Source organism: Antechinus flavipes, chromosome 4 (assembly GCF_016432865.1).
Source record: "Antechinus flavipes isolate AdamAnt ecotype Samford, QLD, Australia chromosome 4, AdamAnt_v2, whole genome shotgun sequence".
NCBI classification, from domain to species: Eukaryota; Metazoa; Chordata; class Mammalia; order Dasyuromorphia; family Dasyuridae; genus Antechinus; species Antechinus flavipes.
Window position 1 is genome coordinate 93,048,895 of NC_067401.1, and position 1,102,283 is coordinate 94,151,177.

General features: G+C 33.5%; 3 protein-coding genes across 4 annotated transcripts; 1 reads left to right on the top strand and 2 right to left on the bottom strand.

The window, feature by feature from the left end:
* Positions 1 to 12,652: 12,652 nt before the first annotated feature.
* RYR2 (ryanodine receptor 2) lies at positions 12,653 to 535,390 on the bottom strand. The gene is made up of 107 exons (XM_051996568.1): positions 535,385 to 535,390; positions 534,486 to 534,605; positions 499,373 to 499,477; positions 491,587 to 491,607; positions 484,910 to 484,924; positions 477,792 to 477,866; positions 476,847 to 476,925; positions 474,126 to 474,238; positions 470,591 to 470,690; positions 468,234 to 468,330; positions 451,201 to 451,275; positions 439,288 to 439,444; positions 417,621 to 417,785; positions 415,134 to 415,255; positions 407,540 to 407,723; positions 405,323 to 405,458; positions 400,705 to 400,800; positions 394,191 to 394,309; positions 393,588 to 393,721; positions 391,612 to 391,853; positions 386,424 to 386,616; positions 383,587 to 383,803; positions 381,332 to 381,436; positions 378,090 to 378,193; positions 353,802 to 353,885; positions 342,973 to 342,993; positions 333,040 to 333,199; positions 331,438 to 331,585; positions 327,382 to 327,590; positions 325,611 to 325,785; positions 315,320 to 315,528; positions 313,226 to 313,578; positions 312,403 to 312,517; positions 310,390 to 310,550; positions 308,358 to 308,517; positions 307,875 to 307,961; positions 303,299 to 303,525; positions 300,692 to 301,496; positions 299,528 to 299,728; positions 298,533 to 298,638; positions 295,479 to 295,622; positions 274,634 to 274,907; positions 269,309 to 269,423; positions 267,359 to 267,491; positions 264,930 to 265,033; positions 262,083 to 262,218; positions 258,933 to 259,119; positions 258,323 to 258,428; positions 254,428 to 254,548; positions 249,391 to 249,560; positions 248,142 to 248,362; positions 247,225 to 247,315; positions 240,814 to 240,954; positions 236,273 to 236,436; positions 233,752 to 233,830; positions 232,026 to 232,115; positions 231,080 to 231,217; positions 230,230 to 230,307; positions 226,774 to 226,849; positions 221,880 to 222,006; positions 221,172 to 221,287; positions 217,115 to 217,179; positions 216,005 to 216,126; positions 209,216 to 209,265; positions 189,912 to 189,972; positions 187,038 to 187,276; positions 185,617 to 185,698; positions 185,299 to 185,429; positions 183,898 to 184,218; positions 180,260 to 180,500; positions 176,234 to 176,321; positions 170,229 to 170,321; positions 168,525 to 168,695; positions 166,872 to 166,931; positions 161,480 to 161,614; positions 158,829 to 158,873; positions 157,899 to 158,011; positions 155,349 to 155,445; positions 154,265 to 154,368; positions 152,058 to 152,109; positions 143,607 to 143,660; positions 142,274 to 142,297; positions 132,024 to 132,123; positions 130,172 to 130,251; positions 124,920 to 124,996; positions 109,054 to 109,127; positions 98,133 to 98,213; positions 97,340 to 97,428; positions 95,352 to 95,480; positions 82,476 to 82,580; positions 80,313 to 80,394; positions 77,268 to 78,565; positions 74,445 to 74,512; positions 68,427 to 68,574; positions 55,991 to 56,077; positions 55,111 to 55,329; positions 50,096 to 50,226; positions 47,126 to 47,168; positions 43,636 to 43,769; positions 40,128 to 40,188; positions 36,156 to 36,302; positions 34,984 to 35,118; positions 21,067 to 21,223; positions 17,317 to 17,381; positions 16,356 to 16,456; positions 15,345 to 15,396; positions 12,653 to 14,058 (listed from the first exon to the last, which is right to left on the bottom strand). Exons 1-107 carry the CDS (start codon positions 535,388 to 535,390, stop codon positions 13,963 to 13,965), a joined length of 14,919 nt encoding a protein of 4,972 aa, XP_051852528.1. The 3' UTR covers positions 12,653 to 13,962.
* Positions 535,391 to 932,764: 397,374 nt separating this feature from the next.
* MTR (5-methyltetrahydrofolate-homocysteine methyltransferase) lies at positions 932,765 to 1,077,208 on the bottom strand. Of its 2 annotated transcripts, XM_051993541.1 has the most exons (34): positions 1,072,349 to 1,077,208; positions 1,072,099 to 1,072,243; positions 1,054,334 to 1,054,545; positions 1,047,270 to 1,047,359; positions 1,038,333 to 1,038,402; positions 1,036,821 to 1,036,913; positions 1,033,956 to 1,034,062; positions 1,020,271 to 1,020,330; positions 1,019,720 to 1,019,814; positions 1,015,697 to 1,015,797; positions 1,013,938 to 1,013,999; positions 1,012,523 to 1,012,590; positions 1,011,197 to 1,011,276; positions 1,005,748 to 1,005,860; positions 1,002,215 to 1,002,355; positions 996,216 to 996,401; positions 991,921 to 992,100; positions 987,902 to 988,018; positions 987,683 to 987,823; positions 983,859 to 983,948; positions 980,970 to 981,122; positions 978,549 to 978,656; positions 975,938 to 976,038; positions 971,543 to 971,610; positions 970,448 to 970,568; positions 963,468 to 963,549; positions 952,364 to 952,462; positions 949,230 to 949,305; positions 946,202 to 946,357; positions 943,610 to 943,806; positions 941,666 to 941,866; positions 937,652 to 937,844; positions 936,446 to 936,558; positions 932,765 to 935,220 (listed from the first exon to the last, which is right to left on the bottom strand). In XM_051993541.1, the coding sequence occupies exons 2-34, from the start codon at positions 1,072,127 to 1,072,129 to the stop codon at positions 935,134 to 935,136; spliced, it is 3,792 nt and encodes a 1,263-aa protein (XP_051849501.1). In that variant the 5' UTR covers positions 1,072,130 to 1,072,243; positions 1,072,349 to 1,077,208; the 3' UTR covers positions 932,765 to 935,133. The 2 variants fall into 2 exon arrangements, with proteins under 2 accessions (XP_051849501.1, XP_051849502.1); XM_051993542.1 differs by having other exon boundaries at positions 1,072,099 to 1,077,208.
* A 6,163-nt stretch (positions 1,077,209 to 1,083,371) lies between these two features.
* On the top strand, positions 1,083,372 to 1,084,034 carry LOC127561283 (YTH domain-containing protein 1-like). The gene has a single exon (XM_051996569.1). It carries the CDS (start codon positions 1,083,387 to 1,083,389, stop codon positions 1,084,032 to 1,084,034), a length of 648 nt encoding a protein of 215 aa, XP_051852529.1. The 5' UTR covers positions 1,083,372 to 1,083,386.
* Positions 1,084,035 to 1,102,283: the final 18,249 nt, after the last annotated feature.

The following is a 1,102,283-nucleotide window of genomic DNA, read 5'->3' on the forward strand; positions in this document are numbered from 1 at the left end:
TGGACTTTAAAAATAGGGGGGAGGTGATTTGTCTGAATAAAGTTTTACTGTGTGAGGATTACAGGGATCCAATTCAACAATAATTTACTTTCCCCTAGACTTTACCATAAGCATGACCTCAAAAAAGAATGTAGTGGGTGGGCAGAAGGGAAGCATTAGAAACAACAGCCTTTAACAAAGAGAGGAGGATCTTATAGTATTTTTAAGTTACCTGTTTATATTTTGAATGTGTTTTGTAAATAGTGTATATGTATGTGTGTATTTCCCTGTTAAAAAATTTAAAAGCTCCTTGAGATCAGGAACAGTTTCAGTTTTGTTGCTGAATATTAAGAGCCTTGTAAAGTGCCTGGCACATAATACATGCTTAATAAATACTTGCTGAGTGACTGACCTTTGAGTGAGTATAGAAGCACTTGTTCAAAATGCAAGTGTTTAGAATAGAGCTCAAAGGAACCAAGTGTCCAAAAAAGATAATTCAAAGACAATTCAAATTTTTATTTTTATCATTCTTGATTAAGAGCATTTCATGGACTTCTAGTATAAATTAAGTGATGCTAACCTTGCCCATTTTTGCTTTTCTCTGAATGAGTTTTAGTGGTAGATAAATGCTGATCGTCACTAATTGTGTACAGCATAGAAATAGCTTTTTATGACTGGCAACAGACAGTCCTATAGATTTTGAAATATGTAGAGGTAGATTTTTATAAACAGAATGAATTCATTAATCCTAAGAGTCTTTAGGCATTTTTGAAAATATCTATAAGGTTAAGGATATACAAAGTGCCAGTTAGTACTTCAGTCACCCATCAGAGCCAAGCAAACATGTAATTCTTCCAGAATTTTCCTAATTACATGGTTGAATAAGTCAATTATAGCTAATTTATTTAGCTAAAGTATATTGTTATCCTAGACCTAAAATATACAGGCATGCAATCTATGCAGCACTGAGGCCAAGAAGTTAATGACAGACTTCAGGACTTTTTTTTTCCTTTTCCTATGAATGAGTGTAAAATATTTTGGTGATATTAATTCAATTAATCAAACATTTAAGTAGATGCAATGGTAAACATAACATAGACTTCTCTCAAGGAGCTTGTATCCTAATAGGTAAAAATAGGATATGTACACAAAGTATCTATGAAAGAAAAAAAGCATGTAATAAGTGCAAAGGAGAAGTCCATGCAAAATGGTTTTTACAAATTGGAGAGTAGAAAAATAACTTTTCAGCTGGGAGATAAGGAAAGAATTCTTTGACAAGATAGTCAAGATTTGTACATTGATGGAAAGGAGAAACTTCAGTAGAGAAAGAGGAAGAAAATGGAGATACTTCTTGGAGATAGAAGACAGGACAAATCTGCATATCAGTGAATACTCCTATTTAAGAAGAAAGGATCAAGGAAAAAATAAGATAAATAGATAAAATAAGGGTAAAGTTAGTCTGAGAAAGGAAGTCAATTATGTCCATCAAAGTGATGAAATAGAGGTACAGAAACAAATGATGAGATTGAGGAGAGAAACTGGCACCAAATATTGGGATTTGGCACCAAATGTTGGGGTTCAGTCATGTGATAGATTCAGAACGACCATTCTATTTGGCAAAAGGTTAATTAAATAAATTATTTATAATAATTTTGAGGTTTATATTTATAAAATAAATTTGAGGTTACAGACAAAATGAAGAGATACAACAAACATCAGCAGTGGTAATATGAAATAAATTTGAGAGAATTTATGGTTAGCAAGGAAAGGGTTTTTTAACAACTAATATGAAAAAGACAATGTTCCCTAGTGTAACTCACAATTAACCAGGAAAAAGAGACTCCATGAGGTGGAAATAAATCATTGGCTGGCAGGCTAAATCCATAGAAGTGTTTAGCTATAACAGAATTAGCTTTAACAAGAAGAAAGGCACCACGAGGCATGGTGGGGAGATGAGAGGAAAGACTCATAAAGCATGGGAGAGGGATGAGGAGAAAGACACCAGGAGGCAGAATTGTGTGGTGCGCTAATCCAAAAGGGATTTGGCAAAGATGGACAGATTTATAGGGAAAATTTAACCTTAGAGGTTTGACATGTGATTGAATACATATAGTGAGTTACTCAGACCTCTACAGGGTGTGGGCCTCTAAGGTTGAGCTGATCCCCATTAGTGCCCTTCCTTGCTCAGGGAGTATTTATAATCTTACCAGTACTTCAGGCTTTCTCTGCCAATTCCACCTAGTGACCCAGAATTCATCAACATAAGACATAATCCATTAAGAGATAGAAGAAAAAGAGACAAGTAATGATGGTTGATAACTTTTCCTATTAAGAATTACTGAGATAGCTATTTATAAACCAAATAACAAAGAACTTTCATTTTCTCAGGGCACATACCCAAGATGTGATTAAAAACAACAACCACAACTTTGAATACCTGTTCAATTGGAGCATAAGTACCTGTGGCTGGCAATTCACATGAATGCAAATGATATTACAATAGGAAATATGGAAACTGTTCCTTTAAAAAGTTGCTAGCATTTATATAGCATTTTGAGGTTTGCAAAATATTTGTGTATAATCTTCTAAGTCATATGTTACTATTATCTCAGTTTTATAGATGAAGAAACTGAAGCTGAGAAAATTTGAGTGACTTGTACAGGGTCATAACTAGTAACTGTTTGGCAGCAGGATGTGTCTCTCCTGCTCCTCCCATATTCTCCCTCTCCCCAGTCCTGGAATTATTTTAAAAGAATTAATCTGTCTCTCTCACAACTTCCCCATGGAACAAATTTAAAAAACAACAACCACCCTGGAAAACAAATCTTTCATGTGTTTTAAGTTCATTATCTCTTTCAGGGGATGAGTTTCATATTTTGTCTTAATTCTTTTGGACACTAAGTTTATCATTGTTTTGATCATAGGTCTAAAGTTTTTCAAAATTGCTTTCTGGAAAGGATTCCTGAAAATTAAGAAGTCTTTGGCAAAATTAAAAAAAAACACTCTGGATAATAACAACAAAACTATAGGTTTTGAGAACAGGTGGTATTTTCATCACTGCTACTGATTGAAGACAAGGGCTTCAAAAGAAAAAAAAAAAAAAGGTAGATTTTGGACTGGAATAGCTAGACAAAAAGCTATTTCCTGAGAATGGGATTTGTATTTAAATGATGAAACATTAAGTTCCTGGGCAGGTAAAACAAGAGATATATGTGGATGCAAAAAGAACTCAGCAATTAACTTAGATTTTAAAAAGACAAAAGATGGAAGAAAGAGCAAATAAGAGAGCTTGAATATAAATGTTTGGTTTGGCATTTCTATTGTTGGAACAGGTAAAGCTCAGAATGAGCTGAGGCTAGCAGAAAAACTAAGACATAATAAAAAGCTTTTAAAGCTGTACTGGTGAGAAGAGAATCAAAGAAAGGAAAGGAACTATTTATTGAATAAATGGTGAAGGATCCGATCAGAGCAAAAATCAATGGATTTATTATTTCCATGATCTGGAGACTCTACATTTTTAATATAGCTAAGACTGCATGCATATTTTAAGAATTTGTGATATCAAATTTGTGATAAAATTTGCAGCTAATTTGTTGCACAAGTACAAATAATTTGTGGCAGAGTATTTCATGAAGTCCTAGATGTTGTCATGGTCAATATATCAGCTGTCATTTATGATGTGGTACAGCCATTGTCAGGAATGATATGAACTCTAACCAAGTCCATTCTGTTCCCATTGAAAACTTCTCCAAACACACACAAAGGGATGCCAAATTCCTGGGACTGTTATCTTTGTCAGTATGATCAAGATTTACTGGATCCAAAGAATCCTTCATATAAGGATCCCTCCTTCCCCTGAGTAGGTAGCACTAGATAACCCTCTTGACCTTCAAATAACCTTTATGACGATCAAAGCTCCTTCATTATCTTTTACTTGCATACTCTATTCCCTGATATCCCATCATGCAGTTACTGAGGTAGACACAATATGCATGCATTTGTCCTTCACTCCCTAACTCTCTAGACCCTTCCTTTATTTTTAACATCTGACCTTTAAATGGTCCTCTTTACTCAAAGCCTTCTTTATGGCTATAATAATGCCTTTTTGTGAATTTTTTACATTTTGAATCATGTTCCCAGAACCTGGTGCTTCATCAATTTTATATAGTGATTTATGGTCTGCATTGAACAACTATTTCATTTAAACCTCACAACTATTCTATATGCTTTTATTAGTGACATCATTTTACAGACATGGAAAATGAAATTCTTAGAATTTTGATTTACCCAAATTCACACAACTAATAAGTATTGGAGCAGGAAATAAACCCATTTCTCTCCTGATTTCCAGTCAAGTATTCTCTCCCCTATAGTATTTACTCTCTAAGATGTTGAAATAAGATCTGAATCTACCACAATCATGTTTAACAAATGTTAGTCATTTCATATCAACTGATCAACAAGCTTTAGTAGCATGCTGTGAGTTTTAGCCCCATGTCATTCAACATTTATTTTAGTGTATTTGATAAATACATTATTAATGACATGTTCATGTAATTTCCACATGACCTAAGTTTAGAAGGATAGTTAATAATACAAAAGGTTGACAAGATACAAAATTAACTTGATAGGTTGAAAGAATGGTTTATTAGTATATGATTAAATTTGATTGAATAAATATTTTTAAATCTCCTTTTGAATATGTATACATATATTGCATTTAATATATACTTTAACAAATTTAACATGTATTGGTCTACCTGCCAACTAGGGGAGGAGTAGGGAGAACAAGGAGAAAAGTTGGAACAGAAGGTTTTGCAAGAGTCAGTGCTGAAAAATTACCCATGCATATGTCTTGTAATAAAAAACAATAATAAAAAAATAAAATAAATTCTCCTTTTGAATTAGAGTCCCTGAAACTTTTTTAGTCCCTGGAACTTTTTTAGCTAAAAAAAAGTTTTCTTACTTAAACTTGCCCAAATTATGTACTAAAACAAACAGTTCTTAACTTTGTGAAGTTTGACAAAACTTTAGAGCAATATTTTCATATTTGTTCAGAAAAATTAGATTCTTCTAAGATTTCAATTGGTTACCTGGATAGGACTACCATGATGATGTTTATAATAACAGAAAGTCAATAAATTCTTACACAGTCATGTGTTTGCACTTTAGCTATAGATTTCTAGCTCAAATGTCTTTCTTTGTGTTAGGGTCAGAAAGAATTTATAATTTTTTAAATTATATATTACAGAAGAGGTGGTAAAGATCCTAGGTTATTTCTGTACAGAAGAATATAAGCTTCTTGAAGGTAGAGACAAGATTTTTCATTCTGTTTTTGTACCTTGAATGTGTAGACCTTTGCTATCCACAGAGAAGTCCCTTAAAATATGCTTTATGAATTGAATTGGATCTCTATGTATATTTTGAAACCAATGCCATTTCCTCCAGTGGTACCCCTGGTCTATATTGAGATGTGATTCTGTGAAAATCCCTGACTTGACATTCCTTCCATACTTAACTCCATTGCCAATTTGAGATAGAAAAAGTTTCTTCTATTTGTATTAAAAAAAATTTTTTTTCATGCATGGGACAGGTATTTATTTCTTACACACAAAAGAAATGTTACAACTAAAACACATGTGTGTAGATTTAGAAATACTTTAATGAAATACCTAATGAAACTAAATAATTACTATTATACTCTGTCAGCAGTTTGAGATTTAAATGTTATCAGTTTATAGGACTGCTGAATAGGTATTGTTATATTTTTATCAGCTGCTCACTGTCCCTTTGAAACTCAGGGCCTGAGCTCTTCAGTTTCTAGGTGGTCATTTTCTAGGAAGTAGATTTCCACTGCTGCCACTCAGATCTACCTAATCGTTGTAGGAGCTCTGGAATCCACATTGGTCATTTTCAAGTTAAGACAAATCCACTTCAAGATTAGTGATTGTCTCTCTCTAATGAATATTGATGTTAAAATCTTAAATAAAATATTAGCAAAAAGATTACAGAAAACCATCGCCGGGATATTACACTATAACCAAGTAGGATTTATACCAGGAATGCAGGGCTGGTTCAATATTAGGAAAACTATTAGTATAATTAACCATATTAATAACCAAATTAACAAAAATCATATGATTATCTCAATAAATGCAGAAAAAGCATTTGATAAAATCCAACATCCATTCCTTCATTTGAGAGGATAGGAATAAATGGACTTTTCCTTAAAATAGTCAAGAGCATATATTCAAAACTGTGAGTAAGCATCATATGTAATGGGGAAAAACTGGAACCTTATCCCGTAAATCAGGAGTGAAACAAGGTTGCCCACTATCTCCATTATTATTCAATATTGTATTAGAAATATTAGCCTTGGCAATTAGAGTTGAGAAAGAGATTAAAGGAATTAGAATAGGTAATGAGGAAACTAAATGATCACTCTTTGCAGATGATATGATGGCATACTTAAGAGAATCCCAGAGATTCTACTAAAAAGCTATTAGAAATAATTCACAAATTTAGCAAAGTTGCAGGATAAAAAATAAATCCACATAAATCCTCATTATTTTTATACATTACCACCAAAATCCAACAGCAAGAGATACAAAGAGAAATTCCATTTGAAATATGTCGATAGCATAAAATATTTGGAAATCTATCTACCAAAGGAAAGTTAGGAATTATATGAGCAAAATTACAAAACATTTTCAACACAAATAAAATCAGATTTAAATAATTGGAAAAATATTAAGTCCTCTTGGATAGGCCGAGCGAATATAATAAAGATGACAATACTCCCTAAACTAATCTATTTATTTAGTGCTATGCCAATCAGACTCGCAAGAAACTATTTTAATGACCTAGAAAAAATAACAACAAAATTCATGTGGAAGAACAAGAGGTCGAGAATTTCAAGGGAATTAATGGGGAAAAAAATCAAATAAAGGTGGCCTAGCTGTACCTGATCTAAAACTATATTATAAAGCAGTGGTCACTAAAAGTATTTTGTATTCAATAACTATAGCAATCTAGTGTTTGATAGACCCAAAGATGCCAACTTTTGGGATAAGAATTCATTATTTGACAAAACTACTGGGAAAACTGGAAATTAGTATGGCAGAAATTAGGCATGGGCCTACACTTAACACCATATACCAAGATAAGATCAAAATGGGTCCATGATTTAGGCATAAAGAAAGAGATCATAAATAAATTACAGGAACATAGGATAGTTTACCTCTCAGACTTGTGGAGGAGGAAGGAATTTGTGACCAAAGAAGAACTAGAGATCATTATTGATCACAACATAGAAAATTTTGATTATATCAAATTAAAAAGCCTTTGTACAAACAAAACTAATGCAAACAAGATTAGAAGGGAAGCAACAAACTGGGAAAATGTAGTATTCTCTTCTTTTTCTCAAATGCAGCCAGGTGTTAAAAGTTTAAATCCTTTATTGTCTCCTTTAAAATAGCCCAGTTAGTTTTCTTAGAGGTCTATCTCCCTCCTTGGTTCCAAGAGCTCTTGCAGCTTGTCTGCCAGCTTCAGCCTCCAGCTCTCTCTGAATCTTGGTTCTATTCTTCTGAATCCCCAGTTCTGCCCAACTACATTCTCTAGCTTCTCAGTCTCTTCAAGTGACTGACTTCTGGCTTTCAATCTCTTCAACTGAACTTCTCACTGACTCAGCTCCTTTTATGCTCTTTTAGAAGTGTAAACTCAAAGGTTGACTCCTCCGAGAGAGAGTGGGATTGTGGGAGGTGTAAACTTGTGAATCTCACACTGAAATCCTGAAATCTCCCAAACTTGTGAATTAATGTGTGAGCTAATGTGTGAACTCCCAAAGGTGTAAACATAAGCATTGTTTCTATCAATTCTAGTGACTTAACACCTTGTAAGGATTCTAACAGGAAAACATTTTCACAGTTAAAGGTTCTGATAAAGGATTCACATCCAAAATATATAGAGAATTGACTATAATTTAGAAGAAATCAATCCATTCTCCAATTGATAAATGATCAAAGGATATGAACAATTTTCAGATGATGAAAATGAAACTATTTCCACTCATATGAAAGTGTTCCAAATCACTATTGATCAGAGAAATGCAAATTAAAACAACTCTGAGATACCACTACACACCTGTCAGATTGGCTAAAGATGACAGGAAAAAATAATGATGAATGTTGGAGGAGATGCGGGAAAACTGGACACTGATGCATTGTTGGTGGAGTTGTGAATGAATCCAACCATTCTGGAGAGCAATCTGGAATTATGCCCAAAAAGTTATCAAACTGTGCATACTCTTTGATCCAGCATTGCTACTACTGGGTTTATACATCCCAAAATGATACTAAAGAAGGGAAAGAATCCTGTATGTGCCAAAATGTTTGTGGCAGCCATTTTTGTAATGGCTAGAGACTGGAAAATGAATGAATGTCCATCAATTGGAGAATGGTTGGGTAAATTGTGGTTTATGAATGTTATGGAATATTATCGTTCTGTAAGAAATGACCAGCAGGATGAATACAGAGAGGCTTGGAGAGACTTACATGAACTGATGCTAAGTGAAATGAGCAGAACCAGGAGATCATTATATACTTCAACAACGACACTGTATGAGGATATATTCTGATGGAAGTGGATATCTTTGACAAAGAGAAGATCTAATTCAGTTCCAATTGATCAATGATGGACAGAATCAGCTACACCCCAAGAAGGAACACTGGGAAATGAGTGTAAACTGTTTGCATTTTTGTTTTTCTTCCCAGGTTATTTTTTACTTTCTGAATCCAATTCTTCCTGTGCAACAAGAGAACTGTTCAGTTCTGCACACATATATTGTATCTAGGATATACTATAGCATATTTAACATGTATAAAACTGCCTGCCATCTAGGGGAGGAGGTGGAGAGAGAGAAGGGAAAAATTGGAACAGAAGTGAGTGCAAGGGCTAATGTTATAAAAAATTGCCCATGCATATGTACTATCAATAAAGTTATAACTATTAAAAATAAAATAAAAAAGATTAGTGATTGTCTCTTGGAATCAGGCAAAGAAATACAAAATACCAAAGAAGCATCAGACCTATGCTTAAGCAGGCCTCATGCTGCCCTATTTGGCTGCCATATTATATAAATTTAACGTTGAATGGTTTACTCTTTGGAAAAATTCCCAAAATTTCATCACACCATGTATTTATACACTATAATATAGTGTCCTATATTAAAATAAGATGGTACTATAGGAAATATCTTTCATGTCAGTGTCTGGTCAACAGTAATGTTAAGCAAATAAAAAAATCCTAATTATGGACTCCAAAGAGTAAACCATATAAGCTTAAACTTTCACTACAAAGGAGCATAAGGAATGTTAAGTTCCTGTCTAAAAGAATTTCCTTGAACCAAAAACTTAGAGTAGAAGAATGGGTGATGTTCTTAATCAGGGTCCTGATTGTAGGCCCCATAGAGGAAAAGCAAGAATTAATCAGCCTGAGTTTCATTCCTACCTACTTTTGGGTGTCTTAGAACCAGCATTCCTTCAGGAACAGGACAGAATCCTAGTCAGAAGGGAAAGCCACTTTCTTCTTTTGAACAGAGACAAGGGAACAATAGGATTTGAAAATTAAAAGGTGATTCTACCATTAGGAAGGTCTCTGTCTGTTTCTCTCTTGGTATAGGTTAACTACAAGAGTGAGGTAGATATATCTAGCTTTGGAGACAACCCTACGAGTTCTGGGTCACTTGATTAGAGATTAACAGGGGAGTTTCTGTACTGGAGAAGCTAAAGGGAGGAAATCAATCTCTACCGGGCATTGCCAGAAGACCTGGAGCTGAAGGGCATTATTTGGATAGGGTTTAACAGAGGCAAAATATAAGATACCTGCTTAATAGCCATGAAAACTAATTTATATTTTGAAGTTGAATTCTCAACCTCCTTGAAAAATATAACATTAGTCATAAAATTATTTTAAGAGTGTCAATGTGCATTATCTTTGTGTTTTAATTTTTTTATAGAAGAAAGTAGTTGTCCCATATTTGATACATACTTTACATCAAATACATTTCTTTACCTACTTTGGAGGGATTTGGACTCAGTCTAAATTTTAATTAATTTTCTCCAGAATACCTGGCTGGGGTACAATCAAAGAGTGTGAAAAAGAACTTAAACATCATCATTTCAAGCAAGGATTGCATCCCATGCCTGGGCCCAAAGTTGAAAGAGGATTCTGATTAGAAAGGGAGAGGAGGTATTCTAGCCCCTCCAGACCCACCAGCAGTTCCAAATGTTACATACGTATTACAAGACGGTACTGGTTAATTTTATTTAAGCTTCTCAAAGATGAATAACAAAGAAGACCAAGCAAATTCCTGTCTTAGAATGCTAGGCAGTTTGTCAACAAACAGTTGTGGAATGCCTGTTGCCATGTGGCAGGCATTGTGCTAAGTGTTGGGGATAAAAGGGAGGACAAAAACATTCCTTATTCTTCAGGAGTCCAGATTTTAATGGTGAGATAAATGTGACTAGGTATTCACAAAAATCTACACAGAGCTTTATCAGCTGCTTACTGTCCCTTTGAAACTCAGGACCTGAGCTCTTCAGGTTCTATGTCATCATCTTCTAGGAAATAGACTTCCACTGCTGCCACTCAGATCTACCTAATGGTTGCAGGAGCTCTGGAATCCACAAGGTCATTTTCAAATTAAGACAAATTCACCTCTGGGAAATGGGGACAGAGCAGATATAAGGTGATTTCAGAGAAGAAGGCACTAGTAGCTAGGGGTAACTAGAAAAGGTCTTCTGCCAAACATGGGATTTGAGCTGAGGCAAGCTTCTGTTAAAGAAGTCAAGGAAAACCAAGAAGTATAGATGAGAAGTCACAGAATTCCAGGTTGGTAGAATAGTCGATGCAAAGGCAAGGAGATGGAAATGAAGTATCATGTGCAAGAAATAGTTAGACTAATGTTGAATCACACAGTTTATGGCGTGAGGAGAAATATAAAGTTGAATAATATTGGGAAGGGATGAGGTTATTAAGAACTTTGAATGTTAAACAGAGGTTATAGTTAATCCTAAAAGAGGAAGTTACTGAGATTAATTGAGCAGGCAAATGATGAGAAGAGGCTCACTTTGAGGAAAATCATTTTGATAGCTGATTAGATTGGAGAAATGAAAAACTTAAGACGGTAAGACATATCGGAAGGCTATTAGAACAGCTGTTGACAGAGTTGATAAGGGTTTGAAATTGGATGATTGATAGTTATGAGAAAAGAGAGAAGGGGATATAGAGAGGAAGGTAGAAATATCAAATCTGGCAATGTATTGGATATGTGGGATGAATTTAGGAAGAAAACCAAGGTCATGAGCAGACGGTGGTACTATTGACAGTAAGAGGGAATTTGGAAAATGGAAGATTTTTGGTGGAAATGAGTTCTATTTTTGATATAGTGTCTATAAGGGGCCCATAGGAGATATAGTTTAAGATGTCAAAAAAAATGAGCAAGACTGATGCTCAGGAGACGGTTTCTAATTTAGGACATTTTATTGCTTCCTCCCTACTTCTTTATCATGATCCCCACAAACGCTATTTCTACCTGATAGTGTAAAGTTATTATCTCACAGTTTAATCAGGCAAACCCAAGATTACTCTCTGGGAGTGTAACAACTTACCTTTCAGGCAAGTAAGTGGTACAATGGATAGCATGCCAGAACTGGAGTCCAGGAGACATATGTTCAAATCAGGCCTCAGACACTTGTTAGCCCAGTGACCCTAGCATGTAACAATTTCTGTCTGCCTTTGTTTCCTCATCTGGAAAATGGGGACAATAATGATACCTACTTTCCAGTGTTATTATGAGGATCAAAGGAGATAATTGAAAAGCACTTTGTGCAGTGCCTAGCATAAAGTAAGAAGTACATAAATGTTAGCTATTATTATATTATAATAAGTCGTGCTTTCAGATTAAGTATAAAATGGTCAATAATAAGAGTGGAAGGCATATATAAAAAAAAACCAAAGAACTAGTCTTCTTTCTTCATAGTGTTCACTTTAAAATTATAGGCTGTGTATCATTACCCATTAGTAAGTTTTTAATCAGAGTGAGAAAAAAAAGTGAAATTAAGACAACAAATCAGACATGGAATGTCATCACATTCAAATCTGAGATTATGTTGATAAAAATGTCTTTCCCAAACTGAACTCTCCTAAACTCTCTTAAAAATACAGATGACTGCATTATAAATATTACATATTGGGGCAGCAGCCCTTTTGAAGGCTCCCATAATCACTCATATTCTGAGAAGAAACTAGGTAATATCAAACATCCGTGGGGATGAGAAGTTCTTTGCAGGGTCAAGTAATGCTATAATTTTAGACTGTATTATTTCTACTGTCTAAGATAATGGTATAGGAGAGATGGATTAAAACATAAAAGAGAAATATGTAACAATAATTTTAACCATCTAGCCTGATAGCATTATTCAGTAGCAAAGGCTTGTAACAGTTGTCTTCCTTAACTATAAGGAATCGAATGTGACAAATCCAAAGACTAAAACACGAAATATATCTAGGAATATTCTAAATCCATTACAAATACAAAGTCCCCAATATATTAGAAAAGTTATGAGAGTGTGTCCCTGCTTCATATGAAACAGAGAAGGAAGAGTGAGCCAAGTTAGTTAAATAGTTTAATCAGAGCAGTTTTACAACTCTAAAATTAACAGGCAGATTTGGTAATAAAAGAGCTCCAATGTTAGCAAAATGATGTTGCTTCCATTCTGAATTTTTCTTTTTATTTGTAAATATTGGCATTACAATTTAAAAGGACTCAAAATGGAATGATGTATACATCATCATCATCATCCATGTTCTGTGATGCAACTGATGAAATCCCTGAATGGATATTGCTTCAGCTTTGATTTTAAAAAATGGCCTGACACGAAGAAAGTTCTTATTCCACAACTGATCACAGGTGGCAAAAAAAAAAATAAGGGAAAAAATTCCAAAACTACTATCAAGTTCATAACATATCACATTGTTGGCTGATGACACTGGCTCCAAATGTACAATAAAGCCCACAACACTTTATTACTATGAATATAATTATTGTGAAAATTCTCTCACGTTGATCAACTTGTTTCTGAAGCTTTTCTTTGTTTAAACTTGCATAATAAACATGCAATGAATTATTTCATTTGAAAGTGTGTTTTTTTTTGCAGTCTTTTTTGTTTTCATATAAAGATTTCATAAAGTTGCAGTGCTGCATCAGAGCATTACCAAAAAAAGAGCAAGAGCAAATGGGGAGAGTCAAAGTGAATATACTGAATGAGAATCGCCAATGATACTTGTCCTGAGACACATCACAGGCCTGTTAAAAAAGTGCACAAACTTCTTTTGTTACCCTCCCTCACCAAAACTAATTAAAAAAAAAAAAAGAAAAGAAAAACAACTCACAAAATAAATCTAAATGAGAACAAAGTGACGACATAAAGAAAATAAAGATGTTTTTTTTTCATGCATTCATCTTCTGCATAGCTCAACCCACATATAGTAAGGCACTATTTCCCATCATAACTGGTGTCCACAAGAATCCATTACAGTGCTCCAGTGCTTTGTGAACTATTGATAGTTCTTTCCAGGATGATGAAATAAAGAGACTGAATGAGTGTGGATTTCTTATAGCCCAAAGAGTCTTCTGGCAGTCTCAGAAGAAAAAAAACTCTCTGTGTATATATGTAATGCATGGTTGTAGAGAATGTCTGGAATGGTGTTTTCTTCCAGAGCTATTTCTGTGTGTGTATATGTGTATGAATTTAGATTGTTCTTCAGTCTGTGTTTTCAAAGAAAATACACAAGGTAGGGGGAAAAGTGCAGTCAGATCCTTACAAAGAAAGCTTCAGGGTTTCCTGAAAGATAGAACTTCAGTGATCTATAAAATTGACTTGAGAAAGAAGGATCTGTTTTCAAGAGTTGAAAATTCTGACTTTAATTGAGCTGGTCTTCATATTGTTTACGGAAGCAGTCACCTGCTGGGAAAAATTCCCAACACCTTTCTTGATACATCTTCCATACATAAGATTCCTAAAAGAATATAAGGAGAATTTATTAATATTACAACTTCATTCAATATGCTAAAACTGTAAGGCTAAAATAAACTTCCAAGTTTTATGTTGCCTCTATCTCATATAATTGAAAAGAGATTTCCCAATTTATTAATAATTTTTCTTACCTAAGTATAATGTGTTCTATGCATATCAAGTTTTTAATAAATTTTACTTGATTCAGTAATGAAGAAAATGGCAAATAGTTTTAAGCATCCTGCCATTTAACACATGCGTATCTTTGTCCCAATGAGAAATGTATTATTTCCAATAAACCATCTTCCTTAGTATAAATTAATGATTGCAAATGACTTCTTTTATTAGACCAATCTTTGTGTGTTTTTAAACTTTTACTCTTTATTCTGTCATAACTACTTGAAATACAAATTGAGTCACAACAGGAAGAGATCTAAATTTATGTAAGTGAAATTTTAAATGGCACAAAAAGATACTTGAATATTTTCCAATTTTTCCCACTTTAATTATTTAATTTGATTTATCCATTATGATGAAGTCAGTATTTTGAAAGATAAACCACATAAGATATCAGTTACAAATATTTGCTAAACTCAATGGCTTAAGTAATTTTGGTAGAACATATAATGATAATTTATTTGCTCTATTTTAACCAATCCATTATCACACACCAAAGACCAACTTCCATACTTTAATAATCATGATTTCATCCACCATGAGAATATCTGAAGTTATCTAGGCTGATTCTCAAACAAAATGTATAATGTCCTCCTCCAGGTCTATATGAGATGTTTTTCCACCTTAACGAATCCTAGTTTGTGCCCCAAAAGCAGAACTTTGAGAATGTAACTTTGAGAGAGAGTACTCTCACATTATATTAAAGCACTGGAAAAGGACTTGATTTATATTCCACCAATGATAAGAGGAATTTATCTTTAGCATAGGCTGAAGAACACACATTGATCCCTAATTTAGCCTACCTATATTCAATATACATATTTAGTTTCCATATTGAGAGTTCTTTGTATATAATGCATGTCTACCAATGTGGCATAGTGAATATATAAGTAGATAGTAGCTTTGGGGCCAGGAAGTCCTTGCTTATGACCCACCTCTGTCTGACTGGATGGATCCTGGTCAAGTCACATAATTTCTCAGTGGTCTGGGTAACACTTTAAGACTAAAAGTTGCAGAGTTGGTGCAAATTCTCATTGAAAGAGGAAGTTTCTTCCTCTGGGATCGCTCAAAGTCAAGCTCTATCTTTACCCTTATATACTGATGTTTACTTACCTGTCCTGTGTGCTCTGTTTCATCTTTGTTTATGAGATACATCAGAAAAAACCTACAATCAGAAAGAGTTCTGAGTATGTCAGAGAAATGGATTGAAGTAAAAATATATATATATATATATATATATATATATATATATATATATATATAATATATATATATATATATATATATATATTGCAATTTCCAGTTATAATGGGTATAGGAAAAAAACCCAGAAAGTCAATTTTTTCTAATTTAGCATTTTAATTTAAGGGTTTTTAAGGTTGATAAACATCCCCAGTTGCAAAATATAGCTATATAGATATTTCTATTTGATATTAGAATTGGATCAGAAACCTGGTCAGAATAACATTTTTCTCCACTTTTAGTTTTATCTGGTTCCCAAATGCCTTCAAACTTTCATTTTTAATGCAATCATATACATAAAAAAATTTGGTGATACTTCCTGATTTGCCCAGAAGATTCCTCTTTTAAAATATTGGTCACATTTTTCAGGATCACTTTTAAAATATAAAAATAGATCATGGATCTCCACAATAATTCTGGCTATTTAAAATGAGTAGCAGAATTCATACTGTTTTTCCAAGGTAAAAGGAAATCTCTTTACCAAGGATAGGGAGTACAGCCAGTATTCTCAGGACAATAGGTCAATATACACCTGGTTTTCTTCTCTTTTCCATTTCTTTTTCTAACAAGTTATTATTCAAATTAAAAGCAAATCTGCCATAGGTAGATGCATGCATACATATATATTTCTATGTATGTATACATGTGTATGTATGTGTATATGTGTGTCTGTAGATGTGTATATAATTATATATTTAAAGGAACCCAAAACATAAATGGAGAAATAGTTTTGTTTTTTTCCCCCTTGGACTGAATTATTCTGGAAAAGGAAAACTTTCTAAACAAAGAGATCTCTTTTCCTCCTTTATGGTTCTTCTCTCATGAGACTGAAAAATAAATTGCTGGATAGCAATTTAGAGAGTCTGTGACTGGCACACTTACAGATAATTAGCCAAGTTGTGCTCCTGCAGTGTGTGTGTTTCAAAACCATGGGGCACTGTATCAAAATAATCATTGCCTATCCCACAGATGAAGCACTTAGTCTAAAAGACAAAAAGAGATATTCAAAATGTCAGAAAATTCAACTAAAACAGGTAGAAACAAACATTTATGCAACTATCATTTGCCTCCAGTTATGCTATCTATATGCCATGTTCAGTACATGATAGGGGAAAGGCTGTATTTCCTAGACTAAGTCTGAATAGTTTATAATGTAAAGAAAAATGTAAAATGACTATCTTTAAGGAAGAACATACTTCCCCATAAGGATTGCCAAAGTAAATCGAACAGCTATAATTTATTTCTGTAGTCTAAAAATCTTGGGATAGTATTAGAAATAAATTTCAAAAACTATCACTAAAGTTAGTGGTTTTATCATCCTTCTCCAGGTCAACACAAGCAATTATTAGAAGTCTCCAGTAGATTGTTCTGCAGAGTTGTCAGTTAATAAGAATTCTTAACTAATGAAATCTAAATATGTAAATCTTAAGTATAGTTGAAGTTTGTTTCTTTTTAAAATATTAGCTTCTCACCTAATACCTTATTTGACCTTGGATGCTCAGGACTATGTACCTTCCTATCATATTGAGAACTTTATGTGCAATTATGATGCCCTGGAATTTGAGTAACGAAAAAAAAAAATTGACCTTTTCTTGTTCATGTCCAACTACTATTTACTGTAGGATGATTTATATTTAGGCATTTCAGGGGAGAATTAAGCATAGAAAACACATACTGTGTAAATAGCTTATGTCATTACTTTTATTTTCCTTTCTAGAAACTAAGGTCAATGGGAGACCTTATATTTTCTCTACCTTACATTCATGTTTCTTTCACTAATGAAAAGACAAGTAACAAATGACCTACAAATATGGTCAAGAGAAATAACAATATAATTTCTTACCTCCATGTCTTCTTTAACTTGTTCTTGCTGGTCTCTTAATTCACCAAAGGCATCAATAATTAAACCTGGCATTAAATAAAGATAATGCTTAACTTTCATCAACAAGGGAATAATGAAATGAGTTTTGAACCTGCTGGTCCTATCAAGAAATGATCAAATGCAAATTAACTTTCTGAAAATATAGAAATCTGAAAATACAGATCATTTAGGTCAGTGATTAAAATATTTTTTGTGAATAGTACCACAGGCATATGTAGTACATTTTATTACAATTTATATCCAGAGAATTTTAAATTTTAATCTTTTAAAGGTTAACATTTTATTAAATACTCAAGTCATAATGGCCATTATTTTCATTGCCTAGAGATAGATATGTGGTACAGTGGATAGAGCACTGGATTTGGAGTTAGGAAGTCCAGGTTTAAATCTTACTTCTATATACTTAATAACTATGAAATGATGGATAAGTCACTTAGCCTTATTAAGCCTCAGTTTCTTTGGTTGTAATGGGAATAATTAAAATACTTACATCCTAAGTGTGCTGTATCAAAGATGAGATATTTGTAAAAGTATTTTACAAACATTAAAATGCAATATAATTGCTATTATTATTATTGTGTTGTTAAAGAAAACAAATTTTAATTAAGTTGGTTTTTAAACTTGACAATTAAACTTTACAAACAAAACAAAACAGAACAAGAAATACTTTGAAAAGGAGTCCTGTGTATCAAATCTTCTCCATCTCCTTTACCCTAAAATACAGGTTCAATGTGTTATTAGTTGGTTGTTGTTATTTTTTTGGTTTTGCTAAAACATCTTCTTTCCAACCAGATACCATTCCCCTTAGCTCTGCCCTGGGCCAAGAAGGTCTGGTGGTAGAGTTTAAGGACTGGAGACCAGAGGCACATCCTTTTCAAATTTAAACATTTTGTTTTTTGTCTTCACTTATTCAACCAAGAAACATTTATTAGCTGACTACCTTATATCAAACATTGTACTAGGCACTGGAGATACAAGTTAAAAATAACATAGTACAAGTTCCCATCCCCAACAAACACAACCTACTGCTGGGATATTATATAGATATATACCAAACACAAACAAAATGGATATCAAATAACTTTGTAGGCCCAAAATCTGGGAGAGAAATTGGACTGGATATATAGATCTAGGAGTCATCTGTATGGAGATAATTAAATCCATAGAAATTTATGATATCATCAAGTAAGAGACTACTGCAAGAAGCAACTTAAGATAGAAAAATTTGGGAAATGACATAGTCTGGGAGTGTGACATGGATAATATCCCATGAAAGGAGTGAGAAGGAACAATTAGTACAAGGCCTGGAGTTAGGAAGACTCTTCTTCATAAGTTCAAATCTTGCCTTAGACACCTAATAACTGTGTGACCCTAATCAAGTCACTATTTGTCTCAGTGCCTCATTTGTTAAAAAAAAAAAAAAAAAAAAAACGAGCTGGAGAAGGAAGTGACAGACCATTCCAGTCTCTTTATCAAGAAACCCCCAAATGTGCTTATGGAAAGTTGGAAACAACTAAAAAAAAAGTGTTGCAAAAATTCAGAGAGGAGAATATGTTTGAGGAAAGGCTAAATAGCAGTGTCAAATTTGTATAGAGATCAAGAAAGATAAATTAAATAATTGGTAACTTTGGAAAAAGAAGTATTAGCTGAGTAAAAAGTCTAGAGACCGGAATAAGAAAGTTAAAAGGAAAGCATGAAAGCAATGAGTTCAGACATTTTGCTGAGCAATGTTAAGGAGATATTTAATGATAGCTAATGGAGATGGTAGGGTCGAGTGATAATTCTTTAAGCATGGGAAACACTTGAACTTGTTTTCAAGTTGCAAGGAATAAAGAAGTATATAGGGAGAAGATGATGATTAGCTCCCCAAAAAGGTCTGATAGAGAGGTAAGTTACATGAGAAGACTGGAGGAGATAGAATAGGATCCAAGATATATGTAGAAGATTTGTTGTTGGTAAAGAGAAATTCCTTTTTATTTTCTTTTTCCATACCAGCAAGAACCTAGGACTACAGACTACAAGTTGAGCTATGGAAAACAAAGTGGCCAGAGGAGTCAAAGGGAAAAAAATATATGATTGATTCGTTTCTGACTTGGCTACAATTTCCTGTATGAGATTCTTGGATTCAGAGTAGATAACCTGCCTGATAATGATAGGAATTGTGTTCCTCTTTATAGTAGGACCACCAGAGCCAATGAAATGATTCTGAGGAAAGTCTGGAACAGAGGCATAGGAGTACTGGCCAACCACCAAATAGAACTTCTTGCTAATAGAGCAGAGCCTGCAGGAGGTGGCAGAGGGAAAGTGATCCATGAATGGATGAAGGAAATAGGATTAGCAGCAGTGGCTCTAACAACCAAAAGTCCCTACAGCCTGGGAAAGGGGCTTAAGATCCTGGAGGGGATCCCTGTCTTGGGAAGCATCACCATAGTGAAAGAACTGTTGGCACATGGTAGGGTGTGCTTTAGCACATTTGGCATACCCTACATACATATCTATCATTAGTACATTTCCTGCTTCTATAAGAGAAGCTATATTGAGTCTTTTTAGGTTATAGAAGATATACTTCATAAAGTTCTCCTGTACTGTACTATAATGTACTCATAATAATAAAAGATAGATAGCATTTATGTGTTTTAAGACTGCAAAGTAGTTTATAAATATTATCTCATTTGATCCTCATAACAATCCTGAGAGGTAGGTACTATTATTATCCACATTTTACAGATCAGAAAGTTGAGGCAGACACAGATTAAGATGCATGTCCAGGGTCTCATGTTAGTTAAGTGAATAGGCCTGCATTTAAACTCTGGTCTTTTCAACTACAGGTCTAGCACTTCAGCCACTAAGACACCTACTCACCTCTACGACTCTAAACATTTTTAATGAGTTTCCAGAAGTGTATCTCAAATTAGAAGTTAAGGGAAGGGAATTTATGTTCTAATCTGGCATGTGTGGTTGGGTTAAGGACTATAGATTATAACTATTGTCATTTTATAATCTTGAAAAAATTATCATTGTAGAATTGTGGATTAAAGATCACTACAAGTCAAAATTGGATTCAATTCCAAAGTCTGTCACATACTGACTTTTAGTCTTGGGCAATCCCTTCGATACTCTGAACTTCAGTTTTTTCATTTGAAAAATGAGATAATAACAATGTGCTACCTATTTTGAAGGGTTGCTTTGAATAGAAATGCTTTTAAAAAGTGAGCTATTGCTAAGCAATCTTTGCTAGTGACATTTCCAATTTTTTATTTTAAAATAAAATAACAGCTCCTTTAACTAAATCATTAATAAATATTGTCTGCTTTCTGCACAAAAATCTTTCAAATACCTTTACATGTCACCACCTGAGTGAATCAGAAAACATAGCTGGGACTCTGTGGCTTAATTTCTAATCCTATTTTCTCGCATTTAAGAGCTGGTTCCAGAGAAACATAATAATGAGGTTTCACTGTAGAAAATGGAATCTGCAGAGAAAATGGAGTAAAATATCTAATCTAGCATATACCTTGAATAGAACCATTTTTAAAGGGTAATATACATTTTGTTCATGTCAAGTGTACAATGGGATATATGACTTAGCCAGAAATAATTTAAAAGCCTAATACAAACAAAGCAAATTTTGATGACTTTCTTAATGATGAAATTCAAAGATAATCTTCAGTTTCAGTATAGATGAAGTATAAGGAAAATATGGACACATACCTTGTATGATGGCCAGAAGAATGACAATTACAAAAAAGAAGAAGGTGATATCAAAGATGATTCGATATATCTCATATTCATCTCCTGCTGGATCTTCAATTTCATCCCCAATACCACCACCAGCACGTACCCCAACATACATATGAAACATATAGCACTGTAAAAAATAATAGTGACAATTGATATTTATGTAGTGCTTTACAATCTGTAAAATGCTTTACATATATTATTTTACTATATCTCTAAAAAGGTGTTAAATATTGCAGTTCCTTGTCTAGGGTCATAGACAGAATTTGAACCTATCATTCTAACTCCAAATGTAGCACTCTATTAATTATGTCTCCCTACCCCTCAAAAAAAAGGCCATCTGTTTCCATACACAACTCCTTCTATAGGTTTCTCTGACCACAGTCCTAATCAAATTTCTGGAAAAGAAGTGTTTTAGAGTTTATATTTTACTATCAACTCCTCTGATTTCAATATTTGTAAATGTGATACTTTTGGCTTTTGCCTTCTGCTATATTTTATACAAAATGTGATTCTACAGTCTTTCTTAGCACCTTCTGTCTCACTGCAAATGAAATGAAAAATGCCTTACCATGATCTTGGCTCCAAAGCATTTGGGATATTAAGGTAATTAAGTGAAAACCATATTTAGTTTTTTTTAATTGAACTGCTAAAGTTTTCTAAGTATTAAAAATAAAGTGCAACAGAGGAATTAGGTGGGAAAGGAGAGCAGGTAGTTCTGAAATCCTATTTATATTGGAAATGGATTAAAGAGGGAAATACACACACGTGCGCACTCGCACACACATACACACATACACACACACACACACACACACACACACACACACTCGCACATCCCCAGAAAGGTATAGTCCCCTCCAAAATCTACAAAGAAATAAGAGTGAGAAGGAGCAGGATGAGGTGGGATCCAGAAAGGTAGGCAGATTAAAGGGAATGAGATAAGGTATGAAGAGTAATGGGAAAGAAAGAAATGGGAGGAAAGGAGATGAAGAGGATATGTGAGGAATTTTTGGGAGGAGATGATTAATAGCATGGGAACTTAGCAGATTAGAAGTAAAATAGAAGAGTTAGCCGGGATAAGAAACAAGAGATAATGTGAATAAATGTGTGTGCCTTTAAATGTATGTGAACATATGTGTGTATACATATATTTATTTATGTAGGGGGAGTCTATGTAAATAGGTATATGTATGTATATGCATATATGTGTGTATATGTATACACACACACATATATATTTATAAATATAAATATATATATATATGCTTAATTATAGTCTCCTTGGAGGAAATGGGACAGAATAAAGGGGAAAAAAGAATAAAGTAAAAAGCTCACAAGAGAACATATGAAAAAACCTACAAGAAAGCAAAGATAGAGAGCTCTGAATATAATATGTTTTATTATTATATATGCTTTCCTGAAATGGAAATTCATTGTTATTTGAATCCTTTCATATGTTCTGCTGTGCATAGGACAATGTTTTTTCCTTTTTCTGTTTTTTTTTCTTTCTTTTTTTCTCTAAGTTTTAAAATAAAGAAAAAAAGGGAAAAATAAATTAAGGAATGTGACAGGGAATGGTCATACAATAAAAAGAAGTTTTAAAAACCAGATGTGGAAGACAGAGATGCATATATATCACAATATGTATGAAACATAAACATCAAAAAACAAGAGGGAAAGAAAATAAAAGGGAATTAATATTTAGTGCCTACTATATGCACTGTGTTAAATGTTTTACAAATATTACCTCACATGATTAAGTTATGGAATAAAATATAGAGTATTGTTCCAAATTTCTAGCTCTGGACTGTAACATAATTCCTTTTCTTATGAAAACATCAAAAAATACAGGAAAATGACTTAAGACAAAAGTTTAAGGGATAGGAGAGGGCAATTGGAAAACTGTGAGATTTATAGGGATTTAGCAATATATACAGTGGACAAATGCCTGTATATTTATCTCATTACCTCAGCAATAGGAGATCAGGCACAATTAGTATCTACTATTGCCCATATAAATAACTTCCAAGTCCTACAATCAACAATCAATCAATTATTCAGCAAACATATAATACTATGGCATTTTGTTAGACACTAGAGATACAGAGACAAAAAAAAAGAAAGCCATCTTTGGCTGTATGGAGCTTTGCTAAGCCTTTGACAGTCTGGCCACTATATTTATCCAAACATATTTCTCATTATTTCTGAACACATTTTTGCTCTTATCAGTTTAATACATGTTCAAAACTGAACGCATCTTTCCTCCTCAAATCCTCTCTCCTTCCAAAGTTCCCTACTTTTGTCAAAGGCATTCCAATCTCCCAAATTCATAATCTCGACATAACCCTAGATTCTTCAGTGCTTCCCCCCATTCTACATGTACAATCCATTAACAAATCTTGTCACTTCTAACTTTGCAACATCTTTCTCATCAACTTCACAACATTTTGCAATTCCTTTTCTTCAGTCACATAGTTACTGCCTTAGTTCAGGCTGTCATCATCTCTTCTCAGGATGAGGTCTGATGAAAGGATGATTCTAGAAGGCAATATTGATACCCAACAGCCAATATGCTCTTTCTTCTTAGTTCTTTTGCCTAGAAACTGCAATAATTAATAAATAGTTCCTCAGTAGGCCAAAAGTGACTCAAACCTGATAACTATGAATTTTTCTTCCTTAGTTTTCTAGAATCATCCTTTGACAAAAGCTCATTTTTCTTTTTCTATCTTCTTGAAGGGAGGTTAAAATTCTATCAGTATACTGCTGATTTAATTAGAATTTCAGCCTCAACAGCCACAACAACAAAAAAATTAAAAATCCATTCGGGATTCAGGCACTAAGGTTGTCAAACTGAATACCACAGTGCCATCTGCTGAAAAAACATGAACATTTATATATTGATTAAGAAAATCAAAAAAATGCCTTGATACATCTGATTCAAAATGAATATATAATTTGAAAGAATCATGCACAGAACCACAAAAATAAGAATTATAGATTTTACTAATAAAATGTATTCAAAATCTTATCCTAAACAGCATCTGGATCTATGCATATGTATGTGCCCATATGTATTCTTCAAATATGCCCCTCATTTATCTACTTCTGCATGTACAAAAATTGTCACATTTCAATAATATACAGAAACAACTTCACATAAGGGGAGGAATATTTCTACTTAATAGGATGGATATGGGATTTATACTTAACAAAAATGTAAGAAATAAAAGGACCCAATTGACAAAAACAATGGAAAGCACCTATTCATGTTGGTATTGTGGTTCAGAGATGAAGCATTCTAATGCACATATGAATACATCAAAACTGTGAGGAGAAAAAGGTCTTGAGAGAAGAGAAAAGAATTTCTATGATTGGATTAAAGTTATGGCCATATATGTACTTATGTAACATGGATACAAATGGTATATATGCAGTCTAAAGAATGGATTTCAAATGTTTCCTTTACTTAAAAATGATAACAATGTGGAGACCCTTTTCAGTTGATTGCACAAAATAGCTATATATTAATTATCTGTAATATATATAATAAATGTTAAGTGGAAAATATAAAAATCAATTCAAAGAAAATATTTAATACTTATTGAATTTGCTTAACATGGCAATAAACATTCTTAGAAATGGTCTTTATTATAGTGTTTGCCTATAGGCCCAGGACTATTTACCTTTGCAAACGTGTATGAATAATTTTAAAGTATGTGTTAGAGACAATGCCTATTTAAAATGTGACTTTATTCAACCACAAGCTTTAATAAACATTTCCTATGTGCCAAACACTGTGTAAGTTTTAGAAATATAAAGACAAAATAAAAATAATGCACTCGAGACATTTAAATAGCAAGAAAGATATATACACAGCTACATATGCAAAAAAGGTACAAGATGATTTGGAAGAGGAAGCGCTGATTGCTGGGTAGAATTAGGAAAACTATATAAAGGGTGTTTCAATGGAGTCTGTAGGAGAAGGGAGATGGAGGGCTTTGTATGAAAAATAGCAACAAGGATAATTTTACTAGATCCTATTGTCAATGGAGGGTAAATAATATGGAATATAAGTAGACATATGACAATAAGAATAATAACTAACATTTATATAGTGCTTACTATGTGCCAGACAGCAGTGCAAAACATCTTACAATTATTATCAGTTAATTTGCATAACTATCTTGGGGGTTACATGCAATTATTATTCCCATTTTACAGAGGAGGAAATTGAGGTAAATAGAGTTGAAGGAATTTGTTCAAGGTCACTCAGCTAATAAGGATTGTTAGGCTAAATTTAAATTCAGGTCTTTTTGATTTCAGACCTAGGGCTCTCTACACTGTAGTGCTGGGTTGCATACACTTAAGCAGAAATAAATCCTATTTTTAGAATATTTTACTGTCAATCTAAGCAAGTTCTGATGATGAGAAATTCTTTTGAATTTTCCACATCTTCACTTAACTTTAATTCAACAATATAGATAATTTTATAAATGGATATGTCCAATTAACTAGAATATCTGCAATGTGATATGTATAAAGGCATTGATCAGATATATATGAAGGCATGTAAGTATGTATATATGTATGCATGTATATACATTTGGTACATTCTCAGGATTTTATCAGTGCTAGAAATACTCCTTGTATAAACTCCCTCCATACATAGCATTTCAAAAACTCATATGTAACTTAGAGTTTCAGTTGCCTAAAGTTATGAGAGGATAAGTGACTTGCCCACGATCACAAAATAGTTCTGTCTGTATTAAAGGTGCTCTGGACTTCATCATTTCAAGGTGGACTCTTCTGAATTCAAATCTAATCACAAGTATTCAGCTTTTCATAGAGAAAATATATAGAATGATCAGTGAATCAGTTAAGTGGGATTTGATAAAAAAGAAAAAAAATGTCATTTGGCATAGAATCTATCAGTTCTCTATCTTTATGGAGGCAGATAGCATGTTTCACCTTTGGAATTGTAGTAAATTATTGCTCATAATATTAGTTATTAATATTAATAGAAGTTATTAATTTTCAAAGCTAATTATCTTTACAATATTGCTGTTACAGTGTAGACTGTTCTACTGATTTTGCTCACTTTTCTTTACTTTAGTTATGCAAGTCTTCCCAGGTTTTTCTGAAACCATTCCTTTCATCATTTGTTACAACACAATAATAATCCATTGGATTCATATACCACAACTTGTTCATCCACTTCCCAATTTATGGGCATTGCCTCAATTTCCACTTCTTTGCCACCAAAAATAGAACAGCTATTAATATTTTTTATACATAAGGGTCTTTTATTCATGTTTTTTAAAAAGCCAGAAATAATATGCCTTTTCCTTCCATTCATTTTTAGATAAGCTTATTGGCTAATAAAAATCTTTGAACGTACTTGAAATTTTGATTAAATATATTTCTTTTTGGAATTGACTCTATAGAGCAATGTATCAATAGAGTGCTGGGTCTAGTGTCATGAAGACCCATCTTCTTGAATTAAAATTTGTCCTCAAACATTTACTAGCTCTGTGATCATGGGAAAGCCATTTAACTTTGTTTGCTTCAGTTTTCTCATCTGTAAAATGATCTGTAGAAGGAAAATGGCAAGCCATTCTAGTATTTTTGCTAAGAAAACCTCAAATGGGGTCATAAAGAGTGGGACACAACTAAAATGACTAAGCAACAACAATAAATTTATTTAAATACGAGTGATACTCACTCATATATCAATTTGATTTTATTTTCTCTATACATAGTTGGTCATCAGCCAAATTCAGTTTGAGGGGGAAAAAATTCAATAAGACACTATTTGATTGTGAAGCTAATTTAACTTGCCCCTTTCCCTCTCTCCAGGAAAAGTTATTTTTAAACAAAATAAATGAAATTCTTATATGTATAGCTCAGTTGTTGAGACTATATCTGAATGGCACAAAAACTACCTCCGCAAATACTCCTCAAAGCCTCTGATAAGATATTTGTAGACTTTTAGTATGGTGGGACAGACCACAAGTCCCAAGTTAATATTCATTCTATTCTTGGGAATATAGTTATGAAACAAATGAATGGCTTGTAAAATTCTGTGTTCAACTCTTGATGTGAGGGCATAATCAACCCATTCATATATATAAAAAAATAGTTAACCTAGGCCTTTAAGTTTCCACCCAGACTACAAACTAAATCTGGTATGATCCCTAGTATCAAAAGTAGGAATCTTATCCTATTCTATTTTCTGTTGGTTTTATTTATTTTGTTGTAATAGTTTTAGTATCAAGACTTTGCCATATACTTACTATAAGGGATTAATTATGATTTTGATATTTTAAATGAGTTTCAAAATTTATTTTAATAGTTTTAATAATTATATATCAAATGCTCTGAATGCTATGGTGTTTTGTTTTGTCCTATGTTGGGATTTTTGCTTCATGTTCAGGTTTTCAAATTTTTTGTGGGATAATCCTTATGCAATACTTAAGCATTTATGAACATTAATTTTTGTTACTTGATATTGCCATTGGGAATATCATGTCTTATGACTATTAGTATATGTTAGTTATGTTATGTAATGTTATATTTATGAGTATAAGGCTTTATTTGATGCTTTTTATAACGTTGATGCCTCTGAGCTATAGTGGATTTAATTAAACTGTTTAGCTCACCGGTGTAATTGTTAAGTATTGGCATTATGGAACAACATATGGCCCTCCAATTGTGTCAACAGTGAAATAGTATCACCTTGCCAATAATAAAACAGAGTTTAATGATATTTAGAGCAGAAACTATACATAAATGTTAGGGTGTTCATGTAAGTTTTGAGAAGAGTGTATGAGTGTTGAAGGATAGTAGGATAGTCTATCCAGATGAGTTCTAGCCTCTATGGATGTCCTATGTAAATTATCATTGATATGAGTTTTAAAAATTGTCAGAAAATAATTTATACAGGGAATAATTACTGGATATCAGTTTGAGATAGCCCATATTGCAATGTGAAAGTAGGGTTGGTCTTTTTAATGATGACTCTGATGAGCAAAAGGGACAATACTGCACCACAACTGAGAATCAAGATTAAATGTAGATTTGGGTGTTTTCTTATGCAAGAGTTTAAAGAAATAATTTTGCCAGAAGCAATAGATAGATCATGTGTGAGTGATGCATTCCATTAGTCAAAGATGGAATACTGTATAAGTAGAGTTTAGAAATCCAAGAATGGATATCTTCCTTGACTTTGCTGGAACTGAGATATTAGAGAAACAATCCCAATGACAGATTCCCCTAAATCACTGGAAGACTAGTCAGAGGATCAGGGCATATGCCCCTAAATTATACAGTGAAACTTCTCTTGAACATGAGAAAGGGGAGAGATCTACTGGATTGGAAGGAAAACTTTGCCTTTTGCCATGACCCAATTTCATTAGATCAAATTAGGAATTTTCTCTGGAGATGATATATTCCAACTTTCCCCTTTCTCCTTAGAAAATAAATATGGGAATTACCCATGTTACCTGGATGTTGGAATCCTTACTAACTGCTAACTAATTAGAGTTGATCTAATCTTACAAGAAGATGTTTTGGGCAGAACCTGAAACAAGGTACTAAGTAGAACTACCCATAATCCCTCTCTCTGGAAGGAGCATAAATAGGCCAATGGGCCAGTCGGAGAGGGCTTGAGAGTGAAGACGCTACAAGTCGAGATTTCAGCGGAATGACATGAAGAGTTGGAGCTGGCTGGAGGCTGAAGAAAGCAGAGGCAGAGGCTGAAGGACCAGACCTTTGGATTTGGTGACATTCGGAGAGAGCTCTTGGAACCAAGCAGAGAGATAGGCCTCTAAGCTAACCGGGCTATATTGGGATAATAAAAGATCTGAACTTTTATCACCTGGCTGCTTTTTGAGAAAAAGCTCACCACATTTTGGCGCCCAACGTGGGGCCGATTCAGATCCATCTGAACTAGATCACCACATTTTGGCGCCCAACGTGGAGTTAGGGGAGGCGTAGGGCAGCTAGAACAGCTAGAACAGCTGACTGAGTGCTGAGCTGGGCCCTACGCTGACCTGCCTTCTCGTTCTCCTCTCCATCCTAAGTCCAGAAAATGAATGCTTCACCAGCTTCAGGAACTGGTTCACGTTCTGAAGGCAACAATGCAAGACCTTTTTTCTACGCTCAACCCACAGCACAACCCCCATTGCCAAATCCGTGGTACCTAAATCCTGCCTATAGTCCTTATTGTGTGTCAGCAGCAGTTAAATTGGACAGGCTAAAAAGGAAGATACTTCGTAAATGCAAGGATATAAGACCTGAAGCAGAAACTGTAGAAGTATGGACAGTACCAAGATATAGCATACACAGAGGATATGGATCAAAGAAATCTAGCTACAGAAAATAACATGTTCCTGCTAGGGACAACTGATGACAAGTGCATGGAACCCACCTACTTTTACTTTGATTTAAGTTAGAGCTAGCTGTTTATGTACAATCATAATAGGGAGAAGATAGTCTTATATAATGCTGCATAATCTACTGAACAAAATCTGACTCTCTGAGAAACCTTCAGAATAGACATTCGGAGAGAGCTCTTGGAACCAAGCAGAAAGATAGGCCTCTAAGCTAACCGGGCTATATTGGGATAATAAAAGATCTGAACTTTTATCACCTGGCTGCTTTTTGAGAAGAAAAAGCTCACCACATTTTGGCGCCCGAACAGGGACCGATTCAGATCCATCTGAACTAGATCACCACACCTGGATATCAACAATTCTATATGATTGAAGAGTCTCTGACACAGGGATGAGAGATAAGCTGATAGACTCAGCAGAAATACTTTCATATTTTTTGGTAGGACTAATGGCCATGAATTCAGATATAACATTATGACTTAGAAAATGTGCTTATAAAATCTTCAAAAGCTTTTGGGGATGGATCAGAAATAAGCTTTGGCTTGGTGATTCCATCATTTTCAAAATAATACATCTCTACATTTATCTAGCTTGCATCTCTTCAATTTGTCTATATCATATTTTTTTTTAATTTTTGCAAAAAATATCAATGACATTTCCCTTATCTACCGCTCTAGTAACCCTATCAATAATGGAAGTTATATCAGTCTGATGTAAGTTAAGCTGGCCTTTTATGATCACTGTTCCCTTATTTAGATGTTTACTAATCATCCCCTTTAGAAGACATTATAGAATTTTGCCTGGAATCAAAGACAAAATCGTCTAGTCTTAGTTTGTGGTTTCCACTTATCTGAAAATTTGAACAATATTTTCACTTCTCTAGTCTTGTAATATTTGCCTAATTGTCTTTCAGTGTTTACGGATAGTGGCTCAACAATCACACCAGTTCTTTGTGTATCATGGGATGTAGCTTGCCTGAAGCAGGTCATGTTAGTATTCCCTTAATATCATTCAACTTATCTTAGCTATCTACTCTCCCTTAGTCATTTTTTCTCTAGTCTTTCCAGTCCAAAGCTTATTCTCCCTAACAGAGAAAAAATAAACAAACTAAGAGCTAAGTGGTTCTGCTTTTTCTCTATAATCTATTTCATCATCAATCTGCTCTGAATAGTACATGATTTTTTCTATGATTATTTCCCGACTAGATTTTTTTTTAAAGAGTACCATTTTTCTGTGGTCCTTAGCATTTCTCAATAGCCTGCACTTAGTCTTAGTTTTAGCATTCCTGACATTATTCTTATAGGAAAATGCCAATAGCCCTGTACTTTTGTATTTATTCTTTATTGCCTGCTGTTGCTTTCATTTTCTCTTTATTTTTTTTTAATCTAAATTGATTGATAAAATCCATGGGTGTCCAAATAACTTTCGGTTTTAGTTTTCCTTTTTATTATTAGGAGAACTGTTTCTTCCTATATCTTTTGAATTTCACTCGAGAACAACTCATCCATCCTGAATTCACTTTCCCCATTGACTTTTAGTTCATGGAAGGCTACCTATCCTTTTCTCTGAACACTTTGAAAAATTCTCACCCAAAATCTAGGATGCAGGTCAGAATATTTCTGGATTTTCTCTCCTCTATAGAAGATACTACATGGTGTAATTAAAAGGATCCCACTGCTTCATTTGACTGATAAAAATTGAATAGTAGTTCTGAATAGTAGTTCTCCTTATTAGGTTCTTGACCATTTGAAAAAAAAATTATCATTAAGGCAATTCACTAAATTATTGGCTGTTCGGCTTTGGCAGAATTTAGCTGCAGCAGATGTTGGTTAACTGAAGCTCTTCACCACTATTGTATTATTTCTCCCCATTAGGCACTTGATAAATTTCTAGAATTCACTTATTTTCTTCTGATTCTCAAAAGTTAAATATTTCCATGTGGTACTTTTTTAAGAGAAATAGATGAGCAACTGCTGTTTTTAAGTTTAGAAGGGCAAGTGGCAAATAGGCTACACTTCTGGAAAAAAAAAGATTTAATTAAACCATTCTGTAGATCATCTAGAATCTCTGTTGTCCTTTGTTGGAATATTTAGCTATGAAAAGCAAAGAACTTAGAAATCTGTGAAATCAGTCAATGTGTTCTTGGCAACAAGATTAGGACAAAACAATTAAATCAGCATCTACTTTATGAGATGTCAAAGTTGATTTTGATCTTGTGATTGATAGTTTTATTTAAAAAAACACAAAGTAGTTCACTAGTACTTGGAAATATATACATATACACAAAGTATAGATAAGAAATTTTCAAGATGGAAAGAATGAAGTATATTTATTATAAATTGACAATTATTTTCTATAATGATAGCATTTATCTGCTAAGTTGTTTCTCATGCTGAATTTTTCCAGCTACTTTGTGTCATCTGAACTCGTTTCTGCAGAAGATCCCTCTAATAAAAAGTTTCTCCTCTTTAGGGTACATTGTACAAATTCTAAAGGCCATTAATCATCTTGACCAAATCATGTATCTAATATTATCGTTAGGTCAACTAAGTTCTTAGTTTTAAGCAACAAACCAACAGGTTTAATACTGGTTGATATTGTTTTTTAAATACAATTTTTAGGTACTAATATTTTAATTTTTTTGAGCTAATAAAGAAAAAAGTAATAAATGAAAAAGGCCAATACAATACTTATAAGTGTATGCACATATACAATGTTGGGGATTATTCGAATGACCTTTAAAGCCCTTTTTTAAATTAAAGACTATGTGTTAGACAAAGATGATAGACAAAATGCTAAAACTATATGGAACCATAGGGATGTTCTAGTTTTCATTCATAAGCTAATGGCCTCCTTTAGACTTTCATTATCTTTCTCCTAGACTATTGCCACAGCCTCACAATAGTCTCCCTACCTCAAAACTTTCCTTTTCTCACCATTCTTCACAGAGATGCCAAGATATTTCTGAAGTACAATCCTGCATGTCACTTTTTGCCTGAAACAAAAATGGCTTTCTATTGGCTTAAGGATAAAATAGAAACTCCTTTGTTTGGCATTTCTAAGTCCTTTATAATTTAACTTCTATTTACCTTCCCAGGTTTCTTGTATATTTCTCTCCTCACATACTCTACCCTGCAATTAAACAGGTCTACTTACTGTTCTATATACATAAGAATCTAACCATTTTGGTGGGATTTTGTAAAGGTGATTGTTTCCACCATGTCTGGAAAGCACTTCTTTTTCACCTCTATTTCATGAAATCGGTACCTTACAACAACGTTTGGTTCATATGCTATCTCCTATCTAAGGCTTTTCCTCAATCTTCCAAATGTTACTGGCCTTCCCATCCCAGAAACTGCATCAGTTGACTTGATATTTACTTCTCTGTACATATTTTATTCCTTCCAGTAAAATACAAATTGCTTTTGGTTTTTGTTGTTTTTATGAAGACATGAATCACACAACAGTTAAAAAGAGATAAAATGAAAAACAATTCCTTAATTCAAGGATCTTACATTCAACATATAATACTAACAGTCTGACAACTACAGAGAAATATCTCAAACTGTTGCTTTGTTGTATAAGAGGGCTGCTCTCAATCATTTGGGAATTTTAACATGTGTCTATTTCTTTATCCTGCTCCAATCCAATTATAATCCTCGAATGGTAAAGAATAGAGAGGGATGGTAGGAGAACTGATTTGCTCATTTGTAAGACCTGACTTTCAGACTAGTCAAGGATCCAACAATAATTTCGTATTAGATAATTCTTTATTTAATATTCACTCGAATAAATAACTAATAGAGTAAAAAATATCATTTATTTATTTGATGATTTTTATTAGTTTTTGAATTAGATTTCCTTAGTTTATCTTTTACTTGTGACATGGCATTTGCATTTCCTGAAGTCATATGAATACAGGAAGGTTCAAAGACTTTTTATGCTTAGCAGGCATCTAAACACAAATAATTAGCCATATAGTCTGAACTTAAAGTATTTCTCTTAAGGAAATCTTGACATTGGCTTAAGGAAAGCCAAATCAGAGACATGTTCTGCTTTAAAAATGTGAACTTATCCTTTTCAATTGATGTAAGAATAAGTTATATGATGAAGAAAATTAAGTTAATATCCTAATCTATTTCCATCCTTTTATGAAATAAATTTTCAATCAATAATCAGAAAATAGGAAACATGCTTGAAAGAAAATGAAATAACTGGTAAGAGTGCAAGGTAGCAGGGAAAGAAGGATTCTCTTAGTGGCTCCCATTACTGAATCAAATGAATTATCGGGAACTTAGCATATCTAAGTAAAAAGAATAAATAATTTATTCAATGGTACTATTTCAAGTGAATTTTTTTTAGATAAAAATAAATAGAAAGGAAAGTAGGATAGCAGAGTTTGCTCAGTAGATAGAATACTGGACTTGCAATTGAAAAGATTCAAGTTCAAATATGATCTCAAACACTTATTAGCTATATGATACTGAACAAGGTATATAAATAGTCTTCTTCAGTTTCTTCAACTCTAAAATAATAATAACATTTTCCCCCCAGGGTTCTTATAATTTAAAAAAATGAAGTACTATCTATAGAGTGCTTTATAAACGTTAAACTATTATTTTTAGGATACCAGAATTAAAGAATAGATCTTTAGGGCCTAGCATAATGTTTTACATGTAGAAAATGCTTAATAATTATTTTTGCTTAATTTAATAAGAGCTAATACATACTATTTTATGGTAATACTTAGATTTATATTATTGTTTGCATTTTTTCCCATCCTTTAGAGCTCAGTGACTATCACACGGTAAATACTTAATAAGTCCTCATTCCTTTGTTTCTTTCTTCCTTTCACTTCTCCTTCCTTCCTTCCTTCTTGTCTTACTACCATTTAGCTTCCCTCAGTCTCAGTTTCTTCATCTTTAAAATATGGATATTGGATGAGATGACCTCCAAAGGATTCTCAATTTTAAATTTATGTTCCTAAAGCAAACTCTAATTGAAAAATTAGCAGCATTTATATTCATTTTTCATGGAATTTTAGAAAATACATTTGTATATTTTGGTGTCCTCAAATTCTGCAGAGTTCTAGTCATCATGGAGGATTCAAGTTTGTTTTTCATTATATCTAAATTCAGAAATCAGTAATGATAATACTTAATTGTCAAAAGGGACCTCAGTGACTACCTAATTCAACTCAATCATAAAAAAAATGAAAACTTATATCCAAGAAGTCACTTTTGGAGCTCCCTAATTATTAAGCATTTTCCCTTACATCAACCCTGTTGCTATCTTCCTCATATATTGTAAGAACTATTTTTCCTGAATAATCTATAAATTCATTAGAGTACAATGGTTTTTCCTGAATAATGACAGTTCTGATTTCTGTGTGGTTATTGACATACAAATGAAAAATACTGAATGGTTATGGAATGAGTAGCATGACATGTGAATGGGAAAATTCTACAAAGTTAATCTAAAGTTCATAGCTTACTGTTAGCATATCATCACATTTCATATCTGGTGTATCTCCATCTTCACTTTTATTATAGAACTTTCGGAAAAAATTGAATGCCACAACTGTGTACAGGTAAACGACTACAGCCAGCAATCCCACAGTCAGAACAAGCTAAAAAACAATAAAAAATATATTGAACACACATGAAAATCATCAATCATTTGCCCAGCATATTTAACATGCATATGGTAGGAAGTAATGATAGTGAACACAATTAGATTTACCTAGTTGAATATGACTAGATTTATCTAAGAAACAAATAGCATACATACCCAATGTATGATATTCACCTTTTGTTCTTACACCCTGAGTATGATGAATGATTTATTTTTAGGTTCCATTTCTTTATTTTAGTCAACTGTTAAGATTATTTTATGCAAGACTTGACTACATAATTAGCGCATACATACACATATATATATACCTATATATAAACATTGTGATTATTTTATACATATATAATTTATATACACCTGCATGTAGGTATCCCAAATCACAGTGTGGAAATAGATGGGATATTTCTTGGCAAAACAAGTCGCATTGCCCTCATTGATCTTTCAATTCTATTTGTGAAATTAAATTGGTGAATAATAAAATTTATCCAAAATCAAATGCTAGGGAGAAGTTCACCAACAATTTAAGCTATCATGGAAATTGGACTGATTGAGCATCTCATTAGAATATATCTCTGACCCACTAACTATTAAAAAACTGCTGAGCTTCTTCAGGTTTTCTTCCTTTGTCTGCTAAGTAGATGTGAAACAACAGAAAAAGCACAGACTGAGAAGTCAGGAGGTAGGGGTTCTCATCCTGGCTCTACCACAATAAGAAGCATGAATCTTATTCACACTACCTGATATTTCTAGTCCATGCTTTCTTTACCTAAAAAGTGAATGTGTTGTATGAAATTATTTTTAAGGTCTCTTTTAGTTATACTCAAGATTCAACTTGGCATAAGGATTCTTATCATAGATATAATGGTCACTTTGAAACTTTTGTGTTGGGAAAAATATCAGAACAAATCCCAAGCTAGCCATTTTGCAAAGTGCAAAAATCATCTATTTGAATCAAGAAGTCACTGTTTTGTTTTTGTTTTGTTTGTTTGTTTGTTTTAAGCTATTGTGGTAAAAGAAGTGGAAAGACTTTACCTGTTTGCCATTGTGTGTCACTGAAGACAAGATGGTACGTAATGTCTTGAATCCCATAGCAATGTCAAGAAGATGTGCAGCAAAAAAGAAATTATTGTAATGTCCAAGGACAGACATTGTCATATACCAGGCTAAATAGAGAAATGACTAGTGAGAAGAAACACAGAAAAGAAAATTATTACTTTATCATTAATTTGATACCATCTAAATCCAAAAATTTTATTTATTTGATTATTCTTTCAGAATATGAGTAAATATGCTATATAGTCATGTTAACTTGTTCTTTATAGCTTCTTTTAGATTGACCCTTTCAGCTCATCAAAAAATCGTTTTCAGAATGGAGGAACTAATTGTTAATTCTCATGTCCTTTTCAGAATTTATTACAGTGAAAGCACACAGGTGGTCAGAAAGTGTTACTTACTTGCTACTCTACAATAAATCCAAAGGATTAGCAGAAAATGCTTGAGGTTTTAGTTTAGTTTTTGTTTTGTTTTTTTCACATGCTCCTCCCTATATTGGAAGCAAATAAACCAGCCTTCAGATGACAATCTAAGAGTCAGTGCTATAGGGGTAATGATCAAAGTTTGAATTAGGCTGGCAGAAGAAAGATTGAAACAGAAACTGTTAGAAACATAGAATACTTCTATGAAAAAGTTGAAGCTAATGGAATAAACGAAATTTTGTAGGAAAAAGGATAGCAGAGCAAGAAGAGCAGAATGAAAATGATTCCATGGACTAGATGCACATTTAGGTATAGGCCAAAGAAGGGAAGGGAGCAACTAATTTTTGGAGAGGACAAATAGGAGAAAAATGAGGATATTGTACAGGTATGGAAAGTAAGGGAAGAAAGAATTTCCATTTAGCAAAAACATCTGTAAACAACTACTAATATAAATTCAGTGTCAATATGATGGAGAAAGGTCAAAGAGAATAAAGACTAATAAAAAAAGTTGTTGGACTTAACTGGTGATATTGAAAGGCTGAGTGGTAGATTGTTGGGGACAGACATGAAGTTCTGAGGGGTTAAGAAACTGATAAGGTAATAGAGGTTGCAATTTTATTTGAACATCTATTAAGCATCTACTATATACCTGAATAATGTTGTCGAATAAATATATATATTGGGATGAAATTAATGTGAAAGACATTTTTATAAATTATAGGATCTGAATAGAGTATAATGAGTGAATAATAAAACATTTTTAAAAATTAAGATCAATTTAAGGTGGTGGATTAGAATAAAGGGGATCAGAGAAAGATTCATGGAGAATGTGGGAGTTGAATTGGGCACTGAAAGAAGGAATATCAAGAAAGGAGAAGTAAATTTCAGGCTTAGGTTTCAGAGTGAACAAAAGCTCAGGGGGAGGAAAGGGAAAAATGAAAATGGGGAAGAGATGTCTATTGTATCTTCTTTTTAAAAAAAATTTCCACAGTTACATATAAAAGCAATTTTTAACATTTAGTTTTTTAAATTTTGAGTTCCAAATTCTTTCTTGTTTCCTTCTCCCCTCCTTGAGAAGGCAAGCAATTTGATATGTGATATAAGTTATATATGTACTATCATGTAAAACATATTTCTACATTTGTCATGCTGTGAAAGAAAACACAGAGAAGAAAAATAAAAAAAAAATGATAAAAAAGTTTAATAGTATCATTTGATCTGCATTCAGACACCATCATTTATTTCTCTTGAGATAGATAGCATTTTTCATAATTCCTTCAGATTTGAGAGACATCTGTTTTGACTGGAATATGCTAAGTATATGAAGAATAATGTGTATAAATGAGTTAGGGAAAATAGATAGGAGTCAGATTATAGTGGGCCTTGAATTCCAGGATAAGGAATATATAGTTTACTTATTCACTGAGAAAGCAATGCAAGTTTTTGAGCAGAGGGATACATGATTAAAGTCATTTCAAAGAAAGAAGGAGGAAGAAGGAGGAAGGAGAAGAAAGTTGGAAGTATGAATTATAGGACAGAACTTGTAGGTAGAAATATGAATTAGGAAGTCGTGACAATAGTCTGAAAAGAAAAGAAAAATGAATAGCTGAGTGAAGTTGGTTGAAGTAGAAGTGTGAAAAAGGGAATGAATTTAAGAGGATTTTTAAGATAGGATTGATAGGAAATAATAATTAACAGTATAGTCAACTATATAGAAAGAGAGAAATGTTAAGAAGGAGAGGTTTGGGGATTAAATATGAGTTAATTAAAAATGGAATTGGTAAGGATAATGTGGCTACAGAGATATTTTGATATAGAAAGATGGACAAGAAGGGGAATTTAATTTTAATAGTTGATGTATATGTAATACTTTAAGGAGTACTGTAAAATATATGCTTCTCATCCTTTGATTGATACAACAATCAAATGAGACAGGAATTATTATCCCCATTTTACAGATTAGGAAACTGAACTTTGACAAGGTGAAGTGACTTTACATTGGTGAGATAGTGGGTAAGATACAGGGGTAGAATTTGAATCTAGGGAACTTGAAAATTATCATGGAAAGAACATTGAACAACTATTAAGATAGCATGGAATCAAATGTTCACTTCAGCATTTATCAGTTATTTCATAATAATGATGTTGATGATAATTTTTATATAGCACTTAGTATGTGCTAGGCATTGTACACTTTATGTTTATTGTCTCATTTGATTCACACAATATCCTGGGAGATTGGTGCTATTATCATTCCCACTGTACAGATGAAAAAACCGATGTAGAAAAGGTTCAGTGACTTGCCAAGGGTCACACAGCCAGTCTCCGACCCTAGTACTGTCCAGAGTTACCTGCTGTCCCTGTAATCTCTATATTTTAGATAATATCTTGGAGAGATGAAATTATTTGCCCATGATCACACAGTAACAATTAAAAGAGACTGTCTGCTAAGGCTAATGTACATAATTATTGGAGAGAGGCTTTATGAGTCATCTCTTCTAACTCTTACTTTAAAATGAGGAAAATGAGTCTCAGAGGAGCTGGACTTGCTACAGATAACATAGGTGGAAAAAGCAAAGCCAGGATTCAAGCTCATATTACATGTCACTAGAGACTGGGTCCCTTAAGGATCTGAATAAGAGGAAAAAGTCTAGCCCTGATACAGTGGAGGAATACAACATGGAGGACTGTAAGTATGATGCAAGGACTCAATCTTATATTTGCACTTCCAGGACTTGGCACAGAGCAGGCACTAAAATAAAGGCCTCCTACTATTGATGTAAAGTATCCTAGGATCTAAGAGATATTAAGATATTAAGAGACATGACTTTGAAGTAGGTCCAGGAAGTATTTTCATAACGTTTTTTTTTTTTGACAAAACCAGGACAAGAAGCAGATAACATAGATAATGTAAATTGTTTAAAGAAAACAAAATGGAAAAAATACCCAAATAAAGTCCATAAACACATTTTGTAGAATGGGTGAGAAAATAGTTTGTCTTAAAGCAGGTATATTCCAATGGGTTCATTATTTTTTAATGCTACTTTGATATCTTCCAAGACACTATGCTTATTCTAAAAATGTTTCTTAGTAAAAGAAGGCTATGTTAAGGAGATCTGAAAAATAATTTCATACTCTTCTCCTTTCAACAAATGTGATTTAGTCAGAATGAATATTTCTTCAAATATTTCTTTTTATTTTCTCTAGACATTTGGCATCTGCCAGTAAGTCAGAAGTATGTTTTCTTAAAGGTATTCATACATTTCAAATGTAAATTAATTTGTATCATGATTTCTTTTCATATGTAAACAATCACCTTTTTTCTTTTAGCATTTGAAAACAATCTGAATAAGTAGAGAAGAACTAAGTCATAATTTTCTTAGAAATTAACTTCATTAAGTAAACTGATGATGGGAAATTTTTAAAACACACACACATCTTATAAATGTTTTGCATATTATAAATGATAAGACATTGTTAAATTGAAAGAATATCTTATTTTGTAGTAGATTTATTAAAATAAGCTTACATTGTCAGTGAAAACAACACCTAGTTTCCACATCTGATACTTCACATCAATTGAATTTAGTCTGAAATGATAAAAAAATTATTTGTGAGCATATAAGTATGTGTATATGTATTTTATATGTGAAACACACACAACTACATCTATCTATATATCTATATCTCAAACACATGGATTTATAATAATCCTACAGAATTCATTTTGCTATTATGAATGATAAAATATTCCAGTGGATATATACCAATCCTATTTTTAAATGTGTCAAGAGAAGACTTTACAATAACTTTTGGTAATCCATTCCAACAACTTCTAGAGTGTAAAACAGACTTGAAGTACTGTCTCTTGCTATTAAAGAATATAAACTCTGATTCTATCCCCAATAGACTTTTCACTTTTAAAAGGACAGATTAATTTTATCTTAGGCAAATATACAAATTTCTTCTAATTTGCATTCCTGAAAACTAACATATGCCCATACATATGTATATATGCACATATAAATATGTGTCTATTGACTATCATCAAAATTTTGAAAATTCTCCCATCTTCATGCCTTTGTACTGGTTGTCTCCCAGGCTTGGAAGGCCTGGGATGCTCTTCTTCCTCATTTCTGCCATACCTCACTTCTGCCATATAAACCCTGCCCTCTTTTCAAATTGTAGTTCAAGCAACATCTTCTCCATGAAGCCTTTTCTGATTTCCTTGAACTGCCAGTGACTTCCCTTTTCTTATGCATACTTCCATTGCCTTCCCTTTTCTTAGGCATACTTCTTATGCAATTATTCTCTTTGTACCACCTCTGCATATGCTAATGTATGATTAAGGATTATTTTATTTTCTGTATCATAAGTGCCTCTAATGTAGGTGTTTAATGCATAAATCTCATAAGCGTTGACTATGCTCTGAAGTTTCTTTTTCCTTTTTTAAAAATTCTTTTTTTATTCTCCATTTTTTATATAACCATTTATACTTAAAACAGAAATTAACTTCTTAATTCCCATTAGCAGTTGCTAATGGATTTTTGAAGTTTTTTCCCTATTTTAACAGAAGGCTTCTTTTACTCTAGCATAGAGTTAATAATGAATTTGTCTTTAACTCTATATTCTCTGCTTCATCAAAATCAGAGCTTTTTAGCAAGTCCCATCTTTTTGCGGTTGTCACAAGCACTGAAGCTTCCCTCACACAACATATCAAACTACTTAAGGACATATTTTACTCACAGAGATAATAAATACCAAACTAAATGCAGCTGATATTTTTCTAATACCATGAAACAGCTAAACAAAATTTCATAAGGTTATTATCTAATGTCATTGATGATTCCTAAACAGGTAAAAATGAAGACTGATTTTTATAAACTTTTAATAATCTTTTCTTTAGGAAAATTAAGGAAGGTAGTTGGCACAGTGGATAGAGCACTGATTTACAACAGAGTATGAAAAGATATAGGTTACATATAGCTATAGTTATGATAAGGAGGAAATTTAAAGGCAAAAAGGGAAAAGGACAGGGAGAAGGGAAGGTGTTGTGCCACAGTTCTCTTTATACTGACTCAGTTTCCCTGCACTAGTTTCCCTTGTGTCAGTTTCCTTAACTATTCTGTCTCAATCCCCTAAGTTGTAAACTATCTCCCCCCCCCCCCATTAAGACTGAGGACTCTAAGGTTATAAATTGTTAGCAAGATAAACAAGAGAGTAGACCTCTTGACTCTTTTTTTGTCCTCAAGAATTTACAATATCCCTTTAAAATATTCCAAGCTACCTCACTGATATCCTTATTTTTGTGGATTCAGACATCCCGTCTCTGGGTTTTTAGGATTTATGGCCTCCCCTATCCTGACAGAAGTTTTTGGAGCTTCTTACCCCTTCCTTTGTTTAGAGAAAAGGTATTTAAGAAGTTGGGGTTCTCCCATTCATCGCTGGAGGCTGGATACTGGATTCTTTGAGATTACAGTCTCCTTCAGCCCTGGGACCAACATGGATTCCTTAGTTCCACTATATCTCTATCTCTGTCTGACTGAATAATTTGAGATGGGAGTCCTGTGCAGTCAATTATACTCTCCCATTAATAAAATATTAAAAACTCTCTAATCTCTCTCCTGCCTCAGTTCCTCTGGCATTATAAGGGGAGCTAGTGATTTTTTTGCCTCACCAATATGATTGCACATATCCAGGCAGAATAGCACTACAGACACCTACATATTCTTGAAAGGTGGCGTTCTTTTTGATATGTCTAGTTTTTTCTCTTATCTCACATGATCTCTAAATTTATTGTGTATACTATCACTAAAACAATTATCTTTACTGTAGAACATGTTTAAATTTTATAAAGATTTTGAAGTGTTACTTAGGCATGGATCTTATAAAGATAAAAAAAAAAAAAAGCATTTCCACACCAGCCATTCTCCAAACTGATGAAGTCACAGTTCAAACACCTCCAGTCTCCCCCTCAAAAAATTTATAAAAATTGGGAAAACAGAATAATGTTGAAGATGAGAAAACTATTTTAAAAAGTGTGCTTCAAAGAGAAGAAAAAAGACCAGGAAATAAAATCTTTGATCTTAATTTTCTCTTTTAAACATGGTTACTTTGCTTTTCATGCTTCCATAATTTATCATGAGGCAGCTATCAATCTCTAATTAGATAGTGAGTTTTTAATTATTCTTCAAAAAAGTGAAAAAAAATTATTCTTCCACAAATAAAATCAGACTTGAACAGATAGATATCTTATTGGGAGCCTTTCAAAAAGTTGGCTTAATATGTATTGGTTGATAAAACTTAAATCTCAGGTGATTTTTAAATTTTGTAGTTACTTTGATCAATAAAAGGGATTTAAAAATCTAGTTTATACAGTATATCTTCAAAGAGGAAGATGAAAGTCATATCAAGAATGGAATATGCATCATATTAGTAAGAGTAGACCATATTCTTCATCTTGGACTACTAATCATCTTCCTTTCATAGAAATGTATAAATCACAATCACTTTCAATCCAGAACTCAGAGAAATTTGAATATGTTTCTGAATATTTTTGTAAAAGAATATTATGAAAAAGCACTTTCTTCTTAGCCCAGTAATAAGCATCACTTACAGTTTCTTTAGTATACTAATTTTATTCCTCAGACAAAAAGATCCTTGCTAAAGATAAATTATTGACATTTGCATGAATTTACACTGATAATAATAAAATAGATATTCTAGTTTCTTCATTAATGGTATGCTTGACTTTATTATTGACAAAATGTATGCTTGATAATATAAGTAACTTACATCTGGCGATTAATATTTAACATAGTAATATTGTTCTTTAGGTTTAGGAAATGAAATTAAATTAATAGGAAAAGATCAAACATCTCAAGTGAAACATCACAGAAACATAATAAATCTAAATTTATCTATATTTATTCGTATTTTCTCTTCTCTTCTAGTAGTGTAAGAAAAACATCTATGATTTGGAAAGCTGAGGATTGAATTTTTAAATGCTTGATTTTAAGGCAGGAGGAAATACTCACACAGCTGATAAGGAGCTGTCTTTCTTTGGCTTTTTCTTTTCTCGCGCATCACTGAAATCTAGAGCAGCCTTATCCATGCCTAGCAATTCACTGATTCTATCTCGGCCATAGAACTCTCCATACTTGTCCATAACCTGAAAGGAAGAAGAAGGAAGAAAGATATTTTTGCCAGTTTCAAGTCCTCAATAATTTCATTTTCTAACATTAAGGTGTTTCTGTCTTTCCTATATTTAATATTGATTCATTATTTGGAATCACATTGCTTAATAATAAACAAATAAAAATAATCAAAGCCTCTCAAAATATACTTATTTGGTAAATATGGCTTATCTACTTTAGCTTCACTAGCCCACAAGAATCTATACATTGTAGCCATTGCAACTGTTTAATTCATTATTCTTTTCACTCATAGGGAGTTACTTTCTGCCATAATGAAGATTACCAGTCCTTGTTGTTTATTTATTTCATTAGATAATGAAGAACCCAGATTCTAATCTAGATAAAGAGTGTAATGCCGGAGAAACTGAGGCCGCCACAGTTTTCTTTAACTGTCCTGACTCAGTTTCCCTGTCTCAGTTTCTATTGTCTTGGTGGAACCTCCAAATTGTAATGCCGGAGAAACTGAGGCAGGAGAGAGATTAGAGAGTTTTAATATTTTATTAATGGGAGAGTAAGATTGACTGGACAGGACTCTCGTCTCAGATTATCCAGTCAGACAGAGATAAGTATACTGGGACCAAGGAATCCATATTGGTCCCAGGGCTGGAGGACCCAAAGAATCCAGAGTCCAGCATACAGCTGCCAGCCGCCATTCTCCAGCAATGAATGGAAGAACCCCAACTTCTTAAATACCTTTTTGGAGACAAAGAAGAGAAAGGGAGGGAAAGTTTTTTTATCAGGGAGGGGAAGCCATAAAACCTAAAAATTCCAGAGACAAAGAAGTAAAGATATCATGGGTTGGTCTTGGAATATTCTAAAGGAATATTGTAAATCCATAAAAGAGTCAGGAGAGCTACTCTTTTATCTTGCTAATTTATAACCCGAGAGCGAATAATCCTTAGTTTTACTGGGTCAGAGACAGAACAGTTAAGGAAACTGAGACAGGGAAACTGAGTCAGGACAGTTAAAGAAAACTGTTGCATAACAAGAGTAGTCACAGTCTACTCTGACAAGGCTAAAGTCAAGAATTTGGACATCCTGTTCATCTCTGTTCTGGGGACTCATTCACTCTTAAACTACTATCATTTCCATTTTAGCCCTTGAAATAACACTAACAATAAATATGAGGAAAAAGAAGAGAAAGAGGAGGAGCAGAAGAAATTAAAATAAAGAGAAGGAGCAGGGTATAGTAAGGAAAATAGAGAGAGGTGAAACAAAAGAAAAAGTGGGAAAAGGACAATACAAGAAGTGAGGAAATAGATAAGAGAAGATTAATGAGGAAGAGGAAAAAATAGAAATTGAAGTTTAGTGGATAAGGAAAAGCTAATTTTGTTGGTATAGGGTTATATTATAATATAAATACAAAAAAGCAACAATTAAAATGGCATTTATAAATATATTTTTGGAAAATTACACCATCAATAAAAGTTAATCAAAAAAAGATTCAATTTGTAGTATATTAGGTTTCAAAAAACTGAAGATTTTTAAAATAATCACTTTTAAAGGGATCAAAGAAAGGTTAAAGTGTTAGTCCTCTCTATTTCTTGAAATGGATAATAAACATCCCCAATTATGAAATCTTTGAAATTTGGTTCCAGCCTAGATAAAGTGTTATGATTAATATTTGGAACTGTACTTTAAAAAAAAAAAAAAAAAGAGCTAAACACACATCTGTAATAGCTTAGAAATTCAGGAAAGAGAATCTCATTCCCTAGAAAGGAAGCCTCCATATCTGCATTTCCTTTCTATTGCAAACAAACATACCACCCTAGAAAAGGAGGAACCAAGTAGTTGCAGAGAATATAACTGCGAGAACAATGGTAAGTATTCCTTGTTAATTCTAGGATTTCAAGAATAGAAAGCTGGCAGGCATGGATCAGCTGTAAAGGAATAACTAAGAGATTCCTGGAAAATACCAATTTCCTAGACTTGCTCTACTAGAGAAGATAGATATTCCAGAAAATGTCAGATTTGGAAATCAAGTTGGCAAGTTTCTGGACCTAACAGGAGTCAGCACTATAGGAATATGAAGAACCACATTATGATGGGGAGAGGAAGTAGTCATGAGGCCCTTGTGGAGTGAGGTATATACATATGGAGAGTTATAAGGGAAGCATTAAGTCCAGGAGTATAATAAATCTGGAGAATTTTTGGGTCAGGGGGATAGTTCTAGCTCCCTGATAAGAAGGTGAGCTAATTTGACTGTTTATGAGCTCTTGTGTGAAGTCTTTATGTTTCATATTTATTCTAAGGTAAAATAAAATATTTCACTTGATATATTTTTGACCTGAAATCTTTTACTGGAACCGAGGACTTTTCTGTAGAAATTTGTATTGGAGACATATTTTGGTATTCTCAGAAGGAAAGCTTGAGTACTAGTCAAATAAAGCAAGTTATGAGAGTTCCCTTAGGGTGTCCCTGGTTGAGGGAACCCAGAACTTTGGCGCTGAACCATGTACTGCCCATGCTATTGATAGTTCCTAAATATCACTGGCAAGGAATAAAATAAATATCTGAAAAGAGGGAAAGGCTAATTTTTTTTTTCTTCAACTATGCCTAGCAAGTCATCCTGTCTTGAAAATATTTTTCTCAGATTCCATGTAGAATACAAGGGTAATCAGAACCCTTCAAGAATGTACCATGAAAAATAAATAGCAATTCAAAAAGCACTAAAAGAAAACCCTACTGAAGAACAATCTTCCAAAGTGAGATGAATTTTTAAAATCCAATCTTTGTAATTTCTTTTTTACTGTTTTACTTCTATAGTAGAAAAGAAGAGATATAACCTATACTTTTAGCCAACTATTAAATAAGATAATCGCACTGGGAGAACTTTGATTTGCTTTGCTATTTCAGGGGATTTTTCTCTTTCCTTCTCTCCTTCTCTCTCTGTTTCTCTCTCTCTCTCTCTCTCTCTCTCTCTCTCTCTCTCTCTCTCTCTCTCTCTCTCTCTCTCTCTGTCTCTCTTTCTCTCTCTCTCCTCTTTCCTTTCTCCCTCCTTTCTCTCATTCTTTCTTTTTCTTTTATTTCTTCTACTTCTTTAAAAGCATTTTACCATTTACCAATGTGACTTTAGACTAAGCTGAGTCAGAGGTGATTGTGCTGTATAGAGTTATTGGGCATCTATTTTGCAATTGGATAGTGTAGTTCTTCAGTATTCTTTAAATTCAAATTCCATTGCAATCTCTTTTTCTGAAACAATGTAAACAGGCACATAAAATATTCTGATTCTCATTTTACACAATGATTCAATACCCAGTGAATATAAAAATTAAAATCTGTACTGTATTTCAATGGTGGGGAAGAAATATACCATTGTAAGAAACATTACCTTTCTTTTTACAAATTTGTCCCAGTAGTTATTGGGAAATGACCTATAAAAAGAAATAAATGCATATATTATATATCAAACATTTAAACAAAATCATATATAAGTTGGAAACAGCTGGTAATTTATATAAAACTACATTTTTAAATACATATTCTCTTTAGAAATAATTCAATTCAATAAAATTTATTAGGGTTGGGTTGAGAAGGCAGTTACGTAGTAAAGCAGATAGAGTGCCAGCCTTGGAGTCAGAAGGAACTGAGTTCAAATTTGGCCTCAGACATTTACTAGATGTGTGACCCTGGATAAGCCACTTAACACAGCTTCAATTCCTCATCTGTAAAATGAACTTTAGAAGGAAATAGGAAATCACTTCAGCATCTTTTCCATCAAAACCTCAAGTGAGGTCAGGAAGAATCAGTCATGACTAAGTCAACATAATAACAAAAAGGTTGATATTGCAAGATGTGTGCTTATTAAGATACTGAAGAAAAACATGTATAAATTATATATAGGTATAGCAATATATACAATATGTTGATAGATCTACTATTTATATTTTAAAATCTGTTACAAGGAAAGAAGGCAAAAAAAGAGCAAAAAAAAAACTGTTGAGTATGAAATCAAAGGGATTCATTTAGAAATGAAAGTAACACAAGAAGACATGAAAATAAAGACAAAGCATAAACTTATGTCTACAAAGAGGATAATTATGAGAAAAATTCTCATCAATAAGCAGTTTTTTCTTTAAGTTATAAACTTACCAGTACATATACAGCCTTTGATGCTTTTTTGTTGTAAGTATTTCAACCTGTTTTTGGTTGCAGTTTCTTACACAGAGCTAGAAAGGATCTAAATGCCATCTAGTTCAAGTACTTTAATTAAATAATACAGATTTTTAAAGAAACATTGTATGACAATTTTTTGTACTTTAAAGGTACGATTTTCTTTTCTGAATTAACATTCTGAAAATATTCAGGAGCCATTAAAAGTTGGAAAATGACTTCACAGGATTAAAGAAAAAGTATTTTTTTCTTCTTTAAGACCATGTATCATTAATCTGTTCAATACATCTTAGGTTAATTTGTTTAATGACAGCATTTTGACATAGGATTATATATGCCTATGCAGTTATGTATGAAATTCACTATTTTGACTTTAAAGTAATATTGTTTTCTTTGAATACTTATTTTTTCTTTTCTTTATATTTTGGGCTGAAATTCCCAGAGGTTAGGTATCTCTAGTAGTGCATTCCTAGCCACAAAGAGTAATGATGAATTCTATCACTTCTGTGGAAATGAACTAAAAGGCAATTTTATTATTATTTTTAAAAATTTATTTATTTTTAATACCCATTGCTTTATGAATCATGTTGGGAGAAAAGTCAGAACCAAAACGAAAAACAGTGAGAGAGGAAAAAAAAAAAACAAACCAGAAAAAAGAAGTGAACAGAGCATGTGTTGATATACATTCAATCTCCATAGTTCTTTTTCTATCCAAAGTCTATTGGGATTGTTTTGGATTACTGAACCACTGAGAAAAACCAATCTTTCATAGTTGATCATCGCACATTTTTCTTGTTATTGTGTACAATGTATTCCTGGTTCTCCTTGTTTCACTCAGTATCATTTTGTGTAATTCTTTCCAGGCCTTTCTAAAATCTGCTTGTTCATTATTTTTTGTAGAATAATAATATGCCATTACCTTCATATACCACAACTTATTCAGATACTCTCCTGTTGATGGGCATCTACTCACTTTCCAATTCTTTGCTACTACAAAAAGAGCTGCTACAAACATTTTTGCATATATGGGTCCTTTTCCTTCCTATATGATTTCCTTGGGATAGAAACCCAGTAGTGGAACTTATGGGTTAAAGGTTATGCAGTTTTATAGTCCTTTGGACATAGTTCCAAATTGCTCTCCAGAATGTTTAGATCATATCATAACTCCACCAGCATAATACATTAGTGGCCCAGTTTTCTCACATCCTCTCCAATATTTATCATTATTTTCCTGTCATCTTAGGCAGTCTGCAAGGTATAAGATGGTACCTCAGAACTGTTTTAATTTGCATTTCTCAATCAACAGTGATTTAGAACATTTTTTCATATGACTATAGATGGTTGTCTGTTTTAGAAATGAGATCTTTATGAAAATTGGCTCTTCATATCCTTTTTTCATTTATCAATTGGGGAATGAATTGTATTCTTATAAATTTGATATAGTTCTTTATATATTTTAGAAATGAGACCTTTATCAGAAACACTGGCTATAAAATGTTTTCCCAGCTTTGTATTTCTCTTTTAGTCTTGTTTCTGTTGGTTTTGTTTGTGTAAAAACTTTTTTTAATTTAATATAATCAAAGTTGGCCATTTTGTTTTTCATAATGTTCTCTAGTTCTTCTTTGGTCATAAATTTCTCCCTTCTGCAAAGATCTGATATGCAAAGTATCCCTAACTCTTCTAATTTGCTTATGGTGTCACCTTTTATGCCCAAATCATGTACCCATTTTGATTTTATTTTGGTATGGAGTGTGAAATGGAGGTCTATGTCATGTTTCTGCAATATTATTTTCCAATTTTCTCAGCAATTTTTGTAATATAGTAAGTTCTTATCCGAGAAGCTGGAATTTGGGGCTTTCTTAAATACTAGATTATTATAGGCCTTGATCATTTTGTCATGTGTATCTAATCTATTCCACTGATTCACCACTCTATTTCTTAGCCAGTAACAAGTGATTTGGATGACTGCTGTTTTATAATATAGTTTTAAGTCTGGTATTAAAAGGCAATTTTATTAGACTCTTCAAAACACAAGGGAGCAAAAGTCAGGAAGCTGACTGGACTTCGTGTTTTGATTTTCTTTGTTGAGTATATAACTCAATTGGCTTTCTGATTATCTAGAAAAGTTTTTGTTTTAACTTTTTGAAGTTTTGTAGCACAAATATTTCCAACATAAATCTATACTCACTGAGTATTGATAACAAGTCTATCCCACTGGCCTTTGATATCATCTTCCGAAGGCTGTTCTGTAATATAAAGCCCATCAAATTCCAATTTCCGTGCTACTTCCTTTTCTCTCTTAAAAATAACCAATGGAACCTGCAGTTGAAAAGTAAATGCATTCAGAGTTAGTTTAAGTTGTATGTTTACTGGCCTAGTCACTATGGGAAAATATTTCTCATATACTTAAAGGAAGCCAAAGATTAAGTTAAAATAGATTATAATAATAAAACATTATAGATTGCTACACGTATATATGTACATATTTTTAACATACATAAGAAACTAAATGCTTATCTAAATAGAACCACTGACAGTCATGTTTTCAAATAATAATGAAAAATGACAATGATGATTATCCATGAGGGTGTTTTATGTAACTGGTTATATAGTAATGTAGGTGGGGAAATCAGTAAGTATATCCCCTGATCATTTGATTCCCTTCCATTTATCCCAACTGATCAAATCAAAGAAGGGGTATATATGTGGGCCACCAAAGTATTAGCTGCTGCCTGAAACCACCTGTCCTCCTTTCAAGAAGGTAGAACAAGTCACTTCTTGAAGCAGCCATTCTTTTTTTAGACAACTATAATTGTTAGGAAGCTTTGCCTGATGGCAAATAAATTGACTCCTTTTCTCTTTCTACCCATTGCTTATAATTCTGTCTTCAAGGACTAAACATAACAAATGTGGTACCTTCTCTAATTGACAGTCCTTCAAATGCTTGAAGACAGCTATCAAATCTTCTCCCAAGCCTTCTCTTCTCTATATTAAACACCTTAGTTCTTTCACTCTATCTACATAGAACACAAACTCAAGGCCATTTACCATTCTATTTGATCTCTTAACTGAACCATGCAGTTTTTTAATGTCCTTTTTAATTATGGTACTCAGACCCAAATATAGTATACCAAATGAAGTCTGACAAGGGTATTATATGGCCTTAATGAAACTAAAGACTGCATTAATTAGCTCTTTTGATTTTGAAATTCTACTGCTGACTCTTACTAAACTTAGAGTCTGCTAAAACCCCTAGAATTGTTTTCAGAACAATTACTTTCTAATTATGCCTCTTAGATATTATCATTGTGAAGCTGATATTCTTTGTATCCAAGTAAAAAACTTTATATATGCCTATTGAATTTTATCTTATTAGATTCAGCTTAGTGCTCTATTCCATAGCTGTCACCAGACTAAAATGTAATTAGGAAATAATTACCAAAATAAATAAAAATACAATAAAACATAGATACTGTCAGGATGTGATTTTTCTAGTAAATATGAGCCTACATGAATCCTTATGTACAGTTAATGGCCCCTGGTTTCTTTTTGAGTTTGACATAATTCCTTTAACCTATTAAGATCTTTTTGGATTTTGACTCTCATATATTATGTCAGTCCTCTCTACCATCTACAAATTTGATGAGCATACCACTGATTCCTTTATTAGTTGTGGATAAAACTGTTAAAACTGTTAATCTTGATATCTAATTGTCTTTTTATCTAATATGCTGATCCTTTATTTCTTACTAGCACATCAAAATCAATGTCTCTTGTTGGAATCCTTACTAACTGCTAACTAATTAGAGTTGATCTAATCTTACAAGAAGATGTTTTGGGCAGAACCTGAAACAAGGTACTAAGTAGAACTAATTAGTACAATGCTTGTGTTTGCACCTTTACTCATTGGAGTTCACAAGTATGCCAGCTTCACAAAGTAAACTTTGTACCTTTGTGAGTTCACACCTCCCTTGAAGCTCTTTGGGCCAGAGAGCACTATGGGAGAAAACCCATAGTCTTTCCATGTTCATCATAGTTTGGGCATAATAAGCATTTGTGCCCACTGTGGCACAGCGTCTTATGATCTCTTCTAAAGGAGCATCTTTGTCTAGCCCCCATAGAATTCTTTTGCAAATCTCATTGGCATTTTCCTTAGCCAAATGTCTAGTCATTATTTCTGTGGCAGCATTATCTCCGATGGTTCTTATTACAGCTGTTTGTAAATGTCCCACAATTCCTCCCTCTTGGATTAAAGAAACAGACAGAGGCTAAGAAGAAAAAGCTCACAACATTTTGGCGCCCTCAACGTGGGGCTGACAGACCCCTCAGTGAATTTCAGCGGAAAAGCTACGATCCTGATTCCAGTGGAAAAGCTACGATCCTGATCCAGTGGAAAAGACTCTTCAACCCAGAAATTAGGGTGAGTGCAACAAAGAAATTTTGTTAGAAGAGTTAAAGTAGAATTTCAGCTAAGATGGGACAGATATTTAGAAAACAGCCTGTTTCTGTTCAAGGAAAATGTTTAGAGAGCATTGTCAAAATTATGGAAAGCCAAGGTTTAATTATAAGTTTACAGCATATCACTGAATTTTTACAGACTGTAAAGGACATATGTCCTTGTTTCTCTCTTGATAAGGAATTAGATCTAAATGAATGGAAATTGGTTGGAGAGGATCTTTGTCAATTCTATGATAAAAATGGGCCTAACTCAATAATTAATACATATAATGTAATACAATTGGCTATAAGAAGTTATTTAAGTGATAGAATGATGAAAAGGAAAGTACAGGAGGAAGAAGTGCCAACTTTACTAGGTAAAAAGGAGGACGAATCAGATGAGAATGGAGTTAATTACAATTCTGAGTATGATACTTCACAGCAGGAGGAATTAGGTGATTCCACATCTCATGACCCTCCCCCCGCAATTAACCCTTCATGGGTGGAACAAGGGGGAGGGAGAGAGACAGAAACACAGTCAGCTTCTCCTGTAAAGCAGAATTTGACAAGATTAGAAAAAGCATTAATTAAAGCAAAAAATGAAGGAGAAGATATATCTGATTTTATAAATGCATATCCTGTGATTGAAGAGCCCAACTCCTCAGGTCAAAAAGAGAGAAAATACACTCCTTTTAATTTGGGAAAAATTAAAGATTTGAAAAAGGGTTGCACTCTTTATGGGACTACATCATCTTATGTGAAGATGTTACTGGATAATTTGTCTTATGAAATCTTAACTCCGAATGACTGGAAATCCATCGCTAAAACATGTCTTGAATCGGGACAAAATTTATTGTGGCTTTCAGAGTTTCATGAATTATGTAGGATTCAAGCCCAACGCAATAGGCAAACAGGAGCTATTGTACAAGTTGCTTTTGACCAACTAACTGGAGAAGGTCAGTATGCAGAGAGTTCAGAACAGATTTATTATCCCATAACAGTGTATGAGCAAATTTCTAAGGCTGCAATAAAAGCTTGGAATTCTCTCCCTGGACAGAAAGATGGAAATAATGCCTTCACAAAAATAACACAAGGGCCAAATGAACCCTTTGCTGACTTTGTGGGACGTTTGCAGACAGCTATCATAAGAACAAATGGAGAAAATGCAATAACAGACATTTTGATAAGGCAACTTGCTAAGGAAAATGCTAATGAGGTTTGCAGAAGAATTATACTAGGACTGCGCAAGGATGCTCCTTTAGAGGAGCTCATAAGACGCTGTGCCACAGTAGGCACAGGTGCCTTTTATAGCCAGGCTATGATGCAGACTTCCCAAAATCCAAACATGAGAAGACAGAGTCCCTCTTGGCAAGGGACTTCCAGAGAGACTCGTAGATGCTTTCAGTGTGGAAAAGTAGGACATCTGAAAGCTCAATGTTGGTATAGAGATAGAATGGGAAAACAAGGTGGGAGAACAAGACCCCAAACCCCATGTCCAAAATGCAACAGAGGCTTCCATTGGGCCTCAGAATGCAGACAGATTCAGGGAAACGGGATGAGGGGCCCAGCCCCAGGGCCCAAGGCAAAAAACACTTGGGGCATGATGGCAGCCAATGGTGCACCCAGAGAGTGCCTAGAAGTCCAGTACCCAGACATGACCAATCAGCCAGAAAGCCATATGATGGGAGAAGGGGATTATGGGTTTTCTCCCATAGTGCTCTCTGGCCCAAAGAGCTTCAAGGGAGGTGTGAACTCACAAAGGTACAAAGTTTACTTTGTGAAGCTGGCATACTTGTGAACTCCAATGAGTAAAGGTGCAAACACAAGCATTGTACTAATTAGTTCTACTTAGTACCTTGTTTCAGGTTCTGCCCAAAACATCTTCTTGTAAGATTAGATCAACTCTAATTAGTTAGCAGTTTGTAAGGATTCCAACAGTCTCTAAAGTTTAATTCATTATTAATCCTTAAAATCCATTCTTCTCTAAGACTCCATATTCTACTGATGCTACACCATTCTTTCCTAGCCACTTATGCTCAAAATCTTATAGATAGCTTTTATTCTTTTCCTTTCTTCATCCCCCATATCTAATTAGTCTGCAATCTGCATTTGTAACATGCCAATCATATCAAATACAACTTTAGAGTGAACAAGGTAATAATGATATTACCATGTTATTACTGAATACTATAATTGTCATAGATGATATAACACATTATAGTCTTTTTTAGTTAATTCAAGTAAAAGTTACTCTGAATGTAGTAGAGAGACTAACTGAGGAAGTTCATGTAGTAGTAGATATAATATAAAAATTGAAAAAAGAAAGGGAGAAATATAAATACAAAAACCCATATATAGATAGGAGGCATTTCAGGATACTGTTGTATGGAGTGCTAAGAAGAAAAGCTAAAATCAGAAGTCTGAGAACAAATGTTGGCATGAATGCCTGAGGGAGTACTTCATTAAATTGCCTATTTTCTTTAGTTGGAAAATAATTAATTCTTCCTATTTTAATCAAATTAATTGAATGTTGTAACAGGATTAGAAACTATAAGCAAAAATCATAATAGGAGAGTAAGCTGCTCTCAAGAGGTAATTTTGCTACTCTATAAATTGTATACACTATTTTATATAAGCTCTTAATTATCCTACCAGTACTCTAACTTATATTCTAGGGGACTGAAAATTTACTTTCCAAGTTGAAGGGCTTTTGAATATAGAAACATAAACATGCACATATATATCCACAAATACATTGATGCTTACTTTCAAGCAGTAGTATCCAATGATGCAGAAGAAGGAGATAACTGTGTGGAGAATAGCAAGGATCCGAAGTGTAGGCTCCATGTAGCCACTACTCTCCTCTAGAACATAGTGTACTGTAATGAGTCGATGTGATGTGCTGTCCAGACTACTTATTCTGGAATTTTCACTTGCACTTGGGGAAGGAATTTCCTTTCCTTCTACCACAGAAGAAGTGGAGACCTAATTAAAACCATTTAGATCCCAATCAGCTTCTTGAAATTAAAAAGCATAAGTTTCATTTTTAAACACAATATAATACTACAGCCATGTTTTTCCTTTTATAGGTTAACAGTTGAACATAGATTTTTTTTTTAAATAACGAAGAGACTAAAAGTAAAAACATATATATATTACAATCTAAATTGTTGTTTTGTTTAAAAAAATACTATCATGGGCATTTGAACTTTTTTACAGATTTTTCTGTTTTAACAAAAATAAGCTGGGACTCATAGATTATACAAGAAGAAAAGCAAACCAAAATTTTCCATAAAATTAAACATGAAATAGTAGTGAAATATTGCTGAGTCATTTTTAGCAATTCTAACAGCCTAATTCTAATCAGATAGACTAGCTTGGCACTAGTAATGAGAAAATCCATGTTTAAGAAAGGTTTCTCTGCTAATGGCTTCAATTTAATTAAGATAAACAGAATCAACATTAGTCTTCCCAAGAACATCGAGAATATAATTGGGTATCTACATGTTTCCTTCTTTCATGAAATCATACTTTTGAAGTGCTATAATAAATGTACTTAGCTTATACATTTGTGAAACTTTAAAACTCTAATTTAGTTTCCACAATTCAACATGCAATATTTAAAGTAATGAAAAGATGTGCATACCTTATAAAAGAGCAGGATAAAGTTGATCGCAAAAGCAACAAATAGGGCTAACATCCTCATGTTGTAAAAATTGCGAGCAAAGTAGTTCTAAAGATGATTTAAAAAAATTATCATGTTAAAACATCATTAGAAGGTGGGATCTGGGACACACTCCATGAAATACTTTCTCTTCTAAGACCTTTTTAGCATTAAAAATTTCTCCAAATAAGTATTTCTCAACTGAAACAACCATCTCAATTCAGTAGCCATCTCAATTTCCCAGATTACAGTATGATTTCAAATTACAAGTATTAAAGAACAACCAAGAGTATGTTTTTTTTTTCCTTCTTTGTTTTATTCTTCTACTCAATAATTTAAAAAACCCCACCAAAAATCCAGTGTAATCAGGATAGGTCCCTAGATCTGGAGATCATACCTAATACATCATAATTGTTCAGCTCGGTATTTTGATTATTTAGCAATTACTGTAAAAATTGGATCTTTCTGGACAAAAGCAAAGAAATTGGGAAGAAGTGACTGTACACTGAAAAACACTATTTCTTTGGAACACACCTGGATCATGGAGTCCAGCTGAATTTAAGGGGATAAATGGTATATTAGGGCAGAAATCTGAAATGACATATGTTGGCCATCAGAAGCAGTGACAGAAATGGCAAGTAGTAGCAAATCTGACTTTAGAAAGAAAATCAGAGACCAAAGACACAGGAGCTCTATGGTCTGACAAACAAATTCCATTTTAGTACTCCTAAAATAAACATTGTTTTAGATGAATACATCATTTATAAATAAGTCTGCAGTGTGTGCATAGAAGTATAAGAAAACATCTTCAATTCAGTAACCCTAATAAGCATAATTGAGCTTGGAGAAGAGCCTATTATTAACCACAGGATTGTTATTTCTGGTGATACACAAAGGTACCAAATCTTGAAGAAGCAGGGTTAGGCAATATGGGACAGTGGAAAGAGTAATGAACTTTGAGTCAAAAGATTGTGTCTAAATCCTTGGAATATCACTATTTTGTATGACTGTAGTTGTTCATTTGTGTCTGATTTTTCATGACTCCACTGGGTGTTTTCTGGGCAAAGATACTGGAATGGTTTGTCATTTCCTTCTTCAATTCATTCAATAGATGATGAAATTGTGGCAAACAAAGTTGAGTGATTTTTTCAGGGTCACATAGAGAGTATCTGAGATCAGATTTGAATTCCAAAGATGATTCTTCCTGATTGCAGGCCTAACAGTCCATCCATTGTGCCACTTGGCTATCCCTGTATGTCTGTAGGAATGTCCCTTAAACCTTTGGGCCTTGTTCTTTCCATCTATAAAATAAAGATTCTGGTTCAGATTTGATTCTGAGGTTCCCTCTAGTTTTAAGTCTGATGCTATGATCCTTGAAAAAAATTTTCTTCAGTGTTCTGGCTACTATAGCTATAAAGATAACAGATGCTGCCCCCAAATCCACAAATAAGACTAATGAACTCATATTATAAAAATATCTGTAAAAGTATAATCTTTACTGCTATTACTTCTTTGTAATATATACAAAGAAAAAACATCACTGTACAATAAAGAAATCTCAAATAGTTTTTTGAATATTAAAGGACATTGAGAAAAAGTGAGGATGAGATAATGAGAAATGAGGAAATTACTTGTAAGAAGGCGGCCTCTACCTTCAATTCTTTTACTTTTGAAGAAAGGCAGGCATGGCCTATCACTGAGGAGGTTAAATTGTTGCACATACCTAATAAAGTAGGAAACGACTAGAGAACAAACTAGCATTACAGATTTTACAAGACAACAAAGTTTAAAAGATTTTTTTAGTAGTCGTTAGTTTTATGCTTCACACAAGGTATAGCTATACCCATAATTATAGCACAGCATATTCTGAGAATTTTTAATGAGACTCTAAACCATCAACAAAACATCAACTTAAAAAAAGAAATAAGAAAACATCAACTTAAATTCAGTTAGGTCTTTTTAAGAAGACAAGGAAATTCAAAAAACACTTTTAAAGATTTCCATAAAATGTTAAAACTAAAAAGTTAATGTTACATCTCCACCGTTCTAGATAGAAACAATCCAGAACAATATATTCCTCTAAAATATCACATGTGAGGTTTTATTGTACTTGAAAACTAGTATTTCTGTATTTTTTTTAATTTTCAAGATCAACAAAACAGAAATAGTACTCTCAAGTATACAGTTTAATATTTTTTAATTTAAGCTTTTTTTTTTTTTTCCAATTACATGTAAAAACAATTTTAACATTTTTGGGGTCAAATTTTGAGTTCCATATTCTTTCCTTCCTTCTTCTCGCCCCCTCTTTGAGAAGACAAGCAATTTAGCACAAGTTTCACATGCAAAGCACATTTCTATGTAAGTCATGGCACAGACAAATCAAACACAAACAACAACAACAAAAAAAGAAGAAAAATAAAGAAAAAAATATCTTAGATCTGCATTTGGATTCCATCAATTTTTTCTCTGGAGATGTACTGTACCTTTCATCTTAAGTTCTTCAGAATTTTCTTGGATCATTTTATTGCTGAAAATAGTTAAATTATTCAGAGTAGATCATCAAACAATGTGGTTGTTATTGTGTACAATATTCTCTTGGTCCTGCTCATTTCACTTTGCATCAGTTCATGTAAGTCTTTCCAGGTTTTTCTGAGAATGTATTGCTTATAATTACTATATGCACAATAATATCCATTACAATAATATATAATAGCTTGTTCAATCATTCCCTTCAACTTTCAATGTTTTGCTACCAATAAAAGAATAGTATAAATATTTTTGTGCATATTACATCCTTATCCTTTTTGTCTCTTTGGGATAAAAACTTAGTATTTGTATACCTTGTTCAAAGGACATACTCTTGGATATAATTCCAAATTGTTCTACAGAATATTGAATCAGTATTCAATTTCATGAACAGTGCATTAGTGTTTTAATTTTCCACATCCCCTCCGCCACTGACTAATTAGCCAATCAAGTATGTGATGATAGCCCAGAGTTATTTTAATTTGCATTTATCTACTCAATGGTGATGTAACATTTTTCAGATGCCTATGGCAGCTTGATTACCTTGTCTGAAAACTGTTCTGTTCATATCTTTTGATCATTTATCAACAAAGGAATAATTCTTATTTCTATTAAATTTGTCTCAGTTGTCTATATATTTGAGAAATGGGGTCTTTGTCACAGAAACTACTTTTTCACGCTTCTTTTTAGAATTGTATTTGGAAGTCAAATTTTCTTTTCAATTTTGTTCTTTTCATTAGGAATGACTGAATATCCTCTATTTCACTAATTTTTTTTTAATTCACTGAATTTTTCCTTGAATGATTATACTCAGTTTTGCTGGGTGAATGATTCTTGGTTGTAATTATAGCTTTTTTTGACCTCCAGAATATCATGATCCAAGCTTTAATATAGAAATGTAAATCCTTAAATGTAGGAACTGCTAAACTTTTTGTTTTCCTGTCTGTGGTTTCCATATTTGAATTGTTTCTTTTTGGATGCATGCAGAAAATATTTTCTCCTTGACCTGGGAGCACTAGAATTTGGCTATAATATTCATAAGAATTTTCATTTTGGATTCTTTTTTAGGGAGTGATGGATGAAATCTTTCAATTTCTATTTCATCCTATGATTCTAGAATATCAGGGCACTTTTCCTTGATAATTTCTTGAAAGATGAAATTGAAGTTCTTTTTTTTTTTTTTTTGATCACGTATTTCAAATAGACCAATAATTTTAAAATTATCTCTTATCTATTTTCCAGGTGAGTGATTTGTCCATGAAGACATTTTGCATTATTTCTTTTTTTTTTCTTTCATGTGATTTTCTTTCACTGTTTCTTGATGACTCATGAAGTCATTAACTTTCACTTGTTTTGTTCTAATTTTCAAGGAATTATTTTCTTCATGGAGCTTTTGTACCTTTTTTTTTTTTTTTTTTTTTTTCCCATTTCACCAATTATACTACTTGGAGAGTTATTTTCTTTAGTGGATTTTTGTACTCCTTTTTCCATTTGGCCAATTCTGCTGTTCAAAACATTTTTTTCATTGCATTTTTGTGCCTCTTTTACTATTTGGCCTCTTTTGTTTTTTAAGGTATTTAATTCTTTAGCATTTTTTTATGCTTCCTTTAATAAGCTGCTGCCTCTTTTTTCTTGATTTTCTTGAATGAATCATTTCTCTTCCCAATTTTTCCTCTGCCTCTCTTTTGTGATTTTTAAAATCTTTTTTGAGCTCTTTCATGGCATGGGCCAATTCCTATTTTTCTTTGAGACTTTGTTTTGACTTTATTGTCTTCTGATTGTATGTTCTGATCTCCTCTGTCACCATAGTAACTTTCTATCTTCTTCTTTTACTCTTTGCTTTTTTTCCAGACTATGTCTTGAATTCTAATTCTCTGCGACAGTGGGGCTCTGCTTCCTCAGTGGAAGGGGTACCATCTATCCCAAGCTCCAGGCTTTTGAGTTTTGTGTGTGTGTGTGTATGTATGTGCTTGTATGTACGTGTGAGTGTGTGTGTGTGTGCAGCTGTTTGCAGAGGTAATTTGGGGGACCTGTAAGTTTTTGGTTCTTTCAGGGGGGTATGATCTAGGGAGAGGTATATTTAATACTGTACATAGATCTGGAAGTGACTATAAGTCACTTGTCCACTCTGTAACCAGGGTCTCCTTTTTCCCACAGCCCTAAATTCTGTTGTGCTTGCCCTGGAAAGGAGATCCAGAACTATGATTCACATTCAAGTATGGTCAAAACAAGACAGTCCTGCCCCCAGTGCCTGCAAAGGGATCCCTGGAATCTCCTTTTGACCACTGTCTGTGGGCTGAGAGATGCAAAAACAATTACTGTAGCCACAGATTCAGTCACCTGCAAGGCCTACTTCTACTTTTCTGGGGCCTACATACTAGTACAAAAGACCTTTGCTGCTTACCTTATAAGTTGTGTTAGGCAGAAAATTGTTTCATTCCATCCTTTTGTGGGTTCTAACACTTTATAATTTGTTTTAAGCCATTATTTAAAAGAAATTGAAAAGGTTCAGGTAAGTACCTGCCTCTTTTCTGCCAACTTCACTCCATTCCTCAAACACTATTTTTAAAACATTTTTCCAGAATCTTTGATTAACAACATTCTAAATTTCTTAACCTGATGATTAGATAGTATTTTATCCTCCATCTCATTCCCTAAAGTTTTCAATGGTTTTTTAGGAACTGCCTTACAAGATTTTTAATTGATTTTAGACATATGAAAGGATTATCATTTCCTATAAAAATACTTGGAGGCTTTAGTGTACTGGCTGTAAGCTCAGAATCAGTTCATAGAAACATGGATGCCAAAAAAACTAATGTTACAATACAATAAAGTGTTCAGGAATTCTAGCAACGAAAGGTCTGCACTTTTTACCCTGATAGGATCACATCTAGAATACCCTGAGTCAAAGTTCAGTTTGCACATTTTAGGTGCACAAGAAACCAGCCAAGATGATGAGAGAAAATTGTAGAACATGTCATATAAGGATTGATCAAAGGCATAGAGATACTTGGAAAATAGAAGATTCAATGAGGACATAATGACAATCTGCAAATCTACAGAAAGAGGAGGGAAATCTGGAAGGGATTTAAGAGACTACCTAATCCCACACCCTTACTTTACTGTGTAGAAACTGAGGCATGGGCATTAAGTTACTTATTGTCCAAAGTCACAAACATAGTAAGAGGCAGAAATTGATTTTAGACTTGTGTCCTTTGCTGCAAGAGCTAGTGGCTCTTTCTATTCTAGCTGCTGCCCATTTTCTGAAGACTGGCATCGTAAAAAAGGCATCATGACTATATATCAGTAAATCTGACAATTTGAGTGAAGTCAATGAATATTTATACAAATATAAATATAAATGTAATTTACATTTACAGAAGAGGAATTAAAACATTTAAATAACCTCATATTAAAAAAGTAAATTGAACAAGTCATTAGTTAACTCCCTAGGAAAAAATCCCCTGGGCAGATTCATGAGTGAATTCTACTAAATACTGAAATAATAATTAATCTCAATATTATACAAATTATTTGAAAAATTAGGCAAAGAAGGAATTGTACCAAGTTATGTTATGATATAAATATGATGATGTTATATAAACCGGGAAGAGATAAAACAAGAAAGAAATCAGAGACAAATTTCCCTCATGAAATTTTGAAAAAAAAAAATTAGCAAGGTGATTACAGCAATATATCACAACGGTTAAACATTATGACTAGATTGGTCAGAGGATATTAACAGGTAGTTTTCAGATGAAGAAATCAAAGCTATATATCCCAAAGAGAAAGGGACACACATGTGCAAGAAACTGTAGTGGCAAGAAACTGGAAACTGAATGAATGCTTATCAGTTGGGAGAACAGCTGAATAAGTTATACTATATGAATGTTATGGATTATTGTTCTATAAGAAACAATCAGTATGATGATTTAAAGAGAGGTCTGGAGAGACTTATATGAACTGATGCTAAGTGAAATGAGCAGAACCGGGAGATCACTGTATATGGCAACAACAAGATTATACAATGATTAATTCTGATGGACGTGGCTCTCTTCAACAATGAGATGATTCAGGCCAATTCCAATGTGATGAATTCATTGTGAGAAACAAAGCCATCAAGACTGTGGGAACTGAATATGGATCACAACCTAGCATTTTCACTCTTTCTATTGTTGTTTGCTTGCATTTACTTTCTTATTTTTTTCTTTTTGATCTGATTTTTCTTGAAATTCAGCAATATAATTTTATAAATATGTATGCATATATTGGAGTTAACATATATGTTAACATGTTTAACATATAACAGATTACTTGCCATCTTGGGAAGGGGGTGAAGGGAAAGGGAGGGAAATTGGAACACAAGGTTTTGCAAGGCTCAATGTTGAAAAATTATCCATGCATATGTTTTGAAAATAAAAAGCTGTAATAAAAAAAAGAAAAATAAATCAAAGCTAATCTTAGGGATACTAGAAGTACTCTAAATCACTTTTGATTAGAGAAATGAAAATTAAAACAACTCTGAAATACCCACCTTCCTAGTACTATTGAACTCCTGATGGAGTTATGAAGTGATCCAACCATTCTGGAAAGCAATTTGGTACTTTGCTCATCTGACAACCAAATTGCTTATATCCTTTGATCCAACATTACCATACTAGGGCTGTATCTCAAAAAGATAGAAAATAGGTAAAAGGACCTACAAAAATATTTATAGCAGCCCTTTTTGTTGTGGCAAAATATTGAAAATTGAGAGGAAGCTCATCAATTGGGAAATGGTTACACAAGCTGTGATATATGGATGTAATGGAATACTATTATGTAATAAGAAATGATTAACATGAAGATTTTAGAAAAACTTGGAAAGATCTGTATGAATTTATGTAAAGTAAAACAAGCAGAACCAAGTAAACACTGTACACAATATCAGCAGTACTGTGTGATCAAGTATGAATGACTCAGCTCTTCTCAGTAACACAATGACTCAAGAAAAGTAGAAAATGCTCAAAAGAAAATGCTATTTATATCCAGATAAAGAACTGATGGATTTTGAATGCATATTAAAGAATATTATTTTTACTTTATCCTTTCTTAGTTTTTTTCTTTTGATGTATTTTTTCTTTCACAACTGTGATTAACAATAAAATGTGTTTTAATGATAGCACACATATAAGCTATATCAAATTGCCTACCATCTTCAGGAGAGGGGGAAGGATGAAAGAGAATGAGAAAAATGTGGAACTCAAAATCTTGCAAAAATGAATGCTAAGGGGTGGAGCCAAGATACTGCAATAAAGACAGGGACTCATCCAAGATCTCTCCCAAATCTCTTTAAATCCCTTTAAATAATGATGTTAAACAAATATTGGAGCATCAGAACCCACAAAAAAATTGGAGTGGAACATTTTCCAGATGAAGACAACACAAAAATTCAGTAGGAAAGGTTTGTTGTACCACAGTGGGACTGGAGCACAATCACAAACTGCACCAACAGAGACCCAGCTATACCAAAACAAGAGTGGGCCTTAGGGCCTCTGAATCCATGGCAGCAGCACTGTTTCTAGACCTCTCAGCCCACAGACAGGAAGGATGAGTTGGAATATTGTCAGGAAAGGTTTGTCACACTAGGGTGTAAGAGAAGACCCAGCAAATTAGCAGTGAGCTTTGGGAACCACTGATGCATTGGCTTCCAGAGATCTCATTCCATAGGTAAAAGGACCAAACAGCTGGTTGGAAAGAGATGACAGGAGTTTCTTTGACTAGACCTGGGCAAGATTCTGCTGCTTTACCCATATTTAGATCTGGATTGCAGAGCTGGTTCACAGTAGAGGTTCCTAGAAAGATGTCTGAAAATAACTGCACAAAACCCTTGAATCTTGGGATAGTGCATCCCTCCCCTCCTAGAAACAGAGCCCTACTTTAACAAAGAGTTAAAAGCCAAGTAATAGCCTAGGAAAATGAGCACTCAACAAAAAAGATTCTAACCATAGAAAGTTACTATGGTAATAAGGAAGATCAAAGAACACACTCGGAAGAAGACAACAAAGTCAAAGCTTCTACATCCAAAGTATCCAAGAAAAATAAAAATTGTGTCAGATCATAGAAGAGCTCAAAAGGGATTTTGAAAATCAAGGAAGAGAGGTAGAGAAAAATTGGGAAAGAAATGACAGTGATGCAAAAGGAAATACAAAAAGCTAATGAGGAGAATGCCTTAAAATGCAAAAATAGTTAAATGAAAAAGGAGGTACAAATTTCACTGAGGAAAATAATTCTTTAAAAATTAAAATTAAATAAAAGCTAATGGTTTATGAGAAATCAGAAAACAATAAAACAAAATGAAAGAATGAAAAAAATAGAAAACAATGAGAAATAAATCACTGGAAAGACAACTGACCTGGAAAACAGATTCAGGAGATATAATTTCAAAATTATTGGTCCACTTAAAAACGATGAACAAAAAAGGAATCTAGACATTATCTTTTAAGAAATTATCAAGGTGGAGAACAATCTGGAATTATGCCCAAAAAGTTATCAAACTGTGTATACCCTTTGATTCAGCAGTGCTACTACTGGGCTTATATCCCAAAGAAATACTAAAAAATGGAAAGGGACCTTTATGTGCCAAAATGTTTGTGGCAGCCCTGTTTGTAGTGGCTAGAAACTGGAAAATGAATGGATGCCCATCAACTGGAGAATGGTTGGGTAAATTGTGGTATATGAATATTATGGAATATTATTGTTCTGTAAGAAATGACAAGCAGGATGAATACAGAGAGACTTGGAGAGACTTACATGAACTGATGCTGAATGAAGTGAGCAGAACCAGGAAATCATTATATACCTCAACAACAATACTGTATGAGGATGTATTCTGATGGAAGTGGATTTTTTCAACAAAGAGAAGATCTAATTCAGTTCCAGTTGATCAATGATAGACAGAAGCAGCCACACCCAGAGAAAGAACACTGGGAAATGAGTGTAAGCTGTTTGCATTTTTGTTTTTCTTCCCATGTTATTTCTACCTTCTGAATCCAATTCTCCCTGTGCAACAAGAGAACTGTTCGGTTCTGCACGCATATATTGTATCTAGGATATACTATAACATATTTAACATGTATAAGACTGCTTGCCATTTAGGGGAGGGGGTGGAGGGAGGGAGGGGAAAAATTGGAACAGAAGTGAGTGCAAGGGATAATGTTGTAAAAAATCACACAGGCATATGTTCTGTCAATAAAAAGTTACAATTAGAATATATATAGTGAAAAATATTATATATATATATATATACATATATATATATATATATAGAAATCTACTAATAACCTCTAAAAAAATCCTAAGATGAAAACTCCCAGGAATATTATAACCAACTTTCAGAACTCCCAGGTCAAGAAGAAAATATTATAAGCATCCAGAAAGAAACAATTCAATTATAGGGGAGCCACAATCAGGATAACACAAGATTTAGCAGCTTCTACATTAAAGGACTGGAGGTTTTGGAATATGATATTCTTGAGAGCAATGGAGTTAGGATCACAACCAAGAATCACATATATAGTAAAATTGAGTATAATCCTTCAAGGGAAAAGAGGATTTTCAAGCATTTAATGAAAAGATCAAAGCTGAATAGAAAATTTGATTTCCAAATGTAGGATTCAGAAGATGCATAGGAGGTACTCAAGAAAGAGAAATTATAAGGGATTTAATATAGTAATTAGCTTATATTCCTACATGGGATTATTATTATGACAGTTGGAAAGAGTACCTATGAATAGAGGGAATATGTGTGGATTAATAATGAAGGGATAATATCTAAAAACATAAAATTAAGGGGTGAAAGAAAATGTAATGAGAGAAAGGGAGAGGGAGAGGTGGAATGGTGTAAATAAACCATTTAGACTTGCCAAAAAAGAGACAAGAAAAAGCTTTTACAATGAGAAGAAAGGAGTGGAAAGGGAAAATCAGTGTGCCACTCATCAGAATTAGCTCAAAGAGGAAATAACATACACCATCAATATGGATATAGAGATCTATCTTACCCTGCAGATAAGCAGGCGAAGAAGATATGAGAAAGGGGGAGGGTGATAGGAGAAGCATATTGAGAGGAGATAATAAAAAACAAAATACTTTTGAGGAAAGCAGAGTGAAAGTAGAACGAGAGAGAAAGAGAACGCGCGCGAGAGAGAGAAAATGAGAATAATAAATAGGGGGAAATGACATTTATCAATAGTAATTGTGAAAAGACTTTTGAAGCCAAGTTTCTCTGATAAAGGCCTCATTTCTCAAAGTATAGGAAACTAGGTCAATTTATAAAAAAAAGAAAGAACTATTCCCCAATTAATAAATGATTAAAAGATGATCTATACCCAAAGTACTAGAAATCATGCATACCCTTTAATCTGACAAGACATATTTTTGCTATGCATGTAACCCAAAAAAGATTTTTTTACAAAGGAACAGGACTTATATTACAAAAATATTTATGTCTTTTAGCAAAAAAAAAAAAAAAATTGTAACAGTTTTTTTCTCACAGCAAAGAACTGGAAATTGAAGGGATGCCTATCAACTGGGGAATGGCTGAATAAAGTGTTGCTTGTGGCTATTATGAAATGTTATTATTCTATGAGAAATGATCAGCAGGATGCTCTTAGAAAAATCTGGAAAGTCCTCCACAAGCTCAAGCAAAATGAAATGTACTATGTACATGGTAAAAGCTGTGAATGACTACTATTCTCAACAATTCGATGATCCAAGACTATTCTGAAGGATTTATGATGAAAAAATATCATCCATACCCAGAAAAAGAACTGATTGTGCCTGAATACAGATTGAAATATACTTTTTAAATTTTATTTTTCTTGACGGTTTTATTGGGGGGGAGGCTTGGAGAAATATGGTTTTTTTCACTTTATGATTTTTATAAAAATATTCTATATAACTTCAAATGTGCTTTCTTGGAGGGTGGAGAGGAGGAAGAGAGAATCTGGAACTCCAAGTTTAAAAAAATTTTTTTTACATGTAACTGGGAAAAAGAAAATATTTTTTAAAGTGAATGTTAAAAATGTTCTTGATATTTAAGAGAGAGGAAAAAAATACTGTTAAAAAGGCTTTATGAGACTTGCTTGGTTAGAAAGTTTAGAAGTATGAACAATGGATAGAAGTTTCAGAGAGGAAGATTTAGGTTTGATGTCAGTAAGACTTGTTAAAAATTAGAGCTGATCTAAAGTGAATTATGCTATATAGGTGGTAGTTACTTTCCTTATGGTGAAGGTCTTCATGCAGAAGCTAAATGACCATGTATTGCTGGACAGTAAGAATTTGACTAGATATTCTCTGAGATTCCTTTCAGTCTCAGATTCTCTGGGAGAGGAATCTCTATACTTTTAGATTACAATTCTGAGAAATGAAAAGATCTAAACAAATTGAGAATATTTTGTTGATCTCAAAAATAATTCTGTCAAACTCATACACTGCCATTCAATTAAAGAAAAACTATCTTTTCACAACTTTCATTTCATGAGATTGACAACTGGAAGGAATTCTAGAAGTTGTCTAATACTGGGTCTGTATATATAAATTGCCCTGTCCAAGATATCAATTCTTACCAGTGGAAGGGAGGACAAGATATTGGTAATTTTTAAAATTTATTTATAGGAAAATTAGTGGCTAAAAGACTCATAAGAGCTCATACTGAAGACTTTTATGACAAAAATCACTAATTTTTGGTGTTTGGGAAGAAAAATACTTCAAACCTTGTATTAGTGAAGATATGATTTAAGAAAACTGTTAAAGAACATGATAATATTCTTTGAATGAATGCAAATCTTAATTATTTTTATTCAACTTGAACTATCATGACTTTACAATTAATTTTAAAGTAAAAAAGACTTACTAAGAGTTTCTGTTGATAGGCTATTATTTTTTTCCAAAATGCTGACTCGGGGACTTCTGGTTCTCCATATCTATGTGTATGAAGCTGCCTTAACTTCTGTTTGCCTTTATCTTCTTTGGATTTTTCTTCCTTTTCTCCATCTTCTCCCCTGTAAAAAAAATGAATAATAAATAAAATTCTCAGGTGAAGTTAACTGACAAGAAAAATAGTTTCTGAAGGAAATTTTCTACTTAACAAAAGGGGCACAAGCAGAATACAAATTAACAGTAGCATCAATATAACTTATTTTATTGGAATAGCAATTTTTAATTTATTCTTTTTTTGTTGTTTCATTTTTTGTTTAGGCAGCTGGGGTTAAGTGACTTGCTTAGAGTCACAGAGCTGGTAAATATTAAGTGTCTAAGGCTGGATTTGAATTCAGGTTCTCCTGATTCCAGGGCCAATGCTATCCATAGCATCATCTAGTGGACCCTTGGAATAGTAATTTTTAATTAATGACACTAAGCTAGAAATACAAAAATGAGACTGCCTTTGACTCCAAGGAGCTTACATTCTAATAGGACAAACTATACATACAAAAGTGTGGTAAGCAAGGAAAGGAATTAGGGTCTAGGAAGTCAGGAAGATGTTGGGTTGTTTTGAATTTTTAGCACTACATATGACATGCCTATTTGATTTTCCTTAGATATAATGTGTCCTCCCTCCAGCCACAATCCCAGCAGGGCTAAGGGACAGATATGTTGATTTAATAAGTAAGAGACTATAGAAAGACATAGGTGGAAAGTCATGTCTATTAGCAACATTTTATTGCTTCTTGACCTGCTGAAGTTTTGTTTGTGATTGGAAAATGAGTAGGTTTCCAGGTTTCCAAGCTAAGATGAATATAATAAAATGTGGTGGCAGAGAGAAAACCCTGCATTTTCCCTTTGTCAACATGAATAATTTTCCCAAAACGCCTCTATTTCAGTATAAATGGCAGTTATGCTTACTCCTATGTTTGTCTCCTTTACCTAAAAGGTAAAGTGCAAGGGCAGCCAGCAGACAACTTCATTGTCTTTGATGCCTGAAACCAATGGCAGACTAGTAGATAAGATTAGAGGTAGGAATTGCACCTTATAGGGATATGACTAGTATGCTAACAGTATCTCAGTGTCTTCCTTCTGTATGTTGTGAAAAGAACAGGCTACATATTCCAAAGTCTTAATTCTCAAAAAAAGCAAGCTTAGATTTGACTCTAGATTTCTTTTTTTTTTTTTTTTTAGTGACTGTAAGATTGAGGGAAGGGATTTGTTTCTTTATCTATGTCTATACAAAATGAAATAAAAAGGAGACCCCTTTAGGCAGAAATCTTTGTTTTATTCTTCTTGATTAGATAAAAAGCCATTCCTATAACAATAGCTATTTAATAGTTAATAATAATAACAATAACTGGAATTTGTATAACAACCAACTATGTGTCAATCACTGTAATAAGTATTTTATAAATATTACATCATTTCATTTTCACAACAACTCTGGGAGATGTGTTACTATTTTCTTCATTTCATAACTATAGAAACCTGAGGTTTCAGGTCTTCTTGACTTCAGGTCTAGTGCTCCATTCAATGTACCACCTAGCTGCCTCTGAGCTATTTATGTTTTCTTGTGTTAAATGGTATGTAATTATCAATTAATTCATATGTAGTTAATTTTTAAATGAGTAAAAGTTTTTCTATAAGACAACACATTATGTTTTCCAAGTATTTTGAGAAGGATTCAGAGAATAATATATACCCCTTACTCTAGGATATTTGGCTTAAGGAGAAAAAAAAGAGAGAGGAAGCAAAAATTAATGCATAAAATAATACTTGTTTTATGAAAAGAAAATAACTCCAGCCAAATCAAATAGGTGGAGTAAAGCTTACAAAAGAATACAATATTTGAAATACATATCATATGCATGCATGTGTATATACATATATATTTCATTATGGATAAACATTTATCAGGTATCATTAAGTTGGATAAAGAAAATTAAGATAATCAGGATGGACAATTTGTTTTCTTTCCAACTTGACTTTTATGGAAATGTTTTGTATAACTTCACATGTGGTTCCTTAATTGTGGGTAAGGATTAGGAAAAGAACCTAGAACTCAAAAATTTTAAAAAACAAATGTTAAAAAAAAAATGTGTTTTGAATGTAACTGGGGAAAAATATCAAATAAATAAGTGAGGAGAAAAAATAAAACAAATATATTAAAAGAGAAAGAAAAATAAGATGAAAATCTGTACTTAGTCTTCTAACATTTTTTCCTGACACTATTATAGAGGCAAAAATTATCGAATACAGAAATTATTCTACTTTTCTTCTATTTCATAGAAAAATATTAATGTCTCTATTGGATTTCCGTAGGATGAGGAAACATTTTTGTTCAGATTAGAACTATGGAGTATTTTCTATTATAAAATGAAAAGCAATAATTTCTGATTATTTTTGCTATATTTTATTATCAGAAATAAATAAATCCCTTCAGCTTGTCCCCATTTTTGCAGAATGAGTTGTATACTTTCTTTTGAGTTAACCCTTATTAATGTAATCTAGGTATATTTTATTATTGGACAAAAATTTATTTTGTCTTGTGCCTACACACACACACACACACACACACACACACACACACACACTATAATGTATTTTAATGTTTCAAATGTTTAAAAAAGATACATTTGGAATAAGAATATAAAACTATACATGTGTTTTAGAAAGAATTTCAATGTTATGAGCTAAAATGCTTAAACTATAATTATGAAATTGAAAAATGTGCTATTTTAATGTTAAATAAATATGGATTGATATTTGAAAATGTAATTCTTATGTCAAGCAGTACTATGGATGAATTTTGAATTGTGCCAGTATAAGTTTAAAATTTTTTTCTTGGATAATCTCTCAAACTATAAAAATGAAAAGAACCACTAATAACAATTTTCTGCCTTGAAAATTTAGCATCTTTACATAATACTTATACCAGCAATCCACAATCCTCAAGACACTGCAGTGATGTCTGTTATTAATATTTTGTTCCTTTTAATTAAAAAGCTATTTCATTACTTAGAATATAGGTCTTTAAAACAATAGAAAATTTTCAGATCCTCATGTAAATAAAACAAGATCTTTCTCCTGAATATTGAAATTGTGCTAGAATAATATGGGTCATTAACTTTGTGGGAAAGCTTTCAAAATAATTGCTACATAGAAATGCTCTCATCTGAAACTTAAATGAGAATTCAGAAATGCCTCTGTTTAATTGAACTTCTTCATCTCTAAAACAATTTACATTTAAAAACTATGTAGATTTTTGCAAATATATGATTTTCAATTTCCTCTATATTGAAAAAGCAACTGTTGGTCATTTAGAGCAGTGACAAACTAGGCTGTAGTCTATTTAAATGCTATCTTTTAAATTTTATTGTAATATTTTGTGGAATCATGCTTCTTTTTCTCCTTCTTGATTCTTCTCTTCCTTTATCTTCTTTGGTCTCCAATAATAACAATCATGGTAGACTAGGCTTTCACAAGTATTTAAGTCAAATTCTTAGGTACTGAAGTGTATGAATTTAAGTATAATGTGAAAAAAATTTTAACTTTAAAAATATTGAATTTAAATTAGCATCTCTATGCTATCATAGCACATAACCAAACTATCAAACTATGAATTCAAAAATGTGTTATTTAAATTTAGGAATAAATGTGAAAAGAAATCTCAATGACATTCAGAGCAATACTATCCTCACTTTAGTACACTGACAGGGAAAGTCATGGAAAGTCTAGTGATCTATAGAATCAAAGCAATGCTGAGGCTCTGTTAATATTCAGATATAATAAGTAAAATTGGGAGCCATTATATGTACTTTTTGATGGATTATAACTCTATGTTCACATTTAAGTATTAATATTTTCTCTTAAAATTAAACCTTAGAAAAACAATATTCATTCTAGTGAGTATATGATAGGAAGGGAATACTGTACAAAGGTTTGAAGTTTTAATTCATGATAACAGTGATGTTTGAGAGCTTAAGGAAAGGGATCAAGATGAAGATAAAATATTAAGTTTGATATTCTTATATGAACAGAGGATGTATTGCTCTAGCTGGGGTCTCAGAACTGGAATCAGAACTCCTTTATCTTCTACTTACTATCTCTGTGACTTTTGGGTAAGTCACAATTTCCCTAATCTTCATTTTCCTTATATATATAAGAGAATTGGAGTAGAAGGCTTATAAGGTTCTTTTTCAACTATAAGTTTATGATCCTATGCTACTTGTTAAAGATTAGGCTTTTCTAGTTTCAATTTCACCCTAAATGACTAGGTCTGAAGGTCTCAATCTGAGGTAAATAATTCATTGAAGTCTAAGTTTGATTTTTAAAAAAATAAGAAAAAAAACAAACCTTTCCCCTCCCCAAATTTTTATAAGCCTAAAGAGACTTTTTAGATTTACATTCTATTGGTCAAAAATTTAATGAACATTCATGAAATGCCTACTATGTGCTAGACACTGCAGTAAGCACAAGAAATACAAAGAAAGGTAAGACAGTCCTTGCCTTTTATGCTCACAGTTGAATGTGGAAGAAGACATGCAAAAAACTCTGTACAAACAAATTATATGCAGATTACATTAGAAATAATCAACAGAAGGAAGAAAGTAGAATTATAGGGTATCAGAAAAGGTTTCCTGTAAATGATGAGATTTTTATCTGGACTCTGAAGTTAGCCAGAGAAGCCAGGAGGTGGAGATGAGGCGAGAGACCATTCCAGACATGAGGAAGAGCCAATGAAAGCACAACAGCTTCTTTTTAAAAAATTTGTTGTCACTAAATATCAAGTCTAATTGATATTATAAAGGCTTAGGATACCAATTTGTTGCAAAGAAAAATGAAATTGGGTTATTTTGAGAGGGTTTTTTTTTTTTTTTTTTTTTGGCTGTTGCTCTTGCTACTTTTCAAAAAAGAACATTAAAACATGAATAGGAATTTTTTACAGGTATATATAACCTCAATGTTGTCATTTTCTAGTATATAATGCAACAAAACATTGTGATTAGATACCTAAAAAATGATAGCACCGAATCATAATCTCAAATGATATATTTATATGTTAGTGATAAAATTTAGACTTTTCCTAAATTGATATTTTTCTCATATTTTAGAATATCTAGTGTTGATATGTCTACTCCAAAACATATGCTTAAATTAAATTGTTCAATCCTTATCTCCTCATACATGAATAGTTTAGGATATATGATATGGGATAGGAAGCTGAAGCTAGGGCAGAAAATCAATAAAACTCAGTAAAAATTAAAATGAAGGTGAAAAGATATAGAATATCTCAAGAAGATATAGAAATTTATAGAATGCTATGATTAGCAGAAAATTGATGATTAAAAAAACTTAAGTGACGAGTTTTCATTGTCTTATTATATGACTATAATGATTGACAGAGTTAGTTGAAATGTTCAAAAAACACTAATATGAGAGTCTATTGAGTTTAACTAAACAAATTTTTTCTGCTCACTTGTTTAAACAAGATAGATCTTGGATCAAAATATAGTAATCTAAATAGCACAAACTAAAATAGTTATCATATTGAAGACATTTTTTTCTCTCAAGCTATGATTGCATAGGGCAGAAAATAAGGAATAAGTGAAATTTTTGGTTCTTGTGAAGAGGCAGGAAAATATGTATGAATAACATCAAGCCCAAAACTCCTATACTTATAAACTAAAAATAATATAGTCTGAGAAAGAGGACAAAGAGTCAGAAGTAAGATAGCTTTATATCAGTTATCTGGCTTAAGACCATGTATATTATTAGAAATAAATGTATTGTTACAAAGTTCATATAAGGCTGATGTTTTCTGAGAACTTAAGATTTAGAGTTGAAAGGACCTTTGCAAGATGCATTGAGAGTGTTCAGGCAGGGGGAAGACTTTAAAAATTTTTTTTGAAGCCAAAGAAAAGGTAGCATGTACCGTTATACCTACTCTGCTTTTTCAGGTTCAGATTTCATTTCTTCTTTCTCTTCCTTTTCATCTTCTTTCACTTTCTGTTCCTTGAAAGGATTAGTGGGAAGAAATAAAATCTAAGAAATATTGCAAATAACCTAGAGATGAGGTTAAAGAGACATGCACTCATATGCCAAATATTATCAATAATGATTCCCCAGATTAAATCTAATCTTTTCTGTCTGCTTTTCATCCTATTTAAGGTATACACTCTCTTTTAGTCATGGTGTTCCCTTGACTGTATTGCAAAACATATCATGCTTATTTTCTTCTCTGTGACTTAGCCCATATTATTCACCTCCCACCCAGGAATAAACTCTTCTCCCTTATTATTTCTTTCTTACAGACAAATTTTATCCATGCTCAAAAGCATACTCTGACTTAGTGTACTTCATGGTATTTAAACCTAAGAACTAATCTATCCACAACAATTTATTTCTCCTTTTTATTAATAACTGTTGAACTGATAGATACTAAGCAGCTTAACACTTAATAACATATGTAACTATACATTAACTTCCTATTACGTATTAAATGCATGTGTGCAAAGGTCTGTCCTAGGCAAAGGAGATATAAACAGACTCTGCAGAATCTGCTCTAATATGGAAGTTTATAGCTTGGGGAAGGAGTAAGATTAACACATGTGTGTATATAAGATGAATTAAGAGTGTGGTAGGACCAAAGGAGCTATCTAAAGAAAATGCTGTAGGAAAATTTGAGAAAAAAGATTATGTTCATCTGGCAAAATCAGGTATGCCTTTTAAAAAAGGGAGAATCTGAATTCAACCTTGAAGGAAGAAAAAGATGTGATTAGTTAGAAATGAGAAAGAAGCTTCAATAGTTTAGAGTGGTACTGAGACTTTTGGAATACCATGTTTATTAATGGAATGGTGAATGGCCTGCACAAGTATAAAAAGGTAGCATTGGGAAAATGAGATTGGGAAAGATGTAGTAGTCTGATTTTACTTAAAGGTAAAATGTGTGAAGGGAAGTAAAACAAAATAAAGCTGAAGATGTCAAAAACATCCTGGCTAGATTTTAAATCTCAAATTAGAGCATGTTTTGTCCTAAAGGGAAGAGGGAGCCAAAAAAAAATTTTTTTAGTGAGGTAATACTGTACCTAAATCTATTAAGAAGATTAATTTGATGGTTCTAAGATGGATGAATGGTTAAAAAGGGAAGACATAATGTTATTCCAATTGTCCAGGTAAGAGGTAATGAGGATCTAAACTAATGTGGTGGTAATATAGAAAGGAAGGGACAAGAGAAGGAGATATTGTAGATAAAGAATTTATAGGCCTGACAAATGCTTGAATGTACAGGGTAAGGAAGAAAGAAAAGTTTTGAATACAGTTCTAATAGGGTTTTGCTACTTACAGGGAGAATGGCAGTGACATGAACAGAAAAAATAACTTAAGAGATGGAACAGATTTTCAGGAAAAGATAATGAGTTCAGTTTTAACATGCTGTGAGGTTAGCAGACAGCAGAGAATACAGGTACAAATGTTCAGAGGAAATACTGGAGCTGGGTATATAAAATTTAGGATCAACTGAATAAAGTTGCTTGATTACGGAACACAAGAGATGAAATCACCAAAAGCACAAAGAGAAAAAAATGAAGGCAATCTAGAAAAGGTTTGGCTTTTTTTTGTATGAAGATACATAATGCCTTTTTTAGCACTTAGTGCAGTATGGAATAAATAAATGTTTAATGATTATTTATCTGACTGATAGGGTAAAACTTCCAGGATATTAGTTTTATTCTCACTATTAAGAAAAAATAAACCATTATGAAGAGTCTGATTATCACATTGTTGGTGGAACTGTGAATACATCCAGCCATTCTGGAGAGCAATTTGGAGCTCAAAAAGTTATCAAACTGTGCATACCCTTTGATCCAGCAGTGTTACTACTGGACTTATATCCCAAAGAGATACTAAAGAAGGGAAAGGGATCTGTATATGCCAAAATGTTTGTGGCAGCCCTGTTTGTAGTGGCTAGAAGCTGGAAAATGAATGGATGCCCATCAATTGGAGAATGGTTGGGTAAACTGTGGTATGCAAATGTTATGGAATATTATTGTTCTGTAAGAAATGACTAGCAGGATGAATACAGAGAGTATTGGCAAGACTTACATGAAGGGATGCTAAGTGAAATGAGTTGAACCAGGAGATCATTATATACCTCAACAACGATACCGTATGACAATGTATTCTGATGGAAGTGGATTTCTTCCACAAAGAGAAGATCTAACTCAGTTTCAATTGATAAAGGATGAACAGAAGCAGCTACACCCAAAGAAAGAACACTGGGAAATGAATGTAAACTGTTTGCATTTTTATTTTTCTTCCCAGGTTATTTTTTTATCTTCTGAATCCAATTCTTCCTGTGCAACAAGAGAACTGTTCAGTTTTGTACACATATATTGTATCTAGGATATACGGTGACATAGTCAACATATAAAGGACTGCTTGCCATCTGGGGGAGGGGATACAGGGAAGGAGGGAAAAATAGGAACAGAAGTGAGTGCAAGGGATAATGTTATAAAAAAAATTACCCAGGCATGGGTTCTATCAATAAAAAGTTATAATTTAAAAAAAAAAGTAAAAAAAAAAAGTCTGATTATCTCTTCACTAAAAATGTCACTAATCCTTTGGTAATCTGGCAATTAAAAATAACTACTCTTCTCCTCCTCCCAAAACAACATTGGTACACATTTATAAGAGTAATAATATCAAGCTAAATCTTCTATATTGCTCCCTTCCCCAAAAGATCAGAGAGGCTATGAATTAAACAGATTACCTGGCATTTTTCTTGAACTTCAGGGACAGGGATTGGGTTACTCATTAAATCACTCAGGCCAGCATTAGGATTGTGAGGAATTAGCTTATATTGTCCTCCTTCTCTCTTTAGGTCTAAGCCAAAAATATCTGATAGTAAGTCACTTTCTTCTGTTAATTCTTTTAGGTCAGTTAGATCTTCAGTGGGTAGGGCCATTTCTATAGCCTTCCTTTCCCCCTCTTCTCCTTCACCTCGCACTTCATCCTGGGTAGGGTCTGGCATATTGGCCAAAAGTTCTGCAACTTTGATCTTTTTAGCACCTTCTACCAGGCTACCTCCCAGCAGCAAGCTGCACATGATACGAAAAAAGCCTCTAAAAACACTGGATATGAAATGTAGGAGGCCCACCAAAATACTCCAATAGGATGAAAAGAGGGCCATGACCAGGTCCTTCATGGTCATTTTCTTTACTTTTTTCATCTGTTTTTTAAGGCTCTTTAAAGTAAGCATTTTCATCAGGGTTAAGATGTTGTATCTAAGAGCAAGGAGAGCTGATTTAACAGTCATAATGGAAAAAAAGCCCATTCGAGGTTCCTGTTCTTCAGGATTCTCTTTTTCAGTTTCTTCTTTGTTCACTGATCGTTCATTTAAATCTGATTCTGAGATCTGTGCAGCTAGCTGCATTTCAAAAATGGTATCCTCACAAAAATTAACAAAAAGTTCCATCTTCTCTTTCTCCCCTCCTTCATTAACAACATCAAAAATAAACTGCCTTTTAGATTCTTTGACTTGTGGCTTCTCCCACTGGGTTCTGCTGGACTCACTGATTTCAAAATAAACTCTTTCAATGCGTTTTGCACTACCCATAATCTCAATGCGGCCGAGAAAAGGCTGAAAATAATTCAATACACTCTCTGCTAATTCAAGGAAAGTCTGCAGCCGGGTATCATTGGGCATGTGTTCAGAAAGATTGGTCAGGAGGACAGCAACATTGAAGCCAATGTCCTTGGCAGGTTCATGGAAACGTTTCACAAATTCCTCATAGTCTAAGGTTTCATTTTCATCTGTTTCCGCACAAGATAGAAGAAATTCAGTTTCCGATTGAGTATAGTGCTTGTGACTTTCCATTGCCTTATGAAAGTCCCTCTTGGAAATAATGCCCTTGCCATCAGGGTCATATTCTTTGAATGTATCTGAAGAAGTTAAATCCTTTAGTTTTAAAAACATGTCAAAAAACTTTAGAATCATCTCTACATTGTTGGAAGATTCTACCAGCATATCTACCATCTGTTTTCCAATGGTTCCATTAACAACATTACCTGGTGGTAAAAGAATTATATTTGTTCAAAATTAATATACTTTAGCAAAGATGAAAAGCTAATTACTAAAAATATTGAGTGAAATATATTTGCCAATATATAGACATAGAATATCTGCTTATTTTTTTGTCTAACATAAAACACTTTCATGTTAAACAATAAGATTCAACATGGTTTGAAAGCTACAATGCTATTAGGACATGCTTTTCCAATAATATTTTGGGTATAATATGAATGAAATCAAAATTTTGTCCATCTATATATCTATCAATCAATATTCTGTCCATATAAAGAATAGAAAATGAAGTAATCCCTGGTCACTATTCTACCACTAATATAAAAGATGACTCTAAGGATATTTCCAGTGCATTAATCCACAAGCATGTCTGTCAATGAGGCATAATAAAACAATTCTATGCTGACAGAAATTAGATATTATGGCAGCTTCTGGAATTACCAAATATGCTTAGTAGTTGCATTGAAAATGTTATACAATTAGTAATATATGAACCTAGGTAATAGATGCATGGAAGACATTTTTATAAACGAGAAGATCTCAAGTTATTTACTTGGACTGAACTTTAAATTTGTACCAGGAGCTGTAAACTCATGGCAAGAAGACATTCAGAAACTATCTTTACTCAACAAATGCATCAAATGCAAAATAGTTAACACTCTCACACATTAAACCAGAAATTTCTTTAATCAACTAAATAATGATTAGGCAATACATGTGAGTGATACTGGTATCCAAAACATAGATAAGGATAAAAAGTAAAAATTGTGGCAAAAGAAAGGGATAGAGATAAAAGGAAGAGGAAGAGGGGGAAAAAAGAAACATTGAAAATAGCATACGGTGTGCCTTAAGTGCCCAGAATTACCTATTCCAGTACCAATAAACTTCAATATTCACAAAGTGATTAAAATTACTTTTGTCACTTCTGAAACTAGAATTCTAACTTTATCGATCTAAACAAAGTTTTAACCCCAGCATATCTGAAAACAGCTGGCAAGTTGAGATGACATCTCTTAAAAAGTACATTAAAATGAAAATTTCTTTGTTCATAGCATAAAGTGTGAATGAATTATGGTCTAAAAACCAATAGGCTTAAAAATACTTTATAATATGATAGTCTTTAAAAAGCCAATGTTCTATTTGCCCTTTGATTTTATAAGTATTTTTAATCACTATCAATTGATTAATGTAAAATGTATTTATTTGCACATGTTGAAAAGCTCAATCCTCATGAGAATCCCCCATGAAGTAAGCAAAAATATCTTTTTTTTTTTTTGAAATATGCAGTAAAAGTGATAGAATTTTAAAGTAAATTAGAAGAAAAGGTAATTAAGTGGTTAGAAAGGAACACAGAATAAGAATTAATTTTCAGGTGATGTTTACAATTTTCTAGAATAGTGGTTTTTAAAGCGTAGTTCAAGGACTGCTGGGATGCCTATTAATCCTCTTAGGGGGTTCATGAGTTCAGAATAATACTGATATTTTATTTCTATTTCAGCAAATAATAATAATAAGCAAAATCCTTATAAACAAAAGCTCTTGAGGAAAAGTCCTCATTAATTTTTATGTAGTATATAAAGGGCAAAATGTTTTGAGGGCAAAAAAGTTTGAGAACCACTGTTCAATAGCATGCTAAATCTCCAAAAAGTAGCATTTTGAATTTTATGATCACCAAATCAGAAAATATAAGACTATGCTATAGTACTTGCATTTCTGATTAATCAAAGCTACCTTCCAACATGGACAGCAACATGACCACCATGTCCTTCTGAAGATCCATTAATTCTTTCAACAACTCAATTTGGCTGGAATCCTGCAAAAATTTAACATTATACTTTAAAAATTATATGATAAAACAATTCACACAACATTAACACACTCTTTGTCAGAGTATCTGAACTATTGCATTAGTTCAACATCTAACATCCCTTTAATATGCTAATATAAGACATACTGTTAAGGAAAATTGAGGGAAAATATACTAGGTATGCACACTAAATTAATTATAGAGAGAACTAGAATTCCCTTCATTTACGTGAAGGGGGATTTTGATAACATTATTTAAGAGGAAACATTAAAATCTGAAAGGAAATGACTAATAAATTACAGATTATATGATGATATATTTATATAAGTATTATTTTTTAAAGACCATCAAGATCATTTTAGTAATTAAGAATACTGTTAAAATTTTAAAATGGCAACTGTCATATAATTATGTACAAGCACTTCATTATTGAAAAATCTTCTCAACTGAAATTCATTTTATGATTTGTCTATCTGCCTTAATATGCTATAGAATCTTAATAAATCCAAGTAAATGCAATTATATTATTTCATAAATGAAGGAGATATGATGAATGACATATGCTCAGATATGTAGCAAATCTTTAAAATTACATAAATCACTGCATTTTGCAAAGTAACTTAGGATTTGAAAGATGTAACATAAAAATAAATTATAATTTACTAATTTCTTGCCTTCATATTTTCCATTTTTATAGCATTTCCCTGATATCATATAAACTATATTTGCATATAGAAATTTGTACAAATATCTTTATTATTCCAAACTCTATAATTGTTTTTCTTGGCATAGGGTATCATTTTACATCATCTGACTTCTAACACATATTAAAATTACAGCATTTTGAATAATTCTCCCTCTACCTCAGAGGTTGGTATCTCGTTCTATATAGACAACTGCTAAGTTATATCATATGTTAATATATCAAGGATCTATGATTCCTTTAGTATACAAAATGCATACATATGACAGCCTTTCTATAATTTATAAAGTTTATAGGTGTATGAGGCCAATGATGTTAATTAACTCACCAATGATCATAGCTAATAACTTTTAGTAATGAGACTTGAAAAAAACTTAATCTTCTTGACTTCAATTTAACACTTTGTTGATTATGTCATGTTGCCTCGTATTATAAAACATGAAAATAAAAATTCATTCTTATGAAAACATTTGTAATGAGATTTCTATTGAAGTATAAAATTTGATTGCTTGAAATTATGAACAATTATTTGTATTTCAAAAATTAGTTTACTAATATATTATCATATATAGTAGTTGGATAAGAATTAAATTATTATTAAATGATTTGAAGTTTACATTTACTATTTATGTCAAAAATAAATGGTCTTATATATATTTCATATCTCAAGATGCAAGTATTATAATTTGCATTATAGGCTATCAAGAAGTTATACAATACAATTACTTGTATTACCATTTTATAATTTTTAATCTATTTCTCTATACTTTTAAAATGAAGTAAACAAAGAAGAGAGAAAACATGTCTTCTTTCAAAAAGTTGTTACCAAAAAGTGTGAAGTAGCAGTAGGAAAATCTTTAAGATAGAATTATTGGCCTTTAGAATTAATTCATTATATTTCTATGGATTTTGTAATGTTAAATTTATTGTTAAAGATAGACTGATACCAACATCTTCTTGTATATGATTCTATAAGGAAATTGCTTTCATTCTAGTGAAGCAAACAAGTTTAGCATGACCAGGATAGAAATTCCTTTTTCAGTAAATAGGAAGGTTCAAGTGAACATTTCTGAGGAAATGAGGTCATAAGGATGCTGAGAAATATATGTAATATTTGAGTGATTTCATTTAAAAAGTATTTCTACAAACTACTACATTTTTCAACATATTTACTCACTTCAGTTTTGTAAAAGTCAAACTATATAGCACAATGATCCTTCATTTTATTAAAAAAACAAAACAAATTCAAGAAGAAAACAAGGAATGATACAGTATCAATGGAATGGTTAGATTAAAAGGCTGTTTGCATATATGAAGTATTTTTAAAGTGACAGGACTATATACCTTTGCAAATGAAGGTTTTGAAGGGTAATAGACAAAATACCTGAGACAACTTCATTTGCATATGAGCAAATACATGTAGAAAACCAACCACTGCATCCCAAAGCCTGCTATGTGCCAAACTCTGCTGATTTCCAGTGCATGGACCCTATAACATAAACAGCAGAACAAGAAAAATGCAGCCATTAATGATAAATTGTATTCCACAGTAACAGAAGCTGAACTTGGTACACATATACATGTATATGTGTGTGTTTCTGTTTATATAAATATATATACACACATATGTTCATATATATATATATATGCATAAATATGTTTATGTATAAAATCATTCATATGCCCTTAGGAGAAGGGAGTATTAATGAAAATTGCATATATATAATATTTTATTTTAAGGTGACGAATATGGTTTTATAAATGACTTGTTGAAACTAATTCATACCTGAATTTCTCAAAGGTTTTCATATCCTACTCTTCCATTAAAGTCAACCAATGACTTAAGACTCAGTAACAAAACAGAAATATAAACCCTTTAACTTTTATGTAGATTTGTTTTCATTATCTTCACAGAGGAAAAACTAAATCTATACTAATAAGAAGTCATTATCAATCTATTGGAAATCCAAAATAATTCCCATGGTTAGAAAAAAAATAATTTATGGAAAATATAGCATAAATAACAATTTAGATAAGCTCTTCTTAGAGAATGCAAATCATATTAATATTTTCCTTTATTTTATAGCTGGCAACTGTGTAATTAACATATATTTTAAAAGATTAATTTTATTTAATTAACTCCATAAAGCAGAATATGATGCTATTAAAAATGAAAAATTGGTGGTGATTTTATTTCTCATGCTTATTTTATGTGAAATCAATAAATTGTGTAGAGTACTGGGGAAATTTTTACAGATGAAATATAGGCACATGCATATTAGACTACTAATTGAAAGATACTGTTTTCCTTTATACAATGTAGAGAAAATAATAAATGCTTCTTATATTCCATGGAATTCATGATATATTGAAGTGTATTTTTATGCACATAAATATATAAATATTGTACATATTACACATCTACATATGTATATGTAAAATATATTTTGTTAGACATATAAAGAAATAAAATTCAGTATATTACTAATTATATAGCTTTAATACATCAAAGATATGTGACTTTACTAGTTTAATAAGTACTTTCCCTATTCCTTACAGAATTCCAATCACTTCCTTCTCTTCATCTCTAACTTCTAGTTTTCTTGACTTTTTTCAAATCTTACCTTCTTCAAGAATCATAATTCCTTAGTGACAAATCCTGCCAACTGCTTCTCTTAGATTTCCCAGGAGTGATCAGAGAAAATGATTATACTATCAAAATGATAACAATATCCAAAAGACTATTAGACAGCTCAACACAGATGACTTACTCTTAAATAATGTCTAAAACTCAACTAATTGTCTTCTGAAACAATTTACTCCTTCTAACTTCCCAATTATTCTTGGAGACAATCATCATTCAAGGCCTTCAAGCTCACATAGGTACCATTCTCAACTCTTCATTTTCTCTTACCTCTCAAATACAATCAGTTGTTAAGTTTCTGTTTCCTTCTTGGCATATGCCTTTTATCAGCTTTAATGCTGTCATTAACACTGCAGGCCCTCCCTCCAAGATGGCCTTCCTGCTTCAAGTCTTTTCCCCTTCTAGTCCAAAGCTTTTTAAACTGTGGATTGCAACCCTATGGACTTGTATTACTGAATGTGGGGATTGTGAAATATGGTTTTGATTTGTATATCTATTTATACACTTATATACCCAGGTTTCATAAAATTTTTTCAGCTGAAAAAGGGTTATGAGTGGAAAAATTTAAGAACTTTTTCTTATTATTTTGATTTGTTGATTTGATTTGAGCTGATTTGACTGAGCTGTCAAATTTCTTTTCCTGAAATATAGGTTTGACTTCCAATTCCAAAAACTTTAGTGGCTCCATATTACTTCTAAAAACAGATACAATATCCTATTTTTTACATTCTAAAACCCTTCCATATCATAGTTATTCCCTCCCTTTCAAATCACTGAGAACTCACTCCCTGTTCCTTTCAGAATGTCAAGTATTTCCTTCTCTTCATCTCTACTTTCTACTTTCTAGCTTTCTTGACTTTCTTCAAACCTTCTTCAAGAAGTATATTCCTATTTTCCTTAATCATAGTGTCTTTCTTCTAAGATTATTTACAATTTTTCATAGATACATCTTGTTTGCACAGTTGTATGTGTAAAGTTTCCTCCATTAGACTAAGAGCTCATCAACACAATCAAGATTAAAAGGGAACTAATACAAAGTTGGGGAAAAAATTTTCAGCCAGTGTTTCTGATAAAGGTCCTATTTCTAAAACATAAAGAACTGTGTCAAATTTATAAGAATATAAGTCATTTCCCAATTGATAAATGGTCAAAGAATATGAACAATTTTCAGATGATGAAATTAAAACCATTTATAGTCATATGAAAAATTACTCTAAATCATTATTGATTAGAGAAATGCAAATTAAAACAAGTCTCTTATCTCTTACATTGATACATCTCTTACATTGGCTAAGATAACAGGAAAAGATGATGATAAATGTTGAAGGGGATGTGGGAAAACTGGGACACTACTGCATTGTTGGTGGAGTTGTGAAATGATCCAACAATTCTGGAGAGCCATTTGGAACTATGTCCAAAGGGCTTTAAAACTGTATACCCTTTGACCTAAAGGTGCCCTTACTGGATCTGTATCCCAAGGAAGTCATAAAGAAAGGAAAAAGACGGATATGTGCAAAAATGTCAGTAGTAGCTCTTTTTGGGGTAACAAAGAATTGGAAAATGAGTAGATGCCCATCAATTAGGGGATGACTGAATAAGTTATGGTATATAAAAGTAATGGAATATTATTGTTTTATAAAAAGTGATGAACAAACTGATTTGAGAAAGATCTAGAAAGATTTACATGAACTGATGCTAAGCAAAACAAAGAGAGCCAGGAATACATTGCATACAATAACAGTAACATTGTGTGATAGTCAACTATGAAAAACTTGGTTCTTCTCAGTGGTTCAGTGATCCAAGGCAATCCTAATAAACTTTGGAAAGAAAATGCCATCTGCATTCAGAGAAAGAACTCTGGAGACTGAATGTAAATAAACACATGTCATATTCACTTTTTATTCTTTTTTCTTTTTTTTAAAATCTCTTGTGGTTTTTTTTTCCCTTCCACACGATTCATAAAGAAATGTAAAAAAAAAAAAAAAAAATCAATGTACATGTGTAACAAAAAAAAAAAAAAAAGAAAAAGAAAAGAAAAAGAAAAAGAAAAAATAGACTGAACTCCTTGAGAATAGGGATTTAAAAAAAAAAATGCCATTGTTAATATCACCAGCACTTACCACACTGCCTGATACAAAATGCTTATTCACTTGATGATAATTTATATTATACTTTGTAACTTATAAAATCTTTTCCTCACAATAAAATTATAAGGTAATAAGAAGTATCATTATCCCCATTCATATATATGTACATATATATAAAAAGAACATATGTACACATATGTTTTCCGTGTATGTTCTATCTAGACAATAGAAATTCTTCTTTGACTGACATACAAGTAGGTACTAAGTACAAATTTACTGACTGAAAAAAAGATTTCATCATATCAATATATGAACAAAAGAGATGATAGTGGAATAAAGAGATAATTGCTGGACTCCATTATGTGCTTCATTAATGTCCTTGTGATATCAAAAGAAAGTAAAGACCCAAGCATATTTAATAGGATGCCTGTGGATAATTTATGGAAGGATATGAATAAGAATTGTATAGGATAAACCATCATGATTGAGTTATGAGCTGCATTGTTGAAGGGAATGTAAACATTCATAAGAGTACAGATCTATTTTCAGTATCTGAGTACTAAGATTAAGTTTATATGTCAAAAGATAGGGACTAATATCTTTTTATTTTAAAATGATTTGTCTCTCCTCTATTAAAGTAGGAATCATTTCTTTACAGATCCTTTTTATCTCTTATAGCTTTTGGAATTAAAAAAAATTATTTTACAATCTAATTGTTAGTAATAATCAGAATGAATGTTAAATAGAAAATGTGTGATTAATTAATTATATAAATATATATATTTCAAATCATATTGTCAAAAATCCTAAATAAACAAGATAATTCACAGAACTTTGAACCAATAATCAGTTCTTATTTGTAGTTCTCAATTCATCAGCTAAAATACTAATGAATTCTTCAGTATATGACACAAAAATGGAATTTTGTTCCATTTATTGAAATTAAACATTTTAAGACATACAAATAATTGGGGAAAGGAATGAAAGGAGAAGAATTTATATTAGCATCAAACTGTATAAGCCATTATCTTATAGTTCTCAGACACTATATAAATTTTTTGTAATAATCATCAGAGATCTTGAGCTGGAAGGAACCTTTGAAGTCATATTATCCAATCCCTTCCTTTTGTATATGAAGCCCAGCTAGGTAAAGTTGCACAGCTCACATAGTGAATGCTCAAGGAATGTTACCTACTATGTAGGGGTCCCATGAATTCAGTTCCTTTCCAACCTATTGTAAAAGTTCTGATTAACCTACATCAACATAGTTTTTTATTCATTTAAGATTTGAGAACTAGCTTAACAAATGAGTTAGTAACAATTATATTAACTATATAGCAAAATCCAAGTCATTCATTAAGGTGACCTAAACTGGCCAATTTATACCCATATTATTTTTGTTTAATAATTCCCAGGGAAATGATTGGGGAAGATAACTAGAATGTTCTGAGAACCAATCAATCAATTATTAAGTATTTTAGGTGCCTAATAGATGTCAATGCACTAAGGATAAAAGTACAAAGAATAAAATAATCTTCACTTGCAAAAAAGCTCAAATTCAAATAAAGGAGACAAAATTCATTTTTAAATATCTATAGCATAAATATAAAGTGGACAAATTCAATATAAATATTTAAATTAAAAGTAATTTATGAGGGAAGATATTCTCTGTTAGTTAAGGAGAATCAGAAAAGGCTTCAGGTAGGAAGCAGTACTTGAATATCACCTTAAAAGAAGAGAGGGACTCTATAAAATAGGTGAGGAGAAAGAGCATTCCCATCAAGGGGAAGATCAATACAAAGGCATAGATAAGGAAGACAGTATTTTGAGTATGGAATTGAGAGAAGGATACCTTAGTTAAGTCAAAGAATGGAGAGGGTAGTAGTAATAGTGTGTAATGGGACTGGAAAGACAATTTGGGGATAGGTTGTAAAGGACTCCAAAAGTTAAACAGAAGGATCTGTATTTTATCCTAGAGTAAAAAGAGAACAACTGAAGACAACTGAGTAGTGGATTCACATCACATCTGCACTCAAGGAAAACAACTTTGGTAACAATGTGCAGAAGGGACTGGAATAGAGAAAGACTAGTGACAGGGAAAAAACAAATGGAAGAAAAAGAGGTTAAAGAACACTTTACAAACACTATTTAATTTTATCCTCATAATATTCCTGGGAAGTAAGTAAAAATCATCCCCGTTTTGCAGTTGGAGAATTTAAGGCAGAGTGAAATTAAATGATCTCTTAAGAGTCACTTAAGAGTCAGGTGGTACCTGAGGCCAGGTTAGAATTCTAGTCTTCTTGATTCCAGTTTTAACATTTTACACTGTGCAACATAGGTGGTATAGTGAAGAGCAAAATGAAGAAATCATTCTTATTTCATTTATATTATAACCCAAGTTTGTTCTTAAGGATTCCCAAGAATTTAACTAAAATCTCTTTGAAAATGACTAGCTGATTAGTTATTTTTTTTAGTTGTAATCAATTCTTCATGATTCCATTTGGGGTTTTCTTGGCAAAAATACTAGAATTATTTGCCATGTCTTTTTCTGGCACATTTTACAGATTAGGTAGCTAAACAATAGGGTTTAGTGACTTGCCCAGGGTCATACGAGCTAGCAAATGGCTAGATTTTAACTCAAGAAGATCACTTGGGGATGGAGCCAAGGTAGTGAAGTAAAACCAGAAAGCTGCTCAAACTCTCCCAGTTTCCCTCAAAAAACTCATGAAACCAAACCTCTGAACAGAGACTGATGGAATGAAACCACTCTCTAGCTCAAGACAGACTGAAAAAGCTTCAAGAAAGATCAGTCTCACTAAGGTGAAAAGGATGTTCAACCCAGCTCAGACAGACTCTGGGAAAGCAGGTGAGAGGGTCTTAATCAGAGCAAATCAGCAAGTAAGACACTCAGTTCTGGCTCAGTAGAGGAGAGAATCAGTGGGGCAGCTTCTAATCCCAGCTCAAAAGGCAAACTCTGAGAAACCAGGCTGTTTCCCAAACAGAACAGGCAAAGCTACCCCCTGCAAACACAAGGAGCACTGTGCTAAAAGCCTAGATTCAGAAAGGCACAGGAAGTTTGAGACAGCACCCTCCTTTCTCCAGGAGCAGAACTTGACCTTAAAAATAAGGAAAAAAAAAAAAAAAAAAAAAGGAGGAAATATGGAAAGAAAAGGAAAGAAAATGAACAAGGAATAGAAAAGAACCTTGACTATAGAAAACTATTGTGGTGACAGGACAGACCAAAATACAAATTCAGAGCACAAAATGTCCACAGAAGAAATCTCAAAGAGTGATATGAATTGATTTCAAGCCCAAAGAGGCTTCTTGGAAATGCTCATAAAAGACTTTAAGAGGCAAATAATAGAGGGAGAAGAAAAAAAAAATGATAAAGAAATGAGAAGTATTCATGAAAGAGTCAACAGCTTGGAAAAAGAAGGAAAAAAATTGACTGAAGAAAATAACTCCTTAAAAAGTAGAATTAACTAAATGAAAAAAAGATACAAAAACTAATTGAAGAAAGTCACACGTTAAAAACTAGAATGGGGAAAACAAAAGCTTACATCTCTGTGAGACAGCAAGAATCAATCAAACTAAAAACAATGAAAAAAAAAATGGAAGAAAATGTGAAATGCCTTATTGGAAAAACAGCTAACTTGGAAAATAGATCCACAAGAAACAATATAAAACATTAATAGCCTATTTGAAGGCCATGACTAAAAATGGATCCTGGATAGCATTCTATAAGAGATCAATAAAGAAAGCTGCCCTAGATATTCTAAAAACATAGAAAGAAATACTCATTGAAAGAATCCATAGATCACCTTCAAGAAGAGATCTCACAAGGAAAACATCAAGAAACATTGTTGAGAAATTCCCAAACTACAATTTCAAGGGGAAACTGCTGCAAGCTAAAAGACAAAAATAATTCAAATATCAAGTAGCAAATCAGGATTACCCAGGATCTGGCAGCTTCTACAATAAAGTATCAGAAGGCCTGGAATACCATATTCTGAAAGGCAAAGGACCTAGGATTACAAGAATTAACTCTTTCAGGGGAGGAGATGCATTTTCAATGAAGTAAGAAACTTTCGATCATTGCTGTGGGGAGCTGGCACTAATCTACAGGCGATAAAGCCACATTCCTAAAACTACTCTAACCTTGAATAAACAGACATCTAGACGTCTCCTGGAGTTTCCTACATCATCAAAGGCCCCTGATCAATTCATCTTTTGGCAGGAAAAAATATCTTTGTCTAGGGCCCTCTGTACTGAGTTCGCACGACCCTCACTCCCTTACAACCCACCATAAATACTTGTACTTTTGCCCACAATAAATGAGACTTGATCAGAAAGCTTATCTTGTCTCTATTCTATGTGTCTCCTGTCTCTTGCCCCTTCTCTTCTCTTTCAGGGTCCACACACTCTCTAGTCCTGCAGGTTGGGACACATTGCTATTGAAAAACAACCAAAACTAAACAGAAAATTTAAATTCCAAACACAGGACTCAAGAAAAGAATAGAAAGGTAAACAGGAAAAATACATATTATTTAAAAGTCAAACTGTTTACATCCCTAGGTAGAAAAACAATACCTCTTGTGAACTGTATCTGTTATTGGGGCAGACAGAGAAGGGGTATCACATGGACTGAAGGTGTGCTTGTGAATGGATTGGATGTGATGATATCAAGGAAAAGTGATTAAGGAGTGAGAAAGTCTGTTCTAGAAACAGAGTAAAGGAGAAGTATAATGGGACACATTAGTTCCTATGAAGAGGCACAAAAGCCCTATTACAATATAGGGAAAGAAGGGAGGGGGATGAGCATAGTCTGAAGCTTGATCTCATCAGTTTTGGTTCTATAAGGGAATACCTTAATCATTCTGTTGGGAAAAGAAATTTATCTAACCCTAAAAAGAAGTAGGAGGAGAAAGAGAAAAGAAAAGGGAGGGATAGAATAGAAAGGAGGGCAGAAACACTAGGAAAAAAGGGAACAGAAGGGGGGAAAGGATTGATAGGAGATAAGGTAGTGGGTAGGGTAGGTTAAAAAAATTACAAAGGACAGGGTGAAAAGAGAGAACCTGAAGTAAAAAAAAAAGTAGGTGTTGCAATTCTGATCTCAGATAAAGCAAAAATAAAAATACATCTTAGTAAAAAAGATAAGGAAGGAAAGTACATCCTGATAAAAAGAGTACTGTAAACAATGAAGTAGTAATGATACTAAATGTGTCTGTACTAAGTGGTTGAGCAGCCAAATTCCTAGAGAAGACTTTAAACCAATTACAGGAAGAAACTGACAACAAAACTAAACTAGTTGGGGACTTCAACCTTCCGCTCTCAGAATCAGACAACTTAAACACAAAATAAATTGAAAAGAAATTAGGGAGGTTAATAGGATCCTAGAAAACTTAGATCTGATAAACCTTTGGAGAAACCTTTGGAGAAAATTGAATACAGACAAAAAGAAATATACCTTTCTCTTGGCAATAAATGGTTCATACTGAACCATGCTAAATTAGATAATTATTGTCTCTATCAATTCCACTGACTTAGTACCTTGTAAGAATCCTAACATAATACATTATAACCAAGTAGGATTTATAACAGGAACGTAGGACTGGTTCAATACCAGGAAAACTATTACCATAATCAACCATATCAATAACAAAATCAACAGAAATCATATGATAATCTCAATAGGTACAAAATAGGTTTGTGTTTGACAAAACACAGCATCCTTCCTATTAAAAAAAACTGGAGAGCAAGGGATAAAGGGAGCGTTCCTTAAAATAATAAACAGTATATATCTAAAACCAACATCAAGCATTATTTGTAATGGAGAGAAATTGAACGCATTCCCAATAAGATCAGAGGTGGAACAAACACGCGCATTATCACCACTATTATTCAATACTGTAATAGAAATGTTGGTTTTAGGAATATAAAAAGGAAAAGAAATGAAAAGAATTGGAATAGGCACAGAGGAGATAAAACTATCGCTTTTTACAGATGATATGATAATATGTTTAGAGAATCCCAGAAAATCATCCAAGAACCTACTTGAAACAATTTTCTTTAGTAAAGTTGCAGAATATAAAATAAACCCACACAAATCATCTCTATTTCCATGTTTTATTGACAAAGCTCATTAACAAGAGATAGAAAAAGAAATTCCATTTAAAATAACTGTAGAAAAAATAAAATACTTGGAGATCTACCTGCCAAGACAAACCCAAGAACTATATGAACACATTCAAAATACATCTCACACAAATAAAGTGAGATCTAAACAATGGGAAAAATATCAATTGCTTATGGGTAGGCCAAGCTAATACAATATAAATGAAAATTCAAGCTAAATTGGTCTGCTTGCTCAGTGCCATACCAATCAAACTGCCAAAAAATTATTTTATAGAATTAGAGAAAATAATAACAAAATTCATCTGGAAGAACAAAAGGTTAAGAAAATCAAGGGAATCAATTAAAAAAAAAAAAAACACAAAGGATGGTGTCTTAGCAGTACTAAACCTAACACTATATTGTAAAGTAGCAGTAATCAAAACCATTTGACACTAGCTTAGAAATAGAGTGGTGGATTAGTGGAATAGATTAGATACACATGACACAATAAGCAAGGTCTAAAATAATCTAGTATTTGATAAAACCCCCAAGCCCAGTTTCCAAACTCACTTTTTAACAAAAATTGCTGGGAAAACTGAAAAATAGACCTATGTCTACACCCAATACCAAATAAGGTCAAAATTGGTACATGTTTTGAGAATAAAGGATGATACCATAAAGAAATTAGAAAAGCAAAGGCTAATTTACCTATTAGATCTTTGGAGAAGGGAGGAATTTATGACCAAAGAAGAACTAGAGAACGTTGTAAAAGGCAAAATGGACAACTTTGATCATATTAAATTCAAAAGTTTTTGCACAAACAAAACCAATAGAAACAATATTAAAAGGGAAGTACAAAGCTGGGGAAAAAATCTTTACAGACAGTATTTCTAATAAAGGTTGTATTTCTAAAATATATAAAGAACTGTATCAAATTTATAAGAGTACAAGTCATTCCCCAATTGATAAATTGTCAGAGGATATGAACAGACAATTTTCAGATGACAAAATTAAAGCCATTTATAGTTATATGAAAAAATGTCAAAATCAAAAATTGACTAGAGAAATGTAAAACAACTCTGGTATCACCTCATATTTCTCAGATTGACTAAGATGATAGAAAAAGAGAATGATAAATGTTGGACAGGATGTGAGAAAACTGGGACACTGATGCATTGTTGGTGGAATTGTGAAATGATCCAACCATTCTGGAGAGCGATCTGGAACTATGCTCAAAGGGCCATAAAACTGTGTGTATCCTTTGACCCAGCAGTGCCACTACTGAGTGTGTATCCAAAGGAAATCATAAAAGAGGATAAAGTACTTATATGTGCAAAAATGTTTATAGCAGCTTTTTGTCGTAGCAAAGAATTGGAAAGTGCGTTAGATGCCCATCAAGTGGGAAATGACTGAACAAGTTGTGGTTTATGAAGATAATTGAATTTTTTTTTATGAAAAATGATAAACAAGCTGATTTTAGAAAGACCTAGAAAGATTTTCTGAACTGATGCTGAGTGAAACAAGCAGAACCAGTGATATATTATACACAATAACAACAAGAATGTGCAATGATCAACTATGAAAGTCTTGGTTCTTCTCAGTGGTTCAATCATCCAAAGCAATCTCAACAGACTTTGGACAGAAAATGCCATCTGCATCCAGAAAAAGAACTATGGAGACTGAATGTAAATCAACACATGCTATATTTATATTCACTTCTTTTTTTCTTTTCCTCTCTTGGTTTTTCCTTTTGCTCTGATTTTTCTCACCCCATATGATTCATAAAGCAAAGTGTATTAAAAATAAATAAATTTAAAAAAAAAAGATTAGTCTTGAACTCAAGAAGACAGATCTTCCTAACTCTAGGTCTGGCACTAACTACCATACCACTTAGCTGCTTATTAAGATGACTACAATGTCCTTATACTGGACCAGTGACTTCTTTGAGCTTCAATCTCAACTGACCAATTGCTCATTAGACATTTGAAATTGATTGTTCCAAAGACATCTTAATCTTAATATGTCTAAAAGTGAATTCATTATCTTTTCCCAAAAACTACTTCTTCCAAACTATTTCTCTATTTCGGTTGAAGGTGTCACCATCCTTCCAGTCTACCAATTTCATGACAATGGCATTATCTTGGAAACCTTACTCACCTTCTCTCCCACATAGCCTGTAAGTTAAACATTTTATCATTTCTTTTTCAACAAATCTTTTGCATCTGACCACTTCTCTCTATTCACATAGCTTCTTATTCAGATCAGATTTTCATCACCACTCACCAGAATATTATAAAGCCTCTTAATTGTTTTCCTTGACTCAAGTCAGTTATATACAACATATCTGCCAAATTTACTCCTCTTGAGCAGAGATCTGATAGATTAAATCCGGGGGTTTTACTTCTAAGTAAATTACTTCTAAGATAATATATTAATTCTTCTGTTTAGCTTTTAAAACCCTTCACAGCCTGATCCTTGCCTGCATTCACAACTTCACTAGACATTACTCCCCCATCTAAACTCTTTGATCCATGCCTATTTGTTCCACATGCATAAAATGTGCCTCTGTCAAAAGACTTACCTTCCATACAAAGCTTTTTCTGATCCTAAAGAACTAGTGCTCTTCCTGCTAAGTTATATTTAAGTGATATGTGTATGTTGGTGCGTATATATGTATATGTGTATGCATGTTTGTATACACATACATAATACACATATTTAAATGTATATGTATTATGTATTTATCTGATACCTTCAATGTCAGTGCAATTTTAAGCTATTAAGGTTTTTATTCTATTTTTATTCTATTATTTTATTAAAGTTTTTATTCTATATATATATTTATATATGAAAATATTTATGTCTATATATGTCTCTCTCTCTATAGACCTATATGAAGATATACACATATACACATATAAACACACTTGTTATCTTCCCCATTAGAATCTATCTTGTATATATAGGGATTGGCTTATTCTGTGCATTTGCATCTCGTATCATTTAGTACAGTCTCCAGCATTCAGTAGCACTTAATTGTTCCTTGATTGACTTATTGATTAAGAACTATCAGTCAAGATAATGTAAAAAGAGATAAAGAATCTAATATATATGTAATTAAATAGGTGCTTTGAAGCACTAATATAGAGCTTTTAACTGAATTTGAATAAATTAGAATAAAAACAATCACTTTCATTTTTTTTGGCTTGTTAGAATATCTCTCTCTCTCTCTCTCTCTCTCTATATATATATATATATGTAAGATACATAATGATTTATAGTTCACATAATATGTGAAGTGCAAAATGTGTTTCTACAAAGAATGAAATACAATGCATCAAACTTCTTAATAGTATTCATATATGTGTGTGTATGTATGTGTATGTGTGGTTGTGGGTGTCAGAAATATACTTACCTGAATATATTCTGTAAGAGTGTTGAAGACCTGTTTTGCCACTTGAATTGCTTTGGAAAAATTTCGTTGTCCTTGTTCATCAATTACATCTTTCCCAGAGTAATACCAGTAAAAATCACTAATTGATTCCTACAATATAGAGAAAAAAAAATTATAGCTGTCACTTTTCTAACAATTATAATTGGAACATCCAACAATCAAGAGTTAGAATGATCTGGCAAATGAAAGTAAATGGAAAATTTTTTGAAGAAAGAGTCTTCAATGCATGATATTCTTTAATACTACAAAATTTATCTAGCATTTCCTTCTCCAGATAACAGCCCATTAAAGAGATGTACATAATGTGGAAACGAGCTTTAAAATTACATTTTATACTTAATTAATTTAATAATTTAATTCCACAAACATAGTTTTATAGAATTGAGAGAATTGTTAAATATACATCCATAAAAATATTTGATACCATGTCTGTGAAACAGTGGCAAAGCAAAAATAAATCAAGGAACCGAATCTTTTTGATATAGATATCTTCTTCATACTTCTGAAATAAATCCAGAACAAACCATACAGAATAAGTTATTTACTGTGTCTCTTTTGCATCTTTTGATGTCTTTTTTGTCTCTTTTGGATTTAAGGTAATGGTAAGATGTATTATAATGCCAACAACAACAGTATACCTATGAAAACTAGATTGATCTCTACTCAATAAGATATTTAAAATTAAATTTAAAAAGTATATCCTAGAAAAAATTTTAACTGATGAAGTTATTTTGCCTATGTGAGGGGATAATGTAAAATTATGTTTATATTTGCTATCTTTTATGTAATTAATTCAGAAATTAAATTTATTTTATCTCATTACTTTGTGATTAAAGATGTATCAAACTTTGATATTAGAGAAAAGTAGAAAAAATAGATTTGAAGATTTTTTTAAATAATGTCATTGATTTATTTTTTCCACTGAAGTCAGAAAAATAAACTATGTACTTGAGGACCATATTTATTAACAAGTTAGACAATGTTTTAGAATTCTTTAGTTTGTCAAAGCACTGGGCTTTTATAAAATCTAGCTCTTGAACTATGATTCTGTGATGGTATAGCAGGGGTCCTCAAACTTTTTAAATAGGGGGCCAGTTCACTGTCCCTCAGACTGTTGGAGGACCAGACTATAGTAAAAACAAAAACTTTATATTTTGTGGGCCTTTAAATAAAGAAACTTCATAGCCCTGGGTGAGGTGGATAATCGTCCTCCGCTGCCGCATCTGGCCCGCGGGCCCATAGTTTGAGGACCCCTGGATAGAGTATGGCATATGAAGTCAAAAGATCAAGTTTCAAATCCTGGCTCTGACATTAAATTTCTCTTGGACCATCAGCAAATGATTTAATCTCTCTGAGCCTCAATTCCCTTGTCTGAGATGAAAGCTTGGATTTTTTTTAGCTTTTAATTTTTGATCCCCTATAGGTTTGAAAATTTTCATATTAATTAAGATAATGGTGATTGGTTTCAAAGAAGCAATTTTTAATTTTAAACAAACATAATTTGGAATGGCACTTAAACTATCAAACTATAACCAAAGATGAGTAATTATGGAAGTTTCAAGCTCTTTTTCCCAAAATTTCTCCCCATTCAGTGTGGTAAAGAACAGGTAATAATTTCTAGGTAAATTGTAAAAATTAAATCAACTCAAAAGCTCTGGAAAAAAGTAAAGGAATGAACACGAACCCAGAAAATAAACAAAACAAAACAGAAAGCTAGGAAACAAGGGAGCAGAGAACTAAGAAAGAGGACATAGTGATCCAACATTATGAACTAATATGAACATTACTTTTATCTCTGGAGGCTAAGGAATCAAAAATATAATATTCAGAACGTTTCTTTTAATCAAACATCAGAACATAGGCAAAAAACATGTCATAATTCAGGGTTTGCCAAATCATTCCAACTCTTTTGATCACTTCAGTGGCTAGTAGTATAGAAGATAAAGTACCTGAACTCTCAGTAAGTAGTCCACTGTGGAGATGATTATATTAACAGTTGTATTATTACCAGTCTGAGTTCTCAGATAATTCTGAAAATCTACATGAATTTAAAAAAGAGGAAAATCATTGTGCTAGCTCAAACTATAGTTATTTAAACAAATAATAGATATTCTTCCCCTTAATTATGTAACAAAGAATTGTTTTAAAATAAAAATTTAATCATTATACAAAATTCCAAAAATAATTCATAAGTATCATCCTTCTAAGTGAGTCAGAGAATACAAGTATTTTTGAAAATGTTTTATGCTAAAAAAAATTTACACATATTTTTTTTTTCCTAAAAGAACTATGACTGTTATAGGTTTCCACATCATAATATAGAAATTTAGGAATCTAATCATTAAGACTTCATGAAGTCTGTCAAACTCTTAACACAGCATAACAAAGAAAAAAACCACACAACACTTTATTCAAATCCAAATTCCACTACTTAATATATTCATGTTTTAGATTTGACTTTAGTCACTTGACCATTCTGTCTTAGTTTCCTTCTTTAAAAATGAATATACATTTAATCTAATTAAATCAAAATTTAATTTGTGATAATCAAAGAAATAATAGATTTGAAAACCCTTTGAAAAATTATCTCATGATTTAAAATTATAAAATAATAAGGAAACCCCTTGTAAACCTTAAGTTTCTGTGTAAATGTGAGATATTGCTGCCATTGCTGAGACCAAAGAAAATGTATTTCTTGCTACCATCACTTGATCTGGATGGTTTGGAAGATGCCTCACAAACCTGAGTTATGTCCTTCACAAAGCAACTGGAGGAAACGGAAGAGGTCACAAGTGAATTCATCATCCTGCAATACCTTCTCTCCTGCAGAAAGGTCATATTATAAAGCATTACTAATCACTCTCAATTCCCATAATTCCTCCCCAGCTGCAACCCCAACAGAACCTGCAAGTTAATCTAATATTGTTCTGAGCCAAAAATAATTGCAAATCATAGCATCACTTCTATCTGAAGTTCATGAAAGCATGAACTTGCCAGATAGATGCCATTTCCCTTTGTAAAAACATTTACACTTTAAATACCGAAATTTATTTCTGTTAAATGTAGCAGCATGGGTTTGGCAACATTTTAAAACAACTTGTTGATTTTTTTACATTTGTGATTTGGGAATATGTTTTTGGTTTATGTGGGCATGAATTTTGTATCACATACAATATTTAATGTAGATCCAAACTGTCCTTCCTGTGAGAAAATGAATTACTATTGTGTTTCTTTCAAACAGGAATTTAAAAAAGGATTATGTGGGCATGAATTCTCTATCACATACAATATTGTGTTTCTTGCAAATAAGAAGTTAAAAAAGGCTTCTTTTGTAGAAATGTCAATTACTAGGAAGCTTCTATTTTGCATGACATATTTTTGTTTACAGACAACAATAGGTCAAGGAATGCTCAAGAAGAGCTGACATAGCAAAAGTAAGTACTTTAAGAAGTTCTGTTCCAAGGCTCTTAGAGAAATAGTAAATGGGCAGTTTAGGGGAAAACTTCAGTAGCTTCTGAGAACTAAAATTAAAATTTATAGGAAGAATAATGCAAACTATTAGTCAAATGAGATAATAAGTCTAGACAAAAATATACTATAGCCACAGAAGATACTTTTTTTTTTTTTTACAAAGAGAAAAAAGATATACATGAGCAAGAAAAATGCGGGTTTTTATCAGTTAATTTGATCCCTCTGAACACTGTTTATTTCCCCATGAGACAAACATACAAATAAAAAAAAAATTAATCTTTTTGACTATTTGGTCCCCAAATCTGAGATTCATAGCAAAATGGTATAATAAGTATTTTTAAAGGAAGCAAAAGCAATTACATATTTTAATTACTTATTAAGTTAGAAATAATCTGAATTAAGATAGGAAAATATGTAGTGATCAGATATGTATAGAAAATTTGAATGATCAGTATTACAAATAACTGATGGGCATAGCTTATGACTTTCAAAGTGAGAAGCTTCAGTATCATGGTAAGATTAGGCAGCAAAATCATTTAAAAAAATGAATGTGTACATTAAAAAAATATAAAACCACTAGGCTCATTTCTCTATGCCTTCTAAAATGTAATATTCAGGGACTAAAAGTAGCATAAAGAAATATAGATTCACATGTAAAATTAAGCATATAGATTATGGAAATAAACATATTGCTCTCATAATAATAAAGCTTCCTTTGAGTTAATCTCACAAATGAAAAGTCATTTGGGGATAAGTGATGGCAGTGATTTTGAACTTAAATATCGGACAAAAAGCCAACCTAATTTCTTGATTTCTAGGTAATAAGTTAAATATGTTAACTTTAACTACTTAAGAGATCTTATTAATGGCTATATAAATTTCTTTTTAAGATAAGGAAAGGATTGAGTTTTTAAGGAAGACAATAGAAAAATTCATGGCAAATTCCAGCATTTAGGGTTTTGTTGCTTTTGCTGACTCATAAAGAGAAATGAGTTTGAAATAAAATTATACATTACTGTAGACAAATCAATGGTAAGCTAGACCAGAATTTTCTTAGAGAAAGGATAGAAGAAATATTCAGACTACTGAGGTTCACTTTCTATAGATACGTGCTTCATTTACCTAACCTAGGCATGTCAAGAAAAAGTGAGAGTATAGACATGTAAGTAAAATGTCATATATTTCAAGTTCTGTGAATTTCATTTAATATTGCTGCATTCTGATATAATTTTTATGTTTCCTATGACATCTAAAGTACGTAAGCATTGTATGTTTCAGTTGCATCCAATTGGTGTTTTTTTGACAGACAAATTAGTTTGCTATTTCCTTCTCCAACTCATTTTACAGATGAAGAAACTGAGACGGAATTAAGTGACTTGCCCAGGGACACACAGTAAATATCTGTGGTCAGATTGGAGCTCAGAAAGATGACTCCAGGCTGGGTACTCTATCTACTGTACCACTAAGTTGCTCATAATATATGCTTAGCATTATTAAGAACTATAGAGTATTATATAACTTTAAAACTACTATGCTCATATAAATTTCAAAGAAAAAATAAAAAACACAACTAGTTGATCAGTTAAAACTAAGATCGTATAGCTTGCTATTTCAGATTAATGAATCTACATTTCAAAGTATTCAATGTTAGAAAAGAGGACATAACTTCCTTTTGTACGTAATGTTTTAATCAGCCTAGATATAGCAGTTGAATACTTAAATTGTGCAGTCTCAAAAATGTAAAGATAGGCACACAATTGTTATTTGAAAATGGTCTTTGGTAACATGTCTATTAGAATATATTTTCTATTCAAGTAGCTAAAGATTAAGTTAAATACATACTAATTTTTTTAAAACTGAGAGGACTCATATTTGATACTTTATAAATAGCTCAATTTTTTATATTTATGTAAATTACAAATCAATCTATCAGTACACATTTATTAAGGACCTATTATATACCAATGAATTAAGCTAGGTATTAGAAGTAAAAAGAAAAATGAAAAGTTGCTTCCTTATCAAGAATTTCCATTTTATTGCAGAATATTTTCTAACATAGAACAGATAATTAACAAAATGAATACAAAATGATTTCAGGGAAGGGAAGGGCAAGTAGTTTTAACAACCAGAAATTTTTTTAAAGTAAATAACATTTTCATTGACTCAAAGGGAGCAAAGATTGTTCAATGAGGCAAAGATGAAAAGGTAGAACAGTTTATATATGGGTACCTTCCTAGGCCAAGGCATGGAGGTTAAAGATGGAGTGTTGTATATGAAGAATATGTAGGAGGCCAGAGAGGTTGAAAGCAGATTATGAAAGGTTTTCCTGCCAGAGGAATTTTTATTTTATCCTAGAGGCAATAGAGACCCTTTGATCTGCTCAATCCTGTGCTTAAAGGAATATCATTTTGTTTCTGTGTGAAAGATGATCTGGAGATGGCAGGAGACCAGTTAGAGATGATGGTAGTAACCAAGCAAAACATGCTACAGATAGCCTAGGATAGTTATGATGTCAATACAGAAAAGGGGACAGATGTTGAAATAGAGGAAAGAGAAAACAAGAATTAGAAACTCAGTAATAAAGTCTGTGTTGAGTGGGTTTTTGAAGTTCACTTATCTGTTTTTCCTCTGGAGATGAGTCACATATTACTGATCATTTAATATAAGGTTACGATATGTTGAAAATTTCAGGCCTTTTTGGAAGCAGTGGATTGGTTTGACTTTCTAAACACATTTGTAATACAGTCTATTTTACTCCTGTAATATAAAGATCATAGGACCTTTTCATCTGACTTGTAGCCAAAACCTGACTGACTTTTTATTCCCACTCTTTTGAATATAGTTATTCTTAATGAATGCTTTTTTCTTCATTTCCTCATTCAAAATAAGTTCTTATGTAAAGATCAAATCTTAAAAATTAGTATTGACATATTATAGACAAAATTGTTACATTAAAATTTGTTATGATACCAAACAAAGCAGGATAGTTGAGGTAAGAGGGGGTCTAAACCTGATTTCATTAATATAAAGAACTCTTATTATGGAAATTTCCTTCATAAATGCATATTGTGCAATAAATCTAAAATTAATTTTTTAAAGGGTTTCCTGGGAAATTAAAGGGTTAAATGGTTTAACAATGGTCAGGCAATATATATCAGTGTCAGGTGCTACCCTCTATTCTCCAGACAACTGGGTGACTGAGGCTGCTGAAGTGGATGCAATTGCATTGAGGAACATCAGGGCAAAGTTTAGAAACAGAGCTGCTAGTAAATAGCAGGAATAGATGAGGACACTCTAGGAAATTACATTGACATTAATTTTGATGTGTCCACTGCCTTCATATGAACTGTATTTAAGATCTACCTGAAGTAGCTATGGTGTTATTAAATACATAAATTCATGCCTTCAAACAAAAATATATACCTTATAAAGGTACAGAGTGAATAGAGTTATGACTTTTGGAGCTGAGTCACTTCTTTGTTTAATTTCAAATTGAAATGATAAGTAGTAGAGCTACAACTATTTATCTAGCACATCTGTACAGTAATTTAATTACTCTCAGGTTAAAATGCTGCAAGAGCCCATGCTGCATGTAAATGATATGGTAACAGAGATGGATGGCTTTATGTCTGCAGAGGGTGCAGGATCAACAATCTAACTGGAGAAGTATATTAAAATGTGATGTAAACTAGAATTAAAAATTGATGAAATGGAGGAAAATGTCTGGAGTGCTAAAACCCTCACTTCTCCTATTTTAAAAAATACTCTTTTATATATACTCATCATGGATCTATGGCAGTATGAATATTTAACAAATCATTTAAATGATGATAAAATGAAAAATATTGGGGACATTATTATTGTTATTTATACAAAGAAACTTGTAAGATGTGATTTCAAATTGAATGGTTGTCTGCGTTTTTAAGTGGCTACCAATCATAATACCTTAGGAAACAGTGGATTCAAATTACTAATATATTAAGTTTGAATTAGCTCTATACCAGATCTTATAATTTTATTATTCAACCTAGGAAGACTTAAATGTAAAGAGTAGTTAGAGATAGGCATATTGTGAATGCTCAATAAATATTTTAATTTATTTATAACCATATTAATTTCTAATTACTTGGATTTTTACCAGTATATAAACTATAATCTAAGAAAATAATAGGCATCAAGTTAGTCATTTCAGCCATCAGTGAGCCAAGAAATAGTAAATGCCACCTTAGAGATCTAAAAATTTTCGAATTGACTTTATGTTAGATGAGCTAATTCTCAAAGAAGAAAGTAGATCTATCCTTATGAAAACTAAAAATAACCTGACTGGGAAAAATGAAGAAACATGAAACATTAAGCAAGGAATTAAATGTTCATTCTTCATAATGTTGTTAATGAAAAATTATAGGTTGAGGAAAACATAGAAGACAAAATACCTAAAAATAACATGTCCTTGTAAATGAGTTTATCACAATACAACATGATGTATCCAAATTACAGATCAAAATGAGACAAGATAAAGAAAATATTGTCATCATAAAATCTTAAATTTGAAATGTTAATAGTACTATTACTCCTGTTTTCACTAAACCCAGATTTTCTAAATAATTAAGAGCCCTCCCAAACAGGTTTGCCAAAAAGCTCCATGCACATTTAAACCTTAATGGCTTAGTTTGTGGACTTGAGAGAAACAATCTGTACATGATATCCAAAAGAATATTTAGTAAAGTTTGCCAAAACTATATATTTAGAGGCAGGTAGAATAGTAAAGAGAACCCTGGGACTTGGGGTCAGAATATCTGATTTTGCATATGGTTCCATCAATACATTAGTATAACTCTGGGCGAGTCTGAACTTTTCAGAGCTTTCAATTCTTCATTTATGAAATGGGAATACTAAGATATGCACAGACCACCTAACCAACCTGTGACATATCAAAGAAGCCAAAGAAACATAAAGTAAAAAGGTAAAGGACTATGTAAATATCTAAAATAAAACAAGGCTAGTTTGGGGATAAACAAAATGTGGCCAGATCTATAGAAAGATCTATAAAAAGAACAGAAATCCCAAATAACTGTGAGAAAAAAATTTAAACTGTTTTTGGTTGACATTTACAGATTATTTCAGATTAAAGTATTCATACAATGCATTATCAGAGATTATAATTTAAAATTAAATAAGAACATCAGAAAGAGAGGATCCTGTACAGTGGCACTAATTAGAATCAAATGAATAATTTGCCTTCCTCTCTATGTATTAAATGACTTTAGAACATAAAGTCTAATATTCTGAAATTTTGGTGTAAAAGACAGTTAAGGAATATAAATAATGAAGAAATTTAAAAATAATCAATATCTTAGGAACATATAATTAAGTCAAAATTAAATTTACTATTGGCAATAATTAACCACAAAGTGGTCCATCAGAAGATAGTAGTAGTATTGTTCAGAGGCTTCTGTTGCCAGAACACTAATGTGTAAGTAGAACTTTGAAAATTTTTTCCTGATCAAATGCCTTCTACATATAAAATTTGGTCCATTTAAATTTCTATGCAAACTGAAATATATATTCCACTGTAGCAAAAATAATCAAAACAGGAAGGTAACATCTTTTACTATTTTTCTATTATAAATAGAATTTAGAAAGAGAGGAATACTACATTTTTAGGCTTATCACAATTTTCTGAAGAGACAACACAACTTCTGAGAATTCTGATGAAAGAAAGCATCTAAGAATGAAGTAAAATTAAGATTAATGCAAATTTTGGTTTTTAACCTTTTTTCTGGTGTTAAAATAACAAGACAAACAAAAATACAAAGATATAATATTGAGCAAATGAGTTATATGAATAAAAAATATATTTGCTTAGGAATAATTGGGGCTCTGACAAATATAGGGTTTCAGGATTTTGTAAGAGTGGTAATACTGGTGAGGGAGAAACAAAGCAAGTGTAAGCTTTTACAGCAACTCAAGAACTTGGAAAGGAACATTATTATCATCTGATAAAATTATTCACATACTAAAAGTAAACATTGCATGACAGTCTTGAATGATTAGAATGCAAATATAGCTACAATTGGGATACCAAACTTAATAACATGATATGTATAATATTTATCACATTTACTTATCCTATTATTTATATATAAAAAAACAGTTAAAACTTCAATATCAAATGAAGAAGTTAGTGATTATTGAGTATAATTCAGACATCAGTGCCTTCCCTTTAATTAAGAATAGAGATGAGGCTTTAAACAGATATCTGGCCTGTGAAAAGAAGGGAGCAAAAAGGACATAGTAAGTGTTTGATAATTATTGAATTAACAATTCAAGTCAATAATCATTGAGGATATACAATGTATATAGATGGAATTTAAATTACTGGAAAAGTCTATTCAACTACATGAAAATTCTTGGCAAGATAATTTGTCTGTAGTAAAGTCCTAGTTACTTGATTTTTGCATTAGTTATATGAATGTGATTTGTCAAGGAGATTGTAATTAAATTAACCATACAAGAACCCTAATATTTTCCTCCAGAAATAAACACTACCTGGGTCTAATGCTTTGAAATAGTTTCAAAAAAATGAAACGAACATTTATATATATGAAATTTAAGTGGACCGATTAAGTGACTTAAGTCACTGAACACAAGTGATAATAATCAACTGTTATTCAGTTCTTTGATAAAATAATGTGAAGACTGGAGATTACAATTTTCCTAGTTCATATTGCTAGGCTTCCTCTAAAGTTTTAATCTGGGTTCTCAAAGACTATGTCAACAGAATAAAAATTCAACACCTCTGATCCAACCTGGAAAATTTAGCAGCAGGCTATGAATCATCATGGCAGCACAATCAGAAAGGCTTATTACCAGAAAGCTGGTCATCAGATAATCAATATAGTTGACTATAATTACTGATGGAGATTGTAAGGGATTAGATATGAGAGTTTGCCAACTATTTGAGTGGGAAAGTAACCACAATGACAAAATCAAAAACTTTTGAAATACTGAAGTAAATTATAAGCATGGTTGTAAAAGTTCATGTCCCTAATAATGATATATTCAGTAATCTAAATCTGCTTCTTTTCTAATACAGCTATGGTATTACATTAAAGACTGATAAGTAATATATTAGCTTTACAAAACTAGGGAATTTTGAAAAGATCTTAAATACTAGAGATTCTGTGAAAAGAAAAAGACAACAAAAGATAGACCAGATCTCCTTTCTATTCAATTCTGGATCTATCACAGATTTCTTGTGATTGCACAAATCAGTGCAGCCATAAAGCCACAGTAAATACAAAACAAAAATATTATAGGAGTACTACAGCACAAATTCTATTTATTTACATATATGACCATTGCAAAATACTGGGACCACTAAAAAAAAAACAAAAATAATGCTAAACAAGACAAAAATGAATAAAACAAAGCTTGCTGGTCTTTCAGCTAGTATGACAATCATTGCAAATCCTGAAAGAACAAAGAAAAAGAGAAAGGTTGGCACAAGAATTAAAAGAAATTAGAGTGTACAATGATAACTAAAGAATAACTTCATTTAAATAGATACTGAAAACACACATAAAAACTTTTACTCTTTAGGCGCTGTACAAGGCTGACATAAAGCTAAAAACAGGAACAAACAGACAGTTTTTAATAATTACCACGCTCATGGGTGATGACTGAGGAAAGGAGGACAAGACATTTATAGTAGTTGAAAGAAAAGGAAATGGGGAAAAAAGAAAAAAAGTTGAGTTTTATTCTTAAAAGTTTAAAGCAGATATAACATATACTCATTTCTGAACTAAAGGGAAAGAGTAAATACATTTAGTAACTCAAATGAATCATAAAAAAAATCTCCTGACATCAGAAGAACCATTCTTATTCTCAAAAAAATGTGTTATTAATGAATTTGACAGCATAAAATTAATTCTAACCTATATTCTGCTGACTAAGAAAGGGAAGACTTAGTTGAGGCCTGCACTGACTATTTCTTTTAGGTTTCTAAAATTATTGATATTGTTTAAAATGTTTAATTGAATTAGAGTATCAAACATTCTGGGTGATAATTTGTTGTGAAAAATAAAAATCTAAAGTTGATCCATTTTTCATGAGGAAAGTCAATGCTCCAAAATAACTTCCATGCTAGATTAAAACGGAAAATATCCTCCCAAAAGACAAGGGATCTACCTAATTGTTGTAGCTTGGTATGTTTCATCACCCATTTCAGACAATTTCAAACCAGAGAGGCACATCAGTGTTGCCGCTGATAACTATAGACATCCATAAAATGATATAGTATTTAATTTTAATTGATTGAAGATAATTTTAGGGAACTAGTATGGTATAGTACAGAGCAATTTGGACTCAGGGAAACTTGGGTTCAAGTCCTCCCTCAGACATTTACCAGCTCTGTGACCTTAGGAAATTACTGATCCTCTCTATGCTCCAATTTCCCATGCAATAAAGAACATGGACTTGATGGTTACCACAGCTCCTTTCAGCTCTAAAACTATCATCTTATGCCATAAATTGTGTTTTGGTTTCTAATTGATAATGAATGGAATTTGTACATTGAAATGCTGAATGGAAAATGAAGGCACAGTAGTTAATTTAATAGGTAGTATTGTTTAAACACATAAAATCTATGAACTTCAAAATAGAGTAAAAACAGGCAATAAATTCTTTTTTCTTCTTCCTAAATAGAATTATATAGAAACATATACATCGATCACACATAACAAAAAAGACGAAATTCGTTCTGATTTCAAGATCATTCCCTCCAAAAACCCAGTGATTCCAAACTAGAAAATTTGATGATGAAGCCTATTCAAATGTAAACAAAATTTTTTTAAAAAAGAATTTAATATAGATGAATTAGTTTTAAATCAGCACACAAAGTAAAATTAAAAAAATAAAATCATAATAATGATTTCTGGAGGAAAAATATCATACTAAATACCTTCTAAAATGAAAATGCAATTTTTCTCATCTTTAATTCTAAAATTTTTTACTATATATCATATATATAGTTAGTTAAATGAAGCTTATTGAAGCTAATGTAATCTCTTTATTTGTCATTTATTAAGAGAAATAACCTGGACTGTCTAAAATTGAATGACTCCACCTTTCTATCTTACAATTCCAGATTTATTAAGAGAAAACAACACAAAGAATGAGTCATAATAGATATGTTCATAGATAAATATTACATGAAATAGTAGAGGCACTTGAAAGTTAAAAAAACTTTCTTATTTTGGCAATCTGTGATTCAAAGAATCTAACATCACTTTCTCTGGCATATATAACATCAGCTTTGCAAAGTAATGTTCACATTTGCATTAATTTGGCCATTAAGTATGGGTTTTCTCCCAGAGTGCTCTCTGGCCCTAAGAGCTTCAAGGGAGGTATGAATTCACAAAGTTACAAAGTTAACTTTGTGAATCTCCTACACTTGTGAACTCCAATGAGTACTTAAATACTTCTTGCTTATATGAGCTCTCTAAAGGTGTGACACTAGCATTGTATCAATTAGTTCTACTTAGTACCTTGTTTCAGGTTCTGGTCCAAAACATCTCCTTGTAAGATCAGAGCAATAATCTATCAACTCTAATGAGTTAGCAGTTTGTAAAGATTCCAACAATTAAGGAATTTGCATTATAGGTTTATAGTGTATAGTATGCTGATTATAGTGCAAGAAAGCATTAAACTATATTTTCTAATTTTAATGTAGTTAAAAATAATCCTGAGTTTCTTTCTCATTGCAGACCCTTAAATATACTATGCTATTTCTTGATGTATTCCTAAACATTCAAATAATAAAATATTTCCTGGACAGTGGGACAGAAGCATTCATCCTTTGAGATTCTCCTGTAGCTTTACAAGTACCCCGAACTATAGTATTTTTTTTTGGATTTTCTCCATTACCTAGATCATTAACAGGTCACTCAGAAAATGTCTAGTACAAAAAAGAGTTGAACTACAAATAGAATTGAAATATAAGAAAAAAGCATACACACCACACACACACGCGTGCGCGTGCGTGCCAAATATAGATTAGCCATTTATCATCATTTTTATTAAGGCATCTGCTTTTTGAGGATTGACTTCATGAAATAACCTATATAATTTCAGTGAATTGTAAAAAAAAAAATCATTAGAAAAATTTTGTTTTCTTTCGATCTGTGAATACCTGATCCTTCCTCTGTCACCATTCCAAGTCCTTCTGCTTTGTTTTGTCTCTCAAATGCATTGAGGTCAAGAACACTGAAACAACAATAATAAAAATGGACAGAAATCTTTAGAAAATCTATAATGAAATATGATTTCAATATAAATATTGATGTATGAAAGAATTCAATTCAATGAACATTATATATCAAGTTCTTTCGAAATATAAGGAACTATGTCTACCTACTATAGATGCAAAGGTTAAAAAAAAAAGTTCCTACCTTTAAGAATATATAATCTGCTTAGGGTGTGGTTACAGTCATACCTTACTCTTTCCACCCATCGAATTTAAACTTGTTTTTCCTTAAACGATCTTAAAGTCATCCTTGAAATTTGACTGGCTGCAGGGACCTAAAAATTGAAGCTGCTAATATCGCTTCATGATCTATGAGAATAAAACAGTTATAAGGAGCTCCATGTACCATCTCTTATCCTGGTGGACAATGGGCAACTCGGGCAAAGGAGCTTTGCTTAGCTTAATCAATTTAATCAACCTCATTGCATACCCCCTTTTGATGTCCTTCTCATGCTATGCTTAAGTAAATCTCTGTTAATGGTTGAATGTCCTATGAGTGTCTCATTTTGTTCTAATACTGATCCTAAATTTCCAGGAGGTTGGCTTGAGTTAGGCCCAGCACAGAAATATGCAGCTGAATGAAGATGGTGGGGAAACATCACCAGTTATTTTGACTGGGTCCACGACAAATTGATGTAATATGATCTCAGCAGGACACTCATTGCAGCAAGGCAATTCTTTTACAATTTCCTATTTGAATTACTATCTCACTTTTTTTCTAAATCTTTATATCCCATGGCTCTCCCTCCTATTCTCTCAGGTGAGATCCTTGTTTTATATTTCATTGAAAAAACCAATCCCATTCATTGAAAGGTCTACTTTTCCCCTCCTCATTTCACATCACTATCACTTTCCACATTATCACTTCATTTGACTCATATGAAAAGTTGGTGCTTTTTGTCAAGGCAAATCCCTGCACATGAGAAAGGAATCCCATTCTATTACATCTTCTTTAGCAGTTTGTCATCTCTAACATTTCCACTTCTCCACTAATCTTTATTTTCTCTGTCTACTGGCTGCTTCCTTGCTGCAGAGAAACATTCATATGTCTTCCCCATCCTCAAAACCCTTTATTTGACCTGTCCATTCTCACTCTTTTTGTTCTCATGGCTAACCCTGAGAAGGCCATGTACATTCAGAGCCTGCACATCCTTTCCTCTTACTCTCTTCCGTCCAGTCTATGATGTTATACGTCAACTGAAAAGCTTCTTTCCAAATTTATCATTGCTTTCTTGTTGCCATACTCAATGATCTTTTCTCAATTTTCATTCTTTTTGACCTCTTTGCAACCTCTAATTCTGTTGATCTCCTTCTCCTTCATATTCTCTGAGTTGTCATGACAATGTTCTCTTTTGGCTCTACTTCTACCAGGTGAATGACTCAACTGGTCTCTTTTACTGGATCTTGCTAACTATGATGATTTCTTCAAGATTCTGAGTTAGGTCATCTTTTCTTCTTCCTCTGTGCTATTTCACTTGATGATTTCTTCAACTACTCTGGATCCAGTGATTAATAATTCTATGTAGATGACTCTCAGTTTTATTTATTCAGTCCACTCTCAACCCTCACCTCCAACCTTACATCTTCAACTCTATATCAGACATCATGAATTAGGTATTTTGTTGACATTTTAAACTTCCCATATTCAAAATTAAACTATTATCTTTCCCTTTGACCCCACAGACCTCCTCCATTCCTAACTTCCTTATTAATCTTGAAAATACTAACAACCTTGGAGAGTGGCTGAATAGGTTATAGTATGAATGTTCTATATTCTTTATTCTATTATTCTATAAAAAGCAATCAGCAGGATGATTTCAGAAAGACCTGGAGAAACTCTTATGGACTGGTGTTGAGTGAAGTCAGCTGAACCAAGAAAACATTGTACATAGCAACAAGAAGATTATGTGATTATCAATTCTGATAGTCATGACTCTTTTCAACATTGACCTGATTCAGGACAATTCCAATAGACTTGTGATAAAGAGAGCCACCTGTATCCAGAAATCGCAACATAGTATTTTCACCTTTTTTTGCTGTTGTTTGCTTGCTTGCATATTTTTTCCTTTTTGATCTGATTTTTCTTGTACAGTATGATAAATGTGAAAACATATAGAAGAACTGCACATGTTTAATATATATTGGATTACTTGCTGTCTAGAGGAGGGGAGCGGGGCAAGGGAAGGAGATAAATTTGGAATACAAGATTCCTTGGAATCCAATTCCAAAGGTGAATGATTTTTGCATGAATTTTAAAAATAAAAAGCTATTATTTAAAAAAATACTGACAACTTAGGTGTCATCTTCTACTCTTCATGCTCTAACTCTCAACTCCCATATTCAATCAGTTGTCCAAATCCTGTAGATTTTACCTTCTTAATATCTCCAGTTAATGTTCCCTTCTTTTTTCTGACACAGCCACCACTCTGTTATAGACCCTTACCTTATGCTTGGATTACTGCAATAGAACTTCATTAGTCTCTCTGACTCAAGTCCTTCCCCACTCCAGTTTAGCATCTTCCTAAAGCACAGGTCTATTCATTATTGAAAAAGCTTCAATGGCTCTCAATTTCTTTCTTCTTATCTCTGCTTTCTGGCTTCTTTGTTTCCTTGCTTCTCCAAATCTTAGTTAAAAATTCTATTTTATGCAAAAACCTTCTTATCATCCTTAATGTTTATGTCTTCCATCTGGGATTATCTCCAATTTATCTCATTTTGTTTATACATAATTATTTAAATATGATTTTAGCACAATGCTACACACATTATAGGAGTTTAATAAATGCCTGTTGACTTACTGATATGTCAATATGATAAATTATGATAAATGTATATTACAAAATGGAATGTGATAGAGAAAAAGGAAATTATATGTTAAGCGCTCAAAGGAAATTTGAAATTGAGAGATCATTTTCAATTCATTTTCATAAGATTAAAGGAAAATAATGATAATCATCATGGTCTAAAGTTATTCTTTTACTAAACAATGAACAAGAAAACTCATTATTCACTAAGCCATTTTCTGACAATATTTTTAGTGGACATGTATTCTGCTAAACAAAGTGATATAAATCCTAGTTTATTGTCAGAATTGTTAAAATGAGTCCATTCTGTCCCTCTGTTAATCATAATTGGGTGAGTTCCCCCAGACTGTTCTGCTAATTTAGGATGATATGAAGCTCAAGTTTAAAGTTAATTGATCTATTCAGTCTCCCACCTTTGAGACATCCTTGATGGGAACTCAATTTCCCAGACTGTCTGGCTAGAATCTTTAAAGACAATCATAACATCTCAATATACAACCTTGTCACTGCCTAGATTCCATTTTTATTTCCTCCTCCTCCTCCCTCTCAACCACAATTCCTTCCTCATTCCTCCCTTCACTCCTCAGTGGTTCTCAAGCTTTTGTTTTCAGTATCTTTATCCTATTAAAAATTATTGAGGATCTCTCCAAAGCGTTTTTGTTTATCCAGATTATATTTATAGGCATTTACCATATTGGAAATAAAAACTATTTTTGAATTTGTAGACCATCTAAAAGGGTTTCAGAGATCCCCGGGATTCTCTAGACCATATTTTGAGAACCACTGCTAGATCTTGCCCCCCCACATTCCATTGACTTTCCTGAACTATAAAAGTCATGTCCCTCCAAATCAAGTTGCTCAATCACCTATGACTCTGTCTTGCTTAGTTGTGGTTGGTCTGAGCCTATGTACTATTCATATAATAAAATAGCAAATCTTTGTGAATGGGAAAAATTTAGTGAAGACCTCTCATGGAAAGTGGCTTCAACCTATGCCTTAATTGTGATTTGAGAATCTGCAATAACAAACTGAGCTATAGCTAAAAAGCTACAGGTGTGCAACTGTCTTGCATGAACATTTTCCCTCTTGTTCCCCAGTACTTTTCTAAAATACTTCTAAAGGTGATATCTTTGGGAAATCAGGTAACAGAAGTCTCTCATCTAAGAATATTTGTTTGTATAGCAATTCTCTAGGGAAATATGAATTGAGTTTGTTATTCTTTTATTTCTGGAATAGATCTCCATATTTAGAGTTTAAGCCTGGACTCCCCCAGACAATTGCAGAAAAGGTTGGGGGGAAAGCTTCTGCATTGAGGGTCTATTTAATCTTGTGCTTTACAATTTGCATTTTGCACTCCTCTACTGATATCCTGTCTGTTGGGAGTTGCCCTTTCTCATGATATCATAATAAATCCTTTTTTGCCTTTTTTTTTTTTTTTAAACCTCAAGTCTCTAATTTTAATTTGGGTAAGGGTCATTGTTCCACCCAATTTTGGGGGACTCATCCAAAATATTTTCTGTTTGTGAAAGTTTTCTCCCATATGGTATCCTTGGGCAGGTGCCTTCCAAAGAGTTCTCTGGTGATCTTTGGACATGGCTCAGAAACTGCTGCTCAGGTAAACTCCCAAAGAGAAACACTCAGAGAAAGTAAAAATGGAAGTGGACTAGCAAAGTTAAAGGATTAATTCAGTTTAGGAGATAAGCCATCTGAGAAAAGTTTGAAAAGAGGATAAGAAACTGTGAACCTTGAGAAAGGAACACCCCTGGTAGAGAAAGCAAATGGTAAGGCAGGGAGAGATCTTAAGTAATTTAAGAGGACTTCCCCTTTGCCAAGAACTGCTGAGCTGCCTGGGTGACTCAATTGGGATTGGGAGAATTTAAGTGGTTAAAGAAAGTACATAAAAGGCTCCTATTTCCATTGATATTGGGGAATTCTAAGTGGTTCAAATCTGTAAAGATTCTCCCATTTTCCTTTGTTAAGATGAGATGAGTACTTCATCACAATCTAAGATAGCTGGCTCTAAAAAACTATCTAGTGTTCAGGTAAAATGGCCTTTTAGGAAGAATTGGGATGAAATACCAAAATGTGTAGGGATCAAATATTGTTATTTTAATGGGCAGGTCTCCTGCTCACTGAGAAGAATAGTTGATCCCCAAGGTCTGGGTATAAATTTGTCTCCAGAACTTCCTTCCTCCCTTCCACTTCAAAGGTCTTCTAAGAAGGGTAGCAGGGGAGGGGACTTGATTGATTTAAAAAAGCAGTTTATGTTTGTATGTGTGAGAGAGCCTGTGTTTTGTCTTCTATGTGTCTCTTAGTCAACCAAATGACAAAGGAAAAAAATCTGGCTATTTGAGATTTTTGAAAAACCTGCTTGTTTTGTACATAATTGAACTTAAGTAAATAGTTTTTAGCTTGAGAGAGGAAGAACTAGTTCTGAGGGAAAGTTTTTAACTGTCATACAACAAAAAGAAAAAAAAAATTAACATATTTCTGAGGATCTAGAAGTGGTCAATTTAGGTCTGCAGAAATAGTTAAAGTTTCAGAAGTGCAGAAACATTTTAGCAGATTCTGCAATTTTTAAGACTATGTTTTAAGTTGCTTGGCACTATTTTTCAGTCAACTAAGTAGAATTAGTCTACTGTATTTTTAAGTAGACCTAATTTACATGACTAAAAGCCTTCTGAGAGTTTGAATTTGAGGCTTATAGAAAAACTTCAAAAGGAAAAACAAACAATACTCTCTCTGGGATTTTCCCAGCCTCTCTCTCTTGGAGAGGGTTATAGAATCTGTCCTGCCTAGGCTGGTAACCTTAGCTGGCGTGGATTCTTCTGGGGTTTGTGCGGGTACCCCAACATCTTTGATATGGCCCCTAGCATTTCTAGCATGGAGGGTGGACTAGTCATTGGGCCATAGACCTGCAGCAGAACACCCAGATCCAAATTCCTCCAATCCTCTCCTCCCTCAGGGTCTTAAAGCCCGGTAGACAGACTGGAAAGGGCAGTTTTCTGCCATCTTAAATCATGGGGCTATATGTGTTTAAATTGAAATTCTGATTCTAAAATTGTATGAGATAATTACTATTAACTCGTATGTACTAAAATAGTGAACTTGTCTATTCTGGCATAAGATTTTAGAAATATATGTGCATTAATACTGAAATATTGCTACTAGAAATTTAAGCATATATTTGATTTGATTTTAAGTTAACAAATTTTGGTTCTCTGATAACTTACCTAAAGAGGTTTTATGTTTGTATCTCCTAATTAGACCATGTTGCTTTCTAAATTGTATATCATATGACCTAAGGGTAGCTAGATGATTCAGTGAATAGAGTACAGGCCCTGGAGTCAGGAGTTCAAATCCAGCCTCAGACACTTAATACTTACTAGCTGTGTTACCCAGGGCAAGTTACCCAATTGCCTGGCAAAAACAAAAACAAAAATTGTATGAACTCTCCTTTACCATTTTATCAATCTAGTTGGATATGTGGTATAATTTTTTGTGAAACTTGGTTCAAAGTTATTTAGATATTATCTATATTCTGAATTTTAAAGTTTGTCTTGCTTTCTTCCTTTAACAAAGAAATAAAAGCAATTTGAGATATAGGGATATGTATAACTGTATAACATATAGTTATCTTAAAAGTATGTAATATATCTAAAGATAAATAAGAGAGTTTTGAGGAGATATCATTCCAGAGGAGGGAGCTGGGCTCCAAAATATTCAAATTAGATTTTAATGAAATAACACCAATAGTGGAAGCTTTCCGGAGCTCTGCTGCTTTAAGAGGGGTTAGTAGAATAATACTGGAACAAATTGTAGCTAAATATAGATTGATAGAGAATATTGATTCTGATAAAGAAACAAATAATGGGGAGGGATTGCAAATTGAGTGGCAATTTCATACACCTGGGCATCTGCCTTCATTAGGGAAAATGGAAAGAATCAATCAGATTCTTAAGAAACAGATTACTAAATTGATGTTAGAGATTAAATTACCTTGAACCAAATGCTTGCCTATTGTATTATTAAAAAACTATAACTATCCCCAGAAGTAATCTGGGACTTTCCCTATATGAAACTGGTTTATTTTATTTGGGAGGGAAAAGGAAAATACCATATATTGAAACAAAGGATAAATTTTTAAGGAATTCTGTACTGGCAGTGTCCTCATCCCTTTTAGCCCTTAGGAAACAAGGATTGCTGGCCCAGACAACACCTTTGGAGTTTGTAATTTCAGAAGAATGGGTATTTACTAAGTCCTGGAAAAAGCAGAGTGGGAAGGACCTTACCAAGTGCTATAGATGACTGAGATTTCAGTCTGAAGGCTGAGAACACCAGGATTAAAAGATCTGTGGAGGAACCTCTAGAATTTATAACCTCTAAAACTGATTTTTCAATGAGGAATGTTTTGGTGGGAGAAGAGATTAATTGTGTTTAGATTAATTTTTAATACTGGTATTGTACCTGTTATTTGTATTTCCAGAAAAGTTATAGAGATTCCTTGATTGAAAGAAGTTGAATTAACATTTTTTAGGATGAACAAATTATTAATATCAATTCTGATGGGGTTCTTTAATGTAAGATTAGGACAGCATATTCTATATTCTATGTGAATCATTTTAAATTGAATCATTTTAAAGCTGTTCCCATTGTTTAGGGAGAGTCTTTAAGATGCTCAATAACATAAAATGTTGAATTTAAAATCCATCTACGTAGATATGAAGATAAGCTGTGAATTTTTTAGGATAAATCTCTTACAGTTACCAATGTAAATAGGTATGGTCAATATTTATTTAGGATATGTGATCCTTGAGACTTAAATTCATCTGAAACTTTGAAGGATGAGACTTGCTATTTGAGACAAAATCTCTTGGGACTGTAGCTTATGTTATGTGGAATTTTGAATTCAGATATGATTGTCTGATAGATCATCAAGTCGGTAAGCTATTCAGGAGAATTTGATACTGAATTGTTCCAGGTGAAAGTTAGTGTTTGAGCAAGAGTTGGGAAGACAACCTTGACCTCTGCGTAAGAGGTGATCCTTCTGACTCAGTTTCCCAGTGGTGCTCCTTTGAATAAGAACCCATCTGATTATTCCTGAGTCTGGCTAAAAGGTGAAATAGTTATTGCATACACTTAGCTAAGAATGTTTTATCCTGTGATGTATGTGCTTGCAGGCTGAGGCCTGAAGGACCAGTTTTGATGCTATTATAATCATGTCCCTGCTTTTTCCTTTTATAACAAATTTCTATAATCAGGGCAAGTGTTCAGTAGAAGCTATGAGCACAATTCAATGTAAGATCTTGCGATTTCCTATCTGAAAGTATGTGGTCTTAATATTCTAAATAACTAAGTGAGTATTTGGTCTAGTCATTTATCTGTTGCTAGATGTATATGGTTTGTTTCTTTTAGTAATTTTTATTGTTGCTGACTTTCCTGATAGACATCTTGTTATGCCACAGTTCTCTTTAACTGTCCTGACTCAGTTTCCCTGTCTCATTTTCCTTAACTGTTCTGTCTCTGACCCAGTAAAACTAAGGATTATTTGCTCTCGGGTTATGAATTAGCAAGATAAAAGAGTAGATCTCCTGACTCTTTTAAGGGATTTACAATATTCCTTTAGAATATTCCAAGATCAACTCATGATATCTTTACTTCTTTGTCTCTGGAATTTTTAGGTTTTATGGCTTCCCCTCCCTGATAAAAAAAACTTTCCCTCCCTTTCTCTTCTTTGTCTCCAAAAAGGTATTTAAGAAGTTGGGGTTTTTCCATTCATTGCTGGAGTATGGCGGCTGGCAGTTGTATGCTGGACGCTGGATTCTTTGGGTCCTCCAGCCCTGGGACCAATATGGATTCCTTGGTCCCAGTATACTTATCTCTGTCTGACTGGATAATCTGAGACAAGAGTCCTGTCCAGTCAATCTTACTCTCCCATTAATAAAATATTAAAAACTCTCTAATCTCTCTCCTGCCTCAGTTTCTCCGGCATTACAATTTGGAGGTTCCACCGAGATAATAGAAACTGAGAACTGGATTAGAGATTAGAGACCTCTCGGTCTCCACCTAGGCCTGAGGGGGGCTCAGGATCTGGGTCTGCTCCTTGAGAAAAGACCAGCACTCTGGCTACCCCAGAGACTCCTAGGAAAAGGAAGCGGTTCTTCAGCCTCAGTCCGGCCTACAGTGGACAACGAAATCGATTCGGCATTTGATTCGGCATTCGGAAGAGTAAGTCTATCTGGGTACCTTTTGGGGTACCATCTGGTTTTGGTTCTGGTTCTGGTCTGTTCTGTTGCTAGCAACCTGTGGTCTCAGAATAAATACCGACGGGTTTAAAAATTCTGAGACGGGTATTTTCTGGGACGCTGGAAAATATCCTCTGGGTATATGTTTGCTTAATGTTGTAACTGTGTAGTCTGTATGATATATGTTCTATGTTCTGTGTGGTTTGTCTGTTATGTTGTTGGTTGGAAAACAACGTTGCAACTGTGCATAGTAAATTGGAGCTCCATGTTTGTTTGTGTGTGTCTGTGTTAAAAGTTAAAATAAGCTTGTAAGAGATAAGGATTCAGCCTCTGTGTTGCAGGCTTAGAAAATATCAAGAAGTTTGGAAAATCTTTCTCTCTCTTCTGTCTCTGGCTGACTGCAGCAGCCTGTGAGAAAAGGGAGAGAAAGGAAGAAAAAAAAAAAAAAAAGGGAAAAAAAATAGATTAAAAGGGATTTGAAAGTTCGGAAACTTCTAATATATATATATAGAAGAGCAGGTGCTAACATTTAAAGGAAAGACATTTGAATGGAATATCTAGGCATTCCCTGTGAAGGCAGAGAAAAGCACTAAATGGGCTTCCTTGGAAGTTCACAGAAGCCCCTTTGGATTCTGGAATGGGAAAAGGGAATTCAAGGTGAAACATACCTCTCTCTGGGGGTGGAGGTCCTGGAAACAGCCCCTAGTCTGTTTGCTGATTTAAGAGCTTTGTTAAGTTTTAAGAACAATGATTAAGAAATTTGGGAATTAGTTGTTTGAAAAATTTGCTAGTGATTTTAAATTTTTTTTAAGGAAAAGCCTAGTAGAGTAAAGAGCAATAAAATTCAAGCTTAGCCTGGCCTGGGCAATAAAAAACTCTGGAGATAAGATGCTAATAGCTGTTAGAAGAAATGTGGTGGAAAAGAAAAAACTTTTAAAAACAGCTGTATTAGTTTGATTCAGTTTGTTACCTTCTGAAATTTGTTAACATAAGTTATACTTTAAATCCAGCTCTGCTGGACAGTATGGGTTTTGTGGAGGTTTGGGTTATTCACTATAGGGTGAATCTTACAGGTTTTTGAAGGGAAAAGGAAAGAGGAATGCAGGTCATTTAGGAAGGACTGATTTGTAAGGGAAATTAAAGGTTCGCATGGTGTTAGGAAGGTGAAAGAAAGACTTTTGGGAGTAGGTGAAGAGGTGGGGGAAGGAGCCTCCCACTCCCACTGCCTTCTGCTACTTTACCAAAGGAGCATCTGGGAAGGAAAGTTCTTTAAGGAGATTGTTTAAGTATGTAGTCAGGGGGAAAGAGAGAGTTGGAAATGGGTGGATTTGGGAAGAAACCTGATATTGGGAAACTGATGGGTTAAATCTTGAAAAGGATTCCCATGTAGGAAATTGAGTGGGGAACCCGAGGGAAGTTTTTTTTTTTTCCTAGGGGTCAGGAGTGGGGGAAGGGTGGCCACGTGGAATCCTCTCCTCCCCTCTCCTCTCTAAGTATGTTCCTGCCATTTTTTTTTCTTATCTGATTGCGGCAGTGCAGCAAAGTGTGATTTTTAAGGACATGCTTACTTTTATAGATTGAATATTTGTTTCTTGATACATAAATTTTTTTTTTGGTTAAAAGAAAATGGTCATAAATGTGATCCATACTTTGGTCCGAGTATTTCTAAAATTTTAATTGCTATGTTAAAAAAAAAAAAAAAACCTTCTTGAATTCTTTTATGTGGAATTGGGTCTTTTGTATAAAGTTTAAATTGATTGTATTGGGTCATTCTGAGGTTATTTAAAGGGCCTCTGGACATAAGTTTTTTTTCTTTGTCCTTTTGAAAATGTTTGTTATGGACAATATGCAATTTGGGATGTTTTTCTATGTATTGGGTATTTTAAAAGCAAACTGATTTGTATGTATAATGTTCACTCATGTAACATCTACCTAGATATGATAATTGTTCTAAGTTGTGAACTTACTGAGACGAAATTTCTTTCTGTTATTACTATAAGGTTATGGTAACTCTTTGTTTAAGATTTATCAGAAATTTGATTAATGACATTTGTTATTGGAGGTAAAAGTTTTTGGGCTTAGAGTTAATTAGCTAATGCTATTTGGGAGTTTTAAAGCTCCACCCTGTGACAGTTACTGGGACAATTGATTGATAAGCTGTTAAAACTCAACTGCTTATGTTATGTTATGTTATAGTTATGTTCTTGCATTTTTCCTTCTGTAACTGATCTCTCTGATCAGAGCAATGTCAATGGAACTGTTAATGCAATTCAATTATGTCAAGCCTTGCTATTTTCAGTCTGGCTATATGTAATCATTGTATCCTAAATGCTTGGGCAATTGAGTATTTCGCCTGGTCATCCGTCTGTTACTGGATATTTGTGTTTTGTTCCTTTAAGGTTTCTGCATCGATAAGTGGACAATTAACAAGGGTCTGTAACACTGCACCCATTTGCTTGGCCTGTAAAGCAAACTCGTCTCTTCACATAGGAAACTGATGGCCAATCCATTTTGGCCTCCTCATGTTTTGCAACAGTTTGGTGAACTGAGTCTTTCTATCTGAGACTGATCTAATCTTTATGTGTTAGATTTGTGTTTGTTCTAGATTTTGGTCAAATTACAGATATTGGCTTGCTTCTGGAACCTGGATCAGCTTTGATCAGCCTTGACTGTCAGCATGATGCACCCACTCTGCAAGGAATGAGAGCCTCCTATCACTTCACAGCCTGAAGCAGCAGTTTTAAAATGAGACCATGGACTGGACCCTGCATCGAGTGTACTTTGGACTGATATGAGGGACCTTGGGAATGATTGATGACTGACTGTTAAACCTTGCCTGGATCATCTATTACTGTGTGTTTAAGATTTGATATGGATTTGTTAAAATTGTGTAATTATTGCTGATATGTTTTTAGGCCTTTTTAGGAAATGCTACTGTATTAGTCTGTTATGTTTAGGGATTTTGATTTGCTCTTGGGATTTATATGGGGAGTGGTCATTTGATAATTCCTTTCCGTGAGGAAAAAAAAAGGGGGAGGTAGAGATAGAACATTGGGGAAACTGGTATATTTTTTTCAAAATACCTGAAAGAATGGGAACCCCTAGCTTCCTATTCACTTTGCCTTAGGCATCTCTGCTCCACCCCTTACCTCACTAGTTCAGATTGAATGTGGATGCTTTCGTTTTAGAATCCCTTATTTTGTTAAAATTTCCCTGGCAGACTCAGTTTTGGGGATTATTTTTTTAGAAAAGTTTTAGAAATCAGACACCTGTCGTGACACTGGCAGTCTCTCTGATCTGTTTTTCCATTCCTGTAACCCCAGTTCATTAAGTATTTCAGGATTTCAAAGGACCTTGAAGTTTGGCTTGAGGCACCTAAAAAGTTTGGAGTTTGCCTGCCTTGATGGTCTAACTGTGCATTATCTGCTCAGAAATCTGTATTCTAATAGCAGTCCTGTTTCTCTGGGTGGGGACGGGTGGAGCTACTACAACCCTCATCCTTCCCCCATGGAGAGGGCTGCCTCTCTGACTGGGCCTTGGACCCTGCTGCTTTGTAAGCAGAGACTGAGTTAAGTGCACAAATGATCACAGACCTAACTATCCATCTCAAACTGGATTCTCTGGCTGAGATGGTGCTCCAGAACTATAGAGGACCTGACATGCTTGCAACAAGGGAGCCTTTGTACAGCTGTTAACTCTGGGGTTATCAGGGAGAGACTTGCTCTTGCCATATGAGTCCTTTTTTCTAGTTTTATTTTTGGCTCATTTGCTTTACATAAGGTAGGTCAAAGACCTCCTGGGTATCTAGAGGAAGGTGCTAAGATTCAAAGATTTGAATATTTAAGAGAAAGAGTGTGGAATGTTATGCCACAGTTCTCTTTAACTGTCCCATCTCAGTTTCCTTAACTGTTCTGTCTCTGACCCAGTAAAACTAAGGATTATTTGCTCTCGGGTTATGAATTAGCAAGATAAAAGAGTAGATCTCTTGACTCTTTTAGGGATTTACAATATTCCTTTAGAATATTCCAAGATCAACCCATGATATCTTTACTTCTTTGTCTCTGGAATTTTTAGGTTTTATGGCTTCCCCTCCCTGATAAAAAAAACTTTCCCTCCCTTTCTCTTCTTTGTCTCCAAAAAGGTATTTAAGAAGTTGGGGTTTTTCCATTCATTGCTGCAGTATGGCGGCTGGCAGTTGTATGCTGGACGCTGGATTCTTTGGGTCCTCCAGCCCTGGGACCAATATGGATTCCTTGGTCCCAGTATACTTATCTCTGTCTGACTGGATAATCTGAGACAAGAGTCCTGATCAGTCAATCTTACTCTCCCATTAATAAAATATTAAAAACTCTCTAATCTCTCTCCTGCCTCAGTTTCTCCGGCATTACAATCTTTATTTGTGAAGAGTTACCTACCCTAATAACTGGAAACACAAATGTTTGGGGTGATAAGATGGTCCCAGATGGGATTTGGGGGCATAGAACCCCAAACAGTATACTGAATACCCTCATTAGGTTCCAGGCCATGGTCAAAATAATTACTACCCAGATGACAAAAACACTGTATTTGTTAGCAGACCAGGCCACTCAGTCTAGATTGGTATTAGACTTATTGGCTGAAGAAGGTAGAGTTTGTGGGAAATTAAATTGTTGCTATATGAAAATTGATGATAATGGACAGGTAGTGAAGGAAATTGCCAAAGACATCAGAAAATTGGTCCATGTCTCATTCCAGACCTGGTCCTCACCGACGGTGTGAAGTTTGTCACCAAATGACTGAAGGCACTAGAAGCTGGGGCTTGGTTATGTGAAGAGTTCATGATCGCCATTCTCTTTGGCAAAGGGTAGATTCATTTTGGGGAATAGGTTACAGACAATATGAAGGGATGGTAAATATGAAATAGAGGTGGAAGAACATATGTAAGACAAGTTCCTCATTAGAATTCACAATTTCCCAGGAAAAAGGGAGCATCCCATGAGGTGAGGCATACCCCTAGCTGGTAGACTAAATCTTGAAAAGGACTCAGCACCCTAAAAGAGTTGTAAGGAGGAGAAATTCAGTTAGGGGGACATACTATGTGGTATGGGGGAAGGGAAAAGATACCACAAGGCAGAATGCTGTGGTGGGCTGACCCAGAGAAGGTGGCAACATAGGATGGCCCACAAGTAGGTTTTAAAGGGAAAATATATAGGGAAAATTTAACCTCAGGAACGTGACTAGGCTTTTCACAGAGGAAAGACTGAACAACTTGAAAGGGGAAGTTCAGTTAGACTTGGAGTATTAAAGGATGAGAATGTTCCCCAGGAGAGGAAAAAAAGGACAAACCAGGTCCAAAGGGATTGGAGACTGAAAACAAGATGGTTGAGGAAATGTATCAAGGATGGCATGAGAAGTCTTCAAAGATTTTTAAATAAAGAGGAGGGACTAAATGGGATAAACTGAAGATCTTTCATGGAAATGTGGCTTCGACTTATGCCATATTTGTGACTTGAGAGTCTGTACTAACAAGTTGAGCTATAGCTAAAAGCTGCAGGTGTTCTGTTTTCTTGGATGAATATTTCCCTCCTGTTTCCCCCTGCCTCTTAATTAGCATTTAAATACTTCTTTTGAAGGTGATGGCTTTGGGAATTCAGGTAACAGAAATCTCTTATCTGCTTGTATAGCAGTTCTCTAGGGAAATTTGAATTAAGAGTTTGTTATTTATTTTTTTGTTTCTGGGATAGATTTCCACATTTGAAATGTATGCCTGAATTCCCCAAACAATAGAAAAGTTGGAGGATGAGCTGAGGTTTCTGCATTTAAGGTCTATTTAATCTTGTGTTTTGCAGTTTGCTCTTTGCACTCCTCTACTGACATCTTGTCTATTGAGAGTTGCAGTTTCTTGTGAGATTATAATAAATCTTTGTTGTTGTTTTTTACACCTTGAGAGTCTCTGATTTTAATTTGGATAAGGGAATGCATGTCTTGTCGTGTCCTGAACTGAATCTCTATTATATTATATTATATTATACTATTTTTTTTCAACTTCTTTTCTTGAGACTAGGAATTATCTTGATATATCAATTGATATATATCAATTTTTGTTTTCAGAGGGCCTAGCATTGTGCCTGGCACATAGTAGGAGCTCTAAAAATATTTACTAACACAGATCATGATCGATTTTGTTTCACAATATTTAGTTACATGGGAGATTTTATTTGACTAGTGACAATTGGTGAGTATTGAGAATAATGCACAAAAAAGAAAAAAGTCAAACAACATCAAAAATTACACATAATTACAATGTTCAGAAAGAGTAACACAAACAGGTAGGACAATGCTATTAATTAGATGTTAAATCTTATAAAATTTTAAAGAATCCAAACTATATAAAACTCTTCATAATTTTATAGATAGTTATCTTTTATGCTCTTCATAGGTGTAACAAAATATTCATATTTGTCATGTATATAACAAAAAATAATTTTTTAAAAGCATAAACACCTGATTCAAGGACTGAACCCTCCCTACTGCTAGCCCTCAAATGTGTTCCAATCTGCCAATCAGAACTTATGTTTTACTACTTTCCTTCACATTAGACTGACTTACTAGTTTTCTTTTGAATCAAAAGTACATGAAATAAATTTAGTTTCTGTTTTTTGACACACACTTTTAAAATATTTCAGGAAAAATAATGATTGATTGAAGGAAGGTATTTTCTTACCTACATGACTGCATCAGACCAGCAAGGCTCTGAAAGAAGCCCACATCCTTTTTCTCTTTGAGGTAGTCAAGCATTTTCTACAGTAAATACATAAACCACTTACTCAATGAGATAAAATAAAATTTTTGATTATTTGAACAATGTAGATGAATATGCATTGCATATGAATAATATTAATATTTTTGAAATGAAATAATATTGGTTATAACGCTTAAACTATGTTTTCATCCCAATTTACTATCACATTGCATAGGGAAATTATACATAATATATTTCAGCTACTACAATTTTATAAGATCATTCTATGAAAAACAGATGCACTCAAAAATTATGAACAACTCTTCCACAAGGATAAAGATTCATCATATCTGTTAATTTCTTGGGAGAATTACAGTCACTAAGAACCTGAGGTTGAATTCTAGCTTTGCAATATAATACCTATATAATCTAATGTGCAAGTCACTTGATCTCTATTATCTATAGCATCTTTAGCTATAAAATGAAAGGGCAGGATTAACCTAGATTTAAGCATCCTTCAAGATCTAAATCTATGTTATGACAATAAATAAGAAAGTAATAATTCTTTGTGTCCTAAATAATGTTAGGTCAAACAATCTTAGTGGACCTAAGTATGACCATCTACACAGTTACTTAATGTTTGTTAATTAGTCATTAAGTAGAAATCTTCCTCCAGCAATGAAGATTTTATACAAAGTCCCTTGTGGTATAAGACCACTAACTAGGCCTAGAGGACAAAGAAATGTTTCTTAACTACTTAATGATATAATAAGATTGTAGAATCTTAATCTCTAGAATTAAAGAACATACTAGATTAGATAAATCTCTCAGGGTGCCTCACAAACTACATTCCTGTGACTCTACATTCTCTGTAGGAAGTCCTCCAAATAACAGAACACAAGGCTGTCAATTAAATCTATACAACTAAATATATAACACAGAAATGATGAGGCATTATCTTTATTAAAACTGAGGAGATGATACCACAGGATCATGGAAGCATTTACCTATAGGTAAAAGGAACTTCAGAAGAAAAAAGAAAGGGCTTGAATGCTGTATGGGAGTATAAGAAAGGAAATAAAAAAGAATGCTATAATCTATGAAACATAAACACAGTGAAAATTTCCATGGTGATTCCTTTGCAAGGTGGAGAAGATTTTCCTGAAAGTCAGCTACTAAAGAACTCTTAAATCCCTCAGTTCTTAAAGAAGAGCATATAAATGTTTGTAAACCAACTTTTTCAGGCTCTCTGAAGTTTTACAATTTAACTTTGATTAGTCAGCAAGCATTTATAAAGAGTTTACTATTTGACAGGTACCATGCTAAAGACTGAAGATATAAAAAATGGTTAAAAGAGTATCTGCCCTCCAAGAACTCACATTCTAAAGAGGTAAATAACATGTAATTAACAGAGTAGATGGAAAGTAATTTGAGAGGTTAAGGTCCTAATGGAGAAATAGATAAAGAGATAATAGGAAAAGACCTGCTTACAGAAAGTGAAATTTGAGCTGTGAATCAAGATCTGAATGAAGCCAGGAAAACTAAGAGGCAGAGGTGAAGAGGGAGAATATTCAAGGCAAGGGAGACAGTCAAAGAAAAGACACAGAAATGTATTATTTTCTGCCTTAAATAGCAGAGTTCAGTGGCTGTATGATGGCATCTATACAGGATAGTAAAAAGAACAAAAAGTAGTAAAGAACCAGATCTCTGACAGAAATAGATTTTTTTTTCCAATTTAAAGTATTTTATTTTACTTTAATTACTTTAAATTGCCATAATCAATTCTAATCAGATTTCTCCCTTTAAAAAACAGTTTAAAATACAACACAGCATATAATATTTTTAAAATACAGGTATTGAGGTCTTTTATCAGTCATTTTTTGCCACATCCAAAGATCTAAATCTTTCATGTCACAAAATCAATTTTAAAACCATGTCTAACAATATATTTATGCTATACTTAATCACCTCTCTGCCATAAGAAAAAATATATATTTTGTAATATTTTCTCTAGAATATTTAATTTTTTTAATTAATAATTTTGATTTGTTTTGTTATCTTTTCATTTACATTGTTTTAATTGTGTAGTATTTTTCACTTATTTTATTTTATATCAATTCATGCAAAATTTTCTATATTTCTCATATTTGTGACAACATATATTATTATTTCATTAATTCATATATCATATATTTTTCAGCCATTCTCCAACTGGTGGGTAACCACTTTATTTTCAGATCTTTACTATAACTGGATGTTTTTTAAGTTTGGCATACACTGGACCTTTGTTTTTGAATTTGACTTCTTTTAACTTCCCCAATAATGGGTTTTCTGCATCAAAGAGTATCAGACAGATTAGATTGGTGACTCTTTCTCTGGTTAGCTGGCACAGCAGAGTGCTGGACCTGAGTCAGGAAGATCTGGATTTAAATCCAGCATCAGATACTTTCAGGTTATGTGACAAGTGACCTGGGCAAGTCAATCTCTGACAGCCTTAGTTTCTCAACTATAAAATCGGGGTAATGATGGCACCTACCACTGAAGTGTTAAAATTAAATGAAGTAATAATATTTGTAAGATACTTAAGCAAAGCATATGGTAGGTACATGGTATGGGCTTAATAACTGCTTATTCCTTTTCTTCTTCCCTTCCCTCCTTATGACAATTGCAAAATGAAATCCAGAACAGTGAAACAGTTCAGACTCTACTGAAATAGTTCATTAGTGTGCCTGTTTTTCCATCTCTCTGTCAATATTGATTATTCTCCTTGAATAATGATAATATCTCACATTGATATGCTGTCATCTAACTGCCATTAAATTTGTCAATTTATGCAGAGAAAGGCGAAATTTGTATTCATTTGTGATTTGGATCGTTTTTTTTTTTTTTTTAATAGTTATCAGGTTTTTATTATTCAGTTGCTCCAGTTGGGAAATGAAGGCAAAGAGGATTAAGTGACTTGCCCAGAGTTACACATTTAGTATCTGAGGTCATTTTTGAGTTCAAGTTTTCTTCTTGACTCCAGATTCTGTGCTCTATCATGCCACTTGGTGGCTTTTATTTAGATTTTACAAGCTTCTTAAACAATTTATAATATCTTTTGACCACTTATCTGTCTGTCAAATAAATCTACTGGGGAATAGTCCTTGGTATAGATATTTTTATCATTTTCCTATATAACTTTATTATGTAAGATTTTTACTCAAGATATTTGATTTCCTATTATATTTTTTCTTTTCTAATTTTGTTTTCATTGATTTTATTCATAAAAAAATAAAAATATTTAAGTCAAAATGTCTATTTTGTGTTTTATGATTACTTCTATTCCTTGAAATGGATAAGTTTTCTGTCACAATTATAAAAAGAATCTGACCTAATTTTTTAATGGCATGACATTTGATAGTTGGTTCACAAATTCATTTTCAGTTTGTTGTGATTTACAATATTAAATGGTGATGTAACCTAATCTCAAGAAAACTGATTCCCAGTCTTCTCAGAAGTCCATTTTAAAAAAGGAACCTTTTTTTTCTTTTGAGAATTATTTGTTACTATCATTTCATCACTTATCCATTGGGGTGAGGAATTTCTTATTAGGCTTATCAAAACAATTTAAAATTTTTTCTTCTATTTCTTTTTTGGGGTATGTGTATATTCACTCATATTTAGGCATTAAAATTTAAATTTGATGATAATCATTTATCATATAACTTGAAGTCTAGCTGTGTCTCCTTTATTCATATTTTTTCATCATAATTTCTTTTTAGATTCTATACTTTTTTTCCTTCAAGTAAATTCTTTTATTATTTTGTCAAGTTCTAAAAATTAGCCTTTCAATAATTTAAATTTGATGGCACTAAATATTTAATTTAATGTAAATAGTATTATCTTTTTCATTATGTTGACTTGGCCATACTATGATCAGTTATCATCTCAATAGTAGTTTAAATTTGTCTTTATTTTGTCATGCATATTTATAGTTGTATTACACAAATCTTGTGTGTATTACTAGGTTATTTTTCATGTATGTTATATATTTTGTGATTATTCTGAATGTGATTTTCATAACCTCCCTCCCCCTTCCTTCCTTTTAATGCCCAAATATGAGTGAATATACACACATCCCAAAAAAGAAATAGAAGAAATTTTTAAAATATGAATTCAGATCATTAATGAGAGAAACACAAATTAAAACAACTTTTGAGGTTCTATCTCATGCCAGCAGAACAGGCAAAGGTGACAAAAGATGGGAAGGGAATCATGGGGTTATGGAAAGACAGTTTTATGAATGTGCTATTTCTGAAGTCACGATCTGCATCAAACATTCTAAAAAGTAATTTGAAATTTTGATTAATAAGTGACTAAAATACCTATGCTTTGTCTATGGCCCAGAGATCCTAATGTCAGATATATATTCCAAAGTGCTTAGGGGTGGAAAAAGAAGTTCCATGTAGATCAAATGAATCATAGAATCATTTTTTATGGGAACAAAGAAGTGAAAAAAAGAAGATACCTAATGATTAGGTAATAGCTAAACAAATGATGTTACATGAATGTGATGGAAAATTACTGTGCCCCCCCCCAAAAAAAAATGAAGAATAAGAAGAATTTAGAGAGGCATAAGAAGATATATGATGGATCAGTGTCAAGTGAGCAGAAACAGGAAAATAATCTAGACAATGACTACAATGGAAATGGACATTTTAATTTATTTTAATTTAAAATGATTACATTTAAATTGATGTCAATAACTAAGAATAGTTTAGAACTAGCCATTTAAAAAGTTTAATGTATTATATAAGTATTCAGGTGAGTTTATCCTTATTCATTTAGGTGATTGTAATTCCATTATTTACTTAAAAGTACCTAACTCACTAATAGTAAGGAAGATGAGAAATGGAAGAATCTGACAATATAAAATTAATGTACCATGTAGTAATAATACATATAGCACTTCAAAATTTACAAAACATCCTAACCATACTAATTATCTCATTAGAGTCTTGTACTCTTTGTGAAGTAAATACAAATATTTTATAAATGAGAAAACAGACTCAAAAGAGTCAAATGAGTTGATCATGGTCATAATATCTGAGTTATTTTTTGAATTAGGTCTTCCTTCCCTATTTACCCAACATCTAATTATACATTCTATTCATTTAGAAAAGTGTATTACATAGTAACTAATGCTACATTAACTAGACTATGGCAAAATTAGAATGATTTTAAGAAATTACCTGTTGTACTGTAGAATTTCCTCCATTTAAGATGGCAATTCCAAGCTTCAGGGTAGCAGCTACCATTGGTCCAGTTTCACCTTAAAAATATAAATATATTATTTTCTAGATTACTTTAAGTCTATTGTATTTATTTATCCTCACTATGCCAATTAGTTTTTATTTATATGATTATTATCAGTCTTTTATGTTACCTTATTGATCAGCAATGATGATAATACCATAATAATATCTAACAAAATCATTAACATTCACTTACATGTTTATAGAATAGAAGAAATAAAAGAAAAAAAATTAACCTATTGTGGAACTTTGATATCAGCTTTTATGCTTGCAAAATATACTCAATATAGTATCCTATCTAGAAGGGAAAAAACTGTATAGGAAAGATTAAAAAACATAAGATAGATTTGGCCTAACACAATGACTTGGTTTTTTTAAATAACTTTTTATTTACAAGTTATATGCATGGGTAATTTTACAGCATTGACAATTTGCAAACTTTTTGTTCCACTTTTTCCCCTCGTTCCCCCCATTCCCCCTCCCCCAACCATGGCAGGTTGACCAATACATGTTAAATATGTTAAAGCATAAATTAAATTCAATATAAGTATACATGACAATGACTTGTTTTTAAAATAATAGTAGCCTCAAGCCCTGGGTTACAAAATTGAACACATTTGATGAAATATTTTGAAAAGTAATATGTGTAGAATAAGCATTTGTTACAAAGATTTTTTAAAAGTAGGATTGTGAAGATGCACTTAAAACTGACAATTAGTATCATGTCCAAAAACACAACAGCCAAAACATTTATCTATCAAATCCTCTAATTCTCTATATTTACAACCTAGGAGCCATCCTGGATTTTTTATTCTCTTCCACTTTGCATATCCACTCCATTGCCAAAACTTGATTACATTCCCTAAGCATCTCTTACAATTGTTCCCTTATCTTTATTTATACCAGGACAATACCCTTATCACTTTTTTTTTTTTCCTGGATTACTGCAATAGCTGCTTAATTGGGCTTCTTATATCCAATGTCTTTCCTCTCCAATACAAGCTCTATATTGCTATCAAACTGATATTCCTAAAATTTGACCACATCACTGGATTTCCATTATTTTTAGGCCAAAGGCCACAATAAAATATATATTTTTTTCTAGAATACATCTGGAATTTAATCTTCACAATCTGGTTCTAGTTTATCTTTCCAAGTTGATGACACATTCCTCCTTTTTTAGATATTATATGCTCCATCCCAACTGTCCTTTCCTACTTGAAAGTACAATATAATCCCTGTCTGTGGACCTTTTGGATCTGCTACTAAGCAATATCTCTTCCTTTATTCTTCTTAGGACCTCTATTTTTCTCCATAGAGGCTAAATCCTTCAAGAAGCCCTTTCTGATTTCCCCTTACACATTTTCTCCTAAGTTATTGTATATCTATTTTGTATATAACTTGCATTTTGTAAATTTTTTTTCTGTGAATGTATTATATGCCCCAAACATAAAGTAATCTTCTTGAGGGCAAATATGATATTTTTCAATTTCTCTCTCTAATCCCTGGTACATAGTAGATATAAAAAAAAAAAAAATACTTGCTAATTTACATAATAGAAAGGTTTCAAAATGTTCCGAAAAGGTTTTTTTTAGTAAGATTTCTGAGGGAAGGTCTTTATAGATAAGGGAAAATGAACTGAAGGCTCAATAATGGTTAAAGTTGACATTTGATTAATAGAATCTAAAAGGCCCATTAAAAGAACCATTTTGTGAACATAAGTATTTTGAATAAAGAGATAACAATAGGAAGAAAGACTATTTAAAGACATCTTTTTACAGATTCTTACCTTTGCTGGCACTGATTGTCTGTAGCACCATTTCAGCAGCCCCTCTGTCATGTAATCGTGCTTGCTGGTAGAGGAGTTTTTGTTTTTCCATTTCTTTTTCCTGAACACAAATCCCAACCATTTATGTTGTAGTCATCAGAGAACATAAAATATGTCTAAAGACGATAATTTTTAAAGTTATCTCTTCATGTATGGGCTCTATGACAACATTATGAACCATTTCAATACAAACACTGTTACTCAATAGATACCAACATATTCAACTCATTCTCCACCCCCCCCCTTTTTTTTTTTTTTTTTTTTTTTTAACTTTTCTCAATATACTTTTAGTGCTGGTTTATTAGGATGGATTTTCTCAATTGTGAATTGTTCGATCAGCCCAAAGCACGTATCACAGTTTTGTAGTACTTCATTAAACTTGCACTTTCTGAATTGTATTTTTGTGCATTTATTTTTCATATTTTTAGTAATCTCCCATGACATAACCATAACTTGATACTGCTCAGCAAATGACTCGAGTTGCAAGTTGTCACTGAATCACAGAAAAGCTTGATCTGAGACATCTTGGAGTTTAACCAAAATTGAAAGCTGATATAAAAAAGAGATAGATTTCAACTAAGTAGTGTACTTATCATACTGATCACCCCAATCACATTGATCCCCAAAGAATAAAGAATGCAATGTGCCTTTATATTTTGCATTCTCTGGTGGTAACAAACGATACTGCATGGCGCTGCTGGAGCAATGATTGAAGTTTATTCTTTTCCATTTAAACTACCACTGAAAACATAAAGAAGAAAATAAAAATAAAATATAAAGGCACAGCAAGTTCAAGACTAGTATGATCATTCACTTGAGCAATCCAGTTCGCTGGAGAATTGAGACGGGACTAAGCAGTATAAGTTGCAAAATGAAAGTTGCATAGAGCCCTTTGACAGCGAGTCCATCAGAATGGCGTGGTAGAAAAGCTTAGTCAATGGGACATGAAACAGTCAATTAGTATCATGTCCAAAAACACAACGGCCAAAACATATATGACCTAAGAGCAGGAACAGCTGCAGCAGAAGTAGCCAGAGTGACAGCTTTGCTGCCATAAACTTTCCATCCAAAGTACGGAAAATAGACACTGGAAGATGGAAGAGGTTTAAAAAATGAAGGCTTGCTAGTTACATAATATGAAAAATAAAGTAAACTAAAAGAAGAGGGAAAATAAATGGGCTCAAACAAATGAAAAAAGAAACCTTTAAATCAAAAGCAACCAACACAGACATTTATGCTGTTACCAGAGAGTTCTCGCCGAGGCTGGCAAATTTGTTTCTTAAATCTTTGATAATATCGTGCTGCGAAAACAAAATTGATCAGGTTTTTTTTTTTTTCACACTACAGTTAGAGCTCCTGTGGTTAATTTTTATTTTTTTCTTAAATTATGTGATAGGCCTAAATGGAAGCATAGAACAGAAAAAAAAAGGCAGCTTTGCTTTATATGTAGCCATGCTAACATCTAAAAGGTTTGCCTTCATGTTTAAACCTCTTCCTGTGAAGTCAAAAAACAAAACGAAAACAAAACCACACACACATACACAAAACTATATTGTTGTTACAACACAGTTTCAGGAAAACTGAAAGAAAACCTTTTTGTCTGCTCTTCAGGTGCTGCTTAAAACTGATGAGCAACATTTGATTCTTCTTTTTAGACCCAACAATCTTTTACTTTCCTTCTATTGCTAGAGCTGCTTACAGTTGCTTCCAGCTTAAATGACTTATATTTTTGTTAATAAAGTGCTTTTCAATGTAAGAGTGGTAACAAAATATGTTAACACAAAAAACTTATCATTACTATGAGCAAAAGAATCAAAGGATGAAAAGAGATGAAGATAGAGAAAAGGCCAGTTCCTACATTGATATAAGAGAACAAATGAAGACAGCCTTCAGGTTGACTTGACAAACCACCACCAAACATGGAAATGTTCAAAGACAGAACGATTTGGATTAAAAAATTTAAATTTCTGGTCTCCTCTATATTAATTGAATGTGACAAAGTCCATTGACTATAAACACAATTTGCAAAGATTCTATTGTTTTTGATTATACAGCACCTAACACTGGGTAACTAATGTATACTTTTTTGGAAGATGAAAAGACTCACTTGAGTAAACATTCAGTCAAAAAGTATAGACTAAGATCTGCCAGGTCAATATTAAATCTACTGTAGATTATTAATGGCTCCATTTTTAGACTGAGAGGCAAGATAGTCAGCAATTCTCTAGCACATCTTTTTTCTTCTTCTAAGAATTGTCTGTTTTATGTTACTCTACCCCTTATTAGTGAAAAATATGTCATAACTTTAAAGTCTTGAAAACTACATAAGAAACCATAAAAAAGATATAGGATAATAAATGAGCACTAAATAGAAGAAAATAAGATTTCTTTTACTTTAGGATATGAGTGAGGGGAAAAATGCAATTTACTACAGTAATATTCCCATCCTTTCTATTTCATGGTTCTTTTCCTAGTGAATTTTAGATATCAGGAGAATGATTTAATTTTTTAAAGAGTTACTATAATAAGAATAAAATCTAGTTTATTTTAGAGTAATTGTCAAACAGAAAAGGATAATTGATGTTCCCAGAAATCATTCTATGAAGTTGTTATTTTTCCTTATTTAGGGTAGCTTTTGACTTGTGAAAGGTGCATGGCACAGTGGAGAAAATGATGGCCTTAGAGAAAGATTTTGACTCAAATCCTCCCTCTTACATGTACTGTGTGACCTTAGACAAATACCTTAATGTCTCATTACCCCAAGCAATTTTCTAAAATTATGAAATGCGGAACATATACCAAACTTTTTTGGTAGTAGGAATAATTCACTGAAGAATTACTTTATCAGTTAAATCACACACACAAAAAAAAAACCCACAATTGAGTAGTAGCTTTTATTTTCAGATTCAGATTATCTGAATTTCAATATGATCTCAAATTAAAATGGCCACTTGGTTATTTTACATTTCTGGAATTGTTCCAGGGTTACAGAAGGAGGGAAGTATTTTGAAAAAAATAAAGTTAACTTAAATTTATCCCCAAAGAATATTGATTTTAGAAAGCAAGAGAATTAAAAATCACTAGATATTGTTACAAATAAGTCATGATGAAGCTCTCAAGATCAGATGCATTTATCGGTGAGACAAGAGATGTGATTTGAATATTTGGATTTGAAATATTAATCAAATAACATTCTCTTCAGAGTGACAACTTTGCAATAAAATCTCTCTCATGTCAAGCTTTTGACATTTAAAGAGTAAAACAAAATAAGATGATTCTCAAGGAAAACACAGTTCTTTTGCATCGTCAATAGTCTGGCTAATGTTAAGACCAAAAAGAGAAGAAAACAAGAAGCAGAAATAACAATGGTCCCTTTTTTCTTGGTGGTCAAAGAGTTTTTCTAATTCTTTTGATAATCCCAGAATAGAGAAGGGAATATATATTTTAAGCTGGACTTTTTTGACCAATACAAAAGATTCCTTCTTTCTGAAAGAACAATCTTCAGTACTTGCTTGAAGTGGCAATTTCAACTAAAGACTGATGATTTGAATCTGATCGGTTATGGTTCCAATAGCACCCAATAATCTTCAGTTTAGTTGTTTTTAAGTCTTCCACATTTGTTTAGAAAAATATTATGATAATTACCTTAAGAATTCTACTACATGTTTTAAAGAAGCAAGTTGAGATCGAAAAGAGAATGTAATTTCATGAACTGCATTTTATATTTTTAAATACAAGAAGAAATGTGTTAAAATAAAAATATTATTTTATTTGACATGTTTTTGAAGGACTCACAATATACTAGAGACATTCAAAAAAACATTTTTAGAGAATGAATTCTTTAGTTACTAAACAGAATAAAAGATATTGACAGAAAGCAAAATTTGAAAACTACATGCAAGAAAGATGGAAAGAAATAAAGTGGTAAAAACTTGATAATGATATTGATTCAGACCATAAACCAAACAAGAGATTGAATTATTCTATAATGTTCAAGATACTAAAAAGCTAGGCTTTTGGAATAATCTATTCATTTGTCCAATTTATTCTATACTCTGAATACACAATAAATAATTTATAAATGCTGAATTGATTACATGAAAGTATCTTGCAATGTGAATAGCTTTGTAGAATTAATCTGAAAGAAAACCAAATTATACCTGATATAGTATTTTGTAGTTTTGCCATATGAGATGAAAAAGCCAACACAATATCAATATTCTTTTTATATACATTCAAATTTTAGTCAATTAACTCTTTACAAGAAAATAGGTACAAATGCAATTATTCTGATTAATGTATTTTAAATGTGACATTTAATTTTATTCTCACATTCCATCATAATAATTTCTCCTTGTGTTCTAACCTTCAATACTACTGAAGTTTTTCTATATTTTTGTTTCTCAATATTAAAAAAAATCCTTACATATGATCAATTTGGAACTGTTCAAATCTAGCATGATTTTAGCATCCAGATTTCTTAAGTATTTAACAATTATAATAATTGGAATCTTAGAAGTTTACTTCATGTAGTATCTTACACAATGCAGTCTCTTTATCCAAGTTTTCTATGTTAAAATACTGTAGCAAGTAATTACTAAAAGGCTGCATGAATAATAAAAGTATGAGAAGAAACTTATTGAAGAAAAGAGGGATGGAAGATGAAGGGAACAAACATTCATATATTAAATGCTTCTAATATGAATATCAGACACAGTGGAAAGCAATTGATAAGTACTATTTCTTTTGATTTGGCTGAAGATCCAGAAGATTAAATAAATTTTTAAAAAAGGAATACAATGGATTTTCTAAATTATTTCTTTTAATGTTATTTAGAATATAGAAGTGTGACCAGATATTATGAACAATCATACTTCTGCAGGGATTTGTTTATGGAATATGCTTATCTAAATTAGTTTAAAAAGTACATCAAAAAAAAGGATATGCAACTAAGATGAAATAGATTTTATAACTGAAATTCTTGCTAACAGATTCTACAATACTAAACTATCAAAGAAATGGTTCAAGGGAGCAGTGATTCAAGTATGAGGTCTGAAGATAGTATGACATATCTTCCTGAGTTCAAATCAGCCCTCAGATATCAACTAACTGTGCAAATGCTGAGTAAGTCCCTTAACTCTGTTTGCTTCAATTTCCTCATCTGTAAAATGAACTGGAGAAAGAAACAATCCAATGTTTTTGCCAAGAAAATCCTAAATAAGATCATAAAGAGTTGGACATGACTAAAATGACTGAACCACATAAAATGATAAAAAAATGCTATTAAGCTACAACTTTGAGGGCAGCAAATAATGTCCATTGCTATCCAGTGTAGTATATTGCATACATTTTCAGACTTTCTCAATCACTGTGGTAATTCCCTCCTCCCTGTTACTAAATTTCTTTCTTTTTTTTTTTTTTTTCCTACTGAAGCAATTGAGGTTAAATGACTTGCCCAGGGTCATACAACTAGGAAGTGTTAACTGTCTGGGATCAGATTTGAACTCAGGTCCTCCTAACTTCAAGGCTGGTGCGCTATCTACTGTGCCACCTAGCTGCTCCCTCCCCCTTTTCTTTAAAAAAATATTCATTGTTATATGTGATATCTGCTTGGTAGTGGAGAAGTTGAATGATACTAGGGGAAAATTTTGTCATATAAATATATATGACAAATATATATAAATATAAATAAATAGATATACAAGTAAAATTTATTTTATGAAAGAAAATATGTAATAATAATTATGTAATATAATAAAGAAAACATCAACTCTACATTTCTTTTCCTAATAAATAAAATAAATATACATACAATGTATATGTGTTGAGATATATATATATATGTATTTATATATATACATATACAGGTATGTGTTTGTATGTGTGTGTGTATTACATAGGGTTTAGACTAAGGGAACTCACAGTCATAATGTACTTTTCCTTGATCTCATCAAATCAAATCAAATGTTGAGTTGTGGGCAACATATTTGAAAAAGTCTACTGAAAGATATTGTAAGATTTATAGAGGGCAACCAGGATAATGATGAGCCTGGAGATCATATCATATGAGCATCAATTCTAGGTATGGAAGATATTTAGACTGGTGAAAAGAAAATTTAAGGGGCCAATGCAGTTGGTTTAAGTATCTGAAAGAGGATCATGTGGAAAAAAAACATTTGTATTGCTTGGCTGCAGAAGTCAGAAGTAGGAGCAATAATAAAAAAAAAAAAAAGAAAAGAAAAAGAAAAAAGAAAAAAGAAAGAAAAGATGCTGACATGGAAATATAATTTTTTTAAGGGAAAACTTTCTAACAATTGGAATTCTTCCAAAGAGTAACGGATTTCCTAGGCAGGTGGTAGGTTCCTTTTTACGGATGATAAAAATTTGAAAAGATGCTGGGTGACTAACACTTACAAGCATGTTGTAGATGTACCTCTAGTTTACGAAGTATTGATTTGTGATCTTTTTAAATGTTGAGATATCTGATACCTTTCATATCATACCATGCCTTCTTGTATCCAATCAGACCCCAATTAATGAGTGAATCCCAAAATGAGAATGAATTCTATCACAAATGAAAATAATTCTATTTTTAAATATGTCTTTCCTATAAAAAGGAAGAAAAGCCCTCATTAGAATATCACTGTATGGTTTATGTACTTTTATGATCATAGAATTTAGAATGGAAGAAGCCTTAGAAATTATCTGATCAAATCTTTCATATTATAAATGAAGAATGAAGAAACTTAAACCAAGAGATGTCAAGTGATTTGCTTAACACTCCACAAGTAATAAGCATAATTAGGTAGGATTCAAACCCAGATATCTGCCTCAAAATTCAGTATTAATGCCTAAATGTAGGCAGGTTGTCTACCAAATGTGGGCTCTGTTTCTAAATTTGTGATTATAGTCTATCAACAAGAATCTGATAACTTTATTAAGTTTTCAAATATATTAGAACACTTTTCACATGTTTATACTACCTAGTGTTTAACAATTAGTTCACTATTCAGAGAATATCTTCAGTGTTAACAATGCAGAAAACATTGTATTAGGCACTCTAAGGGCATATTAAAAAGGAATAAAGTATAATCCATCAGTTCAAAGAATTTAAAATCTGGAGGTGAAGAAAAGCTACATCCAAAATAACTGTTACAAGGCACATTAAGGCACATAATAATAATTTTTTTTAAAGAACTATAAGAGTTCTAAGGACTCTTGCATGACTTTTCAAAACTCAGAAGATCTAAGGGGACCATGGAGTATTTCATATAGAAGGAAGAAATTGAAGTAAAACTTGAAGGATAGTTAGAATCTCATTAGAAGAGAAATTTACAAAAGAGCAGTGAGAAGCAAGAAACCATTACAACTGAATTATAAGTCATTGTTAACTATCTATAAAGTTTGTATCCTTTGTTTCTTCTGCACTTCTTGTTCTGAGAGAAAAATTGGGACTTTGGAATTTAATATATGTTTGATCTCATTGATGTAATAATAATAAGGATTTATGTAACATTTTAAAGTATGCAATGTATTTATTTTCATTTGAACTTCAGAACAATTGTATGAGGATGGTATTATTATTATTATTAACATTTTATAGATGAGGAAATTGAATCTAAGTGAGGTTAAGTGACATGCCAATGGTAACAGAGTCATTAAATGTCTGAAACATTTCCTGACACCAAGTCCAGTGGTCTATCAGCCAAGTGACCTAGTGTAAATGCTTTGGACTTGAAATCAGGAAGACCTCTGTTCAAATAATAAATCTAGCACTTATTATCTATGTCTCTGGAAAAGTCCATTAATCTCTCACAGGCTCAGTTTACTCATCTTTAAAATGAGAATAGTACCTATTTCACACGGTGTTGTAAGGATTTAATGTAATCATGAATGCCAAGCATTTTACAAACCATGAAGAACTATATTCATTATGATCTTACACTGTGTCACCTATTTGTGGCAATCCAATGAAGTAGAAGACAAGCCATCCACTTCTGAATATCCTGTAGAAATCTAGTCTCCTAAATGTCACCAAAGTCTACCAAACACTAGAATGTTTCTTGAATTCTCTTGACATTGTTTAAATATAAATGTAGCACAACTACTGACCACTGACTGTCTCAATCTTGCTATATGGTCAGTCTATGTTTCCTGACATTTTAACCCCAGCAATAATAAATTTCTCCAATATTTACTATACTTTCCTGTGAAATTTATAATATGCTGCAAGCTGTTTACAACAGCCACAACTGTCTTCACTGTGCTTTAGTAGGTGCTTAATAAATGCTTATTGACTGACTAAATAAAGGCCTATTGGACAGATTTAGGTTCACTGACTTTTGGAAGTAAAAAGACACATTATCAGCGGTATATAACCAAACAACAGCAACTACTAATTACATTCCATTTATAATAAATAATTATATTATAAAAGATAGATTTCTTTCTAAAACTCATTAGTAAAATACAATAAAAGAGTAGCTAAGAATTTCACAATGAGTGTAACTACATGATATAATAACATCTATTCATTTTGAAGAAAACAAATGATAAAAGTACTTAATAGATATGTCTGATAAAACAGAATTCTATCACACTACGTTTTTTGCTTTTCAATCAACTGTATTAGGATTATATACCCTAAAAGAACAGTTCTGTCCTTTTTTTTTTTTTTTTTTAAACTTGCCACTTTGGTTTTGTTAGCATAAGCACTTGGCAACAGCAAATTTTCTCTGAAAGGAGGCCCTGTCCAGAGTCCACAAGGAGGCTCAGTGGATAGAGTACTGGACCTAGAGTCAGGAAGCCTCTTTGTCCTGTGTTGAAATCTGGCCTCAAACATTTAGCTGGGTGACCTTGAGAAACTTAATCCTGTTTGTCTCAGTTTCCTCGTTTGTAAAATGAGCTGGAGAAGGAAATGGCAAACCTCTCGTTTCTTTTCTAAGAAAACTCTAAATGAGATCACAAAGTTAGACGTAAACAAAACAACTGAACAAGTAAGGCACTGAAAGATTAACTAACTTGTTCAAAGTTACACATCCTGTATGTGTCAGGGAAAGTCTTTAGCCTAAGTATTCCTTACTCTGGAGCCAGTTCTCTTACCACTGGGCCACAGTGCCCCAAAGAATAATACAAACATTCTGGGTTGTTGATATTAACACAATATGTCTTGTAAGAATATGAAAATATTTTCTTACACATCATACAAATAAATTATGGTCTTATTTAACAACAGGGTTATCTGGAGATCATGCCTCAGTGGTATAATTTTTTTTTTAGATTGGATAAGGTCTATTATCATATCCCTATCTCATCTCTGTCTCATTGTCTTAGAACTGGAAGGAATCCTCAGTAATCCTACCTCTTTGTCATATTATCAGCACCTATACCTTTGAGAGAATCTTTTATCTGATAAACCTTACTTGATAACACCATTTGAAAAATTGCTCAAAAGCTAATGAGAGGGAAGAGAACCTTTCTCCTGAAATCAAGAATCAAATTTTCTTTATGCTGCTCTTTAGATACACCTTCCTATCTAAGCCCCAGAGAACACACACACACACACACACACACACACACACACACACACACACACACACAATAACAAAAGCACTACTGCCTACATCTGCAGTTCTGGACCGAGAACTTTCCTCTCAGCAAAACTTACAAAAAACTGATCTTCCAAAATACCACTTTGGATTATGAAGATCTGAAATGCTTTTTTAAAATTAAAGTCATTTACTTTTAGCAATTTTTAAAATTTATATGTTAAGATACCATTATGATGACTTTGGTGAAAAAAGTGAATTCTTATCTAGTTTTATCAATATTATCAACCATCTACTTTGTTTCTCATAACTAGAATTGTGTCAAATATAACATCAAGAAAGACGAAGCCAGATGAAGCACAGATCTGGTAATATCAAAAGATAATCAGAATAATTTTTCTTGGCAAATAAAGTCCTTAGGCATTAGCATGCCTACCAAAACATCAAATCATGAATCCTCCAAATAGCAAGAAGAACACACTATTCTGAACCAGATGAGAGACAATGATAAGACAAGTTGTGTTGGTGCCACAAACTTGGAGGAAGATTTTCAAGAACTTTTTCTACCAATGCATCGAAGATGTTGGGTCTAACAAAGGTAAATGTCACAAGAAACTGAAACTCAGACCCAGACAAATACACATATATATATATATTTTTTACCTTGCTGCGTTGGGATCCTGTGACCTTAAGGAAGGGTGAGGACAAGAAGCAAAATAGCAATAAACAAGTGTCCACAAAATTGCTCTGAAGACAACTGATAGACCATACATGATGTGCACTTCAGACAATATCATTTGCTGCTTGAATTTAAAAAAAAAATAAAATGTATTCTCCAATCAATAAAGATGGACTCAAAGTTAGCATATTTATCAGATAAAAAGACAAGATATTAATTTTATGTGTGGGTTTTTTGGGTCAGTAACATTACTTGTTTTCACAAGTTTTTTTTCAGCACTGCAGAAATACTGAAATTATCATATGAAGGCTCAATACCAGGAAAGGTATTGTTTTCAAAAATGTTTTTAATGAGTCCACTGTATTTTAATAATTATTGTGGATATATTTTCAAACTAATATTTTAAAACTTAGACATATAAATGAAGTGACAGAGAAATAAATTAATTTGATCTTGTTCCTTCAAACTGGTTACTTTACACAAAATTTCTCTTTGGAGAAATGAAACCAAGAGTTGAGAAGAATGACAGTTAGCAAAGAGTAATTCTTCTCATTTGAAAAGAAACAATATTCTATAAATGTAGGAGTAGATAATTACCTGCCTCTCTAAGGTAAAGCAACTGATCAATAATAATAAAGTTTCAAAAATTTATAAACAAAATATGCAAATATAAAAACTGTTATGATAAAAATTAGAAAAATGCAATCCTAAGAAAATAGGTACCCTTGCCTCATGCATGCAAATTGCACTATGTGCAATTATCTACATATGTACAAGGAATGAGTGGTCTGATTGGCAGAAATAAAAATTAGTCAAAATCTTCAATCTTGTGATTTTTTAAAATTCAGGGGAAAATAATTATTAAAAATATCCATATATTTTATATTAAATTTTAAGCCAAAATAATAAACATGACTAATTAATGGTATAACGATAAATCACAGCAAAAGTTTGATCCAATAATACCTTCCTTTATTAAATTTCTACTAGGATTTCAAGGGGAAAATTTTCCCAAGTAACAAAATATTTGAAAGTTCAGCAGAAGAGGTAGTATCTCTGAGGCTCTTGGGAAACACTCATTCTGAACATATGGGTTTTATTTTGCTCTACTATTCTGTCTTCTCCCACCACCCTTCATCCACTGCCCCCTAAACTTCTGCAAATGTTAAGACTCAATTTTGTCAATTCAGATTCTAACATGCAGTTCATTGACACAATAAGCTGCAGGAAGCATGAAGCAAGAAACATAAATGTTTGTTATAAGCTATGAAATAATGTTTCCAGGTAGAAAAAGAAAACAAAAAATGCCACTCTTACTTCAAAACTCTTAACTTCTTCTTCACCATCATCATCTTCCTCATCATGACAGCTCTGATAAAATATTTTAAAAAAGGTAACAAGATTATATTGTGCAGTGGGAAAGAAGTATCACATATGATATAATATATTGTGTGCCCAGAATATTTCCATGTAATCATTATTATTAACAACACTTCTACATTGAAATTATGAAAGTACCAAATTAACTGTGATATCAAATTAAGAAATAATAGGTTTTTTAGTGCTATATTTCAACTGGAATGACAACAAAAATAACAGAAATACTTTTGTAAATGATATGTTGAATACAAATTTATGATTTAAAATGCAGAAAAACTTTAATAGGTGTTTTACAAAATTTAAGTGAAACAATGTTTTATATAATTTGTAGCTGGCATAGAGGGCAAGTAGCTGACACAAAGAATACAATACTGGACCTAGGGATGGGAAGACTTGAGTTCAAATCCAGCTCAGATACATACTAGCTGTATGACCCTGAGCAAGTCACATAAGCCTGTTTGCCTCAGTTTCCTCATCTGTAAAATGAGCTGGAGAAATGAATGACAAACAATTCTATTATTTTTGCCAAGAAAATCTCAAATGACATCACAATGAGTTGGACATGACTGAAATAACTGAACAACAACAAAATAATCGGCATATATTACATTGTATATATTTAACTCAATATAGTTGTTTTGTTCAGGTTATAATAACTTAAAATGCCTTCTTTTGTCCTGTCTTGACACTACAATGTATTTTTGAAACCAATGTCAAGATATTAGAGGATGGGAAAATGTGACATGTAGGAGGACAAGAAGAAAAAGGATCTTAGAACTAATGAAGTTGCTTAACAAGCATAAGGATCTTCTCCTAAAGTCTGGGCATTCTAAAAAAACACAAATTTCGATTCTCCTTAGAAAGATTAAGAATGTCTTCAGGATTTAAGATACTTTGTTAGAAGAAGAACTGAATCATGGTGTTACTGAACTCTTACTAAGAGATATAGAGTTTTTTCTCCCGGGTTATTTATACCTTCTGAATCCAATTCTCCCTGTGCAACAAGAAAACTGTTTGGTTCTGCACACATATATTGTATCTAGGATATACTGCAACCCATTCAACATGTAAAGGACTCTTGCCATCTCGGGGAAGGGGTGGAGGGAGGGAGGGGTAAAATCGGAACAGAAATGAATGCAAGGGATAATGCTGTAAAAATTACCCTGGCATGTGTTCTATCAATTAAAAATTATTAAAAAAAAATTTAAAAAAAAAGAGATATAGAAATGGCTATATATTTAGTTAATAACATTACTAATATGAAGATTTTCCTAGGAATTTTATGAAGAATGTGACAGTCTTAAGATCTGAAAATTTGTTAACTTCTGGTAATATATGGGAGCTATTAAAAGAAACCTGTGGTATTATTAATTCTAAGTAGGAGAGTAAATGAAATAGGTCAAAATAGTCATATTTCTATCACTGCTGCAAATTTAAGGTTAGGGCCTTCTGAAAAGAATGATATGGGAAAGGAATAGTTTGACAAATGGGATTTAGCTTTCTGAAAAATAGTTTAAGATATAGAAGTATTGAATTTTCCCTCCAAGTATTGAGTGCTTCTAATGTAGACCAAAAAGATTATTTTTGCCTGGAAATTTGTTAATCTGATCTAGATGAGAAGGCTGGGGTTTAAACTGAAAATGAAGACTGGAGTAAAAAATTTTCAAATAAAATTTGGCTGACAAGAAGTCAACAAGAAAAAGGCAGTAAAAAGAAAGAAAAAATAGCAGTAAAAGTATCTAGTAGTTCACAAGAATAAAGAATGACTGAGTGTAAAAGCATTTATTGAACATTTGCTATGTGTCAAGAGCTATGCTAAAGGGCTATGAATTTAAAAAGAAAAATTAGGATAGTCCTTGTTCTCAAGGAACTCAAATTCCAATTGAAGAAGACAACTCAAAAAGAAAATCAACAGCAATATCAGTGATGGATGGTAAGCTTAAGAGTCCTTAGTATTTATCAATTATTTAAATGATAGTGCTAGGGTATGGATAACATTGAATCAGGACATTTGGTAAAGGCCTGGTGGTTCTCCATTTCATTGGAAGGAAAAGAATTAGTGAAGTCATCTTAACCATCTTGTAAGTACTTAAGAAGCTCAATAACCAGAAGTAAAAGTTGCAGAAATAATATTCATGACTCAGGCTAAAAATAAACACTGGTTTTGAGGTGGGTTCCAATCCAGATTACAATGAGGTATAATTCTACTAGTGAAGCTAGTCTGAATTATCTTGGCCACATCACAATCTCCTTGGGTCTCAGTTTTCTCATATCTATAAAACAAAGGGGCTGAACTGAATTCCATAAACTCTTCCAGTACTAAATCTATAGTGATATTAACCTATGTCTGTAAATCAATGAATACAATATAATAAACAACATGAACTATCACTTTAAATGAAAGGATGGAAATTATGACCTCAGAGTACCAGGAAAACTTTATTATATAGGAAAATGGTAAAGAACAAGCTTATCTGATTCAAAAAGAGCAGACTGGATCAATGGGAGAAGTAGTGTAATATTGTAAAAAAAGCTGATGAGATATTTCCCTAAAGAAATTGATGAAGTTTAGGGAGAATGATCAAGGGAGAGTGCATGGATAAAAATATGAGACAGAAATAGAAGCAATATCAAAATAGAAGTACATTAAGAAGCAGAAGGAAGAAATGAACCAGAAGTTCTAGATGCATGCATTAAAATGGACTCTCAGAAGGAATATAGTTGTGACTGGGGAAATCAACTATATGAACATCTGCTGGCCAAGTAAAAACTCCATGCTAGAAATTTCTCTGTTAGAAGCAAGGCAGCTGAGTAATTTTTGATATGCTCTTATGATCATTTAATCTTTTAAAAAATAGGACAAGCAGAAAGTTGAACTATTATTAAAGTGATGTGACAGGATAGAGATAGGAAGTTTATCAACACCCTGACATTTCAGAAGTACAACAAAGAAAATATAATATTTATTGGGGGAAAAAAGATGCATGTCTATTAGAAGCTTGGGAATTGAGGAAAATTAGAAAAGAATGGCACAGTCCTGTGATAATTATATTAGTAATGGAAAATCCAGAGTAAATTTAATATTTGTAATAAAGGCAATAAAAGGTTTTTGTTTTGTTTTGTTTTGTTTTAGTCATGGTGAAGGCAGTAAAAAGGAACATTGTGAGTAAGAAGGACAAGGAAGAGAGAGTGACTGCTTGGAGCAGATCATGTAATCTTAAAAAAGAGATAGAGAAGGGTAGAATTCTGGGAAAATGGTGGAATAGGTTAATAAATTTTAAGCTCTCCTAATTTCCCCTCAAACAGAACAAATTTGCGCCTTGGAGCAAATACAGAGCTGGTCAAAAATCAAGAAGATTTGAGGCAGAACTGGGGTCTTCCCGATACAACCTAAGAAGATCTGAAGAATGAGTCCAGGAAGGGATTCAAGAACCACAGAAGCTTCTGCCTCCTGGACAAAAGGAGTTGGAGATCTGAGTCTGGAAAGACTGAGAAAAACTCAAATGATTAGGAACACCAGCTGCCATTACACCCACTCCATAGGTGAGAAGGAACCAGTAGCTGGTGAGTGCAGTGGGGCAGAGATGCTGCTGGCTGTGGGCACTTGCAAGAGGGGAGAGCTCTTAGTTTGGGTTCTGGGGTTAAAAGAGAGAGCAGAAGGGAAGCTACAGGGACTTTCTCTCACATCATTTTTAGAAGTACTTAGACTAATACTTCTCATTAAAAAAAAAAAAATGAATTGACAAAGAAGGAAGAACTCAACCATAGAAACCTACTATGGGAACAGAGAAGACTGGAATTCATCTCCAAAGGAGGCCACTGAAGTGAGGGAAAAAAAAAAAATCACAAAAAACTTCTCTTACCTAAGAGTATGTGAAATGGCTCCCTGCCCAGAGAGAATGTATAGAAGAACTCAAAAAAAAAAAAAAAAAATCAAATGAGAGATGTTGAGGAAAAACTAAAAACAAACAAACAAAAAAAATGAAAACCAAAGAAAACAAGAAGATTGAAAAGAGAGAACTGGAGTGGGGAGGGGCAGAGTCTTAAAAACAAAAATAATTCTTTGAAAATTAGAATTGAGCAAAGAGTAGCCAGTAAAGCTATAAGAAACCAAGAAATAACAAAATAAAATATAAGGAATGAAAAAAAATAGAACAGAATGTGAAACATAAGAAAAACAAGAGATCTAAAGATCAAGAAGAGAAAATATAAGAATAATTGGACTATCTGAAAGCTGTAACCAAAAAAAAAAAAAAACAAAAAAACAAACTTTGACATAATAATGCAAGAAATAATCCAAGAAAATTGCCCTAGACTGATGGAACAGGAGGGAAAAGTAAAAATAGAAAAAATCCATTAATCACTACCTCAAAGAGATCCTTTGAGAAAAACACATTGGAATATTACTGCCAAATTTTGAAACCCCCAGATCAAAAAGAAAAGTTTACAAAAAACAAGAAAAACACAATTCAAATATGCTGGAGCTACAATTAAAATTGTACAGAACTTAGCAGCCACAATAAAAAATTTTACTGAAATCATATATACTGACAATTAAAAAAACTAGACCCTTGGCCAAAAATATCATATCCAGCAAAATTATCCCTAATATTTTATGAAAAAGAATGGATATTCAATGAACTTACAGATTTTCAGGACTTTCTTTCAACCAAAACAGAATACAATAGAAAATTTAACATTTAAGAGCCAATATCCAAAATTAATCTCAAGGAATTTAACATGGATAAATTAATTGCTTATGTTTTTTACATGAAAATACATATTATGTGTTTAAGATTAATTTCAGTAATTGAATAGCTAAAAAGAAAGATTTATACAAATGAGGTGCAGAGGAAGAATAGACATAGAGTCATGAAAGTGGGAAAAAGGGCTGAAAACCTACTCATATTGGGAATGAATTAAATAAGAAAAACTACATATACACAATGAAGACTATAGCACCCTCCAAAAATCTATAAAGAAAAAGGAAGGGAGAGATGGGCAGAAGGGAGACAAAAGGTGAAGAAAAAAGACATGGGAGGGATCCATGGTTGTGAGGAGGTTAAGAAATAGCAAGGCAAATTAAGGAGCAGAATTAAAGTAGAAGAGTCAGAAGGAGATCATTATATACCTCAACAATGATACTGTTTGAGGATGTATTCTGATGGAAGTGGATCTTTTCGCTAAAGAGAGCTTTCAATTGATCAAAGATGGGCAGAAGCAGCTACACCCAAAAAAAGAACACTGGGAGATGAATATAAACTGCTTGCATTTTTGTTTTTCTTCCCGGATTATTTATACTTTCTCAATTCAATTCTCCCTGTGCAACAAGAAAACTGTTTGGTTCTGCACACGTATATTGTATCCTGGACATACTGTAACCTATTCAACACGTAAAGGATTGCTTGCTATCTGGGGGAGGGAGGGAGGGGAAAAATCGGAACAGAAGTGAATGCAAGGGATAATGCTGTAAAAAATTACCCTGGCATGGGTTCTATCAATAAAAAGTTATTAAAAAAAAAAGTAGAAGAGTTAGCAGGGATAGAAAGAAGAGATATATACAAGAACTACAAAAGGTAGCAGGAATTAATATAAAATGTATGTACATATGTGTGGGTCTGTGGATGGGTGTGAATGTATGTGTATATAGGTATACATATATGTATATATCTATTAAATATATCTGTGCTTAACTACAACCTCTTTGGCCATTCTCCAGTTGATAAATGGTCAAAGGATATGAACAATTTTCAGATGATGAAATTAAAGCCATTCCTAAACATAGGAAAAATGCACTAAATCACTATTGATCAGAGAAATGCAAATTAAGACAACTCTGAAGTACCACTTCACACCTTTCAGATTAGCTAAGAAGACAGGAAAAGATTATGATGTTGGAGAGGATGTGGGAAAACTGGGACACTAATACACTATTGGTAAAGTTGTGAACTGATCTAACCATTCTGCAGAACAAGTATCTCTACTGGATCTGTATCCCAAAGAGATCATTAAAAAAGGAAAAGGTCCCACATATGCAAAAATGTTTGTAGCAGCCCTTTTTGTAGTGGCAAGGAACTGGAAGCTGAATGAATGCTCATCAGTTTGAGTAAAGAATGGCTGAATAAGTTAGTATATGAATGTTATGGAATATTATAAGAAATATTATAAGAAATGATCAGTAGGATGATTTCAGAGAGGCCTGGAAAGACCTAGATGAATTGATGTTGAGTGAAATGAGTAGAACCAAGAGAACATTGTACACAGCAACAAGATTACGTGATGATCAACTGTGATGGACTTGGCTCTTTTCAACAATGAGATGATTCAGGCAAATTCCAATAGACTTGTGATGGAGAAAGTCATCTGAATCCAGAGAAAGTTCTATAGGGACTGAATGTGGATCATAATATAGTATTTTCACCTTTTTTGTTGTTGTTTGCATGCTTGTTTTTTTCTTTCTCATTTTTTAGATCTGATTTTTCTTAAACAACATGATAAATGTGGAAATATGTTGAGAAGAAATCCACATATTTAATCTATATTGGATTATTTGATATGCAGGGGAGAGAGGAGAGAGAATAGGAGGGAGAAACAGGAAGGTTTTGTAAGGCTAAATGTTTTGCATGTATTTTGAAAAATAAAAAGTTATTATAATAAAATAAAATAAAATAAGTATTTGAACTGTAAAAAACACCCTATAGCTTGCTTGGGGAAGCGGAGAGGGGGAATGGAAGGGAAAAAAGAAAAACAATGCTTAATAGAGAACAGAATAATAATCTACAAAAAAGAAAAGGTGAACACTCATGAATATAATTTCTTCTATTATAATTCAGCAGAGGTTTATTTCTATGAGCAATGGACTAAGATCTGATGCACCTGTGATAATATAAGAGTTTTAAATTTTAAGGTATCTAAGTTTTAAGAGGATGGGAAAGATACTAGAAGTCTGGAAATGAGAAAATATCTGCACTGTTTAAAAGAAAAAAATGGAAAAGTTAGTTTAACATAATTTCCTTGCAAAATTCTAAAACAGATTAGTAATAAGAACTTTATTTTTGAAGGGGCAATGGATTCATGATTATAATGGTATAGTAAAAACTTGGAATATAAATTTCTTTTACCATTACATATAGACAATCAAATCAATTTACAGAGATCCATTGTGGTACTGTTAGGTTAGATAATTTGCTTATGGCCATATACAAATAATATGTCTGAGGCAGGACTTAAACTTAATTTATTCCTGACTCAGAATCAGATTCATGTACTATGCCATTTTATCTTTTTGTATAAAAATTTAGCAAAAAAAGGGGTGTTCCTAAATAGATATATCAGTAAAATGCTATTTATATACGTAGATAGTATCTAGATTTCAAGAGATTTGAAAGTTTCTAATGATTACTTTGAGGATAGGATAGAGAAACATAGTTTGAATGATAATAGAGAGAGAAATATTTGCAGTGTTTTAAACAACATTATCAGAGGATGCAGTAAGTATACTGATTCAGTTTAAAGGGAAGTTTCTGTTAGAATGACATCTTGGTCTGTCTTGGTCAACTCTTTTATATCTTAGATAAAAATGTTAAAAGCATACTAATCAAATAGGCTAAAGGACAAACAATAAGGAAAAAGAGTTTGACCTGGAAAATCTCTAGATCAAAAAGATATGCCTAAAACTAGCAAAATACAAATACAGATAAAGTCCTATATTATTAATGCAAAAAGATAAGTAAAAATGAACAAAAATTTGAGTTAACAGTAGTAAAGGTGAAGAAAAAACAACAGCAAAGTTTTTTTTTTTAAATGATTAGAAGTTTATTATAAATTTTCAGTGTGAAGTGGCCAACAAAAAATTAAGATAACCTATGCTGATGAAAAGATGTTTGGTTTGTTGAGCTCACTTCTGTGTATCACACTTTAAGATGAACATTAATAAAATATAGAATTGAAGGATACACAACAGGATGATGAATGGGTTTAGAAGCTGATAATGATTGAATAAAGTGAAGTGATTAGCCTGAAGGGGAAAAAAATGTAAAGGGAATTGATAACTTTTCACAAATATCAGGAGGCTATTATGAAAAAAAAAAAGATGGAATTTATTCTTATTTCTTGGGGCAAATCTAATGTCAGTGAGTAAGAGATAAAGGTTGCAAGATTTTGGCTGAGTACAAACAATGTTTTAATAATCACTGGAAGTGATTAAAGACTACACTGACCACTTATGGCAAACAGGGTAACTTTTAACATTTTTCAACTGTAAGATCCTATGCTTTTATGTTTCTAACTGCTAAGAATGATATTTATATTGTTTTCCTATTTAAGAACATCTGATTTTCCATTGTTTTTAAAAAAAGATTAGAAAGTCAGTAAAATAAACCAAATTACCTTGGCCATAATATCTGCATAAGCCATATAAAGAAAATCTTCTTCCAATTTGCTGAAAAAAAAGAAAAGAAAAAAATGTATTTAAATAAAATAATATTTTTAAATGTCCTCACTGCTTTTTGTAATAACTGATTGTATAGTCAACCGATACATTCAACTTTAGATATACCTGCTTACCTGGAGAAGAGACTTCCTGAATAAAACCAAAAAAAGGCCTTAGAATCATTAAAAATAATATTCATCATAAAATACATTGTAGTATATTCCCTTTATTCTGTAAAATAAAAAAGATTACCTAGAATATTATCCAAAGTATATTAACCCCATTTACACACAACTCCAATAGTTCTCATTATTTAATTTCTTAGACCCCAAACTATGAGAAGTGGCACATTAGAAGATTATTTCATGTGAAGTGACAAGCTGACAGCCAGGCATGAAACATCCAAATTAGCCATTTCAATCTATAAAGGGCACATTCTATACCCAACATCATTAATATAACAATATTCCTTGCTACCAAACAAAGTTTTAAGGTGGCCAACAATTTATAGATACCTTTATTAAATCATTCAAGGTATAAATTAGATTTGAAAAAGATCCTCATTTTTAAGTAATGAAATGCTTTGAGACATTAGATGAAATGAGATGAAGCACAGAGAGGGGGCAGTTAGGTGACTCAGGAGATAGAGTGCTGTTCCTGTAGTCAAACTCATCTTTCTCAATTCAAATTTGCCCAGACACTTATAAGTTATGTGACTCTGGGCCTTTCTGCCTCAGTTTCCTCATATGAAAAATGAGCTGGAGAAGGAAATGGCAAACCACTCCCATATCTCTGCCAAGAAACCCTAAAGGGGGGGTCACAAAGATTTGGACACGACTGAAAAATAACTGAACAAAACTTCTCCACCAAAACCAACAAGTATTAGGACTCTAAACAGTTATGTCCTACAAATTTGGACAAAAATATAAGTCAATTAGGTATTCAGAATTCTAATAGTAGGCCTACTAGTGGTGAAGCAGCTCTAGCCGAGTCTTTGAGAAGGAATCACTTAGAGGAGGAAGGGAAAAATCTGACTCATCCTCTCACCTCCAATCAAAGGATGAACTTTCAACTCCTATAATTAGAAAGACTTGGACTTGTCCTAAGTGACAGTGTCTCTGGAAAGAGCAGGGGCTAATTGTTGGATCTACATTGTGAGCCAAAGTCAAACTAGATACAGGGAGTAAAGGCAACCTGGAGGCCCATAACAGCAAGACCTCAGAAAGGGAGATAACTCATTCAGCCAAGGGTTTTAAGTTATTACACTGCCATATGTTTCTGTAAGTATGTTCCCTTGGATGACATGTACTTTTGGGAGCAAATGTCCCAAACTTTGCTTTTATATCAACTCTTTTTACTATGCCACCAGTGAAAAAGTAAATAATAGTTCCAAAAGTTAATTAAGATAATTGATACCAATTGATAATTAATAGATAGCCCAACAGTGCTAGCATTAGGGATAAGATTAGAAAACTATTCCAAACACTTCAGGGATATCCCTAGACCCCTATAAGAAACAGTCATTCACTGCAAATCCAGCAAACGCAAATAGAAATTGTGGAGAGTAGCCTAAGGAGAGAAGCTATATTTTAATAATTGGGAGTCATTATAATGATCCTGAGTTATTAAAGCTAGGTTAAGTTCATATTTTCTATTTATTAAATAAATGAAGCATATAAAACCTGTTAGAAAAGGAAATTTTAAAAAGGTTTCCATTAAGTCTTAGAGATGTTAAACTCTTTGCCCATGATCAGTCACCCCACTAAAAATATCAGAGGAAAAATTTCACTTAACACCTTTCTAATTCTTTTTTTTTCTCTTAACCATACACATTGTCACCATAAAAATATTCTGCACTCAAGTTTTTAGGACACATTTAGTCTTTGCTTTTCAAAAAGGTAGCACATTTTGAAATTTTATTTTATTAATATGACTATGTTAGGTAAAGGGAAAGCAATTTTGGAAGAAGGATCATAATGAATGGAAAAACCTAAACACAAAAATGAAAAAAAAAATGGAACTCAGCATACAACTGTTATTACTCTGAGACATTATAACATGAATTAATGTGTGACAATATCATTCACATTATGTGGATGATTCTACTCCACCTATGTCATATGAAGTTTATACCCTATTATCACATAGACTTCCCCAACCCTACCATTTCTCTGTTAAGGCTGTTCTACTAAACAGGAGAATCAGCTGATGCAGAGGATCAACTTTCTTTATATCTTCATCTTCTTCTGGTAGTTCTATTCCAGGTTTCTATAAGAAAAGTAAAATGAGGAAAATTCCTAAATAAATAAATAATTGATAGCTTAAGAAATGATTAACATGGTGAAAATTTTTTTTTCATTTCATACTGAAGAGACACATGTCCAAGAATGGAAGGGAGAACAAAACAGATTCACACTAGGCTATTTAAGAAGTTCACCAAAATATATGACAACTGAATAGTTCTGAATATTATTTTTATGAAGCAGAAAAATGACCAAGGATTTGTTGATGACATCCATTCTCCTTGGTTTTGAAAGGTTTAACTAGGAATCATTGACCAAATATTTTCAATAAATTGCCTTTTTTGTTTTTTGGAAAATAAAAGACATTTGAATGCAAAAATACTGCTTCTCATATCATGCATTTTCTCCCTTGTCTTCCTCCAAATAACTGCTAAAAGACAATACCATCTGACTCAATATTAGATAAATTCAAAACCTGAAATGCCAGTATTGAATATGATAAAAGATAATCTGTTATGTCCATGGAAATAACTTTTGAAAAAAAAAACAAAACCAAAAAATCCTTTTGTCCTTATATTCCTCTTTAACCACAATGTGGCTAAACTTTATCAATTATGGAAAGTATTCAACTTTGTGTTGTATTTTTGCTCACAGCTAAATTAATCCTTATATTTTACTAGAACTTGTAGGACCTACTTAATTTGATTCATTTATTGAATCAATCTCTTATTCTGTTTTATCAAGACTAAATTTCCAGTTCCACAAATACCTTTATTTGAAGACAGAAGTTTTAATTTTGCATTGAGTGCAAAAATGTCCAAATGTGTTGATATTAAATGGATGCATTTTTCCCTCTAAAAAATGAAGAATAATTTTCCCCAAATAGAAAAGGTTTCAAAGAACAACAAGTTTCCAAATTTTTTTCCTTCAATATTATGACAATTGTTGACAATAAATTCCTCTTCTTGAACTTTTGGAAATGGAATCACCCCAATAAACACATACTGCTAAATCTTCTATCAGTTTATCCTCAAAGTAATGTTCTTCTGTTTCAATCCAAGACTTTTCATAACCTTGAAGAAAAAGATTGACAGCCCGATGCCTAAAAAGAGAAAAAATTTCAAATAATAAATTAAGTGAAAATAAAAAATCAGTTGCACTGTATAATATTTAATACTGTGTTTTGTTACCATTAAGAATTAATTTTTCCTAATCTTGAGTGGTAACTATCTCTCCAACTTTTTCAACAAATAATTATTATGTACAATATATTCAAAACATCGTACAAGACAGTGGGGGAGATACAAAGAATAAATAACTCAAAATGCATATAATTTAATATGTGTAGAAAACTGAGTTTGCATCCAGTATAGCACATAAACAAATAATACTAAAAAATGATGCATAGCAAGAATATAAAAGAGGTGTATATTTCTATGGGGAAATCAAATATCAATTGACTGAACATCTGTATTGTGTTTGATTGAAAATAAACATCTAAGGGCAGATAGGTGGCACAGTGGACAGAGTACCAGCCCTGAAGGCACGAGGACCTGAGTTCAAATATGACCTCAGACTTAACACTTCCTAACTGTGTGGTCCTTGGCAAGTCATTAACTCCAATTGCCTCAGCAAAAATAAATAAATTAATAAACAAATGAATGAATGAATAAATGAATAGATGATTGTCTAACCTAGTTTAGTCCTAAGGTAAGGTAGGAAGTTCTATCTCCTAAAATTTTCTGCTTTTTACTTTTGCTTGCTGAGGAATAAATGGTAAACATATGTCTTTGGACTGTGAGATACTTTTTACAACAAATGTGAACTTTGCTTCTTTCTGCTTCCCATCAACTTCTGGACAAACACAAATACTAAACCATTCCCTTATTTCTTTTTCTTTTTCTTGGCATTCTAGACTTATTTCACCTTGTTACCTTTCACACATTCCATTCCACTCAAAGTAGTCTTCTAGCTATTCCTCACATGCTATCACATCTTGACATCTTATAAGCTATCAACTATGGCTAGAAATGAACTCTTTTGACATCTCTCACTCAGAATCCATTTTATCCTTCAAAACACAGCTTAGGTGCCATCTTTGAATATGAATCCTTCCTAATAAGTATTTTATTTTGAATTCTGCTTTTTAAAACTCATTGTTTTATAACTGTGATTATATAATACCTAGGTAACACTTCCAAGAAATTATCTGCAGTTATTTTTAATGGAATATCTCTGTGTTTCTCTTCATGTTGAATTTGTTGGTAAATGACTTCTGTAGATTTATTTTCTGTAACTTTGCTGAAGTTGTTAATTGTTTCAACTAATTTTAGTTGATTCTCTATATTAGTATATCATCATCTCTGCAAAGACAGTTGTCTTATTTTCTATTTTTATTTCTTGAGGTTTTTTTTCTTACCTTATTAAGAAAGCTAGCATTTCTGGTACAATATTTAATAACAGTGATGATAATGAACATCCTTACTGCACTCCTAATCTTACTATAAAGTCTTAAAATTATTTCTATTTCAGACAATTCTTCCTCTTGCTTTTAGATAGCTATTACTTATCATTTTAAGAAAGGTTCCATTAATTCTTATGCTTTCCAGTATTTTTAACAGGCATGAATATTGTTTTCTATCAAAGATTTTTCTGCATCTATTGATATTGTATTTTTATATCAATCCAAAATAATTCACTCTTATGTTGTCATGTAATAGACATAGAATGCTTCCAATTGCTCAAAAAAATGACAAAGTTCTTTAAAAAGTTTATGTATTATCTTCCCATATAAAAAGATGCACAGTTTACCCTTATTGGGTTTCTTACTATTCATTTTTCTCCTTTATCTTCTTATACATCTCTTCAGTCTTATATTTGAAAATCAGATTTTCTATGCACCTCTGGTCTTTTCATCAAGACTGCTAAAGAATCCCCAATTTGATTAAATATCTATTTTATTTCTTGAAGAATTATGCTCAATTATTTTTTGGGCAGTTATTCTTGGTTTTAATCCCAGATTTTTTACCTTCTGGAATAATATGTTTCAGGCACTCCTCTCTTTTAATATGTCAAATCTTTTGTGATTCTGAGAAAAGTTCCATGGTTTTTGAACAGTTTCTTTCTTGCTGCTTTCTGAAGTATTATCTTTTTCTTTGAGACTTTGCTTGTATCTTTCTGACCTTCTAAGTTGTCTTGGGCTAGAAGAATACCTTATTTTGATCTTTTTTGATTTTGACATTCCAAAATTCAATTTGAAGCATAATTTGAAAGTTATTTGGAAAGGAATGTTGAGAAAGCTTGGCTGAGTACTCTCTACTCTGCTATCTTAATTCTTTGCTCTAATTCTCTGCAGCAATAACAGTGTCCTACATTATAGATCACAGCTCATTGTGAATGTTCAATAGTGGAAAAACAAAGCACCAAAAACTTCTTTCTAATCTGTATCCTCTCACCCCATCTATTTTTATCTTATTTTTTGTTACATGGTAGAAATCTACTGGCATTCATTAGGAGTAAAATGATTTCTACTGCTGTCTTACTGAATTGTTTTACCTTGGGAGATTATATAATGGAGCCATCCGGAAACAGGCCACTACTGCTCGTTTCCTCTGCTTAGAAAGCAATTTGTGCCATACGGCCTTTTTAGATCGTTGTGGATGTTCTACCTGGAATATAATTAAGTCATACAATAAGCATCCAATTCTCACATTAATTCATCTTCAAAAAAATTAAGAATAGTATTAAAAAATGAAGCTCAAGAAAGCATATAATCTTGGTTTTAGACAAATGTCTAAAATTAATTAATTAATACTAATAATGAACAATTAAATAATTGATTCTAACATCAGATAGCTTTTGGATAGACTTTATTTAAATAAACATATTATTTTTTCTTTAGTGCTGTATGTTTCAAAAGCTGTCATCTTTAATCAACACCAATATCTAAAATTAGTCCATATAAAAATTCTATTGACTCCTACCCCTTTGATGTCTTCCAGTAAACTTAAAAATAAAATTTTTGCACATTAACTTTTTTCTCTTTGAAGAATTCATATTTAAAAACATTGAGAGCATATCCATCACAAAGTTGAAACATTCCTCAATAATCTCTCATAATAAGTTAGAAGACAACGATGGGTGTAAGTAAAATAACTTTTTTTTTCATCAAAAAGCTAGCACTTCTTAAATTAAAGCAAAGAACTGAAGACAATAAGCATTCTAGGTCAGAGGCCCAAAAACAGATCCAAGTCTATTAATTTAGCAAAAATGTTAAATTTCTACTACTATGTTAAAGTTTTAGAGACATGTACACAAGTGACAATAAAAATTTTAAATTACAATAGAAAAAACAAGAAAGCTGATGTTTAGTTAATGGTGTTTTGCTACCATAAGAGAAAAATAAATTTATTAAAATAATTAGATAAAGCAGAAAAATTTCAATATGGCTCTAAATTAATTAGTAATCATTATGCAGTTCAACACTATACTTCCCATACTGTAATAGCGCCGGCCCATATTTGTAGGTTTCTGGAAAAAATAAAAATGGTTATGTCAGGTAGAAGCCAAGTTGACAAGGCAATAAGTATTTATTAAGCACTTACAATGTGCCAGACACAAAGAAAAACACAAAAAAATCCCTTCTCTTAAGGATTTCACGATCTAAAAAAGAAGATAACATGTCAACAAGCTTTATATGTGGTAAATTGAAGATAATTTCCAGAGGAAGCACTAAGATTAAAAAGCATTCTGAAAAGCTTCTTGAAGAAGGTAGCAATTGAACTGAGATTTGAAAGAAAACAGAGAAGCAGGAAAAAGAAAAGAAAAGGGAGACAGTTCCGAGTTTGGGGGGAAGAAGATGTTTCCATTTTGAACATGTTGAGTTTAAGAGATAAACACCAGACTAGAAGTCTGGCAAGAGTTTAGTGTTGGACAAATACATCTGACAATTTTCTGCAGAGATGATAACTGAATCTTTCTAAGTTGATGAAACTCACCAAGCACAATGAATAATGAAAGATTACCCAGGATAGGAATTTGAGGAACAACTGGAATTAAAAGGAATGACCTAGATGAAGAACCAGTAAAGAGGACTGAAAAGGATAAGCCAGATGGATAGGAGAATCAGAAGAGAGGAGTGTCATGAAACCTAAAGAAAAGAAAGTATCAAGAAAAGAGTGACTGATGAAATCAAAGACTGAAGAGCAGTCACATAAGATAAGGACTGAGAAAAGGCCATTAGATTTGCAATTAAGAAATCATTCATTGGTAACTTTGGAGAGAGAAGTTTCAGTTGAATGATGAAGTCACCAGTCAGGGTGCTGTAAAGAGAGTGAGATGAGAGGGAATGGAGGCACTGATTGTAGATATTTTTCTCAAGGAACTTAATCATGGAAGTAAAATGAGGTAGGACACAATCTAGTTTGGATGGATGGATCAAGTGAAGGTAGAATAAATTTTTGATCCTTTGTGTATGAGAAAAAGTCAACTTGTAATTATAAAAAATCATGTTGTCCTGATAGAAGAAAAATTATAATTAAACTTAGTCATAATAGAGAACACGTGGCATTTTAAGTGTCAGAAGACATTTTAAGTTTTTGAAATGAGTTTTACTGAGTTGAAAACAGGTTTTTAAATTCGATTTAACTATTGAGTCATTATTTGAATGATATATTCTAGAAGATTCAAAACAAAACATAAAAATATGGATTTTCCACATCTATTTGAGTGTGCTTCCAAATTAATTGAGTCAAGAGTTTGAAGGAAAACGGCACCTCCAATGAAGGGCTAATAGTAGGCCCTGCCAAAGTAATCATGTATATAATTATAAGTTATTATATGAGTTGATAGATTTAGACCTACGTGGCCTGTTAAAAGATATATATCTTAGCTGCCCTCATTTTGCAAGTGAGGAGACTAAGGTGCAGAAAAGGCATACAAGTGTATTTTTAAGCACCCTAAATGTTCTCATCACTATTCTAAGCTTCTATATAAAATTTCTCTTGCAAAAACTTATAAAACAAAAATTACAAATGTATATTAGGTAAAAGTTTAAGTCAGGTCCCAAATTATCAGAAGGAATTAAATGCTATTTTGTGGCAATTTTCTTAAGTATAATATTTATGTTAACATGTGATTGGAATGTGTATAGAACATATACTTTTAATTTATATACTCTATTTACTTTAAGAAATCATTTGATAGAAAAATATAACTTTCAGTGTTAAAGGCTTTCCTAGAATGTATCTCTAGTACATAGATAAAAATTACATATAAGTTTATGAGAAATGAAACTATAGAGAACTTCATTTAACAATTCATTGAATATCACCATCAATTGTATGCTAAAAATGTAATCACAAAAGTGTTGTGTTGGTGCCATGCTTGGTGTTGTACCCACATTTTAGCAGAACGGAATTAGGCTGTAGTACATTTGGGAAACAGTGATTTTTTTGCTTACTATTAAGGATGTCCCTTTTAAAACCAATATTCAGTAAGTGATGTTTTATGATTATGAAAACCATAATACAACAGTCTGAAAAGAATTGAAATTACAAATAACCCAAAAGATAATGGAAAGATTTTTTTCAGTGGGAAAAGACAGGTGCTTTGCTTACAATGACTGTTGTATAAAAATGGAATAAAAAGTATAATTAATGTTTTTTACAACTCGAGTGTGAATTAGGATAGTTATACAGCACAAAATAGGGACAACGGATTGGTAACTTATAAAATATAATATAAAGTATTACTTTGGGGAAAAAAAAACTAAAAACCCCTCAAAATCAAAACATAAAAGAATGGACATTTGGTATTTCTTCTATGGAGAATATATGTGAAAATATGAATAAATCACAATTTGTGTCAGTGAAAAAAGTACTCATATCGACGAAATCATAATTTCTTCTGAATTTACAAAGAATAATTTTAATTTCAATATAAAATAAATGAATATTTAAAAATTACACATATTCTGCAAACCATAAAAACATCTTATTCATTGGTATTCTCTAAATATCATATACTCTAGAATGGCATCTTAATCCATAAAAATGTAAATACAGCCAGTCATCTTTTAAAAACAGGTTTTTACTTTGTAATTAACTTATTGTTCCAGAGTCAAGAGAATATCTAACCTGTTCAAGGTGAAAAAGCACATTTGCTATATCCAGTACTCTTTCTACTGTCTTCTCAGGGTCTGAGGTTTCTTCAGTTCTGTTCGGTAAGTCTTTGTAAAGCGCCATCTGCCATCTAATAGCTGGGTCCTCTAACTACAGAAAGAAGAGAAAAATATGTACACATCATTACAAATGTATAAGTAGAAGACTTCCAGGAGCCTTAAAAACTGCTAAATTCCTAGGAAAACCTTACTTAACAATTTAGAATTATAGAATTCATTTTCAGATTTGGTGTGTCTAAGGCTGCCTCTTTTCCCATAAATTTTAGAAGAAAATACATGTTTTTTTATGTGTATAAAGCTTTACTAATGCTGATAGTGGTATAGCATTTAGGTAGTGAACTTTCAAGAGACTTTAAGAGACAGAAAAATCTACCATTAGAATAAATGATATAGTGGTCAAAAACTTGTTTTTAGCAACCTAAACAAAGCCATTTGTCATTAAGTCATCAAATCACCTTGAGATGCTTGCCATATTGTAGCCTAATTATTTTTTTTTTTAAAGTCACTGGCCAGGACAGCTACGTAGCATAGTGGATAGAGTACCAGCCCTGAAGTTAGGAGGACCTGAGTTCAAATTTAGCCTCAGACACTTAATACTTCCTAGCTGTGTGATCCTAGTAACTGGGCAAGTTACTTAACCCCAATTGTCTTGGGGGAGTGGGAGAGGAGGGGGAGTCACTAGTCAATTTTCTGCAGTGGTACCAAAGAAATGTAAAAAGACCTAAAGTCACTCATACTCCTTACAGGGACAAAATTACAGATGCTTCTTCTAATTCTACAACTTATTATCCAGTACTATAGTTCTGCTATGTTTTACTTTTTGTTTTTAGAACAAGTATGAACATTAGAACAAAAATGCTATGTATATTAGGCAAGCTTAATAACCTAGTTACCTATTCGATAGTTTTTCAACACAACCAGAAAGCCCTATAGAATCAAAATATTTTTTACTTAATGAAGTCTTATTTCTGAATATGTCCTTGTGAATACATAATTTAGTAGTGAAACTTTTTTTAAATTTAGAAACTTGGAGTTGTAGAATAGAAGAAATCACAATGGTTAAAAAATTAAATGGTTCTAAACATATGAATGCTTGATATTTAAGTGTTTTGATTTTCCATAGGAATCAATGGTGCCTGCCTCCTCATCTATTTCAAATGAAAGATAGTCTTCTCACTAGTATCTAAAGTTAAAAAAAATGGTACTGCAAAGTCTCTTTAAATTACAATTATGTTATCTGGGTTCACAATTTCCTTAAATCTTATAAACATGCTATTTATGGTTTTATCCAAGCCTATTATAAACTGTTAAATGACATCGGGTCAAACACAGATTCCTGGGGCCCAAAGGTGAAAATCTTTTTTTCAATTTGTCATCAAATCATTCTTTTGGCCTGGTCACTTTACTAGTTCCAATTTACCATCTTAGCTCACACCTCTCCATTTCACATATAAGTACAACAGAAAAAAAAAAAGGAATATATGTACATATATACATATAGATGAATAATTTTTTAGGAAAACATTTATTTTGTATTTTGACAATAACTATGAGGAATTCCTTCTCCATATGGAAATGCTAAGCATGCTTGGGTTTAAAAACACAAAGTAGGAATGTCCATTGTTTTCCTGAAGAATAGAACATTATTGATAAGTCTCTATACAAACATACTACAGTTAATGGTATAGAAACATAATATTTGAGTTGGAAGAGATTGAACTAGATCATTGTCCACTTCTAAATCATTATACAAAGGAAGAACTGGAGGCCTAGAAAATCCAGAAAAATCACTTAAGTAGTAAGAAACATAATAAGGATAAAAATCCAAGTCTTTTGATTATAAATGTGGAACGTTTTCTCCTAGATTACACTTTTATTAACTAGTTCCACAAGAAAGTGACTTTTGGTAAAAACATGCTACAGTAAGAAATTGATTTCATAGTAAAAAATAAGAAATATATTTGTGGGTATGTAAAATTGAGACTTTTAAAGTAAAATTAGAACAGCCAATGATATAGCTATTTTAAATTTTCAGTAGTTGAATTAAAAACAGATAATAGGGTGTTAAGAACTTCATACTCCAAATTTCTTAAAAATATTTCTTATTGTTCAAAAGCACATGGAAAATTATTGACTTTTAGCTATACTGTGGATGAAGCTTTTAAAAATAAATAATTGCTGGTTTATACGGTTTAGAAAGTACCTTCATATACTATTATTTTGCTAGTCTCACAAAAATTTGTAAAACCAGTACCTCAGATACTCTTATCATCAGTTATAGAAAAGGGAACATAGACTGAGAGAAACTCAGTAATCACATGATTACATGTGATTACATGATACAGCCCATGATCACAAAGTAAGGTAGTAAATTAAAGAACCTGACTCAATGTTCAATGCTCTGTCCACAATCTCACACTACATCATTTATTTGTTGAAGGTATGATCCTGAAGAGTTAATTATATAAGTACTTAATATATAAGTGATTTTATTATCACCCTACTGTATAATATTCTCTTTAAAATGTAATATTCTCTCTTAAAATGTAATCTTCTCTTGTTAGGGTTTTCTTGGGGTCTCTGGAGGCAGCATTCCTTTCAGTTCAGTAATCACCACAAGTGCAGCCAAGGATTGACATCCAAATCCTTTATTGTCTCTTTCAAAGTCTTGTCTCCTTCAGTTGGGGCTTGGCTAGTTTTCTGGAGGCCTTCAGATCTGGCCTTGGTTCTGAGAGCTTGAGCTCATGCCTGCTTCCTCTGGCTTCTGAATCTCCTCAACAGAATCCTGGCTAGGGCTCCTAGTTTATATATACTCTCTTATCAAAGGTATGAATCTTGTAGAACTATAGTAAATACTAAGTATATGTACTGAACTAAAGAACTGTTAAGGATCATGCCAAATAACCATTGTCTCTATCAATTCCATTGACTTAGCACCTTGTTTCAAGTTCTGGCCCATAACATTACTGTAGTAGATTTCTTAATTTATTTTGAAAAATTCAAAAAGTCTTACTCAGGCAGATGTGTGAATATTATTATTAATGTACTCAGAAACAAAAATTTGGTGAAATTTAAGAAAGAATAAGTAGAGATTCTGGACTTGGTCTAAAGAAAAAGAAGTATATTAGAACCCAAAGACTTTGGACCTAGAATCAGGAAATGTGGACTTATATTACAGTTCAAATAAACTAGCTATATGACTATGGGCAAATAAATTACCTCTCTGAGTGTCAGTTTTCTCATTTGTAAAAAGAGATACACTATACAAGATACTTCACCAAATTATTGTTTAGAAAGTGTTTTATAAACCTTGTATATTATATAAGTAGGAACTTAATTAATGAATACCAGTAAACTTGTCCAAAGTTGCATATCTGAAGGTTTTGAGCTTAAGGTTAAAACAGCCTGAAACAAGGGGCAACTTATCCCTAACCATGTTCGTAGCATTCACAATACTTGTGTTCTTGTTACAAAATGTTTCTCTTACTCTTTTTCCAGCTGTCAGAATGTAAAATGTCAATGGTGTAATGCATATGTTTGAAATTTGGTTCATTTTAATGTTTTAACAAGTATGAAGTCATTAACCAACATTAAATTGTCTTTCATTTTTTTGGTTAATTTAAAATAGATTATTTCAAAAGTTTCAAAACTTCTCATTTATTTTCCTTTAAAAAATTATAGTATGGTCCAAACTATGATACAAGCAGGATTTCCCATTCTTGAAGTAGAACTGTGTCATAACATATTAAGGACATTATTACAAAGTATCAGTCATAGCTATATCACATAGAAAATTAGATTTTTCTTGCAAAGCACATCCAAGCATTGTTTATATTATCAAATTTATTTGTTTACTCTAAGAACATTAAATGGTAGATATATTAAATCTTAGCTGTTTCCTGAATAAAAGCCAAATCTAAAGTAAAGGCATTTTTAGAGAATCATTATTCCAAGTCACTGAAGCAATGATCAATTTAAATCTCTTAATGGTCAAAGAGAGAATACAGGCCAAAGGAGTAAACTGGAAATTCAATAAGTAAAAACAATTTTAAAAAGGATTTGAGTACATGGATAAGACTTTAAATTAAATAACTACTGTCATGACAAAGAATAAATTGAAATGTCAAAAAGAACTTCATTTTGAGGGAAGAAATACACTTGATGCATGGAAGGATATGTAAAAACTAAGTTAAAAGTCTGACATAAACATTTTAAAATGCAATTGTTCTTTACTGAAAACTGCATGATTACTTGCATAATTATTTCCCTCTTATTTCCCCAATTCCTTCCTAATAGGGCAGACAATAAGGCATATATAACTAATATTCTCAGTCTCAAGATATTTAGGGATCTCAAGCTGCTATTTCTTCTAATACAGTCCAATACTAAATATCATATATCGCAATCTCAATTGAGAAGCATGCAAAACAGAATAAATCACCTATCAAATTCTTTCTGCCTGTTAACTAAGACTGAACAAAAAAGGCAGGCAGGTGGCACAACAGAGAGCTGTGCTGAGATTCAGAAAGACGAATTCAAATACATTCTCAGCTACTTCTTAGCTGTGCTTCAGTTTCCTCATCACTAAAATGGAATAATGATAGTATGTATTTTTCAGTATTGTGAGAATCAAATGAGATAATAATGATAACACCTTCAGCCTAATACCTGGTACATAGCAAGTACTATATTAATGATATTTATAAATGTAATAATACTTTTCTGTGATGTAAACAAATATTTAATTGAAATATCTGTTCCATTTCATTCTGATACTTAAGGTATAGTTAGTGAATTATCTTTACTTTTCTTCTTTATAAACCTTTATAGAATATTATCCTTATGTAATATTTAGCACAACAGATAGCACCCAAATGTTAAAAAAAAAAAAAAGTGACTAATTTCTAAGATGCACTGATATACAAAGAAACAAAAATATAGATAATTTTTTTTTATTTTCTATTCTGAAGAGTGTCATATCACTGACTCTTTTCTACTAAGAAATAGCAAAAGAAAATTAATTTTATTCACATTCACCTATTTATACCAGAGGTCATCATTGCAAAAAATCCGAAAAAAGTCTCAGATTAGAAATTAAATTTTACTTATTGATGAGGGGTACAAAATTTCCATAAAACAAGATTTTTCTGGTGTTCTTAAACAAAGGGTTTTTATAATGTAGAAAAAAATGACTGGCCAAAATATTTTACTATAATATAGTATAGTTTACTATAATATAGTATAATATACTATACTATATTACTGCACTAATCTCTGTGATAGCATCCTTCTGAATAAAGAAATATTTGAAATACACTGAATGTACATTGGAAAATGTCCTGTTTTACCTTTCCCTGGAGATGAAGATTACTGCGAATAATATCACGTACTTCATCTTCTGTGTCTTTCTGTCAAGAAATGAACATCAGAGAGAAAACTTACAATGAACTAGAGACCACTTGTCTATGAACAAACTACAAGATTCTTTTAAATAAGCATAATGCACATACAGTTGTTCTATTTATAGGGTCTCCCCCCAAAAATAAAAACCCAACAATAACACACAAAACCCTAAGACTTGGGTATTTTTAACATTTTTTTGTTAGATTAAGTGTTCTGATATCTAAAGGATCATTTTATTTATGTATATCAAGAAAAGTGGCAACAATTCACTTCCTAGCTTATTTCCCCTACAAATTTACTGGAAAAGCTGATTTTACACTAAATTATGATTTTCATGATTTTTCTTAGTTGAACAAAAGAACAGTAGTACAGCAAAAAAATATATACTTTCAAGTTTATGGAGATTGTAAACATAACCAAGATGATTGTCACAGTGGTCCCCCTCTATTCTTACTAGCTATACTGGCCTTTCAGTACTATATTCAAATTTACATAGAAATGATATAGAAATATATAATACTCTTGTATTGCGAATGGAAGTTGGAGTCAATGGATGAAGTATTCCCTTCAATTCCAATGACTATTTATTGAAAGGCTGCATAATATAGTAAAAAGAACATGAAATGGAAAATTCTAAGTTACCCTAGGTGCACTAACACTTAGTCCAAGTTTTGCCAATTGTTCAGTTGATCCCAGCCAAGTTTCTTAACCTATGTGACTTAATCATTATCTATAAAAGAAGTATAAGAATATTCACACTATTTAGCTCTGATGCTGTTGTGAGAAAAATACCTCGTAAACCTTGAAACATTATATAAAAATTTGCTATTATCATTGTCATCATATTGGCAAGAGCTTTTTTCTTCATCTTTTTCATCAGCAGGAAGAGGAAAAAGTAGGAATAAAAGCAGCCAGAACTGGCTTATATATTGGGGCAAATAACTCAAAACTTGAAAATCAATTATTACATGATTTCAGTACTTTGCTTTTCATATGTGGAATTACCTCTTATAAATGTGTACCAGTAATAAATCTTTATCAGATCATCTCCTGTGATAAATTATTTTGGATTTTTAATACTACCTGTAACTAAAATTTGAGAGAATAGGAAGCCATCTGGTACACTGGAAAGAGCATTGAATTTGGTAGTAAATGAATAAGAATTGAATCCTAGCCCAGTCACTTATTTAATAAGTGACCCAGGGAAAGCCCCATAAACTTTTTTGGGCTTTTGTTTTCTTCTGTAAAATGAGAAGTTAGATGACCTTTAACATACTTCCATCTTTCAATCTATTGGCTTGGTCCTGAAATATCACAGGGAGTTAGTATTTATGACAAAATAAAAAAGGTAAAGCACTTCAGCACCAAAAAGCATAGTTTTAAATGGACACCAAACTATCTAGAAGAAGTTATCATTAAGAAAAAAAACACATTTTATCCAACATTATATTTCTCTATCATAGAAAAAGTAGATATTTAATAAATTTTCAATTTTGGTGAGACATAAATATAGAGGACTGACAAAGAGAAAGGTGAATAAATAGCCTGGGAAGGTTGAGTAACTTGTTAATAACAGATAGAAAAAGACATGCCCCTACCATACTAAATCGATTTTTGGCTAGAGCAATTAGCTCTTGGTCACCAGGTGCACAAATATTCAATCCAATAGGCAGCAATCTCTTTAGGGCTGCTACAATAAGAGAGGTCTGCATAGAATATCTGTCTCCTTTGCGTTTCATTTTCTTCCTTTCCTGATCTGTAACTGCAGCCTGTGGGACAAACGAAAGATATAGTCAGAATCACTTTTTTGTCCACCCAATTCCTCCTTAGTCTTCACATCTTTATGAAAACTCGTATTGGTTATTTTTTTCCTTCCTTTTCTGCCCTTAATTACAGAGTAAGTAATGCTTTTGTGAAACCAACTATTCTTTGGAGTGATTCTTATGTATTTTTTTGTTTAGCTTTTGATAATTTTGCCATTCTCTCAGAAATTTTGTCAATCCAGTATACCTTAAGCCCCTTCTTTTACAGGTTTGAGTTTTTCCCCCTTTATTAAGAGAAAAGAATGACATCTGTCCAAGTAAAATGTCATGCATACTTGTATAAATTTTTCTCCTCTCATTTTCTTCTAATCTTTTTGCTATTTGGCTTCCATGATTATTACTCAATTAAAATTATTATCTCCTAAGCTAATGAAAATCTCTTAAATGCTAAATGTAATGGTGTTTTTTCAGCTCTTACCCTAGCAGATCTCTCTGCAGCATTCAACATTGCTGACCACCCTCTCCTCTCAGCAATTTCCTTCTCTCTTAGTTTTTGTGACATTACTTTCTTCAGGTTCTGTGACTACTCCTTCTCTATGTCTTTTATTGGATCCTCATTCCTATCATGGGCAGGTAGGTGGTACAGTGGATAGACCACTGGGCTTAGAATCAAAGAGACTCATCTTCACAAGTTCAGATCTGGCTTTGGACACTTATTAGTTATGTAAACCTGGGCAAGTCACTTAACCCTGTTTGTTTCAGTTTCACATTTATAAAATGGGATGGAGAAGGAAATGGCAAACTACTTGAATATGTTTGCTAAGAAAAGCCCAAAGGGGTTTACCAAGAGTTGGATGTGACTGAAACAACTGAAACATCTATGGGTGCTTTTCAAGACTTTCTTGGGCTCCCCTCACTTGTTATTAATGGTGATCTCAATAGCGCCTATAAGTTTAATTATCATTTCTACTCAAGATAACTCATAGAGTGATATAAATGCTAAGACCCCTCTCTCTTAAGCTTCAGTTTTGTACAACTGGCTGCTTAGTGGACATTTCAAATTGTATAAATTTAAGGCATCTCATATTTGAGCTATATAAAATAGAATTTGTTATCTAACCCTTCCCTCTAACAAACTTAACTATTTCAACATTTTTCTCTCAAAGGATTGTAACTTTGACAACATTATCAACCCTTCACTCTCACTCACATATGTAATCAATTTTAATTTATACTTCCACACTATCTTAGTTTTTAGTTCAGTTTCTCATTATCTCTCACTGAAATCATTGTGTAATGTATGACCAATAACAGAGAACTATACTACATTTAAGTTGTATCATATAACATATTTTGGAATAAGAAATATTTCAACTTTTTGAGTCAAATTGATTACTTAAAATCCCATGAAAACTTCTGTAGATATGGTCATTAAATAGTTAACATTTAAATTATTCTCATGTTTTTTTTCCCATAATTAATCTGCAAAAGACAATTTTAAAAAAAGATCTTTTGGAATCATGAAACAAATTAGAGTACCTTGGACATCTTTGACTTTGTATCAGTAATAAGGAAAGACATGTTGTTGATTTCATTCTGTACCACAAAGTTCTGTTCTTCTCTTTTGAAATTCTGGAAGGTTGCACAAAAAATTTAAATTAAAAATTATTTATCAAAGTTAGAACTGAAAAGAAGTGATAGAGATTCACTGCAGTGTGACTTTCCCTAAGTGTTAAATCTTTTTCTACTTTTATTCACTCTTGAAAACTGGACAAATTGCTGAGCAGTTCTGATGGAGACAGTATTATTTATGTTGCAATGAACACAGAATCAGATTTTTTAAGAAATATTTTAGAAATTATATGGCTAGGCCCTTTTAAAAATATCAAATTATACCAATTCATAAAATTTACCTTAATATTAATCAAGCATACATAAGGATGTCAAAATCCCAATTGAATTTTTTAGTTTTAATAGTGAACAAATGTTCACTATTTAGCACCCAAATATCTAATAGCTATGGATAGAAAGAAATTTTAGAGATCAATTAGTTCAATACCTTCATTTTTCAGAGAAGTATTCAAGTTTTACACTAATATAACAATTATAAATGTCATTTTGGAAAATCAGTCAATTAGTTAACTCAATTTTATCTTTAAATACAGGAAAAATATTAGCCCAAATAATTATCAATCTGTACCTCCAAAAGATAACTTAAAAAAAAAAAAAAACCTAAAAGATGAGGATAAGGTTGAAAGTCATTTACTTAAAACTTCTTAAAATACTGAATGTCAATGAATGTAAATATTCAATAATTTATTTATTATGATAGATGTTTCACATGTTTTTGTAAATTTTTTTCAGGTCACTTTGGACAAACTTATTTACCATGTATGTGGTACTGTGCTGTTGATTTTGGAGATTAAAGTGATTGATATGCTGGAAAAATCCCAAGCTAATATTCAAACTTTTTGAATTCCTAGCTAAAATTTGGATATTATATAATTAATTTGTATCCTTCATCAGTCAAAAATTAAAGAAATTACAACTCAAATCCACTGATTTATTCTTTGGTAGTTTTATAAGTTTTAGTATGGGTAGTAGCTATACCAATTGACTAAAGAAATTATTTGACTTTCTTTGTATTTCACTACTGTATAACATTTCTATTTCTCCATTTACTGTGAAGACACTATGAAATAATTTAACAATCCCATTAAGAGGATTTTAAAACAAAATATATGCCTTAATTCAACACTATTATATACAAGAATAGCACCTAATAGCTACATGACTGACAAAATAGGTCACATCTTAACCATGTTGGAGTAACAAAAAAGTAATAACTTTTTGGATATATGGAAATGGGTAGCGTTCATGACTAAATAATTGATAGAATCACACAAGATGAAAGAAATAATTTTCATTATATAAACTTTTAAAAGTTTTTATATAAACATAACTCATATATAAAAACCTAGATGGGAAATAGGAAACTAGGGGAAAATTTTTTATAAATGTTTAATTTCTAAGAAAAGATGATGAATAATTTAGAAGACTAAGAATCTGTTCCCAATAGATAAATCAAAGGATATGAATGGGCAATTCTCAAAGAAATAAGTCAAAATTTTCAAAAATCATATGGAAAAAAAAAGAAAAGAAAAAAAACAATAATATGGAAAAAATTATTTAAAATATTAGCATGTAGACTCGCAGGGGCCCTCAAACTACGGCCCGTGGGCCAGATGCAGCAGCTGAGGATATTTATCCCTCTCACCCAGGGCTATGAAGTTTCTTTATTTAAAGGCCCACAAAACAAAGTTTTTGTTTTTACTATAGTCTGGCCCTCCAACAGTCTGAGGGATGTGAACTGGTCCCCTATTTAAAAAGTTTGAGGACCCCTGATAGAGGAATGTCAATAAAAGCAATTTTGATGTTCCACTTCACACCTAAAAGATGGACAAGGATGACAAAAGGAGAATATGACAAATTTTAAGAGGAGCGCTTGTCAGAAACCAGGTTGTTTTCTACTGTTGGTAGAAATATGAAGTGGTCCAGATTTTTTGAAAAGCAGTTTGGAACTATCCTCAGAAAGTTATAGACTATACATATCTTTTGACCCGATCATACCACTTCCAGGCTTATGGATTTATAAATATAAGCATTTATAGCAGCTTTTTTTAAATGACAGAACAAAAGTGGAAAATAAGCTAGTGTCCTCCTATTGGAGAATAGCTCAACAAATGGTAGTATATTAATGTGGTGAAAAATACTGTATTTTATATAGTAATCCTACTGCATGTAGAAATGATGAAATGAATAATTTTAGAGAAAACTGACAAGATGTCTACAAAATAATAATGAGCAAAGTGAGCAGAACAATGAGAACAATTTATTCAACAATAACAACATTACAAAAAGGTCCCAATTCGTACAAATAACAAATACTGTGAAACAGACACAGTATTAAAAATTATGCTGTTTAATTCCACTGAGCTAAAAGCAAATACCATATTTTAGAAAATTATAACTTCAAATAGTATGAATTAGAATATATGTGATCACCTCCTGTGATTAATTATTTGAAGTAATATGAAAGGGCTATTCAGAGAAAAATAGTTTAAAAGAATTTAGAACACTGATCAACTCTAAACATAAACCAGAAGTCCAAAAAGAATGAAAATGAAATAACCATTCACTTTCTGAGCAAGAAACTGACATTTTGGTATTGCTAATATTATTGTATTGCTAAAGCTGTGTACTGAAAACTTTGCTTTTCTCTTTCTTTTCTTTTTTTTCCCTCATTCTGTTCCTCTCTCCCTCTTTTCCTTCTTTGCTTCCTTTCAAAATATGCTCAAGGGGGATGGGAACTATTGGAAGGGACAAAATAATTTCAACTAAAAAATAAATAATTTAAGTGGAAAAATAATAAACTACTAAATTTTAGAAATTATACAAAAATATTTCATTTGAGAAATATTTACATTTTATATTTGCAGGATTGCATTTACAGAGACTAAAAGACTTTCCAAGAGTAATATTGTTAACTATGAAGTTTGTGAAGACTAGAATCCAAATGAGGAAAAAGTATGTTATTTAAATAATTAACATATGCTACAGATGTTTATTTATACTTTATTGATGATGAATAGGACTAAAATGATTTTATTATAGTTTTTTTAAATTTTTTTATGATAGTTTTAATAGATAGAAAGTTTAGTTAATAAAGCAAATTATAATGTAATCCAAGATGGAGTCAAACTAAGAGTAAAGTATACAATTTCCTTATATAAAAGGGCAACTCCAATGGGCTAGCCATGTAATCTGAGTTCCAAATGAATGTTTGTCTAAAAACTGTTTTACAGATAGATCACACAAGGCAGGTGCTTCCATGGTAGTCAAAAGAAGCAATACAAGAATCTCAAGGTTTCCCTGGAGAACTCTGTTATCAATTGTGAGAAATGGGAGACACTGGCACAAGACCATACATCTGGTATGCTCACATCAACAAAGGTACTATGCTCTATAAGCAAAACAGAATTGCAGGAGCTCAAAAGAAGTATAAGATGTACAAATTTAGACATCGCCCTCCCAAGTGGTCTCTTTGTACCATATTGGTATGATAAACCATAGTCAGACACACTTTATATAAACACTGACTTTGTGATGTCATTTTGATCCTATTCAGGTACAAAGATCAACATCTTTTTAAGGATTCTTATAGTTTAAGTTTCCAATCTGTTTATCTTAGACACCATTGATGAACACTGAGTTGTTCTGACTAACTGACTAAGCAAAAGTTAGGCTGAATCATATTGAAAGCCATTAAATGACTCCAAATTGCTTTATTACTTGCCAGAGCTTTTCTCTTTAATATGAACATTCTATTGGTCATACTATGGTTGTGAATCATAGAGCCCCATGTATTCAGAAGAATCAAAAAGTGTAAGTAACCAAATAGGGTTACAGAAAGAAGGAAAGCTGTAACCAGTTGATCTTATTTTGTTCACAAATTCTTGCATTTTGGGGAGAGGGGGAACTCTAATTAATATGACTGTTTTCTTTAATTTATCAAGAATTATATAGTTACATTTGGAAAGAGTCAATATGCTTTAAAAAAACTTAATGGACTTTACTCTAGATACAGAATATTAAGGGAAAAAAATGATTGGAATATAATTTTATAGATACTTTCCTGTGAGGAGCCAGCACTAATCTACAGGTGATAAAGCCACATTCCTGAAACTACTCTAACCTTGAATAAACAGACATCTAGATGCCTCCTGGAGCTTCCTACACCATCAAAGGCCCCTGAGCGATTCCTCTTTCAGTGGGAAACAAATCCTTTGTCTAGGGTCCCCTCTGTACTGAGTTCGCACGACCCCCACTCCCTTACAACCCACCATAAATACTTGTACTTTTGCCCACAATAAACGAGACTTGATCAAAAAGCCTGTCTTGTCTCCATTCTATGCATCTCTTGTCCCGCCCTTTCTCTTCTCTCTTTTTAGGGCCTATACACACTCTGTCCTGCAGGCCAGGACACTTTCCAAAATCTAAGGAGTACATTTAGTGATGTTTCATTCAAAATTCAGAAAAAAAAAAAAATCCTTGCAAGTAATTAGGCACACATTTGGATAAAATTTACACACTATTTCAAATATTATTGACCAGGTTTTAACTATAAGGGTAGTACTTTCATTTCAGTATAACATATTATTTCAGAACATTTAAAAACATGATGACCGAAAGCAAAATTTGAAAACACTCAGAAAAAAAACATAAAGGCAGTGTAAGAAAACAATGAACCAGTTTGAGAATAAGAAGACCTGGATTCTGCTTCAGTTCTAAGGGTCTGTGATTCTTTTTAAAAAATAGTTTATTATTTTTATTTTTCAATTAACAAATATTTTTAAAACTTAATCTTCCTTTCCCATTACACCCTTCCCAATTAAGAAAAAAAAAATCATTCAATATATAGCTACCTATATCAGCAACACAAATCCCTACATTAGCTAATATAAAAATGTCTGTGTCTTTCTGCATTTTAAATATATCATCTCTTCAGGGCCATGTTTCATCTTCATTATTTTGGACTCATGGTTTATTGTTGGAGTTGAACATAGTTCTAAAGTCTTTCAGAATTATTTTTCTCTACAAAATTTGACTAACAATTTGTAGTTCCCCTTATTTTTCTCCTGTGTAAAGTAGAATCCTTGAAAAGATCTATGAAAAGATATCATTTAAAATAAGCATTGAAAGAATGCTAAAAAATGGAATATTTTACTTGTTTAAAATGATAAAACTTAAAACTGAGTATAGGATTGGGCCAATTAATCTGTAAAGACCTTTCCAACTATGATTCTGAGATTATAAATACCAGATGTTCAAATAAATGAAATATTTGAGTAAATATTTCTGTAACTTCAGTGTCTATTACTATTTCTTTCTAGAATTATATATAAATTTTGATTCATATTTATATTCTATATTTAAAATAATCATTATAGAAAAATAGAATATTTAAGACAATTGATGGAATATATGGAATAATAAAGGGAAATATGTTAACAATAAGACTTTAAAAGACATGGTGTTAATTACTACAATAAAAATGTTATATAGCAATTAAGGATAAATCTATAATACAGAAAGTGGGTAACTGCAAATTTCTAATCAATTTAAGTAAAACATAATTTATTCTAAAATACATTTTGGGGTCAAAACAATATTTAGACATTTCAAATATGTCCCAAGCTACTTGAAGAAAAAAGAAAACAGACTTTTCATTTTGTTTTTTATAGATAATCTCAAATATTAAAAGGTAACATACTATGATGATACGCTAATATCACAAAAGAAAGCCCATTTCACCATTACAATTGGAAGCAAAAATGTATTGATGCTGAAAGAGCTGAGGCAACAAGTACCTTTTCAAAGAAGATATATACAATCTAAGTTATTGAGGAAGGTGAGAAAGGGGAATAGGCCTTTTTTAAAAGAGGCTAAAAGCATTCACTTTCTGCAAATATTATCCTACTTACATGAGACTTTGACCAATAGATGAATACTTCAGCCACCATGCGGAATAACTCCTCTGCTTCAGAATTTGGTTCTTTTAGCCACTTTGCTCTAGAATAAACAATCAATAATGTGGTTCCTTGGTAATTTCTTAATGTGATGAGATTGCTATTGGATGAACAGACTTCAAAACCAAGTAATGAAGAAAAATCAAATGTATTTTAAAATGTCATTCTTGAGTTTCCCTACCCTTGCTTTTTTTTATATCATTTAAGTCCATGATTTTTAAATTTTCTTTTCAGTTCTAAATTTTCTCCCTCTTTCTCATCTACTCCTCTACACACTAAAAAGGCAAAAAAAAAATATGATACTCATTTTCAAATAAAGTCATGTGAAGTATTTTATAATAACTATGTTATGGGGAGGGGGAAGCAAAAAGAGACACATTTTCTTTCTGGCAATGAATAGGATTTTTCATCATGAGAACTTTGGAATTGTCATGGATCACTGAATAGTTCATTGTAACTAAGCCTTTCAGGGTTAATTATCATTACAATATTGCTGTTACCATATACATTGTTCTCTTAGATATACTCAGCTTACTTTGCATCAACTTATACAAGTATTATCAAATTTTTTTTGAAATCATTTGACTCATCATTTCTTTTAGCATAATAGTATTCCATCACAACTCATTCAGTCATTCCCCAATTGAATCCTTTGTCAGCACAAAAAGAGATACTATATCTTTGAACATATTTATATTTTTCCTTTTTCTTTGATCTCTTTGGGATACTGATTTAGTAGGGCTATTACTGGATCAAAGTTTTATAGTTCTTTGAGAATTTTTCTAAATTCTTCTCCAGAATGACTAAATTAATTCATGTCTCTACCAACAATACATTACTGTACCTATTTTTCCTCATCCCCTTCAACATTTGTCATTTTCCTTTTCTATCATGTTAGCCAATTTGATAGGTATGAAGTAGTATCTCATATTTTAATTTTTATTTCTCTAATCTGTAGTGATTTAGAGCATTTTTTATGGTTTGATATCTGATTTTCTCTTCTGAAAATTATCTGTTCATATGCTTTGACCATTTAGCAATGGAGGGATAGCTCCTATTTTTACAAGTATGGCTTAGTTTCTCCTATATTTGAGAAATGAGGCCTTAGTAAGGGAAACATAAAAATTTTTCCCACTTTGCAAAGATTATGCAAAATCTTTTAAATTTAATCAAAATTATCCATTTTAACTCTAACTTGTTTATCACATATTCTCCTCTTATCCTCATTGGTATTTTTTTCTATGTTCCCCTAATTTATTACTCTTTATATATGAATCTGGACCTACAGGCAGAGTTGAGATGGTGGAGAGAAGTCAGGAAGTTGTCTGGGCTTTTCTTAGTTTCCCTTGGAAATAAAATTAAATCAAGCCTCTCAATAGATTCCGGAGCAACATAACCCACCAAAAAATGGGGTGAAACAAATTTTCAGTTTAACATTGTAATACTGGAGAAATTGAGGCAAGATAGAAATTAGAGAGTTTTTTTAATATTTTATTAGAGGCTCTAGGAGGAGAGATTGGACTAGGGGCAAAACAGGATCCATGTTGACTCCAGACAGCTAGATTGGACTCTTGTCTCAAAGTATCCAGCAGCGAGTGAGGGTTTCCATAGACTCTTATAGGGCTCCAGCAATCTGGGAAATAAAGACAAGGTGGGGGTAGAGCACTGGGGAGTGGAAATTTCCATGAACAGACCATAATTTCAGTTCTGACAAGTTGGGGGTCAAGAAGGATTTCTCAATTCTGATAAATTGGGAGTCTAGGAGACACTAAGTCTGAGGTGGAAGCTAGCTGGGATAAGCCATCTGGAGGTTTATGACTCTTTGGAATGTTAGTGGCCAGTGTTCCCAGCCCTAATTATCTCAGTTCTAATGGCAGACCAAGGCAGAACATTCAGGGACATTGAGGCAGAAAAGCATAACTTGGAAGGATTTCAGGAAAAGTTTGTATCACAATGCAGGCCATCTAATGGGAGACTCTTCTCTACAATACAGAGCAGTAATCAAGTCCTTCAGTTCTGATTTAGCCACTGTATCAGTGACCAGGCGTGAGGCCTCCAGTCTCATTCAGAAGGCAAATTGCAAGTCTCAGGACCCCAGCATTACAAGCAATCACAAGGCAAGGCCACCCCAGCATAGAGGATAAGTTGCCAGTACCTCAGACTTTAGCACAGAAAGCCAATGAGAAAGTTCTGAGTAAAAGAATCTTGACACAGTGTCCTGGGTGCCCTAAGAGCAGAGCACTCAACTTTAAATAATGAGCCCCCTGATTACAATATACTATTATAGAAACAGGGGAGATTAGAACACAAACTCAGAAAAGGAGAGCAATGGCAATCTGCCTTACGTAAAAGCCTCAAAGGCAAATATGTGTTAGTCTCAAGCTCAAAAAGTTGTCTTGGAAGAGTTCAAAAAAGACTTTAAAAATCAGGAGAATCAAAAAAAGTCAAAATCTTATAAAAGGAAGCACAGAAATTGACTGAAGAAAAGTATTCTGTAAAAAATAGAATTGGCCAAATGGAAAAAGAGGTATAAGAGTTAACTGAAGAAAATACTTCATTAAAAATTAGAATTGGGCAAGTGGAAGCTAATAATTCTATGAGACCTTAAGAATAAATCAAACAAAACCAGAAAAAAAAAAGATGAAAAAGTAAATCATGAATGCATTTTGAATTTACTTGGTATGAGATATGAAACAGTTACCAGTTTATCAGCTTTCTCAGCTTATCAGTTTCTGCCAGACTGTTTTCCAGTTTTCCCAGAAGTTTTTCTCAAATAGTGAGTGCCTATTTTTATTAGTGGCATCATTGAGTATATCAAACGCTAGATTACTATTATAATTTACTAATGTTTACAGAATTTATTTCACTGATCTACTATTTTTTAGGCAGTACTATATTGTTTTATAATTATAGTTTGTTTTGTCATCTTGTTTGAGATCTAGCACTAATACTAGATAACCTTCCATAACTTTTTTTTTTTAATGGATTGCCTTGATATTCTTGATCTTTTGTTTTTTTAGACAAATTTTATCATTTTTTTTCTTGCTCTATAAAATAATTCTTTGGTAGTTTGATTGGCATAGCACTGAAAAAGTAAATTAACTTAGGTAATATTTTCTTTTTAATTATATTTTCTTGGCCTATCCAGGAACAATTAATATTCTTTAATTGTTTAAATCTGTATTTATATGAAGTGTTTTATAATTGTGTTCATATAATTTCTATCTGTGTAAAACATTCAAGAATTTTATACTGTCTGCAGCTATTTTAAATAGAATTTCCTTATCTTTTCCTGCTGGATTTTTTTTTTTTTTTGGTAACATGTAGGAATTCTGATGATTTATTTTAGTTTAGTTCATATCCTGCCAATGTGCTAAAGTTTATTGTTTCAACCAGATTTTAAGTAGATTCTCTAAGTATACTACATATCATCTACAAAAGACAATCATCTTGTTTTCTCATTGCCAAGTCTTATTTCTTCAATTTATTTTTCTTATCTTATTGCTATATCTAGCATTATATATATATATATTATATATATATATAGCATTGCTATATATCTAGCACAATATTGAATAACAATGGTAATAATGCACATTCTTGTTTGATGCTTGATCTAATTAGAAAAGTTTCTAGATTATCCTCACTACAAATAAGGCTTGCTCTTGAGGTCAAATAAATTTTACTTATTTTAAGAAAGGTTACATTGATTTCTATGCTTCTCTAGTGTTTTTCATAGAATTGTGTTGTATTATCAAAATAAGTTCATATTTTTTCAGTCAACTTTAGGTGAAGAAGCATACTGTTGGAGATAAGTGAGTTGACAATTTTAGATTTAGCATAAAGTTCAACTATCCCAGTCAAAATTTAAATAAAGTACAACCTCAAAAATAATCTTAATCCCACATACATATTGATGAGTCAAATCAGAAGAGATACACACAGTTAAACTGGTAGGGAATGAATTTGTAAAAAACATACCTGTTGAAATCCACAAATCTAATTAACAAAGGATAGAAGGCATAAAGATCTCGTGCCAGGGTGGTGAATTCATCTAGAATGAGAAGCTCAGCCTCCGACATGTCACCCCTAGCCTCAGCTTTGAGGTGATCTTCATCAGATACTACTACAGCTGCTTTATTCTTGAGTTTCTCCATCAGTGGCAGGAAGTGTGACTTTAAGAGCTGGGACTTGACTTTGTTTATGATAGGCTGGGAAAACACTGTTTGAAACCAGGTATTTAGCATTTTTATCTATATCTTCACAATTATCTTTATCAATATAAACATATAAATATACATGTATATGTAAAAACCTTTCAATAAGATGATATCATCTTTTTTTTTTTTTTTTAAAGACGCTAATCTAATTCAAAATTAGCAGAGAAACAAAATTCTCATTCACTGGGCTAAGACAATTTAACATTTCATTTTATGTCTCCTTGCCTTTATATATGCTGTCCCCTGTTGCTAGAATGAACTCCTTCCCCACATTAAACTCTTCTTCCTAGTTTTCTTCAAAGCTCAACTCAGTTTCTGTCTCATCTTTAAGCCCTTTAAGACTCCTCTACTTAATACTGTCTTCTTCTCAAATTATTTCCAGTTCCCACCAGAGAATGAAAGCTCCTTGAGGGCAAGTAGTTAATTTTTGTTTGTTTTTGTTTGGCTTGGTTTAGATTTTCATATCCTCAGTACTTTGGTCTAAATTGGTGAAGTGAATCATGAGACAGGAAGAACTGTGTTTAATCCCTTACTATGACCTATAAATGGCTATGTGTCTCTGGGTAAATATTTAATTTCTTAGTGCCCCAGGCAATACTCCAAAACCATAAATTAAAAAGCAAATATTGATTTATTCTGATAGTGGAATAACAATAACAATAATAACAATGATCTTCAAAGACTAACATAGAACTTACACTTAATAAATACTTAAGAAATGTTTGTTGCATTTAATTGAATATACCTTTTTTTCATTAGCCTTAGATTAGTAGAAAATGATGGAAATTCAATGATAAGAAATAAAAGTAAAAGAATGTAATTACCCACATTTGTTTTAAGAAAATTGAAAGGAAAAATGTCATCTCCAAAAATTAGTTATATAAGAATTTATATGGAATTTGACAATATTTTTATTTCCCAAGAAGATCAGCGAAGATGAGACTATCTTGCCTAAATTATAGTATTAAATAATAGTTTTTTAAAGTGTCTTTTTTAACTTTTGTTTTTTTCTTTTAAAATTATTTTATTAAATCAAATTGCAAAAAAACTTCTAAACGCTACATACAAGGTTTTTCATTCAAAAAAGCATATATTAAGTGCTATTTATTTGCAAATTTTTAAAAAAATTGTTGCTCTTAAGTGATTTACCATTTTTTTCTGGGGGCACAGAAAATTGATACATCAAAATATAAAATACAATGAGGTAGGATCAAGGAAGTAAAATCTTCCCATAGAATTTGACAACTGAATTAAACCTTGGGGAAAAAAAAAAAAAAAAAAACCCTAAAGATTCTCAGAAAGGGCTAGCAGCTACTTGCACAGAGTTTAGCTCTATATTCTGTCTCTGGAAATGGTCCTGAGGATATAGTTCGAAACAATGATGATAGTCTCAAAGTCTACTCAAAGAGAAATAAGAAAATCAAGCCTGTACAGCTAACTTCTTTATACTTTAATTCGCCCATATTCTGAATGCCAGTGTTTTTCCCCCTTAACTCATTCTCTAAATGATGTGTTTTAAAGCCAGAATTCAAATTTAAGTGCGGCATTCTTTCCACTTTATCTCACTGCCTTTCAGTATTCAGAAAACATGACCCATTTTATTACTGTATGACTGATTCACAGAATCACAGTGAAAATAACAGCTACAAGTTCTATTGTAGAAAGTTTTACCATCCTTGGATGCCATCAACTTGGATAAGATTAGAATCTTGGGTTGTTATTACTGTCAGCTTCTTTGTCTCTTCTCCACCCCCCACACCCTCAAGAGCAATAGATTAAGAAAAATTACATCTAGTCGAGTACAAGCTTTGTCATTGATGGTTTGCACACAAATTTTTTTAAAGAAAATATTTAACCCTATTACACCATGATTCTAGATAACTACTTTTTCAAAACTTTGAAAAAAATATTTTTAAAAAAAGGTTTCCTATACTACTTGAAACTTACAAATTTAACATTATCAAAGAAGGAATATTTCTTTATTTTTACAAGAAAAGTATAATATTTTGGGAGTATTTTTTAAAACAATCCTTCCTCCATAGTAAGATAATATTATTAAATAACTATTAATAATAATAAATATTAAATAAAGTTAATTGAGTGAACCTAATAAATAAAAATGAAATTAATAAATAACTATCAATAATCAAGACTATATCCAAAAGGGGCACTTCTTTTTCCTTCTATAATTCCATTGTAATCATCCATATCCACAATCATTTACATATCCATCAGATCCAGTATCCATAATGACTTACATATCCATCAGATCCCTCTCTTTCCTAGGTCTGGCCCAAAAGTTATTCCATCACTCTCTGAATTTTTATTAAATTAGATAATCTTTTCTTTTGCATTATGGCCACTAATGCCATTGTATTTTTACAATACAATTTTATCCATGAGATCATAGTCATCAATTTTTTTAAATGCTTCCCTATCCCTATTTTTAAAAAAAGATTATTTGTTTTTATTTCAATAATATCAATTTAACCATATCCTCAGTGTCTTTTTTTAATTGCACCAAAAGTTTCTTCTTAATAACATTAACTCAAGTTTTCTAGTCCTCTCTAGAGACTACTCTTTGAGGTAAAACACTCTTCCATCAATTGAATGATGTTTGACAGTTATGCTTTCTTCTAGTTCAGTGATATATAAAAGTATTATAGAACCAAATGTCCTCAATCTTTTATTTGCAGGATCCCGCACAGTCTGTGAGTTTCCTCCATTATTCATTATAGTTTCTCAAATTTTTTGTTGATTTCAAGCTTGGGCTTCTGATGAACAATTTCTTTCTTTCTCTATGGTAGAATCAGTTGCCTTAATCCAATTCCCCCCAAAGCTAAGCAAAATCACAGATTTGAGCAGAGATCAATGCAGATATAAAAGCAAGGGCACTGTGGAGGATGGTGAGGAGGAAAAAGAGGAGAAGGTATTGGCTATGGCTGAGATGCCTGCTTTAAAAAAAAAGTAACTCCCAGATTACTTTACTATACTTATAGATTGATATATTACAATAAAAGTAGAATTATTTGTCACCTAAATCAATAGACTATGGATCTATAGATTTAGTTATAATTTCTTAAGTTTGGGAAATTTGTTTACTTAGGAATTTAGACAATTAAATATTTAGAAAGTTACCAAAATATTAAAAAATGGATTAAGTCTAAGAAATTTATAGATTCACCCAGAAAATAAAAAAAAATTTATTATCATTATTAGTCCATGATAGTTTATGAAACAAAGATCTAACTATAAGAAATAAATCAGTTTTGCTAATTAACAGTAGATCTTGAGTTTCCATAAATAATATGGACAAAAGATTATATATCCTTTACTTATCTGAATAACTGTTCTGAAGTCAAAATCCTTTTTAATATGGCAATACTCTTAAAATCTTACCTGCTAACCTTTTCATCCAAGCTCCTTCATCAATACCCAAGTTGTTATAAATGATTTTCAATATATTCCCTAGAAGGGTGTTCATGTGCTCTGAATTCAGGGCTGTACAACATGTATCTACCCTGTCAGGATTGTTTTCAGGTCCATGTTCCCACCATCGGGACATATAACTACAAAGCATGGGCAGTATAACTTCCATGACATGCGGCATTTGGGTGTAGCGAATTCCAGACTCTGCAAGTTCCACAATTTCATCCATTAGCTTTTCCAAAGATGGTATATTTGGGCAAACCTCTTCCACACTAGCTGGCAAATTGAGAGCTAGACAAGAATATTTTTTAAAGTGTTAAAAGGAGGAAATAAAGATGGCACATATACTCTTCAGATTCCATTATTATATTCTTTCTTTACATATTGAACCATCTAGATCCTAAGAATTATAGGCTTTTTCTTTCCTTTCTTCTCTGTTCCATGAAATATAGCATACAATTCTTGTTTAAGGGCTTACCAAAAAAAATTCATATGGAGAACACCATAAAAAAATTAAAAGGTAAAATTTATAAAATATATATATGCTTTCCAGGCTTAGAAATAATATAGCAATGGGGTAAATCAAGAAAGAATATTATAGTAGATAAGAATAATGTTATTTTACTTCTTTACTTCAATATAAAAATAATAGTCACATAAAAATATTTGTCTGTCACCCTGACAGGGTACATTGCTTGGCCAGAGCGTGATATGCTCAGTGTTTATAATAGTCCATTATAATTATAATTATAATTTAATAATTATAGTTTATAATAAGTATCAATAACCTGTTTAATTGGAGTACATATGCAAAGAATGAAACAATTCCTATTTTGAAGTAATTCATATTTTAACAGGGGAGACAAATTTGTGTGTGAATATATATAATGTTTATATGGATATATAATGTTTACATATATATATATATATGAATGACAAACACAAAGAGAAGAAATACAAATAAATACACAGTTATTAAACGCAATATAGTTTGGGAGAGAGGTGCTAGCTAGTAATTGTAGGGATTAGGAAAGTCTTCTTGCAGAAGATGGTGATTATCCTGAGTCTTAAAGGACAAGAAAAAATTTATGATGCAATAGTAAGGAAGGTTATTTGAGCCACAGAAAATGGGCATTGTATGTGAGAAAGAGAGAAAATAGTTAGTTTGGCTAGATCACAGAGTATACAATTATGTACAGGCTAGAATGATACTTCAAGGCAAGGTTATTAAAAGTTTTAAAAGCTAAAGTAGTTCATGTGAATAAATTTAAAGAAGCAAAGTGAGTTATAATTCATAGGTAGAACAGATGAGAAAATTTCTATTCATCTTTAGCTTACTATCTCAAAATAATTGCTTTAAAATGTTTTTACCTGTTCTTTCTCTTGTAGACTTAGTGTTATAGATTGAATATGTATTATGTTTGTTCAGATGTGTTTCCAAAAAAGCCACAGGAAAAGCACCAGCAAATGCAGCCAGGCATTCTCCTAATGCAGATCGTTGCCTGTAAGTATAAATTAGTGGCTTGTTAACTTAAAGAATATCCAATATCTCCCTTAATACCTCAGGTGATCAATCAATTTTAAAATTAGAGACTAGCTTTAATCAAGTCTACAGTAAGGGAAAATGATAATCTAAAAGAGCAACATGTATTGTAGTTGTAGGGTTTGATCAAAATCATTCTCTCTTACCTTTCCACATAGATACTCTTGCTGGTTCCCAGAGCATATAAGCTAGTCAGGATTCTGTAACAAGAAACCTGTACATCCTCCACTAAAAAAAAAATAGGGGAGGGAATTAAATATGAAGAATATCATCTTTTAAGTGTTAAATTTCAAAATTATGTTGGCATGCAAGAAAATTTCGAATACAAAGCAACCTCAACTTTAAAGCAATGCAAAACTAAAAATTAAAAACAAAAGAATAAGAAAAATATACAGATAAAGTATAAAAAAATTTTTTTGGGTCTAGGAATTAGTTTTAAGAAGTTCAAACTATAGTATGAATAATATTCTTCATTATACTTTAAAAATATTTTTATCTTTCATTTTGTGATTGAAAATACGGAGGCACCAAGAAGTCCAGGTTTATTTGACCACAGTATAATTCATAATATCAAATACAATGTTTAGGATAAGAAAAGTAAAATGTTTAAGAGGAAGTAATGAACATAAGTTTTGATTTCCATTTCTATCCCTGACACATAATTAATAAAAATATAGCAGTGTTAGCTTCAATAACTTGAACAAACATTTCAAGGTATTATTCAAAGTTTATTTGTATTTTAGTAATGAATGGGATACTGGGGACAGCTACTATGAAGAACTACGACTATGTTGGCTCCAAATTGTTTTGTTTATTGCTTTAAATCAGGACAGCTACTATTACAGGATTTAGAACTAGAATGTATCTTTTAAATCATCTTTAACACCCCCCCCCTTTTTTTTTTTTGCTGAGGCAATTGGGGTTAAGTGACTTGCCCAGGGACACACATCTAGGAACTGTTAAGTGTCTGAGACCAGATTTGAACTCAGGTCCTCCTGACTTCAGGACTGGTGCATTATCCATAGTGCCACCTAACTGCCCCTAACCCTTTTTTTGAAGTAGAAACTGAGCCCCATGGAAGTGACTCCATCAAGGTATGGTCATACAAATAAAGAAGAGGAGAGGCAGATAAGTCAGCCTGATATATCTAAAGTCAACCATGAAAGTACTGTTGTTTTAGTGACCAATTAAAGTATTGGTAACAATGATTTACTGAATTATTTTTACATCAAGAAATGCAAAGTTGATTTGCAAATACTCCTTTCCCTAGTACTCAAAATTATTAATTTGAGAGCACAATTCAAATTCTATGATTTTGAATTATAGATATAAAGTTTATAAATATAGATAGATATAGCTAAAGATATAGACAGATAAAAAATTTATCAAATTAAATGTGGTAAAAATCAAAGGTGGAACAACAAAAAAACAAAAACAAAACTATGACTTGTTGAGGTACCATGTCCTATAAAAAGGATTCACTGTAAAAAATAAATATACTGCCATTACAATCCCTGATTATAATGAAATGATATTTCAAAATCTTTGTAAGAGATACTACACATACATATTAGGTCTTCTCCAAACTGATGCTGTCCGATGTGTTCAAACAGTGAAGACAGCATTGGCAGAAGAGCCACTGTAGTATAATTAATAATTTGAGTCACTCCTTTTGGCTGGTTTCTAGTGTGAGTAAATTGTCCTTGTTTAAGATTTTCCATGGTTTTCTCCAAATCTTCAGCTGCATTATCCAAAAATGCTCTCAATGCTGTTTTAACACTGTCCATGCCAGTCTTCATCACCGTTCTAGGTAGTAAGTATAAAAATACAAAACTGTTTATATCTTCTCATAAGATCAAATGTCCTACAAACAAAATCTGTGATTCCCATTTGATTTCTAAAACTGAATAATCCACCAAGCCAAAACAAAACTTATTCTAAACAAGAATCATGCATAACCTTTAAAATAGTTCTATTGTAAGAAAGTCCATATAATCTAAGTCTACCCTAATAATGCTTTATGTATCCTACATCCTTTCATGTACTTTTATAATAGACAATTTTTCTAAGAGGCTCAGAAATTTCTTAACCAATCTCCCCTAACAGACCTTATTCTGATAGTTCATAATCTTTACACCAAACAAAAAATATCATTTTAATTCCATTCATTTTAAATAAACAAAACTTGAATGAATTTTTTGAAGGCTTCTTAGGAAAATAGTTTTAGGAAATATTTTAGGAAAATACTTAGAGGAAGACACATTTCTTCTTATAAGGGGAATCTTAGTTTTTAAAGAGGGAAATAATAAAATATTAATGAACTTGATTGTTCAAAGACATTAAATATCTATATCAAAGAGATATTCAATAATTGTTGAAGTTAGTCTAAGAGTACTGGTTTTCCATTCCTTCCCAACCTCGTATAAAATGCAAATAACTTGTTAAACTATAATGAGCTATCTCTATAACTAAGAAATATCATGGAATAATTTTAAAGTTAAATCTTATTTTCAATGCTTTAAATGAATGCTAAGCAAATTGAAGTATAGAGGTTCAAATGATGCCAAGTGTCCTGCATTTGAATTCAATTAATAAGCTTTCTTTTTGGCAGTCATGATATAACTCTGGTCATAATCTTTGTCCTTCCTAACTTCTAAAAAGAGAAGTCTCTACTCACGTTCATCCTTTGGATAAAGGTATCTACTCCCAGGACTTAAAACATCACCTAGAGATGACTAAACTTTATTCACTAAGCTCCAATATCTCAATTGAATGCCAATTCTATGTTGTCAAATGACTACTGATTACCTCTACTAGAATGTTGCTTTAGAACCTTAAACTCAATTTACACCAAACACTCCTAATTGTCTTCCACCATAAACTCCTCCTTTCCTCTAAATTTCCCTATGTTGGGTGACAGCACCATGTTACAGGCTTAAAATTGTTATACTCAACTTTTTCTTCTTCCTTATTCTGGATTGTTATCACTTCTGTGTCTATTATGTCTTGTGCTTCAAACTTCTACTATCTGTTTTTATTACAAATTCAAACCTCATTTCCTTTTTCCTGGGCTATTAAAATATCTTTCTAACAGCTTTCATTTTCTTGTTTTCTCCCTTCTCTATTCATTCACAGAGCTGCCAAAATGATCCCCTTAAGGTATAATAATTCCTATAGGGAATTCATTAATTGGCTCAGAAAAACTTCAGTGGATTCCCATTGTTTATGAGATAAAATACTAAATCCTTAGATTGACATTAAAGACATGTTATTTGTTAAATCCAATATAATGTACTGATTTTTTTTTTCAGGCAACTCACTTTCATATATGTTCCAGTCAAATTAGAAAATAAAATGAAATAATGTTATTGGGATCAAACTGATCAAGCTAGAAGGGATCTTAGAAATCATTTAATTAAAATCATTTACTTTACTGATGGGGAAACTAAGGCCAAAGAGATTATTCTCCCAAGGTCTCCCAGAACTAGAATTCAAACCTCCTCTAAATCGAATGTTCTATCCATTAATAGCATATCTCACATTTATATATCCCTTTAGTCTACCAAGCATTTTACAACTCTCATTTTAGCCTCTTAATGACCCTGGAAGATATAGAATATTTGTATTTCTCCTTTACAGATGAGGAAATTGAGGCTGAGAGAAGTTAAATGATTTAACTGGGGGCACATAGCTATTAAATGCTGAAGGTATGATTTGAATTTAGGTCTTCCTGAGCCCAGGACCAAGTTTCTATTGACTGGACCACCTAGCTCCTCCTTACTCCCTTGCCTCATCCTATACTTTCCCCATTCCCTGCACTCACAAAAATTAGGACATCACCTATACTGGGAGTACCTTCCATGATACAACTTGTTGAAATAATTTCATTCTTTCAAGATATATCTCAGGTGCAACCCAAAGAAAATGTCATCCATGATATGCATGTGATGGCTCCAAAAACTCTCATAACAAATTAAACAGGGCTTTTCCTTGATACTATTAAATCCTACTTTATATCATAAAGTGTTTTATGTTGTATGGTCCATATCCAGACTTCATTCTCTTTGAGAACAAAAACAAAGTCATTTTACTTCTTTTACTCTTTCCCTGACAAATAGCATAGTACTTTGTTTATGGTAGTTTTTTTTTTTTTTCTTTAATGGAACTAAATCAATTCCTGAACACAAAATCAATTCCTGGACACAACTGAAATAATAAACTGTATGCTTTCCTGGAAATACAAAGCTGTCTTATAATGCAAACAATATTTATAGTTAACAAATACCTAAAGACTTATAAAGGGGAGGGGTCTCCAAAAATGGACTAACAATCTACAATTGTTCATTTTGTTCTACAATTTCCAGATTTCAATAAATAGCCCCTCACACCATTTTTATATTTAACACTTTTCATTGATTTTGATAGAATATATTTCTTTTACCTTGCATCCAAAGTCTGACCCAAAATATGAAGGCAGTTGACAATTGAAGAGGCATCATTTCCTAAACAAGAAGTAAAGTGAACTGTCAATCACTCTGCAATTACAGAAAAATCTCATTCCTCTTAATCTCTGCTTATTTTTCAAAATGATTATATATGTATTAAAATGGCCAGTAAATCACACAGCAAAACCAATTAAGTGGTAATGACTTTACAATCAAGCTAAAAATCATGCACATTGTTTATGTAATGGTGAAAATGCAGATGCAGGTAGGTAAGCAATAGAGCATTGTCAACATACTCAAGAAGCACTCATAAATGATGCTTAACTCAGGCTAGACTTATTTCACTTGAGCTTATACAAATTTCATTTTAACTAATCCAAGTTAACTGAATTCTTATAGTATTCACCTCAAACAAATTAAACTCCTTGGTGTGGTAGAGACCAATCATGCAAAAAAGCATCAGAGGTGAAAGAAGCTAATCTGGTGTCCCATGACAATGCAAGTCAGATCTCCTAGGAATCACATTAACTCCCTAATAAGATATTGAAACCCATAAGTCTCTTTGAAAGTTATAGGAAATGACAACTTTGTTTTATGCTTTTTATGCAGAAAACACAAAGTACATAGCCTATAATATCCTATAAATACAAAATAAGGACATAAAGAACACAGAAAATATATTCAATATGCATGGACATATATTGTTATATATGAATGCAATATGATACAATTTTTCTATTGATGACAAGAACATTTATAGAAATAAAGTGACACACACAAAACAATAAGGTAAATTCTATTGATAGGTAGCTTAATAAAGCTTCTTCTTTTTAAAGCTCATGTAATCAACAAATCCTCCTTCAAAAACAGTCCTGGCTTTGTCAATAATAAAATATATAGTTAAAGACAGGGGTTATGTTTTTAGAATATTTCATAAATTACTGCTTTAGCAACAAATATTTTATAATTTCCACTTGGGTAAAGGTCCTGAACTCCTTCCCAAACTGGGTATAACATATGTTTTTTTATTCTGTAGTGGCAAAGTCACATTATTCTACATAAGGAGGATATAAGGTACAATGGTCTTCTTGCTTCCTTCCACAGAATATTTCATCTTGTGACTATAGATTTGGAACTATGCTGAAGTAATATGGGAATACTTCATACATCTAGATAACATAATGAAATTCATTTGGAGAAAGAAAAAATCTGGAAACTTAAGTGAAATACAGAAAAAAGGAGGAATGAAAGACAACTGTTACATCCAGATTTTAAATTAGGATATACCCAAATTCAGCCTAAGTTTTATCTACTTCACCATCTAGCTCTCCATATTTCTTGAAATATGTTACATAACAGCAAAAAAAAAAGGAATATTCTATTCAGTTCAAGTAAGCTTCTAATCTGTTCCCATGATATACAATGCTAATTGGGTTTTGATATACACTTTATGATATTTAAAAAGATACTCTTCCCATTCTCCTTCAAAAGTAAGAATTTAAAATAAAACAGAGTATACAAACTAGGTAATTCACTTCTTTCACTCACTAAGATCACTAACCAGATACATTATATTTGCATCATTAGTAAGAGCAGAAAGTGCTAGTAGGAAATTGTTAAAATTTTAAGAAGTTGATGGGGGTGTTTGTGTCATTTGCTGTTTTCTAATCTATTAGTTGATCAATAAGCATTTATTCACTACCCATTAAATTCCAGGCATAAGGCTACAAAAACACATATGTAATAGCACCTGTTCTCAAAGAATTAATCTCCCATAAGGAGACACAACATACATTAATATATATATGTGTGTGTATGGGTGTGGGGGTGGTACATATATACATATTTATGGAGAAATAACATACTTATATACTACATATATTATATATATGTACATACACACATATGAAACAAGTATCTTCAAAATAAATGCTATAATATACACACACACTCACTCATCCTAAATACAAAGTAAATGCGAGAGGGAAGCAGCAGTAGAAAGATGGAAAATTAGGGAATTATAATATAGGCAATGGTACTTAAACTGGGTTTTTAAGGGAATTAGATATTCTAAGAGGCACAGGTGAGAAGTGAATACATTCCAGGAATAAGAGCCAGAAATAAGAAATGAGAGGTGAGAATGGAAAAGAATCCAATTTGTTAGTATTAAAAAATGCAGAAGGGAAACTAAAGTTTCATAAGCACTGATAATATAAGCTGGGGCCAAACTGCAAAGGATCTTAAAAGCTAAATAAATGACTTTATTTTATCCCAGAAGCAATAGGAAGTAAACAGAATTGAGTAGGGGACTTATATGTTCAGGTTTCTATTTAAGAAAAACTACTTTGTTGTAGCCTTCTATAGGACAAGAGGTGAAGGGAAAGGAGGGAAAAATAAAATAGAGGGGGAAAAACAATCTAGAAAGTATCACAGAACAGCTGGGTTGTTTTGAAATCAATGTATAAAATTTATTACATAGATTTCTGTGAATTGGAAATTGCTTCATATTGAATGCTCTCGTGTTCTGCATTTAAGTTTAAAAAGAATTTAAAAAATGTATAGGACAGTGAGAGAAGATTGAAAAACTAGGGAGATTTTCAATAATACAGATGAAAGGTGATAAGGGTCTGAACTAAAGTGGTACTGATGCAGGTGTGGTCCCTTTAAGATTCCTTTCTTTCTGATTCCCAACCCCTCCTAGTTGATGTAATTATCAGTCAAGGACCTTTTGATTCACAAATCCTGGTCCCTTTGAATTCTAATAGAAGATCTGGGTCTGTCCCAGCCCCACCCAGATCTGAGCCAATTTGGGACTACACCCACAGGCCCCTCTAGCTAAATCTCCCATTATAAAAGAGCCAAGCTGGGTTTTCAGTGTCTTATTTCTACCTTCACTATTTCCTTAACTATACTTTAACCTTACTTCCAAACCCCTTAATAAATCTCTTTTATCAACCTAGCTTTTCGGGCCAATAAATTACATTATTGGGAACTCTTGCACTGCTACTAGACTTAGTTAACTCCATATCCTTGGCCAAATCCAAAGGGATTGTAGGGGAACTCTATTTGACTCCCTGTACCCTAAATCTGCCATTAGACCTCAATGAAACCCTGATTTAATTTAGGTACCCCATATCTAGACCTCATCAATATCTTAAGAGGAAGATGCAGGTGAGGGAGGATAAAAATTCGAATTAGGATATTATTTTAGGTAAGAGATGTGGAGGTAGAATTGACAAGACCTAGTTGGATAGGTGGAGCCTGGGAGAATGAGGATGACTTTGACGTTATAAACTTGGTAAATTCAACAAAAATACAGAAGTTTGGGGGAGAGGTAATTTTGAGAGCAAAAGATAAACGATTCTGTTTTGGATATGCTGAGTTTCTAATCTCTCCAGGATTTTCAGTTCAAAATGTTTAACAATAATCAGTGATACATAATTGAAGCTCTGGAAAGATTAAGGCTAGATAAAGGTATAGGAAGTAAATGAGGAAATAATGAAAGAATATATTTAAGACAGAAGAGGGACCCAAACAGAACCTTAGGCTAGCCCAGATTTAGAGTCGGGGATATGAATTATAATATAAGAAAGGAGAATAAGGAATGATTAGACCAAGAGAGATCAATATCACAAAAACCTGTAGAGAAAAGAGTATCTAGGAAAAGAAGGTAGTTAGTACTTTCAAATACTGCAGAGGACAATATAAATGAGGAAGGAGAAAAGATCATTATATTTAGCAATTTAGACAACACTAGGCAATTCGGAAAGAGCAGTTTCAGTTGAATAACGAGGGGAATGGGCAAAATGAGTTGAGAAATGAGAATCATTTCTAGAAGTTTCACAGTGAAAAGGAGGCAAGATAAAAATGACAGCTTGAGGGGATAGAATCAGGATCAAGTAAGGTTGGTTTTTTTTAAGATGAAAAAAATTGGGCATATTTGTAAATAACAGGGAATGAGTGAACAGGAAGAAAGAAACATGGAGGCACTGCCAGGGGAAGATAGGAGAAGAAGGGAGCCTTTGCGAGGCAAATTTGTCAGAGAAAATGAGAAGGTGATCATCAAGGGTAGAGAGAAGAGTAAAGCTCCATGTATGCAAATTACAATTTAATCCTAAATTTCCTCCTTTCTCAAAGATTTCAGTTTCTAACAGCCAGAAATTTCTCTCTAGCTCAACAACTACCTTCACACAAAGGGATTTCAACATACATTGTAATGTAACCTTAAATATCTTAACATCCTACTTCCTTAAACTATTTAACTCTTATAATCCCTTATGCCTCCAACTACAAACAGGTCACATTTTCAATTTTGTCATCACAAGACCTCTTTGACATAACCCTCTATTTTTTTTTCTTTTAATTTCTGTCTCAGATGAAAAAGCGGTCTTTGTAATTAAGATCAAGCCTATAAATATAGAAATACATTTCATACATTTTCATCTGCTATATAACAGTGCTTTTATTATCATTCTCTATTCTCCAATCTCTCCTTATCTACTTTTTCTTTTCCTGACACTTGCATACATATTCATTTCTCCTCCCTTAAAAATCCCCTAAATCCTACAACACTCTTTATCCTGTATTTCTTCTCTTTCTCAGCCAAACTCCTTTAAAAATTGTCTTTACTCACTGCCTCCACTTTCTTTCCTCTCATTTTTTTTTTCCCTCTGCGATCTAGCTTCTCTCATCACTTATATGACACTACTCTTTTCAGTGTTCAATCAAGGAGAATCAAGGAGATTCCAACAATCAAGGAAATGTTGATTTTCAATGAAATAAAGGACTTTCAGGGTTCACAATGAAAAGACCAGAGCTGGAGAGAAAAACTGATTTTCAAATACAGAACTCAGGAAAACCATAAGGAGATAATCAGGAAATGTAAATTATAAGGAACTTAATAAGATTTATAAAAGGATAATACTTTTATGAGTTTCTCATTATGATGGCAGTTAAAGGAGTATACATAGAAAGAGGACACAGGTGTGAGTTGAATATATAAGAATAATATCTAAAAAAAGTTAGCCACAGCAGCTGGGAAAATTTTTTGAAGCAAATTTTTTTGATGAAGGCCTCATTTCTCTAATGTGCAGCTGATAGGGGGAACCCTGAAACTGTCCTCTGACTTTGGTGGGGAAACCATGGATGAATTCTTGAAACTTTCCTTGAACTCTTGAGAAACCCTCCTTTGGGAGAGACCTGCCTCAGGGAATCAAAATAAAGTGTCTTCATTCTGTGTGGGTCAGAAACCATTAATAAAACAGCTGGATAGATCTCTAGAAGCAAAGCAAAGTTTATTTACGTTCTCCCGAGAATCGGGTGTCCCACCATCGAGCAGATAGTCGAAGAGAGGAAGCACCGTAGGGGTTAGGGTCGGCGCTTTTATCCCTAACGCAAATTCCCCCTCCCACCACTGACCCTCATCCTTATTGGCTGAGGATCTTACATTCTAAACGCGGGAACTACCCAAGAAATTGAACTTGGCCAACAAGTACATAGTTGCCCATATTTGGCTAAAATAGGGAGGATAACAAGAAGGGGACTTAAGTATGCCCTTGACCTTAAAGTCCTTCAGGCCTACTCAAACTTTGAAATAGATGAAGCCTTACTCGATTTTCACAACTGTCTTGAAAGATCTCATTTTATCTCGTTCAATTCTATTATCTTGGTGAGACTAGATATACTCTCTACTGACTAGCAGCACCCTCTATTAGTCCAGGACCACTCTTACTTAGCTCGAATTTAAGTGATTTTATTCAACTGGAAATCTAGGCCTGGAGGCAGTGACAAAATTGAAGGAATCTCATTCAAAATGATCTCTTATTTAAAAAAAAAAAAAAAAAAAAGCAATTTTAAACTATAATTTGTAGAGGCCCAAAACAGGCTCATGCTTTGTCAAGGAACCTCTTTCTCTTCTTAGCCATTTGCCTGTCAGGGCCCCTGCCCTTGTGAAGACATTCTCTTCTCAGTGTTAATACCTCTGTTTATCTTTCTGCCAGGATTTCTCTGCTAAGACACTTATTTCTCTGCCAGGACTCTGTCACTGGAAAGTCAGTCTCCTAGCAAAAGCTGACTTCTTCAGTGCCAACAATAAACTTCCCTTTGAGAGTCTAATATTTTGGGTTCGTGAATTCTTTCAAGTTGGACCTGCGCCAACCAAAGAGGAGTTCTCATAATTCTCTGCACTGCTACTAATCACATCATTTTGGGGCCCTGCCCACATCATAGGGAACTAAGTCAAATTTATTTTAAAAAAATAAAAACCATTCCTCAACTGATAAACAAAAGATATGAATTATATAAAATCAAAGGGTTATATAATCATGCATATCCTTTGATCTAACAAGGATACTACTAAGCAAGAATCCCAAAAGAGATTTAAAAACAAAGGAAAAGAACCTATGTGTACAAAAATATTTATAGTAACTCTCTTAGGTCAAAGAATTAGAAAATTAGGGGATACCTCTCAATTGGAAAATGACTGAATAGAGTGTGGTATGTTATTCTGATGGAATATTATTGTTCGATGGGAAATGAAAAGCAAGATGTCCTTAGAAAAAAAACTGGAAATACTTCATGAACTCAAGCAAAGTAAAATATGCAGTGTACAAAGTAATAGCAATGTTGTGGGATGATCAGCTATGAATGACTTTGCTATTCATAGCAATATAATTATCTTATAATTATAAATATAACTATTCTAGGAGGACTTATGATCCATATCCAAAGAATTTATTGTATGTGAAAATAGATTGAAAAAAAAATTTTTTTTAACTTTGCTTTTCTGGAGGGTATTTCTTGGGGTATAGGGATTTTTATTGAAATGTTTTGCATCATAAAAAAAAATACTCAAGAAAGAAAAAAGAATAAACTTAAATATAATTACTCTTGGATTTCTATTGGGGTGATATATCTGGATAGAGTAAATCTCAAAATATGAAAGGTTTCTGAATGATAGTACTTGAGAGGGAGAATTAAAGTAATAATGGGGAGCAAGGTTTATATCAACTATCCTTGCTGGATCAGTGTTTATTGGACTATGAAAGTAGGTACAGATAGTATTGTCAATGATAGCTTATGGATACAGTCTTCTGAGGAAGCCAACTATTTCTGAATGCCAGAAGACATAATTATAGAAGGAAGAGATTTAAGATGTAGCTAAGCTTAAAGACAGAACAAGAATGCAGACCATAATGGAAAAGAACCAGATTGAGACAATGGGAATAGTGTGGGTGAAGCAAATAGGGATGAGAGAAAAGGAAGGTAGTGATAGGGAATTGTTTTTAAACATATAGATGGAAATTTTGTATCATTGGGATTGAAAGAATAAGAGATAGAAGTCTGTTGTTTATATTATAACTTTTGTCTGGAATTCATATCTTTGATAATTCATAATTGGCAAATGGTGTCATTTTTTTTTTTAAACCAAATGCTGGGCATAGGTATTGGGTTGAGTTATAGAAATGAAAGCTCAGAGGCAGCAAATTCAGATATGTAAACTGAGAAAAGGAAAAGCAAAAAACAATTTTTATATCTACATTTATCTGCATATATACATATACATATATACAAATAAATAAGCATTTTATAGAGATATGGTAAGAACATAATCCCTTCAATATTAAAAAAATTATCAAAGCTCAAGTATAAGCCTTTTACCTCAATATATTCTGGAGTGACTCTCCTATAGAAAGAACAGTAAAACAAAGACTTTTCTTTTTACCAGTTTCTTATTTCTTCTATTAAAAATCACATCTACTATATTCTTTCTAGAACAGAATACTTTTATTATTATACTTGGCAATATAAATATGTATCACATATGTATATATTATCTATACAGAGCTATAATAAAATATTCTTAATGATTAAAAACTTGACAAAATTATACTATATAACACTAATAAAATATAGAGCTACATAAGAAATTTCCTCTATTGATTATATTTTCCTCCTAAGTCTTTTGAATATAGGTATGTTTTTTTTTTAATTTGGTAGGAATTTGAATTAAGGACACATTTCTTTCACATGCATTAAATGACTGCCTTAAGAGTACAATAGTATTTTCACTTGGACATTTGACAGAAATGCTATAAAAGTACTAAATTCAAATATAGCTTGATTTTCTGTAATGAATATTTCTAAAATTCAGATCCAAACTTAATTATGTAATTATATATATACACACACATATACATATACATACATAGATATGTATACAAAAGTATTCCTTCCATATATTTAAATTATATAATTCATTATAAATAGATAATGTTAATAGTGATGAATATTCACCACAATATATACATACACACATACAGAGAGAGAGAGACAGACAGACAGAAACAGAGATGGAGAGAGATAGTGAAAAGAGAGAATGAAACAGAGAACTAGAAAGAAGTAGGGGAGCAGTCTTTGTTCTTTCTTTAAAAGAGGGTTGTAGGAGGTGTGTGTGTGTGTGTGATGTGGGGGGGCCAAGATATGTATGCGTATTTCTAGAAATAGAATAGTATACAGGAGAGACAGTATATCATAATGCTTTTTTTTATGAATCATAAAGGAACAAACCTAAATGAAAATTTGTGGGTTTTTTGTTTTGTTTTTTTTTTGCTAGGCTTAAAAATTATATCATTTTATTAATAGCCTTTGATGAAGGTAGGTACCATCAATTAAACAATCACTCAACAAAAACAAGAGTTGACACAATTTTAACTCATCAATTTGCTATCATTGATAAATATTACACAGTCTATGAACATATGTAGAATACATGAAACATTTAATTTGCTAATTTTAAAGGAAATTGTCTTTAATTCTGTAGCATTTGAAACTGATAAGTACTACCTCTCCACATGGCTTCTGTGATACTGTTTTCCCTGATATTCCTCTTATCTGTGTGATGACTCCTTATTAATCTTTCACCTTTTCATCTTCCTCTTCCTACTTCATAAACATATATCATATGATCCTGTGGAAAAGACCTCAGAGGTCAATTAGTCCATTATTTTACAGATGAGGAAATGGAGGATGTATCTCAGATTCTTCCTTGTTCTAGTAATACTTTTTCTTGGTGATTTCTTCCTTTTCTATGGCTTCAAAGATCCACAACACTATTAAAATGACTATCAAATCTACATATTCAAAAAACATCTTTACACTTAAGCTTAGTCTTATATTCCAACTTTGTACAAGCTAGCTCCTTTATGATGTTCAACTTAAACCTCAGTTTAGCATATCTAAAACTAAACTAATCATCTTTGTCTCTAAAGGTGCCCTTCTTCTCAACTTTCTTATTCTCTTGATTCCTTGCCAAAAGGATTAAAAAGTTCAGAGCCAAAATTTACTTTTCACTTTCTCTCATCACCAGCATCAAAAAAATTTCCTAATCTTGTCATAGCCATATATTTCACATCACTCCTTTTCTGTTCAGTGACATTGGTACTATGCCAAGATCCTCATAATTTTTCATCTGCATTTGTGTAGCCACTTAATTGGCTTCCTGACCTCTTATCTCTATCTTCCATAATTCACTCTTCATATTGCTATGATAATACTTTAAAATGTATGAATTTGGGCATGTCTTTCCCTTTCTAAAACCTTCTTTGGCTCCTTTTTGGATAAAAGATATAAGATTTTATAAGATAAAATATAAAATGACTTTATCTGTTATTTGAAGTTCTTCACAACCTGGCAGTAGCCTATCTTTCTAGGTTTATTTCACTTAGGTCATTTGTACCATAGAGCCAAACTTTACTTTGATCTCATCTTGCCATTTCCTCTCTCCATGGATTTATGATATTTTTATACCCTTAGAATGCATTCCTTTCTTATTTCTGCTTATTAAACATTTGTCTCTATCAAAGGTTCAAGTTTATTGTTTTCTATTCCATTTAGTTTTTATTGGTATTCCCAGAATAAAGTGATCCCTCCTTTCTGAAATTTTCCAAAATAAAAATTTGTCTACATCTCTTTTGTTTCTATCATAACGTATCCTATATTATATTTATATATATGTTACATTTTCCTCTAGAAAATATGATCCTCGAAAACAAGAATTAGAGTTTTTCACTGTTGTATACAAACCACATATCATAATGTCTAACACATCATAGACATTTAATAAAATTTTTTAAAAATCCAAATCAGTTCTTGAAGCATCATTAGCAAGTTAACAAATAAATCTAAATACTGTGAAAAGAAACAAAATTTTAATAGCTAATATTTTACTTAGAACAAAAAAATTTATATTTCTAATATACTGTTCCTAAACTTATATCTAGAATTTGACAAATGACTACTAGGTAAGTAAGTACAAAGGGAGTTCTAAGGACAGGAATTCTTCAGAACAATGTCTTAAAATGTATTGTAAAAGTCATAGCTTAATTAAAAATTTCCTTTATCCTCTTAGTCAACTGTGGATATCTTCTATATATCAGAAGTTCCTTAATGATTTGTTCTATTCTCTGGAGCAAAAGTATCAAAATGATCAGCAAATGTAAACTGAGAAATGTTTACCAAGATAATGAAAATACAATACAAGAAAGAAAAATTTAACTTATAGTTTTCAAAGTCAGTACACCTCCATAGAAAATTGTTTCTATTTGAGATTAATGAGTCTACTATCGATAATTGAATTTTGTATTGTGTTTTTGAAGAATTTGAAATGCACTATAGAATTATATGGAAAAAAATTATCGATAACACTACACTTCTCACCCCTTCCTAACTTGTATATCTCTATTGAGGACATTACAATTGTTCTTGTCACACCGATCCCCAACTTTAAAACCTATCTTGATTCTTTATATCTTTTTCTTTATACCGTCATATCCAAATAATTGCCAGAAGGACACTGAAATGATCCAGGCAAAAGGTGATGAGGACCTGAAACAGAGTAGTAGAAGTGTCAGAGGAAAAAAGAAAGTTTATATGAGAGATTCTAGGAAGATAAAATCCACAGGACTTGGCAAATGATTAAATATGCAAGTTGACATGGTAAAGGAGAGAAGACTTAGGAATCAAGGATGGCAATTAGGTTGCATATCTGGGTCACTGTGATGATGGTGTTATCTCCTGAATGATATGGAAGTTTAGAAATGGGGAAAGTTTGGAGGCAAACATAATGAATTCAGCTTTAGACATGGTGTCTATATATCATATATTATATATATATCATATATCATTTAAGATATCTTTAAGATATATATGAGGTTATCCAGTTTGAGATGTCTAAAATGCATTTGGAAATTTAAGACTGGAGCAAGTTAGAGGTTAGGGTTGGATAAACAGATATGACTATCACCTACAGAAAAGGGATAATTGAATCCACAGGAGCTGACAATAACTTTAATTGAAACAGTACAGAGAAAAGAAAAGGTTTCAGGACAGTGACCAGATCTCTGTAATTTACAAGTTCCCCTCCACTCACACCCCAATCATTCTAATTAAAGTCCTGATCATCTTTCACTGAGCTTTGAAAGTGGTCTCTTTTCCTCTAGACAAGCTGCTCTTAAATCCATTCTTCACACAATTGCCAAATTGATAGTCTGAAAGATCAAATCTAACCAGATTACCTCCTATCTATATCTGCATCTAAAGCTCTTCACAATCTAATTCTGGCCTACATTTCTAGTCACACTGCACATTACTCTCCTTTGCAAATGCTACATTTGAATGAAATAGTCCTCCTTGATCCATATGTGCTACTGCACAAATTACCCCTATTCCTAAATGCATTCACTCTTCACCTCTGCCTCTTAGAATTCTTTCAAAGCTGACTTCACATGCTACTTTGTAAATGAGGTCTATTCAAGCTCCTCATACAAATTCAGAAATTATTCTGTGTTTTTATTTTACATTTTTATTCCTTTTCCTTTTGTGAATTTTCTGTGTTCAAATTATTCTACATCTCTATTAATTATCTAGAATAATACCTTTATGTATCAAGTGCTTAATAGATGCTTGCTGGAATAAATCTGACACGATATCCCAGTGGAATAAGTAAATAAAATCTATCACTCCTAAAGAAATAGTAGCATAATTTAGAGCTAACTTAATAGTATGACAAATCTTTATAGTTACATTATGATATAATATTAGTATATATGTCACTATTAAGTTCAATAACATGGTTAAACTAAAGAACTTTTTTATTTCTTGTGTGTTTTCAATGATCTTTTCAGTAATTAGCATATTTACTAATTACTCTGTAATGTAATCTTTTAAATCTACATGAAATAATGAGATTACTATCCTAATTTTGACTGACATCTCATTTTCAGGAATTTGAAAAACCAAAAGGTTTCAGTAAAATAAGAATATGGAAGAATATGGAATTTCAGCCACCTGATATTTTCTTTTTCCTACATGAAAACATAAATTTTAAAACTTACTTCCATATGGATCCTAGAAAATCTATAGTGAAATACTATTCTGCAGGCATCTGTGGCATCTGTGCCACAAGTATTACTGGGTTTTTGTTTTTGTTTTTTTGATTCTATTATGGAGGATTTTACTGTTTCATATAAATACTTAGTCTACTTAGCCTGCAGTAAGAGTACTGCATTATCTATCCTCAATTCTGGGTCACAGTTCTGGGTTGCAGTTTCAGGGCAAGAAGGGCACCACAACTTATGGCTGCAGAGGAGTAGGCACCTTGGTCACACAGTTCCAGCGTGAAAAAGAGTGCTTATGGTCATGCCCAGACCAGAGCAAAGGCCATGAGAATTAGCACCTTGAAAGAACTGAAAACATACTGCTCCTTCTCATCTGGCCTACAACCTTCTGAAAATAACTGAAGCTTGGGACAGTGCTTCCTCCATCTTGGCAGTAGAAGCCAATTTTAACATAAATTTAAAAGTTAAGAGAAATATGCTGGAGAAATGAACAAATAATAATGACAACAGTAAAAATCTGATCATAGAAAGAACAAAACAATAAAGCCAAAATGTTCAAATCCTCAAAGAAAAATGTGAACTGGTCTCAATACCAAAAAGAATTCTTAGAAGAGCTCAAAAAGGATTTTAAAAATAAGAAACATAGAGGGAAAATTGGGAAAACAAATGATAGTGATAGAAGAAAATCATGGAAACAAAGGATTCTGGGAAGATGGCAGAGTAGATCAGTAAATTTCAAGCTTTCCACATTTCTCCCACAAACAGAATAAATTTGTACCTCAGGGCAAACAAAGATTGGTGAATTAAAAAAAAAAAAAAACACACCAATCACCACTCAAAGAGATCCTTTGTGGAAAATACATAGGAATATTATAATCAAATTTTGTAACCCCCAGATCAAAGAGAAAATTTTACAAGAAATGAGAAAAAAAAAAACAATTCAAATATGTTGATGCTACAGTTAGAATTGTACAGGATTTATCAACAGCCACTATAAAAGACCACAGGTCCTGGAATTATATCTACCAGCAATTTCTTTTGATTGCTCAAACTAGGCCTGAGGTAAAAAATATGATGTCAGCAAAACCATCCATAATATTGAATGAAAAAAAAAATGGACATTCAATGAACTTGCAGATTTTCAGGGCTTTGTCTCACAAACCTGAAATTAATAACAAATTTAACATATGAACCAATATCAAAACTTAATTTCAAGGAACTTAACATGAATAAATTGTTTGGGTTTTTTTTGGAATAAAAATGTATGTCATATCTTTAAGATTGACATAAGTAACAGGGTAGCTTAAAAGAAAGATTGGGGCAGAGTTGAGTATGATTTAGCTCTAAAAAGCCAAAGGTAAAAACAGCCATTATGTTACACAAATGAGGTGTAACAAGGTAGTAGAAGGGGGAGAAGAGCTCATAATTATGAAAGTCTACTCACATTGGGAATGGGTTAAATAGGCAACACTACATATATACCATGAAGGGTATAGCACCCTCCAAAATCTATAAATAAGAGGGAAGGGAATAAGAAAAGGTGGGAAAGCTGTGTAGATTGATGGCAGTGGGAAGGGGTAGATTAATGGGCAAGGGATAAAGGATAAGATGGGGTACAGAAGGGTGTATAGAATAATAGTGGGACAAAGTTTGTAGACTGATGAAAATGGGATAAAGAGGGAAGGAAAGGGTCAAGGAGAAGTTAAGGGAGGAATCCATGGGTTGGGGGAGGTTAAATTAGGCAAGTTAAGCAAGGAGATTAAGCAAGGCAAGTTAAAGAACAGACTTAAAGTAGAAGAGTTAGCAGGGAGAAGAAATTAGAAATATATAGAAACATTATAACAAGGATCAGGAGCAGAATTTAATAGAAAAATAAGGTGGAGCAAGTAATCATTGATGTTAGACAAAATCAAACTTAAAGATTCAATCAAGAGAGAAATCTACATTATATATCAGCCATATTAATATTATTTTAAATGTATCTACGTAGATCTATGTATGTGTGTATATAGATATATATGTATATGTGAGTGGTTTTGTGAGTGGGTGTGAATTAAATCTGTGCTTAACTGTAGACTGCTTGGTGAAGGGGGAGTTGTTTAAAAAGGTAAAAAAAGAACAAAGTAAAAAGGATAAAGCAGAGAATAAAAGAATAACCTACATGGAAGCAAAGATGGACATTCATGAATATAATTCTTCTATTACAATATGTTCTCTTGAAATGGAATTTTATTGTTCTATATTTTGAATCTTCTCTGATACAGTTTTGAGAACATAGCAATGTTTTGTTTTGTTTTTTATTTTCCTTTTCTGTTCTTTTTTCTATTCATTTAATTTAGTATTTAGTTCAATAATTTTTTTTAAAAAAAGAAAAGAGGTATAAAAAATGCTGAAAAACTCCTTAAAAAAGCAAAATTGACCAAATGGAAAAAGATATACAAAAATTCACTAAAGAGAAAAGCTCCTTAAAAGAAGAATTGACCATATGGAAAATGAGGTACAAAAATTCACTGATGAAAGAATAGAATTAAAAAGTAAAAACGGCTAAATGGAAACGGTGGTACAAAAGCCCACTGACTAAAATAATTCTTTAAACATTGGAATTGGACATATGGAAGTTAAAAACTCCACGAGACACTAAGAAACAAAAAAATAACATTTTTTAAATGAAACAATTGGATATGTGAAATATTTCATTGGAAAAACAGCTGACCTAGAAAACAGATCAAAGAGAAATAATTTGAGAATTTCTGGATTACTTGAAAGTCATGATCAAATAGCTTATGGAAAATGAGAGATTAAATGACTGAGAAAACAGAGTTTACTCTTTCACACATATTGATTTACAAGCAATATGTGTGAATTCGTCAACAAATTGGGACCAGATTTCCTCAACTTGTGCCTAGAACCCATAGGAAGACAGACTTTTATATATTAACAACAATTAATCAAATAATAATAATTAATTAGAAGGAAACAATATGAGATGACCTGACTTTTAACTGGAGGGAGTTTCTAAGTTGGAAAGAAGAGAATGAATAGGTGCAACTGCCTGTTCTTCCCCTGCCCCCCCAAAAAGAGGTGTCCTACTCTCCCCCAAGTATCTATAAATAAGCAAAGGAACAAGTTAAAAATAATTGGTTGATCAGTAGTATGGAATTAGTTGTTTGCAGATCAATTGCTTGAATAAGCTTCTGGTCAGTAAAACCTAGTTACTTGGTTAAGAGTCCCTAAGAATCAGGGAGAAATGATCTGGCTTCTCCAGCCAAACAGAGCTAACTTCAAACAATGTGTTAAGATTTAAACCTTACTCACTTCAGAAAATTGCACAGAGGAAATAGCATATATATTCAGCTGAGCATAGAAATCTATCTTACATTATAAGAAATAACAGGGATAAGCAAACAGGGTGGAGAATAGGGGTGTTCTGATAGAAGGGAAGTACAGATGGGAGAGGCAGAAATCAAAAGCAAAACATTTTTGGGGATGGGCAGCACGAAAGGAGAAAAAAGATATGATAAACAGGAGGAAAAGTAGGATAAAGGAAAATTCTTAATTTTGAAAAAAACTTATAGCAAGTTTCTCTGATTAATTTCTCAAACAATATATAGAATTGAGCCAAATCTATAAAACATAAGAGCCATTTTCCAATTAACAAATGCCGAAAGACTATGAATAGGCAGTTTTCAGATGAAGTAATGAAAGCAAACTATCATCACATGGAAAAAACTCTAAATCACTATGTGTTAGTAAAATGCAAATTAAAACAACTCTGAGGTATAACCCACATAAAAAAGGAAAAGGACTAATATGTCCAAAAATATTTATAGCATCTTCTTTGTAGTAACAAAAATACCATCAATTGGAGAACTGGTAAAGAAGTTGTGGCATATGATTGCAATGGAATACTATTATACTATATGAAATGATGAACAAGATGCTCTCAGAAAAACCTGTAAAGACTTACATGACATGATACAAAGTGAAATGAGCCCAATATTGCTACTTATGATCATTAACTGTTAATAGCTTAGCTATTCAACAATGATCCAAGACATTTTAAAGGACTTATGATGAAAAAAGCTATCCATCTCCAGAAGAAAAAAAAAATGATAGAGTTTGAATGCAGATCAAACCATACTGTTTTTTAAACTTTATTTTTCATGGATTTTTGTCTGTTTTATTTCATAGAATGACTAATTTGGAAACGTTTTGCATGACTACACATGTATAAGCTATGTCAAAATGTTTGCTTTCTATATAAAAAGAGAGGACAGGGAAAAGGAAGAGAATCTCAAAGGCAAATTAAAAAAAATATTAAAGCAGATTAGCATTTAATTGGAAAAAATTAAAATATTAAATAAATATATTTTAAAATTCCTGTGTCACTTCCTTGAAAATGGTAGAGGAAATTTCTAGTCTGAAAAAATAGTTGAAAAAATGAGTAAAATGATTAAGAGTGGATTCTATATATTAGGGAAAAGGATTGGTATATATTTCTTCCTAAACCTACCAGCAAGATTTGCTTCCATCATCACATTCTATGGTCTGTCTAATCTTGCCCAAGAATACAAGGGCAGGACTGATTTTCAATTTATAGAATATATTTTTCAAGGGACATATATATATGTATATACACACATATGAGCTATTTTTCTTCTTTTAATTTTTATCTTCTGTGAAATGAGTTCTCTTATTTCTATAACTTACTTTTCCTGATATTAACAAAAGATATTTTAGCCTCTAGATTACAATTTCCTAAAAAGGTTTTATATGTGTGTATATGCATATGTATAAAGACAAATGTTTAAGTGGGGATTCAGTTGATACATATATATATATTAAAAGACACATCTCAAACTAATTAATAAGGCTTGATAATTACAGATGTCAGATGACAGCCAACTTTGGAGTATGATTACAATATCCAACAAATATCCATTAAATATTATAATTACTATTATTTGTATAATTATGGCCTACGCAAGTCTTTGGTTCCACTTTGATTTGGGCATTTAATTTAGAAATCCAGATTCTAAAAATAATTTCCAAGCAAAACAAAATCAATAAACTCAAATTATATCTCTTAACTCTAGTTCTAAGAAAAATTTAAGATACAAAATATGAAATAATAATCATAATATAATAAAAAACAAAAATGACATATGATATCCTACAAAGAACTGCTGAAAATAACAGTCTTACAGATGCTTATTACTTTTAGAATATCTAAATTTACATAATTGACAATCTGGAGACTATTTTAAAAAAGGATTATTTATTGTTTTCACTCAAAAAGAAAAACAATTTTAAAAAGAATTTAGATGAGAACATTTATTTAAAATTTATTTACATAGAATTCATCAGCAACATATGTATATTAGTATCATCTAATTTTTTAGCTTCTTGCTGATACTTAAAATTTGAGAAAATTAAATATGAAATGGCGAATAACTAACAAGCTGGAAAAACACTGAATCAATAATAGACCAACACTATACTTCTGAACTGATCATTGCTTGCTCATAATTCTATGATAGTTTTCTTTTCAATTAATAATTTTATAATTGCATAAAACAAAAGTAATAGTTAGGAACATATATTCAAAGTATGGAAAATTAATAATGTCCAGGGAAAGTGGCCACCACAGAGTACAACTGATATTGACAAATGTATCTTAAAAGAATTGTGTAATATTAGATCATCTCAGAGTCAAGACAGGGAAGAAATACAAAAACATTGTTAAAAGAAAGGTTTAATAATTTTCATAAAATTTGCTTCTCTGTTAATCAGTTAAAACTAAAGTAATTCAAATAGATAATATTCAATAGGCAATTCCCATGTTAATTTCTGAAATAATAAGAATACAAATGCAAAATTCCAGAAGTTTAAAGGAAACAAGATACCAAATAAAAAACTTTAACACCAAAGAATAATTTTAGAAAATGAATAGTGTTTTTCTATTATTAACAGAAAGTGAATTGAATCTCATAGTAAAATGGAAAATTTCAAAATGTTTGTGTAATGTCCATATGCACATTATATATATATATATATATATACACATACACACAGAAACATACACTCTTAGTTTTCCATGTGAATGGAATGAAACTTCAAGGACCTATATTAAATAGCTATGAGAAGGTCAAAAAAAATTTTGAAAACTGATATCATCCAGAAACATTCTTAAATTGATAAAAGCAGTCAAAATAGTTCATATATGCTCTATGACCTTTCAAAAGCAGCTACAGTAAAGTATGAAACATAAGATTTCATTGTTCCCTAATAGTTCAGCCCAAAGAAGACTATGGAAAATATTTGCTCATACTTTAAATCTGGGAAATGACATTAAACTATTTATTTGCTCAGAAACTAAAAAATGCCTGGTACATTACGTTCTTCTCCCTGCTCTCTATTTTTTTTTTTTTTTTCACCAAGCCTTGCTCACGATTGAGCACCAGTATCTGAAATGCAATAGTCATATAGATTTGGAATTTAGAGCATAAGAAAATGAAGGTACTCTATATGAATTAGAGATAGAATTTTATAACAGGATGTTAATTCATTTAAATAAAAAGATAAATGAAGACCTATGGTATAATTTTTTCTACATTTAGAGAAAACAAGCTATGACAAACGCTAATACTTTCTTTTAAACTTTTGAAAATATCCCTCAAATTTCAAATATTTTGAACTAGCAAATAAAACCTGCCACATCCTCAATTGCACCCTAGAGGAATTGCTAAGTAAAATCAGCCTAGAAAACATTCTTTGGCCAATGATGACCTTGCATGCAGCCATGCAACCATGCATTCATGCAACAAAGCAAGACACAACACAATGCAAAATGGCAAAGAAAACCAAGTGATGGCCATGCTGGTATTTGTCAAGGGTCTCCTTACCAAATAGTGAAATCCTATGCCTGACAAGAACTCCAAGTTTGCAGAATAGGCTGAAGACAAAAGAAAAAAAAAGAGAGAGAAAGAGAGAGAAAGGGAGGGAGACAAAGTGAGAGAGAGGGAGGGAGACAGAGTGAGAGAGAAGGGAAAGGAAGAGGAAAGGGAGAAAAGATGGGGAAAAAGAAGAAAAGGGAGAGAAAAAAACAGCTGATATATGAGCAAGAAAAAAGCAACATGATGTCACGCAGAAAGAATCAATTATCTGAGCAGAATATGAGAGTAAAAGGTACTAAAGAAAGAATCTTTAAGTGCATACCTTTAACAAACATGGTTAAATAAGCACATATTATAAGTAAAGAAACAAAAAAAATTGGAAGCAAAGCTAATTAATATAGAAGCAATCTACATGAAATCCATAAGTATATAACCACTGAAGGAAATCAGAAGCTAAAAGTGTGTTTTTGCCAGTTCCATTTTGTCAATGAATTTGAAAATATTTACATTAATGAAAATATATAGCAACAAAACTTTGGTGCTTGTTGGATCAATATTTTGAAATCTACTTTGAGTTTTGTCATATAATTTGAACTAACCAGCCCTATCCATTCTAAGTTCACCTATTTTATTTACCAAAAAAAAAAAAAAAAATTCAGAAACACTATCAATCAGCTACTCCAAGGGAAAAATAATAACTAGAATAGATATTTTTATATGAGTTTTAGTTATAACTTTGATCTAAGAGATTGCAAGCTTCATGAAGTTAAAGACTACATTATTAAACCATATAGCATGTAGAACTGTAGGTACCCCATGATTACTTTTGAATGAATAAGCCATTAAATGAGTGCATTTGAAGTATTTAAAGTTTTATAATGATATTGATGCCAAATAGATCCTAAGATATTTGGTGGTGCTTGTTATATTTCTTATCACTATTTGTGCCTTAGTCCTATCTCGGAAAGATGAAAATCCATCTAAATCCTCTGGGTTCTGAATCAGGATAAGATTTTTGGAAAGCTTTGTTATGTAAATTATTATATGTGTGCTAAAAACTGAAGTGAGACCAAATATTTATTTAATACAGATACCTACCAGATTAAAATCCACATTCATCTAATTTTGGAAAATAAACATGCTCTCCAATGAAGTGGCAGTAGTGACATACTTCATAGTACTGTTTTGCTATTATTTTTTTCCCCTGAGGCAATTGGGGCTAAGTGACTTGCCCAGGGTCACATAGTTGGAAGTGTTATGTGTCTGAGGCCAGATTTGAGCTCAGGTCCTCTTGACTTCAGGGCTGGTGCTCTATTCACTGTGCCATCCAAGCTGCCCCCTGTTTTGCTATTATTGTCATTGTTTTTAGTAGTTGTAATAGATTCATTAGGACTGAACCACATCCAGATTCTTATTCATTTTTCTTTACTATCAATAGTTTCACATGTAGAACAGATGGCAATGTTTTGAAGTTCAATCTTTGGTCACGGAAAGAGGGATTTGATTCAATGCTGCATTAATTTGATACTCTAATCACATGAACTAAAATTATGTATCCCATCTATGTATTATTACCAACAACAAAAAAGTAATTCAAAAAAGAATTTACTAAAGAAAATAAATAGATCAGTTATCATACCTTTCAATAAAAAGAATTTATATTGAAAAATTCATGTATAGAAGAATTGTGTATTAATACCTTTATCATATTTGAAAGTTGTAAACAAAAAACTCCACATACTTCTAAAATAGTTATTCTATTAGACAGGTATTTCTTTTCAAGTAGATAACTGAAACTACATCATAGAATGAGACTTTGTTTTTAAGTTCCCGCCCACTGTTTACTATAGCTTATCTAAGCTACTTACTGTGCAAATTAGCCGCAAAAGGAATCCTTCTATGTTCCTAAATAGAGTGCCTGGGAATCATACATTCATATAAATGATATAATTACCTCCATACTGTGACTCTCAATACTTTCTCACATTTTCTCCAATTTCCCCTTCCCACCAGGATTATGCTTTATCCAAATCAATTCAAATTACGTCATACTGAAATATACTTGGGAAAAAAAAAAAAAAAAAAAAAAAACTGACAAGAATTTTAGCCAGAATATCAAAGATACAGACCTGAAAGGAATAATGGGATCATCTCATTTTACAGATGAGAAAATTAAAGGCTAAAGAAAGGAAGTGAATTGTTGATGGTTTCAAAAGCAATAGAAAAGGGATTCAGACTGAAGTCCTTTGTCTGTCAGATCAAGCTCTTTTCATTTTATCCATGATCTTAAACAATAACAAAGTATGTATTTAATACCTGATAACTGCAAAGAGTTGTGTTTACATTATCACATTCGATGTATCTCTGCAGATACAATATTATCTTGGTTTATGTTGTCAATTAGTGATTGTGCCACAGAAGAAAATTAAAGCATAAGATGTCAGAGTTGGAAGGAACTCCAAAGTCATGTAATCCAACTCATATCTGAATTTCAACCTTCTCTCTAATAACATGTACAGTCATCCTGCCTCTTCTCTTGGAGTGCATTAGTGAAGGGAAACTTGCATTAGGAATATTCTAATTATTGTGTTTTTCCTGGTACCTAGTCAAATTTGCTTCTTTGAAACTTAAAGAATCTTAATTTTGTTCCTGGGACCAAGAAATAAGCCAAGCAAATCCCTCTTCATGGCAGCCATTCAAATATTTAAAGAGAGTTAATATAATATGTCCCCTCTATTCTACTTCACCCTGTCCCATGTCTTCTCCTAATACAGTGACTTGTCATATTACCTTCCAATTTGTCTTTTAAACATACTATAACTTGTGAATTTCCTTAAAACACATGGCAGCAAGAACTAAATACAATTCTCTAGGTGTCTACTATTGGACTATAATTTCCCTGGTTTTGGAAAGGTACACTACTTTTTATGCATCTTGATTTTTTTTTAGTTGACACCTTATATCACTTGCTCATATTACCTTTGGTAATGAAAATTCTAACAACAAGACGTGTTATTAGAGCATATGTTCTTGATTAAAGCTTCTTTTAATGCACTGTTACAAGGAAAATTATAGGTATACTAAACAATCCCATGAAACTTGGCTTCTAAAATGAGGAAAGAGGTTCCTAAACTTAACTCCCTGAGTATGATGTCTAATTGAATAGGCAGTTTTAGAAACCATAGAGATAGAAAAATCATATATTCATACCCTTATTATCTAGAAATGCCATACTACTTACATGTATTAATTACTTCAGTTATAAAATATGAAATACTTTCAAAGATTAAATGTAAGACAAAAACCATCACCATCATTAAAACCCATCTGAGTTTCCTATAGCGCCCCCCCCAAAAATCATTGCTTGGGACTCATTTTTAATAATTACTCTCTTTATCTAGTTAATTGATTCTCAAACAAGATATATAATTCTAAGCCTTTATACATATCATTCCTGCCTGCTAGGGCCTAGAAGAACTTATTCTTCTTCTTGCATTGCCTTTGAAAACCTACGGTAAATACAACTCCAGTGGATTAATACTTTATTGGACATAAATAAATAAGGGGTACTACTTAATAAGAGGTAATAATTGATACAAATAAGATACCAAAAGCCTAAGAAAAGGACCTTTATTCTACTGAATAAATCCCATTCGAAGGACAAAAGCATCATAGGAATTACACAGGATAAGAAACCATATTAGAGTGCCAATTTGTATCAGTAGAAAGAGTACTCACTCTTGATGAAATCATATAAATATCAAAGTATAAAAGTGTGTTTAAGTAGACAGAGAAAATGATGGATATAAAGAGATATATAGATGATATGACAATAATTTTTTGTGAGCAAATGTTTCAAAAATAAATTAGAATTTTAAAAAATATTTAACAGTTGAGTTCTTCCAACTTCTATTTCAAATGTGTCTAGAATTGTTTGTATACCATTTTATGGGCAAAACAAAGACTTGGATTTTATAAGTCAATAAAAAAAAAATTGGTATTTGTTGAAATATTAAATAAAAATATTTACAAAGTGGATTTTCATGATATCATAAAAGTAACAACTCTTGATGAAAATTAATTGTTATTTTGTTAAAATATTTTTTCTTAATGAGACAAATATAGAAAAATTGATTCTAAAAGATTATGATAAAACATCACTACATCTCATTCAAATGCACTAAAATTATAAAAATTTGCTTTGTTTATTAAAAATTAGATATCAGTCAGGAAAATTGGGTCTAAGTTATAGCAGATGACTATTTATAGGAAATCTATTACCAAGGTGCTAAAAGGGGAGAAAATTTGCATGATATACAGGAATCAGCAAAAGATAGAAGTCTGAATATGAACTTTCCTAGATACCAGTTATATAATTTTGAGTAAGTCACTTGTTTTCTCTGAGCCTCACTTTTCTCATCTGTAAAATGAAGGATTGGGTTTCATGATGTCTAACTGGCATTCAGTCATTCTAGGAAAAGCCTCTAATTTCTCCCAGTTGTATCCTGGCAGTTTCCTCAATCTGAAGAGGAAAAGTAGTAAAAGAGGAAAGGCAATAATGACAGGGGCACAGCAGCATGTAAGACTTTCAAATCCACAGGGCTTGCTAAAGGGCTTAAAGTTGTTGGCAATTGTCTGGTTAGCTAGCATCATCACAGAACACTGTGAAGAGGAGTTAAGAAGAATTAGAATTCTACAACTTACTATACGTATCTGACATGGAAAAATTTCTCCTACTCTCCAGGCTTAGTTTCCTTATCTATAAAATGAGAGGGTAGATAGGAAGACTCAAGGTCTAGCTAACAATTTATGAATATAAATATGAATATAAAAATAAAAGAGGAAAAAAATGACTAATTCTTAGTGAGAAAGAAATGAAAGAAAACACAAAGGAACAGAATATTCTATAGTGGGGATAGAAGGACAACCCAAAGATACAAAGCTTATATCATTTAACGGTGGCTCACACTGATGACAGCTTGAGATAGAGCTAAGCTAAGAAGAATAGTCAATATTAATCAAGAATCGGAGATTATGTTATACAAGCCAGGAGATGCAAATCTTTGAAGCTGACTGCTGTTACTTTTTTTTTTTTTCTCTGTACAATGGGATTGTTTTTAAATTTTTTTACCATACTGATTTCTTTTACTTTATATAACATATATTTGCTTATGTGTGGATGTATATGTATATGTATAAATCTCTGTGTGTGTGTGTGTGTGTGTGTGTGTGTGTGTGTGTACCTTCTGGAAACAATGATTTTTTTTGCAAACTTGTTCTATACACAGCACTCTGAAACAAATTTCATTCTCCACAGGAATAGTTTATAAATATCAAGGCTGAAGAAGTAGAAGGCAATAACTCAATGCTGGCAAGGGCAATTTGAGTTTTCATAGATAAAAAGTCCTTACTCCTATGGAATATGGCTTCATTATATGAAAGATCACCCCAAAAGAAATGCCCTATATAAAATCTGAATGATACAGAAAGATGAAGTATACATCACTTAAAAGTGAAAAAAAGAATACTGATACATAATAGGGAAGAAATATACACATCTTCATATGTATCCCTATCTAGTACTTACTATTTCTACTTCTCAAAATGAATACTCTTAACAACATTTATTATTACTATTACTAGTGATTAATGTAGGTTACACTGTTTTCTCAAACATTAAAACAAAGAAATTATGCTCTGTTTTATCATCTTGGGGATATTGGTTCTGCTTTTTTTGGATCTCCAACCCATGTGTAAAGATAGGTTGATAGCAAAAACACAAGGTGGGAATGAAAAGGGAATAGGAAGAAATTAACTATTGTCACTTCATGGAGAACCTATTCTAAGTCTGAAGCTTATCAGTCTTGATATTAGAAGGAACCAAACTTTAAAATATGACTTCACTTTCCTAAATCTACAATATAATCAAGAGTTATTTTTTTCTCTTCATTAGTGATTCATTTTCCTAAGTTTCATTTTACCTAAATGTATATCCAACAAAAAGTTAATTGCCCTGCTATTCACTGTTGGTATCAAACCTATTAGCTGAAGACTAAGAAAATTTTCTATCAACTTTTTATATTATGTTTAAGCTATGTGATGGATATTTTTTAAAATTTTCATTCAAACATTTATGGATATACCTGCTAAGGACTGAAAAAATGAAAAGTAAAATCATTTTATTATAACTCTAATAATGGATTAAAAGATAGACAGACAGAAAGATAGATAGATAGATATTCTAGAGAAACAATTTCAAAGATCAAGGAGGAATCTATAGCAAGTTTATACTATGATCTCTGCAAAAAAGAATAGAGAAGATGTGGGAAGTTGAATTGAATAGGATAATATAATTTTCATTTATATTCTTCTAATTTTAGTCTTCATAAATTTCATATTTAAAGGCATATAAGTTAGTCTGTCTTCTTACAATTTATTGTTTTAAAAATTAGCAGATTTAAATAAATGTTGTAAAATAATTAACACACTATTATTACTAAAATATAGATTATATCAACATATGTCCCACTTTGCTTGCTCCATATGTTTATATACCACAATGGGAATTATTTAAATCCCTACCTCTTCAGCACCAATTTTAGAATCATTCTGTAAAAAAATTCAGATGTTACAACATATATTCAATGGCTTACTATTCCTTCTCTTCTAAAATCATCCTAATAAACAGGAATCAGAGTAGAAATAGTATAAAATTTCTCTTGCCTCTACTCTATTCTACACAAGCCTCATCACACACACATAATTTAGTCTTAACTAATACAAAATAATTATGTTTACCTAGTAACCATTTCTTTTTCCTTGTTAGATGCGTGTCCTCCAGTGCTGAGAGGCCTGCTTGCTGCAGATAAGAAGTATAAGCGATGGTTTTTGAAATATTGATCAATTAAAGGAAGCACAACCTGAATGAAAACAGAGAAAAATAGATACCATCATTTCAAGTGTTCTCAGTGGTTTGAAACTGACCAGAATATTTTGAAAGTGTGATATAAGTTAGGATTACATGCAAAAAGTCCTCCCATATTCATAGCTATGTCATTCAGTAGCAGGATTCTAAATTTGGCTTCATTGGTTCAATTGACTACCTAGAACTGGGACACTAGACAGAAAAAAAGTAGTATACTGTAATGTGATTTTTTAGAAGTGCTATTTCCTTCCACAAAATATGTCAGAACCTAATAGGATATATTGGGCTTGACTAAAAAAATAATCAATTTTCATATGATGACTAGAAAAAGATGTAAATTTTAATTAGAAGAAATTTCTTAGATTCATTTTACCACAGGTTTGATGGGATGGTTGAAGAATGAGTATTATAACTTCCTTTTATAGACAATTAAGTAGCAGGAAACAATTTATAAGTAAACAATGGAGTTCACTGAATGTATTATTCTTTGTCCCTACCTACTTATTACCGACTTAAGAAGGGCTTCAAAAAAACATAATAAGCCTGATTTTGAATTTTTTATTTATAAAAAAGTAATATTTCATCAGGTTTAATTTTTACTTAACAAGAGACAGAGCCAATTTTTAAAACCACAATATTACTAAATTGTTCTTTTTAAAAATTGAGAAAGATATATTTTCATTCTAATCAACATAATTCAAAGAAACATGAAAACTTTTAAATCAGACAACCTTCTATTTTGCTCACAACTAATTGCTATTTAGGATATTAAATAGGGAGAGAAATGGAAGCATAAGACAAAGTGCTGTGAAGAAAGGGAGAACATTTAATTCATGGAATTCATGCATTTTCATGCCATGGAATATTTACATTTCTATATCACCAAGTGAAATTCACATCATACAAATGCATCTTGAACACAGGCAAATAATTAGATGCCATAATCTGTAAACAAACAGTATAGCAACAAGAGTATACTATACTTTAGCGAAGAATTTGATTTCCTGTTCATAAGGAAAATGCTCTCCTTTGCTTCTGCTGCCACCATCTGTAAAAATGAAAAGTTTTTAAATGGATACTGTACTTCAAAAACTGAACACAATTCTACTAATGTCCAACTTGTCATTTCCCTATTTAGGATTTTCTTAATAAAGACTAGAATGGTTTTGTCATTTCTTTCTCTAGCTCATTTACAGATGAGGAACTGAGACAAACAGGTTAAGTGACTTGACTAGGGTCATATAATAAGTATCTAACATATTTGAACTAACAAGGATAAGTCTTCCTAAGTATGGGTCCAACACTCTATACATTGCACTTTATAGCTGCCACAGAGGTATTAATATTATTAATTCAAAGAAAAATGTATTTTTCCTTTTTTTTTTTTTCAATCCACATTGGATGTTACATAATATATAATATTCTCTGGTTTGTTTGTACATATGACCTGGAATTTTATCATAAAACCAAATGCTTAAACTATAATATGACTCTGTCATCTATGCAAAGTTAGGAACACATTTCCTTGCCTTTTACCTAATATTTCCCTACTTTTCCACCTCATAACTCCTGAAAAAAAAATGAAGATAAGAGATTAGAGGAGGCTAGATCATATTCTAAGAGCCTTAGAAGACCTTCCCAATTCAGATCTTATTTCTTTTAATAAATAAGAAACTTAAAAATACTTTTAAGATGTGACTTTTAATACTTTTAAGATGTGACTTTTAATACACATAAATATTATTTGGAATATATGTAGTTATATAAATATATGTACACTTTTGAACATGAAGATTAAAAATCCCATTATGATTCTATTTTAATTCTCTAATTAAATATCACTCATTGAGAGGAATATCTGAAAAAAATGTTTTAGGTTTTTTTTCCTTCTGAATTGCAGATATAGTTTCAACTAGAGTATATATTATAAACTACGTTAGAATTGGCTACCTTAAAACCAAGAAGTTTAGGAAGAGAGTTATAAAGTTGGAAACAGGGACTCCTATTATGAATGAGACAATTGAATTAGGAATACAGAGGAGAGTTTCTCCGTAAGATTTCACTGGAAAAGCTGTAGCTATATTTAAGATTAAGAGAAATGTCAAGAACAAGAAAATCCTAGTGTATGAGTTTATAATTTTTCAGTCTTAAGCATATGAAACTTATTTCATTAGGGAATATTTTTTAAGGCAGGAAACATTTTTAAGACAAATATTTACTGAATATTCAATTAGAAATGCTATTATTTTTGTTGAATTAATTAAAGAAATAAATTCCACTTACAAACTACAAAAATTAAAAATGAGATGCAAAATATCAAATTAATTTTGAGCCATAAGGATATGTCTGGATACACTAGCATATCTGACATATTTTCCTATGTTCTTTTTATCAAAGAAACCACAAAAGAGAGAAATCTGAGGAAGAAGGAATCTGATAGAGAAAAGAAATAAATTCCAGTTATATAGGGCTCTGACAGAGGCAATAACTAATAATAAAATACTTATTTTTTGTTCAGTAAATTTTACCTATTATTATTTTAAAATTAAATTTTATTTAACAATTAAATAAAATAATAATAAATAAGCATAGTTGTTAAAATATGGAGATAATACATAAAATGAAAAAAGAGTGAGATGGGGGGAGGTAAAATATCTTTTTCCTGTAAAATATTCTTTTTTTTTTTTTTTTTTTTTGCTCAGGTAATTGGGGTTAAATGACTTGCCCAAAATATTCTTTTAAGATGGCAATTATTCATACATATTAGAGAAGGAGCTGTAATAGGGTGAGGGAATGAGGTCTGAGGCAAAAATGGTTTGTGAATGAACTGAAATATTATGCTGAAATATAATTATAATAGCAGCTACATGTTTCAGCATCCTGGATTTGGGAATACCCAAGTTCAAATCTGGCCTTATATATGTATTAGCTGTATGCCCCTGCAAAAGTTACTAACTCTCTTTGCCCCAGTTTCTTCATCTATAAAATGGCAAAGAGAAGGAAAAGGCAAACCTCTCTAGTATTTTTGCCAAAAAACTCTCAAATGAGATCATTACAAGTCAGATATATCTGAAGAGATCGAACAACAACACAATATTAATTACATAAATGTTTGTTACATATAGTTAATCATAGAGAAATGAAGATGAGTGATGAATATCTCAATCATTGTGTCTTCTGCAATGGTGAAATCTAATTTATATCTTACTTTAATTCTAAAAAAAAGGTTCTTTATGGTATTATTTGTTACATGCCATGTCTAGTAGCTATCATTTTTATTAAAAAAAAAAAAGGTAATTTAAAAGCAAGTTATATTTTAATAGTCAGGAAAATGTTTTTGTTGGTGTGGTTATCAACCCTGAAGCAGAGTATATATATACTCAAACCACTGATTCATGAGATCGAAGATTAGAATTAGTGAAAAAGCAAGAAAAATGAGAGGAGATATGAAATATAATTAAAATAATCTAGCCCTAAATGATTTCAAAACATAATTGAAAATTTAAAAATTGAAATGGACAGAATAAGTGACATCAACACTGATAATGTTTTTATCCAGAAGTTTATACAATACAAAACAACAAAACAACAACAAACAAACAAAAAATCAGTAGACAAAATACTGAGATCGAGTCCAGAAGTATCTTGATCAACAACCATGTATCTAATACATGCGCTGAACAGAAATGGCTTGTAACACCAAACAAGAATATAAACTCTTTGTAAAATATCACTGAAGATAAACAATTAGCAGCAGCATCTCATAAAACAGGAAGTACAATGGGGTATAAACTACTTTGAAAAAAAGGTTGACAAGTACTCAATTAAGCAAATTAAGCTCTCCATCTTGAGAGCACTCCAGAAAGAAACTGGAGGAATTGTTTTAAACAAGAAAAACATTTTTAAAAACTATAATAATAAACTATTTTCTCCATAAAGAGTGGTGGAACTACTACATTTGGACTTTAAAAACCCAGGTATAGAATTGCTTTTAGAGGAAACATTGAAGTGTATAAAGATGAGAAAAGTAGCCAGATTGAACAAAATACATCTAGAAGAGATCCATGCTAGTGGCACTAAAATTGTAAAAGTGCTGACTGGCAACTTTAGAAGATATATAAAGGAATTTTTTAATGATAACATCCTACCAATGTAAAGAAATGAGGCTAAGAAACACAAAATACAATGGACTTTGAAGAAGTAAAAAGGAGTATCAAATGGACAGCAATAGAGTCAAAAGCAGGAATGAGTAGTGTGTAACATAAATAACGAAGAATTCCAAAATAGAACAGATATCAAAATAATTATTAAATAATTGTATGATACTAAGAGAAGATATATATGAAAAAAAAGAATAAATTGGTCACGTGATAAGAACAAAAAGATGGAGATCCAGAGTGTACTAGTTTCATTATAATGTCAGTATAAAAAGAAAAAAAAAAAAAAATCCAGCGCTTTGGTTTTACCCCTAGGGGTGAACTTTGGAAAGGACATGGACAAAGAAGCATAGTCTAGAAAGAGATGGATTTATTGTGATATGCATCATTTGCAGAAACTCCCAAACTGATGAGATCACAGATCCATTTGTATGTTTAAGTATTTTTTTTTAAGTTTAACAATGTTTTATAATTTATAAAAGTTTTTAAAAAGTATCCTCCAATTTGATCCATGAAACATTAGAAAGTAAACATTGTAAACGTTATTATTTCAATTTCAAAGATGAAAAAACTAGCCCTGGGGGAAACTAAATATCTTGCTCAGTCATACAACTACAATTTTTAAACAATTACTTAATTTTTTCCTTTCACCATACCACATTACTTAACTGGTTTCCTACTCTCTTTTTATGTGGTTTCAAATAATGTCTCTTAATCAAAAATCACTAATTATATTTTGGTCAAAGATGATGTGATGAGGTCACCCTAAATTTAAGGACGTTTAAGATCTCACGATATTTTTTCTTCTTTGTCCTGATATTAATAATCTTATTGTCAAGTGTGCAAAAACTCATTTGTTACTAAAAGGACACTGGTATCATACCAAACTCCAAAATATATTGATGAGCTTCATCCACATATCTGATAAGTTGTTGAAGGAAACTATAGGCAAAGCGTTTCTCAATTGATGGTGTGTCTAATTCCAAGTCCTTGAATCCCCTTAAAAAGAAAATACAAGACAAGTAAGATTCTACAAAGTCAACTAAATGATTAATTTTACAAAAAATAAGAATATTTCCAATGGTACCTATTGCCCCCATATTATTCCTTATAAAATAGTTCAAAATAAGAACTGGAAAAATCACTAATGAATATGTGCTTCTAATTTAATATTAAAAACTAATTAATAATTTATTGTGAGGTGATAAAAGTTCCATTTAGGAAAAAAATCTTAAAAGCATAGTATAAACCTATGGATTTTTTTTGTAATGTTACTATATGATTTGAAAATATAAATAACATAAAAAGAATCTTATAGTAATTGTGGATGGGAATTATAGAAGTAAATGTAAGGAATGGCTATGAAAAAAAGTTAGTATACTTGGTCATTTCATTGAAAAAAAATCAAACAAACAAACAAAAACAAAACTTTGTTAGTTTGCTCTTTTTTTGAATATACAAATACTATACCAACTCCCAAGGTGAAAATTAGTGGGAAACGATTAAGCTGAACTACTAGTTAGTTTTTTTGTTATAGATATTTAAATATTTATCTAAAATGTATTTTACACTACATAAATTATTATTTTACCTGGATACGGCATAGCCATTTATCTGTAAAAACTTGAGAATATCCTGTGCTTTCTCTCTATCCTTGGCTTTTTCTTTGGCTGTCAAAGTATCATAGGGTACCAGAAGGGGATGGTTGCCACCTCCTACTAGAATATCCAAAAAGAAAAAATGCATTTAGGGTAATTAATTCTATTTCTTCCTTCAAAGTGCAACTTATTAGTAGAATAAGATGGGATTAAGTGACTTGGCCCAGGGTCACACAGCTAGGAAGTGTGGTGCTCTATCCACTGCACCACCTAGCTGTCCCTCCTATTCCCATTTTTCAATGTTGTACAATATGATTTTGTAATCATTTATTTACATACCTGTGCCTCTCGGATGGAATGTAAGGATCCTAAAGGAAAGAAGTGTTTCATTTCATTTTGCTTTTGCATCCCTACAGCTTTAGTTAACAGAGTTCAAGGTACAAATACTTAGTAAATAATTGTGGTTTTTTTTTTTTTTTTTTTTTGCTTTTTACAGTATTTCTTTTTTTTTGTTTTTTTATATTAATTTCTTTTTTTAATAATTGTAATTACTAATTGATAAGCAGAAATGCTTAGAGATGCCAAATATCTCTATTAATAATGCAATAATGGAGTAGAACTTTGTGAAATTTGCTTCTTTTCATTCAGACTATCTTCCTAACATTTTATGTTTATGTAAATGAACAAGTGATGACAAAACAAAATATAAATTGATATGTAAAGTGGTAAAATTTCAATTTGATCCAATACACATTTTCTGGTTCTCATACATTTATTAAGTGATTTCTTTGTGGAAAGATATTAGGGATTTTTTGCCTTTTGCCTCTTTAACCTCTCTTCTATATCCTTAGATGGATCTACTTCTTCATCATGGCCTTTAAAAGGAAGCAAATTCTTTATCTAGTCTACTAAAGTTCTGTTCCTTTTATTACTACTACATGATACAAGTGATTAATCTTTACTCTTTTTGTCACATGCCTGGATTGCCACTAAAAAGATATGATTCTCCTTCTATTTTATTTTTTATGCCATAGATTAGCTTTTCTTAAACACTACTTCTTAATAAATCATAAGAAAAATCTTCAATGAATCTTTTTTTAAAAATTACATCAAGTATAAACTTTTTGTCCAATTTTCAATAAGACCCTGCAATCAATAATCCCAATGTTAAATTTAATACTCTTTTCACTGTTCCACATATTTATATAAGAAAGAGGGACAAAGAATCTGTATTTATCACATGTGGCCTCTTAGAATTTTCATTAGATCTTGTACTCTTGCACTTTATCAAGGAAGACAACATTCTTGAGAGAAACCAAGACCTAAATGTTCTAACAGCTGTGAGGATAAACATCATAAGAAAATTCCTGAAATAACTTTTATTAAATTAAACATTTTGTTTGGTTAATTTTATATACATTTAGACTGATAAAACAGTATTCAAATAACTCTAATTTTATTTGGTTACAAATTCTTAGGATGATTTTAAATTGTATGTTTTTTCAACTTAAAATACGAAAAGGAAAACATATTAAATGTCCTATTGAAAAAGTGTAGTATTTGATTTATAGATAATAAAATTTATGGAAATTGAGTTCTTGTAATTAATCTACCTGGCTGGGTGGCAGTATTAAATTACAATTAGAGGGAAAAAAAGTGTTGCAATATCATCTCAGCCCTATGATCAGTGAATAATAAATTTTCCATGATACACAGAGAAAGATCCCTTATACATCATTTTTATATTGTAGATATTGTTTGACTTGCAGCAAAATCAAATGCAGAGGGGAATAAAGTGCTTTATTGTGGGATTTTACTGAAAATAGATATTTTAGTCCTGAATACCTTATCAAAAATTCATTATATTTAACAGCTATGACCATGCCTCTTATTTCTAAGATATAAATATTAAATCAATTTATATCCTACAAAATTATCCTAATTTGTCAGTTTAATTTGCAACACTGAAAAGAAAGAGAAAAGAATAAAGACCACTATTAAAGAATCTGCAGAAGAGCAGGGAAAGCAAATAACCATTGTGTCAAGTGAAATATATTCTCATTTCTCTAGATACAATTCAAATATGATACAAATAGAAAAGTATGAAAATTATTTCATGTTATTATTTTTTCCATTAATAGGATTAATATCTTGTCCAGAATTGGAGTCTCATTGGAATCTTATCCTAGGGACAAGAGGCACTATGTAGAATAAAAAGTTCCTTCAAATATGTTATCCCAAACTATGATACATGTGTTAATGTTTAAATAAGCAATGAAAAATCCATAATTCATTATTAAGTTATATCCAGTTCTACTATAATAATATAGTAGAATCATGTCTTTTTTTTTTAAATACCATTTTTAAGTCTCAACTAAAATCCTATCTTTTACAGAAAGCCCTCTCCAATCCCTCCAGTGCCTTCCCTCTGTTAATCAATTCCTATTTATCCTTCAAATAGCTTGCTTTGAATATACCTGTTTGTATGTTGTCTCCCACATTAAAGTGTTAACTCCTTGAGGAGCTTAGCCTCTTTTTGTATTCCTAGCACACTGTGTGGCACAAAATAGATGCTTACTAGATTTTTATATCAGTGAAAAAAATTTTTGAGTATCCTTTCATTTGACCATCAAAGATCATATAACATCTCTCAATTAAATTGTGATTAGTCAACCATGTTACATGAAAAACATCAAAAGGTCAAGCACATGTGAACAAAGTTTAGTGTACTTGAAAGAAACACAAATAATATATGTAATTATTATTGTATATGCAATTAACGTGGATACGTGAATGTTCTATGATTTTGTTGGTGTGAACACTCCTACACTCCTGTGACTTATTAGAGGGTCTCTGAAAGTTAATATGGCTTAAATATGGCCATACATCCTGTGACTAAAGTGATCAAATATCTCTTTAAATTTAGTTAGATTGATTTGGGGTCCAACTGCATATATTACACTATCAGGTATATACGTCAGCTTCTTAGAATCGGCCAGACTTTATCCTCTACTGGCATAGAATTCAAGAATCCAGATTCATCAGTACACCATAATAAAAACAGGATTTAAGTAGCAGAAATAATAAACTTTTTTTTTCAAAAATTACTATGTTGATAATCATCTTTAGATAGCACACTAAAGTTTGAAGACTTTTTTTTATTTTCTAGGCTTGATAAGTAATATCATAGATTCCAAGTACATTTTATTCTTCATTATAATCACACATATATACAAATACACACAAATCCTTAATATACTATAAAAGTCAATGATCCTTTAAAAAGGTTAACAGATCTTTTGATCTGTTGTTTCTTCTTCATTCTCCGTATTATTAAGCCCTTCCATCTGAAAGAGTCATTCGGTTTTTCCTATCCATCTACAAATATAATCCCTGAATATCTGAGTATTGAAAGGCTTGAATTAGAAAAGTTCTTTGTACAGAGCAATGGATCCCCAGATTGGGTCAATCAACATATTTTAAGAGAAGGGGAAAATAAGAGAATGAAAGAGGTAGGAGAGAGAAGCAAAGAATAAGGGAAGATAGACCGTAATTAAGGACAATAGTGTAGGACAGTGACAATGAAATAACAATCTTAAGGAACTATGAGTCTTGGGAAAAAATTAAAGATACCAATTGAATGAGTAAAGTCAAGAATCAAACAAGAATCAAACGCGTGTCCCTCAAGACCTAGTGGCTCCAAGGAGTTAGACTCTAGTTGCCCAAGATATGTCATCCAAAAATTCATTCATATAAATGCCCTTGTGATAAGAAAAAAGTTTTCTAGTGAGAGAAATGACTATTTTTCTACTATATTAATAATCAATTATTAAATTAGGATTTAAGTTTTTCCTTTCTATTTTCTCTTTCAGGGATCAGCCTCTTTAGGTCCTTCAAACAGTCTCTGAAGGACAAGGCTGACAGATTCTCAGGGTACATGCTCAGAGATCCAACTAGGAGAATTGCATTTGTCCAGAATGTAAACAGAATCAAAGCTCAGTGAATTCTAGTTCTAAAATAGTAAGTTTCTGCTCTTGTATTCCCTCATTATGGTTTAAGGTAACTAGCTCTTTAAGGAAAAAAAACAAACAAACAGCCAGAGTTAGTTGGGATAGAGATGGATTCTCTTGTCCACACTGGTGGAAGAAGATCTCATGATCAAGCCATACTCTCAACAAGAGTAACTGTAGACTTTTAGTCCACCTCCTTATTAATATGTCCACCACTTCATTAATTGTATACAAATAAATGTTGATTTTCTCCTGTAAGGGTACCTCCAAATATAAATTCAGTGTTTTAAGTGATCTCCAAAATGCTTTGGTTACTGAGAAAAAATGCTGCTCCTAAATTTATTATTTGCTAGACTAATTATTAAGCTGATTGTTAATACCTAGAAACTGTCTTTGGATCTTCTTATTCATCTCACTAGTAGTTGTTTTTTGAGTTGTTCAGTTACATCTGACTCTTTGTGACTCCATGAATCATAATATGGCAATGCTATCCATGGGATTTTCTTGGGGAAAAAAAAAAAACAGGAGTGATTTCCCAATTCTTTCTCCAATGGATTAAGGCAAACAGAAGTTAAATTACTTGCTCAGAATCACACAGCCAGTGTCTGAAGCTGAATTTGAATTCAAGTCTTCCTGACTCTAGGTCCGGTATTCTATCCACTAAACTACCTAGCTGCCTCCTTCTAGCAATAGCTGGCTACAAAATTCTTCTCAAGGATCAATAGAAGGTATATTTGAACCATTTACTTTAATGTGTGAATATCAAAAGGCATCAAAAGTCAACCAGGATCCCTTTATTGATCTCATAATATTCAATGCTTTTATTTGTCTTTGGGGAGAAAAAAAAAGTTATTCTTTGTAGCAAAAGTAGTATTACCTTTGGCCTCCAGTTCCAGTTTCTTTTTCTTTGCCCATATATTGTGATAATTTTCAGCCATCATTTCTGCCATTGCCTGAAGGGAACAAAGGAAAGAGCTGATTAATTTATCACAACATAGGTGCATACTTATTAAAAAGGAATGAAAAAATATCATTAAAATTTTACTTAATGGAATAATTTTAATATATGACACTTTAAATTTGACTGTTTTCTCAGTTAAGACTTTAGGATATCTATCAAGCAAACAAAGATTTATTAGGCACCTACTATGTGCTACCCGGAGATAAAAAGACAAAAGAGAAACAAATATGTTGTTTTCATGTAAAGGAACTACATGTAAATATATAGTAAATACCCAACATATATGAAGAAAATACAAAGTAACCTTGGAAGAGAAGACTTATGCACTAGGAAAGGCCTCAGGTAAAAAAAGATGCTTGAGATAATTTCTGACAGATTCTAAGAGTTGGAGCTGAGGAGTAAGAACACAACAAAAGAAGGGAGATGGAAATATTCTGGATGAAGAAAAGCAACTAATACATTGTAGAATGCATAGAGAAGAAAATTGTGTAAGAAGTTTTTAAAGAAAGAAATCAAGATGTGAACAACTCAAATGTCAAACCAAGGAGTTTACATTTGGCCCTGAAAGTAGTAAGGAGCCAGTAAAGTTTATTACAAGGGAGCATGAGTGGAGCAGTGTGACATAGTCACACTGGAATGGAAAATTATTTTGGTGGCTATGTAGACTAGAGGTTAGAATGGAAAATGACCTGAATCAAGGAGATCGATGTCGATGTCACTCTGTGAGTGACAGAAAGGAAACAGAGTTTAGCAAGTGACTGCATATATCAAATGAAAGAGAATTATGAATTTAAAATTCAGTTTCAGATGCCTATATTTTTATTCCTCTCCAGATTTCACTATGATTATATCAGTCTTTCTCTACAATGTTTCAGAAACTTCTTAATTATGGAAGCTCATTCCATCCTTGAACTTCACACAATAAAGTACTCCCTATCCCTGAGGTCACTCTCTTTCCAGAACCTCCATTTTAAGGAGGAAGCATAAGCTGTACTCCTGACTCTCTGAAGCTTTATAGAACTGTCAAAAGAGACTAGAGATGGATGTTATATCTGGTAGTCATCTGAACAAAGTTGATACTTGAATGAGATTATCAAGTAAGAGATTATATAGAGTGAAGAGAAGAGGATATAAGGCAGAAGAATAAGGGATTTGACAGTAGAGAATAGCATAGAGTAGATCTGGTTCACTAAGGGATAAAGATTGAAAAAAAAAAGAATTGCATAGACAGTGCAGGAATAATAGACTAGCAAAGTACAAAAGTGCAGAGAAATTGATGAATGAGGATTAAAAATTTTAGAGGCAATTTTAGGTCTTAACGAAATTATTTTTTAGCATGAATAGCTTATGGGTTCATAAAATTAGTTAATGTTATGTGGTGTGTGTGTTACCCATACACACTCATTTACATCTACATACATATGTATAATATGTATACACATATGTGTGTATGTGTGTATAGATTAACTAGGGTAACTAATTACATTTTTTCTCCTCCCTATAATGCTATTTAATTATTTTAAAAGTTTGTCAAATATTTAAAAAAAAATAAAATGACTTTTCTTTACCAAAATTATGGCATTTCTATATGAAATTTATAAATTTCACAAAAGTATTACAAATTTTTTTAAAATGTAATTTTTTTAAATTTTATTTTTAATTCTAAATTCTTTCCCTCCATCCACCATTCCTCCATAAACTGAGAAGACAAAAAATGATATCCACATTTCCATATTAGACATTTTCTAAAAGAAAAAGAAGAAAATTAAAAAAAAAAACTTTTTTTCTGCATTCTTAGTCCATCAGCTTCCTATCTGGAAGGTGGATAGCATTTTTTCATCATAAATCCTTTGGAATTGTTCTCCCTCCCCCTACCCTGAGGCAATTGGGGTTAAGTGACTTGCCAAAGGTCACACAGTTAGGCCCACATTTGAACTCAGGTCTTCCTGACTTCAGGGCTGTTGGTCTATCCCCTGCACCACCCAGCTGCCCCTGTTGTATCAATCATTACTACTGAAGTCATGCATGATAGTTTTTTTTTTTTTTTAAATAATATCAGGATTACTGTTGTACACTGTTTTCCTGGTTCTGCTCATTTCACTTTGCATCTTTTCACAAAAGTCTTCCAAGTTTTTTCCTGAAACCGTTTCCTTCATCATTTCTTATAGTACAATGGTACTCCATCAAAATTATATAACTTTTTCAGTCACTTCCCAATTGATAGGCATTCCCTTCATTGTCACTGTAAAAAAGAGGTGCTAATATTTTTGCATATATGTGTTTTCATCCTCATTTTCTCCTATCTTAGGAATAAAGGTACTTCAGGACCAAAGAGTATATAATTTTATAGCCCTTTAGGCATAGTTCCACCATGGTTGGATTAGTTTACAACTCCATCAATAATTCCTAAGTGTACCTTTTGCATTTTCTTTGTTATTTATATTCTCCTTAGTAAATGTATGTTTTTTTAATGCACTTTGCTCTATGAATCATGTTGGGAGAGAAAAATCAGAACAAAAGGGAAAAAACATGGGAGAGATTTAAAAAAAAATGAAAAAAGAAGGGAACAATAGGATGTGTTGGTTTACATTCAGTCTCCTTAGTTCTTTTTCTGGATACAGATGGCATTTTCTGTACAAAGTCTTTTGGAATTGTTTTGGATTACTGAATCATTGAGAAGAACCAAGTCTTTTCTAGCTGATCATCACACATTCTTGCTGTCAATGTGTACAATGTATTTATGGTTCTGCTTGTTTTGTCAGCATCAGTTCATGTAAATATTTCCAGGCCTTTCTAAAATCAGCTTCTTCATTACTTTTTAAGGAACAATAATATCCTATTATCTTCATCTACCACAACTTGTTCAGCCATTTCCCAATTGATGGGCATCTACTCATTTTCCAATTATTTGCTACCACAAGTAATTTGCATTTTCTAATTATTATTGATTTAAAGCATCTTTTTTCATGTGGCTATTAACATTTTTTATTTCTTCTAAAAACTGCTTGTTTATGTATTTAGACTTTCCATTAAGAAATGACTCTTTTATATTTGAAAACTGAGATCTTTATCAGAGAAATTTGCTGTTTCCTCCCAGTTTTCTGCTTTTTTTCCCAAAAATTTTTAGCTTCATTGGTTTTGTTTTTACAAAAACATTTTCACTTGATGAAATCAAAATTATTTTATCTGCTATGAATATATCTCTAGTTAGGTCATTAACTTTTTCCTTTATTTATAGAGCTGACTTGTAATTTAAAAAAAATTATAAGAAAATTTTTATCAGTAAGTACAATTGTGGATAGCTTTTTTGAAAACAAAGAGAAAATTAAAGAAAGATTAGGAAAAAATATTGAAATCAACAGATAGACTTACATGAAGATCTCTTGAGAGGGTAACATTGCTCATGTCGATAGCTCGAGGGCTGTAACCATGGGCAGTATCAATAGAAACCTAAGTAATAGAAGTGAAAACAAAACAAAACAAACAAAACAACAAAAAACAAAACAAAACCAAAAAAAAAAAAAAAAAACCAGTAGGCTGTTACAAAGACCACAGAGTAAGAAATTTTTGTGAAATCTTTTTCAGAAAATATGAAATTAAATATAAACTTGATAATAGAAAATTCTTGTACCCAAGGATAAAAATATCAAACATTAACAAAACTGATTTGCTCAATCTATCTCACTCATTAATATTTCAGATTTCATAAGCTATTCTTTGGCTAAGTGAGTTTTAGATATAATAATGGTATTTCATGGATCACAAGGAAATTGTATACTAACATAATCAAAGAGTTGAAGGGAAGTCCTCGTTACATTTAACAAAAGATTGATTCTAAAACATATCTGAAAACTAATTATCCAAACTTTGCTTAAAGACCTACAGTGAAGGGGAACACACTATCTCCAGAAACAGTCACCTCTTGTTGTTAGGAAATATTTCCTGTTAGAATCAGGCTTAATTTTACCTTGTTGTAAACTTTTATCCATTCCTACTCTGAGTTCAAGCAGAAGTCTAATCACTTTTCTATATAATGATATTTGAAGGCAATTATCACAGAACACATTCACTTTGCACATAACAGCATTAGAAGCTTAACCAAGGTTTGCTGAATGAATGCAATACAAATGAAAAAAATTAAAACAATAAAAGTTTGGTGTTTTTGGCTTTTGATTTTTTTCCCTCTATATAGTGGGAAGTAGTAAGTCTTTATGGTAATTACCTGGCTTGTCTGGGAGATGCGTCTTGTCCGAGTATAAAGGGCCATGCTGTCTCCTTCTCTAGTTCTTTCAATTCTCCACCCCCAAGCCAACATTGTTTTTAAAGACTCTTTGATTGGCCAGCGATAAATTTCTTTTTCCTAGAGGAAAAAAATGATGATGTAACATGTTAAAATAGAAATTTTAATTCTGTTCATTTTATTTTGAAAGAAAAATTTCTATTTTTGTTATATGATTAATGTTTCTCATATGTAATAGAAAGTAATTTTTTTTTAGTAAGTGGGTAGTAAGTGGGCGATCTGATTTGACAAATGCAACTAAAGAACAACTATATATTTTATGGCATAATTTTTTAAATTTCTTTAGCTTCTCTGTTCATGTTTACATCTAACATAAAGATATCTATCAGAAAATGAACATATGATTGACATTCTACCATGAAAATAAGAAAAGGTCAATTTCCTTCCTTTGATTAAAAGCTAAATTTTCTTGAAAGTTTCATTTGCTATTTTTAATTTCCCTAAAGAAATAAAAACAAATTGTTAAATGATTTTTAAAATTCTTTATTTTTTTCTTTTCTAAAAATCACTCAATATCTAGAGGATATCATTAAAATATCTACTATGCTTGTGAGGCAGGAGGTTAAATAGACTAGGACAATATTATAAAGATATAGGGAGAGAAAAGGATTAAAGAATAAAGAATAAAATGAAATAGGCCAAAGAACAGACTTAATAAACTGGAAATAGGAAATGAAAGGAAAGAATATGAAATAAACATTGAAGTGGGATAAAGAAAATTCAATATATAAAAATATTTTCCAGTAGAAAAATATGAATATGTGGAAAGCTAGCTTTAGCAGTAGAAAGACCCTACGGTATGTTTGAACATAGGCTTAAAACAATTATCTAACATGACAATATCTAGTCAAATAACAAGGATTCTCACCTTTTCAGATAAAAGCTTATACGGTTTCATTAATGGTTGAACTTTAGAAGAGTCTGAATATATTTCCCCATAAATCCACCCATTTGCCAACTGAAAAAGAGGAAATCACAAGATTTGCAAAAGGATCTCAGGACAAAGCACAACCTGTATTTGAATAGGAATCCCTTTTATGTCCTTAGAAAATAGGTTTCTAACTTCTTCTTAAAGATTTCTGGATATAGTGAATCCACTATCTCTGAAACTATAATGTCTCATTCTGAAGCAATTCTATTGTTAGGAATATTTTCATTAAATCTCTAAAATTTAAATTTTTAGAATTCTTTAAAGCTTAAATTTGTCCCTACTCAACCACTGCTCCTTGTTCTCTGGACAAGAAGGAAAATGTAATGCCTATTTTGCATGGTTACTCTTCTAATACTGAAGACTCGTCCTTCCCCAACCTTTCTTTTAAGCATGCCAGTAACAATTTGTTTTGCAAAAAATAAATAGAAAATGTTCAGCTGCCAGATTTCTAAATTCAAAATAAAGGATTTAAAATAAACACAAGCATGAGCTCAGCAAAAAAAAAAAAGAAAAAAAAATTATATGCAGTATGTTTTATATTGCTTTTCTCTTGTTTATACATGACATTTAATTGTTCATTTCATGCATGGTATCCTCTCCAAAAAGAACATGACACTCCAGTCCTGACTCTTCTGTTTTATATCCTCCTATCTAAAACACCAATCCAACATAATCCATCTCTCTGGATCATAAAAACTAATTAAATACTTGTGGAATTGACAAATGAAGGAAGCAAGTACTTCAACATCTGCTGACAATTCTATGCCAAAATCATAGTCTATGTGAATTTACTTCGCCTATTATTTTACCAATGAAATATAAACACAGCATGTTTCTTGACAAATACAGCTCTTCTCTTGATGAACTGTCAGAATGTCATTTGATATCAATGTGTAAAATGTGACATCAAATAAAAAGAGAAGGAAATGGATCATTAATTTATGACTATGGTCATGATTTTCAAGGTAAGGTAAGAATATTGGAGGCTCCAAGGTTTTGTTTCTTATCATAAAAAATGAATTTTATACATAGGATCAAAATTAACTTGAGAAATTTTACAATATTACATTTTTATCAAAGTATTAAAAACATGGGTGATATATTTTAGATGTTATTTATAGATTAATAGAAGAATTATTTCACTATTATCAGAAATATAATTCATATTCATATCCACTAAAGCTAACTATAATATTATTAGATCAAAAAAACTGGATCAAAATAGTCATTCTTTCATAAAACTATATTGCAACTAAAAATTTTAAAGCTCTTGTAAATTACAGTTAAGCGTATTAGATTAAGCAATTATGGGAGCCTCTAAACAACTTTGTAGAAGTGATCAAATTAATTCCTTGAAGACTCAGTTTCCTCATATGTCTAACTCAAATAAATTGTTGAGAAGATGAAATCAAAAAATGATTGTAAAGCTAACCTTAAAACAATAATTATGTTTGTCAAGTAGCTTTCCAGATTCACATACCAAGCATAAAAGATCTCTCAAAAAAGTGCAGCACTCTTTCCCTGATACCATAGGGCTTCTAAAACAGCCAACAATTACCCTTTTTATAATCAAATTTTTACTTTTTACCACTAGTGGATATAATACTGACAAGTTATTAAAAATCACAATGCTTGATTATATTGTTATATTTGGGCTTTTTACCTTTTCCATTGACCATTTGTCATGTGAATGTTCTGCATATTTATTAATGAAGTATTCTAACTTTTCAGGAATTGTAATGCTGAAAGAAAAAAATGAGCATCAAACATTTTATAATACCTAAGAGTCAATAATGCTAATAATTGACTTATGGCTCATAGATAATATTCTGTTTACCTTTTTTCATAAAAAATATTTAATACAATTATTTTTTGCATAGGGAATGAGCACTGATCCTATGATTTCATTGGCAGAGAGTCATTCCCAAGCAATGAACTAGATAGCAACTATTCTATACCTGATATCCATAGAATTACTTTAAAAAATGAGAATTTAAATGATTTTTCCAGGTTATATAACTAGAAGTGAGACTTTATCCCAGTTCTTCATGACTTCAAGACAGGCTCTACAACCAAGCCCTATGCTGACTCTGTTACTTTTTACATACATTTATTTTTCAAAGCTAGCATAACAGAAAAGGTAAATAGAGAATGCAGGGTTACAGAAAATGCATAACTCTGAGGGTCTTCCAATATTACTGCATAAAGTTATATATTAACTAGAAGATAGTTCAAGAATAGAAAGACACTTGAATTTAAAAAAAGAAAATAAATTAAATCAGAATTTGTTCTTATGAACTTGGAAAACTTTTTTCTCTTTCCTAGTACATGTTCTTTCGTGGCAAATCATGTCCTTTATGCTTAAAGAATTGTTGTCTTGAAAAACTTGCAACAAAGAAGTTTTAGTTTTCTGAAATTTTACTAGTCTTTTTTTTTTCATTTACTAAAGTTTTTGAATTCGCTGATGCTAATTCATTTTCTGTATACCTGTGTTAATAATTGTAATTATAAATATTCTACAACATTCTAACAAAACTATCTAAAAGAGAGATAATTAGAAGATTCAGATATTATTTTACTATTTATTTTCTGAGTTATTTACGTGACTCGATACATTTTCTTGAACAAAGATTATACATATTACATTTTTGACTCAGATTGAATGAGATAAAAAATATAAAGCTATTTCCAGAACTAAATCTGATGAAAGTCTCTAAAATTCCCAATATACTATTTAAAGAAATTTTATATTTACCAATAATCATATTTAAAAATAATTCATTAAAAATACTAATTTTAGGAATAGACATATAAATAGAATAATGCATAATTAATTGTTTTTCTTGCTACCAAAATTAAACAGTCATCTGACCATGCATAAATACACACATGCAGCTATCACATTTATAAAAATTTTCATATGTATAAATTATGATACTCCATTATATATGACTATATTCATTAGGAAATTCCAAACCTATAATGCAGTGATCAACATATTTTAAGTGTTCAATCAGTACTTATTGAATTTAATTCAATTGACAAATACCTAAGATATAATGCTATGAAAATTTTATAGCATTCTGTGATCCTGACCTAGATGAAATATTGGTGAAATCTATCAACCAACTCATAAACAGAATTTGGAAATGTGGTAACTGTTTGACCATTATTTGATTTTGTTTTTCTCAAAGTGATATAAAAAGGTCAAAAAATAACATAAAATAAAATAAAATTTTTTCTAGTATTTTCACCAAATTGCCCAGGTTGAATTTGTTACAGTCATAGAAGGTAAGAGAGCTGGGGCCTATTAATGAGAACAACTCTGAACAACTTTGAAATATTGCCATATGTCAAAAGAAAGTAGATACCTAATGATGACTACCTGAAGCTGTAATGCAGTATGACATGAAGAAGCATTTTTCCTTGGAAATAAGAAAGTATGATCCTATTCAGAAACAATCACCAAAAAACCCAACACTGATGACATTTCAAAAATTATCTGTTCTGACTACTTAATATAGACATATTAACTATGTCAAGGTATTCATAAGCATTAGATATTTCTTTAGTCTGAACTGTATTTTTACTTGCAATTGATATTTTTAAATATTTAATTATACAGTACCATTTCCACAGCTGAATTCTCAGGTGACATTGCCCTTAATTACTATGCTGTACTATGTCCTAATATGAAACAAAAATTTCTACTTTTAACTTAGCACTTGTTAAGATTCAATGGTGGTTAACAGGTCTGCCATATATACTATGGAAACAATTCTACAATGCATGTTAAATGAGTTTCTTAGACAAAAAAAATTATGCAATTAATAATAATCATTAGGGAGCAGTTAGATGGCATAGTGGAAACAGCACTGACCCTGGAGTCATGAGGACCTGAGTTCAAATCCAGCCTCAGACACTTAACACATCCTAGCTGCGTGACTTTGGGCAAGTCACTTAACCCCAAATGACTTGCCAAAAATAACAACAACAATAATAATAATCATTAATAAATATTTCAGGATAAATTTCTACTGAAACATCACCTATTAATTTCCTTGGCTATTACTATTGACAAACTTGGTCAGGGATTACAGAAAGTTCACTTTAGTACCTTATTCAAATTCAGACTTCACAAATCATTTACAATAAAAATCTGCTGCAATAGAAAGAGTCCATACTTTGAGGTATCAACAGGTTGTGGGTTAAAGTTTCCTTCAGAATCCATTGATGACTGCTTTTCCATCATACTGACATAGTTTGATTCCATGTAGTCAGGAGGCAAAGCTCCTGCAACAGCACTGAGACAGGGCAATGCCAGCTTGAATAATTCATGTTCATATTTCTGTGGAGAAGCAAAGGATAGAACAAATACTTTTGATAATTAAATATTACAGAAGAATCAGAGATTATTTCAGGACAAAACAAAACACATTCATAAAAATAGAAATAAAAAAGTACAATACATCACAAAAACAAATGAAGTTAAAGTTAGGTCAAAGAACAAGAAAAGAAAATTAGTCTGCCCCATGTCAAGGTTTATGTTTCTACATTTCAAGTGAAATTAACCATGACTGCTTTAACTGGAAAAAAAAAAAAAAAAAAAAAAAAAAAAAAGAGACTTAAAAGCACCATCAACATTTCATTGCACTGAAGAACCATGTTTTATTTTGTTTTAATTTTGTAAATTGCTACCAATAAAGATTCTAGAAACAAGCTGCAGAAAATAAGAGCCTCTGAAGTGGCTAAACAATTCAAGTCACACCATGAATTCAAATGGCAGAGATACTTTATCAGAAAGGTCAACAAACTCTGAGAGATTTCGTCTTGATTAAACCATGTAATTCAATTTCCAGCAATTATTATCAATGAGAGTAAGGCAATGTAGTGCAATGAAAAAGTAAACTCTGGAGTGAGAGTACCTCAATTTAAATACTAGTTTTATTTCCTCTATAACCCTAGAAAAGTCACTAAACCACGCTGTCCCACTATTTTCTCATTTATAAAATGAGGGGGTTAATTTTAATGGCTTTTGGGTTCCCTTCAAGGCAACACCCTTAGAAGTGATGCAGTGGATACAATACAAGACCTGGATTCAAGAAGGCCTTAGAAATGAGGCCTTTATCAGATTCTTTAGATATAAAAATGTTTTCCCAGTTTATTGCTTCCCTTCTAATCTTGTCTGCATTAGTTTTGTTTGTATAAAAACTTTTTTAGCTTAATATAATTAAAATTTTCTATTTTGTGATCAGTAATGATCTCTAATTCTTCTTTGGTCACAAATTCCTTCCTCCTCCACAAATGTGAGAGGTAAACTATCCTATGTTCTTCTAATTTGTTTATAATATCATTCTTTATGTCTAGATCATGAACTTATTTCGACTTTATCTTGGCATATGGTATTAAATGTGGGTTAATGCCTAGTTTCTGCCATACTAGTTTCCAATTTTCCCAGCAGTTTTTGTCAAATAGTGAGTTCTTATTCCAAAAGCTGGGGTCTTTGGGTTTGTCAAACACTAGATTACTATAGCCATTGACTGTTTTGTCCTGTAAACCTAACCTATTTCCACTGATAAACTGCTCTATTTCTTAGCCAGTAGCAAATGGTTTTGATGACTGCTGCTTTATAATATAGTTTTAGATCTGCTACAGCTAGGCCACCTTTATTTACTTTTTTTTCATTAATTCCCTTGAAATTCTTGACTTCTTGTTCTTCCAAATGAATTTTTTTGTTATTTTTTCTATGTCAGTAAAATAGTTTCTTGGGAGTTTGATTGGTATAGCACTAAATAAATAGATTAGTTTAGTTAATATTGTCATCTTTATTATATTTGCTCAACCTATCCAAGAGCACTTGATATTTTTCCAATTGTTTCAATCTGATTTTATTTGTGTAGAAAGTGTTTGTAATTTTGCTTATATAGTTCCTGACATTCGCTTGGCAGATAGATTCCCAAATATTTTATACTATTGACAGTTATTTTAAATGGAATTTCTCTTTGTATCTCTTCCTATTGGATTTTGTTAATGATGCATAAAAATGCTGATGATTTTATGTAGATTTTTTTTGTATCCTGAAACTTTGCTAAAGTTATGGATTATTTCTAATATTTTTTTAGTTGATTCTCTGGGGTTCTCTAAGTACCATCATCTCATCTGCAAAGAGTGATAACTTGGTTTTCTCATTATCTACTCTAATTCCTTTAATCTCTTTTTCTTCTCTTATTGCCAAAGCTAGCATTTCTAATATAATATTGAATAGTAATGGTGAGAATGGGCAACCTTGTTTCATACCTGATCTTATTGGGAATGGTTCCAGTTTATCCCCATTACATATGATGCTTGCTGATGGTTTTAAATAGATGCTACTATTTTAAGGAAACATTTCCAATGTTTTCTCAACTGTAAACTGGAGATGATAATATTATCTACCTTTGCACAGTTGTGAGGATTAAAGCAGCTACTGGTAGAAACATTGTTTTAGACAACACAAGTTATATCAAAGCTTATTCCTTTCCTTCTAGCCCTAGGATCTTAATGAGCATTGGAGTAAGAGTCAGGAGTCATTGGAATGCCAGTTCTCCCTGTTAAATCTTTTTGAAGACTCACTATTCTCACATGTAAAATGGGGGGTTTGGAGAGGGTGAGGTGGTTATTCTCACTGCCACACAAAGTGGTTGTAAAGTAAATGTATTGTAAATTGTAAAATAATATAGAAATGCATGACACTTTTGTTTTTAAAGGAAAACCTATTTGTCAAATTCACTTTAAATTTACTTCTTAAAAATTACAATGTTTGTTAAGGGAAAAAAAAATTTCTTTTTGCATATTATATTTGACAGAAAACAAGGCAAAAATGTACATGGAGGGTCTGTTAGGGATTGGGACAGGGATCAGAACTGCTATTTCATCAATAATAAGGACTTTTGATGAATAGGAACTGAGTAAAGACCCTCTCAGAAGCTCAGAATATGAGCTTCAAACTATGCTCTAACTGTGACTTGAGACTTTGCATTAACAAGTTGACCTATAGCTGAAAGCTGTAGGTGTTCAATTATGTTTGATAAACATATTTTCCTCCTATTTTCTCAAACACATTAGCATTTAAGTACCTAATACAGTAAAAAGTGTGTTATTGACTAGTATTTTTTGGTTCTGGGCTCTGGGCAAATTAGAATTCCACAGCCAGTGAGAAAAAAGGTCAGAAGGGGAGGAAGAGAGAGGGTTTCTGAGTTAAGAATTTATTTAGAGTTTATCTTGTGTTTTGCACTTTGCACTTTGCACTCCTTACTGACAACCTGTCTGTTGGGAGTTACCCTTTCTCTCATGATCATGATAAATCCTTTTTTTTTTTTTTTTTTGCTTTTTACCTTGAGGATCTCTGATTTCAATTTGGATATAGGTCACTATCTCACACATTGATGTTTCCCACCAATCTAAGCTAGTATCTTCTCTGCCACTTGTTGCTGTTTAGTCATATCACGTCTGACTCTTTGTGACCCCAATTTGGGATTTTCTTTGCAAAGATACCAAAATGGTTTGCATTTCCTTATGTTGCTATTTTAGAGATGAGGAAACTGAGGCAAAAGTGAGGTGTCTTGTCCAAGGTTACACAGCTAGTAGGTGTGCTGAAGCTGGATTTGAATTCAGGAAGATGAGTCTTCCTGCTTTATGACTATCCATTGTGCCACCTAGCAGCCTTGCAATTTGTAGTCTTGGGGAACTACCTAATATACTAGAAATGAAGAAAATTTGTACGGAGTCAAGCAGTCAGTGTATGTCAGAAATGCCACCTCAACAAGATAAAAATGTAACATAAAATTTGACGGTTTGAAATTGACTCAACTTTCAATAGATTGTCATGGATGAATGGTCCAGTATGTCGATTTTCTATGACAAATATAATCTCAAGTGTTTAACCTACCATCCACCATACTTCTGATGTATATTTTTTTGATATGTTAATGTGTTTACAGGGTCTCAAACTAATTTTGATCGGCTACCTCTCTAAAACATCTAACACTTTTTGCATTCTAGTTGCTCATATATATTATTTCCACTAAATAGGAAACTCCTTGAGGGCAGAGCCAACCTTTTCATATTTGAATCCCTTTTCATAACTATAATTCTTTTTACACATAAGATACTTGATACTTTTAAAAACTGATAAAGTGTCAATACTTGAAAAGAAATATTTTAATTTACACAGCACCTAGCTATAAAATGTAAATAGAATTAGGTATATATTAGAATTAGCTCAATTGAAGCAACATATGTATAAGAACTTTGCAAATATTAATACATTATAGAAATGTTATTATTATTGTAATCCAAGGTTATCTCACATTCCCTTGAAAATTGAGGGAATAAACAGGAAAAATAATCTTTTAGATGTGACTTATTCAGGTTCAGTGGTATTTATATGTGACATGCATAGCATTTTATCATATTCATAGATATTTAGTCATTTAGGTCCTTTACTGTCATATTAAATAATGATTTTAAAGAAAAGTTAAGCAGATGTTTAAAGTATCTTTGAGGGAATAATGGGGTTCTGTGCAGTTATCAAAGGTACAGATAGAAATATAGAAGAATGTCATAGTTGTTTTAAATTTCAGACAAAACCTACCCAATGTGCTAGAAAACCAATCTATTAGAAACAACTCTGGTTCATTACTAAACATACTATCAGCTTACCAAGTATGAAGCAATAATAAATTACCTTTTGAGACAGGGCATCAAAAATACCCCAGAATAACTTCCTTGACAAATGAAGCTCTTCTTCTGAGGCAGCACCAAAGCTTCCCCAGCCTCCAGGAAGACAGTAATACTTCCAGCATCTCTCATAATGATTTGTCAGCAGCTATGTACAAAATAATATAAAAAGTCAAAGCAAAAGGCAATTATTTTCATTAATTCCTAACTAGAATTTTAATATCATACAGCGCTACCAACTCAAGAGGCTTTTCTGAATCTGAACTGAATTTTTTAAAAATTGACTTGCTAGGTTCTGTTTCTGGTTTCTACATTCAGTTATATCCAACTTTTTTTGCCTTTCCATCTGGGGTTTTCTTGGCATACATAGTAGGGTTTCTTTCTTTCTCCAGTTCATTTTACTAATGAAGAAACTGAAGCAAATGGAGCTAAGTGACAAATCCAGGATCACAGATCTAGGAAATCTCAGGTCAGACTGGAACTCAGAAAAATGAGCCTTTGATTAGAATTGTTCTATTTGGTCTTGGAGGAGAAAACTAGAAGCAATGAATAGCTTAGAAAAGAGGCAGATTTTGAGTTAATATAAGTAAAGTTTTCTAACAACTGCAACTTTCCAAAAATAGTGCAGATTTCTGTTTAATTAGGCAGCAAGAAATTTCTGGATATCTTCAAGTGGAACCTGGATGACCACTTGGAAAGTTTTGCTGTAGACATTACTTCTATTTAAGAATGGACTAGACCAGATAACCTCTGAGACTCCCTTTTAATACTGATTTTATGACACTAAAACACAGAAAAAAATTCAAATCCAATAATTTCTGTTTGTTTCTATTTGTAAAAGGTGGAATTGAATAATAATGTAATTCACAATGATCTTTAGATACATATTCAGGATAAGGCACAGTAATTAAAAAATATATATTTTTAAATAACTATGTGTCTATGCTCATGTTCTTTTCTTTTCTGTCAGTCTTTGTCTACCAATTTTTAAAAGACCCAGTTCAAAACTAATTTCTCTTGAGAGACCTACACTGACATTTCCCAAATAATATCTCTCCTTTTAGCCAAAGAACAGCAGAACTTAAGAGTTCTAAGGTATTTTAACAGCCTTGTATTTGAAGCAATATATTAACATAATCCCTACTACAATATATCTATGAAACAGTAATTTAGCCTTTTCTAGAAAACTTCTGAGAAGTTAAAATCTATCACTATTCTAAGCAGCCTATCCACTTTTAGAAACCTTTAACTATTAGAAATTTTTTCTTAATTTTGAACTTAAATTTTCCTCTTTACAAAGTTAACTCATTGAGTATAATGTCTGGGCTAGCTCCCTGGAGGGCCTCAAGATCAGTCAGAGTCAGGATCAAAATTCTTTAGGTCTTTAAAGGGAGAAGTGAAGAAGGCAGGCAAGCTGTCATGAGGCTTGCCAAAGATGTATCCTGGATTCTGGAGTCAGAAGTCTCCAGTTTCTCTCCTCCCCGTCCTGCAGCCAAGTGACTCTGACTTCTCTCAGTCAGCTCTACAATCCTTGCCTACAATTACCTCATCACCAAATATTCAGCAAGCACCAATGGTAAAGAGAGCCATCACCATCTCATCTAAATATATGTATCTAAAGCCATTATCTCAAATAGGTAATTAGCCTTAAGTGCTCTGCTGTCTGATTCAAGCACACTTTTCAGAGTTTCAGCCCTCTACATCTGAGCTTGTTTCTACCCTCTGGGGGCCAAACAGAACAATTCTCACACTTTCAAATACTGATTAAGCACCTACTATCCTGCTCTGTGCCAGATACTTTGCAAAGTGCTAGGGATACAAAAAGTGGAAAAAAGGCAGATACCTAGAAGGACCTTTGAAAACATCTTGGGACAGTACACTCTCCACCCTGGAAATAAAACCCTATTTTAACAAAGACTTAAAAAGCCAAGTAATAGACTACGGAAGTGAGCAGACAACAGAAAAAGATTCTGATCACAGAATGTTACTAAGGTGACTATGAAGATGAAAATACAACCTCAGAAGAAGATAACAAAGTCAAAGCTCCTACACCCAAAGCATCCAAGAGAAATAAGAATTGGTCTTAGGCCATGGATGAACTCAATAGGAATTTTGAAAATCAAGGAAGAGAAATAGAGGAAAAATTTGGAAGAGAATTGAGAGTGGCACAAAAGTAAATATAAAAAAGCTAATGAGAAGAATGCCTGAAAAACCAAAACTGAAATGGAAAATTCCAGTGGGAATTGGGAATGAGAAAGGAAGTACAATAGCTCAGTGAGGAAAATAATTCTTTAAAAATTAGAATTGAGCAAATGGAAACTAATGACTTTATGAGAAATCAAGAAACAATAAAATGAAATGAAAAAAATGAAAAAATAGAAAACAATGTGAAATATCTCATTGGAAAAACAATTGAAAATAGACCCAAGAGAAATAATTTTAAAATTATTGGTCTACCTGAAAACCATGGTCCAAAAAAGAACTTAAGGGCAACTAGGTGGTGCAGTAGAGCACCAGCCCTGAAGTCAGAAGGATCTGAGTTCAAATCTGACCTCAGCCACTTAACACTTCCTAGCTGTGTGATCCTACACAAGTTACTTAACTCCAATTGCCTCAAGGAAAAAAAAAAGTTTAGATATCACCTTTCAATAAATTATCAAGGAAAACTATCATGATATTCCAGAACCAGAGGTAAAATAGAAATTGAAAGAATATACCTCCTGAAAGAGACAGTAAGATGAAAACTCCCAGGAATACTCTAGCTAAATTCTGAAACCTCCAGGTCAAGGAAAATACTGCAAGCATTCAAAAAAGAAACAATTCAAGTATAGTGGAGTCACTGTCAGGATAATATAAGATTTAGCAGTTTCTACCTTAAGACTGGAGAGACTTGAATATGATATTCCACAGAGCAATGAAGCTAGAGTTACAACCCAGAATCATCTACCCAGCAAAACTGAATATAATCCTTCAGGGGAAAGGTAGATTTTCAATGAAATAGAGTGTGGTGAGCTTTTTCTTCTCAAAAAGCAGCCAGGTGATAAAAGTTCAGATCTTTTATTATCTCCAATATAGCCCGGTTAGCTTAGAGGCCTATCTCTCTGCTTGGTTCCAAGAGCTCTTGCCACTTTGTCCTTTGCTTCTGCCTCTGCTTTCTTCAGCCTCCAGCCAGCTCCATTCTTCATGTCATTCCGGTGAAATCCCGACTTATAGTTTCTTCACTCTCAAGAACTTCCTCGACTGGCCCATTGAAGCTCTATTTATGCTCAAGAGAGGGATTGTGGGTTTTCTCCCATAGTGCTCTCTAGCCCAAAAAGCTTCAAGGGAGGTTTGAACTCATTGAACTCCAATGAGTAAAGGTGTGAACACAAGCCTTGTATTAATTAGTTCTACTTAGTACCTTGTTTCAGGTTCTGCCCAAAACATCTTCTTGTAAGATTAGATCAACTCTAATTAGTTAGCAGTTAGTAAGGATTCCAACAATAGAGGACTTTTAAGCATTTGTGATGAAAAGACCAGAGCTGAATAGAAAACATAAATTTCAAATACAGGACTCAGGAGAAGAATAAGGAAGTGAATAGAAAAGGGATGTCACAAGGGACTTAATAAGGTTCATCTGTTAACATTCCTGCAGGAGAGGATGATACTTGTAACTCATAAGAACTTTCTCATTAACATGGCAGTTAGAAAAGGGTTTTGTATAGAGAGGGAACAGTTGTGAGTGGAATATGAAGGGATAATATGTAAAAAAAGAAAATTAATGAATGAGAGGAATATACTGGGCGAAAGGGAGAGGGAGAGATGAAATGGCATAAATTATCTGCTATAAAAAAGGCAAGAAAAAAAAGAGGAAGAGGGAAGTGAGTGAATTGTACTTTCATCAGAATTGGCTCAAAGAGGAAATAACATGCACACTCAATATGGGTATAAAAAAAATCTATCTTATCCTGAAAAAAATAGGAGGGGAAGAGAAAAGGGAACAGTAATAGAAAAGAGGGCATATTGGGGAAAGGGGTGATCAATAGTAAAACACTCTTGAGGAGGGTCAAGGTAAAAGGAAAGAGACGATAGGACAAACAAGGAGGAAATAGAGTTAACAATAGTTAACCAGGAAAAGAATTTTTGAAGCAAGTTTCTCTGATGAAGGCTTTATTTCTCAAATGTACAGGCAACTGAATCAAATTTATTGAAAAAAAAAAATAGGGCCATCGCCCTTGACTTGATAAATGATTATAAGATATGAACTATGCCCAAAGGGCTATAAAAATCATGCATATCCTTTGACCTAACAATACCACTTTTAAGCATGAATCTCAATATAAACTGAAAAAATAGAAAAGAAAGGAAAAGGACTTATATATAGAAACATATTTATAGCAGCTGTTTTCTCAGGGCAAAGAAATGGAAATTAAGGCATGCCCATCAATTGGGGAATGACTGAATAAACTGTGGTATGTGATGTAATATCATTGTTTTATAGGAAACAATGAGCTAGATACTCTCAGAAAAACCTGGAAATAGTCCTCATTGAACTGAAGCAAAATGAAATGTACTGTGTACAAAGTAATAGCAATGTTGTGGGATGATCAGCTGTGAATAATGTTGCCATTCTCAGCAATACAATGATCATGACAACTCTGAAGGACTTATGATGAATTCTATCCCTATCCTGGGAAAGAATTGATTGTGTCTGCATACAGATTGAAGCACTTTTTTCCATTTTATTTTTCTTGAGGGTATTTTTTGGGGGAGAGAAATCTGTTTTCTTTTGAAACATGACTTTTATGGAAATGTCTTACATAACTTCACATGCGCCTTCTTAAAGGAGTGAGGAAGGGAGAGAATCTGGAACTTAAAAGTTTTAAAAACAAATGTAAAAAAAATTACACATAACTAGGAAAAATATATTAACTATATATAAAAAAGTGTTAGAACTTAATACTCTTTAGATATTGCTTGGATGGTCTAAGGAGGTCTCTTCCAACGCTTTGATTTCACCCAATACAATCATCTCTGTGTAACCAGTCACACCTGTCTATAAAGGTAATCTAAAATGGAGGTATCAAACAAGCACCAACTTGCCACACATGACCTCAAGAAGTTTCCATGCAGTCAGAACTGGATTAAAATATAATTGGGAAATATTTAACAAAATAAATAAAAATAAAGTAGAACATAGATATAATGTATATAGACACACATATATATATAAGTATAGATTATATATAACTGTGAATATGGGGACATACAATCTATGAATGCCATATATACTTATATATGCACTTGCTGTCTCCCCCATTAGAATGCTAAGTTCTTTTTAAAACAAATTATTTCACACACATACACACACACACAGATACATATATATATATCCCCTGGCATCTAAAAGGATGCCTACATATAGTAGGTATTCAATAAATATTGACTAATTGGTTGAATCTAGGTTGTCGAGACTACAAACATTAAGCATACTAACTCTTCAACACTTCTCCAAATTTTTGCAGATTTGTCTGTATTTCACAAAGTCAAAGGCTTAGCAAGCAGGGGCATGCTTGTCTGTGTACTTTGGAAATTGAGATCCTATCATCAACTATGTTGTCAATCATCACAGGCAGATAGTCATGAAAAGAATATTTATATGATTAAAAGATTTCTATTTGAAAATGACCTTAAATGTTATACAGACAAATTCAAATCTCTTCAATTTAAACATGGGGAAGGAAGGTATGGTAATGAGCATTTATAAAGTTGCCTACTATATACCTGATATTTTGCTAGACATTCTACAAATATCTCATTTTATCTTCACCAAAACTGCATGAGGCAGGTACTTTTATGATCTCACTTTTACAGATGAGGAAATTGATGCAGCTGGAAGTTAAAGGAATTGACCAAAGTAACAAAATTAATTAAGTGTCTGAGGCACATTTTCAGCTAAAATCTTCCTGACTACAGGTCTAGCACTTCATTTAATGTGCCACTAGCTGACTTTAAAAGAAAACTGAGGTCCAAAGAGATTAATTGATTTACCTGAGGCTCTAAAGGTAATAAGCACAGCCAGGATGTACACCCAGCATAGTGGGGTGATTTGTTTTTACTCCCAAACCAATCTTGTATCAGGAGAGATAATGGCCAATCTGTATTTTGTGATGCCACTCAGGTCATAGACTGAGGCAAAGTGATTTGTGACTTTAACTTTCCTTGCTAATAACCAGGAATGAACAAGGGAATCAGCTATTGTAATACCTTGTGATGTTTTCTTGTTTGTCTACATAGAAGTTATGTTTTGTTTTGTTTTGTTTTACTATCAACTATCCATTCTCAGGAAAGTTATTTAAAAAACATATATTAGAAGATTATTACCTTACAGGAAATAAAATAGGAAACAAAAGTAACTTGAAATTTTGCTCACACTTACTTTAAGAGGCATCTTAGCATGTTCATTTAATAATGGAACATCGAAAACTAATCTTCTTAATAAGTGTTGCATCATGGAAGGTCTCAACTGGCTGTTGGAACAATAATATTTTTACCAGGGAAGTAAAATATATTTTCACTTAAAAATTATTATAATTTATGACATAAGCAAGAACTTTTATCTAGAACATTTAGCTTCAAGTATAAAATATGTACCAAATTAGGTGGAATTGCTTGGTAAGAGAATTAACTATCAGTAATTTTTGTCACAAAATAACATGATAGGAACAAATAAAAATGAAAATAGAAACCTAAAGTTAATTTTAAAAATCAGTATTTTTCAAATAGTTTTATAGTAGTAGTATAATACAAAACATATTAAAATTTAAATTATAACCAGTACCAAAAATTTTATATCATCAATATACATATATCTTCATCTTTTAATCATCACCCATGTACAGAAGCTACATAAAGTTCCCTTTGCTTTCCCTTCCCCTCTCAGAAAGCAAGATGAAAGTCTTAATCAAATTTAAAAATAGTCTTCAGAAATAAGATGGAAAAATATTACTATGTACTGTTACACACAAAAAATCCCTTAACCTTCCCCCTGAAAAATATACTAATAAACATCAATGTAAAAAGGAGTCAGAGAGAGAAAGAGGCAACTATTAATTAGGAGGAGAAAAATGGAAAAAAAAAATACAAATATCCAAAGCATTTCAATAAGTTCAGAGAAAAAAACCTTCCTATTTCTGTAATTTGTCTTTAGAAGTAGGTTGTTTTAATAGCACTTAACCACAGAGCAGAAATAAATTTAATATTTTATAATATCATTAAAGAATAAATTAACTGAAGATTGATAGTAATTTTTTCTTGGAAAAATTAAAATTCAATATAGAATTTTCTTTGACTTACCCACAAATAGAAAGAAGACAGACTTCTATGGAATCCCGCTGAGCTTTTGTAAGAGAACAGCCCTTGGATAGCCTATACACTGTATGAAGCAGTGAGTCTATGAGTGAAGCATGGTGTTCAGTGCCAGCAAAAAGAGGAGCACACCTTGTCAGCAAAGGCAAGACTGCAGTGCAAAGATACCGATTGAGAGCCAAGGCCATGTCTGTGGCACTGAGAGCAGCCTATGAAATTAAATGAAAGCAATGAGTTGCATGTGTATGAAACAGAACATTAAGAAAAGAAAATATAAACTATTGCTGATATTTATTCTCTTACCCAAAAAAAGAATAAATATAGATATACTTCTATGTGAAATACATAGTTGTACAGTTCTTTGATTTAAGAAAACTGAGATGAAATCAGCTTCCAATTAACAATGAATACATTACCCAGAGGTTCTTGCATTTTCTTCCCTCTTCCCATGAATTCTCTCAAATTTTGAATCACTAATAGTGACCAAATAAAAGTGGAACACAAATGGATACCAAAATGATTGTGTATGCTTAATTGTGTTTCACAAACATAAATTTTTCTGCATTGTCTTTTGTTTTATGTTTTGTTTTATGCTAATAAGATTTGTAAAGTGAAGAAGTCAAAAGTTTATTTCTTTACTAGACATTACTTATTTTATTTTCAAAAATATACCCATGCATATAAGTACCTGATTTGATTGAATATTTATTAAGAACATACTATGTAGATAGCATTGTACTAAATAATGAGAATACAAAAACATAGTTTTTGCAAAAGACAAAAGCAAATTTACATCTTTAATTGTGTGATTTCATTTTTATTCTATTAACATTATGACCCTCGTAAAAAGATTTATGTCCCCTTTAGAATGACTTTTCTTCCAGATAAAAAGAGTTCTTTTACTTGAAAATATTGGCTTAACTATTGATGGTCTAGAATTTTAGCACAGTCCTTACCATACAACTAAATAATCCTATGAAAGACATTCAAAAGCTATTACTTTGTCATTAAATCCTGTATTTCAAAATGCTCATTTAAATAGTATAAATTCTTAACAATTTTAAATGTTTGAAAATAGGAAAAGTTATTTGTTTTTAAGGGACAAATTGATTTTTTTTTTGGGGGGGGAAATCTCAGTTTTCTTGTTTTCCCTAATTGAGGTAGAGTCATCTTTCACCCATTAAACAATGTTAGAAAAAGCCATCAAACTGAAATAGTCAGATTTTTAAATTGTTACCGTGTCTAAAGAAGCAGCAGCGCGGAGGTCTGGCAGAAAGCCAACCTCGAGAAGATGAAGTAGAAAATCTTGAACCTCAATTCCATAGACCCTGTCAAGGAACAAAACCATGGCTGCCTTGTGATCTGGGCAAAACCCTGCTGACATGTCAGGTTCCACCACATTTCCATCTGGGGAAAAAAAAAAATATATATATATATATATATACATGTATATATATATATATATATACACACACACATACACACACACACACACACACACACACACATTATCAATGGCTACCTACAGATGAGATATTATAGGACTTCTATAGGACTTCCCTTGTTTCTTCTTCTTTCAAAGTTTAAAAATGAATAAAGTAATTGTTTTATTTTTCTAGCCACTGACTTGGAAAAAATATTTTTCGTTTGCTTTCAGATATTATTAACACTAAAAGAAATCAAGCCTTTAGGAAAAAAACAATTTCTTGAGTGTTAGAATATAGGATGATTTTTTAAAAATTCTGTTTGATAAAATTATTCTCATAACTAACTAGTTTATTATCTAATTTTATAAAGTACATATTGACTTTTGAAGAAAGTTTGGCAAAAAAAATTCTATTTAATTCTGAAGATGCTAGAAAATAAAATAAAGTCAAAGTCATCTCTGTAAAAGGAGAAAAAATTATAGGACTCACAAAGTACACAAATGGTAAAAATAAATCCTTTTCAATATATAATCTTATAATTTATTAATAATTTTAGTGTGTATATGTGTGTACATGTATGTATGTATGTATGAGGGAGAACATATGGATGTATGTATAACTTGTTCCAGAGATCTAGGAAATGTAAGTTAAAACTAGAAATATTTTTTTCTATATCAATAACTATATAATGATGGTTATCTTCCAGAACAAGTTTCAATTTGCAGAAAAAAAGAAGGCAAGATTACTAAGAATAGAAAAATAGAATACACAACTTTCTTAAAATTTATTTAAAAAATGTTAGTGTAGATAAGTGTGTATTTCTATTTCTTTATACATTTATCTATCTATCATCTATATCAGTTCTAGAGATCTAGAAAGAGTAAATTTAATTAGAAGAGGAAGGAGTAGACATAAATTAATGTAGATGTAATAAATAGTACTTCGGGGTACTACCAAGAAAGTTAGCAGTTTAAATCTCCCTTGAGGGCTTTAATATCTCTAATAGTTACTAATATATTTATTATAATGCCAGCCTTTAGTAAGATCATTTTGGATCTCATTAAGGGAAAATAAAGATATAATACAAAGAGGAATAGAGAAAAAAAAAAAAGTGAAAGAGAGAGAGAGAGAGAGAATGTGTGTGTGTGTGTGTGTGTGTGTGTGTGTGTGTGTGTGTGTGTATGTGTGTGTGTGTGAGAGAGAGAAGAGAGAGAGAGAGAGAGAGAGAGAGAGAGAGAGAGAGACTTTTCTCAAATAATTGAATAAGGATTACACAAGAGGAAAAGGAATAAGAAAACTAAAGAGAACATTTATACATGTGAATAATGGAACTTAGCATATACTTAGAACATTTCTGACATTTGACCATATGGAGAAGTCTGTGAGCTTCTGAGAGAATTATGATATGTATAATATAAAATAGCTGTAATATATAAGGGTACACTAAAAGTTAATGAAGAAGATAAGTTAAATCATTACTCTCATTATCCATGAGAAATGTGCTGAAGTATTAGGACTCAAATCAATAAAAAATAAATGAAGTGTGATATTTAATTAGAAAATATCAAGAAAAAGAGATGATAAAAAATAAAGTACAGGTATTCATTAATTTCCATAAAGTATATTTGGAGAAAATGAAAATAAAAACAGAATCAGAAAGAGCCTAAAAAAAGTGAAATAAAAATAAAAATATGGATTATATATCTATCTGTCTATATTGATTCCAGAGATCTAGGAAAAGTAAAAAAAACATGGAAATAAATTTCTATTGATTATATAGTTATTCATTTTCTTTTTATGTAAATATTATATTTGAATATAACTAAAATACAGGTATACCTTTCTATCTCCTCTGTAGGCATAGGTGTGGGTACATGTGTACCCATGTGTGTATATGCAAAATTCTTCATAAAGCAACAAAATCATTATAGAAGTATCATGAGTCTCAATTTTAGACAAAACTAAATAAATTTAAATGAATAAAAACATATGTAAAATTTTATTTCCATAATATTCTCCACATTGTAATTGATGGAACAGGAATAGTCCTGTAATTTTATCAATATGAGGGAATTTTCAGCATGGAAATGTCTTTCACCAGTGTAGAATAGCAACATGTCTATAATATACATTCTTAGCATTTACGAAGGTACTGAAATAAGTGACTCACCTAAGTTACATAATTATTATAAGTCAGGGGCAGGACTTTTATAGAGTCTTCACGACTCCAAAACTAGTCTGCTATTTATCTTATTCTGCTGTCTTTCTCTGTTTCCTTTCTCTCTGTCTTTTTCTATCACTGTCTCTTCTTCCACCTTCCCCCCATCTTATTTCTCAATAAGTTCTCAAAGACTAAGACAATAGAACCTAAACTGCAAGTTTCTGGTCAGTCAGTGAAAAAGCAATTATTAAGCATATACCACATGCACAGAATTATGCTCTAAAGGAGCACAAACATTGTAATGGCAGAGATAGTTATTTATATAATATATCTATAATATTTTGTGTATATATAAATAGAAATGTCAATTTTGGAAGAAAGACACTAGTAGCTGGGGGAAAATATGGAAAAGCTCCTGCGGAAACTAGACTTTAGGATTTGAATGTAGCTAGAAGTTAGCCCTCAGAATGGAAGAGCATTCCAGGCAAGGGATAAGACCAGTACAAATGGAATGTATAAGATATAGCAAAAAGTAGTAGTGGATCATAAAATATATGCAGGTGAGTAAAATGTATGAAGACTAGAAAGGTAAGAAGAATCCAGTTTATAAAGAAGTTTAAAAGTCAAAAAGATTATCTTATGGTCCTGAAGGCAATAGGAAACCACAGATGTTTATGGAGTAGATGAAGTGACAAAAAAGTGACAAAGAAAGTGACAAGCGAATAGTGAGAGACTTGAAAAAAAAGAGCCGAACTAGCAGGTTATTGCAAAGGTTTAAGTAAGGAATCGAATTAATTCAGAGCTGATTGGTTGGCCAGACTTAAAAGTTGTTAATATTTCAGAACCTATGAGACTGTAGGCCTCTATTACAATACCTCAGTTACCTAATCTGTTTAACAATTTTATCACTTATGAACAGACAATTTTCAGACGAAGAAATTGAAACTATTTCTAGCCATATGAAAAGATGCTCCAACTCTGAAATACTACTAAACACCTGTCAAATTGGCTAAGGTGACAGGAAAAGATACTGCGGAATGTTGGAGGGGATATGGGAAAACTGGGACACTGATACATTGTTGGTGGAATTGTGAATACATCCAGCCATTCTGGAGAGCAATTTGGAACTATGCTCAAAAAGTTATCAAACTGGGCATACCCTTTAACCCAGAAGTGTTACTACTGGGCTTATATCCCAAAGAGATTTTAAAGAAGAGAAAGGGACCAGTATGTGCAAGAATGTTTGTGGCAGTCCTCTTTATAGTGGCCAGAAACTGGAAACTGAGTAGAGATGCCCATCAATTGGAGAATGGCTGAATAAATTGTGGTATATAAATATTATGGAATATTATTGTTCTATAAGAATGACCAGCAGGATGATGCAGCATTGACAATTGTAAGACCTTTCTGAAATTCTGCATAAATGACACAATTTAATTTTTAAACACCAAATTGTATAATTTCCTAGAAACAATTTTACCTTACCTTTTGAAACATACTTCCCTCATTGAAAAGGATCAATAAATCACAAATTCATAGATTGATCAGCAATTGACTTCAGAGAATCTAACTAAATCCACACATGAATAATCAATCTTTTTACTACATAATCTACAAGTAGTCAACCAGCTTTTACTTGAAAAATCTCACTTTTTTGAGTGAAACATGGGGTAACTAACATATCCTACTTTTGAACAGTTTTATTTGTCAAAAAGTTTTTCCTCATATTAACTCTAAATTTTTCTCTTTGAAACATATATGCAATCTTCTGGAAGGAAAGATCACTGTATTTCCCCTTAATCTTACAGTGCATTTTACATATTGAAAGTTCTTAATAAGTGTTGTTAAAGTATTAGGGTATTCAAAGTTATTTTGACACAATTACCAATTGTTGTTAACCCTGCTTATCAGTTTTGAGAGAAGCTCTGTCTGATAAAGAAGAAGATACTAAGTCTGAAGTTATTGTTGTTGTTTTTTCCCCTATCACCATTTCTTAGTCAAATATTCCTATCTGCAAATTGCTATCTTAGGGAAGAACTGAGATACAAGGGCTCCACCTTTTTCTGCTAAGATGGACCTATCTGGATTATTTTAAAATTATCTAAGAGCTGTTCCCACCTTGAAGGTACTATTGATTTTCAGTGATCAGCTCATTAAGGTGTAGTTACTTTGACTTTTAATAAAACCCTTTTCATTCTTTTTAGTGCTGAGTTTGCCTGTTGGGTGAAACCCAAATGAAGAATTTTCCTTCATGAGATAATCAAATAATAGAACAATAAAAATAAACAATTTGGTAATAAAACAATAATAACTGGTAAGTTGTCAAAGAAGACAAATTGGAAGATTGTCATCAACCAGAAAAGAGAAAATTAAAAGATAGTAAAGGTCAGGGATATAGACTGGGCAGATGAAAACATTTTGCAGATCAATACCTCCAATTTATAATCTTAGAGAGTTTTCTAAAACAATAACAGGTTAAGAAAAACATGTAATTCCTGAAATGTGAAAAATTATATGTGATTAGAATAGAAAGATTAACTTTGCAATATAATAAGGAAAGAATTTTGTAAATAATACAGTTCAAAATAACTGTAAAGAAACCTCTTCTTTATGCTTCACCAGGGAAAAAGTTCTATCAAGAATTTTATTATTCAATATATTATTGTATTCCAAAGAACAATATTACCTTTAGCTATTGTTGGCATCTGAAAAGCAATGCTGATGACTCCCACCAAATCTCCGAGTGGAATTAAGGATCTTAGAATAGACCTTATCCTAATAGCCTCTCCTTTGCCAGCATGGATCAACTACAAAGGGAGGGAAAAAAAGACGTGACATTTTCTTCCAAAGTCCAGGAAGTGAATTAAATTCCCTTTTGATAAATAAGAGACATCCACCAGAGGTCAGACCTGAATCAGAAATAATAGTGTTATGTTTAAGAAAACTCTTCCCAAGAACATTTCTGATTGTCCACAAGATATGCATTATAGAGATAAGGCAGTCAGGCTAGAACCCAGAGTTAACTATGTCCAGGTCACAAATTTGATTCTTATACAGGCCAATTAAAAAGGACACTGAGTAAAACTATGATTGTAAAAAGAACTACAAAACTATGTCCTCTTAATAATGGATTAGTAAAATATATTTCCATATGAAAAATAGCATATATATACTATTACATATCCCAATACTTAAAGTTTCCTTTGAAAACAGGCTAAAATAACTTCATCTAAATCAATGTAATAAATTACAAAGTAAATAAAATGGCCATTAGGAAAGAAAAGTAGAATCAATCAATTGGCTTTATATCTTAAGGACATAGGAAAGTTAAGGACATCGGAAAATTTGTGTCTCATTTAACAATTATACTACTTTGCATATACAATTAAATTTTAATGAGTTTTAGAATTCCAAGGTTTTTGAACATAGGGAAGGAAAAGTAAAGTTGAATCAAAACAATATTATCAACGTGCCACTGGCTAAATAAATCCTAATTAGGAATCACAGTATAATTTCTGGCCGTAGTGATCCTTTTCAAAAACAGAAGTATACATTTTTACATGTTTTAATCATATTTGGCTTTCCCTAACCTGTTCATATCAGCATCCAAGAAGAGTGTGCAATGGGCAAAGCACTAGATACAGAATCAGAAATTCTGAATTGATCAATTAATCTCTCAACATACTCCTTCAAATGGAGATAATAATAGCACTTAACTCACTGGACTATTGTGTAAATCAAAACAGATAATGTACACGAAGCATTTGCAAATCTTAAGGTGATACATACATTTCGTGAGAAAGTGAGGTAGTATAATACACATCATGCCAAACTTGGAGTTCTGAATCAGATAGGAACACTGGTCTTCCTGATGTCAAAATGTATGACTCTGATTAAATTACTTAGTTCTCCATTTTTTTCTTCTGTAAAATGAGTATACTAATTGTTATCTACTACCTTACATGCCTTTTGCAAATATGAACTAGGATAATATATATAAAATACTTTGCCAACCTTAAAGTGCTGTATAATGCTAGCATGTGTAAAGTATAGGCTACAATTATTATCAGTTTATGTGGAGATAATAGTGATGGTGCTGGGAATGGTCCTAGGATTTCAATATTGTAGGGACCTTTCAGGTAAAGAAACTCTCTCTACCAATGGAGATAAATATCTTCTTTACAATTTATACTCATAGAGAATTAGAAGTTAGAAACTGGAGCACTAAAGTTAAATGATCTGTACGAAGCCACACAGCAAGTCCATGCTGGAAGTGGAACTTGCTCCCAAGAACTACTGGTTTTCAGGTTGGCTCTCTATCCATTACTGCATGCTGCCAATGAGCAGATATGAATATATAGAATATCTTTGGTTTTCTCAACATGGGGTACTTCCTGATATGGGAATTCCCTCTATAGTCTGACTTAGTAGATAGACTCAGAAAAGTTATCTGGGGCAAAGAAATTAAGTGACTTGCCCAGGATCACAGTTAAAAATGGACAGTATCTAAACCCAGTTCTTTCTGACTACACTACATTTTTTTGACTTGTATTTGTTTATATCAGGGAATCAGAGATATAATTTTAAAAGTACAAAAATGTATGTGTGTATATATCATATAGATACACATTCATATACACATTCACACATTCATGCACAACAATATACACATTCATATATATGCATATATACATGTATATGTATCTGTGTGTGTATATATATATTGGCACATTAATATAATGATGAATTCTATGAGTGTTTAAAGCTTGGCCTACTAGAATACTCTACAAATATTATTAATCTTTAAAATTTTATACCCATTTACTGATATCCTATTCTTCTACATGGAGATAATACTGTGCTATTTTAGCACAGTAAAGCTTTACCAGGTCCTGTTAATATGAAAAGGACTCAGAAAGGGTCTGATGATGAACTGTACCCCTGTTGTCTCAGGAACAATCTAATTTAGGGTGAATAAGATCTGCATTTATGTAGATTCTAAAAAAGACCAAATTATACACATATATATCTATATCTATATAAATATATATAGTTTTTTTTTTTTTTTTTTCCCTGAGGCAATAAGGGTTAAGCAACTTGCCCAAGGTCACACAGCTAGGAAATGTTAAGGATCTGAGGTCATATTTGAACTCAGGTCTTCCTGACTTCAGGGCTGGTGCTTTATCCACTGCCACCTAGCTGCCCCTATGAGATATATTTTTAAAGCTCTTTGCAAAACTTAAGCCTCCATATAAAAGTTAGTTATTATGATTGATATAATTATTATCCTTGCAATACTGAAGTATTACTAAAGAATAAAACTTACTCAGGTCCATCACAATCTTCAGCAAAGTTAACTAGATTCTAGATTTTGTTTTTTAAACATTTCTTCCTCTTTTAGCAATTTTCCAGTGCTAAAGTAAAACACTGCTTTTAGTGAGACTAAATATGTATTTATGAAAAACAGAGAAAAGAAGGAAGAGGTAAAGGAAGCAACCTACATATAATTCAAAGGTGGAATCTACTTTTGTGAAATTTTGTTTTCAAATTTCAGGTTAAATGCTTAGGCATCTTTATTCTAGAAGAACAGTCAGGAAAGTAAGGAAACTATGATAGATAGAAGGCATTGTTCACATTTTCCTATCATAATTCAGATGAATTTGGGTTCCACAGTCCTTTACCCAAGTCCAAAAGTAGTAAAAGGAAGTCTGCCTTAAGGAGAATGGGAAAGGTAGGAGGATAGTGGTAAAAGGCATCAGAGAATGGTAGAAGAATGAGTTTCCTTCTAGCCAGCAGAAAACATCTGTCCAAGAATTTAATCTAATCCTTTAATTGTTCTCAGAAGGACAAAACATTCTTATGAAGCCTCCATTTGACAAGAGCACTTGTCTTAATGTAGGAAGAGAAATGGAGGAATTGTACTACAAAACAATTTTTCTTTTTTTTCTTTACAAAACAGGTATTGCAAAATATGTTGTTATAGTACTAATGAGCTGCATTTAGACTCCATTACTAATTTTTACAATTCTTAAGAACAATCAGTCATGACCGGATAAAATCACATTTTGTTAGTCAATAATTTGCCAGTAATTTTTAAAAGGATGAGATGAGCATTACTTTGTTACTTTTATGGTCTGATTAGATTTTTCTCTCTCTGCCCACCTCAGCAAAATTCCATTGAAATAAGAAACAATTTTAAAAGTGTGAACCTAATTTAATAATCACCATTAAGAAAGCATAATTCACATTTATATTCAGTGGTATACAAGTAAATGTTTAATAATTATCCTCTGAAAGGCAAAAAGTGTATGCTTGATACACTTCTGAGCTTAAATTGAATTATTAACATTTTCCACATTACTCTGTTAAGTCTAGGCAATCAACAAATCAATATATTAAAATTTTAATATTAGCATCTGCTGATTTTTCAAATGTAAAGAAAAGATTACATTGAAAATTTAACAATCAGTTCTCTGTGGCACTATAAAGAGATTCCAGTAATTCCAATGACTGTACTATCCATCACTGATTTAACATTATTTAACATTGTTTCATAGAAATTTAAGTGAAAACAAACTTACATGCATTTCAGGAGCACAGCGTCCCAGCAGATCAATCAAAGCTGCATAAAACGTCATTATGGCATTTCCCATATGGATAGTATCCTCTTCTTCTGTTGTCAAATCACTTTTATTAATTTTTCAAAGAAAACAGAAAACAGAAGATAAATGAGTACTTTTTGAGACAATTGTTCCCAGAGGAATGTGATTACTGAGTTATAATGAACAACTATTTCACTTACCAAGGATCAAACTGCAATCTCTTTCTATGAGATCTGTAATCAGTCATTGCCTCTAGAAGGGGTGTAGTAAATAGATCTCTCTAATATTCCACTCACCATTTATGAGATTTTCCAGAATCTAACTCCCTTTTTAAGGAATTCTCATTAGAATATAGGTTCCTTGAAGACAGGGACTGTCTTAACTTTTGTATTTATATTTCCAGCACTTATCATAATGCTTGGCATATAGTTATTATTTAATAAATTATTTACATTAATTCATAATTCACACCATTTTACATTTAGTTGACAAATTAAAATAATGAAAATAAATCACTTTTAATTTGATAGATATTAACTACTATGTTCTCCCATGAAAATATATTTAAGAAAAACCTTTTTAGACATACAGGGTTTTGCTGGATCCATTAATTGGTGATGGACCATCTCTAGAAGGATCCTCTGCTATTTTTATAGCTTCTTCCATGGCTGAAAGAAGACCATTGCCACCTTCCCCTCTTAAGGCTGGACCAAAACACTCAGGCCTCCGGATTAACAATCTGACCACAACATTTGCATTTTCTTCCACACTCTCCCCTAGAAACACATGTGGGGGAAAGAGTGAATGTAAATATTGATTCATTTGCAAGATAATTTACATATTTTTGACCAAAGTTTGAAAAGGGAAAAAAAAGACTCCCAACAACAATGACTTAAACGTTTAAGTTGCTTGTAAATTTAATACAAGTGGACAATGTGATGTGACAGGTAAAAAGAAGAATATCTGGGGCTTTGTTATAAGACAAAAAATTAGGAAAATGTAGAGTAGTTTTACCTGTCAAATCAATGGATAAATAAGGGAAGAATTTAGGACCAATTAAAATATAGAGAATATTACAAATGTAAAATGAGTGATTAAATAAAACTAAAAATTTTTAGACAAACAAAACCAAAACAACTAAAAGGAAAGCAGAAAAATAGAGGGAGGAATTTATAGCACGAATCCATTGCTATAAATAGCAATTATTTATAGCAAGCCTTGATAAAGGCCCCATTTCTCAAATATATAGAGAGCATTGAGTCAAATTTAGAAGAATACAAGTCATTCCCCAGTTGATAAATGGTCAAAAGATATGAACAGGCAGTTTTCAAATAAAGAAAAGTTATTATCACATAAAAACATGATCTAAGTCACTATTGAGTAGAGAAATACAAATTAAAACAACTATGACCACCTCACAACTATCAGATTATATGACCAAAAAAAAAAAAAAAAAAAAAAAAGGAAAATGATAAATGTTGGAAGGGATGTGAGAAACTTGAGACATTAATGCATTGTTGATTGAGTTGTGAACTAATCTACCCATTCTAGAGAGCCATTTGTAACTATGCCTAAAAGACTATAAAACTATGTATACCCTTTGATCCAGAAATATCACTGCATTGCTGTCTATATCTAAAAGAAGTTTTTATTCATTTATTTATTTGTTTGTTTGTTTTTTCTTTTATTTATTTATTGCTAAGGCAGTTGGGATTAAGTGACATGCCTAGGGTCACACAGCTAGGAAGTGTTAAGTGTCTGAGACCAGATTTGAATTCAGTCTTCCTAATTTCAGGACTGGAACTCTATCCAATATGCCACCTAGCTACTCCAAGAAATTTTTTAAAAAGGGAAAATAGTCTGTTTGTACAAAAATATTTATAACAGTTCTTTTTGTGGTAGCTAACAATTGGAAATTTAAGAATGTCTATCAATTGAGGCAAAGTCTGAACAAGTTGTGATATATGACTTGATGGTTTTATTATTGTACTATAAGAAGTTATAAGCAAAATGATTTCAAAAAAATCTGGACTTACATAAAGTGATACAAAATGAAACAAACAAAACAAAAATATTATAAATAGTAACGACAATATTGTACAGTGAAGAACTGTGAATGACTTAACTATGCAAACTAGGCAATACAAGGGTGCAAGACAATCCTAAAGGACTCAGACTGAAAAAGTTATCTATCTTCAGAGAAAGAACTGATGTTCTCTAACTACATACTGCAACTTTTCTTCCTTTCTTTCTCTTTCTTTCTTCTTTTCTTTCTTTTTTGTTTGAGTGTCTTGAACAAAATGATTAACATGGAAATATTTTACATGATTGCACATATATATGCTATAACAGACTACTCAAGGGAGAAAAGAGAGAAAGATGGGAAGGATAGAATTGGAACTCAACACACACACACACACACACACACACACATACACACACACACACACAAAAAAAAAAACCACATGGAATGTTAAAAATTGTTTGCACATGTAATTGAGAGAAAATGATAATTTAAGAGAGAGAGAGAGAGAGAGACAGAGAAAGAGACAGAGAGAGACAGACACACAGAGAGAGAGCTTGAAAGTGACAGTTCTTTTTATTCTGCCCCAGCAGTCTGGTCATATTTGAAGTACTCTGCTCATTTCTGGGTACCAGGGTTTAAGAGAAATATTAATAAAATGGAGACTGTCCAGAAAAGGAAACCAATATGGTGAAGAGCCTTGAATTTGTGTCATATGAAAGTAGATTGAAAGAACTGGACATGTTTATTTAACTTGGACAAGACAAGACTCAAACTAAAGAATATAACAGTCTTTGAGGATATGAAGAAATGTTGGAAAGGAATTAGTTGTTTCATTTGTTCCAATAGGGCAGAATTGCAAGAAATGGAAGTTACAAAGAGATAATATTTATTTATCTTTACTAAGAATTTAGGTGAGTTTGTTTAATGAAGTATGCCAAATTGCAAACAGACCTGAAAATAAATATCAATTCAAAAATGTAAAATAAAAACAATGAACCATGGTCATTTTTTAAAAGTATGTAATTGAAAATACAAGCAATGCTACTCTTCACCTTCATCATTTTTTTTTTACAACATCAATTTAAACAGTAGGGGAAAAAGACAATAAAAAAGTATAAAACATTTTCAACAATATGAATTTTTGATGATAGTAAAATTTTAAAATCAAAAAGTAATTAAAAGGAGTCATTTATGAGGAGAACTTGGGCATCCTGCTTGAAGTGATTAAAAAGTATAATAATTCATCATACTTTGGAAATTGATTTAAACTTTAATAAATAATGAGTACAATATAAGTAACTTTAAGAGATAAATTGTCATTTTTCAGTCATGTCTTACTCTTTATGATACCATTTAAAGTTTGCTAGGCAAAGATACTAGAATGGCTTGCTGTTTCCTTTTCCAGCTCATTTTACAAGTAAGGAAACTGAGGCAAATGGGATTAAATGGCTTACCCAAGGCCATTCAAGTAGTATCTGAGGCTGGACTTGAACTCAGGATGGTATCTTCCTGACTTCAAATTTGAGATTCTATCCACTGTTTTACCCAGTTATTTAAGACATATATACTAGTGTGCAAAACAACTAAATATCTATTACATTAAATTATTTTCACATTATGAAATTTCTAGGATTATAGCAATGCTTTCAATAACAATTTGAAAGTAAATTCAATAGTGTCCTCTCCATCTCCAACTCAAATTTAGATGCATACCATTACAGAAGACAGCAAATCTTAGAAAGTCCAAATATCTCTCTCCTTCAACTGGATTCCACCCAATGTCTGGATAACCCTTGGTAACCAGCATCTGGCAGCTCTGCAATCCACAACCAGCCAGATATCGAACTACCTGAAAATAATGCAACATACAAAAAGTGTCCGCAGAGTCTCAATTAAAATAGTCATGGAAAACCTTTGGTTAAAGCATGATCCTTGTAATGAATCAAATTATAGAACAAAGAATTAGGAAAGATAAGAATAATCCTAATTATATGACAAGAATCTAAGGTATCCAAACATATTAACATGGTGAAAGACTGAAGTTGTGACTGTTAATTTTGATCAATTTTCACTTTAAATTCTTACAAAGTCTTACAAAAGGACTTACTATGTAACAGTATTTGGCCAAAAGCAATAAAATACGGTTAATTTTCTATAGCAAATACCTCAGAAGAAGTCTATAGAATCTATGACTTTTTATGGAATAAGATAACAAACTGAGCTTTTCAAATTTGTGCATGAATTTTTTTCATACTGCTCTGTTTCTGCAAAGAATATTTTGGTGTTTAAGAAAATTATTAGCTATTACCACCTGAAGTGAAGTTACTAAAAGCCAAGGCCAACAATAATTGGATATTATAAATAATACAAAATATAAACATCTAGACTTAAGTAAAGAGCTTAAAGTAGAGATATAAAAGGGGAATCACTTTCAAAAACAGAAGAATTCTATAAAATATGAATGTAAGAGAAATAAGAGAGCATAGTTATGGTTCAATATGCTACTTATTGGGCATGGCACACAAGTCTCAAGGGGAAAAGATCTTGATTTAGATAGTGCTTTGACTATTGAATCAAGATCTCCTGTCTGGAGAGAGGGAAAGGGACAGAAGCGGAGAGGGAAAGGAAGAGGGAGAGGGAGGGAGAGAGGAAAAGACAAAGGGAGAGAGGGAGAGAGAGAGCAAGTGAGTGAGAGAGAGAGAGAGAGAGAACTAAAAAAAGAAAGTCATATGGCCATATCTGAAGTTCTCTGTTCAGTTCAGGGTGTCTTGGTTTAAGAAGAATACTGATAAGGTAGAGAATATACAGAAGGGAGAAACTAGTATGTTGAAGGGCCTTGAATCTATATCATATGAAAACAGATTAAGAGAATTGAGCTTGTTTAATTCTGGATAAGAGAAGACTTAGTGGGAAGATGATAGCAGACTTTGATAATATGAAAGACTATCATATTGAAAAGGATTTAATCTTGTTTTATATACTCCCAGAAGACTGAATACCAAGTAATGGAAGTTATAAAGGGATAAGTTTAAGTTTGATGATAGAAAAAAAATAAAGCAATTAGAACTCTCCCAAGGTAGAATGTCATTGAAGCTCCTCAAACAGAGAGTAGACGCTTAAGGATATTTTACAATGGGCATCCCTGGGGGTACTAGTTCAACAATATGGATGCCTAAATTTCTTCAATTCTAAAATTCAATAATTCTGAGATTTTTGAAAAAAAATGATACCACTTCTTATCTTTTTTTCCTCAAATAAATCCAAATATTCTAAGAGAAAGAGTAGCTTTTTACTGAGGAGTGATAACAGGAATTTATACGTGCCATTGTAGTAAAGTTCATTCACTAAAAGTGATAAGTGGTAGCTCTTGGTAGTTCTAAAGAACTACTGGAGTATTTATTGAACCAATGTTAGCAGCAGAACAATCTTTTATCTTGTCAGAGCAAGTATTAGGGAAAATTTCCAGGATCTGTCAAGCCTGACATTCACTAAACATTTCTAATAAATGTCCATCAGGACAAATGATACCACAAAAAAAGAATCTAGAAATAAAAAGAGATTAGATAATCCTGAGCAAGAAACTGAAGGCCTTAGAAGCACAGATTGTATTTCATGAACACTGCTGGACAATAGAAGACAAGGAAACCAGAAGAAAAAGAAAGATTTGAAAAGTAAAGAGATGGTTAAAGAAATCATGTCTCAAAAGAGTATTTTCATTTTTCTATTTTGGTTTAATATCTGTTAATGAGGGATTCTTGAACAGGGACAGAACATATACATACATTTGCTTAGAGTCTTGCAAATCTAATAAAGAATGCTTTAAGTGGAAAAGAGAGGAGTTTGTGAACTCCCAATAACAGCTACAAGAATGAGCAAAGATGCTACTGAACCTCAAACTAAATAAATAAAATAAATAAGTAAAGACAAAGACAAAGCAAAATATTGTCTAGCATGCATCTTAGGGTTTGAAAGAACAAACTCAAAGAATTAAGATCCAATTCCAGCCCATACAGCAAACATTTGCTATTTCTACTATGTGACAAGCATTGTGCTAGGTGCTAGGGATACAAATACAGAAACGCCACAATTCTAGTTCTCATTCTATTGGAGTTTACATTCTATTGGAAAGGAAGAAAAAATCATATAGAATCTCAGATATAAAATGAGAAGACCATTCTGGTCTTCATCTATAATGTCAAGAGTAAAGGGAACTCAAGGAAAGCCTCTACAAACATAGCTTTACAAGTAGGTCATTTACATTTTTATAGAGTTGCCTGGGGGCACATTGGGGTTTGTTAGGTGACTTGTCAAGGTCATGCACAACTATGTGTCAAAGACAGAACTTACATCTTTCTATTTAGAACCTGGCTTTATCTTTATCCACTATATCATACTACTTCTAATGAGATAACCTAATTAAACAAAGTATAATGCTCCTTTCTCACAAATACATTTGTTAGACATATCAGTAAAAAAATTTAATGACAAAATTTTCATACAAAAATTATGGGAAACTCTGAAAAGAAACAATTTATATAAACACAAAAGATTATTACTTACCTTTTCCAAGTCAGGCTCACGTAAAGCTAAGGCCAATTCATTATTATCCATTACTGATGCTGCTGCTACATCAAGTGGTGTTGAGCCCCTCATTGCTGGAGAAGCTAAAAACATGCATTATTCTGATTGGTATTTGAAATCAAATAACTTCATTCAAAATATAAATGTTGACATATTTTCTTAAATTGTTTTTAAAATCAGGTTGTCTTATGCTATATTATTTAAATATGTAGGTAAAATACTTTGTAAATTACTGAATCCTGATAAATATGATCATATCAAATGTGAAAATATAGTTAAGAATTGACTCATCAGGGAGCAGCTGGGTAGCATAATGGATAGAACAACCAGCCCTGAAGTTAGGAGGACCCGAGTTCATATCTCAGATACTTAACACTTCCTAGCTACATGACCCTGTGAAAGTTACTTAATCCCAATTGCCTCAGCAAAAAAAAAAAAAAAAAAAAGACTCATTGGCTTGAGAAAATTTTTTCTGTGAGAACTCGCTCTTGTCTAAGATACATTTTAAATATCTGTGATTCAGTGAAGTCACAGGGAGCTGCTTGAATCAAATATAAATTATATAACTTTTTTACAGTCATAGAGCTAGTATGGGGATAGGGCAAAAATTTCAACTTAGGTTTTCTGACTCTAAACCGAGCATTCTAATAGGGATAGGGAAGAAGAGGGGAGAGGAACTAGGAGGAAGAAAGGAAAGAAGGGAGAAAGAGGGAGGGAGGGAGAGAGGGAGGAAGATGGAAGGAGAAAAGAAGAGGGAGGGAGGAGGAGAAAGGGAGCAAGGATGCAAGTACTCAATGAGTAGGGCTCTGTGTTTGCAAATATTCTTTCTGATCAAATGAAAGTGGTCTTGGGTTTTCAAAACTTGTCCCAGTGCAACTTAAGTTCTGAAAGGTTCTGAAAGGAAAGTCTTTTAAGTATGGCCCTGGAATAGCCTGCTTTTATTTCTGAGAAACAATCTAGCCAATTATGAAGAGATACATCATCAACAAGTAGGTCAACTGGTAATGATTTTAAAAGCACAACCCACAAAGCAAAGAAAACTATAAAATGACTCCATTTCTGTATCAAAATGGTCCTCAGTTCAATCATGTCCCTTGCATATTTGTAGTAATAGTGCAATAGTGACAAGAAAGGGCGTTGAGGGTACTAAGAACCACATAGCTTTAAAAAATGATCAATAAATTTTAATTTGTACTTTGGCATTTTAAAGGTGAGATCCTTGTCCAATGACCAATAGTGAACATATTGCTAAAGGAGGTAAATAGCATCTTTCTTGACACTTTTTCTATTTACAAAACCACAATAAAAAAGGAAATTGAAGTTTAAAAGGAAGGATTGCTCACAGATACTCCTTAGAGAGACAAAGAAAGGACTTGGCAGTGTGGGTTTTTAATCCGGGTTCAAAAAAAAAAAATCTTTCATAAGCTAGTTGGTCTTTACATATTGTAGTTTTAATAATAATAAATACATGTAAAGAGATCCCTATAAAAACAATTATTGCTTATGTAACAACATCAGTGAAGACAAAATAGGACCACAGCAAGGGTATCAAAAGAACCCAGAAAGTGTCTTACTCAGCAAAGATCCATAGAGAAATGCAAATGGTTTCTAAAAGCAATATCAGGTAAAAATATAAACTAGTCTTATAAGGTCTTACTAAGTGGCATGATTAGCAATTGTGAGAGAAGCAGTTGAAGATTAAAAACAAGTTTAAAAAAAGTTCAGCAAGACATTTAATCTAATTAAATGAACTCAAGGATTTTAAAGGTTGAAAATGGAAAGGAAACTTATAAAAAGGAGAAAAAAATTGAAGATTCACAAAATTCATTATAACAAATTGTTTTCTCCATGAAACTATGCCATTTGGATCCTAACATAAAATTCCTTGATGTGCTTATAGAGTAATTAAAAACAGCACCATCACAGACAGGAGAAGCAGTTAGATTAGACCAAATGTACAAAGAGATCTGTGCTAAAATCAAACAATTGCATGAGCTTTGCCAATCATACAAAAAAAAATGGCAAAAGAGAATGTTAATAGCAACTAAGTTAGAGTCCACTCAGAGGTTTGTGATCTACACCACTAAAGGGAATTTCTGAATCTATGAGGTCATTTATCCATTTCAATTATTAAATAGACTTTGTATATATATATATATGTAATAGTTACAGTTTTACACGCAATTTTAATGTCATAGGATAATAATAACTCATTGTTTTAAAATATATTTAACATTTTAAGTAGGGAAGGAAATGGTTAAACATTATTATTTAGCAACAATAAATCAAAACTGCTTAAGATTAATTTAGATTATAATATGGATACCTTTTTCTTCATTATTCTTTACCTTTATAGGATTCTACATATTGACATATATTTATATTTTTATGTATATATCTTTACTTACCAAGACCAACACTGCTGTTTTCCAGTAAATAACTAAGATGATCAAACATTGCTTTCTGATTCTGCCGACTTATACGGCAAAAATAACATAGAAAACGACAACAGTTGGCCACCATCTTAGGAAAGGTGATTTCCTACGTAAAAAGCACTGATTTAGTTGTGACAAAAAATTTATTATTATTGTTTTTGCACAGTTAACTAGAGTAAATATTACAATTTCATTCAAATTACTTTATGAATAACTGTCATGTCAAGATACAGATATATTTTGTGGTTTTTAAGGTTACAGAAATACACATGTACATTTGTAATTTGTTTAAAAATACAAGCTTCTTAACTAGTAGCCTAGTCATATAAGAGATGAATTTGTACATTTCAAAGATAATTTTAAACAGAAAAAAATTATGACAGAAAATACAAGTTTATGCTAATAAAACATCAATTAAAATTGTATATAATAATATTAAGGCATCTTTTAATTTTAATACTATCTTAATTGTTCCATATTGTTTTTTTTTTCTTTTTTAGACATCATATCTGTCTTTTTTTTTTTCAACTGTACCATATTCTCAAGGAATGAGTGAAAAGAAATATTGATTGACAGTTTATTCAGTTATGGAATCCTGATCCAAGTAAAAAATCATTACAATAAATTCTAAAAGATTATACAAATTCTTAAAGTTCATTAGAATTTTGTATTACGAAGTATTATTTGAATCAACATGAACATAGGAACTAGGAGTTGGGGTTATCAAGTAAGGATTAGAGCTGTCAACTAGAGCTTGGAAAACAATATTATTGAATTTTTGTAATAATCACTTTATAATATGCCTTCTACTTGTTTGTGTACATCTACAATTTCCCAGGGAATAAAATTTCTTAAGGACAGAGTCACTTTTAAAATAGAATCTCAGCTTCTAGCATGAGAAGCCCCAGGGCACTTTACATTTATTCAAAAGAATGATGTTTGTTTAAAAAAAAGCAATTTAAAACATTTATGATATAGTATTAATTTATCATTATTTTAAACACTTCTTCATCAGACAGACATTGGAAAAATAAAAATATTGTTATTGTAAGAGAAGGAAATGTTCATAGTATGAGATATAAGTATTTAATAATTCATAGTAAAATAACATTGGAGTTTGAATATTGAACATGAAAACTAAATTTAGAACCTACAAATTAAGTGCTAAGCTTTTAGAAATTAGTGTGTAAAGACCTACTTAAAATTGCTTTCCAAGTAGTAAAATTATAATTAAGAAACTATTTACCAAATTGACATCCTAAATATTATCCAAAATCTATTATTTCTTTCACCAATTTAATTAATTTAATATTTAGCAAGCAACCACTCTGTGAAGAGCAGAATTTTTATTCAAATTTAAAATAGAACATGTCCTATTATTTTATGTCCTTATGCTCAGGGAAATTACAGTTTATCAAGAGAATAAGACAAAGATAACTATAATACACCTTAATAAATGATATTTTAATTAGATGGATATAAACCAAATGCTATGTGAAGTTCTACAGCTGAGGGCTTACTCCGAGGTGTGTGTGTGTGTGTGTGTGTGTATGTGTGTGTGTGTGTCTTCTGTGAGGGAAAGGCGTAAGAGAGGCTTCAAGATGGAGGAGTCATTTGAACTGAGTTATAAAGGATGTGTGTGTAGACTAAGAAGGAGAGAAAGGATATTCTAGCATACTGAAAAGATACAAAAATAGGAATCATGCAAGATTTGTTCTAGGGACAAAAAATAATCCAGTTTATTTGGAGAATAAAGTGAATGGAAATGCATACCATGAGATAGAACTGACAAAGTACTATGTCATCAAACTATGATACTTAGAAAGGCAGGTAACGAAGATGTACATTTACTCAATGGTTGACAGGGATCCAAACAAGGATTTCTGAGTGAAAAGTGGTGGCCTACCCAGATCATCTCTTTACCTTGGACTCGCCACCTCCAAGGACATTGACCATTACTTCCATTACTGTCTCATGCATTCCCAGTGCCCGCATCAGATTGGGATGTTGGTAAAATACTTTGTTGTTCATGATATCTCTAGAGGAATTAGGGGAGGAGGTAGGGAAAAGGAATGAAAGAGAATTACATTTTTAGGAAAAAGATACCTGCTATTCTATTTTATGAGTTATAAATATCTTAAAAGCTGAGAGAAAATTTCTTCTCAGATATAAATACACAATACTTAAGTCTTAGTATTTTAGTTCTACGTATTGATCTTTCCTGGACAAATGTTAACATTTTATTGAGTTCATAAAAATTACACAATATTTTTATTAATCTGATAAGTATATAATGAATTATTTATGATGTAATTTATAAAAGAATTATTTCCAGTTATCTTTGATTTTTTTAAATATAGATTTTTTGATAAAACCTCACTTATAAAATATATTTATATGATAATTTCTACTGTTTAAAAATATATTCTTATAAGTCTTGAATAAAAGAATCACCTTTCAGTTTTAGTTTATAAATGTACCAGTCAAAGAGATTAAATATTTATAGGTCCATTTCCTAAAGCTGCTCCCATCCTGAGGAACTAAATAATAATACATATTTCAATAATACTTTTATGTTTTAAAAAACTGCTTTTCTCACAGAAACACAAAAAGTGAGGTAATATATTATGATGTCCCTTTAAATGATGAAGAAACTAAAGCTAAGGGAGGTAAAAATGGCTTACTGAGAATTACACTGCTTAGGAAGCATCACAGTCAATGTCAGACTCCAAATCCAGTACTCTTTCTACTGTATCACAAAATAACATTATTTCAAAATATATATTCAATAGTTGCACCTCACACATATTATATTTATATTTAATTCTTCTAAAAAGTACCTTTAAAGAAAAAAATTTTCAGAAGAAAATTTGATTTATATTGAACTCTTAATCAACAAAGATTTATTAAAGGTTCCCAACTAGCCAGGCATTGTATGAAGTGTTAGAGATAACAAAAATGAAAAAAAGTTCCTGCCCTGAAGGAGCTTACATTCTAAAGGAGGAGATAATATGTACATACATAATTATAAAGTATATATGTCTTTGTGTGTATATGTATAATAGTCATATGTGTACATATATGTATATATATGTATATACATATATATAATGTTTCAGCACACAAAAAAGTTTATTTATATATAAGGGATATATTATAGCCCTAGATTTTCTTTTTGTCCTCAGTTATATAACTGAGGGAATAAAGAAAATCTTCTTGTAGAAGATGACACAAGCTGAATTTCAAAAGAAACCAGGGATTTTTAATACATTAAAATAAAATCTAAAGAAATCAAAGGGATTTAAAATTGTTCTTAATAGTCTAAGCACTGCCTTGTAAGCTAACATTTATTTAAAAGTGACTTTTTCCCCAAATGAATTCTTTGTTGTTTGCAATATCAACATAATTCAAATCTTAGATAAGTCATTTCTATCAAACATATTTTTAAAATTACAAAATATTAAGATCTATATTAAGTAGTTAAAAATAGATTGAAAGTTAAATAGAGCTTTTCCAAATTCTAGATCATTTTATTTTCTTATTTGGATATGATATTTTAACATAAATTTTTTTCTGTAAATAGAAAAATATACATCGATTTTAAATTTTGTTAGTAATTTTAAATGACATTTTCAAATATAGACAAAGACAGTATGGGATAAGGGATAGAAACAATTATGCATTGGAATGAGGAAGACCAAAGTTCAAATTTCAACTCCAGTGAATGATGTTTTTTAAATCAGTCAATAAACATTTATCAATTCTCCTACTATATGTGCTAAGTGCTAGGGATACAAAGAAAGGTAAAAAGATATTCTCTGCCCTCAAGAAACTCACTCCAATGGGGGAGATAGCATGTACACAATTATATTTCCTCACTCTTGCTCTCTTTATGTGTGTGTCTATGTGTATATATACATATATATATTTACACACACACACACACACACACACACACACACACACACTAGATACACTAGAAATACTCAACAAAAGGAGTGCCCTAGAAGTAGAATGGATTGGAAAAAGCATCTTATAGAAGATGGGATTTTAGTTAGTATTTGAAGGAAGTCAGGGAAAGCCAGAAACTAAAGAAAAGGAAGGAGAAAACTTTGAAAACATGGGGGTCAGCCAGTGGCAATGTAGAGACCTCAGAAACAGAACGTTCTATTTGGAGAACAGCAAAGAAGCTAGCATCACTGGATTACAGAGTACATGGAGTATAGGTAGGGAGGCAGATATCAGGTATAAGAAGATTAGAAAGGTATTAAGGGGCAGGTAGGTTATAAACAGCTTTAAAGCTAAAGGAGGATTTTATATTTGTTCTTGCAGGGAAAGGATTTTTTAAAAATCACTTTGATAACAGAATGGAAGGGAGAAGAGATTTGAGGCAGGCAGACCAACAAACTACCAATTGTCCAGGTGTGAAAAGATAAGGGTTTGTAACAGGATCATTACAGTTTTACAGACAGAACGGGGTCATATGGAGAGATGTTACAAGACAAAATAACTGAAGTTGATGATCAGTTGGATACAAAGCATGAGAATGAGTGAACGGATGAGGATGAGAATGAGGATGATGCTAAAGGTTATGAGGGGTTTGGTGATAATGTAGGGTAGGATAGAATCAAAAGAACAATATAAAAAGTTACAGCAATATTGTCTTAAGAATAACTTTGAGTGAATATAAATGTTATAAAAATTGGCAGTCTTTTTCATGGAACATAACTATGAGGTGATATTTAGTCACCAATTTTATTTTCACAATACTTAGCTAATCAGAAAGGCTGGAAACAAGGCTTCAATTCAAATAAAATATCAGGAGGTAAAAACTTAGCTGAGAGGATAGGGGAAAAAAAATAAAGTTAGGGTAACAAAATACCCTTGAAGAGGCTTCACATGGAAGTGCTGCATATGGAAAGCATGGAATAATAATACACCAGAAATGAAAATCATTATATTTTAATAAAAGAAAATGACTGGTTAACCATACGGGAATCTGAGCAAAATTAACAAATATGATAAGCATTTATATAGATAGATCATAAATCTGGTACACATCAATAAATATACATTTGATATAAACTTCAAATGAACAATTAATTAAGCCCAGAATTAATTAGGAGGAAGGTTAGTATAAGTTATATCACATTTAGAAAATTGCACAATATTTTCAATGAATGCAAGCTTCTCTCCAAAATGAAACTCATTTTTAAATACCAATATTCTTTGGTTGATACTGTAATGATTATGATTATTCCTGTGAATATATTTATTTGAGAGGTTTTTTTTTTCAAAGATTGTTGGATGAATCCTTTCTATTTACATTTTTTTCCTCTTGTTTAGGAGATAAAGACAGTTTTCTTTTATAATTTCTTGAAATATTATACCCAGGGTCTTTTCATGATAATATTTTCAGACAATATAATGATTTTAATGACTTCTCATTGACCTTCCTTGATTTTCCAGGTTATTTTTTAATATGAATAACCTTATAATTTATTCTATACTTTATAGTCTTTTGATTTTGCTTTAATATTTCTTTTTTTCTTTTGGCATCATGAACTTTTATTTAGTTATATCAAGCAGTCTATTACTTAGGCAAGATTTTTTTTTTTTTACAACTTATACTAAACTTAATTTTTAAATTAAATTAAATTTAAAATATTAATTATCCAAGTAATTTCCTCCAAAGGAGGGAAAGAGACCATTTCTTTTCCAATGATTTTCTGAAGAATTCTCATCTTTCTGAGTTCAAATCTAGCATGAGACTTACTAGCTGTGTGACCCTGGCAACATTACTTAACACTTTTTGCCATAGTTTTCTCATCTGTAAGATGAGCTAGAGAGAAATATCTATAGTATTATTATAAAAAAAAATCATGAAGAGTCAGATGCAACTGAAATGAATGAACCACAAAAATTAGAATTCCTGCTGCTAATTTCTCTAGGCATAGAATCGTGTTTACATTCAAAATCTCAGAAGTGGATCAAGATCTGGAAATTTTTGGTATGCTCATATTATGAGTAAAATCTAAGTGCAGCTCTCCTTGTTTGAGTGTTATAAGCTTCTGACTACAGTTTTTAATTATCACAAAATCATAGAATTTCCCATTCAATGAAAATTCCTTTTTGAAATATTACTAATGAGTTATAAGGTCCTTTCAATCATGTCTAACTCTTTGAGACCTTATTTAGAGTTTTCTTATCAAAATACTGAAGTGATTTGCCATTTCCTTCTCCAGATTTTTAGGAGAAAAGGAGACTGACACAAAAGGGTGGAGTGATTTGCCCAGGATCACACTGCTCATAGGTGTCTGTGACCAGATTTGAACCCCAAAGATAAGACTTCCTGACTCAGGTCTGAAGCACTATCTACTATACCACCCAGCTGCCCAGAGTCCTGGCGTAAGTCTTAAATATAAGTACATATTTAACCCCTTCCTCCAAAAATGATCATATTACCCAATTAGTCTTTGTTTCTAAAGTCTGCTATAAATATCATATTAACATTCAAGGATACACATCACTGAATAACAGAGGTAGAAGAGATATCAGAATTTATTTAGTTCACCTAGTCTCAAGTCTTTCAAAAATCTTTTCAGACTCTTGCAGGATGTTAGTACATCCTGCCAAAAGACTGCTTTTGTTTGGTTTATATACTATGTTGGTTTAATTGTAATCATGTTGTATATCCTTAGTGGAACTGAAATTTTTTGACAAATGGAATTACCCTCACTTTTGTAGTTGTAAAATGACAGCCTAGGATACAGTCTCATACATGGGAGTTATCGAACAAATGCCTGTTGATTGATAAATAGGATCTAAATTTGTCTCTTTACAGCAACTGCTCCTAATTCTACTCTTTGGAGACATCTATAACAAATTTAATCACTCAAATTACAGCTCATCAAATTCTTGAAAATATCTTTATTATGAACTCCCTAAATCTAAATGAACCTCCTACCTTCTTTCTATAGATTAAACATTCTTGTTTCTTTCAATCACACATATAGCATGAATTTAAGGCACTTCACTATCTTGGCTACTCTCTTCTGAACAGAAATTACAAAGCAATTTAACAACTAAGTAACTTCTATGTCAGGATATTTTAGAAATAGTAAAAAAGTAAATGCCTATATGATACTTTGAGAAATAGAAATTAATGGGTACCATTTGCTACTGCAATACTTTAAGAAACAAGAAATTTATAATGGAAAAGTTCTGTACAGAAATCAGTCAATTTACCCTAAGCCACGAATCATAAGCTTCTCTTCTTCTTTGCCCATCCTGACACTTAGTAGAGAACGAATCTGTCCAAGAGATGCCAGCAAGTTGATTGTATCTTCTACTGAGACTCCATTTATGGTATAAGTCTTTGGTAATGCCCGAACTAAACCACCAATTCCATCATATTGGCGATGTAATAACACAAACATAGCCCTCACCAACTCAGGGTCTTCAATGACAGACTCCTGAGCCCATCGGACCATTGTCTCAGAGATCAACTGCTGAAGGGTAGCTAGGAAGACAGGAAAAAAAAAAAAAAGATTAATTCATTTCTATATCCTTATATTATATCTGGTCTTTATTTTAATATGAAATGACTACGAGTATTATGTATAGAAAACAATTCATAAGAGGAATTCTTATAAATGTATATAACATGGTAAATTTAAATAAATCTTCAAAATGCTTTATTTTAGAAATACAAACAAAAAAAATGTTGTCAGTTCCATGCTATGGAAACAATGAATAACTTATATTTGGACACCATAAAAATGTGTAGTTAAAAAAAAACACTCTGAAGGTATCTGAAAAAATTATCCACATTTGTTATAATAGTAAGTGAATTTACTAAAAATAAAATATTTTCATTTATTGACATAAATTTAAAAAATTTTTACATCTTTTAAAAAACTGCAAATCTACAGGTTTTATAGGTATATGTATTCTAGGGAAAATGGATCTATACATTATTGAACTGCTATATATATATATTACATATTCTTATATTTTATTTATATTATATATATTTATTATATATAAATATATATTAAATATGCATTATTAATAACAATGATGATCATTCCAAAGGGAAATTTCATAATCCATTTTAGGGAAAGCACAGTCATAATTTAATTAGTTGAAACTGTTACAAAATTGTAGTGCTTATATCTATGTTTTCTAATTTGAAGGTATATATAAATGTATTATCTCTAGAAAAAGACCTCTTATCTTAAAGTTTTTTTTTGTTTTTTCTCAAAATATTTTTTTATAATGTTATTATTTAGCAATTTTATTAATAGTCACATATAGCATTTATTACTAAATCCTACTCCAATGTCTCATTCTGACATGGTGACTATAACTTCTTGAAGGGAGTAGAGCCAAGATGGTTGAGTAAAGGAATTCATCCAATCTCTCCCCCAAACTGCTTCAAATTCCTTTAAATAAATTTTAGAACATCAGAACACTACCAAAAAAGGAGTAAAACATTTTTTCAGCTGATGGCAACTTAGCAGCTCAGCAGAAAAGGTCTGTGATAGCAGGATGGGTGTCCTGGGGCAGGACATGTGGGTGCAGCCCCAGCCAGACCCAACCTCTGAATTAGCAGCAGTCCTGGTGGCCTTTAGACCTCTCAGCCCAGAAGGTCAGCAGAAAAGGTCTGTGGAACCAGAATGGGAGTCTACTTGGCAATCCCAGCACAGGCTCGCCCCAGCCCTAATTCCAGCTAGGCCCCAGCATCAGTGAGATAGGACCTCTGAATCACTGGCAGTGCTGGGGACTTCTGGACCTCTTAGCCCTGAGATGCCAGGGAGTACTCGGAAATTGGAGCCCCAAGCCAGGCCAACACACTAGACCTTATAGCTACTATGGGAAGGGAACACACTTAACAGCTCCAGGGCAGAAAAGAGGGCTTGTGGTCAGAGTCCTAGAAGGATCTCTGAAAACAGCTGTACAAACCCACTGAAGAGCACCCTCCATCCTGGAAACAGAGTCCTAATTTAACAGAGTTAGTTAAAAGCTGAGTAGTAGGCAAAAAAAATGAGAAGAAAACAACAAAAAAGTTTCTGACCATTGAAAGTTATTTTGATGACAAGGAGGATCACAATACACACTAAGAAGATGATTATAAAATTAAAGCTCCTACATCCAAAGTCTCCAAGAAAAATAAGAATTGGGCTCAGGCCATAGAAAAGCTCAGAAGGGACTTTGAAAATAAAGCAAGGAAGATAGAGGGAAAATTAGGGAAAGAATTGAGAGAGGTGCAAAAGGAAATAAAAAACTAATGAGAAGAATGCCTTAAAAAGCAAGATTGAACAATTGGGAAAGGCAATATAAAAGCTCATTGGGAAAAATAATTTCTTAAAAAATAGAATTGAGTAAATGGAAGTTAATGACTATGAGAAATAGATACAATAAAGCAAAACCAAAAAATAAAAATAATAGAAAAATATGAAATATCTCATTGGAAAAATAATTGACCTAGAAAATAGATCCAGGAGAGATAATTTAAAATTATTGGTCTATCTCAAAGTCATGATCAAAAAGATCATCTTTCAAGAAATTATCAAGGAAAACTGTTCTGATATTCTACAACCAGAGGATAAAATACAAATTAAAAGAATAAACCAATCACCTTCTAAAGAGATCCCACAATAAAACCCCCAGGAATATTATAGCCAAATTCTGTAACTTCTAGGTCAAGGAGAAAATATTGCAAGCATCCAGAAAGAAGCAATTCAAGTACATGGAACCACAATCAAAATAATACAAGATTTAGCAGCTTCTACATTAAGCTGGATGCTTGGAATATGAGAGCAAGGGACTTAGGAATGCAACCAAGAATCACTTACCCAGCAAAACTGAGTATAAATCTTCAGAGGAAAAGGTGGTCATTCAATGAAATAGTGGATTTTCAAGCATTTGTGATAAAAAGACAAGAGTTGAATGAAAAATTTTATTTAAAACACAGAACTCTGAAGAAACATAAGGAGGTAATCAGGAAAGAGATATCATAAGAGACTTGACAAGGTTTATTTGTTTACATTCCTACATAGAAGGTTGATACTTGTAACTCATTAGAAAGTTCTCATTATGGCAGTTAGAAGGAGTACATGTAAACTGAGGGTACAAGTATGAATTGAATATGAAGGGATGATATCTTTTTTTTTAAATGATGAAATTAAGGGATAAGAGAAGAATGTACTTGGAGAAAGGGAAAGGGAGAAGTAGAATGGTGCTAATTACCTACCACTAAAAAAAGGAGTAAGAAAAAGGTTTTATAGTGGAAGTGAAGAAGAGGAGGGTGAAAAAATGAACCTTACTCACATCAGAACTGGCTCAAATAAAAAATAACATACATACTCAATAGGAGTATAGAAATCTATCTTACCCTTCAGGAAAATAGGAGGGGAATGGGATATGGGACGGGTGGGGGGAGGAGAGTGATTAAAAAAAAGAAGGCATATTGGGAGAGGCAATGGTTAGTAGGAAAATACTTTTGAGGAAGTATAGAGTGATAGAAGAGAGAGAGAATAAATGGGAGAAATATAATTAGCAAAAGTCATTATATTAGAAAAAATTCAAAGCAAGTTTCTCTGATTCAATATTATTGTATTCTGGAAAATTATTAGTAGGATGGTCACAAGGGGGGAAAAATCACTTGTAAAGTCCTCCATGAACATAGTAAAATATACTCTATGCAAAGTAATAGCAATGGTCTAGGATGACCAGCTGTAAATGACTTTGTTATTCTCAATAGTACAATCTCTACCTACTCTAATGGACTTATGATGAAAAAAGCTATACATACCCAGAAAAAGAACTGATGGATTCTGAACATAGACCAAAGAATTCTCTATTACTCATTCTCTATCACTTTTTATTTTAATTTAATTATTCCTTAAGGGTTTTTACTTTCAGTAGGGTGAGAGATTTATGTTTTCTTTCATAATTTGTCTGTTATGGAAATGTCTTACATAATTTCATATGTGGTTTCTTAACTGTGGGTAGGAATAAGGGAGAGAATCTAGAATTTGAAAATCTTAAAAACAAATGTGAAAAAATTGTTTTGAATGTAACTAGGGAAAATAATAAATAAAATTTTAAAAAGGTTATATCAGTGAATTATAAATCCTGGCAGATCCTATTAAGTTTTCAAGTACAGCTCTAGAAACAAAATTTTTGTTATTATATCTATTCATTTGTATAATCTGTATACAGATGTATCATCTGTATAAATTCTAAGAATCTCAATACCCAGGGACAGCTATAAAGGTAATCATTTTTTTGAAGCAGCTTATGTCACAGCAGCTAAGGAAATTGTCAATTAAGATAAGAAAAATTGTGATACATAGGTAGTAAGCAATACTTAAGCACTGAAATAGGGATATTTAGGAATATAATAAATGTTATATTATAAAACAGATGTCTTATACTTCTTATAACTCCCCAGGGACCAAAACTCCTTTCCCTAATCACTATTTCTCTATGTGTTGTCTCCCCATATTATAATATAAAGTCCTTGAGGATAGAGATTGGCTCACTTTAAAATTTGTATTCTTTTTAAATTATTAAATAATTATTTAATAATTAATTTATATTAATTATATATAATTTATATTAATAACCGAACAAAATAAATAAATAATTGAAGCTTTTTATTTTCAAAACATATGCAAGAATAATTTTTCAACATTGACCCTTGCAAAGCCAGTGTTCCAATTTTTCCTCCCCTTTCCCCAATTCCCTCCCCTAGATGGCAAGTAATCCAATATATATTAAATATGGTAAAAATATATGCAAATCGAATATAGGTATACATATTTATACAATTATCTTGTTGCACAAGAAAAATCTGATCAAAAAGGAAGAAAAAATGAGAAAGAGAATAAAATGCAAGCCAAACAACAACAAAATAAGTGAAAATGTTATATTGTAATCCACACTTAGTTCCCATAGTCCTCTCTCTGGGTGTAAATGGCTCTTATCATCACAAGATCATTGGAACTGGCCTGCATCATTTCATTGTTGAGAAGAGCTACACCCATCAGAATTGATCATTGTATAACCTTGCCATTGCTATATACAATGATCTGGTTCTGCTCATTTCACTTAGCCTCAGTTCCTATAAGTCTCTCCAGCCCTCTCCGACCATTTCTTATAGAATATACATTGTAAATGTGTGTGTGTGTGTGTGTGTGTGTGTGTGTGTGTGTGTATTCTTATAGAATAATATTCCATAACATCCATATACCATAACTTATTCAGCCATTCTCTGCCTGATGGGCATGCACTCAGTTTTCAATTTCTTGCTACTACAAAAAGGGCTGCCATAAACATTTTTGTACATGTGGGTCCCTTTCCTTCCTTTAACATCTCTAAGTCCAATAGAAACACTAATGGATCAAAAATTATGCACAGTTTGATAGCCCTTTGAACATAATTCCAAATTGCTCACCATAATGGCTGGATCAGTTTACAACACATTAATGTCCCAGTTTTCCTATACCCCTCCAACATTCATCACCATCTTTTCCTGTCATCTTAGTCAATTTGAGAGGTATGCAATGGTATCTCAGAGTTGTCTTAATCTGCCTTTCTCTGATCAAATAGTGATTTAGAGGACCGAGATGGTTTCAATTTCTTCATCTGAAAATTGTCTGTTGATATCCTTTGTCCATTTATCACTTGAATACTTATAAATTTGAGTCAATTCTTTACATATTTTAGAAATAAGGCCTTTCTCAGAACCCTTGAATGTAAAAATGTTTTTCCAATTTATTGCTTCCCTTCTAATCTTGTTTTTTGGTTGTACAAAAACTTTTTACTTAATATAATCAAAATTATGTATTTTATAAATCAGCAATGATTTCCAGCTCTTCTTTGATAACAGATTTCTTCCTTTACAGATCTGAGAGATAAACTATCCTATGTTCTTCCAATTTGCTTATAATATCACTTCTTTAAGTCTAAATTATGAACCCATTTCAACCTTATCTTGGTATATGATGTTAGGTGTGGGTCAATGCCTAGTTTCTGCCCATTTCCCCAGTTTTTTGTCAAATAGTGAATTCTTATCCCAAAAGCTGGGGTCTTTGGGTTTGTCAAACACTAGATTATTATAGTCATTGACTATTTTGAAGTGTGAACCTAACCTATTCTATTGATCAACTACTCTACTTCTTAGCCAAATGGTTTTGATGATTACTGCTTTAGTAATATAGTTTTAAGTCTAGCACAGCTAGGCCACCTTCATTGGCATTTTTTTTTCATTAATTGCCTTGAAATTCTTGATCTTTTGTTCTTCTAGATGAACATTATTATTTTTTCTATAGCTATAAAATAATTTCTTGAGAATTTGATTGGTATGACATTAAATAAGTAGATTAATTTAGGTAGTATTGTCATTTTTCTTATATTCACTCGGCCTACCCAGGAACATTTAATATTTTTCCAATTGAGTAGATCTGATTGTGTAGAAAATGTATTATAGTTATGCTCATATAGTTCCTGAATTTGCCCTGGCAGATAGACTCCCAAATATTTTATATTATTAAGTTATTTCAAATGGAATTTCTCTTTGTTGGACTTTGTTGATAATACATAAAAATGCTGATGATTTATGTGGATTTATTTTGAATCCTACCACTTTGCTAAAGTTGTGAATGGTTTTTAGTATTTTTTAGTTGATTTTCTAGGGTTCTCTAAGTATACCATCATAACATCTGCAAAGAGTGATAATTTGGAATCCTTATTACCTACTCTAATTCCTTTAATCTCTTTCTCTTCTCTTATTGCCAAAGCTAACATTTCTAATACAGTATTGAATAGTAATGGTGATAAGGGGCAACCTTGTTTCACCCTGATCTTATTGGGGATTGTTCTAGTTTGTCCCCATTACATAAGCTTGCTGATGGTTTTAGATAAATGCTACTGATCATTTAAAGGAAAAGTTCATTCAAATAGTTTTCCTAATATTGAACCAGTCCTTCATCCCTGGGATAAATCCTAATTGGTCATAGTTATCCTGGGGATGACTTTATATAATCTCTTTGCTAATATATATTTTTAAGATTTTTGCATCAATATTCATTAGGGAAATTGATCTATGATTTTCTTTCTCTGTTTTGCCCCACCTGGTTTAGGTGTCAGAACCATATCTGTGCATCAAAGGAATTTGGTAGGCTTCCTTCTTTTCCTGTTTTTTTTTTTTTTCAAATGGTTTGCATAGTATTGGAATTAATTGTTCTTTAACTGTTTGGTAGAATTCACATGTAAATCCATCTGGCCCTAAAGATTTTTCTTACGGAGTTAATTAATAGCTTGTTCTATTTCTTCTTCTAAAATGGAACTATTTAAATAATTTATTTCCTCTTCTGTTAATCTGGGCAATCTATATTTTTGTAGGTAATCCTCCATTTCACTTAGATTATCAAATTTATTGACATATAGTTTGGCAAAATAACTCCTAATCACTGCTGAAAAGTTCTCCCTTTTAATTTTTGAGACAAACAATTTAATTTTCTTCTTTCCTTTTTCTAATCAAATTAAAAGGTTTATCTATTTTTTTGATTTTTTTTTCATAAAATCAACTCTTAGTTTTATGAATTAGTTTTCTTTCAATTTTATTAACCTCCCCTTTTATTTTCACAATTTCAAATTTGGTATTTAATTGAGGATTTTTAATTTGTTTGTTTTATAGCCTTTTTAGTTCCAAGCCCAATTCACTTATTTTTTTTTCTTTATTTTATGCAAGTAAGCATATAGAGATATAAAATTTCCCCTAATAATTACTTTGGCAGCAGCCCACAAATTTTGGTATGCTGTCTCATTATTGTCATTCTCTTGGATGAAATTATTGTGTCTATTTTTAAATAGGTTCCATAAACCACTGAGAAAAAAAAAGTATACTCCTCTCTCTCTCCATCCAATCATATCTAACTTTTCTAAAATTCTATTTACCTCCTTACTTCTTTCTTATTTATTTTGTGGTTTGATTTTTTTAGTTCTGAGAGATCAAAGTTGAGAGACCCCACCGATAAAGTTTTGCTGTCTAATTCTTCTTACAGCTCTCTTAATTTCTTCTCTAGGAATCTGGATGCTTTTCCCTTTGATGAATATATATTTTTAGTATTGGTATTACTTCATTATCTATGGTATCCTTTAACAAGATAAAGTTTCCTTCCTTATCTCTTTTAATTAGATCTATTTTTGCTTTTGCTCGATCTGAGATCAGGATCACTATCCCCCCCCCCCTTTTTTTTTTTTAAAACTTTACCCAAAGCATAATAAATTCTGTTCCAGCCTTTTACCTTTATATTAAATTCATTACTCTACTTTGAATGTGTTTCTTGTAAACAACATATTGTAGGATTCTGGCTTTTAATCCAATTTGCTATTTACTTCTGTTTTATGGGAGAGTTCACCTACTCACATTCACACTTAAAATGACTAATTCTGTATTTATCGCCATCTTATTTATCCTAAGTTATGCTTTTCTTTTTCATTTCTCCCTTTCCCTCCTCCCTTGACCACCACCTCCCTCAAACAGTCTTCCCTCTTTGCAGCTCCTCCCCTTTTCTTATATCTTTTCCCTACTTCTTTGGGTTTTCCTCATATTACCCTCCTCTTTTCCTTTCCCCTTTCCTCTCCCACTTCCTATAAAGTGAGACAAGTTTCTCTATAAAACCAAATATTTCTAATATTCTTTCTTTGAGCTAAATCTGATGAAAATAAGATTCACACAATGTTCCATCCCCCTCCCATCTTTTCCTCAATTATAATAGGTCTTTTCTACTTCTTCATGAGATATAATTTCCCTCATTTTACCTCCATTTTCTTCTTTTTCCAATACAATGCTTTTTCCAACTCGTTTCTTTTTTACATTATCACAGTAGACTTAAATTATACCTGCAATCTCTAAGTATACTCATAACAGAGATATAGTTCTCAAGAGGTCTTTCCTTTTTATATTTTTAAGCTTCTCTCAAGGTCTATATTTGGAGATCAAATTTTTTGTTCTGCTCTGGTCTTTTTATCAGAAATCAATGAAATTCATATGTATCATTGAATGTCCATCTTCTTCCCTGAAAGGATAATGCTTAACCTAACTGGATATTTGATTCTTGGCTACAATCCAAGTTACTTTGCCTTTTGGAATATCAGATACAGGCCTTTTGTTCCTTTAACATGGAAGCTGCTGGGTTCTGGGTAATCCTGACTGTAGCTCCTCAATATTTGAATTGTTTCTTTCTGGCTGCTTGCAATATTTTTTCCTTGAGCTAATAATTCTGAAATGTATATTATATTCCTTGGAGTTTTAATTTTGAGGTCTCTTTCAGGAAGTGCTCAGTGAATTCTTTCAATGGCTCTTTTACCTTCTGATTATAGGACATCAGGACAGATTCACTTGATAATTTCCTGAAATCTAATGTTAAGGTTCTTTTTTTCATCATAATTTTCAGGAAGTCAATAATCCTCAGATTGTCTCTCCTAGATCTATGTTCCAAGTCAGTTTTTTTTTTTCCAATGAAGTATTTTACATTTTCTTCTATTTTTAAATTTTTTTTTTATTTTGTTTCACTGATTCTTGATGTCTCATTGAGTCATTCATTTCCATTTATTCAGTTTTAATTTTTAATTAATTATTTTCTTCAGTTACTTTTTTAGGTCTTTTTGTATTAGGCCAATTGAATTTTTAAATGAGTTGTTTTGTTCTATGATTTTTTTTTTCCATTTCACAAACTCAATTTTTCAAGGAGTTGTTCCTTTTCTATTTCAAATTTTATTTTTCAAGTTATTTTATTTTTTCATTTTGTAAAATCTATTTTGTAAAGATTTATTTGGGGGCAGCTAGGTGGCACAGTGGGTATTACACCAGCTCTGAAGTCAGGAAGACCTGAGTTCAAATCTGGCCTCAGACACTTAATATTTCCTAGCTGTGTGACCCAGAGCAAGTCACTTAATCCCAATTGCCTCCAAAAAAAGTTATATGCCTTTTCCATTTCACTAAATCTATTTTGAAAGGAATTTTCTTCAGATAATTTGTTTCCTTTTCCAAACCCTCTTGCAAAGTTCTCATTTTCTTTCCCCATTTTTTTTTCCTTTCTTTTAAGATCCTTTTTGAATTCTTCCAAGACAGCCTTGTGAGATGGGGACCTTTGGAGTTTCATCTGGAGATGATCTTGTTCTAGTGTCCTCGGGTTTTGAAATCTATTCTTCTCTTTTTCCATAAAAATTATCTATGATCAAAGTGCTTTTTTGCTCATTTTTTAAAATAATTGAGGTCTGCTTTAAGGAAAAAGAGGAGATTATCCAAGCTTCCTCTACAGGCTGTGCTGAGTCAGTGCTGACTAACTTCCAGTGCTGGGTGCACATTGCCAGATCGTGATATACTGGGGTTTCTGGGCTCACTATTTGCCTTTTATATTTGTGTTGGATGTCTTACAGCTAATCTACTGATCTACTAGCTTATAACTAGGATAGAGTAGCCAACACAGCTGTAGATTCTGTCTGGGAAATTCCCCAGTGCATGGAAACTACATTGCCTGTGCTCGCCCCACCTCCCTCCTTGCCCGATTGAAACAGACCTATTCTGAAGATCTTCCAAATTATCTTTTGCTGAAAATTTGTTACACTCCAAATCTTTGTGGGTCCTGCAACTCCAAAGCCAGGCTAGAGCCTTAATTTGCTATTAATTTGAGGGATATGGAGAGAGCTCAGAAGGGCTCCACCTTTCACCCTCACCACCTCCCACCCCACTCCATCCCTCACCTCCTGCCCCAGCACTTTTCAAAGTGCCTAGTACATAGTAAACACAACAAGAACTTAATAAATGCTTTTCCATACACAGGAATCATTGAATTTGGAACAATCTGAATCTTCCTAATTGATACTTAGATGAATAACATTGTATGAAAAATGATAGAAATGGCATGTGGGAAAGAACAGAATATAACTGCACACATAAAGTAAATTATTTATAATGTATAATGAGATGGAAAGTCCCACATACATATAATTCATATATGTGTGTGTGTGTGTGTGTGTGTGTGTGTATGTGTGGGCAGATAGATGATGCAATGCATAGTGTATCAGGCCTAAAATCTGGAGGACTTGAGTTCAAATTCACCCTCAGACACTTACTAGTTGTGTGACTCTGGGAAAGTTAATTAATCCTATTTGTCTCAGTTTTCTCATCTGTAAAATGAGCCAGAGAAGGAAATAGCAAATCATTCTAGTATCTTTTCCAAGAAACCTCAAATGGGGTCATGGAGAATCAGGCATGACTGAATAATAATACATGCATGTATACATATAAAATATAATTTTTTCCTAATTTTCTTTCTACTTTTCTGACAGATTCTTCTTAGTTTTCTTTGCTGGATTTTTCTCTAAATTACACCCATTAAATGTGAGTATCTTCCATTTTTTTGTCTTGGACCCTCTTCTCTCCTCTCACTTTACCATTTCACTTGGTGATCTCATCATTTCCACAGATTCAGTTACCATTTTTATGCAGATGAATCTCAAATTTATCCAACCTTAATTTCTCTCCTATGCTCCAGTCTCATATTTTCAACTGCTCAATAGACATCTTAAACTAGATATCCTGCAGACACATTACCAGAACTATTTAACTTTTCTTCCAAACCCTCCCCTCTTCCTAACTTTCCATTTACTACCAAGAGTATCACCATATTCCCAGTGATTTAATGACTTAGGCTATCAAGCTAGATATCACTTTCAACTCCACGCTCTCACCATCATCTCCTCCAATCTAATCAGTTTCAACTCCAACATAACACTTTTTTTCCTGATAATTTCAATTATTTTTAATACACATTACTTTATGAATCATGTTGGGAGAGAAAAATCAGATCAAAAGGGAAAAACCATAGGAGAGAGAGAAAAAAAAACATAAAAAAGAAATGAACATAGCATTATTAATTTACATCCAGTCTCCTTAGTTATTTTTCTGAATGTTGATGACATATTCTGTCCAAAATCTATTGGGATTGCTTTAGATCACCAAACTACTGAGAAAAATCAAGTATTTCATAGTTTATCATTGTACATGCTTGCTGTTATTGTGTACAATATATTCCTGGTTCTCCATGTTTTGACAGCATCAGTTCATATAAATCTTTCCAGGTCTTTATCTTTCTAAAATCAGCTTGTTTATCATTTTTAATAAAATAATAATATGCCATCAATTTCATATATCACAACCTATTCAGCCATTCCACAATTGATGAATATCCAATTCTTTTTCCAATTCTTTGCTACCACAAAAAGAGCTGCTACAAATATTTTTGCATATGTGTGTCCTTTTCGCTCCTTTATGATTTGTATGGGATACAGACTCAATAGTGGTATTCCTGAGTCAAAGAGTATGCACAGTTTGATAGTCCTTTGAACATAGTTCCAGGTTGCTTTCTGGAATGCTTAGATCATTTCACAACTCCACCAACAATGCATTAGTGTCCCAGTTTTCCCACATCCCCGCCAACATTTATCATTATCTTTTCCTGTCATTGTAGTCAATCTGAGGGGTATGCCATATATCTCAGAGTTATTTTAATTTGTATTTCTTTAATCAATAGTGACTTAGAGCATTTTTTCATCTAAATATAGATGGCTTTGATTTTGTCATCTGAAAATTATCTTCATATTCTTTGACCATTTATAAATTAGGGAATGACTGGTATTTTCATAAACTCAAGACAGTTTTTTATATATTTTAGAAATCGATCTTTATCAGAAACACTAGCTGTGAAGATTTTTTTCTCAGCTTTGTATTTCCCATTTAATCTTGCTTATATTGGTTTTGTTTGTGCAAATTTTTTTTTAATTTAATGTAATCAAAGTTTTCCATTTTGCCTTTCATAATGTTCTCTAGTTGTTCTTTGGTCATAAATTCCTTCCTTCTCCAAAGATCTGATAAGTAAATTATCCCTTGCTCTCCTAATTTGTTTATGGAATTCTCTTTTATACCCAAATCTTTTAACTTTATTTGGGTATAGGGTTTGAGATGGAAATTTATGCCAAGTTGTTAACATATTATTTTCCAGTTTTCCCAGCAATTTTTGACAAAAAGTGAGTTCTTTTTCCAGAAGCTAAGTTTGGAGCTTTATCAAATACTAGATTGGTATAGGTCTTGATTTTTGTGTCATATATATCTAATTTTTTCTACTGGTCCACCACTCTATTCCTTAGCCAATATCAAATGGTTCTGATGATTGCTGCTTCATAATTAGTTTAGGTTTGGTACTGCTAAGTGACCCTCCTTTGTATTTTTTTTTTCCATTAATTCCCTTGATATTTGACTTTTTTGTTCTTCCAGATGAATTTTTTTATTTTTTTCTATTCTGTAAAATTGTGTTTTGGCAGTTTGATTGGTATGGCACTGAAAAAGTAGTTCAATTTAGGCAAAATTGTCATTTTTATTATATTAGCTCAGACTACTTATGAGCAATTGATATTTTTCTAATTGTTTAGATATGACTTTGTGTGAGAAATGTTTTGTAATTGTGTTCATACAGTTTTGGCACATAGATCCCCAGGTATTTTTTCTTCAGAAACTTTAAATGGAATTTCTCTCTCTCTCTTCCTGATGTGCTTTGTCAGTTATAGAAATGCTAATGATTTGTGTGGGTTTATTTCATATTCTACAATCTTGCTAGAGCTCTAGTTTCCAGTAGGTTTTTGCATGGTTTTCTAGGATTTTCCAAATATATCATCATATCATCTGCAAAGAATGATAGTTTTATTTCTTCATTAATTTTTCTTTTAGCATATCTAAAGCCAACATTTCTAGTACAAGGTTGAATGATAATGGTGATAATGGGCATCCTTGTTTCATTCTCAGAACTTATTAGTTATGTATCCAACTTCTCTCCACTACAAATAATAATGCTGTAGATTTTAGATAGATACTGCTTATTACTTTAAGTAAAGCTCCCTTTATCCCTACATTCTCCAACGTTTTTACTAGGAATTGTCGAAAGATTTTTCTGCATCTATTGAGATAATGTATGATTTCTGTTGGTTTTGTTATTGATATGGTCAATTATGGAAATAGTTTTTCTGATATCAAATCAGCCCTGCATTTCTGGTATAAATCTCACATGATCATAGTATATTATCCTGCTGATAAGTTGCTATGAATCTCTTTGGTAATATTTTATTTAAAAAAATTGGATCAATATTTATTAGGGAGCTTAGTCTGTAATTTTTTTTCTCTGTTCTGGGCCTTCCTGGTTTAAGTATCAGTACCATGTTAATATCATAGAAGGAATTTGGCAGTATTCCTTCTTTATCTATTTTTACATAGTATTGGAATGAATTGTTCTTCAAATATTTGGTAGAATTCACTTGTGAATCCATCTGGTCCTGGAGATTTTTTCTTAGGGAGTTCATTAATGGTTTGTTCAATTTTTTTTCCTAAAATGGGACTATTTAAATAAAATATGTGCTCTTCTGTTAATCTGTACAATTTATATTTTTGTCAATATTTATTCATTTTGGTTAAATTGTCAGATTTGCTGCCATTGAGTTAAGCAAAATAGCTTCTAATTATTGCTTTAATTTCTTTTTTCATTGGTGGTAAATTCACCCTTTCATTTTTGATGCTGGCGATTTAGTTTTTTTTTTCTTTTTTCTAATCCAATTAACCAAAGATGTATTTATTTTGTTCATTTTTTCATAAAATCACACTGTTTTATTAATTAGTTCAATAGTTTTCTTAAGTCTAAATTTTATTAATTTTTCCTTTGAGTTTCAGAATTTCAAATTTGGTATTTAATTGGGAGTTTTTCATTTGTTATTTTTCTGGTTTTTTAGTTGCATGCACAATTCGTTATCTCTTTCTCTATTTTATTCATATAACTATTTAGAGATATAAAGTTTCCCCTAAGAACTGCTTTGGCTGCATCTCATAGGTTTTGGCATGTTGTCTCATTATTGTTATTCTCTTGGATAAAATTATAGATTGTTTCTGTGATTTATTCTTTGACTCATTTTTTAATAATTAGATTATTTAATTTCCAATTGATTTCCCTGTCCTGTTATTGAACATAATTTTCATTGCACTGTGGTCTGAGAAGGAAGCACTTACTATTTTTGCCTTTTTGCATTTGATTGTGAGGTTTTTATCCCCTAATAAAGGTCAATTTTTGTGAAGATGCCATGTATTGCCAAGAAAAAGGTGTATTTTTTTCTGTCCCTATTCAATTTTCTACAGTAGTCTATATCTTGGTTTTTTAGAATTCTATTACCCCCCTAATTTTTTTTTCTTGTTTATTTTGTGGTTAGATTTGTCTGATTCTGAGAGGGGAAGGTTGAGCTCCTCTACAATATAGTTTTACTATCTATTTCTTCCTGGCTTAAAAATCTTTTCTAGGAATTTAGCTGCTCTACCATTTGATGTTTAAACATTTAATATCATTACTACTTTTTTTATGGTACCCTTTACTTCCCTTCCTTATCTCTTTTAATAAAATCCTTTTTTTACTTTTATTTTATCTGAGATCAGAATTGCTACCCCTACTTTTTCTGCTTTCAGTTGAAGAAAATAATAAGTTGTTTTCCAGCTTTTCACCTTTACTCTGTATATCTCTCTGTGTCAAATGTATTTCTTGTAAACAACATACTGTTTTTTAATCCACTCTGTTATTTATTTCTGTTTTATGGGAGAGTTAATCCTATTCATATTCACAGTTATGATTACCAGTTCTGTATTTCTTTCCATTCCATTTTCTTCCCTGTATATAATTTAGTTATCTCTTTCCACCCCTTTCTTAGTCCAGTTTTTTTTTTTTTACCTGCCTCACCTACTACCTTATCTTCTATCACCCTTTTCCACTTTTATCTTATCTTTTCCCCTAGTGCATCTGCCCTCCCTTCTGTCCTACCCCTCCTTTTTTTCCCTCTTTTTCCTTCTACTTATTTATAGGATTAGATAAATTACTATACCCAATTGGATAATTAAGTTATTCCCTTTTAGAACCAAAACTGATGAGAGCAAGCTTCAGACAATGCCAATCCTTGCCCTTATTTCTTTAAATTGTAATATGTTTTTTGCACCTCTTTATGTAAACAAATTGTGCCACTATACCTCCCCTGTCTTCTTTTTCAAGTACTGATCTTTTTCCACTCCATAATGTCTTTTTTTGATGTCATCATATCAGAGTTGTGATGTCATCACAACCACAAAGTCCATGTTGTGCCCCACTCTGTCTGCCCCATAAAATATCAGTTTAACCATTAAATAATATATATTTCCCCCATTTACCTTTCTATGCTTCTCTGGAGTTCTGTGTTTGTAGATTAAATTTTCTGTTTATTTTTGTTTTTTTCAATAGAAATGATTGAAAGTTTCTTATTTCATTGAAGCTCCATTGCCTCCCCTGAAGATGATGCTCAGTCTAGCTGCATAGTTAATTCTTGGTGTAATCCTAGTTCCTTTGCCTTCTGGAATATGAAACTCCAGGTCCTCTAATTCTTTCTTGTAGAAGCTGCCAGATCCTGGATAATCCTACAGTTGCTCTTGGATATTTGAATTGTTTTTGTCTGGCAGCTTGTTGTATTTTTTTCCTTAAGGTTATAGTTCTGCAGATTCATTTCCTTGTGGGATTTCTTACTGAAGGTGATTAATGGATTCTTTCAATGAGTATTTCAATGAGTTTCTAGAAAATTGGGGCAGTTTTCCTTAATGACCTCCTATAGAATACAATCCAGGCTCTTTTTTTGGTAATGGCCTTCAGGTAAGCCAATAATTTTTAAATTATCTCTTCTGGATCTGTTTTCCAGGTCAGTTGTTTTGCCAAGCAGGTTTTTATAATTTCTTCTATTTTTTCATTCTTTTTAGTTTCCTTGACTGATTCTTGCTGTTTCATAGACTCATTAGCTTCTATTTGCCCTGTTCTCATTTTTGATGTGTGATTTTCTTCAGTTAGCTTTTGTATCTCTTTTTCCATTTGATTAATTCTAGTTTTTAAGGAGTTGTTTTTTTTCAGACAATTTTTGTCCTCCCTGTTCTAAGCTGTTGACTCTCTTGTGCATACATTTCATCTCCTTTTTCATTTTTTCTTCTACCTCTCTAATTTGCCTTTTAAAATTTTTTATGACTGCTAAATCTCTTTGGGCCTGACACCAATTCATATCATTCTTTGAGATTTCTTCTATATACATTTTGCCCTTGACTAAGTTTGCATTTTGTTCTGTCCGGTCACCATAGTAGCTTTTCTATGGCCAAGGGCCTTTTCTGTTTCATGCTCATTTTCTTTCCTTTTCTTTTGGAATTTCCTCTTTTTTCACTTTTATGGTTGAGCACTGCTCTTGGGATAAAGGGGACACTATCCCAAGCTTCCTGTGTGGCTCTGAGCCTTGACTTTGAGCTCAGGATTCCCTTGTGCTTACAGGAGTTGCTTTGCTCTCTCTTTTTACGAAATAGTCTAGTTTCCTAGAGTTTGCTGCCTCATTGATTTGCTCCTCTACTGAACCAGGACTGAGGATTTCAGTTGTTGATTTTCTGTGATTAAGACCTTTTACCAGCTCTCCCAGAGTCTATCTGATCATCCTTTTCACCCCAATGAGATTGACCTTTCTTGAAATTTTTTTCTGTCTTGAGCTTGATAGTGGTTTTATTCCATCAGACTCTGTTCAGAAGCTAGGTTCATATGGTTTTTAAGGGAAATTTGGAGAGCTCTAGCAGCTTCCTGACTTTACTATGCCATCTTGGCTCCACCCCTTAGTCCATAACCCCTTCTTATATGTTCCCTTCTTTCCTCTGACACTGCACCCATCCTAGCACAGATCCTCATCACCTCACACCTAGACTATTGCAACAGCCTGCTAGCTGATCTCTCTGCTTCTAGTTAATGCTAACTTAATGTCTGCACATCAATTTGCTGTTAAAGTATACTTCCTAAAGTGAAAGCCTAACCATATCACAAATGCATACAAACTCCCCACTCAATAAACTCCAGTTTCTCCTCATCATCTGCAAGATCAATTATAAAATTCTCTGTTGGTGTTCAAAACTCTTAATAACCTGCTCCTCATACACATATCTTTCTCACTTTCTTATGCTCTATATTCCTCAGCCCCTTCTATCTCAAGTACTCTGTCTCAGTGAGTGGCCCAAACCCATTTTCAAAAGCAAGAAAGAGAATTCTAAGAAGAAACTTTGATGTTTAAGGAACACACAACTTAGTAGAAAAAAATGGAAAGTTGAGCCTCACAAAGTTATCAAGTCACTAGAGAATTTTCCATTCATGAAAAAGCTCCAGAGGTTTGAGAGGAACCAGTTATAGAAGACAACCAGTAACAGCCATTTAACAGTTTATAAAAGGACCACATCCTCCCCCCAATTAGCAAGCTGAAAGAAGTAACAGATATGCAACTCCAGGAATTTCGACCAAAAAAAAACCACCAACCAGCTGCACCAAGAACACTCAAAATAGACACTGGTTCCACATGAGACACCCCCCCCCCCAAAGAAACCTCCAAATATCCGACAACTCCTCTCCAAACAAAGGGGACTCTAGCCCAGAGAAAAGAGAGAAATGAACCAAAAGACAACTTTGCCTTTGCCCAAAACAACCCAGAAGCACCATCCAGACACCACAGGTCATGGACAGTCCCTGTTCAGGCCCAGGAAAGCAAACCAAGAGCCAAGATGATGAGAATGATCAGCTTCCACCACCAACTAGCTCAGACACAGGGGCAAAGAGGCCATCAGACCACAAAAAGCTTTCCCACATGATCTGCGATCCTACCAATCTGGGAAACCAGAGATGACCCAGAACTAGCCACACCCACAGACAAGTGCAACACAGGGCACCATTCTCCCAAAAAAACAACAACACACATGCTCATTAATACACAAGAAGTCCCCCAAGACTGAATCATACCTGTCACTGTACTACACCTATAGCACAACATCTGTCATCTGTGTACTCCTCCATCCATTCCCTATAGGCAAATAAACCACCAATCACATTCATGACTATCCCCAGAGTCTACCAATATTGCTGTGTCCAGGGCACCGGGAGCCTTACTTGGCTGTTCGTAGCCATCCCCTATGTTGGACAAATATTCATGTGCCCCTGTCACCCAAACGTCCAATTGTTGAAGCACCCTACTAAGAGATACCCAACATAGTGCCTATACTGTTCATGATCACTGCAGCCAAGCCCCCTAGCATCTTCACTGGCTTCCCTCTCCCCAGGCTGCTGCTGGCTTCCACCCCACCCCACCAGCTCCACCAAGGCACCCATGACATCATCCCCCAACCCAGTCACCTCCCACATAGTTGAGAATAAAGGAGCCCAGTCAATGAGAGTCGTGTCCCTCTACAAAGCCTTCTCTGAAAACTACTTCCTGTCCTTGAAGTATACCTTTTATCTCTTTACAATATTTTAATTTGTTGTGTCCACAACCCATCTCCCATTACATTGCAAGCTTATTTTGTTAGGGACTTTTTTTTTTATTTTTGTATTTACAGCATTGTCTAGCATATAGTAAGTATTTATTTACATGATTACTGACTTACTAATAGCTTATAATTAACAAGACTTTTGGAATATTCTGTATTGTATATTTTCAATAGGGGAAAAAATTCTATTATAAAAATAAAAATACCATTTATTCGAAGAAAAAAAATTGTCTAGGTAAATAAGGTACCCAGCTTATTTTGTTATTCTTCAACTTTCCCTCAGTTTTTGCCATCTAATAAAAACTGAGGTTCCCTAAGCTTAAATATATAATTCTTGAAAAGCAAGAGCAAAGTTTAAAGCTCTGCTATTTTTCCTATTGGTTAGTTCTACCTAACTTTGATTAATACCGCTAAAAGCTATAGGCCCCCTAGTGTTAACTTTGATATTTCAATTATCATATGCTTATTCTCTTGGTAAGACTGAGTCTTATTTTTCTAACTAATGGCTGTTAAAGAAAAAAAAATATGCTTTAGCAAAAGCAAAATCCTATACTTGGCATTATTTCCTACTTGTTTTGTCTCAAAGTTAAGAGCAATTGTCCAGCAACTCTGTTTTGTCATTTATTTTAATTCTCCAATTAAAGAAAAAAAAATGGGAGGCCTTTTTTCCCTCTAGAATTTCTACTTACATATATCCTTTGTCTGCTCTACAATTTTGGTCTACATTAATGATTCTTTTCCCCCCTACACAATGAGAAGACGATTACTTATCCCTTCTGCCAGAAAATCTTAACTGTTAGTGAAAAATATTCTTATTGAACATAACTTCTTCAATTTTTCTTCAAGTGATATAGTAATATTCTTTAAATAAGTAAGGAGTATAGCTTTTAGAACAAATTAATTGAAGCTCAGATAACTTAATGAAACACAAGTGATTCAAGGAAACTGTTATATCTCATTTTTGCATATTCTAATAGATTTAAAGATCAGTTATTTAAGAAATATGTCTAAGCCAATAAAAGAAGTAAACAACCCCTCTTTTTTTTAAGAAGATGAAAATCTTTTCAAGGTATTAAAATCAATAACAGAGAGTTCCTACAAAACATGATTAATTTGAATCACTAGAAGTTCATGGTACCCAAGCAAGAAGAAAACTAAGATTTTCATTTTTCATTGTTTATCTCTCCTTCCAGGGTTATACCTTCTATTTTTAGAGTGAAATATATACCAAAAGAAGCATATCATGTTACTACAAACTTTATCATTTGTTTTAAATTCAATCAATTTAAGGTATTTAAAACTTTCAAAATGATAAAATTTTTAAGAATTGTAAGACTCATAGCTCAACTCACTGACAAAATTAACAATAATTCTTTAGAGGCTGCAATTTTTTTACTACATTGTAACAAGATGAAGATAGGCAAGAGGAAAAGAAAAAACAAAACTAACAAGTAGACTGATTTTAGAGAGGTTATTTTTCAATTACCGCACACTTCAGGTCAGCTTTGTCTGACCCTTCAGAATCAGCTTTTTTAGGAGTTAACTGAATTTTGAAGATTAGTTCTTGTAGGGAATTGAAATGTCATTTTAAAAAAAAAGTTACATAATTTATTTTTTTAAGCATTTCCATTTAATACTGCTTACAGGGTTTTCTGGAGTCATTTTCAACTGGTTTCTCTGTCTGTTTCTTCTTTAGGTATGTCACTTTCTCTACCAAATAAAGCAGTCGTCCTCTAATTGTTAAATCACTGTTTCCATCCAGACCTCCATCTTCATCCAATTCAATTCCTAAAATATAAAATCCATAAGAGTAATACAAATGAACTATCTTCTGAAAATGGAAACTGGCAGCATACCTGTTTATATTAAGTGAAAGTGATTTTCACCAGCATGGAGCATAACCAGAGATGTGATCAAAACTTTAGCCGAGAGAATACTCATGTATAGTACCTTCCCACTATGAAATAACACTAGCAGCTACATCTTTGCCTCTTGAGGGCATAATCCACCCATAAGTTAACTCATTTATGACTATGGTTTTCTTGTTATCAAGAAAGGAAGTGTACATAAAGTACTTAAGAATTATCATTATTGGTATGCAAAATATCTTGAGCCCAGGCAATATGAGTCAAGCAGGAGATCCTTCATTATTCTAGGATGTTTCTCAACCATACAAACTAGTGCTATTGATGCCATGTTTAAGGATTCTCTGCCAGCCCAGATTCTGGACCCTGGGAGCAATTAACCTCTACCTACAAAACCTTCTGACTTTTCAGTATTGCCTTATTCTTCTAATCTTCCTCATAATTCCTCTCTACTGATCAAAGTTTTGGTTCTCACTAATTCAGTTAATTTCAATGTTAAGTGTTAGTAAAAAAACTCTTTGATTATCCATTTTAAATAATTCACAAAAAGTATCCATGAATGATATAGTCCTGAAAATCTGGGCTATATTAGTTTAGAGGAGAAATTAAGTAAATAAAATGAATCTTTAATCATTGGAATATATGTGACAGGTATTTTAGATGAGAGTGCTCTCAATACTCCCTAGCTCCTGCCCCTCCCCCCCATTTAATCTCCAACAAGTAATAATAGGGGTTTATCTATTTTACACCCTATTTCTAATAGTTTTATATATACATATGGATACAAACTGAATGAAATGCTGGTTGGTCATTTTCAATTACTGAAGAATATGATTTACAGAAATTCTTTTCAAAACAAGCTGTTTGAAATTTAGAATAGTTATTTTTATAGAAACATCATTATAAATAATTTCTATGACAGCCCACATAATCAGGGTCAGCTATAGTATTAAGAAAACTATAAATTCTAACCATTATTTATAGCAACTTTTCAAGGAGAAAACTAATTCCAGATTTCAACTTAATATCATAGGAACCTTAAAAATAGGGGTGATAAATCTTCCTTATGTTCCATATAAAGTCACATCAGCAGCTTTAGAACTCTGAAGCTCATATAGCCACAAAGACGGAGAATTAATCCCTAGAACCAATTGCTGAAAGCATACCTAAAATAATGCAAACAACAGATAGCAAGCCTGTCATATACATACAATGTTATATATTTCTTAACTGTTCCACTATTAATAAGCTACTTATCTGTATCAATGAATGGAGTTACCCAATTAAGCATTTCACAACCTAAAAACAGCATAGGTCTGGACAAAAAAATATTGTACCAAATACCATGAAAGATAATTGTATAATACGGAAAAAAGAGATAAGTGAGTCAAGGATAAATATCCAATTTTCTTATTATGAAAAAAAACTACAAAACAAATTCCAGCAACAAATCCCAAATGCACATGAAATATAATCATGGTGAAAGTTATATGTAATTTGGAATTACCTCTAACAATCTTGATAGTCAGTGTATATTTTGCTGAGTTTCTAAAAAAACTACTTAGGGAAAGTTATAGAATAATTTTACAACAAAATTCAAAATTTTAAAGCAAAAGAATAGTGAATTGAAATATTTATTTGAAAATATTAGATTATGTATAAAGAAACAAAAATTATTATCTTGCAAGTAATTATAGTGTTTCCAATAAAAAACAATAATTGAAAGCAAATATTCTAATCTTTTTCAACAAATTGTATATGTTATTAAAATGATATATACAAAAAATTTGAAAATTTGTGAATTTTGAAATTAGCTTTATGTAAATTGATACCCTTGGTACTGTTTTTTAAATCACCTCTAAAGAATTTAGTATGAGAATTCTGCTGAATTCTTTATGTAAAGTGAACTATAATTCTGAAAAAGAACCAGTGAATTATAATTCTGAAAAAGAACCAATAATTAAACTACAACATATTTGGAGCGACTTGAATAATGAGTAAGTGAAAGAAAAGGAGATGTTTAGGCTAGGAAAAGAAGGACGCAAGAGCTGTTTACAAAAATACAAAGTATTTTGATTTATAAACAGGATTAGACTTTTCTGGACCAAAAAAATGGCATTTAGAAAAAAGCATATTTGAACTCAATATCAGAAACAATTCTCTTACAGTTAAATACACTCAAAATTAAATGAATTGTCTTGCTTTGAGAATATTAATAAAGCTTTTCCTCAGTGAAAACAATGAAGAGTAAAAAGTTAGGTGACCATTGGCCAGTACTAGCCTAAGTGTCAGATTATGGTCTCTTTAAACAAGAATCTTTAAACATGACTCAGTCAATCAGTGCTTTTATATGAAATGATACACTTTCCATTTTACCATATTTGTTGTCTAGATAATTACTTGGGGATTTAAAAATTGCCAGAATAACATATATCTTGGATTGCTTGAACCTAGTTTCCTATTTTCTGCCAAATGTCCCCTGAGTTCCAAAATTCTTTCATATGTTAAATCAAATGATACAATATGTTTTCATCCAATCTGAGTGAGCATCATTCAAATAAAATCAAAATCTCTCAGTTGTATATGATTAACTACTTAAGAAAAAAGAATTTGTTATACTTAATCTAGTTGGGTTGCTCTCCCAACAAAACTGAAGAATTTGAACCTCCATCAACAAAACTGAAGAATTTGAAATAACTGTGAAAAGTTACACAGCCCATTCCTCTTTTAAACCATATTAGAAACCACATTTCATTTTTAGCAACATTTAACAAACAATTAAGTACCAATTCTGTGTTAGATATTGTGATACAAAGAAGGAAAACAACATTACCACAATGTGTCATCAAATCTTCATGGAAGTCTAAGAGTTGATCCCTAATATCTTCTGGACACGGACATTCATTTTTCTCATCCTTAAAATTCAGGAGCATATTGATCTGACAGAAAAGAAGATAACAAAATGTGAAACAAAATTTGAATCTCTTAAAATATTTTAGAAAAGATATGAGGGAAGAAACTTCAAAGGAAAAACAAAGAAATATCTTTTAACCTGGTAAAGGAATAAAGAGTTTTCAAAATCTCTTGCATATACAATTTAATTCTTGCCTACTTGGTTATTATAAAAGAAATGCCAATCAGTGAAAAAAATTACATAGGCTTAAATTATTACCAAGTTTCATAACACTAAAGAGTGATCATGTGGAATTAACTTTCTTTTTTTCCTAACTCCCTTCTACTAAAATCATTTGAACGTTTAGAATATCTCAGTAATATAATAACAAAGGGGAAGGTAGGTAGCACAGCAGATAAAGCCCAGGGCTAAAAATGAGGAATACCTGCTCATCTTAATGAGTTCAAATCTAGTCTCAGACATTTCAAATCTAGTCTCAGACATTTCCTAGCTGTGTGACCCTGGACAAATAATTTAACCTTATTTTCCTCAGTGCCTCATCTGTAATATGAGCTAGTCAAGGAGATGGCAAACCATTCTAGTAACTTTGCTAAGAAAACCCCAAATGGAGTCACAAAGAACTGAACAGAACTCAAACAACTCAAGAGAATGTCCTAATCTTCACTGATTCCTATTGCATAACTGTGTACAGAAATTTTCTTCAAGATTAAATAAGGATTTTAAAGTAATCTGAAACTCCCATAACAAGTAAAGTCTCAAAAAGACAAGACCATTGCCCCAAAGAGAAAAGTAATGTAAAGAAATTATTATACCAGAACATAAGATGCATTATATTATATATAATTTAATTTTTCTTGACAAAAATCTGAATAAACAGAAAAGAAGAATTTTCATTTCAGCTGGCTAGACTGTACCTGCTCTTGAGGTGGAGATCGAAATTCCTTTGTTTTCCTAGCTGTTAATGCTGCAGACATGTTTAAAGCTTGCATAACTTCATTATATCGAAAACGTTGATTATCTTGAAGCTTTGCTACAAAATCATCTGAGAAGGCAACAATGGCTTCTATCCTGTGCCGTACCTGGCAATCACAGAGGTACTGAAGTAGAAGACACATCTGAAATGACAAGTAAGATCACCACAATTAATTTCTCAAATTAAGATTAAAATTATCCTATGGAGTATGTATGTAACTGAAGTATGTATGTAATTATATTAGGTGAATATATATAGAATGTGTAATATATATATATATATATATATATATATAGAGAGAGAGAGAGAGAGAGAGAGAGAGAGAGAGAGAGAGAGAGAAAGAGAGAGATATTAGCATTTATACACATTTATAAACCCAATAAATCTTCTTTTTGCCATTTAAATATCTTCACAATATGGCACAAATCTACCCTTCCAGCCCTAAAACACTTGCCTTTATATATACTACATTCCAGTCAAACCTGTCTTCATGTATTCTACTATGTCTACACTCCACCTCCCATCTAGACATGAGAGGACAGCCAATACAAAAGCTTGTATCTGGGCCTCTGCATTAACCAACCTTCTATAACTAGGATTTACTCTCTTCTCCCCTACATCTATTAGAGTTCCTTAGTTTCTTTCAAGTCTCAGTTTAGAGATTACCTTCTATATAAGTTTTTCCTGATTCTACAATTACTAGTACCTTTTTCCAAAAGTATTTTATATCCTCTTTGTATGTATATTTATGCCTCAATATGTGTATACATTCTTCCCTGCCTCGATAGTAAGCTTCTAGAGGGCAGAGTCCATTTCATTTTTGTCTTTGTTTCCATGGTGCCTAGGACAGAACTGATGCTATGCATATATGTATATCAGTTTCTGTGTGTGTGTGTGTAGACACACACATGTGTTATATGTAGACCACAACATTATATGTTATGTGTGTATATTTGCATTGTTTATATGTATACAATACATATACATGCAAATTTTCAAACCTACATCAGAATCTGACAATCTATTACCAGAGAGAGTTAATATAAAAATTCTAAATCTCATAGAAAGAATCACTGAGAAATTTTCCTAAATTCCACAAAATTACCTGCAATTTAACAGGCTCAGGAAGTTTCATTTGGAGCAAGCCTTCCTTGGGCATCTTTCTTCCTTTGGTCTCTTCTTCACTTCCCCCTTCCAACACTGGTTCTTCAATGTTATGTTCCTTTTCCAGGACTTCATTCTCTTCCTCCTGACTGGCAGCTTCTTTAAACACACTGGGTTCAATCAGCTGCAAAATGTGTTTCAAGTCCTCATTATTAAAGATCCCCATGATTAATAGGGTGTAGAAAAGTTTAATGAGAGGGACAAAGAGGAATTCAGTGGTCCCCCCTACTGGATCCCGAGCATGGAGACTTCCCTCCTTAACAGCTTCTGTCAGCATTTGTATGGTCTTGGATTTTAAGATGTCCAGTGGGAATTCAGGGCTATATTGGTAGTACTCACTACTAATGCTTACAAAACTAGGAGATGAAAATTGCATTCTTGGCCTCAGAGAAGTGCTGAGACCTATCCCTGGGAGGCCATGCTTTTTGTTCTCATCAGGGAAGAGGGTGATACTCTTTGTCTCATCTGTCATGGGGACAATGAATTCATTGTTCATCATCAACCTGGCTGTAGCATAGGAGCTAAGATGAATGTCAATCAGCAGGTCATAATAGCCTGTGCGCAACAGGCCTGGCATGTACTTGTTCTCAATGGCATAGAGAAGCTGGGGTTCATCCACATGGCTACATAAGGCATGGGCCACTCTGTTGTTCCCAAGAGCACAGACAGCTGAGTACAAGCGAAGAGTATGATAGTGAAACTTCAATAATTCTTCTTGTTCCGTCAATTCTAATATATCTACAGACCTGCAAAAGGTTATAGTTATTAGCAACAAGCTTAAAAATGTTTAAAATTCTGCATTACAGAAAAATTTTGGAAAAGTAGATATAAAGTTATGCACATAAATATTAATAGTGTTTCAATATCAATAGTTGAGCAACTGTAATTGCTTTTAACAAGAATAAAAATCTGAACATCTAAAATATTTATTAAATACATAAATAAAATAATTAAAATGAAATTTAACAAACCTAATTTATTTACATATTAAATGTTAAATATTATATTATTATATATATTAAAATATTTAAAATATATATTTATATATATTAAATATTAAAAATATTTAATATATATTAAAACATTTATCCATATTATAAAATATGCAATTTTTTTAACAAAAGAAATACAGTTCAGGTGCTATTTAAACAATGCTATCTCCTCACTCATTGGAGATATGCTATTAACGACATCCTAATAGTTATTTGAACATGTGTCACACCTATTTTCCTTCTAGACTGGTAGAGGCTAATCTTAGCCAATCCTCATCTTTTTCTTTCCTACTGATTAGTGTTCTTAACAATAGGCACTTTACAAAATGTTTATTGAATTGAATTTTTTTTAATGCATCTAAAGGTAATTAAAGCAAAAAAAAATTAGTCAAGGTCTAAGCCTTTTTGGTAGCCAGACCAATGGAAGGAAATCTGCCTCTTCTTTACTATGGTATATTCATTACACATCTTCAAAATTATATCTAATATGGAATCTTTGGTCTTCATGCAGAATTTATTGGAATGCCACATGGTTTCTTTTAGATTACCAAAAATGAGCTGATGTGAGAGGCTTTGAGCTTCTAAATCTTGAGGGCTTTATCACACTCAACACTATGTGAAACAACTTTAATCATTTATCAAAACAATCATTGTTCAACTTTATAAATAGTAAAGGGAAATCCCAAGTGAAGAAATCTCCTCTCTCAATAGTGATCCACATCTCTGACACTTGTAATCTCAGAGTAATGCTTAGAACACTGAGAGATTTACTGATTTGTGGAAGATCACAAAGACTATATTTTTCAGAAGTGGGATGGTGTGATTTTTGCTTCTGTGATAGCAAAAATATTTGACTAAAATTAAAATACACATACAAAGGCATTAATACTTACCCCACACTTAAAGAAGCAAAAATATGAGAATTTCAAAGCTGAATAGAAGTATTATTATTCAAAACAAAGGGGCATCATAAATTAATGCACTTGCCTCCAACAAGAGGGTACTTAAACTTCAAAGATAATTACTTAAAACAAGGGCAGATTCATATGGTAATAATATTTTTTAAGTTTTATGATGTATAACTGTATAATGTATAATGTATAAATGATGTATAAAAAGACCCACCAGTTCTAAAATTATAGAAAATGATACTGTCTCATACTGTTGCTCAAAAGAAAAGATATATACTATACTACATTTTTTCTTTTCAATCCTAGGTCTTTACCCAGAGTGTGTTTCTTCCAACATAAGAGGTACCTATATATTTCACACATGCTGTTAAAAATTTCATATATATAAAATGACAGCAATCATTTTCTGGGTTTCAGCACTGTTGATAAATGTTTGTTACATTGAATTTAAATAAACCGAATTTTTCACTAAGCATTGGACTAAAAAAATCAAATTCAAATTTGACTCAAATGAAAATCTCTTACCCGTCAAAGAGAATTTATTTTATTTTATTTTGATTTTTTAATAACATATCTTCCCCAAAATGTTTCCTTTCATAAGTCCATGGCTCTTATGTATTAAAGAAAAAAAAAAAGAAAAACAACCTGTTTTCCTCTGGAATGTGAAGGGACATGAACTGCAAGGGATCTACACACTGAACAAGCCAGCCTTGGCGTTCACTGATTCGAGAAACATCCACTTTCAGAAACTGGTTTGGCATCCTGCTCCAAAGAACATGTGTGAGAAATTGTACGTGGAGACGTGGAGGGCACTGTGGAATGGGATTTTTATGCTCACTCTTGAATAATCCAGCTGACAGTGGCATTACATTCTGAGAAGAGCAAAGCAAAGGGAAAGACCATTTATAATAATTCTGAAATCTAACAGTAACTGACATTTACATAATTTAATGTTACTCAAAGAACCTTTTTCACAATAACACTGAAATTTGTAGTATAAGTATTATTATACTTTCTTTTGAAAGAGGGTCAAGTGAGATTCAGGTAAATATCTGACAACTTGCTACCTGCTTGTGACAGAGTTGAGGCTTAAATAATATCAGCTTATAAGTTCTTCAATGACAAAAGCTAAAAATTTTTGTCTTTGTTTTCATGTTTATTTCAGATATTTATTTAATTGAAAATAGGCAACAATTCTTAATTTTAATGGGATTTTGTTTGGGTGGATCTCAAAAGGAAGAAATAGAAACAAAAAGTAGACCTTAGAGAAAAGGTTTTTATGGGTTGATATAAGGAAAAAAAAAATTTCTTAGAAGTTCAAAAGTGCAATGGGATGCTTCAACAGGTAAAGTTTCCTTTAAACGGGGAACTTCCAGCAAGAAGAACGATGTTGAGATGGGAGTTAAATTAATCAACTAGCATTTACTAAGCACCTGCTAAGCCAGGCATCATTCTTTCAATCACACTGCACAATGGGAAAGAGACTATAGTGGGAAGGAAAAGCAAAATTAGGAGGCTGTTATAATAATCTAAGTGAGACATGAAGAAAATCTTAACTAAAGAAATGGCTACATGAGTAGAGAAAGCTTGGAAATAAAAGACATTTTAGAAATAGAAGCAGAAAGATCATTGGACAAGATGTAAAAACCTGAGAGACATTCGACACAGAGAGACATACAGAGTAAAGGTAAAGGGCTGGAAACCAATTTATTATGATTCAGATGACATTAAAAAAAAAAAAAAGCAGTGGTAGAGATTCTGATCTCAGGTAAAACAAATGTAAAAATAGATCTTACTAAAATAAAGAAGGAAAGTCCATCTTGATAAAGGGTACCATAAGAAGTAGTAATGATACTAAATATTTAAGTAGCAAGTGGTAGAGCAGCCAAATTTCTAGAAAAGATTTTAAGCCAGGTACAGGAAAACTAGACAGCAAAACTATTGGTAGGAGAGCTCAACTTTCCTCTCTCCAAATCAAATAAATCTAACCACAAAATAAATAAGAAAGAAAGTAGGGAAGTTAACAGTATCCTAGAAAACTTAGATATGATAGATCTCTGGAGAAAATTGATTAAGGAAAGAAAGGAATACATCTTTTTTCTCAGCAGTACATGGCACTTACACAAAACTTGATTACATATTAGGGCATAAAACCCTCATAGAAATGCAAAGAGGCAGAAAAGTAAATGCTTTCTTTACAGAGCATAATGCAATAAAAATTATATTCAATAAGGGGCCAGGGAAAGATAGACTAAAAACCAATTTGAAATTAAATAATCTAATTCTAAAGAATGAGTGGGTCAAAAAAAACAAATTACAGAAACCATCCATAATTTTATCCAAGAGAATGACAATAATGAGACAACCTACCAAAACCTATAGGATGCAGCCAAAGCAGATCTTAGGGCAAATTATATATCTCTAAGTTGCTACATGAATAAAATAAAGAAAGAGGAAATCAATGAACTGTGCATGCAATTAAGCAAGCTAGAAAAAGAGCAAATTAACCCCCCCAATTAAATATCAGATTAGAAATTTTGAAACTCAAAGGAGAGATTCATAAAATAGAAATTAAGAAAACTATTGAACTAATAAACAAAACTCAGAATTGGTTTTATGAAAAAACTAATGAAATTTTATTCTTTAAAAAATGATGAACAAGCTGATTTTAGAAAGACCTGGAAAGACTGACAAGAACTGATGTTGAGCAAAACAAATAGAACTAGAATTATACACAATAACAATAAGAATTTGCAGTGATCAAGTATGAAAGGCTTAGTTCTTTTCAGTATTTCAGGGATCCAAAGCAATCCCAGTGGACTTTGGACAGAAAATGCCATAAGCATCAAAAAGAATTAAGGTAATTGAATGTAAATTAGCATATGCTATATTCACTTTTTTTTCTGTTTTTTTTTTTCCCAATCTCTTCCATGGTTTTTCCATTTTGCTCTGATTTTTCTCTCCCTTATAAATTTTTCTCTCTCTTATAAATCAATATCATGACTTATAAACTAATGTATATGAAAAAGAAATAAACTTATTACAAGGAGAAAAAAAAAAACACAATGCTGCTTAAGCAACTTTCTCAGCATTTTGGGCCATAAGATTCCTGAGAACTTCTATAAGCACATGAGCATTAGCTATGAGAACTTGGGAGTAACAAAGCCAAAGATTGGCTTGGAGCATGCAGAATAGGAACTACTCAAACAAACACTCCAGAATCTATGAAAGAATGTTCACCAAGATCCAGCAAGATAGGCCCCCGGGTGGTCTGGATGCTAAGCCAGGCTCTACAGGAGGTAGATAGCATCTAGCAGCATCTTGGGTCCTTCTCCAGGAAGTCAGAGACAATACTCCAAATAAATTCCTTAAGCAAAGCTCCCAAACACTATTCATTTGTTTCTTTTTCCACAGATCATGGACTCATTCTATTTTCTCTTTTTCCAGTATCCTTTATGTTTTGTCTTTCTCTATTAGAATGTAAGCCCCTTGAAAACAGAATGAGTAAATATTATGGGACAGGCCTTTGTCTGGTCTCATGATTTGAGGATCAGGCTACAGTTTTCTTGTTTTTGTAAAGACTTACTAGCTTTCTATCAATTATCCCCAGAAGGAGTTTTCACATCACCAAAATCATATAGTGTACCCCTAATCTAAAGATGAGAAAAAATGTAAGGAGAGAAAAGAAGAGGGAGTTGGATGACAGTTTTCAATGCCTCATTTTACCTCTTACTACATATCCAATCAGTTGTCAAATATTGTTTCTACCTCTACATTTCTTATATATGGCTCATCTCTACTCATATAGTCACTCTTTTTGTTCAAGTCCTTTCTGCTTCATCCCTAGAATACTGCAAAAGCAACTGCATCAAGTTTCTCTTCTCTAATAAATTTTCCACATAGCCAATAAAATGATTTTCTTAAAGTATAGATTCGGCTATGGCACCCTTCCCTGCTTTGGTATTGTCCAGGACATCCCTATTGACTCTTAAAACAAACGTTATTACAACTTTATATCATCTTTTTTTTTTCAGTTTGTATTTTATGTAAGTTTTATGATGTACATAATTATTAGTAAAGTAGTATATGTATATAACTTAAAAATAAGTAGCAAATGTTTTTGATAAATGGTTTAAAATTTCAAACTCTAGATTTCACTCATCAGATTAAGCTACTAGCTTATACTAGCAAAGATGTAAAGTTTCTGTAAAATAGGGATAACAATGTCATCTATCTCAAAAATTTTTGCAAAGAACAATCAGTCAAATATTCAGTAAGGTATCTTGATTTAGTTATAAGCAATGTACTAAGTGGTAAGGATACACAGAAAAGAAAGATATGGTCCCTGATCAAAACAAGTTTACATTCTAATGGAGACGTCAATATGCCAATAGTTAAAGTATATAAGATGTATGTATACAGAAGAGATTAGTATCAAAAGGACTAGGAAAAGGTTTCCTGAAGAAAGTAGGATATAACTTGAGTCTTAAAAGAAGCCAGGGAGGTTAGGAGTTAGAGATTAAGAAGGAAACCATTCCAGGCATGGGGAACAGCCAATGAAAAAGAATGGAGTAGAGAAATGGAATGTTTTATGAAAAAAATGTAAAATGTGACAGGGATCATGGAAAGTAAAGAGGAAAATAAGTGTAAATAAAATAGAAGAGGGCCAGATTATTAAGGGTTTTAAAATCCCCTACTTCTTCATAGGGCAATATACAATATACTGTATTATAAAAGTATTATAATAAGTGAAAATGCAATTCTTGTCCTGGAGAATAAATTATATTTGAATTGGCATCATTAAAAAAAAAGAAAAGAAATATAAATGGTGTTCTGATGTAGCCATTTTCAAATTGTGGTCTGAGGTCCCCTGAAGGGTCAAAACTACTTTCATAATAATGCTAAGATGTTTTAATTTGTGAAATAGTAAATTGAGATGTGATCCACATAAAGGAAAGTTCATGGCAAGGGGGAAGGGAGGCCTTCAATAATTTTTAGGACTTTAAAGGAATACTGAGACCAAAAAGTTTGAGAACTACTTTTTGTGTATATATTCAGGAGTTGAAGGGTTCATTATAGATAGAGTCAATATTGGAAGAAAATGACAGTTTTCCATACTCAATGCTAATAGAATACCTAATAAATCATAAGACAGTGGCTTGTGAATCTCATTATCAAAACAAAACAACATAACACAAAAAAAGGAAGTTCCCTTATTTACCTTTATCCTTCCTAACTCGAACTGGAAAACATTAGGACTTGTAGCTTGTGCAAAAACTGCAGGAAATAATTTTGTACTTGGCTCGACCTAAAAATAATAAGTATATATAAGAACTAAAAAATAGCAAGAAATTCTATGATAAGACACTTTGGAATTATTAAGGAATAAGCCATAGCAAATAACTGCAAATTTTTTCTTCATATTTTAAATGTTTTTCAAAAATAGCTGTCAAATACATTTTTATTTATTATGGATTTGTTTCATCATCTTTTACAGCACCTTTTCTTTCAGAGCCTCAAGGCACAATTTTTATTAAAACTTGAATTAATGGACAGAATTAATACATTAAAAAAAACTATTCAAATCTGCTTTATAAAGATATTTTCACCAACATCAACATCTTTTATAATGAGTATTTTTCTTTAATAGAAAAAGCATGCCATAAAACCCCTAAAAGTATGGTGTCAGCAAGGAAATTTGTACCTGGTAATATGTGCTCAGTTCCTTGCCATTTGCAGTAAAGGTAAGCAACCCACTGGCAGCATCCACTACACAGCCGATCTCCAATCCATTATTGTTGCGTCCTTGCCCAGGGCTCATGCTCTCACCCGCACACACCATATAGCAGTTGCTGCGTTTGATGCTGAATTTCAAAAGACATTTAATCTATGTACATCCACAGATACAGCAAACATGTACATTTTGCACACTAAACCTAAATTATACTGCGCAAGCAACAAGCGCATGCTGTAATGGGATAGGTGCATAATGGACCTGATTCTTTGGTTCTGAGCAAAACTTGTTGACTTCAGGGGGAATTCTGAATCAGGTCTTACACTCTTCTAAGTTTCATACCTAATAAGGACAGGTCAACAAGTTTGAAAAGTAAGAATTGACCTGCACCTTCCCTCAAAAAACTCAAACCAAACTACTTTTTTTTTTTTTCCTGAGGTTCAAAAAAGTTTAACTAGATATAAATAGCAATTATAATAACTTTTATTTTCATGCCCTTTCCTCCTTGTTCTGAGTCAAGAAGTATTTATTTCCACATACTATCAAAGACTGCTTTATTATGTTGGTAGGTGAGCCATTAAATATTCAAGACTGACAAAATTTGGTTACACATCAAAATCCCTCTATAGTCAACTCCCAGTCATCTCTAACATGGGATGTAATTTGCAAAGATATTTTTAAAAAAATCCAGTGACAACAATGAAAAAACTGATTTTAGCCATTAGTTTTAACATTTTGCCCCACTATTAGCCAGAGATGGAAATAAGCAATAAAGCTGACTTCTTTTCCTCCTTCTGCCACTCTCCAGTAAAAGTAGAGAAAAATAGCCAAAAGTCTGACAGCAGGAGGAAAAGGAGTTAAAATGAAGTGCTTGGATAATCAAAAAAACTAGATAATAGGCCTCTGAATAATCAAGAGTTGACTGTCTCTCTGTGTGCCATCTACATTAGACTGTCTCCCCAATAACTTTTTATCCATCTCCAACCCCCCTCCTCCCCTCCACACACATCAAAATCATCTCTCCCACTCAGCAGGCCTATCCTTACAATAGCTATTTTTTTATTATAGGAAACTCATTAAATGGTTGCCATCTCTGAGAGCCAAAGGTTTCCCCTGAAAAATCTACTAGAAGTTTGCTGCTCCTGCTCCCATTCTAAAGCAAGGCATTCCTTCAGACTTGTACTAATTTCACAACTTTTCAAGCTTTTTTATGTGAAGACAGGGGATTAAGTTTCCCATTAATTGAAAATGACATTGGGAGGTACAGGAAAGAAGCGACATTATAGAGAGCTCTTTCCAAGAAAACCTGCCCCAGCAGACCAGAGAGGATGGATGGGCACAGAAGTGGATGGGAATGGTTAGATCTTCTCTTGTTTTACTCTGCAAGGAAGATAAAGACTTCTTCACTTTTTTGAAGGTTTGGTTTGAGTTTGAGTCATTTTTACAAATGGAAAAAAAAGATGGCACAGAAAGATTAAGTGACTTACCCAAAGCCACACAGCGAGTCAATGGCAAAGCTGAGAAAAGAACCCACTACTCCTCAGTCTCCATTCAAATTCTAGCCACCTACTCTAAACTATTATCCCACATTTTCTCCACATTCTTCTCCCCACCATGACTGACCACTCCCCAAGATGCATGTCAAACTAACCCTAAATATTTAATAACCACTCATCACAAATCCCTAAAATCATGAATTTAAAATTTTTTGTCCCCCCCCCAGCCCACTGTCAATCAAGTACATCACTTGACAATATGATTATTATTCACAATAGATAACTGTTCTCTAAGTTAACAATTTTATTTTGTTTAGATTCAAAATCTTGATTTGTGGGATAGGGTACCAAAGGGGACACTGACATAAGAGCCAGATTATATCATCTCTATTCAATGACTATTACCTTGGACATTAAATTCAAAAAATAACTCTACAGCTTCACCAATACATGCAAAATTTACATTAAATTTATTCAATTAACAAAAAAAAGTAAAGGAAACCAACCTTTCATGTACTTTTCCTTTTTCATCTCCCAGAGTAACTGTTACGGTTCGAACTCTGTCCAAGTCAAAGACTGTGTCATACTGATGGAAATCTGATGTAATCCAGCCTACCCAAACATTAGCAGGTTCTTGCCCAGGAAAAATGCGCACTGAATAATAGTACTGTAAAAATATCAAGCATAAATAGTTGGTTTACAAAATGACATTAGTTTTAGTCTCGAACTTTTGAGCTGCCTAAAAATGTATATTTCTTCTGTTAAAGATTGCCTAAATTCAAGAAAGTACTTTAGTAATAGAACAATAATTTTACAAAATAGTATAAATATGCTTAATCAGGAATAATGAAAGAGGAAAAGACTCATAATTATACCAGTCTTGAGATTTTTTTTTTCAAAAAGTATGTAAGAATCTGTATCAGACACAGGGATATTACAATTAATACTATTTTTCCCTTCTGGGGTTTAGAAAAGTTAAGTCAAGGCAAATACACTGGCAGAGGGGAAAAATGGTCCTTGCTTAAATATGGAAAACTAATATTTCATTCCCGTTTTTCTACCACTTTGTCAAACTACTTATTCTGTCTCTTTTGCTGGCACCTTACCACTAAAGAGGTATTGAATTAAAATTCAATTCATATAAAAATTACATTAAGTTTCTACTATATGCATGTATTGGAAAAACAAGGATCAAAACATCTCTTAAATGTGAATATCTTCTGTGATGTCTTTTGATTCATGCATAAATTGGATTTAAGTGAGGCAGAGTTAAAGAAAGTCATCAGCCTTTCTCTTCTAAAGCTACTACTGTTCAGTGGCTGGACTGAGTGAAGATGATTGATGATGATTCAAGATGCAGTGGATGACTTTGGTATCTCTGATACTTAACCAAGGTCTAGGCATTACACAATATGTGCTTCACCTGCCTTCATGGCCATTGGAACAATTTGTTTTCATCTACCCATTTCACAAGGGGATGTCTTTACGTGCCTGGGACAAACATCCTCATAACTCACGACAGAGTTTGAGTTTAGTACATTTCACGTGAAGGTTGATGAGCTCTTTACAAGACTACTTTCCACTTTTGATGTCCATTTGAGCCATCTAACTCTCACCTGTGTCTCCAAGAAGCTATAGCATGCACAGTGGTCACACCCTAATAAACTGTTTTGGCAGACAGCCTAAACCAGGTTGAGGGTAACGAAAAAGAATGTCTTCTAAGGTGATTTTTATTTTGCTCTCAACTTTTCTTTCTTCTTTCTCTACCACTCCCATGATAGAAATGTTCATGCAGATGACTCTCAGATCTTTATTTCCATCTCCCAACTTTGCCCCAGAAACCGTATTTCCAGCTCTTTGTTCAATGTCTTTCTAGGAATTCAAATGCAACATACCCCAAACTTAACTTCATTATCTTTGCCCTAAAGAATGCCCATCCCTGGAATTTTGTTTTTATTGTTGTTGATAATATTACTGATATAGGGTCATCACCTAGAAATTATCTTTAACTTTTTCCTCTACCATACTTTATATATCTAATCAGCTCTCAAATTCTATTGTTTCTTCCTGGTTAATCTCTCTCTCATATTTATTCCTTCCTCTTTATTTCCATAGTGAACTACCTAATTCAAAACCAGAAGACAAAAGGCCATGATGAAGAATACTAGAGATTATATGTACTTCTGAAAATCACATGGTGTTATATAATTTTGCAAATGAATTATATGATAAAGACTGAATAGACAGTCTCATTTTCTCCTGAAATCTTTTTCCAAATAAAAATCTTACTATATGCATTTGTTTTCCCTCCTTGGTAAGACAAACCCACATGCTATTGAAAAAAAAAAAAAAGACTCTTAAAACATTCTTTAAATGGGGGGGAGGGAGACAGAGAGTAATGATTTCAATAAATTGCTGGAATTTTGGGAAGCAAGGTATGTCATTTTAAATGTGCAACACAATAACTAACAAAAGTAAATTTAAGAGGAAAAAAAAGACAAAAGATAGCAACTTCATACCGTAGAAGTCTGCATTAAGTAATCATAATCATCTCTGTCATCTGCAAGAACGTCTTCAGTGAGTCTTGCAGAATGGCTTGTACTATAATCTGGTTTTGTTCTTCTAAGCATAAACCTGAAAAGTGTTAAAGGACTGAGGAATGAACACAGCACACAGCACTGACTTATACAAGGAAAACATACAGTTTCTCATTTACCTCAGATTACCTATGATATTCTTATATGACCTACAAAATATTATATTTGGCTCAGATGATTCCATCACCTATACCCTTATCCATTATTTATCTTTGCCAATGTAATTCTACATGGAATATCATCATCATATTGTCTTAAAAGACTTCTGATATTATGAAATTAGCTATAGCTAAACCAGAAAAATAAAAATAATTATTTAAATGGATGCACTTTAGGTTTCAATAAAGACTACAGGTATTCATTCTTGTTGAGGAAAAAAAAAGTCCCTCTGATATAAATTAAAGACTAGTGACTTTGGACAGATCCGCTCAACTCTCTGAACCTCTGAGTTTATTTATTTTTAAATTGAGAGTAATAAAAATTTCACAATTATAATAATTCTCAATAATAATTTTCAATTAATGCTTTTGGACATATGTTAAGGAAAATGCTTTGCAACTTTAAAATTCTACACAAAGATGAGTTATCATTAGATTCAAATGATATATGCAAATGCTTTACAAATCTTAAAGTGCTATGCATAATATAAGCTATTAGATTGGAAAAACCTTACCTTTTTCTGCAACCTCCCCTCCCTTCCAAAGATTGACTACATAGCTAAAATCACACTTTAAATGTTAATGACCTTTGTTTCAGACGAGAAGGTTTCTCCTGAGCATAATCTTTGTGATTATTGAACTCTGGTTTTGTGGCTTCTTTTTCTTTTTCTGCCCTGTCAGGCACCAAATGACCATGAGCTGTCTTCATTAGAACTTCAAAATCAGAATCCGCATCATAATCCTCCAAGTCATTCTTTGGGCCAAAAAGGCTGTTGCCTGGTAGCCCTCCAGTAGCAGTTTTGGAGAACACTTCTGCACACTCAATAGGCATGCTTAGGCGGTAAAACATGATATCTGTGCTGCTGTTCTGGGAACTGAAAGATTTCTGAGTAACTTTTAAACATGGAGAACTGTCTATTGTGCCATCTATCCTGGTCACCTAATAAGGGGGAAATAACAATAATTAAAACATGAACAAACATCATTTCTTTCTTTTCTAATGATTAAAATGCACTTTTTCATTTTCCAATCCTCAAAAATTACTTAAACTTTAAATTATTTTTTCTAAAGAATACCAAAGAGAGAACAATGAGATCCCATTGGGCACTAGAGGGTAGACTAAATCAAGTTGAATCCTACTCCAGCTCTTCCCAATGCCTAGATCCCACTGCCTAGATGCCTGCAGGGGTCCTCAAACTTTTTAAATAGGGGGCCAATTCACTGTCCCTCAGACTGTTGGAGGGCCAAACTATAGTAAAAACAAAAACTTTGTTTTATGGGCCTTTAAAGAAACTTCATAGCCTGGGTGAGGGGGATAAACATCCTCAGCTGCTGCATCTGGCCCCCTGGGACGTAGTTTGAGGAGCCCTGGTCCTCTCTTCCTCTTAACTTCACTGCTAATTCCCTCTTCTATTTCTCTTTTTGCTCAAAGCTGAGCACATATACTAATACTCACAAAAAGGAGCCCAGAGAGCCTATTCCTCTGTAGCACTGAAGCTTATCTGCAACTTTCCCAACAGTTTTGGTTCTGGGTCCTTCTAGCTCACCAGTTTCAAAGTCAATATGGCTACTCATACTCCACTAATGAATAGGGTGTTATCAACTATAAACTCTCAAGTAAAATGGAAAATCACCAGGCCATAAAATATGCACTGACCCTGGGCTCTTTAGACTACTTGCTCTTAACATTCATCCTACTGCTGGATGCTTTGGACCAAGAGACCTTACTATATGTCCATTCTTTGGGCTCTTCTATTCACCCTGTACCTGAGTCCTAGATGCATTGTCACTCCCAATTAAGAAGTGAGTTGTTTCAGAGTAAGAACTATCTTGCTTTTCTATTTGCATATCAAGTTCTTATTACAGTACTAACCAAAGAGAAAGAACTTAATAAATGACTTTATATTCATGTATTTTTTGGATTGATTCATTTATCAGAACAGGAGATACAATCTCATGTCTATCATTAATTTGATGAATGGTTTTAGGCAATTAACACAATTTTTACTTAACTTCTTACTACAAAAAGTAAAGATAGATTAAATTGAGCCTAAATTTCTACAAAAGAGAAATGTCATTCTTCATCAATGAGATCAAAGCAGAGGCAAATCACATACTTATATTGGTTGGCTATAAGTAAAATTCAGTATTGTGAATAAGTAGGTTACTACTCCTGAATTAACAGGACAGAGATATTAAAAAGCATTTAAATCCTAGATTTTAGACTTAGGAGAAACCATGACATCATTGTTACTAGTAGAGCAGAATGCCTATTATTAATCATTTCACTTACAAATTTTTTTCTATTATAGGATTAAAGGAAATGTGTTCTACAAAACTTGTTTCCTGAAGAAGGAAATCCTTAAAAAATGTAATTATTTGACAACTAACAAGGCAAATAAGAAATAAAAACATGCTATCAGTCCCACAGGAGAAGATATCTCAGTGTACTAGGAAGCAGCAAAAAATCAGTAGAAAGAACTAGCAAACAGAATCTGAAGGCTCAAAGATGAAAGAAAATTGGATACAGGAGTATAACTGGTTAAAATCAAAACAGGCTGGTTTCCAAGGTAAGACCTATATTATATTCAGTTTTGAATTTTCTTTCTCCCTCATCATAAAAAACTGTTTCATAAAAAATATTCAATAAACATCTGAGAAATTCAACATAGAAAACAGACCTCAATGTGTTCGTGGTTTGATGGCACTTGAAGAAATTGAGGAAGCCTTTTGCTCAGCCACATTGTAATATCTCTGTTTGTATTTACAGCAAAAGGTTCATAGCCCTCTTGTAACCCACAGATGGTGAAAAATTTCAAGGTACTGACATCCTTCCCAAAGTTCATCCGTCCCACTTGAGCCACACCTAGGCTGCATACTGGTATGAATCCTGTTGAGGGGGAAAGAACAGAAGGAGAAAAGAAAAAAAAAAGGAAACTTAAATGATAACTTTATTTTATATTTAAAAGGAATAGCAAATTGTACATAATAGATTTGTAGTTTCATGTAAAATCATCTTTTTGATTATATGATGTTATAGAGATACTTGTTTTATTCCATAAATTAAAAAACATAAATATTTTATGGAGTGGAAACTTAGTATGTTAGTCTACCCCTCATCCCTGCATATAAACACACACACACACACACACACACACACACACACACACACACACACACACACACACCTCTCTCAGAAATTGAATATAACATTAAAAAAGCATTGCAAGAAGAATATATATAGAAGAATAAATTCAATACTATCACAATCAGTCTGTTTCTTCATAACTAAAGAATATTCTTTTGAGAACAAATCTTTTGGAAACATCAATTTCAAAATTTCAGATTTCCAAAGGAATAGTGATATAATTCATTGCCAAAAAAAACTTATTAAGTTAAGTAGAGAGTCCAATATGTGGATAAGGAAAGAAAACTAAATTTAAGAAAGTGACTTTTTGGAAAGTTGACAAAGAAGGCTGACACCAAGAGCTACCAACTAAACACCGTCTTATACTTACCAACCAAACAAGTATAAGACAGTGAGCTCCAATGAGACAATTTCAGTAGGGAGGTCAAAGACTAGAATGATACACTTCAAACTAAAGAAGTGATTCATGTAAATTGTACTTCTGAACAAAACTGGACCATTGGTATAGAGTTAAAAGACTGGGTGGAAAAATATCCAGTATCAAGTTCTGGGGACAGAGCCAAGAAGGCAGTGTAAAGCTAGGAAGGTGATCAAGCTTTCCCAATTTCTCTCAAAAACCACACCAAATCAAGCCTCTAAACAGTTTCATGGAGTGAAAACACTCTCCAGCTCAAGTTAGATGAGAAGGACTTCAAGAAAGATCAGTTTCATTGGGATTAAAGGAATATTCAGCCCAACTCAGATGGTGTTCAGGAAATCCAGTGGAAAGGTCTTAATCACAGCAGATCAGCATCTGAGACCCTCCATCTTAGCTCAGTAGCAAAGCAGACTAGTGGAGCAGCCTCCAGTCCCACAGCAAAAGGTATATTGCCAGCCCAGGAAACCAAGATGTTGCCTAAAGAGAGAAGTTAAGGCCACCCCTGCTGGGAGCAAGATATCAATCACAAAGGATGTATATGCTTAAAATCAAGGCTTAAAGGTATACAAGAACCTTGGGACATCACTTGCTGTGTCCCAGGAGCACAGCTCAACCTTAAAAGTCACAAGATAGGAAAAAAAGAAAGAAAGAAAATGACCAAGAAAGAGAAAAGAACCTTATCCAGTGAAAACTACTATGTTGACAGGGAAGATCAAAACACCAACCCAGAAAAGAACAAAATGTCCACAGAGGAAATCTCAAAGAGTGATATGAATTGGTCTCAAGGCCAAAGAGAATTCTTAGAAGTACTCAAAATGATTTAAAAAGGCAAATAAGAAAGGTAGAAAAAAATTGGGAAAAGAAACAAGGTATGCAAGAGAGTCAACAGTGGGGAAAAGGAAAACAATTCCTTAAAAAATACAATTGGCAAAAAAAAAAAAAGTCCTCTTAAAAAGAAGAATCAACCAAATGGAAAAAAGAAATACACAAGCTAACTGAAGAAAATCATATATTAAAAACCAGAGTAAAAATGGAAGTTAATGACTTTTTGAGACATCAAGAATCAGTAAAAGTAAAAAGAATTTTAAAATGGAAGAAAATGTAAAATGCCTCATTGGAAAAACAGCTGGCCTGGAAAACAGAACCAGGAGAAACAATTTAAAATTATTGATCTACCTGAAGGCCACGATCAAAAAAGGAGCCTAGATAGCACCAAGGAAAACTGCGCTGATATTGTAGACCAAAGAGCAAAATGGTCATTAAAAAGTTCTAGAGAGAAATCCCAAAAGGAAAATCCCAAGAATCATTGTTGCAAAACTGAAAAACTATAATCTCAAGGAAAAACTATTACAAGCTGCCAGAAAACAGACAAACATAAATAATAAATAAATAAAATACAGAAAGCAGGGATCAATGAATTGAGCATGCAAGTAAAAGCTAGAAAAAGAACATATTAAAAATCCCAATTAAATACCAAAATAGAAATTCTGAAACTCAAAGGAGAGATTAAAAACATTGAAAGTAAGAAAACTACTACACTACTTAAAAATAAGAGTTGGTTTTATGGAGGGGAAAACAAAAAAATAACCTTTCATTAATTTGATTAGAAAAAGGAAAGAAAAAATCCAAATACATCAAAAATGAAAGAAAGAACTTATTACTGATGAAGAAGAAATTAAAGCAATAATGAGGAGCTATTTTTCCCAATTGAATACCAACAATTCTGACAATCTAATTGAAATAGATGAATATTTGCAAAAATATAAATTGCTCAGATTAACAGAAGAAGAAATAAATTCCTTACATAGTCCCATTTTAGGAAAAAAAAAATTGAACAAGCCATTAATGAACTCCCTAAGAAGAACTCTCCAGGGCCAACTGCATTTATAGGTGAATTCTATCAAACATTTAAAGAACAATTAATTCCAACACAATGTAAACTATTTGAAAAACAGATAAAAGAGTCCTGCCAAATTCCTTCTATGATACAACTGTGGTACTGATATCTAAACCAGGAAGAGTCAAAACAGAGAAAGAAAATTATAGACCGATCTTTTTAATAAATGTTGATACAAATGTTTTAAATAAATATTAGCAAAGAGATTACACCACCTAATCAGCAAGATAACACAGTAGGACCAAATGGGATTTATAACAGGAATGTAGGGCTGGTTCAATATCAGGAAAACTACTGCCATAATTGATCATATCAATAACAAAACTAACAGAAATAATATGATATTCTCAACAGATTCAGAAAAATCTTTAGATAAAATATAGCACTCATTCCTATTTAAAAACACTAGAGAGCACAGGAATAGATGGATTTTCCCTCAAAATGGTAAGCAGCATCTATCTAAAATCATCAGCAAGCATTATTTATAATGGGGAGAAACTAGATACATTCCCAATAAGATCAGGGGTGAAAAAAAGGATGCCCATTTTCACCATTTTGCCTTTAGAAATAAGTGGGGGAAAGAAATTAAAGGAATTAGAATAGGCAATGAATAGATAAAACTATCACTCTTTGCAGATGATATAATGGTATACATATAGAATCCTAGAGAATTATCGAAAAATCTACTTTATACAATTAGCAGCTTGAGTAAAGTTACTGGATATAAAATAAACCCACACAAATCATTAGCATTTCTATATGTTACTAACAAAGCCCAACAGCAAGAAATAGAAAGAGAAATTCCATTTAAAATAACTGCAGAAGAAATAAAATATTTGGGTATCTACCTGCCAAAGCAAACTCAAGAACTATATTAACACAATTATAAAACACTTTTTACACAAATAAAGTCAGATCTTAAAAATTGGAAAAATATCTGTTGTTCATGGCTAGGCTGAACTAATATAATAAAAATGACAATTCTACTTATTCAGTAACATAACAATCAAACTGCCTAAAATTATTTTATAGAACTAGAAAAAAAAATAACAAAATTCTTCTGGAAATAAAGGTCAAGAATATTAAGAGAACTAATAAAAAAATATACAAAGGATGGTGGTTTAGGAGTATCAGACCTAAAACTATATTAAAAAGCAGCAGTAATCAAAAACCTATCATATTAGCTAAGAAAGAAAATGGTGAAATAAGTTAAATACATATGATACAATAATTAATCACTGTAGTTATCTAGTATTTGATAAACCCCAAAACTCCAGCTTCTGGGATAAGAATTTCATATTTGACAAATATTGACAAGAAAAATGGAAAATAATATGTCAGAAATTATACATGGACCTACATCTCATACTTTTATCAAAAAGTTGAAATGCATATGATTTGAAAATAAAAGATGAAGTATTAGCAAATTAGGAGCGCAAGGAATAGTTTACCTATCAGATCTTTGGAGAAGGGAGGAATTTATGACCAAAGAACAACTAGAGAACATATTGAAATGAAAAATGGCCAATTTTGATTACATTAAATTCAAAAGTTTTTGCACAAACAAAACCAATACAATCAAGATTAGAAGGGAAGCAGAAAACTGGGGGGAAATTTTACAGCCAATATTTTGATAAGGATCTTATTTCTAAAGTATATAAAGAACTGTGTCAAATTTAAAATAATACAAGTCATTCTTCAATTGATAAATGATCAAAGGATATGAATAAACAATTTTCAGATGAAGAAATTAAAGCCATCTATAGTCATATGAAAAAATGTTCTAATCATTATTGATTAGAAACATACAAATTAAAACAACTAAAAGGTACCACCTCATATTTATGAAATTGGTTAAGATGACAGGAAAAGATAATTAATGTTGGAAGCTATGTGGGAAAATTGTGAACCCTAATGCATTGTTTTTTGAGTTGTGAAATGATCCAACTATTCTGGAAAGCGAGTTGGAACTATGGCCAAAGGGGTTATAAAACTTTGCATATCCTTTGATCAGCATTGCTACTACTGGGTCTGTCTTCCAAAGAAATCATAAAAGAGGGTGAAGGACTCATATGTGTAAAAATGTTTAGAGCAGCTGTTTCTGTAGTGGCAAAGAAGTGGGAAATGCCATCTGCATACAGTGAGAGAACTAGATTGAATGTAAATCAAAACATTCTTGTTCACTGGTTTTAGTCTTCTATTTTTTTTCTCATAGTTTTTCCCTTTTGTTCTGATTTTCTCTCTCAACATGATTCCCAAGGAAATATGTAAAAAAAAAAAAAAGAAAAGAAAGAACGTTCACATATAAATTAAAAAAAAACATTTTTACATATAACTGTGGAAAATATGTACATATATATAGATATATAGATATATATCCCTTTTTTTGTTTACTTGCTAAAAACCTACAGGCATTATAGACATTCCCTCTGCTGCACAATGTAGTGAAAAAAGCACTTAGAAACAGAAGATCTGGATTTGGTCCTGGTTGTACTATCCTATCCTCTTCATTAAAAGGAATAATGTTGTATTCTCAAAATTTTGGTCTATTTTGAGTACAGTAACGAAGTGCTTAAAATGTTTGTTAAACTGAAAAATTATGATTAGACACACATAAGGACTATCTCCCAAGACTTTGTCCTGGACTTGAATTTTTTTCCTTCTACATGATTTCAGTTCTCATGAATTCAATTATAATTTCTATGTAATTAATTCTCAGAGCTATTTGTCAGGCAGTCAAATAACATTTATTAAGTACTATTATATGATAGTCCATATGCTAATTGTTGGTAATCAAAGAAAAGAAAAAAAAATTAAAAGGAGCTCAAGGCCTAATAAGGAAAAATATATACAAATTACATACAACAAAGATATAGAAGGATAGATGTGGGAAATATAAGAATACAAATTAGATGGATTCATAACTGATTGAACCTCTAAACTCAAAGAATAGTTATTAATGGCTCAATGTCATACAAAGGATATCCCTAGTAAATAAAGATTTAATTAAATGTTATTAACTGGATTTTAGCAAAGCCTTTAACAAAGTATTACATACTGTTTTGGGGGTCGGGAGGGCTGTGAATGGAGAGATGTGAACATTATGACAATGGTTGATGGTTGGTGGTTGTCTCTCTCTCTCTTTCTTTGGCTGAGGCAATTGGGGTTAAGTAACTTGCCCAGGGTCCCACAGCCAGAAAGTGTTAAATGTCTGAGTCCACATTTGAATTCAGGTCCTCCTGACTTCAGGGCTGGTGTTCTATCCACTGCACCACCTAGCTACCCCTCTGTCCTTCATTCTCAAAGAGGATCAAAATGACATCATTGTGTTAGAGTTGAGTTACAGAGTTTCTGACTATGACTGATCAAACCAATATAAGCTCAAGAATGCTCTGCCACAGATTGGAAGCAAATAGTTCCTGTGAACATTTGGGGTGGACCCTCTAACTTTGCACATCTCATGTTTCTTCTAAGTTAATCCAATTCTTTTTAGCTCACAAAACACAGCACCTTCTCTGATGAGGGCACACAGACTGGGCAGTTCTGTGCCAATGTCTCTCATGTCATAAAATCAATTTTAAAGTTCTTAAGAGAGATCTTGAAAGTGTCCTTGTACTGCTTTTTCTGAGCACTCTGTGGGCATTGCCATGTCTGACATGAACACTATGACAACACAAATATATAGATTCAGAATGAATAACTAAACTCAATGAATAGCTGTTAATGGCTAAATGTCACTGTCACAGGATGTCTCAGTAAACAAAGTATCTATCTTTGTCTATGTGTTGTTATGAATTTTTTTTTTATCAATGACAATGATGGACACAGAGATGACATATTCGTCATATTTACAAATGATACAAAACTAGAAGGGATAACTAACATATTGGATGACAGTTTACAGTTTATAAAACTATCAGGATCCCAAAAGATCAGCATAGTTTAGAGCACTGGATTGATTCTAATGAAATATTAAATAAGGATAAATGTAACATCTTCCATTTGTGTACAAACTATCCATTCCAGAAATACACTAAGAGGAAGGCAGAGAGAGCAGCTCTAAAAATGATGTGGGAGATTTTTAGTGGACTGCAATTTCTACCAAGAATCATGAGTGCACCTGAAGCATGTATTGTGGAATATTTAGAGCTTGGTGAGACATCAAAGATGCTAAAGTCATCTATTGCATCCTGAGCCATCACCAGTCATTTTGTCCTTTGTCTTTCCACAGGACTTCCAAGATGCTGGAAGAGAGTGAGGCTGACAACATTGTGCAACTCTGACTCACTTAAATCCAACTCAAGAACAAATTAAGGCATTCACCCCCTGATGTTATTGGTCCTTTTTGAAAACAAAGGACAAACAACAATGAATCAGCAACATGTGGCAACAACTACAACAAAATAAACAATAAAATCTTGGGCTCCACAAATTATTACATATAAAACTTTCAAGACCAGAATACTCCTGAAAAGGTAGTCCCTATGTACTCTATCCTCATCAAACTCTTTCTAGAGATCTATGTTCAGCTTCACTCACTCTATTCTAATCTTTGAATCCACTGTCTTTATGGCAAAGAATCATTTATTCTATCATTAGTCCCCAGTATTATATCATCTGAATTATTATTTTCCCTGAACAAATATTAACTGACTTTTCCATCTTCCATGAATTAAACATAAATATGAATGCTTTATATGATGTCTCTTACAAAAACAATGTGAAATCTGTAAACAGGAAAGGTCTTGATTTTCTATTTATATCTCCAACACTTATCCCAGTACATAGCACATAAAAAGCGTCTAATAAAAGCTTTGCCATTTCATTGCATTAGAGAATCCCAAGTTAAAATGGACATTTATAAAGTAGAGCCCAGAGGATGGCAAATAGGATGAAAACTCTTAAGTCATGTATCATGAGATCAGTTCAAGAATCTAAGCATATATAGCCTAGAAAAGAGAAGACTCAGAAAAATTAGGATAGTTGTCTTCAAGTATGCAAATAGCTACCACATGGAAGAGGAATTAGATTAATTTTATTTTTAATTTAAAAAGCACTTATTTTCTCTACTCCCAGTTCTGTGCAATTTAAGAGATAAAAACTAAATCCTTAAAAATACATAGTTGTACAAAATAAATTTTCACATTGTCTGTCAAGAAGTGATAGCCTAGCTCATCATCAGTCCTCATGATTAGTAACTCAGTTGGTTAAAGTTCTTAAATATATCAAAGTTGTTTGCCATTGCAGTTGTTAAAATATTCTCTGATTCTACTCACAACACTCCAAATAAGAATATTACATTTTCCCAGGTTTCTCTGAAATTATCCCGTTCATCATTTATTATATATAGCACAATAGTATTCCAATACATTTATATACATTCTATTATATCTACTATTGTCATATTGTGGTAGTTAGGTTTTATAAAGTTACTGTATTCAATGAATCAGTCTCCTGTAAGCCTCTGATCGCAAAATTTTCTTTAGCACTTTCCAGAGTCAACTCACATACAAAATCAATGTATCTGGATGTATCACATTATGATACATTAGTGCTAAACTCATAGCCAATCGTATTATAACTCATGCCTGAAGGAAACTTATCTAACATGTTTATTATCTCCATACATGGCAAATCAGTCTATTTCCTCTTAGGAACACTAAACAGCACTTTAGTATATACTTGGGGACTATTTTAAGTAGCAAAATCACCAATAAAAAGAACAAAAGTACATGCACAAAATGTGGCAGTAAAAAAGACATTTGCACATGTTATGAAAAAAAGAAAAAAAGAAGGGAAAGTATCTCCTTGCTCAACCTCAGTTGGGAAAATGCATACTGGCCGACCCAATTTTTTTGATTCTCTGCACATGTTCCCTAATGAACACAAAAGTGCCATGGATTATTCATTTTGTAGTTACAAAGAAATTTTGGCATGTAGGTAAATTCACAGATACAGAATCTTCAAATAGTAAGGACTGATTGGGCTATATTCCCCTACTTGATAGGTATCCAATTAGTTTCCAATTCTTTCTACTACAAAAAGGGCTGTTATAAAATTTTTTATACATATGGATCATTTTATTATTTCTTTTATCTATTTGGGATATAGCCTAATTTCATAGCTTTGGAGTCATTCTTGACTAATCACTCTCCCCTTACTGCATTCATCCAATCAGTTGCCAAGTTCTGTCTATTCTATCTCTGTAACTTACATTTCTCTCTTTATTCACAAGGTTACCACCTTGTGGTTTTATTTTATTTATTCCTTTATCATCTCTTGCCTAGATGATTAAAAGCAACAACCTCCAGAAGTCTACAATCTATCCTCAATAGAGTTGCCAGGTAGCAAGTACAGATCTGATTTTTTTACATTTCTTTTACAGAGGTTCCAGTGGTTTCCTATTGCTCTTAAAGGGAAATAGAAACTCCCTCACTTAATATTTAAAGCTGTTCACAAACTAGTTCCCATCTATCATTCCAATGTTTCACTAAATAAAGATGACATTTACAAAATTAATTTTATTTTATAAAACTCCCTATCTTCGAATCAGGTCCTATTTTTCATTTGGTAAATAAGTCAAATAACCTTTAATTGATCAAATTTCATTCATGCTTTAGAATAAGCAGGATATTACTGGTATTGCTATTATAAAGATATATACACACAAAGTTGTTAAGGACCCTGCCTAAGTGAAGGGGCAGGTCAATTCTCCAAGAGTCTCCACTGCTGTGAATCATAACACTTGAAGGAGTTGCAAAACAGCCTTTACTTATGCAGATGTTCCTTATGTATTGGGAATGAAATAAATTGGAGGCAAGAGGGAAGAGGAGAGAGGTCAGAGAATACAACTGCCATTCAGTCTCTTTGTATCATGGCTATCATCCTCTCACATGAAGAGATCTATTCTACAGGTCAGAGTTAGACCTCCAGCAACCACTGGCAGGTGGCTCCCGTATCACAAACACAAAGTAGTACTATCATAAATATTATCTATCAAAATTCTATTTTCCTTACTTTAGACATAAGATTTCAGAGTAAACTAAGTTTAAGAAAAACCCAACTGAATTTGAATACTTTTTAATAAGATTTTCTTTTATGATAAAAAAATCAGGTAAACCTAAAATTAAAAGTTCAACCCATTATTCATAAGGATATATGTGTCATAAGAAATAACAAGAAAAATAGCAATTTTTCAGTGTCCCAAATGAAAACTTAATATTTGTAGGAAAACTAAGTTATATCTGCCACTAGTTTCCCTATTCAGACAAGTAAAAAATATTTATTCTCTATGTAAATATGAACTGACAAAAAAATTTTTGTCTAGAAATTAGTTTTTAAAACGTCAAATCAAACAAGCTATGTGGCTTTTGTATTAAAATTTTTGATCTTTTGATTTAGAGTGCAAGTCACCTGTTCCTTTACCTTAAAACAGAAGAATAATAGTATAAAGAATATTGAGCTACCACTGGCAAAGTTTTATATAATAGAAAATGAACAAGAACTTACCATCAATAACCTCAAAGTCCTTAAAGGCCAGTTCTGAACCAGAATCATCCAGGAGGATTTCACCATTCAAGGTGAACATCATGGTATGTTCATTCATGTCAACCATACAACCCACAACATCTCCTGCTTGCCATGAGCGCCCATAATGTTCACTGCCCTGATGCCAACGCTGTGCCTACAAAGGAACCTAGAGTCACTTGCCAGAAGATTCAGAAAATGAATAATTCTATCATCCCATCCAACCACTCATTTACACTGTAACTATTAGATGTGTGTGTGTATATCTATATCTATTTCTTTATACACATATAAGTGTATGTGTATGAATGTGTGTGTGTGTGTGTGTGTGTGTGTGTGTGTGTGTGTGTGTGTAATTCATGTCTACTTCTTTTTAGCTGTGTATAACAGGTCCCCAATGCCTATGCAAACATTCAAGGTAACAATAAATATCAAGCAGAGAAAAGTCTTTATTCCCCAGAAAATATAAAAAACATATGAGAACTCACTGCAATTAATAAAATATGAATATAATTTTCTTCTCTCAGGAGAATTCCAGTTTTCTTTAGGTCTTTATTTGATATTAACATATTTAAAGGATATGTTTTGCTACTCTCAGAAAGGAAACAAACTTGGAGTTGGTATAGGGGTAATAATGGGATATTCTGATGAGAACTTTCATTTTTAGGGACATATGTAGGCCTCAAGTCTTATAGTACTAGCATGAGGTCCTGAACTTTTTCATATGAGGAAAAAAAAGGATGGGTTTGCTATCACTCAATGAAAAATAATTTATTGAGTGTCAATATGCCAAGCACTGTGCTAAGTACTGGGGATATTTAAAGGTGGAAAAAAAGAACATCTCCTTTCATGTAATTTACAATGCAATGGAGGAAGACCAAATGGAAAAATATATAAGTGTGTGTACACACACACACTTACCAACAACCCCTCTCCCCATAAATAAGAGGTAAGAACACTAGAAAGGGTGAGGAAGCTAGATTATGAAAGATCTTGAATTCTAAACAAACCATTTTGTATTTAATCCCAGAGGCAACAAAGAAACACAAGTTTTGGTCATTTTTTTTTATAACTTGGATTAGATAATTAAAAAAAACTAAGAAATGTTCATCTCATAATAAAATAAAGCATTTAAAAAAGAGATTCGGTAGTAAGTCAAGAAGATAGTTATTATCCAACCAGTGACTATCCCACATTTTCCTGTAAGAAAATATTAGTAAAACCTCATTTCCATGTAATTATAAGCAATGAAACTGAGTCTTACTGAGTTTTAATGCTGATTCCAAATGTTTAATGTAATTTAAAAAGAAATAGGTTTGGTTTTTTGTTTGTTTTTGTTTTTTACTTTAGAATTCCATAGACTTTCATACATATTCACCAAGGAACTAACTATTTCTTTTAAAATTAATTATATATCATATCATATAGCAGATTCAAGCCCTGCCTGTCTTCCAGTGGGAAATACATTTTTCACACTACATCTTTTAGGTTTCTAATATGTTAGCTGGGATGTGACATTTTCTGATAAAAATGAACTTTGTTTTGTTTTGTTTTGTTTCCCTCTGAATTCAACTGCATTGTTCTAGCATGTGTTAGGTTTTCCCTATGAACACTATAAACAAATGGACTGAAAGCCATTTGAATTACTAGCATATTAAAAATTATCCAAGGGAAAAAATCTACAGTTACTGCATTCTAAAATTAAGATTTATGTAATTGCTTAGACACTTGGCACAAAGTGAAATACACATACCTTGAAGCCATCAAAAGCAAAAGCTCGTTCATCAGAGCCAAGCTCCTGATCAGGTTGGCACCCTGGCCTACTCCAGCCAACTCTCATGTCTCCAGCAGTAACAGCCTCAAATTCAAAGTACCATCTTCCAGCCTTCACAGCATAAGTCTTCTCAGCACGGAAGATCCTGAACTTTTCTCCTGTGCCACTGCACACTTCACTTCTAGTGGCTAGGCAATTTTAAAAGAATATAGTGATTATTTATTAGGTAAATGAAATTAAAGGAAGAATTCTCAAAACAGTGGTATTTATTTGAGTAACCTATATTGAAAGGAATCTAGGAATTAATATTTTTAGATCATAATTCTTCAAACAACAAGAAGAATAAATAGCAATTCAGACCTAAGAGTGCAACTGCAATTAGTTTTATATGATGTTTCTTTTTTTAGTTATATCAATCAACAGCTGTGGCACAGTGGACAGAGTACTGATCCTGAAATCAAGAGGACCTGAGTTGAAATCCAGCCTCAAATACTTAACACTAGCTGTGTGACCCTAAGCAAGTCACTTAACTCCAACTGCCTCACCAGAAAACAAAAAAAAAGTTAAACTGATGTCTTGGTTTCATATTACAAAGATTTGGAGATTATTCCTAATTCATGAAAGGTAGAATAGCTACAAAACAAAATCAATAATGAAGTGATTCCAAATGAAAGTATAAGCAAAATTTCACACTTATAGTACCACCTACACATTGAAAAAATTAACAGAAATCAATTTTCTCTCATTTCCAATTCCCACCCCAATGGAGAAAAAAAGAAAATAATAAATTTATTATAATAAATATGCATAGTCAAAACAAATTCCTTCAGTGACTGATACAAATTAGATAAGCACCTTATTCTATATCCCAAATCCTTCAATTTCCCATAATGAATATTTCATCTTTGCTCCTCTAGAATAATAAATTATGACTGTATTAGTCATCATTCCTACAGCTTTTAAAGTTGTTTTCACTCTTGTCATTATTATATATATTGTTCTATTGGTTCTGTTGATTGCATTTTTCTTCAGTTTGTAAAAATCCTCAAATTTGTTCACATTTATAATACTGATATTATAGTACAAATTGTTCTTGATCTGCTTACTTTGATCTATATAAGTTTACAAAAATCTTTCTATATCGATTTGAAATCATTTATTTCTTCACTTCTTATAGTACAATACAATTCCCTCATATTTATCCATCATATTTTATTGAGCCATTTCTTAATTGTTCGATGTCTTTTTTAGTTTCTAGATGTTGAAAGTTATAGCTGCTATAAATATTTCTCTATATAAAAGAACGTTTTTTCTTTTCTTTGATCTTTTTTGGGGACAGATATAACAGTGGAACATATAGGTCAAAAGATATATACATCATTTAGTAGTATTTTGTGTGTAATTGCAAATTGCTTTCCAAAATGAATCAATATTTCATCAATGTGCCTTTTTTTCCTATAGTTACTCCAAAATATATAATTTTCTATTTTTGTTATCTTTGCTACTCTAATGGGTGTGAGGTAAAATTTTAGAATTGCTTGAATTTACATTTTTCTAACTAATGATGATATGGAGGTTTTCTAGTTGCCAATACACATACCAATGTGGTTAACACCCCTCAAATCTATAGAGGTTATTACCATAAATATGATAAACACTAATCTTATAACCTGAAACATTATAATAATGGCAATGGTTCCCTAAATGTTCAGCAAAAAAGGCTGGATGGAGGTAAAAGTAGCTCTGGTAGTTATACAAAAACTAACTTCCTTCCCCAAAAATCTAAAACCTAAAACAAAGAAAGTACTTTGGAGACTTGAATGTGTTGAGCCCAATTGTAGGTTGAAGAGAAGGCTGACCATTAAAAAGCTGGAAGCATTTTGAATTAGGAAGAGAAGAAAAAGGGAAAAATGATCCAGTTCTAAAGCTTCATCTTTTTTTTTAATAAAAAGAACAAAATATTGAACTAGTAACTACATTCCTTGGTCTCAATTGGGAAAAGACAGGTTTCAAAAAAATCAAGCCCCATATTCAGTGAAACTCTTCTGATGAAGAAAAAGTTAATACTTGAAGATGTGGCTAAGTGTTATAACTTTAATTAGTGAATAAGATTTCCATTTCAAAATATCATTTAATGGAAGTATAGTTGGGTTGAGTAATCTTCTATGAAGAACTAATAGTGACTGAATAACTGGTAATCAAAGCATTGGTTTGCTGATTTTAATTGTCCTTTAAAAGGAAAAAGCAATAAAAACTGTTAACATCTTTTATTTATAATGACTTGAATGGAAGTCACTACTCCAATTGTTATCATATTTTACATAGTAATTATGTATGATATACACAGACTAGATTGTATGAAGACAAGATGTCTTCTTTGTTATCTTTCCCTACCCCCTAGAATAATGCTCTTCACATAAAAGGGATTTAAATATTTGAAGGAAGGAAAAAATAAAGGAATGATTTTTATGTTCTGGGTCACACAACTAGGAAGTATCTGAGTGCAGATTTGAATTCATGAAGAGGAGTCTTCCTGATTCCAAGTATCTACTGCACCACTTAGCTGTCCTGTTTCCTTTTTACTCTAAACTTTATTAGATTGGTTTGTGGTAACTTTTTTTTTTGTCTTTTATGATAAAAATTATCCATTTTTATAAGAAAGCTTCATTTATGCATACAGTTTTCTAGTGTTTTTCTTAAAAGAAATAGGTGTTGGGTTTTATCAAAAGCTTTGTCTATATCTATTAATATAATCATATGATTATCATACTTACTAATAACATGGCTAATTAAGCATAAGAGTTTTTTCAGACACTAAATAGACCCTCCATTCTTGCTATAAATTCAATCTGGTCACTTTGTTTAATCTTTGTAATAAGTTGATTCAGCTTCTGCTAATATTTTATTTAAATTTTTGACATTTATGTTCATTATCAATATTTTCTGATCATTAACTATGGACTTTACACAGGACTCTGTTCTGGGCCCTCTAATCTTCTACCTCTATACTATTTCATTGTGAATTTTGTCATTAGCTCCCACAGGTTGAATTATTGATATTTTTTGTCTTTCATTCTCTAAGAGGACCATGACATCAGGAAGGTGATGCCATGACATGCAAGTGAATTGGATTTGAGTGAGGGAGTCTGGGCAAGGTCATCTGCCTTGCTTTCTCCTCCAGAGTCATCTGGGTCCTGTGGCAAGTTATAGGTCAAAATAACTGAAAATGTCCCTGCATGAATTAAGAGACCATGGCCTTTTTAAATGTCTTCAACAGATCTTAGTTCGACTGAGGCCACACACAGTGATGAAGGCTAAGTGGCAATTGAGGCAAAGAATCTCCTAGTCAAAATTATCTAAATAAATAAATAAAGGAATGAGAAGGGAAGACCATCCCAGATTAAATTATTACATCTAAATTGATGATTCTTAGTTTTACTTATCCAGCCCTAACCTCATTATGGAACTTCAGTTTCCCATCTCCAACTATCTTTCACACATCTTGCATATGATTTCTAGTAGACACCTTAAACTTGGCATGTCCAAAATTTAACTCATTCTTTCCCCCCACTAATTTCTCTCTTTTTCCAAACTTCCATATTACTGTCAAGGGTACCACAATCCTCCTTGTCACTTAGCATTGAAATAGATCAGAATCTTTAAGCAGCTAGTTGGCAGAGGGCACAAAGCACCAGCCCTGAAGTCAGGAGGACCTGAGTTCAAAGTTGATTTCAGAGACTTAACACTTCCTAGCTGTGTGACCCTGGGCAAGTTACTTAACCCCAATTGCCTCAGGGAAAAAACCAAACAACCAAACAAACAAACAAACAAACAAACAAAAATAACAACAGACAGAAGGGATTTCTCAAAAGACTAGATTCCTATTGTTTATATTTATAGCTATGTTTTAGCTATAAACGGAATTATATTATGTCACCTTTTTCTCTTTAATTGACTTTTCCTTCTGCTTTCATATGTGACATTTAGTGGATATTACACTGCCTAGAAATAAAAGGAACAAAAAAAGAGAAATACCATGATCTTGATCAGGAGCTTCTAGGTTGTAGCCATAACCCAATAGTGTACGGACAGCCTCCCTGAGGCTATCCTTATTTGATTTCTTGGTACGATCATCTAAAAGAGCATAAGGAACTAGGCGAGGGTTTCTTCTGTTCTTTACATCCTAGAGGAGGAGAAAAGGTACAAAAATCAAAGTAATACAGTCTTGGGAGGAAATTAGGGTTAAAATAGATCAGATAATTATCAGTTATTGAACATATCAAATTACAAGGTTCATGAGAAAAGAGATTAATCCCATTCCTATCCCACAAGAACTACAAATACATGAAAAATACAATAATCAAATGAGTAAGTATATTGAATTAAAACTCATTCTTTATATAAAATCAAGATAAAATATGGAATAATAACTCCATATAGTTTAACAAACTTGCTTGATCTTGAAATCACTTGCCATAGCAAAAAGGTAAGAAGCTAATTCAGTGAATACAACATTTAATTGAACATATCACTGACAAATCTTTATACCACTGGCAAATATGTTTTGGTCACATCAGTAATTTTCAGGCAATAGGCATGCTAAGCTGCTGAGAAAATGCAATAATTCTAAGCAATTTAAAAATATTTTAAAATCATTTTGAGCTTGTTGATACTAAATTGAGTTTTTTGTAACATAAAATAACTTCAAAAACTAATTTTAAGTTTTCTATTTTACTTCATAGTTACTTACAAAATGACTGTTTCATTACATTCTGTCAGAGTACTAATGTATGCTTGATTATGGCAGTCAAGAAAAAAAGAATGAAAAGATATATCCATGCAGAGAATTCATCAAATCATTTTCAGATTTGGAAAATTCCCTGGAAATCATGTATACACGAGAAAAGACAAAGTGATATCTTTGTCTTTTGATACAATTTTTTTTTTTGTGGAATTCTGTTGCATGTGTGAAATTGCCATATCTAATTAGCAACAAAGACTAGACCTGTAATTTAATTGGTATAGAGATCTCTCAGGAAATACTAACCATTATGTACACTTTAGTCTTAGGGAACCATCTAAAACAACAATATCAAGTACATAGCCCAAGGACACTCCCAATGAACTACCTAAGCCAGATTAAAAAGTAATTAGGAAATTTTTTAAAAATTATGAATACAACAAAATAGATAATGCAAATATATAGTTTTCTAATTATATGCAATTGCAGGGATTGCTAATATGATTTAATGACTTCCATTTCTATTTGATTTTTACACCACTGCTGTAGAGTAATGAGTTAAAGGTTATACAATTTATATGTATCAAACAAAATGAACCTAGGTCTTCTTGACTTTGAAACCATTCTGATATACTATATCATGCTGGGTTTTTCATTAGGGAAGGTATGGTTGTTATAGTCCTTTGGTATTAATCTTACCATTAACTAGCAATTAACAGAGAATGTCGCCTAACCTTAACTAAAAAATGGGAGTGAATATGAATTAGACTATGACTAAGGTCTGGTGTAGTTCTAAAAATTCTATGGTGCTGTGACTAGCATCTTTTCTAAATTCCTCAATAAAAGAAATATTTCCTAGTTTCTCAAAATTACAAGCCTAAATTGGTAGAATTTACCTGCTGGATACCATAAGTCCAACCTTGTCTGATGCGATCTCGCGCCCATACATTGTGAGCATTTTCAGCCAATTTGTCCACCATTGCTTCTTGGGAGGGGGTGAGTTTTATAAAGCTCAGATCCATTGGAGCAGGCTTATAACCACTTGTTAACTGATAACTGAAAAAACAAAGCATCATTTAATTGGCCATTTTGCAAAGGCAAGGTGTAAAATATCAAACAAAAAATCATATTTATATATTATATTATATAAATATAATATAATATATAAATATATATTTATATATTCTTGAACTTCATCCTCCCCTATTCTTTGCAAAGGAAGAGGGGAAAGTATTTTCTAGCATTTTTGCTTTGAGGACAAGCTTATACTTCTAAATAATAAGGATGCTGTTGTAACAGTCATGTAGCTATTATGATAAAATACCATGTTTGACAACACTCATAATTAGAAACAAATTAACTTCAATTATATTAATTCACTCAATGTCTAATATGACTTATAGTCTACACAACAGACCAAATGAATCATGATCAGACTAAATACTTTTCTAAAATCCAGATCTAACCATGATACCTTCTTTCCCTAATCTCTTTTTTTCCCAATAAATTTCAGTTTTCCCTACTACTTCAAAGATTAAATAGAAAGTCCTCTATTGGGTTTTTGAAGCTTTTCCCAAACTGGTAGCTTCCTAGTGTTTCTAATGCACTTATAGTTTATTCTTTTATGTGTACTCAAATACCCAGCAACATTAGCCTCTATGCCTTTTCATTGGCTGCCTGTCATACCTGCAAAGTTCACCCCTCCCAATCTGTGTCCTACTTCCTTCAAGATCCAGGTCAAATTCTAACTTTAGCAGAAGTTCTTCCCTGCCTTTCCTTCACCTTTTTAGTACCTTGTCATCACTGAAATGACCTGTCATTTACTATCTCTTTCTGTCTCTCTCTGTCTCTATCTGTCTGTCTGTCTGTCTCTCTCTCACTCTTGGCTATTACAGTTACTTACATGTTTATCACTCCTAATTGAAAATTATCCCCTTGAGAGCAGGGATCATGTTTTTTTTTGTCTTTCTTTATCTTTGGCACTGTACCTACTATATTTTAAACATACTTACTGACCAAATAGCTAGCTAACTGATAGACTATAGAATTACTGATACAATATAATGCAAAAAAAAGGAATCTTAAATAGTTACAACCTTAGGCTTTTTTGATATAAAACCAAAAACATAAAAATGCCTAATATACCTATAAGAGGAATGCTATTATTTATCCTTTCTTTCTTTAATTTGAAATAACCATGCAAAATATTTTTATAACAATCAATTTCAATAAGTCATTTTGATTCCATTTTTAAACTATTGAATATTTTTTAAAAGACCATTCAGCCCACTTTTTTTCCCCCTTTTTGTCTAGTCAACAGATGAATTATATCAAATTCAGCATCATAGAAGAGGTATTCCAAAATAATCAATACCCTGATAAATGAAAACTATCAGATAAAATGCCTATTATCATATTTAACTCCATTCATAGATTTTTAAATACAAATATTATATGCCCTTGTAATATAAAAATAATCCCTTCTCAACTAATTTTTTTTTCTGTTCAAAAACCTTAAACCCATCCAGAGGTAAGGAGCAAGATGATAAATAGATTAGGAAATCGTCTGTTAATAAGCATTCATTAAGCACTTATTATGTAGCTAGACACTGTGCTAAACCTAGAGGATACAAAGAAATGAAAACAATTGTTAAAATAGTTTCTGCTCTGAGGGAGTTATCATTCTAATGAGGGAGATAATATGAAAATAACTAGGAACATACAGGAAAAAAAGAGTAGATGGATTAGTATCTGGGAGGGAGGTACCTCCTGCATGAGTGGGAACTTGAACTGAATCTAGACAGAAATGAGGGATACCAAGAGACAGATGTGAGGGGGCAGAGCATTACAGAAACAAGGGAAAGCCAGTAAAGTCAGAAACAGAATAAGGATTCTAGTGTTAGAGAAGTACAAGTGAAGCAGCATAACTAAATCACAAAGAGTGAAGGACAGCAAAGGGAAAAAAGACTGGAAAAGTAAGATAGGGACAAGCTATGAAGAATTTAAAAAAAAGTTAAGAAGAGAAGTTTATATTTAATCCCACTTACAGAGGAAGAATTGACCATAGATGGCAAATAAGTTGGAATTGTTTAGACTTGAGAGGAGCTGATACAGAGAAATAATCTTCCAATATGTGAAAAACAATTATGGAAAAGAGGTGTTAGTGTTATCTTATTTGATCCAGAAGGTAGCACAAGAGACAATGAATAGTAGCAGCAGATAGGCAAATTAAGTTTAATTTGCTTTCCAAAAGTCTAATGAGCAGTTTTAAAGGGTAGTATGTTTACCTCACAAAATATGGGGAAGAGATTAAATAATCAATTTCTAGGAAAGTTTTAGGGGAGTTCTAATTTGTCGGGTAGAAAGGGATGACTCCTGTAGTGTATTCTGAGATTGTATGGTTCAATCTGATTCCCTTTGCTCATTTAGATATGAATACTACTGATTATTTGTGTTTATAAAAAGTTAAACTATTCATCTATTTTATTTTCTCACATATTGTTTCACCTATATATCTACCAAAGTCCAATCTACTGAATTTTTTCAAAATATAAGTATCATAAAGTTCTTATTAGAAATAATGTTTCAAATAAAATCAAATCATACAATAATCAGATGTTCGCAATAATTTTTCAGATCAGACTTACAAGCTTAATATCCTGATATTATACTATTGTTCTTCATAAACAGCATAGAGACTGGAAATTCTACACACAGATAGAGTTGAAAATGCCATTGCCTTTCAATAATGCTACTACTAAAAAAGTGTTCCAACACATGCAAAAAAAAAAAATTGTTTCAGCACAACCCTAACAAATTCTTTTAATTTCTCTTCATGGTCTACCCCATATGAACAGGATTTAGATTATATGTCAAATCAGACAAATCAGTCACAATCACATAAACCACATTTAAGTTCATTTTAAATCTATACTTCTATTTTTTCACTATTCTACAGATTTTGTACTTCCTACAATTACAAATAGATGCAATTTTCATTTCTAACTTTTTTTCTACAAAGGAAAAAAAACTGAAAACATACCATAAATATCTTTAAGTTTAAATTCTATAAACATTAAATGTACTTAACAACTAAACAATAAATATACTCAAAAGTAATGTGACCCACTTTTCAAGGCAAGGTTGAGCCATATTATCTGCAACTGCATATGTAGGAGAACCTATTTATTATAAAGAATGATAATAGAGGCTGAATAAAGTAGCTAAAACTGGTACAAGAACATTTTTAGAGAAGAAGTTCCAGACATTCTCTGTAATGAACTTCAGAAACATAGCAAAAGAATCTCCTCTCTCCCAAAGTTCTTATACCAACTCTGGTAAGAAAAGCAACTTTTTTTCAGCATTATCTCAATTATTTAGATTTCTCCTCCTACATATACAGTTACAGACAAAACATATTAGGCTTTCCAGGTTATAATTAAACAAAACCCATTTCACTATTTTATATTCTGCAAATGGTATTATTACAAAAAAATATAGATAAGGAAACAAAAAAGCCAAAAGCAGAATGCCTATTCCTTACTTGTACTTAATTCCAATCTCAAAAAAAAATCTTCAAAAATTTTATCCCTTTTTCATATACATATTAATTGTACTCGCAAATAGAATTTGGAATTCAAAACATTTTTAAAATGTTAAAAAATTTTAATATCTATTTGTTAGGAAAATAAAACAAAATTATTTTGGTTAATTAGAACTTTTTTTTTCAGGCAGTATAATTCCCATATTCCAGAAAATAATCTCAACAGATGGGCTAAATCAGGTTGAAGGTAACAATTAGTGGGATGTCTACCTCAAGCATGTGATAACTTCCTCTAGCAGAACGAATGGATAAAAACAATTTGTTTCAGTGATCATGAAAGTGGTTGAAGCAAATGCAATTGAACAATTAGAGCTTCATCAGACTTTGAAGATGCCATAGTTATGCACTGTCTTGACAATGGACTTTGATGACTCAAGAAAATTGAGTGAGACTAATAATTTTGCACAATTCTGCCTCTGCCTAAAATCGACATTCTCAAATTAAGACATCACCCTGTTAGGTCATTAGTTCCTTTGATAATTGAAGGACAATCAACAACTAGGTTTTATGAACTATGTATTGGGGATACAAAGACAAAAGTAACTAGTCCCTGCTTACAAGTTATATGCATGTATAAATGTATACAAAATTGATATCACATAAGCTGGTGACAGGAGAAGCAAGAGCAATTGGGAAGAAAATCAAGAAAAGTTTCATGTATAAAATTGTGCTTAAAGACATCAACAAAATTTCATTTTTATATAATTAGTACTTGAGCTGAATCTTGAAGCATCTAGAGGCTCTAAAAGGTTGATATGTAAAAGAAGGGTCTTCTAGGCACAGGAAAGCCAAGGGAGAGGCTCAGATATGGGAGATGAAGTTCCCTGTTGTAGGAAGATTAATGATCAAAAGTTTTCCTTCATGAAGAATTCCATACACCAAAGGTAGTTATTTAAAAAAAAAAAAGAAAAGAAAGAAAAGAAAAAAGAATCTGAATAAGTTAACATCTAACATAACTTTTTTCATCCATTTAACAAATCAATAAATATTTGAGTGGCTACTTGTATACACAGCACTGTATTAGTTGCATCTTTATCCTTACCAAATTTACAATCTAGAAGTAAAGCTGAGACATGGATGCCAATTATGATAATTCAAAGTAGAACATTAGTATAATAAGAGGAATATAATGAATGCTTCTAAAGGAATTTAGAGGAAAGAGACAGAGACAGAGACATTATTTCCATTTAGTTGATAGAAAGGTAGTTTGTTATGTTGTTTTTTCCTTGATTTCAAATATTAATGAGAAGATATGAAAACAAGCACAGCGAAGGATACAATTATCTCAGTTGTAGGCAAAAAACAAGAGGAAAAAATCTATCTGGCATTTTTACTAGTAAAACTGGGGAAATAAAATGGTTTTTTATTCTAATCATTCTGTATTCTCACCCAGACCTTTTGTACTTCTTTCTCTCATAACCTTAAATCAAATCTATTGATTTATCATTGCCTGTCATTTCCTGTGAAAAGATTCTTCAACCAACTATCCTGTTTTCAACTCAGCATCCCTATAATTTCTCAGAATAAAGTCATTCACTCACTCAATCAAGCAATATTTATTAAAACCTGACTTTGTGTAAGAGACTGTGCTAGGCATTGGGGATATAAAGAAAATCAAAGGAAACAGAAAATCTCTGCTCTCAAAAATGATACAATATCATGAGGAGAAAATATATAAATGTCAAGGTGCACCAAGAGACATACAGGGTATATAACATGAAAGAGAAATACATTAGCAGCTTAGAGAACTGGAAAAGTTTTCCTATAAAAAGTAGTATTTGAGCTGGATTTTGAAAGGAGCTTAGAACAGTAAGCATCAGAGTATTTGAATTTGAAGAATATTATAATAATGCAGATAAAAGGTGATAAGGCCCTGCATTAGAGTTATGGCTATATGAGCAGAGAGAAGGCAATTATACAAAAGATATTGTGAAGATAGAAACAAAATTTGGAAATGGACAGAATATGTAGGATGAGAGGGAGGAATAAGAGATAACACTGAGGTTGCATATCTAGGTGGCTAAAATAATCATGCCTTAAGAGTAACAGAGAAGTTTTAAGAAGGGAACAAATTTTGGAGAAAGATAATGGGTCCTATTTTTGGACATTTTGAGTTTAAGATGCCTATAAGCACATTCCCTGGATATATAAAAAAATATCTAGAAGACAGCTGTATCAGGAAAATCTAAAAAAGAGGGAATATCCTGAAAGAGGAGGTGATCAGTAAAGTTGAATGCTACAAGAAGTCAAAGAGCCTCATGATTAAGAAAAGATCATTAGATTACTCACTGATAACTAGAGAAAGTCTGGTTTCAGGTAAATAATAAAGTGCAAACTCATATTAAAGAGGATTTATGAGAGAGTGAGAAGAGATTTTGGATGGCTTCCTTAAGGAGTTGAGCCACAAACAAGAGGAAAGGTATGGCACAATATATAGTTGGGATGGCCAGATCAACTGAGAGTTGAGGAGAGTTGAAAGACAATGATGGGCATGTTTATAGGCAAAGAAGGAATTTGTGTAAATAGAAAGACTGAAGAATGGGGGATGATAGCCGGGGTCCTTTGATGGAGAAGGTAGGAAAGGATAAGATAGGAGCTGTGTACCTTTGCTAGGAGAAAAGCCACTATTTTATCTAAGACTACAGTGAAGGAGGATAAAGTGGAGAGAGACATGTAAGTGATATAAAATAAGGAGGAAAAGAGAAGAGGGAGTTCTCTATGTATGGTTACAAATTTTCAATGAAATATGAGATGAGTTTCTTGACTGAGAGAGTGAGGGGAAGAATATACAATGGGAGGATTAATGATAGATGAGAAGATTTGGATGTCTTACTGTAGAAAGAATTCAACTGAGATAGTATAACATAAATTTTTAATGGACAAAATCACCAAGTTTTCTCCAGTTTTGTTGCGCTTCATGTAAATTGCAGCAGAAATTATCCAATTATGAGGAGCAACAAAGCATAACAGATAATAGGACGAGAGTTGCAGAGGAAACAAGGATGGAGGATAGCTTTAAGGTTAATTTGGTTTATCAAAGAGTCAAGATAAGAGGGAAAAGAATGTTTCCTGTATAGGAATGATGGTCTGGGGGAAAACTGAATGGCTGAAGGAATAGAAGTCTTAAGAAGGATAAATAAGGAAAAGTTGCAATAATGAAAACATTTTCAGATAAAGGAATTTCAGAGTTCTGACACTAGAAGTAGAATACTTAATGTATGATGGCATAACCAATTGTAGGACTATCTGTATATATACACTGAAGTCTATTAGAGCAGGAGTTCATGAGAATTTAGTACACTGAGGTACTGGGGCAATTAAGAAGTTTGAGGGGGTATGATTATTTATGAAGTTTCTAAGTATGAATACAGGAGATAGAGAATAGAGAAAGATTTGTGAGGTAATCCTCTTTGATTAGGAAGGGTCTTTAAGATTAAAAATTAGGTTTGGATTGGGTGATCAATTTTGATGGCACAAATATCAAAGAAAGAAAACATGCTTAGTGAAGATGGTAAGAGGAGGGTCTGTAAGGAACAATGGGAATTAAGAAGTATTCTGATTCTCCTACTATGACTACTAAGTTAGGACTTTAGGACAATGTATTAGAAACAGTGTAGCCAGAACTGGAATGGAAGAGGTTTAGTTAGGAAGAAATCATGTGTGAATGAGGGCACAGAAGAGAAAAATAAAAAATAAAGTAATTTAAGATGAAAGCATGTTTGTTATTCCATGCATTCCAAACAACACAGTATAAAGAGCAAAAAGATCTGATGTGGCACATTGTAGAGGTGGAGTTAAAGTACATAGATCTAAGTGAGGAATTTGAAGAAGGGGATCAGATTTTGTACACTGGACTTGAGGGGTTCAAAACCACTAAAATGGGGTGAATATAGGAAATCAGAATATTCTAACCATTGAGCAATGAATCCAGGCATAGTGTTCTATAGAAGCACAAGATTGAACACTTTAAGGTCATTCCTTAAGATTCAGTATCCTGTATATATAACAAATAGATGGAGCTAAGGAGACCAGGTGCCTTCCTTTTCTTGGAGAAAGCCCAGAGAGGGAGAAGATGGAAACATTCTTGCTTGAAGGGTAGCCTAGCAATGGAGAAATTCCAGTAGTATGAAAACACTTGGTTAAAATATGGACAACAATCCCTTCTAGTGTTCTACTTATGGTGCAAAAGTAGGCCCAAAAGATTGGCAGAAGAAAAGAATTGGCTGGGATCCTTGTCTGACAGTAAGAGCATATGGTCTAGTATTGCTGAAAGTTTCCAACTGGGTTAGGAGGTAGGTTAGGTGGAGGGAATAAGATAAACTAAAATCTTGTCTGTATTCCAGGCACTGTGCTAAATCCTAGAGATACAAAGAAAAAAATGAAACAATTTCTGCTCTCTGGGAACAGAGTGGAGCTACTAGGTTCCTCTTTATGATGTCTGAATTAGAATATAAATTCCTTAAGGATGAGGACTTTTACCCCCAGAGTTTAGTAGTTACCTGATATACGAGAAAAGCAGACTGGCTACCAGCCTCATAGAACAAAAAGTATGGTGGAAAAAACTTTCTCACCAGAAATTCCCAAATCAGTGAAGTCACAGGTCACTCATTTCCTGTCTCCTTCCTTTCTTTTTTGTACTACCTTTCCTCATACTGAGGATGTTTTAACTTGGAGTAGGACAATTATTTTACAGCTGCTTATTACAGTAGTTAGTTTTCAAGTGGCTGTTTCCCCAAATTACTGGATTTTGCCACCTATCATGGAAATTAAATTAATCTTTTGTTTTTGTTCAGTCTTACCAGTCAAGTCCAATTCTTTGTGACCCCATATGGATTTTTCTTGGAAGAGATCCTGCAGTGGTTTTCCATTTCCTTCTCCAGATCATTTTATAATTGAGGAAGCCCAAGCAAACAGGATTAAGTGACTTGCTCAGGGTCATAAAACCAGTAAGCATCTGAGGCCGGATTTGAACTTGAGTCTTTCTGACTCCAGGCCTAATGATCTACCCACTGTGATATTTTTCTGTCCCCAAATGAATCTAAAAAAGCAATTAACAGTAAGGTGTGCTAATTGATCAATCTGTTGTTCCCTAACCATAGGTGTATTTAGTATGTAAGTACTAAAAGAAAAAATAAATTAATAACTACTGGTAGAATTTCAGGTAATACTGTTACCCTATCTTAGTTGGGTCAGGGTTATTTTGTCACAAGGAATCTTGCCTGTGACTTTTTCCAAATTGGCAGCTCCATCTAAAGAAGGCTAGGGGATGGGGGGGAGGGAAGAGAGATAGGATGGACAGAAGAATTATATCACATTAACTAATGTAAACCTAATCTGAAGAAAAACTATGGGAGAAAGCTCGGAGGATGATGGAGAACATCAGTAAAGATTTCTCATACTATTACTCAAGTTTCCTCATCCTCTGAGATTTACTGTTTTAACTTAATCATAACAGTTGTGAGAATTTCTGCACTATCTGAATTTCTTGAACAGGCTCATCCATAAATCTAATTATATATTATTATTTGTAAAAAATGTCAACTGTTTTTAATTGTAACCCTTTACAAAAGATAATCTGAAACCTAAAATCGATCTCAATTAACTAGTGAAGAATTCTATTTTAAGTTAAAGTCACTAAAAAGTTATGACCTTTTAATCCTACTTCATGTCAACATATAGTACTCTGAGAGTGAAAAGAAATACTGTAATTTCCTTTCCAAGAATAATACACAAAACTAACTTATTTTACTTAATACTAATGTCATAAAATAATATTTAAATCAGTGAGGCACTAATGATGTCACCTTTTAAAATGAAGCTGCCACTCTGAATATATCTGAATAAATCAGAACAATTTTACCAAAAATAAGCATTTCAGGAGGAATGATAATGAGACAATTAGGAAAACTGAAACTATTTCTCCCTTTAATCTACAATTAAATGAAGAGGCATCTCAGAATGGCAAATCATTTAACTTTTACTTAGGATTTTCTTCATTTTTAAAATCTTGTTTAATGGACCAAATGATCTATAAGGTACTTTCCTAAGACTATATGATTATATACTTCTTTCCTAATGTCTACATAAAACAGAGACTAAGTAAGAAAGTGTCAATACATTTTTCAGATCCCAAGAATACTGGAAATAGTACTATATTGGACAAAATCCATCAATCTTTTAAAATATTTTTAAACCTGGCAAAGAACATTTTAAAATAGCAACTTACCTGCTTGTTCTCTCCAAATTACTGAAGATGTAAACATACACACACACAAAATAAAAATTAAAAAAAAATAAAAAACCAAAAATAAAAGGAAGAAAGAAAGAAAAGAATTGATAGCATTTGGCTTCATTGATGAATCTCTGTGTGAAGCACCAATTCAATTAGCTCTTCATTCCTATATGACTGTATCTGTATCTCCTCCTAAACAGGTACTGTGAGCAAACCCAGGAAGGTAAGAGGGGGAAAGATACTATATGCTATCAGTGAAAGGCAAATTAAAGCTGGTACTAACTAAGGCAAAATACCAAATTTATTAGGAAGCAATCTTTTCCCTTTTCTCTCCAATCATCTGTTACCTCAAAATTTTGTTGTTTAATATTAAAGTTAAATGGAGTTAAAAAGTAATTTAATAGTGAAAAAAATGTAAGATAACATTAGATGATTATGTCCATGTTTAGTGGATGTTAGTAATAAATTCCATTATTAAATCAACTCATCAAGTGCCTTAGAACAAATGGGAAATTTACCAACAAATACACATACAAATATTAAGAATGAGTTTTATTGTAAGCATGTAGATAAACACTAAATACTTGCTTGGGTTTTCATAGCAAGTATATAAGAAATAGTAAACAAAGTTTTTTTTTTTTTTTTTTTTTTTCTGAAAGTATATGTATGCCATTCACTAACCACCAAAATGGTAAGGGGAAATTAAAAATGTTCTACTTCAACTCAATTAAACATTTATTAAGTATATATTATATGCATAGCACTGGAGATGGTGGCTATAGAGGGGAAGATATTTAATAAGACAGTCTCTGTCCTCAAGAAGCTCACAGAGTAGTAGAAAAATAAGATAATTCTAAAAAATTATATTTAAGTGCTATATGAAGTTCAAGGGGGAAAAGGTCAGCATAAATAGGGGAAACTAGAAATTTCCAGTGCACAAGAACACTAATAATAACAATAATAAATAATAAGAATAATGAATATGTAATATTTATTTAGGGCATTTAGATTTACAGAATACCTTACATATATTCTGATCCTTAAGAATAATACTAAGAGAAATTGTTATTCTGATTTTACAGATAAGAAAACAGCCTAGAAAGTTAAATGATTTGCCAGAATCATACAAGTTAACAAATATTTGAAGCAGAATTCAAACAAAGATCTTCCTAAGTCCAAGTCAAGTATTTTGTCCACTAGGTCAAGAATCTGTCAAAACTTCTTACCACAAAAACCTCCTCTAAAGGGTCCTGACAAATTCTGACCCCTAACAGAATCTACCCACAATCTTCCAGTGTAGGGAAACTCACCAGAAACCTGTAAAGTAGCTTATTTTTAAAGTGAATAGCTTTCAAAGATTTACACAGGCACATCAGAGTATTAACAAAACAAAGGATATCTTGAAAAATCCAGAAGCCAAAAGACAGAGGAAATTTTAAATAAAACTAACCCTAACCTCCCCAAGACCTATTAAGGCTAAACTAAATCATCAGTAGAATGATCTTTTGTTCTTTGCCCCACAGTTTTCCATTGTTATTTTCCCCCTCTAGAAAGGAAACTCTTTGGGGGCAGCTACTGGATTAAGTGAGAAACACCCAGTCCTTGTTTAGTATTTGATAGCCTAAGGCTTTCTTACCTCATTTTTAGAAACCCCAGCTAATGGGGAAAGGAGCTAGGAGGTTGGGGAGGGAAACTTGATTGGGAATAAAAAAGAGAATGCCCTTTATCAATATATTGTGTGTGTATTTCTCTCAAACCACCCTTTGTATTTCAGAAATTGTGCATCCTTTCTTACACTTATACTTGGATTTCTGATTATTTTAATGGTCATTATTGTCCCATACAGTATCCCATAAAGAAGTTGCCCTTCGCTTTAACAAGGTAAAGTCTTTTACATGTACAAGTAATCACATTCTACTCCAACTTCTTTAGAAGATTGTTCCCACTATCATCCTTATTTCTTAATCTTCAGTTTCATTTTCTAATGGCTGTTTTCCCCCTCCCTACAAAGATGTTTAGGTCTCTTAACTCCCCCCCCCAAAAAAAAGACCTCAATTGACCTATCCATCTTTCCTATCTATGGTCTCATCTTTCTTCTCCCAATGACTGCATTGTTGTTTGTCCTTCATTCTTAAAAAGGACCATAATATCAGGGAGGGGATACCTTGACATGCTCGGATTTAAGTGAGAGAAGGCTATACAAGGTCACCTCTTTCATTTTCCCTTCCAGAACCATCTGGGTCCAGTGACAAGATATAGATCAAAATGACTGGAGATGACCTTGGTTATCCCTTGCCTTTTTAAGCTAAGGTCTTCACCCATTCAGTTATGAAGGCTAGATAGCAACTGAGACAATGAATCTCCTCTTTCACCTAATCCCAAAAAAAAAAAAAAAATCTAAATAAAGTATTAAATAATTGAATGAATTTGGAAGGGAAAGACACTCAGAGTGTCTGCTCAAAACAGAAATGACTTCTATTTACATTTAAAATGAATTAATTAGGACCTAAACAATGACTCCTTGACCTAAATCCTATTGGTGGCCTATTAGAATCAGATAGATTTTGTGTTAAGACTTGGGTCCTTGAGAAAGAAATCCATCCAATAAACCCCAACATATCTTAGAAACACTCAGAGGTGCCAAAGAGAAAAAAAATGCTTTTAAGAGCATCTGTAGTTAAGGATATGATACCCTATGTAGACAAAGAGTTCACAATCATAGCAAAACTCTTAAGAATCTACAATCCCGGGCTTCCCACTTTCACTGTCTTTTGAACTCTAAGCAGTTGAGTTTCTGATATAATCATTCAACTGATATTGGTCCCTCTGAATGAGATGCTTTCAATTGCAAATCTAAAAGTCTTGTAATTGTAATTGTAACTGTAAATCTGAAGATCTAAAAGTCCTTTCTCAATTCCCAACTCTCTTTGCAGCTTTAGGCACTATCAAAATGATGAAGTTAGTAGCAGAGAATTGTAGAATTCCCTCTTAGGTGGTTCTTAGTGAAAGAATTCACCAATCCGAAATATTAATTGGCAAAAATGAAAGTTTATTGTTCAATAGGAAGCCAGTTTTGCTAACAGACTGACTTCTTTAGTAGCAAGGCCCTATTAGGGAAATGGAGGCTGGCACTGAGAAGAGAATGTCTTCTTATCAAGCAGGGTCCTGCTTTGGACTTTTTGCAAAAAATTAGTTCGGAAATTGCCTTTTAAAAAGGAATCTTGAGGCTCAGATATCAGGTTGAAAAGAAAGCCAAAGTACCCAGGCCTAGATGCTCCTCAATATCCGACCCAGATATCCAAATGGAATTTAAAAGAGTCTGGCATCCCCAGAAGATCAATGGAGTGCTTTTTGACCAAGATTTCTGATTGAATAAGGATACAACTTATCTGGGGAGATATGCTTTCCCAAGAGGGTCTGAAACTCCAAGATCAAAAGTTTCAGAGTGATAATTTTAAAGGGAACAAATTTTCACTCCCCCTTCAAAATCACCCTATTCTGTTTGATACTTACTACTCATTAGCTTTTAATGGCACAACTCAACTACCTTTCTAATTGCTCCTTCTCCATTTTTCACTAGATCTCCATCTACATCTTACCTGTTAATCACATGTTGACCCTAGTATTCTGCCCTGAACCCTCTTCTCTTTTCCCTCCATAGTATTTCAATGGGTAATCCCACAAGCTCCCATAGCACCAGCTATCATTTTTATGCAGATGACTCTGAGATATTTTTGTCTAGTCCTAACCTCTCTGCTGACCTTCAATCTCGTATTTTCGATTGCCTTCTGGAAAACTAAAACTAAAAGACTTGTAGACTTTTAAAATCCAAATTTTCCAAAACTGAATCATTACCTTCCCTCCCTCCCAACCAAACCCTTCTCCTTTCTTAGCCTTCTTATTATTGTCAAGAGTATCACTGATCTAATAGGACTCTTTGGTCCCCTGATCTTTGTGGGGGACCTGGGTCAGAAAACCCTGAATCTTCTGGCTTTGGCCTTCATCCCCCACCCTTAATTTACCTGGAGTTTACTCTTTAACTTCTAGCTTGGGAAAACTCCTAAAATAATCATTACCCTTAATTCACCTGGAAATTACTCTTTAGACCACTACCTTCCATCCTTAATTCATTTGGATATTATTCTCTAGATCATCACCCTCCCTCCTTAATTGATCCAGAGATTGCTTCCCTAACTATGGGCTAGAGAAGACTAAATAAAATTGACATGTTTCTCAATGTTCTGCTGCTCTTCCATCAGGAATCCAGCCCACTGAGAATCCTCAGTATCATAAAAACTCCTTTTTTTGCTAACTTTAACTTGGAGACTGGGATGCAAATTCTTTCACAAAACCTGCAACACCAGCCTGGAGACCCCCAAACGCTGTTAGGGCATATCATCCTTCAATATCATCATTCACTCATTCACCTACATTTATAATCTGGGAATTATTTTCAATTCATCATCTCATGCCCCATATCTGAACATTTTTTAAGTTCTATCAATTCTACCCTCCTCACATCCCTTCTTTATATTCACTTCTTCCTTATGACACCGCAACTATCCTGAGACAGGTACTCACAATCTCAAGTATGGACTGTTTTCAATAGCCTACTTCTTGATATTCCTGCCTTAATTTTCTCCCAAAATTATCCTCCAGTTAGCTGTCAAAATGATTTTCCTAAAGTTTAGATCATAGCAGGTCACCTCCCCATTCAGTCAATTCTTCTGACTCCCTATTATCTTCTGAATAAAATTTAAAAAATCAAATTTATATTTTAAAACCATACATAATCTTTTCTACCTATCCAATCTTCCTACATTTTACTCTCCAACCTATCTACAACACACTACAATTCAGAAAAACTGGCTTCCTTGCTGTTCATTACACGTGATGCTGCATCTCATGACTTGAGGCATTTTCACTTGCTATCTCCAAAGTCTAGAACTCTATTCCTCCTTATCTCTGTCTCTTAGCTTCCCTAGATTTCTTACAATCAGGGCTTTCAAGAAGCAGTCTCAGTCCTCCTTCATATAAATATAAATATAAATATAAATATAAATATAAATATAAATATAAATATAAATATAAATATAGATAGATATTGACAAGCACAAATAACTATTTACTTGTATTCATACCTATTATTTTTTATTTTATATAATTGTTTGCATGCCACATTACTCAAAGAAGGGTCTATAATTCCCTCATAGTCTTAAAAACCCCACAATTTGCTTCTTAGTGATGTATACTCAGAATAAAATGAATGAAAAATATAGTTACTTGTATCTGAGGCTTAGGGTCTCTTGAGCAAAATTTCACTGAGAATTATCAAGTTCTCTGCATATCTCATCTACTGCCATTTCGTATTAATTTCTAATTTTAGAGTTTAAATTACAGAAGTAAATTAGGTTAACTAAATATCACTGGATATTTTCTATAATTTATTTATGCATATAAATATGCATATTTATGCATACATATAAGATGTTTAAGAGAAATAAGAAAAATATTTCAATCACAGTGAATGAAATTGATTGGATGAAATATTTCTCAGCATTGAGTCACATGATCCCTGTTCCCAGAGTTAGGAGGAGGGGGGTGTCATATGGTCTTTGGAACGATGAACATTGAATGAACATATTCCTGGGATACAGGAAGTTTCAGGAAGTGATATGACCTGTGGGAATCAGCCAACACTGCTGACCATTGGTCAAAGATGGTTATGTCCTTTTAGTTTATTCAACGAGAAGGCTCTGGTCTTTTGCTTGTAAGTCCTGGACAAGGCCAGGTTCCAAGAGCACATGGCAGAGTTGTGATGGCTCCCAGGTGTGTCTGGGCCTCTCTCTGAAGGGATTAAATAAATGTTTTCTCTTTGTACCTGAAGATGTCTTTAATAAGTTAATTTGGGAAAGGGGGTCTCACACTCATCCCACATAACAGAGATTTTTAGTAGCCTTTAAATATTGTTGCTACAAAGAATATAGCATGTTTGGAAATCTTTCATATATCTCAAAGCTAATTAGAAGCAATTTAAATGTGGATCTTATAACATCATCCTTCTCAAGCTATGTTTTCAGAATAGCATCCAAGTGAACCAACTTGAGAAATAACCAGTTGGTATTGTGCTTGCATATATCAGCACAATGTGAAATTGCCATTTGTTAGCAAACTGTCACAATTTGTATCCTCTTATGTGATTTCTTTGATGAAAAAATGAGTACAAATTTTTATGTATTTCGGAGGTATGTAAACTGAAGAAATTTATATAAATTATAAAAATATGACTTTTAGGAATATCAGAGGAAATGGATAGATATATGGATAAACAAACACCAGAGCAAAAGGGTTTTTTTTTTTAAAAATTTAACTAAATGTTTCTATATAAATAAGTCATAGATCTTAGATATGAAAACACAATTCTGAGATCTTTCACTTTTTCCCCTTCCTATTACACAGATCAAAATCTACCCATGCTTTCTCATCCTGTGCACCCTTTACATCTCTTGGTAAACTATTGACAGAAGGTTCACACATAATGATTAGTTTCCTCTAGGTTTCATGACATTATAGGAGTACCAATATAGTATATGGAGTGACTATCTGATACCCCATACTTTTGTTTTATGAGCAAATCATCACTTTTTTTTTCCCCAAGCATACATCACATAGGTGATATATTTTATGCCACTTTCTTATGATAATTTATCATTGGATATTTCCTATAATTTATTTATGCCAACCATTTTTTTTTCTCCGTTGGATGTTCCATAATTTTGAATCCTTAGAAACTGCCATGATTTATGGTCTCCATGAATCATAAAAAAGTATTGATTTTAAAAGATTCTGTTTTTTTTCCCCAAGGAGAATCTTGGTGTCAGTAAAATGGTGATAGACAAATTCTAAGGATTTTTCTCCAACTTATAATCTGTACAATATATATTTTTTCTATTTGAATTTTAATTAACTATTGATTAGACTTAATCTTTTGAACGTTTATGATTTAAATAATTATGAATTTCACTTGAGAAGTTTTCAAGATAAATGCCACTTAAACAATTCCATCCATAAATGGGAACAAGAATTAATCATATATGAAAAATCCCTTTTCCTTTTGAATTCTTCACTAGATATCCTCCATGACAAAAATAAATACTCTATATAAGTATTCTGAACACTGCACCACCCAGACCTTGCTAATCTACTCTACATACCAGATACCATAATGACCTGTACAGGACTGATGAGGCAGGATTGAGACTTAGAGTATCATATTTTTTATCTGCCATCTTCAGAAGTACTTCCATCACTTTCTTAGGCTACCAAGCATGAGGACAGCCTGGCATATTTTTTCTATACTTAACCTATCTATCAGTAAACTCAAATGACCTCCTTGATTCACAATCTCCATGATAGGCTATCTAAAAGCAAACTAGTCAACCCACTCTATCAATCCCAACTTCCCATTCTTTCATTCCCATTCACTTTAATCTTGCTTTTCCCATTATCACTCCACTTCTGTCACTCATTATGCCTTCTGAAATTTCTGTTCTTTAATTAACATTTCAGCTTAGACCTCTTCTTATGATCTCTTATTTTTTTATACTTTTTCAACTAACAGAGAATTATTTTCTTTGAACTATGTCACAAATGCTTCTAATAAAATTTTTGTAATAAATCTATACAGTCAAGTGAGAAAACTAAAATTGATCCTATATAATTTCCTTATTGATTCTATTTACAATTAATTGATTTTGTACTGTAATTGCTTACATGGTCATGGTTCTCTGTCTCTGAACTTAGATCAGAATTCAGCTAGTATATATGTTAAAGTTCTCTTGATATTGCTGTTCACTATTCTATTCTTGCTTCAAAGATTCAACCCCTGTTTGGGGATGCAAATGAATATGAAGGTAGCTTATCTTGTATCTTTACACCACAAAAGTATCCTTCAAAGAAATCTGGTTTGTTATCCAAAGAACTCTGAGATAAAGTTTACAAATTAATTTTTCTCATAAAATATTCTAAGTCTATGAGAATTGTCACTTCAGCATCACCTACAAATCATTCTGTGCCAAAGAACACCTGTTAATCCGCAAAACTTCAGTTTCTAAAACTTCGTAACATTTCTGTATTTTCCTTGAGAAGCTGACTAGCTGATCTTATCCCATTTTAGACTCATTCTTGCTAATTAAAGGTGGTCTTGTCACATTTCAAGAATATGTAAGTATGTTTCTTCTATCTACTATCAATGACCTCAAGATACATTTGGGTCCATAAACTGATTAAAAAACATTTCTTCAAGGCAAAGGAGGGATGATGTCTCATCTCTATGATGTTACCAATCCTACAACCAATGATATAGTTTCTGTTCTGTTCTATGTTCTTTGCTTATAAAAAGGAGTTGCATCTCTAATTCTTTGTCTTTGGCTAAAAATTGAGGCAACCATTGACCCATCTTATTCTCAGATTGCCAGGCCTGATAATAAAATGCTATCTTGCTCAGAGAAATGTACCTCAATTTACTTTTCCATTAAATTTCACATATGACACAAGCACTTACAGAGACTTGGTTTCCCCCAAAGACATTTTATCCCCGACCATCCCTTCTAGCCCTAGTTATACTTAATATTGGAAGCCCCCAACACATTGGTATTGGAAGAAGAATTGGGATCCTACATGTTCTTCACTGCCACTATTACTAAGTTAACTTCTCCTCCCCTGAGGATCACTCTAAATTCATCATCCTATACAGATCATAATGACAATTATCTACCATTTCCCAATTTATTCTTTGTTCCATATCAAGGAATTCAGATTCTGTCTTAGAATCTTCCTCTTTTCTTCTATTCATGCCTTTGTACTAGGAAACTTTCACTTAAACTTTCTAACTTCTCAATACCTCAAACTTTTTAACTACAATCACTTAAACATCTATATCAATTCATGTATACATAGGGATGGACACACCTTTAATATCACCATTAGCCACTTGTTCCATAACTGAAAACTCTATAACTCATTTACATTCATTCATACATTATATAATTCATTCCATCTCCTTCCCTAAAATTAGCCTTCCCTTCACTCAACCTTTCCCATCTCTTCTTTGTCAACTGAGGCTCTTGTCTTATACAAAGAAAAATAAGATAAGTCACCATAAACTCCTTCTTTTTCTACAACTTTTTGATCTTTTAATGTCATCCCCTATCTTCTACTTATATACCTCAGACTTTGATAGAGACATTTTCTTTGCCAGGGTCAACATACATCTGAGATCCTACCCCCTCCTATCTTCACTTCCCACCTTAATTATCCTCAACTATTTTTAAACTCTCTTCAACTACTGATTCTTTCAATGTTGCCTTTAAACACATCAAAGTCTTTCTTATCCTTAAAATCATTTCTTTAGATCTTAACCCTTCTTGGCTACATGCAATATCTTTCCTCCATTTATAAGTCAAATTTCTGGAAGTTGGGGGGGATAGGAACTGTTAACAGTATTCACTATATTTGTTGCATTCATTTTCTTTCCCTTCACTCATTTCTTAATCCTTTACAATATTCAATTTTGGTTTTCTCCATACTTACTAAGTCCAATAGAGCTTTTGAAATTATTGATCACACTCTTTTTCCTAGAAACTATATGTGATTTCACAATATCATTCAGTATTCCCATCTTTCTATGTATCTAATTTTTTTTTCTAAATTTTCTTTACTAAATCATTATTTATATCCAGCTCCTGACCTATAGATATAAGATAAAGCTCTGTCATTGGCCCTCTTCTTTTATTTTTCTATATTGACTCCCTTGGGAACAATTATCTTCACTATACATATAGCTCTCAAATCTTCATATTCAATTTTACTAATTCTCTTGAACTCTAGTCCCAAATTACTATACCAAATTACTATAATGACTATCTATTAGGTATTTCAAACTGGTTTACCCAAAAAATTTTCAAATTCAACAAAGTCACAAGAGAACTTTTCCACTAAGTTCATTCCTCTTTCTACTGAAGACACCATCATCTTTCCAGTCACCCCAGATTCACAGCTTTTGAGTCATCATTAATTTTCACTTTATTCCCCAATATCTATTTAATTACAAAGTCTTTTTTATTCAACCCTGAAACACACCTCCTTTCCTTTTCCCTTATCTCCTCTCACATGGCCACTAATCTAATTACCTCAACCGCTTGTCTGGGCTACTTCAATAGTCTACTAAGGGAATCCTAAGAAACATCCTCTATAAACCATCTTTCATATGACCAAGGCAATATTCCTAAAGCATAGGTCTCCCCTTGTTAGATCCTTACTCAAGAAGTTTTGGTAGCTCCCTATTACCCCTTGATTAAATATAAAATCTTCTTTTTGAAATTTAAAACTCTTTATAATCTTATTTCTGACTATATTCAAGTCTTGTTATGTATATCACTTCCATTTCATACTCTATAGTCAAGAGAAACTTGCAGCTCTTCACACATAACATTCCATCTCTGCTCTTTACTTTGCACAAACACTATTTAAATGAACTTTCTCCTCCCCTTTATTTTATGTCATCAACAACCAGTGCCTTCTTACACTCCACACCAAATTACTTTGCCTTTATTTCATATATCTATATCTGTATCTATATCTATAATGTACATGTTGTCCTTCCTTGAAGACAGGGACTGTTTTGTTTTTGCATTTTTATCCCCAGTGCCTAGGGTCATATATGATATTATAGTAGGTTCTTAATAAATGTTTATTGATTACATGGTAGGACTAAATCTATCCAGACTATTTCAGATTATTTTAGATATCTGAATTCAACTTACTTCTTTGGAAGTTTCATTTTTTTTACTTTTTCTTCAGCATGTTCATCTGATATTCCCACATGACAGCCTAAGGCCAACAGAGTCCTGGAAAGTAAAATTAGAACTAAGTTATACCAATTTCTGTCATATTTAGAAACATGATACATAAAACTATGTTATAGTGAAATACATGCTTTTAGAATTATATAACAGGAATACTTCCAGATAGTTGAATAGTTACTAAATACATTTTAGGATTACGTAACCAATTGGTATAAGCTGGAGAACCTTTGATTTTTTTCCCCTTTTCTAAGTGATTTTATTTCTTTTTAGAATATTTTTGGTGCCTACTGCAATGGTATTTGCCAAAATTTTGTCTTTTTATTTCTTTTTCAGGAGCTTCTGAATAATGAAGAAGCTGCTCTTTTTGTTGTTTTTAATTACTAAACCACCCCATACCAAAATAAGGTCAAAATGGATACATGATTTGCATATAAAGGACAATATCATAAACCAGTTAGGAGAACAAGGGTAATTTATATATCAGATCTTGGAGAAGGGAGGAATTTATGACCAAAGAAGAACTAGAGAACATTATGAATGTCAAAATGGACAACTTTAATTATATACTGTGTCAAATTCATAAGAATAAAAGTCATTCCCCAGTTGATAAATGGTCAAAGGATATGAGCAGGCAATTTTCAGATGATTTATAAAGCTATTTATAAGTATATGAAAAAATGATCTAAATCACTTTTCATTAGAGAAATGTAAATTAAAACAACTCTGAGGTACCACCTCAACATCTCTCAGATTGGCTAAGATGACAGGAAAAGATAATGATAAATATTGGAGGGGATGTGGGAAAACTGGGATACTAATGCATTGTTGGTGGAATTGTGAAATATGAAATCCAACCATTCTGGAGAACAATTTGGAACTATGGCTAAAGGGTCATAAAATGACATATCCTTTGACCCAGCAGTGTCATTACTGGGTCTGTATCCTAAAGAAGTCATAAAGGAAGGAAAAGCAAAAATGTTTGTAGCAGCTCTTTTTGTGATAAAAAAGAATTGCTTTTTTAAAAAATTTATTTTATTTATTTATTTATTTATTTATTTTATTTAATGATAATTTTATATTGACAGAATCCATGCCAGGGTAATTTTTTTTTTTTACAACATTATCCCTTGCACTCCCTTCTGTTCCGATTTTTCCCCTCCCTCCCTTCACCCCTTCCCCTAGATGGCAAGCAGTCCTATATATGTTAGATATGTGATAGCAAAGAATTGGAAAAGGAGTGCATAGCCACCAATTGGGGAATGGCTGAACAAGTTCAGGTACATGAAAATAATGGAATATTATTGTTCTTTAAAAAATGATGAACAAGTTGATTTTAGAAAATCCTGGAAAGATTTACATGAACTGATGCTGAGCAAAATAAGCAGAACCAAGAATATATTGTACACAATAACAGCAAGAATGTGTGAAGATAAAAGTACGAAAGGCTTGGTTCTTCTCAGTGGTTCAGTGACCCAAAGCAATCCCAAAAGACTTTGGAGAGAAAATGCTATCTGTATCCAGAAAAAGAATCAAGGAGACTGAATATAAATCAACACATGCTATGTTTACTTCTTTTTTCTATTTGTTTAAATCTCCCATAGTTTTTCCCATTTGTTCTGATTTTTCTCTCCCAACATGAGTCACAAAGCAATGTGTATTAAAAATAAATAAATTTAGTAGAAAAAAATTACTAAACAAATTCAATTCAACAGCATTTTATTAAGCATTTACAGAGTGCAAGGTACTAAGAACAAAATAAGAAAAGCCTCTGTATTCAAATATCTTAATTCTATTTGATATGAAAAATGTAAATGCAAATTGATTTGGGAATATAAAGAGCAATAACAAGTTGAGTGCAAGTGAATCTTTTCCTAGGAAGTAGTTCTAAGTACCAAGTAAAACTTGCTCTTGAAAGAAAGGCCAGAAAAAAGAGTTGGAGTAATGTTTTTGGGTAAGGAGGATAATTAATAAAATAGCTTTGATAGAAGTAATGTAATGTCCATGAAACTTAAGTCTCTCCTTTTTATAATGGGCCATTTACCTTTCTTTGGGAAAGGGAAATTAGCCAAGTGGCAAAAATGAATAGGAAAAAAGATTATATTTTCCTTTTTTCCTGATACCACAATCTATTGCTTTCCTATTGCCATCCTCACCCTAAAAGCATACAATCATAATGCATTTTGTTATGTAGTCAAACTGGATTAAAAATACATTTTATGAATATATAGTTTTTACATCATCTACATTTTTCTTTATATCCCTTCATTCTATCTCTAAGAACCATCTATTGACAATTTTTTAAAAAAAGAGCAATCATAGAAAAAAATCAGCAAAAGTTAATCAATATATTAGTAAAAAAATTTTTTTTAAATTAAATATTTCATACTTGTGAAACCCAGTCCTCCCTAATACATACTTCTGCAAGAGTGGAAGAGGTTATTGTCATGCGGGCAAAGAATTATTGTAATTTTGCAACATTCAATCAATTATTTTGTAATTGCTGTTCTCATTTACATTGACATAGTCATCATATATATTGTTTTATTTTCTTTATTTTGCTTTTTCTTGGATTTGCACATATCATTCCATGTTTCTTTGTTTTCATCATATCCATTGTTTTTTACAACATAATATTTAATGACACATGTACTACAATTTATTTTAGAATTCTCCCCAATTGATGTTTACTTTGTTCTAAATCTTTGTTACTAAAAATAATACTACTATTAATATTTTGATCAATATGGAATCTTACTTTATTGTCAAAGACTTCCTAGAAAGTCTGATGAAATCTCTGAGTCAAAGGCACGTTAAGTAAATGCTTTCCAGAATGATTATACTAATTTATAGCTACATCAACAATATATTATTATGCCTATGTTTATAACACTCCTCTACATTTCCTCATTTCTATCAATTTTTTGTGTCTGAGATTAAATCTCAAATATCTTTTGATTTACACTTATAACATGAATAATAAACTATCATTTATATTGTGCTTTAAATTTCACAAAGTATTTTAGAAGAGGTAGATGCCTTTATTACTCCCATTTTATAAATAAGGAAACTAAGGCAGATAATTTAGTTACTTCATCATATAGCTATTGAGTGCTTGAAACCAAATATAAGTTCAGGTCTTAAATCTAGGTTTAGTGTTCTATCAAATGAATTTTCTAGATGATTTACAATTATTGACTGGTCACATTATTTCATATTATTGCAAATAGTTTATAATTATTTTAAGCATCTCTTACTTTCAAAAAACCTAATGCAACCAAGATTAGAAGAAAAACAGAAAACTGGTAGGGAAGGATGAAGGACTGAGATTAATATCAAGTACCTCTGATAAAGGCTTCAATTCTCAAATATGTAGAGAATTTAGTCAAACTTATAAGAATATGTCACTCTTCAACTGATAAATTGTCAAAGGATATGAACAGTTTTTAAATAAATCAAAGCTACCTATAATCATAAGAAAAATTATTTTAAAGCACTACTGATTAGAGAAATGCAAATTAAAACAACTCTGAAATATCAACTTAACACTTATCAGATTGGTTAAATGACAGAAAAAGAAAAAAAATAGTAAATGCGGGAGGGAATCTGGGGAAAATTGTGACCTTAATGCAGTTAGTGAAGTTGTGAATTGATTCACCCATTCATTCTGCAGAGCAATTTGGAACTATGTCCAAAGAACTTAGAAATTGTGCATATCCTTTACCCAGCAATACCTCTAATAGAGCTGCATACCAAAGAGATTTTATAAAAAGAAAGAAGGAAGGGAAAAAGCAAGGAAGGAAGGAATACAATAATAGCAATAATATACGATGATGAAATGTGAACAACTTAGCTATTCTCAGAAACACAAAGATCCAAGACAATTCCAAAGGACATGTTATGAAAAGTGCTATCCACCTTCAGGTAAAAAACAAATAAACAAACAAAAAAACTAATGGAATATGAATGAAGATTGAAACAAACTTCTTTTTTAAATTTTATCTCTTTCTTTAGTTCTTCTAAGAGTTCCTATTGGATTTATGTCCAATTTGCATTTTTTCTTTGAGGATTTGCTTGGAAATGCTTTTATATCATTTATTCTAAGTTTGTGTTTGTCACAACAGTCTGTCATAATAGGTCAGTGAAGAGGGTCACAGTCAGTGGGGAAACTCTGGGTAAGATATGAGACCCTTCAGCCCGGAGGGAATCCGCTAACAATATCTGGTTCGGCTCCCCATCTCCTCTGAGAGTTCTAGGCCTTCCTGAGAAGTCAGATTGCAGTGACAACCTGTGTTGAGATTGAAACAGAATAATACCAAGGTGGAAAAGTGATACCAGGTGGCAAACTACATAGCAAGTTGTTTATGTAGTCCTATGTGTTCAGAGTTGTTTTTGTTACATTATAAAAAGGAGAAAGCCGTTGAAATAAACAGACTCTATTTTTCCACCCTCCTCAGAAATCCCGCCTCATCACTTCTCCACTATGAAGGTATATTTAATCACCCTGGTGTGAGGGCTCTAGAAAGTAACGATACGTTTTGTCACCCCCAACTTGGGGGATCTAGAAAACAGGACACAACAGGTCAGGTTCTGTTTTTTGTTGTTTGCTCATTTTATCAACCTATTTCTTGACTTTGGACTTTATTTCAGAATTGAGCTCTGCTTAGATTCACAAGTGGAATAGAGACAACTACTCTGAGCTTCAGGCATTTATATCCTGTTGTTTCAGAATTAGTCTGGAGGGTTATAAGTTTTCAGTCCTTCCAGAGTTATGTGATGAAGGAAGATGTTTGGTCATTGCCCTCTTTGTGTGTTCTGTGGTCTTTATACTCTCTGCCACCACTAACCCTAAATCCTTGCAACTAAAATCATCCTTCTCCATCCTGGAAATACAATCTGGAACTGGGTAATGGGAAGTGGAGTTTTTAGTACTAACACAAAAGTCTTATATAAACTTTTTCTGACAAGGTATTCCATCTTTTTGACATTTCTGAGTAATGTTGGCACTACTGCTGGCATAAATGCTGATGTAGATGCTTCCAAAGTCTATTGCTAATGTCAATCATGTTTCTGCTCAAACCCCATTACAGTATCTACAAAACATTTTTTTCCCCTATCTCCTAAGCTGTCCTGGGCTGGAAAAAATTTTCACTGAGATCTTTTTGTTGGTTATTTCATTTAAAATTCATTTTAACATGAAATCCAGAAGAATATGATTCAAGTATAGTGGCGCTACATTCAAGATAACACAAGATTTAGCAATTTCTTTATTAAAAGATTCAAAAGCTTGGAATATGATATCCAGAGTGTAGTGTTCTCTTCTTTTCTTAAGTATGATCATTCTCTGTGGAGCAGGTTTCTTGGGGAGGTTTTTGGAGGCAGCCTTAGTTTCAGTTCAGAGTAATAATCACCTCAAATGCAGCCAGGAGTTAAAGTCCAGTCCTTTATTGTCTCTTCTAAAATAGCCCAGTTAGCTCTCTTTGGTTCTGAGAGCTCTCGTTGCTAGTCTTTTGCCTCTGCCAGCTTCAGCCTCCAGCTCTCTCTGAATCTTGGTTTTGAATCTTCTTCCAACTGAATTCCTCCACTCACTGACTTTACTGAATCACTGAGGCTCTAAGACAGGGGTCCTCAAATTACAGCTCTCGGGCCAGATGTGGCTGCCGAGGACGTTTATGCAGCCTGGTGGGTTATGGCAAAATAAGACCAAAAGTGATGTTTGACGTAAACTCACTTTAGCACCACACCCTTCCGGCACTGGGCTGAGGAGGCGGAGACAGAGTGTGAGGCAATACTGAGATGAGGTCAGTTCCCAGGTCGGGGTGTGTGGTGTGGAGAAGGGAGAGAGATGCAGAAGACGGAGAACTGACGGCCTGCAGCCTTGTACAGTAAAAGCAGCCACCACAACAGACAGTTGCGGGGGATGTACAGTGCATGCTGCACATGTCACGACTGCTGCAGGGGGAATTCACTGCAGGAAGGTCAGAAGCGGGAGCACGAAGAGCAGGAGAGAGAGTGTGGGAAACGGAGGCATCAGTGCAGAGGCAGCTTGGAGGAAGTTGGGCATTGCAGTCTGTATGTCTCTGTGTGGGCAAAGTTATTGCTGGTATGTTGTTTTTGTAGCGCTGTATATATATATATATTTTACTAATAGCAATTTGGAATCCTTAGGAAATAATGATGTCAAGAAAAAGAAAAATGGACTCAGAGTGTAGAATATTCAGAGAACAGTGGACTTATGATCACTTTTTCATGCAGTAGAAGGAAAGAGCTGTATGTCTGATATGCCAGACACTATATTCTGTGTTCAAAGAATATAATTTGCGTCGACACTATGAAATGCAGCATAAAGATAAATGATTGTTTAGTTGGAGAAGTGAGAAAAGATAAAATATTAAAACTGAAAAATACATTGACAACTCAGCAAAATACTTTTGTGAAGCAGAAGCAGCTAAATATTTCATCACTGCGAGTTTTCAAGTTGCCAAGCTAATAGCATGCACTGGCAGACCATTCGTGGAGGGAGAATTTGTTAAAGAATGCCTTTTTTCCGTTGCCAAAGAGATATGTCCAGAGAAAGCCAATTTATTTAGTACAGTGAGTCTTTCAGGACCTACAATTACACTGAGGATTGAAGAAATGGGAGATTCTGCATCAGCATTTGCAAAACTCCATTAAAAAATTCATATTTTTTAATGAAAGCAATGATGTTCATGATTCTGCACAACTTCTAATTTTTATTCATGGGATGAATGATTATTTTGAAGTCATAGAAGAGCTTGCTGCACTGCAAAGCATCAAAGGAACAATTACAGGAGAGATTATCTATGAAAAGGTTTGCCAAACTATGAATGGTTTGGAGCTGGACTGGGCTAAACTAGCCAGTGTGACAACTGATGGTGCTCCTAGCATGGTGGTGTCTAAGAAAGGAGTAATTGCTCACATTAACCAAGAGATGGACAAACATAACCATTCTCATCCAATAGCCACACACTGCCTCATCCACCGACAGGTACTGTGTAGTAAATCACTGAAGTGGGACTCTGTTATGAAAATTGTGGTATCTTGTGTTAACTTCATTAGAGCTAATGCACTAAATCACAGACAATTTCAGGAATTTCTGTCTGAGCTAAATGTTGAGTATGAAGATGTTCTATATCACATAGAAGTTCCTTGGCTGAGTCCAGGAAGAGTTTTGAAACGTTTCTATGACTTACTTCCACAGATTACAACTTTTTTGCTTTCAAAAAACAAAGAAGTACCAGAGCGTAATGATGCAAAATGGAAATGGCACCTTGCCTTTCTGACAGATGTAACAGAGCTACTCAAAAATTTCACTATGCAACTTCAAGGAAAGGGAAAGCTCATCTGTGATATGCAATCACATGTCAAAACATTTGAAGTAAAATTAGGCCTCCTCTTCAAACAAGTGAAGGAGGAAAACTTCTGCCATCTTCCAACAACTCAAAATCTGTTAGCGGAAAAACCGCTGATTACATTCCCAAACAAAAATGTGGATTCACTGGAAAAATTGCAAAAGGAATTCCAACTTAGATTTAAAGAGCTTCATCTCCATGAACAGGATATACAGATTTTCCATAACCCATTTTCTATTGTCATTGAAAATGTGGATACAATTTATCAAATGGAACTGGCTGAACTGCAGAATTGTGACTCTGAAAGATGCATTCAAGTCAAGCAGTCTTTATAATTTCTATGCATCTCTCCCCTCTGAGACATATCCTCATCTCAGGAACCATGCACTAAAAATGGCAACCATCTTTGACAGCACTTATGTCTGTGAACAGACTTTTTCTAGAATGAAACATTTGAAATCTCCAACCAGATCAAGACTAACAGATGCACACTTGCATCACTTGTTACTACTAGCAGTGACAAATATGGGACCATCTCATTAGCCAAAAGCAGGCCCATAGTTCCCATTGAAATACTGGTAAGTTTGTTAATTTAACTTTACTTCATTTTAAATATTGTATTTGTTCCCATTTTGTTTCTCCACTTCAAAATAAGATGTATGCAGCGTGCATAGGAATCTGTTCTTAGTTTTTGTTTTTACTATAGTCTGGCCCTCCAACAGTCTGAGGGACAGTGAACTGGCCCCCTATCTAAAAAGTCTGAGGACCCCTGCTCTAAGAGCTTCATATATATGATCTCTTAAAGGTGTGAACCCAGAGGTTGACTGCTCCTCTAAGAGAATGGGATTGTGGGAGGTGTAACTTTGTGAATCTTCCAGACTTGTGAACTCTAATGTGTGAGCTAATGTGTGAACTTTCAAAGGTGTAAACTTAAGCATTGTTTCTATCAATTTCAATGAGTTAACACTTTGTAAGAATTCTAACACCAGAGAGTTAATGAATAATAAAATCAAGTAAGATGATTGGAAGAAAAAGTAGGAAGAGAATTTAGAGGCATGCAAAAGGAAATGCAAAAAGGTAATGAGAAAAACATCTAAAAACCAAAATTGACAAACAAGAAAGAAATAATAAAACAAAACTAATAGAATGCAAAAAGAGAAAAAAAAGTAAAATATTTCATTGAAAAAACAACTGACTTGGAAAATGAAGCTAGGAGTACAACCAAAAATCAGCTATCCATTCAAAATTAGTATAATCCTTCAGGGGAAAAGATGGATTTTTAATGAAAAATTTTAAGTATTCATGATGAAAAGACCAGATGTGAATAGAAAATTTAATTTTCAAATACTAGACAAGGGAAAAATATATGGAGGAAATCAAGAAAGGGATATCATAAGGGACTTAATAAGATTTATCTGTTTACATTCCTATTTGGGAAGATAAGATTTATAAATCATTAGAACTTTCTCATTATTAAAGCATTTAGAAGGAGTACATATAGACAGAAACAAAAGATGTGAGTTGACTATGAGGGAACAAAAAAAATTAAGTGTTGAGAGAAATATGCTGGGAGAATGGAAAGGGAGATGTGGAATGGCATAAATTATCTGCCATAAAAGAGTTAAATAAAAGCTTTTAAGTATAGAAGGGAAGAGGGAAAGGGAGCAGCAATGAGGGAGCCTTACTCTCATCAGAATAAGCTCAAAGAATTGAAATAACATGCACACTCAATATGGGTATATAAAAAATTGATCTTGCACTGCAGGAAAATAGGAAGGGAAGTGTATACAATTAGGACAGAATAGAGGGCATATTGCAGAAGGAGGTGGGCAGTAGCAAAACACATTTTGGAAGGATCAGGGTGAAAAGGAGAGAGAGAATAGAATAATCAGGAGGAATACAATTAGAAATAGTAATTGGAAAAAGAATTTTGGTTTCTCTGATGAAAGCCTAATTTCTCAAATGTCTAGGGAACTGAGTCAAATTTATTTAAAAAAAAAAAAAGCTATTCCCTAACTGATGAATGATCAAAAGATATGAATCTGCCCAAATGTTATAAAATCATGCATATCCTTTGACCTAACAATCCCACTACGAGGCATGAATCCCAAAAAGATTTTTTTAAAAAGGGAAAGGACCTCTATATTCAAAAATCTTTATAGCAGCTCTCTTTTCAGGGCAAAAAATTGGAAATTGAAGGGATGCACATCAATTGGAGAATGACTGAATAAATTGTGATATGTGATTATTATGGAATATTATGAGCAGGATGCTCTCAGAAAAACCTGAGAAATCCCTCATGACCTCAAGCAAAGTAAAATATACTCTGTATAAAATAATAACAATATTGTGGGATGATTAGTTGGGAATGACTTTGCTATTCTCAGAAATATAATGATCCATGACTAGTCTGAAGGACTTTTAATAAAAAATGTTATCCAAACCAAAAGAGAAAGAAAATGAAAATCTGAAACTCAAAATTTTAAAAACAAATGTAAAAATTGTTTTAAATGTAATTTGAAAAAAAATTCAACATTTTAAAAAGAAAAAATGGTCTAAATTATTAATAATTAGAGAAATGCAAATTAAAATAACTCAGTTAATATCTCATACTCAGATTATCAAAAAAAAAAGAAATTTGAATCAAATGATTTTCCTCCTTTTTAAGAAGTAGCATTTGGATTCTTTCAGCTAGTCCTTTGTTTCCTAAATTCAGAGAGTTTTGGGAAGCTTCGTGTATATATATATTTTTTTTGGCTAGGTAGTGTCAATGTATTTTTATTAATAATGTTCTTCTTAGACGTCTATGATCCTTGTTATTTTTATGCATCTTGTCTTTGAGGGCAATAATTTTCTTTTATTGAGAATATGTGTTATTTTAATATTATTGTGTTTTGCTTTTCTTCCAAATTGTTCTTACATGAAATATATTTGTATTTCAAAGCTGTTGTGCATTCACTTTTTTGGAGAGATTTGTCACCATGGATTTTTTCTTGTTCTTGTTTATTTTTCATATTCTATTAATCATTGCTCTTCAGCAGACCAATGACTTGCTTATGTGTTCTATAAATTCTCTCCAGGTTCTAGTTTGTTTCTTGAATCATATGGGAACAACCATGCTTCTTAAGAACCTACTTCTGGTCCATCAGGTTTTGATTCTATTAATCTTTAAATATTTATTTGGAGATTTATGCAATCTTTAGATATATTGTTCCTCTTCTAATTTTTGCTAGTCTTAATTGCTTTATTTATTCATGTGTTAAATGAAGTTTCTTCTTCTTGAAAACTTTGAGAGTTTGAGTCCATTTTTAAATAGATTTTTCTATTGCTCATCTTCTGATATTTTTCTTTTGATGATAGGTTCACTACTATACCTTGACTTAAAATTATCTTAATTTCTTTCCATGTGGGGAAATTTATTTTTCATTAGTCTCAGGAGGAGTCAGGATTGGTCCCAACTACTGGATTCTAGTCTCCTTTCCTAAAAGCCTTGTGCAGTCTCACCCACTAGTAACTTTTTCCTTTTTCCCTTTTTTTTCCTTTTTTTCTCCTTTTTCCTTTCCTTTCCTTTCCTTTCCTTTCCTTTCCTTTTCCTTTCCTTTTCCTTTCCTTTTCCTTTCCTTTCCTTTTCCTTTTCCTTTCCTTTCCTTTTCCTTTCCTTTTCCTTTCCTTTTCCTTTCCTTTTCCTTTCCTTTTCCTTTCCTTTTCCTTTCCTTTCCTTTCCTTTTCCTTTTCCTTTTCCTTTCCTTTTCCTTTCCTTTCCTTTCCTTTCCTTTTCCTTTCTCCTCCCTTCTCCCTTTCCTTCTCCCTTCCTCTTCCTTCCCTTCCTTCCCTTCCTTCCCTTCCTCCCTTCCTCCCTTCCTTTCCTTCCTTCCTTCTTCCTTTCAGAGCTATCAATGTTTGTTGCTTTTTTATTAGTTTTTAGGAGGGTAGAACCAAGTAGAAAGTCACCCCAAGCAGAAAAGTTTAGTTCTTCCTCCTATGCCTCTTCTTTCTACAAAAATACCTGGGTAGATTTAAAATCTGCTGCTTGCTATTACATAATACTGAAGGAAAGATAGGGACAGCCTGTTATGCATCTGCTGCACTAAGAGGAAAATCCCAAATAGATTTCAAAGTATAAGCTGGTATCAGAAGTGAATGATGCAATTTGGGCAAGTACTATCAGAAACACCTTAAATCTATTACTCATTTGATTTTGAATTAATTTTCAATCACCATTTTCAGAACTATTTAGTTGCCTAATTTTTTGCAATCCCCATGTTCAGGTACAAATGTCATAATGAGTCATGACTTATAGTTTATGAAGCTTTGGCTTAGTGTATAATTAGTAAAATAACATTTTTAGGAACAGTGAGGAATAATGAAAAAAATTGTACCTGAATCTTAAAATACATCAAAATATGTAAATCTCACAATAAAGATACCAAAATAACAGAGAATTTGAGACAATGCTTTTTAAAATTGTTTTTGATGGTTTCTGTTTTTAAACATATACTTGCTCATTTGTGTAACTGGGACTGAGGTCAATACTTTTAACTTTTATTATCTATTTTACAAATTGTTATAATGAAAATGCTTTGTGATTTCTTAGCACTTATATATACATAAATATGTGTGTGTATAAATGTACACACACACACACACACACACACACACACATATATATATATATATATATATATATATCTCACAAATTATATAACAAAATTATTAAATTAGAGAGGCAGACTAGAAAAGGACCTGGGATCTGACTGATACATTATGGCTTTGTGTGTCTAGGTATTTCATTTAATATCTCAGTTAATGTATCATATGGTTTTCTAAAATAAATAATAATTTTCTCTAAAATGCTGAGTCATTCACCAAGAAAAAAAAATCAAAAACTGGTGCCTGAAATATTATGATTATTTTGGGGCAAGATAATGACAACTAAGTGGCTATTCCAAGACACTTACAAGAATAAAGAAAAGTTGAAATGATAAGAAGATATCCATGCTGCTTGCTCAAGAAAAATAATAAATTTTATCAGGAAAAAAATGCCTTTTTTAAGTTTAGACTTAGTTCTAGTAATTTAAAGTTCTTTGAAAATAGGACTAAGTTTTCTTTGGATTTTTTTCTCCAAATACATATCAATGTATTTGGAAATTCATGAATTAAATTAATTAAATACATACCTCCTACATATTAGGCTGCCCCCGGCAAGGAAACTTTAGGGTGACATTTTAACATTTGAATTCTATTTAATTAAAAGGAGAGAATGAACTTAGAGAATAAAATAACTAAGAGTAATTAATATGAAATATTCTTAGGAATTAGCTTTATCAATTAAACAACGATATGTCATACTGCTTTTTTTTTAAAGTCAGTTTCTATCTTAAAAATAGGAATAGATACAGAAAATGTGTATATTGGTGGAGGGAACTTCTAGTTTAAAAAACATTACCTATATAAATTAATTTGATATCTTCTTTTGAACTTCAATACCTTAGCGTTATTTTCTAGAGCACTGAGAGGTTAAAAAGGACTTAAATAGAGTAAATTTAATCTACTGTTTCCAATTAATTTTTGTTCTATTTTCCCTTGCTCTTTATTACATGTTATTTTTATTGCAGCATGATCTGAAAAAAGATCCATTTACTATTTCTGCTTTTCTGCATTTGATTTTGAGGATTTTATACCCTAAGATATGGTCAATTTTTGTGTAGGTTCCATGAACTGCCGAGAAAAACACATACTCCTTTCTGTTTTCATTAAATTTTTTTCCAAAGGTCTATCATATCTAAATTTTCTAAAATTCTATTTTTTCCTTAACTTTTTTTTTATATTGTGGGTTGATTTCTCTAGTTCTGAGAAAGTAAAGAGGAGATCCCCCACTACTACAGTTTTGCTTTCTAATTCTTCTTGTAGCTCTCTTAACTTCTATAGGAATTTGGATCCTATACCATTTGCTACATAGATGTTTAGTATTGATATTACTTCATTATCTATGGTACTCTTTAGCAAGGTATAGTTTTCTTCCTTATCTTTTTAAATTAGATCTAATTTGGCTTTTACTTGATCTAAGATAAAGATCGTGATCCCTACTTTTCTTATTTCAGCTGAAGCATAATAAAATCTGTTTCAGCCTTTTACCTTTATTCTGTATCACTTTGCTTTAAATGTGTTTCTTGTAAACAACATATTGTAAGATTCTGGCTTTTAATCTTCTGTGCCATTTGCTTACATTATATGGGAGAGTTCATCTCATTGACATTCACAGTTAAAATGACTAATTCTGTATTTCCTACCATCTTATTTTCCCCAAGTTATATTTTTCTCTTTACTTTTCCCTTTCCCTCCTTCCCAATATTTTGCTTCTGACTACCATCTCCCTCAAACATGCCTCCACTTTTATAGCACTTTACCCTTTTTAAACCTTTCACCTACTACTTCTGTTCTTCCTTTTATTAGCCTCTGCCTTTCCTTCCCTTTTCCCCCTCCTATTTCCCTATATGGTGAGACAAGTTAGTCTGTGAAGCTAAATATGTCTGATATTCTCTCTTTGAGCCAAATCTGATAAGAGTAAAATTCATACAATGTTCATCCCTCTCCCTTCTTTTCCCCAATTGTAACAGGTCTTTTTGCCACTTCATGAGATGTAATTTACTCCATTTTACCTCCAATTCCCTCTTCTTCCAGTACAATTCCCTTTCTACCTCTAGGTTCTTTTTTATATTATCACAATAAAATCAAATTATACCTGTACCCTCTAAATATACCCATAACAGAGCCACAGTTCTCAAGAGTTAAACACATCATCTTGCCTTATAAGGATATAAGCTTTTTTAACTTTTAAAAACAGTTTTTTTCTTTCCTTTTTACATTTTTTATGCTTCTCTTGTGCTCTGTACCTGAAGAACATTTTTTTTTTTGTTCAGCTCTGGTCTATTTAAAAGAAATAAATGAAATTCATTTGTATCATTGAATTCCATCTTTTCCCCTGAAAGATGATGATTAATTTTGCTGGCTAGATAATTCTTAGCTACAATCCATATTCCTTTGCCTTCTGGAATATCAGATTCCAGGCCCTTTCATCCTTCAAAGTAGAAAGTAAAAGGTCCTGGGTAATCTGGTTGTGGCTCCTCAATATTTGAATTGTTTCTTTCTGGATGCTTACAATATTTTCTCCTTGATCCAATAATAATGAAATATAGCTGCGATATTTTTTAGAGTTTTCATTTTGGAGTCACTTTCAGGAAGTGATTGTGAATTCTTTCAATTGCTATTTTACTCTCTGGTTCTAGGACATCAGGGCAGTTTTCCTTGATGACTTCCTGAGAAAATGTTTAGGTTTTTGTTTTTGTTTTTGCTTTTTTCTTTTTTTTTTTTTATCATGGTTTGCAAGAAGTCTTAGATTGTCTCTCCTGGATCTATTTTCCAGGTCAGTTGGTTTCCAATGAGGTATTTTACATTTTCTTCTGTCTTTTTCTTTCTTTCTTTCTTTCTTTTTTTTTTGTTTTGTTTTGTTTAACTGATTCTTGAAGTCTCACTGAATCACTCATTTCAATTTATTCAATTCTAATTTTAGTGAATTATTTTTTCACTTATTTTTTTAGCTCCTTTTGCATTTGACATATTTAATTTTTAAATGAGTTGTTTTATTCATGGATTTTTTTCATAATGTTTTTTAGTTCTTGTTTGGTCATAAATTCTTTCTCTCCAAAGATCTGACAGGTAAACTATTTCTAATCTACTGGTACACTGGCTTCGGAACCAGGGGCCAATGCTATTGTATTTGGGCTAAAAGCTTCCCCAAATTAACCAGCAAACAGAAGCCATACTGCTCTGGGTCTCTGTGAAGTGCCTATGTTTATCAGATGCCTCTCCCATATCCAATTGAAACAAACCTTCTGTGAGGTTCTTTTAAAATATCTTCTGCTGGAAATTTATTATACTCCAAATGTTTATGGGTTCTATCACTACAAAACCAGTTCAGAGGCTTGATTTGGAATTGATCTAAGGGACACCAGGAGGAGCTTAGCTAAAGATCTGTCTACTGTCCACCATCTTTGCTCTCCCTCCTATATTTCGTTTTTAATACATATATTTTTAAACCCAAAGGTTCCAGCTTCTGGGATAAGGACTCACCATCTAAAAAAAATTGGAAATACCATGGCAAAAATGAGGCATAGACCAACATCTCACATCCTATACCAAGACAAGACTGAAATCAATTCATGATATAGACATAAAGAATGATATTATAAGTAAATTAGGAGAGCAAGAGATAGTTAACCTGTCAGATTTTTGGAGAAGGAATTTATGACCAAACAAGGACTAGAGAACATTATGAAATGCAAAATGGATAATTTTGATTATATTATATTGAAAAGTTTTTGTTTTAAAAAGGTTTTGCACAAACACAGCCAATGTAAGATAAGAAGGAAAACAGAAAGCTAGGGAAAAAAATTCACAGACAGTGTTTCTATTGAAGGCTTTTTTCCTAAAATATATAGAGAGCCTACTCAAATTTATAAGAATACAAGTCATTTCCCAATTGATAAATAGTCAAAGGATATGAATAGATAATTTTCAGATGAAGAAAATAAAGCCATTTATATTCATATGAAAATAATGTTGGAAGATGAATTGATGTTGAGTGAAATAAGCAGGACTAGGGGATCATTATATATTTCAACAACAATACTATATGATGATCAATTCTGAAGGATATGGCTTTCTTCAACAATGAGATGAATCAAATCGGTTCCATTTGTTCAATTATGAGTAGAACTAGCTATTCCCAGTGAAAGAACTCTAGGAAATGAGTGTGAACCACTACATAGCATTTCCAATCCCTCTGTTTTTGTCTGCTTGCATTTTTGATTTCCTTCACAGGTTAACTGTACATTACTTCAAAGTCCGATTCTTCCTATGCAGCAAAATAATTGCAAGGATATGTATACATATATTGTATTTAACATATACTTTTAACATATTTAACTTATATCAGTCCACCTGCTATCTGAGGTAGGGGGTGGGAGGAAGGAGAGGAAAAATTGGAACAAAAGGTTTTGCAAGAGTCAATGCTGAAAAATTACCCATGCATATATCTTGCAAATAAAAAGCTATAATTAAAAAAATTAATTCCAAAAAAAAGAAAAGAATGTTATAAGTCATTATTGATTAGAGAAATGCAAATTAAAACATTTCTGAGGTACCATATCACTTGACACATTGTTTAAGAAAAGACAGAAAAAAAGATAATGATAAATGTTGGATAAATGTTTAGTGAAAATAGGAATAATAAAGCATTTTTGGTGGAATTGTGAAATGATCCAGCTCTTCTGGAGAGCAATATGGAACTATCCTGAAAGGTTTATAAAACTGTGCATACCCTTTGATCCAACAGTGTCACTACTGAAACTACATCCCAAAGATATCAGAAAAGAGAAGAAAAGATCCACATGTACAAAAATGATTGTAGCAACTCTTTGTGGTGGCAAGGAATTGGAAATTGATGCTCATCAACTGAGGAATGACTGAATAAGTTATGGCATACAAAAGGAATGGAATAGTAGTGTTCTATAAGAAAATGATGAGCAGACCGATTTCAAGAAAACCTGGAAAGACCTATATGAATTGATGCTAAGTGAAGTGAGCAGACCAAGAAAACATTGTACAAGATTATATGATGGTCAATTATAATATACCTAGGTATTCTCAGCAATACAGTTATCCAAGATACTTTCAATAGACTAGGGATGTAAAATGTCATTCATATCAAGAAAGAGAATTATGGAGACTGAATGAGGATAGAAGCATACTATTTTCACTTTTAAAAATTTTGTTCGATTTTTTTCATGATTTTTCCCTTTAGTTTTGATTTTTCTTTTGTAATATGACTAATATGGAAATATGTTTAAAATGATTATACATGTATAACCTCTATCAGATTGTTTGCTGTCTTGGGGAAGGGGGAGGTAAAAGAGGGAGAAATAAAAACAAATTGGAACCCAAAATCTTACAAAAATGAAATAACAACCATCATTACATATAACTGGAAAAATAAAATATTGAAATTATAAATAAATACCTATACTTCTATGAAAAAATTAGAGAAACTATAGAACAGCACATATAGACCCTTGTGTCTGAAGGCCTATTTCAAATATGGCCCCTAAATCAGATTATTGATCCACTGAAGAACAAAAATTTGAAAGTCATTTGCACAGTCGTGAAAACTGAATTGATAGAATATGGATAACATTACTAAAGAAACTATTCATAAAAAGAAAAGTAGCAAGGAAATGTGTACATTTAGGACAAATCTTGACAAAGGAAAATTTGTTTACCAGAAAAACAAGAGTATGCTGAAAAGTAGAGAGAAAAAAGATACAAGAATAATTTTGTAAAGGCTGCAAAATGAAAGAATGCTAAAGAGTAGAAGATGGTGAATAATATTAAGTACAACAGAAAGTTTGATGGAAAGAATTCCATTGGATCTACCAATTAAGTAGACTTTGCTTAGAAGAAAGCGATTTTAGTAAAAGAACTGGAAAAAAGGGGCAAAATTCAAGGAGTTCAATGAGAAGAAAATGAGTAAATTAAGAAAGAAGTACTAAAAAAACTTGGCAGGAAAGAGGAGTGAAAACAACATTTTATTAACATATAAATGTGTAATTATGCAAATCTAAAATTAACCATCCTCTACATAACTGACTTCACAGATTAATGAAACAAAAAACCTTATATTTCATCCTTATCTCATCTTAAAAAAATTAAGATATTAATCTAGATGGATAAAGTAAGCCATCTGTATCTTAAGATCACATACCTGTAAGGTGTTATGGATAAAGAAAAAAAAAAACCTAATATACATGTTGATAAATCTATCAAGATTGTTTTCTTTGCTTTTTTTCTCAATTTCAAATATTCTGTCATCCAATATCACAAAGCAATTTGGAAAATTTCACAAGGTCATTTCTGTAAGACTTCTGAAAATTAGACTTTCAAATAGTTTCACATCCTTAAGAGAAATGAGAAATAAAAACCCAACCCTACTGAAAGATAAGCATATTGACATATTATACACAGAATTGTAAACTGGCCTATCCATTCTGGATAATAATTTGGAATTGTGCTAAGAAAGTATCAAAATTCTTTATATCTTTGGATCCAGAGTTCTCATTACTACCATAGGAAAAAAAAAGATCTTTATCAAAATATTCATAACCATAGTTTCTGTGGTAGTAAGAAGTCAGGAAACTTAATGGATGCCACTGATTAGGTAAGCAAACTGTGATACATAAATATCATGGAATTGTTAGAGTGTCATAAGAAGTGATCAATATAAAAAATTCAGGGAAATGCACTCATGTGAACTAATACAAAATAAGGATAGCAGAATTATGAAAGAAAAATATATGGTAACTATCACAACATAAACAGAAATGCTTCTGTAGGGAAGAAAGAAAATTTTAAAGAAATAGAATTTTTTATATTTACCAAGTTCATATTCAAAGAAGACAGGAAAAAAATGTATCTCCTCCGCTATTTTCAGAAATGGGGAACAATAAGTGTACAATATTGCAAATTTTGTCCGTTTAGGTTGATGTGTTACTTTTGCTAAACTATTCTTCCCCACCACCTTTTTTTCCCCCTCTTTTGATACAAAAATATTCATATATAAATAACATTTTGTACATTGTCTCTTCCATGAGAAAAATGAATGCCTGCAAGTTTGGGACTAAGTTTTTGCTTTTCTTTGTATCCTTTGCACTTAGCAAATAGTACCTGGTTAACTAACATTAATTAACTGATTAATAAATATTTGTTGATAATAATAATGATGATTGGTGATAGTGGTAATGATAATGATGACAAGGGATAGATTCCTAGGTAGAAGAGGATGATATAAATGAAATTAATATGAAAATAAATTATATTAAAATATATCATTTTTATACTAGTTATATATTTATATTATTACATTATATGTAAATCTAAACATATTTTAATAATATAAGCAATTTATATAAAATGTTGTTTTATTTTTTATTATTATTATTTTATAATAACTTTTTATTGACAGAACCCATGCCAGGGTAATTTTTTAACAACATTATCCCTTGCACTCACTTCTGTTCCGATTTTTCCCCTCCCTCTTTCCACCACTTCCCCTAGATAGCAAGCAGTCCTATATATGTTAAATATGTTGCAGTATATTCTAGATACAATATATGCATGCAGAACCGAACAGTTCTCTTGTTTCACAGGGAGAATTGGATTCAGAAGGTAAAAATAACCAGGAAAGAAAAACAAAAATGCAAATAGTTTACATTCATTTCCCAGTGTTCTTTCTTTGGGTGTAGCTGCTTCTGTCCATCATTGATCAATTGAAACTGAGTTAGGTCTCTGTTAAAGAAATCTACTTCTATAAGAATATATCTTCATACAGTATTGTTGAAGTATATAATGATCTGGTTCTGCTCATTTCACTTAGCATCAGTTCATGTAAGTCTCACCAGTCCTCTCTGTATTCACCCTGCTGGTTATTTCTTACAGAATAATAATATTTCATAACATTCATATACCACAATTTACCCAACCATTCTCCAATTGATGGGCATCCATGCATTTTCCAGTTTCTAGCCACTACAAACAGGGCTGCACAAACATTTTGGCACATATAGGTCTCTTTCCCTTCTTTAGTATTTCTTTGGGATATAAGCCCAGAAGTAACACTGCTGGACCAAAAGGTATGCACAGTTTGATAACTTTTTGGGCATAATTCCAGATTGCTCTCCAGAATGGTTGGATTCGTTCACAACTCCACCAACAATGCATCAGTGTTCCAGTTTTCCCGCATCCCCTCCAACATTCATCATTATTTTTTCCTGTCATCTTAGCCAATCTGACAAGTGTGTAGTGGTATCTCAGAGTTGTCTTAATTTGCATTTCTCTGATCAATAGTGATTTGGAACACTCTTTCATATGAGTGGTAATAGTTTCAATTTCATCATCTGAAAATTGTCTGTTCATATCCTTTGACCACTTATCAATTGGAGAATGGCTTGATTTCTTATAAATTTGAGTCAATTCTCTATATATTTTGGAAATGAGGCCTTTATCAGAACCTTTAACTGTGAAGATGTTTTCCCAGTTTATTGCTTCCCTTCTAATCTTGTTTGCATTAGTTTTGTTTGTACAAAGGCTTTTTAATTTGATATAATCAAAATTTTCTATTTTGTGATCAGTAATGATCTCTAGTTCATCTTTGGTCACAAATTTCTTTCTCCTCCACAAGTCTGAGAGCTAAACTATCCTATGTTCCTCTAATTTATTTATAATCTCGTTCTTTATGCCTAGATCATGGACCCATTTTGATCTTATCTTGGTATACGGTGTTAAGTGTAGGTCCATGCCTAATTTCTGCCATACTAATTTCCAATTATCCCAGCAGTTTTTATCAAATAATGAATTCTTTTCCCAGAAGTTAGGGGCTTTGGGTTTGTCAAACACTAGATTGCTATAGTTGACTATTCTGTCTTGTGAACCTAGCCTTTTCCACTAATCTATTTCTTAGCCAATACCAAATGGTTTTGGTGACTGCTGCTTTATAATATAATTTTAGATCAGGTACAGCTAGGCCACCTTCATTTGATTTTTTTTCATTAATTCCCTTGAGATTCCCGACTTTTTATTGTTCCATATGAATTTTGTTGTTATTTTTTCTAGATCAATAAAATATTTTCTTGGAAGTCTGATTGGTATAGCACTAAATAAATAGATTAGTTTAGGGAGTATTGTCATCTTTATTATGTTCGCTCGGCCGATCCAAGAGCACTTAATATTTTTCTAATTATTTAAGTCTGACTTTATTTGTGTGGAGACTTTTTTATAATTTTGCTCATATAATTCCTGACTTTCCTTTGGTAGATAGATTCCCAAATATTTTATGGTATCAATAGTTATTCTGAATGGAATTTCTCTTTGTATCTCTTGCTGTTGGGTTTTGTTGGTGATGTATAAAAATGCTGAGGATTTATGGGGATTTATTTTGTATCCTGCTACTTTACTAAATTTATAAATTATTTCTAATAGCTTTTTAGTAGAATCTCTGGGGTTCTCTAGGTATACCATCATATCATCTGCAAAGAGTGATAGTTTGGTTTCCTCATTGCCTACTCTAATTTCTTTATCTCTTTCTCGACTCTTATTGCAGAGGTTAGTGTTTCTAATACAATACTGAATAATAATGGTGATAGTGGGCAACCTTGCTTCACTCCAGATCTTACTGGGAAAGGTTCCAGTTTTTCCCCATTGCATATGATTCTTACTGATGGTTTTAAATATATGCTCCTGACTATTTTAAGGAAAAGTCCATTTATTCCTATGTTCTAAAGTGTTTTTATTAGAAATGGATGTTGGATTTTATCAAATGCTTTTTCTGCATCTATTGAGATGATCATATGGTTTTTGTTTGGTTGGTTATTGATATAGTCGATTATGCTAATAGTTTTCCTAATATTAAATCAGTCCTGCATTCCTGGTATAAATCCTACTTGGGCATAGTGAATTATCCTGGGGATGATTTTCTGTAATCTTTTCGCTAATATTTTATTTAAGATTTTAGCATCAATATTCATTAGGGAGAATATGGAGAATGTGGGGAAAAAATAATTTTCTTTCTCTGTTTTCACCCTATCTGGTTTAGCTATCAGTACCATGTCTGCGTCCTAAAAGGAGTTTGGTAGGACTCCTTCAATCCCTATTTTTTTCAAATAGTTTATTTAGCATTGGAGTTAATTGTTGTTTAAATGTTTGGTAGAATTCACATATAAATCCATCTGGTCCTGGGGATTTTTTCTTAGGGAGTTGGTTAATAGCTTGTTCTATTTCTTTTTCTGAGATGGGACTGTTTAGGATATTTACTTCTTCCTCTGTTAGTTTGGGCAAGCTATATATTTTTTTAAATTTTTATTTAATAATTACTTTATATTGACAGAATCCATGCCAGGGGAATTTTTTTTACAACATAATCCCTTGCACTCGTTTCTGTTCCGATTTTTCCCCTCCCTCCCTCCACCCCCACCCCTAGATGGCAAGCAGTCCTATATATGTTGGATATGTTGCAGTATATCCTAGATACAATATATGTTTGCAGAACCGAACAGTTCTCTTGTTGTACAGGGAGAATTGGATTCAGAAGGTATAAATAACCCGGGAAGAAAAACAAAAATGCAGATAGTTCACATTCATTTCCCAGTGTTCTTTCTTTGGGTGTAGCTGCTTCTATCCGTCATTTATCAATTGAAACTCAGGTCTCTTTGTCAAAGAAATCCACTTCCATCAAAATATGTCCTCATACAATATCGTTGTCGAAGTGTATAATGATCTCCTGGTTCTGCTCATTTCACTTAGCATCAGTTCATGTAAGTCTCGCCAGTCCTCTCTGTATTCATCCTGTTCGTCATTTCTTACAGAGCAATAATATTCCATAACATTCATATACCACAATTTACCCAGCCATTCTCCAATTGATGGGCATCCATGCATTTTCCAGTTTCTAGCCACTACAAATAAGGCTGCTACAAACATTTTGGCACATACAGGTCCCTTTCCCTTCTTTAGTATTTCTTTGGGATATAAGCCCAATAGAAACACTGCTGGATCAAAGGGTATGCACAATTTGATAACTTTTTGGGCATAATTCTAGATTGCTCTCCAGAATGGTTGGATTCGTTCACAACTCCACCAACAATGAATTAGTGTCCCAGTTTTCCCGCATCCCCTCCAACATTCATCATTATTTTTTCCTGTCATCTTAGCCAATCTGACAGGTGTGTACTGGTATCTCAGAGTTGTCTTAATTTGCATTTCTCTGATCAATAATGATTTGGAACACTCTTTCATATGAGTGGTAATAGTTTCAATTTCATCCTCTGAAAATTGTCTGTTCATATCCTTTGACCATTTATCAATTGGAGAATGGCTGGGCAAGGTATATTTTTGAAGGTATTCTTCCATTTCATTTAAGTTGTCGAATTTATTGCCATAAAGTTGGACAAAGTAACTCCTAATTATTGCTCTAATTTCCTCTTTGTTAGTGGCGAGTTCTCCCTTTTCATTTTTAAGACTAAAAATCTGATTTTCCTCTTTCCTTTTTTAAATCAGATTTACTAAGGGTTTGTCTATTTTGTTGTTTTTTTTCATGGAACCAACTCTTAGTTTTATTAATTAATTCAATAGTTTTTTTACTTTCAATTTTATTGATCTCTCCTTTTAGTTTTAGAATTTCAAGTTTAGTGTTTGGGGGTTTTTAATTTGTTCCTTTTCTAGCATTTTTAGTTGCAAGCCCAATTCATTGACCTTTTCTTTCTCTATTTTATGCAAATAGGCCTCTAGAGATATGAAATTTCCCCTTATTACCGCTTTGGCTGCATCCCATACATTTTGGTATGATGTCTCATTATTGTCGTTTTCTTGGGTGAAGTTATTAATTATGTCTATGATTTGCTGTTTCACCCAATCATTCTTTAGTATGAGATTATTTAGTTTTCAATTATTTTTTGGCCTACTTTCCCCTGGCTTTTTGTTGAATAAAACACATTGTTTAAAAAGTGCTTTCTAACAACATACCTATAAATCAAATAATATATTAGAAGAAACATTAACATAATATTACCAGGAACATTAAAAAAAGATTATTAGAAAAATATCCAGTTTTATAAATAAATATAAACTCATATACATTATTCATCCATTCTGTTATGGATCATGTGAAACCTGTATTAGCAATAAACTATCAAAAAAAGGCAATTATGTTTATACTTTTTCCCCTTTTCCCCCTTACAATGCAGGTATAGGATAAAACATGCAGCAAACTTACTTTAGTGTCTCAAGGGACATCTGTAAATTGTAATTGCGCTCCTGTTCTGGAAGCTTAGAGAATTCTACCAAGCAGGGGTGTTGTCTCTTGTTGTCATCTCTGACCTGAAAAATAGCAGCTAGTTAGTATGTTTCCTCACTATTTTATTTATTTAAATAATTTTTTATTTAAATTCAAATATTTAATTTATTTATTTAAAGAAAATATTTAAAGAAAAAAAATAATTAGGCTATTCCAAAAATAATGTTAGTGTAAAAAATACCACCAATCCAGTTCTACAATATGTTTTAGTATAGAAAGATAATGGGTAACATCTACTTACTACTTGTATTAGGAATGAAATTTTAATTATACTCCCACCTTTTTAAATAAGCTTATCAGACTTTTGGGCTTCAGTTTCCATTTAGTGAAAGTATTGTTTCATATACCTCAAATTATTCTGTCTGATAGGTATTCCTTCAGTTTCCCATTCTTTGCTATGACAAAAATAACTGATATAAGTATTTTTGTACATATAAGCCCTTTTCTTTTTTTCTTTGATCTCTATACCATCCTAGGAGTGGTATTTCTGGATCAAATGGTAAATACAGTTTTATAGACATTTGGACATAGCCCCAAGTTGTTCTTCAGAACGGTAAGAACAATTCAAAATGATAATAAATTAATGTACCCATTTTCACATATCCTCTCTAGCATTTGTCATTTTCCTTTTCTGTCAATCTGATGTGAAGCAAAATGACTCCACTTTGTATCTGCATCATCTCACTTTCTGACAAGTCAGTCAAATGTATGCTAAATATGGCACTTTCTAGGATTCTTTGGTTTTCTTGATGTGGCAATTAATTTACATTGATAAAACTTTTTAATAAAATTATTATGTGTGTTACTTTTTTATTATTTTTCTTCATTTACCATATTTGAATACCAATTATCTGTTTAAAGAGTTCAGAATCAAATTGTTTTAATTTATGATAGACCCTTTTATCAATATTTCTTTTTACCATTAAGATTTTAATCTTAGCAAGTTGATGCTCTTACTATACTTACATAACTGGAATAATTTCGACTTCAATAATAATTATTTCCTGATGTAATAAGATACAACCAATTTTAGGGTTTTTCAGTGTTCCTTGGTAGTGGCTGTGCCCAGCATGTGCCAATTATTTTAATAAGGAGAGTGTTCCTTATATAAAGGCATGAGGCTTCCATGGAATTTATATATCTGTGGCCTCTCCTATTCTTGATTCCTAAATCATGCTTAAATGATGCCTATGAGGCAAGCCTGGGGGACTAGATAGTACTAATGACAGTAATTAATAATCTATATTACAGAAGATATGTAGAAAGATAAGTACACTGATGCACTCTTGTTAGAGCCATAAATTGATTCAACTAATTTGTAAAATAATTTGGGGTCATGCCAAAAAAAAAAAAAAAAGATACATACTCCTTAATTCAAAAATACCACTCCTAGGAACATGTCTGAAAGAGATCAAGGCAGCAATAAAATATTCATAAAAACCAAAATAGTAATATTTTTATCATAGTCCATAAGGGGATTGATTAAGCATCTACCATTTGACAAGCATAAATACTATAATAAATACTAGAGATACAAGGGATATAATCTCCTCTCAAGGAACTCACAATCTTATGGCAAGGAGAGAAATAACAAGCAAACAAACATGTACATTTAAACTATATTCAGGATAAATAGGAAATAATTAATAGAGCAAGCTTCTAAGAATAACAGATATTGGGAAAGCCTTCCAAAACAAGCTGTGATTTTAGATGCTACTCAAAAAAAAGCAAGGGAAGGAGAGCATCCTAGGCAGGCAGAACAGCCAGAAAAATCATCTGGTATTGAGATGATATGTCTTATTTGTGGAACAGCAAAGAGGTCAATAACATTGGATCAAAGAGTATGTTCGGGTGGAAGTAAGTGTAATGTGTAAGAAGATAAGGGGGGGATAGGTCATCAAAGGCTCAGAATACCAGAGGATTTGTATTTGGCCCCAGAAGTAACAGGAAGGCAATCTGAGTAAACAGGTGATGAGTTCAGACCTACATTTAAGGACAATCACTTTGAAATCTAGAGATAAAATAGAATAATAAGAGACTTTTTAAGCAGGTAGATCTACCAGTAAACACTTGTAATAGCAGAAATGTGAAGTGATAGGGTCATGCACCAGATGGTGGCAGTGTCAAGTTTGAGAGATACTGAAAATGTGAAAATTGATAGGCCTTGGCAAAGATTCAATAGAGGAAGGAAAGGGAGAAATAATGAGAAGGTGCAGATGATGCCTTTGTGGCAAGCCTGGGGGACTAGAAGAATGGTAGTACCAATGGCAATAATCGGGAAGGGGACTGTTTAGGGAGAAAGATAAAATTTCACTTCAAGATATTTTGAATCAGAACAGCTGAGTTATAATATTTGCTTAGCATATGACCCAGAATAAGTAGCTTGCTACTCTGTGACTCAGTTTACTCATCTGAGAAATAAAGTAATAATTTATTCTCCTAACTACTTTCACAGGAGGTATAAATTTGTTTGACACTTTTTAAATATTTAGGAATCTTGAAATAAAATTAATAAATTAATGATAATATTATAATTATTATTCTGATAAATAATAATAGTTGACTAAATTATATGTACGTTATGAATATACAAGAATTAAGATACATTTATGACATAATAAATACAGAATATAAAAAATAGAAAAAACATTTACTTCTTATTTCTTATTTTATCTCTGATGTGTAGGAACTAAAGACATTAAAAACTGCCTTTGGTCTTTTAAGCAGAATGGTTGTGATAATGACAAAAAGGGATCAAGTGCTCAGGCTATTAATAAAATAAGTAAAAAAAAAAAACAAATGAATTATAAAAATTGAGACAGAATTAATTTAGAAAATGTAAAAATTGCAATTCCATAAGACATCATAAATAGTTATATAAGAAAACAAAAGTCATGGTTTCTATTTCTAAATTATATTTTGAACATATTTTTCTCCAAATAATTAAATTTAAAATAGAAAAACAATTAATCCCTTAACTACATTACCAATAATGTCATTCCCTCTATTAAAGGAAATAATTATTTTAAAATGGTGTTTTTTATTTTTCACTTAATTACTTATGGATCGAATCTAGTAAATGGAAGGATGAGTAATAGTGAGTTCTGTTTTCCAAAAAGATTAATTAACAGAACATTAAAATAAATTTCAAAATCATATACCGGTCCATATTGCCAGCCAAGTTCAATTTTATTCATAACCCATAACTCATGGATGTTCTCAGCTAATTTTTCTCTGATTCGTTCCAGATGAGGAGGCAAAACAATCTAAAAGAAAAAAGAACACATCTTAATGATTTCAGTAAAGTATCTGTCAGTTGCTTTTAACACGAATTAGAAATAGAAGAAAAAGACTGTATAAGATTAGTAAAGGAGCTCCAAGAGGAGGAACTCTCTCAGTAATATAGGCATTTTCTTTGCAATTTGTAGTTTTAGAGAATGGGTTAAATCACTGAAAAATTAAGAGACTCGTCCATAGTCATATAGCTAATATGTGATAGAGATATGTAACATGGTTCTGACAACAGTTTTCTGTCCATAAATTTACAGCTTTCTATCACTGATTATATTAATTTAAGTGAAAGTCTGATAAGCCATTACAATTAGGGTAAAGAAATCCTAAATTAGACATTCTATATGATTTTTCTTTGGATGATACATTTTAGGGTTTGTTTCTTGTTTTGGTAACAGTTTCAGCTTACTATGTAAACTGATGAGCCAAAATGGGAAAAACGATAGTGCAACAGTTGATAGGTGCATAATTTACCAAGAATAAATTGCTAGACATCATTTATTCAAAAATAGTCATTCAAAGTTCACACTGTAAATGCTCTGAATGATAATACTGATCATATGTGAGAATTTTATGATAATGAATTTTGTACCTTTTCAGAGTCTTTCCAAATAGTTCAAGTGTCTAAACTAGTTTACTCATATTTCTCTGAATTCTACTTATTATATTTAATATGTAATTGAGAAGTAATTTTAATGAATTCCACATATGAAGTTTAAAAGGATTTTTAAAAATAGTGTTGGTTTTAATTTATCATTTTCTTTTTCATAAAATTGGTTAATAAAATTTCCATTTAATTCAGTCAATATGTAATGGCATACATACAGTTTCTATTTCCTTTCTTTGAATGTAAAAGTGATGGCAGTATTAATTATTTATGTCATATAGCAGCACGAATATGCCTGAAGATCCTCTGGTATAACATAACTTTCCACATATATTTCCTTTATATATCACAATTAACTTATTTCCTCTAGAAAGAAAGCTAAGATACTATTTCGTCAACAAAACATGTTCTGTGTTACTAACAAGAAGGTAAACTTTAACTTTAACAAAAAGGTAACAGTTACTTAAATAGCATCAGTCTCTCTGAGGCTCCATTACTATAAAGCAGTGTAAGTCTGGGAAATCAAGATACTTATGAGACTACTTTCTGTTCTTTGTATGCATTTGTAAAAATCTATATATTGGAGTCTTCTCTAGGCTATCTCGGGTTATAAACATATGTTATACTAAGGATATGGGGTAATGCTGACTGTCACAAAATTGATAAAAGCAGAATTCTTAATAATGTTTGAGCATTTCCCTATTCTTTTAAACATAATAGTCTCAGAAGCCATGAGACCTTGGCATTTAGTATTATGGAACTCTGATAACTTGCCAATTTTAAGTTGTGGAAAACAATTAGTATTATTTTTCTTAAACTAAAACTATTAAAATAAAATCATTTATGTTTGATAGGCATGCCATAAATATATCACCTGAAAATAATATTTTGGATTTTATTTGTTTTATTGCTCAATTAAAGAATCCAAAGGCAAGTAAGATGAAAAAATGGACAAGTTAATTTCAAAGACAATTTTTCCTCACTAGCAACTACTATACAAGTTCAGATTCCTTAATCTATATTTCTTTGAAACAAATATACCTTTAGTCACATGATATATTCTGCACTCCCTCAAGTTTTAGAGTTATTGCTATTGCTTTTAAAAGTTTCCACATAGCTATAATTATTAAGTAATTTTTTAAAAAAGTAACAATCTAACATAATTTTAATATCTAAAAGAAAAAAAAAAGGTGCTGGTTGGATACAAGTTTATTTTATACATTAATTATTATTATTATTATTACTTTTTTTTTTCTGAGGCAATTGGGTTAAGTGACTAGCCCAGGGTCACACAGGTAGGAAGTGTTAAGTGTCTGATACCAGATTTGAACTCAGGTCCTCCTGACTTCAAGGTTGGTGCTCTATCCACTGTGCCACCTCGCTGCCCCTATTTTATACATTTAACTTTTAAAATATCGTTTAATAGTAAATAAAAACACTAAAATAATTAGAAACACAATTGTTCTAGTGTATCATTGGCTTAAAGAAATGCAAAGTGTTAGAAGATTTTTTCCATACTTGACTAGTATCCACAGGGATTGGTGTGAAGGCTGCTTGTGACAAAGAAACAGTAGGGCCCAGCAGATCTCTCGAGTATGTTCGGTCTTGCTTGTATTCTCGACTATGTTCCACTTTCAATTTTTCTTTTGGCAGGACAGCTTCAAAGCAAGGAGCATAACCAGGTGGAGGAAGGAATTTGAATTCTCCATGTCGACCTCCAAGAAGAAAACGTACCCTGAAAATAAAAAAAGTAGTGGAAAATTATAATTCTGACACAAATATTAAAACAGTCGTTCTTAGATAATAAGTTAACTACTAATATATAATTAGTACTATCTAAAGTTACCATTTTTACAATCATTAAATAATAAATCAAATTCTCTTTAGTGACTAAGAATTGCCCTAATAATACTCCTTACTACACTACTCAAAAGGCAAAGATGTCAGATTCAGTGGATGAGAATGAATAGTGAAAATTCATTATTTCCATTGAATAAGCAACTTGAAACTCACATATTTTTCTCCTAGAAGCAAAACAAAACAAAACAAAAAAGCCCAAAAAACATATACTAATAGGCAACAAGAAACAGAATAAGAAGTCACAAAACTTCAATTGACATCCTACCACAAATATTTTCTGGATATACAACTATAGACAAATAATTTAAACTATGAACCTCAGTTTTAGGATCAATAATCATAATAATCCATAACAATGCCTGTGCTACTTACCTCACAGATATTTTGTGGAAAAAAATAGAAAATATTTGTGAAAATATTTTGCTAATTATACAACACAAAAAATATAATGTATTAGTACTGATAACAACCTATTTTAAGTTTATGCAAGGATAGAATAGTAGGTTAGGTAGGATTCAAAATAAATTAGATATTTACTCACTGGCCATAATTTTAATGAAATGATGTTAAGACCTCATTATCCATATGTATATATGAAAAACTAAGGAAATACTCTAGGTTTTTAGAAATTCTTAGAACTAAAAGAGTCTCCTAAAATCTTTTCAAAATATAACCATTATATCAAAAATGGAGGCACACTTCTCAAAGATTTAAATCTCCATTCTTTTAAATCTTGCACATAAGATATGACAAGCTTTATGCAAGGCTGTCTAAGTGGAAGACACTGGTTTTTGCCAAATACATTTAGAATACACGAATATAATGATTTTAAATGTTTAAAGCCTGTGAGGTGACCTTTAAGCTTAAAATGAGATATTGAAAGGAAGAAAAAATAGGTGTATACCAAAGTTACATCTCAAATGAATCAATATATAGAGAGAACATTATCTAATCCTTGAATACAACATTAAGCTTAATATATCTATAAGAAAATAAATATAAACTATTTTAATAACTTCTAGTATGTTCATTCTATTTTTAATTGAATTTAATTGAATTAAAATATAATTTAAATCAAAGATGAAAATTATAAGAAAAATAAAAATTTAAAGTCACTTTGTAGTAAGGCAGTCTAATGAAGTCAGAACTTTTCATATATATTGCAATTTGATTCTTATCACTATTAAATACTGTATACTTAAAATGAGGCAAAAATTTTAGAATGAACATACTAGAAGTTGTTAAAATAGTTTACATTTGTGTTTTTATAGACACAGCAAAAAGCTCTCATGACAGAGAAAGGAATTTAATTTTTCTTAGCTACTTTCCCTTCTTTTCAAATGGTAATGCTTGGCTATAACTGATAAACTGCAAATAACCTCCCAAATATTAAAAATTTAATTTCATTCCTGAAGAAACTTATGATGAATCTATATTACTCAAAATCTATAAAAGGCACCTATTATATTTTTACATTATAATCTAGCTGGTAGAGTGGATAAATGCTGAATCTGGAGTCAAGAAACACTAAGTTCAAATTTGGCTTCTAAAATTTATTAGCTGTGTAACCCTAGAGAAATCAATTAGCATTCATTTACCTTAGTTTCTTCACCAAAAAAAAAAAAAAAAAAGAAGAAGGTAATAAAAGCATCTGCCCCTCAGGATTGTTAAGAAGAACAAATGAAATAATAATTGGGAGGTACTTAATACAGTGGTGGGCACACAATAAAAGCCATATAAATGAGAGATGTTATCATTATTGTAAAATCATTAAAATGCCCATAATATGACAACTGGGTATCATTTATTAAATCAATTTTAAAAATAAATGATCACTTTAACTTTGATTTTTCTTTTAATATTACCAAAAATAAAAGGAAAGAAAATCTATTTTTTTTGTGTAAAAGGATTCATGTTATTTTTTACACTGATATGTATAAATACCTAGTATGTCAAGTGTAAAAAGCACTGGATAACATCTAAAGATCATACCTTTGGAGCTAAAAGGGAATGAAGAGACCATCAATTACAGCCATGGTGAATTGATCATTCATTGAAATGATTTTGACATGAACATCCACCAAAAAATGATACTTGTGCAATAATACATACTCCTTAAAGCTATGACAGATAAAAGTTAGGAGTTAAAGACTTTGAGAACTAAAAGAAGACAGGTGACAAATTAAGGAAAGGTAATGAGTTTATAATTAAAAGAAGGAAGCATACAAAGTATATTACATTTTAAAGAGGAAAAAAAGACTTGAAATATTTCTAAAACTAGGTTGACTGAGCTAATTTCTGCTCTGTTCACTTCTATGTAGTAGAGTAAAGTCAAAAGCCACAATCACTTAACCTTTTTGTCTTTTAGGGAATAGGGAAAATGTAGTTAAGCAATCATGCAAAAGTGAGAAGAAAGAGTTAGAGATGATAGGGAAATAACTGTAGAGTTTTCTTGAGAGGAGAAACAAACAAAAAGCACCACTAGAAATACTAACTTTATTCCTGCTGAGAAACTAACAACTGGAAAGAAGAGGCCATCAATGTTGAAATTCTCAAACATTCCTTGAACTGGTTGTCCATTGATTCGGAATGAAATGCTTGGGGCACTTAGATCTAAACAGCAGCTGATGACATCATCAGTTCGCAATAGGTGTTGATTTGGCGAACTCACTGTTCGTGCTACGCAACCTATTGAGAGAAAAATATTGAGCAGAGATATACCTTCTGAAATATCATTCCCAAAGACTTCAATAAGTAATGAAAAATATATTTAAAATATGGGAATACATTGATTTTAAATGTTTAAAACTCCTATTTGTCAGATACTTCCTAAAAATATACTGATATTACATTAATATATAGTTAAATTTAGATTAAATCTAATAATTAGACTTAGTCATAGAAGATAGTTGATGATATATACTTCATTCCTCTTGATAGAGAAATGTTGAAAACAACAGGTTAGAATGCATACACTGTCAAGCAGAGACAATAAGTCAATTTTGCTTAACTATTTTTAGTTAAAAATAAAGATCTAATGGTGATATAAAAAAATAAGCATATTATTTTTAAGGCATTAACAAAACTTTTGAAAACTGTGACTATATGGTTCATGCTCTGTAATATAACAAGGTCCTTCTGCGATTTATGGTAATAAGTTGTCTTGAATAGAACCTAAGATAGAACACCTTTATGTCAATGGAGAGCATGATGGACTACTATTATCTAGTGCATAAAGAAAGCAATTGCATTCTACATAGTATATTATTATAACAAAAATGAACAGTTATGAAAACAATAGTATAAAGTGACATCAATGGATTTCATTAACTTTGAGTTAATTATGTGAAAATAAATCTGCTCTTTCACATGATGTGGACTGCATTCTCTAGTCTAGTGGGGGTACCATTTGGTAATACAAAAAGGAAATAAAGCTAAATTCCTGCCCTGCAGAAATATCCTTACAGTACATATGAGGAAATATTTTTAAGTTACTAACCAAAAAAGTTAGTCACATTAAAAACTAGACTAGGGCAAATGGAAGTTAATGATGCTATGCCACCCAAAATCAATCAAACAAACTAAAAAGGATGAAAACATGGAAGAAAGTGTAAAATACCCCATTGTAAAAACAGCTGACCTGGAAAATAGATCCAGGAGCAACAATTTAAAAATTCTTGATCTATTTGAAGGCCAGGACCAAAAAAAGAGGCTGAATAGCATTCTTCAAGAGATCATCAAGGAAAACTGCTCTGATATACTAGAAACATAGGGGGGAAATAGTCATTGAAAGAACCCATAGATCACCTTTGCAAATAAATTCCACAAGAAAAAGAACCCTAAGGGACACTGTTGCAAAACTCCAGAACTATATATTTCAATGAAAAAATACTGCAAGTTGCTAGATGAAGTAAAAAAAAAAAAATTAAAGAACAAATTAAAAACCCTCAAAATTAAATGCCAAATTATAAATTCTGAAACTCAAAGGAGAGATTAATAAAATTGAAACTAAGAAAACTATTGAATTAATTAATAAAACTAAGAGTTTGTTTTATGAAAAAAACCAATAAAATACATAAACCTTTGGCTAATTTGATTAGAAAAAAAGAAAAACAAATTATCAGCATCAAAAATAAAAAATGGTGAACTTACCACCAATGAAAAAGAAATTAAAACAATAATTAGGAATTATTTTGCTGAACTGTATAGCAGCAAATCTGACAATCTAGCCTAAATGAATAAATATTTATAAAAATATAAATTGCCCAGATTAGCAGAAGAGGAAGTAAATTACTTATAAAGTACTATTTTAGAAAAAGAAATTGAAGAAGTCATCAATGAACTTTCTAAGAAAAATCCCTGGGGTCAAATCGATTTACCAGTGATTTCTACCAAACATTTAAAGAATAATTTATTCAATATTATGTAAATTTTTTTGCAAAAATAGGTAAAGAAGGAGTCTTATCAAATTCATTCTATGACACAAATATGGTATTGATACCTAAATAAAAAAAAAAGCCAAAACAAAGAAATAAAATTACAGACAAATCTCCCTAATAAATATTGAAGCAAAAATTTTTAATAAAATATTAGCAAAGAGATTATACTAATTTATCACCAAGATAATACAGGATGAGCAACTAGGATTTATATCAGAAGTGCAAGGCTGGTTCAATATCAGGAAAACTATTGCCATAACTGACCATATTAATAAGCAGTATCTATCTAAAACCAAGAGCAAGCATTACTTATAATGGAGAGAAGCTGGATTCATTCCCAGTAAGATCAGGGATGAAACAAGAATGCCCATTATAACAACTATTATTCAACACTGTACTAGAAGTGTAGGTTTTAGCAATTAAAAAAAAAAAACTAAAGGAATTAGAATAGACAATGAGGAGTTAAACTATCACTTTTTGTAGATGATATGATGATATACTTAGAGAATCCTAGAAAATCATCCAAAAACCTACTGGAAAACAATCAACAACTTTAGCAATATTGCAGGATATAAAATAAACCCACACAAATAATCAGCATTTCTATATATTACTAACAAACCCCAGCAGCAAGTGACAAAAAGAGAAATTCCACATAAAATAACTATAGACAAAATATTTGGGTGTCTACCTACCAAGACAAACCCAGGAACTATATGAACACAATTACAAAACACTTGTCACACAAATAAAGTCATTTCTAAATAAGTGGAAAAATAACAACTGCTCATGGGTAGGCTGAACAAATATAATAAAAATGACAATTCTGCCTAAATTTGTCTATGTGTCCAATGCCATACAATCAAACTGCCAAAAAATATTTTCTAGAACTAAAAAAATAATAAAATTCATCTGGAAGAATAAAAGGTCAAGAATACCAAGAGAATTAATGAGAAAAAAAAAAAAAAAGAATGGTGGCTTAGCAGTACCAAACCTAAAACTATATTATAAAACAGCAGTCATCAAACCATTTGGTACTGGCTAAGAAATATAGTTGTGGATCACTGGAATAGATTAGATATATATGACAGAATAATCAAGGCCTAAAAGTAATTTAGTATTTGATTAATCCCCAAACACTAGCTTCTGAGATGTGAATTCACTATTTCACAAAAATTGCTGGAAAAACTGGAAAATAATGTCAGAAATTCAGAATAAAACTACATTTCACAGTTGATACCAAAATAAGGTCAAAATGGGTATAAATTTTGGGCAAAAAGTATCATAAGCAAATTAGGAGAATAAGGGATAATTTACCAATAAGATCGTTGGAGAAGGAAGGGTTTTATGAGCAAAGGAGAACTAGAGACTATTATGAAATACAAATTGAACAACTCTGATTACATTAAAAAAATCTTGAAGACAAGTTATTCTCTGAAGCCAAGCAGTGAGGAATATGAATATGATTGTCTCTTTAAATTGACCTTAGCTCTCATTTTCCCCTTTTGGAACTTAACTTGCCAGTCAATAGCATAATAATAGAATTTTTTCCTCTTGATTTGGAGAATATCTAAATCTGCAAATTCTTTTTTTTTATATTATATTATTTATATTTATTTTTATATATTTGTTATATAAATATATTTATAATTATAAATGTATTTATAGTATTTATATTATTATTATAAATAATATGTAATATATATTATATATATAAATTAAAATAGTCTTCTGCTAATATTAAAATGATTTTTCTTTTCTTCAACACATGCCACATGCAGCCCCCAGTTTTGTTTACTAACTCAGAATTAAGATTTTTTTTCTTTTTTTCTTTTTTTAAAAATATTTTTTATTTTATTTTATAATAACTTCATATTGACAGAATCCATGCCAGGGTAATTTTTTTTACAACATTATCCCTTGCACTCGCTTCTGTTCCGATTTTTCCCCTCCCATCCTCCACCCCCTCCCCTAGATGGCAAGCAGTCCTATATATGTTAGATATATTGCAGTATATCCTAGATATAATATATGTTTTGCAAATTCTTTTGAGACAATCTCTGATACCAGCCCAAGATTTCAATATACTTTGGGAATTCAAATTTCTTTTCCCCAACATTTGGTGGCCTGTGTAAAGATAGTCCTAAAACTACAATATATATGAGGTTCAGTGTTTCTACACTCCCATAGCCCATTCTCATGACAAAAATTAATTTAGACATTTCATCCTCTATCCATTAACCTACAAGATCTTGACAAAATAATAACAGAACTGAACCAGAACAACAGAATAACAGTAGGTCTATAGTAAGGAAAATAATGATAGAAAAGGATGAATGGAATAGTACCTTCAAAGTTCAACTTATTATAAATCTTTAAAGGTCAAAATGATTTCATGATGGTGAAAAAGTAATAAATGATAGAATTTATATTGCATTTTAAGGTTTATAAAACTATTTTATAAATGTTACTGCATCAAAAAACAATTATTATCATCTTCTTTTTACAGATGAGGAAATTTAAAGAAGGTAGAGCTTAGGTAATTTATCTAGAGGCACAAAATCAACAAGTATGTGAGACAAGATTTTTAACTTGTTTTCCTAACTATAAGTTCACAGTATGCTCATTTCTTTTTCCTGTTTTTTTTTTCCTCTCTCCCATGGTTTTTCGCTTTTGTTCTGCTTTTTCTCTCTCAACTTCATAAATTCATAAAGCAATTTGTGTTAAAAATAAATTTTAAAAATTTATCTAAAAATAAAATAACAGTAGACTGTTTAGTTCATGAAATTCACTATTAATTCAATTTCTATTAATCATCTTTATTATTCTGAAGTATCTTTACATTATTTCTGAATTTATTCTTGGATTATTTGGCCAGAAATTAGTCTATTTTCATACCTTTTAAAGCTAGAAATCACAAAATTTGGGTATATCATTGAAGGGATAAATAAGTTACAGTCTCAAATTAAAACAAATTGGAATTATTTAAATACACATGCACATACACATTATTCATATACAATGTAACATTTAAAATAAAATGTTTTAATTTTAGTATCTTTCTTTTGTCTTCCATCTCAACAGATTTTGCCTTTTACTAACGTTAATACATTCTTCAAATATCAGATGTTTGAATACTATATATAACAACTATATATATATATGCATCTCATAAAGTTGCAGAAATTAATTATAAGGGCAAAAAAGCTTGCTTTCAAACTTTGTGAAAGCATATGATATTTACCTGACCATAGATGAAGTCCATCGAATCCGTAGGAGAACAAATCATCTCCAACACCATTTCCGCCCCATTCTTCACCACCCCCAGGATAGGGTGAATAACCTTCTGTTGAAGCCCAACCTACACGGAGATGCGTTGCTTCAGCTGTCACAAAAGGTTCTGTGTGGTCTACCATGAGTTCATAGTACCATTTCCTATATTGAGCTGATCCTTCACTGATGCCAAGGAAAATATTGGGCCGCATGCTTTTAAGAGAAAAAAAAACAGTTGAAAAAAATTTAAGTATCTATTATAACTTAGTTTATAGTACTTTTCTTGAATTATACTTTTCTGAGAAGAAATAAATCAAAGCCATATCATTTATTTTAACATTCACTGATTTAGTATACAAGTATATTCAGTCTTGACCGTGAACATAATTCAATAAACATAATGTTTGATGTTCAGGGTAAATTGTGCTTACACTTCTGATTAAATCACAATTCAAGAGTTTAATGTTGTTGGGATTTTTTTTATCTTAATTACCTTTCTATGATATTTGCAGGAGTATATAAGTAATGACTCTATTTTAAAATTAACTCTCTGGGCAAAAATATGTGCAAGACATTTTTTAATTTAATCTGCATTACTAATATTTTCTCCATCATTTTTTAAAGCCTAATCAGGACAAATAAAGGATAAATAAATCCTTGATTTGTAGTGTCTGCTGATTTCTGAAGTTTTACTACTCCTACAAAATTTAACAATTGGCTTTCAAGAGCAAGTTAGAATTGATTCTAGAATATTTCTGCCTATTTTGCATAATATATTTGAGTTCATATGTTAGAAAACAACAGAAATTAGTTCATGAATGATAATCTTTTTAATTAAAAAAGAGAGAGTAATGCAAACCCAAACCAAAATTCTTTGAATGGAAGCAAAACATCAAATTTCTACTATAATATTTTTCTATTACTTCTGGATAACATATACAGTTAAGTAAATATGTTTTCAAAATATTGAAGGTAATTATAATAGAAAAACTAACTTTTTCTTTTTCTATAATGTAATTCTGGAACTAATTACTTTTGGCCAGAGATGATGGCATGTTTCATTCTCTCACAAAAATGAACACCATGAAATGCGAGTTCCTTGAGGAGAGGCCTGTTTGCTTTTTAACTGTTATCCACTGCACTTAGTGAAGTATCTGGCATATGGTATGCACTTGATAATTGAGGTTGGCATATTAAAATTTAATCATATTTTCAATATCTTCTAGGAACACACCAAATCATCCCATTTTACTTGCTTCTTTGACCATTTATTTACTTTCCTTGATAAACTTACTCCATTAAACTTCAGGTTTATTTAGCTATTCAGATGACTTATGATAAAGATAAACCCCTGACTCAATTTTGAGCTGGCATAATATACCTTTTTCCCAATTTGTCCATAACAGTGGTAGTCAGGAAATACAACTGCCTCTGAAGAATTAAAAATAAGTATCACACAGAAGATAATGGAGAAGTACATAAAACCTGCAATCAGTGAGTCACTTCAAAGATTAGGAGTAAAAGATAACATAAGGAATTTTATGATACACAGAAAAGGTGCTAATTACATATAAAGAACAAGTGATAACAAATGAATAATGACTGCTTTTTTTTTTTTAACCATATAAATTGAAAATAAAGAGAGTCTTCAGCACATCTAGGTAGACATCCATGGTAAATGTATGGAAATATATGGACAAGAGTTATGTAGGGTAGATAAACATAAAGGGGTTGTAATCTGCATCACTGGAAGGAACTCTAGAATTATTAAGATCACAAATCCTTTTCAGTCTTGGACTAAGGTGAATACTTTATGAATATCATTCATGTAAAATAATACTTAAAGCTGTTCAATTAAAAAGTTAAAAGATTCAGCTTCTAGAAAAGAGACTTGGTAACTCTATATATCATTAGACTTTATTTTAAAAAAAGAAAGAAAGAAAATACCTGCTCACGTGATTCACAAGACGGGTCTGGAGTAGTAGATCTCTTCCTGGTAGAAGGTTGTCACAGATTAGATGCTGATTAGAGCGGACAGCAACTCCATGGCAAACACAGAGAGAACACAAGACATCAAGAACCTATAAAAGAAAACAGCTTTCTTTTCATTTTATTTATTCTTTATTTTTCAAGTTCAATCAGTATCAATCACATTAGAAAACAGCAAACATCCTTATAATTCCCTAAGTTCCAAAACTTGAAGCTGCCCAACAGTTTCCAAAAATTTCATCTATAAAAATTTAATTGCTATGTGAATGAACATTCATTATTCCCAAACGTTCTTATAAGACTATTGAAAGTAAATAATAAAATAATTCCTTATAAGGAAAGGTTGGGGGCATGTTTAAGTTTCTTTTTGTTAATGCCTCATTCTTTGCTCCCATAAATTAGGAAACATTATATTCATTCATTTTAACATAGTCTACAAAGTACCATTTGACATGTCACTAATCTAAGTGGCATAATCCCAGTAATACTGCCAAAAAAAAAGACTCATTCTCCTATTTTGCTATTGACTTAATGTCAATATACACACATAATCTCCCTCACCTTGTGATTTCGTCCATGTTTGTCTAAAAGTGAGATAATGGATTTAATATGTCCTTCTTTAATAATATTTAGAGCTTCTGGACTTTCCACCAATACACAGTGTAAAACTTCAAGAATCCCTAAAGACAAAACAAAAGAAAAAAGAAAAAACCAGGGATTTTTAATCTATTCTTTTCATTCTCTATTCTAAAAAACAGATAACCAAAAGAAAATATCCCCAAGAAATATTCAATAGAATGAGAAATTAAACATATGTTTTAGTAAATCTATTTTATATTTATTTCTTCCTATAAGCAAATGAACACTTCTTCAAGAGTTTATCAAGATTATCAAGAGTCATTCTCACCATGAGCTTTAGCTCTGATAGAATATTCTTCATATTATATTTGGTCTCATTCAGAAATATGTTCTATAGCAATTGTCAGTATTCTATCAAGTACTCTGATATCTTATTTTAGACCAAGTGCAATTACTGAGAAATGAGCCTCAATGTGGAATTTAAAAAGAAAACTAATGAACAGCAACAATAATTTGATATTTTATGTATGTATATTTGTATATATATAAAATATATATTATATAAAACATGTGTTATTAATGTTATAGATAATATTTAAACATACATATACTCTACATTATACTACACTATACTATGCTATGCTATGTTATGTTATGCCCTACTCTACTCTACTCTACTATACCATACTATACAATGGAAGCAGCTCAGTGGCTAAGGAAATGAGCAGAACACTGGGCCTAAGGTGAGAAGATTTGAATTGGGTCTAAGGTGAGAAGACTTGAGTTCAAATCAGGTCTTAGTTCCTTTCTAACTGAGTGATCCTGGGCAAGTCACCTAACCTCTGCCTTAATCCACTGGAGAAGGAAATGGCAAGCCATACCACAATCTTTGCCACTGTCAGCAATATGGTCACTATTGGCGTGTTATGGTCTGACAGTAATGGAGAGTCAGGTACAACTGAAATACTATGTTATGCTATATTATACTTACATATTATTATACTATACAAAGAATCATAGACAATGAATTAATAGCAATACTGACAACATATGCAACAAATGGTACTACAAATAAATTCTTAAAAGAAAATTAGATGAGAAGTATAAATAAATAGAAAATATATGGGAGTTGTATAAGGGAGGATGGTAAATCAATGGCAAGGAGGACTTTAATTTAACCTTCTCAAGGCTATCTAACTTTTAAATAAATAAGAAAGAAGTTTAGGACTTAAATAAAATTTTATTTAACTTAGATAATATAGGCCTCCGGAGATTGCTGAATGGGAATATAAAGAAATATATCTATTTCTCAGCTATGCATGGAACCTTCTCAAAAATTGATCATGTATTAGGGCACAAGAACCTTACAAAAATGCATTATCCACTGCGCCACCTAGTTGCCCCCAAAATTTTATTAAAGATAATGATAACAATGAGACAACACCAAACTTTTTGAGATTCAGCCAAAATAATACTTAGAAGGAAACTGATATGTATAAATGGTTATATCAATAAAAGAGAGAAAAAGGAAAAGCAACATATTGTGTATACAACTAAAAAACAAACTAACACCCTTGTAAATAAATATCAAAATAAAAATCATGGTAATAAAACTTAAAGTTTAGAAGAAAATATCGAGCTATTGAATAAAATTGAATAAAAATAGAAGCTGGGTTTTTTTGGGGGGGAATAGATAAGCCACTGGGTAATTTGATTTTAAAAATAGCAAACCAAATCAAACTATCAGTATCAAAACTGAAAGGGGTGAATGTACAAACAAATCAACATAAAATTAAGGTAATTATTAGTATCCATTTTGCCCAATTATTTGCCAAAAATTTTAATCATATAAATGATATGGATCAGTATTTACAAAAATATAAATTAACAAAAGAGAATTAATAAAGGAGCAAAAATAATACACAAAAGGAATAAGGTGAGGGCCATACAGAAGATAGAACTTGAATAGTTAAGGAGTATTGACAAGGGAATCACATGAGGGACTTTTTGTCAAACAGAGTTTTTGCTTGTGTATATTAGGTCAATTCAAATATAATTCATGACAGTTTAACTGAAATAGATAAGTATTTTCATGAATATAACTTGTCCAGATTAACAAAAAAAGAAATAAAATATTTGAATAATCCTATTTTAAAAAAAATTAAATAATGCATAAATGAACTCCTGACCCAAAAAACACAGCACCAGTTGTATTTATAAATGAATTATACCAAATATTTAAAGAATACTAATTCCAATATTACATAAACTATTTGAAAAAAAAACATAAAGAAGTTTGTCAAATTTCTTTTATGACACAAAAATGGTCTTGATACTTGATTCAAGGAGAGTAAAAACAGAGGGGAGGAAACTATTCATGAATTTCCTTAATGTATATTGATACACAAATTTTAATGAAATATTAGCAAAGATAATAACATTATAAAAATCATATGCTATGAAGAAGTGGGATTTATATCAGGAATATTGGACTGGTTTAATATTAGGAAAACTAAGCAAATGTATCATGTAACAATAAAATCAAAAAATGATATTATTTCAATAGATATAGAAAAGAATTTTGATAAAATGCAATATTAATTTCTATTAAAAAAACACACTAGAAAGCACAAGAATAAATGGTGCTTTTTCTTAGAAGAATAAGTAAGATTTAAAGAAAGAGCTACCATTGTCTTTAATGAGGATATATCAGAAGACTTTCCAATAAAGTGAAGGATGAAGCAAGAATGTTTATAATCACCATTAATATTCAATATTGTACTAGAAATGCTTGGTATAGTAATAAGACAAGAAGAGGAAATTGAAGGAATAAGGATAAGTAATAAGAAAAGGATATATATTTTTCAGAAGATATGATGGTTTACTAGTATGTCAACTAAAAGAAGTAATAAAAATAATTAAAAACCAATAAAGCTGAAGGATATAAATCTTCAGCTCTTCTATTTGTTACTAATAAGACCCTGCAGAAGAGATAGAGAGAAATTATATTTAAAATAATTACAAAGATTATGAAATACATGGGAGTCTACAGATCAGAATAAGCACAGGAACTATATGAACACAATTAAAATATACTCTTCATATATATGGAGCGCTATATAATTGGAGTAATGCTAATTGCCTATAGGTAGGTCAAGTTAATATAATAAAATAATAAACACAGTTTTTTAATAAATCTAATCATCCCAGCATTTAGGCCAAGAACTCTCACTATTTCATTAAAATTGCTGAGAAACTTTAAAAGTAGCCTAGTAGAAATTAGATATAAATCAACTTCTCACATTGTAAATTAAGTTCAAAATATGGTCATGATTTAGACATAAAGGGTGATATTATAAGTTAATCAGTTGATAATAGAAAAATTACCTTTCAAACCTAAGGATATGGGAAGAGTTTATGACCAAAAGCCAGAAATAAATGCAAAGTGAAATGGATAATTTGAGGTAAATGGAAAATTTAAAAGTTTTTGTACAAATAATACCAATGCAGCTAAAATAAGAAGAAAAGTAGGAAACTAGGAGAGGGGAAAGTCTAGAGGGAGGAAGAGAGATGGGAAGCTTTATAACAAACCACAAAACCCAGAGATTTTAAAAGGGAATTTCCTTCCCTCTTCTCTATTTGCACAGTTGACTATAACCTCCTACTGAGAGGCCTTTAAACAAATGAAATACTTTAATAATGCTGATAACTATCTTTATATATAATTGGAAAAGTAAAATAGTATTGAAGTTTAAAAACAACAGCAACAACAAACAAGTTGCGTGAGATGAGAGGTGATTTGTGGTGATAACACACCTGGCATGTGTCAGAGGCCCAACTTGAACCCAGGTCTTCCTAATTCTTAAGGTTTTATTTCAGGGAACAATTACTGTTTAATTCCCCATATTCAAGCTAGTCTATTGTCTAATTATTTCTCTTCTGGACCCAGTTCAGCATCCATCTAGAATATCTAAATAATTTGTACTGACATAGTAGTTCAATCAAATGACATATTAGAACAGAAAAATGGACTTTTTCATGCATTTAATTTTTTAATGGATTTTTTATGCAGAAATCTTGTGAGCTATTGTTGATCTCATTTAGGAGACCTTATGGTATTCTAAATTCTAACATAATTAGAACAATGTTATCCACAAACAGAAGCATATAGGGTACTGTACCACTTACAGAAAGTATTTGTACTTTCTCTAGGTATAAGGAATATTAAATGCATCTCAGCTATGTCTTTTGTATAACTTTCTGCTGAGAACATGAGAACATGCTTTAAGTTATCCGATGGAATACCAGGAAAACACAAAGAAGTTGGAAGGCCATCCTTTCTTGTGTATTAATCAATGAGTATCCTTTATTGCAGGCAAGTGTTTACCCTGGAAACCTGGCCAGTTCCTTGAGTAAAAACAGTCCTCCAAAAAGAATGAACAAATATTCTTCTTGGTGGGTCTCTTGTGATGAAGCATCCTGTACCTGCGATGCTGCTACATCTCAAGAGTCACATATCAAATGAGAATACTTAGTGTAGTGCCTTCTTTGTTCTCAGCTGATAAAAACCTCTTGGTGAAAAGGAACTTTGAGAATTTAGCTAGGAAATAATGTACAACTTGCCTACCAATGCCTCTCACTTGACACTATGAATAGTTGTGACCATGAATTCTCCCAGACAAGGAATTCAGATGTTTTTCTCATGGTGATGATGTATATTGTATGTCATTATAGTGACCACTGTGTTTATTAGTTGTATATTAATTATTTTTGTGCTATGAGTTTCCTTTTCCCTTATGTCTTATTTAAATGAAGGTTCTGAGCAGTAATAAACTTGTACCGACCCTCTTCAACCTGCCTGTTGAATGTGAATTCCAAACCTAGATTAATCTTACACTGAGACATTCAACTGGAGGTTAAGCATGATTATGCTTAGTAATCATTCCAATCAAGCACACAGAAACTTGAAGTGAGCTTGCTTTAAGATATACATGATGAAAGGACACTCCCCTCCTGACTTCAGAACAGGAGCAGATATATTATCTATGTCCTATCGGACTTGATGACTAAAAGGTTCATATTGTAGGATACTTGAGTTTTTAAACTGATTGTGGACATGGAACTCTGTGGGTATACTAAAGAGACTAAAATATATCTTTAATGAATTTTCCATCTCTAAATCCCATGATCCCATATTACTGACAAATTTTATTCTTGACCTCCATGCTAACATTACTGAATTTAAAGACAGTAATCACACCTTTTCATTTGACAGCAAAGATTTTTAATACCATTCTAGTTTTGTGTTTTATAATTAAAGGACAATTCCAAAAAGCTAACAATGCAACATGAGGGAGAAGTGCAATTTTTTCAAATAAAAATATCCATTTATACCTATAGATTAAGAGGGAAACTATTCCCCACAGTCTTCCACAGAAATTTTATTGTAAAATATTTGAAACAAACAATTTTTGATTTATTGCCATTAAGTTGGTTTCACTCAAATATACAAATTGACAAGAGTAGAAGGAAAAAAAATGGGAAAAAATCTGAATCCCTAAAATAGTATTCAAATGATTAATTTCAAATTTGAGGAATTTTACAGTTGTGTACACGTAAATGGCTTCTAATTCTCCAGATACTTAACTAATTATGCTATGCACATAAGTATTTATTTAATACTTATACATCTCTATAGAGCCTCAAATTAATAATCATGAAATACTGAAGGAGAGGAATATATTAATATTTTGTATAAATATTTTAATCTATTACTGTTCACTGCAGACAAAATATGAAAAGAAATTTAAATGTAATAGCATCCTTTTTTAGAATCTTATATCAGTCAGAATGCTACTTTTCCTTTAAGTCAGTCAAATGACTAAACCTAGATGGCATTCTTGGTTCGAAAAAAAAAAAAAACACAACAAATTAAAGAACTCATTTTATGTGCCTATACCCAGGCTACTCTACAAAAATCTATAAAAATGCCTTCTTAAATTGAAATTTCATTTACAAATTAGTTCCCTTATTTTCAAATGCATTCTAAAAACTGGCAGATTATGAAAAAGAGCTGAGATTACATGCTTGTGTATACGTGTGTGTGTGTGTGTGTGTGTCTGTGTGTGTGTGTGTATTAGAGACAGAGACAGACAAAGACAGAAAGGAAAGAAGTAAGGAAGGGACAGAGGAAGGGAGGAAGGAAAAGATGAAGGAAGGGAGAGAAGAAAAGAGGGAGGAAGGAAGGCAGAGAAGGAAAAAAAAGAAAGGAGAGCAAAAAGAAGGAAGGGAGGGAGGAAGGAAAGAAAAGAAGAAGGGAAGAAGAGACAAAGGGAGGAAAAGAGAAAAGGAAAAAGGGAGAAAGGGATGAATTCATTAAAAGAAATTATAAATACACACACAAATACAATATATGTTAACATAAGGATTTATTTTTGTGTTTTAAAGTACAGAAAGAAGGATAATACAGGAGTAAAAAGACAAATAGAAAATATACCTGAGGATGCCTCCAGTCTTTCCAGTCTGCTGATGAGCCAATCCAAGGAACCAGAAAATTGAGCACAATTTTTGCGATTTCCTCTAATGAGAGCCGCTACAAAATAAAACGAAGTTTATATTTATATCTTTACTACCATATCGCAAAACATTTGTAACAAATGAGAGTAATGTGTTATATTAAATTTATTGGAGTATCATGAAAATTAGATTCATAAAAAAAGAAATGCAAGCAGAAAGCTTAAAACCGTCCTGTTCATAAGGGTCAAATATATGGCATGAAACATATTCATATTTCTTTCTCAGAAAAATTAACTTAAATTTTGTTATTTAAGATAGAGAGACAAAATGACATAACAAAGAAAATGAGAGTCAGAATGGAACAATATAAAGTACAATGGATGTGGCAATAAAGGATCTAGATTCAAATCACAGCACTGCCACTAAACTACCTGACTACCTATGTAACCTTGGACAATGCATTTAACTGACCTAGATGATCTCATATGTAAAAATAAAAGAACTGGAAAGGAAGACTTCTGCAGTCCCTCTCTAATCCTATGAACACTGGATTGGAAGTCAGGGAACCTATGCCTCCATTTCTTTAGACCTAAAATCAGGTAATTGAAGAAAATCTCAAAGGGAGAGAACACAAACATGCATGTGTGTGTGTGTGTGTGTATGTATATACATATACATACACATATATTATATATGTAGAGAGAGAGAGAGAAAGAAAGAGAAAGGCAAAGAGAGAAACAGAGAGACAGAGATAATGACAGAGACAAAGACACAGAGACAAAAACAGAAAGAGAAAAAAGCAGACAAACAGAGAGACAGAGGCAGAGAAGAAAGTTAGGAAACTACTATGAATCTATTTCTTTTTAGTGACAAAACATTCAATATTCAAAAACATGAATCTGGATATTGCTTTCATCAATATAGCAATTCCTTCCAACAAGCAGATCATTACCTATCAATGTTTGATGATTCTATAATTTTTGTTATCTTCCCATAGGGTCAGCACAGGGTAGTGTAGTTGTGGAATATCTACCCAAAATGCATGGGACACTTCCTTTAATTCTCTTGATATTAAGTGGATACCAAGTGATTCTATTACATATTTATTGATTAATTCACTCACCAAATGACCAGACTACGTTCTTTTTATACTCATACATTTCTTTGATTCTTTTTTAAAAACTCCTTCTTTATTATAGGTAGCAACCTATCCACTATTGCCTTTTGAGTGCTTTTCACTTAAATCTTTTGTAGACTTTAGTATTCTATGACTATACAGCTATATAACAACATCAGTTAAATGTTAGTGTTTAAAACAATGGAACTTTATTTTAGTGACAAGTTGGGCATAATTAATGGAACTTTGTCATTCCCAAAGGCAATCTAGATGTTCTCTACTAAATCTTGGTCCCAATTTGACTATTATGTACACTATCAGTATAAGCTATATAATTCATACACATATACACAGATACATACATACATAGACACACATACATACAAAAATCTCTACAATAAACTCTCCTTAAGGCAGTGGAGTAAACAGAACAAAACAACTGAGGTCTGCTACAACCACTCCAGCAAGAATAAGAAAAGACACCAAATGAAAAGTGATAGGGAAATCTGAGTCAAAATTCTAGTAATTACATTTTGTTGCCTCAGATCCTCACAAAGAGAAAGTCAAAGACTTTAGGCACTAGATAATTGATCTAGTTATAGAAGGTAGAGAAATTAGAGAAGTCAGAGAAGCAAATGTGTTCTAGCATAGATGGGGGCATCAAGGAAAAACTAGAATCAGAAACTATATACTGGGGCAGAGATAAGATAAGAGCTAAGTTCAGGGAGTGTACAACCTAAATTCTGTAATTATGTGGCTATGCTAAAAAATGAGGCTTAGATAGAAGCCTGAGAGGTTCAGATTATAAGGGCAAGGAATAGGGCATGCCCCAAATCAGAATATTACAGTCAACACCACTATTCCATGTCAACCCTGATACAGGCCAGCCAATATGTATCAACCCCCCTCCCCTTTTTTAAGAGTTTTAAAAATATATCATATCTATTTTTTGTTAAAAACAGTAAAAAGCAAGAGAAAACTGACTATGCCTTAATATCCTAAATAGGTATCTATATAAAAATAAAAGCTTTCATTTTGTGAAAGGACAATAAACTAGAATCCATTATAATAAGATCAGGAGTGAAGCAAAGATCTATTATCACCACTATTATTTAATGCAATGTTATAAATATTAGTTATAGCAATAAGACAAAGAAATTGAGGGGAAAAGCATATGTAAAGAAGAAACAAAATAATCATTTTTTGCATTTGATGATGAACTAGATTATTGCTAATTTTAGTTGAAAAAAGTTTCAGCAAAGTAGCAGGGTATGAAATAAATTCACAACAAATTTTCAGCCTTTCTTTACATTATCAACAACTCCCAAAAAGATCTAGAAAGTAAAATTACACTAAAAATAATTTCAGAACACAAAATAAGAGTCCACTTACCAAGATGTACATAGGAATTATAGACATACAATCATAAAATAATCTTTATAAAAAAGAAAACAGATCTAAGTGGAAACATATCAATTGCTAATGGTATACCTATGACAATATAAAAAATGACAATATTCTGTAAAATAATGTACTTATTCAGTTCCATACAAATCAAATTACCAATGGCCTACTTTAGAGAACTAGAAAATAAATGATAAAATGAAAATTAAAAAACAAAGGGTAAAGACTTTCATGGGAAAAGCATTGAGGCCAAAGGTGTCAAAGTAAACTGCAAAATAGTAATTTTCAAAACAATTAGATACTGGTTAAAAAAAAAAAAAAGAGATGACAATCAATAAAACAGATTATGTACATAGCATTAAAAACAGATAGTAGTCTAGTTTTTCATTAACCCAAAATTCCCACATACTTGAGTAAGCACTAGTATTCAAGAAAAATTAAAAAATAATCTAGAAGAAATTAGTTTTAGACCAATCTCACACGATGTAATACAATATGTTTCCAATGAATGGATGACCTAGATATAAGGTCACATCATAAACACACTATAAGAGCAAAGAAGAAAATGACCTTCATGACTACGATAAAGAAAAGAGATCATGACCAAACCAGGGACAGAATGATCACAGAAGATAGAATATCCAACTCTGCTTATGTAAAATTAATACATTTTTAAACAACCAAAATCAATATAGTTAAAATTAGAAAGGAAATTGTTAATGGGGAAAAATCCCTGTAGCAAATTTAGTATTCTTACCTCCCCAGGGTGCTTATAGTTAGCACTTGCTCAGTGTGATTGATGATATAATGGTTCTCTAATTCCCACATAATTAGTGTGCTGTTATGATGTAATCATACTGAGGTATTTAAGGGCTAAGAGGATTTAATTACTTAATTTCTTTTCTATGCTTACTAATAAAGCTATGTTACTAATAAAGGAGTTGTCTCTGCACATCATACAACTTTTAGTATGGAAGGAACCAATCTCAGAAAGAGGAGGGAGCTAGCTATAAAAGTAAATAGAGCATTAGGTCTAGAGTCAGATTTGAGTTCAAATTCAGCCTCAAATATGTACTAATGGTGTGACTGCAAAGTTTCTTAATCACTGCCTTCCTCAGTTCCTCAATCATGAATTGGGAATAGTAATAGCCATCTACCCCCAAGAGTTTTTGTGAGGATCAAATTAGATAACAGTTATAATGACTGTGCCTAACACTTGGCCCCACTTTTCTACCTGCATAGGAATGGAGGCTAGCAAGTAGGGAAAGAGGTCTAGATCACTATTTTCCAATCATAGGTTCCATAGACTACTACTAGAACAAAGCAAATGGTTCCCACTTAACAAAACATTTATAACTGGAATGTTCCTACTTATTAAATCTAATAACCTTAAAATATCTTCTCCTTCCCCAACCACATGACCCACCTTTCTCACCTGATACTCTTCAAAGTTCAAAGGTACCAAATTGAAGATAAAAAATAAAACTATGTAAAATATTTTATTGGTCCACAGTTTAGAGATTAAAGTCTCCTAGAATCTGACTCTAATTTTTCATAATGATTGAACCAAAAACTAGCCTATGTTTAGAATTTCATCACTACAATGTTGGTCAAGTATGATTAATATCAAGTACAGAAACTTTGAAAATGTTATTGTTATAAAATAATAACAATCTCTATCAGTGTAGGATTTATCTACATTGAAGGAATCAAAAAATCCATGACATACTTTATATTTATATAATTTATATAATATAGGTTGGGTTTGGAAACACTGCACTATAGGATCTTGGAAACCAAATATTAGGCATTATCATTTGCATATTTCATGGAAACACAAATTTTCAAAATTCAAATATTGTGGTTGTCTTCCTCTGCCTAAAGGAAAATGTTGCAGCTATGGCACTACAGAACTGCATAACTTGATTTATAATTTATGAAAACTACTTTGAAAACTATCATTGCTAGCAAAAAGTTAATACCTAAAAAATTACAGTACTCTTAAGTAGTTATTCTAACCACACACATATATCCAGAGTCATAATTTTATCACCTTTTAAAAACACTCATTTCTTACCTAGTAACTCATACAAAGAGTTCAGTATGGACTTCCAAGATTCTCCTGCTTCCTTCCCAGCTACATCAGCAAAATGAGCTGCACTGCTATACACATGTAATCGGTCTATGCACTCAAGGACAAGATTAATCATACCCTACAATGAACAAAAAAAAAAAAATCATGTCAGAAATGGATAACAAGATTGCTAAATGTAAAATAAGTTATGGCCATTTAATAAGAGGGAGAAAACAAAGTAAAATACATGTGCATTTTAAACATCTATTATACTAACATTTCTGTCAAATGAAAATTCAAAAAATTAAGTAGTTTCATATTATTATAATTAGTGCTATCTACAAATATAAAAATTATAGCATGTCTTATGGGAATAACTAATTGTTATATGTAAATTTGGAATGAAAATACATTAAGAAGGTCTACAGATCATGAATATAACATCAGTCTGAAGAAATGAAATAAATGGAAAACTTCATATTTATATAATCAAAGCTACAGTCTAATAACATTGTTTATTCACAATTCACAACAGTGCATTTTGCATTTTATTATAACATACACATATATTCTAGTTGAGTAATAATATTGACCAAATATTAACTTTTAAAATTCTAATAACATACACATATATTCTAGTTGAGTAATAATATTGACCAAATATTAACTTTTAAAATTCTAAATAAACATTATTGTAGTATAGTGAAGGATTAATGAATTGAAAAAGAAAAAAAGTTATGAAAGTATAGCATTCTTTAAACAACAGAGAAAAATTCATTGAATAATATAAGTATAGACTTTCATTTTTATATAAATCTTTTTATTATTATTAGAATTAAGGCTGTCAAGATAAAGTAAAATACATGACTAAAGAAACAATAATTAATTCATCAGACAAATTATATTCAAAAATCTAAATAGTGTCAATTATCAAAATGTGTTCAGACTATGGGATGCTCAAGTTATTTCACTGAAACAACTGTAGAACTGCCTAACACACTGAAGTTTTCATAATATGATGCATATCAATAACTTAACAAATGCACCTAGAAAGACATACTCCGAGTTTATTATTTCCTGATATTGATATTCCTCTAAATTGAATTCCTACCTCTAAACTTGAACATCTACTTTCATACCGGTAGAGAATCAATATTTTTTTCTGTTTTCTGAGTGAAAAATCACATAAAAGAACTGACATGTAGATTTCAAATTTCTGATGGAAATTAATACCCAATAAAGAGAGCGAAGGTCTGTGAACAGTAAAAAAGGAAAGTAGTGGCCCTTGGATATCAACATGCATTTACTAATAACAGGTCAACAAGGCAAAAATTATGACAATACAGAGATTTAAGAATGGATTCTAATATTCAATAAATAAAACATGGGATTTTCCTTTTATTCAGAAATGTTATTTTATAAGTAAGAGAAGAGGATGGCTTTATATATGCAGTATCAATTCTGACACTATGTGACTTAGGGTAAGATCTTAAGTATTTTGGTATTATTTCCTCATTTCTAAAATGAAGGATTTGGATTAGATGTTTAAGGGCCTTATATATAAGATCCTACTATTATGAATAATATTCCTAACTCACTGAAAGTAATCTATTTCCCAATTCTCATTGTTATCTTCTTATTCATGAACTTTTACTTAATTTGATAGTAGGGGAACAAAATAATTAAATAGTTTATTCTTGCTGACAGAATACAAAGTTCCAATTTACTGGCTTAAGTTTGTACTCATATATTATTATTATTATTATTATATAACATGTATTACTATTGTTATTATTACTAATTCCTTTGATCCTCACAACAACCTTGCAAGGTGTTATTTTCTCTGTTTTACAGATGAGGTGACAAAGTCCAAGAAAGATTAAATAATTGCCCATGGTCCTCTCTATGGCTACCATCAGATTGAATTCATATTTTCCTGAATTCAAGGCCTATACTCCATCCACTATGCCACATAGCCAGCTGCCTTTCCAACATTTTTTCTTAGGTCAGGAAAATAGAAATAATAACATTGTTCCTTTGGAATTAGATTTTTCTTTATTTTAGGGTCATATTATTAGGCTAAATATCCATCAAACAATGAAACAAAGTTTTAAATGTACAGAATTAATATAGAGTACTTTCTTCATGAAAAATATCAATCAGGAAATCCTTTTTCCCACAGGACAGCATAAAATAAAAGAGTGGGTAGTACAAAATTACCTCTTCTTGGAAGAGATTCTGTCGGTTCTTTAGAGCTCTTAATCGGTTCTGCTTATCTTCATGCTCTAAATGTTCATCTGGTGGATGGAAATAGCCAATCAGATCTTGTAGACTCAGACTTACTGACTCTATTGGTAAATCTATTGTGGAAGACTTCACTTTCTTGCTGAGAGCATCAAGGCCCCTAAAACAAATTGCAAAAACTTCAGTAGGTAAATGGTTCTCAAATATTTTTTGTCCACAGACCATATAGGTAAGATAGAATATGTCAAAGATCATCACCAATAAATACTCTTCTCCCAATAAAGAATGAATGAAAACTGTATCTCATTTTCAGGGACATCAGTAAGATTCACAAGTTCCCAAAGCAAATGTGACTTTTTTGGAGCAAGGTTCTCCGAATGTGTGAAATCTCTACACAAATGAAGGTAATAATTTATGATTTAGTAGATGAGTCATAGAAAGTTGCCTGACATGATGAAAGACAAGCTTTCTTCAAGTCATTTGGCCAGAATTTGTCAGAAGGAGCCATTTTAGAAGCTCCATGGCCCTAACCCTTATTTTATAGATGAGGAAACTGAGAACACAGAGTGGTAAATTGACTTTTCTAGTCCTCCAGATAGTAATGATCAGAAGCAAGATGTGAACAGAGGTCCTCAAATTCAAGAACAGATATGCTTTTCAGTGTACCACACTACCTTTTACCCAAGTTATTCATGAATCAAGGTCCAGAATTCTGTATACCATGTAAAACTAACCATTCAATAAGATAAATAATAAATAGAACACTAACTCATTAATTCTAGAGGAATATAGCCTTTGCTTTATTAAACATATCAACAATGCAACAGAGCCAAACAATAAACATTGATAATATGCCTATAATATGCCATACAATATGTTAAGGGAAGGCAATACAATAAAAAAAATTAAATAATGACCTAAATATCTTGTATTCTATAAAGAGATACAACATGTACATAAATTAATATATACAAACAAATACATGGGCAAGCCTGAATGGAGCCACTAGAAGCTAGGGGATAAGGGAAATTTTCATGTAGAAGAAAGTACTTGTGCAGAGTTTTGAAGGAAACAAAGAATTCTAAGAAGTAATGATAAGAGTAGGGGTGCATTTGAGAAATAGAATATACAAACATTTGGAAATCATAGATAGAGTAATATGGGAGGAAATAAAGAAATCTGGCCTGGCATAGGGTATGTGAAGGAGAGCAAAATATAATAATAATGTTGGGGAAATAGTTTGAAAGAGGGTTATGAAAAGTTTTAAAAGCCAAAAAGAAGAGTTCATTTTTTTTAAATTCCAAAGACAATTGGGATTTACTGGAATTTTCTTACTCATGAAGTGACATGGTTAGACTTACATTTTTGGTAAACAACTTTGGCAGGTGGAAGAAGATGGCCTGAAAAAGAGAGGCTTGAAGCAAGATGACTAACTAAAAAGCTATTGCAATAATCCAAGCATTAGGGTGCTTGCTATGACAATAAAGAGAAGGAGGGAGATGTGAAAAATGTTGAGAAATAAAAATGGAAAGATAAGATCACTGATATGGTATAAAGAAGAATGAAGAGATAAGTATAAAATTTAAGTTGTAAATCTCAGTGAAGAGGAAAATTATAATGCTTCAACAGAATATATATCCATTCAGCAGAAGATATTTTAATATAATTGGTAATGGTAGAAGAGGATTGAGGTTGAGGGTGACTCGAAACTTAATTTTGGACATATTAGGTTTGAGACATTATGACACTTCCATTGGAAGTAAATGAAGAGGTGCAAGTATAAATCTGGAGAAAGACTATATTTTAATATAGAGATATTGAAGTCATTAGCATAGAAGATAGATGATTATACCCAAAGGGGTACCAATTGAGAAAAAAGTAGAAAGAAAATAGAAAAGGATACAAGACTAAGACTGTTGAGGATCACAGAAAAGCAACTTATTATGGATGATAAAATAGCAAAAGAACCCCACAAACTATCATAAGGTCATGAATCATGCACATAGAGATTCACTATATCTAAATATCTGGACAAAAACAGTTACAATCCACAATAGCCCTTTATGTTGTTATCAAGAGTTTAAAAATATATGGAGGTCTCAAATAACTGTCATCTTATAGATACTGAGTGAGGAAGTTCCATCAACAACAATTTTCTCTAGTATCCTCAGCTTTTATTGCTATAGACTTCCATTCAAAGTAATTTTTAAAAATGCTTTTTAAAAAGTACTAGTTTAGGAAGAAACATAATACCATGGCATTTTTCTGAAGATACAAAATACATTAAACTCCCATCATTTATTTGAAATAAGCATTATTTTAAAGTATTAAATTAATAAATATTATGCTGTATGTTTTCTGGTTCTTGGAAGCAAATATATTAGAGTATTAAACATGAAGCCAGAAGATTTGGACTTCAGTCCTAGCTTTATTATTTACTAATTACATCCCCCAGGGAAGTCAATTAACCTCTAGGAGTCTATTTCCTAGTCTATATATGAGAAATAATATTCTCACTACTTACTGGATTGTAGAGAGAATTAAATGAGAAAACATTTAAAAGGCACTTTGCAACTTTCAAGTTCCATATAAATGTGAATAATTATAATTTCCATTTTACTGTTAATGTATATGAATAACCTTCTTTAATTTTTTGCTCATCTAGAGTATAAAAAAGTAAAACAAAGCTGATGAGTCACTCTAGAAAAAGTAAAATAAAATAGAACCCTTTAATATTCTTTTGGTCTAGTACAAGATGCTTAGCACATAGCCTAGTGGGGACATAATAGCTATCTAGATGTATAGATACAGATACAGGTATTTGAAAGCCCTTCATATGGGAAAATATTATATTTATTCCATTTTCCACTAGAGAACCAAACTGAGGAACCAAGAATAACAAATAAAGAAAAGCAGATTTTAATCAATTTGAGGATTTTTTTGTTGTTAACCCGTTCATATCTGAATGAACCCATTTGAAATTATGTTGGCAGACAAGCTGAAGTAGTTCACCATTTCCTTCTCCAGATAATTTTACATGTGAGGAAACTAAAGTAAACAGGGTTAAGTGATTTGCCCAGAATCACACATTTAGTAAGTGTCTGAGGTCAGATTTGAACTCACAAGTATGAGTCTGACTCCAGGCCCAGCATCCAGGCCCAATTAGCTGCTCTTTACAACAATAAAAACTACCCCAAAGTAGAACAGCCTGACTAAGAGGTTTATTTTTGATAAAGTAGTTTGTTTTTTCCCCAGGGATTTTTAAGGAAAAGTTGAATAACTACATGATAAGTATTTTCCAATGGGAACTGCTTCTCAGGTATGAATTGGAGTAAATTGAATTTCAATTCTAAAATTCTGTGATTAAAAGTATTATTGATATAGTAGTATTTTTATTTCTTGCTAGAATATAGAGCAAGGGTTATAAGATGATGCTTAGTTATTATCATTTTATTTTATTTATATATTAAAATTTAGAGCTAGAAGGGATTTTAAGATATCCAATCTAATCCCCTCATTTTAAAAATGAAAAAAAAAAAACGAAGAAACTATGAGGGAAGTGACTTGGCAATGTGATGTGGTGAACAACACTGGATGTAGAATCAGAAGGCTTGTATACAAAACTTAACCCCCCTTTCTTACCAGTGAAACTCCAAACTAATCACTTTACTTCTCCATAACTTTGGTTTCTCATCAATAAAGTGGAAATATTAATATCTGCATTAATTTCCCTTAAAAGGTTGTCATGTCAGGCTAAGTTATATATATATATATACATTCAAGTGCCACATATGTGTTAGATATTGTTATTTATTGCAAATATCCATGATGGAAACTAAACACTGAAGAATACCTAATGCCTACTTGTACTTCTTTTCAGCTTTGTGATAAGCTACTTATACTTTTGAGCCCTGATTATTTTTCATTTGTAAAATGTAAATCTTATAAACCTAATATAGTTATTCTTAGAAAATCATTTTATAAGCCATAGATTAATATAAATGTGAAATAGTATAACACAGTTCAGAAATATGAATTTCCTCCAACGTATTTTGCTTGGAAACTGATATTTTAGTATCATTTCCATATATCCATTCCTAAAAAGGTAATAATAAATTAGAGCATTTTTATGCTGTTCCATTTGAAAAAATGCAGCTTCTCAAGTGAAAAATCCTAAAAAACTACCTTTTAAAAAAAAGTATACCCTAAAATTAAGTCATTATATATCTAAGCAAGGCAGAATAAATAGAAAAAGTAAAATGGTACTTTGCTAATGATAGAAAGTTTGCCATCTTACTATTACACAGATAAAATTAGAGATGGAGAATAATCATGTTATAAGAAGTAGAGAATTCTCTACTGAGATTCAAGAATTAAGTCCATGATTTATACTTTTAATCAATTTGAGGATATGACATTACATAGTAATATCTATCTAATAAAGCTCAGGATGTTTTAATTCTTTTGCTCAAAGTTGTTTTCATAAGTAATACATCAGAAAAAAGTTGTTTCTCCTTCTGAGCAAGTTTAGAGTAATAATTATACAAGGAGAGAGAGAATAAATGTTCATTTGCATATATAACTAATATGAAAGAGTAAAACGATTCCATAAATATTGAAAATATTAGCAGGAATTAATAGGTTTTTTTTTTTAATCAAATCCATAGGCCTGTATCACAATTTATTTTGGGTAAGGAAAACCATTGAAAAATAGGCAAACCTGTGAAGGTAATGTCACTATAAGGTACTTCTGCCGTTTGGAGAAATAAAGTCAGGATAGAAAAAAGACTGAGAATTGCTCACTAACAACACATAAGTGGCCAATAAAAATTAAAAATTTTCACTTAAATTAAAATATTAATATTTAAATAATAAGGACTCTATATTGTGAAAATTGAGAAATACATGCATTTAAGATGTTAAAGATGAAAATATTTAAAATGTTTATAGCCAAGTATAACTAAGGAAGGAATAAAAATATTTATAAAATATGTTCTTTAAAAAATTCAAAACTACTCAAAAATTCAGAAGAATATTAAATGATGTATTCAAAACTCGGAACTTTTCTTAGGATAACCACTGTAATGATCACATAATCAAAAACATTTATTAAGGACTTATTAAGGACCAAGCACAATTCTAAGCACTGGGGATATAAGAAAGGTCATAACGGAAACTCAAGGAACTCAAATTCTAATAAGAGAGGAAATACATAAATAACTAGGTACATATAAGATACATACAAAGTAGATTAAGAAGTAATCTTGGATAGGAAAGCAGCTGGGGGAACTAGGAAAGGTTTCTTGAAGAAGGTAGAATGCGACCTGAGATTTGAAGGAAGCCAGGGAATCTAAGAGACAGAAGAGAGGAGGGAGAGAATTCCAAGCATTGGGGACAGCCAATACAAATACAGAAAGAAGATGGAGAGTTATATTAAACTCATTCTTATGGGCAATTCAAAGAAGATTTTTTTAAATTAAAAAACCCAATAAAATAAATGTCAACCACCTTATTCATCTTTTGTTAATTTATATTTGTAAAATAAAGAAAAATGAAAAATGAAAAAGTTCACAATTCTTACACTATGCATGTGATCTTAGTTTAAAAAATTATAAGAACAACCTATGCAGTACCATCATAGAATCATAGATTTCAAGGTCAAAGAGATCTTAAAAAACATCTAAGATAATCCCTTAATTTTGTAGATGAGAAATAGTATTTCTTTTAGTCAATGGGAATCTAATTATGCAAGCAAATGACAAAGAATACATGAGAATTTTACCTTTTTGATATTATACAAATTTTCTTTATGTTATTTTGTATATACATTTTATATATTCATGTTGTTCCCTGGCCCATGAAATTTAAGTCCATTGAGGGCAGAGAATATTTCATTTTTGTCTTAATATCCTCAGACACAATGTTTTGAACACAGTGAACACTTAAACAATATCTGTTAACTATAATAATGCAATTAGTATAGTGAAGCACTTCCACTTTCAATATAGATAAAATAATATTTTTTTTTGTTGATAAAAATCTTAAAAGATACTATATAAGAAATGGAAAAAATACTAGGTGTAGAATAAAAAAATGTGGTTCATATGCTTAGTAGCTATGTGACCAGGAGTCACTTTATTCTCTGACCTAAGGAAATCATTTTCCTCATTTATAAAATTGACATAATAAAATTTATACTAAATACTTGCTGTGAAAAAAGAACTCTATAAACCATGGCATAAAAAAAAATATATATGTGTGTGTATCTATATCTATATTTATGTCTATACTACTATAATAATGTGAAATAAGATAGGAAGGCTTGAACATTTTAATGCAATCACTCTATCACTTAGTAAACTTCAGTAACTATGTGATAATATAACACTTATTTGAGCAATACAATATTTATGAAAATGATTAAATGATTTCTTCAGAGTTTAAAAGTTACTGAATGCCCCTCAATATTAATCAAGGGCTGGTAATGAGTAGCTGGTAGTAGTAGGGTGTTGGAGAATTTTGTGAGCTTTAAGAAAGCTAGCTATTTTAAGGTTTTTCCCTTACTTATACGTATCCTGAAACAATGGTTCTATAAATGTAAGCCACTGGTACGAAAAAAAACAAACTAAAACATATAGCTTTCCTGAGATTTTATAAAAGGAAGTTCATTTTTTATGAATATTATGCCATTAAATATATGGCATAATTAACAGAAAACCCAGAAATATCAAGAGCTTCTAAGTAGCATATATTGATTTAAATGAAAAAATCTAAAATAAAATATTTATTATGAGTCTACTATATGCTATGAACTCTTTGTACTCAGGGATAAAGAAAAATATATCATATCCCCACCCTACCCCCAAATAACCTTCCTTGTGGTTTTCTCTTTTCATAAGAAGAGTCTGAGTCTTTTGGCTTTCAGACATAATCTTTTAATCATAACATCATGGACTTGGGTGCACAGTCAGTTTCTAAACTAGATGTTAAAAATATCTAGAGCTAGTACTTCATGAATTTAGTTAGGCAATGACAAAAATCCATTCACTCCTCTCTTGTATATTGTTAAGGTATTATTTCTGACATTTAAATCACATTGATTTAGTTTCTATATTTGAAGCTTGTAGAGTTTTTACAGATTAGAATTTGAACTTGGGTTGTTCATTTTTTGTAGATTTTTTTCTTAAATGTAAATTAAAATATTCATATCTGCTCACTCCAGGATGAATTTCATAATAATTTCCAAATTTTTTATATTTTCAAGTTCATTCAGAAACTCTAAGTCTGAGCAGTATAGTGAACTAAAAGTGAGTGAACTATAGTGAGCTAAAATTCATTTGGCTGTACTGTTAGGAGGAATTGAGCAGCACTGTGTAAAAAATTACAGTTTGCTCCAATTCTAAATATCCTAGTGTACCTCTTAGTCTATTCAACTAGCTTCCAAAGTGCTATTGGATTTATCCCAACACATTTGTCTTCTTACTATGTTGATTAAGGTCAACATAGCATGATTCCAAATCTCTTCAATTTGAAAAAAAATCTAAATAAAATAATTCAAAAGGAAATGCACCTTATAAATCTATTGAAAAGAAAGACTGTGCTACGTATTACTCGTGCCGTGCGTGATTCTTCATGCTGAGATCTGGATAAATTTAAGCCGTCATCCATATGGCCTTCATGGTGCATGATAGCCTGAAACAAAAGAGCAATGAGTAAAATAAATAAATGTGACATTTCCTACCTACAGAAGAATGAGACTATGCAGAGTTTTAAAAAGTATATCACAAACCCCTAGTCAAATATCAAGAAAAAACAAGTCACTTCCCCCCAAGAGCTGATTCATTTTAACAACTGAGTATCCCCAAGCTAAAATATTAAGGTGAACATGAGAAAAAAACAACTGTGTTTTTATAATCAAATTCTGATGAAGGCCTCTTTACCTACAGCACATAATCTATATGGAATAACAAAAAGAAGATATCTTTTATTAGCATTCTATCCACTGTGCCATCTAGCTCAATTGAATGTTTATATTAAATGAGGAAAATGGGAAGTTGAAGAGAACTCCTAAGGTGCAAATATGGATGACCACAAGGATGGAAACAAATATAGTTAAGTACCAAAGGGGATTAGATTTTCAGCAAAGTAAAATGATATCTGTTTAACCTGTTGGATTTGGGTTGTCTATAAGTAGACACAGTTCAAAATATCCAACAGGCAGTTGTTAATCTAGAAGTGGAGCTCAGGAGAGAGAGTCTAGGGCTAACTCTTATCGTCTGATGAGAGATGATAATTGAATCCATGGAAACTGTTGGTGAATATACATACAAGTATTATATAGCCTAAGTATGCCCTTATTAATTTGTAAATATAAGTGCATATGCACTGCTTATGAGCACACATATCAGCACATGTCTACATGACCATCTGATGTACATCAGCTATATTTGGTACTATACAATATGAAAGTATATAATCCTTCTTGCCCATATTGCTATCGCAATCTTTTTTGACCTCTTCACTTTAATAAAGATTGAAGATTTTTCCCTTAACCTGAATTCCTGACTCAGGCTGATTTTAAATACGCGGTCATTACAGGATGGAGTCTAAAAAGGAAATCTATTTGAAGTTTTGCATATCTGATCAACCAAGATTTAAATTTAAAAGTAGAGGGAAAGGAGAAAACAATCTACATGTTTCCACTTTGCCAGATGCTACACAGAGTAAAAAATTCTAACTCAGGATAACTATCAGTAAAGAGGAATAATAATTCACAAAAGAATAAAAAAGCTTACAATAATATTAATGAATTCAGATATCAAAACATAAATAAAAATATGGTAAAAATCATACTGAAATAGACATCTTACTACAAGTAATTAAATTTAACATCATAGACCAATAAGAACTGGTAATTTGAACTTCAAGTTTGAAATGTAGCAATGGAAGGTATACCTTAGTGGAAAGATCAGATTAGATAAAAAAATGAGACTAGAGTACCATTCTAGACCAAGATTATATATTCATATAGGAAATCTATGAACTACAATTTGGAATAAAACAGGTAACAGTTGAATGGAGATAGAGGACATAAAATAAATGATATTGTGATAAGAGAAAACAATGGCCAATCCAAATATCAGAAAATCAAATGACAAATCTGGAAGTATGTCACAAATTTCACAAAGGAAAGATGCTATAGTAGTAACAGAAATTTCATCTACCTAAGATACTTGTGGTATATTTTTTTGCTAAAGGCAAAGATATATATATATTTTCTTAATTGGCTTTAATAATAATTACATTGTGTAATGTTCGGGCTAGCTTTCTGAAGGTCCTCTGGAAGCACTTTGGTCTCGAGCAGGATAATCACCATTGTCAGGATGGACAAGAATAGAGTCTAAAGTAGTCTTTATTGTCTCCTTCACAGTCTGTGTCTATCATAGTGTGACCCAGTCTCAGTCTGACCCAGTCTCTTTCAGCAGTCTTCCAGTCTGCCAGTCTCAACCAGTCTCAGTTTGAGTCTGACTTTGTCCCCAGTTCTCTAAGCCCTTAAATACCCTATTATAATGACATCATTATAGTATACTGAGTATAAGATAATCTAGAGTGATTATATCATTATATCAAACTAAAGTGATTATATCTATATCATACTAGATATATGTGAACTAGAGAACGATTATCTCATCAATTCCATTGAGTTAACACCTTGTTTCAAGTATACTTCTCCAGATTCCAGCCCTCTACAACATTGTGTTGACACAATTTCCCCTAGTATTCTTGGAATACTCCTTTTTATTTTAGAGTCAACTAAAAAGGGGCTATATTTGACAACAACAAAATGGAGGTATAAAAACCTAACTTAATAATTGTAATACAATTCAAATATTAAAAGAATCAGATTGTGATAAAGAATTTATGATAGTGGTATCTGACCTATCAACAGGAGATACAATAAACAATGATAAATAAGACACTGGAGCCATAGCTAATATAGTCTACCATGTAATTTGTCATGCAAAGCAATATAAGATGCCTTTTAATATAATCTTACCTTACGTTGTATTGATCCCATTCTTACAGATTTCACATCCACAGATTGGTAAGTTAGCCAGAGGCCTGTATCTACATGTTGTATGTAGCACACTGAATCACCATACTTTATTTCTGATGTTCCCATACCATCTATTTCTTTTTTTATCCCTATATCTAATTTTTCCTACAAGGAAAAAAGAAAAGTGATACATTAACAATTATAATAGTATTAAATATTAGTTAAGAAAGTTATAAAAATAATGGTAAGATATTCCTTTCCCTAAATCCCATTCATTACTTAGTTTTAGTGTACAAATCAGAAATCTTGAAAAGCAATGCCTTAAATTTATTTTTTATGCATTTTAACTTTTGGTGAAAAGTACAAGTACTGAAATGTTTGAAGAACCACCAAAAAATTACTGTGATTATATAAATCTTCATGAAATTTTATCTGTTTTCCATGAAAATTATTTGATTTTATTCTTTTGTAACTTCCATAGCAATTTCAGAATTTCTTCTTCCCTGGACCCAGTCAATATTCTGATCTATATCATACAAATTTCTGTTCTCACAATGCAATTCTCTATCAGCATTAAAACTGTTCTTATTCAGAATCCTACTGCATCACATATTGATCCTATGACAGACTAAAATAATCATACATATCACAATACTTAGAAATGAGAACACAGAAATTGCCAAAAAAACCAAAACAAAACCAAATCCCAAACCCCAAACCAAAAGTATTCTTTCTCTGGACTTTTTTCATATTCACCTAGTATTACATTAATTTTATACTTGTTTAATTTCTTCCATTAGATTATAGGAATTTTAAGGACAATGAATATATTTTTCAGCTCTGGATTCCCAGAAATTAGTAGAATATTTCACACAGAATGAGTTCTCAATAAATAATAGTGTTATATATAACAACAGATATATAACAATAGGTATACATAACAAATATTTACTAATAATAAATCACAATTTTGCAATCTCTACACTCAGTACAAGATCCTATATAGCAGCATGAACCATACATAGTTTAATAAGTTGGGCTCTAGTATACCCTTTGCCTCGTCACCCTAAAGGAGGAGAAGCAATTTAGGAGCAGACTGTGGGCAACCTTTGCCTGGCATTGAACTTTCTATAACACCTTATAGAGATTGTGAATATTACAATTCATCTGTCATCAATTGGTGACCACATATGAGAAAATCATGCCTTACTACCACCTTCACCCTTTTGTTCCTACCCTCCTTAACCCTAATCCATCCATAGCAAGCTCACTTAGCCCTTTTGTGGGTTCTCCAGAATTTCTATTCCAAAGTGACAATTTTCCTTTATTCCAATCTTTTTCTCTCATATTATCCACTCTCATTGAGTCCTTGCTTCCCACTTAAAGACACTATATCCTTAGTCACCCAGGTCATCATTGGCTGTACCTTTTTACACACCACCTAACATACCAGTCCTTCAGAGAATGTCCCTGTTCCATAATAGACATCTTCAAATGCTTGTTTACTATAAGTACTTAACAACTTCCCCTTTTTTGAAGTTTACTTGATCAAAATTGTCTACTCAATTCATATCATAGTAGCTGTTGAATACTAGGTCCCCCTATCTTTCTTTCTCAAGAAGTTCAGCACTTGACTCATTATCTTCTTCTAAAATTCTTATCCTGTTTTTTATTGTTCTGTAAGAAATGACTAGCAGGATGAATACAGAGAGGCTTGGAGAGGCTTACAGGAACTGAAGCTAAATGAAATGAATAAAACCAGAAGATCATTATACACTTCAACAACAATACTATATGACGGTCAATTCTGATAGAAGTGGCAATCTTCAACAATAAGAGGATCCAAATCAGTTCCAATTAATCAGTGATAAACAGAACCAGCTAAACCCATCAAAAAAACACTGGGAAATGAGTATGGACCACAACATAGCATTTGCATTCTTTCTGCTGTTGTTTGCTTGCATTTTTGTTTTTCTTCCCAGGTTATTTTTACCTTTCTAGATCCGATTTTTCTTGTGCAACAAGAGAACGGTATAAATATGTATGCATATATTGTATTTAGCATATACTTTAACATGTTTAACATGTATGGGACTGCCTGCCATCTAGGGGAGGGGGTAGAGAGAAAGAGGAGAAAAGTTGGAGCAGAAGTGTTTGCAAGGGTCAATGTTGAAAAATTTCCCATGAATATGTTTTGTCAATAAAAAACTATAATAATAATAATAAAATTCTTATCCTAGAGATCATTCAACATTCATAATAATGCTTTCTTAAGTTCCAAAACCTCCCAATTCTTCAGTTTTCTTTTCTAAAATTAAAATTATTTTTATTATGAACATGACAATAATAAATACAGAGAATAGGAAAAAAAAAGACTAAATGACACTTTAAGTCTCTACAATGTATAGATTGCTTTTCTTTCTTTCTCTTTTTTCTTCCTTCCTTCCTTCCTTCCTCTTCTTTTTTTTTTTTTTTTTTTTTTTGCAGAGGCAATTGGAATTAAGTGACTTGCCTAAAGTCACACAGCTAGGAAGTGTTAGAAGTCTGAAGTCACATTTGAATTCAGGTCTTCCTGACTTCACAGCTGGTGCTCTATCCACTGCACTACCTAGCGGCCCTGATTGCTTTTCTTTTTAAACATAACAAATTTAATAAGAAACTTTCAAAGTTGTTTTGCTTCCATGTGATTTTTTCTGGCATTTATTCTCTATTTTCTTTTATGCATTAAAAAACTTATCTCTAGTGCTTCTCCCAAGCATAACAAACTGAAAAGGCAAAAAAAGAAAATTTTGTAACAAATGTACAAAATAAAACAAAATAAATTCTCACACTAGCCATGTATAAAAAAGAATGTCTTATTCTATATCTTGAATATGGCTTATAACATGAAATCAGTTACATGATTCATCATCAATCTTCTGGAGTCATGGCTGGTTATTGTGTTAATCATAATTCTTAAATTTTTCAAAGTTTTTTTGGTTTGTTTTTATAGTGTCATTATTTTATTAACTGATCACCTGATACTGTTCCCAGTTAACTCTTTTTCTTCTAATTTTAACAATACTGTTCTCTCTATGCAAAAACTGATTTCATATAATTAAAATTTCCCATTTTGTCTCCTTGTTATATTCTCTATTTCTTGATTGGTCATGAATTTTCCCCCTATCCCTTGTTTCAAAATGCAATTTTTTCTTTATTTAAAATGTGATCATTTTTATCTAATTCCTCTATTTGAATTTTACCTTGGTACAAAGGTAATTAATTTCTGCCAGATTATTTTCTAATTTTTCCTATCAGTTGTCACATAATGAATCCTTACTCCAGTAGCTACAATGTACAGATTTATTAAAGACTATGCTATTACGTTCATTTTTGTCTTTATTAAGCCTCCTTAAATCTGTAGCTTCTACTTCCTCTACAATTCAAATATTTCTCTTTACCAAAGTTTACCTCTCTATTTGTGCATTTGATCAATCCTCTTCAAATACTGCAACCTCAATACTTCCTAACTCTCCCACCCTCATCCTTCTTCAGTCCCACACTGAATCTTAGATTTTCCCTTATTTTTTGTGTTCTTCCCTACTGCCTTCAAACAGGCCTGAGTCTCTTAATATCTCTTCCAAATTTCTTTTATGACACAAATATGATGGTGATAACCTAAACCAGAATGAGCAAAAACAGAGAAAGAAAATTATAGATCAATTTCCCTAATAAATATCAATTCGCAAATTTTAAGTAAAATGCTTTAAAAGAGCTTACAGCAACATGTCATAACGAACATACATTATGACCAAATGGGATTTATATTAGGAATACAGGGGACCTTCAAGATTAGGGAAATTATCAGTATAATTGACAACATAAGTAAAAAAAAAACAATAAAAATCATGGTTATATCAATTGAAGCAGAAAAAGCCTTTGACAAAATATAAAATCCATTTCTGATTTTAAAAAAATGCTAGAAAGCATAGGAAAAATTGGAACTTTTCTTTAAACAATAAGGGGGAATCTACCTAAAACTATGAGCAAGAATTATCTGTAATAGAGATAAGATAGAAGCCTTGTCAGTGAGTACAGGAGTGAAGCAAGGATGTTCTCTATCACCAATATTATTCAGAAATATACTAGAAGTGCTAGCTATAGCAATAAGATAAAAAAAAAAGAAATTGAGGAATAAAAATAGGCAATGAAAAAATAAGACTATCACTTTGCAGATAATATGATATTACACTTAGAAAACTCTAGAAAATCACCTAAAAACTAGTTGAAATAACTGTAGCAAAGGGGCAGGATATAAAAATAATCCATTTCTATATGCTACCACCAAAATTCAGCAATAAGCAATAGGAAAATTCCATTTGAAATAACTGTAGATCAGGGTCCTCAAACTACGGCCTGCGGGCCAGATGCAGCAGCTGAGGATGTTTATCAACCCTCACCCAGGGCTATGAAGTTTCTTTATTTAAAGGCCCACAAAACAAAGTTTTTTGTTTTTACTATAGTCCAGCCCTCCAACAGTCTGAGGGACAGTGAACTGGCCCCCTATTTAAAAAGTTTGAGGATCCCTGCTGTAGATGATATAAAATAATTGAGACAAACCCAGGGATTATATGAACACAATTGTAAAACTCTTTACACAAATAGGGGTCTAAACAACTGGGAAAATATTGTTCATGACTAAGCAGAGCAAATATACAAAAAAAAAATTTTATATAAGTGAATTTACTTATTTAGAATCATATCAACCAAACAAGTATTTTATAGAGTTTTTTCATTAAAAACTCATATGGGAACTTCTAGAAATGGAGTTAAGATGGCAGAGAGGTACAAAAGGAAATACAAAAAAATTAATGAAGAGATTAATGCCTTAAAAAGCAAAATTGACTAATTGGAAAAGGAGGTACAAAACCTCATTAAGGAAAATAATCCCTTAAAAATGGAATTGAGCAAATGGAAGCTAATGATTTTATGGGAAATCAAGATACAATGAAGCAAAACCGAAACAAATGAAAAAATTAGAAAAAAATGATACATCTCACTGGAAAAACGACTGACCTGGAAAACAGATCCCAAGAGAGATAATTTGAAAATTATTGATCTACTTGAAAGTCATGATCAAAAAAAGAGCCTAGACACCATCTTTCAAGAAATTATCAATGAAAATGATCCTGATATTCTAGAATCACAGGCAAATTATTAAAATTAAGAGCCATGTCCCAATTGATAAATGGTCAGAAGATTTGATCTGTGCCCAAATGGCTGCAATTTCATGCACATCCTTTGACCTAATAATACTATTACTAGGCATGAATACCAAAATAGATTTGGAAAATACAAAAAATGTATTGTACAAAAAATAATCATAGTAGCTCTCTTCTCAGGACACAAAAATTTAGAAATTGAGAGGCTGTCCATCAATTGGGGAATGGTTCAATAAACTGTGGTATATGTTTGTGAAAGAATATTGTTGTTCTCTGGGAAATGATGCTCTCAAGGAAAAAAAAAACTTGGAATTGTTTCTGGCTTACAGTTCCTCCATGAACAAAGTAAAATATATTGTATACAAAGTAATAGCAATGCTCTAGGATGACCAGCTGTCAATTACTTTGTTATTCTCAATAGTATAATCATCTACAACTACTCTGAAGGACTTATAATGAAAAATTCTCTATACCCAGAGAAGGAACAGATTATATCTGAATACTATTTGAAGCATTCTCTGTTTCTCTCTTTTTAACTTAATTTGTCCTGAGGGTTTTTAAGTGTTGTTAGGATGGGAGATCTACACTTTCTTTCACAACTTGACTTTTATGGAAACATTTTGTATAACTTCACATGTAGTTTCATAATTGTGGGTGAGGATAAGGGAGAGAACCTAGAACTCAAAAATCTTAAAAACAACTGTTTAAAAATTTGTTTTGAATATAACTTGGAAAAATATTGAAAAAACAATTAAAAACCTCATTTCTAAAATATATAAAGAACTGAGTCAAATTTATTAGAATACAAGCCATTCCCCAATTGATAAATGATCAAAGTATATGAACAGATAATTTTCAGATGAAGAAATTAAAGGTATCTGTAGACATATGAAAAATGCTTTCAATCCCTATTGAGTGATTGAGAAATACAATTTCTAGAGACTGTGAAATGCAAGACATAAGAAATGCAAATTAAAACAACTCTAGGGTACTATCTCACACCCATCAGATTGGCTAAGATGACAGTAAAAGATAATGATAAATATTGGAGATAATGTGGGAAAACTGGGACACTAAACCATTGTTTGTGCTATTATGAAATTATCCAACTCATTCTATAATCTGGAACTATGCCCAAATGGCTATGAAAGTGTTGATACCCTTTGATGTAGCAGTGCCATTACAGAGTCTATATCCCTACAAAATTATAAAAGAGGGGAAAGGGCCCACATGCAAAAAGTGTTTATAGCAGCTCTTTTTGTAGTAGTTTTCCAAAGAACTGGAAAAATGAGTAGATATCCCTTAATCAAGGAATGGCTGCATAAGTTATGGTAGATGAAAGTAGTGGAATATTATTATTTTGTAAAAAAAAAATTAAAAAGATGGACAAGCTGAAAAAAAGGCTGTTGGAATCCTTACAAACTGCTAACTAATTAGAGTTGATCTAATCTTACAAGAAGATGTTTTGGGCCAGAACCTGAAACAAGGTACTAAGTAGAACTAATTAGTACAATGCTTGTGTTTACACCTTTATTCATCGGAGTTCACAAGTTTGCCAGATTCACAAAGTAAACTTTGTACCTTTGTGAATTCACACCTCCCTTAAAGCTCTTTGGGCCAGAGAGCACTATGGGAGAAAACCCATAATCCCATTCTCTCAGAAGAGTCAGATATAAGGCCAGTGAAGAGAGATCTATTCCAGAATATTTTCCACTTGGCTGGCTTGTGGCAGAAGAGAGTTCAGCTGGATTGGAGAGGAGCACTCTGGTGCAGACACAGAGCACTTTGGGAGATTTCAGCAGAATTACGCCAGAAGCCCTCTCTCCGAGGCAAGACAGATTCAACTTGGTGCTGGCTCTGGAGGCTGAAGAAAGCAGAGGCAGAAGCAAAAGACAAAATTGCAAGAGCTCTTAGAACCAAGGAGAGAGAGAGGCCTCTATGCTAACCAGGCTATATTAGAGACAATAAAAGATCTGAACTTGTATCACCTGACTGCGTTTTGAGAAGAACAAAAACTCCAACATTTGAACTCCAACATTTTGGCGCCCAATGTGGGGTTCTTGTTCTTCTCAAAACACAGCCTGTTTAGCTTAGAGCCCTCCAAATATCTCCAAATCCAAAGATTCTGTCCTTTAGCCTCTGCCTCTGCTTTCTTCAGCCTCCAACCAGCACAGAGATGGAATGAATCTCTTGTCTTCTTCACTTGGGGCTCAGCTAGCTTTCTGGTGAGTCTTTCAGACCAGCTTGGTCTCAGTGGGGGAGGTGCAGGAGCCCAGCCACCAACTACAGTGATGTGAGATGAAGATGAATCTGGTTGTCCACTGAACTCTCCACTCGTAGCTTTATCCTCTGAAAACTCTTCTTCTGCGACCAGCCAGCCAAGTGGAATATATTCTGGAATAGATCTGGAATAGATCATCACTGGCCTTATATCTGACTCTTCTGAGAGAATGGGATTATGGGTTTTCTCCCATAGTGCTCTCTGGCCCTAAGAGCTTTAAGGGAGGTGTGAATTCACCATGTTACAAAGTTTACTTTGTGAATCTGGCATACTTGTGAACTCCGATGAATAAAGGTGTAAACACAAGCATTGTACTAATTAGTTCTACTTAGTACCTTGTTTCAAATTCTGGCCCAAAACATCTTCTTGTAAGATCAGATCAACTCTAATTAGTTAGCAGTTTGTAAGGATTCCAACAACATGTACTAATGCTGAGTGAAATAAGCAGAACCAGGATAACAATGTACATAATAACAGTAAGATTGTGAAATAATCAACTATGACAACTATGACAGACTCAGTTTTTCTCAGTGGTTCAGTAATCCAAGGCAATACCAATAATTTTGGTTGTAAAAAGCCATCAGCATCCAAAAAGAGAACTATGAAGACATAAATCCTATGCTCACGTTTGTTTTGTGGTTTTTTCTCATGATTTTTCCCTTTTGTTCTGATTTTTCTCTCCCAACATTTCACATGGAATTATATAAAAATGAATGTGCATGTATTGCTAAATGCATTGTTGTTTTTCATGTAACTGGGGGAAAATAAAAAGGGAAAAAGAAAAGAAAAAATTCACATGGAAGAACAAGAAATCAAGAATATCAAAAGTATCAATGAAAAATATATGTAAGAAGGAGGCCTAGAAGTTCCAGATTTCAAACTAGTATTACATAATAGTAATAACAAAAGTAATAAGTTAATGTCTAAGGAACAGACGAGTAGATTGGTGCAATAACTTGGGAATGCAGCCTCTAATAGAAAATGATCATGATAATCTAGTGCTTGATAAACATAAAGAATTAATTAAGCTTTTGTGGTTAAAAACCCATTACATGACAAAACTGCTAGAACAAGTGGAAGGGTATTTGGAAGAACCTAAGCATAAAACAAGTCTCATACCATATACATATAAACTCAAATAGTTGTTAGATATATAGGGTAATATGATTACTTTGGAGAAATGTACTTATGGATAAGAGCAAAGTTTAAAACCATACAACAGATAAAGAGAATCACAGGAAATAAAATAGATAATTTTGAGCATATGAATTAAAAAGCTTTTTTTTTTTTTAAACAAACAAAATGCATCCAAAATTAAAAGACAAACAGGAAACTGGGAGAAAAATTTTATATGTCTCTGATAAAGATCTAACTTCCCAAATACATAGGGGAAGTGAGTCAGAGTTATAAAAATAAGAGAAATTCTCTGGGTGATAAATGGTAAAAGGGTATCAACAGGGATTTTTCTTTTTTTTTTTTTTTTTTTTTTTTAAATTTTTTTATTTAATAATTACATTATATTTACACTCATTTCTGTTCCGATTTTTTTTTTCCCCTCCCTCCCTCCACCCCCTCCCCTAGATGGCAAGCAGTCCTTTATATGTTGGATATGTTGCAGTATATCCTAGATACAATATATGTTTGCAGAACCGAACAGTTCTCTTGTTGCGTAGGGAGAATTGGATTCAGAAGGTATAAATAATCCGGGAAGAGAAACAAAAATGCAGATAGTTCACATTCGTTTCCCAGTGTTCTTTCTTTGGGTGTAGCTGCTTTTGTCCGTCATTTATCAATTGAAACTTAGGTCTCTTTGTCAAAGAAATCCACTTCCATCAAAATATGTCCTCATACAATATCGTTGTCGAAGTGTATAATGATCTCCTGGTTCTGCTCATTTCACTTAGCATCAGTTCATGTAGGTCTCTCCAAGCCTCTCTGTATTCATCCTGCTGGTCATTTCTTACAGAACAATAATATTCCATAACATTCATATACCACAATTTACCCAGCCATTCTCCAATTGATGGGCATCCATTCATTTTCCAGTTTCTAGCCACTACAAACAGGGCTGCTACAAACATTTTGGCACATACAGGTCCCTTTCCCTTCTTTAGTATTTCTTTGGGATATAAGCCCAATAGAAACACTGCTGGATCAAAGGATATGCACATTTTGATAATTTTTTGGGCATAATTCCAGATTGCTCTCCAGAATGGTTGGATTCGTTCACAACTCCACCAACAATGCATTAGTGTCCCAGTTTTCCCGCATCCCCTCCAACATTCATCATTATTTTTTCCTGTCATCTTAGCCAATCTGACAGGTGTGTAGTGGTATCTCAGAGTTGTCTTAATTTGCATTTCTCTGAGCAATAATGATTTGGAACACTCTTTCATATGAGTGGTAATAGTTTCAATCTCATCCTCTGAAAATTGTCTGTTCATATCCTTTGACCATTTATCAATTGGAGAATGGCTTGATTTCTTATAAATTTGAGTCAGTTCTCTATATATTTTGGAAATGAGGCCTTTATCAGAACCTTTAACTGTGAAAATGTTTTCCCAGTTTGTTGCTTCCCTTCTAATCTTGTTTGCATTAGTTTTATTTGTACAAAGGCTTTTTAATTTGATGTAATCGAAATTTTCTATTCTGTGGTCAGTAATGGTCTCTAGTTCATCTTTGGTCACAAATTTCTTTCTCCTCCACAAGTCTGAGAGATAAACTATTCTATGTTCCTCTAATTTATTTATAGTCTCGTTCTTTATGCCTAGGTCATAGACCCATTTTGATCTTATCTTGGTATATGGTGTTAAGTGTGGGTCCATGCCTAATTTCTGCCATACTAATTTCCAATTATCCCAGCAGTTTTTATCAAATATTGAATTCTTTTCCCAGAAGTTAGGGGCTTTGGGTTTGTCAAACACTAGATTGCTATAGTTGACTATTCTGTCTTGTGAGCCTAGCCTTTTCCACTGATCCACTAATCTATTTCTTAGCCAATACCAAATGGTTTTGGTGACTGCTGCTTTATAATATAATTTTAGATCAGGTACAGCTAGGCCACCTTCATTTGATTTTTTTTTTCATTAATTCCCTTGAGATTCTCGACTTTTTATTGTTCCATATGAATTTTGTTGTTATTTTTTCTAGATCAATAAAATATTTTCTTGGAAGTCTGATTGGTATAGCACTAAATAAATAGATTAGTTTAGGGAGTATTGTCATCTTTATTATGTTCGCTCGGCCAATCCAAGAGCACTTAATATTTTTCCAATTATTTAAGTCTGACTTTATTTGTGTGGAGACTTTTTTATAATTTTGCTCATATAATTCCTGACTTTCCTTTGGTAGATAGATTCCCAAATATTTTATGGTATCAACAGTTATTCTGAATGGAATTTCTCTTTGTATCTCTTGCTGTTGGGTTTTGTTGGTGATGTATAAAAATGCTGAGGATTTATGGGGATTTATTTTGTAGCCAGCTACTTTGCTAAAATTATGAATTATTTCCAATAGCTTTTTGGTAGAATCTCTGGGGTTCTCTAGGTATACCATCATATCATCTGCAAAGAGTGATAGTTTGGTTTCCTCATTGCCTACTCTAATTCCTTTTATATCTTTCTCGACTCTTATTGCCGAGGCTAGTGTTTCTAATACGATATTAAATAATAATGGTGATAGTGGGCAACCTTGCTTCACTCCAGATCTTACTGGGAAAGGTTCCAGTTTTTCCCCATTGCATATGATGCTTACTGATGGTTTTAAATATATGCTCCTGACTATTTTAAGGAAAAGTCCATTTATTCCTATGCTCTCAAGTGTTTTTATTAGGAATGGATGTTGGATTTTATCAAATGCTTTTTCTGCATCTATTGAGATGATCATGTGGTTTTTGTTTGTTTGGTTATTGATATAGTCAATTATGTTAATAGTTTTCCTAATATTGAACCAGCCCTGCATTCCTGGTATAAATCCTACTTGGTCATAGTGTATTATCCTGGTGACAATTTTCTGTAATCTTTTTGCTAATATTTTATTTAAGATTTTAGCATCAATATTCATTAGGGAGATTGGTCTATAATTTTCTTTCTCTGTTTTCAGCCTACCTGGTTTAGGTATCAGTACCATATCTGTGTCATAAAAGGAGTTTGGTAGGACTCCTTCAATCCCTATTTTTTCAAATAGTTTATATAACATTGGAGTTAATTGTTCTTTAAATGTTTGGTAGAATTCACATGTAAATCCATCTGGTCCTGGGGATTTTTTCTTAGGGAGTTGATTGATAGTTTGTTCTATTTCTTTTTCTGAGATGGGACTGTTTAGGATATTTACTTCTTCCTCTGTTAGTTTGGGCAAGCTGTATTTTTGGAGGTATTTTTCTATTTCATTTAAGTTGTCGAATTTATTGGCATAAAGTTGGGCAAAGTAACTCCTAATTATTGCTCTAATTTCCTCTTCGTTAGTAGTGAGTTCTCCCTTTTCATTTTTAAGACTAACAATTTGATTTTCCTCTTTCCTTTTTTTAATCAGATTTACTAAGGGTTTGTCTATTTTGTTGGTTTTTTCATAGAACCAACTCTTAGTTTTATTAATCAATTCAATAGTTTTTTTACTTTCAATTTTATTGATCTCACCTTTTACTTTTAGAATTTCAAGTTTAGTGTTTGACTGGGGGTTTTTAATTTGTTCCTTTTCTAGCATTTTTAATTGCAAACCCAATTCATTGACCTTCTCTTTCTCTATTTTATACAAATAGGCCTCTAGAGATATGAAATTTCCCCTTATTACCGCTTTGGCTGCATCCCATACATTTTGGTATGATGTCTCATTATTATCGTTTTCTTGGGTGAAGTTATTAATTATGTCTATGATTTGCTGTTTTACCCAATCATTCTTTAGTATGAGATTATTTAGTTTCCAATTATTTTTTGGTCTACTTCCCCCTGCTTTTTTGTTGAATGTAATTTTCATTGCATCGTGGTCTGAAAAGGATGCATTTACTATTTCTGCCTTACTACATTTGAGTTTGAGGTTTTTATGTCCTAATATATGGTCAATTTTTGTATAGGTTCCATGAACTGCTGAAAAGAAAGTGTATTCCTTTCTGTCTCCATTACATTTTCTCCAGAGATCTATCATATCTAGCTTTTCTAGTATTCTGTTTACCTCTTTGACTTCTTTCTTATTTATTTTCTGGTTTGATTTATCTAATTCTGAGAGTGCAAGGTTAAGATCTCCCACTATTATAGTTTTACTGTCTATTTCTTCTTGCAGCTCTCTTAGTTTCTCTTTTAAGAATTTAGATGCTACCCCACTTGGTGCATATATGTTTAATATAGATAGTGCTTCATTATCCATGCTACCCTTTAGCAAGATATAGTGTCCTTCCTTATCTCTTTTAATTAGGTCAATTTTTGCTTTAGCTTGATCTGAGATCAGGATGGCTACCCCTGCTTTTTTGACTTCACCTGAAGCATAGTAGATTTTGCTCCAACCTTTTACCTTTAACCTGCATGTATCTCCCCGCTTCAGGTGTGTTTCCTGTAAACAACATATTGTAGGATTCTGGCTTTTAATCCATTCTGCTAACCGCTTCCTCTTTATGGGGGAGTTTACCCCGTTCACGTTTATGGTTAGAATGACCAATTCTGTATTACTTGCCATCTTGTTAACCCCGGTTTATGCTTTCCTCCCTTCTTTCCCCTTTCCCCCCCTTCCAAGTATTAAGCTTGTGAGCACCCCTTGCTTCTCACAGCCCTCCCTTTTTAGTGTCCCTCCCCCCGCCTTAGAGTTCCTCCCCCTATCTTACCCCTTTCCCTCCCAGTTCCCGTATTCCCTTCCGCTTAGCTTATTCCTTCCCTTTCCACTTTTCCCTTCTCACTTTTCAATGAGATGGGAGAAGTTTCACCATAGATTGAATATGTCTTAAGATTTTTCACTTAAAGCCAATTCTGAAGGCAGTAAGATACCCACTATATTCATCCCCCTCCATTCTTTCTCTCAGATATAATAGGTTTCCTATGCCTCTTCATGAGATGTACTACCCCCACTTTACCCTTTTTCTGGTACAATGTCCTTTCCACATCAATTTCTAGAACAAGGTATACATGTATTCTTTATACATCTATATAGTCCAAATATAGTTCCCAAGATTAATCTTTACCTTTTTAGATTTCTCTTGAGTTCTATATTTGTAGATCAAACTTTTTGTTAAGTTCTGGTTTTTTCATCAGAAATAGATGAAATTCGCTTACTTCGTTGAATGTCCATCTTCTTCCCTGGAAAAAGATGCTCATTCTCGCTGGGTAAGTTATTTTTGGTTGCATACCAAGTTCCTTAGCCTTTCGGAATATCATATTCCAGGCCCTTCGATCTTTTAATGTGGATGCTGCCAGATCCTGGGTGATCCTTATTGTGGCTCCTTGATACTTGAATTGGGTTTTTCTAGCCGCTTGCAATATTTTTTCTTTCACCTGAGGGTTCTGGCATTTGGCCACTATATTCCTTGGTGTTTTGATTTTAGGATCCCTTTCAGTGGGTGATCGATGAATCCTTTCAATGTTTATTTTTTCCTCTGTTCCTATGACTTCTGGGCAGTTCTCTTTGATGATTTCCTGGAAGACAGTGTCCAGGCTTTTTTTTTCATCATGTTTTTCTGGGAGTCCAATGATTCTCAGATTGTCTCTCCTGGATCTGTTTTCCAGGTCTGTTGTCTTCCCCAGAAGGTATTTCACATTTTTCTCCATTGTTTGATTTTTTTGGATTTGCTTGACTGATTCTTCTTGTCTCCTCGAGTCATTCAATTCCACTTGTTCAATTCTGATTTTCAGTGAAGTATTCTCTTCACTCACTTTTTTAAAATCTTTCTCTAATTGTCCAATTGAGTTCTTTTGTTCTGTGGAATTTTTTTCCATTTCGCCAATTTTGTTTTTTAGAGAGCTGTTTTCTGTTTCCAGTTCACTAATCCTATTTTTCAAGGATTTTACTTCTTTATCCACTCTCTCTTTAACTTTCTCCAGACTCTTTTCCCATTTTTCTTCTAGCTCCCTTGTGAGAGCCTTTTTAATCACTTCTATGAGGTTCATCTGTGCTGAGGAACAGATGATTTCCTCCTTTGGGGAATCACCTGGGGACTGCCTGTTTTTAGTCTCCTCAGGATTTAGAGTCTGCTCTCTATCTGTATAGAAGCTGTCAAGGGTTAAAGTCCTCTTCAGCTTCTTGCTCATTCTGTCTATTAATCAGAGATAAACTACCAAAGAAAAACAGAAAAAACTGGAGTCTTTCTTTGGGGGGGGGCTGGGTGTGTTATCGAGCTTCCTCTACAGACTGCAGGTGGCAGTAGTGAGGCACTAGCAGGACTGTGCTGCGCCTGCGCTCTGAGATCCCAAAGCGTGCTGAGTCACTGAGGGGGGGAAGGGGGGGGGGCCAGGTCCTGAGAGACTCCAGCTGTTTGGGGTTGTGTTCTTCAGCCCCGGTGTTTTTAGCTTCTCTGCTGGGCTGTTGACTTGCTGCAGGTTCCAAACCTGTAGCGAAGCTCTCCCCGCAGAGACGGCTACGATCGCTCCCCACCCCCTCTCAGCTCTGCTCCCGTGCTCTCACTGCCGCTGCCCTCAGCCTGCGCCCGATCTAAAACCGCCCCAGCCCTCCAGTAAAGACAGACCTTTCTTGGCGGATCTCAAGGATGGCTTCTCTTGGTAACTATTTGTGGGTTTTTTTCAGTCAAGCATTGATTCAGAGGCTTGTAATGAAGTGGATAGTGAGAGAAAGCGCGGAGCTTATGCAACTATGAGCCTCCTCTCCGCCATCTTAACCGGAAGTCCAACAGGGATTTTTCAAAAGAAGAAATCAAAACTATCAATGTCATGTGAAAAAAATGTTTCAAATCACTGTTGTTTAGAGAATTGAAAATTAAAACATCTTTAAGATAACACCTGATCCTGTTAGAATGCCTAACAGAAAAAAAAAAAGAATTTTGAAGGGTAAGTAGAAAAATTGAGACACTAATGCACTGTAGGTGGGATTCTTAACTAGTCCATATGTTGTGGGGAACAATGTAAAATTATGCCAAAAGAACTACAAATCTGTACATATTCTTTGATACAGAAAATACCACTACTAAAGAGACCACAGAAAAAATGGAAAGGAACTATCCATACAAAAATATTAATAGCAGCTCTTTTTGTGGTGGCAAAGAATTAGAAATTGAGGAAATGACTATAAATTGGGAATTGGCTGAAGAGGTTGTGGTATATAATTGTGATGGAATATTTTGTATTAGAAAAAATGAAAAGCAGAATGATTTCAGAAAAACCTGGGAAGACTTACATGAACTCATGCAAATTGAAGGAAGCAAAACCAAGAAAATATTGCATATAGTAACAACAATATTGTGAAGATGATCAACTATAAAAGACTTTCTATATGTCTCTAATCAAAACAATGATCTAAGACAATTCCAAAGGACCCATGAAAGAAAATGTTATCCACCTCCAGAGAGAGAACTGATAAACTCTGAATGAAGATTAAATCTTTCTTTTTTTGAATTTTATTTTTCTTATTATTTTTGTTCTGTTTTCATTATAATGTCATTATTGTAAAATATATTTTAAATGATTTCACATTTGTAATCAATAAGATTGCTTATTTTCTCAAAGACTCGGGTAGGAGAGAGGGAATTTTTGAGTCAAAAGTAAAAAAAAATGACTTAAAAATATTCAAATAAAAATGTTTTTTAATGGATGTTACTCAGTTCTCTGTTGTAGAGTTTTTCTTCTATTTACTAACAACTTTCTCTAATTCTCTTTCTCTATATATCCAGTCACAGTCTCTCCTCTGAACTTTACACCAACATTACTAATTGCCTATTGGATATTTAACTTGTGATAGTCCACAGATACCTCAAAATCAAATAATCAAAAGCTAAACTCATCTCACTTTGCCCTCCAAATCTACATCTCTTCCAACTTATTTGTCAAAGATATTCTTTCTTAGTAAGTCTTAATTATTATATAAATATTGAGCTTCCCCATTTGTAAAACCAAAGTCATCCAATCTAGCAAATAGCAGTTTAAATATTAAATCTTTTCCAAAGGACAACATAAAATTTGAGTAAGCAAGCTATCTTAGAATAAAAGGAATTAATGGATCCTAATTAGACAGATCCCTAGAATATTAACTATGATAGAGGGACTATAATAGTACTACTGTATTGAGTTGTTTTTTTTTTTTTTTAACTTAGTCATCAGTAGATTGAGATACTTATAAAATTTTCCTCGCAGATACCATTCTGTGGACAATAACATCCCATATCTGCATTTATTATTATTATTGTCGACTAATGTCAGGGAATTCCCATTTGAGATCTCTGTGGTATTCTACTTTCTTATTTATTTGTCTTTTGAGTATTGAATAGCTTATAAAAACAAAATTTGAACGGAATTTCTTAGGTAGTTTTCACATTTTGAATTTATATTATTTGCTAGTATTATATACACATTGTATGTATGCATGCACATTGTGTGTGTATAGAGGTGTGCATGTATGTTAAGGTTAGGGTGATATGATTTTCTGACAGTCTTCATCAAGTCAAAAGGGCTGATTTCTCCTGAGAGAATCTGAGAAAGCATATCTATCAACTAGGAAGAACTTTTGAAATAAATTATATAAGTTGTATTCCTCTTAGGAAAAGATGATTGGAGTTACTAAATTTAAAAAAAAATGCCAAGCTGACACATGAACTAAGATTCTTAATCAGATATAGACTCAAAACAAAATAGAATGAGAACAATGGGTAAAGAAAAAAAGCAAGGTTCCATGCTAAGATTAGTGTTAAGACTAAAATCCTCAAAAGTTTGTTTTTAAAAAGGATATTTGTTGTTTCCTAGTTTGCTTTTTCTCTAATTTTTTTTCTTTTTTTATCTGATTTTTCTTGTGCAGCATGATAAATGTGGAAATATGTTTAGAAGAATTGCACATGTTTAAGCTACATTAGATTACTTGCTTTCTAAGAGAAGGGGGAGGTGAGGAAAGAGGGAGAAAAATATAGACTACAAAGTTATGCAAAGGTAAATGTTGAAGACTATCTTTGCATGTGTTTTGAAAAATAAAAAGCTATTATTAAAAAAGGAAAAAAGAAAAAGATAATGAGGTAATAAGTATACATTATGAAAAACAAAGTTGTTTTCTTAAGTTATATTTTGAATTTTACATTGTAATTCAAATTCTGTCCTAATTATCTATATCTCCTTCTAAACTTCCATTTTTTAAAAAAACTGATTTGTGGATCCTCTCTATTTTCTTCTTTTTTAGTATTACTCACTACCCTTCTACTTTCCACTTATTCCTTCCCTATCAAAATAAAAGACATCTTTTGTAACAAATAATTATAATCAAATAAAAGAAATATATATATATTGTACGTATCTAAAAATGTATATCTTATTCTGTCTCTCCTCATTTTCCCTCACACAGTACAGGGATTATGAACCTGGGAAATGGTGATGTTTTCACAGAAATAAGGAAGCCTAGACAATGGGAAAGTTCAAGGGCTAAAGTGAAGTTCATTTTTTGAATAGTGAGTGGGAGATGTTCCAGAACAGAAAACTAAAATGTCCAACGGGCAACTAGTGAATGAGGTATGAATTTCAGGGAAATGGTATTGCATAATGAGATCTGGGAGGCCTCTGCAGAAAGAGAATAACAAATGCATGGAATCTAATGAGGTAATCAACAGAGACTATAAAGCTACAAGATAAAAAGGCCTAAAATAGAAACAGAGGAGTCACCCACAATGAATTATGACTAACAAACCAGCAAAAGAGACCATGAAGAAGCAGCTAGTCAAGCAGGAAAAGAAACAAGATAAAGTAGAATTAAAAAAAAAAATACTAGAGAGAGGATCTTGGAGGAAAGTGTCATCAACAGTGTCAAAAACAGTAGAAAGGTCATGAAGTATGGTGTTCTCTTCTTTTTTAAAATATGATGGTTCTCTGGGAGCAGGTTTCTTGGGGAGGTTTTGTGGAGGCAGCCTTAGTTTCAGTTCAAAGTAATAATCACCCCAAAAGCAGACAGCTGATAAAATCCAAACGTTTATTTTCTCCTTCCAACTCTTGTCTCTTTCCTTGGGCCCGGTTAGCTTTCCCAACTCCTGGCAATCTTCCGAAGTGACTGACTGACTGAAGCTCTAAGAGCTCCTTATGTATGATCTCTTAAAGGTGTGAACCCAAAGGTTGACTCCTCGTCTGAGAGAATGGGATTGTGGGTTTCTGGCTTCTGAATCTCCAGAACTTGTGAACTCCAACATGTGAACCAATGTGTGAACTCTCAAAGGTGTGAGTTCTAATGTGTGAGCTCTAATGTGTGAATTCTTAAAGGTGCAAACCCAAGCACACAAGCATTGCTTTCATCAATTCCATTGAGTTATCACCTTGTTTCAAGTTGATCTTACATCTTATATCTTACATCTTACATCTCCTTGTAAGATCAGATCATTCATACTGAACCATGCTAAATTAGATAATTATTGTCTCTATCAATTCTAATGAATTAACACTTTGTAAGGATTCCAACAATGAAGAATAAGGACTGAGCAAAGATCATCAGATTTGGCAATGAAGACATCATTAATAATCTTGGAGAGTGTGTCTCAGTAAAGTTAGAAGATGGCAAGCAATACTGTAAAAGAATGAGAACACAACAACAGGAGGGGAATTGAAGAAACTGGGAATATGGTGACTTTTGTGACCAAGAAAGAGCTGGAGGAAGGAAGGGTGAGAATTATAGGAGTATAATTTGAGGGAATAGTGAAGTTTTTGTTAAATGGGGGAAATATGGGCATGTTTGAAGTCAGTATAGAAAGAACCATTTGATATGGAAAGGCTGAAGATTTGAAAGAAAGGAAATGATTGCTGATGAAATCTTCTGAAGAATACAGGAAGGGACAAGATAAGGTATGGGGTTGTTTCTGGCAAGAAAAAGGGCCCAAATAGAGATTCCATGTGAAGAAATATTAACCACATCTTTTACGAACTATTGCAAAAAAATATAATCAATAAATGGAAACTAAATAAATGATCAAAGATTAATTGAAATATAAATAAATTAATACTAAATAAAGGTCAAAGGATAAATGACATAAATAATAAGTTCATTAAAGACAATAACAAGACTATATATCATTAATTTTGGGATGCAAAAAAGCCTAAAAAACAAAATTTATTTCATTATTTACTTTCATCAATATCTAAATTGAGCATGCAAATAAAAATGAACCCTAGAAAAACAACTAATTTTTTAAAATGCAATATAAATACTAATTAAACTAAAAGAACTGATGTAAAATTTTAAAATTAAGTATTAGCTAGCAGCATATCACAAAGATTATAATGCATGACCATGTTGGTATTACCAAGAATATAGGGATGGTTCAAATTTAGGGAAACTATAAACATAATCAGTTGATCATTACAAATATCTTATAATTATATCAAAAGATGCAGAATAAGTTTTTGACCAGTTATAACAACCACTACTATATAAAAATGAACATTATAAAACAAAGGTATAAAACAGATCTTTTCTTAATATTTAGTATTATACATCAAAACCAAGAGCCAGCATTATGCATAATAAGGATAAATTAAAGACCTCTTCAATAAGATCTGGGGCAAGGAAGACAAATATGTCCCTCATCATCATTATTACTTGATATTTAATTTGATGTCAATAATTTTAAGCTCAAAATACTAGCTATACCAATAAGACAAAAAAGTTAAGGGAATAAGCAAAGGAAAATAACCAAAATTATGCAATTTATGCATATCATATATAAATTTACTTAGAGAACATCAGAGTTTTAACTAAAATTAACTGAAAAAATAACTTTAGTATGCTTACATGATAAAAATAATCAATAAAAAATAAACCCACATCTACTACTTGATTTATTTCCTGGATTTCTTTGTCTCCAGAAACTCATCATTCTATAAGATGAAATCATCTTTGAAACTCACATCTCCTTAAAAACCTCTTGCCCCAAGATTCCCACTCTCCCTCTGGTTGGAAAGATAAAGAAGGGATTTAGGAGGGGGATAGAAGTGGACATCTAGAAGCTCCTCCTTGACTCTCTGTTTGAAGAGATTACCCTTTTACTCTTAAAGGGAATTTAATTTTAGTATTACTCATTCAGATGATCTAGATTTCATGAAATTCAGAAACTCATAATTCTGAAATATGAGTTCAACTCTGTAAATCATACTTCCTCATCTCATTTTCCATCCTGGTTTCAGGACTTCACCATGCACCTGAACCAACCATCACCATTTGCTTTTCTGCTTCTTTTTATATGTCACTTTCCTCATTAGATGGTGAGTTCCTTGGGGTAGGGATTATCACATTCAGCACTTTCTTTTAATCCCTAGGGTCAGTACAGTGGCTAGCACAAAGTATGCATTTAATAAATATTTATTGACTCTATTTAGCATAAATAGCCTTTCTAACAAATAAAACCTGTGAGAAATATATAGAAAAAAATCCTCTTAAAATAACAATAGAATGTATGAAACAGTAGGGAATTTACCTGCCAGAACAGCTATATAAATATAACTACAAAATACCCTTTACTCAAATAAAGATATGTCAAAATTATTGAAGAAATATTAACTGCTCATAGGCAAACCATAAAAAAACTAAAAAAAAAAAAAACTACCTAAGTAATTTGCTTGTTCAACACCATATTAATTAAATAATCAAAGGATTACTTTATCAAGCCAGAAGAAAAAATAATAAAGTTCTTCTGGAGGAACAAAAGGCCAAAAATCTCAAGAAAAATTATTTTTATAGTGAGAATTAAAAAGACTTAACTGTAATATATTTAAAACTATACTATAAAGCTTTAATCATCAAAATGATTTGATACTAAAAAACAGAAGTCAGCCAACAGAACAGATTAGCTACAAATATTAGCTACACTCTAGTATCTTGGCCAAGAAAACCCCATAATGGATTCACAAAGAGTGGGACGTCCCTAAACAGCTAACAACAAGAAGCCTATTTAGTTTCAACATACATTCCCTGACTTTCAGGAATCCAAAAAGTGTGAAAAAAACTGAAGGAGTTAAGAGAAACAGAATGATTAGTACAGTTAAAAAAAACAAAAAAAAACAAACAAAAAAAAAAAACTCCCCACCTTAGAAGACCGGAAACTAAATGCTGTTGATTTGACATCAGCTTTCTCTTTATCCATCAGTAGAAGGCTTTTGTCATCCATAAGGCTTAAATATTTGCCAGTTGTTACATGCCGTAATCTGAATGGCTGACCCCATCTGATGTGGCTTCCGCTCCATCTAATTAGAAAAGTTAAGATCAATTTCTAAAACTGAGTAAATTAATGTGCATTACTTTAAATTCTAAAAGTCAAACCAAAAAAAAAAAAGTGAATTGTTATAGTGAAATTTTTTTGAGATAAGTATTTTGAGATAGCTTCTTTTTATTAACTGCATTTTCATACATACACAAGTCAATACTAAAAAATACTATAACCAATACCTGATCATTAATTGAATTGTATACACTAAGAATATGTGAAGATATTGGATTATACTTCATTTTCCCAGAAGTTTTTCTAAAAGAGTGAGTTCTTATCCTGGAGACTGGAGTCTTCGGGTTTATCAAATCTTAGATTTATAGTCATTAACTATGGTAAATTTGATTCTCATTCTATAAGATTAGACCATCCAGTTTCTGATTAATTTACTCTATTTTCTACTGTCCTTTATTGAATGAAATTTTTATTACATTATGATATGAAAAGGAAGCATTCAATATTTTGGCCTTTCTACCCTTGATTTTGAAGTTTTCAGTGCCTTAATACATGGTCAATTTTTGTCCAGGTAATTTTGTTACAGCTGAAAAAAGCGTATTTTTTTATCCTCATTTATATTTTCTCCAAAGTTCTAACAAAACTAAGTTGTCTAAGAATCTATTCACCTCAATTTTTTTCTTGTTAATTATTTTGGTTGGACTCATCAAGTTCTGAGAAGAGACAGTTAAGATTCCTCACTAATATAGTTTTGTTGTCTATTTCTTCCTGTAACTCACTTAACTTCTCCTTTAAGAATTTGGGTGCTAATTTGAAACTATACCCAAAAGGCTATCTATAAAACTGTGTACACTCTATGATCCAGTAATATCATTACTAGATCTATATCTCAAAGAGATCATAAGAGAGAAAAGGATCCATTATGTGCAAAAATGTTTCTAGCAATTCTTTTTCTGGTGGCAAGGAACTGGAAATTTAATAGATGCCCATCAACCAGGAATTGGCTAAATTAGTTATGTTATATGAATATAATGTAACATTATCCTATAAGAAGATATGATCAGAATAATTTTAGAAAAGTCTGGAAAGACATATACGAACCTGATGTTGAATGATGTGAACAGAAATTAATTTCTAAAAGAATAAATAAGGGTATGAAAATATAAACTGAACTGTGAAATATTTTTTTAAATAGCCAGGTATCTTTTGAGATGGATTTTTTAAATATTAATTCTATTTTCATGGACACATGTTCCATGCCATCTGATCCTTTAATGTAGTAGCTGCTAAGTCCTGTGTATCCTGATTGTAATTCCCTAATATTTGTCTCTTTGTAGTTATCTGTAATATTTTTTCCTTAGCCTAAGAATTCTGAAATTTGGCTATGATGTTCATTTTGTGATATCTGCCCAGAAATGTTTGATGGATTCTTTTGATGCATGTTTAGTTTACCCTCTGGTTCTAGAACCAGTTTTCTTTGATAATTTCTTGAAATATGTCTCCAGGTACACCTTTTGATGATGGCTTTCAGGTTGTCCAGTGATTCTTAAATTATCTCTCTTAGATCTATTTTCTAGATTAATTATTTTTCCAATAAGATATTTTATGTTTTCTTCTTTTTTCATTCTTTTGATTTTATTTGACTTTATTATTTATTTATTATTTTTATTTAGATTATTCATTTTTAAGGAATTGGTTTTTTTCAATTAACTTTTGCACCTCCTTTTCAATTTGGTCAATTCTATTTTTTTAAGGAGCTATTTTCTTTTTCCAAACTGTCGACCATTTTTTTCATGATTCTCTTGCTAATATTGTAATTTATTTTCCTAATTTTTCTTTTACCTCCCTTATTTGATTTTAAACTCCCTTTTTGAGCTCTTCTATGAATTCTTTATGGGCTTGAATCTAACTAACAAACTAACAAAACCCAGTAGGAAAATGCAGCAAAGATATATTCCAAAGGGGCAGGTAGGTGGCATAGTGAATAGAGCACCAGCCCTGGAGTCAAGAGGACCTGAGTTCAAATTTGACCTCAGACATTTAACACTTCTTAGCTGTGTGACCCTGAGCAAGTCCCAACTGCCTCAGCAAAAATAAATAAATAAGGATATATGCTATATAAAATGACTACAGATTGTTGCTAGGTGGTGCAATATATAATGTACTGGGCCTAAAGATAAGAAGACCTGAGTTCTAATATTGTCACACACACACACACACACATCTACCAGCTGTGTCACCCTGGTCAAGCCACTTTGCCTTTGTTTGGTTCAGTTTTCTCCTATGTAAAACAGGGATAATAATAGCATCTATCTCCCAGAGTTGTTGTGAGGACCAACTAAAATAAGTGTAAAGTGCTCAGGAGAGTATCTGACACATGATATGTATATTACAAATGTTAAATATAATAATAATCATTGTTATCATTATTACTATCATTGTAACAACTTGGGAGTTTGCTTACCAATACCTATACACAGAAAATACATGAATACAAATATAAAAGCACTCTTCATGGACACAAACACATCAAAAAAAAAAAACTGGAGAAATTTTAATTGCATGAGTAGGCTGTGTCAACATAATAAAAAAATGGCAAAACTACCTAAATCAATTTACCTGTTAATTGTCATACTAATAAAATTATCAAAAGATTAAAATGTTGAGCTTTAAAAAGAATGTTCATTTGGAGAAACAAAAGATCAAAAGTTTCAAGAGAAATAATGATGAAAAGTAAAAAAGGGACCTAATAGTACTACATTTCAAACTTTTACATACAGAAAAACCTTCATATGTATAATGGAAATCATATTTCTTGCTTTCTTAATGGGTGGGAGAGGAGGGTGAAGGAGGGAGGGAATTTGTAACTGATAATAATTTTTTTAAATGAAGAAGCAAAAGAACATACTAAATTTAAATATAAAGAAGTAAACTCAAAGGCCTTAACTACCTGAAATAAGAATTCATTATTTCACAAAAACTGCTGGGAAAACAGTCTACTAAAAACTAGGTATACATTAATTTCATACATTAGATAGCTAAATAATTTCCAAATGGATGTATGAATTGGACAAAAACTATTACATAATAAATATATCAAAGGAACAAGGAAAAATTTAATTTTTAGACTTATGGATGAGGGAAGAGTGTATGACCAAACAAGATATAGAGAACTACAGAAGATTTCTGATCATATAAAAGGAGTTTTTTCACCCACCAAACCAAACTAAACCAACTAACATCCTAAAAATTCCCTTTATCAGACTTTATCAAATCTTTTTTTACATTTTATATAACTTTTAATATTTTTATATTTGATTCTATTTATTTTATATAACATTTTCCTTCATTTCAACAAAGGAATTTTAAAAATGTTTCTCCAAATATGTGGTGCCTCCACTTTCTTTTTGACTTCTAACTTCACAACTAGCTACAAAGCGAATTATGACAATGTCTTAACTGAATTTTTTTCTCCAAAGTTATCAGTATGATAGGGAGTAGGGCCATGAAACCCTGAAAACATAATTCTGAATGTAAAAGAAGCTATGAAGCCTACTTCTGAATGGTCAAGAAGATGTATTATGGAGAGTATGGATATAGATTCTAAATTGACTTGAGTGTGCTAATCATTTTTGTGGATACTAGTTTCATCAACAAGCTACAATTAAGAAACCATACTTTGGGCTTGGGTAATTTGTGCAAAATTATTTTGGCCTACTTTGGAACCAAAAAGTCTTTATTTGGTCTAGTCTCTTTATCTTGGTTTGAAAATCTCTTCAAAGGACTTCTTGGTAGACAGTATGCAATAAGAAACAATGGTGTAAGAGTAAAAGTCTTCAACCATCTGAGATTACTATGTCACCCCATTAATGTGGACTCCTTTCTTTGTCAGTATTTGCACTTTTGTTTTAGGTGAGTCCTTCAAAGTCCAGAAATTGAGTCTATGAAGACTTTTATAGTCACCTAACATTAATATGCTAATGTATGACCTTCAAACCCAACCAGCAATAGCTGAGACTCGCACTCATTCAAGAATGATATCATATTTGAATGTAGGACGAATGCCATGTAGAAAGTGTGCTAAGCCAACTCTCCTCAGAGACAAAGGTGTTTTAATGGGAGAATATGCTCTCAATGTATTGGAGGAAAATGTTAGTATTTTTGTTCTTGCTATATGTTTGAAGTGCTATATTTTGAAGCTAATTGATATTAAATAGTTAAATTAAACTGCAGTGCTAGATATTGGTAGCTATTAATATGGCCTGAAACAATGACAAGTATCTCTACAATAATAAAGAAGCATTGTTTGGGGAGACTGAGTGCAGGGCATATATGTAATCTCAATAATTTCTGTTTTTAATTAACAAAAATCTATTTTCTCAAGTTTCAATTTTTCCCCACCAAGATAATGAAAACGTTTGAAACTGATATTCATCACAAAGTAAAACAAATTCCTAAATTGGACAAGTCAAAAAATACATTCTCAATCTGCTTGCTGGCTCCATCACTTCTGTCAGAAGGTGAGTAGTATGATTTACCATAGGTCCTCTGGAAACATGGTTGATCTTCACACTTGTCAAGAACTTTAAGGTTTTTAAATTGTTTATTTTTGTACAGTTGCTGCTACTGTATTCCCTTCATATGAAACTCTATCAGTACATGTAAGTCTTCCCCATGTTCTTCTGAAAAAATCCCTTTAATCATTTATTACAGGTCAATAATATTCCACTAATCAATATATCATAATGTGTTCACCTATTATCCAGTGGAGAGAAATTTCATTGCTTTCCAGCTATTTGCTACCAAAAACACCTCTTAGAAATATTTTTGTAAATATGGATTGTTATCTTTTTTATTAAACTCTTTGAAATATGAGTCTACAGTAGAATGTCGGGATCAAAGGTTTCCAAATTGATCAGCAGAATGCCAGGACCAATTCACAATTAGTGTATTAGAATACTTAGAAACGCTAATAATTTATGTAGGCTTATTAGTTGTTTCAATTAATTTTTGGTTTACTCTGTGCTTTTCTAAGTAAATCACCATATATAATAACAGATAATTTTGTTTCTCCTTTGCCTATGCTTACTTCCTCAAATTTTTATTGTCTTAATGCTACATTTTAAATGTTATGTCAAATAGGAATGGTGACAATAAGAACTTTGCTTTATTCTTCATTTTATGCAAAGGCCTCTAGTTTTCTTCATTGTATATTGTTGATTCGATTTTAGACAGACATTACTTGTCATATAAAAAATAGTCAGTTTGTTCCTTTTGTTTGTGTTTTATCTTGTTAAAAGCTTTTTCTGTTTCTACTGATATAGTTATGTGATTTTGGGTTATTAGTATGTTCTATTATTTTGATAATTCTCCTAATTTTAACTACATTCTTTTTACAAAATCCAACCTGGCTATAGTGTATAATATTTATGATTTGTTGCTGTACTCTCCTTGATAATATTTTATTTGAAATATTTATTCAGTTTTCACTCAAGATGTTAATCTGCAATTTTCTCTTTGTTTTGATTGTCCTTCTTTTAAGTATAAAGACAAGATCTATATGATAGTAAAATTTTGGTAAGCCTCTCTGTTTTGCTATTTTTCCCCCAAATCTTGTTTAACACTAAGAATAATTATTTCCTGACTATTTCATACAATTGCTTGCATATTCATTTGGTCCCAGGGATTTTGATTTGAGGGCTAATTTATGACTTACCAGATTTGATTTTTTTTTATATTAACTATTTTTGGTTCTATTAACCTGCATACTTTATACTTTTTAGAAACACCAATTTCATTTAAGTAACTGGTTTAATCTGCAAATAATTAGATAAAGTAGTTTCTAACAATCTCCTTTATTGTGATGTAAATTTTCCTTCTTCATTTATGAAACTGGTAATTTGTTTTTACTTTTTCTCTTTTTTCTGATCAAATTAGCTACTGATTTAGCTACTTTGTTGTTTTAAAAATACAATCTCTATTTATACTGATCTTTAATTTGTTTTCATTTTTGTTTATTTCTTTATTGATTTTTGTACTTAGTTGGGTTTTTTGATTTATTTGCTTTCTAGGTTTTTAGCTGCATAACCAAATCAATGGCCTATTACTTTTTTCTTTCTTTTATGGGTTAAAGCTTTTGGTGACATGAAATTTTTCCCATAGTTACATCCCCCAAATTTTGGATACCATTATCAATGCTGTCATTACTTTTAATACCATAATATATTTTATATGATTTTTCTTTAAACCAACAATTTTTGTGATTATTTTGTCTAGGCTCCAATTATTTTGAATAATTTCTTTAGTTTTCTTTTATTAAATATATTTTATTGAGGTTCATTAAAATGTTATTTTCATTCCCAAATTTCACATTCATTGTTATAGCTATTTATTGTTGGCCATCAATAATTTAATAGCAAGTTTTGGAGATTTGCATACTGTAGGAAATTGCAGGTGACACACATACATACATATATATATGAATATGTATATGTATACATATATATGACCAAAAATGAGTAAATTATAAATACATATTCATTGTAAGCCATTTTATCATTTACTATCAAAAGTGCTGTCATACATATATTATAAATAGTTAAATTTTCTTAAAACTTTCAGAATGCTAAAGAACTACCAGCTATGTAATCTCTTCTTTCAGTCTCTACCATGCAGGTTCAGTGACTTGATATTCTTTGGCAGCGACCTCTGTATCTTGTGCTTTTTACAGAAGGAAATTTATGAAGTAGTTGCTACAGCTGTACCAGAAACAGCAGATTTTGCAGTGTGCAAGATATTACTCTATCTTGCAGAGAAGTTGCAAGTTTTTATGAGTACAATTTATTATTTTATATGTCAAATAATATGATCAGATTTATTAAAAATAAAAGTTTGCAGTGGAGCCTAGAGTTATTCCTGATTTTTCACATTTGAAGTAGTTAGTCCTGTGCCCCTAACTTTGGAAATTTCGAAGTATGACTATATACTCCTTTCTATTCACATTCAGTAATCTTTAGAGCTCCATCATATCTAAATTTCTAAAATTCTATTCAGGTCCTTAATTTCTGTCTTCTATATTTTTGTTAGATTTGTGTAGGTCTGAAAGAAGATTCCCCGTTATCACTTTACTGCCCATTTTCCTTACTACTCATTTAATTTTTCTTTTAATTATTTAAATGCAATGTCATTGGTGTGTGTGTGTGTGTGTATAGATAGATAGATAGATAGATAGATAGATAGATAGATATAGATATATAGATTTATATAGATATATTTGAGTATTAATATTAAGAACTCATGGTCAATGAAATCTTTCTCAATTACTCATCACTTTTATTGTATTATTCACCATTTTAAAGCAAATCTATTTTTGTTTTGCCTTGTCTGAGATCATGATTTCTTTCTCCACCTTTTTTACTTCAGCTGAAGCTTAATAAATATTGCTCCAGTCCCAATGAGAATGTTTATATTGCAAATCTATTATTTATAAATAATATATTGCTGGAATGTGCCTTCCAATTCTTTCTACTACCCTTTTTTATAGATGAGTTCATTCCATTCACATTCACATTCACTGATAATAATTATATATTTCTCTCTGATTGTCTTATGCTTTCTCTCTTTTTTTTCATATTCTTTCTTTACAAAGAAACAGTGAAGAGCATGTACCACTGCTTGATACTTGATGCAACTGCTACTGTTTCATTCACCTTGCACTGAGCTCAAACACAAATTCATTCTTACCCTAGCTTTCTTTCTTTTTATACCCCTTTTAGTGATCGCTCAATGTTAAATTTGTTTTGTTTATGACTACTTCTATGAATCTACTCTGTGTCTTATTCTTTCCTGTCTTCTTATTTAGGAAGATGTATTTCTGCACCTGATTGTATATATTCTTTCCTCCTTTAATCAGTTCATTTTCAATTATTGCTCATACCTCTCACCTTTTCTTCTTTGTTTATATAACCTATTTTAACTCAATGATTATGTAAGATAATTGCCCCTACCCTCACTGTCCTTTTTCTCTCTTTTCCCTTTTTTTCTTTCTTCTTTTAAGATCATCAAAACATACCTAAATATTTCCTCACTTTGAGATATTTTACTCTCTTTATGATTCCTGAAAACATTAGGGTTCTGAACACATAATTATCATTTTCTTGCCTCTTTGAAATGTTCATGCATGCTTAGTCTCTTATAATTGCTTGTTCATACTTTTTTATGTTTCTCTTAATTTCCATATGTGTATTTTAAATTTCCTAATCAACTTCATTTTTTTATCAATAAAGTTCTCCATTTTGCAAAAGTTTATTTTTTCTCTCAGTTTTAATGGGTTATTCTTAATTAAGAGGCTATGCTTTTTGCCTTTTTACAATAATATATTTAATTATCCTTTATTTTTCCTGAGGTTTTTATTCTAATCTATCTTCATTGAAAGGCACCTACAAACTCTTTTGTATAGTCCTGCCTGTAACTTCTAGATACCTGAGACAAGAAATATTGTCAAGTGAATAGCAGAACATGAGAGGATTAAAAATATAAAGCAACAAATTTCCATTTCAAGAAAGCCAATATAATAAAAAATAAATACTACACATAATGTTCAGAGATGTCCATCTTTTCCTTGCTTATTCTTGGTTTTCTTTTGTGCTCTGCTGTGCACTTTTTACTTTACTTTTTCCCTTCTTCCCTCCCCAAGAAAGTTATAATTAAGTGTAGAAATATAGATAGATATAGAATTTAGTTATATCTATATATACATACAAATATTTATATATACACACATATGTGCGTGTTTATATTTCTAATTTTCAAGGACTCTGCTTTGTCAATAAGATTTTGTAATTCTTGTTCTAAAGTGTTAAATTTCTTGCAAATTATTCCTCAATATCAGCTACTCTATTCTAAATCTTTCCTTTAGCACTTTTACTTTATTTATGAAATCATTTTAAATCTCATTCCATTCCCTCAAGGAATTCTAGTTGAACTTATATAAAACTTTGTTTTCTTGCAGGCTTTCCTTATAGACATTTTTATGCTATTTTCTACTTATGAGTTTGTGTCCTTAATTTACCTGTTACCATAAGATATTTTTATGAAAAAACTCTCATTTTTATTACTTTTTAAAGTCTTACTTCCCAAATCTCAACAATTACATGGTTGCTGCTGCTTCCAGCTTCTGTCAGATAGTTGGCAGGTTATGCAAGTTGAGTGAAGAACTACAGTCTTCGTTGAATGTCTGAAGCCTGTGCTGAAGGTTGAGTATTAGACCTAGCTCTCTGTTCAGAACCACAGAACTGTTGCTAACTTTTGTTCCTGTTCTTTATTCAGGGTGCAACCTCAAATCTGCAATAGCTTTTTGCCCCTGGTCCACCAGTGCTAGGCAGAGGTTCCTTGCTCAGTCCACAAAGGATCTGAGACCTATGTGTGCGATGAAATAAGCACTCATTCCATATGACTTCTGATTCTGCTCTTAACACAACATCAAGCTCCACCTTGTTATATCTGCTATTTTGTTATTACCTCAGTACATAATAGAAGGCCTCAGTTCAATTTCCAAGGCAGAAAGTTCTACATGTCATTCTCCCGGCTAAAGTCTGTCTCCAGTGTCCACAATCTGTATCTACCTTTCTCTGCATATCTAGGTTGGAAAATTGATTTACTGATTTTTTTCCTTGGTTTTGCTAATCACATCTTAATCTGCTGTTCTTTCTAAGCCTTATCTTTATAATATTGCTATTTTTGTGTAGATTGTTCTCCCAGTGCTGCTGGTACCACTTTGCATGGGTTCAAATAAGTCTTTCCAAGTTTTTCTGAAACCATTTACTCCACCATTTCTTACAACCCAGGAGTATTCAATTGCATTCCTGTGCAGTAATGATAAAATGCTAATACTTGTTGAATCATTTGGCAGTTGGTAAGCATTCCTTCCATTTTCATAGTTCTAGAAATGATATTGCTGGATCAGAGAGTTTAAACAATTTAATAGCTCTTAAGCATAGTTCCAAATGGCTTTCCAGAATGGTTGAACTAACATGCTTCCCACTGCAGCATTACTTCTATGCCACTCCACGGAATTCCTGGCCAGAACTCACCCACTTCTTGTTAGACTTCTCTATCTTCATAAACTACTGTGGACTGAAAAAAAAATAACTCACCATTACTTTTTCTTAGCCCAGCATTTTTTCTGGGTTGTAGAGGAAGTAGGTTGGGTGAGCTGGGCCCTATGATTGTCAAATTATAGTCTTTTCTTGTTTCATTCTTTTATAAACCTTCCCTTATTTTTTATAGTCTTTTCTTGTTTCATTCTTTTATAGACCTTCCCTTATTTTTCATAATCTATGCTGGTATCTACATCTGTGCTTTACTCTACAGATTCTACACCCATGCTTCAGCTTGCTTTCTCCTTGTGTCCCTGCTGATCTCTTCTCCCAATGTTGATTCATTTATTTCTAGAACTCTCCTTATGAGGAAGGCCCCAGGACCAGTAATCTTTCATTCTCCCAACTTTGCCACCATAACCTCATATGAGTCCTTACCTTCCCCCTCTTTTAAATTCCTTTTTATGTGTTGCCTTTACTTCTTTAGGATATAAACTCCTTAAAAGCAGGGACTGTATTTTTATTTTTTGTTTATATTTACATTTTTAGCACTTAGCCTAGGGCTTGGTACATAATAAAAAATAATGGTGTTTTTTTTTTTTTAATTTTACAACTATCACTACTATTTCTGCTCTAGCCTTTATCTTTCTCTTTCCAATAGCTTTTTGGAAATTAAGGATGCTACCCACTAGAAACAACAAATAAATAACACACAATAAATTTCAATAATTTGATCACTTGAAACAATTAACTCTCCTCATACTGAGTCTATGTTTGTCTTTGTCTATTTCTGTCTTTTTCTGGTCACTCTGTTTCTGTCTCTCATTTCCTACTCCATACTTCTTTAATCTCTTGCTTTCTCTATTAAACAGTTGTCAAAATAATATTAGTATTAGTATTAATTGTAATCCTAATTACAATTAGTATTATTGTCTTTTACTCAGGTTTCCTCTGAGGGCAATTTTTCTGGAATATGTATACAGAAGATCAAATCCAAGACCTATTCCTATCAAGCAAAGAATGCATTATAGAATCAAAAAGTTTGACATTTGCCAAATCCTAAAATCACTTAGTGGTCCAGTAACAGTCTGAGCCTGATATACACTATCTGTGATATTAGAGGAAGACAGATGAGATTAGGCTCAGGACAGAATGAAAACAAAGTCACTGATTCTTTCTCTACTTTTTAGATGAAATCTTAACACTTTTACAAGGCCAGCATTAGGATAAAGACAACTAAGAGTAGAAAATTAATATCATTTCCACTTCTAAGAGTAGAAAATTAATATCATTTCCACTTCTTTATTAATATTTTATTTAGTTATGTATTTGTGTGTAAATATATAAGATAAATATTGACCTGTTAAATAGCATGTTTATATAAAATGATACCAGAGTCCCCAGATCTTTCTCAGTGAGCTTGGAAGGAAGAAAAGATCTTTCCTAATAAAACTGAATTCTCACTTTGGAGAATTATTTTTCTTTTCTTTTCTTTTCTTTTTTTTTTTTTCCCAAAAAGGGACACAAAATTCTTCAATATAAGGGAACTTCAGTCATTTCTCAGACACAGCAACTTTACTACTGGTCTGGAGGTACAAATATTAAGAATTTGGGAGCTGATATGGGAATTTATTGAATTGCTAGGGATGTTAAAAGCTTTGGATTTTTTGTTTTTTTAACTTACGCAACTCTTAGCGTTTCAAGTCTCCAAAGGGAACGAGCATGAATGGATACAGCACCACCTTCATAATGAACTGTTCTGTTAAGAAAAATAAGAGACATACTTTGAATCTAAGGGTTATTAGTTTTTGAAATGAGAATATTCTTCAAGCTAAAAAAGGCAAATAGCTCAAGTTATAGCAATTTCAGAAAATAATCTTGCAAGGATTTTATCAGTGAACAATTTAAACTAACTTGGATAAGTATTCAGCAGAAACATTTCAATTATTTTGTTGCTCTCATTCTTCCATGACTACCACCAAATGTCCCCCTTAAATGGCTAAATTTTACTGGGTTCAACATAAATTGTATCTCATATTTATTTATAACGAGTTTTTACATCACATTCATTTCCGAATACATCTTACCCTCCTTATACTCAGTGAATCAATCATCACTTGTAACCAAAATCTTAGAAAGAGAAAAGGGACAGTTCAACAAATTAAGTAATGTAGTAACCATGCATGACATCATATACAATATTTTATACTACAGTTTCTTACATAAAGAAAAGAGATGCAATTTTTCCATTCCTGTCCAGCACCGATCTTGATCATTTTGCTTACAAAATGTATCTAATATGATTTCTGAAGTGTCTCTTAAAATATGTTATGGTTTCAACAAGTTGGTTACAAATTTAAACATCTCAATTTCTGTTTTAGATTACAGGAAAATATGAGAAACTCAAAATATAGCGACAGTGATAAAGTTGTTGACATAAGATTACAATGACATAAAAGTAAGCAAATTCTCATAAAATATTGCTTTTTTTCTCCTTTTATCCCCCATAGAATAAAACACATGCCCACACAAATTTTTTTTGTCACATATGCATATACATATACAAAAAAGTAATAATACTTTAAATTCACTAAGAATTAGACAAAATTTAATGTTTTCTTAGCAGTTCATATTTGTTCTCTTCATAAAAATTCATTAGTATGATTTTTTCTAAATTATATCAGGCATTAAAATAACAAATATCAAAAAGGTAGCATAAGTAAATGTTAGAAAGTTGTAGAATTTATTTTCATTTATTTTCTTTTATTTTATAACATTATACCATAAAACTCTCTCTTTCCAATAATTCTACAGGGAACAAATCAATCATTCCTTTTCAGATGTTTAAAGATTATATCAACCTTTTCTTTTAGAAAGGACAGTAATTCGACTTTGTAGTAATAAAATAATAGAAAAGACTTTCTGCTACAACCTGGGTCATAGATCCAGAGGAAAATACAAGTACTAGGTGCTCTAGGTGCCTAATCTGACACTTGCAAATGAATCAGGATGAGGAAGTTAGGCAAAAATGCTTAAACAGTTAAATTAATTTCAGGTTTTTCACAATGTCTATCCTTAATAGATAAACTTCTTTAGTTATGACTAAGTGATTCTTCTTTTGCTAACTAATAATTTATGAATATCTCATTTTTTTGGAAATTATAAAATCAATTTTGCTAGGGGACTAGCCTAAGTCAGATCTACTTTAGATCACTATGAATGTGATTTTTAGTCATATTTTTTTGGTTAGTACAGTTATATATAAAAATAAAATTCACTTGTGTTTACAGTCATCTTATGGTATAAGATAAAGAGTATTGGGTGATTATTTAGGAGATATAAGCTATAGATCTACACTAGTGATAAGTAGTGTGATCCTAGATAAATACTTTCACAATATAGGCCTTAGTTTACTTATCTGTATAACATTATTTCTAAAGTTTCTTCCATCTTTAACCTATCAATTCTATGCTAGCTTCACTTTCCTATCTTTTTAACAAGACAGATTATCTTGTAAAATTCTGGTACCTTCTCTGCAACTGAGTCTTTCAGAGACCTAGAGCACCAAGAGAGAGCTAAGTGACTTGATCAGAGTCACTATGTCAATGCAGTACTCAAACCTAAGTCTTTCTGGCTTTTAGATCACTATAATGTCTGTCTGTCTGTCTGTCTGTCTGTCTGTTCTCTCTCTCTCTCTCTCTCTCTCTCTCTCTCTCTCTCTCTCTCTCTCTCTCTCTCTCTCTCTCTCTCTCTCTCTCTCTCTCTCTCTCTCTCTCTCCATCAAACCTGTCTTAAGTCCTTTTCAATGATTTTCAACCATGTTACTTCCCACTGACACATCTGAGTCCCAGCCATCATCAATTTTTATCTGCATTTACTGTTACAGCTTCTAAACTATTCCTTCCTATCTCTGTCTTTTTCTTCACATTCTGTTCTTTTCATTCACATTCAACACATTTTTCATTTCACTATGCCACTTCCTTGCTCAAAAACTTACTACAGCCTTTTATAACCAACATCAAATTCTGTACACCCACCCTGGCTATCAACTGGTTATTTGCAGAGATGTACAAATCACTTCATCTCTAAGTTTAAATATCTTAATTTGTTACATGAAAACATTGACTTATACAATCTGAGGTCTTTTCCAGTTCTATATACCATGATCAAAAGAAAAAATACTCTATGATCAGGATCTGGAACAAGTAATTGAAGTAAGAAAGGAATAGAAATATCTTCAGAAAATTTCCCACCATTACTTAAATAATTTTAAAGGTGTAAATTCTAGGCTAGCTCCCTGGAGCCCTCAGGATCAGCCAGAGACAGGATAAGCAAAAGTCCTTGGTCTTTAGAGGGAGAAGTCAAGGAGATGGACAAAACTGCCAGAAGTTTTGCCAAGGATCCCTCCTTGATTCTAGAGTCCCAGAATCTCCACACTTTTCTCCTCCTCTCATGAGGCCAAGTGAAGTTCTTTGGCCTCTCTCACTCCACCCCCTAATCCTTACCTATAATTCTCTCAAACATTGAGCCAGCATTAACTGAGAGAAGAGAAATTCCAAACATATGCTAATAGAATTTTTGTCCAATAGGTAATTAGCCTTAAATGCTTGGTTGTCTGATTCAAGTGCACCTATTCAGAGTTTCCGCCCTTTACATCTCCTGCTTTCTTTTGTTTTAGAACACAGGTGATCGCAGCCATCCCTGACTTCTCAGGGAGGTAAGAACCCCAAAAAGGAGGTGATCACACCCTCCCTGCCTTCTCAGGAAAGTAGGTGAAAATACCAAAAAGAAGGTGATCACCCCTCCCCCCAACCCGACTTCTCAGGAAGGGAGGTGAAAGCACTAAAAAGGAGATGCCTAATTTCAGCCATTTACAAAAGGAAGAAAAATAATTGAAAGTATGATTATTTCATTTGGTATATATAATCTATCAAAATACTAATCATAATTATTTAAACTTCTCATCTTTAAAAATTTCAAATTTGAGAAGGAAAATATGAATAAGCATTATTCTTTTCATATGGTTCCATTAATAATAGAAAAAATAAAGTTTCAAATCTGGATTAGTCTATATATCACTTCTTTACACAAGTATTTTTAGAAGTTCATGTGAGTCCACTCCTAAGTATACAACAAAATAAAGCTGCTAAAATCTGTGATTTGGGCTTAAATTTAAAATGTGCTTAAGCTCTCTGCACAGTAAATAATAGCTAATGTGTATTTAACTTCTAAATCCTATATTCTAGTAACATCATTAAGGACAGTGTCACCAAATCCAAAATACTATAAGAAGTGGAAACAGCAATTAAAAAGGTAAGAATATCAATTGGACTTCATAAAATCCATACAAATAAATCTATGTTGGATAATAATCAGTCACAAAAATTTGAAGAAGTCAATTTTTGAGGTAGGTCAGGAAGAAGAAGAATCCAAAAAATTGATATAGATTATTTATTACTACTGAACCACCAGTATTAAGTACCTATGCTCTGGAAATATTGTGCTAGATATGGGGAATATAAATAGAAAGATGAGACAATTCTCACTTTTAAAGGGCTCATATTTTAATTGAAGAACACACACACATACACATATATGTGTGTGTATCTATCTATATCTATATATATAAAATATGGGTACAAGTTTAAGATAGATGTAAAGATTAGCATAAGATTAAGTCTGATAGTTCTGGATGACAATAAGCCATATTGACCTTAATGTAGTGGAGAGATAAAACTAATGTATGAATGTTTTCTTTAGTGTCATTTCAATTAATTAAATATATATTATATACATATATGTATACATGTGTATATGTACATATACATATGTGAGTGTGTATATATGTATATACCTACACATATATATGTGGTTTCATCCTACAATAAAACATAAATTAATTTTAAGGACTTTGGAGACTTTCTTTAGAAGTAATGGCTGAGAAAGCAGGAGTGCAGCACCAGTTTCATATTTCCTCATATTTCCTTAGGTTCCTCCCCTGTGAACCCAAGTAGCAGATCAAGCTGGAGTCAGGGTCAATGGTCTGAGTTCACTCTTACTACTAGCATTTCAGGCCGCATACCAACACAGCAAACTGGGAACATTCACAAGGAAGTGACTGAATCAGTAGCCACAGAATATGCTTTCAGAGCTCTCAGGATACAGAGAGTAAAGGGGTCAAACAACTGGTCAGAAGAAGATCCTGGCACTGGGTGCTGGAATTTGTTGCTTTCCCCACATTTGGATCTGGGTTACAATCCTGGTTAGAAGTTCCAGGGCCAGGAGGAGCTCTGGCACAGCAGAGTTTATGACCACAATGAAGCAAAGGACCATCTTCATGGTTCAAGGACAGAAAAGGATTCTTGTGGTCCCTCAGAGATCAGAACCATTCTTGAGAGCAATCTGGAACCATTTCTCAAGGGCTATAAAACTATATATCCTCTTTGTTTAGCAATACCACTACTAGATCTGTACCCACGAAGTTTTTTTTTTTTAAAAAAAAAAAAAGGAAAAGAAAAAAAGACATATGTACAAAAAAATTTATAGCAGTCCTTCTGGTGTCAAAGAGTTGAAAATTGAGGGGATGCCTATCATTAATATCAGAAAAACCTGGAAAGACTTACATGGACTGATTCAAAGAGAAATGTGTAGAACCAGGAAGACATTATACACAGTAACAACAATACTGTAAGATGAACAAATATGAACTATACAATGAGCCAAGACAACTCTGAAGGAGTTATGATGAAAAATGCTATTTAACTATGTCCAAAGAAAAAAGTCCAAATACAGATCAAAAGCATACTTTAAAATTTTTTCTTTAGTTTATTTTTAAATTTCAGTTTCATGTTTTCTTTTACAACATGACTAATAAGGAAATATATTTTGTATAACTATGTATACATATATATATATAACATATTAAATTATTTGTCTTCTCAATGAGGGAGGTAGAAAGAAAAGGAAAGCATTTAGAATTCAATTTTAAAAAAAAGAATGTTGAAATTTGGGTTTATGTGTAATTGGAGAAAATAAAATGTTACTTTTATAATTTAAATGGGGAGAAATGACCATAGAAAGTATACTGACTATATTGATATATTTATCAACAACTCTATTATCAGTAATATAGAAAAAGTTGGAGTCTGCTCTATTCTACTAAAATTCACACTATATGTTCTAAAATCTAAGCAAATATCACTATGTACTACAATATCAATTAATAATATATATTTCTTATTATTACAAAGAGCTCTATTATTGTAATAAGGAATATGTCATTTATTCAAACACTACAGTAAATGCTGGATATACAAAGATAAAGCATATAGTTCCTGACCTAAATGAGTTTTAAATTTATGAGAAGAGACAATATCAATATAAGTAATTAAAAACAAAATAAATATGGGAAATGTGGAAGGAGTGAAAACACTAGAAGTTGGGGAATCAGAAGAGTTCTTACACAGGGGGTGACTCAAGAAAGCTTTCAAGGAAATCAGGGACTCCTTGAAGTACAGATGATGAAAAACTACATTACAGACATGAACGTGCAAAGAAGAATCAACATGAGGAGCCCTAGTTGTGTTTGCAGGCAGGAGGAGCCACAAAATAGAAAGAATTCAAAAGTTAAAGGGGTTAAGAAAGATGTGACAAAAGACTATTCTTCATATTTGTCAATAAGAATCTGTTAATAATTTAGAAAGAATAATTTCTGTTGACTAATAAGATCAAAGCCAAAGCTTAAATAAGAAGAAAGTTAGAGGAGAGGAAGTAGTGGTACCTATCATTGAAAGATTTCTTAAGGAGTTTAGCCATAAAAAGGAAATATATAGGATGGCAAGGAAGATTCATAAGCCACTAACTGGTTGTGTGAAAAAGTCATTTATTTTCTCTATCTCTTGCTTGTATAAGGCTAAAATTACTCCGTCCCTTTAATACTGATAATTTATCAGGCAAGAACAGATCTTGAGCCACTAAATGTGAATTCCCAAATAAATCTACTTCATCCTTTGGCTGGAAAAGAAATCTGAAACCTTTGGAGTATTAGGAAAATTTATGATATTCTATCTTCCATCAGAATCTTAATAGTGTCCACACAAGAGCTGATAGTAATATTAAATTAGTAACCAAGAATAGACTGGGCACAGATTTTTTAAAGCTCTACAAACAGACCAAGATAAAATCAAATTACCTTAAAAAATAAAAACAGATACTTGATATTAAAAAATGTAATAATAATAAATGTAAATAAATAAATGTAATAATAAAAATGTAAATAATGTAAAAAGAAAAAACACTTTGCACCTTGAGGATGCAAACTAAAGAACTTCCAGGGATGATAAGTTATCTCTTTACCACATATACTCTCTATGTGTGAGGCCACATTCCCCAGGAATCTGAATAAAATAACCGGATAGTACAACACAAACTTCTGGCAGAATGTTTTATAACCATTATCTCACTATGTCATCTTGGCATATAGCCCCTTTCTAAATATTAATGAAGTCCAGCAAATATCAACTGATAATCATGGTGGGTAAAGGGGGAAGGTAAGCATATTGATGAGGACTCATGAATTACAGCAGTAGAAAAAAAACCTTTCTAGCAGCAGCAGCAACAGCAGTGGCCAAGGCCAAAGCCAGGCCACAGAATGAGAGATCTGAATCTCCTGAAGACTCACCAACTTTCCACTTCAGGGGATGAGGAAGAGGGGGAGTGTGCTAGGTTTGCTGACAATGACTATCTCTTAGTTGTGAATCAGCTTTAGCTTTCTTGGTGACAGGCTTGACTGATATCTAAGTGGAAGACTCTCTTCTTCCTGAGCCTGAAGAGAAGTTCCAAAGCATGGAACTAAGTGTGAAAGCAGATAGATACAAAGAAAAATGTGATCAAGACAATAAAGAGAAAGTTATAGCATCATCCACCAAAAGTCTATTTATACATAGAAAGATAGGTGTTCAGATGGTAATCTCATTAGAATGCAACTTCAATGACTGCCTGAGCTCCAAACTTTAGCCCAAAAACTCTGGGCTAACTTTTTGTTCATTAAACCAAATTGCATATCTTTATATATTTATAATCACTATTGAATAAGCTCTAAATCTCAGAGAAAAAGAAAGATAGAGTGCAAAATAGCATTTCCCAATACTTAAGGGTTAATTCCAGAACTCTGAGGAAATATAATGACCAGGTGCTGGGACATTCCTAGTCATTGTGAATGGTGATTAAAAGTTACTCTAAAGCATTTCTTTCATTTGAATGAATGAGCCTCAGCTTGCTCATATATAAAAAGTACAACTGAGACTCAGTGATTGTTAAGGTTTTCAGGTATATAATTGCACATATAATATCTTCATTGTAGTCATCTAGAGAGCATTCCTCTAGTAGAGGGCCAACTGAATATTTGAAGCTATGTGATGTGACAAAAAGGAGACTAAGAAGGAGAATTACAGAGTTAAAGAACAAGCTAAACTGTTTGACATTGGGGAAATTATTTCCTCTCTAAATATTATCTGCAAAAAGAGAGCAAGGAACATAGAATTAAATGTATGCAATTTGATGTACGCAAAATATTTTGTAAACACAAAAGCTCGTATGAACATAAGCTATTATGAAACAGATAAAAAAGACAAGTAAAAGGCAAATAAATTTCAAACAATACCAGCCCTAATTTTTTTTTTTTTACCAAAATCATGATATTCAGTTGTGCTTATGAGGACCTCAGTTTTAAGTAATTTTACCGCATTTGCTTTCATAGACACAGACAACACAACTGATAATGGAGCATATAATCTTATATTTTTTTCCACACAGTAGTTATGGGTTTGTTCTAAGATCTCTACTATTAGTACTCTAATTGGATTTTCTAATTTTTTGAAAAAAAAAGTTTGTCTAGTCAAACCACTGACAGTGTCAGCTCATTCATTTAAAAGTTTATCCAAAGCAATCCCAATAGACTTCAAACAGAAAATGGCATCTGCATTCAGAAAAAGAACTAAGGAGACTGAAAGTAAATCAACACATGCTATGTTCACGTCTTTTTTTCTGATTTTTTTCTCTCTCTCATGGTTTTTCCGTTTTGCTCTGCTTTTTCTCAACATGATTCATAAAACAATGTACATCAAAATAAACAAATCTACTAGAAAAAATTAAAGGTTTAGAAAGAAAAACTGAAAAAATATTAAACTTATGGCCAAAAAGTTAGCAAACTGGAATATAATCCTCTCATGCATAAACTTTTATACAACATGGGTCAATTTCAGGTCTTACATCAGAGAGTTTTGTTACTAGACTACTAGAAGATCTCATTATCATAGAATTTTATAACAAGGGCCTGATTTTTTTTTCATGGTAGATTTACTGGCACAGCTATTATGGTGTACATTTTTTGCTGACCTCAAATGTGTCTAAGGAATACTGACATTGTAAAAGATGTGTGCAGGAACAGAGATGGTGGCTAGAAAATCAAACTGGACAAAAATTGATGAAAATAATTCATAGTAATTCATATTTGACTTTAGGAGGAATATTTAATATGGATCCATTTGATTTTCTGGGATAACAAAGTACTACTACAATTTTATAAAGAACAAGTCAGGTAAAGCTGATTTCATTTTATTTTTGTATAGGAAAATAATGTATATAAGATCCATATTTTACCATACATCTTACAAATTATTATTGTGGGAGGGGAATGGAGATATGCAGGTTTATATAGAGAATATAACCTGAGTTGAGAGAAATGTTTCACAATTCATTGGGATATCAATTATTTGTGCTCAGCAAATAATAATTTGAGGAACAGAGATACTACTTAGCAAGAAATAAATGTGATCCAAGAGAAAGCTAGAACTTTGAAACAAGAAGAAATAAGAAAACTTTTTTTCTGGCTATTATAAGAAATAAATAAGAATCAGATCCAACTCTTACTGCCATATGTTGCTGCTGAAAGAATCATACACAGCCTTAACTATACAGAACTTTGTCAGTAAAGCAATGTCTCTACTTTTTACTATGCTGCCCAAGTTTGCCATAGCTTTCCTTCCAAGGAAAAGAGTTTTTTAATTTCATGGCTGCAGTGGCTATCTGCAGTGATCTTTGAACTCGAAAATATAAAATCCAACATGGCTTCTATGTCTTCCATTTCCCTCTGTTTGTCAGTAGGCAATGGGATCTCTTGCCAAGATCTTAGTGTTTTTTAGATTAAGCTTCAAGTCAGCTTTTATATTCTTCTCTTTTTTATGCTAATTGATTAACATTCTTTTATTAATTCTCTAGATTATATTCTTCTCTTTCACTTTCATCAAGAAGCTTTGTGATTTCTCTTCACTTTCTGCCATCAGATTGTATTGTCTGAAGTTGTTATTTCTTCTAACAACTTTAATTCCAGCTTTTGATTCATCCAGCCTGCATTTTCAGGATACATTGTGCATTTAAGTTAACTGAATATGGTGATCATAAACCAATCAATTGTTCTAAGTGTTGCTTCTTGTCCCACATACAGGTTCCTCAGAAGACAAGTAAGATAATTTGATAGTACCATCTCTTTGAAGGCCTTGCCATGTTTTGTTGTAATCCATATAGTCAAAGGCTTTAATGTGGTAATCAATGAAGACAAAGTAAATCTTCTGCCCCTACAAAACCAGCCTGCTTTTGTGGTAAGTCTTGGTTTGCATATTGCTGAAGCCTAGCATACAGAATCTTTAGCATAATCTTGCTGGAGTGTGAAATGAGTGGAATTGTTCAGTAATTTGAACATTCCTTGGCATTGCCTTTCTTTAGGATTGGAATGTAAACTGATCTTTTCCAATCCAGTGATCACTGTTGTGTTTTCCAAATTTGCTGGCATATTGAATATAGAACTTTAACACCATCCTCTTGTAGATTAATTATAAATAACTCAGCTGGAATTTCATTTCCTTTGCTAGCCTTATTGTTAGCAATGCTCCAATTCATTTCATGGCTAGCTCTAGATTTTTATTCATTATCCATTTTTTATTTCTGATTATAATACATTTTCTAGGTAAATTATTCTTAATTGTAAATCTTTATGTTTTGCCTTTTAGAACATCTCATTCCTTAGAAAAACTGTGATGAAAAACCATGATTAATTCAGTTTTTCTCAGTGGCACAATGATCCAAGAAATGGTCAAAGGACTTATAAAGGAAAATGCTATACATAGCCAGATAAAGAATTGATGGACTCTGAATGCAAATCAAAGCATGTTTTTTTCCCTTATTCTTTGTGTTTTTTCCTTTTGATCTATTTTTTTCTTTCACAATAGTGATTAATATGAAAATATATTTTACATGATAGCATATGTAGAAACTATATCATACTGCCTAACAGCTTTGGAAGAAGGGAGAGGAGGTAAGAAGGGAGAAAAATTTGGAAAAATGAATGCTAAAATTTTTCTTAATGTGAAAGTGGGAAAAATACTATTTAAAAAGAATATCATTCCATGTCATTCACTGCTTTAAGATAACAGTACAATCCTAATTGTCGTTCCTCACTATTGCTTCTCATTTGCTGCTAGTGTTATTTTTCTTTGCTCTCAAATCTGTATTTTGCCTATGATGTTACTGTGAGTTTATATTCTGGGATTTTTTTAAAAGAAAATGATTGGTGGATTCTTCTTATTTTCATGACTCTCTTATACTAATTGGTCTAGGCAATTTTCTTTAATGATTTACTGAAATATGACATCCAGGATGGCCATCAGTTAGGAAATAGCTGAAAAAAAATTATGGTATATGAATGTTATGAATATTACGGTTCTATAAGAAACAATCAGAAGGATATAAACTGACACTAAGTGAAGTAAGTAGAATCAAGAGAACTTTGTACACAGCAATAAGAAAATTATGTGGTGATCAATTCTGATGGATGTGGCTCTTTTCAACAATGAGATTTTTCAGGTCAATTCCAATAGACTTGTGATGGACAGAGCCATTTGCTTGGAGAAAGGGGACTATGGGGACTGAATGTGGATCACAACATAGTATTTTCAACTTTTTTGTTGTTTGTTTGCTTGCTTTTTTTTTTCATTTTTTCTTTTTTGATCTGAATTTTCTCGTGCAGCACAATGCAGGAATATGTATAGAAGAACTGTACATGTTTAATATATATTGGATTATTTTTTGTTTAGGGAGTGGAGAAAAGGAAGGGAGAAAAACTGCGAATGCAAGGTTTTGCAAGGGTGAAGGTTAAAAACCATCTTTGCATATATTTTGAAAATAAAAAGCTACTTAAAAAAAAGAAAAATGGCATTTAGGCTCTCTTTTCTGATTGTGGTAATCCAGAGATTCTTAGATTCTTCTTGCTTTGTTTTCCAGGTCAGATTTTTTTTAATAAGAGATATCTTAATTTTACTCTATCTTCCCAATCTGCTGACTTTTTAAAATTATCCTTATTGTCACCTGGAGTCATTAATTCCTAATTGTCATAGTCAGATTTTTAGAGAATTTATATACTTCTTCTATTGATCCCCTTTCCAAGTCTCTCCTCCATAATTTTCATTTGTTTTATAACATGTATTTAAACTCTTGGCTCATTTTTTAAAAGAAATTCCTCTAAAACTGATTAATTTTCTTTAACCAAAGGGCTATAAAACTGCACTCTCTTTGATCCAGAATTTTTTTTTTACTGGATTTGTATCCCAAAGAGATCATAAAAAAGGGAAAAGGAGCCGCAAAATGTTTATAAAGTAGCCCTTGTTGTATTAGCAAGGAACTGGACACTGAATGGATGCCCATCCAGTGAGGAATGGCTGAATAAGTTATGGTATAAGAATGTAATGGAACATTATTGTTCTATAAGAAATAATCAGCAGGATGATTTCAGAGAGGCCTGGAGAAACTTTCATGAATTGATACTGAGTAAAGTAAGTAGAAGCAAGAAAACATTGTACACAGCAAGAAGATTATGTGATGATCAGCTCTGATGAATATGCTCTTTTCAACTGTGAGGTGATTCTGGTCAATTTCAAACAATACTTGTGATGGTGAGTGTCATTTGCATCCAAAGAGAGGACTATAGAGACTGAAAGTAAATCACAACATTTTCACCTTTGTTGTGGTTGTTGTTTTCTTGGTTGTGTTTTTCTTTCTCATTTTTTCCTTTTGATTTTTCTTGTGTAGCACAATAAATGTGGAAATATGTTTAGAAGAATTGCACATATTTAATTTAGATTACTTACTATTTAGCAAGTAATCTTACTTCCCCTTGAGAAAAGAGGAGAGAGGGTGAAAAATATGGAACACAAGATTTTGCAAGGGTAAATATTGAAAACTATTTTTGCATGCATTTTGAAAAATAAAAACCTATCGTTATAAATTTTTTAAAATAAGTAACTGCACTTTAATGCTGATATTTCTCCAGTCTGACTCTTTATATACAAGGTAAACAAATGTTTTCCCCAATATCTTTCCTATCATTCAGCATTCCTAAAGAACCATCCCATTTAACAAATATTTTTAAACCAAACAAAAAAAAAAAAAAAAAAAAGGAAAGGAAAACACACACACAAACACTTAATCAAAACAAGCAAAAATTCTGAAAATATGTTCAATGTCCAACATTTGTAGACCTCCTACCTTAGCAAAGGGATATGATTAGGGAGTCATTTTGAATCTTTTCTTTCCAAGATATGTCTGTTCTTTATAATTCTGCAATATTAACTTTTGAATGTTTTGATTTTTCCATTTACTTTGTTATAATCATTGTGTATATTGTTTTCTTGGCTCTATTTACTTTTCTCTACATCAGTTTATATAGATTTGTCCATGTTTGTTTGTTTGTTTGTTTTTTTATCACATTTGTTATTTCTTATGGCAGAGTTATATTCCATTATATTTATATACCATGATTTATTTAACCATTCTTTAATTAATGGGCATCAAATTTGTTTCCAATTCTTTGCTATCACACAAAGAGTGTTGTTATAAATATTTGGGTGAATATGGTAACTTTTTTCTTATCAATGGCTTTCTTAGGATAAAGCCAAGTAATGAAATCTCTGAGTCTAAGGGGATGAAAATTTTAGTCACTTGATTTGCACAATTCTAAATTGCTTTCTGAAATCTTGTACTGATTTCACAATTCCACCAGTAATTAGTTTTTCTATCTTTCCACAACCCTTCCAACATTGACATCTTTTGTTATCTTTGTCAATTTTCAGAGTATAAGGTGAAACCTCAGAATTGTTTAGATTTGCATTTCTCTTATTAGTCATAATTTAGTGAATTTTTTCCACATGGTTGTTAATTGTTTGCAATTCTTTGGAGGACTATTTCTTTATAACCTTAAACCACTTATCTATAGGGGAATAGCTTTGGATATAAATATATATGTATGTGTACATGTATATATTATATATATATATATATACTCAGATATACATACATGTATATTTGTGCACACACATATACACACAACATATACACATCATATATTTCTGTAAATTATCTGCATATCTTGGATACCAAACCTTAACACAGAAATTTGAAATAAAGATTCTTTTTTTTTTTTTTTCCTATTTGATTCGTTCACTTTTTATTCTGGGTGCGATAATTTTTTTCTGTCATGAATCAGTTATCTATTTCATCTTTTAAAACTGTTTTTATTCCTTGTTTACTTAAAAATACATTTCCTACCTATAGTTATAAAGCTATAAAGAGTTATATATGATCATGTTTTCTTCTAATTTTTTATACAAAGATATTTAATATTAAGGTCACATGCATTTGGAATGTAGTGTTTGAATGAATATTTATAGTAGATTTCCATTTCTCACCCAGATGCACTCTTTTGGAATCTTTTCCACTTTTCTATAATTTCCCCAAGATAATCATCAAGGAAAAATCTCACAATATTTCATATTAAACCAGTCTTAGCACTCACATCTATCATTTCTATATACTTCTCTTATTGTCTTATAGATCTTGCCCATTAGACTATCTTTTTTTATCTTGTGCCTCACTTTAATAGATATTAATTCCTTAAAGTGATAGAAAAGACATTATCCATGGCAGAAATTTTCCTATATCACTGATTGTTCATTGTTGTCATTTGTCCTCTCCTTGGTCATTTTTTCTCATTTGCTTTGATTTCTCTTCCAGAGAGCTATATCTTCATACTCTTAGAAAAATCAGTTGCTTCCAGCAAATGATCCCTCTTCTCCTTAGGCTCATCTAGCCTAAATCCAAATCCCTAAGGATTTTTTTTTAATTGTAAAAATCCTCAGTTTTTCTTTAATCTTTCTTCTCCCATAGAAGTATTTGATAGTGGGAGCCCTGTCTCATCACTTTATAAAATTTCCTTTTTTATTTTCCCTTATTTTTGAATTTCCCATTCCCCTATAAACCCTTCTTTTTCCTGAAAAACTAAAGGAGTGACTTCCCCTTCATTGAAGACTTTTGACTCGATAATGGATATCAAATATTCTACTCTAGCTTCTTCCTACTCTTGCCTTTTTCATGTATTCTCCCATTCTATAAGTTAGTGCTATTTTTAAAAATGGCTCAATTAGTGGATGGTATGTAAGATTTAACACGTAATTATTCAGGTCAGTTTCTCCCCCAATACTTTCTTTTGATTTCTCCTTTCACCCTAGTCTACTTGGTTTTTATTTAGAATGAAATTTCCTAATATTCTTTCTATTATTTTGTTTTTACTATTGTCTTTGGTTCTTATATTTGTTTACTCTTCTTGTATTTCTGCTATCTACAAAATTTGAAAAGCAAATTTCTTTCTGGAATGATTTTCTTCCTAGAAATATTTTGAAATCCTCTTTTTATTGAATGTACATCTTTTTTTTTCCCCAATTACAGTTAGATTCAAGTTTGTCAGGTAGGTTACTTTGTATTGTATCTTGAGTTCTTTTGAATTCTGAAATTATATTCTTTTCCTCTTGCATTTTCTGGTGGATAAAGAATAGTCTTAAGTAGTTTGAATTTTCTTTCTTTTACATCAAAAGGTATTTCTTCTGGTTATTTGTAAAATTTGATGCTTGCCAATGGAATTGTAAAATTTCCTGATTATGTGTTGTGGTGTTTGAAACACACGGCTTTTGTCTAGATGGAATCTGTAGATTATTTTCAAGTGGTACACTGTGTACAGAAACTCTGGATAGTTTTCTTGCATTGTAGTGTTTAACATTTTTGATTTACAGTAATTATTTTATGAAATCTGTAATCCTTAATCTGTTTTTTTAAATTGTTGTTTCCTATAGTTGAGAGCAATATGTTTTGCTTGAATGGAGATCATGATTGATTTAATCTGATTGCTTTTCCTTTCTCCTCTTCAAGCTAGCTCTTCACTTCCATCTATTTGTGTTCCCAATCAGTTATTTCCTCTTATTTTTCTTTGATAAGACTTGCCACCATGGATTCAAATTTTTCTGTTCTGTCAATTATTTCTATTGTGTAGACTAAAAATTCTCCTTTTACTACTCTAATTTCATTCTTTAACAACTCAATAGAATCTTGCTGTGGTTCTATGCTCTATGCTGTGGAATCCATAGAGTCCTCTGCTTCATTTCGCTTTATCTCATAGTATTTATTCAATTTATTCAATTATCTGTTCTTGTTTAGATGATCTGGACCCCATAATTCCTTCTGTTATCCCACTGTATAGGACTGTGGATGAATTATTTAACCAATATTTCCCTCAATGTATTCAACAGTGCAATAGAAATAACAATATTCTCCATCTCACAGAATTTTTGTGAGGCTCAAATAAGATGTTTATAAATAGTGCTTAACACAAAACCTGACATGTAGTAGATACATTATAAATGTATATATGCTTTCCTTCCCCATCTGTTAATAATATTTTTCCTGTTGGTTTATCTGCTTATACTCATGGTCTTTAATTGAGTTACCTTTCTCCTGAGATATTTAGTAGTTTTAAATTTTTTTTATTTTTCCTTAGAATTTTTTGTTTCTCATTGTCTGACTTTATTCCCTTTGAGTATGGTTTTACTTCTTGGGGGGTGGATTTCAAAGCTATCTCAGTCTCCTTTCATGATGAGAAATTTACTATATACCAGTCTTTATCTCTATTGGAAATAACTTCTTCAGGGGATGGAAATAGCCAAAGTTGCATGATGAGATCTTTCTCTTGGACTTGGTAGAATACCACAGAGGAATACAAGTGGTCTTCTCCAGTTCCTTCTGTTCTCCAGTTTTCTGGTTGAGCTATGTTGAGGCATAAACACTGTTGTCTTATTGTAGTAATCTCTAGCAAGTTTCTGCTCTTTGGATTTCTGTAGAATTGAGTAAGATTGCAAGCCTGTGACTCGGTTTCCTGCAGTCCTGTTTCTGGAATATGATGGGTGATGGAATCTGGGGGGGATAAAGGCGCTGAGAGAGAAGGTTAATGGCTAGAGAATATTAGCCTTCTTTATTGTTAGTTTATTGAATTATCTCCTTTAACTCCTTGGTGCCTTAGAACATAGAAGAAATTACTTCATCTCCTGCATATGTTTTCTATTTTACAGAAGTTTAAGAGTTTGTGAGGACTGAAGAAAATGTTTATCCTTCTATTTTGATGTGACTGAAACTTTACCCAAATTTCATGTTTTAAAAAAGTGCTACATGAATCTAAATACCAAGAAATAAATCATTTCAGTAGAAAAAGATACTTTGATATCATGCTTCTAAATTTAATCACTACAAAATAATACAAATTTCTATACATTGAGCCTGAACACCAACCTTCGTTGTTCCTCTCCATGCTCCCCTGAAGGAACAGTTAAACATTCATCCATATGACCATGAAGCAATCTGAGCACATCACCTCCAATTAGATATCCTGAAAAAAGAAAATATGTTGTTTATCATTGATCACAGAGATTCATACACTTTTTGACCTGGAACACCATCTAATTGAAGAGCACTACTCTTATTATTTTGCCAAGAACCAAGACTCTAGGAATTCTTAGAGAGCATGGCCTGATTTCAATTATCTGTCCCATTAAAATAAAAAGGCAGTTTGTGAGCACTTTAGAAAATGCTATAGATGACAAAATGAATAATACAATGGCTACTCATTTTATATGATACCCTTCCTCCTTTTCTAACACCATCAAAGAAATCTACATAATCTAAATAGCTGACCCATTCTGGCATATACTACTTTCCTACAAGCAAAGCAATATTATTATTTTTTTGTATTTATTTATTTAATATTTTCCCAGACAAAGAGACTGAAGGTGGGAGGGAGAGAGGAAGAGAGAATGCTTCAGTCTCTATTCAGACAATCAATCCTTCTCTGAGTATGGATAGGATTTTTCATCATAAGTCCTTCATAGTAGATCATTTCAATGCTGAGAATAGCAAAGTCCTTTGTTACTAGTTGTCCCAGAATATTTCTATTACTTTGTGTATAGTACATTTCACTTTGCTTGAGTTCATGGAGGACTTTCCAGGGTTTTTTTTTAAAAAGCAATATTATTTTGTTTTCATATAATCTAAATCTAACTGCAGTAAGTTCAAAGGATACTTCAGACCACTGTAAAACTCTCAGTCATAACTTAAATACGTTGCTTTATCTGTATTAACAAAAGACAATGACAATGTGATAAAGTAGAAAGGGCACTGAATTTGAAGATTCAAATCTATTGTCTTGAAATTTACTAGCTACATGACCTTAGTCAAATCACTAAGTCATTTCCTATCTTTAAAACAAGTAGATAAATTTGTCTGAAGGCACCTACTTCTGAATTTAAATGAAACACTCAAGACTGTAATAGTGCCGATCATATCTTTACTAACATCATCAAAGAACATAAGACAATTCATGATAAAAGTTAGATGCAATCACAGTAAATGTAGCTACTTAGACTTTTCTCAGACCCTCACAGAAATTTATTCTAAGTCTCAGCAGCAATCTGTGAAAATGTCAAAAGTCTCACCAGATTAGAAAGATTTTCTTTGTCCCCAATTGTTTTTATTTCTCCAGTACTTAATACCATGTCAATGCTGATAAGATTGCTCCAACATTTGTTAAAAACACTATGTGTGCACATCATAGATGTATGTGGTGTGTGTATGTATGTGAAAGACAGAGAGACAAATAGAGAGAAAGATAGAGGAAGAGACAGAGACAGGGAGAGGGAGAGGAATAGAGAGAGGAAGAGAAAAAGGGAAAGGGAGAGAGAAAGATAGAAGGAGAGATAGATGATTAGATTGTGTGTCTGAATTCTCTACTTTTTCAATTTTAAAGTTAGGTTGGTGTCAGGCATAGTGAATACTGCTGAACTTGGAGTCAGGAAGAATTGAGTTCCAATATAGCTTCAAATATTTAGTAGTCATGAAAACCCTGAGGAAATCACTTTAAATCCCTCTATCCCTCAATTTTCTCATCTCTAAAATGATATGATAGCATCTCCCAAGATTGTGAGAGGATAAAATAAGCTATTGGTAAAACACTTTGCAAACCTTCATGCATTATGCAAAGGCTAGCTATTATTATCAACAAGATCATTATCTGATTTTTTACAATTATTTTTCTGCGGTGTTATCACTTCAGGTGCAAATAATAACAATAACACTAATACTTACATAGTACTTTACTAATAATAATAAAGATAACATGTAGATAACATTTTAAGACATGCAAAGCACTTTGTATAATTATTTCATTTGAGCTTATCCTTGGCATAGCCTTGTGAGGTAGGTGCTACTGTTATTCTAATTTTACAGATGAAGAAATTGAAATTAAAGGGTCAATTGATTTGCTCTGGTTCCTGTAGCTAGTCTGTGAAGAAGGCAAGATTCTAAATCAGGTCATTGTGAATCTTATTCTGATGCTCTATTCTGTGGGGCATGAGCGACTTTATCCAGATACTGTTTAAACAGATAAAATAATCAAGGTTGCAGCACATCTGTCTGAATCTTATACCAAAGGATAGGACTTTATGATTTCTAAGAACTCTTCCAGTTCTAAATCTATGTACTATGAATTATGAAGTAAATGGGATGATTATTCATAAACCGTCAATAAAATTACAAAAAAGATGATCTGCTTGCCAGCCCACAAAAGCTTTCTATTTAAACAGAATTCTCCTTACCTTGGGCTGCTTCACTTCCTGAACTGATTGGGGCCACACTCCAGAGGGTCTGCTGGAATGCAGCATCTACATGTAAGATTTCACTGCCATAAGACAAATGCTGTAATAAGATGCAAAAGAAGGCATTTACTGAAATACTGAAAAATAAATTTCATTTATTTTAAGATCTTAGCAACTTATGAAAATCAAAGTTACTACTGAGTTTTAAATATTCTATAGTTTTACAGTTAAGGTAACCAACTTAGTGCTTTGTACAAATGATATACTAAAAGATCCCTATGGACTGATCAAACACAGAGTAATAAAAATGGAAACGGGAAATTAAAAGATGGAATTTATGTTATAAAAGTATTTTCCTTTATTTCAAAGAAATTTATGTTTTACTATGGGTGTAAAGTACCAAAATGCTGAATATATTTGCAAGATGAAATTTCAATATAAAGTTTTCCACATGCTATTCAATATCATTTAAGTAGCTTAAATCTGGAAGGCATCATTCTTCTGAGACTTAGCATGGTTCTAAAAGAATCCTGTTTGAGATGTGTTAGCCACTAGATGGTAGTATTTTATTATGGAAGCTAAATATTCTGCTCCCAATCTCTTCATAGTCCTTAACAAATTAAACTAAAATTTGCCTCTTTACCAAAAATAGAAATCTTAATTAAAATATAAGTATAAATGTATATTATAAAAGAGAATATTATGGAATTATGTATTAATTTTAATTAAGAACATAAAGAATTTAAAGAAAAATATACTAAGCAAATTTAGGTACCTTGCTAGATAAACCTTATTTATCTAGCACTACTTGACTAAAGTTCTAAACTCTCAACACTTCTTTTGGAATCAGGAGCCAGCTTTAGTATATGAATTACTGCCTGGTAGTAATATGTCCCTATAATATGTCTATTAAATGTTTGTGTGACTCACTAAGGGCAGATGAATTTCTTGAATATTTAGTTTATTCACAACAAAGACATAGTAGTCTCAGCAAAACTTTCCCAGGACTTGTGTTTACTTGTGTAACATTAGGCATTACTGCTTTTAATTACTCTAAGGATATTCTCACATTACTCCATCTTAGATATATTATATCTGGAGATATATCATATCTGGAGTACTTATGGTTAGTGCCCTAGTTATCACATTTCCAAAAGGAAAAAAATATACTGGAAAGCACAAAGAAAGGGTAATCAAGATGATGAGATCGTCATATAGTGCAATATCATTTGAAAGAACTAGGGGAATTTAACTTGGAGAAGACAGAGGTAAAAGAAAAAGATGATAGCTATCTTCAAGTATTTGAGGGACTGTTACATGAAGGAGAATAGTCTTATTCTGCTTAATCTCAGAGAGCAGAACTAATATGAAAAGACAAAATTTACAGAGGGAAATTTAAATTTGGTGTAAGGAAGAGATTCCAGACAATTAAAACTACTCCAAAGTGGAATGGGCAGCCATGGTAGGTGATTAGTTCAGCCTCCCTGAAGATGCTAACAATAATAAGACTTTAAAGTGTACAAAGCTAAATACATATTTTATCTCATTTAATCTTCATAACAACTTTGTGCTATTATTCCTATTTTGCATATGAGAAACCTGAAGCTGAGGAAGATTAAAAGATTTGACCAGAGTCACATAGCTAACATATGAGACAACATTTGAACTCAGGTCTTCCTGATTCTAATGCCAGCACTCTATTCACTATATCATTTAAAAACAGAAATTTTTTACGTATACAGAATCTAATAAATACACATTCATACATATGCAGAGGTATAACAAGATACTGTAGACAGAATAGTGGCCTCAGAATTAGGAAACACAAGTTCAATTTTCTCTTTAAAAAAATAAAGTTTTATTGTCTTGTTTTTACATTGCAAACATTTACAAGTTACAATCATCTCCTGAGAAGTCTCTTGTAACAAAGTAAAACATTTAAGCTAAACTATACTATAATGTCCTCATTTTCTCACCTGTTTTCAAAAATTGAAAAACAATTATTTTTTTCTCCCTCCCCATTGAAAAGAAAAATAAATTCCTCAGAACAAATATGCATAGCCAAGCAACATCCTTCAATGGCTATATGTCTTTGTGTATATATATTAACACAAACACATACATATAAATATATATACATTTGTGTATATGTGTGTGGGGCACACGCATGCCCATCTCTCATTCTTCATCTTAACTATTACTGCTCTTTACTGAAAAGCATGATTCACTATCAGTTCTCTGGGATCATGAATGGTCACTATTTTAAAAAGTTGATCATCCTTATAATTTTGTTGTTATTATATAAATTGTTCCCTTAGTTCTGCTCCTTTCATTTTCATCAGGAAAAATCTTCAAATTTTTGTAATATTAATGTTATAGTATAACTAGTTCTAGTTCTTCATTGTTTTACTATGTATCAGTTCATATACATTTTTAAGACATTTTGAAATCATTTCTTAAAGCATCAATAATAATATAATATTATAATATTATAAAGACATAGTAATAGCTCAAATCTCACTTCAAACACCTGATTTCTCTTTGATTTTGAGACAAAGTCTCTAAACTCCTATTTTCTCCTCTATAATAAGAATATATCCAGCATCAGTTGTGTTTTCAGTATGAGTAATTCCCTGTGTCAAGACAAATTGAAACACTTAATAACTAAGTGCTAGAAGATTTCCCAAGTCACATGAAAAGTCACTTCTATGACTTGGCCTGGATTACAAACTTAGTATGGGATTCTTTTTATTCCTTCTCAGATAGACTTCTTTATTCACTATGATATATTATCTCTATTTATTTATAAAATGAGCAAAATAATACTAATGCTCCATATACTTATAAGACCATTATGAGGAAAGGACTTTGTTAACTTTAAAATATTTTATAAATGTGAATTATTAGTGCAATAGCTAACTTACAGATAGTGCTACAAGGTTTACACAACACTTCACATATATTATCTCATTTGATAAAAAGGACGAGGACTACATATGTGATCCCATTGGTAAAGAAAACTGACAGATGAAGTAACTCCCTCTACCAATGCTGGTTGAAACCTTCTCTAAACCTTATAGTATTAGAAAGTTGTCTAGAACAATAAGGGTTGTCCTTAGTTAGCAGTGTTAGCTTATTTTTTCACACAAGCTATTGCTCCGGAAAAAGGATTCAACTAATTAAGTAGGGAAAAGGAAAAAGAAAAGGAGGAAGAAAGGAAAGGAAGAAATGACAAATCAGAACTGGAATTGATCATCTTGTTTAATCCCTTCATTTTGCAGATGAGACAACTGCAATTCAGAACATTAAAGGGACTTACATCATATAGGAAGTTAAGCAGCAGCATCTGTAATGAAACATTTCTCAAACCCAATTATAATATTATTTTTACTAAATCAAATCATAAAGGAGATCCCTTGTAAATAATTTATACGAGTAATTTGTTATCTAAACCTAAAAAGAGAATTTTATTAATCACTATGTAGTTCATTACAACATTATTTTATATAAAATCACCATGCTATTTTGTACTTACCAAGTATCTTTCAGAGGACACGCTGACTAAAATTAGGTCATCTCCAACTCGTACTTTTTCTCCTTCTGAGCGTTGTTTGGAAGCAGGGTGGATGGTCCACCAACATGCTTCACCTACAATAATATTCCAATCAACTAAAAACATTTAGTGAAATAGACCTTGCCTATAAGAAAACAATAATCTAACTGGGGATGTTATATACTTGTATAGATATTTTGCATCAGGTACAAAATAGATACAGGATTATTTGTAGAAAAAAAGAAAAAAGCTGCTGAAATCAGAAAAGGTTCCATTTAGAATTTAGCAATTAAGATTAAACTAAAGAACTCTAAGAATTCTAAGAAGTAAAGAAGAGGGAAAATGAATTCTGATTATGAGCAACATCTAGTGTAATGTCAAGGAGAAAGGAAATGGACTCCTATATATTTGGAATATCAAAGAAGTACTATTTCCCATGTTCATAAAAGGGTCATAAAAAGGTCATAAATGGGAATAAAGCTACTGTAGCTTACTAATTATAGGGGAATGATACAGTCGAACCTTTTAAGGAAAATCAATAGTTGGAGATGGGAGGCATAAGAGGAACTAAAGCAAGCCAAAAAAAAAAAAAAAAAAAAAAAAGGAGGCTATCATAGTAATCTAGGTAAGGAATGACAAAGGCCTGAACTAAGGAGAAAGTCATTTGAACCTAAAGAGGGATGATGTAAGAGATGTTGAAGAGGTAAAAATGATAAGATTTCATAAATGAATGGATACGTGGGGTAAGGGTAAATGAAATGTCTTAGATGATATTAATGTCACAAATCTGGGCAACTGGAAGACTAGTGGTACTACTATTAAGAGAAATAGAAAAGGTCTAAAGAGAAACACTGAGAATTATCTCTTTTAAGTCTTTACATATTTCATTAATATAAAACATAAAATTTATTTATTTATTGTTTGATGAGCCAATTGGGATTAAGTGACTTGCCCAGGTTCACATAGCTAGGAAATGTTAAATGTCTGAGGTCAAATTTGAAATGAGGTCCTTTTGATTTCAGGGCTGGTGCTCTATCCACTGCGCCACCTAGCTATTCCATATATAAATTTTCAAGATCAATCTGATAATGCTTTGTCACTAACATATTTAAGAAAGTACAAAGTAACATTTCATGTAAAAAATAGCATTTCCTTTAATCATCATAATTAAAATAATTTTTGCAAATGAATTGTGTATGAGGATTAGACGAAATGCTATTTTCCCCTTAAGCTCTTTTTTAGACGAGGCACAATATCCATTAAATTTTACCTATTAAAATTCTCTGCCATTGACCCAACTGGCAATTAAATTTTAAAAGTACAAGAAATAATATTTTTGTTAGGATAAATTTTTGTTATATACATAGAGGTAAATATAGTTCTTTACACTTCTTTAGGAATGCAAAGAAATCAGTTGGATAGCTGAATATTTCTTTGTTTTAAATAATCTATGCAAGTCTCTCATAAGCTTTTATACTAATATATATATAAAACTGAAATAAGAATTTGGGGGAGGAAGGAAAGGTAGAGAGAAACCTGAGATTCAATAAAATAAATTAGAACTCTCATATTTTTTCCTTAAATCATCATAAATAATTGGATATTCTGGATACCTCAAAACTGAAGAATTTCAATATCTAGTTCTTTACATTATTTAATTAGTGAAATGAATTAGTGAAGTGAAGTGAATGAAATGAATTTAATTAGTGAAATGATACAGCTCTCTCATTTTTCCAAAATATTTTTAGATTACCTATTTAATCTATGTTCACATTTTATAATCTGTGGAAAATAAGCCAGAAATAGAACCCAGGAGTTTTCATTTTACAATCTTCATGCTTTCCTTTATCTAAGAGCTTGCTGAATTACGCAATTCAGAAAACTTTCCTATCAGAGATTAGTATAGATCAAGATCACTAACTTTGGAGCCAAAATTTATTTTTTAAAGAGTAATTAAAAAACATTTTCTTAATAAAGACTGAACAGATAAAACATAATTGTTTTTACTCATCAGAGAAGATAAGTTAAAGGGCCAAAATAAAAGAAATTTTGGATACCATATAATTAAAGTCTCTTGAACAAAAATAAAAAATGTAGCAAGGCAGGCTGATTGTCTCATCATTTAGAGAGGAATAGAAAATGAGAAAACAAAGCCATCAATTCACCATGTATTCAAATGATCTATATTCTCATTATATTTAGGGATGTTGGGATCAAATGGATGATTGAATGAATGAATGAATGAATAAATGAATGAATTTTAAAACAGAAAGATAATAGAAGAAGAAGAAAAAGCATTTATCAAGTATCTACTATTTGTCCTAAGTGTTTTACAAATATTATCTTATTTGAATGGAAGTAAAAAGAAAGGAAAAACTAAATGTAATTTCACAAACTGTTATAAAAATTGACTATGATTAATCCTTTTGGGAAGCAATGCAGAACAATATTTCTTTCTCAAACATAAGAAAAAGCAGGTTTGAAGACTTACCTTGGTTTCTTACTACATAAAAGGGAAAGGAATGATGATAGCTGTGAATTAATTCTAAATCCTCTACTTTTGCTAAAAACAATCCACAACTGAAAGGACTATTATTTATAAATGACACATATTCATCTAATTTATCATATCATGTTTTAGAATCTATTCCTATCTAATCCCAGAAAGCATCTTGTTAAAAATTGATCCAATACACAGCTCACCTGTTGTGTCTTCTTGTAACCCAACATCAAATGCCAATTTATCTGTTGAAGATCGGGAGGTGGAAAGACAGCAGAGATACTAGAAATAAAGAAGTAGGTGTTTGTTCATCATTATATGGTTATATTCATGACCAATTTCTATGATGAAAAGTAATATGCCATTGAGCTGCCTCAGTTATACCACACAACAGACTTTTTCCATAAACAGGCTCTTTCTTTTCTAATCTTCTAATTGGGTTTTAATTGCCTATAGTATAGAACTGTGTTTAAGCTGCATTGATCAAATTTAATGTCCCAAAGTGAATTGTCAGTCCCTATTTGTTTCAATTTTCCACAAAAGATGGGAGACATATTGGCAATAAAAGAATTGCTCCTTGGGAAATAACTGAGGACCAAATTAGATCCTCAGACATGCTGTATACATCTTGTGCAAGAATTCCAAGAAGATAAACAGAATAGACTCTGATTCTTAAGAGTATAATTCAGATGAGGTTAGAAAGAATATGACTTTTAATAGAGAGCAGGGAATAATCTTTGGCTAAAAGGAGAATAAAAACAGAGAGAAAATGAAAATCCTCATAAAGAAAAAAAAAGCATCAGGGCAGCATTGACAAGTGCATATCAGCTGGGACATGTCTTTTTAAAACTTTGAGTTAGCACACATTGGACTCATTACTCCTTTGAACTGATTTTAAAAACAATGCAATAACAATAATACTACTTGGCATTTTGAACAGTGATTGAATTACAAATCACTAGGAAGGATGGCTTTTCTCATTCAGATTACCTAAGTACTCACTACCAAATCATTCTATCTAAAATAAACTTTTAAAATATTATGAGCTAATATGCCCTTTAAAATTTAATTGGTAGTATCTATAATTCTCTGTACAGAAGGAAGATCTCTTGGACTACATGGCAAATGAGTTTGACATGTTTACTTACCATACCACTGTAGGAATGTCGTAGTAATATGGCATGTCCATATAGGAGCGTCCGATGGCCACCACCTTGTGCCGTCTGAGCAGACAGAAGAAAAAGCAGAGAAGTTTTGGAAAAAAAAAAAAAAAACTAGCAACATCCCTATAAGTTGCTGTACTTTCCAAACATTTTATTACAATTTAAAATATCAGAGAGGTTTTCTATAAAATATCTTTTCTGATCCTTCCATATACTTTCTAAATACTATATTGCTTACATGTTAGGTTCATGAAAGATCTCCAAAAATTAGAATGCCATATTTTAGGAAAATTGAAACAGTGGAAATAAAAGTTGATAGAAAGGGGCTAATTTTTTAAAAAAAATCCTATCTTCCCATAAACAAAATTATCTATAGGAATGCTATATTCCAGAAAACATTTATTACAATAGACAAGTTAACTACAACATAAAACATTTCATCAACTTGTGTTCCTTAAATATCAATCCAAGTAATAACTTTCCCTTGACTTATTTGGATTTGTTAACTTCAATGGATCATTACACTTTAACATCAGACTTAAAATTTACAAGTAACCAAAATTAAGATTAACTTAACTGATAGTTGTTTGACTCACACCAATCTAATGTTTGAGCATACTTGGGAAAGTTGAGAAGAGAGTTTCAATCTCCTTTCTGAATTTCCTTTGATTGATACATTCATATTTTTCTAGCTATTTAAAAATTGGATTTTGTTTTTCATTGTTTCAAATGTAGATTTTTGGAAATCTGAATTACGTCAACAGAATTCACAATTCTACAAGTAAATCTCATTTGAGTCAATTTAAAATAAATTATTAAAAATGTAATAGTACTGCAAGGTATACAATATTCTTCTAATCAGGCACTATTAAAATCTTATAATTAGTACTCCCAGGTATGAGGCAATGAGAGGAGCTATATCCCCAGTTTAGGTTTTTTGACAGATTACTTAATTTCTAATTGCTCCTCACCTTTGAAAAAGAAATCTGTTAATCCTGGTGCCCTTTTAGCTTCTCCAAACATTTAGAATTTGATATTCTAATATATATTAGAACACAGAGACATGTGCCAAAATTGTATCTCAGATAATGTCTATTTATGCAACCTTGAGGAATTCTTTGTAGTATGCTGGAGTTTTTTATAATCAACCTGATTTTATTTACAAATAGGAAAAAATTACTCATATTAACATCACCCAAAAAATAAGAATCTGGCCATAAAAAGTTATTATGATGACAGGGAAGATCGATTCACAAATTGAGAAGAGGATAATGTTAAAACACCCATGAGCAAAACCGCAAAGGAAAATGGGAAGTGGTCTTGAAGCCAGAAAGATTTCATGGAAGAACTCAAAAAGAAGCTTAAAAATCATATAAGAAAAATAGAAGCAAAACTGGGTAAAGAAATGAGAAGCTTGCAAGAGAATTATGGGGGCAAAAAGGAGCAAACAACTTGGAAAAAAGAAAACAATTGCTTGAAAAGTAGAACTGGTCAAATGGAAAGAGAGGCTCAAGAATTGATGGGAAAAAAAATCCTTAAAAATGGAAAAGGAGCTACAAAAAAAATCACTGAAGTTAGAACTGGGCAAGTGGAGACTAATGACTCTTTGAGAGAGATATCAAGAATCAAAGAAATTTACAAGAATGAAAACATAAAATAGTACCTCATGGGAAAAACAACTGATGTGGAAAACAGATTCAGGAGAGACAATGTCAGAACAATTAGACCATCTGAAAGCCAAAATCAAAAGACCCTGGAAAGTATCTTTCAAGAAATCATCAAGTAATTGTGCAAATATATCTAGAAGAATTGCACATGTTTAACATATATATTGGATTACTTGCCTTCTAGGGGAGGTTGTAGGAGAAAAGTAGGAAAAAAATTTGAAGCACAAGGTTTTACAAGGATGAATGCTGGAAATTATCCATGATTTGAAAATAAAAAGCTTTAATAAAAAAAAAAGAAATTATCAAGGCAAAGTGCCCTGATAAACTGGAAATAGGGGCAAAATAACTACTGAAAGAATCTACCAATCACCTCAGGAAAGAAATCCCCAAATAAAAACTCCAAGAAATAATATAGTCAAATTTATAACTGTCAGATCAAGGGAAAAAATTACTGCACTGGCCAAAAAGAAACAATTCCAATATTGGGAACTATTTTAACCAATTTTTGATAGAGACCACTGGTCAATAGGAAAACATTTGTCTGCTTCCAAAAGGATATAACAGTTCTATTGCAGATGGAAATTTCAAAATTATTTAAAGAAGAAAAATAAAAATAAGGATCATTTCCTTTTATTTGATGCAATTTCATATAGATTAATGAAATTATAACAGTTTTCATAATCATATAAGATAGGCATGAAAATATATAGGCTTTTATGATGTTTGTAGGAGCTAAGGATAACCTGAGATGAATATGAATATGAGTTTGGCCAATATTCCTTCTTTTGTTCTCTAGTTAAAGTGATTGCTTTTCCTTTGCATTTTAGGCCAGCATCTGTTCAAAAAATCAGAGTTAAAATTGTGTAAGATTTGTCCAGGGTAATATAGACAATATAGAGCAAGGGCATGATTCAAACCTAGGTCTTCCTAGGTCTTCCTGATTCCTAGGCCAGCTTTCCACCTTTGATGTAACACTGTCTATCACTAATTATAAAAAGATCTTGAAAAAGAAACCAAAGAAAATCATCACCTAATCACCACACAGGGAAATTACAACCAAATTTACACAGAACTCAGCACTACAGCTTTGACTTATTGCAAATTAAGAGAAAAATATATGTAAAATATATGTGCAAATTTTTACTGACAAAATGAGGTGAGAAAATTACACAATTATAAGAAAACTCAAGCAGGTTGGGGAGAAAAAGTCATAATCACCTTAATAATTTAGGCAAAAGTGCTTTTCCCCTGAAATATTTAAATCATTGACTTCAGTCTCATTTTTTTATGACATAACTGTCACATTCATCAGGAAATTTTGTTTTCCCATATTTAAATTGAAAATGTCTACACTATCTTAATTCAGGAATTTCTCAACAACATAAAACAATATCATAACAACTACTAACTGAATAGAAAAATTAGTATGTAAGGAAAGATCTCATTAATACTGATCCGCTGCTGCCTGATGATGGCTTTTCCATTTTCCCTAACTGTATTTTCCCCACTAATTAGTTCAGACAGAAGGGCTTCCCTAATTCTACAGATGAAGACCAAAGCACTTAAGTGATTGGCCCAAAACCTGAAAGCAGGTTTTCTGACTCCCATTCCAAAGTTCCTTTCTTTTCCGCCACTATACTTGGAAATAGCATGCTGAATGTATGTCTGTTAAATGCTTACATATGAAGGAATAACTAATATTCCAAAAATCCATAATCAAAGTTCCCAATAAAAACTGAATAACAAGAATGTGTGGTGCCCCAACAGTGTTAATATTTGTTTGTTTTTAAGTATAAACAATTCTAAGACTTTGGGAACATCCTATATATAAACTTAGAGGGCAATGAATAAAGGGGGTGGGAGTAGGACTGAGGAAGGTCACAGAAATGAAGACTTGGATGAGAACAATCTCTTCTCTAAGACTATAGTTACAGATAAACTGACACTCAGTTTCTCTCAGATCTAAAGTTATGGATCTCTTCTCTAAGACTATAAAGTTATAGATAAACTGACACTCAGAATTGGTGGAGAGAGATTTCCTAGAAAGAGCTCCTTAACTTGGTGAAATCAAGGGTCTACTTCTCCCTGTCTCATCCAAAATGAATACATCATAGTCAATCTTACCATGTAGTTAAATGCCCTACTTGCCACATAGATATCTTTTGTCACTGAAAACACTGGAAGCTTTTTATTAACAAATATATCTATCCAGATTTCACTGAAAAGATTGTAAGTAACAATTGTATACAATTGTTAACATAAAACAAATGTATGTTAAATATATAAATATATACAAATGTATGTGTACATGTATATATACCAATATATATGTATGTAGACAAATACATACGTATATGATATATATACATATATATACATACATATATATATATATATATATATATACACACACATACATCAGCAGAAGAATTCTTTTGGCAGTGAAAAATGATGGAATAAATAATAATGGTAATAATCATAAATTTTATATAGTTTGTGTCATATGAAAAAGTTCTCTAAATCACTATTGATTAGAGAAATGCAAATTAAAACAACTCTGAAGTACCACCTCACACTTCTCATATTGGCTGAGATGAAAAGAAAAGATAATGATAAATGTTGGAGGGGAAGTGGGAAAATTGGGACACTAATGCATTGTTGGTGGAGTTGTGAAATGATCCAAACATTCTGGAGAGCAATTTGGAACTATGCCCAAAGGGCTATAAAATTGTGCATAGACTTTAATCTAGCAGTGCCATTACTGGGTGTGTATCCCAAAGAAATAATAAAGGAGGGGAAAGGACCCACATGTGGAAAAATGTTTGTAGCAGCTCTTTTTGTGCTAGAAAAGAATTGGAAAAGGAGTGATGCCCATCAGTTGGGGAATAGCTGAAGAAGTTATGGTATATGAAAGTAATGAAATGTTATTATTCTATTTTTAAAAATGATGAGCAACTTGATTTTAGAAAGGCCTGGAAAAATTTGCACAAAGTGATGCTGAGCAAAACAAGCAGAATCAGGAATACATTGTACACAATAACAGCAAGATTGTAGAATGATCAACCATGACAGATTTGGTTTTTCTCACTGGTTCAGGATCCAAGGAAATCCCAATAAACTTTGGATGGAAAACACTATTTGCATGCAGAGAGAGAACTATGGAGACTGAATGTAAATCAACATATGTTATGTTTACATTTTTCTTTTTTTCTGTTTGTTTTTTTTTTCTTTTGGTTTTTCCCTTTTGTTAGGATTTTTTCTCTCCCAAAATAATTCATAAGGTAATGTGTTTTTTTTTTTTTAAATGAGTATATATGTATAACTAAAAAACACAAAAAAATGAGTGTCCAAAGATTTGAAAAAATAACACAAATATTATTTCATAAATATTTCATATGTTTAAAATCTTAGTATATTATAATAAAACAATACCTCAAAGACATGAGAATATGTTAAGTCCAAATAACCCTGCTATATATAGTTTGGGTGTGGGCGAGATTTTGGCTACCTTTAGTCAATGCCACTTCTGTTGGCAGTGTATTCTAGAGTTTAAGGGCATAAGAAGTATAACTGCCCCAAATTTAATTCTTTTTATCCTTCTTCAATGATAGTAGATGAAGAATTCTAGTATTGAAAAAAGTACTATATTGTGATTTGCTTTAACTAAATGTTTCAAAGATTTTCTTTCAAAACTAAGTAAATGTTTAATGTCATAAATTTAGTAGTTCCCTCCAAAGATATAGAACCCAATCATTTATGCCTGCCCATTCTGTGAAACTCTTGCAAAAAGTTCACCAATGGGATCTACCTAACATGAGAGAAGGCTTCCACATTTTTTGATATCATGAAGGTACCAGTAGAACCCTTTTGTCCCTTGCTCTTATGATATATAAATAGTTTTTCTTCCCCTTCTGCCATAAAATACTCTGATGACATTCTTTATTCCTGTTCTTCAGAGTTGATTGTTGGTTATATGATTTCTATTGTTGTTGTTCTTTTTGAGAATGAGTCTTCCTATCTTCCTAAGTTAGATATGCACTGGTTATTCAAAGGCCAGGTTCCATTCCTATATGGCAGGATTATATTTGCAATTCATAAGAATTTTCTTTTTCTTTTCTTTTTTTGCTGAGGCAATCAGGGTTAAGTGACTTGCCCAGGGTCACACAGCCAGAAGTGTTAAGTGTCTGAGGTCACATTTGAACTCAGGTCCTCCTGACTTCAGGGTTGGGTGCTCTATCCACTGTGCCACTACTGATTGGAAAAATGCAAATTAAAACAATTCTGCGGTACTACCTTTTACCTATATAGTGGTTAATAGGCCAGAAAAAAAAAATGACAAATGTTGGAGGGAATGTGAAAAAAATGAGAAATTCAATTGTTGGTGGAGTTGAGAACTGATTAAATCATTCTGTAGAGCAATCTGGAACTATGTCCAAAGATATATAAAATCATGCACACTCTTTGACCTAGAAACATCACTATTAGGTCTATATCCAAAAATAATTTTTTTTTAAGGAAAAGGACCTATGTACAAAAATATTTATAGCAGCTCTTTTCTGATGACAAAGAATTGGAAAATGAAGCGGGTAATGGATGAACATATTGTAGTATGTGATTGTGATGGAACACTATTGTGCTATAAGAAAGGACCATCAGGATACTCTCAGAAAAACCTGAAAAGATTTCCATGAGCTGATACAAAGTGAAATGCACTATATATAAAATATCAGCAGTATTGTAAGATGATAATTATAAATGATTTAACTATTCTCAGCAATACAATCATTCAAGACAACTCTGAAAGACTTATGATAAAAAATGTTATCCATTCACAAAGAAAGAACTGATGGTGTCTGAATACAGACAAGTAGTTCTACTTTATTTTCTTGACTTTTTGTCTCTGTTTCCATTCACAACACAATTTATTAGTTTTGGAAATCATTTTTCATGAGTAAATATGTATCACCTATGTTAAATTGCCCATCTTCTCAATGAAGTGAGGTCAGGAGAAAGGGAGAAAATCTGGAACTCAAAAGTTTTAAAAATTAATATTAAAAATTGTTTTTACATGTTACTATGGAAAAATAACATATAAATTTTTTTTAAAGAATGCTGTCTATTGTACTGAATATCCTATAGAGTTTGACTAACCATATGTATATTTAAGGAAGACAATACAAATGGACAATGAATTGGACCCAGAACTTAAGAGGAGGGCACATAAGGCTAGGTTCCTATGAAAAAATTACAAAGCACTTTTACTGACTCTTAAGTTTCTTGTAACTTCAATTTAATAAAAAATATAATTTATAAATTGTGGGAAAGGAGAACTAGTTATGGGATTGATTCCTGTAAATATATTTTTATTTTTATAAAATAAGAAAATGAAAAATAGAAAGGAAGTGGACATTTATAAAAAATATTTCAATATCTTACCTTCATCATGAATTTCTGTAGGAGCATAAAAAGAAAAAAAAAAGCATTAAACATTCAGTTGTACAAAGATTTCCAAAATTGAATGTTCTTTTTCTGGAAGCCAATTGGAGCTCTCCAAATTATAAAACACAAAAACACATTAGCAACATTGTCATAATAAAGCTTATACTAACTACAAGTGAGAGAGCAAAAACTGCAATCAACAATACATTTATAGACACCTTTGAATTAATACCCTTCTTTTAAAATATGTTAATGCTACCATGTTTGAATGTATTAATTATTAATTAATATTCAGTGTATTTAGGCAGAGAGAAAACAAAGTGTAGTTAGATGTAGAACTTATGGACACAATGAACACTATTAGTAGGTGTTTCATCACTTCATTTCAACTTTTCATACCAAAAAACAACATGATCCAAAGAGTAGAGCAAATGAGCAGCAAATTCTGTGCATAAGAATTAGTATATGTGACATATTTTAATCTAAATTACTCCACTAAAGGGTTTATTATTTCATGCAAAATAAATGTAAAAGAAAAAACAAAAAAGCATGAAAACATTTAGTTTGAAAGACTGAAAACTTCCTTTTCAAATGACACATTTAGTGCTAATTGTATTGATACAATTTTTTAAATTTTATTCAATTATTTAAAAACTCTAAATAATAAACTCTTGAAGGGAGGAATTATCTTTTCTTTGTTTCTATTCAGATCCTCAATCCTTGAGCTAATGCCTGGCACATATTAAGAACTTAATATATGCTTTTTGACTTGACAACGTGTATGTGTTCCTAGAATATTTCTTCTATAATCTTAGCATATTTCTTCCGTGAATTTTCCTATGACTTTGTACAAAGAATCAGGAGTATTAGAAACTGCATTTTATTTATACTCTTGGAACAAATTATTATTCCAGGAGATGTGTGTATACTTAAATTAGTAGTAAGTGAACTAAGGAAAAGATCAGTTTACATCCCAATCTTAAAGAAAGGCAATGCCAAGGAATGTTCAAATTACTGAACAATTCCACTCATTTCATACCCCAGCAAGGTTATGCTAAAGATTCTGCACACTAGGCTTCAGCAATATGCAAACCAAGAATTACCACAAAAGCAACACGGTTTTGAAGTGGCCAAAGAACTAGAGACCAGACTGCCAACATTCACTGGAGAAAGCAAGGGAGTGCAGAGAAATGTTTACTTTTCCTTAATTGATCACTACACTAAAGCCTTTGATTGTGTGGATTACATCAAAATGTGACAAGTCCTTCAAAGAGATGGTACTACCAAATTATCTTACTTGTCTCCCGAGGAACCTGTATGCAGGATAAGATTGGAAAAGGAGGCTGAATACCATCACGATATTTCTTTAGCTTAAATGCACAGTGCATCTTCAAATGCAGACTGGATTAATCAAAAACTGGAATTAAGGTTGCTGGGAGAAATATCAACAAATTCAAATGATATAATCTGATGGCAGAAAGTGAAGAAGAGTCAAGAAGTCTCTTGATGAGCATGAAAGAGAAGAATGTAAAAGCTGGCTTGAAGTTTAACATAAAAAAGACTAAGATCTTGGCAAGGGATCCCATCACCTACTGGCAAAAAAACTGAAAATGAAAGAAGTGTTAGATTTTATATTTTCAAGTTCAAAGATCACTGCAGACAGCCACTGCAGCCATGAAATTAAAAGACTCTTGCTCTTCAAAGGAAAGTTATGGCAAATCTGGATAGCATAGTAAAAAAGCAGAGACATCTCACTTTACTGACAAAGTTCTGTGTAGTTAAGGCTATGACTCTTTCAGCAGGAACATGTGGCAGTAAGAGTTGGATTATAAAGAAAGTTGAGTGCTGTAGAATTGATGTTTTTTAGTTGGGGTGATGGAGAAAAATTTTTGAGGGTCCCTTGGATAGCAAGAAGGTGAATTCAGTTAAGATTTAAGGAATTAATTCAAGCTACTCACTGAAAAGCAAATAATGAGTTGAAGCTGAAATATTATGGTCATTTAATAAGAAGATAGGACTCATTGGGAAAGACACTAATGTTAGGAAAGATTGAGGGCCAAAAGAAAAGGGGACAGCAAAAGATGGGATGGATAGATAGTGTCATGGAAATGATGAACAGGAGCTTGAACAGACTTTGAGAGGCAGTGGATGACACAAGGCCTGGCATGCTAGGGGTCTTTAGGGTTACAGAGTCAGACATAACAACAGTAATAAAACAGTCAAATTGATGCAATTTGTTGCAAATGAGCTAAGATTTTGGAAGTTTTTTAAGTTATCCAATTTTTAAAAATAGCAGATGAACTCTTTAAAATTTTGTAGGGATGAAAAACAGGATAATTCTATTTATTTTTTCCCTTTATAATTTCTAATATCCAAACAGCTAACCAAATGGGAAACAATAAAAAGCAATAGAAAAACAGCAGTAAATACTTTTAAATAAAATGGAATTTATATATGTCAGCAGATTTGCACAAGAAAAAACTGCAATCTTAACTGAGAATAAACATAGTAGAAAATAAAAGTATCTTCTATATTAAAATAGCAATAAAAGAGTTAGTATTTTAAGAGACAAAATAGTTAAGTCTTGGTTTTGTTTGTATAATATTTGTGTAATATTAGTTATAATGGTATCAAAATGTCTGCCCAATTTTGGCAAAGTTGTGACTTAAAATGGCTTAATGACTCTTTAAAATGTCACAATTCATCTTTTAAAAATAAGTTATTGGATTTTTTTTTCTTTCAAATATAACATACATGTGAGGAAAAGGAAAGGAAGGGCTTACTATAAAATGCATATTCTGAAGCTGAAAAGGTTTTCAGAAACCAATTCATCCCAAAAAGGTTAAATGACTTAGTAGGGTAAAATGAGGGAAAAATGACTGGTGGAGTTGAATTATCTCAGTGCTTCCAGTACAATCTTTGGGTTGCCTGCTTGTTTCTTTCTTTGTTTGCTGGGTTTGAGGGTGAGAATGGTAAGGCTTAGCAAGGAAATGGGAAGATGCATCAGAGAACGTGAAAATTCTACCTCAAAAAGATATTAAGAAGGAAGGGAATCAGCATAAAAATGTTAACCATTACTGATGATGAAAAACATTGGCCAAGAAATATTAAAAAGGAAATCCCATATATGGAGAAAATAATAAAGAAAATGCCCTTGATTTATGTCAGAAATGTTTCATATTTATGTCAAGCACATATTATATATCTTCATCTAAGGATGAAAACTTTGAAGCATTTTGCTCAAGTGTTTCATTTAGTTTCCTAAATGATAACATATATAATAGTGACTTACAGAGAAAAATGTGGTTGTGAACAGATCTAACCATTCTGGAGAGCAATTTAGAACTATACTCAAAAAGTTATAAAGCTGTGCATACCCTTGCAATATATTGCGATATTGCATACCTAGCAATATTATCACTGGGCTTATATCCCAAAGAGATATTAAAGCAGGGAAAGGGACCTATATGTGCAAAAATGTTTATGGCAGCCCTTCTTGTAGTGGCCCAAAACTGGAAACAGAATAGATGCCCATCAGTTGGAGAATGGCTGAGTAAATTGGGGTATATGAATGTTATGGAATATTACTGTTCTGTAAGAAATGACCAGCAGGATGTTACTGCTGAAAGAGTCATATAGCCTTAACTACACAGAACTTTGTCAGTAAAGTGATGTCTCTGCTTTTTTACTATGTTATCCAGATTTGCCATAACTTTCCTTTGAAGAGCAAGAGTCTTTTAATTTCATGGCTGCAGTGGCTGTCTGCAGTGATCTTTGAACTTGAAAATGAACTTATGCTAAGTGAAATGAGCAAAACCAGAAGATCATTATACACTTCAACAACAATACTCTACGAGGATCAGTTCTGATGGAAGTAGCTAGCCTCAACAATGAGAGGATTCGAATCAGTTCCAATTGATCAGTAATCAACAGAACCAGCTATACCCAGCAAGAGAACACTGGGAAATGAGTGTGGACCACAACACAGCATTTACACTCTTTCTGTTGTTGTTTGCTTACATTTTTATTTTTCTTCCCAGGTTATTGTTACCTTCTTTCTAAACTTGATTTTTCTTGTGCAGCAAGATAACTGTATAAATATATATACATATGTTATATTTGACAAATATTTTAATATATTTAACATGTATGGGACTACCTGCCACCTAGGGAAGGGGATGGAGGGAAGGAGGGGAAAAGTTGGAACAGAAGTTTTTGCAAGGGTCAATGTTGAAAAATTACTCATGTATATGTTTTGTCAATAAAAAGCTATAATTAAAAGAAAAGTGTCCACAGTGAAGATGGTAAGCATGTATTCTAACATTTCTGCCTAAGAAAAAAAATTTTCTGGAACATAGGATCACAAAAGGAAACAAAAAAGTAAGTAAAGCTAACTAATTGTCTCAAAGAGAGGTTAAAATTCTTTTGAGATGATAGACAAAAGGCTACTCCCATTGCACAGAAGTACTAAAAACAGTACTAAAAATAGTAAAAACTATATGACACAATTTTAAAAAAAGAATCCTAGAGTTAGAATCTGGGAAGCTAGATATGAATCCTAACTTGAAAGTATCAGAGTGATCCTGAGCATGTCAGTTTAATCACTTTTGACACCAACTATATGAAGTGAAAGTGACCAATAAAGTCCTTTCTCCTATTAAAACTATGATTCAACTCATTAGGCACACACACACACACACACACACACACACACACACACACACAACAGGAATGGGAACACTAATTAGATGGATTTCCAAAAAGGAAAGCTAGTCTTTAAATCTATGGCAAAGAGATTGGCACATTAAAATCATTTAATTATTTTCATTCATAATAAGCTAATCTGCTTTCAGATTTTGAATATGTGACCCTAATCTTCTTTTTATCTGGTACCCAGTTCAATAACCTTAAAGAAGTGAATTTATTCAACCCAGACTGAGGAAAATAAAAAAGTATCATTTTAATGGCACTATTATATTCAAGTTTAAAGTTATCTCCAAAAGAAGGAAAAAACTCAATTTTAGGGGTCCTGAAAACCTACTCATTAAAGAGTAAACCAAAGAACACAGACTAAAAAACATGTTTTACAAAGAAATATTTTTTCATCTTTATTAATACTCTCATTGTCATGATACCTGGAAGTTTTAATCTATTAGGATTAGAGGGGATAGTTGGAGGAGTATGGGAATGTAAGGGGTCACTAGAAAGATAATTAGCTTATTTTTAAAAATATAGCAACACTGTATTAAAAACTTATATGCTTAAAAACTTTAAAGTTATCTTGTAATCATCTTCTGGGCAGTAATATAAAAGGAAAGAGCACATGTAAAAGTATATAGAAAGAACAAGGAAATACTAAGAAGCAAGGAGACTAGATTTTTAGAGTATATTCAAGACTTATGAACCCCAAGGACAACAGAGAAAAAAAAAATATATATATATATATATATTTGAAGCTAATAAATAGTATGATCTCAGCCTGATGATTTCTTAAATTAAAAAAAAATCTCTTTTAATTTAAATCACTAAGGCATTAGCTCCCTACACAAAAAGTTTATAGTATAATCTTTGCTACACCCATTATAATTATTATATTAAAACAGTCAAGCTTTATTGAAAGTTTACAGTTTCAGAATGAGAAAGCAGCAAAGATAGGTTTTAAATATCAGGCCGTCTATACCCTTTTTTGTTAAAAATCTGGCAAAGCTTTCTTAGAATCATTAAATGTCAAAACTTGAAGAGTTTTGTCTATACCGTAAGTGTAGGTCTAACAATGTCACTCCTACTCAATAAACTCCAGTGGCTCCTAATCATTACCAGAATCAAATATAAAATCCTTTGTTTAGTATTCAAAGCCCTTCATAAATTAGCTACTTCTTACTTTTCTAGTCTTCTTACACCTTACTACCAACCATGTACTCTTCAATCCAGTGATACTGGCCGCTTTGCTATTCCACAAACAAGATACTCTATATTTAAGCTCTGGATATTTTTTCTGACTGTCTCCCATACCTGAAATGCTCTCTTCATCTGTACTACTGGTTTCCCTGGCTTCCTTTTAGTCCCAAGTAAAATCTCATCTTCTATAATAAACCTTTTCTAAACCCTCTTAAGTCTAAGGTCTTCACTCTCTTAATTATTTTCAATTTATCTTGCAAATAGTTTGTTTTTACATACTTTTTTTTTTTTTTTGTGGTCCCCCCATTAGACTATGAGTTCCGAAAGGATAAGGACTATCTTTTGACTCTTTTTGTATCTCCAGCTTTCTGCAGAGTGCCTGAAACTCATGAAGTACTTAATGAATGTTTACTGGCTGATGGAAAGAATCTAAGTTCCTAGAGCACATTATTTCATTATAATATTTCATTTCTTCACTTATTCTTTTTATTCTCTACCAATTATAGTACCTGCCAAAGTTTGAGGGCTTAATAAATGCCATCAATTGATAATCTAGTACATTTTATTTAGAAAACAAATCAAATCATGCCAAATAGTATCTAGAAAAAGATATTGTTAATTTAAGATCCATGGAATAAAATTAGTCAATATTTGTAATTGCTTTTTAATGATAACACAAGCAATGTCAGGAAGCAAAAGAAGGTAAGGCTTAATAACAAACATGCATTAATAGTTCATTTCACGCAAATTTTTAAAAAATACACTGAGTCACATACCCATTTTTCTATATCAACTTGCTGTGGAAAGAAAATCAAAATAAAAGTGAATAAAAGACTACCAAGGTAACAATCACTAAAATATCTTCATATAGGTCTCCAATGTCAGTCTTTTAGATTACTATTTCCTTAACTTTTAATGATAATCAAAAAAAGTTATTTATTTAAGTCATCATATCTGACTAATATTATTCAAAAATGTTGATAAATATAAAGTTGAAAATATGCACATTCATAAAACATCCACATAGGTCAACATAGTTAATGGTCAGACATGAACACAAATTTAAATTTATACTAAACAATACTATTATGTTCTTTGTTTAGGAGCTATTCTTTTAGTAATCTGATACATTTAAATACATGAATATAAAATTATGTGTATATATGTACAAAAATAATATATACATATAAATCTATAATAGATAAAATATACATTCTCCTAATCCCAATTTTCTATCTCTGTGTCATATGCAAATGGAATATATCACGATTAAAAAAAGCATTTCACATAAAGACAAAATACCAGATCTTAACAAGTAAATTTGAAATAATTTCACCACCAATAGAATTCAAAGAACACCACATTATTGAAGAGTTTGAGTTTATTTCCTAATGCTCCATGCTTGTTTTTTGTTGAAAGGTAGTCTAGAGTACTGAATCAATTGCTAACTTTGAAGCCAGGAATCAACGGTTTCATTTGCTGCATGAAACAGTAATTTGCCTTCTCAATACTGTGGTCTATCCTCTTAGAATATAAATTACAGATGCTCTTTATCTGCATTTGTAAAAAGAAATTCCAAACTAGTCATTCCTTCCACTAATGAAACTACAGATGCAGGCAAAATACTTTTCACTGAATTTTTTTTAATCATGAAATTATCAAAGGTTAGCTATTTTCCCAAATGTAATATGTACAAGAACCATGACAAAAGATTAGAATATCTTGGCATCAAGAGTGCCAAAATCAAAAACATACGATCAGATCTAAAATAATTCTACAATATACAATATTAGGTATAAGTGTATCATGAAAATGCAACGATTTCAACCTGCTATTAAACTGAATTAGATTTGCATAGCAAATGATCAAAGGATATGAACAATTTTCAGATGAAGAAATTAAAACCTTCTATAGTCATATGAAAAAAATGCTGAATCAATATTGATCAGAGAAGTACAAATTAAGACAACTCTGAAGTACCATTACACACCTCTCAGATTGGCTAATATGACAGGAAAATTCAATGAAGAATGCTGGAGGGGATGTGGGAAAACTGGGACACTAATACATTGTTGGTGGAATTGTGAATACATCCAGCCATTATGGAGAGCAATTTGGAACTAAGCCCATAGAGCTATTAAACTGTGTATACCCTTTGATCCAACACTTTGATCCAGATTTTTGGGCTTATATCTCAGAGAGATCTTAAAGAAGGGAAAGGGACCCACACATGCAAAAATGTTTGTGGGAGTCCTTTTTGTAGTGGTAAGAAACTGGAAACTGAATGGATGCCCATCAACTGGAGAATGGCTGAATAAGTTACCATATATGAATGTTATGGAATATTATTGTTCTATAAGAAATGATTAGCAGGATGCTTTCAGAGAGGCCTGGAGATAGTTACATGAACTGATGCTAAGTGAATGAGCAGAATTAGTAGATCATTGTACAAAGCAACAACAAGATTATATGGGATCAATTCTGATGGATGTGGCTCTTTTCAATAATGAGATGCTTCAGATTAGTTCCAATGCTCCTGTGATGAAAAGAGCCATCCATACCTAGAGAGGACCCAGAGAGGAACTGAGTGTGGATTACAAAATAGCATTTTCACTCTTTTTATTGTTGTTTGCTTGCATTTCATTTTCTTTCTCATTTTTTTCCTTTACAATCTGATTTTTCTTGTACAGCAAGATAATTATATACATATGTATGCATATATTGGATTTAATGCATATTTTTACCATGTTTAACATATATTGGATTACTTGCTAGATAAGGGAAGGAGAGGAAATGGGGAGAAATTGGAAAACAAGGTTTTGCAAAAGTTAATGCTGAAAAATTTTCCATGCTTAACTTTTGAAAATTAAAAAAATTTAATAAAAAAGATTTTTATATCAAAGTTTTTAAAAAAAGAACTTCACTTAACAGATAAATTTCCAGTCCAGATTTTTTATCAAGAGGTAAAAACCCTACTCATTTTAGTATGTTAGCTGATTGATATAACATCACACAGAAATATGAAAACTATTACAAATAAGCATAATAAGAGACTTGATTTATATCTTCTTTTATTTGTGTGATGAAAATTTAGTCACATTCAATTACAGTGTCATTATGTTGACCTCACCAGAAATGTACTTAAAGATCTAGTGAAAAGTTCTAAATCAAGCTTTCTAAGTTTTCCTTGTAAGATTCTATTAAGAACAAGATTTTTCAAGGAGAATTTGAAAGCTAAAAACATTTCTAAAACAAAGCTAAAAAAAAAAAAGAAATACATACTTTCCGCTTTCTTTTGATTTAGAACATAAGGTGGTCATGATCTCCCTGACTTCTCAAGGAGTGAGAACCCCCAAAAGAAGGTGATCATGCCTTCCCTGACTGCTCAAAAAAGAAGTAAAAACACCATAAAAAGAAGGTGGTCACAACCTCCCTGACATCTCAGGAAGGGAGATGAAAACACTAAAGGAAATAGGAAATCAAATCAGATTAGCAGGTTTCTAAAAGGGCTCACTTGAAACAGGTATACATAAATCCATCAATATGGGAGGTATTACACATAATTACATAAATTACATAGGTACATAGCAATATAACACAGGCTAATAGTAATGTAACAAATAACATGAATCAACATGAGAATTTATACATGTCCATAAGTCCTAGAAATAGTTCAAAAGGAATTCATTGTCCATTAATTCATGTGCCAGGAATCTAATAATTCCTGCAAGCTTTGAAGTACTGCAATAGTCTCATCAACAATTTTTCATCTCAAGGAATCCAGTGATTTCTGCTGGTTTCAAGAAGTTGAAACAGTCTCATCTTGTGTTAGGGAATCCAATGATTTCTGAAGATTTCAAAGCTCCTTCAACAGTCTCACTGTCAGCCATGCTCTTTCAGTGTCAGATGTTTCTTAAATCTTCTCCTTTGTTTTGAGGTTTTTCTCTTTTTCTGTCTCTCTCTGATGGACAAGGCAAATACGGCTCGTTGGCACCCATCTGATTCCTTCTCCATCTGTTTCCTTTTCTGGCTGTAGGAACACAAGCAAACCCTCTCTCCCAGGCAGTTAATCTATCTAATTCCCTTCTATTTACCACTTTTGGGATTTCTCATCATCATCTAGCAATTACATTGGAGCTGTTTGCACTGGATACTGCCCTGTTGGGTTAAAAGGCCTGTATTCTCCCCAACTGTAATTTCTTTCTGCCATGTGATTACTTTTAGGCTGATTGATCACATCAGAGTCCTGAACTTCTAAAGACTCTCTGGGTGTAATCTCAGCTGCCATCATGCTCCACATGTCTTTTGATTGATATCTTGGAGCTTGGCCCTGCCTCTCATTTCCTTGGGTCAATCTACATGCTGACGCCCAGTGAAAGCCTCATTTACATTTTGGACATGGGGTTTTAGGTCTTCTCTCAGCCTGTCTTCTCACTCTATCTCCATATCTACCAAATGTCCAACTTTTGCACACTGAAAACATCGATGAGTTTCTCTAGAAGTCCCTTGCCAAGAGGGACCCTGTCTTCCCATGTTCATCATAGTCTGAGTACAATAAGCACTTGTGCCCACTGTGGCACAGTGCCTTATAATCTCCTCTAAAGGAGCACCTTTGTCTAGTCCCCATTTAATTATTTTGCAAACCTCATTGGCATTTTCCTTAGCCAGATGTATGGTCATTATTTCTATAGCAGCATTATCTTCAATGGTTCTTATTATAGCTGTTTGCAAACGTCCCACAAAATCCACAAAAGGTTCATTGGGACCTTGCTCTATTTTTGTGAAATCTTCCCTTCAATCTTTTTGTCCTGGGAGGGAACCCCAAGCTTTTATTGCAGCCTTAGAAATTTGCTCATACATTGGTATGGGATAATAAATCTGTTCTGAATTCTCTCCATATTGACCTTCACCAGCTAGTTAGTCAAAAGCTACTTGTACAATACTCCTGTTTGCCTATTGCATTGGGCTTGAATCCTACATAATTTATGATACTCCGAAAGGCACAATAAATTTTGTCCCAGTTCTAAACATGTGCTAGCTATGGATTTCCTGTGGTGTTTTTCTTCTTTTAAAATAATAGTTCTCTCTGGGTGAGAGCAGGTTTCTCAGGGAGGTTTTCTGGAGGCAGCCTTAGTTTCAATCAAAGGTAATAATCACCAAATGCAGCCAGCTGGTAAAAATGCAAACGTTTATTTTCTCCTTCCAAAATAGCCTGGTTAGTTGAGGCCTATCTCTCTGCTTGGTTCTAAGAGCTCTTGCAGCTTTGTCCTTTGCTTCTACCTCTGCTTTCTCCAGCCTCCAGCCAGCTAAGTGGAAAATGGAATGAATCTTTCTTGCCTCTGAGAGAGGGCTTCTGGCTCTCAATCTCCCAGAGTGCTCTGTGTCTGTCCCAGTGTGCTCCTCTCCAATCTAATTCAGCTGAACTCCCTTGACTGGGCCTCTGTCTGCTTTTTATATCTGAGAGAGTGGGATTGTGGGATATCTCTCAGCATGCTCTCTGGCCCTAAGAGCTTCAAGGGAAGTAAGAATTCGGATATCTCATACTAAACCCTGAAATCTCCCAAACATGTGAACTCCAATGAGTAAAGGTATGAACACAAGCATTACATCAATTACATTGAGTTAACACTAGGATTCTAACATTTTCCTTGAGTTATCACCTTGTTTCAAGTTGAGTTAACACTAGGATTCCAACAATTTCCAATCATTTGGGGTTAAGATTTCATAAGACAAGTTATCTAGTAACATCTTAACATAAGAGGATATAGCCCCATAAAGAATGCAACCCTTTTTCAAATCCTTAATTTTTTCCAAATTAAAAGGAGCCTATCTTCTCCCTTTTTGTCCTGAAGAGTCAAGCTCTTCAAACACAGGATAGGCATTTATAAAATCAGATATATCTTCTCCTTCATTTTTTGCCTTAATTAATGCCTTTTCTAATCTTGTCATATTCTGCTTCACAGGAGATGCTGATTGTGTTTCTGCCTCCCCCTCTCCTCCTTCTCCCTCCAGCCATGAAGGGTTAATTGAGGGGAGAGGGATATGAGATGTGGAATGATCTAATTTCTCCTGCTGTGAAATATCATACTCAAAATTGTACTTAACTCCATTCTTATCTGATTCTTCCTCCTTTTCACCTAGTTTAGTTAGCACCTACCCCTCCTGCTCTTTCTTCTTTTTCCTTATTCTAACACATATAATTTCCTAAAGCCAGTTGTATTAAATTATATGTATTAAGCATGTCTTTGAAAATTGAATCAGGTCCATTTTTATTGCAGAATTGACAAAGATCCTCTCCTTCTAATTTCCATCCCATTGAGTTTGGATTAGAATTGTAATATTCACCTAGTTGCTTTCCTACTAATTTCCACTTGTCTAGATCCAATTCTTTTTCCATAGAGAACCAAGGACATATATACTTAACAGTTTCTAAAAGTTCAGTGATCTGCTCCAAAATTATAATCAAACCTTGGCTTTTCATAACCTTGACAATGCTCTCTAAACATTTTCCTTGAACAGAAACAGAAGACTGTTTTCTAAACATCTGTCCCATCTTAGATGAAATTCTACTTTAACTCTTTTAACAAAATTTCTTTGTTTTACTCATCCTAATTTCTGGATTGAGGACACTTTTCCACTGGATTAGGATCAGAGGCTTTTCCACTGAGATCAGAGTCCTATCAGCCCCACGTTGGGCACCAAAATGTGGTGTTCTCTTCTTTTGTATAAGATATATGATTGCTCTCTCTGGGAGCAGGTTTCTTGGAGAGGTTTTCTGGAGGCAGCCTTAGTTTCAATTCAAAGTAATAATCACTTCAAACACAGCCAGGAGTTAAAATCCAGTCCTTTATTGTGTCCTTCAAAGTCTTGAGCTTCAGTCTCTAGCTCCCTCCGAATGTCTCCAGCCAGCACAAAGGTGGAATATGTAATGAATCTGTTTCCGCCTCCAAGAGTGGGCTTCTGTGTGGGCTTCTGTGTCTGTGTGTCTGGCCCTGAGAGCTTCTTGCTTGTATGTTGTACACCAAGTACATACCAATCATTATATCACTGGGAAACCATTATTTGTTGTAGGATTAAATCAATTCTAAACTAGATTTAAACATTGTTTCCTCAATTCCACTTAGTACCTTGTTTCAATCCTGACCCATAACATTTCCTTGTAGGATCAGATCAATCATACTGAACCATGCTAAATTAGATAATTATTGTCTCTATCAACTCTAATGGCTTAATACTTTATAAGCATTCCAACATATACTGAGTGGAGAAAAAGCCTTAATTCATTCATTTTTACTATAATTATGGATATCTAGCTTCTTATCTGGATTCTAGATAAAACAAGTGATCCCATTTCATTCCATTTTCTCTAGCAGAATGTCTCCTTTATCAGATTCATTTTTACATTAATTTTCAATTTCTTCCTATCTATTGGCTGTTTCTATGATACCTACAAATATTGCCACATCTCCCTCATCCTTAAAAAACTATCCCTTGATCCAATGATCTCCTTTTCATGTCTAAAATCCATGCAAAGATCATATACAATAGGTACCTATACCTCTAATTTTCTTTTAAACTCTCTGCAGATTGGCTTCTCAATTCATCATTCAAGTGAAATAACCCTCTCCAAAGTTATCAATTATTTAATCCCAAATCTGAAGGTTTTTTTTTTCTTTAATCTACATGCCTCTTGACCTCTCTACAGCTTCTGATACTATCAAAAAGCATCCTCCTATTAGATATTTGTAACACTTCTCTCTTCTGATTCTCTCCTTTCCACTCTGTCCTATATTTGATAAAACACTACACTGAGGTTGAATTTCTATTAAACTGCATTGGTTTTAATTATATGAAATAATTTTGAATATCTGCTTTATGATTGCTCCTTTGCCACAATATATTTTCTTTTCTTTGAATTCAGATCTTCTTGATTCTAAATTTCACATTCAGTCTCCTCTATCATTTACATAATTAGGGAAAAATGTAGAAAAAGTTAAGGAAAGATATGATCATTGTCACTAAGCAGCCCAGTTTTAAGAAGAATAATGAAAAGAATATCTATTTGCAAAACTACAACAGAACTTAGGCTTTTATAATACCTTCCCTATCTCTGCATTCCAAATAATATATACGATTGTACTATGAAATTTTATTACAAAACTAAAAATAACTCAGAATAAAATAAATGATAATGAAATGTGATCACACAGAGCAGTTAGCAACACATATAAACTGTTGCTAAGTGTTTTGTTTTGTTTTTTTTAACACTGAAAATAAGCATAACATTAAATCACAATAAAAATGCTGTTATCAATCATCAGAATATATTTCAATGACAAAGGATTTCCCAATGAATCGACATAGTATTTAAGTTTTTATAGCACAGAAATCATTTAGCTAAAGAATATTTAAATAAATTTGAAGAAATGACTAAAGACATTGCTTTAATATATTAAAAGAAAATTCTAGAATGTGGTTATACCTGTAAAAGAAATAGATTAGTTGATTATATGATGCTAAGTTCATTTTATGTTAAAATTTTACATGGACTTGAGTACTTGCCCCTTCTGCTTTCTCCATCGTGTTGGCCAGCATCTCTTGGAGAGCTCGGACAGATAAGGATTGTTCCAACACAAAGGTACATATTGATAGGTCTGGAGGGACATTCTATTTAAAAAAGGGAAAAAATTAAATTATTAATTTTGTCATTGTCAATTAACCAGGAATAACCCCATTTTTTTCTTTTAGATATGCTTTACAAAGTAAAGTTAACACTTTATGATTGTCTAGTTATTTCAGGCTATGCCAGATACAAACTAAGATTGAAAAGCATAAAGCTCATAAACATACAGCTTTGATAATTCAAAAATTATTAATAATCATAACTTGGCTTGTCCTCCTCCTGGTATAAGCCTAAAATTCCTCGCAAAAAATTTTTTTCTTATATTAACTGAAATATACTTTCTTTATATTTTTCATTGATTCCTTTTATATTCTTGACTTTTTTCTTCCAAATAAATTTTGTTATTATTTATTCTAATTCAGAAAAAAATTTTGGTAATTTAATTCATATGGTTTGAATATATATGTATATATATAGTAGTTTAGGTAAGATCATCATCTTTATTAAATTAGCCATGCCTATCCATGAACAATTAATATTTCTCCAATTATTGATATATAGGAAGGCTGATGATTTATGTGGATTCACTTTATATTCTGCTACTTTGCTAAAATTATTACTTTGACTGTTTAGTTGAGCTTTTCCAAGTATATCATCATATCATCAGCAAGAAAAAATAGGTTTATTGCCTCATTCCCCATTCTGATTCCTGTGCTGACAATTATCAAATCTACCCATCCTGCCCAAACTTTTCTGAGGAACTCCAATCCTGTATTTCTGCCTTTCAGACATCTTAAATGGAAAGTTCAGCAGACATTTTAATCTCAAATTTAATTTATCCAAAATGAAATTCACTATCTTTCCCCCCACACTCCCTACCTTCCCTACTACTATGTTATCTTCCCAGTCCCAAATAAAAAACAAAGAAAATATAGGTTGGGTTACATAAAACAATAAGGGATGATTATTTTCCTCTAGATTTTTTTTTCCTTTTTAAATCAAGAGCTAGCTAATACTAAATAATTTCTTTGTTGAATCATGTGTTCCCAGTAGTTTTATAATTCCTGCTTTAAACTTTAGGCAAATCTACTTCTCAAAAAAGCTTTCACAAAAAGTTTTGATTTGTTTTCTCTTGAATATTGTGAAAATTCTTGATCAGAGGTATGAACACAACAGATGGCAGTCTAAGGAGCAAGTGGATATGCTTACAGATTGGGTATGTAGTAATGAGAAATTCAAATCCTAAATGTTCCAAAAGCTTTGCCTTTGTTCCTTGTGCCATGGTGAAAGAGGTTGATGCAGATGAATGCAAGACTCCACAAAATCTATAGCAGACTTGTTGAATCAAAGATAAATGTGTTTATGTTCAATAACATTTGTAGAAGCCTTTTTGTAGTACAAGGAATAGGAAATTGAGTAAATATCCATCACTTGGGAATGGCTGAATAAGAGATAGTATATGAACGGAAATGGAATATTACTGCTCTATGAGAAATGTGAAGCAGGCTGATTTTCAGAAAATCCTGGAAAGACTTACATGAATTGATGCTTAGTGAAGTGAGCAGAACCAAGAGAACATTGTGCACAGTAACAACAAGATAATGGGATGATAAACTATGATGGACTTTGCTCACTTTTTCCCTTATGGTCTAATTTTTCTTGCACATGACAAATATGGAAGCATGTTTAAAAGGAGTGCACAAATTTAACCTATATGAGATCGCTTGCTATCTTGGGGACAGAGGAGGCAAAAACAGGAAGGAAAAAATTTGGAACACAAAGTCTTACAAAAATGAATGTTGGAAACTATCTTTATATGTATTTGGAAAAATAAAATACCATTGAGGAAAAAAATAGATGTGTCTAGAGAAGATTCTCAAAGACCAGGTACCCACTTCACTGCAAAAACAAATTTGTGGCTATTTTGTAACTAATGTTTGTAGCCAATATTAAGAAAGACATAGAGAAATATCACTTAAAAGACCTAACAGTATGAAAAGACTGAAGTGATTGAGATCATTTTGGACCAAGGAAGTGACAAAAAAAGAGAGGTTTTGCTTTTGTTACTTTTAATTACCATGATTTTGTGGACAAGACTATTATTCAAAAGTACAATAGTGAGGATAACTACAATTGTATAGTATAGGAAGTCTTGTCTAAGTAAAATATGGTCAATGCTTTGTTTAGTCAGATATTGTAGAGCTTCTAGAAATTTTGGTGATGGCCATGGAAGTTACTTTGGTGTAAATAACTAGCAGTGGTGGAAACTTTATTGGTGGTTTTGATAGCAGCCATGATGTTGGAGGATATTAATGAATTTGCAATGATAGTGATATGAAGGAAGTGGCTCTGGTTACTATGAAAGAAACAGAGACATTGAACATGGTGAACAGGGTTACATAAAACAAGACAGAGTTTTTGGTAGCAATTATTCTAACTAGGCAATGGAGGATGTAGTAGCATCCCCTCTAAGCATTCCCCTCACCCTACTTCCCTATATTTCTGCCACAAAAATATTCTGACATGATCACCCTGTTTAATAAATGTCAGTAGCTCTCCTATAGCATCAAATATAAATTTTTCTCTTTGGCAATTAAAGCCCTTTAAAACTAAGTTCCAATATATTTTTCCAGATTTTTTATATATTTATTCTTTCTTATTATCTATTACTCCCTTGTTATACATTATTCCTTTTCCTGGACTCTACAAACCAGCCAAATTATCTTCTTGCTATTTATCACACTCATAAAACATACACACACATGCTTAGCCTTTATGAATAATTTCATTTGGACATGGACATAGGGTTGATGGATGGCATCTGTGTTATTGAGGAGAAAGTACTCACTCATACAGATGACATTACTGAATCAACAAAGTGTTATTATATTTGTTATACATATTAGAGATATGTTTCAAATTTTTATAAGCAGTTTTAAACACACATATAGATAATACATATAAACATATATATAGATACACACACACACACACACACACACACACACACACACACAAAGACAGAGACAGAGAGAGATGGAAACAGACAGAGAAAGAGCCAGGTATGGCACAGTAACTAGAGAGCAGGGCCCAGAGTCAAGAAGACTCCTCATACTGAGTTCACATTACTAGCTGTGTGACACTGAGCAAGTCACTTAACTCTGTTTCCTCATTTTTAAAGTAAGCTAGAAAAGGAAATGGCAAACCATTCCAGAATCTTGGCCAAGAAAATCACAAATGTGGGACTAAACATGCAATTCAATACAGCTATCATGTAATCTGAGGTAATTTGATATAGCTAATGTTATTTATCTACATCTGCATGAAGTAAAATGCAGTGTCTGAATAACTGATACAATGAAATGTAAATTACAAAATTCTAAATATTATAGCTAACATTACTCATTTAGATGAAAATATCAAAAGTATTTAATGCTATATTTAAAGCTGGAAAGGATTATATCTAATCCACCTCCTTAATTTTATATTTAAGGAAAATGAGGTCCAAGAGGATTAAGTAATATACCCTACCTCAGACAAATACTAAGAGGAGTCAAGATTCAGACACAAGTTTTCCAATTCATCACCACTGTGAGGATTTCCATTACCAGTAGGTAATGGTACCCTAGTACCAGTAAAAGATAATGGTACCCTAATTTTCAAAAAGCCTAAACACAGGAACTCTAAAATTCAAGTTTAATTTATTCACTCACATATGCATGCATTCATTAATTCAATAAATATTTGTTGTCATATGCACTGCACCATATATTAGTGGAAATATTATTTTAAAAATAAAAATAAGTGTCCAATCTTTTATTGATGACACAAACATTTTCTTAGAACCCTTAACAAATTTTACTAGTATTTCTTCCTATTAACAACCCTCCAGAGGTCTAAAATAACACTAAAATTTTCCATAAATCTTAACAATTTCTATTTCTTCTTAACCTGCCAGCCTCTCTCTGCAGTCTGGTATAATGTTCTTCAGATAGGTACACTGATATTTTGTCTGCCTTCCAAACCAAATTGACAGCCAAAAGCTGTGATTTTTCTCCCAAATTCCTATTGATATGTATTTAAGAGATAAGAAAATAGAAAGAAATCTCTCATTTCTGACAGCTGTTTAGCAGTTTTCTCCCAAGCATAAAAATGCAATACGTAAGGTATGGACTGGTTTAACAATGTACATCAATTTGCAAGGCCATGATTAGCATACCTTTTGTGAAAAACTTATCCTGCCAAAACAATCTCCTTTCCTTTTTCCAAAGAGTGACAGGTCTCATACAGACAGGTAATGTAAAACTCCAGATAGAGTGAGCAGGAAAGAAATGTACTTACATCTCTAAAATGGCAACTCTCAGTCTTTTACTTTCTAAAACCACTTTACTCTCATTCAACTCCTCCCTCTGAGACTAAAAATGGAAGGGAATAATTAAGAGAGCAAGAAATTCAAGTTTAAAACTCGTTTTGTGAAAAATTAAAATAAAACAAACCAGAAATTGGAGATGGTATAATTTTGAGGGTTTTAAGTAAAATAATGTAGTTATTTTCGTGACTTTTTGATAAAATATACTCAGCATTATTAGTAATAAAAATAAAAGCAAAATACCTTGAATTTGAATAAAACAATGCACAATTTCAAAATGATTCAATTATATTATATTAAATTTTAGAGAAGTTTTGGTAGATCAAATAGGTTAGGAGTTTTATGAAGTTCCTGGAACACCTTGAAAGTGTTGAGCAGATCCTGGAACACAAGAGTTTTATGAGACTCCTGGCACACATTGAGAGCTTTGTGAAGTTCCTGAATTGAGAGTTTTGTGTGGCTCCTATACTTGTCCTCCCACCACTCTTCTAGTAACCACTATTTTATTCTTTTATCATTCTTTGCAAATCTGAAGGATATGAAGTGGCATTTCTCCTATTATTATTAGAAATATTTTTCATACAATTGTAGATAATTATTTTTCATTTGATAATTGCTTGCTCACCTACTGTGATTAAGTATTACCTGAGGAATAATTCTTATCCCTAGGCATTTGTGTTGATTCTTTTTCATTATCTTGAATAGCAAATCTTTCTCAATCCTTCAAAGTACTTTCCAATTCAGGGCTTCCTTCCATCTATACTGTATTTATTTTGTATATTCTGATGTATGTATGTGTGGTTCCTGCCTCCCCAAAAGTAGGATTTTTGAGGGCAGAGACTTTTTTAACTTATACTTTGTATCTTCAGTGCTGAATACACCATCTGGCACATAGATAGCACTGAATAAATGCTTGTTGCCTGACTTTTCAGGAAAATTTGCTGTGGAAATGTTCTCAAGTATTTCCCTACTAATTTTAACTGCATTTATTTTACATGTTTGGAAGATTTTCAATTTAATGTAATGAAAATTTTCCATTTTATTTTTATATTCATCTCTCTTTTTTAGATAAAAATGAAATCATGAGCAATTGTTAATATTATATTCGGCATTATGTACCAATATTAACTAGATATTGATGTATAGATTTCATTCTCTTTTACCTCTCCCTATCGTATGTAGTACGATATACCTTTTGTGAAAAACTTATCCTGCCAAAACAATCTCCTTTCCTTTTTCCAAAGAGTGACAGGTCTCATACAGACATGTAATGTAAAACTCCAGATAGAGTGAGCAGGAAAGAAATGTATTTACATCTCTAAAATGGCAACTCTCAGTCTTTTACTTTCTAAAACCACTTTACTCTCATTCAACTCCTCCCTCTGAGACTAAAAATGGAAGGGAATAATTAAGAGAGCTTAAAGTAATATAGCATAATGGCTTCTTTCTCTATTCTTGCAAATAACTTACATCATACTGCAATTAGTTCTTTGGATATTTGTATAAATCACTCTAAATCCAATTGAATTTGGTAGTTTTTTTTTCCCCCCCCTCTGGGAGTTAATTTATGGCTTTTCTCTTTTCTGAGATTGAGTTGGCTAAATCATCTATTGCTTGTTCTGTTAATCTGGACAGTTTATAGTTGGAAATATTCCTCTGTATATGGTAAGTCACAAATTTTGTTGGTATATAATAAATATATTTCTTCTTTATTTTTTCTATTTTTCTTTTTCATTTTAACATCATTTATCTGATTTTTCTAATCAAAATAGCTAATGATTTTTCTATTTTATTTTTTCTTTCAAAAAGCAGTCTTATTGTATTTATTAATCACTTAATGTTTTCTTTTTCTAGATTTTTAAATTTTCATTATTACTTTTTTGTTACTTTTCTTAACTTTTTGAGTTCCATATCTAAATAAATGATTTACTCTCTTTTGTTTTGTTTTGTTTTGTCAAAATATTTGCTTGAGCCAGTGGGCTTCTAATTGCTGTAATTTCATCATTTATATCCTGATTCTGATACCCACACTAATATTTCTTGACTATTTTCAACCCATGTTCTTGTTCTACAACTAGAATGAACTAGCCATTATGTCAGTTTCTCTCCTTGGAACTTCAGGCTTCTCATCACAGAATTTCTAGACTTACCCATGACCTTCATGTCATATTTTAGTTCACATCTAGCATTTCCTTCTCTTATTTTCCACCTTTAGTTCTGAGAACAATGATCAAATCAACACAATTATTCTATGAAAGAATATATCAATTAATTACTCTATGACTCCATTCACCATCCCTGTGACTTTCCTAACTAAAACACCATTCACCCTTTCACTTTTGTGTATTTTCTTCCCCTATTGGAATGTAAGCTCCTTGAGAGTTATCACAGTTTTATTATTTGAATTTCCTTTTTTCTAATCAAATTTTATTCTTAATCAACAATAAACAATCTAATTTTTCTCCATCCCACTTTCCCTCTTACTCACTTTTTGTGCCACATACCAATTCACTCTTTCCTTTGAGGCTTTGCATGCAGTCTTGATAGTCCTCTTTTGAGTTAGCATTTTAATCTTCCTTGATACCATAGTAACTTTCTATGGTCAAGTTCTTTGTTTGTTGCTTGTTATTTTCAGCCTATTTCGTTATTTTTAAGTTTGAGCTCTGCCCTCTGGATTGCAGCGGGCAGTGACTGCTTGCCTGCTGCTGTACTTCTGTGTAGGGTTATCAGGCCTGGCCCCACACCTGGTGCTGTTCTCAGGCTGTTTGAAGGCTGACTGCTTGCCTGCTGCTATACTTGGGCCTCTGGGACCTTAGTTATTGACCCAAACTAGGGCTCAAGACTTCTCTGCTAGCTTGCTGGGGCATGGCCTGCTGCCTGCTTATGTGGATGCTACCTGCCTTGGAGGGTACTCTCCTTTTACCTAAGAATGACACAGACCTGGCGCACAAAAAGAACTCCTAGCAGATTTCAAAATGATTTTTAAAATTATAGATGAGGGGTACAAGAATAATTAAGAAAAGAAATTAGAGTGATGAAAGAGTATCACAAAAAATCATGAAAAGGAAGCACAAAAAATGTAAAAAGATGATCAAAATTTATTGAAGAGAATAACTCCTTAAAAAGTAGAATTGGATAGTAGAAGCTTATGACTTCTGAAGATATCAAAAATCTAACAAAATCAAAAGAATTTAAAAATAGAAAAAACTATGAAATATCTCATTGACTTAGAAAATTTATCCAGAAAAGATAATTTAAGAATTATTGGTCTATTTGAAAGTCATGATCAAAAAGGAACTGTACATCATTCCTCAAGAAATTGTCCCAAAAAACCCTAAAACATTGCCCTAATATCCTAAAACCAGAGAGTAAAATAGACATTGAAAGAATCCACTAATAACCTCTTAAAATCAATTTGATATTTTTAAAAAAGAATAAAATCAAATTGCCAGTTTCAAAAATGAAAAGGGCAAAATCACTACTAATGAAAAGAAAATTAAATTACTAGGAACTATTTTGCCCAATTATATGACAAAAACAATCTACCAATCTAAATGAAATAGATGAATATTTACAAAAACATAAATTGCCCAGAATAACAGAAGAATAAATAGAATACTTAAATTAGTCCATGTTAGAAATAGAAATCAAACAAGCCATCAGAAAACTCCCTAAGAAAAAAATCATCAGGGTCAGATGGGTTCACAGTTGAACTCTACCAAACATTTAAAAAACAATTAATTCCAATATTATATAGACTATTTAGAAAATTGGGTGAAGGAGTTCTATCACATTTCTTTTATGACACAAATATGGTGCTAATATCTACACAAAGAAGAGCTAACATAGAGAAAGGAAAAATACAGACTAACTTCCCTAATGAATATTGGTGAACAAATCTTAAATGAAATACTAGCAAAGAAATTACAGCAACATATCACAATAATCAAATATTATACCTAGATAGGATTTATACTAGGAACGCAGGGCAGGTTCAATATTAGAGAGACAAAAACAACAGAAATTATATGATAATCTCAACAGATGCAAAACAAAAAACATTTTGACAAAATATAGCACCTATTTTATTAAAAACATTAGAGAACACAGGAATGAATAGAATTATCCTTAAAATAAGAACTATCTACCTGAAACCCTCAACAAGCATTTATCTGTAATGGGGATAAGTTAGAAGCCTTCCCAATAAGATCAAGGGTGAAGCAAGGATTCCCATTATCACCACTATAATTCAATTTTGTGTTAGAAATGTTTGCTACAGCAATACGACAAGAAAACGAAATTGAAGGAATTAGAATAGGCAATGAGAAAACAGAACTATCATTTTCTGATAATATAATGATATACTTAAAGAGACTCCTATGGAATTAACTAAATAATTAATTAAATCATTTAAATTTATTTAAATTATTAATTTAATTGTTAATTATTATTAATAATTAATATATAATATAAATAATTAATTATTAAATATTAATTAATAAAATAATTTATTTAAATTTAAAAAATTTAAATGGAAATAATTAACAATTTTAGCAAAGTTACAGCCTCATTTCTCAAATAATATAAAGATCACTGAGTCAAATTTATAGAAATAAGAGTCAGTCCTGAACTGATAAATGGTCCAAGAAAATGAACAAGCAGTTTTCATATAAGGAAATCAAAGCTATCTATAGATGCACATAAAATAAAAGCTCTAAATCATTATTGATTACAGAAAAGTAAAGTAAGACAACTATGAGGTACTACTTCACACCTATCAGATTGATTAATATGACAGAAAAAAATGATAAATATTGGAGATGTGGGAAAGTTGGGATACTATTATACTGTTAGTGGAGTTGTGAATTGATGCAATTATTCTAGAGAGGAATTTACAAGTATTCCAAAAGGCAAGCACTACCACTATTAGGTCTGTATTTTAAAGAGAACAAAAAATAAGAGGAAAGGACCTACCTTTACAAAAATTTTTATAGGGATTTTTTTTTTTGTGGTGGCAAAGAATTAGAATTGAGGGGATGCCCATCAATTGGGAATGGCTGAACAAGTTGTGTTATATGGATGGAATGGAATATTATTATGATGAAAGAAATGATGAGCAGAATAGGTTTAGAAAAAACTGAAAAGACTTATATGAATGGATGGAAAGTGAGGTAAACAGAACCAGGAGATATTGAATACAGAAATATCAGAGGATGATCAACTATGAATTACTTAGCAATTGCCAGCAATACAATGATTCAAGACAATTCCCTCATGGTTGCTGCAATAATTTTTCTTTGACTTCAAAGCTCTGGATTTTGACTATAATGTTGCTGAAATTTTTTATTTTATTTTTCTTTTTTTGAATAAAAGCTTTTTTATTTTTAAAACATATGTATAGACAGTCTTCAATATTCACCCTTGCAAAAGCTCATGTTCCAAATTACTTCTCCTTTCCTTCCCTTTACACCCTCCCTTAGACAGTAATCATCCAATACAGGTTAAGCATATGTAATTCTTATATACATATTTCCACAATTATCATGCTACACAAGAAAAATCAGATTTCTGTCTTTTTTGTTTTAATATTTCTTGGTTTCTAATAGAATCATTAGCTAATTTGCAGGAATTTGTTGTGTAGATAAGTTTTTGTTAACTGTGATAATTTATTAATTCATTTTCTAATTCTTTCCTCCATATTTTCATATCTTTTTCAATTCCCCCTCATATTCTCATTTCATTTATTAAAATATTTTTAAACTTTAAAAAAATCTCTTGCATCATCTCTTTTGGGAATTCTTTCCAATTCTTCCCAATTCTTTGGGAACATTCTCAAGATGTTTTTCTTTGAGACTTGCTTATGAATGTTTTACTGTCATTTTCTTCCTCTAGATTTGTGTCTTATTCAACTTGTCGCCATAAAGTTGCTTTGTTTTATTTTGTTTTTTAAAAGAATTTATTGATTGTTGTTATTAGTTTCTTTGCTCATTTTTCCAGCTTATTTCTTGACTGCAGAATTTATGTTAAGGTTAGGCTTCACACTTCTGGAAGGAATGTATAGTCTAATGTTGCTGATGCTTTCTTAGGTATTGAATGTTGTTATTGTAAGATTTCAAAGAACAGCTCAGGCTAAGTCTGCAAGCTTTCAATGCTACTAAAACAGTATGACCCAGAGCAAAATCTGATTTGTTTTAATATTTCTTGATGTTTGATGGAATCATTATATTCTATTTGATCCCTTCTGATTTACAGTGAGTTTGTTGTTTAGGTTCATCTGAACTCAGTAAGTTCTTCACATTTGTTCGAGTCTGACCAAAACATTTGTGGATTTGCCTTGATTGAGGTTACAGATTCATCCATTATTGGCCACCTGAACCAGTTGCTTCAAAATGAGAGAACTGCAGGTTCATCTTTGATCTAAGATTCTTGTCTTGGTTAAGATTGTTTCTCGATGGGCTTTAGACTGGGCTGAATGCTAGAACTAAGAGCCAACTCCACTTTGCTCTTGGAGTCAATTACATTGCTGCTGCTGCTTGCTTCTAAAAGTACAGAGGCTAGGATGAGGCCAGGACATGTCTTTTCCTGTCCTCTCACCTCAAGATGCAGTTTTTCCCCCCCTTAATCCAGTCTTCTTACTCCTCACCCCACTCATTCTTTTATTCAGTGACACTGGCCTTCCTGCTTTCTTCAAAAATAATATTCCATTTCCTTACTCTAAATTTTCACTAGTTTATTTTTTTCCCATGCCTCAAACAACTCTCCCTTCTCATCTCTGACTCGTAGCTCTTTTGGGGTTTTTTTCAGTCTCAGCTAAAGTCCCACTGCTTTTGCAAGAAGTTTTTCCCATTCCTCATTAAACTTAGTGCCTTCTTACAAAATTATCTTCAGTTTATCCTATATGTTGTTTAAACCTAATTATTTGCATGTTGTCTTGCCTCATTAGATTGAGAGTTCTTTGGAAACAGAGACAGTTTTTGCCTTTTTTTTTTTTTAATTTCTAACACTTAGTACAATTACGTTAAATGCCTAAATAGCATAGAAACATTTGAAAGGTTTTATATGACCAGAAAAAGATACACTGATCATTTTTTTTAAACTGCAGATGTGAACTGATGCAGCCATTCTGAAGAGCAATTTGTAACTATACCTAAAGGAATATAAAACTGTGCATACCCTTTGATCCAGCAATATCACTACTAGGTCTATATCCCAAAGAGATCATCAAAAAGAGTAAGGATCTAAATGTACAAAAATATTTATAGCAGCTATTTTTGTGGTGGAAAAGAATTAGATAGTTGTGGTATATGAACTTAATAGAAAACTATTGTTCTATAAAAATAATGAGCAAGTAGATTTCAGAAAAACTTGGAAGATTTAAATAAACTGATGCTGAGAAAATGAGCAGAACCAGGGGACCATCATTCACAGTAACAGCAACATTGTTTTGATGATCAACTATGATAGGCTCATGTGGTGTTCTCTTCTTTTCTAGAACATGATGGTTCTCTCTGAGAGCAGGTTTTTTGGGGAAGTTTTCTGAAGGCAGCCTTCGTTTCGGTTCAGAATAATAACCACCTCAAATGCGGCCAGGGATTAAAGTACAATCCTTTATTGTCTCTTCCAAAATAGACCAGTTAGCTTTCTTTGGTTCTGAGAGCTCTTGTTGCTAGTCCTTTGCCTCAGCCAATTTCAGCCTCCAGCTCCCTCTGAATCCTGGCTCTGAATCTCCCAACTGAATTCCAATCTCTTCAGCTCACTCCTGCTTTCTCTATCTCCCGAAGTCTTCTCTTCCTCCTGGAGGCTTCTAGCTTATATAAGCTCTCTAAAGTTGTGAACTCTAAAGTGTGACCTCTAATGTGTAAACTCTCTTAAAGGTGTGAACTCTAATGTGTGACCTCTCAAAGGTGTAAACCTAAGCACACAAGCATTTTTTCCATCGACTCCAGTGAGTCAACACCTTGTTTCAAGTTCTGGCCTATAGCAGACTTAGCTCTTCTTAGCAATATTATGATCCAAGAGAATCCAAAAGATCTGTGATAGAGGCTTCACACTGGGGTTGGATGCTAGAACTGAGACCTTGCTCCACTTTATACTCAACTACATACAAGCATAAAGAAATTGTCAAGAACTGCATAGGATTTTATCTTGAGAGGACGTGATATATATTGGAGAAGGGAATGCCTCTAAAGATTACATTAAATACACAGATCAAAGACTTAGGACTAAAAGAATATTAGAAATTTTCTCATTCATCTAATTCATTTCATAGAAAGGAAACTGAGGTGTAAGGGAGTTTACATGATTTGCCCAAAGTCACACTGGTTGTAAATAGAAGTACTAGGCAACTAAGCTAAGTAGATATTCACGAAATTAAAATTAAAATTCCAGTGACAGAACCTTTGTAAAATGTGAACTTAAAGTGTATTTAATATTGGCTTAAAAGACTTCAGTCTTAAAATGAACTTAACCAGTGTTTTGTTGTTTTGTTTTTTTTTTTTCCTGAGTCACCACATTTTCCACATATTGTTGCTCCTAATTTTGGAATCTTTTTTCCATTTCAGTTTCTCCTACACTTCATCCCAGTTTTTACTGAGGATTAACATATTTATATGTCCTTGAGACAAAAAGTTGTTCCCTATGGTTAGCAATTCTTCCAAATTATATGTCTGAAATGTTGAAAATATTAGTAATAGGAAAGACTGAAATAGATGAGATTCTTAGTGGCTGAAGTATCTTAACCTTGTCAAACCATTTCAGGTTATTGTATCTGACAACCTTGATAAGAGTACGAACTATAATAGGTGGAAAGCAATTTATTAACAGACTTAAACTGGTCGTAATTAGTATATAACACTACCACAAAGTGGCACAACTATGCCAATTTAGTGAATAATTAAGAAAACCTCTCAGAAATTAATGTAGTCTCAAAAGATTTAATAAACATTCATTTTGCACCTAGGACATGTCCATTGTAATGTGGTGGAAATGTTAATTAAGTGGACATACATACTCTTTCCTACATCAATCAATCAAGAAGTATTAAGTACCCACTATTTCCAAATATTCTGCTAGCCGATATAGATAAAAATTCAAAGGAAGAAACAATCTCCATTCACACTATTATTAAAATGAAATAATCTCTATTATGAATTATGAGCAATAGATATGCATCCATTTGATCTCTTTCATGTGATGACATAACTCCTTTTCACTGATTATCAGTTTCTCCCAGAAAGCTCAGCAGTATCTTGGGGCTTGATATAATCAACACAATGTCATATGCAAAAAAGAATCTCTGGAAAACCTCACCATTTGGTAGGAACAACTCCTTTACTTCAACTCTGAGCTAGATTTCCTTCACCCACAATGGCAAGCACTTTGGTGAGCATACATCTACTTGTTTTCTGTTATCTCCTTGCCTTATATTTATTAGGGAGTCACCAAACAGTATGTGAAATAGTAAAAAAGAGATTTATTAAATACAATTTGTGGAAGTTTACCTGATATCTACTAATACCCTCATTGAGGATGTTCCCAACTTTGTGCAGAGATGACTCTTGTAATGATTTTATTTAAAAAAAGAGAAGGAAAATTGAAAGATTTTCAAAAATTATTAAACATCACCTGTTTTTCCATTCATAGTAATGGAATCATATTTGGACTCCTAATGTTATATTCTTGATGTGCTTACAGAGCATGTAGACATGGTACTAAAAGGAACAAAAATGAAAAATGACTGCATCAAGTCATAGGTGCCAGGGGTGATATAATTGTGAGGGCATTGAGGAAATGCTATATAAGGTATTTTAAAGAAGGGAATATACTAAAGGCATCAGGAAAAAAAAATCTCAATTTTTAATTTTTTTAAATGAATGAGAAACAACTTCCTCAATTATCTGATGTTTTTCTTGGGGGAAAAAGATGGAAAAATATGAAGTAGGCCAGTAGTGTCAAACTCATGGCCCAAAATTTTGGAGTGGAACCTGAACCAGACTAAAATGTAATTGGAAAATATTTAACAAAATAAATAAAAATACAATGCAACATAGATAATGTTAACTGGTGATTTTTCTAAGCCAAAAGGCCTCCAGAGATCTCTGACTTTTTCTATTTTGATGCCACTGAGATATAAAATAGCATAATTAGATAGATTCAGAATTGGTTGAGTAACCACACTCAAAATAGTAGTCATTTGGAGTTCAGTGTAAAATTACAGTAAAAGCTATCCAGTGGAAGGCTCAAGGATCTGTGCTTGAGTCTCTGCTATTTAACAATTTTGTCAATTACTTGGATAAAAGCTTAGGAAACACTCACAAAATTTGCAGGTAGCAGTAAGGTAAAGGATAGCTAACACATCTGATGACACATTTAGGATCTAAAAGCATCTTTTTTGCACAGAAAAGCATGAGGCTTAATCAAAAAAGATAAATGTAAAGTCATGCCTGAGTTCAAATAATTGAGGCATGGTTAAAAAAAAGTTTGTCTAAAAAAAGATCTGAGGATTTTAGTGGACTGAAATCTCAATATAAGTCAACAATATAATACAGCAACCAAAAAAAAAAAAATCCTCAGTTCATGAAGTTTACAGATAAACTGGAATAGTCCAAACGAGGGCTTCCAGTATAGTAAAATACTTTCAAGTTCATATCAGATTAGGATTGGTTAAAGAAACTGGAAATATTTAGCCTAAAGAGACTTAAGATAGACAAGAAGAAACAGAATAGATGTTTTCAGATATTTAATGGCCTATATCCCTAGGAAGAAGTATTAGACTTGTTTTGCTTAACCTCACAGGACATAATTTAGAATAACTGGTATAAAATGCGGAGACAAATTTAGATTTGACCTCCAAAAACAAAAAACAAAATAGCCTAACAAAGCTATACAAAAATGGTTTGGAAGACAATGATCATCCTCAAATAAGGATTATTTGCCACATATGTTGCAGTAGAGAATTACTCTTCAGGTATGGACTGGACTATATGACCTCTGAGACTCTTCCCAACTCTGTAATTTTAAGAGATTGCAAATGGTTCAGTAACAACTGGATATCAAGTCATATTCTACTGAAATTATCCCATAGGTCAGTAGTATCCAGTATTTTCACTGGTCTAACTAAAGAAATACAATTTATTTAATATGCATACTTCATGAAATTTGGTAGTGGTATTAACAAGATGGAAGTCAGGAAAATATTACAGCAAGCATTTACTAAATTCTATAAAATTCACGAAGGTCTTTCAAGGTTATTTCATCTGATCCTTAAAACAACCTTAGAAGATAGGAACTATTATCCTTATTTTACAGATGAGGAAACTGAGGACAGAGATTAAGTAACTTGCGTTACAGAGCTAAATGGAAAGCAGTATTTGAACTCAGTTATGTCTTCCTGACATAAGATCTAATCTGAGATCTTTCCCCATCCTGGAAATCCTTCTCTACTCATGCTCCAGTTTCCTAAATTATTAATACTTTTAAAACAACAACAACAACGGAACTAAGATTTTTGGGGACGAAAAGCACAGCGTTTTAAGATTTGAAAAAGGCTTGACATCTATCTGATGTCACTGATCCTCAGAGAAATCGAGGCAAGGTAGACGCTATTACTATTCCCATTTTACAAATGAAAAAAAACAAAGACAAAGACAAAAAATTGAAGCCAGATAGAATCATCTGTCAAGCATCAAAAGATTATTATCCCAAGCACAATTTGAAATTGGCCCTTCCAAACTCCAACTACAGACCTCCATCCATTCAGTACTACACTGAATAGCTTGGGGGAAATGGCCTTTCAAAGCAATTCAATAAACATTTATTCAGGGCCTCCTACAAGGCAGCTCCAGGGGATATAGTGCCTGCCTACAAAGAGTTTGTAATCCAATGAGAGAGACAACATTCAAATACTAAATCACTTTCATCCTTACTTTTAGACCATTTTTAAAGTTTGCCGAGCACTTTATAGACATGAGGTGAGCTAGTGGAGGGGCAGTGAAAGAGACTTAGGAAGCCAAGGAGTCCGACTCCCGCAGAAGAAGCTGAGGCCGCGGGAGATTACGGGCCTCCTCACCCGCACAGACAGGCTCAATTTCTCCACAGGCTGGAGAGAGGGAAGAATGGGGGGAGAAGGTGAGGGAAAAGTGGGGGAGGGGAAAGATAGCCTTCCCTAACAGGGGAGATCCTGAGGAGGAGGCTCATTCATCTTGAATCTCAAAGGCGGCCCCCCCACACACAGTTCACTGCTTCGCTCACCTAGCCACTAGCAGCTGTCATCAGGAGCGGGCCTGAGCTAGAACCCCAGAGAACGTGTTCACGAGGAGGTCACACCCACACCTGCCTATAAAGGAATGGGGGCCGGACGGAGGTGCTGCGATTGCGCAGCAGCCCGAGTTCTGGAGCATGCGCAAAGCTCTAGCCAGGCATTTGACTAGCATTTCCTCGAGCCCTTCGCGTCTATGGTCTCGTGCTCGGAGCAACCTGCCCTTGTGTAAAATCAGTAAGTCCAAAGTGCCACCAATGTTAGCTCCAACTCTTCCCTCCTCCTTTTCACAAGGATGCTCAAGATGGCAGATGTAGGCTGGAAATCAAGAATAAGTAGAAGGGATAACTAGAAAAGGGAGCCTTCATTCCTCTGAAGGAGGGGAGAGAGACAGAAAGAGACAGAGACAGAGAGAAAGACAGAGACGGACACAAGAGAGACAGAGAGACAAAAAGAGACAGACAGAGACAGAGAGAGAGAGAGAGAGAGAGAGAGAGAGAGAGAGAGAGAGAGAGAGAGAGAGAGAGAGAGAGAGAGAGAGAGAGAGAGAGGAGAAAGAGGAGGAGGAAAGGAGGGAGGGCGGGGGAGGGGGAAAGAAAAGAAAGAAGTAAAATAAAAGAAGAGAAAGCCTTCATCAAAATGACCCAAGCTTTCTGAGTGCAGAAGCAAAAATAGAAATGCCAATGCTTCCAGGCTTCCATTTCCTGGAGATGTTCTTCACGAGTTGCTATGACCGAGAAGTTCATCACCTAGCTTTCCCTGGTGAAGAGCTTTCCCAAACTTAGCCATTATTAGTCCTCAGTCAACAAAGATATTTATCCTTCAAAGGCCTGCTAGTTTGATATGATGTTCCAGACCTTGTATTTCACTGACATGAGAGACCTGAAGAAACTAGTGTCACATGCCACAGTGGATCATTGCAGAAAAACTCCAATATTCCATACATTTTTACTGTCAGTCCAGGAATTTTTTTTCTTCCTCATTTCTACCCTTGGTTTTCCTAGATTCCTTCAAAATTTCAGCTAAAATTCTATTTTCAACAAAAATTCTTTCTTAGTCTCCCTAAATTTTAGTGAGTTCCTTGTGAGATTATTTATATTTTATCCAGTATCTGCCTTCCACATTATCTCCTTGTAAATTCTTTGATGTGAGAGATTGTTTTTGTCTTTTTTAGTATTACTAGCTTTAGCACACTCCCAAAATAAATTCTTATTAATTTGTTGAATAGTAATAATGATAATCTCTCCTATGATAGGGTCACTTATAATTTAAAAATCTATGACCACATAATACAATATTTTAGTTGGTATTCATAGAATCTGCTATACATAGAATCTTTTTCATTCTTATTAAAATGACTGACAAAATTTTGCTTCTATATTTTACTAGATAAGGCAAGGCAACACATATGACCAAACTTCATTATTTCAATGTATCTATGACTCCCTTCAATAGATTAAATATAATTTAAATAAATTAAGATTTAAAATAATATATGTTAGAGCAACTAGATGATATAGTGGATAGAGTACCAGTACTAAAGTCAGGAGGACCTGAATTCAAACCCAGCCTGAGACATTTGATATTCACTAGCTATGTGGCCCTGGACAAGTCACCTAACACCAATTGCCTCACACACACACAAAATAATAATAATAATAATAATCTGTTACCTATTCCCATGTGATTGTTTTCTATGTTTTCTCATAAATCCGCCATTGGGGTCTATTTCTCTTTTTTATTTTGTAGTTCTATTTCTATTTCTCTTTTTTATTTTGTAATTATCCAAGTGTAGGCTGTTTCCCCTTGTAACTGCTAAGTGAATGGAAGGACCTTTTATAATTATTTTATTATTAACTATGAGGATTGTATTAGTAGTAATTTATTATTTTACTTGTTCTAGTACTATTATTTTTGTTATATTTTTCTAGTCTTTTATCCTATTTCTGCTACCTATTGTTTGCAATTATATACTGCCATTTTACTTGTATCCACTAGTTATATTGCATTTTTACATCTTTAATTCTTTTGATACTGTAGCCATGGAGCATCAACAGAAGAATATCAATATTAAAAATTGGGATCTTTATTTCAAAGAGAATCTTGACCAATTGATCATGAATTCTTTCATCATGACCACCACTTGAAAACAAATATAAATATATATATATATATATATATATAGTATGATTATATGTATATAAGTGAATGTATGTTTGAATATATATGCACATGAATATACCCACCAATGTGTATGTGTATATATACATATGCATATACATACACACACACATACCCACCAATCCTTTGCAATCTATTTTCATAAGATATTAAAAATAATACAGCTTTAAATCATCTATAAATATGTTTAATTACTAGCACTCTGATAGGAGATCTCCATACTAATACTGATTCTCAGAAAGGAGAGACAGTTTATATCTAGGAACATGCTATAGATTGCCTTATAATCCTTCATATTGTCTCTTATATCTCACTTATTAGACTATAAGATCCCTAAAGAAAAGAATGTTATGACAAATAGCCTTTGTATTGCCCATAGTACACTGCTATCTTTATGAGTGTCAGTTAACATTTGTTAAATGAATGAACCTGTCCTTGATAATTTAGTTTTTGAAAGTAGGGAACTAAATAGGGCCTTTTCTTAGGTATGGTTCACTAGTATAAAATTTATTCTTTCTCATTTTAGGATTATCTGAAAAAATTAAATTACCTAGAATGATATATGGAAAACAATGAATCAGTGCTTACAAAACACAAATGTTTACTTTATTGAGATTAGTTATAGTAATTTTCCAATTTTGAAACAGTAGTGAGTTGATTTCTAGAATGGAAAACAACATGTGCCAGTCAGATAATTATATTAAGATCACATTATCAGTTACTCCGTCCAATAATCTAATATTAGTCTGTATTTTCAGTTCCTCTTATCAGTTTAATTCTGAATCATCACTTTACTTATACCTAGGCTAGATAACATGAAACCATATATTTGTGTAATTACCAGGATATCACAAAAACAAGATAGACAACATGAAATCATATTTTTGTTAGTTTATTAGCATATCACAAAATCATGTCTAGAAACACAGTTAGAAATGTTTTTAATCTTTTCTATTTTAAGCCCCTTATATTCTCCAAATTTCACAAATCCTTCTTAGCTCCCTCATTTTGACATAGATTTAATGCTCCATTCCAATGAAATACATACTACAGCAGGCCAGATAGAAATTTTTGACCAGAAACTGAATGATTATTTATCAGGCATATATGTTATTATAATTGGGATTCCTTTGGAGTATAGCTTGGAGTAGAAGGGCCACTTACAATTCCCAAATGCTATGATTCTATTATGTTCCTTCTTTTTTATTTTATTTTATTTTAATTTTTAAATTTCTATTTTATTTTATTAAGGAAACAATAAAAAGGAAAAAGAAAAACAAAACAAAATAGAACATTGTCATATGCCCAACAGAACATCAGGGAGGATTCAAAATATATAATAATAAATTACCATTCAAGAAAGGATATATGATAGATGAGGAAATTATATTCACGAGTATCCATCTTTTCTTTACTTATTTGTAGGTTGTTCTTTTATTCTCTGGTGTGCACTTTTTTTTACTTTATTCTTTTTTTCCCTATTCTCCCCTTCCTCCTGCAAGCAGACTATAGTTAAGCAAGAATATATTATATATAGATAGATATAGATATTGACACAACATATATATCCGCATCTTTCCTAGCTCTGCTATCTCTTTGCTTTTAATAATACAATAATAATTATTAATTAATAAATAAATGTGTCAACCATCTAGTGACCATAATAATTAAATAATAGTAACTTTTCTCCTTAACTTGCTTAAGTATTACTCAACTTCCCCCCCTTACCCATGGATCCCTCCCTTGTCTTTTTCTCCACTTTTGCTTCCCCCTTCACTCATTCCTTCCTCATTATTTCTTTATAGATTTTGGAGAGTGCTATACCCTTTATGGTATATGTGTAGTATATATAGTAGTATTTTTTTTAACCTATTTAGCCTGTTCCTGATGTGATTAGATTTTCAGAACTAGGAGTCCTCCTCTTCCCTCTAATGCCTCTATGTCTATTCATTCTCTGTGCCTCATTTGTATAAATCTTTCTTTTGAGCTACTCTATCTCTAATGTCAATCTTAAACATATGGTATATATTTCCATGTTAAAAGCCATAAATAATTTGTTCATGTTAAGTTCCTTGAAATTTATTTTTATATTTAATAATTTAATATTTAATAAATTTTAATTTTATTTTTATTTATAATATATAATAGAATAAATAGAATAATATTTAATAATTAATATGTTACATTTTCTAGAGTTCAGGTTTCACAATGTCATGCTTGCCCAGGTTCTGGACAACTGACAATTTTCTTGTGCTTTCCCAGTCACTAATGGAATGAAACAAAGCTGTGTGCTTATTCCCGTGCTTTTTAGCATAATGTTTCAGCCATGTTGTCAAATGCCTTAAATGAAATGAACATGCTTCTAAGATCAGTTATCACACCAATGGAAAATTCTTCAATTTGAAGAAGCTACAAGGCAAAACCAAAGTGGAAGGAGTGTTCATGCATGATTTTTTGTTTGCGGATGATCATGCATTCAATGAAACTTTCAAAGCTGAGATGCCAAAACGGATGGATTGATTCTCTACTGCTTGTGCTAATTAACAACAAGAAAATACAAGTATTCCAGCAGCCAACACCATGTTGTATGCCTGTGAAACTTGGACAGTCTACCACTTGAATTATCTCAGGAAAATTCTGAAGTTCACCTGGCAGGATAAGATATTAGATACTAAGGCCTTTTCCTGAACTAAAGTGCCAAAAATTCAAACTCTAGAGAGCACAACTCCATTGGGCTGGCCACATTGTTCAAACGCCAAACATACTCCTGCCAAAGAAAATTATTTTATGGAAAACTCACACAGGGCAAGTGCTCACAAAGTGATCAAAAAAAAGTGACTCAAGGGCACTCTCAAGGTCTTTCTTAAGAACCTTAGAATTGATTGAACAATGCAGGAGACACTGGCACATGATCATTCAGCATGGCATGCCCTCATCAGAGAAGGTGCTGTGCTCTCCATGTGCAAAACAGAATTTAATTAGCCCAAAATAAACAAGAGAGGCACAAAGTTGGAGAAGCTGTCCCAAATGATCACAGGGACTATTTGTGTCCAACCTGTAGCTGAGCATTCTGAGTTCATGTTGGTCTGATAGACCAGTGAGACACACTGCAAAATAACTGTAACACAATGATGTCATCTGAATTAAACATCACCACCTGTTTTGCCTCTACACTCTAAAGATCATGGAACTTCTCCATTTATCGTGCAGCTTTCCATACATGTTGTTTTCCTATTAGAGTGTGAGCTCCTTGAGAGCAGGAACTGTTTCCCTTTTCTATCTGTATCCCTACCACTTAGTACAGGGCTTTGCATGGTAGAGTTCAAGAGTTTAGTATAGAGAGGAATGAGACAATCCTGCCTGGTCATACGCCTTCAATGGAGATTCTGGGAGGAGCCATCCTCCCAGAGGGAGATGCAGGATAAAAATTTCTAATGTGGAAAATCCAGTGCTGGAGAGAGGTTTAGAATAAAGAGATGGGGAATCATAGAAGACATTTGAGAGGTAGATACTGTCCCATGCAAAGCAATGAAGCTCTTCCTAGTTGAAAGTGATCTTTCATCTTCTTCATCTTCTTTTTCTTTTTCTTCTTCCTCTTCTTTCTCTGTGTGTCTGTCTCTTTTTATCTCTCTCTGTCTCTGTCTTTGTCTCCTCTGTCTCTGTCTCTATGTCTCTCAGTGTCTTTGTCTTCTCCCTCTCCTTTTCTCTCCCTCTCCCTCTCTTTTTCCTCTTCTTTCTCCTTCTTTATCCTCACTGGATCTTATGATACTTTGCTTCCTATTTATTTGTGTATGTTAAATGTATTCTTTCTATATTCCCAGGGGGTATGATCTGTATTTGTTTTCATCTTTATGTCACTTCCACAATATATTGGTTTTGTTTGTTTGTTTGTTTCCCCTGAGGCAACTGGGATTAAGTGACTTGCCCAGGGTCACACAGCTAGGAAGTGTTAAGTGTCTGAGGTCACATTTGAACTCAGATCCTCCTGATGTCAGAGCTGGTGCTCTAACCATTGCACTACCTAGCTGTCCCCACAGTACATTGTTACTGAAATACTTAAAGAACCCCAATATATTAGGTTGTCTTACCTTCAAATAAGTATTTAGTTAAAAAGCAAAGACTCTGAAACTCTCCTTAATCAACATTTAAGCATTTCTTTACCAATGTGTAATATGAGTTTGTGAGAAATGTTTAATAGTCTTTCTTTTTATATAAAACTTCCAAATTCAGAATAGAATTTTTCTAACAATCAATAACAGATATATAAACAATCTCTCAGCATTTGTATCTTCTTAACCCAACTCATCTTTAGATACTGTAAAATTTGTTTTGTGTAATACACACCAAATTGGAAAACAAATCAGCATTTGAATCATGATTAACTATTCTCTCAGTAGAAATATGAAGAGAAGAAAGATTTGCATTTATATAGTTTGGAAATATCAGAAAGAACATTTTGATTATTCGTTTGCACTTCTGAAATAGATACTTGAAAAACTTTGCAAGCAATAATATCCAATTTCTACTTTGAATGGATATAAATTTAGTCAGATCTGCCAGTCTCATATTGAACTTAATCAGAATTTTCAAACCTAGCCACTGTATACCTATTTTCTTTAGTTTGATAAAGCCTTAGGTCCATGTTTATTCTCTCTGATGATTACAGAGTAGATTTTTAAACCATTGGAGCTCAATTAAATGATAAAGTGCATTTCAAAAAATATTGTCATTGATTTTGATTTACATCTCCCAGCTTGTCTCATTTATTGTTTGATTTTAATAAGCTTCATTAGACTCATACCAAACTACAGTCACTGTAGAGTAGCTCTAAAAGAAGACATTGAAAAATTTGATGCCATTGAATTGCTTTTTAAAGAAAAACTTATAAATAATTGCTCAAAACTTAAAAAAACAAAGACATCCTTTTTGAAGAGACCTATTTCCAACTGCAAACTTCATTGCTTTAATCCCAGTATGGGCTGCAAGTGTTAATTTCACCCATGTCTCTCTATAACACTTAAGAAGTCAAATAAATCCTTTAGTTTTTCAAAACTGATGAACTCCCTTATAGATTGATGACAGAACAGTTGATAAAGTTCAATGCCCATAGGACTTTGTAGCTAAGTTTCCCCTATTCCTAATAGGGATTTTTATAGTAAATAGTTACAGGATGAGCATTTAAACTAAAGGCAGCCACAAGTTAAAAAACAGAAAACAGCTGTGACTACAAAAAGCAATAGAGCAGTACAGCATCTTCTGGTAGCTGTCAGTAATCCCAACATCCAGGTATGACATTACATATCATGTGCTGTAGTATCTGGGGTCTTTGATAATCCAGTGTTAGAATGCATTGCCTCCATAGGATTTAGAGCTATCAGGAATCTCAGAGGTCACCAAATCTAACTCATTTTACTGATAAGTAAACAGAGTCAAAAGAGATTAAGTAATTTGCCTAGGTTGTATGGCTACTGAGTGTCTGAATCAGCATCTGACCTTGTCTTCCTGGCTGCAACTCTATGACTATTTCCCATGTTTCCCAGTCATCATCTCTACCTTTCCAAATTTTTTGTTTTCTCCAAAGCTCAGCTCAAGCAACATCTTCCACATGAGGTCTTCCCAGACTCTCCCATCTATTAGTATCTCCTTCCAAAATTGTATCATGTATTTATTTTGTAGATCCTTTTAAATGTATGTATCATACCTCCCAAAAGAATGTAAACTCATTAAAGCAAAGAGTTTTCTTTGCCTTTGGATGCTCAGCTTTTAGCTTGTCACTCAGCACTTAAGGCACTTGATAAATATTTGTGATTGATTGATTCACTGGCTGGAAAAGAATTCTCACATCATTTATCTGTTACCTAAAAACAATGTTAAGGAAGGATATACTGGTGCAATAAAGCCATCTGTTATCAATGATAACTGATTGACAGTTCAGGCCATGACACGAGTTGCTTTAATAGATTCAATAAATAAAAAACAATTCTTAACTCATCTCTTTTTTTTCACACATCAGGAGGGACTTAATGAAAAAAGAGATACTACAATCCCTTGCATTTTTCCTAGAATATTCTAGGAAAGTGATTTAAGGATCACTTACCAGTCATTCTCTCAGTTTAAAACTTACAGCCTGCCCTTAAAGGACAAAGCAGCGTTAGCTCAGGAGCATCATCAAGACACAACATTAATATGATGAGAGAGAGATCATAATGGAAATTAATTCATACTAGTGTCAACCGACTTGTATTATAGTAAAAAAAAAAAAAAACCCTAACATTTGTGTCAGAGGAGTCAGGTTCAAACTCTATATGTGTCACTACTTGTATGATCTGGAAGATGTCTTTTCATCTCTCTGGGCCTCAGTTCCCACATCTGTAAAGTCAGGGAGTTAGGCAACTAAGTAACCAATAAATCTCTTTCAAGCTCTAAATCTATGATTCTATCATCATCTATCATATAGATTAAAAATGTAGTGTGAATTCAGAGAAAAGGATAGAATTCATATAACTACAGATTTAGATCTACACAGAACCTTATAGACTGCGATGCTCATCACCCATCCTCATTTTATAGATGAGGAAATTGAGCCTCCAGAAAGTATCTTTCCTCTCAGAAGTACTTGTCTCATCTCTCTGTTATACGGATAGTAATATACTAGAAGAGTAAAACCACTCCAAAAACACTCATTAATAGGAGCACACAACATTCTACAACAAGGAAAAAGAAAATCCATAGTATAAAAGAATTAAAGATAGTTCCTGAATTGTAAATTCTGTGTGTTTATATGTGTGTGTATACACATATATTGACAATATTGACACATATACATATAACAATCTTGAATAACATATTAGAAAGTTTTTCTATATATGTGTATATTTGACTTTAATCTTTAAAATTTTTCTAATTACATATGAAATTTTAAGATATTGCTAATTCTAAGGTTTAAATTATGATTTTTTTAAATCAAGAAAAAGTAGTTTTGAGATATATCTGCTTGCCTGATGCACAAAGTTAGAGAAGCCACACCCACATATTTATGTGTCTGAACTGTGGCAGAGCATTCTGAGGTTATTTTAGTCTGATCAGTCATAGTCAAACACAATGTAACTGAACTCTAATATAGTGATGTCACTTTGGTCCCTTTCAAGAATGAAGGACAACAACCAACATGTATCTGCTCTTTCTTATCCACAAACATATATATATTTGTACCACAGTCAAGGCAAAATTGAACTCTGAGAAAAAAGTTTCGTTCTCTTCATTAAGGACCATTTGGAATAATTTATGCTTCCATTATTTTTTAACTTATTATGAGAATTTTCATAGTGTTAACAAAGGCCTCAAGAAAGAGAGTTGATAAATTCAACATAGTTTGCTAAGAGTATGATGATACTAATATAAAAACTACTCTGGGGCTGATTGCCATAGAGGCTAGTGAGCTTTACCAAAAAATTTAAAACAAAAGATAAATGTGTTCCAGAGATTCAAATAACCTTATAATTACACACACACACACACACACACACACACACACACCCCAACCCATCATCTCACAAATGATACTATTGTTAGCAAAGTGTACTAGGCAAAAGACAAATTATATAGCGTGGCTGTTACTAAAAGACTAGTTGCCTTATCTTCATTTATAAATATTGTGTGTATATGTGTGTGTGTGTATGTGTGTGCATGTGTATTTAATATACATGTATGTATTTAGTCCATACATGTGTGCACGCATGTGTATTTAATATACATGTATGTATTTAGTCCATACATATGTGTGTGCATATGTAGTTAATATACATGTATGTATTTAGTCCATAAGATTATTGAATGACTTCTCATAATCTATTAACAGATAATTACTGAGCACTAGCATTGTTCTATAATACTCTCATGATCAGAATGTGAAAGTATCAAGTTGGAGGAATAGAATCTCAACATTTTCTGAGGATTAAATTGAATGATTAAACATGTTGAAATATGGCTAATTGTTTGCTCAACTTTATTTTCTGTCAGGCTATTTAAAAAACTAGCAATCATTATAGGTTTTTTTTTTTCATCATGCTTAACTAGTGTTTAAGATTATTTGTAGTTGTTTATTCTTCTCAATAATCAGAAGTACTTAAAAAAAAAAACACATTGCCCTGTGGTTTTCTTTTAACTGTTAAACCTACTTTTAATCTACCTTGACTCTGACTAAATTGACAAATGGTGATTTTTACTTTAGTGAGAGGCATTTTTTTTAAATAACTTTTTATTGATAGAACGCATACCAGGGTAATTTTTTACAGCATTATTCCTTGCATTCACTTCTGTTCCGATTTTTCCCCTCCCTCCCTCCACCCCTTCCCCCAGATGGCAAGAGTCCTTTACATGTTGAATGGGTTGCAGTATATCCTAGATACAATATATGTGTGCAGAACCGAACAGTTTTCTTGTTGCACAGGGAGAATTGAATTCAGAAGGTATAAATAACCCGGGAAGAAAAAAATGCAAGCAGTTTATATTCATTTCCCAGTGTTCTTTCTCTGGGTGTAGCTGCTTCTGTCCATCTTTGATCAATTAAGGCTCTCTTTATCAAAGAGGTCCACTTCCATCAGAATACATCCTCAAACAGTATCGTTGTTGAGGTATATAATGATCTCCTGGTTCTGCTCATTTCACTCAGCATCAGTTCATGTAAGTCTTGCCGGTCCTCTCTGTATTCATCCTGCTGGTCATTCCTTACAGAACAATAATATTCCATAACATTCATATACCACAATTTACTCAACCATTCTCCAATTGATGGACATCCTTTCATTTTCCAGCTTCTAGCCACTACGAACAGGGCTGCCACAAACATTTTGGCACATACAGGCCTCTTTCCTTTCTTTAGTATTTCTTTGGGGTATAAACCCAGTAGAAACACTGCTGGATCAAAGGGTATGCACAGTTTGATAACTTTTTGAGCATAGTTCCAAATTGCTCTCCAGAATGGCTGGATGTGTTCACAATTCCACCAACAATGTATCAGTGTCCCTGTTTTCCCACATCCCCTCCAACATTCCCCTTTATCTTTCCCTGTCATTCTAGCCAATCTGACAGGTGTGTAGTGGTATCTCAGAGTTGTCTTAATTTGCATCTCTCTGATTAATAATGATTTGGAGCATATTTTCATATGTCTATAAATAGTTTCAATTTCTTCGTCTGAGAATTGTCTGTTCATATCCTTTGACCATTTATCAATTGGAGAATGGTTTGATTTCTTATAGATTAGAGTCAATTCTCTATATATTTTGGAAATGAGGCCTTTATCAGAACCTTTGATTGTAAAAATGTTTTCCCAGTTTATTGTTTCCCTTCTAATCTTGTTTGCATTTGTTTTGTTTGTACAAAAACTTTTCAATTTGATATAATCAAAATTTTCTATGTTATGGTCATAAATTCCTCCCTCTTCCACAGGTCTGCGAGGTAAACTATCCCATGCTCTTCCAATTTATTTATCATCTCATTCTTTATGCCTAGGTCATGAACCCCTTTTGACCTTATCTTGGTGTACGGTGTTAAGTGTGGGTCAATGCCTAGTTTCTGCCATACTGCTTTCCAATTTTCCCAGCAATTTTTGTCAAATAATGCATTCTTATCCCAGAAACTGGTGTCTTTGGGTTTGTAAAACACTATATTATTAAAGTTATTGGCTGTTTTGTCCTTTGAAACTAACCTATTCCATTGATCAACTAGTCTATTTCTTAGCCAATACCAGATGGTTTTAGTAACTGCTGCTTTATAATATAATTTTAGATCTGGTACAGCTAGGCCACCTTCATTTGATTTTTTTTTCATTAATTCCCTTGAAATTCTTGACCTTTTGTTTTTCCATATGAACTTTGTTGTTATTTTTTCTAATTCATCAAAGTAGTTTTTTGGGAGTCTGATTGGTATAGCGCTAAGTAAGTAGATTAATTTAGGTAGTATTGTCATCTTTATTATATTTGCTCACCCAATCCAAGAGTATTTAATATTTTTACAGTTGGTTAGATCAGACTTAATTTGTGTGGAAAGTGTTTTGTAGTTTTGCTCATAAAGTTTCTGATTTTCTCTTGGCAGATAGATTCCTAAATAGTGAGAGGCATTTTTTAGCTGCATGAAGTAAATCTTCAATTTATAGCATTTGCAATTTTGAACTTGTGCTGAATTTATTGTTCCTCCTGAGGTGAATTCTAGAATTCAGGCTGTCTTCCTCAGTTCCACACAATTCTTCCAATGCACCAGGCTCTTTTTAAAATTCTGCTATTTCTTCTTATTTTTATCTTTTTTTAAAAGTTTTTTTAGATCATTAAAATTTTTTTCTGTGCATTTTCACTTTTTAAAATTTCTTAAGTTACAAATGACTGCAGTCTCTTGCATACTTTCTTCACCACAAACAATTTTGGCTCCTCAGAGAAAAGGCCACTGAAATACTTCCTCAAATGTCTATCATTTGTATTTTTAAAAGAAGTTAATTTTCATCTCTTACTTGAATTCTTCATTTTTTTCTTGATTTCCTCATCTCTGATTTGCACTACCTAGCACAGCAGGTGGTATTAACAGTTATACAGCACTCTCTCCTACAACCATCTCCTGCATTCTTTTTGTTTTATATTTGACATCAGTAATTTTGTATTATGCATTGTTTAAATGCTCAAAGCTCTACCAAATATTACCTCTCACATTTTTCATCAGCCTCCAACTCACCTTGTTAGTTTAGATTAATTAAAATACTTGTCTGACATCTATGGCAATGTACATTAATCTTTATTAAAAATCAGGCATCAATTCTTTTGTATCACATGCCTAATTGATTATAATTGAGCAGCAAAAGTGTATTACTTCTTTAAGGAATCCGTAGCATGTTGGAATCCTTACTAACTGCTAACTAATTAGAGTTGATCTAATCTTACAAGAAGATTTTGGCCAGAACCTGAAACAAGGTACTAAGTAGAACTAATTAATACAAGGCTTGTGTTCACACCTTTACTCATTGGAGTTCACAAGTATGCCAGCTTCACAAAGTAAACTTTCTAACTTCAAGGGAGTCCACACCTCCCTTAAAGCTCTTTGGGCCAGAGAACACTATGGGAGAAAACCCATAATCCCATTCTCTCAGAAGATCCACATATGAGACGAGACAGCCATTCCAGAATACATTTTTTTTTTCCACTTGGCTGGCTGGTAGCAGATGAAGAGCTTTCAGAGGATAAAGCTACGAGTGAGAGTTCAGTGAACAAACAGATTCATCTTCATCTCACACCACTGTAGTTGGTGGCTGGGCTCCCCAGAAGGAGACAAGAGAGACATTCCATCTCTGTGTTGGTTGGAGGCTGAAGAAAGCAGAGGCAGAGGCTGAAGGACAGAACCTTTGGATTTGGAGATATTCGGAGGGCTCTAAGCCTCTAAGCCCTGTGTTTTGAGAAGAACAAGAACTCCAACATTTGAACTCATAACAGTAGCAGGTGCCCAGAATATTCACATTATTTAGAGACTACCACATCTATTTGCATTTTTTTCCTTTTCACCAAAAATAATTTATTAGGGAAATTAAAAGTTTAAAGAAAGACAGATGGAGAATTATACTCTACTATTCCCCTGACAGAAGGGAAAACTGGCAAATATGAAACTAAGGAGTAAAATTTCAAATTTCCTTTATTGGGTAGATAAAAGTAATGGCAGTTCCCTTCCTTTAGAATGGATCTTCTAAAACAGCATAAGAATAAGTGAAGAAATAGAATTAATGAATGTAAAGAAATGTTTTCCACTAAGTATTTTTTTCACTTGATGTAATAATAATAATAATAGCAATAATGTATTACTTTAACATTTGTGAAATGTTTTTTAAATATTATTTCAATTTATTTCCACTAGAAGCCAATTTTACAAGTATAAACATCTTTCTTGAAAAAAACACAACAAACAGGACTTATTGCTATTTATATTCACCTTAAGAGGGAAAATATTAATGGTGGCAAAAAAAAGTCATTCTATTTTCTAGTTTACTTCATCAGAATTCTTAAATTAATAAAGGCACTTCTTAAAGTGATAGATTATTATATATTGTAGCATCAAGATTTCCAAATTAATTTGGAGGAATGATATCAAAAAAGGGGGAATTGACTAAAAATCAAGACAATATTCATTCTTATCTAAAATAGAGATAACATCATTTAAAACTGCTTAATATAAAAAAGGTTTTGGGTTACCTAAATACCTAAAATCTATTTGTTATAATTCAGTCATTTCAGTCACGTCTAACTCTTTATGACCCCATTTAAAGTTTTCTTGGCAAAGATTCTGGAGTGGTTTGCCATTTCCTTCTCCAACTTAATAACAACACCAATTTAATTATCAGTCAGGTAGAATTCTTCAATTTATTTTCACGTCTACAATAAAAAGCAAAACCCCATTCCTTCAAGATACTATGCAAAACACCAAGAAACACCCTCCTAACATACTGTGTATGTCTAGATTCAAAAATTTCCACAAAGAAAAATAGGGGAAATAACATTTCCAGTATGAAATCATGATTTTTTTTTTGTTTTCTGACTGTACCAGAAAAGCCTCTGTCCCCATTTAAAACTAAAGTAGAGATGGTCTGTTTTGATGGATAGGTATCTCCATCTCCTGGGCTTTTAGGAGAATGCAGCTAGGTACTATTCTATCAGAGGGATTTTAAAAATCAATGGTATTACGATAATCACAGATGAAATTTCTTCAATTCTTCATACAAAATATCAGATGTTCAAAATTGCTGTTGATGACAAACAACAGACACCTTTAATGAGCAAACAATTCTCCAATATAGAAGACATGGTGAAGAGGGGGAAATTTGTCATTACGAAATTGGACAAAAAAAGAAATAAAGCCAAGGAAAAATTCAATTTAATTCAATTGAATGATTTTTTCATTCATTTTTTCAATTCATTTTTTCAATTGTACTGATTGAGTAGAGAGCACTTTGATAAGCTCTAAGGAACATAACATTTGAATAGAACATGGAACTTACAGAGAATTAAGAACATATAACATATATATTATATATAAATAATAAAAACTAGTATATAATTGGTGTGTAAAAGAAGGATAAACAAAATGCTATGTGAGGTTTAAGTGGGAGGAAAATTATAGAAGGCTTCCTAGACAAAAGATGAAATATGTTACTATGCTTAAATGTGTCCTTTAAACAAATGATCTGTATATATATGCATATAAATACATATATTACAGATTATATATGCTATATATATATATATATGCATATATATATATATACATATATATGTTCAAGCCAAGAATGTAATCTAGTATTTTCAGAACCATTTTCTATTTGTTTAAAGTATCCATCCAAAAAAGAAAAAATGTGGGATTCAATATGAATATTTAAATTATATTTAAATTATTATATTTAAAATATTGCCCTATACTTTTTAACATCAAGAGGACATTTCTGATTCTAAGGGAATAGTTTTCAGTTTAACAAGGACATTTCTGATTCAAAGGGAATAGTTTTCAATGTAGCACTTCTTCCCAAAAGCTTAAAGGTCAATTTCTGTATAATAATTAAAATAAACAGAATACATGCCAAATAGAAATCTACGGATTTTCAGACTGACAACATCCTTAAATTGAAATACATATATCTTCCTCAGACAATTCTATGCAGAAATTGTAAAAATTTACCCACAGACAGAAAATCTAGATAAGTTTTAAAAGAGATCCTAAAAACATAGACCATAGTTATCCTGAAAAAAGCAAGTCACAAATTAAAAGATACTGAAATTTAAAATATTTCTGGGATGCTTTTCAGAAATATATATATTCACAGCATTCAGTAGTCAGCAATCATTCTATTCTTCCTAGCTATATAACATATTCAGGGTAAGCTAATTACAAAAAAAAAAAAATAAGGTAACTCAATTTTCTACCAAGGGCAGCCCAATGTCAAAGTATCTGTGAGAGAATATTGGCAATCAGGTTTATATATTGTAACTATGAATTATCACCTGGACATTATTTCGTTTCAATATTGTACCAAACTAAACTCCTTTTTTTCTTTTCTTCAATTTTCTTTTCCTTTCTTTTTCTTGTCTCGTTCTGTCTCTCCTGCCCTCCCCCCTTTTTTTCTTTCTTTATCATTGCTAAATAACATAGAGTAATGGAATGTTTGTTTATTGGAGCTTGAAAGGACCTTAGAAACATTATTTAACTCCAATTCTCAAATTTGCAAATAAGAAAATTCAGCCCTGAAATGGTAAACTCAGATTAGTTAGAAACAAAAACAAGACCAGAATCCTGATTCTTGGTCCAGTGCTCCATCTACTATAACCACATTATCTGTTATATGGTTATTATTCCAACTTACTCAGTCTTAGGTTATTTTTATTATTAAGGAGTTAAGTAATCAGGACAAGCTGGATCTGTGTCGCTGTACTGTAATTACTTTTGTATTCTATTCTTGATAATTGGTGTCCAAAGCTTTGTCAAAATGTAGTTTTTTAGCATAAAAGATGACAAGACAATCATAAATAGAGCTAAAAATTGCTAGTAACTAGGGCATTATCACCCACTGGAAATATGGGCTTAGTGACTAGGAATGAGTCATGGCTAACCAATTTAAAATATGAAATCTAGTTCTACTTCATTGTCTAAACAATTGATCTTTACACGACCTAGAAGTATGGCTAACTTCTTTATCATATGACCATATGCTAAAAAACACAGGTGGTAAAGAAGTCTTTAAGTGGCAGAAAATTAATAAATTTTGCTTCCTGAGTTATATAAAGATCCAAATACTTCCATGTTTGATAAATACCAAATAGAAGAAATAGATAAAATAGAAGATAAATTGTGTCTTGGTACATGAAAAAGGACTTTGGCCCTACAATCAGAGGATCTGGGCTCAAATCTCACTTCAGAGTCTTACTAGGTATGTGTGAACTTGTGGAAAAGTACTTATTCCTCCAGTTTCCTCATCTATAAAATGAAAAGATAAAGTAGATGACTTTTAAAGTCCTTTCAGACAATTATCCAGGATACGATGTGTAGAGGGCGGAACTTTGGAGAAGTATACTTGAAACAAGGTGTTAACTCAATGGAATTGATAAGGTGATTGTTCTCTAGTTCACATAATATATTTAGTACATAGTATAATGATGTAATGGTTCTCTAAGTTCACACATAATTAGTTTGCTGTAATGATGTAATTATAATAAAGTATATAAGAGCTAAGAAAGACTGGAAGATAGACAATTTATCTTTGACCAGCCTTGTAGTGGCTCTCCTGCACTAAGATCAAGACTGGGCCAGAATAAAGAATCTAGACTCTTTCTTGACCAATCTTGTAGCATCTATCCTGCTTAGACCATGGCTCGTCCGAAGGACCTGCAGAATGTTAGTCCGAACATTACATTTTGATGCCCAACATAGGGCACTGAAAGAAGCACACTGCATTTTGAGGCTCGGGACGTGAGACCTTACACTCAGCAGTTTGACAGCTGTGGTAAATTCAGTGGAGAAGTCCCTGTGACCAGGAAAAAAGGTAAGTAAACTAGTCACGTTCATTTTTCAACTAAAATGGGGCAAATACTAAGAAAAGAGCCTTCCCTACCCCAAGGAAAGTATATAGAAAGCATAGTTAGGTTAATAAAATAGCAAGGTTTGATTGGAACATGGAAGCAGATCATTGGACTCAGACCTATGGGCATTTATAAGAAGTTATATATTTTCATTTTAAAGAAAAATGTTTTCATGTTTAAAGAAAAATTGTAATAATTATTGCTTAAGTCAAATTATGTATGTCTTAAGAACATAGTATTACAATGTCAAAACTATGTTTTTATTATTATTAAAATGATGACATAGTATTTCACCTATTATTTCATTCTCTTAGAGAAAATGATTTTTTTCTTTTTGTCAATTTTATTTGCTATTTCAATGAGGATTGTGCTGATAATTAATTCATTAGAATTTCATGTAAATAACTGTACAGACGAACCCTCAGTGACACACAAAGGAAAGTATTGCTCCTTCTTCTTATGTAATTCTAAAATTTGAAAAATAGACAAACACAGATAACCTTAATACACAATATTATATGGTAAGCAGATGAGAAGGCTGCAAAACAGGTGCTTTGTGAGGTCTGAGGGGGAGAAAGTTGGTAAATGCCAGAAAACATTACTAGAGTCAGTAAACTTCATTGTTTAAATTAAGCCAAATCCATTCTGCTTACCTTAGAATTGGAAGTGGACTCCAAGAAACAGAGCCTGTTGCCAAATCCTTCAGCTGCCAAACACAGTTTCTGTTGTTCTTTGTGGATGGTCGCAGTACATTGTAAAACCACTTCATCATCCTGCCAAATAGAAAAAATAAGTGGCAAATGTTAAGTTGGATATGACTGTGCATTCGAGATCAGATCTGGAAGATATAACACAAGAAGCATTTTAAAAATCTAAGTTTAAGGCAACAGCAAGAACAAAGCTAGAAGCAATTCCCAGGGTTTTATTTATTCATTGTAAGAAAGCTAATGATGTAGAATTTGACAAACAGGTATTCATCTTTTCCCACATGATCCCCACTTCTTCTCAGAGTAAAACTGAGCAAAATCACACAACAAACTAACTTTTTAAAAGTGATTAAAACAACACTACCAAGAAATTATATCATATATCTCCTTAACAACAAATACCATCACAATAAGACAATTCTATGGGTGGGCAGGTGAATTATTGTAAATATAGTATCCCAAAAAAGAGATCAAGACTTCAACATATATGTAAATTTCCTCAACAGATTTAAATGGATATGTTTCTTAATTATTCCATTCCACTACAACATAACAAATTCTCCAAAGATTAATTAAGCATGGTAAATGATAGTGGATAGAGTTTGGGATTGGGAGTTCTAATCTTCCTGAGTTCAAATCTGGCCTCACTGTGTGACCCTGGTCAAGTCACTTAATCAAGTTTGTCTCAGTTTCTTCATCTGTAAAATTAGAGGAGAAAATGGTAAACTGTCCAGCATCTTTTCCAAGAAAATTCCAAATGGAGTCATAAAGAGCCAGATATAACTGAAAATGATTGAATAACAAAAATGATGGGAGATGGGGAAGATTGTTCAATCTTTTGCTACCATCATTGATAGTCATGGTAATAAAAAACTTAAACTGAAGCATGAAGAAGTCAAATGATTAACTTTGGGGACACAAAATTAAGCAGTAACTTTGGAGCTAACATTCAGGTTTTCAAATTTCTATAGTCCAGAGCTCATTCTATGATATAATTTTGTTACTCTGTGCCATCAATGGTAAAAAATTTAAAAATAAAACCCTTTTCATTATGACAGGAAAAGTTTCTTTGTATGCATTCTGACATCTGATTAGGCTTAAATGTTTTAAATTATTAACATGAGAGATATGATGGAACAGAAAAGTAAGAACCAGTAAGAGAGATATAAGATCTAATGGAATAAAAATTTTTGAAATTCTATCATTCATACTTAATGCTAAGCACATATTAAAAATCTTGAATTCCATCTTTGTGGAAAAGAAGGGAAATAAGCATACGAAACAGAAAAACAAGAATTTTGACTAAGAAATAAAAGATTAGATTAAAAACTAAAAAAGAAAACAAACAAAAGACATTTTGAATTTATCTCATTGACATCTAAGATATTCCATGTCAAGCAAGATAAATATACATCTTGCCTATTCTAAATATTATCTTTATCACAGAAATCACTTGGTTATATGAGTCTATGTATGTGATTGGGAAAGAGAAGATTTTTATATTACACACATTTTAGAATGCTGACAACAATCTTCCTTGCTGGAATATACCAGGGATGAGAATAAAAAGTCTGCTCTTCAGAAACTAGATGCATAAAACACTTAGATATCCTAGGAGGAAAGCAATTGCTTTCTGTGATGTAGCCACACAGACTTATCATCACACAAACTTATTGCTATATTTGAGTGAGAAAGGAATCCCGAAAATTTTCTTTCCCCACATGGACTAAAATATGCTACGTGGGGAAAGATAATAGAACTGATATGATCAACTCCTAAGATTAGTCTCAGTGTATCAGACAGCAATTTGAATTAAGAAGGGCTTCTAATCTCTTTATATGTTTCATATTATACCATCATCTCCAAAATCACATTTTATTTTATTTCTTTTACCTTCTTTCCTTCCTTCCTTCCTTCTTTCCTTCCTTCCTTCCATTCTTCCTTTTTATTTCTTTATTTTTTGAGTAATCAAAGTACAGAGATTTTTCCAGTCTCAGCCATTTTCTGCACTGAAAAATGCTTCACTTCTCTGGATAGACACCAAGTACACAATGTGAAGAAGAACAGATCCCAGAGAGTTTTACTGCAGTATGTTTTTAGTAACATATTTTTGTTCATGATGGAATATTATTCATAGAACCTTATTTTTATCTTGCTTCTGGAATTTTTCTAATCATACCTGTACACTTAGATGTTTATACTGAGATTTCAGACCTCTAAACTTTAATATATGGGGACTGGATATTGCTACTTGGATACAAAATTTTCTTTAAAAAAAATCCCAACACAATGAAACATTAGCTTGCATTTTTTTTTCCTCTGGCTCTTGATGCTGCTGTTGGCAAACCTTTTGAATTCTGTACTTGCTAATTATGACATAAGTGTAATCCTTCAAATAAAATACAGTCATAGTCTCCAATATGCTGGGCACTGCAACCCACATATCTTCACAAACTTTCAGTAAATTGCAAAAATTTTAATGCTACTAATAAATTAGTAAGATAGAAAAAAATTGCTGGCCTAGGAGCTGAACTACTAATCCAACAAACTTTATTGGGTAGTAAATAATCCCAAATAATGGACACATTGTAGATTCTTTCTCATAAAAAAAGTTTACAAATAAAGCACCATATCAAGTCTTATAACTGAAAAAATAAGAAAATTAGTCAGATAATGAGAGAAGTAACTAGCCTTTCAAAGAGAGAAGATTAATGAATGAATTATCTCAAGTATATTCAAATGATTATTCATAATACTATATCAATAATACTGAATATGTTTAGTTGAAAATATCTTTCTACACAGGATGAAATGAATCATTTTTTGAAAAAAAAGTCAGAAAAATATGTATTTCTCAGGAAATGGTAGATTCAAAACCAGTAACAAGAGGTTTGTTAATATAATACAGAAGAGAAAAAGGGGATAAAATTACAATGCTTACAAAAGCTCTCCAATAGTTAGAAACTCACCCTGCAGATTCCTAAATCTAAACCTCTTAAAGAAACATCAACACTCCATAGGAGAAATCAAGAATTAATATGTACAGGCAGTAGTAAGTGTATAAAATTCAGTCACTAGTCCAGGAAAGAAGAAATGTGTGATAGTGATTTGTGATTCCTTCTTGAAGATTGGGGAGACAGCCATATGCAAGTATGTCATGCCTAATCAAATCAGGAAGCATGCCCTCTTTTCTGGGGTATTTCTTTGGAATATGACTGAGAGCCAACTAAAAATAATTTTTAATTTGTCAACAGAGATTCACTTCTGCTGATAGGTGTAGGAATAAATAAAACTTTTAGAAGAAATCTGAATTGCATCTATAGTGGCTTGAAGTCCCAGAAAGTAAAAGGGTTTTGCAGGGGAATTTTTATTTTTTCAGCCATTCAAAAGAAATAATTTTGCTAGAGCAAAAAGACAAAATGGGTATAGTGGAAAAAATAACTTTAGATTTGGATTCAAATCCTGGTTCTACAACTTATTACTCACGTGATCTTGCAAAAGTGATTTCAGCTATCAAGCCTAAGATTCTTTACTTGTTAGATGGGAAGTTATCCTATACAGTCTCTCAAATTCTCTCTAACTTTAAATTCACGATCTTATTGAATTTCTGTACAAGTGTTTAAAATATTTGAAAGATGGGGTCCTAACTAGAGATAGAGTATATCTCATGAGGCCAGAGAAGAATATGTTTGGCGAGCTGAGGAAGAGAACTTTAGACCAAAATTTGAAGGGGAGAAAAATCACAGAAAAATAAAAATCAAGCAATATGGAAACTAAAAAGTGTGACCTGGAAGAAGTAAAGAATAATGGAAGCTAAGAGCTGGAAGGAACTCAGAGGTCATCTAGTCTAAGCCTTAGCTAACCCATGAGTCCTTTTCTAATAATCCCAACATATGATTATCTTTTCCTTCTGGGTTTCATCCTATCTCTTTGCTAACACACACACACACACACACACACACACACACAAATACACACATCGCCATGCTTTACACATGGATAACACAAATCTTGAAGCAATAATCCACTGGATGATAAAATAAAGATTCTAAAATATTTGACAGGTTATATAACAATGGGTTGGAATAAAGAATGAAATTTCATTGAAATAAATATAAATGTAATAAGGAATATCCCTCTAGAGGAGAATGAGGAAGTATACAGTGAGAAATCTAGGATATATAAAAACAAAAGATGGCAATAAAAATCCACTAATTTAAAAAGAAAAAAAGAAGGGGAAAATATCATGTCTTTAATTTAGTCTTAAAAATCACCAGCTTTAGAACAAGATTAGAAAAATATAGATGACAAGTAATGAATAAATAAGATTTATTTATTTAATAAATTGAATATTCATTTGACTACAAGATGAAAAAGAGTTAACAGTTTGACATGGCCATCAAGAACACCTGATGTAATTTTACACCACATTCTATCCAGAACAAAGAAAATAGCCAATTCACTGACCACTTTGTTAATTGGACCACATGGAATATCATATTGAATTCTGAGTTCCACATTTTCAGAAGACTATTGAAAAAGAAAGTGACTACATACAGAGTAAAGCAGCCTGAATGGTAAGAGGGCAAAGAGTTGAAAAACTTGAGATGTTTATGCTGAAAGAGGAAAACTTAGGGAAGAAATGAACTATCCTCCAACATTTAGAAAGATATATTGAGAAGGGATCATTAGGATTTACCCTCAATAGTTCCAGCTGGCACAAATTGAACCAATAGTTGAAAATTGCAGAAATGCATATTTCAGCTTGCGATAAGCAAGAATTTTCTCATTAGAGCTCTCCCAAAATGGCATGAGCTGATTTGCGAGATAATGAGTTCTTTACCACTGAAAATGTTTGATCATAGGCTGGGTGGTTACTCTTCAGGGATCTTATATAGAGTATTCTATCAGGGAAGGTCAGATTAGACCTTATTTCTTCTAAGGTTTCTTCCAACTTAAAGATTCTACAATTCAGAAAAGACAAAAGGGAATAAAGCAGTGTGTGTGTGTGTGTGTGTGTGTGTACATATCACTCAGAAAGAAAAATAAGGAATCCCAAGCTTCTTCTTAAAACTTCACATAAGCACACAACATTCAAAATTCAACTTCAGAAACTGACTTTTTTTAAACCCCCAATGTTTTGAAAGAGATATCAAGGAGACTTAGTAGAATCAGCTCTATACCACATCCCAGCACATATACAGAACCCCTCACTCACATAGACAAAGATGGGAATTATAGCAAGGACTATATAGAGAGCCCAAAATTACTGCAGCAGCAGGGGATATCAGTAACATGATTGGTAACACACAAAAAAACTCAGCTAGAAGTTAATTTTAATACCTTGCTCCTCTTACAAAACAAAAATGATCATCACTTGTCAACTCCTGATGGCATTCTGAGAAACTGACGTTGTTAAGAGTCCATCTGTCCATCACCACCATGTTCACAGTCATTCCCTGTAGCTCTGCCCAAGTCTCAAGTGTTATTCACCAGACACTCTCGCTTTTAAATCTAAAAGACTGCTTTGGCACTGTTCCTGTCCCCTAAATAGACTAACTACATTTCACTTACTGCATGTCTGTACTACTGGCTAAGGGAGGGTTGTGATACATACTAAAGAAGACTCCTATCCTCCCCCTCCAAACTCCCAAGAGCCCCATAATATTTCTTTTGATTTTAAGTGCAACGCTTTTCCTAATAATATTTTTATATCAACTAAATAGAGAAAATTCCCATTTCATCTTTGAAATACTCAAAATCATGTTATAAAGAAAAGGTCTTCAAAGATGTCATATTCAGCTGTTTTCTAGACAAAATTTTAAACTTAAATCCGGAATAGTATTCATTACTAGGACCTTAAACAATTTCAGCCTCATCATAAATATACTATACTTGATACCAAATGAAAAGAGAAAAATGATTTGTCAATTACATTCTAAAATATAGTAATTCTTCAGCATCCAAGTTCTATCCAATTTCTTCCATCTGTGGGAGGCTGTAGTGTAGTATGCTGGAATAAACCTTGGACTTAAGTTCAAGGACCTGAGTTGTAGTCCCAGCTCCATTATTAACTCAATTAAATGACTGTAGGCAAAAAATTCATCACTTTGGACTTCAGCTTTGACTTCCATAAAATGAGGAGATTGTAACAGATGATCCCTATGTACTTCCTTGCTCAGCTATGATTGTATGATTCAATGGTTGTCTTGGCATGAGCATGAATAGGTATGTAGTTGATATTAGAAACTTCATGTAGGTTAGAAAAAGAATATACTGATCAATTCAAAACTGTTTTATCACATCATTTATTATTTAATTTTACTTGTTATCTTTTAGAATTCAGTTGTGTCTGGTACTAAACCAGGAACTCTGAAAGCATGAATAAATCTATGTATTTTGTTTTTCTTTAAATCATTAGGTGAAAAAGCATTCTAAATCAAGAGATTTTTATCCCTTTCCATGTATGGGCTGATCAGCACATTTCTTTCCAGACTAATCCAATCTAATAAACATTTATTAAATGCCTTCCATGTGCCACTGCCATAGTCTACCAAATAGGAATTTTGGGGAAAAAAATCCTCAATGTTTATATAACAGAGCAATTAGCAATAATTTCCATAAGATGAAATTGAATACTATTTCTTAGCTTTTGAGCACTTCCAACATACACTTATACAAAAAATAAATAATGCTTTCTGACATTTCACTGGTGGCAAATAGATACCATTCAACAAAACAAAACAAATGAAGAAAAATAAAAAATGTCTAATTAGCAGGAAATAAATTTCATTTAAGTGAAGAAAAAAGTGTACCTTATTTTTCTGACTGAGAGTCTTCAAGTAAATTAGCTTTTAGAAGAAAAATGAATAAACAGAAAATGTCCTATTAACATTAAAGATATTTTGGCAAGAAATAATTTATTCAGAATCAATGAAAATAGAGGTCAATAAAGTGCTTTTCAGGAGAAATGAATAACCTTTTTTTTCTAAATTATAACATAATCTCTTTATATTACTTTGAATCAGACTTCACTAACAAACTACCCAGTAATATAATCTATCCAAGATTAGTCTAAGGTTTAAAATCCAAGTCTATATGAAGTTGTGGGCTTTAATCTATCATTTCACTAACATTAAGGATAGCAGTTTGTTTGTTGGGTATCTTTTCAAGCCTCCCTCCTCCCACTATTTCTGCTATCAAACATTCTTCTCTATTTTCCCTAAAGTGAATTTCTCTGCCCTTCATTGCCCTATTATTTTATTGTACTTTTCTCCCATGTTACCTCCACACTTGTGGGACTGCCTTTGTTCTCCTGAATCTTTCTTTTTTACATATTCTTCCTGTAGTTCCAGACACTTCTGGCTGGATGACAATGCAGCTAGGTAGGACAGCTTATTAAATTGTCATTTTCTCTCTTTCTAGTCATTGACTTCATAAGAGAACTTTGCTTGTGAAAGTTGAACCTGAAAGTTTCCAAGCCACTGGGAAGCTTAAGTTGTTTAATGACTGAGTTTCATCTTCAAAAAAAATGCTTCCTTCCCAAAATAGCAACTAACCTTTCTAATTCTTCAGTTCACAATTACTTTTGTCCCTTCCAGTGAAGAAGAAGCATTAGGTAGCAGTTAAAAGCAAACAATCTCACCGTGAGAACACACATAATTTAAAGCACGGCATCATGAAGAAAATACAAATATGTTGACAATGCTGGAAAAAAAAAAGGTTAGTTTTAAATTATCTGGTATGTGTTTTAAGAAGGGGGCCTGTAAACCTATCAAGCTCTTATTTTTCTGAAGTCTCTTCCTTTGCCAGATCCACTTTGCTCTTTATGTGTTATTACATATTTTTGTGGGTAGTTTCTCCTCTTACTCAATTGCAGTATCATAAAAAAGTAAAAAGAATAGGACAATTGTAGAATTAATAAAATCTCAAGGCCCATTTAACATTTCCCCTTGAATGAGAAAAAAATCCTATACTTGTCCTCTAATTTTCTACACAGCAAGAGTTTAATAAATTATATTGATTGATTTATTGAAAGTCTTTCATCCAATAAAGAGGCCCAAGAGATTGGCATGTGGATGTGAGGAATGAGGTGGGAAAAGTAGGAAGAAATGTCTTTTATGGGTTTTTTCCCCCAGAATTCATTTGTAAAACAGGCATTTTTTGCATGACATTCCAAGAAACAGTGTTAGCACCATGAGATTTTTCATCCAGAATTTTATAAATATTCCAAATTCATCACTGGGCTGCTTAATAAGGCTTTCTGTGAAATTAAAAGATAAAAGCCTGCCTTTTGAAGAAGAAAGTTAATCTAACAACATAAAATAGACATGATTAACACCTACTTCATGTTTCATTCTCTACCTGCTGTTTTTTAAGCCTTACTATCAATGCAAAGATATGCCATGTTTTATTTTACTTTATAGAAGAATTCACAATTAAAACCCAGTTAATACAAGCAATACAAGTACTTTTAACATTGATTCTGACTATACTATCTAAAGAGAAATTTGCATAGAAGCATGTAATAATGAATCATTGAGCTGTAACTACTGTACAGAAAACTCCTGATTAGTTGTGGGAGAGATGTATACTACCCAAATTCTAAAGAGTTGTGCAAAAACAAAATGATTCACTTTGAAAGGGGCTAATTATAATAAAAATGGTCAAGTTACCATTACTATAAGCTAAGTTATTTAATGAGAAAATGAACCCATTGATTCCTCATGGGACATGAAAAGTTTTTATAATGACTGACAGAATTACAGTCTCCATATGTTTAGGTAAGGAGTTGCATCATGAGTCACAGGTGGGTGAAGATACTTTCCTCTCTGCTTGTGAATAATTTTGTTGAATATTTGGAAAGAATAGAAAATTGTACATAGTAGATTTGCAGTTTTGTTTGCAATCATCTTTTTTATTATACTATGTTTTGAAATGCAAGATTTGTTCCATAAGTTAAAACTATAATTTAAAAAATAAGTAAAAAATAAGTAAATGTCTTCCCATTTGCAAATGGTTTATAAAATTTAAATAAATATTTATATGTCTGTAATTTTTCTTTTTAATGAATCAATGCTATATGGGGGAAAAAAATCATTGGCCTTAGAATTGAATAGCATAAGTTCTAGTCCAGGTGCTATCATATATTAGCTGTTTTACCTGGGGCAAATAATTTACCTTTCTAGGCCTGTTTCCCAATCTGTGAAATGAGGATAATAACATTTGTACTGCCTATATTATGAGTTTGTTGTGAGAAAAAAAATGAGATTATATAAACATTAAAACACACTGTAACAAAAAAAAATCAAATGGTTATATAAATGTATGTTTCTATTATTGTTTAGAGCTGTTTTTTTCATTGGTGTTTAGAATTCTCTATGAGGAAACTCTCCCAATACAGATCAGCAACTGTTTAGCAACTTATACCTTTGCAGATGTGTCTTAGGACACTGAGATTTCAAATTACTTACCCAGGGTCACATAACCAACATATCAGAGGCAAGATTTGAACCCATGACTTTCAAGCGCTAAGGTTGACATTCTATCCACATTTCATGTAGCCTTTCTTCTCCATTATTATATAAACATATATGTAGTAAAAATAATGTTCATATATTAATAAATTACACTAGACCTTTAAAGCTTGAAAAATCAAACTCTTTTGGAAATATGTGGTTTTCCACAAAGAAGTTTCCAAAGAGTGAATGATGCTGATCACTGAAAATGACTTGGTTTCCTGTTTGGTCTAACACCATACAACTTCTTTTGCTATTCTTAATACTTCATTTCATTGCATCCTTCAGGGAATTTGTATCATGAAAGACATATCCTGACTATGAGACTCTATTGAGCTGGCATGTCATGAACAGAAAAGCTCTGCAAAGTCATCTAACAGTATTTGTTTACGAATTGTACATTTTTGTAGTCAGGAGTTGATGTTAGAAAGGATCTATAAAAGGGTAAAAATATGATTTCCCTTCAGTGACTCCAAATTTCACTGTCCCCAAACATACTCGTACATCTCAATGACTAAGTTCAATAACTAGTTATATGAAAGTATCTCTAGAAGCTTAAAAATGTTGCAAATGTAATAGTGAGAGCCATAACAACAATATTTTAAATAGGAGATGAGTTGTGTCAGAGGCTCTTTTCTTTCCTCCCTCTTTCCTCCATACTTCCCTTCGTTTCTCCCTCCCTCCCTCCTTAGATAGCCTTTAAACACTGTTTTTAAAAATATATATAAAACAGGTATATATGCCTTATAAATTATAGTGTGCAGGATATTATTTCATTACTTTCTGTTAATCTCTGTTAATTTAGCCTTCTGTACACCTCAGTTTGTAAAATAGAGATAATAATAGCATCTACCTCCCAGGATTGTTGTGAGGATCAAATGAGATAATATGTAAAGCAATGAGTACAGTGCCTGGCTCATAGTAAGTATTATTATACATGTTCAGCATTATTACTAGTAATAACATACATATACATACATACATCTATCTATATGAATTGTTTTATAAATTGCTTATACTGGAAAAGATACAATTCATCTCCTTCAAAGTTAGACAGTAATGGGACAATATTGAATGCTTATAATTAGAATACTTATAATAATTAATACTTAGAATAATATAGAGTACTTAGAATGAGAAAGGCTAGGGCTAGATTTGTAGGGTTGAGGAAGCAAATATACCAGAAGCCTGTTTTAAAGAAATTACAGAAGTAGAATAACTATTACTTGAAGTTCTCTTTAGTTCTCTATTCTGTTATGTTCCAAAAGAAACTAGGTGAAGCAATTAGTTTGCAAATAGTTGTTGCAAATAGAGATACTGCATAAACAAACATAGCCCTCTTAAATTGACTTCACAAAGTCCTTGAACATCTTGATACAACATTTAGCAATTCAAGTGAAGAACAAAGATTTCAACAAAACAATTATGCTCAGATCAGATGGTATCCAGATATGGGTTGAATGGTGTAATGGTCTACTAAAAAACACTTTAGATGAAGCCTGATTACATTATTGACAGTATCATTAAATGCTGCATATAGGGTTGTGACTACACAGAAGCATGGCCTTATTATTTTATATTATAAGGAAATTTAAAATTAGACTCAAAAGGTGATACAGTGATTTGCTTATAATACATATAAGAGAAATAGGTAAATTCTAACACATTAAGTGCACCATGGGTAAAACTTTTCTTTTTTTAATTTATGCTACATACTCAAGGACAACAGAAGTGACAGATCTAGAAGGCGTTTTAGAGATTTCTAGTCCAACAACCCCCTGCCATTTACAAATGAAGAATGAGTCACTAAGAAGTAAGATAATTTCTCTATGGTCATGTCTAACTGGCCTTTGTTAATATAAATGGGTTTTTTCCTAAATTGTTGAGAAAATATGTACTTATATTACTCAAATATGAATTCTCTTTATCTTTATCCTTTATTTATTCAACAAATATTTATTGAACATCTATTATGTATAAGAAAGTCATGAATAATAGACAATATGTGCTCTGTTATCTAATAAAAATATTTAAATACAATGCCTAAGCTCAAAATACTTTACTTACACACATGAATCATTAAAAAACAAATTTCAAACCTGCCTTGTCCACCCTGAAATGTTATACTATTGTAAGCACATTCCTAGTGCCCATCACATAGAGTCTGATTTAGTCAGAAGAAAAACTACTAATATAGAAGCTCACATTCTATCTGATGCTAAAATGATAGCCCTTGTGATCTTATTGTTGTTAGCATTAAAGTAGCTAGGATTCTAATTAAAGATGTTGACCTTGATCCAAACCAGTGAACTTTAATCTGATAATGAATTCTTGACATCACTAAAGCATTTATTTTATTTCATTTCTTTCCCCCCTGTTTTGAACAGAGCAAATATGACAAAGTATTTGAAAGCATTATGAAAAATATTGTGTCATACCAATATGAAGTGGTAGTATTATTATTACTTGTTAATATTAATATTATCTATATTGTATTTAACATATACTTTAACATATTTAACATATATGGGACTACCTGCCATCTAGGGGAGAGGATGGAGAGAATGAAGGGAAAAGTTGAAACAGAAGTTTTTGCTAGGATCAATGTTGAAAAATTACCCATGCATATGTTTTGCATATAAAAAACTATAATAAAAACAAAAAAAAGAATATTCAAAAATAGTAATATTATCATTTAATTTATGGAAAAGACATTTTGTTCTATGTCCATGGCTATCAAGAAAATAAATTTAGGGACCTCTGAATAAAAAGCAGCTTAAAAAAATCCCATCTCCAAAATTTCTGACAGGTAGTCAACTTAATTTAGATGGATCTAGTTTTCCCTGCTGTTGCATTGTTTTGTTTGACAAGATAGAGTAATATAAAAAATTATCTGTATTTGCTTTTTAAATTAAAAAACAACGGGAAAAGATCCACTTAACCCAATAAATATGAAGAAAATAGGATAACCAGCTAAAGGAAAGACAGAGAACGAGAGAAAGAAAAGGTAGGGGTGACAAAACAGGAAAGAAGAGAAGAAGACAAAGAGACTAAGAGAGTGAGATATACAGATAGATAGAAGAAGTAAAATGGATATGCAAATACAACATAGAAAAACACATACACACACAAAAAGAAATAGAGATACTGAAAGAGAGAAATCATGGTTAAAACATTATAAAAATGTCTTATTTACTACAAAAGTATAGAAGGCTAAAAGTATACTTTCCCCTTTTCCAAGGGAGAAAAACCTAACACATATGCTCTGAAGAATATGAAATAACAAATTTAATTTTGTGTAAAGAAATCAGTCATCTGTTTTTATATTATACTGTAATTACCTAGCTCATGACCACCATTATCTTAACATTTACAAAAATACCATAGTCACCTTGTCCCTTCCCAAATACAACCACTCCCATTCCACTCTGTCACACCTACAACTGTACAAGGAGTTCACATCTATAAAACATAGCATCATAGTTACTTAAGTATTTGAGAGAGGAGTTGTGATTTTATCACTCTGTCCTCCATGCCTTCTTATCCAATATCATTCTTGTTCACTTTCTCACAAAACCTTCATAGACCATTGACCTAACAGTCCGGAGGTCTTTCATGATATGGTCACTTTTTACGTAACAAAAAGGAATGTAGATCAGCAAATAGCACCAAACTAAGGTTTTGGGGTTCCTCCCCTAAGATAATAACATTGATAATAATAAGAACAATAATTACTTCTCATATATATATATATATATACATATATATATATGATTTTAAATTTTGAAAAGTAGTTTCATAATAACAATATGGTAAGGTAGAATTACAGGTAATATTATCTCCATTTCGGATATGGAGAAACTCAGGTTTAGGAAAGTTAAATGTCTTGTCCAAGATCACACAACTAGGAGGCAATCAGAGTCAAGTCTTTCTTGATTCCAAGGCCAGTGTAAATTATCTTTCACTGCTTCTATCTCAGCGAACACTGCAATATCTTGAAGGTTCCCAAGTTCTCTGCACATATTAGACAGAGTCCTTATATTCTAAATTACTTTGTACTTAGTGTATTCACATGTAAAATTGGTATAAAAGAACAATATTCTTGAAAGATTACTTCACAATTATATTATGAGGCATTAGAAAAAGACAGAATGGGAATGAACTAAATAGCCTGAATAAAAGAAAATAAAACTTTTGCCTGAGGAGGGAAACTCTTGAATGAGTCTGAATTTATATAAGATTTTAAAAATTTTCTCATGATACTGAGAGTCTAAAACCTGGATAGAAAATGTTACATATCAGGCAAAACTAAGTAACTAACAAATTCCTTATCTCCTGATGAATATATGAAAATTGTCCCTTATAATAATATAACCATGGCAGAAGGAAAGAGAATAAAGACCTTACTGACTTTCCCTCAATTGTGATAATGTCAGGAATTCTTAATCTTAATTATTTCTCAGGAATCCTTCCTACCAGTATAGCAAAGGTAAAAGCTTGAAGAGAATGCAAGTAGTTCTTTCAGTCCATCACATATTGCAGCAGCAATAGTGAAACCAAGAAAAGGAATTGGCTTCTGGAGCATAGCTGAGTGATTTGATAACATGATGTTAATATTAACATCTGCTAAGTTCTTCATGGTTTCTGGCAAGGCAAAGTACAGAATAAAAAGCACTAGCATGTTTTCAGAGGAATATTATATTTATAGATGTATGTGTATTTGGTAAAGAGGCAACTCATACCTTTCTTTAGTCCTGTAGGACAGGAATGCATTGCATTTCCTAACGCAATTTTCTATATGAGTAGAGGAAGTGCAAAATTGTGGATAAAGTAGTGTCTTAAGAGTCAGGAGGACCTAGATTCAGGTCTCACCTCTGACATATACATAACCTGTGGCCCTTGAACAAGTGAATTTGCTTTCCATTCTCAGGTAGCAATAGTGAAGATAAATTATACAACAGTTGCAGATTTCCATTGGTAGAGGGAGCTCCTCACCCAGAATACCAAAGAAATCACAGGTCTGGGGAAAAAAAAAATTAAATCAATCTGTTGCCCATTCTCCATTTTTGAATTTAAAAGTCTATAAACCATAAAATGACTTTGCAAATTGGGAAATAATATTCATGTGAATGAGGAATTTATATCTGGATATCCACTCATCATCCTTTTGAATTCACACCCTTTATAAGTGGTAAAAGGAAAGAGCATTGAATTGTACAATCTGAAGACCTAGCTTGAAGCTTTTTTCCTGTCACTTTAAATGGTTACATGATGTTACCCAAGACACTTCACACAAGTCTAAGAGGCAGGGAGCCTCTGAAAAAATAGGAACACACTTCATAATTGTGGTAAAGTGTCAAGAGGAAAATGTTTTGTAAATTGTAACTTAGTAATTTGCAAAGTGCTTTGTAAATTCTATAGAAATGTAAGCTATTAATCAGCTGTCTCTCAAATGAATAGGTCACCTATCAATGTAATGAATTCTTTATTTTTCTATCTAGACTGAACCAAACAATTAACTCCAGAGACAGCTCTTCAAATGAATTACATCTGTTATTAACCTGTTCACATTGAATGGCCATGGAGAAAAAGGAAGTGAAATATATAACTATTTATTTAGCTTTGTAATAGAAGCTTACATAAAAAGCTTGGTAAGAAAAGAGATTGAAAATAAAGACAAGGTAAGAGATCTTTGGATTCTATTATCAATGTATTTCTTCTATGTATGAGTTCTATATTTCCCACATCACTGATTAGGTTTCAGGAGAACTAAAACCATCTCACTTTTAAAGACCATCAGAGAATAACATATCAAGGTAACACATTTTTAATATTTCTGGCTACCACTTCTCATATTAGAATGAGATGAGGGACTATCTCATATCTGTCTGTATCCCCAAATTTGAGCAGTACCTGGCACATAATGAGAACTCAATTAACATTTTTCCTCCATTTGTTCTATCAATATGAAGATTCCCTCCCCCCCCTTAAAAGTTACTGAAAAATCCCTTAAAATGCAGTGTGGGACCTTTTTCTTATAATCTTAGTCTCAAGGGATATAAAGTTTAATTTGCTATTATCTGTTATATTATAAAAGTTCAATGATAAGGTTACTAGGGTAAAAAAGTTAAAAGAACTGAATTCTGGTCTTGGTTCCATTATTAAATTGCTCATAGATCTTGAAGCCAAACACAAACACTTTAACCTACTATAGTTCTTCTAATAGACTTCTATGGCAGTGTGGTAGAAGAGGAAAAACAATGACAAGGTAGTCAGGAATCTGAGTTCAAATTTTGCTTTTGATACTTATCCATGTGACTTTTGGCCAAGCATTTCAACTTTCCCTGCCTAAGTTCCTCATTTATAAAAAGCAGACTTCTGAGATTCTTTAGTTCTATAGCATGATCCATGGAATGAAAACAATATAATAAATCTGAAGTTTTTTTCTAGTACAGCTCAATCTGTGAAACATCTTATTAAAATGGAAGGATCAGACTAATTCATATTCAATTTTTCTTCAAGTTCTACCATTCTATGATCTCACAATTCTAGTGACTGTTACTGTCACAATTCGATATTTCAGCTCTAGGTTTAAAGAAAAAAGTTCTATGGCCATTTTAGCACATAAAGTATCTTGCTTTCTTCACTTTCTGCTACTTGTAATATGTTGATCTCTTCCAAGCTGAGAATTAAATATAAACCTGTATCCCTTAAATGAGATGATGTAGTGGAAAGAAAATTGGCTCTAGAGTAAGATGACAGAATTCAAATTCTGCCTCTGTTGCTTATTTAAACATAGGATGTTAGGCAATTTCCCTTTGTCTCAGTTTTCTCACCTGTAAAATGAGGAAGTTGGACTAGACTGAAGGAAACAAATTTCCTTTTGGTTCCAGATCTATGCTAATATTTACATATTTTCACAGCACTTTTAACAATCAGAAGATCTAAATACTATTTCCAGATTCTCTATATCACCCATTCTTGTATGTAAACCTAAATCTCTTTCAATTTTTCCATCTGTAATTAAGACAATATTGCTTACAAGGTAGCTAAACAACCAGTATAAAATCTTTCCATCTTCTAAATGCAGTTTGCCTCTAACTCAGTATTTCCAAGACTGGATAAAACAATCCTCTGAAGGGTAAGAATGGAATTAGCAGAGGATCATAGACATACAGTAATTACTCAGTGGCAATGGGGATGATTCCAGATTTGGAAGCAAAAGAAATTCTATCATGTGCAGGATTAAATAAAGGAATGAAGTCATATGGTCACTTTGATATTTGGATGGCTCTTTGGAGACTGCTTCCATGTTACAGACCTGATTCCTCTATACCTTTTCCATATGTGTATGTAGGTGTGGGTGTATACATGTGTGTGCATATGTGTGTATGTCCTATACAATGACTAGCATGTACCATTTATCTTGGTACAGAATTATTTCTATATTGCCAATGATTGGAAAAATTTAATTTAAAATGACATAGAAATATATGTGTGTATACATACATATATGCACATGTGTACACACACAAGTATATATATATATATATATATATATATATATATATGAAGAGACAAAGACAGAGAAAGGAAAAGGGATACATTAAGGAACTTAAATACCAATGTTTCAACATTGATTAAGAATGAAAAGATAAAGTAATGTTTTGCAGTAGATTTTATGCAAGAGATGTGCTTCTGAAAAGTTGCATGAAAAGTAAATATGCATATATTAAATTATATCTCATTTAAATGTTTTAGAGCTCTAGTAAATTCTTTTCAATATGGCCAATTATTCTCTAATTTTTCAGTTTTCTAAGATCAGGTATTTTTATCTAAGATACGTCTCAATTTTCAAATGGGTTGTCTTGAAAAGATGAATTAAGTTGGCTGTTTAGAACTTGGAATACATTTAGCAAAAGAAAACCATAAGTAAAATATGATGATTAGATTATCAGGCTAACCCATTAAAATCTATCTAATCAAAAAAAATAGCTATATAGCAGAGCTGCATCCATCCCATAGCCCCTAAAACTACATAGGATTTGAGCATCTTGGAGTTGTAAATATGTGACCTGAAAGGGAAAAGAAAGAAAAGGCTTTCCAGGAGAATTCATCAACAGCAAGAAAATACTGTTGTTGGACTCAGAAAGTAGTGATGTGAAGATGTGGAAACAGAGTGGGGATTCTGTATCTGTAACTGAAAAGGGGGATGGTGGGCTGGGCAGATGCTCCAGCTCCAAAAGTAGTCATTTCTACGTCTGACTCATTTGTGAGTGTCCATAAACCAAGTACTGGGTTTCCTTAGAAAATGCCTAGGGAGATAGATTTAAATGCATTTCACCATTCCCCTAAGCCTAAATTCTGTTAGATTCTTAGATACAAAAATCATTGCTTAACCCTTTGTTTCTTTGTTGTTGTTGTTGTTATGCAGAAACCCCAGGTCATCAACATTTTTAATACTACATGACCTAAGGAGAACTATCCACATATCTTCCACCTGCTGTCCATAACTCACATCAAAAGGAGACCTAACTTACAAACAGGAATATATTTCAATGTGTCTATATGTTTTGACCAAGATGAGCAAACTTGGGCTTCTGGCAGTGAGGAAATTTCTGAAACCTGTAGGTTTAGGGACTAACTTCCTACAACCATAATCCAATGACAAGTTAAAATATGTGAATTCATTTTTTCAATGTCAGGCAACCTTCTGTAACTATCTTTCTCCCAAGTGGGAATAAAAGCTGTGGATGCAAAATGGGAACTGCAAAGAAATTATCACTGAAATACTTCATTTTATATTCCCACATGTAATCCATGATTAGGATGATTTTATTTAACATGCATATTGTGAGAAAAAGAAAAAACTTGGTTATATCAATACCAAACAGCCTATGTATACTTTCTTAGGGAAAGACACTAAGGCTTCTATTCAGTTTGGCTAAAGGATGCAAAGACAAGGGCAGATTTACTTAATATATCAATTTAATACATAATATATTGAGTAAATAATTGCTGTATTAATCAACTTAATGTAGAATCAACCTTTCTCATTTTACATTTGAGGAAACTAATGTCCAAAGAGATTTTGACCTGCCCAAGATTGCAAAAGTAACAAGTAATAGAGTTCTTATTCTCCTGTACTTGATTGTAGGTAGAATTCCACAACAAAGTGACTGTGGTTTATATAAGAAATAGAAATAAACAGTGCTAGGCATTTTGGACCATATCTACCCATGGACTTTCAAGGCCTGTCCTTTGGCTTTTATTGGAAAGGTAAGGTAATATGGGTCTGTCTTTCTACCAGCTTCTCTGGAAGGAGCTTTCCATATAATAAATGGCATGTGTCAGTGGACTGATTTTTCGTAGGCAGTGGGATGATGCTTATCTTGGTGCATACTTATTTCTACACTATTAATAGCTACAAAAGCTAACTTTAGTTCAAAACTTACCCTTGAAGAATTTCTCACTAAGTAATACATAGAGAACATATTTCTCTTCTAACATCACGACAGCACTGGGGAAACATGGGTATAAAATGAATTTCAAATGAGATTGCTAAGCATCACAAGATAATATTTGTGAGTAATCACAAGTTTCAGTAACTTATGCTGATAAGTTGTGCCCATATTATATAGACATGCACTCATTAGAGTTTGTAAGAAATACAGCTAGTAAAAATGTAATGTACAGCATTGTTATTCTATTTAAAAATAATAAGATTAGTTCAATGGAAATAACACTAGACTGAAGTTAGGATTCCTGGGTTCTTACCTTGGTTATGCCATTAATTATCTGCTATATAATAGGTTATACTTCCAGTGATGCTTTTACACCATTGTTTGATTCAACTTTCAATAATGAGTCTGCTAAAAAAATGATCAACAATTTCTCATTGTCTACCAAATAAATAATAGACTTTCGAACCTACCATTCAAGACCCCTCATACTTGCCCCTAATCTAACTTTTCAGTTTTATTTCATAATATGCCTTTTTGCATACTTCATGTTACAGTCAAACTATATTAGTATCCACTATCACCACATCCTTAATCCTGCTATCTCATTTCTCCATGCCTTTGCATATAGATTTCCATTTACTGGAGTCCTTCAATTCTCTTTAAGGTATAGTTTCTCATTTCATATAAGAAATTTTCTTGATCTTTCCAGTTGAAAAATGATCTCTTTCTTCCTCAGTTTTCTCATCACACTTTGTCTTGATCTTTCCTTTATACTCCTCCAGCTCTCTCTTATAGCTAGTATTTCTTTATTTCTTTTCAGAGTGTAAGCCCCTTGAAAGCAGAATTTGTGCTGTTTATGTTTTTTTAAATGACTATAATACAATGTCCTACCTTAAATAGATGCTTAATAAATATCTATCAAATTGTCAATTTTTTAACAAGGGAAAATGAAGGAATAATGTGATAAAGTTGAGTCTTAAGAACTCAAGCTTTCTGATACTGATTTCTTTTTGCTGTACCACATATTATGAAACATTCTTAGACAAAGAAAAAACTTGATCTTTTCCACAAAGTCTTTCAGAATCTGAGATGCCCTTTTTTCACAAGCCAAAAAGTTCACTTTATTTTTATAAAAAGTTAAATTTGTATATACTCTACTGTGTACTTATCCCTCAGAACAATTGGATGGGCATTAGTGATCTGGAGGTTTCTTAAGGAAATACATAGACCACTAGTGATTAGGTACAAAACATTTTTGCAGCAAGGATGCTCAGGCAATCAGCTGCTCTGGGAGTGAAGCAGAGGAAACATAGCTCTCTCTTCACTATGTGAGACTCATTTTATGGTGCTGAAAGATACTATACTCTTGGTATTGAGGATGGGGATGTCAAAAAGCAATTCTTTGCCAAGGATTTAGGATGTATCTACTACCTGAAAAGAAAAGAGAGAAGTAAAGAGAAAAGGTAAAGAAAAGTCAGGAAACTTATCAAAAGGGACTGTTAACTGATTCCTAAGAAAATGAAATAAATATATTACATAATAAAAATAAAATAATAATAAATAAATCGGTAATAAAAATAAAAATAGGAAACAATCTAAATGACAAATGGTGTCTAATAATAAACTAAGAATTAGATACAATTCAATTCATTCAATTCATGCCACAGTAACTTCTCAGGTTACTTAAGGCTTTATGAGAGGGGTAATAACATTCATCTAAAGTAGGGATTTTTTTTTGGTTGTTGTTGTTGCTAAGTCATGGCATCAGTAATAAAAGCTAATAGGAACAATGGCTCTCTCCTTCTTAGATCCAAGTAAGTGACTACATTTGGTTAAGAGGAAGTCTTGATTTTTTTTTTAACCCAATGCTTTTAACACCAATTTTGCAAGGGGTGTGTGTAAGAGTGGGAGTGGAGGAAGGGGACAAAAAAAGAAAGAAAAAGGAAAGGGGAGGAAGCTCCAATTCACAAAGAGCAATTAGTGCAAATTGGAAAAATCTGGCTGCTAATTTCATCTGATTGTTGGGCTTGGGTTTCATTTGTCTTGTTTTAGTTACAAAACTATTTCTTGACTAGAAAACTACTTTAATAATTATACAAAGAAGAAACAAAAAGTCAGAATGCTCATTTGTGAATCATAGATAAGAGCCTTAAAAAGTGACTTTTACTTCTGAAAGTGCCAAATTTTATCAGTAAGGTGACATTTTCGAATCTATGTCTGTTTTTAAGATAAAATGAAATGCAACATGCTTTCCAAGGTGAATAAAAAAAAAATTTGAGTTCCTCTACTGCTTTCTTCTTCAGTTTTTCTTGGAATTATAAAATGCATCTGGTGATCATTTTGTTTGGTGTTTGAATATTCATATTTAAAATATTTATCCTAGGGTTCATCTGCACAATGCTACAAATCTGAAAGAGCCATAACACTGATTTATAGAATTTTAGAATTTGAATGTCACTGCAGCCAAGTCCCATGCCGAAAATGGAATCCCTTCTACAGTCTTCCTGATCTGTCGTTTTCTAGTTTCTACTGAAAGACTTCCAGTTAGGGAGATCTCACCACTTCTCAAGGAAGTCCATACAACTTGAGGACAATTTTAATTATTAGACATTGGTTTTGTATTTTGTTTTATTTTTCTACATCTCCCTAAAAGCAAATTTTACCCACCACTTCTAGCTATGTCTTCAGAGGCCAATTAAACAATCTTTTGTTCCACATAGCAATACTTCTTTCCTAAACAATGAACTGATGTAAATACCGCATATAAATAACATTTCAAATAATCCTGGCTGACATTTGTGAACTGCATACAAATCGCTTCTGAATGTTTCTGCTACACTTGGAGTCCAATGCTCACAGTCCTGACTTTAAGACTAGCTTATATGTGATTATATTTGGAAATAAAGGAATGGAAAAAAGAATGTTCATATCTGAATGTAAGCTTCTTTTGTTAACAAATCAAATTAATAAGTATTTATTCAAGCACCTTCTATGTGTATAGTACAATGCCATTTCTCCCATTCCTCTTTAATAATACATTCTAGATCTTTTGTTCACTATTGGAAGAATTATTCTCTATCTTATTAAGTAAAGACTTTTCTCTTTTTCTCCAGAATTAGGTTATTTGCCTTCCAGTCTTTGAACAATTCTCCTACTCCTGACATTCTTATTAATCTATACCACCTTTTTGTATCTTTTCTCCATTATTGTATTCTTGCTTATATCCAGTATTAATATCTTTTAAAAATCTAATTTGGTCATGGGTTCCTTATACATCACATCAGCTTCTTCCTTTTCTTCCTTATCAGAATTATTTGTATTTATATCATCCACCTTTCTTCCTAAAAAGCTTTCTTTCCCTATTTGATCAACTTCCCCTGAAGATAATCTGTGCCAGGGAAATCCTACCTCTTTCACTGAATTTTTTTAAATGAATTTTTCCAAAATCTAGAATTTGTATTAATCTATACCCAGATTTCCCTTCTGTCAGAGAAGATGATATGGGGAATTGTCATTTCCCCAAAGGTTCTTATCTTTTTAAATTTTTTTTTTTATTTTAGCATCCATTATCTTCTTGTTAACCAGCTTATCAGTTCCAGAACAGTACTTCCTCTATTTGTTCTTTCCATCTTTTCAAAAATTAAATTTTCACCAAGGAAATTAAAGTTATGAGTTGTTTTACTTTTGACAATGAATGCTTCAGCAGATATTCAGATAGTTGAAGTCCTCCTTTACTATTATATTGGCTGTCTGGCTATATTTGTGATTTGTTCCCTGAATTCCTCATCTGTTTATTTCTTTTGTCCATGTAACTATAATAAATACTTTACCACCTCAATTAATTTTCCACTTTCTTTCCCTCCCCATTTTCTAGATTTCCTCACATTCACTATATCCATTTTAATAAATTCTGTTATTTAACAATTCCATTGATCTATTCTTTTGAATGATGCAAGTTTCTATAGCTATATTCAAGTATTGAGTCCCATTTTGTTGTCTCATTGATAGCTATGAGATTTGGTTTTCTTTCTTACTTTAGGATATCTTGTTTATCTTCTTTTTTTTAACCCATATTTGATGCATTTGTGCATCTGTGATGTATAATTGATGTGTGTGGCTATGAGTTTTGTTACTGTCATTCTTCTGCGATATCATCTCTGAAAATTACTGGTACCTTCTTATTTTTAATTTCTAAGTTGTACCTACTACTGTTCATAATCTCTTCCTTGGCAGATTTATGTGGACAATTTTCTGCCTCCTTTATTTCCTGTAATATAGCAGTGTTAATGCACTATTAAATGGCTCCCATCGCCTAGAATGGAGTAGTTTATTCAATTAAGCTATCTACCAGAAGTATTTGGCTTATATAATAATTTGTTAGGCTATAAACCGCTTTGAGTGCCACAGCTTTCTTTTCAGGATATGGAATTATTTCTCCCATAATTAAGTGCTGTTGATTTCATCAGGCTTTGGAAGATGAGAACATGTGCTATTCATATATTTCTTTACAATCTATATAACACTTTCACAAGTATTACTTCAATCTTTGTAGTCTTATGAGGAAGGCAGTGTAGGCATTATTCTCTTCATTTTATAGAGGGAGAAATCAAGTCACGTGTGCTCAAGGATTTTCATGGAAAAGGAACGTGACTTGTTTTGTTTGTTATAATATTACAAAATCTTTCCCCAGTCACAGGGCCACTATTAAACATCACAGAGGGACTTTCAATCTTCTAATTTCAACACTGTGATAAAATTTCAGAAATAATCAATTTATACTAATTTAGGCTCAGAAGAATTAAAGAATATCTGGATTTGAGTTGTTATTCAAGAGAGTATTTCTAATCAGCGATAATCTAACATGATTGATAACGTCGAAAAAATATTGCTATCTAATTCTTAAGTTAATTTACAATGTAGTACTTATTTATCTTGGGCAAAGATTCCATATTAGAATCCCATGAATGTAACTAGGCAAGCCGATCTCATATTGACATTGTTCTACTACTAAAGAGGGAAAGCTACTATAATTCAATATATAAATAAGAATATATTCTTTTTTTCTCTTGTTACTAATGTCCACTCTTTTTCTGAGAGAGTATCTGATCACAGATAGGCAAAAAAAAAAAAATTCCACCTAAAAGTGATAGTAATTTTTTTTGAATTAGCTTGTTATTTGGACTGCAGTTATTGATATCTATTTTAACCAAAGAATATTTGAGGATAGAGTGAAAAGGGAGTCTGGAGATATACCTATTTTATTTACTAAATTCATTTTTTTTGCTCAATAAATAGCTTTACTTTATAAGAAAATTATAAGAAAAGGAACTAAAAAAAAAAGTAAGCCTGATTTCACACACATACTAAGTTACTAGACTCAATTTGAATGGAAGAAACATACCAACATCTAGGACATTAGTGCCCAGATAAGATCTCAAGAAATTGGATGAAATAGTGGAAGATAATTCACATCTTCAGATCCAAAATCAAGTCCCTTGCTAGGATCACACAGGTAAAGATGATAATTTAACATTAGTACTAATGTCCTATAATTCCAAGTTCAGCTTTCTTCCAGATATACCATAATGTCTTCTGTATTCAATGATATGATCTTTTTTTCACTCAATGAGAGAAGATTGAGGGCATTGCTAACATTGCTTAAAAATAGTAACACTTAAATTCCTCTCCTATCTCTGCATATATCATATTGCTCTTTGATCTGAAGACTCAAATTTGATTAGTTTTAAAAAGTGAAAAAAGTTTATAAATTTGCCATTTTAAGAACAATGGAGCATGGCTATCATTTACAATTAAGAATCATCTCTCCCTCCAGTCATCGGTACCACCCTCTATAGCATTTGGCAATGGTTTTGGTTTTGGGGATGTTGTTGTTTTTAAAATAAATTTTAAAAAACCATCTGCTCTGGAGGAAGCTATTCTTCCTTACCCCCACAAGATTTCTATGTAAAGTAAAAAAGGTCAAGATCACTGATGATTCAATTCAAAGGGCAAAATGACTGCTATAGAACAGAGAAAATGCTAACATTACATTATTTTCCTCATTGTTCATCCTACAACAGGGTCAAAGTAGCAACACAGCCCATAAGGTAGCATATCTAGTTGATGGGAGAGAGAGAGCTGTTGCATAGACTTTTCTTAATTTAAAAAAATTGAGCCTAATTTTTAAAAAGAGAGCTGCAGCCCACCTATTGACTTGAAGAAGCATTTTTAAAAGGAGCAATTAAGTATTTCATCACTTTCAAACCCTTACCTGCTTATTAAATAAGAGATCAAGAAATAGAGGATTTCTTAATGTTTAATGAAACAAAAATTGTACTCAGATTCCTTTTTGTTGTTACAAAGTCATGTTAACTGTAATTTGTGACTCAGTTTTAAGTAGAAGTTATATTGATAAAAATTTATGATATTACTTGAAAATTTAAATATATTTCTCAATGCTCTTTTCTTCAGTTCCTTTCCTTAAGTCTTAAAACTCTTGGATTTATATTTTGTTACACTGTCTTTGGTTATTTGTAACTAAAATTAAAGTTATTTAAATTCTTATCTAAAATAAATCTAAAATTATCTAAGAATACTTGCTAAGAAATTTGTAGTTTTTCTCGATCACTTTTCACAATAACAGTGTATTAAAATTCAGAGGAGTATTAAACAGAAATTGAAATAAAGTTTAACTGTTGCTATTTCATAATAGTTCCTTACTGGTTTTCTACTAGCCCAAATAATAAAACTCAATAACTTTTCTTAAGAGGCAATGTGGAGGGGCAGTTAGATGATGCAGATTGCCCTGAAGTCAGTAGGACTAATGTTCAAATGTGACCTCAAACATCTAATACTTACTACGTGCGTGAGCCTGAGCAAATCATTTAAAGCAAATTGCCTCACAAAAAAGACAATGTGGAATACTGGCCAGAAAACTAATTTCAAACTAAATAATCTGAGTTCAATTATACTTAAAACTTATTTCTATGATCACAGACAAGTCATTTAACCTCTCTGAGTCCGTTTCTTTGTCTATAAAATGGTGAGAGTCACCTTTAGTACTTCTCAGGGTTATTGTAAGAATTAAAGAGATGATATATGTGGATTGTTTCTTAAATCAAAAGCCATTATATAAATGCCAACTATTATTACTGTTATTATAGTTATTCTTAATAATAATAAATATTTGTGTGATATCTTTATTTACCTCCAAAAGCCATTCTCTTTTCCCTAGTATAGCTATAATTTAAGTCCCAATGTTCTCACAGCATTAACAAGCATGAGAATTAAAATAGCTCTGAAAAAATGCCAGTAAGACATTTAAATCATTGAATTCTCTATGGATCTTTCATATTTACAATGCATAGTAAGTGTCTAAATATTATCATTTTTAGTTCAAAAACATTTATTGATCAACAAGATGAGTAAATTAGTATTGAGAGCCTTGAGGGTTGATACAAAGTAGTAAACATAGTATCTTTACTAGTTATAGTCAAGGATGAACTTACAAGTCATATATAAAGGCATATAAAATCCATTTAACAAAACAGTTAACAAGATCTGTGTACAAGGACTAAGTAAATCTGAAATGATTACAGTACCAAGTGTATAGGGAACTAGTATGAGAAAAATTCCTAGAAATGAAAAAGGAAGGGGCAAATAGATGGCATAGTGGATAGAACATCAGTCTTGAAATCAGGAGGACCTGAGTTCAAATATGATCTCAGACCTTTAATACTTCTTACTTGTGGGATCCTGGGCAAGTCACTTTACCCCAATTGCCTCAAAAAAAAAGTCTGGAGCAACCCTTTAAAGAAATAAAGTGAATTTAGAGAGAATATCCCAGATGGAAAAGTCAGCAAATAAATGACTTCTGAAGTTAAAGGGTTTGTATGTAAAGCATGATTATCAGGTTTCTTAATGAAAGCAAATAGTACCAGCTAGGATAGAAAAGCTGAAAAGTTAATTTTCATTCCTAAGGAGAAAAGAAAAGGTCCTGGGGACTTTCAATAAACCATGAGTCCTTATAGTTGATAATACATGATAATGAGCACCCTACCACTAACAATGGGATATGCAATAATTATAAAACATTACCATATAGAACTGTCCATGGTCATCAAGCCTTTCCATACTTAGTATGCAAAATTCGGCTTATGATTTGGAAAAAAACAAGAAACAACTAAGTATAGAGAACACTTTTATTAGTGACATTTGAGTTTTCCTCCTTTGGCTCAAGGATACATATGGATATAGTGAAGTTACATGAGTATAAACTACTTTTTGAGGAGGAAAATATTCCTCATATGAAATGAATCAACAGTACCAAAAACCATAATATTCATACTTCAATGGACCTTTGATCTCATTAAAATGGACATTCCTTCCAATAGTAAATAATCATTTATTAAGCATATACCATGTACTAATTACAGTACTAAGAATTGAAGATACAAATTTTTAAAAAAAGAAAGTCCCTTTTCTAAAGAGTTTACAATTCAAGGTACTTGGCATGGACATGATTTTTCTTGAGTCAAAACCAAATAGCTGATGGAAGATGAAACTAGCTGGACAATTCTGAGATCCCTTTAGGAGAAGGAAAACTTGAGGAAATTTGTTGCTCTTAATAGTCAAGATTACAATCAGTCATATTCATCTATTGCATGGAACTCAGGTCCATGTTCTCCTAAAGAATTTCTCCAAAAAGGGTCTGCCTAATATGTTGAGCCTATTCTCTGGATCTTCTTTGATTATTTTATGGCCAGTAGAACAAAACCTTCTCTCAATACCCGACTAGTCCTTTTCCTTCCAATCATATATCTCTTTGAGGATGTCATTTATGCCCCTTATCCAATTCTATTTTGCGGTGGTCACATGTAACAGCCTATTCCTGCCTACCATGTATTTCCTGGCATTCTTTGGATGATCCACTGCTTTAATTCTTTAGCCAACTTTAGTGGGGTAATCTGCAACTTTCGTCAGAGAACATCTCTGGAAGAATATCATTTAAAAAGAAGGAGCTTTATTTTGGGGGAAAGCTTGAACTCATTAAATGTACAGTTCTGTCTCCCTAAGGCATTCTAGCCTATTCTCTCCATTCACTCTCCCATAGTTGTTTTTGGTTTTTTTTTTTTACATTGCTAACCTGATTTGAGGCACTGAATTGCATACTACTTTTAGCCTCATCAATCCATTTCAAATGAATAAAATTTAAAATATAACTCAAAAGAATGAGAAATATTTCTGCATCTAAGTCTTGTTAGGAGCCAATCTCTTATAATTTTTACCAGATTACACAGAAAGAATTATTTTCTCTCACTCTGAGCTGTACCCCAAAATCAAATATTATGGAAGTAACTATAAAATCATAGATAAGGAAAGAGTACGACCATCTTCTATTCTACCTAGTAAACAACAAGAACACAGAGATAGCTTTAGTGTGTCATCTCTTAATGAAGACTTTACTATTTGCTCCTATATATGCAATATTTTGCAAACTGTCTTTCTCTTTCGAAAAAAATTAAATAGAATCAATTCAAGAGGAAAATTGTTATACCTGACAGGTTGATAAATCCTGAATACATCCATCAAAGTGTCAAGATGCACAGATAAAAGCATTTGTAACTAGTATTTTTAAAAGGTCAGGCTTAAGTGGGGTTGTTAACATAGCATATTTATTAGGCTTCATACAATCTCATTTTATCTCATCTAGCCAAAAGAGCACACTAGACTGAAGGAAGGATTTAGGAAATATAATTATGTGCATATCACAACTGACACTACTTCAATTTGCTTTGAATTATGTGATAACTAGCTTTTGGGGGTGCATTGAAAGGGTGTAATTTTCAATCTGCTCAGGTAGAATATTTCATTTTATATAGATGATATCTGATATTAACTTAGTGAAGCATACTTCCTGACAGATTCCATATCCTTGATCTCCACTGAGGCTGGGAAAGAAAATGAGTTTCAAAATGAGGAATTTTTCAGACATGTTAAAATTTGAAATCAGGGTTATGAGACACTGAAATGCTTTATCAACAAGAATTAGATTGTGAACTTCTGGAACAGTAAACACCAAGAGTACTAGTATTCTTAGATGTTACTGTAGTTTTGAATTATTATTGACTTATTGAATTATTAGATCTGTTCAAAACAAAACAAAATAAAACAAGATAAAAAAAGTCTTATGGGTTATTAATTTTTTTGTGTGGACTACTAGGTTATGTGGTGGGTAAAACACTGGGCCCAGAAGTTAGGAAGACTCATCTTCCTGAGTTCACATCTAGCCTCAGATAATTACCAGTTATGTAACCATAAGCAAATCGCTCACTTAAACTTGTTTACCTGTTTCTTTTCTGCAAAATTAGCTGAAGAAGGAAATAGCAAGCCATTCAAGTATCTTTGCTAAGAAAACCCCAAACAAGAACATAAAGAGTCAGACCTAATTAAAAATGACTGAACAACAATGAAAACAAAATTTATTTGTAGGGAATTCATGAATATGGTAGTATAGTATCATGGGAAAAGTTTTGGATTTGGAATTGGAGGATTTAGGACCAAATCTAGGTTCTTCAATATCACCTGTGTCACAAGTCATTTAATTTCCCTGGGTCTCAGTTGTCTTATCCTCAGCTTTCTGAGAGGATTTTATTAAATATCCTGTAGGATCTCTTTAAGTTCTAAATCTAACATCTATGACCTCTAATTGATTGACTAGATGTTCCTGGCTCAAAGTTAGCTGTTACTGTCTCAAGCATTTAATTGCAACTTTCATTTATGTCAACATTTTGCCATATTTTTATTGTCTTTTCAAATTTCTGACTTAATCAAAGCAAAATCAACTAAGTCTGGCTATAACCCAAGTAAAGATTAGTTCTGTTGCCCATTTTTCTTTCAAAATCATCTTAGTAAAGATTTCAAAATGTCAAGTTACATACATATTTTCCAATAGTGTAAGCTGATTCTGAGATGAACTAATCAAATGAAAGACCTGAACAAGGCACATTAAGCCATTCATCAATTGTCATGTGTCTCAGTCTATCATCATATTTTCATACAAGATCTAAATAATTCATTCCCCCCCTAAAATACCACAAAGCTGTAATCACAAAATCATGAAGGGGTGCAGGGAAATGATTATTTCATCAGTGATAAGGCTAGACTTTAAAAAAATCCAACGTATACTTAACAACAGAGTAAATCTACATCAAGGATTTTTCCCGGGACCATTCAAATTTCAAAAACCCAGATCTGTTGTTCCTATGGACCTTTGAGAAACTATATCTTCCAATTATTTTGGCAAATTGTAATGGAATGAATTATTCCATTGTAAAAAAAATACTCCCCAATTTTTTTTAAACTCATGAAAGATAAGAGCAATTAAAACATTGAGTAGTTAAAAAATCATTGAATCACAGAACTTTTATGAAGTTTCTGCCACACCACTGAAATTATGCTAGATTTGAGAGATACAAATAGAAAGGAAAATTAATTTAAGTTATACTTATCTATACTAAACTAAATTGTGTGAGTCCATAGAGATGTACAAGGAGTAAGATTTAAGATAAAGCCTAGGAAGTACAGGATACCACATGGGAATGTTAATATTATATCATTATATTATTTTTCTTACAATTTTATTATTTTTTTAAATACAGGCAAATCATTAAAGGTATATTTGTTTAAAAGTTTATACCTTTCTACCATTTATGTAAATAAATCCAGAAATTAGGAATCTGATAGAATGTATCCCTGAAGTCAGAGACTGTTTCAATTTTGATTTTGTATCCTGAGAACCTAGCTCAGTGTCTAGCACATAGTAGATACTTGATAAATATTTGTTGATTGGGATAATAAAGGGAGGAATCATTTGTGCAACCGTGTCACTAAAATAGAGTTACCATCTTAACTATCAAATCCTGATATTTTGAAGGTCTATATAAATTAGAAGTTCATTAATCAAAATTCACTTATGTTTGCTATTCTCTCATAAGCTATAGTTTTACTAAGCCCACAAAGACATTTGGGATATTTTCATATCCCAAATATGTTCATCCATTTTATAACAGTTTTTTTCACATATGCATTCTTATTACACATCTAGTTACCTATATATTTTTAAGACATTATAATCATTAACGTAAATGAACAAGTATTAATTCCCACAAATTTCTTGGCAGTGTACTAGGTGGTACAGAAAAAATTGATTTCACTTGCAGCTCAAAACCTCCATCATCAGGCACACTGTGCCTACAAGTATTAATTCAATAATAAAAGAAGTGAAAATGCCAACAGTGCCATTTTTAAATCATGGTTTTTAATGGAATTTCCCCCACCCTGATCCCCACAGTTGTAGATTAAGGTAGTAGTATAATTTAGAAATACCAAGACACTACAGCAGTATTGAAACAAAAAATCCTGATTAGTCTAATAAAAAATTTTCTAAATTAAAGTCAAGAACTAGCATATTTATGGCTGTCGATCTCAAAGCATACAAATGATATAAAAACACTACTATAAATTTTAGGCTATCAGCTCCCAAAGTATGAATTTCATTTCAATGCTGGACATGAGAGTTTGTTATTTTTTTCCCTAAATTTTATGAAATTGTGTCACAGACAAGGACAAAGCAGAGGTGATGTTTGTTTTATTTCTTAAATGAATCATATTTGTAATAATTGTTATAGGTTTCCTTCTTTTTTATTATTCCCAAAGGTAATAATAGTTTATACCTTTCTACCATTTACATAATGCAAAAAATAACAAAACTTTGATCTTTTCTTCCTAATTGCTGACTTTTTTGGAAAAGGGAAGAAAATCAAAGTAAGGACGTTTAATCTTTATGGTTCCAAGCATTGGTTCTAGAAGTAAATGTCCTTTTTGAAGATGGATAAACTTTGAGGAGAAAGCCTGATTAGCCAAAGTCTCTAATTATTAACTGTTTCTCATGACTTATATCTCCAAAAAGTGACTTTATCCCTTTCTGGGTCAGGTCAGAGTATTCAATTTAGATAATATAGAACACTAATTTCTCATATTGTGTTCATACCCAGAGGAAATGGGAAATTTTATTTAGTTGGAACAGAAATAACAAAATTTAGATGTACAGTTAATTCTTCAATTATTCATAGTAACAGGGAACAGGGTTAAGATGGATAATTGAAATCTGAAGATGATCCAAAGTTTTCATCTCAGCCATTAAGATTAACATCCTCTGCAAAATCATTTTCCCCCAATGATGCTAACCCAAAGAAAAATGAATTAGTTCCATTCTCAACAAGCATTTATTGAGCACTTAATATTTACCAGGCAGTGTGCTAAGTATTAGACAAAATGAAGAAAAAGAAAGATAGTAGAAAGGCAAGGCATGTATAGAATAGATAAGTAGATATTAAAATAATAATTGATTATAATATTTGCTAAAAGCATTTAAACATGGAGCAATGACTTCACATCTTTGGTAAATAACATCTAAAGTAAAAAAAAATGACATCTTCCAATGTTAGCACTACAAAATGCCCTCATCTTTCTCTTTAGTCACCCAAACTTTAATATGAAAAAAAAATGAAAAGTTTGAACTAGGAAATTTCTAAGGTTACTTTCTATTTTAAAATCTTCTCCCTTGAAGAGACAGTAGGGCATAATGAGGAGAGGTCAAGATTTGGAATTAAGAAGATTGGGATTAAGTTGTATCTTTGATACTTAATAGCTGTGTGATCATTACTAGTGAGTCAATTAATGTTTGCAAACCTCTCTTTCTTCATCTGTAAAATGAAGATGATTAATATTTTTAATTATTAATGATTGTTAACATCATTAATAATAATGAGTATTTATATAGTGTTTTAAAGTTTGCAAAGTTAAGATTTGTATGCTATTTCATGTTATCCTCACAATAACCCTCTGAGGTATGTGCTTTCATTATCCTCATTTTCCAGAAGAGATAAAGTTGTAAAGTTTTTGAAAGCATTTTGTACCACCAGTACTGAGCTCAGTGCCTGGTACATAATAGGCACTTAATAAATGTTGATTATTTGATTGATTGAAGGGACCTGAAATTAAATAAGTATATGAGGCAAGATTCAATTTTAGATTTTCTTGACTCCAGACCCACTATTCTATTCTCTATGCCATCTGGTTAATGAGAATGATACCTATATCTATCTTACAGGGTTATTGTGAAGCTCAAATAAGGAAATATATATGTCATTTAACAAATTTGATAGCATTATGTAAATATCAGTTATTGTAATTATTTTAGCTTTATGTCCTTTGAAATACAATAAGTGATGAAAGTAAACATTAAATACACGTAACGTATATGCAGCCATCTCCAAAGACAGACACATAAGTGCCAGTGACATAGGATTACAAAATAAATATAAGATCTCTACAACACTATTTCTAGCACTGTAATCTAGCAAGGTTACATTATAGATGTCATAGTTGGAAATCACTCTTGCAGAATAATAATTTGGCCATCCTATGAAATTATTAGTGTGTTTTTCATGAGAAAACTTTTACTTGAAATATTAAGTTCACCCTATAGCATAAATTTTCATAGTTAGTCTAAATGAAAAAAAATAGCTAAAGAGAGATATCAAATCCATATTGATAGTACTGATGCCCTCAGACGTTTCCATTACTCTGTACTTGGCAATTAATTGCAACTTTATAATCTATGCCATTTCAGGTTGATTTCATGACATATTCATTATAAACATCTCATAGTACAAAGAAGTTATTTTGGTAAGTGACAGAGAATTAAGTGGGCAAAAGGGGTAGTAAGAGTGGTAATGGCACCCCACAAGCCTGAAAGAAAATAAAATTTTGTGCATGTATATTTTCTATGCAGGAAACTTTTATTCTAACATTTAAATGTCAGGTTCATTTTGGATTTGTTTATGTCTTTGTTTCACTGTCTGACCTTCAACCAATCTTTGATCTTCTCTGCCTGAATTAAAAAAAAATTAATATAAAATTCTTAGCCCCCAGGAGCCACTGATTATCCCTCTCTTTTTTGCTACTGGCATAATATGACGAGAATCTTTCTCAATAATATCAATCTTTTAATGATAAAACAGGTTTTCACAACCAGAGCCCCAATAAGTCAACTGTTGGACTCTTGCTATTTTCGTAATGTCTAATTCTTCATGATCTCTTTTTGGGGTTTTCTTGGCAAAGATACTAAAATGATTTCCCATTTCTTTCTACAGCTCATTTTACAGATGAGGAAACTGAGTCAGATAGGGTTCAGTAACTTGCCCAGGATCATAGGTAGAACACTGGGTTTAGAATCAGAAAAACTCATCTTCATGAGTTCATATCTGAGGTCAAAAATGAACTCATGAAGAGGAGTCTTTCCGATTTTAAGCCCAGTGGTCTACCTAGTGTGCCCCCTTATAAGCCAATAAGTCAGTATGTAGGTTTATATGCTACAGGAGATTGACTTCATTGCTTAACTACTGCAGTTGAATGAATGAATGAGGGAGATATTATCTAGGGGAGAAATGTCTAGAACTGACTATATTTTAAGAGGAGAATTATGAATTGGGGGGAAGGTGTGCCAAAATGAAAAGAGAAGAGAAAAATGCATATGGAGAGACTTTAGAGAAACAAAAAGACAAACCAAAACAAAATACCCAATCAGTTCTGGATTTGATGAAATGCTGGGTCAGTGGGGGAGGTGGGAGGGTCAGGGAAATGACAATCTGAAATCTAAAATCTTAGCAAATGAAGTTTGAATAATATTCTGGGGTATATTGGGTCTTAATGACCCAATTTACTTTTTCTGGGAATAATTTCTCCAGAAAGCAGAAGCTTTTTTTATTTTAAACAGAGGAATCAAAGGAGTAAAACAATAAAATAATACCATGAAAAGGATAAAAGGAAGACTGAATTACCTCCAGTACAAAATATATAATCCTCTCAGACTTTTAATTACCTTCATAACTCTAGTTTTTTCCTACCTTTTCAGTCTTCTTAAAACCCAATGATATTAGCCACCTTGCAGTCCACTGAACTAGACAATTCATCTCCTGATTGATTATTTTCACTACCATTTTCCCCTTCCTGGAATTTTCTCTCCTTATCTTTGCCTCCTGGATTCTCTGGTTTCCTTCAATTCTCAGCTTTAAGTGTTCCATCTTCAGGGAGCTTTTCCCAGTTCTCATTAATCTTAATGCCCTTCCTCTGACACTGGTTCCATATAGTTTGTTTTACATAGCTATTTGCATGCTGTCTCTGCCATTAGACTGTGAGATCTTTGAGCTTAGGGAATTGTCTTTTGCCTTTCCCTGTACCCCCAGCACTTAGTATAGGGCCTGATATGTAGTAGGTGTTATTTGATTGACAAAAATTGGTGTGAGAGGACCTGAAGTCAAATTTCAGTTCTGAAACTTTATCTGCATAACCACTGACAAAATATTTTATGTAGTTGGTCCTCAGTTTTCATCTCAAAAAATGAAGAAATTGGATTAGATGATATCTAAGGCTTTTTTCAACTTAAAAAAACCAAAATCCTATGATTCCATCATCCATATGGGATGATGGAGTGACAGATGGACGGCCTTAGAATCAGAAATATCTTGTTTCAAGTATTATCTCTGAAGCATACTAACTGTGATCATGGGCAAATCATTTAACCTTCCAATGCCCTAGGTAATATCTAAGATCATAAACTAAAAAAGACTTACAGTTATGCATTGGTGGAGGGAGTTTTCAAATGATACACATATTGATTAAATCAAAGACTTCAACTCTACCTTTCTCCTCCAAGAAATGATCCCAGGAATCAGGGATGAATTTTCATTATCTTTGTCTTTCTAGGCTAATATTAGCACTACAAAGCAAGGTGTGCCAGGATAACATCTTATTAACCTTTATACCTATATCAGGAAGCCATTTAAGTAAAAAAGTAATCCTTTAAATGACCCTACTCTATCATATGAAAATATCATTTATATTTATCATTTATAATCTTATCTGTAATAAGCAGCAAATTATTTAACTCTCTTGATATTTCCTATGTGAAGCAATAAAGATGAAGAATGACTATATTCACCAAGACAGCCAACCGAATTTTAACAGACTATCTAAAGAAATAAAATAGGAGAACATTACTGCCTTCATTGTCCATTAACATATTTTATCATTAAATGCTTTTAATTTTGCTAGTAATTCCATATATCCCATTTAAGGTTAGCACCCTTTCTGAAAGTCTGTCCATGAAGAAGAATGAAAAAAAATCCTCTGCTTATGAAGCAGATCTAGAGAAAAAGTTAACTGTTCCTTATGTGATCAGTATTTATTTAGGAAGACCCTTAGACCTTCTTTGGGTAAACCCAGAAAAAGGATTGAGACGTGAGCCAAGGGAAAGAGGAATTCCTTGATTGAGTTTTATTATCAGTCAAAGAACACAGTGCCTACACACTGAGACATCTTGAAATTTGTATATCATGTTTATACAGACTCAGCTAGATAGAATTGCCATAAAGTTTTCTTCAAATATCAATTGAAAAGAAATTTTAAAAGGACAAAGCATCCTCTACCCAAATACTACTCTAATACTTTCTCATTCCATCTTTTTCTCTATTTATGGTTTTTAAAATTAAATCTTGTAGGAGGCAATATTAAGAAAAGAAGTAGTTTAAAAAGTTACCCTTTAAAAAAAAAACTCAAGGCCTATATTTATTGTATACTCTAAGGCACAGACCATTAGAAATGGGAAGGATCTTGAGATCAGATATTTTGTTTCCCTCACTTTATATATGAATTCTTTCCCAAGGTTACCTAGCTTGGTTACTAACATAGTTGTATTTTCTGATTCTCCAGCTACTGCTCTCTTTATTCCTGTTGGAAGAATCACTTGCACATTCCTCCCCAAGGGGACTTGTTAGGAAGGAAAGTCCACTATATATAAATATAGACTATCTACATATGGTGATAAGTCTATCTTATCTATATCTTATCTATATTTATATCAATAGCAATGGCAGCTACTTGAGCTCCAACAAAGAGTAATCATAAATCTTTCTTTCAACAAATATTTTACTCACATAACCATTCAGCAAATAGTTATTAAGGGACTTGCTATATGCAATTCATTATGCCAAGATCTAAGGGTTATATAGAAAAGGAAGAAAACATAGTGAGTGTCTTTGGGGATACCTTATCCCATTTACAACGGGACATCAGAGAGTAGAACAAGTAATTATGCATCTATTATAACAAATGATAATAAAGATTCAAAGAAAATACAGTAGAAAATAAAGTATTACACCTCGATTTGGTAATTTGCTTTACACATAAATTCATATTCGAATCCATCTCAAGGTTCTTCTCCTAGAAGAAGCCTTCCCAGATTTTCTCAACTCCAATTACTATTTCCTAGAAGACTTTGCCTAGTTATATACCCTTTGTTTCCATCACTTTCCACCTTTAATATATTTATCTGTGTTCATGTTGTAATCCTTATTACCACTACTATCATCAATGGATGCTCTTTGAGGGAGAGGACTGGCAATTTTTACTCTTTTACTTCCCCTGATTTTGGTTTAAAAATTAATATTACTATTTAATTAATATTAGTAGTAAAGACATTAATAAATGTTTGTTGAATAAGAAAAGTTCACTTTACCTACCCAAGGTCCAGGCATCCAAGAGTCCTTATTTCCCTTCTGCTGCTCAGGTCCTCATTCTATTTTGGATTGTCCTTGCAGGTTCTCTCCTGCCAGATCATACCCAACTTTCTCTCAGTAATCACTATTTCTTATCATTATTCCAATCTGCCCCAACCCTCCAAAGTCCTATTCTCTTCTAAATGATATATAATTCATCTCATCTGCAATTATTGATATGCTCACTAATAATGAATATTAGGAGAAAGTTGAAAAATCATATACAAAAGGACATCACACCCCCATTTAAGTTATGCTAATTCAACTCTATATTCTGGGGCAGGGCAGACAGGGGAAGGAAGAGAACTAGAGAAAGAAGAGAGGGAAAATTTATCAAGCTAAATGATATTCAAGCCCATTCATTTAAAAGATATATGCTCTGGAGGAAGCAAGAAATGGAAAATATGAAACTACTGTTATTTCCATCTGTCTCAGGTGGAGTGCTCCTCAGAGTATGAATATCATTCTGGCCTGGGTATGATATTATTACCTCCTTTTCACTATGCATGTATCATTCTCTTTAGATTGTCTGAGCTAATAAGAGAAACATGCTTCAGCAAATGAGAGAGAAAACTTTTAGGAATCTGGTCTTCCTAGTTATTATTCTCCACCAATCCTTCTATGTCCTCATTGATTTCTGTCTTCTAATACCTCCTGGTGAAGCAGAAAGAAAAAACAATTTCGTGATATTAATAACCTTCATTTATTTATTTATTTGTTTGTCTGTTTATTCATTCATTCATTTATTTGTTTGTTTTTGCTGAGGTAATTGGGGTTAAGTGATTTGCCCAGGGTCACACAGCTAGGAAGTGCTAACTGTCTGAACCAGTTTTGAACTCAGATCCTCCTGACTTCAGGGCTGGTGCTCTATGGGCCACCTCACTGCCCCATACTAACATCCTTTAAATAGTCCCTATGTGTAAAGCCTTTTCAAGAATAATTCCTCCTAATCATTGGTTTTCCTGCCAGCTAAGTATTTCTATTATTCTTTTGAATATTCTATTATTCTATATGAATAATTCTATATGAATGAATTATTCTATATGAATAATAATATTATTCATATTATTTATATGAGGTAGAACTCTTGAGTTTATACCTCTTACCTGATCAGTAGTTTAGCTGAGTATTGTGAGGAAAAATGTTAATATAATAATTTCATCTCAACTATCTTAGACCCTTCTGCTTCTTGACACAAATTGTTTATTATCTCCCCCCTTTAGATAGTGAGGTCCTTGCAGGACTGTCTTTTGTCTCTTTAACACTGTGCTCAGTATATTGATCGCTGGAATGAGAGTCTAAATTTCTTTAGCCACAATTTTGACAATGCCAGAGCGATTCTTCATTTTGAATTTTTTATTTGATACTTACACTGAGACAGTACTATTACCAGAAAGGAAATTACTATAGCTTCAGAAATGACTCCTAAGCTAACCTTTACTAAGGAGGAGAAAAATAATTCTTCAAATTAGAGCTAAACTTAAGACAGCCTGGAGGCAAAAGACTCTGAGATATAGTTTTAGCATGTTAATATTGTTACTAAAAGTGCTGCTCATGATCATGTTCTTCAAAATATATTGTCACAAACCCCATTGAAAATATTTTATAGTGCCACTTCCATGAGTCAAATTTTTTCCTATTTCACACTTCTTCAACATTTCAGATAGCTGCTAATTCACTTGCCCAAGATGAGCAACTAGTGATAGGTCATGATACAATGTACTTTGTGCATTTTCCTAAATTATGTGAGATGGAGAGTTGTTAATAATATGATCATTTTTAAAACATCATTTTAAAACTCACCTATCTGTAGCTCTCTGAGCAAAATTCTGATATGGAGTTTGAGGGCCCAAAATCTAATCAGTCATTTCCTATCTGTGTAATATGGGAATGTGATAAATATTGATTAATAAACGAATAGGGTATATTTTTCATTTTCAGAGAGATTTTTTTCTTAAGGACTTCAAGATACATCAATCTTCTTGATACATCAGCAAGGTACTTTCAGTCTTCCTTTTATTAATGGAAAGAGAAACACCAAGGACTTTGTTAAGAGTTACCAATAAAGTCAATGACTGAAATAGTATAGAGATTGTTTCATCATCACTTCACATTTAATGGGGTCACTATCTAATTCTTCGGAATTCTACATACTTGTGTCCTGGCTGAAATGGATGTTAAAATCTTTAGTGTTTTATGGACCCCTCTGCTAGCTGATGAAGCCTATGGACCACTTTTCAGAACCATGTTTTGTTTTGTTTTGTTTTTCCTAAGGCAATTGGGATTAAGTGACTTGCCTAGGATCACACAGGTGGGACGTATTAAGTGTCTGTAGTCAAATTTGAACTTAGGTCCTCCTGACTTCAAAGACTGGTTCTCTATCCACTGTGCCATCTAGCTGCCCCAGAATTGTGTTTTTAAATAATTGAGAGAAATGCTAAATGTCAGTCAGAGGTTAATGAAAAATGGATGTACTTTTTTCCTATCTAAATTCATGGACATCCTTGTGTCTATTCACAAACTTCATGGGGATTCATACTCCCCAAATTTAGAAAAAACTTTGAGCAATTAGAGCAATGAGAACCATGCAATGGTAAACTTCAGGAGGTGGGAAATACCCCATCATTTCAGGTTTTCAAGTCGAGTTTGAATGTTGTATCAGAAATTTTAATAAAGAAATTGAACTAGATGGTCTCTGAGATCAGTTCCAACTTTGATATACTCCAGATCTTTGGGAAATCATATACAGAGTTGATATGACTGGACTTTAAAGGTTCTAGCTCATCCTGATATTTTATGAAGCAATGTTACCAGTTTTGCTCATTGTCACTCACCAAAAAGGACCAATAAGAGAGAGAGATGGGTTTTGCTTTCTTGTAGCTTCTTTCAACACATAGTCCCAGTTCAACCAAATGTATTGTATTCTCAAAGAATAGGAAACTGAAAGCCACAGAAAACTAGAACTTTGCTGATTTTGGTAAAAAGTAACATAATAAAGTCAACATATCCTAGGAATGGAGTAGAATAAGTCACTATCTCTCTCTATATAGCAACATATCTTCCAGGGGTAGATTTATTTGCTGTTTAGATAAGAGACTGAATGTATGGTAGAAAGAGCACTGGAAAAGGATCAGGAAATGTATGTTCTAGACTCAGTTCTATCACTAAGAGCATGCATATAACTTTTGTCACAGTCCTTTTGGGGCCTCAGTTTACTCTTCAGTAATTGAGGGGTGTGGACTAAATGATCTCTGAAATGCCTTGTAATTGTAATGTTTTATGAATACTAAACAGGTAGCATCTTTGCAACTTAGAAGTATCATTTCACTTTCATAAAATTAAAAAATAAATTTCACTTATCTCTGAAAATAAGATGGTGATATATATGTGTGTATCTGTATATGTACATACAAAGATTCATACTACAGATACATAATACACACATATATATGTGTACATATATAATTTCCATTAAATTTCCTCCATTTAGGTAGAAAATGAGGTTTTCTGATTAATGAGTACTAATGAATAAGAAATTTCATTTATTGCATCTCCATTTATTGTCTTGAGAATATTAAATAATGAATATTAAACATCCAAATATTGAAGAGTGCTTTAAGCAATTTCTCATCTCATATCTATGCTATTCAATATTTGAGGAAATTAGAATTATCAAATGTAGAACTCTTTAGGCACTAAAATCTTCGGTACTTATTTATGTGCTATATTTTACTTCCTAGGTTTCTGATTTATAGGCATTTTAAGATCTTTTGATTAACCCTACCATTTGACAATAATTACAAATTTTAGCCTAATGAGGTCTATCCCACTTTCTGTTTAGCTTCTGTGTATGTTATTTTATGTGAATAAAGATGTAAAGAAACTAACCAGGCTGCACTTTTAAAGGGTATTTAAAGGGCAATACTTAGAATTTTTTTTCCTTCTTATCATTTAAAGTTTAATTAAATGTCTTAAATAACTGGGTCCCCTTAAGCCAGTGGATGAAAATAAAACTGTCAAAGATCTTTTCAAACTAAGAAAGCTGGAGATTTGTCAGTATGGTGCCAAAGAGGTCAGTTCAATTTTAACTCACTGAAAAAATAAGATTATAAGAGAGATGACTTTTCTGAACATAAAGTTTCGGGGTACAGAAAACTAATGATTCATGAATTTGGGGTATTAGAGGGGTGGGAAATCTTTTCCCATTAGTAACCTAATACATTAGCAGAAAACATTTAGCTGTTTACTTAGAGACTTATTACTACTATGCATGTTCCAAAGAACTCTAATAATAATAGTTCAAACTCTAATAGATTAATAGAAACCCAGATGACCAGAAACCCAGGGAAGTTACTCAATTATAGGTAAGATGCCTCTAGAAAATTTAAGAAAGAGAACTATATTCAAGGAGAGAACTGGAAATAGACTAAGCAGTCCTAAAAAGTCCAACTTACCAATATAGCCCAAAGCAAGCCATAAAGTAAGATGAATAAATCTTTGATGAACAGGTATGCTTAAACAAACCTTTAGCTGATTCTTCTCAATCCCTGATCCTAATAGGTGAGAAACCTTTGAAAACTTACAAAAACAAAACCTGCCTCCTGGGAAAAGCTACAAAAATTTGACCAACAAATAGCACTAGATTTGCCCTGTGCTTTAGATAAGAAATGACTTATAAAAATTTCCTGTGGAAGGAAAGACTTTATATTATTTACCAAATCAAGTAGGCAATCAGAACCTGTCATGGGATACAATTAAGTTACTTATCACAGTTTTATCTTCTCCACTGATAAAGGATTAGTCCACATATCACTCAAGCTCCAGAATGACTACCTCCCCATACATATGGCAGTCACAGTGACCTTAAAAAAGAGAAAAGAAAGGAGGACAATATCTGAGATCACCACAATTAAAGTACCACAAGCTTCTCAGACTCTTGCCTGCCATCTACTTTTTCACTATCCCATTCTCTATATTATAACCTATATATGGGTTGGGGTAATATAACTGGGGCACATCAGCAAAGAAGGCATGCTAATGATGTCAGTTATGGAAGAGAAGACAAAATCTCATTTTTGGATGGGAGAAAATAATCAAAATTACAAATAATATGAACTATCTCTAGGGCTTTTTTTTTAATCTTTATTCTTCAACTCAGAACACCCTTTTTGATGCTTCAGAGAACTTCAGAAAGTAAGACAGAAATTATAAGAAACAATATGAATACCTGTGATCTTTTTTGATGCTTAGTTGCCAACCAATTAAGTACTACAATTGCAGGTACTATAAAACTTATTTTTTTCTCCACCCAGTGCAAAAATTACATGATAAGCTGTCCCTCTTTCATGACCTTCATTTTTTAAAATCACCAGATTTTTTTCATAAGTATGCTCTATGTAAAATGTGGTACTTCCTTCAAATGAATATCCTTGTTATCAATCTATCCCTAGGAGATAGTAAATCATACTAGTTGAACTGCAATTAAGAGAGCTGTGTTTAAGAAGGATTCTAGGCTTACAGCACAATTACTCAATGCCCTGAAAGCTTTTGACATTCAGGTAAATCAAGCATGGAATTGTTGATATTTCTTAAAAATCATGGTTCACAGACCTGTCAAATGGATAACTGATAAATAACACAGTAAAGAAATTGTTGAACTGTGATTTCCTGAGGAGTAGATGCTTTCAGTGACTGTATTGGAAGGCTGTCCATGTTATGACTATAATCTTTTACCCAGGTTCATTGAATTATGTAGTCTAACAGCAATGTATTTATTATAAAATCACTATGACTTGGGCACAGTGGGAAACATAGGTATTGACACTAAAATATTATTAATTGGGTTCATATTCCTAGACTCTATTATAAGTTTAAAAAAAGGCTTTGGTAATGTAATATCTTGGGACTGACAATAGAATGTCTTTAGATCTCCATGAATAGGTTAATAATTAATAATTATACAAATAAGACCTTTTACAACTGTAAAACTTGCAAAGATACATCTAAGCAGCATGACAGAAAGCTAGATGGAACAGTAGATAAAATGCTGAGTTTGGAGTTAGGAATACCTGACTTAGGAAGACTTAAGTACAAATCTATGCCCAGATACTTACAAACTATGTGAAATGGGATAAGTCCCTCCCAGAGTTGTAAGGATTTAAGGATATATTTGTAAGAACACTTAGCACCATGCCTAGTACATAGTAAGTCTTAAATAAATAGTAGTAATTATTATTTTCTGAAGATCTCCTCTCCTGTCAGGTAATTCACAGACAGTACAGATAGAGAGTTGGGGGTGACTAGAAAAATCACCCAGTCCAACTCATTTTATGGATGAGAAAATCAAGGCCCACAGCTGTTATGAGATTTGTCCATGGTTTTTTACCTACTAAATTTTAGAAATATAATTGGACTTCAAGTCCAGACTCAATCATTATTCAACTTCACTACCATGAAGCTGGTGTGATATTCATTTGTTTCCTCCCCCCATTAGTTAGTTAGTTATTTATTTTATTTCTCTATTAAAGGAAGAAAAATTGGATCAATTACTTCAAGATAATTCAGGTTCGCATCTATTATATTTCTTAACTTGCAGAAAGTAATATGAACCCTGTGGACCCATTCTCTCACAGGGAAAAAGAGCAATCATGTCATGATAGAATCTGTTGTTGGTATTCAATAGTTTCAATTGTATCTTACTCATTTTTGACAAAGATACTGGAGCCATTCATTACTTCCCTCTCCAGCTTATTTTACAGATGAAGAATTAAGGCAAATAGGGTTAAGTGACTTGTCCAGGGTTAAGTGTCTGAGGCAAGATTTGAATTCAGGAAGCTTAGTCTAGCATTCTGTGTTTCCCACTGCAACACCTAATGCTCTATAGTAGAGCATATTAGAAAGTAAATATAACATAATATGCTTATTTCAAAATGTTAAATATTATACTAAACTTTCATCAGTTCCCTCCTCTGATGTAGATCATTATCCCTGCATCTCTCAATTAGGGTTTTTTTTTAAGTTGATGTTGGTTAAAATATATTTATTGTACACTGGCTAGTCCTCCTGTGAGAAGCTTCAGATTTACCTAGAATGGGCCTTAAAAATGAAAAATACATTCAATTACAGGGCACTTACCCAGACCTTTTCCAGCTTGGTCAGTTATGTCAGAACTTGTACCCCAGTGGAATGGTCACTAAAAATTCAGTTACCTTAAGGTTTCAATGAGGCCCTAAAGTAAAGCATGAATGGTGAAATACTAAGAAATAATAGTATTCAACATAAATTGAACATTAATTGAGGTTCTTGAGACCTATTGTGTCATCCATGTTACAGAAAGAAAACTGAAGATGCAACATTACAAAAATAATGTCAAGCCATCAAAATGTTAATAAAATATATCTTAAGGAGCTTTTTCACTCAGCATTTCCTTTTCTACCCCAATGATAGTTATGCTGTTTTCAAAAGAGATTACATTACATATGCATCTGAACATATTATTATATGTAATAGGGTATAAAATGCTTCAAAGAAAAATTAAACAACTCTGTTCCTGATAGTCGCCTTGAGTCCCTGGCATTCAAAATTGTCTCCATTGTTGCAAATAAACCCCCCAAATCAGCAGAATCTGCAGTGGAAGCAACTGTTTTCTCATTTGTTTAATGTTTACCCCAACACTATTTGAAACTTGAATAACTACTGAACAGGGATACAATTGCAAAAAGTTATGTTTTTTACCAATGTAGGTTTAAAGGAATTCCAAAAATACTGGCTCATATGATCTCATGATGGTATTAGATCTTATAAAGTGAATGTTCTGGGGCAAATAGTGTTTTTCCTTCAAACAAAGGTTCTAGCCTTTAGAATTAGAATGTTTTATGAGAGAAATGAATTTCTAAACTTTATCTCAAGAGTTTTTTAGACAGAAAATCAGACATCCTTGGATAGCTTAATGGAGCAAAGACACAAGATCAGACACCTTGGTATTCACCCACATCCCCCAAAGATAGCTAAATTCCTTGAGATAAGAATAGATTGGTAATTAGAGAGAGAACAGAATTTCTAAACATAATGTATTCAGATCATCTGAATTCTAAAATAAATTCAGAGACAGAAAACCATGACTAAGTAGTTTCAGGACAAAATCAATTAATTGTAAGATCAATAAGTAAATAATGCAGAATCAATTTAATCTTCTCACCAGCCTCTTCTATCCTCCACTATCTTCCAGACTCCGTCCAAATTCACGTTTGTTGCTTCTATGGCACTATCTAGCCATCTCTTTCTCTACCATTTCCTTTTCTTTTTGCCTTCTATCTTTGCCAACACATAGGTCTTTTCCAATGAGTAATGGAAGAAGACAACACATAAAAGGGAATTGAAAAGTTGGGGGTGGAAAGTAGGAAACTGGGGGAAGTCTAGAAAGTATCTAGTCATGGGTTGAACTAAGTTTAAAATGTGTAGTTTATAAAGGTGTTTCTTCATTTAGCGATGGGAATAAACTCACCAATTAGAGAAGTCAAATCAATAGAGGTCACTGGAACAGAAATGGCTTCCCAGGTCACTGTTTTCTGGATAGGGAATGACTCAAAATTGGGGCAAAGTAAACTTGAGAAGTCCTTGACCTTCTCACAAAACATATACTCATCTACACATGAGTAAGGGAGATAGAAAGTTGGGCCTGGAGTTAGAAATACCTGAGTTCAAACCCTACCTCAAACACTAGCTGTGTGAACTCTGAGCAAATCACTTAACCTGTTTGCCTTAATCTATGGGAGAAAGAAATGGTGAACTACTTCAGTATCTGTCAAAAAAAACTCCATGGACATTACTGTTCATGAAATCCCAAAAAGGTGGTTACAACTGAATGATTGAACAACAAATCCCTCCATTTGAATGTAAATCCTTGAAGATAAAAACTTCCCTTCTTTTTGCTGGTATTTATTTTCCCACTGCTTAGCAAAATAGCTTGCATAGAGTAAGTGCTTAATAAGTGCTTTATCTATCTATTTTATGAAATTGGGTCTATCACAGAGTAAGATTTAGGATTAATTAGTTGGGGAGGAGAAACTCTTAGGGCTATAATGGATCTGACCTAAAGTGAAATGAATTTTCAGATCAACTGTAAAATAAATATAAACACCATCTTGCAGATCCTCTAGAACTAAGGAGACATTTCCAAAATCTCATGACTTTGTTCTTCATGCTGCTTGAACATGTGTTGAGATAGAGGTTCCCAGAGAATTGCCATTTAATATTACAAAATTAAGGAAGCTTCTTTATGGAATGGGTATTTTGACCTCCCCTCCTTAAAGACGTCAGCAATCAATTGAATTGGTAACATTTATATATATATATATATATATATATATATATATATATATATATATATATATATATATATACACACACATATATATACATATATATGTATATATATATATATAATATATATATATTAAATTCCTCCTTTCTTTGACTTACTAATATGAGATTTTCCAAAAAGAAATGCATTTCTCAGCATATCCTTGAAATGTTCTATTTCAACAAAACTTGATTAAAAACCTTTTAAGTACAGAGCAAGAGACAGCATGATTTAATGGAAAGAGACCTGGCCCTTTTTGAATCAGAAAGATAAGGGTTCAAGTCCTGTCTCTGTCATGTTATGGTTGGGTGATCCTGAGCAAGTTCCACCTTTCAGTGCTTCAGGGAGTTCTTGAATCTCTTAAGTAACAGAAAAAATAGTGGTCTGTATTAGCATGGAAGTTCATCAAAGGAAACTAATAAAATGGTAACTAATGAAGTGAAAGCCCATAATGATGAAATTGTAAGTATAGTTTAAAAAATATCCATTTCATTTTCTATAGTCAATCAGCAAGTGTTTATCAGGTACTTAATAGGGAATATATTGTGCTCATGATGCCTGTCTAGCCTTATCCTTTATTCGTTCCCTACTACATGTCATCCTTTATGCTTGAAATGCCCTATCTTCCTTTCTTCACCAATAAAAATTCCCACTTATCCTTTAATGAAGGATAATGAAACATTCTGTGAACACTAGGCATTCAAGGCCTTTCCCACTGGTTTTAGATAACATTTCTCTAATAGTCTTATTTATTATATGGTACTATGATATTTCATACAGGTTATACAATTATACAGGTGTCTTCTCCTCAGACTAGCTGGCGTCAATGAGAGCTGGAACAACCTTATACCTTGCATGTTCTCAGCATCTTGAATGGTGATTTGGGCATGTCATACTAAAAAATGTTTGTTGAATTGACATAGTTCCTATCCTCATGAAACTTACATTCTATTAGGAGGTTATGACAGATACAAAAATAAAATTTTTGTTTAGCAATAGGGAGGCATTAAAGAACAGAAGAATGATGAAATCAAATTTGGGTATGCATCTGGGAGCAACATGAAAGATGGATAGGTCTGAAGGGTTTTAGAATGAAAGCAGGAATACCTGTGAATAGGTTATTACAATAGTTTAGGTGAACGATAGTGATACCATCAACTATAGGGGTAGCCATGACTTTACAATAAGGGAAATATTAGAGGAATAAAAGTGATTAAGAATTAAATCAATATATCAAAAAATATATTGAGCCTTTCAAGCCTCAGCTAAAGACCTCAGCTAAGAATGAACAAAGCCCTACTCTAAAATAAATTTACTAAATTAAAAATTACTTTAGTAATTGACATTCTAATAAAGCATAAGTGTTTTGGTAATTGGGGAGAAATCAAAATTAATCTTAGGATTTTTGACTCCTAAAGGGACCTTAGAAGTCATATAGTCCTCAACTCCTTCCATTAATAAATGAAGAAACTAAGGTCTGAGTGATGAAATATCTTGCTCAGTGACCTACAGCTAGTCAGTGGTAAACTGGAACTTACAAGGGCAAAAATGGCAAAATATTTTTCATAAAAAAAGAAGGGCATATTTATGTTGTATAGTTAATGCTCTTGGAGTAAGGCAAGACAATCAATTTGTAACAATCTAGAAAACTCCTGATACTTGACTTTGAAGCATCTTGTAGCACTTGAAGAAAAATGTAAGATACAAGATGTCAATTTTTAATGTTCTTCTACATAGTTTGTTCTGATTTACTAAACTAATTAGCATAATTTGCTGTATAACACAGATAGAATAGGGACCCAACACACCCAACACTATCTTGCATTCTCAAAACCAAGGCATGAGAGTAAGGGACATGAACATGATTATTGGGAAAAAAAGAAAAACAGTAAAAGGGATATAGAGTATTTTAAGAATCTTCTACATTAGTTCTTAATCTGAAGTTGAGATCCACAAGGGATCCATGGATAGATTTTAAGAGTTCATGAATTTGTTTTTTACATATTTTGATAATTATATTCCAATACAAGTAATTTCATCTGTCCAATTATTTTATTTTACACATCTAAAATCATTATTTCATGGTGGGGTTTCCCCAGGCTAATGAAGAGCCCCATGAGGCAAAAAGTAAGTACTCCTATTCTAGATCACAACAAACCATTATGCCAAACTAATAGAATAAAAAAAAAAAAGGATAATCTGGGTATAATTTGTAAAGGAAATGGGTTGAGTAAAAAGCTATTTAGATTATGTTAAGTGATTATTGAATCTGATAGCAATAATGGAATACTAATCAAAGAAAGGTGAAAGAATGGTTTGCAATTAGAAATGATAAGATAAAAAGAAAGTATATTATCCCACAGAAAAAGAGCTCTCTATTTATATATATATTTGACTCTCCATTTATATATACTTGACAAAATGAAGATGTTTTAAAGAGTATTCAAGCTTGATAAATTAAAATAAATATACCTTAGGTTGATCCCTTTATAAATAATTTTATAATGCAATATAAAACCTAAAGTTCTTTCTACTTACAAATGACCCCTCACCAAAAATCCTGATAGCTAAGATGTTAGAATTTTACACAGTATTAGTTTTTCTTGTTCCTGGTTTCACTTTTACAAAATCTTATCAGCTAGAATTCTTTTATTGACACTTCTACATAGAAGAGGGGCAATTTTGATAACTTGAATTTTTATAGCAATCTAATAGCTTGATAATTAAGGTACAACTTCATTTCATGCATGATAAAAGAGCTACTCCCAAAGCAAACCCACAATTAAGGTGCTTTTAACCAATTATAGCACATTGAAATCTTAACAAATTAAAAAATTTCCAAAAGGCCAGCCATAATTGCCAATATCACAGTGATGGCACATTTGATGAGCATCAGCAAAATTAGGAAATATAGTGTGAAGTTGAAGCATACAGTTTACATGGGGTTGGACACGGTTTGAGGCCCAAAGAATGATGGATTTTTCCCCATTCTTTACAGCACTTTTAAAGCCCTGGGTCTTTAGGCTAATGTTAATTTCCATTGCTGTATGAATCCAGCCCTTTGAAAAGGCTCATTCCTGCCTATAATTTCAACGAAGAGGCCAGAGAAAATGAAATTTCACAGGGAGAAGCACATAACTATTTTCTTCCAAATGGATATTTGTGCCTTTCATCAGATTCTAAACAACATTCTATCCATCCAGAATTATTTTGAGTAAAACAGACAGCTGCCCTGGCAGCATTCTGCCAACACAATAAAGAGGTAAAAACAACAGTGGGGTGGTAGTGTCAGGACCTCAAAGTGAAGGACTTACTTATAAATATTCCCAGTTTACTTAATTCCATTACTAGAGAAGTCATTATAGATATGGGTCAAATAAGTCAATGTCTAGGAAGTTTCAATGCAACAATGCATTAATTTATTTGAAAAAAAAATACTAGAGCATAAAAGTTCCTTTTTTATTTTTTTTAACATACAAATGACCTTGTCACCCAAAATGTCTGCCCATGTTATAATATAAATGGAATAAGATTTGGTGGCAAGAATGGAAATCATTTTCAGAGGGAAACCTGCTTACCTTCTCATTAAACTCTTGGTATGCTTTCACAGTGTACATACTTGTCCTCACACATGACCTTTCATCTCTTGAATTCTGAGTCTTTTTTGACTGTTGCCCCTACCTGCAATCTTTTACCTCCTCATCTCTGCCTCCTCACTTCTCTGGCTCCTTTCAAGTCTCAACTAAAGACCTGTCTTCTACAAGAAACCTTTTCCAGTTCTCTTTGATCTTAGTGTCTTCTCTTTGAGACTACTCCCAATATATCCTGTATATATTTTGTCTATATGTGCTTGTTTATATGTTGTACCTTCTCCATTAGATCATGAAGTCTGTGAGAAAAGGGACAAAAGCATTTAATTGTATCCCCAGCCCTTAGAACCATATCTGGCACATAATAGGAGCTTGATAAATGCTAGTTGATGGATTATTTGACAGATGAAGACATGACACTTTGAACCTCCTAATTGCTGCTTCCATTTCTTCATTAATAAGGGAACTTTGGCATGGATCTATAGACAAAATATACCCTAAGCAACACATGCAAGAGAAAGTACTGCCTCTTATATATTATCCCAGAATAATAAGGTTCTTCATCTAAGACAAAATTGTTTCCCAAGGCAATATTATTTCTGTGCTATTACATAGTTTTCTATTATAGATGGACTATAAATCCAAAAGTAATCTCTATAAATCTATGCCATACTTCCACTTGAATTCTGACCAAGAACAAAAGTTCTGTCTTCACTCCCAAAAGAATAATAAAAATGAGAGAGATTACATTGATCAAAAAGGAAAAAATCCAACAGAATCCTAAGAATTACATAGCAGATACAAAGATTAATTATCAGATGACATATTTCATGAAACTAAATAAATGTATATTTATCTAGAAATAAAGTTATAAAAACTTTGAAAACCAAATTGCTAAATAAAAAATGGAGTGGAATGGTTTTCCTCCAGCAGCATTGACATGGTCATTGTATTCCTCACATCAAGGTATGAAGTGAATAATGAAGACAATGACAACATCTTTTATGCTTTCATTCAATTTGTCATAAAGAATTCCACTGATTCAGCATTTTAAAACAAATTGTTAAAAGAAAAGAGCAGAAGCAAAAATATATTGATATTTATATTTTGGGTTGATTAGAGGACCTCTAAGACACTTTTTAATTCTGAAATTCTGTGAGGTTGTGATTTTTTTCTCAGCTCAATGCAAAATATTTTAAGTAAAAGGTTGAAATTTAATGGATACTTTATTTTGGTCATTCTAAAAAACTAAAATAATTTTTTATTCTACAACATCTCTCCTTCCAAACCTCAGATATAGTAGCACACAGATATGCCAAAATGAAAATAAATCCATTGCTCAAAAAACAATTATGCCCTTGATTTTAATGCATTTAGCAGCATTCCTTGCTTAACAAACACCAGTCATTATTTTATGTAGAATACCATTACTTCCAACCACCAAAAATGGCATTTAATTATACTTTTAAAATTTAAAAAACTGACTTTATACCTGAAAGTTACATATATTTAATTCTTGTTTAGGAAAAAATATGAGACAGTGGAAATATGGTAGCAGAATCAATACTCCAATAACAGCAATGTCAAATTGTTACTAATTGTCATTTTTTCAGTCAGGGACACCTGAGTTCAAATTCTTCCTCAAATATTTGTTGATTATGTGACCTAGCCTATTAAGTTCTCTCAGCCTTAGTTTATTCATCTATAAAGTTGGGATAATAATAGAACCTACTTCATGGAGTTGTTATGATAATAAAATGAAACAAAATCTATGTAGTGTTTTGCAAACTTTAAAGGATTATATAAATGCTAGTTATCATCATCATCATAATATAGTTACATCTTATTATTAATTAAATTAGACAATGGTACTTTTAAAAGAACTACATATATCATTCAAAATAGAGTCTCTTGGAACAATATCTTTTTCTCAAAGTACTGTCAATGCATTCACTAGCAATTATTCATATTAGCTTTTTCTTTTTGTTTTTTTCAAAAGATGTTTCTAGGTACATTCTGTTGCTTCATTTCCAATCAAAGTAATGTTTGTTTGCAAGTTAAATAACATGGGGCTAAAATAAGAGGATGCATGGCTCTATTCTATCACTATTCCTAGGCTTAGTGAAAGCGAATCCATCAACTTTCTCTTTCTTCAATGTTCTGTTACATTTGTTTTTAAAGCTAAAAGCTTTTATAATAATAATAAACCTGATCAAGGTATCAGATTTTGTTGACAAGTGGGTAAAAATAAGCTAAGACTTCTGAGACAAGATAAGGAAATCAGTATCAAATTCATGTCCCATGATTAATTCTGTATCCCCTGAACTCCATTTCCCCTACTAATTGTTCTAACCAAAAACCTTGTAAGTACTCAGTGGATTAACTTGAAAATCAATATCTAGATAAATTATTTTTCACATCTGGAAGAACTTAATCAAGTAATGACTATATTCTTAATCAGTTCAACCTTGGCTGTTCCTAAAAATTGGTCTCAGAGTAATGTGCTGTGCCCAAGATATAATTATCACTGAGACTTGATAAACTATTTCTCATAGTAACAAGACCTTTCTAAAAAGACCATAGACAACTAGAGTTAGTTATCTCCTCTAGCCTCCATGAAGCATGAATTTCTCAACAAAAGTACCTTCTTTCTACTTTAAATTTATGACACTAGTCAGATCTTGATAGAAAAAAAAAATTGGCTACAGGATTAAGAAAACATCTTTTTCAATAGAAATATGATAAGCAAGCAAAAAGATAGACAGTCTTTACCCATGATGAATTTACATTCTAATGGGGAAAGACATGTACAAAAATGGCAGTGAAAAATAAAGAGAAAGGGGAGAGAGGAAGAATAAAGGTATCTAATGCAGGGATATGGTTTTGATATCCAAAAAGTCAGAAACAGTTTTGTAAAAGGAAGAAAGGCAAATCAACTTCAGCCCCTGCACAAAATGGAGGCTCCAGGAAGACCTCACCAGGGAGTTAAACCTTCTAGATAAGAAGCCACAAATACTATAAAATAAGGTATCCTGTAGGGTTGTAGAACAAAGACTTGAGTTGTCAGTCTCACAAAATGGAAAAAAATTCAAATCAATTTGACCATCTCAATGTTATAAAATTGAGGTTGAAAGGAAATCAAACTGAAGTCTTCCCTCATTGAATTGTAGTCAACATGGCTCATGGAGTTGCCTGAGAAAGTGAAACAATAAAGAAAAATGACAAGTCATCAACACAAAATGACTTGACGTGCACAGCCTCTCATGAAGATCATTAAAGTCACTTTCCCAGAGAGTCAGAAGATGAATTTCTCTACAAATAATTATCTAGTTCTATTTCCCTAAGATGTTCCATCCTGCTCTCCCCTCATCCCCATTAATAATATCTTTAGTTTCCACTCTTAGCGGTGTTAAATCAACTTTGATCTCAAATGCTGTAACATCCTTGTTGAGTGAATTAGCATATCATCCTAGGTGTTTATTCTAATTTCGTTTCTGAAAGGTAACCTGGTAAACATTTTAATAAAGTGTGTTTTTATTGACACAGAAGCAATATATTTAAAGAATGTGTGACATGGCATCCTTTCTTCATATTTCTATCACATAAATATTGATATACATCATATTGATAATTATAGCTCATATTTCTGAAATAGATATTTTAGAAGGCTTACAAAACATTTTTATCAAAAAAATTCCTATGAGATACACTGTGCATGTCTTCATCCTTTTTTATAGATGAGTACACTAAAGGTTAGAGAAATTAATTAGTTTGCTCATGGTCACTGAACTAGTTCATGTATTAAGGTTGGAATTCAAACTGAGGTTGATTGACTGCAGACCCAGAGCTCTCATCACTAAGACATGATGTCTTTAGAATTCCATCCTTGGAATCATTTGGCTGCTACTCAATTGTGCTCTCCTTTGCTATCTTTTTCTAGAAAAAGGTGAAAAACAACATTAAAGGTTACAGTTTATCACTATTATCTTACACACAAAAAAAGTCACAGAATTTCATGCATTGGATGAGGGGGTTGACTGGAAGACTACTAAAATCCATTCACATCCTAAAGATCTGAATTATCACTATTCCTTTTCTAATGTGACTTTTTAAAATTTTTACTTCTGATACTCTTCATTTCCTAATATTCCTTGAGATCAGTGAACTTTTTTTTTTTTTGCATTTCTTTGTATCCTGATATGTAACACAGGGTCTGACACAAAGTAAGCAATTAACAAATGCTTACTGACTAACTGAATCACTGTATACTTAGAGACAGCACTTGGTTTCACTGAAATTTAAAATTAACCTTTAAACAGTATCCCTGATAATATTTTAGGAAGCTCACACTCAATTTGGATCAGTCTTCCTGATATATTGTTGCTTGCATTACTCTTCTATTTGTCTTTTGAGTTCATTAAGTTGTACAACATAAATAATTAAATTCATTGGAATACATAAAGTCCACGAAGACCTAAGTCATTTATTGTCATCTACAAAATTCTGGTTCCTTTATTATTTTAAACATCACTATGAAAATAATCATAAAGTCTTCTGTTAAAAACTTAAGTGCTGTGGTAACACACACTCACACACACACACCACAATATGGGCAGCTATGTGGCATAGAAGATAGAAAGCTGGTCATGGAGTCAGGAAGACTCATCTTCCTGAGTTCAAATGTGGCCTCAAACACTTATCATCTGTGTAATTCTAGGAAAGTCACAACCATGTTTGCCTCAGTTTCCTCATCTGTAAAATGAACTAGATAAGAAAATAGCAAACCACTCCAGTATCTTTGCCAAAAACAAACAATTCCAAAATGGATGGATAGATAGATAAATAGATACTGCTGTTATGGTTGATTTTTTTTTTGATTATATAATGATCAATTCTGATGGAAATGACTCTTTCCAACAATGAGATGATTCAGAACAGTTCCAATGATCATGTAATAAAGAGAGCCATCTACACCCAGAGAGAGGACTGTGGGAACTGAGTGTGGACCACAACATAGCATTTTCACACTTTTTGTTGTTGTTGATTTGCATTTTATTTTCTTTTTCATTTTTTCCTTTGTGATTTGATTTTTCTTGTGCAGCAAGATAATTATATAAATATGTATGCATATGTTGGATTTAACACTTTTTTTTACCATGTTAAATATATATTGGATTATTTGCCATCTAGGGGAGAAGGTAGGGGGAAGAGAGGGAGAATTAGAACACAAGGTTTTGCAAGGATTAATGTTGAAAAATTATATATGCATATCTTTTAAAAATTAAAAAAAGCTTGAATAAAAATATGTGGTTTTATATATATATGGTTGATATATGGCAATTTTTGAGATATATAGACGTGTATGTGTGCCTACATATATACAATTTCTATATATAATTATGGATGTATCTATAGTTGATGGATATGACAGTAGTTGAGATATGTATGTGTAAGTATATACACATTCACATATATAAACATGTATGATTGATGTATAGTTGGGGAGGGCTTTGGGATATATATGTGTGTGTATGTGTTTGTATATATACATATACATATATGTGAGTATGTGTGTGGGTGAGTGTGTATCTACCTAAGTGAAAACATCTGCCTAATTGAAATCTGTACTTTGGTGGATGAAATCTGCACAAGAATGGAGGAAAATAATCTTAAAGAAAATTAAAAACAAAAAACAACAACACAATAAAACAGGGAAGAAGAAAACAAAGCAAAAACAACTTTTTTACTTAAAGATATTAAACCTAAAGAAATGAAGTTCATTTAAAAAAATCTTAGGAGTTTAAAAGGTAGGTTTTTGTTAGTCTTGTGTGTGTTTTTTTTTTTTTAAACTAGATTGGTATTGGAAAAGTTTAAAAATTAACTTTAATTAGTTAAAGATCCCAAACTAATATTATCTTTGAGTACTGGCAGTTCCCACCTGACAAATCATAAATATTGAAGTCACAACATATCACAGTAAAATTGAAGCAACATATCAAGGAATTTGTAGGCTAAAATTTTAATTGTTATGCCTATGATTTTCTGAATGATGTTTGACCAATCACTTAAACTCATTTATTTTTTCCCCCTTTGCCACTATTAGTAATTTGTTTTCTCTCTCCATCCTACTTCTCATTGCACTCAAGGATTGGGCTGGGATGAAATATTGTGGAATGAAAATGGAGAAGGAAGAAGAAAAGGTGGGTAACATATCATAACCATTCCTCTAATCCTAAAGCAACATGCAAGTCCTATTCATCTCTTCACCAGATTCTGGTGCACTTTTGTGCTCACACTCCAAATACTACAAAGAACAGTCCAGGACAGTTTTAAGGTTGTTTTTCTCTGAAACAGAGATAAACTTGCTATATTCCTTCATGGAAATTAAATATTTAACCCTTTTAAAAGCATGAGGATAGGGTGAAAATGAAGAGACTTTTATCTGTTAAAAAGGTGTTCCTATGGCAATAGTCCTGGAACTAAAAACCATTAGGCTTTAGTTCAAATTTAAACTATGTACTTATGTAACCGTGAACATTTATTAAATAACTATTATATGCCATTATTTATTGGTTCCAGTTTGGATTTCTCTCCTCCAGCTGATTTGAAGCACATACTACAAACGTATAGTTCATTCATTCAATAAATCTTGGTTGAGTACTTCCCACATAAATGACTTTAGAGGGCATGTTTTCTAAACAACTCATCAAATATTATGTTATCTAATTAGATCATAATTAGATAATATTATCTAATCCCCTTATAGGGAAATGGCAAGTAAACTGGACCTGGAATCAGGAAAGCCACTGTTCAAATCCAGATAGCTGCAATTTGATGCTGGCAAGTCATTTAACTACTGTCTGCTTCAGTTTCTTTATTTGTAAAATGGGAAGAATAATAATAAAAACAAAAATAGCACCAATCTCTTATTAGCATATAGAAGAGTAAACAGATCCAGAGAAGTTTTATAACTACAGATAAGATGGAATTTGAGCCTAGTATCTCAGCCAATTCAACATGCTTTATATAATGTACACAGTTAGGTATGCAAAAGTGTCAAGAGCTAAACTGGGTTCTGAGAAAGAAACAAGGCATAAAAATAATAATTCCTGCCCTTTAAAAGCATATGATCTAATAAGGGAATTTGATCCTGAAAGCAATATGATCTTTAAGGTTTTGACTCAAAATTTTGTAACCTGATTTTATGGCTTTTAGATCTGAATTAAAATTCATTTATATTTCAGAAAAACATCCAAAGTCAGTGAATTTTCTGGCCATTTCATCACAAGAATCAAGATAAGAGTCTTAGGAACAGAAATAAGATAAAACCTCTGGGGACAGGAAATAAAGAGATGTGGTAATAGTTGGATCTATTGCCTACATATGAACCACTATCTCTGTAAATACAGGGTAATGTTTATGAGAGAAAAGTAGTCCCTTTATTCTTCCTACAATCAAATTGATAACATATGCTCCCTTAAATTAGATACTGTAACACCAAGAATCATAAAGAAGGTTTGTGTGAAAAGGTCCCAGGAAACAATAGTATTTGCAAATGGAAAGGGGGAAAAAAGAAGGCAGCAGCACTTAGGAGGTAAGGGAAATTCCTGTGCCCAATTGGGACTGCAATTCACAGGGGAAGTTATTATATAAGCGCTATCTTTACCCAAGAACCAAGGAGATAATAATGAAGTAAGTAGCTGCTGTTTATGAATTCAAGTTACCTGACCCAGATGAACTACATCTTTAGGAAATGAAAGGACCAGCAGATGTAATTACTGCGACATTGTCAGTGACATCTGAAAGACCATGGAAAAATGGAAAAAGGTACTGCAAAACTGGGGAAGGGCAAAAACTCTATTTTTCAAAACAGGGCCAAATATAGAATGTGTAACTATAGGTCAGTGACTTTTATTTCAATTCCTGACAAAATATAGACTGCATCATTTTTGAAAGAGGCTAGCAATCACTGTGAAAAGAAGCAAAGATCAAAGAGCCATTATGGCTTCATCAAGAACAGGTCATACTATTGTATGTACTTACATATTTCGTTTTTTTAAAATAAATTTTAAGTAAGTTGGTAAATCAGGGGAATGCTGTAGATATGGTTTATCTAGATTTCAAAAAGGATTCATGATGCAGTTGTTCATGTTATTCTTATGGAAAAGACAGAAAGATGTGCACTAGACAATAATACAACTAGATTCATAACTAGTTGAGTGGCCATATTCAAAGAGTAATCATTATTTCTTATCATTTTGGAAGAATATCTCAATAGACCATGCAGTTTTTATCCCTTTGCCTTTGGACCGTTTTATCAATGAATAAGATAAAGACATATGTGGTTTCTTTGTAATCTTGCATTGGATCAAAATTGGGAGGAATAACTAATACATTAGATGAATTGGGGTTCAAAAAAGATCTTGACAAGTCTAGACCAGTGGAATAAATATAATAAGATGAAATGAAATAAACACAAATGTAAAGTTTTACATTTGTGTTCTAAAAACTCAGCTTGATAAATTTAAGCTAAGAAAGCCATGGAGTTTGTCTGAAAACTACTCAGGAGGTTGTAGTGGACAGCAAATAAAAGTATGTTATGGTAGCCAAAAATAAATAATGTAATGTTGCTATGCACTAATATAACTATAATTTCTAGAAATAAGAAAACAAGAGTCCCTCTTTACTTTGTCTTGTTCTGGATATTTTACCTGGAATATTTTAGATGCTACTGTTTAGGAAGAATATTGAGAAGCTGTAGAATGTATGGGGAAGGGCAATCAAAATAATGGAGCTTGGTCTATTTCATAGATCTTTTGAAAAAAGGGCTATTTGGCCTAGAAGAAAAAAAATCAGGAAACTTCAAGTACCTAAGTAAAGTCTTTCAAGACATAACTAAGAGTGAGGAATGAAATTTGCAAAGAAGCAAATTTAAGATTCCCATATGGAAAATCTCCCTAAAGACAACAATCATCTAAAAGTGAATGGGTTGCCTCAGGAAATAGTTATCTCCTGGAGATAACTTCTTATCATTTGGAGATATTTAGCAAGATTAGATGACTTTTTGTTTTATAAATCAGAAATATAGACCAGGGACCACCTTTATTTCTACTTATTACCCTATATGTTGTTCCCTCTGCCACTTTGCTATAATGTCATGGTTTGTATTTTCTCAGGCTGTTAAATGACTTTTCATAACAAGCACCTAAAATTCAGAGTCAGTGAAACCTACCTCTATATTCTATTTCTCTAAATATTCTGAGGGCGTTTTTCATTTAATCATTGCTTAAACTGTCATTCACTGGTCCTTGAATTAATCATTTCTTAGCTCAAGCTAATCTTTAAATTATGAAAAAAAAAGGTGCAGCATCAATTTGATGTCCTTGAAATGTTAGTGTTGCGTTTGGAAAGGAAGTGAACAAGTTCCCTCCTGTAGCTCCTTTAAAATATGCCTGATTGCTTCAATATTTTTTGATCAGGAAGTAGATCCTCTAAAGCCTTTTAGGTCTCCAGCTGGCAAGAGGGACATTTTTTGCTTTAAATCTGAAACCAAGATTCAACAAGCAGAAGACAGTGAAAAAAATTAAATCAGGAAATCTTTTTAATGATGATTTGTTCTTAAAATCTAACACTCAAAATGAGGAACAGAACATGATTTTAAAAGAATATTCTTTAGATTCTTCAATGTTAAGTGTCAGAGTAAAATTTAATAAAGAAGTAGGAGGGAAAGGGGAAAAAAAGGAAAGAAAGGAAGGGCTGAAAAAAGAGAGGGCCAATTGAGGGAGGTGGTAGTCAGAAGCAGAGTAAGAATTAAGAAGTGGTCAAAAAATAAAATATTTAAGAAGATTTAGTCATCTTATTGAAAGTCACATATATGCATCAGGTGTAATGAGGGTACCCAGTTGTAATTCCTTCTGTTGGGGTAGCAGAAGGCAGTAAGTCTCTCTGTCTCTGTCTCTGTCTCTCTGTCTCTGTCTCTCTGTCTCTGTCTCTGTCTGTCTGTCTGTCTGTCTACCTGTCTCTCTCTCTCTCTCTCAGCAGTCAGGGTTAAGTGACTTACCCAGGGTATCATACATCTAGTAAGAAATATTTAAAACTGGATTTGAATTCAGGTCCTTCAGGATTGGTGCTGTATCCACTATACCACCTAGTTGCCCTGATAGATCTCTAAAACTCAAGAGTTCTTAGCATCAGTGAGCTATACTGATCTTTGCACTGAGTCTGACAGTAATATGGTGAGTCCACAAAAGCAAGGAACAATAGGGTTGCCTATGGAGCAGTAGGTCCCCAGATCAGAGATAGAACAAATCAAAACTTCCATCTGCTCAGTGGTAGAATCAGTATAAGTGACTGAAGTGACTTTAACCCTGAACTAAATAGGAAAATTCAGTCTTAAGACTAAAAAGTCATTCATATACAGGTATATATTTCAATTTTGAGGCTAAAGACAAGCTGAGCATGAATTCAGATGGAATATGTATCTCAGCAAGTCCATACATGTATTCAATTTTCTTCCTTAAGCTTGTTAGAATGTGTTTCACACTATTCCCTGATACCAATTCTTTTCAGTGGTAAATATATATATATATATCTCACATCTATTCCCTTCTCTCCACTCATATTAAAATTTGCTTAGTCCAGACCCATATTACCTTTGCCTAGACTATTACAATGGCCTCCTAGTCTCCCTGCATCCACTCTCTTCTCTCCAATTCATCCTCCATACAGTAGCCAAATTGAGATTCCTAAAGCAAAGGTCTAACCTTATTACTTCCTTAATCAAAAAGCTTTGATAATTCTTCACAGTCTGTTTCCCATTTTTCTGTCCAGGATGGGTACACACCACTCTCATTCCACACATTACTCTACATTCCAATCAGAATTTTTTCATCCACACAATATTCTATCTTCCACCACCACACCTTTACCTAGGTTATTATTCTCCCATCTCTGGTAGATTTCCCTCATCTCTACCACTTAAGAACCCTCAAGTCAAGTTCTATTTCCTTCTTAAGATTTCTCATGCTTTTTTGAATTGTTTAGAGTCTACATTCCATGTTTTAAAAAAAGTCACTTTGTATTTATTTGAATGTCGTTTGACTTTAAAATAGCTAGAGTGCCAGGCCTGGAGTCAGGAAAACCTGAACTGAAATCCAGCTTCAGACATTTACCTGGGTGACACTGGGAATATCACTTGATCCTGTTTGTCTCAGTTTCCTCATCTGTAAAATGAGCTGGAGAAGGAAATGGCAAATAATTCCAGTATCTCTGCCAAAAAACCCCAAATGGGGTCATGAAGAGTGGGGCACAATGAAAAATGACTTTAAAAGAATGTTTTAAATCTACTTGTCAGTGGTTATGGTTTTTGTCTTCAATTGAATATATAAACCCTTGGAGGGTCCAGAGTCTCTCACTTTTGTTTGTATCTCTAGAACCTCGCAGAGTACCTGGCACATCACATAGTACATGGAACATAACAAAGTGCTTACTAAATATTGTTAAGTGATTAATAGGAATAGATCCATAGCCATTTTGAGTTCAGTGATGTGATAGTATATCATATATTGCTTACTTCAAATTTAATTAAGAAACCAGAACTAAACATTTCAAAAATGAATATTGAACCTTTTAGAGTAATAACACAGCTCTTTTTCTTGTCTTCTATTAGGTAATTATTCTAAAATTTTCAAATCTCATTTTCCTCTTCATTAGCATAGAGGTAGACATATTTTCAGGGTGAAAAATCAAATATTAGTGATATGGTAACATTTGGAGACATTTCTTATGTATCCCTGTTAAGAGCACAATATTCTACTTTTATCCCCTAAATGTGGGATACCCTTTCTAAAAGAACTGACTTCCTTAGACTTGATCTCCTACCCATTCTACTATTATCAGCACCACTCAAAAGTTAGATACTTGTTAAGCTCTTTCCAAAAGAACTGACTTCCCTGAACTTGATCACTTGTCCTACCTCAACTTAATGCAATTCTTCATCCTTTCAGGCAACATTTCTTTCTGAAGTTCACCATTCAAAACCCATAGCATCTGCCCACTAAAGCAAAAGAATGGGAAGTGTGTTAGAAGACTGAAATTGGTATTCAAAGATTTGGGTTCCTGGATAGTCACTTCAGCTCACTGAGTCTTAGTTTCTCTAAGAAAATGAGGATAGAATTTGAACTCCCTCCCTTACATGGTTGTTTTAAAAGGAAGAATTTTGTAAATTGTAAAGTGATCAATCATTTTATGTTGGAATCTTTACAAACTGCTAACTAATTAGAGTTGATCTGATCTTACAAGAAGATGTTTTGGGCCAGAACCTGAAACAAGGTACTAAGTAGAACTAATTAATACAAGGCTTGTGTTTGCACCTTTACTCATTGGAGTTCACAAGTATGGGAGTTTCACAAAGTAAACTTTGTAACTTTATAAGTTCACACCTCCCTTGAAGCTCTTTGGGCCAGAGAGCACTATGGGAGAAAACCCACAATCCCTCTCTTGAAGGAGCATAAATAGAGCTTCAATGGGCCAGTCAAAGAAGTTTTTTCAGAGTGAAGAAGCTACAAGTGAGATTTCAGCGGAATTACGCCAGAAGCCCTCTCTCTGAGGCAAGGCAGAATATTTTCCACTTGGCTGGCTGGTGGCAGAAGAAGAGTTTTCAAAGGAAGAAGCTACGAGTCGAGAGTTCAGTGGACAACCAGATTCATCTTCATCTCACACCACTGTGGTAGGTGGCTGGGCTCCTGCACGCCCCCCACTGAGACCAAACTGGTCTGAAAGACTCACCAGAAAGCCAGCCGAGCCCCAAGTGAAAGAGACAAGAGATTCATTCCATCTCTGTGCTGGTTGGAGGCTGAAGAAAGCAGAGGCAGAGGCTAACGGACAGGACCTTTGGATTTGGCGACATTCAGAGGGAGCTCTTGGAACCAAGCAGAGAGATAGACCTCTAAACTAACCGGGCTATATTGGAGATAATAAAAGATCTGAACTTTTATCACCTGGCTGCATTTGGGAAGAAGATCACCACACTTTGGTGCCCGAACAGGGACCGACAAAATCCTGATTCCAGGGAAGGCACCCAGTGAGAACTTTTATAATATTTTAAAGAAGAACAAGAACCCAACATTTGAACTCTTACAATTTTATATTTAAGTAAGCTATGTCTCATTAGCTCACTTTTTTTTTCATATCTCCACACCTAGCATAGTAGCTGGCATAAAATAGGTGTTTAAGAAATCCTTGCTGATTAAGTTATTGTGCTATCTCACATCATCTCAGCATCATCATTAGTTAGACTTCCAATCTTACATTCCCTTCCCTATCCTTGATGGACTGATCTTTCTAGTGCTTGACATTTTAAATAGGGAAACAATGAATACCATGAAACTATGAAATCAGAGATAAAGTGTCAGGAGCTATATCAAAGTCAAGAAAGAAGAAATCAAATGCATTCAATATGAAGGGATTTTTGAATATGCAAGAAAAAAGATAAAGGAGAATTTTTTCATCGAAACTTTAAGATTCTACTCAATGGCAGATGCTCACTAGGATCAAAAGGAAATTGCTTCAGAGCTTGGTTGAGAAAAAAGAGGGATGACAGATATGGGACAACGCAGACACTAAGCAAGATGCAATCTTCTTTTCATGCAAGATTTTCAAGGAAGTATGAAAAAAAGGAAAGTGACAAAAATATAAACATGCCTTTCTTGCAGTTGGTCAGGACCCTCATTTAGAATGTTTTCTTTCATTTGTCACATATGTGTATGGTAGGAAATGTGCATTATGTGTCTGCAAATCCCAGTATATCATCAGGGACCCAGGCAGTTTTGTGAAGTAAGGGAAAGGAGATCCAAAAGCATCTGTAATCCAGTTCTGCAGCTGGCATTTTGTAACAAAGCTGTTCCCTCCCTAAAGGCCAGTGCTAAGCTCCTGCAGAGAGCTCTGGTGATGCTCTAGGAAAAGGCATTTCAATCTTCCAAGAACTGTTATTTTAATAATTTAACAATCTTAATTTATTATTTCAATATGATAAGTTAGAAACATTAAATAATAAAAAATCGACTTAATCCCTAAAGAAAAACTCAGATTTTGAAAAGAAAAAGGACAAAGACAGAATCCCCCTGATTCAAGGTGTATACTATGTCTTTTGTCCACAACCTTACATTTGGGAAAATGTTTGCCATCTTTATCTCATATATGACATTTTATTTAGATTATTAAAACTATGAAGGAAAAGCACTAACCAAGTTTAAGGTAATAGATAGATGAATAGAGTTCCTTTTGTTTTTGTGTATTCATGATATGTGTTACTGCTAATTTAGTGAATATTGACTGCTCACTAAGGACTCAAATTCAGAAAGTCTTGATTCAAATTCTGATTCCATCACTACCTATAAAGACCCTCATGGCTAAGTCATTTACTTTCTCTGGGTCTCAGTTATCTCATCTATAAAATGGGAGTAACACATCACACCTCATTTATCTTTAAATACATTTTTTGGAAATTTTTTTCTAGATAAATCTTTAGATAAAAAACATTTCAGAATTTACAAAACATACATACAACAAGGATATAAAACAGATGGTTTAATAACTACACCCATTTTACAAACTGAGTCTTAGAAAGATTACTTTGCCCCTAGTCATAATCCAGAAATCCAAGTCCAATAATACTTCCATTAATCTTCATTACTTCTCTGCACATTTCTCAATGTGGATAAAATAACATAAATGATAAGAAATTTCTTTTTTAAGTATAAAGGTATATAACAATTCTTATATTATTAATAATTAGTAACACTGCCTCACTTAGATCTAGGAAACTAGTTTATCACTGAATAAAAATAAATTACCACAAATTAAAAGATATTAGTGCCTATATTATTTTCTTTTCTAATCTCCATATATTTACTAAAATTCTCAAATTATGCTAACATTTTTAATATGTCACTTAAGTTTATACTCCTATGAAATGATATGCAATAGCAGAAACAACTTTAGCTCTGCGGATTTGCATTATGAGATCACGGCAGAAGTAATTAAAGTGTTCTTTTCATTGTTTTCTGCTGGGGATGACTTATTTACAGGGTTTATGGTAGCTCACCACATAAACAGGTTTGGTTATGCTGCTCTTTTATCCACCTTCAGTCAGAACAGAAACTTGGCAACAGCACACAATTCAACACAAAACAGAACTGTTTTGTAGCAAATACTTCATTTTTTTTTAGACAGGTGCACAGTCTCGCATGATGAAATAGAAAACAGTCAAGACCAGGAATAGAAAACAGCCTTATAACCCTAGACAGTAACTAGAAAAAAATAATGATTCATTTTTAATGACACACCAATAATTTACATTTGGTAGCTGGGAAACAGAATTATGTTAACACTTTTTTGATTAAACACCTATACTTTGAATTAGCTGGTGAGCTATTACATCAATAGAGGAGGAACAAGAACATTCTTCACCTTCTCATTTCTAATCATCAGAGTATCCTGGTAGCAGACATAATGTCCATCTAGACATAAAAAGTTGTAGGAATTGCTACCTTATTCTAATTAACCCTGAGTGGACAACTTTAGAACTACACAGATCTCTAGATAAATAAATGAATGACAATTTAACATGTATAATAAAGAAGTCATTTTGTAAACAGAAGTGATTTTATTGCATGAGGTAAGGAATCTCTCACTATTTCTTCCATAGAAGACAACTTTTTCAGACTTAAATTTAGGGCAATTGTCCATAACCTTTCCTAAAATCAAGGACAAGAAACTGTGTGCTCTCAGGAAAGAGATTTTTTTCCCTACTATTTATTCATGTTTTTCCTCAATCACACTCACACCCCCACAATCAGTAGGCAGGTAAATCATCACAATTCTTTAAAATAGAAATCAGTGGGACAGAAAGGATATCTACTTACTTCTCTTTCTGTCTTTCAGTTTTCAAAATAGCAGGAAGCTTTTAATATTGACAATTTGATATGAAATTCTAGTAAAAATGAAGAATGAGTTAAGCAAAGGCAATAAATAGAGGAACAGTTTTTAAAATTATTCACAAGCAGAAATACAAAAAGGAAATTGGGCTTTTAAAACCCTTTCTCTCCTGAAAGTGCTTTCAAGCATTATACTGTAAATTAAGCTGCAGGTAAAAGTCATATGAGGAAAATACAGTATACCACTGATTCTTGCCTCACGTTTTGAGGTGTATAAGTTCTCAAAATAATCAAAAGAAGGTTATTTCAGTTGAAGAGAAAACTAGTTTTGCCTTAAGTAAAGTGAACAGTTTCCAGAATAAAGTCTACCTGGAAACAGGGAGAGACAGAGAGACAAAGAGAGAGAGAGAAACAGAGAGAGACAGAGAAACAGAAAGAGAAAGAGAGAGAAGAGAGAGAGAGAGAGAGAGAGAGAGAGAGAGAGAGAGAGAGAGAGAGCACATTATGGTTTTTGTCTCTGCTTTGGATTCTGAAAATTTAGAATTTAGAATTCAGTCAAAGTGAACACTGATTTTGTTTGGGCTGAAAAGCTAATTTCCTACACTTCCCACTGGTTCCTTCCAACCCTCTTCAAAAGGCCCATGCATGCTACTAGTCCTTTTCAAAATGCCGCAGTGGAATGAGGTTTGGTTTAATAGAGCAGGGTTCTCTGGAGACCTTGCAATGCAGGCTGCATCCTCCGCAGTCTATTATCACTTCAGCCATTTGAAACAAATACATTCAGATACTGGAAATTTGCTGCAATCCTTAACTTTACTCATTGACTGGTATAAAAGGCAAATGATGATTTTTAAAGATTCTCTTTATTTACAAAAGGTAATGAAAGGGAAGGAAATTTCTGGGAGAAGGCGAGGATGGCTTCCCCCCACCCCCCACTCTGTGATGATGGTGCACTGCTAGGTCTTTTCTGTTATTCCATTAGAAACCTGACAAATTCATCAATCTGAATATTATTTTCCAAGTCTGGTAATCTTGCATGAAAAATTATGAACTAAATCATCAAGAGAAGATGTTCACTTGGAATTTCAGAAGAAAACATTGTAAATGACAGCCAGTTTCAAAGTTTAAAAAGTGGGCACAAGGTTCTTAATACAATTAGGTTTGACTAATATTTGGGGTATTATTGAAGTGGATATTTGTGCTATTATAACAAGACTCTGTGAAATTTATATTTCTTTGCAATATACTAAGAAATTCATCTTAAGTGTAACATTTTAGTTTTCACTATAAATGAGATACTGTGCTTATGGAAAATATAATTGTAACAGTCTAAGTCATTTCTAGATATTTTACAGTAATAAGGAGATTTGAAGAGCAAATTACCTTTGTAGGACATAATAAAATCTTTCTGAAATTTTTTTTGATGAATTCTCAAATGTTTGAGTATCTTGCAAAAAAAAAAAGTGTTGGACTTAGAATTGGAGGAGCTGGATTCAAATTTTGACTGCTCCCCATGTAACTTTATACAAATCATTTAATCTTTCTAGGCCTTGGAGATTGGATTTCTAAGGCTCTTTCCAGTTCTAAATCTATTAAGTTACGTATACCCTGTTGCTTGATAAACAAATTTATCCTCTAAATATGTAATTTCTCTCAGTGAGAAAGAGACTTCAAAATACCCAGAAAAGATAACTAAAATTAGTTACATTACAAAAATAGAATTTAAGATCGAGTAGTTTATGATGTCACATAAAGAATTTAAAGAACTATTTGCCCTCTATTTGGGTACTAAGATACTTATGAAATCTTAAGGCATTAATAAAATGTGGAATGTGATGAAGTTGCTGATAAAAATGCAAAGGATAACAATAGAGTTGAGTAACAAAGTAAGATAATACAAGATATAACAGAAGCAGTACATAAATACAATAATTAATAATAGTAGCTAATGTTTATATAGAATTTACAATGTTCCAGACAATGTGTTAAGTGCTTTACAATTATTATTTCATTTAATCCTGACAATGCACTTGGGAGGTACATTTTATGGGCCCATTTTACCTATGAGGAAACTGAGGCAAATTGAGATCAAGTTCACCAATCCAGAGTCATAGTCAAAATGTCTGGGCTCAAAATTGAACTCGGGTCTTTCCCAGGCTTAGCATTCTAATTGGGGATATAAATATTAAGTCTTACAAGTTCAAAAAAAGAGTAAGGTAACTTACCATGAGCTAGACTGGGCTCAGAAAACATCTGAATTGGGTTGAGGGGCTTAGGGAAAAAGACTCCTGCAGGCTTTCTTCAAAGACTTGAAGGGTTTCACAAAGAAAAGGGCTTAGATTTTTTTTCTGCTTGTCCCCAAAGTTAATAAGTAGGAGTAACAGCTGGGAATTTCAAAGTTAGGCTTATTTCAGGCTTGACATAAGAAAACCTCAAAAATTAGAGATATCCAAAATCAGAAGGGTTTGCCTCAGAGAGAAACAGTTTTTCCCCCTTTTTCTATATTTGGGTTAGATTATATGTATTCCAGTCTTTCCAACTCTGATTATCGCTTGAACATTGATTCTAAAGATTTTTAAGATAATGAACAATGTTAGTAGGACAAAAAATGCTAAAAACTCCAATGTATATGGAATAAAAAAAATCTCAGAATTAATGTGAATGATACTGATTTTAAGGAGAAATTTTTAAAATGGATATCTGTATTTGTGTATTTTAACAAATTACCATAAAATATTATTCATATAAGAAAAAATATAAACATTAATAAGGAATCAGTTCATTTTATGGACCATTTGGAAAATCCTTGTAAACTTCACTTTTTCACCAACCTATGTTCAAGTATGGTTGGAGTAGATAATACTTTAAATTTTAAATAAGTTTAAAAAAATTTCAATAAATGCTATTTATAAAAGTATTAATTTTGACCAAGACCATTTATTTCATACCAGTTTTACAAGCCATGTAGCTATACCTATTATTTAAAGAAAATAAATTATGTAAGCCTTTGTGAAAAAAATACCTTCTTGTTGATTAAATTTAGCTTTAGTAAGATGATTTGTTCTTTCTGGAAAGTGGGTCTCTTCTTTATACTGCATTTTCGGAAAGAAGCACTATTAATAAAGGAACCTAAAACTTAGGAAATAAAATAATCGGTTTTCTTCCAAATTACAAAAAGGAGGAAGAATATGAATAATGTTCCTCTCTAACAACAGAAGCTTGATTGGTTGTCTTCCTGACCAATCCCTTCTTTCTTTCTTTTCTCAGCATCTGCAATTTCCCTCGTCTGCCCATGTACTTTTATAGAACCATAAATCGTAGAGTCATAGATTCAAAGGTGGAAATTACCTTCAAGAACATTTATTTCAAATCTCTCACTTTATAGGTGAAATAACCAAGACCCAGAAAAATTGAAGTTACATGCCCAAGGTCACAGATAGGAAATGGCAGTTTTGGAATTTAAACTCATCGATTCCAAATTCAGTATTCTTTCTCCCTAAAGACTGACTTTTTGACATTGACTTAATTCAGTCCATTTCTAAATGCTCCATATTATGTACAGATGGTTTTTCCTATCATTTCAAAACCAAGTCAAATTATCCTAAAATCTGCCCTTCTATCTTGTCTGTATCATGTCTAAGTTCAGCCATCTCAGCAAGTAGCTGAGATACAACACAAAGAATATTGAATTTGAGTCCTGAGTTTGACTTCTGGCTTTGCTAATCACTGATGAAATTGATTAAAAAAAATCTCAACCTATGTTAGCTCCACTTTTCCACATCTAGAGATAATTATAATTACTATTTAACTCAATGGAGGTATTGTAAGGATCCAAAGATGTGTAACAATTCATATGTTCATGGCAGTCTAAGGTTTGCATACTATTTTCCGGGAAACAATCTTATGAAGTAGATAATAAAATAATATTCACCTTTGTTTTATAAATGAGAAAATTAAGGCTCAGCAAGGTTGCAACTTATCCATCATAACATAAATACTCAAGATTCAAATCCAAGTCTCCTTCCAAATGTAGCATTCTCTCATTGTATGTAAAGCATTTTGTGAAGTATAACATTATATCATCATTGCTTTTCTTATGTCTACCCTTCCCTAGTGACGAGATTAGCAAAAATTAGTTATTGCTTCAATACCTACTTTATCCTCAGACCTCATTGTCAAGGATCCTGCATTGCTATTTGATGTTAAACATGTAAATGGGACAAAAGGTTGGAGTTGACATCCACCACAAGCCAAAATATCAAAGCCTTACAGAAGGTTTGTACATAATCATTGATCCATAAATCTCCAGTCTGGCCAAGAGCTTGAAGCCAATTCAGTTTTCCAGGTACATAAAGGATATCATGACCTTCTTGATTCATTTTTTTTTATCAAATAGAAGTCAGCTTTCTGGTCCTTCAGACAACTGAAAATCTTGGACTGAGTGATAATGTTCTTAGGTACATGATGATATATGACTCACACTTCAATATCATCATTCCATACTGCTATATTTACTCCATTGGCCATATCCAGTCATCTTGATCTATATCTTGCCATTGGACCCAGTTGACTAGAGGGGAAAGTGAGGCAAGTGATTTTGTACAATCCTCCCTTACTTAAATCCAATTTACTTGAATGACATGACATCACCTCTTTGATGTCATGGTCCTCTTTGAGAACAAAGGACCATCACCACCAACAATTTATTCCACATAGGAATTCAAAGTCTTTTTCATATATTCCTCTATGAATATTCCCAGCATATCAACATATTGTTTCTCCTACTTGACTAGGTAAAGGGCTGTTAGTATTATGTGTTTCACTTCTTTGACATAATACTCATGTGTTATTTAAATATCTAAGATTATTTAAATTATCCTATTAAAAACTTACTGTAGAACATAACCTCAGAAAACACCTAGATATTGATTCTTTAAAAAAAATTGAGGTTCTGACTTACAAATTTGTCCCATTTTAACATCTTTGAAACATCTTTATTAACCAATATTTTTTTCTCTTCATTTTTTATTGCTCTTTAGCATGGCACTTAGAGGACATTTTCACCTGGTAAATGCAAATGAGGAATTGCCACCAAGTGCATCTGACAAAGCTGTCAGATTGTGTGTGTGTGTATGTGTGTGTGTGTGTGTATTTTCCCACAAAGCTGCCAAGTAAAAATTTAACACCTGCAGTATTTAAGGGTTTTCCCCCACACTCCTTCTGGAAAACACCAATCTTTCTGTCAGTTCCAATAAATATTGGCTTTCTAATCAGAGATTCAGGTCAGCCAAAGACAATTATGAGGAATATGAAATAAGGTGCTAAGGACAGCTGTTTGAATACATTAATCCCATCACACTTTTGTTCTTGAAATGCCCTGATTAGGAGTACAGAATGCACATACGCGCACATAGGAGCTTGCCAAATATTCAATGGAACAGGTCAAATTCCATTACAGCAAATGCCATTAGACTTCTTATTTTTAGAATGGGATTCATTAAAAATGGATCAATGAATTCATGATCTCATGGATGTGGGAACTCTTGCCCCATCCATGCAGGTCCCAATCCTTCCATACCTTCTTGGTCTGTATGACTCTTATAGTCCCATAAGTGTAATCCTATCTCTTCCCCATTGTCCTGGAGGCTTTCTCTTTTAAAAATAAAAATTTTATATATATATATATATATATATATATATATATATATATATATATATATATATATATATATATATCAGTGCAGCACTCAATTAATCCATCTGTTATTCCTTAATATGTTTGAATTGTTTCTTTTTTGATCAACATTTCCAGGCTAATTTAATTTTTTTTCTTATTATTTATGTCATGGATAGTAATGGGTGACAAACTACTTAGTTCGAAAATGCAGCTCTCCCTTGTCCTATCACTATCAAGTTATTCTTCAGAGATTCTACATATTCTGTGATTTGCACTTTTTACTAAATGGCTTCTGATTGTGAAAAGTAACTACACAAGTTTCTACATGCAATCCAGTTCACTCTCTTCCCCTTATTCAAACATGACCCCAATTCATTGTTCTTTTTTTCAAGATTTAAATTCTAAGACATTAACAAGTTAGATGGAATTTTGTTTAACTTCATGTCATGGTATGGGCAATAAAACTTTTTTCTATTAATTTAGATTTTCTAGTATGAATTGTTAGTCCAATCTCTTTTGAACTTCCATATTTTCATCCAGGAATCCCTTAATGCAGAGGGCCTAATCTCATGTACAAGTAAGAGCATCTGATGGACAGATATGAATTCACTACAGGAAATTCCCCTTCCATTTAGACTCTGTAATGAACATTCTCCATGATGGGAGCAAACCCTTTTGGTGAGCATATGTATACCTTTTTATTTCTTGCTTCATTTTGATAGACTGAAAACCAATGAGCAAATTTCATTGATGCAACCAAAAAACTTAACATTCAGAGGAGATTCTCTCTTATAGGAGAGTTGCTAAGGTTATGTTTTGCTCTTCCAAATCCAGACATACAATAAGTATAATATTTTTGCATTCTCAACATCTTTCAGTTGCCTGAATTACCACAAATTTATAGCTTGATTTGGAAAATTTCTTTCAGAAGCTTGCCTTTTCCTATTTCATATTTTCATCAAATATATCTCCAAAAATGGCAATTAACATTCTTGTAAAGATTTAATAAAGAAGAGAAGATAGGCATATGGTAGACAGATACTTATATCTTTTCCACTCCTTTTTTGAAAGATAATAATAATATTCTTAATTTTATCTACTTACTTTGTAACTTTTCTTAGTATTCTGTCTTTATTCACAATGGTTTAAAAATTGTGGTATCTCCAATTACAGACTTCTTCCATTACAGATTTCTTTGTGTACTTCATCTGGTCCAGCTACTCTTCCTAAGTTCAGCTTTTTGGAATGCCTTTCCAATTTCTTCACTTAGCATATCGAGCACTGAGGTGTTAAAATAAAAATTCTGGGATTTCACTAACATCAATTTTAAAACTGGATTTTATAAATATTCTGATAACTTCATTCATTTATGCCCTGTTATTATCCTTTTACTTTAGCCTATAAATGCTCTTGAGACAATTCATATTAGACTGATCTCATGTTATGTTGTTTGTACACTCATTGTTACCTCTTCCACTCTTTGCTACTTTGTATGATTGTACTGTTCATAATCCTGCACCACTTTTCCTCTCCAAATGGAAGATTTAATCTGTATAAAGAATTCCCAGTGACAAAACTCCTACCAACACAGATCTACAACTTTTCTGCACTAAAGTTATGTGACTTGCCCAGGGTTGCATAGCTAGTATGTGTCAGAGGCAAGGACTTAATCCCAGGTCTTCCTGACTCTTCATTATGTTTTACTGCCTTTCATCCTGCTCTATACTATTCGGAAATGAGTTTATATTTTAAATGAATACTCAGTGGCCATTTATCTTTCTGTTTACAAAAAAAGGTAGAATATTTGTTGGTTAGTTCAGTTTCTGGGTTTGGGGAAATTCTTCCCTGTAATCATAAAAATCAATGTCTTTTTTATCTATTTTTTGTTATTAAGAATTTATTTGAATAGTTTGAAGTTGTAATTGCATTAAATGCCCTCTTTTATTCTTTATTTTTCTATTTTGTTATTGATTTTTTTTCTCTAGTCAATGGTCTAAATTAATGGTCTATTAATAAGTAGTTGGTTGATATCTGGTTAAGATATAGTCAGTTTTGAATTATAGTAGAATAGATTGAAAATAAGGTTAGTAACAAAGTTATTAAAAATGATTTCAGTGAGCTGAGAAGAAAACATCACCAACTGTAGTTATAGTTGTGGTAAACATGAAGGGCTGTTTTTGTTTTTTGTTTTTTCTGGGACAAATAACAAGTGTTAGCAGCAATCTTAGTTGCTAGTTAGAGATAGGGGGCAAGGAAGAGAGAAAATCCAAGATGACACAAAGCTTAAGAGCCTAGAATATTTGGGAGAATGATGCCTTTAACAGAAACAGAGAAATTATAAGTGGAAGTAGATTTAGGGGCAACAGGATGAGGTTAGATTTAATTGTTTTATAGTTAAGTTTTCTTCAGGACTTATAAGTAAAGATATCTAACAGCAAATTGTAGACCAGAAGGGAAAAGCAGAGGTGATGAGCAGAGATAACATTTTGCAGAGATAACATGCACAGAAGTGAGGAAATCAAGGAAGATCAGATCCTGCCTCTGACACTTACTAATGATTTACTGTATCTGGGCTAATTAAACTCTCTGAAACTCAGCTTCCTCACCTTTATGATGTAAAATTACATTTGTAATCCCTACTTCTCAAAGTTGTCTTGGAACTTAAAGTGATGAATATAAGGCATTTTATAAAATTTAAAGTAAATTTATTGGTAGTTTCAATAAAAAAAAAGATATAGTCAGTTTTAATATCAACACTGTTGTTCAATGTTAACCATATCCAGATCTTTCTAAGTAACTCCTTAAAGAAAGTAACTATGATTATAAAACATGAAAGATCTCAATATCCTATAAAGCTTTAATCTCTTTGATTTCTTAATCTTAACCTCTAATGTTCCAATATTCTTGTATCCTCCTTCCATGTGTCTGCCGTCACATTTGAATTTTCTTTTTTTTTTTTAATAGATTTTGTTTTTATACATCTACTTCTCCATCTTTTAGAAGAAATATTGGTGCAGTAATTGCAAACTATCTTCCTGGTAGTCTTTTTTTCCTTTGCACTCATTATCTTTCCAGTTGTCTTTAGACATAATAAATCAACTTTGTCTGCTACTGTAAGGAGACCCAATAAGTCATATTTCTATTTGACTCAAATTTTCCTCTGCTTTTCAATTTCATAAATGGTAGATTATCTCAAGGTGAGAAAAAAATTAGAGTATAAATAGTTCAATTAATGCTTAAAGATGATTTATGACCCTTTAGGTGCTTAGCATCTTTTATTCCCTTCTCTAACTTCTTTACTATCATATTCATCTAAGAGGAAGGGATATCCATAGAGATGGGAGCCATTATATATTTTTATTTTGTATTATGGATTGTAGCATACAAAAATTTTATCAATTAGTAGCCCAAATAGTGATAGTGAACTTCTTCATACTTAGGCTAGTCTGCAAAAGAATGACAATCTCTCATCATGATAATAGATATTTTTTGTTTGATCTCCAACACACATATTACTCATTTGAAACAATTTTTATCTAAATAAATTCCAAAACAACAAACAATGTAGGTAGCCCACTGGAGTTTATTGTAATATATCATACATGTGATAAATACCAAAAAAATGCCTTTTTTTCCTATAAATCAAGTGTTTATTTGTTAGATGTCCATTGTGTGTGAGGCAATAGATTAATTGCTACACAGGAAATATATAAAACCTTTATAATCTAGTTTAGGAGACAAGATATAGACATGACATTAACTAAGAATTCAAAACAATAGTAGAAGAGACACTTGCTAGATCAGTTATATCACAAATGATTGTTTTAGGACTTCAGAAAAGTTAGAGAATCAAAGAAAGAATATTTCAAGATGAAATGCCAAAGAACATCTTTAAAAGAATGGTAGTAGTTGATCTGGCTTTTGAAAGACAGGTAGAATTTGAATAGGTAAGAAAAAGAAGATGATATTATAAGATGAAAGAAAAACCTAGTATGAGTTACAGTATGTAAATGGGGAAGTACAAAGTATAGTCAGGAAGTAAAGAGTCAAAAAATTTGGCTGAATTTGAAGGTTTACGTAGGGGAACAAGACAACAAGGCTCAAATGACAGGTTGAGGTCACATCATAAAGTACCTTGATTGCCATCCTAAGTAGTTCAGATATTGACTAAATTCTTTAGCAGAGTATATAGCAAATAATGGCAGATGACTCAATCCTTCAAAAACTTTCCACAATGAACACCTTTTCCACTTTTTTCAATCTTTTCTCCTTTTCCAAACTTATATTCATTCCCCTTTCCTTGCCTCTCTTTTTTCTTTTTTTACCCTTTCCCTTTTACTTGTTCATGATGTCTTAGTTTAATCTTGCTTCTACCCTGCACAAAGCTTAGGCCTACTGGCAATGCTCAGAATTATCCAGAAACTCCTGTCTTATGACACAGTAATGGTTTTCAGTTGTTCACCAACTGGACCACTTTTCATTCCTAAACTGTTTTATAAATATTAGCATATAATTAACTCTTTATTAGCCATGTTACTGAAAGAACACAGCAACAGAAATAATCCAAAAATGGTATTTTGGAAAGTGTTTTAAGGCTTACATTTGAAATTTAGCCTCTTTAATGTTCTCAAAGGAGATGGGATTTTAAAAAGAAGAAAAGTAGATGGGATTTGAATTGATAGGGGAGAAAGCAGGATATTCTAGATGGGGGAAATAATGAGCAAATGTACTGAGTAAGAAATGCACTATAACCATGGAAAAGAAGAATATGAAATGATACAACTAATCAACAGGACTAACAAGCCAGAGATAGAAGCTATGGGAGAGGAGTTCAACTATTTTATGTGCTTTACTCTAAAATCAATACTCAAGTGGCAAAAAATTAAAATGAAGGGTAGAATAAATCTAAAAAACACTTCTGGAAGACTGGCATCTAATTAGCAGATTCTTGAACAAACATTTTAACTTTCTTATACCATATTATTAGAAAAACAAGAGAAATTGTTTTTTAAAGAACTCAAGAGCTACATGTAACAATTATGCTCCATGCAATGCTATTCAGATTAAATGTGATTTGCAGAGATGCTGCTGTACAATAATAAATCTAATAGATGCTGTACAAATGAGTCACAAGAATTAAAGAACAAATAATAGAAAACATGGCTCTACAGATTTTACTCATAAAATTTTCATATTGGATTTATAATTCTAAATGAAGACTTATGCTTCATTTCAAGAGATACATTAGTAAGCAAATGAAGCAGTTTAACTATAAAGATTAATTCTTATGGTAATATGTTCAAAATGGAAAGGATAAGCTATCCCGTAATGTTTGAAATGGCAAGCTTGAATTAGTCTAGAATTTCTGAAATATCTATTAAACAACTTCTATAAATGTGACTCATTTTTCATGGGACATAATCTAATATGCTAAAGCAACAACTAAACCAAAACAAAACCCCAGTATCCCTCCCCAAGAAAAGCAAGCCATTGATAGGTATCACCTAATCTTTCTGCTACTTTGTGTCTCTACTTAATTGATAATGTTGCCTCTGTAACAAATAAGCCAATAAAAAGCAAAAGTTACTGCTGGAAAACAAAACAAAACAAAACAAAATCATTGCATTTTCTCAAGTCTGTTCCAATATACTCTATCCATCTTATTTGTCTGACTGAAAAGTATTGTCAATTGACTAGTTTTTAACTGAATTGTAGAGTAAACCCTAAAATGGCAAAATCTCTGAAATCGTGTTGAATAGCTGTACTAAGCATGGAAATTCAGAGGCACCTTCCCCTGGAAAATGCCAGCAATTCCTTACTTGGGCTAAGGACAAGGATGAAACACAACATCCTCATGGCAGTTTGTTTTAATTGACTTGCCATTTGTCACCTGATGCCTGTCCTGAGCTAGTGCTCAGGGAAGGAGGGGGAGTATTTGTCAAATTGAATTCTGAAACCCTTGAGGACAGTCATACAAATGTCCTAGGGATTTGCTACAACTATTTAAATCTCAGAAATGAAGCTTTAATCTGCTAATTAAGAACTCATATAAAATAGATAATGGGTAAGACCCCTGCTTGTACTATTTGACTTCTGTTTGCAAACTAACAATATATAGATTTTTGTCATACACACTTGTGGTTCCTGTGATTTATAGAGAATAAAAGTGTCATTCAAAAGGGTGCCTGACAAGAATATGAGGAATCACTTCCAAATCAAAGCATAATATTAAAATAGCCAAATCTGCAGTCAGCCATAAGATGTGTTTTATATAGCAAAAGACTGTCATATTAAAATCATAAGAAATGTATAATTTGGAAAAAGAGATGACAAATTATAGCAATAAAACAACATGACAAAGGAGAAGACCAATGAAATGGTAATTCTCCATTGGAAGTAACATTTTTTTTTCTGAGATCCTTACTTCAAAAGTCAAGCAGATCTAGATAACTTTTTAAATGATCTTTCTAAATATCCAATCGAACTTTAGCAAGATACATTCAAAATATGCAACTTTTCTTGAGAAGCATGAAGTATGAAACACCTCTGGTGATTGGAAAATAATCAACCTAGATTTTTATTAGAATTACAGTAAGCATTTAGTATAACAAAATTGTGACTTTGTGGATGTTTGGGTAAATTTTATATAGTATAACAAATCAAAATATATACATTTAATCAAGGTACCATTTTCTTGATCATCCAGGAATATTTTCTATAGGTGGGAATACTGTTGAATGTGTTCCATTTGTCCCCATCACCTTGTGTTGGTTACATTATTTTCACAGTCTTTGACAATAATTGCTAAAAAGGAGTTTTGATACTTTAAGAGTACTCTCACAGCAAAAGTGAAAACGGAATATCATTTTAGTTATTATAATGATTGTTCATGTTTTAAGAAATTTTAATGGATCCTTTGAAATAGAAAAAGGAAGGAAGGAAGAAAGAAGCAAGGAAGCAAGGAAGGAAGGAAAGAAGGAAGGAAGAAGAAAAGAGTGGAAATTATGATGGGACCTGAATAACTCATTCAAAAAGCCATCACAATCCATTCTAAATTATATCCCATTTTAAAATTTGAACTGAAAAGATAACTGATGGCCTGATTCTCTTTCTCTTCTCTCGCTCTTTCTCTCTGTCTCTTTGTCTCTTTCTCTTTGTGTGTCTCTCTGCATGTATATATGTATGTGTGTATATATGTACAACAATATACACATGCATACATACATGTATATAATATGTATTATAATATTAATTTTAAATAGTATTATTCTTTTAGCAGTCTAACATACAATACAGTTCAGAAATGCCCCATTATCTGGAACTTCATCAAGGAATAAGCTGTTTCTGGGGTTGAATTTTAAGAATATCTACAAGCTTACCTCTTACAGAGGAAGAATTTTTTCAGGATCTGTTAATGGGACTTTTTCTATTTTGTATTGCACTTATATTCTTAACAAGAGTTATATTGAAACTAATTTAAGCTTCCACAATCTACACCTAGCTTTATTCCACATCATTATTTGGTATATTCCCTATTAGGGTCAAACAGTTCTCTTAGGTTTTCATAAACTTTACATGTCATCTAATCAGAAGCCATCCTGTGAAACTTCTGACCACTTTCAGATTCCTTATCTTCTCTCAAGATTCAGATCAGGTGCTACTGCTCCAACATATCCTTTTCTGATATCCCCAGCTAAAAATAATGTCTTCTTCCTTTCTACCACTTCCTTTGACATCTTTCTTCCAGTTATCAATCGCATGTTTATGCTTCCAAGATTTTCTAACCCAACCCTACCTCAACAGGTAGCATGAATGGGGAAAGTGGACTGACAAGACCTTTTATGGAAAATAGCTTTTTCTCCCCTCTATGAAAGTTCTTATAACCTCTGCAATCATGGAGGGCAGATTATTATTCAGTTGTTAATGTCCTAAGAAAAATAAGTATTCACTTTGTTTTCCTTTTTCACATAAAGAATTTAGGCAATAGAAATTCAATAATTCATTCAAGGTCATGGCACCTAAGACCTACAGAGTGTTTTATATTTTAAGTTATCCTAAATCCTTACACTAAATATTTTCCAGTAACTAAAATTTTGTCCTTTGTCCTTTTCTTTGGCATGGAATGAAGAGACTAAATGGTTTTCATTTAATTTTTCATCAGTTTTAATGTGGTAGTTAAATCAAGTCCCTTTTGACATTTCTTTTCAAAATAAAATAAATCTGATTTCTAATCTTTCTTTATTAAAGTTTTATGTCTGCCCCTTTTAATTTTTCTATCCAACTTCTCTCTATTATTATGATAGTCAAATGAAAATTTACATAAGCACATCTGATTTGTGTAGCTAGTTAGAAATTAGCTAAATTCCCTATTATAGGAACAACAACAATATACAGGGAGTTTGGTGGTGCAGTTGGCAGAGCCCTGGACCTGAAATATAGAAGAGCTAAGTTCAAATCAGGCCTCAAACACTTAACTAGCTGTGTGGGCAAGTCAGTTAGTCTCTATCTGCCTCCATTTCCTCAAATGAAAAATAAAGATAATAATAGGACCTAGCTCATAAGATCGTTAAGAAGATAAAATAAGCTAGTATTTGTAAAGTGCTAAGAACAGTACCTGGTATATAATAGGAACTTAATAAATGTTTGCCCCCTTCACTAGACCCTACTACTCTATTTAATAATTATTGATTTAACTCCTTTTCATGATCAAGATTCTCATTTTAATAGTATATAAGCCTGCTAATTCCTCTTCTACCAACTGATTTCTTTAACTCTCTCAATGTGAAGGCAGCCTCCACTCTGGAGAAGTTTCACACACAAAAAAAATTCATTCCTTTTATATGAATATTATATATCAGGAAAAAATTCTAAATTGCACTTATTTTTTTTTCATTTCCAGAGTTCATTTTCTTTCTTGTTGTAGGGGATGAGGGTGGAGAAATGAGGAAGGGATAGGAGAAAATTTCTAAACATCTTAAGAAAGTCATCATACTGAAGGAAGTAATTAGCTGATTAACTCATTAGTTTAAGGACAAACATGTCAACATAGGCAAAAACTACTCATTTTGTTCAATGATAATTGACTTTATTTCACTGTCTTTATCCATCACATACAAAATGTCTTTTATATGTAAAAAATAAATTTTCCCTTTGTCTTTGTCTAGAAATTGAATTTCTATGAGGGTTTTTTCCCTTCATATACTTTTTTTTTAATCTCCAAGTTTTATCACAAGGACTGTCCCATTTGTGGATATATTTTAAAATCTTATTGATTTTCTTAGTGACATCAAGTTTATAATATTAAAATAATAGTGATTTTAGTTACTTGCTCAATTGTTTATAAGATGTCTCTTCATACTTCTTTTTAATAAGTGATTTTCTTTTTTCCATTTCTTTTGGACCCCTATTATAAGCTAGTTAGTCATTGCTGCCTCCCTTTGTTCCTAATTTTGGGTCACCAGGTACTACCAAATTCACTCAACTTCAATACTTCTTTTGGCCTTAGGTATCTTTTCTGTATCAATAACTAGGTTAATGTCCCTCTTGCCCATCTGGCTCAGTTGTCTTTGGGGTTCAATGAGTTCCACCTACTTGATAAAACATACCATCTTTTAGGATCCTAAATTGAGAACACAGTAAGTCAGGGATGCTTCCTGACTAGAAAAAGTTAATGCTAATCATATCTCACAAACAGGGACAGAAATTGAGGCCACTTAAATGACCTCTTTTAAGATTAGAGTTAATATCTGATTAACTTGATCTTGTACAGAGAATAATTTGCATACTCCTGGGGATTAGAATGAAACAAAATGGCATTTCTACTCATCCATTTCTCTCTTTCTCCCACTGCTTCTGGAAAAGTAATCAAGACCTAGTATGTGCTTTGCATACAGTAGGTATTTACAAAAAGTTGATTGGTTGAATGAATGGTTGAATAAATAAAAACTCAGAACATACTAGACAGAGAATGAAAAGGGTAATTAGATCAGGATGTACAGAAAGGCAAGAAACCTATATGAAAAATATATAATTTTGTGGAGTGAAACACTTCACTATTTCTACAGAGCTATGCAGCCTTTAGTTTTATGAGAAGTTCATGGAGGGGGAAAACAATTGTAGTGAGGCAGAAAGAGATGAATCTATCACAGTGTTTTTCCAAACCACTGCACTATATAATTAAGAAAAAAACTGATGAGAGCAGCTTCTGCATAATAAGTTCCTGATAAGACTCCCAACACTTGTTCTCATCCTTATATAATATTTCATAATATTTTGATAGTTACAAATGGCTAATACCAAAAGTTTCAGCAGACAGGTAGGGTTACTGAGCTCTATTGAGCTAGGAGAGTTTTCAGCAGTCCACCTATAGTTTCCTCCCTAATTAGAAAAGGATCTCTGGAATGCAAATGAGAAAAATCCAGGGCAACTCCATTAGTATGAATAACAAATAAGCGTTAATGCTTTGGCCTTTAGGTATATGAAGACCACCCAAAAAAAGAGAAAGTCTAGAGGTACTAAAAGGGCCTTGAATATTGTATCTCACAATCTGTCATTCCTCTCAAATCTCATAGCACTGACTACCACAAAGACTAATTGAACATATATATATTTACACATATGCACATATATCTTGTAGTATGTATATGTATTAACTCCCCAACTAGATTGTAAGCATCTTGAAGTCAGTAATTTCAGAATCATAAAATCTCCAAGTAAGAAGGAATCTCAAGAGCCATCTAATCTAAGGATTCTACCTTTTGTTGGGGGAGAGGGGGCTTGTTCCCTTTAGCTTTCAGTTAACTTTCTTCTATACCCTATTTGATATGAAAAGAATTAAATTTTAGATTTTTCTAGGCAGATACAGTTAAGAAATAAAGAAATAAATTTTGTAATTGAGAATTAATTGTGTATATTAATTTATAATTAAAATTTTAAGAAATATTATTTTTAAAATTATGTGTAGTACATAATAAAATTTTAGTGTCATAAAATTGTTCTCTCCAATCCCAAAATTTTATTATGAAGATGATTTTTGAACATCTCAAAAGGGATAACATAATTATTAAATATTCCACATATTTCCCAAAAATATTAATACTGAGAAACATATATAACATATATGAAGCAAGTACATACAAAAATTATTTGCCTCTTTTCTTCCTCCTATACACATTCTTTGTATAATTCAATTTACTGAATCATAAACAGATACACTATATTCATGCTAAGCAACCCTGTGTTACATGCTTTAAAAGTGTGAATAAAAAGATTGGAGTGGGAATCTTTAATTTTTGATGGGAGAAGAAATATCTCTATTTGGGAGTTACTAATTTTTCTTATAATAATATTTCAGATTGTCAGCTCTTCTAAGAGGAACGGATCATAATTATTTAGATAGCAACTAATTGACTAAGGACCATAAAAAGTCTAACATCAGTGGATTTAGAGTGAGAGTGAACCTAGGAGTACAGTTCAGGTGAATGAATTTAATCAAGACTATATGATTAGGTCATTCAGAATTGAGGTAGGTTGATTTGGAAAGACAAAGACCATTTTCTAAGGTTATGTGGGAAAAGAATTCTCTGGGAAATGTAGATGGAATAATATCGATTTGATCTTTATCTGTATCAAGAGAGAAATTATCCAGAAAATGGAAGGGAATGGTCCAGCTATGTTCTGCTTCAATCAGACACATTGGAGTATTTTGTTCATTTCTAGGTGTGATATTAAAAAAGAGATTTAATGAACTGGAATGTTCTTACAGAATGACTACCATGATTGTGTTAGGATCATGACCCAAAAGGGTCATTAAAGGAAATGGATAAAAGAAACTTAGGAAAAAAAAAAAGAAACTTAGGAGAACCTGATGGTAGTCTTCCATATCATAATTATATTTCTTATGAACTGTAGGTGTTGAATTAAGTCTGTTGTTGATAAAATTCATCAGTTTTATTAGCACTTTCTCTACCACTTCCTTTGACATCTTTCTTCCAGTTATCAATCGCATGTTTATGCTTCCAAGATTTTCTAACCCAACCCTACCTCAACAGGTAGCATGAATGGAGAAAGTGGACTGAGAAGACCTCAGTTCAAATTTGCCCTCTATCTTATTCCTGAGTGATGTTGGTGACACTTATGGGTAATATTGCTTTTCTGGAGTTCAGTTTTCTCATCTGTACAATGAGGAAGCTGCATTGAACAATCTTTGAGATCCCCCCTACCTCTATATTATGATCTATGATTACCTCTTGCTTGGACAATTAGAAATACCTCCTAATTGTTCTCTCTGCTCTACATGACTCATTTCTCCAATCTGTTTTCCACAGTGCTGCCAAATTGATATTCCTAACACACTGGTCTGACCTGGTCCAAAAACATCAATGATTCCTCATTACCTCTGAGATAAATTGCAGGTTCTTTTATTTGACATTTAAAATCTTTATAGTCTAGCTCCACCCTTTTATTTCAGATAAAGTTCACATTTTTTTTTCCCTCAAGCATTTGAATTTGAGCCAAAAAAAGATCTGCTTGTCCCTCCCCTTACATTACATTTCATACCTTCATATCTTTCTTTCCCCCATGCCTGGAAGTCTCTCCCTTTCTCACTTCTACCTCTTGGAATCTCTAGTTCACTTCAAAGATAATTTCTTCTCCTCCTTCCTACCTCCTATAAAAAAGTCTTCATGCTTTCTCTTCTTTGAATTTTTTTTTCATTCTTTGCATTTATTATATATTTATTTAATCTGTACACATGACTACCATGCCTTAAGTAAGCTCAAGAATAGGGACCATTTGATTTCTATTAAGAAATAAGTACTTAATGAAATGCTCATTGCATATGCTCAATGCTCTTTCTTAGATACTATAACAAACTAGACAGCTCTGGTCAATATTTTATAGATATAATATGTCATATTCTTGCCCCAACTTTAAAATTATCCCATCAATTTTGAAAAGAAGTCTAAAGTAATTTAACTTAGATTTGCGTGTTGAGTTCTAAATTTTCATAATATATAGAAGTTTGTCTTAGCTCTTTGACTTAGAGTTTCATTATGGAACATTCTATGTATACATCATATAAATTCTAATAAGTTCTATAAACAAAAATCTTAATTATTTTTATAGTTGCTTATTTTATCATCCTATTTACAATTTTTTACTAAAGAGGACATTATTAGGATCCTTACAAATATAAAAGTAAAGTTCATAAAAATATATCTTTTAAATGTGAAAAAATAATTATGTACCACCTTATAAGAAAGCAATCACAACCAGCATTTTCATTAATAATGTAAACCAATGCATAAGCAATGTGACTTTTGATATTTGGAAGAAAAACAGTTTAGAGACTGATTAGATGACATTTAGAAAGTGATTAATACATATTCACACTAACTACATTTTTATATTTTAAGCAATCACATGAAATTCCATTAGTCGCACTAGGAAGAAAAATAACTATTAAATATGAAAAGTACTTAAAGATTTTTATTCTCATAAAGGTAGTCCCAGACTTGTATAATGGGATTAAAGATTTTTCACAAATAAAAAAATCCTAATATTATCTCTGATTAATTCTATTTCTTTTTGAGATGACTAGAAAATTGTAGAAGAAATGAGATAGCTATGTTGATGCAAATGGCAATGATCTCTTGCACATAAAAGCAGAAAAATTTTCCTTTCCCTTTAAAGTTGTCAACTTTCTAAAAAAAATCAGATAATTTTGTCACACATATATTGTATAAAATTGTATAAAATTTATTCTAATAAATACAATGGCCTTTACAAAATGGGAATTCTAAATAATGAAACTGAAGCCTGATCAATGATAAAATAACTCAGCCATTCATGTTAAGGTATATGGAGAAATGGATGGCAGAGATAAAAAAAGCTTAAAAGGAAACCTGTATATATGTATATATGAATATATGTATATATATGAATATATGTATATACGCATATATATAACATATATACATGGGTGTATCTATCTCTGTTGCTTTCTATCTATATCTATATATGTGTGTGTGTGCTTCTTTTCTTTTAAACTTTCACCAGAACTCTATTCAAATAATTAGGACAGTGTAATTTAGTAAAAATAAAGGTGGGGAGTGGTCTCGGAACCAGAAAGCTCTGATTCATGCCTCACTTGGCATATACTAGTTGTAGGGCCTTGTGCAAGACACTTAATATCTAAGGACTGTAGGCAATTATCTAAAACAAAGAGTTTCAGAGAATGCCAATTTCCCATGATGGAGAGAATTCCCTCAATAAAGGTCAAAATAATAATGAAACCACCAGTCCAGTCATTAGACCAATATAGAAGCAACATAGAAAAAATCTACAATTTGATTCTTACCTTAACTATCAGAAAAGAATTGCTAAATAAAGAGAAAAATTTAAAAACAACAACACCACTACAACAAAGTGACCTTCATAACTATCAATGATGATTAGGAGACTACTTCTAAAAAGGATAAATTATTTAGCTCCCAAATGAGTTTTCTAATTTTTTCTATAACTCTTCAACTCCAATACTCTACTGAGCAATTCTCCATTTATTCCCACTGTGAGTAAAATACTTTGTAAACTGCAAAGTGCCTCATAAATGTAAGCTATTACTATCGGGGACAAAGGAGAATTTTTGGTGCCTTTATCCCAAATCAGCCTACCAAGATCATAGATCATTAGTCAAGGTGACTCAACTATATGCAACAGGAAATCTAACGTTTCTCAGGACGAAAAAAATGAAAAAACAAAATCAATTATCCTGACTCTGTTACTTATATCAAAGACCTTAGAGTTTAAAAGTGTGTGATTTGTTATTGTTTAAGATTTTTAGAGAGGTAAGGAAGGCCAAACCTAAGTCATATGGAGACTTATGTTGTCCCTTCATTATAGAAAAACAAAAGAATATTTCAGAGACTCTTTTGCCACCAATTCAATGAGCATAAGGTAAATCATGATATGATCATTCAAGCAAGCAGTTATATTAAACAGCTGCACCATTACTGCCTCACTGTTGAGTACCCTAAAGACAGAACAAGACAGCCACAGATAAATATAAAACACACACACACACACACACACACACACATGCAAACTAGCATGCATGCATTCCAAAATATTACTCAGCAGATCTTCTTTCACTCTAGGAAATACTACATTTTGTTTTGTTTTGTTTTTCCTTTTTTCTAATTGTTCTATCATTTCTGGGTGATTAATTTATATTGCAGAATTTTATTTATAACTTCTGACAATTGATCCATACTATGTTTTCCTTTATTTATTACAAAACTTCCTATCCTCTCCCCCTTCATAATTAAGAAACAACCCCTGCAATCCCCCAAAAAGAAAAAATGATTTTAGCTGCCAGCAGGGATTCACCAAGAACTCCACTGCAGATAACTGCAGTCTCTTTCATCAAATATTCAACAAAGCAAAGCTTTTGAAATCAACTGAAAGGGTTTTGATAACAGCTTTTCTGAACCTTTTGTAAGTATCAATGACCAATCATGAACAACAGAGGGGAATTCTCCATACTTATCAGTATTTGGGGAGGGGGACTTCAAACCTCAAAAGAGGGAGTTCCTTTTTCTCCTGCCCCTCAAAGAAAGCATTTGAGACAGCATCATCTTAGACTATTTCATGCCACATATATACCCTGGTGACCTCTCAGTTTATTATGTCTTTGTGTAGAATTACTGAACCTTAGAAGCCAGAAACTAATAACATACCACTCTTCCCACTCCCCCCTCATTCATCTCTGTAACAACACAAAAAGATGACAGCAAAAAAAGCTCTAAACTCAGTGCTACCTTCTGCATTGCAGCAAGGCTTCTAACTGATATCACTGATTTTCTGAAACAAGACATTTAAAGGGATCCTACAGCCATCAAACTCAGGGGTTCCACAGGGTTTGATTTTTAAAGATCACTCATTACATTCATCAAGATCTCATAAATAAAAGCTCTCATTAACTATATTTTATTTTCAGAAGTTTATATATGTGTGTATATATACATATATATGTATAGCTAAGTGCAATTCATTTAATGAAGAATAGATCACTTTCACTCATTTTAAAAAAGATCATCCCACTTTAAAATAATATATTAAACTATAAAAATTTTTGTTTAAATGTTGACATAGACATCAGCACATCACAGTCTATCCATGAATCACAAAATAAAAATTTTAATTAACTACTCTGATTACTGGCAGTTACTCATTCATATGTTACATATATGCTCTGCTTTCTCATATGGAGTTATTCTCTAATAATATTCACAAAAGACTAGACAATTTCAGCAGAACAAGTAATAAGAACAAGTTGATAAGATATTTGGATGTTATAGCTCATTTGGATGGATTTTGATACTGGCAAGGACACTGATAATCTCAGTCCTCATATGCGTCAATTTATCATATCCTTACCATTAGCCAGCCGCCTTAAAAAAAAGCATGCTATTAGTAACAAGAAATCATTATGTAAAGGACAGTCAAGTGAAAGAACAATTAGACTCCTTTTACTTGGTTCAAAATGGGAAAAGTAAAAATAATGGGTGGAAATTGCAGAAAAACAGATTTCAGTTTAGTTTAATGGAAAACTTCCTAACAATTAAATCTATCTCGAAGAGGAATGGGTTGCCATAGGGAAGCATGTGTTGTCCATCACTGGGAGTTATTGAACAGAGATTGGATAAATATTATTTATTAGTGATATTTCAGGAAGTACTGAGTTCTTCATCTATATTAGGAAGTTCTTTCTGCCTCTGAAACTGTCACCAAAAATAAAATATGCAGACAAAGATCATAGGACATTAGATCAAGAGCCCCTATTGCAAAAAGAAAGATCGTAGGAAAAAAAAAAGAAGAAGATATCTGGGGTGAATTTCAAAGTCTGCTTACAATAACAGCCATGGCTAGTCTATGGTAGTATAATGAATCAAGTGCTGAACTTGAAAGGAATGGGTTAAATCCTTCCTCTGATAATAACTATGTGAACACTGGCAAATCACTAACCTTACTGAATCTCAGTTTTTGCATCTGTCAAATGAAAATGATATTTTTAATTGACTCACAGGTTTTGTTGTTATCAATTGAGATAATGTATGTAAAGTATGCAAACTTTAAAGGACTATAAAGTGTAAATTAGTAGTAATTCAAAAAAGTTTTCCTTTTCAAAAGATGTTTTTAACTACTAAAACACCAATAAATTCTATAACATGGGTAGTATTTTTAAAATGAGGCAATGCAACATAAGTAATGGACAGTGCATCAATTTATAGTCAGAGGATCAGGGTAACTGCCTGTGTAACCTTGGGTATAACCTTGGGTGAGTAATAATCTCTCTGATCCTCCATTTCCTTCTTAGGAAACAAGGGAATTAGAGAAGATGACCTCTAAGATTGCTCCTTACTGGAAATCTATGATAGTTCCTTTTTGTGGTTAAGACTAGCCTTAATTTGTCATACATGCTTCACTCCCATCCCTAAACCACAGAATAAGGACTTTTTTGGAGTTATCATTACACTCTAATTCATCCTAAGTGGGTACCAACTATACAAGAATAATATCTAATTCATTATGATATATTCAAAACTTTGTGGTGTTTGACCTGGTACTCCAGAGGATGAAACATTTTACAATTTACATGTCTTAGAGCCAAAAGAAATAAAATGGACTCGGGAAAATAATTTCAATGAATTAATATATTGCTTAAAATTATATTACATATAGCTGGTCAATGCATGGTCCTTAACAACTCTGGTTCAGAAAATTAACCTGCAAGTATTTATGCAACTTTCCCCAGATTGAGTTTAAAAGGTAAGGCATTAACATTCATTTTCTTCATTTTTTTTTAAAAAAGAGAATATATAAAACTTCCACATATAAAATTACTTTACATGTATAAAATTACTTTACACATATAAAAGAACTTACACATATAAAATTAGATTTTAGTTAACTCAACATTTGTTATATATATTTTAACATAAGTTATCAAAAAGTCTCTTTAAAAAGATGACTGCCCATGTAGGAATTCAAGACAATCCATTAGACTTGTGATGGAAAATGCCATCCACATCCAAAGAGAAAACTATGAAGACTGAATATGGATGGAAAATAGTATTTTCACTTTTTTCATTTGTTTGCTTTTCATGTTATTTCCCTTTTGGCCTGGCTTTTCTTGCACAACATGATAAATATGGAAATATGTTTAAAAGGAATGAATGTTTAACTTGTATCAGATTACTTACTGTCTTAGGGAGGGAAAGGTAAGGAAGGGTAGAGAACAAAGTCTTACAAAAATGAAGTTGAAAACTATCTTTACATGTATTTAGAAAAATAAAATACTACTGAGAAAAAAAATAACTGGTCCCTTGACTATAAATTGATATAGCATGTCCATTCCTTATGTTGCATTGCCTCATTTGTAAAATACTACCTATGTTATATAATTTGTTGGTGTTTTAATAGTTAAATACATCTTTTGAAAAGGAAATTTTTTTTGAATTACTAGTACCTTACACTTTATATACAATATCTCATTTGAACCTCACAACAAACCCTGTGAGTCAATTAAGAGTATTATTTCCAGTTGATAGATGCAAAAAGCCCACATACAAAACTTCATGGTTGTGTGGGGGTACCTGTTTCTCAAGGGCTGTGGCACTGAAGCATTAACTCTGGCCAGGCCTATCCACCTACAAAAGTTTCATGTATGAACTTAGAAATGAATCTTAGGTCTGGTATCCAAGGACCAGTCTAGATAGCACTTGTAAAGGCTCATCACTAGAAATCTTGTCACTACATTATGAATTTATGAAGACACAACAATGCACAAAAACCATCTATGAAGGCATAGTACAAATGTCTTATATGTACCAGGGATCACTACCTTATACTTAAAAGGGCTTCTGCATACTTCTTCTGTGCATTAGAACCAGTCTAGGTCAAGATAACCAAGTTATTGTTTTCTGCCTGCCCAACATTCAATTATTCAAAGTTGCTTAAAACCCATGGCACAAACAAGAATAATAATTGACCATTAAATATTGAACTTTCATATAGTGCTTTACATATAATCTGTTTCCATGGCCAAAAATCTTTTTATTACTCCTTTCGGGTTCTAAATATCTATTTTGTATTATTGGTCTTTAATTAATTTATTTTATTTTAATAAATAATTAATTTTAAGTATTATTAATCCTTTTTCCAGATTGTATCCTCTGCCAAAAAGAGTGATTATAAGCCAGGTCCTGCACCATTTTTTCACTCACAAGATCCATAGTATATATATATATATATATATATCAACTGGAAACATATATATATATATATATATATATATATATATATAGCTAAACTATGATATATATTATGATATCATAATATATATCATAGTTTAGCTACAGCAATTGAGATTCAGAGAAAGGAATGTAGCAGTTGTCATTAGCTCTAACAGGAACCTCAGCCTTTCCTACTCTGAGGAACTCCATAAGGAGCAGAAAAAAGCAAAGAACATGAACTTCTGGGACATCATTTTGAATCTGGTTCTTATAATAAGTATGACTTGACAAGAAAGAGAGCGAGAAAGCCTGCTGAGATTTTTTAAAGGGTGAGGTAAACATCTCTGCTGCTACAAAATGGCTTTTCATTGTACACAGAATTGTACACAGCAACAAGATTATAGGATGATCAACTATGATGGAATTGGCTCTTTTCAACAAAGGTGATTGAAGGCAATTCCAATAGACTTGAATGAATAATCCATATCTAAAGAGGGGACTAAGATGACATAGTATAGAATTTTCACCTTTTTTTCTTATTGTTTTGTTTGCTTGGTTTTTTTTTTTCTTTCTCACTTTTTTCCTTTTTGATCCCCTTTTGCTTTTTATTACACACCATGGTAAATGTAGAAATATTATTTTTAATGACTTTTCCTTGGTATTTGTATTTCTGGATTTAGTAATTCCTCTGGGGAAATTTAGGATTAGCCTAAAAGGTATCTGAGGGATTGAGACTTAGAAAACATGTCTCAGGTCAGGAACAAGTGCAACCTTCAAAGCTTCTGGGTCTTTCCCTATTTCTTTGGGTATGCTTATGTTAAAGCTTAAGGAACTCCAACAGTAGACATGGAAAACCTTTGTGTATTGATTTTGGACCCCAGTTTAGTTATCTGTCCCATGTAACTTGTCATGACAAGTTTTCTAAAATTATGTTTGGCAGATTCTACCTAAACTGTTAAGATCAATAAATGTAATAATGAGCTATTAGGACTCATCCTTTCATGGATAATCCTTACTTCAGGACATTGATACTATAGACAGACTTCAGGAAGTAAAAATTCTCTGCAGTTGGTTTTGAAGCCCTCTCCCTGACCTTGAAAAGAGTAAGCTGCAATTTGGGACTAAATAGCTAAAAACTTGACTCTTACATAACTCTGGAAAGTATACAAAGTGCTTTTCATGTTTTAACACAATCCTGACAATTAAGTGCTATTGTTATTCCCATTTTACAGTTGAGGAAACTGAGTCTGACAGAGATTAATGAACTTCCTCATAATTACACAGCTAATAAATGTCTAAGGCAGAATCTCAACTCATATCTTCTTGACACTAATCTTATATTTCTGCTAAAAGATTAAATACTCAAAACCTCAATTGAGGCTCTCATATACATTTTAATAGAGGAACCATTATCTCCTCTAACCTATAAAATCCAAACTCTTCCTCCAAATTCTTACTTTTTACATAATCTCCATTCTTATCAATCCACCTTTATTCCCCAACTTTCAAATTTCATCTTCAACTAGCCAAAACTCAGTCCTATCTTCATTGACAATTCTAGTCTCCTCTGTTAGGATATCTTTTATTCTCATCTTTTACCAATTACCAAAGGCTATATTCAAATCTCACCTCCTTTATGAAGTTTTCTGAAACTTTTCATACCTACCCTGATCTGTCCTGTTTCATAGCTTGATATTCTTTCTAATTAGACCAAGAACCAAATCAGAAATTTTCTATTTAGTTATCTTGAATCTCTCAAAGTATGTGTACTAACTGAAATAGTTAGAACACTTAGTATAATGTTCTAGCTGAATAGTAAACGTGTCAAATTTATTCAACTGAATATAATTTAAATCATTTGGTATATCTGAATCATTGATATAATGATGATATTCCAACTAATAATAAGATGTTAGGTCTAAGAGAGAATTTAGAGATCATTTAGCATAACCCTTTCATTTTACATCTGAGGAAACTGAAGCTCATACAATTAATAGCAGAAATGGTCTAGAACTCAGGTGTCCTAACACCCAAATCAATGACTTTTGAGCAACATCATGCAGACTTCAAGCACATACCAAAATATAAGTGAGGAAAAGTGAAACAGGATCATACACTGAAGGATAACTCATACACACACAATCAAGACTTAATTGTTCTTAGCACAGCTCTTTAGGCATCGCAAGTAATAAATATTTGTTGAATGACTGTTGTCCTTTATGTTGGAAGAGAACCAAAATGACAAGGCACAGTGCACTCAACTGTGGCTCATCAGACCAATACAAACTCTGATAGCTCCAACTCAAGTCAGACGCAAATAGTCCATATGAACATTTGGAGTGGAGAGTGTGCAGCTCACATTTTTCTATTGAGTTACTGCAATTGTGCATAAAACACAGCATCTTCTTTGAGGCAGGCATGCCATGCTGGGCAATCCTGTGCCAGTGTCTCCTATATCTCACAATCTATTCCAAAGTTCTTCAGAGATCTTGAGAATGTCTTCGTATCATTTCTGACCTCCATGTGAGCACTTGCCTTGTATGAATTCTCCATAAAACAGTCTTTTTAGCAAGCATACATTTAACATTTAAATAATATGACCAACCCAATAGAGTTATTACTAATGGATACTAATTAATAATTCATAAGATTAATAGAGTGTATACACTCTCTGCAGTAGAATTTGAATGCTTGGCAGAAAGGACCTCAGTACATAGTACCTTATCCTGCCAGGTAATGTTCAGAATCTTTCTAAGATAATTTAAAAGGAAGTGATTCTATTTCCTTTCATGGTGCCAGGCCATTGTCCAGATTTCACAGACATAGAACAATGAAGTCAGATTAATGGCTCTGTAGATCTTTATGAATGATACCCATTCTATTACCTCTTTTCTTCCACATTTTCTTTCTGAGCTTCTCAAATGCTGAGCTAGTATGCCAATGCATGCATCAACCTCATCATCTATATGTACATCCCTGAAAATATACTGCTAAGGTAAATGAATTTGTCCACACCACTCAAAATGTCCACATTTGCTTAAATAGATGGCTCTGTATATTGATGGCATGACACCAGATGGTGGAGAACCTCTATTTCTTTGGTATTAATTGTTAGGCCAAAATTAGCACAAGTGGCAGAGAATCAATCCACATTTTGTTGCATCTCAGGCTCAGAGGAATCATTGAGTACAAAATCATCTGCAAATAAAAAGACACCAATTCTCCTTTCACTTTAGTCTTAGTTTGTAGCCTTTTCCAAGTTAAAAAAAATTACCATCCATGTGAATTCTGACCTTGATGACATTTTCATTCTCACTGAAGACATCTGACAACATTGCTGAAAATAGAATGCTAAAAAGCATGGGAGCAACCACACAGCCCTATTTCACCCCACTGTTGACAGGGAAAGCATATATCATACATTATTCAGAACTTGTGCAAGCATGCAATGGTGGAACTTGCACAATATTAATAAACTTCTCTGGGAAACCAAATTTTGCCATGATTTTCCAAAAGCTCTTATAATTTATGACTGTTCTATTCCTGGAATTTCTCTTAGAGTTGTCAGGCAGTGAATACCATGGTGATCATTCCTTAGCCCTTTCTAAAACCACAAAGGCCTCTTGGGTAGATGACCATCTTCCAAGTGAAGATAAGCCAATTAAGGAAGATTCTGGCAAGAATTTTGCTCTCAATGACTAAGAGAGAGGTTCCTCTCCACCTCCTATTCCTGGCCCAGGATTATCACAGGATAACCTATTTCTTTTTCCAAATATTTATAAAATGAATACATAAATAAAAGCATTATTAATAAAGGTAAAGTAATTGGCTGAGTCAGAGCAAACACAAATACCAGTTAGACCTTTCAGCAACATAAGGTCATTGTTCCTCATCTCTATCATTACATGAAACTAGCTGAATCAAAGCAGGGCTGAACCACAGGTGATCTTGTTTGCACTAGATCTGCAGATGTTACCAGATGGCCAAGCAAGTAGTTACACTTATGACCTGATTAGATTATAATAGATGAAGCTGTGAAACAAGATTATGGTCATGATGCAGATAACATCCCCTATTTGACAAGCTTCAGATGTAACAGTTGAGAGATAACCTACTATTGTGGCAACAGTGATGCCTTTAGAGGAAGAGGACCTAAATTCAAATCTTCCACCCACTTTAATCTTTCTAAGGCTCAGTTTCCTCATCTGTAAATTATTCCTCTCAAGGCTGCACATGGGATTTCTTCTACCATGGCCCATTTCTTCATAGTGAAGTCTTATTCCAGTCCTGAAATTCACAGATTGAAATTATTCTCAATCTTTGAGGCATCTCCCTATCATTGTATGGCTCCTCCAAGAATCTCTATTTGAAAAGGGCATTAATACCAGCTGTGTTTCATTCTTCTCCAGGGTGCACTTCAGACCTCACCTACCTTCAGTCCCATCCAATTCCCCTTTACAACTTCAAGTGTTGTCTTCCTCACATCTACTACATATACCCCCACTAGAAAGTAAGCTCCTTGAAGAAAGGAATTTGTGGCCAAAGAAGAGCTGAAATTCATTATTGAACAAAAAAATAAATAATTTTTATTAGATTAAATTAAAAAGATTTTGTACAAAAAAACTAATGCAGACAAGATTATAAGGGAAACAAAGTGGGAAAACATTTTTACATTCAAAGATTCTAATAAAAACCTCATTTCTAAAATATATAGAAAAGTGACTTGAATTTATAGGAATTCAACCCATTCTCCAATTGATAAATGGTCAAAGGATATGAACAGATAATTTTCAAATGAAGAAATTGAAACCATTTATAATCATATAAAAATGCTCTAAATCTCTATTGATCAAAGAAATACAAATTAAGACAATTTTCAGGTATCACTACATACTTCTCAAATTGGCTAAGATGACAGGAAGAGATAATGACAAATATTGGAGGGGATATAGGAACACTGGGACATTAATACATTGTTGGTGGAATTGTGAGCTGATCCAACTATTCTGGAGAGCAATTTGGAATTATGCCCAAAGGACTATCAAAAAGTGAATACCCTTTGATCCAGTAGTATTTCTACTGGGTTTATATCCCAAAGAGATCTTAAAGGAGGGAAAAATACTCTCATGTGCAAAAATGTTTGTGGCAGTCTTTTAGTAGTGTCAAGAAACTGGAAACTCAGTGGCAGCCCACCAGTTGGAGAATGATTGAATAAGTTATGGTATATGAATGTTATGGAACATTATTGTTCTATAAGAAAATATCAGCTGGATGATTTCTGAGAGGCCTGGAGAGACTTATATGAACTGATGCTAAGTGAAATGAGAAGAATCAGGAGATCATTGAACAAGGCAACAAGAAGATTATATGATGATCAATTCTGATGAATATGGCTCTTTTCAACAATGAGATGATCTAGGCCACTTCCAATGATCTTGTGATGAAGTGAGCCATCTCCCCCCAGAGAGAAGACTGTGGGAACTGAGTGTGGATCACAATATAGCATTTTTACTCTTTTTGTTGTTATTTGCTTGCATTTTTTCTCTTTTTTTCCCCTTTTTGATTTGATTTTTTCTTGTGCAGCAAGATAATTGTATAAATATGTATGCATATAATAGATTTAAAATATATATATTTTACCATGTTTATCTTATATTGGATTATTTGCCATCTAGGGGAGGGGATGGGGGAAAGTGAGAGATTGAAACACAAGGTTTTGCAAGAGTTAATGTTGAAAAATTATCCATGCATATATTTTGAAAATTAAAATGCTTTAATTAAAAAAAGAAAGTAAGTAAGCTCCTTGAGGTCAGGAACTGTCTTTCTACTTAAGGTTATATTCCCAGTACTTAATTGTTTACTTTGTAAAAAATTAATAAATGCTTGTTTATTAGCTGATTGGCTATAGAATGAGGGTGCTAAATTAGATGGTTTCTGTGTTCCCTTCCAGCTTTAGCTCTGTGGTCTTATGTACATATTGAATTTATAATACTTTTTTGTCTTCACTAAATCCTTCTCTAATGCTTTCCCCAGGCATGGAGTCTGTGGATCTTAAAAATAAGTGGTTGGGAAGGGAAAAGATAAACAATAAGCAAAGACCAAAATTACTGAATATTTTTGAGAATTACTTTCATATAAATGCATTCACTTTTTGCAGTAAAAAATAAATTCAAAACAATGTCATTAAGAGCAACACTAATATTACAAATTTCATTCCAAATTGTCAGTAAATACAAAGGACTGGTTTTCTAATATCACATATGATATTAGAATGGCCAACTGGAACACAGAAACCATCTAATTTAGCCCCCTCATTCTATAGCCAGTCAGCCAATAAACAATGAGGTCAAATTTGACATCTAGCTTCTTTCTAGGAAGCTGTAGCTGAGCATTGCAGGTGGGACCCTCTCCTGTCTCCTTTACTTCACCCACTTTGGCAGATGGCAGTGACTGAGGGGTCACCAACTATAGAGGTCTATGCATGAAGTTCCAAAAAAAGATTGTTAGCTATTTACACACTGACTATAGATGTATTCATTAATTTGAAGTGCAGACAATATATGGGAATGGAGTATGCTATGACAGGACACTACATGTGATTCATCTACTCATCTTCTCAAAGCCAAGAGGACTATGAAATAGCTGCCCCATATCAGGATGGGATTATGAATCTGGACTTTGTGTGAGAGAAGGAATAGGTCTGCCTTTAAATAGGACCAAATGAAATAGTATTAATTTTTAAAGTACCTGGCACATAGTGGGTAGTATATAAATTTTTATTCTGTGTGTTCTGCTTCCCTCTCTGTCTTCCTGCCCTTTTCTCTTTTATTACTCTTTACCCCCATCAATCTTTATTACCTCCCCACTCACTTATCTCCAATGTCCTTGAGGGCTAAGTCCTTGGAACTGAAATGTCCTGGCTCCTTGTAAGGACCAGCATAAAAAGAAGCCTAAGTTCATCCCACTGGACTTGTCCTTCAGAGTCTTAGAAAACATGAACAGGGGTGATCACATATGGACACATGATTGGTGGAAGGAGTTCCCATATTAAGGATTTCCTACACTCACAAATAATTGAATTATAATGTTTGGATTCTCCAAATGTTTTGATGAGAAAGAAAGAGTATGGTACAATGGAGAAAATACTAAATTTAAAATCCAAGTACCTGGGGTTAAATCCTATTATTTTCTTCACGACCTATTTGACCTTGAGCAAATTTAACCTTTCTGTCATAGTTCCCTAGGTTTTATAGATATGAAAAGAAGATTAGGCTAGATGGCCTCCAAGTACCCTGCAACTCTCTAAGTCTGATCCCTATGATTCTTTTCCTTCTTTATTGTATTCCATCAAGGATAACTATAATGTTTATGCAGTCTTTTATAGTCTACAAAGCACTTTCCTCATAACAATCCTGTGAGGTAAATCATACAAGCATTTTCAACGCCATATACAATGAAGAATTTAAGAGTTAAAAATTGAGAATGGCATACAGTGTTGAGGGACTAACAAAGAGTAAAATTGGGGATTTGGGCCCAATATAGTGCCTACCATATAACACCCTACATTCCCATACACTATTCCACATTTGAAACAAATGAACACATATATAGCTAATCTGCAAATAGTTGACAATCTGTTTGGTGGGAGAGAGAGGAGACTCCATCAGATTTATTCAATTACTTAATATCTGCAGACACCATAGTTCTCCAGTACAACTTTGTATTCCCTGTAAGGCCTAATGCAGTGTCCTTGAATAGAGCAGAAACTGAAACTTTTGTTGAATTCCCAGACAAAACAAGTCTGATATAGACTTGTAATAAGATGAAACCTATGAGCCACAATTTTACTGTTAGTCCTCTTTGTATTTTTGCATGCATAAAGTTTTCCAGTGTGGATGATTAAACCAATATATTTTACATAACTAGATTCCACTAAGAGACTTTGCAGTATTCAGGGGTTGAATGTAATTATGATGATGTCATTGGTGCACAAGAATGTTTTGGAGAACTTCACCATCAATAGGAAATTATTTTTTCAGACACTGCAGTACATTTTCCATGACAGTGGTAAACATCTTCAGAGAGAGAAAAAATGCCCCTGTTTAATACTTCAGTTACTGCCAATTCTCAGCAGATCACTGCACAAAGTTAAGTTGTAATCCATGTAATTTTTTATACATTAGACATGCCCATAAGAGACATCCAAGTAGAACCTGTGAGGCTGAATAATGCTCTGCTGAGTCAAAATATCTACAAAACAAATAGAGAAGATTGTTACATGAACAAAAATCAGCAAACCATGAATCCATAAAATATGCATGAATATGCAGTAAATAATGAAAGATAAATGATGAGGACTGCTAGGTGGAGCAGTGAATAGAGCACCAAACCTGGAATAAGGAAGATCTGAGTTCAAATCCAACTGGATACTTAACTAGCTGTATGATCCTGGGCAATGCCCTTCACCTTGTTTGCCTCAATTTCCTCTTCTGTAAAATGAACTGGAGAAGAAAATGGCAAACCACTCTAGTGTCTCTGCCAAGAAAACCCCAAATGGAATCATGAAGAGTCAAACATTACCAGAAAGAACTAAGCAATAAGAAGGGATGATACATTGTGATTAAACTCCTTTCCTTTTACTACAATATATATTACTACAATAAACTATTACTATCCCCATTTTCTCCTCATTTTTGTAAAACTCAAACAATATATTGTGCACATATATATGTATATATGCACATGTGTATATGCAATGCATATATATATATGCACATATATATATATGCACACACACACACACATATATATATATATATATATTTTTTTTTTCTACACATTTAAACATACCACCTTGGGGCAAATGAAATCTCACCTTCCTGGAAAAGGAATATAGCAATCAGTGAGAGCCTGTCAGAATACATTAGTACAAAGGAGAACTCAATTAACAAGCTGATGAATATACATTCAGATACTCAGAACCACTGAATCAAAAACCTCTCTCCACAGAATTCCCAGATACTCATTCTAAAAGAACAAAGACTCGGGTATCAGACAGGAACAGAATCTCAATATCACATAGGATAGCATAATCCATTAGCCCTAGACATTCTAATAGACAAAGGGTGCCACTTAGGATTATTGACAAATGAAGGAAGTCATCCTTCATGACTTAAAAAATACAAGTTAAAATACAAGAAAGAATAGGCAAGGAAAATGATCAAGGTCCAATCATTTCTCCAGAATAACTGAAAAAAAAATTTTACTAAAATACCATTTAGCAATATTTAATTCAAAGACATACAAATCTCTACCTTTTACAAAGCATACAATTTACATACTGCTTGACACTTTAATACTTTGATGGATGAATCTGCTATCTCATTGATTGTGGGAACTCCCTCTAAACAATATAGAGATCCCAAGCCTTATCATTCTGTGAAATTCTTACTCATTTCTTCCCATAAGTCATACACTGAGGTAGCACACCGTATACTGGAGACCTCTCCCTAGTTCTATTGTACTTGCTCAATACTAATAAGAGCATGCAGATTATCAACTGATTAGCCTTTGCTCTAGCCAAATGATCAGCCAAACTACTTTTTGATTAAAAATTGTTAATGACATCCTTCATGTTGATTCTCTTTTATAATTCTTGGTTCATCATGTGTGGAATCCAACTCACACCCATCATGCATTCTCCATTGCCTTGTGAATGACCTTCAACATTAATTCTTCAGAAACTATGCTGTTCTAAGATTTGTAGACACATACCACCATAGAAATTATATTGGTTTTTAAAAGGTAATTTTATTTCAGGGGGGCACTTAGGTAACTAAAAGCATTGTGTATTTTCCCAAAAAATAACACAGCCTGTTTTACTGCTCCTGCCTGTTCTAGATCCAAACTTTCTTTGTATCTCCAGAACTTGGCACTGTATTAAATAGAGCAAGAACTTAATAAAAGCTTATTGACTGAATGTCTAATATATGTACTAATAAACTAATACTTTAGGTATCCATCCAGTGGTATATCATAGACCAGATAATGGGCATTCTTCATTCAGATTTTTTTTCTTTTGTGGATAATTAGTTCAAACTCTTGGATCTATAGATTTTATTAGTAAATGCATATATATTTAAGTTTCATGATCTTTCCATTATTCCCTGTTGCTTCTCTTTTTCAGGCACAGATATACTTACAATGAAGATAATAACTTGAATTTCTAACATTTATTAGTAGAGCATGATATTTATGGAATATCAAAAACTTTCATGCCCTTTAAGGATAGGATAATGGTTCCTTCAGGGCCATGTTGAGCTGTCAAAATTATCCTTTACTTGGAGAAGCCCTACAAATTAGAAATAATCTCTTCTGCATTAGAAACTGATCACTGCTTCCTGTTTCGAATTTGGAAACTTAGCCTCCCCATTTTCCCTAGACCTTTCAAAGTTCAGCATTGCTTCCTTATCCCTATTTCTGCTCTGCTGCATCTTCTTTTTAGCATTTTCTCTACTCTAGGGGAGGCGAGGAAGGGAAGGGGGAGAGGAGGACTAACCAAGAATCAGATCTAGCCTTGGATAACTCTTTATTGCCCTCTGCTGACTGGGAAAAGCCATTGGCTCTGGAATACTTTCATGGCATCACAAGGTTGATTGTTCTTGGATCCTTCAGGTTACAATATTTCATCCAGGGCCATCCTCAGTCGTCTTGATCTATATTCAGATCCAGATATATATCTATATCTAGAGCCACTGGACCATATGGCTCTAGAGAGGAAAGTGACCTTGCATAGCCCTCCCTCACTTACATCCAATTCATTTACAGATCATGATAGCACCTCCCTGATATCATGGTCTTCTTAAAAAAGGAAAGACAAACAACAACCTCAGATTACAACAAAAGCAGAGAGAAGATGCTGGATATCTGGAGCAACCTAAACCCTTTTATTGCCAGCATCTCTAAGCACCAAAAGAGTTCAAACTCCCTAGTTCATATTCTAGATTTGTGTTTATATTAAAGATAGTATAATATCTGAATTTTAAATTATCTTAGAACTCATTTAGTGGAACCCATAGCCAAATATATTTCACCTTATTATGCACATTTCTATCAATTACTTAGGAAATTAGGCATAAACATAAGCTAATATTTAGTATTTTAAAGGTTGCAAAATACTTTAGATATGTTAACTCATTTGATCTTGTAACAACATTGTAAGGTAGGAGGTTATTATCCCCATTTTACAGATGAAGAAAGAAGAAACATGTTGAAAGAGAGTAAGCAATAGGCCCAAAGGAATATAATTGGCAAATGGCTGAATCAAGACTTGAATCTAGGACTTTCTGATTTCAAGGCCAACACTTTACCCAGCTACCTGCCTCTACACTTAAATGCATTCCCTTTATACAGTTTATAAAGTTTCATCTCCTTTTACATCAGAAGAAACATATAATAAGTCATACAAAAGTCATTATCATCTAATACCAAAAGAAAAGTATTCATGATAAAATTTACTTCACAATGTCAATCTCTTTCCATACAGATGTTTCCAAATTCAAGTTTCCAATTCTCAATATTCAGTGTATCTTAACCCAAAATAGAAGAAAATAGAAAATATTCAACTCTCAGTACCTCAATATCAGAAAAAAACTATATTTGCATAACTACTTCCTCTTTAGCAGATTATTTTAATGACAGGGAAAAAAAGATAGATGGAGAATGTGGTCATTTGTCTTGCTGTTGACACAGTGAATCTCAAGAACTCCATGTCTCTGAAGTCAGGAATATGTGGAAGCTCTGACACTTTAGTGAGGGTAGTGGATTGGATATGAACAAATGATTGAATATTCTTCCTTTTACTCTTGGAAAGCAGTCATTCTTCAGCTTCACCTATACCTTGATGCTACAAAAAAAAAAAAAAAACCCGCAAAAACCACTGAAGTTCCCTCAAGAAAAGAGTAAAGAAAAATCATATTTCAACTTCACATTCCAAGAAGGGAAATATTGAAGTCAAAAGAAAAAGGATCCAAGTGAATACATAATTATTTCTTATGCCTGAGTTCATCTGATTATCCACCTTTTATCCCATCTTAAAGATGCCATAACCTTTTAAGAATCATCCCTCTGACAAATCCACATGATGATAGTACAGAGTATTTTGTCTGGGATATTTGGAAGAAATAGATAAAGAGTTTGTTTTATTATTTAATGCAAAACCTACTAGCATTCCAACCTAGCAAATGATTACCTTGTCATCAGATCACTAGAAAGAAATCTCTGGTGTTTTGAAGCACTTTTTGTATAAACTGTGTATTTTATGCAATTCTCAGAAAGGCAAAGATTCACTGTCACTGGAGGTGGAGACTGATTTGTTTTCTTGTAGTGCTATACAGCAGCAAAACAGGCCCATCAGGAGTATTCTTACATTTAAATACACATTGTAGAGAAGTGCCCAGAATCTTGTTTGCATAAACTCCATGCTTCATAATTCATGAAAATTGTAGTTACTTCCCTTCAGGGTTATCTCTCAGGGCTTACAGAATGGTGCTGGGGTGGGAATACATCTTCAAAACCCCATAATTCTGTTTCAGAGCTTTCAAACCCACATATCTCAAGGCAGAACTCAAAATTTATCAATTCATTGATAATGGAAATGCCTTTTAAAGTCACCTGCCAGCTAAATCTATGATTCTTTAGGAAGGAATTTTTGAATCAATAAATAAATACAGACCCCAGAACTCTGAAAATGTGTATTTTCAGTGGTTTTATAATTTATAAATCCAACAAAGATTCTATCACCAGAGAATAACAGAATGCTAGAGTTGAAAGGGATTTAAGATTTCTAATACCATTTGTCAAATGTTAACTCTATAGTGCTATATAAATATTATAGTGGGAGCTAGGTGGTACAGTGGATAGTGCTAAACCTGAAGTCAAGAATATCTGAGTCCATCCTCATACATAGGTATGCTAGATATCTGACCCTAGGCAAATCACTTAATTCCTCTACACCTCAATTTTCTCATCCATAAAATGGGAAGAATAATAGCATCTGCTTTTAAGAGTTCTGAGAATAAAATAAAATATTATTTGTAAAACACTTTGTAAACTTTAAGTGCTATAAATGCTAGCTATTATTATTACTTACTTATATTAATAGTAATATTAATCATTAATATTAATGATCCTAATGATATTCATTATTATTATTTAATACAACTCTTCTTTTTTACAAATGAGAACATGGAAACTCAGAGATATGAAATAATAAGGTCCAACCTTGGATATAACTATTATTTGGCTCAAACTTAAGACTTCTAAATCACATCTAATACTATTTCTACTGCACTATATGAATTACACTACAGAAAAAAATTTATTTCTTATTCATGCATAGCCCCAAAGTGATATAAGAAAAAGAATGAATACACTTAAAGAGTCATCAGTCATGCTTACTATCAACATTTTCAAGGCATAGTAATCTAAAACATCTTTGAAATTTTATGTGCAAACTACTATTTGAAAAATCAAGCCTTATGTTTTAAAGCCTTCACAAATGCTATGAAATGCTGTATTTGCACATCTCTGGAACCATCTGTGACTGTTCTGGGCAGACTAACTCAGCAATAATTTTATTATTTCATATGCACTATATCCCTGCAATAGAAAAAAAAGTTTTTCAAGAAATATTAAGTGCTAATTTGAAGACATTGAATAATGACTCCTAAACTAGATTTTTTAGTTCAAACTTAACTTGTTATCAAAACAATCCTAATTTGATAGAGGCTTTGAAATTTCTACAAGAAAAAACCACTAATATGCATCTGAAAACCCCAGGTTAAGTGGCCTAAGTGTATGTTCTTTTCTTTCTACATTGGATGCTATTATTTCTTGTGACTGTTTCTAGGATTTTACTTTCTCAAGTCATTCTACATGCTGCCATATTAAATTTCCTTAAACTGTATTTTCTTCACATTATTCCCCTGTTTAAAAGAGATAGGACATTCATGTGACCTATTTCTCTAATCAACTAGCAGGCTGATAGAATGGATAAACTGATGGACTTTGAGTCAAGAACACCTGAGTTTGAATCCTGATATAAAGATCTATTAAATATGTGATGGCCAATTCTCTCTCTCAGTCTCAATTTCCTTATCTGCAAAATAGGAATAATTATAGCATCTACATATTAGGACTGTTTTATGGATGAAATCAGATAATACTGTAAAACATTCTGCAAGCCTCAAAGCTCTATATAAATGCTAGCTTATATTTTTAATATTAGCATGTACTTCATGGGTACATGTTCTTCTTTCATCATGAAAATCAAACGAGATTAAATATATATATATTATTTTGCAAATGAAATTTTATATACAAATATACATGTATGTATATGTGTATATGTACTTATATTTTGTTCCTCAGTTATATATGATACTTCATGACCTCATTTTTCTTGGCAAAGATACGGAAGTGATTTGCCATTTTCTTCTCCAGTTCATTTTATAGATATAGAAACTAAGGCAAATGGAGTTAAGTGACTTGTCCAAGATCACATAATTAGTAAATTTTTGAGACCAAGCTCAGGAAGATAAATCTTCTTGCCTCCAGGTCTGGCATTCTATCTACTGTGTCACCTAGTTGCCCATGCCTATGTAGATATAATATTTTGCAACCTCAAAGTGCTATATGCTTGCTAACTGTTATCAGTACAAATTTAAACTTAACCTAGCATTTACCATGCTCAGTCTTTCTCACCTCTCCCTGACCTCCATTCAGGAGAGAAGGAAATACATTTATATAGTGCCTTTTGTGTTGTAGGCACTGTGCTAAGTGCCTTTTAAAAAATATATTATTTTATTTGATCCTCATAACAGCCTTGTGAGGTAAGTGATGGAATCTTATCTTCTTCCCTAGCCCCAATATCCTGTCTCTCTCTCTTTCTGTCTCTCATTCTCTCTCTCTCTATGTCTGTTCCTTTCTCTCTCAGTGTGTCTCTGTCTGTGTGTGTCTGTGTGTCTTTTGTTGTCCTTCTCTGTCTCTGTCTGTCTCTGTCTCTGTCTCTGTCTGTCTCTGTCTCTCTGTCTCTGTCTCTCTCTCTCTCTCTCTCTCTCATTCTGTCTCTGTTTCATTTCTCTCTGTGTGTCTGTCCCTGTGTGTGTGTCTCTCTCTCTGTTTTTCTGTCTTTGTCTCTGTCTCTCTTCTCTCTCTGTCTCTCTCTCTCTCTCTCTCTCTCTCTCTCTTCTCTCTCTCTCTCTCTCTCTCTCTCTCTCTCTCTCTGTCTCTCTGTCTGTCTCTCTGTCTCTCTCTGTCTCTCTCTCTCTCTCTCTGTTTTTCTGTCTTTGTCTCTGTCTGTCTCTGTCTCTCTCTTTCTCTCTGTGTCTCTGTCTCTCTCTTTCTCTCTCTGTCTCTCTCTTTCTCTTTCTGTCTCTGTCTCTGTCTCTCTGTCTCTCTGTCTCTGTCTCTCTCTTTCTGTCTGTCTGTCTCTCTCTCTCTCTCTCTCTCATTCTGTCTCTGTTTCATTTCTCTCTGTGTGTCTGTCCCTGTGCGTGTGTGTGTCTCTCTGTTTTTCTGTCTTTGTTTCTGTCTCTCTCTCTGGGTGTTTCTCTTTCTGTCTCTTTTCATTAAAACAAAAATATTTTTTCATTCATATCCAATGCCTGATTTTCCTTCTTTGCCCAATTTTCCTGTTCTTTCTTACACTCCTTTCTCTATATAATTCCTTACCTTATTCTGCTGGACTGCCTCTCTCCCTTAAGGAGAAGGCCCACAGGGTACATCACTCCAGTAAATGCTAATGCTTGATTTGGAAATAGTTTGAATCTGAGTTCTTTCAAAAACAACATTGCAACACAGGTCCCCAGACTCCAACAATTTGAACATAGCAAACAGTAAATACTATTATCATCTCTATTTTACAATTGAGGAAACTGAGGCAAAGAGAAATTAAGTAATTTGCCCAGGGACAAACTGTTTCTGAGGCCACATATACAAACTCCAGTATTCTTGACTCCAGGCCAAGTACTCTAGCCACTGCACCACTAGCTGCTTCACTGTTCTTCTCTAATAGTTTTCTCTCTTCCAAGCAGACCAGTCTCTTTTTCTTTACCTATCTTTACTATCCAACTTTCTCTCTGTCCATCTACATATATCAAAACCCGGTTCAAAATTGGCTTTCTGTAGGAAGCCTCAGCTGACTATCACTCATATTTTCTGCATTCTCAGTACACTTAGAATGTGTTCTCCTCTTTCCTAGCTTATATGTTGCCTTTTTGTTGTCATTGTTCCCTATTTACTTAATGCACGCCTATCTTGCCTCAGTTTCCTCATCTATAAAATGGAGGTAACAATAGCACTGACCTCTCAGAATTACTGTGATGATCAAATGAGATAATTAGTGTAGAGGGCTTACTTAGCACAGTGCCTGGCTCACAGTCAGCACTATGTAAATGTTAGCTATAACTATGATTAAGTTTATCTCAGCCTCTCAACAAGATTTGTAAACTTTGAACAGTCAGTGTCATTTGGAGGTTTTCCTCACTTCTAGATTAATTTGCCTCTTTGAAACCTCCATCCGTTTGTTGCTCTTAGTGTTATATTCAGGCAACAACCATTCCCCTTCCCTGCACAAGCTCTTCAGATACCTGAAGAAACCTATCTGGTGACTCAGGGAACTGGACCTAAAGTCAGGAAGAACTGAATTCAAATTCACTCTCAAACACTGTGTGTCTCTAGTCTCAGTGTCTCTCTGCCTCAGTGTCTGCAAAATGGAAATAATGGTACCACTTTCCAAAGTTGTTATAAAGATCATATGTGATATATATAAAGGACTTTGCAGTAACTCAAGAAGCTATAAAAATGTGGCTATTATTATTATTATTGCTATTAAGTCCTCTCTACCCTAAAGTTATCTCTTCACCAAGCTGAATATTCCCCTTTCCTTTAAGCAGTTCTGAAATGGCAGTAATTTGAAGCCCTTACATCATTCAAGATGCCCTCTCCACTTTACTAATGTCATTCAGTACTGAATTCTATGTGTAATATAATCAAATGATTGAAAACAGGAATGATGTGAAAAACTTGGCTACTTTTGGTGTTGCTTCAGGAACAGATGCCCCCCTAAGATCCGTTCCAGCTCTAATATTTGATAACCCCTTTTTTGCCTAAGGGAGGGGTTGAAGAGACTGAAGTCAGTCAGAACTGTCAGACCACGTGGGTTGAGAAATGAGACCTCTCTTGGAAGCATTCAATTTCAAGGTAATAAGCACTTTGCCAAGATGGAAAGGATGAAGGGACAATCCCCTGTGCAATCTGGTTCATTCAGCAAAAGAATCTAGAAATGCCAAACACCCTCAGGCAAAAGCTGAATAGATAAGAATGAATATATTTGTCTTTTCTATGAATTCTATACTTTCCGTTATTGCCTTATTGCATTTATTTATATATCATTTGTGCTTATTCACTTTGTCTCTTTACTGAATTGTAGGACTGTTGAGAACAGGAACTAGGTTTAACACCCCTCACCCCCCCAAAAAAAGTAAATTCTTTAAGGTATCAAATGAGATAATTTATGTTAAAGTGCTTTTTAATTCTAAGTGATTATAAAATATAAGATGTGGATGTTATTAGTAATTATCAATACCTCTGTAAAATTTAGGGCTCATTTTCTCATGTTCTAACATCAATGGAGATGAAATATTGCTAGAATTCTCCTTAATAAAATTTTAAATTGTAATGATGATGATGATGATGCTGGTAATGGTAGTGGTGGTGGTGATGGTGGTGGTGGTAGTGATGATGATAGTAAGACTTTATATAGTGTGAGGTATTGTATGAAATGCTTTTATTAATGTCTCATTTGATAAAGCGATTATCTTCATAGACAGAGCTAATAGGGACCTAAGAGGTCAATTGAATCTAACCTCTTAATTTGTAAATGAGGAAACTGAGACCTGGAGGGATTGGCTTTATTAGGGGCTCATAGCTAATATATGTCAGAAGTAGCATTCAAATATAAGTCTTCCTGACTTGGTCCAGTGCTCGAGGTTATTATACATTCACCCCCAATCCTTTAGTGTACCCTCCCATTTTCCTCTTCTTTCCATCATTTTTGTTGTTTGCAAATCTCATCTATCTCAAATAAGAAATAACTGATAAATAGAAATGCGTATATATGTATATAAAATGATTTTGCATTTATATATGGTATTATATCACATATGTATATGCACACATATTTGTATCTAATGGTAACTATCTCTAGGGTGGGGGAAAGGAAGTTTAAAAAATGGAAAAAAGAAATTTTCATGATAACTATTATATATTTTAAAAGAATAGTGAGTCCTACATAATAGATTTACAGTTTCATGTATAATTATTTAAAAAAAATACTAGATGATGGAAAGGTTTGCTTTATTTCAAAAATAAATAAAATTTTAAAAACAATAAAACCAGACTCAGTGTATTATGAGGATTGTGAGTCAAGAAATTTGGCTTTATGTAATTTTTTAAAAAATCAAATCAAATAACCCTACATCATTGTAGGGAGTTCTCCATCTTTGTAGTGAGTTTCTTCTTTCAATGTCGTTTTTCTCTACAATGTGTGGGTTTAGGGATTTGAGATGTTAGCAGCCAAGATCCCACAGCTAGTATGTGGTAGAATAGTACTTGAATTCAGGCCTTCCTGACACTGAAAGTTGTACTCTATAATGATTCTTCCCCATTTGTCTACAGACTTGCTCTGTTCTTCTCAATTTAAAAATATTCCTTTGACTCTCTTATTTCCTCAACCAATTACGCTTTCTTTCTCCTTACTCTCACCAAAGACTTAGTCAACTGATTTTTCCTTAAAAATTATTTTAGAATTTCTCTCTTCCTTTTTATCCTGATTGCCACCACCCTCATTTGTAGTACTGTCACTTCTTGCCTGAACAACTAAAGTATTCCCCTAAATGCTGATTTCATAGGAAATAAATGCTAAAGAAAAAGATTTGTTATTAGATTCAGAGAACTTGAATATATGAATATGCTAAAAAATCCATTCTAAAAGAAAAATAGCCATATCTTCATTACAATATAAGAGGCAATGCTGAGGAGATATGCCTAACTTCTCACTAATATTACTTATTTCTTAAAAAAAAAAAAAACAACCAGAAAATCTAACAGCCATGGTACAAAAGCAGATACCAATCAATCCAATACAATCTAATAAGCATTTATTGAACACCTATTATATGCCATGCTTCATTTCCAATAATTCTCATTTTAGCTCTCAGTCACAATCACAGACATCAACGAGAGTCAATCCCCCAGAACTAAAAACAGAAAACCATGGAATTGTTTCTGACTACAAAGACATCTGATTTTATGTATGAAATATACAGCTCAAAAATCCCTGTTTATTGGCATTTTGAGAAATATAGAGGTCAACCTTAACAAGATATACTTTCATGTTTTTCACATATACTCTTATACATGTTTTCTGGGCTCCAAAAAGAGAGAAGAAAAGGTGGCTGAATGAGAAAAAAAAAGAAATTGCAATAGCATGATTAAAAGATTCGTGGCTTTACATTAATAATTTCTTATTGAATGCATATTCACAAGTAACAGACATGAGAACATTCTCAGGGCTGTTTCCTATGTCGCTACATGTCATTATTTGTGTTTCAAAAGATTAAAAGTTGAGGTAGATGTTACTTATAAGGGTAATTTATTCCTTCTTAACAAAGCCACTATTTGAACAAAGTACAAGCACACCCAGTTTTTGTTTTAAGTGGACAGCAATGACTTACAGAGAAAGAGAACTGCAGTCTCTGGGCAATTCAGCCAACTGCAGAGCTGCATCTGAATGTTAATTTCTTGATACTTAGCTAGAAATTGAAAATCAGGCATAATACCAAACTAATGAAAAATTAAACATCCTCTAAAACTGTTTTCCTGACAAGAAGGAGACATGAAGAAATGAAACAAAGGCACTTTTCTTCTCAGATCTGAAAACAACTGAGAGGAAAAATCCAAAGGAAAATTAATCAACCAGACTTATTTGATCTCTACTAAAATTTCTGTTTATTCACTAAATCTTACTTTCAAAACAGGACCCTTTACCAAACAGATTTTAAGATTTATACTTTAAAAATAAAATCATCCCACTAAGCCCCCATTGCTCACATTACTAAATTTGAATTCTTTTCCTCCAAAATTATATAGAACTAAGTAGGAACCTCACATTCTAAAAGTAAAATTTTAAATCTTAGCTGCCAATGGGTTTTTCATCAAATCTAAGGGATATTCAATTCAGTGTCTTAGCACAGTCTAAGAGTGGGAGGGAAATATGACATCATTTTCTTGTTTCCCATGATGTATGCATAGCTCAGATTGAGAAATCCCATGAAAGCTTCCAAAAAGTCTATGTTTTCATTTGTCTTTCCCCTAATGAGGATCTATCCCAGAATTATCTAATCCTAGAATTTTGAGATATGATTCAGCAGATTGTGCTGCATTAAGACTTGGCAATCTTTTCTCCTGCCTAAATGAAAAAGAAGTCTTTGGTTTGTATCGTTCATGAATACCTTCATTAAATCAATATTAGGAGGGAAGGATTAAAGGAAGGGAATAAGCATTTATATTGCACTTACTATATACCAGGCATTATGCTAAATGATTTTTTACACATTCTCTCATTTGATCTTCTCAACAACTCTGCTATAAAGGTTTTAGCAATCTAATTGTACAAGTGCAGAAACTAAGACAGAGGTTAAATGAATTGTTCAAGATCACACAACTAATAAATGTCTGAGGATAGATTTGAACTCAGATTTTCCTGACTCTATGCCCAGTACTCTATCCACTATACCAACTAAATGTCTCTATTAGGAAGAAAGGGTTGCGCAAATATAATACCAATTCAGTAAATCAATTCCAGGTTGTGAAGGGAAGTCATCCAGAAGATAGAGAGTTAATTGTTCTTCATCTCTTCAAAAGAAAGAAAAATGGGAGCAGGAAAAAGTCATTAAAACTGCATACTATTTGACCCAGTGACTCCCTAAAAAATCAATGGAAGAGAAAAATCTATATGTACAAATGTATCTATGACAGCTCTTTTTATAGTTACAAAGAATTGGAAACAAAGAGAGTATAGATCAATTGGAGAATGAATGAATTATGGTTGGAGAATGAATGAATTATGGTTGTGAATGTAATGGAAGATTATTGTTCTCTGAGAAATGAAATGGATCATTTCAGAAGAAGCTAGGAAGGTTTTTTGAACTGATGTAGAATTAAGGGAGAAGCAGCAAGAGAACAATTTATACAATAGCAACAACATTGTAAAGATAACTTTGCAAAGCTTAAAAACATTGACCGACATAATGAAAAATCTTGAGTCTAGTGAACTGATGATTACTGTCACTTCATGATAGAGAGGTGTTAGACTCATTATGCATAAAGAAAACAATTTTTGGAAGTGGCCAAAGGCAGAAATTTATTTTTCTCAACTATGAAAATTTCTTTTAAAATTTTTGCTCTTTTTCTTTTGAAAATGTATTTCTGTTTATTGAAAAAAAAAGTTGTTTTTTTTTTCAAGAAAAGTAAAAAATGGGATTGGGGCAAAAGATTGAGTTTAGATAGTGAGGAGAGAATCTTTTGTAAAAGGTTTCCATTATATTACATATTAAAAGAAGACACATGCTGATCTCTGTTTTTAATTATTCAGTTGTGTTCAACTCTTCATGATTCAAGTTGGAGACTAGTTTGATGTTTCCTTCTACAGCTCATTTTACAGATTAGGAAACTGAGACAAACAGGGTTAATTTCCTTACCTAGAGTCACACAGCCAGCAAGTGTTCTATTCACTGTGCCACTCAGCTACCTGGGAGATAATCCTAAATAGGTTCAATTTTATCTGCTTCAGGGAGGATGGACCAATTGACTTCTTGAGATCAATACCATCCTTGCAATTCTATTATTATAAGAATTGTAAGATATTTAGAAAACTTTATGAAGTGCTATCAAAAAACAATTTGAATTGCTTCAAAGGTTTCTTCTCCAGGTCCAAGATCATTTCAGTATGGGTGGCTAATAAAAAGTTAGGACAGTAAAATTCAGCACTGGATTTGTAGTCAGGAAGTCCTAGATTCAAATCCTGACTCAGACACTTACTGAAGTATGACCTTGGACAAGTCATTTAACTTCTCTCTGATTCATTTTCCCCTTTGATAAAATGGGGATAAGAGTTGTATTCCATGACCATATAGGCCTTTTTCTGATCTAAATCTCAGATGGTCTAAGTTCTCTCAGGGGGATGAGGTCCACATCATCCAATTCTATTTCTCATGTGAGGAGTATGAGAAGTTAGGTTTCCACAGATATTGTCAAAATAAGATGAAGAGAGGCATGAAATATTTTATTAAGATATCTCCAACCAATCACAACATGAGTCAAGAAACTGCCTAAACAATAAAGTTCCTGATTAAGGGGTTCAAGTCTAAACCAGTCTAAACAAGCAAAGACCAATGACAGAACACAGCCTTTTGACATATGGAATGGGTTAAAAAGGAGGATTGCAGATCCTACCAACTGTAAATCAGATTGTGAACTAACCAATTGTAGCTTGGATTGTGAATCCAAACAATTATAATTTAGACTGTGAATCCGAACAGTTGTAATTCAGATTGTAAATCACACTCACACCAATCTGAGCCTTGAAGGGAGGATTAAAGAACCTAACCTAACAGAATAAAGCTTGCTCTTGCTTCTGGGTTCAGTGTATGTCTCATTTGGGAGCACATCTCATTCTTCTCTCATTTTCAGGGTTCTTCTCTCATTCTAAAAGGGCATTGGTTGTAACCCTATTCCTGAACTAGCTTACAAATGGAGAAATAGTGGGCTGCAGCAGCTCATTCTAGACTTACTCCCCAATCCTGCTGGGTTCCAAGAGGTCTTTCTGATAACATTCACATAGGAAGGTACTGAATCAATAACATATTTAAACAGCTATTAAAATTTGTCAACATGAGAAAGAAACATTCAAAATTTATTTCTTTTTTAGGTTGTTCAACTTCTCAATTATTGATTCTAGAACATGCCCAAAAAGTGCAATATAATTTTTTATTGTTTTTTGGATGTTTCTTCTCACATCATAACCTATTCTCAATAAATCTTCTCACAATAAAGAAAAGAATTAATTAAAAATTGTCAGCATGATGTATATAAAATCAAATATTGAGCTTTCTGGGATTAAAATTAGAGTTCTTAAATTTATTGCTCATTGTAAATCATTGAATCAGCTGTAGATAGAACTCTGAAGTCTTGGGAGGCTTTAATTTAGAGCAAAAGAATCTAGATGCAAATCCTGGGTATGTCACATATTACTTCTAGGACCTTAAGATAGATATTTGATTCCTTTTGGCCTCAGTTTCCTCATTTGTAATATAAAAGATGTGTTCTAGATAATTCCTACCTCCTTGTACTCTTGTTATCCATCTTTGGTCTCCCTTTTTCACTACAGGTTTAGTTCTCTCATCATTTACAGTGGTTTCCAAGTGGATAGTTCATCACTCGCTTGCACTTCATGTAACAGAAACAAGACTACCTTTTCTTAAAATCAAACTCTACTGGGTTCCCACAGACCCAAATTTCCCCCTAGAATCCCAGCATCACATCACATCACATTCCTAATATGTGTAATACAGGACTAGTGTAGCTTTCAGAGACCTGCTATTACAATGAAAGATCTTTATGATGCTTTGCCTCCAGGCTTTTAGGGTAAGTTCAATTGGATGCTTTAAAAAAAAAATTAACAGCTTTCAATTATCATGGTGAAAAGTAAAAAACAAAAAGTTAAGTAAGAGAATTACCAAAAAATATATATTTAAAAATGGAATAGCACCATAAGACACTGACACAAGAGAAAATTAAAATGTACTTATTATTCTTATACGTGTTATCTTTTTTAAAAGGCTAAAATCTAATATAATTTTCCTAATTCATTCTCTAAACTATCTGTGGTACCAAAAAACAGATTGATTACATTTGATTACATTTTTGCAACATGTTCTCAAAGCTAAAATCTATCTTTTCCCCTTTACTATGCCCATAGTTGCTTCCCAACCTATTTGTTCACAATGATTGAAGTTCAGATATGGAGAAATGCTGTTATCCAACTATAACATATCCAATTCAATATATACTTTTTCAGCAAAATAGTGTTAAGGACAGACAGTGGGAGGAATACAAAATTTAAGGAGGATATGATCTCGATATGGAACTTACAGCTAGAGAATATAATACATACATAGATGATTATAGAAGAAAATAATAAAACATGAGAGGAACAAAATTCTAAGTGGAATCTAAAGTGATCAGATCAGCAGCAGCTTTGGGTTAAAGAAGCCTGCCTAAAGGAGAATGACATTCGAATTGGTCTTTTAAAGACAGATAAGAACTAAAAGGATAAAGAATATATTTTAGGCAAAACCTAAAGCAAATATATGATAATATATAGAGAACATAAAGTGGATGACAAGTAGTCCACATAGCAGAGATCATGGAGTTCATAAAGGAGATCATCATGAAATAAAGCAGAATAGTTAAGATGTTGCCAGATTACAGAGAGGCCCAAGAAGGCCAGATAAATGAGTCTGAATGCTTCTTGTTAATCACTAGGAGTCATTGAAAATTTTTCATCTGAAGAGTTAAATGAGCAGATTTGGGAATAGAGAATAGAACTGGGAATGCATAATTGTGAATAAAGAAAATTATTATTGAGGAAAATTTGAAGGAGTAAGAAAATTAAGATTAGGGGTAAAATGCATATTATTAGATCATTCTAGCTAAGCTATACTGGATAAGGGCAATGGTCATAAACAATAGGAGGGGATAGATAAAAGAGATATTGTGTTAGTTGTGGGACCTGATCTCTAATTGGATATAAAAGATAAGTTAGAATGAAGAATCCAAAATGACATCAAGGTTTTGATCATAAGAGACTAAATTAATAGTGAAGCCACTATTAAAAGAAAGCCATTAAGATACAGTCAGGAACAGGTTTGCGGAGAAAGAAAATAACCTTGATTTTGTTTTTGCTTAGTTTTAGGTGCTAATGGGACAGATATCAAGATAGAAATGTCCTATAGACAATTCAAAATGACACCAGTAGTTTGAACATCAGAGATTAAGTAAGTGGTGAAGTTTCTGACAAAAAATATTGAAGTCAGAAACAGGTTTGGTTAAAAAGAGAATAACCTTGATTTTGTTCTTGCTTAGTTTGAGGTGCTAATGGGATGGATATCAAGATAGAGATGCCCTGTAGGGAATTAGAAATATGAGTCAGCTCAGAAGAGTAATCCGGTCTGGAAAGAAATATTTATTTCTAAGAAGTAAGAGTTGAAACCATGAGATTTCTCAAGAGAGAAAATATAATGAGAAAAAAAGCACCAAAAACAAAACTTGGGGGAAATGTCAAGAAAAAGAAAAGGGGATGGGTTAGAGAGGATCAACTGGAGAAGCAGAAGGAAAAGCATGAGAATATAGGGTTTTGGAAGGAGAACAGAGGAGAGTATATATAGAAATGGGTGGTCAACAGTATTAAATGTTACATAGATATCAAATAGGATGAGGAATTTTAAAAGGTTACTGAATTTGACCATTAGAAACTCACTGGAGAAAACGGTGATAATATCTTAACTAATGAATTTTGGCCTGCATAGAGTTTAGAAAAAGAAAAAAAAAACAAATATTAGATTTTGGTAACATGTTTCCAACATTATCCAGGAATATTCCTAATATAATGACCCATACTGGTGATTAAGGTAAAAATGTCTCTGGAATGCAAAAAAATAATTTATCAAGATGTCAAAGCTTTCAAGAAATAATTCTTTATGAATCAAAATTCTCTTTGCTCTATTTCTCTATTTACTAAAGAACTTTGTTTTCAATGATTGTTTTTCTAAGAACTGCTCTAGAGGAGTGCTGTGTCCAAATGACCAAAACCAATTACTCTGTCATTTTTAATCTCTTCTTATAAATTAATAACCCAGCATTCTGGTTTATATCATCCTCTTATGAGTTGACTTAGTATGACTCAGCCCCACAGAATCTAATCCCCCCTGCATGAATGAATAAAATCAAATTTTTAGACTTGCAAATTTGAGGACCACATCTAGATTCATATTGACCAGTAAGGTATAGATACCCTGGGAGGCCTAAGACACACAAGACTCATTCTTTCTGCTCACCAATTCACTATCACCCTGCAACTTCACTCGTTAGACACTGTAGGTTGGCAGCTTCTCTACAGTTTATAATCTCATTGAGCTGCTCAGGGGAATAAGTATTTTAGTGACTTGCTAGAATCACATAGCCAAAGTGTGTCAAAAGAAAAACTTGAATTCAAGTCTTCTTGGGTCTGAGGAAAGCTCCCTACTCTCTCCTCTGTACCATGTTGTATTCCTATATGAATCTGTGATTTATACTATTTGAATGCCTCATAGTAAAAGTTACTGGGATATATGATTTGCTCAAGCAGTTCAATAGAGCTTTGTTATTATTGTTCCATCATTTTTCAGTTGCATCCAATTCTTCGTGGCCCCATTTGGGTTTTTCTTGGCAAAGATACTAGAATGACTTGTCATTTCTTTCTCCAGATCATTTTATAGATGAGGAAAATAAGTGACTTGTTCAGCATCACACAGTTGCTACAACTCTCTGAGGATCAAATTGAACCCAGAAAGATATGTTTTCTTGACCTTAGGCCCAGAACTTTATCTACTGAGCCACCTACCTGCCTTAGCTATTGCAATTATTTTAAAATGACAAGAATAATAAACTTGTAGTTTTTAGAAAAGAACATTTATGTTTATAATATAAATTAGCGTTCATACTCCCATTTTTGCATCTATAATTCCAAAAATAAAGTAATTCAACTTCAAATTACTGGAAAAGATCAATACCTAATAGGTTTAGATGCTTCATATCATAAATATGCTTCATAAATGTAATCCTTGAAACAAGCAATACAAATACAGAGTGTGTGACATATTTTTATTTAAATATCAATATAAAGATAGAATAACCTTGAAAGCAAAATACATTCTTTCATCTCTTGTTGTTCTGTCATTTCAGTCATGTCTGAAGCTTCGAGAACCCATTTGGGGTTTTCTTGGTATAATGGAGTGATTTGTCATTTTCTTTTCCAATTCATTTTACAGATGAGGAAATTGAGGCAAACCAAGATCATATAGCTTTTAAGTATGTGAGGTCAGATTTAAAATTAAGTTTTCTTGAATCCGGGCCTGGCACTTTATCCACTATGACACAACTGCTGTACTCTATCCACCCCATTCCTACTTCAAAGCTTCTTTTTAGGACATTGCTTTAAATTAAAAGACACAAAATGACTTCAAACCCCCCACACCCCATATTTTAAATTTCAATAATTCTACTTTTTTGCATAGTATTCATTAAAGAAAATGCCACACCACAAATCTGCCATCACAAATGGAGCTAATCTGAAATTGTTCTTACAATCAATATTTAATTATCTGTGGAATTCTGTACTGGCAAATCTAACCGGAATATTCTTATCCACATTAATATTGAAATTACTTAATCAAGTAAGGAAAAAAATACTCCAAGAGATAAGAGTTTAAGTCCTAATGCAAATTAGCTATATGATGTTGACCATGCCATTTCATTTCTCCAGGCCTCAGTATTCTTACCTATAAAAAGAAGACATAAAACTGGATTATATCTAAGATACCTTCCAATTAGAACAAGCCCTTCATGCATCAAGGTCACTTAGTAAGCATTTGTGATATTAAAATGACATTCAAATCCTATGATTCTGTGTGGTTCTAGTTAGGTTTTGTGTTTATTCTACCCCAAAAGGAGTAAGAAGAAAAAGCCTTTTAAACCACAAATTATCTCTTTGACTCAGGGACACTGTGAATTTTCATGAGCAAGTCCAATTCTGTTTTAAAGCTAATCTTTTGTCAGTTAAAGAATCTATTTCTAACATTAAATGGGGCGAATAGAGGACAAGCCAACCCTCTTTCATTGATTCCCCACCATTAATAAAGATAATTGAGAAGTGACTATGCTTGCAGACATTTCACTTGTAGGAACCTTCAGGGCTACTAAAAAAGTATGAATTGCCATAGGAAACAATATGCTGTTTTGTTAAAACTCTGCTTTTAGGAGATCCTGAATCCCTAGCACTGAAGAGACCCAGAATTGAGTCTGGGAATTCTATTTTTCCCTCAGGGTAAACTCTGTTCTACCTAGAGTTCCTTGAACATTCACAGAAACTTCATTTTCGAATGACACAAATACTGTGCTATTTTAGATTGTGGTCAAGTTACCTTTTCCTCCATTCCTTTGTGGAATAACCCAAATTAAAAGTAGTATTCACCCCGCCAGAAGACTTCTTCACCCTGAGACCTGTGTTCAACTAACATTATTCTAACTAATTTAATAAAAAAAAAGAGCAAAGAGACTGGCAGTTTCTAATTGACATCCATAGCTTCTGGGCTAGTTTGACTTTCCATTAAGGCAAATAGGGTACTAGGACATAAAGCATTTCTAAAAATACCTCATCTATCTTATCCATGAGTAAAAGACCTAGCAAATCAATTTAACACAAATGACTGCCAGACTACTCTTTTGTACACAGCAGGCTTACACAAGCACACAAATATACATATAAATACAAGGGCACACACACAATATGAAAGAGAATTGAGCAGGATCCACCTTGCCTCATCAAAAGAGTAATGAAGATGGTTTTCTAGTGCCATTACTATCTGATTCAAGTTAACTGTTCTAAAGCAGCTCAGCTGGATACAAAGTCACAATCTCCACAGGTGAGTATCAACAAAAAGGCGCTCCAGTATCAGAATATGTCTCCTGCTGAGCTGTCCCTTAAAGTGATAATAATTCCATTCTCTCCCAGTTGAAGGGATTGTATGGTGTCAAATTGTCAAAAGATGGCCAAGGGAAATCATCCTTGTCCCCAAGTGCTTTGGGGCTATATTTAGGACACTGATGAAACTTCACTGCCCAGCAGTTGAACCTTTGTGAGATAAATGAGAAGGAGCCAGCCTCTGAGGTGTCTTCTGGTTTTGTCTGCATAAACATTGTATTCCTTACGTGACAGCCTTTCAAATATTTGGGGGTTACAATTGTTTCTTATATGTCCTCTCTTCTCGACTTAGTTTCCTTCAACCAACACTCCTGGAGTGGTTCTGCATACCCTCACCACATCAGTCACTGTCCTCTAGATTTGCTGTAGCTTTTCAATGTCCCTTTTAAAGAGCCAGAAACAGAACAAAAGTCCACTAAATGCAGTGTAACCAGCACAGAATATAGTAAGATTGTAACTTTCCTCATTCTGGCCATTGTGCTTTTGGAAATGTAGATACTAATTATATTGGCTCTTTCAGTAGGCATGTTAGTGCTGGAAAACCATGCCAACATGTACTAGTTTGCAAACTGTCACCTTATCATTAACAAAAATAAACCATCTCTAAGATCTCTTAAAGCTTTTAATTTTTGTGATCCTAAAACACACATGGCATTGTGGGTCAGTCTCCAAGAGATAGGGTCTTACTTTTTTATAAAGAATAAAATCTTTAAAAAAATCTTTTAGAATATTTTTAGTGAATTTTATTTTTTTTGGCATGGCAATTGGGGTTAGGTGACTTGTCTAAGGTCACACAGCTAGTAAGTGTTAAATGTCAGGTCATATTTGAACTCAGATCTTTGCCCATCAATTGGAGAATGGCTGAATAAATTGTGACATATGAATGTTATGGAATATTATTGTTTGGTAAGAAACGACCAACAGGATGATTTCAGAAAGGCCTGGAGAGACTTACACAAACTGATGCTGAGTGAAACGAACAGGGCCAGGAAATCATTATATACTCCAACAGCAATACTATATGATGATCAATTCTGATGGACCTGGCCATCAGCAATGAGATGAACCAAATCAGTTCCAATGGAGCAGTAATGAACTGAACCAGCTACGCCCAGCAAAAGAACTCTGGGAGATGACTAAGAACCATTACATTGAATCCCAATCCTTATATTTTTGCCTGCCTGCTTTTTTGAATTTCCTTCACAGGCTAATTGTACAATATTTCAGAGTCCGATTCTTTTTGTACAACAAAATAACGGTTTGGTCATGTATACTTATTGTGTATCTAATTTATACTTTAATTTATTTAACATTTACTGGTCATCCTGCCATCTGGGGGAGGAAGTGAGGGGAAGGAGGGGAAAAATTGGAACAAGAGGTTTGGCAATTGTCAATGCTGCAAAGTTACCTATACATATAACATGTAAATAAAAGGCTATTGAAATAAAAAAAAAATGAACTCAGATCTTTCTGAATCCAAGGCTGGTGCTCTATCCACTAGACCATCTAGTTGTCCTAGAATAGTTTTTAAGAATAAATTTTTAAAGAATAAATTCAGATATTTGAAGTTCTATGAGAAACAATTGTTGGATACTAAAACTAGGTAGTACCTTATATCTGCATATTCAGTGGTGGCCCTCTGTGCCAACAAATAAAATATTTAGCATAGGCCTGGAAAATAATAGGCACTTAATGAATGCTTGTTGACTGACTTAATGACTGATCTAATGCCTCATAGATAACTAAAACCCTACCAAATATGGAGGAAGTTTACTCAGTGAGTATCCTACTATGCCAGCAAAATATTTTACATTTCAAAACTCAACAAACTCAGAGAGTCCAGGAAGATGAAACTGAAAGGGATCTTAGAAATCATCTAAATCAACCCCATTTTTTAACAGATAAGGAAATTAAGGACCAGAGAAATAAAGAAGTCACATAACTAATTAGTAGCAGAGGTGAAACTTGAACTCTCTTTATCCTGGTTATACAACACAGGAATAAATTTTTTTAGTCAACGCAGGCACTAAAGGATTTATTTTAGAACAGAAAGACTATAAAAGCCAGGGAAAGAAAGCAAACAATTAACAGGGCAGAAATGTATTTGTACAATCCCTCACAATTACTCAGAGAATATACCTCAATCTTCATTTACTTATGGGAGATAAACAGAAAGATATTAATTTCAGGGAGAACCTATATTTCTAAGTAATCCCTTGGTAAACATAATTCAGTATTAATTTATTGTAAACTAAATTTATCTCAATGTCAGGAAACTCTTGATGTTCTTTTCAATCTTAAGCCAATAGGTTCACATATGCCCTTTCTCTCCCCCTAAAAAGGGCACATTGAAAGCACCTGAGGAAAGTTTTACCCTCGATTCTAATAGTCTTAATATTTACATTAATATTTACACTGCCTAGCAGCAGAGACATTTGACTCTGATGAATTATCTTTATGCTGGAGGAACTAATAGTTAGACCACCCAAACAATCACATTCAGACAGGATGAGAAAAGATGAGGGGAAGAAGCAGAAGGGCTTTCCAGAAAGCTGACTCATTCTTCTTCTATCTTCTACCACTTGACAAAAAATCATTTATTAAGAAAAGTAAAATTAATGGTTAGCATGGAGAGAAACATTTACATTACTTGGCAATCCAAGAGGCTAAGTGAAACTGTGGGATGATTTCAAATGTCTAAGTATATGACAAGTCCACTGGGGCTTAGGGATCTGGAATATTTAGTTTGGCTTAGGAGGTAGGCAGGCACAATTAAAATGAGATACATACAATCCACAACTTCTGCCATTAAAAAATCAAAACTCTAGGGGGAAAAAAAGAAACAAAACAAAATGTGCTTTTACATTATATTGAAAGATCTTATCAGATTTACTTGACTGTGATCCAGAAACAAGCTGCTGTGGGATCATAGGCAATAATAATAATAACTGACATTTATATAGCACTTACTGTCTGCCAGGCACTGTGCTAAGCTTTTCATAATTATTATCTTATTTGATCTTCATAACAACCTTAGGAGGTAAATGCTATTAATTTCTCCATTTTACTGATGAGGAAACTGAAGGAAACAGATTTAAGTGATTTGCCTAGTCAATGTCTGAGCTGGATTTGAACTCAAAAAGATGCATCTTCTTGACTCCAGGTCTGACTGTCCACTGTACTACCTAAATGTACTTCATTTTCCTTATCTCTCAGAAAGATATGATAGTGGCGCAATGACTTTTTCTTCCAGGATTATCATGAGGAAAACATTTTGCAAACCTCAAGTTGCTTTGTGAACTGTTATATAAGCTTTGAAGGTCATAAGCTTTTGAGGCAATCTAGTCTAAACTCTTCTTTTTGTAGATGAGGGAAATGAGGCTCAGAAAAGTAAAATACCTTGTCCCATCCCACTCAGGGAAAAAGCAGCAAAGATAAGATTTTAACCCAAACCCTCAAACTGCAGAACTAAACTGCATGCTCATGTGACAGTTTTACAAGATGACACTGATTATTTCCAAGAAGTATTTTATGTGTACAAAAGTAGTCACTCATAACTCCTCCACTACCACAACTAATTTCAGGAACAGATCCCAATTTATCCACTTTGGGAGTTAGCATTAAGGTCTAAAGAAAGGTAGTTTTATCAGAAAAAGTTAAATAACTTTAGTAAGTTAATTAGGCCACAAGACAAGCAAAATCTAAGAGAAGAAAAAAGAAACCTGTTCATGACATTATATGGTGTCAAATTTAAAGTTACTGTGATCTTAAATTCCTTGCTCACTGAAGTTCTGTTAAACAGAGGCTTCTTAATAAATAGTACCAGGACAACAATATATGCAATGATAACAATGTAAGTTGAAAAAAATAATAACAAAGCAGCATAATCCTCATTACTGTATCATTATAATTATCACATTTCACCCCAAGGAGAAATATGAAAATGCATCCCCCTTCCTTCTTTGCAAAGTTGGGCAACTATTGAGTTTGTAATATTACATATGATGTCAGGCTAGGTTATTGTGCGAAGTTTTTTTTTTTTAAACATTTTTTTCTTTATTCTTTGTTTAAAAAGGATGACTCTCTGAGTAAGCAGCAACTGAGAAATATATAGGAAAATGTTAGTGATATTAAAAAAATATCAATTGAAATTTAAAAAACACAAGGCTCTGGACTGGCCTTAACCATATAATCTCAAAGATAATATATTCTGGGATTCTCTAGTCTCCAATTGTGAATCTTCTGATTTCCTCAGGATGTAAATTAAGTTTATTTGGATAACCTTATAGAATACATTTGAACCATACCTTGACTTTGAAATATGCTATAAACAGTTAATTTGACTAAAGGTAATCTTATGACTGCTTTGCTTCTTTCGACTTGTGTTTATCTTCATTTTAGAGTCCTCAGCAAAGTCATTTGTTCAAATTTAGTTTTCTAAAAAGAAACAGTCAAATCATAAACTTCAGGATTTTTATGTTAGTATGTTTTTTAAGTTGTTTTTGTTTGTTTTTTTTTTTTGGGGGGGAGGAATTTTTCTCATCATACCATAATACTTTTCAATGTACATATGTAGTATTAAATAAAATTCATCTCCTATTCCTTCTCTAATTATAGAAACCTTAGACAGACATTGAGATTAAAAACTTTGCTCCAGACACCAGAAATCAACGAATGCCACTTTTGAAGGCAGGGTGCCAGGGACACAATACTTTATATGGAGTAATCAGAATATTGAGAAGAGTAATAAACATCTTGAGCCAGAGAATTCAAATCTCTGTATTTGGACAACTCCAGAGAAGTTGCCATCATGTTCTTAATCTGTTTGGAGGACAGATACTCTCATACTAGCCTATGATTCACATTAAAGCCATTTTTGCTTAAGTGCCCTTCAGACCTCCCCAAAGATCCAAGCTCTTCCAAGAAAAATAGCAACAGAGAGCCAAGTCTCATGATTTCTGCCTACTAGAGATTTCCAGGGGTGACAGGCCCCTGTTACTCTTTCCCCACACCTTCTAAAAGTATAGGTTATCTAATCAGGGAAAGCTTGATTGACTTTGAAGGAAATTGAACTTATAAGACAAGATGAAAAGAAGAAATTGGCATTCTATTGTTCTTCAATTTAATCAATGAATGTTTTCTAAAAAAATTTTCTAATTTTTTAAAATGTAAGTCAACTAACTGCTTAAAGGGATCTTGTAGTGAATCCCCTTGTCAAGCAAATAATCAATGGGTAGTTTATCTGTTTTCCATATTCATATTTTTTACACATAATTGGGATTTGAGAATTCATAAGCATCCTGGGATTTACTCTACCTTAAATTTGCTAGCATAGAATGCTATTTGACCATGCTCCAAGTTGAGGGTTGAAGGTAGAAGATTAGGTAGAGGAGCTGTAAGAAGTAGATACTCTCTTAAAGAAAGGCACCATTAAAATAATCCACTGTCCTTCAGAAATATTCTACTGTTAACATTTCAGAGCTACCAAACTGAACCAGAAAAATGACAAGTCCTATAAAATGTTTAAGGACAGTTTTTATTAAGTCATCACTTCAGCCAGTCGTAATTTTCCCACTATGGTTAAAGTCCCAAGGAATGAATTCAGCTTCCAAACTTCACAGATTGCAAATTTCTAGTCAAATTAGCCAGGCCATAGAATGTGCTGTTATCACCCACAACCAAGTGATCACCAGTGGGTTATATCACAGACATACCAAAAATATCTTCCCAAGAACAGTATGAAGAAAGTTGCCTACAATTCAGATATTAACATATATCCAATTTTTTTCATAATTCTTCCAGTCCAAACAAAACACTTTCCCTCCAAATTAACTACATAGTTCCTTTCAACTCCCTGCTTCTATAAATACAAGGCAATGTGAGAGCTCCAGATAACAGATGTAAACTTGATTGCCAGGAGATGAAGATAGACCTTATCTCCTATAAAGCAGTTTCAGCAATGTATTCTCTTCCACTATTGCTTCTGGAACTGAACTTTTTAAATGTTCAGATGACTTTCCCAGAGCCAAACCTAGCAGTTTCGAAAAGTCTAACTTTTTTTAAAAATTCACATGTTTTATCCACAACACTATATCTAGCATTCTATGCATTATATATAGAATTACAAGAAAGTTGAATTCCGGGTCAGCTTACCAAACACCAATATAATTAGTTATAGGATTCAGGACCAATAAGAAGTTTCAGAAGCAGACAGATAGCTTAATAGGGTCAAAGACAAAAAAAAAATAGGTCAGTGTACTTTAAATAGAACAATACATGCCTTATATTGCCCTTTGTTAGTAGCTTTTCAGTAAATCATTTGTCATTTTTCTACTTTACCTTTCCTGATATTTCCAAGACATTAAATCATTAGAGCTAGAAAGAGTCTTACATCTCATTTAGTTTTATTCCTAAATCCTCTTCTTTTCTATGTAAGAAACTGATTTGGAAAGAATTCTTCCTCTTATTTTCTACCCCCATATATTATCATGGCAAATGAAAGGACAAGGAAACAATATGAAATTTTAAAAGTGTAGGTATAATAATAGCTTACATTTTATATAGAGCTTTAAGGTTTTTGAAGCATTTTACAAATATTATCTCACTTTATTCTCCCCAAAATATGGTTATTATTGTCCCCATTTAAATGTGGGAAGTGAGACAACAGGAGTAAGACTATTTTCTCAGGATCACACAAAGTATAAAATATCCGGGTCTGGATCAAAATGCAGGCCTCCCAGCTCTAAGTTCAGAGTTCTAAATTCAGAGCTCTATCCACAATGTGCTATAATGGAATATGATTTCCTATAAACATTGATGTAGTTCTCTATGATTTATTAAATTTGGCAGGTCTGCTCCCACCAATAAAATGAAAAGATTGGGCTAGATATACTTCCAAATCTCTTACTTAATCTGATTCTAAATTTCCTTCATTTCTTGAGCTTCTTCCTAAACATTGACCCATTCTTAACATTGAAAATCTGCTTACCAGTGAAAATCCAAGAGAAACTGAACATTTTGAGCAAGGATGGAAAAAATTCATTAATCCAAAGCATGGAAAGAGCACTGGATTTGATATCCATCAATGTGGTTTAGGAATTCTCATTCTGCCACCTAAAAGCAGTGTGACTTTGGGTACTGCATTTTTACCTCTATATGGCTCAGTTTTCTCCTTTTTAGAATGTATGATTAGATTAAATGATCTATTCCAGTTTTAAATCCTATGTGGGATGTGAGGAAACTGGGACAGTAAAAGAGAATGTGGGAAAACTGGAACACTAATGCATTGTTGGTGGAGTTGTGAACTGATCCAATCATTCTGGAAGTAATTTGGAACTACACTAAAAGGCCTATAAAATTATGCATAGCCTTTGATCCAACAGTGCCACTTCTAGGCCTTTATCCCAAAAAGATCATTAAAAGGGAAAAGGACCCACATGTGCATAAAATGTTTATAACAGCTCTTTTTGTGATGGCAAGGAATTGGAAATTGAGTGGATACTCATCAATTGAGGAATAATTGAATAAGTATGTTATATAAATATAATGGAATATTATTATTCTAGAAATCTTAGGAAATCTAGTCAAGCAATAAAATAGAATGGCTTAGCAACCAATAATAAGAATCAATAGATGCAGAGTTCATAGAGCCATATTTCTTAAAAATATTTCTTTTAAGTTCCTCTCATGTCTCAGGATGGGGGAGAGGAAGAAGGGACAAAGGATGAGAGAAGAGAACTAGCATTTATTAAGTACATCCTATGTGCCAGACATTGTACCAAGCACTTTACAAACACCTCATATGATGTCAAAGTTATACAATTTTTATATCGCAGCAGTTTAAAAGCATTTTATGCACTGCCGTCAGGCAAATCCGGATCTTTCATAACTCTGACTATTCAGATGATGTCTCTAAAAATAATCTATCACAACACATCCCAAAGCCATTTAGGTCAACATTTATATGATGTTCATTACTGACTAGTGGCTTCACTTATGTCAGTGCTCTCATTCAAATTAACTTGTCTTTCTAAATGGAAAAACCAATTGAATCTCAGCTTAACATCCCAGTTAGATGAGTGAGAGAACACAAAGACAAATTAAATATGTTGCATTATGAGAGTATAAAATGGCACTAAAAAGAAATTATATTTCATGACATTCAACGCAATCCAACAAAAAAATTATTACACAATCACTATGTTCAAGGCAGTGTTCTATGGAGCACTAGGCAGCATTAAGATGTTCATTTTGCATTTTGCTCCTTTCAATAAAAAAAATTTCTTTGACCCATATAGTTACATTTTTCAATTGCTCTTCTACCAGATCTGCTTCACATGCTTCCTCACTTTCAAAGACTGTGCAAATTTTCCCTATAACCAAAAATGTCAAGAACCTTTCTTCATAATCTTTTGAAAGAGTACATTGTTTTCCACATGTCATGGCAAAGGAGAAATAGTTTTTTGCAACTGTTAAAAAGCATTCTCAGTTTGTGTGATGTTTTCCATTTTGCATTGCTCTGTTTCTAATTGAAACTCCAGAAGTAAACAGATCTTCCAACCATCATCATCTTAGATATAGAGTTAATTTGTTCTTTAGCCTGAAGTCCAGTCATTGTACTAATCTCCAGCCAAAATATAGTCAATGTCAGACTGATATGCATTTGATTACATTTCTTCTGTCTCAAAGCAAAATACTGCTTAATGGTAGGCACACATCTATAACTTTGTTAGATTGAGTTGTAATAAGAAAATACATTCTTCTCTCTCATAATCTCAGATGAAAGCCCAAGCTCAACACACATTGGTGGAGGTAAGCTCACTTTTTGCTGTCACTTCTCAGAAAGCAAATCAAGAGGAACTTCTCTTTCCTTTTTATGAGATGTCCCCTTGGCTTTATCTTTCCCTGACACTACAGTACCCCTTGTCCATGAAATATGGAATATGAGCATTAAATATGCTGTACCAGGCAGAAAGGCTACACAAAAGGTCTGGACTCCACTGGGCTTGGCATCAGGAAGAATGGACTTTGAATCACCCTCACACTTACTAGCTATGCAAATCTGGGTTGGTCACTTAATCTCTGTCTGCCTCAGTTTCCTCATCTATAAAATGACAATAGTAATGGTAGCTATCTCCCAGAATTGTTATGAGGATAAAATGAGATGTTTGTAAAATTCCTTGCAAGACTTAAAGTGCTATGTGAATGATAGTCATTTATTATTACTATTATTAATTACTATTAATAATATGAGGAAATTTCAAGATATCATAGTCTCAGAGTTGAAAGAAGCCACAGAACTAAGCCAATCCATATCCATATAGATACTTCTATGAAATCCATGATAAGTGATAATGCAGCTTCTTCATGAAGAATACTAGTTATGAGGAATCCCTTATCTCTCAAGATTGTCCATTCTATATTATGGAATATTATTGTTCTGTAAGAAATGACCAGCAGGATGAATATAAAGAGGCTTGGAGAGACTTACATGAACTGATGCTAAGTGAAATGAGCAGAATCAGGAGATCATTATATACCTCAACAACGATACTGTATAAGGATGTATTCTGATGGAAGTAGATTTCTTTGACAAAGAGAAGATCTAACTCAGTTTCAATTGATCAATTGGATGGACAGAAGCAGCTACACCCAAAGAAAGGACACTGGGAAATGAATGTAAATTGTTTGCATTTTGGTTTTTCTTCCCGGGTTATTTTTACCTTCTGAATCTAATTCTTCCTGTGCAATAAGAGAACTGTTCAGTTCTGCACACATATTTAGGATATACTGTAATCTATTTAACATGTATAGGACTGCTTGCCATCTGGGGGAAGGGGTGGAGGGAGGGAGGGGAAAAGTCAGAACAGAAATGAGTGCAAGGGATAATGTTGTAAAAAATTACCCAGGCATGGATTCTGTCAAAAAAAAGTTATAATTATTTTTTAAAAAAGAAAATAAAAAGCTTTAAAAATAAAAAAGATAGTCCATTCTACATTTGTAGAACTATTAGAAGATTTTTTTTTCTTCTGAAGAGCTTAAATTGGCAGTATCAATTCAGTCCTCCTTAATCTGAGTGCTTCACTTCTGAGGCTTTCTCCAGTTTACCCTGGTTATAGCTTGTCTGTACATAATTGTTTGCCTCCTTACTTGCACCTCAGTTTTTTGTTTTTTGTTTTTGTTTTTGTTTTTGTTTTTTGCTGAGGCAATTGGGGTTAAGTGACTTGCATAGGGTCACACATCTAGGAAGTGGTAAGTGTCTGAAGCTATATTTATATATATCTGACTTTAGGGCTGATACTCTATCCACTGCACCAACTAGCTGCCCCTAGTTTTTCCCTAGTTCTAAAGTCAAACATGTCTAATCCCTCGCCAACATGACAGCTCTTAAAATACTTGAAGACAGCTATCAATCATGTTGCCTTCTGAGACTTCTCTTTTCTAAGCTAAATACCCATAGTTCCTTCAGGTGATCTTCCTGTATGACATAGTTTCTAATGTTTTCACTATCCAGATTGACCTTTGTCAGATGTCTACAAGTTTCTCAATATCATTCTCAAAATGTGGCAAGAGGAATTGAAAGCAATTCCAAAACCAATCTAACCAGAGTAAAGTATAATAGAACTTGTGTTCTTCTTGTTATTATTATTCTATTGTGACTGACTGTGGGTTTTCTTGAAAAACATACTGGAATTGTTTGAAATTTTCTTCTCCACCTTATTTTACTGATGAGAAAACTGAGGCAAACAGGGTTAAATGACTTGCCCAGAATCTCTTAGCTAGTAAGTGTCTGAAATTAAATTCAAACTCAGGAAGATGAGAACACCAGGTCTGGTGTTCTATCTATTGTACCAACTATCTACTCTCACAATGGAACTATCACCTATTTGTTGGCTGCTATACTTGTCTCAATGTAGCTTTAAGTCATGTTAGATTTTTTTTTTTTGCTCCATGTTACATTTCTAATTCATAATGAGTTGAAATTCACTAAAACAGCTATTTATTCTCCCATTATAATCACTAGCTCTCTGAGCTTCAGATTCCTTATCTTTAAAATGAGGATAACAATAATGTAATATCTATCTCCACTATTGTTGAGGCTCAAATGAGATATGTATATAATATATTCCAAAGTCTTGTTGAAATTTTAAGCCATAATAGATTAAAAAACCATCATAATTTAAATTATAAATTAAAAGCTACGGTTATTTAAGCTACTATAGTTTAAAACTGCACCAAGACATTTGGGACACACTACCTAAAGCCCTTTAAAACTTTAAAATCTTATATACATACAAGTCACCAACACCATCATCCCCATTTATTATTTCACCTGATTCAGTTTAAAGCATCACTTAAAGTACGAGCATATAGGAATTCATGTACAAAAAACATTTTCTCAATCAAGAATACTAGGAAGGCAATTATCATGTGCATGTGTACTCAAAATTCTTTTTATTTGAAAAAGGGGGTGTTTATATAAGGGTCTAGAAAATTATAAATTATTAGGAGGCAAAACACAAAATTTTTAAGAGGCAGAGTGAAGATATCACTGGAAACTCTTTCATGGTCTCAACAAGCAGGAAATCTATGCTATCTCAGCAAAGAGTTGACAAAGGTTTTAAGATTGGCAATGAGAACATTATTGATAACAATAGGCAATATGCTAAAATTTGAGGGATGTAACCAAAGCCAAAGAAATTTTATATTTCTAAGCACTTTAATGAACAACAGAAACAACAAAATAACATATAGAGCATACAACTAAAAACAGATTTTAAAACAACCTCAATTAAACTTTGATGTGAAAATTAAAGATTAGCAAAACTGAAAACAAAAAACCCAACACAATTAATAAATAAAACTAGTAATTAGTTTTTAAACCAATAACAAACTATTAGCTAAATCAATAACTAATATCAAAAATGAAAAAGAGAAATTCAAACTAAATGAAGAATAAATAAAAGAAACTATTAGAAATTATTTTGCTCACTTTTCCAATAAGACTGAAAATAAAAATGAAATGAATGAATTGTTTTAATATAAAATATTCAAATAAAAAGAACAAGAAATAGATTTAAATAACCCAATGCCAGAAAAAGAAATTGAACAAGCCATAATGAGCTTCTAAAAGGAAAAAACCAAACCAGCACAAAAGTAAATGGACATACATTTGAAGAACATTTAATTGCAATATTACATAAACTGCGTGGAAAAAATCAAAAGAATAGATCCTGCCAAATTCCTTCCATAAAACAAAGTTAGTCTTGATACCTAAAGCTTAGTACATCTTAACAGAGAAAGAAAATTTATATCTCTAATGAGTTTTGAAATAAAAAAATAAACTAAATATTAGCAAAGAAACTATAAAATGATGATAAGGTCATGATACTTTGGAATAAAATGTTACGGGTATGTGGATTTTTTAATCTATATGCTGATTAAGATACATGCTATAGCTGAAATCTAACTTGTGCCCAAAAAGACTTTTTTTATGGATGCCAGTGGCCAAGCTCACATCTAAAGTTGCTCTGTTGTCTAATGATCAAACACATTACTCAGGACAAAGAAATAATAATTTCTTACTCCATTCATATAGCCATTCTATGACTCCAGCTCCTGCTTACCTAAAAGTGATGCAGTAAAATTTGGAAAATTGTTGTTTGTACCCAGAGATGTAAATGTTCTTACCATTTCATTTCACTTGTCATACATTCAGTGACCAGATAAACTGATCATGCTTGGAAGTTCAGTGGCAGCCACAGGGGCCTTTGAAGACCATCTGCCACTACATCTGCATTTTAGTTTGTGGCTATTGGAGGGTAACAGCCATCATTAGTTTAGAGGCCTAGGCTGCAGAATAGTTAAACCTATCACGAATATTATTTTAACAATTGCCAGACTGAAAGTAAACCTTCAGCAAAACAATTTTCACTCTAGAATTTCTTTTAAAAGGAGTTTTTCTTTTCCTCTCCTATGAATCCTGGCAAACAAGGAATGAATGGATTTAGATCTCTTTAAATATTCAACCATAACTACTTGCGCAGTGCGGTTAAAAATAAACAGATGAGCAAATAAAATCCTTACTCCTTTGATCACATCAAATTTTTATTTGTCTCCAGAAACTTCAAAAACATTGAGACTAGTATATATTAAAGTGGATAATAATATATTATTATTAATTGAAAATTTTTCATACACAAAATAATTTTCACCACATCAAATTCCTGACATTTAATTCTAACTGAAAAATAGTACCAATGCTAATTTTTACAGAAAACAACACTTTTAAACAAGAATACAAAGCAGAAAAAAGGACCTCATTAGTATTTTGTGCAAGCGAAAAGTATGACACCTTAATTACTCTGACCTTTAAAAACATTGAACAAAATATCTGTAACATAACTAGCTACTAAACTGATTTCAAGACATAGTGTCCTTTTTTCTTAATTCAAAAAAGATTTTAAAATATTTGTTGTTCTTATATAACCTAGATGTCCTTCTGCTTGTCATCCCTCCCTTCTGCCAATTATCCTTTATAATAAAGAATTTTTAAAAGAAAAAGACAATTAAAAACACGACAAAAACAATCGATATATTTTTTAAATCCAACATTATATTCAACATTCTGAAACTCTGGACTCCCATCCCCACATCTGCAAAAGAATGGAGAAAAGAAGTCATCTTTTATCTTTTGAGGGGAGAAGAATGAACTATTATTCTAACAAGTAACATACTTCACAAACAAGACTGTTATCATCTAGAACTACAAGTAAAATAAAATTAGACATGTAAATTTGCCTAGAAGCTGGTTTTTTGAACCTGAAAGAAGGCAGGACCTGCAGGCAAAATTAAATTTAAGAAAAATACAGACATTCTTTACTTTCCAGTGCTTCATATTTTATCAATGCTATCTAATTAACATCTACATGTCACAGCTCTTTGCCTGTACTCACTTAGTCATGATTTCTTACTGCAGAGCCTTCCCTATAGGGAGTGATTCAGGAAAAAAGGAAAATAAAAATTGTAGCTTAGATACTATACTTAAAAAAAAAACACCCCACCCTGAAGCTTATATCACAAAAATTAGTAAATAAATATCCCTTCCCCCAGTAGCATGGTGGGGGCGGAGAGAGAGAAAGAGAGAAAGAGAGAGAGAGAGAGAGAGAGAGTGAGTGTTTGGGGTGGAGTATGTGTGTATGTGTGTGTGTGTAGAGACAGATAGAAGTTGCTTTCTGTGACTTTTCTCCTCCAAGTCTTCCTTTGATATTCATAGAATCTCAGAATTGGAAGATATCTAATAGATGAAAGAATCCAGTCCATTCCTGCATAAGAATCTCTCTGTAGAATTCCCAACAAATGCTCAGAAGGAAGCAATATGGTGCAATAATAAAAACACTGACCATGGATTCAGTATATCTCTGTTCACATCTTCTTTCTGATGCTTACTATCTCTGTGTGATCTTGGGTAGATAATTTAACTTCTGAATCCTAGTCTCCTTATCTGTCACATTAAGAAATTCAACTACATGACATCTGCATTCTCTTCCAGTTCTAGAGGTATGATCATTGTTGGCCATGAATAGAAAAAAGAGCTTAGAAAAGATGGTGAACAAAAAGACCAGAATCAAGAAAGCTACATATTGGTTTATTTTTGTCTTTCTTTTCTTAAAGCTGAGTACAACATGTTAAGCAGATGCTTAAGAAAAGACTTGTAATATACATTTGTTGAACTGAATTTGAATTATGGGGTGGGAGGAGGCTATGGGTACTTTGATGATATTTTACAAATCAAAAATCAGGATGCATGTTCTGACAAGGGACTTGTCCCTTAATTTGTGAATAGAGAATGTTCAAAATCAACATTATTTAAAAATTTTAAGACATAGGCAAATAAGAAGTGCTTTTTAAACACTCACTATGTGCCACGTATAGTCAGTTAGTCATCGAATAAACATTTATTAGGCAATTACTATGTGCCAGACTCTTGACTAAGAGCTGGGGAAAAGGCAAAAGTTTCAACCTCAAGGAACTCACAATCTAATGGTGTGTATTTCCTAATGGAGAAGAATGGCTAGACAGAATGAAAAAAGAGAACAGCTTAAAAGGGGATGGAATTGGAAACAGAGAAAGAAGAATATGGCTAAAGAAAAGGGTAAAAGGGTGAAAATAAAGTAGTTAAAAGGAGCAGCAGATAGAGTGTCAAGCCTGGAATCAAGAAGGCCTGAATTCAAATTAAGGTTCAGACACTTACTAGATATGTGATCCTGGGCAAGACATTTAGCCCTCTTTGCCTCAGTTTTCTCCTCTGCAAAATGAACTAGAGAAGGAAACGGCAAACTACTGAGGTATCCTTACCAAGAAAACTCCAAATGAGATAATAAAGAATTTTAAAATACTGAACAACAGCAACAAAAGGCTTCTTACACTTTACTTCCCTCAACACACTCTACTGTCCAGGGACACTGTTCTATGTGGTATTCCTTGAACACAGTACTCCATCTTTCAGCTTTCCAGCTTTCACACCACCTGTCCTGGATATGTAGGATGCTTTCTCATCACTCATTACTGCCTTTTAGAATACCTGGCTTCTTTCACAATTCAACTCAATTGCTATATTTCCAAGATGGCCTCTTGAGTCTCTACAGTTATCTCTTTCCATCTAAGGTTGTCTTTGATCTGTTAAAGTTGCTAAGTATTCAGCAAGTACCTATTTATTTGCCTGCTATCTTCTTTATTAGAATATAAACTCCTTGAGACAAGGTCTGTTTTCACCTTTCTTTGAATCCCAGGTTTATATAGTGCCTGACACATAACAACAGCTACATATGTTGATTAACTGAAAAATTAAGTCTTACAGGAGTGAATGAAGCTTGAAGTATGGTAAAATATAGAAACACAGATGATACAGAGGTCTGAAAAAAGGCTTTAAAAAAGCTCCCCCAACTTCTGCTTTAGCCCCTGAGGTGACTCTCATTTCTGTACAAAACTATGTGGCTATGCTGCCAAAGATCCATGCTCTGGTCTGAATTGGTCACTTGAGGTTAAGAGGTAGCAACAGAATAAACCCTGCTTCTCCAGATGTCAAGGCTGGCCTTCTGCTCTTTGGCTGAATTTTTTGCCTCCAGCTAAGTCCCTGTGCCTAGCAGTAACTTTGACTAAAATAGGAGCTAGAACTCTAAGGAGGTAGAAGATGGCAGGGGCCCAGCTGCAGTAGCATGTGGCAGGTGGAGCCTGACAGAAAACGAAACAGATGGATTTGCTCTGTGTGCGGGTATATATACATTTTTTTCCCTCCTACTTCACTCCACGGACTATTTAGAAGAACCTCAGGGGTCCATGGAATGCAGTTTGAAAAATGCTGATTTGGACTGTTGGTGTGCTAGAACCCATCTGTAAACATCATTTAAAAGAAAATTTATTTACTTTCCAGGCAACTAAATTCCAGTGTTGTGTATAATGTTATTGTTTCAGTTCCTATGACAGACAAAAAGTGGCAACCAACACTTGAGAAGATCATAAATCATCTGCTTAAAGATGAAGAGGCAGAAACCGGGAGTGTGCTCAAGCAAAAAGTTGATCGTTAAATATACAGTGTGAGCATTTACATCTCAGAAATCAGCAAATGCTACAAATCCAGGCTTGATTTTTTGTTTTGTTTATACTTAAGAATAATGTAGAGAATATTAATAATGCAGATTAAATTTAAAAGTGTAGCCTATATACTTTTTTGGAGGGAGATGGGGGGGGGAGAGAGATTGAGCTTGTCATCAAATATTTACCAGTTAACTACTGTGTAAAAGGTAATTTGAGATCACTGAGTCTACTTTTACTTTAAATGTAAGTCTAGTTTTATTTTATAAATGAGGAAAATGAAGTCCAGAGAGAGCAGCAGAATTAAATTTGTTGTAAAGGGGATTAAAAAAAAGGTCATCACTTACTATCAAAATATGTGCCACATAGAAATTTCATTTCATTTAGATTGTGAACATATATTTCAAGCTGGAAAGGGCTTGATAGGCCAGTCTCCTCATTTTACAAAGGAGGAAAATAAGGGACAGAGAGACTAAGTGTTTTGTCCAAGTTCACCCAGCTAAAAAGTAGCTGAGGGGGAATTTCAACCCAAGTCTTCCCTGAATCCCAAAACAGTAATTTATCCTCTATAAAAGAGTTCCAAATATGTGGCTTGTGGGTCAATTTCCAAGTGTGGCCCAAACCAGATTAATAGTGTAATTGGGAAATAGTTAAAAACAAAAATAAAATAAGACATAGATAACATATATATATATATGTATATGTGGTTTTCTAAGTCAATATACAACCCACAGAGATCCTTATGTATGATTTAGTGGCCCTATTTTTATGTGAATTTAACAGCATTATACCACATTATGTGGAGTGGTATACCATGTTGTAAAGGGCTTTTCATACCAAACATTATTTTATTTGGAAAACTGTAGGAAATAATTTTTAAATAAGTGACTCAATATGACTATTATTCTAAATGGACATTTAGGCAGCACTATGAATAAAGAGCTGGACCTGAAATCAGAAGACTGACTCATCTTCCTGAGCTGAAATCTGGCCTCAGACTACTTACTATGTGGCTCTCTGCAAGCCATTTAATCCTGTTTGCTTCAGTCCTTCTGTGAAATAAACTGGAGAAAAGAATGGCAAACCATTACAGTTTTTTTTTGCCAACAAAAGCCCAAATTGGGGTCATGAAGAGTCAGTCGTGACTGAAACAACCCAACAATAAAATACTTAAATATCAGAAAATGCCTTCAAACCCTCTCAAGCTTCTCCATCTTTCAGCCAAAATACATTGCCTCAACTTTTCTTCTCTCATTTACATCTCAAAGCTTTTGCAATCTCTTTTCCAACTTCACTACTCAGCTGGAACATGCTTTCTCCAGTTAATTACAAAATTTTAATTTCTATATCCGATGATCTCTTCTCCTTCCTTATATTTGGCCTTTCTGCTGCACTGAACCCATCACCTGGCTCCTTTCTTCTTTATTCTGTATTTATGACACCTCCTCCTCCCTATCTCACTGCTCTTCCTCACTCTCCCTTACTGGTTCTTCATCTATATCATTCCCCATAAATTCCATCAAGAGTCAAAAAAAAACCAAAACGGTATAGTAGAAAGTCCATTAGATTTGGAGTCTGAAGCCTAGGGTCAGATTTTAGTTCTCTTTAATACCCACAATGTAATGTTAAGCAGGTCACTTCATGCCTCCATTTTTTCCACAGAAAAATAAGTCACTGGACCGGATGACCTTTGCGGTCTCTCTAAATACAAGAACCTCTGATCAAACTTAGAGAAACTGATACTGTGAAGTACAAACCAGGGATCTGAACTAACAAACGTGGAATAATTACATGGAAAGGATTACAAATGATTCCCTCAAAGTAATAGACTTACATTTGACACTATCTTCTTTCAACAAGCTGGAGCCCAATGTTCTGAATTAGGACTTTGAATGTACTGATTCAAAATATACAACATAGTACAATATACTGTGCAATTCAAAAATATTTTTCCCAGGGTTAGGTAGCTAGAAGTAGATAAATTTGTTACCACTACATATTTTTTTTAAGTACATTTAGCAAATAGATGCCCATCAATTGGGGCAATGACTGAATAAGTTTTACATTATGAAAGTAATGGAATATTATTGTTCTATAAAAAAATGATGAAGAGACAGATTTGAGAAAAGCCTGGGGAGATTTACATGAACTGCTGCTGAGTTAAGCAGGCAGAACCAGGAAAAAAAATTTTACACAATAACAAGATTGTGTGATGATCAACTATGATAGACTTGGCTCTTTTCTGCAATTCAGTGATCCAAGGCAATTCCAATAATCTGTATTGGATTCTGTATTCAGAGAAAGAACTATAAAGATTGAATGTAAATCAACATATGTTTTCACCTTTTTTTTCCTTCTTTTTTCTCATGATTTTTCCCTTTTTTCTGATTTCTCTCCAACAGGACTCATGGAAATATGTAAAAAAAAATGTACATGTATAGCCTAAGTTTTTTTTTTTAATTAAAAAAAGCAAAGAGAACATTTTAAAAGTTTTTTTTTTTACTTGACAGTCACTCTCTTTGCTAGAAATTAATCAAATATCACCAAAATAATTTATTTTATAAGGATATAATTTTTCTCTATCACTTATTTATTTACTTTCTTGAACAAAAACAATAATGAAACCAGCCAATGTAGTGTCATTATCTGAAACTATTTGCAATATTCTGTACTGATGGTCATCTACCTATCAAAAAAAAGAAGGTATGATTTACCATCTGTTGCTAGAGACCAAAACTTTGTTATTTTCTTGATTCCACTTTCTTCACTCTGTATCCATTTGTACAAATCTTTCCATGCATTTCTAAATTCTTCAAATAATATTTCTAATGATATGATAATATTCCAGTGCATTTTAGGGCATTCATATGCATGGTTTTTCTAATTTTTCACTCCTACAAAAGGGAAGAATTCAGAATATAAGCCTTTTCTATCTGACTTTGTTCTATGTGAACATTGCCCAGGAGTGTGATTACAATTTAGGGAGCTGGCGAGTATTTGAGATTATTTAGGTTATAAAGAATCCAAGATGACATGCATAATATTATGATACAGTTGTCCTTAAAGCTTGAACAAAATTTTCCTTCGAATATCAGTTATGGGTTTCTTCTCCTATATCTACAATCTAAGTTACTGAGATTTCAAAGTTAAACTTTTTTTTTTCCTGAGGCAATTGGTGTTAAGTGACTTGCCCAGGGTCACACACCTAGTGTCTGAGTTCAGATTTAAACTCATATCCTCCTGACTTCAGGGTTGGTACTCTATCCACTGCACCACCTAGCTGCCCCTCAAAGTTAAACATCTTAAAGCCATGCAAGGAATTCATGAAGACCCTATATATAGGAAGAGTTGATGGGAAATTTTTAGACTCAGTTTTTCCAGACCTGACAAGTTTGTTTAAACTTGTCAAGACTAATTTTGGTCAGAGTCAGAACACCCCATGAGGGCAATCAAGAATGTTTTCACTGACCTGTGGGGAAATTGGTTATTTTTAGATTTTTCCAAGGAAGAAAGGGCAATAGTGACCTGTTACCGAAGGGATATATGTATGTTTGTATTCAGATCACAAATTTGAGGTCCCTTAAGGGGAAAGAAGGAGGATTTATATAAGCATTTATGTAACCCTTATTATATGTCCTAACACATAATACTGTGCTAAGTCCTTTAACTAATATTATCTTATTTGATCCTCCCAATCCTGGGAAACAATTTAAAGAGTTCCCAGTTTATAAAGTCCTTTCACCAATGTTAATTGGAAATTTTTCTGCATCCCCAAGTTTTAGAGAATTTTCCAGAGAGGTAGATATCACACAGCTAGAAGGTATTATTAGAAACAGGACTTTTACCCTTTTTTCTTTATTCTTAAATGAGATAACATAATATAAAGTTGTTTACAAACTTCACAAGCTATATAAAGGCTATAATTATTATTATTATTCTGAGACTATACCCCCAATAACTAGAAATGTTGTTGCTTTTATATATAAAGATAATAATATTAAGGTATTAGTCTATAATCATAAAATCAAAACTAAGAAGGAATGTAGAGATCATTCAGTCCAACACCCAGTAGTATGGGAGGCCCAGAGGGTGACATGACATAGCTAAGGTCATAAAATGAATCCCTGATCAAGAGAATATCTTTTTATAAAACGTCATATTAAAAGAAAAAAATAAGATGAAACCATATTGGTTGAGAATTTTTAATATAAGGAAAAGGAAAATTGACATTAAAAATATTAAGAATAAATTGCAGGCTAGTGCTTTCTTCTTTGATTTAAAGCTTTATTGGAAAATAATGCTGAGATTATAAAACAAATTTCCTTCATTTTTATGATGTTTTCTTTATATGTCTGCAAGAAACCTTGTTCAAAGTAAATAAATAAAAGAACTATTAAGACCTAGAAGAAAAACTTGCTAACATCCTCACCACCTTTTTTTTTATCCAGAACTGTGGTTTCTCTGATTGTGAGAGGTCCTGCCCAGTGAGGAAACAACCTCTCTAAGAAGAATTTATAATCTGCAACAATGCATTAGGCATTAGATCTAGAAAAAAATGTTTCTGTCCTCACAAGGGGGATGATTTGAAGGCAACTTGATATGGCTCATGATAGCAGCAATAAGCTTCCATTACTGGTCAGGTTTCCCACAGAAGTCAGCTCAGCAGGTTTCTGACCCACTCCATTATTATGGAGCACTTAAGGTTCCAGGCTATTCTCATCACGGAGCACATGCACATTTAAGCTTTTCCCACAAATAAAACCTGATGTTTAAATTTTCTTGTATTTTATTTGTAGAGATTAACCAATATCTTGAGGGGTAACTATTGCAAAATTTATTCCATTTCCAAGAAAATGGAAAAGGTTTCTCTTAGCTGGAAGAAAATTTTCTATCCATTATGAGGGGAAATTTGCCAAAACACTTTTTTTTCATTCTTTTATTTTAAAAAAAATTAAATACTCTATTGTGGTAAATGGCTTGCCCATTTGTTTAGCCAATCAATCAAACAATCAGCAAACATTTATGAAGTGCATACTATATGTCAGACATTATGCTAAGAGTCAGAGATACAAATAACAAAAGCAAAATGGTCCTTGGTTCAAGGAGTATGGGATACAGTCAATCAACAAGCATTTAATAAGCATTTAGTATGTGCCCAACATTGTATTGCATATTCATGATTCAAAGAATGGCAAAACTAGACTCTACCCTCATCATATTCCAATGTAAGACACAACACGCATGCAAATATAAATAAAAATAATGTGTATAGAATAGAAGGAAGGAAGAAGGAAAAAGGGAAAACTTCTAATAACTCAGAGGATTGGGGGTAAGGAAGGATGGAGAAAAATCTCCTGCCCAAAGTGGCATTTGAGTGTTAAAAGAAGGTACTGCTTCTAAGTGGAAGATATAGGAAGGCAAAACATTCTAGATTTAGAAGATAATCAGTGCAAAGACAAAGAAATAACAGATGGAAGGTGCTGGGTGGCAGGAGCAGCATATAAATCAGTTTTATTTTCCAATAAAGCTTTAAATAAAAGAAGAAAGCACCAGTCTATACATTTATTCTCAACATTTTTTAATGTCAATTTTCCTATCAATTCTCTTTTATTAAAAATTCTCAATAGATATTATCTCACCTTATTTTTTTCCTTTTAAGGTGTTATTTTCTAAAAAAAAAAATAGACACTTGAGATAACACTGATGCTTTTGAAGCCTTAGTAGCATGAAAATGAGCAAAACATGCTCTTTGGCTTTGGGTCTTACTATGCAGAGTCAGGAAGGTGAAGGCTCCACTGGGCTCTGACCTTCTCAGGGCACATGTAGACCTCTCCATTCAGTCCTGGACACTGCATTTTAGAATATATGGATATGGATTTAGAATATATGGATAACTCTGCTTATGCACAGGACATTGAAAAGATTAAGGATTTTGTCCTAAGAAGATGAATTGAAGGGCTTATTGGTGTTTAACCCAAAGAAGAAAAAATTTTAAGACAATAGTAAATTTGTCTTGAAATATTTAAAGGCTGCCTCATGGAATTAAATGAGGATTGGATATGTTTTGCTCAGCTTTAGATAGCAGAGGAGCAGGAAGAATCCAGTTTGATGCAACAACAACAACAACAAAAACAACAACATCCAAAGGACAAGGACCATCTACCAGAGAGGAAGTGTTGGTCTTAGGAGACTGTGCAGCCATTTCAGTATTTAAAAGGCAGCTAGATGACCAGTTGTGGTTACATCCTGCAGAAAATTCTTGTTCAGTATGGGTTGGAATAGAGGACCTTTCAAAACTTGGAGATTCTATGATTCTATGAAAAATATAACACAAAAAAATTGGAAATTGAGGGGATGGCCATTGATTGGGGAATGGCTCAATAAACTGTAGTGTATATTTATAATGGGATAATATTGTTCTATAGGAAATAATGAATAAGATGCTCTGAGGGGAAAAAAAAAGACCCGGAAAGTCCTCTATGAACTCAAGCAAAATGAGATGTACTGTATACAAAGTAGTAGCAATTTTCTGGGATGACCAGCTGTAAATGACTTTGCTATTCTCAGTAATACAATCATTCATGACTACTATGAAGCACTTATGATGAAAAATCCTATCCACACCTAGAGAGGGAACTGATTGTGTCTGAATACAGATTGAAGCATTCTCTCTTTCTCTATCTCTTTTTTTTAACTTAATTTTTCTTGAGGATTTTGATTTTCATTAGGGTAGATTATTTTTTTCACAATTTGACTTTCATGGAAATATTTTGCATAACTTTACATGTGGTTTCGTAATTGTGAGTGGGGATAAGGGAGAGAACCTAGAACTCAAAATTTCTAAAAACAACTGTAAAAAAAAGTTGTTTTAACCTGAGTTCAAATCAGACCTCAGACACTTAACACTTCTGAGATGTGTGACTCTGGACAAGTCACTTAACCCCAATTGCCTCGGGGGGGGGAAAAATTGTTTTGAATGTAATTGGGGAAAAATAAATATATTTTAAATAAATAAGAAAAGTATGAGGGAGTTAAAATTTTGAAATCATTTCTATCTCAATCATATGTATAAATTATTCTCTTAATAGAAGGGATTGTTTCATTTGTTTTTGCATCCTCAGAGCCACAGAGAGTTCCTGGAACACAGTAGATACTTAATACATGCTTGTTGTTGGTTGATTGGCTGATTAAAAGATAACCTTTAGTCCTTCCTATAAAATCCAGATGATAAATCACTGATTTGGAAATATCCAAATAAAAACTGCCACTCACTTCGGATATTGTAGAAGGGACTGATACCTGAGGAAAGGCATTTGCTTTTAGGATAAATGAGGTTTCTTCTGACAAAAAGATCTGTAATTATTATTCTCTGAAGGGTTCATTCCCAGGGTGCTTTGTATAGTAAAGCAAGTGCTCAGAGCACTGGCCAAACCACAGTGCTGTTAAGGAAAATGAGAGTAATGTGTAAGCCAAGCATTCTCAAATAGAAAAATCTTCTCTAAGAAAAATACCTGTAATTGACCACTAATTATAAAACTTGCTCTCTTTCTCCCACTTTCCCTATGTTAAACATGTTAGATTTCTTCCTCCTAACTCCCAGAAAATAATTGTAGTAGAGCCCTTTTTTAGCCTCTTCAGAGAACAGTGGTTACTATATATACACTGTGTTACCTGATAGCATCATATTCACCTCTGTGAACAACTGATTGCTCTATATTTTGCCTCTAATCTTTTTGAAGAATTAATGGTCTCCAAGGGTTAGGTGGGAAGTGATGAAGTATAAATGGAAAGCCCAAAGTATTAGATACAGCTTTCAAAATTTCCAGATCACTCAGCTCACACCACAAGGGAAAAACAATCTTAAAAACATTTTTATCAAAGAAAGCAACTTCCTTTCAGGCCTCTCCAAGTTTTTGTTTAAAGTACATTCTTTGCCATTAAAAAAAAGTGTTAAGGGTGGGTATCATAGAGTCATAGAATACTACACAATTTTTGTCATTAAAAAAGAGAGATTTATGCTCCTGTGCATTTTTTACTTTAAAAGGGAGGGAAGATCATAGAGTCACAGAATTCTGTGTATTCTTAGCCATTAGAAGAAGGGATTGTATGATTCTATATTTTATTTGGCATTAAATGTGGAAGGAGAGGAGACAAGATTTTAGGATCATAGGATCCTATGCATTCTTTGCTATTAAAAAGAGAGATTTAAGATTCTCTACATTCCTTTCCATTTAAAAAATGTGGGTGGGAAAAGGCAAGAGGAAACCATAGGATTTTGTGCATTCTGCCATTTAAAAAATAAGGAATCTGTTATCTGTCTAAATTTTCTTCCTGTTAAATATTAAATTGAGCTTTTTTTCCTGTTACCACACCAAAAAACAAGCATTACAGACTGAAAGTCCAAGGCATGAAATTTACAAATAAATCTCAACTTCCCTGGTGTCTGTGTGCCATTGTTAACATACTCACAGTGCAGCAATTGCAGATACAAAAAGTGGACTGCTCCCATTATTCTGATAGATAGCTTACATGACCTCAGGGGTCAAAACTTCAAACTGCAAGAAAAGCTGGACTTCACTCAGATGTCTTGAAAGGGAAAGCTCTAAGCCAGCAAAAGCTCTTATCCTTTTTTGTTTCATTGACTTATTTGACAGTCTGGGGAAACATATGGACCTTTCCTCAAACTAATGGCTTTAAATGCATAAAATAAAATACATAGATTATAAGGGAAACTAATTATACTGAAATCGTTTTCAAATAAAAAAAAAAATAAGGTTAAGAGCCCAGATTAAGAGCCTGCACTGTATTTTCCAAAATTTTTTTTTTAAATAAAAGACTTCAAAAGGCAACATGATATGGTTTTCTTGTTTAGGTTTGTTTTGTTTATTCACATTCAACTTTCATAATCCCATGGGGGGGTTACTTAGAAAAGACACTGGAGTGGTTTGCCATTTGCTTCTCTAGTTCATTTTATAGACGAGGAAACTGAGGCAGAGTTAAGCAGCTTGCTCAATGTCACATAATAAATGTATGAAAACAGATTTAGACTTGGATCTTCTGATCTCCAGGCCCAGAGCTCTATCTACTGAGTTACCTAGGTGCCCCATTATATGGTCTGCCCTAGGACAACTACAGTTTTACTTGATCCCATACAATGCCAGCAATGCAGGGAGTATCTCAGAGTCCTTCTCGTCCTCCACTACCCCAGCAGTACTTGACAGAATGAGAAATTGTATAGCATAAACAGGCTTAACAAATACAGAGATTGGCTATTCGCTGACAAAATGGACAGTCACCTAAATGATGCCATTTTAAGGATTCCAAAAACCCTTCATCCCACAAACATGCCGGCCATGGTACTAAAATTCTTAGCAGTAGAATCAACCCTTTGAATTAAGGAATTAAACCACCAGAAGGCTCCTGGGAGAAGTAACACATTAAGCCATTTTCTCTCATTAACACTGGAGGAGGAATTAGTTTGTCAAATTACATTGTTACCTAGTCAGATCCTGAGAAAAAGAAATATGAAGCATAAAGATTTTGGAAGGGAAAGGCCCAGAACATGGGGCATTAATGTAGAAGAGTGAGCTCAAAGAAGTTCCCACAATTAGGGTGTGGATACTCAGGCAATATGAGAGTGACTTGATAGAAGGAAAACTTTCTAAAAAATTAGTACCTACATAAATAGAATGGAATATTGTGAAACAAAATGACTTCCCATTCATTAGATGACTTTATCCAAAGACTAGATATGTTATGGAAGAGATTCTTTAAATTATATGCATTGATTAAATGGCTACTGAGGTCCCCTCCACCTATGAAACTGTGATGCAATCTATTATAAAAAATGGCTATGGGCACCAAAAGTAAAAATAAAGTATTGTTGAACAAATTCCCAGGATTCCAAACTACTTGGCAGAATTCCCAGGATCACTCTTTTTGCCCTTCCTCATAATCTAAAAGCACAAGGTATCCCTAAAAAAATCAATGCAAATGGCCAACTGTCTCCAATTCTGGCCATTATTATCTAGTAAAGGTATACAATAGGTACTATATAAATGCCTACTCTATTTTCCAGCCCTTCCTTTTTTCTTAAAAGTATTGGAATCAATTTTAAGTATTGGCTGTGACAGAAATTTATAATGAAGTAAAATCTGTCTTTCATTATCTCCCACTATAACCCCCAGACAGCAAATACCTTCATGGTCCTCTGATTGCCAAAAGTCCTCATCTTGGTCTAGTGTACTAAAATTTTCTCAAGTTCAATCACAACTGAGAAGAAAATTCTGATTGCACAAATGAAGCAATTCAGACTAAACTTTGATAGACGAGGCTTAAAAGTAATTAATATGTAGACTGAAGAAACTTTCTAAGTTAAATTCTGTTATGTATGTGTAGCATATATTGTCCTTCATATCCAAAAATGATGCTACTAACCCACAATAAGTCAATCAGGATATGAGCCATAAACTATTACTGCTGTTGTTTTTCAGAAGTGGAGCATGAGGTTTTTCTGGGTAATCTGCATTTTCTTTTGCTCTATCTGTACTTTAACCCTTATAATGATGACATTTTGGTAAGAAAGCTGGCAGAAGGTAACATCTATATTCCTAGTTCAGAGTCAAGTTAATTGCTCCTTCCCACTACCAAAACTGTGATTTTGGTCCTCATTAACAGGATTTTCTAACTGATTCATTAATTAAAGACAGAGATGGCAGTATTTACATATTATCTCTTCCCTTCTACTTTATGTTCTGGAATATTTTAAATTAATTAATTATATAATTATTTAATTATATATAAATATATAATAATTAGTTAATAATAATTTAAATTAGTTAATAACAACTCACTTTATAAATAGTTCTGAAAGGCTTATAAAAGTGTTTTTCTCAGAATGGTTCTGAGGTAGAGATTGTCTATTATTATTATTGTTGTTCTGATGAGGCAATTAGGCTTGTGACTTGCCCAGAATCAGATAGCTAAGAACTGTTAAGTGTCTGAAACCAGATTTGAATTCAGGTCCTCCTGACTCCAGAGCCAGTACTCTATCCACTGTGCCATCTAGTTTCCTTGTCGTCTATTATTTTCAAAACAAGCTTTTGCCATTGTCATGGAAATCCAACAGAGTACAAGTTGAAGAGGGATGTTTTAAGGTCTTCCATATGTTGTTGCTGAAAGATGATATTGTTCTATTTATAGAACTCTCTAGAAGGGATCTGTAATTACTAAAAATAATTTGACCTAATTATCTATACACAAAAACAGCATGTATAAATACGTATTTTGCATATTATGATAAGTAGTTAGATGATCAACCTATCATTCACATATCTATAGATATGTATGTGTATATCCTGATGTATTTGAACTGTCTGTCCAAGATACATATACATACAAAGATAATATATATCCACATAAATAAGATATACATGTAAATATATATGTAATACATGTATTTATACACATATACAGATAAGAAACCTAGGTGTGTACATATACACATATGTAAATGTGTATATGTTTATGTATAGGTACACACAGAGAGTGAGCTGAATTCATAATTAACTAGGATAGATTGCCTTTGTGAAATTAGAAAGCTCCTTTAAGGATCCTAAACTTATCCCCCCACCAAAAAAAAATCTTTTTAATTACAATTGATTCTACTATTGCTTTTTAGGATTTAAAGCTGCATAACATGAGAGAAGTTAAGGAGTTTTAAGGAGTTAAAATGATCACTGAGATGGAAATGGAGAGGCTCACAGAAGGTGTGAGAAGGCTATATAATATATAACCAAGAGGGAATATCAAAGAAGAGACAGATCTAAGTATATAATAAAGGAAGTGTCTGATTAAAAAGGATTGGTTGGTTATATTGCAGGGGAAAGTATAGGAAACTTCCAATACATGGTGGGGAAGGGATGTGCAAATCTAGTAAATTTATTAGGGGAAGACAGGAATAACAGTGCACAAGATAGGCAAGTATAGAAGAATTTCAATTTGCATCGTTGGAGGAAATATTTATATGAGTAAGATTCAAGATCTTTTAGAGATTGACAAGAATCCTTACTATTAAGATGTTAATCATTACAAATCTTTGGAGTACTTAATATCTCTTATGCAGGTGCAGAAAAGCTCCTAAGAACTCTTTATTTTCTTCTTGGTTCAATACATAGTCTGGCACTTATCCAAGTTTGGTGGTAAAAAGTGCTGGTTATGAAACTTGGGATGAGAGAGAATATTAAATACTGTATTTGCTATTTAAAATACTATTTTAAATTTGCCATTTAAAATGCTGTATCTTTTCTGCTCAGATGGAATTAATGACTTGCCTTGCTAATCCTTTTATATTGTTGGATAAGAGAAACAACAAATATGTGACTGTCTCTTCCAAAGTCCTTCCATTTTATGGCATTTCAAATGAATAATTCCATGTCATAATTACTTTGCTAAAAGAGTTTTGAAAACAGAAGTAAGCATCACAATCTTCATGGCCTTTAAAAAACAAATTTTCCCAACCTGAACACATCCTTAGGAGGAAAATCTTTTTGATGAACATAGGGATTTCAATTCCCCTCAAGAAGACATCATGAATAATAAAAATAGAATTTCGGCTCAAGCCAACATGTGCAAATATAAATGAAATTTCAGGAGGGGCATCCATATAGCAATAACAGCTTCTCTGATATTGCCTTTAAAAAAGAACATAAAATTCAGCTCCATGGTCCTTACTCTCCAGGATACTAGCCCACATAATACTAAAAGTCCTCTTATTACTATTAATTATCATCCCTGGTGGTAAATATGTGAATGGCTTTTACAGCTGGGTTTGTTTTTTAAGGTAGCAAATTCTAGACCAAGTGATATAATGACATCGTTCATTCAAGCTCAAATCTTTCTGGCAAGTAAAATGGAAAGAGCTGTTTTAGATAGATTCTAGAATATCTGATTTTTCATTCAACTCATTTTTCTCTACCTTCCTAAGCCAGAAAGTAGGGCTTAAATGTCCCTGTGGGATGAAAATAGGTATTAAGTGAGAAGCTTTGCAGTTGAAACAGATCCAAAGGCTAGGCTTAGAAAGTATAATTTGCCCTTAGTTAGTCTGGTTTAATGCTGGAATAGATTTCTGTGGCTGCTCAATACAAAGAAATCACTTTGGGAATCTGGGCTTCACTTTCTTACCAAAAATCAATAGAGGAGAATGAGAACTAAATAGAATACACATTCTTTCAGATTTCTCAACTATTTCAGGTTTCTCTTCTTATTACCCAGGTCTTTAAAATGCTATATTAGCTTTCCATAAATTAACTACTATTGGACAATTTGTTTATTTATCCTCCTAAAAGATACATGTTGTTCTTGTTGCTGTCATTTAGACATTTTTTCTCTCTGGGGTTTTCTTGGTAAAGATACTGAAGGGGGCTGCTATTTCCTTCTCCCACTCATCTTACAGATGAGGAAATTGAGGCAAAGAAGATTAAGTGAATATGGGTTAACACCTGAAATGTTAACCAGTAATCATGATAACAAGAGAGGAGTTGATAAAGAAAAGAAAATTCACACGTATGTATGTACATACACATCTATACATATTTGTGCTTAATTAACCTGAATTAATAACAAATATGGTAGAGTTTTGTGAATGCATTTCATATTTACCAAAATGGACAATGGTCACAAATTTATTTGGCATAGACAAGTAGAAAGTTCTCCATTGAATCTTACCAATAGAAATAAGATATACAAGAAAAGTATTGTCACACTATTTCCACAAACCACAAAATGGGTTATGGCAATGTCACCCTCTAGTGACTAATCCAAGGAAGACTAGTTGTTTCCAACACTGCTACCCCTCTAGTTCAGTTCCCACAGACCTTTGCTCAATAATTAAGTGTTGAGTGAATCATGTTTTAGTAATAAACATCTTCAGACTTCTCTTTTTGAACTGAATTGCGAGCTGTGGGAAATCCACATACAACATTGCACTGTTCTCAAGATAAGCAAGAGATAGCATCTCCTATTTCCTTGCCAAAATGAAAAGCTACTCAAGAAAATGAAAATGAAAACAACTCTAGACCCACAAAATTAAAGTTGCAAATCTTGTTAACATCAACACAAGGTTGCATGAGTCCATTTGCTTAGGAAAACTGAGGCAAAATATTAGAAAGGAAAAGTTTGTAATTTCAAAAGGAGTCGTGAGAAATGGAAAAGGAGAAAGTATAAGAACATTACTTAAGCCTAACAACAAGGGTTAAAAAAACAACACATATTTAAGATGCATTTCCCAAAATGAAAATCATATAAGAAAATGGGTAATGTTTCCAAGTGGAAAGTACATAAAGCAAGGCATTGTTTGATATTATAAAATATACTATGTGCTAAAAGAGAAAGGATCATACAATTAGATTGTTCTTATGCTCCCCAATAAAGCCCAGTAGATTCTGAAGGTTACTCAAAATAACAGGTTCTGGAATCCTACTTGTATGGCTGGCATTATCCACAAAAAGCAAAAAACAAAAAGTTTTTTATGTAGTCGATCTTCAGAATAAGGAAGAAAAATATTGAACTATGGCCTAGGTTTCATGGTTGTTCAATTCAATTCAACAAGTATTTTCTAGATGATTATCATGTGATAGTTACTGGAGATATAACAATAAATAGGAAACAGTCCCTACCTTTAAGGGATTTGAGTAAAGCAAATTACTCTCACAAAAATATAGTAAATACTAATTGACTTATATCTATTCTGATTTCTTTTCATGAAACTGTGTTCTCTTCCTCCCTACTTTCCAACCAAGTCAATTGAGATTGATTCTAAGAGGTGGAAAAAAAGAAAATTCTAAGCACGGGGAGACCCAGTACAAAGGCAAAGAGGTAAGAAGGACAGTGTTGTCTTACTATTAATGGGAACAGTAGGTAGGCCAGTTGTGCTGGAACATAAAGTGCCTAAAAGTAATGTGGAAACAGTCTAGAAAGAGACGTTGGAGTCAGATTGTAAAGGAGTTTAAATTTATTTTATCCTTAAGGCAATAGCGGGCAGCTAGATGATATGATAGAGCACTGGAATCAGAAAAACTCATTTTCATAAGTTCAAATCCAGCCTCAGACACTTAACAGCTGGGTGACTTTGTACAGGTTACCTATTGGCTTCAGTTTTTTCCATCTGTAAAATGAGTTGGAAAAAGTAATAGCAAACCACTCTAAGTAGCTTTGCCAAGAAAAGTTCAAAGAGGAGTCACAACGAGTTGGACATGATTGAAAAAGAATCAAAAAGAAGTAATAGAGAGTACTGGAAATTTTTGAGTTAGTTAGTACTTTAGGAACATCAATTTGGAGGTTAAATTAGATGAGAAAACTAAATGCTAGAAAATTTATTAGGAGGTGTTTACAACAAATCTGGTGAGAGGGGAGGAAGGACTGAACTAAGGCGATAACATAAATGGAGGAAAAATAATGAATGTGAGAGATATTGTGGAGGTAGAACTGGTAATTGATTGGATATGGGAAGTGAGTGAAAGTAAGAAGGTAATGATGACTTAGATTGCAAATCTGGATAACTAGGAGAATTTGATTATATTTTCAACAGAAATGTAGAAGCTGAGAGGAAGCTGGAATTTATAGGGAAAGATAATGAGTTTTGCTTTGGACAATATATATAGATAAAGTTATAGATGTATAAATACGTGTGTGTATATGTATATATAAGTATTTATACATACATACAAATACACAATGTGTATATGTATTTATACATACAAACATACACATATAACATCTGCAAAAGATAATAATAATAGCATTTATATTATTCTTTTAGATTCAAAGTATTCTATATATTATCTCATTTGATTCAACTACATCATAAAGCAGATGAACCTGAAAGCAGTTAAAGGATTTGTCCAGGATTTCATAATTCGTAAATATATAGACAGAATTTGAATGCCAAGTCTTCCAATCCCAAGTCCAGGACTCTATCCACTACATAATTAATATTGTGGGAGCTAATGAGGTCACCAAAATAGGGATTATACAAAAAGAAAAAAAAAAGCCTAGGATTTTGTCCATATATAGGAAGCAAGACATAGATCATTATAAAAAATATTGAGTGGTGATCAAACAGACAGAAGGAAAAACAAGAGAAAGCAGTGTCACAAAAACCTTGGCTACTACCTCCCTACAATGCCCTTCATCCTCTGTTCCATCAAATAAAGATCTTACTCATGCATCAAGACCAAGCTCAAGTTGTATTTCCTCCATGACTCCAGTCAACAATAATCTCCTCTCAAAATTATCTGTACCACATAGTTAGCATCTTATATATTCTCTTGTCTCCTATGTATAGATTTTGTCTTTCCCCACTAAATTACAAATCTTTGTGATAAATGGCCATACCTTTTACTTTTTTTTTTGTATGCCCTATAGATATCTGGCATATAGGCTTTACTATTGCCCATTTGGTGAATTGAAATCTCTGTATTTCTTAACTATTTGCTATGCAAACCTTTTCTACAGTGGGTCCTCTTATTTATATGTAAAATTGGGGGAGAGAGGTTTTACCATACCAACTATCATAGCAAAAAGATTTATTCTGTGTAAACACAGGGAAAAAAGCTCTTCAGCCCATCTAGTTATTTACATGTTGGAATAGTGCCCAGTCCCACATAATTCAGATATGAGGCCACACAGTTTTATATATAAGTTTAAATAAAAGCTGAATTCTAGAGGAATTAAAAGTCTAATCTTGGGTCCCATAATTCTGTTTTGTGGTTTAGACCAGGGTTTTCTCCTTAGGCCAGATGATGAAATTTGTGGTTTGTATTTGACCTGTTACTTTTGCCCCTTACAATCTATGAAATTTGGACAAATCATTTTCTGTGAAATGAGTAGGTTGAATTAAAAGATCTCAAAGGGGCCTCAGGAGGTAGCTAGTTGCCCAAAGAAACATAGTTATAACAGAAGTAAATATATCTAGTAATATGGCATTTAGTAAACATAAAGATCTCAGTTACTGGGATAAGAACTAAGTATTTTGTAAAAACTACTGGAAAAATTGGACAGCAATATAAAAGAACAACTCACATCTTATATTAAGAAAAGTTCCAAATGAGCCCATGACCCAGATTTGGAAAATCTGGGGGAAATTATGTAAGATATAGATAGACAGATGGATGGATGGATGAATAGAAGAACACTTCATGACCAAACAAGGAATACAAAAGATCATAAAACAAAATAGATTATTTTGATTTTATATATATATATATATATATATATATATATATGCTTCAAAAGTTTTTGTATAAACAAATCCAATATACTATGATTAAAAAGGAAAGAACTAATTCGGGGAAAAAAATCTTTGCTACAAGTTTCTCTGAAAAATGTTTCATTTCCAAGATATATAAGGAACTGATTCACATTTATAAGAATAAAAACCATTTGCCAATTGATAGATGGTCTAAGGATACAAATAGGCAGTTCTCAAGAGAAGAAATTAAAATATTATAGCTAAATGAAAAAATGTCCTGAATAATTATTAACTAGAAAAATTCAAATTAAAGCAAACTTTTGATTCTATCTCACTCACACCCATCATACTGACAAAAAAGAAAAATAATAACTGTTGGAGAGGCTGTGGGAAAATAAGCATATTAGTACACTGTTGATGGATATATGAATAGGTTCTGCCATTCTAGAAAGCAATATAGAATATTACATAAAAAGTTGATTATATAATTCTGGTTGAGTATAAGCTCTTTGGAAGTTTATCTTCTGTTTAATCTGTTTAATTTCCATTTTTGCATTATCAGCACATAGGTCAAAACCTGATAGATATTAGGTACTTAATAAATTCTTATTGATTAACTGATTTGCTAATTGGTTCCAACTATAATGAAGTTACTAGTAAAGGGTATCCATGGCTTAGAAATGGAAAAAGAAGCAAGAAGAGTTAATAAGCACTGAGTCTATATCAAATCAAGAAAGTTGGAAAAAGTCACTCCAGGGGTAAGCTCAAAGCTTAAAAATGCCAGTTCTGGGTTTAAGTGCTTGAGTAAACAGAAATAGAGTTGGGCAGATAAGTAGAACTAAGGATAAGTCAGTACTCCTGTGTGACTTTGGGTAGTTGTTCCTTATGCCTGGAATAGTTTCACTTCTCATCTCTACCTCCTGGCTTCCTTAGCTTCTTTCAAGTTCCAGCTAAAGCCGCACTTTCTGCAAGAAGTCTTTCCTAGTTCTCTTTAACCTTAGAGATTACTGAACCTGAGATTACCCCCAATTTATCTCATATACATCTTTTTGGTACATAGTTGTTTGAATATATTGTCTCCCTATTAAACTGTGCAGAGACTGATGCCTTTATTCATATTTCCAGAACTTTGCACAGTGCCTGGAACATTAAGTATTTCATAAATGTTGTTGCTGTTTCTTTTGTTAATGCAATAGAATGGCACACTTAGACTTTCTTAAGCTCCATTGCGTCGTTCATAAGAAAGCAACTACAAAGCTGGAGAATGAGCTCATCCTTTCCATACTTCCTAGTGAGAGCTTTAAATGATACCTTTTGGAGAAAATAACCTCTATTTGTTGACAGTCTTAAAAGAGTAATTGTATTACTTTAACAGTGATAATTTTAGACCAAGTAGAATGAGAGGCTATTGGAGAAATATTGGGTGATACATGGTGCCTCTGCCAAGAAGCCCTTCAAAATCACACCATATAAGCAACCATCTATACCTAGAACTTATCTAGATGGTGCTTACTACCATAAAGAATGAAAGGAAATTGGTGGGTGTTCAATTTGAAATGCAATAGGGAATTAACATAATAAGGATTATGATAAAAAATTAAATCAAAACCATTTTGTATCAACAATTATTGAGCATCTCCAGTATACTCTATACTATATATAAAACAATAAAAAAGAAATATAGTTCCTTCGGTCAGATAATAACTGCCCCCAAATTGACCCAAATACTGAAATCCTTCCTCCTTTATCATGCCACAATTGGCATTACTTATCACTTCCTATATTCTGAATCTATCATATCTCGAAACATTCTCAGCTTCTTTCCAACTCTTCTACCAAGTATCACTAGCAGAAGCTTCCAACTTCAAATCCAGATCACTGTGATTTCCTTCCTCCAGAATTATCATACAAACATCATAGAACATTAGCACATTAGTGATTAAATTATATTTCAACCACTCCGATCACAGAGAAAAACAAATCATTTATCCACACAGGATTTGGAAGAGGGGGATGTAGAAGGATGCTTTTGCTACTGACAGATTAATCAATGAAAACATCCTGTAAGAACAATGTTTTTAATCAGACTTTGAAGGAAGGGAATGATATAGATAAGAGGACATTTTAGATAAGTACAAAAGTATATACAAAGATACAGAGGTGCGAATATGTAAGTGAGAGACAACAACCAGGTTTTCTTGGCTACAGCTGAAAACATATGTTGGTAAGTCACAAGGAATGGAGTCGGTGAAGTGGCAAAGATGTAGTGATAGTGAAAGGCACTTTTTTAGAAAGACTATCTATAAAAGAGCTAGCATATAACCAGACTCATCCCAAAGGTAGCATTATAAAGTCCAACAATCATTTTGTGAAACATAAAATTATCTCCATTAGAATACTCTAAGGAGGATCTTTTCACAGAAGAGTGGGGCAGGAAATAGTTAAAAGTAGAGGCTGGCAGTTTAAAAAAGCCAGCACAAGAATCCCTTTTCTGAGCTCTCTTGAGAATCCCTTCACTGTCCCAAAGAGCTAAAAAAAGGCAAGGGGGCTAGCCAATGGAATAGGCATGAAACTGAAGGGTGCCTCTGCATGAAACCAGAATTGCATTTAATCCCAGGGTGAGAGGACCAGCTGTGGGGACCTTGAACTTTACTTTGATTTGTCATTTGGGAATTGAATAGCCTTTGTTGTTACTGTGGAAACCCAGAAAAGGAAGGCTTTTGTTCTGGCTTTTAAAATATTTTTTAAAAATATTCTATCATGATCTAATAAAGCAATAAATAAATCTATATTTCATGAACATATACATTTAGAGCTGAAAAGTGCCTTAGAGATCTAGTCCAACTTGATAATTTTACAAATGAAGTGAAGAAAAGGTTATTGACTTACCTAAAGTCATACAGGTAGTAAGGATCAGAACCAAAGTTTGAATCCATTTAAAACTTCTGATTTTAAGCCTAAAACTGCTTCTGTAACACTACAGAATTTAAGAAAACTATCCTTGGCTTTCAGAAAAAAACCTGGTAAGTCTCATAAGAACTGACACAAACTGAAGAGAGCTGAACAAGTATAACACTATACACAGTAATAGCAATAATGTAACCATGATCAGTTGTGATGACCATGTATTTAAAATCAGCTGGAGTCAGGAATTCAGGTTAAGGGAAAAATCTTCGATCTTTATTCTCAGTAGAGGTGAAGGGCAGTTGCGATAGCAATATGGGCAGCTGTGACAAGAGGCCAGCCAGCAGTCTCTCTTTCTGCTTCCCTTTTCACTCCCCCTGCCTCCACCCACCAAAATCGTCATTTCCCATACAACACATCAGGACTTGCACAAAGAGTGGGCGGGGGCCATTCTTTTTCCAAGCATATATATTAATAGAGTATGGTCCAAATATTATTTAGCCTCACATGCTTGGGACCTCAGTTCTAAAGGTCTCATAATGAAAAATGTTTTCTACCTCCAAAAAAAAAAAAAATCTGATAAACACTGAGTACAGAATAAAGTATACTCTTTTCACTTTCTTTATTTTTCTTGGATTTTGTGAGTGGGAAAGTGGGTATTTGGTTAATATGGAAATGTTTTAGATGACTTCCCATGTATAACTGATATCATATTGCTTGCTTTCTCAAGCAGTGAGAGGAGGGGGAGAAAGATAAAGAATTTGGAATTCAACGTTTTTAAAAATTAATGTTTAAAAATATTTAATATAATTTGGAAATATTTAACAAAATAAATAAAAATGTAAATCTAAAAAGACAGATTCTTGGTTACAACACAGGGAATTTTTAGAAATGTTATAGGCAAAAAAAGATTTTGAATGTGTCACAATAATCTCATAACAATAGAACTCAAATGACAATGATTACCATGGGATAAGCACTATGTGATGGCTCAGAAAGTAGAGGTTATCCCCCTCTTTTAAAGCGTTCGATGCTACAAAAGAAACAAGTCAGGCAGCCAACTTTTGGTTCAAGAGCTCAGGCCTCAAAAACATTTACTTTGAATCTAATAGTGAGGCCCCAAACTTAGAACCCAGATAAATTCATTATAAAAGTTACATTAAAAAGTGCTTTTAAATATTATTTTTTATGTTGGATTACCTGCCATCTAGGGGAGGGGATGGGGGAAAGGAGAGAAATTGGAACAGAAGGTTTTTCAAGGCTTAATGTTGAAAAATAATTCATGCATATGTTTTGAAGATAAAAAGCTTTAATAAAAAAATAAAATCAGTGCTTTGTTTTGATCCCTCCTCAAACCTTTTTCACATACACAGCCCAGAAATTGAGTGAAAAACAGGTGCTTTGGGGGATCTATTGGCAAGGAAAAAGATTCTCCCTGATCAGAAAAACAATTGGGAGGGAAATGAGAAGAGTAGCGAGCCAAAAAAGAGATATAGAGAGTTCTCCTACTTCTTTTCCTGAACAGATTTAGAGAGAAGGAGGCTAAGAGCACAAAGGTGTTCACCTAAAATCCAAAATAGTGTTGGGCCTGGAATCAGGAAGATTTTAATTCAAACCTGGTTTTTGATACTTTCTAATTGCGTAATCCTGGCCTGGTTACTGACACTTTGCCTCAATTTCCTCAACTGTAAAATAGAATAATAACAGCACCTAACATTGTTATGAGGATCAAATGAGATATTTGTTAGTTTGTTTTTAAAAAGCCACTTAGCACAATGCTTGACACATAGTAGGCACTATACAAATGCTTCTTTCCTCTTTTACCTCTCCCTTTCCTAACAAGATGAGCTGTGATTTATAATGGGACTAACTTAGGAAAAAACTACATGCCCTGCCCTCAGATTCACTACTCATTCAAGTGAGTCTAGTACTGTCTAGTCCCTCAATACCTGCTAACAGCATCTATTGTATCAATTCCTTAGACCAATGGGAAAAGGAGAGAAACAAAAGGAGGAAGAACCAAGCATTCCTGTCCCATATGCCTGACCAAGCTTGTATGCATCTTCATTTGACCAATAAGAAAAATGAATATGTATGTAGTGCCTTTCAATTTACAAAGAGTTTTCCTTGCAGTGACCCAAATCTGTAATTTCATTGATGCAGAGGAAGCTCCCTTTATTATACATATAGGTAACTGTTCTTCAATTTTACAATCTTAGAAAATTACCTGGGGGATAGTGAGAATTTAAATTATTTGCCTAATATATGTTAGAAGCAGAATTTGAATTCAGGATTTTCTGATACCAGCCCTATATCTACTATGACTTATAGCCTACAAAATAATTTCTAGGTGTTATGACAACTGGCAACCAAAAACTTTTGAGACTCCAAGTCAAAGAAGTATAAAGATGGAATGGACTTTGGCAACTATCCATTCTAAACCATAGTTAAAAAGAAATCTGTTCTATAATGTATCTGATAAGTGGTTACCTAGTCTCTGATTGAAGACAGCTAATAAGGTCAAAACTAACTTCCTGAGGCAGTTCCTTCCATTTTTTTTTTTTAATACTTCTAGTTGTGATTTTTTTTTCCTTGACATCAAGTCTAAATTTATTTTCACAGTTTTTACTTTTTGTCCATGGTAAAAATTGGGGCTGCATATAAGAAATAATTCCCTCTTCACCTGAGAGCTTTTCAGATATTCTAAGATGGCTATTCTATTCTGCCTGAGCCTCTTTCCCATTTCCTTCAAGGTAAGAACTGAAGCCCTTTCACCATCTAATTTCTCTTCTTCTGGACACTCTTTGGCATATTGACGTCTTTACCAAATTATTTTTTCCAAGACTAAACACATAACTCTAGATGTAGTTTGACCACAGCAGAGTGCTATACTATTACCTGTTTATTTATGGAAGCAACATCTCATGTATTATAGCCCCAAAGTGCAAATGTTTCTTTGGTTGCAACATCATGCTGAAATTGATCTTTATAGTCCACTAAAACCTCCAGATCTTTTTCAAGCAAACTGTTGCCTAACCATGCTTCTCATATCTTAAATTTTTGAAATTATTTTAAATCCGAACATAAATTTTATATTTATCTCTTTAAATTCAATCTTTTTTAACTTCAGTCCCAGGTTCTAGACTTTTAGAGTCTGTTTAGATCTTGATTCTGTCATCTACTATGTCAGCTATTACTCCCAACTTTGTTCCATCTATAAATGTGATAAGCTTTTATCCATACAGGATAAAGTATATCCCTAGGGAACTCTCCTAGTTGTGAAGTTCCTGCTTACTCTACATATGAATTATTATCAGTAATGAAGATCAAAGCAGGAAGAAACTGCACAATTAGTTGAGATGAGGGTTGACAGCACATAGCTGTCAAATGGCTACTGGGGGCTGATACCAGCACATCATTGTGTGCTAAAGCATTGTCCATCTTTGGCATGCATGCCATAGGTTCTCAATCCCTGAATTTGAATGGGTAGGATAGCTATTGGGAGATAGGGGCAAGGGAAGGGAAGATGATAGTGAAGAAAATTTAGTGTGGTCATGCCTTCAGTTTATTCACTAAGACATCCATTTTCATAGACCTGAAAATTTGAAAGACATATTTCCAAATTTAAATAGACTATTTATTGGTCACTCAGAAAAAGACATTCAATTCAAAGAAAACCAAGCAACATCATTACACAAATGCTTATACTACCATGATAAAAGCAAATCCATAACAAAGATCGTAAATAGCAACCTTAGAAAAATATAGTTGGGCAGCTCAAAAAACTAAAAGACTTGTTAGTAGCCATACATCTATAATAAAGGCAGGTAGTTAAAAATAAGGACAAGATGGGAGAGGGTGTCTCTTTTCTGCTCCTTCCAGCAGGAGGGGGTAAGATTAAAAGACAGATAAAGCTTGTGGAAGCTATTTACTTGTTGCTTTTTCAAAAGAGGTAAAAAGGAAAGAAAAAACTGAGGCTCTAAAAGTGGCAGATTTCCCTTTTTTCATGAAAAAAAAATTGTATCTGGAAAAGGACTATCCCCTTCCAGAGAAAGAATTGGTGGCACCTGAATGCAGATTGAAGATATGGTTCTTCTTTATTTCGTTTTTTTATTTGTTTGCTTATTTGTGCTTTCTTCCATAGCATGACTTATGTGGAAATATGTTTTGCATTATGTATAACTTATGTCAAATTGCTTTCCTTTTCAAGGAATGGGGGAAATGAAGAGAAAGAGGGAGAGAATTTGAAATCAAATTTTGAAAAGAGAATGTTAAAATTGTTTTTACATGTAATTTAAATTTAAAAAAAATTATTTTTTTAAAAGCTTCTGAGGATTTCCCTTTATTTTAATTATGACTATGCTCTTCATGATACTTTAATAAATTCCTTTGCATCAAACTAGTTCTTCCTCTGGATGACTAATAAGATTAAACTTATTTGTAAGAGCTCATGAGCTATGATTTTGAATGCAAACAGATCTTGCAAGAATATTTGAACCCTAGAATAGTTTTCTAGCAACCCAACATTTAAGAATAAAGTGCCTTAGGCATTATAAAAGTAAAAGGGAACATAATTTTCTCTAAAAGGGCTAAAAAAATTTTCTATTCTCTATCATAAGAAGAAAAGGCTTCACTCTGAAAATGATCCATATAAAATCTAAATGGAGCTTTTCTAAATTTAAAAATAAAATAAAACAGAACAAAAATTGAGGTTCACTATAGAAACAAGGGTCTAAGCCAAAAGTAAAGAGGCAAGTGTATGAAGAAAAGTCCATTTAAAGACCAAGAATTTTCCAAGAGCTCAGACCCTGATTTTTCCAAGTGTCCCTCTAATATAATCAGCTTAATAGAAAACATTATTATCTATTCTAACCCTCTTTAGTTTGCTTAGTTTCTGACAGAATGATTGAATGTCATGTTCTTTTTATTGACATCCCTGTGGGCTGGAAAAGGAAAATTTATACTAGTGCATCCGCTGTTAGGAATAAATCTGCATCCACATACAGTATTTCAGGGATGAGTCATTACTCATTACATTTTTCACATTTTACATCTCCATTTAAACAAAAACACTTATATTTTTTATTCTGGCTTTGCCAGACTATAAAATCCAGATGATTTATCTTATCTAGGTAATCTGGTTTCCCCCTAAAAAAATCATAGAAGTCTAACTAAATAAGCAACATTTTAAGACACAGGAATGTAACCACAAACAGATGAACTTGTGATATATCATCACCCTGTCACAAAATTATTATAGTTACCCTTGTTAAAAAACAATAAAAAAGAAAGTAAAATTAATTAAATTTATTAATGTAGCATACAACAGATCTATATACTTATCCCCTCTCCCTAAGACAATAAGCAATATGATATATTTAGGTTATACTTATACAATTACATTAATCATATTTGCACATTACTCATATTGTGAAAGAAGAATGAGGACAAAAGGGAAAAATCACAAGCAAAAAAAAAAATGAAGATAGTATACTTCAAACTGTATTCAGACTCCATGGTTCTTTCTCCACATGTGGATAGCATTTTTCCATCATGAGTCTTTTGGAATTGCCTTAGATTATGGTATTGTTGAGAAAAGCTAAGTCTATTAAAGTTGATCACTATACGGTATATAATATTCTCCTGGTTCTATTCACTTCCCTTAGCATCAGTTCACATATTTACAGATTTTTTTGAAATCTGCCTGCTTATTATTTCATATGAAACTTTATGTATCACTACATTTGTGTACCACAATTTATTCAGCCTTTCCCTAATTGATAGTCATCCTCTCAATTTCCAATTCTTTGCCAACACAAAAAGAGCTGCTATAAACATTTTTGTACATGTGGGCATTTTTCCATTTCTATTATTTCTCTGGGATACAGACCTAGTAGTGGTATTGCTGGATCAAAGTTATAGAGAGTTTTAGAGTCCTTTGGGCATGGTTTCAAATCACTTTCCAGAATGGTTGGATCAGATCACAACTCTGCCAAAAATGCATTAGTGTTCCAATTTTTTCATGTCTTCAACATTTGTCATTTTCTGTTCCTGTCATATTAACCAATCTGATACATGTGAGGTAGTAACTCAGAGTTTTTTTTTTTTTAATTTGCATTTCTCTAATCAATAGTGATTTAGAATATTTTTATATGACAACAGATAGTTTTAAATTCTTCATTTGAAAATTGCCCGTTAATATCTCTTGACTATATTTCAATTGGGGAATGGTTCCAATTGTTATAAATTTGGCTGGGTTCCATTTCTAAAATATATAGAGAACTAAGTCAAATTTATAAGAATATACATCATTCCCAAAGAATACAAAGAGGCAGTTTTCAAGTGCTCTATCTACTATATAAAAGTGCTCTAAATCACTATTATTAAAAGAAAATTAACAATGTTTTTAAAAAGATATAAACCCTCACTGAAGAAAATAATTTTTATAAATAAAAATGAGCTGATTGGAAGCTAATGACTCCAGGAGATATTAAGAAACAATAAAATAAAGTGAAAAGATTGAAGGAATAGAAGAAAAATTATACTATCTCATTGGAACAACAATTGACCTATAAAATAGATCGAGTAGAAATAATTTAAGAATCATTGAACCACCTGAAAGCCACAAATAAATATAAGAACTTATTAAGGAATTGTAAAGGAAAACTAGAGGATAAAACTGGGAGGGAGGAAGAAAAATGAAGAATGAAGGAAATTATCTCATATAAATGGGATGCACAAGAAAGAGTTTATACAATGGAGGGGGAAAGAAGAGGAGTATAGAAGGAAGAGACAACATTTGAGGTTCAGTCTCATCTAAACTTATTAAAGGAGGGAAGAATATATGTATATATATATATATATATATCCCCTTTTTCTTAACCCTTTTCCAACTTCCCCATTGGGAAATTTAATTTTTTGGATAAGAGAAAGTGGAAAAAAGATAATAGGGAGAAGATAAATGAATAAATTAAGGGAAATAGAAGTCAAAAGCAAAACAGATTCTTGAGGCGGGGTATGGTATAAAAAAAAGGAGAAATATAAGTATAAGATAAAGGGAAACACATAGCTAGCAATCATTAACTGAATATGAATGGAATGAACTCATCCATAAAATGAAAAGAGATAACAGAACAGATTAGAAATCAGACTACAACAATATGTAAATTTTTTTAAAAAGAGTTAAAAACAACAAGAAGATGGAGCAGAATTGATTATATTTCAGTTTAAATTTAAAAAGGCAGGGGTAGCAATCATAACCTCAGATAAAGCAAAACCAAAACATTAATTTAAATTAGGAAAACTACATTTCAAATAAAGGGTACCACATACAATGAAGTAGTAACAACATTGAACATAAATCAAACATGAACTAAATTACATAGCATTTAAATTCCAGAGGGAAAAATAAATGAGTTATGAAGGAAACAGTAAAACTATCGTGGTGAGGGACCATGAGTTACCCTTCTGAGACCTATATAAAACTAACCATAAAATAAATAAAAAGGAAGCTGATGAAATGAATAGGATTTTTGCAAAGTTAGACCCCGGAAAATACTGAAGGGGAATATAAAGGAGTAAACCTATTCTCAGGTGTATATGGCAGGTTCACAAAACTTGACAACATATTAGGGGAAAAAACCTCACAAATAAATGCAAAAAAGCAGAAATAATAAATGCATCATATTCTGATTATAATAAAATAAAAATTTTACATTAAATAAAGGATATTTGAAGCATAGCTTTAAAAAATTAATTGGAACCTAAGTGACCCAATGTTAAAAAAATGAGTCAAAAAAAAAGAAAACATAGAAATAATAATTTCACTAAAGATAATGACAACAATGATACATCATACAAAAATTTGTGGATTACAACCAAGGAGAAAGGGGAAAATTTTAGGAGAATCTAAGGGGAAATGCATAATAAATACTTCTATCAACAAAAGAGGGACATATTAACAAATTGGGAATGAAACTAAAACATTAGGAAAAACAACAAATTTAACAATATCATCCCCAATTAAACACCAAGGTAGAATCCTGAAAATCAAAGAATTTGATAAATTCTAATGTTTAAAAATTGAATAAATAAATAAAACTAGGAGCTAGTATTTTGGGAAAAAAAACAATAAAAATAGATAAACCATTGGCTAATTTGATTTATTCTTATTTTATCAGAAGTTGGCCTTCTCTATCACCTTGGTCCCCAACAGCCTTGGAATTAATTTCAATGAAATGGTTACTTACCTATTTTTTTTCTGGAAAAATGAATAAGAAACACCTAGACATTTAGGGTAATAGGTTCCCTTAATTGATGGGTTGATTCTGGGAGTTGACTCACTCCCAGATATTTGCAACTAGGACAAGGCAAATACTGAGATCCCTAGGGCCAGCTTGATTTAAGGTCAGGGCAGCTTTTTCCCCCAAATTAAAACTTGATGTAAGAAGCCAAGAATAAGAAGGGGTCAAGTCTTCTCTCCAACAAAGTAGAAACCTGGAAGCTATTAAGGGCACTAAGAACTTTCCTTTCTACAAAGTCCTTCCATTGCATTCTGGACTCTCCAAACTCCTGATAGATCTATGTAAAAATAATACAATTTTTTTTATTTCAATGAGTGCCTTCATAATAATTTCAAAATTTATTCATTGAACATAAACAAGTCACTTATCCTCTCAGAACCTTGCTTTCCTCATTTGTAAAGGGGAGCAATGTCTGTCATACTAACTTCAACGGATTATTATTAATGTCAAGTGGTCAACTGAGAATAAACATAAAGAGCTTTTCACAATTTGAAGTGCTATATTCATTTTAGTTATTGTTATGCATCAAGTTAATGTAATAGTTTATTTTATTTTAGTATTATTCAAAAATTTCAGTACTATATTTTCAGTAAATCAAATGCTTAGTCTTCATACTTCGTTTTTCAAGCAAAAGATGCTGGAAACATTTCATATATTTCAAGAGCTAACATGTTATATTTTCAGTGTGAATATTTAAATAGAAGATATTTTCAAGACTGAGGAATTGTGTGTTTGTGTAAGCATCAGAGTCTAAAATAAATATATAGAAAAAACTGTAGAAGCCATGGATAAGCTTTATCACAAAAGAGTTGAAAAATATTCTTGATTTCTATTTATTCATACTTATCACATGGATATTGAGGTGGGTGTTCTAAGTTTTCAAGAACTATTACCAAGACATGAATTTCTGTAAATTTTTTCAAATAATTTAGAAAAATTTAATTGAGTGACTGATGGGAATTTTGCATGCATAACACTACCATAAAATATTTAGCTGCTTTTTTTCTTATACTCCTCCAAAATCCAATAAATCCATTTTAAAAGACCACACTGCTATTGATAGCTACCTGAATTGAATGAGAATGAGAAGAATGAGAACATCTGTGTGAGCTCTCCATACCATAGATGTGTCAATTGTCAAAGCATAATTCTGCATTGGAAATAAATCATTATAAAGATTCCAATATAAGAAACATATATACATCTTGGAGGATGATTATAATCCCTATAATTCATCATACAAATAACTTGCCACTTAGTGGTTTTGTGTTGATATATAGTTTTATACAAAGACTCATAAGGAAAATCGAGGACTCAAGAATGCCAACAAAAATGTTAACAACATATGAAAACTAAAACCCTGTAAATCTTCCCTATAAAATTCCTCAAAGGAAGAATTAAGACAATAGCAGGATCTAATTTGTGCTCTGTGCACCAGAAAAAAATCACAAGGAAATTAATAGGCATTCCACCCACCCACATCTGCTAATTCAGTCAGTTGGTGGGCTAACCTTATTTGACTAAAGGTTTAAAAAATGTCACGTTCCAATTTTAGAACAGAAGGGACAATTATTAAAGGAAAATTTCTATTTGGTAGATGGATATTTTGTTTTTTATTCAAAGGGATCAATAAAGTGGTTTGTATTGAGTCCAAATGTACAAGATTTTACAAAAGTACTGCCTTCACTCCTGGGATTTAACAAATTAAGAACAAAAACAAATAATGTGGGTGGTTTTGAGGAGATTTCTTACCTTATATATTCAGACTGTTAAAGGCAATTGGTGTCATAACACTTTGGAGTCCTGCTGTGATAAAGGCCTCTGCTTTAAACCATTAATCCTTGTCAGCACCCAGCAAATCACCGTCTGCAAAAGCTTATGTCTTTCTAGATGAGGTTACTGTCAATTCAGTTTCCTCCAAAGAAGCTTTTCCACATTTTTCTGGTATCTATGTAACATTTACATTCCTTTTGTAATTTTGGACTTTCCCCCGAAAAAGGGATTCATTCATTGCCTTTATAATTTCAGGGATCATCCGCAAAGAAAACCTGAAAATATTTCCATCAAATGTTCCTTGTGCACTATGTAAGGATCTCTATGTGATCCCATTATTTCTTACTTTATGTCATATAGACTACATGTAAGAAAGTATCCATCAGCCATGTTCACTCCTTCATTCCTCTCCTGTTTCCATTCCTGATTTTCTTCTACTCTTTTCTTCAGACTTTCCTACCATTTGTCTTTATGATTACTTTCTCCCCACACCTTTTGATGTGTTGCTTTCCTATTACAATATAAACTAACTACAAGGCAGGGACAGATGTCATTTTTGTTTGTATTTAAATTCCCAGGGATAAAAACCTGATACTAAGTAACTAATAATGTTTGTTAAAGACAATTAACTCACTTAGGGTCAAGATTATCATTTTTATATTTGATCCCTCTAACCTAGGACAGTAAATTACTGAGTATTAGTCAATTATTTGTAATTCAAAGTAAAGTGAATATTTTAATCCTGATTCCTTATCACCTCCCACTTTTGATGAGGGAGAAAGGTAGGATAGAAGAGACCTTATAAAATACAATTATTGATCTTACAACATTTTGCTTATGGATTTATATTTTAAACTTCCAACATAATTTATTATTTATAGATAAGCTCCATATAACATGATTTGATTCTCAGGACTCATATATTTTCTCCCAAGCATCTCTTCTCCCATATATTTAACTATCTCTTCTATATTAAAAGCTTCTAAATCTATGTTCCCAGCCCTACTTTCAATTTACCTCTTTTTCATTCCATCCTGCAGGTATTGTTGCCCTAGATCTTAAACTAGAAAGAAGCTCTGGAGTCATCTTGTTCAACATAATCATTTTACAGATGAGAAAAAAGACTAGAGAAGTTCTAAACTGCCCAAGATCAAACAAGTAGAATGTAGCAGATATATGACTTGAAACCATGTTCTGCCTCTAAAATCAACTTTTTCACTTGACCCAATTCCTTTAATTTTTCTGTCCTCTTCCTTTGCCTCTTCAGTTCCTATCCATCATTAAAGGATTAGATAAAAACAAACCATCTCCATGAAATTTATTCTGACAATAGAAGTAATAAAATGGCTAAATGAATTTTCCCTTTCTTTGAATTCCTGTGGCAGCTAATGTCTGTACCACTGATTTGTAATTTACCATTTCTTATCTGCTATTTTTAGTTAATTCTTCCCAAATAGATCGCAAATTCCTACAGGGTAAGGGCACTGTCCTACACTAGTACTTCATTCCCTTCCCCACATTGTTTTGCCAATAGCCAAGGCTCCATAAATATATACTGATTTGTGTTTACTGCTGAGCAAATAGAACAGCTATGTCATAATCTTAATTCATAGAGTGTACAAGAAGGAAGTTAATTTAATCAATTTATGGTTTAATTGTATATGACAGGAAATTTGGGAAACTCCCCATTCCTACTGAAGAATATTATTTCATCCCATCAACAACTTATTATATTCCCATTGAACATAAAACATATATCTGGTGATATACCATAAACAAATTTTAAAATATACCCTGCCTATAGCCCAGAAAAATAAGCAAATAACATAAAGTGAAAATTCTTTCTTAACAGACAACAAAAGAATACCAGAAGACCTAAGTTCAGGAAGAGAGAAAAGAATGATTTTTATCAATGTCAGTACAGCATTGTATAAAATGTATGATTTGAAGTATATATTTATATGGGTAGTTGAGAGAAACCTCCTAATCAAAGAAAATCTAAATAAAATCATTTTAAAAGAATTAAAATAAAATATATACCATAAGAAATAAAGAGATTAAAATAGTATATGTTGTAAAACTTTAAAAATAAATTGTTATAGAGAATCACAAAATCATTTACTAGCACCATTTAGGGGAAAAATATATTTTGTTTGCTGAAATATTAAAGGAAATCATCTCTTGCCAGCAGTAGATTTTGCTGGCAAATTTGCTGGCAAATTAAATAAAATTTCTGAAGGTCAGCAAGGGGTTGATAATCACAAGTAATGATAGTATCTTATTTAGTCTTTTCATAATGAAATATATCTCTCTGGGGCAGGTTAAAATTGGTTATATAACTATTTCTGAATTCTATGGATTATGTTTAGTCATCTGGATAATTGTGTGTATCCATACTGTGACCTAGAGAAAAGTCCTCTGTTTACCCATTACCAAACAATAAATGTATAATTTTATATTCTTACCTTGCATAGTAAGAAAAATAGAGGAGGTTATAGGAAATTCTATAAATTTATATAAATCTATATAATCTATATAAAAAAAGGCCTGTTATCAGAATAGTTACTATTTCCTCAAAATGAGCATTTTATTCTTCTCTTCCTGGTCCTCCTGAATATTATTGCCAAGCAATGTTTTTGAATAGTTAACATTTTTTATTTTGTTTTCCTCTGGTCACTAAATAATGGAGACATATCATTAGTAAATCATAAATAAATCCTATATGTTCTACTTATGTGGATTTGAGGGGGGAAATCTGAAGCATGTGTACAGGTGCTTCCTCGGGCATTAAAAGAATTCTACACAATAAAAATAGCCTAAATTCCCTTCCTTCTTCTATCTCAACATTTGAGACAGATGTTCAAGGGGAAAATATATGGGTGATGTAAGATGAGGAGTGATGGAGAAGAGGGAGCTTGTAACAAAGGGCCTCAATTGTTTTCAGTATAGAATAAGGAAAATCTTGACTTATTCTTATAAGAAGGTAGAGATAGGGTTTATCATGGGAAAAATGTGAAAGAATGAAAAGATCCATTGTATTGCATTATATAAAACTCATCATATCTAAAATGGACTCATTATCTTCTCACTTAAACCTGGTCTTCTATTTCTGGTTGTGGTTGTGGGTACAACCATCCTTCCAATCACCCAGATCTCTAACCTTGAAGTCATCCTTAATTCTCCACTCTCTCTTCTCTGCATATGCTATCAGTTGCTAAGTCTTGTCATTCTAGCACCACATCTCTCACATATATGCCCCTCTTTGTACTTAACTGGGAGCCACTTCAGGCCCTCATTCTCTCTCTTGCACTATTTCAAGACTTCCTAATTGGACCCTCTACCTCCAGTCTATTTCTTCTTTAATCCAAGGTCTTTACAGCTATTAAAATCATCTTTCTAAAGAACAGTCTGGTCTGATCATGAATCTTCAATTGCTTAATATTACTTCTAACATAAAATAAAAACTTAGCTTGGCATTTAAAACCTTTTCACAATTTGGATTCAAGCTCCCGGGCATCTTTCTGATTTGTTTTATTTGATTCACCTTCTAGAATTCTCCGTTCAAGGTCAAACCAACCTATGTCCTATTCCTAATTTTAGCATTTCTTGGAATTCTTATCTTCTTCCAAAGTTCAGTTCATATGCTACCTCTTGTAGGAATCCTTTTCTGATTTCCCTCCTCCCTAGTTGTTAGTTCAGAATATAATCACCTTGCAAGTAGTGACTAGTTGACTTGTCTTTATATTGTGAGCATTTTGCACATGGTAGGTACTTAACAAATTATCTTTGAACTAAAATGAATTAATTATCATGATTCACTAATAGCTACTCACAGCTGTCAAGATACTCCAAAAACTGGCCTCTCTAAAGCTCAATTTTGTATTTTATTATGTGTGCGTCCATTTGACTCACCTACAGAACATTATCCTTGCCTTTATTTATCTTCCTTCACATATAATGCCATACCCAATTCTTTTTTTTCTTCTCTTAGAAAAAAATTTTTTTCTACTAGTATTTATTCTCTCTGCTCCTTATCCTCCTCCACTGAATAATTAAGATAAATGAAAACTCGAGCCCTCCTAATAAATATGTGTAGTCCCCCCCAAAAAAAAATTCTCACACTAGTCATGTCCAGAAATATACATCCCACTCTCTGTTTTAAGTCCATGATTTCTACGAAAAGAGTTGGGTGCTATATTTGCTCTTTAATCCATTAGATTCATGGTATATTGTTGTGTTGATCAAGGTAATAAAACCTTTCAAAGTTTTTTTTCTATAATATTGTGATAGTATAAATTGTTGTGGTCCTGCTTATTTTACTCTGTCAATTCTCACAAGTTTCCCCAAGTTTCTCTGAAAACTCTCTTTTTATCATTTTTCAAAACACAATAGCATTCCCTTATATTCACATACCATAATTTTCTAGCCATTTCCTAGTTGATGGATATCCTTTCAGATTATAATTCTTTGAGCTTGTTTTTAAAAAAGTTGCTATAAATATCTTTATATATAAGGATCCATTCTACTTTCTTTGATGTTTGGAGTTTAGGTCTCATAATAGTACTGCTGGGTGAAAAAGTATGCACAATTTAATAACTTTTGAAGAATTATTCTAAATTGCTTTCCAGAATGGTTACCCCTAATTCCTAATTCCATCAACAATGCACTACTGAGCTGCTTCTCTCATAGTCCTTCTAACATTTGTCATTTTGCTCTTTTACATCTTTAGCAATTTAATGGATTTCCCTCCTTTTTGTGTGGTACCTTCTGTTCCTTTCCCTTTTGAAACCCAGCTCAAAATCTAACCTATTTCAGGTGTACCATAATTTCTCTGACTCTATTCATGCTCTTCCATATCCATTCAGCATTTATGTATTTAGTTTGTCCTATATAAACTTGCACTATACAATTTATTTTGTTGAAGTATTCTTCAATTGTTTCATATTTAAATGTTCTGTCTTACCAATTAGAATGGAAGGTTCTTAAGGGCATAGACCATGTCTTCCATATCATTTGTATTGCTGCTCCACTCCATCCCAACAATGTTTAATATAATATTTTGCTCAATAAATGTGGGTTGATTCATATTTTTAGGACCAGCAATTTTCAGTTTGTGCAGAATTCTATTCCCCAAAGCATATTCTGACTCCTTGCCAACAATTTACAGTCATCATATATAGGACAATCTTTACTTTCCTACCTTTTACTGTTTAGACACTATCAGACCTAACTCCTCTCACCCACAAAATTATAGAAAATAGGTCTTATCCAGAATGTTAAATTACTGCTTCTAGTCATTATCAGTCAAAAAAAGAAGCATTTACTGCATACTTATTAAATGCCTAAATGCTAAGATGAAAATGTCCTGAGATGCCATCCTGTTAAACAAAGATTAATTCTTTATTCAATTTAAAAATGGCTCTGTCAGACTAGAAGTCACTTATAAAAACAGGACATAGAATCAGAAAGCAACTTGGAAACATTGTTTTTTTCTACCAAGCCAGGAAACCATATTTCCCAAGACATTCAGGATACTAATACCTGGGAAAAGAACATAACAAATCCATTCATTTGAAAGTGAGCTATGAAGTATATGTAAATTGCACTTTTATGGTCACCTAAAAATTTATTAATTTGTGCTCTCTGATTTCTCTAAAACTTCATTCCCAGGCAGCAAAAGCTTTTATAAAAGTGTCATGACTTTGAGTTAGTGACCTACTAGTTTATGGACATGTTGTTTCCTCACAGTAGAATATAAGCTCCCAGACTTCAGGGACTCTTTCATTTCTTTCTTTGTATTCTCAATGCCTAGAAGAGAGAATGTCTCCTAGCAGATGCTTAATAAATGCTTGCTGAATTAATTTGGCCACGCATGGTTAAAAGAATCAGACCAGTGGGATGGTTTCTTCTAGCCATTATTTTATTTCCTTTCTATTCAGAATCATCATTTTTACTTCCTTTTCTTTCATATTTTCCCCATAGTTTTCTCTTATGTTTCTTTCCTACCTTTCTTTAAATCTCATGACCCTTTAGACTGGCTTCTTTTGCTGCTTCTTTGCAAGGTGTTATCAAGGTAAAAATAGGTAAGGGTCCTGGATGGATCACAGGAACAGAAAGGGGTAGTCTCCCTCGCCTTTCTAACAAGCATAATTTCCAGTCACTATCTGGTTATCTATCAAGCAAAGCAGCCCCAAGAGCATATCAACCTCCCTCAATCTAAGACTCACTTTCTCTGCTCCACTTCCTCCTTCGACCTTTCCTCCCATTTATAATATATCACTGCTATTTGTAATAGTGGAAAATATTTCATTTTATCACTTAGTTAATCAGTTCTCATCTTTATCTTTCCTGATTTTTTTAATATTTTAATTTTCTCAATTATAAGTAAAAAAAAATTCAACATTATTTTTAATATTTAGGGTTCCGAATTCTCTCCCTTCTTTCCTCTCCTCCCTTATCCCTGAAACAGTATAACAATTTAATATAGATTATATATTACAATCATGCAGAATATATTTCCTATCAGTCATAAAGAAAACATAGACCCCAAAAATGAAAAAATAAGAAAGTGGAAAATAGTGTGCTTCAATCTGCATTCAGACACCATCAATTATGGAGATGGATAGCATTTTTTTTCCATGAGTTCTGTAGAATAATCGTGGATCATTCATAATAGAGAACAGCTAAGTCATTCGCATTTGATGATTGTACAATGTTGGTGTTATTGTGTACAATGTTATCTTGGTTCTGCAAATTTCAATTTGTGTCAGTTCATATGTTTTTCCAGGTTTTTATGAAATCATCCTGCTCATCACTTTTTATAGAACTATAGTATTTCATCACAGTCAAATATAATTTGTTTGCTATTTCCCAAATGATGAATATCTCCATTTCCAATTCTTTGCTACTACAAAAAGAGCTGCTATAAATATTTTTATAAGTAGATATTTTCCTTCTCTAATTTTTAATACATCATTCTATATTACTTCATTTCTACTGCTATTATTCTAAACTTAGTATGTCAATAATCTTACTATATGTATAATCTATCATTTGCTTCTCTAAAAGAGAGAAGGAACTTAGAGATTATGCTTTTCCAATATTTGAAACTAGCATTTCTCTTACTCATGAGCAAATCATTTCTCTGGGACTCACTTTTCAACTTGAGAGCATTGGATTTGATATAAGATCTCTATCAGTTTCAACATTTTATAGCCATCCTAAATATTCCTTATTTGTCAATAGACCCTCATAAAGAACAAGTCGTTCTCTTGAAATCATAATGATTATGCCTTGCATGCAACCCTAAGATATATGGAGAAGTAAGCTAAAATATATTTTTTTCACCTAATTTTCCCCAAGAAAAAATAATGTCAAGACACTCTGAAACCATTTATATAACAAAAAATCTAAAACAAGACATTATAGGGGCTACTGAATATTTTTGAAGAAAAAATAACAGATTCTCAATGACTTTTTTGCTTCAGCTTTTATGAAGAAAGACATTAGAGATTTTCCACTTCCAAACCATTTTTCATAGCAGACAAGGAAAATGTATTGAATCCCATAACAGTAAGTACCAAGAATGGATCAAACTAAATTGACAAACTGAAAAAAATTATGAAGACCAGAAGGCATCTGTCAAAATTTTTATAAGAAATTTAAATGAAACTATGGACTAAAATATAAAAGCAAAGGATACAAATGACCAATGGTCATATGACTGATGGACTACTCACATAAATCTTCTTTATTATGAGAGAAGTCTCCAAAGTGACCCTGGAAAGGAAAAACTGTAGGGATTCCCTGTCCATGCCAAGCATACTAATAGAATCAATTACAAAATATGGCATCAAGAAATTCAAAGAAGAGAAATTCTGTTCGGGGTAAGAGCTGCATGACTTTTATAAAGGAAACTGTGCCATGATAAGATAGAATTGCTTGAAAATTTATAATAAATATGTATAAAAGAACATAGTCTACACTCCGGTTAATCTTTTCTATATTCAAACTATCTTTGTTCTTATTTTTTCAAGCCTTTTCTCACACAGTTACCCACACACCTACAATAGACTTTCACCACTCATCTTTCTCACTTTCATCTCCACATACTAAAATATTAAGGTCAAACTCAGGTAACAACATTTTCATGAATCTTCCTTTGTTTACCACTGTTGGAATGATCTCTCCTTAAATTTTTCATCAATCTTGTTCTGGTGTACTCCTTTGAGTGTATCACATTATGTTTTATATTTTCTTTACATGTCTTATTTCTGTAAATTTCTTAAAATATGTCTCATTTTACTCTGGCATCCATAAGCCTTAGCATGGTATCCTGCACAGTACAATAAAAAGTGACATTATAGTGTGGTAAATTTAGACATAGACAAAAACCTTTTGACAAGTTTTCACTTCCAAGCTGTTTAAAACACATATGTGCATTCACACATATGTGCATTTTTATAAGACTAATGGAAAAGCCATGGAAAAAATAAGTGGCAGCAATTATAGGAAATATAGGGATAAATGGACATATCTCTAGATAAAGTTGAATTAAGAGGGAATTCACTGGAATCCAATTCTGAAACACCTTATTTTCCCCACATGACCTTGAATAAATATGCAAAAACCCAGCAAATTTACAAATGGCAAGGTCTTCTTGGTAATGAAATACCAGGTTAATAAAAATATTAAGAAAATTTCCTCACATTATACAAAACTGTGACAAGTTTCAATATGGGGGAAAAACAACCCAAATGTGTTTATACAATGAAGAATTTTGACATATCAGTTCATACTCTCTCCCCTATAAAGAAATTTTTAGAATCATCAAGTTTAATTTCTAAAATGTTGATTAAGAACTTGCTAGATGCAATCTACAATTCTAGAGCTAATGATTCCAAGACAAAGAAAGAAAGAAAGAAAGAAAAGGAACAATCATTCATTCAAAGAACTTCCAGTTCACTATTGTCAACTGCTTCTCTAAAGTAAAAATTCCCTGACCACTGGAGCAATATAAAAGTAGCTGCCTTGAAAGAATATAAATGAGTTGCCTAGACAATACATCACTTCCAAATCATAGAAGGTCCTAAAGCAAAGTCTAGATTGGGTGTCAAAACTGTGACATTCGGCCTGTAAAACTTTCCAATGTAACCAGAATCAGATTAAAATGTAATTAAACATTTAACAAAATAAAAAATATAATACAATATAAATAATATTAATGTGGTTTTCTACAACAATATGTCAGTGAAGATCCATTTCTATTTCAGTTTGTCACCAGTAGTTGACCACATTTTAGAGGGGATTTCTTCAGGTATAGGTAGAACTAGAATATTCTGTGACTATGACTTCAATACAATGCACAATTGTTGCTCAAAAGATAAGCATAATATTAAGATTTTTGAACTGGGGGAAAAAACCCTCATAGATCATATAATCCATCCTCTTAATGTTATAGATAATTGAACAGAGGTCTCTTCTAATTTCACATCAAGTCAAGAGCAGAGAGGGGCTCAAATGCAAGTCTCCTGACTTCAAATTCAATGCTTTCCTCTCCAAGTTACACAATTTTCTTATGGTTAAACAAAACCTTCTTTACAGAATCTATGGACACTTTGTCCAATTTGGGCTGTTGTATCCAACCATTATATCCATATATATCCATATATATATCCATATATATGTATATGGATATATTATGGATATATAATAATGTTGTAACCAACCATATAATAGGAATGAAAACAATTGCCTAGGAGTGATAGATTTGGTGGTTAAGTAAAAATATAGCCACAGGTTTCTATAGTTTGTATGATCCTTCCTTCTTTCCATTCTAGCAAGTGAAAAATGGTTCTGCTTCCAGGATTATAGTTTAGGGTTAAGAAGAATCTTATCAAGAAACACTTCAGTGATAAATTCCTCCTGCCCATAAAAATACACTGAATTTATCTAATCTTAAAATCAGCTAAATTTATTTGCAGTATTTGGCCTCTTCTTGAAAGTTACACTGCTGAATTATGTAGAGTCCTTGACTGTTGATGGCACAAACAACAGGCAAAAGAGTATATCATTACTCATTTTGTCTCTTATGCAAAAATTTATGAGTTCCTGACCCTAATTCATTCATGGATTCTTTTTCAGTAGGATTTGGGTTTTTGATCATTTAATTATTCAAAAAGAAGATTTAAGAGGATTTATTATTATTAATCCAGGGTGAAAAAAAGAAAACAAGGTTGTATAACTAAGCCATTAGGGCTATCTGCGTAAGAGGAGATTCACTTGGCTTCTCTTGCCTCCAGAAGGTTTGTAAATCTCTTATATATGGCAATTTTTTATGAAAACAGGTCTATAGAGTCTTTGCTGTATAAACACTTTGTTTTTCTGGGTACTGAGGTCATTAATTAACCATTAAAAAAAAATAGAAACTCCTTTCACTGAAAGTCTACTTCAGTGCCAAAGATATCATAGAACTTATCCTGGATTCTCAAAGACTAACACTTGGAGTCCCTCTACAAGATGGGCCACAGGGCACAGATTGTATTTGTTCTAAGAAATTCAGCCTAAATACACTGAATTGCATCACCAAGTTGGCTCCCATATAATGATTATTTTTATTTCCAGAAAATCATTGTATCATCTACTAAAGCATACAAGAATTATATTCTTCATTGGTAAAGGAATCAATCCTCATTAAATCAAAAAAAAATTTTTGTGTTGAAATTAAATATTTTAAGTACTGAAATTTGAAAATACACACTTAAAATTATTTATATTTGTGAATAATATATTCATTTATAAAAAGCAACTGCCAAAATTACTTACTACAAAATTCTCTAAACACTGTCCTTTAACAACCAGAGTTGGAAGTGCTCAATGAAGTCATAAAAATAGGTTAACAATCCTATCCTGCTGAGCATCTTTATGACAGCTCTAGAAATTCCCTTGGTTACTCACAGAGATCACAAGCATGAAAGTCAGAGTATATGTATCTCTAGGTGCTGGAGGATGATCTCATCTCAGAAATGGGTTAAGTCCAGATCATTCTGTACCTCATAAATTTGATCTGCACTTTCTAGATGAAATCATCCAAATTAAAAGTGAGATTAAATATGTTAATATGGGTTGATTAAAACCTCATATCTATGGGTGATAAAACTTGTATATTTGTTAAGCAAGAGACCTTATTCTAGAGAAGCTTAAAGATTGACAAACGTATGTACATATATCTTTTTTGAAATGTACATCCATTTATAGTCAATACTTCCCCAGCAGGTCATTCCCCAAGAGTAGAAAAGATCTTATTGTTTTATCTTCCTAAGTCTTTCAGGAAAGACATTCTTTCCTACATGGTATTTTTCCATATTTTCAATTACCCAAATAAGAAATATATACTTTTTGTAAACAAATGATAATGCAAATTTCCTATTTATTCTATCAATTAAGTTCATGCCATGTTGTACAGTAGAACTAAACAATATACTTACCTGCTGAACTAATCCTCACTGAACTGAGATTATTCTCCTTTAATAATAGAAGATTTCAAAGAAATACAAACACAATATTATAAGACTAAATGTATAACATATATTTATTGAGATCAACATTAACACATAATTATGCCTTCCCCTCTTATCAAGGGGAAGAAGCATACAATATCATTATATGAGGCATACTCCAAAGCATGAAGAACAGGTGTTAAAATACAAATGAGCCATAACATAATTATATCTTTCACAAAGTATAGCCTTAGTAATGGCTTTGGAATTTTTTTTAATTCCATTTTGGCATCTGTTTATGCTCAAAGCAAAGCTGTTTGAAGTCTCATCTATGTATGGCCTTTTATTATAAGGCTTCTGGACAGGGTTAACTTTCTATTTAAGAAAAATGTAGCCATATAACTGCCAAGTTCTTCATCTTAACAACCAAGTCCTTTAATTTTTAGGGTTTAAGGTCTTCTAAGGAAACATACTTCCTCCGTCCTTCCCAACACACATATTAAAAAAAAAGTTTGACAAATTCTAAGTGATAATTTCCACCCAATCCAGTCCAACAAACATTTATTAAGCATCCAGTATGAGGTAATGCCTTTGCAAAAACAACCACAAAAGGATCCTTAAATATAACTGACAGGTCTTGCAAATAATGGACTTCAAGAGCTAGAGACACTTAATCCAATCTCACTTTCAAAAGAGTGACTTCATTTGTTCCCAGCAAGTTAAGTTTCATTCTGTCCTAAAGATGGCCAAATATATAAATACCCTTGATGGCCCCCTCTCCTTGCATCTGACAAGTCTTATGATCCATGACTTTATTTTATTCATAAAGATTAAATACAATTTTCTCCAGATATGATGGATATCTTTTCCCATTTTAAAAGAGTAAAAACAAAAACTATCTTCTGTATTTGAAGTTCATCTGCCTTAGCCTTCTCTCCTCCCAAAGGAAATTATATGAATGCCTTTAATCTATTTCTTTTAATTTGTTTCTAAAAAAAAAAGAGCAGGTATTGATTCACTCACTTTAGGCACTTCCCTCTCTTTCATGCCAGGCAAAGAAAGAGATGATAGGCCAGTTAGGACACCTCGCTTCTACTTCCAATTTTACTAGCACTAACTAGCACTGTTACCTTGAGCAAACTACTCTATGATCCAATTTTCTCATCTCTAAAATAAAAATATAGGATTAAATGACCAATAATGTCTCTCGCAGCTCTCAAATTTTTTTATTGTAAATCAAGGAGGAGCAAAGGAATATAAACATATTACCATTTAAGGAATGAATGGGGAAGAATAAAACAGTGAATATCAGTACAGGGAAAAGTTTAAGAACCAATAATATCTCTTCAGTTTTTGATTAATGTACTTCCTAACATAGGGGCAATGGATAGGATAAAGAGTGGTGGTGGGTGAATGTGAAAAGAAACTATTTCCCCCCCTGCCAATGCAGTACCATTTTAGAAGGAGCAAAACAAAACATTTGTAGAATGGATTTGGATTGGCAGAAGAGAAAAGAAAAATCATTGCTAGTGAAAAAAATATGTGAACATTCATAATTTGGAGAGTAGTTTGGTTGAAACTTTGGCTTCCTGTTGGGAAGTAAAAGAGAAGAAAGAATGTTGAAATTAAAGTCAGGAGAAAACTGGATTCAAATGTTGCCTCTGAAGCTCTCTGTCAAATCTTAGGAAAATCATTTAACTTCTGAAATTGCTTTCTTAATCTATAAAATGGAGACAAAAATAGTACTAAGTTCAAAGGGTTGCTGCAAGTATCAAATGAAATTATGAATGCAAACTTCTTGTAAACTTTAAAAGTACTTTTAAAATGTTCTCTGTTAGTATTAACATCAATGTAAGATGGGATTAGATGAGTAGAAAGGAGCCACAGTCATATTGTGGAGCCGAATATACAGTCAAATAGCCTTAACTATTACCCACAAGCAATAGACAACAAAATATGATAATATTGTTTGATTCAACTTGACAAACAGGCATTAATCAATTACTGATCAGTCAATAAATGTTTACTAAGGGATGCGTGACACTGTGCTAAGTACTTTCTTTTCTACAGAACACAAAGCAAGACAATGAGGGAGATAAATATAAAGAAATAAGTAGTAGTCTCTTTTTCAAGAAATTTGGGGGAGAGAAGATGAGCCCTGAAGTCAAGAGGACCTGAGTTCAAATGTGGTATTTGATACTTAACACTGCCTAGCTGTGTGATCCTGGGCAAGTCACTTAAACCCAATTGCCTCAGCAACAAATAAAAAAATAAAAATGTGCCTAGGTATTATATACATATTAACTAGAAAATGAAAAGACTTTCTCAAAAAAATATGTAATGTTTAATTTCTCAAATCACAACAGAAGCTCTCAACTAAACTGGAAAGGAAATCTCTTTACTACCATTTCATAGCCAATGGCTATCTATATCTGCAGATTTAATATTTTCTTTACTTGTTGCCTTATTTTGAGTCAATATATTTCTAAGCTATCTAGATATTACTAACTACATACATAAGCATTGAAATCTTTTTGAGCCAATAGCAAATCAAAAAAAAATCATATCAAAGATATGAACTTCTCCCACTCATCTTAATGAGTTGTCTTGCTCCAAGAACAGTTGAACTAGTTAATCACTAGAATCTCAAAACATCTAAACAAACCGTTCTTGGCGTAGAACCTCTAAAGATTTGTTATAGGTTTTGATGAGTCTAATTTTAATAGACCACCAAAATGTCCCAGAAGCAAATATAAGTATATAAAAACTAAGTGAAAACTATGTACATATGTATCCAAATGGTATAAACTAACTATATAAGAACTTTTTACAGTATGATCACAAGAATACATACAAAATAAGATCTGCTTTCTAGAGAAAAAAGAGTAAAAACAAAGGGATAAAAAAGAGGGTAATAGAATTTTCTCTTACCTCCCTAATTACTATTTCAAGAAGAAAGCTTTATTTCCTGTATAAGCAGGGCTTAAATCACATAGGATTTTTTGAAGTCCTTCCAATTTAATAGATGCCACATCACCCAATAATAAAATAATAATTTAGATGCAGGATATGATAAACCTCTTCACTGGCATGAAAAATAGAAAGAAAAGGAATCAGGTACTTAAAAAACTATTTGAGGTGTCAAAATGAAATAATTCTTCATCCCATGGCTTTTAAATTTTTTTTCTGTGCCTCATGGAAGAAATTTTATATAGATATTATTTCAGAGAACTCATAAGCTAATAATTGTAATCTGGACATAATTCTCAACCATGGACATGTCCAGCAAACAAATAATGAATGATAAGTTCAGGAACCAGGGGAAAGGACGGTGAAAGCAAAGATGGTAAAAATGCATCTTGGGCTTAAAAGATTGCTGACTATTCCTACAGGATGTCCCCAATATTCTGGTCTTTTAGTGAATGATCTGCACTTGATTTAAAGAAAGTGGAAAAAAAATCACTATCCATTTAAAGCTCATAGAAACAGGGTTCCTCAGTTAACTTAGTTAAACATCCAATAAATTTTTAATTCCCTGGAAGTCCTACTTTTTTACCTCTCGACATCAAAACAAACAAACAAACAAACAAAAAACCTAACCATTCTAAGAATCAAAAATGAAAGTTTCAGAAAAATTATTATAGAAATCTTTGGATAATTTTATCAGGGTCTACAAAATATTTAATCATCCACATTTTTGTAAAGAATAAATGTCCCAAAATCCGGGATAAAACTTGATACATTTTAGATCAACGCTTTATTTGCAACCAAAGGCCCATACCTCATAGTCCCAATATATGTACCCCACCCAATCAGGCATATCCTTACACAGTAATCTCCAAGAAGTCTTCCCTGACTAACTTCCTGCCATTTCCATCATTCCCTTACATTTTGTCCTTAAGTATGTAAACACTTTAAACTATATTATTATAAGCTTATTATTATTCTCTAGATATTCATATCTAGTATAATATATAGTATAGTAAATTATACTCTACAAACTCAAGAAAAGATATTTCTCTGGGCTTTTCCAAAGCACACAGAATATATTCAATAATTCTTTGTTGACTGAATGACTATAGTGTTTTAATAAAATCAATCTATCTATCTAATATCTAATATATTTTATCTAATATATTTTAATGGAATATTAATTAATATTACAAAATAGTATATTCCCCCAGATTAAAAACACACACACACACACACACACCAATATTACCTGGAAAGAAGGAAATCCATATAATTTAATCTTCAAGGTCCCTTCTAGCACTAAAATACTTTCATTTTAAATCCTTAAGGGGATATTCAGTTGTTATACATTTGGCCATGAAATTTGTAATTCAGTATCTAACTAGATAAATAGTGCTAAATATCTAAAAAGAAAACCATCTCATTTCTTAACTAGGAAATGGATTTAAATCTTATATCATACACTGAGGTATTCTGCAAGGGCATTAACATTCTGGTATAGTTATTTAGGAAGGAAGAAATATAGAATGTAAAGTCCTAAGTCCATTTGTTTTATCTGCCTCTAAAATCAAAATGGTACCCTATTTGTCAGTTCATTCACCTTGTACTTAATTCATCCTTCTTGAAAAGTTCAAAAGAATTTGAGTTAAAGAGCTAGACTGTGAAATGGATAGAGCTCTAAGTCTAGAGTCAGAAAGCTATCAGTTCAAATTCAGACTCAGAAACATACTAGTTATGAGACCCTGCCTCATTTTTTTCAACAGATAAAAGGATGGAGCAGGGTGAGGTGGAGATAATAACACTTACCTCTCAAGCTTTTTTGTGAGGATAAAATGAGATAATATTTGTAAAATGCTTTTTAAACCTTAAAATACTTTGCAAATGCTAAATTTTATTATTATCAGCAAGATACTATTCTATTTCTATTTATCTGTTCAGTTCTTCAAGTATCTATGATTTCATCAATGTTCATCTTACTTTCACTAATGAAGACCATAACCTTTGACTGCCTTGGATGATTAAAACATTTTATCAGCCCACAGTCATACTGGTAATGAACTTTTTCAAATGTAGCTGTACTATTCCTCAGATGACCAGTAGTCATTGGGCCCCTATCCAAAGTCTTTCCAATTTGATAAACTGCCGGTCAGAATTTAGTCTGTTGGCTCAATCTTCAAGAACCCAATGTCACTCTCATGCCACAATGAAATATCAGAAGACAACTTTTGAGGCCCAATTGTTTGTATTAAATGAATAGGACTTTAGAAAAGGAAATATGCAGAAGTATTCTTATCTTTTATGGTTGGAATTTTTTATTTGGACACAAATCTTAATGTTGAAACTTCTAATGATAATCTTAGAGAAATAAGGAAACAATCATATTTGTCAATAACCATAAGCCTCTTATAGAAATTAAAAGGCCCCAACTTTCAACAGCAATATATCACGATGAAGTGTGACACCAGTTTTTGCATTATTTCCACTTTTTATAGACCAAAGAAAAAGATTTCTTACTGTAAATGTGCTCCCTTTATTTATGTAATATGTACCCCTTATTTGTAATTTGTGGTAATAGTTTAAATAAGAGTGAAGTCCTTTTAAATAAGAACACACTATGAGGGAATGAGAATCCAGATTCAGGAGGATAAGAAAGCAATTATAAATCTTAATGTAACAAATAAAGTTTTTATATAAAACACCAAGCAGGCAGGATTTGTGGTATAGAATTTTATTTAAAAGGAAAAAATATATTCTTTCCTTAGCAGATAAGATGATGCTACTAACCCACCTTGAGTAGGCCTTGAGTGATAGCATGGCATAAGCAGAAAGGAATCAGAACTACTAACTATCCTCTTCATTCTCATTTTGCTCATCTGTAAAATGATGAATAATGCTAGCACCTACCTCCAAGGGCTTAGGATAAAATTAGATAATATTTGTAAAGCACTTCATAAAATACAAAATTATATATAAATGCCAGTTATTATTATTGTAATAATTATTAACTTAATTTTCTTACTAATCTGCAAAAAGGAGCAGAATGGTACCCCTTCCTGCCCTTTGGGACTGATGTGGTGAAGGTGCTGTGGAAACCATAAAGTAGTGTAAGCCTTATAATTATTATATAGTGAGCTATTGCCATTGGTATCATATATCCTGGGTTTTCCTTTCTTTCTTTCTTTCTTTTTTTTAGATTGGGTTTCCCTTCTTATTTAGGCTAGAAATAAATAGCCATTCATGGTCTAGACTATTACTAATCAGCATAGATTTTGACCTGCTCCATTTTCAATTTGGGCCAGTTCTCCCTTTCTCGGACAAGCTATTGGCCCTCCCAGCTCCCAGAGACTCACTATATTATGCCAGACTTCAGGAAGATACCCCAAAATCTTAGCCTGTTGCAGCTCAAAACTTGTAAGGTCAAGCAATCCACCATCCTCAGTCTCCCAGTAGCAGGGATGATACCGGCACATCAATACTACTAGAAATAGGAAGGTGTTGTTGTTTTTTTTTTCTAATAGTAATAATGACTTATAGTCAGCTAATTCTTTCATGCTAACTTACCCCTTACAAAAGACAAAGTGAATGCATTGGCTTTTGCTGCAGCACTCCTGGAAAACACTGTCTCTTTTATTCTTTATTTTTATCTATAGTGTTTTCTGAAGCTCCATTCAAAACATCTTTTCCAAAAAGATTCCTCTAAATTAAGTTGTCCTCTACTTCCTTTGAACTCTTCCATTGTATTTCTTTTCTATATCACTCACGTAACAAATACTGTCTCATTGTTGTGTAACTTTTTATTTTTAAATGTCTTATATTTTCAAAGAGATTATAAACTCCTTCAGGGCAAAGTCTATGTAATATACTTTACATTTCCAATAACTCTTAGCTATGTCACTTTCATATAGCATATGGTCAATATTTACTACCTGATAAAAGGTTGGATACATAACAAATATATCTGTGGTTAACATTTTCATGTGTGGTTGTCCTCCTGGTATTTAAGTCAATCATTCTGAAGACAGAGCCTTGGTGAGTAATGAGCATTAAATAAGATAATTCATGCAAAGACTTTTAAAATGAATTCAAAAACTATTGAAAGACTTAGAATTCTGATCAATTCATTGAGGTGATCAGGATTTCAGAAGAATGCTGGTGAAGCATTTCTCTCATATTCCTGCAGAGAGGAGATAGACTAGTTTACATAATGAACATCAGTCACATTTTTCCCATGTGACAATTGTGTCAATTTGTTTTGCTTCACTATACTTATTTGTTACAAGAGAGAATTCTGGTAAGGGATGTTTAGAGTAGTTTCCTCATAGAAAGAGCCTGTGGGAAATAATAGAAATGTTTTATTAAGAGAAAGAGAGAACGAAAAGAACAATAAAACATTTTTTAAAAATATATGAAATCAATAGTTCCAGTAAAAACAATAGGTTTCATTCTTAATCATAAATCACAGAAACATCATTTAAAGAAACAAGGAAACATTTGCTCCCATTTAGCATTTAAGACATACCATAATGTTTTAGAAAAATCTAAGGCAACATGGTTCATTGATTCAAATGATCCCAAGAGAAAGTGATGCTGGAAAGGAGCATTACAGACTGGATAAATACTACAGCAGAGAGGATAAGCAAATCAGATTACTGAAGATTTTGGTATTGACTTGAGAGCTTCCAGTGATCCTAGTATCATTTGCATTAGATTTTTCTTGTCCAGGTACATGGTTTTTTTATTCTCTTTCTTAGAAAGGACCTGGGTTTATTGACCACATTTATCAACTGATGAGATTTTGAAAGAGATATTAAGTAGAATTGTTTCATTTGTTATTCCTGCAATTGTAATAGCAATGTCCTAATGAGTATTTCTCAAACATGAATTAGGACAGTAAAATACCTTCACAGAATAGTCCTAGTCACTAAAGTTCACTAATATTCATCCTCTGATTCCTTTATTTTCACTAAATATTACTACAATTTCTCTCTTATTCACAATTGAAAACCTTAATAGATTTCACTAAGGAGACCAAGATCATTTAGGGTGGATTTCTCTTATTAGTTTAATCTTATCTCGTCTGTATTGTATACCTGATCTTACATCCATTCTCTCACCCAATCCAGTATTTTCACAAGAAAAAAAAAATAGCCTTTCCATCTCTAAATTTAATACATCCCTCTCCAACATATTCATTTTAGCTTTCATTATTGATTTAATCCTCAATATCTTTAAACATATTCCAATTACCTCTTTCCAAAAATTAAACAGACAAAAAAAAAAAAAACATGTCCTTGTTCAACACCCTTTGTAACTATTTGCCTATTTCAAAAATGACTCCATAGTCTCTAAAGTGGAAGACTTGAATAGCAGTCAACTGGAAGAACAGAGATAGTGGGCATGGAGAATGGGTTGTATGTGGGCACTGAGAAATGATGAGCTCAGTTTTCAACATGGTTAAGAATGAGGTGATGGAATGAGCAGAAGTTATAGAGAACTAGATTTAGGCTAACAGTAAAAAAAAAAAGTTTCCCAACAATTAAAGTCATCTACAATTAGAAGGGTCTTTTCAGAGATGCTCATCCTTCACTTCAAATCTTCAAGCAAAAACCATATAATTATTTCAGTATGTAGACATGGGAATTCTTGTACAGATATTGGTTGGATTAGATGGCCCTCATGATCCCTTTCTACTCTGAGATTCCATGGATTCAAATTCCTTTAGACACCTGGAAATATAGGAGTTGGAGATTATAAAGTTATTCTCATAAGTCTGATTATTGAAGATGAGATAATGTTTTTGCTAAGAGATTAAAGGGTGGAAGATTATAGGTTACACTGAAAAAAAAGATTGGATTTGCTGTCAAATGAATGAACTTGGGAAATTCATCTCATCTCTCTAGGCTTCAGGTCTCATCTAGAAAAATGAAAAGGTTGGATGAAATGGTCTCTAGAATTCCTTCCTGTTCAATGCTGAAGCTATGATTTCATGACTAAACTTGAGGCAGCAATCATAATCAGATATTGATAAGAAAAAAAACTTGAAAAAAAGGAAGACTAAAGGAAGTAAGAAGAGAACAAGCAAAGTACATGTTATAGCAGTCAGGGAAAAGGAGTTCAGCAAAAACAAGGACAGAGAAAATATCATTGATTTAGCAATGATGACATTATTTGTAGCCTTTAAGAGAATGGTTTGAAGAAGCAGAATGTGCAAAGAAGAATGAACTTGGCATTAGAAAACAAGGATTCAGGATTAAGTCACCTTTTGTTAGCCATGTGATAAGATCATAATATAACATTGCTAGTTAACTAGCTATTGACTTTGAGAGCAACTAGGAATCCCAGAGTCAACATAATTATATTTTTCTAATTAAGGCAAATTTAAAGACCAGATTGTTTGAGGAATTAGGGTGGAATTTAGAAAGAAAAACAAGCATATTTAAATGCAGAAAGGAAGAAACCAATGATGAGGAAGAAAATAAAGATGGTGAAGAGGAACTGGACAGAATGGGTCGCAAGTAATAACTTCTTATAAACCCATTTCCTTATCTGCAAAAACAGAGTTAATGATACATTCCTGGCATACTCTAGCATGTTGGAAAAATAATATTTGAACTTGCAAAGGTTAATGTAAACATGAGCTATTATTATTCTACCATTCTTCAGAATTGAAACCAGAATGTAAGAAGTTCAAAAGAGAGGGTGACAGAAAATAAAGGAAACTTTATGAACCAGAAAGTTTGAAAGAAAGAAGAATAAGAATTGAGATGGTAGTTGGGGGCAGGAATGGTGTGGAGTGGAATCAATAGCAAGCAAAGGTATTTTAAAATAGAGAAAAATTATTATGCTTGAAGGCAAAAGGAAAGGATGTCCTGAAGAAAGAGGTAGGAAGAATCCACAATACAGATGGATGGATTAGATTTCAAGAAAAGAACCTTTCTTTGAAATTAAACAAAAAAAATAGAAATAAAGACAATGTCCATATTAAAAACAGAGTATTTGGGAATTGAAGGACATATGCTGATTGGCCTTAATATTTTTCATAAAATAGAACCAAATGCTGATCACCCAATTATCTGCTTGCCCTTTTTGCTTTTCCTCAGTTCCTTGTGTACAGTTTAGAATATACTCTACCACTATCTATTTATGTGATTTTGAATAAAATCTTTCAAAATCTCAATTTTATTATTTTTATCATTTTTATCAATTTTTATCATTATCAAATTTGTCATTTATCATTTCAAAGTTCATTGGAAGACTATATGACTTCTGAGGTTCTTCCAGTTTTAATCCTCCCCATGCTAGTATTAAAGGCTGTCTTGTCTTGCCTTTTAAATGCTAAGCTCCTTAAAGGTAAAGACTGCTTTGCAACCAGAAGGCACTTAATTCATTAGATTGTGAAGTCCTAGAGAGCAGATAGAGCACATAATAGGTGCCTAATAAATGTTTCTTGACCACCTGATTAATAAATATTTGCTTCATTGAAGTGCTCAAAGGAATATCTCAACTTTTTTGTTAAAGGCTATAAGATCGAATATTAGTCCTACAAGATATATGATAGATACATAGATGCAAAAACTTTATTTGATGAATGAAAATTTTATAATGTCACATCATATCTACCCCCATGTGCACAATTTCATATTTCTATTTATATTACATAAATATTGGTTGTTGAGTAAAAAACTCTATACTATTAACTATAGCCAAATTAAGTTTGGAATGGCACTTCAAGATCACTCCCTCTCCCTTTATTATAATAGACTCATTATATGTAGACATCTGGAAATATCAATAATTTGGCACAAAAATGGACAATAAGCTGATTGTCCATTGATTTCTACAAAAGCAAAATACCTTTCAACAACTTGGGAAGGATTTTTAAGCTGGACAAAAAATTTTCAATCTTTTTTGCTTGATTATGCATATTTGTTACAATATTTTTCTTTTCTTTTTTCAATGGTGTTTGGGATGGCAGGGAAAGAAAATCAATTTTTGTTCATTGAAAAGAAAATTTAACAACTGGCACAAGAGCACTTATCTGCCAGAAAGAAATTGGAATGAAAGTTCGGATACCTGGGTCTTGTCCCAGTTCTGTCACTAATGAGCTGAATGACCTTCCAGAAAATACTTAGCTTAGCTAAACTTCAATTTCCTCATCTGTCAACAACAACAACAATAAGAGCAAACCCAGAGAAATAATAGAAGCTAAATTCTTTCTCACAAAGTAGGTGATAGGGTTAAATTAAATGAGGTATTTGAAATATCTTTAAAGTATAAAGTTACATATAATGTATTATCTGCTTTACATTTTCTGAGATACAGATGGTTATGTCCCCCTGAGAGATAATCACTGGAAAGGGTTTTAGATTAAAAGAGTCAGCTCACCAAACAAGGGAAACCTATGCAGGCCAGATTTTTTTTAGCACCAAGCCACTCTTGCATTCAGGACATACTCTTTCCCAAGGGTAAATAAACTGTGCCTGTGCAATCTAAAGGAAGGCAAGAAGAGTGAGGGATAATGGAAAAAATGGCATTAAGGACTTAGAATGAGAATGGGCTTTGGAGGTCATATGGTCCAACCTTCTTATCTTTAGATAAGGAAACTGAAGCCCAAAGAGATTAAGTGAATTTTGCCCTCACCCCCTCACTTCACATGCATAATAAGTACCAGAGACAAAATCTGAATTTATTCCAGATATACTGACTCTTTCCATTAAACCATGTTCTCTCTTGACCAGTAGCATTTTAGTGTGCTAAGCATACAGTTAATAGTGTTCTATTTAAGATCTGAGGAAGTAAAACAACTACAGAGACTAAATAACATCCAATAATATTTTCTAGTTCATTTTGAGAATTTTTTTCTGAAATAGAAATTCACTATTATAAACAATGTATATACACACACAAACATATTTAGAAATATATGCATGTTTACATTTGGGGCAGCTAGATGGTGCAGTGGATAGAGTGCTGGGCCTAGAGTCATGTGACCCTGGGTCACTTAATCCCTGTTTGCCTCAGTTTTCCCATCTGTAAAATAAGCTAGAGGAGGTGTCAAATTACTCGTTTCTTTGCCAAGAAAAGGTCATGAAGAGTCAGTCATGACTGAAATAACTGAACAAAAAATATACATATGTGTGTATACATATATAGTATGTGTGTGTGTGTGTGTGTGTGTGTGTATAAGAAAGCAGTGAATGTAGAGAATAGAATTTATTCATCTTCTAAGGAAGAGAAGACAACACATAAGCATAAGCAGTCAAGCAAATAAGGAAAATGTAGGGAAGGGAAATAAATGCAAATAATACTAGAGGGCTACATGATGCTGAAAGCCATTTCAGATGTAGAAGGAGAAAAACCTGAGAAACATACAGTAAAAACATGAATTTATAGTCATAATTTGCCTTAAATATCACCTCTTCTAGAATTATTATCTCTTCTAGAAATAAAAATAGTTTTGTGTGGAGATAAGGCTACCACTTCAATTTGTACTGCCAAATCTAAATCCTTTAGGTTTTGATCCCTTCAAGAGAATGGTATCAATCCTCTAGACATATATATATATATATATATATATGTATATATATATGTGTGTGTGTGTTTGTATGTATTTTGTTTTCTTCATAATCATATATATATATGTGTGTGTGTGTGTGTGTGTGTATATGTATTTTGTTTTCTTCATAATCATAGCCTTTAATGATTAACTGTTTAATTTCCCTTTCTCAAACAGGATAGCTTCCTCTTTTACCAAGGGGAAGTCTTAACAGTGTAACTGAATGTGCTCTCTACGTGATGCAGATTGTTAGACACATAAGCTATTTGCTTGAAGAAGAGTACATATGATGAACTTGGCTATAGGAGGGGAAAAAAAGATTAATCTAATTTAAGGATGAAGTTTTCATCCTAACCTCATAAACATTTTGGAACCACCTATTTTTGTAAATCAAAGATATGAACTGAATAGCGAAAGAATAGCAGACTGTGTAATTATCAAAGAATATTGCAGGGCAAATCAACAAATTAAAATCCCTAATTTTAAAAAAAAGGGGGGAAAAGCACTTTCTCCTCCTTTTATATTTTAATCCTAGACCAAAAACTTCACTATTCCATTTTGCTCCCCTCTTCAAGGTCATCCATCATCAGCACAACATCCTAGGGATGCTTTAGTTAAAGAAAAATCTAGATTAGACTTGCCAGATCTTCATTAGCACAAGACCCACTTATCAGGGGTGTTACTTTGCAAGATGGGCAGCTGTCAAGTGTCAAGGAGTTAACATTACTTTATATGTACACAGCCACATTAGCAAGCCCATTACCTCTGTTCCCATTAAGTATTCTGATAACACCATGAGCTCTATGAGCTCAGCTTAACATTTAAGCCTGCAGCAAACCCATAATTGCACAAAGCTTTCCAAAATGTTCAAGCTAATTTTAACCTTATGGAATTTAATTTTAAAACAAGGAAAAAATATGCGGTAGCTATGTATTTTTTCAACAAAAATATTTTTCCATTCCTTATGTGTGTTCACTTTAAAAATATGAAGAGAAAAGTTTCAGACAAATGTCTCATTTTTTTTAAAAGAAAAGCAAATTACTGTATTCTGAACAAGCTTAAAATATTTCCATGAGAAATTTTTTTGTCCAGGTCCTTTTAAGTATTGGTCAACAGTGTAGCCAGATGATTGAAAACAACATATATGGTGGTGCATGATATGGAGTTGCTATGCTAGATAGTTTTTCCCCTAATATGTAGCTTTGATTTTATTTTTTTTTTCCAAAGGCCTTTTCTTTCTCATGTTCAAAAATAAATACTGACCACATTCTTGTAGTAATACAAATAAAGGTGAAAAGAAAAGGAAAAATCAGTACTCTTGCAACATACAAATTCGCCTTTCAATTTGCTTTTGATATAAAATCTATTTGTATACCTAAGTATCAGTATCTAATTAATTCAAAATTCACTCATCCTTAAAGTTTGTGATTGGAAGGTAAATTGTAATTTGAGAAATGATCTCTATATCACTGTTGAAAGAGAAGTAATTCAGAAGCAGCAGAGGCTGCAGTCCTCTGATACTGAAGACTAAGTGGATTTTAATAAAAATCAAGTTTAAATTTTCTATATCTTAAAAGGAGAAAAAACCAAAGGTGAGTATTATGAGAACATCTTAAAACAATAGTTTATGCTAACTAGCTTCTCTTCAACAAGAAGTTATCTCATTTTATTTTCTGTCAAAGAGAATTTCAGTCTCAGCTTTTAGGGTGAGCTATGTTTCTGCCTGGTAAGTATCTGCAGTGTATAGAACAAATCAGAAAGGGAGAAACAGTGCCAAAAGGTACTTAGAGAGAGGAAAAAATGGTATGAGTACAGAGCCAAAATCTTTCCCTGCTGGCCACCTCATTGCTCCAGTCACTCAACTGCTCCCACCCTCTACATTTTATTGCACTCAGCATTTCACAATTTTCGGCTTAAACCAATACTTAGAAAAATGACAATCACAAGGCTACCATATGCACACATGCACACTGTACACACACACACATACACACACTATCTTAAATTATCACTGTACTGTTAAAGCACAATTTCCAGCAATAATCTAATATACCATAGAGGCAGTTCACCAACCAGTCACCCCTTCTGCCCCACCTTCACTTAGAAAAACCTGTTCAGTAGTGAACAACCTGACCCAGCTCAGGCTGCTCACGCATGCAAACTGAATACGCAAATCTATTTGTTATTTCCCATCACAGCATCATAGCATACGTGTCAAAGTGAAAAGCATGAGAAATGGGGATACGTAGGAATCCCAAGCAAGATTTCTCCTTGCCCCCTACCCCCATAAGTGATCCCTGCAAAAGTCTGTCAGTATCTCTCTCTCTCTCTCTCTCTCTCTCTCTCTCTCTCTCTCTCTCTCTCTCTCTCTCTCTCTCTCTCTTTCTCTTTCTCCTCCACCCTACTTATAGGGTGTACGTTCTCCCCTTATCTACATGCAAAGCATGCTAGCAGAGGGTCCTCTCCTTTCCTACCCGGGCCCTACAGGTACCCCTAACGCTTCCTCTACACTATCCATCATTCTCAAGCTTGTAAGGCACAAGCATCCTCATGCTCCTAAGGAAAAAAAAGCTTGTGAGCTTCTCAACCTTTTCATGATTGCAATAGCTTTCTCTATGTATCTCCCCCTCCTCATTTCTTCTCCCTCCCATTTATTCTTCTTTCGTTCTCCTTCTCTGTGCAACCGGTCCCCGACTTGCACCCATTCTAGTAATCCACTAGCTGTTCCATTCCTACCTATGGGTACCCTACCTCCTGCAACCCCTCCTCTCACTTAACCAAGGATCACGCTAGTTGATGGCATCCCCTTCCCCCACTATGCTTCTCTCGGGTCCTTCCAGGTGAAGATGAAAAGTATGATGCTTACAGTTCGCAGGAACTGTATCTCATCCTCGCCTTCACCCCCGTCGGCCATGGTTCAGCTCTTCAGCCGGGGAGCCGGCTCTCGTCCCTTAATGAAGCCTGGTGGTGGCTTTATTAAAGCAGCTGCTGCTGCTGCTGCTCCCGTTGCTGCTGCTGCTGCTGCTGCTGCTGCTGCTGCTCCTTTGCTGCTGCAGCTGCCCAGAGTTGGGGAGCTGGAGGAAGAGTGGGAGGGGAAAGCCGGGCTGGCTGCTCGGTGCGGTGTGAAGCAATTACTCCCCCCTCATCCCCCTGCAAAGAGGAGGAGGACTAGAAGGAGGAAACTGGGGGCGGGGGAGAGGGGGAACGTAGAGAAGCAAGCTAAGGGAGATGACACTGCTCCTCACGGTACAGTGGGGAAGGGAGGGAAGGGAGGGAGGAATAGTGGGAGGGGGGACCAGGGGTCCGGGGAAGGAAGAGGGGAGACAGCACGAGCAGCACCAGTCTCTCCTAGTTCCTCTCCAGACTCAGGCTGGCAGCAGGTTGACGAGTCTGCCCCGGCTCCTCTGTTCAAGAGCTGGGAGCCAGAAGGGACGTGATTAGTGATGCGGTGGGGGTGGGCGGGGTGGAGCTCGTCGGCTCCCCCACTGCTGCAGGTAATCTGCAGACAGTTCCCTCTGCAAGCCAAACCTGTGGCCTAGCGCCCCTTACTGGTGAATACATGTATGTGAATACATAACACGCGTGTACACACACACCCGCATACCCAGGAAACCCCAGCCATCTATATAGTCAGATTGCTGATCCGCAGTGAGTGCTTAAAACCCTGGACTCAGCGGATTTTTATGTTTTTTAGAGCTCTCTGACTGTAAATTACTTAAGGAAGTACAGAACCATCTCTAACTTGGGCCCATTAATGAAATTTAAAACTTCCCTTTGAAGCTACTCCACTATCTACACTAAGAACTCTTTAATGTCCAGTATATGTCTACCTCACTTTTCAAATATAATCTATACCATGGATATCCTTTCCACATGTATTCTATTTACTTTCTTTTTTATATCAAGAAAGCCTGTAATCTGTACAGGAAAAGCTAGAATCTGCAGAAGACGTCGTCATTATGAGCATTGTAATTTTCTTTTTCTCCTGAGAACTCAAATCAATTCTCAACAGATCCGTGTTCCATCTATATTCTGTACTTTCTAATACTGTATCAGTCACATATTTCCTCTATCTAAGAAGCAGTTACTATCTTCATATTATATTCAGTAAAACTGAAGCAGTGAGCAAGGCTAAGAATTTAAATAAGAAAAAAAATTATTTCTTCCATTCATAAATCAGAAACCTTCCCATTTAAAAATATTATAAGCGATAGCTATCTTGTTTTTAAAAAAAAAAAATTAGCCTTGAAATCAGATTTCTACTAAGAGATGAAACAAGGTTGTCCATTATCACCACTATTATTCAATTTGTACTAGAAATGTTAACTTTAGCAACAAGAGAAGAAAAAAGAACTTAATAATTCTGATTAATACCATGAATAAAAATGAATGACCATGATTCCAGATTATGATGAAGTATTAATAACTATGATGCTGGACTCAAGATGCAAATACAGTCATGGTAGCAAATTGTTCTGCTTGACTATGAAAGTTAACAGTTTTGTTTTGTTTTATTTTCAGTTGACTATGGATTAAAACGAAAGGAATAGGACAGCAAAAAGAAAAAAGGAGGGGGATGGAAGATTATGGAAGTATCTTTTTTTTTTTTTTAATGCACAAAATTATAGGAAAAAGAGGCCAGAAAAGATCACAGAGAAATAAAACAGCTTCACAAGTTACATGTTAAATGTGTTATATTTAGGAGGAAAAGCAAATTATGAATGATAGAGATTTGATGTAGAGTCCTCTTCTGTTGTGGAATAAAATTGAACTGTCCATTTTATTTAGTGTTTGTTAAGTTCAGCATTTTTTTTTTCAATTTAAGGGTTCACCATATGAAGACAGCTCCCAACAATCTGACCCTGTTTCCTTTTTTACTTTTGGCCATGCTACTCAGGCACAGTAATTAAATCAATATTACCATTTCTCCATATGGATCAGGTCATGATCCCTGGGACTTCCAGACCAGAACTTCCTTCTCTGCACACTATTCCTTACAGTAAATGTGAACATGTATTTTGCAATGTAAATTCCTAGAGGACTTAGATTAACTCTTTTTGTATTTGTAGTCCCAGTGATTAGTACAGTATCAGACTCATAGTAAGTATTTTTTTTTAATGCTTTTCTTTCACTCATCTATCCCTTGGCTACTGTGCTAGTTCATTTTTCTCTCTTGGACTGTTTTTAAAAGTTCCTAAGAGGTCTGTCTTCCCTTCCTAACCTATTCTACCTCCAATTATCAAAATAATCTTCCTCAGGAACAAGAATGACCATGCCAGGTCATTAAAACTTAATGTTAAAAATCTTCACTGACACCCTATTAGCTCTACCATAAAAGGCAAAATTCTCAATTGGTACTTTAAAATCCTCCAAAATCTGGTGCCAGTCTTATTTCATAGTATTCTCCTCTATGCACTCCATATTCCAACCAAATGAAATGCTGTTTTTCCAGTTCAACATTTCATCTCCCATGTCCATTCCATGGCACAGATCATAATCCTCCAGACCTAAAATGAAGTCATTTTTCATTAGTTCTTCTCATCTTCCATCAAGCTCAAGAACTCACTTCTAAGTGAACTCGTCTGCTTCCCCTCATCCAATTACTTTGCATTTACTTGTGTGCTTACTAGAATGAAAGTTCCTTGAGACTATAGACTGTCTCATTTTTGTATTTGTATCCTAAGAATCTGTGCCTTCCATATGGCAAATCCTTGATAAATAATTGTTTAATGGGATGGATTCTGAGACTCACTTCATCATCTATAAAATACCATTTGAATTATTTACTTCCCTGTGCTGTTTTGAGAAAGTACTTTGTAAACCATAGAGTGCTTTGGAAATGTGATTTAATTTATATTGTTATGGTCTTTGTTTTTGATATGAAACTACAGGAGCTGGAATATGTTTTCTGTTGTTGAAGAGTAATTTTGGTGTTTCTAATGAAAAATGTATAAATGCATTGGCCTTCTTTTGTGTCCCTTAGTACAATGCATCATATATTACAAACACTTAAATGCTTGTTGATTGATTTACTATTTACCAGGAATTTTTTCCACAGATGATAACATAGGTTTGGACAAAAAACAATTCAACAATATAAATTAGATTGATATGGAAATCGTTGGTTGTTGTCCTTCATACTCAAAGAGAACCAAAATGATATAACTATATTAGAGTTGAGTTACAGTGTGTCCAACTACGGCTGATCAGAACAATCTGAGCTAAGAATGCTCTGTCACAGGTCCAACATAAATAGTCCCTATGATCATATGGGGTAGCTTCTCTAATTATGCACAGCTCACATTACTTTTGGGCTAATTCAATTTTACTTTGTTCATAGAGCACAGCACCTTCTCTGATGTGGGCATGTCATGCTGGGCCGGCCTGGGGCAGTGTCTCCCATGTCATACAATGTATACTAAAGTTCACAAGAGACCTTGAGAGTGTCTTTGTATTGCTTTTTCTGGCCACCTTATGAGCACTTTCCTTGTGTGAGTTCTCCACAAAATAAGTTTTGGGGCAAGCAAACATTTAGCATTCAAACAATGTGGCCAGCCCAACAGAGTTGTGCTCTCTGCAGTACAATTGAAATGCTAAGCATTTTAGTCTGAGAAAGGACCTCAGTGTCTGATATGTTAACATGACAGGTGATCTTCAGAATTTTCCTGAGACAACTCAAATGGAAGCAATTCATTTTCCTGGCATAGTGCTTGTATGCTGTCCAGGTATTACAAGTATACAGCAATGAGGTCAGCAAACAGTTCTATTGATCTTCAGTTTGGTAAATAAGCTAATACCTCTCTTTTCCCACATTTTCCTTTGGAGTCTCCCAAACACTGAGTTGGCTCTGGCAATGTCTGTGTCAATCTCATTATCAGTGTGGACATCCCTGGAAAGTATACTGCCAAGGTAAGAATACTTATTATCCACAGCATTCAAAACTTTACCATTTACTGTTACTGATGGTATAGTGGTATAGTTCTGGCTGATGGAAGACCTGTGCTTTTGCTAATTTTGGTCTAACAATTAACAAGAAAACACATGATATAGATATAAGGAGTGTATAGATATCAATATTGATATAGACATATAAATTTGATAGCTAGGTGATACAGTAGATTCATCACTAAACCTGGAATCAAAAGTACCTGAACAGGAATCCTGCTTTATAAATGTATTAGCTGACTAGGAAGTCATTTAACTTTCCTGTGCCTCAGTTTCATCAAATGTAAAATGAGGATAATAAAAGCACATATTTTATAGGGTTGTTGTGAAGACCAAATTGCTTTCCACAATGCTTTTTTCCAACTCATATCTCCACCAACCATATCTCTTACCAACTCCACAAAAGTTTACCAGTACTTTGCATAGTATCTGGGATATAGTTGATGTTTAATAAAAATTATTGTGGGGCAGGTAGGGGGTACAATGGACAGGACTCTAAACCTAGAGGAAGACTTTAAATCTGACCTCAGACATTTACTAGTTGTGCGATGCTGGGCAAGTCACTTAATCCCAAATAACTTCAAAACAAACAAACAAATAAATAAATAAATGATAGTTGACTGTCTCCAAAATAAAAAATGATAGTTGGCTGTCTCTTATCTCTCTTGCAACAATTATAATTTTCCTTTTCTGTTCGTGTAAAACTTTTCAGTCATGTATAACGAAAATTATCTATTTCATTACCTGGGATCATTTAGTAAACTTAGTTCTTATTCATAGTTGTAAAAATTATCTATTTCCTTTCACCTTAATTTTTTTGATAGAACCTTTTATAATTAGATATTCTGTCAATTTAGAATTGATAATAGAATATGAGGAAATGTTGATTTAAATATGATTTCTATCAGGCTGCTTTCCAATTTTTCCAATGGCTATATAGTATGTATATGTGTGTTGACTACATGTTGATAGATAAACTCTATATTCTTTTAATGAATTTTTTTTGGTCTCTTCCTTTTTTTTTTTACTGGTATATAGAAAAGGCAAAGATTTTGTTGATTTATCATATATCCCACTACTTTTCAGCAGTTATAATTGTTTCAATGAATTTTAATTGAATCTCAAGGGTTCTCTGAGAAAATTATCATCTGTAAGAAGTAATAATTTTCTTTTCTCTTTGTGCTAATTATTTTTCTCTTGTCTATTGCAATAGCTAGACTTTCTAGAATTATATAAAATAACATGACCACAATGGATATTCTTGCTTTACTTCCTAATCTTATTGGAAAGACCTTTGCTATTTATCCCATTATAAATAATGCTAATTTTTGGCTTTCAACACACACACACACACACACACACACACACACACACACACACATACACACAGAGTATATTTTATACATTTCAATGTTTTTAAGATAGATGTATATTATATTGTCAAAAGTCCTTTCTGTATCTAGTGACATAATCATATTTTTTTTCTATTTTTGTTACTAATATGGCCTACTGTGTTTATAGTTTTTGCAATATTGAACCTATTCTTTTTCCTCAGAGGATTGGAATCAATTTGGTCATAATGTACAATCTCTGAGAATTTTTAAAGATAACTTATTAGGAGCTAATATTAAGAAAAGTAAACAACAATTTTAACCATTAAAATTAATGAGATAAACTTGCCTATAAAATGGAAGAAATTTATCAAATAGATTTGAAAATAGATCCCAACAATTTTCTGTATATGAGAAATATTACATAGAAATGGATAAGAATATTCATTGAGTACCTACTATGTACTAGGCATTGTATTTAGTGATGTAATAAATGCACTCTTATTTGATCCTTTGTGATGTAGGTACTGTTATTATACACAACTTACAGGTAAAGAAACTGAGGCAGACTAAAGTTAAGTGCTTTACCCAGGATTACACCACCTGTAAAAGTCTAAGACCATACTTTAACTTTTCTTTCTGATTCTAGGCCCAACATTCTACTCATTGTACTACTTAGCTGTCTAAGACAAATAGAGTAAAGTTAAGAGTAAAGTAAAGGGCCTGGAATATTATAATGCTTAACTGAATGCAAAAGAAAAAAATTAGGAGTATCAAGAACAAATATGTAGAGTGAAACAAAAATAGTTGCTATCAAAAGGGACAAACCTGGAAACTACATTATGCTTAAAAGTATCACATATTGTGAAACAAAATCAGTAGTAAACATATATGTACTGTATAGTATAGCATCTCAGTACTTAAAAGAAAAGCTACTTGAAATTTTAAAATTCCTAAATTGTATGAAAATAACTATAGATATTTTTAGAGCTTTAAAAATTTAACAGAAGCATAAATAAGAAGAAAAATAAAGATCTAAACATAACGTTGGCATGTTAATTATTGAATGGGAATGTTAAACAGTATTTTTTTCAGGATCACATGACACTACTACAAAAACTTGTCAGAATAAGAAATGAAATACTTATAAGTGAATTCAGGAATGAAGAAATATGAAACTGCATCTTTTGTAGACTGTGTTTCAGTGATTTGCTATTGCTGATGTTGGTTCTCTTGTTTTTCAGATCACAAGATTGCAACCCATTCATATTTTTGAATCCTAAATGACTCTTCTTCATAAACTATCCTCTAGTTCTACACTGGCAGAGTGGTTCCACCAAATATTCTAGAAGCCTTTCTCTATATCTCTTATAGATCATAATTATAATTACTAAGAAAAAAAGAAAAAAGGTGAGGACCTCAAGAAATAATAAATCATGTTTTTTTTTTTTTAAGTGGAAAGATAAAAAAAAAACTTAAGAATATGAACAAATGAAAAAATTACATTCATAAAAGCAGGGTTTCAGAGTTACTTCCTAAAAATAATTTTTAAATGTAAAGTCGAGAGATACACTTGAAATCTTCATGTGTCCATAATTTTATGGTCTCTCCCTATTGTTGAAGGATTCCTCAGTCAATGTACATTACAACACTTTCATGAGCTATCCTTTTTTAATCTTGTCTCTTTTTTTCAGATAAAGACGACAATCTACATGTGTTCTTCCTTTGGTCCTTTTAGAATTTTCAACACTAAATGTAACCATGTGCTATTCATTTCCTGTTGTTCATTTCCCCTTAAGAAGAATAGCTAGAACACAGGCTGAACCAACTTCCATCTGGTCCTAAGTGACTTCCTCCTGTGCCCAGAAACCTCCTTTCCTGATTCATCTGTTTGATCTCAGGAATGCTGCTAAAAGCTGGCAGAGTAACTTCCATCTGTGCCAGCACAAAGCAACTTTCACTTCATGTTGCCATCCTGATCTCCCAACCTTCAAAGATGCAAAAATAAACAACCTTTTCTTTGAACTCAAGTCTCCCATCTCCTATTGTCATTAAAAGAACTTCCATCTTCTACTGAAAAAGTTCAACTTCCATTTGCTACCATGTCATTTTCTGCTGATTCTCTAGCATCAATAGGGAAAAAGAGCATGAAATAATGTAGCTTATTTGATCATCTGACCATGTACCTTCCATTTCATGCTGTGCCTCTCTCTAGGTTGATCTCCAATTTCTTCTGGAAAGAAGAGTGGTGCCTTCTAGTTGATAATGAATATTCTCATATTTGATCATACTCTAAATATTTCAGTGATTCTGAGGCCCTATTTATCATCCAAATCCCATTTCCCATCAGTATTTGGAGTGTAACAAATTTCCAGTAGAAGATGCATTGGAAAAACTTCAGAAAAGGTCTGTTTCAATCAGGCATGGGGGAGGTGGCCAAGTGCGGATGAAGCACAGAGACTCAGGGCAGTATGGTATACATGCACAAGGGAATCTATTGAGAGACTCTTAGGCAAAATACAGCAGCATTGGCTATTCTGTCCTGATTACAAGCCAGTAGATCAGCAGATTAACTATAAGAAATCCAAGGCAAATAGTGAGCCTCCGAACCTCAGAATAACATGGGACCTGGCCATGGCTACTCAACACTGGAAGTCAGTCAGCATTGACCCAGGGCAACCTAAATCCACTGTATCCAAAAAAACTTGGAACAATCTACCCTTTGCTCTAAGACTAGACCTTACCCTTTTAAAAAATGAGCAAAAAAGCAAAAAGAACTCTGATCATAGATAGCTTTTATGGAGAAAAAGAAGAACAGATCTTAAACCTGGAGGATCCTAAAGGCAAATCATCTTCAGATGATTCCCCAAAAAGTAATATGAGTTGGTTCCCATCTCACAAAGATTTCTTTGAAGAATTCAAAAAGGATCTTTAAAAAGAGTTAAAAGAAAAATGGGGAAAAAATGAAAATTTTACAAGAAAATTTGGAAAAGGAAAAACAGAAATTATCTGAAGAAAACTCCTTAAAAATAGATTTAGTACACCAAGACAGCAGAGAGGACACATGCTTCTTTTTTTAAAAAAAACTTTTTATTGACAGAACCCATACCAGGGTAATTTTTTACAGCATTATCCCTTGCACTCACTTCTGTTCCGATTTTTCCCCTCCCTCCCTCCACCCCCTCCCTCAGATGGCAAGCAGTCCTTTATATGTTAAATAGGTTACAGTATATCCTAGATACAATATATGTGTGCAGAACCGAACAGTTCTCTTGTTGCACAAGGAGAATTGGATTCAGAAGGTATAAATAACCCAAGAAGAAAAACAGAAATGCAAGCAGTTTATATTCATTTCCAAGTGTTCTTTCTTTGAGTGTAGCTGCTTCTGTCCATCCTTGATCAATTGAAACTGAATTAGCTCTCTTTATCGAAGAGATCCATTTCCATCAGAATACATTCTCAAACAGTATCATTGTTGAGGTATATAATGATCTCCTGGTTCTGCTCATCTCACTTAGCATCAGTTCATGTAAGTCTCACCAGTCCTCTCTGTATTCATCCTGCTGGTCATTTCTTACAGAGCAATAATATTCCATAACGTTCATATACCACAATTTACTCAACCATTCTCCAGTTGATGGGCATCCATTCATTTTCCAGCTTCTAGCTACTACAAACAGGGCTGCCACAAACATTTTAGCACATACAGGTTCCTTTCCCTTCTTTAGTATCTCTTTGGGGTATAAGCCCAGTAGAAACACTGCTGGATCAAAGGGTATGCACAGTTTGATAATTTTTTGAGGATAGTTCCAAATTGCTCTCCAGAATGGCTGGATGTGTTCACAATTCCACCAACAATGTATCAGTGTCCCTGTTTTCCCACATCCCTTCCAACATTCCGCATTGTCTTTCCCTGTCATTCTAGCCAATCTGACAGGTGTGTAGTGGTATCTCAGAGTTGTCTTAATTTGCATTTCTCTGATTAATAATGATTTGGAGCATATTTTCATATGGCTATAAATAGTTTTAATTTCTTCGTCTGAGAATTGTCAGTTCATATCCTTTGACCATTTATCAATTGGAGAATGGGGACACATGTTTCTTTCTGAGTTCCCCTACTATACTCAAACTATTTACAAAATCCAGCCTTTGAATTAGTTCTGGACTGTCAGAACCCATGAATATTGGGAGTACAACACATTATGAACAGATGATAATCTCAAAGATCACCAGAAAAAGTTTATTTTGGTTGCACATGGGCACAGGAGGAGGCCGAGCAAGGTGCAGGCACAGGCAGGCAGGCAGGCAGAACACAGAGGATGGCATATACTGAGCATATCTGAGGTGGGGTGTGGTCTTCACAGGTGGAAAATCTGCAAGGAGGACTTTACCACTGTTGGCTACTCTGCTCTGGTTATAAACCAGTAGATCAGCAGAGAAGTTATAAAACTTCCAACATTAACACAGATGGTAAAGAGTGTACCCCAAAGCATCGGAGTCTCACAGGACCTAATCACATCCATTCAGCACTAGGAGCGACTCAGTGCAATCCCAGAACAGCTGCTGATCCCAGTGCAGCTGCTGCCACTTCGCTGCCACTTCCTATTGACTGTTGAGGAAGCTTGGAAAGCCCTCATTGCCCCAAAATCAGACCCCAGCATTTTTTTTAAATGAGTAAAAAGGCAAAGCAAGCTCTAACTATAGATAGCTTCTATAGTGAAAGAGAGCAGATTTCAAATCCTGAGGAGACTAAAAACAGATTATCTCCAGATGAAGCCCTAAAGGGGGATATGACCTGATTCCCCACCACACAAGGCTCTCAAAGAAGAAATTTAAAAACATCTTAAAAGAGAGCTAGAAGAAGAATAGGGAAAGGAAATGAAAACCTTGAAAGAGGGTCTATATAAGGCATATGACTCATTAAAAGATAGAATGGAAAAAGAATACTCCCTGAAAAACAGAATTTATGAATTGGAAAAAACAAAACAAAACAAAAACTCCCAGAAAAACAGAATTGAAAATATTGTGAATTGAAAGAAGAAAATAACTCCTTAAAAAAATTGGTGAAATTGAAAAAACTCCATAGAACAAAGCAACTCATTTAAGAACTCAATTGGACAAATACAAAAAAGAAATTAAAAAGTAAATGAAAAAAATAATTCTTTAAAAATCAGAACTGAAAAAATGGAAATGAATGACTTGAGAAGACATCAAGAATCAGTCAAGCAAAACCAAAAAGAAAAATGGAAAAAAAATGTTAAATACCCAATTGGGAAAACAACAAACCTGGAAAATAGATGTAGAAGAGATAATCTAAGGATTATTAGACTCCTTGAAAATAATGATGAAAAAAAGAGCCTAGACACTGTTTTTCAGAAAATCATCAAAGAGAACTACCCAGATGTCATAGAATCAGAAGGTAAAATTGCCATTGAAAGAATTCATCAAACACCTGCTGAAAGAGACCCCAAAATTAAAAATAGATTTAGTAAAATGGAAAAATTATATAACTGCTTACAAAATAGATTAAAAAAAAACAGAAAAAGAAAACAACTCCTTGAAAAACAGAATTTGTGAAATGGAAAAAAAATCCATTGAACAAAACAACTCCTTTAAAAATTTAATCAACCAAATGCAAAAAAAAAAAGAGTTTAAAAAATAACTGAAGAAATAATTCACTAAAAATAGAACTGAAGAAATGGAAATGAATGACTCAATGAGACATCAAAAATCAGCCAAATAAAACCAAAAATGAAAAAATAGAAAAAAAAAGTAAAATACTTCACTGGAAAAACAACTGACCTGGAAAATGGATCTAGGAGAGATAACATAAGAATTATTGGACTTCCTGAAAACCATGATGAAAAAAGAGCCTACACACCATCTTTCAGGAAATAATCAAGGAAAACTGCCTTGATGTCCTAGAACCAGAGAGTAAAATAGCCATTGAAAGAATTCACCAATCACTTCCTGAAAAAGACCTGAAAAAAGAAAACTCCAAAGAATATTGTAGCTATATTTCAGAATTATTGGATCAAGGAGAAAACATTGCAAGCATCCAGAAAGAAATAATTCAAATATTGAGGAGCCATAATCAGGAATACCCAGGAGCTAGCAGCTTCCACTTTTAAAAATTGAAGGATGTGGAATCTAATATTCCAAAAGACAAAGGTACTTGGATTGCAGCCAAAAATTAACTATCCAGCAAAACTGAGCATTATCTTTCAGAGAAGAAAATGGGCATTCAAGGATACAGGTAAATTTAATTTATTTCTTATGAAAAGAACAGAACAGAACAGAAAATTTGATATCCAAATACAGAATTCAAGAGAAGCATAAAAAAGGTAAAAAGAAAGTATTCTTGATAATTGTATCTTTGTTATGGGTATACTCAAAGAGTACAGGTATAATTTGGAATTTTTGTGATAATATAAAAAAAGAAATTAGAGGTAGAAAGGGAATTGTATTAGAAGAAGAGGAAAATAGAGGTAAAATGATCACATAAAAAGGCAAAAAAGACCTATTATAATTGAGGGAAAGAAGGGAGAGTGATGAACACTGTGAATCTTACTCTCATCACATTTGGCTCAAAGAGAGAATATCAGATATGTTTAGCTTCACAGAGAAATTTATCTCTGTGGGAAAGGACAAAGGAAAAAGGAAGGATAATAGAAGAGAGAATAGAAGTAAAGGTAAAAGGATTGGAATAGAATCTAATATGCTTCAGCTGAAGTAAAAAAACAAAAAAAGTAGGCATAGCAATCCTGATCTCAGATCAAGCAAAAGCAAAAATAGATCCAAGTAAAAGACATAAGGAAGGAAAGTATACCTTGCTGAAATGTAACATAGATGATGAAGTAACATCAATACTAAATATCTATGCACCAAATGGAATAGTATCAAAATTCCTACAGGAGAAGTTAAGAGAGCTGCAAAACGAAATAGACAGCAAAACTATATTAGTGGGAGATCTCAACCTTGCTCTCTCATAACTAAATAAATTGAACCACAAAATAAATAAGAAAGAAATTAAGAAAGTAAATAGAATTTTAGAAAAGTTACATATGAAAGACTTTTGGAAAAAATTCAATGGTGACAGAAAGGAGTATACTTTTTTCTTGGTGGTTCATGGAGCCTGCACAAAAGTTGATTACATATTAAGGGCATAAAAAACTCAAAATCAAGTGCAGAAAGAAAGAAATAGAAAATGCATCTTTTTGAGATCATGATGCAATAAAAATAGATCAAAAATTAACTGGAAACTAAATATTCTGATCCTAAAGAACGAGTGGGTGAAACCACAAATCATAGACACAATCAATAATATCATCCAAGAGAATGACAATATTAAGACAACATACCAAAATTTATGGGATGCAGCCAAAGTAGTTCTTAGGGGAAGTTTTATATCTCTAGATGCTTACTTGCATAAAATAGAGAAAGAGAAGATCAATGAATTGGGCATGTAATTAAAAAAGCTAAAAAAAGAACAAATTAAAAACCCCCAAGTAAAAATCAAATTTGAAATTCTGAAAATAAAAAAACTGAAAGTAAAATTTAAAATTAAAAAAAACTATTGAACTAATAAACAAAAGAGCTAGTTTTATGAAAAAAACAAAATAGATAAATCTTTAGTTAGTTTGATTAGAAAAAGGAAAGAAGAAAATAAAATCAGTATCAAAAATGAAAAGGATGAACTTTATACCAATGAAGAGGAAATTATAGCAATAATTAGGAGCTATTTTGCCCAACTGTATGCCAATAAATATGATAATCTAAGTGAAATTAATGAATAATTACAAAAATGTAGATTGTCCAAATTAACAGAGGAGGAAATAAATTATTTTAACATTCCCACTTAAAAAAAGAAGTTGAACAAGGTATTAATCAACTCCCTAAGAAAAAATCTACAGGGCCAGATGTATTTACCTGTGAATTTTACCAAACATTTAGAATTCTACCAAATTCTTTTTATGACACAGACATGGTGCTGATATCTAAACCAGATATCAAAATAGAGAAAGAAAATTATACTGAGAATAGTTAACTCTTTCACAGATGACAATCTTAACTACTTATGGGGACTCATGCTGAAAAATGCTATCCATTCCCAGACAAAGAACTGATGGCAATTAAATACAGATTAAGGCATATTTTTTTAACTTTATTTTTCTTGAGAGATTTTTAGTTTGTTTGTTTTGATCTGTTATCTTTCACAACATGATTATTATGGATATGTTGTACATGACTACATATCTGTAACCTATATTGAATTGCTTGCCTTCTCAAAGGGAGAGAATTGGAGAAATAAAGGGAGAGGATCTAGAAGTTAAAGTTTTCAAAATGAATGTTAAAATTGTTTTGACATGTAACTGATGAAAAAACAATATACTAAATAATTTTTTAAAAGAAAATGCAGGTTTATTGTCTCAACTCCTTAGAGTTCTTGAATACTTCACTCTCATATATAATATTTAGCCTTAATATTTTTATGTCTATCAAAAAATTATATTGTAATGCAGCTAAACCTGGGGTGTCTTGAAGGAGGTGTCTGAAAAACACAAGTTCTGACAGGTTCTATCCATATAGAAAGACTTCAGGCATTGTCAGTCTTAGAGATAAACTGTATCTCCTTCATTACAATCAGCCTCCATGGAAAAAAAGAATGGTTTCACCCCCCCAAAAAAATTATAGGCCAATTTCCTTCATGGATATTAATGCAAAAATCTTAAATAAAGTATTAGCAAAGAGATTACATAAAGTCATCCCCAGGATAATACACCATGACCAAGTAGAATTTATACAAAGAATACAGGACTGGTTCAATATTAGGAAAACTATTAGCATAATTGACATATCAATAGCCAAACTAACAAAAATCATATATCTCAATAAATGCACAAAAAGCATTTGACAAAATCCTACAACCATTCTTGTTAAAAACACTAGTGAGTATAGGAATAAATGGACTTTTCCTTAAAATGATCAATAGTATCTATTTAAAGCCATAAGTATGCATCAGGTATAAATAAGGATAAACTAGAACCATTCCCAGTAAGATCAGGATTGAAACAATATTGCCCACTATCACCATTTAATATTGTATTAGAAATATTAGCTTTAGCAATAAGAGTAGAAAAAGAAATTAAAGGAATTACTCTAGTAGTTAATAAAAAATAAAATTATCACTCTTTGCAGATTATATGATGGCATATTTAGAGAATCCTACAGAATCAACTAAAAAACTACTAGAAACAATTCACAACTTTAGCAAAGTTTCAGGATACAAAATAAATCCACATAAATCCTCAGTATTTTTATATATTACTAACAAAGTCCAGCAGCAAGAGATACAAAGAAAATTCCATTTAAAAATAACTATAGATAATATAAAATATTTGGGAGTCCTCCTGCCAAGGCAAAATTAGGAACTATATAGAAACAATTACAAAATATTTTCTACACAAATAAAGTCAGATTAAATCTCTTGGAAAAATATCAAGTGCTCATGGGTAGGCCATGCTGATATAATAAAAATGACAATAATACCTAAATTAATCTACTTAATCAATGTCACACCAATCAAACTCCCAAAAAATTATTTTAGAGAGCTATTTTACAAAGTTCATCTAGGAAAACAAAAGGTCAGGAATAAAAAATGCAAATGAAGGTGGCCTAATTGTACCAGATCTAAAACTATATTATAAAGCAATGGTCATCTGGCTAAGAAATTTGGTATTGACTAAGAAATAGAGTAGTCAATCAGTAGAATAGGTTAGGTTCACAAGACACAATGATCAATGACTATAGTAATCTAGTGTTTGACAAACTCAAAGACCTCAACTTTTTGGATAAGAACTCACTATTTGATAAAAACTGCTGGGAAAACTGGAAATTAGTATAGCAGAAACTAGGCGTTGACCTGTACCTAACACCCTATACTAAGATAAGGTCAAAATGAGTTCATGATTTACACATGAAGAGTAATATTATAAGCAAATTAGAAGAACAAAGAATAGTTTGCCTCTCAGATATATGGAGAAGGAAGAATTTATGGCCAAAGAAGAACTGGAGTACATTATTGAATACAAAATGGATAATTTTGATTATGTTAAGTTAAAGGTTTTTGTACAAACAAAACCAATAAAAACAAGACTAAAAGGAAGCAATAAACTGGGGGGAAAATTTTACATTCAAGGGTTCTGATAAAAGCCTCATTTCTAAAATACACAGAGAATTGACTTGAATTTATAAGAATTCAAGATACTCTTCAGTTGATAAATAGTCAAAGGATATGAACAGACAATTTTTAAATGAACAAATTAAAACCATTTCTAGTCATATGAAAAGGGACTCTAAATCTTATTGATCAAAGAAATGCAAATTAAGACAACTCTGAGATACCAAAACACACCTCTCAGCCTGGCTAAAAAAACAGGAAAAGATAATGACAAATGTTGAAGGGATGTGGGAAAATTGGGACACTAATACATTGTTGATGGAGTTATGAACAAAAATTGTCATTCCCTTGCTCTTGCCATTATCCACAAATCCTCATGTTAAAAATTTATGAAAGCTCCTTATCCAAATACTCTCATGGCTTTCCAACTCTTCTTCTTCCTTCCTTAATCAAACTTTTCATCTACACCATGACTTTCAATCTCTTGACCTCTCACATCTCCCAAGCCATCTCCCCCTGCATTTGCCATGCTTTCTTCTTATCCAAATACTGACCCTTTTGTGAACTAATTCAACTCTACATTGTCCTCTTCTCGAGTCCCTATCCCTCTTATCTTTTCACCTATTGTATCCTGCTAATCCTCAGTGTTAGATGACTCCCACCATCTAAATATTTGCTAAATAAGTGTGAAGATAATCATGCAACCATTCTGACTAGACCACTACAAATTCTTCAATTGGACCCTCATTGCTCTTAGGCAATTCTATTATACTTTCCATATAAGTCCACTATCCCACTCTCTCCAGTGACTTTTCCAAATCTTTTCATCCCTTCTTAAACATCCTATGACTTCCTTTTCCCTTATGCTTTTTAGCTGAGAGCCTTATTTACATTTATACATGAAAAAAATGTGGCTATTCTTCATGCACTCTCATTTTCCTCTTCATCATCTCTTATTATATATATATATATATATAATATATATATATATATATATATATATATATATATACTTTCTCTCATGATCCTCTCCTTCACTCTTGTTTCACATGAAGAGGTAGCCTAAACTACTCTGTCTGAAAAGTGATCCCATTATGTCTCTTTTCTTTCAACAAATTGTTCCCCATCATTTTCAATTTATCATTTATCTTCAGTCTCTCAGTATTTACTAGCTCATTTCCTATTGCCTAAAAATATATCCATTTCTACCTTATTTTCCAAAAATCCTGGCTTGATCCTTCCACCCCCACAATCATCCTATATTCCCTCTGCCCTTTGTCCCTAAACTTGAAAATGAAAAGGTCATTTATAATAAATGCATCCATTTTCTCTTAACTCCTCAAAATCATACTGTTGAGTATGGAATAGCTCCCTGGAAGGCTTCAGGGTCAGCCAGAGTCAGGATAAATTAAAGTCCTTGGTCTTTAGGGGGAGAAGTGAAGGACATAGGCAACTGCCACAAGGTTTGCCAAAGATCTCTCCTGGATTCTGGAGTTCAGAATCTCCAGCTTCTCTCCTCTTTGTTCTGTTGCCAAGTGACTATGGCCTCTCTCACTCCTCCCTCTAATCTTTGCCTACCATTATCTTAACACCAAACATTTAGCCAGTACCAACTGTGAGAACCATTTATTCAAACATATGCTAATAGAGTCATTGTCTCACATCAAATAGGTAATTAGCCTTAAGTGCTCAGTTGTCTGATTCCAGCATACCTTTTTGGAGTTTCAGCCCTCTACATTAGACTATCATCCTCATCATTCTATTGAATTAGGTCTCTCCAAAGCTATCAATCATCTCTTAATTAAGAAATACAATGGCTTTTTCTCAATCTTCATTCTTCATCTCTGCAGCTTTTGACACTGTTGATGTCCTTAATACTGTCTTCCTTTTAGGTTTTCAGGACACCACTTTCTCTTCATTCCTCTCCATCCAACTTCTTCTCAGATTCCTTTGTTTGATCTTGATCCAGAACACCCTCTCTGCTATAGATATCCCATGGTGTCTTGGATACTCATTTCTTCTCTCTCTATACTCCTTCATTTGGTAATCTCATTAGATTCCATGTATTTATTTGCCATCTCTTTGCTGAAAATTCTCTTATCTATCTTGTTTCAACCTCTCTGCTTATCTTTAATCTTGCATTTCCCTGTACCTTTCAAATATCTCAAAATGGATGCTTAATAAGCATCTTAAACTCAACTTGTCCAAAGCCGTACTCTTTATCTTTCTCCCTAAATCCTCTTTTCACCCACCCCCTCCTACTATCTCTATGATTATAGAAGGTAACACAATCTTTTCATTCTATCAAGCCTAAAACACAGATGTCATCCTTGATTCTCCCCCAACTTCTTCCACCTCATATCCAATCTGTTGCCAAGATTTATGTATTGATTTTACCCTTGCAACATCTCTCCCATATGTTTCCTTCCCTCCTCTGACACTGTCATCACTCTGAAGCAAACTCTCATCTCCTCACACTTGGACTATTGCAATAAATTACTGGTGGGTCAGCCTGCCTCAAGGCTCTCCCCATTTCAATCCATCCTCTCTTAATCCACCAAAGTGATTTTTCTAAAGCTCAGGATCAGCCATATCACCACCACCTCCTCCAATACACACACACACACACACACACACACACACACACACACACACTCAATAAACTCTAGTGGCTTCCTATTGCCTACAGGATCAAATGCAAAATTTTGTAGCATTCAAAGAGCTTCATAACCTAGCCCCCTATCTATCTTTTTATACCTTACTTTCCACCATGTACTCTTTGATCCAATGATTCGGGCCTAGTGGCTATTTCAGGACAAGATGCTATTTCTGGGTTCTGGGCATTTTCTTTAAATGACCCTAATGCTCACCTCTTCATCTCTGCCTACTAGTTTCCCTGGCTTCTTTGAAATCCCAATTAAAATCCCATTTTCTACAGGAAATTTCCCCCAACTCCTCTTAATGCTAGTGTCTTCTCTATCCTGTTTTCTATTTATCTTTGTATATAGCTTGTTTCTCTCCCCTTGGATTGTGAGCTCCTTGAAGGAAGAGATTGTTTTCTTTACTATTTTTGTATCCTCAGTAATTAGCATATTACTTGGCCCATAGTAAGTGCTAGATAAATGTTTGTTGATTCACCAGTTTTTACCATTTGTAATCTTCATTAGTAACTAGATTCTAAATTCCTCTCAACTCCTATATAGAAAGTATAGATATAAAAGAACAGTCAGTTTTTACTGCATTTTGGGAACTCCATTCATGTTCTGGAGTGCATATGATTATATATATATATATACATACTTATATATACATGCTTATATATACATACTTATATATATATACATACTTCCATATGTATTTATATAAATATTAATAAGAATTTCAGGTAAAAGTAAAGGTATGTTATATTTATAAAAAATTTAACAATAACTCATGTATTTAGCACTTTATATTTATAAAGCAATTTACAATCCTAATCTCAAGAGGGCCAAGCAATACATTTAGTAGCTCAGGTCTTATGTTTAGCAGGAAAAGAACTATGACCATTCAGTTATGAGACAGAAGGATTTGAATAGGCCTATGGTGGCTAATATTCCTGACTAATGGAGTTTTCATGCTAATGAAGGCAAGCACCTATAAAGAAGAGCTGGAAAGTGGGGGAGGGAGTTGGTATGACTAAAGATGTTAAGGTAGTGCTGCGAGCTAGAATTGATCAAGAGAAGACCAAACCTGTTGTCGAAAAGCTCAGGAAGGTTCCAGCACTAAAATCTAGTTTTACTATAGGGAAGGAGTAGAAGTGATAAGCAGAGTAGAGAAAGCATTCAGAGATTCTTATCTTGAATATCTTTACACTAAACATGAGTATTTGATTCTGACCTACCTACCAAAAAAAAAAAAAAAAAAAAAACAGATGATGCTAAGCATTAGGACTTTATCTGGTTTGGTTTGGTTTTAAATAGAGGAAATTAAAAGTTTGGATGTGATTCTGGAGGTTGTAGATGTTAATTTTTCAAGTATAGCCAGTGGAATTAGCTCTCAGAATACACCCTATATTATATTATGCTTGATTTATGGGATGCTGGTAACTTAGAATGATAGAAAAGGGCATGCTGAGGAGAAACCAGATTGAAAGTAAAACCTAATGTGAAAGAAAGGGAGGGCAGGGGAAAGAGAAGGCAACAAACATCTTTAAGTTGCAATGTTTAAAAAAGTTTGAGAGACATAATCTCTGGCTAGTTTAATCATTTTGTTAATAATGCCAGTATGTTTATTACTAAAAGGATGGTCATTTGGCTATCTCTTAGACCAAAGACAATGATGGTAGCAGGCAATGGCTTATATGCCCATTGGAAGAGGGGTGTTCTTGAGGATGGCAATTAACTCTAATTGTTTAGCAATTAATGAGAGAATGCCGTGCTGGATTTGAGCTTTTATTGTATCATTTATTTCTGTTACTCCTGTCTAGGGTAATCTATTCAAAGAATTTATCCTTACCCCAATCTAAATAGAGCATAATGATTTCCTCACTTGCTTAGGGTTTGGATAGGAGAGACAGATCAACCTTCAGAAACTGAAGTCTTAAAATGAGGATAAAAGAAAAAAATAGATCTGAATCTCCCCAAATCATTGCTTATTAATAATTGTTTCTCTCAAAATGACTACTATATACTTTAAGTATCTACTGTGTGCTAGGTACTTTGCTAAGCATATTTTACAATTATTATCTCAGGTGATCCTCATAACAATCCTGGGAGTGAATAATAATATCTGGGAGCTAATAATAATAACAGCTTACATTTATATTATGCAAACTATGTGCCAGGCACTGTGCTAAGCATATATTACCTCATTTGACCTTCATGACAGCCCTGGGAGATAGTTGCATTTTACAGGTGAGAACATTGAAGCAGAGATAAAGTGATTTGCCCAAGATCACCCAGCTAGTAAACCTCTAAGGTCAGATTTGAACTTAGGTTTTCCTAACTCCAGGTCCAGTGTTCTATCCACTGTGACTTCAATTGTCTACAAAATAGGAAGAATTTTCTTCTTCTAATTTTGTTCACAAATACTAAGGATCTTTTATTCTTTTCTAGGTGCTATGGGACCAGGAATGCAGTTTGAACTGAGAACAGAAGAGGAAAAGGGTGTTTATGAAATTCCTTTCCACCACTCTATTGAAGATAATGCCCTAGAGTTTCAGGGATCATTTAGTATATGAATCCCAGCCTCACAATTTCTGGTTTGTGGTTGCCAGCTTCTCTAGGAAATTCTGCAAATGACTAAGATTATCTTCATTTTTGTGGCAGTAGGAGAAAAGCAGGTTTATGTGAAGGCAGTGAATTTCCTTCATCCTGGGAGATGAAAGGTGAGAATTGAGATTTCTTATGTCTGCTATTGCTGATACCATCATTTCTCCAGTTACACTGTTTTTATTTGTTACTATAGCATCAGCTTGCTTGTGACTTACATATATTTAGATCATCTAATATGGAAGCAACATGCTATCAGGGTTCCTCCTACAAATGTGAGTAGTTATATTATTTAATTGTTTATTAGTCATGTCTGACTCTTCAGAACCCCATTTGGGGTTTTCTTGGCAGAAACATTGGAGCCATTTGCCATTTTCAATTCATTTTACCGATGAGGAAACTGAGGCAAACAGGGTTAAGTGACTTGTCCAGGGTCCCACAACTAATAAGTATCTGAGGCCAATTCTGAATTCAGGTCTTCCTAACTCCAAGCCCAGTTTTCTATCCACTGTGTCGTCCAGCTTTCCCATAGGTGATAATCACCTCCTTTGGTTTCATAGATAGAATAACTTGGGTCTTTAAAACTAGCCAGACTGAGACAATGGGATTCAAGAAATGTGCAAGGAGAGCTTGGCATTTACTTCTGTCTGTCATTTATTCTTCTAATTTTTAGGTATTGTCAATAATTCCCATCACACTGAGAATTAGAATCATGGTGACTTTGGAGCCAGGATTGTGTGCAGGATGTCACAGTCAACTTGGTATCGAAGATCAAAGAAGTAAGGGTACATGGGACTGGAGCCCAAGTTGGAAGAAGGATGTTTTGGATTTTGAACTAGTGTATCTAAAGGAACTAAAAGCTATTTGAAATATTTGTTATTATACATTTTAAAGTAAATATTGCTTAGTAAAAGCTCAACTGGCTATGAGTGGTTAAATAGAACTGGGATGTAAGAAATTCTCAAAACTTGAGGGAACACCATTAGTGGGAATTGGAGCCATTGACAAAGTTTGGACAACCACAGTTCCCTTGGGGAATACTGGAGATTCCTGGGGAGAAAGGGAAAATACTGGTTTCCATACACTAGAGGCCAAGATAGTAAATTACACTGCCCCAAAGCAGTGTTGTTTGTTTGTGATTTTTGTTGTTGTTGTTTGTTTGTTTTTAATGCTTAAATTTAAAAGGATGGAAGAGCTATTTGGTGGATATTTTCAGTCATGTCCAATTTTTCATGATCCCATGTAGATTTTTGTGGGCAAAAATATTGAAATAGTTTGCCATTTCCGTCTCCAGCTCATTTTACAGGTGAAAAAACTGAGGCAAACAGAGTTGATTTACTTAAGATCACACAGCTAGTAACTGTCTAAAATCAGATCTGAACTCAGGAAGTTAAGCCTTTTTGATTTTCCAATCCCAGTGCTCAATCTTCTGTACCATCTATCTAACTGCCCTTCAGTGGACAGACACCAAGCTAAGGAATGTATTTTTTATCCAACAGGAAGAGTAAAGGAGAGACGAAGCATAAATCTCAAGAAACTGTTACTAAATAATAGGTTTTTTTGGTTTTTTTTTTTTTTGCTTTTTTTTACCATTCCCATTTGTAAACAGGTATAGTAAATTCAGTTTTTTTTCTAAAGTTATAAAGGTGATAAAATAAGAAATGAGCTCAACCTAAAATGACATTTAATTTGAGGCAAGGAATACACTTCTAAAACAATTTAAATTTTTTTTTTAATTTTATTTTATTTAATAATAACTTTGTATTGACAGAATCCATGCCAGGATAATTTTTACACGACATTATCCCTTGCAATCACTTATGTTTCGTCTTTTCCCCTCCCTCTCTCCTCCCCCCCCCCCCCAGGATGGCAAGCAGTCCTATATATGTTAAATATGTTGCAGTATATCCTAGATACAATACATATTTGCAGAACCGAACAGTTCTCTTGTTGCACAGGGAAAATTGGATTCAGAAGGTAAAAATAACTCGGGAAGAAAATCAAAAATGCAAATAGTTCACATTCATTTCCCAGTATTCCCTCCTTGGGTGTAGCTGTTTCTGTCCATCATTTCTCCAATGAAACTCAGTTAAGTCTCTTTGTCAGAGAAATCCTCTTCCATCAGAATACATCCTCATACAATATCATTGTCGAAGTGTATAATGATCTCCTGGTTCTGCTCATCTCACTTAACATCAGTCCATGTAGGTCTCTCCAAGCCTCTCTGTATTCATCCTTCTGGTCATTCCTTACAGAACAATAATATTCCATAACATTCATATACCACAATTTACCCAGCCATTCTCCAATTGATGGGCATCCATTCATTTTCCAGTTTCTAGCCACTACAAACAGGGCTGCTACAAACATTTTGGCACATACAGGTCCCCTTCCCTTTTTTAGTATCTCTTTGGGGTATAAGCCCAATAGAAACACTGCTGGATCAAAGGGTATGCACAGTTTGATAACTTTTTGGGCATAATTCCAGATCGCTCTCCAGAATGGCTGGATTCGTTCACAACTCCACCAACAATGCATCAGTGTCCCCGTAAAACAATTTAAATTTTAAAAGTTCATATTTTTGGCTTTACTAAAAGTTTACTTTTAGCTTCATTATAAAGACATTTCTGAGATGTTTCTAAAATTTGGGTGTATTAGGAAAAAACAGAATTTTTTTTTGTTTTTTACACTTATCAGCAACATAATCATAGGGGATTCATTTAATTTCTCTGGATCTCAATTTTCCTCATTGGTAAAACAAAAATAATAGTAATTGTATCATCTATTTCATAGGATTATTACAAGAAAACATTTTTTAAATCTTAAAAAATGTGTTATCAAATACAGAATCAAATCCTTTTTTAAGAGCCAGAAAGTACCTTTAAATATTTAACATAACTCTTTTTTGTTGTTGTTGTTGGGAACCCCACTGCAGAGCTAAAAATATATTCTCTGATTCCCATATGTGTATACGTCCTACTACATAAATTAAGTTGAAAAAAAAGAGTTTACAAATCCACTTTTCCACAAGTACAAAGTACTTCCTAGGAGTTTTGCTAGATAAAATTATTTCATCAATGCAGAATTTTTATAAACTTCCATAATTTCTTAGGATGTTATCTTTATTCCTAATAAATTATGTGTATGATATTACCTTTCTCTATTGAAACATAATCTTAATATTACTTCATTGAAATTTTCATATTACAATAATAGAATATGCTTCAATTTTAGATTGCTAATAAAAACAACACAAGATAGGGTAGAGAATACCATTTTTGATTTACTCCAAAGATGGGAGGTTTGAGATATTGTTGTTTTCTAAGTCAATTTTAAATTCTGAGGGTTTAAAAGAAACCTTTCTTATTATTAAAAAAAATTTTTTTTTGCTTTTTCTGTAGTCATCTAACTCAAAAACAGCTGAAGTGGTAAATTGTTCATTTGGCAGAAGTATAGATGTCCTTGAGAAAGGAAAAAAAAATCAAGCCAGATTTGAAGACTTTCCATTTAGAATTGCAAATTACTAAATATCCAAATGTTGTATATAAGCAATAGAAAATTAAACTTTTCTTTGTGGTATGTACTCTAGTCACTTAAGAAAATGTCAAGTAAAATATTTGGAAAAATAATTTTAGTAAAATTTCTCTCAATTAATACCCTATAAATCTAGACAGTTATGGTTTCCAGTAAATCTACTGCAAATAGCTCTAGCTTGCTATAAAATTAGGTTTGGAAAGATATCAAGAATCTTGCATCTACCCCATCCCTTACTCTTCCAGGAAGATGTATTGCTCTCCAATCATATAATCCTCAGGGGGGGAGGGAAGTAATTTAATAGACCTTTATAAGATCATTGGATATAGTTATGGTGCTGACAAGATCCTTAGAAGTCATCTAATCTAACCCTCTCATTTTTACAGATGAAGAAACTAAGGCTCAGAGATGTTCAAGATCACATTGGTAGTAGGTAGTTTTAGCTGGGATTTCTCCTCATTCCAATATTTAGTAACTATTTATTAGTAGTAATAATATTTAGTAGCAATATACCTTCAACTGAAATTAATATGCAATTATTTTATAATATTCCAATCCTGTTACATGAGCAGTATGATCAGGGCAGGAGATCAAAGATCCTTTCCCACCATTCTGTTGATAAGATACTCCAGAGTTTCAGAGATCATTTGGTTTAGGAATCCCTCCCCAAATATCCCAATTTGTAGTTACCAGCTTCTGTAGGAAATTCTGAATGAGTAATTAAAATTATTCTCACTTCTCTAGTGCTAGAAGACTGAATGTTTAGGTCATGAACTTACTTTACCCTAGACTAGAGGGACTGCAAATTGTGATTTATTGTGCCTGTTATTGCCGATATTACCATCATTTCACTGATTAAATTGTTTTGCTTTACTGCTATAAGAGGTTGAGGTGGTTTTTTAAATGGTTGAATCTTAGTGAAAAGAGAGAATTTTCTAAAAATGGGGGCAGAGCTGATGCTCTGTTATCACTGCAGCAACCTCCACACACATTAAGAAAATTCTACTCAATAGAGAATCTCAATTGCAGCCTATCTCCCTTTGTCCCTCCCCCATATTCTCTTTTTCATAATTACAATTATCTTTTCCACACTACAATTTTATCCTTTGAAATTTTGATATATCACCAATCTAGCATAAGAAATTAAATGAAAATTTGGGGGGAATTTTGTGGAAGCTGCATATGACACAGGAAAGGCAACAGATAATACAGAAAAGATTTAGAAATTCAGAATCATATAAAATACATGTAAAGTGTTATATAATATCAATATATTGTATCTTTTAATACCACAATAATTCAAACTTCTTTTCTAGTAAAAAAAAAAAAAAAAAAAAAAAGGAGGGATGAAAATTTTTGTTACATGGATTTTCCAGATCTGGAACTCCCACATTGTGGAAGGCATAACTGTACTTCTAACCTCTATTATTCAAAGGTTGTTAACCCCTAATTTCCAAATAAATTCTTTTTGGAATAAAGAATTTAATATTCTATGTTGGAGGAGATATGGGAAAAATGGAATACTAATACATTATTGGTGGAATTGTGAACAGAACCAACCATTCTGGAGTTAGCAAACTGTGCGTACCCTTTGACCCAGCAATGTGTCTATTGGGCTTATATCCCAAAGAGATCATAAAGGAGGGAAAGGAATCCACATGTTCCAAAATGTTTGTGGTATCCCTTTTTGTAGTGGCAAGAAACTGGAAACTGAGAGGATGCCCATCAATTGGAGAATAGTTGAATAAGTTATGGTATATGATTTCTATGGAATGTTATTCATCTATAAGAAACAATTAGCAGGGTGATTTCACAGAGGTCTGGAGAGACTTGCATGAAGTGATGCTAAGTGAAATGAGCAGAACCAGGAGATCATCGTCCATGGCAACAGCAATATTATACAAATGATCAGTTCTTATGTATGGAGCTCTCTTCAACAAGGAGATGATTCAGACCAGTTCCAATGGGCTATGATGAAAAGAGCCATCTATACCCAGAACGGGGACTGTGGGAACTGAGTTTGGTTCATAACATAGCATTCTCACTCTTTTTGTTGTTGTTTGCTTGCATTTTATTTTCTTCCACATTTTCTTTTCTGGTTTGATTTGATTTTTCTTATACAGCAAGATAATTGTATAAACATGTATGCATATATTGGATTTAACATATATTTCTAGCATGTTTAGTATATATTGGACTACTGGCCATCAAGGGAAGGGAAGTGGGAGAAGGGGCAGAAGGGGGGGAGGGGACTGGAACACAAGGTTTTGCAAGGGCTAATGTTTCAGAGTTATCTATGCATATATTTTGAAAAATAAGCTTTAATTTAAAAAAAGACAGTATTCTAGTACTTCTGGAAATGGTTTGACTACCTCTGGACCTTAAATGAATGATCATGAATGTCAAGCTATATATTTTCATTGGGAGCTATTCTTGAAACCATAACAAAAGACTGATCATCCTAGATTCAAAATTTACTGACACCTTTGACTTCACTGAATGTCAAGCTGCCTATTGACAAATTACAAAGTGGTAAAACTATATAGAAATAGGAACTAATTATTTCATTGGTATAAAGAACTTCTAGATGAGGAAATTCTCTCTATCAATGCAAGTCAGGACCTTTTCTGTTATATATTATCTTAAAGAATTTCCTAATATATTTTATGTGATTGCACATATACAACCTATTTAAAATTCTGATCTTTTTAGGGGGAGGAAAAGAGAGGGAAATTTTGAAACTCAAATTTTTAAGTAAATATTAATTTTTTATATATAATTAGAAAAATTAAAATCTATTAAAAAATAATATCCTAGACAGAGATTGTGTCACATGGTCAATATATATATGTGTGTGTGTGTGTGTGTGTGTGTGTGTGTATCAGAAGTGAGAGTTGAAATCAGATCTCCATGATTAAAATGTGAGCTCTCTATTGTTAACAGAAACAAAATCATAAATCCATAAAACATTGTGTCTCTGGCTTTTAAGGATATATGTATCATCTTTTAATATATCTCACCCACCTTAGAAATGTAACTATTTATTCTACTAACTATTCTATTACTTTTTCTGTGTTTTATTGTGCTATGGAAACAATGTACTTTAGTAGATAATGCTAAAGTTGGAATCAAGAAGACCTAGCTTCAAATCCTGTTTCTAACACTTACTAGTTATTGTGATTGTAAATTTTGCATGTGTATTTTTGTGTATCACTATTATATAAAATAGCAATAATAACACCTACAGCATTTACTTCACAAAGTTGTTAGTTTCAAAAGAAATGTGAGTGTACTGATTAGCTGATGAAGATCAAGTTCTTAGAACATTTTCAGCCTCACTTATCTTGTGTAAACAAAGCTTGCATAGATATTCCCTGCTTGGGCCCATCCCAACATAAGAATTTGGTTTTCAACTATGAGTGATGGAGGAATGCTGAACAAGAACGGAGTTCACATAAAGAAGAACAATTCACTGGTCTCTCAGACTTTTTTTTTCCTTCCTGAAAGTTAATGAGACAAGAACTGTTGTGAACTATCAGATAGGGCATTTAAAGAGAATAGGGTTAATCTCTCCAAAAGGAAACCCAGTTCTAGTTCAGAACCTCCTACATTTGTTTTCCTCACTTTACAGCCAATTAGAAGACATTTCATCATCACATTGCACCAACCTTTCAACCATTCATGGCTAAAATTCCATGTGCTATATTGTAAACAGGAAGGGAATATATCTCAGAGGTATGTTCACAAAAAACCACTCCACCAAATGATAATAATAATAATAATAAAGCATCACATGACACACTTTTAAGTTTAACTGGCATTATTTAAATTTTTCCCATCACTTTCTTAAGTCTAGATAATAAAACAGTAACTCAAGTCCCAGTTTATAGCATCTGCTGATTTCCATGGTGTAAAAGCCCACATTGCAAATTTAACAATTACCTCTTTTTTAAATTAATTAGTATTTTATTTTTCCAAATACATGTAATGATAGTTTTCAACATTTATTTTTTATTTTTTATTTTTTATTTAATAATTACTTTATATTGACAGAATCCATACCAGGGTAATTTTTTTTACAACATTATCCCTTGCACTCGTTTCTGTTCCGATTTTTTCCCCCTCCCTCCACCCCCTCCCCTAGATGGCAAGCAGTCCTTTATATGTTGGATATGTTGCAGTATATCCTAGATACAATATATGTTTGCAGAACCGAACAGTTCTCTTGTTGCACAGGGAGAATTGGATTCAGAAGGTATAAATAACCCGGGAAGAAAAACAAAAATGCAGATAGTTCACATTCGTTTCCCAGTGTTCTTTTTTTTGGGTGTAGCTGCTTTTGTCCGTCATTTATCAATTGAAACTCAGTTAGGTCTCTTTGTCAAAGAAATCCACTTCCATCAAAATATGTCCTCATACAATATCGTTGTATAATGATCTCCTGGTTCTGCTCATTTCACTTAGCATCAGTTCATGTAAGTCTCGCCAGTCCTCTCTGTATTCATCCTGCTGGTCATTTCTTACAGAACAATAATATTCCATAACATTCATATACCACAATTTACCCAGCCATTCTCCAATTGATGGGCATCCATTCATTTTCCAGTTTCTAGCCACTACCTTTCCCTTCTTTAGTATTTCTTTGGGATATAAGCCCAATAGAAACACTGCTGGATCAAAGGGTATGCACAATTTGATAATTTTTTGGGCATAATTCCAGATTGCTCTCCAGAATGGTTGGATTCGTTCACAACTCCACCAACAATGCATTAGTGTCCCAGTTTTCCCGCATCCCCTCCAACATTCATCATTATTTTTTCCTGTCATCTTAGCCAATCTGACAGGTGTGTAGTGGTATCTCAGAGTTGTCTTAATTTGCATTTCTCTGATCAATAATGATTTGGAACACTCTTTCATATGAGTGGTAATAGTTTCAATTTCATCCTCTGAAAATTGTCTGTTCATATCCTTTGACCATTTATCAATTGGAGAATGGCTTGATTTTTTATAAATTTGAGTCAGTTCTCTCTATATTTTGGAAATGAGGCCTTTATCAGAACCTTTAACTGTGAAGATGTTTTCCCAGTTTGTTGCTTCCCTTCTAATCTTGTTTGCATTAGTTTTGTTTGTACAAAGGCTTTTTAATTTGATGTAATCAAAATTTTCTATTTTGTGATCAGTAATGGTCTCTAGTTCATCTTTGTTCACAAATTTCTTTCTCCTCCACAAGTCTGAGAGATAAACTATTCTATGTTCCTCTAATTTATTTATAATCTCGTTCTTTATGCCTAGGTCATGGACCCATTTTGATCTTATCTTGGTATATGGTGTTAAGTGTGGGTTCAACATTTATTTTTATAAAGTTTTGAGTACTAATTTTTTCCTTCCTCCCTTCTTTTCCTCCTCTGTTATGGATTATACTTGTACAGATATTTAAATATATTTCCCTCTTCCACAAAGAAGAAAAAGCAAACAAAAATGATGAAAATAGTATGCTTCTATCCATATTCAATCTCCCTAATGCTCTCTCTAGATATAGATGGCATTTTCCATCTCAAGTCAATTAGAAATGTCTTGGAACAATGTATTTCTGAGAAGAGCTATGTCTAGCATAGTTGAGCATCACATAATCTTGTTTGACAATTACCTTTTGAGGGGTCCAGTAGACTCAATAGGAAGGGCAAATCTGGAGCACGGTCTAAGAGCTGTGTTTTTATTGACCAATCCCTCTCACACCTAATTACATAGGCAACATAAACAAAGCATTTTGCAAACCTTAAAATGCTATACTCATGTCAGATATTCTATTAACTTTTTCTAGCATATATATCATATTGCTATGAAATCCAATAATGTAATAAAAAAATTTAATCAGTTGTTTCATGTGACTATTTTGTTTCCAAGAAAAAAAAAAAATCTAGCTTGATACCATGGCATAATGATTATGGAAGTATAAAACCCCAGGTAAATTTTATATTGATTTTTGCAATACATTCTTCTTTCAAGTTTTCTTTTAAATTTCTCTCATTATCAAACTGAAACTTCTAAAGATATTGGTCTGATACTTTCTAATATTTTTCTACTCAGAGCTCCAGAATATTAACCTTCAATTATTCTATTTGGTTATATAGATTACATACTAAATAATATAGATGGAAAATGCTAGATAATACATAGAGTACATGAGCCCTCCTACTAGATCAATAAAGAAAAAAAAATCCCTGATCTCTCTCAAAGAAAAAGTCTATAAAATGTGGTAAGCTTCTCACAGACATGAACATGTACTAATACCTCTACGTGATGATGTCTTTCCAGAGTCTTTCTTTCCCTCCAGGTACTTATCCCTGAAGAAAATTTTGAACTTTGTGTCTCTTTTTTTGAAGCTTGACATAAACTCAAAGAAGTCAGATTTCTCCTCTTTGTCCCTTTCACAGGCATGGAGTATCAAGTACCACCCAGAGGTAGTTATTATTCTCTCAGTTTCACTGGTGTTTGACTCTCTGTGACCCCATTTCAGATTCTCTTGGTAAAGATATTGGAATAGTTTGCCATATCCTTCTCCAGCTCAATTTATAAATGAGGAAACAGGGTTAAAAACTTGCCCAAAATCACACAACAGTAAATGTCTGAGGCCAGATTTATTTTTCTTTAATTTTTATTTTTGCTGGTTATACATGCATATTAACTTTTAAAATATGCATTTCTTTATGAATCACATTGAGAGAGAAAAATCTGAACAAAAGGGAAAAACCATAAAAGAAAAAAAAAAAGGAAAAAGAAGTGAACATAGCATGTGTTGATTTACATTTAATTTCCATAGTTTTTTGTTTTTTGTTTTTTTTTTTTTTTTTCTGGATGCAGATGGAGTTTTCTATCAAAATTTATTAGAATTGCCTTGGATCACTGAAGCACTGAGAAGAACCAAGTCTTTCATAGTTACTCCTCGCACAAGCTTGCTGTTACTGTGTACAATGTGTTCCTGGTTCTGCTGTTTTCACTCAGCATCACTTTGTGTAAATCTTTCCAGACCTTTCTAAAATCAGTTTGTTCATCACTTTTTATACAACAATGATATTCCATTACCTTCATATGCCACAACTTATTCAGCCATTACCCAATTGATGGGCATCTACTCATTTTCCAATTCTTTGTTACCATAAAAAGAGCCGCTGCAAATATTTTTGCACATGTGGGTCTTTTCCCCTTCATTATGATTTCCTTAGCATACAGACCCACTAGTGGCACTGCTGAGTCAAAGTTGATAGTCCTTTGGGCATAGTTCCAAATTGTTTTCCAGAAAGACTGAATCATTTCACAATTCCACCAACAATGCATTAGTGTCCCAGCTTTCCCACATCCCTTCAAACATTTATCATTATCCTTTCCTATCATCTTAGCCAATCTGAGAGGTGTGAGACAGTACCTCGGAATTATTTTAATTTGTATTTCTCTAATCAACAGTGATTTAGAGCATTTTTCATGGCTTTAATTTCATCATCTGAAAATTGTTCATATCCTTTGGCCATTTATCAATTGGAGAATGACTTGTATTCTTATACATTTGATACAGTTCTTAATATATTTTAAGAATGAGAACCTTTATCAGAAACACTGGCTGTAAATTTTTCCCCCAACTTTGTACTTAGCTTTTAGTCTTGTTTGTATTGATTTTTTTGTGTGTGCAAAATCTTTTTAATTTAATGTATTCAAAGTTGTTCATTTTGCATTTCATAATGTTCTCTAGTTCTTCTATGGTCATAAATTCCTCCCTTCTCCAAAAATCTGATAGGCAAGTTATCCTCTGTTCTTTTAATTTGCCTTTATACCCAAATCATGTACATATTTTGAATTTATTTTGGTATAGGGTGTGAGATGTAGGTCTCTGACATTATTCTGACATTATTTTCCAGTTTTCCCCAGCAAGTTGAGCAATTTGAGCCATATTTGAATTTAGGAAGATGAGTCTGCCTGATTCTAAGCCCAATGCTCCACCCTTGCTCCCAATAAGATGAGTCTTATACAAATGATGTTGAGTCCTGGGGTATGCTCACCTATACATAGGTGAGAACATAAAACCAGGCCATGAAACAGACTCTGGCCTAGAATCAAGTATCAAACCTAGTTATTTGGCATACAGTCTGTTAGGAAACTTAAAACATTGGATATGGAGGGAAACTCAAGAGTTTCTGAAAGTATAGTTGGTGATCTCATACGGCATCTCATAACTGACTGTGGAGATTGTGAGATTTGATTTATTGTCAATAAATGTTTGATTTACAAACCTTTTTTATATAACCAGATCTGGGGTCATGTAAAAATTTCACAGGCAAAAAGGGGTCATGAATGGAAAAAGTTTAAGAAGCCCTGACTCTAGTTCAATCTGCAACTAAAAAGCAATCCCCAATCTATCTCTATAAGATAATATTCTAGTCAAGTGTCCTCCAATCTCCATTGGAAAAATTTTCGTAATGGAAAACTATCTTCTGAGCTAGCTCATTCCAATTTAAGTAGCAATAATAGATGTTTTTCCTTACTTGGGGGCTAAAATTTGCCTCTTCACAGTTTCTGTCAATTATCCTTTATTCTTCCTTTCTGGAACAAACTAAGCAATTCTAGTCCCTCTTCCATATAAGAGCCTTTTTAAGATAACTTAAAAATAGCTATGATATCACTCTCTAGTAAGTCATCTCTTTTTCAAGCCAAACATCCATACTCTCTTCAATTGATTCTCATATGCTATACTCTCCAGTCTTTTTCCCATCCAAAATGCATATTATACTTAGAGCAAAGCACTGTAGAATTTCCTTTATTCTAGATACTTTCCTTTATTCTAGATACTATTTTTAAAAAATAATATTTTATTTTCCCTCAATTGCATATAAAAACAATTTTAACATTCTTTAAAAAAAACTAAAATTCTAAAAACTAAAAACTAAAAAACTAAAAAAAAAAAAAAAACTAAATTCTAAATTGTATCTCTTTCTTTCTCCCTCTTTATCCTCCCCACTCTCTTAGACAGTAAGCATTCTGATATAGGTTATACATGTGCAATCATTAAAATTTTTTTTCCAGATACTTCCATTAATGCAAATTAAATTAGCTATTAGAATATTGTATCATACTAATAATTGGGATCTTTTTCATACAAAATGTTGTCTAATCATTATTTTTCAGTCCTATTCTTTGGCAGGTTTAGATCTTTGGATTCTAGATTTTTATTTTTAATTTAAATATAGTGATTCAAATTTACCTTTATTAAATTTAATTTTATTAGATTTGGTTTAACAGTGCAACAACTTGAGTTTTTGCCTCCTATCATTCAGCTTATTAGCTCCTGATTCTGTATCATATACAAATTTGATAAATTCAGGTGAGAATGCCTTCATATAAGGCACTAAGAGCAATTTTTAATATAACAAAGCCAAGGAATGGAACCTGGAGCATTTCATGACAGGCCTCCCACTAGGCTGATGTTGATTATTATTTTAGTGTAGTCATTGGATGAAATATTGGTCCAGTGCTTATCAAATGCTTTATTTCTGAGATTTGATTTATTATCAGTAAATGTTTGGTTTGCATACCTATTTTATATAATTATACATCTGGTGTCATGTAAAAATTTGATATTATTATCTAGCTAATATTTTCCCCTCTTTTGAATTAACATATCATTAGACTTTGGGTTGGCTCTAATTATACAAGCTTCCATTTGTCTAATGCTTTTCTGAAAAATCATATAATATTTTTCTTCTCTAACAACCAATAATCCTTTGAAAATAGAAAATGAGGTTAGTATAACATTAATTGCTCTTATTGAGCTTATACTTGCCATAGTGTCACCACATCCCTTTTTAAATATTCACAGATCATCCCAAGGGGTGCCCTTTCACCCTCTCCCAAACCTTCAATCTTTTCTCTTGGCCCAGAACTTCTCAAGAACTCATTCTGATCTTTGGAGTAGTAGAGAGAAGATCTAGAATCTGGGTACCCTCTCTGCCTTCACTTTGCTATTTCCAGAAATATTCTGGGTTCCTTATTGCTTATTTTGCTTGAATGAGATGGGAATACCAACTCCCTTACTTCTAATAAAGTAGAGGACCAGCAGGACTTATTATCTGCTTTGCCTATATCTACTCTAGATATACTGCCATCTACCCAGTTGCTGAACCATTAGGAATTCTTAAGTTTTCCTTCTATCATACAGTGGAACTTTTCTTTTATCTGTTTTTTTTTTCCTCCAATTAGAATTTGAGCTTCTTGAAATAAGAAGCTCATTTTTTTCATTTTGTGTTTGGTAAATAAATTATTTGATAAATATTTTTCATTCATTCTTTCTTTTCCATAAAATTTTCTAGAATTTTGCCAGAAAATGAAGTCAAATTCACTGCTCAATACACTTTCTTTCTTTTACTGGAAACCATGTTGTTTTTTCATCTCCAGGCATGTGGTACTTCTGCCATTCTTCATGATCTTTCCATAATCACCAACAAATTACTCTGAGACTGAATTAATTAGTTCTTTCTGTACTTTGGGTTACAGTTTATCAGAATCTAGTGAGCTGAATGAAGGCTAAATATTTGCTTGTCTCCGGCTCATTTGCTCTTCCTTTTTTTCTGCCTTTGACTTTTGGCATTCATCTATTCTCCTGTTCCCCTCCCTCTTCTTTCATGTTTTCCTTAGATTTACTCTCAGCTCCCATTTCTGTACTTGTCTAGTTCTCTCTACCTTCACCTGTTCTCTCACCTCCAGATAATTCTAAACATGGTACTCATTTGCTTCCTGCTATATTATGCTTATAGACCTTCTGAACTGTACCTATTGCCTGAAAGGATCTGAACTATCTTCTAGAGCCTTCCTGTTTAATCCTAATTCATGTTTCTTTTGTTCTCTACTAGACCATTGCTACCATACTTTAATTGAAGTTTTTCTTCCCAAGTCCAAGGCAAAGGCAGTTTTAATCTTGACTATGATTTTCAAAAAACCTTTCAAAACTTCACAGACACTAGTTTTATAAGGATTAATATAGTATCCTTATACATAACCATGGGCAACTAGGTGGAACAGTGGATAGAGTGCCAGACTTGGAATCAGGAAGAATAATTTTTCTGTTTTCAAATCTAGTCTCATATGTATACTTGCTGTGTGACCCTAGATAAGTTCCTTAACCATGTTTGCCTCAGTTTTATCTATAAAATGAGAAGGACATATGAATATCTATAAATAAATAAAAATGAATAAATAAATAAATAATCAATGAATAAATTATCTATAAAATGAGAAGGACATTTTATCTATAAAAAAAGGACATGATAACCACTCTAGCACTTTTGCCAGGAAAAATCCAAAGGAATCATAAGAAGTCAGATATGACTGAAAAGACTAAGCAACATATATAATCATAGACTCATGAAATCATAACTGGAAAGAAATTGGAATGATTCTCTAATCCAATATCTCATTTTATTCATGAAGATCCTAAGGCTGAGAATAGTAAAGAGTTGCTTAAGACAATGATACTAATTAGTCGGAAAAATTAGAATGAGAGCTATAGTGTCTTAATTTGGTTGTATGTTCTTTCCATTGTATCACTATCTTTCATTGAGTCTTCATTATACTTGGCCTAGCGCTTTGGCAATTCCTGCTTTGAAGTTTCTGTATACTTTACACACACACACACACACACACACACACACACATCTTTATCTTACCCTATAAAGGATGAGAGAGTAATTTTTGGATTTCCATTACCATTCAAAACTGCTCATAGCCATATGACCATTCTAATTGTCCTCAGAATGTTTATTAAGATCAACTTTGTCCTGGATGAAAATTCTCTGGCTTTATTCTAGGAAGCTTGGAAATATATATTTTTTTATTTGTATGTTTTTAAAGTCTCCCCCGGGTCATATTATTGGATATTCTAAGGAGTCCTCTTGCAATCTCAGGTGACCAGTCAGCATTTTTAAATCTATAATCTATCCCTTCCTCAGATGAGTAGAAAAATAGAAGTGAGACAGATATTTAACAGTAACTCAGGTATTTCAAGAACCAGCAGAAGTGTTCTGCCCTTTAGACTTCATATTGCCTACAGGATCTCAATTTCTCAACCCAATACCTCTTCAGAAAATCACAGCATTTAGCCATCCACTTTGCCCATTCCCTGGCTAAACTTGCAGTATCTGCATGTCAATGTCATTCTGAGAAGAATAAAAATCCCTGCTGAAGAGATGGCTGATAGATTCAAAATGTAGAGTGAGGCATATGCTTTTGGAAACAGACAATGTGGGGATTTGTTTTGCTTGGCTATATATCTTTATTATAAGGATTCTGTTTTTCTTTTTTTCATTTTCAGTGGGTGTAGGAAGGATGGGGAGAAAGAAAATAGACATTTGTTAATTGAAAAAAATTCATTTAAAAAATTAATATTCCATACCTTTTAGAGAAAGATAACATCTATACCTTTTAATCTATGAGATTTTTAAATTCTGTCACTTGACCTACTTTGCCTCTTAACTGTCCTTAAAGATATGTAAATCTTCCCTCTAATTTCTTTGTTAATCCTTTAAATGTAGTTTAATTTATTACTTGACTTAGTTTACCTATAGACTTTAAGTAGATTTATTTATGTGTAAATTATGACTGTTTTAGTAAGTTTGCTCAATTTTTATGACATTGAAGGAAGCATTGGATTATAGATCTCTTTTCTCTAACTTTTATGATCCAAAGGAAATGCACAAAATTGCAATATATAAAATAATTATTTCTTTGTCATTCAGGTGTAATTTTGTCTGTAGTAAGGTCAAGCAATGCAATTCAAAACATTGGGTATATCTGAAAAATTTGTGTCTTATTATATATCTCTTGTCTATCACCTTTCTGCCAAGAGGTGAAAAGATATGTTTTATCCAGACTTCTGAAATAATGATTCTATCCCACTTTGTTCACAGTCCTTTGAAAGACATCTCAAAGTTGTTATTGTTTTTCCATCCACAGTATTGGGATCATTTTTTAAAGTATTCTGCTGGTTCTATTCAATTCTCTGCATAGCTTCATGCAACTCTTATCATATTTTTCTGAATCCAGAAAAATCTTGTGATACAATGAAATTTCTTATAACACAATCAAACTTCATTATATTCGTATATCACACATTCAAGCTCCAATTGATGAGCATCTCTGTTGTTTCCTACTCTTTGCTACAAAACAAACACACACAAAAATTTATTATCCATATTCCTGAACAAATGGGTTCCTTCCCTCTGTTTTTAACCTCCCTGAAATATATGTCAAATAATAGTATAAGTAATATGCACAGATTGGGGATTTTTTTTAGATAATTCCAAATTGTTTTCAGAAATACACACTCCACTGACAACACATTGGTGTGTTTGGGTTTTCTTCTTTTAAAAAAATCTTAATTAACTGACTTGTCTATTTTATTAGTTTCCCCCCCAAAAAAAAATCAACCTCTAGTTATCACTATTTTTCTCCATTTATTTCTTCTCTTGTTTTCAGAATTTCTGTTTTTATGTTCCATTAGATTTTTTGCATTTTATCTTTATAGTTTTTTTTTTTCAGCTGAATAAGAGCAATCCAGTGGTCTCTTGCTTTCTTTTCTTAATGAGATATAAATTTTTCTCTAAGGAGTACTTTGACTGTATATCATGAGTTTTGACATGATGCCTCATGATACATTTCTTTGATAAAATTAACTATTTTTTCTATGATTTGTTGAGGAACAATATTGTTTAATCTTTATTTCAATCATATTTCTTCTTCAAATAACTTAATTGTTTATGTTTTGTTATGTTGTAGCTAATAAAGAATATATTTATATTCTTTTCTGGATTCTAGTTATAAATTTTTATGCCCTAATACAACACTAATTTTTGTAAAGGTGCCATTCAAAGTTTAGAATACACCTACTCTCTATAACTCTTGTTCAGCAACCACCAGATATCTATATTTAATGCTTCTAAAACTGCATTCAGATCTTTAATTTCATTATGGTTTATCTTTTTAAAATTTTGTCTACATCTGAAAAGGATAAACTAAGGTTCTTCAAAATTGTTATTCTATTTTTTTTCTAAAGTAATTTGGTTAGATTTTTCTTTAGGTATTGAAATGTTGTGTCATTTGAGAAATGTGTTAATACATTGAACAAATATATATGGGCATATATTTACATATAATTTATATTATTTTATTATCTATGGTATCTTTCAGAGTGAAGTAGTTTTCCTACTTTTTGACCATATTGATTTTTATTATTAGTTTGTCTAAGATCATAACTGCCACCTCTGTTTTTTTTTATTTCCTTTAATTGAAAAAAGGCATAATAAATTCTGTTCCAGTTGTGCATTTCATAGGATCATAGCTCTAGAGTTAAAAGGGACATCAGAAACCACCTACCCTAACACACTCAGAACTTTTGCTTTGTTCTCTGGTTGTTAGCTCTTAACAGTCTGTGGTTTCTGTATATAAGGTATTCAGGATTTTTATTTGATTATAGTTTTCAAGGAATCTGGTGATTATTAATTTATCTCCCCTCATTGTTTTCCAGTTCATCTTTATATTTCATGTAAATATATTATTGAATTCTAATTTCTAATCCATCTGGCACCTTCTTTCATTTCATGGGTTAGTTCATCCCACTCATATTCACAGTTACAATGAATATTTTATCCTACTATAATGTTTCTTCTCTTTGCTTCACATCTCTTTCCTTTTAACAAAGAACAAAGTGATAAAAGTGAATGTAATCAACATTAGTACTCTAAAATTGCACTGATATGATCCCATTCTCTTACCTAGCCCAGGCTCATGTTGCTGGGTTTTAGCCTTTATTTCTCCCTTTTCAGTCCTTTCTTTATAATCTATCTTCCATCACTAAAGCTTATTTTGCTTATGACTAGTCTCTTCCTTTGTATACTTTTTCTTAAATATTTCTCTTACCTCTTCCTGCCCTGATTATTTTCCTGTTGATTTTAATGTATTTCTTTCTTAACATCTGTGTATGTGTTTGCATTTTCTTCTTTCAATTAGGATACGTGTGAGGTTGTATGAGGTTCATGACATGCTTTCTCTAATCCCTACATTTCTGTGCTTGTATGGTTTTATGATTTGCCCCAATTCTGAGAAATAGTATATCTCTCTCTATTCTTCCTAATTTTTCCCTACAGTACTTTTTTTTTAATTTCCCTTTGCTCTTAAATTAAAATAACACAAAAGCTAGACCATGAATTTGTCTTTCTTAGCTTTCCCTTTTGTTTTTGAAGCCAGTAGATTTTGAAGACACAGCGAACTCTTTCACCTCCATTACTATTAACACTTGATTACAATTTGACCCCTCCAAAATCTGAGGTAATTCTTGTTACCTATGTTTGCATTTCAAAGACTTTTCCCAAACCTAATTTTTACATCAAGAATGCTTAAAGTTCTCAAGTTGTTTTAAAAAAATTCATTTTTTCCTTCCTATAAAGTTATATTTAATTTTACAGGAATTTATTTTTAGTAAATTTTCTCCCCTTTAAGAAGTTGTTCTTTTTTGTGTAATTCTGCGATATTTTATTTTTCTTCTTGGTTTCTTGTAGTTCTTTTTCCTTTGTCCTGAGAATTCTGAATTTTGATTATGATATTTCTGGTTGAATTCAACACAGGCTTTCATTGAAGGGGGGAAATTCGTTCTTTCTATTTTTACTTTACCCTCTGACTCCAATAGCTCTTGACAATTTTATGATTTCTGGGGTATAATATTCAGGATTTTTGTCATAGTTTTCAGGAAATCCAGTGATTATTAAATTATCTCCCTTCTAAAGGATTGGAAAATGAGTGGATGCCCATCAGTCAAGGAATGGCTGAATAAGTTATGGTAATGAACCTAAAGGTGTATTATTGTTCTATTTTAAAAAATGATGAGCAGATTAGAAAAATCTGGAAAGAATTACATGAATTGATGTTGAGTGAAACAAGCAAAATCAGGAAAACATTATGTATAGCAACAAGATTATGGGATGATTAGCCATGATAGACTTGATTCTTCTCAACAATTCAGTGATCCAAGACAATTCCATTAAACTTTGGATGGAAAACCCCATCTGCATCTCCTCTCATTGTTTTTCAGGTCAGTTGATTTTGGTAGTAGATATTTCATTTGTTTTTCTAATTTTTCAGTCTTCTGACCTTATTTGAATGTTGTTTGTTGCTTCATTGATTCACTAAATTGTTTATTCAATTCTAATTTTTTCAGATTATTTACTATTTTTACTTTCTGTTATTATTTGCTATTTTTCTGATTATCCCAGCTGGATAATTAATTAGGGCCAAAAATGAAAAGAAAAAGTCTAAATTCCTTTCATAAAACTACAAAACTATTTTATAGATCATTATTCCCATGAAAACAAAGTCCTACCTTTTCAATGAAAATATTTTAGCAATGTTGCTGCACTACAATAAAACATGGAACACCACTGACTCTTAAAAAATAGATATGGGAATCACACAAAGGGCAATGGAGAGCTAGATAGTGGGTATGAGCAGGTTGTCAAGTATAACCATCAAGAAACTCTGAAGAATAGGACTAAAGAAATTCATCAGGGAGTTAGAAGATAGTAAGAGAAAAGTTTCTGATCACATGGTAAGAACAAGGAATAATAGATGGATAGCCAGAATACTTTATGAGTATCCTCTTCATGTCAGGAGAAAATTATGAAGACCTCCAATACATTGGCTAGATCCTCTGTAGTGAACATTTGGGAGAACATGGACAATATTTGCATAAGAAAGACATGGATGGATTTTACAGTCTTGAAAGATATATCTATGATATATTTGAATATCTCATTGCAAGCCTTCCCTTATTTCTTTCGTTCCTTCTTTGAGTCTTTCTAGTTAATCTACTCTTTTTTTTTTCCTCTTGAGGTTCTTCTTATGGTTATTTCAGAGTTATTTATTTACTTTGTGATTTTATCTTCAAATTTTTTAAACCCATAGTGTTTTTTCACTGTAATTGAAATTGTTTGTTTTCTGCTTGTCCCTGTCTATTTCATTTCTTAGATTAGGATTTTGTAGAAAGACTAGAATATTCATTTTCTTGCACTTTTAGATGAAGTATCTAAACCCAGGACAAAATGAAGCACCAAGATTAGGCCCTATTTCTACAAGTATTGAAACTAATCCTTCAGTAAAAGGCTTCCTGGATATAGGCCAGACTCATATTGTTCTTCAACAAACCTGGCCCGGGGAATCAATAGTCCTAAACTGGGATTGAAAACTAGAAGCAGTATTGGTACTGTATCCTAGGCATTTTCACAGTCTGCAACTCCACTCTATCTTCTAGGGATTTCCCCAACTCTGGCCACTCTGTTCTAATCTATTTCTTGTGTAATAATCTATCAAGGATTTGAACCTTAAGATCTAGGCCGTAAGAAAAGGTCAATCCAGACCTTGCTGACTTCAGAGTGGTGTCCTAGACTGTTCCAGACTCCTGGTCCTGTTCTTGTAGGCCCATTTCTTTGTGCAGTTACCTAACCAAAGTTCTATGACTTCGTACTTAAGCTCTAAGCCTCAGACCATCAAATCTTAGACCTTTTTCCCCAGGAAGGAAGTTGTTTCAGGCTGCTCTATTAGATATTCCTCAGAACTCCAGTTATGCTGTCAGTAATCCGGTTTTCTTGTTCCTTTTAAGGAACATAAAGGCCCTTTCTTCAGAGCCTTCCACATAATGGAAAACAGAAACTCAGGGATATTTCTCTTTTGTTATTTTGTTTTATATGAGAATTTTCTCCAAAATTAACAGATACTCCTCATTGGAATTGGGTTTGACTAAAAAAAATTATAACACCGTCTTAGTAGACCACATGTCATAACAATTCCAAGAAAGCTTGTCTTTTCCAGCTATTCTAAGATTTACTTTTATCTTTCTATCATTGGTAGCAAGAAACAGGGGGAAATCCAGTGACAAATTTTAGATAATTTCCCAATTTTCATTTCTCTAGAGATGCTGGAATGCATCACTGATTCAGCTAATTTACAGATACAAATGGTCTCTGCCTATCTCCTTGTAATCTTTAATAAATATTTAACACCCCCCACCCCAATCCCCAATCAATAGTTGCAGTGCCATGACAGGAATCTCAGAGTTTTATCTTCATGGCCAGGAGGCACTCTCAATATCAAAATTTCTTCCTGGGGATTATTCTGAAATCTTGTACTAATACTCCAAAGAATTAACATCCATTCTGCTTAGTTCAGTTTAAATAATAATCACAATGTACATAGCAATATAATAAATATCTCAAGCATACAACCATGCAAAATAATAAATAAGATCACACAGCTGCAGCATCAAATTAGATGCACAGAGAAGCACAGCAGTTTTGTTCAGAATGGAATTTCCTATAGGAAAAACACCACCAAAACAAAAAAACAATAAAAAAGCTTTTTTAAAAAAGAAATCAAAATCCCTAGAAATCCATAAATTACTTTAAGCAGAATCACAAAATCCCTATGCCACATATGCCACCCAAGAACTCAGGGTATTCTGGGGCAACTGCCAAATTCCTTCTGATTCTTATAGAGCTGATTACCCTCTGCCTTTACTTATATTCATTTGAGATATCATTTTCTTGTCTTGCTTTTTTTAAATTATGGTAAAAATATATGTAAATCCAATATAAGCATACATATTTATACAATTATCTTGCTACACAAGAAAAATCAAATAAAAAAGGAAAAAAATGAGAAAGAAAATAAAATTCAAGCAAACAACAATAAAAGAAATGAAAATGCTATGTTGTGATCCACACTCAGTTCTCACAGTTCTCTTTCTGGGTATAGATGGTTCTCCTCATTACAAGATCATTGGAACTGGCTTGAATCATCTCATTGTTGAGAAGAACCATGTCTGTTGCCATGTACAAAGATCTCCTGTTTCTACTCACTTCACTCAGCATCAGTTCATGTCAGTATCTTCAGGACTTTCTGAAATTATCCTGCTGATAATTTCTTATAGAACAATAATATTCCATAATATTCATATACCAAAACTTATTCAGCTATTCCACAACTGATGGCAGCCACTCAGTTTTCATTTTCTTGCCACTACAAAAAGTTTGTGACTTACTATCACAAACATTTTTGCACATGTGGGTCCCTTTCCCTCCTTTCAGATCTCTTTGGGATATAAGCCCAGTAGAAATACTGCTGGATCAAAGAGTATACACCATTTGATAGCCCTTTGAGCATAGTTTCAAATTGCTCCCCAGAATGGTTGGATCACTTCACAATTCCACCAACAATTTTTCTCACATCCCCTCCAACTTTCATCATTATCTTTTCTTGTCATTTTAGCCAATCTGAGAGGTGTGTAGTGGTACCTCAGATATCTTAATTTGCATTTCTCTGAACAATAGTGATTTAGAGGATCTTTTCCTATGATTAGAAATGGTTTTAATTTCTTCATCTGAAAAATTGTCTATTCATATCCTTTGACCATTTATCAATTGGATACTGGCTTGAATTCTTATAAATTTGAGTCAATTCTATATATATTAGAAATGAGGCCTTTATTGGAACCCTTGAATGTAAAAATGTTTTCCATTCCAATTGCTTCCCTTCCAATTTTGTCTGCATTAGTTTTGTTTTAATGCAAAATCTTTTTAACTTAATATAATTAAAATGATCTATTTTGTGTTCAATAATGAGCTCCAGTTTCTTATCTTGTTGATCTGAGATTGGTACCAAATCAGATTTTGTAAATCTAGCATACACTCTACTGGCTCATCTCTTTTATTACTTTACTAGCTATATGCTTCTTTGATTCTTTTACAAAACTTTTACATTTTAAATCATAACATTAGAACTGAATGAAGTCAATAACAATATCCAGCAAGAACATACTCTGTTCCTTTCTGATCCTTTCCTTTCTTCCCACTCAATTTGCATCATCAGACCAAAAGCTAGAAATCCAGTTTTGTCCAGTCCATTCCAGAGGGGAATAAGTAAGAACATTTCATCTGATTTTTTGCTTATAACAGTAGCAAACTTTTGGGGACTTCAATGCTCATTGGTATAATCATAGAACTCGGAAGGTTTTTGCTTATCTCAGGTCTAGGTGGCTATTCTTGGGATCACAGAATCATAGAGTACAGACTTAGAATCAAACAAGACCTTTAGAAACCAGCTACACCAACCTTTTCATTTTACAGGTGAGGAAAATGATATGGAGAGTGTGTTGAAGATTACACATTAGTGCAAGGCAAAGGAAGGATTTGAACCCAAATCTTCTGACTCCAAACTAGTGTTCTTTACATGAGAACACTGTTTATGTAACTGATATTTCAGGTTCAATCATTTAATTTGCATGTTTATCCCTCACACATGGGGCACATATATCCCTAAGTATCATAGTCCACATAGCTAAAGAGAAAATATGCACAGTCTTTTCTAGCAGAGAACCTTTTCCCCAGTCTCTTTCTTCATGCTCAATCCTCTTTCTAATTGTCTGACCCCAGAGTTTTGTGGCAATGGCACCAGCATTACATGCTTCCTCCAACTTTGATTCTAGTCATACTCAGATTCAGTAACTGTAAGGACACTTAGTCACTTTGGCAAGGCTCAAAGATAAGCAGGCAAGTAGGTGCCACCATCTGAATCAGGAAAGTAAAGTTCCTTCTGTGGTTTCCACCACTGTGGGAGCAGCTTGATATGCTGACATTTCTGTGGGGATATTTAGAGGTGCCAGGCTTATACTTATATAGGCTTAAAAGCTGCTTATGTAGAAGTAGACCAGAGCCCAGATGTTATTTGGAAAACTGAAAGTTTGCATCAGAAATTATATTATTTGGTCTGAGATTTTCCAAAAAAAAAATCAGTGATATATTGAGTAGAGAGTGAGGAATATTGTGGGGGGATATCGGTATAGACTGGAAAAAAATAAATTTGGCCATTTGTATTATCATGATAGTAAGTATAGGATGTCTACTTGGATGTGTATTGTATTAATAGTGAACTCTCTTATAGGGCACACAATCATATCAAATCATATAAAATCAAAAAGCAAACATGAAACTGTGACATCATATGTAGTCTAGATCTATATCTAAAATATGCCAGATGAACTTATTACTGAATTCCCAACACCTATGAGTAGGTGTTGCCAATGAAAATAGCATTGGACACTCATAACTTTGGGAGTCTAACAGTGACACTAATTCCTGCTCTTAAAAAAAAAAAGATTAAAAAGAGCATTAAAAGTCTCTGTTCTTATAGCATCATATAATGCTGGGTTTTGTCTCCTAATAAAGAGGAAACACCTTCATTTTTACACATTTTATTCTGAACTATTTCATGTTTTTCTATTTCTCATTATATCCTTTGGAAACTGTCATATTTCTTGCCTTGACTCTTGTAACTTAACTCTTAAATACTTTCAGTATTCCTTAATCCTTATACATGAGAAATTCCTCTAGATTTCATGTTTTTTTTTTTTCTATAGCACTTTTTCTTTCTTTCCCTATGCAGTTTTTGCTTAACCAACTAAATTCTCATCTCCATGTGACTTGTGCAGAAGTTGAAGAATCAAAGATTTGGATTCCATCTATGGGACATTTGAATAATTATTTTATCATCAGGTTCAAGATCCCATCCCATTTGGAACTAGAAACTTCTAAATTCAACCTCAAGTCCAGATTTCCAGTTTATTATTACTCTAACATGAGCCTCAGTTTCCTTATCTGTCAAATGAGCTGGAGAAGGAAATGACAAACTACTCCAGTATTATTGCCAAGAAAACTCCAAATGAACAACTGTAAACTATATCACAGAACATGGAGACAGGGTACATTATAATAGTAAAGCTTTAAATTCACACAAAATCACTTCAGTGGCACAGCAGATGCTGGAAGTGGAAACATAAAGACTTGTGTTCAGATCCAGCCTCAGGGACTTATCAGCTGTGTGAGTCTAGTAAATCACTTAACCTCTTTATACCTCTATTTCCTCTTCTCTAAAAAATTGGATAAACTCCCTCTCAGGATTATGGTGAAGATCAAATAAGATAACAGATACAAAATGCAAACTTTAAAGTGCCATCTAAATGCTAGCTATTATTATTATAATGTAATTATTAATTTTAATCAAAGCAGAAAGTCATTTGAAGTTATAAAAGGTAAAATGGCAAAAATGTAAAGGGGAAGATCTCTCTACATTCCATAACTTAGGTTGTATCTGAAGCTTGAATAGTTCAATTACACATCAAGAAGCCTGGAAACACAATAACTTGCCTCTAGCACACTAGCACTATTCCAATCTTTATCCCTGACCACTCTTCTATATAAGACCCCAAAAAGAGTCTGGGAAATAACTAAGTGAATTGAGACTGATCACCAAAAACCCAGGTAATACACCATATTGCGGGAACTGACTTTGAATTTGGAAAGGTTATCAAACTGGAGAGGCTAGGATTCTCTCAATTAGTGGCTAGAAATGACAAATATCAGAAGAGGAGTGGCTTCTTCTAATCCTAGAGTAAGTGTCCTTGCTCTGAAAGAGTAACCCTCTGGCAGAAGGGACTAGAGTAGTATCTAACCAAACCAGTGACTGAAGATGGTGAAAAGCTACAACCAAGAATAAGGCCCGGGAATGCAGAGCACAGACCTTTCCAGCATAAATGTCACATTCTTAAAAAGAGCTTTTTAGTCCCATGAACTACTCAGTCTATGAACCAGCAACTTCCTAGGGATAGAGAATCCTGCCTTGCTCAGTTCAGCCCTTCAGCAGCTTCCAATGGCACAGCAGCTTATCAGATGTAGACTATTAGTAGTTTTTCATGACAGAGAACTGCTCAATTCTCTTAGGTTGAAGCTCTCCCCTGACAGAGCAACCTATCAGGAGGTTTCCCATTGGTCAAGCAATTATCCCAGTTCAGCTGGGAGTCAGCATTGATTGGTGAAGAGCCCATGAAACATTTGAGTAATGTGGCTGAGCCCAATAGTAAATTGACCTGAGCAGCCACAACTCTATACCCTATGAGGAGCAAGCCCAGCAGAGCTTCCCAAACAATGGAGATAGTGTGTTCTGTGAAGAAACACCCCCAAATTAACAGATGAGGGGTATACCTATCACCAAGATCCCATAGTGGATATAATGATGACCCTCTTGATCGAGGGAGTCAAACATGCTAAGCCCTACAGGTTCCACATGACCCAAAATACTCTGGTCCAGAACAAATTAAAATATAATTGGGAAGCTTGCTCTCTGGGGAAGGAAAGAGGTAAGGAGAGAGGGAGAAACATTTGGAACACAGGGTTTTGTAGGAGTTAATGTTGAGGATTATCTTTGCATGTTTTTTTTTAAAATAAAAACTTATTATAAAAATATAATTGGGAAATAGTTAACAAAATTAATACAAATACAACAGAATTTGGTGATAATCTAGTTTTCTAATTCAATATGTAGCTTGGAGGAATCTTTATGTAGGGTTCAGGTGCCTGTTTCTATTAGAATTTAATACCACTAATTGTGAATACATCCAGCCATTCTGGAGAGCAATTTGGAACTATGCTCAAAAAGTTATCAAACTGTGCATACCTTTTGATCCAGCAGTGTTACTACTGGGCTTATATCCCAAAGAGATCTTAAAGAAGGGAAAGGGACCTGTATGTGCAAGAATGTTTGTGGCAGCCCTCTTTGTAGTGGTCAGAAACTGGAAACTGAGTAGATGTCCATCAATTGGAGAATGGCTGAATAAATTATGAATGTGATGGAATATTATTGTTCGGTAAGAAATGACCAGCAGGATGATTTCAGAAAGGCTAGAGAGATTTACATGAGCTGATGCTGAGTGAAATGAGTAGGACCAGGAAATCATTATATACTTCAATAACGATACTATATGATGATCAATTGTGATGGATGTGGCCAATTTCAACAATGAGATGAACCAAATCAGTTCCAATAGAGTATTAATGAATTGAACCATCTACACCCAGAGAAAGAACTCTGGGAGATGACTATGAACCACTACATAGAATTCCCAATCCCTCTATTTTTGTCCACCTGCATTTTTTATTTCCTTCACAGGCTAATTGTACACTATTTCAAAGTCCGATTCTTTTTGCACAGCAAAATAACTGTATGGACATGTATACTTATATTGTATTTAATTTATACTTTAACATATTTAACATGTATTGATCAACCAGCCATCTGGGGGAAGGGGGGAGGGGAAGAAGGAGAAAAGTTGGAACAAAAGGTTTTGCAATTGTCAATGCTGAAAAATTACTCATGCATATATCTTGTAAATAAAAAGCTATAATAAAAAAATAAATATTTGAAAAAAGAAGAATTTAATACCACTGTTCTAGAGGAAGAAGGGATATTGAGAAAGGGGAGAATATAAAAGTTGGCTTAAAGCTTAACACCAAGAAAACAAAGATCTTGGCAACTGGTCCTATCACTTCCTGGCAAATAGAGGGGGAAGAAATTGAAGTCAGATTTGATATTCTTGGGCTCAAAGATCACTGCAGACGGCTACTGCAGTCGTGAAATTAAAAGACTCTTGTTCCTGGGAAAGAAAGCTTTGGAAAATCTGGACAGCATACTAAAAAGCAGAGATAGTACCTTGCTAACAAAAAATCCTTATAGCCAAAGCTATGGTCTTTATAGTAGCAATATATGGACGTGAGAGTTAGGCTTTAAGAAAAGCTGAGCACTGCAGAACTTTTCAATTGTGATGCTAGAGAAGATTTTTGAGAATCCCTTGGACATTAAGGAGATCAAATAAATCAATACTTAAATTAATTCAAGCTATTCACTGGAAAATCAAATTCTGAAACTGAAGCTTAAATATTTTGGCCACCTAATGAGAAGATTTAATACCATTCATTGGGGAAAATCCTAATGATGGGAAAGAGTAAAGGCAAAAAGAAAAGAAAGGGCAGAGGATAAGATGGATAGATAGTATCATGAAAACAAATCACATGAGCTTGGATAGATTTCACGAGATAGTGAATAATAGAAAGACTATGGTATGGTATGCTATAAGATTATGGAGAGTTTGACATGACTGAGATTCATCAGACTTTCAGAACTGCTAGTTCCCTTGGCCACATGTGTATCCTACGTGGAATCTTCATTAACTGTTATACATTAAGTTTATGCCTATTCTCCAAACCTTCCTTCACCCCTTCAGATTCTTTATGCTCTTGTTTTGAGAAGAACCACTTTATAAATAATAAATATGCTACATCTTGAATTCTTGAATCTTCAAACACTGGGCTAATCACTAGGGAATTTTAAAATGGACAAATGTCTTTGAATACTCCTTGCCCTCACAGAGCTTACAATCAAATGGATTAGAAACTGGGCTTTCTGGAACACTCCACTCTATATCTGCTGTTCTGTCATGTTTCAGCAAGATAATCCCTGCTGTCTTCCCTTCTCCCCCTCTTTCTAACTTCCTTTTGTGTGTGGTCTGCCCTTATCAGATTTTAAACTCCTTAAGGGCAGGTATCAATATTAATTGAATCCCCAGGCTTTAGCACAGAGCCTGGCACATGATAGGCACTTACTGAATGTTTATTCAATTAGATTAGATTGGACAATAAGCAAACAAATAAGTACAAACAAACTATACAAGATAAACAAGAAATAATTAAAAGAGGGAATGAATTAGAATTAAGAGGGGTTAGGAAAGATTTATTGCAGAAAATTGGATTTTATTTAGGACTTAAAGAAAGCTAGTAAGGGAAGATGGGAAGGGAGAGGCATGAGGAGACAGCCAAAAAAATGCCCAAAATGGAAAGCTTCAGTATCTTAATCTTGAGATAAGTAAATGCTCTGATAAATGTGTGGCAGAGGATAAGATGTAAGAAGGCTGGAACTGTGAAAGGGATGGGAAGGTACGTATGGAAGGCCTTGAATGCCAAACAGAATTTTATATTTAATCCTGTAACTAGTAAAGAACCACTGGAGTTTTTTATTGAGTAATAAGGTGATATGGTTGGACCTGTGCTTAAGGAAAATCACTTTCTATGGCTGAAAAAAGAAGGGCAGCTAGGTGGTACAGTGGATAGAGTACCAGCTCTGAAGTCAGGAACACCTGAGTTCAAATCTGACCTCAGACACTTAACAATTCCTAGTTGTGGGACCCTGGGCAAGTCACTTAACTCCAATTGCCTTAGCAAAAAATAAAAATAAAAAATTACACTCAGCTTGCCTGAGGTATTGGAAGAATGTTTTGCCCAGTTTGGCGGGGAGGGCGAATGAACTAGCATATATATATATAGTGTGTGTGTGTGTGTGTGTGTGTGTGTGTGTGTGTGTATATATATATATATATATATATATATATATATGGAGAACTAGGTGAGAATACTGTCTGGAAAACCTAAAGGGAAGAGAGTAATCAATAATATCAGAGTCTACAGGGAGGTCAAGGAGATTGAGGATTGGGAAAAGACTATTATTGGATCTGGTCACTAGAAAGAGTAATGTCAGGGAATAATGAAGCCAAAAGCCAGATTGTATGAAATTAAGAAGAAAAGTAAGAAAAAGTAGAAGCACTTATTGTAGAAAGACTTTTTGAAGAGTTTAGCCACAAAAGGATAGAAGAGAAATAGAATGAAAGTGGGGGTGGAAGGCTCCAGTGAGGGTTTTTAGAAGGTGGGGAGAGATATGGACATATTTGTAGGCAAGAGAAAAGGAGCCAGTAGACAGGATATAACTGAAAATAAGTGATCAAAGGGAAAATATGTTGAAGATGACATAGAATGAGATTGCTTCTACCTAAAGAAAGTTAGTTCTTAACTGTTTTTAGCATCTAGGATATCTGTGAGTTCCACAGAAAATCTATTCTTTATTCAAAATATTCTGTGAATATTTTGTGAATAGTAATTTGTTTACTTTTACAGATTTGCCAGATAATAGAATTAATTCAACACAAAAACATTTAATGCAATATTGCATGGGGTTTGGTTATTTTAAGTGGCAACAGTATACTTCCTCAATAAATCTAGAGAAAACTCTCTCTCAGATATGCATATCATCATTGAAAGAAATAATACATCTCAGTTTTCAGGACAGGAAGTTAAAAGAGAAGGCAAGAACAAGAAACCAAGATGGAGCTGAGGATCATTCTCTCTCTACCTTAATCATTTGTTCCAAATTTCTGCTTGTACAGAGTATCCCAAAAGTTTTAGTACAGTAAAGCTTAATTTATGTTGTGTCTCAATAAGACTTTTAGCTACTCTGCCTTTAAAATGGGGAATAATGCTATTTGTATCACCTCACAGAGTTATCGTGAGGAAAACAGTATAACCTCAAAGATAGAAATATATTGCTTCTGTTATTGTTTCTGCTTTGGTTTCTGGCTACACTTTCTGGTCCTCAGAATTTGTAACATAGTCTTTGTGGGATTTTTTCCCCTGAATATTTCCTCCTTATTTTCTATCTCCCTTCCAAAATATAATCAGTATAGGTTCCTGAGCATCAAGAAGAGATAATGAAAATGTGTGAGATGCCTGACAGGAAGAATAAGTGTGAAGAAGAGCATGTCTACATATGAAAAGGCATGCTGCAAGAAAAGCTTTGCTGAATTTTTTTTTTTGAGTTCATGATGAGATGGTGTCTGGGAGAAAGAGGAGTAAGGTATTTGATCCATGTCTGCTGAGTGGATGAATCACAGGTCTTAGAAAGGAATTAGTGTGGGACAGGAGCAAAAGAAGTCGACCCAAAAAAGAACTTCTAAAAATAAAAAAATAATAAAATAAAGTTAGAAACAGGTGGTTTTCAGGAAGAACAGCAGAGAAAAGCTGAGCAATTCCACTAACTTTGTAGAAATGTCAGTTCAGGCATACCCAACTAAGTGCTTCTGACCAATGGGATTTTGTAGCAACATTCTTGTAACTAAGTCCCACTCATAATACCTCAGTCAATTCCCAAAGACCAGCCCAAATTAGTCCTGTTCATTTGGGCCAATAAATATCATTAAGGGGCTGATAAGGACTTCAAATAAATAATTCATTAAAAAGCAGTCTCACTAACAACAACAAAAAATTGTAATTTTTCACCCAGCTGTTTCTAAAATATAAATAAGAGAAAAGGGGGGAAAATATTTAGTTGTTTTAACTTTTACTCCAATTGCTATAAGAACAAAGTCACCCTTTTATCAGTTGCCCTGTAACAAAGTATGATTTAAAAAGTATTTTGTGATTTCCAAAGAGCTTTGTAGACATTATCTTGTTTGATTCCTATAATGGCCTTCCCATTTTACAAACAAGGTAATTGAAGCAAACTAAGTGATTTGCTTAGGGTCACATAACTACATATTTGAGGAAAGATCTGGATTCTTCTTTCTGATTTCAAATTAGGTACTCTACCCATTAGATAACTAAGCCTCTAAGTATAAAGATAACTTTATTCTCCTGATAATTCTTGAAGAATGTAGGCAAAGTTTAGGATGCTGAATATGGAACCTGCCATAACTAGGGCAGGATGAGCAGCAGGTTGCTGCCAGTACTAACCAGCGCTGGACCTTATTATACTGCTTAATCTATGCTGTGCATAAGACAGCAGTATCAAATCATATTTTTGACTCATTTTGAGCTTGTAATCCATTAAAACTTCTAGATCTTTTTTACAGGTGCTATTATCTAGCCACTGCTGCCCTATTCTATATTTGTGAAGTTGCTATTTAAGGCTCAATATATTTATCTTTATTGTGTTCATTTTACTCGAACTGGCCCATCATTTTAGCCTTTAGAGGTCCTGTCACCATCCTTATGTTTTTCCCATGTCTCTCAGATTTGTCACTTGCAAATTTAATAAGCATGTCTTTTGTGGCTATAAATTATCTAAGGTATTGATAAAAATGATTGATGACCCAAAGCCACGCACAGATCCCATAGGACATTGCAATAGTGATTTCTTTCTAAGCTGATAGTTAATTCTTATCGACTATTGTTGGGTTCCAGATATTCAACCAGTTTCAAATACATCTAACCATGATATTGTCTAGCCCACGTCCCTTCATATTGCCCACAACCATGAGCAACTGTCATGTATTTTTCTGTAATCTAAATATATTATGTCTATAGCAATGCCTTCACCTATCAGTCTAGTTAGTTTTTTTTTTTTTTTTTAATAATGAAACTTGGTCTGGCACAACCTATTCTTGAAGAAACTATGCTTTTGTGATTGCTCCTTTCTTTTCTAAGCACTGGCAAATTATGCCATTAATACTATGTTCTAGAATTTTCGCACAATAGAGTATGAAGACTGCACCTTCTGCTCTTTTAAAAAGATTGGAACAATATTTGCTCCATAACACTATCTAGCCTGACCTCCAACATTTTGTCTTTGTATATTTGGCACTTAGAACAGTGCCATGCACATGAGGCACTTAATAAATGTTTGTGAACTGAACAGCTTTTAAAGATCATCACAGTAGCTCAACAATCATATCTTCCAATTCTTTCATTATTCTAGCATGTAGTTCATCCATGTCTGATAATATGAATTCATTGAAGGCAGCTAGATGTTGCTGAACTGCCTCCTCATTTATTTTGGGTTTCTATTTCTTACTAAATATTGTTGTGTTAGTTTTCTCAGTCCAAAGATCATTCTTCTTGGAAGAGAAGACAGAAGCAAAGTTAGAAAGGAATAATTTAACCTTATTATCATTGTCAATTATCTTCATCCCACATAACCTGAATAGTAGTTGTATTTTTTATTGATCCTCTCCTTACTGCGAGGATAACTTGAATTTTTTTTCCTTGTCCTTTTGATCATATCTGACTCTTTACAACTCTCTTTGAGATTTTCTTGGCAGATGCTATAATGGTTTTGCCATTTTCAGCTCATTTTATAGTGAGAAAATTGGAGCAAACAGTAATTTACTTAACCAGGATCACACAGCTAAAAGAATCTAAAGTCAGATTTTGAACTCAAGATGAGTATTCCTGATTCCAAGCTCAGTACTCTTTGCATTGTGCCCACCTTGTTATCCTTTTGTTGTCTTCAGTATTCATCCACAAGTATATTTCTGACATAATTCTTAAAAGGGATGTGCCATTCTCCATTCATTCTCAGTGTCCTGCCCTTGATTTTTCTATTCAATTCTGAATTTGCCAAATAATTTCCTCTGCACACATATGAGTTGACTAGAATCACTCCCACTTGTGTCTTTCATCCTTGAGGACTTCCCAGTTGAATCACCTGAATTTACCTTCAAGATCTCTGGTCAGTAGATCCTATCTAGTCTTTCTTTCAATCCTTTGAAATTCTCTCTCTCAAAAATCTAATGTGCATTTCTAAATGTTCCCTGGTAACCTCTCTTCTATAACAAATTCTCAGAGGGAATGGGCATGTGCCCCCAAGATTCTTACCATTTTTCCTGAAGCAATTAGTTCCTCTTGATTGAGACCTAGAATAGCATTAAATACAGAAGAGCAATTCCTTCTGTTGTTTCCTCCAAATTTTGAATTATGAAATTGTCATGAAGATAGACCACATTTTTTTGTCATTTTTGGTTTTTGTCAGAATTAATTTTTAGAAAAAATGTTTATTAAGTTTAGCAAATGTCCAGATAATTGAAGTCCCCCAATAATAAAATTGTTTGCTCCTGTGACAGATGGGTGATCAAATTCCCAAGCTCCTTATCTGATTCTTCCTTCATCTAGGTGGTCTGTAGTATATCACATCTCTTTCTACCCCCATTAACTCTCACTAAGATGCTTTCCATTTTATTTCTTTCATTAAGTTAATGGGTTTTCTTAAATGTATATATTTCTTGAATACATTTTATATGAATATATTATGTATTTTTCTTATGTAAATATCTTACATGTATATATGCATACACAAATATAATATAAAATGCTCCCCATTTTCTTTTCAACTAGTCTCTCTCTTTTGAGAATGAGTTGAGAGGAGTTTGCTTCCTACATACTTAAGAAGGAAGGAGAATAAATTGTAAATCCTCAGGATACATGTGAAATTATTTCCCTGTTTTGTTATTGATTTCAGTCCAGATGAATTTTTTTTCTATTTCTAAGTCTGCCTTTGTGAATATAGTATAAACTGAATTTAGTTGATGTTGAAGTTCCCAGGAAATTAGATAGGGATAAATAAGACAGAAGTAGTAAATTATTCTCCAAAATATCCCCACATCGAATCCTATGGATCCAGAGATGAAAGGCACTCAGTTAATATTAATTTTACTTGGCGGCAACAGGAGGGGAAGGTAGGAAAAGGGGAAGAAGGATACCAAAACATAAAATATTGTCCATTCCCAAAGTGAGCCTTCACACACACACACACACACACACACACACACACACACTAGGTGCAAAACTTCAGGCTTACTATAGACTAATTCATTTGCACAAATCACCTTATTTGTTTTTCTTAAACATAATCAGAAAGAGGAGGGAGGGAAGGCTAATTTGGAATTTGGAACTCAAAACTTTTTTTAAAAAGTGCTAAAAATGTTAACATGTAAATGGAGGAAAACATTATATATTAAAAAAATTTTTTTTGACTCTCTTTGAGAAGCCCATCAGCTCTCATAAAGAAATTCTACTTCTGCCAAATGCTCTCTGGATCTCACATGCTGAATCTCAGCACTGACTCCATCACCAATTCATAAATTAACCTCTTTTCAAATACAACATGGTCAGTTTATCTGACACTGCCTAAGACCAGCATCAATGATACACTCCAAAGCCAATGCCTCTTAAATAGCCTCTTATAATATTGAGCAACTATATCTCAACACAGACTCTGGGGGCACAAATTATTCCCACTTTAAAGCCCTGTATACATTATAATCTAAGACACAGTCAAAGGACCTGGCTTTGAATCTTCCCTGTACTACTCACTATTAATCTCTTTCAGCCTCACTTTTCTGACCTACAAAATAAGCATACTAAATTCAGTTCTCAAAAATTCTTTCTAGTTCTGAACACTATTAAAATATCAAAGAATCAAAAAGTATTTTGAAGTACTAACCATTGTGCTATTTACAGAGCATTCAAAAATAAAGAATGAAACAATCCCTACTTATGAGGAGCTTCTATTTTAATATGAGAGAATATATATGTGTGTATATATGCATGTGTGTTATATACATATGTATGTGTATACACAGATATATGCAGCCATGTAGTACCATATATTATCATATCTAATATATAGTCCTTAGTACATATAGTATATATAGTTTTATATTATTAAATATAAATACAGAATAAATATAAGAAGAATAGATACAACTAAATGCAAAGAAGCTAAATACAAAGTAGCTTGGGAAAAACAGAACTAGCAATTGGGATCATATAATTGTTATTCAAGATAAATCTTGACGAAAAAGGGATTCTCTGAAATAGAGATAAAGAAAGAATGAATTTCAGGTATGAGGGACAGAGACCTAGAAATAGAAAATGGAGTACAAAGAATGAGAAATAAAGAAAAGGTCAATCTGACTGGAACACAGAGTTAAGGAAGAAGGATAATGTCCAGTGAAACCAGAAAGACATGTTGAAACAATTTTGGAGAGCTTCAGAGGATTTATATATTTGACCTTAAGAGGCAATAGGAAGCCCCTAGAGTTTATTTAGTTGAGCAGTGACATGATCAGATCTGAAAGGAAAATCATTTTGGCAGTAGTATGTAGGATAGACTAAAATGGAAAGAGATGAGGTTGAGAAATCAATTGGAAATCCAAAGAATTTAAGGAGGAGGTAATGAGTACCTAAAATGTTAGCTGTGTTAGTAGAGAGAAGGAGTTGAATGGGAGATGTACTAGAGGTAGAAATGACAAGATTTGTATGAACCCAAGAAAATTCATGACTAGAGAACAGGTCACAGAGTAGCACAATAGAATAAGCAATGAATCTGGAATCAGAAATACTGGATTGAAGTCTGTCAAGCACCTACTATGTACCAGCCACTGTGCTAAGGCAAAAGACAATCTCTGATCTCAAAGAATACCCAGCTTTACCACTAATTGGATGGTAGACCTTAACCTCTTTAATCTAAATTTTCTCATTTGTAAAATAGGAAACATTTAAATTCTCTAATTCACAGGGTATTATCACATGTAGTATTCTAAAAAGCAACCCCAGATTCAAGATAACTTTGTGGTTTATTATTCATTAAATAAGATTACATAGTTCCTGACCAATATGTTTACTTTTACTAATTAACTTAAAGATTCATAGTTCAGACATCATAGTAACCAAAAAAGATCCCTCCATGTATATATGGAATACACTCTCTCACTACATACCTTTCTCACAAGAGAGCACATGCATTGACATATGATCAAGTAATATTCCTATAGAGTACATAACTAAAAGACAAATGTGATGATGGAATATACATTAAAAGGCACACATAAGGGGAACACACAGAACTAAACAATACATAGGAATATATATATATATATATATATATATGTATACATATATATACATGTGTGTGTGTATGTGTGTGTCCAGGACACAGGCATAACCAGATTAAATCATACTCCCAACATTGCAAAACAGCTGATGTTGTCTCATTATATAATTTTAATGCTCTCAGATTCTCTATTACTCCTCTTTTCCAGGTATTATTTTTACTTTATCATATTTTAAAAATAACATTAGTAACTCCGTTTTGCTCTTGCCCACTATTTTGTGAAGCTAGATTTCACCTGTAAGTTACCTAATTTTGAAGAAATCACAAGATTACTCCTCCTCATCATCATCCAATTTAAGGAATGTCACAAAATTACTCCCTGTCACCTCACCGTCTCCCAATACTCTTCACTAATAAGAAACCAGAAGTCCCAATGCCCATAATCTGTTTTTCAGTCCCACAGAATTGTATACTAAATAAGTAGAGACCAGGCTTCTTGGCTATCAGAAGCCTCAAAGCCAATTTATTTCTGAAACCACATGTCTTACTAAATAAATCATTTGTCTGGACAATACTTGGTTTCTTTATTTCATTGTAACAATGTCCTTTGGGCAGCAAGGTGGGGCAATGGATAGAGCATTGGGCTTGGATTCAGAAAATGACATCTTCATGAGTTCAAATCCAGCCCCAGATACTTACTAGCTATGTGACCCAAGATAAACCATTTAATCTTGTCAGCCTCACTTTCTCATCCATAAAAATGATAGAAGAGGAAAAGGCAAACCACTCTAATATCTTTGCCAAGAAAATCCCAAATAGGGTCATGAAGAATCAGCCACATTAAAATGACTGAACAGCAATAGCAGCAACTTGCTATTAGTCTTTAGAATACAGTAGTTGCTGCTCTCTATTGTCACCTATTGATCCTCATCAGTTAATCTCTGCTAGCACTAGCATGAGAAGTAATTCCTAGGAAAATGGCCCCATTTAGGAGAAGGGGGGGAAGGGAACAAACATTTAAGTACCAACTATGTACCAAGCATTGTTTTAAGCACTTTACAAAAATTGTCTCATTTGAACTTTGCAATGTAGGTTTTATTGTTATTGCTATTTTACAGTTAAAAAAACTATCTCTTCAGGTCCTTTTTGCATAGTCAAAGGCCATGACAGATCATAGGCAGCCAAGTAAAGCTAACAAAAACCACTGGCTAAGATTCAATCTATTCTTTTGATAAATTTTTCTGTTGCTTTGATTTCAGGGTTGCTGGTCCCAGTCAACCATTTATTTCAGAGTTAGGAAATTCTTTTTAATTCCTATCAGATCTCAGATTGCCAGTGTATATTCACAAATTGGTTTCTCTATCCTACAAAACCAGGCGTTGGAGTAAAAGTCTCCATTTATCTCTCATAATATTTTAGGTCGTCATACACATAAATGAAATGTAGTCCATATTTCTGCCTTCATTATACATGCTTTTCTGCAACAATATCACTGATCATAGTTAAGTATTTTGGTGGGCACAAAAATTTCTGTTCTCTTCATATTATCATTATTATTTTCATAACAAGGAAGGAAATCCTAGGAAACCCAAGGAAAACCTTTCTTTAACTTAATGCTTTTGTCAATACATTAAATTACTTTTCCAAAATATCAAAACAAGATTTCTGATATTTTCTTTTTCTTACTTTCTTATTAATAATTATCTGGAAATAGTGCAATGTTTTCTACAAATGTAGTAAAGAGTCTATTTCTAATTTTGTAATATGTTATTATTACCTTTATTCTTAAGTGCCATTTTACCAGAGTATATTTATTGAGAACTCAATAAATGTCTATTGACTGACTAATCTGAAATTGATGAAATATCAACCTCTATCAGGAATTTATAATTTCCTAGGAAAAACCTTTTGTTCTAAGATTTATTGATTGACAGACATGGAGACTTACTAATTTTTGCCCTCAAAGTTTATGTCATACTTCTTTTCATCTCAAAATAAATTTAAATGAATATGTCCTGGTAGGTTTAAGAAATTACATTACGATATTCATCGAACAGTCTGGCTATTTTGGCATGTCTCTTTTCCAAAGGGGTCTGCCTGCCAAAAAGGGAATTTCCTTTAGGCTGCAGGTATTTCCACACTTTAGTTTTTAAAGTAAAACAATAGTAAAGTGCATTGACATTTTGTTCCTAGAGCATGTGGAAGAATATTTTTATGGTTACTCTGGCAACCAGAGAGTCATGGGAGGGAGAGGGAGTGGGCAGGAGTAAAGGAACAGAAGGAATAGCATCAGTTATTGGTAGGTGAAACAGGGCCTCTGTGTGATATGCTGGCTCTCATACTACCAAGATGTGGCCAACAATTTCAACTGATGTCGCAGAGAAGGCAATGATCCTTGCCTGAAAAATCATCATATGGTTAGGGAAAAAAATCTAAAGTTTCTTTTTCATGGAAGAAGAATGACAAATCGAAGATATTGGGATTACAAGAGAGTCTCAGAAAGAAAAATATTGTTTGGGTTAAGTTAAAAGGCTTGTCATTTAAAAGTTCATTATGAGTCAAGTGCCTTTAAATGCTTATTATTTAAATGAGTCCATTAGATCTTAACTATACAAAGTAAAGTAAACTTGGAGGAAATATTCCATTAATTCAGAACAAAAAATCTGCCAATGATAAAAAGATAGTCTGATTTGTCTACATTGGCCATCTATATTGAGCCAATTCAGAAAAAAAGTCAGTTTTTCTTTAGGCTTTAAGAATAGATGCATTTTCAGAAGGTTAAGTACCATGGTATAATTATTTAAGTTTCTCACTGTTGACTTCAAAATTTCAAATATCACAACTGGATATTCAAGATCTTCTATAATCTGGGTCCAACTGATCCCTCAATTTTTGTCTAAATTGTCTAATTTGTCTAAACTCCTCTATCCATACCCTCCACTTCAAGTGAAATGAATATTTTTTGCTGATTCCTATATATGTCCAGTTTAATATCTTTTTACCTTTACTCAGTTTCCTAATCTATAAAATGGGGATAATAATAGTATCTACATCCCAGAATTGTGAGAATTAAATGAGATATTTGCAAATCATTTAATAGCACCTATACATAGTAGATTCTTAATAAATATGTTTCCTACCTTCTGTCCTTAAATGCTATCTCTTTCATGAGGGATAGCTAAATGACACAGTGGGTAGAGCACTGGACCTAAAGTCAGGAAGACCTGAGTTCAAATTTGACTTCAGTTACTTAACACTTTCTAGCTGTGTGGCCCTGGGCAAATCACTTAACCCAAATTGCCTTGACAAAAAAAAAAAATGGAAGCCTTCTGTGATTTTCTCTTTCACCACCCAATTAAATATTGTCCTTCACTCCTATGAACCATTATAGCTTTTATAACATTTTATCAATGGTCCTCAAATTGTAGTCCAAAGAATTGTTGGGGTCTCTGAAACTCTTTCAGAGGGTCTACAAATTCAAAATTATTTTTTATTTCTAATATAGTAAATATAAATATAACCCATGTGAACAAAAACTCTTTGAACAGATCCTGGACAGTTTTTTAACAACATGAAGATACTGAGAACAAAAGTTTGAGAACCACTGCAACTGGTACTCCTTGAAGTCAGGGATCATGCAATATTTTTGTATTCCACACAATGCCTTTTCCAGAATAAATGCTTAAAATATATTTACTGAAAGGAATAAATATAGTGTCCTTTAAAGGCCATGGAGATCTTCCTCCTTAAATAGCACATGGAATTATTTGAACATTCTAACGAATATATCATATAATATTTTATATTACAATTATCTGGGCTGGTACCTATTTCAACTAGTAGCTGTAATTTAAATACTATCGGGATAGGGTTAGGGCAATGTGTTGTAAACAATTATATAAACCATGCTTAACAACTATTTGTTGAATACTGAATGAATGATGAATTACTAAGGATAGAATTCAATAACCAATATACATCGTTTGGAAAAAGCATGCTTGATTTATGACAATAATGGTTTATATGACATCAATCATAGTTGACATACAAAATATAAAATATAAAATATAATACTTGGAAAATAACTATGCAAGTTGTCAGTGGACATTGGATTTGCTAGTATAGAGAGTCATGTTTTGAGGTAGGGCAAAATTTTCTTGTTGTTGCTTGGAGATAGGCTAACACCCTATCGTGAAAGACACAATCATGACCTGAAAAAACTTAATTAGGGAGGTTATACATGAATAAGTGAAGTACTACTACTAGTAGTAATGTCACAATTTTGTCTTTAGTCTTTTAGCTTAATGGCCGCAAGTAGGCATTAGATTTGTATAGTTAATAGGATCTAAATTCTCCATCTGGAGTAAATAGCTATGTCTTAGTATCTGTGATTGCCATTTTCGAGACTATAACAAAAGTCACCTTGGATGAATGAGATACAATTTTACCCTTCTGTTGGATTAGTCACCCAATTAAAAATATTTTAAAGTCAGTGCTCTATTTATATACACACAAAACTAAGTATGGAATAGTATGACTCTGCAAGTATTTAAAAATATTCCAGATAAGCTAAAAAGAGAATAGGCATTATAAAATAAAGCCTACCCATATCACCTTAATTATTAAAACATCATGTTATGAAATGACATGTTAACATTAAAATATATGTTTTTAAAATCAGATTTAGATGTCATAGAAAATACTTTCCTTTAGCAAGGAGTACCATTGAAATTGGTGATAGGATAAAGGGATAGCAACTACCAATTTTTAAAACTGTGATTGTTTTTATTGATTCCTAAGAAATGTTTCCCTGTATCTACAAATATCTATAACAGTGACACACTGAGGTGCTTTAATGAACATTTGTTAAATGAATACTAATTAAAGCCAAGCAGTTTTTAAATGTTCTGTGGTTACTTATAACTCTGATTTTCCTTTACTGAACAAAATGGTTCCCATTGTCCAAACAAAAACCAAAAAATAGATAAAATATTCTCACTGCTACAAAGTTAGACTATGAATCCCTGCAATTTTCTAGAACAAGAATTAACATAATGGAGAAATAGAAATAGAATAGAAAATAATTTTAAAAAATTAATAGAATAATTAATTATCTAAAAAATAAGAATAATTAGTAGAAAAAAACACTAAATCAGGAGATTATGAGAGTAAAATTCTAGTTAGAAATGGTTTCATGGAAGAAGTAGGAATTGAGCTAGGCCTTGAAGGTGTGTGCAAGACTTAAATATGCAGCCTGGAAGAAAGAGGATATTTCTAAATGAAATAAAGACACAGAGATACAGTTTAGCATCACATGTTCATGATATACTGCGGAAGCCCATGTTAGGAAGTTTGGGAAATAAAATGGAAAAGGGTCAAATAACTGAGGATCACAAAAACCAAATAGAGAAGGTTTGAATTATTAGAAATCATTACAAATTTTGAGCTGCAAAATGACATAATAAAATGTTCAAAAATAAAAATAAATGTGGCATCAGTATGCAGGATGCTTTGGAGAGCTGAAACATGGAATCACATTAACTGAATCACACTAATATGGAGGAAGAGGTGAAGGCCTATTCTACCATGGTAGAAATAGCAAAGGAGATGGAAAGATGGTTAAACATGAGACATCCCAAAGGAGAAAGAAATAAAAAATACATGGAAACTAACCGGACATAGAAAAGAATAAAGCAAAGATAACTCAAAGGTTTTTAAACCTCAATGAATGGAAAAAATGGCAGTACCATTGCTAGAGACAGACATCTCTATAATGAGGAAAATCTAAAGAGAAAGATTGAGGAGAAAGAGAATAAGTTAAGTTTGAGGTGACAAAAGAGTATCTCTTTATCCAGAGATAAAGAAGGGGCGATCAAGTGTTATATAGAAATATATATATATATATATATATATATATATAGTTATATATACATATATATATATAGTTATATGTATTTGTGTATGTAGATTTGAGCAGCTAAATAGCAGGGTAGATAGAGTGCTGGGTCAGTAGTCAGGAAGACTTCTCTTGTTAAGTTCAAATCTGGCCTCAGATACTTACTAGCTGTGTGACCCTGGACAAGTCACTTAATACCCTATTTGCCTCAGTTGCCTCATCTGTAAAATGAGCTGAAGAAAAAATGGCAAACCATTCTAGTATCTCTACCAAGAAAACCCCAAATGGGGACACAAAGAGTCAGACACAACTGAACCTACATAAATACACAGAGGAAGGGAGAGAGGGAGGGAAAGTAAAAAGAGAGGGGCAAGAGGTAAAGGGAGAGGGAAGAGACAAAAATGGAGAATTTAGTGTTGAAAGTGTCCCTTGTTAGAGAAAAGGAAGAAGAAACATATGAAATGATTGGAGAGAAGGAAATATGTCCTGTCACAAACCAAGAGAGAAATGATAACCCAGTGGGGAGGCAAAGCAGCTGGGTCACAGAAAGAAACTAGCTGTGAATATTCTCTAGGTGACTGGGTGTTGGGTTCCTGCTATTAAGAACTCTAAAGTACAGGTAGGCATTGAACCAACTAGGATATGAGTTCTTTCCTTAAAATTAGCAAAGAATGGCTGTATTCTGATTCATACCTTCTAAGCTATTCTTTCCACCTTATTCCTCATATGACATACTTGAGAAGAATTAGAAACTTTAGGGTGGTACATTTGGGTATTAAACAAGAGGAAAATTTCAAGGGCAGCATATGCAATAGAGAAAAATGCAATGAAGAGAGCAAAAAGAATAAGGACAAAATACCATTGGATTTGAAGATAGGGAAATTCATGGTGACCTCTACCAAAACAGGAAGACATAACAGTGTAGTGGAAAAAGCAAGATATAAGAATTTGTAGACAGGTTCAAATCCTGGCTTCACCAGTTACTAGCTGCAAGATCACTTAATACATGTAAATCACTTTATACCTCTGAAACTCTGTTACCTTATCTATAAAGCAAGCACTTGGATGACTTACTTTATAAGGTCATGGCTAAAAAAGAGCTTTATAAATCTTGAGATGTTATTTAAATTCAATTTATTATTAATTTCTGTTATTATATCTTTGAATTAGAAAAATGACCCTGCTTGTGCAATATTAATTAGAAAGAAAAAAGATAGGAAGCAGAGCGATCAGGTACAAAATTCAAAGGGAACTAAAATGGTCCTGAAAATGATGTCATTGGGAATAGAAAGGGGAAGGTAGATGCCAAGAGATATTGCCAAGCTCTTGGGACTTGAAAAACTAATCGGATATGGGGCCAGAAGGAGAGGTAGGAGTCAAAGATGACTCAGATTTTGAGCATGGGTAACTAGGGAAATTATGCTATTAACAAAAATAGAGAAATCAGGAGGAGCATGTTTGGGGGGGCAGGGGAAAATAATGAATTCAATAGCTTGAATTGTCTGCAGGATAGCTAAATGGAACATCCCTCAAGAGAGAATTTGGCTAGAGATATAAATTTCAGAGTCATCAACATGAGGAGGCAAAGTACAGTAGTAGAAAGAGTAAGTCTAAGGACCAAGATTTGAATTCTGCCTTCATGATGTCTTATTTTTGTGATCTTTAACAAGCTACAACTTTTCTGGACCACATTATCCTCCTTTGTGAAATGAAAGGATTTAATTAGATTATCTGAATGATCTTCTCCAGACCTAAATGTATGATCTATGACAATGGTATGACATGGGTGCCCCTGAGGATTCCCTGAAAACCTTTCAGGGGAACCTTCATGGTCAAAACTATTTTGATAATGATACTGAAACATTTTAATTTCTAAAATATTGTTTGATATATCTACCTACGTGTGTGTGTGTGTGTGTGTGTGTGTGTGTGTGTGTAACCCACATTAACATAAGTTCTTGGTGAGGGAGTTTCTCCGTAGTTTTTAGAAGTATGGGGTCCTGAGAGACCAAAAATGTAAGGTAGTATATGAAGCTGTAAGAGTAGAGAAGTGACTGAGTTATATCATAGAAAGAGAAGAAAGTAGCTTAAGAAAATATGTATTTAAAGAAGAGGAAGAGGAGTTAATAAAGCTGATAGAGAATAAAAGGTCAAAGAAACAGGAAAAGCCAGTGAAAGTGATGTCAAAAAAGCTAAAGGAATCACTGAGGGAATCAGTAAACAAACATTAGCTCAAGCAAAATGAGTCCTGTTAAAGATTTAGCTTAAATGACCAACAGGATGATTTCGGAAAGGCCTGGAGAGACTTACAGGAACTGATTCTGAGTGAAACGAGCAGGTCCAGGAAATCATTATATACTTCAACAGCAATACTATATGATGACCAATTCTGATGGACCTGGCCATCCTCAGCAATGAGATGAACCAAATCAGTTCCAATGGAGCAGTAATGAACTGAACCAGCTACGCCCAGCAAAAAAACTCTGGGAGATGACTAAGAACCATTACATTGAATTCCCAATCCCTATATTTTTGCCTGCCTGCTTTTTGGATTTCCTTCACAGGCTAATTGTACAATATCTCAGAGTCCTATTCTTTTTGTACAGCAAAATAACGGTTTGGTCATGTATACTTATTATGTATCTAATTTATACTTTAATATATTTAACATCTACTGGTCATCCTGCCATCTAGGGGAGGGAGTGGGGGGAAGGAGAGGAAAAATTGGAACAAAAGGTTTGGCAATTGTCAATGCTGTAAAATTACCCATGCATATAACTTGCAAATAAAAAGCTATTAAAAAAAAAAGATTTAGCTTAAAAAGACTGAGGTCTTCCAGTGCATGCAGGCCATCTCCAATCAACTTAATCTATATTGGGGCTCAAATAGGTTGTGGAGGGGAAAGTAAAGTGGGTGGCTTTGCACAACTTTTCCTCAATTCAATCCAATTCCCTTGCATGTCATAGCTTCAGTCCCCTGATGTCATGATCCTCATTGAGAACAAAGGACAAACAACAATAATTGCCTAGTATGAGTCAGTCACTGTGGAAGCACTAGTGATACAAAAAAAAAAAAGGGAAAAGGCAGTCTCTGTTCTCAAGGAGCTTATAGTCTAATGGAGGAGACAGTTGTGTACTAATACACTATATACAGGATAAATTAGAAATTACCAACAAATAGAAGACATTAGAATTAAGAGGCATCAGGAAACCCTTTTGCCGAAGATAGGGATTTAGTTAGCACTTGAAAGAAGCCATGGAAGTCAGGAGGTGAAGATGAGGAGAGAGAGCATTATAAGTTTGGAAGACAGCCAATGAAAATCAGAATAACAAGATGGAATGCTCTCTGGAATAGCAAGGAGGACAATTTCTCTGGGGACAGTTAGGTAACAGTAGCTAGAGAGCTGGGCTTAGAGTCAGGAAAACTTCTCTTCCTGAGTTCAAATCTGATCTCAGACACTTATTAGCAGAGTGATCCAGAACCAATCATTTGATCCTGTTTGCCTTAATTTTCTCTACTGTAAAATGATCTGGAGAAGGAAATGGCAATCCACTCTAGTATCTTTGGCAACAAAATACTAAATGGTATCACAAAGAGTCAAAAAAGATTGAAAAATGGCTGAACAATTTCCCTAAATTTGTGGGGAATGTATGATTTAAGAGACTTGAAAGGGGGTGTCAAATTATAAAAGGCTTTAAATATCAAACAGATGGTTTTATATTTGATCCTAGAGATAACAGAGAACCACTGGGGTATATGAATGTTATGGAATATTATTATTCTGTAAGAAATGACCAGCAGGATGAATACAGAGAAGCTTGGAGAGACTTACATGAACTGATGCTAAGTGAAATGAGCAGAACCAGGAGATCATTATATACTTCAACAATGATACTGTATGAGGATGTATTCTGATGGAGGTGGATTTCTTTGATAAAGACAAGAACTAACTCAGTTTCAATTAATTAATGATGTACAGAAGCAGCTACACTCAAAGAAAGAACACTGGGAAATGAATGTAAACTGTTTGCATTTTGGTTTTTGTTCCTGGGTTATTTTTACCTTCTGAATCCAATTCTCCCTGTGCAACAAGAGAACTGTTCCATTCTGCACACATATATTGTATCTAGGATATACTGTGACATATTTAACATGTATAGGACTGCTTGCCATCTGGGGGAGGGGGTCGAGGGAGGGAGGGAAAAAGTCTGAACAAAAGTGAATGCAAGGGATAATGTTGTAAAAAATTTACCCAGTCATGGGTTCTGTCAATACAAAGTTATAATTATTAAAAAAAAAATAGAGAACCACTGGAAATAATTAAATATAGAGATAACATAGTCAGACCTGAGCTTTTAAAAATCACTTTGACAGCTAGTTGAGGATGTACTAAAATGAGGAGACACTTACAGGACACAGACTAACAGGCTGTTGGAATAGTCCAGGTGTGAGATGATGGGGGACTGTACCAGGTATTAACAGTATCAAAAGTGGAGGAGGTGATTAGGAGAGGTGTTACAAAGACAAAATTGACAAAATTGGTCTCAAGGATTGAGTGGTAATAATGTCAAATGTTATAGAAAGACCAGCTTTCTGCTCTTTTGTATATTAGACCGCTTAATGAAAAGAATACTTACTTTGGAGTTAGAAGATCTGGTTTGAAATCCTGACTGCCACTGAACTATACTTATGAACTTGGTAAAACAAAAGAGCTAGAGTAAATCTGTCCTACAATTCTATGATAAAAAGATAATTTAGGAGGACAAGAATGGAGAAGTCATTGGGCCTTGTGACTAAGAAGAAAGTCATTGGTAACCTCTGGGAGAGCATTTTGAATTAAGAGATAAAGACGGAGCCAAGTTTCAGGAGGTTTTGTCATGATCCTCAAAGAGGACTCAGCATATATATAGACCACTCTATCTTGAAGAGATTTCCATGCTACTTACATGTAAAGAATGTCCTTTCTGTAGCAAGAAGTTACAAGGGGATCAGCCTTTCTATAAAGAGCTCATTTATCTCCATTCTCACACTGCCTATGGTACATATGGGCCCTTGGTAGACAGCACCTTGAATAGACATGTTCCTTGTTAGCATTGTAAAATATGTTACTTCATTTAGGAGACAGAGCCTCATCACAAAAAAAAAAAATAGGAAACATCTCTCTGTGGTATGATTTGAGAGGCTCTGGGTGAAAAAAAAAAGCCTTCTAATTATTTACTGAAACAGAATGACTATGAATATAAAAGGCCTAAATATTCTCTCTCTTCTTTTTTCTTCTCCTCCTCCTTCTTCTTTCCTTTCTTTTTTTCTCCTCTCCTCTCCTTTCTTCTCCTCTTATCTCCTTTCTTCTCCTCTCATCTCCTTTCCTCTCCTCTATCCTCTTCTCATCTTTTCTCTTCTCTGGTTGATGATTAAGATAAGAACTGCACTGAGTCTAAGAGAGGTATCTCAGGATCTCTTTCCCACTTCCCCACCATGTGAACATTAATGCATGATGCCCCTGTTTTTTCTATCTCTGTTGAATGTGTTTTTCTTCCTAATCTTAGGTCAAAGAGTATCATAAAGAATAAATCAAGTTATAATCTTGTGAACTTCTAACAGTTAGAATATCCATCAAAGGTCCTGTTGGCAAATTGGGCCAGTACTAGCAGCCTAGTCCGTTGAGGAGCCAGACCTCAGGAGTGAATTTGAATGACCCAACCCAGCAGTGAATTAATATTGTGTCCTAAAGTAAAAATGAACAGAAATATATAGAGGAAGAGTTTGCTCCCAGACTGAGGAAATATTTTTGTACTTCCCTGCTTTTTATCTTATGCTAGTAAATTTTCCTTTGTACAGGCTAATTAATGTTAATTGCTTAATTGATATGGGGAAGCTGTTAACTAGTCAAATGATATATAGAGAGACACCTCACATGGAAGCTTGTGAGTAACAATATCCAACAACTCTTTAGCTCTTCAGGGTTGACTCTCAAATCCTTTGGAGAGAAGTACCTCATTTCTAGAGATACAATGTGTTAATGAGTGTTGGGAGAGTAAGCCCAGAGCTGGTCCTGCATTATGGTTTACCCACAAGCTAAAATTCTCTCATGTTGACTGATGCTGCATTCCATTATATACTAACAGGCCTTTCTTACTTTTTACAAAGTAAAAAGTTTTTTTTTTTTTTCACTTTTTCCCTCTACTAGTCAATTCTCACTATTCCCTGCCTCTACTAAATAATCTCTTATACCCAAGCTAAATAAGTGGAATTAATCAACAAAAAAAAGCTGTATTTGACTACATTGACAATGTTGGTTGCATTCTGAATTCCCCCTTTTTACTCAGAAGAGAAAAGTGTGCTTCAGTATCCCATCTCTAGGACTAAGATTGATCATTTCATATATTTGCAGTTGAGTTGTTAGTGTTGTTTTCATTTACTTTATCATGATCATTGTATCTATTTTTCTCTTAAATCTGTTTACTTCAATCAGCATCATTTCAAACAAACCTTTCCATGCTTCTCTGACTTCCTCATATAAACTATTTTTATTATGCAGTAATATTTTATTCCATTCACATTCCATATTTGTTGGACCATAACAGGGTAGTGGAAATGATTAAAAGCAATCTTTGGAAATAAAAGGATTAGTAACTTGGGTTAATCTGGAAGTTAAAAAGATGAATAAAATGAGTAAAAATGCTGCATTTTCCCTTCCTGGTTAGAGGCAGCCCACTGGACATTGAGATCCTACCCTTCTTTTGTCTCAGTAAGATTTTTATTTTTAAAAAAATCAAGAAACTATTGAAGCTTCTTCTTTTGGTATTTCTGGTGTCCATCTATAGATAGATACCAAAAATACCAAAAGAAGAAGCTGGATATCAGAATGATAAATAATCTATTTTCCATTGTCTGGATAGTTGATATAAATGAGGTTAATATTTCCTTAGTAGGAGCAGCTAGGTGGTGCGATGGGTAGAACACCAGCCCTGAAGTCAGGAGCACCTGAATTCAAATCACTTAACACTTCCTGGTTATATGACCCTGGGCAAGTCACTCAACCCCAATTGCCTCAGGGAAAAACTATTTCCTTAGTATATATTCAAGATGTATCTTTGCATGTGTGATTTATTGAGGTGTAACCATTAAAACTATTATTTACCTAAATATTCAAGTTTCCAAAACTAAAAGCAATTTTATTAGAGAAAAGGTGAAAAATACTGTCCCATGATGCTTTAGGACCAATAGAAACTGGTAGGCAGCTCATTGCCTCTGCCCCCTCATCGCAATTCAAGCGCAGAATGTGGTACCACTTTTATTTAAACTCTATTTCCTGCTCAGCTGTTTAAGCTTTTAAAAGGTAATATTTTTATCTATGAGTCACAAACCCTGCTGGTTATTGGGCAATATAGTTAAAACAGGAACACTGTGGTTCAATTGGTACTGTGATCTCTTTCTCCTTTTCGCTTCTTACTAAGTTCCCAGGTTATGATGAAAGGCAACCATAGGTATCCCAGGTTCAAATAGATTGAGAATCATTTCTTGAGGAACAGCTGACAATTTTAAGTCTTGAAATTGAATAAGAAATCTACAATAGTGTGCTGATGAGATTTAAAGTTCACTTTAAAATGTGGAATTGGTAGAAACCAAGATATATATATATATATATATATATATTTTAAATGTACAAAAAATGTACAAGATGTATTTTTTCTAATGATAAATCTGTTAAGATACTGTTGTAATTAACTTTTATAATCTTTTTATCTCTAAGATTTTGATCACTGGAATGTTTTTAAAGATAAATAAGAAAAAATATCTTTTGCTCCTTAGAAAAATGGCAGACTAATAAAATAATTATAAAATGATCAATGAATATGTTTCTCCACATTAAATGGTAACATTCATAACAACAATTACTGAATTCATATGCATAAATATTACATATGAGTATTTAAAGTGTTATGAATTAATATGCACAAAAGTACCTAAGCAACTTTTTTCATATGTTGTATAAGTAATAAAATTATTTTTAGGATTTCTTAATATGAGAGAGAGAGAGAGAGAGAGAGAGAGAGAGAAAGAGAGAGAGAGAGAGAAAGAGAGAGAGAGAGAGATTTAAAAATGCTCATTCTTCAGGTACTCTGGTTCTACAATCCATTATATTTCATGAAGGTTAATAAAGTAACTTGGGGTACTCCCTAGTCTAAGATTTCTTAAGCTTTTACCACTTGCAACTCCTTTTTCCCCAAGAAATTTTTACATGACTCCAGTCATTTAGGTATATAAAATAGATAGGCAACTCAAACATTTGCTGATAATAAATCATAATTTTGTGCCCCCCACCACCACCACCACACATTTAGTTACATAATCCTAGATGGGATCACAACACACAATTTAAAAGCTTTGCTCTAGTTGATGGGGATCTGGCTGAGTCTGGAGAGCTGAGTCAGCCAATGAGTTACCTGTCTTAAAATTCTTGTCTTTCTTACAGAGTTATTAGAAAGATTAAAAGAGAAAATGAATGGCAAGTTTGTTGAAAGCTAGAAAATGATAAGCAAATGTAAGAGAAATAATTATTATCTGTACTTATGTAGAGACAATTTGGTAATATGGATAGAGTGCTAGACTCAAGGTCAGAAAGGCCTAAATTCAAATCTTGCCTTTGAGGCTTAACTCACTAGCTGTGTAACTAGGCAAGACATGACTACTAAGCAGTAGATAAAAGATTAGAATTAAAATTTGTTCCATAAGGAATTTATGACCAAAGAAGAACTAGAGATCACTATTGACCACAACATAGAAAATTTTGATTATATCAAATTGAAAAGTTTTTGTACAAACAAAACAAATGCAAACAAGATTAGAAGGGAAACAATAAACTGGGAAAACATTTTTACAATCAAAGGTTCTGATAAAGGCCTCATTTCCAAAATATATAGAGAACTGACCCTAATCTATAAGAAATCAAACCATTCTCCAATTGATAAATGGTCAAAGGATATGAACAGACAGTTCTCAGACGAAGAAATTGAAACTATTTATAGACATATGAAAATATGCTCCAAATCATTATTAATCAGAGAAATGCAAATTAAGACAACTCTGAGATACCACTACACACCTGTCAGATTGGCTAGAATGACAGGGAAAGATAATGGGGAATGTTGGAGGGGATGTGGGAAAACAGGGACACTGATACATTTTTGGTGGAATTGTGAACACATCCAGCCATTCTGGAGAGCAATTTGGAACTATGCTCAAAAAGTTATCAAGCTGTGCATACCCTTTGATCCAGCAGTGTTTCTACTGGGCTTATACCCCAAAGAGATACTAAAGAAAAGAAAGGGACCTGTATGTGCCAAAATGTTTGTGGCAGCCCTGTTTGTAGTGGCTAGAAGATGGAAAATGAAAGGATGTCCATCAATTGGAGAATGGTTGAGTAAATTGTGGTATATGAACGTTATGGAATATTATTGTTCTGTAAGGAACGACCAGCAGGATGAATACAGAGAGGACTGGCGAGACTTACATGAACTGATGCTGAGTGAAATGAGCAGAACCGGGAGATCATTATATACCTCAACAATGATACTGTTTGAGGATGTATTCTGATGGAAGTGGACCTCTTTGATAAAGAGAGCCTTAATTGATCAAAGATGGACAGAAGCAGCTACACCCAGAGAAAGAATACTGGAAATGAATATAAACTGCTTGCATTTATGTTTTTCCTCCCGGGTTATTTATACCTTCTGAATTCAATTCTCCCTGTGCAACAAGAAAACTGTTTGGTTCTGCACACATATATTATATCCAGGATATACTGCAACCCATTCAACATGTAAAGGACTCTTGCCATCTGGGGTGAAGGAGTGGAGGGAGGGAGGGGAAAAATCGGAACAGAAATGAATGCAAGGGATAATGCTGTAAAAAATTACCCTGGCATGCGTTCTATCAATAAAAAATTATTAAAAAAATTTTGTTCCATAGAGTTTTTGTTTATTTATCAAACTTGAAATTCTCCAACTATTCCACTATTCTTCTTTTATCTTCCTCATAACGCTTTAAATACTCATATGTTATAAAATTTGAGAATCAAATAAAACTCAAAATCAATTTAGAAATGGAGTCAGTCTTCAAAGAGGGTGGGAGGAAATGTAATTTACAGTATTACACTCTTATTTCAGGAAAGAAAGAGAAAAGCTATCAATAGCTAAACAGTTCAACAGATTGAAGTTCTCCAGATATAACATTATTTGATGATAAACCAAGTAGTGGTGGAGAAAATAAACTAGTCTGCCTATTCTAGACTTTCAAATGAGCTCAAACAGTTTCTTCTTGGGGCATATACCTACTCTATGGCATAACTATTCTGTTGAATCATGTCCTTACCATCAGATCTCAAATATCTATCAAGAGTCAGGCCAGGGAGTTTCTCCTTAATAAATCAAGACTAGACATTCCACGACCACTGCAAGGTCATTGAAAGATGCTTCCATCTATAGATCCTTGCCCATCCTAAATTTGCCTCTGACCAGTAACTGTCTAACTGGAGAATGGCTCTATTCTTTGATTTAAAAACTTTGCTTGTATCTCTGAACTTTACCTTTTTTTTCTGTATTCCTTAGCATGAATCAATCATTACTCTATGGCTATTACTTGTAAAACTTACAAATCTTCCTGCCCTGTCTGCCCAGAATCCTTACTAATCCTTTCATTTTCAGGTTTCTCATAAGTCATGAACATGCCCATCTCGAGAAGGAATCTATCTACAATATGTGCTGCTTCCTTTGGACACTAGCAGTATGACCCTGCAAGTCACTTAAGGTGTTTACCTTAGCTTACTCATCTGTAAAGTGAACTAGAGAAGGAAATGGAAAAACCTCTCCAGTATCTTTGACAAGAAAATCTCAAATAAGGTCAACAGAAATTCAAACACAACTTAACAACAACAACCCAGTGCAAATTGATAGACTTTTCCTTCCATGGAAGGAGTGAGGAGGAATGAAGGAAGAGAAGATGAGCTCATTGAATGCATTCAGATAGGAATGCTGAATTTGGAGCAGAGCCTTATCATACATGAGTCAGCTCTATTTGGAGTAACATCATTGTTGGCTGAGACCTCTGAGGTCTTCTAGCCTAATCCTTTCATTTTATTGCTCTCACATATGCTATACTTCACCTTGCTGATCTCAGTCAATGTTGCTGATTCCTCATCAATGACATTTTTCTGCATAAGCAGAATGATTAGTGCTGGTTTTGCAAATACTACCATTGGGGGAATGGCTGAACAAGACGTGGTATGTGAATGTAATAGAATATTATTATTCCATAAGAAATAATGAGCAGACTGGTTTCAGAAAAAGCCTGGAAAGACTTATATAAACTAATGCTAAATGAAGTGAGCAGAACTAGGAAGACATTGTACATAGTAACAAGATTATGTGATGATCAATTATGATAGATTTAGTTCTTCTTTGCAATGCAGTAATCCAAGACAATTCCAATAGACCTGGGATGGAAAATGTCATCCACATTCAGGGAGAGAACTATGGAGAATGAATACAGATTGAAGCATATTATTTTCATCTTTTTTGTTTGCTTGCTTTTTCTTTCTTGTAGTTTTTCCCATTTGTTCTGATTTTTCTTTGACAACATGACAAATATGGAAATGTTTAAAATGATTGTACATACATAACCTATATCAGATTGCTTGCTATCTTGGGAAGGGAGGAGATAAGGAAAGGAGGATGAAAAATTCTGAAACTCAAAATCCCACAAAAATGAAATTGAAAACCATATTTACATGTTATTGGGAAAATAACATACTATTGAGAGAGAAAAAGAAGCTGGGGGCTAGAACATTTGCTTTCCTACATGTAGGTTCAGCTTTTCTGCTTTTTTTGCCATGATAACAGGAGCAATATTAGAAGAGATAGCCTTATAAAAAAAAAAAAAGATCACCTCTTACTCTGAAATTAAGGGAAAAGAGGAGGTTGTGAGTAAAGATACAGAGAGTCTTTGAGATGGAGCAAGGAAGATTGGGAAGTTCATGATAGGATGTCTGATGGGACATCAACACACTATCCAAACTACTCAGGTTACTTTCATCTTAAATACAGGTATCTAGTATTTGTAGCTAAATGGTCTAGTGAATAAAGTACGGGATTTGGAGTCAGGAACCTGAGTTTAAATCTTGCCTCAGATATATTCCCTGCATGACTCTGTAAATGGCTTAATTGCTCTCAGACTCAGTTTCCCTATCAGCAAAAAGGAGATTAACTATAGCGCCTACTTCATAGAATTGTTGTGAGGATCAGACAATGTATATTGAGTGTTTTGCAAATTTTTAAATGCTATATAGATGTTAGCTATTGCTTTTATTGTGCAGAAAATTATCTCAATTATCTACTTGAATTTACCAATGAAGATGTGATCCCTCACAGACTTTGAAAAAATTTAGAGCCACATAGTGCAACAGAGAAACTACTTCACAGAGGAAGATGGAAATTCACATCACTGAACTATAACTAACTTCCTAACTACTAACAGGCCAACTACATTAAAGGATGGATGACCTTCCCAGCCTAGCTTGGGACATCTGTATAAAAGCTACAGCAAGCCTCTGATGATGAACCAGGGCTGTAGAAAGGGAAGCTGTTATCCTCTCTATTTGATGTATTTGGTATAAGGCTTGGTTCAATTTAAAGAGAGATATTAGTTCTGATGTGGGCTGGGGATGGCAGGAGAGGGATGGGACTAAGCATTTATTAAATGTCTGCTTTGTGCTAAACTTTTTACCAATATTAATTCTGATCCTCAAAACAATGCTGGGAGTTAGATGTTATTATCCCCATTAAACAATTGAAGAAATTGAGGCAGATAAAAGTTAAGTGACTTGTCCATGATAATACAGTGTCTAAGTATCTGAGGTTGGATTTGAATTTAGTCTTCCAGACTCTAGTCTTGTTCTTTATCCACTGTACCACTGGACTGAGGACTCCTTTCAACATTATATGTAAATTATTGTTATGAAACCATCTCTTAGTTTAATACAGAGCTAGCTATCAAAAAGCAAAGACTCAATACATCTTTAAAGGATTCTCATAAGATTGGCAGATATCTTCCTGTACAATACTTCAATTGCTTTTGTGATTAAAAGCAGAATGTTTTCCAAAAGCCTGTGAATCGAGCTTACTTAGCTATTTAGATGGCTCTGTGATCTGAATGATATGGTTGTTCCTTCTGCTATAGATGCCAAAGCCGCCAGACTTTATCATTATGTGGTATTCTTATCCATATCTTTCCATTAATCATAGGAGTATAGATTGACATCTGGGAAGGACATTAAAGGTCATCTAGTCAAAACCTAGCCTTTGAATTAAAAAAAACAAAAACAGAAGGATAAAGTGGCTTGTCTGAAGCCAACTTGTTAGTAAATATCAGGACCTGGATTTGAACCTAGAAATCCTAAGTTATTTTTAACAAATCATATTGCTTCTAATTCTGCAGAAATAATTTTCTGATGTTCTGGTAGCTTTCTTCTTCTTTTTTAAAACCTTGAACGTAATGACTGAATAAGGTTGTTGATCTCTGACCACTGATGCCAACTCACTCCAGTTGATGTCAACTAACACCAGCTGATGGGATCACAAAAGGCACTGGATAGATAACAGAGGTGGTGAGGTATTAATACTTTAACAAACAACAAAGGCTTGTTAAAGACCAATTATCACTTCATGAAGTGTGAAAAAGTTTCTCCCTGTTGGAATTAGAGGGACAGATGATAGAATTAAAGAGGCAAATGAATGCTTAATCCTATCATCCCTTTGGAGAGTGTGAAGGAGTTTTCCTTGATTGAATTTGGAGGGACAACTAGTCAAAGCATAAATTAGACAGAGATTCTTAAATGTCTGAGCTCACTAGTATTAGTTAGTTTCTTCCTATTCCACCAGCCAGTTGTTGTTCAGGCATATCCAACTCTTTGTGATCCCATTTTGTGCACAACCCCTACAGAAAAAAAGAAAACAGAAACAGTGATTTAATGGAGGTGACACCTTTTAGAAACATGTCTTCTAGTAGGAGAAAAGAATCAACTATGGATTCAAGAGAGAAACTGGCCTTTGAAAGGGAAAAAAAACCCTTCCCCAAATACTTTCACCGTACATCACAATGGGGATCAGGGCAAGATTTCCACAAAGCCTGCTTTTCCCCACACACTGTTATATTAGAGACAAAGTGTATCCTTGTGGATACAAGGGCAATGTCTTGTAGCTAGTTTTACTTTATCATCTTAGGAAATGCCTTTGTTTGAGTTAATTGTGTCTGTTGGTTGACTATTAAGGGGAAGCATTGTAGCAGAAAGCTTATGGATTAGAATTTTAAAAGTATCCTAGTAATCGCCCTTTAAGAGCCCAACCTACAAGTATGAGTATAATCTGGGAAAGGACTCCAAAGGGGATCCTCCAGTAGTATCATGACCATCTATTTATTGTCTGTCATTCTTTTTATTAAACCAACTCACCTTTTTTCTGATCTTACCCATCCTTATTTTTATGACATTTTATAACACATAAGCCATTGCTGATAATATGGGGCAGCCTACAATATTCATCATACATCTTTCCATTACCCTTGAGGTCACCTTCAGTATTAATTTTTCTAAATTCTGTAGTATTCCATTATTCATGGCCATAAGGCATCACTCAGAAAATACTTAAATTGATGAAAACATGGACTTTTTTTTTAACAAGCAAGCAGCTTAGGAGCTCCTGATTACAAAAGTAAGTACAGCTCTAGATTATGAAAAATCTGTTTGCATGCATATTTGGTACCATAGTGGCAAAAATGCAATTCAAGGATTACTAGAATTTGGAAAAGGCATTTATGTGCCCCAGGCAAGGTTTGAAAATTGTGCCCCCTGAGGATTACTGTCCATTGTAGGCTTTAGCCTTTATTGTAACATATGCAGTTTAGCTTATCACAAAATAAATGCCTGTGTGTCATGGAGGGTAAAATTTTCTGCTGTTAAAAATCAGTACATTTAGACAACTCAATACTGAAATGTTTTCCTTGTTGTTCTCCCTGTGTGTTGAACCTTAGGCTGCTTTCTATCTTATATACCTCTGGTCCTGATTCAAAAGATTGCCATTTCAAGACTGTGTTCATAATATTTGGCAAATAGTGGAGACATTTCATCTGTACTTAAAAAAACTATGAAAAGAAAATTAACCCTTTTAAGTGTGAGATTTCTATGGCATTTCTTAAAAGACAACAAATAGTTTTGATTGTCCAGAAGGGGAAAAGAACATTTACAATCTACAAAGAGAATAAGATAGGCAGCTCAATAAATGAATGCTTCCATCTGAGCAGCTCCATTGGCTGAGAGTTCTGGTGTAGGCAGATTGATCATCTGTGCCCCACCCCCGAGCCTCCTTCTCTCCTCCTGGATTTAGGCTGGCATCAGGTGGTGGGCCCAACTGGAGCATAATCTTTGTCCTTGGCAACAATATTAACTACAAGGATTCGTTCACAAATGCAAAGCTTGGTACGGAGAGAGGTGGTTATTTGGTACCTAACTTGGCACTCTCCCACACAGCTTTCAATGTCTCTTTGGGTCAGTTGTTTTTCTTCCACTGTCATTCTTTTGTCTTCTGATTGTTCCTGCAAAGAGCTACAAGGGGACCAGTCTCTCTACAAATAGCTCATTTATCTCCATTCTCACACTGTCTGTGGTACATATGGGCCCTTGGTAGACAGCACCTTGAATAGACACATTCCTTGTTAGCATTGTAAAATGTGTTACCTCATTTAAGAGACAGAGCCTCAGCATAGAAAGAAATAGGAAGCCTTGCTCTCTGTGGAATGATCTGAAAGGATTTGAAAGGGAAAAAAATTCCCCATATACTTTCGCCAGATTTCAAGATATCTGAAATTCTCTCAATCATAGAGATAGTAGGACCCTGAGAAGCAATTAAATCCAATCCTCCTAAATTATTAGAGATGGTAAAATTGAGGCACAAGGGATATGTAAGGGGCTTATTCAAAGTCATAAAAATAGTAAATATCCAAGGCAGAGTTTGAACAAGTCTCCAAGTTTCAGTTCCTGTCCACTAAGCCATAGTTCTTTGAATGAAGGTATACTGACTCATTTAGGCTAACCTACTGCTAATTCCTGGACAAGTTAATTTATCATTTGTCCAGTCCCCTTAAAGATATCCTGCCTCACTTGCTGCTATTAAAAATACCCCCCAATTTCAAACTTCTCCTTCCATCACATTTCTACAGAGAGTACTTTTTATGTTTTCTTCTACTAATCATGCTCTGATATGTACCATGGTTATTTGTGTTTATGTCTTATGCTGAGCCTAGATAATAAACACTGTGAAAGCAAGGATGATCTCTTATTCTGCTTTGTATTGTCTACCACACCAAACCATGGTGTTTTGCATTTGGTAAAGGCTTAACCAAGTCCTTTAGTGAACTGACATGTGCAAGACAGTTTTCATTCTTTTTGTCCTCCTAAGGAAAGAGTTTCTATAATCACAAGAAAAGCCCAAATCTTCTGTCCTTAATAATTTCATCTGCAAATATGTTCAGAGAAGAGAGCAGAAGTATGAAATATAAGAATGTTTCCTGCTCTGCCATGGTTCTACTAAATTATATGAAGTGCGATCAGAGAACATCATTTATACAATTCACAAATTAGGAAAAGAGTAATGAATCTTACAGATTGGAGAGAATTCAACAAAAGTCAGAAGATTTGTTTGAAGCTTAGAGCTTAGCAACCTCCAATTCCAATATTTTCTGATGCTGTGATCTTCAAATTCTAACATCCATACATCTCACCAACTCTTGGCACTTTTCCACCTTACCCCACCTCAAGGATGAGGAGATGATATCTCAGAATTGTGATATGATTACAGTATCAGGTTGGATTACAAGAAGAAATGACATTGAGGGAGAAGTTTATTATAAGGATCAGAAAAGGAAACATTTGAAGTTTAAACTGGGCCACAGTTAACATCCACACAGAGTGAAACATTTGCCCTGACTCTCAGGACTTTGGGGAAGGGAAGAACCTCAGAGAAAGACTGTAGTAAGTGGAAAATCAATGGCTCTGGAGTTCTTTGAGCCATGGTATTTTCTAATTATGCTATTTACTGAGTAGATTTCTGCTTCCTTATCTGTAAAATGGAAATGATGGTACTTATGATGGTCATTCTCACAGGGTTGTTGTGACTATCAAATGAGATCAGTTATGATAGCACTACCTAAAATCAAGTCATTTAAAATAATTCTGTTTTGGTTGAATGCTTATGGTTTTACGTGGAACTGGAAAAAACAAACCTTCTCCTCTGAGATCCTTTTATGATCCTTCTGAGTTCTAAAAATTCCATTACTTCCTATTCACTTCTAGAAATAAAACTGAGATTAGATAATGAATGCTTATAATCCACAGACAGAAGGTATTTTATTTTAATTTATTAAAGAATCAATAAATTCCCAACTGAAAATTTTCAGAGAGAAGGTACAAGAAAGATATCCTCTCCCTAAATTACTCACTCATTACTAATTAAAAGGGATTTTAAAAAAAAACAATTGAATCTTTAATTTTTTTTTTGTTTCTAAAAATAACATGTATTTGCCAGAACTAGGATAAAAATACAAGTTTCCAAAAGTATACAAAATACAAAAATTGGAAGGGATTTTTGAACTCTTGGTCTAAACCCATTCCTGAAAAAACAATCCCTCCTTGCATATAATATGCCCAACCATTGGTCACTCAGCTTTACACTTAAGACTTCGAGTGACAAAGAACCAACCACTTACTTTCCTAGACAGCCTTTCAACTTTTGTACAACTCTAATTATTAGGAACTATTTCCTGACATCAAGCCCAAATATACCTCCTTATATATTCTCTCTTCCTTACCTTCTCTCCACCTCAATTTTTCCTAGCTGTGCCCTCTAAGGTCAAATTGAAGAAATCTAATCTGTTTTCTAGATGACTGTCCTTTAAAAACTTAAACACAGTATTTTCTCCTCTACTAAACTAAGCCAAATAACCTTTCATTTCCTCACACTACTTAAATTGGAAGGCATTCATCATCCTGGCTGTATTCTTCTGTAAACTCTTTGGCTTATCATTGCCCTTCTAAAAATGTGGCACCTAGAACCGAACATAATATTCCAGCTGTAGTGTGAGAATGCTAAAGCAGTGAGATTCTCACCTCTTTATTCCTTGATGTCATATCTCTTTTAATGAGTTCTAAGGCTGTATTAACTAAATGAGAAAAGTAATGTCACAGAACAAAACTGTACATTAATAATGAAAGATTCTATCCTAAGAGAGAAGATTTATATTAAATGAAGATATGTCATATAGAAGAAGGGATCATAGATTTCAGATATGAAAGGCCTTTAAGGTCATCCAGTTCAATCCCTTTATTCCATAACTGTGGAAAATGAGAGTGAAAGAAATTAAATAATTTGCCCAGGGTCACACAAATAGTAATTGTCTGAGGCACAATTTTAACTCCAGTGTGCCCTACTGTGAATACAGTATTGTATTCACCATCTAGCTGCTAGTGAGAGGAAGCTACTATAAATATAGCTGAAGATCAGGAAAAAAAAAAAACCAAAGAGAAAAAAGCACAAATGAGTTCACCTGAGCCAGTGAGTAAGTTAGAAAGAAGCTTTGACAAACTGAGAAAAGAGAAGAGGGAAATGGAAGAATGTTGATCTGTTTATCTTTTCTTTCAAAACAGAATGTAAAAGAGTTTTGTTAAATAAAATGGAAACTAATCTTTGAGCTCAAGCAAAGACATGGGAAGTTATAAAAAAAAAAAAAAAGAGTAGAACATAGCCAAATGTTAACTCTTGTCTAGTCTAAACAAATGACCTCATCAAGAAAGGCAGCAGGATATGGAGCAACAGTTCTTAATCTGAACTCCACAGATTTCTAAAGATTTCAGGGGATCTATGAATTTGGACAGGAAAAAAATTACATCTTTTTTTTTCAATACGATTGATTTTTATTGCAATGTTATGAATTTTTTAAATGCATTTGAAAACACTATTCTGGGAAGGAGTCCATAGACTTCACTAACTGCAAAAGGGGTTCTACACACACACACACACACACACACACACACACACACAGAGAGAGAGAGAGAGAGAGAGAGAGAGAGAGAGAGAGAGAGAGAGAGAGAGAGAGAAAGAGAGAGAGAGAGAGAGAGAGAGAAGAGAGAGAGAGAGAAAGAGAGAGAGAGAGAGAGAGAGAGAGAGAGAGAGAGAGAGAGAGAGAGAGAGAGAGAGAGAGAGAGAGAGAGAGAGAGAGAGAGAGAAAGAGAGATTATGGAGAGGAAAGAGTTGAACTCATATGCCAAAGACTAGAGCCCCAGTTCTATCAGTTACTAGCCTTGATCTTGGATAATCATCCAATTTTATAGAGCCCAAGTTTCTTCATCTTTAAAATGGAACAGTGATATCTGTACTATTACTTCTGTATCACTAGAAGGATTAGTTTGAATAATGTATATGAAACCACTGCATAATCTGTAAATATAATAAATTAAATTAATATTAAGCTTTGTTGTCATTTTGCAAAATGCTAAATAAAATAAATAGAAGGCAGGGCTTAGAGTCAGGAGGGCCTAAAGTTCAAATCCAACCTCATATTCTTACTAGCTATATAACCCTGGGAAAATCATTTAATTCTGCTTGCCTCAGTTTCCTCATCTGTAAAATGAAATGGAGAAGGAAATGATAAATCACTCCAGTATCTTTTTTGCCAAGGAAACCCTAAAAGGGACCGTGAAGAGTCAGACATGACTAAAAACAACTGAACAACAACATTTAAAATTCTGGAACAGATTATTAAAAAAATTTTCTTCCTAGCAGGCTCATGATCTATTTCTACTTTACATGTCATTGTTTGAAAGAAGTCAACAAATGTCTATGTGAACTCATAAGCTACAACTCATATGCCTCAGATTCTTCATCTGTGAAATGAGGAAGTCAAGGCAACAAGCATTATTAAGGCACTTTGCTAAGCACTGGGTTTACAAAGAAAAGCAAAAATATGTCCCCTATTCACATTTTAATGTGTGAGACAACATTACCAACAACTATTTTCATACAAGATAGATAGAGATATACAGATTTATAATACACCCATAAATTTTGCTGACTACTACCACTTGACCTTATCATGCTATTTTCTCCAAAAATTAGCTTTTTCTGACCTGTATCATTCTTATCTTAGACATAAAGACCTTGAAGAATCTAAGGAGGAAAGTGAAGAATAAAACTTTATTATCAGACCATTGACTGAAAAGCTGCTTATAAAGAAGAGTTTTATTATATTTGTTATGTTATTTATTATATGATATATCAGAAATCTATTTAGTTCCTACTATTGATAAACCATGGCACTTAGGATACTTATGCAGATATAATTAGCAGAGGAGAGAGAAAAAACAGAAGTGTAATGACATAATGTTATCTTATTATATTTCTGTCCTTTTAATTTTAATAATATAATATGTTAAATATTATATATTATATTTCTATTCCTGTATTTTTTCTCTTCTCAGTTATATATAATTTCATTATATGTATCATATTGTTATATTTCTGTTCCTTTAATATTTATCTCTTTCCTGTGCTAACTATATCTGCATAAGTGTCCTAAGTGTCATGGGACATCAGTAGTAGGAACAAAATAATTCTCGGATAGTGAATGCTGACATACATTTTTATCTTTTATTGATTGTTTGGAAAGGTCAGAACTAAATCTGGACAAACTTCCTAGTCTTTTGGAAAGAGGCAACATTAACTCAGTGAAAATAGCAGATCTGAGTTCCAGTGTCTCACTAGAGTACTTTAGAACTAGAGAAAAGTCAGTGGAAGGGCACTTAGAGATAACCACTTACATGGCTTTCACTTTAAAGATGAGGACACTGAGATCCATAGAGGTTAAGCACAGTAGACTAGATATTACAAGCACTTGACTAGATATTACAAAAGATGAGCTTTAAACTCTGCTTCTCAATTTTCTAGCTATTGGAAAGTCTAAGTTCTGTCAACCTCAGCTTCTTTATCTCTGAAATGAGGATAAGTCAAATTGACAATCATTATTAAGTACTTATCCCATACCAGACAATGTATTAAGCATTGAGTTTACAAAGAAAATTTAAAATATGATCTTCACTCACAGTCTAACAGGAGACAATCTTACAAATAACTGTGCATACAAGATAATTGAAATATATTTCAAGAAAGATATAGAAAGATACATATACATACACACAATTGGAATAAATTGGAGGTCACCTATTTGATCTTCACAATGATACTGAAAGGTAGGTGCTATTATTTTCATCCCCATTTTACAATTGAGAAAACTGAGTTAACAGATTAAATTTTTTGATCATTGCCATATACCTAGTGAGTATCTAAGGTTAGCTTTCAAGTCAGGCTCTCTTGACTCCTGGCCCAGTGATCTATCCACTGCACCACCCAGCTGTATTATGGACAATTAGAGAATCGGGAGTCCTCTTGAGCTCTTATGAAGTTAAAGAAAGGAACTGGGTTTGCCTACAATGAGGAAATCTTAGTCCCTATGCCTGATAAGGATTAATTCCTGGGCCTCTTGCCCACTACTAAATCAAGATGAGAAATGTTGGAAAATCCAGATCTGTGCTGAAGCGATTCATTTCCATTACATCCTTATAATTCAGTGGTCATAGTCTTAAGCCTATTGAGAAGAAATTTCAGTGACCTAGGACAGTTCTCTTTATTGATTTATTTACTTATGCATTCATACATTTATCAAATATATATGGTCATAACAGAACATATCTGCCATCCGTAGGCATAGTGAAGAAATCTGGAAGACCAGTAAGAAAGGACCTAATCAAGGAGGCATGGAGAAGTAAATTTTCATCAGTGTTGCCTCAGATGCAGGGTGACAAGAAACTGTTTCTAAATTCATCAGTTTTGTCAAAAGCTTTTGAGCACAATTCCTGTCACCGGGTGTGAGTAGGAGTGGAGTTACAGTGGGTGTTTCAGGCCCTCCAACAATGACATTAAAAGCACCTGCCACATGAGAAGCAAGACATTCTTGTTGCTGCTGTTGACAAGTTTTTAGCCTTCCATTCAAAGAAGGAAGGATTTTCTAAACTTCAGGTTCTCTAAACTTCTGGGGCCAAAAAGAAAGGCAGGCAAGGGAATAGAACCACACCAAAGGGCTCCCAAATAATAGATCACATGTTTCTCATTAGCTAGGATTTCTGCAATATTTTACCCTTAGACTTCTAACAGTTTCTCTGTTCTTAAGATGCCCACTCCAAGTCATTTAATTTTAACAACTCCAAAATTTTTTTTAAAAAGGAAAATAAGTAAATGCAAAAAATTTGCAATTGTCCTACAGGATATTTCAATCCAATACAGGAGTTTATAACACTGCACCTTGGATGTAATAAATAATCAATAAATTTTTGTACAGAATGCATGCACTACACATTAGATCTTTAATAATACATCAGTGGGGTGAAAATAATCTCAAATTCATCATGAAGGGCAGACATTGTAGAAAAATTGAGGAATTCTCTCCAAATACTGGCCCTTTGGGCGTCCTATATATTATAGGTAGTCTACCTAGATGTGGAGTAAGAACTTTTTTTTTTTTATTTTAAATTTTATTTTATTGAATAATAACTTTGTATTGACAGAATCCATACCAGGATAATTTTTTTACAACATTATCCCTTGCACTCGCTTATGTTTCGTTTTTTCCCCTCCCTCCCTCCACCCCCCTACCCCAAGATGGCAAGCAGTCCTATGTATGTTAAATATGTTGCGGTATATCCTAGATACAATACATATTTGCAGAACCGAACAGTTCTCCTGCCGCACAGGGAGAATTGGATTCAGAAGGTAAAAATAACTCGGGAAGAAAATAAAAAATGCAAATAGTTCACATTCATTTCCCAGTGTTCCTTCTTTGGGTGTAGCTGTTTCTGTCCATCATTTATCCATTGAAACTCAGTTAGGTCTCTTTGTCATAGAAATCCACTTCCATCAGAATACATCCTCATACAATATCGTTGTCGAAGTGTATAATGATCTCCTGGTTCTGCTCATCTCACTTAGCATCAGTCCATGTAGGTCTCTCCAAGCCTCTCTGTATTCATCATGCTGGTCATTCCTTACAGAGCAATAATATTCCATAACATTCATATACCACAATTTACCCAGCCATTCTCCAATTGATGGGCATCCATTCACTTTCCAGTTTCTAGCCACTACAAACAGGGCTGCCACAAACACCTTGGCACATACAGGTCCCTTTCCCTTTTTTAGTATCTCTTTGGGGTATAAGCCCAATAGAAACACTGCTGGATCAAAGGGTATGCACAGTTTGATAACTTTTTGGGCATAATTCCAGATTGCTCTCCAGAATGGCTGGATTCGTTCACAACTCCACCAACAATGCATCAGTGTCCCCGTTTTCCCGCATCCCCTCCAACATTCATCATTATTTTTTCCTGTCATCTTATGGAGTAAGAACTTTAAAGTCAAATTTAAGTTTTGCCCCTGTAGTTTAATAGGAAAAAACCCCCTGAAGTTTAAGATAATAATCAATCTATAGAGTTTACTAAATGTTTACTAGTTTCTGTGCCTTAGTACAAGTTCAAATTAGTCAGGTTCAAATCCTATCTCTGTTATTTATCATCTTTGTGATTTTGAACAAGTCATTTTCTCTCCAGGTGTCAGTTTCTATATCTGTAAAAGGAGAGGGATGTATTAAATCCTTTTTTTGTAGGTCCTTTCCAGCTTTTACTCTTCAAACCTACATTGATTTCTTTCTTCTTTAAAATCATAAAGCATTTTCCAGCAGTCTTCAGACTCTCTCAGGTCACTAAAGTTTCTTCTCAATAGTCTAAAGGCTATGACCACTGAATTATATGAATGCAATGGAATTGAATTGCTTCAGCACAGATTTAGATTTTTCCAACTTTTCTCATCCTGACTGTCATATCATTCAGGTTCAATTCTATAACATTCATAGTAACAATAATAATAGCTGGATTTATATAGTGCTTTAAGGTTTGTAAAGTACTTTATGTATGTGATCTCATTTGATTCTCAAAATAACTCTGTGATTCTTTTATCTGGAACTGGAAGGGACTTTTAAGTCCAACCTCCTCATTTTAATGTTGAAGATGAATACACTTGCCCAGGATCGATCAGGTAGGTCTTCCTGACTCCTAGCTCTACCCCCATCCCCATGAGACCACCTAGGTGGTTGCTATAAAATATGAAATTACAGAGTGACTTTAGGATACAAAGTATAACAGGACCCAAGAATTCTGTGATAAGAAAACCAGAATCAGTCTGCCATGGAGGTAGTCTGATGTCTGACAGAATTTAATAAAAGTATAGAAATAGTGGCAACTAGCTTTATTCAATACTTTAAACTTGGAAACAATGTTTTATAGACTTTATCATTTGAACTTCATGGTAGTCCTCTGATATACACATATAAATCTGTGTATGTATTTGTGTATATATATATATATATATATAAAATGTATTTATATATATATTTAAGTATTATCAACATAATATATGTATATATCCCCATTATATATATACATATGTGTTTAATGTATAATAACATAACATATAAATATATGTAACATATATAATATAAATATCATCTTCATTGTACAGATGAAGCCACTGAAGCTTTGAGAGATTAAATGATTTGCCAAAATATTAGTTATAAAAAATCAAGATTCAAACCCAGGCTCTCTTGATTTCAAGTCCAGAACTCAATCATTTGTTCAATTTTATTAAATACCTGTAATATCACTGTGCTAAGAATTGGGAATGCAAAGATAGTAGTGAAAAAGATCTTGCTTTAAAAGAAACTTGCATTTGATCAGGGACAACATCATATACACATATTTACAAAATACATATACAAAGTAAATGCTTCCCATTAGACTGCTCACATTAGATTATGAACTCCTCAAGAGCAGAGACCTTCTTTTACCTCTTTTTAAATCCTCCCAGTTTAGCACAATGCCTACAGGGCACATGAAAGAAATTTAATAAATGTTTTTTGTTGACATTTATTATTTATGACTGATTAACAGATTAATTTATAGAGAGAAGACACTAGTAGCTGAGGAGATCAGGAAATGTTTCTTATTGAAGAAGATGCTTCTCTAAATTTAGATATGGAAGAAACATTTTGTTTCTTTTGTTCTTTTTCATTTTGTTCAAAGCCATCATTTTAGATATGTCTGCTCCATTCTAATAAAGCACAGAAGACCCAGACATTTTAATTCAAACAATCAATTAAAAGTAAAACAGGGATGAATAAGTTTATAATCAACATAAAGGACCATGGGAGCATTTTGCTCTCATGTGGTCCATGTGGAAATCACACAGGAATTAGCTGAGAATTGGTTAAAGAGAATCAGTCATGTCCCATAGAATTACATATAAAAACAACAAGCTAAGTCAGCTCTAGCCAGTTGAATTGTGGCAGAATCCACTGGAGGAGAACTGGAAGGGATCATATTAGGGTAGGGAGGTAGGGTACTCCTTTTGCCTTCCCTACATGTATGTTCATCATTATTTTACTCTAAGTTTGAGTCCACTCTTGCCAGGGACCTTGTGCATGAAATTTCCCTAGTTTGGGGAAATTATTTCTTTAATAATTATTCTCTTGTATAACCTATATCACAGTTTGCTGTGTTGGGGAAGGAGTGGAAAAGAAGGAAGGAAGGAAAAATGGAAATCAAAGTCTTTCAAAATTAAATTATGAAAAAAAATTAAAATAAAATAAAGTGTCAAAAATAATAATTATACTCAATATACATGCTTGGCAAATACCCTTTCTATTTAAATCTGCCTAATAAGCAATGGGAAGCATATTTTTGGGAACTTGTGAGTGACAGTACTAGAAATTTAATTCCCTTAGGGTTATCCCTGCCACCCTGAGCAGTAGTAGACCCTCCAGAGCTCCTTTATGCTAATAGAAGTGAAAATTGAGAAATTAGCCCTGGAAAAAGTGTTACAAATATATCTTGCTTTAATCATGCAGCTAAATGGTGGCAAAGCCAGGATTAGGATCCAGGTCTGCTAAAGCCCAATTGAGTGTAATTTCCCACCATGTATCCTTAAATTTGACACTACACTTGCTTGTGCAATAACTGGTGATACATTTATGGCAGGGACAGTGTTAGTGTTGCAGGTGCCTGCTATTCCCGGAATGTCTGCCACTGTGGAATCATGCCCAGCCTGTTCCATGGAGGTCATCCAACTCTGATAGAAGATCCAGAAAAAGGTACAAAAAGAGACTGGGCTATTTAGCATTATTCCTGCAATGCAGGAATTTTCTCAGATTTTCTCAGTCACAGGAGCATGATTTAGAAGCAGCATGTTTTAGTGGCAAAAGGTGGAGACCCAGAGTCAGAAGACATAACTTCTATCTCTAAAGATCTGTCTCTAATTTAGCTATGTGACCCTAAACAAGTGGTTTCAGTTCTTTGGGCTTCAATTTATTCATCTGCGAAATGAAAGATTGGATCTGTAGAACCCCTTCAAGAACTAAAAATAATAGACTCACTTTCCTCATCTTTAAAATAAGAGGGTTGGATTAGGGTCTCTACAATCCTTTCCAAGTGTAAGATTGGAAACTTATGAGTCTATGAATTTGGGATATTGTTGCACTGAAAATTAGCATCTTTCTTGTATGAAATTTAAACATTTCACTTGGTTCTTTCTCATATGCCAGAAGAAAAGACTCAGCTTGATTCCAATACTCCCTTGACTGTCACAGTCCTTGTTTCCCAAGAGTAGCAAAATGGATATGTGGTTTGTCCATGGTGGCTAAGCTTAGAGGGACTCTTTTAAATTGTGTCAGTTAATCTGACACATCATTTTTTAACAAAGCCAGGACAAAGAAAGAAAGAGGGACATCATATTAGACCATACAGCACTGTGAATATCCCCAAATTTTCTCAGATCAGGAATTCTGAGAGGTCTAAAGTCTCAACTGTTGTTCATTAAATTCTATATCTAATTAAACAACCTCCAGATAATTCCCATCCTGGCATTTAAAGGTCTTCCCCCTTTCTCTCTCTCTTCTATATGATCCATTCTAGTCATGGAATCCCCATATGGAATACTCTACTCCTTGTTTCCATTCTCTTTAATACAAGTCGTTAGTTACCTGTCTCTGGTTTGTACTTACTCCTTTTAGAATCTTTGGCTTCCTCCAAAACTGGCACAAGTACCACATCCTACATGAAGCCTTTTCTGTTCCTTTTAGTTGTCAGGGTTGTCCATCTTTTAAAATTTGTGTGTGTGTGTGTGTGTGTGTGTGTGTGTGTGTGTATGTGTGTGTGTGTTATTATATTTGAAAGGCACCGTGGTGTCATAGTATAGTGGACCAAGAGCTGATTGAAAAGATAGGAAACCCAGGACCAAGGTCTGCCTCTGACCCTGCAACCTTGAACAAATCATCTAATCTTTTGGTAGCCACTGAGGACTCCAGGTTGCAGAGAATTATATCAATCTGCCTTGGTAGAGGAAGTTATTCGGTGAGAGCTCCTTATATCAGTGAGAGAACAGACCCAGTCTCTATAACTCTCCTACCTGGATTTAGCTCTGCATATGTTCTGTTTCCCCAGTAGAAGAGAGTTCCTTGAGGACACGTACAATTTCATGGATGTATTTTTTTTATTTCAAAAGCCTAGCATAGTGCCTTACACAAAACAGGAACTTAATCAATGTCTGTTAAATTAAACTTGGGAAGAATCTTTTGGACATCTCTTTTAAAGCTAGAATATTTTATCTGCTTCTATTTTCCCCAGGTACTGGGAGAGCATCATTTCCATTTGAGAGCCCTTTCACACAAATTGTTTCCCTTGTGTCAAATACTTCATTTTCCAGCTCTTACTTAAAAGATACTTCCTATTGATTGCATGGTTGCTGGTTTGTTTTTTTCTTTGTGACTTTGACTCATAAATCTAGTACAGAAGCTAATACAAAATTCTTAGGTGAAGTATGGTACAGGCAAGAACCAAAGAAAAATCATGTAGCTACAACAATTCTGCAAAATAAGATGATGCTGTACTGTTGTACATTGTTTAAAAAAATGAAAATGCAGATCTAATCCTGTGAAAACCAATAAGCCCTCAGTATGAGGCATATGGTAGAAGCTCAATAAATATTACCCAATAATGATAAGGCTACAGCAATCATCAACAGTCCGTGTTGCCTTGTCACATTTTCCTTGATTTTCATAATCATAAAAAATAATCACACATGCATACTCACACATACATATATATTTAGCCTCATTCCAAAGCACTTGGCAAGCTTGAAATCCTGTATACCAGCCACCTGCAAAGATCATCTCATTGCTCACAGAATTGTAGCCTGCTCTGAAACAGCAGCTGTTAGGCAGGACAAGGCAAAAGCAGAGAGGAGCTTGAGGGAGCAAACTAAGGACAAATATGACATAACCAGAGGAAGCAGCAGGTTGACTGAAGTGGATCAACAATTGAGTTGAGATAAATGTTGATGTCCTCATGTCATTACCAAAAGTGCTTGAGGACCCCTCTGGGACTCCATGACCTTAGAATAAGGTATAGGTATCTCCTGAATATGTGAAATGTGTTGCAAATTTTACTTTAATGAAAATACAATACTCTAAGCCAGACAATATCTTCGATATTAATTCTTTTATTTTTTGTGACAAAAGAGCTACCTTCCAGCCTAAGTAAGAGATATTCATGAGCTATAGGTTCTATTAACTGGATTTAATAAGAACTACAACTGGGAGATTTATAATAAAAGGTAGTCCAGAGCAGCCCCCAAATAGAAGAATCTGACTGTTTCTATTACCGGTTGGGTAACTTTTTAGCCTATCACTTAGAAGATAATAATTTCTTATACAAAATCTATACTACCAGAGCCAAAGTCATTCCTTTTTTTTCTTGGAAGACAATTTGATGCTATGGAATAAACAGAGTTTTTAAAAGACCTGCTTTTAAATCTTATCTGGGCCATTTCCTCACTAGAGTGATCTTGGGCAAATTAATTTGTTTGTAGTTCTCCACATCCTCAATTTCCTCATCTGTAAGATGGGAGATAATGATGCTTTAACTACCTACCCTACCATGTCATTGTGAAAGCAGCTTGTGAATCTTAATGTATTGTGCAAATAAGAATTAGATGGTACAGGTGCTGGACCTGGAATCAGGAAGACCAGAGTTCAAATGTGGTCTCAAACATTAATTTGCTAAGTGATCCTAAATTGGTTAATTTCTTTCAGTCTCAGTTTTCACGTCAATAAAGTAGGGATAATAATAGTAATTGCTTCTCAGTGTTGTGAGAATTAAATGAGATAATATATATAAAACACTCCATAAACCTTTAAAACTCTATATAAATGCTAGCTGTTATTATTATTTCTGCATTACTTCTTTGTCATTATGTTTACTCTTACATAATACATTTAGCTATTTAAACACGGATTTGGGAATTGGAAAGGCCTTAGCAGCCATTTAATCCAACCCATTTATGAAAGGAATCTTCACTGTAACATACTCAAACAGTAAGATCTCCAAGGAGAGGCAACCCATCCCCTCTTAGGACATTCTAATTGGTAGGATTTTTTTTTTTTTTACAACAACCCATTGCTCCAGTTTTTCCCTCTGGGGCCAAATAGAACAATTCTAATTTCCTTAATCCTTGACAAATCCTCAAATATATGATTTTCCCAGTTTTCTCCTCTCTAAGCTCAAGCATTCCCAGTTCCTTCAATCAATCCTTATATGACACTGTTCTGGTTACCCTCCTCTACAATCTCACCAGTCCTTTTTGTCCTTAATGTCCTTCTCAAACCATGACACCTAGAACTGAACACAATAATCTGGATGAGGATCTTGACTGGACAAGAGTACATACAATCAGATTATCACCTTTCTATCTCTGGAAAATATGCTACTCTTAATGCAGCCTAAGAATAATCTAGCTTTTTGGTCTGTCATATCACATAACTGATTTATATTGCGCCTACAGTCCAAACATCTAGATCTGTTTCTGAACTGTTATTTCACTCTGCCTCTTCCATATTGCATATGTGAAGTTCATTTTTTTGTATTCAAGTGCAAACTTTACATTTATCCCTGTCAAATGCTTTTGGATCTTGACTCTATCATCCAAAACATTAGGCAACCCCAACTAGCTTTGTGCCATCTGCAAATTTGATAAGCGTGCTATCTATGCTTTTATCCACGTCATTGCCCAAAGTATTAAACTACATAGAATCAAATCCAGATCCCTGGGGCACTTCTTTAGAGACTTCCTGATATCTTAACACTGAGCCATAATAAAGACTTCTCTTTGATTTCAGTCATCTAACCAATTCTGAATCCATCCAATTAAATTTTCATCATCTAATACAAATCTCTCAATATTCTCCACAAATATGATATGCTTTCTCAAAAGCTCTACTAAAATCTAGGTAACTAATATCTACAGGATTCTTTTCATCTACTAGGCTATGTATCCTGTCAAAAAAAAGGAAATAAAGCTAGTCAAGCACTGATCTCAATGAAGCCATGCTGGATAGTTGAAATATTACTTCTTTTTCTGGACATTCAACAATCATCTATTAATGATCTGTTAATAGAGTTTTCCTAAGAATCTAAGTCAAGCACAATTGTCTAAAATTTGCCAGATCTATTCTCTCGCTTTCTCTCTCTCTCTCTCTCTCTCTCTCTCTCTCTCTTTCTCTCTCTCTCTCTCTCTCTCCCTCTTTTCCTCCCTTCCTCTCTCTCACTCTCACACTCGCTCTCATTCTTGTTCTCATATCAGGATAACTTTTGCTCTTCTCCATTCTTCTAGTTCCTCTTACTTTTTTCATGATTTTTCAAATATCACTGAGAATTGGTTCAACAATCATACCTGCTAGTCCTTTTAGCACAGGAGGATATAATTTATCTAGGTCATGTGATTTAATGCCTCCAGATCAACTAAATACTCTCATTACTTGAGTATCAACTGCTTATTGGTCATTTTTATTTAACTATTTTCAATGAGAAAATTATTCCTTCATCCTCCTTTTCTCTGTTGTTAATTTTCTCACTCACCCCACTGCTTTTTCTACCAAAGCGACTTACCCCTCTACATACCCCTGTCTTTCATTCTTCTCACCAGTCTCAGTTCATTCTGCATTTTAGTGCCTTGATGCTATAAGATTGTATCATGCTCTTATATTCATCTTGTTTTGCCCAGCCTTTTTTTAATCTTTGTTTAAAACATGCTATTTTACTAGCAAACACAGCAGGAACTCTATATGAATCAACCAAGCTACAGGTGTACAGTTTTACTGATTCAGCTGAGCTTGGCACAACATCACATAAAATTGAGACTTTTATCATTGTTTCCAACCCTTCTTTCCAGTTCATTCTTACTCTTATTCTTCAGACAAAGGTTTGAATTATTATTTTCAGAGCTCTTGGTTCTTAGAAAGGAAAAATCCTTTTTTCTGGACCTTAAACTCATCCACCTCAGACGTAGGCAAAAATATCTCTCACCTACTCAAAATACCTACTATATGCCAGGTACTGCACTAGGTATTAGCAACATGAAGACAAAAATGAAATGAGATTCCAACTTCCCAACTTTGACAAAATTCACCCTCCCAATCACATATGTCTTTGTTTACCTAATGGTTCTTCTTTCTATCCCTCTTAGACTGGTCATCAATATCTCCACAGTTTCATTTCTGTGGCCTGACCAAATTCACCAAATTCCTAATTCTCACATGAATTCTGGGAAAAAGATCTTGCTGCAAATGCTAACTCTAAGAGAACAGAAGACCATGCTCAAGTAATGGTAGATGAGAAATAGTGTTACATAGTGGAAAGAGTAACAAAGATAAAATCAGAGGACCTGAATTCAAGTTTTACTTACTCCCTTATTATCCATGGGCCTTTAATTCTGGGCTAATCAGAAGCTAAGTCAAGCACAATTGTCTAGAATTTACCAAATCAGCTCACTCCCTTTCCCTCCCTCTCTCTGTCTCTCCTTCCTTTTCGCTCTCCCTCCTTTCCTCCCCTCCTCTTTCTGTCTCTGTCTCTGGGCATCAGTTTGTTTGTCAGTATCCCTTCTTAGTCCCCAGTTGTCTTGGAAACTTGATAGGATTGGGTAAAATATAGTGAGATGAGTGTCTGTGGGCTGACATATATATGCATTACCCAGAATCCAAGTCTCTGGGGCAATAGTTCTAGAGGGAGAGATGTAATTTGAAGAGCTGGGATGGTTAGAACTAGAGGTTCTAAGGTCACTTCTAGATCTATGCTTATGAGACCAATTATGAGTTTAATATATATTTATATTCAATATACATATATGAGAAATTTTATTCCTCTGCACTTCAGGCACTGCTGAAAATTTTTATAATAATAAAAGGCAGATTGAAAGGATATTGATTCTTCATATATACACAGTCATGGTTTTCAGTCATCATAGATTTCCCCCTTCTGGTTGGAACATCATGTTGCTCTGTATATGTGGTGCAGTGGATATTGTTTAGAAATCCTGAGTAGAAAAGTGAGTTGGAGGGTTTCTAATGACAATGAGCAGAATTTTCCACTGACTTATCTTGTGTATGTAGAACACTGTCACACAAGAATATAAAATACAGTATTCCTCAGCTGAGAAGCAGACAGAAAGTGCAGATGTTGGAAGGATTTGAGCACTGCCTGTGTGGAATTCAAAAACTCCAAAAGACAATTCAGCTGTACAGTTTCCTGTCAGCTGCAGCTCCTGGCTGATATCCAGTTAACTTAATCTTAATGAGCTACACCAGGCAAAATGAAGATAATGGTTTTAAAGAAGCAACTAGGAATACATAGAGAAACCCTCTTAATGTACCTAAAATTCCACATACATTTCAAAGAAGAATAGTGAGAAGCCAAATACGTCCATCAGAAAAGACAGCTGCTATCATCCTGGACCATCATTTTAGTTGGTCTCTTAGCTACACTCTGCTTCAAAACAGTCTATCCATAGGAGAAAATTAAAAGGGATCTGAATACTTTCACACATGTTCACAAAAATTTGTCATCAGAGGGTTCATTCCCCCAGCTTTGTCAGAGTGGAGAGAATGATTTTTTTTTAATTGATCCATCCAATAAGGCCTCCTCTCTTACTTTCCTGATCAAGAGTGCTGCAGTAGCAAAGGTATTGGATTTGGAATCAAATCCTAGCTCTACTGTGTGGTGCTGCATAAAGACACTTTGTCACCTGTAAAAGGAGAGAATTGTTTGGGCTAGATGCTCTTTGAAGTCCCTCCTACTTCTATATCTATGATCCTATGAATGCCAGGGTTTTTTTTCTCCCAAACCAATGGAGAAAGGACAGCTAGACAATGCAGGGAATAGAACACCAGCTCTAAAGTCAAGAGGACCTGAGATCAAATCTAGTCTTAAACATTTGCTAACTGTATGACCTTGAGCAAATCACTTAACCCTAAATCTCCCATCCAAAAAAAGTTAAAAATAAAACCCCAAGAAGAAGTGAAATGTCCTTATGGCTTTAAATCCTAACTTGTCTTCTAGAATTAGAATCTTGCTCTAGTATATCATGGTCTTTACTATACTACATTAATGTAATATAGAGTTCATAATGGTTCTTAATGGAAAAAATGGAGAGTCATAGGATCATAATTTAAATCCTGAAGGAGCATATAGATCATCAAGTTCATTCTTCTCATTTTACATCTGAAGGAAACTGAGGCCCAAAGACTTGAATTGAATTGCCCAAAGTAACACATTAGTAAGTGGCAGAGCTAGAATTCAAGCTAGAGTCTAGAATCCCATTGAGAAAGGAATCCAGAAAATAAGTGTCCCAGAATGCTAGATTCTCTCAATCAACAACTAAAAGCAAAAGTGAAAAGGTCAAGGTGATACACAAGGTGCCAAGACAGCACAAAGAATAATGTTAGAATTCTTACAAGGTGCTAAATCAGTGGAATTGATAGAGACAATAATTATCTAATTTAGCGTGGTTACTTAACAATTCTCTAGTTCACTAATGTATTTAGTTCTTATTAGAGTTCCACAAGATTCACACCTTTAAGAGAGCATATATAAGGAGGAGCCCACTAAGACACAAGCCCACTCTCAGAGGCAGAATTAGATCCATCCCATATTCCACTTTGTGCTGGCTGGAGATTCAGAGGGAGCTAGAGACTAAAGCTGGCAGAGGCAAAGGACTAGTGGCAGGCACCAAGGAAAGATATAGGTCTCTAAGAAAGCTAACCAGGACCAAGGAAGGAGACAAGTTTTAAAAAAAAACAATAAAGGATTTGGACTTTAACTCCTGGCTGAATGTGAGGTGATTATTATTATGAATTGAAACTAAGGCTGCCTCCAGAAGCCCCCCAAGAAACCTCTCAGAAAAGATTATATTTTAGAGAAGAGAATATTACACAACTGGAAGGCAAGAGTTTTAATACTGTTAACTAATGAACAAGGAAACACAAATCCAAGGCAGCCAATAAATTCTAACTTCTAAATAAAACTAGAAAGTTTATTGATTCAGATGCCTCACAGGAATAAATGAATTACTAGCAAAGCACTTTATTTTTTCCTCTAAGATGCAAACCTGATTTGGAGGTTCTTGAAACTCTATATGGATTAGTTATTTCTACTTCATATTTTATAACTTTCCTATAAATTTGGTGTAAATGTTCCTTAGTATTCTAATGACTTTTCAAATAATGAAAGAAATAAAATATGTTATTTTACCTTGAAAGACCAAATGGGGCAACTTAGTCCTTTGAGATGTATTTAAATCCCAGCCCTCAGAAAGCATCATGTATCTACTATCAAAAAGGGAGAACAGTTAAATACTACCAATAAGAAGCTGGCTAGCTACATATGCATTTTTTTGTAAGGCACAGTGCTGGCATATAGTAAGTGCTATGTACATGTTAGTTATCACTGATATTATTGTTATTATTACAAAGAAATATTGATATCATGCCTAAGGATATCAAACAAAAGCTTGGAGCGGCAAAAATATATGAAATGAGAGAAATAACATATTAGCTGAGAAGCAAAACATTCAATAGCATAAAGAACAATCAATTCATAATTCGTGCATAATCTACATAAAGTACTACAACATTTGTCCTTTTGAGGATTACTGCAAAGCCTTTGACTCAGTTCTGAATTCATTGCTTATTCAGATACTGTCAATATAAAGAATAGACCCAAGTGTGGTGAGAACACTAAAGTGTTTTTATTTGAAGAAAATGATTATCTATTTAAAATATTCTAACAACCAAAAATGTCAAGAAAGATATAGCATTTTTTCAGAGATTTGGTTTAAATTCATTGTGATTCTGCCTAATACATTACTATCTTTCTTGGTGAGAACTAAGTATGATTTCCAAATTAAAGAGGGTGTCAAATAAAAAACACCTTATCAATCACTGGTATACATGTGGTATACATCAGCTTATGTGGCTCCAACAAAAAAATCACACATACACACATTAAATATCTCCTTCTTCTTATGGACTCCACCCAAAAGACAAAGAGACCCAAAGGACTCCCCCACAAATTGTAATAGAAGCTGTAATGAAGTCCTCTTGAACCAATGGATGAAAAAAAAAAACCTTTGAGGCAAGTAGGTGGCACAATTGATAGTGCCTAGCATGAAGTTAGGAAGACCTTTGTTCAGATATGGCCTCAAATATTCCCTGGCTATGTGACCCTAGTCAAATCGTTTAACTTCCATTTATCTCAATTTTGTCATCTGTAAAATGGGTATAATATAGCACCTATTTTCCAGTGCTATTGCAAGGATAATAATAATAACTGTAAACTGCTTAACACAGTGCCTGGCATATAGTAAGTACTATACATATGTTAGTTATTATTGTTGTTGTTATTACAGAGAAATATCTTGATATTCACTGGGCAAAAGACATCAGGTATAAAAATATCAAACAAAAGACTGAAGAAGTTGAGTTATTCTTAACTTATATTACTCATGTTAAGATACTTATTGATATCCTGAAGTTGGATGGGAAGCTGTTTAAAATAAGGAAACATACTTTAATTCATTGTGCATTACTCTTAGTGTATACTTTCAAAGATGTCACTATGCCAACTAATTGTCTTCTCCAAATTTTATTAGACAAAAAGCATTCAAAAGATAAAGACCTAGAAGAGGTGATCAAAATCATGTGAAAAAACAGTGAAGTGCACATTGTCTGCCTTGATCTGTCTGTGACAAAAATTGTGTGAAGAATGTTTTCAGTGAATGTATAGATCCCAACCTTATGTTCTAATACTTTTTTTCACTACAAAAAAATGGTTATTGTTTCCAACCATGCAATATTTTGTAGAATATTAAACATAAAAGATTTTCAAGATAATGACTTGTCTTAAGACTGTTCCTATGTGAACTACATTGAAAACAATGAAAAATATGAGAAAATATTGGAAAGCAGAAATTCACTTGGTGGCTTTGAAGTTAGGAAAACCTGGATTTGAATCTTACCTCCATTAGATACTAGTTGTATAACCAAGGATAAATCACTTGACCTCTCTTGGCCTCTAATAAATGCAGCAGCTACCTCAAAGATTGTTTGTAAAAATCAAATGAGATAATTAAGTACTTTACACATTCTGAAGTGTTTTCAAGTATAAATATGCATTACCATCATCACTGACATCATTATTGAATATGATGTAATGGACACATGGACAGGGAAAGGGTGAATGTGCTCTTTTTTCTCTAGAAAACATCTTGTTAAAATTTCTAGAATATTGTGAGTACTTAATAACTAATGATTGACTGATTGATTTTTCTTCCAGTTTACCAAATCAATAAGTTGATTGACCTTCAGAACTAGAAAAGGAGAGTCTCTATCTAGTTGGCTGAGTTTTCCTCAGACAATAAATGATCTGGCTATAACATGGTTATGAAGTGCTCAGCAAGCTCTTAGCACACAGAGTTTCATGGTAGGATTAAAAATTTTCTCTCCCTTCAACTCAAAGACAAGAAAATATTATCTCTTCAGTTTTAATATTGTCCACCAAATCATCCTCAGATGCCTCACTGTGACATGGAAGTGACCTTAGGTCTCTAAGGGAATGCCTACAAGGTAGATTTGCCTCTTTCCCTTGCCATATGCTGCAGTGTAGAGTCTGAGATCTGGAATTGAATTCCACCTGTGTGATTCTGGACAAATCACTTCTCCTCTCTGGGCCTCAATATTGTTATCCATAAAATGAGGACTAGATGACTTCTAAGGTTCCTTCGAGCTCAACAAGTTAGAAAGCACTATTGCTAGATTATGTATCTATTACCTGACAAAAAGTCAAGTTCACCAGATTGGTTGCAGCATAATTAATTTGGAAACTTTGGGGGCTCTCAAAGACAGTAGGAATGTGTGGTCTAAGACAGCATGGAATGATGAAAAGAGCACTGGCTTCAGAATCAGATGACCCTGGGGACCTCATGCTTCTAGGCATACAAGTTACTTGACCTTCTGGTACCTCAGTTTCACCATCTGAAAATAAGGGAGTTGTACTAAGCATGCCCTCAGATTGAGATCCCTTCAGGCTTTCTGATGTTATAAAATCACACTGATAACATTCACAAATCTTGGAAAGACTGAAGAAAATTTCCCTTCCAACCCTCAGCTGCTTCATGGCTCACTTCCCACTTTACTGGATGTGGAATCTCATGCCTACAGAAACTCCTTTCACCAGCACACAATTCAACTAACCCATGCTTTCACATCCAAAGAGATTCTTGTTTATTTACTTCTACAGTTTTTGCAACACAGGAACTCTCCAATGTACTAATGGCATTGCTCAGGCTTTTCATTTCATGAGTACTGATAGAACAGTGTCACCATCCTTCTATCAAAATTTGCTCTTCCTGATCACAAAATAGAAAATTTCGATTACATCAAATTAAAAAGCCTTTGTATAAATAAAACTAATGCAAACAAGATTAGAAGGGAAGCAACAAACTGGGAAAACATTTTCACAGTTAAAGGTTCTGATAAAGGCCTCATTTCCAAAATATATAGAGAACTGACTCAAATTTATAAGAAATCAAGCCATTCTCCAATTGATAAATGGTCAAAGGATATGAACAGACAATTTTCAGAGGATGAAATTAAAACTATTACCACTCATATGAAAGAGTGTTCCAAATCATTATTGATCAGAGAAATGCAAATTAAGACAACTCTGAGATACCACTACACACCTGTCAGATTGGCTAAGATGACAGGAAAAAATAATGATGAATGTTGGAGGGGATGCGGGAAAACTGGGACACTATTGCATTGTTGGTGGAGTTGTGAATGAATCCAACCATTCTGGAGAGCAATCTGGAATTATGCCCAAAAAATTATCAAACTGTGCATACCCTTTGATCCAGCAGTGTTTCTATTGGGCTTATATCCCAAAGAAATACTAAAGAAGGGAAAGGGACCCCTATGTGCCAAAATGTTTGTAGCAGCCCTGTTTGTAGTGGCTAGAAACTGGAAAATGAATGGATGCCCATCAATTGGAGAATGGCTGGGTAAATTGTGGTATATGAATGTTATGGAATATTATTGTTCTGTAAGAAATGACCAGCAGGATGAATACAGAGAGGACTGGCGAGACTTACATGAACTGATGCTAAGTGAAATGAGCAGAACCAGGAGATCATTATACACTTCGACAACGATATTGTATGAGGACATATTTTGATGGAAGTGGATTTCTTTAACAAAGAGACCTGAGTTTCAATTGATAAATGACGGACAAAAGCAGCTACACCCAAAGAAAGAACACTGGGAAACGAATGTGAACTATCTGCATTTTTGTTTTTCTTCCCGGGTTATTTATACCTTCTGAATCCAATTCTCCCTATGCAACAAGAGAACTGTTCGGTTCTGCAAACATATATTGTATCTAGGATATACTGCAACATATCCAACATATAAAGGACTGCTTGCCATCTAGGGGAGGGGGTGGAGGGAGGGAGGGAAAAAAAATCGGAACAGAAACGAGTGTCAATATAAAGTAATTATTAAATAAATTTAAAAAAAATTTGCTCTTCCTACAGGTCCTGCCCATCTCTTTTTCCTGATATCAATCTCTTATACCAGTCCTTGTACATAGCTCATTATTGGGGAAAGAGCTATAGACTACTTGTACCTACCACATAACTCTCTGTTACCATTTGGATCACTTGTAGGTGACATAGTTTTGATAGCAATGGGTTTACAAAATTCCAAGATTCACAGCTATACAGTTTCAAAGGAAGAATATTTGCATTCAAAAACAAAAACAAAAAATAGATCTTCACACCAAGGAATATTCAAGATCATTTGCAATATAGCCTATTTTCTTTCTCTTATTCAAATTGGATTCAATTCATTGTCCAAATACAATACCCTGTCCTAGATATAGGATCCAATATGCTGATTGAATAGGCTAATTTTCTAACTGCTCTTCAGAGTGAGCTTGTGGCATAATTATTCTTCAAAATGTGAGCCCAAGAAATAAAGAGGAATGAAAATTATAAACAATGCAGACCTCTCTGGTTGTTTCTCTCCAGTCATTTTTAAGTCATGCAGTTATTCTTAGATTCCCTCCCTACCCTTTTCCACCTTAAGCTCCAAGCATAGTAATTAAATCAATACTACCATTCCTGGAAAGACATGTCAATCAGTTGCATTATGGCACTTTTAATCTTCCATGTGACGTCTCAAACTGACTCACCCCACCTTAGCAATCCATACTTTATTGTCTTATTTCCCCCATTACAGTGAAAGCTCCTTGAAAGCAAGGACTGTTTGACTAATTGTCTAGTGCTTAGCATAGTTCCTGGCACATAATAAACACTTACTAAATATTTTTCATTCATTCATCCATCAATGAAGATAGTTCTCTTTATAGCACTGAAAATGAAATAATTTTTATTTTGGTAAGAGTTGGGTCCAATTTACTCATCAAAACACAAAATAAGCAATTGTATGATCTTAGTCAATCTTTGGAGTCAGAACAAGGGAGATGAATATTGATTTGAATATCACATACAGTTTGTTAAACAAAGGGTCAAGAAATCATATTGACTTCATGGAAATTATAACTCCAATGCAGAGCAGGGAGGAGGAAGGAAAATTATACAGTATTGCTTACCAATAAAATATAATGGACCCATTGTTTTGATGAAGCAATGGAACATGAGAAACATTAGCAGTTCTGACTTTTAAATCTGAGGTTCTATTTCAGTTGGAGATAAAGTAAAACTACATTTGGTCATGTAACTGATTTAATATTACAATATGCTAAGTGTCCCTCAGCTCACTATAGTTTGGTTTCCACTAACACAAAGGAGAGAGAGAGAATTTAAGTACTTGTTTAGATAATATGGGTCCAAACATAGCTTGACTTTAATTATTTTGGTAAAACCTGAGTTTAGGTCTCAATAATCAATTTGTTTCATTTCTTGACTTTGGTCTAGAATAGTTAAACTCTACTTTGTTCTTGTTTGAAGAATAATTGTTAGCATCTAATTAGCACTTTAAAGTTTATGCAAAACTTTGCATATGTTAACATACTTGATCCTCACAACAATCTTGTGAAGTAGATGCTATTTTTATCTACATTTGTTAGATAAGAAAACCGAGGTCTGAGAGATTATGTGACTTGCTTAGGATCATATAGCTAGAAAGTATCTAAGGAAGGATTTAAAGCTTCCCTTCAAGGCTTTCTTCAGATATGAGAAAGCATTAATTACTTTAAAAGTGTATTTTTGAATCACCTATTTAGGTGAATATAAATAGTGCTAATTGTGGAAGTGAGAAGAGCCTAGATTCAAATCCTACTTCAGCTATTTGCTAGTAATATGACCATTGACAAGTCATATAACCCCTGTGCTTCAGGTTGTGAAAATGAGAGGATTATACTCCAGGACCTCTAAGGTTCTTTCTAGTATTAAACCCATTATCTTATGAACCCTCAAAATGTTAAAATTCACTTTAAACGAATGAAGATTTAGGAAGATATCCATTCTTATTGAGTCAATGGAGTCTTGGAAGAATTATAAAATCATAAAAACTTCTCAGAATTGAAAGAGACCTCTAAGATTATCTAGCCCAATGCATACTCAAAGAGCAATCCCTGTATCATTTACCTAACAAGTATAGCCTCTGCTTGAAGACATTACACACACACACACACACACACACACACAATCAACTCCTTCCTTAAGCAACCTGTTTTACTTTGGAGATTTCCTAGTTGTTGAAAAAGATTTTGCTTATATTGAGCCTGAATTTATCTTCCTGCAATTTCTACCCATTACCTCTAAATCTTCCCTAGAAGAATAAAGTGAATACTTCTTCCATGAGCCCTTCACATACTTTATGACAGCTTTCATGTCTCCCCCAAATTTTCAAGCCAACTACCCCATTTTCTTTTCATGGCATGGTGTCTCATTCTTCCACTATACTGATAAACATGCCCTCTAGATATATTCCAGTTTGTCAATGTCATACCTATGGCATTGAATATTTGGGAAAATTCAAACCTAACATGTGGGATCTAGAACTGAACACAATAGTTCAGATGTGATTGAATCAGGCAGAAGTCAGAAAAATTATTGCTTCCCTTCTCTATAGTATCAAGCAGATGCGAACAAACAGGTCAGAGATTATATATTTCTGTTATTTCCTCTAAATAACTGGCTCTGAGACACAAGATTTTTCCTCCTGAAGGTTAGTTGCTTTTAAATTATTTTAAATCACAAACTCATAAAAATGATTTGCCTTCAAAAAGAAAAATTAATGATGGATTTAAAGGTTTCATTTTGTTGAGATAAAAATGTACCTCTTCTTCAGTCTCAATTCTACTTATTTGTTATATTGCTCAGATTCCCCTTTTCTTTTTTTATAAGGTGGGAAAATTTTCAAATGATTAGAGATAAACATGAATATCTAGAGCTGACTGTCAGCTCCTCTATTTGACTTTCATTGTGACCTTGAACATATTAGTTAGGGAGTTGTGAATCAAATTTTCTGTTTTCACATCTGTAAAATAAAAGGACTGCATTAGAGAATCTCAAGGGATCTTTTTAGATCTAAGTCCTATGATCTATTATACTAAATTTCTCATCTTTCCAGCATAGCCCAAGAGTGTGACATTTAATAGCATATGACCTGGCTGGACTATTTCCCTTTAAACATGTCTTTCATTTTTTTTTAATTACTTCAGTCCCAAGTGAAAACATGCTCCCCTAACTCTTGCTTTCATGTCATCCCCCAAGAATAATAAAGATACCAGTAAGCCCAATAATAATTCTAGAAGCTCTGTGAATGTGTGCATCTCTGCCCCCACCCCATTTTGATTATCATTTACCTGATAGGAGTACAAAAATCTCTGTATACAAAGCTCTCTTCAGCTGTTTTATAAGATAACTGGCTGAGTCATGTCCCATGCTCCATCTTGAGAGGCCTTCTTTAACTTCCTGGAATATATCAAGACAGGAAGGATAAAATTGGATTGGTCAGGTGAAATAAACCTTTCCATAGTACACATGGCAGTGAATAGTATGAACCAGAATAGGAACCTAGACTTGGATGAGCTAATCAGGAAGATCTGCAACAAGACAGGATGGGGAGGCTGATACATGGATGCCAGCCATCAACACTTAGTCAGTCCAGGGCCTGTGGAGAAGAATCAGAGAAATGTAAAAGTGACAGAAACCCAGCCATCATGGTCATCTGTTGACAAGGACAGGGTTATTACTGGAACTCTTTCTAGTGTCTCTGTTCACAAGGATCTTAAGTGACCCCAAATAATAAACTATATACTTCCCCAGCAATACAACAGTTTCCAAAGGCAGGCAGCTTGCTTATTATTTAACCTTAATTTCAGTGTCCTTCATGCCTTTCCTTTACTCCTACTAATGACACACTGAATAATTACTTCTTTCTCAGCTGTTTAGATCTTTCAAAGATCTGTGGACTGATTACACCCCTGCTAATTATACTCACTTAGCTAAGTGATCCGTGCTTCTCTCTTTTAAACTTTTTGCATCCCAAGCTTTTTCTCTTCCCTCATCATTACTTTGATTTTCTTTGGCCTCCCTCTAACACTATTTCTCTAAAAGATGCATAGGGGAGAATTCTGGACCTAACTTTCATGGACTCCTGAAGGGGAGAACTGTGGATTTTTTTTATTGTATTCTAATAAGTTTTCAGTGCATTGGTTTCCTTTTAATTCTGTATTTTATTTTAATATTAAAAACATAATCCTGAGAAAGGGTCTGTAAGTTTCACCAGGCTGTCAAAGAGGTCTAAAAAACAAAAAAGGCTAGAATCCCTGTCCTAAATTAATAAGGATAGTACACAACAAAACATTGTCTTTCCAATGCAGTTTTAAAGCATTTCCTTTTTATTTACCCCAATTAGATATTAAAACAATTTTTTAATATTTAGGGTTTTTTGGAACACAAGGTTTTGCAAAGGTGGATGTTGAAAACTATCTTTGCATGTATTTGGATTAAAGAGCTATTATCATAATTTTTAAAATAAAATAAAGAGTTAAAAATGGGGTTTTTTAAGGTTTTAAGTTCAAATTTTATCCTTCCCTCCTTTCCCTTTCTCTTTCCTTGAGACAATAAGAAATCAGATATAGGTTATACATACATGATAATATAAAACATTTCCATATTAGTCATTTTGTATAAGAAGATTCAAAAAAAAAGAAAAAGAATGAAAGAAAGAAAATGAAAAACAGCATTCTTCAGTCTGTATTCAATCAATATCAGTTCTTTAGAGACAGAAAGTATGCTTTATTATTAGTCCTTCGAGATTGTCTCACATTATGTTGCTGAGAATAGCTAAGTCATTCAGAGATCTTCATTGAACAGAATTGCTATTACTTATGCAATGTTCTGGTTCTGTTCATTTTACTTTGCATCAGTTTATGTAAGTCTTTCCAGATTTTTTTTCAAAAATTGTCCTGCTTGCATTACTTATAGCACAATGATACTCCATCACAATCATATATCACAGTTTGGCCATTCCCCAAATGCTGATCATCCCTTGAGCTCCAATTTTAAGCTCCCACAAAAAGAGCTGCTTTTAAACCTTTTGTACAAATTGGTACTCCTTCCCTCCCTCCACTTTTTATGTATTAGGAATATTGACTTAGGAATGGTATTGCCAGATCAAAGATTATGCTCAGTTTTATAGCCCTTTGGGTATAGTTCTCTGATTCAATTTTAACAGAGGAAAAATGCTGTCAGATTTCCTCAGTATTTTTTTCTGCTGAACTGTAGAATGCTATCATTCAAGAATCAAGGATCCAATGCACTTCAATTCAATAATCATATTTAGTGCCTACTGTGTGTAGAACATTGTGTTAGGCTTCCAGAGGGGGGAAAAACTTAGAAAAGATAAAGTCCCTGAACTCTTAGAGCATATGGTCCAACAAAAATGTATGACATAAACATGAATTATAATAATACAAAAAATATGAGCTAGGAGCACATGAGAGGTACAAACAAAGTGTTATGTGGAGTCCTGTGGGAATTATAAACTGGAAAGATCAGAGAAGGCTTCATGGTAAAGATGGTATATAAAATGGATTTTAAAGTAAGGGTAGGAGTCAGCCAGCAAAGAATACAAAGGAAGGCATTACATGCAGAGAGGACAATAAAAGCAAAGATAATAACAGCAGAAAAGTAGACTTATTAAAGGTTTTGTAGAGTCTCAAATTTTGAGCAAAGTAGTTTGAAATTGTCTTTTGAACAATAAGGAGCCACATAAGATTTTGAGTAGAGTGACATACTTAATCAACAAGTATTGATTAAGCACTAACTATGTGCTAGGTGCTAATGATAAAAATACAAAGAATTAAACAACCCTACTGGCAAATAATTTATATTATAATGAGGGAGACAGCAAATACATACATACACACACACACACACACACACACACACACACACACACACATATATATATATATATATATATACACATTTATATAAAGAACATAATAACAATAAATACAAACATATAGAGTAGCTAAATATAAAATCATTTGGAAAGGAGATAACCAGAGATTAGTCTATTAATAAAAAAATAATAAGTTTGTCACTTAAATGGAGGATGGATTGGAGTTAAAAGTGAGTGGAAGTGGGAAGATCTACTAGGATGCTATTGGAATTCTCCACATTTATGATGGCAGGAGTGAAGGCCTATAATAGAATAGTGACAATTGAACGGCTAAGAAAGGGAACAGTCAGAAGAGATGTTTCAGAAGATAAATGACTGAATATGAGAATTGTTGGGAAAAGAAGTGTTGGGAAAAGAAGAAACTAGATGAATGATGATGCCACTGACAAATACAATGAAATCAGAAGGAAGAGTAGGATTTAATAGGAAAAATAAACAGCTGAGAAGACAGATTGTAAGAGGCTGAGTTAAGAGTAGGAGGTGAAAAAGTGAAGCCATAGGCCATAGACTTTTCAAGAAATTTGCCCATGACACATGGAAAATAGAATGAATTGGTAATTCAAGAAGGTAGGACCTAGGGAAACCATTTTTAGAATTGGGGGAGTTCCCAGGCTATTTATAGGTATATAAAAAAAATCCAGTGAATAGGATGAAAATTGCAAAAGAATAAAAGAGAAACAGAAAATTGCTAGAAAAGAAAATGGAAGGAAGGAAGGAAAGAAGGAAGGAAGCAAGGAAGGAAGGAAGGGAGGAAAGAAGGAAGGGAGGAAATAAGGAAAGAGAAAATTAGCATTTATTATTAGGAAGTTGAGAATGGTGGAAGGTCAGAGTGGTGGTAAAGGATCATTGAAATTACAAACCATTCAAGGCTAGGTATGAAGAGCCAGAATAAGGGAAATGAACACCACCACCCCCTACTAGATACGAAGAGGTAAAGGGAAAAAATAGCTCCTACACTGTATATATATAAACTTATAAGATTCCTATGTGACTCTTACCTAAATGCATGTCAGAACATCAAAATTCTCATAAAAACATGTCCTTATATCTTATATTCAACAACCATCATTACTTTTTGGTCCCAAATCCTTGAGGAAGGTAAGGCTTCTAGATTCTGTAATATGCAGGGGTGGGGGCAGGGAGAAAGGAAGCCTGCCTACTTTGGGAAAGCAAATTATGTTGTACTCTATGAATATTAACAATTATTGAGTCTCTTAGATGGATATCTTAGATGTGGAAGAGACTTTCAAGACCATGATCTCTTTTTATAGAAGGGGAAACTGAGGTCTAATGAAGTTAGGTAACTTTCTTCAAGATCAAACAAGTAGTAACAAAAAGAGAATTTGGACCTATGCCTTCTGACTTCAAAGACAGCTTTTTTCCACTCAATCACACATTACAAGATTGTGAGCTGCCTACTTTGTCAATATGCTTTTTCTCCAAGTCTCTTGCTGCTTTCCTGACAGACTTTACAATTTAAATATGTTTTTCTGATTATCTTTCCCTCTCCTATTATTAGTTCCTGCCCAATGATTCCTAAACACTCCAAGCCCTTTGGTATCATATCTTTGATCTTATTAATCCTTGGTGACATCTCTGAATTTAATGTCTCTTCTATCTACCAGCTTGTCGATCCTCTTTTCCAGCTCTTTTTCTTTATGTGCTAAGTAAGCCCAGACCTAAGGCCAACCTTTACAACAGCCTCATTAAACTCAGCTAAAAACCCATTTATCATTTTAATTCCCTAGAACCAGAGCCTGCCCCCTCACTTCTCGACCCAGCTTGCTTCTTCCTGATGAGAAAATCATCACTCCCTTAGCCCAGGCCCCTCTGCCTGCCCCCTCAGGGCTTTTCTATAGTTCCTATTGTGAGAACAGAAACCTATTAATTTGCTACTCATGGACACAGCTTTAAATGTCTCTCCTCCAAATAATAATGGGGAAGAAAATGACACATTGAATTTACATGCCTGTAGGTCTTTTTCCTCTTGTAAACTCAAAGCAAATTAGAAATCTTAAACCTTTTTTCCTATGTTATCTCTGGCCCCTTCCTTCATAAACTTTTCCCCAAAGAGACATCAATGATAAAAAGAGAAACTAACAGAGAAAGAAAATTCTCGAAACATCCAAAAAACAACAAAGCTTTTATTTAAAGCCCTGTTACCACCTTCATTTCTTCAGTTTCTTGAAAACAGGAATAATTTCAATTTTATCTTTGGCTTTGTAACCCCAGTGTTAGCACAGTGCTGGGCACATAGTAGATGTCTAATAAAAGTTCATTATTTGCTTATTGATCTGAGTCATGTAAGATTTAGGGTTTGTGAATTCCTAAAGGGGAAAGTTTGTGTCAATTAACTTTCTGTCCAGAGATAGATAGAACTCACATCAGCTCTAGGGGGTATTACTTCTAACTTGGCAGAAACAGAACACTAGGGGCCAGAGTATTCAAATCCAATATCTATTTTTACTGCAAAAATATACATTGAACCCAATTTCCCTTGGTCTTCCAAGACATGCTCAATTATGGGACATGTGGATTTGAAAGAAAGAAGAAGGGGAAGTCAGGTCATTCAACTGGGTCTGAGAAGCTCTCAAAGGAAGAGATGGAATTGAGGAAGTGGTCAGGCAGCTTTTCCACCCTCCAAAAGTCGTCTCCTTTCCAGATGTCTGTGACCCAGGTCATTCATCTGAGGGCTTCCACACCAGCTGCAACCAGTTGTACAGTATTTGCTACTCTACATCAGCCCAATCCCACATACAATTTACTGGACAGCTTTGCAAGAGATCATGGTCCCTTTGGATTATCCATACAAGAGTATCCTAGATTGCTCATGAGAAATATTATATTTGGTTCTTTCCATTGGGATGCTACATCTGTTGAAAGGGGGGAGATATTTTTTCTGGTAGTACATAATTACAGAGAGTACAACTGGCAAATAGAGGATGTTCTTCTGTCATACTTTATTCCGCCTCTTTTTGTTCATTCAGGAGAAGGGGTCCTTATGTATTTACGAAGCATGTTTCTTGGGAAAGCCTGGTTCTCAATGATTCTAAATCAGTGAGAAGAGAGAATAGTTCCTGGAATGTAATTGCTGTTCCTGTATAAGAGGTGCCATCTGTGCTAGCATGAGGCACACAATGACCTTGCAGCCTTGACTTGACAGCTTTCCCCTGTGTTCTCATGTAGCTTGTCAGATGGCAGGGAGAAGCCCACTGAGTACATGTCATGCAACCCCAGAAAACCAGGAAGAAAGAATATCCATGGTGGTAAGAGGCCTTTGGGCTTCGGGAAGATAGGATGCCCAGCTGAATATTTACTTTGGCAAAAGCCCAGGAGGCACTTTCCTCCTATTTTTGTGGACAGGGGTTACTTTTTCTTTCCCAAAGAGCTTATCTTAACATCACAAAGCTTTTCTATGGGTATTATTTCATTTGATCCTGACAACAGACCTCTGATATAGCTAGAAAAATTATCCTCTTGTTACAAATGAGAAAACAAATTAGGGGAATGTGGCATGCCCAGGGACCCAATAAGCAAAAAAAGAAAAAGCTCTCATATCCAATGGCTTTCTAAGTTTTATGTTTCTTCTAAGATATGTGATAATTTAAAGCTTTTTCCCCCCACTTTCTGATGTCAGACTAACTCCTAGTGAGAGAAGGAAAGAGGCAAAATGGACCTGATTTGAATTCTAGTCCTCTTTCCTTCAAGCCCCTACTCTCAGTACACTTACGCAGAGAGACAGAGACAGAGAGAGAGACAGAAATAGAGACAGAGACAGAGAGAGAAGCTGCTTCCCTCTTTTCCCTCTGTTTCTTAGTTTTTAGTTGAATATATCTGCAGGGAAGAACAAAGTCATGCTGCTACACCAATTAAAGCAAACTTCTAGTTTTTAGATTTCCAAAAGGCAAGGAGGTAAGGTAGAGTTGGTTTGAACTGTCAGTCAATTGGTCTTTTGTGCAGTTTTGTTAAAGTACAATGGCTGAGTGGGGAGGGAGTACTGAGAAAGCAAATTAGGCATTAGCTTTCTCTGTGGTTAGCTCATTGGATCTTACCTCACTAGGGTTCTTGGTGTCTTAAACTATGGAAACAGCTCCAATTGCTTTATCACTTACTCATAATTCCTATTTTTAGAGAAGTTTGGAAGTTCATGAAAGGAAATGATTGGAAACATCTTGTTGGTCACATGAGCAGGCCAAGTTTTGTTAATTCCTCTTCTAAAATCCAATCCTACTCTCCATTCACGTGGCCACAACCTCAGCCTATACCGCATAGCTTCTTCAGTAGTCTTAATCTTGACTCTTCCTCTCCAATTCACCCTCTACACAATTTGCCAAATGAATATTCTTATAGCTCAGGTAAGATCATTTCAATCCTTATTCAAAAAGTTCTGGTGGCTCCTTCCTGCTTCTAGAATAAAGTACAAACTGCCTTGTTAAATTATTAAAGACCTTAACAATCTAGTCCCAATCTTTCTTTCCCAACTTATAGGAGAGGGTTGGAAGTCTTAATTTTTTCAACTCTGGGTGTACTACCCTAAACTACCTGGCTTCCTTCTTCTTCCTTTCTAATTAATAAGTATCTCACTTGGTCTACTGTTCAGAAAAACTTAGCCATTTCTCACTTTACTCTCTGTTTACCTCTCAACTACTTTTCCACTATAGGCATAACCTCCACTTTCCCCTCCCATTATCTTCCAATTCTGCAACTATAATCAAATTAATATTTCTACTGTTCCTGAAACAATGGTGTATCAATCAATTTTCCAAGTAGCTCTCTTTAACATCTTGCGTATTTCCAAAATCACCTTATCTGGACACCTCTCCCAATTACGTGTTGCCTCTTTTTCCTAAATGTAGTCTCTCTGAGGGCAAGGATGATCTTTGCTTTTGTATTTTTGTCATGAGTGATTGGCATAGAATAAATGCTGATATTTTTCTTTTCATCCTTTTTTCCTTCCCTTTTTCCTTCCTCCCTTTCTTTCATTATTGAGGCAGCTTAGTGGTGCATTGACTGGAAAGCTGAGCTTGAAGTCCAGAAGATCTGAGTTCAAATCCAGACTCAGATGCTGACTAGGTATGCAACCATGGGCAAATCATTTAAACTCTGCTTCTTTCCTCACGTGTAAAATGGGGATAACAACATCTACCTTGCAAGGCTCTTGTGAGGATCAAATGAAATTTTTGTAAAGCACTTAGCACAGTACCTGGCACATAGCAGTCATTACAGAAATGCTTATTCTTTTCCCTCCCCTTCATTGTTGCACATCACTAAATGGGTCCACTTACTATTTCCTATAACTGACATACTGTTTCCTTTCTTCTTGCCTTTGCACAAAACTATAGCTTATACTCCATGCCTAAAACACAATCCCTCTTATTTTGCAGAATTCCCAGCTTTCTCCAAAATTCAGTTCAAGTCCCTCTTCTTGTGTGTAACTTATATCTTATGTCTTTTTATTTATTTGGATTATTATTAGTTTGTCCTGGGATGAGAGTGATGATGATGATAATGATAATGATAATGATGAGGGGGGCTTGTATCCCACCCTTTTCAATCCTTGCCATGTTTCAGAAATCACACTGGTAGATATGGAGAACAAGTCCCCCATATGGGTATTCAGGATTGAATGCCTTTTTTTCCCTTTTTCTGCCCTTCTTAACCTCTGTCAGACTTCTTAACCTGTTAGAAGGAAAAGGAGGGAGGACCTCAGCACAGGCAATATCATCTTGCTGGAGTCAGACCTGCTGATTGCCAGTGAGGCAAACCCAATTGACTTCAGGATTGAGATACTAGGTTTTCCATGAAGTAACAAGGATGAGTAGGGTCATTGCTTTGATTAGAGAATAAAACATCCAAAGGAGACTGCCAGAGACTTGGACCATGGCAGTCCAAATTGATACCAAATCTCAAGATAGGCAGTTTCTGTGAATACCCCTGGGCTGATAAGCTGAAGAGAAAGATTTTATTTCATTATGCTTTCCTTAAATAGAAAGATATTCATTTTAAAATTCATAATTTAAGTTTTATACTTTATTTGTTGCCCTTTGCCTTAATTCTATAGTGATGCTTTATAATCTTAACCCAAAAAACTTTTTGACATGGAGGAATGAATTAAGAGTACTGGTTATAAGAACATGCCTCTAGTATGTCAGCTACTTATTCCTTTTCCATAGAAACTGAGACATTAAATGGAGTGACAGCTAAAGACCTAGATTCAGAAAGACCAGAGTTCAAATCTAAGCTCAGACATTTAATATGTAGCCCTGGGCAAGTTAGTTAATATTTGTCCCCCTTAGTTTCCTTAACTGTAAAATTGAAATGATAATAGCACCTACCTGTCATGGTTATTGTGAGAAAAAAATGAAATAATATTTGTAAAACACATAGCAAAATACCTGGAATAGAGTAACTTGGAATTTATATAATGTTTGTTTCCTTCCTTCCTTATTTTTTCTCTCTCCTCTCCTTCTCTTCCTTATGTCATGATCATAATAGCCAAAGATTACTTTCAAACCTCATGCAGCATTATTTACTCTCAGCATCCAATAAAAATTCCCTGTTTCTCGAGGGAATCCTTATTAAATTTGGAAATTTGTGAATGTGCAATAGAATGGGAGGAGGAGATGAGGAAACCAGACATAAGGAACTAGAAAACTAACTTCTCATCTCAATTATGTTTCTAACTTATATGTGACTTCCAACAAGACAATGATTCTCTTGGGGTCCCAATTTCTTCCTTTTAATTTCCTAGAATAATCTGTGGCCAATGGAGCCTGCTTAAGAGTCATTTCACAGAACACTCATGGTAATTCATGACCCTCCTTTGTCAAGTACAGATGTATTAATTCATAACTGCATTAATAGGACCTAGTTATCTTCCAACTTGACTTTGGAATCTTATATTCAAGGGCCTATATTAGAGTTAGGGACAGCACTCCTAATGAGTGACTATGATAAAAAATACAATGTCTTTCATTGTCAAGAATATTATTTCCTGAATATCATGCCTGAAGAGGATACACTATGACATTTTATCTTTGGTTAAAGGCACTCAGTTAAATAGAAACAGAAAATCTATGTAAACTGAACAAGAGGCAATTTTGTCCTTCTGAATTAGAATTAGGAATCTATGCTCAACTTAATTCAATTCAAGAAATATTTATTAAGTGCCTATTTTTGTAAGACCCAGTGATAAACATTGAGAAAACAAGCATGAAATGAAACAAATCTTGCTTTCAAAGAACATACAGTCTAATGATAGGTTTAAGATATGCAAACAAATAACCCAAATAGAGATAGAATGTGATTAAGTTCATCAAAAAGAAAGGCAAAGTGGTATCAAAAGCTTTAAGGGAGAAATATCACTTTCAGCTTATTGACATCAAGGAGGAATATGATGATATCTGAGCTGGGCATTCCAAAAGAAAAAAAAAATCATATATATAGGCCATTTTATAAGTGAGAAAACTGAGGTTAAGTAGAAAATGACTTGCTCAAGATCACACATTTGTTCAAATTCAAATTTGACTCAATTCAAAATTGGATTCAAAACTGACTCAAAGTCCATTACTCTACCTACTACACCACCAAGCTACTTCAAGAGCTGTATTTGTGTGATTTGATGAATTGTAGTAGATATGACAAAGAATAGAGCCAGATTTTGGATGGCCTTTAATAAGTTTGGATTTTATAATCTAAGAATAGGAAACTACTGAAAGTATTTGAGATTAGAAGTAAAGTGGTTAAAAAATTACTAGATAATTAGACTGGGAATAGGAAGACATTTAGGAAACAGTTATAACAAATTGGTTAAAAGATGATGACTTGAAGCATAGTGATTGGCCTTGAAATGTGTAGGTGTAAACCAATCCTAAAACTATTGAAGCAATGGAATCTATAGGATTTGGCAATTGATGATATAAGGAGTATGATGCAGAGGGAAGAATTAAGAATGACTCTGAGGTTTTGGAACCAGGATAATGTATTACCATTAATAGAAACAGAGAAACTGGAAAGATTAACTCTAGAGATAAAGATCACATATTGAGCTTGAAATGACGATACGACATTCTGGAAAAATTATTCATAGTAAACAAAATTGGAAATATGGGCTTGGAACTCTAAAGAGAACTCAGGACTGATAATGCAAATTTAAGGGCAACCTTTTTATTCCCCTATAATTTATTCTCTCATTTACCACAATGTATGCTTTAAGTTGCCTTTTCTCTTCTCAAGCCACCCACAACACCCCTCCTCAATTTTCCCGGCTAAAGCTACTACCTCAAACTATACAGAGATTAAGATCATTACTACTAGTTCTTTCTTTCCTCCCTTTCTAATTCCTCAATTTTTCTTCTTCATCTCAACTCTTCCTCCTTCATCTCTCCCTCTTCAGGTCTTCAGCATGAACTCCTGCCATTTCTTTCTTTATTCTAGACTTTGACAAATGATTTTCTAATTCCAAGGATAATCTTTCTATATGCATCCTTATTTCCAACCCCATACATCTTCTCCAAGTGTAGACTATCCCAATTACCATCTTCTCTCTGTCTGTGTCTCTGTATGTCTCTCTCTGTATCTGTGTCTCTGAGTCTGTGTCTATCTCTCTCTTTCTCTGTATCTGTCTGTCTCTCTGTCTCTCTCTCTGTAAAATTCTGCACTCTATCTTCCTACCTAATTACTAAACTGAAATTGTTCTCTCCAAAGTTATTAGTGATCTCTTACTTATCAAATCAGGTGGCATTTTCTCAATTCTCATCCTTCTGAATCTGTCTGCCAAATTTGCTATTGTTGGCTATGTTCTGTTGAATATTCTTTCCTCTCTAAGCTTTTGTGACATTGTCCTTTCTTAGCTCTATTCCTATCTCTTTCATCAGTCTTCTTCAGTCCCTTTTGCTGGATCATAATGCATGCCATCACTACTAACTGTGGATGGATTCCTAACAGTTAACACAGTATCTAACATATAACAAGTGCTTAATAAATGTTTGATTGATTGGGTCCTAATCACATAGAAGTAATCATTGTAACTATGAAAATAATTAGTTTACTGCAAGAAAGAATGTAGAGACTTAAAAAGAAAAGAAAAGATCCAAGGACAAAGGACAAAGATTTGGGTGATACACATTACTCAAAGAGAGAAAGAGGAAGAAGAATTAGCAAATTTGACATAGAAAGAGTGATCAGAGGCTTAAGAGTAGAACCACAAGAGCACAGTGTCTTGGTAAGCTCAAAGATGACAAATTATCAAGAAGGCCCCAATGCTATCAAAATATGCAGAGACTGTCAAGGAGAATTAAAGCTGATTAGATTAGTCTGTTGGGTTTAGTGATAAAGAGGTCATTAAGAGAAATTTCATTAAAGTGGTCTGGATAGAAGCCAGATTCAAAAGACTGATTAATGAGTCAGTGGAAAAGTCTTAAAGATAAAATATCTGTATATCTGTATATCTATCTTGCAGATAGAATATATAAATTATTTCTTTAAGAAGTCTGACATTCAAAGAGAAGAGAGAGAGAGAATGGTAGCCTGAAAGAAAAACAAGATCAGAAAAGAGATATTCATTTGTTGGCTTGTTTAGGGAAATTGAGTTTGTCTCCAGGCCAGAGGAAGGGGCAATAAAGAGAGAAGGCTTGGGGTTATTTTATGGAAAAGTGACTCTGAGCAATGTAATAGAAAGCCGATAAGAGAGGAGGAAAAATAATTTCTCTTTTGTCCAAACACATCCTTTTCCTAACTTCTCATCATCATCCTTACAGACATCCTATTTGATAATCTCATGGTTATTCTTAGCTCTTCCCTTTGACTATGCATGTTTGTTACAAAGGTTTTGTAATTTTTGTTTTCTTTCTTAATGTGTGGAGGGAGGAGGAAAAGCATTTGGAAGAAAGAGAAAATAAATGTTTGTTAATCTTTTTTTAAAGGAAAAAAAAAAGGAGGAAAGATTTTTAGTGGCTTCCAATTGTGTTTTTTATGAGTTTCACAGTTGCTTCTAGAAGAAAATACAAACTTCTCTGGGTGGCATTTAAAACCTTCATAAACTGGCTCCAACTTATCTTTCCAGACAGATTTCAGATTATCTCCTTCACACATTGTATGTTCCAGCATAAGTAGCCTGTTTACTATTCCACATTCATGACATTCCATTCCCCACTTCTATCCCTGGTGCTTAGAATATTCAACCTTTTCTCTCTAACCCTTGGAAAGACTCACTTCCTACAAGACTCCGATCGAGAGCTATGTCCTAAAAAAGGCCTTTCCTGATCCCCCAGATGTTTATTGCTTTCCCAATTCCCTTTAAATTATATATGTTTATTTTTATAATTTGATTTGTCTCTTGTTTATCAAATTAGTTAAAAGTTTACTGATTTAGTTTTATCATTTTATAATTATTTCTTCCTTAAAAGATTTCTTTTTTTTACACTTAGAGTTTAATTTGTTAGCTCTCTAGTTTTTAAACTGCATATTTGGTTTATTACACCTTTCTTTTTATTCCTTGTTAATTTATATTTTCCAAAATATATTTCTTCTGGGGACTGCTTTAGCTACATTCCAGATTTGTGGCAAATTGTTTCATCATTATCTTTCTCTTCCACATTTTTCATTTCACATTTTATACACTTATTAATCAGATTATTAATATTGTATGTCTTTTTAAGCTTCTGAATTTTGCTTGTCTTCCTCATAGTAATTACAATTTTTTCACATTAGCATTTATAAAGAAAATACTCCTGCCTTTTTACATTTATTTGAATGGTCTATTTTTTAAGTACCATGTAAAACTAAGAACTGTGTATTATTCTATTTAGTATTCCTACTCAAAAGATATTATAAATCTTTCAAATCTCTTTTCCAACAGTTTGTTCAAATCCATATTTTTCTTTAAAAAAAAACTGTGAAACTTACCTAGCTTTCAAAGAACATTAAATTGCTGCAATTATTGCATTATCTATGTATTTCTAAAATTCATTTATCTTTTCCTTTCTATTTGATAAACATGTATTTAATATAAAATTTTAAATTGTCTAATGGTTCCTTTAAACAGAGAGTAATTTCCCTGTTTATTTCTCAACATCATAAGTTTTTATTTTTGACTTGTCTAATAGTGTTATTGAAATTCTTAATTTTGGGGAAGTGAGAATCATTTGATGCAAAGTAAATTTTGTACTAGCCTCTCATCTTCACTGTGCATATATTTCCAATATTCAGATAATGATTTGAGTTTTATTATCTCAGAGCATTCTACTATTCTCTTTCATTCTCTCAAGTTGTTTTATCTATTCACATATAAAGTTATGTTTGTGTTTTCCTCCATTTATTTCTCACATATTGATTTTTATTCTGTTCCCCTTTAAAGTCAATACTTTATTCTTGCAACTCATTTTCCTTACTCTACTTTTATGCTAATCTATTACCACAGGCTTCTCTCACTACTTCCGTTTTCCTAACCCGTTCAAAGGTCCTTAACTTCACCTAAATTATTAATCTTTTTTTCATTTATTTTTCTGCCCCCTTTCACACTTTTGGCTCATCCGTTTCACCACCTGGAAAAGATGAGGTTCACAATTTTGTAGTTTTAAGGATGGGATTTTTCTCTGGCAGCAATCTTTAGACTTCATTATTCAGTACCCTATTTAAAAATGCTGTGGGGATTTCTTGTATTATTTCTTGCAGCATGGTATTCAGGCTTATTTTTCTGGCATGTTTTTCTGGGAAACAAGATTTATCTCAGCATGTTCTGTCCATTTGTCTCATGAAGAATTTATATGTTCTTTCCTAGCTACTGACTTCAGTATTTAATCTGCTGCATTTTCTTTCACTTTTTAAATTCTGAAAATGCTAATCTGTTATTTTCTTTTTAAGAGACTAATTCTTTGAGGAGATTTTTTATCATATATTTGAAGTTGTTTATGCCATTTTTGTCTTTGCTAATTCTGATGTAAGAACTGTAATAATTGGCTAACTTCCCATCTTATTATTTTCTTTTAAAAGTTTATTTCTCCATTAAACTATTCTGGAATTTCTGGCCATGGTTCATGTGAGTCTAAAGAATTTTGTTTTAATTGGGAATTTTTGGTTCATTTTTGTGGTGAGCTTTTTCTTCTCAAAGCGCAGCCAGGTGATAAAAGTTCAGATCTTTTATTATCTCCAATATAGCCTAGTTAGCTTAGAGGCCTATCTCTCTGCTTGGTTCCAAGAGCTCTCTCCGAATGTCGCCAAATCCAAAGGTCTGGTCCTTCAGCCTCTGCCTCTGCTTTCTTCAGCCTCCAGCCAGCTCCATTCTTCATGTCATTCCAGTGGAATCTCGACTTGTAGCTTCTTCCTCTGAAGAACTCCCTCGACTGGCCCATTGAAGCTCTATTTATGCTCAAGAGAAGGATTGTGGGTTTTCTCCCATAGTGCTCTCTGGCCCAAAAAGCTTCAAGGGAGGTGTGAACTCACTGAACTCCAATGAGTAAAGGTGTGAACACAAGCCTTGTATTAATTAGTTCTACTTAGTACCTTGTTTCAGATTCTGCCCAAAACATCTTCTTGTAAGATTAGATCAACTCTAATTAGTTAGCAGTTAGTAAGGATTCCAACACATTTTCATTCAATATACAGTGGTATTTGAAATATTTATGTACTCATAAAGTTTCATTGTTTGTAGGTTGAGAGCTAGACTTATGCCCACATTTTTCTTGAACTTTGTATCTTTCCATTTTGTTTTGTTTTAATTCTTAATTGCTTCTTTCTGGCTCCCTACATGTTCTTTGATCCCTCCTATACTTTTTTAGCTGTGTGACCCTGGGCAAATCACTTAACCTTTGTTTGTCTCAGTTTTCTCAACAGTAAAATAAGAATAATAATAGTACTTATCCCTATGGCATTTAGAAAGCTTGAGAGAGAGAATTTCTGAATAAACAGCCATTTTATTAATAATGCTAGCATTTTAATAAGAGGTCAGTGGCACTTTCAAATGCCAAAAACCCTTATGGCAATGGTGTCAAGACTTAAATGGCTTTGGAAAAGTGGGTATTCCAGAGGATGGCAATCAATCCCCATTGGTCAATAAATAATGAAGACAACCTGAAGCAAAGTGAAATGTACCATGTACAACAGCATCACCCATGAATGATTTAGTTATTCTCAGCATTATGATCCAAGACAACTCTGAAGGACTTATGATGAAAAATGCTATCCATCCCCAGAGAAAGAACTGAAGGATCTGAATACAGATATAAGCATACTTTTTAAATTTTATTTTGATGGGTTTTTTTCTTTTTGTCCTAAACCTGGAGAAGCAAATATAACCAAACAATTCAACTTTAATCCTTAAAGGAAAGATAGAATGTAATGAGGAGCAGAAAGGGGAAATGCATATAGGTGGTACAGTGAGTAGTGTGCCAAACCTGGAGTCAGGAAGACTCAGTTTCTATAGCTTGAATTTGACTTCAAACACTTATTGACTGTGTGACCCTGAGCAAGTCATGTAACACTATTTGTCTCAGTTTCTCTTCTGCAAAAATGAGTTGGAGAAGGAAATGGCAAACCATTTCAGTATCTTTGCTAAGCAAACCCCAAAGGTGTCACAAAGTCACAAAGAATCTGGCACAACATAACAACAACAACAACAACAAAAATAGCTATGACCCTGAGTGGCTGGAGCAGAGTGGACATAAAGAGCACTGGAACTGAAGAAATTAAAGAACTGTAACATTAGAATCTATGTAGGTAGATCCGATGCTATAGAGCACAGTGCAATAAAGTACTGGGCTTAGAATCAAAACAGACCCGAGTTCAAATGTGACCTCAAATACTTACTAGATGTGTGGTTCTAAGCAAGTTACTTACCATCTTTTTGCCTCAGTGTCTTCATCTGTAAAATGGAGGTAATGATAGCACCTACATCCCAGTATCATTGTAAGGATCAAATGACATATTATTTATAAGGTACTTAGCACAATGCCTGGCACAAAGAGTACACTATATAATGCTAGCTATTCATATTAGGAGGCTAGAAGGATCATCATGTATATTAAGGAAACCTTAACCTGATAGCAAGAAATGGGGTGGAAAAGATAGCTATGAATCAAGTGGTAAAAAGTCTCAAAAATATATCATATGAAGAACAGGTGAAGGAATTGAATATGCTTATTCTGGAGAAAAGATCATTACTTTTAAATCTTGTGGAAGACAAATTGAAGGTATTGTGTATAACTCCAGATGGTAGAAATAGAATTGCTCAGTAGAAGTTACCAAGAAGACAGATTTCAGCTCAATATAAGAAAGAAGGTTCTAGCATCTAGAATCATCTGAACATGGAAAATACTGCTTTGCTAAGGAATAATAAAATTATGCACTGAAAGTGTTTAAGTAAGGATAGAACACAGAAAGATCTCTTTTCCTTTCTTTCCTTTCCAATCCACTCCCTCAACACACACACATACACACACACACACACACACACACACACACACACACCCCACAACCTCATTATGGAGTAGAGTCCTATAGTGGGTAGAAGATTGAACTAATAACCTCTAACACTCCTATTAATTCAAAAGTTGTGGGATTCTGATTCCATAGCTACAACAGAATTATTCCTACAAATATGGACTACAAAAAATTATTCCTACAAATACAAATATTCCTACAAAAATAGGACATTTGCATTATCATCATTGAATGCAAGATGTTAGCACTGGTTCTTTTGCAATAACTCTATTTATTCTAGAATAAGAATTAAGAAAGATCACAGAAGGGTACTATTTTATGTTGCCATCTGTGAGCTTAATTGCCTGAGTCACAGTTATAGAGAAGGAGAATAACTCCATTTCTGGTGCCTGGAGTTATTAGTACTTGGATATTTCCTCCATCGCCTTCTCTTGTCAAATAAGTCAACCCTGAGATATCTTCCTGATAAATGTGTAATGACATAGTGAAGACATTGATCTGCTCATTGAGAATGTCACAGAAAACTAGATGAGCCAATGCATCTTCTGCTAGGAGCTCAACAATGAGAGTTCATCTGTGTTTCAAGAAGCAACAAGAATTTACAGACAAAGACAAACATACATACTGGCAGAGTGTCAGTCGCCATTCTTTCAATGGTGAGAAATTCTCAGAGGAGAATGACAAGCCCTGTCTTAGCCACTTCAGGAACTCTGAAAAGCAATTTCTATAGAAGATTCACTTCCAAGCCTAAAAAATCCTGACCAGAATCAAGCTGCCTTCGAAGTATTCAGAGGTAGATATTACTCTTTGAGCAGTTCTTAGAATACAGAAAGATCTCTTTTCCTTTCTTTCCTTTCCAATCCACTCCCTCAACACACACACACACACACACACACACACACACACACACACACACACCAGAAATCCAGCTTCAATGTGACGCTGGGTGGTATAATCTACTAGCTACGCCCACTTCAAACACAGTGACTGTGTGAAACATTAGCATCACCTAATGAACACATAGTGGAAACAGCAATATGGTAGCATGCAAGGAAGATTACAGCTTTCAAATTCTTTCTCAAGCATGCAACATGTCCGTAGGAGTATCTCCAGTAGTTATGCAAATCAATGAATATAAAGACAGAGAAACACTCTGACATGTTCTACTGCTATTCTGCCTCCCCAATTTGGACACTCACAGGTTTATAACTTCGGTTCCTGAGAGGGCAATTATACTCACAAGTTCACCAGATGGGTTCTACTGGAACATACACCTAAAACTACTCTTCTCAAATTTGGTATAGTCTTTTAGCTCTTTTCTCTGCTGCCAAAGGTTTCATTTATTGAAACCGCTTCCTGCTTTGCACTCTGCTTTATGTGTCTGTGTTTGTCTACGTGTCTCTGTTCCTGACCTCAAATTGTTTGATTTCCTAATAATTTTCTTATGAATGTAGTGTCTGCTATTACGATGCTGACAGATACATGGGTAAGGAAGGAAGAGAATTTAGGAAAAAAACTTCCTTTGCCAGCTTGTCAGTCATGTCACATATGGCTTAGTTCTTTAGATTTCTTTTGCATATATTTTCTATTCCCAGATCTGTGTATATAATGTCCTCTCTGCCACCCTTATATACTCACACATAGCAGAGTATAAAGCCCTTTCTTGAGTCAGGAACTATTTATTTTCATCTTTCTATTCTTCAATTCTTTTGACAGGGCTTTATGTATACTTTTATTTAGCTAGACATGTGATTTCATTTGTCTATGAAAATCAGTGATGCTCTGGTGAAGATTTTCTTCTACAAATGTAGATAAGCACCTTCTCTACATGTTTTATAGTCTTAGGTAATTGTCTAGGACCTTGAGAGATTAAATGAATTACTTAGAGTGATACAGCCAGTTTGTATCACTAGTAGCATTTGAATCAGGTCTTGATTCTCAGACTAGCTCAGGGTGATACAACCAGTTTGTATCACTAGTAACATTTGAATCCAGGTCTTCTTGATTCTCAGACTAGCTCTCTAACCACTACAATATGTCACCTCACCTCTGTCATAAATGCAGCAGGTATTTGATTGATGCTTTTAATTGAATTTGAAATAAAAGGATTGCCTCATAGTAGTGAGAGCCCAAATAAAATTACATAGGCTACTGAATGTAACAAGTAAGTGAGACAATGACAGAGAAGGAGACAGACAGACAGACAGACAGAAAGAGAGTGAGAGAAAAAGAGAGCGAGAGCGAGAGAGAGAGGGAGAGAGAAAGAGAAACAGAGAGAAACAGAAAGGAGATTTATTAAGTGTTTAGAATGTAAAGCATTGTGCTAAACCTGGAGAAGCAAATATAACCAAACAATTCAACTTTAATCCTTAAAGGAAAGATAGAATGTAATGAGGAGCAGAAAGGGGAAATGCATATAGGTGGTACAGTGAGTAGTGTGCCAAACCTGGAGTCAGGAAGACTCAGTTTCTATAGCTTGAATTTGACTTCAAACACTTATTGACTGTGTGACCCTGAGCAAGTCATGTAACACTATTTGTCTCAGTTTCTCTTCTGCAAAAATGAGTTGGAGAAGGAAATGGCAAACCATTTCAGTATCTTTGCTAAGCAAACCCCAAATGGTGTCACAAAGTCACAAAGAATCTGGCACAACATAACAACAACAACAACAACAAAAATAGCTATGACCCTGAGTGGCTGGAGTAGAGTGGACATAAAGAGCACTGGAACTGAAGAAATTAAAGAACTGTAACATTAGAATCTATGTAGGTAGATCCGATGCTATAGAGCACAGTGCAATAAAGTACTGGGCTTAGAATCAAAACAGACCCGAGTTCAAATGTGACCTCAAATACTTACTAGATGTGTGGTTCTAAGCAAGTTACTTGCCATCTTTTTGCCTCAGTTTCTTCATCTGTAAAATGGAGGTAATGATAGCACCTACATCCCAGTATCATTGTAAGGATCAAATGACATATTATTTATAAGGTACTTAGCACAATGCCTGGCACAAAGAGTACACTATATAATGCTAGCTATTCATATTAGGAGGCTAGAAGGATCATCATGTATATTAAGGAAACCTTAACCTGATAGCAAGAAATGGGGTGGAAAAGATAGCTATGAATCAAGTGGTAAAGAGTCTCAAAAATATATCATAAGAAACAGGTGAAGGAATTGAATATGCTTATTCTGGAGAAAAGATCATTACTTTTAAATCTTGTGGAAGACAAATTGAAGGTATTGTGTATAACTCCAGATGGTAGAAATAGAATTGCTCAGTAGAAGTTACCAAGAAGACAGATTTCAGCTCAATATAAGAAAGAAGGTTCTAGCATCTAGAATCATCTGAACATGGAAAATACTGCTTTGCTAAGGAATAATAAAATTATGCACTGAAAGTGTTTAAGTAAGGATAGAACACAGAAAGATCTCTTTTCCTTTCTTTCCTTTCCAATCCACTCCCTCAACACACATACATACACACACACACAACACACACACACACACACACCCCACAACCTCATTATGGAGTAGAGTCCTATAGTGGGTAGAAGATTGAACTAATAACCTCTAACACTCCTATTAATTCAAAAGTTGTGGGATTCTGATTCCATAGCTACAACAGAATTATTCCTACAAATATGGACTACAAAAAATTATTCCTACAAATACAAATATTCCTACAAAAATAGGACATTTGCATTATCATCATTGAATGCAAGATGTTAGCACTGGTTCTTTTGCAATAACTCTATTTATTCTAGAATAAGAATTAAGAAAGATCACAGAAGGGTACTATTTTATGTTGCCATCTGTGAGCTTAATTGCCTGAGTCACAGTTATAGAGAAGGAGAATAACTCCATTTCTGGTGCCTGGAGTTATTAGTACTTGGATATTTCCTCCATCGCCTTCTCTTGTCAAATAAGTCAACCCTGAGATATCTTCCTGATAAATGTGTAATGACATAGTGAAGACATTGATCTGCTCATTGAGAATGTCACAGAAAACTAGATGAGCCAATGCATCTTCTGCTAGGAGCTCAACAATGAGAGTTCATCTGTGTTTCAAGAAGCAACAAGAATTTACAGACAAAGACAAACATACATACTGGCAGAGTGTCAGTCGCCATTCTTTCAATGGTGAGAAATTCTCAGAGGAGAATGACAAGCCCTGTCTTAGCCACTTCAGGAACTCTGAAAAGCAATTTCTATAGAAGATTCACTTCCAAGCCTAAAAAATCCTGACCAGAATCAAGCTGCCTTCGAAGTATTCAGAGGTAGATATTACTCTTTGAGCAGTTCTTAGAATACAGAAAGATCTCTTTTCCTTTCTTTCCTTTCCAATCCACTCCCTCAACACACACACACACACACACACACACACACACACACACACACACACACCAGAAATCCAGCTTCAATGTGACGCTGGGTGGTATAATCTACTAGCTACGCCCACTTCAAACACAGTGACTGTGTGAAACATTAGCATCACCTAATGAACACATAGTGGAAACAGCAATATGGTAGCATGCAAGGAAGATTACAGCTTTCAAATTCTTTCTCAAGCATGCAACATGTCCGTAGGAGTATCTCCAGTAGTTATGCAAATCAATGAATATAAAGACAGAGAAACACTCTGACATGTTCTACTGCTATTCTGCCTCCCCAATTTGGACACTCACAGGTTTATAACTTCGGTTCCTGAGAGGGCAATTATACTCACAAGTTCACCAGATGGGTTCTACTGGAACATACACCTAAAACTACTCTTCTCAAATTTGGTATAGTCTTTTAGCTCTTTTCTCTGCTGCCAAAGGTTTCATTTATTGAAACCGCTTCCTGCTTTGCACTCTGCTTTATGTGTCTGTGTTTGTCTACGTGTCTCTGTTCCTGACCTCAAATTGTTTGATTTCCTAATAATTTTCTTATGAATGTAGTGTCTGCTATTACGATGCTGACAGATACATGGGTAAGGAAGGAAGAGAATTTAGGGAAAAAAACTTCCTTTGCCATTGCTGCTGCTACTCCCTACCATTGAGGTTTGGCTGTCTTTTAATCACCACACTGTGTCCATTTTCTTATAATTGCCCAATTAGAGACACATTTGTGTTAAATATCTTCCAAATGAAAATGCCACATATTCCATATTTTTATGAACTCTTAATAAGCAAGATACTTAGTAAATAAACACTCAGCAAATAAAAACAGATAAGGCAAAGTACCATCAGTGAAAATACAAAAAGAGGAAAGGAGAGGAAAAAAGAAGGGGAGGGAGGTGAGAGGAGGAAAGGAAAGGGTCCCTGCTCTCTATATAGAGCTTACTTTTTGCTCAGGGAGGGAAAGTTGCATAGTCATACCACATTACCAAAATAATTCTATTCACCAATGAAATCTTCCTCGGTGTGAGGATTAGTCATTCATAACTTTAAGTAAGCTACTTTAATCAAATAATCAGACCATCTTCTAAAGCCTATATACTATACTTCTCATCTCCCACCAAGTAGCTACCTCCAACTTTAATCAAAATTTTCCAATAGCATCAAAGACAAAAGACACTCCCACAAAAAAAAAAATCTATTGACAATTTCATAGTGTTATGCAGACCTATAGGTCCTATTGTCTGTGAGCTAAAATAAAAATTCTTCAATCTAGAATTGAAAACTCTCTACAGTCTGGTGCCCTCCTACTTTTCCATATGTTATTGCCTTTCATTAATTCTGTGTTCCATTTAAATTGGACTACTAGTTGTCTTCTGAGTTTAAAAGTCCACTTCCTCAAATCTCTTAAGGAGGCCAACAATTTCAAAATTAGTTTTTATTTCTAATATGGTAAATATCTTTAAATATAACCCATATAAACAAATGCTCAATAATTATTAATTTATCTTAAGTTAAGTTTTAATAGTATAATGTTACTGAAAACAAAGGTTTGAAAACTATTGCCATAGAGAATCCTTTAGCTGGGGCTACCTTTTGAATCTTTAGACAATTGTGTTAATACTCCTTGAACTGAAATCTTTTCCTCAGATTTTTTCTGATTTTACAAAGGATATTGCTTTGCCCTCCTGTTCTGTCCCAAGCCAATAACAATCCAGATCAACCTCAAGTCTCAGTTCAGATTTAGTAGACTCTATGGTATCATTTTTTGTCTTCTTTTTGTGCCTTGCTTTTTCCTCCTGACCAACAGAGGCATTAAATTTAAAATAATGCCATACTCCTGACAAATGAATAAAACAGTGGAAGGGAAACATCTTCCTAGTTACATTATATAGAAGCGTAACGTTTTTGCACTTTTTCTTTAGGCAACATGGTTCCCCAAATAATCCCCATTTAAATCCTTTGCCAAATTCTTAAATCACAAGGTTTACTTGTAAAGCAGATATCTCCACTTCATTTCATTTCCCTCAATAATGCTTTTTATTTTTACATCAACAGTTGTTTCTAGAAATACTCCCTTTCTTCATCCCCTACTCAAGGTTGAACACTCTCTTACAACAAAGAAAAACAACTAAGCAAAAACATCTAGATGTAGTGACTACATCTGACTCTGTATATAACATTCTACCCCCGTAGATCCCTACTTCTCTGATATAAGAAAGATTTGTTTCACTATCTGTCCTCCAGAAATTTCTTGGGTTTTAATTTACTCAGGGTTTAGTTTCCTCATTAAAATAAAGCAACAACAACAACAACAAAAACATTATCATGGGGGCAGCTAGATGACACAGCAAATAAGACAAAGGCCCTGATGTCAGAGTTCAAATTTGCCCTCAGACACTTAAGCCTTCATTAGCTGTGTGATGCTGGACAAGTCACTTAATCCCAATTGTCTTGCCCCCCTCAAAAAGACATTATCATGGGCACATATGACCAGAAAAGCTGGTGGCCAATCACATAATAAAAATTAGAATCAACATGGGAGTTTGGCAACCAAAAGGTATCAAAAAGGTCATAGAAAGATATGCAGCATGCTAGATATCTTTATGAGAAAACATGAAACAAAGTACATAAGCTATGAAGATGTGGAAGGATTATAACAGAATTTTTAATGTCTATAAGTAACTTTTATATGCTGACTTAAGGTTTGCTAAGTATTCTGCACATATTATCTCATTTCCAGCTCTGAATCTATGAGCCTATAATACTTACAGTAACCTTGTGAGATAAAAAGTATAATCCCCATTTTACAAATGAGAAAATTGAGGCTGATGGAGATTAAGAGATATATCCAGGGCCACATAGCTAAAATTGTGTGAAGAAGGGTTTGAATTTAAGTTTTCCTATCTCCAAATTTGGCAGTTAAACTACTGTACCACCCAGATTTTATAGTGGAAATACCCACAGCAATAAAATAAGGGAGTCACCTAAGAATAACTGCAGTTCTGGCAATGGTATGCAGGGTGGATTGAGGAGGGAGAGAAGGGAATGAGGGAAGTCAAGTAAGGAATTTGTTGCAGTAATCCAGCCACAGATAGATAAGGACAATGACCTGGGAAAAGGAAAGAAAAGGAGGAGAGATTGTAAAAGAAAAAATGAGAGAAATTGGTGACAAATTGGCAATAGGGAAGATAGAGAGAGATAAGGAGAAGATAATTCCTCTATATCTAATCAGGCTGAATTATAGAACAGAAAAGTATGGACAGAGAGCTGGTTTTTCAGAAATAATGAAGTCATTTTAGGATTTATTGAATTTGAGTTGGTGACAGGTCTTCCAAGTGGGACATCTTGTCAATGTTTAGAAATATTTGACTGGCATGTAGAAGAAAGGTCAGAGATAGAGGCATGGATTTAGAAAGCATCCATATAGAGGTGACAGTTGAGTTGTTAAGTCTGTTAGTTGATAGCCTGACACCAGAATGAACCCATAGTGACTAAATGGAAAAACACCCAATGGCTTTCATGTTAAATCTGCTTGTTCCTATCTTTAGTACATTACTGTCAACATTCACAAGGCCATAGTTGCCATTTTTATACTTATAGAAGCATAAAAAAGAGATTTAGAACTGAAATCAAATTTAGAGGACATCCAATCCAAATCCCTCATTTTACAAGTAAAGAAACTGAGGTCCACAGCTGGTAAAAGACTTGCTTAAAGTCCTATAACAAGTGTCTGTCTAATTGTGGGGAATAAGTGTAGATCACAACATAGTATTTTCATTCTTTTTGATTTATTCTTTTGCATTTTATTTTCTTTCTCATTTTTCCCCTTCTTGATTTGATTTTTCTTGTGCAGCATGATAATTGTGGAAATATAGAGGAATTATACATGTTTAACATATATTGGATTATTTGCCATCTTGAGGAAGGGATGAGAGGAAAGGAAGGAGAAAAAAATTTGGAACATGAGGTTTTGCAGGAGTGAATGTTGAAAACTACACATATATTTTTTTAAAAGCTTTTTAAAAATAAAAGATCTATCCCTAAGAATAAAAAAGCAAGTGTCTGTTTGAGATAGAATTCTGACTCCAAGTTTCTCATTCTATTATTCCATATTACCTCTAATATAAAGATAAGCATTGATCTTTTTGTTATTCGGTTTTCTTTATGATCATTTTCTATTAGTATTAATTAAGAAAAGTTCTCCCATATTAGAAGACAGGTTGGTCTCTTCCTTTATTTGTCCTTACTTTCAATAAACATTTGGTAGAAATATAAAACCATACATAGAAGCTGTATAGATTGCTTAATCCAACCCCCTGCTTAATGTCTATTGAATGTGTACTGCATAGGAAGCCAGTGGAAGGAGAAAACCTCCTCCTTGACCTTATTGAGTTTACTCATAGACCCAGGAAGAAAGCATAAATAGATAAGAAATAGGAGGGATTATAAGCAAATAAGAGATAAAAATCATTGAATCTAGATCTACAGGGGACCTTAGAAACCATTTACTTTAATGCCTTCAATTTAAAAATAAGGAAGCTAGAGCTAAGAGCAAAGAAATGACCTGATCCATCTCAAACAGGTGGTAAGTTAGTATAGTCATGTTTTGAACTCAGGATCTGTGATGCCAAAGCCAGTGCTCTTTCCACTATAATTTGCCAAGATACTAGAGTAGTTTGTCATTTCCTTTACTAACTCATTTTACAGATAAGGAAATTGAGGCAAACACTTAAGTGACTTGCCCAGGGTCACACAGCTACTACATGTCTGAGGCTAAACAAGCCTTAGGAAAATTTAAAAAAGGCAGTTATCAAGCAAAAAGGGGTTCAGAAATGGAAAGGAACTTCCTTGATTGATCCTCATTGAAAATACTGAAGCATGGTCTGAATGAACTTATGCATCTAGAAGATGTTATAGAAAAAATTCTTGTTTGGGTACAGGTTGGTCCAAATGGCCTCTGGGGTCCCTTCTCATTCTAAGATTCTGTGATCCTGCAAAATGACTTAGTCCTTTTCGGCTCCAGGAAGACCAGTAAGATTTATCATTTTAAGAAGTTAATTCTCTTTATGGACAGCTAGAGTTTATGGTCTCCTTCCCTGATGGAATCTGGCACCTGATGGGCTCTGCTTTTTTGTTCCCTGCAGGCTATTCACACCAGACTAGAAATGAATCTCTGAATTACTTTATTTTTCATTTCGATCTAAGGTGGTAGCAAGTCTCTTTGACAGATGACTAAAAATTCCATTTTTTCTCCTTTCCTTGCCATGAAAACACAGCAAGTAATTTATCTCTTTCCCAGCACCACATTTGGAGCAAAGATTTGCTTCTTAGCCATAAGAAAACAGCAACAATTTCAAGGGCCATGCTCCATTGCAGTGTACCTTTTTTTAACTTCTTTTATTTCCCTCTGAGCTGGATTATAGTCTTACTGTAATACTCAGCAGTTGAAAAAGCTGAGGCTAAAGTCTCTTGACAAAATTGGAACAGCTGCAGTATTAGAAGAAGAAAAAAATTAATACCTACATATTGCTAGATATTTTTCTATATCTTCTGTATTTCTTAAAAATAGGGAAATTAGATTGGTTCATGCTTTTAGGCCTTAGAGGGAATACAGAGATGTCCAGGACTTCATCCACAGACCTGACTTTCGTGTACTCTGTACTAGCTATTGTCTCTAGATTGTGTAACTTGAAGAAGACTAAGACAAACTATTTGTTCCAAAATTTCCTCCCACTTGTCCCAGTTCCTACCTTTTCCCATCAGAGATGTACACTCTTGGGGTAAGGATTTAGCTGGTCCTAATTTATCCTCTCCTAAAAAGCAAATACCCCTGAGAAGAGTCAACTAGAGCTAGCATCAGTTTCTAACACTGCAGTCTAGATTAATTTGTCAGATTTTTTTTTCCTTGAGGAAAAGTTGAGGCAGAAGGTGGCACACAGGATGGAATATTAGGCTTAGAAGTAGAAAAAGAAATAGAAGTAGAAAAGTTCAAATCCAGACACAGACACTTACTAGCTATATAATCACAGACAAGTCCCTTAATTTCTACCTGCCTCAATTTCTCAAAATGAAAATGGGAATAATAATAATAGGACTTTATTCCCAGGGTTGTTGTGACATTTGAATGAAATAATACTTGTAAAATATTTAGCTTAATTGCCTAGCACATAGTAGGTGCAATATAAATGCTTATTTTCTTCCCTCTCTAACAATTGCCAGAATGTGAAAATTGGAAGGTTAAAAGAGAAGGCTGGGAGAATGGGGCACTATTGTGTCCTTGATATGGTATGAGGGAAGAAGACAAGGGTTGGAGGAACCCTGGGAACATTGGGGAAGGTCTTAGACTTCAACAACTCTGGGAAAAAAGAGTAAGGTTGATGACTGCGCAATTTTGTCTCACTTAAATTCAATTCACAAACAAGTCAAGACACCACACATTATCTACCATTTTGCTATTAACATCATAATGTCATTGGTCCTCTTGAAAATGAAGGACCGCCACAAGTGGAGAGTACCAAAAAGAAGCCTCTCTTCACAGATTTGCACAGGAATAGCTCTGTGTTCTATATTCATAATAATGTCTAAGCTTTGTTTCTCTAGAAGAAATTCTGTATCATAAGACAATCAAGTGATGATTTAGCTATACCTTAAGTATTTCATTAGTTCTTGCCATTGCAGTCAGTCTTTGTCTGCTTAGAACATCAGCTAAAGAAAAAAAACATAGAATTCAGCCTATTAGTTTCACATCAACATGAAACCTTCCAGCAAATACAGCTCTTTTCACAAGCATGAGCACCAAACCAAAGTAAGAGAATCAAATCAGTACTATATATAACTTCCTCCAAAAATTCTAACATGGAAACTACCAGTGACCCCAACAAGTTGCTTGTAGACACCACTATACTTCCTATTTTCTTTCCTGTTTCAAAAATCCCTCCTCTTTTGAACACCTCGGATGCAAATAGTAGGCTTAATAGAATAACTAGGTTAAGACAGAATACATTTTTAAAAAGATTTAAACAAAACTGGAATAGAAGACTCTAGGGTCCTTTCTTATTCTATGTTGAATTATTCTAAAAACCTAAAGGATAAATAATGATATTTTGCTTGAAAATTATTTTGCTTAGTGAATAGAACCAAGAGAATATTGCACACAGAAACAAGATTATGTGATGATCAACTGTGATAGGATTAGTTCTTTTCAACAATGAAGTGATTCAGGGAAATTCCTATATGCTTGTGATGGGGAGAATCTTCTTCATCCAAAGAGAGGACTATAAGGACTAAATGTGGAGCACAACATAGTATTTTCATTTTTTTGTTGTTGTTGTTTGCTTATTTGTTATTTTTCTTTCTCGTTTATTCCCCTTTGATCTGATTTTTCTTGAGCAGCGTGATAAATATGGAAATGTGTTTAGAAGAATTGCATGTTTAACCTATATTGAATTACTTGCTGTCTAGGGAAGGGAAAGAAAGGGAGAAAATTTTGTAGTACAATATTTTACAAAGGTGAATGTTGAAAACTATCTTTGCAAGTATTTTGAAAAAAATTAAATGATATAAAAAAGAAAGAAAATTATTTCACTTATAAACTTTTGCTTGTATAGGCATATATAAATTATATATGGGCCATATTCAAATGTTCTCAGGCTGTATAATGCAATGAATAAAAGACTGGTGCCAGAGTTTGAAAGATCTAGTTTCTAGTATTGCTTCTGACATACACTCGTTATGTGATTCTGGGTAAATTAGTAAACCTCCCACTATCCCCAGGAAATTTTCTAAAACAATGCTGCAAAATAGTTGCCACTCTACATTACTACAGTAGGAACTACCCAAAGGGATGAAATCACAGGTCTAAACCCTTCACTCCCAAAGAAATTGTAGAATTTCACCTCTGAGTCTACTGAATTTTACCTCTGAGGCTATGTCTGACTCATAGGCACTTGATTGGAATCAGTCACCAAAAGTTATGAGTTCTGCTCTTTCTCTTTCTCTTTTGAAGATCTTTGAAGAAACAGCCTGGGAAAATTTGCATAAATCTGTCTAACCAACTTGAAGTGAGACAGAATATTCAAAGACAAATGAAAGAGGATGGAAATAGTTCCTTAAATCCCAAAATTTCAATGGGAGGTAATGATACCAGGAATGAGGACCAATACCAGAAAAAGAAGGAGGTCATGGACTCACTGTGAGCCTATCCCAAGTGAAAAACATATACTTAAAGAGAAAAAAAAATATTTTCCTGCAGTCATTTGAAGAGATTGTGTGAAAGCTGAGGAACAAACATAAATAGACTGGAAGCTTTCAGTGTCTTGGAGGTACAAAAGACCTAAAATACTATCATTTGAGGGTCTGTTGTGATTAAATCATGTTCTATCTGCTGGAGAACTGATCTCAAGAGAGGAAGTCAACTTAGAACCATCTGTTGGAGGAGAGACAAACTGTGGGAAATAACAGCTGAGCTAAAAAGAGCAACAGTAAGATAAGGACCCAAAACACATGCTAAGAACAAAACGATGAAGCACAATAGGATATACAATTTCAAGAGACCTACTAATTAAGGATAATCATGGGACAAAGCACCAAAATGAAGGCACCCTCTCTGGTTTCTCCCCACTCTCTAGAGGTTTTATCTTTGTTAGGACACTATCCACCATAGTACTATAAGTCACAAGGGTAGTGTAAGTCCCTGATGGACAGTATAGTAGTCTAATTTGTATCCTTTAATTTGAAGATAACTTTAGGCTATCATCAGCCTATGAACTCAATTTTTAAAATAATATAGACCTGTACTGGTTCTGACATGCATATATATACAACTTTTGCCTCTACAGAATACCCTCTTAAGTTACCTAACCTTTGGCTTTGAAAATACTCAGTTCTGCTCTCCTATAAAACCCTTAAGAATCTAGTTTTCACTACCTTAAAAATAAGCTTAGATATTTTAGTTCCTAGATGATTTTTCAAAACAGAGTCTGACAAGAGTAGAGAAATTATTCAAAATCATTTAAAAAGACACATGGGGTGTATGAGAAAGACAGAGACAGAGCAATAAAGAGAGTGTGCGTAATGCTACATTATCACAGAAGCATGAAGTCAAAAAGAATGTTATGAAATCATTTCATCCATCCCTCTGACCAGACCTCACTAAGTCATCTCAAACAGATGAGAACCTTAGGAGAAAAAGATACCACCTACTATTTAACTGATAACACTGTCTCCTGCTTCATTCTTAATTTTTAACTCCTGAATCAGAGTGCTTGCGGTTTCTAAGAAACAAAAACCAACTACCAAAACTTTTCTACATTTCTACATATTCCTGGGGATAGTAAATTTCATATCATTTGGAACTTCTATTGTCCCAGATGAGGTGTATTCTATCCTCAACTCCATTCCTATGCCCATCCTTACATGCACTTAAAAGTATTAGTCAAGAAGCTCAGCCATATGGAAAGGCCCTTCAAACTAAAAGTGATATGGAAAACAAGGAAGATAAGACAGAAATCTATGTCATTTTAGATGGCAACTAATCTGGAAATATTTTGGACAAATTTTAGCCTTTTTACAAAATAATTTCAAACTCATATAGAACAATCCCAGGAGAAAAACATTTAGTACTCTAAACAGTTGAATTAAAGTCCAATTTCAGAGATAGTAAAAGATGCAAAGGTCAATTTCTACCATCTTTAAAGAAACAGCAAGCTTCAGAATCTGCATGTTAGAATTTTCATTTTTCTATGGAATTTAGGTCACATATCTCATGTTGATATGATTTGGATATATTAGATAGGAAGCAAAATTAAGGTGGCACCAATACACAAAAGAGAATGCTAAGAGGGAAGAAACCATTAAATCCCAACATATGCCTTCATGAATAGTTGATGTCCCAGCAGCAAAATGTCCAGTATTATCACTGAGTCATACAGTGCAATAGCTCTGACTTAAATATTGTTTGAGGTCCCCTGTAAGATAACTTGTTGTATTGAGCTTAGTAAATAAAGAAAGCAATATTACCTAAAGCAATTCTTAAGCTTTCAAAATATAGTTCTTTAGAACAGATTTAATATGCTGAGTCACAAGTGATATCTTTGAGTTTAAAACTCTTCCATTTTGTTAAAAAAACAGTGTTCCTTTCCAGCTCCAAGAGTTTATGATTCTGTTTTCTACAATATTATAATTATGACTTCATCTTTTTTTTTCTTTGCTCTCTCTGAAAGGACTTCCAATTACTTTACAAATATGGAGGACACTTTGATAATTCTGGATTTGAGGATCAATGCTAAAACAAATTCAAAGCAGCTAGAAACATTTGCTTCTGAGTTACGCAATACAAACTATACCTTAGGCAAATGACATGAAATGTGTGCAGCCTTAAAGGGAAAAGGGGAGGTCTAATTACAGAATACCCTGAGCTGAGAAGAAGTGGGGATGTTAGAAAGATAAAGAAGCTTACCAGCATCCCACAATCTGGTAGATTCCTATTTTACCTAATGCTTCTTGGCAGACTAGATCCAAGTACTGTGGTTCCTGTTTGTTCAAAAACTGAAAATGTTTTCAGCATTTTCTATATCTGGCACCTGGGGTAACTTCATTCTAGTTAACAACTTTGCATCTACCTTATAAGCTACCCATATCATTTCATTTTTTAAAATTGAATTCACTGGTTTAAAATAAATAATAATAAATCAAACTACACAGATTATTTTATAGAGCTAGAAAAAATAACAAAATTATTCTGGAAAGACAAAAGGTCAAGAATATTAAGGGAACTTATGGAGGGAATGCAAAAGGTATCCTGGTCAAACAATATTATAAATCAGTAATCTGGTATTGGCTAAGAAATAGAATAGTAGATCAGTAGTATAGATTAAGTACATAAGACATGGTAGTAAACCCAAAGACCTTAGCTTCTAGGACATGAATTGCTGGGGAAACTGGAAAACAATATAGCAGAAACTAAGTATAGCCTGTTATGGCCAGAACTTGAAACAAGGTGCTAAGTCACTAGAATTGATAGACACAATATTATCTAATTTTTCATGGTGCTTAACAATTTCTAGTTCAGTACATATACTTAGTACTTACTATAGTTCTAAAAGATTCACACCTTTGATAAGAGACCATATAAGCTCAGACAAGCTCAGCCAGAGGGGGAACTAAGGAAGACCAGAGAAGTGGGTGGCAGGCTGTCCTCCTTCTCCACTGAAACTAAGATCCAGAAGGTCTCTAGAAAAACTAGCCAAGCCCCAAGTGAAGGAGACAAGACTTTGAAGGAGACTATAAAGGATTTGGACTTTAATCCCTGACTGCATTTGGGGTGATTATTGAACTTAAACAAAGGCTACTTCCAGAAGCCCCCAAAAAGCCTGCTCCCAGAGAACATGACATTTTAAAGAGAATATTATAATAGCCCAATATCTTATACCATATACTAAGAGAAATTAAAATAGATACATGATTTATTCATAAATAATGACACCATAAGCAAATTAAGAAAGCAAGGAATATTTTACCAGTTACATTTAGGGAGAAGGAAAGAATTTATGAGCAAACGAGAGAGAGAGTAATTCAAGATGTACAATGGATAATTTTGGTTATATTTTGAAAAATCAATTTTAATAATATTTTAAACATATTTAAAATATATAATATATCTTTTTAAAAATCAATAGCCAACATTTATATAGAGATATTACCATCCCAATTTACCAAAAGTAAACAGACTTTCAGAAGTTCTACAACTTGGCTACAGTTATAGAACTTGGCTATAGTAATGCATCTACTAAATTTTGGAGATTGGAGACTGGAGATTGAATTTCAGACTCAGGTCTGACCAAAGCATTGGCCAATATACTATGTTTGGAGAAGGTAATTAGATTCACCAAACATTTAACACTGTGATCTGATTTGGAGAATATCATTTAACCAACAACAAATCAGCATTATAGAAGATAAAGAGCTGGCCTTGGAGTCAAAAAAAGACATGAATTCAGGTCTTGCCTCTAATATATATTAATATAGTGCAACTACGGGAAAGTCACTTAGCCTAAACCTCTCAGGGCCTTGAGGTAGTTCTCAAAGATGATGAACTAAAGATAAAATCGTCCATTTGAACATATGTTCTTAAGTGAATATTATCTTAAGTGAAAGATATTTTTATGCCACCATATTCTTCCACTGATGAAATCACACTCAACCTTTTTTTTTAATTGCATAAAAATAAATTGTTATACCATGGCTATATGAGTGGCTATAAGTCCAGGGAGAAAATGAAAAGTAATAAGCCACCTCTAAGGTAAAAAAGATTCCTACCATTTTTGTTTTATTTTGTTTGGAACCAACAATAGCATGTAACTCTTTAGAATGAGCAATGAGTTGGTTTCCTTCTTCAGACAATTAAACAGCAGATGTTATGCTGTTCAAGGTCTCCCCTTCCACTGCTTTTTGGTCTACATGCAGGCTTTGTGAAGGATTTGGCTAGCATATTATTAATGTAATCTCAGTTTGTAAGAGGCTTAGGAGACAGGATGGGGGTAGCAGTTTACATTTTGGGGAGGCCTCAATTAATTGCAAAGCTGGAACTTTCCTATTCTTCCTCCAAAGGCTGAATGTCTTATTTTTTAAAGTTTTCAGAGAAATAAAGAGTAAAACAATATGAAGCTGGTCCTTCCTTTCAAGGGAAAAACTCCTGAATTTTTGCATGGGTCTTGTTTTAAAACAATTTTTCATTTTTCTTTTGCTTCTAATCCCTCTCTAGACATGCTTGCTAGCTTCCAGCATAGCTGTTGAAGTATTTGAATGTTGGCAGCAACCATCAAACATCAAATATGTTCTCCAGAGTATTCCATTAGGGAAATATTTAAACTGTGGCTTCCATGTAAAAGAGGATAAATTGCCCACAAGAAAACCTCTCATCTTCTTGTTATGATCTGAAAAATAAGACAGATCCTTCTTCTCACTGTTGACACTTTTTAATTTCTTCCTCATACAGGAGCTTTGGGAAAAGACACCAGCATAGCAGAGAGGCTCCCACTCCTCTCATCAAACTCTGGTCCATCTGTATTTATTGAGGCTTAAAGCGTGCTGAAATCCATCCTAGAAGAGTGGGGAAGAAAAAGATGCAAACAAGTAGAAGAACCAGTCCTTACCTTTATAGATACTGCAGTCTAACCAGAGAAACCACAAATGTACTTGAGGAAAAACTATTTACAAAGTAACATCCTTGAATTTTACTAATAAGTAGACATTGATATAATGTAAACCATATAGTTTAGATATTTTCATCTTGACAAATTGATTGTATTTCAGATGTTCATTCAGAGGACACTTGTGTGGAATTCAGAAGACATTTTCCCATGGAAACAATGTTGTACATAATGTTTAGGTTCTAAGGCTAGCCCAACAAAAGCTTAATTTACCTATAATATAGTCAAAAACATACTAGAGTTGCAGATTTAGACTTAGAGAACCAAGTTCAAATTTTGGATCTGCTAATTATTCCCTTTGTTTCTCTGGGTAAATTATTTAATCCTTCCCCGCTCAATTTCTTCACTTGTAATTTTAGAAGTTGAGCTTGATAATACCTAACAACTCTTCTATCTCTTAAATCCTATATCAAATTACTAAATTCTGGCATCTGGAAATCAAAGCCCCTGGCAACTCTAACTTCTTCTAGGAGGAAGAAAAGAATGGCCTTACTTATGCAGTCCAACTCTGTATTGGGATGCAAAACATTGTCCCAGACAAAAATCTAAAATAGGTATGCCCACAAGGGTTGGAAAAGATTTTAGGGATCATCTAGTCCCCAGCTTCTTAAACTATGGTTTGTGGTCACATATGGGGTCTTGTAACTGAACATGGGGGTTGCAAAATTATGATTTAATATCAGCAAGTATTTGATTTGTATATCTATTTTATATACCTACATACTGGAATCACGTAAACATTTCTTGGTGAAAAGGAATTGTGAGTGGGAGAAGTTTAAGAAACCCTAATCAAATCCAACCTTCTCATTTTATAAATGAAGAAACTAAAATGTAAAAAGAATTAATGACTTGGTCAAGACCACACAGTTGAGAACAGAGCTAAGTTTAGAATTTACATTCCCCAAACATACACATCAGTACATTTACCATTGTTCCAAATTTGTCTTTGGCATTCTTTACCTTCCTTTCCTACACACTTCTCTCACCTCCCTAAGTACTTAGAAAGTTTTCATTCTAGCAGTCAGCTAGGAATGCTCTATAGCATACTCTCTCTACCTCAAAAGTGCTGTGTTTTAAATTATTTTTCCCCACTCCCTCAATACAAAATCCCATTATCAAAATACAGAGTATAATCTCAGAGAAGTGTTAGGAGGAATGCAATAATTTGGACTAAGTTATCATTTTACTGATGGCAGCAAAGTTCTGAAAACCACTGCCTCGAAGGAACTGAAATGTTACTTAGGGTTACTTAAGGAGGGGCAGATGTGAGCAGAGAGGGCATAACGTATAACTAATGAGGAACTCTGAAGAAGAACAGGAGTAAGGGAATTATTTAACAGGAAGAAAAGATGAATTAGTCATATGTTAAGATCAAGGGAATAGTATCTTTTGAAGATACTATCAAGATAATTTCAAGAGAAAGTAATGAAGTCCTTCAGCACATTAGGTGGATCACTTATAGAATTTGATAGAATCTGGAAGAATATAAGTGAAAGTCCTATAGACATAGATGGGTGAAGCTTCAAAGAGAATAATTGTTCACCCAAATCAATCTCTAATTGGTGAAATTTCAAGCAATATGCCAAAAAGAAAAGTGTAAAAATTCAGGCAGTAAAGGATAGATATTTTGATCAGGAAAACACCAAGAAAGGAAAATAGGAACACAACTCCTCATAGGGGAGTGAATTATTTTAATATGAGGAACACTTGAAGATTTGGTATCTGTAAATCAGGATCTGCCTTTGTATTATGATGAGATCAAAGGAGTGAACTCGAATTTAACTGGGAAAGGTTGCTTGAAAGAAGTGTTTTGGGCCAAGATCTGAAGGATGGTTGGTGTTCTGATCTTTACCTAATGGTCACGATTTTGGACAATGTTGGTAATAATCGAAACAATGAAGGTGCATTATGAAAGCATACTTGCAGCTTTGGAAGCATTTATTTCTGTGTGGAATAAAGAATTTTTCATAGCAAAATCATCAATTTTTAGCCCAAATATGTGATTTACCTCTATATACCTCTTTTTCAAAGTAAATCCCCAGACTGCCTTTCCTTTTTGTATCACTTTCTCCTGTTGATCACACCTTGCTTTTTATTGCAATTCCTCTGCTGCAACTATCATGTAGAATCTCCCTGTGCCTCCAGCTTCTTTCCAGAACTACCCTTTGTGGATTGTGTACAACTAAGACCACCTGACTGCACAAGCACTCCAAGGACTAAGATAACTAGAAAAAAAAGATGTTTCTCTTTTCTTGAAGGGGAAAGGTCTTGACAACTTGATCAAGGTGCTATCTCTTTCTCAGTAAATCTTTTCTGAAGTGACAGGAATGCCAAGATTTAAGGAGATTGAGAGAAGGCTCTCTGATTTTTCCAAGGAAACATTCTTGGACTCAAACCTATTTTTGTCATTACTTATTCATTGGCTTCGGCTCTGGACCATGAGTTTAACTCCCTGATTAGTAGAAAAAAAAAGGAAAACATAGATAGATAAAATAGAGAGGAAAAGAGAAGAAAAGAGGAAAATAGAAAGTCATGGAGAAGAGAACAAACAAGTGATATAGAAGACAGCAAAAAGCTTTATTCGGCTTCTAAGGAATGAAAAGGAAAATTTGTTTCAAGTTGTGTCTGACACTTCATGACCCCAGTTATGATTTCCTTGGCAAAGATAGTAGAATAGTTTGCCATTTCCTTCTCCAGCTCATTTTACAGATAAGGAAACTGAGGTAAACAGAGTTGTGACTTGCCTATGGTCACGTGACTAGCAAGTGTATGAAGCTAGATTTGAAATCAGGAAGATGAATTCCTGACTCCAGGCCTGGTGCTCTGCACTACCTAATTACTTTTGTAATAAGAAATAGGATCATGGATTTGAGGAAGTTGAAGAACTTAAAGTCTTCTATATCTATTTTAGGCATTCCTTTAGTAAGACTGTTCTCTCTTCAGACACATATGTTTACATTAAGGTGAAGGAGAAAGTCCTGCAAAGGTGATAAGATGTGTCTCTTCTCCTCTTTCATTCTGACACTGAAAAAAACAATGAGAGTAGTTGTTAAAAGAATTGTGCTCCATTCAAGTACATCTTAAAATGATTGTGTGTGTGTATTAGAAAAGGAGATTGTTCCCTTTAAAATTGTGAAGCAGATTTGGAAGAATTATACAGGTTACTTAAAAAAAAAAGTAAATTCTAAGCAATCTAATAGGAGAGCTTAGTTTAAATTAAAAAATCTTAGAAACTGGCTGGGGAAAATTATCTGATTGGAAATGACAATCATTGGGAAAGTCAAGAGGGAACCATAGTAAATGTACGCTCATGGTTGTTTTCTTTTCTATTTCTGAACAGGATGGAAGATCACACTATCTCAGAGTTGGAAAGAAACCCCAGAAGTCATCTAGTCCATGCATATGCAATCAAGTATCCCCTCTACAATAACTCTGGAAAATGATCCTACATCCAGAGGATGCAAGAATTGTTAATGCTAGGAAAGGTGGCCTAAGGCTTTTTTCATTACCAACTGAAAACAGTCATAAATTTGCTAACCAGCAGTAGCAGAAATGTTATAGTGTGCCTTTAACTCTAAATACAGAGAAACTACCAGCCAGCCTACCCAAAAGTGAGAGAACAGTATTACAAATAAAGGTTTCCCTCAAAACAGAGAAAAGGAAAGGGAAACAAATTAACAGGTGAATGTTAATGAGAATGTTAGTGAGAAACTGTTAATTGTACCTAGAAGATTTAATTTCTTTAAGTTTTGTTCTACATGTAGTGATTGTTACTCCAGTGATGTGTATGAAATTGTCAGATCTCAGATTGTCCAGTCTTGCATTCTGTAACACATCTAGCCTTTGCCTGATAATGTAGAGGGGAGCTAGGCTTGGAAACAAGGAACACCATTTACAGAAAGTACACAATGCCCTCTTGGCTCAATAAAGCCACTCTCTGATTTTATTTTCTTGCAATAAATTTTTTTTTCCATTAAAGACATATCTTATTCCAAATGTATTATTTATATTAATATTGCCATCATAGTTCAACCACTGACACTTATAGGTTGCATGATCTTAGACAAATCACTTAACCTCTAGTGCTATTTTGGCAACTTTCTAAGACAACAAATTGCAAAGAAAGTGTTGATCTGCACTGGTAAGAGTTGTATCATCCAGGAATTTCCTGTACTAAAGAAATCAAAGATTTGATCTTTACCCCTATTTTATTAAAGAGATAAATAAGTGTTATTATTGGGGAGTTGTTGTTTTTTTCTATTGAAAACACAAATGGATGGAATATCTATAGGAAACATGTAAGTTCAGAATTAAATCCTTTAGTACCATTATGACAGTAAATGGAAACATATTAGGAAGATACTTATTTTAATACTCTTTCCATCCCCACTCCCCGTGCTTATTGAAGTATACCAGAAAGACATGACAATATTTTTCCAATTAACCAAAACTCTTTATATTCAATTGGAGGACTATACATGCTTTGTCATTTACTAACAAAATACATTCATTAGTCTCTATGTATCACTGGGCACATAGGTGACACAGTGAATAGAACACCAGGCCTAGAGTCAGGAAGATGTGAGTTCAAATCTGGCTTGTATTAACTAGTTATATGACCCTGGGAAAGTCACTTGACCCTATTTGCTTCAATTTCCTTATCTATAAAATGAACTGAAGAAGGAAATGGTGAGCCATAATAATACTTTTGTCAAGAAAACCTCAAATGGGGTCACAAAACATAGGACACAACTCAACAACAACATTGACAGAATATTGTCACACAGAGAACCACTAAATGGCAGAAAAGGTATCAGAGAAGTCAATATGGTATCATAGGCCAAAAATGATAAAGGTCAATGGTAAAAAAGAAAAAAAAAGTCACTGCTGAACTATCTCATGTTGTCAGTAAGGAGTAAATACATATGAATGTAGATAAGAAAAGAGAATACTAAGCATTCTTATATTCTAAATGTTTTCTCCTTACCATACCTATGAAACATAGTAGCAAAACTATTCCATCACCAAGTCAATCTTTCTAGTCATGTTTTCATATTTCCTATTTTAAGGGGAGGGAGGAAGAGTTGCATTGCCTATGGGAAATATCCTAGGATGTGTGAACAAAGAAGTCATCTGGAAATTTCCTGAGAACTCCAGGGACATGACAATTCTGTGGGTCCCTTTGGGAATAATGATTTCCTTGGTTACTTCCAGCTAGTTCACTACTTTGGGATGACAAGGAAGTCCTCTTATTAGCCACTGAGAAACAACAGCTAGTATCTCATGGAATACTCAAAAGAATGATTCTATCCTAAGACTCTTTCCCCTTCTGCTTGTAGACCATATCAGAATTATTTTAAGCTACTTCCATGGATAAATTGGGTGATAGTTGGCTTATCCCCACTCCAGCTATCATGTAGCTATAAGAATGCACCATTTAAAGCTCATATGCTCAAATGTGAGCCTGGGATTTGGACTACCTCCTTGTGTTTGTTCTTTCCTAAATGAATGAGACTTTATCCCAAGACAGAAATATCCAGATTTAGAGGCAATCTTGTGAGTTCAAGTCTTCTGAGAATCCTTGGTTTCTCTGTGGGTTTGTTTGGGTTTTTGTTTTGTTTTTTTTGGTAACAGCTGACTAGCAACCCAAAGAAAAGTTCACAGGAACTACCTCAATGCACTTGGAGAAGGTGTCCACTAACCAAAGAATGGCTGGCCTGGTTGACCTAAAGGTATGGACCAGCAGTTGTTTAGGCAGTGCAGAATTGAGATGAAAGGTAAAAATACCAATTCATGAAAAATGTTTTATATTTTGAAGAAGTTAAAGTATCAGCTTCCCCCATCCTTCTTCCTGAGAACATGACTGCAGTTATAAGTTAAATTAAAGAAACCTATTTTAAGTCCTTCTGTCAATGCACACTGTGAGCCTTTTGGCAGTTCTTTTGTTGTAAGAAATAAATACACGCTGGTCTCATTCCTGATATATTGTACACTGAGTACCTCTTCTACTCTCTGCTTTGGGGAGACCCCATACAAAGACTAACAATCTAATCTATAAGCAATTTTTTCTCCAGAGACCAGGGTTAGGAAATGTAACATGACAAAGAACATAAAAGAGAGTGCTTTAGCATATATATTAGAAGTTAGATTCTTATATGCATGCATTTGGCACCTTAGGAAGAGAGTAATGTTTCAGGCCATTGAACCAATGATTAAAAATAATACCTTTGGGGCTAGTGTGTGATGCAATGCATATAGTATCAGGCCTGGAGTCAGAAAGACTTCAATTCAAATCTAGCTTCAGACACTTACTAGCTATATAATCCTGGGCAAGTCACTTTATCTTTTTGGTCTTAGTTTCCTTAACTGTGAAGTGAACATAATAATAGCATCTACCTCCTGGGATTATTGTGAGGATTGAATAAGATAGTGACTGTAAAGTACTTAATATAGTGACTAGCATTTTTATTCTTCTCAGCAGAAACTAGGTAATTCAGGAGGCAGAAGGCTAGAATTGGAGTCTGAATTCAAATCTAGCATTAGCCATTTGCAAGCTATATGACCACAAACAAGCCACTTAATCTCTCCCAACCTTTATTTCCACCTCTGTAAAATGGAGATAATAATAACATCTACTTCACAAGATAATTGTAAAGATAAAATGAGATAATATTTGTGAAATATTTTGTCAATCTTAAAGCACTATATAATTGCTAGTTATTATTTTTCTTCTTATTATTATTCTCTCAGTTTCGGATCCTTTGGCCTGAATCCCCAAAGAAATCTAAATCTTTGCCTATTATCTAAAGTATTCTCCAATTCCAAATCTATGATTTTATTATCTTCACTCTCAGATTGCTTCTTTAGTCATGTAAAGGCAAGATTGAGATGAAATTGATCATGTCTAAGGGTAACATCTTCAGGCCCCCAAAAAGAAAATAAAAGAACTTCCAATGATCAGAAGCTATGATCTGATCTGATCTGAAGAAGTATGACTTACTATTTTGCTAGATATGTTCTCTAAATATGAGCCTATTTCCCTCAGACTCTGTATATACTGGTGGGAGAATGTGTTACAGACATTTTGTACTAACTTTACAACCTTAGTAAATAACTTTTTCTAAAGATGATTAAGTCTGGCTAATTAAACTGATTTTCAACCCATAATCAGAGTAAGAGACATACTATTTCTCCCCAGATCCTTGATAGTACCACTAGATCCCTGAGAGGACATAGTGTAAATATGAGTTGGAATAGGACTTCTAGAACATACTCCATAGCTACATAAGAAATACACTCTTAAAAGTATACTGCTTTGGAACTTCAATTAAGTTCTGATCAGTGCAAAAAATCCTTTGAAGTGGGCACGTGTATTCAAATTTGCTTTATATGAAATTACAGTTATGTAAAATATGATCATTGCTTCCAGAGCCTAGATGTAAACTACTTCTAACTATCCTAGGCTCTTTCCAATTAAATCAGCAGGTTTTTAGTGTTTTCTAAACCTAGAGATTTAAGGAAATACTTTGCTCATTGATTTTTCAATCTAGTCTCTTGGGAGAGATAGAAATACCTCCCCTAATCTCATCAGTTACCAAATTATGATTATTAATATATATGTGGAAGATATCACTGTTTACTTGTATCCAAGTGAAGGAGGGGAGGGTGAGTCCAATGTCGCTGTGAGAAAATTCAACACAGGAATCTTTTTTTGAGTAAAATCAGTCTGGTTTTCCCAAAATTATTTTGATTTGCTGGTTAGCATGATTCAGTTTGGGCAGAATTTCTATAAAATTACAACATACAAGGGGTCAGCTGTGATCAGCTATACATCATGAATGGAGCATCCTATCTCAGAAATTTATTTTAGCTATATGATCTTGGGCAAATGATTTAATCTCTCTCAATCTCCATTTCCTCATCTGTAAAGAGAGGAGATAAAATCTCACAGGAATATTGTTAGGATCAAATGCAAATCACTTTACAAACTTTAAAACTATATAAATGCTAACTAGCTGTTACTAGTTGAATTGGTGGAGGGAGAATAGGATTTATTCTAGATTTATCTAATAAAAATTAAGCTTTGGGTTACAAATAGTGCATCAACCCCAAAATTCAATGTCTTTTTAGACTTAAAAAGGTGATTATTTAAATATGAAATGTTTGTAAAATATATAAGTAGTAAAGTAGGTAGATTGACACTATTTTAAGAAGTCAAAATAATCATGACACTCAATGGATGCCTTTGTCAAATTGTAAAGGCACTATGATAGGCAATGTGGTATTGTGTAATCATGTGAAACTCATTGGGGATTTTTTTTCTCCTGCCAACATGCTGGGGTTGCGCAGCCACAAGAGCACATCATGAAGTCCCTTTTAATATCACAAATAAATAATGGACTCCAGAATGAATGTAGAGGAAAGTATTTTTTCCCAAAACCAACAGGTGTGAAGTGGTTGGATTCTTTTGTAAAACATCTCACACATTCCAGACACTTCCTCTGCTGTTATTCATTGTGCCAGCTGATCCTTTTTTTTTTTTTTTTCATTTTTGAACCAACTCAAGGAAACATCTAGCATACTGCAGCATTATACCCTCTGGATAAAGGATGGGTTTGGTGGAATATTTTCCTTTCCTGAAAATTGATTATTCTAATCTAAGTTTGGGGACAGGAGGTACTGAAAATATTTTTAGGTAATGGGATATAGCTAGCTGTTTGTTGAATACTAAAATGCTACGCCTTAATGTATCCCCCTTTATTCAGAGTGTTGCACAAACATTGAGTAATTAAGATAGGAATTGATTTATATGTTGGAACACCTTTGCTTCATTACAGAAACAAATACTTTGGGTTGAAAAACAATCTCATCAGTTATATTCTATTTATTGGAAGTGCAGTTTTACAGTGTTAAACTTGAATCAGGAAGCTGACTTCAAATCTTGTCTAAGACATTTGCTATCTGTGTGACCTTGGACAAGTCATTTAACTTCTCGCAGCCTCAGTTTTCTCATTTGTAAAATTGGAATAAAAATAGGACCTATTTCCCAGGGTTATTGAGGATCAAGCAAGATGAGATACACACACACACACACACACACACACACACACACACACACTCATACATATACGTATATATATATATATTTGTAAATCCTAAAATGCTATGTAAATACTACATACTACCATTATTTTAATTTTATAATGTCCAGACTGATTGGAACCATCCATTTGGTTGGATCCATGTAAACCATTAGAATAGGAATATTGTCCCATTTGGACATATCTAGGCCATATCTGGTCATTTTTCTTCCTATCCCATCCTCCTTTCTCCACTTAGCACCATAGAATTTTATATTTCTATTCCCTATGATTATTTTTGGGACCTCATTAGTACAAAATTTCTATCTTTAGAATATCTACATATTTATATGTGTCTATATATTCTTCCCATAATAAAACAGCTTTGACTAGTGATTATATGTTAAATAATTTGTAATTTTTCAAATATTATGTGTGGTAAGAATATGATTAAGAGGCAAGAACCACAGAATATGACACAATGGATAGGGCTTGTATTGGCAGCAGGAATACCTAATTTGAAGTCTTTCCCATAACATATACTATAGTAGCTGTTTGAGCAGCTTTCAGTACCCTGGACAACTCTGTAAGATTATAAATTACAAAGAATATGCTCTTCTGGTTTCTTCCCAGGATCACTTAAGTAATGAAAGGTTGGATTTGAACCAAGATTCAAGAGCCAGTTCTCTTTCTACCAAACCCTCTGTATTCTCATTCTCTCATTCTCTCTCTCCTTCCTCTCTCTCTCTCTCTCTCTCTCTCTCTCTCTCTCTCTCTCTCTCTGTCTGTCTCTCTCTCTCTCTCTTTCTCTCAGAAAGCCAACCTTCATTAAAAAAAGAACTTTAAAAAGATAAAAGAAAGAGGAAGAAGAGAAGGCTCAGCAAATCTGCTCATTATATTGAAAAAAATCAGACATTGTATCATATTGAAGAAGGGACCCTGAAACTCTAAAACTCCTTGAAGGAGAAAATCTCCTTCAACTCTGCCTCAGTGAAAGAACACCCCAGGGAATCAAATAAAATGGTTTATCTAGGTGGGGTTGGTTCAGTTCTGAGCTAAAGAATTCTAACCCTATTGAATTAAAGAGACTCATTCAATTCTATTCAAATTCTACTATAGCTGAAACACAGCTTGTAGATAAAAAGAGCCAACTTCAAACAACTCCTTGCAGAGATTCTAACATGCCATCCCATGCCATGCTATGCTATGCCAAGGAAACCTCTGCCCACTGGAATAATATTCTCTTACAGTGCTACCCTTTCTTTATCCTCACCTATTTCCCTAACAAGACTTTATGCCTCTCTGTCAGGATTTCTTTATTAGAAACTTGACTTCCCAATCCCTATAATAAACCTCTTTTATCAGTCTAGTCTTTTTCCGGTTTGTAAATTCCTTTACAGAGAATCTCTGCACAGCCAGAAGTGGGGTCCTCAAAACTCCTTACCCTTGTGCTGAATCCCAAGGGGGTGCAGGGGAACCAAACCTCTCCATTTGGTTCCCTGAACCCCGAACCTGCCACTAGACCATATCAGTTAACTCCCTGACCACCAGAAACCCTAATCTCATTTTGGTTCCTAAATCTAGACCTTATCATTTGATTCCCTGACGAAAGGGAACCCCAAAACCTAAACCTCATCAATATTAATATTCCACATCCCCACACCCCTACAAAGGAATATGTATGTGTGTATGTTGGTGGGGAGGGTACAATTTTGCAATGTTTCTTTTTTATCATTTCATGGTGGTTATTCTTTCCATTAACGTTATTACGAAATGTCGTCATTATGAATACTATTTTCTTGGCTCTATTCACTTTACTCTGCATCTGTTCAAGTAAATCTTAGTATGCTTCTCTTTACCATTGCTTTATGTTGCCTCATGGCTTGGGTTAAAGCAAAGACCTTGGTTCAGGAATTTACAGGAAACTGGTACTTACAAAGCTGATCCAAACAAGTACTTTTTTATTATTATGTGGTACAGCAAGCAGACAAATAACAAAACCTGCATAAGAGCATGCATTAGCATGCACACATACAAACACATACAGATATTCATATATGCACACACACACTTTATAGCAATATAAACATAGGTTCATGCTCAAGGATGCATGGATGCAGGAGAAGAAAAGAAATGTAGGGAGAAAAGAACACAAGTTGGGGCTCAGATGACAATGAAATGATATACTCTAATAATGGACTTGGTCAAGAACAAATAATGTTTCAGAGGTGAGAGGAAGGGGGCATTTCCAACCAGATTCAAATGTGAAGAAGTTTTTAGTGTAACTACAGTAGAGGAAATTTCTTTACCCAGACCAGAAACTAAGAAAAAATCTAACAACTCTCTAAGCCTGCAAGATGAGAAGTGACCTCTTAAGAGTTTTATCCAATCAGAAGCTATGAGTGTTAACTACCTGACAGGGTTAACAGATCATAACCATGGAAAAGTATAATCTTTATCTGTCTTTGCCTACGCGCTTTATGAGCATGAGGATCATGATTGGCTCCATATTTGAGTACTATCATTATAACCATAACATCAACAATATAAAGTTAACAATTACAATTATGTCTCTCATTTCTTACAGTACAGTAATATTCCATTATGTTCATATACCATAATTTGTTCAGCCATTCTTCTGCTGATGGTCATCTGGTTTGTTATCAGTACTCTGCTATCACAAAAAAAAATGCTGTTGGAAATATTTTGATGAATTTGGCTTTTCTTCTTTCTTTTTTTAAAAATTTTATTTTTTTTTCTGGTGACTTCCTTGTGGTATCTGCCTATATGTAAATTCAAGTGGAATTTCAGCGTCAAAAAATATGGACATTTTAGGGTGATATTAATTTTAATTCTTTAAGATGACTAAAAATAAAAGAATATGAAAGTTCTTAATTGGAGAGTCCTTGGAAATCAGTGCTACAAATCAAGATTGCCTTTAAGAAGTATTTTCATGTCTTCAGTTGCATTGAATTATAATGCAATTATCACAGAAAATGTCCTGAAAAAGATTGCCAGACCTGCCGTTTAGACATTTCCAATCCAAAACAAGCAGACATCAGCAGACAATAAAAAACCCACAGAGAAAGTAGGATAAAACACTAGCCCAAGACATGGCATTACAAAAGCACGTCTTCCACTGTGTCTTTATGCTGTGAATCATGGCTATAGCACCTTATTAAATAATTTCTTTTAATTGATGACTGCTTTATTTGTAGTGGATCAGAAATAATAATAATAGCCTGTATAGAGAGTTCTAAGATTTGCAAGGCGCTTTACAAATATGATCCTTATAACAACCTTGGGAAGTAGATGGTATTGTTATTATCCTCATTTTACAGATGAGGAAAAGGAAACAGAGAAGTTAAGTGACTTGCTCAGCATCACATTGATAGTAAATATCTGAGGTGAGACATGAACTCAGATCTTCCTGACTCCACGTCTGGTATTCTATCTACTACATCTCTTACCTATCTAAGGTATTAGAAAAATAATAGAGATGGAAGGAGGACTCTGTACAAGTCCAAAAACATGGAGTATCCTTCTGTTTGTCTGAGTAAAGGGAATTTATTCATTAGCATAGGTACCTCAGTTTTCTTGGGAGTGTGTATAGGAGTTACCAATATAGTGTTACTAGAAATACAAGGAGAAAGTATCCACCCCACCCTCAAAATTTTATGGCTGAAACACACACACACACACACACACACACACACACCAGAAGTTATATTTTTAAAAGGAAAGAGATCCTGTCTTCCTCCTCTTTCTGTGAATCTTATTCACTGATTGCTCCATTATCCAGAGTAAATTCCTTTCAACCAACCATAACTAACTTGATCTTAATTGACAGACTAATCAGCCAATAATAAGGAACAATCCATCGCTTTTCCCTCCTTTCTGTATTTTCAACATATAAAATCTTTAGCAGTGTTCTGAGCTACAGCTTAACTACAATGGTCAGTAAATACATAGATAGCACAAGTCACTAGGGAGGATTGAGAGATGATCTTTAGCTCTGATGTTCCAGTTGTGTTTGAATTAGAGTTAAATGTAAGTTAGAGTTTAGCTGAGGGTTGGCCATACACAAATGGAGCAATACCCCTGAACATCCCAATGTAGTTACAACTTCACTATCCCATCACCTCTAATCCCTATATATACACCAAATTAATTTCACTTCTTCCATTATCCTATTGCTGATAGACCAGTCAATGATAAGAATATCACTTACCCTTCCCAAAAGATGCTATTAAACAAAAACCATGACATTTGGATTTTATTTCTTTGAGTTAAAGAATTCTCTACTTTTAAAACTCCTTTAAAAAAGAGGTGGTGGGAGGGGAGGATATAGCACATAAAAGTGACAGTTCAAAGGGCAACTACATTAGAATAACTCATTTTTCCTTAGGACTTGAATAACTACAAAGCCTTTTCCTTCCAACAATTTCATGACAGAGGAAGTATAAATTTGTTCCCATTTTGTAGATGAGGCAACTGAGACCAGATTGCCACACATATGGTGTGGAATATATGTCACACAGGTAGGAAATAGCAGAATCAGCATTTGGACCTTGTTCTCCTGACTTCAAATCTAACCTTATTTCCATTTACATTACTTCAATCATGACTTAAGAAAGATGTTTATATCAGAGAAGAGGAAAGAGTATGAGGGAAATAAAGTACAGTGTATTTCTAAGCATATCAAACTTTGAGTTAAAAAACCAAACTTCCTTTAGATTTCAATTTTGTTAGTTTATAAAAAATGTTTTTATGGGTACCAGTGAAGCACTTGGCTATACATGAATTCCATCATTCTTTGTTCACAAGTGACCAACTCAACTTCTTTTTTAATTATGTATTTCCTAGATTACATCTTTTATATCAATATTTTTTAATAATGATGATAACTCATATTAGAGCTTCAGGGTATATGAAGCATTTTTTTCCTATAATGTCACCATCAAGTAGATGGTACAAATATTATGCCTGATTTATGGATGAGGGAAATAAGGCCCATAAGCATTAAGTGCCCTATCCCAAATCACATAATTTTGTTAATCCAATAAAAAAATCCAGTCCAAACATGGGCAAGTTAAGTTGAATTCTTAAATAGTGCTGTTAGTCATTTCATTCATGTCTGACTGTAACCCCATTTGAGATTTTCCTGGCAAAGGTACTGAAGTGGTTTGTTACTTCCTTCTCCAACCCATTTTCCAGATGAAGAAACTGACTTTCCAAGGATCAGCTAGTAGATATCTGAAGTCAAATTTGAACTCAGGAAGATGAATCTTTCTGACTCTAGGCTGAGCATTCTATCCATGGTGCCACCTAGCAGGAATCCCCAGTTTGGTGGTGGTGGTAGAAGGTTTTACTTAGCTTATATTCAAATTGCAGGGAACATCTAAGAAGAAATACAATAGCAAATATCTAACTTGAATCAAACTATTCATTCCTGATCCTTAACACCTGCATCATGACTTTGATAGGAAAGCAGAATGGTATTTTGTAGACAAGCTCATGATTGGTCTGCCAAAAAAGGGAGTGGGCAGCTGGGTTTGTGCTTCTTACAGTCACTTGTTGTCTTTTCCCCTTCATTCATCAGGCTGAGCACAGAATCAATAGCTAGCTGCCTGGCTGGTTTTTGTAAGGAGATCACTTCCAATCCTTCATGTGATGGATGGTTAATGTTGATCATATCGGCGTAGAGTTGAAAAGTCGCCTTTTGCTGCAGGCTTGATGGGTGAGCATTTTATGCCAGATAAAGGAGTTTCTACAAAGAGAGAAAAATTACTTTTGCAGGATCTGATCTTGCTCTACAAAAACAGAAATGTAGTAAGAGGTTTAAAGGGAAAGAATCAGACCTTTTTAAGCTCCCTGACCTGGCAGAAACTCACACTTTGCAAGATAAAAATAAATGTATTCTTCAAGAAAAGAGAAAAAGGGCAATGTTCTTTTTAAAAGTATTTTTCAGTAGTCAAGTATTTGTTTTTTGGGAAGAAAGGAAGGAAGGAAGGAAGGAAGGAAGGAAGGAAGGAAGGAAGGAAGGAAGGAAGGAAGGAAGGAAGGAAGGAAGGAAGGAAGGAAGGAAGAAGGAAGGAAGGAAGGAAGGAAGGAAGGAAGGAAGGAAGGAAGGAAGGAAGGAAGAAAGGAAGGAAGGAAGGAAGGAAGGAGAGAAGGAAGGAAGGAAGGAAGGAAGGAAGGAAGGAAGGAAGAAGGAAGGAAGGAAGGAAGAAGGAAGGAAGGAAGGAAGGAAGGAGAGAAGGAAGGAAGGAAGGAAGGAAGGAAGGAAGACAGGTTTTGTGGAGTTTAAACAAAGGAAAGAAGAGAGGAAGGGAAGAAGGAGAGAGAGAGAGAGTGGGAGGGAATACATTGGCTAACAGTTATCATTGTGGGCTTCCCAAATTTCAAATTAGGCAATACGGGTAATAATACCAAGTTCTGGAAGCCAGGTGGTATAGTAGATAGATCACTGGGCCTGGAGGCAGGAAAAGCTAGATTCAAATATGAACTCAGATCCTTGCTAATCTAGTGACTTTTGGCCTCTCTCTGACTCAATTTCTTCGAGTATAAAATGGGTATAATAATAGCACCTCATTCCCTAAGTTGCTATGAAAAACAAATGAGATAATATTTGAGATGCACTTAGCTACAGTGTCTGGCCCATAAGAGGCACTTAATAAATGCTCATTTCCTTCTTTCCTTCCTATTTATATAGCACTTTTCAGTTTACAAAGTGCTTTCATGTACACTGATATTATATTGAACTTAATTTAATCTTTAATGATTCTAAAGACACTTCAGGGTCTTATAGTACCTCAGGGTCAAACCTATGACCATTACATAATTGTGAACATAATAATTACCATTCCTTAAATGTTTGTTGAATTGAGTTACATAGTACTGCAAAAATAAAAATAAATTATGTTATTTGAGCTTTCTATTTCTTGGAATTTTGAGCAAATGGGATTTTACTATAATTGAATCTTTTGTTTCTATCACTGTTTCATATTTATGATTTCTATACAGACTCCAAATTTAGGCAGAATTTTTATATGTTGGAGCATGGCCAGGACAGTGACAAGGATCATGAGGAGACAGGAATGTATGCCATTCCACAATCCATAGAAAGAAAATGGAGATATTTAGCCTGGAGGAGAAAAGACTAGAGAAGCTATCAGAGCCATGAGTCTTCAAGCATTTGAAATGTCTGGCCTCAGAAAAGGGATTAGTTTTATTCTGTATGATGCCAGAGGGCAGAGCTGGTATGGGAGCACTAGTTGGGAATTTCAGAGAGACAAAAGCTGTAGTTTGATATAAAAAATGTTCACAAAATGAAAACTCTTTAAGAGTGGAATAAATTGTTTCAAAGAATATTGTCTTTTCTGGTAGAACTTTAAATAAGACTATTTGGTTTCATAGATGTCACAGATTCCAGTTCCAATATAGATCAGACAATGCCTTCTTGAGGTCTTTTCCAGGTCTGCAATTGTTACCCTATGTCTGTACTAAATAGAGATGAAAATAATTTCATATATAATTTTTTACTCACCAACTTATAATTAATCATTATATTGACTTGTAAGTGATAATTCCTTTCATAGGAATATCTGTGATTAAAAATAGCTAGCAATTATATTGCGTTTTAAGATTTAAAAAGTGCTTTATATAGATCATCTTATTTGATCCTTCCAGAAAACCTGTGAGGCAGGAGCTACTATTATTCCCATTGAACATATGAGAAATCTAAAGTTTGGAAAAGTTGAATGACTTGCTTGGTTCACATCTCTTACTAGACAGTAAATAGGTGAGTTAAGATTTCATCCCAGGCCTTCCTGATGAACCCTATCTCTCTCTCTATCTTTATTTCTCCCCACATCATCTTTGTCTGGACTGTCTCAAAGCAGTACTTGTATGACCAAGTTAAGCAGAAAGCCAAAAATCTTTGAACCTGGAAGGATAGTGCAAAAAGATAACTATATTGTTGTTCAGTTGTTTCAATCTTATCCAACTCTATCACCAAATTTGGGGTTTTCTTGGCAAAGATAATGAAGTGGTTTGCCATTTCCTTCTCTGGCTCATTTTTACAGATAAGAAAACTGAGGCAAATAAGATTAAGTGACTTGCCCAGAGTTGTGTAGCTAGTAAGTATCTGAGGTTGAATTCAAACTCATGAAGAGGAATCTTCCAATTCCAAGCTCAGTGTTCTATCCACTGTGCCACCTAGCTCCCTAACTATGTATACAACAGAAAATATAGATGAAGATATAACTAATTCTAAGGAATATCAATTTGGAGCTGCAAAAGAACAGTCACCTAGCATTTAGTAAGCACCTACTATGTACCAGACACTGTGGTGCATATTAAAAAAAATACCCTAAAAACCAGTCCCTTCTCTCAAGGAATTCAGGACCTTGACCCACCATCTCCTTTAGTTTTATTCTATTTTTACTCCCATTTTTCTTTTCTCTCCCTACCTTCCTAATATGCTAACTACTGGATGGGCTGCCCTGATGTCAGAGAGGCTACAAACAGTCACCATCACTGTGGCTCTGGATGCAAGTATATCCCTTATGATATGGCACAAAGACTGTGGCAAATTACTAGAGATTTTGGAACAATAATTCGTAATTTGGGATCCATAGATTCTCAAACAGGAGTGGTGGTCTGTGGATAATTGCATTAGTTCATTAATTTGTTCTTATGAAGTATTTTGATTATAGTACTTCAATAAAATTGTTTCCCTTTACATAGAATTGGATTTTCTTTTATGCATTTAAAATATTCCTCCAAAAAGCTCACATTGCCGAAAGAATCCATGACACAAATGAGGTTAAGAATCTCTGATCTAGGGGAACCTGGCAATTCTTCCTATTACCTGATAAGATCTGGACTGGTGACAAACATTATAGATTAATCTCAGTTACACCATTAATATTTTTACACAAGCTACTGACAGATAAGGGAGAAGAAATTTAGAGAAAATATAAGATAAACACTTCCAATAAACATTATTTTGTTGTTATAAGTGGTCCCTATATAATGCATATCTTTTTGTCAACAGTTTTTATGAGTCATTGTGGCTAAAACAATCCATCACCTGGTAGCAAATCATTCTGTGAGGAGTCTTTCAAACTCAGTGAGGCTGGTCACTGGAACCTTAAGCGGGCTCAGGCCAGATGCTCTAAGACTTTCTATTGTTCTATTGTTGTGCTCCCATTGTTACATCCATGCTATACTGGCACATCAGAATAAGACTTTAGGGGTTGGCCATGGATGTATAACAATAATATGTAGCTCTTTTTGAAGATCAACAACCTTCAAGTTTTTAATAAGCATGTACTAGACCATAGAAATAAAAAATATGCAGCTAAGAAAGTTCTTACGCTCAAGGAGCTCATCTTTTAGGGAGAGATACAAGTTAACAAACAAATATATGGAGAATATATGCAAAGTAAACAAATAATGTTGGAGATGAGCATACTAATAACTAAAGAAATGAAGAAACATTTCATGTTGAATACAGAAATAGCATTTGGGCAGGGTATTGAAGGGAGTTAAAGGTTCCAAGAGGCAAAAAAGAGAATGGAGGCAACACTTAAAATATAATATATTTGGAACAGCAAGCAGCCTAGTTTGCCTGGAGTTTAGTGAGTGTGAAGTGGGAAGACATGGAATCCACCTGGAAAGATAGGCTGGAACCAGATAATCAAGGCCTTTAAATGCCAGGAGAGTTTGTAATTTATCCCAAGGGCAACAAGAGTCGGATGTTAACTTTGGAAACACTAATTTGATAACACAGATCACCTGCTGTTATACATGTGTGAGGTCAAGGTAAGAGAGCATTCTGTTAATATGTATTAATTTTCTTGCCTCATTGTATCTCTGAATTCCAGAGGAGCACTTTGGGGTCATTGTGGTGGACCAAAAATAGGCCACAGAAAAAACATAGCCAGCTGCTAGCTGACAGCCTGTGGGAAATTGGCCCCAGGTGGATGGATGATCAGGATGTAAGCTCGGGAGGACACCAGAAAGAAGGAATATGTATGAGCTGCCTCTTCATTGCTCAGGATGTTCTCGGACCCATAGAACAACTGAGCCCTAGCTTCTTCTTGGTGCTATTGAGAAGGCTTTGGAAGATCCAGGTAGCTGCTCAATGAGTCAGCTGTCTGACGCACAGTGTGCTACTGCACCAGGTTAGAGATCAGTGTTCACCCCACAGCAGTTGACATAATTGGAAGTCCTGAATTAATCGCATAGTGCTGGAGGGGATGGTAAATGTTGAATGACATGGGACAGTTGGTATCTATTCTCCAAAGAATCACAGACCTCCTGGGGAAAATCCCAAATGTTGGACCAGGAGGTATATCCCATAGAACCTAAAAATAGATGAATCAAGAAGGCTTGGAGGGACAGGGTATCACAACAAAGAAGAATCATCTTAAGATGATTCAAAAATCTGGGAAGCAAATAATAAGAATTTATGATGGAAATCCTATGTGCCAGGTACTATGCCAAGGGATGAGAAAACTAAGGAGGAAAAAAACAACATGTAAATAACTAGAGTGCATAGAAGGTAATTCATGCTGAACATGATAGAAACATTTTTTTCAGGGTAACAGTAAAGAGGTTTATATGTTACCTCTAAAGCAGTAAGGTCCCTCAGATGTGGAAAATATGAAGAACTATCTTAGGACTTTATATTTTTATAGCTCTGTGTATAGATCATATTCCTTCTTATCTTTACATACATACTTCATCAGATACTATAAAGGGAAAAAAATCCATGATCTATTGGCCAAACCTCTGGCGAAGGACTCTTTGGACCCAAAAATGGGTAGGTGGCAAAGTGGATAGTATGTTGGACCTGGAGTCAAGGAAACTTGAGTGCAAATGATTTGGGGCTAGTTTCTTAACTCTTTCAGTCTCAGTTTATTCATCTGTAAAGCAGAAATAATAACAGAACCTAACTATAGACTATTGTGAAGATTAAATGAGACAATATGTGTAAAGTGTTTCATAAACCTTAAGGCATTGAATAAATATTAGCTATTATTTAATCTAGCTAGATTGGAACTGATACAGAAGTACAGCATTGGGCCAGGTGGTCATTGTTATTATTGGTGGTAATAATGTAGTAGTTGTTGTTGTTGTTGTTGTTAACACTGACTCAGGTTAGTAGAGTCTGTCAGAGCTTATATTCTGCTGGCCTTTCGTTAAGAACCCACAGAGTAAGAATCTGTCTGTGGAGGGCCATCTTGTTTCTGAAGAAAGGTAACCTAGAAAATCTTGGCAATTGTTGCCCCGTCAGTCTCCGTTTGCAAATCTACAAGCTGTTCACACACGCCATACTCTCATGCATTAAAAAGGACCCAGAAAATCTCAGCAGTCACAAGCAAGCAGGCCTTTGGCCAGCTTTTCAACCATCTGCCACATATACGCAGTCCAGAAACATAAAGAAAATGTAAAGAATACTAAGATCCTATGTTCTAGCATTTGTGGATTATTAAAATACATTTTGATTCCTTGGAAACAATAACCTAACGCACATATACTAGTTGTTTAATGGATGTTTGAAGTAGTTGAATGAATGAACCTTTCCTTTACTAGCATAGTGATCTGAGTCTACTACCCATCAGCCATACCCATCACTTCCTCACGTAGCTTAGCAACCACTCTCCTTTGGAAAATTTTACTGAGAACCAATGTGCATACACATTAACAGAGAAGGGCCCAGGACATGTGAGTCTAGGGAAGGCCATCTCCATGGTGGCCAATTTGATCCTTACATAATTCTAAAGTTTAATAATATACTCTGTAAAAAGACATATGCCACATGAATATACAGCTTCCAATTCACTATGCACATGCAATACTTTCAAAATTATCTCTCGTATGCTTGAGATATACATAGACACGGAAAATATTTGTTTCATATAAACCCAGCATGAAGACTACCAAATTAGTCTGGTGAAGTGTGACAAGAGCGGTAGACAATTATAGTCATGGAGCTTCGAGCTAGAAGGTATCACCACAATAAGAAAGGCAGGGCATGGAGCTGTGGGGGTGGAAAGTCAGTAGCTGTTGACAATAGCCTTGAGCATTGAACCAACCTCTCTCCTGCAAGGGGGCTGCCTACAGCTTGCAGTTAAAAGTAGAAAAGACCAGGGCTCTTGACTGATGTTTGCAAAGGTTGGACCATTATCCTGCTGTTGCAAAGCTAATTATCTCCGAGCTAGAGAGAGAGGGGGAATCACGGGGGCAGCATGGTATGGTAGAATCAGCCTTGCTGACAACCTGGAGTCTAATCCCATCTCTGATCCTTACTTTAAAAGCAGATTGAATTCAAAAGCCAACTCCAATCCCCTGATCTACATGTTGTTACTGGATCCTGGTGGCTCTGGAGAAAAGGGAGGCTGGTGACTCTGCACGGCCCTCCCTCACTTAAATGCAATTCACTTTCCTACTGCCATGGTCCACTGAGAATTAAAAAAAAAAAAAAAAAAAAAAGAAGGTACAAAAGTACATACCCTGGACAGTGTACCTTTACTTAGACCATGCTGGATTTGGAACCAGGTTCAAATCCAGGCTCAACCACTTCTCAGTTACATACTCTTGTTCAAGTCACCAAATCCCTGTAGGATTTACTTTCCTCGTGTGAAAAACGAAGGAGATTGAATTAGATGGCCTCTGGGGTCCTTTCTTTTTCTTCATCTATAATGCTATGACTAGATCAAACAATTTCTAAAAAGTCTAGTGGTTCTGGGTGGCTATTTTGAGTGTAATTATTATTTTATTCACCTGTGTCATATGTTTCTCTGAAAGAATCTGGCTTTGCAGACCATACCGTGAGCTGTGAGCTAAAGTCTTGTAAACAGAAAACTGTGACGAATCTTGTATCACAAGAATCCATAGCAGCCATATTCTTAATAATGCCTTCTGGGTCATTCCTCAATCTCTCTTGGCTTTATCTAAGTCAAAGGGAATAGAACCCTGAGAGTTGAAGGTTATGGGACCCCAACAATCCCCATGTTCCTTAAGAACATTTCTTTAATGTTCCATAAGTGCTCAATGGGTGCAATTCATGGTTTGGGTGAACAGCTGCTAAAACTATGGGAGATGGCTGTTCTGCCTCTGCATGTAAGAGCATCCTATGCTTATTGCAGTCGTTTCTTCCAACATATCTGGCTGCAGTGGCTTTTCCAGTGCCAGGGTCCACTTTTAGACACCACTTATGTTCCCAAATTGTCTGGATAAGACATTTACTCTCTCCTCAGTGTCAGAACCTGAAGCAATAAATGGAAAATTTAAAAACTCAAATCTAGGGTTAATGATTAGAAAAATTATGCCAACAATGAAAGTGTACTGGGCTACCACCTCAGGAGATAATAGATTTCCCTTCATCAAAAGCCTGAAGGACTCCTTGTGAAGTACGTTGCAATGGGAATTCCTTTTGAGGTAAAGTGAAAGAAGTGAAATAAAATTTTCATGATTCAGATTATATCAACACTTAGAGGAAGAATTGGGTTGAACAATGTCAAAACCAAAAGACAGAAGAAAATGTTATGGTCCCTATAGCCCCAGGTAGACTCAGTCACAGAGGTGAGGATGAGGGGTCTCTCTGGCTTCTTAGATTAGGAATAAGGAATCCCATGAGAGGATCAGACTCAAGATAAATCCTTACTTAGGACCCCTATTCTGACACCTACAATGGATAGATAAAGAAACAGATAGTGGAAGGCTAAGACAAAATAGCAAAAACAGTCAAATCCACAGTAAAAGAATAAAATAGATATCAAGGTCATGGCTTAGCAAGGCAAGCATGGAGAAGACTGAACTAAGAAGAAAGGGATAAATACCCTGTGATTGGTGCTTAATACCAATATTAATCTTGTAAACTCTTATCCTCTGTTATTGTACCTACTCTATCTCCCTAAAAGCTTCATCTGAGGTACTTTGTAGTAAATTTCTCTTTTAAAATAAGAAACTGAAACTACAGATTGAAGCATACTTTTTTTTTCCTTTTTTTTTTGGGGGGGGGAAGATCTATGTTTTGGTTTTGGTCTTTTTTTTTTTTTTGGCAACATGACTTTTATGGAAATGCTTTGCAAAACTGTGCCCTGTTAATGAGGTTGACAGGAAGAAGGGAAAGAATCTGAAACTCAAAGTTTTAAAAACAAATGTTTAAAAAATCATTTTATAATAAATATTAACAAATGTTTTCTAGATGCTAAGCCCTAATGCCTCATTTTTAAAAAAGTGAACTGGCAAAGAAAAAAGAACCCTTCCAAAGAAACTTACTATGGGAACAGGGAAGAAGATATTAAAGTTAAAAAAAAAAAAAACCTTCTGCACCAAAGAGTAACATGAAATGGAATTCTGCCCAGAGAGCATTTATAGAAGAATGCAAAAAAAGAATTTAAAAATCAAATGAGAAACATTGAGCGAAAATATAAATAAATAAATAAATGAAAATATCCAATAAAAACCAAATTATGGGGGAAAAGCTAACTAGAAAAGGAGATATAGAGTTTCCAAAATGAAATAATTCTTTGAAAATTAGAATCAGGCAAGGGGAAGATAGTGAAACAAGGAGAGACCAAGAAATAACAAAACAGATTATAAAGAATGAAAAAATAGAACAGAATGTGAAACACCTTATAAGAAAAATGACAGATCTGGAGAACAGATCAAGAAGAGAAATATAAGAATAATTGGACTACCAGAAAGTTGTGATGAAAAAAAGAATCTTGACATAATAATGCAGGAAATAATCCAAGAAAATTGTTCTAGAATGATAGTATATAAGGGGAAAATAGAAATAGAAAAAATCCACTAATCACCACCTAAATAAGATCCTTTGTAGAAAATACATAGGAATATTATTGCCAAATTCTAAAACCCCAAGATTAACGAAAATTTTGTCAGAAACAAGAAAAAACAATTCAAATATGCAGCAGCTATAATTAGAATTGTATAGGACTTATCAGCAACTACAGTAAAAGATGGCAAGTCCTGGAATCCTATCTGCTAAAAATCAAAAGAAGTAGGTGTGCAGCCAAAAATATCATATCCAACACAATTATCCATAATATTGAATGAGAAAAAATGGATATTCAATGAACTTGCAGATTTTCAGGACTTTTAACGTGTAAGAGCCAATATCAAAGATCAATTTCAAGGAATTCACATGGAAAATGATTTATGTTTTTTCCCCAGAAATATATATAATATATGTTTAAGATTCAGATCAACAATAGGATAGATCAAAATAAAGACTGTCAAAATTAAGATAAAAATAATAATCATATTATACAAATGAAGTGCAGAGAACGAATAAACAGAGGCATTAGAGGGGGGAGGAGGGCTCATAGTTCTGCAAATCTTCTCACATAGGGAATGGATTTAATAGGCAACACTACATATATATATATACTATGAAAGGTATAGCACCTCCCTAAAATCTATAAAGAAATAAGAAATTAATGGGTGAATGGGGAAGCAAAGGATGTGGAAAGAAGACCAGGGAGGGATCCATAGATGGGGGGAACATAAAACAATAGCAAGGCAAGTTAAGGCAGTCAACAGGGATAGGGAAGATGTGTGTATAATAACATATTATTCTTATATTACTATTAACCTCAATAGACTATGCATTTATACTTCTCTCCTCCCCCCTCACCCCCAACCCGGCACAAGCTATAACAAATTATCAACCAGGTGTGAGTACAAGCGTACAAGCATACAAGAGTACAGTGTGTGTGTGTGTGTGTGTGTGTGTGTGTGTGTGTGTGTAGTGTGTGTATGTATGTGCATTTACATATATACATAAATATGTCTTTTTTTAACTATAACTTCATTTGGAGTGGGGTAGGAAGGAAAGGGGAAAAATAATAAAGTAAATAAGGTGCACAGCAAAGAGCAAAAGAACAGTTTACAAGGAAGTAAAGAAAAAAGTGGACATTAATGAAGATAATTTCTCCTACTAATACACACACACACACACACACACACACACACACACACACACATATATATATATATATATACTTTCTTGATCTGGTAATTTGTTGTTATATATTTTGAATTCTCCCTGATGTTCTGCTACTCACATAACAATGTTCCCTTTTGTTTTGTTTTATTTCATTTTGCATTTCTTTTCTGTTTTTCTTTTTTTCTTATTCTATTTTTTTAAAATAAAATTTAAAAATTATTTTATAATAAATATTAAATAAATAAGTTGATATTGCTGGGAATCAATGGGAATCAGTCTTCGACACCTTAGGCATTATGCTAAGCTTTAGGCATAAAAAGACAAAAATAGAATGGTCACTGCCTTCATTATTAGAATGGAAATATGTTAAAGAAGGAAAGAATGATTTATGATTTCCCATCCACCCCCTCATTGCAATTCTACTGTGGACTATAAGAAGCCCAGGAAAACCATAGGAAGTGGTGATGGCAAGGTACCAGTAAATAAATGGCTCCAATAGTTGGCCAAATCTTGGACTTGAAGAAATTTTCTTCTACATAGAGGGAATCTTCTCAGCTTGCAGACACTTTAGTGTCTAAAGTTTTCTTATGCTTCTCAGCCTAATTTGAGAATTTAGTTGGCCTCTCTTATATATATATATCCCATTGTAGCTTCGTTGTCTATCACTGCTATTCCACATTACTCATTTGCAAATGGATCTCTCTCTCTCTCTCTCTCTCTCTCTCTCTCTCTCTCTCTCTCTCTCTCTGAAAGACAGACACAATCTTCCCATAGTTCCTTGGTCTAGGTCAAAATGAGGGGATGGGTAGGAAAAGCCAAGCAGAGGAAGATTGAAAGCCACTAATGCATTAGCAACACAACAATAAACAATAACATACTACCAAAGACTTCATGCAAGTAAAAATCAATTTGGAACATTAACTTAGTCCTTTCCCCACCTCTAAAACTCCTTGTTCCATTGATCAATTTACATTAATCCTTATAGATATGATTCCCATAGGTAGCTGAGAAGACAAGAGAAAGATACTCTTGGAGAAGGATTCATTCTTAAAGCAATAATTTTACATTTAAATTCTGGCTATAGGGATGCTTCATTATGCCAAAAGATGTATGATATGCCCCTGCCCTTTCTCTTGATCTGTAGCAGGTTCATAATACTGAGTGAAATATATTTTCAGTATGTATCAGAGAATTGGAGGATCATAAATTGAGAGTTGGAAAGGACCTTAGAAGTCATCTAAACCAATTCTCTAATTTCCTTGCTAATTAGGAAAGTAGATGAGTTGAATATTTTGTATTTACTCCTTAAATAGAGAAAGTTAGTTTCAAGTTTTTATTTGTGTTACCCTTAGTAGAAAAAAATAATATCTAGCATTTATATAGCACTTTGAGATTCGTAAAATGATTTACATAAATTAACTCATTTGATTCTCCACAACAACCTTGTGCTCTTATTATCCTTGTTGTTTCTTAGTCATTTCAATCCTTTTCTACTCTTTATGATTCCGTTTGAGGTTTTCTTGGCAAAGATACTAGAGTAGTTTGCCATTTCCTTCCAGCTTGTTTTGCAAATGAGGAACTGAGGTAAAAAGGATAAAGTGATTTATTCAAGATTACACAGCTACTAAGTATCAGAGGCCAGATGGGTCTTCAGATGATAAAGTCAAGGTAATGTTCAAAATAAACATACAACAAATTCACAATGGTCAATCTCTTTGTGAAAAGGTAGGTTTACTTAGAAAAAGAGTTTACAGACAAAATGAAGAGGTAAAATAAGTACCAGGATTGGCAAATAGGAAATAAATATGGGAGAGCATAAGATTACCAAGGAAAGGAGTTTGGAGAAATCCACTAGCTTACAGAATGCCATGACTGGCAAGTTAGATCCATAGAAGAGTTTAGCAGATTCATCAGAGTTAACTAAAGTAATGAGAAAGATATCATTAAAGGCGAGTTATTATAAGTAAGGAGAGAGGACTTCATAGTGGGCTTAGTCCTGGTAAGAACTTAGCAAAGATCTTCACCAAGAGCAGATCTTTTATACAGGAAATACAACTTGAGGGTTCTTCAAGGGAGAAAGGGGAAGTACCAGGGAAGAATTTGGTAGGACAAAGGAAGAGATCAAAGAGGAGCCAGATGGAATACACCTGGAAGACTAGGTGCCAGATCTGTCTAAAGGCATGCTAATCAAAATCTCAAAGGTTGTTTAAAGATTGCTCAGAGGTTTGAGAGATAGACAATGGAGGCTGATAAAGGGTTTCTTTCTCATAATTACGCTATACAAAGAGGTTAATCTGGGACTCGGTTATGCCTAATAATAACTTCTTCTTACACTTCTTCCTAACAAGGGAAGAAAATAAATTCAAAGTTCACATCACTGATTCCAAGTCCAGCACTCTATCCATTATACCAGCTTGCAGAAAACATACATACATACATACACATGTATGGGTACAAGCATGTATGTGTTTATATGTGCACACACATTCATCTATATATATGTTTGTAAGTATATACACAAACATACATATATACACTTATATACATAAGCAGATTGCTCAATGATTGGTTCCTTTATTTAAGGCAGATATTTATTGCCCTGCACTACTTAGAAATCCACCTTGTTCATATATGACTAGATGTGCTCCAAAAGAGTCATTACAGATAAGGAAGTGTGGAACCAGTTTATCTGTGGCTTTGGTTCCAAGTTTAGAAATAGTCTTAAGGAGGGTTTACAACTAAAATGAATTAATAAAAAGTCAAGCATCACCACTTACCTTATTCCCCATAAACATGTAGCAGTTAATATCCTGGAGCTGTTCTAAAATTGTGTCTTTTTGTACTAGCAGGCTCTTCTCAATCTGTACCTGTCAGGTAGAGTCGGTACACTTTTTTCCACATGGATTTTAAAATACTTGTTTTTTGAAGTCTAAAACTGGGAGGGAGAAAGGGTGAAAGAAAGAGTAATTCATAGGATCATAGGTTCCTGTGAATTACAAGGAACCTTGAAAATCATTGAGTCCAACCCCCTCATTTTACAGATAAGGTACTTGCCCCAGGTCTCACAGATAGTAAGTAATCTGAGGTGGATCAGGGATTCAAACATAGGCTTTTGACTCCCAATACAGTGTTTCAGTTCTACCTTCTGTCACAAACTTGACAACACAATGAGATTCTGTACTCATCTGAATATGAAATATTACTGGTGTGGGTACTCCCTCCAATTCTGTAGTTTGCAACTCATCCATGCTTATCCATCCATCCTATGCAACTTTTCTAGTTCTTCCCATAAGTTCATCACAGGATGTCCATTCAAAGTGAGCCTTTCTCAGTTTCTCTTGACATTAAGAGAATGCCTACAGAGTGTATAGATTATCTATCAATTATCTTTTGTTCTTGCCAAGTCATCAGCCACACATTTTAAAATATATGTTTCTTTGCTGATATCTTTTATAATACTTCTTCCTAATTTCCTTGCTAATTTTGTGTTGGGATTTATGGGGTATTTAGGGAGGACTAGCAATTTTAGTAGGAGGGCTTGCCCAGTACTTTTAAGAACTGTTCATCTACCTTTTGTGATCATCTTCATCCAGCTCTCACTGTGACTCTAAAAGGTTGTAGCTTGCACAGCAGCATACCCCAGTAAAACCATCTTAGCCAATGGGATAAACCAGATTGACAGATCTCAAATCTATTGGTGAGTTAGGGGAATGTCTACCCCAAGCAGTTGAAGGCTCCTCCGGTGGAATGGGCAGATGGGCAAATGTCATAAAGGCAGCTGAAATAGGGACTATGGAGTACTTAGAACTTCAGGCACTAAAGAAACCAAAGACACCCACTGTATCTCAGGCCATTGCTTATCATTCTGACTTTTGTCCTTCCCCTGTAGTTTGATGCCTCAGGAAGAAAGGCTGACTATTTTGTGCAACTCTGTCTCACTTAAATCCAATTCATGAGCAAGTCATCACCTGTGATATTATTGGTCCTCTTCAAAAATGAAAAATGAACAACAATAATTTTGTCTTATGGGTTGATCATACCCACTACATATCCCTTCATGGCATTTTGGGTGATCTTCAATTTCTATTATTCAGAGACTACAATGTTTATGAGTCACTGTTATACAGCTCTGGAAAAACACTGGTATTAAAAAAGATGGTCCTTGATCTTTGGAAGAACTTTAGGATCCTTAAAAGAATTGTGCAGTTTCCTTTTAAAGGTAGACCAATTTACTACCATTTGGTCCAACTTACCACCCATTTGCATTATCAATCCAAGATGTATATAGTGGTGAATGATGCACTTTATAGGTTGTTCTTTCAAATGTATGGTCTAGACAAAAAAGTGCATTCTTATTTTTCTTAGTTTTTCCTAAGTGTGTCGTCAAGTCAAACTCTTGAAAGTAATGTGAGAAGGAAAAATTTCCCCAAATTAATACAAGGGAGGCCAAATACTATTTCAATCTCATTGAAGTCCACATTTGTGCATGATCAGCAGATTTGTAGAGTACAGGGGGCTAGCAAGAAAATTGAATTTATTTCATGCTCTCTATTATGTAACTTTTAGCCAAAGATTTAATTACTTAAAGGCTAAGTAACTTACCAATGATCAAACAACTAGTAAAGTGTCTGAGACAGGATTTAAAACAAGATTTACTGTTAAATTGAATAAAGGTGGTAAGTAGATACAGAATGATGGGTGAGAATAGAGAAGGAGAAGATAGACCACCCTAAGATAACATCAGCAAATACAGACAAAAAAACCATATTCAGAATTATTGAAGTAGAAAAGATTATGTTAATGTTGCTTCTGATCCTTTTTACTCTACAAAATCACTCACCTCTTAAATCAGGAACATTGCTTTGGCTCATTACAAACAATTCTGCTTTTCTACCTACTATTTATTCTTGGTCTCTTTGCTGGTTTATTGTCTCCTAATTATCTCAAAGTAGTTATAATTTGTATTTATCTAATTGATGATTTAGAGCATTTTTATTTGACTATGTCTAGCTTTGATTTCTTCCTCCAAAAACTTCCTATTCATATACAGTGACTTTATCAGTTGAATTATGATTCATATTGTTATAAATTTGACTCAGGTCTCTATATATTTATGAGGTAATTATCTGAGAAAAGTCTGTAAAATTTTCCCCTAATTTTTTGTTTTCCTTCTGATCATGGCTACATTAATTTTATTTGTATAATCCCCTTTTAATTTAATGTAATCAAAATAAGTCATTTTTACATATCTCTCTATCTCGTTAATTCGTAAATTCTTCGTAAATTCGTAAATAGGTAATATGTTTCATGTTCTTCTAATTCCCTTATGATGTCTCCCTTTATGTCTAGGTAATGTATCCATTTTAACCTTATTTTGGTAAATAATAAGATAATTGGTCTCTACCTAATTTCTACTAAACTGTTTTCAAGTTTTCCTAGTTTTTACCAAAAAGTTAAGTTTTTTATCTCAAAATCTTTACATTGATCAAACACAAAGTCACTGTAATCATTTACTACTACATATTATATATTTACTCTATTCCACTAACCCACTATTCTATTTCTTAACCAATACTGGATAGTTTTGATAATTACCACATTATAATATAATTTAAGATCTGGCACTGTTAGACATCCTTTTTTTGTAGATATATATTTTTGCAATTAATTCCTTTGATATTTTTACCTTTGTTCTTTTAGATGAATTTTGTAATTATTTATTTCTTCCTCAATAATTTTTTTGTAATTTAATTGGGATGGTACTGAATAAGTAGATTAATTTAGGTAGAATTGCCACTTTTGTTATATTGGCTTGGCCTACCATGAACAATTAACATTTCTCCAATTATTTAAATCCAACTTTATTTACATAAAAAGTATTTTATGATTATATTCATATATTTCATAGATTTGTCTTGACAGGTATGCTCTGCAGTATTTTTTAATTACCTATCGTTATTTTAATGAACGATCTCTTTCTATGCTGATGATTTACATGAGTTTATTTTATATCTTGCTACTTTGCTAAAATTATTGTTTCAACTAGTTTTTAAATTGATTCCCTTCTAAATGTATAATTGTATCATCTGCAAAAAGAGACAGTTTTATTATCTCATTGCCCATCCTGATTCCTTGAATTTCTTTTTTTTCTCTTATTGCTATTGCTAGTATTTCTAGTAAAACACTGAATAATATTGGTATAATATGCATCCTTCTTTCACTTCTATTTTATTGGGAAAATTTATAGCTTATCTCCATTATAGATAAGGCTTGCCAATGGTTTTAGATAAATGCTTCTCATTGTTTTAAGGAAGAATCCATTCATACTTATGCTTTTGAGTGTTTTAATAGAAATAAGTATTATGTTTTGTCAAAAGCTTTTTTTCTGTATCTATTGATATAATCATGATTTTTGTTATTTTTGTTATTGGCATAACCAATTGTGTTAATAAATTTTTTTATATTGAATCAGTCCTACATTCCTGGTATAAATCCTACCTGATCACAATGTATAATCTTTGTGATATGTTATTGTAGATCAAATTTTTCTTTCATTTCTAGTCTTTTCTTCAAGAATACCTGAAAGTCCTTTAGTTCATTAAATATCCATTTTCCCCTTTGCAGGATTACATTGCTTTGTTGAGTAGCTTATTCTTAGTTGGAAACCCAGCTCTTTTGCTCTTTATGATATTATATGCCACACCCTGAAGAAGCTGCTAAATCTTACATTATCCTGACTGTAATTTCACAATATTTAAACTATTTCTTCCTAGTTGCTTATAATATTTTCTTCTTGACCTGGGAGTTTTGAAACTAAATTATAATATTCCTGTGAATTTTCATCTTGAGATATCTTTTAGGTGGTGATTGATAGATTTTTTTTTTGTTTCTATTTTACCTTTCAGGGAAATTTTCCTTAATAATTTTTTGAAGTATAGTATCTAGAGTTTTTTTTTTAATCATAACTTTTAAGTAGTCCAACAATTATTATTTTATCTTTCATTGATCAATATATTTTCTAGCTTGTTTTTTTAAGTTTTATATTCTTTTTTATTTTTTCATTCTTTTGATTTTATCCTATTATTTCTTGTTATCTTATTAGCATTAGCTTACTCTTGCCCACTTCTAATTTTTAAAGGGTTATTTTAGTTTTAGTTATTTAAGTTTTGGGAGCTCTTTTTTTAATTGGTTGATTTTCTTTTCATAATTTCCTTACTTTTCTTGCTTTACTTGTTTCTTTCCTCAACCTCTCTTATTTGATTTTTTAAATCCTTTTTAAGTACTTACAAGTTCTCTCTTTGGACATATGATCATTTTACATCTTTCTTTAAAGTTTTACAAGAAGCTGTTTGGTCTTCTGAGTTTGAACACTGATCTTTTCTATCACCAAAGTAGCAATCTATATTTGGGTTCTTTCTCTGTTTTTTACATATCTTCTAACACCCTATTTCTTAGCTATTAATTTTATATTAAAGTCAGGCTCAGCTCTTGCGGTGGAGAGCAATGTCTAAGGCTTCAGATTTTTCATGCTTTTGTTTTCTGAGCTCTCTCTGATGGCCTTTGACCTGTAGGTTCTTCCAGTGTTCTATAATTCAAAGCCAAGTATGGTCACTGCTCCTCAGGCTCACACTTTGATTTATAAGTGACCACAAGCACTTTTGTCCATTCCCTGAACCCCCTCAAACATTGCCCCCAGAAACCTTACTCTTACTGCCTATGGTCCCTCCAGCAGCTACAAGTCTTAGGTCACTTCTCTGCAATGGAATCCAAACCAGGGACTTCTCTCCTGAAAATGACCACAACCAGCAGGATCCTGCCCCTCTGTGATCACATATATTGGGCATATGCTTACTCTTCCTCATCTGCAGTCATAGCCTGGGATCTCATATCTCAGCTTATCAAACCCTCATCCAGCATCAGCAGAGAGCCCTTACAATCTTCTCTGATCAGCTACCCAACCCCTACACCTTCTATGGGATTGAAATTTCTCAAAGCTAAAGCTGCCCTATACAACTTTCCCCAAAATTTGCTGTTTATTGATTCAGAGGACTCTTCCTGGAAGCATATGCACTTCACTCAAGCTAGAATACCAGTCTGGGAGGTCAGATCTTTCCTAAGATTCTCCCAAATTGTGTTAGGCTGTAGACAATTGCTTTATCTCAACTTCTAATTGTCTCTGCCATTCCAAAATTTACTTTGAAGCATAATTTTAAATTCTTTGTGGAGGAACTTGGGAAATCCAAGTAGTTTTCTGCCTTATTCTGCAATGTCTCTACAATTCTCTTTTCTGTCTCTGTTTATAGCACCACTATTATCTGTCATTCCAAAACCTAGAACTGTGGAGTCATTTGGGAGCTCTTTTCTCTCCATTATTCCCCATAACCAAACAGATTCCAATTCCTATTGAAACTACCTCCCTAACATCTCTTATATTCCAACCTTTTCTTTCTCTTTACATAGCCATTACCCTAGTTCAGTCTCTCAGCACTTCTCATCTAGAATTAAAAATTTCCTAATTAGTTTTTTTTTCACTTTCAGTCTCCCTTTATCTGTCCTCATGCTTCTGCCAAAATAATGGTCTATTAATGTCATTTCCTCATTTACAAACCTTTAGTTTATCCTTATTGTCTCTAGGAGAAAAGAAAAATTCCTTAACCTAGGTTAAGGTCCTATTCAAGGTCCCCATAATCTGGTCCCAATGTGTCTTTCAAACCTATTTCATTTAACTCCTAGCCCAATGTCAGGTACATAGTTAATGTTTAATAAATGCTTATTGACAAACTAACTTTTCTATGCATCCTGTGTTCTAAACTGAACTATCAGTTCTTTCCAGAACTAAATGCATAGTCTATGTCTATACTGTACATCTTCATCTCCCCTTTGGAATTTACCCTGTTTGTTCAAGGTTCATTAGGTTCTCACCTGCCATAAAACTTTCCTTGAGCCCCTAGATCAAGCCTCTAGTTCAATCCAATAAACATTTATTAAGCAGTTACCATGTGCAGGAGTTATGCTAAGAGCTGGGGATATGAGAGAGAGACAGAGACAGAGACAGAATCAGAGACAGAGAGACAGAGAGAGAGAGAGAAAGAGAGAGAAGAGAAGTAAAGAAGGAAAAGGAAGGAAAAAAGGGAAAGAGGAAGGAAGGAATGAAAGAAAGAAGGAAGGAAGGAAGGAAAAAAAGAAGGAAGGAAGGAAGGAAAAAAAGAAGGAAGGAAGGAAGGAAGGAAGGAAGGAAGGAAGGAAGGAAGGAAAGGAAGGAAGGAAGGAAGGAAGGAAGAAAGAAGGAAGGAAGGAAGGAAGGAAGGAAGGAAGGAAGCCAGGTTTTGTGGAGTTTAAAGTAAAACTGCAGATGAAAAGTGGAGAATGACAAATAAAATTTATTACCTTTTGCAAGTAATATGCTTAGATGCTATTCATAGACAACCCAGGAGAATCAACTAAAATACTAGCTGAAATAAACAACAACTTCAGCAAAATTGCAGGATATAAAATAAATCCACACAAATCATCAGTATTTCTACATATGACAAACAAAACCCAGTAAGAAAAGAAAGAGAATTCTCATTTAAAATAACTTCAGACAGTATAAAATATTTGAGTCTACCAGCAAAGACATCCAGGAAATATATAAACACAATTACAAAATACTATTCACACAAATAAAAATAGATCTAAGCAACCAGAGAAATATTAATTGCTCATGAATAGGCCAAGTCAATATAATAAAAATGAAATATTACCTAAATTAATTTTCTTATTCAGTGTTGTACTAATCACACTACCAAAGAGTTATTTTATGGATAATAACAAAATTCATTTTTAAAAAGTCAAGAATATCTGAGAGTTAATCAGGGAAAAAATGAAGAAAGGCAACCTAGTAGTACCAGATCTCAATCTATACTACAAAGCAATGATCAACAAAACAAGAATGGTTGATCAGTTGTACAACCAGTTGTACAGTTGATTGGTGTACAGTGGATGCTATATTGCTTGTCTTCTCAATGGGTGGGAGAGGGGCTGGAGAAAAGAAGAGAATTTGGAACCAAAAATAAAAACTTTTTTTAAAATGAAAAAAAAGAAAAGATTGAGAATCAGCTGGAGAATTCAGATCCAGCTCTTTATAAAGAAGAACTTTAGAAAGAGTTATAGTACCAATCCTTTAATCAGAAGGGAGAGGACATTGAGGGATTTGGGAAGATATTGAATAAAGTTGGATTAAGCAGCATAATGAGATTTCAAAAGATCAGCTTAATCAGCATGAAAAATCATGTTTTTCAAACCAAATAGAGCTACTAGTAGAAAAATGGAGAGTGTTGTCTCTCTGTTGAAATTATTTTTGTAGAGTGCTTTTTCTAAGTCTTTACTTGCCCCCATCAGAGACTGTTTGATATCATACTTATACATCTATACATTATATTCTATAACAATTAAATGAGATAATATTTGTAAAGTACTTAACAGTGCTAGACATTTACTAACTGCTTGTTATATCTAAGGAGCAGCAGGTAGAGAGCTAGATCTACAATCAGGAAAATTTGAATTCAAATTTGATCTTGGACATTTACTAGCTATGTGATTCTGGGAAAGTCACTTAATATCTGTTTGCCTCAGTTTCCTTATCTGTAAAATAGAGCTGTTGTGAGGATAAAACAAAATAATATTTGAAAGGCATTTTGCAAACCTCAAAACATTATGTAAATGCTAGCTTTTAGTACTTCCCTCAGTAGAACATTAATTCCTTAAAGATGAAAATTGAGTTTTATCCATATATTCCCAATACCTTCAACATACTTAAATAAAATTATTTTAAAAGAATATGGACTAGGTTTTTTTCTATTTAATAGACAAACCTGTTCTGCAAGTTGCTTGCAAGGCAACATAGAAATAGAGATGAGATCTATAATTTCATTGTTATAGAAACTCCTGGGTGAGGAAATTCCGTCTAAGATTACGGATCAGCATCATTTCGTTTCCTACAACTTTATATAAGATTGTAATCTTAGTGAGTTGCCTAGAGTACTAAGGGGTTAAGGGATGTGTCCATAGTCACTCAGCCAATATAGGTCAGAAGAAGCATTTGAATCCAAGTCTTCCTGGTTTTGAGGCTAAATTTCCATTTATTAATCCACATTGCAAAAGAGCAAATGAAATTAACTTTCCATAGCTTTGAGATCTTCAGCTGGGAAAAGTATTTTAAAAATGAACTGTTAGGTAGATACACCAAAGTCACAGGCTCTAAAAGCATACCCATCACCCCTTCACCAGGCACCCACATAATTTTTTTCCTGTAAAATTTCAAAGATATGATTTATCCCTTCAGCTTTGTTAGGGAAACATTTGGGTACAGTTCTTCCCACTCCTTCTCTCTTTGTTGAGCAGTAGGCAGATGTGACTCCTGTCAATCTTTCTTCCAAAAAACCCAAAACAAAGCAAAAAAATGATTATTTTTTCCTACTGATTCTGCAAGAACATAGCTTTTTGCCTCACCCACATTCTAAATGCTTAACATACTTAATATATAGATAAATATAAATATCAAAACTGAACACAGTACTCTGACTTTGTGCTGGATAGAACACAATAATTACTCTGCTTTTTTAGATCACTTGATCTTAACTAATCTGGCACAGATTCCCTCAAATTAGCATCCTGCTTCCCCCTCTACACCAAATAGTTCTAAATGACTCAGCCCCGCAGAGAATCAGCCCTTGAACTGGCAGGTTTATGCTGAAGTCCTCACGACCCATGACATCATTTGATACTACTCTTTCCTTCCCATTTACTGTGACAAGTAATATTCTTGGTTTTAACAAGAACACTAAAAGATTCTTGACTTTGGTTCTCCAAGGAATAGTCTCTGTTGTAAAGACAGTTATAGTAAAATGTAACTTGCTGTGTTTGGGGAAGATGATGTTCTGTCTAATCAATATTCTGGTAAATAAAAAATGACCATATTTATCCATATCTAGATAAGAAGACCTAGGCTAGGTAGTCAAGAGACAGGAATGAGAGTTGAGGCAGACATTATTCACTAATGACCTCAGGCTGTTTTTATACGAATTGTTTCCATTCATATTTCATCACATTAAAGACATACAACTAGAATAAGGTTCTGATATCTGGTATAGTGGAATGAGAGAGTCTTTCCTTTCTAAAGTAGAACAGAGACCATGTCCTTGGGTCTTTTTCCTGAATTCTTTTTCAGTCTGTATTCCCACTGGGGCTAGGAAAAAAAGGCAAGCCTAGGGGAGCTTGGCTCTGGAAAGGAATGGGAAAGTAGCTCAAAGGCTATGGGAGAGAAGAAGATGAACTACTATCTCTACCCAAGTTCAAACTGTCCTGTCTGTCACTGTGCCCTGAATTACTGCTGCAGATAAAAAAAAATTCTGGAAACACCTCTGCTATCCTGTATTTGTACACTTGATTTTTGGAACCCCAAAGCAGGACTTTATATTTATCCCTATTAAATTTCTGCCTATTAGATATGATCTATTGTTCTGGTCTCCTGAGATCTTTTTTGGATCCTGATTCTGTTATACAACATTTCAGCCATCCCTTTCAGCCTAGTTCCATCCACAAATTCGATTAGCATTTTATTTAGGTCTTCATCTAAGTCACTAACAAAAATATTAAAGAGAAATGACTAAAATGCTGGTAGCTTCTCTTTCAGCCTGTTCTTTCAACCAATGCTTATGAATAACTTTTCTTTAGTTAAGTTGCATCAAAAGGGAACAGATGCCAGTGTTAAGATTATTGAACTCTTTCTCTTCTCTACTTTTTCCTCAGTCTCTGTTTAACTCTCAGTTAACTATAATCAGAAACTCACTTTAGTTTTTTCCTCACTTCTACTCTCCAGGTTTATCAAGGGTTCTCCTTAAAACTATGATGAGGAAACATACTCCTGAACCCCTCCATCATATTTCTCTGATCAATGCAAATAAAAAAAACACAGAGATATAAGAAATCTGTTTGGAAAATATATTTATTCCCCTTCTTGCATGGTTCTTTGTAGCTGCTGGCTGCAGGGGACTTAGACAACAGGCTTCTTTTCCAAAGCAAATCCCTTGACTGAAGGGCATAATCTTGATGCAAAACAACAATTCAAAGATACACTGTTTTTGGAGGATTCCCATGTTTTCTCTTTTAATCTATAAAGTCTCTGGGATTTAAATATGGTCTTGAAGTCTTTTGAAGAAAGATAGATCCCAAAATTCAATAGATTCCAAACAATAACTTGGTTCATTCAATCTATCCTACACTAGCTGCAGCACTTTTTCATCTGGAAAAAGTCAGTTGATCAACTTCAATGTCTCCCACTCTGTTATGTCTACTTTTTTCCACCAATATATTTATTTATTTTTGCTGAGACAATTGGTACCAATTTTTTTTTAGCTTATTTAACACTTATTTTCAAATTTTCAGTACCAAGATGTTTCCTTCCTTCCAGCCCTTCTCCTAGCCACTAAGAAGGCAAAAGAGAGAGAGAGAGGGAAGGGAGAAAGGAGAGAAGAAGGAAGGGTCGGTAAGAAGGAGGAGGGAAGAAAGGAAGGAAGGAAGGGAGGGAGGGAGGAAGGAAGAGAGGGAAGGAGGAAGGAAGGAAGGGAGAGAAGGAGGAAGGAAGGAAGAAGGAAGGAAGGAAGAAGGAAGGAAGGAAGGAAGGAAGGAAGGAAGGAAGGAAGGAAGGAAGGAAGGAAGGAAGGAAGGAAGGAAGGAAGGAAGGAAGGAAGGAAGAAGGAAGGAAAGAAGGAAGGAAGGAAGGAAGGAAGGAAGGAAGAAAGAAGGAAGGAAGGAAGGGAGGGAGGGAGGGAGAAAGGAAGGAAGGGAAGGAAGAAGGAAGGAAGGGAGGGAAGAAAGAAAGGAAGGAAGGAAGGAAGGAAGAAAGGAATGTAAGCTCCTTTCAAGTAAGGAAAATTTCATCCTTTGTATTTGTACCCTCTAATGCTTCCATCACTGGGATGCAAAGCTTTATTCCCTGTAATATTCTATTGCAATATAATGGTCTCCCTGCCACAGGCGTCTCCCCACTTTGGTCCAGGTGTTTAAATAATCTTCCTATAGCAGAAGTCTTATCACATTGCTCTCCTATTCAGTGACTTCCTCCCAATAACCTCCAGGATCGAATATAAAATCCTCTGACTTTGTTTAGCTTTCAAATACTTCTAAAACCTGGTCCCTTCCTATCCTTCAAGTTTTCTTCCACATTACTTCCCCCCGACATATTTTGTGATCTAATGAAACTGTCCTTCCTGTTCCCTAATTAGGCACTCCCTCTTTTGACTGTGGCTTTTCACTGGCTGACCCTAATACCTGGAATGCTCTCCCTCCTCAACTCTTATCTCCTGGCTTCCCTCAAGTCTCCGCTAAAATCCCATTTTCTGCAAGAAGCTTTTCCCAATCCCCCTTAATACTAATTCCTTCCCTCTGAGATTATCTCCAATTTATCCTGTCAGTGTTTTTCCCCCAGTAAATTGTGAGCTTTTAGAGAGCTTCTAGAGAACCAATTTTTTTTCTTTCTTGTATCTCTAAAGTTTAGTTCAGTGCCAGGTAAATGTTTAATAAATGCTTATTGATTTACCTTGACTTGTATTCCCAGTCCCTATTACAATGCTTAGCACATAGTAGATGTTTTAATAAATACTTTTCTGGCTGATTATCAGTTATAATTCAGTGTTAACACTGAATAGACCTTTGTCCCAGAATACTGAAAAATGGAGAAAATGTACTGGGCTTGGGAGATTATCCTCTCCATAACAAGAGTCTTCCACTCACCACCCATTGGATCCTATCTGTAGATGAGCATTTGGAGACACCTTAAAATCACCAAAAAGAAAATTCATATCTTGTGTCTCCTTTTTTATTGTTATTTTTTATACTTTAAAAGTTTAGCTGTTAATTTTAAAATGTTTGGTCAAGCTTTAGTTTGTGTGATGAATAAATAATTATCCTACAATCTAACTCATAATCTAAAACCTTTGTTTATATGTATATTCCAATCTTAAAAAAATTGTTAGTCCCAAAATTTGAAATGATCAAGAAGATTATTTGACATATATATAGTGACATTATTATCACCCTTTCCTTAAGGGTCTTGAGATATTAGCTAATATTAACATAAAGGCATCATAATTAGTAAAATATTTTAAAATAAAAGTTTGTTGTTGAAAAAAGTTAACACCTATTTTAAAATATCATTATCTGTCCATTTAAAAAACTTGAAAGTATAATTTTCTAACATGCCTAAAAATCTTCCAAATGAAAAATATCAATGAGATTTGAACCAATTTGTTAAAAATATAAAAATGCAACACTTTCTGATTAGTTTGTAAGAAAAAAGAAGGAAGATAGAAATTTATGAGCTAAATTTCAACAAAATTTTTTGCATAATTGGTGGATAAGATTGGGAAAAGAACCTCATGGTTTAGTAAGTTCAGCCACCAATGTACTTCTCCCATTTGGATCAAAGTATTTTTGTGAGATGTCTTTTCAGCTGTGACAATCATTAAAAATCAAGTATAAGAATAAACTAAACTTAGAACCAAGCTCTAGAATTCCTGTAACTCAAAATGCGAGATCAAAACTTTCAAAAATAATGTTATGTATTCAACCACAGTGTTCTCACTAAAAAATAGTATTACAGGTAATATTTTAATGGAAGCAGAAAGGTGTTTGTACCATTAAAATATTTTAAAGTTAATTCATATTTATTCTTTTTAATTTCTATTTTGAAAAGTTTTACAAAATAAACAATATTTTATAGTAATGTTTTCTTACAAATTGAAAGGTTATAACAATCCTGCATCAAGCAAATATAGATCATCTTTCCAATACTATTTGTCCTCATTATGTCTCGTCAAATTTTGGTAATTCTTGTAATATATTTCAAACTTTTTCATTATTATCATACCTGTTATGGTGATCTATGACTAGTGATCTTTGCTATTACTACTGCAATTGTTTTGGGACACCATGAACCACACCTATATAAGACAGAGACCTTAATAAATTTTATATGTATTCTGATTGCTATTCCCTGTCTTTCTTCCTCTCCTCCAATTCCCAGAAACACAACAATGTTGAAATTAGGGCAACAAATAAAGCTACAATAGTTCCTAAGTGGACAAGTGAAAGGAGGAGTTAATCAATGTGGCAAATTTCATTGTTTTTTTTTTTTTCATTGTTGTTTTATTTTAAGAAATTGCCACAGCCACTCCAACCTTCAGCAACCACCACCTTGATCAGTCATCAGCCATTAACATCAAGGCAATACCATCATTCAACAAAAAGATTATGACTCTCTGAAGGTTCAAATGGTGGTTACCAATTTTTTTTTAGCAATAAAGCATTTTTTAATTATGGTAAGTATATGTTTTTCTAGACACCATACTACTATACAGTTAATTATCTACAATACAAAAGTAAAATATAATTTTTATATGCACTGGGAAAGCAAACAATTTCATGTCGGTCTTGGTATTATGATAATACTTTTTTTTTTTTTTTTTGCTGAGGAAATTGGAGTTAAGTGAATTGCTCAGGGTAACACAACTAGGAAGTATTAAGTGCCTGAGGCTGGATTTGAACTCAGGTCCTCTTGCCTTCAGAGTCGGTGCTCTATCCACTGTGCCATCTAACTGCCCTGTGATACTTTATTATAATGGTCTGGAACTAAGTCCCACAATATCTGAGACATATCTTATTACACTTTACATTTTATAGTAGCAACATGCAATAATAATAAAGTTAATATTTATATGTCATTTACTGTGTACTGTACTAAGTGCTTTACCATTAGCATCTCATTTGGATCCTTACAACTCTAGGAGATAGGTGCTTTTATTATCCCCATTTTAAAGATGAGGAAACTGAGGCAAACAAAGGATGTTACCTTCTCAAATAGCTAGTAAATGTGTGAAGCAAAATTTCAATGCAGGTCTTCCTGAATCCAAGCCTAGTGCTCTACCCAAAAATATATAAATGTGCATATATTGGGAATACATGCTCAAAATTTTATTAAATAAAAGTGCAAAATTAAAAAAAAATAAAGTCACTCTAATTCTAATCTAGTCTAGCATATTATCAGTGAAGAACATGAAGCCAAAATGGGCTAAAGAACTTGGGTCAAAATCTTACAGGGTGCACAGAGAGGCTTTGAACCAAGATCCAGTGCTCCTATCACTACTTTGTCTCTACTCCATTCATTCATGAATTCATTCAACAAACATTTATTAGGAACTTATAATATGTGTAAAATATAGTGACTATTAGATTGGAGTACACTTTCATGGAACATGAGTCAGGGAAAGACAGTTAGTGAATGGACAAAAATTTACTAAGCACTTACTGTATCTTAGATATTATGCTAAGGAGATACAAAGAAAGGCAAAAATAATTTCTGCTCTAAAAGAGCTCACATTACAATGGGAGAGACAATTTATGGGCTTTGTTATGGAATACCAGTGACATATATGGTTCAACAATGAAGGGCTTGCCAGTCTGGGATATAACTTCAAGTCTTGTGTGGTTCCTTCAGTTGCGACACCATGAACCACTCTATATAAGACAGAGAACTTAATAAATATTATATTTGTTCAATGCCCCAGCGATGGCCAAGGGAATGAGGGATGGTGAAGAGATTGCTTCTACTTTAACTCAGTATGACATAAAAAATTCAAAAGATATTATGTCTGGGTAATTAATCATTTTATTGGTAGACAATTAATAAAAGGGGTCAGTGACACTCTGGAAGGCCAGATACCCCTCATGGAACCAACTCAACACCTATATGCTCTTGAGAGAATTAGTTAGTTTAATGATTTAGTTAAAAATTACTGAGAAGAGAGCTGGATCTATTGTAATGAGGGGCTGGAGGTTCCCTCCCAGACTACCCCCAGCCTCAGATAATCTATACAAAGGAACTATTCCCCTAAAAGTTGGGAGAACAGAACATGATGGATCAGAATTCACCTTTAATTAAATTCTTTCTAAGGTTCTCTAGTTGGGTGAGGTCCTCCACCCAGGATCAGAAAGGCATCTACTCCAGGGATTTGGATCATCTTATTCATCAACAATGTCCTTCAGTTCAATGTAATTCAATAATTAATTATTAACATATGAGAGAAATAATTATTTCTCTCATCTAGCACTAAAACAGGAAGAACCTCCCACTTGGAGGACATTAAAAGGAATAGCTTTCTCTTCTGAACTTGTGTCCCTCAGGGGCTTTCCATGTGGGATGGCACTAAAGGCCATAGTTAGAGATTCCAAGGACTTTTTAGGCTAAAGTGAAACTATAGTGGAAATTATCTTTGATATAAGACAATTATTGAAAAGAGGAAAATAATAATTTTCAAAAGTATATGTATATAGACATTCTGATAGAAAGTACAAGAAACTATCCACACTAGTTCACCATTTATACTGATAACAGAACAGCATCAAACAATTCCCAGAACAGCCAGATGTTTCTTTAATGAAAGAACACTTTGGGAGTTGAGGTTGATGTACGTCATTAGTTCATGACATTAGTTCACATCATTAGCTCTGTTGAGGCAATCTGAGGTTTAAAAAAAAAAAACCTTCTTGCTATATTTTGAATTGGATAATTTGAATAAATTTGTAATTTGAATTTGAATTTTGAATTTGTTTGCCAATGATCTTGGCATTCAAGTCAATAAACATTTATTAAAAGCTTACCATAGGGCAATAGATGGCATAGTGGATAGAGCACCAGCCCTGGAATCAGGAGGAACTGAGTTCAAATCTGGCCTCAGACACTTAGCCCTTCCTAGCTGGACAAGTCTCAACCCCAATTACCTCGGCAAAAAAAAAAAAAAAAAAAAAAAAAAAAAAAGCTTACCATGTTAAGGTGGACTGGTAAGGAGCTATATTCAGGGGTTCCACAGCCTTTCTAGATTCACTAATAAAATCAGTTATAAGTTGTTACTGCTTGTTCAAATCTTTGTCATTTAATATCTGTCTTTGAGGTTAAGCATTTGTGTGTGTGTGTGTGTGTGTGTGTGTGTGTGTGTATAGAATAAACAAATAACTATGCTATAACTGATTTACATTTTACATTGATTACCTTTCTACTCCCTTTTGGAAGAAGCAAGACAAACCCAAGCTTAAAGTGTTTCTCCCTGAGACTCTAGGGTGGAGATCTGAAGAGTTTGACTTAAGCTTTTCATAAGCCAAGATGGCCCAGGACTGAATTTAGGTCCATATGTATGAGCCCAAAGCCAAGACTCTTTGGGATTTTATTACAGAAGTGGTTATTTTTTTCCCATAATATACAAAATAGACCAGATCTAGGGAATTGTCTTGTTCTCTTGTTCTCTCCCTCCCTCTATCATCCTCCCTACCCCCAACATTGAAAGTCTCCTAGAAGTTTGGGGAAGCAGATATTATTTTTCACAACTTTTTTTTTTGTTTTGTTTTGTTTTGTTTTGTTTTGTTTTTACATTGCAAGAACATCTCTGAATACATGACTTTCAAGATGGAAATTAGAAAACAGGTCCGAATCAATGTTGGCTTTTGGAAGGGTTTCTCTTTGTTCCAAACATAGAAACTATTCATTCCAGTAGCAGAAAAGCTAGCCAGTGTGAGCAGCAAGGAGAGGCTGGTTCCATGTTCCTGAACTGATGAGGAGCAATATGGAGCAGTAGTATACTCCCTAAACACTACCCAACTGTGTAGACTGACTAACTCAAAACCAGGGATTGTAAGTAAAGTTTGCATTCAGCACTTAAACTTTATATTTTTTTCATTCTGAAGCAAGATCAAGAAAGATTACCAGGTCGTATGATTAAAATTGAAAAAGTTACTATTTCTAAGACATACATGTCTTATTTTTTACTTTATTTTCATTTAAACCAATTAAACTGTTTGCTAAGATAATGCAAAGGGTAGGAGTATGAGATTTGGTTTGTGGATATATCTCTAGACCTATGTCAGTGAAAATCCATACTGGCCTATTTGGAGATAGCACTAATGAATAATTGACAGCCAACTGCCCTGAGGATCCAGATTGAAAACAGGCAACTCAATTGATTGTGAGTTATTGTACATATTTTCAAAAAATGTTATCATTTTTCCAATTTATTCTGTACTTTTTGTAGAAAGGGAGTAGGCCAATGGGGAAGGATTCCCTCTCTTCAGAGAGAAAGAGGATCAGGTAAGGGTAGTTGATTTTGAATCAGTTTGGTTTGTAAAGGTAGGTTTTTTCACATTAGTAGTTACTTTGTTTATAAGAGAAATTACTGAAATGTGAAATGGTACAGAAGAAAATCTATATGCCTTGGAGTCAGGACAGTCCTAAATTAAAATTCCGTCTCTGAAATGGACTTAGTCACTGTGATTTGCTCTATGTGGAAGGAGTTCCACAGCAAGAGATGTGTGTCACAGACAAAATCACAGATCTTCCCTATATTCCCATATCACAATTATGCATTTCATCTTTTGTCCTTATAAAATACTCTACCTTTTATCCTTCTGCTTAAGTCAGGCTTCTTAAATTTTTTCCACTCATGACTCCTTTCCTTCCAAAGAATTTTTATACAATTCCAAATACATAGATATATAAAATAGGCATGCAAATCAAACATTTCCTGATAATAAATCATAATTTCACAACCCTCACATTCATTTACATGATCCCAGATGGGGTTGCAATCCTATATGGGGTCACAACCCAGATTAAAAAGCTTTGGCTTAAGTTACCAGTGGACTCTTAATTGAATCATAATCTGATTAAGGAAAAAACTCAGAGTTAGAGATTAATGAATAGTACTGGGACTTTTCAGATTTACATATTACTCCAGGTTTTGTCACTGCCAAGGCTGTTCCCTATTGCCTCAGTTTCCATAATAGGAAAATGAGTGTGATGATCCATTGCTCAAAGATGTGTGAAAAGAAATATAATAATGACAGGATGTATATAAAGCTGTTTGGAAGAAAGGATTTATATAAGACAAGGTGGTTAAAGCTACTTGCTGCATTCTTTGAAAAGGAAGTTTGTTTTTTTCCAAATTAGTGATCAAGAATTCTTTTTATTAAAAACCCCCAGTCAAACACTAAACTTGAAATTCTAAAAATAAAAGGAGAAATCAATAAAATTGAAAGTAAAAAAAACTATTGAAATGATTAATAAAATTAAGAGTTGGTTCTATGAAAAAACCAACAAAATAGACAAACCCTTAGTAAATCTGATTTAAAAAAGGAAAGAGGAAAATCAAATTGTTAGTCTTAAAAATGAAAAGGGAGAACTCACCAGTAACGAAGAGGAAATTAGAGCAATAATTAGGAGTTACTTTGCTCAACTTTATGCCAATAAATTCGACAACTTAAATGAAATAGAAAAATACCTCCAAAAATATAGCTTGCCCAAACTAACAGAGGAAGAAGTAAATATCCTAAACAGTCCCATCTCAGAAAAAGAAATAGAACAAGCTATTAACCAACTCTCTAAGAAAAAATCCCCAGGACCAGATGGATTTACATGTGAATTCTACCAAACATTTAAAGAACAATTAACTCCAATGCTAAATAAACTATTTGAAAAAATAGGGATCGAAGGAGTCCTACCAAACTCCTTTTTATGACACAGACATGGTACTGATACCTAAACCAGGTAGGCTGAAAACAGAGAAAGAAAATTATAGACCAATCTCCCTAATGAATATTAATGCTAAAATCTTAAATAAAATATTAGCAAAAAGATTACAGAAAATTGTCACCAGGATAATACACTATGACCAAGTAGGATTTATACCAGGAATGCAGGGCTGGTTCAATATTAGGAAAACTATTAGCATAATTGACTATATCAATAACCAAACAAACAAAAACCATATGATCATCTCAATAGATGCAGAAAAAGCATTTGATAAAATCCAACATCCATTCCTAATAAAAACACTTGAGAGCATAGGAATAAATGGACTTTTCCTTAAAATAGTCAGGAGGAGCATATATTTAAAACCATCAGTAAGCATCATATGCAATGGAGAAAAACTGGAACCTTTCCCAGTAAGATCTGGAGTGAAGCAAGGTTGCCCTCTATCACCATTATTATTTAATATCGTATTAGAAACACTAGCCTCGGCAATAAGAGTCAAGAAAGATATTAAAGGAATTAGAGTAGGCAATGAAGAAACCAAACTATCACTCTTTGCAGATGATATGATGGTATACCTAGAGAACCCCAGAGATTCTACTAAAAAGCTATTAGAAATAATTCATAATTTTAGCAAAGTAGCTGGCTACAAAATAAATCCCCATAAATCCTCAGCATTTTTATACATCTCCAACAAAACTCAACAGCAAGAGATACAAAGAGAAATTCCATTCAGAATAACTGTTGATACCATAAAATATTTGGGAATCTATCTACCAAAGGAAAGTCAGGAATTATATGAGCAAAATTATAAAAAAGTCTCCACACAAATAAAGTCAGACTTAAATAATTGGAAAAATATTAAGTGCTCTTGGATCGGCCGAGCGAACATAATAAAGATGACAATACTCCCTAAACTAATCTATTTATTTAGTGCTATACCAATCAGACTTCCAAGAAAATATTTTAATGATCTAGAAAAAATAACAACAAAATTCATATGGAACAATAAAAAGTCGAGAATCTCAAGGGAATTAATGAAAAAAAAATCAAATGAAGGTGGCCTAGCTGTACCTGATCTAAAATTATATTACAAAGCAGCAGTCACCAAAACCATTTGGTATTGGCTAAGAAATAGATTAGTGGATCAGTGGAAAAGGTTAGGTTCACAAGACAGAATAGTCAACTATAGCAATCTAGTGTTTGACAAACCCAAAGCCCCTAACTTCTGGGAAAAGAATTCATTATTTGATAAAAACTGCTGGGATAATTGGAAATTAGTATGGCAGAAATTAGGCATGGACCCACACTTAACACCATATACCAAGATAAGATCAAAATGGGTCTATGACCTAGGCATAAAGAACGAGATTATAAATAAATTAGAGGAACATAGAATAGTTTATCTCTCAGACTTGTGGAGGAGAAAGAAATTTGTGAACAAAGATGAACTAGAGACCATTATTGATCACAAAATAGAAAATTTTGATTACATCAAATTAAAAAGCCTTTGTACAAACAAAACTAATGCAAACAAGATTAGAAGGGAAGCAACAAACTGGGAAAACATCTTCACAGTTAAAGGTTCTGATAAAGGCCTCATTTCTAAAATATATAGAGAACTGACTCAAATTTATAAGAAATCAAGCCATTCTCCAATTGATAAATGGTCAAAGGATATGAACAGACAATTTTCAGAGGATGAAATTGAAACTATTACCACTCATATGAAAGAGTGTTCCAAATCATTATTGATCAAAGAAATGCAAATTAAGACAACTCTGAGATACCACTACACACCTGTCAGATTGGCTAAGGTGACAGGAAAAAATAATGATGAATGTTGGAGGGGATGCGGGAAAACTGGGACACTAATGCATTGTTGGTGGAGTTGTGAACGAATCCAACCATTCTGGAGAGCAATCTGGAATTATGCCCAAAAAATTATCAAATTGTGCATATCCTTTGATCCAGCAGTGTTTCTATTGGGCTTATATCCCAAAGAAATACTAAAGAAGGGAAAGGGACCTGTATGTGCCAAAATGTTTGTAGCAGCCCTATTTGTAGTGGCTAGAAACTGGCAAATGAATGGATGCCCATCAATTGGAGAATGGCTGGGTAAATTGTGGTATATGAATGTTATGGAATATTATTGTTCTGTAAGAAATGACCAGCAGGATGAATACAGAGAGGATTGGCGAGACTTACATGAACTGATGCTAAGTGAAATGAGCAGAACCAGGAGATCATTATACACTTCGACAACGATATTGTATGAGGACATATTTTGATGGAAGTGGATTTCTTTGACAAAGAGACCTAACTAAGTTTCAATTGATAAACGACGGACATAAGCAGCTACACCCAAAGAACGAACACTGGGAAACAAATGTGAACTATCTGCATTTTAGTTTTTCTTCCCGGGTTATTTATACCTTCTGAATCCAATTCTCCCTATGCAACAAGAGAACTGTTCAGTTCTGCAAACATATATTGTATCTAGGATATACTGCAACATATCCAACATATAAAGGACTGCTTGCCATCTAGGGGAGGGAGTGGAGGGAGGGAGGGGGAAAAAAATCGGAAAAGAAACAAGTGCAAGGAATAATGTTGTCATTATAAAGTAATCATTAAAAAAAAAAAAATGATAAAATTCCCTCTAAAAAAAAAAAAAAAGAATTCTTTTTTCCAAAACAGTCTTCAACAAATTAGAATTTGGATAATATAAACAAGTCGTTTCTTACTGTATTCCTTCAGACTTGACAGACTGGCTCATCCTCCCAAAACATGTAACACTCTTATTATATTGACAGGTTAAATACATCTAACTGGTACTTAGGACATTTCATTACAGCAGCTAATTTTTATTTCTCTCCCTGAAAATATTCACACAATAAACACTACTTAATCTTTCTTACCAAGAGAAAATCAGATTAAGGAAAGGAAAGCACTGATATGTATCCAGGTAAATGAAGTTTTAAAAAAATCATCCTCTATATCTTGGTTCTCTCTTTTTCAGAATGAAAAGATTTATAACTTCTTTCCTATTTTCATTTCAGAGTGATTTTCAGCTCTCTAGGTAGTTGTTGGTTTTTTTTTTAACTTATTAGGAAACATAAAGAGCATCAAAATCTTTGCAGTATAAAAAGTCAGAGATCTCTTAAACACTCTGCTTAATATCATAAATTGATTGATTTTTCTATTTCCAGGTGACTACAAAAATATTCTATGGGATAAGAGAAAGGAATATATTGGGGAGTATCTTTTTTTTTCCTCTTCCCTCTTTCTCTATTTCCAAGTAATATCAAGGAGTCTTTGGCCAAGAAAGATGTTATGGGAAGCAGTCCTGAACAATGTAAATAATGTCATTCAGTTCTCTTATAAGGATTTACGGAGCTTGAGAGATATTGGGGGTGGTGATTGGAGTTGGAATGTTTTGCTGAGGGAAAGGCTGGTGCAGGCAGGAAACACACTGCTTGGATGAATGAGTGGAAAAAAGATGTCAGATGGGGGGGGGGGGGGTTCACCGTTTTCCAAAATGGTGGTCATGATAGTGATCAGCACAGGAATGATTCTAACAATTCCTGGGTGAATTGTTAACATGAGTCAAAAGTAATTATTCAAAATGTCACATTCATTTTTGCATCAATGGCTCTTATTACATTTTCTCACTTTGTCCAAAATCCTTCCTCCACCCCTCTAATCCAAATTTAACATGTCCTTGAAAACTTAAGTCTCTCTCAACAAAGCCTTCCCTAACTACACCAGTCCTTTGGTCTTCAATATCTGTTTAGAGTCATGGAATCTTATAGCTGAAAAATATTTTAAAGATTATCAAAAACAAATCCCCTAATTTCCAAGTAAGTGGTTAAGGGAATATACAATAGTCCCACAGATCTTTAGTGTTAAAGTGAGGACTACAGGGCTCCTGATTCCCTGTCCCACATAGTATATTTTGTTGTTGTTCCATCATTTTTCAGTTACATCTAATTCTTCATGACTCCATTTGGAGTTTTCTTGGCAGATATTAGAATTATTTGCCCTTTACTTCTCCAGCTTATTTTATAGATGAGGGAACTGAGGCAAATGGTGATTTTTTTTCTTTTTTTTTTTTTTGCCCAGAGCCACACAGGCAGTCTGAGATTGGATTTGAACTCAAATCTTTCTAACTTCAGACCTGGCATTTTCCATAGCTTCATTTACCTGCGTCTGCATAAAACAATTAGCAGATTGTATTATGTAGAGTAAAAACTCTTTGAGATCAAGGACCGTTTTGCTTTTGTCTGTTTCAAAAATCTAGCACAATGTCTTGCATGGAGGACACCTTTAGAATGATTATTGAGTTTTTTGTTCTCTTTATATGTGCTAGGCTTGTGTCCCTTATTCTGCTCTATCTTCCAAAGCATCTCCTCATGAACACGTAGCAGATGTCAACAGGACCTGACTAATAACGTCCAATAGAATAAATATAGATCTTCCATGTTAAGAGGGGAAGCTGCTAAGGAAGCATTTCAGAGAACATCTGAAGGAACATTGTTCTTTACTGGTGAATTTGGAGTCCTGGAACGCAAGTTCAACTCTAAATCTGTTCCTACAACTTGTAGGACATTGGGCAAGGCTTTTTTTTTTTAAATCTCTGGGCTTTGGTTTCCTCATCTATAAAATGAGGGGAATACACTAAATAGTGTCTGAGATCCCTTCTAGCACTGGATCAATGATCATATGAGCAAAATTAGGAGAGAGCCAGAAATTAGTTGAAACTTTGGATTTTTACTATATGTATTAGAATATTTTTTATTAAAGTTTTTTATTTACAAAATATATGCATGGGTAATTATTTTACAACATTGACCCTTGCAAAACCTTCTGTTTCAAATTTTCCTCTCCTTTCCCTAGATGACAGGTAGTCCATGTATTAGAATATTCTTAATAATGAATAAGAATTTTTTAAGCTGTTGCATAAGCATGCTTCTTAAAAGTTCTCAGATAACTCTTAGTTAACCATGGAAGAAACATCTATAATTGGAAAATCACACAGCAATTTTTCTAATTCAATGTTTTGATATATAAACACATAGCTCTTAATTTGTTGAATAGACCACAATGGAAAAGTTAATGGTAAGAGGATAAGCAGTCTTAAGAAACATTAAAAAAAAACTGCAGATGGAAGCTATTTTCTGGTTAATGTATGCTTTTAAATTATTAATATTATTTTCAATCAAGAAGGTTTTGAGTTACAAAGTGAAAGGGAAATGTATAAGGTGTGAATAAGTATTTGGAGAAAGTTATGAATAAAAACATATAGGGAAAGCTCATTGAGTAAAAGGCTTGATGGGTCAGTTCTAATGGAAGACCCTAGGTATGCAGGCCATTCCAAGAGCATATTAAGGGTTCCAATGTGTTTGAGAGATAAGGAAGATTAAAGAAATCCAACTAAGTGCGTGCCTCTAAGGGTTTCTTGTGATTCAGCTGTGACCCCTTTGGGGGATTTTCTTGACAGATACTGGAGTAGTTTGCCATTTTCTTCTCTAAATCATTTTAGAGATGAGGAAACTCAGGCAAACAGCATTAAGTGACTTGCCTACAGCTAGCAAGTATCTGAAGTCAAATTTGAATACAGGAAGATGAGTCTTCCCAATTCCAGGCCCAACATTCCATTCATTATGACATCTAGTTGCACCAAGAATGACTTACTTCCTACAAACTATAACAAGCTCAAGGACTGAAATTTAATATGATCACATACCCCTGAGCACACAACTTCATGCATTCATTCATTCATCAAATATTATCATGGAGCACCTATTAAGTAAAATGCATTATTTCTTCAAGCAAATGCAAAATGATCAATTTGGTATGTTACAGAGAGGATTTTTATTCAGGCATTAATTAGGCTAGATGGTTAATACTGAGATCTTTGTTCATGATATTTATTTTATTTTATTTTATTTGTTAATAGTTTTTTATTTACAAGTTATATGTATGGGTAATTTTACAGCATTGGCAATTGCAAAACCTTTTGTTTCAATGTTTCCTCTCCTTCCCCGCATCTCCTCCCCAAAATGGCAAGATGACCAGTAGATGTTAAATATATTAAAATATAAATTAAATACAAAATAAGTATACATGACCAAACCGTTATTTTGCTGTACAAAAAGAATTGGACTCTGAAATATTGTACAATTAGCTTGTGTAGGAAATCCAAAATGCAGGCAGGCAAAAATAGAGGGATTGGGAATTCAATGTAATGGTTCTTAGTCATCTCCTAGAGTTCTTTCGCTGGGTATAGCTGGTTCAGTTCATTACTGCTCCATTGGAACTGATTTGTTCATCTCATTGTTGAAGATGGCCACACCCATCAGAATTGATCATCATATAGTATTGCTGTTGAAGTATATAATGATCTCTTGGTCCTGCTCATTTCACTTAACATCAGTTCACGTAAGTCTCTCCAGGCCTTTCTGAAATCATCCTGCTGGTCATTTCTTACCGAACAATAATATTCCATAATATTCATATACACAATCTTCATGACATTTTGATAACACTTGGTTGATCATCATTGTTTATCAAAGCCATTTAATTAAAATTTATGGAACCATTGGATGACATTTTTTTCTGTGAGACCTCTGACTGTTCACTAAAGTATGAACATGGGGTTCCTGAGTCACATGTGATGATTAAATGTATTTTTATGATGCTGATGGTCTTCTTTGAAAGGAGTTCAAAGCTGTGGTCTCAAACCTGTCAACTTTTAAAAACTGGAGAATAAATATGGGAGGAATGTTTAGGTGACATATAATTATTTGAAAATAATCTTATTTTTCTCCTTCACAAAGCCTGAGCAAGATATTTGTCATTGTTTTTGCTGCAATATACACTGCAATATTCCCTCAAATGTTTTGTATAATCAATCAATCAACAATTATTAAGTGTTTACTATGTCATGCACTGTACTGAGATCTAGGGGTATAAAGACAGAAAAAGATCTCTGTCCTCAAGGTACTTACATTCTAATGACGAATATATACATAAACAGGCACAAAAAGACCTATGATTTAGTCAGAAGGAATTTTAAAGAGGAAGACACTAGTTGGAATTAGAGGAACAAGAGGACAAGATGGACCTTACAAATCCTCTTGATGAAGGTTTAATTTGAGCCAAATCTGGAAGGGAGTCAAGAGATTATAAGGGACATGTCAACATGGTAAAAACGCTGCAAAGATATGAAGATGAGGTATGGAGCAGCATGTATAAAATAGCAAGTTTGTATAAAACCTAAGTATAGCCACATGGTTAATGGACATGTAACGTTTGTTGAAATCAACTTTTCACTTTGTATTTCAGTGTCTACCTGTATTCTTGTATACATACCTTGTAGGTCATTCAACTGTCCAAATTTATGTTCATTTTCTACAACATGATCTATCCATCTCATCCTCTGCCATTCCTTTTTCTTTTTGCCTTCCATCTTTCCCAACATTAAGAGGTTTTCCCAATGATTTCTGTTTTTTCCTTATGGCCAAGTTTTTAAGTTTCAGTACCTTCCAATGACTGGCTTGAATTATTGACTAATTTGCAAGGGCATCTCTATAGTATTCTCCAGCACCTCGATAGAAAAGCATCAATTCTATAGTGGTCAGCTTTCCTTATATTCCAACTCTCACATCCATACATTGGTAGTGGAAAGAGCATAGCTTTTATGGTATGACTTTTGTTGGCAGGGTGAAGTTTCTGCTTTTTTAGTATGCTGTCCAGATATGCTACAGCTTTCCTTCCAAGGAACATCATTTATTTCATGGCTGCAGTGGCCATCTGCAGTGATCTTTGAACCCAAGAATAGCAAATCTGATTCTTTCCTTTTCTTCTCCATTTGCCAGGAAGTGATGGAACCAATTGCCAAGATCTAAGTTTCTTTGATAATAAGCTTCAAGCGAGTTTTTATGCTTTCTTTTACCTTCATCAAGAGGCTTTTTAATTTCTCTTCACTCTCAATACTAAGAGATAACAGACCACCCAAACATTCTAAGTGGCTGGACAATTCTGTGGAGTGGGTAAAAAAATGCAGATCAACACCAAATAAAAACTTTTTAATAACTGCCAACCAGTCACAATTTCTCTGCTTTACACTATTACTGGCTTCCCTTGAGGTGTCAGAAACAGCACCCACACATGTGGGATATTCAAGTGCAGCATATTCAAGGAATAGTAACTTAGCCGTGAGTTTTTGATGACTTTCCAGCAGTGCTGCTAATGTATTCGCCTTTGTGAAACTGCAATTTCATTGTTACATAAAAAAGGAGTATTCTGCTCATTGAGTGCATGACTCCTTGCAGTGGGGCAGGGTGGGGAGAGGGGGGAAGGGGGAAGGAGAAAGTTGTTTAATAGCACTAATTCCTCTTCTTCCCTCTGGGCTAGTACAAATAACTCTAGTCTTTTTCCATCTTCTCCATCCTTTGTCCTTTTTCCAAATCTGTACATTTGTGAGGGGTTTTATCCCCAGATTTCTGAAAAGAGCTAGACAAAACTATGCACACAATTAATACTATCTAGCAGTTATATAACACTTTATAGTTTGTAAAGCATTTTACAGATATGATCTAATTTGATCCTCACAATAAACCTGGGAAATAGTTGTTATGATCTCAATTTTATAGATGGAAACTAATACAAAGTTTAATTGATTTGCCCAAAGTCATGTCTGCCATGGGAAACAGGCCTTACTGACACCAAGTAACACATTCAATGTACCACTGGTTAGTTAAAGAAATTAAGGAAACTTAATCTGAACAAAGTAGGCTGGGGCAAGAGAGGGAGGGGATGTTGGTAAAGGTATAGTCTAGTTGTCTTAATATATCTTCAGGGCTATAATACAGAAGGAGGATTAGACTTGGTCTGCTTGGCTCCAAAGGCAGAACAATGGGGCAAAATAAAGAGCAATGAGTAAAAACTGGAAAGAAATATGTATATATTTATACAGTTATCTTGTTGCACAAGAAAAATCAGATTTAGAAAGTTAAAAATAACCTGGGAAGAAAAACAAAAATGCAAGCAAACAACAACAGAAAGTATGCAAATGCTATATTGTGATCCCCACTCATTTCCCAGTGTTCTCTCTCTGGGTGCAGCTAATACTCTTCATTACTGATCAATTGGATTCTCTCTTTGCCGAAGATAGACACTGCCATCAGATTTGTTCCTCATATAGTATTGTTGTTTTAGTGCATAATGATCTCCTGGTTCTGCTCATTTCACTCAGCATCAGTTCATGTAAATCTCTCCAAGCCTCTCTGTATTCAGCCTGCTGGTCATTTCTTACAGAAAAAAAAATATTCCATAATATTCATATACCATAATTTACTCAGCCATTCTCCAACTGATGGGCATCCACTCAATTTCCAGTGTCTAGCCACTATGAAAAAGGCTGCCATAAACATTTTTGCACATATAGATCCCTTTTCCTTCTTTAATGTCTCTTTAGGATACAAGCTCAGTAGTAACAGTGCTGGATCAAAGGGTATGCACAGTTTGATAACTTTTTGAGCATAGTTCCAGATTGCTCTCCAGAATGGTTGGATCCATTTACAGTTCCACCAACAATGTATTAGTGTCCCAGTTTTCCTACATCCCCTCCAACATTTATCATTATCTTTTCCTGTTATCTTAGCTAATCTGACAAGTGTGTAGTGGTATCTCAGGGTTGTCCTAATTTGCATTTCTCTGATCAATAATGATTTGGAGCATCTTTTCATAGAGGTAGAAATAGTTTCAATTTCATCATCTGAAAATTGTTCATATTCTTTGACCATTTATCAATTGGAGAATGGCTTGATTCCTTATAAATTAGAATCAATTCTCTATATATTTTCGAAATGAGGCCTTTATCAGAACCTTTGACTGTAAAAATGTTTCCCCAGTTTATTGCTTCCCTTCAAACTTTGTCTGCATTAGTTTTGTTTGTATAAAAGCTTTTTAACTTGATATGATCAAAATTTTCTATTTTGTGATCCATAATGATCTCTAATTCTTCCTTAGTCACAAATTCCTTCCTCCTCCACAAGTCCGAGAGGTAAACTATGTTATGTTCTTCTAATTTATTTATAATCTCATTCTTTATGCCTAAATCATGAACCCATTTTGATCTTGTCTTGGTGTACAGTTAAGTTTGGGTCAATGCCTAGTTTCTGCCATACTAATTTCCAATTTTCCGAACAATTTTTATCAAATAGTGAATTCTTATCCCAAAAGTTGGCCTCTTTGGGTTTGTCCAAATACTAGATTGCTATAGTTGTTGACTATTTTGTCCTGTGAACCTAACCTATGCCACTGATCAACTAGTCTATTTCTTAGCCAATACCAAATGGTTTTGGTGACCACTGCTTTATAATATAGTTTTAGATCTGGTACACTAGGCCACCTTCATTTGATTTTTTTTCATTAGTTCCCTTGAAATTCTTGACCTTTTGTTCTTCCATATGAATTTTGTTGTTACTTTTTCTAGGTCATTAAAATAGTTTCTTGGGAGTCTGATTGGTAGTTTTAAATAAAGAAATTAGTTTAGGTAGTATTGTCATCTTTATTATATTTGCTCGGCCTATCCAAGAGCATTTAATATTTTCCCAGTTATTTAGATCTGACTTTGTGTGGAAAGTGTTTTGTAGTTTTGCTCATATAGTTCCTGACTTTCCCTTGGCAGATAGATTCCTAAATATTTTATGCTATCAACAGTTATTCTGAATGGAATTTCTCTTTGTATCTCTTGCTGTTGGATTTTGTTGGTGATGTATAAAAATGCTGAGGATATATGGGGATTTATTTTGTATCTAGCTACTTTGCTAAAATTATGAATTATTTCTAATAGCTTTTTAGTAGAATCTCTGGGGTTCTCTAGGTATACCATCATATCATCTGCAAAGAGTGATAATTTGGTTTCCTTATTGCCTACTCTAATTCCTTTAATCTTTTTTTCATCTCTTATTGCTGAAGCTAGCTTTTCTAATACAATATTGAATAGTAATGGTAATAGTGGGCAACCCTGTTTCACTCCTGATTTTATTGGGAATGTTTTCAGTTTATCACCATTATATATGATGCTTACTGATGGTTTTAAATAGATATTACTATTTTAAGGAAAAGTCCATTTATTCCTATACTCTCTAGTGTTTTTAATAGGAATGGGTGTTGGATTTTATCAAATGCTTTTTCTGCATCTATTGAGATGATCATATGGTTTTTGTTAGTTTGGTTATAGATATGGTCAATTATACTAATAGTTTTCCAAATATTGAACCAGCCCTACATTCCTGGTATAAATCCTACTTGGTCATGGTATATTATCCTGGGGATGATTTTTGTAATCTTTTTGCTAGTGTTTTACTTAAGATTTTTGCATCAATGTTCATCAGGGAGATTGGTCTATAATTTCCTTTCTCTGTTTTCATCCTACTGTTTTAGGTAGCAGTATAATGTCTGTGTCATAAAAGGAATTTGGTAGGACTCCTTCAATTCCTATTTTTTCAAATAGTTTATATAGCATTGAAGTTAATTGTTCTTTAAATGTTTGGTAGAATTCACATGTAAATCCATCTGGTCCTGGGGATTTTTTTCTTAGGGAGCTGATTAATAGCTTGTTCTATTTCTTTTTTTCAAATGGGACTATTTAACCAATTTATTTCTTCCTCTGTTAATCTGGGCAAGCTATATTTTTGAAGGTATTCATCCATTTCATTTCTTATCTAATTTATTGGCATAAAGTTGGGCAAAGTAACTCCTAATTATTGTTCTAATTTCTTCTTCATTAGTGGCAAGTTCTTCCTTTTCATTTTTAATACTAACAATTTGATTTTCCTCTTTCCTTTTTCTAATCAAATTTACTAAGGGTTTATCTATTTTGTTGGTTTTTTCATAAAACCAACTCTTAGTTTTATTAATTCAATAGGTTTTTTACTTTCAATTTTATTAATCTCTCCTTTTATTTTTAGAATTTCAAGTTTAGTGTTTGACTGGGGGAGTTTTAATTTGTTCCTTTTCTAGCATTTTTAGTTGCATGTCCAGTTCATTGACCTTCTCTTTCTCTATTTTATGCAAGTAGGCTTCTAGAGATATAAAATTTCCCCTTATTACCACTTTGGCTGCATCCCACACATTGTGGTAAGACGTCTCAATATTGTCATTTTCTTGGGTGAAATTATTCAGTATGTCTATGATTTTCTGGTTCACCCAATCATTCTTTAGGATGAGATTATTTAGTTTCCAATTATTTTTTGGTCTATTTTCCCCTGGCTTTTTATTGAATTAAATTTTTATTGCATCGTGGTCTGAAACAGATGCACTTACTATTTCTGCCTTTCTGCATTTGAATTTGAGGTTTTTATGTCCTAATATATGGTCAATTTTTGTATAGGTTCCATGAATTGCTGAGAAGAAAGTGTACTCCTTTCTGTCTCCATTTAGTTTTCTCCAAAGATCTATCATACCTAACTTTTCTAGTATTCTATTTACCTCTTTGACTTCTTTCTTATTTATTTTGTGGTTTGTTCTATCTAATTATGAGAGTGCAATGTTGAGATCTCCCACTATTATAGTTGTGCTGTCTATTCTTGCAGCTCTCAATTTCTCTTTTAAGAATTTAGATGCTGTGGCAGCCCTGTTTGTAGTGGTTAGAAACTGGAAATTGAATGGATGCCCATCAATTGGAGAATGGTTGGGTAAATTGTGGTATATGAATGTTATGGAATTATTGTTCTATAAGAAATGACCAGCAGGATGGCTTGGAGAGACTTACATGAACTGATGTTAAATGAAATGAACAGAACCAGGAGATCATTATATACTTCAACAACAATACCGTATGAAGATGTATTCTGATGGAAGTGGATTTCTTTGACAAAGAGACCTAACTCAGTTTCAGTTGATCAATGATGGACAGAAGCAGCTACACCCAAAGAAAGAACACTGGGAAATGAATGTAAACTATTTACATTTTTGTTTTTCTTCCCGGGGTTATTTTTACCTTCTGAATCCAATTCTCCCTGTGCAACAAGAGAACTGTTCAGTTCTGCATACATATATTGTATCTAGGACATACTGCAACATATTTAACATATATAGGACTGCTTGCCATCTAGGGGAGGGGGTGGAGGGAGGGAGGGGAAAAATTGAAACAGAAGTGAGTGCAAGGAATAATGTTGTAAAAAATTACCCTGGCATGAGTTCTGTCAATAAAAAGTTATTATAAAATAAATAAAGTTCCAGGAAACCCTCCCCCCCAAAAAATTTAGATGCTTGGTGCATATATGTTTAATATTGATATTTCTTCATTATTTATGCTGCCCTTTAGCAAGATATAGTGCCCCTCCTTATCTCTTTTTAATTAGATCAATTTTTGCTTTTGCTTGATCTGAGATCAGGATGTCTACCCCTGCTTTTTTGACTTCACCTAAAGCATAGCAGATTTTGCTCCAGCCTTTTACCTTTACTCTTTATATATCTCCCCGCTTCAGGTGTGTTTCCTATAAACAACATATTGTAGGATTCTGACTTTTAATCCAGCCTGATATCCACCTCCACTTTATGGGGGAGTTTACCCCATTCACATTTATGGTTAAAATTACACTAACTCTGTATTTCCTGCCATCTTGTTAACCCCTGCTTATGCTTTTCTCTTTTCTTTCTGCCTTACATCCCTCCCCCGTATTAAACTTGTGAACATCACTTGCCTCATGAAGTCCTCCCTCTTTAGGATCCCTCACCCCTTAGAGTCCCTCCCCTTTTCTTAAACCTTTCCCTTACAATTTCTGTATTCTCTTCTATTTAGCCTACTCCAAGAAATATTGTGGCTAAATTTCAGAACTATCAGACCGAGGAAATTATGCTACAAGTGGCTAGAAAAAAACAATTCAAATATAGAGGGGCCACAATAAGGATTGCTTAGGATCTAGCAGCATCCACGTTAAAGATCGAGAGGCCTGGAATCTGAGATTCCAAAAGGTTAAGGAACTTTGTATGCTTTTAGGATTCTTACAAGGTGCTATGTCGGTTGTCTAATTTTAGCATCGCGCTTAGCAGTTCTCTGGTTCCCTAATGTGTTTAGTACTTGTTGGAGTTCTACAAGATTCACAAGTCAGAGAGGAGTCCAGGAGATTCACATGTCAGAGGGGAGTGGAGAAGATTCACAAGTTAGAAGGCCACAATCCCACTCTCAGAAGAGGGGTCAACCTTTGAGCTCACACCTCTGAAAAATCATATAAAAGGACAACCCACTGGGAGCACTGGGGGAGATTGAGAAGTCAAGATTCGGAAGAAGAGAGGCTGAAGCTGGAAGAGGCAAAGGATTAGCAACAGGAGCTCTTGGAACCAAGGAGAGAGATAGGCCTCTAAGAAAGCTAACTGGGCTATTTTGGAAAAGACAATAAAGAAATGGACTTTTAACTCCTGGCTGCATTTGAGGTGATTATTACTCTGAACTGAAACTAAGGCTGCCTCCAGAAGCCTCCCAAGAAATCTGCTGCAATTCTAATTTCTTCTATCAGAGCCTTGTGTGGTGGGGATCAGGTCATAATCCCCTTTGGGGATTCATCTGGAGACACTGTTTTGACTCTCTTCAAGGTTTGAAGTCTGCTCTCTATCAGTATAGAAGCTATCTATAGTTAAGAGCTCACATTAACTTTTTACTCATTTTAAGAAGGAAAAAAACAACTGCAGTCTGCTTTTGGCACAGTGTGGTGTTACCAAGCTTCCTCAAGACACCTCAGGAAGGAGCAGTGAAGCAGCCAGCAATGGCTATGCTGTGATCAGCATTTTCGCTGGGATTAGCGCTTGCCTGCTGAGATTGTGAGAGTCCCTCTTGGTGCTGGGTGGGTGTGGCCAGGTCCCAAGACCCTAGCGTTTTTGGATTATAGTCTTTACCCCCTGTGTTTATAGTTTCTCTGCTGATCTACTGGCTTGCGGCCAGGGCAGAATAGCCGACACTGTGGTAAAGTTCTCCCCACAAATTTTTAGCATGCGAAGACCACACCCTGCTCACTCTGATCTGCTCAGTGTGAGCTGCCTTCACTGCTCTCACTGCCTGCTGCTGCTCCTGGCCTAGCCATCCCTGCCCTGAGCAAAAACAGACCTTTTCTGGTGAATTTCGAGATTATCTTCTGTAATTTGCTGTACTTCCAATAATGGCAGGTTTTGATAGTTAAGCACTAATTCCAAAGCTGTAGCATAAAAAGTAGTCTAAGGGTAAAGGAGAGCTCAGGAAGATGTGTGTGTCCACTCCACTATCTTGGTTCCACCCATCTCTAACATATACTTTTAACATATTTAACATGTATTGGTCTACCTGCCATCTAGGAGAGAGGGTGGGGGGAAAAGGGCAAAAGTTGGAACAGATGGCTTTGCAGGAGTCAATGTTGAAAAATTACCCATGCATATATCGTGTAAATAAAAAGCTATAATAAATAAGGTTTTGGAAAGAACCAATGGGAGAAAGGAACACTGATACGGGTGGTCTTCAGAAGCAATCAATCCTTTTAACTAGAAGTCTTTAATGTGGATGCAGAATGCCTGTTATCTGAAAGCAGAGACGGAGATTCCACTTCATCTGTTAGTTTGACTAGATGTCCTATGATGGTCCCTTCCAGCTTTGAGACTATGACTTCAATGGATACTTTGTCACACACACACACACACACGCACACATATATTATATACCCAGGAGTCAATGAATGTTTGACGTGATTTTATCAGGAAAAGATTGGTTCTGATGACTTGTAAGGCCCATATTTGTATTAGGATTCTAAGATATCTATCCTCAAGAGGGGTTCTCCTCCTTCAACACACACACACAAACACACACAATATGTTTTACAGGCCAGAGGCCAGCACATGATTCCTTTCTTCCCTGATGCTTTCATGATAGCAAGAGTGAACAAACTGTCCTGCAGTGACATTCATATCTTATATCTAGAGTTGCATGTGGCTCACAAACAATCTATATGTAGCTCTCAAGAAACTTTTGTCAGACAAAAATAACATGCTATCCTCTTCAGACCATAACTTCTAAATAATAATGACAATTGAAAATGTAGCTCTAAAGTTACATTGCTTTAGATTTCACTGATCTATTTCCAACAAACTAAAACTACTTATATATATATATATACACACATATACACACACATATAAAAAACCTATTTCTTATCAAACTTCTCCATAATTCTTATATCCTTTGGGAATAAACTTGGCTTAATTTGCAGAAATAGTCTTAAAACCATCAGAACATGATCTTACCTGTACACATTATGTATCAACCACCTTTTTTACACATTGCTCTATATACCTAGTCATGATAGAAATAAAATGGCTAATAGCTTAATGGGGATGCTCTGGAATGCACATTTCTTTGGTAGTCGGGAGGGGGAAAACATCTTCAGCTTTATTTAAAATGATTAAGTAATAGGAGAGGAGAGGGAGGCTTGCTAGACACCCCTTAGGTGAAGATCCAGATAGGTAGGAATCTTAATGTAGAACATCTGCCTGCAGGATGCAGGTATCTTCTCCCAAGTACTTTCCTAACAACTTCTGCTTGACATATGAGAATGAAGCAAGATGGATATTTTCAAATTTTATTTTATATTTCAATCTTTCATATGCACACACAATTTTCCCCCCTAGAAAAGGTGACAACTGACATACAGTTCTCTTGACAATAGATTCAAAGATACAGTTCCATCTACAAAAGGGCAGAAAAGATGACGAAAAGACATTTAATGGTAAAAATAGACTGCTGTTAATTCCATTCATATGTAACATATTTAAAAATTCTTTTCTCTCATGTCAGATTTTTAAAAAATACATAAATGCTAGAGAGCTCATTAAATGCTTTGCAGCATATATGAAGCAGAACACACACACACACACACACACACACACACACATTAAACATCTATGCATGAGCAATCCACTTTTTTTTAAAAGCACATAAGGATATTTTTCTCATTTCACACACACACACACACACACACACACACACACACACAGTACAACAATTGACCTAAATGCTTTGAGAAAACAACTCTTAAAATGTGATCTTTGGGCTTACATAATAAATGGCTGGCAAAGCTAGCAAGGTACAGTAAAAGGTACTTTTTCTCTAGTCACTGTTTTGTGACCTACAAACCGAAGGACATGGGAATCTTACCTCATCAAAGAACATCTGTAAAACACTTAGAACAGTACCTGAAGAACATAGACACTTAACAAATACTTGTTCTCTTTCCCTCTTTCCTATCTCTTATTTGAAAAAGCTTTTTTTTTTTTTTTTGGTCCAGACCTGCAAATTTATTGCTGCAGGTAATGTCCAGAGAAGAAACTTCCCCCTAATGCAGATTAGCTACTATTCTGAAATTTACAGGAGCTAGGGCCAGTGAAAGATGCATGAAGTAACCCAGCTAATCTGTTTCAGAGGCAGATTCTCTGAAGCTTAAATCAGCTCTCTGTCTACCAGAAATATATTTCTCTCATAACCTAGATTACTGGCTCTCAAATGGAATCTCCTATCTGCCACATACTGTTTTAGATGCTATGAGGGATATACTATAGAATAATATATGGTCCCTATCCTTAAGAAGCTAATAATTTAATTATGCAACTTTGACATGCATATAAAATATTTTAAAATCCAATAAAAATTGAACTATATGTGTACAATAGAGATTGTGATTATCAAGAGTTCTAATAAGGGAAAATTCAATGTGTGTAAGTGTGTTGAACAAAGTTTTCATTAAGAGCGTGAGGCTGAAGTTGGGAGAGAAAGCCCAATACTTAGCCACAGATCTAAAACATTTTTGAAAAAGGACAATGTTGCTGAGCATTCTTTTCCTGGCACAGAAATCTTGATATCTTTGAGGGGAGTTAGGAGAGTAGAGAGAGAATGATAAATAGGCAGGATAAAATTAAAATACTTCCATGATATTGCCTCTGAGATGATTTTATTTTCTCTAACCCTGAGCTACCATGGATCTGCCTCCACTCAAGTGAGATTCTTGCTGGCATGTACTTGTAATGCTCACTTTGACATAAATATACTCAATTATCTTTTAAAATGACGTTTTGTGGAGGGAGAGCAGCCCACTTTCTTCCATTCAATATTTAACTGTCAAGTTCAATCTAATTCACCAAATATTTAACACCAGGGAGAAAAAATTTAAAAAAAAGTAAACTATATCTGTTCTTAATATCTCATTTCTCATAATGCCGTTTGGCCTTAAGTTCACATTTCTATTAATAATTACCAACTTATGCAAGGTACATTGTCTATACTTCTTCACTAGAGTATCACAATCATCTTGGGAGATAGGTCCTGTGGATATTATTATCCCCATTGTTTAGGAAATTGAGACTCTATAAAGTAAAGGTAAACTGCAACACTTACACAGTGTATCTTGGAGGTGGAATTCTAACCCAAGTCCTCCTGATTCCAGACTGAACTAAACTGGGACTCTTGAGTTTAAAAAAAAAAAAAAAAAGTCCAGATAAATTATCTGTAAAAATGCTATTCTAAGTATGAGGTAAACATAAAATTTTTGAGAAGCTAACCAAGTATTTTAGCTACCTACCGAAAAATACCTCGCTTTCTATTTTATTTACTAACTCTTAGCACATGTCCAACACATACAAAAATAAAAGCAATCAGTTAACATCTTGCATAGTCTCTGATATGTATGACTACAGTTGGCTATCTCTGTAGTTTGCTTATTTAAAAAAAGAAAAAAAAAGGAGCAGCTTACTTTCAGTGTCCCATAATAAATAAATACATGATGACTTTTGCATCTCTTGCACCATCAAATGGGGTTTTCCCCATCTTCCCAAACCTTAAGAAGGCCAATCCATTTAATGATAATTAACTGTGGCATTTTTAAAGGCACTCAGGAGTCTATTTTCTGAAGTTATCTTTAGGGGGGAGAAAGAAGATAGAAGAGTTAGTCTGCATCATATCCCAAAATGGGTCCCAGCCATCTCTCAACTTCATCCACAGACATGTTTTTCCTCAAAGCATAATCTTCAATCTGCAAAGGAAGATGAAAAATAACCTGTTACTGTAGCATTGACTTTGTAAACCTAAGTCTCTAACCCTGGCATAACAACAACAACATGTTGATCAGGAAGATCTAATCACTATATGTCATCTGGCTATAACTCTTATGTTGCCCATGAGGTAATGGGTGGAGACCTTAATGAATTTGCCCAAGGTCACACAACCAAATAGTGGCAAAGAACCCAATGCTCTTTCTATTTATATTCTTAGGGATGTAGCTCCAGAGTGTAGAGTTGGAAGGATCCTTAGAGGTCACATATTTTTCTCCACACTTCTCACTTTACAGGTAGGAAAATGAGGCTCCCTGAGGTCATGACATTCTTAACATATGAGGAATCTGAACTTAACTACTTAGCTCCAAATCCAGAATGATTTTTATAGCAATCTATTAGGCTAGGTAGGTATCAATAAATAAGTAGGGCAACGGACAGAGTGCTAGTTCTTAAGTTAGAAAGACTCGTCATCCCAAATTTCAATTTGGTCTCAGGTATCATTACTACTGTGGGACACTGGGCAAGTCACTTAACCTTTTTTGCTTCAGTTTACTCTTTTATAAAATAAGCTGAAGAAAATGGCAAAACACTCAAGTATCTTTGCCAAGAGAAAACCCCAAAAGGGATCAGGGGAAGTCAATTGAAAATTACTAAACATGATATTATATCAACTTTTTTTTTTTTTTTTTTTGGGGGGGGGTCTGGATCTAATTTCATTGGTTTAAGGATAGACTCCTATTAAGGAAAGAGATTTTGTTAGCATAGAAGCTGCCTAATGGGATGGTCCAAACTGCTTTACAATCTATATTCTTAGTGGGTTGTTTGGGGAGGGAGGCACTCAGAGGTTATGTGCTTTTCTAGGGTTATACAGCCAGGCTTGGAATCTATTCTACCTGAATTCTAGGCAGATTCTTTTTAACAGTCATTAATAGGCATTTAATTTAATTTAATTAATTTATAATAAGATCGTTCTTCAGGCAGAAAATACCATGTATTAATAATTATTGGAAGGAAAAAAAAAAGATGCTGGGGGGGGAGGAGAGGCCAGGGGAAGGGAGAGAAAAGATCAAATTCAAGCATTAAGTGAACAAAGTTCTATTGTCTTCTCCCAACTTAGTCCAATTTACATTTAGATTCAGATGAGTATAACAATTTAACATTTAGGTTTCACAGAAAGACATCTACAATGATAAATATTATTACCTGGTCCTTGGAAATTTTACCAACAGAAAAATATTTGGACTTCAGATTGGCAAAGTAGAGACCAGAAACGGATGAAGCTGGTGCCATTGCTAATGATTCTGTAAGTCTGATTCCTGGGAAGATGAAAAAAAGAACAAATAATGAAAGTCATAGCTCTGGGTCCATGAGGTGGAGTGAGCATGTCTATCTGCTGGACTTGCTTCCTGAAAAAGGGCAGGGCCATGACAACCAACTGGGGCTATGACTCTGTAGACCCGAAACTAGTTACTACTAATGATGGCTGTCCCAAAAATGGCCAAAAGGAAGCAGAATGGCCCAGAACAGCCAATTGTTGCAGGACAAATGACCCTCTTATATGGATGAGAGAAGAAGAGAATGAAGGCCTTCTACCCCACCATCATTCTGAATCCCTTCTGGGGACCCCTGCCCAAGACCTGGACATAAATATAGCTTCATATAACTCATCTTTGTCCAAAGTACTTTAAGTTGTCTACCCTAAACCTGGATATATGCTCATATAAGAAATTCCTGAATAGATTAGTGGGTTCTAGGGCCTCCAAAAAATTTTTTTTGGACCAGTGATTTCTTTTGCATTGGGAATTCTTAAAAAACAAACTCTTTCTACTGGGGGAATAGCCTATACTTTATAATCTTAATAGAGGAGGCTGGGGTATTGAGAAGTTAAATGGCTCATTCAGGGATCAGAGTCAGTTATATGACAAAAGTCAAATTTGAATACAGGTCTCCCTGACTCTGAGAGGGCTATCTACCCATTATGCCACCTTGACTTAAGAATCTAATGATCCACAAGAAAATAGCTACTTTCAAGTAGCCTCACCCAGGTTCAGAGTATCCTGACCCAAACAAGGATGAGTTATCTATACTTACATTATCATGTTAACGGTGATTTGGGGGTGAAAAGGAAAGCAAAGTGGATTTAAAAAGCCCTAATGAAAGCTTAATATTTCTTCAAGTACTAAATTGATATGCCACTTGGGTATTTTTTTTCCATGCCTTGTATAATTAACTACCAGACTCAGGTGAAAAACAAAATACTAAAATTAAGTAATAAGCACAACACACTAATACGATAGATTAAACCTACATATGTGGCTTAAATGCCACTAGTTATATAAATGTATTTTTCTTAGGCTTAGCTCAGGTGCTTTCTGCCTCAAGGGACTACTTTCTTGTGCAGACCAATACCTGTAGTTTCTTCAATATGGCCGAGTTTCCACATTGTAAGCTTCTCAGTATGGTCAGGTTGGCTGGGATAGCCAGGAGCAGGGCGGATGCCCCCATACCGGATTCTCCGCAGGTCGGCAATATCTAGCTGCTCACCTTCACTGTAAGCCCACAATTCTTTGCGAACCCTTTCATGAAGTTCTTCTGCAAAAGCCTTGAACAGAAAAGTTGCCATCTTTACCCAGAGCAGTGGCACAGGAAGTGAAATGTCACGGAAAAGAGGGCTAGATTCTGAAAGAAGACAATTTAGTTCAAATCCCATCTCAGACACTAAGTACTCTGAGTAACTTTGGGTAGGTCATTAAACTTTCCTTGGGCTCAGTTCCTTCATCTGTACGATGAGGAGGGATTAGATTAGGTGGCCTCGAAGGATCACTTTGGCTAGTGTTAATCCTTCTCCCCATCTGCCTCCTGCTAAATCCTAAGGCAGCAGAAGGAAAGGGCCTTGGTCTAGGAGGCTGCAGAGAAGAAAGTGGATTTGTCTCATATTTGTTCCTTAATCATCTAGTCTTCTTTGTCTAAATCAGGCATCAGCTCAGCATTTGAAACCTCATCTTGAGATCACAGGATTTAAAGCTTGAGATTCCATCCAAGGGAGTTCAACCCTTTAATTTTAAAGAAACCTGAGGCCATGAGAGTTTAAGTGAATTACCTAAGATCCTATAGGTAGTAAAGAGAAGATCTGGGATTCAACATTCAAATCTTCTAATTCCAAATAAAGTGCTTTTCAGTGTACCCCAATAAATAAGTCTCCATTCTTTCCTCTATTCCAATATCAGCTCACACACCACTATGTACTACTGGTACAAAACATACAAGGGAACGCTGAAACTTTCACTACTAGCAAAAAAAAGCCTACTGGAGGAAAAGCTCAATTCAATAAACCTTCATTTAGGGACAAGTATACCAGTGGATCAATAAAACTATTTTGGAAAACAATTAAAATTAGCAAATAAAATGATTTAAAAGATCCATATCTTTTGACCCACAGATTTGATTACTGGATCTATGCCCCAAGATTGATAAAAAGAGAATCCCCAAATGCACTAAAATATGGATAGCTACACTTTCTGTGATAGCAAAGAGTGAGAACAAAGCAGATAATCATTAATTGGGAAATATAAACAAATTATGGTAAAGGAATGTAATGAAATATTATTGTACTATTAAAAAACGTGATTAATATAGAGCATCCATATAAAGATCTATATCAACTGAGGCAGAGTGAAGTAAACAGAACCAAAAAAACAACATATATTATGCTACAGCAATGTAAATGGAAAGACCAACCATATACAAAGCAAATATGAACACTGAAAAATTACAAAGAGCAAGCATAACTCAAAAGAAGAGATATGAGAACAATGCTTCCTTCCCATCTTTGCAGACAATTGCACACATCTATTTTTGAACTTTTTCAATCCATTAGTCAATTGTATTAATTTTTACTTCTTTTTCATTTTTGTTTAAAAAAATACTACTTGTTATTTAGAATGGCTCTCTGGAAGAGGAGGAGGAAAGATCCTGGGGGCAAACTATAGTGATATATATATTTTTTAAAGACATCAATAAAATATTTACAAAAAAACACAACATAAACATTTATTTAGTCAATGCTACATGTAAGATACCAAGCTAAGTTCTTGGGAGATACAAAATCAAAAAATGAAACTATCCTTTTCCTCAAGGAGTTTTGTCCTACTAGAAAGTATTCTAATCTTACTCCTAGAGGTGACATTAACACTTGACATCTTTATTAAAAAAAAAAAAAAAAGCAATAAAACCAACCTTTAACCTTAATTTCATACATAAGGAGAAAAGGTCTAAAATAGAATTATACATTATAAAGAATTATATAAGAATTATAAAGAACTATAAAATAGAAATATATATAATAAAAATTATAAAATATAATGTGTTTAGAAACAATTATTATATATGGAGTTAAAAGACTTAATGAATTTGCATTTTGCCAGTCACTTTTTAGCTAACCTTGGACGTGTCATTTGAGGGTCACAATTTCCTCCATCTGTAAAATGGTACTGACATAGATGGTCTCTATTGTCACTTCTGGCTCTATCAATGAAATCAAGACTCACACTGAAATTGCTGAATTATCAGCCAAGGTAGGTTTTGTCCTGGGTCTTTTTTCTCTCTATAGTCTGCTCCTTGATTTTACTAGCTTGGTTTATGTTCATGGTTCAATTACAATCCAGATGACTTCCCAATTCCTTTCTCCAGTACTCTATTCTCATATAATCACCTGCCTTGGGACAGCTCCAAATGAATATTCCATAGTCATCTCAAATGCAACATGCCTAAAACAGAATACATTATCTTTCTCCTAAACCTGCTCTTCCTCCAAACTTCCCCATTTCTGCTGTGGACATTTTTCCAATTTCCCAGGTGCTTAACTTGAGATTCATTTTCTCTCTCTCCTTTTTTAAAATTATGTAATTTTTTTTTTCAGTTGCCAAAATTTAATTTTTTCTTCCTCCCACATGTTCCTTTTCCCCTGGGGAAAAAAATTTTTTTTATAATTTTTTTCTATCATGTAAGCCTAGTCAAAACCAAAAGTCATTCTCGAACTCCCTCACCTCTTGCATTCAATCAATAACCAAATCTTGCTGATTTTACTCCTAAATTATCATTCACATCTGTTTATACTTATATATATATATATCCATCTCCCTAGTTTGAGTCTTCATCCCTTTTCAAGTCTGGATTACTGTAATATTCCCCTAAATAGTCATTTGCTTGTAACTCTCTCTCGACCAAAAAGTTGCTAAAATATTCTTCTTAAGCCATATACCTGATCATGTTACTCTCCTGCTCAAGAGTCTTCAGTAGCTCCAACTAGCATTCAAAGCCTTTCATGGTCCTGACTCTAGTTTACCTTTCTGGATTTACTTCCTTCTACTTTCCTTCACATATTCTAAAAGTTACAGGCAAACTGTCCTGCTTAACATTTCTAGACCTGGGTGTTCCATCTCCCATTCCATGTATGTCTTTACAGACTAGCCCTGCCCCCCATCTTCTGACCACACCCCTTCCTCACCTCAACCTTTTAGAGACTTTAGCATCCTTCAAGGTTTAGGTTCCAACTTCCACAGAAAACTTTTCCTAATTCTTTAACAGCTGCATTCTCTCTATCTTTAAATTATCTTGTATTGATGCAACTGTGTCTTATTACTTCAGTAAAATATACACTCCTTGAAATTATCTCTGCTGTCCCAGAGTTTTGTACATAGTAGGTGATTAATGAATGTTTGTTGAATTAAAGAAATAAAGAAAAAAGAAATAGGGGAACGACTCATTATGTTCCAATTATACGGAAGAATTTTATGACCTTAGACTGGAGGTGTCAAATAAAAACAGGGATCACTAAAGTGTACATAAGGATCATTGCAGGTTGATTTAGAAAACTACACAGTAACATTATTTTATTGTATTTTTAAATTATTTTATTAAATATTACCTAATTAAGTTTTAATATTTTCTAGCTTCAGGTTGTTCACAGGCCCCACGTTTGACATCTCCACCCTAGACCATAGTGAGTAAAAGTGAGAATCAGATATTGAATTAGAGAACAAGGTTTTAGGAGAAAGGAAGAAATCTATAAGAAGTCCCTCTGCCAAAGCTGAAACTTTCTCTCAAAGGAACTACATTCAGATGAATGGAAATTTTTTAACCACCACTAAAATAGAAAGTTTTAGTATGTGACATTTTCAATGTGCAAAACTACTTACAAGCTGCACTGGAATCTGCCCCAATGCTCCTGAAGTCAAGTAAAAGCTGCTAGTTCTTCCAGGTTTGTGAGGCCACCATGTTATCCACTTTTTTTTTCTACCTAGTAACAAGCAGCTCATTTCATCCCCAATACAGCCTCCAACGTGTCTCTAAGAGTGAGTTTGGCCAAAAAAAAAAAAAAAAAAAAAAAAAAAGATGTTCTGATTTGCAGGGCTCATTCTTTACCTCTGCCAACCGGTCTCCCAGAGCTTTAACCATGATGCTGCTGTAGATGTCACATTGCTTCTCATAGCTCTTGCTCAGTTCATCTACTCCAAAGCAGGCCACAGCAAAGAAGCCCAAGTAATCACGGACTCCAGATTCCAAAGGAGCAATGAAGTCAGACAGGCAATAATAAGGGTCTGTGCTTGCAGAGTCCTTTTCTGCCTTTAAACCAAAAAACAAGCAAAGAAATACAATTAAATGGTGATGGATAAATCTAAGTGATTTAAAAAACAAACTCGTTTTTAAAATGAGGTTTAATATAGGTGATTTAAAAAACAAAATCATTTTTAAAATGAGGTTTATATTGTTTCTATTTTAATTACAAAAATAAAAAGGAAGTCAAGAAACCAGTGATTACACAAGTCAATTTTCTCAACCTTCATCTCAGTTCAAGGTGACTATTATTGATGTTGTTGTTATTCAGTCATTTTTCAGTCCTGTCAGACTCTTCCATGACCCCATTTGGGTTTTTCTTAGCAACGATAGTGGAATAGTTTGCAGTTTTCTTCTCCAGCTCATTGTAGAGATTAGGCAAAGAAAGTTGAGTGACTTGCCTAGAGTCACACAACTAATACGTATCTAAAGTCATATCTGAACTCAGGAAGATGACTATTCCTGTCTCCTGCACTAGCACTATATCCACTGGGTCACTTAAGTTGATTATCATTGATAAGGACACATAGAATAGCATTTTACTTGGTGTCAGAACCCCTGAGCCTATATTCTACCTTTCCTTACAAGTCATTTAATTCTGTGAAATTTACAGTGTTTAACAATGTAAATGGGAGAAACACAACTATAAAATAATTAAGTGTCAATGTTGCAAAATTATAAAGGACAAGCTTGGGCCCAAAGAGAGATGAGAACACATCTCTTACCCACTCACTACCCTGCAGTGTTCTGAGGGAAAGGAATACGCATGAAATGTCATATTTTTTTCGATATACCGATCAATTTTGCAAAAATAAAATTTTCCCTTATTATTTGTTTGGAGAAAATAAAAACATTTCTTTGTTCTAAGAGAGTAATCCCTTCAGAAGAGTAAACAGTGATTTGGGTGATACAAAAAAGATATCAATCAACATATATATATATATATATAAACATAAATATATATAGATAGATATTCATTCTTCAATTTTTAAAAACTTAAGTCTCAATTTCCTCATCTATAAAATATGATACTTGCTTCTAATACCTCAGAGATTTTATAAGAATCAAGGGAAATTCCTTATATAAAGCATTTTGTAAACTTTTAAGTATTATGCAATGTGAATTATTATTATTGTGAGGCAGTATAAGATGATACATAAAATACCAGAGTTGAAGTCAGAAAAAGTAGGGTCAAAGCCTTTGATGCTTTATCTCAAATCAGATGGATTAACCTACTACCCATCACTCCCAGGAGTAGCTACATTTTAAAGGAGGGTCAGGGTAAAATGATCTTTGGAGATGCTGAGGAAGATTCTGTGGTTCTCTAGAAGAGAAGGGCCACAATCAATTTCACTTATAAAAGTATGGTGCACAGAAGATGTATCTTTTGAGTAAATTGCTGGTATTGAATGTATAAAAAAAGACTGAAAAGATTAATGTGAACCAGGGTTGCCAGATGTCCATTTGAGCAAACATCCCTAAGAATTGTCAATTAGAGGCCTTATTCCTGTCTGGGTGTCTGCCTTGAGTATACTGGTCAGCCAGATATTTCTGCTGTTATTCGTCATACAAATAGCCTCTCTCAGACCAACACATTCATTTCCCATTTCTTTATTGATCGTTTTCCAGGTACAATCCAGCATTGGTGTAATTTTTCAGACTTTGAGCAAGTGTTATTACATTTTGCTTAATAACTTAGTCAAAGGTGAGGAGGAAGTCATCTCTTAGTCCACAAATAATGGGTTTTCTTACCTGTTGTCTTAAGCCATAAAATTTAGCTATTGGCTCTGCAGATTGTGGTACAGCATCTTCTGCATACAAATGAATATCATCCTGGACACTTTGTGCAGGCCAGAATCCAACCAAACCCCTGGCTTGTAGTTTCTTTTCACTAATCAGTACCTTCAACATATTTTGGGCATCATCATACACTTTTTTGGCTTCTTCCCCTATTAGATAAAACAAACCAAAAAAAATTCACTTAAAGTTCCTTATAATTTTAACAAAAAAAATACAATATCTCCTCTCTCCACTGTCCACTCTGGTCCCTCAACCTCCAACAACAACAAATGTTACCTCTTGGGTCACTTTTCCAGAGATTTCATCAGGTACTGTCTGAACATAACCTAAAGTGGTTTTCAGTGTCTCATAATTCAGTAGCCCCACTCTTAACTCCCATAATCTATTTCCCCAAGCTAACACTAAATTATACTGACAGCCTCAATTATATATTTTCCATGGCAGGTAAGAGGAAGGGAGAGGAGGGAAGAAAAGAAATAAGTCTTTCTATAATATCTACCATGTGCCAGGCACTGTGCTGGGTGTTCTACAAATATTGTCTCATTATGATGATCTTCACAACAACCCTGGGATGTCGCTGCTGTTAATATCTCCATTTCTCAGACAAACAGAGATTAAGTGACCCGCCCCAGTTACACAGTTCCTGAAGTGTCTGAGGCTGGATTTAAGTCTCCCAGATTCCAGGCCCAGTACTCTATTCACTGCACCAGCTCACCACCTCAAAGGGTCAAATGCCAAAGACAGCTCCCTGAAACATTCCATCAGAGAGAGAAGACAGCAAGCTTCAGGCCAAATCTAACTAGTTCTTTCCATCATTCACACTGAACTCCTAGTAACTCCTCTGAGACTTCAGTGTACCTAAGGTGAGTTAAAGGTAATAAGAGGCTTAGGCAAGATGCCCAAAGGATTCATTTAACAGTGTAAAGACAGCTCCGCTTGGACTAGTCTCCACTATCCAAACATATCCACACATGCACATATTTGAAACTGACAACACTGACGGCGTGCCGCACAGGTGGGAGCCATCAGCATTTCTTTTCTTTCAAAAAGCAAACACTGTCCCCGGCTCTTTGCAGAGTAGCAAGCAGGGACCAAGCATTGCTGCCAGTGCCGTATGTTGAGCACACACTGACACTGCCTACAACCACAGCCATTCTGACTGCTGCACATGAACACAGGTTCCCTGACAAACTGAAGTAGACCATTGTCACCTTCCTACTCAATAAATTCCAAGGAGTCCTTACTGACTCCAGGATCAAATATGAAATCCTCCTTTTAGTATGAAAGTCATATATAACCCAGCCTCCTCCTACCATTACAATCTTCTCTTATCTGTTTATTTCTTTGGAGTCAAATGGGATTAAGTGACTTGCACAGGGTCACACAGTGACGACTGTCTGAGATCATGACTATTTGAATGTTAGAGCTAGTGCTCTAAGCACTGAGCAACCTAGTTACCCTTCCCTTTACAATCTTCTTACCCCCCTAACTCCCATAGCTGGGAGTTAGCTATGAACTAACTCTTCAATCCAGGAACAATGGCCTCTGGCCATTCCACAAACAAGACATTCTTTCTTTCCACAGCAAGACATTTTCTCTGGCTGTCTCTCATGGCTGGAATGCTTTTCTCCTCAACTCTGCCTACTAGCTTTACTTAAGTCACAATTTAAAATTTCATCTTCTACAGGAAGCCTTTCCTAATCTCTCTTAATTTTCTTCTATTTATCCTGTAGATGGCTTGTTTTTAAATATTTGCTTGTTTGTTGTCTCCAGCTTCTGTATCCCTAGTGCTTAGCATAGATCCTGGTATACAATAGGTGCTTAATGAATGTTTCTTTACTGGTGGGTCATTAAATGTAACTCTCCTCTTTTCATTTCATCTCACTCCTTTCTCTTCCCCCTTCTTTATCCTCTTAACTGGATCAATGGCTATTAAATAAGCCCCAATGGCTTAAGATTGGTCACCTTCCAATATCGCAGGATATTTATGCTTACAAAAATAACCTGATTTCTCTGATAGCATTTCAGACACTTTAAAAGGCAACTGAAGAAGCTATTTTATGGAAGCAAAAGTCTACTTCATTGTCTTCAAGATATAATCATTTGAAAACTCTAACTTATTCCAATGAAATCCTGGTATTTTGTAGTTAAGCAGTCTCCCATTTGGTCTTAACTGTTCACTAGTTATCTATCTACATTGACCCAAAGGCTGAACAATTCATGAAATGTGTTTGGTTTTTTTTTTAATCCACTACTCTTCTCCCATTCTTACCCCAACTTTCTCCCCCAAAACATTAATTCTTCCAAGTCAGAACAGTTCAGATAACCTCCATTTCCAATCCCAAGCAGCAGCAATTTAATCCAAATCCATCCTCAGCTCCTCACTTTTCTATCCTCGATGCCAGTTTCTTGTTGATTTTCCTCTCTGCCTCAACACTAGGCACAGAAGAGGCAACTTAATAAGTGACCCACCCTACTATTTGAATATCCATTTCTCCCTGAACAAAAAGCCAAATATTGGAAGGAAAGAACAACTGAACGGACCCACTGTTTTGTCATTAAAGATCTTGGGAAAGCCTCGATTGGGATATCGGCCCCTGAGTTGCCAGACATCGAAGAAAGGTTTCCAGTCAATATAGTCGGCCAGCCTCTGCAAGTCATAGTCTTCAAATACCTGAGTCCCAATAAATCTGGGCTTCACTAGAGAAACAAAAAGTACAGGTTACCCTTAAGGATATTCAAGGCTTGGAATTTTAACATCTTTCACATACAGAGAATGCACAAGGGCTCTGGTTTCTAAGTCTGAAGTTGCTCAGGAGACTCCCACACGCTGTCTTATTCCTGTCACCCGTAGGAGTTGTTTTGTTTTGTGTGTGTTTTTCCCCCCTTGGGGGGTGTGGGGAGTGGTAGCTGCTTCAGACTGCCTTGGAGAAAAGAATAATTTTGTCTTGCATCTTAATTACTTTATTATTTATTTATAATGACTTTCTTTACTTAATTACTTTCTAGGGGTCAACTCCTCTCCTGAAAAATAAAAATGGAGGCTAGCCTTCATTTGCACAATTTAAAAATCATTTAAGGGGACAGAAGAGTTGCCATGAGAAAAAGAGTACTAGTATACTATTTTCTCTAGCTAGGGGGTAACAGAAATACTGCTTAGTGTGGTGAACAGGTTATGAGCAGGAGTTAGAGCAGAAGTCAGAAAATAAGAAATTTTGTAACTGTTTCTGCATTTGGCTAAGCCAAGATGCTGCTCAATCTCTGTTTCTCAGTTTCCCCCTGAGGTGAGCCTGATAACTTCCCCTATGGAGACATGGGGTGTTTGAAGAGAGGGGCTGTCGCAAGTGGGTTCAGGAAGGGTTTGAACACCTAACCTATTTTTTGGAGAGGACTGACATATAACTACTACATCCTCCCCCAACCTGCTACGTATCAACTTTATTGTCATTGATTATAAAATAATACCTTTATGGGCTCTTCTAGCTGCCAATGGGCAAAAGAGGCCAGAACTGTTTCCCCAATTCTTTACCTTCTGTCCCTGACATCAAATCTTTGAACTCCCCCACCCTCTCAGGACACAAAGAATTTAATTTCAGGTGACAAGAGTTGAATTAAATAGAAGGAAGAACATCTTGGCACCAAGAATTGTGAAATATCAGAACAGATAAATCAAGAAGACTGAGAGATCCCATACCTTGATATTTGGGTAGGGATTTTTGGTGATCAGAATTTACATATGTATAATATAAGTACCTTACAGTATAAGGACAGAGCAGTGGCTGGGACATCAATAAGATTAGGGTTCAAGAATGCACATGTGATACTGGGTAGTGGTATGGACCCTAGTCAACCAGTATTCTAGGCAACTCTTTAAGCCTGTGAGTTACAGAGAAGATTCTACCCTGTACTCATAGGAGTTTCCTTGTCCAAAAAAAAAAAAGCCCCCTATGCCAGTAAAATCATAGACCCAATACCTATTCCTGCCCTAAGTATGTTAATACATCCTTTTTTTGAGGGGGATATTGGAGGGGAGGGGAGAGGTAATGAAAAATCCCATGGAATTCCCATTACTCAAAAATAGTGCTGCTATCTCTAAGATGATTCAGAAGCAATCTTATCTCCCTGTGCTCAGGAACAGACTAAAGCACTTCTCCAGCTTCTGCCTAACCCTGTCACATGACTGAACTCTGCAGGGTTCACTGACAAATGGAATTATCGGCCCAAATGGCAGTGTATAACTGAGATAAGTTTACCCTTCCAGTTTATCATGTGTCTGAAGATCTGCTACTTGGGACCTTGGAAGAAAAGTCCCAGAATCTCCTCCAATTCCTTGTCTTCAACCTCCTCCCCTTGCCAAAATAAATCCCTAAACCCCTACTCAGTGGCGTGGCTAGATGATCCTCCTTTAAAACCACTGCTGAGCTCTGAATGAGAGGTTTCAATGGGCCCTCTGAGCAGAATGCCCATTATCAGGCTTTAAGGGGCCCTCAAACATGGGAGATTAAAGGTGGTCTTCGCTGCTTTCCTCGATCAACTGTAAGTCACTAGAGTTGCACACACAGCACCCAAGAAACAGCAGGACCATATTACAAAGGGTAAAAGAAAACTGCTGTTTGGCGTGGCTGACGGGGGACACACACTAGGTCTGGAGGATCGGCTCTTCACAAACACCAAGAGCTCATGTGATGAATCGCACCAGAAGTGGGAGAAAAGCTCTCCACCCCAAAACACAAAGTGGAACTACCTGGCCTAGGACCTGAACAGTGTGGCCCGGCATGTCCATCACTGCCAGAGAGGGACAAAGGAGCAGAAACTCTCTTAACATCAGCAGGTCTCCCATCTGTCATTTAAAGGAGCAGCTCCCCATTGAATAAATGAATTTTTTTTTTTAAAACATCTCACCAGATGAAAATCAATTTCCCCTTGTACTATGACACTGACTGACAGCAACAGCCCCGGGGGACTCATGTTTATATGGAAAGTTGGCTATTTTAAAAAACCCTTCACCTCAGTTAAGTCTCATATCTCGTCTAGGATTCATAGGGGTCAACTGTTCCCATTTTATTGCTGAGTAAACTGAAAGGTTAAGGCTCAGTGGCCTACAAGGCAACCTAGTAAGTAGGGTAGAACTGGAACTTCAGAACCAAGCCTGCCTGCCTGTCTGACTCCCAGACCTGGGTTTTTCATAGGATAATCACTATGAACTTGGCAAAAGTTTGACTTTTGCCAAACAAGACACCAAGAGAGATTAGAATTTAGTCTCTTTTTAGGCAGCAAGGATGACATTAACATGACAGGAGCTCTCATGGATATGAATTAACACAGAGCACTTTACATAGGGCACTTCTTTATCTAAGCCCAACAATTCTAAGAGACATAAGTATTATTTCTCCCACTTTACAGAAAAACAAACAGACTCAACAAGGTGAGGTGAGGCCCCCAAGGTCGCAAAGAGGAATGGATTGGAGCACTTTCTGACTCTGGGATAATAATGCATTTCTCATATGCATACAATTTTCTACCACTCCTGCCTCTATCCTCTGCCCCTATATTTAAGCAGTTCCAAACAGACCTGGAGCTGATTCTGAGAGCCAATCTATATGGAATCCTTTTTTCCGGGCTTGATCTAAAGTTAAATATCTTCTTTCCTGAAAGAAAAAAAAACTTTAATTTTTTTCAAAGATTATACATTAACACGTTTATGTTAGCTTTTTCAAGCAAAGGGATGGTTTAAATAACAAAAATCCTTAGATTCAGATCTTGTTTATAAAGATTTTTAGGGTCTCCTCCTTATCCTACATAGACTTATTTCAGCACCTGGCATATAACCATACAATTAAAATTCCAGTGGGTTTGAATTATTTGGACATAATAGATCCAGGTAAGCACTAACTATACCACTACAAATCAACAACAAGAATATACTGCATGATATATACAGACATCATCCATTTCTACAACGATCCTTCTTCAGGGTGGCTTAGCTGTACCAGATCTAAAATTATATTATAAAGCAGCAGTTACTAAAACCATCTGGTATTGGCTAAGAAATAGACTAGTTGATCAATGGAATAGGTTAGGTTCAAAGGACAAAACAGCCAATAACTTTAATAATATAGTGTTTGACAAACCCAAAGACTCCAGTTTTAGGGATAAGAATGCATTATTTGACAAAAATTGCTGGGAAAATTGGAAATTAGTATGGCAGAAACTAGGCATTGACCCACACTTAACACTGTACACCAAGATAAGGTCAAAATGAGTTCATGACCTAGGCATAAAGAATGAGATTATAAATAAATTGGAAGAGCATAGGATAGTTTACCTCTCAGACCTGTGGAAGAGGGAGCAATTTATGACCAAAGAAGAACTAGAGATCACTACTGATCACAAAATAGAAAATTTTGATTATATCAAATTGAAAAGTTTTGTACAAACAAAACAAATGCAGACAAGATTAGAAGGGAAACGATAAACTGGAAAAACATTTTTACAGTCAAAGGTTCTGATAAAGGCCTCTTTTCCAAAACATATAGAGAATTGACTCTAATTTATAAGAAATCAAGCCATTCTCCAATTGACAAATGGTCAAAGGATATGAACAGACAATTCTCAAAGAAATTGAAACTATTTATAGACATATGAAAATATGCTCCAAATCATTATTAATCAGAGAAATGCAAAGTAAGACAATTCTGAAATCCACTACACACCTGTCAGATTGGCTAGAATGACAGGGAAAGATAATGCGGAATGTTGGAGGGGATGTGGGAAAACAGGGATACTGATACATTGTTGGTGGAATTGTGAACACATCCAGCCATTCTGGAGAGAGATTTGGAACTATGCTCAAAAAGCTATTAAACTGTGCATACCCTTTGATCCAGCAGTGTTTCTACTGGGCTTATACCCCCCAAAGAGATACTAAAGAAGGAAAAGAGACCTGTATGTGCCAAAATGTTTGTGGCAGCCCTGTTTGTAGTGGCTAGAAGCTGGAAAATGAATGGATGCCCATCAATTGGAGAATGGTTGAGTAAACTGTGGTATATGAATGTTATGGAATATTATTGTTCTGTAAGAAATGACCAGCAGGATGAATACAGAGAGGACTGGCGAGACTTACATGAACTGATGCTAAGTGAAATGAGCAGAACCAGGAGATCATTAAATACCTCAACAGCGATACTGTTTGAGGATGTATTCTGATGGAAGTGGATCTCTTCGATAAAAAGAGCTAATTCAGTTTCAATTGATCAAGGATGGACAGAAGCAGCTACACCCAAAGAAAGAACACTGGGAAATGAATATAAACTGCTTGCATTTTTGTTTTTCTCCCCGGGTTATTTATATCTTCTGAATCCAATTCTCCCTGTGCAACAAGAGAACTGTTTGGTTCTGCACACATATATTGTATCTAGGATATACTGTAACCTATTCAACATGTAAAGGACTGCTTGCCATCTGGGGGAGGGGGTGGAGGGAGGGAAGGGAAAAATCGGAACAGAAGTGAGTGCAAGGGATAATGTTGTAAAAAATTATTCTGGCATAGGTTCTGTCAATAAAAAATTATTAAGAAAAAAAAGATCCTTCTTCAGCCACTTTATGTTTTTATTCTTCTGATAGTAGGTTTGATAATCAATAGCCACATGCCATCAATGGTGAAATAATGATGCAAAAAGATGGGTCTTTGTAGCAGACAACAACTTGGGAATCGTTGAAATCCATTAAGATACAGTCCACTCTTTTTCAGTTCAAAGCATCAGGCCACTTTATTGTATTGTCTGTCTAAAATATGTGTGCTGATAGAGTCACTCAATGGGCTGTCCAAAGAAACAAGTATTATAATCTGAAGAATAAAACCTTTATCTACTTGGGTTTTTCCCCCTTTGCTTTTATCACCTTTATATAGATGACTAAAGGTCAAACTATCCAGTTTCAGATTCTCCGTTTTTCTGATTCAGCCACATATTACCATTTGCCTACTAGACATTTCAAACTGTATGTCCCAGAGTCATTTCAAATTCAGTGTCTCCCCCCAAAAATCACTCATTATATTTTTTCCCAAAAAACCATCCTTTTCCAAACTTCTCTTTTACTTTTGAAGTCACCACCATCCTTTCAAGATCTCAGGTCCACAATCTTGGCATTGTTCTGGACTCTGTCCAGATCTGACTCTGCCAATGATCATAATGGAAATCCTGGCATAAGATCTATTCCAATTCACAGATCTTTGTTCTCCTCCTGTTTTATCAATAAATGTTCTTGGGGATGAAAGTTTTGCTCAGTTAGATTTCATGTCAAGTTTTCTGCTTATTTCCCTTTCCACTAATTTTTTGTTGATTTTTACAAAAATCAGTAAATTAGTATTAGTGAGCAGAACCTAGAATCTAATCTCATAAGAGTTATTTTAAGCTCAGAGGAAATCTTTAGACAAGATGTTACCTGGTCTGTCCAAACATGTCATAAAGAACAACAAGTGAAATTAACCATTACAAAGCACAGTCCAGCAATCCAATCCACGTACAGCAATATATTATCTAGCTTTGTACCTGACTCCCAGTGTTAAGTAAAATAATGGGGCTTATCTTCGCATATTAGGCAGGAAGATTATAGGTCAAAATGGAATACTGACTTTTGAAGACAGCTCTGCATATTCAAACAAAAGGGTTATTTTATTGTCCAAACTAGTTTTATTTTCCAATTTACCTTGAGAGATTCATAATGGTCCTGCCTAATGTCTTCATACTCTTCAATGATTTCCTCAAAGAAGTCATCCTTTAGATTTTCATCCAATAGCTGAGAGCACTAGAAAAAGAAATCAAGCTTAATTAACAGCCATCCAGGTACAATGTGGAAGACTAAGAAAGACACTAACTAATAGCCTGAACTTCAGACCAAAAAAATGCTGAAATGGTTTCTTCCCTTTAGCCAGTATCAGGAGGGTAGAGCAGGGTATGGGGAAAGGCTAGAGAAAACTTTGCTACTAACTATCCCAGAGACTAAAGACCATTCAAATGACAAGCTCATAAAAACTATATTCAGAAAAAAAAAATACCACAACCAATTTCTGCCCTATATTATTGTCAGTTGGCAGAGAGTTAAAAAAAAAATCACAAAACCAAATGTAAAATGAAAAATATGACTAGGCATGTATGGTTAGTCATGTTTTCACATCATGTACTTTAACATCAGAGCGATGCACATCAAGTTTGCAGTTAAGGAAATAGAATGTTTTGCAGATTCCTCATCTATAAAACAGAAATGGGTGAGATCAGGTTCTTCAATCTTTTCTGTGTCATGGCTCTAGTATCCTGGTAAAGTCTATGGCCCTCTTCTCAGAAAAATGTTTTTAAGTGCATAAAAGAAAATAAATAGCATTACTAAAGAAACCTGAGTTATTTTAAAAAACAAAGTTCAAGGATCTCAGACTGTCTGGGTTAGATGATTTCTAAGTTCTTTTCTAGAGCTTACATTTTATTTTATGACTCCATGAAAAGAAAATTATGTTTTTCTGAATTTTTCATGCAATAACTCAACTTTGTTAACAAGTAATAAAGTTCTCATTGCTAAAAGATATTATCAGAAAGGAAGATAATAACCCACCTTTGAATCAAATCACTAACTTCCTGACCTGATTTTAAACTCACCTCAAAAATCTTCCTTCACTAAAACCTAGGAATAAGACACTCACCACTAAGTCTCCTATATTTACTCACAAAAGGTATTTTTTAAACCATCCCCACAAAGACGCATCATTGAGTTGCCTATATTTACTAATAAAAGATATTTTAAAACCACTTACACATATCATTAGATTATAAATTTTGAACTACCAACATTGGATATCCTAGATATTCATTATAGACCCTACAAGTACTGTGAATATTCAGCAATTCTCAGCAAGACTCTCAAGCTATTTTGTTTTTGCTTAAATCCCCTGAGTTCATCCATATCCTATTATTATTATTTTGACAGGCAGATGAAACAGAAACAACTATCTTGGTTTCACACAGAGATAATGTTCATTTTCACTTCACCAAATTAAATGAGTAAATAGTCCCTGGAATGTCATATTCCCATAATGTGTCATTAGTCCAAAGGATCCACTATATAACTTCTGTTTAGGTTCCTTTAGGAAAAAAAAAAAAAGTGGTTAATTATACCACAGGGTAACATAGTGAATACAAGCCTATCCTCTATTAGCCTGGGTCAGCCTGGGTCAGCCTGGGTAATACCCTTAAACATTCTAACTTCCCAGGTAACTCTTTAATTCTGAAGTTGCTTAACAATGACCCATCTGCAATTGGTTCAGATGACCTCTGCTGCCCAAAAAATATCTTTAAAGCCCAACTTAATAATTATTCAACTATCCATTCCTCACAATTTATCCTAAGTCATAATGCTCGACCAAATGGCCTTGATCACAGAATAGAAGGACCTTTACAACAACCAAAACCTATTGAATTTCTCCTCCTCAAATCAATTTAGCAAGCACTTATCAAGGCACTATGTTAGGTACTAGAGAAAATGATAGCCACTAATTATTTTTTTCTAGAAAGAAAAGGAAAACAGTCCCTGTTCTATTACATTCTATCAAAGTTAGTTTACAAAGAAGCTGGTAGTCTTGCCCAGGATAATTTCTAAAGTCTACCTGTGACACAGAAAACAATAAGAGCTCTAAGGAACTAAACAACATAAATCCTAGCCCAGGGAAAATCTGAATAAGAGAAATTAATTTTTTGTTTTCCCCAAATCCTAAAATCTATGGCCAAATGTATGCAATATATTTTTTTTCATTTTCCATTTGTTCTGGCTACTCCTGGCTACACTTACATTTCATTTCTATACTCTCATTGTCACTATTAAAATTATTCCAGATATTAATATTATTTCTTCTATCATAATCACTCCTCCTCCTCTGACATTCTTTCCATCCATATATATCAAGGATTCTTGACCAGAGGCCCATGAATTTTTAAAAAAATGTATTCTAATAACTACATTTCAGTAAAACTAGTGTCCTTTTTTTTTTTTTTTAATTTTTTTGTGTATTTAAAAATAGAATTCTGAGAAGAGGTTCACAGACTTCACCAGACTGTCAGAAGGGTCCATGATACAAAGATTAAGAATTCCAGATCTCAATGCTGAATGTTGGAGGGGATATGGAGAAACTGGGACACTGATACATTTTTGGTGGAATTATGAATACATCCTGCCATTCTGCAATTTGGAACTATGCTCAAAAAGTTATCCAACTGTGCATACCCTTTGATCCAGCAGTGCTATTACTGGGCTTATATCCCAAAGAGATCTTAAAGAAGGAAAGGGACCTGTATATGCAAAAATGTTTGTGGCAACCCTGTTTGTAGTGGCTAGAAACTGGAAATTGAATGGATGCCCATCAATTGGCGAATGGTTGAGTAAATTGTGGTATATGAATGTTATGGAATATTATTGTTCTGTAAGAAATGACCAGCAGGATGAATACAGAGAGGCTTGGAGAGACTTACATGAACTGATGCTGACTGAAATGAGTAGAACCAGGAGATCATTATATACTTCAACAACAATATTATATGATGATCAATTCTGATGGACATGGCCAATTTCAACAATGAGATGAACCAAATCAGTTCCAACAGAGTATTAATGAATTGAACCACCTATACCCAGAGAAAGAACTCTGGGAGATGACTATGAACCACTACATAGCATTTACAATCCCTCTGGTTCTGTCCACTTGCATTTTTGATTTCCTTCTCAGGTTAATTTTACCTTATTTCAAAGTCCGAATCTTCTTGTGCAGCAAAATAACTGTATGGATATGTATGTGTGTGTGTGTTGTATTTAACATGTATATGTATGTGTGTGTGTGTGTGTGTGTGTGTGTGTATATATATATATATATAATTCCACCAAAAATGTATCAGTGTCCCAGTTTCTCCACATATATATAGAATTAAGATTCTCCACATCCCCTCCAACATTCAGCATTGAGATCTGGAATTCTTAATCTTTGTATCATGGACCCTTCTGACAGTCTGGTGAAGTCTGTGAACCTCTTCTCAGAATTCTATTTTTAAGTACTATATATATATATATATATATATGTAGTATTTAACATATACTTTAACATATTTAACATGTATTGGTCTACCTACCATCTGGGGAAGGGGGTAGGGGAAAGAGGGATGGAGGGGAAAAGTTGGAACAGAAGGTTTTGCAAGGATCAGTGTTGAAAAATTACCCATGCATATATCTTGTAAATAAAAAGCTAATATAATAATAGTAATAGTAATAATATTTTTTTTAAAAAAGGAATACCAGATCTTCACCATCTTGCTCAGATCCTTAATGCCATGTACCCCTGGTCTCCAAGTCTCCTTGCTTTCTCTAGAAATATAGTACTTGGGTTCACAATCAACTCAATTCCCAATCCCTACCCTCATACTTTCAAATTCTGACATACATTGATGTCCCCTCAAAAAACCCTGCCTCTTAGATCATTAACTTTTTCAACTATTGATTTTCCTCTCCTTTAACCACCTCCAGGTTTACTGAAACAGCTTCCATATAATCATGTCACTCCCACAATTATGAACTTATTAGAAATTCTCCTAATACTATCTCCTTTGGCTTTACCCTCTTACCTATTCTTCATCCCTCAATCGTCCCTCGTTCTTCCAGAGTGCCAACCTTCACTATGGCCTTAATTGCTCATTTTTTCTCAACTTTGAGCCTTTAAGCCCACAGCTATTAGCAAGAAATTCAGTACAACTGGCTACTTGCTGACTTCTGTTCTGGATCCCTTTGCCATTATTTCCACTCTTTCATCCCCTTTTTGTCCTCAACTTTGGACCACCTTATCTCTGCTGCTCATATTCCTAAAGAAGTCACAACACTGTAATAGTTAGACTAACTACAGATTTGCATAACCAATTCTCAATTGGAATCTCACCAATTCACGTATGACATACTGAACAGAATGCTGGATCCAGTGTCAAGGAACTAAGCTTAAATTTTACTTCAGACACTTATCAATTAATGTGACCCTGAACAAATCATTTGATCCCTCTCTGCCTTGGTTGCTGCATCCTTAAAATGGGGATATAAGCACCTAATTTATAGGGTTGCTGTGAGAATCAAATGAGATATTATTCCTTCCACCCTTTTCCCTCCACCTTTCAGCAATTGATCCAGAACTTGCCTTCTCTCAAGCAGCCCCCCTCCCCTTCAGATGTCCTTGCCTCCTACTCTACTGAGAAAATAGAAGCCAATGACATTCACCATCTGGTCCCTTATTTCTTCCTCCATTCCCTATCTCAGATTCCTTCTACTACTTCAACAGTCCTCTCCTACTACTTATCTCTTACCAGGGCAAATTCTACCTCTATTCTTAATTTCTAGCCACTCTTTCCTTCTTCAGGAGCTTTCAATATCAGTCAACTTCATCTTCATTTTCTGTATCTCCAATCTCTTTCCTCTGTTGCCTACAACCTTCCTTTAAAAAAAAAAAAAAAAAAGCACATTTGACCTTGCTATCCCCTCAAGCTTTAACCTACTTCTTTCCTCCCTTTCACTGGTAAACCTCCTGGCAAGAAATATCTACATTTACTGCCTCCACTTCTCAAACACCCACTTACTTCTCAGTCTGGCTTCCTGCCCTAAAACACAATTGAAATTATGCTCGCTTAGTTTACCAGTATTCCCTTAAATCCACTGGGCCTTTCTCAATCCACATCTTCTGTGATCTCTGCAGCTTTTACTACTCTTTTCATCTTAGGTACTTTCTCCTCTCTGATATTCTACAACTCTGTTCACTCTGATTGCTGTCTCAATATGCTTTGCTTTATAATGACCCATCTCATATCATTCTTAACTGGTGTGTCTCTCAAAGCTCTGTCCTGTACTCTCATCTATTCTGTTTATACCTCATCATCTTTTGATGGTTTCATCAGTATCATTTCTAGACATACAACTCCAATATCTCCCAAACCTACAACACAGGTCTCACCTTTCCCCACAGATTACCAACTATCTTCTGGATGCACCTTAAACTCAATGTACCTGAACAGAATGCCTTAACTTTTCCCTTCAAATGGCACAATCCACTTCCACACTTGCCTATTTCTACTGAGGGTATTATTAGCCTATTCTCCCCATCTCTGAAATCCCTAACTCTAGAGTCATCATCCTTTACTCGGGCTTCTCCCTAATCCCCTGTATCTGATATCTGTCAAGTTGTATTCACACACACACACACCAGCCATAGATAAGTGGCCAAAGAATAGCAATAGTTTTCAAATCAAATGTTTGATATTTTATCTCAATTCTTCATCTCCCACATCAAGTGCATTTGTATAAGTATTTTCTTATGTCAAAATACACTTACCTATCTCCCCTTAGAATATCCATCATTTTGGAGAGCAATCTGGAAATATACCCAAAGAATTATTAAAACGTCTATATATCCTTTGACCTAGAAATACCTCTACTAGGTCTATTTTCAAAGATGATTAGGGAAAAATGAAAAGAATGTATGCATTCTAAAAAGTTTATAACAACTCTCCTTGTGGTAGCAAAGAACTGGAAATTGCAGATGCCCATCAACTGGAGAAAGGCTGAACAACTTGTGGTTTATGTTTGTGATGAAATACAACTGGGCTGTTAAGAAATTATGAGGTCAATGACCTTAGAAAAACATGGAAAGGCTTGCATGAAATAACGAAGGAAATGAAGAGAATCAAGAGAGTGTTGTATACAATAACAACAATTTGTAAAAAAAAAAAATCTTTAACCAAAGTCTGTTTATTATAAATACCCAAATTAACCATAAAGTACAAATGAAGAAAGATGCTATCTGCCTCCAAAAAAAGAATTAATAGATAAATGTATAGAATAATTTTACATAAATGTAATTTGTCTAATGGTAGCCATTTCTAGGTTAGAAGAGGACAGGACAGAAACAACAAAAAAGAAATTTACATGATAGTTTTATTATATGTTTAAAAAGAACAAACAAATTGTATAGGTAATAGGTTTTGACTTTTATTATTATGCTATGTTATGGAAATGCTTGTTTAATTCTTTAAATTGAAAGGAAACAAATCTGCCTTTCTTTAAAGCATAACCTTCTCTTGGTAGTCTTTCCTTTTCCTATCAACTGCTATGGTTCTTTCCCACTTCAATATTCCCTATGTTGTGTATACTTGTATTGCACTAGCAGAAGGTTAAGTACTCTGAAAGTAAAGACTGTTTTGTCCTTGTATCTTTAGTGCCTAATACCATGGACGGAGTAAGATCATAGGCAATACAAAACACATTTGGCAGCAAGTGACTGGGTATAACGGGTGAGGTAAGAGTTAAGAATGACTCCAAGGTTGCAAACCGGAGAGTCTAGAAAGATGGTAGTGTTCTCAACAGAAACAGATAAATTATGAAAACAGTTGGATTTAGGGGTAAGAATATTTAAGTTACATTTTGGCTATGCTGAGCCTGAGAGGCACAGGAGACCCAACAATCAGGCAGGTGGTGACGTGGGTCTGGAGCTAAGGAGAGAGGGAAGAGCTGGGTATGTGGATCTGGTAGCATCAGATTAAAGGGAAAACTGAAATAATGAGCGACAAGGTCACTAAGGAAAATCTGGAGAGAGTACAAGCTCTGGACTAAAACCCTGGGAAGCACGGAGTATAGATTAGGGATGATGACCCCGCAAAAGAAGCTGTTAAAAGGGCAGAAGTATCAGGACAGAGCATCATGAAAACTCAAGGAGAGGAGAGATTATCCAGAAAAAAATGCATGGTCAAGACCGCATGATCACATGCTGTAGAGCTCAAGATTACCTGAGGAATGAGAAGAGGCTCTCTCTGATTCAACAACTGAGATCACTGGTAAACTCAAGAGAAAAGTTTCAATAAAGTGGCACAGTCAGAAGCCAGATGGCAAGGGGTTAAGAAGGGAGGTGGGGGAGAATAGAAATGGCTTTCTCTGGGAGTGTGGCTGTGCAAAGAAGATATTATGGAATACTAGATCAAGCACATAACAAGGTCAAATGAAGTTTTCTTTTTAATGATGAGAAAAAATTTGGCATGTCTGTAAATGGCAGGGATGGAGTTATTGGATAAAGAAATTAAAAATCAGAAAAGGAAAATGATGAAAAGCCTCCACTGATTGGGGAGCACTGAATCAGCAACTGCAGTCCTTCAGCTAAGATAGTGGATCCCTGACTGCTACTATGTCTCTGGCCCTTGCACCCCACCAGGCACTGTCACCTTAAGAATACTTGGGCTCATTCTCCAATTGATAAATGGTCAAAGGATGTGAACAGATAATTTTCAGATGAAGAAATTGAAACTATTTTTAGTCATATGAAAAGGTGCTCCAAGTCATTATTAATCAGAGAAACGCAAATTAGGACAACTCTGAGATACCACTACATACCTGTCAGATTGGCTAAGATGACAGGAAAGGAAAAGATAATGCTGAATGTTGGAGGGGATGTGGGAAAACTGGGACACTGATACATTGCTGGTGGAACCTGAATGAATCCAACCATTTTGGAGAGAAATTTGGAACTATGCTCAAAAACTTATCCAACTGTGCATACCCTTTGATCCAGCAGTGTTTCTACTGGGCTTATATCCCAAAGAGATCATAAAGAAGGGAAAGGGACCTGTTTGTGGCAGCCCTTCTTGTAGTGGCAAGAAACTGGAAAATAAATGGATGCCCACCAATTGGAGAATGACTGAATAAATTATGGTATATGAGTGTTATAGGATATTGTTGTTCTGTAAGAAATGACCAAGAGGATGATTCCAGAGAGGCCTGGAGAGACTTACATGAACTAAATGAAATGAGCAGAACCAGGAGATCATTGTACTCTTCAACAACAATACTACAACATGATGATCAATTCTGATGGAAGTGGCCCTCTTCAACAGTGAGATGATTCAAACCAGTTCCAATTATTCAGTAATAAAGAGAATCGGCTATACCCAGAGAGAGAACACTGGGAAATGTGTGTGGATCATAACACAGCATTTCCATCTTTCTGTTATTGTTTGCTTGCATTTTTGTTTTCCTTCTCAGGTTTTTTACCTTCTTTCTAGATCCGATTTTTTTTGTGCAGCAAGATAACTATATAAATATGTGTGTATACACACACACACACATATGTATATATTGTATTTAATATATACTTTAACATATTTAACATGTATGGGACTACCTGCCATCTAGGGGAAGGAGTGGAGGGAAGGAGGGGAAAAGTTGAAACATAAGTTTTTACAAAAGATCAATGTTGAAATATTTTGCATGCATATGTTTTGTATATAAAAAGCTATTTAAAAAAAAAGAATACTTGGACTTTATCATCTGACTTGTGGCTACAACCTTTACATGAGCTCTCCCCTTGTTAGAATATGAGGGACCATCTTTCTTTTCTATTTGTATCTCTGGCATTTAACAAAGTGCTAAGCACAAATTAAGTACATAATAAACCTCTTTCCATTTCACAATGTGAGACAAGAGGAAGAGAAGATAATGAGTAATGACAGTGATATAGTAATGAGATTATGAATGAAATACTTAAAAAATACATGGAAGAAAGAAGATGATCATTTTTTGAGGGGAAAAAAGAAAACCTAAAAAATCTTTTAGTCTCACTAACACTTCTCTTTTCTGGGCATTGAAAGATCCATATTTGTCAAATTACTAATTTTAAAAACATCTGCAATAGAGAATTAGGAATTTAAATAATAAGTGATTTATGCCTGTAATTAATTCACAATCTGCAAAACAAAAAAACCCATTGGCATGGTACCTGGTACATTTCTGTTATGTAGGTATGGCATTTCCTTCTACCAATTCACACTCACAACTTATCTATTACCTGTAGTCTTAAAAAGGTTTGTTGAAGCCCTAAGATACAAGTGATTTATGGATGCTCACAGGGTTGAGTCTGTGTCCAGAGGCCATCCTGACTGCAAGCTAAGCCATTCCACAAGGCCGAGCCTCATCTTCAGTTTCACATAACAGGAACTCCATGGATGTTAAAATGAATAAATGAAAGGGCAGTTTTAGAAGGAACTCCTAATGCATACAGGCAAAGATAGAAAGGGGATAGAACAGTGTGTATTCTATCTGTCCCAAGTCAGAGCCCATCTTCTGAGGCCTTCTAAACACCTCTATCTTGATGAAGAATGTATCTGACTCCAAATGTGGCATTTCCTGCAAATTCTTGGACTCAAGAATCATATGAGTGAAGATTTTACATTTGTAGACAACTGAGATTATCTATGTGGAGGCTGCAGTCACAGGTATCTTAAGATAAATGTTGTTTCTACCTGTTAAAAACATCTTGGCATAGAAGAAAGAATGATGATCTGGGAGTTAGGAGCCCTGGACTCAAAAATTCTCTCTCAGACACACCACTGTGTGACCATGGATAAGTCATTTTAACTTCTTAGGACCTCGGTTTCCAAATTTGTAAAATGGGGGTTAATAAATATTGAACCATGGGGTTGTTCTGAAGAAATCATTTAGCAAATCTAAGTGCTCTATAAATGATTAATTTTTGCCCTCAGTTTTCTAATACCTTATTCAGCACATCTGACTATTTAAATTTTAACAGGAATAGATAACATATATATACACACACAGTACTTGACAAAACTTAAAGTGCTATAAAAATGGTAGTTATTATTATTGCCATTATTATTATGGTCCTCAGGCCACTCTAGGAACACTACTAGTGTTCCTCTAAGTATTGATATACACACTAGCTCCCACCTCTGGACATTTCCAGTGGCTGTCTTCCATACTCTCCATACATATGCTCTCCCTTTTTCTTCTCCACCTCCTGCCTTAAGTCCAAGATAAGACATTTCCTTGCACAGAAAACTTTCCCCCTCCCTCTTAATTTTAGTGCCTTCTCTAAGCAATTTCCCATTTAAACTCTATATAATTTCATCGAAGGGCAGCTATATGGCACAGTAGATAAAGCACCAGACCTGAAGTCAAGAGGATCTGAACTCAAATTGAGTCTCAAACATGTACTAGCTACAGCAAAACACGTAAGTGTGTCTGCCTCAGTCTTCTTATGTGTAAAATGAGTTGGAGAAGGAAACAGCAAACCAGATCAATATCTTTGCCAAGAAAACCACAAATGATTCATAAGAATCAGACACAACTAATCAAACTAAACATAAGCAACAAGAGCTTGATTGTACATTGCTGTCTTGTGAATTACACTGTGAGCTCCTTCAGAGCAGCAATTTCTTTGGTATCAAGATGTTTATTAGCATGGGCCTGAACATAGCAGACAAATAAATGACTGATGAACACAGAGTAAGCTCTTATTTTTAAAGAATAAGTTAGCAAGATATTAGAATTGTCTTCTTTTGCTCTCTGAAGAGATGAGAAATTATGAATGTAGAGCCTAAGATATATCATCAGACCTGATTAAAAATCTGTTTAGGTTAATTTTGCTAACCTAATTTTTTTTCTTTTCTTTGGTATTTTTTTGTTACAAGGGATAGTTCACTAGATATGGAAAGGGACAGGGACTTAATTGGAAATAAAGGTATCAAAATACACCATTTTTTTTTAAAACTTAGAATAAAAACTAAAAAAACTACAACCCCACACACACTTTTTAATTATCCTTACATAGGCAATATTTTTTTAATTCACAACAAAATTTAAAAAGGAAAGAATTCCTCAAAGAAAAAGGTTTTATCCATACACATATATAAATCAATCTCTTATGATATATTTGAAATTTTAAAACAAAATTAAAATCCATACTTACCACCACTACACTTTTAGATGCATCCAGGACATGTATTACAGGAGCACTATATCTTGGTGCTATTTTAACTGCTGTATGGGTTCTGAAAAGAAGGGAGAACCCACATCCATCAGAATTACAGTTCAAACATCATCATTCATGTCCTACAATTACTTATAAAAGGTTCTCTTATAAGGCTTTCTAGAGAAAACTTCCAACATGCATAGAAATATTGAACTTCATACACAGAAAATTAAGAATGCCCCGTTTTCATGGAATGGGAAAATCAATTAATAATCAATCAATAAACATTTATTAAATATTTACTATGAGATTTATTTTTAAAAATTAATTTATTTTTGGTGCACACTGCTTTATGAATCATGTTAGGAGAGAAAAATCAGAACAAAAGGGAAGAACCATGAGAGAGAAAAAAATTAACAAAAAAAAAGAAGTTAACATAGCATGTGATTTACATTCGATCTCTGTAGTTCTTTTTCTGCATGCAGCTAGCATTTCCTATCCAAAGTCTTTAGGATTGCCTTAGATCACTGAAGCATTGAGAAGAACCAAGTCTTTCATAGTTGATCATCGTAGATTGTTTTTGCTGTTATTGTGGACAATGTATTCCTGGTTCTGCTTGTTTCGCTTAGCATCAGTTCATGTAAATCTTTCCAAATCTTTCTAAAATCAACTAGTTCATCACTTTTTTATAGAATATTTTGCCATTATCTTCATATACCACCACTTGTTAAGCCATTCCCCAACTGATAGATATCTACTCCTGTTCCAATTTTTCGCCACTATAAAAAGAGCTGCTACAAACATTTTTGCACATGTGGATCTTTTTCCCTCCTTTATGATCTCCTTGGGATACAGGACTAGTAGTGGCCCAGTTAACTTAAAGGATATGTAAAGTTTTATGGCCCTTTGTGCATAGTTCCAATTTGCTTTCAAGAATGGTTGGATCATTTCACAACTCCACCAATACTGCATTAGTGTCCCAGTTTTCCCACATTCTCTCCAACATTTACCATTGTCTCTTCCTGTCATCTTAAGTCAATCTGAGAGGTGTGAGGTGGTACCTCAGAATTGTTTTAATTTGCATTTTTTTTTAATCAATAAGATTTAGAGAATTTTTTCATGATGATAAATGGCTTTAATTTCATCATCTCAAAATTGTGTTAAATTTGACACAGTTCTTTATATGTTTTAGAAATGAGACCTTTATCAGAAACACTGGCTGTAAAAATTTTTTTTCCAGCTCTATACTTCCCTTTTAATCTTGGTTGTGTTGGTTTTGTTTGTGCAAAAACTTCTTAATTTAATGTAATCAAAGTTGTCCATTTTGCATTTCATATTATTCTCTAGTTCTTCTACAGTCATAAATTCCTCCCTTTTCCAAAGATCTGATATGTAAATTATCCTTTGCTCTCTTAATTTGCTTATGGTATCACCCTTTATTCCCAAATCATATACCCATACCCATTTTGACCTAACTTTGATATGAGCTGTGAGATGTAGGTCCATGCCTACTTTCTGACATATTATTTTTCAGTTTCTCCAGCAATTTTTGTGAAATCTGAAGCCAGATTTGAATTCAGGAATATGAGCCTTCCTGGCACTAGGGCCCAATGCTCTATCCATTGCTCCTAATAAGATGATTCGGAGGCAAAAGACCTTGAGCCCTGGAATATGCTCACCCACACATAGTAGAGAACATAAAACTAGGATATTAAACAAACAGCCTCTGGCTTAGAATCAAGTATCAAACGTGGTTACTTGACATAGACTCTAAAACTTAGAACACTGGATATGGAGGGGAACTCTTGAGTTCATCTAGTCCCCAGCTTCTGAAAGTATATTTAGTGACCCCATAAGACATCTTGTAACTAAATGTGGGGATTGTAATATTTGATTTATTATCAATAAATTTTTGATTTGTACACCTATTTTATGTAACTATATATCAAGGATCATGTAAAAATTTCTCCCCAATCTATCTCTATAGAACAATATCCCCATCATTTAGCTCACTGCACATCCTCATACATTAAATGCCATCATAGGGCCCAAACCCTTAATTCTCTCATTTCTTTTTTTCTATTTCTATTAATGAGATCTATCCAGAATCTACCACAATGCAATAAGCTTAGTTACCCTGGCAACCTCACAGATGTCCTAATTTAGAACATCTCAGGGTTATAGTTCTCATTCAATTGTACTGCTTCGGGGCACTGCAAGTCTGTCTGTAAGAGCAGCTGGTTATTTTCTTCAGATATATGCTTACGGAGAAATCAAGATCTCCAGAGCCCATTATCTGCTTAAACATACTGGATAAAAGCTAAGATCCTGGCCATGACCAAGACCTTAAGTAGTTTTGCAAGGAGCATAATGAGATGTCCGGGCTTAGGCATTCATCCAACAAATGCTTAAGAAGCAGGACTAATTCTCCCTTCAACCCCCAAAAGACTGATGGGCACTGCAGAATCAGCTTCTCAAGACCAAAAATTGTAGGTCTAAGGCATCATTTCAATATCTTAGAGTGGATCTAGAAAATGGGTTATTATCTGTATTGTAAGGGCACTCAGGAACAAGCCATCTTCTCTCTTCAAAGGTTGACTACAGCATGGTTCCCTTGAGGCAGGGAAAGAAAACAAAGGGAGAGAATGGGAAGGAATCTTCCCCAGGATACCCAGCAGCAGTCTCTCCTTGTCCTGAAGAAGAGGACTATGACTAAGTCAGGGTTTACATGCAAAGAAGCAGGGTATGAGAAAAAATATTGAAAGGTCATAGAACTATTCCATCCTACAGGCTTTAGACAGGCTCACGTCCCAGAAAGAGACATTGCCATCAGTGAATTCATCATGTGGTTAATACTTCCATAATTTTCAATAGGTAAAGGCTGTAAATAACCAATGTCACCTTAACCCTCATTACACCATAACATTTCTTTCCAGTTCAGAGGGCTTAAAAAAAAATTCATCTCTTGGAACTTGGTTGCTTTATTTGGTACTGTGCTGAGAGGCATGAGCAGAAGCAAAGATTTATTTCACGCTGTTTATGTGACCTTGAGCTCTGAATTATCTCTCCATATACTGTTATATGTGATGTGGAACAGGGCTTACATTAAACACACCTTGAGATACATTCCATTATCTCGATTCATTTAAATATTTATAGTATTTCATTTTACATTTGTTATTTAAAAGCAACGATTCCAGCTCTGACTGCAATTCAAAAACGCTCTAAAAAGCTAACTTATGTTATATCTCATTAAGTCAATGAAGGCTCAAGCTACAAAGCCAATTGTTCATTGTCTGATTAAGTAAAACCTTCCCCAATCATAGGATGGTCAAATCCCTGAAGAGTGATTCCACTGCTCATCCTCAATTTCCATTCTGCAATCTTCTTGGGAAAAAAAAATTATCTCATGCTATAATGCAATATAGTATTTAAAAACTGTTGAATCATTCAAGCATGGCAATGAATGACTCATTTATTTAGGTATATAGTAAGCTTATTACTCATGAAAATGATCCATTTACAAAAATGATAAATTAGCACTGCTGCACCATTGGTGGAGCTGTGACCTGGAAAGCCATTATGAAAAGCAATTTGAGATTATGTCCCCAAATTCACTAAGCTGTGCGTATATTTGACCTGATTATATCACAACTAGATCGATATACCCACAAGATCAAAGAAAAGGTAAATATCAAAAGGCATCATCAAAAGGCATATATCAAAAGAAAATAAACAAAAATATTTATAATGACTTGTAATAATAGCAAAGAATTGAGTCCTAAGGGGGTAGCTAGGAACTGGAGAATGGCTAGAGAAATTGAATGGGACAAAATATAATTGAAATAGCTATAAGCATGGATGGTTTCAGGGAAATCCAAGAAAACTCGTATGAACTGATACATAGTCAGTGAGCAGAAATAAAACAAATCATAAAGAAAAACAACTTGGAAACACTTAAGAACTCTATTCAAAGTATGACTTCAGAAGACAAAAGATGAGACATATTAACCTCTTCCTAATAGAGAAGTAATGGACCCAAGATGCAAAATGAGACAAATTGGAGAATAAGGGGGAGAAGAAATAGGATCACCCCATATCGCCCATGATGAAAGTGCATTGGTCATAGGCCAAATATTAACACAAAATAACAGAGAAGCTTTAATTTACTTTTTTTTCTGACCTGGGCCAGTTTGTCAATTCTCAGCCAACTTGGTGGTTCATCACTCCCAGAATTTAACATACTGGTACTGAATTTAATGCAGACATTCAACTGACTTTAGTTAAGAACTCCTAAGCTCATGCCCTTCCCCAGGAATGGGAATTGTGTCTGTGGAGACATATGTTTTTGAACCTGGCAAATGTGTAACTTTATTTTGCTTGTCTACATTTAATATTTTAGAAATATTGTGTTTTGGGGAGAAAAGACTGGGGGAGGAGGTGCTTCTGTGTTCAGAATGCTTAAAACTATGTTCTGTAGTTTTTACTTTGCACTCCTTTTACTGACAAACACCTTGTCAGATGAGAGATGACCTTTCTCGTGAGATTGTAATAAAGCCCTTTTTGCTTTTTTCTTAAAAAAGAAAGAAAGAGCTTTCCCCTTTTTTCACTGGGGAAAGGAGAATTTGGCAATCAGTAAAGTAATAGCAATTCTTCCTAAAAAGGAAGAAATACAGGGTCATTGAAACACTTTTTTAATACTCAAAAGAAAACCTAAGGAAATCACCTTTTTAAAAGCACCTATAAAAAAAAAAAAAAAAAAGCTGTACATTAGAGATTTATATCCCCTTTCCTCCCCACCCCTCACCCCCATATAATCCTCTTCTTTTTGCTCTACTTTGCATATGACAATGTTCGGGTTTTTGGTGTTTAAATTTTAAAACTATTTCAAAATAAAACTCCAATGCAGTAATCAGATTATAATGGACTCAACATATAGTGATATTTGTAAAAGGAAAATCATCATGAAACAGATTTTATTATCTTTTTATTGATGAAACACAAAAATGTATGGTAAGAGCAAAAAGGTCATTTCACTCTAGCTCTGTCTGCCTTTTTTGGCTGAAGCAAAGATCAGTGTATACTACAAAATAAAGAAAAAACCTACAGATAAAGAGTTAGGTATCATCCATACAAAACCACCTCTACCAAACATCATTAAGATTCTAGGACTTACTGCAATCATGAAATCACTGTTGACAACTCTTTCTTGACACTTTCAGCTCTTGTGGAATCTGGGACACTCTTCTCAGGACTCTCCTACCAGCCCTGTGAGCAATCCCATTTCCTAACCCTAGCTTCACTACTACTCTGTTTAGTCTCTATCTCCTCTCACTTCCTCAATGTGGGCATCTCCCAGCCCCCAGCAGGTCCTCTTTTCTTCTGTCTTTATATACACACTCCTGCTGGTGATGTCATCCATTCCACCAATATGGCGAGGCAGACTGCTCCCTCATCTGTAGTCCTGCCCTTTATCCCAAGTCCCAGGCTGCAATTTCCAAATTCCAGGGCATCTCCACTTGGACACCTACTGGTAACTCAAACTGTCCAAAACTAAACCCATCATTGGCTTTCCCAATCCCTACCTTCACTCCTCCTGACCTTCCTGTTTCTCTGAATGTCCCTTACAACCAATTCACTGCCACCTGTCTATTCTTTCTCAAAACACTCTCTAGCACATGGCTTTTTGTTCCCATTCCTACACTCACAATCCTAGTTCAGGCTTCACATCCATTCATTTTATTGACTTTTGCAATAGACCTCTGTCTGTAGTCCTTACCTGCCCTCTCCAATTTATCCTATGCATAGCTACCTAGTTAATTCTCCTCAAGCACAAGATCCAATCCACTAAAAAGCCTTGAGCCATATCCTAAAGCTTAAAGAACAAAATAAAAATTACTTAGTATGGTATTCAAACTCCTAAAAGGCAGGGGTAGAGCCCAAATTTCTGGCATTAGCTCCTCCTCCTTATTTGCCCCCCACACCATGCACGGACCCTTCATATCTTTGTCCATGCCATCCCCACTACCTAGAATGCCTTTCTACCTATGTCTGCTTATCAAAATCATACTAATTCTTCAAACCTCTCCTCATATGCATTTTTTCCTCTGATTTATTTAGTCAAAAATCTCTCTATTCTTCCTCTTCTTACCCCCAATCTTCTCTACATATACCTGTACCCTCAGTACTTTCTATACATCCCTTACTACCTGCCTTCCTACATCATCATAATTATCTATGTATGAGTCACATCTTCCCTATTAGATTATAATCCCCTTGAAGTCAAGGAACATGATATAATCATCTCCATAAACATTTATATTATTTAGCACATCATAGTCATGCTATGGGCAATGAGAATCGGACATGGAGTCAAAAGACCTATATTCAAATGCTGGTTTTGCCTGTGTTTTACTGTGGACAAAATCTCTCCATCTGTCAAACAACAGCATTAGAAAACAGCAAAGGCTCTTAAGCTAGGGACCATAAATTTAGTGAAAAAAAAAAAAAATACATCTCTGTTTTTCCTATCCTGTAAAGGGCAAGCCCTTCAATTATTAGTTAAAAAAAAAAAATAATAACATTATTTAAAGAAAGTATCACTAGATTTCCAAAGGGAACCATGACACAAGAAGGGTTCAACTGGAAGAGTTCTAAATCTACAGTTCTAATTAGGGACTCAACAGACATTGAGTTGAATTTTAATATAGACAAAGATCCTAAGACTCAGTTCAGAGACTTACTAAGAACAAGGAGTCCCCGAAAAAAAAGAAAAACAGTTCTTTAAGGACAGAGAAATAATATAATCCAGAAATTCACTAGAGTTCTCAATGTTCTAGTTTCAAAGCTAGTAATTCCTTAAATACACAGCTAGCAAACCTATACATACTAAAAGACTCTAGTTTTTCCTTGTGCTTTCAAACACTGGCACTTAAGAACATTTTAATGAACATCATTCTTCTGTTTATCTGACTTACCTGGAAGTGGTTGCTCCTCCAATCAACAAAGGAATCTTTATATCTAATCTCTCCATTTCCTTGGCAACAAAAATCATTTCATCCAGAGAGGGAGTGATGAGTCCTGACAGGCCAATTATATCTATTTTAAAAAGGGGAGGGAAAGAAGGATAAAACAGAAGGGAGGGACCATCTTATAAACCATTTTCTAGTCAAATCCACCAGACCCAACAACAAATTCTTATAGAAGAAAAGGCTGATCTAGAAAGCTTTTCTAAAAGCTGATTTTTCACCACTTTTTGATTGTGTTTGCTAACATAACCTAAGATTTGAAATTGTTACAACATATAATATTTTGGGAATGCACCCAATAGCATATAACCCTGGTAGATGATTATATAGATATGAAAGTACTTCATCAAAATTATACACAACAAAAATACTCTATCACATATTTACCGTATATACTCGAGTATAAGCCAAGTTTTTCTGCCCAATTTTTGGGCAGAAAATCCCCTCCTCGGCTTATACTCAAGTCACTAGATAAAACATGTGTAAATATCCCTTTGAATGCCCCCCTGCTGTGTAGTATACAGCGCGAGTGCCGACTGTGATACTACAGGGCTGGCTGTTGCTACGGTGATGCGGCTGTTCCTATAGTATCACAGTCGGTAAACGGACTGTATACTAATGCTGGCAACCTCTCTACATACGTATACCGGCACCCGCTCTCCTCCTCTGCAGGCACCAGTGCGCTACCTAAACCTACTGATATAATAAGTTTTCCCAGATTTCTGGGTTAAAATTAGGGGCCTCGGCTTATATTCGGGTCGGCTTATACTCGAGTATATACAGTAATCTAGAAATGTTTCGATTCTCCCAGAACCTTAGTTATAAACAAGTTCCACTGAATATTAACCTGCTTTCCCAAACTCCACCTCCCAAATGCAATAAAATTCACTACCACCTGGGATAGTCCCACTAGATAATGAGTTTTTTTAATTGTTTCACTTATAAATCCCCATAGATCACACATCTGGAAGAACATTACGACTCCTTGACAGATAGACAGTCATTTAGTAAACAGACATGAAAATACCAAGAGTTGTACCCTACCTGCTTTGTTGTCAATAGCGGCTCTCAATATCTTATCACAGGGAGTCATGACTCCTAAATCAATAACCCTATGGAAAAAAAAAAAAAAAGATTTGAGAAAATGAGAAAATGCTGGAGATAAAAAGGGGAGGCTAATAATTTTAATTGGGCCCATTAAGTACTGAAGCATTATAAACAGGTATTCCTCTGGAAATTCCCCAGAGAATCTGAGGAAAGGCAGACGCCATTCATAAGCTTTATGATCAAATAGCTCAAGGCCAAAAGGTCCTCAATCATGACGAAAACTTTAATGTGAGAAGCTCTTCCTGGAAGTCAGCATAAGAAAATAGGGAATCTCTAAGCTAAACTAATATCTGATTCACTGACTCTTTTTCTTTCTTTCTTTCTTTTTTTTTTTTATTTCTAAAGACAAATCTTGTATCATTATTTTTTGCAGTCCAATTTTATATGATGTGTTTATTTAATAGATTTATAAAATTAGGGGATAAATTTTAAATTCTTTGATAAATTGGTTTTATATAATTTCACAACTGAGGGTGCTAAAATGATTTTTTTAATCCATTAAAAATAAAATCTAGGATAAAACCTCTTTGGTAGCTGTGGAAGACTTAGATTCAAATGATTAAGTATGGGTTAACAAGAAAGCACTACATCTGGCACTACATAAGTTCTGTTGGTCCCATTAATAAAACTTTGGTTATCTGAATTTAACACTGAAGACTGACACAGAAAGGCAGATGACAGAAAAGAGAAAAGAGGCACAGCTAGATGGTGCCCTGGAGTCAGGAGTAAATTGATTCCAAATCCAGCCTCAGCCTCAGAAACTTAGCAACTGTATGATTCTGGACAAGTCAACTTAACCCCAAATGCCTCCAAAGGAATAAATGGAAAGGAGAAAGAATATGGAAGAGGGAGGAAAAGAGAAGAAAAAGAATAAGTGGAGAATAGGGAGAAAAGATTTAAGAGAGATGAATACAAAGGAAGGTACTGCCCAGAGATACTTCCCCCACTACTATTCCCTTTCTCATGTTTCCTCTCTGAGCATAGGATTGTTCCATTGTTTATAATTGTATATCATGGCCTAGCACCACATCTGAGACAGCAGGAGCTTGATTTCTTCTGATTTCTCTTATCTTTACCTAACATCTCCCTTCAATTTTCCCTTCCTCCCCACTCATGCAATCTTCCTCATATTCTCCTGTCTCTTCTTCCCCTGACTCAATCTCTCATTTGGTGTTATAAAGATAAAAGAAAATAAGAAAGATCAAAATAAAATATTAAAAAAAATTTTAAAAAGTAAGTTCATCATTAGTATTATATGACTGTGGGAACTGAATGTGGATCACAACATAACATTCTTACTTTTTCTGTTATTGTTCATTTGTATTTTGTTTTCTTACTCATTTATTTTCCTTTTTGACCTGATTTTTTTCTTGTGCAACAAGAGAATTGTATAAATATGTTTAAACAAATTGAATGTAACATGTATAACATATATTAGATTACCTACCATTGGGGAGGGGGTGGAAGGAAGGAGGGGAAAATCTGAAACACAAGACTATGCAAGGGTCAATGTTGAAAAATAATCCATGCATATGTTTTGAAAACAAACAGCTTTCAAAATAAAAACAAAATTAAAGAAAAATAAGTTCATGTTTACAGATCTAGAACTAGAAGAAAACTTAGAGGCCTTCTAACTGAATCCTTCATTTTACAAACGAGGAAACTGAAGTCCAAGGAAGTCAAGCATCTTTGCCCAACATTGCAAAGATAATAAGCATGGGGGGGAAAAGTGGTGGTGTAAAACATTTCTTGAGTGCGCATGTATAAAACATCATATAAAATCTGTTCAAGGCACAGACTAAGATGAAACATGTTTAATTATCACTGAACAAAAATAAAGTAGGATACATTCCCAAGATGACTGGTAGATGTGGGCTACTTTCCTCCAAACTAAACTCCAAATCTCTATTATGATGTCCAATATTTGCTGTAGTTGTCTTTAGTTTTATAGTTTCAGCAGTAACAAGGCTGCTTTTTCCTACTTATTATTTTGGCAATTTAGATGTGCTGCTATCAGGATGCAGTGTGACTCAGCCATGTGGCCCAAATAATTAAGTTATAAACCATGAGCCACTGGGCAAGTTCAGTTAAGGGCATCTTTTTGCCTTTTAAAATGGAAAATCTAATGGTTTAGATTTGTAATCCCAAAGTTTTCTCCATGACAGGAATGAAGACAAAAATCTCACTTATATAGAAATTAGAGAAATTTTTTATGCAGAATGTGTTAGCCAAAACTCTGACTTAAATTAGTAACACACTACAACTGTTAATATTTTGTACTTTTTAAGAGAGAAGAATATTCTGAAAAGTGTCACTTTTTCCCAAATATCTTCATATGAAAAAAAAAAAAAAAACCTACTCCCAGCTCGATCTTTTCAACTATCTACTGACTAATATTAGCAATGACCAAATCTAGCAAGATAGCATCTCAAAAATAAGTATTTGGTGAGCTTAATTACAACTAAACTCCTGTTCCATTTTCATGGGAAATAGGTATAAGAAAAGAATGCTAAAGGAAATCAACAGCTATAAAGGATTGAGAAGTAGCATTCTCAAAAGAGATTTGGACATACAACATCTTACCCCTAAAGTATGAAGAACATAACCAATATTGCTAAGCACTCATTATAACAAATGCCCTTGTTTTTCCCAAAGGTTTTGTTGTATTTTACATTCCCTATGAAGAGTACAATATTAGAAATTATAGGTCCTATTTTTAGGACTGTGTGGTGAACCTGAGTTGGTGCTCTCTCATTGTAGTGAAGGAACATGCTGAAAAAAAAATTATTTGAGTGTAAGGTGAAAGCTCAGGTTGTTTTTAATTTATATTTCTCTAAGAGAAAGAAATCTGAAATATTTTTTTCAGATGGTTGTTAATAGCTTGCAATTCTTTTGAAAAATGTTTCCTCTATTCAATAACTAACTGTCTTTTTCCTTTCTATGAAACCCCAATACTTAGCATAGTTCCTGGAACAAAGCACACACTAAATAAATGCTTATTGACTAACTGACCACTCCTCTATTGGGGAATGAATAGCTTTTGGTCTTACATATTTCTGTCAGTTGTCTATACATATCTTAAGACAGCAAATCTTCATTAGAGATGCCTTCTTCCCAACTCCATCATTCATATTCTTAAAATGTTCATTTTGTTTATGAAAAAGGTTTTCAATTTCATATGACCAAATTAGTTATTTTGTCAAAAAAGAACTTAAAATTATAAAATCAACTCTGTTCTCTATGACTACAACATAAAGAAAGTAAAAGTACCCAACTGGGATTTATTCCTGAATTGACATGAACCCAAGAATACAATTAATTATAGTGGATTATTCATTACAAAGAATCCATTGTAATCAGATTAACAAGATTGCCATTATAGGACATCTATTAGTTTGCAGAAACCATTTTATAGTGGATGAATCCTCTTTACATTGGCATTTACTACAAGGTGACTTCACCTTGTATATGTCAATCCAAAAAATTAGCTTCATTATCATAAATTTTTAAAAGCACTTAATTGTATGGGGTACTATAAAGTTACTATATAAAGACAATTATAACCTTCCCATCTAAATATAACCCTTGTTACTGATAAATACAGGACTGAAATTAAATAAAACCTCATAAGACCTGAGCTGCAAAATCTTATAAATTTGGTGGGGAAAAAGAAGAGGATGTGAGAAGCAATCAATTGTAGAAGCCTTCAGTACAATTCCAAAGAAGAGAGCTGATAGCCTGAGAAGGCATATCCAAGCAGGGACTGCATTGGATTAGATTTTCTTTCTACCTCTCCTCCATTACCTCCCCTTTCCCTCCCATCCCTCCCTCCCCACTCTGGGCCACCTCTTTCTTTCAATATAACTTTTATAGGAATTTGTTTTGCATGAGTATATATACTGATAATGGACTTTACTTTTCTTGCCTTTTCAATGCATGAAGGAGGAGAAAGCAGAAGGAAAAAATTTAGAACTGTAAATAAAATAATATTTAAAAAATAAAACTTATTCATAATTTTTTAAAGGTAACAATAGTCATTGGAGTGAAAGGAAAAGACAATACCTACCTATATTACTTGCCGATTGATCACAATAACCAAATGCTTTAATTCCTGATCATCCCTATGTTCCCTTAGACACTGATTAAAAAAAAAAAATCTCTTGAATTAAACCATTTAAATTTCTTGATGAAAAGACTATCCTTTGTCTCTTTTTGTATCCCCACTTCTTAGCACAGTGCCTGGCGCATTGTAAGTGCTTAAAATATCTTTATTCAGTGAATGACTGTTTAAAGAGAAGAAAGGTCCAAGATATGAATCTTTGAAATTCTTACCTGAAATTATTACAGCCCAGGACTACACCTACAATGTTCTTGCCTATGTCATGCACATCACCCTTGACAGTCGCCAACACAATGGTGCCTTGATAAGGGTCCTGTGGGTGTAAAATCAAGCAAGTGGGTATTTTATTGTGAAGGGCTTGAAGCAGATAATGTTTCTTAGTCAAACATTAGAATGGAAATGTATTTAATGCAACAGTAAGCCAAAGAGACTCATTTATGAATAAAAAGCCTAAATAACCTAACACAAAATCCAGAACTGTATCATCCAAAACTGACAGCTAAAGATAGAACCAATTCCTAATCCATTAATATACCTGACTAGAATATAAGGTAATGATCATGGGTTCAATCATCATGAAAACCAGCTGAGTTCAGACAGAAATTTAGTCTACACCTAGCCACTGTACTTGCAAACTCCAGCCAAAGCAGTGATTCATGGAGTAGTAGCTAAATGGTACTCTGGATTAACTGGAGTAACAAAGATCTGAATTCAAATCTAGCTTTAGACACTTACTGGCCTGTACAAATCATTTAACCTCTGGCTGTCTTAATTTCCCCATCTGTAAAATAGAGACCATAATAACAACTACCTCACAAGATTAAATGAAATACCAACTGTAAAGTATTTAACAAAACTTTAAAATACTATGCAAATATCAGCGAGTTAAGTTCTAGTAGTGGTAGTGGCATTCACTGCCCAGCCTGCACCTCCAATAGAAGCATCATTGGTACTAAAGAAGCATGAAAGAGAGAATGTGAAATACAGCTAAATACAAATAGAAAAATATTTCAAGACCTGAATGAACTAGTACAATAAGCAGAATCAGGAGGGTAACATAGAAAATTACTAAGATTGTGTGCATGAAAGTAGCACTAAGATGAAGCCAAATGCTGAGCAACTCTAATGAGCAATCGCAGTCACTGAGAAAAGATGACCTCCCACCTTTCCTTTAAGAAGCAGACAATAGGTACAGAGTATTGCATACAGCTGTTATGTTCTATTTAAATGATTTTCTTTGTTACAAGGGAAAGCTCTTAACTAGCATGGGCAGGGAATCCAGAAATAACAAAGATGAAGAAACAAATCATCATTAAGTATGTTAAAAATGAAAAACAAACTTTTTTTTTAATTTGTAAAACGGATATGCTACCAATTGCTCTACCTCAGTAAGTCACTAAGATAAAATCAGACTACATGTGGAACCAATGTGTGAAGGGAAAGAATAGCATTATTATAGCAATAATTACTGCCATCAAAAGAACAATCTTTGTCAGACATGATCAAATGGGACTGCCTACTTTGTATAAAATTATACGATAACATTTAGGGTTCTAAGTGCTAAGAACCAGAACGTTTTGTACTTCACAGTGAGTTCACCAAGCTAAACAAATTTTGTGTGGACAGAAGAAAGCAGAAGCAGGATGGACTCCAATCAGGCTAAAGACTGGTCAGACAATTGTAAATGATTTGCCCATTATCATTCTTTCCCCCAAAAAACCTACTACCAAATAGGGGCCAAATACTGGTAAGGAACATTATGCTATAGCCATCTTTGGGCCATGAAGCCATTCTCTACTCTCTGTCTCTGCTTTGCCATCAGGTTTCTTTGTATGTAACTGGGGAGAGCTCACTATTCCTAAGCATCCCTAAAGCTCCCTATGATGTACTCTGACCATCTTCCTAGTCTCCTCACCACTTCCCCACTCGTACTCAGGTAAAGATCATCACTCTCCACTCAACTCTCCTGTTGTCCACTACTAACCCCAATTATCACCATTCCTCTGCAATCTTCCCCATTCAAACATATGCTCCTTGAGACCGTTTTTGCATTTGTGTCCCCACACTTACCATAATCCCTGAAACAAAGTAAACACTTAATAAATGCTCTTTTCATCACTCATTCAATTGCTTTCATCTGAAAATTATGGGTTTTCATTGGAAGAATAATCCAAAACTAAGGATAATACAGAATTCAAAAGAGCACTCACTTAAAGATACTCTAATACTTGAAAATCAAAAGAAAATCAGTATTTATTAAGCTAAGAGCCAAGAACTGTGCTAATATTGTTATCTTGTTTGATCCTCACATCAATCCTGGAAGATAAGTTATTACCATTTTATGTAATAATATATTATACATAGTACATTTTATAAAAAGATATATATGTTTTTAAAGTGTTATTATTCCTATTTTATAGAGAAGAAAGCAGAGGTAGAGATAAGTAAATTAACTTGTACAGGTTCACATAGTTAAGTATCTGAGGGGAAGGGCTGAGAAGGCATTTAAGTGTCAGGCATTGTGTTAAGCATTACACAAGACTTAGCTTATTTGAATCTCAAAATCCAATGAGGTAGGTATTACTTTATCCCCAGTTGAAAAAAAAAAGAGGTATTCAAAGGTTTAAGGAGTTGCCTACAATCACACAGGTTAAATGTCTTCCTGACTTCAGACCCCTGCACTACCAACTATTTCAAGGAATTGTCTACTATTTCCTTTACATCCCAGATAATGGCCTCAGCAAAGTCCAAAAGCAAAACTATCTGTTCCCAATTCAAAAAATCAACCCTCCAAAGAGTCAAATGAAGCATACAATGACTTGCCTCTTCTTCCACATTTCCAGTAAGAGCCTTTTTTTCCGCTCTTTCTTTTTCCATGAAAGGAATAAGATAGCCAACTGCCTTCTTCATGACACGGGCTGACTTTATTACCTAGAAAGACAAAAATAATCAGATAATTATCAATCCATTTGTGGAAATTCTAGAGCATATAATACCTAATAGCATTTGCATAGCATTTTACAAATATTATCACATCTTATCCTAAAAACAACCCTGGAAAAGAACTACTACTACTATTATTATTATCCCTATTATAAAGATGAGGAAACTGAGATTGAAAGAAGTTGAATGATTTGTTGAAGGGCACAACTAGTACTGCCCGAGGCAATATTTGAATTCATGTCCTCCTAATTTCAGGCTCAATGTTCTATCCATTTTAACAATCACTTGACAAAACAATAAGCTTTTGCATTATGAGATCAAGGACAATTAGCAAATTAGAAATAGTCAATAAAATCAAACATGGGAGGACATAGAAGTGAAAGCCAAAAGTGGTTTTATATTTTCCTCCCTTCACACTGTTGTTTATGCTATTCTCTTTCTCTCTTTTCTTCATCTATCCAGATCCTACCATTCTCCAAGGTTTATCAGTTCAAGTGTCATTTTTCTCAAACTTTCCCAGATAATTCTAGTTCCTAATGACATTTCTTCTGAATATTGTTCTTCCTCCTCCATTCTCATAAGAATTTCCTTATTTTCCTTTAACCAGTTCTACACAAGGCCTTCTCTGACTTCAGTTAATTGTTGTACATAATATAATTATTTATATATAAAACATGCAAAATACATAATCACAAATGATATGAATTATTATGTATAATAAATAGCACATATGATATAATTGAGTTATTACTCAAATAAAAACAAGAGGCAGAAACAGGCACACTAAACCATACATAAGCATTCTTGCTATAAGTTGCTATAAGCAACTACATATTGACTTAGTTTTAAATGTTATATTATCTATCTTACTGTAGTTTAATTTATTTTGTTCAAAATTCCCCCAATACATTTCAGTATGGTTCAAACCACTTTCAGGAGTATTGGGAGCTGTGTGTTAAGACACTTCTGCTCTAGGTTTTTCCAAATTATAAGTTATAGAGAAAATGCTAGCTTTTGTAGAGGGCAGTTCCATATCAAGAAATTCTCTATTCTTATGAAATCATAGGCTCAACACCTATTCTCTATCCTGTACTTTGCACTGACTGACTTTTGTACATTGTGTATCTCCTCGAATGTGAAGATTGTTGTAGAAGATAAGGCTTTAATTGATACTTGAAGAAAGCCAGGAGATGAAAATGATGAGGCCCTTAAATGTTTGCTGAAATGAATTTATTTATTGGGCAATAGATCAGGCTCTATTTTGTGACATCTTTTTCACCAATATTTTAATTTTTGTGTGTACATCTGTTCCTAGTCTCCTCAATTAAATCTGGGCAAAAGTATGTCTTATAATTCTTGGTATGCTCCCCCAGCATTTAGCACAGTGGCTAGCAAATACAAGCATTCAATAAATACTGAATGATTTTATAACACCTCTGCAAATGTAAATTAAGCTTAAGAGTCACTGCTAGCCATAAAAAAGTAAAATAAAATAAAAATAAAAATTAATACATTCTAGCTCTCATGGACCCTATTTGTTTTAATTAAATCATCCTGGGATGTCAGCATCAGTAGACCAAATTAAACATCTATACTCCAGAGGAGTCATTAAAGGAGATTTGAGACTTTGTTTTCTTTCTTTAGGGGAGGGGAAAAGGGGAAGGAAGATTTGAATACAGAGAAGAGTATTCTCTCCAGTCTTACAAAACGTAGATTTTCCAGGTAGTCTTCCTTACTGGGTTGAGATGGGATGAATGGGAGAAGAGAAGGAAGAAGGGAATATCTTTAATCCCCTGAGTTCCCAATTTGATTAAAGTCCTGAGAAATAGTAAATGCTGCCTTTATTCCTCGTGTCTGGAATTCACTTCTTCCTTGTTTCTACCTGTCAAAATTCTGTTTCCTTCAAAGTTTAGACCAAAAACCAATGCCCACCTGAGGCTTGTCCTGATCCACCAAACTTCCTTGTATTTATTTTACATGTATTCTCAATCTATAAAAATATGACTATTTAAATGTGTGTGTATACACATATACACACACCTCTTCCTTTCTTCCCTACTCCCACTCTCAAAATAGTGCATGTATCTCCTGAAACACTGTTAACCTCCCTGGGGGCAGAAATGATTTCAATTTGGCCTTTTTACCTCCAAAGTATATCACAGCAGCACACCTAGCAGGTTCTTAATAGACACTTGATTCATGTCCTGAAGGGCTTCCAGAGTAACTGTTATTCGCACCACTGTAAGAATTTCTACCACCGCTGTCCCAATCCCCACTCCCACTACTGGTTCTTTTGCCAACCTGTGGAAGAAACATCTTTCCAGCACCAAAGAGATCCCCAACTACTTTCATGCCATTCATCAGAGGCCCTTCGATTATGTTTAGTGGTCGGGGATATTTTTCCTTGTTCATTCTTGCTTCCTCGGTGTCCTCTACAATATATTTTTCAATGCCCTGAAAGAAAAAAAATAATGCAGAAACAGACTATTGGAAATAAAAGTTCAACAGAGTTTTAACAATTGTATCTGAAAACTCAGTTCTTTCACAGGCTTTCTGAAGACTTAAGAGTAAATACCAAAATACAAATTCTAAGCAAAACCAACAAATCAACCTTGCTTTGGCTTCTAGTAAATAGACTAATAGACTTTGAAATTCTGATATCTCTGATGTGAAGGAGCTTTCTCATCAAATCTCACAGGTGGGGAAACTGAGGGGAATGTTAAAGGACTATGGACAGAGACAGACAACGAGCAAGGTACAAAGCAGACTACCAGGCCCAAAGCTACTCAAGTAAAAGGCAAGCAAAACAAGATGTCAGGTGTGGGAATAAGAGGGAAAGTGGGATATAATGGACAAGAGACAGGAAAGAAAGAAAGAAGCCTTCTAGTGTAGTCTTTATCACTAACTACAGGTGTGACCCTGGGCAAGTCTGTGCACACAAATTTACTTGTCTATGGAAATGGAAGTCTGATAAGATCAAACAATCAATATTTATTACAGGCCTATTACATGCCAGGTGATGTATCAAGCCCTAAGGATAAAAAGAGGCAAGAGACAATCCCTGCCTTTAAGGAGCTTACCATCTAAGGGGGAGACAACAAGCAAACAAAGATACCCAAAATAAGCCATATGCAAGATAAATAGGAGTTAATTCATCAAGAGAAGGCACTAGAATTAAGAGGGGCTGGGGAAGGTTTCCTGAGAAAGGTGGGGTTTTAGATGGGACTTAAATTCCCAGGGAAGTTAGTAGGTGGAGTTGAGGAAGGATAACCAGAAGAAAATATCAGGAATCAAGAGATGAAGGGTCTTGTTCCTGAAACAGCCAAGAGGCTGGTGTCACAAGATCAAGGATTACATGGCAAAGGGAAAAAAGAGTGAGAAGAGTGGAAAGACAGGAGAGAACTGTTAGTTATGAAGGGCTTTGAATGCCAGACGGAGCAGCTCATATTTTAGTCTGGAGGCAATGGGGAGCCACTAGAGTTTGTTGAACAAGGGAATAACACAGTTGGACATGTGCTTTAGGAAAATCTCTTTGGTGATTTGGTGAAGCATGGACTGGAGTGGGGAGAAATGAGCAGAAGCACCCAAAAGCGGCTACTAGAAGAATCCAGGAACGAGGTGATAAGGGCCTGCACAAGAGCAGTGGTGCTATCAGAGAAGACCTCACATTTGAGAATTTTCAGATGTAAAATTCTTAGGCCTCGGATACAGATTGGCCATGGAGGAGTGAAGAGGAAGATATGAAGAACAAAGCTGGCTCCTATGTTGCAATCTTAAGAGATGAAAGAATAGTGCTGTCCTCCAAAGTAAGACAGACGTGAGAATAACTTAAAAGGAAAAGATAATGAGCCCCATTTGGGGCATGTTTAATTCAAGTTGTCTACTGGACATCCAATCTGATAACATCTGAAAGGAAGTTGGAGACCTAAGACTGGAAGTCAGCAGCAGGACAGACAAATCTGAGAGTCATTTGAATAGAAAAATTTATGGGAGTGGATGGGATCACCAACTGAAGTAGGACCTCAGACACTTAACACTTACTAGCTAGCTGTCTGACCCTGGACAAGTCTCTTAAACCCAATGGCCTCTCAAATAAACAAACAAATAAATGTTTTGTGGTTGGTTTGTTTTTTAAATGAATGCTGAAGACTATCTTTACATGTATTTGGTAATGCTAAGGAGAAAAAAAAGCCAATGCATTTGGCAACTAAGAGATTATTATCTTTGAAGAGAACAATTTCAGTGAGATGTTAAGGTTGGAAGCTGGATTGTAGGGAGATAAGAAGAGAAAAAAATGGAGGCTTTTCCAAGAAGTTTAGTTACTAAGAGCAGAAGAGATGGATATGGAGATAGGAGGATAAAGTAAGGGCTCTTTTGGGATGTGGGAGAGACAGGCATGTTTGTAGGCAACAAGGATGCGGCTAGCAGACAGGAAGGGAGGTAGATAACTGATAGTGGGGATGACAGAGGGAACAATCTGTTAGAGGAGATAGGCTCAAGTGGAAATGTCTGAACAAGAAGGTTAGTCCTAGTAAGGAGAAGGCTACTTCATCATGTAAGATGGGGTAAAGGAGGAGATAATTACAAAGGGATCTGAGTGATAAGAGATGAGGAAGGGGGAGAAAAGGGATTTCATACCCTCAATTTTTTTCTGTAAAATAAGAGGCAAGAATCTCAGGTGAAAGAGCAGGGAGGCAAAGAGAAGTAATGGGAGGATTGGGGAAGGATGAAAAGATCTGTAAGAACTACGGTGAATTCTAGGGTCTTTTCCAATTCAAAATTTTATGATCCTATGATTCAAACCTATTCCTGGCAGTAGGAAGTAGAGGGTTACAAAATACCAAACAATAGTGGCTTTTTAAAAATACTACTACTAGAGAAATATTAACTACAAATGCAAAAACTGGTACCAGATACAATCACAGCACCTTTCACAAATTAAGGGTTCAACAAAAATTTGTTAATTTCCTAATGAATTCCTTGTATTAGTGCTTTGTTCTTGAACACCAAGAGACTCTTACGCCAATGATCACACAAATGAGCAAATCACACAAATGAGCAAACCACGCAAAGTCTGAAGGTCATTCACTTATAAAAGCTGAAAATTGCCCTCAGACTTTTGGAACATTCTAGATAGGACCCCACTCTATTTCCTTCCCACCTAGTGATGTTCCGATTTTCTTAGCTTACCTTAACCAGGGCATACTCTAGTCTTTCCTCGATAGGGCCATTCCGCCATTCATCTGTCTGAATAGTTTTCTTTCCTCCTTTGGCCTGAGTCTGAAAATGAAGACAAAAAGTAACCATGAATTCAAAAGGGTTGGATCCAGGCTGGAACCTTCAGTCAATAATATTCCTCCAAAGATATAAATAGTCCTCTTTTTTTATTCTTTTTTTTGTGTGTGTGTTTCTTGATATTTAAGTGCTAATAAAAAAGAACATTTTTTTAAAAAGAAAATTAATCTAGCAAAAGTATCTCAACTGGGTAGATACTGAATGTAGAGAGGTTGTCAGTCATGAGGTGATGAAAGGATGAACTGTGTGCTTGGTGGAGAATCTCTTGATGAAAATGAAACAGAAAGATTAGATATCTGTTAACATTAAGACTCACAGGACTTGATATGCAACATTTGTTGATATTTGACATTTCAAGGCAAGAGACAGATCTACCAACCTTACCTGAATATCACTCCTCAGTCTTTTCAATTATACAATTCACTTTACTTTTACAATTCAATCTACTTCAATTATTCCCAAATGTAATCTTGTTATCTCAAATTCTGTTAATCTCACTACTGCATCAATTGGCTCAAACTATATTCCCATTTATTAAATGTTATTTAATAAACCAACTGTAAAAAACTTCCTTTCCCAAAGTAAATACTTATCTTTATTAAATTCCTTAATCTGCAATGATTCAATTGAAATTACTAAATATAAAATTAACAATGAAATCAGTAATGAAAAGACCTAATTTACTATGTGAAATACCAGTTAAAGCTACTTTAAACCCTCATAATAAAAATAGGTCACTTCTGAGAAGATTTTGCATCATTCAATTTAGTCAAAAATATTAACGTTATTAAGACTTAAGATCTCAAGGATCTTCATATTTCTCCTCCAAATAGTTAAATTCACTCTCATAGAAAATAGGCTATATTAGTTTTTTTCTTCAACTTCTTTTCATAATTGTAAAATGAATTGTAAATGCACTGGAGAGTGCTTTCTCTCCCAAATTATCTTGATTTTAACTATCTGACTTATGTTTATATTTATCCATTTGTATTATATTCATGCTTTCTGTGCTTATATACATACTTGTTGTCTCCCCCATTAGTCTCTTAAGGTCTTTGTAAATAGAAATTATTTCATTCTTTATGTACCTATTCCCAATGCTGGCACATAGCAGGCAGTTAATTAATAAAAATACTTGTTGACTGATGGATTCTGAACCCTAAAGCCAACACTCTATCCACTATATAATTCTTCCTCTAATGCTGGAGAGCAGAATATTTGATTACCACAGAATTTCCTCATCAGCCTGGGTCCTGACATTGTCTTGGGACCACTTTAAATCTTTTGCACTTAGTTTAATGCTAATTAAAGAAAGGATCTACAAGACCTTGGAGGATCGAGCATAGGACTCTTTTCAGTGTTTACAACAATGAACCAAGCAGGAGATATGAGCAGGAGGGCTGGTATTTAGATAAGTTCATTTTTGAAAGGAGATAATCATTCCCTCAAGGGAGCAGGGAAAAAACCCCAATGACTTTCATTTGCTTTAGTACATTCCCACTTTTCATGCTCCATTTTGCACTTAGTGCCTCCTAAAGAAATGCTACTTAGCCAGTGGCCCCCAGAGGTTGTTAAAATATGTTTGCATTATTAAGTCCCATTACATTAATAGAAGTCACTGTGAATATAGAGAAGCTCCTTAACAGTGATCTTGATGGCTCAGAACACATCACCACAGTTACATCAGAAAGAAGGCGGCCATTTTTCTTATGATGGATTGTAGCTCTTGGGATGTCTATAAGAGTCCCCTCAACTCTGCCTGTACCTCTGCAGACTAAATCTCCTGACAACTTATCAAGATATACAGGAAAGAAAATTGGTAAACAACAGCCCAAAATTGAAATGAGGAAAGGGGAGGAGAATAATACCACACGCCTTGAATAATTCAGAGTGAGAACATTACTTTAAACATTTATAACAACATCTCATTCTCGAAGATTTAGTATAGCATACAGTGGGGTGAGTAGAACAAAAAAGCAATTTACATGTTAACTTTAAAAGAAATAGCAAATTGTACATGATAGATTTACCATTTCATTTTTTTTTTTGCATAATAGTTATGGGAATGCTTGTTTTATGCCTTATGCCTACATTAAAAATTAAATAAATAAAAATTTAAAGGAGACACTAAATTTGAAGTTCTCCTCAAACTTGTAGCAGTATGAACCTGAGCAAATCATTTAACTTCTCTAAAATTCAGTTTCCCCATCAGTAAAATGGGACTAACAGTCAGCCACTATCTTACAGTTTGTTAAAAGGTTCTGAAGAGACTAATATCCTATTAAATCTTAACCTTCTTAAAGTACAATGCCTGGCATATATCAAGTCTTAATAAATGATTACAGAGTGACTGAAATGTACAATATGCTGGAATCCACAAAGAATTATTTATTTAAAAAAGTCTTATGATAAGGTGCTCCTTGTTTGTCTTTCTGAAATGAAAGAGCTATCTATCTCCTGCAACAAGGTGGAATAAGAAAAGAGACAAGCAATATTCAATTAAGAATAATTTGGTCCAATGTCAAGTCTTATAAGGAACTTATAAACCATCTTCTAGCCTCTGACAACAGAATGATGCTACCTGTTTACTTAGTGATCAAAGAAAGGTCTGATTGAGGATTGCTACAACCAACAAGAGAATGCAGATTTAATGACCAACTTCCATATGGCTTCTATTAATAAAGCACAAAGAAAGTCTGGTACCACTGTGAAAAGAAGTAGTAAACAGAGAAAGTATAGGAAGAAGAGGGGGAAATGTTTCTGCCAATTTGGTTTCATCATCTGGAAAACTGACAGAAGCTAAAAAATGGCTACTTATAACTCACAATGACCAAAACTAGGGCACTCTGGCCCGCAGCCAACAGAGAAAGAACTCAGAGGAAAGTTGGCTACATGATCTGAACTCCAATGAGCTTCTCTTGATGCAGAGTTCCCTAAGCAGAACTCTAGAAATCCAATTTCTCTCAGTTAGTAGGCTGAAAGAGCAAGAACCCTGTTCCCCTTCTGCACTCCTGTCTTGATTTCTTTTTCTGGGAACCCATTTCCATCTGCCCTGCTCAGAGGGGGAAATTACTGTATGTAAGGGAGGTGGGGAAGAGACTGACAAGTGATTAAATAGTAACAAAATTCACATAAGCATCTTGCTTTACCTCCTTTACCAGCATCCTCAACCTTGTATGACTCCATTTAAAAGCCTGTAAGCTTTTGTGAAATAGGGGCCCTATTTCTCCATGGAGGAAATAAACTGTCCCCTTTACACACACACACAGTCTCTCTCTCTCTCTCTCCCTTCCCTCCTTCTCTTTCCTCTTTCACTCCTCCATCTCTTCCTCTCTTGTGTCTGTCTCTCTGTCTCTGAATTTAAATGCCTAACAGTAGAAAGAGGACTAAGATCAGATGAAATCAGAGGACCTATTTTCAAATTGCAACTTGGCTACTTACTACTTATGTGACTTTGAGCAAGTCAATTAACCTTAACATTGAGCTAAATGCTTTTATTTAACCATCAAAACAGTTCTAGGAGGTACTTACTATTACTATTACTATTCCCATTTTATAGATGAGGAAACTGGGACAAAGAGATGCTAAATGATTTGCTTGGGATCAAGCAGTTAGTAACTATCTGAGTCATATTTGGATTTGGGTCTCCATCAATCACGCCATCTAGTACATTTGCTGCTCTCCAAAACACTTTTCTCTTCTCTTCTACCTGAAATTACCTGGGCATAGCGTAACAGCTTCTCTGTCGCATCTGGGTCCTTATTCCAAATCAGATCTTCACAAAGCTGGAGGAGGTCTTTGTGGATGTCATCATACACCGGGAGGTTTCCTGCATTCACTATTCCCATGTCCATTCCAAACTGAGAAGAATGAAAAGAAGTCAGGAAGAGTCAGGGCCCACGATGATGCTCACAGAACCATCTGGCCTCACCACGTACCTTTATTGCATGGTAAAGAAAAACCCCGTGCATGGCTTCTCGAATAGCTTCCATTCCTCGGAAGGAGAAGGATAGGTTGGAAAGGCCTCCACTTATTTTGGCTCCAGGTAATGTTTCCTGCCAAAAATATGAAATTTGATAGTATTTGTCAATGTAACCAAGAACAGCATCTAGTGTTCTTAACAAGGGTGGGGAAGAAAACTGTCAGAGACAAGGACTGAACTGCGACTTCATCAGTGAACTTCCCAGTGAGGAAGGCTGCCCAATCGTCCTACTGTGCAAGGAAACGTCTCCCCTGCACTTTAAGGTCTGAGAGTGGTCTGCACTCAGCACTCTGGAGTCCTGCCCAGGGTATCAGAGGTGGGATTTCAAGCTAGGTCTTCCTGGCTTTGAAATCTCTATTCTTTATGCCAAGCTGTTTCTCACAAAAGGAAATTACCGTTCATAATTTAGAGCTTCTTAGGACAACAAAGAAGCCATGACAGCCTTATCAAAAACATCAGTTTCTTTTTTTTTTTTTTTTTTGCTGAGGCAATTGAGGTTAAGTGACTTGCCCAGGGCCATACAGCTAAGACATGTTAAGTGTCTGAGACCAGATTTGAACTCAGGGCTGGTGCTCTTTCCATTGCACCACCTAGCTGTCCCCAAAAACATTCAATTTCAAAGCAACTTTTCTTACCAAACTGTAGACTCCTCAATGGCACAGGGCTCATCCATCACGATACCTAGGCATCGTGATAAACTCAATACATTAAAAAAAAATTTCATTTTTTTTTTTAAGTAACTAAAAGGGACAGCCAGATGGCACAAGGCTTTAAAGCCCTGAAGTCAGGAGGACCAGAGTTCAAATCTGACCTCAGACACTTAACATTTTCTGGCTTATGTGACCCTGGGCAAGTCATTTTACCCCAATTACCACATACACAGATAACTAAAAGACCACAAGCAAATTGGAAAATTAATTACAAAATCATAATTAAAAACAAGTGAGAAAGCGAAGGTTCACAAATTCTAAAATGATGACTCATCAACAGCTTAACATGGGGCAATAAACCAGCAAATTATAAGTGAAATCCAACTTCATTTAGACAAAAAAATGCCCCAAAAAGGTACAAAAAATGTCACCTCAGTCATCAACAATTTTGTATTTTTTCAAAGGCTATTTCTTTCATCAGCCCTGAAGAGACTACTGCATAATCAAGAAAAATTAGATCTAGTTTACTTAGGTGACAATTACTAAGAGGATTACAGAACCCATGAAAAAAATAATACTTAGTATTTTACTATTATTAAAAAAAAATAAGGAAATATCATTCCCTAAGTAAAATGTTTACTTAAAATAGGTACTGCTTTCCTCTTTGTGATCTTTAATGCTATATCCAAAAGTTAGGATATGAACTAGAAGATTTTTTTCAGATGTAAACCTTGATTTTACAGGAAATGTTACAAAAGGAAAGGCAACTCTTTCCTGTGTTTTTCTGTAACCCCGTTCATTCTTTATCCTCATTAATCTAATATAGCCATTAAAAAAATAGCAGAAAAGAAATTCCTCTTGATTAAAAAAGAAGAAACAATTACACAAAACCTGAGTTAATTTCTGGCTTCAAAAAAGTTAACAGAATAGAAAATAAATGCATAAAAATCATCAACACTTCTATATTAAATTAAGAAAAGTCAGGAGTAAATGGTGAAAAGTGAAATTACATTCAAATAAAGGTAATAAAGGTATCAGAGTACCTGCAAAGGCAAATTCAATATAAAAAACTGTAGAAACTTGAACAATTCATTGTTCATGGTTGGGTCACATGAACTTCTTAGGACAACAAAGAAACCAATGACTCCCATACCAAAAAATATGTACATGTGTGGCATACAGCCCATTCATCACAGTGCCTAGGCACTGTTATAAACATGATACATAAATTTTAAAAACTTCTAAAATGATACAATGAAAATGATATATTATTTAAATTAATTTTTAGATTTATGTTTTAGCAACCAAACAACTAAGGAATTACAGCACTAGCTAAAATAAAATTCACTTTTAGAGAAATAAAAAGTACAATTTCAAGAGGATCGATGAAACACATCTACCTTTATTAGTCCTCAAACTACATTATAAAGAGTCACTATTGGGTATTGATGAAAACAATGGAAAAGATGTTGAATGGAACAGACAAGCAATCACTTAGCAAAAAGCAAAAGGAAACTAACTCTAAAGTCCAACATTTGATAAAAAGTAAGAGCACAAACTACAGGAGAAAGGGTTCTTTGTTTGACAAGAATGGCTGGGAAAAAAATGAACTTTTAGTCTACTGTACCTCTAAAGAGTAGGAATGGAGGTACTGTTTCAAACCAAAAAGATGAGCAACCTTTTAGTGAATTTTTGACTTAAAATGTCCTTTTATTGTACATTATGTCTTATGGATGGACAGGAATGACTACAATAGTTCTACATTCATCACAACTCCTCTGTGTAATCATCTCTCAACAAATGTGTGGATGAAAACAAGGATGCAAAACTCAACCAAATGGATACATTTACTGAACACACTCAATTCTACCTCACAAGTTTTCAAAGAAGAAAAAACTTCCTAAATCAAGCCAGCCCCTAGTTTCCTTGAAATGTTCTGCCAACTGAGGTATGGCATAGTTCAGACCTATGATGTTTCTGCCAAAAGGCCTCTGTTAAGACCATGTTACTTGAGAAAGGATGTTGCTGTACCACATTTTGGGAATGCTGCCTCCTTCAATTAGTGTCAGTTTAATTATCCTAATGTGATGGCATATTTGAAGGGCATTACAGCTTCTTAAAAACTACTTCTGTGAGAATTCCAGCAGAGTGAAGGAAAACCCCTGCTGATCCCAAGGAGGTACATATGTTTATAGCCTCTAGTAGGACGCCAAACACTTGGTTATGGGTTAATAATTTTCTTTGGCATTTTATCACAGAATCACAGAATGACTTAGTTGGAAGGAAGCCCAGAAGACATTTCATTCAACCAAGATATGAACAAGATTCTCTTCTACAACATATCTGGCAAATGGTCATCCATTTTTTTTTTTTTTTTTTTTTTGTGATGAGAAACTTACCACCTCTGAAGGTATTCCAGTCTGGGATGTTTCTAACCATTAACAACTTTTCCTTATATGAACCTAAAAGCAACCTCCTTTCAACTTCCACTCATTATTCCTAGTTTTGCCCCATTTTGGGGCATGTTGAACAAAATTCTGGTACATGGTAGACACTTAACAATTGCTTATTAATTGATTAAGGATTCTTCCACACAATAGCCTTAAGATATATCTACAGAGCTAACATATCCTAAACTCTGCTAATCTGCCACTTCTATCCTTACATAAAAGATAAACATCAAATAAGGACTAAAATAAAAGCAAGCTAACCAACCCAAGGGCAACAGAATAATATAGTGAAAAAAGAGATGAACTAGGAATCACAAGATGTAAGTTTGATCACGCCTCTGCCTCTTATTATGTTTGACCTTGGGTGAATCACGTAAGTACTGTAACCCAATCTGTTCCTATGGAAGCAAAGTCAGTTCCAGATTTATGAACTTTTGACTCCACACCACAGCAAAAGCTCTGAGAAGCAATACTTTCCAAAATAGGGGACAACTAAACATGTAAGGCATTGAAATATCAGAAAACCCCAGAAAGTAAGAACTCCATGGGGCAGCTTTATTATTTAATTCAGAGCGCTAATAGCTGGTAGTGTGAAACTTAACAGAAGGAGATCTCTGCAGACCATATATTGGCTTAGAAAACTACAAATGTACATTATCTAATTGTATTTTATTATATTCCAATCTTATTTGGCGAAGGTAGCTTGACATATCTACTAAAAGAAACTTTCATAATACACCAATATTCAGATGTGTGCTTCCCCCTCCCCTTACGCACATCAATAATTTTTTATTTCCAAATAAAACCTCTCCTACATGGAAGGACATTCCTTGTAACAAAGGATAAAAAAAGAAAGAGTAACCTTCAAAGCTTACCTTGATAGTTTTAGTTGCATTGATAAAGTTAACAGCATACAAATTATGCTCTTCCATTCCTGTCCCAATGGTAAGGATATTGGGGTCAAAGATGATGTCATTGGGATTAAATCCCACTTTTTTAACAAGAAGATGGTAGGCACGTGTACAAATTTCAATTTTATTGCTGGTTTCTGTAGCCTAGGGCAAGGAAGCAGGAAAAGGAAGGAAGGAAAGTACAAAATTTATTAGGTAATATATTGTCATATACAACTACAAAACAGGCGTTCTAATTTAATGAAGGTATGCAGAGACATCAGTAAGTGTTGAGTTTCTCAGAATCCTGACAAGCAGGACAGGAATCTAAACAAATTAATAAGAAGGAAGGATAGGTTTAAAGACCACTTTGAAACCTCTCCCCCTCCCCCTCCCTTCCTCACCCCCATACAAACACACAAAAAAATAAGGGTAAAGAGTTTTCATACACTTGTAACTTTCAAGTTAAATTTAATACATCTCTAGAATAAGCAGACTATACATTCTCAGAGTTCTTCTCTATTATTCTGTTATTGTATAATTGTTCTCCTAGATCTTCTCTTAGTTTACATCAATCCATATAATTTTTATAAAGTGTCTCTGAGCACATCCCAAGACTATCCTACTTAATTAACAACAAATCTGTTCACTCATTTCATCCTTATTTTCTAGGTCTTTGCTACAACACAAAAAGCTGCTATAAACATTATTATATTTGTCTTTTCTTCTTTCTTTAATCTCTTTGGGGTATGAAAGTGCCATCTCTTCATAAAAACATCTCAGCTTTTTTAAAACTCCAAATACTATTTTCCTAACCTACCTCATTTACCAAATTTACATATTTTAGGCAATGTTTGATTTCCATTCCTTGTTACAGGATTTGATCCAAAAATCAAAACCACCTTCAAAGGAGGAAGATTTGCCACCACATAAGAAGGTGCTGTTGCCTCCAAGGACAGAAGGAGGAAGAGTTCATCCCTACCTCACTTAAAGAGCAAGACCACTGATGGAGTTTGTTTATAGTCTCCTGGAATGATTATGTTGAAGAGTACAATATCCATTTGGCTGTATAAGTTTTCCTATATTTGTTCAAAAAGAGGCACTCTTTAGTCACAGCTGATCTAACTAACAGCAAACAAGGAAGGGTGAGGAAGGGAAGGTTCCCTCAAAATTTTGTTTTGAAGGGCTGACTTTTCATTTCCCTGGAGATCACTATGGGGAGAGGAAGGAGTGAGAGAGACAACATACAACAAAGAAGATCTAAGCAGGAATGGGTGCTGATGTTAAGAACGAATCGGGGATGATATGATGACTTATCATCAAGCTCACAGTCAATCAATAAAAATTTCTTCAGTGCCTTCTATGTGCCAGACACTGCCGGGGGCATAAAGAAAAGGCAAAGGCAGTACTGCCCTCAAGAAGTTCATAATCTGATGGACGAGACAATATACAAATACGTACAAAGCTATATAAGATAAATAACAAACCATCAATAGAGCAAAGGCACAAAAAGGAAGGACCAGGAAAGAAAATGGGATTTCTGTTGGGGCCTGAGAGAAACCAGGAAAGATGAACAAGAGATGAGGAGGGATGGGTTAACAGGCAGACGTCTAGAACTGGGAATGGCAATTCTTATGTGAGGAAGCCAATATTACTACATGGAGAAGTGTGTGAGAGAGAGAAGAGATATATAAAGACGAAAAAGGGGAGAGAGGAAAAGGGTAGCTTAAAAAGGACTTTGAATGTCAGAAGATTTTGTATTTAATCTTAGAGGTAGTAGGAATCAGAGTAGTTTATTGGAGTGTATGTCTATGATACAGTCGGATTTGAGCATTAGAAAAATTATTTTATTATTTTGGTGTCCAAATGAAGCATAAACTGGAACAGGAAGAGATTTGTGGCAAGCAAACACACCATCAGGCTACCACAATAGCATGAAGAGCTGGGCCTGCACCAGGGTGGTGGTAATATTAGGAGGAGAAGGAAGGATACACGAGAGATGCTAGGAAGGTAGGTAATACCTTCCTCGTAGACAATAAACTGGCAATAAATTGGATATAGGAGGTAAGGGATAGTGAGGAGTTGAGTTTTGAATTCAACAAAACATGGGGATCTGGGAGAATAGTGATACCCTTGACCTTAATAAATAAGTTTAGAAGAAGAGAGGGCTTGGGAGAAAAAGAAATAAATTCAATTTTGGACCTGTTTTAAGTTTAAAGATATCTAGAGGACTATTTCAAAATATCCAAAAGGTACTTGGAGATAAGAACTAGAGGTCAGCAGGGAGGTTAGAACTGGATTAGGAAATTTAAGAGAAATCAGCAACATAGAAATTATAATTACATCTTTGGCAGCTGATGAGATGCCAAATGAAACCCACTATAAAGGAAGAGCCAAGATAGAAACCTGGGGGGTATGACACCAATGATTGGCAAGCATGACCTGGATAAAGATCCAGCAAAATAGATAGAAAACTAGTGGTCAGATTGGTAGAAACATAAAAGGACAAAAAATGAAACTGGAGAATGTTTCCTGCAGATACTTCAAGAATGGGATGATTCCTGTATTACCAGATGTAGCCAGGATGTTAGACTGTTTTGTGTTGTAATTGTACTTCTTGGTTACATGAGAGGATTCTACTGGAAGGTAGGGGGACAGAGATGATACTTAGGCATCTTAGGTGATGAAACTGATGTTTTTATTATCAATAAATAAAAACTGTTTTTTGCTGGTTTTTATTTTGTTTTGTTTTCAAACTAACAATGAGCATGTAAAACTTTCAGCTAAGATTTTGAAATATACCAGTAAAATCTAACTCACCAGACTTTTTTAAAGAAATGTTCAAAAATACACTGAAAAGCTTTTTTAGTTAAATGCTAATTTATTAACTGACTCCTAACAAATAACCCACATTGGTCTGCTTTTCTGAAGATCTACCCTTCTCCAATATCAGTTAAACATAAAAGAAATGCAGAAAGCTCTTAGAAATTCATTCCCACATGAGACATATATACAGCCAAATGAACAGAGGGTATCTAAACAGAGAATATCACTCATGATTCTGACAGGTTCACAGAAGGTCAATGAAGTCAAAACTTGGGCCTCTCCAACAAAATTGGCCAAACTTAAGTCACTATAAGGGCATTCCCATCAAGAAGCTTAGCTCTCATTTCCCTTAACTAAGCATGTAAATATTAAATATTTTGGAGTGACTGACGAAGGGGAATAGACTGGACAGTTTTCCATGAAGTCTGCAGTCCTAAAAACTTTGCAAATGGAATTTTTAAAAACATACACATACATGCACTTATTTGCAGACACACATATCGGGAATAAAAAAATAAAACTGAAAATCACATAGTCTTCTATTAACTCAAGAATGGCTGAACAAATTACATAACTATGTTAAAATATTATTGCATCACAAAAAAATAACAAAAAATAATACAGATGAATAGAGATGTATTAGTATTTCTATGTCAAATTTAATTTAAATTTTAAAAACAAAACTGTTCCTTAACAGAGATACATGATCTAGTGGACATCATCTCTTTCAATTCTTCTGTATATATGGAAATTTCACATTTGTAGATGTTTGTTAAATTCATATTAAAATGTTTTGAAGAAATCAATTTTTACATTAAAAATATAGAATTACATGTTCTCTACTGAGGTGAGGGAGTACAGAATGAAATACTACATAAAATATCAGACTAGAGAGAAGGGGGTAGCCATTAGGCTGTGTGATGAGCCACTGATGTTTTTTTAAAAGGGTACATCAATCAAAAGCCAGGAAAAAACAATCAGTAATGGATGGTTTTCTTTTTTCTTTATAACCAACCAATTAACTTGGAAAATTTCCACATAAGCTCTCCAGGATGGCAAATACAGTGTTTAAAAAGTTTGGGAGTATACTGAGTTTTGCTGAAAACTGTTTTTTCACCTTTTTTTTTTTTATTTCCAGGAAAAGAGAAGGAAAAATGCATTAAGAAATATGAGTGACATATAAAGGATTGCTTGCCATCTAGGGGAGGGGGCGGAGGGAGGGAGGGAAAAAAAAATCGGAACAGAAACGAGTGTCAATATAAAGTAATTATTAAATAAAAATTAAATAAAAAAAAAGAAATATGAGTGAAATGAGAACATGAGACAATAAAAAAATTATTTTTAGTGTTTTTTTAAAAATAAGGTTTCAGAGATTGTGTCTGACATCACAGTTATTAGGAAAAAATGATGAAAAAGTGCATAAAAATCAGGGGGAAAAAAAAGAAATCACTTACTTGACCCATTTCATCAAATGCCATGACCACCACAGCAGCCCCATACATCTTGATCTTCTTTGCCTTCGCCAGAAAGTCATCCTCACCTTCCTTCAGACTAATGCTGTTGACTATACACTTCCCCTGGCAGCATTTCAATCCAGCCTCTATCACAGCAAAATTAGAAGAGTCAATGCATAATGGTACCTGCAATTAGAACAAGGAAAGAGGCCAAGTTATTAATTTTTTTTCTCTGCTTTTCAAATACCTCTTTCTGTTTAATTTGGGTTTATTTGTCAACATTCTTTTTTTTCCCCAAAAAATGCAAATTAGTTTATCTTCTTTTCTACTTTCTAAAAAATATTTTTAGAGATCAACATTTCCCCTACAGAACTTACATGTGTCCAAATATTTATAACAGCCCTTAAAGTGATGGCAAAATATAAGAAAATGAGGGGATGTCCATCAACTGGGGAATGATTGAATAAGCACATACATGTAATGGAATGCTATTGTGCAATTAAAAATGATAAACAGGCAGATTTCAGAAAAATCTGGAAAAACTGATATAAATTGATGCAAAGTGAAATGAATGGAACCAGAAAACATTACACACAGTATCAGTAACAATATATGATGATCAGCTAACTATATTTGACTTAGCTCTTCTCAGCAACACAATGCACCAAAACAAGTACAAAGGACTCATGATGGAAAATGCTATTCATAACAAGATAAAGAACTGATGGACTCTGAATGTGGATCAAAGCATACTTTTTCACTTACTTTATTGTCTTTCCTGTTTTTTTTCCTTCCGATTGATCTGTTTCTTCTTTTACAACTGTGACTAATATGGAAATATTTTACATGATAGCACATGTACAAACTATATCAAATTACCTAATATCTTCAAAGAAGGGGGGCATGCAAGAGGTAGAATAATTTGGAATTCAAAATCTTATAAAAATGAATGTTAAAAACTTTCTTCACATGTAACTAAGGAAAAAAATAAAATAGTATTAAAAGTAAATAAAATTTCCCTTAGGAACTACTTTAAGCAGTATCCCAAAATTTGATAAGTGTTGTTTTGTCATTATATTTTTCTTTTATGTAATTATTGTTTAATTTTATTTAATTTCTATGATGTTTTCTGACCCATTCATTATTTAGGATTTAAATCTACATTTTGGTCTGTTTTTGTTTCTGCTCCTTAAACCAATTACTACATGTATTACATTATGAGCATTGAAGAATACATTTACTATTTCTCCTTCTTTGTTTATTTTACTTATTTGCAATTCCTCTATACCCTAATACATGGCCAATTTTTATAAAAATTCCATGTATGGTGTCAAGAAATACATGTGTATTACTTAGCAGTCTAATTTTAAAAATTCTCTAAGTGTTTTAGCTCTAGTTTCTGCAGTAATTTGTTCCAACTGTATTTCCCTTTTATTAATCTTCTTACTAGCTTTTTCCAAAGCTTTCCAAAATGGAAAGGATATTAAAATTTTCCATTATTGTATTACTGTGTCTTTTTTAGTTTGATTGATTTTTTCTTTATGGACTTAAATGCCATGATATTTAGAACCTAGAAGTTTGATAATGATTTCTTGTTTATGACTCCTTTCACATAATATAGTTTCCTTTTTAGAAAAATCATCATGTTACAAATGTTTTTGCTAACCAATAGCACAACTGTAATTTTTATAACTGCCTGATACATATCAAATATTTTAAAATTTTTATTCCACATATTATTTTATTTTATTTTGCTGTTATAGTGTTTTAAGTTACAGATACAGATTATTCAATATTTCACTCTTTCATTTTGTCGGATCATTTAATTCATTCATATTTAAAGTTAAGAGACTTAGGTTTATATTATATTATCCTTCATTTATCTCTAGAACTTTTTTTCTGAATTAAGTTTTATTTGTTTATTGCTTTCATTTTACTAGATTTCTTCATCTTTTTTGCTTAATCTACTTGAAGGTAACCCGATTCCCTCGGGATCTCTTTCCCTCAGCCTCAAGCCCTCTTCCCTAGCTATGAGTTTTATCTAATAATTTCATTTTTCTCTTCTTTTTATCTAGTGAGCTAATTGTTCCCCTCTTCTTTCTTTCTCAAATAAAATCCTTTCTTCAACTTCTTTTATGTGTTGCCTTTTTTTCCCATTATTTGTACTTTTTTCTAAAAAGGATTCTTCTCTTCATTAATCTATGTGTTTTGTTTATTCTTGATGTTTATTTTTTTTTTATTTGTGGCCCTAATACCTATTTATGTCTTTTTCATTCTCCATATTCCTCTTACAATTGAAATTTCTAACACACCTATTTTGAGTTCCTCCTTTCTATACTGGATTTACCGATTTATTTTGCAGATTCCCCCTACCTAACAACCCACTTACTATTTTTCTTTCTTTTTAAAAAATACTATTTGTTATATAGGATGACTCTCTAGGATAGGGAAAGGGGAGGAAATATTAAGACTAATTCTGATGATGTCAAAGATGCAAAATAACAAAAACTAAAGGGAGCCCTTAAGGATTGGTCACCAATGGAGCATAAGCTACAGCCAATTTTCCAATGTCTCCAATCCAGGCAACATAACAGTAAAAATAAAACAGCAATATGAAATATTTGGAGGGATTTTCTTGTCATGAGAGCACTTAGATGATCCTCAAACATGGAAAAGTTAAGCTAATAACTGAGAAAGGAACCAATGAGTTCCTTTCCCAGGTTTTGATATCAGCTTACCCAGTTTGAGTGCCTAAATGCCAATGTAACCACCTTAATATAGCATTTAGACATCTCAAGGTCAGATACTGTTCTGCCTCGGGATTAATGTGTACCTTCATGCCCTTCAAAAGAACTCTCCTAGCCAAGGTATTCAAATTTGAGCTCCCACATTCCAGACTTGAAATAATCCCAGCTTTGGCACCCAAAGAAAAAGTGAATGCATCTGGGTAAAAGGCTAATTCCTTTTAGGTCTGAATGGAAGCAAACAAACTGAAAATATTACATTCCCCTTTAATTCTTTATCTTCAGTAATTCATACCCTAACCTCAGAAAATAAGTGAAATAAATAAGCCAAGAAAAAAAAATCCTTAAATGATCTTCAGAGAGGAGAGAAATTTTAAGATTAAGAAAGCCACTAGAAAGAAGGGCAACTAAAATGATGCAGCAAAAATCATTACTCAAGGGAAGATCCAGATCTCTTGGTTTTAATTCCTGAATAGCTGGACTGCCCTATATCTCTGTGATACAGAGAAACTTATCTCTATGCTTGTCACCACCACCACCAGAGGGTAGCAAAGGAAAGAGAACAAAGATTAAATTACATCAGTAATTATGTTGTTTGTTCTCATTCTGGATTTAAGAAGAAAGAAAAGAGAGGGGAGGAGGAGAGGAAAAGGAAGGAAGGAAGGAAGGAAGGATAAAGGGAGAGAGGGAGGAAAAAAGGGAGGGAGGGAAAGAAAGAGAAACAGAGAGGAAGGAAATAAGGGAAAGGTGGGAAGGAGGGAGGGAAGAAAAGGAAGAAGGAAAGAAAAAAGGAGGGAGGAAGGAAGAGAAGAAAAGAAGAAGGGAGGGAGGAAAAGAGGGAGAGAGGAAGGGAGGAAAAGAGGGAAAGAGGAAGGGAGGGAGGGAGGGAGGAGTTTGGGAAGGAGAGTTGAATTAATGGCAAAAGAAATTTTTTAGTTTTATGTATTTGTTTTTGTTTTTGTTTTGATTTTTTTGAAACTCAATCAGCTGGACTGGAAATACAATAGACGATGGCCCAAATCCAAAGCAGACTCCTATTTTTGCTTGAGGACACACTCCTTAGACAGCATAGTAGGTCTCCAATCCCAGAAGTTCACCCATTGATGCTGGACATTTAATCAACTTCAACCCACACAGCCCAGAACTCCTGAACTCAATCAGTTCACCAGCCTCCCCAGTAGCAACAACTATAGGGGCCTATCACCACACCTGGCCATGAATTTCTAAAATGAACACAGAGCTAAGTTTGGAAGAAGAGCTCCTTGGCAGGAAGGTACTGTCCTTAAAATTGCAAAACTTTTACTTCTAATATTGCAGAAACTCTGGTGATAGAATTCTCCTGGAGGAAGCAAGATAATAATATAAATGCTAATATTTTACATAACACTTTAAGGTTTGCAAAGTGCTTCACAAGTAATTTCTCATTTGCTTCTCAAAACAACCCTGGGAGGTAGCTGCTATTATTTTCTCCACTTTATAAGTGAGGAAATAGAGGCAGATAAAGATTAAATGATTTGGTCAGGGATGCATAGCTAAAAAGTATCTGAGGCCAGATAAGAATTCAAGTTTTTTTAATACAAAATTCAGCACTTTCCACTGAGCCACCTAACTGTCTATATAGCATGCATAAAGCATTCTGCAAATGTTAAACAAAGTGTGTGGCTGTTGCTGATATTATAAATGAGTATACATTAGAACTTGCTCCTAGGAAATACTTTGGAATTCTTTTTGTATTTAACAAAAACCTAATCAAAAATCTGCATTCCCATCTATAAGGTTATATCATTAATTCTTTTTTTTTTCTTTGAATTGATTTCTTTTTGAAAGTAAAATGCACTGGGAGCAGCTAAATGCCACAGTGGAATAGAACACCAGTCCTGAAGTCAGGAGGACCTGAATTCAAATATGGTCTTAAGACACCTAATACCTCCTAGTTGCATGATCCTGGGCAAGTCACTAAATCACAATTGCCTCAGCCAAAAAAATAAAAATAAAAAAAGTAAATTGCACTTGGAAAAAATGAAAACCTAATTCAGAATAGCATACCCAAGAACACTTTTATAGTATCCTTTATCAAATGGGAAAGGGCTTAAATTCACTTTAATTTACCGTTTACACAGCACTATTTCTGCTTCTGTCTCTGTCTTGGTCTTTCTCATGTACACATGTACACATGTACACACGTATACACACACACACACTCTCTCTCTCTCTCTTTTACAATGTGTGATAGGATGACAAATTTTGTCAACTAAATCACTATAATCTATCAATTTAAAATAAATACATTTCTGTATAAAGATTTAAAGAATATGGTTTCAAATGGAAACATAATTATAAAATATACAGTGCTAATATTAAAGTAACAAAACTACACTACAATTCTTATAAAGTAATGCATCTTTATATAAAAAGCAGAGATTAATAGATCAATTATATTCCCTAGTGAAGAATCCCAATTTAAAGTAAAAGGATGCTATAATTTTGCAAAACATAAGATTATAAAATATTTCTATACAAACATGAATGTCATTAATTCTTAAAATAACAGTCAGTTGGAGAGGGGGAAACCTCTGGGAAACTCCTTTTCCTCATCAGTTCATCCAGCTTTAGCAATAACATAAAATTACAGGGGATGCAGGGAGAAAATTAGGTCAAGCATTATTATTTTAATCTTTAATTCTGTTTCACTCTGACCAGCTTCATTGATCTTCCTTACTCCTTAAAGGAACAACTAAGTCCTTTTATATTTATGACGAAAGAGACAGAAGATTAAGTAGCAATACACTGAATGGCTAAGATTTTCATGCTGAGCTGGTGAGGGACCTCATAGATACAGGAGATACAGAATGAATCCACCTCTTATGTCCATTTACAGAAGTTTGGAGAGAAATTTAAGGATTAGAATCCTACTTCAGACACTTGTTAGCTGTGTGACCTACATAAGTCACCTGGCCACTCTAAGATTCAATTTTCTGATCTATAAAACAAATGAAAATTTCTTTGGAAGTAAAAAGAGAAAATGTGTCCATTTTGTGAACCTAGATGTTCCCCTAAATATTGGTTGCTGTTATCATCATCATTATCATCTATCCATATATTCATTCATTCAGGAGATTCTAGGCAAGAAGATATTTGGTCCAGAGCAATATAGTTTAAAAACTCTAGAGAAAGACGAATTCATATGTGACACAGCTTGCTTGAACAAGTTAAAACAAGTGATGACCTTAACATCGTGATTGAATTAAGTATCACCTTAGCAATATCAGGTTCAGAAGCAATGAAGTTACAAAATCTGGTCATCGCGCTGGGGCCATCCAACATCCCATCATCCATGTTAATATCCAGAATCTGAGCTCCCATCTCCACTTGGGTTTTAGCCACACTCAAAGCTTCCTATAGTAGAAATAAAGAAGATGTATTATAACCCTTGAGCCAAAAGCAGCAGAAGAGAACACATTTACTTCTTTCTTGACCATGACTACTTGAGTAAAAAAAATAAATAAATAATAATACATAGTACTAACAATATCTTAAAAGTCTGAAAGGAATCTTTGAATCACTTAGTCTTTTTCTCGCATTCAATATAACTTCCATGTTACTAGTATTCTTCTAGTCTCCCAAACTAGAAATATGAATCATTCAATGAACTATTCCCTAATCGATCAAAGTACATGAGCAGACAATTTTCAAATAAAGAAATCATAGCTATCTATAGTCGTATGAAGAAGTGTTCCAAAACACTTTTGAAGAGAAGTGGAAAGTAAAACAACTTTGAAATACCACCTCACACCTATCAAATTGGCCAATATGACAAAAAAGGAAAGTAATAAATGCTGGAGATGATGTGGAAAAACTAGGACACTAATGCATTGTTGGTGGAGTTGTGAAACCATTCTGGAGAGCAATTAGGAACTATGACCAAAGGGAAACAAAACTGTATCTTTTGACCCAGCAATACCACTACTCAGTCTGTATCCCAAAAAGATAATAAAAAAAAGCAAAAGAACCTACATATGCAAAAACATTTATAGCATTCCTTTTTGTAGTGGCAGAATATTGAAATATCAAAAAAAAAAAATTTGAGGGATACCCATCAATTAAGGAATGGCTGAATAAGGTGTGACAGATGAATGTTAATGAAATGCTATTGTATGATAAAAATGATAAAACAGACAGATTTCAGGAAAAACTTATACAAACTGATGCAAAGTGAAATGAGTAGAACCAGGAAAACCTTGAACAGTGTCAGCAATAACATGTGATAATCAACTATGTTTTAACTCTTCTTAGCAATATGATGACCCAAGACAAGTACATTTTCCTACTTAATGCAGTATGCTCTAGGTATCCCTAAATCCTGGGTCTTCCCATCAATCTATTTAGCCAGATTAATTTTCCTAAAATAGAACTTTCATTATGCCATACCTATACTCAAGAATCTACACCTCCTTATTATCCGTCTGGCACATCAGAATCAAATTGTTATGTTTAGTTTCTGGGTTCACAATAATTAGATCTCATACTAACGGTACCATCTAAATTCCTCATCACTCCCACAAAATTCTACTTCCACTTAACTAAGGTTCATCTTGTCACCATTCTTCACATATATCAAATTTATTCTTCTTTCTGTGCCTTTGTTCATAGGATTCCCTTTACCTAAATAAGAAGCAGATCTCCTTCAATTATCAAAATCATTCTTGTGTACATTAAGGCCAAATTCACATACCACCTTGTAAAGTCCCAGCTAGCTCCCTGGAGGCCTCAGGATCAGCCAGAGTCAGGAGGATAAGTAAAAGTCCTTGGTCTTTAGGAGGAGAAGGGAAAAAGGCAGGCAAACTGCCAGGAATTTTGCCAAAGATCTCTCCTCGATTCTGAAGTCCAGAATTTCCACCTTTCTCCTCCTAGGTCCTGCACCGAGTGACTCTGGCTTCTGTCATTCCATCCTCTAATCCTTACCTTGTTATCTTAACATAAAACATTGAATTCGCACCAAACAGTGAGAAGAGCCATTTACCCAAAACATATGCTAACAGAGTCATTGTATTATTAGTCATTGTAATTAGCCTTAAGTGCTTGATTGTCTGATTCAAGTACACATTTCATAGTTTCAGACCTTTACACCACCTTCTTCATTAAGTCTTTTCCATTTACTATCCTCACCTTTTACTAATCTTTTCCTTGCCTGAACTTCTATTGCACTAAAAGAACATTTCTATATCTTAAGAGATTTTCAATGTATCAATATTTCAAATATTTTAACAAATATTCAACTATTTCTTTGAGCTCTCTAGATAACTGGACCACAAAGCTCCTTGAAGCTAAGGACTAGACTGTACCTCTTTTGAAAGTGTCACATAGGAGGTTCTCACCACATACATGTTGACTGATAAATAGTCACTATATATGTGTACGTCTCTGTCTATATTAGTCTTCAAGGTATAAAAAAAGGAGATTCTATGAAGTATCAGATATTCATGCTCTCATAGCATGGAAATTACAATAGATTTTTTCTAACTCTAAGAAGAGTAAATGGAAATTTGCAGAGAAGAAATAAGGATGTGTAAGGAAGAAATAACATCACAAAATAATCTCGATTATTATAGAGAAAATGGATTCAAAGAATTATAATCCAATGACAACTTTTGTTAAAGTCAACTGTATCCCACACAGACATACAAGTAAAAAAAAAAAAAAAACAATAGCATTGAGTACTAAATGGGATCTCTAGGGTTCATGGAATTACAGATAAGGAAAAAAATTAGTTTGAAAAACAGATCATGAGCTTGGCACAGACGCCTGATAAAGCAGTGATGGAGTTGTTCAATTATCCAGGCATTTCCCGAAGCTCTCTCTGCCAAAAGCAGAGCTACTAATAACTTTTTTACTTAATAATAATCCTGTCCTTCAATAAAGTGAAGAAATAAACAAGAAGTTATATCTTGGTTCTGATTCTCACTAACAGAGAGAAACTATTTGCTCAAGTAGAAATGATGGGTATCTTAGAAGGAAATAATCTTTGTATCCTAGAGTTTGTGGTGAAGAAGAAAGCCCTTCTGACATGCACCCTCCATTTTAGTAATGTACATATTTCAAAGAATTCAGGTAAAGAATAGGAGAATACCATGGACTAAAGTTCTCGACATTCTAATAGTGGGTGGAAAATGCCATTTGCATCTAGAGAGAAATCACAATAATATAGAGTTGAAGTAATGATATGATAAACCAGTAGAGGGACAAAGAGAATGGGGAAAAAAAGGATAATAAGAGCAACAAACTCAATGTCAAATCTCTTCAGTTTAGATTACATTGTTAAGCTTTCTTTTGACATAATTTTAACCTTAACAGCATTCTCAACAAAACTGAAATACAATCAATGAAACATGAAGCAAGTGTCCAAATAATGAATATTATTCATCTTTCTATCTTTCTTTTCTATATTCCTAAAGAAAGAGGAGAGAAATTCAGAATGGGAGACATTTCTCTATTTTTACCTTTCTCTTTCCAAATCAGGGAAATAAGTGGAAGATGAATCTGCCTCATAGCATTTCACCCCAATTCTTGAATGTGGGTTTTTGGTGAAAAGCAATGGCAATTTCAATTTTTCTCAAGGCTTAATTCATAATCCACCCTTCCCTTCAAGTTCAAAAGTGAGCCCAGTTTATCATATTCTCACATTCATTCAGCAATATAACTAATAATATCAAAGATAGAGGCTGGTTAATTTATATGCTGCCTAGCAAAAGAAACAGCATGTATTTCAGTGATCTTATCAAGATGCTTACTTCATAGTTTCCTGCCATGATGAGTTTAGCAAACTTCCTCGATCCCGCAACATTACAGCGTTCACCAATGTTAACAAAGTTGGTATATGGTCCAATCCTGAAAGGCTCTAGTCCTAAAGGGGGAGAAGCATTTTGAAATATTTATGAAAATGTATTCAACAGATGATAGGAGATTTAAAACAAATACATTCACAAGAGAGAAATACCTTTGTTTCTCAGCCCACCAAACTAGAATTTACCACCTGCCTTTGCATAAATGATTCCCCATACCTGGAATATTTCTCTCCACACTTCTGCCTTTTGGGAATCCCTAACTATATCAAGGCTCAGAAACTTCCTACACAAAGCCTCATTACTGCTATCCCTTTCTTTATACTTACCATGCATATATTTTATATTAACTTATTTAAGTGCATCTTATTGTACATTAGTAGAATGGAAGTTTTCTGAGGGATGGAATGTTTTCATTTTTAACCTTTTTATCTCAGAACCTGGCAAAGAGGACCTAGATAGGAAGTGCTAAATAAGTGCTTGTTGAATTAAATTGAAAAGCAATTATGAGGGAAAGGAAGCCATGGGGACCATCTTTCCCTGGTTGTTATCTACAGCTCTAAACACTCAGAGTAAAAAGCATTTCCTGAAGACAATCCTACTCTAAGACATTTTGCAAATCTTATCTGAATTATGAGATACATGGAAGACTCATAACCAAATATTTCATGAAAACTAGAGAGGCTCAGAAAAGATGTGATAGAAATAGAGCTATTATCCTAACTCAACTTCTTAATTATTAAATGGGGATGATAATATCTTCCCAACCTAACTCATAGAGCAACTGGGTGATAAAATAGGAAAACACTTTAGAAAAAGTTAAATGCATGCTACAAATGGTAATTACTCTGAGGCCATCTCTGGTTCTACCTTTTAAAAATCAATCATTTAGTTCTAACAAAGTATTCTAATAATACTTCCTTTCCCAACTTCAAGTGAGGAAAATGACTAACAAAAATGGGAGCATCTCTTTCTGCTTCCAACTAAACAAGGTTTCTTCCCTTTTAGTGTTAATGCTCTTGGATTCTGCCCCTCCTCTAGTAAACTCCTAGTTGTCCCTGACTCTCTCATTGATCTCAAAATTTGCAGAAAAAGCAAGGGAGGATGCCAAAACTTAAATGGTAAAGAATTCCTAAGTGATCTTCCTAAAAGCATTTCATACACAGTACTTCTATCTATTATGGATGTGATGGAAATAGATACAAAAACAGCCCATCTTGCTCCTGTTTTACAAAAGAGAAAGATGGAATAGACTGTCTGAGATTTCATTTTTTAATCTGCTTCAGAGTCATTCTGAAAGCAATTAGAAATCACACATGAAGCTGAAATTGGAGCCAAAGGGCTACTCTCCTTTTTATATAACAACTCTTAAAATAATGGTGCATAGAGAAGATCACAGCACATTATGTGGGCTGGAGAGGTGGCTCCCTAGGGAGCAACCCAAAAGTCACAATGATCTGAGCTTTAAATGCTGCTATGGGTCCTCAGGAAATCATTTAACCTTTGCCTCGGCTTCCCCATTTATAAAATAAGCATAATAATTGCAGCAATCTCCTCGTATTTTTGTAAATATCAAATGACATCAGTGTAAAACACATAGTAAACATCATGTAAATGTTAGTTCATGGGGTATTGAGAACACTATGTTGGTGGCTAGGTGGCACAGCAGCTGGCCAGAAGCCAGGTAGACTCGAGTTCAAATCCAGCCTCAGATCCTTCCTAGCCATCACCTAACCTCTGCTTGCCTCAGTTTCTTCAATTGTAAAATGGGCACAATACACTTAGGTCCCAGAGTTGTTGTGAGGACCAACTAAGATCATTTTAAAGCACTTAGCACATTGTCTGGCACGTGGTGAGCACTATGTAAATTTTACATATAAGCAGTCATAGTACTATAGGGGAAGGAAAGCTGGCCTTGATGACAAGCAGAGCTAGCTTCAAGTTCCACCTCTGAGCAATACTAGCTTTGTAACCCTGAGCAAGTAACTTCACTTAGTGACCCAGACAAGTGCCTAAATGTAAGAATAGAGAAAATTCATCTTTTTTTTTCCTCTTGCCTGGGAAAGTTCTTTACCTGGGACTTCCCCATAATAATGAAATCACACAGGTCCAATTTTTTAAATCATCTAAATTAAATAATAATAATACTGTTTGTTGTGTAGGTCAGTCATTTCATTTATGTCTGACTCTTTGATCAAGATTCTGGTATGCCATTTCCTTCTCCAGTCCATTTTACAGATAAGAATATCTTAAGAAAAAAGAATATAGAGATAAGGCAAACAGGGTTAAATGACTTGGCCAGAATCACACTGCTAGTAAGTGTCTGAGGCTGGATCTGAACTCAGGAAAATGAGACTTTTTGACTTCAGGCATTGCGCTGTTATCCACCACATCACCTAGCTGTTATATATAAAGAGAATGATCTAAATAAACAGTTTACTCCCTATACCATGACCAGCAAACAGGACAATTTAATTCATGGCCCCAATTAAGACCAACATTTCATTCTGATATCCATCAAATGAAATACCAGCCATCAGAGATCACAGTATGCTCCCCTAACTAGCCCTCTTAGCTTTTTGGGAACGAGAAGGAACAAAGGACTGGTTTAAAGAAACATGGTTCCTCTGCCTCATGGCAGCTAAATGCCAATTCTTCATTTTCCATCAATGGCTCTATTTTGGTTTCTACTAGACTAGCCACCCATAAAATGAACAGCTGGAATCTCATCTCCATTCAGACAGAATCAACTTCTGGTACTCAATGGCTCTCATGCTAGCTTCCATCTAGCTTCTTTTTTGTGCAGAGACTTATCTTTTAGACTGTAAGCTCCTTGAGAGCAGGAACTATTTTTCATGTTGTATCTTCAGCATTTTAATATAGTGCCTAATACAGAATAAATGAATGCTGAATTGCATTGAAAGTAGCACACTAGATAGAGCAATGGCATGGAGTCAGGAAGCCTCAAGTGCAAATGTGGGCTCTTACAAGTCCAGTGCTCTATCCAGTGTTATCCTGTCTATATGATTTCTTGTTTCCATTTAATATATATAACATTCTGCTCAAGTAGAGCTTCTAAAAAGTGAACTATTTGTTGGACCCAGGACTACACTTTAAAGGTTTTAATAGTTCATATGATCTGGTCATATCTTTTTAAAATTTCTCTCCCCCCACCCCCCAAACTCATCCTTGAAAAGTGTTAGGGGCAGCTAGACAGCAGAATAGATAAAACATTGGCCCTGAAGTCAGGAAGACCCGAGTTCAAATCTGGCCTCGGACACTTAACACTTCCTAGTAATGTGACCTTGAGCAAGTCACTTAATCCCAACTGCCTTAGAGAGAAAGAAATAAATAAAATTCTTTCTGTTAGAAGCTAGTAAAAATATATAACAAGCGTGTGAGAAGGTGCCAAACTACCCCTCTCCACCTGTCTCTAATTTCACAGCCATGTGATTGTGGTTTCCCTGATTCAGCCCTCGCTCTGAAACTGCCTCCCAAGGTAGCAGCTACTCTGGAATTAGGGGGAAGAGGAGTAGCAAAGGTCTGAGAAGCAGACTACCCAGATTGTCTTCTATTAAGAGCTTTTTTTTTTAATCTCATCTGACAAAGGAAAGGAAGAAACTAACACAGCTCACAAATCAGTAAGATTTTTGAATAATGATCTGTCATTTCTTAATATGAGTCTCCCGAGTCTTCATTTACCCATTATCAAGCTCTTCCTTTGTATCCCCATGTAAGTAGATGGAGGCTGGCCTCAGGGCCTAGCCTGAATTCAAGTGCGACCTCTGATACAGCCTGATTAGGTGACTCAGTGAGTCTCAGCAAGACTTCTCAGTCTCTGGGCCATTCTACAAAACACTAAGGTTCAGGGAAGAGGCCAACTTGCTTTGATAGAGTGTGTTGGAATATATGGGAGAGCTGCTGAAATACCCGGGAGCCACCTGTCAGTGGCTGCTGGAGATCCAACCCAGATTGAATCTCCTCTTGTGAGAGGATAATACAAGGAGATGGAGGATGTTATGGGCCAGAATTCTGTACTTGAAACAAGGATTCTTACAAGGTGCTAACTCGGAAAAATTGATAAGACAATGGTTATCTAGTTTAACAGGGTGTTTAACAGTTCTCTAGTTCAGCACATGTACTTAGTACTTAATATAGTTCCACAAGATTCACACCTACGATGATGTAATTATAATAGAATATGTAAAGCTGGGACAAACTCAGCCAGAGTCAGAGCCAGAGAGGACAGAAGACTGGAGGTGGAATCTCAAGCTCTCAGAGCCAAGGAGAGACAGATTCATTCCATCTTCATCAGCCTGATGGTGGCTGGTCTGTCCTCCTGCTCCCCACACTGAGACCAAGACCGGTCTGAAAGACTCTCCACAAAGCTGGCCCAGGCTCCAGGAAAGGAAACTAGATTGTAAAGGAGATAATAAAGAATTTGGACTTAACACCTGACTATTCTCATGGTGATTACCCTACTGAAAGGAAGGCTGCTCCAGAGACCTCCAGAAATCCAACAAGAACACTACGAGAGAAAGGGGGAATCTCCCTTCTCTGAGCTCCTGGCTTAACAAAATCCTAGGTCCAGTCCCCTACCTTTACTCCCCTTTGTGCCAGATCCTATTAGAGGCTACAAAGATGAAGACAATCAATGAAGCAGCCCTTGCCTGCGAAGAATTTCCCTTTTATCAAATGCATCTAAGTAGCAAATTCTAGATTAATTAAATAACACTTGTGTTACTGCTAACATCACAGAGCTATGCTGATAAAAGCACATAGGGAACTTTAATAGGCTAGACATTATCACAGAAGGGACTTGAGAAAGCATCTAATCCAACACTCCCACCTTGAAGATAAAGCAATTGATATTGAGAGAGGTTAAGGCTACATAATCAGAGAGTAGAGCTGGACCTCAAATCCAGACTCTGACCTCAAACCCAGTATTGCCTACAATTGCCTTTTTATTACTTCTTTGCCCAGAGAATGAGAGCCTTGATAGATTATGAAACCAAATAAATCAAGTTTGGACCATAAGTTGGAGGCAAGCCTTGAGCGCCTGGCCCTAGTCAATGTGAAGTGCTAGATTTGGGCTGAAAGCTTGTTTTCAAGGAAAATTTGTAGTATGGAAATCCAGCCATTGAGTGAAACCTAGTTAATGTCTGACAAGATTTTTCAATCCAGCATTTAGGTATGTATCTTAAGTGATCTTCATGTCCCACCCAAAGGTAAATGAGTGACTGCCAACTACAAACTGCTGTTTTAAAAGGATGATTTTTTTTTTTTTGGGGGGGGGTGAAGGGGAGAGGGACTCCATGAACAATCCCATTGAACACATTATAACATCAAAGACATCAGGCATAAACATAGACAAATCAATGGTCACTTAAGGACTCACCTGACAGCAACATATATCCATCAAAAACAGATGCAGGGGGAACTCTAGGTTTACAATTTTTCACAGCTTCTGCAATTTCCCTGAGTTGAAAAACAAAACAAAAATACTAGACTTGTCAACTTAAAATAAACTTAATTAATTTTAGTTATAAAATTTAATCTACTTAATTCAACTGCAATTGAGAATATACCTAATTCTAAATGTTCAGCAATAATCTTACCTTTTAATTTGCTCAATAAAGCAGAAAATCATTCATAAATAATTTATATATTTAAACATAAAAATTATAAATAACTGTTATCCACATGGCCACAATGTGATGGACACCCACTATACATGTGACTGTATTTCCAATCTAAACATACATAAGAGATCATCCAATTGACAACAGACTTCCTAGTTTGAGAAAAATCACCAGACTGGGCACATCACTTAACCCAGCAATCCTACTCTGAGAATCTAACTCCCTAAAATTCCAACATGGATGGTTCATACAATGTGCTAGAGATGTTCCTTGCTTTTCTCCTGACATTGCATGAACTTGCAATAAAGCTATGAACTGATTAACCCTAGCTTGGATAATTCCATCAAATTTTCCAGGAATAATAGTCATTTTCTACTCAAAGTCTTGCCCCTGCATTCTCAGGTATATATGGTATAAAACTAAAACACATATATAAAGAACAGATGGAAACCAAAATGAAATAACTCATAATTCAAATAATGGGATATATATGGGATATGTGTATATGTGTTTGTCTGTAGTCAAATCTGTGCTATCTAAATAATTGAAGAGTTTGAAAAACACAATTTGATAATAATCTTACCCAAGATCCAAAAGAAAAAGAAAAATAATTTGAGTATTTATTATATGAGAATGTATATGTAGCTGAATTGGCAAGCTCAGGACTTCCAGCCTATCCAATAAACAAGCTAGATAAATAAGAGTGTTCCAATTCAGCCCATTGTACTGTAAAAGACATTTGGACATGAGAATCAGAAGCCCTGTATTCATGATACAGCTCTATTCTTTTACTGGCCTTGTAATCCCGGGCAAGTCACTTAATCTCAATGAGCCACAATTTCTTTATGTATAAAATAACTATCTTCACTATCAATTACACTGGACTATTGTGAGGTAAGAACTTAGATGCCTATAAAACTCTATGTACATACAAGCTACTAAAATGTTTCTGAAAAAGCTGGTTATCTTTTGTAGTACAGATCTTGCCCCCCTTTTCCTTCCATGAAATTATAGTCCTTCCTCCATAAAACATGACTTTTTCCTCTTCAGGAGATTAACCCCAGCACTATATGTCACCTTACCTGATATGATCCGGCGTGGTACCACAACAACCACCTACAACATTGACCAAACCATCCAATGCAAAGTTCTGTAAACAGAGACAGAAGAATATGGAGTTTGAATTCCAAAATTCCCCCAACAATTTAATGTTTCAAAAAAAAGAACTCCACTTATGGATTTCTAGGCAGAATAATGTAAAGAGGATTCAAAGAATTGTTGAAGTATTTAACTGTAGGAGTAAATACTAACATCTATCCTTCCCATCTGATTTTGAAAGAGTAGGAGAACCAGGGTTATTTGAAATCTGCTGCAATATCCCGTCAAAAAAAAATTGCAGCAAGAAATTATCCCATCAGTATATCCTGATAATTTGTTTAACCTACAACGAGTACACTTAGACAGAATAAAGAACTCTTTAGGTAAAAACCATTACTAAGTTCGCCAGGAAATCTCATTTAAATTCCAGGCATTTATTACAACAATGAATTGCAAATATTTTACCCTAATATCCTTGTCTGGGATGCCTTCTTCATCTGAAGTTAAGAGGCAAAAGACCACAGTTCGGGGAAAAATACATTCTCTTAATTATCTATTTAATAGGGTTGTCTTCTAAGAAATGAGTTTAAGCATTAGTCTGACTCATTAACACTTCCTAATCCAAGTTTTCTATTTGTTTGTTTTTTTAGCAAAGCTGTTGTTTTTATTAATGCCTCTCTCCAAGCAAACATGAACAAATTCTCAGCATGGCATTTTGGATTGAAATCTTGCCTTTGATTCTAGGAGACCTGCACTCAAATTTCACTACCTCTGTTACATATTGGCAGCAAGCCCCTGGCAAACCACATAACTTCTCAATACATCCCCATAACCACATTTGTTCCCATTAAAATTTTTTAATGTAAGTAAGTATCCAATCATCAATCAGAAAGCAGATCTTGGAATCAAAAAGATCAATCAATCAAGTCACATTTATTAAGCAACCTCTATATCCCAGACATAGTGCTGAGAACTAGAGATATAAAGGGAGGCAAAAAGCAACCTCTGCCCTCAAGGAGCTCAGCCTGAGACATGGGTGACTAGTACCCCTATGCAACAACACTCTAATACTTCCATTTGTAATGGCTTTTTTTTGTCTATCTCCAGTGCTAAACCAAGGGTCCCGTGTGTAGAAGTTGCTTGATAAATATTGGTTCAAATAGAAAAAGAAAATAGTTTCATTGAAAGGGCCCTAATACAGTCCCTAAACTTAGGAAAAATAGTTTCTCTCTCTAGATCTGCCACTAAGTAGCTATGAACAGGCCAGGGAACTTCTCTGGACTTCAGTTTCTTCAACCGCAAATAAGAACATTGGATTAGATAGATGTCCCATAAGATTCTTTTCAGCTTTAACAGTCCATGGTCCCTAAGAACCAAAAGTTGAGAAAAAAATTCAGACCTTAATATGCATTGCAGTCATTTCAGGTGTTTCATCATACTCGCCAAAGGTATTGGGAAGACCTAGAAAAACATTTTCAAATTAAATACTATTATATACTCAATAAAATTAAAATATACTCCCTAAGGAGGTATTTGATCAAAAGAAAGGTTCCATCTGTACCAAAACATCTATAACAACTTTTTATAATAGAAAAGCACCGGAAATAAATCAGATTCCCATTGACTGCAAGATAAGTTAACCAAAGCATAAGGTACATGAACGTTACTCTGCAATAAGAAACAATGAATATGATGAATACAGAGATGATTATTCTTATCCTATTGGATAAAATCATAAAAATCATATTTGCTGATAAATAAAGTAAAACCAACAAAATAATATACACAGACTATTACAATGGAAATAAAAATAAAATAACTAAAACAAATGCTATAAAAGTGACCAAGTTTGACTCTAAAGAAAAGCTATGTGGGCATCTCTTTCCTTTCTTTGAAGAGCTGGAGAAGACTATGTATGGAATGCTACACATACTGTTTTTCTCTTTATCAATCCTTGATATAGGAAAAGCCCACTGAAAGATGTTGAGGGTAGGATATATTGGCAAATTAAGTGATATAAAAACAAAACACATCAATTTTTTTTTTCAAAACTACACATAAGTACTGTACATATTACCACTTTAAATGAGAAAAATTTTTAAATGTCTTCCTGACTACAATAGTTACTACTGAGAGGGGTAGAGGAGTGGTTAATCCATATATATAAAAGTATGTCATTAGCATTAAAAAAGCTACTTAAAAAAGAAGAGGAAGAAAGGAAGGGAAGGAGAAGAGGAAAGAAGGAAGAAAAGGGAAGAAAGGAGAAAAGGATAGAGAGAGGAAAAGAAATGAAAGTTCAAGTTAAAGGTGAAAAAAAAAAAAAAGGTATCATTCTCCTTTTCTCCCCATCTCTGGAAATCATTCTTTCAAAATGTCAGCTTTATTATTTCACAGCTGGTTAAGAGAGGAAAAAAAGCATTATCTCTGCTTTGAACTAATGAGCATCTGCTCTATTGGAAATAAATAAAAACTCATTAGCTTTATTTCAATTAAATCTCTCCAAGCACAAATTTGGCCTCCAACTACCTGATTCTAGGTATCATTTATTATTCTCTTATGCAAACTTTGAGTTCTCTTATTTCCAGTAAAAAATAAAATTTAAAACTGCAAATTTTTTAACAAGATGTAAGGACCTGGTAGGCCTCAGAAACTTCATTTTAAAAAAAAAGTTCATCATGAAGAATTTCCTACAAAATGAGAGAGTTGGATTGTGTGACTTGCCAAGTCTTTCCTTCCCGAGTCTACAAAATAAACTTGCGCCCAAGAGGATTATCTATTAGCCAATTCTTAATTATTTGGGGGTTGGGTACACACTAACGAGTTATGGTGAACTCCAAAAAAACGAGAAATAAACATATCATTTTGTTTTTTCATAAAAGGAAAAAAAGGAGAGACAACAACACAGTGAAGGTTAAACAAAAGTGACTTCTCTATTGAAGTTTATTTTTGGAAGTCACACCCATGCCAACTTCCAGATAATTTTTTATGTTTCTTCAAAATAAAGACAGCCAATGGTTTGAGCCTCTTAAAGGGCACAACTAGATTAAACCCTGCAAATAACAACATTTCTAATCTCAAAATCAGATCAACCCCTCTGCATCTTGGTCTCTCATTAAACCACATGTATGCACAATACCCATTAAAACACACACACACACCTGCATTGGGATAACAAAGGACATATGCTGTTGTACACTTGCCAATTGTTTCAATGAAAGGTCTCATTTCCAGGGCTCCTAAAGCACAGTTTAATCCAAGGCTGGTAGAAAACAAAATAAGAGATTATAGGTCTATATTTCACATCAGAACAACATATATATCTTTAATGTAGGTCTTGTCAGATTCCTCCCTTATCTAAAAACCTTTGCTGGTCCTAACAGTCAACAACACTTACCTAGAATTCAAGACCTCCACCACCTGCCTCCAAACTACTTTTCCAGTCTTAAATAACACTCTCAACATTTATTAAATGCTTACATAGATGAAGAGATAAACCATGCCCTAGGGAAGTCAAGATGTAGACAAGTCTCTGTCCTCAAAAAGCTTATAATCTCCTAAGAGATAAAATGTAAATACAAATATTATATGTCATTGAATATTAAAGAGGAGTGGTATCAAATTCAAATAAAAATGGGGGCCCAATAAAATACACATAAAGATCCTCGTGAGAACACACTAATTTAGAAAATCACATATTAACATTATCTATGTTTTTTAATACTTTAAAATTTTTATTAAGTATTTCCTAATGTCATTTTAATCTGTTTTGATTAGTCCCATGTTTGACATCTCCAGTTAAGAAAACTCCTTTTACAAAGGACCCAAGAGAAACCCAATAAAATGTAAATTCCTTAAGAACATAAAAGATCAGCTTTATTTTCCGCTATATTACCACTAGATGTAGTAAGTACTTTATAAATGCTTGCTGATTGACTGACTAGAAAGACTGACACTTGAGTTGGGCTTTAATGACTGAACAGATATTCATAAGCATATAAACACATTCTAGAAAAAGGTATCCGCCTAAGTTAAGACAGCAAAGTGAGAGCACAGCATGTACTGTTTGGCTAGAATAAGTAGTGTGTGGAGGGACGTAAGAAAGGTTGGATGGTTCTGAAGTACAGAAAGAATACAGTAACTGAGCATAAAAAATAGAGGATGCCATACTGTGAAGGGTCTTCACTGTCAGGACTCTGAATTGAACATTATTATGATGGCAAATTGGAAACCACTTAAGTCTTTTGAGCAGAGAAGTTATATCTGTATCTTGGGATAGGTAAGATGATCAGTGAGTGGTATAAAAGACAGATATGGAGCAAATAAAACTAAAGACCAAAATGAGGGAATCAACAAACCAGGAGGCAAAGTGGTACCATGGGCTACTCCAGGGCATGAATTAAAGGACTAACCCAGGGATTCGAGTAGCATCTAGATGCTGGTGTTTAGTTATCATATTTCCCCAGCTGTCCTGGAAACAAAGGAAGGCATACTTTTAGATGTCTTTCAGTTTTGCCCAAACAAATATAAGCTTTATCTCAGATCCTCATTTCTATTCATATACTCCACCTTCTCATTCAATTTGGGTTATTCTGTGTTCCCTAATCCTGCAAACAAAACAATACAATAATATCTTTACTTCCTTCTATGATCAGATCTTTTCTTTTCTCCTCCCTCTAGTCTCTCATCCCATTCTGTAACTCTCCAAAGCATTCACCATATTTTAGCTTATATTAGTTATTTATGTGTATAGTTTATCTCCCTGGTGGATTGTCAATTCATCAGGGACAAACTGGATTTCTCATTTTATCTTCTTCCTTCAAAGCTAAATTATCATCATCATCATCAGTAATAATGATAAAGAAGTAGCAAAGTAAAAAAGGAAGATCTTAATTCAAGTGATTCTTTCATTAAAAAAGCACTGTGATCCAATAAGTTGTCATAAACTTGGAATCCGGAAATATCTGGGTTTGAATCTCAGCTCAGATGCTTACTACCTGTAGAATTCCCTTAATCTTTCAGCCTCAGTTTTTTCATCTATAAGACAAAGAGCAGTCAGAAAAGCATACTTTGTTTCCCTCTCATCCAGACTCTTAGGACTTGTGCTGCCTTCTCCCATTAGAATATAAGTCTCTGAGGGGAGGGGATGTCTTGTATCCTTAGCATTTAGCTATGTCACTGCCTGGTATAAAGTGCTTAATAAATCTACCAATAAAAATATTTTTTAATGGAGAGAAGGACAGTAATTTTGAATAGGATGCAACACATTACCAGCCAAGTATTGCTTAAATGAAGCAACATCAATGATGTCATCAGAGATATGTGACTGGAAAAGGGACACCAGAAATGAAGTATAAACTAAGAATAACTGGCACATAGTCCCACACTCTCACTATATTACAATAGAACCAGAAGAAGGTCCCAAGGAACTGAAGAGGAAGGTGAACCATTCATTCACTGTTATTCCTTGTTTGTCCTGTACTCTAGAAAAGGACCATGACATCAGGAAGTTGATGTCATGACTTGCAAGTGAATTGGATTTAAGTGAGACAGGGATGGGCAAAGTTGAGGAATTGAAAAATGATATGGTCAAAAGTCCTACAGAATGAGGGCAGATGGGTTGTGATCTGGAACCTGGGTGAAAGTATCCATGGCAAAGAAATCAGATCCATCCATGTTCTGAAATGTCTATCAGAAAAATGCCTTTTTTGTAAAGGGAGACAGAATCAGAAAAATTCAGCATAGATTTCCATGGTCCCTTAAAAAAAATTATATCCCTTAACCAGTCAACCAACCTAGTAGAGAATCCCATATAACAAGAAAGACTGAATTGACTCAAGGAATGACTAAGGTAAAACAGAAAACAATAGGTAGCATTTACCTAAGGTTTGAATAAAACTCATTACATGTTAATTTTATTTGATACTCATCAGAAATCTAATAAGAAAGTAAATGCTAAAGACAAATAGGTCCCAGTTAAGTGAATCTTTACTTACTTATTTACACACTAAGTATCTGAGACAGAATATGAACTCAGGCCATCCTGATTCCAAATGCACTTTTGCATCCAAATGCCACTTAATTATCTGAGAGAGTTATCTGAGAGAGGTGAGCCTCTCTTGCTGACCATGTCAATCAACCAATTAACATTTATTAAAGACCTGCTTTGTGATTGTCACTGAGCCAAGCACAGGGTATACAAAGAAAAGGAAAAATCAGTCAGCTCTCACAATCTAATAGAGGAGACAACAAACAAGTATGCAAAGACAAGCTATACAGCAGATATGTAGAAATAATTGAGAGAAGAAAGACACTACAATTTTAAGAGGATTTGGCTGGGAAAGGCTTCTTCTCAAAGATGGGATTTCAGTTGGAATTTGAAGGATGACAGAAGAGGAGTGGCATTCTGAGCATGGGAAACAGCCAGAAAAATCCTGGAGCAGAGGGATGGGGGTGTCTTGTTTATGGAAGAGCTAGGAGACCTGTGCCACTGAATCCAAGTGTACATGGAGAAGAATAAAATGTACGCAGACTGCAAAGGCAGAAGCAGCCTGGGGGATGAAGAGCTTTGAACATCAAAAAGAAAATTTTATATTTGATCCTGGAACCAATAGGAAGTCACTGGAGATTACTAAGGGAGAGAGGAAGGTTATGGATGGACCTGTGCTTTAGGGGAATCATTTTGGTAGCTGAATGAGAACAATATTTAAGGTAGGCAGACCCATCAGTAAGTTTATTGCAAAAGTCCAGGTGGGAGGCAAGAAGGTCCTGCACTAGGAGGCAAAGTGTGACAGTGTCAGCTGTGAAAATTGCTCTTTCTAGGCTTACATATACTATCTTCAAAAAGCAGCTGATTTACATGCATTTCAGTTTAATAAATATTAAGGATGTATACTATCTGTTACTTGGGATGAATCTATAGGAAAAGGAAAGGAAGAGATACTGAGGAAATGATGATGATAAAGCAAAAAAAAAAAAAAAAAAAAGACACCAATAAAAACTTAAGACATACACACTACATGTATACATTTATATACTATATGTATATAATCCCTTGATAGGTTCGAGGAATAAAGACAAAAATGAATAACAGTCTCTTCCCCCAAGAACCTTATATTCTTATATTCTGCTGCTGGGAAAGTTTGAACAAGGAATACTGAGTGAAAAAAAGGTTATTCCCTCACCATAGTGGTTCTGCATGGGAAACGCTGATGACAAATGCCTCTCCTGTTTGTCCAGAAAGAGTTCGCCCACTCTTATCCACAATAGTACCTGAAACCTGGATTTTTAAAAACAGGGGCAAATTTAAAACTGCAAATACAACATGTCATGAACATAAAAAAGGGTCAAATTTAAAACATTTTCTCATGATAGAATATATAATATATAATAATATAAAAATAATATAATACAAAACATATTATGAATATAATCTCTGTTATTTGTTCCAATAAAAGGATAAGGTCCCCGGAACTCAAAAAAATTACTTCTCTGGCTAAGGACTATCTTAAAATATACCATCATAGAAAGACTCTGACTCTACTTTTCCCTTTTTAACCATCCTAGGTTCCATCATGAAACCTCACTGCTTTAGGGGGAAAAGATTCACCATTTATCAAACTACAGGGATGAGGACCCAGACTGAAGATGAAGTCCTTCCACTCCACAGCTGCCCTCAACTCAAAAGAGGAACACAAAACATATCTTCTAATAAGCAAAAGGCTTTCTAACTTACAAAGATAGGCCGCCGATCATATTCCTCTTCGAAGAGTTTCTGGAGTGCAAACAAGGCTGCCTACAAGAAAACAAAGAAAACAAAATTTCTGAGATACACTTCAAGATCAAGTCAATCTAGTCAGTAACAGAGAAAGCAGTTGTTGATTCTAAAAAGCCTCAACTCTTTTAAAAAATATATATTATTTTCATGTGTAAGAGATCGTAAGCCCTCCGAGGACAGGGACAGAACACAACCATAACATCTAAAGCTAATCATCTCATTCAGCTATGAATGACCTTGTTATTTTCAGGAATGGAATGATTCAGAATAATTTTGACTTATGAAGAAAAATGCTATCTATCCTCAGAGAAAGAAGTGATGAAGCATGAATACAAATTGAGGCATAATTTTAAGTGTTTTTTGGTCAGTTTTCTTTCACAACACAAGTAACATGGAAATATGTTTTGTATAACTACATGTATATAACCTATACCAAATTCTTTGCTTTCCCAATATAGGAGAGGAGAAGGAAATGGAATATGAAACTCAAAAATCTTTAAATTAATGTTAAAGATTGTTTCTACATGTAACTGGAGGAAAATAAAATACTAAATTAAAAAAAATGATAAAGTTAACCACTTTGGAGATGCTCTAAAAATGGAAAATGAAGCCGCCACTAGAAAACATAATCCTTTTTTCCCTGGGTTGCATGCTACTATCTTAAGCATATAATATAGCATGCATATGATAATTGTTTATTGAACTGTATGTATACTAGCATACAGTTCAATAAACATTTATTATATACATGCTATATGTAAGGCACTATAGTATTATGGAAATAATTCAATTCTACAGTTCAATTATATTGAGTGTAAGACTCTTAATACTACAATAGAATGGATAGTCTGTTTCTGGAGAAAAGAGGTCAAGAAGATGACAATACTGCACCAAAAATTTGGGGAAATCAATATTTATCAAGCACCCCTCAGTAGCCAGCAGGATACTAGGTGCATAGGAATTTGAATAGCATCCATCAGTCTTCGTACTCAAGTAGACAGAAAACCATAACTACTCTGATTACCAACATAATTACTAACAATTGTAACTTCTACAAATTATGAATTTACTTTGAATATGTTAAGCATGACCACTGTGGATATTAAAACAAAACAAATGCTGGCTGAAATTTCACCTCCCAAAATGATCATTTCCTATTTAAAATCTAAAAAAGCTTTGATGACCTAGAAAAAATAACAACAATGTTCATATGGAAAAACAAAAAGTCAAGAATTTCAAGGGAATTAATGAAAAAAGAAGGTGGCTTAGCTATACCAGATCTAAAATTATATTATAAAGCAGCAGTTACTAAAACCACCTGGTATTGGCTAAGAAATAGACTAGTTGATCAATGGAATAGATTAGGTTCAAAGGACAAAACAGCCAATAATTTTAATAATATAGTGCTTGACAAACCCAAAGACTCCAGTTTTGGGGATAAGAACGCATTATTTGACAAAAATTGCTGGGAAAATTGGAAATTAGTATGGCAGAAACTAGGCATTGACCCACACTTAACACCGTACACCAAGATAAGATCAAAATGGGTTCATGACCTAGGCATAAAGAATGAGATTATAAATAAATTGAAAGAACATAATTTACCTCTCAGACCTGTGAAAGAGGAAGGAATTTATGAACAAAGAAGTACTAGAGATCATTATTGACCACAAAATAGAAAATTTTGATTATATCAAATTGAAAAATTTTTGTACAAACAAAACTAATGCAGACAAGATTAGAAGGGAAAAAATAAACTGGGAAAACATTTTTACAGTCAAAGGTTCTGATAAAGGCCTCCTTTCCAAAATATATAGAGAACTGACTCTAATTTATAAGAAATCAAGCCATTCTCCAATTGATAAATGGGCAAAGGATATGAACAGACAATTCTCAGACAAAGAAATTAAAACTATTTATAGTTTTATATGAACTATATGCTCTAAATCATTATTAATCAGAGAAATGCAAATTAAGACAACTCTGAGATATCACTACACACCTGTCAGATTGGCTAGAATGACAGGAAAAGATAATGCGGAATGTTGGAGGGGATGTGGGAAAACAGGGACACTGATACATTGTTGGTGGAATTGTGAACACATCCAGCCATTCTGGAGAGCAATTTCAAACTATGCTCAAAAAGTTATCAAACTGTGCATACCCTTTGATCCAGCAGTGTTTCTACTGGGCTTATACCCCAAAGAGATACTAAAGAAGGGAAAGGGACCTGTATGTGTCAAAATGTTTGTGGCAGCCCTGTTTGTAATGGCTAGAAGCTGGAAAATGAATGGATGCCCATCAATTGGAGAATGGCTGGGTAAATTGTGGTATATGAACATTATGGAATATTATTGTTCTGTAAGAAATGACCAGCAGGATGAATACAGAGAGGACTGGTGAGACTTACATGAACTGATGCTAAGTGAAATGAGCAATACCAGGAGATCATTATATACCTCAACAACGATACTGTTTGAGGATGTATTCTGATGGAAGTGGATCTCTTCGATAAAGAGATCTCATTCAGTTTCAATTGATCAAGGATGGACAGAAGCAGCTACACCCAAAGAAAGAACACTGGGAAATGAATATAAACTGCTTGCATTTTTGTTTTTCTTCCCGGGTTATTTATACCTTCTGAATCCAATTCTCCCTGTGCAACAAGAGAACTGTTCGGTTCTGCACACATATATTGTATCTAGGATATACTGTAACCTATTTAACATGTAAAGGACTGCTTGCCATCTAGAGGAGGGGGTGGAGAGAGGGAGGGGAAAAATCGGAACAGAAGTGAGTGCAAGGGATAATGTTGTAAAAAAGTACCCTGGCATGGGTTCTGTCAATAAAAAGTTATTTAAAAATAAAAAATAAAATAAAATAAAATCTAAAAAAGCCCTTCTCCCCCACCCCTGACACTTCACAAACACACACAAATGTATCTAAAAAACTAATGACTCTGTTTTTTAATATATTTCTATCCAACACATACATATAGCTAGAGATCTAGGGCTGGATGGGACCATCCCAGAGATAATCTAGTTCAATCCCCTCATTTTCCAAATAAGAAAATCAAGGCCGGGAACTTCCGGTTAAGATGGCGGAGAGGAGGCTCACAGTTGCATAAGCTCCGCGCTTTCTCTCACTATCCACTTCATTACAAGCCTCTGAATCAATGCTTGACTGAAAAAAAACCCACAAATTGTTACCAAGAGAAGCCATCCTTGAGATCCGCCAAGAAAGGTCTGTCTTTACTGGAGGGCTGGGGCGGTTTTAGATCGGGCGCAGGCGGCGGGCAGCGGCAGTGAGAGCACGGGAGCAGACTGGAGAGGGGGTGGGGAGTGATCGCAGCTGTCTCTGCGGGGAGAGCTTCGCTACAGGTTTGGAACCTGCAGCAAGTCAACAGCCCAGCAGAGAAGCTAAAAACACCGGGGCTGAAGAACACAACTGCAAACAGCTGGAGTCTCTCAGAACCTGGCCGCCTCCCCCTTCCCCCCCCTCAGTGACTCAGCACGCTTTGGGATCTCAGAGCGCAGGCGCAGCACAGTCCTGCTAGTGCCTCACTGCTGCCACCTGCAGTCTGTAGAGGAAGCTCGATAACACACCCAGCCCCCCCCCAAAGAAAGACTCCAGTTTTTTCTGTTTTTCTTTGGTAGTTTGTCTCTGATTAATAGACAGAATGAGCAAGAAGCTGAAGAGGACTTTAACCCTAGACAGCTTCTACACAGATAGAGAGCAGACTCTAAATCCTGAGGAGACTAAAAACAGGCAGTCCCCAGGTGATTCCCCAAAGGAGGAGATCGTCTGTTCCTCAGCACAGATGAACCTCATAGAAGTGATTAAAAAGGCTCTCACAAGGGAGCTAGAAGAAAAATGGGGAAAGCAGAGTGAGGCTTGGCAAAAGGAGAAGGAAGCTTGGGAAAAGGAGAGGGAGGCTTGGCAAAAGAGCCTGGAGAAGTCAGTTAAAGAGAGAGTGGATAAAGAAGTAAAATCCTTGAAAAATAGGATTAGTGAACTGGAAAACAAAATTGGCGAAATGGAAAAAAATTCCACAGAACAAAAGAACTCAATTGGACAATTAGAGAAAGATTTTTAAAAAGTGAGTGAAGAGAATACTTCACTGAAAATCAGAATTGAACAAGTGGAATTGAATGACTCGAGGAGACAAGAAGAATCAGTCAAGCAAATCCAAAAAAATCAAACAATGGAGAAAAATGTGAAATACCTTCTGGGGAAGACAACAGACCTGGAAAACAGATCCAGGAGAGACAATCTGAGAATCATTGGACTCCCAGAAAAACATGATGAAAAAAAGAGCCTGGACACTGTCTTCCAGGAAATTATCAAAGAGAACTGCCCAGAAGTCATAGGAACAGAGGAAAAAATAAACATTGAAAGGATTCATCGATCACCCACTGAAAGGGATCCTAAAATCAAAACACCAAGGAATATAGTGGCCAAATGCCAGAACCCTCAGATGAAAGAAAAAATATTGCAAGCGGCTAGAAAAACCCAATTCAAGTATCAAGGAGCCACAATAAGGATCACCCAGGATCTGGCAGCATCCACATTAAAAGATAGAAGGGCCTGGAATATGATATTCCGAAAGGCTAAGGAACTTGGTATGCAACCAAAAATAACTTACCCAGCGAGAATGAGCATCTTTTTCCAGGGAAGAAGATGGACATTCAACGAAGTAAGCGAATTTCATCTATTTCTGATGAAAAAACCAGAACTTAACAAAAAGTTTGATCTACAAATATAGAACTCAAGAGAAATCTAAAAAGGTAAAGATTAATCTTGGGAACTATATTTTGACTATATAGATGCATAAAGAATACATGTATACCTTGTTCTAGAAATTGATGTGGAAAGGACATTGTACCAGAAAAAGGGTAAAGTGGGGGTAGTACATCTCATGAAGAGGCATAGGAAACCTAATATATCTGAGAGAAAGAATGGAGGGGGATGAATATAGTGGGTATCTTACTGCCTTCAGAATTGGCTTTAAGTGAAAAATCTTAAGACATATTCAATCTATGGTGAAACTTCTCCCATCTCATTGAAAAGTGAGAAGGGAAAAGTGGAAAGGGAAGGAATAAGCTAAGCGGAAGGGAATACGGGAACTGGGAGGGAAAGGGGTAAGATAGGGGGAGGAACTCTAAGGCGGGGGGAGGGACACTAAAAAGGGAGGGCTGTGAGAAACAAGGGTGCTCACAAGCTTAATACTTGGAAGGGGGGGAAAGGGGAAAGAAGGGAGGAAAGCATAAACCGGGGTTAACAAGATGGCAAGTAATACAGAATTGGTCATTCTAACCATAAATGTGAACGGGGTAAACTCCCCCATAAAGAGGAAGCGGTTAGCAGAATGGATTAAAAGCCAGAATCCTACAATATGTTGTTTACAGGAAACACACCTGAAGCGGGGAGATACATGCAGGTTAAAGGTAAAAGGTTGGAGCAAAATCTACTATGCTTCAGGTGAAGTCAAAAAAGCAGGGGTAGCCATCCTGATCTCAGATCAAGCTAAAGCAAAAATTGACCTAATTAAAAGAGATAAGGAAGGACACTATATCTTGCTAAAGGGTAGCATGGATAATGAAGCACTATCTATATTAAACATATATGCACCAAGTGGGGTAGCATCTAAATTCTTAAAAGAGAAACTAAGAGAGCTGCAAGAAGAAATAGACAGTAAAACTATAATAGTGGGAGATCTTAACCTTGCACTCTCAGAATTAGATAAATCAAACCAAAAATAAATAAGAAAGAAGTTAAAGAGGTAAACAGAATACTAGAAAAGCTAGATATGATAGATCTCTGGAGAAAATGTAATGGAGACAGAAAGGAATACACTTTCTTTTCAGCAGTTCATGGAACCTATACAAAAATTGACCATATATTAGGACATAAAAACCTCAAACTCAAATGTAGTAAGGCAGAAATAGTAAATGCATCCTTTTCAGACCACGATGCAATGAAAATTACATTCAACAAAAAAGCAGGGGGAAGTAGACCAAAAAATAATTGGAAACTAAATAATCTCATACTAAAGAATGATTGGGTAAAACAGCAAATCATAGACATAATTAATAACTTCACCCAAGAAAACGATAATAATGAGACATCATACCAAAATGTATGGGATGCAGCCAAAGCGGTAATAAGGGGAAATTTCATATCTCTAGAGGCCTATTTGTATAAAATAGAGAAAGAGAAGGTCAATGAATTGGGTTTGCAATTAAAAATGCTAGAAAAGGAACAAATTAAAAACCCCCAGTCAAACACTAAACTTGAAATTCTAAAAGTAAAAGGTGAGATCAATAAAATTGAAAGTAAAAAAACTATTGAATTGATTAATAAAACTAAGAGTTGGTTCTATGAAAAAACCAACAAAATAGACAAACCCTTAGTAAATCTGATTAAAAAAAGGAAAGAGGAAAATCAAATTGTTAGTCTTAAAAATGAAAAGGGAGAACTCACCACTAACGAAGAGGAAATTAGAGCAATAATTAGGAGTTACTTTGCCCAACTTTATGCCAATAAATTCGACAACTTAAATGAAATAGAAAAATACCTCCAAAAATACAGCTTGCCCAAACTAACAGAGGAAGAAGTAAATATCCTAAACAGTCCCATCTCAGAAAAAGAAATAGAACAAACTATCAATCAACTCCCTAAGAAAAAATCCCCAGGACCAGATGGATTTACATGTGAATTCTACCAAACATTTAAAGAACAATTAACTCCAATGTTATATAAACTATTTGAAAAAATAGGGATTGAAGGAGTCCTACCAAACTCCTTTTATGACACAGATATGGTACTGATACCTAAACCAGGTAGGCTGAAAACAGAGAAAGAAAATTATAGACCAATCTCCCTAATGAATATTGATGCTAAAATCTTAAATAAAATATTAGCAAAAAGATTACAGAAAATTGTCACCAGGATAATACACTATGACCAAGTAGGATTTATACCAGGAATGCAGGGCTGGTTCAATATTAGGAAAACTATTAGCATAATTGACTATATCAATAACCAAACAAACAAAAACCACATGATCATCTCAATAGATGCAGAAAAAGCATTTGATAAAATCCAACATCCATTCCTAATAAAAACACTTGAGAGCATAGGAATAAATGGACTTTTCCTTAAAATAGTCAGGAGCATATATTTAAAACCATCAGTAAGCATCATATGCAATGGGGAAAAACTGGAACCTTTCCCAGTAAGATCTGGAGTGAAGCAAGGTTGCCCACTATCACCATTATTATTTAATATCGTATTAGAAACACTAGCCTCGGCAATAAGAGTCGAGAAAGATATAAAAGGAATTAGAGTAGGCAATGAGGAAACCAAACTATCACTCTTTGCAGATGATATGATGGTATACCTAGAGAACCCCAGAGATTCTACCAAAAAGCTATTGGAAATAATTCATAATTTTAGCAAAGTAGCTGGCTACAAAATAAATCCCCATAAATCCTCAGCATTTTTATACATCACCAACAAAACCCAACAGCAAGAGATACAAAGAGAAATTCCATTCAGAATAACTGTTGATACCATAAAATATTTGGGAATCTATCTACCAAAGGAAAGTCAGGAATTATATGAGCAAAATTATAAAAAAGTCTCCACACAAATAAAGTCAGACTTAAATAATTGGAAAAATATTAAGTGCTCTTGGATCGGCCGAGCGAACATAATAAAGATGACAATACTCCCTAAACTAATCTATTTATTTAGTGCTATACCAATCAGACTTCCAAGAAAATATTTTATTGATCTAGAAAAAATAACAACAAAATTCATATGGAACAATAAAAAGTCGAGAATCTCAAGGGAACTAATGAAAAAAAAATCAAATGAAGGTGGCCTAGCTGTACCTGATCTAAAATTATATTATAAAGCAGCAGTCACCAAAACCATTTGGTATTGGCTAAGAAATAGATTAGTGGATCAGTGGAAAAGGCTAGGCTCACAAGACAGAATAGTCAATTATAGCAATCTAGTGTTTGACAAACCCAAAGCCCCTAACTTCTGGGAAAAGAATTCATTATTTGATAAAAACTGCTGGATAATTGGAAATTAGTATGGCAGAAATTAGGCATGGACCCACACTTAACACCATATACCAAGATAAGATCAAAATGGGTCTATGACCTAGGCATAAAGAACGAGACTATAAATAAATTAGAGGAACATAGAATAGTTTATCTCTCAGACTTGTGGAGGAGAAAGAAATTTGTGACCAAAGATGAACTAGAGACCATTACTGATCACAGAATAGAAAATTTCGATTACATCAAATTAAAAAGCCTTTGTACAAATAAAACTAATGCAAACAAGATTAGAAGGGAAGCAACAAACTGGGAAAACATTTTCACAGTTAAAGGTTCTGATAAAGGCCTCATTTCCAAAATATATAGAGAACTGACTCAAATTTATAAGAAATCAAGCCATTCTCCAATTGATAAATGGTCAAAGGATATGAACAGACAATTTTCAGAGGATGAGATTGAAACTATTACCACTCATATGAAAGAGTGTTCCAAATCATTATTGATCAGAGAAATGCAAATTAAGACAACTCTGAGATACCACTACACACCTGTCAGATTGGCTAAGATGACAGGAAAAAATAATGATGAATGTTGGAGGGGATGCGGGAAAACTGGGACACTAATGCATTGTTGGTGGAGTTGTGAACGAATCCAACCATTCTGGAGAGCAATCTGGAATTATGCCCAAAAAATTATCAAAATGTGCATATCCTTTGATCCAGCAGTGTTTCTATTGGGCTTATATCCCAAAGAAATACTAAAGAAGGGAAAGGGACCTGTATGTGCCAAAATGTTTGTAGCAGCCCTGTTTGTAGTGGCTAGAAACTGGAAAATGAATGGATGCCCATCAATTGGAGAATGGCTGGGTAAATTGTGGTATATGAATGTTATGGAATATTACTGTTCTGTAAGAAATGACCAGCAGGATGAATACAGAGAGGCTTGGAGAGACCTTCATGAACTGATGCTAAGTGAAATGAGCAGAACCAGGAGATCATTATACACTTCGACAACGATATTGTATGAGGACATATTTTGATGGAAGTGGATTTCTTTGACAAAGAGACCTGAGTTTCAATTGATAAATGACGGACAAAAGCAGCTACACCCAAAGAAAGAACACTGGGAAACGAATGTGAACTATCTGCATTTTTGTTTTTCTTCCCGGATTATTTATACCTTCTGAATCCAATTCTCCCTACGCAACAAGAGAACTGTTCGGTTCTGCAAACATATATTGTATCTAGGATATACTGCAACATATCCAACATATAAAGGACTGCTTGCCATCTAGGGGAGGGGGTGGAGGGAGGGAGGGGAAAAAAATCGGAACAGAAATGAGTGTCAATATAATGTAATTATTAAATAAAAAAACTTAAAAAAAAAAAAAAAAAAAAAAAAAAAAAATCAAGGCCTAAGAGAATTAAGTGGCTTACCCAGAGTGACTCAAGAATTAAAGGTAATGTTTGAAGCCACTCTAACTTCAGAGCATATATTCCTTTTCATAATACTATACAAATTGTATTCCTAGAAAGCAGGAATAGGAGTACAGAATTTGGATCAAGGGGTTGGGGGAGGGAAGGGAAGGGAAGAAGGAGGGGAGAATCCCTAATCCTGCTACAGTCTGCTCTGAATGCAGAGTTTAGTCACATGATAGATCCACTTCTGAGAGAAGGTTTTTAAGTGAGAACCAGAGAACCACAAGCTGCCTTATGGAGGACTGAGTCATCCTTAACTAGTAGACCTCAAGCAGAGGTCAAGTCAATCTAGTCAGTAACAGACTATAAAATGTAATACAGAAAGAATTCCTGTGTTGTATAAGAAGTTGAATCTGGTAACTTCTAAGAATCTTTCCATTGTTCAAATTCTACAATTTAAATTCTATTTCCACAGAACTTGGGAAATTTGTCTGCATAGAAATATGACTAGCATATGTTACACTAAAACTCAATACAAAATGTCAACATGGAATAAACTGTCATCACAGCTACAGAGCATCATGGCTTTGAAGTGCATTCTATTATTTGATCCCTATAATAACCCTAGCGAGGCATGCAGGGAGATCATCTTATATTTACAGGAAAGGCTCATACATGTTTGGTCAAGATTTCACAATTAACTTATTAAATGATCAAGATTAGAACCCAGATGTCATCTACCTTCTCCTAATCAAAGACTCTTTTCACTAGATTTCCTCAAGCAAAAAATAAATTCAACATTAACAGCAACCCTTTTTGTGGTAGTTAAAAAAAAATAGCTAGAAACAAAAGAGGTGGTCATTATTGGGGAATGACTGGACATTCTATGGGAGAGAAATGTAATAAGTTTATCAGTATGATCGTTCAGTCATTCAAAATGTACTGTCCATTTGCTTTCTTGGCAAAAATACTGAAGTAGTTTGCCATTTCTTTCTCTGGTGGAAAAAAGCAGTTGCACTTGTCCAGAGTCACACAGTTGGGAAATGTCAGTGGCCACATTTGAAGTCAGACTTTCCTGACTCCAAGCCTAGCGCTCTCTCCATTGTGTTACCTGTCTGCTTATGTAAGGAAATACTATGAAATTAAAGGGAAAAAGTGGAAATAAAGAATTCAGAGAATCATGGGAAATCTTCTATGAATTGATGATGCAACTGAAGTACGCAAAATGAGAGAAAAAAAATATATGACTACAGCAATGAAAAAAAACAACTACTAAACAAGGCTACATTCTAATTTTAAGGACTATTTTTGGTCCCAGAAAATAGAAAAAGAACGCTGGATTGTGCATCAGAGAACATGGATACAAGTCCTATCTCTATCATTACATGTGTTACTTGGAACAAATTACTTCTCCTCTTGGTAAAATATGGGGATTAGCCTGGAAAGGAGTTACAAACCTATGATTCCATGACCTTCCTCTACTTCAGAAGAAAAGTAGGGTTACTAGAAACACAACGTACAATACACACTGTGAACTACATCCACAATCTAAGAATAGTGCACACTGTACAGAATCAAACGTACTCTCTAGAAGTCAAATTTCATATTTATCTTCGAATCCGGAACATAAATTTAAAAATGTTTGTTTATTCATTTTTCACCTTTTTGGGGGAGGATTGAAAGAAGTGGTCAAATCAGAAAAACTTGAGGTGTACCAAAGCAAAATAAATTAGGTATAAAAACTACATCAATAAATTTTTTAATAAATTCCCAAGATTTCCTTAAAATTTTTATTCTTATCTGTCTTAATAGTTCCATTAATTAATGTAGCAACAATTATTGGACATTTTTGTTGCTTATAATTATCTGAAGTTACAAACAATATTTTTGTGAATCTAAGTTTTTTTTTTTTAATATAAGATCTTCATGGTATATGCTCAATAACGGATAAAACTATAACTATTTTCTAACTGAACCTATGATTTCATCAGCTGAGGAAACTCCCCATGAAAATATTTCTCTATCATAGATTAGAATCTTATTTGTATCTCCTATTGTAAATTTTTTTAGGTTAGACACATTTGCTTTTAACATTTCCATATGAGTCATGTTAGGAGAGAAAAATCAGAACATAAGAGGAATACCATGAGTAGGGGGGAAAAAAAAGTAAATATAGTATACTTCAATCCACACTGTCTCCATTAATTCATTTTCTAAATGTAGATGGCATTTTCCATCCAAAGTTTACTGGAATTGCCTGGGATCATTAAATCGCTAAGAAGAATTAAAGTCTATCATAGTTGATCATCACATAATCTTGCTATTAATGTGTACAGTGTTTTCTTGGTTCTCTCACTTCACTGAGCATCACTTTATGTAAATCTTTCCAGACTATCCTAAAATCAGCCTTTTCATCATTTCATATAAAACAATAATATTCCATTACATTCATATACCATAACTTATTCAGCCATTACCCTATTGATGGGCATCTACTCATTTTCCAATTTTTTACCCATCACACAAAAAGGATTGCCATAAACATTTCTGTACATGTGGGTTCTTTTCCCTTTTTTATGATCTCACAGAACCAGTAGAGACACTGCTGGGTCAAAGAATATGCACAGTTTGATGGCCCTTTGGGCACAGCTCCAACTTACTCTCTAGAATGGTTGAATCATTTCACAACTCCACCAACAATGCATTAGTGTCCCAGTCTTTCCACATCTCCAACATTTATCATTATCTTTTCCTGTTCAACTTAGCCAAAATGAAAGGTGTGAAGTGGTATCTCAGCCTTAATTTGAATTTCTTTAATCAATGCATCTTCTAGTCTTTAAAGAGCTCCCAGGGAGACTGCAATCACTTTCTTGCCCAAGGGCATACAGCTACAATATATGACAGGCAGACTTGAACTCAATCCACAAACCCAAGGTAAGCTCTCTATCCATTATGCCACACTCCTTCTCAAGCATTAATGCAGAAGAAAAAAAATGAATAAGAATGAAGGGACCAGAGAATACTGACAGAGACAGAGAGAACAAATGAAAAATTGTTCTGGCATTTTATGGAATAAGTTTCATTTATTTGAATGTAAAAGTTGTAAAACAAGTTTAATTGATGGTAATGAAGTTCTATATTGTTCATAATAAATCATTTAAATAATTAGCTTTTTGGAAAAGGTATGAAAAATGATCTATCAATATCAACTTTCAAAGCTGACCAAACAAGGAATGATTATTCACAAAAGGATTGTATTTAACAACTTTACAAAACCATTCCCTCAATACTGTGATATTCTAACATATTTATTGTTAATAATCTCCTAAAGCCAAAAGAAATGAATATAAAGCAACTAAAAGGATAAACTAAGTTAATGGGAAGATAGGAACCTATAAAGGAGAAGAAAAAGACTTTCCACAAAGTATTTTAGTAATATATCTCTTTTACAAAAAGTGAGATAAACATGGATTGACAGATATTTCACTCCTTTAATGAAAGAAGCTACATTATTTTGATAGATTTATGACTTTTGTGTAATGAGGTCACCCTCCACTAGTTCAATCTATGTTTGACCATACTTATATGTAATGACCACGTATTTAAAATTAGCCGGAGTCATGAACTCAGGTTAAGGGAAAAATCTTCGGTCTTTATTGAAGTGAAGAGGTGAAAAAAGATTGCGATAGCAATGTGGGCAAGAAGGATTGCGATAGCAATATGGGCAGCTGCGACAGGAAGCCAGCTAGCAGAGCGAGAGAGTTCTGAGCTTCCTCTTTCACTCCCCTGCCTCCACCCACCAGAATCGTCATTTCCTATACAACACATCAGGACTTGAACAAAGAGTGGGAGGGGGCCATTCTTTCTCCAAGCTTATATATTAATAGAGTATGGTCCAATTACTATTTAGCCTCATGTGCTTGGGACCTCAGCTCATCAACTCAAGCCTCAGCCCATTACACTTATATTCTAAAATATAAAGAGAAATTGCTTTGTGGACATTTATTTTACACTAATGATATCTATCACATATGTTTGATAGTAATATTTAAAGATGGTGCTTAACTCAATAAGGGCTATGAATGTCTTCTCACTAAATTTAGAAGGTCTTTAATTCCTTCCTGCCACTGAATTTAGTCCCTAAACTCACCTTAGCATTCGCAGTATCAAAAATAGTTTCTACCAATAAGATGTCAACTCCACCATCTAGAAGTCCTCTGGCCTGCTCTTGGTAAGCTTCAACTAGTTCATCAAAGGCTGAAAAAATAGAAACCATACAAAGTACATCAGTCAACAAATATTTACTTAACACCCCTAGGTGAAGAGTCCTGTACATTTGGTGAATCTCAGGAAAATACTTCCACATGGGTGAACCATATATTTAAATTGCAGAGTTCAAGGGCATCACTACTCTTTGCAAATCACAGGCATGAGATGGCACAGAGACTTGCTATCTACTTTTGCAAACACAGAAAAGCAAATACAGGGTCCCCTGCATAACCTTTAGATGTACAGGAAAGATGACTAGAATTTGGGACTTGTTCTTTCTAGCTACACAATAGATTTTATGCTTCATATAAAAAATGGTTTTTAATAAATCAATTAAGATCTGAGCATATAGGTAAAGCATAAGTACAACAAAGTCTGCCAAATGCACTTACAGACAACAATGGTCAACGTGTACAATCAAAGTTCTGTAGACCACAGAGAAGCATAAAGTAATATCACAAGGATGTTAAGTTTGATCAGAATTATAAGGAGGGGTCCCTACAAGATGGAATATCACAAAGATGCTAGTTTGATTCCTTATGATCAGAATTATAAAGGAGAAGTCCCTATATAAGGTACTAAGACTGAATTTAAAATGTTCCGTCACCCTATACCTGGGTCTGATTTCTTAGAAATTTCCTATAAAATTGGAAAGAGTTTGATGCAACAGAAACCCCAATAAACTGTGACTGAGGAGACCTGGATATGAATCTTGGATCTGACATTGATTGTGTGACGAAAGGTATTTAACTCCTCTTGCCTCAGTTTCTTCTTAACTAACAGGATTATTGTAAGGAAAGCACTTTGTAACATGAGCAAATTAATGATGTTAATAAGTGAAACTGATCAAGAGTCCAAACATTTCTTTTGCTCTATATGCTATAACCAAAGATTGTCCCTCTGCTCCTCATTCTGACAAGATAAGTATTTATTAAAACAAACTAATAAATGAATTCTACCAACTATGTGGCATGGTAATTAAGAGCACCAGACCTAGAATCAGGAAGACTCACCTTCATGAGTTCAAAACTGGCCTCAAAACACTTATTGCCTGTATGGCCCTGGGCAAGTCACTTCACCCAGTTTGCCTCAGTTTCCCCACATGTAAAAGGGACTGGAGGAGGAAACGGCAAAATCACAATCAGGGTCATAAAGACTTGGGCATAATTGAAACAACTAACAAAGATACCAAGACTAGCTTTTGCAATTATTCAGTCTTCTATGACATTTTCCTAAACCAATCGTGTTGCAATTACATCTTTTCCCCAAGATGACCTAGTAACAGACACTCTTTTATAAGTATCTACCTTTAGATAGCTCCTCAACCAAAACAGCCTACTAATTTTTACCTGTTCAAATTCCCTACCAAATTGCCTTTGGTCACCTGGAGAAATGATTCAAGTTTGACTTAAGATTCCCAAGGCTGACATCTCTACACACACATTGAACTGCCAAAAGAGAAAGGCTAATGTAAAGCTGAAGTGTATGGCAAACTGCTGAGGGAGACTATAATCACTATCTGTCCTCACCATATAACTTGCTCCAGTCATTTCTCTCTCTACTGGAAGCCTTGAAAATCTTAGCCAAATGGATAAAAAATAAATTCACCCAAAACAGTTAAGAAGAGCTGTTAACTTTTCAATCAACCTCAAAATCAATCTGAATGGGTAAGACAAAGCTATAATTCAAAGAAACCAAGTGTCTTGCTGGGGTCAAAAAAAAAATTTTTTTTTAACCTCAAGATGGATAATAGGATATCTGAAACAGATCTTGGCATTTTTATGGCATGCAAATTCAATTAATCTGAGGGAAGCCTGGGCTATGGATAAATACTTTTAATAATACTCTCTCCAATATTGACAATAAATCTTCTTAGGTTATATAAAACATCACTATGGCAAAGGCACCTCACATACAGGTTCGGTATAAAGTTGTTGGACTAAGAAAGTGGTTCTATAATCTTTAAACCCACAGTTTAACCTTGCCAACTCAAAAATCAGTATCTGTGCATTATTTGTTTTCCTTTGTTCTGTCACTTTCCCTGCCTTTATAAAAAGCTGACCCCCCCAAAAAAAAGAGAGAGAGAGAGAGACACACACACAATGGGGCTTCCTTAAAGGTGACTTTCCTTCCTATTAGCAGCTACATATGGAACCTAGATTGACATAACAAAAGACATAAAGCCTGCCCTCAAAAATTTTAAGCTTTAATGAGATAAACAATATAAAGATTTATATACCTAAGAGACATGAGTACACAAGCAGCTAATTTCAACTAGGCAAAACAGGTTCACTCCTATCCTTCCTCTTTTTCTATCTTCTATAAGTAACAACAACTAGAAAAATATCAATTTATTCAGAGCAAAGGTAGAATGGAATTACAAAGACAAACAATGTGCCAAATGAACAGGCTAAGATCCAATTATGCTCCCAAGACTGGCCTTAGAGAAAGAAAAAACTAAAACTAATCAGGGTAGAGAAAAAGTGGCAAAGAACACACAAAAAAATTATATGCTACTCTTTTGGAAATAAGCCTAAAGGCATTTTTGGAATTAAACAGATGAGTGCCTTATCATTTGGGGCTAGCACAATTTGGAGAGGGACAAGAAAAAGACCACAAAAAGAAAGAAAATAATCTCATTCTGGGATCATTTGGAAGGTTCTGTAGCCTTCACATAGGATGAACAACCATAATATTAGCACAATTCAAAAAAACAGCAAGCTAGAATTTTTAAAAAAGTACTCACTGATGTTTCTGTAATCCGGTCTTTCCACAGAAGGGGACACAGAGAGGGTCTTATTGGTGGGACCCATGGACCCTGCTACAAATCTCTTAATCCCTTTGAAAACAGACAAAAGGGAAAAAAAATGAATTTCATGTTGTTCAATCAAACTATGGAATTGCAATTGCCTGGTTGTAAGTTAACAGAACTTTACCCCAATTAGAATAACCCTATGTCATCACTACTGTAGACCACATTGTCTGGTCATCATATAATCTTGAAGACTCCTTGTTGACTTTAAACTAAATAGAACAAGCATTTTTATAACCCAATAAATGTATTCTCAGTGAATCAATCACCATTTACTAAGCACTTGGTATGTGCCAGATAAAATCCTTCCCTAGTCATCTTGAATGAACAATCAATACTCACTAAGTATCTACTATGTGCTAATATTATACACTGTGCTAAGCACAAAGGATACAAAAGGAGGCAAAAAATAGTGCCTGCCCTTAGGGAGCTTACAAACTAATGGTGAATACATCAAATAATTATCACTGAATAACAGGCATCTTTGAAACTTAACAAAACTAGGAATTCAGGAATCATTGAACAATAAGATTTTAACAGATAGCTAGTTAAAAAGCCATAAATTTTTGACATTTTTATTAAAAATAAAAACCCTAAAACTAAAAAACAATAAAAATATGTATTACCATTCTTTTCTGAAGTTAATGCATACATGCATACGAAGGAGAAAAAATCTCTTATTTCCCTCTCCTGCAGTTAGATCAATATCCTGAACTTGTATTGTTTGGGAGACCTGCTATATGTTACCATGAACTTTAGCATTATCGTTCAGTAACAGTTCCCATAAATTGCCTCGGCTTTCATTAGTATGCTATGCATATAAACATTTCTCCTTTAAAAGCTCTCTTGTGGTAGCAATCTAACAAATCTCAAGATTCTAGCCAACATCACCTATTTTTTTCTCTATTCTTTTTCAATCGCTCCCATCCCTGATTCAAGCTGGTATCTAAATGTATTTGTGGCTGGCAGGGGTTTGCTTGGGGGCACTGCAGTATCTGATTACACTCTTCTATATGCACTGCAGCAGAGCCTTCAAGGACACCGAACAACATAACATGAAGGATATCCAAATCATATCTATATCCAGCCAAGCAAATCACTTTGCAGGGAAGGAGAGGAGGAGGAGGCAGAGAAGGATGGAGAAAACCAGAAAACTGTCAAATAAAACATTCTAATGATAATCTAAATGGGAAGCTGCCATTTTGTCTGTCTGATAATGCCTTTCCAGAAAAGAAGAGGGGAAAAAAAAAAACAACGTTCTGAACATGTAAGGAAGCCAAGGTCCTCATTACAGAATTACCATGTAATAGGACTGCAGATGCTAGGTCAAAGCGTCACAGAGAGCTAAAATGAATGAGAGGGAACTAGCTTACAGTCTAGTACAGAGAAGTAAGACAAAAGTGGGAGAAGGGAATGGAAGGGAATTAATGAACTTGAGTCCCTTACCTGTCTGAGAAGTTACATCATCGGCTGCCTTTCTAGCCACTTCTGCAGAACATTTATTCAGCCGATAAGCCTTAAAAAAAAAAAAAAAAAAAATGGCAAAGGTTATTCTTCCCTGAATTTCTCCCTAATAGAGAAGAAAAGAGGCAAATAAAGGGATTATCACAGAAACATACTACATTAATTCTAACTCCCAAATAAGAAAGAATTGTCCCCCATAAAGGAGCAGTTCTATAGGAAACCTTCTCCAACTTACTTCAAATGGCTCCCTTCTGTTATTTCCTATTTATCCTGCATGTAGCATGCTTTATTGATAGTTGTTTACATGTGGTCTTTCCCATTAGATTGTTAGCTCCTTGAAGACAGGACTGACTTGCCTCTTTTTTGTTTTGTCAGAACAGTGCCCGACACATAGAGGATAATAAAAGTTTGACTAATGAACTGGTAAAAATTACATACTATTTATTCCCCCATTTAACAGTATTTTATTTTTCTAATGACATGTAAAGTTATTCAAAATCCAATTTTATAAGATTAAGTTTTAAATTTTTCCTCCCTTCCTTCTCTTTACTTTCTCACCCACAAAAGAATAATGACATAAGGTTATATATATACAATCATATTAATCATATTTCCACTTTAGTTATGTTGTAAAAGAATCAGAACAAAAGGGAAAAACCATGAGAAAGATAAAAAAGTGACCATAATAAACCATTAATAACTATACACAAGGCTATTCCAAATCACTAATGAGAGAAACACAAATCAAAGCAGCTCTTCAATTTTAACTAAGCAACCAGAAGACTGGTGAAGATGACAAAAGATGAGACTAGTCCATGTTGGAAAGACTGTGTAAAGATGATTACACTGACACATTAATGACAGAGCTATGAATTGATGCAACCAATCTGACAACCAGACTGGAATTATACAAGTAATAACTAAAATGTCTGAATGTTTTACGGACAGCTGGAGGCACAATGAATACTGTTGGGACTGGAGTCACTTATGTTCCTGGAGGAACTTATGTTCAAATCTGGTCTCAACTATTTACTAGCTATGTGACCACAAGCAAGTCACTTAATCCTGTTTGCTTTAGGTTTCTCATCTGTAAAATGAGCTGGAGAAGGAAATGGCAAACCACTGAAGTATCTCTGCCAAGAAAACCCAAATGAGATCTCAAAGAGGCAGACAAGACTGAAAAAATAACTGGATGACAATAGAGTCCATATTGGAGTTAGATCACATCTTTAGCATTATGTTCAGTTCTAGGAATGCCAGTTTAAGAAGGAAAGCAATAAGCTTGAGAACATTCAGAGGAATGGTGAAAGGTCTGAGGTTCATAACCTATGAGAATCTATTTAAAAATTGGGTATGTTAGCTTGGAGTAAAAATGTCTCCTTTTAAACTACAATACAAAACAGTCATCTTCAAAACTATTCAGTACTGGTTTAAAAAATCAACCAGTGAAACATACTAGTACAAAACATATAGAAGAAAAAAAAAGTAGTTCTACAGTTTTCAACAAACTCAAAAACTACAACTACTGACAACAAGGATGTGTTCTTTAAAAAAAAAAAAATAGGGCAGCTAGGTGGCACAGTAGATAGAGCACCAGCCCTGAAGACAGTAAGTCCTTTGTTCAAATCTGGCTTCAGACACTTAATACTTCCTAGCTGTGTGACCCTGGACAAGTCACTTAACCCCAACTGCCTCAGCAAATAATAATAATAATAATAGTAACAGTAATAACTTGACAAAACTAAAAAGCAGATTGGCAAAAAAACAACTTTCCCACAACTTACTAAGATAACTTCTAGGAGAAGCTAGGTGGCCCTGTGGCTCTTAGAGCATCAGTCCTGGGGTCAGGAGGACATCAGTTCAAATCCAACCTCAGATTGAAATCCAACTCCAGACAACTCACTTTTCCTTGACTGACTCAAAAATAGAAAAAACTCTAAAAAGATATATGACTACCAAAGAAGAACTAGAGATCACTATTGACCACATAATAGAAAATTTTGATTATATTAAATTGAAAAGTTTTTATACAAACAAAACTAATGCAGACAAGATCAGAAGGGAAACAATAAACTGGGAAAACATTTTCACAGTCAAAGATTCTGATAAAGACCTCATTTCCAAAATATATAGAGAATTGACTCTTAATTTATAAAAAATCAAGCCATTCTCCAATTGATAAATGGTCAAAGGATATGAACAGACAATTCTCAGATGAAGAAATTAAAACTTGTTGGAATCCTTACTAACTGCTAAGTAATTAGAGTTGATCTAATCTTACAAGAAGATGTTTTGGGCAGAACCTGAAACAAGGTACTAAGTAGAACTACCCATAATCCCTCTCTCTGGAAGGAGCATAAATAGGCCAATGGGCCAGTCAGAGAGTTCTTTAGAGAGGAAGACGCTACAAGTCGAGATTTCACTGGAATGACATGAAGACTGGAGCTGGCTGAAGGCTGAAGAAAGCAGAGGCAGAGGCTGAAGGACCAGACCTTTGGATTTAAAGACATTTGGAGAGAGCTCTTGGAACCAAGCAGAGAGATAGGCCTCTAAGCTAACCGGGCTATATTGGAGATATTAAAAGATCTGAACTTTTATCACCTGGCTGCTTTTTGAGAAGAAAAAGCCATACCAGCTGCGTTTTGAGAAGAACAAGATCACCACAAAAACTATTTCTAGCCATATGAAAATATGCTCCAAATCATTATTAATCAGAGAAATGCAAATTAAGATCACTCTGAGATATCACTACACACCTGTCAGATTGGCTAGAATGACAGGGAAAGATAATGCGGAATGTTGGAGGGGATGTGAGAAAACAGGGACACTGATACATTGTTGGTGGAATTGTGAACACATCCAGCCATTCTGGAGAACAATTTGGAACTGTGCTCAAAAAGTTATCAAACTGTGCATACCCTTTGATCCAGCAGTGTTTCTACTGGGCTTATACCCCAAAGAGATACTAAAGAAGGGAAAGGGACCTGTATGTGCCAAAATGTTTGTGGCAGCCCTGTTTGTAGTGGCTAGAAGCTGGAAAATGAATGGATGCCCATCAACTGGAGAATGGTTGAGTAAATTGTGGTCTATGAACGTTATGGAATATTATTGTTCTGTAAGAAATGACCAGCAGGATGAATACAGAGATGATGGTTAAGACTTACATGAACTGATGCTAAGTGAAATGAGCAATACCAGGAGATCATTATATATCTCAACAATGATACTGTATGAGAATATCTTCTGATGGAAGTGGATCTCTTCGATAAGGAGATCTAATTCAGTTTCAATTGATCAAGGATGGACAGAAGCAGCTACACCCTAAGAAAGAACACTGGGAAATGAACATAAGCTGCTTACATTTTTGTTTTTCTTCCCGGGTTATTTATACCTTCTGAATCCAATTCTCCCAGTGCAACAAGAGAACTGTTTGGTTCTGCACACATATATTGTATCTAGGATATACTGTAACCTATTTAACATGTAAAGGACTGCTTGCCATCTGGGGGAGGGGGTGAAAGGAGGGAGGGGAAAATCAGAACAGAAATGAGTGTAAGGGATAATGTTGTAAAAAATTACCTTGGCATGGGTTCTGTCAATAAAAAGTTATTTAAAAAATAAATTAAAAAAAAAAAAGATACATGACTTAGATATAACAAGTCACAAGCAAAGGTCATAAATAAATCAGACAAACAAGGAAGGAATTATCTATGAATAAAGAAAAAAATTTTCCTCTAGTTAACTGTTTTTCCCTCCTAATTATAACTGCATTTAAGCTTTTTTTATGCAAAAATTTTCCAATTTTATGGAATTAATAGTTTCTTTTTAACTTGGTCATTGCTTGGTGATTAACCCTTCATCTATTCATAAATGCAAATGGTATTATTTCTTTCCTTGATCTTCTAAATTGGTGGAGCTATAAATAAGTACAGCCATTCTGGAAAGCAATTTGGAACCATTCCCAAAAAATTACTAATTTTTAAAAAAAGAAAAAGCATTTCAGGAGGAGACATGATATCTATGCTCAGATATTTGAAACACCACGTAGAAAAATTAGATCTGATCTGATCTGCCACAAAGGGCAAAAATGAATATAATGGATAAAAGTTGCAGAAATGCAAAGTTAGGCTTGATGTAAAAACAAATTTCTCCAACAAGCAGATTATCCAACAGTGCAGTGGGCTACTTTAGGATTTAATGATTCTTTTTCATTGGAAGTCTTTAAGCAAAGGCTAAATGATCACATGTTGAGTATACTATAATAAGAATAATTCTGGGAGATACTGCATTGAACATGATAGTTGTTTATATCTCTTTCAACTCTGAAAATTTTTATAATTCTGTGAGTTAACTGATAAAAGCTCACCAGTGCTCAAAGTTTTCTCTTAACCTGTCCTAGTCAAAGAATGAAGTATTCTGACTAATAGAGAATTGCTATTTAGATTATAAAGGAGGAAATACATAGACCTGCACTGGAATCTGGTGACCTGAATTCTAGTCATAGCACTGCCATTCACTAAGTGTGTGATTTTAATCAAGTCATTTGACTTCTCTGGGATTCAGTTTCTCCTGTCAGGTTGAGAAATAGACTCTATAATCTCTAAGTTTCCTTCTAAAATATCCTGGCCATGAGATACTAAAATATATCTGGTCCATGAGATACTCAGACTAAGAAACACATTTTCAGTTAGGGATTAAATTAAATAACATATAAAACCAAAACAAAAGATTCTATAGAACAAATATCCTATTTCTTTGAAAATCATAGCACCTTAAAATGAACTAATAAAATTATACTGAATATAATTTAAACATGACGATCCAGAAAGAACTTTATAATTCTGGAATATCTCACTGTCATCATCTTAAGCATTAATTATCATTATGTAAGCAAAATGCTTCCTTTTCAGAATTTTTCAATAGATAGAATATCAGCTAGACCCACTTTTAGTATACATTTGATTTCTAACTCTAAACAAGGCGTACATATGGGGGGTCTTTTAAAACACTGAATAAGGAATGTCAAAGTATTACTGACTCTGCTTTCAATTCGATGCAAATTTTCTAGGAGAAAAAAGCACTAAGGTGTGCCACCACACATTCTCACCATAGCATCTTGTAAAAACTGGAAGTAGTGAAGCAAGAAGTTGTTTAAAAGAAATCATGTCAGGCTCCAAATACTAAAGATAGTTCACAAAACTCCAGCACACATGGTGCCTATCACATAATAAGCATTCCTTTCACTTCATTATCACTTGCCCATAAAGGAAGCCTACTGAAAATTAATGGGTACAGAGCAAAGTAATTAGAACCAAGAGAAAAACATACCCCATGACCACAAGAATCCAAGGAAAACAAGCCAAAAAGAAATCAGAACTTAACTATATGCAATACCTGTCCTGACTCCAAAGTGCTGGTAAAGCACACCTTCTCCCTCAAGCAGAAAGGTAGGAAACTATGGGTTTGGAAAATAGTTTAATCACCCATAGTTGTTTTGCTTAAAGATGTTTCTTTGTTACAAAGGAGGATTCTAACAAGAGGAGATTGGGTTACTGGGAAATGGGACTACTGTTTGGGGGCGGGGGATTAACTTTTGCTGGACTGCTTTTCCAGCTTCTTTCAATCTTTTTTGTTCTGTTACAAGGGATGGTACTGAGGAAACCAAGACAAGATGGAAGAGAAGCAGGAAAGAACACAGCCAAACTCTGCCTAATCTGTCCAATGCTTCCAAAGAGATCTAAAAGAAATATATCAGAATTCTGGTCATGAAATCCAAGGGAAAAAATGATAGAGAATCATTTTCCCAGTTGACATAAGGAGAAATGGGGAGGTCTTTAGACACTAGAGATGGAGTCTAACTAGGGACAGCTGCATCAAGCACTCAACTCAGGGAACAAGAAACTCCAAATGCAGCAATGAGGGATCCACCTTGGATAGAGTGCAAGAATAAATGCCCAACTAACAGCTCTGCTGCTCACTATCCAATTCCCAGTCAAAATTCTAAGACTGACTGAGAAGACAATTTGGGCCCATGGTATATTTCCAGGATGAAGCACAGTCTTGAACCCTAGCATGTGGACCAAGCATTTCACAAGTAAGCAGCGGCAGTGTGATTCTAACCCCAGAAACAGTACAGGGTCTCAGTTCCAGCCTCCAATACAGTCTGAAATCTACAAGAGAATAACCAGGTTAGGAAATCTCTAACTAAAGGAGAAAATGGAGTTTTGTCAACCTGAACCTACAAAGCTCTCAAATAGGCTATTCACTGGAATTTCAAAAAGACAAGCCCATAGATGTATTTCTCAGATATAAGTGCAGGATCAAGACTGTGAAGAGCTCAAATCAGGAAAGTAGAAATTAGATTATGCTCTAGGATGAGTCCATTTTAGGAGAAATGAAAGACCAAGGTATCTCTGAAAGTCTAAAATAATTCAACCGTCAATACCCCAAGAAAGCAGGAGCAAGAGCAATCTAAAATTCCCTCCAGGACTATACAGAACCCAGCCCTAACATCAAGTCCAAAAAGTGAGAAAGTAACGTGGAAAAATAATCAAACCATCTAAGAAAAAAAAAAAGATTCTTGCAATAAAAAATTTTTATCATGACAGGGACAATCAAGATAAAAGGCAATCAAAAGATTTAAGTTTAAATTCTAAAACCAGTATTTCAAAGAAAAACATCTTGAGCCAAGGTTCAACTAGAATTCCTTGAAGAAATAAAGCATGAGTTTTAAAACATCTGTATAGAAAGAGAAAGCTGGAATGATAAATTGCGTAAGAAATAAGAAGCTATGGCAAAAGGAAATTTGCAGCTTGTACAAAAGGCATAAAACCAAAAAACAAACTCCCTGGAAAGCAAAATAGACGACATAAAAGGAACCAAAGAAATATTAAAACAAAGTCAAAAGACAAAAAAAAAAAAAAAATAGGGAAAAAAAAAGATTTCAAAGTAAAAATAATTAACCTGGAAAAGAGACTACAAAAAACTTGGACTCCAACATTCCAAAAGGCAAAGGACACAGGCTTACAACCAGAAACAACAGCTAGCAAAACTGAATAAAATTAAGCAACTTGATAATAATTAAAAAGTTAATGTTTCAAAATAATGTAATAGAGTACAATAGTGACGAGAAATCAAGTAGCACAAAGAATTTTTTAAAATGGTCAGAGTAGAAGCAAGGCTAATAAGAGAAGTCTTCCTGGAAAAGATGCCTGACCTTTGGCAGCTATCTTTGAAAGGTGGCATTTGGACATGAATCTTTTGGGACTATCATTTGTAATAACATGTAGAAAAGACAAATTTCTATTCTTCAGTCATTACTTAGCCAAACACTACAGGGAGAAAAAAAGGACAAATAGAGGACTTCAAGCATTTCTGACGAAAAGACTAGAGTCCCATCAAAACTTTACAGTGTAATCACAAGAATCAACAGAAATGCAAAATGGTAAATACAAGTGAACAATCATAAGAGAGAGTTTTCATTTCAATTTTCTAGGAAAAGACTCATCACCATGGATCACAGAGGAATTCTAGTTAAACAGAAGATCTCTGAGGAGTGGTTCTGTTATGTCTTGATGATTGTGCTGTTTTGTTTGTCCTACATTCTGGAAAATAACCATGGATTGGATTTAAATGACAGAAGGCTGGGCAAGGTCACTAGTCTCCTTTTTTCCTCCAGAGCCTGAGGATTCAGTGGCCAGATAAAGATCAGGACAACTGGAGATGGCCCTGGATGCAGTGGGAAATACTGGCCTTTTTAAACTAAGGTCTTTAACAGATCTCAGTTTGACTGAGGCAACCACCCACTCATTGATTAAAATTAGCTAAGTTGATGACCTTAAGAAAATGGAAGAGGAATTCTGTACACTACAGAGAGGAAAGAGAGAGGAATAATTAAGAACACAAATATAAGTCCATACAAATAGAAAGGAAGAAGTGGGGGAATGATAGAAACTTGAACCTCATTCTCATTTGAACTAATCAAGAAAAAATAGAGAGAGAGAAAGAGTTGGGTACAGAAATGTATTTCATTCAAAAGGGAAAGAGAAGGGAATGGGGGGGGAGGGAGAAGTTAGATGCAAAAGACGAAGAGTAGGTTAAATGAGGGAATAAATCTAAGCAAAACAAACTTTATAGATACAAAAAAAAAAAAAAAAAAAAAAAAAAAAAAAACATTTCTAGCTGCTCTATTCATGGTGGCCAAGAACTGGAAGATGAGGGAATGCCCATCAAACTGGGGAATGGTTGAACAATTGCTGATAGATGTATAAGATGAAATAATACTGTGTTGTAAGAAATGATGAAGTACCATATTTCAAAGAAACCTGAGAAAATTTGTATGATGAATAATGAAATAAGCAGAACCAAGAGTATAATTTACACAATAATAATATGATAAAGACAATTTGGAAAGATTTAGTAACTCTAAGACTTAGAACAATTTAGTAACCAACCTTGATTCCACAAGACTCATGATAAAACACTCACTTCCTGGTTAAAAATATGATGGATTCAGAGTGGGACACGGCCAATACAAGAATTTATTTTGCTTGACTCTGCATATTTGTGATAGTGTTTTTATTTTTTCTTTCTTTCTCAATGAAGAGAGAAGGGAGGAAGGAAATAAAGTAATTTTCTATACATTCAAAAAAGAAAAACTTAATGTAAAAAAAAATTTAATGATGTTTTTCTAGAAGCAAACAGATACATTTGGAAATTCAAGTGATATAAAAGATATATTTGAAAATTAAAGTGACATAAAAGCAAAAGAATCTTTTTTAAATTTATGAAGCAATATACATTAAAAAAAAAAGAAGAAGAAGAAAATGAATTGCCATCCTCCAGAGGAGAAAAGATACAAAAAGTACAGCATCATAACTTAGTAAGCAGCTCAGCTAGAAAGTAACATAAAATTCTCACCAAGTGTTCAAGGCCATAATCAGCCTGGGCAACCCAAGTGCTGCTAAAAGTATTTGTTTCAATAATATCTGCTCCAGCCATCAAGTACTCCTGTAAAAAAGAAACAACAATGGGGAAGTCAACAAGTATTTATCAATCTATCTCCAACCAACTATTACTGAGTAACTATTGTATACCGGGCCCCTGTGCAAATGATAAAACACTGACATAGTCCCTGTGCTCAAAAAGGTCATTACTCAACTGGTAAAACAAGAAACAGACAAGTAGAGAACCTCAACTAAAATTTTAAAATGCTGTTACACGATGTAAAGGTGCAACTGGATTAGAAACACATCAAGACACTCAAAAAGAGACTGGACAGAAAGTGAGCCAATGAAAGAAGCTTTTCCCTAAAAAAATGTTTTGACTAGTATGACTGGGCATGATTTCATTTTGGCAGGGATCTTTTCACAGATCTGTGATAAAAACATGGAAAAGTGACCCTCTTTTCCCCTTCAGTTATTGCACAGTCAAACACAACTGAAGAACTTAACCTAAGAGAAAGAGGCAATTTTCACTACATTGCCTCTAATAGATAATTAGTAGTCTGGTCCCTGCTAGTATATACATTGGCTATCTAGTCTGGCAATTCAGAACAGGTTTTAGTCAAACTCCTGTCCACTGGGGGTTTATTTAAAGCATTCCCCTGAGATTATCAATGTCTCAACATCATCATGCCAATAATAATGCATTTATGCAGTGCTTTAAGGTTTGCAAAGCTCTTTTACAAAAATTATCTCAGCTGACCTTCACAATAACGCTGTGAAGTAGATGCTATTATCCCCATTTTACAGATGAGGAAAGAAACTGAAAGTAAGTCATCTACCCGGATCTATGAAGGCAGTAAGAGTCAGAAGAACATGGGTCTTTGCGACTCCAAACACATTGTACAAGGGTGCCTCGGCCCTTACAGCTTCTAATCAAAATGCCCCATGATTTACAAAGTAGCTTCTTCACATCAATCCAATCCAAGGTGCCTCTAAGATGGCCTACCTTCCCAGTTTTCTGCCCCATCAACTGCTCAAAGGCACTGAACACCCCCCCACCCTCCCACACACAGAGTACAACAGCCCCCTCAGGTTTATTATTATCCTTCTGACAAAACTATATCTCCAATATAGCACTGAATGTGAGAGCTAAGGGGAGAAAAAGTGCAAGATTTGAATGTTTTTTAATAAATGGGAAAACAAGGCTCTGAACAGTCACATCTTGTAAGAGGCTAGGAGGAGAATTCTTGGTTCTCCTAGTTACAAGGTCCATAAGCCTGTCCTCAATAGGGTGTCTGTTTTTCAAACCTGAACCACAAGACGTTCTTTCCAACCATCCATAATCCCCATCATCCTATACTAAAATCTTGGGAAACATCCTGCTCATCTTTATATCCTGCTCATGTTCTGGAGACTGCTCCTGATTGAGTCAATCAAGTTTGTCAGTCATCCCAAAGCAGCATTAAAACTGAATAAAGCTCATGGCTTATTTTACTTTACTTATTCTTTAGGTTCTTTACTATTCTTTAAACATCCCTGAGAGTTTTAGGGGTTACCCACTGGCCTCTACAGAAAATGAGATTTGAAGAAAGCATTAAGTAAGTCAGGGAATCCAAGAGGCAGAGTTGGGGATGGGGGCACAACCAGTATAAAGATAGAAAGATGAAATGTCATGTGTAAGGAATGGCAAGTAAACCAGAACAGCCAAAGTCTGGAGTGCATGAATGAAGAATAAAATGAAAGCAAAGACTGGAAAGGTAGAAAGTGGCCCAGATTTGATGTCTGATTCTAGAGAAAACAGGAGTTACTGGAGCTTACTGAGTTGGAAAGGGGAAGGAAGGTGACATGAACAGACCTACAAAGTATATAACAAAGTACTTTTAAAAAGCACTATAGATTTTTCTTTCATTTTTCATTCTCTGCTACAAGGAATGTCCCTCTGGAGAGAGAAGGTGGGGATAATTTGGAAATTAAGGTAATAAAAACCTTTTTTTAAAATAAGATTTCAATTGTTATTTTTAAAATGCAGAATGCTGCTCTTTGGGGAATGGTATAATTCCAGATCTCCTTCAATTCTTTTCGATGAAGGAAGTATTGTTTTTTTTTTTTTAATATATGTAATTTCTGGGCCTTGCTGTTCATGCCCATTAGGCCATAAAAGCCAAGAAGGAAAAAAACCCCGGGTGCTGACAGAAGAAGGACAGTTGCCTACAAATGTTCAGGATTTGGGCTTCCTAAGGGGTCAAAGGACAAACTCAGCACATGACATGATAAGATATGGGGCCCTTGCCCCTGAAGCCCAGAATCTCATGGAAACTGGCTTTTGTCCTAATTCCCAAGCAGCTGTCTTGCCAATGTGGACCACTGGTCAGATTTCTTGATTTGGGGTATGTATCCATCCCATCATCACTTCTAGGGGGCAGGGAAACAACCCAAACCAACCAACCCCAAATCCAAGTCAGTAATCATTAAGGCCCATTATTAAATTAATTGCAAGTCTCTGAGCTAGGTGCTATGGATACTATTGTCAGGCACAGATCCCTCAGCCCTCTCCCTCATATGAATTTCAGAATACATTTTAATCTTTTCTGAAGGGAAAAAGACTTTAACAGTCAACAATCCACAACTACCACAAGCTAGATATCAGAACATTTTAGTAACTAGATGGCAGGGTAGACAGACCAGGAAACTTCTACAACTGTGGAGAAATGGGGGTGGGATAGATTTGGCAATTATTAATTGTGTGACTCTGGGCAAGTCGTTTAACTTTTCAGTTTCAGTTTTCTCATTTAGGAATTTTAGTGTCTACTATACAAACAGCTGTTATGAAGATTAAAGATAACATATGGAAAGTACTTAGAAATGCACAAAAATTGTAACTATGTTAATTCCAGGTTGTAATTCATCCCCTAACTTCCAAACAACAATTTTTGGAGAAGGTATTAATTACTGTCCTCATTTGTTATTTTTTAACTCATTCTCCTTTTTTTCATATTCTTTGGGATGAAATATACTTCATATTTTAAATATACTTCATATACTTTGGGGTGATAATGATTTTTTGTGTGTGATAAGGAAATAAACTAAAACTTCAGATTTAAAGAAAATAACTATCCAGGAATCCAAATGAGACAATCTTATTATTTTAATGGCTTACTACTGAAGCTGGCTCATGTTCAGTAGCAGGAGATAAAACCCCAAGAAACTTTGCCTATGAAACATTATTTCAATCCAACACAAGATTGCCCTCATAGAAATCTCCCCTACAATTTTGTTCATGAGAGTTTTTTTCAGCATGAGAAAACATAACTGAAGATCATACTGCTAATAACAAAGTTAAGTCCATATCTGATCCTTAATTCAAAACTGGAGGCTTTAATCTAATGTAGACTTTGCCACCCCAGGAAAATGGAATGGACTCCCTCCTCCCCCTAACGCCATTATTTTCACAAAGCCTTTCCTAATCTTCACAACTACTTGTACCTTTCCTCTTAGCATATAATCCTCTTCTTTAATTTAACTACTCTGAACAGATTTCTATTTATTCACAAAATTTACAATGCATATATTTTTTATGCACTTGCTGTACTTCCCACTAGAATGTAAGCTCCTTGAAAGCAGATATTATTCCATTCTCTGAACGTCTCTCCACTGTTTAGCACACTGAGAGTCCACTTAGGGACTTAGCAGACGCTTGGTGATTGATTATAGACCAAAGGGCTTTTAAATCAAAGGTGTCAAACACAAATGGGGGCCAATAATCCATATATAAGGATCCCTGCAGGTCACACAGTGATTTAGTTTTAAACTGTAGTAACTCCATCTGGATTACATTTTTCTTTTCCTAACTATTTCCGAATTACATTTTAATCTGGTTTGGGAAGGCAGGCCCTAAGTAACATGCAGGTAATGAACAAGGTCAATATTTACTTTTCATTGATATTAGTTATCTACAATAAGCATAATAAGAAGCAGTATGGCACAGCAGGTATAGAATTTAACTAGATCAAGAAAACCTGAATTCAAGCTTTAACCCTAACAACTAGAAACTATATGACAGTGGGCAAGTCACATAATCTTTCTGTGCCACAAGACAACTTTTTAAGACTATTATAATTTGCTAAGCAAAGTATGTAAAAGAGATAAACTTTTATTATACACCTATTATGTGTTGGATACTATGTTAAGTGCTTTATAATTATTATTTCATTTGAACCTCATAAGGTAGGTAATATTTTTATCCCCATTTTGCAACGGGGGAAACTGAGGCAGGAAGGTTAAACAGCACAGAGTCACACAGCTAGTTTTTGAAAGGAAATTTCCTCCTTAGGAATTTTCTATATTCCTAACATCACTAGTGCAGTTTAAAAAAAAAACAAAACATATTCGAGAACTCTCATTTCTGAGTCTGATAACACAATACTATTTCTACTACATAGAGATAGCACATTTTATTTATATCTGAAATAAAACATTTTTAGATATGCTTAAATTTCACTTATTGATTTTTCTCTACTATAATAAGAAAACAACATAACATAAAAGAGGGAGGAAAGACATCTCAAGCTATGTGCCCTTTACTTCTTGCCTTTGCCTTTACTTTTGTATTTCCCTTCCCTTCCCCAGCCTCAGCCCACTAGGGCCTTAGTATCTGTTCTGCTTCTATATCTAAAGTCTCTCTGGACCTTACCATTTGCCCTGCCAATGGACCCCTGGGCCTTGCCATTAGCCCTCTAATACCTAAGGACTTTCATCAGTGCTACATACATATACATACAGATGCAGAGAAACTCTAATGGCTTCTCATAACCCCCACAATCAAATACAAAATCCTCTGTTCAGAATTCAAACCCCATTATAACCTAGTATTCCTGGTCCTACTTATTTTTCCTTTTCAGCAGTTTTTTACACTTTACTCTCTAACATTTACTCTTGGATACACTAACATTGCCTTTCTGATTGTTACATAAAACAGGACAGTTCATTTCCAAGCTTTTGACATTCTCTAGGCCTGCTTGAAATGCTCTCACTCCCCCACTCAAACTCCTGACCTTCCTGGATTCTTTTAAGTCTCAATTATAAATCCCACCTTCTACAGGAAGCCTTCCCCAACTCCTTTCCAATTCCAGTGCCTTCACTCTTCATGATCTCCTATTTATCCTGTGTCCTTATTTCGTCTCCCCGTGAGGGCAAGTAACACCCTTTCCCTTCCTTTTATATCCCCAGTCCATAGCACAGTGCCTGGCACAGAGTTGATGCTAAATAAATGATGACTGATTGAAAAACAGATGCAAACAAATATAATTATGTATTTATCTGTGTGTGTGTGTATGTGTGTATACACACAGAGATTATATATAGAGCATATTTCAAATTACTATATAAATATAATTGTTGTTGTTGTTGTTGTTGTTGTTGTTATTAAGTGCTTACTGTCTAGGATCCTATGATGTACCAGGCACTATTCTAGGTAACAAAGAAGAACACAGATACAAATGTGAGTCTTTATCTTCAAAAAGCTTACATTCTTACATTCACCTATCCACAAACTCACCGTAACTTTTTTTGTTCATGTATTCATTTATTTTCAACAAGATTTTACTGAACATTTTAAAAGTTTAGCCTCTGCTTTTTCTGAAAAGGAAAAGGCGTTTCAAGGGACCATGTAGGAGGAAGCATTTTAAAAGTATTTGCTGAATTCCATTGGAGTGAATGTTTCCATTCTAAATGAGAACTGATGAAGAGAAATGTGTTCCTAACTTTAATGATTTTCTTATACCCTAACAGTCCTTCTATATTCTAGGAGGACAAAGTCACACCCTACAACCTATCTCCTTAATCCTCAAACATATCACCCAGATGCTAAATTATCTTCAGGAACACAAAAGCTAAGAATTAGTCTGTGTCCAAGGGTCCCTTTTCCTTACCTGAGCAATAATATAGCTCTTCTCTAAAAGAAAAACTTACTCACTTTAATGGTAAATACTGTTTCTACTTTATCAGTCTCTCTGAATTATGTCCAAAGGTACAGGGACACATTCGATGACCCTAGATTTCTTTTTAAATCTCAGAATCAATACTATTTCTTATACAACCACAAAACATACCATTTTTAAAAATAATAATGAAATTAATAAAGTGACCTCGGAGGTAAATGTTACATGATTTATAATAACTGGCTTTTACTCTCTAGGGATTTCATGTAGGCAAGAATCCTGCCACCTTATATCCCCTCGTGGTTTAGGATATACAGCTCTGTATAATATGGATATTCAATAATAGAATGAACATAAAGAACCTTGAAACTATAGTAACCACGATCCATCAATTCCATCTTATAAAAATCTTTATCAAATCCATCTCTTGATTCTCTTCCCATGACAATCAGTTGAGGGTAGGCCATTTTGTTTCATAATAGCTTTTCACACTTCCACCCTCTCTCCTTCATACCAGGATAATTTTCCCTGTGCACAGATATGATCAGTCAGCTAGTTCTCTGGTCAAAAACTTTTAATGGCTCTCTACTGCTTCCCAAATAAAGTTCAAACTCATTTACTAGGGACTAAAGAACCTCCAGGATTTTGAGCCACCCCCAACTTATGAAACTTGATTTTTTATCACTCTCCTCCAGCCATTCTACATTCCAGTCAATATGGACAATTCTCTGCCCCTCTGAACACACAATTCACACAGAAAGACCTCCATGTCCTGGTTCAGACTATTTCCTCTGTTTGGAATGCCCTCCCTCTTCTCCTTTTCTCTATTAATTCCATATCCTTAAAAGCCCAATTCATAGGAGTCTTCCTATAGAAAGTCACCCCATGATCCTCTAGTTAGTAATGTCATAACATTTCTATCTCCCGAATGCAGATACCATATTATACATACTGGCTACCTGTGAATAGTTCTAAATGACTTATTAGACTAAATGTTTCCAAAAGGCAAGGATTATATTTTTATCTCCATTTTTTTCCTCTTGCAACACCCTGAAGAGAATAAATATTTAAAAGATATTTGCTATATTGTATTATAGAATACCTTATGGATCTTGCAAATGATATCAGGCCGCGTTATACTTAAGAGATCATTGTTGCCTTTCAAAGGTTTGGCATGGTTTTTCAAGTCCTGTCCTCTGAAGTCCTCTTCAGACAATGTATACCTCTGGATCATGGTCCCCATACCGCCATCCAATACCATGATCTTCTCCTTCAAAATGGCTTCAATATCATTCTTCAGAATTTTTTTTCCTGCTTAAAAAAAATATGAATAATTAAAACCAAACATTTTCTTTTCTTTTTGATTAAACATTTGCAATTCTTCTAAATATATTTTCATATTCATCATACTGCAAAAGAAAAATCAGATAAAAAGAGGAGAAAACAATGAGGAAAAAAAACCAAGCAAACAGATGACAACAACATAAAAAGTCAAAGTATTATGCTGTGATCCACATTCAGTCCCCATAGTCTTCTCTCTGGATGCAAATGGCTCTTTCCATCACAACTTTTATTGAAATTGCCTTGACTTCATTGTTGAAAAAAGCCAAGTCCATCACAGTAGATTGTAATCCAATCTCAACATTCATTTTTGTAGGATTTTTGAGTTCCATTTTTTTTCCCTTCTTCTTTTCCCTTTCCTTCCCCAAGACAGCAAGTTTGATATAGATTATACATGATCTGGATCTGGATTCATGTGACCAGATATAGATCAGACCTGGAGATGGCCCAGGATACAGTGAGAGACCTTTTTAGGCTAAATTCTTTTAACAGTTCTCCCTTTGACTGAAGGAACACATTCAGTAATTAAGGCTTGTTGAGAAAGAAAAGAGGAAAAGAATAGCCTTTTTGGCCAAGTCAAATAAGTAAATAAATAAATAGGTGATAAAGTAAATAGGAATCAATCTAGGCGGGGAAAACTCAAGTTTCAGGTCAAAACAACAATTGCCATTTACATTCAATCTAGGTCAAATCAAGGCCAAGAACTGAAACAGTAGAAATAAGCAGGTAAGAGAACAATAAGAGAAAAATATACATAACACTATAAAAGACAACAACCTAAAGAAAGCCTTAAGGACTTAGATCTTTTACAGAAATAAGTAGGCTACAGAAGATCAAAATGGGATACAACTCATAGGTTTAGAAATGGGTAATTTATTTTGTTGATTATGGATCAGTTATAAGGTGTTGCTTTATTTTTTTCTTATGGGGTTGTGATTAAAAATAAATGCCTATTAATAAAAAAAAAAATTTTAAAGTTTTTAAAAATAGAATCAATTTATTTTAAAGCTCCAAAGATAGATATACTACCTTTTTCTTACTCTCATAATTTCAAGCTGTCTCATTCCTGAACTTATTTTCTGTGTAATGACATAAATTATATGGGGCAGCAGAGGTGTTAAGAGTGGTTAGGGCCTTAAGTCAGGAAGAGCTGAATTCAAATTTGATCTCAGTTCACTTACTGTGTAAACCTGAGCAAGTCAATTAACCCTGTTTGCCTCAGTTTCCTCCACTGTAAAATGAGATGGAGAAAGAAATGGCAAATCACTCCAGTATATTTGCCAAGAAAACCCCAAATGGGGTCAACAAAGAGTGGGAGAGGAAAAAAATAATTTAACAATGAAACCACTGTGTGTTTTATATTCCCAACAGAATAAGTTCCTAGAGGGTAGAGATTGTATTTTCATTTTTGTTTGTCTAAATGTCATACTGTTATGCCTCAGATTCCCTGAATTGTTCTGCCTCAGGTGGCAACCCCTCTTCCTGGCCATTAGGACTGAGAAAATTAGGGCTGCAGAGCCCTGGCCACGCTTACATTTTTCAAAGAGTAATAAAACTCCAGATATATTATCTCAAATGCTTGGGCATCTCCTGGGCCCAGACTTCCTGTCTCCTAGTTTTTTCACTCCAACTTATCAGAATTTATGTATGATCCTTCCTTCTCCCCCAACCTGTCAAAATGAAAAAATTATGATCCTTCCTGGAATTTCCCCTCTACCAATACTCTGCCCTCTCTTGCCTTTGTTTCCCAGATAGGTGAAGCCTTATAAAAGTCTCTGGAATTATTCGCTCATTGTTGTACTTTGAGACAAGAGTCCCATCCAAGCCAGCTGGCCATGGCCAGTCCAAACTCTCTACTGTTAAAATATTAAAACCTCTAATCTCTAAAAGGGAAGAAATAAACTGGGAAACCATTTTTACATTCAAAGATTCTGATAAAAGTCTCATTTCTAAAATATATAGAGAATTAAAATAAATTATGGTATATGGATGTTACAGAATATTATTGTTGTATAAGAAACGACCAGCAGGATGATTCCAGAGAAGCCTGGAGAGACTTACATGAACTGATGTTAAATGAAATGAGCAGCACCAGGAGATCATTATACAAGGAAACAAGAAGATTATAGGACGGTTAGTTCTGATGGACGTAGCTCTCTTCAACAATGAGATGATTCAAAGCAGTGCCATTTGTTCAGTGATGAAGAGAGCCATCTACACCCAGAGAGAGTTTGCTTGCATTTTGTTTTCTTTCTCAGTTTTTTTTTCTTCCTTCTTGGTCTGATTTTTCTGATGCAGCAAGATAATTGTGTAAATCTGTACACATATATTGGATTTAACATATTTAATATGTATTGGACTACCTGCCAGATAGGGAAGGGGGTGGAGAGAAGAGGAAATTTTGGAACAAAAGGTTTTGCAAAAATCAATGTTGAAAAATGACCCATGCATGTTTTGTAAATAAAAATCTTTAATTAAAAATAATAATAATAAATAAATAAATAAAAACCTCTAATCCTTGTCTTGCCTCAGTTTCTTCAGCATTACATTTCTGGAGGCCCCAGTGAGATATGAGATCTCAGAGTAAGATTAGAGATTAGAGAACAAGTCTCTGAGGGAGGCCTTGAAGCGACTGAGTCTGGGCTCTTTTAGGGAAGCTACTCCTCTTTCTTCCAGAATCCCACCAAGAGAGCAATTTCAGCCACAGCAAGAGCTCATCGCAAACACCTCCATTTCAGCCTGCAGGAGAGTCTGTTTTGAAATCTCCGTAGGATAAGTTTTCTGTCTGGTCTGAGTGCTAGAAAATTTGGGTCCCAGAAAAGTCAGGTTGACGAACCATATGATTCTGGGAAGTATCAGTAGGATATTGTGTGATGCTATCTGGTCTGAGTGCATCTCAAAGCACATATCTGATCTGAAAATGTCTTTGGACAGTAAATCTGGGTGTTCTCAACATAATCTGGTTCTAGCTATCAATAAATTTGGGTGCTTATGGGCACAATTCTGGATGTTTTTTAAAAAGTACATATCTGGTCTGGGTGTCTTTGGGCACAAGTCTGGGTTCTGAGTATTTTTTTTTTTTTTAAACATCTAGGCACTCTCTGTGAAGGCAGAGAATGCACCAAACTGGAGTTTGGGAAGCCTATTTAAAAGTCTCCATTTGAATTTCTGAGAGGGAGAAATTGTCGACCTGAAAATTCCCTTCATGGCACACTTCTGAGATATCAGCAATTTGTCCCTAGTTTTTATGTGTTAAATATTGTGTCTGTGTGGTCAGTGCTTGTGACTTGTCTGTTTTGTTGATTTAAAGAGTTCTGTTAAGTTTTAAGAACAATGATTGAGAAATGTGGTAACTGGTCATTTCAATGTTGCAAAGGTGCTTAGCATAAAAAAAATGCTTGTGGTTTTTAACTTCTTGTTGGACTTAATTGTAATCCATTTGCACTAATTTGAAAGGAAAAGGAATAGAAAAACTTGGTAGTTTTTAAATATGACAGAAAAGCAGTCTTCCAAGGGAAAAAAAAAGAGGGCAATAAAACCTTATCTGATTCAAGTTGCAGCTCTGCCTAGGGGAGAAGGTAAGAGAGAGAACAAAAGAAACTAATGTTAATTGCTTTGGAGAAAAAACTCAGGCAGGAAAAAAAAAGCCTCTTTAATCTAGTCAAGATTCTGAGAGCCACTTTAAAATATAAATGTGTGTGTGTGTGTGTGTGTGTGTGTGTGTGTGTGTGTGTGTGTGTAATGTAGGGGTGTGTGTGTGTGTGTATACATATATACAATCAAATGGTAATTCAGTTTGTTTGCAACATTCAATTAGAATTTAGAAAAAAGCCATATACTTTTGGCTTATTGGTTTATTGAATTTGGGAACTTAGTTTTTAAAATGGTACTGTGATTCTGAAATTGTGGAATTGCTGTTGTCTTGTGCATAGATCTGTTTATTCTGAGAATATGATCTTAAAAATTTGTTTAAATATTGAACTTTTACTACTGAAAGAAAAAAAATTTTAAAGCTGTACTTGATTTGATTCACTTTAACAGTGGCTTGTTAAAACAAAGTCCTGATAACTTATCTGAAGAGGTCACATACTAGATGAAGTATATTACTTTCTGAAACATATATTGAGTAATTTGTAAACATGTTATGCTTTAAATTTTGTACTTATTCTGAATATGTGTATGAGCTTTATGGAATTATTTAGCTATTCACTATATTGTGAATCTTAAAAGTTTTGAAGGAAAAGAAAAGGAAAGAAGAAAAGATGATTTTAAAAAACAAGATAGGAAAGATTGATTTGTAGAAACAATTGACTACTTGAATGATTTCAGGAAGGAATTGACAGAGGAGAAGAGGAGAGATAGTGTCAGGAAGGTAATTGGGAGGAAAGGGAGAAAGAAGGAAACAGCATGTCGCAAAAGGAAGTAAAAAGGCAAGTCTTTATGTAAGGATAAAGAAAACACACTGGCTGGCTAAATGCTGAGAAGGATTTGGTACCCTAAAAGTCAATTATAAAGAAAAGTAGAGTGGGGGAGGGAGAAATAGGAAGGGATCTTTAGGCTTCACAGGTGAAAATTTAACTCACCTTCCTACCCCCCTCCCCAAAACAATCCTCTCCACTCCCCACTTTGTGGCTGCTTCTTTAGAAGTGAAGACAAACTCAGCTGGCTCTGTGCTGCAGAGAGCACTTTATTATTTAAAGGAACAGCCTACTTTTATTGTAGTGAATTATTTACTGGGTATTTGTTTATTTAGGTGCATAATGGTCTCCTTGTTTAAGGAATTTGATAACAAATGTGATCTATAATTTAGTAGGGTTGTTTCCAAAAATTTAATTGATCTTTTAAGAATGAAGAAATTATTGATGTTAAATGTAAAGAACTTTTCAGATTCTTTTATGATTAGGATTAGGATATTCTGTATAAGTTTTAATTGATTGAACTGAGTCATCTTGAGGTTATGCCCATTATTTAAAGGACGCTAAGAAAAATAGTTTTTGCCTTTGTCCCTTTGAACATGTTTCTGTTACGTACAATAGGCAATTTAGGATTTCTCTATGTATTGGGCATTTTAAAGCAAAATGATTTGTATAATGTTGACCTTATAAACCATCTACTTAAATATGAAAGAAAAGCTATGAACTTTCTGGGACAATCTCTTACTGTTATCAATAAGGTCATGATAAATACCTGTTTAGGATTTATCTGAAGCTTTGGTTAATGGGATTTGTTATTGGAGGTAAGCTTTCTTGGGCCTATAACTAATATTATTTGGGAGTTTTGAAGCTCCATCTTCTGAAAGTTACTGAAACAATTACCTGAAATTACTGGGTTAAGGCTATTTTATGTGTCATGTATGTGCTAAATAATCAGTTTTGACTGATATTATGCTATAATCCTCTCCCTGGCTTTTTCCTCTTATAGACAATTTCTATGATCAGAACCAATAGTCAATAGAAACCATTAATGCAATTCAATTATGTTATACCTTGCTGTTTCCAATCTGATTATGTAATCATTATATCCTAAATACTCAGACAAGTGAGTATTTAGCCTAGTCATCTATCAGTTACTAGATATTTGGGTGTATAAGTATTCAGGTCTTTAAAAGTTTAAAAAAAAAAAAAGAGAGAGAGAGAGAGAGAAAGAGAGGACAATTGGCAGAGTTGTCTGTGAGACCTAACTGCTATTTTGTTTATTAAGACTACAGCTAACACATTTGTCTCTCCTGTGAGACAAATCTCTTTCCATACACAGGAAGCTGCTGGCCAGTCTATATATAAATGTGGCCTTTCCAACATTTTGTAGCAGTCCTTGTGAACCAGTCTTTCTATCTCAAGACTGTTCTAATCTTTGTTAATTTGCTTTTTGTTCTAGATTTTGATAAAATTACAGCTGTACTGACCTGCTTCTGGGACCTAGATCACCTCCTTGGATCACTTTGATCACTACACACTCCCCACCCTACCCCCACCCCCGCCCTGGAATAGGATTCAGCTCTTTGTCCATTCTCAACAGGAATCAGTTTGATAAGATGAGACCATCAACCCTGCCTCTACTGGACTTTGAGCCCCACTGATTTGGGGGGAACTGAAAGTGGTTGAATATATGCCAAATTCTGACTGGGTCTCCTCCTATTACTATGTATTTAGGATTTAGGATGAAAAAATATTGGGTTAAAATTTGGGTAACTGTTGCTGTAAAAGATGCTTAGAGTTTGTATCTGCATTATCTAATTGATCACAATGTTATCTTCAGAACATGTAATTGTTTGAGGGATCTTTATATAAGTTCCAGAATGGAAAACCCTTACTGTACTACACTGTGATGTATAGGAACTTTAATTCACTTTCAGGATTTATATATGGGTTGGCTACTTGACAGTGGGAGTCCCTATTTACTTCCCCTTGGATGACTCCTCAAACAAAAGGAGAGGTTAAGAGATAAGGGACCAGGAAAGCTAGTGGATTTTCCCCAAAAACACTTGAAAGAATGGGGTCCCCTAATGCCACTAGTTTCTGTTCACTTTGCCCCAGGCACTTCCGCCCTCCCTAACCCACCAGTTCATTTTGGAAGCCCTTTCAGCAGTCCTTTTTTCATCTTTACTCCTTGCTTGGTTTATTATTTGTAACCCCAGCTCGACTATGATTGCTGGTTCTGTTTTAACTTTGAATACCTTATTCTGTTGGAATTGCCCTGGCAGACTCAGTTTCCAGGACCATTTTCTGTTTACCTCTTCTTAGGAACAACCAGAAATCATCCTTGGAAATCTCCAAGGTACATATAATGTCCAGCCTAGCTCCCTGGAGGTTCTCAGAAATCAGCCAGAGTCAGGATAATTCAAAGTCCTTGGTCTTTAGGGGAGAAGTGAAGGAGGCAGGCAAGCTGCCATATGGCTTGCCAAAGAAGTATCCTGAATTCTGGAGTCCAGAGTCTCTAGCATCTCTCCTCCTCGTCTTGCCACCAAATGACTCTGACTTCTTTCCCTCTGCCCTCCAATCCTTGCCTATGATTATCTCACTACAAAAACATTCAGCAAGCACCAATGATGAGGAGAGCCATCACATCATCGTCTCAACTAAATATATGTATATAGAACCATTATCTCCCATCAAATAGATAATTAGCCTTAAGTGCTTTCTTGTCTGTTTCAAGCACACCTTTTTCAGAGTTTCAGCCCTCTACAGGTACAGACATCTGTCTTGTGACTAACAGTCTCTCTGATCCACTTTTCCAGTCCTGTAACCCCAGTTTCTTAATTAGCATTTCAGTCTCCTCCAAAGAGGTTGCAGTTTGGTATCGGCCTCTGAAAGTTCATGGTTTAGCTCAGGGGTCCTCAAACTACGGCCTGCGGACCAGATGCGGCAGCTGAAGACGTTTATCCCCTTCACCCAGGGCTATGAAGTTTCTTTATTTAAAGGCCCACAAAACAAAGTTTTTGTTTTTACTATAGTCCGGCCCTCCAACAGTCTGAGGGACAGTGAAATGGCCCCCTATTTAAAAAGTTTGAGGACCCCTGGAACTTTAGCTGCTTTGATAGTCTGACTAAGTGTGCATACTCTGATACTGTGCTCAGTAATCCAGATCCTTTCTGTCTCCTAGTAACAGTGTTCCTTAGCCTGTCTGTTCTTCTGGGCAGGGACAGATGGAGCAATTTCAGGCCTCACCCTTCCCCCCTCGGAGTCTCTGATAGTCATGCAGTGCCCCTCCTAGAAGGGCTGGCACAACAGCCCTTAGCACTGCTGCCCTCCTGACAGGCAGTTCTAGTTATGCTGAGTTAAGTGCACAAATGACTGCAGACCTAACTCATATTGAATTGTCCATCTCAAAGTGGATTCTCTGGCTAAGATAGTGCTCCAGAACTGCAGAGGACCTGACATGCTTGCAACAGGGAGGTCTCTGTGCCGCCCTAAACAAGAGATGCTGTTAAAAACTCTGGGGTTATCAGGGAGAGACTTGCCCTCTCTGTAGTTACTTGCATCTTTTCTAATTTTATTTTGACTTATCCGCTCCAGGAAGGATCAGTCAGAATTATAGTGCTGAGACTCTCCAAGATAATGTAATGATTTGAATATTCAGGAGAGAGAGTGTGGAATGTTATGCCTCAGTTTCCCTGGTGGCAACACCACCCCCCTCCTGGCCATTAGGAATGAGATAATTAGGGCTAAAGAACCTTGGCCACTCTAGCATTCCAAAGAGTCATAAAACTCCAGATGGCTTATCTCAAATGCTTGGACATCTCCTAGGCCCAGATTTCCTGCCTCTAGTTTCTTTACTCTCAACTTATCAGAATTTATGAACCTTCCTTCTTCACCCTCAACCTGTCAGAATTAAAAAGTTATGGTCCTTCCCGAAATTTCCACTCACCCAGTGCTCTACCCCTCTTGCCTTTGTTTCCCTGATCACTGGAGCCCAATAAAAGTCTCTGAAATTACTAGCTCATCTTTGGATGCTTTGAGACAAGAGTCCTATCCAAGCCAGCTGGCCATGGCCAGTCCAAACTCTCCACTATTAAAATATTAAGAACCCTCTAATCTAGGTCTAGCCTCAGTTTCTCCAGCATTACAATACTCATTTAATATGTTTGTTAAAATGTGAATTTTATTTATTTACATAAAGTCACCTCCAGAGCTATTTTAGAATATATTTATATCTAAATTAACTACTAGAGTTAGGAAATAGATAACTTAAAATGTATGAAATAACAAATTATCCTTCAGAAAACTGCTAACAAAGCACAGTTCCCTTCCTCCCTTAAGTAGAGAGGTGATAGACTGAAGGTATAGAATTGGCATTGACGCACTTGAATACATGGGCAATGTACAGATTTGTTTTCACTGACTACACACAATGGGAGAAAGACCCAAGGTAACAATTCAAAACATTTTCTTACATATAGAGAAAATGAGGTCTAGAGAGTGGAAGTGACTTTTCCAATGTCACAAGGGCAATGCAAGTAGCAGAACCCAAATTTAAACACAAGTTCTCCATTTCCAAATCCAAGTCTCCTTCCATTTCACTGTAAGATCAACTCCACAGAATCTTGTCCTTGAGTTTATATTCAAAAGGATAACTGCAATTCCCTCACAAAACATTGCTGCAGTTTTTCCTATTAACTATGCATTTTTGCATCCAGAAAAGTTTACAACTATTTTAATTTATTTTAACTTCTCCTCAGATAGTCACTCATTCTTATATATATATATATATATATATATATATATATATATATATATATATATATATATATATGACAGTTAATAAGACTCATCCCTGCACACTGGAGAGAGTGTTCCATGGCCTTCATTGGCTATATTTCCCATAAGGAAAAACACCTATCTTTTCCCTATCTTTTATCGTTTGTCTCTAAGCTAAAACAGTCAGCCCCAGTAAACAAAATCAAACTGGTTATTTGTTTAATTGATTTACCACACACATGGAATGTCAAAAACTCTAAAATCAAACTATTTACAACCATGGGTTCCCCATTAGCTCTAACAGTCAATCTGTTAATAAGTGTATTATACAACTATTAAGTACGAGGATATAAAAAAAAAAAAGACAAGATAGTCCCTGCTTAAATTTTAAAAGTTCATAATCATACACATAAAAAGTAATACATAAACAAGATATAAATTAAAAATAATCAAGAGGGAAAGCACCAGAATTAAGAGCTCAAAAAGGCTTCCTGAAGATGAGATTTTAAAAATCATAAGAACAACAAGGTGGGGGGAGGGTTAGGGGATAGTGAGTGAAAATGCCTAGAGCTGCATCATAAGAGTTTTGTTTTTTTTTTTTATTCCAGAACAGCAAGGAAGCCAGTATCACTACCACACAAAACATGGGGAGGAAGAAGACTGAAAGGTGAGGTGAAGTGGTTATGAAGGACTTTAAATGCTGATGCAAAATATTATATCTGATCCTGGAAGCAATAGGAAGCCAGTGGAGTATATTGAGAGGATTACATGAGCAGAAATAAATTTTAGAACACTTTGACAGCAGAGTGGAGGACAAGGGACTTGTGTGGGAAAGATATGAATGCAGATATGTGGAATTAACTGAATGAAGACCCTCTCATGGGAAAATAGCCTTAAACTATACCTTAATTGTGACTTGAAACTATAATAACAAATAGTGCTATAACTAAAAAATTGCAGGTGTTTGTCCTCTGCAGTTTCCTACCACCTCTTAATTAGCATGTGTAAATACCTCTTTTTAAAATTCTCTTACTTCTGGGTTAGATTTGCAATTAGAATATAAACCCAGATTCCCTCAAAAAATAGGAGAAAAGGCCAGGCTGGAGGGGTGGGGGCTTCTGCATTCAGGCTATTTAATCTCGTGTTTTGCAGTTTTTATTTGCAGTCCTTTAACTGACAAACACCTTGTCAGATGGGAGATGCCCTTTCTTGAGAGGCCTTAATAAATCCTTTTCGCTTCTTACTGCGAGGGTCTCTGTTTTTGCGGATGCTACTGTCCCACACAAAGTCAACAAGCAAGCTCTTGTAAAAGTCCAAAAGTCCAGGCTTGACATGATGAGGGTCTGCACCATTATCTTATACAAAAATAGATCAATGAGATATGATTTTCCCTTTGTGGAAACTAGGTGGTCTTTGGTTTAACAGGCTATATTTAGGATTGTATGACATGAGAGACACTAGCACAGGACTGCCCAGCATGGCATACTCTCATCAGAAGAGCTGTGCTCTAGAAATAAAGCAGAATTGAATTAGCTCAAAAGAAATGCGAGATATGCAAAGTTAGAGAGTCCATGTTCATGGAGAGTGTATTTATGTCCAACCTATGGCAGAATATTCCGAGCTCATATTGGTCTGATCAGTCACAGTAACTTGAGTAACAAAGTGATGCCATTTTGGTCCTCTTCAAGAACAAAGGACAACCAACTAAGTATATTTATTTCCAAAATTCCACCTATTTCCCTGTATTCCCTTTCATAAAATAATTAAGGGCAGCACTAGGTACAGAGGACGATACAAAGGTAAAAAGGATAGCTGCACTATCCTTATTTTGACCATAATAAAAAAGATTGAAATAGAGGAATACCATATGATACAGCCTGGAGCAAGGTGGACAAAGCTGGACTTGGTAATGAACAGGTTCAGATCCCACCTTTAGCCTTTATTAGTTGTGTCATTGGCAAATTACTTAATTACTTTGAGTCTCATTCTCCTCATCTGTGAAATGGGGATAAGTATACCCATAGTACCTTCTCAGGGTTTTCCTGAGGCCCAAAAGAGACTACAAGGAAAGCATTCTTAAACTTTAAGCACTATATAAATGTCAATTATTACCATCATCCTGAGTTCCTATGGAACCCTCTGGAAATTTTAGGTATGTAAGTCAACTTAGCAAGCCTTCATACCTTTGACCCAAGTTACACATTCTGGTTAATGTTTTCACAATGGTTCTCTTCACTTCTTTCCTCCCAAAGCTTCAGAAATTGTTGATACAAAGTACCAGTGATTAAAAGGATCACAGATTTAGAATTAGAAAGAATCTTTAGAGACTGCCTAGTTCAATTCCTCCATTATAGTTGCTGCTAGATAACAGTAGATAAAAGAACATGAAATCAGAACGCCTTAGTTCAAATCTGGCTGCAAACGTATGCTAGCTGTATAATGCAATGGCTATTTCAGTTTTCTTATCTATAAAATGGGGATAAAAACAAAACTCACCTCCCAAGATTTCTGTGTAAACAGCACAGTGCCTGACACAGCCCAACAGGTACTGTATACTTGTGCTGTATTATGAAGCAGAGGCCCAGAAGTGAATTACACAGTGAATTACACAAATCACAGACCAGAATTCCAATTCAGATCCTCTGACTCTAAATTCAGCACCTTCTTCTGTCCAGTACTATTTAAACAGTTCACTGATTAAGCCTGGAACACACAGTACATGTGCCTTTATACCAATGTGATTCAGTAGGGAATCTATAATTAAAGAACCCCTTCTTCAGAAAGAAACAAAGCTTCTCTCCAAATGTCCCTTTTTTTAATCCTTTGCACCACAAGCAAAGATTCCCTAGTTTTCTGATCTGTGGTATATGCAAGATATGTGATTACTTATTGACGTTAAAGAGCCTTCCTGGAAGACCCAGCTATCTAGTTTGTACCTGATCTGACTCCCTTTCAGCGTTCCCTGTTCTCACATGGGCAATTTTTCCATTTAAAAAAAAAGGGGAGGTTGTTTTTCTTACAAACATTCTACAACTGTTCTAGTCAACTAAAAATGCAGGGTTATTACTATGCCCAGACTTTGAGAAGGTCAAATTGATCTTCACCAGCAGCAGAAACTAGGTTTCCATTTCTAGTTTTGGTATTAATCAGCTGATTGAAGATATCACTTATTTTTAGATATAGATAGGTGTTGTTATGGAAACAATGAACATGAACTTGGACAAAGTTGAGGATAGAAGACTTCTGAGAGGATGAGAGTGGAGGATAGAAGACTTCATCTTTCTCATTTGTAAAGTTGGGATCGGGAGAGCAGACTGAGCAAAATGCTTCCAAATCCAATTAGCATTAAGCATTTACTAAGAGCCTTGCACTAAGATAAGAACTTTACTAATATTATCTCCTTTGATCTTAATTGCTATTAAGCATTTACAGCTGAGGAAATTAAGGTATGCTAAAAGTACAAGTGTCAGAGACCAAAGAGGTCTTTCCTGATTCAAGGTTCTAACTAGTTATCCTATAGGAAGCTCCAAATTTAGACAAGTGAAATAAAATAGGGGAGGAGCAGGGTTGAGGGTAAGGAGGGTCTCTGTCCCACTACCAGAAAGCTTAGATTCTGAGACTGCAAAAAATGTCCCATTTCCCTCCCTCCCAATGAATTCCCAAACCTTGAAGAGATGATTTTTAACTCTTGCTTCCCCTCACCAGAATGAAACTGAAATAAGGTCAACAATGATCTCAGTCCTCTTCATTCCTCATGTGGGGGTGGCACTAAAGAGGTTCAATGGCTAGTACTGAACCTGGAGCCAGGAAGCCCTAAGTTTAAATCCTCATTCAGTCATTTACTAGATATTTGATCCTGAGCAAACTAATCAAACTTCTCAGCTTTAAGTTTCCTACACTATCAATAATAGCGCCTACACCTCTCTATGCTGCTACAAGGGTCAATAGAATTACCATGGAAAGAACTTAGGTAAAGGTTACATATTTAGCTACTCAATCACCCACCCTTTTCCCCCATCCATATCTGTCTCCTCCTTGGGTTTCTGTGATACTACTCTACGCTAGTTCTCTTCCATCTAGAAAGGGGACAGGTAGTGGAAATTAACCCAATCAGGGAGAAAAAAGAGTAATGGTCTCTGAGTGTGGCTAGACTTGGACAAAGTAGGGCCTTCTTATAGCAACATTTTTTAAAAAAATAATAAAGACATCTGAATTACAGCTCCATTGATTTCAAAAACCAACTCTCCAACTCCACGTATTTGATAATATTAAAAGAACAGAGAGAATTTATATAGCCCTCTAAGATTTACAAGTGTTTCACATTCATATCATTTGATTCTCACAACAAACTTGAGAGATAGGTACTAAATGAGCCCCATTTTACAAATGTAAAAATTGGGGCTTAAAGCAGTTATATGATCGATCCAGCCCACACAGCTGGAAGATAAGATTCTAATTCCCAAGTGACCAAGTCTGAATTTCAGAAAGAAAGACTACTAAATAATCTTCATTAATTTCTTTTGCTCCATCTTTTAATTCAATTCAATAAACATATACTAAGCACTGTCTGTACTATGAACACAAGGATTATGAAAAAAAATCTCTCAAGAACTTTACATTTTATTTAATTAGAGTAGCTGACATTTATACAACACTTTTTTTACACAATATTCCTCTAAAGAGAAATTAAAGGAGAAAAGAATAAATATTTACATAGTAGCTACTGCACAATCTCAGATATGCAGATGATGCTACTTTGATGGCAGAAAGTGAAGAAATAAGCTTCCAGATGAGGTAAGAGAGAAGCCTGTAAAAGCTGATTTGAAACTTCCCATCAAAAAAAAACTAAGATGTTATTAGCAACTGGTCCTATCATTTCCTAGCAGAAGGAGAAAAAAATAGAAGCAGTGACATATTTATATTCTTGGGCTCAAAGATCACTGCAGACAGATACTGCGGCCATGAAATTAAAAGACTTGCCCCTTGGAACAAAAGCAATGGCAAATCTGGACAGCATACTAAAAAGCAGAGACATTATCTTGTCAACACGGGTCCATAGGATCAAAGCTATATAGTTTTTCCAGCAGCAATGTATGACTTTGAGAGTTAATTGTACAAAGAAAGCTGAGCACCACAGAATTGATGCTCTTTTGAATTGTGGTGAATTCAAAATTGAATTTGAGAGTTCCTTGGACTCAAAAAGACAAAAATCACTCAATTTATAAGAAATTAATTCCCTGGAAGGTCAAATACTAAAGCCAAATCTTAAGCAGTTTGGCCATGTAACAAGACAGGATTGATTGGAAAGACCCTGATAGTGAGAAAAATTAAAGGCAAAAGGAAAGGGGGAAATTAGAGGATGAAATGGATAGATTGTGTTATGGAAATAATGAACATGAACTTGGACAAAGTTGAGAGATAGTGGAGGATAGAAAAGCCTAGTGTCCTATGTTCACAGGGTCCCGAAAAGTTAGACATAACTGAACAATATGTACTAGACACTACTAAGCACTTTACACATATCTGTACAACAATCCTTAAAAGGGAAGTAATAATCTTCATATCATAGATAAAGCAAACAGAGGTTTAAGTGACTTGGACAGCCTCACAAAGCCAGGAAGGTCTTTCCAACTCCAAGTTCAAAACTCTATCCATTGCATGAGCTGTGCTGCCTCAGAAGGAAGTAGTTACAGCTATTAATACCCTACTTTACAGATGAGAAGGGAAAGTGACTTGCCCCTGTGTGTCACACTTCTCAAAACTGTCTGGGACTGGACTGGAACCAAGAAGTGACAAACTGCAAGCCAGGAACCCTAGTCATCCATCAGGCCACTCCCCTCCCACCTAACCTCCCCCCCCCCAAAAAAAAAAAACAAAAACAAAAACAAAATAGAAAAGCTATTCTCATTTGCTCCAGGTTCATTTTCTCTCTGGGGTATCTTTATTTTGCTTTTTTTCTTCAATTTTTCCCCCCACTTACATATAAAACAGTTTTTTAATATTTGTTTCTGGTTTTTAAGTTTTGAGCAATATGATGTTATACATGTGCAATTATATAAAGAATTTCCATATTAATCACTTTGTGCAAGACAGAAGGAAGGAATGAGAAAAAGGAGGGAGAAAAGGAAGGAAAAGAGGAAAAGGGGAAAAACAACATACTTCAGTCTGTAGTAGACATCAGTTCTCTCTCTAGAGGTGGATAGCATTTTTCATCATTAGTCCTTTTCATCACTGTCTCAAATCACTATGTTGCTGAGAATGGCTAAGTCATTCACAATTCTTCATCTGAACAATGTTGCTGTTACTATATACAATGTCCGCTTAATTCTGCTCACTTTACTTAGTATCAGTTCATGTAAATCTTTCCAGTTTCTTCTGAAATCATCCTGTTTGTCATTTTGTATAGTACAATAATAATCTATTATATCACATATACCACAACTTATTTAGCCATTATTCAACTGATGGAGAATTTCAGTTTCCAAATATTTGCCACAACAAAAAAAGCTGCTATAAATATTTTTGTACAAATAGATTCTTTTCTACCCCCTTTTAAAAAATCTCTTTGCAATGTCTTTGCAAGACATATTGCTAGATCAGAGACTGGCCTTTCAGGCATAGTTCCAAATGCTCTCCAGAATGGTTGAATTAGTTCTCCACTCCACTAAGGGCAGTGTCCCAATTTTCCCACCACCTCTTCAATATTTATCATTTTCCTTTTTTGTCATATTTGCCAATTTAAGATAGTGCCTCAGAGTTGTTTTAATTTGCATTTCTCTTTTCGAGTGATTTAGAGCATTTTTTTCATGACTATACATTGTTTTATTTTCTTTTTTTTCCTAAGGCAATTGGGGTTAAGTGACTAGCCCAAGGTCACACAGCTAGTAATTGTTAAGTGTCTGAAGTCACATGTGAATTCAGGTCCTCCTGACTTTAGGGCTGGTACTCACTATACATTGTTTTGAGTAAAAAACTGCCTGTTCATGTCTTTTGACCATTTTAATCAATTTGGGAACTGTATTCTTATAAATTTGACTCAGTTCTCTACTTACTTGAGAAATGAGATCTTTATCAGAAATATTTGCTATAAACATGTTTTTCCAGTTTTCGGCTTTCCTTCTAATTTTTACGGCATTGGTTTTGTTTGTGCAAAAACTTTTACATTTTATATCATCAAAATTAACCATCTTACATTTCATAATGCTTTAATCTAGTTTGGTCTTAAATTCTTCCCTGAATTTAGATCTGAAAGACAAACTAATTCAGCTCTCCTATTCTCTACTGTACCTTAAGGCATTAATAAGAACTTACAACACCTTCCTCATTATTCAGATCCAAGCACACACAATGTTCAATTAAAATTATTTAAAATTTCATTCTGTGACTTCAGCATCCTAGATCTCATTCTCCACCCACACATTCCTATTCCAAACTAAGGATCTATAGACAACTAGAGAAAGTAGGAAGAAATCTAACTCTGGAGGAAATTACAGTTTGGGATCTCAACCCTATTAGGATAACAAAAATTTAAATTTAATGTTGTTTAAAATGGGGTGTTCCATGCAAAGGTTAATGTTGAAAACTCTTTTCCCGTATTAGGAAAAATAAAATACTAATTAAAAAATTAAAAAAAGGGGGGGGGGGGAGAGAAAGGGGTGTTCCAAGCCTTACTGCTGTTTCAAACAGGCTTCAGACTCACTAACACTTCTGGGGCACCCTGAACGTAACTATGAGGTATGCAAAGCATTTGACCAATATTATCTCATTTTTACCCTCACAACAATTCAATTCGAAAATTTATTAAGCAACTACTATGTGCAAAGCAAGGAATGATATAACCCTGGAAGAAATATTATGATGCCCATTTTACAGATGAGGATGCTAAGTGCCCAGATTCATAAACTGTTCTGCCGAATTGAACTCCATGCCCAAGACGTGTCCCAGGCTCCACCAACAGACTCAGTGGCTGGCTCCCCGAATCTCTCTCATGGGTCACCTTTCTAAAACGATCTTTCTTCTGCCTCTGAACTTAGAAGAAATCAAGGTAAGTGCTCATATCAATAAATCTCAGTTTCCCCTAAAAACAGACTCTCTTCCACCAGCTTTCTGAAATTTCAGAATTTGTGGAAGAAAGTGAAAGAAAAAAGAAGGATCTAGACAACACGACCCCCACCAAAAATAATAATCATCGGTAAAGAGCTTCTACCAGCGGCCCTCGCAGGCTGCCTGTAGGCGGCGCTCTGTCAGCCTGGGAACGTTCCAAACCATAATGACGCAATAATGACTCCAAGAAGAAACAAACACAGGCGGGCACCAGCTCCCTTTCATTTACCCGGCTGCAGTTCTTCCAGAGTGGGTGGCATGATGCACGCTCCGCTGCGCCTCGGGCTACAGACTCGAAGAAAGGCGGGAGATCGGGAAGCAAAGACTTTTCCTAGACGGAGGCAGATCCTGGGACCGACAAACCATTGACGGTTCTAGAAGAAAGGAAACGAGATGGGCTTAATCTTCCTTTTCAAAAGCCCTGCGGCGCCAGAGAAGCAAACCCCTCGGCCTTAAACCTCGCCCGTCCCAAGTCTTACCGGACTCCGTGCTGTCCAAGATGCCAACGTCCTGTAACGGGTGGAACTGGGCAAGCGGCCAGGGAGAGGGAGAACGAGACCGGCCCAAGGGTGGGTTTGTCACAGACTACTCCTATCCCACGTGTTAGAGGGAGAAAACGGTTCCTGGTCCTCCTCCCACGCCCGCGGCTCCGCGTGACCTCCAAGGGCGCTCGGGTTGAGTGCCCAGTGCAAGGAGTCTGCGTGTACCTTAGTGATTTAGTCTCGGGACCCGAAATCCCCGGGAGCTTCGGAGATCACACACACGCCCCCCACCCCGTCCTATTGGGTTCCTGAGGCAAGCCAACCTCTGAAAGAGGAAGGGCCTGCCCCCACTTCCCTGTGATTGGTGTCTTGCGTAATGTCTCACGGATTGGCTCACTGTTAACCAGTCAATAGCAAGCCGAGAGCCCCTCGGATCTCTGGGAAATGTAGTTCATCTATAGTCAGCATTATAGACGGGGCCCTTTTTCCAATCAGCTGGAGATCAGACAAAAGAGTCTTTTTTTTCCTTCTGTTTGTTGCCCTGTTCAAGCTGGGTCTCCTGGAACGCGCTCGTACTTGCTCCCGAGAGCCAATCGTTAGTATTCAGAACTTTGGGATTGAGGAAAGGCTCCAATTAGATGTATACCGTCGATTATCCGGTTCAAAAGTAATGAAGAAAATGTTAATAATATAGATTTAACTTGAAAGATTATTTTAGGAAAATGACCCAGTTGTTAAAATTTAATAATACAGATTTAACTTAGAAACAGATAAGATGTGTTATTTTTTGGTACATTTTTGAGGGAGGAGAGCCAGTTGCTAAATTTTCAAAGAAAGTGTTTGAAATTGGGAAAGGCTATAAATCAGGGCTAGTTTTGTTGATTATCTAGATTTGACAGTGACAGAGAAAAATATTAATAATACAGACCTTGGGCAAATCTGGATGTTAAGTACGATTAAAAGATATGAAAGGTGGAATGTGAAACAGGGCTGGGGTCAGATAGGTAGAGATTCTGAACCAAAGGAAAGAAACCAGAGATTTCAAGATGTATTTGTGAGGAGATAATAGCTAGATCTTAATTCAGGTTGCAAACACTAGTGTCGGTATCCCCAAGGATTCTGTCCTGGAACTTCTTCCCTTCTCCTTCCATACTGATTCACTGGAGGATCTGAGTAGCTCATCTTCCTTTGTATTATTGCTACTGGTACTCTCCAGAACTTTCACTGATTGAATTATCATCTCTAAGCACATGATTCTCAGATCTACTTACCTAGCCTTGATCTACCTTCTTCTAATTGTCACTCTATCATTTCCAACTGCCTATTAGTGAACTCATCTTTCCCTTCCAAATACTTTCCTCTTTCTAGTTTCTCTATTACTATCCAGGGCACCATCATCCTTCCCATCAATCAGGTTCAAAATTGGGTGTCATCCTTGACTCCTCACTCTAGCTGCTCCTACCTCCCATATCCAAATTGTTGACAAGTCTTGTCAATTCTGTCTTCCTAAACATCTATCTTATATGGCCCCTTCTATCCTTTGACACTGCTACCATCTTGATCCTCATCACCTAAAATCTGGACTATTGCTACAGACTGCTAATTAATTTTCCTCAAGTGATCTCCCTAATTTTGTTGTTTTTGTTCATTCATGTCCAACTCTTCATGATCATTTGAGGTTTTGTTGGCAAATACTGTAATGTCAGAGAAACTGAGGCAGGATAGAGATTAGAGAACAATTTAATAATTTTTTTAGTGGAGAGATTTATAGGGACCAAATGGATCCATGGTTTAGTCCCAGGGCTGAGTGAAACTGTTGTCTCAAAGAATCCAGCAGTGGATGCTTCTTTATATATGATCTCCAAGAATCACAAAAAAAAAAAAAAAAAAAAAAGAATATGGACAGTTCACTGTGATTCTTTTATAGGGTAACAAGAACAATGACATAATGGGGGAGGTACCTGGATGGGGATGACCTAATGGGGGAAGACACCTAGGATGGCATAATGAGAGGTACTGGAAAGGCTCCTGATATTCTAATGATGTCTAAAATGGATAAAGACCTTTATCCCATCAAACATTAAGAGGGAATGATTATGACCTGAGGCAGAATAATTGAATAAGACAATTTAGGGAAACTGGGTCAGGACATTAAAAGAGAACTGTGGCACAACATTACACACTCTCTTCTGACTATTCAAATCATCGAATTACCTTCCTCTAGAAGGTCTTAGCACCACAATTTTGACCAATCCTATCTTAAGTTAATAGACCAAATCAAAAACAAAATAAAGCTACAACAATGCAAGGACTTATGGCAAAGACAAGTCTCTCCCTAATAACCCCAGAGTTAATCAGCAATACACAAAGCTCCTTGTTGCAATCATATTAGGTCCTCTGCAGTTGGGAAACATATGGACAATGCACTGTGAGTTAGGTCTGTGGTCATTTGTGCATGACTCAGCTTCTTCTTACAGAGTAGCAGGGCTCAAAACAGTCATGCTGTCCATTCAGAGGGGCAACTCACTCCAGGGGAGAAGGGTGAGGCTTGGAGTAGCTCCATCTGTCCCCAACCAGAGGAACAGACAGAGCTGTGTTAGAATCCTAGTGTTAACTCAATGGAATTGATACAATGCTTATTGGTTCACACCTTAAAGCAAATCCTTACAAAGTGATAAGTCAGTTGCCTAATTTAGCATGGTACTTAGCAAATTCTCTAACTCACTAATGTATTTAAGTACTCATTGGAGTTTACAAGTATGGGAAATTCACAAAGTTAACTTTGTCACTTTGTGAATTCACACCTCCCTTAATCCCTCCCTCAGAGGAGGAGTCAACCTTTGGGAGATCATATATAAAGAAGCTCTTAGAGCTTCAGGTTAGTTAGTTCGTAGCATTGCCAGGAGGGGAGCACTCTGGGAGGAAGCCCACAAGCCCACTCTTGGAGGCGAAGTCAGATTCATTCCATTTTCCACCTTTCTGCCGGCTGGAGGCTGAAGGACAAACCTTTGGATTTGGAGACATTCAGAGGGAGCTCTTGGAACGAAGCAGAGAGATAGGCCATCAAGAAAACTAACCAGGCTATTTTGGAGGAAGCAATAAAAGATCTGAACTTTTAACACCTGGCTGCATTTGGAATGATTATTACTCTGAACTAAAACTAAGGCTGCCTCCAGAAAACTTCCCCAAGAAACCTGCTCAGAGAGAACCATTATATTTTAAAGAAGAGAACACCGCAGGGCTGCAGAAAGGATCAGATTTCTGAGCAGATTATGCAGTTAGACCAAAGCAGGCAAACCCTGAACTTTTAGAGACCTGATACCAAACTGCTGCAAGGTCCTTTTAAGTATGCTGAAATACTGATTAAAGAATGGGGTTACAGGAGTGGAGAAACAGATCAGAGAGATTGCCAGTTCCAGGACAGGTGTCTGATTTCTGGTCGTTTCTAAAAAATTCCAAAAACTGAGTCTGCCAGGGCAATTCAACAGAATAAGGGATTCCAAGGTTAAATCATAACCAGCAAATCATAGTCCAGTAAATTTAAGCAAGGAGTAAAAAAATGAAAAGGATTGTTTAAAGGATTTCCAATTAAATCTGAACTAGTAAAATAAGGGGTGGGGCAGAAGTACCTAAGAAAATACACCAGTTTCCCAATTTCCTATTTCTTCCTTTTTTTTTTTCTCATGCAAAGGAATTATCAAATAGCCATCCTACATATAAATCATATACATATACATATATGTAACGGACTAAAAATCCCTCAAACATAACAGCAATAGTTACACAAGTTTAATAATTTCCATCCCAAGTCTTAAACACAGTAATACAGTTAAAATTTTAACAATTCAAGCACTTTCCCCATATCAGTCCAAATTACATCAGGAGCAGGAGCAATGATTTTCTCAAAAGCTGCTTCCTGCTAAAGATGGGCAGAGATGCTCAATCCAGGGAGGGGGATGGGTGTAGTGTGGCGTGCTGACAAAGCTTTATCTAAGTCCCAGAAGCAAGTCAATATATCTGTAATTTGACCAAATCTAGGAGCAAAAACAAGTCTAACAAAAGTTAGAGCAGTCCGAGATAGAAAGACTGCTCCACAAGGACTGCTACAAGATGTGGCCTCTCATTAGTTATAAACCTTAAAAAAAAAAAAAAAAAAAAAGCTTGAATATCCAGACACAATATCTAGTAACAGATAGAAGACCAGACTAAATATTTATTTGCTCAAGGATTTAGGGTATAATGATTACAGATAACCAGATTGAAAACAAGGTATGACAATTGAATTGTATTAACAGTTTCTTATTGACCATTGCTCTGATTATAAAAATCAGTTACAGGAGGAAAAAATGCAGTGACATATTAACTATAAACTCAAGAAATTTTACCTCCAATAACAAATCCCATTAACCAAAGTTTCGGATAAATCCAGATATTTACCATAACTTTATATTTATACAAATCAGTTTGCTCCTTTTAGCCAAAACCAGGGGGCTACAACTTGATTAAAAAAAAAAAAAAAAAAAAGTCTGGAACAGTTTAGAGGGAGGGAGAAGGAAAGAATTCCACGTGGCCCCTCTTCCCCCAAACTCCACCTCCAAAGAGGCAGGAGGGAGGGGAGGTGAACTAAACTGAACTCCAGGCTAACTAGATGCTCCATAGAAGTAGCAGAGAGCAGTGGGGTGTGAGTTTAATCTTCACCTTTGAAGACAAAAGATCCCTACCTCACCCAACCTTTAGCAGAAAGCAGTGGAGGTGGGGAGGGAAGATTCCATAAATCTACATGTCCAACAGAGCTAGATTTAAAGCTTACTTACAGTGTTATAGGTAACAAACTCTGAACCAAAGTACAGTTTCAAATTCCAATATAAAACTGCTTTTTCTATCATATTTCAAATAATGAAACAGCATAGTTTCTATTTCTTTCTCTCCCTCTGGCCCCATGTAGCCATTATTCCCAATGGACTTCTCCTAAGCTCCAACTTAGCCAGAGTTGAAGCCTTCAGAAAAGTCAGATCCTTTTTGTTACATACTTTACCTAATTAGAGGCAGTGACTCCTTTCAGGCAAGTTAACAGAACTTTAACAAGCTATTCTTTTAAGATCTTATACTTAAAGATAAAATTTAGCCTGCATAGGCAACAGTAGAATTGTTTCCCACAATTTAAAAACTGCCCAAAAGAAGACTCAGAACAAATCTGGCATGCAAAGGCAATAGTAAAATTATTTCCCAAATTTAAAATCATCCTAAAATTCCTAATCAAATGTTTTCTCCAGCTGGGGTTCAGAATTATACTAAGTACAGTTGCAACATTGAAATAACCAATTCCCAAATTTGATCATTGTTCTTAAACTTAACAGAGCTCTTAAATTAACAAAACAAACAGATCACACAGAACACTGAATACACATAGACTGTACAGTCAAAACATTTAACCTAGACCGGAGGCTATCTGGAAAGAATAGCCCTGAGGGAAGTTGTCAGTCCAGTCTTTCCTCCCATAATTCAAACAGAGCCTCCCCCCGCCTTTTTTTTAAAGCCAGATGGTATCTTTAAAAAGACACCCAGATATATACTCTGGAATGCCCAGAGTTGTGCCAACTGGCACATAGATGTGTCTTAGACACCCAGGTAGGGTCCCCTGTGTCCAAAAGACCCTACTCCCAGAATTTATGCCTGTTAGCATTTCATAATTCTGGGAATCCATATGCTAGTATATAGAATACAGCAGAACAGAACAGGTCTTAAGACTTAACCAGATGGTACCCAGACAGATTTACTCTCCTGTGACCGAAATGGGGGTGTCTACCATCAGGCTGTTGTGGCTGGAAACTGCTCTCTTTCCCAGAAGCTCTGGGGAAAAAAATCCAGGGGGGGGGGGGGCTGGACTCTCCAGGCCAAGAATTCAGATTCCCAGCCAATGTGAGGTCCAAGGCAGAGACCAGAAAGTCTCTTACCTTTAATCCTGCTCATTTTCTAACATCTCGCTGGGAAGCTCCAAAATATAATGTCGGGAAAACTGAGGCAGGATAAAGATTAAAGAACAATTTAATTATTTAATGGAGAGATTTACTGGGACTAAATGGATCCATGGTTTGGTACCAGGGCTGAATGAGACTATGGTCTCAAAGAATCCAGCAGTGAATGTCAGATACAAGATTCTTTTATAGGATAACAAGAACAATGACATAAGGGGGGAGATACCTGGATGGGGATGACCTAATGTGGGGAAACACTTAGGATCACATAAAGGGAGGTACTGGAGAGGCTCCTGTTATTCTAATGATGTCTAAAATGGATAAAGACCTTTATCTTATCAAACATTAAGAGGGAATGATTATAACCTGAGGCAGAGTAACTGAATAGGACAATTAGGGAAACTGGGTCAGGATATTAAAAGAGAACTGTGTCACAACCATACTGGAGTGATGTGCCATTTCCCTCTGAAGCTTATTTTTAAATGAAGAAACTGAGACAAAGAGGGATTTGAGATTTACCCAGGATCCCACTGCTAATATCTGAATCTGGATTTGAACTCAGGTCTTCCTGATTTCAGCCCCAGCCCACTACCCATTGTGTCACCTGGCTGACTAAAGATCAGGTCTAACTATGTCATATGCATACCCATTGTCTTCCTAAAACCTTCAGGATCATTATATAAAAATGTCTCATTAGCTTTTAGAATCTTTTTAGAGTTCATAACATAGCCTCTTCTCCCATGCCAGTCTTTGTATCCTTACTCCACATACTCCATGATTCAAAGTGCCCAGCACATTGCAAACCATAAATTCTTATAAACGTAACTAGATTTAGAGGACAACCAGTGCAAAAGCACAGTGACAGATGATGGATTGTCAAAATGGAATGTTGTGAACAATAACAAGAAAGTTCGGTAAAGTCATAGAGTTTATGGAAGTATTGTGTGATAAGACTGGAAAAGTAGGAGTCTGGTTGAGTAAATATAAACTCTATTTGGTGCTTTAAGCGGGTACAAATAAATTGGGGGGGTAGAGGATGGGTTCCATGGGTACAGATGGATTGAGTGGGTAGAGAATGGGTTGGATGAGTATAGTTGGGTTGGGTGGGTGGAGGGTGGGTTGGATGGGGACAGATGAGTTGGGTGGGTGGAGGATGGGTTGGATGGGTAGAAATGGGTTGGATGGATGGATATGGGTTGATTGGGTGGAAGATGGGTTGGATTGGTGGACAATGGGGAGAGGATGAGTTGGATAGGAAGGAGTTGGATGAGTGAAGGATGGGTTGAAGTGGGGAGATTAGGATACTGGAATATCTATGCAGGGAAGTACTAATGAGGGACTGAACTAAGGTTCTATGTGACTGGAGGAAAGAGAGAAAGGTGATTGGAAGTAAACAAGTGGTGTTAATGCTCTGAAAAAGCAAGGACTGTATCAATTTTTGATTTAACTACTTCATAATAATTTGTGAAATAACTGACAGATTCTAATTCCTAAAATATTGCTTTTATCAGATCATCCACTGAAGAACCTATAATAGCTTTGTTACTTTCTGTGTCCAGTAAGGTAGGGAGTAGAAAAAAGAGCCTAGAGCAGAATCCTGAAGGATTACTTCCCCCTCCCATACCCCTACATTTCAGCCAAATTAGTCTCTTACTCTTCCTCATACACAACATTCCACTTTCTGCCTGAATGCTTCTCATACCAGCATGCTTTCTCTCTTCAGATCCCTAGATACCTTCAAAGTTTAGCTTACGGACCAATACCTTCATAAGGCCTTAATACTCCCTACCTCCTGGCTGTTAATAATCCTCTTGCCAAAAAAATATTTTGCATTTATATATTTTGTACTTATTCATCTATATGCCTTAAATGATATATAGTTGTTGCTTAATTTATACAAATTCAATTGAATATCCTAATGCAATTTCCTTGCCCTTCAGAATTCTATCTAGCAATCAACTTTCCTTAAAGAAACCATATTAAATCACCCTTTATTTTTTTAATTTGAGCACTAATATAAAAGAATTATGATTAAATTCACTAACATTCTAATTTGAAAATCAGCATGGCAAAATAAATAGAATCAAGATGACCTGAGTTCAGGTCCTATCTGAACACATACTGGTTGTCTGACCTTGGGAAAGGCAACTTTAAGGCAAATTTTTTTAAGTTTTTTTTTTTTTTTTGCTAGGAAGTATTAAGTGTCTGAGGCCAGATTTGAACTGACTTCAGAGCTGGTGCTCTATTCACTGTGCCAGCTAGCTGCCACTAAGATTGTAATTTTTAAGAAGAGTTACTAATCTGTAGGGAGAAGTCATTCCTACATAGATAAAAGCACAGATCCTAGAAGTATAGGAAACTGAAGATACGTGTGATAAGAAAAATAACCAGGACAAAATGCTTTGTCCCTTTCTAGATATCAGAATGGGATGATATGTTAGGAATAGATAAAAGTACACATACATGTATTTTCTTTTCTACTTAATGGAATTTTTTTTCCAATTGCATGTAAAGGTTGTTTTCAATATTAATTTTTAAATAGCTTTTTATTTTTCCAAATATATCCATAGTTTCAACATTTATCTTTGCAAAACTTTTGTTCCAAATTTTTCTCTCTTCCCCTTCCTCTCTTCCCCAAGACAGCAAACAATCTGACATAGGTAAAATATATACAAATCTACTAAACATATTTCCATATTTGTTACACTGAACAGAAAAAAATCAGATCAAAAGGGAAAAAAACACAAGAAAAAAAAAACAAGCAAACAACAAGCTAGCACTGAAGAATTAAGAATATTAATATATTTGAAGGTTACGTAAGCAAATCTTTGGCTAGTATCTTCAGTGTCAAACAGGTAAAATGAGCAAAATGAAATGAGGAGCATTAATAATGCTGAAAAAAGAAATCATGAAATTTCCAATATGAAAGGGAACTCCAAAACTATCTAGAATCTCATCTATACAACAATCTCTTCTGTAACATAGCTGACCAGGGATCAGGAATGCACTACCTCATAAGGTACTCCATTTCACTTATACCTAGCTTAAATTTGCCTATTTATAACCTCTTCTCATTCTTCCTACTTTTACCTATAAGGGCCCCTGGAATAAATGTAATTCTTCTATGTTGCAGTCTTTCACATATTCAAAAACAGCTGTCATGTCTTCTGTTTCCTTCAAGATTAACATCTCTTGTTCTTTCAACTGATCTTCACAGATCATAACCTTGAGAGCATTCATAAGCCTGAAAACCACCTCTGATTGTCCTGCTTCTCATCAGCATCCTTCCTCAAAGTTAATGTCCCAAAGTCAATACTCTTGGTATTATAGAACTGTGGCAGAAATAAGTGATACTCTTGCCTCTCTATTTTAAACACTCTACTTTTCACAATGTATCCCAAGATGACCTTAGATTTCCTGGCTTCCATGTCACTCAGTTAGGGGAGATTCCATGGTGAAGTGAATGGAGGATTAACCTTCAAAAGAGGATCCCCAGGTTCAAGTCCTATCTCTAATAAGTCACTTATCCCCTCAATATTCCTAATAACTCTTTAAGGCTCTTGCTTACACTTTCCCAACTGCATTTGTGGAGGGAATTTCCCACACTGATGAAACCACATCTCTGTTCAAAAAAAATAACCACCACCAAAAAAAAAAAAATCAAAACTATATAATTGATTAATTGAGCAATAAATAGCTCAGATCTTCAGATAAAACAATCTAATAGCTTCTCTTCTATCTGATATTTATAAAATTGTTTTAAACACAATTACAGTGCATTACTTTAATGCCTATAAATTTCATCTTATTAGATTCAGCCTAACATTCAGTCCTTTCAAGATCATTTTGAATCTTGTCATCAAACTTATTAGCTAGCACTTACAGCCCTGTATCATCTGAAAATTTGACAAGCATATCCTGTATGACTTTTTTGTTCAAGACATCAATCAAACAATAAACGAGCATTTACTAAATCTTTGCTGTATGCCAAACTCTGTGTTGAGCGCTGAGGATATAAGGACAAAATAGAAACACAGCCTGCTCTCAAGGGTTTTACATTCTACCAAGAAGTCAGCATGGGTATGTATATCTAATCAATATAGATATAGATATAGATACACACAAATATGTGCATATAACTCACATATCTATGTATTATATAATATGTGTTATACATATTAACATATGGCACATGTTACATAATTAATAGAATATAAAATATTAAGAGGAATGTGGGGAGTGAGAACCATGCTCTGTGGACATACAGTCATTCAAAATCACTATTCATAAGCCTCCACCAATGGGTTTACTTTTACTGGTCAACTAGAGAAATAATAAATTTAAAACAAAGGCATTTAGTCATGTCACATCAAAAAAAAAAAAAAAAAAAAAGCAACAGAACATTCTCCCCTTAAACCTAGGATACACTTTCTAATAAATACACCATCATTTGAAAGAGTAGCAACACAGAGAGTTAATGTCCACACTTAGAGAAGACAAATGGCTAGGGAACATGGATGAAGCAGAAACCCAAATTAAGAAAAACTGTTAGCAGTTTTGTATCCATCTGGAGGAACATTTATGAGTTCCCAAAATCTAGGCTTTTAGAAGACAGAATAACATACCAGTTAATTAGATACCATAGGCATTTAGTCTTTCTTTGAATCTGTTTTTTCCTGCTAACCAAGAACAATTTCCTCTATTCCAAACTTCTACCTGACATAGGTTTAGAAAGTCTTTGGAACATGTTTTATTCCCCCTTGTCAATCTATATCCTTGAACAATCATTTCAGAAACTGCTTTCTGACAAACTACATGAAACCGGGAGGAGAAAGATGGAGAACTTAATGTTCTGGATGATATTTTGACTGAAGTACCTGATCAGGATGACGAATTATATAACCCTGAAAGTGAACAAGATAAAAATGAGAAAAAGGGTTCAAAAAGAAAAAGTGACCGAATAGAAACTACTGAAAGCAAGAGACAAAAACCTTCTGTACATTCAAGACAATTGATGCCAAAGCCACCTAGCTCATCTAAGCCAGTTAAGATTGGACGCGATGGACAGGAAATTGAGCTTGAATGTGGAACCCAGCTTTGTCTTCTATTTCCCCCTGATGAAAAGTATTGACTTGTATCAGGTCATTCATAAAATGCGTCACAAGAGAAGAATGCATTCACAGCCCCGTTCAAGAGGACGTCCTTCCCGTCGAGAACCAGTCCGGGATGTGGGAAGGTGTCGACCAGAAGATTATGATATTCATAACAGCAGAAAGAAACCAAGGATTGACTATCCCCCTGAGTTTCATCAAAGACCAGGGTATTTAAAGGATCCACGATATCAAGAAGTAGACAGACGATTTTCAGGAGTTCGAAGAGATGTTTTTCTAAATGGGTCCTACAATGATTATGTGAGAGAATTTCATAACATGGGACCACCACCGCCATGGCAGGGAATGCCTCCTTATCCAGGAGTTGAACAACCACCACATCATCCTTACTATCAGCACCATGCTCCACCTCCTCAAGCCCACCCCCCTTCTTCAGGCCATCATCCAGTACCCCATGAAGCAAGATACAGAGATAAACGAGTACATGATTATGATATGCGGGTAGATGACTTCCTTCGTCGAACACAAGCTGTTGTCAGTGGCAGAAGAAGCAGACCCCGTGAAAGAGATGGAGAAAGAGAACGTGATTGGAAGTAAACAAGTGGTGTTAATGCTCTGAAAAAGCAAGGACTGTATCAATTTTTGATTTAACTACTTCATAATAATTTGTGAAATAACTGACAGATTCTAATTCCTAAAATATTGCTTTTATCAGATCATCCACTGAAGAACCTATAGTAGCTTTGTTACTTTCTGTGTCCAGTAAGGTAGGGAGTAGAAAAAAGAGCCTAGAGCAGAATCCTGAAGGATTACTTCCCCCTCCCATACCCCTACATTTCAGCCAAATTAGTCTCTTACTCTTCCTCATACACAACATTCCACTTTCTGCCTGAATGCTTCTCATACCAGCATGCTTTCTCTCTTCAGATCCCTAGATACCTTCAAAGTTTAGCTTACGGACCAATACCTTCATAAGGCCTTAATACTCCCTACCTCCTGGCTGTTAATAATCCTCTTGCCAAAAAATATTTTGCATTTATATATTTTGTACTTATTCATCTATATGCCTTAAATGATATATCGTTGTTGCTTAATTTATACAAATTCAATTGAATATCCTAATGCAATTTCCTTGCCCTTCAGAATTCTATCTAGCAATCAACTTTCCTTAAAGAAACCATATTAAATCACCCTTTTATTTTTTTAATTTGAGCACTAATATAAAAGAATTATGATTAAATTCACTAACATTCTAATTTGAAAATCAGCATGGCAAAATGAATAGAATCAAGATGACCTGAGTTCAGGTCCTATCTGAACACATACTGGTTGTCTGACCTTGGGAAAGGCAACTTTAAGGCTAATTTTTTAAAGTTTTTTTTTTTTTTGCTAAGAAGTATTAAGTGTCTGAGGCCAGATTTGAACTGACTTCAGAGCTGGTGCTCTATTCACTGTGCCAGCTAGCTGCCACTAAGATTGTAATTTTTAAGAAGAGTTACTAATCTGTAGGGAGAAGTCATTCCTACATAGATAAAAGCACAGATCCTAGAAGTATAGGAAACTGAAGATACGTGTGATAAGAAAAATAACCAGGACAAAATGCTTTGTCCCTTTCTAGATATCAGAATGGGATGATATGTTAGGAATAGATAAAAGTACACATACATGTATTTTCTTTTCTACTTAATGGAATTTTTTTTTCCAATTGCATGTAAAGGTTGTTTTCAATATTAATTTTTAAATAGCTTTTTATTTTTCCAAATATATCCATAGTTTCAACATTTATCTTTGCAAAACTTTTGTTCCAAATTTTTCTCTCTTCCCCTTCTTCTCTTCCCCAAGACAGCAAACAATCTGACATAGGTAAAATATATACAAATCTACTAAACATATTTCCATATTTGTTACGCTGAACAGAAAAAAAATCAGATCAAAAGGGAAAAAACCACAAGAAAAAAAAACAAGCAAACAACAAGCTAGCACTGAAGAATTAAGAATATTAATATATTTGAAGGTTACGTAAGCAAATCTTTGGCTAGTATCTTCAGTGTCAAACAGGTAAAATGAGCAAAACGAAATGAGGAGCATTAATAATGCTGAAAAAAGAAATCATGAAATTTCCAATATGAAAGGGAACTCCAAAACTATCTAGAATCTCATCTATACAAAAATCTCTTCTGTAACATAGCTGACCAGGGATCAGGAATGCACTACCTCATAAGGTACCCCATTTCACTTATACCTAGCTTAAATTTGCCTATTTATAACCTCTTCTCATTCTTCCTACTTTTACCTATAAGGGCCCCTGGAATAAATGTAATTCTTCTATGTTGCAGTCTTTCACATATTCAAAAACAGCTGTCATGTCTTCTGTTTCCTTCAAGATTAACATCTCTTGTTCTTTCAACTGATCTTCACAGATCATAACCTTGAGAGCATTCAGTCCTTTCAAGATCATTTTGAATCTTGTCATCAAACTTATTAGCTAGCACTTACAGCCCTGTATCATCTGAAAATTTGACAAGCATATCCTGTATGACTTTTTTGTTCAAGACATCAATCAAACAATAAACGAGCATTTACTAAATCTTTGCTGTATGCCAAACTCTGTGTTGAGCTCTGAGGATATAAGGACAAAATAGAAACACAGCCTGCTCTCAAGGGTTTTACATTCTACCAAGAAGTCAGCATGGGTATGTATATCTAATCAATATAGATATAGATATAGATACACACAAATATGTGCATATAACTCACATATCTATGTATTATATAATATGCGTTATACATATTAACATATGGCACATGTTACATAATTAATAGAATATAAAATATTAAGAGGAATATGGGGAGTGAGAACCATGCTCTGTGGACATACAGTCATTCAAAATCACTATTCATAAGCCTCCACCAATGGGTTTACTTTTACTGGTCAACTAGAGAAATAATAAATTTAAAACAAAGGCATTTAGTCATGTCACATCAAAAAAAAAAAAAAAAGCAACAGAACATTCTCCCCTTAAACCTAGGATACACTTTCTAATAAATACACCATCATTTGAAAGAGTAGCAACACAGAGAGTTAATGTCCACACTTAGAGAAGACAAATGGCTAGGGAACATGGATGAAGCAGAAACCCAAATTAAGAAAAACTGTTAGCAGTTTTGTATCCATCTGGAGGAACATTTATGAGTTCCCAAAATCTAGGCTTTTAGAAGACAGAATAACATACCAGTTAATTAGATACCATAGGCATTTAGTCTTTCTTTGAATCTGTTTTTTCCTGCTAACCAAGAACAATTTCCTCTATTCCAAACTTCTACCTGACATAGGTTTAGAAAGTCTTTGGAACATGTTTTATTCCCCCTTGTCAATCTATATCCTTGAACAATCATTTCAGAAACTGCTTTCTGACAAACTACATGAAACTGACTATGAAAATGTATCATTGTGATTTTTGTCAGTTCCTCTAAATTTTTTTGGATCTTCTAGGCAGATTAAGGAGGGAAAGCCAGAACAACAGTAAAAAAGACAGGCTAGAGTTTATAGAAGGCTGAAACTATGAAGAGGTGTACTTGAATCAAACAACAGAGCACTTAAGGCTAATTACCTATTCGATTTGAGACAATGACTCTATTAGCTTATGTTTTGGATAAATGGCTCTTCTCACTATTTGGTGCTTACTGAATGTTTGGTGTTAAGATAATTGTAGACAAGGATTTGCTGGTGGGGTGAGAGAGGAGTGAGAGAGAATCTCTTTGCAGCCCTTGGAGGAGAAGAGAAGTTGGTGACTTTGGACTCGAAAATCCAGGATACATCTTTGGCTCATGGCAGTTTGCCTGCTTCTTTCACTTCTCCCCCTAAAGACCAAGGACTTTTACTTATTCTGACTCTGGCTGATCCTGAGGCCTCCAGGGAGCTAGCCTGGCCTTTATAAGAGTCTCTCTGAAGCACTGCTTTAAGCTTCAATTCTTTTTTCCAAATTCCTGTTATTTTGTATATGTGCCCTGCTGTGAGTTTCCCAGGCTTTGCCATGTGCTAGCTACATATACAATAGAAATCGGTGGATTTGTTGGAATTATGCCTAAAAACATTGAAAAGGTATTTAAGAAGCTATAGAAAACAAAAGAATAGTAAAGAGAAGTCACTTAAAGTATCTTACAGATCAAAGTATTACTTAAAATTAATTGAAATACCATCCATGTAACCAAGATGAGGATTTTGGCACACAGGGTCATAGTAACACTTCATCTCTGAATGCAACTTATGTCACCTAGGAGCATATTCCTAAGAATAGATCCTAGAGATCATTTTGGGAGAGTATTGGATTGCAAGGATCTTGAGCTTAAGTATAGTGAAATATAAAGATTAGTGTTTGAGGAATTATTACATCTAGTTTTTAATTCCAACTCTGATATTTACCAATGATTTTGGACAAGTCATTTAAGTTCTTTCACAGAAATACCATTTATTAAGTACCTACTATATGTCAGAAATTGGGCTAAGTACAAATAGGATTTCATTTGATCCTCACAATAATCTTGGAAGATGCTTGCTTTAATTATCCCAATTTTTACACTTGAGAAAACTAAGGCACACAGAGATTTTTAAATGACTCGGGTCACAGTAAGTATCTAAGTCCAAATTTGAACTCAGAGCTGACTGTAGACCCATTACTCTTTCTGTTGTACCACCTAGCTATCCTTTAATAATACTCAATATACTTATATTACTTGTAACCTAAGCGGCAGCTGGGCACACCATAGTACAAAGGGCTTAGAATCAGAAAGATTTATCTTTGTGATTTCAAATCCAACCTCACTTACTAGTTATACAAAACTGAACAAGTTACTTAATTCTATTTGCCTCAGTTTCCTCATCTGTAAAATGGCAAATCACTCCAATATTTCTGTCAAGACAACCCCAAGTGAAGTCCTGAAGAGTTGGACAAGGTTGAAATGACTAAACAAAATCAACAAATACATAGTCTAATGATTTTCCATGAAGAAAGCATTTTATAAATCTTAAAGCATTATGGAAATGCAAATCATTATTCGTATGACCTTGGTTATATTACTTATAGAATCATATGATCACAGATGTAGAGCTGGAAGGGACTTTATAAGCCACTAGGTCCAGACCCCTAATTTACAAATGAGAAAACTAAAGCACAAAAAAGTTTAACACAGAAAAGTCATACAACTAATAATTGTCTGAGATAGGAGTTGAATTGAGATCTTGCTGATTCCAAGTTTTTGCTCTCTCTACTATATCATACCATTTCTCATTTTCACTTTCTGGGCTTCAGTTTCTTTATATGTGAAATGAGGAGGTTGGAGTCCCTATTTTTCTAATTCCTGTAAATCTCTTCCAAAGCAAATTGACCAAAATGATTCTAGGGGAAAAATTATTATCAAAAGTATAAATAGTTTATGGATTATTTTATGCACTAAGGTTATAATCAGAGAGAGAGAGAAAGAGAGAGAGAGAGAGAGAGAGAGAGAGAGAGAGAGAGAGAGAGAGAGAGAGATGAAAAGTAGAGGACCATAGGACCTTAGATTTAGTGTGTGTTCTTAACTTGGAGCTCATGAGTTTATTTATTTATTTTTATTTTATTTTATTTTTGCTGAGGCAATTGGGGTTAAGTGACTTGGCCAGGGTCACACAATTAGGAAGGTTAAGTGTCTAAGACCAGATTTAAACTCAGGTCGTCCTGACTTCAGGGCCAATGCTCTATTCACTGCACCACCTAGCTGCCCCGGTTTATTTTTCTTAATATTTTGAAAACTGTATTTCAGTGTAATTGGTTTCTTTTTTAATCCCAAGTATTTTATTTCATGCATTTAAAAACATGAATCTGAGAAGGGCCTATTGGGTTCACTGGATGTCATAGATCACAAGTGTATGATGTCAGAGGAGTCTGTGACACACACAAAAAAGCATTAAGAATTCTTGAAAATCCTTTAAAACTACAAAGTACTAAGTAAATATAAGTTAGTCTGTAACTGTAGAACTCCGGTTTGCTGACTACATAGTCATGGCAGAGTCAAAAATAACCCCCAAATTGGGATTTTCTTGACTTTCCAAGTGGTAGTAAATATGACTAAATTCAGTTACTAAATTCCTAGTAGTAAATTAGAATATACTATTTTGACCACTAGGGGTTGCTACGGTTTTCTGAATGGTTCCTTATATTTCAATATTTCAATTATCTGTGATGTCATCCACAAAAGTATCCTCTCTATTGGTATTGATAGCAAGCCATCCATATTTTTAACCTATGTCATTTTTAATCCACATTTTCTTCTAAGTACTCCGAGAATTTTTATTAAACCAATTGAAGGCCTCCTTTTGTCCCCTGTATTGCTAAGAAAGTCAATTCAATTCAGTTTAACAAAGTTGTATTAAATGCCTACTCATGGAATTTACATTCAACTGGAGGAATAGAATATGTGCAAGTAAGAACAATTTAAGATAATATAAGTGAATGAGTTCTGGGCAAGTCACTTACCTTCTCCATAACCCAGGCAATTTTCAGGGTCTAGAAGCTGAAACGTAGTCATTTATATACATTTGTAGAGAAAGGAAGGAATTACATGTCAAGATATTAGGAGACACTATGTTTTCCAGAACTAAGGCCCAGCAAGCAAGCTGTGCTCTGAAGTTGGCATAAGTGCAATTTCTTGCATTCACTCTCAGGATAACCTCACCCTTTGGCAAAATTCCATCATTATTGCATTGCTTTGACCAGCACACCCCTGCTATATCTACATTCTGGGAAGCCCTGCCATGAATCAACCTTGTCAGATATTTGCTGTTACTTCTCATTGTCAAGGTTACAGTTTACTGTGTAGCCATTGGTATAAATATTGAGATCTGGTCACACTAAAGCAGGTCCTGTATTAGGGTTGGAGCGCCTATACACGTGTCCTTGCTTGAAAGCTGTTTACTCACTTTGAAATTAAGCTTCTGTTTGATTCCTGATTCTCTTTCTCCAGCCTGCTCTGTTCAGCTCCAGCCACCCATGCGTTAGAGGCCAGTTTCATCTAGTTGATATAAACATTCATTAAGCATTTACTATGTGCCAAGCACTTTGCTAAGTGCTTTTTGAACTATTCTTTGTTTTTATCCTCACAACCACCATTCAAGGTTGGTTATTATCCCCATTATACAAGTAGAGAAAACTAAGGCAGACAAAGGTTAAAGGGACTATATTTGAACTCTAGCTCTGTGATTTATCCACTGTATCCACTGTATCCCTCTGTAGGGGGAATTTCCCCACCTGCGGTTTCCTATACCAAAGCAATCACAGATCCAGCAAAGAAAAATTAGGGAGAAAACATTAACAACTTGGGGAACATTAGCAACTTTGACAGCAGGGTTGGTATCTAAGTAGAATTTGGAAGGAAGATCAGGCTTCCAAAGGACTAAAATATATAGGTATTGCATTCCAGCCATTGTGAATGGACTATGCAAATGCATAAAAGCAATACCTACACATTTTAAAGCTATATAACCTAGTCTGAATAAAACTTGGCATAAACAAGTAGAAGTACACCAGGAAAGATAGATTAGCACTAGCTTGTGGAGGGTCCTAATTGCCTCAATGAGGAAATGATATTTTATTCTAGGGACAAATTTTTTTTACTAAATTAGTGACAAAGTCATATCTGTTTCATAATTTGGAAGATTATTTGGGTAGCTGCATATTGGAAGGATTGGAAAGATCAGAAACTTGGGGCAGAATTTCCAATTAAAAGGCTAATATAATTGTCCAGGCAAAAGCTGATAGGGAGCTAATCTATTGATCATATATGAAGGGAAGAAAGTATGGATATGAGAAATGTCATTGAAGGTAGATCTGATATAGGCCATTGATTAAATACAGGGAATATGTGAGAAGCAAGAGTTATCAACCAAAGTGGATGGGAAAATGGCAATATCCATAAGAGCAATAGTAAAGTTTGAAAGAAGAGCAGAATTAGAAGAGAAGATAAATTCAATTTTGGTCCTTTTGAGAATGCCTGAGGGGCATCCAAGTGTGAGGGATGTAGAAGACCCTTACCCAAAATGACTACTCAGAGATCCCTCAGTAGAAGGCAGAAAAGTTGTTTATTGAAAAACCTCCGGAGGATGAGCCGTCCCATCATAAGATAAGCTCGCGGTAGGAGGGCTAAAGAAGTAGTAAAGATACATAGCTTTTATACAAGAAATTACATCACAAGTAAGAGAGCATTGAGAAGGGGAGGGGGAAGCATCTAATTGGTTGTTGCTATTTGGGGAGATTGGAATGGAAGGTTTCTGTTTCCCTGAAATCTCCTGATTTCTAGGAAACAGAAAGTCAGGCCTTCAGGCTTAATTAAGCAGACAGTGGTCCAGCTAATAGACTAAATATTGATAAATGTCAAATACCAATAAATGTCATCAGTTCAGGTTAAGTAAATATGTTTCTAGCTGGCCAAGGCTCAAGTAGATATGAGCCTGCACATATACAGGTTATAGGGGAGACACAGAAATAATAAAATACAGAAAAAGAATTCATACATTCCTGTAAGTTCTTTACCTTATCTATTCCCCACACAAGGATGATACCTTTTATATTAGGCAAAAGTTTAGGAGAGAGATTAATATATAAGTTGAATATATAGATCATTGAATAGATTGAGATGATAAGATCATTAAAGAAAAATGATCATTGAGAGGAGAACCTAAAAAAGTGTTGGAGGATACCCATATATAGAAATTAGGATATGGAGGATGAGCTGTTAAGGAAGATTGAAAAGAAATTATTCAGATGGGTAGGAAGAAAACCAATATCATAGAAGCCAAAGGAAAGAAAAATATTTGAGATACATGGGTAATAAAGCAATCATTGATTAAAAGACTAAAGATAAGCTGTTGAGGATTTCAGTAGATGGGTGATGTTAAAAACTCAAATATAAAGAAGAGTAAATGAAAACTTAGGTAACATAGGCAGCAAGGATAAGTACTCTTTCTAGAAGCTTGGTTATGAAAGGAGGAGAAATAGAAATGAGAGATATGCAAGGATCAAAAGGATTTTTGTTTTTTTTAAATATGGAGACTAGTAGGGTTTTTTTTTAGTCAGCAGAAAAGGAGCCAGTAAAGAGAGAGAGAAAAAAGATTAGAGAAATGCAGGGAATTCTTGATAAGACAAGCTCTAGGAAGAGATGAGATCAAAGGCATGAGCTGAGAGTATGGCTTAGACAAAGAGGTAGGTTTCTTCTCTCACAGGAGACTTGAGCAAAAAATGACAATTTAAGTTAAAATATAGAGGGTCTGGAGAATATAGGAAGGTATAAAATAAAAGAGTGAGGAAAGTAATGAAGAAAGGGCTTAATTTTCTCAAGAAAATGACATACTTTTTAAAAATGGGTATGAAGATGGTATAGGAAATTGATAAGGAGAGAATGTGTTTAGAACCATATCAGTGAAGAGTATGATAGGTATTTATGGATGAATGAAAGAATTACCACAAAGCTCCACAGGATAGAGGCATATGTCAGAAATATTGTAGATTAAGTTCTAGATCATGGAAAAAAAAAGGGGGGGAGGGGGGAATATCACAGTAAAGTGAGTCAGATGAGTTATTTGGTTTCCCAGAGCACATAAAAGTTATGTTTGCCCTTTATTGCCGTTTTTTAAGTATACAATATTATGTGTAAAAATGATATAATTTATTTTTAAATTGTTAACCACCATTTGAGCTTTTAGAGAGTTGTAATCTTTTTGGAGATGAAGGATTTTGCCTGGATTTTGATGGTTGCTGACTAATCAAGTTGGTGGTTACTGAAGGTTGGTATGGCTAGTGATGTCTTAAAATAAAACAATAATAAAGTTTGTTTCATCAATTAACTCTTCCTTCACTCCAATACTTAAAGGCCATTGTAGGGTTATTAGTTGGCCTAATTTCAATGTTGCTGTGTTTCAGGGAATGGAGAGATCCAAGCCAGTTGGTGGAAAAATCAGAACACATCCATTTATTATCACTGTCCTGTATGGGCATAGTTTGTGGTGCCCCAAAACAATTACAATATTAACACTACCTTTGATCCAGCAATGTTACTACTGGGCTTATATCCCAAAGAGATCTTAAAAAATGGAAAGGGACCTGTAAGTGCAAGAATATTTGTGGCAGCCCTTTTTGTAGTGGCCAGAAACTGGAAACTGAGTAGATGCCCTTCAATTAGAGAATGGCTGAATAAATTGTGGTATATGAATATTATGGAATATTATTGTTCGGTAAGAAATGACCAACAGGATGATTTCAGAAAGGCCTGGAGAGACTTACACAAACTGATGCTGAGTGAAATGAGCAGGACCAGGAGATCATTATATACTTTAACAACAATACTATATGATAATCAATTCTATGGACCTGGCCCTCTTCAGCAATGAGATAAATGAAATCAGTTCTAATGGAGCAGTAATGAACTGAACCAGCAAACCCAGCAAGAGAACTCTGGGAGATGACTAAGAACCATTACACTGAATTCCCATTCCCTATATTTTTGCCCACCTGCCTTTTTTGATTTCCTTCACAGGCTAATTGTACAATATTTCAGAATCTGATTCTTTTTGTACAGCAAAATAATGGTTTGGTCATGTATACTTATTTTGTATTTAATTTATACTTTAATATATTTAACATGTATTGGTCATCCTGCCATCTAGGGAAGGGGATCGGGGGAAGGAGGGGAAAAATTGGAACAAAAGATTGGCAATTGTCAATGCTGTAAAATTACCCATGCATATAACTTGTAAATAAAAAGCTATTAGAAATTTAAAAAAACAATATTACCATCAAAGATTACTGATCACAGATCCTTATAACAGATGTGATAATGAAAAAAAATTGGCATACTGTAGGAATTACCAAAGTGTGCCACAAAGACATGTGAGTACAAGCTATTAGAAAAATGGAGCCAATAGACTTGCTCAACACAATGTTGCCACAAACTTTCAATTGATAAAAAACACAGTATCTGCAAAACAACATAAAGGGAAACATAGTGAACAAGGTATATAATGAATATATTTGTAAAAGAACCATTCATCTCATTTAAAAAAAACTCCCTCCAGTGATATTTTGCAACACAGGACTAGTAATGGAAAAGGGGGGTGGTGCAGGGGACTCAAGACTGAAGGTGGCAAGGTGTGAATGGTGATAGGACAAAAGAGTATGAGATTTAAGGGTATAGGACGGTGTGTAGTTATAATTAACTATAAGATTAAAACTATAAGAGAAGGAACAGAAAGGGATCAGAGGACCAAAGATGACAGTAAAGAAAGAATTATATAGAGGGGAAAGATGAGGGAACAGTGGAATATAATTTTGAAAATTGAATTACAGAGTTCAAAGTCATGGAAGTGGCATAGTTATGAGTGCTGCTGAGATCTAAAATTTGATATGGTGTGTCTGAGATGGAATAATGATGAAAGTCATTAGCAAAAGATAAAAAAAGTAAATATTAGATGGGTTCTAAGAAAGATACTTATATATGTTTATATATGTATATTTTTAATGGATGCATTTTTAATGGAACTGTGAACTAATCGAACCATTCTAGAAAGTAATTTAAAATTATGGGAAAGTGATTTAAAAAGTCTATACCTTTTAATACGGATTCATCTATTAGGTATAAACTTCTTTTTTTTTTTTAATTTAATTTTATTTAATAATAACTTTGTATTGACAGAATCCATGCCAGGGTAATTTTTTACAACATTATCCCTTGCACTCGCTTATGTTTCATTTTTTCCCTTCCCTCCCTCAACCCCCCCCCCCAAGATGGCAAGCAGTCCTATATATGTTAAATATATTGCAGTATATCCTAGATATAATACATATTTGCAGAACCAAACAGTTCTCCTGTTGCACAGGGAGAATTGGATTCTATTAGGTATAAACTTCAAGAAATTTAATGGGTAGAAGGAAGGAAGGCACTACATAAACCAAATTATTTATACAACAGTTTTTGTAGAAGCAAAGAATTTTAAATAGGTGTGCATTGTTTGGGGAGTGGCTAAACAAATGGATGTACATGAAAAATGGAATATTACTATATTGCAAGAAGTTATTAATATGTTAAATACAAAGATGAATGGGAAAACTTATAGGAACAAAGTGAAGTAAGCAGGACCAGGAAAACAATATATACATAATGACTACAACATATGTAAATAGAAAGAAAAAAATAAAACTGCTCAAAGCCAAATGTCATTGGAATTGAGAAATTGATGAGCTAAAGTTGATGAACAAGAATACATCTATATGTATATACATATATATAAATATTTATGTGTGTATGTATATGTTTACATATACACATACACACAAAGTCTAAAGGTAAGAATGTAAAGAAAGATGGTGGGACCAGATACTAAACTTGTAGAGAAAGGAGGAATGTTGCTTTTAGAAGAGTAGAGCATGAATAGAGAGAAGTTCTAAGAAAGATATGGAAATGACAGTAGGAAAAAAAAAAAAGTAGTTCTCCTCATCCAGGTAAGAAATACCATGCACTTAGTAGGAATGACCAGAAATGCAATCTCTTCTGGAGGCCAAGTTTCTATAAGGTTTAGAAAATAGAATGTGTGATAAAGAACCAGGATGCAAGGAGGTTTATTAGTGATAGAGTGGGTGTTCCAGAGAGCACAATGGAATTTTATGGCAGATGAAGAGTAATGGTGAGAATGTAGCTGAGGCAAATAGGGATGAGAAAAAAAAAGTGGCAGTGAAAATGGAATTTTTGCTTTGGCTGAAACACATAAAATACAGGACTAAAAGGAATATAAGATGGGAGAGAACCATCTGATGCAGTTCTTCATCATCCAGGAACTGATGATGAATGACTAGATTATTGATAGAAGGGCAATAGGATCAGCTTGCAAGTTTTGTCACTCAAAACACCAGAGAGTTAGGGAATGGAGATAAGAGGAAGTTATGGCCTTGTGTCTGGGTAATTAATCATCTGACTATACAAGACCCACAAGAATTAGTCTTTACTACTACTTCTAATAATAATAATAATAGCTCCAAAGGCTGTACTAAGATTGTAGAAAATGAGGCATACATCTAAATTATCTTATTTCATCTCTTCAAGTTGGAACAATGGAGAGAATGTTAGGTAAGAATTAAGTAAACCACCATCTAGTTGTATGACTTCAGTCTGGGTCCATTTCCTCATTCTAGTATCACAAAGTTAGACTAGATAAGGTGCTTTTGCTTAAAAATTATGATTTCTCAAAAAAGTTACCATATCAGTGCATAGTGTTTCACTATCTTCACCCTTTTGAATGGATTTCCCTACCCTAAGCTTTGTGAATCTCTTTAGATAAGAAATGGCTTTTAGGAATTGATCAATTTTCTTTGGTTCATCAGTGGTAGCTGTAGCACTGTTTGGGTTCTTCAGAGGGCTCCTCTAGTCATTGTTTTAGAAACATTTAGGATCTAAACAAAATAATCCTTTAAACTCATTTTCAGCTCTAAATCCTAGCAATTCGATTTTGTTCAAGAGTGTGGCATTTTGGTTTGAATCATTTGCAGCAATTATCAGGGTTTACACTACATTAAGAGCAGATTGAACATCCCAAATAATTCCCTGTCTTATATATTGATACTTCAAAACCCCATTGTAGTTACTTCTGTAGATATAGTCTATTAACATACATAGACCTAGGAAATATAATTACTTGAACTCATAAATAAAAATGATTTTGTATTTGTGTCTTTTATTAAACAGCTGTCATCAAGCAGATTCTAGAACCATTCACTGCAAAAAGTCTGAAACACAGGGACTCCCAGAATGTATCTAAGTATGGGCTGCAATTATATGCTATGCAGGAGAGAACATTGAGACTTTGAGGGCATTGATAGGAATGATAGCAATATAGAAGGAAAATAGGAGGGGAAGGGAGATTAAAGATTCTTTAGATAAATTTCATCTTTTCCCCCCCCTAGGCCAGCACTATTTGGTTATTATTGACTAATTTGCCAGCTAATCTTGATATTAGACAATTCCAGACTAGTCACAATATAATCTATTGTCATTTCTGCTAATCATATGAAGGATTCACATAACTTATAAAAGTTAAGTATCATGGTGTAGTCATACAAAGATGACCTAAACTCAAAATTAAATGATGTAAAGAAAAGCTAGTCTATTATAAATCATTTACCAGTTGTCATGAAGCATCTAAAAAAAAGCTGGCAGAGATTATTATATCAAAGATAATTGAAATGAGGAGACTAATCTAGCTGATCTCTTGGACTTCTTGCCATTCCAAAGCTATGATCCTGAGTCAAAAAAAAAATTATCTTTGGGTTTTTTTAGCAAAGCTATTGAGTGGTTTACTTTTTACTTCTCCAGATCATTTTACACATGAGGAAATTGAGTGTCTGAGACTGAATTTGAATTTGTCTTTTAGACTTCAGGCCCAGTGCTCTACACAATGAGACACCTAGCTGCCCCTAGTAATAATAGCTAACATTTATATAAAGCTTACAATGCAATGCATTGTGCTAAACACTGTACACTTATTGTACAGTATTTCATTTGATCAATAAAACAGCGCTGAGGGGTAGGTATCATTAATATCACCATTTGGATCATACCGCTAGGAAATGTCACACTATCCATTGTCACCTATCTGCCCCCTCATTACTTTGACAATGGGTAGAATTTGCCACTGTGACTTTGTAAGACACAAGTGATTTCCCACTTAAGTTGTATTTTAGTGTTTTTAAAACACTTGTATATACCCAGCTTAAAGCAACAGAGACTAAGTTTTCAATATGGTTGTTTGTATAGAGGGAACTTTTGAAAAATCTAGACAATAATGGGTATGTATTATTCTTTATGTTTTCCTCCTGATGGATTCAAAGAAATGATGGCTACTCAGATACTCATTCTCAATTAAAAGAATAAAATATTCATATACAACAAATACATTTCTGTCTCTTTTCTATCCAGTTCTCTTATTTAAGCATGAAAATCAAGAATAAAAATGTCCAGTTTGAAGTAGGTACTTAGAGCTGAGAATCCAAGGGGCAGTTTTTCACCAAACTGTTTTCATGACATCATCCTAATAGCCAAAGATTCATTGAAAGTGGGAATGGATGGGTCATGGAATCATAGCTTTGGAATGGGAAGAGACCCAAGAGGTCAGAACAGCACCTCATGTCAAAGAAGGACATAATCTCTGCCAGTTTTTTAAAAGTGCTTCATGACAACTGGTAAATGGTTTATAACAGATTAGTTTTTTCTTTGCATTGTTTAAATTTGCATACCTAAAGTATGAGAAGTTTAGCTATGGCTTACTTTATATGAATTATGGAATTTTGAAGAACTCATTGCATTAAACTTTAGCAGTAGAGCAACATAGAACACTTCTTTTGTTATTGTTATTCAATCATATCTAATTTTTCATGACCTCATTTGAAGTTTTTTGGCAAAGATACCTGAATGGTTTGACCTTTCCTTCTCATTTTACAGATGAGGAAACTGAGGCAGTGCCAAAGTGACTTGCCCAAGGTCACACAGCTAGTAAGTATCTAAAGCCATATTTGAAATTAGATGTTCTCAACTCAAGTCCAGTGTTCTATCACTGTGCCATCTAGCTGCTTAACTACCCGTAGCAGTTCTAAGGGTGTGAATCTCTCTCAAATCTCATTCAACAAAATAGAAGAAAATGTTGCTTTCACATACAGGCTGTCATATAATCTGTTCATTTACACATTAAAAAAAAGTCTACAACCTAGAATCTCTGTTGATATTTGCTCAGCACAAGTTGGATAAACAAAGGCAGGATTTTAAGTCACAATGAATTGCTTCATTTCTTCCCTAGATGATCTTTGGAATTTCTCTTAATTCCCTCCACTGCTCCAAGAAACTTATTTTGGGGAGGTAACCTCATCACTTAGGAAGATCTCATCAGCCTCAATACTTTATCCCATCACTACTCTATTCCTTTCTGATTAGAGGGTGGGGCTATGAACTCCAAATGTCCTTTTAAAGATCAAAGCCAATTTAGAGGTGTCACTTCTCATCTAGTTACCCTATACTTTGGGATTTGTTGAGAAGCACCATGATCCCACAGTCCAATACCTCCTTGTACCAGCTTTTATATTTTTATTTTATTTTTTGTCTTCTATTAAAGCATAAGCTCCTCAAGAGCAGGGATGGTTTTTTATCCCTAGTACTTTGCATAGTACTTAATAGTCTTTTTTGTTGTTCAGACTTCACAAAGGGCAAACAATGTCTTAATAATGTTAATTAACTTTTGACATAATCTTGTTCACTTACCTGTTTGCTTTTTTTAAAAGTACTTTTGCTACACTTGCTCAGCAGAAGCCTAAAGTAAAAAGTAGTTTTAAACCAAAATAATTTCCTCCCAATCTGGTGGGGGGAAGTTAACCAGGAAGTAAAATAATCTCCTTGACTCAGTTTTAATGAGAAGTGGATACTGTAATAGATTAGTGTTCTTGCATTCATCTCAGTGGGTGAAACTAAGCAGGTAAGCAGGATGGGGCAGGTAGGTAGCTTCTTAGTTACCCTTGAGGCGTACCTATGCAATCCATTTTCATTATTTTATGTTCAGAACTGTGAGTTTCTAGATCTTATAGCTAATATATCTAGCCCTAAATTCTACCTTGCAAAGGTCACACTGATGAGGGTAGGGAAAAAAGATCCCCAGATTTTTGATTTAGACAGGTCCTAGGTATCAGGGAATAGCACTATGGAGAAAAAGCCTGAATTTTACAATACAAGCTAATTTGAGAGGCAAGTGGGGAGGAGCCCTTATAGTATTATTTAGCCTTAAGTAGACCTTTTGTTCTTAAGAAGGACTTAATGTTTGATGGGATAAAGGTCTTTATCCATTTTAGACATCATTAGAATATCAGAAGCCTCTCCAGTATATCATTCTCATGATGTTCCTCCCCCCATTAGATCATCCACATCCAGGTACCTCCTCCATTATGTCATTGGTCTTGTTACCCTATAAAAGAATCTTGTATCTGACATTCGCGGCTGGATTCTTTGAGACAATAGTCTCATTCAGCCCTGGGATCAAACCATGGATCAATTTAGTCCCAGTAAATCTCTCCATTTAATAAATTATTAAATTGTTCTCTAATCTCTATCTTGCTCAGTTTCTCCAGCACTACACAACAATTGGACATTTCTGTCTGGATGTCCTGAAGATATCACAGACTCAACATGTTTCAAAACAGAATTTATTATTTTTCATCAAAAAACCTACTCCTTTTCCAAATTTCCTTATTTCTGTAGAAGATACCACCATTCTTTCAGTCTCTTTAAGTTCAAAGCCTGAACTTTCTCTGTGACTGCTCAACTTTCTCACCATACATATCCAATTAACTGCAGATCTTATAATTTCTATTTATTTCTTATATCCAATCTCTTTTCTCAGCTCAGAACAGACTATATTAGTTTATATTCTTATCCCTTTTTTCCTAGACTTCTGCAATGGCCTTCTCTTTCCCCACTCTAGTCCATCTTCTATAGAGTGGCCAAAGTGATATCCTCTAGGGATATTGCCTCTAGGATATAGACACTTCTTGATTTAGTTTAAAACTTTTCACAACTTAACCCCAATTCATCTTTCTAGCTTTATTGTACACTACAGCTTTGACCAAGCATTTTTATTCAGTAAAATTGGTTTTCTGTTTCTTACATACAATAGTCTCTCCCTCCTCCCTCCCCCCCCCCATCTCCTATCATGTATTTGCATGGTTGGTCCCATATACCCTAACTTGTAATTATTTTCTTTACATTTATTCTGCATATATTTATGCATACACTTCTTTCCATTTCCTCACCTCTTTAGAATATAAAACTCTTGAGAGTAGGGATTATTTTATCCTCATTTGTATAGCACCCAGCACATAGTTGGTACTTAATAAAAGCTTGTTGATTGATCATACTTATATTAAAATGTATATAATAAAATAACTTAGAGAACCGTGTGTGTGTGTGTGTGTGTGTGTGTGTGTGTGTGTGTGTGTGATAAGCAATATGCTGGGCTCTCAAATTTTTAGCTAATTGAAATTAATGAATAACACTGAACTAAACTTACTAGGGTTCTATATTTTAAAAGCTATTCATTGTTGATTAGGAAAAAGAAAGGTCAGTTAGTAGTCATTCATCAATTGCTTACTATGGTCCAGTGATTGTACAAAGTATTGGAGATAGAAAGGCAGAAACAGCCTGTTTCCTTAAGGAGCTCACAGTCTAATGGGAGAAAAATCACATATATAACCAAGTTGTTGTACGTCCTTTGTTTTCAAAGAGGACCAATGATAATAAGGAGTGATGTCTTGATTTGCAAGTATGTTATATAAGTGAGACAGAGTTGGACAAAGTTGTCAGTCTCACTGTCGCTTCCAAAGACATCAAAGTTCAGTGACTAGACAAAAGTCAAGAAGATGGGTGATAACCTAGGTTGCAGAGGATGACTTTGGCATTTTTGATGTCTAAGCTCTTAAGTACTCTACAACTCATACTTTAGCCAACTTCATGACCATTGGAATAAACTGTTCTCATCTACCCACTCCACTGAGAGAATTTACATATTTGGAGACGACATCCCCCTAATACAGCAACAGGTTTAAAGCCTATTAAGTTACCCTCAGCATGGTTTAGTCCATCTACCCAGATGGTTTTACCAAAGTGTGGCTACTCTGCATGATACAGCTTCTTGGAATCAAGATGCGAATAGGATGACAGATAGACAACAAGGGTAGACGAGTAATCTTGAAAAGGGTTCAGCAAATCTTCACACCAGATATGAGTATTCCCATAGCA

Bases quoted from the DNA above. Each gene is read 5' to 3' on its own strand.
- LOC127561283 (XM_051996569.1), top strand. From the start codon at position 1,083,387: ATGGACAGGAAATTGAGCTTGAATGTGGAACCCAGCTTTGTCTTCTAT.
- MTR (XM_051993541.1), bottom strand. From the start codon at position 1,072,129: ATGCCACCCACTCTGGAAGAACTGCAGCCGG. The intron at 1,038,403-1,047,269 runs GTGAGAATTTTA...TTTTTTTTTAAG, and splicing joins ATTATGGCCTTGAACACTTG to GCTTATCGGCTGAATAAATG. The intron at 1,034,063-1,036,820 runs GTGAGTACTTTT...CTATTTTTTCAG, and splicing joins ACCGGATTACAGAAACATCA to CCTTTGATGAACTAGTTGAA.
- RYR2 (XM_051996568.1), bottom strand. The intron at 474,239-476,846 runs GTGAGCTGTGTA...ATATTATTGTAG, and splicing joins GTTACAAGAAGACACAACAG to GTGAAGCATGTTGGTGGACC. The intron at 222,007-226,773 runs GTAATACTACTT...TGGATATTCTAG, and splicing joins ACTGGAACTGGAGGCCAAAG to TAGGAGGTGGCAACCATCCC.